Source organism: Anabrus simplex, chromosome 7, assembly GCF_040414725.1.
Source record: "Anabrus simplex isolate iqAnaSimp1 chromosome 7, ASM4041472v1, whole genome shotgun sequence".
In the NCBI taxonomy this organism is placed as follows: Eukaryota; Metazoa; Arthropoda; class Insecta; order Orthoptera; family Tettigoniidae; genus Anabrus; species Anabrus simplex.
Genome location: NC_090271.1, coordinates 162663305 through 163816737, shown reverse-complemented (window position 1 = coordinate 163816737; position 1153433 = coordinate 162663305). Strand labels below are relative to the sequence as shown.

The 1153433-nt window shown below is 38.8% G+C and overlaps 5 protein-coding genes and 1 pseudogene across 9 annotated transcripts in view; 3 read left to right on the top strand and 3 right to left on the bottom strand.

The window, feature by feature from the left end:
• The window catches only part of Vps51 (vacuolar protein sorting 51), a 186761-nt gene extending 50850 nt beyond the window's left edge, over positions 1 to 135911 (bottom strand). The window contains exons 1-13 of the mRNA XM_068228634.1: positions 135815 to 135911; positions 135431 to 135565; positions 135106 to 135207; positions 108231 to 108350; positions 92983 to 93123; positions 85725 to 85868; positions 75792 to 75910; positions 75516 to 75716; positions 49389 to 49614; positions 46892 to 47113; positions 40760 to 40909; positions 24943 to 25121; positions 1002 to 1179 (exon numbers count right to left, since the gene is read on the bottom strand). Of these exons, the coding sequence (XP_068084735.1) occupies positions 1002 to 1179; positions 24943 to 25121; positions 40760 to 40909; positions 46892 to 47113; positions 49389 to 49614; positions 75516 to 75716; positions 75792 to 75910; positions 85725 to 85868; positions 92983 to 93123; positions 108231 to 108350; positions 135106 to 135207; positions 135431 to 135565; positions 135815 to 135895 (1998 nt within the window). The 5' untranslated portion in view covers positions 135896 to 135911. The remainder of the gene's footprint in view (positions 1 to 1001; positions 1180 to 24942; positions 25122 to 40759; positions 40910 to 46891; positions 47114 to 49388; positions 49615 to 75515; positions 75717 to 75791; positions 75911 to 85724; positions 85869 to 92982; positions 93124 to 108230; positions 108351 to 135105; positions 135208 to 135430; positions 135566 to 135814) is intronic.
• A 62607-nt stretch (positions 135912 to 198518) lies between these two features.
• Positions 198519 to 530748, bottom strand: LOC136877408 (DNA-directed RNA polymerase II subunit RPB2). The gene is made up of 21 exons (XM_067151423.2): positions 530133 to 530748; positions 389760 to 389983; positions 374812 to 375016; positions 370474 to 370601; positions 363924 to 364082; positions 356063 to 356227; positions 345339 to 345535; positions 329940 to 330059; positions 312529 to 312715; positions 303809 to 303965; positions 271341 to 271498; positions 255244 to 255479; positions 245359 to 245581; positions 240581 to 240825; positions 237054 to 237147; positions 218753 to 218875; positions 218411 to 218629; positions 202643 to 202750; positions 202290 to 202564; positions 199985 to 200180; positions 198519 to 199882 (listed from the first exon to the last, which is right to left on the bottom strand). Exons 1-21 carry the CDS (start codon positions 530149 to 530151, stop codon positions 199793 to 199795), a joined length of 3528 nt encoding a protein of 1175 aa, XP_067007524.1. The 5' UTR covers positions 530152 to 530748; the 3' UTR covers positions 198519 to 199792.
• LOC136877178 (glycylpeptide N-tetradecanoyltransferase 2-like) lies at positions 472801 to 474348 on the bottom strand. Its single transcript, XM_067150993.2, has one exon. The coding sequence runs from the start codon at positions 474346 to 474348 to the stop codon at positions 472801 to 472803; it is 1548 nt and encodes a 515-aa protein (XP_067007094.1).
• Positions 530749 to 531506: 758 nt separating the features above from the next.
• Positions 531507 to 918171, top strand: LOC136877753 (histone-lysine N-methyltransferase NSD2). Its single transcript, XM_067151960.2, has 26 exons — positions 531507 to 532196; positions 551169 to 551329; positions 551605 to 551664; positions 586374 to 586391; positions 587490 to 587624; positions 606225 to 606552; positions 609322 to 609496; positions 612487 to 612641; positions 616434 to 616585; positions 616670 to 616779; positions 665930 to 666113; positions 692244 to 692473; positions 727697 to 728364; positions 756107 to 756355; positions 756450 to 756578; positions 776946 to 777105; positions 793352 to 793502; positions 797719 to 797757; positions 816277 to 816375; positions 816455 to 816600; positions 847148 to 847299; positions 870306 to 870462; positions 870552 to 870762; positions 886877 to 887090; positions 901402 to 901556; positions 917194 to 918171. The coding sequence occupies exons 1-26, from the start codon at positions 531623 to 531625 to the stop codon at positions 918169 to 918171; spliced, it is 5790 nt and encodes a 1929-aa protein (XP_067008061.2). The 5' UTR covers positions 531507 to 531622.
• LOC136877329 (piggyBac transposable element-derived protein 4-like) lies at positions 862276 to 863911 on the top strand (annotated as a pseudogene).
• A 53888-nt stretch (positions 918172 to 972059) lies between the features above and the next one.
• On the top strand, positions 972060 to 1134402 carry LOC136877406 (NADPH-dependent diflavin oxidoreductase 1). 5 transcript variants are annotated; one of them, XM_067151415.2, is made up of 10 exons: positions 972060 to 972471; positions 1004328 to 1004419; positions 1004498 to 1004680; positions 1042456 to 1042707; positions 1074434 to 1074596; positions 1095360 to 1095611; positions 1114436 to 1114690; positions 1123363 to 1123527; positions 1131471 to 1131697; positions 1134092 to 1134402. In XM_067151415.2, exons 1-10 carry the CDS (start codon positions 972397 to 972399, stop codon positions 1134321 to 1134323), a joined length of 1896 nt encoding a protein of 631 aa, XP_067007516.2. In that variant the 5' UTR covers positions 972060 to 972396; the 3' UTR covers positions 1134324 to 1134402. The 5 variants fall into 5 exon arrangements, with proteins under 5 accessions (XP_067007516.2, XP_067007515.2, XP_067007518.2 ...); XM_067151414.2 differs by having other exon boundaries at positions 1004325 to 1004419; XM_067151417.2 differs by lacking the exon at positions 1042456 to 1042707 and having other exon boundaries at positions 1004325 to 1004419.
• Positions 1134403 to 1153433: the final 19031 nt, after the last annotated feature.

Genomic DNA, 1153433 nt, shown 5'->3' with positions numbered 1-1153433 from the left:
GTATGTATGGTTCAGGTGAAGATGACCTCGACCTCATATACGAGGTCATCTTCAGCTGAACCATACATACATACATACATAAGATGACCTCATATATGAGGTCGAAACCGGTCCTGTAGTTTAATATATGCAATAAATAAGTATTGATTGGTGGAAATCCTCTCCTATTTTTAATTGTGCAATTCGTCAATATGGAAATGAAGATTATAGATTACGACGAAAAATGTGATCGAACTAATAATGAAAACCCGTGACGCAATAAGTGAGGTATTTTTATGTAGATTTAATACGATGAGAATTGGGACTTTGAATTTATGACATGCTAAAAGGGAAAACGTGTTAATGAGGAACGCACTAACGAGGTTTCACTGTATATGAACAGACACTACTTACACAGATTTAAAAAGCATTGGAAATTGGTCTTCCATTTGAACACCGACCTGCTACAAACTGATAATGTAAGAACTTGGAGTTATATTATTATGTCTTTGCTTAAATATAAAACAGTAATCTAACAATTTCAAAGTCTAGTACCAGCATTCAACAAGGGACGGAGACTTCAAAGTACAATGAGTCGTTTATTACTACATATCATAAATAGGGGTCTTGCTGGAAACAAGGAGTAACAATGAATGAATAAAGTAATAAAATAAACTCTCAAAACATCTGGATCTCTTGTCTAAGAAGGGAATGTACTATATTAGAATTTAGCATTCATACAAAATGTATCAGTGTTGAAGTTTCATTCTATTTTAAAACGATTTGCTTTATTAAAAATTAAATTAAATTTATAAATTTGGGTACAGGCTGCATACGAAGTTAACGATTGTGTTGGACACCACCACCGCTACCACCATTACTACAAATGTTTTCTAACAAATTTCTCAAGAAAACGACCCTGTCCCCTATTTACTCCAATATTTCATTGAAAGTTCTGAAGTGTTGAATGCAAAGCCTTCATTCATTTCTTACATAAACTAACAACATTTTTTTAAACATACCTTAAGACTAATTTTAATGATTCCAGTTAACACTGAAACTTTGGAGAACTCAACTGAAGAGAATATTTCAATCCGCTCTGAGAAGAGTTTCTGTATGTTAGTGACAAGGCTGGAGTCCAACTGGCTGGGAGCATATGATGACCAGTTTGATCGGTAGGCATGTCTTGAGACAGTAACACTGAAACAAAAATTTGAAAATATAAATTTTAACATATACTCAGAGAACATAACATGAAATAATTACAGTATTTATGAACTTCATTTTCACAACTGCATTAAATATTCATTGAACTGGCTCATAATGGGCACCTTGCGTACTCTCTAGAGTTGGGTAGTAGTGCCAGAACTGCAATTTACTATGTGCTTTACGTCGCACCAACGCAGATAGGTCTTATAATGATGATTGGATAGGAAAAGGCTAAGAGTGAGTAGCAAGCACCGTGGACTTAATTAAGGTACAGACCCAGCATTTGCCAGCTATGAAAATGGGAAACCAGGCGATTCCCTTTTTACGGATGCCAACAGTGAGGTTCAAACCCACTACTTCCTGAATGTATGCTCACAGCTGCATGCCCCTAACCACATGACCAAATCGTTTGGTACCTGTAACTTAAATCATTTCCGACAGAACAAAATATGTCCCAGGCCACCATAACTATTAAACAAAGAATGACATGTTTTTTTCTTAAAAGAATATCATCAGATTCTACCAAGTCACATTCAATATTTGGAAATATTTATGTTTATTTCTCTCCAAACACCTATGAATTTGAAATTTGGAATGTATCTTAATGAAGTCCTGCCTTGTTTCAACTCCAGCATACACTGTGTATAGTGTGTTTTTTAATTCCTTGTTTAATAATGTGTTTTTTTTTTACAAGTATGCTATAGTGTAATATGTTTAACTTGTGTGTTCGATAGACTGAAAAGCTTTCAAGTTACATCTTCTTGCTATGTCCAATATTTTGGCTGTACAATTCAGTGCACAGGAAAAAGACAACCATTACTGATTTCATCACTTAGCTTGCACCACAGCTTGTTGAAGATGCTGTTCCTAACACAATGTCATCAACGAAAACTGTACGTGTGAGCAGTGCAGTGTTGCATTGTGTATCACATGAAGAAACAATATCACTCCGTGTAATAATGTACATAAAACTACTAATAATGGTGTAAAAACCTGCTATAAATTCAATCAACAGTGATAAGTGAAATGAAACAATATCATGAACAGTGATCCTTTGTTCGACTTTTTTGCGTGAAAATTACGTGGTTGAAAAATCCTCTGTAAGATTTGGGATTTATTGGATATAGTGTTTTTTTATTTATGTGTTATTTGCAGAAGAATAGACCTCCAAAATGACATTTCATTCAAGTTTGTAGAATAACTACAACACAAAAATATTGTATGGTAATGAGTGTTAAACACATTGGATTATATCTATATATATAAAATAAGAGTTTTGTCTGTACATTGCTCAGAATTTAAAAAGAATGGTATTTCTAGATCAGTAGTGTCCATAGCAGCAAGGAAAGCACTTTTTAATTTTCCGTAATTTCTGTCTGTCTATCTGTATGTATGTACACGCATCACGAGAAAACAGATGAAGAGAATTTAATGCAAATCGGTATATAAATTACATAAAATAAACTTCATTCAATCGGTATATAAAGTTGCGAAATAAGTCGCTACAATCTAGGCCATAAATAATCTTATTCACGCTCAGAGAAATGGTAGTTTAGAGGAAGGCCTAAAATTTAATTCTCCAATATTTATGTAATTAGTGGTTCTATCTTAATGAAAATCGGTATGCAAAGTTGGGAAATAAGCCGCTACAATCTAGGTCATAAATAATAAGAAATGGTAGTTTAGGGGAAGGCCTAAACTTGAATTCTCAAATTTTTGTGTTATTAGTGGTCCTATCCTAATGAAAATCGGTATGCAAATTTGGAAAACAAGTCGCTACAACCTAGGCCATAAATAATTTTATTCACGCTGAGTGGAATGGTAGTTTAAGGGAAGACCTAAAATGTAATTCTCAAATACAGTATTTGTTTTATTAGTGGTCCTATCGACGAATACTACATTACTAAAGTCATATAGTATTAAATTTCCGATCATTTATGCCTTATACATTTTTACCGTACCAGCTATGATAACAGAGATATTCATGAATTTGGATTTTTGTTGCTAAGTCCGTATCAGCGCCAAGTCAGGAGAAATGGGTAGACAGAATTTAATGAAGATCGTTATATCAAGTCGGAGAATAAGGAACTACAGTCTACGCTATAAATTATTTCGTAAGACGCCCTAATACCACAGAGTCAAAAGAAAACTAAATGTGAAGGCCTACAATACAGAAAGCTCATAACATTGAACAACAATAACATTACATTGACCATTGTTTGTTGTGATGTGCTTTGTGTCTTCTGTTACCAGTCATGTCCGATAGATGGGATTACTGGTGTATACCGAGTATTTTTTTATTTGCTTTACATCACACTGACACAGATAGGTATTATGGTGATGAGGGGATAGGAAAGGGCTAGGGGAGGAAAGAAAGCCACCCTGGCGTTAATTACAGTACAGCCCCAGCATTTGGCTGCCATAAAAACGGGAGACCACGGAAAACCATCTTCAGGGCTATCGACAGTGGTTTTTGAATCTACTACCACCCAAATGCAAACTCTCAGCTTCGCGCCCCTAACTGCACGGCCAATTCGCCCGGTCGTACCGAGTATAACAGCCTGCCTGAATATTGGTGGGAAGTAGCTGGGGATTTAGATAACTTTCTCCTTAAGCATGCCATTCCTCTGGTTCATACATTTTCTGATACTACTGGTACATAACAAACTGGTCCATCATAGCATTTGAGCTATTCAATCCCTACCCTGAGGCACTGATTGGAATGAGCAGTGTGTATATTTAATGGAACAATAGCAGAGGAGTGTTCATGGCTGTCTGCGGCCCGGTCAAACCAACACTGGAACTTTAGACGTTAGATCGGCATCGTAGTACTGTTTGTTAAAAGTGAGAAAAAGTGCGGTTTTTCATTTAAGCGAGTATTTTATATGATAACATTGCTTTTAATTCCTACATTCCTACTGACATTTTTGCAATGGCCTAAGTTAACTAACTGCATTTTGGAAAACCATAAAGACAATCTTTCTTAGAATCCCGTAGCGATGCACGGGTATATCAGCTAGTTATATTATGAACAATGCACATTCTTTAACTTCAAACAACATGAAAATGCACACCTCCCTTTATGTTAATCGATCTAAAGAGTGCTTATAATACAATTGAGGATTCACACACTCATCAGTGTTAAACACGACATTCTCTTTTGAGAAACCATAAGAAGGGTCAATTATTTTATGTACGTATATTAATTTTAACATCAAGGGACATTAATTTTAAGTCATCCACATGAAGGTTCATATGTTTTTAACCCACTGATATACTAATTTTAATGTACAGAGCATGCGCATGTATACCATTTTTTCATATATAAGATACAGTTTTACACTATTAAGATTTATACATGTAATCTACAACATACTGAATTTTAATCATACCCTTGTTTGATGTGATGAAGTGCAGCACCCAGAAGAACAATTTGTGTAAATTTTAATGGTGTGAAACACCCTAAAACGCTCCAGGAAATGTAAATCCACCAAATACTTTCACAGTCGTATCTCATTACACTTTTCTTGCTTGTCTTGCTTTCAACAGAGTCACGACATGGTTTAGGGTTATAAACCTTGTGAAAAGTTCCCAGTGAACTCATACAGTGTGATTTGGGATTTTTTTCTGTGAATAACAGGTAGGGACCCTTTTAGAGGCAGCACTGCCCAGCAGGTTGCGCCCCTGCCTATGTGAGTCCCAGAGCACACTGACCCGGTGTGTAATATCTGGTAAAGGGTCCCAGCTCAGGGTAACGAGTGAAGACCTCAATGGCAGCAAAAGCAGAGAATATGATTCAGTACGCTGGAGCTGGCGGAGGAGACAACCCAGTCCTCTGGGGGTAGTACAGATTGAAACGACTGCCTTATGGGTTGAGGAGGGATCCTCAAAGGCTAAGGGAGTAAACTCCAAAAGAAAATCCTCAATTATGTTAGGCCTAGCAAGCCAGTAAAAGAGCTTGTTTGTAGTTGCTTTCAAAACAACATAAGAGCCTCAGAACACATTTATCAACTAAATGAATACATCAGCATGAACAGACTCACATCACGGATGATGGTTTATGGCTTGATGACAGACAGGATCTTGCAGAAATGCAAAAATCCTGGAGGAGACTAACATGGATTGGCACCATCAACTTATTCAGTCTCACAGGAAAATGTGAAGAACTAGTGGACCTCATGGAAAGGAGGAAATTAATGATACTTTTTTTCTTTTTTTTTTTCTTGCACTTGCAGCAGACACAAACCCACCAACTATAGAGAATTAACCCTGCTGTCACATGGGCTAAAAATTCTAGAGAAGATCATAGAAAGTAGATTGAGAACCATTGAGAATCATTGAACCGCAGTTAGAGGAGGAGCAATATGGGTTCAGAAGTAACAGATCAACCATGGATCTAATTTTTAACACCCTCATGCTGATGGAAAAGTATTGGGACAAAGGCAAGAACCTGGTCATTGTATTCCTGGATATAGAAAAGGCCTATGATAGTGTTATAAGAGATAAGATCTGGACATGCCTGAGGAAAAGAAATGTGTCTGAAGGACTGATAAGGAAGATTCAGATGTTGTACAAAGACTGTACTAGCTGTGTACAAATTGGGGAAGGTCGATCATCATAGTTTGAGACCAAGAGTGGAGCTCAACAAGGAAGTGCACTGTCCCCACTACTGTTCATCACTGTTATGGACAATATTATGAAGAACGTCAAGGAAAAATTACTGATGATATCATGATCTGGGGTGAAACAGAAGAAGAAGTACAGACCAGACTCAACGTATGGAAATCCTAGTGCCAGGAATATAACCTCAACATCAGTGAGACCAAGACAGTGGTGATGGCAGTCAAAACAGAAGGGCGTCTAGCAAGTGTAAAACTAGGAGACCACCAGCTAGAGTGTGTGGATAGTTTTCCTTACCTTGGAAGTGAAATCTCCAGTGATAATTTGGTCAGAAATGAAATTACAAACAGAGTGCAAAAGGGATCAGAATTCTATCAACAAGTAAGAACACTTTTATGGGATGACATGATTCCAAAACCGGCCAAAGTGATGATGTTCAACCGCTATTTCATACCAATATTGACCTATGGGATTGCAGCATGCACCCTCACAAAAAAAGATTCATCAAGACTGCAAGCATAAGAGATGAAATTTCTTAGATCCACCATCCAGAAGGCCAAAATGGAGAAGTTAAGAAATGAGGAGGTGAGGAAAGAAGCCAGAATAAAGACGTCTCTATTAGACCGAATTGGCACATCCAGACGGTGGTATGGGCATGTGATGAGGATGGAGCCTACAAGAACAGCTAGAATAAATTTGAAAAGACAGGTGGAGGGGAAAAGACCTGCAGGAAGACTTAAAACCTGATGGATAGACATGATCAAGATTGATCTAGTTACCAGAGGATGGACAGTGGATGATGTGCTCCATGACAAGTTGTATATGGATAGGAAGAAGTGGAAGAGGCTCATTAACAGTACCCGGGAAACTGGAACTGTACAGTGATGATGATGATGGTGAACAGATCGGCAATACTGTTTCTTTCAGTAGCTATCTCATCCCATAGAGTTGTGAATCACATGCTGAGAAATCTGCAGGGAGAAGGGATCTGGGAGGGAGGGTCCCGTTTATGATGGGTTTTATTCCAGAATTTCATATAAAATCATATATGGATGGTTTATCACTAGAGTTCGTGGTTTATAGCATTTAAAAATAAGAGATTTAGCGTTTTCATTTTCAAATTTAGCGTTTTGTAGCATCTAAACTTCTCAAATTTAGCGTTTTGTAGCAAATTGGTTAAAATTAGGCATAATTTGCTAAACTGCACACACAACAGTTGGGAGTAAAATCATACTGTTTAATCACACATTGCTCGGCATGCAGTTTTGAATTCACTATGGAAAATAAGAAAAACATCAACATAAGACTGCAAGAAGTATTGACGCACACACAGGAATATGCTTATTTTCAAATTTACAACAATTTCAAAGTGAAAAATACTATTCTGAACGTATTTATTTATCACAGTACAACACGCCTACAAGGAAGAGGAATTCCAATGATGATTAAAGTACAACATGCCAATTGCTTAAAAGGTGTCCTCCTTCATTTGAGGCCGCTTATCAGTTACAATTATGTTGCTAAAAACAACTCTACATCGACAATGTTCGTAGCGGCCCAAATGGACAGAAGTGCTGCCAAGGCAAAGGAAGGATTGCAAAACATTTTTTTTTTTAATTCTTCAAGTCTTTGATTGCAGAGTCGGCACATCAATATAGGCCATCTGTATCACTTACATAAAGATGTCCCGATTTGTGACTTTCGGCATGCTGTTTGATCGTCACTTCGCTTCTACCCATGGCTACCAGACAATAAAATAAATCGCTACCGTACTTTTAAACAGAACTACTACTCAACACCAATGTCAAGAATAACCGACTATGATCAAGGGTCAACACACAAAGAGAATGAACGGGGTGCTTGAAAGTGTATTTGCTGTTTGATAGATTGTTCCTTGCAGTGCTCTTTAGCCTGTGAAAGGAATTCCATACATTGAATGATTTAACCCTTTGGCCTACTTGTGAAAGGAAATATTCCCTTACATACCATTTATTTTTTCGTCACTTTAACATAAATTTGATTAATCACATATGCTACATAAGAATACACAAAGCAAAGTGAGCTTTTAGCTCGTCTCAGGAAACCAATGTTTTTGCCCCTAAGTATTACTGGTCTCAAGGGAAGCAGATAAATGAGCAAGAAATGTAGAGACATAGGCATTGGTTTCCTTAGTAACGTGATCCCAGAACTGTGGGGTTAGAAATTCATTCCCTACGTCCATTTTTTCGCATTATTACCCAACCCCTTCCCCACTATAGAGTGAATTTCAAAAACTGGTTTACATGTTACAGAAAGAGGCTTATTGTCAACAAGATCATAATTCCAAGTATCATTTTACTATACTTCTCACCGGGCGAGTTCCAGTTCTTGAATCAGGTAATCCTGGTGAGGGTCCCATACACTGGAACCATACTCTAGTTGGGGTCTTACTAGAGACTTATATGCACTCTCCTTTACATCCTTACTACAACCCCTAAACACCCTCATAACCATGTGTAGAGATCGGTACCCTTTATTTACAATCCCATTTATGTGATTACCCCAGTGAAGATCTTTCCTTATATTAACACCTAGATACTTATAATGATCCCCAAATGGAACTTTCACCCCATCAACGCAGTAATTAAAACTGAGAGGACTTTTCCTATTTGTGAAACTCACAATCTGACTTTTAGCCCCGTTTATCAACATACCATTGCCTGCTGTCCATCTCAGAACATTTTCGAGGTCACGTTGCAGTTGCTCACAATCTTGTAACTTATTTATCACTCTACAGAGAATAACATCATCCGCAAAAAGCCTTACCTCCGATTCCACTCCTTTACTCATATCATTTATATATATAAGAAAACATAAAGGTCCGATAACACTGCCCTGAGGAACTCCCCTCTTAACTATTACAGGGTCAGACAAAGCTTCACCTACTCTAACTCTCTGAGATCTATTTTCTAGAAATATAGCAACCCATTCAGTCACTCTTTTGTCTAGTCCAATTGCACTCATTTTTGCCAGTAGTCTCCCATGATCCACCCTATGAAATGCTTTAGACATGTCAATCGCGATACAGTCCATTTGACCTCCTGAATCCAGGATATCTGCTATATCTTGCTGGAATCCAACAAGTTGAGCTTCAGTGGAATAACCTTTCCTAAAACCGAATTGCCTTCTATCGAACCAGTTATTAATTTCACAAACATGTCTAATATAATCAGAAAGAATGCCAAGAATGCCTTCCAAAAGCTTACATACAATGCATGTCAAACTTACTGGCCTGTAATTTTCAGCTTTATGTCTATCACCCTTTCCTTTATACACAGGGGCTACTATAGCAACTCTCCATTCATCTGGTATAGCTCCTTCGACCAAACAATAATCAAGTAAGTACTTCAGATATGGTACTACATTCCAACCCATTGTCTTTAGTATATCCCCAGAAATCTGATCAATTCCAGCCGCTTTTCTAGTTTTCAACTTTTGTATCTTATTGTATATGTCATTGTTATCATATGTAAATTTTATTACTTCTTTGGCCTTAGTCTCTTCCTCTATCTCGACATTATCCTTGTAACCAACAATCTTTACATACTGCTGACTGAATACTTCTGCCTTTTGAAGATCCTCACATACACACTCCCCTTGTTCATTAATTATTCCTGGAATGTCCTTCTTGGAACCTGTTTCTGCCTTAAAATACCTATACACACCCTTCCATTTTTCACTAAAATTTGTATCACTGCCAATTATGCTTGCCATCATGTTATCCTTAGCTGCCTTCTTTGCTAGATTCAATTTTCTAGTAAGTTTCTTCAATTTCTCCTTACTTCCACAGCCATTTCTAACTCTATTTCTTTCCAACCTGCACCTCCTGATTAGTCTCTTTACTTCTCTGTTATAATATAGTGGATCTTTACCATTCCTTACCACCTGTAAAGGTACAAACCTATTTTCACATTCCTCAACAATTGCTTTAAACTCATCCCACAGTCTGTTTACATTTTTATTTACCGTTTTCCACCGATCATTGTTTCTTTTTAAAAACTTCCTAATGCCTGTTTTATCAGCCATATGGTACTGCCTAATAGTCCTAATTTAAATATCTTCCTTTCTTTCACATTTATTTTTAACTACCACAAAAACAGCTTCGTGATCACTAATACCATCTATTTCTTCAGTTTCTCTATAGAGCTCATCTGGTTTTACCAGCACCACATCCAGAATATTCTTCTTTCTAGTTAGTTCCATCACTTTCTGAATCAGATGCCCTTCCCATATTAACTTTTTTGCCATTTGTTGGTCATGCTTCCGTGTTGGCCGTGCGGTTAGGAGCGCGCAGCTGTGAGCTCGCATCCGGGAGATAGTGGGTTCGAATCCCACTGTCGGTAGTCCTGAAGATAGTTTTCCGCGGTTTCCCATTTTCACACTAAGGCCACGGCCACTTCCTTTCTATTCCTAGGCATTTTCTATCCCATCGTCGTCGTAAGACCTATCTGTGTCGGTGTGACGTAAAGCAAAAAAAAAACCTAGACTTCTTACTCGTTCTTGTTGCATTCTGGTTTTGTCACGAAGTTTCAATTGGCACTATCATCTCAGAACTGAAATCGGAATCACTTTCATCACTGTCAGTTGAAGAAGATGAAGTATTTTCACTCTCCAGAGAATCATTTCCACTTTCAACATCACTATTTTCAAACCAGTTACGAATAAACTCATCCATGCCGCGCTTGGATGCCACCATGATTGTTTACAACAAGCGGCAAAATGAGGTGCATTTTATTTTCCGTATTTCAGCTCAGAGTTACTATTTACACAGAGAAAATAGCTTCAGGTATCGCCTGACATCAATCGGGTAGGCTGCAAAACAGAGAGAATAAATCTCTCCGACCAGCTAATTGCGATAATGAACTTATAAATATTCCGTGCAGCAGGATGGAAGTGTCCGTCAAAGCATGTTACCGCTTTACGATTGCAATGGGCGCCGTAATAATTATTTCTCCTGAAATAAATAACAACATATATCTTATTTTGAAGAAAAATGCATAGTTTTAAAAAAGATATATTTTTATTTCGTATAAAAATGCGAGTTTCGCATCTATTTCACATAAATTGTATAATTTCGCATTTTGAATCAATTTCGCACTTTATCGCTAATTTGAAATCGCTAGAAACCACTCGTACAGGTCATATAAGATGAAGGCACATACACTGACAAAGTTTCGACATTTTTCGCATTTATCGCAAATGCTAAAAATCATAAACTCTATTTATCACCTGTTTTATTCCATTCCCAGCCATCTTCCTTTGTCTTTTGTAGGCAGAATGGACTTCATTATCGTCACTTTCAAACGTGTCATCACGCTCATGTGAAATATTTTGATATGCTCCTATCATTTTCACTGCTAGTGAATAAAATTGTTTAATTTTCTAAAACTACATTACAGCCCAATTCATACACGTTCATATACTGCCCATAATATACATTCCGTTTTATTCGTTGTAATACAATGTTTACTAGGGCCTGCCATTTCTGCTGATTATCAAGCGGGTAATCACCCTACTTGAAAAGCGATTGCCTCCTGCGTGATGCAATCTATGATGTTCATTTCAACTTCAAGAGATAGAGGCAGATTCTTAACTTACAGACAGTATACTGCATGTCATGCCATCTATGGACAGAAGGCTTGAACTAGTTGCAGAAAGGTTACCTCTCAGTAGAACACCTGTCAGGCGACTGTGTATGAATGGTCACTGCACACGCGGCCACCTGGCAGGCGGCAAAGTATGCCAATGAGATAATGTATATTTTGTTGTTTATTGCCTTTCTTATATGGTGGGGCTCAGGCTATGAAGCCTGCTATTATGCCAAACCATACTATACAACACCATTATACAATTTATAGAATAATGAGTATAGTTTACATTTAATCATTAGTTAAACATCATGTTTCTAAATATCATGAAAATGAATTTACTTAACCTCTATAATTTTGTATCCTTATTGATAATTAAGAAGTATTTTAGTTCATAAGAGAATGATTACTCTTTAGCATTGTTTGTCAGCTGATGATGGCTTGAAACAAGTTGAAATATGCAATGATCAATTGTAAGTTATCACAAGTATTGATTAGGTTGACCATAGTTAACATTTTACAACTGTCAATATGGATCACAATTACATTTGTAAAGATTAATAGTGCTGTAGCCTGAAGGTGAACAAGAAGAAAGAGTTCTTTTAATGTCCACTGACTGACTGAGCGGACTATATGCTGAGGGCTGCAAGTGCACTTAAATTATTCTATTCTCACCCCATCTATTTCATGTATTTGGCCTATGCTATTCACTGAGTTGTACAAGAGATACAAAGTCACTTCCTTTTATTTCTTTTTTCCTTTTTATTAATTGTTAAACTCTTCAGTCTGCCAAAACTAACTTTCAGTAAATAAATTTATAAACTACCTAAAACAGAAAACAGTCTTTTTCTGGTGTAATACAGTTACCATATATTTTCTCTTTCAGGCTGTTTATAAATTTATTTACTCAAAGTTAGTTTCAGCAGAAGGAGGAACCTAACAGTTATAAATTAACTGTCAAAACTGAAAAGAGATTGCTTCAGATATTGCAAAAAGCCACTTCCCTTAAGTCAACAAAACTGTTGTTGACTCTTTCCCTGCTGAATAGGCCATATCAGAGAGAGATACCAAAAAATCTTGTAAAATCCTAAAACTGCATATGATGTTGCGAACATCAAATCTCATTTTGGCTGGATGTCTGAAAACATGGAAAAGTTGGAAACTTTGGATTATCGCTCATGGAAGTGATGGACATCATCTGTGACAAGAAAAATACATTGAATACTGTCTGTATGCCAGTAGGTGAAAAACTCAGGAAAAATTTCAGTCAGTTCTTGGGAGTAATCTGCTTTAAATCAGTTTGTTCGCCAGATGCTCAAGGAAGGGTTGAGAGAACCTTCAAAAGACATCGCTCCCAGACATGTCCATTTATGTAAGTATGCGAAAGTGAACTCCTGTAATGTTGAGCTATCAATTTCAGTGTACAAGAATATACTTTCTGACTGCCGACAGAAACACCTTGTAATAATATTGTGGTTCTCACCTTGATAGACTTTTACATCACAACTTCATGTGACATCATAAAAGCATTTTTGAAATAAATTTTTAATTTTGAAATTACATATTTTAAACATATTTTGAAGTTTTCTGTTACATATTTATGTGCATATTTCATGGATTAATAGTACAAAAATGTCCAGACACTACTAATAAAGATATTTACAGAACGATTCAAAAGCCGAAAGCCAAATAAGCAGCTGGAAGAGACTTCTGAGCATACTCTAAAAGCAATGGGTTGGGTTATTGTACCATATCTGAAGTACTTATTTGATCACAGGCAAGTGTCAAATCGTATTTATATTTGACGCATATTCCTTCTTTTTTCCTGCACTTATCCAACTTCCTTCTTAACCTACACTTACTGCAACAAGACTGAAGATCTGTTAAGATGGCCCCTCAATGAGTGTTGATGCCAGCCCTGCTGATGAAGCTGTGAAGCAGAAACGACCTCGTTGGATGCTGAGAAGAGATTGAATAGAAGAACTGGGAGTGACGAGGAGAAACCCTATCTATTTAAAGATGGCAGTGTATGAAGATGTGGAGATTGTCATTGTTCTTTTGTGTTTTCATATTTGTTCTTGTCTCCTCTTTCTGTTGCTCCCTCTTCCCATGCTGAACTGCCATTATGTACGCATGAAAGAGCTATACCAAATGAATGGAGAGTTGTTGCAGTAGACCCATTGCATAAAGAAAAGGGTGATAAGTAAATAATTACAGGCCAGTCAGCTCAATATATTTTGCATGTACAGTCTGGGAAAGCATTCTTCCTGATTATACTAAACATGACCGCAGTATTACTTGCTGGTTTCCTAGAAGGATGTTCAGATTCAGGAAAGGTTATTCCAGTGAGGCTCAACTTGCAGGATTCCTTCGAGGTATAGCGGATATTTTAGATTAAAGAGGTCAAACAGACTGTATCGCTATTTATGTATCCAAGGATTTGATAGGGTAGATCATGAGAGACCAAAGACGAAAATGAGGGCTACTAGACGAGGAAAAAAAAAGTGATTGAATGGGTGGCTACATTTTTAGAAAACAGAATTCAGAGAATTACAGCAGGTGAAGCATTAACTGATCCGGTAATGATTAAGAGAGGGAAGTGGGGAGGTGTCCAAAAGGCAATATTATAGAACTTTATGTTTTATTATATATTAAATTATATGAGTCCACAAACCTACTATGCAGTCGTAGCAGGCAGAGAGATGATATGCCGACTTGGCGCGTACCAGGTGGCAGATAGGGAGGTCCTCACCAGCTTGCTGGTGGACTTGAGTAAAATAACTCTCACGGATCAAACACACAACCACCTCCACGGTTAACAACCGTAGTTGTAACATAGAGCTTCCTCCATACAAGGCTGACTACCTTTGAAAGTTGAACATGAAAGGAAATCTTTTAGGAAAAAATCCACAGCCTGGCAATAGCCAAGGAAGACTGCACTCAGATACGGTGGGTAGTCACTTGAAAGATAACTTAGATGAGTCGGAGCATCTGATAATACCCAAGTCTGACAGAAGATCAAAATGTAGACTCAAGACAGGGCAGATAAACAACGCAGCAATTCAATCATACAACCAGGGAAACTCAATATTTTGATAGACAAAATGGATTGCAAAGGGATTCTAATAACCAGAGTTCAAGAAATGAGAAACACTGATCAGGAACCAATGGAATCACAAGGATATAGAATTTCCAAGGGAATACCAGGAAAAAGAGCAATAAAGCAATGTCCACAATTCGTAACGGGATTCGTGGTCAATCTCAAAATAATTGAGCCCATAACGGAATTCAAAGCACAATCTCCCAGGCTATCAACACTAACTATAAAAAAAGCTGCAATCAGAATATACATAATAATAAATACCCATGCCCGAAGTAATAATAAAAATAACAAGACAGAACACAGAGAAGAGGTGAATGGATTTTGGGAGCTTCTAGATCAGACTATGACAAACATAAATAAAAATCATACCAAAATTTTAAGTGGAGACTTCAATGCCCATGCCTCCGTGGTTCAGGCAGCAGTCTCTCACCGCTGGGTTCCATGGTTCAAATCCTGGTCACTCCATGTGAGATTTGTGCTGGACAAAGTAGAGGCGGTACAGGTTTTTCTCCGGGCACTCCGGTTTTGCCTGTCATCTTTCACTCCAGCAACACTCTCCATTATCATTTCATTTCATCTGTCAGTCATTAAGCATTGCCCCAGAGCAGAGGAGTGTAACAGGCCTCGGCAGCCGGCACAATTCCTATCCTCACCGCAAGATGGGGGCTTAATTCATTCCATCCCTGACCCGGTCAATGACTGGAAAACAGGTTGTAGTTTTTCATTTTCACTTTAATGCCCAGTTAGGAAGGGAAAAAGGGATATAGAGACATAATAAGAAAGTGGCCAGCTCAAAGCAGAACAAACAGGAATGGCGTAAGACTAATGGAATTCTGCAGAAACTATGACATGATATCAAAGTCAACATACTTCAAGAGAAGACTAAATAAGCTCACCAGGCGAGTTGGCCGTGCGCGTAGAGGCGCGCGGCTGTGAGCTTGCATCTGGGAGATAGTAGGTTCGAATTCCACTATCGGCAGCCCTGAAGATGGTTTTCCGTGGTTTCCCATTTTCACACCAAGCAAATGATGGGGCTGTACCTTAATTAAGGCCACGGCCACTTCCTTCCAACTCCTAGGCCTTTCCTATCCCATCGTCGCCATAAGACCTATCTGTGTCGGTGCGACGTAAAGCCCCTAGCAAAAAAAAAAAAACCACCTCAAAACTTGGAAAAATCCAGACTGGAAAAAAGGAGAATGGCAACTGAATCATGTTTGTACGGATAAAAATTACCACAGAGAAATCTACAATGTGAAAGTCCTGAGAGGGACAGATACCGTATCAGATCATTACTTGATAAAAATAAAAATTACATTAACCCATTGACAAAGAAAAATCCCACCCAGAAACAAAGAGAACCTAAGACCCCTCATAAAATGATAAATAACAAGGAATACAAAGAACAAACTAGAAATATAAAAATAACAGAACATCTGGAGGAAATAACTTCACAATTGAAACAAATAGCTAAACAAGTAGCCACAATAAATCCAAGAAAAAAAACCACCAATGGTGGAACGTCGAGTGTGATGAAACAGTGCAAGATAGACACCAAACCTGCTTAAGGTATCAGAGTCAAAAAATGGAAGAATCACATTTGGAACTATTTTTCAATCACTACTGATCTGCATTTACAGCAGTTGTCCAGGTGGCAGATTCCCTACATGTTGTTTTCCTAGCCTTTTCTTAAATGATTGCAAAGAAATTGGAAAATTATTGAACATCTCCCTTGGTAAGTTATTCCAATCCCTAACTCCCCTTCCTATAAATGAATATTTGCCCCAATTTGTCCTCTTGAATTCCAACTTTATCTTCATATTGCGATCTACTGTGCATTATTTATATGACATTTCTGTAATGATAGCCGTTGTTTTCATTCTAGCACATCCATATTGTTTAGTGATTTCCGAATCAGGAAACATTTTGTGAAACAAAGACCCTGCGTGGTCGGCATAATTTACAGGCAGGTTTTGTTCTATGATAAATGACGTAAATAAAGCCTCAGCATTCGCCACAGGACTTACATCTTAGTTTTTACATGAAAAGTTCCGTTTCTAGTTTCTTTATACACACTGGACACTCTCCTTATGTTTTTTCATTTGCACATGTTTGAGTATATCGCACTTCCTGCCATGCGCAACTCAAAAATCACACCTACATATAGTACAGAATGTGAATGTTAGTCCCTTCCTGGATTCACTGAAACACAGAAACTCTTCCCTATACAGTGAAACCTCGATTCTCCATTTGGGGGGGGGGAAACCATGGAAAAAAAGACATACAATACAGGAAAAAGGAAAATCCGGGAACGAACTAAAACCGTTAACAATTTGGCTAAACATGACAATAATTAAATATGCATAATTATAATCTTACAAACAATCCTAATACAAAACAAACTACAGCCCTAATGAGCCTTGACCTGCCAAGTGACCGCTGCTCAGCCCAATGATCTGCAGATTACGAGGAGACTCAAGGGCAGTGTAATGAATCCTCTCGACTGTTATTCCTGGCTCTCTAGACCAGGGACACTATCTCACCGTTAGGTAGCTTCTCAATAAATGATAATCCCGTAGGCTGAGTGGACGTAGAACCAGCCCTCACATTTAGGTAAAAATGCCTGACGTGGCCGGGAATCAAACCCGGGGCCTCTGGGCGAGAGGCAGGCAAGCTAGACCGCACATCCGGCTTCAAAATTAATTACAGGAATTAAAAATCTCGAGGCATTACATTCAGTTTTACCAGGGAAACTTCGTCAGTTTATTATTTCCCACTGGCTTGTGCAGCAAGCGTGCTTTCCAGCCGAGTTCTAGGTTACGAGTAAACATAAATTTCCGGAGTTTTGATGTTTCTTCTCTTTCCAATTGAACAACAATTGATCACATGTACTTTTTAATTCTCTAATCTAATAAAATAAAGCACATCAGATTCGAAAGCGTGGAATCCTTTCTTTTTTTAATCTTTCATTGTAATTTGGCCACCAGAATACTGTTTGTAGTAAGTTTCTGGAAATCTTGTACTGCACAAATTAGGCCTACATCGACTTTGAAGGTTATGATGGTTTCAAATGTACGTATCAATTCTCAGAAGTTCTCCAATGCATTATATATTCAATTCTGCCTGTCACTAAGCACAAGCAGATTGGAAAGAGGGAAAAAAAATCATCAAAACTCCAGAAATTTTGGATAATTTGTGACCTAGAGCTCAGCTGGAAAGCACGCTTGCTGCACAAGCCAGTAGGAAATAATAATAAAAGTTTAAATGTCATGCTGCGCAAATAAAATGACTGCTGTTTTTATAAGGACATTTTAACATAAAAATGTAAATGTAAAAATCCCCATATTATACATTAGGACCAAAAGAGTAATGGCTTCATGTGTATAAGGTAAAACATCTTTTCTTTGCGGGAGAACATGATCATATTCGATCATATAAAAACACTAGATTCGTGTTAGGAAGGAGTATTTCGATTCCTGTCTGAAAGCCCAGTGACTAGGCCTAAATACTGTGTCCTGTAAGAAGTGCTGAAAACCTCTTCACCAATACCACAAAAAAATATTGAGAATAAACATGTAACCCTGGACATAATGTAGATGTTTTACAAGTATGAACATCTGACAAAATTCATTCCGTCATCAAGTACAGCTGTCGAAATGCATTCTATCTCCTTCTAATTGTTGTGGCCACTCTCTGTTTATGATTTCCGAAGACTAATAATATCCGAAGAATGCGATGCTAAGATGATCCCTTATGCAAGTTCACCGCCGATCGCTTTCCCAGAACAGTACAGTACTTGCTTTAATTTATCGTAATGACGGGAAGTTAACATCAAGATCCATACGTATATCATAGTCGTCCTTTTGTGAGATACCTCTTCTTGAAAAACGCTTGATCGAGGATTTAGCATTGATGGGTCTGACATTTCTGGACGGTTGATGCTGGAAATAATTTCTTCGAGGAACGGATAACGCAGGATTTTAACAACATGGTTTAATTACGATGTTTGCGGAACCATATCATTTGAATGAGTAATCCGGGAAAACGTAGTTTCCGGGAATGGATAATCGAGGTTCTACTGTAAGTGCTTTTAAACACTGCATTTTATTTCTTTTTTGATATTTTGGCCAAAACAAACATTAAGACATACAACCAAGAAGCACTACTACGTGACGTAACGTGAGCACTTATGCAGGTCCCTCCCCGTGTAGACGTACTTCTGAGGTTAGGCTACTCGCTTGCGACTTCCACTTTCTATTATTAACTTATTTGAGTATTTGACAAAGAGGAACACATGGTTGGCCACCGTGCCCCGTACTGCCATCCGGTTGTGATTATTAGAACTACAATCGACCAGCTATACTCAGCCATATATCAACAGAACGAGAAAACGAACGAGAAAACAAGCGGGAGTTTAAAATAATACAAAAATTTCTGAAACTGCTCTGAAAATCGGGGGATTGGTCCCGGTGATCGGGAAGAACGATGAAAAATTGCTTAAATTCAGAGAGTTGACACGTGCAAAGGTTATGTAAATGTAAATTAAAACAGTTAAATAAATCCTAAACACCAAGACAAAGACTGACTACCAACTTAATTAATAATGAAATACAGTGAAACCTCATTAGTGCATTTTCCCGCTTAGCACATCGGAAATTCGAAGTCCTGATTCTCATCATATTAAATCTATATAAAAATACCCCACTTATCATGTCACGAATTTTCGCTGTTATCACTTACTGTGTATGTGTATGTATGTGTATGTTTAGTCCTCAGCCCGAAGGCTGGTTGGATCCTCAACAGCTCCGCCATCAGCTGTCATAGATGGCCTAGGCATCACTGAAGAGGCGTACTAGAGAAATGAGGAGTGAGGTAGTTTCCCGTTGCTTTCCTCACCGAGCCAGAAGTTGCTATTACATATCAGTCTGCCAAGCCCACTGAAATGCATGCACCAACTGACGCTATGAGCAACATTTTCACACCATTCATAACAGGGACTGGCAGCATAAGAAATGGCATTACTAGCATCACTCATACCTCAGTCACTTTCATCTTGTCAAAGCCAAGGATAAAGCTGTGACAGATCAATGAAAGTAACAACATTGCTCTAGCCCATACCAGAAGACATAGTGCACTGTAAACACTATGTCCTGCCAGCAAAGGCATATCACTTACTATGATCCCATTTTTCCTAGACCTGAAAATGTTACTGTATTTGTCATCCCTTCTGAAAGAAACGTGATTTCCAACTTGGGTAAGAGCCATCACCATAGTTGAGTGATAATGAGGAAAGGCCTTCCTGAACTTCAAAGGATAAGTTGCACTTTTGAGGACCGAGCCGTTACCTCAGGAACGTTCAGTTTTGCTTGCCGGTTAGCAGTGAGATTGCTGAATAGCAGAGTGAGCCTGTTTGTGCTTGTATTTCGCATTCCATTCAGAAGGTAGAAATGGGTTTTGTGTTGAGTGGTATGGTGAAGTGTAGCTAATATTTGTCGCATGATACGGTACCCTATATCTGGATTAGGAACATAATCGTGTGAAATTGCATATTTGTCTTGTGATAGCCTAGTTATGGATACGGAAAAAGATGTGAATTCCTTACTAATGATGACAAATTTAAAATTTGTCAGAAAGTGGACTGGCATCCGCATCTTAAAGCACGCAGAGATCGCGAATGTTGAACTCGCACCTTTGACTCGATCACTCAAGTTGGTCGAAGCTTTCTTCGATCCAAAATGGCGGCCAAAGTCATTCCTAGCTGTTGAGTGTAACCTCCAATTCATCGTCTAAGAGTGTGACCAGAAAATAATGTTTAATAACCCACTGCTCCAAAATAAAAGGCTTCTACTAACATTTGTTTTAGAAAGAGTGTGATCTGCAATAATACTTGGATATTTTTGTTGGCCCCTGTGCACATGTTCTCAGTGTACCGGTACTTGTTATTTTATAATTCCCAGCAGAAAAGGTTTTCATATTTGTTCTCTCGTATTTTTCACACCTTTTAATACTTTTCTCTCATCTTTAGAAATGGTAGACTGGCCTATAGTTTTCACTGTACCCGCGGATACATGGCGTAAAATGCCCTCATGTTGGAAAAAATCGTAACTAATGTTTCCACATCCCTGTTGGATAGTTTTTATTTGTATATTCATTAGTAAGTATTCTTGCTTAACATGTTCTTTTTTCCTTGTCCCCTGCAGAAACGTCTTAACGAGGTTGCACTGTACTACTAAATATTAGCACGAAAGAAACTCGTAATAATATGCAAAGTCATTAGTGCACCAGTAACACCCGGAACACAGCAGTAAACAGAAAGCACATAGGTTTTATGTTAGCTAAATGAACCGCTACCTAATACTGCAAAGGCTGTTCCGCTGTCAACACATTGCCGCTCTCAAAAGGCACTTTAATGCAAGAGTATCAATTATAAATTGAAAGTAAACAGCTTTTTAAAAGTGAAGATAAACGGATTTAAATGATGTACATAACTTTTACGCGGAAATAACACATGTAAAGTATTTTGAATGCCTTACCAAAAGATAGGCAGTACCACCACATTTACCACTTGTTTTTGGTGCTTACTTTTTCTCCCCAGGTTATTTAAGATAAGGGCAAAGCTAAATTGTACTGCAGTGGTAAACAAGCTCTTACATTTCGGCGGAGGAAAGTCACAGATTCAAACGGAGACTATGTCAAATAAAAGGTACTTGTAACAATGAATTAGAGAATAATATGATATATTCCCTGTTGCTATAAACAAATCTCCAATGATAAAAAACATATGTGCATCAGTTACTGAACCGTGTAGTATGTGTTCCTTTTCCTGTTCCTACCTCTGAACGACTTGATTTGACACTTGTTTGTTCCTTGCCAATAATATTATCCCAATGGGATCCTTTTCTCCTCTTGTGTTTGTCCTGTGCTCCTAATTTATTATCACCTCTATTAATCTTTATCTTATGTTTCTTCCCACTTCCTGTATTTATCCAACTTTTTTTTTATCCTACACGTCCCACATCAAGACTGAAGATCTATCAAGATGGCCCTTCGGTGAATGTTCATAACCACCCTCCTGATGAAGCTGGGAAGCAGAAATAAGCTTGTCGGAGTCTGAGAAGAAATGGATGCAGAAGAATAGGGATTCATGAGGGTGGAGCCTACCTATTCGGAGGTGGCAGTGTATGAAGATATGGACATTACTAAGGTTGTAAACAAAGTTTACAGATCTCTTCATATGGTTATGATCATATTAGGGGTTATAGTAAGAATGTAGAGAAGAGTGGATATAAGTCACTGGTAAGACCCCAATTAGAGTAAGTTTCCAGTGTATGATACCTTTGCAAAAATTACTTGATTAAAAAACTGGAAAAGATCCAAAGTTCTGGCTGATTTCTGCCAAAACAGAAACTATACGAAAATGCTGGAAACTTCGGGTTAGGGAACTGCTCGACTAAGCAGTATGTTCTAGGCTGTCGGTGAAGAGATGGCACGAAATGACATTAGCAGACAAATAAGCTTTGAAGGGAGTTTTTAAACATTCATAATATGAAGATAAAGTTGGAATTCAGGAGGACAAATTGGAGCAAACGATCATTTAAAGGAAGAGAATAATGAATAATTTACCAAACAAGATGTTTGATAAATTTCCTTCAACACATTTAAGAGAAGACTAGGTAAACAATTGAAAGGGCATCTGCCACCTGAGTAACAGCCCTAACTGTAGATCAGTGGTGATCGACTGACTGATATTGGATTTGTTCTCGTAAAGTTTTCAACTAATTCTGTTTATTTTACAATGTGAAAATCACTAGAGAAATGTTTAACCTGAAATAGGTGCTTCCAAACTGCAGAGCAAAAATTACATGATAGCAAAAATGATGCAGGTAAATATAGGAAACAAAGGGTTAAAGCAGCAGAACTTTATATACAGTATTGTTTATCATTTTAGAAAGAAAAAATCCTTGGCACAAATAGAGGCCTGCCTTGCCAAGATGACTGCTGTCCATCCAGATGACCACAGCTACTGGAGTGTCAAGTGGTTAACATGACAACATCCTTAATGGCACGACTTGCCTTCCATGACCAGGGTAAGTCATCTACTCATCATCATCATCATCATCATCCTAAACCATCTCCAGTTTCCCGGATGTGGTATATGAGCCTCCTCCATCTCATCCTGTCGTTGTACATTCTTCCACCACCAACTTGTCCCTATCATGACCTCTCAGCAGTACTTCGTTCTTAACTAAATCTATCCATTTCCTTCGTGGCCCTCCCATGGGTCGTCTTCCTTCTACTTTTCTATCAAATTCCTTCCTTGCAGTTCTGTTTACAGGCATCCTCTTCATTTGACCAAACCACTTCAGTCTTGATATCTGAATCTTATTGAGGAGAGAATCATCTATTCCTACTTCTTCTCTAATTTTCTCATTCCTAATCTTGTCTTTCCTAGTTTTCTGCATCATAGTGCATAGGAATTTCATTTCAGATGCCTGAAGTTTGGAATTATCTCTATTGGTCAGTGTTGTGGTTTCGAGACTGTATGTAAGAATTGGTGTATAATAGGACTTCTACAATGTCACTTTTGTTTTCATGGGTATTTGCTCATCCCACAGCAGGTGTCTTACCTTGTGGTATAATTGTGTTGCCTTATTGATTCGATTGTTCACCTCATGTTTTGCTAGGTTGTCATTTGGTAGAATGCTACCCAAGTATTTGAAAACTGGAACGCTGTCCAGTTGGGCTTCATTTAACATGACTATTGGTTCTGCTCCTTCCCCATATACTTTCATCACCACCATCTTGGTCTTGCTGATGTTTAAACCATATTTCTTAAACTCCTCATTCCAGCTTTGCATTCTCTGTCCCAATTCCTCTTCTGAGTCACTCCAGATTCCAACATCATCTGCAAATGTGAAGGCTTTGATATCTCAATGTTCTTTCCTTTTAATAGATTTCATTACTACATCCATTACAATAATAAGTAGAAGTGGTGACAATGAGCTGTCCTTCTGCACTCCACTCTTTGTTTCAAACCACATCCCACTTGAATACAACTTCTATTTCCACTATACAACATTTTCACTTTGTCTAGGTGGCTGTCTCGCACTAGAAGTTCTTTCATGCATTGGCAAATTTTTTCCCTTGATACACTATCATATGCTTTCTCAATGTCCAAAAATATTAGAAATAAAGGCTTGTTCTTCTCCCAGTGTTTTTCCATTTGCATCCTAATTGCAAATATAAGGTCTGTAGTTGACCTTCCTGGTCTGAAACCATACTGCTCTTCTTCCAAAATTGGTTCAACAATATCTCTGATTCTTGTCTCTATTATTTTTTCCAATATTTTCAGGACATGAGACAGTAGTGTGATACCAAGTGAAACAAAACATGCCAGACATACTAGAAATATCATGGCTGAAATGAATTTAAACGATAGCTACATGTAAAAGGCCAAGATGTCTAGATGAAAGAAGTCGATGAAGATGATGGGTAATATTTATGGTATTTCTATGCAAATAACCTCACTCCTTGTGGGTGGGGTTAATTTCCAATAAGTAACCAGGGGAACCTGACCCCTACAGAGCGCGTCTCCAGGTGGCGGACAGGGGTCCCCTACAGTATGTAGGGCTGGTTGAAATAACCAATACAACCCGCGGACCAACAGGTAGCCCAATTCCTGGGGGTTCTAAATATTGGGACACCCTCTCTCCAGTGGTCATAAATATGGAGGGCCCTTGCCCTGGGTTAAAGGTGAAGACCTCAACGGCATCTACGGCGGAGAAGATGGAGTTTGGTACGGTTGAGATGGCGGAAGAGGCAACCCATCCTTCTGGGGTGTACAGATGGAACCTCCTGCCTTGTAGGACAAGGAAGGCATCCTCAAACGCTAAGGGAGTAAACCCTGAAATAAAATCCTCTTATGCATTAGGCCTAGCAAGTCAGCAGGAGAGTACTGAGTACAGTCACTTTCAATAAGAAAGAGAGCCTGAGTCATCTACTATGGGACAAAATCTTCTCTCAAACTCTAAGTATTGGAAAGGAACAATTAAGTGTCATGTTCCTAACTCTTGATATGATTTGAGTATAAAATATAAATGTTTCCTACCATGACCTCTGAGCTAGATGCTGCAAGCTTGACTGGAAGGAACACAAGCTGGAAGCAGGCAACAGAAATTAAATTTTGTAGCTTAAGCAATTGCCTACCTTCAACAAGTGAAACAAAACATGCCAGACATACTAGAAATATCATGGCTGAAATGAATTTATAAGAAGGGTCTAATTTAAATGATAGCTACATGTAAAAGGCCAAGATGTCTAGATGAAAGAAAGTCAATGAAGGTGATGGGTAATATTTATGGTATTTCTATGACTAAAACATTAGTCAAAGGGTGAACTATACACAACCTGTGTGTCCGGCGGCTGGAGTCTGAACTCTGCTCTGTCCGCTGACCTTCCTCATAGAGGGCCCCAACCTGTCCATCCACAGCAGCTATGTCCTCCACTACCCTTTTCATTACAGCACGAACAGTGCGAGGTTCTATTGTATGGAGCCAATCTCGTGTCTCCACAGATTTGCGCAGCATCTGGAACAGGGATCTCCTACAAATCGACTGTCCATACAGTTGGTTACAAGAGACACAAACAACAGACTAACTACATTCAGTAATACTGTATTTTGTGCCCTGAGACAGATCTACAAAGTGGAAAGAGTATCAGTTAACAAACACAAGGTATTTCTGATGAAGGAAAAACAAAAATGCAATAAACTTTGATATCTAACAATGAATTGCTTCTGTCATTGTTGCTACAGTAAAAGCACTTTTACACTTAAAATTGATATTTCTGTAACCAACTTTGCACATTCAATATTTAGTAGAAATTCATGCTGTAATAAAAAAAAAATAAAAAAAAAGACTTTTAACTATATATCAGTCACACACCACAGGTAATGTATTCTGTTGTTCACAGAAATAAGTTCCAAAAGTTGTTCAAATAATATAAATAAATAGAAATTCTGTGTGATTATGTATGTACACTTTTTAACACTAAATTTGACTGGCAGAGAGACGTCTTAACTTCTTGGAAGGTCACAACCAAAAGTAATGATGATTGTTATTACTATTTCATATGGCAAAATAAGGATACATTGGAAATGCAAATATTACAATAAGCTTCACGTCCGTAGGTATAACCTTAAAGTGCCCAACACGTGTCTCCTGGGTGGTGATAAGTAAGCAATAACATTGGCCGCTGGACCCTAAGCTCTGCTGCAGGGATATCCCAGCTCATAGAGGATACACTACAATTATACTTAGTAATGACAAGCGATTACGAATTTCTAGTCTTGAGCAAGGATCTTGTAGGCTGGAGTACTGTGGGCAGGTTATTCACGCGCAACCTCACTACGAGCCTCCTGACGCCAATGCTTCTCCTCGACCCACTAACTGGCCCCTAGAAGTATTCTTATTTACAAGAATTAAAATGAAGGCACTGTAAAACTCAAATTTTCCACCATTTTCTGTGTTGCTATTGGCTGCTTAGGACTGCCAGCTTCATTGAAAATGAGAAAATCGCACAGTTTAAAATAGTCACGGCGTGCGCCGGGCAGGTTTTAATTAGTGACAGGGTTATTAATCGCGTCGTACCTTGTGATGTGTGTGGGATGCTAGAGGCCTACTGACCACTTTGTTGCCTCCTGCCCAGTTGCCTTCTTACAAGCCGGACCTTACCAAGCCAGACCAATAATCTTTTCTCTAGCCTGGTCTTGAAACTAATTCCTAAGTTGGCAACATCGCTTAGCCCGTTGTGACATTGTCTGAGGTGCGCCATGTTGAATTTCTAACCTCTGTGACATCGTCTGACCTGCGCCATGTGGTATCTCTAACCTATCGTTCGCGAAGGGTCTACAGAATCTTTACCAAAATATAGGTTATCGCCGTAATATCCACGTATTTCGTTAATTTGCAATATGAGAACTGACCTTGAAGGTTTTCCAATTACTATGAGATGTAAGGAAAAGTGAAACGAAATGGCGTAAAACTTGCACTTTTTATTTTCATCGTGTATATCATGATTGCAATAGTTTGATACGGTTATGTATAGTATGAGCATATCCGGCTCCATGGCTAAATGGTTAGCACGTATTGACCTTCAGTTCAAGAGGTCACGATTGGGTCAGGGATTTTAACTTTCATTGGTTAATTCTGACAGTTCGGGGGCTGTGTGTGTGTGTGCGCCGACTTACGCATTAGGATTCATCTTAGGTAGAGCTGCATTTTTGTAAGTGTGTAGATCGCCTATCATGTGACAACTCGAAAGATCTGCACCCGGCTTCGGAGACCACATGCCATCATCATTATTACTATATTTACATGACAAAAAAATGTCCAAATACAGTACCAATATTTTATTATTTTGCTTTCCCCCTATTTTATATGTAACCCGCATTTATAGTTTTCCCGCATCCATCGTCATTTTCTACACACACACCCCCCCCTTGAAAAACGATGTATCGAGGTTTTACTGTACAGCCAATAGCTGTCTAGCAGTTCATGGCGCATTGTTAAATGATACCTTTTAAATTCCACATATCCAAAAGTCATAGTTGGCAGTTATATACTAATACCTTTAAATTAAACCACCACAGGCTTAAAGATCTACTGATGGCCTTCTTGGACTTTGAGAAAACATACAATCATGTGTGCAGAAAAAAGGTATGGGAAGCCTTACAGATAAAAGGTGTCAAGAAGCAGACAACAGAAAGAGTGAGGGAGATGTGCCATGGGAGTGTCAGCTGTGTGACAGTGGAGGAGAGGGAACAGTGCTTTGTCACCTTTGCTCTTCAGTGTAGTAATGGACGAGCTAATGACAAAAGTGGCAAGGAAATATGGGCAAGGAAAAATTAAAGTGATAATGTTTGCAGATGACTTGTTAGTCTGGGGAGAAAAGGAAGAGGATATCCAGGAACAGTTGGATGCATGGGAAGAGAAGGTGAAACAAGATGGAATGAAATTTAATGCCGGAAAGAGCGAGATAGTGATCACAACTAGAAGGAAGGAGAGACCTACTAGAGGGATAATTCTTGGAAGGGAACAGCTTAGGAAGGTAGAGAGTTTCAAGTACCTGGGAAGTATCATAGAGGGAAGTGGAAAAATTATAACGAAATAATCAAGTGTGGAAGACAAGCAGGAGCATTCCTGAACAGTGTTAGAAGCCTGGTTTGGAGCAAGGATGTCCCTCAGAGAAGCAAAAGGGTGATGTACAGGACGTACTACGTACCTATTCTGACGTATGCAGCAGAAACTTGGGTAATGAGGCAGAGAGCTGTAACTAGGATACAGACAAGTGAAATGAAATTTCTGAGAAGCAGGATAGGAGTGACAATAATGGATAAGATGAGAAAGAGAAGGTTAGAAATATAGTAAAAGATGATCCACTACAGAACAGGATAGAGGCATCTAGACTTAGATGGTATGGGTGCATGAAGGGAATGAGAGAGGAAAGGATAGAGAGGAGGATGCATGAAATGGAGATAACATGAAAATGACCAAGCGGAAGACCAAGAGATAGGTGGACAAAAGGAGTGGAAGAGTGTGTACAGAGAAGAGGAGAGGACGACAAGAGTGAAGAGGGAGAAGTGGTGGGAAGACAAGAGGAGAGAGGCTTATGTTCCAATTAGACCTGGCCAACAGCTGGAAACTGCATAATATGATGATGACTGCGTGTACATGCAATCGCCAACTGCATTTACATGCAAAAGTGTTTAATTATTTAACTGAATGTTTATTTTACATTGCTAATCTTTCTCTTTATTAATTTCAAGTTGAGCCCTTCTGACACCTATCATGTAGAGTCCTAGTAAGTTACGGAAATTGTGGATGTTAAACAACTCAGTAGTATAGGTACACTTTTTTGTAATGGAAAATTAACCTAACTATTTTTCTTGTATGTAATTGTATTTTAATTTGTAAAATTAATTCTATGATGTAAAGTCACATTAACTTTCTTCCTCCAGTGGCTGTTTTCCTTGGCCTCATGTGTGTTTTAATTTAAATTTAATAAGTATGTCATAGTGGAAGTGTAACTACTCTCTCTCTTACCGAGCTCGATAGCTGCAGTCGCTTAAGTGCGGCCAGTATCCAGTAATCGGAAGATAGTGGGTTCGAGCCCCATTGTTGATAGTCCTGAAGATGGTTTTCCGTGGTTTCCCACTTTCACACCAGGCAAATGCTGGGACTGTACCTTAATTAAGGCCACGGCTGCTTCCTTTCACTTCCTAGGCCTTTCCTATCCCATTGTCGCCATAAGACCTATCTGTGTCGGTGCGACGTAAAGCCAAAAAAAAAAAAAAAACCTCTCTTGATTTAACCCGGCAAACACCTCCCACACTGTCACCCAGTAAACTTTCTCATTCTTTATTCTTATTTTTGGTTTTAATTGTAAGTACCTTACTCATGTTTCTAATTTATTATTAATTGACCCCTAATAGCTCTCAAATATTATTAAGAAATGTAAAAACAACTGGTGGGATTTCAGCAGGACATACCAGATCAGTTGGATTCAGGAGGCCAGTTAGATTGCATAGCCATAGATCTTTCCAAAGCCTTTGATAGAGTGGAACATGGAATATTATTAAAGAAATTGGAGGGAATGGGATTGGACATAAGGGTTATACATTGGATAAGAACATTTGGAGGGCTCCATCAAGATCCCGTCTTACAGAAACCCTAGACGAACCGATTGGATATCTTTTAGGGAGGACGTGAGGAGGGGACTGGAGGGAGGACCCTCAAATATAATTAAAAACAAAGAGGAGCTGGAGCTCAGTGTGAGTTTTCTCACACGGACACTGGTTACCTCTTATGAATTAAACTGCCCTATTGTTAAGGCAAAAAGAGTAACAGGAAGCTTCAAGTGGAATAGTTATCTTGAACACCTGAGGAGAAATACACGAAGGCTCTGGAATAAATACAGGGAACTTCAGGATCAAGAGAGCCTAGATTCTTACAAAGAATCACAAAGAAGGTACAAGTCAGAAGTCAAGAAGGCTTCTAGGAAATCTTGGAGACAATTTTGTGACTCCATTGAAAGCCAACATGAAGCGGCAAGGCTTCATAAAATTTTAACCTTGGATAGAAGGGCAAGGCTGGGCTCATTGGAGACTCCTTCTGGTGGATACACATCCACAGAGGGGGAGACCCTGAGCTTACTGCTTGATGCCCACTTTCCAGGTTCGGTAATCACGAATAGTGAGGTAGAATCGAGCGGATCCTTCAGACCCGATAAAAGCGGCTGGAGGGAAGCCGCAGAGATTGTTACCCCAAGAAGGGTTAAGTGGGCATTAGAATCCTTTGCCCCTTACAAAAGCCCAGGTGTGGATGGGATCTTCCCGGCGCTTCTTCAGGAGGCGGGGGGGGGGGTCCTTATACCATACCTGGTCAGAATCTTTAGAGCCTGTCTCACTATGGGGTACGTGTACTCCTTGTGGCGTCAGGCGAAGGTGGTATTTATACCTAAACCCGGAAGGTCTTCATATACTAGACCTAAGGATTATAGACCCATTAGTCTAACGTCTTTTCTACTTAAGACCTTGGAAAGACTGGTGGATAGACATATCAGGGAGAAAGTATTAAGAGACTTTCCCCTGCATTCTCATCAACATGCATATCAACCAGGGAAGTCGGTTGAGACGGCACTACACCAGCTGGTTTCTAGGCTGGAGAGTGCCTTGGATCAGCAACAACTTGCTATGGTTGTATTCCTAGATATAGAAGGGGCCTTTAATTATACATCTTTGGGCTCCATAGAACGTAGTCTAGAGAGAAGAGGAGTGAGCAGTATGCTCATAAAATGGATTATGGCCTCACTGCAGGGCCGTCAAGTTCTGTTTACTCTCAACGCTGTAATGTTGAGAGCTAATATAGACAGGGGGTGTCCACAGGGAGGAGTATTATCACCAACATTATGGTGTCTGGTAGTGGACGAACTACTTACCAGGTTAAATGTTGGAGGAATATACGCCCAAGGCTATGCAGACGACATAAGCCTGATGGCGGTAGGAAATTTCCCCAGTACGGTTTCCGAACTCGTACAGAACTCTCTACGTAGGGTGGAAAGATGGTGTCACGAGACAGACTTGTCGGTTAATCCCGATAAGACGGAGCTCGTAGTATTTACCAGGAGGAGGAGGCTAGACGGACTGTCAGAGCCTTTCCTATTCGGAAAAAAATTAGTTAAGACAACCTCGGTTAAGTACCTAGGGGTAATCCTTGAGGCAAGACTGAGTTGGAAGAAACATATAGATCATAAGGTGGATAAGGCTCGCAAGATTATGTGGGCCTGTCGCAGGGCCGTCGGGAAGACTTGGGGCCTAAGACCTAGGGTGGTCCAGTGGCTCTATATCTCCATTGTACGGCCCACGATCACCTATGCATCTATAGTCTGGTGGCCAGGCTCAGAGAGTAAAACTGTGAGCACCAAGTTAAACAGTGTCCAAAGACTTGCGTGTCTAGGAATAACAGGGGCACTGGATACTACACCATTATGTGCAATGGAGGCCATCCTAGGTTTTCCCCCCTTACATTTATATGTTAAGGTAATAGCGGGAATGAGTGCCTATCGCCTTTGGTCACTCGGAGGATGGTCCTTCAAAAACCCGAATAGAGGTCATGCCTCTATTCTTACAAGGCTTCACCAGACTTGCCCTATGACAATGATGATCGGGGATCTGATGAAGCCTAGCTTTAATTTGAATTATAAATTCACAGTGGTGATACCCACAAGGGAGGAGTGGGCCGCGGACGCTGGGGCCCGTCTTAAGTCTGGGGGCTGTACATGGTACACAGATGGCTCGCGGACGGAGGCGGGCACAGGCGCCGGGGTCTGGGGGCCTAAGACAAGGCTCTCCCTTCCTATGGGTAAATATGCTACTGTTTTCCAGGCTGAAGTATACGCAATACTAGCCTGTGCTTTAAATATATGGAAAATGCCTGGACACAGAAGACACATCACTATATGTAGTGATAGCCAGGCAGCGTTAAAAGCACTATGTGCAGTTAAAACAACATCAAAACTGGTATGGGAATGCCAAAGGATGTTAGATCAGCTGTGTGAGTTTAGCTCAGTTACCTTATTATGGGTTCCTGGGCACACAGGAATCAGTGGAAATGAAGAAGCTGACAAACTAGCGAAACAGGGCTCAATGGGTTCCTTCACAGGACCAGAGCCCTTCCTGGGAGTGTCACTCCGAAGTGTGAGACTGGCAATATCCCAATGGATAAACCAGTCTCACCTAGATATTTGGAAGAGGTTAACCATAGCAAGACAGGCACGTGAACTTATCAAAGGGCCTAGTCAAAGCTATAAAAAGGTCCTAATGAATTTGAATAGGACCAGAATGAGAATGGTAGTTGGACTGTTAACAGGCCACAATACCTTACAGAGACACCTACACATCATGAAAATCACCCAGGATCCGATGTGTAGAAGATGCAGCAAGGAGGAGGAGACCTCCGCGCATGTGTTATGTCAGTGCGAGGCTTTTGCAAGCACTAGACATCGATACCTGGGCTCACATTTTGTGAGTCTGGAGGACATCAGGAACGCCAAAATCCGGACACTAGTATCCTTTATAGGAGCACTAGGTCTGGACTAGGCAAACCCCTTCAAGGGGCACAAAGGGTCTTCATAGACCTACGTGTGGAGCTCTGCAAAAACAGGGCTCACCCATTTCTTATCTATCTATCTATCGATAAGAACATTTCTAAATTCAAGGGTTCAGAAAGTCAAAATACGAAATAATATATCACAGGAAGAGAAAGTTTGGAAGGGAATTGCACAGGGTAGTATAATCGGTCCGTTACTTTTCTTAATATATGCGAATGATTTAGGGAACAATATAAGATCAAAAATAAGATTGTATGCAGATGACATAATTGTTTATAGGGAAATAAATAACACTGAGGATTGTTCAGAATTACAAAGGGACCTTGAGAGTATCCAACAATGGGTTGAAGAAAATAATATGAAGGTTAATGGAGGCAAATCAACTGTTACAACATTTACAAACAGGAGCTTTAAAACTGAATTTGAATATACTTTGGATGAGGTAGTTATCCCAAAAGATGGCAAGTGTAAATATTTAGGTGTGAGATTTGAAAGTAATTTGCACTGGAAGGGTCATGTTGATGACATTGTTGGGAAAGCATACAGATCGTTACATGTCATAATGAGGCTACTTAAAGGATGCAACAAAGAATTAAAAGAGAAAAGTTACTTAAGTATGGTTCATCCATTATTGGAATATGCAAACAGTGTTTGGGATTCTCACCAAGAATACCTAATAAAAGAAATAGAGATAGTGTGCAGAGGAAAGCAGCAAGATTTGTAACAGGGGATTTCAGGAGAAAGAGTATCAGAAATGTTAAAGGAACTTGGGTGGGAAACTGCAAGTACGAGAAGGGAGAAAACTAGACATAGGATTATATTGAGCCTATACAGGAGAAGAAGCATGGGGAGATATCCATGAGAGGCTTCAGTTGGAAAATAATTATATCGGCAGGACTGACCACAAATATAAAATTAGAAGGAATTTTAGCAGAAGCGATTGGGGTAAATTTTCATTCACTGGGAAGGGTTGTGAAGGAGTGGAACAGTTTACCAGGGGTAGTGTTTGATCCTTTTCCAAAATCTGTACAGATATTCAAGAAGAGAATAAACAGCAATAGAGAAAATAAATGAAATGTTAGAGGGCATTCGACCAGTGCAGGTTAATGTAAATAAAAAATGTGTGTGAATAAATTAATTCCATCCCCTGGTCTAAGGAGTTTGGACAGCCAAAGTAGGGGACTGCCTGTAGGGGTGAAGTACAGTGGGGACTTCGAGGGCCCTGGGACCGCTACGGTAGCTGTGAAGGCTGTTCAGGAACTCTGAAAAGTGGTGGCAAAGGGGGCTCTGGTTAAGACGCAGCAGGTCGTTATGCTACTTAGGTTCCAGAATGAGTAAAAAAAAAAAAAAAAGTAAATAAATGCAATGTAAATTTTAATTTTATAGTTGTATAGCATCATTTGAAGTAATTCCACATACTGTATATCAGTTGACTATATTTGTAAGTAGTGCAGGAGTAGAATTTTGTGAACAATATAAATTTATTAAGGATGAGCTGTGTGTTTAATAGAAAAAATTGTTAGCGTTAATTGTATAATATTGTATTATAGGAAAATTTTCTTCTCTTGTTAATTCATACCTGCCAACTTTTAGAACCCCAAAATAGGAAGATTTTTTAATTCTTGGATTTCATCACATATATTCCACCATGGTCTAGGTGAAAAAAGGTCAGGATAAAAGGCATACATATCTACAGTTACAATGCGAATTGACCATTAAATTTAAAATCTTAAGCTAAGAAAACAAAAATGGTTACAAGAAAATGTACCAAATCATTCTCATTTATGACACATACATTTCTCTTCATAAAATTAATCATTAATATATTTGTCACACCGATACACGCAACAAAATGCACAATACCGTATTTTCTTGCGTAATTAACGCACTGTTTGAGGAAAATACAGGCGAAAACTTTGGATGCGTAAATTACTGAAGGAATTCAGATATTAATAAATTATTTACAATTCATTTACATGTAAAAGATACATCAAATGTAATATAAACAAAATTGGTTCAACTCATTTGCGGTTATCGTCATTTGGCATAAAATTCCAGCATGAGATTTTTTCTATAAAGTCAAATAGGGTACATCAGGTAAGTTAGACACGTGGGTTTGAAGTACCGACACTGGAAAATATTCTTCCCATCACGAGCTGACAATACGACCTGAACTGAAATAAACATCAACTAATAAAAGTACAATTCATGTAATGTCATAACAATGACATACCGGCATAAAAAGAAAACTATCCAACACAAGAAGAGCCGGGCATCGAAGGAGGGACCCTGCTACAGTACCCTAAACCGTTCGTATCCAATCTTGCACAAGTGACGCGTCCATCCACCCTTTTTCTTGAATACGAACGTGGATCACTCGCGAAAATTTTGCTTTTGGGATTGTTTTTCGTTCTGGAGCAATGTAAGGTGCAAGCTTTCTGCCATCAGCTGTTACAGCAAGAATTGCAATACATCGTTGTGTTTTGCTTCCGGTAGCGCGTACGATAACACTATGTTCCTTTCTTATCGATTGTTCGACTTTGTGGCATATCGAAACTGATTGGCGTCTGACCTGTGGTTCCTATAAGGGAGATCAAATATTCATTCACTTTACGCTTCTCAATCACAAAACGATGAAAATGGTTGAAATCATTCGTCATTTTTTGGCATAATGTTGTTTTTCATCGAAGAGAAAGTCCATTTCTCTCCATAAAATTAATCAAGCCTTGGCTAACCTTCAAATCCGAGACACTGATTCCATGTGCAGCGGCTCATTCTTTAAAATAAAGCATTTCGCGAGAAACGGCTTATCCAGCGTTGCGTAACAAAATCATATATTTAAGCAGATCTTCCTCTACTTGCGGAAACTAGCCGCTTTTTGGTCCGCGAAATGCTTTGCGAGCGAGACTTGTTGGCCGCTTGAAGTGCCTGTTAACAGCGGTAGCGCACGTTTCATTTGGACACTGAATACTTGCTGCCCGTTGTCCTATTCCCCTATGTTTCTGCGTAACAGATCACCGCGAGTCTGTATGATGCAGTATTACTCGAATACTGTGGACTGAAACATTTTTTGAGATCACACAATGTCCCGTACCCGAAACACTTGTAAAACTAGTGCAGTGGGATTTCCTGCCGACTATTAACAGCATGTTGCCCTGTATTTGGAATGCCCGCTTTCGCAATAGGAAGCCTGCTACTTGAGTAGTTTATATCTTTATTTCGAAACCCACCCGGAGCTGCGTGATGGGGATGTTCGAAGTTGTGGGTGCATCAAATAGGCCTACGTCAACATTTCTTTTTCTCCACTTTGGTCTCAAAAATATTGGGATGCGTAAATTATGCAAGGGTATTAATTACGCGAGAAAATACGGTAGTTTCCTTTATCAGACGGTAAAATTAACGGAAATTTATAGGTATTTCTGAACACTTGGGAGATAACGTTTGTTATATTTTTTTTACCGTAACGAGAAAAGAAAATACCAGAAACCGTCACCGACACAACCCCCTTAAAAACATTCAACTCATTAACATTATGCATTTACAACTCATTAACATTATGCATTTAAATACACGAAACTACCACATACAAAACATATGTCCCATGCATTATTAACATACGACTTTGACAGAAAGGGGGGGGGGGGGCATAGAAATGCAAGAAAAAACACGTGGCCTACAACTCCGACGAGACTACGCACAGAAACGATGTTAACAGCGCGCGAACAATACAATAACAAATTATTTCGTCCCGATTAACTGAGTCGCTACCGCGCGCTAGCCTGTCTTGCTTGCAGGACGATTGGCCCGATACACGAAGGCGAAGGACGAAACACTCACGAAATAAGGCATCAAATAAATACGCTTGAAAATGAGGTTTCGTAAATTACAAAAGCACATAAGAATTTAGCCTTGACCCTAGGGGAAGAGTATTGGCCGTACTAGAGGTTATATTGGTCAAAAATAGGAAGAAGTAACAATAAATCGGAAAATCGGAAGACGAGTTAAAAACCGGAAAGTTTCCGGGTAAATCGGAAGGGTTGGCAGGTATGTTAATTTAATATTTAGTGCTTGACAATAATGTATTTTAATAATAATGTTATTTGTTTTACATCCCACTAACTACTTTTTAAGGTCTTCGGAGACGCATAATGTATTTTAGTGTACCATTTGCCACCAAGGTAGACACCTCATTTGCAAATAAAGAGATTTTGATTTGATTTGATGTGATTTGATTTGATTTGATCTGATCTGATTTGATTTGAAACATGTATGTCGTAGGATGGTTTCTTAGTGCATTTTGTTTCTGAAAAATACTCGCTGGGCATTGAATCGCAAGGCTAGAGCGAGCGAGGCCTAAATCCTGTGAGTGGAACACACAAAGGAAAGTAGGAAGGATGCGGTGTATGAGAAAGAAAGCAAAAGTGGCAAGCTGCTATATGTCGCACCAACATAGATAGGTCTTATGGCGACGGTGGGATAGGAAAGGGCTAGGAGTGGGAAGGAAGTGTCCATTGCCATAATTAAGGTACAGCCCCAGCATTTGCCTGGTGTAAAAATGAGAAACCATGGAAAAGCATCTTCAGGGCTGCAGACAGTGGGGTTCGAACCCACTATCTCCCGAATACTGGATACTGGCCGCACTTAAGCGACTGCAGCTATTGAGCTCGGTGAAAGCACCAGTCGGAGAACAAGACAGAGAGAGTGGATTTTGTTTTGGGAAGTACCAGCTACCAATCAAGGCCGAGGAAATATAAGTGCAGTGCTGGAATCATCTGCAAAAGAGTTCTGATTTCCATTTCTGGACCAATTATCACGAATCCAAAACAGTACATAGGACCCATAATCTGTAATAGTTGTGCAGGTATGAAAGTAATGACGCCTTTTTAAATGTCCACTGGAGAAAAGTAGGTCGCCTCACAAAGGGATTTTAATGTTTGTAGGGGAGTTTCCTAGGCCCAGTGGAAAGGGAAAGCCTTTAAATAAAAGTGTGTTAAAGCATCACAGTCTGAGTCTTAAAAGTTACGAGCTATCGTGTGCACGTCACTCATCACCGTGAACAGAGTATAATTGACAAAGGAGTAGCTAGACAATGTATCAGTGTACGTTAAACAGTGAAGTGAAGTGAAATCAGCAGTAATCGAAGTTAGCTGTGAAATTCTAGGGAAAGGAATATTCCAGAGTGAATTAAAATAATTATTGTTGGATACGCTAGCGAGTGGTCGGCTGTTCCAAGAGCTGTATGGGCAGAAGTGTTATCCCCCTGAAAGTAGACATACTGCTTTTCTTCCTCAGCCAACATGTAAAACAATGGCTGCAGTACATCCTGCATGTAATATTCTGAGTTAACTGTATCATGAAAGAAAACAGAGCCAATTACTCTACGTGCAGTCATGCCATATCAAAAATCGACTTTCAGATCGTGAAGAGGAATTTCATGTCCTACAGAAGGGTTGCCTGTGTTCCCATACCTCAAACTCAGGAATTCATATACCCATCTTAAATAGAAATAAGCTTCATCCACCACAATCAAAAGAGAAGGATCAACAGTACCATCATGAACAGATTTATTTATTTATTTATTTATTTATTTATTTATTTATTTATTTATTTATTTATTTATTTATTTATTTATTTATTTATTTATTTATTTATTCATTTGTTTATTTAAGGTATTGTAAATATACATATATAAAGGTCTCTAGAGTTAGTTTGAACTTTGTTATTATTTTAGGATATTAGTGTTATTTATTTAACATGTATTTGTTGTATGTTTAATTGAATCATCTTTAATTGGACAAATAACCTGTTGATGATAAATAAACCTATCTATATATCCAGCATCCACCGACAGAAATTATTCGGACAGCTGGATCCCGTGATGTTAACTGATCAACCACAGGCATCCAATACGTCGTCGTAAAGAGAAGAACCAATGAACCCAGCAACAGGAGTCTGACCTTAGTAAGATATACATGGGTGATGCAATAGCGCACCCATCTTAAAATAACAAAAATCACCATGTAGCACAGCTAAGAAATGGTGTACTCTCCAATTTGGCATGGTAGTACACTGCGTGAAGAGTTGCGTTTTGATGATGATGCTTATTGTTTAAAGGGACCTAACATCTAGGTCATCGGCCCAAGTGTTGTTTGATACATCTAGGTTAGTTCTGCTATGTATCCAATGAAGAAAGCCAAACAGTGAATATTTAAGTTCTGCGGCAAAAGAAGAGCAAAAAATTTAACTGCATTCGCAAAATGTCATGGCACATGGACAATAAATGGATTCAAAGTTATCAAAAGCACATTTGAGAGGATAGACCAACTTGTTGGAATTTCAAAAAGGCCAAGATCACCAATGCCAAGCGGGAAAATGTTACCATGAACGTCTTAAAATTACAGCATAGTGAGGAGAGTTGCACGCTACTGGAGCTACACCAGAGCACATTTACTGCCTCTGTGATAGAAAAATTTCAAATCCATACTGATCAGATACTTTATGTCAATAATAATTATCACGATATGTATTCTACGTCAAAACTTGTGGCCATGACTTCGAATTTAAAAAAAATTAAATTGAAAGGGGAAGTTTCAGATTTGGTTTTGATCTTTACATACGACACAGTTGGAAACTTTATTGTGAAGTCAGCTGATGTACCGTAAACTTTGCATGCACAATAGTGATCCTTAATTTCGTCTGGGCTACAAAGAAAATGACGGTTGGGGGGGGGGGGGGGGGGAGGGGGGGGGGGAGAGGCCCGCACTGTTGTAATTTGTAATATTTTGACTGTTGAACAATCACAGGTTGTTGTTAAATTTATACATGAAGTTCATTTGGTTTTGAAGTTTTACTGGGAAGCCATTAAGGAAGAAAGTGTTGAAACTTGTGTAATGTTATCCTATGAACAAAACTCCAAACATTTGTGGCTATAAATCACACTGTTTTGCAATGTCATAATATTTGTTAGTTTCTATTAGCTTCTTTGGGAATTCTGAAACAACTGCAAGTCTGATCATTGTAACTGATTAGGTTTTTGTAGGTATGTCCATTTATATAGGCCTAATATTTCTTTTTCATTTAATCCTCTCAAACAGGCTTAAGAAAATAGCAAAACAAGTTACAGCTAATAAATGCTATTTCTTCAAATAATTAATGCTATAATTATGGCACTTGTTTACAGATACCTCGTATGTTAAAAAAGAAAACCTTAAAAGAATCATATTAATATTTTGTACACATCAATATGATTGTTATCAAATTTAATAGATAATTTGTACTGACACAATTCTGTTTTCTATTTTCAACTATAAGGCCGTTTTATCGCTCTCCTGTAAAATCAGGATTTTCAATGTCAATCAGTACTGATCTGCATTTAGGGCAGTCGCCCAGGTGGCAGATTCCCTATTTGTTGTTTTCCTAGCCTTTTCCTAAATGATTTCAAAGAAATTGGAAATTTATTGAACATCCCTCTTGGTAAGTTATTCCAATCCCTAACTCCCCTTCCTATAAATGAATATTTGCCCCAGTTTGTCCTCTTGAATTCCAACTTTATCTTCATATTGTGATCTTTCCTACTTTTATAAACGCCATTCAAACTTATTCGTCTACTAATGTCATTCCACGCCATCTCTCCGCTGACAGCCCAGAACATACCACTTAGTCGAGCAGCTCTTCTTCTTTCTCTCAATTCTTCCCAACCCAAACATTGCAACATTTTTGTAACGGTACTCTTTTGTCGGAAATCGCCCAGAACAAATCGAGCTGCTTTTCTTTGGATTTTTTCCAGTTCTTGAATCAGGTAATCCTGGTGAGGGTCCCATACACTGGAACCATACTCTAGTTGGGGTCTTACCAGAGACTTATATGCCCTCTCCTTTACATCCTTACTACAACCCCTAAACACCCTCATAACCATGTGCAGAGATCTGTACCCTTTATTTACAATCCCATTTATGTGATTACCCCAATGAAGATCTTTCCTTATATTAACACCTAGATACTTACAATGATCCCCAAAAGGAACTTTCACCCCATCAACGCAGTAATTAAAACTGAGAGGACTTTTCCTACTTGTAAAACTCACAACCTGACTTTTAACCCCGTTTATCAACATACCATTGCCTGCTGTCCATCTCACAACATTTTCGAGGTCACGTTGCAGTTGCTCACAATCTTGTAACTTATTTATCACTCTATAGAGAATAACATCATCCGCAAAAAGCCTTACCTCCGATTCCACTCCTTTACTCATATCATTTATATATATAAGAAAACATAAAGGTCCGATAATACTGCCTTGAGGAATACCCCTCTTAATTATTACAGGGTCAGATAAAGCTTCACCTACTCTAATTCTCTGAGATCTATTTCCTAGAAATATAGCAACCCATTCTTAAGTGGCATCATGTTTGGAGATACAATACATGAAGATAATACATGTTCTGGAAAGAATTCGTGCATATGTACACAATGGTTGAGAATTTGTTATGGTTTAATTTGGAAACTGAGCCAAACTAAAATACATGAATAAAACACACAAGCTAACACCGCTTTGTACCTGTGACACACTGAGTCCTTGCATGCGCACATAGTGGTTGAGGAGTTGCTGAGCTGCTGCTTGCATGTTTGCCCTTAGCTCAGACTCTAGAGTGAGGAGGCCAGAGCTGTGACGATCTTCTATACTGAACCATTCGTCCGTCACGCTCAGCTGGAAAAGTCAACATTTAACTTGTAACATGGCTTGCAACATTAACATAAAACTTCTCTGTCATCAAATTTAAAGCAAAAAAAAAAAAAAAAAAAGAAACAAATCTGTTACAAATGATTCATCATCATATAACATCAGGTATGTCCCTGATAGACATGGTCTTTCAAATATTTCCACATTCAGAAGTCACATGGATTTAGGTTAGGGGTTATAAAGGCCACGCACGTGGAAATTGCTTACAGATAATGCGGTCGTAACTGAAGGTTTCTCGTAGCAAATCTTTCACCTGGTAAGAGACCTGTGGTGTTGTCCCATCTTGCATGAAAATAATGGTGTGGTCACAGTTGCATTCTCACAAACCTGAGATCACATGTTGCACAACTAACGTGCAAGTGTTGCTGTAGATTTTTTTTTTCTTCTATTTGCTTTACGTCGCATCGACACAGATATGTCTTATGGCGACGAAGGGATAGGAAAGGCCTGGAATGGGAAGGAAACGGCCGTGGCCTTAATTAAGGTACAGCCCCAGCATTTGCCTGGTGTGAAAATGGGAAACCACGGAAAACCATCTTCTCTGCTGCCGACAGTGGGGTTCGAACCCACCATCTCCCGATTACTGGATATTGGCCGCACTTAAGCGACTGCAGCTATCGAGCTCGGTGCTGTAGATCTAACAGGCCCGCAAGGTGTCTCAAAGAAAAAACAAATCAAGAATGAAGGAGCTTGCGAAATCACAACAAACAGTCACATAAGCTGAGGGCAATTGTTCTTCCTGCACAAGATGTGGATGGCTGTGCCCCATATGCGACAGTTCTGTGTATTCACATCATCATCATCATCATCATCATCATCATCATCATCATTTTTACAGTTCCAGTTTCACAGGTACTGTTGGCGAGCCTCTTCCACTCTGTCTTACTGAGATACGTTCTGTTATTAATGACATCCTCCAGTGTTCTTCCCCGATCTGCAATGTGCATCTTTACGATGTCCATACAGTGGGTTCTTGGTTTTCCCACCATCCATTTTCCTCATCAGTCCACAGAATATTCCCTGACCACGTTATCTAGTACCATGTGTGCCATAAACTGACGGGCAAACTCACAGCGGATTTCAATTGGTGCATAGTATGAATCTTGTAGGGATATCAGCGTAAAATGTGGGCTACTGACCAGGGGAGGCAATTAATGTGACACAGCTTCAGCTACAGTAACTTTGTCAACAATTTCCATGAGGATGGGCTGTCATCCTCATCTGGTGCAACACCCAATTCACCTCTTACCTCGAATTTCATCATCATGTTCTTTAGCCCATTAATATTGTCATGGGCCCTCTTCTCAGCTGTTTCTGTTGGCAATATTCCCACAATGCAGGTTGCTATTGCTCAGTAGCAAAACTACTTGGAGTCATTTGTGGCAATACCTGCCCTAAGAAATACGATTGAATTATATAAATATCATAACAAATTTATCTGATGTTGTTATTGTGCTAAAACTATGATAATGTCCATTTAATATGTCCTAGATGATGACAGCGGAATATGTGCTTTGCTGATCGCCCACTAGATGGTGACAGCAGACTACTTGTTATGACAGGGAGGCAGGGTATAACTCGACTCACCCAGGACTTTTTGTTTTGTTTGCGTTCTGCCAGCTTGGGGATTGAGAGCGGGGCAGAGGAGGAAAGTTAGGTTATTGCCCTAGCCTCTCTCTCTGCAACTACTAGGGCCCAATGTGGCATGCTTCATCTGCCATTTTTGAGTGTGTAGAAACTCCCAGCACAAAAGCGACAATGAAGTATGGTAGTATTGTTTATTGTGTAAGTGTGCACACTATTCTTTTGAATTAGTAAGCAATCGGTGAATTATTATCATTAAGGACATTTCAGAAATGGAAACAGCCAATTAAAATTCTGAGTTCCTGTTAATTCTGCAAAACAAGACTGACATCATCTGGTTGAAACTTGCGTTCAAATAATGAGTGAAGTAGGCCCCTTTGGGAACTTTACAAGTCTTCTGAACTCTTTAAAATGTAAACTGTTCTCTTCTTGGACTTATGAAGAAAAGTGTGAAGCCAAAAACAAAATATGTATGCCTAATGTAGATATCTGACAGTGAAGTAGCTAGAAAATTTCAACAATGTTCTTGGTATGCACGCTATACGTGGTTAACAACCTGTTCTGAAAGCAGGAACCTATTTTGTTATACATGTGTTTTGTTTGGTGGTGAAAAGGAATGGACTTTAAATGGAGTAACTGTTGCAAAAATATATATATATATATATCTTAGAAAAGTGGAGAAGCATCAAAATTCAAATAAACATATTCAGAATGAAGAGAGATTCCGTTTACAGGGATGTGGGAAGATAGAACATTCTTTGTCTGAAGGTGCAAGAAACCAAGCTGTTAAACATAACAAATCACTATCAAAGGGTCAAGAAGGGTCCACCTATTCAATACCATTAGCTTGTATATTGTCTTATAAAACTGGGACTAGTTTCAATCCAATATATATTGGATCATCTTCAGCCATGCTCCAATTCGAAGACATATACACACATATAACCAATAACAAATTAAACAATCTGGTATGTCACAATATACAATTTTAATTTAAAATATTGATGAAGTCTGAATTAGTTGTATGTGTGCATATGTCTTCCAATTGGAGCGTGGCTGAAGATGACCCAATATATATTGGATCAAAACTAGTCCCAGTTTTATAAGATAATATACAAGCTAATGGTATTGAATAGGTGTACCCTTCTCTACCCTTTGATAGTGATCAACTGTCAATATGGACCATGATGAAATTCATAACTTATGAAACATAACAAAGTCGTGAAACAAAATCAACTTCTTGTTGAGAGACTTGTTGATATTGTGTGTTTTCTTGGGAAATAGGAGCTTGGATTTCAAGATCATTTTGAAGGGGAAGGGGAAGACTCTATCAACAGTGGCAATTACCTAGAGTTGTTAGATCTTCCTTCAAAACAGGAACAGTACATCTGAGATCATCTCCAGTCCATGTCAGGCTTTAAAGGCACATCAAACAAATTAGAGAATGAATTGAGTCTGTAACTACCATAATTCAGCAGACGATCAAAGCAGAGTTTGATTCTTGTGATTTCATTGGTATTCAGGCGGATGAGACCTTAGACGTATCAAATAGAAGTCCGTGTAATATTCCAGTTCTGCTCAAAACAGGGTCCCACAGAAAAATTTGTAGACTTTTATGATGTTTCGATTGACACGACTGCATCAGGCTTATCAGAATAAATTGTCAATATTCTGCGAACATGGGGTGTAATTGATCAAGTTGTATGTCAAACATATGACAGGTGCTCCACAATGGCAGGAAACCATGGGGATGTTCAGCATTATGTTACACAAGTTTGCTCTAGGGCAATATTTCTCCACTGTTATGCCCACAAAAGTTAAACCTTGTTCTTCAGCATTGCTCCAAAATAATAAAATCAGTCAGGCTCTTCATTCATAATATGACAGCGTTTCATTCATTTTTTAGTAGATTCTCAAAGAGAACTCATCTTCTAGACTTCCACGAGCATGCACTTACCTGTTGGAGTTTTCATTCCTGAGCAGTCCACACAATATTTTCACACTATGATGATCTAAGACAGGTTTTTGAAGATATTACAGAGAATGATAAGGGTTGGGATAGTGAGTCAGACAATTCTGCTGTTGGGTTGCTTAACACAATCAAGAAGACCAAATTCATTTACTGTATTTGCTCTGTCTCTACAGAGAAATTTTTATTTATACAGACCATATCCTTGCTCTACTGCACCGAGCTCGATAGCTGCAGTCGTTTAAGTGCGGCCAGTATCCAGTAATCGGGAGATAGTGGGTTCAAGCCCCACTGTCGGCAGCCCTGAAGATGGTTTTCCATGGTTTCCCATTTTCACACCAGGCAAATGCCGGGTCTGTACCTTAATTAGGGCCACGGCCGCTTCCTTCCAATTCCTAGGCCTTTCCTATCCCATCGTCGCCATAAGACATATCTGTGTCGGTGCGACGTAAAGCAAATAGCGAAAAAAAGCTCTACTGCAACATAAACCACATCTGATATAATTTTGTGCAATACTGAAATTGGGAAAACCACTGGTATCCTCAAGTACATGTGATCAGAAAACATGGAATCCTCTTACGTTAAAAAATGTGGTAAAATAAATAGTGAGATAAATGTAGATGACAAGACATTTCAAACGCTCAAAATTTTAACATATGAAGTTCTCAACATCTTGATTATGCAAATGGAAATATGGTTTGACGATTTTGAAAGCATCCGGTGTGTTGAGTTGTTGGATCCAACTCACTTCATAGTTTACAAAGAGAAATTCCCTGCTATTAAAATTAACTATCTTATGAACATATACTCCTTTTTTAATAGAGAAAGATTGGAAAATGAACTGATAAACATTTATTCCAATAGAGAAAAACATTTGTCCCCTGAAACACGTTTACATTATATTGTCCTCAATGACCTTGAACCAGTATGTGTGGAAGTGTCAAAATTGATTTGCTTAATATTAACACTTCCTGTGACCACAGCTTCCTCTGAAAGAAGTATGAGTACTCTCAGGAGAATAAAAACATACTTGTGTAAAGGAAAGATTCAGCAGTTTTAGTATAATTTCTATCGAGAAAAAGCTTGTGAAGGAATTGATGAGTGATTAACTATTGAAAACCGTGTGTGTGATCATTTTGCAACCAAGAAAACTCGACATTTGGAAATACTTCACTAGTAGTGCACAGTCTCACTTCTCAATAGCTATTGCTTTTCACACGGAAAAATTATTCAACCTTCTTAATTAACAGCTTCACAAAGTAAACTATTAACACGTCACCAAGCAACAAGCAGAGAACTAACACAACGGTTACTCAATAACACGGAAGAACATACTGACATCAGAGTTATGGAAAATAGCATGTTCTGACTGCTTAGAGCACTGTATTTACACCTGGTGGTAAAAATTGGAACTAATTATTTGTTTTACATAATTCGCAAGTGCACTGCTTAATTAGCATATCTACAAACTTTCACCATATTCCACAGTGTACTACTCTGAACACCGTCAATTTAATTATAACCACTTGGTACTTCTTCCAACTATACATAGATTTTTCAATACTTTTCTAAATCAAGCTATTTGGAATTCAAGTACTCATGCATTTTCCAAGTAAGTGAGAGAGAAATGGTAAATGGTTGTATCGTGTGAAATTAAATTAGGAACACCGACAAATACCTCCCTGTGCAGCATTTGTGCAATGTTTTCCCTTAGGAAGCAGTTCATCATTAACTTCCCTGTCCGGACAGCATTTCCAAAAAACTGCAGCTGTGACTGCCAAGTACTCTTTGTTTGGGACTCGTAGTACTCTTCGTGTAACAAGTGGACATTCATGATATTCAAAGCTGTATAGAGTAGTGACCATGTTTTTAATAGTTCTTGTGAAATTAATCTTCTTTCGCACTTCTGCAGTATTAAAGAATAGTAACACTCTTTCTTCGTGTTGTAATGGACTGTGTACATGTGATATTCTTTGACATAATTCTAACAAGTGAAATAAATTAGAATAATTTCAGCTACTGATTTTGAACATATGGATGCTCATTTCCTTCAAAAGAGCTACAATACTTTCGAATTCCTAAAAATGAAATAAAGTCAACTTAAATGGTGGTATAACACTGAGAAATCTAATACTGATTTGTTTTGATGTTTTATTATAAATTAAATTACCAATCAAACAAACCAACAAAATGAAGAACCTTAGCATTGTCTTTCAGAGGTTAGCTTCTCTTAAAAATAAAGTTATTAAAAGTGAAATCAATAAAAAGGCAACTACATCAGATATATCCCTCACTTCCTTGCTCCTCTATAGGAGCAGTAAAGTTTGCTACTTGCTCTTTCTAACCATCATGATGATCATGAAAATGAGAGAATTAGAAAATCATGGGGCTCTTACCAAGTAGTGGACACTTGATGTTTCAAACTCCAGGCACATCTTGGAGAGCAACAACAGAAGGGAAGGAGGAGCCTTTGAGTCAGCTGAGTCACAGAAACCACGAGCTGTCGCTGTCAAGTGGTGCAGGAACCCAACAACTAGTTCTTCGCGAACGTTGTCTACACAGAAAGCTTCACGGAAGTGAGGTTTTAAACCAAATGTTAGGTCAGGTTGAGCAAATACCTAAAAAGGAGAAATACAGAAATGTATAAAATAAACATTACAAATCAGTATAATAAAAATATACACACTAGATATGCAGGATAGGAGTTCCCGAAATCAGATAATTTGTATATACACCCAATTATAATACGAATAAATATATCCATATAGTTTCATTCTAGACTGTTATGCCTTTCAGTGATCAGCCTGCAAGCCTCTGTGAATTTACTAAACGCTACCATAATCTTCTATTTGCAGCTAGCTCTGTGGCCTCGTTTAGCTCCATACCTCTTGTCTTTAAATAATTTGAAACTGCATCTAACCATCATCATCTTGGTCTCCCTATACTTTTCTTCACCTCTGTTTGCCTTACGTGACCCTACCATCAAAGCCTGTTTATTCATTCAGCTTCATCAATCGAGTTCATTCCTAACAGCCTTTATATCCTCATTCCAGTACCCTCTGCCATTGTTCCCACCTGTTTCTACTGGTGATCATTCTAACTACTTTCATGTCTGTTACTTCTAACTTATGAATAAGATATTTTGAGTCCACCCAGCTTTCACTCCCGTAAAACAAAGTTGGTCTGAAAACAGGCCAGTGTAAAGATAGTTTCGTCTGGGAGCTGACTTCTTTCTTAGAGAATACAAATGAGAAATCAGTGCAGTTTGATTCAATATCACTTATAAAACCACCATCCTGGGAGAATACACATTCTAAATATTTGAAGTTATCTACCTGCTCCAGCTTTGTATTCCCAACCTGACATTCAATTCTCTTAAGTTTCTTTCCTATTGCCATCACTTAGTCTTGGAAAGGCTAATTTTCATATCATACTCATTGCACCTATTCTCAGGTTCCAAGATATTAGGCTGCAGGCTTTCAGCACAATCTGCCATTAACACCAAGTCATCAGCGTAGGCCAAACTGCTTACTGCATTTCCACCAAACTGAATCCCAACCTGCCACTTTACACCTTTCAGTAGATGATCCATGTACACTGTGAAAAAATGAAAGATTACAGCCTTGTTTAACCCCCTGTAAGTACCTTGAACCAAGAACTCATTTTACCATCAATTCTCAATGCAACCCAACTGTCAACATAAATGCCTTTGATTGCTTTTAACAATCTACCCTTAACCTCATAGTCCCCCAGCACTGCGAACATATTTTCCCTCAGTACTCTGTTATATGCAAAACGATAGGGGCAAAAAAACCCATTATAGGATGAACATAATGATGTGTCAATATGGGAAGAGAGATTAACAGAAAGAGGAGATAAGAACAAACATGAAAACACAAAAGGACAAGGACACTCTTCACATCTTTGTAACATGAAGCCATCTTGGACTTGGAAGCTGATATATAATAAATTATATGAATGAAGGTTTCCTCTGCACATTAGTGATACAATTGAAAAATGCCAATTTTGTTCATTTTCAGAAGTCCAGGTCCCTTTAAAGGATAATTAAGTTATTCAAATAGTTTAATAAAAGCATGCGGAAACCAAGGAGACAATTTTGAAGTATGCAGAAAAAAGAAGACCAAGCAAGTGGCTGCATTGTTTGGATCACGCAGCTATGAGCTTACAGTGGGAAGATAGTGGGTTCAAACCTTAATATTAGCAGCCCTGAAGAGGGTTTTCCATGGTTTCCCATTTTCACACTAGGCAAATACTGGGACTGTATCTTAATTAACGCAACGGTCTCTGCCTTCCCACTCTTAGCCTCTTCACATCCCATCGTCGCCATAAGACATATCTGTGTCAGTGCAACATAAAGCAAATTGGAAAAATAAAAAATAAAATGAGAGAGGAGGGGCCACAATGCTAGCAACAGTAAATGCCACATTCTGGTTCCTCCAACTACATGCTATCCAGCAAACAGAGCTTTCCAAACATACAGTACATGTCTATGTAATCAATATGGTATTAAATTTGTACTCGACCGGTTCCATAGCTGAGTGGTCAGTATCTAGGTCTTTAGGTCTCAGGAACCTGGGTTTGATTCCCAGCCTAGTTGAGATTTCAATCATAAATAGTTACTTCCCTTGGCTTGAGAACTGGCTCTTTGTGCAATCCCCAACAGTCCTGCAACTCACATAGCAAACAAATGCATAGTTTTCTACACATGCCAGATGCCCATCCACCCTCATAGGAGGTTCTACTTTACAAGAGCCATACCAGGCTAACAATAGCCACATGGAATTATAAATCAGATTATTCTTTCTTGAAATCTGAGGGTGAATAAGGCCTGTAATGATTAAGTTAGAGAATGTTTGCATTTAAAAAACTTACTAAGAGATCCTGAAGCACTCCTTTGACTTTCTCGACAGTTGCCAGTACAAGTGAGGTGAGAAGTTCTGATAGGCTGTTAGAGTTGTCTCCATCTTGGCTGATCAGTTTTGGTGCAGCAAGACTCTGTCTCACTCTTGTTAGAGTGTCAGCGAAGTGAGCTTTGAGGGTCTGCAAATGGAAACGGCACTGTCTCCGCCCTGCTCGGAGAACAATATCTGTGCCTGTACTGAAATTAGCAAATGGTAAAGTCAGCCACTTCTTTCGATACTATGATGATTTTGAAGTGAGATACAGTGCAATGCAGTTCAAAAGGCAATTTAGACTTAAATGTATACGTAGTTAAGGCAAATAATTTTCCAATGGAAAATGGTAAACCCATTTGCATACAATTCACAATTCCTTAACTTAAATATAATTCCACCCAGAAAAAACAAAAAACAAAACAGCAATATCATTTTTTTCTTACACAGAGAGAAAGGAACACATCATCACTATTTTCATCTCCCGTTTCCAGCTTCCTGGGTCAGGTTGTGAATCAAGGACCTCCATCGCTGCCTGTCTCTCCACCACTCTTCTCCTTTTTCAAGTACATCTTCTGGTTTCCCTCCCCTCTTCTCTATGCACTCCCACACTGAATCTGTCCACCTCTTTTGGAGTCTTTCTCGTGGTCTCTTTCCTGTTAACTTCTCTGAAAAAGCTTTTTTTGGCACTCTCTCTTCTCCCATTTTCATCATATGCCCATACCACTTTAGCTTTGTTGTTTCTATACTGTCTTGAAGTTTCAAGATTCCTGTCCTTTTCCTTATCTCTTCATTTCTAATTCTATCCTTTCTGGTCTTGCCCTCGATACTTGTGTTAGGAATTTCATCTCCACTGCCTGTATTCTACTCTCTTGTGCTGTTGTAGTCCACAATCCAGCTGCAGAGGTTAGTATGGATTCATAATAGGCTGAATATAATACTTTCTTACATTTCTTCAGGATGTCTTGGTTCCACAAAATACTCCTTACACTCAGGTAGAAGCTGTTTGCTTGTTGTATTCTTGTCCCAATTTCCTTGGTTATCTTTCTATCTTCTGTGATCACACTTCCCAAGTACTTGAAACTTTTAACCACTTCCAGAATTTTACTATTCAGTGTTATCTTTCCTCTGCCTTCCTTCCTTCCTTCCCCTTGTCATCACTATTGTTTTACTTTTCCTGTGCTTACTTTCATGCCAAATTTTTCTATCTCTTGATTCCATACATCTACTTGTGTTTGCACACTTCCGTATCACCCTCACCCCATATCACTACATCATCTGCAAACAACATGGCTTTTGTTGCCTGTCTTCCCAATTCTGTTTAATGTTCTTATGAATTTCATCCAGGACTATGATGAATAGTATGGGGGTTAGTACACTTCCCTGTCGGAGACCAGTTTCAACTTTAAACCATTTTGTTTTTCCTATACTAGTCTTCACACTATTAACAAAATTTTTGTACACAGATTTTATGATTTGCACTTCCATTCTGTTAACTTGTTTTTTCCTTAATGTGCCCCATACCGACTGTCTAGGCACACTGTCATAAGCTTTCTCAATGTCAATAAATGTCATCACTATGTCTTTTTCCAAACTCCCATCTTTTCTCCATCATATGTCTTAATGTAAAGATCAGGTCAAACGTTGATCTGTCTTTCCCAAAACCATACTGTTCTTCTTCCATTTCTCCTTCTAGCTTCCTCCTCAGTCTTCCTTCCAATACTCTCTCAAATATCTTAGCAACATGAGGACTACGGGTGATCTCTCTGTAGTTATTACATTCCTTTTTATCACCTAAATATTGGGATAATTAAACCCTGTCCCCACTCTTCTGGGATCTCTTTCTTCCTCCAGATTATTCTAAATAATCTATACAGCCACTGTAGCCCTATTGGTCCTGCTGCTTTTATCATTTCCATAGTTACCTCATCCACTACTGCTGCTTTATCGCTCTTCATCTTTTGTATGGCTTCCTCTATTCCTAACATCATTCTTGCTCCTTCTCATCTACCAGTTCACTGTATTTATTATTTAGCAATTCTGAGAGTTATTCTTCCCATCTTTTTAGTATGTCATCTCTTTGTGTTAATATCTGCCCTGTTTCAGTTTTTACAAATTTTGTATCTTCCCTACTTTGTAAACTATTCTTCACCAAACCACACAGAATCTTTTTACTTCCCTTTATATCCTCCTGTAAAGTTCCTGTGAAAATTTCCCAGCTCTTCTGTTTCTCTTCCTGTACTATTTTCTTTTATACCTTTTTGGCTTCTTTATATTTCTGCCAATTCTCTGTACTACTGCTGCCTATTCACACATAATAGGAACACATGATATAATAGGAACTGGTATGTGTGAAAAGAGAAGGCAACAGAAACAGGAGACAAGGACAATCTGCCATCTTCAAATAGACAGGCTGGCTCCACACCAATCCCTTCTTTTATGTCCAGTTCTTCTTAGCCCCACAAGTTCATTTCTACTTCCCGGCTTCATCAGGAGGTCATCTTGAGAAATCTTCAGTCTTGATGCAGGAAGTGTAAGATATGAAGATACATATTGGAAAAGGTAAGAGAGAGAAAACAATACGTGGTAAAAGACTAGGACAAGAAAAAAGAGAAAAGGATATCAACTCAAGCTGACAGAATGGAAGGCTCAGGGGCTGAGAAGAAATGGATGTGCAAGAACTAAGATTGATGAAGAGAGTGCCGATCTATCTGCCAATGGCAGTGTATGAAGATTGTCGAGAATGCCTTAGTCCTTGTATGTTTTCATGTTTGTCCTTGTCTCCTGTTTCTATTGGCCTCTCTTACCACACTGCCTTCTCATTGTATTTATTATCCTAATATGTGTTCCTTTCATATCTCTCTATATGTGACTTTATTTGAGACTTGTTTGCTCCTTTTCCTTACTTATTTCTGTTTACAAGTATGAATATTCTCCATCACTGAATTATTGTATTTTCTTGTAGCTTTTTTAAAGGTTTAGGAAAAATGTGATCAATGATGTCCTATGCGCTTTTGTATCCGATTGCCAATATCGAAGTTTATATTTTAGGTTAACAAATTACAATAATTACCTTTTATTTGAACCCTCAGTTCATACCTCCCAATTCTGGAAATTAACAGTAGTTTTGAGTAGGTAGGATTTGACTGGTTAAAGGAACATTGGAAGGTAAACACTGCATTCCTATTGGTCACATTTTATGCTTGCCAATTTCCTATTTTACCACACAATCGCACACTCCTTGGTGGGAGCGTGGGGAAATGTGCTGTCTTTTCTTGTGAACCATCCTAGTGGTTGAACATGTGGGCAGTGAGCTCCACTCACATGGGGAGTTCCAATTCTCCTTGAGGGTAAGCACTTTAGAACTTGCTAATTTTTGGTTGTAACATCTTTTTAATTTAATATAACTTGTTTTCTAATATGCAAGAGTTTACTCTCTGAGTTTCCATTAACCTAATTTGGTAAAGATAATAATTATGGGGTAATTTCTCAAATACTGCCATCTTCACTTTTGTTTGGAGGCAAGTCGTTTCTAGCTTTTTGTTAACATTCAATATAACTATCCATCTAACTTGACCTCATGTATATCTGCTTAATGTAATGTGTACTTTCACATTAAAGATTTTCATTCGCGAAGCATTACCGTTCACATTTCAATTCTGTTTCGTTCAAGTCTACAATTTTAACATATTTCTGTGATTTTATTTCATACTTCGGTAGTAGTTGGAATAGGAATAGCCCACTATTTAACGGAAGAAAAATCTTCCATGAGCACTTTCAGGTTAAGTGAACTGAGCACATGTTTTTATGTAGATCCACTCTGGGTAGTGGAACCGATAAAGAATTTGATTTTTTAAACTGTTTAATCTTTTGATCTTTAATAATTCTAGGTTATGTTATTTTCCAGTTGATTTTCCCATTTCCAGGTTTGTGTAACATTAATTGTCTTTTACTGAACCCTTAGAGTGCCGAGGAGAGTGATTGTGCTCTTCCTGACTCTCACCAAAATTGCCAGGAGCGCAGTCACGCTTTTCTTTAATCAACCTTGCAATGTGGTCGTAAAGTGGGTGGCATTCTTACCATACTCATTGTAAATAGGCGTGGCACTAAGAGGATTAAAGTTGGAGTTTATATTTTAGGTTAATAAATGTGTAATATGTGGTGGCTCGGAGAACTGGAACTGGATGTTGTGTGTTGCAAGAAGTAAGAGTTTGGAAATGTAAAAGTTTTATTTTTGTTTGTAATATTTTGAGAATTGAAGAAATAAGAACTCTGGACTCTGTAAATTTATGTGGTTGATAATTTAAATTAATGTCAGCAAGGGTGTAACTTGTCCAAAGGTTGATTTGATGTTTGTAATGTGATTTAAAAATGTAAAAGGTTATTTAAATTGAGACACCCTGTACGACACGTGTGGTTTCCAATGATGAAATTTTTGGTGTTGTAATTGTAATGTTCCAGAACTTGTATAATTGCTAACTATCTTAACATGACCATATATGGTCATGCAATTCCATTTGCTAAAATAACCATTTCCTATTGGCGAAAACGACCGGGAATCTAGGGTAAGTTTGACCTTATTGGTTGGTTGTGATCAGGCCATTTCCGGTCTTCTGCTGGCTTCAGAATTTTCATGTGTGTGCTTGGCGTCATTTACATCCGACCGCTCTAGCAAGCGCAAGCTCGAGGGCTTCCCTTGGGAGTTCCTGCCTTTCCACGGTAAGTGTTATTTCAATGTTATTTCAATGTTTTCTGGTTTTGTTTAATGTAATTTATTAATTTGGTTTTTCGGTATTTCCTTGCTTAATGTCATTTTTAAAGTTTTAAATTTAACGTGTCCGTGATTGCCCTAGATTCCCGCTGTTTATAATTCCAAGTCTTTCAACTTTTTTTAAAATTCAACAATCCATTTATTTGTGTTTTTGGATTCATAATGGTATCAGTTTATCAAAAGCGTTAAGTATCAGCTGCTTCGTGATTTAACTTTGTTTTTGTAATTTTTGGTTTGTTATTTTTAATATAGTTGAGCTAGAGGGTGTTTCTTGTAAGTCTTTTCTCCCCCATAACGACATACGTTCCCATAGACCTCGTAGGGTCCCAAGCACCTTCCCCTCTCCTGTCTTAGTTGTCATTTTTAGGCCTGTAAGTGTTCCCTAGTATTTGATGTATGTTTGCATATCATCACGTTTCCATGTTTTGATGTGAATTCACCGCCACTGTGTCATTTTTCTATCTCCTTATTCATATTATTAAGTATTATATTATTTACTACTGGTATTACTTTATTATTATTATTACTATTATTATTATTACTATTATTATTATTACTATTATTATTATTATTATTATTATTATTATTATTATTATTATTATTATTATTATTATTATTATGTGTAAGCGTAATTGTCCGGAATACGGTTACAAAATAATTACCTTTTACTTGCACCCTCAGTCTATAAATGATTATGACCTACTCCTCGTAGGGCCCTTCCACATCCACTTTCTTGTTGTTTGATTTTGTTTTAATCTGTCAATTTTAACTTGTCTAAATTGAGTTAATTTTCCTTGTTTAAATTTATTTGAACTGTTGTTAAGATAATTCAAGGTTACAAGGAGAATATAGAAGAATTTCTAGAAAAAGTACAATATGAAACCGAAGATGCAGAAGTACACAAGAACTTGGTGTTATGAACCCGAAGGGTCCAGAAAAAAAATCAAACGTAAAAATCGAAGAAAACAATATTACACCGTACTTTCTTACCTAAACCTCAAATTCTAAATGATCTCTACTCTCTCAGTGGTTTTCAGAGTTGCATTAATAGTAGAATACAGCAAAACAATAACAGATCATAAAACTGTATATGGAATTTTATCATTAAAAACAACAAACAAAAATGGAGAAAGATTAAAACAATTTTGCCAAATCTTCAAACCAAAATTTGTGTCAACAAACATTCTGGCACTCCCCCACAAAGAAAGAATCTGCGAAACCTCAAATCAATACAAAGGAAAATTTCGAATTGATCTTCAAGCACTCACTAGACAGAACCACAAATAAATCATGAAAGTTAACCTCTTAACATACCAATTATTTACAAAATTGTGATCATTTTTTACCTAATTTTTTAATTGTTAAAATGAGCTATTTATTGAAAACTAATGACAGTGGTAACAATGAAAATACATTTTTCAAACTTAACAATGAAATATAAGCCACCGAAAAGTTCCTGTTTTAAAATCCCGAGTATACTCGTGATACTTTTTACGGGTTCTAAAATAAATAACACAGCACTAAACAGGTGGCAAGTAATACAACATGGCACTCAATACTGTTCAAATGTTTGTGGCTGTGTGAAATGCCCTAAAACAAGGATCAATACACAATGCTACATCGCACTCCTTACACATGTACCTGGATTCCCTCCGTGCCTTCTTCCCTCTAGCATCGCGCACACTGCTACACATCCTGCACATCCTTGTTGGGTTTTGCTTCTTATCCGTCGGAGGAATCACCGAAGGAAAATGGCGGCCAATAAGTTGCATTGGGGTTGCTTTTGTTGAAGGACGACCTGCTGCTTTCGGAGAAAATTCCTCTCTATGATGATGTGCAATCATTTTCTCAACGACAGCCACACGAAAGTCAAGAGCATTCGTCCTTCCTCCATGCTTTTGAAGAGGACAAAAGCATTCCATACTGCTAGTTCCAAGAGGTGAAAAAATATCTTCTTATAAAGCTTTTTTCCTCTCTTCCGTGGGAGGGGGTTAGTAGCAGTGTGTTGATCTACTTTAACAACACCCCCCATTGTTTCGCTATACGCGAACACAGACTTAGGTTTCACAACTTCCTTTTTCTGTCCTCCGCGTCTTTCCATTTCTGCATTATGGATGGTAGATAGGAGGCAGACATCTCTCTTGTTTTTCCATTTTATTGCAGTCAGTTTACCTCGCTGGAATGCTGCAATCTCGCCCTTCTTGAGTTTCGTGCTCCGGAAATTTGGAGGCATATCTGCTCTATTGGGGCGCACAGTGCCTAACATATCTGTACGATTGGTTATGAGAATGATACCAATATAATGGTCCGTTATTGGACATTATATGGTAATGAGAATGTCGGCCAGTTGGGGAGAACTGTAATAGTTATCCACAGTTAGACAGTACCCCTTATTCAGCAGGGGTTTCATCAGTGTCATAACAAATTGTGATGACATAGGAAGATGTTTGTAGTCATCATCAAATTTAGAGCCCTTGCCCGTGTATATGATCAGGGACCAAACATAACCTGTAGCTGACTCACACAGCATGAATGTTTTGATACCGAATCTGGCTCTCTTGAGAGGCAGATATTGGACCCAGCCCAATTGTCCTTTATACAGCAGCAAGCTTTTGTCAATTGTCACATCCCTTTCCGGGGTACACACAGTTCCAAATTTAATAGACATGTGATTCAGGATAGGCCATATTTTGTTTAGTTTAGGTTGTGGATGATTTTCTGCAACACATGTACTATTGTCCGAAAAATGTAGGTACCTCTTCAAGTTAAGAAATCTTCGAAAAGGAAGAAGTTGACGAAATATGGGTGTAGCTAATATAGGTGCCTTGGATCAATACATTTGATATGTAGGTTTCTTTACAATGCTTTGCAGTATTGTCAGCGCGATAAAAATATACATTTCATCAATTGTTGTGTCCTTCCATTCCGGAACATTAGTCTGTCTTGCATATCTGTTAGTCTCGGTCACCAAAATATCCATAAAATCATCGTCAATGAACTGACTAATATAGTGCATAACATCCTCACAACACGGCTGGAAATGTATTTCAGGATTAGCCTTGGTGGTGGTGGGGCAGGTGGTATTGTTCCGGAAGTATCAATTTCACACCACTGTCTGGCACTTGCAATATCACAATCAGATGAACTAGAACTACCACTTTCTTCTTCTGAACTGTCCTCAAAAACTTCTTCAGAACTATCAGACTCACTAAACTCAAAGTCAAACTCTTCTTCACTCTCCATTTTCACCTAAAAGACGAAGTACACTTAGATAGCAACAAATACGGGAAAGCCACGAAAACGAACTGCCTGAGTCACCGACATCCACTACGGTTGAGTCAGAGATATCTGTTGGCAAAAATAGGATTCTAAAGTAATAATTTCATAAACATCTGGCGGAAATATTGAGAAACAACAAGAAACGAGTATATTCGGTCTTTTAAATTCGGTACCAATCAATGAGCGACATTCCCGAGTATACTCGGGATTTTGTTTTATATAAATATATAAAACCCCGAGTATACTCGGGCTTTCATGTTAAGAGGTTAAAGTTAAAACAGGAATTATAGATTTGGATAACCATTTATCGTTAGTTAACGTAAAGTTTCAACGAAACAGATCCAAAGTGAGAATGCCAAGAGTTGATCCAGAAGTCCTCAAACTAAATTCAGATACTTTACTTGCAAACTTACTCTCACAAATCCCCTCAGACTCAAGTATACAATAGGTCAGGCATCGCCAAACATTGGCACGCCACCCAGGAAAATGCTGTGACGAAGCGATAGACTGAAGACTTGAAACATGGTAACAATGGAACTATCATAAATCAAATGACAGAAATTCCTCAAAATTAAAAAAGCTAACGTCAAAATTCATCAGAGAAGAAAAACGCAAATAGAGTCGAACCTCGATATCTCGAACCTCCATTACTCAAATTTTCAGCATCTCGAAGTAACTTCAATTTCCCGCACGTTTGTCCTATTCTTCACCGTGTAATTATTTCTTTATTACTCTAAATTTGGTTACACGAATTTTCCAACTTCTCGAAGCAAACGTTTCCACCCTTGAAGCAAAAAATACTCTGTAACTCGAATTTTGTACAATATCGAAAGGGGGGTACCAGCTTTTCGGTAGTTGCAAGGGCAGCAGTCTAGATGATTGACTGATACGGCCTTGTAATAATACTCAACATGGCTTAGCTGTGTTGATACTGCTACACGGCTGAAAGCAACGGGAAACTACAACCGTAACTAACTCCCGACGATGTGCAGCTCTCTCTGTATGAATGATGTACTGATGATGGCTTCCTCCCGGGTAAAATATTCTGGAGTTAAACTAGTCCCCCATTCAGATCTCCGGGTGGGGACTACACGAGAGGGGGCGATCATCAGGAAGATGGATACTGACATTCTGCGAGTCGGAGCGTGGAATGTTAGAAGTTTGAATCATTGTGGTAGGTTAGAGAATCTGAAAAGGGAGATGGATAGGCTAAAGTTAGATGCAGTTGGTATAAGTGAAGTACGTTGGCAGGAAGAACAAGATTTTTGGTCAGGCGACTACCGAATTATCAACACAAAATCAAACAGGGGAAATGCAGGAGTTGGTTTAATAATAAATAAGAAAATAGGGCAGCGGGTAAGCTACTATGACCAGCATAGTGAAAGAATTATTGTCGTCAAGATAGACACCAAACCAATGCCCACCACAATAGTGCAGGTCTATATGCCTACTAGTTCAGCGGATGATGAAGAAATCGAAAGAATATACGAGGAGATAGAAGATTTAATACAATATGAAAAAGGTGACGAGAATCTAATTGTGATGCGAGACTGGAATGCAGTGGTAGGCCAAGGAAGAGAAGGTAGTACAGTAGGAGAATTTGGATTGGGACAAAGGAACGAAAGAGGAAGTCGGCTGGTTGAATTCTGCACTGATCATAATTTAGTCCTTCCCAATACTTGGTTCAAACACCACAAACGACGGCTGTATACGTGGACGAGACCTGGAGACACTGGAAGGTATCAAATAGACTTCATTATGATTAGGCAGAGATTCAGAAACCAGGTATTGGATTGCAAAACTTTTCCAGGAGCAGACGTGAACTCTGACCACAACTTGTTGGTCATGAAATGCCATCTGAAGTTGAAGAAATTGAAGAAAGGAAAGAATGCAAAAAGATGGGATCTAGACAAGTTGAAAGAAAAGAGTGTGAGGGATTGTTTCAAGGAACATGTTGCACAAGGGCTAAATGAAAAGGCTGAAGGAAACACTATAGAGGAAGAGTGGAGAGTCATGAAAAATGAAGTCAGTAGGGCTGCTGAAGAAATGTTAGGAAGGAAGAAAAGATCAACTAAGAATCAGTGGATAACTCAGGAGATACTTGACCTGATTGATGAATGACGAAAATACAAGAATACTAGAAATGAAGAGGGCAGAAAAGAATACAGGCGATGAAAGAATTAAGTGGATAGAAAGTGCAAGGTAGCTAAGGAAGAATGGCTGAAGGAGAAGTGCAAGGATGTCGAAGACTGTATGGTTCTGGGAAAGGTAGATGCTGCATACAGGAAAATCAAGGAAACCTTTAGAGAAAGGAAATCTAGGTGTATGAATATTAAGAGCTCAGATGGAAAGCCACTTCTAGGGAATGAAGACAAAGCAGAAAGATGGCAGGAGCATATCCAACAGTTGTATCAAGGTAAAGATGTAGATAATTTGGTTCTGGAACATGAAGAGGCTGTTGATTCTGTTGAAATGGGAGACCCAATTTTGAGGTCAGAGTTTGACAGAGCTGTGAGTGACCTCAATAGGAACAAGGCACCTGGAATTGATGACATTCCCTCTGAATTACTGACTGGCTTAGGAGAAACCAGCATGGCAAGGTTATTTCATTTAGTGTGCAAGATGTATGAGACAGGAAAAGTCCCATCCGATTTTCGGAAGAATGTTGTTATACCTATTCCCAAGAAAGCTGGTGCTGACAGGTGTGAAAACTACCGTACCATTAGTTTAGTATCTCATGCCTGCAAAATTTTAACACGTATTATTTACAGAAGAATGGAAAAACAAGTTGAAGCTGAGTTGGGAGAAGATCAATTTGGCTTCCGAAGAAATGTAGGAACACGTGAAGCAATCCTGACTTTACGTCTGATCTTAGAGGATCGAATCAAGAAGGACACGCCCACGTACATGGCATTCGTAGATCTAGAAAAGGCATTTGATAATGTTGATTGGACCAAGCTATTTATGAATCTGAAGATGATAGGTATCAGATACCGAGAACGAAGAATTATCTACAATCTATATAAAAATTAGTCTGCAGTGATAAGAATCGAGGGCTTTGAAAAAAGAAGCAGCAATCCAGAAAGGAGTGAGGCAAGATTGCAGTTTGTCCCCTCTCCTTTTCAATGTTTACATAGAACAGACAGTAAAGGAAATCAAAGAGAAATTTGGAAAGGGAATCACAGTCCAAGGAGAGGAAATCAAAACCTTGAGATTTGCCGATGATATTGTTATTTTTTCTGAGACTGCAGAAGATCTTGAGAAGTTGCTGAATGGTATGGATGAAGTCTTGGGTAAGGAGTACAAGATGAAAATAAATAAGTCCAAAACAAAAGTAATGGAGTGCAGTCGAACGAAGGCAGGTGATGTAGGAAATATTAGATTAGGAAATGAAGTCTTAAAGGAAGTAGATGAATATTGTTACTTGGGTAATAAAATAACTAACGATGGCAGAAGTAAGGAGGACATAAAATGCAGACTAGCACAAGCAAGGAAGAGCTTTCTTAAGAAAAGAAATTTGCTCACTTCAAACATTGATATCGAAATTAGAAAGATGTTTTTGAAGACTTTTGTGTGGAGCATGGCATTGTATGAAAGTGAAACATGGACGATAACTAGCTCAGAAAGAAAGAGAATAGAAGCTTTTGAAATGTGGTGTTACAGAATAATGCTGAAGGTGAGATGGATAGATCGAATCACGAATGAAGAGATATGGAATCGAATTGGTGAGAGGAGATCGATTTGGCTAAATTTGACGAGAAGAAGAGAGAGAATGATAGGACACATCTTAAGACACCCAGGACTTGTTCAGTTGGTTTTTGAAGGAAGTGTAGGTGGTAAGAACAGTAGGGGTAGACCAAGGTATGAATATGACAAGCAGATTAGAGCAGATGTAGTATGCAATAGTTATGTAAAAATGAAAAGGTTAGCACAGGATAGGGTGGAATTGAGGGCTGCATCAAACCACTCTATGGACTGATGACGCAAACAACAACAACAACAACAACAACAACATCAACATCAACAACAACAACAACAACAACAACTGACTATGCCATAGAGAATTTGTAGTTTGTGAGGAAAGGGTTACAGTGATGCTGGGAGATAATATGATGGGAACCGAGAAACAAACTTCTAGTGATCGGATAATCGGCCAAGCCTCATTGCTTTTTGGGTGTAAATCATTTGATAAAGATGTTGATTCCCACAGTGAATCATCTGATGGCCAGGCAGGCATCATTTTTTGAAAATGAGACAAAGTCTCTCATAGTGCATTGGCACTGCAGGTGGCTGTATGTAGCCAACGCAGTGGCCTCCACAGTATGCACTAGCCATGCGTCTTGGTAGGTGTGCTATTTACCAACTGATGAGCCCAACTTAGTACACTGGGGCAAAACGCTGGCAACCAGGAATGAGTTAGCTGGAAATGTTATAATGTCCAATCATGGACCAACTATATTGGTATTGTAAATTCATTACTGGTCATGTACAAAAGCAGAATCTTGGCTACATGGTTTCAAACATACAGAGTCAGTTAAATGCAAATAACAGTGTTTCTCACAGCCCTAAATATTGTTGAAAAGTATGTGGAGGAAAGAAGGTTAACAGTAAAGAGACCAGAGATTTTTTTACAAAAGTGATAACGGAGGTATGTTTCTTGTTTCACTGCTGTATGTACTGTATTCTATCTTCTAAAAAGTGACTAATAAGGGTCATAATTAAAGTGATGCCGTAAAATACGAGTTTGTTAGTATAATTTTAAATACTGTATTCAATATAAGCCTGTAGATACATAAGATTCAATTATGCACTATTGTGCTCAAAAACGGTATTCTCTATATCTCGAAATTTGGTAACTCAAAATATAATTTAGTTCCCGAGGTGATTCGAGATATCGAGGTTCCACTGTATGGCTAACCAGACTGACAGAAATTGAATAAGACTTCAAGAAAAACAACACCAGAAACTACTACAAGAAATGAAAAGAAGAATTTCAAAATTATCGAACCCCTAGCTAGTGCTTCATGTAAAAAAAAAAAAAAAAAAGGTAAGCTCGTGTCCTCATCCCGAGATGGTGCAGCTCTTTTTAGGAACACCCCCAATGGACGTGAGCTGCATGGACCATTTCAACCACATACCAGCCCTCCTGCCATTCTCAAATTTCTGGAAGTACCGGGAATCGAACCCGGGCCCCCAAGGACGGCAGTTAATAACACTAACCGTTATGCTACGGAGGCAGACTGTGCTTCGGGTGGGACACTAGAAACATATAAAGCAGCAAACTCACTGCAGACTATTTTCAAAGCCTACTTAACTGCGGAAGTACCAAAGACCAATTAACTTTTGAAAAACCCACACCAAATCCACGTTCAGCAATTTCCTAATATGTTCCTTCAATCTCTCCTTACTCATACCACCATTCCTAACTCTATTTCTTTCTAACCTGTACCTCCTCCTTAATCTCTTTATGTCTCTGTTATAATATAGTGAATCTTTACCATTCACCACCTTCAAAGGTACATACCTGTTTTTATACTCCTCAACAGTTGCTTTAAACTCATCGAAAATTTCATCAATATATGGAAGGAATTAAATCAGGATTCAATTACCAACCTCTTATTGACAAATTCGGAGAAATTTCCCTTGTAGATAAATTCAAGTATCTAGGCAAAATTATTCAACAAGCAGGTATAATCAGCAAGCAAAGAAAGAAAGAAAGAATTGGAACACTTCCAAAAGCATACAAAATCACCTCAAACAGATACAACAAAAGAATCTGAAACCACAAAATGGAAAATTACAACACTACAACACAGTCATCAAACCAGAAGCAATTTATGCATCTGAAACTCCAATAACTGGAGATAGATCACATATACAAAATATAAAAAAAATATAAACAAATCAAGATAGTAAAACCCTAGGACCAAAAGGTAAAATGTAATTTGGACGAAAAATAAAACACAGCTAATCTACAATGACTCCCATCCCCCACCCGTGTACAATTCCCTGGCTGGCATTTTCTCTTTTAAAACCATTAAGACCGTTTGGGCTCGCATTAAAATAAAGTAATGCAGTTTCATCGGCAATGACAAAATTGTTCGGTGCCTACGAATTTATCACATGAGCCACGTTTTTCGTCAACTGTTGGCATCGCCAATGTTTGCGGATTCTGTTTTTCCGCCGCACTGTAGACCCACCGAAGTGAGTGTAAGTGCGGAAAGCTACCCCTTCACGTTCCGGAACACGTGTTCTATTATCACGCAGATAAATTTCGAGTTGAAATTACTCTGTAACATACTATTGTTTTAAAATGTAAAGGCAGTTTCGAATTAAAAGTCTAAATTTTGGTAATGGGGATGACATTGTACTTCAAATTACGAATTAAACAATTTAAATAACATGCAAAACTGTATTTCATGTTTCTGGGAATGAGAGCTTCTTCGAATTAGACGGGATTTTGAATTAACCGATTTCGAATTATCAAGGTTTTGCTGTAATATGCTTGGATGAAATGCCACGTTCAACCTTAAGACTGTCGATAAAAGTAATAGCTTTGAAATTGTCCAGGACAATCATTTTAGATGCTAATAGTGAACTGTAGATTCATATGCCCTTGATCTATCAAACTGTGATATTACATGCTCTTTTAAAGCAGACATGATAATAAGCCTGCAATTTGATTTATTTCTAATGAACTTAGAGCACCTCATTACTTTGCTACAGGAATTGAAGCCAAAATTGTAACAATCTGACGCAAGTGTAATAGACTGATATAACTTGAAAACAATATTCTTTAACCCATGGGTAAATAAAGTCAATATCGAGCTTGTATTATTATTATTATTATTATTATTATTATTATTATTATTATTATTATTATTATTATTGAAGAATACACGGGAAGTGATCACCAGTACATTACTTTTTGTATTCTTCCTGAAACTTCACAGATTAATATAACTTCGTATAAACCAACGCGGTGGAATATAGAAAGTATGGACAAAGAAAAATTTCTTGCTATCTTAAGAAATGAAATAGATAGTATTACAGAACAAATAAGTTGTTATAAAGGGAAAGAAACGGCTAAGAAATGTGCTGAGCTCACCATGGAGCTTATTTGGAGAGCATGTGATCTTTCCATGACTCGTAATACATCACGAAACAAGAAGCGTTCAGCGTACTGGTGAACCAAAGATATTGCTGATCAGAGTAGACGTTGTCTGCAACTTAGACGGAAGGCACAGAGAGCACGAGTCAGCCAAGAAGACACCTCACTCACAGCTGAGTATAAGTCGGCGAAGAAAGAATTGAGAAATGCTATCAAAAAGAGTAAAGTCGACAAATGGTGGAAAATGGCTAAAGAAGTGGATGATGATCCATGGGGTTTAGGATACAAGATCGTTATGAAGAAACTTGGAAGTTTCTCGAACCCGATCATGGACTCAAATGCAATGAAGGATATTGTGGATACATTATTCCCAGATCATCCTGAGAGGTCTGCTGCTGCTGATGATGATGATGACTTCATAGATGATGTGCCACTTTTTACACGAGAAGAATTGACGAGAGCGATTAGGTCCCTTAGAAATAAAAAGGCCCCAGGACCAGATAGTATTCCAGCAGAGATATTAAAGCTGATAGCAGATTTCTGTCCACAACTACTGCTGAAAATGTACAATAGCTGCCTGCTATTGGGGGTGTTCAGTGTTCGCTGGAAAACAGCTCGACTAGTTTTAATAAGTAAAGGAAAATCTGGGGGCTATAGGCCTTTATGTATGCTGGATACTGCTGGTAAAGGATTAGAGAAACTTTTGCAGCCAAGAATACTTTCAGCAGTTCAACTAGCTGGGGTCTCTCTGATCGTCAACATGGTTTTCGACGAGGGCATTCAACAATCGATGCAGTATGGGAAGTGTTGAATACAGCTAAAAGGGCACAAATGGGTAATCATCACTCTTGAAAAGTGACACTCCTTGTGACCCTGGATGTTAAGAACGCTTTCAACTCAATAAGTTGGAATGACATATTGGAAGCGCTTCAAAATACTTTCAAACTACCGGAGTAACTCATGCGCATAATGAGAAATTATTTGAAAGGTCGTACTCTAGTATATCACACAGAAGATGGGCAGAGAGTGAAACGGCTCACAGCTGGTGCAGCACAAGGGTCCATCCTTGGCCCAAATCTGCTGAACATAGTGTATGATGGATTGTTGAGGTTAGAGATGCCGGAAGACACAATGCTAGTGGGCTATGCTGATGATATAGCTGTTTTGATAGTTGCTTGAAATTTGGAGTAGCTCAGTTTAAGCGTATTACTTGATTTAGCTTTACGGATCACGGATATTTCCGGACATTTCTACATAGAGTAGGTAGAGCGAGCGACTCGGTGTGTATTTATTGCAATGATATAGACGATGTCTTTCGCACATTTTTCATATGCTATCATTGGTCAACTCAGAGAAGATGTTTATATACTGAGCAAGGAGAGTTGACGCCAGAAACTATTGTGCAGGTGATGCTACGAAACCAAGAATCTTGGGGTCAGATAGCAGTATATGTAGAAGGCATCCTGCGTCAGAAAAAGACAGATATGAATGCTCATGAACGCAGTAAGGAGAAATAAAGGAAGAAGAATCCTGAGAAATTAGCACGACACCGCCCTGAAGTAATGCGAGAGCGGTTCTGGGGCGGAGATATACGTCGTGGGAAAAGGGTGTGTGGGTTTTAGTGAGTAGGAATCTCACACGCTTGTGGAGTACGGACCCTCACAAGTGTCTAATGAAAGATTTCCCACACTTCCCTCGTAAAAAAAAAATTTTAAAAATTATTATTACTATTATTATTATTATTATTATTATTATTATTATTTGTAAGGTTATGCCATGAAACATGTGCTGTACATATATTAATATGAGTTTAGTTAATGTAAGAACACATAATTAATAGTATATAATTTATTATTACCTGTATATTTATGATGTATAATCCACTACAATATTGTCCAACACACTGTAATATCCAGAATGGCGTATCTTTGACACTAGATGGTTGTAGAATGTTCTTTACATTATAACTAGACTATTAGACACTCTAAAATTTACGAGAAGATGTGTTGTGACATATCCTTCTAGAAGCCTAGCCAGGAAACATATATAAGGAGGCGGTCTTGATGGTGGAGTTGAGTTATTTTTTAACAGTGGTTGTTTTGATGTGACTTGTGTAGAAGTCGTCCTAGCGAGTGTTTGAAGTATATGAGTTGGTAGTTGACATGCCTCTGGTACAGTCTTATTATTATTCTTCGTGATAGGCAGTTCTTCAAAATGGTGGTTTACTTGAAGTGTAGCATGTAAATAATTGTAAATAAAAACAGTGTATGCAAGTGACAACATTTAGTGTGCATCTTTGTGAATACATCAAGTCTTCATAAATGTTCTCCAATATGCTGCCATCAATATATTCTAATATGCTGGCCCTCGACTTCTCCAGTGTTCGTACAACTTTGACTTGATGGTTCCTGTTAATCTGGAGATTGTCTTTTACTGCCTGAACAGCCACCATCAGGTGCAGGCTCTTCCTCTCCTTCAAAATCCATTACATCTATCTGGCGAAACATGCATTTCTGCTTCATCCCCATTATTTTTCTGACATCCATATCCTCGACTCCAATTGCATTTCCATATTCAGCACGTCATAAGTTTGTCTCTAATATTTTGATAACATTCATGGATACTTTGTAGGCCACAACCAAACACTCCAGGAGAAGAACATTTGTACTGCAGCTATACTTGACAGGGCAGATACAACATGCCACTGTTTAATGGTGCTACCAAGCAACTGCTGAGTTTTGCATGGACAAGTCAGATATCACCATTTTTGTGATGAACAATCTATATTTTAAACAGGTTTTCATGCAATTCAGAGCAGTCTAGGTCTAGAGCCTCTGGCTCTGGGGATCTGTATATTCCACATATCTCCGGGGAGATAGATAGTTTGCGAAGTACTGATACCGGTGCTCCTTTGTCGATCTGTAATGAGTTATGAAATTTAAGTGTAAGAATTATGAAGGAGAATTAAGTTCCGTTGAGTGTGTATGAGCCGCGTTGTGTTGTGAGAGGCCTATGCACTGCCATCTGAGCCACGGAGGCTCCCCCCAGGGATTGAAGATGGATTCAATTACATACAAACTGGGATAACCCTATTAAAATTTTTGTAAGTTATTGGGAAAATATTAAGAAAAGTTTGTATTCAGGCTTGTTTCCAGGATTTGTTAGCGGCCGTCATCTTCCAGCTTATTTGAATTTATAGGCTTGTATTTGGTAATAGTACCGACCTGTAATTTTTTTTCTCTCCTATCTCAAATGATCATTTTAACTCATTCTGACATGCTAAATTGAATGGCTAAGTCCATTTTTCTCTATCACATAAGATTTTCTCACAAATCACAAAAATAATGTTGAAGTATGGATTTTTATTAGTGCAATAAAAAGCATTAAAAATTGAACACTTAATTCAGAACTTTGTCTACTAAATAAAACTGACTCCATATCTTATGAAAGATCAGTTGCTGAATGGAAGAATTTTTTCTTTGCCTGAAAGGAAGTCTGCATTGATTTATGTTTGTGTTCTTGTTGTGTATCTTCTCTTTCCAAGGACCAACAATAGTATGCCATCACTGCTAAGTTCCATCACCCCAGCACCCTATCTCAGATAACCTGCAAGACAACATAAACAAGAAAAACGTGGAAAATGAGTTAGAACTGCCTAGCTTTTGTTAAAGCATTACAAATACTTTAGACGAGTAAAGTAATGTTATTTCCATATAAATGGTATATGTACGTCATCTCATTCTATTTAGCTACACTTTTAACTTCAAAAAGCTCTAAAGTTACAATTCCTAATTGGAACTTGCATGTTAAAGTACCTTTTGCAAGGGTCAAGTGCCAAACTCAAAATAGCTATTTTGACTTTCAGTGTAGGTTCACTTCGATCGCATGCAACCCTCTGGGAGAAGAGCTCTTGGTGTACTGCTTTGTGATTGTGATTTTGCCGTGCTAGTGAAATCGCTTATTATCGCAAGTTTCTTTCTTGTTAATATTTGATAATACACTCTCTCACTCACTCCGTAGGTTTCTGAGGGATGTGAATTTCCCATGCCGATCTCACAATCCTCTTCCATCCTTTTCGATCTTGAGCCCACTCTTCCCAATTATCAATTTGGAGGGTCCAGCATACCACGTTGGTCTCCTTCTTCCAGGTTCTTCGGGGTCTTCTTGAAGGTCTTTTCCCATTAAGAGATCCCTTGTATAGATCTACTGGTGATCTGGGTATCCTGCATCCTCAGTACATGTCCAGCCCAGCGCAGTCTGTTGGATTCTATCACACCCATTCTAGTGTGTTGTTGAGAGAGGGTGTAAATCTCATAATTAGATCTTTTTGCCAGCTTTGAGAGATAGGATCGAACCATGGGCCAAATATTTTTCTATAAACTTTATTCTCAAAGCCTTGCAACTCCTGCTGCTCTTTCTCGATTATACTCCATATCTCGGAACCATACAGAAGTACTGGTTGAATGATTGTTAACCATTTTTGCATTTGTTGTTAAGAACTTGGAGCCTAATACAGGGCTCATAGAGAAAAATGCCTTATTTGCACTCTTAATTCTAGCTTGATGTTCCTGTTGTCTTCGGTTTCACTCATCGATTATTACACCAAGGAATTTAAACTCCTCTACTCTTTTAAATATATATTTCCCAATCTTCAAAGGCGATCTGTCAACTTGTTCATGATTCGGTCTCTGTACAGCCATGTAACGTGTCTTTTTATCATTTACCCGTAAGCCAATTTTTGCTGCCATTTCCTCTAGTTCCACAAATAACTGCCTAACTTCTAATTCAATGCACAATATAATCCGCATATGCAAGGACTTTATGTAGTCTCCCCAATATAATGCCAGCAGGCATAAGAGCTAATTTCCTGATAATCTTCTCCAGTGTAATGTTGAAAAGAAGAGCAGACAGTGCATCCCCTTGTCTCAGACCAGTTATATTCTGGAAGGAACTTGATTTTCTGCCCTTGAGCAAAACACAGCTAACATTACCACCCATACACAGTTTGCACATGTTAATTAATTTTATGGGAAAGCCAAATTCCATCATGATGTTCCACAGTCCTTCTCTATGGATTGAATCACATGCCTTGAAGAAATCTATAAAGAGATAATGAACCAACTCCTTGTGTTACCAAACCTTATCATTAATATTCTTAATTGCAAACATGTCTGTAGTGGATCTGTTACTATGTCCCCAATAATATTTTCAGCAAGTAGTTTCAATCACTGTAAAAGAATAAAACAAGAGATAAATCATGATAATTTTGAAGTTCTTCCTTACACCCTGCTTTATGAATTGGGACAGTAAGTGATTTCTGCCATTCTTTTGGAATAACTTCATCGTGCTATATCCTTACAATGATCTTATATATGTATTTATGTAATCTTTCTCCATGATCTTTAATAAGCTCAGCAGGAATGTTGTCACTACCTGAAGCTTTATTGTATTTTAAACTTATAATACTTTGTAATACCTCTTGATATGATGGCTATGGTATTTGTTCTTCTGATGGGGAACTAGATGGTTTACCAATACAGGTTTCTGGATCAGTATAATTCAGTAAGGAATCGAAGTATTGCTTACAGTAATTTAATGATTTGTCCTGATCAGCAATAAATTTCGAGACTTATCTCTCATAATACTTGATCTTGGTTGAAATCCTTTTTTAATAGCGTTGACAGTTCCATACATCTTGCGGATGTTCCTGTTTCTGTAGTCATCTTGGATTGATTCTATTTGTTGTCTCAGGAAGACTTTTTTCTTTCTACGAATTAATTTACTACATTCTTTCTGTTTTTCTCTGTATAGTTCCTCAACATCTACATTCTTATTAGACTGCAGCCACTTATTATGCCATATTGCCACTTCATTAACTGCATCTTGACATGCCTCATCAAACCATTTCTTTTTCTTACTAACACCTTTTGGTATCACTTTCATTGCTACTCTTGTCATGATTTGATAATATAGCATTATTAATTAAGCTGGGGGTTACGATTTAAGTGCAATGCGTCATAGGCTTTCAAAAATGTTAGATTTCAGTTTTATATAGCATAGTTGTCAATCACTGCAAACCTGACATTTACCATACTCGCCGCTTGGAGGTTTTAACTACACAATCTCAAATTTCGTTCACAGTTCACTCAATCTTATTATCACACAAAACATTTCCTCACGACATGTAAATAATTAAGCCTACAACTACTGTCATCACTTTATATCCTGTGCTGTGATCACTAACTCACTTTTCATTCACTATTCGTCCAATCTTTTTACCGCACATATTTTTACCAGATTTGGACAATGGCATGCTAATTAAACCTAGAACTAGTGTCGTCATTCCCAACTTAACCCCTACTTGCACTTGACATTACCTCAATTTGCACCCAAGTTTGTTCAATCTTATTATCACACAAAATATTTAAGAATATTAAAGAATCCTTTGGGGAAGGGGAGTTCCTAAGTTTCGAAAATAACTCCTCGAAAGATATATCATGAGGAAACAAATAGGATCATATTCGAAGAATGTTTTCCCGGTAATATTCTTTCTTGTCTTCAACCTAATACATCTTACCATTCGGTTAGAATTGAGAAACTGCCGAACCAGTCATAGAGAAAGGGGAATATAATCAAGCATTTGGACAGGAAGGGAATCCCTTACAAGCCATCCTACAGCGAGCGGGTTTTTTCTTTATAATTGGCTTTATGATGTACTGACAATGATAGGTCCAATAGCAACGATAGGATAGGAAAGGGCTAGGAGTGGGAAGGAAGTGGCAGTGGCCTTAATTAATGTACAGCCCCAGCATTTGCCTGGTGGGAAAATGGGAAACCATGGAAAAACATCTTCAGGGCTGCCATCAGTGGGGTTTGAAACCTCTATCTTCCGAATGCAAGCTCAGAACTGCACGCCCCTAACCGCACAGCCAACTCGCTCAGTACAGTGCGTGAAGGATTCGTAAAGTGCTTATCGGGTGGATATCATTGCACTAAAATCGGAAAGGCAAGTTTTAACCCTAGAACTGCGGACCGTCTTTCTGACAGACGGTGTCTTTCTTCTGCCATAGATTTATAACTGGAAGCCAGGTGGCACTAACATAGATACCAGTTAAATACTGATACTTTTGTCTTCACTTTTGAAAGTCTTTGAAAAACAAGCAACACTATGGAGAAGTTTATTTAGCTGTAGAAGTGAAAGTACTTTCACATGTTCTTAGAATTAAGATGGCAGCCCGCTTTGTTGACTATTCTGAAATCGAACGCTTGATTTTCGAAGATCTTAGTCACAGTACTGATGGTGACAGCGAAATACAAGATGCCTTGGAAGTAATGGAAAATTCCGATAACCGGAATGATGTTCAAATCGGTGCAGGTTATATTATTGTACCGGGTGGTACACCTCCACGCCGCTTATTTAAAATTTGCGCCAATTGAAACTCCTCTGCTGGAGGAAGTCTGAACTTTATTTAAGGTGTTAATTTTCAAGTTTTTCAAAAGATGTCACCACGTGGAAATTTTGTAGTTTCTGAACTGTGTTGTTTTCGACGTATTTTTGTTTTGCTTGTAGTAAGAAGTGTGAACATTCTCTTCTAGAGGACACTACTGAAGAACTACAACGGTGCACCCTAGTGCGAAGTGAAAGAACTGTTTTTTTTGGAGAAAATTTAATTTCAAAAGTTTGTTCTTTGCTAAATTTCTTTCAGTCATTGTTTAAGTTGGCAATATTAACCCTTTCTTTCCCCTTGTTTTGAATTCAGCCAATCCTGAATTTCTTGAATTAATTTTCCACCAATAATATGTTTCTTCTTCGTATTGTGTAGGGGTTTTCTTTATCCACCAATAAATGATTGTGGGTGGGTGTTTTCCTTCCTGAAACGCCTCGAACTTTCTGCGAGAGTATATAAACTGCTGATTTTAGGGTCTCTGTGCCACTTCTCTACCATCTTTCAGTGTGTATAGTACATAGCAGGGGGCGGGAAGCGCCCCTCTCTTCGGGCAGCAGTTCAACATCCAGGTAATGGCCAGTTAATAACTTCTTTTCTTGCTAGGTCAGCAGTTTAACTCTCGGGGCGGGTCCGAAGTGTTTCCACCATGTAACTTCCCTAAAATGTAAAGACTCCTTGTATCTATTCTCTTTTAAGCTACATATTGGGATAGAGAGTGCTTAACCCTCTCGAGCTCCTACTCATATTGCTTTGAGGTGAACTTATTTCTCACAACCGATTCTTCCTTAATAAATTGTTTCCTTCCTAAGTCACCTCTTTAGTATGGGATTAGCCCTTGCATTAGCGGCCTAGAGCCAGGTTAGGTTTTTAACAAAAGGTATTAGGAGGGCAGATCGCCTCCTCTCAAATTGTTATTTTAGAGGTCATGTAATTAATCCTTTTCTCACTTAATAGACCTCAGTAGGTTGGGTATTTTACCCCTGTGTCTATGTCCTGAGAGGACAACTCAAAGGTGGGGTTTGGTGTGGCCTTTGAGAGGCTTAAAGTTTGAGAGCGTGTGGCTCTTTCTTGAAAATTGAGTGTTGTATGCCTCGAGGAGGCTTTTCTGTGTAATTTGGAGCAAGTGCTCCTGAGCATGAATGGGGTTTTCTGCCCCTCTGTTAAAACTTATTTTGGAGTAAAGTTGGGCTGATTGCCCAAGAATTGTGAAGTCGGGGCGCGAAGCCCTAATCCGGTAAATATTGTAACTATACTTTTGTTGCCTTGCTACTCTGTACCTGCCATGCTTGTTATTTCTTAATTTTGAAAAGAAAATATAACCTTGTTAGTTTTACGTTAACTTTAATTTCGTAGCTTGAGACCTGTTCACACCCGCACCTTCCTTCACCTCTAACTACCACGGAATACTCCGTAACAATTATTATTGGCAGTACGTCAATATTTGAAGAAACCAGTGAAGGGATAAGTGTTAACTGTTGATAATTGTGTATATTGTTATAAATACTTTGATTGCAAAAAAAAAACACACACACAAAATTAAAAAAAAAAAAAAAGAAACTGCCCTAAGAAAACTAAGATAAGCTGTAGCTTCGGAATTCGTGAAAAGAACTCAAAATCAGTTTTGAGAAAAAAAATGTGTTTTACTTAGCTTTTGAAATGATTTTTTTTTTTTTTTTTTTGCTAGGGGCTTTACGTCGCACCGACACAGATAGGTCTTATGGCGACGATGGGATAGGAAAGGCCTAGGAGTTGGAAGGAAGCGGCGGTGGCCTTAATTATGGTACAGCCCCAGCATTTGCCTGGTGTGAAAATGGACGGAAAACCATTTTCAAGGCTGCCGATAGCGGGATTCGAACCTACTATCTCCCGGATGCAAGCTCACAGCCGCGCGCCTCTACGCGCACGGCCAACTCGCCCGGTCTTTTGAAATGAAAAGTGAAGAATTGTGTGGGGGGAAAATGTAAGAACATACCTGTGTATTTCAGAATATCATGTTCAGGAATAAATTATCTATCAGAAATTATTTTCTTAGAGCAAAATATTTCAACAATTCCCTATGTACAAAAAAAAATTATAATGTATATTTTGATAGTTAGAAATAGTGACAATTTTTAAAATTATTTCTGACATCTTCATGTAGAAGTAGATCAATCTTTCAGCTTTCTATTGGTGTATAATATGGATTTATTGGATTAATATTTGTTTACAGGCATGATTTCATTTTTGTAGTGTATATTGAGGAAAATAACTGCAGCATTTGACAGATAAACCTGCAGCAGTTCTAGGGTTAAGAATATCCCCCTACGATTTTTCTTTGAATTCATTGAAAGTCTGTGAAGCCAAGTAAAGGGTTAAGTGGCACATAACAACAAAACTTTTCACCCTTTCAGAAGTAAAAAAACTGTTGCTGGAAGCGATTGAACTAGGAACTCAACGTTGAGTAATGTGTGTAAAATACGTAATCAAGACAGAAGGAAAAACAAAACAAAACTGGGGGGCATAGATTGGCTAGAAGAGATGCCATTGAATAGATCATAACAAATGCAAACAACAGTGATTACGAGGCTCTGGAGGGTTTGAGTAACCTATCTTTCTTCCAGGAGCTAAATTAGTGAGCATATTAATCTTCAGAATTATATCTTCTTGACTATTTCTGGATATTGACTAAATGTTGTATTCTTTTTATTCCTTTTAAAACATGTTAGTTATCGATCTTGCAGTTTCTTGACTGCTGTTTTTATGTGAGCAGTACTGCAATGTCCACATGGCCAGAGTAGTTATTGTTGACTCCCAGGTTATCTGTATAGGGTATAATGCTTTCCCCTCCATCTCTTTTATTTTCTGGTGAAATCTTTCACCCTATTCGTCACGCAGAGTTCCCAAATTACCACTGAAGCAGTCAAGTTTATTCTTCCTCCTGGGGTTAAACTTTTCCTCTTAGGCCATTCCATCGTCGTCCAATGTTTATCCCTTCTTCTTCTATCCATTTGCATAAAAAAACAAGGGCATTTCAGATACCTTGGCATAGCAAAATAATGAAAACCTTTAGATCTCCACAATAGCCACTTACATTCTTGATACTTAATTTTCTCTAAGACCAATAAAAAATTTCCATATGTTTCTTTCAGAAAAACATAATGCGCAACTGGCAATGGTAATGCCCTTCTATTGTGCAATAAAACTGCTCTGAGATTTATGTGTTGCTGTTACTGTATCACTGTTACCACAATACTACATATACAATAAAATTAATGTAACATCAAATTACGTAAAAAATGTATGTGCTAGAACAGAACTGTTGACATTTTCAAAATCAGCACGTTGTTTTCCATGCAAATTATTAATTTTTACCAATACAGCAGAATCAGCGCACGCCAGTGTAATTTACTAATTTGTTAAATCCAATGATTCCCAGTTACAATGAACGTAATGATTTGTCCATATATCACAGCAGTGTCATGAACAAGAATCTCTCCCTTTGCATTAGAAAATACTTACCTGGCAAAGTCAGTATCAGAAAAAAGTTTCTTCATGGCCTGCAAACGGCGATGGAAGCGATCCAAGGCTCTAACAAGAACCACAGTGTCTCCACCATCTTGCTCTTTCTCAATGCGAGCATTTACAATGTCAAAGTACCTCTGCATGTTGCGTAACACAAAGTTACTCAACTGGGCCAAGGCAACAGAGTCCAAGTCATCACTAAAACAAAACATACTATAGTGAACTAGTCCATAAGAAGAGCACAGAAATAACGCGTAAAGAAAATAATATTACCAAAGTTGGGCATCTTGAGGTCGTGGTCTATTGACAAACATGTCATTATATGAAGCAACCACAAGACACAAGTCGCTAAGGAAGCCTGAACTGCCAGCATCCACAAATTCTATGATATCCTGCAACAGAATGTGAAAATCAGAGGGACAATAACATTCATAAATTAATTTATTAGCTGATCCTACATCTAGAATATATACAGTTAATCAAAACACATTTAGTCCAAAAGTTTGCTGTATCAAGAGCATTCTGTATGCCTTGAAAGAGTTTGTCTTCTCTACAGGAGGAGGGGCACAGCAGACATTGAAGCATTTGCTTTGGTCTTTTCCGCATTTACACTTGATCTCGTCAGAACTGATGTAACCCTATCTTAGTAAGGTCACCACATACAAAATAGTATTACTGACCACGAGACCACTTCTAATGCACAATCCTGAATCGAGGAGGGTTGTTGGCTAAAGGCATCCAAAATCCATGTCAACGGCCTCTCATAATAGTACTTATCGCTAGTAAAGTAGAACCATCGTATTTGTCATGTTGGGGTACTAATCAAAAGTAGCGTAGACTCGCGGTATTCCACACATGATAGTACAACTCACAAGTATTGTAAGTTGCACAGGTAACGCAGACCTATGGTGTTTCTCACATAATGGTGCCACTCACAGGCAATGCAAACCGATGGTGTTCCTCACCTACGTGTACTAATCACGGACGCCAGTATTCCCGTGGTGTTCCTCATATAGTGGGCACTAATCATAGGCAACGCAGACCCACGGTGATGCTCACACAGTAGTACTAATCGCAGGCAATGCTCAGACCCGTGGTGTTTTTCACAATGATACTAATCACGGGTATTGGAAACCCACAATGAGCCACTCTCTGCTACTACTAACCACAAACCTCTAGTGTACCTAATATAGTGGTACTACCCGCAAGTAAAGGCGACCCTTGGTGTTCCCTGTGCGATGGTACTAATCAAAAGTAGTTTCATGGTTCTAATACAATCATCCCTTGGTTGCCCCTTTTAGTCGCCTCTCACGACAGGCAGGGGATACCGTGGGTGTATTTTTCGTTTGCATCCCCCACCCACAGGGGGTAGACAGAGAGAAAAAGAAGAAAAGGAAGGGATCCGTCACTTCGAAAAATGAAGTAACGGAAGAAGAAAGGCAAGGGCCACGAAGGGCGTAAAAATGAAAGACTCCCTAGGCCTCGAATGCTCTAATACCGTTGGGGTCAGAGAAGAAGAAGAGTTGACCAAGGGCAATTGGACACGATAGGTGAAAGTGAGGAACCTGGCACAAGTTGAAGCAATGCCAGGACTCAGCTAAGGGCCCCGTGGTTGCCAACCCACACTTCAAAGTTGAGAGCCCCTTGGGCCCCTTTTAGTCGCCTATTATGACATGCAGGGATACCGTGGGTGTATTCTTCATGTGCGGCCCCCACCCACAGGGGGTAGAAACATCTTTCTAATTCCTATATCAATGTTAGAAGTGAGCAAATTTCTTCAGACAAAACAATGTTATACCAGTCCTGCAAATCAAGTAATTTCAAAGATTTCTTCCTCCTGATCACATTTTACATCATTTTAATTCTTTTTTAGGTTTGTTTCCATCATCAGCTGATATTCCTGGGAGGTATATCCCATGAATTATAATTATGGTAATTTTTGGTTTGTTTATGGACGGTGATGTTTTCACTGATCATGTATGAATTACTTATGTCGTGGTGCCGTATGTTTGTTCGGCCATTTAATCTTTTCCTTCCTGACTTCCTAATCATTTTCCATATTCTATTTTTCTAGGAACTTCCAGCTCAGTGAGGAATGTAATGGGAAACTACTTCACTCCTCATTTCCCTAGAACACTTCTTCAGTGATGCTTATGCCATTTATGACAGCTAATGGTGGAGCTATTGAGGATCCAACCAGCCTATGGGCTAAGGACTGAACATACACACAATGATGCTGTGTTTACATTTTATCCCTGTTCAGTATATTATCCTGTAAAGTGATCTTTGCGGTTACTTGATGTTGTTGCGGGTGAATTCAACGACCTGCATGGATGTACTTTTAGACTTCTTCCCTTGTAAATTAATTATGATCCTTGCCCTCTATAACTTATCAATTACTATTTCACCTACTTCATCACCATTTATCAAGTATTGCTTTCTTAACCTACAAAATTACATATGGTACTGTTGTCCTGCTAGCGTTCAAACTTAAAATACCACTTTATTGAGCAATACTTGTTAATATAAATGTCTCTCTCCACTTGTTTGTATTTCAGATTATTCCTTGTTCTCTAATTAAAATATTAATTGTGAATTTAAATCTGAGTAATTGTGACGTTAATATATACGAGTATACCTGACTATATACAAGAATCCGTATATGTGAATTACATGACTGTACTGCACAACTAATCTTGTATGATAAATGGTTCGCTTAATATTTCGATGTTGGCAATACATGTATATATCGGACTGGAAAGTGTACCCCAACGCTCTCTATCTGCGGACAGTAGAACTAGTTGTGTGTACAGAATCTGCTCTCCAGAGCGTGCAATGATCGTCCAACTTTACTGCTGCGCGCGGCCTAGCTTGGAAAGGGCTGTCTGCCGTTAGAACTTACTGGGGACAAAAGCTGTCAGCCATGCCTCCGCTTACATCATTTAAAATGAACAATGATCCTACTGGGATAGGATAATATGGTTGTGTAAATCCCTTTTTGGGATAAAACTTGGTCTTGATTTATTTATTTATTTATTTATTTATTTATTTATTTATTTATTTATTTATTTATTTATTTATTTATTTATTTATGAAAACGTAAAATGTAAGATTGTGTACAGTATAAGTTTTGTTTGGTGAACTGTTACAGGCGCATAGGTCATTATTGGCAAAATGCTATAGTTTTCCTCTTCACTTCTGTAGTACCTTATTTTATTATTTGTTTGTGTGCTCATATTTATCTTTATTTGTCTGTTTTGTGAATTTTACTGTGCACATTATTGTGAGATTGGATTTATGTTCTACGCATGTTTGTAATTTGGACTTCATGTTGGAGCCGTTTAAATGATATGCTATTGCTTGTCCGGATACCTTAAGGTTGCTGTAGTCCTTTCTCATTTTATTTTACCCTTTGATATATTTTATTCTGCTCATTTTGTGTGTGTTTCACGGTACATTTTCCTTCACACTGGTGTAATTGCCACTTATTTTATTGCTGATTGTTACTTGTAAATTTTACCTGTGTTCAGGTTATATTTTTATTTGGTCATTTTGTCCTGATTTTTTTCTTTTTCATTCCATAAGTTTAGTCTTCATTTTGGCTGGTATATTGAACTCTGCACCTCGTAATTACTAGTGACACAGTTTTTTACTTAATATTATTATTATTATTATTATTATTATTATTATTATTATTATTATTATTATTATTAATATTAATATTAATTTTAACCTAGTTAGTTTATATTTAAAGCCTATACAGTTAATATGAACTCATTTCAAGTGGTAATATTATAAGGTAATTATTTCAAGAAATTATTCATTTAACACATTATGTTTGGTACAATTTTAGGCAATTCTTCGCGGAGAATTTTATAACGTTGGGTTTGTTATCTTTGCATACATTGTCGTGGTATCTTGTCTTGTCTTATGCTATTCTGTAACTGTACCATTGTTGCTTATCTTATCTCTTCCTGGACTTTACGTAACTGATTTATTATTATTGCCTTATCTGGTGTATGGAGTCTGCTCCTGTGTGCCATCGCTAAATGAGTACGGTAGATTGTTCACTCCTTACGGGAGAATGTGTGTTAGACACTGAGTGTATATTGACACATTGAATTTCCTGTACTGAACCGTTCCGGATTATACTGACTATGAATTTTGATTTTCTTGTTTCCTTTATGGTGGATTTTAAGTTTGGGTTGAGTTTAATTCTGTAATGTCAATATTGTTCTTTTTGGGGCCTGCTGATGTGTTAAATACTTTTTTTCCTCAAGGTATTCTTTAATTAATTTTAATTTGGTATGATGTGTTACAGAACTTATTTTCTATCTGCGTTTCGGAGTAAAATTCCTCCACTAGGAATTGTCCTAAGAAAAGTCTTTTTAAAAATTTAAATAGGTGGTAAGGTAATACAAATTTTAAGTTAGTTTAAGGAGCTCCTTAGATAGTTGTTCAGTAAAATTAATATATTTATTTGAAAGACATTATATTTATTTTAAACTCCTTACATAATGGTTCAGTAAAGTTAATAACAATATTTATTTGAAAAATTCTGAATTCCCATCAAGAACCTTCCAACTTCCAGAATCAGAACATGCAGATAGTTATTGGAGATTTTAACGGCCATAGTACAGTTTGGGGCTACGAGTCTGAAGACGAGAACCTCAGTAAACTGCAAGAATAGATTGAGGTAAATCAACTGACTATTATACACGATGTTAAACCATCAGCATACTTTAGCAGTGGTAAATGGAGAAGAAGCTATAATCCCAATTTATATTCAGCAGTGACGTCAACCAGCAGTGTGTAAAGTCAGTCTGTAGTCCGGAACCAAACATACAGCACAGAGGAAGCTGGAAATGAACTGAGATGCCAAACGTGTTGTTGTTTGAGTCATCAGTCCATAGACTGGTTTGATGCAGCCCTCAATGCCACCCTATCCTGTGCTAACCTTTTCATTTCTGCATAACTACTACATCCTTCATCTGCTCTAATCTGCTTGTCATATTCATACCTTGGTCTACCCCTACCGTTCTTACCACCTACACTTCCTTCAAAAACCAACTGAACAAGTCCTGGGTGTCTTAAGATGTGTCCTATCATTCTATCTCTTCTTCTCGTCAAATTTAGCCAAATCGATCTCCTCTCGCCAATTTGATTCAGTATCTCTTCATTTGTGATTCGATCTATCCATCTCACCTTCAGCAGTCTTCTGTAACACAACATTTCAAAAGCTTCTATTCTCTTTCTTTCTGAGGTAGTTATCATGCATGTTTCACTTCCACACAATGCCACGCTCCATACGAAAGTCTTGAAAAACATCTTTCTAATTCCTATATCAATGTTTGAAGTGAGCAAATTTCTTTTCTTAAGAAAGCTCTTCCTTGCTTGTGCTAATCTGCATTTTATGTCCTCCTTACTTCTGCCATCGTTGGTTATTTTACTACCCAAGTAACAATATTCATCTACTTCCTTTAAGACTTCATTCCTAATATTTCCTACATCACCTGCCTTTGTTCGACTGCACTCCATTACTTTTGTTTTGGACTTATTTATTTTCATCTTGTACTCCTTACCCAAGACTTCATCCATACCATTTAGCAGCTTCTCGAGATCTTCTGCAGTCTCAGATAAAATAACAATATCATCGGCAAATCTCAAGGTTTTGATTTCCTCTCCTTGGACTGTGATTCCCTTTCCAAATTTCTCTTTGATTTCCTTTACTGCCTGTTCTATGCAAACGTTGAAAAGGAGGGGGGACAAACTGCAGCCTTGCCTCACTCCTTTCTGGATTGCTGCTTCTTTTTCAAAGTGATCAATTCTTATCACTGCAGACTGACTTTCATACAGATTGTAGATAATTCTTCGTTCTTGGTATCTGATCCCAATCACCTTCAGAATCTTAAATAGCTTGGTCCAATCGACATTATCAAATGCTTTTTCTAGATCTATGAATGCCATGTACGTGGGCTTGTCCTTCTTGATTCGATCCTCTAATATCAGACGTAAAGCCAGGATTGCTTCACGTGTTCCTACATTTCTTCTGAAGCCAAACTGATCTTCTCCCAACTCAGCTTCAACTTGTTTTTCCATTCTTCTGTAAATAATACGTGTTAAAATTTTGCAGGCATGAGATACTAAACTAATGGTGCGGTAGTTTTCACACCTGTCAGCACCGGCTTCTTGGGAATAGGTATAACAACATTCTGCCGAAAATCGGATGGAACTTCTCCTGTCTCATACATCTTACATACTAAATGGAATAACTTTGTCAAGCTGGTTTCTCCTAAGGCAGTCAGTAATTCAGAGGGAATGTCATCAATTCCAGGTGCCTTGTTCCTATTTAGGTCACTCACAGCTCTGTCAAACTCTGACCTCAAAATTGGGTCTCCCATTTCATCAGCATCAACAGCCTCTTCATGTTCCAGAACCAAATTATCTACATCTTCACCTTGATACAACTGTTGGATATGTTCCTGCCATCTTTGTGCTTTGTCTTCTTTCCCTGGAAGTGGCTTTCCATCTGAGCTCTTAATATTCATACATCTAGATTTCCTTTCTCCAAAGGTTTCCTTGATTTTCCTGTATGCAGCATCTCTACTTTTCCCAGGACCATACAACCTTCGACATCCTTGCACTTCTCCTTCAGCCATTCTTCCTTAGCTACCTTGCACTTTCTGTCCACTTAATTCTTTAATCGCTTGTATTCTTTTCTGCCCTATTCATTTCTAGCATTCTTGTATTTTCGTCGTTCATCAATCAGGTCTAGTATCTCCTGAGTTATCCACTGATTCTTAGTTGATCTTTTCTTCCTTCCTAACACTTCTTCAGCAGCCCTACTGACTTCATTTTTCATGACTATCCACTCTTCCTCTATTGTGTTTCCTTCAGCCTTTTCCTTTAGTCCTTTTGCAACATGTCCCTTGAAACAATCCCTCACACTCGTTTCTTTCAACTTGTCTAGATCCCATCTTTTTGCATTCTTTCCTTTCTTCAATTTCTTCAGCTTCAGATGGCATTTCATGACCAACAAGTTGTGGTCAGAGTTCACGTCTGCTCCTGGAAAAGTTTTGCAATCCAATACCTGGTTTCTGAATCTCTGCCTAACCATAATGAAGTCTAGTTGATACCTTCCAGTGTCTCCAGGTCTCGTCCACGTATAAAGCCGTCGTTTGTGGTGTTTGGGCCAAGTATTGGCAAGGACTAAATTACGATCAGTGCAGAATTCAACCAGCCGACTTCCTCTTTCGTTCTTTTGTCCCAATCCAAATTCTCCTACTGTACTACCTTCTCTTCCTTGGCCTACCACTGCATTCCAGTCTCGCATCACAATTAGATTCTCGTCACCTTTTATATATTGTATTAAATCTTCTATCTCTTCATATGTTCTTTCGATTTCCTCATCATCTGCTGAGCTAGTAGGCATATAGACCTGCACTATTGTGGTGGGCATTGGTTTGGTGTCTATCTTAACCTCTTAACTGGGCATGACATATATATTCGTACGCTGTATGTTACAGGGTAATGGGCATGACGAATATATACATACTCGTATTTTACCACGAATATCTCCTGGGTATGAAGAGCTACTTTGCCGCGTCGTATATTGTCTTATGAATTGAAGTTTTTCCCGCTCGATGACAGCAAATACCACATGTCAGGCTTCTTGAAGCTTATTTCATTTTATTTTACAACTGTGCTGTGCTACTTGTCCGCAGTAAACCAAATATGGAAGCATCTAGTTCAAAGCGTAAGTTTGAAACGCTCGAAGAAGACGAGATTATTCAACACTTAGAGAATGATTCTGACAATTTACCTTCTCAGAAATCTGAAGATCAGTGGTTTGATACAAATGAAGGCGAGTCCAATAGTGAAAGTGGTTCAGAAAGTGAGAATGAAGAACAAGGGAAACAACATGACGAATCGGATGAGGGCGAAGTGCTGGACATGTTTCAACCTTTCCCGCCGCGTAGTGTTTCACGTCAGAAATTCGTATTTTCTGGTGCTTTTGGTGTAAATGTGGACTTCGACGATGAATCCAATGTGCTGGAATATTTTGAACGGTTCATAGGTGATGATATGTTTCAACTTATTGCCGAACAGACAAATGTGTATGCTGAACAGATTTTAGAAGCCCATCCAAACTTGAAACCATGGTCACTAGCGAGAGATTGGGTGGATACAAATCCAACTGACATAAAAGCTCTAATTGGACTTCTAATGCTGCAGGGGATTGTTCATAAGCCAGAAAACAGTATGTACTTCTCAAAACGGGGAAGTATCGCAACCCCTTACTTTCCAAGAATTATCTCTGAGACAAATCACTGCAGTTCTAGTGAGGTAAATAACGTAACGGACCGTGAAGTTAAAATAAAACCATTCACATTGTCACTAGCATGGTGTGCAATTCGTAAATATTAGTTTCTTTTACTGGTTTTAATTTTAGGTGGTAACATATGAACAAAACACTCAAATTTGTGTAAACCAGGTAAATGACCTTGCAGTTAATGAAAAACGGTACAGAATGTCATATGCATGATATGATATATATAAATACCCCTTGCTTTTATTTGTTTCAACTTTCAGCTATAAAATATGGGCCAAACTCGGAAATTCCAAACAGGTAAATTACCTTGCAGTTAATGTAAAAATGGTTCAACATTTCTCTAACATTAAAATTAAAACGCCTTTATTTTACTTTTTGTATCACAGATGAATGATATTAGTGATATAACTAACTTTTCTGAATATCCTACTGTGTAACAACCATCTGCTGAAAAAATACACAGGGCTGGTTACACCAAGCACATCTATAATACCCAGTTAAGAGGTTAACGACAATAATTCTTTCACTATGCTGGTCTTAGTAGCTTACCCACTGTCCTATTTTCTTATTCATTATTAAACCAACTCCTGCATTTCCTCTGTTTGATTTTGTGTTGATAATTCGGTAGTTGCCTGACCAGAAATCCTGTTCCTCCTGCCAACGTATTTCACTTACACCAACTACATCTAACTTTAGTCTATCCATCTCCCTTTTCAGATTTTCTAATCTACTACAATGATTCAAACTTCTAACATTCCACGCTCCGATTCGCAGAATGTCAGTATCCATCTTCCTGATGATCGCCCCCTCTCGTGTAGTCCCCACCCAGAGATCCGAATGGGGGACTAGTTTACCTCCGGAATATTTTACCCGGGAGGAAGCCATCATCAGTACATCATTCATACAGAGAGAGCTGCACGTCCTCGGGAGTTAGTTACGGTTGTAGTTTCCCGTTGCTTTCAGCCGTGTAGCAGTTTCAACACAGCTAAGCCACGTTGAATATTATTACAAGGCCATATCAGTCAATCATCCAGACTGCCGCCCTTGCAACTTCCGAAAGGCTGCTACCCCCCCTTTCGATGAACCATTCCTTAGTCTGGTCTCTCAACAGATACCCATCCGATATGGTTGCACCTGCGGCTCGGCTATCTGCTTCATTGGGACACGCAAACCTCCCCACCGCGGCAAGGTCACATGGTTCGCAGGGGAGGAGATGCCAAATAAGAATAAATATATACAGGATGAGTACTAAGGCCATATTCAACAGGACAGATGTTCATGTTATTATATGCAGCTTTAAAATCATGCATCACAGTGAGAAGCGCTGTGGACTGTATGTTTGTCAAGGCATGTCCACCATTAGTTTGTGTAACTGTAATTATTTGAAGCTGAGATAGTGAAATACACTCCACAATGTGAAAAATGTCAGCATACCAGCACATAAATAAAACAGGAAAAAAAAAAAAAAAAAAAAAAAAACTGGGAGAATTACTACCAATAATGGCAATTATCAAAGTCAGAAAATTAAGTTTCTAACATCGAAACAAGAGGTTGATGATCTTATCTTCTGACGTATGGTAAAATCTAAGAACTATTTTTTCCACACAAACAGTATGAAAGAGAATCACTTAGATGGTTTTTTCCCAGTCTTTCTAACTTTCTTTGGAGTTCCTCCAGCAAATTCCATCAACAAAACATAAGTCATTCAATGTACTTATGAGAGAGTGTTACTTCAGTATCTTCATCTCTCATTTTTCTTGCCCCCACCTGATCCATAATTCATACTTGATTACAATAAAGTTCCGATATGAAAGAATCACACACAATAAATTTCCAAGTCAATACAGTTACAAAGCAGAAAATTGGGTTCTTACCTGTTCTTGCATATCTTCAAGGAAGGTCAACTGTTCTGCCAACCTTGTTTCAGCATGTGATAAAAAGTCAGCACACAAAGATTTAGCAGGTTCCTTCAGCTGCAGCAGGAGGTCAACAGACTCAGCCAACTCTTTTGCAGATGCCTATGTAAATAACCACCTCATGAGCTGACTGCATGGAAATTCACAGGTATGCTGCATTAACATTTTGACATCTATGATTTAAGGATCACGCATGTCAAATGTTGATGTATCTTTTGGGAGAGGGGAGGAAAAAGCTGTCTTTTTGATGATGATGATGATGATGATGATGATGATGATGATGATGATGATGATGATGATGATGACGATGCTTGTTGTTTAAAGGGGCCTAACATATAGGTCATCAGCCCCTAATGGTACGAGATGAGACAACATGACGTAATTTTACATTTAAAATTTCTCAGTGGCTAGAATTTTTAAAATGATGAAGAATGATTATAAATTTAAAATAATCATTGGATCTAATTTGCAATGTCTCATCTTATAAAATGACTTAAAATTGTATTAAAATGTAATGAAATTAAATAAGGCATTGCCTTTAAAGTGACATATTATATTTCTTTCAAATTAAAAGTTTAAAGAACATAATTAAAAATATACAAAGATAGATAAAAACAGAGTTAAAAGAATAAAAACATGGTTAATAAAATTAAAAATTGAAAACAAACAGAAATTTCATGTTTAATCACGATAAAACAGGCCACTGTCCCTCATAAAATAAATGACGAGGTCTATCGGCTGCTCATCATCTCGTAGAATGAGGAAGATGGTACTCAAAGTACCTTGGCGCGGATCGCCCAGGCCCGTACTGCATAAGGATGCGTATTATGGTCAGATGACTGCCGCAAGTACACACCAGGGGGGTTATGGGGATTCTCTCTTCAGTACGGAGGAGTGCACTGCTATACGGTGACAGATCCGTAGAAAACATAATACCACTGCTTCTCTCTGAAAAACCTGAAGGGAAGTCTTTCATACCTTCATTAGTTTAATCATTCTTTTTTTTTTTTTGCTTTACGTCGCACCGACACAGATAGGTCTTATGGCGACGATGGGACAGGGAAGGGCTAGGAGTGGGAAGGAAGCGGCCGTGGCCTTAATTAAGGTACAGCCCCAGCATTTGCCTGGTGTGAAAATGGGAAACCACGGAAAACCATTTTCAGGACTGCCGACAGTGGGGTTCGATAATCATTCTCAGCTTATTTGAAATAAGGGTGGTCTGCCACTCCATCTCCCAATAGGACATAACCATGTCTCAGCGAAGAAGGAATATCACTGGCTGGAACCTTGTAAGGCAATGGGAAAAAATGTAAAAATGTGATTCTGGTGTTAGCAAAAAACATCCATCAATATATTGTAGTGAACTCAAGGAGTCAGTACACAGTGGAAAGTGCCGAAATTCAGTGGACAGCACATACCACAAAGCTTCTAGGATAGCGTAGCACTCTGCTATGTACACACTACAGGTTTCCAGTAGAGGAAAAAGGAACCTCTTATTATCAACAACAACAGCAACAACAACAACAACAATAATAATAATAATAATAATAATAATAATAATAATAATAATAATAATAATAATAATAATAATAATGTTATTCGCTTTACGTCCCACTAACTACTTTAACGATTTTTTTGATACACCGAGGTGCGGGAATTTAGTGCCGTAGGAGTTCTTTTACGTGCCGGTAAATCTACCGACACATGGCTGCCATATTTGAGTACATTCAAATACCACAGGACTGAGCCAGGATCGAACCTGCCAAGGTGGAGTCAGAAGACCAGCGCCTCAACCAGCTGAGCCACTCAGCCCAGCAAACCCGCCTTCTTGGTGGCAGAGAATGTTCGTTTTTCCGCTACACCACAAAAATGTGATTCTGGTGTTAGCACTCCAGCATCCGACCAGCAGATCCTGCATCCGCTGCACCAGAGAGTGTCGCAGAAAACATCCATCAATATATTGTAGTGAACTCAAGGAGTCAGTACACAGTGGAAAGTGCCGAAATTCAGTGGACAGCACATACCACAAAGCTTCTAGGATAGCGTAGCACTCTGCTATGTACACACTACAGGTTTCCAGTAGAGGAAAAAGGAACCTCTTATTATCAACAATGAATGCACAGCCAACCTTCGCTTCAGCCATTGAGACATCCATGTAAATAACTAATGAACCTGGGTACAGGCTAACAACGGACAGAAGGAGCCTGCGATGAATGGAGGGGTCCGTGTTCACTTTTGGCTCAGTGTGCAGATTTAGGATGATTTCATGGCATTGTGTTACCCACAGAGGAACCTTACTAGGTCGCATTTGCCTGGTGTGAAAATGGGAAACCACGGAAAACCATCTTCAGGGCTGCCGACAGTGGGATTCGAACCCACTATCTTCCGGATGCAAGCCCACAGCCGTGCGCCGCTAACCGCACGGCCAACTCGCCCGGTACACAATCTCTGACTGTTCTCCAAGTGTATAACAACCGGTTGCACTGCTCGTGAATAAGCAGCATATAACCAATAATTCTCATCGTGGAATATGCAGGGATAGCTTGGGTGAAGTGGCATCTGTCGCAAGTTCGCAGCATAGGACAACAGTGTTTGCTGGCGCCTCACATGTAAAGGAGGTACACCAGATTCAGCAACCAAGCTAGCAATGGGACTTGCAGAGAATGCTCCCGTTGCCAACCTAATTCCACTGCGGTAGATTCTATTCAGTTTTATGAGCACACTTTGCCTTGCTGATCCATATGTTGCACTGCCGTAGACTACTCTAGATAAAATGTAGGAGCACCATGTGGTCTTCCCTGCCCCCATGTAGTACCACTAACAAACTTCAAAATATTCAGTTTCTTAGTGCATTTGACTTTTAACTGACTCATGTGTGGCTCCCACAAAATTTATATTGAAAAGGAACCCAAGAAATCAGTACGTGTTGACTACAGGAAGAGCAACTCCCGCTAAATAAAGCTCAGGATGGGGATGAAGATTGCGCTTCTGGCAGAAGTGAACAACAGAGGTCTTTGCAGTTGAAAACCAAAAGCCAAAAGCTCTCTTCTTAAACCAGTGAAAACTTCCTCTTAAGTCACAAAGGAATGTCAGAAGAGATAGTCTGTTAAGAATGAAGGCATTCTTTTCAATGTAGATTTAGTTAATATAACTTACATGCTGAAGTGATAGTGCACTGCATTCACTGCCCAAGTCTTGAGAATGAACTGCAATCTCAGAGTGTATGAGAGGAGGAAGATATAGAGGCATAAATTCTACAAGGGTTGTTTCATCATGACAATCGTGTTATATATTCCGATAAAACAGCAGCAATGTAAACGTACGTACGTTATGAATCTGAAGACCACTGGAATGTGTTTCTCAACACTAACACAATATTGGGAACTGGTACAAGAGCTAATGGAGGGGGCAATCGAAAGATAAATAGAAATCATTGTTCTATTATGCACACAAATCTTTTTGCATCTGCAAGTCCTGTTGTAAAATTCAGAACACTGTCAACACAGAAATACCCATGTGCAAGGATAATTCCTACACATCTTACGCTTTAGTTCGATACAGCAAAACACTATCACTCAACATTTCTCTTAGCTCTGCATGACACTGTTCCACCACAGAGAACTGCAGTATCCATGGATGAGTGCAGTTCAACTTTACTTACCGTATTTTTTGCACCCTGATTTTAGGAAGGAAAGTTAAGGGGAAATAATTTTTTAAAAACACATTTCTCAATCGGAAATCAAAAAATCCATTGTATAATTGACTAGTGTGGTCCAAAATAGGCCATAAAAAAAAAAATAACGAACAGATCATAAGAATTTTCAAGTGTTGTGTTACATCCTCAAGACAGTGACTTTATTTTAGTGTATACTGAATATTAGATCAGAACAATTTTCAAGTATTATGCTACCTATTTTTGTTATACATATGGCCAATTAGTGTTTTAAGATCTTATAACTGATGATGGCCTAATATCAATAGGCCAAAAACAGTATAATATATAAATAAATTTAAGTACTAATTTCATACTGTATTGATTAGGTGGATTATCTCATTTATCTACAATAATTATATTGTCATCAATACGGAACATGAAAATTATAAACTTTAACATTAGAATTTGTGTCAGAATTACGTATAGGGGACATCAAAGCCTCAAATTGTCGGCCAGAGAGATTCAGAAAGCGACATGGTATCAAATTTAGAGCGGTTTGCAGTAATCATCCAGTGTTAGTATGGAGACTTCTGAAAAGTGGCAAGAAAAATTACCTTCAATCATAGATGGGTATGAAACTGGAGTATTTTTCTGTGCTGTGTCTGGGAAAACTGTGTGTAATAGTGGAAAAGTTGCAAAGGAACATCTTAAAATCTTGTTATGTGCCAGTATGAATTTTAAAAAACCAGGAGAAGACCCTCGTGAGAGGGAAAGCTGCAAAACCAAGGTGATTTAAGAACATGGACGTTACACAGTTTGGCATTGAATGGAAAGCAAATAAGAAAGAACGAATGACCAGAAAAATAATGACCAAGTAGTTGGGACAACTGGACAGAAAAATTATTCCGGTACACCAGGAGAGAAAAGTGTTATTATTCCTCAATAATGGATCATCTCACCCAGATACAATTGAGCTGCAAAATGTGAAGATGGTCTTTTTCCCACCAAATGTAGCCTCAACCACTTGACTAATGAGTAATCTAGAACTTCAAGGTTATATACAGACAGTTAGTGATGAAATACACTGTATCAGAAGTTAACGGCAATAAAGGAACCCTTCCAACACTGATAAACGGACTGAATGTTCTCCAAGCAATTTAGTGTATAACCAATGCATGGAAAAGTGTTACAGTCTGAACAGTTTGTAACTTCTTCTTCTTTTTAAAAAACATATCTGAAGCCATCTATTTTCAGTTTGGACTCAGTTAATTTTTAACTGTTAGGTTCTTCAGTCTGCCAAAATTGAAGAATTCAGATGGATTCAGATATTCCAACAGAGTGTGAGTGTGGAGACTGGAAAATGGTTCTTCAGTCAATCCAAAGGAAGGAGGACAAAAAGAATTCTGATCAAAGTGAAAGTGAAGGTGATGCTAATGCCATATTGAAGAAAACGTGGAAATATACGTGCAACCTTACAAAGTGAGACTCTACACTTTGTTAAGTGACTGAAAGAAGTCTATTGTACACACAACAATGAAAAAGGTGGAAATGTGACACAAGACTTAATTGTACATAATGAAAATATCATTGTTAAACCGAAGTGTACAAAGCAATCGAACAGTAAGGATTTTTTCAACATAACCATGTTTTTACGTAGGCCTTGTCTGAGACAGTAAATTTGATGAAAAACATAAAAGAAATCATGATATATATGATGATGAACAGCTTTTGAACTGGCTTACAGGGAGAGATCAAGTAATGCAGAGACTGCTGATTTAATTACACAGGGTAAAAGCAGAAGACAGAATAAATAAATAAATACATACATACATACATCCATTATTCTCCTACGTAACCTAAACTCCTCCACTGCCTCACATGGCCCCATCACCGAAGCTGGTTTATGCGTACCACTTCATCCATCGAGTTCATTTCAAACTTATCCTTTATCTCATCATTGTTCCCACCTATTTGTACCAGTGATCATACATACATACATACATACATACATACATACATACATACATACATACATACATACATTACATACATACATACATACATATGGTCTTCAATATAGATTTCTAAGCCTTTCAGCACTGAGGCCACAAGCCTCTATGAGTTTACTAAACGCCTCCACATTCCTCTATTTGCACCTAGCTCTGTGGCCTCGTTTAGCTCCATTCCTCTCATCTTTAAATCATTACAAATAAAGTCTAACCAGCGTTATCTTGGTTTCCCTCTACTTCTCTTAACCTCCATGACCGAGTCCATTATTCTCCTACGTAACCTAACCTCCTCCACTGCCTCACATGGCCCCATCACCGAAGCTGGTTTATGCGTACCACTTCATCCATCGAGTTCATTTCAAACTTATCCTTTATCTCATCATTGTTCCCACCTATTTGTACCAGTGATCATTCTCACTACTTTCATATCTGTTACTTGTAACTTATGATTAAGACATCCTGAGTCCATCCAGCTTTCACTGCCGTACTGCAAAGTTGGGCTGAAAACAGACCACTGTAAAGATAGTTTCATCAAGAAGCTGGCTTTCCTTCTTACAGAATACCATTGATCACAACTACGAGCTCACTGCTTTAGCTTTGCTGCACCTTGATTCAATCTCACTTACTATGCTACCACATACTAAATCAGTGAAACCTCGTTAGTGTGTTCCTCAATAACACGTTTTCCCGCTTAGCATGTCGTAAATTTGAAGCCCCAATTCTCACCGTATTAAATCTATATAAAAAAGCCTCGCTTATTGCATCACAAATTTTTGCTATAATGGCTTAGTACGATCACATTTCTCCTAGCCCTGAAAATGTTATTTGTCATCCCTTGTGAAAGGAACATGATTTCCAACTCAGGTAAGAGCCCTCGCCACAGGTGTGTGATAACAGGAGAAGGCCTTGAATTCCTGAACTTCACAGGATAAGGTGCACCTTCAGTAATGTTCAGTTTTGCTTGCTGAATAACACAGTGAGCCTGTTTGTACTTGTATTTTGCATTCCCTTCAGAAGTTAGAAATGTATTCTGTGTTGAGTGGTACAATGAAGAGTAGCGAACATTTGTCGTGTGTTAGCCTACATCTGGATTAGGAACATAATCGTGTGAAGTTGACTAGTGTGGTACATATCTGTCTAGTGACAGACTAGTTATGGATATGGGAAAGGTCGTGAAATTCCTTAATTATGAAGACAAAATTAAAATATGTAGAAAGTGGACTGGCACCTGCATATTTAACTGCGATGTGGCATGAATGTTGAAACTCGCAACTTCGAGTTTCGAGTCGATAATTCGAGTTGTTCGAAGTTTATTCCTCTCGTAGCATTTTTCGGTCATCTGGCGAATACTGTAAGTCCGATTGTCTGTGGTCCGAAAACACACTAGTTTTCATCCAACTTACTCTCAACCATTAATCGCACCCTCCCTTCCAAAACGCCATTTGATAAAAAATATAAAAGAAACTATGATAATAAAATCTTAAATTAATGAAAAAACACAGATATTTTTGGAACTATGTCCTATGTGAATATGAGATTGAATGCAACAAACCTCCTTGCTCTTGAAATGATCTCGCAGTTTCTGTTTAAGCTCCTCCACAATCATTTCACAGTCTCCTTGTATGCCCTGGAATGATGCCATGTTGCCATATTGATGAAGGACTCGTTGGGCATGGATGTAGTCTTGCACAGCCTGGGACATTACAATTAATACAGATTTAATGTATATTTGATCAAAATAGTCTTATCATTTAACAAAATATGGTCATTTTCAAAACTCCACTATCATGCAGAAAAGAACTAAGTTTCTAGATTACATATTCATGACATGTTACTTCCAGAAGATAAATAATCCTATTTCTCGACATCTATAAAATATGAAACAAAGAAGAAAAAAGTATGGTTGTTCATTTTTTTTAATACTTCAGGACCACAAAGTTGAACTTGTTGGCAGTCACAAGGACCATTACATGCAAAACTCTTAACATCAAAACTGGTGATTTGAACAAAAAAAAAAAAAAAAAGTCATAATACCAAAAAAACTGCTACAGACATGTAGCATTGGTAGAAATTGTTCTATGGGGCAAAAGCAGGATTATTAGCAGGAAGAACATGTTAAATATCTTTATTACCACTGAAGATGCTTTCATAAAATAAGTAATGTGTAAATTTTTAAATGACTGACGAGTATGACTCAGATATTTACGTTGTTTCACCAAATACATGTTTTATTTTGTATATAAGTACGGTATATATTTTGCTCACTTTTCATTTTTGCTCCTAGGAGTCCAAATCAAACTTCCACTGAAAATAAAAATATATTTATCAAGAGATGCGTTTCTAGTAGGGAAAATAATGTCATTCTTTTTCTTCTTCAGTTCCCATTTCCAGTTCTTTCCTGAACCAGGTTATGAATTAAGGACTTTCATTGCTGCCTGTCTCTCCACCAATCTTTTCCTGCTTCCAATATTCCTTCTATCTTTTTTGTTCTCTATACTCTCCTCCACAGTATCCATCCACCTCTTTCAAGGGCTTCCTTGTGGTCTCTTTCCTGCTGGTTTCTCTGGAAATACTTTCTTTGGAACACGGTCTTCTCCCGTCCACAACATGTGTCCATACCATTTCAGCCTGTTTGTTTCCATCTTGTCCTGTAGTTTTGAAACACCAATTCTCTTTCTAATCTCCATAGTGTAAGAGTTAGCATTATTAGCTGCTGTCCTCAGAAGTCTGAGTTCGGTTCCTGGTACTCCCAAAAATATAAAAATGGAGGAGGGCTGGTGTAGTGTATGTAGTTACTTAGTTACGGTTGCCAAGTGATATTTTGTTTATGTTTGTGTCCTATTGTTTTTACTCTGTCTCATTAAAGGTTATACAAAGAAGGTTGTTACTGATATATTACATGTGGCAACGAGAATAAAATAAATTTTATTCATGAATTTGATATGCACTGAAACCATACTGCACAAATGACTTCACCAGTTGGAAATGCGTAAATTGAAATTGTGGACGATAGTGGACACACGTCAAGTGTCATACTTGTTTCATGTAACTCTATTGGTTCCTTATCTGAATATCACTGTGGAGATGATTGGAATACCTACCAAGAAATAATGGAACAGTATTTCAAAGCAAATTATGTTAATGATGATCAAAGAGCAGCAGTGTTGATAACACTAGTTGGGGAGGAGGCGTATAAAGTACGGAAGGATTTGTGTGAACTGACACTCTCTAAAGATAAAACTTATGATAAATTACGTGCTTTATTAAAACAACAGTATTCCAAAAGGATAACTATTTTCACAGAGAGAAAGGAATTTTATAATCTACGTTAATCACCTCAAGAAACAGTTTGGCAGTGGTATGTAAAAATTAAGAGGAAGGCGAGTGACTGCAAGTTTGGAAATATATTAGAGGAGAAGCCAAAGGACAAATTTGTTTGTGGTTTATCGGAAGGACTCGTGGTACATAAAGTCTGCAAAGAAAACCACACAACATCATTACAAGACTTAGTTGAAGTTGCGCTGAAGAAGAAGCCCGTTTTTATGACAGCTTCGTCGGCATACTAAGAGGTCGACCACGTTATTAGTGTGAAGAAACCTACTGCGCCGATCAGTAACAGGCAGCTCAACATGAAAGAAAGGCTAATCAAGCGTAAATGTTGTGGAGGAAGTAATCATAATTTCCATGTAAATTTAACAGTTACAGATGCCATAATTGTGATCAGATTGGGTACTTATATCAGATATGTGAACTGCTCGGAAATAATTGCGTAAGTGTGCATGATGAAATTTTGCAATAATAATGTAATCAGACCTTGGACTATCACAGTAACTGCTAATAACAAACGTTTATGTATGCAGCTGGATTCTGGAGCAGGAATTTCTGTCATTCCCAAGAGTATTTATAAGGAATAATTTGGTAAGTGTAAAATACGCCTTACTAATGTTCATTTAAAGGGTATACGATAACCATGTGCTTATTCCGCTCAGACAAATTGAAGTCAATACATGCTATAATAATATTAACCAACTCTGTAGGTTGATAGGTTGTTGAAGAAGGAAACATAGGCGTTATATCACTAGTTGATAATTAGGAATGGGGGACACCTATAGTGCTGGTGATATGAGCCGATGGTTGATTGTGACTGTGCTTTGATTATACACTTACTATAAACAAATACTTAGAGGATACCAAACATCCACTGCCTCGAACTGACAAGCTTTTTGCTGTACTTCAAGGGCGCAAATTTTTCTCCAAGCTTGATTTTTAACAGGCTTATAATCAACTAGAATTAACAGATGAAACTAAAAAGATGCTGGCTTGGAGTACTTTTATTTTTTTTATTTTTTTTGCTAGGGGCTTTACGTCGCACCGACACAGATAGGTCTTATGGCGACGATGGGATAGGAAAGGCCTGCTTGTGCATTGTTCCAGAAGGTCGTCGAGAAGGTTTTGCTAGGAGCTAAAGAAGTAATCGATTTTTTAAATGATACAGTTATAACAGGTAAAACAGAGAAGAACATTCGAGAAATTTAAGTCAGGTTTTCGATGGGCTTGATAAATTTAAAATAATGCAATTTATTTCAAAAAGAATTAAGTATTTAGGTCATATTTTAGATAAAGCAGGTCTACATTAAGATCCTGAAAAAGTCTAAATCATGGTGGAATCTCCAAGATCCAGAAATGTATACCTTTATTGGTATGGTGAATTATTATGCTAGATTTGTATCAGGATTGTCTAAAGGGTTGAATCCCCAGTATAAACTGTTAAAAGCAAAAGCAGAATTTGAGTGGAATACCAAGTGTGAAGATTCTTTCCAAAAAGTCAAGTCCTTGTTAGCATCTCAACAGAGCCTAGCTCAGTTTGATCCCAGTCTTCCTCTTAAACTGTTTTGCAATGCGTCAAACGTCGAATTAGGGGCAGTACATTTTGCACAAATATCCTGATAAGAGTGAAAGGACTATATGTTTTGTCTCTCATACATTAAACTCTACAAAGAGAAGATATTCGGTCATCTCTGCTTCCCTTGAATGTTTCAAGTAGTGAAACTGAGAAACTGGATTATTTCAAATTTTTTGTTGAGGATAAATTACCTATAAACTCACAGGATATATGCAAAGAATTGAAAAAGAAGAAGATATTGAGTTTAGTTGCTTTGTATTGCAGAAGTGGATGGCCTGCAGAGGTAAATGATGATTAAGCCATTTTTAAGATCAGATAAAAATCATTCTGATAGAGATCTTCTAATGTGGGGATATAGACTGATAGTGCCTGAGAAATTCCATGAACAACTCTTAGAAGAGATTCATGGTGCTCACAATGGAGATGCTGGCTCGTCAGTATTTTTGGTGGCCAGGAATAGATGGAGACATTGAGCGCTATGTTAAAAGTTGTCATCTCTGTATGAGAAATTTGAAAAACCCAGAAAAGGAAAAATTGGTAAAATTGAAGAAGCTAAACATGCTTTTGATTGTATTCATGTAGACTTTCTCGGACCATTTAATGGGAAAATGTATTTGTTTTTTATTGATGTGTTTTCTAAGTGACCAGAGATATATCAAATGCCAAAGAATTATTCTTTTATCAACTACTGAGGTAATGAGAGATTGATTTGCATGTTTTGGACTTCTTAATGTCGTTATCACAGACAATGGTAGCCAGATCACTTCAATAGGATTGAAACATTTCTGTGAGACAAATGGAATTATCCACACAACATCTGCACCTTATCACCCCTCAACTAATGGAAGTGCTGAAAACAGTGTAAAACATTTCAAAGAGAGTTTAAAGAAGCTGTCATGCAATCCCAAGCAAAAAAGCCAAAGTATGTCTTATTCAATAAGTAAATATTTATTCTCCTACTGTACCACACCTTGTTGTGCTACAGGTGAAGTCCTATCTAAATGCATGTTAGGTCATGAAGTAAAAACTTGCTTAGATTTTCTGTCACAATCCTTTGTAGAACAATATCGAGAAAGGCAAATTCAGTTTCACCATGGCACTAGAGATGTAGCTTTTCACGAAGGGGAGCTGGTGTACAGGGTGGGCAAAAAGTCCCCGTACCCCTGTGAATTTTTAGTACCAAATTTTATTTATGCCATGTTATTCATGCAGGTTGGTAGCTATATTACGTATGATATTTATGCAGGTTGCAAGCTATATTACTTTTTATTAATTGCTGGAATCAAGTGTTGGAATACATACTGTCACAGTCGAGTGTTAGTGTGAGGCCATGGCAGATGTGAGCGGTAAGAGTTACACTACTGGTGATTGGTATGGAAGGAAGAAGATGCGAGAAGAAACATGCTGGAGTCTGTGTTTCGAATGAACAATCTCCTATGAAGTCGACGCATAAACGTGTTTAAGAACTTGGTATACCGAGGAGAACAATGCAAGATTACATTTTAACTCTTATACGATCAGCGAGCTGATCTATCGGCTTGAGTGGTATTGCTTACAACACTCAGCATGCCGATCTATCAGCTCTGTGTTCGAATGGCCGTATTAGTACCTAATGGACTCCCAGATGTCAGGAAAAGACAGCAATAGTAGCTTTTGGATTTAGTTTACACTTTTCTCAAGAGAATAGAGACACTACGCTAATCTGTTTGGAACAAATTAAGTTATCAAACCGCGTATGTGTACCGCATGGTGAGTTGAAGTGTGCTGCTTGCAAGTACAGTCTCCTTTAAGCTTCAAAATACATGTTTTGCTTCGTTTTATTGTTTCAGTTTTAATAGTAGTTTATTATATTTTGTTTATATTCAACATTTATTGATATTCTCAAGTGAAGTTTAGTTTAACATTTCATGACATTAGATTTTCGTGCCACGAGTAGGCCTAATTTTTTTAAATGACTGGGCCAAATTCTAGGCTAAATAATTCCGATGTTTTGGATTATTTAGATGCTTTAGACGATGACAGTGACTTTATAGCCAATAGTGATTCAGATTTTAGTCCGACTCATTGGCTGAATGGTCTGTGTTGAGGCTTTCGGTTCAGAGGGCCCGGGTTTGATTCACAGCCAGTTCGGGGATTTTAATCGCCTTTGGTTAATTCTTCTGACCCTGTGACTGGGTGTTTGTGTTTGTCTCAACACTTTCCTCTTCATATTCAGCCAACACACTACACTACAAACCACCACAGAAACACGCAATAGTAATTCATTCCCTCCATATAGGGTTGGCATCAGCAAGGGCATCCGGCCATAAAACAGAGCAAAGTCCACATGTGCGACACAGTTCGCACCCGCGAACCCACAGGTGTGGGAAAAGCTGTACATAAAGAAGAAGAAGAGTGATTCAGATTTTACATGTAGTGATGATAGGAGAATATTTTGCAAAACACAAATGCTGACTCCGGAAGGTACAGGTGCAGTTCTTTACATCAGGTGCTGTAACTCACAATTAAATAAGAATACAAAAAATAAAATTTTATCATGTTGTACAGAATTAAATTCTTTCATTTTCAGAATGACTGAATAACAAAATCACTAAAGAACAGATTACATTTTTAGTATTTGAAAACTGATTTTTATTTTTTGTAATATATTTTCTAATTTTTTTGTAGTAAAATATGCCATGAACAATTTTGGGATATTTTTTTCCTAAAACTATATTGAATAGTGTACTATTGTGATTTTTTTCAATTTTGTATCTGGGAATTTCTTTATACGGCAATTTTTTACATTTTAACATGCATAATCATGAAAAATGGTCTGTGTGTTTTGAACTTGACTGGTGAAAATAGCCTGAGAGCAAAAGGGCTAAAAACCCTTAAGTTCAGACCTTTTTGACCGACGTTTGTAAATGAGTTATAGGATAGAGACCGGAATGAGCACGTTTTAGCATGCCGTACTTCGTCAACTAAATTCCCAAATGCAGTGACCGGTGCCAAGGTTATGTTTTCAGATGAACGTGCTATATATCACAGCGCACGTGCTAGATATGTTGAGGTGTGGTCAAAAGAGAATCGTCATTACAGACTTGAGTTGGAGAGGAACCTGCCTCACGTAATGATATGGGCAGCGATGACATCACAACATCAGCTTGGACCGTACTATTTTGAGGGGACTTTGAATGGCACAAATTATTTACAAATCTTAAAAACAGGGTTAAACCCCAACTTGAGGAAAGGGCCTCTCAGAACGCATATGGCTGCAGCAAGACGGAGCACCAACTCACTATGCTCTTCCAGTGCACGAGTTCCTAAACGAACATTTGTCAGGACGGTGGATAGGTCGTGGTTCACTAGCTCCCTTGAAATGGCCACCAAGAATTCCTGACCTCACAACAACTGACAACTCGTTATGGGGAGTCATTAGGTGCATGTATCTGCATGTCATTATGCTACAAAAGAAGAACTGTGCAATGCTGTCGAGGATGCATTTCGCACTATAACACCGGACATGCTCAGAAATATGTCAAAAAGAACATGGAGGCGTATAGAATTGTGCTTACAGCATGATGGGGAATATACAGATATATTGGATACATAACCTAAATAACATTTTATACTAAACAATTGCAGGGGTACAGGGACTTCTCGTCCATCCTGTACATTAGGGATCATCGAAATTTAAATAAGGTATCATGTATTAGAGCAATTAACACTGAGGTTTTAAGAAGAAGAACCCATTACTTGCAAAACTTTTAGTGATACTTCTTTGTACACGGGAGTGAGGAGCAAGGAGGGAGCTAACCCATTCCAGTAATACTGCCAACTGAATGGAAATGAAATCTGCATTGAATCGATAGTATGATTGAAGTTAAAAGTTGAAGATGAAAAACGATCACAATGGCGATAAAAGTCTCAAATTATGCATAAAATGCATTAAAATAAGGCACTTAACTGCCGTTGAAGGATGATTCAAGTTGATCAATCTGGACGCTGAAGATTCTCAAAACCTGCGTATCACTCGTTATAAAGATCTGACAGCTATAAATTACCATATGGCAGCAGTAGTATTTAGAAATTAAGTTAAGCATATGCATTGAATAATGCAGAAACAATTCACATTGATGCCGTTCAAAGAGCTACTAATTCGATGTCGCAAAAACTGAAGGCAGGTGGCGAAGATTCACAGCTCAATGCGGAAAAAAGCAGAACGATAAATAATAATAGAAATAAGAAAATATAATATGTGACTTATCTTGCACTGCGGTGTGCTGGACGTATTGCACAACTGATATGAAGGGAAGCATGAGTAGGGAAGATAAAGAAGGGAGGGGGAAAAGCAAGGTAAAGCAGATCGGAGAGAACGGGGAAGGGAGAGGGAAGTGAGGAGGAGCTATTTATGGCAGGGATGAGGGGTGAGGGAATAGGGGTAATTGCTGTGAAAAGGTACCATGAATTGAATGAAAAATCAATTTTAGATTTGTTAAAATAAAATTTTTTAAAAAAATAATGAGAAGGTCAAATGGAATATTGGATTTCTCCAAAATGTCATTAAGGTTATAGTTTGAATTGAAATACTGATCTAAATGTATAAAACAATTTTCCGTTATATCAAGTAGGGGGCCTTTGTTTAATATCTTAAGAATTTCCATATCTTGCTCTATGTTGGTCAAATTATGATTGTAATCTTGCATGTGTTGACCTACTGCTGAGAATTTGTTATATCTTAGGGCATTAATATGTTCTGAATAATTTGTGTTGAAACTCCTCCCAGTCTGTCCAACATATGAAAAACTGCAATTATTACACTTGATTCTGTAAACTCCTGATTTTGAGAAACTATTAATCTTGTTAACTGCTGTGAAATTGTATAGGATATCTGCATTTACTAAACCCAGAAGGAGGCACTGGGGAGGAAAGTAGAAACAGGAAGGAAGTAAGAAATATGGAAAAAGAAGAAGACTTAACATGGGCAGAAGTGGAGGTAGCACTGGACAAGATGAAAGGAGGGAAAGCCCCAGGTATAGACGAAGTGAGTATTGAGATGGGGAAGGCAGCAGGAGAGGTAGGGAAACAGTGGCTTTATCGTGTGTTGAAAGTAGTATGGAAGGAAAGGAAGACCCCTGAAGATTCGAAGAAGGGGGTAATCATATCCATTTTGAAGAAAGAGAATAGAAGAGATTTTAAGAACTATAGGGGAGTCACATTGATATGCCACTGTGCAAAGGTGTTTGAGAAGATTCTGGAGAATAGAATCAGAAAGAGGGTGGAAGAAAAGTTAAGACAAGAGCAGTATGGCTTCAGATCAAGAAGGTCCACAGTAGACCTTATATTTGCAGTAAGACGGCTACAAGAGCGTCATTATGAATGGGGTAAGGATCTTGTGATGGCCTTTGTGGACTTTGGGAAAGCTTAAGACCATGTGTGTAGAAACAAGGTATGGGAAGCCTTACAGAAAAAAGGTGTCGAGGAACAGACCATAGAAAGAGATGTACAATGGGAGTGTCAGTTGTGTGAAAACAGGAGGAGAGTTTGAGCAAAAAGGTGGATTAAAACAAGGAAGTGCTCCGTCACCTTTGCTTTTCGTAGTGACAATAGACGAGATAATGACAAAAGTGGCAAGGAAAATTGGAGAAGGAAAAATGAAAGTGATGTTTGCAGATGACCTGTTAGTCTGGGAAGAAAAGGAAGAGGATATCCAGGAACCGTTAGATGCTTGGGTAGAGGAGGTGGAACAATATGGAATGAAATTTAATGCTGAAAAGAGCGAGATAGTGATCACAACTAGAAAGAAGGACAGACCTACGAGAGGGATAATGCTTGGAGGGGAACAGCTTAAGAAGGTAGAGTGTTTCAAGTACTTGGGAAGTATCATAGAGGAAAGTGGAAGAAATGAGAAGGAATTAATCGAGCTGGAAGACAAGCAGGAGCATTCCTGAAAAGTGTCAGAAGCCTGGTTTGGAGCAAGGATGTCCCTCAGAGAAGCAAAATGGTGATATACAGGATGTACTATATACCTATTCTGATGTATGCAGCTGAGACTTGGGTAATGAGGCAGAGAGCCGTGAATAGCATACAGACAAGTGAAAAAAAAAAATTCTAAGGATCAGGACAGGAGTTACAAGATTGGATAAGATGAGAAATGAGAAGGTTCGAGATATAGCAAAAGAAGAGCCACTACAGAATACGATAGACGCATCTAAACTTAGAAGGTATGGACACATGTAGACAATGACAGAGGAGAGGATACCGAGGAGGATGCATGAAATGGAGATAACAGGTAAATGACTGAGGTAGACCAAGAGACAGGTGGATAAAAGGAGTGGAAGAGTGTGTACAGAGAAGAGGGGAGGACTGGGCAAGAGTGACTAGGGAGAAGTGCTGCCTTCCCCATCTCAATACTCACTTCATCTATACCTGGGGCTTTCCCTCCTTTCATCTTGTCCAGTGCTACCTCCACTCCTGCCCATGTTAAGTCTTTCTTTTTCCATATTTCTTACTTCCTTCCTGTTTCTACTTTCTACAGAAGTGATCTGTATTTTTATTGTTAGATTTAAAGGATATTTTTACACTGTGTTTCTTAAAAATGTTAGTGGTTTTATAGATCTCTTTATTAAATGTGAAGGTGAAAATTAAGGGGGACATTGGTTTTTTTCTTTAATGTGGTCGAAGGACGATGTTCGTATTTGTTTATTATTCTTTCAATGAAAAAATGATTGTAATCATTGGATTTTGCGATATCTCGAATGGTGTTCAGTTCGTTTTTTAGACCTTTTCTAGACAAGGGTACATTAAGGGCTCGGTGAACTAAGCTATTGTAAGTTGCTCATTTATGAGTCTGTGGATGTATTGAGTCTTGGTGGATTGTAGAAGCAGTTTGAGTGGGTTTTCTGAAGATCTTATAATTTAAAAAGGTTGGGTGTCTGGTGATGGTTAAATCTAAATAGTTTATTTTTTTGATCATTTTTGGATTCCAGTGTGAATTTAATGTGTGAATCAACATTATTAAGACTGAGAAGAGTGATAGCAGCATCGACTGTTTTTTCATCCATAATTACTAAGATAATTAATTTGGTGCTTCAGGTATTGGTAGTCATTCTATATGTGCAACTGGGCACATGGCAGATGGAATGTTGGGATACACAACTGTTCATTTCTTTTTTGTAGAAATTCCCTGGTGGACAGGAGGTATCATGCAAAAGTAGCAGTTTGTTTGATGGTCGGTAGGCTCCCTCCAGATCATCGGCACACTGAAGGGCATTGAACATATTTTCCCATTAATACAATTCCTTAGAATGCTTGCACAAGTGTTGCAAACATTATGAGATGCCCAGGTTTTATCTTGATCTCTAATCTTGCACCCAAACTAACAGTGGTACGCTTTTCATATTAATGATGTTATTGGCTTCCTTTGAGAAGACAACGTGATTTGCCCACAAACATAGCAAAATGTATCTGCACTGTTCACACAATCTCTTGGCATGTTTCGCCAGATGTAACAATCACTAAAACTCTATCACTCATCACCACAAATCTACCACTAGTCTATATCTTCACAATCACAATAATTTATCTAAAAAAAAAAAAAAAAAAAAAGACAATGCATTTCACTGAAAATATTGTGCAGGAAGTATTTCCTGCTGAAATAGAAACACAAAAGTAAGAGCATGAAATGAAAATAGCTGATTGTTAATAAATAAAACAGTAAGGCCAATCTGATGCAGCAATATTTCTTAATGAAGCGTGTCTTTCCCCAAATATTAGATAATGGTTACCAAGCTCTGTAAAATGAAAACTAGAGCTAAGTTTCAATTTTCTCTTTCATATTCATAATCAGCACCACAATATGTATCACAATTGGCTAGTTTTGTTCAATTTATATTTTAATTGTTGAACAGTATAATTCTGCATCAGCGTCAGTCCCACCCTTCAGAGAGCCTTACACCTAGAATTGAATGTTTCTCATCCTTAACTTGTTTATAACTTACAAATTCTTCCATCATCAAAATGAATACTCCCCCTCCTACCGTTCTTATCCTGTCTCTATGACAAACAAGCTAGTTCAGTGAGAAAAATTTCACATTCACAATATCACTTCTCAGCCATGATTCTACTCCCATTACAATACTTCTGCAGTTTAACACTTAAGAACTTCATGTCATCCTTACTTGCCTTCCAGATTCCTGCACTAGTATCACCGCCTCCTAGTCCACTACATTTCTCTGAATGTACCTTCCTATAACCCATACAAAATAAACTCCTAATTTGTACATACCACTGTTGTTCAAGTGAAGGCCATCTGAGTGCAGATCCCTTATCTCCTACTCATCTATTAGGATCAACAAATCTTACTCCCAGTTTCCTACATGCCCACTCCACCGTCTTATTTAAATCCCCAATCACCCTCCGATCAGTATCTCTCCCACACAGTATTCCACTGATAACAATATCCACTTCCTTAAAATTCTCCCGTGTTGCAAATAACCAGATATCACACATCCCCACCTATGTAGGTACTTATACATGCTTGCCTTAAATTGTTGATACCAACGTGAAAAACTACCACCTTCTCCTTACCATCCTCCTCCTCTTCTACTTTCCTCAACATCTGCCTTAACCTAATTCCTGGATGACACTCTATCCGGGTTCCCTTTTTTTCACACACATTCCCCACAGGTCCAACAATTGAGTCCTCCATGACCAGAGCCTCAACACTACACACCTCATTTGATTTTGTCCTCTCCTGGTCTCCGCTATCTTTTCTGATTGCAGAACTGACTTCCTCCTCCTTTTTCTCCCTTCCATGACCCTGATCCACACTACATTTTCCTTTCCTACCTTTCCTTTTCTTCCTACTTTTACACCTCTCAGCAACAGTTCCCTATTCCTCATCTTCCTTCTGTTGTTCTAGCTGCAGTGACTCATACCAATTTCTCACCAATACCTGTCCTGAATTCTGCTCCTGAATATAGCCTTGTGCTGTCAATTTCCTTCCCCTTAAAACGTTAGAGTACATGCCTTGTACATCTTCCCCCTTTCCTTCCCATCCCTCTTGTTCACCTACCGTATCCTGTACATTATTTGAGGGAGACCTACCCTCATTTCTGTCCTCTGTAAAAATCCTGATTATCTCCCTCAAACTCTCCAGCTCCTCCTCATACTCCTTAATACCTGCTCACACATACAATCACTATAGTTATTATCATAGGGCAAATTATGCACAGTCCTTGTTATAGTTTACTTCACCAATCAAGACACAATTTCATGCTTGCTTGCATTATTATGATCATCTTAAAGGGCTGAAGATTAAGATGGGACACAACATGTTCAGTTGGTGGGCTCAATGGACACGATGAGTTCCACAGCAGTCCAAATTCTTAATCACCTTTTAACATAGAGATTAAATAGAGTTTACACATCTATTAAATCACTAGAATGTGGATATAAAACTAATTTCTTTAAATGTATAAAATGGCAGTCTTCATATGTTTTGAGAAAAAAATGGCCATAACAAATTTAGCAACAGGATGACTCATTTAGGAATATGATATACAGATATGTGTACAAATTGTAAACTTACTGCAGCATTGGGAAGAACAGTTGCAAGTTAAATGATACCACATGCTCCATAATAATGTTATGAATAAAATGCTATCTGTTTTATTGAACTAATTTAATGCTGGTGATCCAATCAGTACACACCCATATACACATAAACAACCATACCTGAAAATGAATGACAACAGTTCACTAATTAGGAGGCAGCAGTTTACCTGGAACGGACTCTCATTCCGTAATCTTCATTGACAGCTATCACCTTACACTTGGCACGCACCACCATTGCTTTACATAGCAGCTAGATGTTCAAATACACGTCATTGACTATCACACAGCACAAATGTACTCTTCGCTCAACTCCAGACAAGTTTGAAAACTTGCACGATAATGCAACTGCTCCGCACAATGAGCTACTCAACACATATCACTCAACGATAACACATCATGACCAACACTAACAACGACGACAACACTTCAACATTTCTCCCTGCCACACTACTCCAACACACTCAACAGTGACAACCATCTAACAATACTCCAACTGTCCACCACAACGACATTCTCTCAACACTCTGATGATGAAACTGATTCCCCTCTATTTGCGGTGATCCTCTTTTAATATCCCCGGTAACGAAGTACTGGAATCTTCGGATTGCAGCCAGAGAAGGAACATTTTTATAATTTGCTTTACGCCACACCAACCCAACTAGGTCTTAGGGTAACGATGGGACAAGAAAGAGCTTGGAATGGGAAGGAAGCGACCAGGGTCTTCATTAAGGTAAAGCCCCAGCATTTGACTGGTGTGAAAATGGGAAAACCATGGAAAACCATCTTCAGGGCTGCTAACAGTGGGGTTTGAACCCACTACCTTCCAAATGCAAGCTGACAGCTACATGACCCAAACCACGCAGCCTCTCACTCAGTCGAAGGAATATTCTTATTTTTTCACCTTCCAGAAGGTCATGGAAACACCAGACAAAGAGCATAACACAAGCAGATACCGTCACCAGCCTGAATCACTCGCTCTTTCAAGGAAATACTGAAGGGGGCTAAGGTCATGTAACAATAACATTTATTTATTTTATTTATTGTATGGCATACATGAAAATTATTTATAATTCTACATCAAGATTACAAATGTATTGAAGTGCCTATGGTGTCCCTAAGAAGAAGTCTCTTAATTCACCACTGTAAGATGTTTGTGGGCATTCTCCAACTAAGTGCCTAACAGTATGTCTTACAGCACCACACTCGCAACATGGTGAAGGTCTTTCCCTCCACTTGTACAGGAGATCCCCACATACACCGTGATTGGTCCGAATTCTATTTAATTTCGACCATATCTTTCTAAGTTGAATGAACCCTGACACCTTCTCCGTTATGCAGGGCATTTCTGAACTCTCTGGAGGGGCAAACAATTTCCAATCATTAACAATTTAACATTTTTCATATAATACAGGGTGTGTAAGGTATCTGAGGACACATTATTGGCACATGAAAACCAAGCATCTAAAGAATAACGGCATGAATTGACATAAAACTATGTATACAGATGTAACAATGGCTGGAATGTAGGTTTACTCAATGCAACTGCCTTTAGTCATAATAACGGCTTCCATGTGGGATGAAAGAGCTGATATGCACGTGGTCCTTGTTGATGGTGAATATTATTTGAGTAATGGCAACTTTTACGGAATCAGTCGTATTGTCTCCAGTTCTACAATACCTCACATGTAATGATCTATGGGATTTAAGTCCGGCAAGTGATGTGTGATGTTGGCTGCAATCAAATATTATTCCTATCCACACAAAATGTTCTTGTGATATTCCTCTTGTCATTTTCTCTTGGATCCTTCATGTAAGTTATACGAGTTCAGGACAAGTACAATCAAAACAATTAGTAAGTTGTTGTGCAAATAAGCATGCAAAGCTACCTAGTTCAGGTCAGAACATCATAGAGAAGGAAAGAGAGGACAAGGAAGTTGAGAGCATCATCAATATCCAATTATTTACCGAGCAAGTTGGCTACACAGTTTGGGTCATGTAGCTATGAGCTTCAAACCCCAACGTCGGCAGACCTGAGATGAATTTCCATGGTTCCCCATTCTTACACTAGGCAAATTCTGGGACTGTACCTTAATTAAGGCCATGGTCGCTTCCTTCCCAATCCTAGCCTTTTCCTTCCCCATCATCGTTGTAAGAGCAGTGTCGGTGCCACATTAAAATCAAGTAGCAATAAATATCCAATTACTCTATTGATGCATCCTAATATACACTCATAATTTATTTCCTAAAAGGGTAGATGTACAATTCAAGTAATTCATCAAACCAAATAATGCCTTTACCTGTGAGTACTGCTCCTCCTGTATTCTGGTCTTCAGTTGAGCAGGTAACTTGAAGAGGAACTGTAATCTTTTGAGAAGCGAATGTACCCCAGACAGTTCAGTGATCTGCTGCCTCGTGTCCTGTGCATTATAAAACAGAATTTGTTATTAGACATGAGAAATATATTCTAGAGTTGATGCAACTAGAAAGTAAACCTGTAAGCAATGATCATTTCAATTCTGAGTTGCAGTGTGGAATGGCTAACTAATCCACAATTTGTAAAACAGTTTACATACCAAGGGAAGACTGGGAAGTTAAAGAGGAGTGTCTTTCAGCAGCCACCCTGGTAAGTCTCTCCTCAAGATTTCCCCATACTCACTCCAGGAAAATACGAAGACAGTAATAAATTAAATCTAGCTGCATATTGTAATTGGTTAGGTACTGGTATTCATCTCCTATACTCAAGAATGTGAATCAAATCCACGTACAATGGGCCGATATTTTAGTGTGCCTAAGCCCCGAACCCCTTTAAAAGACAATTTTGGCATTCTGTAGAGTTTCTTAGAACTAAAGGCAGTCAAGGAGCAATCAAGATGTCCAATTTCTTAGCTATATGGTCAGCTCAGCGGCCTTTGGTTCAGAGGGTCCCGAGTTAGATTTCTAGTTGGGCTAGGAATTTTAGCCACTTCTGATTAATTCAACTCACTTAAGAACTGAGAGTTTATATTCATCTAAATAGATATTACTTCACATACACGTAACACATCACACTAACAACCAACTTGCAATATGTATACAAATATGTATACAAACCTCCACTTAGGACTGGCTCCAGGAAGAGCATCTGGCCATAAAAAACTGGGCCAAATTCACATACTGTATACTGCCGATTCTAAACAATTGGAAGAGTAGAGCAGTCACGGTACAAGATGCGTATTTCTATGCCGGACTACATACTACACTGCTGTGCAAAACTTAAGGATGAGATAGATAAAGCAACATGACATATCAACTACTCAGTGGAAATGAATGAAAGTGCAATAACATGTTGCCAGAGATCTCCCACACGTCCATAGAAACCTGGCGAGGTCAGCACGACTATAGCGCCAAATGGGTCTGGTCCTACAAAACGAGACGGTAGAAGGAACGGGACAAGACAGTGTGAGTCGATCAGCAAGCTGTTATGGTACACTGTAGTGGAGTTATTCATTATAACATGGCCCGGAGACAACATTTAGGTGACTTCACAGGGGAAGAATTAGTGGGAAACTGGAAGAAGAACGAAGCGTGATGAGTGTAGCCCAGGAATTTGGTATTGCTCATAACACTGTTTCACGTACATGGAGATCCTTCTGAATCACAGGCACTGCTGCCTGAAGGAGAGGAGGGGTATTATAATCTATTAGCTTCATTATCCGTATTGATGATTCTAATAATCGCAAATATAAAGATAGGAACTTTCCACATAATCAATACATTTATTCCTTATAAGGTACCGTATTTAAAACATTCTAATATAACAGTACCGGTTTCGACCTTATTTGTGGGTCATCTTCACCTATCACCTTAATAATAACAACATATAATACTAAAACATTACCTATCTTAATTATGAATGATTAATGCTGCAGTACAATGATGTGTCGTGGTAATAAAATATGCTTGAAAGAGTAGTTTTGAAAGTCTAAAATGTTCACCAGTTCGTTATGACACTGATCTTGATGTTCACTCATATACTCATTTATTCAAACTAGTGTTGCAATATTGACATACTTATTTTAATTTTAAAATGTCTTAATGTTGAGTTAATAAAACATTACTTATATTAATTGCGAATGACTAATGCTAAAATACAATGATGTGTTGTGATAATAAAATGTGCTTGAAAGAGTAGCTTTGAAAGTCTAGTATGTTCACCAGTTCATTAAGACACTGTTCTTGACGTTCACACATATACTCATTCATTCAATCCATTGTTATAATGTTAATATACTTATTTTAAATTTAAAATATCTTAGTGTTGAGTTATGTATTACTGTTATAAAATCCGCATCAGTAGGAGATTTGGTAATGAATAATGATGTACGCTGATAAGCTTGTGCGATAAGATAGGCGCGAGTAAGCTTAGCTCAGGGTCAAGTTGTTGGGTTCGATGCTCCATTAACTAAGGTGCGAATGCTCCCCTCTTCATACTCGTGTTCGTTGGACTATGTCAGATAATTTGCTGTCTTAGCCTGTCATTTGTGTGCTAATCAGGAGCACGCCGTTCACTGCCGCAGTGTTAAAAATACGCGACTCGCGCCTATCTCATCGTACAATCTTATCAACATACATCATTATTCATTACCAAATCTCCTACTGACGTGGATTTTATAAAATATAGTACCACATAACTCAACACCAAGATAATTTTAATTTGAAATAAGTATTTTAACATTATAACAATGGATTCAATGAATGAGTATTATCGGCACACTTTATCTGGATGCATTTACACCCTAGTGCTGAATCGGTTGACCTTGACAATATTCGAGATTCGTACTGGCAACCTTTGAAACACAAACTATGAATTGCTTAAGCATCATTGTGCGACATCTAACGTACACTTTACATACTAGTACTGTTGTTGTTTACACAGCAAAGCCAAACTATAGAATTCATGCTAGGAACAATATTCGCATCGAGAAATGTTATATAATGTGTATGTGACACAGTTGTTGGCTTAAGATAATAACGGTTTAGAAACTCATATCGATCATATTCTCAATTCAATTCAGATTCCATTTTCATTCAGTTGACAGCATTACCGGAACCGAGACAGCTCCCTCCTTACTCCTCACCCCCGTACACAAATGCATCCAGATAAAGTGTGCCGATAATATATGAGTGAACGTCAAGAGCAGTGTCTTAATGAATTGGTGAACGTACTAGACTTTCAAAGCTACTCTTCCAAGCACATTTTATTATCACAATACAACATTGTATTTTAACATTTGTCATTCACAATAGGGAAAATGCATGATCCGGGGTTTTAATTTAAAAATGCAAATCTGATTCAAAATTTCATGCAGAATTCAAAAATGTGATCAGAATGTACAAATAATAACTCCAAACATGATAAAAATCTAAATTAAAGTACAAAAATGTCACGTGACGCAAGTACGCGATCTCATTGGTCTGACGTCATCGTACAGGTTGACTGAATTAGCAGACGAAATAACACATGGTGCGCTGTGAGAAGCAGGATACACTTTGCGTATTTCTACTTTATGTTAGTGTCTGGTATAGTTAAATTCGAGGTCTATACATTGGATAATAATTTGAGTGGTATATTTTGGACTTAAAATGAATCCTGCGCAGACAGTGGGGCAGAAAACTTATAAATGGTGTATAGTTCCGATGTGCAAAGGCACATCGCGTACCATCCCAAACAAATTGTTTATAAATGTTCCAAAGACACTAAAACTAGGGAGAATAACAATGCACGACTGCATCGAACAGCGCAGTTGGCGGAGCTCTTGGAACGAGGATATTCAGAGAATGGACTGGCCTGCCCATTCCCCCGAATTAAATCCCATTGAGCACATGTGGGACATGTTGGGCAGACGTATTACAGCACATCCAAATCCACCAAAGACCATCCAGCAGTTGTCAACCGCGCTGGTGGAGGAATGGAACACCCTACCACAAGAACTCCTTACCAATCTTGTGGCCAGCATGGGAACACATTCCAGAGCATGCATCACTGTTCATAGTGATCGCATATCCTTTTAAGAACCATGTCCCTACTTTTGTGATGTCCAGGGGACCACCATGAGTCGCAGTGAATTACATGTCATTTTTTGTCTCTGTATAACAGTGTCATTTTTGTTTGTCTCATAGTTACTTTCGATCTGAGTTTTGTACAGCAGTGTAGTAGTTGTCATAAAAACTCCCACTTGCAGACCTGTTAACTGAATACAAGTGAGTACCATTAGGCTGAAAACAACTGATATGTAGCTTTGTACTGACAGTATTGAGTCAATGCTTTTTGTTTCTATTTGGCAAATACATGTGTTAATTACAGGCTTATAGTAATGCCTGAAAATAACATATAACTACGGCCAAGATCTTTATGCACTAAAAATGATTCAAATAGACATGCAATTATGTTCTACAAATGTGGAAAACGAGCACAAAAATTTAAGAAATATGCACCTAAAATCATGTCATTTTGTTCTCTCACCTATTTACAAGTATCATTAACTACAGAAAGTCCCATCACAATAGGCAGCAAGTAGTATATTAATGTTTTCTGGAGACAAACTATCTCTATTGCAAGTCAAAATGGACTTACAGGTAAAGAATCATCTATTTACACCAAATGACTTAACTGGACAGTATTTATATTTTAGTCTTCTTTTTACATTTCAGTTCCACTGACATTTGACAGTACACGATGACACCATCTGCTGAACAGCCACTATCAGTCACCAACCACTGATTTAAAAGTAACTGGTATATTTATGCCTGACGGAATGTTTAACTTCTTATCTCATTTCTGATCATCAATTCGCTGTCATTTTCTATCTTGGTCCCCATTATAGCCCCATGCTTCACCTCCCTGTAGCACTGTCTCATTTCAACTCCTTGCTACTCTCAACTTCCTGCTGCTCACTGACGTCATTCTGAGACATGTGGCTCGCATCAGGTGTTCACCCATCTCTAATGTTCACGAACGTCTTCTCTCTCAATATAAAAGGGAGTTTCTCCCGAAATCAGACAGTTCCAGTTCTGACGGGTACTTGACTGCAACCTATACATTAGAATAAATGGTTTGTCTTTTCACCATGCCCTGTTATCTTCATCAATGAGGTGAGAAGTTGAGAGAGAAGTTATATTAATTTGATTTTTCTGTAACTTTATCTTCCTGATTCTATCTCTCCGTAGCCCTTACTATCCACCAGTTTTCTTAGCCCTCACTTTATTATTTCTTATTATGGGATCAGACAAGTGTTTGAGTGAGTATGTGTTACAGTGACAATCTACACCGAACTTAAAGCATCTTTTAGAACTTTCACCAGTGGGGCTCATGCAAATCATTATATTAAGACATTATGGTGATGTACAAATAGTTGCGTATTCAACCTAGTGACCTGTTTCGAAGCTAGCACTAAAATTCTGTCATAAGACAGTTATGTTCTTCTCCAGACTAATAAGTAATTTCTGCTGTCTTTTACTTCTAAATTCTGGTCTTCTTATCTGAAATGGCTTGTGTACATTAGAGTTGAAGCCTTTATGATATTATCTCCCCCATTCCCCTTCTGCATGTTACTTCCCTACCTCATTCTTTCTCCCTCCCTATGCCAGGCTGAGTGGCTCAGACGGTTGAGGCGCTGGCCTTCTGACCCCAACTTGGCAGGTTCAATCCTGGCTCAGTCCGGTGGTATTTGAAGGTGCTCAAATACGACAGCCTCGTGTCGGTAGATTAACTGGCACATAAAAGAACTCCTGTGGGACTAAACTCCGGCACCTCGGCGTCTCCGAAAACCGTAAAAAAAAAAGTAGTTAGTGGGATGTAAAGCAAATAACATTATTATTATTTATTCTTCTTCCTTACTCTAGAAAGGTAATCTTCCTATAAGCTGAGGGAACGCATAATGTTTACCCCATTTTGGATAGGATTAATCGTAAACTAGATCGATTATTTTTTAGCTTTATTCTATGTCGACATAATTCTACAAAATATCTTCCATATTTTTTATTCTTTTAGTGTTTTACACTGCTGAAATTTAACCTACCTTAACCACGCTCTTGCACTTGATAAATCATTATTTTCATTTACCCTTCCCGGGTTCGAATCCCAGAAGTGTCATCGGTACTGTTTTGCAATTGGCAATACAATATATTAGAGCTTTTTTTTTTTTAGCTTTGGTCGCAGCACCGCTCAAAGCACAGCATGACTGGCGCAATGACACTTGGTCGCTAAACAGTATAATGCGCGCCTTTTTCTCCCCACCTTGTAAACAGATTTGCAGACACTCAGTGAATCTCAGCCGGTGTGATGTTCGCAATTACTTGTGCAATGTTCTCTTGTGTGAGGGTTGTTCTCATACATTTTTCCCTTCAGCATCCCCCACAGGTAATAATCACAGGGATTTAAATTGGGAGATCTAGCAGGATCATTAACTACACTATCTTTGGAACTTCCTGTATTATCTCCATAGACCGATTAGCAGTGTGAGCTGTCCCATTATCCTGCATGAAGTAACAATTACTCCTTTCTTCTACTGTTAGCTCTTGAAAGAATCGCCTGAGAATGAGGTCTATATATCAGTCAGCATTTACTGTTTCATGCAAAAATAAAGGCCCTATAATTCTGCAAGCTCTTACTGCACACAAAACTCCTACTCTTACATCATGAAGTGGATGGACATGCAACTGGTGGGGAATTTCTGCACTCTAGTAGTGATTGTTCTGACTATTTATACAGCCACTAAAGTGCAAGCATGCCTCATCACTAAAATAAAAATATTTTGGGTCAACATATTGTTGTGAATGGACTGAAGCAACCAGTTACAAAACCCAACCCTAGCGAAATTTTTGACTCTTAAATATACGAAAGAAAGTGTCATATAGGCATATTATTAAAGCTGTTCAGTATTAAGATTCTTAAAAACTGAATTCTATTCTTTTTTGCATTTTTAATTGTTCTTCCTAATTAATACGGTATATTACTAATTTCGCTTCCGATATGCACTCCTACGAGAAATAATATTTGAAGTATGTAGTTTAACCAGCGTATTTTTCAATCATCGTAAGGATTTAGCTTCATCTACTATCCACTCGCGCTGGGCCCACTCGCGTGACGTCACGAATCGTATTGCCAGGCCTTGTTCTCTAGGAGGTGGTGGGTAAAACTGTATAAGACATAAATGATTGGAACTTGTATTATCTATAACTTTTGTTACGGTATGTAATACTGTACTTCAACCAGTGTGATTAAAATTATTTACAACCTAGACTGCAGTACCTTATTTCCAGACTTTACATACTGATTTCTCTTAAATTCTGTTATGTCATTTTCTTGTGGTTTCGGCATTGATATGGACTTGGCAACAAAAATCGAATTTTACAAATATACATCTCTGTTATCATAGCCAGTACAGTAAAAATGTATAAGACATTAATGATCGGAAATTTAATTCTATATTGTACCAGGAACTGTTCCAGCCCTGTACATTATTTTAAAATTGCTGGAATATATGGAAAAGGGACGGCAGAAATATATGTTCGCATGCCCGACATCTTGTGCGAGCGCAATACGAACTTCCTCGTGGCGAGCTGGACACGTCACGAGCAATGCACCTGCGGGTGACGTCACTGCTACATGTTGCACACCTATCTCTAGAATGTACTGGAAGGGAAATTTCTAACTTTTTAGCCGATAAAGTTGCGGAAATGAGACATACATTATCGTGTAGCTCATGTTCTGAACGTAAACATATGTCAATTTTAATAAAATCCATCATGGCATTCAAGAGATATAGGTGAGAAAGGAATCACACTTCCCCAGTGACGTGGCAAGCAGCCTTGGGTCGTACGGAATATAAGCAGCAGACCACACCGTAGCAATTCAGTTCGCATTCTACACAGCTGGCTAGCATGTCATGCTGCATGGGACGAGTCGAACTCAGTATTCATACTGCCGGACATCATAATACTTAGATCAATTTGACGGCAAGTTGACAGTTTCTGTGAATGCCAGTGAGTAACTTATAAATTGTTGGACTTGCAATTCGTCAGACATTCAAACTTTGGAAATTAACGTGTGTACAACATCGGAATCATAAGACATATAAAATTTCACCAATATTTGAACTTGATAAATATCTTTTTTTCCTGTGAAAAACCCTAACAAACTTGAAGTTAGCACGGCTACTTTACATTGTAACAGTCTTGGACTGTTTCAACTTTGAATATCATGAGTGTAGGTTGCAACACGTTACTATATTGAGTATTATTAAAGCCTAGAACACTTTAATTTGTGCCGAAAGACTGTTCGCATATCATCATAACAGACTGTACCATTTGAAACAACCCGTGTGGATAGACTGTACAATGAACTTCGTAATTCAGTGATATTGTGAAGTATAGGATTCATACATGAATATTTGTAGAACTGTGATAGTGAGAAGGAACATTACGAGATATTACGAGAGAGAGCTATTTATTTATTTCTTTGCTGTGAAAGTGAGCCTTGATAAACTGTGCTTCGAATGAAAGTTATTTTTGACAATACGAACAGTGTGCAGTAGGTGTCAACATGAACTGTGGAGGGAAGTGTATTTTCTCATTATCATAATTTACGATGATAGACAGTACTCCAACGTATTTCTCATCCAGTGAATGGTGATTATTTATGAGACAGTGATAATCAGTTTTAACAGTGCAAAATCAAATGGTGCACATTTTCAACCTAGTCAGTTGGATTTTCTCGTGTTAAAGCCACTCTTTTATTAACATGAGAAATCCTGACTCGAGACGACAGAGAATGACGGAGATCGATGGAGATTTGATGCAGATCAACGTGGACTTGGTACTACGAGGGATAGTTCCAGGGACGTGGTACTATGGAACATCGTAGCGTTTGCTGTTAGCTGGGTTCCAGATTACTGCTTGCAGAGCAGTATTCAACTGTTTAAGCTCAACAAGAAGGCGTATGTCAGGTGATATCAGTGCTTTTTTTCCATTCAAAAACATAATTCTTACTTTGAACAGAACTTTTATAAACAGTGTCATTACTGACAAAGAACATCAAAAGCTCACTTACTTAATATTTCATAAACTTGGAAAATTAACGCTTTACGACACTCAAAAGTAAAGACAGACTTTCAAATAACAGTGTGCTCTCGTAATGTTGTATTTTCTCACCTACTGGAACTTAAGGATTTCAATTGAGTGTTTCATTCATAGTGAAAGTGTATCATAAACTCTTAATTTATGATATTTATGTCAAGTGCATAATAAATTACAAAAAAATAGGACAATACTCAGAACTTTATACCAGAAGATCAGATTTAATTTTAAGTGTTTCATATTTGAGTTTTACGTGTTTACAAGAAGGAATTACAGATTTTACTTTATTTAATTCGTGTAGAAAGCGTAATCTGAAATCGCAGGTGCTAATAGAAAAGACTTTAGGATTTCTTATTTACTTACAACATGCTTTATTATTAATTTATGTCATGAAAACTACGATGGACATGTCTGATTGAGTTGAATTTTACTTGATCAACTTGATTTTTTGATATTCTGTTGTTGAAATCGGGATTTATTTTCTAGTTAATATCTATGATCCGGCGATATAATTGAATAAAGGAAAGAAAGATATAATATCTATTATTTTGCCTTGCGATCCTCCCTCTCTGTACCATCTCCTAAGGACTAGGCACCCCTCAGAAAGACCTCATGCTCTTTGAAATCAACTTTTCCTGGTACAATATATAGTTATGTAGTATTTATCGATAGGACCATTAATAACATGAATATCTCAGAAATAAATTTTAGGCCTTCCCCTAAACTACCATTTTACTCAGCGTGAATAAAATTATTTATAGCCTAGTTTGCAGTGCATCATTCTTCGACTTAACATACCGATTTCCATTAAATTTTCTTCAACCATTTTCTCGTGAGGCCCGTACATATATACGCACATACAGATAGACAGAAATGACGGAAAATTAAAAAGTGCATTTCACCGGGCGAGTTGGCCATGCAGTTAGGGTCGCGCAGCTAAGAGCCAGAAAGAAATATTTTACTGCTAACTTGATGAAGTCTAAACAAAATATACCCTGCTCTGGAAAAATGATCTCATTAGGAGACTTCAATGCCCTGGTTGGTAGAGGACTTTGGACAGGAACCACTGGCAAAGATGACATAGGCAATTGTAACTCTAGCAGAATACTCTTGATTACAAAATGTCTAGAGCACAATCTCATTACATATTCACCCCTTCACCAAAAGGACAAGTTCAAAACGTAAATTTTTTAAATTTCACCCCGATAAGGGTGGGCGGCATCTGCCATGTGTAGGTAACTGCGTGTTATTGTGGTGTAGGATAGTGTTATGTGTGGTGTGTGAGTTGCAGGGATGTTGGGGACAGCACAAACACCCAGCCTGCGAGCCACTGGAATTAACCAATGAAGGTTAAAATCCCCGACCCGGCCGGGAATCGAACCCGGGACCCCTCTGAACTGAAGGCCAGTACGCTGATCATTCAGCCATCTAGTCGGACAAAACGTAATGTCAACACCCTAAATCAAACACAGGCCTCTAACTGATGTATTATGTAATAGAGCGCATCAGAGAACAGAGTGATCTACAAATTACAAGAGCCAGTGCTGATAAGCGGTGGACTGATTATAATTTGATATATACTGTTTTGCATGTTTCTTGAAAACAATGGAAGAGAAGGAAACAGATAAGGGGCAACTGAACAATGAACTGCTTGAGACTGAAAGAGATTCTTCCGTATCTTGATTTCCATGGTCTTAGCATCTCTTTACCACATAGACACCTAGATGCTGGAAGTTTGTCCCAGATTAAGTGCTGGTAAATCTACCGACATGTGGCTGAGTATAAGAGCAGCTTCAAATACCACCAGACTGAGCCAGTATCAAACCCTCAATTCGGGCTCAGAAGGCCAGCGCTTCAACTGGTTTACCAGTGGTGCTGTGGTGGTCAGAACAGTACCTTTGTCAATTCATGTTATGAGGTGCTGATCACTTCGCTTTTTCCCTAGAACAAAAATTATAACCATGATAAACCAATTCATTCTTCATGCATTTGATGGCTGTAGGAAAGGCAAACAACTCAGAAAGGAAAATAAAATAACTTTTGGAGAAAGGAAAATTAAGTACATGAATATTAAGAACTCGGGGGGGAAAAATCACTTCTAGAGTAAGAAGACAAGATGGCAGAAACTTGTTCAGCAATTGTATCAAGAGAAAAAAGAAATAGTTGCTGATGCTGATGAAATGGGAGACCAAATATTCAGGTCAGAGCTTAACGATGCACTGAGAGACTTAAGCAGCAACAATGCACCTGGAATTGATTATATACTTACAGAACTATTCACTGCATTTACAGAATCTATGGTTAAACTATGCCATTTAGTATTTAAGATGTATGATACAGGAGAAGTAAAATCTGATTTAAAAAGGAATCTTGTTATTCCTATACTTAAGAAAGTAGGCACTGAAAGTGTGAAAACTATAGCACCATTAGTTCAGTATACAATGGTTGTCATATTTTAACACATAGGAATCACAGAAGAATGTATATACAAAAGCTGAAGCCAAGCTGGGAGAAGATCAATTTGGTTTCTGAAGGAATGTAGGAATACATGAAGCAATACTGACTCAATCTTATAAGACTGAACGAAGTAGAACAAGTCCATGTATGAGGTCTGTTTCTTTATTAGAGGCCACACTGTTCTGCGTATACTAGGAATTGGAACCAGTGTTTCTTGAGTACACACACTGAGGTCGTACCTAACCTACCTCACAGTACATGGACTCTCCATCCAATGTTCTTCGCATGTGCTGTGCTGCAAAGAATAGCATCGTCTGCGAGAAATCAGTCAAACAGTTAGTATCCAAGATGTTCCCAAAACAGGAAGAGCAGCCAGGTTGATTAAGAATGAACATGCCAGCAGCTGTGCAGCATGACAGAGTCAAGAATGCCTTTCTGAGACATGCAGAAATTCGGCATTACCTTTCAGAAATGTAGCATGGGAGGTCAAAGCCTTCACTGACAAATGACAGCGCATGGCCAACATACTTTGGATGACAGTGGTGGTGATGCTTGTTGTTTAAAGGGGCCTAACATCTACGTCATCGGCCCCTAATGGTACGAAATAAGATGAAATGTAATGATAATTTAAAAGTCCAAAACTAATCAACTGACCAGCATTCAAAACATGATGAAGAAGAAGGAATGGATTAATATAAATTTAAAATAATCAGCGGATCTAACTCGTAATACTGAAAGTTAAAAATAATTCAAAAATGAATCCACCGACTAGAATTCAAAAAAAGAGATGAACAATGATTATGAACATGATACTGTATAGGCTTTTGGGCTTATGCCGTGTCAAGAAAATAAGGTGAAACTCTTTACGTTACTGTCGTCAATCCTTCCAAGAAATCCTTGGATGAGAACCAAATGGCAGTTCTAGCTAGGGGTCTTAATTTCGCTGTCGCTCCCTCTAAAATTCCACTGAGGAGTTAATTACTTCCGTTGAGGCAACTATCCACATACTACCTACGGATGAGGCTGAGGAGTTAAGACAGAAATGTGTGAGACTCATAAGGTCCGCTGTTGTACCCGCGCCCAATATAACAAGAGGCGAAAGGAGAGCTCTGAAGGAACTTAGAGATGATTCTGAACTGACCATTCTCTCAGCTGATAAGGGTAATGCGACAGTGGTTATGGACACTGACGAGTATAAGAATAAGATCTCGGCTATATTGTCAGAGCCTGTTTACAGACTGAGCTCACGTGACTCCACCACTCATGTGTCCAACGCCACTGTGAAGCTCTTAAGACAATCTCCAGTTCCAAAAGAGGAGGCCAAACATCTGTCCCCAGGGGATGCAGTGCCACCTAAATTATGTGGACTGCCTAAGATCCATTAAAAAGATGTTCTCCTCAGACCTATTAAATACCTAACCAAATTGCTTCAGCCATACACACAGCATGTACTGAATCATATGTCAGAGACTCTCGGTATTTCGTCAACAAGCTGTTAACTATAACCCTTCAACCTAATGCACTTTTGGTGAATTTCGATGTGGAGTCCTTGTTCACTAAAGTGCCGACTGACTCAGTCATGTCTCTCATTGAACACCTGATGATGCATTTGTGGTCTGGACAGAAGGTCCTGAGAAACTTCATCTATTTCTAAACCACCTAAATCAGCAACATCTTTCAATTAAATTCACTATGGAAATGAAATGACGTATGGCCAGATGCAGGTTTTTCGATTTGACGCCGTAGGCGACCTGCGCGTTGTGATGAGGATGAAATGATGATGAAGACGACACATACACCCAGCCACCGCACCAGCGAAATTAACCAATTAAAGTTAAAATTCCCAACCCTGCCGGGAATCGAACCCGGGACCCCTGTGACCAAAGGCCAGCACGCTAACCATTTAGCCATGGAGCCGGACTTCACTATGGAGATGGAGTCGGACGGATGCCTTCCTTTCTTGGACGTTCTAGTATGAAAGAAACCGGACAGCTCCTTAGGACATACCATATATCGTAAGCCTACCCACACAAATCGCTATCTTCATGCAGATTTTCACCAGCATCCAGCACAAAAACAAAGCATTCTCACGAAACTCGCCAAGAGGGCGAGACGAATTTGTGAGCCATCAAATATCCAGGTGGAGATGGACACGCTCAAAGTCACGTTTGAGGGTAATGGTTACAGCGATTTGCAGATTCACAGAGCCCTGCATCCCAGTGAAACGACCAAGCAAAGCTCACAGACGGATATGTGAAGGAAATTGCCTACTTGCCTTATATTCACAACACCACAGATCGAATTGCCAAGTTCCTCCGCAAACACAATATAAAAACCTTGTTTGGCACCGCCACTAAAATTGCTCGCAGTCTGAGCAAAACGAAGGACAAATTGTCCCCACTTTTACATCCTGCGGTATACGAAATTCCCTGTACTTGTGGTAAGGTATACATCGGCCAAACATGCCGGTCCACTGATACCCGTATCAAGGAACATGAACATAATATTTGTCTCAACCAGCCAGACAAATCGGCAATAGCTGAGCACGCTCTATCGTCGGGTCATGATGTCATGTTCCAAGTTGCTCGAGCTCTTACCCACACTAGACACTACAGGTCCAGGATTATATGGGAAGCTGTGGAAATACGTAGAAATCCTAACAATTTCAACAGAGACACTGGCTATCAATTAAGTAATACCTGGTTGCCAGTCATTAAGGATTTATGTAGGTAGTTCCTTTCCCTGTCCCTCCACTATTGTTATTTTGTCGGTGTTGTCCAAATTCGTATGTTCCTCATCGCCAGATGTTTCATTCCAGGTTTGTGTCAATGTCATACGTTACGTAGACATGTTATGTGACCCCTTAGACTGATTCTGATGGTTCGGTCAGCTTCCGCTTCAAACCCTAACTCTGTGCCACAGCCGAGGAGCCATCTGGTGATGAATGAACGTACCATTTCCACTTCTGTTATAATGTCTGGTTTCAAAAAGTCATTGTTCAAGAAGCCTTTCTCGTGGACAGTCGAGATTTTCTTCTGACGATGCAGAGCACAATTCTCTGCGAAACGTAAAGAATTTCACCTTATTTTCTTGACACAGCATAAGCCCAAAAGCCTATACAGTACCATGTCTATAAGTACGGGCCGTGAAAGCATCAATAGCAACGATGATTATGAACTTAAAACAATCAGTGGATTCGACCTGCAATGATCCACATTCCAAGAAACTATCTTAGTAGTAGTAGATTTATTTTCTCCAAATTTACAGTTTTTCAACCAAATTAATCTTTACGGAGAAAATAAAAGAGAGAACAAACCCAAAAGAAAACATAAAATGCAAACCACAATACAATCAAGACAAGATGTAAATAATGGAAAACCCTTCGGCAACAGGCAAACAAGGCAAAAACAAACAAAAAATAGGTAACTATAGCAGTCCACTACAATGGGCGTATGCCCGAGCGTGTGTACCCTTGGTCAGCTGTCCCAGTCTTCCATCAGAGTCGGGCAGCTGAGCCCTGACCTAGGACGCCACTCATGCATACCCGTTCTCTCTCCCCACTCTGCTAACCAGCAGTGTGAGGATCTTATTTCTCTGCTGCTAATCTCATCACTCCCTGCTGACCTGTCTCCTCAGCAACACAATCGCTACGACAGGAAGAACAAAATATACCTCTACCTCACTACAATCTTCTAACTTCAGTTTCCTTTAAACTCCTTATGCAACTTTTTCAATAGCCTCTAAAAACTTGTTTAGGTTCCGAGGTTCTTTCCACCCTCTCACTATCCAGTTAATAGTCTTCCAGTCATTGTCCGACAATTTCATGGCTTCCAAGTGTCCCTCACTCATGAATTTCTCTCTCTCCGCACGAGTTCCCTTACATGCTATCAACAAGTGTAACTCCTCTCTTGTCTCCCCACACAATAAACAAATTGAGTTGTCGTTCATTCTTGTCCACCCTCTATTTCTGTGAGTAGCCAACATCCACCAAATTATTGCTCTTCTCTTTAATCTATTCACATTATCTATTCTTACATTTACTATTTGTTTGATTCTAATAAACATGTTTAGAGACGCCCTTCTCATGCACTCAGTCTCCAGCTCCTGTGAGTGAATAACTTTAATCCTTTTTAACATGTTCCTCCAACAAACTGCATTCCTTATTTCCCAATCCCTCCCCCAGTAAATTCTTAAACCCAATCTCGCAATGATATTTTTCACCTTGTCAATCCAATAGTCTCCAAAAGAACTCTTCATTTGGTGCCGGTAGACCGTTTGCAGGAGTAGGCCGCCCCCTCCCATTACCAATCTTCTCCAGTACCCCAACACTCTCTTCATATCAACCTCTAAGGAAACATTACACATGAATCTGACCGCTGCGTTAGTCGTACAATTTGGGAGGTCCATTACAATTTTGCCAAATCTACTAACAACCTATTTTAATAGAACTTACTAGAATCCTTTTCAACCCCCCATATTTCTGCTCCATATAATACCCTACTCAGAACCACTGTTTTAAATACCATTTTCTGTACTTTGTAATCGACCCCTTACCTCCCCATTTATCACCCAGTGCTTCTTTGTCTTCCAATTCCTGCTTTTCCTACATGGAGATGGTAGGATGGTATTCATACTATTTACTCTCATTGACCACTTCCTGGCGTACTCCGATACTTCATTTACACTTCTCTGTAATCCTCCCCCTGTCAGCATCATCAATAATACATCGTCTGCAAATATCAGACCAGGGATCTCTATATCACCTAATACAGGACTAGCCCACTCCTTTCCATGCCCTTCTAGTATATCATTGATAAAAATCAAAAAAAGAATAGGAGATAATTTGCAACCCTGTTTTAGACCTATATTTGATTCGATTAGGCCATTTACAACCCCTTGCTCTAATCTTATACTACAGTACACTTCCTCATATATAGCCTCAATAGCACGTCTCATCTTTTTGGAAATACCCACCCTACCCAGTCTCTCAAGCAGTGCCTTCCTACTCACTGTGTCGAAGGCCTTTTTGAAATCAACCGCTGCTATATACACCTTGCTTGCTTCCTTCCTTTCTCACATACTTATCAATTATTGTCTTCACTATCATCACATTATCCATTGTTCTACGTCCCTTCCTGAACCCAATCTGGTAGATCGATAAAATAGAAAACTCTTCTGCTCATTTACTCAATCTATTCGCTAATACACCTGTGTACACCTTACTCAATGCATCTAATAGAGTTATGCCCCTATAGTTACTGGGGTTGCTCCTCACTCCTTTCTTTTTATAGATAGTGCATATGATCCCTTTTTGCCACTCTTTCGGGAAACTGGTACCTTCGAACACCTTATTAAATAACTTCACTATACACTCCCTCATCCTATTATTCTTTATCGCTTCTTTCCAAAATGCATTTGTTATTCCGTTCCCACCCCCAGCTGTCCTATTTTTGGCTTTGCCTAGCACTTCCAATACCTCTTCCCCTGATATTTCTTTATTCTCTACTGCCAGCTCCCTCCCAATCGCCTCTATCCCTCTCTCCCCCTTCCATCTATCCTTCCCTCCTAACAGTTTACGGAAATATTCCATCCATATTTCGTAATCAATTTTAGGTTTACTATCCCTCCTCTGTCCCCTATTAATTTTGTTAATTCTCTCTCATACCTTTTCACCTTCCTTACTTTTGAATTCCCCATTGGTCGCCTCCACTTGTTCCTTTTTCCATAACATTTTCCTTTCTATTATCTTGGCCTTGTATTCCCTCCTCAGTCTACAAAATCTTTCCCTTTCTTCTCCCCCTCCGTGCTTCCTAAAGTCTTTCAGCGCCCTTAGAACTACTCTCCTCAGTCCCTTACACTCACTATCGAACCAACACTCTGTCTCTTCTACCCTCTTCCCCCTATGACGTATCATCTCTGCTACCCTCTTAATGGGGTATTCTACTAGCTCTAAGGCCCTATCCACATTATTACATCTTAATGCTACTTCGCACCCTACATTAATAATTTGGAATTCATTTTGTAAATACTCATCAAGTCTTGTTTGAGTCTCCTCTGTCCATTTGTATTTAATGAGACTCATGCCCTTTTCTCTATCACTCGTTCTTTTTCCCAACCTATGCCCATGTTCCCCTCTCCTCAGGTTTATAGATATCAGGGCATGGTGAGATTCAGCCCAGTTAATCACTTCCATTTTATGCTCGCCAACATTTCCTCCGAGCTGATTACTAAGTCAATAACACTCCCTCCTTTCTTTGTTTTTTTTTGTTTTTGTTTTTTGCAAGCTGCTTTATGTCGCATCGACACAGATAGGTCTTATGGCGACGATCAGATAGGAAAGGGCTGGGAGTGAGAAGGAAGTGTCCGTGGCCTTAATTAATGTACAGCCCCAGCATTTGCCTGGCGTGAAAATGGGAAACCACGGAAAACCATCTTCAGGGCTGCCGACAGTGGGGTTCAAACCCACTATCTCCCGAATACTGGATACTGGCCACACTTAAGCGATCCTTGCTTTGTAATATATGTCAACTCCCCCTCATTAATCCCAGTCCACCATCCATTCAGAATGTATAAATTACTTGCCGAACATAATTCAAGCAGTTTCTGCCCAAATCCATTTATTCCATTATCTTTACTCCTTCTTTCGCTCCTCCTGATTCCTTTCCACTCTTTATTATATAAAGGGCTTAAGTTCGCTAATCTCACATTCCAGTCGCCCATCAATATCATCCCCACTTCTTCGTACTTCTCCTTTATACCACTAATTTCCACTATCAGCTCTTCAAAGAAACTATCATTTCAATATACAGAACCACTGGGGTTTGTATAAAAAAGCCAGTCATACCTCTTTCGGCTCACCCCCACCTAGTTTAACCCTCACCCAAATCACCCCTTCCATCTTTCCTTTCACCTTCACCCACCACTTGTTCGCTAACCTGCTGATGCCGGTCATCTATTTCCTGGAGCTTGTTCACTCCCCACACACGTGACCACTGGCTGTTTCCAGCTACCAACTGTCGATCTCTAATATGTGCTCTCAAACCTTGTTTTCTCGCTACCCAAAGATGTTTCCTCAGAATTCTCAGCTCTTTAATTGCTTCCCTGCCAATATCACTCTTCAACCATACTTCCTCCCCTTTTAAATTTCCTGTGTTCCTGAGCACAATATCCGCCATCAGGGTGGATGATAGCGACACTTTAATGGACCTATTGCCCTTCCTTCTCCCCACTCTCTAAACATCATCAATGTCAACCTTGCTGAAGTTGATCTTCATTCTGTTTTACACCACATCCACCACCTTATACAATAAGTCCACTTTAGTTTCTCTGGCCCCTTCTTGAATTCCATAAATAAAAATGTTTTTCCTTCTTCTTTCCTGATTGTATTAAATCTTTCCATCTTCACTTTTACCAGCTCCTCCACCAAGTTTTTGACCTTCTTCCGCAGTCTTTCTACCTCTTCTATGTTGTCCTCCACCTTCCCCTTTAGATCTTTCATCTCCTCCTTGGTACATTGCTTGATATCCTCAGCCTGGTTCGTTATCAGATCCTGTACATGGTCTGCCTGACAAGCCTCCTTCACCAGCTCCTTTATTGCCTCCATTTCTTCCCATCCAAGAGTGCCCACATAGCCTGGACCTAGTCCTGGGTTTGTCTCCACTCCCCCTATCATTAGCAACACTGCCACCACCACTGCTACAAGCAGCGCTGCCATTAGCCCCTCTTTCGTATCCTTCGCCGTCTTATCCTTTAAATCATTACTCTTCCATCTGCTCTGCCAACTTCCTATCGCAGTTCTACATTGTTGCATGGTGTTCCCCATTCCGCAGCACTCACTCAGCACATCCGTTCCGTTCACTTGCTTATTCAAGACTGGAAACTATCTTAAAACAATAGAATGTTCTGACCAAGGGGCTGCTTTCAAAGCACAATCCTGAATCAATGATGCTTGTTGTCTAAACAGGTCCAACATCCAAGTCAACGGCCTCTCATAATAGTACTTATCGTTAGGAAAATAAGAACCAGGTATTTCTCATGCAGCAGTACTAATCATGAGTAATGTAGACTTAGGGTGTTCCACACATTGTGGTACTACTCACAGGTAAAGTAATACACACAGGTAACAAAGACCTATCGTGTTTCTCACATTACGGAGCCACTCGTAGGCACCGAAAATTCATGGTGCTCCTCACATAGGTGTACTAATCACAGGGACTCGTGCTATATCGTGGTGTTCCTCACATAGTAGGTACTAATCACAGGCAATGCAAACCCACGGTGTTGCTCATATAGTGGTAGGCTACTAATCACTAATCACCCGTGGTGTTTCTCACAATGGTACTGATCACAGGCAATGTAAGCCTGTGGTGTTCCGCATATAGTAGTACTAATCATGGGTACTGTCAAAACCCATACTGATTCACCCTCTGTTGCTACTAATCACAAACCTATTGTGTACCTAACATAGTGGTACTACTTGCAAGTAAAGGTGACCCATGGTGTTCCTCGCGTGATGGTACAAATTACAAGTAGTCTCATGGTTCTAATTCAATCATCCATTGGTCGCCCCCTTTAGTCGCCTCTTATGGCAGACAGGGGATATCGTGGGCGTATTCTTCATCTGAAAGAGCCAACGGCTTTTGGTGGAGGCGCTCCTTTGGGAGGGTGGTGGTCCCTCAGTTGGACAAAATGCCACTGAAAACCACCGTGCCTTGTCTGTACTCCATGTCAGGAGCGGCCTCAAGAAACCCTGGCAGTAGGTATAAAATGCCCCTGACGACAGGCAGAGCGACACATAGGTTGAGGTACTTTTTGTCATATCAACATGCAGCTGACTCCTCTTCATTCACATATAAATGCTAGAGCGTCCCCTCTAAGTGACACACACAGTTTTCGCCCAAACGATGTGGAAAATGGATGAGGGCTACCAACGTGTCGTCGACGTCGGCTAAAGAAGCTAGACAAAATGACATCAAACCATATCAGACTAGCCACTGTCAACATTGGGACAATGCCAGGCCAAAACCGAGAACTGGCTGCCTTTTTGAAGCAGCAGAATGTGGACATAGCTTGTGTTCAAAAAACCTGATGGGCAGGTGCAAAATCAAGAGATATCGGAGAAGGCTACAAGATAATCTACAATGGTAAGAAAAGTGCAAATGGTGTAGTTGTGATTGTAAACCAGTGGATTTGCGACAGCGTCTCTGCACGCATCAGCGACTGCCTGATGTCAATAAAGATCAACTTGGGGACCAGTTTCATTCGAATTGTGACATGCTATGCCCCACAGACTGGCTGCCTTGAAGAAGAGAAAGACAAATTTTGGAACGATCTCAAATCACACATTCAAGCTGTTGATGATAGCAAAATTGTTTTCATTGGTGAAGATCTAAATGGACATGTTGGTCATGAAAGGGATGGATTTGAACGAAACCATGGAGGCCATGAATATGGTGGCCCTCACAATGGTGGCATTCGAATCCTAGAATTTGCTGAAGTGTGGGATCTGTCTGTAACAAACACCTTTTTTAGAAAGCAGAATTCACACCTTATCACCTACCATAAAGGAAGCCATATGTCCCAAACTAACTATTGGATGACACGATGAAGACACCTTGCAATGGTCAAGGATACGAAAGTGATCCCATATGACAGCGTTGCTGCTCAATGCCGACTACCTGTACTAAATGCGACAGTCCATACAGATTATGTATCTGTGAAGCCCAGCACTAAGATTGAAAGCATTAAATGGTGGAGACTATTAGAACATTAAGCTACCATCAAAGAAGCATTGATATCATTGATTTCAAATTCTACAATGTCATCCGGAAGATGGCTGGAACACACTGTCTGCATCCATCAAGACATGTGCAACATACACCCTACGTGTCACAAAACCATATCGACGCCTTATTGACAAGCAGACTTGGTGGTGGAATGATGATGTGCAGCAGGTAACTAGGGAAAAAGAAAGCTGCTTACAAGACATGGCACCAGACGTGCAGCTCAGAGTATTTAGAAAAGTACCGGGCTCTTAAGTCCAGTGCAAAACGAGCTGTAGTTACTTCAAAAGCAGCACATTACAAAGCCATTTATGACGAGTCGGATAAGCCTGGTAGCACAAATACCTGTAGAATCTACAAACTTGCCCGCGCTCGTGAGCGCGCCACACAAGATCTAGGTCATGTTATCAATATCAAAGACAGAAATGGGCTCCTCCTACAAAAGAGATATGACATACTACCTCGCTGGAAAGAATAGAATAGAATAGAATGGAGTACACCCATCCCCTAGTTCCAGATTCCGGAATTATGGGAGAGAGCACTCTTTTATTGCAATTTGTTCAATTTGATACATGCTTAAAATTTTACATTTTCCTCTTACATTTGTTTAACTATACTAAATAAAATTTGTTATGTCCTAGACGTTAGCATTGCTATATTGTCTAGGACAACATGTATCTTACCTTAGTTTATTTATACACTTAAATCAATGAAAAAATGTTCTTTATCAAACACTGTAACTGCTCACCTTGCGGCAGACTAACAAAAGCACACACTTCTACTTCACAACAGAAATAAATTAAATAAGTGTGAATACCCACTTTCCAGCAGATACTACATATTATGTGAAACCTTTTCAGGCAAGTCAGAAAAGCGCCTTCACAGGCATTTAAATAACCTTTACAGGTATATCAATCTATTCCAATGCTTGCTTAAATGCCACTGTGTATCTTCCATTACTATATTTGACGCGAGTGCTTATTTAACAGTAACAATACTTGCAGTTAGTGCTAATATCTTTTCGTTTCCTTCTGCCATATACTTCTTTAAATCTTATTAACTCATACATATCTGCTATTTCCGAGATCTCTTGTTGTACAATCATCATATTATCTCTCTGCTGCGCTTGTAACTTTCATTGTCATCACACCTTACTCTAATCTACACATGCAGAAGTACTGAGTCAACACTGGGCTTGCGATAGGTTAGGCCTATCTCTTCCTCTCCCTACTCTACTGTACTACAGCAGCCAAAACAAACTAATTAACAGTCCCACAGCAAATAAAACAGGCTAACACACAGCAAACGACCTCATTGTAAGGAACTCATTACTGTTAATATATTGATGAACTAGATCTGCTACTTAGAAATATACAATATCTAATATATGAAGGAACACTGAACAACTATAAAAGAAACATAATGCTAAACTTATAACTATAGTCGCCCTTAGTTCTTAGCGACTTGAACTCTATAATGAATACATATCTGATATTTCCGAGATCTCTTGTTGTACAGTCATCCTCATGCTCATGTAGCCTATATTACATTTACTATCATTTACCAGTACTGTTATTACTTTCTGTTATTACTAATCTCATTTTAATTTCTTTCTTCCACATGTTTCTTAGAATACAGAAAAATTTAGCTAGTTTACCTGGGGTGATCCATTCTTTATTTAACAATTTGGTTATTGTATAAAATTATTTCTCTCTTTCTACTTTTAATTTATATTCATCTCCAAGGTATTTAGTTCTCAGTGCCTCCGTTCCCTTACATGTTCTCAGTAAGTGGGCTTCTCCCATTATGTCGTCACAAAGTAAACACTGATTTACGTTATGGTTCTCTCTTATTCCCTTATTTTTGTATAAACCCAAAAGCCACCACAACACACCTCTTAGTTCCCTATTTGTGATTCTATTTTTTCTTATTGACATGTTTTGGATAATTCCACAAAATTCTACTAGTGTTCTTTTAGTTTCACATTCTGCCCTAATCGTCTGTCTCTCTATGTCCTTTACTCTAATCGTTAATATTTTAATGAAGCTGTTTTCTTTGCCGTTCATCTCCTTATCCCAATATAGCCCCATTCCTATTTTGTCTAGCATACTTTTTACTTTCGATAACCAATAATTCTCATCCAGGTGTCTCATCTGGTGCTGGTAGGCTAGATTTAATATTTCCCTCCCCTCTCCTCTTTTTAATCTTAACCAATATTTTACTATTTTCTTACTTATGTCTGCTTGGATGCTGATATCTCCACATATAGTTGTCACTCCACTATTTGCTGAAAATTCTGGTAGGCCCATTATTATTTTACAGAATTTGTTGCTTATGACATCTAGTTCTTTTTTATCAACTTCTATACCCCATATTTCAACCCCATACAGTGCTTTTGATACCACAAGGGCATTAAAAACATTTTTATGTAGTTTGTATTGCAAATTAGGCATCTTCTTTTCTAAGGCCTTTATACTTGATAGGGCGGCCACACCTTTTATTTTTCCATGGCGTATCTGTTCCTTCCACAACCCATTCTTTGTTAATATCATTCCTAAATATTCTAATTTATTTACAACTTCTAATTCAACACCATCTAACCACCATCGCCTTTCATTTCTTTTTAATTTATTTCCTCTTTTACAAACCATTACTTTTGTTTTTTTGGTATTTATTTTCAAATTCCATGTATTACAGTATTCCACCATTTTGTTGAGGTTACTTTGCATACCTACTGTTGTTAGTGAGAGCAGCAGGATGTCGTCTGCGAAGACTAGGCCGGGGATCTCTTTATTGTATAAGCAAGGGCTAGTCCTATCCTCTTTCGCTAGGCATTCTATTACATCATTAATAAAAAGCAAAAACAGTATTGGTGATAGTTTGCATCCCTGCTTAAGTCCTATGTTCGAGTGGATCTTTCCTATCATTAAATCTTCTTTGACTTTAATTGAACATATCACTTCGGCATATAATTCTTCTATGGCTTTAATCATTTTCACTGACATTCCTATTCCGGGCTGGAAGGAGTATTTTGAGGATACATGCAACAAGGGTTCCTTCATCCACCTCTACCTATAGCTGATCCCATTCTCGACCCAGTGCCCACTATCACTACGGAAGAAGTGTCAAATGCCATTAATAAAAATGAAGTCTGGGAAACTGCCTAGTGCAGATGATATCCAGCCAAAGTATGGAATCTTCTGGAAGAACAAGGTGTAGTATGGCTTACTGTCTTTTTCAACAAGATTATTATGGAGGAGACAGTACTAGAGGCTTGGAAGACCAGTATCACAATTTCAATTTGGAAAAGAAAAGGAGATATATAGGATTGGACAAATTATAGGCCAATCCACCTCTTATGCCACACTATGAAATTTTTTAAACGTGTTCCTGGTGCGAGATTACAAAATATCATCACTGTTTCATCTAACCAGTGTGGTTTTGTTACAGACAGCAAAACAACAGACACCATCCACACACTTTGTCTATTGATGGAAAGATACCACGAGAAAAGGAAGACAATTAACTTGGCCTTCTTGATTTGGAAAAGACATTTGACTACACAATCTCATTTGGCTGGCTAAGTCTATGTCAACTGGGTGAATCTCCTGTACCGAAAGACCACAAGTTCAGTACGGTGTGCAGCAGGAATGTCCGATACCTTCCAAATCAATGTTGGTGTCCATCAAGGATCAGCCTTGTCCCAATTGCTCTTTAAACTCTGCATGAACCCCATCACAAATTATATCCAGACCAGGCATCTGTGGACATTATTATATGCAGACGACATCATGTTAGCTTACGAGACACGTGAGGGCCTCAAACAGCAAGTACAAGAGTGGAAGATGCGTCTTGAAGCATTTGGGATGAAATTAAATCTGAAGAAGACAGAGTACCTGGTATGCAGTGACCAAATTGATGGCACGATCACTGTGGGTGGGGTTCAGCTTAATAAAGTGATCCAGTTCAAATGCATTGGGTCATGCATCACCTCAGACTGCAATACGATTCCTGATGTCGAGACAAGAGTCAGTGCCGCATGGATGAAATGGCACCAAGTTAATGGAGTCTCTTGTGATAAGAAAATTCCATTGCATCTAAAGTCTACAGTAAAGTCTACCACACAGTGACTAGACTGGTGGCTATTTATGGATCTGAATGCTCGCCTACAACATCAAAGCACGAACAGGCACTTCATGCAATGGAAATGAAGATGCTGCGGTGGTCCAATGGCTTGACTCGACTAGACCATATCAGGAATGATGCTGTGTGGAAGAAATTCAAGATTGCTCCAATCACAGAGAAAATGCGGGAATCACATCTGCGATGGTATGGGCATGTACTCCGTAGGAGTGAAACCTCAGTTGCAAAGACTGCCCTTCAACTGAACGTGGAGGGTTGACGACCTCAAGGGCGACCTCAAACACGCTGGCTGGATAGGGTGAGAGATGATATGTGGCTCACCAAACTCAGCCCCCGGGACGCTATGGATCCCCACAAGAGGTATGTGTTTGGTCCGCGAGAGCTATTTTATTTTGCTCAATAGGGTTGGGAAGGTGGTCTTAATTAAGGTACAGCACCAGTGTTTGCCTGGTCCGAAAATGGGAAACCATGGAAAACCATCTTCGGGACTGCCGACAGTGGGGTTCAAATCAACCATCTCCCAAATGCAAGCTCACAGTTATGCAACACAAACTGCATGGCAAACTGGCTCAGTTGATCCTTCCTTTATGCTTACCAGGGACCCATGAACCAACCCTAAGTAGTATTATTACTTATACAACAATTAAAACCGGGACTGTGTAAATCTGCAAAATGCGACTATTTTCTGTGTTTATTGGCTGGCTGTTACGAAGACACTTTTCATATTGCTCCTGATACACCTCACATTATTACTGACCAGTGCAGGATGTGACTGTTTTATCCTTGACTGACACTTTTCATATTGTTCCTGATACACCTCACACTATTAATGACCAGTGCAGGATGTGACAGGAGGAGAGGGCATACTCCTAGCGGTCTGTACACCTCTTTGCGGCAGCTAATCTCCCGGCCCCCTTTGTTTGCCACGCAAATGTGATAACACATATGACCAATGCTCTGTCACTCCCCAAACCAAAGCAGACCAACGGTCTTGCCTCCAAGGCAAGTAATTAATTAAATCAAGATTTGTCCACTCTCAAACATAGAATGAGCTGCTGTGCTGTGTTGCGTACTGTGCTGACAATGGCAAACCTTTTGACGTTGACCAAGCCGTGCAATGTTGGATCTCTAACCTATCTTTGACATGAAAGGTACAGAAGCTCTATAAGATTTGAAATGTGATAGCATAGAAGAATATTACAGATGAGATCACAGGTCAGGTCAAAAGTGAACAGATACTGAATTGTGCAGGTGAGAGGAAAATGATTAAGTGAAATTTGACCAGAAGAAGATATTGGTAGGAAACTCTGAGACACCTAGTACTTCCCTAGTCGGTTCTTGAGGGAAGTGTTGGGAGAATGAATAGCAGGAGTAAGCCAAGACATGATCATGACAGATCTGAGTCCATGTAGGAAGCAATAGTTATGTAGAAATTAAAATTTTAGCATAGTGGTGGCATGAAGAATTGCGTTACACTGGACTGTGGACCAATAATACTAAAAAACAACGATAATACAACAATACAGCAAATATGAGTTACAAATCAATTAACAATATTATGCTTTTAGAGACCAACAAAACAAAGTCATTAGTCCTTATTCATCACATGTAAATACCATCTAATTATCTTCACAAATCTCTTTGAAGAAATTACGGTATGGCTTAAGGTTCTTACCTGTAATGTATGAGAAATCTGCTCTGAAAATGAAGTAATTGATTCCATATTAGTTGCAAGTAAATCCATTTCATCTTCCATTTTCTTGAAGTCACTTTTCATCTATGAAAGGAAATTGAAGTATGTAATTATTAAATAGCCACACAACTAGACAAACTAATAATAAATTTCTATGACTTGAATAATTTAAAAAATGGTCAATAGATTTCTATGTGCCCATATAACTAGTATGTAAACAAACTTCTAATAAGCCTCAACAACCAGAAGATCAATTTTTCAAATCAAGTCGTATAATAAACTACACAACACTTATAGAAATACTGGCCTTTCTTATGGTGTCAGTTGCAGAGATAAACTTATTGTAATTTTCATAAACAAGTGTCTGCATTTCAGAATGAAGAGCTTGGGTGTCTTGCACTATTTCACTTTCCTGGTCCATAATTTGTTGTAAAGGACATTCCTAAAATAAACATATTTTGTTATTAGATTATTCATAGGGAATGTCTTTTAGGTATTTAAATGTATTTGTGCCAATTTATTTTAACGTTGTTGTCACCCGGAATGCCGGACAAATGTATTATTTTTAGAATACATATATAAATTGCACAAAATTATTAGAAGTGAGGTTATGGAAAAATAAAAATATAGGCTTGAAAGAAATTTCAAACGTGGACTGCATACGAATTTGCAAAATGTTCAAAATCAACACCTTTAAAAGTCTTTGCAGATACATATCTGGATTAAAATGTGGACCATTTATATCATACGGGTTACCCGTCACCTCCGCCATCCTGTTTATTTACTTTTCTTCTTCTTCTTCTTCTTGTATGTTGTTGGGCTTAGTTTTAACTCTGTACCCAATAACCACACCGTTTGTTAATGCACTTATTTGTGTTGAAAGAATATCAGTAAGTTCGAGGTTGGTAATCCTGGGTAATGCAAGGTTTGGAAGTTGTTTTGCGTGGTTGAGGAAGAATCAGAGGAGTAGGCTTGTGCTGGTAAAGAATGATTAAATTATTAATTGGACCCTATGTTAGATTGTAAGGAAAAGATAATATTCGCCGATATGTGATATCCATGATAGATATGGAATTTCTTCTATTATCGGTGAGCTGATTTGTACTGTTGTTAACATGTGTAGTTTAAAGGAATAGTCAGGTTATGTAATGTAAGTGTGAGAACGTTAGTGACAAGTGTAGGCTACTAAGGGTGACTTATAAGGCGATTTTACATTCATCAAGGAAATTAGTGAGCATATTTACTAATGGTTCCGTAGGAGCATGAATAAGACAAGCGACACTAGTTGGTAGAGGAACGTTATGATTTATTAGTGCTTGAAAAAACTTTTTTCTTTGGTTAGAATAGTTACAACATTGGAATATTATGTGATGAATCGTACCACTTGCTTGCTGACAGGTGCAAATATCTGTGTCACTGATATGAAATTTATACTTATATTCGGGTGTAAGCGCATGATTGAATCGTAAACGGATTAATGTAGTTATATGTCTTCTAGAGTAAGTGCCCATAGTGAACCAGGGGGTTCTTTGCAGTTCCGGTTGTATTTGATAATAAGCTTTACCCTTCGTTTTTGCGGAATTTTTCCATAGAGAAGACCATTTTTGAAGTACGTTCTGTTTGATAGTAGGGGAATAATCCGTGTGTGGAATGGCGAGGTAATAGGGAAGTCCTTGTCCTTCAGCTGCAGCTTTAGCTAAACGATCAACCTGAACATTACCTGGTATGCTGCAATGACTTGGTATCCAAATTAATATTATATCATGCTGAGTTACGGAAAGGTTGTATAACAATTTACGGATGTTCCATATATACCAACTAGAAGATTCCTGCGGGGTTTTGATACTTTGAAGTACACTTAATGAATCGGTACAGATGATGGCATTGGGAATATTATATTGCCGTAAACATAAAAGAGTTTGGCGAATAGCAAATGTTTCAGCAGTGTATATGGAAGCGTTGGTTGGTAACGTAAATTGTTGCTGAAAGTTAAGCTGGGGGATGTAATAGGCAGCTCCAGTTCCCTCTGAAGTCTTAGATCCGTCTGTAAAGCAATTTGTGTATTGTTTATGCGGATTGAGAAATGCTTGGAAAGTTTTATTAACTAAAGTGGGATTATTCTTCAGATTACCCGGAAGGTGTTCGAAAGTAGTAGTTATGATGGAAGGGTGGTATGTAGATAAGTTGTATTCGTTAGAGTATGCCGGTAATGATCTTGTCTGTACAACATTATTTCTTAAAGGAAAAATGACTTCATATGCCAATAGAAGTGCCGGTATGTTGTTGACTTTCAATTTTCGACATATTTGGTACTCATTTAAAAGCTGCAATTTAGGTAATATGGGATGACGATTCAGAGCTATCTTTTTAAGTAAATATTTAGACGCTAGATATTCTCTTCGTATAGCCAAGGGTAGTTCTGCTGCTTCAACCAGTAAGGCATTGGTGGGTGTTGTCCGTAATGCACCTAATATGATTCGTAAAGCGTTGAATTGTAACGTGTCCAGTTTTTTTAGGTTGGTCTTTGACGCCGTATCGAAGAAATGGCAGCCATAATCTATCCTTGCCCGGATTGAATTTTTATATAAAAGTAGTAGTGTGGCCGGATCCGATCCCCAGTTTCTACGAGTTAAGGACTTAAGAATTTGGATTGTATTTTCAATGTTGGACTTCAGTCGGTCAAAATGTGTCTTCCAATTTAACTTATTGTCTATGAAAATTCCTAAATATTTGGTATAGGGTTGAATAGCAATATGGTGGCTAGCATATGGTAGTGCAGATTTGTCATATGTTCGTTTTTGGGTAAATATAACAGCTGCACTTTTGGAGTGTGTGATTTCTAAACCGTGGTGTTCCATCCACTCATGTATATGAGAGAGGGTTTGGGAGATGGAGTGACGACATTGGTCTACGGTATTTTGTGTGGTATAGATCAGTATGTCGTCTGCAAATTGCAATATACGTGCATGAGGAGTTACTACTCGTTCCAAATCACCTGTATAGAGAGTAAAAAGTATTCCACTTAATATATCCCCTTGCGGAATCCCGACATTGGCCTGTCGTGCACAAGTATTAAGTTTATAATTTTTCAAATTTAATGTTCGATTTAACAAAAGGTTTTTAAATATATGAATAAGGGGTAGTGGGAAGTGTAACTTATGTAATTTTTGAAACAAAATGTGAAGATCAACATTATCGTAAGCTCCTTTGACATCGAGAAAAACCGCTATAGTAGCTTGTTTTCGGCACCGTGCTAATAAGAGGTCCGTTAAAAAAATATTTAAGGCATCTGTGGTACTTCGTCCTTTTATGAAAGCGAATTGACATTTTGGTAAATCATTATGATACTCTAATTGCCATATTAATCTGCGGAGAAGGATACGTTGAAAGGTTTTACGTAGACAGGACCCTAATATTATACCTCTATAATTTTGAGGTTGTAAGGGATCAGTACCTGGTTTGTGTATTGGAATAATATCAAAATTATTCCAGTCTGAAGGTATTACAGTATCTGTGAAAATTTTATTAAACCGGTTAAGAATAATGGATTTAGCCTTAGTTGGTAGAGAGCTGAGCATCTTGTAAGTTATAAAATCAGGCCCTGGGGATGTAGTTTTTTTATGTAGAGCGATTTCTAATTCCTGATATGTAATAGGATTCATCAAAGATTGATATTTATTAGAAGAGTATGAACAACTTAAGAGATAAGCAGGCTGAACAAAATCGGGTGTTAAATTACAGTAGAATTGATATAATTGGGGCGGAGATAAAGCTGTAGGTTGGGGTGTGTGCCGAGAGTTACTAAGAGAGCGAAGTTTTGCCCAGATGATCTTGCTGGATGTAGTACTGTTAATACTCTCTACGAAGGTTTTCCATGCGATTCGACGTTTATTGTTAAATAAACATCTAATTTTTGCACAGATTCGTTTATATTGCATGTAATTAGTAAAAGTAAAATGTTTTCGTAAATTTTGCAGCAGGTTTCGCCGTCGTCTAATCCAGACCTCACATTCTTGATCCCACCAACGGATTTTGAGCGTTGGATTATGATTGGTTGAGGTTTTGTAAATGATTGGATGATAGATGTCGAGATACGATTTTATACAGTGTAAAAGCGAATCATATTCCGCGGATGGCACTTTATAGGTATGACTGAACTGATCCTGAATAAATTGCGAAAAGAGATCGTAATCCATATTATTCAGATTGCGTATAGGTATCCGAGGAAGCGTGTAAGTTGAAAAAGACCTGTGGTTAGACCATGTAACGAGAATGGGGAAGTGATCACTACCATGAAGGTCCTTAATAGTTTGCCAAGATAATTTATGCGCTATGTCCGTGGTACATATAGTAAGATCTACCGCGCTCGGAGCATTTGTAGGGGCTGATAGCCGGGTAGGTGATCCATCATTAATTATGGTGAGATTGACTTGAAGAGAAGAGGTTAAGATATGAGTTCCTTTGGAGCTATTGCTCTTGCTTCCCCAAGTTACGTGATGAGCATTGAAGTCACCAAATATAATATTTTGCTTCGCACCGGTAAATTGGTTAAAAAAATTGGACCAATTATGGTAGGAACCATGTATATCGGGAGGGCAGTAAAAGTTAGAAAAGATAAAATCTTTTATTTGAATGCGCTGAAAGTAAGTGCCTGCAATAGCTTGTTCCGATGGGAGAAGATGATAGGGTATGCAATTCTTAATTACAATTGCAATTCCACCATATCCTGCACCATCTAATCGTTCAATAGTATATCCATTAATGCGAAAGTTAATGTAATTTGAAAACCATGTTTCTTGTAAGAAGATAATATCTGGTTGGAATTCGTTAATGAGTAGGATTAACTCATGTCGCTTGTTTACCACACTCCTACAATTCCATTGCAGTATCTGCATATTTAGTATCTAAAATGGGGAGGATTTTATCAAGTATCAACTTTAATAAATGTCGCCATTGGACATTTGGTCCCATTAGTTCCATCAGATTAACAAAATCGTCCTGGATCTCTTTGCGTATATCTTTAACAGGGGCTACTTTTGATGTGGAAGGGGTCATTCCCTGCTCGTTGTCGCTAGCAGGATTAGTAGAAACCGCCGGTGTACTAGTATGGGTGGTCGGAGGTTGGTGAGCTAGTGATTTTTCCGTTGGTGGGGTTCGTATTAGATTGAGATAGGTCTCTCGATCATAACCCGGGCGTGGTGGTGGACGAGGTTCCCGGTGTACATAGGTAGTGATTTTACGTTTACGCGGGTTGAAATTATCAGGTCTGCTTCCCAGAGTTTCAGCCAAGGATGGAAAATGATGTGGTAGTAAGGTAGGATTATAGTTAACGGGTTGCAGCCTATTTTTGGCTTCTTCAAAGGAAACGTTTTCTGTACACATATGCTTCTTAATGGCTGTCTGTTGTTGGTGCACAGCACATCGCGAGGATCCGACTTGATGATTCTGATCACAATGGAGGCATTTGACAAGCGTTTGTTGACAGTCCTTCGTGACATGGTTATTGCTGCATCGGCCACAACGAGGAGTTTTCGCCCGACAATTGAGGGCTGTATGTCCGTAACGTTGGCAATGTTTGCAAATAATAGGATTAAAGATGAAGACCTGAACGTCCAAAATGACGCTAAAAATAGAAATCTGCCGAGGGAGAACTTGAGTTTCAAAAGTGACCTTCACAGTTCCTGTCGGAACATACTCGAATGAATCAGCGTTAGATTTCCTTCTTTTAAGGCGTTGGACACCTATAACCGGCACAGGTGAATCAATAAATTTCTTAAGTTCATCTTCAGTTAAAGTCAAATCTACTCCCCTTACTAAACCGACCCTGTAGACATTGGAGGAAGGTATATAAGCTTTCAGGTTTTTCTCACTGAGAATAGGGTGTTGCATAAAATGATTAGCATCGTCAGCTGTGAAACAAGTTAATTGGATCCGATTTTTTCCTTTTCTATGAATAGCTTTGATACCCGGAATTTTACGCTCATAAAAGAGCCTACCCAATGCCATTGGGTGTAAGTTGCCCACATTTTTGTTATCATTTGCTTCAACAAACACAAGATAGGGGCCCATATGATTGGCAGGGTATCGGGTCGCTGGTGGAATTTTACGTGTGGGTATTGGATGTGAATTAGTTTTCTGTTCATCCCCAATTGGAGGGTTATCAGATTGTTGAATGGCGGTACTAGCTTGTGTTGGGTTAGGCGTTCTATCCTCAAGAGAATCCATGGAGGCATCGTCCCCATTGTCTGAATTGAGAATAATTGAGTCAGTCATATCAACTGGACCATCTACCAATAAATTATCACCCTCTAGAAGGTTCGGACTACGATTAGTTCCTCCTCCCCCACTGGCAAATGCCATGGTGAGTAAATTACATGAAAAAACACAATAGCACTCAGAATATAGCACACGATATTTAATACTAAGTCACTCTGCTACGAAGGCAGCAACTTGCACACGCTAAGAGGAATAACACTCGTATTCGCTGGGAACAACCGCACTCAATGAGAGCTCGAACACGACTGAATGCAAATATCGTATTTCCTAATCGTTTATTTACTTTAAGTATTCTTCTTCTGCCTCAAGAAAATATTAAGATAGTGATCTGTCTTCTTCTTCTTCTTTTTTGTTTGTTCTTGGACTCTGCGCAGCGCAGTAGTGGGAGTAGTGATGAGCGATACCGTGATTTGTGAGTCACAGCGTGATTTGATATCGTGATTTTCTGATATCAGTGATTTTTAGTCGTGATGTGATCACAATCACCGCAACGTCCGTGCTGCTTGGTGCTTGTTATTTGTAGCTTGTGATCAAGCAAGAGAATGCCTTGTTATTGTGACTAGGCTATCATAGTTCCCTCTTAGCAGTGCTCGTGTGCAGTTGAGTTGACAGTTGCTGTGAGGAGGTAGCGTGGACGGTATAGAGTAGTGCTTTTGCGAGTGTAATACGTAAGTCATGGGGGAGCAAAGTGGTGGTGAGGAGTCTCCTGATCCTTCAACCCTCAAAGTTGCTCGGGAAGAGACAGTTCAAATGGAACAGGATGAGGATGATAGTCTAAGTGAGAATAGTAGTACAGTGAGTACACCTAATACACCCAATGAGGTAGTGAATAAAGAGACTGTTACTTCGAATTCGAAGACTGAGTCGCAGGAACTTTATCCTAGTACTCATTATGGACCTTTCATTATTTTTGTGGAGTCCACAGCATCAGGCAATGTCGGTAACATGCATCCTATGACCCTAGGTAGGACTTTCTATGAGAACAATATTCCAGGCATAAAATCAGTGGCCCGCAAGGGACGCAATAGGGTACAAATAGAATTTGTCTATGCTGTACAGGCAAATTCATTTTTGAAACACCCTATATTAGTTGAGCTGCAGTTACGGGCATACATACCTAGCTCTAATGTATTGCGGGTAGGAGTCATCAGGGGAGTAGAGAAGACCTTGACTGAGGATGCCATATTAAAGCACTTGAAGTCTCCTGCTACAATAAAATCTGTAAAACGTTTGAACCGTCGAGTTGTTAACGAAGAAGGCACACAGTATGTACCTACTGGATCTATCAAAGTGGTTTTTCGTGCACAGAAACTTCCACAGTACGTGTCTTTATATCAAGTGCATTTAGAGGTGGAGCCATATGTTTTTGCTCCCATCATCTGCAAAAAATGCCAGCGGTACGGGCACGTTGATAAGCATTGCAGAGCAACAAGTCCCAGGTGTGGGAAATGTGCATTGCACCATACTACGGCGAACTGTACTGAAACTTTCTTTCAATGTGTGCATTGTCGCGGTTCCCATTCAACTGGCAATGTGGATTGTCCAACGCACCAACAGCAGGTCCACATTAAAAAGATAATGAGCCACCAGAATTTATCTTTCAAGGACGCTGTTCAAAAAGTCCAACCTAGGGAATATAATCTAGTGGACACTTCTCAAAATGTTCCCCCTTTAAATGGGGAGGGGCAGACTCCTACACAGTCGAATCCCCGTAAGAGGAAATTCACTCAAGTAATTTTAAAATCCCCGAGACCAGCACCAGCCCCAGGATATGATAAGGAAGGTTACCAAAATTTGGTTCGCGAGCTTCCCCGCATGGAGATGGCGGCTTCAAGACTTACACCTGTTTACGGCGGCGCAAAACGTCGGATGGAAGCACCTTTTGACGAACCTGTTGCCACGAGTAGCGCATCCATGGCGCAGCCACTTTCGTCATTTCATAGGCAAAGAGAACATCTTCAAAGTGGTCTTTATCAATCTATTCAGCAATTAGTACAATTATTGGGTGATCACCCCGCGTTAGCGCATAATGTATTCCAGTTAAGGGACAGGATTTGTAATTTTATTCAATTCTATGATCAGAATCACTCAATGGAATGCTAGAAGTCTCATGAACAAGCGTCATGAGCTATATAAATTAATACAGGAAACAGTACCTCACTTCGTAGCTATACAAGAAACTTGGTTTCATCTAGAGACTCGCATCAAGTATCCAAATTACACAGTTTTACGTAATGATGGACCCGGTTACGGGGGGGTTGCCTTTTTGGTCCACTCATCCGTGACATATAGCATTCATTTGAACATTCAGGCCATACCCCATACATATGTTATAGGATTATATTATATGCATTTTTTACTTGTGAATATCTACTGTCCTCCTGAATTTTCCATTACTGAGAGACAATGGAACCAATTCTTTCAACAATTTACTACCGAACCATATGTTTTTATCTTTGGGGACTTTAATCTTCATCACACCCTGTGGGGAGGACATTTGGATACCCTTCAAGGTACACAGTTCCTTAATGAAGTAAATAACCATGCTTTCGCTATTTTGAATGATGGCTCTCCTACGCGTTTGACTGCGCCTTCTGCCCCTCCTAGCGCAGTAGATTTAACATTGTGTAAGCGAAATATGGTGTCTATCGCTACATGGCATACTTTGAGTGATACTTATTCCAGTGATAATTTCCCTATTGTTATTACTTATGGAGTAGGCAGACCTTTTTCTCCACCCCCCACACTGTTTCACATAACATGATTCGATCTTTAAGGAGTTTTAAACCACAAATATATACCGCCTACATTGAGGACGCGTTACAAAAAATACCGGTAAATACTTTTTCATATCAAACTTTAATGCAGATTTTAACAGCTTATATTAACCTTCATCACCCCATCAGCGCTTCACCTCCTTTATCTTCTAGAAAACCTGTGCATGTTAAGTGGTGGGATGAAGAATGCCATTTGATGATTCAAACTCGTAAAGTACTGTTTCGACAATATAGGCAGCACGCAACACCTGAGCATTACTTCCGGCTCAAACGACACATGGCACAAACCCGCCGACTTTTCCATCAAAAACGGCGTGACGCTTGGAGGGAGTTTATATCGTCCTTCACGCGCCAGGTTCCGATTGCAGACTTGTGGAATGCCATCAGGGCAATCACAAGAGTGACGCAGCACTCCCCTGCCAAGACCATCCCAGGTCAAGTATTATCAGATTTTCTTGTTAGAGAAGCGCCAGATTTTGTAGTGCCACAGTATGTTCCTTACCAAGACCCACTAGACACACGTTTTTCCGTATTGCTACAACCCTGCGACTATCAGGAATTAGAAGCAGTACTCCGCTCATGCTCAAATTCTTCCCCAGGTCCAGATAATGTTTCCTATCAAATGCTCCAATTACTACCTATTCGCGCAAAGAAGGTATTACTAAATAGGTATAATGATATTTTTCGCAATCACAGTACACCTGTTAGTTGGAATGAATTTTTCCTAATCCCCATTCTTAAAAACAAGCAGTTACCCACAGAGGTCAGTAATTATCGCGGTATAGTCCTCGGTTCGTGCATCCGTAAAGTGTTTCTAAAGATCTTACTTCGAAGAATCCTATGGGTATTAGAATACTATAACTTGACGCCTCGATATCAATATGCCTTTTTTAAGGGACGCAGTACATCTGATGCATTTAATAGTTTTGTTATCGATTTACTTTTAGCTCGTCATAGAAAACATAGTACCATAGCGGTTTTTCTTGATATTCAACGGGCTTATGATTCCGTACCTTTGCACATCTTATGGGAAAAACTTGCAACTCTTAAGATTCCTGAGGGATTTATTAGCATTCTCCGACAACTTCTGACTTATCGAACACTACGATTTAAATCGACGCCTTGTACACTCCAGCCCCGGCAGGTAAGTAATGGGTTGCCTCAGGGCGATATTCTGAGTGGTATTCTTTTCGCTCTTTTTATGAAAGATTTTGAAACGATCATTTTACGTCATGCTCGCATACAGGCGTATGCTGATGATTTTTTGATTTATTGTACACACGAAGATTTACAGCTCTGTAGACAACATATTAGTCTCGCGCTTTATGAAGCTAGAACATGGTTAGAGGCCCATGGGTTAAATCTTTCCATAGCGAAATGTCGAGCAATGATATTTACACATCGCAGAACCTATGACCGATCGCCACTTGCCTTTGATCAGTATGAAATACCAGTGGTTAGCCACCATAAATATCTTGGGTTTTTTATCGATCAAAAACTTACATGGAAACATCATTTTTTATATTTGCGTTCGAAGAGTGAACGGTATATTCAGGTTATACAGGCCGTAACCCGTAGGCAATGGGGGGCAGATCCCGTTGTGGTGCTATCTCTGTACAAAACCACTATTCGGACGATATTGGATTACGGATCACATATTTTCGACGTAGCATCTTCTACTAACTTACATATTCTTAACACTTGTCAATATCAAGCAATACGATCCTGTATTGGAGCTTTAAAATCCACACCTACCAATGCCCTCCTCGTTGAAGCCTGCGAAGCTCCCTTACAAGTACGTAGAAAAATACTTGCAACGAAATATTTACTTAAAAAGTTTTCATTTACAAGTCATCCTCTAATTCCGAAGTTACAGTTACTCTCGGAGTATATTTCAGTTAGGCGCCAGGGTTTAAGCAGATTGCCTGCATTGTTTCATGCATTTAATACATTAAAGTCGAAGCAGTGTACCTTAATACACAGTGCTACTTTACTACCCTATACTTTACCCTATCCGGTTTCTCATTTTAAGCCTCAAATCATTTGGCCTATGCGTAATGGCTCTACTACATTTCCTTGTCTGCAGGGGATCGAGATATGTCCAGTTAAACGAGTGAAATTTTCTCATATTCCACGAAGCATAAACATTTTTACAGATGGGGCAAAGAACATTAATGGAGTCGGTTCCGCTTATTATATACCTTCTCTAAATTTTAGTGAACAATATGGTTTGCCTAGTGACTTTTCGATTTTTACGGCGGAGCTATTTGCCATACAGCAAGCCTTACTTTTTGTTCAGCGAAAGGGATATACGCGAGCTACAATCTATACGGATTCGATGAGTGCATTACAATCTTTGGTTTCTGATGAGTTATCCTATAATTGGTATATTTACAATGTCAAGAGTATCCTTTATATGCTTGACAATGTCGGTATTTCCATAACTTTAGTATGGGTACCAGGTCACGTGGGTATCGCCGGTAATGAAAAAGCAGACTGTTTTGCAAAACAAGCTTCTCGTCTTCCTGTTCCGAATACTAACAATATGGTTCCAGCTTCTGATTATGTAGTTATTTTTCGACAGGAGGGACGTTCAGACTGGCAGAATTTCTTCCGACAAACTGCACAAGTCAAAGGTAAATTTTATTATCATTTACAACCAAGCCTTTTAGTTAAACCTTGGTTTATAAGAGGATCTTATACTAGAAGACATATTATTAACATCATTCGGTTACGGTTTAATCATGCCCTCACACCACAATATCGATCACGGTTCCATTTAACGCAAGATATCAACTGTTTGTGTGGTACAGATATCCGTAATGGCGATTCTAATCACATCCTCTTTGAATGTTCTTTGTATGCTAACCAACGTAAAAAACTTATGGCTAACCTCCAGCGACTTAAGCAGGTTTTTCCTACTAGTGTTTCTTGTTTGCTCTGTAATCCTACAGAAGAGATTATTAGAGTGCTAAATTTGTTTCTAGATGAAGCCAAGATCGTGTTATAATTTTGTCTATAATATCCAGTGAGAATTACTCATGCTTTCTCAGGTTCCATTTGAGTGATTCCTCATATCATTAGTGTATTACTTGTGAGTGCTATTTTGGATTCGTCGTGTGGGTGACGCTTTAAACGCAGTGTGATTGCAAGATTGGAAGTTTCCCGTATGACAACAGTCTATACTAGCAAAATGGGGTAGTTATGTGATATAGTGAAGTTTCGTGTTTTGTGTTTTTCTACTTGCAAGTTCAGGCATCAATTATTGAATTGAAGTGTTTTCATTTAGACTAGTGTGTTTACATGCGTAAGCGAGTATTGACTGGGTGAAATGTCGTAGACACAGCCCAATAAGCATCAGCAAGCAAGCAAGAAGTGACTAGGCTATCTCTGTGTAAACATTTATAAGAAAATCAGCCACCTAACGGTTTGCATTTAATAAACAGCCTACATTTTGGTTGCATTACAGACACGGTCGTTGCCAAATTACTTCTAGGCGTACGAACATAATCATTTTATTATTTACATTCGTTTTTTGTAGACATGCCGAAGTTCAACCAATATGTCAAGGAAAAAATAGGATCAACATTGGTAACAGTCGTGTTTTATACTGTAACCGATTATTTGGTATGTGCTAGGAAATGAAATTCTACACATTTATCTGGCACAAGTGAAAAATATAATGATGAATGACTATTCCCAGCCACCTAATGTAAGGTTAACGATACCAGTGCACCTTTCCCTAGATACCAGTACCGGCAGTAATTTAGAAAAATATATGGTATGGAAAGGCGTTGACCCAGCTGCGTGAGGGCAATTGGGAAGCTACAATGAGGAGCGGTCTAAGAGGCACGGCAATACACTTGAGGGATGTGACGTGCTGACCACACGGCTACCTAATATCTGCAAGCCTAGAGCTGCGCAGCAGCTGTAAATGAAAGCCAAGACCTTTCGAGGCCTGGAGTGTTCTTGTTCTTAATTAACTTTAGAGTAGTAGTGGTTTAAATGAAATAATTCAAAATTACAAATTTTATTCATTAGCTATTCCTTATCTTAGTCTAATATTCATCACATTATTGTGTTCTAGATTTCACAAGAGCATGCTGATAGTGCTAGTCACAAAGCAAAATCAACCATGAAAAGTAACACTGGACAGACTCTGCTCACACAAAGTATACCTCCCACAATCCACAGTAGTTTCTATGCTCATATGTTTAGAGCCCTAGTTGCTGAAAATATCCCCTGGAATTCTGTGCATAGTCATGTTTTCAGAGATTTGTTTACAGAAATACACCAACAACACATACTTTCAACATCTACATTAAAGAAAAACTACTTAGATATAGGAGGTAATTTTGCCAGTCACAGAGGATACTTGGGCGTCCTTACATAGGGTTGTATGTGGACAAAACCAGCAACTCTGTGGGCAGGTACATTACTAAACTTATAGTAGGAAAACTGGAACACAATTGGCATTTACTGCTCTCCTTTGTTCTAAGCAGCTCCAGAAAATAGAGCAAAGCATTGTGTACATCATCAACAAGGGGTTCCAGTTGTTGTATCCTGGGAGTGTTGATGATTATAACGACCTTCTCCTTGTCTCCAATGCTGCTTCCTACATGATTGCTACTCTACCTCTCGTTAAAACTTTCTACCCTTCTTTAATGTCCATGTTACTTGCATGGCCCATGCCTTGCACAGACTCACAGAAATAGTTAGGGCCAAGTTGCCTGCAGTAAATAATCTGATTTCAACAACGAAGAGAGTGTTCTGTAAGCTTCCATCAAGAATAGCCATCTTCTGAGAGAAATTCCTCTCTATTCTTTTCCACCACAACCAATCATCAGCCGTTGGGGTTCCTCAATGGAAGCTGCCCTGTATTATATCCAACATCTGTGATAGACAATATGCCTTTAACAGACAACTCTACATGTGTGTCGTATGGGCAAAGATCTGCTAAAGGATTATTCCAGTGTTCAGAGAGACATTGCATATATTCAGGCAAATTTTTCATTTCTTCCAGTCAATCATTACAAAAATAGGAAAAAAAGTAGAATCTCAAACAGATATATTTTGTAATTGAGGAAGCTGAGAATATTATACAAAGTACTAGGGGTAAAGTAAGGGATAAAATAAAAGACGGGTGGGCTAGTGTATTGCAGAAGAATCTAGGTAATTCAGTGCAGGAAAGGATATATCAGGTAATGGATGGGGAAAAGTAGACCTACCTATTGAAATTGAACTGAAAAATGTAGGTAAATTTTGCTATGCCCCTCCAACATCTGTGAGTGTAGAGCACATTTTTTCTGCTTTAAAAATTGTTTTAACAGACAAAAGACGCAGCCTGACTGGAAAATTTGGAGAAGATTATTGCTATGTGCTGTAAAGCAAACTACGACTGAAAAGTGCAGTAGGAATGTTCCTCACAAATAAATACGCATACCAGTACTAAGCATTTAATTTAATTTTAGTACAGTACTGATGAAAATTTTTTTTGTTTCCTAATCCATAGCTGTTTGTAATAAATGCCTGTTTAATTATGCCTTCATTTTGCAACTATTCCTATTTAGAAAGGGTAGCCTATACCACATTACTGTACTTAACGTAAAAAAAAATATCACATTACAGTGTAGGTCTATATTGTCATATTTTAAAGTCGATTTTCTGCCTATTTTTAAAGCATATTTGAAGTGCCTATATTCTCTTTTAAAAACCTATTTACTTGTTTAAAAGGCCATTTTAGGTGCCTAAAACATTTTTTAAATCTAAAATCCCAGGTCTGTATCATCAGATACATGCCGATTGTTGACTACTGCTTTCTGGCAAAGCAAGTGAGAGGTGCTTGCATTCCAAATGTTTATTCAGATTTGAAGTACTTCTTTTTAAGACAATTTCTGTTTGCTCATATTACATATTGTGAAATTTTCATCCACTTCTTTAAAGGACTGCTACAGGTCACTGTTCGTCCTTTTTCTAGAAAACGCCATTTCAGTTAACTTGCCTCGTAATACTGAGCTTCAGTGACAATATGCCCCCGAGCATTCCAAAATACAGGAGAACTACATGTTTGTTACTATTCTACGGGAGTCCCGTGTACCACGATTTTTTTGAACGCGCGCTTAAAAATAATACCACACTGCGAGTCAACTGACAATTTCCTGAAACTGATATTGCAAGCGATGCCGAAGATTATAAGTGTTTCAGTTGTTAATATATTCGGGAGGAATGTGCTCAATTCCTACAAATACATTATATACTGAACGATATGTTGACGTCCTTAAAAAATTAAATCAACAAATGTCCATACTGTTGGTAATCATGGCGATGCTGCTTCCTTGAACGCATCGCTTCGCATGGATACCGTTGCGGCAGCACATGTCGTCATATCACGACTGATCACAACATCGATCACAGTCACAGTTTAGGTAGCAACATTCTAGTTCTGTATATGGAGTTAAGAGGGCGCACGATGATCACTTGAAGTGAAATCACGACTGATCACAGTGATAGCGTAGAAAGTAACAGTCGTTACTCGTGATTTCTTGATATCAGTGAAAAAATCACAGTTCGTGAAATATCGCCCATCACTAATTGGGAGAGGTTGTGTAGGAAAGAGACATGATGAATATTCGGGGCGTCTAATACTACAGATATGTACAACAGAACAAGTTGACATGTGTTAGGTTGCAGGGATTTAGCACGGGGACACAGGGTTCTACATCTTCACGCCAGTGTGATCTATCACGGCGATTTACTACTATAGACAAGCATGACCAGATCACAAATAAAGGAGGCAGGATCGTCCAGATTAAATCAGGATATTACATGCGTGAAAAAAGTTAGTCAGTAACTCAGCTAAGCGAACTGTCGGATGGTATACTAAACAAGAAATAGTGAGAGGAAGTTGAAATCCGAGTGATAGTAAAGTGGAAATGAGATGTTGTTGCTGTCGGGGATATTTCTCACATTGAAACAAAATATGATTTATAGTGCCGACATAGTCACCACAATTACACAAGTTGTTGTCCTTAATCTTTAAACGATACAGATGTTCCGGTGTACAGGCATGATTCAAGCGAAGTCTGACTAGAGTAGTGATATGACGTCGAGTGTACTTTCCTTTTGCGAACCATGGTTTAATAGCAATGTTATTTTGAATATTGTAGAAATGTTTACCTTTAAATTGTGCAGATTGACGCCAATGTTCGTTCCACTTTTCTCGGAGAAATTTCTGACAAATTGTCCATACATCATTGTGTGGGAGTGCAATATGGTAGCGTAGGCCTTGTCCATCAGCTGCCTCATTGGCCAGTTTATCGGCCATGACATTGCCTGTTATGCCAGAATGTCCGGGCACCCATGTAAATAATACGGAACGATTTAGTATAGTTAGATCATACAATAGTTGTCTTAGATTTTCTATATACCAATTGTCCGCCTTTGTAGGATTTTCTAATGCTTGAAGAACACTGAGAGAATCTGTACAGATGAGGGCCTTTTGGATCGTAGAATGTTTAATATATATTAACACTTGACGAACTGCAAATATTTCAGCTGTGTAGATGGATGCGTATTGGGGTAAGATGAATTGTTTGGATAATTGCAGCAGAGGGGAATAAAAAGCAGCTCCTACGTCGGACGTGTCTTGATGTTTTGATCCATCAGTATAAAATGGAATGTATTGATTATATTGATCTATAATAATTTTTGAATGACTTAGTTGCTATCAGTCTGTTTAAATTCTCGGAGATACTGGAATCATCGAATTTTGTACGTATGATATTAGGTAACTGTATAGTCGCAGGAAACATGATAGAGTACTTAGGGTGAGTTCTTGTTTGAACAACGTGAGGTCGTAAATATATAAACTGAACATAAGCCCACAGGAGTGCCGGATATTTGTGTTGTACTACAGGTCCATTTCCAAAATATTCAGATAATAACATAGTGATCTGTCGTTGCCTACGAGATAAGTACAGGCCCCTGCATTCGCGGTATTTTCAAGTACTAAATTGACAGAGTAGTCGCAGTTCAAATACCGCCGCTAGATGTCAGGCGAGCCCTCCATTCTTTAACACAATCCCAATAGGGATGTACTGAAACACTACCGATAGATGTCTCACGTGTAGTACCCGGTATGCGCTTGTCGATCCACATTTGTTTGTATGTGTTTTTAATGGAAGTTACTTAGTTAAATGCTGAGGTCAAAGATTTAATATATCGTTACGACAACGAAGATGACAAGAAAACTGTGATGCCTGACTATTGCGTGTCCCAATGTCCCAAAATCAAGGTGACCGTATTCATACCATCAATTTCCTAAGCAAGATGCTTTCCGTAAAAAAGTGGTTACATGCTATTCGTAGGCTGGACCTACGAAAAAAAATATGACTCATAATATCAAAGTATGCTCGAAACATTTTACAGTTGAAGATTATGTCATTACAGAAACTGGTAAGTAAGCTAATTAGTACTAATTAAGAAATAATTTTATAATAAGGTAGTACATTCTTAAAAGTTAATATGACCTATTTCAATCATTTTAAGCGAAAGACGAAGACTTAAGGAGAACACTGTACCTTCGATATTTTCATGGTGTGGCACCGGTACCTTGGAAATAACTCCGAGAGCAAGAAGATACAGAAGTAGGAAAACAGCCATAACACCGTGTGCGGTACGGCACCCTGAATCACACAGTGACCTATAATTTGACACTGGAGCACCATCAATTTCAGACTTCCTGAATAGGAAATAACTCATTTCTTTCAAATTTGAAATTTTTATACCGGTATTTGTCTTATGGTCCGGAACAAGATCCTAAAACTCGTGCGCTACACGGAAATGAAGTTCAGTCGTACTGGATGTAGCCCCAGGCACTGCTGTTACACCAATGTCGTGCCTTGTGTACGTCTATAACCGGCAAAGAAAAGAAAAATACCGTATTAGGAATGTTTTCAAAATGCTGTTTGTACTTTAAGAATTAGATCTTAACAAAAACGCTAAAAGAAGGAGTTGCTGCATTTATTCCTTATTGGTAGCTTTCAATCAACTCTTGAATTTTTCCGGATACCTTATCGCCCTTTTTCTTTAATTCTGCTTCCAAATCCGCAATCATCATCGCAAATAAACCATTTCCCGCCTTGTTGAAAACATTAGCAGAATATGGTAACTCCATTTGAATGCATTTAAAGCAAAAGTTTCGTCTCGATGATCGCAAATGTAGGAATACTCCATATAACTCTCATGTAAAATAATCGAGCAGCGGAAAGCGCATACCAGGTATTACAAGTACGCTTCCTAGCGGACAAGTTTTGCGTGATACATCCCTATTGGCATTGCGAGAATAACTTGCACATAAAAGCACATTACGAAGATAAATCATTGCGTTTTGAGTAGAAAAGCTCTATTTCTATGACGTTTAATAAATAAAAAATGTATCACACAGTAATGCAAGAAGAGCTCATACGAGTCACGTCGTATAATTGCGATCGGAAAGTTCACGCCCAAGTAGAAGTGAAAATACTCCACAGTATATTTTAAACGACTTCTGTATTCACGTAGCAGGATTTAATGTTATGAAAACTTCACTTACCGATATGTTTCTTGTGGTAATTGGGCCACGTCAGTGTACATCTACAACTTCAAAACTTTCCTGTTGAGTGGCTTAAAACTGGATTGCTTTGCACGACCGAGTTTGTCCGTTGTCTTTCTGCCAACGTTGTCCAACAGAGGATTCAAGAACTTGATGAGCAAAAGAGAGCAAAGTTTATCATTGTCACATTCACTGCATTTCAGTTCATTAAAAACCTGGTTTTACAGTACTTAAAGAGTTTTGCTCTAACATTTCTTCTCGGCAAAAGTGGAATAGCATTAGAGCAAAAATCCACAAGAAGTAGCACCAGAAACACAAACGATGGTTTAGGGTATCTAACAGTGGCGAAGCTAGGGGGGAATCTAAGAGTCTCAGATTCCCCAGACGAAATACAAATATAAAATTATTGATATAAGGCACGAAAATTATGTCTAATAAACTTAATAGACTTCACGGCTCTCCGATCTGCCGCGCTACTCGCAGAGCACTGAGCCTAACCGTTGAGTCTGGCTTCAGCTAGACTCTTACCTTTCTGCTAGCGGGCGGGGTTTGTGCAGGTTGCTATGACAACGTATGATGTCATGCAGCGGTAAGTGCTCGCTTTGAAACCTAGCTGGGAGTCTAGTCTCCAAGTCTCGAGTTACAAGTTAATGTTTACGTTCTGATATGTTGATCTGTGAAGTTTACAACTTATTATTAGTGGTCTGTGTTTTGTGAAGAGTTGCCAGTATTTTTTAAATCCGTGTATAATGAATGAAAGTAACGATCTTATTACATACTTGCTTCGAACTCCATTTTCTTCTTTGTCTTTCGAAGAAAAATGTGCCCTGAAAGACAAGCAGTGACAGCCATTATTGAAAATTGTGCAAAAGGATGGGAACCAAATAAGAACTTTCCAGTCCCAGTGGTATAAGGATTATACATGGCTTACAGCAAGTGTGACAGATTGTAAGTTTTATTGTTACATTTGCATATTATTTAGAAGTGATAGTGAAAGGAATGAGGGTGGCATCTGTGCCCTAAAAATGTTCATAGAAAAGCACGTAGACGCCAAATTTCAAAAAGACATATTCAGAACAGTGAACGTTTTCTTCTTCTCGGCAAGAGTAGAATAGATCATTCGATATCAGAAGCGGCTTGTCTTGCAGCTCTAAAGCATAATGAGTTAATAAATCATAATAGACGGGTTCTTGGCAGGTTAGTTCAAGTGGTGTGTTTTCTCGGAAGACAAGAACTTCCATTCCGTGGGCATGACGAGAGTAGTGACTCCGTAAATAAAGATAACTACCTCGAGACCTTGGAATTGCTAGCACAAGAACAATTCATGAGAGAGCATCTGGGAGCAACTTCAGGATTTAAAGGAACTTCGAGTGACATTCAGAATGAACTTATTGACTATGTAACTCAAGTGATGAATGAAGAGATTCAGAAAGAACTTTCTATTTGTGAATTTGTATCCGTTCAGGCGGATGAAACATTAGATATATCTTGTCAGAATCAGATGAACATTATATTTCGGTATTGTGTTGGTTATAACGTTCACGAGAGGTTTGTGGGGTTCTACGACGTCTCAAAAGATAAAAGTGCCACTGGACTGTCAGCCGTAATATTGGATGTCTTACGAAAATGGGGCGTAGAAAAGAAGTTAATATGTCAGACTTACGACGGGGCTTCCATAATGGCGGGTTCTAAAGGGGGTGTTCAAACTATCATAAAGCAAGTTTGCCCACATGCAGTGTTTATACATTGCTATGCACATAAGCTTAATTTGGTACTCTTGTATGCAGCAAAAGCTATAAAGAAAGTGCGTCTCGTTACTTATGATTTGACTGCCTTCCATACATATTTCAGCAAGTCATCAAAGAGAACTCAAGTCCTAAGAGATAAAGGCTTTAAACTTCCGCCGGCATGTACGACACGTTGGAACTTCCACTCTAGAGCAACACTAACAATAGCATCCCATTTCAAGGACTTGAAAGAAGCTCTTACACACATTGTTGATAAAGATGAAGAATGGGATGGCGAACCTGTTAATGGTGCTATGGGACTGATTAGGAGATTAGATGACCCTAATTTCCTCTTCCTGTTGTGCTTCTTCAACAAGATATTTTGCTACACGGATCATTTATTCAAGATGCTGCAAGCAAAATGCACATCTAATGTAAATATCTGCAACCATAAGATAAAGCAAACCATAAATAACTTAAACAATCTGAGAAATGAAGAAACAGTGAATGAATGCATAGACACCAGCAAAGCTCTCAATACCGCAATGGCAACACAATTATTTGCAGTAACAACCCTCACAGCATTAGCATATGAAATAATTGATACCACCGTGGTACAGATGGAAATACGGTTCTGTGACTTCGAAAACTTCCATTTTGCAGAATTATTGGATGAGAATCAATTTAAGGCTTACAACACAAGTTTTCCCTCAATGAAAATGAAACAACTCCTGAAGATGTACCCTTTTTTCGAAAGTGAACAACTGACAAATGAACTTGTGAATGTGTACTCTGATGAAGCTAAACATCTACCTCCACAAATACTGCTAAAATATATGTTGGATAATGGTCTGGACAAGGTTTACGAACAAACGACACGTTTGGTTCGTTTTTAGTTCTCACATTTCCAGTGACAACATGTTCGAGTGAAAGAAGTATGAGTGCGCTAAAACGCATAAAAACCTTCCTGAGGAATTCAATGACAAACAGCAGACTACGTAATTTAAGTACACTTGCGACAGAGAAATCTCTATTGCACGAACTGTCAAATAATCAGAGCTTCAGGGACCGTGTCATTGATACATTTGCAGAGAGAAAGGAGCGCCGCATACACTTGCTTTATAAAAGAATTTAAGGTAAGCTTGAACAATATTCTTAGTCTCCCCAAGTAATATAGCTAGCTTCGCCTCTGGTATCTAAGTCCTCCCCTATCTTGTCTCTGAATCAGTGGTGCGTTTGTGGTGGTTGTTCTGAACATGTCCAGGCAGTGTTCTCTTCAGCCACTCTTACGAGGTAACCACGTACAAACGTTACGGATGCTGCTTTCAACGTTGTTGGACAAGCTAAAAAAAATAAGAAAGTAAATTGTTGTTTCAAAAAAACATGTTAACATTGAAATAAATATAACGGAATTATTCGTACTTAGTACTTAAAGGGCGAATTAATATTTCCATCACAGCATTTGGTAGCTGAATTTCTGCCATCTTCATCTGAGTCTCTTTATGCTGAGTTCCGAGCCAATTTTGTGAAAAATTATCAGGATTCATCTCGACATTTGCATGCATAGATGCACGTATGATTTCAATTTTCAGCGCTGTCTCAATTCCATGCATACAAGCACGAGCATCCATCATATCATTAAATCCTCCCAATTGCCTGAGGTGACTAAAAACAGTTCAACATCCTCATTGGAGAAATTTCGCGTTAACACATAGTGGAAGCCCTTAGTTAACAAGTACTTGATACACGCAACCGTCGACTGTGTGGTAATGACAAGAGCACGGTAGGTCTCTGTATTTAATGCCTCAGTTTTGTTTCTTCCTGCACCCTGAAGTTTCTCAATATAAGGCAAAAAAGGTATCAGCCATTCAAGTCTTTCATCACTAATGGAAAAGAAATGCAACTTATCACATTTTCGTGATAATAGAGCATGAGTTCGATTGCAAACATCGTGGATATCGAACCACTTTCTCATTACATTCATGAAGTGTACCGTAGCGTTAAGACTCTCCTTATCGGGGAAATGTTCACTTGCAACAGAACTACAGGTTTCTAGAGCAGCTGTAATTGACACTGAAAATAAAAGTTTCGCACGCTTTACATTCATTTTCTCAAAATTGGAGGGGTATACAATCTTTCAGGTCAAGTAGCGAACTGGAGAAAAAAATAAGCTCCTCTGTAGTCTGTACGGAGTTTTCACGTGCTTTCCTGAGATTTCTTTTCCGTCATTTTGAAACGACCTTTCTAGAAACTGTGACCGATCATTCTTGATTATGTGACTTTGACCGTAGCTCAGAAATAGTTTGCGTCTTTCATCTAAAGGATGGGCCGTTTCTGGTTTAACATTCCCACCACATAACTTTTCATACATATAGACATTCACTTTAGCATTATCGGTCACGAAAGTCAACACAGTAAATCATATTTCTTCTACAGCTGCTATTACTTGCAGCGTTCTTCTTTGGAGCTCGGTTCAGTCCAAATTACAGCAAAAGAAAACCTCCACGGGGATACGAAATCTTGCTGCCAGACCTCTGAACATAATGCAAAACAATCTGTTAGCTAATTCTCCTTCCGTGGCAAGTTCATTACCCCCATGAAACTGGCCTAATTGTCAACCATACATAAGTTTCGGCTGTATTGCCATTTCGTCGTAGAAAGTGTCTGTAATTCAGCTTCCAACCTATGTTTTATCTCCTGTCTAACTCCTGTTTCTCCAGATGATCTGCCAATATATTTCATCAGTGTACTTTTGTGTGGCAAATGCAATATTTCCATCTGCCTAGGAAATTCGTAGCCTTTTGGCGATTTACTCTTCCACAGAACACAAATTTTTATATCTTCTGGATACTGAATCTTTTTCGTGGCAAATGCCTTCAGTTGCTCGAGTAAAAACGTAGCTTTCAAGTCCTTCGCTTCACTAGAAAGCTGCAGTGTAGCATTGAGTTTTTCTTCACTTCGCCAAGCAACTTCCTATTCTTGCACCTCAGTTGCATTAAGATAAGGTTTTTTCCTTTTGGGAGTACGCGATGCGAGATGTCTCGCATTTACATTGGTTGTGGAAGTTGACTGTACTTTATACTGGACTGAACGTGAGATGGCTCTACTTGTACGTCACCTGAAACATTTGTACTTGCCTGCGTGAATGCATTTTCGTAGCTTCGTTTCTTGCGTACCTTACGCGTTTTATTAAGCCTACTCTTGTCATGCAAATACTATGGATACCCTGAAAAAACGTTGGAATTTAATTTGGAATAGGGCGTTTGATTTTGGTAGAAATGCTGAAGAATGTGCTTTCAAAATGTTCACTACATGCTAGAGATTTCGAGGAAAGTTGCTACATGGTATTTTGCTCGTCACCCCGACGAGATATAACTTTGACCCAATTTTCTCGTAAGTCTGCATTTGCTGGGAAATCCTGTAAAGAAATCTCACTACCTTTCTGAAGTTTACTTTTGCAGAATGGAACACAGCAATTAACCGTTGTTTATCAAGTGCAATAAACATCCTGTGAATAGAATGTTTACAATAAATATTCTCTCGGCGCCAAATACAGAACCTTGTAAATTCATGAATATACATAAAAATGATCTTATGTTATGTTTAAATAGAAACGATGTACTCAGCATAAGCTGAATACACAAATCAACGCCTTATATAATTAATTTTAAGGCCTATGTCACCTAAAAACTCACAACTTAACTTTCTGCTCCACTGTATCCGTATAAGTCTCTGTTAAACAGTGGAGGGCTAACACGAAGTCTAGCGGCGAGTCTGGAACTAGAACGTATTTCACGCTGCATAAGCTGCCACGCGGAGGCCTTAATACTAATCACGTAAGCAACGATTAGGTTATAGAAGTAAATATACTTCTTCGGGCGGGATGATGGGTTCCTAGGCTTCGAAATGAACTCAGCTCTCTTCTGAGATGCGCTCCAAGTAAGATTTCATTATTTCCCATTGAATATAACATTACAAATAACACGATAGCTGGACTACATTTTTACCTCTGGTTTTGTCCACTCTGCACAAATGTCCGTAAAATGATAACCTCCTCTTTTTCATGGCCTCGGTAATTTTCTCCACATTTTTTGTGGCCTTCACTGTTGTTGCAAAGTTTCCAGACGGTTTCAGTCTAGATTGAGCCCAAGATTTTCGTATTATTCTAATTTCTGGGATTTCCAGCTTCGCCAATAGGGATGTACTGAAACACTACCGATAGATGTATCACGTGTATACCCGGTATGGGCTTGTCGATCGTCATTTGTTTGTATGTGTTTTTAATGGAAGTTAGTATCTAGTTAAATGATGAAGTTAAAGATTGAATATATCGTTACGACAAGGAAGACAACAAGAAAGTTCTTATGCCTGACTATTGTATGTATTGCACCATCCTGAGGGGGGTTTCTGTCTTGCACCATATTGGGCAAATTTTTTTTATAAGTGCGCCAGATTGGGCGACCTGACAATTCCTCCGGCTATTTTCCCCTCAATCATCCATCACTCCTATAGATCATTAAATGGATGAATGCATAATAAAATTGATGCTAAGTGTCGGTAGCTATGTCCGCTTCAAATACTCATCGTATAAACAGTCATCGCATCATAGTATTTTAGCAATGTCGTAACCTTCAGTTTTCCTATCACAATATTTGATATGGTAATCCTTTAATTGCCACGCGACACCTCTCAGGGATAATTAAATTGCATCTACGAACCATACTATTTTTACGTGAGATCAACTGAGACACCACTTTTCCCTTTCAGTAAATTACTATTGATACCATTCATCATCCAGAATCAATTCCAAGCTTTCAAATCCAAATCATTCAAAGAAAAGAAAGAAAATAAATAAAATATTTTTTTAAAAAATGAATTAATTCAAAATTATTTATGTCATAATGATATTAGCCTATCTCCTAAAATAATAACATCTAAATTGGATAAACTAGAATTTATTTCATGATTCCTGAATCATAAAAGAAAATCTACTAATAATTATCATCATCAATTATCTTCCTCTTCTCTAACATAGAAAAATTAAGTTTAATTTAACTTCAATCTGATTCAACTATTCTTCTCCATTAGTTAGGCGCATCACAAAAATAAGGATAATTTCTCTTGATTATAAAGTTGAAAGTACATTTTCTTTCTATTGAAAAACGTAGTATCATATTTTAGGTTGAAAATAAATCTAAGTCCCTAAGCTTAAGTAATCTCCTTTCTAAGTATACATATCTGTGTCCATCAGTTTTTGTTTCTTTCTTTCTTTTAAAAAAATGCTTATTTTCATCATTATCAAATTGATATTCTGTCATGAACACATGTTATAACGTTAGCAATCGCAAATAAGTTCCAAATATATATCAGCCCAAAATGGCTATTTCAAATATATATAGTTCTTTAAATGACAAATATTGGTCACCTCGACCATGTCATTTGGTTAAAATATTCAAATAACACCTTAAAATTAAATGTAGGTATCGTGTAAAATATAATTATAATCGTAGTTCAAATGGAAATTATACCTAACATGTTTAATGATTTACCAATATTTAATCAGGTATTAAGAATTCCGTAGGAATGCATTTGGTAACCTATTTTATCTAATTGTGGTAGAGATTTTAAATTATGGGATTGGAGCCGATTGTCCATCTCCGATTTAGCCTCTCATGCTGTAGCAGTCAGTCATATATGAAAGAATCATTTCCAAAGCGGGAGTTAATTTCACATCCATACTCTTGGGAATGAGTATCAAGTTTGTATCTAAGATTCAGGTTTTTAGGACAGTAATTCAAGGTTAATTCTTTGCGGCAGTTTAACAGGAAAAATCTATCTAGTTAGCTCTCTAAAAATGTCTTTTGTTCGGCTAATCAACCTATACTGCGTTATATTCAACTTGATTCCTCGTACGGTCTTGAGTCTATACTCCGACTACTGTTCGGGTATTTTCTAACTCGCTCTTCACGATATTCATTCGAATATATCTGATATCCAAATATCCCTTCGCTTTGCAGGTTCTCCAGCCGGTAATTACTGCAATATCTCCCTTCTTCTTTATACGAAGATTGACTTTTCTTCTCGAGGATAAATTTACGTCGAATATATCTGATATCCAAATATCCCTTCGTTTGCAGGTTCTCCAGCCGGTAATTACTGCAATATCTCCCTTCTTCTTTATACGAAGATTGACTTTTCTTCTCGAGGATAAATTTACGTCGTTTTGCGTAACAGATTTTTTTATTGTTCAGCTACTTCTTCTTTTTTAACAATTTTGAAAACCTTCTATTATTTTATCACGGCCGCATGGATCCTTTATAATTTTCCGTCTCAGTCCGTGATCTAGGCATCTTTAATTCATCAAATAAATATCTTTGCCGTCACGTGCATGGCCTTCTTGAATATATATGTTCGTATAATGTATACATTCCGAAATCACGGACTATTTTACTAAATATATGCATTCTTTTCTGACGTATGGCCCAATTACGTAATCTTCGCGATCTCATTACCGTGCATTATGACAACCTTTATTCCGATATCAGGACGATGAAAACGGTACAGTATGTATGTATGTATGTATGTATGTATGCATGTATGTATGTATGTATGTATGTATTGTGCCCGACATAGTCAGTCTACGAACACGAGACACCCCAGGGGTGCTCAGTTCGGTGGCTGTAGGCTTATAAAATAAATGAATGTGGCAGGATTGACATAGAGTTCATCGAATAACCACGTTCCATGTATAGAACAAATATGATACTTTTATTTAATGAAATGAAATATTGGCCATCCTGAAATCTTTGATTATGACTATGATCGCTACGTTATGGAATTTAATATGGCTCTTGATGTAACAAACCTAGGTGCAAACAAATGGGATGGTACACGGCAATTGTTTTCCCTAACATTCTAACAGAGTATTTTTACATGGTGAAAAATTTTTTTATCGTCTTTAAAGTTATTAAATCATTTATTTAAAGTTGAATCAAAAATTTTCATTCGGAAAAATGAGGTCTGGGCCAAGCCTTCATCGACAATCTGGAAAAAATGCAGTAATGGTAAGAAGGAGTATAATAAAGAAATATCCAAGATTCAAAAAGTTAACAATTATAGCAAAAATAAAATTTACAGTCGTTATCTTAACAATTTTGTAATTATAAAATGAAAAGTTGAATTTGCCTTGGTTTTCTCTAAGTTAATCCGAGACGTCGGATATACCTGTTCACGTCATCTCACATCTCGTTTCGTGAGAATTAATACTGAACTTTAAGCATCTAATCAATAATTAAACAAAATGAAACGCCTTCTGGGCTTGCAAACGTAAGTAAATGGGGAGAATATCATCCATGTGGAAATCCCGTCCACTATCAATCGATAATGTCAAAGTGTCACATATTTTCAGAACAGAACACATAGAAAATAATTTTCTAACTACTAACAAATTACTACTTCTACAGCTAACTACGGAAATTGTCAAGAAGACTGTGATTACCAAGAAGGAAATATCTACACTATGTACATGTCGACGAGTGCCGATCAATCATATTACTCTCCTGTTAACAGATTTATTGAGTTACATCACGATTGAGTTACCTCATGAGAGCGAAAAATTGCACCAACGAATGAGCTTGCATAGTCACGAATCAAATATTATTTAGATATTTCGTCGAGGACCTGTTCTTCAGACCTAAGGCCTTCTCGAACGTTCACCTGTACCTTCAACTTGAAATTATTGAATTACTTGAGAAAAGTTGGGATATTCCCACGAATTAAGAAGTACATCGATTGACATGGACTTTCATTTTCTTCATCTGAAGACACTAATATTAGACTACACTGCATTCATCGCGAATAATCCATTAACGTGTGAAAAGCTCAGTTTCACGAAGATTCATGTCATGCACAATTATTCCATATACTCCACACGTACAGTGTACTACCATGACGACTCTAATTTGTCGCATCCTAATCTCAAATATGTATAGCCATGAAATATCAGGACCTATCATCGTCCTACAAATACCTAATATCCACTTAAATGTGTCTCGATGATTAATTACTCTAACTAATTATCACATGCTCCCAATGCACATATTCACATTCAATTCATATATAGAATTCAGACTCAATAACCCGATGACACGTTATCTCAAACACGAGGTACAAGTAGAAGTTCCATTACAAGAAAATATTGAAAATATGGACGAAATATCCTACCATTAAATCCATCGGACATAAATTAATTCATATTCGTGACGAAATTCACTCAATAAGCAAAGATGGTGTCGATAACACATGGATAACTCTATCAGAACCCTCACTGTCAAATTCATGGCCACATGGTCATCAAGCAATCGCATGTGTCAATTTTTACGACATATTCGAGCAAATATACAACCATAAAATGTGTCAAAATAGCTTGCTAAGAAGAAAGAATAGAACAAAACTACATAGAACAGATATAAATGAGACGTAATCGACTTAACTTAAGGAGAAATCTTCACGTCTGGAAGTCTGGGTTCTCAATCAGCCATGGAAAGAATCTGCATCCCGACGCTGCCGACGGTGGTCGATAGTTTAGAACTTCATGGTGAAGCACTGGTAATCCATAATGCGAAGTTCCGTCCTCTTCTGGAAATGATCACGTCCACGTCTTCCGCGTCCACTCGTGAGAAAGCTGAAACTTACATAAAGTGCTTTAGAATAAACTCCAAACACACACGTAACTGTATTTTGGGAATGACACGTACTTAAGGAATTAATATCTGCACATTCGACGTCTGATCACAGCACTGTTCTAAATTGTATACAATTATCGGAAGTGTAGAGCACAGGAGTGAAGCCACTATTCTTGACGAGAGTATTCACGACGTTCCACGCTGAGCGACTGCAGATGATAGTCCAGGAACACGTCAGTGAGTGTGAGAGTGAGTACTTGTATCACATGACTTAAATATCGTGTCTGGTGCACACGCACGGAAGTAAAGTCAATTTAGATACTAAATTCTTCTACTGTACGAATCTACAACTTCATTACCATTTTAGCCACAAGGTCGTGTAAATTATTTCAAAATTTCAGTTTTTAATTTATATCCTCTAAATGTGCTATTTTTTATCTAGTTTATTTTAATTTAATCCTTGAGCCTTCCGTAAATATGCATGTCACGTCACCAAAGATATTATAAATATTTCATTCATATCGTTCCTCGCAATTACAGGTGACACGCGCTGGTATCTCTCTTTCTCTCGCCAACCTTCATTTTTTTTATTTTTGTTAGCCGGGCGGTCGCCCTCTTCACGTAAAAAAAACTCGTTCTCGTCCTCGCCCAAGGTCGCGCACACCCCATCTCGCCGACAAGCGAACACAAGCCATACCAACACCTGTCTATTCAGCTGTGGCCTCACGGTCACATCCACCTCTTACTGGGACAAAAATGTTTAAACAAGGTTAAAAATTTTTAAATCGTGTTCATTCCTTAAAATGTGGTCCGTATGTTGTCTACATCACTGTTTAATTTTCCACGGTGTTAATAATTTCCAAGCATCTGTCAGTTGTCTGAACGGTAATCATTCTGCACGACACAAACTGGTATTTCTTTGACGGCCGACCTGGGTCTCTTCTTTTTTCTTTCTTCAGTCTTCTGCTTTACGGTAGAGTCTTAGGTTCGAGGCATTGAATATAAATTCCTGTCGTCCATCGAGATTTTGGACTCGGTAGGCGTTGTTGTTATACGACCTTATAACCTTAAATGGTCCAGTATACAAGTCAGCAAACTTGCCGTAAAACCGTTCTGTAGGGCTGGAGACCATCGGTTTTCTTACTAAGACCAGTTCGTTCACTTGTAAAGGTCTGTGGAATCTTTTCTTCGCAACTCTGCGTAACCTGCGGTCAGCCTGTTTACGCAGGTGCTCTGCTGTTATTTCAATGCGCCTTGCTGGAGTCAGTTGTACGTCAGGCGGACATTGTACGATGTTTTCCCAAGGTCGAGAGGGAAACTGCCCGTGTTGAATAAGAACGGGTATCTGGCCTGTAGATTCATGAATGGTATTGTTATGACAATCCATAAGAATAGGCAGTACTTTTATCCAGTTCCAGTGACATTGTCCAGAGTAAATTCTGCAAAACTTAGCGATTTCGGGCATGACCCGCTCGGCTGGGTTACCGGCTGGATATCTGATTGAATTTAAGACGTGTTTGATATCAAGCTGTCTCATGGCTTGTTGGAATTCCTGAGATGTAAACTGAGAACCATGGTCCGATAATAAGAACTCTGGTTTGCCCATCGTAGGTATCACGTTACGTGTAATGCGTCTCAAAATTGACTTGGTATTACTCTTCTGTATGGCGAAAAGTGACAAGAATTTAGAAAAGACATCTATGGTCACTACTACATGTTTGTTTCCATGGGTAGACCTGGGAAGTGGGCCGAATAGGTCGATTGCGAATACCTTCCTGGGCTGTTCAGGCAATAACGGAATGGGATATTGTTTTAGCAGGCGATTGTTCGGTTTTACACGTTGGCACGTGTCGCAGGTTCCGATTGTTACTCGTACCATCTCTCTCATCTTTGCCCATGTGAATGTTTCTTGTACAGCAGCCACCACCTTATCTGTCCCAGCATGACCTGTAGTTCGGTGTGTTAACCAAATAATTCCCTTCTGCAATTTTGCAGGAACCACAATCCTTAATTTTGTGTGGTCCGCGTCCACATATTTATGTAGCAGTTTATTGAGCATCAGGTAGTGAGATGCTAACTTGTGGATAGCTTCGTAGTCTAGATCACCAGCTACCAGCTTCCCTTCAAAGTAATCAATCAGTTTACGAGTAAAGGTGTCTCGTCTCTGCGCCTGTCGAAGATATCCGAGTCTTCTTAGTATTTCTTGATCTTCGTTTATTAGGTCTACATATTGTACAGAAGCGTTATTTTCTTCCGGATTCCGGCTCAGGGCGTCAGCTATGACATTATTTCGTCCATGGCAGTGTTCAAATTCAATGTCGAATTGTTGGACAAAGAGAGACCACCGTGAAACACGTTCGTTCGCTATTGTGGTTTTTAACATGAACGTTAAAGCCTTGTGGTCGGTTCTTAATATCACAGGGTATCCGAAAACAATTTTCTGCCAGTGTCGCAGAGCACAAACTATGGAAAGCATCTCTAGCTCAGTAGTGTTATAATGCAGTTCATGGCTCCGTAGTTTTCTACTATAAAAAGCTAAGTACACTTTATTCGTAGGATTGGTAACATCTTCTTGAAAAAGAACAGCTCCTATTCCAATGGTGGATGCATCCGTCTGGATTATGAATTTAGAATCAAAATCTGGGTAACCCAACTTTATGCTTTCATTGAGTAAAGATTTTATTTTTCTAAAGGCCTCTTCACATTCGTGGTTCCAGCACCACCTGTTGTTTTTATATAGCAGTTTTTGTAGTGGCGCTACTGTATCAGTATAGTTAGGACAATGTTCCGAAAAAAATCCACATAAGCCCAGGAATTGCCTTACATGTTTGACCCGTCGCGGCCGCGGAAAATTACTAATGGCCTGAATCTTCGCAGGATTAGGTTTTATCCCTGTACCGTCCTAACGTGACCTAAAAATAAGATCTCAGTTTGGCAAAAGTTAGACTTTTCCAAGTTGATTTTAAAACCAGCGTCTTGCAAGTTGACCAACAGTTTCTCCAACTGTTCCAGATGTTCTTCAATACTTTTACTTGGAAGAATGATATCATCCATGTATCTCACGGTCTGTTCTTTCACCTCATCTGTGAGATTTCTATCTAAGGCCCTCAGCAAAACACATCCAGATGTCTTGTTTCCGAATGGAAGTCTGACGAAGACGTAGGTTTGCTGGTCAAAGAGGAAACCTGTTAATAGTTGTGATTTATCATCCAACACTATGTGATGGTATGAAGAAACTATATCAACTCCGGTCAAGTACGAACTACCCTTAAATCGTCGGATCAGGTCTTTCAGGGGCGTAACTTGATTGTATTCCGGTATGATGCGGCCATTTAATAGACGCGCGTCGAGGCACAATCTCAAAGACCCGTTCGGTTTACGAACCACGGCCAGTGGATTAACGAATGGAGTGGTAGCCTTTCGAATAATTCCATTAGCTTCCATTTCTTGAATAATTTTCTTCACTTCCGTGAAGTACTTCTCAGCGATAGGATAAGGTTTACGTTTGTACGGTGTCCAGTCATTGACTAGGAGTGAGTACTTGAAATTAGGGATCTTTCCCGGCTTGTCACCGAAAACATTCTCATATTTTGTCAATAATTCGAGTAATTTTCCCTGATTTTCCTTGGAACATTTGGCTTCGCTGACCTTTCTCCTTACTAGGCTAACAAAATCCTCCTTCGTTTCATCCTCTGCCATTTTCTCCGGTAAGGTAAAAATCCCTTGTTCTATTTCAGTGTTTTCCTCCTGAATTACCTCAGCAACTGAGCTAGCTGGGCTATCTTCGTCTTGATCCGCCTCTATCTGCCTGGCTTCCAGTACATAATGATGATCAGACAGAAGTGACGTTCGTTCCACTGTATTTGCGTTATATAGATAAATTTCATTTTTTTGCATGTTGATAACGGCATTGTACTCTTTCATAAAGCCAGCTCCCAATATAAGATTAAAATTGATCTTGTTCATGACAACAAATATGTGTGGAAATACAGTGTTACCTAACTGGAGATCAATGTACACCTGTTCTTTGCATGTAGTGGTTTTGTCCGGAATTATTCCCTTCACTTTAACATTTGAGATCGGTATAGTGGGTATGGCATGTTTGTTTTTCAGTTCCTCACACAAAGCTTTAGAAATGATACTAATGGACGCGCCTGTGTCTACGAGAGAGTACACCCTAAGACCGTATAATCGGGTGACTATAATTGGCAGCCCCTTAGACTTATCAAGTTGACATGGTTGTTTTTCCTCGATTAGGTCTTCCGGTTTCACGAGCCATGAATCTATTTGAGCAACTGTCCATTCCTTCATATAAGATAAATCGTTAAAGGAGAGTGAAAAAGCCGGTCTTAAATTGGCGTTTTTTTTTTCCTTGACACTCCGGCGCGTATTGTGGCGCGGAAGGATTTAGTTCCCTAGCTCCCAGCTGTTGGTTCCTGTGTCGTTGAAACTCTAGGCTCTCAGCTCCCGTCACATCTGGATCGGTGTCTTGATTACGAATGGTGTCCTTCCATTTTGAGCCTTTTTCAGTTTCCTTCCTTAATTCTTCAATGTACCGCATACTTTCTCGATGACGGTTCTCCATGTCATCTCTGAAATTCTGGTAGTTACGATCTGAATAATATCTAGGTCTATCATAGGGCCTATTTCGCCTGTAGTCCTGTGGTCGGTCCCGTGTCCTGTAATTTCCCCTTCTTCGGACGTTCTTCGGATCTTCCATCCTGTCCTCTCTGGGTCTCGTTCTTCTCTCTTCCCATCGACGGTCGTACGCTCTGGGATAGTTTTTGTACTCTTTAGGTCCGCTCTGACTTCCGTTTTCAGGCATTTGAGTCGAATTCCGGTTTTTCGGAGTGTCTATTACGTTGACCTGGTAAGTATTGCTCCTTTGAGTTTTCGGTACTGTTGAGACATTCATGGTATGGTCGAGTTGTCTGAGGATAGCCTCAGCCTGCACTGCGGTCTGAACATTGGCAGCAATGAGTAAACGCTGTACTTCCACAGGAAACTGCTTTGTTATCGCTTGGACCAACTCATTTTCAGATGGTGGAGTGTCGAGGTCTTTCATTCGTCGTACTTGATTACAGAAGTAATTAGCATACTGCGTCTGCCCGTCTATGGAATATTTTCGTGAATACAAATCCAACCGTAGTGCTTGTTGCAAATCCGCTCCCCAGTATCTCTGTAGGAACAAGCGCTTGAAACCTTCATAGTCTTCAAACGTATAACGGAAAGCGTGGTACCAGTTGAGCACGTCTCCCTCTAAAAATTTCTCCGCCGTTCGAAGATGTTTTTCGGTAGGGATCTTCTGTTCGCGGATATATTCATCAAGGTCCCTAATGAAATTTTTAGGTGTGACCCCATTTAAGTTGTTGAATTTTCTAGGCCTGTCCTCGCTCATTCGGATAAAATTAATGATCTGAGGTACACTTTGTGCCGGCGTAGTACTTAGATTTACTGTGGGTTGTTCGATATGGGTAATATTCTGAGACGATTCAGCTACTGGCGATATTCCTTCTGTTACAGTAGATTTAGCCTGTACGACCTCTTCGACATTACTCTGTCGGTCCATTAATGATGTCACTAAGACCCTAGTGCTCCTATCCTGCAACTTCAAGAATCCTACTTCTTTTTCTAATTTTTGGAGGGCGTCCATATTTTCCTCCATCTTCTGTTTCCCGGACTTGACATCTCCGGCAAGATTAATAATTTGTTCAAGTATTTCCGACTTGTCCTTGTCAATCATGCTCTTGATATCATCGAACTGAAGTGAAATATCTTGTATCTCCATTTGGTTGACTGAGATACTGTCCTTTACGGATCGGAGATCATCGTCGACCTTCTCCTTTATTTTCTTTAAGTCTTCTGTGACCTCTCCTCGAAGATTTTTCACTTGTTCTGACATCTCTTCTTGTGCCGTAGAAATCTCTACTTTTATAACATCTATCTCCTCCCTCACGGATTCAATGTTATTTCTTACTAGGACTACGTCACTCTGAAGAGCGGTGACCTTCCCGGTGATAACCTTATTATCCTCTTTAATCTGGCTCGTCAAAGTAACAACTTGTTCCAGGGTTTTTTTCTGATTTTCCCTGCACTCTAACACGATATTGTCAATCCGACAACTAGTTTCCTCCAGTTTTGCATATAGTTCGTCACGACCCTTTTTCGCCTCTTCCTGTATCGCGGCACCCATAATGTTCATTTTTTGACTTATTCGCTCATTACTATCTTCCTGTATTTTCCTAAATTCCTCTTTATTCTCGTCCTGTATTTTCCTAAATTCCTCTTTATTCTCTTCCTGTGCTCTCCTACACTCTTCCTGTGCTCTCCTACTCTCTTCCTGTGCTCTCCTGTTCTCCTCTGTCATAGTTTCTAATAACTTCCTAATCTCCTCGAGATCCATTCTATTATTCATAAAGTGACCTGTGTCAGCAAACGCCGAAATGCAGAGACTTTCCCCCCCCCAGACATGTTGATTATGATAAGGCAAATTCAAGTTTCATGAAGAAAATTCCTAACCCTCATTTTTCCATGTGAAACACATCATCATAAGTAAAATATTCTGAAAAGTCCGCGTACTCTGTTAGAATTCAACCTAGCTGGGATGGCATTAAATCTGAGATGAACCTGCCGAACTGTGAATAATTAATAATTTAATCAAGTCAATTTAAACCACGTGGAGAAGCAATTAATCAAGTTCCACGATGGATTTAGCCACTTTTTAAGCCACAAATCGAGCACCACGGAAGGGACTAGCCACTAAGATGTGCCCGACATAGTCAGTCTACGAACACGAGACACCCCAGGGGTGCTCATTTCGGTGGCTGTAGGCTTATAAAATAAATGAATGTGGCAGGATTGACATAGGGTTCATCGAATAAGCACGTTCCAGGTATAGAACAAATATGACACTTTTATTTAATGAAATGAAATATTGGCCATCCTGAAATCTGTGATTATGACTATGATCGCTACGTTATGGAATTTAATATGGCTCTTGATGTAACAAACCTAGGTGCAAACAAATGGGATGGTACACGGCAGTTGTTTTCCCTAACATTCTAACAGAGTATTTTTACATGGTGAAAAATTTTTTTATCGTCTTTAAAGTTATTAAATCATTTATTTAAAGTTGAATCAAAAATTTTCATTCGGAAAAATGAGGTCTGGGCCAAGCCTTCATCGACAATCTGGAAAAAATGCAGTAATGGTAAGAAGGAGTATAATAAAGAAATATCCAAGATTCAAAAAGTTAACAATTATAGCAAAAATAAAATTTACAGTCGTTATCTTAACAATTTTGTAATTATAAAATGAAAAGTTGAATTTGCCTTGGTTTTCTCTAAGTTAATCCGAGACGTCGGATATACCTGTTCACGTCATCTCACATCTCGTTTCGTGAGAATTAATACTGAACTTTAAGCATCTAATCAATAATTAAACAAAATAAAACGCCTTCTGGGCTTGCAAACGTAAGTAAATGGGGAGAATATCATCCATGTGGAAATCCCGTCCACTATCAATCGATAATGTCAAAGTGTCACATATTTTCAGAACAGAACACATAGAAAATAATTTTCTAACTACTAACAAATTACTACTTCTACAGCTAACTACGGAAATTGTCAAGAAGACTGTGATTACCAAGAAGGAAATATCTACACTGTGTACATGTCGACGAGTGTCGATCAATCATATTACTCTCCTGTTAACAGATTTATTGAGTTACATCACGATTGAGTTACCTCATGAGAGCGAAAAATTGCACCAACGAATGAGCTTGCATAGTCACGAATCAAATATTATTTAGATATTTCGTCGAGGACCTGTTCTTCAGACCTAAGGCCTTCTCGAACGTTCACCTGTACCTTCAACTTGAAATTATTGAATTACTTGAGAAAAGTTCGGATATTCCCACGAATTAAGAAGTACATCGATTAACATGGACTTTCATTTTCTTCATCTGAAGACACTAATATTAGACTACACTGCATTCATCGCGAATAATCCATTAACGTGTGAGAAGCTCAGTTTCACGAAGATTCATGTCATGCACAATTATTCCATATACTCCACACGTACAGTGTACTACCATAACGACTCTAATTTGTCGCATCCTAATCTCAAATATGTGTAGCCATGAAATATCAGGACCTATCATCGTCCTACAAATACCTAATATCCACTTAAATGTGTCTCGATGATTAATTACTCTAACTAATTATCACATGCCCCCAATGCACATATTCACATTAAATTCATATATAGAATTCAGACTCAATATCCCGATGACACGTTATCTCAAACACGAGGTACAAGTAGAAGTTCCATTACAAGAAAATATTGAAAATATGGACGAAATATCCTACCATTAAATCCATCGGACATAAATTAATTCATATTCGTGACGAAATTCACTCAATAAGCAAAGATGGTGTCGATTACACATGGATAACTCTATCAGAACCCTCACTGTCAAATTCATGGCCACATGGTCATCAAGCAATCGCATGTGTCAATTTTTACGACATATTCGAGCAAATATACAACCATAAAATGTGTCAAAATAGCTTGCTAAGAAGAAAGAAAGAATAGAACAAAACTACATAGAACAGATATAAATGAGACGTAATCGACTTAACTTAAGGAGAAATCTTCACGTCTGGAAGTCTGGGTTCTCAATCAGCCATGGAAAGAATCTGCATCCCGACGCTGCCGACGGTGGTCGATAGTTTAGAACTTCATGGTGAAGCACTGGTAATCCATAATGCGAAGTTCCGTCCTCTTCTGGAAATGATCACGTCCACGTCTTCCGCGTCCACTCGCGAGAAAGCTGAATATTACACAAAGTGCTTTAGAATAAACTCCAAACACACACGTAACTGTATTTTGGAAATGACACGTACTTAAGGGATTAATATCTGCACATTCGACGTCTGATCACAGCACTGTTCTAAATTGTATACAATTATCGGAAGTGTAGAGCACAGGAGTGAAGCCACTATTCTTGACGAGAGTATTCACGACGTTCCACGCTGAGCGACTGCAGATGATAGTCCAGGAACACGTCAGTGAGTGTGAGAGTGAGTACTTGTATCACATGACTTAAATATCGTGTCTGGTGCACACGCACGGAAGTAAAGTCAATTTAGATACTAAATTCTTCTACTGTACGAATCTACAACTTCATTACCATTTTAGCCACAAGGTCGTGTAAATTATTTCAAAATTTCAGTTTTTAATTTATATCCTCTAAATGTGCTATTTTTTATCCAGTTTATTTTAATTTAATCCTTGAGCCTTCCGTAAATATGCATGTCACGCCACCAAAGATATTATAAATATTTCATTCATATCGTTCCTCGCAATTACAGGTGACACGCGCTGGTATCTCTCTTTCTCTCGCCAACCTTCATTTTTTTTTTATTTTTGTTAGCCGGGCGGTCGCCCTCTTCACGTAAAAAAAACTCGTTCTCGTCCTCGCCCAAGGTCGCGCACACCCCATCTCGCCGACAAGCGAACACAAGCCATACCAACACCTGTCTATTCAGCTGTGGCCTCACGGTCACAGTATGTATGTATGTATGTATGTATGTATGTATGTATGTATGTATGTATGTATGTATGTATGTATGTATGTATGTATGTATGTTCAGTCCGTCAGCGATTCCGCTGGTGGGATCCTCAACAGCTCTGCCATCAGCTGTCATAGATGGCCTTGGCATCACAGAAGAGGCGTACTAGGGAAACGAGGAGTGAGATAGTTTCCCGTTGCTTTCCTCACCGAGCCATAGTTGCTATTACATATCAGTCTGCCAAGCTCACTGAAATGCATGCACTAACTGACCCTATGAGCAACATTTTCACACCATTCGTTGCAGGAACTGGCTGCATAATGATTGGCATTACTAGCATCGCTCATACCTCGGTCACTTTCATATTGTCAAAGCCAAGGATAAGACAGAAACAGATCTATGAAAGTAACAAAATTGCTCTAGCCTATACCAGAAGACATAATGCACTGTAAACACTAGGTCCTGCCAGCAAATGCATGCCTGAATATTGCTGTGTCCCAATGTCCCAAAATCAAGGTCAACCGTATTCATACCATCAATTTCCTAAGCAAGATCCTTTCCGTAAAAAGTGGTTGCATGTGACTGGTAGGCAGGACCTACGAAATAAAGATATGACTCCTAATATCAAAGTCTGCTCGAAACATTTTACAGTTGAAGATTACGTCATTATTAAAACTGGTAAGTAAGATAATTAGTACTAATTAATAAATATTTTTATAATAAGGTAGTGACATTCCGAAAAGTTAATATGACCTACTTCAATAATTTTAGGCGAAAGACGAAGATTTAAGGAGAACGCAGTACCTTTGTTATTTTCATGGTGTGGCACCTGTACCTTGGAAATAACTCAGAGAGCAAGAAGATATAGAAGTAGGAAAACAGCCATAACACCGGTGTGAGCTACGATACACTGAATAACACAGTGATTTATAATTTGACTTTGGAGCACCATCAATTTCAGACTTCCTGAACAGGGAATAATCCATTACTTCCAAATTTGAAAACTTTATACTTGTCTTATGGTCCGAAACAAGATGCTGAAACTCGTGCGCTACACGGAAATGAAGTTCAGTCGCACTGGATGTAGCCCGAGGCACTGCTGTCACAACAATGCCGTGCCTTTTGTACGCCTATAACCTGCAAAGAAAAAATACCGTATTAGGAATGTTTTCAAAATGCTATTTGTACTTTAAGAATTCAATCTTAACAAAAACGCTATAAGGACGAGTTGCTGTAGGTGCAACCATAACGGATGCGTATCTGTCGAGAGACGAGACTAACCAGTGGCTCATCGAAAGGAGGGTAGCAGCCTTTCGGAAGTTGCAAGGGCGGTAGTCAAGATGATTGACTGATATGGTCTTGTAATATTACTTAACATGGATTAGCGCTGCTGATACTGCTACGCGGCTGAAAGTAACGGGAAATTACATCCGTAACAAACTCCCGAAGACGTGCAGCTCTCTGTATGAATTATATACTGGTGACGACTTCCTCGCGGGTAAAATAGTCCCCCATTAGAATCTCCGGGTGGGGACTACACGAGAGGGGGCAATCATCAGGAAGTTGGATACTGACATTCAGCGAATCGGAGCGTGAAAAGTTAGAAGTTTGAATCGTTGCGGTAGGTTAGAGAATCTAAAAAGCGAGATGGATAGACTAAAGTTAGATGCAGTTGGTATAAGTGAAGTACGTCAGCAGGAAGAGCAGGATTTTTGGTCAGGCGACTAGAGAATCATCAACACAAAATCAAACAGGGAAAATGCAGGAATTGGTTTAGTAATGAATAAGAAAATAGGACTGCGGGTAAGCTATAACGACCAACATAGTGAAAGAATTATTGTTATCAGGATAGACACCAAGACAATGCTCACCACAATAGTGCAGGTTTATATGCGTACTAGTTCAGCGGATGATGAAGAAATCGAAAGAACATACGAAGAGATAGAAGATTTAATACAATATATATAGGTATCAAATAGACTTCATTATGAATAGGTAGAGATTCAGAAACCAGGTGCTGGATTGCAAGACCTTCCCGGGAGCAAATGGGGACTCTGACCACAACCTGTAGGTCATGAAATGCCAACTGAAGTTGAAGAAATTGAAGAAAGCGAGGAATGAAAGGAGATGAGATCTACGCAAGTTGAAAGAAAAGAGTGTGAGGTATTGTTTCATGGAACATGTAACACAAGGACTACAGGAAAAGGCTGAAGGAGACAAAGTAGAGGAAGAACGGCGAGTCATGAAGAATGATATGAATAAGGCTGCTGAAGAAAAGATAGGAACAAAGGAAAGATAAACTAAGAAACAATGTATAACTCAAGAGATACCGTACTAGACCTGATTGACGAACGACGAAAGAACAAGAATGCAAAAAATGAGGAGGGCAGAAAAGAATACAGGCGAATAAAGAATGAGGTAGTGATAAAGTGCAGGACAGCTAAGGAAGAATGGCTGAAAGAGAAGTGCAAGGATGTTGAAGGTTGCATGGTCCTAGGAAAGATGTATGCTGCATACAGGAAAATCAAGGAAACCTTCGGAGAAAGGAAGACTAGGTATAACAATAGTAAAACCTCAGATGGACAACCACTTGTAGGGAAAGAAGACAAGTCAGAAGGATGGCAGGTACATATCCAGCAGTTGTATCAAGTTAAAGAAGTAGATGCTAGGGTCCTGGAACAAGAAGAGGCTGTTGATGCAGATGACATGGGAAACCCAATTTTGAGGTCAGAATTCGACACAGCTTTGAGAGACCTAAGTAGGAACAAGGCGCCGGGAATTGATGACATACCCTCAGAATTACTGACTGCCTTAGGAGAAAACATCATGGATAGGTTATTCCGTTTAGTGTGTAAGATGTATGATACAGGAGAAGTTCCGCCGGATTTTCGGCAAAATGTTGTTGTATCTATTCCCAAGAAAGCCAGTGCTGACAAGTGTTAAATGACCACACCATTAGTTTGGTATCTCACGCCTGCAAAATGTTAATACGTATTATTTACAGAAGAATTGAAAGACAAGTTGAAACTGAGTTGGGAGAAGATCAATTTGGCTTCAGAAGAAATGTAGGAACACGTAGAATAATCCAGACTTTACGTCTGATCGTAGATGATGGCTTGCGTAGATCTAGAAGAGGCATTTGATAATGTACACTGGACCAAGCTATTTGAAATTCTGAATGTGATCGGGATCAGATACCGAGAAAGGAGAATTACCTACAATGTACGCAAAAATCAGTCTCCAGTGATAAGAATCGAGGGCTTTGAAAAAGAGGCAGCAACCCAGAAAGGAGTTAGCCAGGGCTGCAATTTGTCCCTTCTCCATTTCAATGTTTGTATATAAAAGGCGGCAAATGAAATGAAAGGGGAATTTGGAAAGGGAATCAAAGTCCAAGGAGAGGAAATCAAAACCCTGAGATTTGCCGATGATACGGCTATGTTATCTGACTTCTAAAGGCATCACTCAAACATATTCGTCTACTGATTCCACGCCATTTCTCCACTGATAGCTCGGAACATACCACTTAGTCAAGCAGCTCTTCTCCTTTCTCCCAAATTTTCCCAGCCCAAACTTTACAGTATTTTGGTAACGCTACTCTTTTGTCGGAAATCGTCTAATAAAAATCAAGCTGCTATTCATTGGATTTTCTCCAGTTCTTGAATCAAGAATCCCTGGTGGGGTCCCACACTCTGGAACCATACTCTAGTTGGGGTCTTACCAGAGACTTATATGCCCTCTCCCTAAACACCTCATAACCATGTACAGAGATCTGTACTCTTTATTTACAATCACATTTATGTGATTACCCCAAATGAAGATCTTTCCTTATATTAACACCTAGATACTTACAATGATCCCCAAAAGGAACTTTCACCCCATCAACGCAGTAATTAAAACTGAGAGGACTTTTAACCCCGTTTATCAACATACCATTGCCTGCTGTCCATCTCACAACATTTTCGAGGTCACGTTGCAGTTGCTCACAATCTTGTAACTTATTTATTACTCTATTGAGAATAACATCATCCGCAAAAAGCATTACCTCTGGTTCCACTCCTTTACTCATATCACTTATATATATAAATCATAAAGGTCCGATAATACTGCCTTGTACCTTTGCTGGCGGACCTAGTGTTTACATAGCACTATGTCTTCTGGTATGGGCTACAGCAATTTTGTTACTTTCATTGATCTGTCTCAGCTTTATCCTTGGCTTTGACAAAATGAAAGTGACTGAGGTATGAGTGATGCTAGTAATGCCATTCCTTCTGCAGCCAGTTCCTGCTATGTATGGCATGAAAATATTGCTCATAGGGTTGGTTGGTGCATGCATTTCAGTGGGCTTGGCAGACTGATATGTAATAGTAACATCTGGCTCGGTGAGGAAAGCAACGGGAAACTACCTCACTCCTCATTTCCCTAGTACGCCTCTTCAGTAATGCCTAGGCCATCTATGGCAGCTGATGGTGGAGCTGTCGAGGATCCACCCAGCCTTCGGGCTGAGGACTAAACATACATACATACAATACTGCCTTGAGGAATTACCCTCTTAATTATTACAGGGTCAGATAAAGCTTCACCTACTCTAATTCTCTGAGATCTATTTTCTAGATATATAGCAATCCATTCAGTCACTGTTTTGTCTAGTCCAATTGCGCTCATTTTTGCCAGTAGTCTCCCATGATCCACCCTATCAAATGCTTGCGACAGGTCAATCGTGATACAGTCCATTTGACCTCCTGAATCCAAGATATCTCCTCTATCTTGCTGCAATCCTACAAGTTGAGCTTCAGTGGAATAACCTTTCCTAAAACCGAACTGCCTTCTATCGAACCAGTTATTCATTTCACAAACATGTCTAATATAATCAGAAAGAGTTTGTTTGTCCAACCCTTGTCCCGTTTCCCTACGGGGTCGGGTATGAGGTGAGATGAATTTGTCTTGGCGGTTTTTTATGACCGGATGCCCTTCCTGACGTCAACCTCATCAGAGGAGTTAATGAGAGATGAAATGAATGACGTGATATATGATAGTAGGGAGAGGGTGAAACCCGGTGCCGGCACATAGCCTACTCCTGTCGAATAGCACCAAGGGGTCTGCTCAAGGCTTAACGTCCCCATCCGACGGACGAATCACCATCAACAGCGTCATATGCCCTCACTCCATATGAGCACTGCGGAGAGGTTTGGAATTTAATCCAGGCTTTTGGCACGCAATCTAGTGATTAGAAATTGTATACCACCACCTCCCCTACCCTGCCGGCCAACATTCTGATGGTGAAAATTTTTTCGACCAACGGGACTCGAACCGGCTAACCTCGGTGTTAGACCGTTTTTAGACTTCAGCGCCTTAACGATCATGGCCACCAGGCGGGCTAATATAATCAGAAAGAGTGCCTTCCCAAATCTTACATACAATGCATGTCAAACTTACTGGTCTGTAATTTTCAGCTTTAAGTCTATCACCCTTTCCTTTATACACAGGGGCTACTATAGCAACTCTCCATTCATCTGGTATAGCTCCTCCGACCAAACAATAATCAAATAAGTACTTCAGATATGGTACTGTATCCCAACCCATTGTCTTTAGTATAACCCAAGAAATCTGATCAATTCTAGCCGCTTTTCTAGTTTTCAAATTTAGTATTTTTTTGTAAATGTCATTGTTATCATATGTAAATTTAATACTTCTTTAGCCTTAGTCTCCTCCTCTATCTGGACATACCCTTGTAACCAACAATCTTTACATACTGCTGACTGAATACTTCTGCCTTTTGAAGATCCTCACATACACACTCCCCTTGTTCATTAATGATTCCTGGAATGTCCTTCTTGGAACCTGTTGCTGCCTTAAAATACCTATACATACCCCTACGTTTTTCACTAAAATTTGTATGACTGCCAATTATGCTTGCCATCATGTTATCCTTAGCTGCTTTCTTTGCTAGATTCAATTTTCTAGTAAGTTCCTTCAATTTCTCCTTACTTCCACACCCATTTCTAACTCTAATTCTTTCCAGTCTGCACTTTCTTCTTAGTCTCTTTATTTCTCTATTGTAAAAAGGTGGGTATTTACCATTCCTTACCTTCCATGAAGGTACAAACCTGTTTTCGCATTCCTCAACAATTTCTTTAAACCCATCCCAGAGTCTGTTTACATTTTTATTTACCGTTTTCCACCGAACATAATTACTTTTTAGAAACTGCCTCATGCCTGCTTTATCAGCCATATGGTACTGCCTGATAGTTCTACTTTTAAGACCTTCCTTTCTATCACATTTTTTTAACTACGACGAAAACAGCTTCATGATCACAAATACCATCCATGACTTCAGTTTCTCTATAGAGCTCATCTGGTTTTATCAGCACCACATCCAGGATATTTTTCCCTCTGTTTGGTTCCATCACTTTCAGAACCAGCTGTCCTTCCCATATTAACATATTTGTCATTTGTTGGTCATGCTTCCTGTCATTCGCATTTCCTTCCCAATTTACATCTTGTAAATTCAGATCTCCCGCTACAATCACAGTTCTTTCCATGTCGTTTCCTACATAGCTGATTATCTTATCAAATAATTCCGAATCCGCGTCAGTGCTACCCTTTCCCGGTCTGTACCCTCCAAATATATCAAGTTGCCTATTATCTCTAGAAAAGAGCCTTACACCTAGAATTTCATGTCTCATCTTTAACTTTTTCGTAGCTTACAAATTCTTCTTTCACCAGAATGAATACTCCCCCTCCCACCATTCCTATCCTATCTCTACGATACACGCTCCAGTTCCGTGAGAAAATTTCTGCATCCATTATATCATTTCTCAGCCATGATTCAATATCTGCTAAATATATATTAAATTACTCAATTCTATTCCTTTCTTTACACATCTACAGTTCAATACTAACAATATTATGTCATCCCCACTTGATTTCCAGTTCCCTGTTCCCTTATCACAGCTCCCTAGGCCACCCCGTTTCCCTGAATGTACCTCCCTATAACCCTTCCAAACAATTTTCCTAACTTATACGTACCACTGCGGTTTAAGTGAAGGTTATCTGAGCGCATATCCCTATCTCCTACCCACCGATTCGGATTTAGAAATTTCACTCCCAGTTTCCCACATACCCACTCGATGGTCTCATTTAAATCTCCAATCAACCTCCAGTCAGTATCCCTCCTGCACAGTATTCCACTAATAACAATCTCTGCTTTCTTAAACTTCACCCGTGCGGCATTTACCAGATCCCACACATCTCCAACTATGTTGGTACTTATATCAGCTTGCCTTACGTTGTTGGTACCAACGTGAAACACTACCACCTTCTCTTTCCTCTCCTCCCTCTCTTCTACTTTCTTCAACGTCTGCCTCAACCTAATTCCTGGATAACATTCTACCGTGATACCCTTTCCTCCACACTCTTTCCCCATATGTCTAACAATGGAATCTTCCATGACCAGAGCCTCAACCCTACCCACCTCATTTGATCCCCTACCCACCTGGTCAGCCCTATCTTTCCTGCTAACTGCAGAAGCTACTTCCTCCTCCCTTTTCTCCTTCCCATGACTCTGTTCCACCTGTCTTTTCCTATCCTCTACTATACATTTCCCTTTCCTACATTTTCCCTTCCTCCTACTTCCACACATCTCACCAACAGTTCCCTGTCTCTCATCTTCCCTCTGTTGTTATACCTGGAGTGACTCGTACCGATTTCGCACAGACACTTGTCCTGAATTCTGATCCTGAATAGAGCCCTTAGCTTGCAATCTACTTCCCCTTAGAACATTAGTCCACTTGTCTTCTACAACTCCCCCCTTTCCTTCCCCTCCAACTTGTACACCTACTGTGACCTGTACATTGTTTGAGGGAGTCCTATCTTCCTTCCTGTCTTCTGTGAGAATCCTAATTATCTCCCTCAAACTCCCCAACTCCTCCCTCACACCCCTCAATGCCTCGCCACACCCACATTTCGTACACTCGCGTTCCTTAGCCATTCTTTACGGAAAAAATGAAAATAACAACAAAATAACTAATTTGCAAAATATAAATGAACGGAGGGATATATTGCCTGGAATAGTACTCAAAGATCACACAATAATAAGGTAAATAATGTACGACTACACTACAATACTACTTAGTCGTACCCTATTTTTATCCTACAACCCCTAACAGGATAAAAACTGCTGTTAATTACTGAATATCGAAAGGAATAGACAAGAACTACACAATTCCAAACTGCAATTAAGCCTATCCTAATTACAACAACATAATTTTATTAAGAGTGTCTACGGATACCACTTTTACACCAGTACAACACAAATATTTTACAATAATAAAATAAACACACTAAATTCTGATAGTAGGCTACTCGTATACTACTGTACAATACACTACAGTAATTTTTAAACTACTTTCAGACGTATCCTAATTGCAATATCGGTACCGTATGTCACTACTAAGCACAAACAGAAATGAAATTTGCAAGAACGACTGTACTCAAGGACTACCAACAAAGCTAAAACCTTAGACAAATTATTATTAGTACTACGCTCCATGAGTGACTGCAAACCGAGTAAGACTATTTTACCAAATGGGTATTCAGCAACTGAAAACGATGAGGAGGAATTTGATTGTACCATTTATCGCAGTGCAGTAGGAAGTTTACTATATTTGTCAAATAATTCTAGACCTGACATTGCATTTGCAGGAAGTCAACATTGTCAAAAATCTAAGATTAAAGATTGGAAAGAAGTTAAGCATATCATGAAACATCTATGTGGTACTAGAGATTTAAGTTGTGTTTCAAAAATTGTGAGGACTCAGTGCAAGTGTTCTGTGATGCAGATTGGGGAAGAGATATTGAGTCTAGAAGATCAGTGAGTGGGTATGTAACCACAGTGGCAGGGGGAGCAGCATAAATGGTATAGTAAGAAACAGAGTTGTATTGCTAGATCTACCATGGATGCTGAATACATGGCAATGGCAGAGGTATCTCGAGAAGTAACTTGGATGAAAGATTTGCTATCAGAGCTAGGGCTGGAAAGGTTTGTGGATATACCTTGTAAAATTTTTGCTGACAATGCAGCAGCAATTAAATTGAGTAAAAACGATATTGTGATGAAAGGTCAAAACATATTGGCATCATGTACCATGTAGTAAAAAAGGGATTCATTGATTTTGTATATGTAGCTTCAGAGAGAAATGCTGCAGACTTTTTCACAAAAAATTTATCAAGCAACAAGCTTAAGAGTTTGTATAAGCTTATATGTTTGCAATGAGAGGTCAATTGATTGAAGTGTAGTATATTTTTTGAAAAAACGGGAAGTGTTGGAACATTGTGGTTATCTCATAAAAATAAAATGTCATGATCATATCTTGTATATATCTTAAGGAAAGCAATATTGAGGTTATGTGTTGGCAAATATAAATTTAGTCGAGTGGTTTATCTTCATTTGTTTTGTTCTTTGAAAGTTTGAACTGCTTGATGAGTGTGATGCTTAGTTGTAGTCAACAGCTCATAATAAATGGATGTGTGTGAAAAAAGCTTGTGTTTCCATGGTATAATTTGTGTACCTAAACCGGTGTAAGGAGCAGAAATGAAGATATATCAACACCTAGCCTTTTCTTCAATGATTGCAAATAAATTGGAAATTTATTGAACATCTCGCTTGGTAAGTTATTCCAATCTCTAACTCCCCTTCCTATAAACGAATATTTGCCCCAATTTGTCCTCTTGAATTACAACTTTATCTTCATATTGTGATCTTTCCTACTTTTAAAGATACCACTCAAACTTATTCGTCTACTGATGTCTTTCCACGCCATCTCTCCGCTGACAGCTTGGAACATACCACTTTATACTAATATAGTTGGTCCGTTATTGGACCTTATAATGTAAATTTATAATACCAATATAGTTGGTCCGTTTAATCCTGGTGAGGGTCCCATACTCTAGTTGGGGTCTTACCAGAGACTTTGCCGCCGCTGCCGATATCCAGTTGACGTCACCGGGACCCCTCAAGTACCCTCAGATACACCTCTCCCGCTACTATGAGAGGGGTAGTCGTCATGTAGGACGCCGCAGATCAGAAGTGTATTAACAGTCCCCAGATGAGTTGGCGGTTGGTGCGCCGCACTTCGGCCCTTGCCGGGAAGTGGACTCCGGCACGCCGTAAACAGGTAGACATCACGGGAGTGGAGTGGGCCCGTACCCCACCTCAGTGGATGTACAGCGACGAACAGCTGCGGGGCACTGAAACAGTAATATCTCGGCGATAGCAAAGTTTGTTGGAAACTTGAAAATAGAGGGTACGATCTTTATTGGTGATGCTGAGGACTGGGCGACGTGGGAGGCTTTACATGCCACGGTGTGGATTTGCAGGAGGCGGGGCTTGGTAATGGTCACACAGGAACTGACAGCAGGAAAACCAGAGGGAAAGATCGTACATCAAATACCTATTTCTATAATAATTAAAAAAAATTGGGGCAGAAGGCCTCTTAAAAAAATATAACCTTCACCCTGTGGCAAAACGGAGATGGCTACGTTAACAATAGCATTACACAGGTTTCACCTGAGACAGGTGAACCCTGAGGATCCTCTCGGCGGCTGGATTGCTCGCTAATAATGAAACAGGAGTCAGGAAATCTTAAATGATGCACGGCCCATGAAATCTGGGGGAAAGCTTGTCCGCCGGAACAAAGTTTTTAACCATGACTTGATCTCCTACTTTTAGATTGGAGGGCCTCCGTCCACGATCATATCTTTCCCTAACCTTTTCATGAGAAACTTTAAGATTGGCCTTAGCCTTCTTCCAAAGACCTCTAATATTATCTGGATATATTGTCTCCGGTAGAATATCACTAAAAGACCACAGGTTAGAGAGCGGCGTGCTAGGGACAAATTTAAACATCAAGGAAGCTGGAGTGAACTTATGAGATTCATGAACCGCCGAATTCAAAGCGAAGGCCACCCAATGCTGGAATGAATCCCACCTGGAATGACCATCATGATGATAGGCAATAAGAGCCGATCTCAGATAACGATTGACCCGCTCAGCCAGCGATGGTTGAGGATAATACACTGATGTTGTTACATGTGAGATGGATAGATCAAAACAGAATTTACGGAAGAGATTGGAGGTAAAGGCTTTAGCATTATCAGAAACTATATATTGACACGGACCAAAAGAGGCAAATTTGGTATTTAAACAAAATAGTGGACTGAGCGGTAGCCAGCTTAGTCGGAAATAACCAGGAAAATCTTGTGAAACCATCTACAGACACAAGAATGAATTTGTTGGCATTCCCCTTTGATTGGGGGAAGGGTCCTACGTAGTCGATATAGAGGCGTTCCATGGGGCGCGACGATTGATGAGAAGATAATAGCCCTAGCTTAGTGGACAAGGTGGGCTTACTAAGCAAACAAGCTTTACAATCGTTTACCAATTCACGAATTTCACCGTCCATACCTTTCCAAATGAACATTTCTCGGATCTTTTCTCGGATTTTGAAGATGCCTGAATGCCCCCCAAATGGGGTCTCATGGTAGTACTTGAAGATCATTGGTACAAGAACAGCTGGAACCACAACTTTCATCTTCTTATCATGCCCCGACGGGCAACATAAAACACCATTCCTCAATACATAAGGGACGACATGTTCCACAGAAGAAAGGGTTTCCATGATAGGAGCCAGCAATGGATCTTCGCGTTGCTATTTTTCAATATCCCTAAACAGCATGGGGGCATCGGTTAGAATGGCATTTACACCAGGAGGAATGGGCTCGGAAAGAGAAGAACTATCTTCCAACTCGGAGGTCTCCACATCGAGAGCAAACATGCGGCTTAGTCCGTCCGCGACAACATTCTCAGATCTCCTTATATGCCTAACATCAAACTGGAAGGCAGAATTCTGATGGCCCAGCGGGCTATACGACCCGTACGGCGCGGCCTAGCCAAAACCCAACTTAAGGCTTGGCTATCTGTTTCCAAGTCGAACTTGACGTGTTCCAGATAGAGGCGGAACTTCTCTAGTGCAAATAAGACTGCCAAACCTTCAAGTTCATAGATGGAATACTTGGATTCTTGAGCCGATAATGTCCTCGATGCATAGGCGATGGGTCGCCTTCCGAGTTGCTCTTGAAGAAGGAATGCAGCCACCGCCGACGACGACGCGTCGGTTTTGACGATGAATTTCTTCGAGAAATCAGACATAGCAAGAACAGGGGTATTGCAAAGAGCTAGTTTCAGGTCTTCGAAAGCGGCTTGTTGAGAAGGCCCCCACTCAAATTTGACGCCTTTCCTACGGAGTAAGTTCAAGGGAACCGCTCTGTTAGCGAAGTTAGGAATAAATTTCTTGAAGAAATTCACCATGGCGATGAACCCGGCAATACCTTTGATGTCCTTAGGAGGTTTGAAATCACGGATGGCCTGCGTTCTGGAATGATCGATCGAAACCCCAGCGGGCGACACAATATGCCCTAGAAATGACATGGAAGGCTTAGCGAAAGCAACCTTTGATAACTTCACAGTTAACCCTGCCTTACGAAGGCGATTGAGGAACTCTTTCAGATGATCTAGATATTCTTCAAAGGTCTCAGAAAATACGACATCAACAATATAATGGTATAAGTATTCAAACTTGATGTCGGAGAAGACCCTATCTAGTAGTCTGGTAAGCACAGCTGCTCCTGTGGGGAGCCCGAAAGACACGCGGTTGTACTCATACTAGTTCCAATCCGTGGCAAAAGCTGTGAGATGTTTGGATTCCTCAGCTAGAGGGATCTGGTTATACGCCTGATTAAGGTCTAAGATCGTGAAGAACTTAGCTTTCCGAAACCATGAGGAACAAGAGTGAAGGTCGGGAAGAGGCACAGATTGTAACACCACCTTCCGATTTAATGCCCTATAGTCAATCACGGGTCTGAAGCGACCTTGGGGTTTCGAAACGAAGGAAATAGGCGATGAATACGCCGACTTAGAGGGTCGAATTATACCATCTTTCAGCATCTGATTTATGATCTCCTTCAGAGCCTTCATTTTAGGTGGAGATAACCTATAAGGTGGAAACCTAACTGGGATCGAATCCGTAACCTCAATCTTGTATTTGATAAGGTCAGTAACACCGAGAGTGTCGGAGAACACATCAGGAAACGACTGACACAATTTACGAATACTATCGGCCTGCTCCTCAGGTAGATGTCTAAGGTCTAACAACATCTCAACCTGGGTAGGCGAAACAGATGAACATGACACAGAATTACATTTTAGTAAGGGGATTTTACTATTACTAGCAAATTTGAAAGTGCACGACTTGCTCTGAATGTCGAGCACTAGACCAGTAAAAGACATGAAATCCGCTCCCAATATAATGGGGCAAGACAAATGCTTAGCCACAAACAGTTTAACTTTCCAAGTAAATTTAGCAATCCTAATTTTGGCAAAGCTGAAACCTAAAATTTCTACCGGCGAAGAGTTCGCCGAAACGCATTGAACCAAAGACGAACAATAATCAGAAAATTTACAGACAGACCTTAATTTGGAATACCATTCAGCCGAAATAATGGAACACACACTCCCAGAGTCTAATAGAGCAGTAAGCGGTTCGTTATTCAACTCAATTTTGAGAAATGGTACAAGTGTGGGGGTATCCGCCGCAATCCTAAGACATTCTTTAGGACATTCCACTGCCGGTTTAGAAGAACTTCTATCCTGTTCCAAGCTTTCGAAGGCTTTAACCGGGGCTGAGCCTTGGAAAGATGAATTTGCCGACTCAGCCGATGCCACTAGTCACTTTTGATTATTGGCGTTAGTGGAAGTTGCACCAGAAGTTGAGCAGGAGGGGGTGCTATTAGTATTAGGGCAATTCTTGACAATGTGATTAAATTAGTCACACTTGAAACATCTTTGTGATGACCCTGCTCCGTTCTTTGTCCCGCTAGGTTTAACCAAAGGACTCTTGTTCCGGAGATGATCTGCCGACCCACAAGCATAACATTTGCGGGTTGTGAAGGTTCAGCGAGGTGGAGGCCGAAAATTACTCGAGGACGGAGGGGGCTCCTTTGCGACATGTTAGGTGTTGGCATACCTAACTCCTTCGGCTGAGACAGCCATAGCTTCTAACTCGGCAAAAAGTTTGGGGACGCGACGCAAAACACAAATATGATCTATAGGGTGGTGAAATCCCTTCCACAATGGCCTGAAGAATTTGATCTTCTGGGAAATGAAGAGTAAATGCCCTTGTATAAAACTCAATATCTTGGATGAATTCTGCCAAGTTTTCATCCAGTCGCTGTACTCTGTAATAGTACTTCTGTATTAAAGAAGACCTTGCTCGAGCTGGAATAAAATTTGCCAGAAGGTGTGCATGGAAGTCTTCAATAGATGATTGTTCAGATATAGCTCTTACTATTTTCTCTGAGAGGACACCAATAGAATAAGGATAAATAATCTGAAGAATTTGGGAAGGGGAAAGAGAAAACACTAGAGCATGATCTTGAAATTCAACTAAAAAACTTAAAAATGCAATGACCTCATAGTGGAGTTAACGGAGAACTTAGAAATACCCCTAAGCAACATCGCTTAAGGATGAGGCAAACTACTGAACGCAGGTGTCATAGTAGGTAAGGGCATAGGGGGCGGAGAAGCTGTTTCAGAGGCTGCATTATTCAAAACGAATGGTGGGATTGAAGTGCGATCAAACTCATTTCCTAATTGGGGAGACGTCTGTTGAGTAGCCGCCGATGTCCTACCTTCTTCCTCTTTGGAAGAATCCTCCTCGCTTACTATGTTTACAACTGTGCCTTGATCGGTCTTGGGAGGAACTGTCCTAGTTAACAACTGACTAACTTTACTGGACATTTTGGAAAGGTGTTACACAAGAGTACTAGCCTCCTTACCCTGAAGTTCATTTAACTTAAGGGACAATAGATCGCTCACCCTATTGCAAAAATGGTACAATCTAGCCTGCACTCTTTTAAGTTGATTTGGAGATGGCTCACTTACTTCAAAAAAAAAAACTAACTACAGATGCTAGCTCAGTAGTGTTGTCTGTGATCGTGGAGAGAGCCTCATCAATGTCTTTCTCTCCCAAGGTTGGGATACTAATCGACAAATCAACGGAATCCATAAGCTTGGTAGTATCGGCCGCAACCGTGCCTCCAGATTGAACATTTCTAATAGCTAATTCATAAATTAATTCCTCCTTGCGAAAATAGCCGGGATGGAGGACTTCGCGAGGGTCGGAAATGATGGCAAAAGATTGACAAATTTAGAAATTTGAAAAAGAAAATTCCAGCGAATGAGAAAATTGTTAGAGTAAAAATCGAAGGTTATGTTTAGCCGTCATAAGGGGCTAAATTGAGACCCATTCAACCACGCTCTGCTACCACTTGTTATCGTGGTTGGTGGATCAGCAGAGGTGAAAGAAGGTGCTGGGGTGAATGGGTCTAACTACTTTGTCAAGAAAGAATTTAAACAGAAATGGAAAGTTATATGCTTTGAACAGCAACAAGTTAACGAATCCTCACTTCGTGAGATAACAATTACATACCGTAGCAAATTAAAAATAAGATTCAGAAAAAGAATCAGATTTAAAATCTTTAACACCTTTCGGCTTCAAGCCCTTCGTTTTACAATTTTTGAGTGGTAGCTCAAAACCCAAATTTTGTTTCAAGAGCAGAAATACCCTAATACGCGGAGCCCTTGCTCCTCATTACAATATCAGGTCTCCCAGAGGCACGTTTGCAATACATAAAAGAGCTGACCCGCTCTCAATTTTTCGAGCCTATTACAGGTCATACCAGGCTTTACCATTAATTGCCCTCAAGGCACAACTTACAAAATGAAATGGGGGTATCTTGTACCCAACCTACTGGGCCTTAGCAGAAAAATAACAGGTTAAATAAATGGCCCGACATGCAAAAGGAATGGAGGCGTGAATTTGCACTCCTACATAAAACTTCTTAAATCCTAAAAGGCACTAGGCCAATGAAACAGGGGATATTCCCAAACTATGGAGGTGACCCGTATAAGATGGAAATCTGAACATTACGGAAGAAAAGAAATTCAGTTACCAAAACGTAGTCACCTCAAGCCAAAATGAAGGGGAGCTCGAGAGGGTAAATCACTCTCTATCCCCGAATTAGAGTCACAAATTTACTTATGCTTTTGCATAAGCTGGTAGAAATTTACACATTTATAGAGATGGGTTACATGGTGAAGGTTTCGGACCTTTCCCGCGGGTTAAATTGCTGAGCTAGCAAGAAATAAAGATGTTAAATGGCCATTACCTTATTAAAGACCTGCTCCCAGATGAAAGAGGCGCTTCCCGCCCCCTGCGTCACGTCCACACTCTTAGTTAGATGTTGATGAAGTGGCCGAGAGACAAGAAAATCAGCAGTACATAAACCCTCGGGAAATGTTCGAGACCTTTCATGAATAATCAAGCCACATCCTCTTACTTTATTGGTCAGTCTTGAATGTACAATCAAAATCGAAGAAGAAAGACACGATTGGTCAAAAATTAATCACAGAAATTCTGGATTGGCTAAGTTCAAAACCGGCGGAAAGAAAAGATTAATATTGCAACCCACAAATGAAAGAACGAAACTTAGTAAAAAAACTTATGAGTACAAAATTTCTTCAAGAAAGTTCCTTCACTTCGCACCAGGGTGCATGATCATAATTTTTAGGCAGTGATATCTGTGAGAGAATGTCCAAACTTCTTGATAAATAGTAAACGAAAACACGCCGAAATTCACACAGTGACATCTTCAGAGGAAAGGTTTAAGTAGGTCCAGTTTTAAGTTCGCTGTTTCTCCTGTAGAGGAGTACTTTAAGGAGGAAAATTCAAATGTGCGGCGTAGAGGTGTACCACCCAGTACAGTGATAATCAAAAATATGTGCTCAATGCTCATGGAATCTATGTAATGGAACTTACAAGCAAGACAGGAGGACATATTAGTCAATAAGACGCATTAGAAGTAAAGTAGGTAACAGATGAATAAGTGAAGGGAAAAGAAGAAAAAAGGTAAATTTCTAAAATGTTTATGTTGTGTCAGGTTCTGTTTAATTTGCATGGCACTGTATGAATTGGAGCAAAGGTATAAATAAATAAATAAATTCAAAAAGTATTTATAATGTTTATATCATAAATACAATTACAACTTATACAAGTTTATGACCAGAAAACTGATTATCACAATTAATTTATTGACTTATAAATATGATGAAGTTATTGGCTAAGACTGGCAGAAGGAAGACAACAACTTGTGGCCATTAGTAACACATAGAGAGATAAGTATATCACACATTCTGTATTACTTCCATCCTATTCAGTAGGGCCTCTCAAACGCCCAAAATCTTAGGCATGCAAACCGAGGCGCAGGGGTTCTCTGTACTGTACATCAGCCTGACTCGTCTCGATTCGGACAGTTATTTTTTTCTCGGGGCGACTCGGCTAAGGCCAGATCAACTCTGCTTGAATGATGGAGCATTACAGAGCAAGTGAAGAGTGGGGGGAGACAGGCGGAGCAAGCGACACAGTCGTAGAGAAAGAGAGAGTCAGCGCTATTGCTCAAGACTGAGGAATGGGGGTGTGCACTCTGGTCAACCTAGCAAAGTCGTCTTTTGCACCTTGCGCCGCACAATGCACCGGTGCATGCACCCTGAGAAGCCCTTTTATATAGTGTGATAGCTCACCTTTTCAATGCCGTGAAGCCACTCTTTGCATGTAAGTCATATGTTGGGAACAATACGATAGATTCTTGTGGACTCTTTCATGCAGCTTCAAACCTCTCCACCGGCCAAGGAACAAAAATCAAGAAACCTATTAGTACAAAATTGTTTGGTGTTTTAAATCAAGACAGATAGCATGAAATATTCAATGAATGTCATAATGAAGTTCTGTCTGTGGAACGACAGGAAAAAAAAAAGTCCATGGACACTTAATGTCATACAATGTCGGCATATTAAAGATCTCTGATGCAGTGTTGCCAACTTAGCGGAATTTCCGCTAAATTTGACGGAATTAGAAGACTGTCGGCGGAGAAGTATACCATTTAGCGGACAGCGGATTTTTTGGCGGAATTCTAGATTTATTATTTTAGCGGAATTATGAGATCGTGGTATCATAAATTTGTAATGCGTGGGGAAAGGGTACCGGTACTTATCTCTTAGTTGACGAATGACGACAGATAATGAAACTGTGGGAGAGTACCGGTAGCATTTATATTTATGCTATGAAGGAAGACTGTTTAATGAACTGGCCTGTTCTGTGTGTGGCCCGTGAGGTAGGGGATTCACCTAGTTTGTACCCGGCACTAAAACGTCTACAAGTTTTAGCTCGCCGACTCTCAGGCAGGGGGTTAATCCCAGTGAAACTCACAAATTAGGTGAGTGCAGATATTTACTTTTATTATTATTATTATTATTATTATTATTATTATTATTATTATTATTATTATTATTATTATTATTATTATTCTTTTATCGATTTTGACCAGCTGTGGACCATGTAAATAACTCCTCTTGATTTAAATTTTCTTTGGCGCCAGTACTCCTTCATCCTCCTGCTTGCTGCTTCTTTCCTTTCAGCCCTCCATTGTTGTTCTTCTTGGTCGCTGTTTCTGGCTCTAGAAAACCCTTATATGTGTGTAACTTTTTTCTGAAGGTGGTTCTATTGTGGATGTCTTGTTTGATGTTCATTTCTTGCAAATCTTTCTGCGTTGATGGGGTGAAAGTTCCTTTTGGGGATCATTGTAAGTATCTGGGTGTTAATATACGGAAAGATCTTCATTGGGGTAATCACATAAATGGGATTGTAAATAAAAGGTACAGATCTCTGCACATGGTTATGAGGGTGTTTAGGAGTTGTAGTAAGGATGTAAAGGAAAATGCATATAAGTCTCTGGTAAGACCCCAACTAGAGTATGGTTCCAGTGTATGGGACCCTCACCAGGATTACCGGTACCTGATTCAAGAACTGGGAAAAATCCAAAGAAAGGCAGCTCGATTAGTTCTGGGGGATTTCCGACAAAAGAGCAGCGTTACAAAAATGTTGCAATGTTTGGGTTGGGAAGAATTGAGAGAAAGAAGAAGAGCTGCTCGACTAAGTGGTATGTTCCAAGCTGTCAGCGGAGAAATGGCGTGGAATGACATTAGTAGATGAATAAGTTTGAATGGCGTTTATAAAAGTAGGAAAGATCACAATATGAAGATAAAGTTGGAATTCAAGAGGACAAACAGGGGCAAATATTCATTTATAGGAAGGGGAGTTAGGGATTGGAATAACTTACCAAGGGAGATGTTCAATAAATTTCCAATTGCTTTGAAATCATTTAGGAAAAGGCTAGGAAAGCAACAGATAGGGAATCTGCCACCTGGTTGATTGATTGATTTGTGTTAACAAAAAAATTTTCATAAGAGTTGCCTTTCCTAATGGGCTTATTGAAGTGGTCAAAGATTTTCTTAGCAAGTCTGTCATCAGGCATTCTTGAAATATGTCAAAAAAAATTTAACTCTTCGCTTTTGAATGACATCTGAAATTATTATTATTATTATTATTGCTCATTATTTGAGATCGGATTTCTTTGCGGAATTTTAGCGGATTTTTAGTAGTAGTTAGCGGATCTTGAAAATGTAAATTGGCAACACTGCTCTGATGACACATTTGGTGTTTAATCGAATTCCTATTTCTCCTTGTAGAGCAAAGAGCATCCAGGAAAGCTCTCCATTCAGGCAGTTCTACAGCCAGATCTTTTACTTCATCCCTTGTTTTCCCAGTTCCAATCAGTTCCTCTCTAACTGTTTGCCACCAAATGTTCCTAGGTCTTCCATGCTTCCTCTTTACTTTTGAGTTCCATTCCAAGACTGACTTTTCAACTCCTCTGTCCTGTTTTCCTAATGTATGTCCTATCCATCCCCACTTTCATTTCCTTACTTCTACATCAATGGGTTACTAGTTAGTTTCCTTCCACAGATTTTCATTTATGATCACTTCAGGCCATTATTTCTGATGATATCCCACATACAGCAATTCATGAACACTTGGAGTTGTTACCGGTATGTGATTTGTTTAGTGACCTTCCATGATTCACAGCCATAAAGTAGATGGGACTTCATGTTGGTACTGAAAAGTTGGATCTTGATTTTTCATCAGAGGTTACTGTTCTTCCAAATAGGGGAATCAGCCATTAGCTTTCCAAATTCGAGCCCTGACATCTTCCTCTGCATCTTTGTCATTGTGCTCCCTAGGAAGACAATAGAACTAACTTCCTCTATTTGCTTGCCAGATGTGGTGAGCTGGTTGTTTGCAGTACCATTGATTCTCATCTCCTTTGTCTTTGCAGCATTTATTTTAAGCCTGACAGCTGCTGCTTCTTGTTCTAACTCCAACAGCTTTCTCTTCATATCTTCAATATTCTTGGACAGTAGGCAGATGTCATCAGCAAAGTCCACGTTTTCAAGGAAGCTGTCTTCCTCTCACTGAATACCTGTCCCTTTTCCTCCACTGCCTTCTTCATAACTCGATCTAACATGAGTGATAACAATGTTGGAGAGATGACACAACCTTGGTGAACACCTTATCTGATTGTGATAGGCTTGGTTTTCTTTTCTTCATGGATAACTTGAAATTCATATACCGGTACATCATACATCTCACATATTAAGTTGGAGAGATTTTATCTGGAATGCCATATTCATTAAGCATATTGTAGATTGTGCTCGAGTTCAGCAAATCAAATGCTTTTTCAAAATCTACAAAGGTGAGACATAGTGGGCTCTGCCATTCAATGCTTTGTTCTAGAATGATGCAAAGAGGGTTTATAACATAGCTACAACTGCTATTTTTGCAGAAGACAGCTTGTTCTGCATCCTTCATTCAATGTGAAGATGATTCTTGATATGATTTGCAGGGGATGGACAACAGTGTGATACCTCTCCAGTTGTTACAATCCACATTATCACCTTTCTTATGGATCCTTACAATCAGTCCTCTTTTCCAGTCCCTTGGCAATTACTCTTTCTTTTCAAAAGTAGACCGACTGAGATTTCAGTACTGACTTTCAGAATATTCAAGGAAATGTTATTGACTCCTGGTGCCTCACCATTCCTCATTTGGTTTAGTTCTGCTGTAGTTGGAAATTACTGCAGGATGTCTGGATCCGCATTTACAGTTTCAGTTACCTCTTGTCGTGTTGTGTCCTGTGTTTTTATTAAGGACTTCTGTGAAGTGTTTCCTCCATTTCTCAAGCTGATCTTCTTGGGTTGTTAGAAGGTTTCTAGCTTTGTTTTTTACCAGCTTAAGTTTTCTGAACTTTCTCTAGGACAAGGTTCTTGTGATGCTACTTAGGTTCCAGAATGGGTAAAGGAAAAAAGAAAAAAGTAAATAAATGCAATGTAAATTTTAATCTTATACCAGTTGTACAGTATCATTTGAAGTAATTCCACATAAAGTATATCAGTTGACTATATTTGTAAGTAGTTCAGGAGATATTATTAGTAGAATTTTGTAAACAATATAAATTTACTAAGGATGAGCTGTGTGTTTAATAGAAAAAATTGTTAGCATAAATTGTATAATATTGTATTATAGGAAAATTTTGTTCTCTTGTTAATTTAATATTTAGTGCTTGAATAATGTATTTTAGTGTACCATTTGCCACCGAGGTAGGCACCTCATTTGCAAATAAAGAGATTTTGATTTGATTTGATGCTGTACAGTTCCTTACTATCACCTTCATATGCATCTTCCTATGCTTTCACTTAGAGTTCATTTACAAGTAGCCGGCTGCCCCTCCGCACAATTTTCTTCACCTCTCTGTCAACATCATTGTATTCCACTCGCAGTTGCTTTTTCTGTTGTTGGCTAGAGCAGTTGTTGACCTCAAATTTCTTAGACCTTCTAAGTTTAATAATGTACTAGATACTTACAGACAGTCAGTCCTTGTTGTTCTCGATAGCCTAGCACTACTTTGCATGTATCAAGAAAAAACATCCTTTTTCTTATCCAACAATGTTTCGATGCCTGACCCTGGTGCATGAGGTTGTGCTTTAAAGTACCATAGGTCCTGGGTTCTAGTAGGAATTCTTCCCTTTTTGTATCATCTTTGAGTTTATTCACCTGAAAATCACTGTTATACATCTAATACTATACAATATTATTAAAAATGTAATTATTTATATATTTCATAACTAAATGCCTTACATGTTTTAATATGTAATATAGAGGCTGTGTCTGATAATAATAGCTTGACTGTTGTTAAATATGAGGTGATAGGTTAAGTCCAAGAAATGATTCATAGTTTTTGGGCTGCAGAAGAAGAGAATGTGTAAAGTTCTCAAAACATGTACCGGTACGGCATTTAATTAATTAATTAATTAATTAATAAATAAATAAATAAATAAATAAATAAATTATTAATTAAATAAATAAATAAATAAATAAATAAATAAATAAATAAATAAATAAATAAATAAATAAATAAATAAATAAATAAATAAATAAATACATTTGTTTTTAATAATATTGACAGGGCTGATATAACATCTGATTTTCGGTGGTGAATAGACTGAAGTCAATACAGATCAAAACAAATTAAACTACAATGGTTAAGTTTATTGATGTTGAATTTTCTGTTGGGTTTTCCAAATTATTGGTGAGCTACCATTATTTTCAGCTGGAACTCTGCAAGCATAAGGTAGTGATCACTATAGAAACCACTCCTCTCTTGTTCCTAACATCAGTTAATGGTGTTCATTCAACAAAATTAATTAACATCTCAGGCATAGATTGCCCAACATCTAAACTGATGCACAGATGCACTTGTGTCAAATTAAAGTGTCTCATTATTCTTCCCTTCCCATTATGGCCTGGTAAGTACCACGTGTTAATTTCAGTTCCTCAGCCTTCAATGTTTCCTCTTCATCTCTTTCCAATTCTCCATCTTTTTACTGTGTTTCTTCTTTCTCTCTTCAGACCACTTTGTACCAGTTTTCTTTATCATTTTGGTTTGGAAACCTTCCAAATTTAATAATTAATTTTTTATAGGTATCTCTTTGATTTCTTCTTTTATATTATTTTGCTCCAAAGCTTTCTTGACTTATTCAATACAGGTTTTTGTTGACTTTTTCTCCCAAAGGTATTTGAATACTTTTTTGTTAATCTGTTATCACCCATCCTAGAGATATGCCCAAACATTAGCACACTCTTTCTTTATTGTTTCTGTTGTGTTTTGATTGATCTCATTGTTTCTTAATTTCCACAGTTCTGTACTTTTCACTGGACCAAGAATTTTTAATGATTCTTCTTTCTAATATTTCATGCTGATCTAATCTCAAATTTGATACGTAGGTACTAGGCATTCACTCACATATAGATATTCCAGTTTCACTACTGTATTATAGTGCTTTATTTTAGGACCTTTCAATAAGCACTTTTTATTGTAAAACTTCTAGTAATACCATATGCCCTTCCCATTTTGAATGTCATTTCTCCCATAGCAGACTTTTCTAAGCCATTTTTTTGAATTATCTCCTCCAGATATTTGAATTTCTTTGTTTCCTCAATTCAACCAATATCTGTCATTAAAAATTTTGTAATAATTATGAAACATTATGGAATAGTAAGACCAAAGTTAAATGGATTATGGAAATTAAGGATGCTATTAAAGAACTGCAAATAACAGTAAATGATATTAAAAACAAAACAGATAAAAAGTACAATATCGCCCCAGAATCATCAGGGAGGTGGTTGAAATACGTAAACACCCAGATAATTTCAACTGTGATACAGGCTACAACCTGGCTACCTATGGCTACCTATTATCGGAACCATCAGAAAAGGGTGCTTTACTGTTGCCATTTGTTCTCCCGAGCATGGAGCTCAAATGGCATCCCTATTACATTTTAGGGCACAATTTTACGTTCTTTGTTGCTTTCTCTTAGCAACCTTTGATGCATCATGTTTCCTTTTTCTGTTTTCTCCTGATGAAGAAAGGCAAGGTTCCTTTTGAAGCGCGTTGAGAGTGTTTACAGTAGAATAATTCAAAATCGGTTAAGTCAAAATCGCGCCTAATCTGAAGAAGCTCTCCTTCTCGGAATCATGAGGTATGGTTTTGCATGTTATTTAAACTGTTTAATTTGAAATATGGATAATTCGTAATTCGAAGAACAATGCCGGTCCCATTACCGAAATTCAGACTTTTAATTCAAAACTGCCTTTACATTTTAATAAAATAGTCTTTTACAGAGTAATTTAAATTCAGAATTTCTCCACTTCATGAAAGAACACGTCTTCTGGAACGTGCAGGGGTAGCTTTTTGCACTTTCACTTACTTCAGTGTGGCTACAGTGTGCTTTATATTTGCTAAGTTGGAGTGAAATCGTAATTCTTTTGTATTCAGTATTTTATCCAAGTGCATTATTTGAATAATGTAAATGGCACTTTATTGGATACATTTTAGAAATAGAGTTTTCCATGGCATTTCAAAGGTTTAAGCTGTGAATCAAGGTGATTGCATGCATTAATGGGTCTTAGAATACTTTGTGACGTGGCAAGGGTTAGCACTTCTGAATTACGAGAGAAGTGCCAAGACGGGAAATCGTACAAGGATAGTCACTGTACTGTGTTGTAATGCAGATGGAAGTGAGAGACTGTATCACCTAGGAAAGTTCGATAAGCCACGAAGTTTTAAGGGCATCGGGTACTTTCCATGCAAGTACAAGGCATCTAAAATGCATATAGTACAGTAATACAATGAATAAAGCACTTGCACAGGGGAACCAGCATAGATTTCACCTCATCATTGAATCATATTTTCCTTTTCTTTTTTTTATTTCATTGCATGAGATTATGTTTGCCAGTGAGTTATCCAAGTGCATTATTTGAATACTGTAAATGCACCTTGTTGGATACATTTTGGAAATAGTTGTTTTCATTGTATTTGAAAGGTTTGAACTGTGAATCAAGGTGACTGCATGCATTAATGGATCTTAGAATACTTTGTGACGCAGCAAGTGTTGGAATTTCTGAATTACGACTTGGCGGTTAATTCAAAATCACGTAATTCAAAGTCCAATTTTTGCATTCCAGCAACTTTGAATGAATGAGGTTTTACTGTATATAGTTCACTACATGGCGTAAACTCAAAATATACATCATGAAAAATTAAGATACTTCAAGATGAGACACACACACCAGGCTATAGGCCAATGTCTAATGGGAGGAGGGTGTTTTCAATTGAAGAAAGAAGAAAGGAAGGCAGTGTCTTTCAGAATGAAGAAATATTGAGCTGATAGGAAATAAAAAATTCCTTTGCATAATTGACTAGAGGCCAGACATTGTAAAATAAAAATAAAATATTATTAAGTTCCTGTACCTTCCTTACTGGATAATAAATGTGCTGGAGACATTAATGAAAACACAGATTAATTTCAAAATACAGAATTAATTTGCCAATAATTCATATTACATTACTTAAGTAGTTTAACTATACATCCTGTAGTTTACGAGAGAAATACAGGACTTGATTTTCAGTCCATAGTTCTAAGAGCAGACTGATAAATAGTTGGCGGCACTCAGTGATAGATGGAAAGTATGTCAAATCCAATTAGTCATTATTCAGTGAACAGTTTCTTTTTTGTTTAGATGCTACCTCATAAACCACATAGCTTATTAGACATTTTTGAAAGGCTAGACCAACCTCAGATCAAATCCTCATATCAGTCAGCTATGCTGATGATTAAAGTAAGATTGCGACCTTATTTAAGAGAAATAGAAGCAAATATAATCTCTAAAAAAAGGAATATGAGAACAGGGTTCGCATTAAAATAGAATATTCATATTTTTAAAAATAGAAATATTCAAATTTTGGTTAAATATTTGTATTGTAAAAAGGGAGTATTATGTGAGCTGAAACATTTTTTATTAATACTGAGTCCCTTTGTGGTGATAAGTCATTTTACAAAAAGAACATCTTTAGAAAGTTACAGCTTTCCTTCTGGCAAGTCTCTTAAATTACTCAACTAATTTAATGATTCTTCCATTTACAGAACCATCAATCTTGGAGCAATGTTCATTGCCATCAGTTCTTGGAACAGTAGTTTGGCTGCATATGGAAGTCTGACTTGAGAAATCTGCAAGGAAAATTTTAAAACAGAATAAAAATAAGGAAATATCAGCTCATAAAGTAAAGTCTTATTGAAGTCAATGGTTATGGAACTGTCAGCAACTATTACCTGTGTTTTGTTTTTACAGCCTTTGCATTCAAAGGTACTGTTACGCAGATTGGCAATAGCTATCAGCCCACAGAAGTTGCACACATGGATCCTATAGGGATCAGAGACTTCAAACAATCTCTCTCGCAGGAACTGGGCAGCTCCGTGGGCAATCTGGCAATCTCGCTCCATCTCTCCAAAACGCAGACCACCATCCCTAAGAGCAAGCAAATACTACATTTAAAAAACAGATGGGCTGCGCTGGATGCATGGCTGCAAGGTTTATGGCATAGAATACGTCTTTCTGACAGAAATTAAGTAGATTTAATTAGATGATAGAACAATATTGCTAAATCCTGCCAAATTCGGCTGCTTGATGCGCCTCTTCCACTTGGGTCTGGTCATCCTCCATGAGCTACTGATGGTCAGAGACAGTTTGCAAGAAGTTCCCAGCAACTGCGTATCATCTACAGTGGACTCTCGGTCCACAGAAACAGTATAAGTGCTGGGCTATACATCCAGTTGCATGGAAGCCTCCAATGTCTTGCAGTGATGGTATTCTCTGGCAAGTTGGACTTGTATGATATAGATGTTGATTCCCATAGGGAACCTGAAATATTTGTCCCGAATGAGTAAATTTATAATACCAATATAAATGGTCTGTTATTGGACATTATAAGTTTTCCAGCTAACTCATTCCTGGTTGCCAGCATTTTGCCCCAGTGTGCTAAGTTGGGCTCATCAGTTGGTAAATAGCACACCCACCAAGATGCATGGCTAGTGCGTACCGTAGAGGCCACTGCGTAGGCTACTTGAAGCCACTGGCAGTGCCAATGCACTACGAGAGACTTTGCCTCATTACCAAAAATTGATGCCTGCCTGGCCATCAGATGATATTATGCCTGGCCATCTGATGATATAGATATCAAAGATAAAGATAGGCCATGATGTCATTGATTATTGAAACTAATCTCAAAGAAAATTTTCATCCTTCATCTTTTTAACCATGTATTAACCATTTAGATATCACATATATTTGTCTGGCTTGCTGGAGTGAAGAAATTATGATGATGATTTCACATATAGTTCCAAAGTTATGAAGTCCAGCAAAGAAGTTGTCTTTCACCACTCCTCTTCATAATCATAATGGATGAAGTTTTAAAACCAGTTAAAAGAAAGGATCCATCAACTAATGCCCTGGTTTATGCTAATGATGTACTGGTATGGGGTGGGACAGAATCAAAAGTACAAGCTAGACTAGATCTTTGGCATGAAGTTTTTACAACCCTAGGTCTTAAAATCAGCAAAACCAAGACAGTTGGCTTTGTGATTAGTAAAAACTCTTCAACTGTTCATCTAAGAATTGGAGATGAGGAGATGGATATTGTAGACAACTTTCAGTACTTAGGTAGTGTTATGTCTTCAGACAATACCATACATGAGGAGATTAATAACAGAATACAGAACGCTTCCACACATTATCACGCTGTAGATGAAATACTTTGGGATGAAATATTTCCGTTCGTTTCAAAGATCAGCTTGAACAAAATATATCTATTGTACTACCTATATTGGCATATGGTCTGGAAGCAACAACCCTTACTAGATCAACAAAGAGTTATTTTCAGGCAACAGAAATGAAGTTTCTCCGCCCTACAAAAAGAAAAATGGTTAAAATACGGAATGTGGATATCCGACAGCAGTTTGGATTGGATAAAAGCTTGCTGGAGACCCTAGAAGTGAAGAGATTGCCATGGTATGGTCACATAAAAAGGATAGATCCCACAGGACTCCTCGAGCATACGTTGACGGCAGGGTTCCTGGGTAGAGACCAAGAGGAAGACCTCGTGGTGTTTGGGAGAAGCAGATTTTCAAGGACCTTAAAATTAGAGATGTAAACTGGCATCACATATATTAATAACATCTGTGGTTGGACAGGACAAACTGGAGGAGGCTCATACACAACTGTACCCGGCTTGCTGGAGTGAAGAAATTATGATGATGATATCACATATAGTTCCAAAGTTATGAAGCCAAACCTAGTATACATTTCCAGTAGCTTTAATTTTAAATGAAGACACTTCCACCTAATCAACACTTTTAAAATTTGATTAGATGGAAGTGTCCTAATTTAAAATTAAAGCTAGTGAAATTGGGAAATCAACACAGGAATGATGAAAATCATAAATTAGTATACATTCTCGTGTGACACTTGTAAATCTATGCTGTGTACAATACACGAACTAAATGAAAGATGTATTCTACACCAGCAAGTTACATTCTTAAATTAGGTAATAACAGAGACATGCTTGAAGGCAACAATCACCTAGCTCTTCCTTCCATGGGTTGGCGTACAAGGATCTGCACAGGTCCTCGGGCTCGGCTATGGATCTTATCATCCACCATATGCTTCAGTCTTTGATAGTATGTGGGGCCCAGAAAGACCTGGGCATTAATCTTACGCCCAGTGTGACCATTGTACATTACTTCATTACCTCTCAACTGGTACCCATATTCCTGTAGAAGTGTTGAGATCTTCTGCACATTCACAGCATCATTAAATGGGGTAGCATCACCAATTTCACCCTTATTGGAGGAGACCTGTTAGAGAATACTATTAGTTTTCAGTATTTTAAATGATGTCTATTTATAACTTCCACATTATTTACAGACTCTTACCTTACCCTGAAGGCACTCAATCAAGTGACCAATCGTCATACGAGATGGAATGGCATGAGGATTGATTATGATGTCAGGTGTAATGCCTTCACATGTAAAAGGCATATCCTGCAAGAAGGTAAGAAATATTAGTTAATATAGTTCACTCCTTTAGTTTTTTCCTACAAATCACTTGGTTACATCAAACACCAGTCCAAAGGTTTTAAATAATATTGTGAAGACAAAATGCACCTATAATAACAACTAGTAAATTACCTAAGATTAAGGTATGGAAGCTATAACAGATTGGAAAGAGGACTAACTATCAGGACTGTATAAGAGGACCACTGCCTACAGAAGAAGTGGAGAGTGGTGACGTAGAGTGGACAAGATTTAAAAACACTTTGATGAAAGAAGCAATAGAGGTTTGCAGTAGGAAAAAATGCAAGAGTAAGGGAAAAACAGACACCCTGGTGGAATGAAAGTGTAAGATCCTCAATACAGAAAAGGAACATAGCACAAAAAGAACAATATAGAGAGAAATCAAGCCAGAACAGGTAAGGGACGAGGGGAAGATCAGAGACCTCAAGCAAGTTTACTGGGAGAAGAAACTGAGAAATAAAAGAGTAGTAGAAGAGGAGAAGATAAAATGCTGGGAGAAATTTACTCAAAAACTGGAGGAAGATAGCAGAGGCAATATGAAACTATTGTTCAGAATAATCAAAGACAAAAGGAATTCAGCTGAAACTATCAATGCAATTGAGGATCCCAATGGAAACCTGTCCAGGAAAGAAGAGGACATCAGAGAGATTCTGAGGAAGCATTTTGATCACCTATTGAACTGGACAGAAACAGATGAGAGAACAAAAGAACCAGCTGTTGAAACCTGCATATAGAAACCTCCCATTACATTAGCAGAAACAGAAGCAGCAGGAGTCCAGGGTTTACAATGCCTACACAGGGTGCTCAATGCAGTTTGGAAGGATGACAAGATACCTGCTAATTGGAGCAAGGGTGTCATTATCCCACTTTTTAAGAAAGGAAATCACTGAAAATGCTCCAACTACTGGAGAATAACACTCCCTTCTTATGGGATTAAGATTCTTGAGAAAATCTTAGAGAGCAGATTGCAAGTCATCTTAGAGACACAGTTAGAAGAGGAACAGTATGGCTTCAGTCCTAATAGGTCCACAACAGACATAATCTTCAGTGTATGTATGTTAGTGGAGAAATATTGCAAAAAAGGCAAATATCTGTTTATGGTTTTCCTTGATATTGAGAAGGCATATGACAGCATTGCAAGAGAGAAGATATGGGAATGCCTGAGAAAAAGGAATGTGCCAGAGGGACTGGTGAGGAAAGTTCAAATGTTGTATGAGCACTGTAACAGCTGTGTGCAATTGGGTAATGGACATTCATCCTGGTTCCAGACCAAAAGTGGAGTCCAGCAAGGCAGTGCATTATCCCCATTATTGTTTACCGCCATCGTGGATGACATAATGAAGAACTTTAAGAAAACCTCTGGTGAACCAAATGCAATGGCTTTTGCTGATGACGTTATGATCTAGGGAGAAACTGAGGAGCAAGTACAGTTGAGACTCAATGAATGGAAGGTTAACTCTTTATAGGGTACAATAATGTACCACCTTTTTATATCAACAGTATCATTTATGTGTCGTGGTACAAGTGTGTACCAAATGCATGGAATGATGTACCAGCACTTATGGATTGTCCTGCCAGCTAGTTTGAGATCTAGGAACCTGCTGTTCACTCTCCAGTGACATGTGATTGCAAAATGGTACACATTTGTACTGTGCCCATTTGTAGGTCTACCTGTGAGTGTGTGCTTTTGTTCGACTTCGCTTTACAACTGAATTTCGAAGAAAGTAAAGGATTTCTTATAGTTCCAAGGTATGTATCTGTTTGATAAGATAGATAAATATACATATGTATACAGTGTGAATCAACAGCCCCTTCCAATATCATTTGCTGCAGCCCAACTAACGTGCACATGGATTCCCCTGCAGGCGTGCTGTATGGTACTAATGTTCAGTGAGCACATTTTGCACACGATTCTGAACCCTAGTGAAATGTTATATCATCCGTTCACAAAACATGACGCTTTGAAATCATGTAGCAATGTCCTTTTACCATGTAACTATGTTAATGTGTCGTGCCTCGTTATCGGGCGTAACGAAAAGGGGAATCAATGCACAAAACTAGGTAACAGTGCAGTACTTAATGTCTTAAACACCGAACCAGATGGCGTATGTACTCTGCTCTTGTCGTACTACCAGCATGTTTCCAGCAGTGTAGGATAGCGGATGTGGTTAGGCGTTCGTCTAGCAATTGACGGAATGTGCCAGCGGTGGTTCAAATCCTGCATCGTTCTAATATTTTTGCATCAGTATGATGTTTGAATATGTAAACACAGGCCCACGTTTGCCACATTCAAACAATAGAATGACGCTGTTATTCATCTTGTGTCCTGCGCAAACTCTGCTGGTTAGGGCCTGAATGTACTCTAATCTCTGCTGTCATTCGGCATGTTTTCCACAGAGAAATATGCTGACACGCTTTTCATTTATGGGGAAGCAAGACAAAATGTGTGCAAGGCACTACGTCTGTGCCAGGAACGATATCCTGACAAGCGACACCCAGCTGCTAAGACATTCCGCTAGATGCCCAAGGACAACAGGCGTGATTTCCAACCAGCCACCGGTCCGCGATAGGCCCTTTACAATGGGTGAAACAGAAGAGGCCATTCTGGAGGCAGCTCATAATAATCCATACATCAGTACAAGGGCGACTGCACGACAGGTGAACACCAGCCAGCCGTCCGTCTGGCGAATAGTGCGTGAACATAAATTTCAGCCATACCATCTTGAGCTACACCAAGAGCTCCATGGGGGGGGATGGGGGATTTCAAAGCTCGAATGGAGTTCTGTTGGTGGCTATTAGGCAGGCTGGATAATGATGTAGCATTCGTATTGCATATTTTGTTCTTGGACCAAACGCACTTCCACAATACTGGGAACATCAATCGCCACAACATGCACTATTGGAGTCCGGACAATCCTCACTGGGGGTGCAACAGGTGGCACGTCAAGTACGGCAGGGAGTGAATGTTTGGTGTGGAATCTTGGGGGATCGCCTGACTGGACCTTATTTCTTTGAGGGTCAATGGACAGGACCACACTACCTGCACTTTCTGCGTCAGGAACTCCCACTGCTGCTGGAGGATGTGCCCTTGCATGATCCTTTGACGATGTGGTTGCAACAGAATGAAGCTTCACCACATTCAACTTTGCTTGTTCGTAATCATCTGAATGAGGAACTGCCAGGTAAATGGATAGGACGAGGAGGCCCTGTTTCTTGGCCCGCCACACAGCTGTGAGCTTATATCTGGGAGATAGTGGGTTCGAACCCCACTGTCGGCAGTCCTGAAGATGGTTTCCCATTTTCACACCAGGCAAATGCTGGGGCTGTACCTTAATTAAGGCCACGGCCAATTCCTGGATTTAATGCCATTAGACTTCTTCTTGTGGGGACATTTGAAGAATGTCGTTTACACTCAAGCACTGGAAAACCCCAACCAACTCCGGCAACTCATCACGGACGCCTGCCAAGCAATTACACCTGGAATGCTACAGCAAGCAAGACGATCTATTGGACACCGGGCCTGGATGTGCGTAAACCAAAACAGTCATCACATTGAACATTTGCTGCGATATTTCCGGTCTGTATGTGTCCGGCCTGCTAACTAATCAGCCCTTCTTAGGGCCATAAACACATTCATTCACACACAATTTGCATGAGTTGGCCATGCAGTTAGGGGCACACAGCTGTGAGCTTGCATCTGGGAGATAGTGGGTTCGAACCCCACTGTCGGCAGTCCTGAAGATGGTTTCCCATTTTCACACCAGGCAAATGCTGGGGCTATACCTTAATTAAGGTCACGGCCAATTCCTTCCCACTCCTAGGCCTTTCCTATCCCATCGTCGCCATAAGACCTATCTGTGTCAGTGTGACGTAAAGCAAATTGTAAAAAAAAAAAAAAGATTTGCATGAAAGCGGGTATTGAACTTGCATTGCGTGCAGTACGTATTAAGCAAATATTTCAAAAATTTGGAATCTTCGCCTTGGACTCGAACCTCCCACCTGACATGCAAGCCTGCTCCACCACGTCTTTACCAACTACACTACGTTTCCGTTCAGCACACTGGGCAGCTTATAGCAAGTATGAAGTTAACTGCGGTCACATTATCAATGTAGTGTTTCGCTGGCATGTCGGGTTCATATGAACTAGAAGGCACACGCATGTCTTCCAGTCTTTAATACGAGTATAACATTACGGTGCCCTGTCATGGTGAGGCGGTAAATACCAAGATATCCGGTTGTGTTGTCTGAGCATACTGACAGGGCAGATGTTTTCAAGATGGAATGAATATTTTGGGTTGCATAAAATTACATTGGAAGGGGCGGCTGAGTCACGCTGTATAAAATAGTAATATATTACTTACGAATACTTAACACATTGAAGACTGAGCAGGTAAAGTTAAATCTTACACTGTGCACTGAGCATTTTTGTGAGTTTTCACATTTTTATACAAAAACAATTGATAATCTTACAGTCACACACCTAGTTTGGATTCAGCAATGTTTGAGCTACACATGCATACCTTGTTTTTCAAAATTGGAGCAAGACCAATAACTTTTATAAATAAGAAACCTATTTTTCTACTTTCAATTTTTTAAAATTTTCAGAATGTATATTAAAAACATGACAAAGTTACATAGTCACAAACACCATGATGCATTATGAAACACAACATACATACTAATCATTGAGAAATGAAAAAATTATATTAACTGTGGAAATTGGCTCTAGTCGTTGGCGGCCGTGCGAAACCATGCAGTTATGAAGCTGCCTCAGTAGTACCAACTTAGTATCATAATAGTGTCCGGTTCCATAGCTAAATGGTTAGCGTGCTGGTATTTGGTCACAAGGGTCCCGGGTTCGATTCCCGGCAGGGTCAGAAATTTTAACCACCGTTGGTTAATTTCGCTGGCACGGGGGCTGGGTGTATGTCTCGTCTTCATCATCATTTCGTCCTCATCACGATGGGCAGGTTGCCTAGGGGTGTCAAATTGAAAGACCTGCACCTGGCGAGCCGAACATGTCCTCAGACACTCCCGGCAGTAAAAGCCATACGACATTTCATTTATATAATAGAATTAGGTTCCAATGATGTGCTGCTACCTGGTATATTTTTAATGAACTACAAGCACTGCAGAATGTGTTACAGAACATTAAAGCAGATATATAAGCACTAGAACTCAACGTCCTACGGCATACATTGTTCGTCCTCCACGGAACATTACAAATCACGTACGGCGCATATCGTTCGTCTTCAAAGTGTCCAGTCCACTGCTGCGATTATTAACGAGGAACAACAGACATAGCGATGTTACTAAACGTATCAAGCTGGATCTAGTGTATAGTATGACAGAGGACATCGAAGACATGACTACAGGGTTTGATTTGAGAGGCTGAGGAACTTAAGATGTCAAGATCAATGGGCATAAGAGATTCCTCTTCCTTTAAATAAGAAAAATGTGTGAGATATTAAAACACTATATGAACTAGAAGGCATACACATGTCTTCCATGTTTAATACGAGTATAACATTATGGCGTCCTATCATGGTGAGGCGGTAAATACCAAGATAGCCAGTTGTGTTGTTTGAGCATACCGGCAGGAGTGTTAAGTATTGCAATATAAATATGGAGAAGTACTTAACCTCAAATTTTTATTTTTATTATTTTTTGTTTTTGCTAGGGGCTTTACGTCGCACCGACACAGATAGGTCTTATGGCAACGATAGGATAGGAAAGGCCTAGGAGTTGGAAGGAAGCGGCGTGGCCTTAATTAAGGTACAGCCCCAGCATTTGCCTGGTGTGAAAATGGGAAACCACGGAAAACCATCTTCAGGGCTGCCGATAGTGGGATTTGAACCTACTATCTCCCGGATGCAAGCTCACAGCCGCGCGCCTCTACGCGCACGGCAACTCACCCGATATCTCAAATTTTAACTCCATGATATTACGTATTCTCAGAATAAAATTGGGGCCGGGCTGAGCAGCTCAGACAGGTGAGGCGCTGGCCTTTTGGCCCTAACATGGCAGGTTCGATCCTGGCTCAGTCCGGTGGTATTTGAAGGTGCTCACATACGTCAGCCTCATGTCAGTAGATTTACTAACATGTAAAAGAACTCCTGCGGGATAAAATTCTGGCACCTCGGTGTCTCCGAATACCGTAAAAGAGTAGTTAATGGGAGATAAACCCAGTATGTTGTTGTTGTTGTTATTATTATTATTATTATTATTATTATTATTATTATTATTATTAAAATGGGAACGATAGGAACATAATTTATAGTATAATAGCGAAATCAGACCTTTACCGATAGACCTAGGCATAATTGCCTTTTGCAATTGATAGCTAAAAGATATTACAATGAATTCAGTCAACTTATGTCATGATATTTTTGCTTCAGTATGTCATGAAGAATGTAGGATGCTGAATGGCTTATTTTGTCATCTATTCAATACATATAAATTTTACATTTAGGAATTTATTATTAATTCCGCTTGAGACATGTTTCGCCCTTCATTGAGGGCATCATCAGTCAAATTACCTCCTCAAGGCAAAAATCAGGTACCTGAGTAGTATTTAACATGCACAAATTAATACAAATTACAATGGGAAAATTAAGTACGAGAAACACTTGTACAATGGTGATGGTTAAACAACATCAAAGAAAGGACAATAAGTTCCACCTTTTCAATACTATATATTGTGTGAAAGTTTTACATTACAGTTAAAACATCACAACTTTTTTACATTCTGTACCGGTTTCGACAGATTCTCTGTCATCATCAGCCAAGGATAATTGTACAAAGACAAGTATAAATCATGACTCTTATGGTGTGATTACAATGGTGAATTAAAAACATACATTGTATGATTAAAATAGTATATACATATATAGATTGAAGGTCAGTAAAACGAGAATAGTCATATTTCCATAAGGTGTACACCTCAATATTTCTAATTAAAAGGATAGCTTGTTGAGAGAAATTCTGTTTTTGTAATATATAGTTATAGTGAAATTTGATTGTAGGCTTAAATCTGTAATATTTTAACTTTTTGACCAGTCGATTCGTTGAAGTCATGTAACCATGTATGACACATTAAAAAGGTAAACAAACATTTAGTCAAATGGTGTTCCACATAAAATATGTACAATAAAATTTGATTTGAGCTTCAACTTGGACTAAAGAAAGGAAGAATTATGTTAAAATGTTCAATGCAAGCAGAAATAGATGAGTTAATTTTTTTTTAATTCCATTCCAACTTAAAACTTAAAACAAGGTGAAATCCGGGCGCTAAAAGATCTAAGAGACAATTCTGATGTAATCGTTCTCCCCGCTGACAAGGGTAACGTGACGGTGGTGATGGATAAAGATGAATATGACAACAAGATCTTGTCCTTGTTAGCTGATCCTATATACAGGATTAACAGTCGTGATCCCACAACTCGCTACTCAAATATGACCGTCAAATTGGTCAAGCAATCTTCTATTCCAGAAGATACAGCAAAGAGTCTCCTTCCAGGGGATGCTATTCCTCCGAGACTGTATGGCCTTCCCAAAATACATAAGGAGGGTGTTCCTCTTAGGCCTATTGTCAGTATGATTGGTTCCCCGACATATGCCCTTTCGAAATATTTAGGTAGTCTTCTTCAACCACACCTGGGTAACACCCCTTCATATATTAAGGATTCCACACACTTCATTGAGAAGTTAAAAACTATATCACTTCAGCCAGGCAATATCTTGGTGAGTCTCAACGTGGTGTCTCTGTTTACGAGAGTATCTGTTGATGGTGTTATGTCTCTCATTAATGATATTTTTACTGAAGAGATCGCAAGGCTTTTCTATCACTGCATGACCTCCTCCTACTTTCTATGGAATGGGACATATTATGAACAGACAGATGGTGTGGCCATGGGAAGTCCTCTCTCTCCTGTTGTGGCCAATTTCTTCATGGAAAACTTCGAAGAGAAAGCTTTGTTGTCGGCACCTTGCAAACCAAAGATCTGGTGGCGATTTGTGGATGATACGTTCGTCGTATGGACAGAAGGTGAAGACAATCTTGGTCACTTTCTGGATCACCTTAATCGCCAGCACCCTTCCATTTGTTTCACCTTGGAAATGGAATCTGACGGCAAGATACCATTTTTAGATGTTCTTGTTACCAAGAAAGAGGATGGATCTTCAGGACACAGCGTGTATCGTAAGCCTACACACACCAATAGATATCTCCACGCAGATTCTCACCATCACCCTGCCCAGAAACATGGTATCCTTACAACTCTGACTACCAGGGCCAGGAGGATTTGTGAAGCATCACAGCTACAAGAGGAAATTAACACCTTGAGAACCACCTTTGAGAGCAACGGTTACAGCAGAGCTTTGATCTCAAGGGTTCTGAAATTGGCACAAAATCGGACGTCTGTTAAGAAAAAAGATGTAAAAGGAACTGCTTACCTACCTTACATACATAACACGACGGATCGTATAGCTAAAATCTTACGTAGGTACCATGTACGAACTGTTTTTGGAACATCAATTAAGATTAGGCAACTCCTGCGACCAACTAAGGATAGTTTGAATAAATTACAACAACCTGGTATCTACAGAGTTCCCTGTACTTGTGGCAAGGTTTATATTGGGCAGACTTCGAGAACGGTGTGTACTCGTATCAAAGAACATACCAGATGTATCAGACTCAACCAACCTGATAAATCAGCTGTTGCTGATCATGCCTTAACACCTGGTCATGATGTCTTGTTCCAAGAAGTGCATGTTCTTGCCCGTATAAAGCAATATCGCACAAGAATTATCAGGGAGGCGGTTGAAATACGTAAACACCCAGATAATTTCAACCGCGATACAGGTTACAACCTCAGTGAACCATGGCTACCTATAATTAGAACCATTAGAGAGTAATGCTTTGCTGTTACTATTCATTGTCTCTAGCACTGGGCTAAAATGGCGTCCCCTTTACATCTTTGGGCACCATTTGAATCTTCCTTGTTGCTTTCTCCTAGCAACCATCATTACGTTGTTTCTTTCCTCTTTTGTCTCCTGATGAAGAAAGGCAAGGTTCCTTTTGAAACGTTGAGTGTGTTTATAACTATTTACACAGCATAAGCCCAAAAATATAACTCATGAATAGTTACATGGGCCGTGAAAGTCTAAATGATAATATTAATCTTAAAATTATGTTTCAACCAACAAATGCCATAGGGTATATGCTCAAGAAGATGAGAATGGAGAGATCGTCATTGCATGGGCTGAAACTCAGGAGCTTTCCCTTATTCATGACAGTAAGCTTCCCTCCTCCTTCAACAGTGGAAGATGGCACCGAGGGTATAACCCAGATCTTCTCTTTGTGAGCAACTGCTTTGTGCAGCAATGTTCTAAAGAAATGGGTTCACCAATCCCAAGAACACAACACTGGCCACTAATATGTCACCTCTCTTCACCCATAAGACTACACGAAGTTCGGTTCAGACGGAGATATAACTTTCGAAAGGCTGACTGGAAAAGGTTTTCCAGTATGTTGGATGAGAGGATAAAAACTGTCTCTCCTATACCCCAAGATTATGACAAATTCATAGATATCGTGAAGTTCTGTTCACGGGCATCAATTCCCAGAGTCTGCAGGACACGCTACCTTCAAGGTATAACTCGTGAAACAACTGCTCTGCTGCATGATTACTACAGGCTTCACGAAGAAGACCCATTTAGTGAGCAAACGATTCAAGCAGCACAAAGTGTTCTTTCCTCTATCTCCCAGGCAAAGAAGGAGACATGGATGAAGTTGATGTCTGAAGTCGATATGGGTAGGAGCAGTCAAGAAGCTTGGAGACTTTTAAAACACTTGAGCAATGATCGTACGCAAGGTAACACACATGTCAATGTGAGTGCAGATCAAATAGCACACCAACTTTTGCTTAATGGAAAACCAAAGCTTTCCATGAAAGTAGGGAAGAATCCTATAGTCAGACAATCAGACGAGAGCAATGAGTTATCTAAGCATTTCACACTAACTGAACTGGAATTAGCTCTCAGTAAGTGTAAGATTGGGAAGTCAGCAGGACTTGATGACCTTCGAATGGAACAAATTAAGAACTTTGGTCCTACTGCGAAGTGCTGGTTGCTAGAACTCATGAATAACTGCATTCAGTCTTCCATGATACCTAAAATATGGAGGAAGGCTAGGGTCATAGCCATTTTAAAACCAGGCAAAGATAAAAATGACCCTAGGAGCTACAGGCCAATCTCCTTATTATGCCATCTTTTTAAGATTCTGGAGAGACTAATCCTCAATAGGTTGACTGATAAAATCGAGCCACTTCTGATTCCACAGCAAGCTGGATTCAGGAGAGGGAAAAGCTGCACATCGCAGGTGTTGAAATTAAGTCAACACATAGAAGATGGCTTTGAAAGCTGGAAAATCACAGGAGCTGCATTTATAGATCTCTCGGCAGCATATGATACTGTTAACCACCAAATTCTCCTTGGAAAGGTATACAGCATGACAAAGGACTTCCATCTGACCAGTGCCATTAGAAACCTACTTCAAAATCGAAGTTTCTTCATTGAGTTCCAGGGAAAAAGAAGCAGGTGGAGGATACAGAAGAACGGACTACCTCAGGGAAGCGTGTTGGCACCAATGCTTTTCAATATTTACACAAATGATCAGCCTCTTCCTGCCGGGACGAATAGTTTCATCTATGCTGATGATTGTGTCATCACATCTCAGGGGGATAACTTCGAGGCGATTGAACAAACATTGTCCACAGCTCTAGACACTCTTGCTGGCTATTACATGAAGAATCAACTAACACCAAACCCAACTAAGACGCAAACCTGTGTTTTCCATCTAAACAACAGAGAAGCTTCCCGAACTCTGAAGGTCACTTGGCAAGGCATAGCATTACAACACAATCCTACCCCGAAGTACCTCGGAGTCACTCTGGATCGTGCCTTAACCTACAGAAAACATTGTTTGAACATCAAGCATAAAGTGGCTGCTAGAAACAATATTGTGCAGAAGCTAACTGGAACATCTTGGGGAGCACAACCAGACATAGTGAGGACATCTGCCCTTTCGCTCTGCTATTCCGCAGCTGAATACGCATGCCCGGTGTGGTACAAATCTTGCCATACCAAAGCAGTTGATGTAGCACTCAACGAAACCTGCCGCATTATTACTGGATGTTTGAGACCTACACCTTTGGAAAAAGTGTATTGCCTTGCAGGGATAGCACCTCCCGATATTCGCCGTGAAGTGGCAGCCAAGAAAGAAAAGAGAAAGGTGTTGACATCGGAAGCCCACCCTTTGTTTGGATATGAGCCACCACGCCAGCGGCTTAAGTCTAGGAAAAGCTTCTTGAGAGTAACCGAAACACTTGCAGGAACAGCGCAGCAAGCAAGAATTCAAGAATGGCACGTCAGGAGTCAACATACGAGGATCAGTCAATGGATGACACCAAAAGAGGAACTCCCTCCTGGCCATGTCACAGATTGGGTGAATTGGAGAGCACTGAACAGACTGCGCTCTGGTGTTACGTGGTGCAGGGTAAACCAGAAGAAATGGGGTTTCGAAGTGGACAGTACCTTGTGTGTATGTGGAGAAGAGCAGACCACAGCCCATTTGCTGCAATGCAGTTGATGCCCATTCAGCTGCACAACAGAAGACCTGGTTAAAGCGAAGCCAAATGCACTTGATGTTGCAAGGTTTTGGGCTCACATAGTTTAATGTGGCTCTTCGCCATTGGAGTATTTATATTATGTTTTATGTTTTTCCTTATCTTTAATTTTAAACTTATGTATGCTTCTGACACGATATAAATATAAATAAAATTTTGACTGACAGAAACTAAAATTACCTAATTCTGTCATTGACATTCCAACTATATAGATTTACTGTTTAAATATCAGGAAAACAAAGGTACGCTGTTCCAGTGCTTGTATAGTTAGGATATTGGATAGTTTGGATATATCAAATTTTTACGCGTTGATATTGCATTTATTTTAAGTGCGGTGGTTAGGAAGCTATAGTGTAGCTATTCATTGGAACGAACTTCACATACTGTACATCTGTATGTGCTGCTTTCTGACATTATTATAAGAAAGGACCTAACAATGCATTGTAATGAAGTACTACTGGGCAACCATCCTCTCTGTTTTATATTACTGAAAGGGAGCCAGATAAAAACCAAATTTTAAAAGCAAATTATGCATGTGAAATATGAGAATCTGTTGAAGTATTTCACTGTTCAGTGACACATTTAGGTTAGTGGAAAAGAGGAACATAATGGTGTATCCAAATATTCAATCTATTTGTACTTTTCCAATCATAACATTACCAAAGTTTTGTCCCATGGTGATTTCAAGCTGATCACTAACTTCCATTGTCTTGAGGTGTAACAACTGGTGAGCCTGACACCACACTGGGGCAAAATGCTGGTAATTTCATGAATGAAAAAGCCTAAGGAACTGGAATTCATCATCATCATTTCCCTTATCAAGCTTCTGCTGGATCTGGGTATTTATGACACTTCTCCATCTTTCTCTTTCCTTCCACCATTCCTCTTCCACGATCTTGTCCCAGTCTAAATTTAATCTTCTTATGCCACTCTTCACTGATCCAATCCACCTTGTTTTAGGTCTTCCTCTTGCTCTCTTGCCCTCGCACTTTGCCTCCAGCATCTGTCTTGGAGTACTATTCTCCTCCATCCTCTTTACATGTCCAAACCACCTTAGTTTATTCTTTTCAATTCTCTCATTTAGCTTTCCTATCCCAACTTTCTTCCTAACATCTTCATTTCTCACTCTATCATACTTCTTAGGAATTTCATCTCACTGACTTGAATTCTACTCTCTTGCCTGCTAGTCAAAGTCAAAGTCTCAGCTGCATAAGTCAGTATGGATACATAGTACATTTTGTACATTCTCTCTTTACTTTTCCTTGATACTTCTTTGCTCCAACAAGTTTACTTACACTTTGGTAGAATGCATTACTCTGCTGTACCCTCCTGCTAATCTCCATGTCCACCCTAGCATTTTGCATTAATTCACTTCCTAGGTATTTAAAGCTGTCCACAATTTTCAGACTCTGACTTCCAATTTTCACAGTGCCCATTCCTTGCCTTTCTCCTCTTGACATCACCATAGTCTTGCTTTTATCTGTACTGATTTTCATGCCATACTTCTCAATTTTTTCGTTCAGTACATCTACGGTAGTTGTTGCACTTCTTTGGTGTTCTCTCCTCAGATCACATCATCATCTGCAAATAGCAGTATCTTCATCTCTTTTATCTCCATAGGTTTCTTTTATTTCCTTTACAATTTCATCCATGACCATAATAAACAAAAGAGGTAACAGCACACTCCCCTGTCTTAGTCCAGTCTTATTCCTAAACCATTCTGTCTTTCCAAATGGGATCAGTACCCTGCTAACACAGTTATTGTACAATGCTTGCAGTGCTAATAATAATTTTGTGTGGCTATTTCTAGCTGGATGCAGCCCTTGTAAGGCAGACGCTCCGATGAGAGTGGGCGGCATCTGCCATGTGTAGGTAACTGTGTGTTATTGTGGTGGAGGATAGTGTTATGTGTGGTGTCTGAGTTGCAGGGATGTTGGGGACAGAACAGACACCCAGTCCCCGAGGCAAGGGAATTAAAAAATCTCCGACCCGGACGGGAATTGAACCCGGGACCCCTGTGACCAAAAGCTAGCATGCTAACCATTTAGCCATGGAGCCGGACACTTGCAGTGCTGGAATTATTGTATACTATTTGCAATTGGTGAAATGATTAAGGTTCCTTTCTGGAAACTTATTTTTTTATATAATAGTGTTTGTTTTTAAGTGTTCATTACCAAATTTAAATATTTCATATACACACTACTGCCATAAGTTCTGTCAGTAAAATCTAAACGTGCTATAGTATGGTAACTGTGAATGAAGAAGCATGATAGTGCTGTATGTTGTCGTGCACAAGGTCACCTTCACGACTCTGCCAGTAACTGGCTTGCAGTGAGCCAACAGCAGGCAGCAGTGAAAGATGGAGCGGGGAGTGTATGAGAATCATATCACTGTATTGGCGTTATTCATTGCGGAAAGCTAGCTAAGGAAATTTTTTCTATGCTGAAACGTCTCGGCATCAATGAACGATTTGGGTTTCGGATAATAACACGGTTTAAACAAACGGGTGAAACTGTTGATCGCGTCAGATCGGGCCTAGGTGTGTACGCAGAAAAGAAGTTGTGAATGCTGTTTGTGCGAGGATTCAATGCAATCCTTTGCGTAAACAAACAATTTTGTCTTGTGAAATGAATATATCTCCATGAACTATGTCATGCATTCTGAAGGATGATTTACATGTTGGTGCATATAAAAGATACACACGGCATTTACTAACTGAAAAATTAAAGGAGATACGGCAGTTTCAATCTCAGGCTTCGTTAATAACGTATGGGGAGAGCCAGTATCGTGACATCTTATTCACAGATGAAAAATATATTCACTGTGGAAGAGTCATTTAACAAGCAAAATAATCGTTTGTATGCACGGTCCTCCAAGGAAGCAAGAGAGAAAGTTTCATGTGTGCAGTGCGGACATCACCCTGCTTTTGCCATGGTATGGTGGACTGTTCCCTGGTGGGGAGGATCGGAGGTGCATTTTTGCGAAGGTGGAGTAAAGACTTCTGCACCTGTCCACTAGACAATGTTGGAAAAGATGATAACACGTATCAATTTGAAACTATTTGAAGGGAAATCATGGACTTTTCAGCAGGATAGCACTCCTGCACACAAGGCAAAAATGACGCTCAGTGTTTGGCAACAAATGTCCCATGATTTATCACTGCTGCTGACTGGTCTAGTAGAAGTTCGGACCTCAATCGATTGGATTATTCTCTGTGGCAGAAGCTTGAGGCAATAGGATGTAAAAAACGGCACTGCAATATTACTCATTCAGAACAAATATTTCAGGTTCCCTATGGGAATCAATATCTTTATCATATTGAGATTTAAAAAAAAATCAATCATGTCAGCTGTAAAAAAATTCCTCTGGACATGATTTGTGCAGCTATTGATGAGTAGCCGCTGTGTTGCTGCACACTGTAATCATTTTGAATAAGAGTATGTTCATTCTGTGTAGCATTTTTTGTGTTTTTTCAAAATATATGTATATAATGGGTTTGCAGAGATTTATTTAGTAGTTATATGCATTGAAAGTACTGAGAGAACTTACGGCAGTATTGTGTATAATTAAAACACAGTGTTCCAACACTGTAGTGAGATGTGTTTCTTTTTTTTTTTTGCTAGGGGCTTTACGTCGCACCGACACAGATAGGTCTTATGGTGACGATTGGATAGGAAAGGCCTAGGAGTTGGAAGGAAGTGGCCGTGGCCTTAATTAAGGTACAGCCCCAGCATTTGCCTGGTGTGAAAATGGGAAACCACGGAAAACCATCTTCAGGGTGTTTCTTTTTTTGTTGTTGTTCCATGCAACTAATAAATTCCTAAAATGAAAGTTTCAAACCTATAAAATACTAATTTATTTACTTAAAAGAACCTAAATCTAAAATTTAGAACCTAAAAATTCAAAGCTTACTAATGAAGGATATAAGAAGTAAACTTACCTCCTGTCGATATTGAATTCCACACGTTCCTTTCTGCCCGTGCCTCGATGCAAACTTGTCTCCAATCTGCGGAATTCTTACTGAGCGCACGCGTATTTTACAAAATTTATAACCTTCTGAATTCAAGGTCAGCATCACTTGGTCAACAATACCAGTCTCACTGTTACGGAGGAACGTGCTGGCATCTCGCTTACTGAAGCGTTTTGTTGTGCCTTCCAACTGAAATTTGAAAAAAAATTGTTTTTATATTCAATTCCAGGAAAAGTTTCACAGCATCTGAATGAAAGATATTGATCATGACTGATAGATATCAACAGTACAGTTGATGTCAATGGGACTTACTTCATCTTCTGTTTCAGGTAGCATGATTGTTTTTCCTATTACCACATCATCACCAGACACTCGAATTCCGGGAGAGATAATACCATCCTCGTCCAATTTATCGTAAAGCGCATTCCGCATGCCCTGAAAACAAATATATACATAAATATTTGTTGTTTTAACTAGTAAATATAATAGTTGAATAATAGAGAGAATGGAGAAAAAGAAATCAGTCAGTTGAACACAACTTATAATATGAAAGGTAAGACATAATAGCTACAACAAAAACATACTTAAACATTATCCAAATGCAAACTTCATTCTATAAGAAGCTAGTTTTGATTATTCCATTGCATCCAAACATATGTTTATACTGTAGTAACAGTTTCCATATCTCCACCCATGTTGAAGTCAGATTTAATTAGATTTGTGCACTGTGGTAATAAAAGTGAGCAATAATAACTTATCCCTGATTGCCCTCTCTGTCAAATTTCATCTCTCCGGCCAATCTCTTGCATGTCCAAGGCTGCAACCAAGAAACACGACTTGTTTCAGAACCAGTACTTCTAACAGATTAGGTAGTGTATTCTCCTTTAAGGGTTTTAAGGGTTCCAGAGAGAGAGAATGATCTTTCCACAAATGTGACAGCTATGCCATAACACTTTTGGCTATAGAAATACCAACAGGTACCTGTACTGACTATGACTGATCCAAGATATAATATTTTGGAGTCCATTTGAATAACTTTAAATGTGGATGTACCGAGCGAGTGACTGCATGGTTTGGGTCACAATGAATGAATTAATTAATGAAGCCCCCATCTAGTGGCGAGGACAGGAATTCTGCCAGCTGCTGAAGCCTGTTGCACTCATCTGGCGCAATGATTACGACTGACAGATGAAATGAAATTGGACAATGTTGCTGGAATGAAAGATGACAGGAAAAACGAGAGTACCTGGAAAAAGAACATGTCCCGCCTCCACTTTGTTCAGCACAAATCTCCCATGGAGTCACCAATATTTGAATCACGGAAGCCAGTGGTGAAAGGCCGGCATGCTATTGCCTGTGCAATGGAAGCTTCATGTAAGCCCAATGATAATTATAAATTTACTCAAGGACCACAAAATTTGAAATTTCAAAAAAGGTGGATTTCTGAGTTCCCATGGCTAGTATATTCCGAAGTCAAGGACCCCTGTTGCAAATTTTGCTTTGTATTTGCTAGAGATTCCAAAATAGATAAAGGTAGACATGAAAAATAGGTGCCTTTTTTATTTCTCCATTTATTCATTGAAAAGACACAATATGAAAGTAGTAAATATCACAAGAATCGCTGCATATCTGCCAAACAATTTCTATCTGTGTTTGAAAATAATACTCATGCCTAGAGTTGTGTAATATCAAAGTGCGAGATATATACATAAAAATGCAGTAAATATCAGTGAAATACGTAATATTAATAAAGTATGCAATAGTATTAATGCACTAAATTTAGAAAAATGTTTGGATATTCCTTTTATTATGACTTATGGTTATGATATAAGACAATAAAATTGTTTTAAATACCTCCATATTTTAAGAAAAAGTCATCATTGTTGCTTTAGATAACTTATATAGTCTAGTGTTTTTTAATTTTTTTACAGTATTAAAAGATATACTATAATCAAATTAAAGGCATAATCAAAATACTTCAAATATTTTAAAAGAATGTTATGTACTGTAAGTTGCAGAGTGTCCGACTCGCTGGCTGAACAGTCAGCGTACTGGCCTTCAGTTCAGAGGGTCCCGGGTTCGATTCCCGGCTGGGTCGGCGATTTTAACCTTAATTGGTTAATTCCAAAGGCACGAGGGCTGGGTGTATGTGTTGTCTTCATCATCATTTCATCCTCATCATGACGTGCAGGTCGCCTACAGGCGTCAAATAGAAAGACCTGCACCTGGCGAGCCGAACCCGTTCTGGGATATCCTGGCACTAAAAGCCATACGACATTTCATTTCATTAGTTGCAGAGTATACACAATGTATTGCTCTAGCTAATTTCCTGTTGCCCTCATGCACTGAAAATGAAACAAAAAAATGGCTATAAACATGAATAAAGTCAGTCTTTAAACCCCTATTAAGTGACACAGTTAGTATGGTAACTTTTTATCATGATGTGCAATGTGTCACCAAGTACTCTGCTATGTTTTCCATTGTGATGTTCTGTCACTGATCTGATAAAATTCTCTTGTTGGCTGAGAAGAACTGTTCAACATCACAGGAAGTCACATATTTTAAATTATAAAACTAGCTGAGTAAATTATCTTCTGAGTTCGTGTCTATTTCTCCAAGTCATGATACTGCTAAGCTTCAATTTACCATTCTCCACAACTGTCATGGATTCTTGAAGTGGAAGACCAATGGTCTCCAGTTTTGAACTGTTCTCTGCAATCCAAGTAAAATTACTCTGAAAGTATGAAAATCACTGACTACACTCTGTTTACTGAATGCACTCTGAGAATTGCTTACTGATGCTACTGACCTGGGAAGAAAGGATCTACAATTGACTTAAGAGCTTCAAAATGTTCATCGTAGAAACTAACAGCTTAATCCAAGTGCCCCATCCCATCCTGTTAAGATAGGCTCAGGTAGCAGGGCCATGGGTGGTAGATGTCCTTTATAATATTGAACTCTTATTGGGGTTTTCACAAATACTTTTATTGTTGACGCTATTATGTACGTCCGTAAAATTAATTCTCACTTCTTCAGTGACATGTTGTACGAGTAATGCATGTGTTAAACATGTGAAATGAACAGTGTTAGGATTATAAGCTTGCAGTGATTTAGAGGTTTTCAACATACAGGCCATAGGATCTGAATATAAAACAAGTATTTCATCTGATTACATGCGTGCATTCAGGCCACAAAACTTTCAACCCATCATTAACAAATCGTCCAATTTTTACACGGTTCGTTTGTTCTAGGATTTTTGAACAGATTATTTGTGACTTAAAGGGGACTTCTGGATACAGTATCCAAACAATAAGGTTGGCAATGTAACATCCCAAGGCGTCTATCATTTCATATTCTGCAATCCAGATATAGGAGTTCTGAATATCAGTCCGAATATATGCCAGTATATCCTTGTAACACTTGTCCTGCTAATTCTTTCAAAACGTAGAGTCATCCGGAATTGAACAACTAGAAATTGGGAATGAACAATATTCTGGTACTTGAAGTTTGTTCCTCGGAATGTTTGCAGGTACCATTGCCCAGCACGTATCTTTAAAAACCTCACTTTTTGAACCTAACTGTCCATTTGAGTTAAGAGTAATTGCTTACAAGATACATGATGTTTATTGCTTGGGTGCAACGCACTACATAAATGTTGATCGAGTTGTGAATTCATGGAACACCCTATAGTTTTGTTAAACCCTTGGCACATTACAACATTCCCGTCCGTTATAAAACATTCCTCAGTTCTCAACCACGACCTTCATTTTTGACACAAGACTAAATGTAATTTTAGCCATTAAATGGTCAGTTGAGGTATGAGGATGCATTCGGCGGTTGCAGAACAAAATAGGCTTCAGCCTATAAGTGGCCACAGCTGGTCAATGGTCCGACAATCTGCCCTCCGACTGACCAACCGCACAGAGGACAGGTCGCCATGGCACTACACCTCTGCATTCGGGAGATGGAGAGGGGCTTGTTCCTGCTCTCGGCTGTCCTTGGTTTTCCATTCTCCTGCAATAAGGCAAATGCCGGGACAGTTCCTAGTATAGGCCATGGCTGCCAACCCCTCACCTTCACCATACATCTCCACTGCCATCATAAATCTCCTGGTTTGAGTGATGGCATCACCATCTAAGAGGCCCATCTCCCTCTTCAAGGGAAGAATGAAAACAATTTAGTTGTAGTTAGGATGCAGCTTAGGAAGTCCATGTGCTATTTCCATCTCATTGTCTTGTCTCTGCCTCATTCTTTGCTTTGTCTTATGCCATGAGATTTCCTAGAAAAATACTTTTGTACCCCAGCCCCTCACTAATAGCCTGAGTTCAATTTGTAACATGCTTAAATGATCAATGCAATGCACCTGGCCATCCTAGATTCTGAGAAAAGATTGGTGTATGGAGTTAAGGCAGACAGACATATTGTATTTCCTGGACAAAGGATTAAAAATCCCAATTTTCAAAGAACTATTCTCTTAAGCCAAGTTTAACAACTGAAATATATTCTATATGAGAAGAAATTTGTTAATTATTTTACTATAGTCTGGAATCTTCACCAGGAATAACTAATAAAAGAAATAGATGGTGTGCAGAGGAAAACAACAAGATTTGTAACAGGAGATTTCAGGAGAAAGAGTAGTGTATCAGAAATGTTAAGAGAAACTTGGGTAGGAAGCTTTAAGTAACAGAAGGGAGAAAACTAGACTTACAGGATTATATAGGTACATAGTAGGAATGACAGTTTCCTGAGTCACAAGAATATCTTACAAATATTTTTTTACTACCCAGAAAATGTGTCAAGCTCACTGATGTGGGAATACTGACATGCAATCAAGTCTTCTTTGAACAACAGCCTGGTGAAGTAGCAACTTCTGTGAAGCTTGAAGGAAAACTTTGAATGTGGAGAAGATTGTGGATAAATACATCAGTAAACTTGCCAAGTGACTTTATTTCTGCATTGAATGAGTGTAAAGATATTTTTCTAGAATTGTACAACATAATAAAAGTGGTAGCAACATTTCCTGTAATATCACAACAGCTAGGAGGTCTTTTTCCACTCCCTGTCATGTAAAGAACTATCTCAGAAACACTCCTTGTAGAACACGCTTCAAGGTTTGGTGTTGTTCTCAGTACACAGAGAAGTACAGTACATATGAGTTCTCAAGAAGTGTTCAACGTATTTGCGAGGAAAAACAGGAAACTTAATTTTCTTTTGTGATCACTTAACATACAGCAAGATGTTTTATATATCTAATTTTCTTATACCATTAAAAACAACCTATAACCTGTTTTCCTGTCAATGACCGGGTCAGCGATGGAATGGATGAAGCCCCCATCTTGCGGTGAGGTTAGGAATTGTACCGGCTGCCAAAGCCTGTCGCACTCCTCTGGGACAATGATTAATAACTGACAGATGAAATGAAATGATAGTGGAGAGTGTTGCTGGAATGAAAGATGACAGGGAAATCTGGAGTACCCAGAGAAAAACTTGTCCCGCCTACACTTTGTCCAGCACAAATCTCACATGGAGTGACCAGGATTTGAACCACGGAACCCAGTGGTGAGAGGCCGATGTGCTGCTGTCTGAGCCACGGAGGCTACACTCTCTTATACCATTCTGTAACTTAATTCTTGTCACTACTCAGAAAATGTGTCAAGCTCACTGATGTGGGAATATTGATATGCAGTCAAGTCCTCTTTGAACAATGGCCTGGTGAAGTAGAAACTCCTGTGAAGCTTAAAGGGAGGTTAACAGTTAATTTTTTGGAGGTGGACGTTAACAATCCATCAATGTGCATATGTTATTAGCAATAATATATATTACTTCAGGTACTGGGGTGAAACCGACCAATTTTTAAGTTGAAATAGCTCTAGAGGTATGGTAGGCTATGTTTTCATTCATTTTTAAAATACTAGAGGGTGTTCCTCAGGGACCTAACATATATGTAAATTAACAAATAGAATATTTTATGCTCAGAACATTGTATTTTCATTTAAAAAACAGCCACTATACAAACAATTATCTTACATCACGAAGAATTTTCACTCAATTTTTGAAATGTCAATATCTGGGAAAATGTAGCGTCCACGACCGATGCCCTTAGGCTTCACTTTTGTTACAATTTACGTGAGGGGAGTCTTGTCTACATCAGGAACATCTGGAAATACAAAATGAACCTGCTTGGATCCTCTTTTCCTTAAATAGCTGACTTCAGCGTCACTTTCAGCCATCTGAATTATTTGACCTATAAAATGTCTGTTCCTGCTACCAGTCGGAAATGATACCAATACAAATTCACCACTCTTGTAAGAACTACAGTTTTCACCTTCTTCAGTAGTTCCACCATAATCTATGACACTAGACCTTACCGGTTTCATCCTCGACAAATAGCTCTGAATCAGAATGCAACTGGTTCTCGTTTGATGATCTTGAATGCGTATCATCACCCGACTCTACGAGATCACGAACTACTATTCCCTTGCCAGCTGCAACATTGAGACGTTTTTGCCTTGGGCGTTTCTCGGTACTTCCAGTGGTTTCCTTCCTTAATTCCTTTAAGTGGTCCACCAATGTGTCACTCCACCGTCTTTCCAATCCTTCATTTTCCCTCGGAGATTTTGGAAGTTTTTTAAGGACAGCTTCTCGATTTAGAGGAACAATGCCACATGCTGCGAATCCTGCCACAACGTTGGATGTTAGGTGAACACCCACTTCCTCGAAGGTCTTCTTCAGCATCTTAGGAAACTCACACTTAGGCAAGACTCCTCTATTTTTCATTTTCCATTCTTCTAAGCACTTTCTCCAAGCTCCTTTTAGTGGGTGGAAGAAGGCTACATCAAGTGGTTGGCAAATGTGGGTGGTATTTGGTGGAAGTAAAATGAAGTCAATTTCGTTCTCTTCACACAACTGAATAACATGGAGAGAAAGATGACTTGAGAGGTTGTCTCCAATCAGTACTTTTCTACCGTTCAGCTTATGAGCAAACGGGAGCAGAATTTTCTCAAACCAGTCTTCAAATATCTCAAGGTCAAACCAACCGCTTGTGTTCCTGTTATACCCACTGCCAGGAATGCCATTTTCAATCCATGTTGGGTAGAGATACTTTGCTTTATATACCACATATGGTGGCAAAACAACACCTTCAGCTGTAGCTGCAATCATGACACTAACACTTGTCTTGGACGAATCCATGATTTTCTCTGCATGCTTTACTCCTCTTTTAACCAGTGCTTTACTTTGGCCTGGGTCATCTGTAAAGTTGGTCTCATCAAAGTTTATTATGTTACTAGGAGGCATATCTGCAACGTATACCTCCAGATTATCAAAATAATCATGAATAACTTCCTCACTAATTCCAGCACGACTCCTCTTGATATTTTGCACTAATCTTTCAGTAAGCTCCTGGTTTCTTTTTATAAAGCCTAAGAACCAGTTTCTTCCTGGTTTATTGTTCTTAAAACGTTTCTCAACTCGCCCAGAACGATTCAAATACCCCTGTACAACATTTCTCACATCATGTCGTTTCAAAGGAAAACCCCACTCTCCACACTTGATCAATCCATGTACTAAACATTCTTCGTCTTTTGAATTTAGAACAGGCTGCCCACCATAACTGTTTTTACGTTTGCCCTTCACCCACTCATTTAGCGTTGTATAAGGCACACCGTAACACTCGGATGCTTTACGAATGTTCAACTTTCCTTTCTTCACTTCCCGAACGGCATTTTCCAGATATACTGCACTGTAGTTCCTTTTCCCCTCCCTGCCCATCTTCTTTACGTACGTTCGCGGCATGATCGACTTCACCCTGCAAAATACAATAATTCAATTAATAGATCAGTACTCGTCCTCACGACAAACTTTAGCCTTTGCAAATACATAAATCGGATGACAATGCATTCACTTACCAACTAACAGTCCGAAAACGGCTGAATTATATGCCTATAACGTGGTATTGTGACACTTTTTGTCTGACTTCATTCACAGCACAGGTCACCAAAATGCATGTGTTTATTTCCCACAGTGCCACTGAACGGTTATCCACAGAGAACATTCCACAGATAGAAAATACTCTGCAACTCATTGGCTTTCAAAGAGAATATATATCATAAAGTTTCCTGATTTGCCACCAGGTAGCAGTAGCAAAAATCATAACGATATATTGGCGATCAACTTCACCCCACCTGATCGACTTCACCCCTTCTGACGGTACAGGCAGGCTAAAGACAAGATGGATATCTCAAATAAAAGATAATCTGAAAGGAAGAAACTTTAAATGGTGTAAAGATGAAGAGGAAGAAATGTATCTGTGCAGAAGGAAATAGAGCGCTTTTACGCCACACCTTGGCATTGTTGGATGCGCTTGAGAATGGTTGGCTATTGAGAGAGCTCTTGCATTATTGTAGTGATAAAGTAGTGAAAACCTATTGAAATAGCTAAATTTTTGTGTATATCTGATTCATTTAGTGCTGTTTGTATAGTGGTGTTTAGTGCTTCTTGGTAGAAATTGGGAGTAGTGATATTTATTTAAATTTTGTAACAAGTAATTCAGTTGGTCTTCAGTAAATTACGTTTTCTAGGTTAAGTAGGCTAGCTAGGTGTACCTTGTTTCGAATTTAGGTTTAGGAAATACTTTAGGTAATAATATTAACTTTAAAAATATTTGTAAATATCTGTAGGTTCGTTGGTTATACTTACAAAGGCAGATTATCATAAGGAATAGTACCGTAACTTCTGCAGCAACTTCTCCGGTATTTCGTATAGATATCCGTTCAAACTATCGCGAAGGTAATAATTTACTACATTAAAAAACACGATACGCCTGTAAACTTTCATTTAAAAAGAAGTTAAAGAGATGACACGGTATAGTTAACAGTCGTTGTATTGTTATTGATTATTGTCGCTCCTCATATTGAAATATTGCATTGTTGGCTACAGTCGTGAACAAAGGGTGTAGTGTAGTCAAGTAAATATAAATAAAAATCAGCTGACCTTGTATTCCATTCATTTGTACTTCTGAGTAGGTAGTTAAAGTATCCGTAATTTATATTTCGCTCCCTCGATCTTTCAGTATTTATGAGCGGTTAGCTAATAATAATAAAGTTCATATATCCCAGTAATTGCAGTTCAAGTCCCTGGAGTAGTAGTAGTTTTGATAAAAATATTTGAGAAATTACTGTAGACAACCTCGTATTTTTCAGCAGGCCTAATTAAGGACACTTTTATTCTCTGTCCCGTGGAGTAGGGAAAATAATAGTAATCCACCAGCTGTAATAATCACATAACCATATTTCAGTAGAATTGTAGTGAAGATAAGGTATAATATATTAGATAGTATCTTGCCAGTTATATTCGTGTTTTTCTTCGTGTACGGAAATCCTTTCGATACTTAAGCATTTAACCAAATGCAGTGTAGTGTAGTGTAGATACATTGTAGTATAGATACAGTACATTTAGATGGTGCCGTATCCTGCCTGCTATATTCGTGTGTTATTTTTCGTGTGTATCTATTAGACCGTAATACTAATAATAATTTGTCTAAGCATTTAGCTTCGTTGGTAATCTTTGAGTACAGTAGTTCTTGCAAATTTAATTTCTGTTGTGCTTAGTTTAGTGACATACAGTTCGGTACCAGTATCGTAATTAGGATACGTCTGAAAGTAGTTTAAAATTACTGTAGTGTACTGTACAGTAGTATACGATATTAGAATTTAGTGTGATTATTTTATTATTGTAAAATATTTGTGTAGTACTGGTGTAGTAGAGGTATCCGTAGAAACTCTTACTAAAATACTGTTGTTGTAATTAGCATAGGCTTAATTGCAGTTTGGAATTGTGTAGTTCTTGTGTAGGCTATTACTTTCAATATTCAGTAATTAACAGCAGTTTTATATTGTCAGGGGTTGTAGGATTTTAAAAAAATATAGAGCACGACTAAGTAATATTGTAGTGTAGTCGTATATTAATTACCTTATTGCTGTGTACTATCCCAAACAATATATCCCTCCGTTCATTTATTTTTTGCAAATAAGTTATTTTATTTTTAATTTCATTTTTCCCCCGTAAAGAATGGCTAAAGAGAGCAAGTGTACTTACTGTGGGTGTAGCGAGGCATTGAGGGGTATTAGGGAGGAGTTGGAAAGTTTGAGGGAGATAATTAGGATTCTCACAGAAGACAGGAAGGAAGATAGGACTCCCTCAAACAATGTACAGGTTACAGTAGGTGTACAAGAGGGAGGGGAAGGAAAGGGAGGAGTTGTAGAAGACAGGTGGTCTAATGTTCTAAGGGGAAGGAGATTGCAGACTAAGGGCTCTATTTAGGATCAGAATTCAGGACAGGTGTCTGTGCGAAATCGGTACGAGTCACTCCAGGTAGAACAACAGAGGGAAGATGAGGGACAGGGAACTGTTGGTGAGATGTGTGGAAGTAGGAGGAAGGGAAAAGGTAGGAAAGGAAAACGTAGAGTAGAGGATAGGAAAAGACAGGTGGAACAGGGTCATGGGAAGGAGAAAAGGGAGGAGGAAGTAGCTTCTGCAGCTATCAGGAAAGATAGGGCTGACCAGGTGGGTAGGGGATCAAATGAGGTGGGTAGGGTTGAGGCTCTGGTCATGGGGGATTCCATCGTTAGACATGTGGGGAAAGTGTGTGGAGGAAAGGGTACCAGGGTAGAGTGTTATCCAGGAATTAGGTTGAGGCAGATGTTGAGGAAAGTAGAAGAGAGGGAGGGGGGGGAGGGGAAGGAGAAGGTGGTAGTGTTTCACGTTGGTACCAACAACGTAAGGCAAGCTGATATAAGTACCAACATAGTTGGAGATGTGTGGGATCTGGTAAATGCAGCACGGGTGAAGTTTAAGAAAGCGGAGATTGTTATTAGTGGAATACTGTGTAGAAGGGATACTGACTGGAGGGTGATTGGGGATTTAAATGAGAATATGGAGTGGGTATGTGGGAAACTGGGAGTGAAATTTCTAGATCCTAATGGGTGGGTAGGAGATAGGGATCTGCGCTCAGATGGCCTTCATTTAAACCGCAGTGGTACGTATAAGTTAGGAAATTTGTTTGGAAGGGTAATAGGGAGGTACATTCAGGGAAACAGGATGGCCTAGGGAGCGGTGATAAGGGAACAGGGAACTGGAAATCAAGTAGGGATGACATAAAATTGTTAGTGTTGAACTGTAGAAGTATTGTAAATAAAGGAATAGAATTAAGTAATTTAATAGATATATATTTACCAGATATTGTAATAGGAGTTGAATCATGGCTGAGAAATGATATAATGGATGCAGAAATTTTCTCACGGCACTGGAGTGTGTATCGCAGAGATAGGATAGGAATGGTGGGAGGGGGAGTGTTCATTCTGGTGAAAGAAGAATTTGTAAGCTACGAAAAAGTTAAAGATGAGACACATGAAATTCTAGGTGTAAGGCTCATTTCTAAAGATAATAGGCAACTTGATATATTTGGAGTGTACTGATCGGGAAAGGGTAGCACTGACGCGGATTCGGAATTATTTGATAGGATAGTCAGCTATGTGGGGAACGACATGGAAAGAAATGTGATTGTAGCGGGAGATCTGAATTTGCCAGATGTCAATTGGGAAGGAAATGCGAACGACAGGAAGCATGACCAAAAAATGGCAAATAAGTTAATATGGGAAGGACAGCTGATTCAGAAAGTGATGGAACCAACCAGAGGGAAAAATATCCTGGATGTGGTGCTGATAAAACCAGATGAGCTCTATAGGGAAACTGAAGTAATAGATGGTATTAGTGATCATGAAGCTGTTTTTGTGGTAGTTAAAAATAAATGTGATAGAAAGGAAGGTCTTAAAAGTAGGACTGTTAGGCAGTACCATATGGCTGATAAAGCAGGCATGAGGCAGTTTCTAAAAAGTAATTATGATCGGTGGAAAACGGTAAATAAAAATGTAAACAGACTCTGGGATGGGTTTAAAGAAATTGTTGACGAATGCGAAAACAGGTTTGTACCATTAAGGGTGGTAAGGAATGGTAAAGATCCACCTTATTATAATAGAGAAATAAAGAGACTAAGAAGGAGGTGCAGACTGGAAAGAAATAGAGTTAGAAATGGCTGTGGAAGTAAGGAGAAATTGAAGGAACTTACTAGAAAATTGAATCTAGCAAAGAAGGCAGCTAAGGATAACATGATGGCAAGCATAATTGGCAGTCATACGAATTTTAGTGAAAAATGGAAGGGTATGTATAGGTATTTTAAGGCAGAAACAGGTTCCAAGAAGGACATTCCAGGAATAATTATGAACAAGGGGAGTGTGTATGTGAGGATCTTCAAAAGGCAGAAGTATTCAGTCAGCAGTATGTAAAGATTGTTGATTACAAGGAAAATGTCGAGATAGAGGAGGAGACTAAGGCCAAAGAAGTAATAAAATTTACATATGATAACAATGACATTTACAATAAGATACAAAAGTTGAAAACTAGAAAAGCGGCTGGAATTGATCAGATTTCTGGGGATATACTAAAGACAATGCGTTGGGATATAGTACCATATCTGAAGTACTTATTTGATTATTGTTTGGTCGGAGGAGTTATACCAGATGAATGGAGAGTTGCTATAGTAGCCCCTGTGTATAAAGGAAAGGGTGATAGACATAAAGCTGAAAATTACAGGCCAGTAAGTTTGACATGCATTGTATGTAAGCTTTGGGAAGGCATTCTTTCTGATTATATTAGACATGTTTGCGAAATTAATAACTAGTTCGATAGAAGGCAATTCGGTTTTAGGAAAGGTTATTCCACTGAAGCTCAACTTGTAGGATTCCAGCAAGATATAGCAGATATCTTGGATTCTGGAGGTCAAATGGACTGTATCGCGATTGACCTGTCTAAAGCATTTCATAGGGTGGATCATGGGAGACTACTGGCAAAAATGAGTGCAATTGGACTAGACAAAAGAGTGACTGAATGGGTTGCTATATTTCTAGAAAATAGATCTCAGAGAATTAGGGTAGGTGAAGCTTTATCTGACCCTGTAATAATTAAGAGGGGAATTCCTCAAGGCAGTATTATCGGACCTTTATGTTTTCTTATATACACTGACTGACAGAGCAAATGCAACACAAAGAAGGAGTGGTTCAAAAGGGATGAAAGTTGGGGAAAAAACAGAGATGGCACGGACGAATAATTGATGTTTATTTCAAACCGATATGCAGGTTACACAATGCGCATGGCATCGACTCAGTAGGATGTAGGACCACCGCGAGCGGCGATGCACGCAGAAACATGTCGAGGTACAGAGTCAATAAGAGTGCGGATGGTGTCCTGAGGGATGGTTCTCCATTCTCTGTCAACCATTTTTTGCCACAGTTGGTCGTCCGTACGAGGCTGCTGGCAGAGTTTGCAAACGGCGTCCAATGAGATCCCACACGTGTTCGATTGGTGAGAGATTAGGAGAGTACGCTGGCCACGGAAGCATCTGTACATCTCGTAGAGCCTGTTGGGAGATGCGAGCAGTGTGTGGGCGGGCATTATCCTGCTGAAACAGAGCATTGGGCAGCCCCTGAAGGTACGGGAGTGCCACCGGCCGCAGCACATGCTGCACGTAGCGGTGGGCATTTAACGTGCCTTGAATATGCACTAGAGGTGACGTGGAATCATACGCAATAGCGCCCCAAACCATGATGCCGCGTTGTCTAGCGGTAGGGCGCTCCACAGTTACTGCCGTATTTGACCTTTCTCCACGCCGACGCCACACTCGTCTGCGGTGACTATCACTGACAGAACAGAAGCGTGACTCATCGGAGAACACGACGTTCCGCCATTCCCTCATCCAAGTCGCTCTAGCCCGGCACCATGCCAGGCGTGCACGTCTATGCTGTGGAGTCAATGGTAGTCTTCTGAGCGGACGCCGGGAGTGCAGGCCTCCTTCAACCAATCGACGGGAAATTGTTCTGGTCAATATTGGAACAGCCAGGGTGTCTTGCACATGCTGAAGAATGGCGGTTGACGTGGTGTGCGGGGCTGCCACCGCTTGGCGGCGGATGCGCCGATCCTCGCGTGCTGACGTCACTCGGGCTGCGCCTGGACCCCTCGCACGTGCCACATGTCCCTGCGCCAACCATCTTCGCCACAGGCGCTGCACCGTGGACACATCCCTATGGGTATCGGCTGCGATTTGACGAAGCGACCAACCTGCCCTTCTCAGCCCGATCACCATACCCCTCGTAAAGTCGTCTGTCTGCTGGAAATGCCTTCGTTGACGGCGGCCTGGCATTCTTAGCTATACACGTGTCCTGTGGCACACGACAACACATTCTACAATAACTGTCGGCTGAGAAATCATGGTACGAAGTGGGCCATTCGCCAACGCCGTGTCCCATTTATCGTTCGCTACGTGCGCAGCACAGCGGCGCATTTCACATCATGAGCATACCTCAGTGACGTCAGTCTACCCTGCAATTGGCATAAAGTTCTGACCACTCCTTCTTGGTGTTGCATTTGCTCTGTCAGTCAGTGTATATAAATGATATGAGTAAAGGAGTGGAATCGGAGGTAAGGCTTTTTGCGGATGATGTTATTCTCTATAGAGTGATAAATAAGTTACAAGATTGTGAGCAACTGCAGCGTGACCTCGAAAATGTTGTGAGATGGACAGCAGGCAATGGTTTGATGATAAACGGGGTTAAAAGTCAGGTTATGAGTTTCACAAATAGGAAAAGTCCTCTCAGTTTTAATTACTGCATTGGTGAGGTGAAAGTTCCTTTTCGGGATCATTGTAAGTATCTAGGTGTTAATATAAGGAAAGATCTTCATTGGGGTATTCACATAAATGGGATTGTAAATAAAGGGTACAGATCTCTGCACATGGTTATGAGGGTGTTTAGGGGTTGTAGTAAGGATGTAAAGGAGAGGGCATATAAGTCTCTGGTAAGACCCCAACTAGAGTATGGTTCCAGTGTATGGGACCCTCACCAGGATTACCTGATTCAAGAACTGGAAAAAATCCAAAGAAAAGCAGCTCGATTTGTTCTGGGTGATTTCCGACAAAAGAGTAGCGTTACAAAAATGTTGCAAAGTTTGGGTTGGGAAGAATTGAGAGAAAGAAGAAGAGCTGCTCGACTAAGTGGTATGTTCCGAGCTGTCAGCGGAGAGTTGGCGTGGAATGACATTAGTAGATGAATAAGTTTGAATGGCGTTTATAAAAGTAGGAAAGATCACTATATGAAGATAAAGTTGGAATTCAAGAGGACAAACTGGGGCAAATATTCATTTATAGGAAGGGGAGTTAGGAATTGGAATAACTTACCAAGGGAGATGTTCAATAAATTTCCAATTTCTTTGAAATCATTTAGGAAAAGGCTAGGAAAGCAACAGATAGGGAATCTGCCACCTGGGCGACTGCCCTAAATGCAGATCAGTATTGATTGATTGATTGATTGATGATGATGTCTTTAATGAAAAGTACAATGAAAAATGTGCTTTGTGAAAAGTTCATACAACCCTTGTTCATTTTTTTCTTTTTTGGTGGCATTTTTCATTTTCATTTGTACTATTATTCAGTGATATACAGTATTTTGCCTGAATATCCAACCAGCCTTCGGGCTAAGTACTCAACTTACATATACAACTATAGGAAAATAGACTGAAGTGTTAAGAACATAATCTTGAAATTGTACGATTATAGAAGGTTTAGAAATTCCCCATACTTAAAAAAACTTTGACTGCTTTTTTCTTGAAACTCATAAAAAATAAATAAGTTGGATAGACCTTTCTTCCACTAAGCCCCTTAATTTCCACATAACCAGGGCTGGGATTAAAAAGGAAGAAGATTTTGAGGCTGCATAATGGGTACAATTCTGGCATGCATCTGGAGTTGACAAGAGAAACCAAGGAAAATCATCTCTGTGGTGGCTGAGAGATTTTAATCCCCTTCTTTTCTCAGTTTACTTTTGAGGTCAAGTGTATGCTCATACCAGAGTGGGTTTTCTAATTGTTCGGTCTGTCAGTCTTTTAATATTTACTGACGTTTCCTTAGTGAATGCAGTTAACATCTTCAGAAATAGTGGTTTAATAAGTAAGAAAGATCTAGCTAGTCATGAAAGTCTACATTAGTACATCTCATATCACATTCATTGGACAATAAAGTTAAAGTATCACCTATGAAATTCTTAGCCTTGTACCAGGGGGATGTCTAGAGCAATGTCTGTAGAGTATATATCATTTCTTTCATAATCATTTATATATCTTGACAAAATCTCCAACCATTGTTCTATGTACAAAAATATAGCAGGATATGGTAGGCCTCAATACAATTAACTTTTGAATTAGAGGATATACACCAAAAGCTAGTAGTTATTAACATTCTACCAATTTGAAATTTCTATTTATTAAAAGTACGCTTTAACATTTCTTCAGCTTATTGCAGTTACTGTATTTATAGAGATGCTGGAGCCACACAGGCTCATTTAGGTTTTGGCCAAGGGTTTAAGGCTGGATGCCCTTGCCTAACACCACATGATTCTTTTGAGATGAAAATCTCAACCCAGGATTGACCGGAATACAAACCTCAGCCTTCAGGTGGAAAGGCAGGTGATGCCAACCTGGTGGCCATGATCGTTAAGCCTATATGGTCTGACAACATGGTTAGTGGTTCCAAGTCCCACTGGCGGAAAAGAATCTCACCATCAGAATGTTGGCTGGCAGGATGGGAGAGGTGGTGGTATACAATTTCTAATCACTAGATTGGAACCAAAAGCCTGGATTCAATTCCAAACCTCTCCGCAGTATGCTTGGCTTTGTGTGAACAAATACGGTAGAACCTCGATTATACGTTCCCGGAAACTATGTTTTCCCGTATTATTTGTTCAAATTACGTGGTTCCACGAGCATACTAATTAAATCACGTTGTAAAAATCCCCCATTATCCATTCCTCGAAGAAACAATTTCCCGTATCAACCGTCGAGATATTTCAGTCCCATCAACGCTAAATCCTCGATCACGCGTTTTTCAACAAACTGTATATCACGAAAGGACGGCTGGGGCATACTTACAGATCTTGGTGTTAACGTCCCGTCATTGTGGTAATTTGAGGAAGTACTATACCGGAAAAGCAATCGGCAGTGAACTTGCATAAGGGACCATCTTAGCATTGCATTCAGGTGGTATTGTTTAGAGAATCACAATCATAAAGCAGAGAGTATCCACAACAATAGGAAGGAGACAGAGCGCATTTCGTCAGCTCTACTTGAAGATGGAACGAGTTTCGTCAAATGTTCGTACTTGCAAAACGTCTACATTATGTCCAGGGTTAGATATTTATTTTTTACTTTTTTCGAGTGTATCACCGAACAGGTTTTCGGCACTTCCCTCAGGGCACTGTACAGTCACTAAACTTTCAGGCAGGAATCGAAACTGCTCCTTCTTAAGTAACAGAAATTAGTATTTTAATATTATCGTATGCGATTATGTTATCGAGAGCAGAACAGACGTTGCACTTTATATACATAAAGCCATGGGAGGTTTTGGGATTGCCTATTACTATTTTGGTCCTAATATAAGACTGAGAATTTCACGTTTTTGTGTTAAAATGTTATAAAAACTGCTGTCATTTTATCAGCGCACGTTAGATTTAAAAACTTTGTATAATTTCGCACTCGTACCAACTTGTACAGCGAGCGTGCTTTCCAGCTGAACTCAAGGTCATGAATAACCGTAATTTTGGAAGTTTTGATGATATTTTTCTTCTTTCCAATTTGATTGTGATTAGTGATGGGCAGAATTGAATATAATGCATTTGAGAACTTGAGAATCGATACTTATATTCAAAACCATATTCTCGAGTTCAACATCACCTTTAAAAGTTGATGTAGGCTTAATTTACGCGGTACAAGATTTCCATAAACTGACTACGAACAGTATACAGGTGAGCAAATTACAATGGAAGATTTTTAAAAAAAAGGGGGGGGGGGATTTTGCCATGATGTTGGGTGCTTTTGTATCCAATGTGCTTTATTTTATTAGATTAGAGAATTAAAAACTACTTGTGCTCAATTGGTTTGGCTTGGTGTTATTAGGTTTTTCAAACAGTTTGACTGATCAAGGTTGCTGAACTTAAAGAAGTTTTCAGAGGAAAGTGACGAAGTTTCCCCGGTAAAACTGAATGTAAAGTTTTGAAATTTTTAAGTCGCGTAACGGTAATTAATGTTTGAAGCCGGTCTCGCAGTCTAAATTGCCTGCCTCTCACCCGGAGGGCCCGTGTTCAATTCCCGGCCAGGTTAGGAATTTTTACCTGGATATGAGAGAGCCGGGAATAATGGCCGAGAGGATTCGTCATACTGACCATGTGTCACCTCGTAATCTGCAGGCCTCCGGACCGAGCAGTGGTTGCTTGGTAGACAGAAGGCCCATTGGGGCTGTAGTTTGGTTTGGTTTAGGGGTGTTTGTATGATTATAAGTATACATATTTCTTTTTGGTTATGTTTAGCCAAATTGTTGATGGTTCATTCGTTCCAGGATTTTCCGTTTTTCCGTGTTGTATGCTTTCTTCTCCGTGGTCCCTCCAAAAACGGAGAATTGAGGTTCCACTGAATCTTGAAGAGCACCCCAATAAATTTTGTTCACCTGAATATAACTTACCTGACATGTTTGTCTTGTAGGTTTCTCAAACTGTTCCTCCTGATCACCAATTCGTTTAGATTCTGCATCCTTGTAAGATCGAAAGAAAACAGATCTGGAACAAAATATTAGTGATGACTGGACTTTGTACTTTAGAGATGATGGTTGATTAAACTACTATTAAGATCTTTTTCTGGGTTGGGCGTTTGTTTTATGTTCCATATGTACATGTTGCTGACATTTTGAATAAATTGCAGTGTTCTTTATCAAGGCAATTGATATATTCATACTCAATGCAAGATACTCAGTCTCCCCAGGCAGCTAAAATCAACTACAAAGGTGGTTGCTATGCCTAGTTTTATGTCATGTCTTCACTTCCAGACTTTGAAAGTCCCAAGGATTCTTTAGAACATCTGAAATGTAATTCTTGCCGGTAATCAGGCGGGCAATTTCCTGTTACTGTTCTGTGCAAGGTCCTGTGTTTTCATGGTCTGTCCTGCATACTGGTAATTTGTGTACGCTAGACATCCAAGAACTGCTGATTTTGAATTTCTCCTCTAAATTAATGTTGACCGGGCGAGTTGGCCGTGCGCGTAGAGGCGCGCGGCTGTGAGCTTGCATCTGGGAGATAGTAGGTTCGAATCCCACTATCGGCAGCCCTGAAAATGGTTTTCCGTGGTTTCCCATTTTCACACCAGGCAAATGCTGGGGCTGTACCTTAATTAAGGCCACGGCCACTTCCTTCCAACTCCTAGGCCTTTCCTATCCCATCGTCGCCATAAGACCTATCTGTGTCGGTGCGACGTAAAGCCCCTAGCAAAAAAAAAAATAATGTTGCTTATTTATTTTTATAGCGTCTTAAATTTTTCTTTTGAGATTCCAGGGCACAGCTGCTAAAATCCTAGTTTTATCAAACAAAATTTTGTAATTTGTTCCAAAGGAATGCTTCGCTACAGCTGAAATGTTCATGTCTCATAGTGACAGATATGTTACCTAGATTACGATACTGCAATGTATTCAATATGTTGGCAAAATGAACATAAGGTACATAAAACAACAATGTTCAACTCAGAAAAATAAGAATTTTTGCATACATGCACACATCTGTACATCAGGCTGATAACCTTTATGTTAGGCCCCTAAAAATCAAGCAACATCATCATAATCATCATCATATACTGTACATACTGTTAGTGCTACTGCTGTCTCTATAATAAACACTCCAGTTCTATGAGAAAAACTTTGCACCCATAATATCACTTCTTAAGCATGATTCAACTCTTATTACAATATCTGGTACAAATATATCTATTAAATTACTGTACTTAATTCTATTCCTTTCTTTACAATACTCCCAAAGCTTAACACAAACGTTTTTATGTCCTTAATTGACTTCCTGCTTCTTATACCGTCATCACAGCTTCCTAGTCCACCCTATTTTCCTGAATGTACCTCCCTATAACTATTCTAAACAAATCCCCTAACTTATATGTACGGTACCATTGCAGTTCAAGTAACGTCATCTGAACATGGATCACTGTCTCCTACTCACTGATTAGCAACCTCAAATCTCACTCACAATTTCCCAAATACTCACTCCATAGTCTCATCCCCAATCACCCTTCAGTCAGTATCCCTCCTACACCAGATCCCACACATCCGCAACTATGTTGGTACCTATTCATGCTTGCTTTACATGGTTGGTACCAACGTGGGGTAAAAAACCCACTTTCTTCTTACACCCCTTCCTTTTTAATTTTCCTAAACACCTACCCCAACATAATTCCTGGATAACACACTTAATTCTCTTTCCTTAACACACTTTCATCATCAACTGAGTCGCCCATGACCAGAGCCTTATCCCCACCCACATGATTAGATTCTCTCATCTCCTCTCCTGGTCTCCCTTAACTTTCCGTGTATACACAGCTGTATTTAGGCAGGGCCCAAAGTGGCCTGGGATCAGAGTGGCAAAAAATTAACCATGTCCATAAAGTTTTAAAAGAAGTTTTGAATTCATCTTACAGTATGAATTAGGGATGTTTCATGTTGCAGTGAGCTATGGTCACTATTGGCCACATTGTTAATTGTTTTGATTTCAGGTAAAATGATCGGAATAATTTGGCATCAATCATATCCCATGCCGTTTACATAACAGTTTTTAACAGTTAAATGTTGCTGTTTCTTTAATGGGCTTTGTGTTTGTGTCATCACATGTTTCAGTTTATTTAGTGTAAAGGTAATATTTTATTTACAGTAATACGAATACACAATCTTCTGTCCATGAATAGCACCAATTTCAATGGAGTGACTTTATTTTATTGTTTCATTTTAGACTAGAGTTTGGCTCTATGGCTAATCAGTTAGCATGCTGGCCATCGGCCCAAGGAGTCCTGGGTTTAATTCCCGGCCGCGTTGGAAATTTTAACCCTCACTGATTATTTCCTCTGGCTCAGGGACTGGGTGACTGTCTTCAACATAACGTTCAATCCTGGGTAGGACTCCATTCTCACAGGCATGCAGGTCGGCCATGAGCGTCAATCTGAAAACCTGGATCAGGCTTCACTGGAAGTCACATGCTATTATTATCATTATCATCATCATCATCTAACAAAAATGATTAAGTGGTGCATAATACCACAGGTTATTGCAAGAGAAGGCGATAAGCTATCTTAAACATCAAGGCTACATTCGATTTTGCCTAGAAGTATTCCAATCTGAGGCAAGTTCATTTTAATTCTTGTTTTTCTTCTGCTGCTGCTGCTGCTTCTACTTCGTAGCATTTTCCCAATTTCTTGGGGTTGGCACTGTGCATGTATGTATACATATGTGTATATTTGGTCAGTTTTACAGCTGGTTGCCCTTCTTGATGCCAACCCTAGGTGGAGGGATGTAATCACTATTTTGTGTTTCTGTGGTGTGGTGTATAATGTGAAGATGAAGATGTGTATTAGACAAACACAAGAGGAATGAACTGTACACTTAAAATCCCATGTCCAGCCAAGAATCAAACTCAGGGCTCTCTGAACCAAAGGCCACTACAATGACCATTCAGCCAAGGAACCAGACCAAGATAAACTTCATCCTAAAAAAACGAAAAAGATTATACAGAGAAACTTGATGTGTGTACTTCTTCTTCTAGCAGTGATTCCGACAGGTTCACTGTTATTAGTTATGGTCGTGTAGACTCCGACGTATTGATGCTGGAAAAGAATGATGAACCACAAGCTGCTGATTACTCTCGTTTCAGGTGCGTACATACCAAAGTTTTGAAAAATGGGAAAGGGGTGTAAATTGTCTTGGGCCTATGGACACTGCAGTAGTTAAATTTGGCCTCAGGTGTATGCCATGTGCCAAGGCACACATGACTGTATACTGGCACAAGATCAACCTACTGCACAACAGTGTTTGTGGATTGGTGCATTATTTTGATGTCCCAAAGGGACACCATAGCAACATCAGCACATATACACACACTATCTCTCATGCCAATATTAATATTGATAACCCAGAAACAAAAGCAAAAATCATTGTTTTCAGAGCTTTACCTGAAGAAACCTCTTTCAACAGCAGAAGCATTCAAGATGACGCTGTCCTCTTGGTTGTATCCAGTGTAACACAGAATGGCTACAATAGAATTAATACCAGCTGGCAACTCTCTGAAGCGCAGGTACTCCATAGATCGGGTAGTCACCAAGGGTTTGTGAGGGTAATACAGTACATGAGCAAGTGTGTCCATACGAACATGGAAGTTAGTGATGTACACACCCATGGCTTGTTTGCCCATAGCACTCTGAAAACAAACAGTTTTATCAATTAAAACATGTACAACATGGAAGAACTGCTCATTGTACTAAACAGAACTATTTACCCAGTAATTCACCTTTCTTTCAGATATTTGTAACTATGTACTACCAGTTGTTTAAAACCCATGAATGGTATATTGATGAACATTGCCTTGTCTGATGTGTCATACTGATAAGTTTATACAATAAGCCATGCAGAGCACATGAGGACTATCTGATTCCTTTTTGTTTCCCCATGCCTTTGTATTCAGAATGACGGAGTCTCATGCAGTGAGAAGGGAAGGAGGCGTACAGTTTGGATCAGTATCGTGAAAGGCACATAATATCGGGTGATCACCAAACTGTAATGGTGTAAACTAAGTACCTTACATCTTGTCATACCAGTACAAGTAAACTTGAAACACAGATGAAATAACTCCAGCATCCAGCAGAACAGGAACTTTAAACCCTTGATTTGAAGTTGTTGTACCTCTAGCATGGAAATGGTACATTTTTGGACATGGGTTCTTATTCAAATCATTATTTACTCAGTCCTCTCAGGAGTCTGTAATGGGAACTTTAGAACACCATGTATTCACCATATGAAAATGAGCAAGTTTTTATGAGGTCCTAAGTGATGTAGTTGGAGAGTTATCAACAAAGATAATGTAGTAGTAATGGATATCTTTAGTGAAAGGTTCAGAAATAGACATATGGTTGTGGAAAGTGGGCAAATGTCAAGAAGATATGGAGGCTAATAAAAATGGGAAATGCTGACTGGATTTCTTAGTAAGCACAGAATGATCTGCTGCAAATTCATTCTTCAAGCAGAGATGGGCCGCCATGAGGTCAGTGTGATAGCATCCTAGGCCATACCGTATCACTTTTCATTATCATCATCATCATCATCATCAGGCAATCTATCAAAATATTGTGGCCTCTTAAAGCCTTAAGTCCGATTAGTTATTTCCAGGTGGAACAGTTTTGGGTGGTTCTCTACCACTGAACTCCAGCGGTCTTCCAAAAATCGTTATCCACTGGTCTTCCTCTTGGTCTCAGTTGGTCTCTAGGGCTCCAATCCTATATGAATTTTGTGATTTGATAGAATATAATGATGTTCTTTGAGGACTGAAATATGTCATTCTGTTATTAATTAAATGTATTTTTCAGGTATTTTCCAGTATTTATTAATCTTGCATTATTTTCAATACACTAGAAAACTTAAAGGTTATATGGCTTCCACTTTAGCAGAATATCTCTTGTTTTTCATACAAGCAACATACTCTGTCTGTCTGTTCATCAGTCTGTCTGTCTGTCTCTCTCTCTCTCTCCCACCTGTCTCTGTCTCTGTCTTTCTTTTCTGTTGCTCCTGCCCACACTAGCCAGCCATTGGTATGACTCACTTTGTTAATGACAGTGAGTTCTGTGACGATGATGACGATGATATGTTAGAAGCAACAGAAAAAAATTGCAGTAGATGAATCTAATGACATAATAAAAGTTGATTGCAGCCAATGGCTATAAAATCAAATTACTGAAATTACACACTGAGCACGTTGGCTACACAGTTTGGGTCATGTAGCTGTCAGCTTGTATTTGGGAGATAGCGGATTTGACCCCCCATTGTTGGCATCCTGAAGATAGTTATCCATGGTTTGCACATAGTAAATTTCATATTTGCATTCCTTATTGACTTTTTTTTTTTTTTTTTTTTTTTTTTTTTTTTTTTTTTTTTTTTTTTTTTACATACCCCGAATGGAGATGAGCTGCATATACCATTACAACCACATATCAGCCCTCCTGCCATTCTTAAATTTCAGGCAGTACTAATACTAATACATGTTTTGGTCCAATTGGACCTTCTTCAGCTATATAGCATGATCAAATTTAAAACATTAGATAAGTGAATGATGAAAACATTGTTCAATTTTTGAAACTGTCATAAAATTAACCTTTTTAAGAATCTTGAATATGGGTAAAAACCCACACTGTCCTAAAACAAACCAGAATGTTCATTTTCTGTAAAAATGGTTGTAAATGAGGTGAATTACAGTTGGAGATACATATTTTGCAAAACTTTCAACATACTTCAGTACAAAATAGAGATTTTTTAAAAGCTTCAATTAATGTTTTTTAAAATATTGTAGCTGACAGATTAACACAAGGAGGTCTTGCTCGCTTTTATACATTTTAATCATCCAGACTGTCCATTTTTCAGTAATTTGGATTTGAAAATTTAATACTAGTTTTGAAATCAGGTAATTTTTTATTTCACTATATTTGAGTTCATACTTTCTACTTCATAACTGTAAAAACTGAAATACAATTGATTGATCCCTTACCATGGAAATAGTCGATTGAAATTAGTAGGTGTTTCTTTTTTTTTAACATATACCCTAAACTAATAAAATATGGCTGATACTGAGTTTATTTAGTTTTTAGGCTGTTTGCACACGAGATACATCTATGAAATAATTAGTACATAAAATCACTGTCATTCAGTGTATGTTCGCACATGGCTGGCATTATGTATACACTGCTGACAAGTTGACACACCTCTGATATGATTTGAAAGGAAGAAAATATGATGTGTAGAGCTATAGTTTGCTGCGATCTACATTTTTTTCAAGAACTATATGAACCAAATCTTATACTGCAGTGCCAATCAACCCACATAGTATGTTTGTTTCATAATAATAACGATGAAAACCAGAGAACATTCGCAGTACACCATCACATCCCCTAACTCCTCCTACTGCATCTGTCCCATTTCTCCTCCCGACACGCTCTGTCAGTCTTATGTGTTCTGCTTTAGTTCAGTTTGTGCTGTGTGGTAGTACACATATATTTTATTATCTGATACCACCAGCCTGCAAGGTGAGTAGACATTCGATACACATCCCCATACTACCATGATGTACAATGAATCATTTGTTTTATTATTATTTCACAGGAGGTCTAATAGACATTTTTTTTTAATTTACAAAACTGCCTTCCAATGGAGGTAGCCCCAAAGGAAATAATAACATTAAAATTATAACTATGATATTACAAATATAAGAATATGATATCAATTTTTGAACAACACCCAGATGTGTGGATTAAGATGGTGATACATTTGACAATTCTTCTTTAGGACTATGGTGACTATCTCATCTCCTACGGAAGTTGGAGTGTAATATTTTTTTGAAATTCTTCAAACCAATTAGGTATAGCACCTCGTGCACCTATCCGTAGACCTATGACATCAATGCATTTCAGCTTTTGTCTGTCTTTGAAATAATTAACAGTAGAATTCTAAGATATGCCCAAATGATTTGTTCTCGTTGCAGTGTCTGCATCAAGTACCGTCTAAGGATATGCCTGGAATGGTCTGGACAGCTGCCACGCTTGCGTTCATTTTAAGGCAGGATGACGGTTTCATCAGGTTTAATTCCTCTTATTGAAGATTCAGAATCTAGTATTAGGTCCTTTTCTGTGAGTCTATTAATGTTGATCACTGATGACTTTGACAATATTTAAATTTAGGCCAACCTTATGAAACAGGGATCTGGCATCCTCACCAATTCTTGAGCATCTCCGAGTGATTTAGAAATGACTACTATGTCATCAGCATAAACTGCAACTGTTATATTGTCCATTTCAGGTGATAATGGAAACCATATTTATTCAAGATTTCACTCCCTGACAACTCATTTGGAATAAAATCTACTGTATTTACAAACTGAACAGGAGGAGGGATAAAGGTGATCCCTGAAAAACTCCTTTACTACGCTTAATAGATGTAAATACTTGACTGTTTATGTGGATCCTAGTAAAATTACTTCTTGTTAGGTTCTTAGTAAGTTATCGAAGGCATATAGGTATAGACTGAGCCTCAAGACACTTATCTAAATGGTTATGACTCACATTGTCGAATACTTATGATACAGCTAACATTACTACTGTAAGTTTCTACCTCCCAATTTTGCTTTCTTCAAACATCCATCAATTAATGACACATTTAAATACATTCTAGGTTTACTTATAAATCCTCTTTGATTTTCATTAAGTAACATATATTGCCTTAATTTTGAATCAATCACCCTTTGTACAAGGCAACGAATAACCAAACATATTCTTATAAGATATAAGATAAGTTACACTCATTTTTATATGTATTTAGTGCAGATGGGTTAACTGAGCTGAAACATGTACACTTTTAAATACATATTACCGGTAGATTATAATGTGTAGTATTGAATAGGTGGAAATTTTATACTTTAATTTAGATACTAGAGTCAATACAGAACTTGAAATATGAATTTAATTTCTTGCAAGAATATATTTCTCGATAAATTTGAACTTGCTGAGCTGTGCATGACTGAAGCTGGTTTCCCATGAATTTCCATTTTCACACCAGGCAAATGCTGTGGCTGTACCTTAACTAAGGCCATGTTCACTTCCTTCCCAGTTATATCCCACAGCCACCATAAAACCTGTCTGTGTCAGTGTGAGGTAAATCAAATACCAAAAAAAAAAGTTACATCAAGATAACAAACCTGGTAAGTGTTCCTCGGACTCTGATTGTGATCTGGAAATGGAATGATAGATGCACACACTCCCAGTATCATAGCTGGATGAATCTCACAGTGAGTATAGGTGGTACAGTACGCATATTCTTTGTCCTGCCGTAAGTCATCTGGTGACATGGCTATCATAACAGTCTCCTCTTCTAGGGTGTCTATGTACTCCACCACACCACTGGCTACAAGAACCTGCCAACTAATACAGTACAACTCATAAGCCATTACTCTCAAAGAAACACACAGTGCTTTATGTAAACCCTGAAGTCAAGTTTTGTTAATACTGTATTTTAACACTTGCAGTATCTTTTAAAGATCTAAGTACAAAATGGACCTATATGAATTCCAGTATGGATTCAGGAAAGCTCTTGGGACAACAAAAGAGTTATTTTGCTTCAGTGAACTTGTAGAGAGACTACCTGAAGGATATTTTTGCCTGTTTTGCAGACCACAAAAAGACATTTGACAGAGAGCAACACTCCAAACTAACAGAAAGTCTTCATAACATAAATCTAGATTGAAAGGATATCAGAATAATATGAGAGTGATTTGGTAAATTATGGTAAGAATCCCCTACTGAATATTATATTTGCTCTAGTGTTTGAATGTCCTGCCAGGCCAAAGCAGGGAATGACAATTGTGGCACATGGCCATTTGCTGGTGCAGCAGGTCAGGCATCCTCCATTCTAGTGTTTGAATGTCCCACCAAGCCAAAGCAGGGGTACAACAGCTGTGACACACAGCCGTTTGCTGGTGCAACATGTTGGGCATCCTCTACTCTAGTGCCTGAATGTCCCGCTCTGCCAAAGCAGGGAGATGACAACTGTGGCACATGACCGTTCGCTGGTGCAGTATGTCAGGTATTCTCTGTTCTAGTGTTTGAACGTTTCGCCAGGCTGAAGGAGGGGGACAACAGATGTGACACAGAGCCACTTGCTGGTGCAGCATGTCAGGTATCCTCCATTCTAGTGTTTGAATGTCCCACCAGGCCAAAGCAGCAGGGCGATAGCTGTGGCACATGACCATTCACTGGTGCAGCATGTCAGGTATCCTCCATTCTAGTGTTTGAATGTCCCACCAGGCCAAAGCAGCAGGGCGATAGCTGTGGCACATGACCATTCACTGGTGCAGCATGTCTGGCATCCTCCATTCTAGTGTTTGAATGTCCCACCAGGCCAAAGCAGCAGGGCGATAGCTGTGGCACATGACCATTCACTGGTGCAGCATGTCAGGTATCCTCCATTCTAGTGTTTGAATGTCCCACCAGGCCAAAGCAGCAGGGCGATAGCTGTGGCACATGACCATTCACTGGTGCAGCATGTCAGGCATCCTCCATTCTAGTGTTTGAATGTCCCACCAGGCCAAAGCAGCAGGGCGATAGCTGTGGCACATGACCATTCACTGGTGCAGCATGTCAGGCATCCTCCATTCTAGTGTTTGAATGTCCCACCAGGCCAAAGCAGCAGGGCGATAGCTGTGGCACATGACCATTCACTGGTGCAGCATGTCAGGCATCCTCCATTCTAGTGTTTGAATGTCCCACCAGGCCAAAGCAGCAGGGCGATAGCTGTGGCACATGACCATTCACTGGTGCAGCATGTCTGGCATCCTCCGTTCTAGTGTTTGAATGTCCCATCAGGCCAAAGCAGCAGGGCGATAGCTGTGGCACATGACCATTCACTGGTGCAGCATGTCTGGCATCCTCCGTTCTAGTGTTTGAATGTCCCATCAGGCCAAAGCAGCAGGGCGATAGCTGTGGCACATGACCATTCACTGGTGCAGCATGTCTGGCATCCTCCGTTCTAGTGTTTGAATGTCCCATCAGGCCAAAGCAGCAGGGCGATAGCTGTGGCACATGACCATTCACTGGTGCAGCATGTCTGGCATCCTCCGTTCTAGTGTTTGAATGTCCCATCAGGCCAAAGCAGCAGGGCGATAGCTGTGGCACATGACCATTCACTGGTGCAGCATGTCTGGCATCCTCCGTTCTAGTGTTTGAATGTCCCATCAGGCCAAAGCAGCAGGGCGATAGCTGTGGCACATGACCATTCACTGGTGCAGCATGTCAGGCATCCTCCATTCTAGTGTTTGAATGTCCCACCAGGCCAAAGCAGCAGGGCGATAGCTGTGGCACATGACCATTCACTGGTGCAGCATGTCTGGCATCCTCCGTTCTAGTGTTTGAATGTCCCATCAGGCCAAAGCAGCAGGGCGATAGCTGTGGCACATGACCATTCACTGGTGCAGCATGTCAGGCATCCTCCATTCTAGTGTTTGAATGTCCCACCAGGCCAAAGCAGCAGGGCGATAGCTGTGGCACATGACCATTCACTGGTGCAGCATGTCTGGCATCCTCCGTTCTAGTGTTTGAATGTCCCATCAGGCCAAAGCAGCAGGGCGATAGCTGTGGCACATGACCATTCACTGGTGCAGCATGTCAGGCATCCTCCATTCTAGTGTTTGAATGTCCCACCAGGCCAAAGCAGCAGGGCGATAGCTGTGGCACATGACCATTCACTGGTGCAGCATGTCTGGCATCCTCCGTTCTAGTGTTTGAATGTCCCATCAGGCCAAAGCAGCAGGGCGATAGCTGTGGCACATGACCATTCACTGGTGCAGCATGTCTGGCATCCTCCGTTCTAGTGTTTGAATGTCCCATCAGGCCAAAGCAGCAGGGCGATAGCTGTGGCACATGACCATTCACTGGTGCAGCATGTCTGGCATCCTCCGTTCTAGTGTTTGAATGTCCCATCAGGCCAAAGCAGCAGGGCGATAGCTGTGGCACATGACCATTCACTGGTGCAGCATGTCTGGCATCCTCTGTTCTAGTGTTTGAATGTCCCATCAGGCCAAAGCAGCAGGGCGATAGCTGTGGCAAATGGCCATTCACTGGTGCACTATGTAAGGCATCCCTGGCACATCAGTTGCATGAATGGAAACAGGGTCAAACGTGGAAGTGTGTGGTGTGATGCATCATGTGACACTGGAGATGAAACAAGCATCCAGGGCATGGAAACACACCTCATCGCCACTGTCCAAGAAAATCAAAACAACAGCATCAGCAAAAGAAGTTATAGTGATAGTATTTAGGGTCCACAGAGGCATGCTACTGGTTGACTTCTTACCCAGGGGCAGATGGTGAATACTACCTGTTATTATGCCACACTACAACTACTGCGGGATACAAACTGTCGTAAACTATTGGGACTACTAAGTACAAGGGTCGTGTTGCTGCACAATAATGCCAGACCCCACGCAACCACCAGCACGCACGATCTGTTACGACACTACCAGTGGGAGGAGCTGGATCATCCTCCCTATACTGCCGATATGTTACCCAGTAATTTTCATCTGTTCAGACCATTGAAGGGAAACCTGTGTGTCGAGCGATTCACAATCAACTAGGAGGTGCAGCAAGCCATTCTGGTGAGGCTTTGGGGACTTGACATGGTGTTCTTCTATGCTGGCTTCAAAGTGTTGGTGTATTAGTGGAATAAGTATTTAGACATGCGTAGTACTATGTGGAAAAGTAATCTGTACCATAGCCATACTGTGGCTGATATGTATATGAGCAATTTAAATACAGTGTTGCAATGAGAGGGACTGTTACTTTAATTTACTGAACCACCCTTGTATAAAAGCTGCACTGGAATTTTACAGCTGAAATACACATAGGAAAAGAAAAAAGCTCCAGGTGCCAAAATTCAATGGATGTCTAATCTCACCACTCCCAATGTACATTTTGACAGAATAATAAAACAAGCCTTAGAAAATAATGGACTGGGAGTTAGATTCAATGGTAGCCTACTATAATAAACAGCATATGATATCTACACAATAAAGTTATGATTAGTTATAACTTTTATGTTCTATACTTATACATATTACTGACCAAAGTTAATTTTTTGGGATGAGAAGAAATTAACAAGCTGTAAAATGAAAATTCTGGGAACACAAAATTGATAAAAGCAAAGTTGATGATTATTAGCTTTCAACTATGCCCTGAGGCTTCACTGCAACTAAATGGTCACCCAATTGAAGGAAAGAACAATCATAAATATCTAGAGTGCATGGTCAATGGAAATTTAGACACTGAAAGACACTGAAGCTACTAAAGGAGTGTTTAATAGAATAAAATCACTAATTTGCAATGGTAACTTCAACCACAAGTTAAGGCAAGAAATTTTCAGAAGATGTAAATAGCTTGGATTAATGTATGATGTGGAGACACAGAAGGCCAGCAAAAGGAAGCATTGTTAAAGTTTGAAGAAGAAGATTCACAAAGAATGCTTTGCATTTCATGGACACTTAAGCTGACAGATAGTGAAGTACTGAAAAGCTAAAGTAGACTGTGAATTAGTAATGAAACTGAGTACTTCAGTCAGGACACATAAGGCACTAAATGCCATCTGCCATATATCATATCATTAGAGAAGATTGAGGGACAGAGAGGGATAATAATGTTATTGGCTTTACATCTCACTAACTTCTTTTATGGTTTTTAAAGGCAATGAGGTGCCAGAATTTAGTCCCACAGGAGTTCTTTTATGTGCCAATAAATCTACCGACACAAGGATGATGTATTTGAGCACCTTCGAATACCACCAAACTGAGCCAGGATCGAACCTGACGAGTTGGGGTCGGAAGGTCAGTGCCTAAACGATCTGAGCCACTCAGCCTGGTGCTGACAGGGATCTGAAGGAGATCATTCTTCAACATCAAGGGTGGTGGCATGGCTGGGATTATCAAAGTTTCCATTCTTGATGAGCCTCTGTTTCCTGTCTTTGCCCTTCTTGTTCAGACAATCACAATGGCAACTGAAGTTATTGTACATGAGCATACAACAACATACCAAGCATACCAAGTGTTCTCATTGTAGGCAGAGTTTTTCATGGTAATTTTGAGTTGATCTTCACAGCGCTTCAAAGTTTACCATACAGAATTTGCCAAGGGAATCTGTTATTACAAAATGCAGACTAGCCAGCAAGGAAGGTAGGTCTTGAAATAAATATGCTCACCCAGACATAGATATAGTACTAGAAAGGAATTTGTAGGAATATTTGTGTATGAGAGTTAAAAATGAACAATAACTGCTGCAGAAAAATATAATAGATCTCTTTGATATGTGGTATTACCAAAGAAAGTTGATGGTGAGATTGGACTACAAATAAAGAGATACTGATTCAAGTTGATATTGGGAGAAATGTTTGGTGAAATTTGACCAGAAGTAAGAATAGACTTATTCAGTTGCCTCTCATAGGTCCAACCTCTCACTGAATATTGAAATGTGCTGTATAGGCAGATCTTCAACATCACATAGACCAACTCATCGAATGAATTGTCAACCTTGATGATTTTTCAAGAGGAAGCTAGAACATCTTGGTACATTATAAGAAACAAGCATAAACATTGGCTTCTTAAAATTGTAATGACAGGAGAACTAGAAGGTAGAAGAAGAATTTCCTGATTGGTGAACGTGAGAGAATGGTATAATTTGAACATTGCTCACCTCTACAAAATGGCAGTACGGTTAGGGTCGTGTAGCAGTAAGCTTGCATTTGGGAGATAGTGGGTTTTAATCCCACCGTCGGTAGGTCCTGAAGATGGTTTTCCATGGTTTTCCATTTTCTTACTAGGCAATAGAAATAAGGCCACAGCCGCTTCCTTCCCAATCCTAGCCCTTTCCCATCTTTACATCACCGAAAACTTTCAATGTGTTTGTGCAATGTTTAACAACTGGCAAAAAAAAAAAAAACCTAAATAATTGCACTCAACAAACCAAAGATAATCATGACTACAACCAACATCCAGAACAGATAAGGCAAGCAAAGAAGTTGGATTCAACAGTCAATTTTTTTTTTTTTTTTGCTAGTTGTTTTTATGTCGCACTGACACAGATAGGTCTTATGGCGACGATGGAGTAGGAAAGGGCTAGGAGTGGGAAGGAAGCGGCCGTGGCCTTAATTAAGGTACAGCCCCAGCATTTGCCTGGTGTGAAAATGGGAAACCACGGAAAACCATCTTCAGGGCTGCCGACAGTGGGGTTCAAACCTACTATCTCCCGAATACTGGATACTGGCCGCACTTAAGCGACTGCAGCTATTGAGCTTGGTAGGATTCAACAGTCAAACAGAGATGACAAAGTTAGTTCAGGATAGGATGGATATTCACACGAACAAAAGCACAAGGAAAGAAAAATAATTTTAAAAAAAGATGTGCTGTTTGGATTATCCCTCCATGGACTGTTTTGCTGCAGCTTTCCATCTTAGCATAATCATTTCATTTCTATGTAACTACCACACCTACACTAATCTGCTTGTCATATTCATCCCTTGGCCTGTCCCTTCCATTCCTACCACCTATTCTTCCCTAAAAAATTAATTGAACAAGTCCTGGGTGTCTCAAGATGTGGGTAATAGAGAAGTATTTTCAGAAGGGTATACAGTCTATCCTAGAGACTGAGGAGATAAAATGAGAGGGGGGTGTTTATTCTGGTGAAGGAAACTTATTGTTCACATGAATGGTTTACCGATGAAAGGGATGAAATATTAGGGATAAAATTAGTTTGTGATAATATGAAGGAGGTGGGAATTATAGAAACATATAGGCCTGGAAGAGAGGAAAGAGACATGGACATATTTGAGAAAATAATAGATTATACTCATAAAAACAATAATAATGATATGGTAATAATTGGGGGAGATCTAAACTTGCCTAAAGTTGAATAGAATGGAGCTTCAAGTGAAGCCCATGAACAGAAACTGGCAAATAAGTTAATTTGGGAGGGAGGATTTACACAAGTAGTACAAGAACCGACTCGTCTCAATAACTTGCTAGATGTATTCTTGGTTAAACCATGGGAAATTGTTGATAAAACTGAGGTAATTGAAGGAATAGGTGACCATAAGGCTATAATAATGGATGTAGGACTCGTACCAAAAATGCTTAATAAGAGGGTCACATAAGACAAAAAAATTATAGAGAAAAACTGAAGTTGATGAATTTGGGACTTGCCTTAAATTACAATTCAGTTGTTCAATAAGTGAAGGGAGTAATGTAGATACACTTTGGGCTAAATTTAAAGGAATCATTTGGGAAGGAGAGAAGAGATTTGTACCTGTTAAGAAGGGTAAAATGACCTCAGACCCTGTTTATTAAACAAGGGAAATAAGAAAATTAGAAGGAAAATGTAGAATAGTAAGCAGGAAAATCAAAGAGGGTAGGGAGAGTAGAGAAACTAGAAAAAAGCTAATGAGGGAACTGAATAGAGTGAAAAAGGAAGCAAAAGAGAATTATATGAATGGCATACTTCAAAAGGGTAACGACCACAAAGGGAAATGGAAAAAGCTGTGTTCATATATCAGGAATCAAAAAGGAAAAGGAATCCAAATTCATACAATCGTTGCAGAAGGGGGTGAACACTATTTAACAGATACTGAGAAAGCAAACCTATTTAGTAGGGAATTTAGAGATTCAGTAGATGATTGTCAAGAGTTGGAAACCGAAACAGAAGTTAGAGAGGGAAAGAGACAGAGGGAAACAAGAAGCTTCTCATTCACAAATGAAGATATTTTCAGAGAAATCCAACTGCTTCAGCAAGGAAAAGCAGCAGGAAGTGATCAAATTACTGGGGAGGTATTAAAGACAATGGGGTGCTACATAGTGCCTTATTTAAAATTTCTCTTTGACTATGTCATAAATAATAGTGTAATACCAAAGGAATGGAAGGAATCTATAATAATACCAATTTATAAAGGAAAGGGTGATAAAAGGAAACCAGAGAACTACAGACCAATCAGCCTGACCAGTATACAGTAGTTTGTAAAATACTGGAGAGTTTATTAGCAAAGTACATCAGAGGAATATGTGAAGATAAAAATTGGTTCATGAGGAGCCAGTATGGATTTAGAAAGAAATTATCCTGTGAGGCACAACTGGTGGGATTTCAGCAGGACATATAAGATCAGTTGGATTCAGGAGGCCAATTAGATTGCATAGCCATAGATCTTTCCAAAGCCTTTGATAAAGTGGAACATGGAATATTATTAAACAAATTGGAGGGAATATGATTGGACATAAGGGTTATACGTTGGATAAGAACATTTCTAAATTCAAGGGTTCAGAAAGTCAAAGTAGGAAATAATGTATCACAGGAAGAGAAAGTTTGGAAGGGAATTGCACAGGGTAGTATAACTGTTACAACATTTACAAAGAGAAGCTTCAAAACTGAATTTGAATATGCTTTGGAGGAGGTAGTTATCCCAAAAGATGGCAAGTGCAAATACTTAGGTGTGAGATTTGAAAGTAATTTGCACTGGAAGAGTCATGTTGATGACATTGTTGGGAAAGCATACAGATTGTTACATGTCATAATGAGGCTACTTAAAGGATGCAACAAAGAATTAAAAGAGAAAAGTTACTTTTATTGGAATATGCAAACAGTGTTTGGGATCCTCACCAAGTATACCTAATAAAAGAAATAGATAGTGCGCAGAAGAAAGCAGCAAGATTTGTAACGGGATTTCAGGAGAAAGAGTAGTGTATCAGAAATGTTAGAGGAACTTTGGTGGGAAACTTCAAGTAAGAGAAGGGAGAAATCTAGACTTACAGGATTATATAGAGCCTATACAGGAGAAGAAACATGGGGAGAAATCCGTGAGAGGCTTCAGTTGGGAAATAATTATATCGGCAGGACTGACCACAAGTATAAAATTAGAAGGAATTTTAGCTGAAGCGATTGGGGTAAATTTTCATTTATTGGGAAGGGCGTGAAGGAGTGGAACAGTTTACCAGGGGTAGTGTTTGATCCTTTTCCAAAATCTGTATAGATATTCAAGAAGAGAATAAACAGCAACAGAGAAAATAAATGAACGTTAGACCGCATTCGACCAGTGCAGGTTATTGTAGATAAAAAATGTGTGTAAATAAATTAATTCCATCCCCTGGTCTATGGAGTTTGGACAGCCAAAGTAGGGGACTGTCTGTAGGGGTGTGGGACAGTGGGGACTTCGAGAACCCTGGGACTGCTACGGTAGCTGTAAAGGCCCCTTCAGGAACTCTGAAAAGTGGTGGCAAAAGGGGCTCTGGTTAAGATGCAGCAGGCTGTTATGCTACTTAGGTTCCAAAATGGGTCAAAAATAAATAAGTAAATAAATGCCATGTAAATTTTAATCTTATACCAGTTGTATAATATTATTTGAAGTAATTCCACATACTGTAAGTTATATTTGATTATGTTTGTAAGTACAGGAGATATTATAAGTAGAATTTTGAAAACAATATCAATTTATTAAGGATGGGCTGTGTGTTTAATAGAAAAAAATTGTTAGCGTAAATTGTATAATATTGTATTCTAGGAAAATTTTCTTCTTGTCTTGTTAATTTAAAATTTAGTGCTTGACAATAACATATTTTAGTGTACCATTTGCCACCGAGGTAGACACCTCATTTGCAAATAAAGAGATTTTGATTTGATTTGATTTGATCTATCATTCTCTCTCTTCTTCTGGTCAAATTTCACCAAATAATTCTCCTTTGATTCAGTTTCTCTTCATTCATAATTCAATCTACCCATCTTAACTTCAACACTTCTGTAACACTACATTTCAACAGTTTCTAATTATCTTCCTTTCTGAGCTATTTATTGTCCAAGTTTCACTTCAATATGATGCCAATCCTTCTAATGCACATACCAAGTGAGCAAATTTCTTTCCTCAAGAAAGGCCTTCCTTGCTTGTGCTAGTTTGTATTTTATGTCCTACTAAATTCTGCCATCATTAGCTACTCTACTACCTAAATAATATTTGTCTACTTCCTATAAGGCTTCATCTCCAACAGATATAAGTGGCATAAAATCATTACCCATAATTATTATATTCTCTTTCCTTCAGCATGTCAATGTGTTTCTTCTTGAGCAACAAACTACCACCCTCTACAATCAGCAGTGGGCGGCAGATACGGCCTGCATCCGTGTAGATGCGAATCTCTCTGTCCCGGATATCTCGAATCATGGATACTTCACTGACTATGATGTCCATCTGACGACGCAGCTTACGAAGAGTAGCCATGAGCTGTTCTGGATCACGGTGGATACCAACCTGCAAAGTTAATAAAAATATCAAGATCTGAATGGGGAAGTTACGGCAAGTCATCCTGGAAAACTGACCCACAACTACTCGCCTCAACAATATCAACCCGATTCAAAGTCGTCATACATACATTTCAGTCCCAAGGAAAAGTCAGTACATGCCAGGCAACTGAAAAATGCGATGAGAGAAATAGACAGTTATGTTCATATTTCGAAGATCTAGAGACGGCATATGACAGAGTACCAAGGGAAAAGACGTTAACTGTACTGAGGGAATATGGGAGTAAGGGTGGGTTATTCAAAGCAATCAAATGCATTTATGTTGACAACTGGGTAACAGTGAGAATTGATGGTAGAAGAGTTCTTGGTTCAAGGTACACCTTTGTTGTTCATAGTTTACATGGATCATCTGCTAAAATGTATAAGGTGGCAGGGAGGGATTCAGCTACATGGAAATTTAGAAAGCGGTTTTGCCTATGCTTGGTCTTAATGGCAGACTATGCTGAAAGCCTGCAATCTATTACTGCATCTTGAAACTTGAAAACAGGTGCAGTGAGTACCCTACAAAAATTAGCATTTCCAGGACTAAAGTGATGTCAGTGAGGATAAAAACTAGGAGACCTGAAAGTGAGGTTGGGAATACAAAACTGGAACAGATAGACCATTTCGTGTATTTAGGATGCGTATTCTCCCAGGATGGTAGCACAGAAAGTGATACTGAATCAACGTGCAGCAAAGCTAATGTAGTGAGCTTGCAGTTGCAATCAATAGTATTCAGTAAGGAAGAAGTCAGCTCCTGGATGAAACTATCTTCACACTGGTCTGTTTTCAGATTAACTTTCCTGTATGAGAGTGAAAGCTGGGTAGACTCAGGATATCTTATTCATAAGTTAGAGGTAACAGACATGAAAGTAGCAAGAACGATTGCCGGTACAAACAGGTGGGATCAATGACAGCAGGGTACATGGAATGGGGATATAAAGGCTGAGTTGGGAGCTAACTTGATGAAGTAATATATACTTCGGTGGAGGGGTCGTGTAGGCAAATGGAGGATAGGTTACCTAAGAGAATAACTGAGTCGGTCACGGAACACAAGAGACGTAGAGGGAAACCTCGATGACAATAGTTAGACTCAGTTTCTAATGGTCTAACCTTTAAAACAGATTGTAGTAGCAGCTCCGATGTCAACATTGTGTTTACACTGGTGTTCTATGCCATCTGATGGATTTCTTATGAACAATATGTTGTTTGAATGTTTGCTACACTATTCTCCTTGGACAGCAATGGCCTGCTTTCCTTTTAAATCACTCTGTTTCTCTTGTCAACGGAACTCTCCATACACACCGACTGTCATGGTACTTTCAGTGCATGTTTTACATTATATGTGATGCTCTTCAGGAAACCATACCTTAAGTCGGAAAATCGCATTTTGAGTTTATTTTATATATTGATAGAAGATAAATTTATGATCATTTTTGAGAAAACCAGAAGTATCTAGTTTAAAAACTGATCTCTTTACGTAACTTTGAAGTTCTAAAAGAGAATTGATTTAATTTCAAGAAAATCATTTGGAAAATGGGGCATAGTACTCCAATAATATATTAAGGATTTAAGAAAATCTGATTGTTTCATTGGATAAAGGAATATCAGCTTTGCGTATTAAAATAACTTCCATAAATATTTACGAGTTTTATTCTCTGGAAATTAAATATGTATACATGTTCAAAATTTGAAAAAAGTGGTAAGGAAGTTTTAGTCTTGCAGCACTTGTACACACAGAAGTTTTGTCTTAAAATGTACAAGTAAGATAAGGATACAATAATTATAATAATAGTAATATTGATAATAATAACATTTATAATATTGGAAGATTTCGAAAACACTTTCATTTATAAAAACAATGCTACTGTTATGGATCTTAAGAAGAAAGTCTACAGTTTTAATCAAGGAAAAATTACAGAAATATGTGGTGATTGAAAGGATTTTGACATAGATGAAGATGAAACTCAGAAAATGCTAGGATGACTTCAGCAGGCGAAGCGCAGTTCTCCAGATGCTGGGGGAGCTGGGAGAAATGAACGACCAGCATCACATTGAATCCGAATAGGGACAGTTAATATTCTAGCCCTGACAGACAAAACTGTGGAACTAGTGGAGTTTATGAAAGAGAAGGACATAGCTGTCCTAAGTCTCAGTGAAACGAAATGGAAAGGAAAGGGGGAAAGAAAACTAAAAAAAGGATACAGACTGTTTTACAGTGGAGGACAGGAGGCAAGAAACGGAGTAGGGATGATTATAAGAAACGATGTCTTAGAGTATGTGGAGGAGGTGAAGAAGATAAATGACAGGATGATCATAGGAAAAATAAAAATTAGACGGAGACAAAAGATCTGTTTCAAGTATATGCTCTGCAAACGGAGAATAAAGAAGAATACTTAGAAAAATTCCTTGAGGACGTGGAAAATTATATAGAAGACTAGCAAGATACCCGTGCTTCGCTACGGTATTATACTGATATTTATAATTAAATGCTTAATGTTTTATATATAATCCTCTGAAATTCGCGATCTGACTCTTTTTCTGAGAGATTACGGCAAAGTTCCTCACATTTTTCAATCTTTTTTTCCAGCAATCGATTTCGTACTTCCCAGGCTAGGTCCAGGTATTCCACCCTGTCAGTTGGGTCCCTAAATCTTTGCCATCTTTTCTTATAAGCATTTTTAATATGGAACAAATCCTTCAGGAGATCTGGCGTGGTGTCGTCTTGGGTGCCTTGGCGGTACTGAACCCGCGGCCAGACTGCATTCTTAGTCATTACCTGTCCAGGACCCGTTTCCACCGCGGTCCGCACATTTGACGACGGTCCAGAACATTATTATTATTATTATTATTATTATTATTATTATTATTATTATTATTATTATTATTATTATTATTATAGATGTTCTGGACCCCACAGCAAGATGCAAGACCGCTACTTGGCGGTAAATTACATCTGCTGCCATTGTTATTGTTGAGAATGTGACCTGCTCCAATGTCGCGCGTAGGCAAGTGTGCGGGATTTCTGGCGATACGAATGGCATACTGCCGTGCATTATCGACCGTATTATAGAGGTGAACAATTGGACGGTCAATCTCATTCCTATCGTTTATTTCAAATGTGTTTAAATTTTTATTCATATGCCAGGAGAATCTACTGTAATATAAGAACGTTCTCCGAAGGAAAAGTTGGCTGTTGAAAACGAACCCAGGAAAGATTAAAAAGATCGGTTTATGATCAGAATAAGTACACTGAAAATATACAGCCTGTTTCCAGTCATTCGACAGGGTCAGGAATGGAATGAATAAAGCCCCATCTAGCGGCGACAGTAGGAATTGTGCCGGCTGCCGAAGCACTCCTCTGGGGCAATGATCGATGAATGACAAATGAAATGAAATATTGGACAGTGTTGCTGGAATGAATGATGACAGGGAAAAGCGAAGTATCCGGAGGAAAACCTGTCCCGCCTCCATTTTGTCCAGCACGAATGTCACATTAGTGACCGGGATTTGAACCACGGAACCCAGCTGTGAGAGGCCGGCGCACTGCCGCCTGAGCAACGGAGGCTCCTTGTAAGTACATTATGAACAGCAAAATCAATTGGTCTCACCTCCTTTTACACCCCACCGCCGTTAAGTTTATTTAACCCCCCCCAAAAAAAAATTAAAAGAAGGAGTGTTTCTTTATGTTTAAAGGAGATTCCAAACCCCAATGTTCACGTCTATTACCTTGAGTTCTGAGATATAAGTATCCCCATAAAAATAATTCGCTTTTTTTACTTCCTTTCACACTTCTCCCCCCCCCCCCCCTAAGTGAATTTTCCGGCAAAAAATACTTGTTTCTTTAATAGTAAAGGATCTTCTAAATAGCAATTATCACGACTCTAACTTCTTCAGTTTTTGATTTATGTGTCCTCATGAAAGGAATTCAACTCCTTTCCACTCCCGCCCCCAAGGTTTCCCCCACAAAACGCGTATTTCTTTGTTTTTAAAGGAGATCAAAATACCAATTTTCACGTCCGTAACAACTTTAGTTTTTATTAGATGTATGTATTCTCATACAATTAAGTCAATTAATTTTAGAATTCTTTCCCCCCCCCCCCCTTCATTGGATTTTCCGAGAATACACGTTTCTTTATTTTTAAAGGAGATCCCATATACATATTTTTAGTTCTGTAATATATTCAGTTTCTGAGATATATGTATCCTCATTAAGGGCATTCAACCCACTATTCACCCTTTTACACCCCTCCTATTGGGATTTACAGAAAACGAAAAAATACGTATTCCTTTACTTTTAAAGGAGATTCTAAATACCAATTTTTACATCTGTAAACTTTTAAAGTTTTAAGATATAGACACATTCATTTTAAAAATTCACCCCCCTTTTCACCCCCCATTATCCGGATTTTTCAAAAACGAAAATATACGTGTTTCCTTATTTTTAAAGTGGATCCCCAATACCAATTTTCAGGTCTGTAATATCTTCAGGTTCTGAAATATAAGTAGCCTCGTTAAAGGCATTCAACCTCTTTTTCACCCTTTTCCACCCTTCCTATCGGGATTTTCCGAAGAAAAAAAAGTGTTTCTTTATTTTTAAAGGAGATTCTAAATACCATATTTTACATCTATAAACTTTAAAAGTTTTGAGATATAGATACACTCATTTTAAAAATTCACCCCCCTTTTCACCCCCATTATTTGGATTTTCCAAAAACAAAAAAATACGTGTTTCTTTATTTTTAAAAGAGATCAAAGGTACCAATTTTCAGGTCTGTAATATCTTCAGTTTCTGAGATATAGGTATCCTCATTAAAGGCATTCAATCCATTTTCTCCCCTTTTCACCCCTTTGGGATTTTCCGAAAACAAAAAATATGTGTTTCTTTATTTTTAATGAAGATTCTAAATACCGATTTTTACATCTGTAAACTTTAAAAGTTTTGAGATATAGATGCACTGTTTTTAAAAATTCACCCCCCTTTTCACCCTCCCATTAATTGGATTTTTCAAAAACAAAAAAATACGTGTTTCTTTATTTTTGAAAGAGATCAAAAGTACCAATTTTCAGGTCTGTAATATCTTTAGTTTCTGAGATATAAGTACCGGTATTCTGATTAAAGGCATTCAACCCCCTTTTTTATCGTTTTTCACCCCTGCTATTGGGATTTTCTGAAAACAAAAAAATACGTATTTCCTTATTTTTAAAGGAGATTCTAAATACCAATTTTTACATCTGTAAACTTTTAAAGTTTTGAGATATAGATACACTCATTAAAATTTCAACCCCCTTTTTCACCCCCTTAGCAATGGAATATCTAAAAATGCTCTCTTAGCGAGCACCTACATCTTAATATGAATATATCCCCAAAATTTCATTTCTTTATGTCCAGTTGTTTTGGCTCGGCGATGATGAATCAGTCAGTCAGTCAGTCAGGACAAGTTATTTTATATATATAGATAAAGAAATAATAATAATGGGAGACCTAAATGCTCAATTGGGAAGAGACAGATAAGGAAGAGAGATCTTGGGATCATACAGTTATGGAAGTAAGAACCCAGAAGGAGATGTTTTAATGGACTTCTGTCAGTGGAACCAATTAATTATAGGGAATACATGGTTCAAGAAGAAAAATAACCAGAAGGTAATGAGGTATGGATGGGGAGGTAGAAGAACGAAAATTCTGATAGAGTATATACTAGTGGAAAAAGGACATCGGAAAGAGCTAATGGATGTACAGCCATGCCAGAAGAATCCTTTGGGGGTGATCATAGGGCAGTGGTAGCAAAATTGAGAAAGGTCATTAAACTGCCAGAGAAAAGAGAAAGAAAGATTAAGGTCTGGAGATTAAAAGAAAAGGAGGTTGGAGAAGAGTTTAAGAAAGATTTGAGAGTACGGATACCAAGGATAGATATCAGCGATGTGGAACAAGAATGGGAAAATTTTAAGAGGGCATTTGTAAGTAGTGCAGAGAAAACATGTGAAAGAACGTCAGGAAAAGTAAGGGAAAAGGCAACAAAATGGCGGAATGATAGAGTGAAGGAAAAGGTAAAAGAGATGAAGAAAACTTGGAAGGAATGGAAAACTAAAAAGACTGAAGAAAGTAAAACAAAGTATATAGAAGCAAAAAGAGATTGCAAGAAAGTAATTCCAGAGGAAAAGAAGAAAAGCTGGGAAGAATTCACCCAGGAAATCAGGGAGGATTTAAATTGTGAGGAAAAAATATTATTTGGAGTTGTAAAAAAATAGAAGAAATGAGAAGGTGAACACTGGATTCGTAAAAAACAAAGGAGAAATATTGACTAAACCAGAAGATATAACGGACAAATGGAAAGAATATTTCAGCAAGCTACTAAAGGTGAGACATCAGATAAGAGGAGAAATTACAAAAGCAAATAAAATTGAGGAGGAAAAAATAAAAGAAGAATTAGACATTACTATGGCTGAAGTGGAATGGGCAGTTAGTAAAATGAGGATGGGAAAAGCTATGGGAATAGATGAAGTGTCAATAGAAATGATCAAAGCAGCAGGACCAGTGGGATTGCAATGGACATACAGACTTCTCAGATGTGTGTGGAGAGAGAAGAAAGTTGCTGAAGACTGGAAAAAGGGAATAATATTACCAATATTCAAGAACGGAGATAGGAAGACATGGGGTAACTACCGAGGAATCGCAATCATCTCACATATTGCCAAAGTAATGGAAAGAATACTAGGAAAAAAGAATTCCAAATAGAAGAAGAACAATTTGGATTTAGAGGAGGCAGGTCAACAGTGGTACCCATTTTCATCCTGAGACAAAATATGGAAAAAAGTTGGGAATATGGGAAGGATATGATAATGACCTTTCTTTACTTGGAAAAGGCTTATGATAGCATCCCTAGAGCAAAAGTTTGGGAATGCCTAATAAACAGAGGGATTGACAAGGAATTGAAAAACATGATAAACGCAATGGGCAAAGATAGTTCCAGTAGTGTGAAGACTACAGTTGGGGCATCAGAATGGTTTAGAATTGAGAATGGACTAAAACAAGGAAGTGTGTTGTCATCCTTACTGTTTTTAATGGTGATGGATGACATCATGAAGGCAACAATGAAAGATTACAGTAGGAAGAAGATGAAGGTGATGTTGTTTGTAGATGATGTGGTGATTTGGGGTGAGAATGAAGTGGAGGTACAAGAACAGTTATCAAAGTGGAGATCAGAAATTGGAAGTAGTAAAACACTTCAAATATTTGGAAAGTGTACTGTCTGAAGATGGAAGAATAGATTTGGAAATTAATAGAATAATACAACTGGGGAGTGCTTTCTATCAACAGGTGAGAGGACTAGTATGGAACAAGGGTATACCAATGAAGGCTAAAGAAGTTATGTATAAAGCTTATTATGTTCCTATAATGACATATGCAGCAGAAACTTGGACAATGAACTCAGAGGGATGAGAACAGAGTACAAGCAGCTGAAATGAAATTCCTGAGAAGTATGGTACAGGAAACAAGGAGAGACAGAGTAAGAAACGAAGATATACGGAAAGAATTGGGAGTACAGAACTTAAAGGACAAACTGGAGCAAAGCAGATTGAAATGGTTTGGACATGTCAAACAGATGAATGAAGTAAGACTACCAAGACGAGCAGAGGGACAGATGACAGGGAAGATAGGACAAGGAAGACCAAGAATGCGGTGGATGGACTTGATGAAGAGTAGCATTAGAAAACGAAACATGGATCGGAACAATGTGTCGGAAGAAGGATGGTGGAATGACAGAACAAAGTGGAGAGGAATCATATTTGCTCCCTCCTGGTGTCAGCTGGAAATGGGAAAATGATGATGACGATGATGATGATGATGATGATGATGAATGTTGGATATTTTAAACTACACACAATTGGTATCCAATTAATGATTAATGATTTACATTACTAATCTATCTTGTTTACTGTAATAACAAAACTGAATTGTTACTCATTTTTCTGGAATGTTCTTAATTACGTATGGGTTTTCCTTTAGTGAGCACAATCCATCTCACTATTTGGTGCATGTTCAGTGGCCTTAATGTTGTCTGGTCATTGGCACAACAAATCCCCTGTTTCTGCTGTGCAGTACTCTCTAATGTTGTCAAACAGATATTTCGTCTTTTCTGCAGTCATGCCTTTTACTTCCAACTTCTTAGGTGGGTTCTAAGGAAGATTATCTGCCTTGCAAATCTTCACAATTACAGTTGAACAGTCCAATTTTTGCTGACATGGTATATTCTTTTTCACAGTAAAATTACAAAGATGTGATTTAAGGAACTCTTTTCTAACCATGCTGGCAGTCATAAATATTTATTAACAGCTTGCCAGTTTCTTTTCCAATAATGACAGCTTTGTTTTGTTTGGCTCAGTGGTGTTATCTTTTTTTTTCTTTTGCTTTACGTCGCACCGACTTAGATATGTCTTACAACGACGATGGGATAGGAAAGGCCTAGGAATTGGAAGGAAGCGGCCATGGCCTTAATTAAGGTACAGCCCCGGCATTTGCCTGGTGTGAAAATGGGAAACCACGGAAAACCATCTTCAGGCCTGCCGACAGTGGGGCTCGAGCCCACTATCGAGCTCGGTGGTGGTCCTATCTTAAATTATTAAGACATTATTTGTCACGTGTCCTTTTCATGAGACCAAAAGTCCAATCACAAAAAATTTGTATCCCCACTGGGAGAGAGAGAGAAAAAAAAATTATAATTTCTTCATGTAAACCTGACTTAACTCTCCACATGATAATGTTATTTGTATTTCGTGTGATGCACTTGTCAGCATGAAGAAACAAATCACAGCTCTATGACCAGGCTCCTGTGCAGGAGTTATAAAATATATAAATATGCAGCCAAGTAAATGTTTACAATTGTAGCTATACATTATCTTGATGCACAAGTTGGTTATTTCAATTTTGGTTGCCAACATTAAATTCCCATTGTGACTTAAGGTATGGTTTTGTTAGACTGCACAGATTGTTTCCAAGGTTATTTTGAAGACTTTTCTGTACGGTCACGTCACTGTCACTCTGGCGCTCAAATCTAAAAGTCAATATTTCTTGCCCTTCCCACCTTTTTCTTTTGTAGCGAAAATTTTTTTCAGCTACTTAAGGCAAGGTTTTCTGGAGAACATCAAGTATATTCCTGTAGTTACACTTTAACCTCCATAAGTATGATAAGTATGGCTACAGAACTAAAGGAACAAGAAATAAGCCAAGTTTTTGGATGAACGGAATTCATCTGATAACTATCAATTTCTCTCAAAGGTGAATTGTGCAATTTATGCAGCAACACTGAAGATGGAATGTTGGATAACGAGCAACAATTTACATGCGATCCCAAAAAGAAGAAAAGATTAATGTTTGTACCAGGTCCATCTACATTACACGGCAATAATTCTGACACAGGCAGTTTCATTGTGTGCCCCTTATAAATGTGAACAGAACAGAAATTGGGTGACCATTAACAACTTTAACCTCTTTTAAACTTCCATGTGAAAACAAGAGTGACAGTGAAGATAAAGGCTCCAATATTGACAAAGAGGACAGTAATAGAAAAATGACCGAGCTCGATAGCTGCAGTCCCTTAAGTGCAGCCAGTATCCAGTATTCGGGTGATAGTAGGTTCGAACCCCACTCTCGGCAGCCCTGAAAATGGTTTTTCGTGGTTTCCCATTTTCACACCAGGCAAATGCTGGGGCTGTACCTTATTTTAAGGCCACGGCCGCTTCCTTCCCACTTCTAGCCCTTTCCTGTCCCATCGTCGGCGTAAGACCTATCTGTGTCGGTGCGACATAAAACAACTAGCAAAAAAAAAAAATGCTATTAAAATCCCCTAAATGACCAGGAATCGAACCTGGGACCTTCTGAACTGACGGCCTCAATGCTGACAATTCAGCCAAGGATCCAGACCATACCCTAATAAATGACTTGAAGATATTCAAACACTGTTTTATTAACTAAATTACAATTGTATTACAAATTCAGTAATTTCTGATGAAAGCACAGAAATAAATCACAGTGGACTATCAGCAATATTGAAAAGAAATTGGAGTGCAAAGTGTTAAAGATAAAAAGATATGGAACTAAGTGAGCCATAGAGCTAGTTACAAATAGAAGATTGTTGAGGCACTCAGTAAAATCATTCCCCTGTGGATGGGGGCAGTAGAATAACACCCTAGGCATCCCCTGCCTGTCGTAAGAGGCAACTATAAGGGGCCCCAGGGGCTCTTAGCAAAGGGCCTCAAGGTCACCTACTCATGCTGCTAAGTTGAGCCCTAACATTGTTTTCACTTACTTGTGCCAGACTCCTCACTTTCATCTATCCTATCCAACCTCCCTTGGTCAACACTTGTTCTTTTCTGACCCAATGGTATTAGGTTCCTGAGGCCTAGGGAGTCTTGTTTTCATGCCCTTCATGGCCTTTGTCTTTTTTCTTTTTGGCCGATATCTTCATTTTTCGAAATGTCAGATCCCTTCCACCTTTTCCCCTCTGATTAATTTTAATACAGGATGGTTGCCGAGTTGCACTTCCTCTTAAAACAATAATCATGGCCACCAATAACACCATCAGTAAAATTACCAAGGCTTGCAGACTAAACATTGAGTCATAATGGTCTATAATGGAAATGTATGTATGATGTATAGAAAAGCTGGTGTATGTACAATGTAGTCCCAATGAACATTTTATCCCAAACAATAATTAACTTGAATGAATTTATCTGCCTTCAGTACATATTTGTATGAACATTTAATAATCAGAACATATTTCCTGCCACAGCATGTTCCTTTTTCAATGTTCCTTGTATTAGTCATAACGACCAACAAGTGTGTGCACTCGACTGTCTGTGTCTTGGTCCTTTCACTTTTCTTTCTAGGAGAATGACCACTTTCTAGATTTTGGATTTTCTTATTTACTTCTGCAACTTCATTCTGTACTTTTTAAAGGAATGCTGATATGAATGAAGTGATTCTCCAATGAGCTAATTCAATCTAAAATGTGCCCCTTTAACTAAGTTTGTGATTTGAGCGAGTCCAGCCACCACTTGATCATAGCACTTCCAGACATTTGGTGGGAATAAAAGTGCCCTATATCCTCATTCTTCGTCTGCCTCTTATATCATTTTCACTAACAAGCTCAAATACAGGGGCAAGTAGTGCACTTGAGGATTCTCTAAGCTGTTCAAAAACTTGAATCACCTCTGCTCCATTGTTTCTGTTAGCTATAAAAGCAAGGATAACTAGAGAATGGAACTGTGTATAAATTTCATTTTCTTCAGCCATGCATGCATCAGCAAAATCTACTGCGAGCATTTTCTGCTGTAAGATTTGGCTGAAATGGACAATGCAGCCATAGGTTGTGCAGTTTGGGAATGTTATTCTGGTAACATTCATAGCCACAATTTTTTAATTTGTAGAAACAAACCCAGGAGATAAATTTCTCCAAATAGTCTTCCGACCTCGTCACATAGGATTTCAAAGACCTCCATGCACACTTCTTCTGTTTTTCTTACCATCAAAACCATCACTAGTGGGAACCATTGTCCCCGAACAATCCCGTGGACTGTATAAAGCTGGTACATTAATTTGAGAACAGATTTGAAAGTTCCACCACATATCCAATATAGGCACCTGCTTAAATAACATAAATGAGTGCATGTTGGATATATCACCAATTTACTTTTGCGACTAAACCATCCTTGTCAGTTTTGCACCTTTTTCTTTTTATATACCTATTAGGTTCTTCAGTCTGCTGAAATTAATTTTTGAGTAATAAATTTATAAAATTACCTGCAAGAAAACATATGGTAACAGGTAAAATATCTGAGTCAAAACTGAAAAGAAATGGCTTTAGAAATTAAAAAAAAAATTGTACCTGTCAGAGATTTTGGAATTATGAATTGTTCATTTCATGGATTCCATCTTAGGTAGCGTCCTGTAAGTTTCAGTAGGTGCTGAATTTGTATGTCTATTAAATAATGAGGTCACTGCTTCATTTGATGTTTCTGCCTCTTCCTTCAATGCAGCAACTACTTCCATTGCCTTACATCTGCCCCAATCTGGCTTGTACGTGTGTGTTAGTTTTTTCTGAGTATTTCATGTGTTTCTGGCAATGCGTATGACAGCTGAACATTTCCCCCTCATATTGCACCTTCATTTTGTTTGATTGTTATTCTGCCTGTGCTTCAAATACATACATCCTTTGAATATCAGTTTGGGATTACCTCTTTGAATGGTAGTTAATCTAGGACAGTCCATAATTAACTTGGCAGTGGTAACGTAGTAAGTTAATGGCTCACTTCTCAAAATGAAGTGCTGCCATTGCTCACTTCTTGTGCACAGCTCCCCTCCCCTCCAGGTATTCCTCAACCAATCCCTTCTCTTCTACACAGGATGTTCAGTTTGAGTCAGCTGTCCACTAGAGAAGAGCTATTTTTTTTTTCTTAGTATGCAGTACGCTCGGTGAGGGATTTGCTCAGCACACGATCACTAGTGTTACTATTGTATTAAAACACAATGATGTATTTCCAGTGTATAGTTTTGACTGTTAGGGTGTACTTTCACTAGTGATTTATTGAATCTTTAAAATTTTGTGAACGTTTTGTTGTTACTCAATGGCTAATCCGTAAGAACAGCAAATCCTTCAATGGATGGATGAAGTGGAACAGGAACTAAAGCATGTAAGAAATACAGCTGATGAAAATGATTTGGCACAATTTGGTGTTGCTTATGACAGTGCAAGTGAGGGTGAGAAGAACCATGCAGAAAACAGTGATCATGATACTGATTCAGAGATCGGGAGAAGAGCTTGAAGAGGAGCAGTGAGAACCAGTGCCTCGTAATACTGGAAAGGACAACTGCACAGTGTAGGACATCCATTGTGCACTCAGCACATCAAAGACAAGACACACCAACCTCATTTGTAAGTTACCAGGCATCAAAGGAAATGCAAAGCTTGTCAGATCACTTCTTGAGTCCTGGAATTTATTCTTTCCCTTTGAAGCTTTACAGGAGATAGTTTTGATGAAAAACATTGACATGGCACAGATAAAGAGTGAATATAAATGAGATAGAGATGCCAAGGACACGGATAAGGATCGGGATGGAGGCATCCCTGGATTGTACATGTACATTTTAAGGAAAATAAATAATAATAGTAACTTTTGGCTCTGTTTGGTCCTCTTTACTTGACTGCAATTTTGAAAGGTTCGTATACAAATGCAGAGGATTTTTGGGCAACAGACAGCACTGCACCTAAACTTTTCCACCAAACTATATCCCTGAAGCATTTTCATCCTCTTGTTTGTGCTCTTCATTTCGATAATGTACATACAAGAAAGCAAAGCAAAGCAAAGTCACCTCCGTTCAGGCCATGAAGGGCCTTGGAGGAGTGGAAGGTAAATGCTTCCACCATTGTTAACCTCGGCATGTGATGGGGTAGAGTGGTTATCTCTACGCCCAGCCGCCTTTGCCCCCAGGAATTCACCTGGTACTCATGTTTTGTGTAGGCTGAGTGAACCTCAGGGCCATATGCACCTCCGCAAGTGGAAGTCTCGTTTCTTAAATTTTACGACTTCCTGACGGGGATTCGAACCCACGTCCTTCCGGGCGAACTGAGCATGCCTTTACCGCCTCGGCCAGGCAGCCCCTACATACAAGGAAAGAGTGAAACAGGACAAATTAGCCTCGATCCGTAAAATGTTTGTTGAATTTGTAGCTCAGCGTTGGGAAGATTACACAACTCATGAAGACTTTTTCTTTTTTTACAATTTGCTTTACGTTGCACCAACACAGATAGGTCTTATGGTGATGATAGGATAGGAAAGAGCTAGGATTGGGAAGGAAGGGGCAGTGGCCTTAATTAAGGTACAGTCCCGGTATTTGCCTGGTGTGAAAATGGGAAACCACAGAAAACCTTTCTCAGGGCTGCCAGCAGTGGGATTCGAACCTACTGCCTCCCAAATGCAAGCTCACAGCTGTGTGACCCTAACCGCATGGCCAACTTGCTCGGTTCATGAATACCTAATGGTTAACGAGATGCTAGTATCATTCTGGGGAAAGATGTGGGTTTCGACAATTCATGCCAAGGAAACCACCCAATATGGCCTGAAAGTGTTCTCTTTAGCCAATGCTTGGATATTCTACATTTACAACATGGAAGTGTATGTTGGACAACAACCACTTGACCCTTAACAAATGGAGAACTCTGCCACTGCAATCGTTAAACATATGGTTCAACCGACTGAACATACTGGAAGAAACATCACAATTGACAATTACAAAATATCAGTGCCTCTCGCTGTAGACTTGAACAGAAAGGGTTAACTCTAGTGGGAACTCTCAGAAAAAATAAGGCAGAGATGCTTACTGTCTTTATTGACAACAAAAGGCCTTTATATAACACAATGTTTGGCCATGGATGGGACATGCTACTGGTATCTTATGTTTCTAAGAAATGCCCATCTAGAAATGTTCTTATGCTTTCGACAATGCACTGTGGTGAGTTAAATGACGAGACTACAGACAAAAAGCTTAAGCCTGAGGTCGTAACCTTCTACAACTTAACAAAAGGAGGTGTTGATGTCGTAGATGGTTTAAGAAGCCTATAGATAACTGAAAGAAAAACAAGCAGGTCACTTAGGCTGTTTTTCATCCTACTGGATACTGGAGCCTTGAACAGCTATTTGATACTGAGGTTTAACTCAGGTGATGTAGGCCTATGAAGAACTTACCTGAAGACTCTCAGTACTGAGCTCTGTAAACCCCATATGGTCAGAAGAGCAACATTGGACTACTTTCCAGTTTCACTATGGCATCAAATAAAGAGGAGAATAGGTAAGCTGCTACAGTAAGTAGATCAGCACGGAGCAGAAGGCCCTATTGGAGGGCAAAAATGTTACTCATGCCCAAAAAAAGAAAATTCAATATGAAGTCATGAAGTGTATGACATGTAACCATCCAACTTATAAGGAACACACCCTACAAGTTTGTAGCAAGTGTGGCATCCTACAAGCCAGTGATGACGATGATGAATGAACTATTCTGGTCGGAAAGAGAACAACTATAATGAACTGTTCCGGTCGGAAAGATAATGATTATAGGAATGAAATAGTAACTAAAATCTGTATTTTTTAAAATTGTAAGTAATATATTGCTTTATATTCTATTATTTATATTTGTGAAATAAATACATTACAAGTCCATTTCAAGACAAACAAGTACAAAACAAAAGAAAGGAAAAAATAGCAAAACAAACAACAAGCAGAACCAATTTTTCATTGGTTTTAAAGACAATGAAATTCTCAACATGGAACTACTAACATAACTGAAAAAGTGAGCAAAACACTCATGACATGACCACTTTTGTACCAGAATGACATGTAATAATTCTTAGACTTGAATATTATGCAGGAAAATGCTGTAATAATTGGTGAACTATTTGCATTCATATTACAAGATAAGGCACATGTCTGTGAACACTTCCATATCATTAACAGATGCATTTAAGTAAACTCTTATTAAATAAATATAAAATGTACTGGGTGAGGGAAACCCTCAGACATGACCATTTATGTGCAAACAACAACACAACCACTGCTGGGTTAAAGATATCGTTCACCATAAGTTTTGCTTGCCTGAAGTAACCACAGATACGATACTGAACAGTCATCAAGCCATTTGGCTAATTTGTGACAATTTTTGAAGGCGACTTTGTAATGTGGGACAAGTTGTCATGGGACCAGATGTCAGGAATGAAATGTTGCAACACTCTGAATGGGTCTCCACATTTAAGGAAAGTGAGTTGAATGATAACTTACGTACCCAACATCCATTCACAAATATTTTGGTGGCATCAGCTATGGCAGAAGGAGCGATCTCTTCCAGGTTCTCCATACTCCACTCCTCCAAGAACTCCAGGATGGGTGAGGGTTGTGAGCCCACAGAGATGTAAGCCATCAGAGCAAGGTTTTTCACCAAACCTGAACATAACAGTTAACCGATTCATTCCGAATTTTGATGCATGCTCTCCATGTATTTTTAAAGTATTAGTTGCCACATACTCTATCAGGAGAAAATACTTTAATATGCTATAACTAATCACATATTGATGGTTCAGGGCAATACTACCATACCTAGCATTTTTTGGATTTTATGTTAAAATAAGTTAAAACTTCTTTTGTATATATCAGAAATCACCACAGAGACTTACGGCTGTCAGTATTGTCTAGAACGCTGATAACTGTAAGCCTCCAAGGTGATTTCTAGCATAAACTGCAGTCCTCTTGCTACAACAACCCTATTCCAGCCTTAAGGTTTTGGGTTGACCTCTTCCCCACTGTCCTCCAGGGTTCCCAAACAGAAGTTTCTGTAGTACTTCAAATTCCTCTGTCCTCATCATATACCCAGTCACTCTCAGCCTACCTGTTCTGATGAATCTTGTTACTCGAGTACCAGAATAAAAAGGATACAGTTCCCCATTATATCACTTTTTCCATCAGCCATGTTCACGTACTGGACCAATTTATCCTTCTCAGGACTTTCCTCTAAAATATTTTCAGCATCTGCATGTCTATTTTTGTTTAAGGCCATGTTTCTGAAGCATATGTGAGGATAGGTCTTATGAGGATTTTGTAGATTGTCAATTTAGTTCTTGCTGAGGGTCCTAGACCAAAATAAACTTCCCAAAGCAAAATACATTTTGTTAGCCAAGATCAATTTGATCTTGATTTCAGTGGAGACATCATTAAAGGAGTTTATAGCAGAACCAAAGTATCTAAAGCTCTCCATTCTTTCAAATCACAGCCATTTACATTGAAAGTCGTTGGCATGTTCATTTTTTATATACTGATTGCCACATGATTGGTTGGAGATAACCAGTGTAGTTGATTTGCAATCTCTGAAATGATTCCCCACCAAATATGTGTGAGAATGGTATGATATATATCATAGTTTGATATCATGATATCATAGTTTGACAAAGCTGGAGTTTTTGGTTTGCATGAGAGTGAGTTATCCCTAAAGAGTGTAGATGAAGGTACTGTATAGGCCAATATGCATCTTCTGTGTATGAAGAGCCATATTTTAGCAAGAGCCAAAGAGGCCTGGGATCACGGTGGCAAAAAATGCTTTGTCACATGGCATGGTTTTCTCTTGATTTATCACTAGACCCATCCTCGCGCTGACTTCACTGAAGGCTGGAAAAGCTACCAGGAAAGATTGACCACAGAAATTTGATATCCTCAGATGAAGTTATTTAGAGAGTTCTTACAGGACTAGACTCACCACAAATTATGATTGGCATTTCACTTTCAGTCACATCAGACATCAAGTTCATTTAACATGTTCATCTATTTTTGTTGTTATTAATAATAGTTCATATGGCTCACCAAGAACCTTGGCCTGCCAAGATGACTCCTGCCCAACTAGAGGGCCTGCAGATATTATAACATCATTTGGTCAGAGTGCCGATATCTTCATCTGCATTCTTTGACTTAGTTGACCAGATCTGCTACCACTCATATGAGGCAGCTCCTCACAAGGCTAACTTGAACAACATTCTAACCCTCAGTCAGGAATTAAAATCCTTGGATGAAATGGAAATCAAATATAGGGCCTCTGGTACACCAGGGAATAATCCTAGAAAATGCTGCAACTGTTAATTTTACCAGATTACAAGAAGCTTCTCTGTGAGACCATAGTAGTTCAACATTGTATTCCCTATAAATTATTCTTCACTTTTTTTTTTTTTACTCTCCTGAAGTTTCTTTCATTTTCTTCTAATCTTCATAATCTAAAAAAATATGACTAGATACCAATTAATACTACTGATACAATATTTATGCTATTCAGAAAGTAATCTGAATCTAAAATTTAAATGAATTGGATGATAGTTCAAGTCAGCTGCTTAAGAATAAATTAGCTTTATTGACATTTTAAAATCATAATATCTTGTGTATCAATAAAATACTAAATCTAGGAAGTGTAAATTATTATTCTTATTTCTCAGTTAATTTTTCCTCTGAGGAAACTAAACAATGAAGAGTAAGTTGCTTGTATAAATCAAATGATCACTTGGAATAAATGGAAAGGAACAAACAGGTGCTAATCAAATCATATTAGAAAGATAAGAATATCAAAAGGAACATATAACAACAAAAAACACCATGAAGGGCCAGTGTGGGACTTTCGATGTACCTATCATTCTAAATCCCTAAAAGTGGGATAAAACCAGTAAATTTTCAATGTTTTTGTTAAAAATATATTAATATGAATTTGAGTTTTTGAAAATTTGTTTTTAAATATTCAATCTTTTGACTATTCAACTGTGTATGTTGGAAATACTTAGCACCTTAAAAGCACTTGAAGTTTGAATTTTTACTGGGTATAACCAATCGCCCATATCAGTTTTGCTGTTTTTATTTTTAAATATGATAATGAGTTAAGTTAATCCTAATATTCCTCTTTGGCACCCATTAATAAAATTTGGAGATTTTCATTTTTATACATCTTTTCTAAGAGAAAAATATCTTCTCTCTTCTCTTTTCATTCAACATGACATTCTTTACAAATTTGATACAGTTTCAAACATCTAAATGGCATTATTAAATTACTATTTTCATCTTCAGCATGCTGAAGATCACTTATTATTACACTTTTTCCTGGAGGCACTTCCAGACATTTTTCTCTTCCCTTTCAAGCAAAGAGTTCCTACTGATCCACCAAAACACATCTCTTTAAGATGATCACTCCACACTGCCTTTGTTGGTTAATTTTGACTCTCATTTTCTGGAATGTGACTGAGAACTTTATTGGGACTCAGTGGCATGATCCCAGCTTTCCTAAAACCACTAAGGACATTTACCGATGAAGAGATGCCAACCGTTTCAGAGACTAACTTCAGGAAGCATGGAAACTTGGACTTGGGTAGAAAACCACAAATAGACTGTTTCCACTCATCTAGCACATCCCTCATCATGAGTGAAATTCGTTTCATCATAATTCATTATGTTACACAGTAGAACTTGTTCAACAGAAACTGCCAAGTTGTTGAAATACTGCCTGGTAGTGTCATATGCCACTGCAGCTCTGCTAATCTTGATACTCTGTCCCATTCTGACCGACAGTTGTTTGTAATGATTGAGAAAACTTCATAGCCACTCAGGACCAAGACGATTATCTTTGGGTTTAGTGTTTCCCAAGCAGTTCAAATATTCCTGAATTAAGTCCTAAACATCTCTATTCCTTAAAGAGAAACCCCAAGGAGTATATTTCAACAGACACTCCATAAGCTACATCTCTTCTTCCGATGTTAAAACCAGTTGCCATCTGATGGTGAACTTATACCGCCCCTTAAAGTTGTCATTCAGTGATGTGTATGGCATATATCTCATTTTCTGTCCGACTGCTTAACCTTCCAGCCTTTACCTCATGGATGGTATTTTCCAGGTATACTGGATTGTAACTCTTCTTTCCTCCGGCACCCACCTGTTTCTTATAATGTTGCAGAGAGATCGGTTTTACCCCACAAAATGAAATGTGTACATTTTCACACATATACCGGTACCTCTCATTACTTTAAAATATTATTCTGTTACTATATAATGTTAGTCATAGTTATGTGGTTTAATCAAAATCACTTGTTAATAGCGTGCACTATGTTTCTTTCCTGACCTCAGTAATCCAAGTGGAATTGTTATCCCAATAATAATGCTGCTGATAGCTTGTTAATGGCACAATGGAATCGCTTGTTGTTCCAACATTGCTGTTCTGAGACCGCAAGTCACAATTTTATTAATGAAAGTTTTCTTTTACTGTGAATTTGTGTAGCACAGCAGTGAGGAAAATTTTAAAATGTGCAATGATGATTGGTTTTACCCCATTCAACAATTTGACTTGATCTCCTAGAACTCTTTTTTAAAAATCAGTTCGTCTTCATAGCCAGTCTCCATTGTCTTTAACTTCAAAATTTCAGTCCAAATGTTGTTTTCAGGTAAAAGTAGTCTTCTGACTAACACTTCATGGTATCAGAGGAACATAGTAGAATCACATACAGTAATAAGGTTTAAAAAAATGATAGGTCAGTGTAGAAAGATGGAGCAACAAAAAGATGAGACAAGGAGATGAGAAGGATCATTTCCAAATTGTCACATCTTCACGTTTCATTTTCATGTCTTCAAACAGATGGACTCGCTCATCATCCATTTGTGTTATTCTACATCCATTTCTTCTCAGCATACAGTGAGCTTGTTTCTGCTTCCCAGTTTCACCAGGAGGGAGGGCATTAACGCTCAGTGAGCAGTCAGTCTTGATGTGGGAAGTGCAGTATAAGAAGAAATCTGGACAGGTACAGGAAAGGGAAAGAGACAAAAAAGTAAAAATGAATAGAGATGGTAAAATATTAGGAACACAGAAAAAATACTGAAGGAGAAAAGATCTCCCAACACGTCAGTACAATAGACTGGAAGACACAAGTGACAGATCAAATGAAAGGAACATGAAAAGGAGCACATCATAATGACAGGTCATGATTAAAAATAGAAGATAAAGATAAGTATGAAAACACAAAAAGGGCTACGACAATCTCTACATCTTTATACACTGTGGTCTTCAAATAGATGTGCTCTCTCTTCATCACTTCCAGTTTTTATATATCCATTTCTTCTCAGCCTCTAAGCTGATTCCTGAATGTGGTACCCCTAGACTGAATTGAACAACTGTACTTGGATAGAATTAGAAGATATTTCCATAAATAGAGGCTCCAACCAAGTGTAACAAAAACTGAGGTACCCTGTTTCCATTTAAACAATAGAATAGCTGACAGTATGATACATATACCATTTAAATGATCAGATCTTAGGTATAACAAATTCCTGAAGTATTTAGGAGTAACCCTAGACTGAATGCTGCCTTTCAAAAAACATCTCAAAAACATAGCTGCCAAAATTAGAAGCCACAATAATATTTTGGAGATGCTTTGTGGTATATATATGGCGTGTGGCCTTTGGAGAGGCCTGGTGCATGTCTTTTGAACTGATGCCCGTAAGCTACCTGCGCATCGTGATGAGGATGAAATAATGATGAAGATGGCACATACACCCAGTCTTCTGCCAGGGGAATTAAGCAATTATGGTTAAATTTCCTGACCCTGCCAGGAATTGAACCTGGACCCCTGTGACCAAAGGCCAGCACGCTAACCATATAGCCATGGAGCTGGACAAAAAATGCAAACTCGTGTCCTCATACTGACGTGGTGCAGTTCTTTTCAGGTACACCCCCCAATGGTGAGCTGCATGTACCATTTCAACCACATACCAGCCTCCTGCCATTCTTAAATTTCTGGCAGTATCAGGAATCAAACGCAGGCCCCTGAGGACGGCAGCTAATAACACTAATCGTTATGCTACGGAGGCGGACGCTTCGTGGTACAACATGAGGGTGCTTCTGCTGCAATTCTAAAGTGTTTCTGCTTTAGGTATGATTTTCTCCACAGCTGAATATAAGTATAAGGATCAAATCAAATCGAATCAAATCAAATCAAATCAAATCAAATCAAATCAAATCAAATCTATATTGTATATAGAGAGAGAGATAGGAACAATAAAAGAGCACAAAGTAGGATGCTGAAGATGGTTTTCCATGGTTTCCCATTTTCACACTAGGGGCTGTACCTTAATTAAGGCCAGGGCCGCTTCCTACCAACTCCTAGGCCTTTTCCTATCCCATCGTCGCCATAAGACCTATCAGTGTCGGTGCGACATAAAAGCCCATAGCAAAGTAGGATGAACACAATGGCAGGTCATGTGGAAAGAGGGAGCAACATGGAAGAGGACAAGGACAAGCATGAAAACACGAAAGGACTTCATTTGACATTTCTTTGTTCCTTTCCAATACTTATATTATCTCACTAGGATCCTTTTCTCCTTTTGTTTGTCCTGTGTTCCTAATTTTTCAACGCCTGTACTGTATTTATCTTAAGTCTTTTTCCCATTTTCCTGTACTTATCCGGCCTTCTTCTTATCTTACACTTCTCACATGAAGACTGAAGATCTGTCAAGGAAGCCCCTCAATGAGTTTTGGTGCTTGCCCTCCTGATGAAGCTGGAAACCAGAAATGAGCTTGTCAGGGGCTGAGAAGAGATGGATCTTGAAGAACTGGGATTGATGAGGAGAGAGTTTACTTATTTGAAGACGGCGGTGTACGAAGTTGTGGAGATGTCCTTGTCCTTTTGTGTTTTTATGTATGTCCTTATAGCCTGCCTGGTGGCCATGATCGTTAAGGCATCAACTCTATATGGTGTGACACTATGGTTAGCCGGCTCATTTAACCACCAGAATGTTGGCCAGCAGGGTAGGAGAGGTGGTGGTATAGAATTTCTAATCACTAGATTGCAAACCAAAAATCTGGATTTAATTTCAAAGCTCTCTGTAGGATTCATATAGAATGAGGACATATAACGCTATTGATGGTGATTCGTCTGTCGGATAGGGACGTAAAGCTTTGAGCAGACCCCTTGGTGTTATTCGATAGGGGTAGGCTACGTGGCAACACCAAGTTTCACCCTCTCCCTACCTCATTATCATCCTTATCCCACATCCAGACGTGCAGGTCGCCCATGGGCGCCAAAGAGAAAGACCTGCACCAGGCAAGCCAAACATGTCTTCAGACCTTCCCGGTACTAAAAGGTACATTAAGGGATATAAACTTCATGTTAATTGGTCTGTATTGAAGTGTGATTACACTAATCTTATATATATATCTTATGTATATAAAGCCACAAGTCTAACTGACTCACTCACTGACTGACATTAATGTTTGCGCACTTCCAAGTGAGCTAGGATCTTTCTTATATATATAAAGCCACAAGTCTAACTGACTCACTCACTGACTGACATTAATGTTTGCGCACTTCCAAGTGAGCTAGGAACTTGAAATTCGGCAGTCTGATAGCTATTATGCTGCAACCCAAGGAAAAATTCAAAAAAGTTGAAATTTTTCATATTTATCCCCCCTTCCGTCCAATCAAAATATCAGTCTGAAATTTTGTGTTCGACCCTTCCAGATGAGCTAGGAACTTGAAATTTGGCAATCTGATAGCTATTAGGCTGTAACCCAAGGCAAAATTCCAAAAAGTTCAAATTTTTTATATTTAGCCCCCCCACCGAATCAAAATGTCGGACTCAAATTTCGGGTTAGACCCATCTGTTCCAGATGAGCTAGAAACTTGTAATTCGGCAGTCTGATAGCTATTATTCTATAATCCAAGGAAAAATTCCAAAAAGTTCAAATTTTTAATATTTAGCCCCCAACCGAATCAAAATATCGGGCCCAAATTTCGTGTTACACCCTTCAGCCCAATCAAATAATTGGACTCAAAATTCATCTTAGACTCTTCCAGCCGGCAAGCCGATACCTATTAGGCTGTAACCCAAGAGAAATTTCCGGTATATTCAAATTTTTCATATTTAGCCCCCCTCCACCGCTCAATCAAATTATCGGACCCAAATTTCGTGTTAGACGCTTCCAGCCGGCAATCTAATACCTATTAGGCTGTAACCCAAGGAATAATTCCAAAAAAGTCAAATATTTCATATTAAGCCCCCCCTCACCGAATCAAAATATCGGACTCAAATTTCGGGTTACACCCTTCCAGATGAGCTAGGAATTTGAAATTCGGAAATCTGATAGCTATTAGGCTGCAACCAAGGAAAATTTTCAAAACGTTGAAATTTTTCATATTTAGCCCCCCTTCCGACCAATCAAATATCGGACTGAAATTTCGTGTTAGACCCTTCCAGATGAGCCAGGAACTTGAAATACTACAATTTGATAGCTATTAGGCTGTAACCCAAGAGAAAATTCCTTAAAGTTCAAATTATTCATATTGAGCCCCCCACCGAATCAAAATATCGGACGCAAATTTCGGGTTAGACCCTTCCAGATGAGCTAGGAACTTGAAATTCGGAAATCTGTTAGCTATTAGGCTGCAACCCAAGAAAAAATTCCAAAAAGTTGAAATTTTTCATATTAATCCCCCCTTCCAACCCATCAAATATCGGACTGAAATTTCGTGTTAGACCCTTCCAGATGAGGTAGAAACTTGGAATTTGGCAATCTAATAGCTATTAGACTGTAACCCAAGGGAAAATTCTTTACGGATCAAATTATTTATATTTAGCCCCCCATCGAATCAAAATATCGGACTCAAATTTCCGTTTAGACCCTTCCAGATGAGCTAGGAACTTGAAATTCGGAAATCTGATAGATATTAGGCTGCAACCCAAGGTAAATTTCCTAAAAGTTGACATTTTTCACATTTAGCCCCCCTTCCGACCCATCAAATATCGGACTAAAATTTCTTGTTTGACCCTTCCAGATGAGGTAGGAACTTGAAATTCGGCAATATGATAGCTATTATTCTATATCTCAAGGAAAAATTCCAAGAAGTTAAAATTTTTCATATTTAGCCCCCACCGAATCAAAATATCATATAATAATAATGTTTTTTTTTACGTCCCACTAATTACTCTTTTACGGTTTTCGGAGACGCCGAGGTGCCGGAATTTAGTCCCGCAGAAGTTCTTTTACGTGCCAGTAACTCTACCGACACAAGGCTGACGTATTTGAGCACCTTCAAATACCACCGGCTTAGCCAAGTTCGAACCTGCCAAGTTGGGGCCAGAAGGCCAGCGCCTTAACCGTCTGAGCCACTCAGCGCGGCAATCAGAATATCGGACTCAAATTCCATGTTACACCCATCCGCCAAATCAAATTATCGGACTCAAATTTCGTGTTAGACCCTTCCAGCCGGCAATCTGATACCTGTTAGCTTGTAGCCCATGGAAAAAATCCGAAAAGTACAAATTTTTCATATTTACCTCCCCCCCCCCGCTGAATCAAATTATCGGACTCAAATTTCGTGCTAGACCATTCCAGCCGGCAATCTGATACCTATGAAGCTGTAATCCTAGGAATAATTCCAAAAAGGTCAAATTTCTCATATTTAGACCCCTCCCCGCCCAATCAAAATATCTGACTCAAATTTCATGTTAGGCCCTTTCAGATGATCTAGGAACTTGAGATTCGGCACTCTGATAAGTGTTAGGCTGCTTCCCAAGGAACAATTCCCAACAGTTCAAATTTTTCATATTTAGCCCCCACCCCGCCCAATCAAATTCCTCTGCCCCCTTCCCCCAAGCAATACGGCGGACGCCATGATGCATTGCCCTACAAAATTAATATTTGGCAATGCTCTAGATCCAAGCCTGTAACCGATGAAGAAATTTCAACAAGTTCAAATTTTGAATATTTCACCCACTGTAAAATTGAAATATGAAGCCAAATTTAATGACGTTGCAGACTTTCGTTTCGAGCAATCTTGTGTGTGAAGGGCTATTGCTATCAATAAAGGGATTGAACTTTCTTGCTTAAAATGATGAGTTCTTCAACTTTGGTCCTATGACATTTTATCGTATCTCAATCCCTTCTACCTTAGATCGAGCTTCATTTCCCGGTTTTGGTCAATTTTGTTAAATTTCCACATATTATTTTACTGATTAACACACTCATAAGACAGATAGATGCACTAAGTTCTGCACGATCCCTGGCACAACCATTGGCCATATGTAGAACGACTTTCATTATTCTACTGCCTTGAATGCATGGGAAACTGAAGGAATATGTAGAAACACTAACCTAATTTCAGCATAATGTATGTTACTTAATCAATTTATGGTGAAGACGGTGGAGATACGGCAAAACCTCAAATAACCAAAATTTTAGGTCGTTGCATTGTCGTCCAACGTGCCAAGTTTCAAAGCTATAGCTGTCTGCTAAGTTGGCAAAATCATTTTTCAACTTGTTTAAAGCGGACAAAATTTGACATGTATCGAAACGTTCACCTCTTTTTTTGGTATACGTAGGCAAGATACCAGAAAATGCCTAAGAGAGTAATGTAGACGACTAAAGGGGTCGTCTGATGGCGCAATCCGTACTTTGATAGGACGTACCGTTTTGCCGCAATAAATTTCCAAATGAAAGTCTGCACTATTTAGCGTGCACATTGCCTGGCTCTATATTATATATATATAAAACCGTTTAGCTCACTGGCTGACATAAATGTTTACCCACTTCGGCATGAGCTAGAAACTTGAAATTTTGGCAATATGATAGCTATTAGGCTGTATTGTGGAAAAGCTCCAAATGTTGATTTTTTGTTATTTATACTTCCCTTCCCTTAAAATAAATTGTAGACGATATGTTGCAGTGCGTCAGAAAATTAAAATTTGTCGCAGTTACAACTTTGGCCTGCAACCAACGGAGAAACTCGAAAGAGCTGCATTGTTTAACGTTTTTGTCTCCAGAAAATATCGAAATCTGGAAGTAATTTTCATTATGGTGCTAACTAACATTTCCATGATTTTGGTGGCTAAACTGTAAGTCCTACCACCAAATGGACAAGACGTTTGGATTCGATCATGAAGAGATCTACAACTTCTGACCCGGGAATTTTAGTCGTATCTTGCTCCCTTATGCCTTAGATAGAGCTGCATTTTTCAGATTTAACGTAAATTTTTTTACATTTTCCGTAATTAATTTTACTGTGTTACACACTTATAAGACCGATAGATTCATGAAATTTAGCAGGCTCACTGGAACGTTCGTGGGTCACAGATGAGCAAAATGCATGATTCTAGCACCCTGTAAAAATGGAAAAACGAAAGTAAAACGGAAACACTGTACTCCTAATCCAAGGTTCTAAACCAATCTACGGTGAAAACGATGCAGATACGACAAAACATCAAATAACGGAAATATAGAGCGTTTCAACCACGATAAACCTACCAAGTTTCAAGACTAAATCCCCCCGTTACATTAGGAAAATAATTTCTTATCTTGTGAGAATCGTACGTAATTTTCACCACGTCGAAACGTTTAACGCTATCTTTTCTATAAAACGTGAATGTACGGTACGAGAAAATATTAGAGGACCAAACATGTACGCGAATATATGGGCAGTCTGGTGGCGAAATCCATTTTTCGTAACGAAGTACCGGTTCGTCACAGTAATTTTCCATGTGACCACTTGTAATGTAGAGGAATGGGGGGTTTGGGGGCGCAGCCCCCAACGAGCGAAAGCGAGTCTATATATATAAAATAACATGTCCTAACTGACCGACTGACTGATTCATCATCGCTGACCCAAAACTCGTGGACGTAAAGAAATGAAATTTTGGGGATACATTTATATTAGGGTGTAGGTGGTCACTAAGGGAGGATTTTTGGATATTCTTTTGCTAAGGGGGTGAATTTTTTAAATGAGGATAACTATATCTCAAAAACTTAAAAGTTTACCGACGTAATAATTGGTATTTGGAATTTCCTCAAAAATAAGGAAACATGTTTTTTTGTTTTCAGAAAATCCCATTAAGAGGGTGAAAAAATGGGGAAAAAAGGTTGAACATCTTTTATGAGGAGACTTATATCTCTAAAACTGAAGATGTTACAGACAGGAAAATTGGTATTTGGAATCTCCTTTGAAAATAATGAAACATGTACTTTTGTGTTTTTGGATAATCCGATGAATAGGGGGTGCAAAGAAGTGACAAACGGGGTGAATATTTAAAAAGACTGTATCTGAAAATTATCTCACACATGTAACATATTACAGATTTGAAAACTGGTATTTGGAATTTCCTGTAAAAGTAAAGAAACATAGGTTTTTTTTGTTTTTTTGTTTTTGAAAATTCACTTAAGGGGAGCTGAAAAAGGGGGTGAATTTTTAAAATTAGCATATCTACAGTATATCTCAAAAACTTCACATGTTGCAGACATGAAATTTGGTATTTGGAATCTCCTTAAAAAATAAGGAAACACTACTGTTTTGTTTTCAGAAAAAAATCCTTATGGGGTGAAAGAATTGCAAAATTAGTTGAATTATTTGTATGAGGATATATATGCATACCAAAAAAATCTAAAGATGTTACAAACGTGAAAACTGGTATCTGGAATCTGCTTTAAAAATAAAGAAACACGCATTTGGGGCGATGAGAATCAACTTGGTAGGGAGGATGAAAACGGAGATGAATTTCTTTTACGAGGATACATATACAACCTCAAAAACTGAAGATGTTACAGTCGTGATAATTGGTATTTGGAAGCCCTTTTAAAGAAACAGGTACTGTTTGTTTTTGGAAAATTCACTTGAGTGGGGAGTGTGAAAGGAAGTGAAAAAATTGAATTCTTTTTCAGGAGAAACTTATATCTCAAAACTGAAGGTTAACAGACGTGGAAATTGGTATTTGGAATCTCCTCTAAAAATAAGGAAACACGTATTTTTTTGTTTTTGGAAAATCCTATTAAGGGGATGAAAAAATGGTGAAAAGGGGTTGAACACCTTTTATGAGGAGACTTATATCTCAAAAACTGAAGATGTTACAGACATGAAAATTTGTATTTGGAATGTTCTTTCAAAGTAAAGAAACACGCAATCTTTTGTCTTTGGAAAATCCACTTAGGAGGGGAGAATTAATTGAAAAATGAGTTGAATTCTTTTTATGAGGATACATATATCTCAAAACTGAAGATGATACAGTCATGATAATTGGCATTTGAAAGCTCCTTTATAAATAAAGAAACAAGTATTTTTGGTTTTCGTAAAATTCACTTAAGTGGGATGGTGAAAGGTGGTGAAAAAATTTAATTCTTTTTATGAAAAAACTTCTATCTCAAAAACTTAAGGTTAGGCACGTGAAAATTAATATTTGGAATCTCCTTTAAAAATAAAGAAACATGCATTTTTTTTAGGGAATAGGGGGGGGGGGGGATCAGGTTAACGGACTGGGGTGAAAAAGGAGTTGAATTCTTTTTATGAGGATACTTATATCTCAAAACTGAAGATGTTAGAGGCATGAACATTTGTATTTCGAATCTTCTTTCAAAGTAAAGAAACGCGTGTTCTTTTGTCTTTGGAAAATCCACTTATGGGGGTGAATGAATTGAAAAATTAGTTGAAATATTTGTATGAGGATGATTATATCTCAAAAACTAAAGATGTTAAAGACTTGAAACTTGGTATTTGGAATCTCCTTTAAAAATAAAGAAACACGCACTTTTGGGGAGGGGGAATCAACTTAACGGGTAAGAAGGTGGGAGGGTGAAAAAGGAATTGAATTATTTTTATGACGATACTTACATCTCAAAAACTGAAGATGTAACAGACGTGAAAATTAGTATTTGGAATCTCCTTTAAAAATAAAGAAACACGCATATTTTTTTTTTCCTCGGAAAATCGACATAAAGGGGTGGGGTTAAAAATAAGTAAATAAGGAGTTGAATATGTTTATCTTAAAAACTGAAGCTGTTACAGACGTGAAAGTTGGTATTTTGAATTTACTTTCAAAATAAAGAAACATGTACGATTTTGTTTTTTGTAAAGTCCACCGGGAGAGGGGTGGAAAGAAGTGAAGAAGAAGTAGAAGAAGAAGAAATTGAATTATTTTTATGAGTATACATTTATCTCAAAAACTGAAGCTGTTACAGACATACATACATTAAAACTGGTATTTGGAATCTCCTTTTAAAATAATTGAACACGTATTTTTTGTTTTCGGAAAATCCATATAAAGGACTGATAAGAATTTGAAAAGCACGTGAATTTTTAAAATGAGTACCAGTATATCTACATTATATGTCAAAAACTTAACATGTTAGAGACAAGAAACTTGGTATTTGGAAATTCTTTTAAAAATACAGTAACATGTACCTTTTTGTTTTCGGAGAAGGCACTTACTCAAAGGCGGTGAAAAGAAGTGAAAAATAGTTGAATTATTTTTTATGGGGATACTTATACCTTAAAAACTGAAGATGTTACAGACGTGAATATTGGTATTTGGAATCTCCTTTAAAAATAAAGAAACATTCGGAAAATACAGTAGATGGGGGTGGGCGTAGAGGAAGGACTGATCAAGGGGTCGGATGCTTTTTATGTGTATCTCAAAAACTGAAGATGTTACAGATGTAGGAATAGGTATTTGGAATCTCCTTTAAAAATAAAGAAACATGTATTTATTTTTTCGACTTGAGAGAAGATTGTTTCTCACATGTACACTTCTATGTCACATGGTCATCTTAGGTAATACCACAAACAAGGTTTACAAAGAATTTCTGGGGTAAATGAAACTCAGTTTTTGGGTGAGTTCTTATACTTTAGGTATTTTTAGATAATGTCTTAGTACAATGCCGAGGAACGATTACTTTGATCAAATTACGAAATCCACGCGAGTGAAGCCGCAGGTAATTGCTAGTAGTTAAATAAATTTTATCAGTTCCACCTTTTCAATACAAAGTTTTGCAATGTGTTTACATTACAAGTTAATTTTAATTTGGTACTAGTTTTGACCTAAGGTCAAGGTCACTATCAGCCATAACACAAATTACACAATATATCAAATAGTCCACAAACAATGTACATTGACATTGAAATGTATATGTGAGAGTTAAAATTAGACAGATTTTGAATATTGTAATGTACTGTTAGAACGTTAAAACGGAAGATAAAGAGTGGTCACAATGATATTAAAAAATTAAGTTGTGCACACAATACATTAAAATAACTAGAAACACTCCTTAGCGGCATTCAATTGCCTTACTTTAATGTATTGTGTGCACAATTTAATTTTTTAATATCATTCTGACCACCCTTTATCTTCAGTTTTAACTTTGTAATGGTTGAGACAATATTAAATAATGTGAGCCTCCCCATTATAACCATTTTGAACTGGCCCTGCGGCCTAGAATAATTTGTGTCAAACGGCTTACGCCAGTATACCTTTTTTTAAAGTTGCTGTAGTCAGCGGGCCATTGTCTGGTCTTGTGATTGGTTGCGCATTACTGCGCATGCGCCCGCCGGTCGACTACCAGGCAAAACTGGCCCGCTTCCAGCTGGCCGACGCGACACTCAGTTCGCTTGAGGCAGCCATGTTGTGCTGGTGTGTATTTGTGTCCGGCGTCATGGAGTGTTGGAGTACCAAGAAACCACCGTAAATTGTATGTTAACGGGGATTCTCCCCAGGTAAACTAGTTGAAGACCTCCTGCCTTTTCTTCTGAGTGTTTTTTGGATTTATTTTTCGTCTGGATACTTCACGACGAGGTCTGGATCCCGGTGGCTTGACTGTATTTCTTCGTCAACAATGTCAGGTTAAAAATTCTTCTCATTTCTTCATCACCTAAGGTACGTACCAGTGTTTGACACACTTTAAACGTCGTCCTGAAGAGGATTTTGATATTTTCGAAGATTTCTGGAAAAATAATAATAATAATAATAATAATAATAAATATTTGGACTTCGCCGTTAAATTTATTCCTATTTGCGTGTGTGGTATCGAAAATCTGGAGAACTGTTTCGGCAACTAATCACAGTAATGTGGAAGGTTCACCATGAACTAAATTGGAATTATTAATTTAAAATTTTACTGATCTACTTTGGCATTTTAAATTGTAACTTTCTTTGTAAACCAAGGTACAGTCTCCAAGGTACCGAACCTTACCTCTTTCGGCTTTCTGTTTGCTTTCCTGTGTTTTGTTTTCTAATTCGTTTGGTATGTTTTCTTCCCCCCCCCCCCTTCTGGGGTTTGGGTGAATTTAATTATTTTCTCTGGCCTGTTTTTCCTCCGTGTATTAGGAGGCCTTGCTTGTTTTTTGGTGGTTACCTTGGCGACGGTTCGTGTGTGGATGGTTGTCGGGTGAATTGTTGTCTGGCGTGTTGTGCCTGTGTGGATCTTGGATTTTTTTATTCTTCGGGGCCGAGTGTATCGGTTACTGTTTAAACTAATTTGTTTATTTTCTCCTACTTTTAATGTTGGGTTACCATTTCCTTGCCCCGCGTGAGGAGGTTTTTTAACGTAAAATTCTGTTTGTCTTGGAAACTGTCCTTGGTGGTAACTGAACGATTTCAAATTTGGAAATTATGAAAAGCGACCGCGTTGAAGATCCATTTTTGAATAATTGTTAACTTAATATTTTTAAATTTATTTAACTATCCGTGATCGATCACATTTTATTTCAAGTTGTACTTATGTAAGAGAGTCTATTGGTTTTCCGTTGTTTTCTGATTACATTTTATTTGGTACGGAGGTCACCCCTTTCCTTCCTTGTTGTTTTCATTAAGCTCCCCATTTATTATCTGTTAAAGAGTATTTATTTTTCATTAATTGTTATTTAGTAATGAATTAATTTTCTTTAAAACCCCACCTGGGTATATTCTAATTTATTTTACTTATTGTTAATTTCCTTTTCCATTTTTCAACCTTATGTTGATTTTATTTACATTTTGCCATTATGTTTTAAAAATAAACTTAGGCTTTATCATCTTAATAACTTGGTTTGTTACTTACTATTTGCCCTTCCATTAAATTTTTTTTACTTCATGTAAATGCTGGTTTTCATTCGCCACGTTCGGTGGAGCACTGCCATTGTTTTTCTTGTGCATTAATTTCCACGGCCTTTAGTTGTCTTCCTCGCTGCTCCCGGTAAGTTTTTCCATGGTTTCTTGTTTTTTTAATATTGTGACTGTACTTTGTTGTCGCTCTTCTTGTGCCCATCTTCTCCCTCGTGTTCGCTATTTCTCCCTTTTTGGGGCGGACACGCTAACAACCTTCTCACCAGGGTCTCTCTCTTTTTCTCTCTCTCTCTCTCTCTCTCTCTCTCTCTCTCTCTCTCTCCGTCTTTTTTTTCTCTCTCCCTGGTGGATAAGGTTTTTCACCTCATCACCCCTAGGTGGTACCGGGGTCCTAGAGGGTGGTGAGCGGTGAGAGTGGTATCAGAGCGGTGGTTGTTTGTTGTTCCACTGTTGTTGCTCTGCTGCCTAATCTCTGTTGTTTCTGCCTTGTGCAGCCTAACTTTCCTCCCCTCCTACCCTTGCTTGGTGCAGTGCTGTGGCGAATGTTGGTGGATGGAAACCAAAAATTGAAAAACTAAAAGTGTTATTGTCAATAACTATTGTAAAAGGGAGTGCAAGGATCTTGTGTAATTTTTTGATTAATTTGTTCCATGTTTGCTACCATGGCGCGTGCCGTTACGAACCCCTCCTTCCTGCGTCGTGCCGAATTGGAGTACGAGTTATCCATTCGTGGCCTTGAACCTGCCCGTACTGTTGCTGAGTGCGCTGCCTTGCTATCAGCCAACTCCCAGGTCCCCATTAATGTATTTTCTATTGACAGGAGTCGAGTGGGTGAGTACCTTAACCTGATCTGTGACAATCTTAACGAAATTAATATTATTCGCGAAGAGTTTATTGAATTGCCTCCGTCTAAAGCCCAAGTAAACCGGCTGAGGGCCAGAGCTGACCACTACTCGGGCCGAATTCTGGATTTATTATCTATTAAGCCTGATTCTGTTTTTGTGTCAGAATGTGCTAGATTGTTAACGGTTGTTTCTGGCATCACCTCTGATTTAGACTTGCTGTTGATTAACAGAGATATGGAGAATTGTTCTATTTCTACTGCACTTAACCCTTCTGTACCTACCCAGAGTGTCTCTTCCCACCAAATTGCGTCCTCGACCCATGCCCAAGGTCAGTGCTGTGTGACTGCTCCTTTACTGGAAACCTTAGTCTCTAAGCTAAATTCGGCGTCATCGCCTAACTGTTTAAAGGAAGTCTTTCGGGGAGTGAAGTCCTTTTCTGTAAATTCTATCGATGAGTGTATTCGATTCCTTCGGTTTCTGGTGGAGTTAACCGAGACTGGTAATGTGTACTCAGTTGACGATTTGGGGATTTTCCGCGCCCTCTTCCCTCATTGTGAAGGGATTCTAAAGAGAGAAATTTCTGAAGCTATCTCTAAAAATTTATCGATTAGTACCTTTCATGAACTTGTCCTTTCCAAATTTATTCCCTCTCTTGCTCTCCAAAGTCTTGTGCCCCAACACTGTTTCCGGACTCAGTTCCTGCATGAGAACTTGCTAACTTATGTGCTGGATCTGCGATTCTTTTGCAAGGTTTTTAGAATTTCTGTGCCAGAATGTGAAATGGTCTCTAGAATTTTAAAAGGAATATCTCCTGCGTACCGCTCCTATCTTTCCTTAACCCGTTGCCCTACTACCTTTCAAGAATTGGAAGAGGCCTGTTCCTTTGCTGAAGATGTCAAACATGGGGATGCCTCCAGACCTGTGAATTTCCCTCCCCCTACTACTACCAATTGTCCCGTTCTTCCGTCAACACCTAAAGTTGTGAATGCCCGTAAATGTTACAACTGTGGGTCCCGAAATCATCTAAGAAATTCCTGCCCTGACGTTAGACGTGGTCCAGGCGCTTGCTATTCCTGTGGCTCTAGACAGCATGTTAAAAGAAATTGCCCCTTGGTAGACAGAAATGGTACTCAATGACTAGAAAGGGAAAGGGCAAAGTCTGCCAATTCTAAGTTTGTAAACCCTGAATCTCGTAAGAAACCGGTGTGTCCCCCTAGGTGCAATAGTATTTCTGCTCATGCCCCCTCCTCTGGCACGTGCACATTTGTCGAAGTCAACAATGAACCCGTAGATGCTCTTCTTGATACTGGAAGCGCAGTATGCTTGATGAATTATGCCTGGTATTGTCAAAAGAAATCCTCGTGTAAACTTCCGGAAATAAAACCCACTAACTTAAGATGCGTTTCGGCTAATTGTCAGTTCTTAAATATTTTGGGGACTGTGAAGGTCAAGTTGAGGATTGGGAATTTCACCTGGAAGATCAAGTGCTTGGTGACATCCAATTTATCATGTAACATTATTCTGGGTACCAATTTTCTATCTTGGGCTGGTGTCGTTTTGGATCCTCAGTGTCGAAATTTCTTTTTTAAATTTTCTCCTGACCTGAAATTTGAATTGATTAACGTTCCCTTGAAAATGCCTAAAGTTTTGTGTGTGGGTTACCCTGAGTCAGATGAGTCTAGTGATATCGATCGGCTTGACCTGAATCATTTAGGAGATGCCGAAGCACAGCGAGTTCGTGATCTTTGCAGGGAATTTCCCGATGTGTTCACTAGCAAGTTAGGCTTGACCAACGTACTCGAGTATGACATTGAGTTGTCGGACCTGCAGCCTGTTCGATCCCCTCCTTATCGCCTTTCCCCACCCCGTATGTTGGAATTAAAGAAAATCATTGAGCAAATGGAAAGAGACGGAGTGATCAGACCTTCGACTTCCCCGTATGCGTCCCCTGTGTTCTTGGTACCCAAACCTTCTGGTGGTTATCGTGCTGTGATTGACTATAGGTCTCTAAATAGTAAGATTGTACTCCAATCTATTCCCCTACCCGACCTTCATACTTGTTTTGGATGGTTCTCAGGTGCAAAATTTTTCACTGTCCTGGATTTGAACCAGGCTTATTACCAAGTGCCCTTATCGAAGAGATCAATTCCCCTCACTGCCTTCATCACCGACTGGAACTTGTATGAGTTCCTCAGACTCCCGTTCGGGCTAAGCTGTGGAGCAGCTGTGTTGTCAAGGTTGTTAAATTCCATTCTCTCTGACATTAAGTTCAGCTATGTCTTTAATTACCTGGACGATTTATTAATTTATTCGAAGACCTTCGAGGAACATATGGTGCACGTTAGGGAAGTATTGCTACGGTTAAGGAAAGCCGGCCTTACAGTGAAGTTATCAAAGGTAGCTTTCGCCAGACCCAACATGTCTTTCTTGGGACATGTAGTTTCTTCTGAAGGCGTTTCCATAGATCATTCCAGAACTCAAGCCATTAGGGATTTTCCACCTCCCAAAGATGTCAAGGGCGTTGCTCGATTCATTGGTATGGTCAATTTCTTTAGAAAATTCATCCCTAACTTTGCTGAAGTGGCTGCCCCGTTGAACGACCTTAGGAAAAAGAATGTAAAATTTACTTGGGGTAAAGCCCAGGAGGAAGCTTTTAATTCATTGAAGGTCGCACTGATTAATGCACCTTTGTTAGCTATTCCCGATTTCGAGAAACGTTTCATTGTCCAAACTGATGCCTCCGGGCGTGCTATTGCTGGCGTTCTGTTACAAGAACATGAAGATGGGCGTAGGCCCGTGGCCTACGTATCCAGGGTCCTCAATGATCTGGAGTCTAAGTACTCCATTTATGAACTAGAGTGTCTAGCTGTGCTGTTTGCTCTGGAAAAATTTCGATCATTCATTGAACACGTCAACTTTGATCTGGAAACCGACAATCAGGCTCTTTCTTGGGTGTTGAACCGACCCAAAAGGACCGGTAGGATAACTAGATGGGCATTACGGATCTCATCCTTTAATTTCAATGTTCGCCACATTCGTGGGTCTGAGAACGTCATCGCCGATGGCTTGAGCAGGATGTTTGAAGGTCATCCTTGTGCGGAAGCCAACCCATGTGTCGATGAGCTTGCTGTCAATACCGTTGGAGTTAGTGCCATCCTCACCGATTCCCCATTGCTGTATCAAGAAATTGGAGATCATCAAAAAACTGATCCGGATCTGAAAAGGATCATTGATACAATCAGTAGCGGGATCGAAGTGAAACCTTACTCCTTATCTAAGGGTGTTCTCTGTTGTAAGGGTCGCAAGGACCATAATTCCAAAATTGTCGTTCCTAAGGTTCTGGTACCGGTCATTTTCAAGTATTACCACTGTTCACCCCTTGGCGGTCATCTAGGAAATTTCAAAACTCGTTTGAAAATCAGGCAATTCTTTGTTTGGAAGAAAATGGATAGTGATATCAGGAACATGGTCAAATCTTGTAAATCTTGCGCCATCAGCAAACCCAATTTGAATAACCGAGTGGGATTATTGTCTTCATCACAAGCTTCGCGCCCCATGGAACGACTGTTCATAGATTTCGTAGGACCCCTCCCCCGATCTTCCTTGGGAAACACCCACATTTTTGTCTGTATAGATGCCTTCTCCCGGTTCTGTTGGATCTTTCCCACCAGGTCCACTAATTCACGTACCTCTATCTCCTGTCTAAATTCCATCTTTGCATCCTTTGGTCCACCTAAGTTCTTAGTATCTGACAACGCTAGTTCTTTCACCAGTAACTCCTTCAAGAGGTATCTGTTTGAGTTGGGCATTTCACATGTCACCACTATTCCATACTATCCAAATCCTTCTTATGCAGAGAGGTTGAATCGGAACTTAAAATCTGCGTTGATAGCGTATCATCATGACAACCAGTCCAAATGGGACTCCTGTCTGCATTGGTTGGCCCATGCTTTCAATTCCGCTACTCATGAGTCCCATGGTAAGACGCCTATGTCTTTAATGTTTGGCTATACTCCGTACTCCCCTATGTCTAACCTGCTATGTATTGAGGATCTTCTCCCAGACCTATCTAGGCCTAATGATGTTCAAAAGATCTGGAACGAAGCAAAAAGGAATCTAGCTGTGTCATACGAAAAGGTCAAAAAGCAGTACGATAAAGGTAGGAAACCGTCAAAATTCAATGTTGGTGATCTCGTGTATGTTAAGTGCTACCCAATGAGTAAGGCCGTGAATAAGTTTTCGGCAAAACTTGCCCCTAGGTACCAAGGCCCGTGCACTGTGTTGGAGTTCTTGTCTCCCGTTTCTATTTTAGTAAGCGACCCTGTAGCAAAGCGTATTAGGCGCGTTCATGTTTCTCAAATTAAACCTGGTTGATCTGGTAAATTGTACCGCATCTTCCGCTGGATGGATGCACCTTTGGTAACTGACCTGTATCGTTAGTGAATTTAGCACGCATACTGTGGGATGGCGAGCGAGTCAATCTGGTCCTTTCTGTGCCTCGTGTTGGTGACTCTAATTTAGTACTTCTCGTATATTACTGTTTCTTGGTGTGGATCCTTGTAGTTAGAAATTGTCTTTCATTAATTGTCTTGTGATGGTGGTATTAATTAATACCTTGGAATTGATATCCTCGTTATCTAACCTTATGCTTATGTGGTGCGCTACCGAGGTTCCATTGGGGAAATCTGATGACATCTAACTTAAATTGTGCTTTGTTGTCCCTCTGTTTTCTCTAGGCTTATGTAATTTCAAAGACTTGTTTCTTCTGTGGCTCCGCATAGGATTCCTTCCGCTGAACCCTTCGATCATCTTGTGACTTAATCATTGCTGAGCTATGGTGTGCTTGGGATGGAATGTAAGGGAGTGTGTCTGGTGCCTGAGCGTTTACCATTTTGTCATCCTTTCATTGTGTGCGGGTGTTTGAAGATGTGTGGTGCTTAGTCATGATTGGGTTACTATTTGTGCCATTTTAGTATTGTACGATTTCTGATTGTGGTGTGTTTCGATCTATTGGTGTCGGAAAGGTTCCCTGCTTGCCTTCTGCATGGACCGCGTGTCTTAAAGGTGTTTCTGTTCCGGATACTGATGTTTGTATTCATCCATGATTGAGAGATCTGACACTCCTACTTTTGGGCACCCTTCGCGGCTGTTCTAAAGGTGGTTTTCTATGCGTGAACCCTCTATATTATTTTTCCTGTAATGGGTTTTTGGGCTGAATTTATCTTCCTAACCTTTTGGTTTTGGGGTTATGTAGAAAATCTGTCTCCGATTTTTCCTGTGGGCGTTCGGTTGGTGCGCTCCTGCCAGCATTATGGTTGTATCTCCTGTGTTGTAACTTGGTAATGTTGTTGTGAGTTGTTTGGATCCTTTTGAAATGTGGACCGTTAGTAACGTTGTGTAATTTTCCTTATCTACCGGTTGGCGTGTGGAGTTTTCGGTGGTACTGTCGGACTTCCTTCCTGAGGATATTTCTCCTTTTGTGCTTCTGTGGGATGGACCTAGTCCTTAATCTGTACCTGGTTTGCTGTTGTAATTTCTGCTTTGTATTGTGCTGTTGGGTTGTAGTCTGTGAGCACGCGTTGAGGATAGCTATCCTTTACCTCTCTATTAATAACCCGTGCTGCTAGCTTGTCATTATTTAGGTAATTGTGTTTTGGATTACGTTGTTTGGCTGTCAAGACACCTTGGTTGGGATGTGATTTGTCCTTTAATTTACCTCTGTGTCACGGTAGATTTGGCTGTTGGTTTGGTATCCACTACTCCGAAGAAGCACACCTTCGGGTGGGCAATTCTTAGTTATCTCTTGGCTCTGGGATTTTCGACTTGTTCTTCCTCACGCTGAATTAGGTTTGTGGTTACTATTCTGTGCCACGTTGCCTCGTGCATTTAGTTTCGGTGGTTGTACCTTGATGTGGCCGTTGTGGATGACTGACTGATCGCGATTTTTCCATCTGGTAACCTATAGGAGTCTCCTGATTGCCCATCGAGGCTACTGTTGCCTGTCTTACCTATCTGTAACTCGTGTAGGTTCTGCGTCCCTTCTCCTTGATGGTTTTCCGTTGGTTTGTTCAAAATTAGGTTTCTATGCTTGAGTCCTTACCTGTGTTTGTGGGTGAACTAGGATAAGTTGCCGATCCCAGTGTGGTTGGTATTCTGGCTCTACCCCTCGTTCTTGACCCTTGGACCGATTGACGAGTTCGCCACTCTGTGGTTGTGTGTGTGTCACTCCAATATCTAAAAGTGTAATTTGATAGGTCATTCATGTGTCCTCTTAGTTTAACGTCTGGTATTCTAAACCATATGTTCCAAGGACGTCTATTCTTTGGAGTGGTCCTGTACCTTTACTTATATATTTTTCTTGTGGGTGATTTGTGCTTGAGTAATATTACTGATTTCCCTTCCGTTATGTTCTTGATCCTTAGGGATATCTGTCTTTGTCCTAGTTGGTATTATGTGTTGGATTGTACCCTATGTTTCTATGTGTTCTTGTTCATTGTTTCTCTACGTGTCATGGCTAAGTGTCCTTCGTGGCAGTGTAACATGGTATATTTTATGTAGTTTCCCTTTGATTTCTTAATTGTTGTTGAATGGGCCCTCCTCTTCCTTCGGTACTATATTGGACCAAGTGGAAAGCTTTGGACTTCAGCTAGTTTGTTGGTAACTAGCCTATGTAAAGTTAATTGGCGGATCTGTGGATCCTGTAACTGAAAACTCACCTACTTTAATTTCCTGATTTGTTTTTTGTTCCTCCCTCTTCTTGTGGTTTTGCCCCCATTCGGGTTTTCCGGTGCGTTTCATTTCCCCTGTAGTCCCCTTTTGCAACACAAGATCATGCGTTTCCTTAATATCAAAGGAGACTTGTCAAGGTATTCGTGCATTAAAATTAATTTACCACCGTGCTTGAGAAAATAACCTGCATGCGTGGACTTATAATCATGTGGTTTTGTTTAATTTTTGGTCAGTATATCTGTGGTTAGTGTGAGAGTTGCCAAACCTCTAGGTGAACTGCGTCATGTGTCATAAACTGTATCATTGTGCGATGCATAGAAAACATGTGTATTAGGTGAAACTGAATATTTGGTGAACTCTGGTCATTGTGCTCTCTATTTGATGACAAACATTACTCTGGTGATTTACCGAGTGATCGGTTAACGTTTGTGGACACTGATGTTGATTGCACCCCGCCAATTATTTCTAAAAACTATGTGATGCGGAACTGTGTCTTGGACTATTAACCTGGTCATGTGAACTCCTAACTAAAATTAGTTAATCTTGGTGGTCGTTTTCTGTTGGACAACTTCGCCCAAATTTAGTATATGTGTGACCACCACATCATTGATGGCATATGCATGTGATTTTGTCGTCGATTCGGGGCGGGAGGGCTGAGACAATATTAAATAATGTGAGCCTCCCCATTATAACCATTTTGAACTGGCCCTGCGGCCTAGAATAATTTGTGTCAAACGGCTTACGCCAGTATACCTTTTTTTAAAGTTGCTGTAGTCAGCGGGCCATTGTCTGGTCTTGTGATTGGTTGCGCATTACTGCGCATGCGCCCGCCGGTCGACTACCAGGCAAAACTGGCCCGCTTCCAGCTGGCCGACGCGACACTCAGTTCGCTTGAGGCAGCCATGTTGTGCTGGTGTGTATTTGTGTCCGGCGTCATGGAGTGTTGGAGTACCAAGAAACCACCGTAAATTGTATGTTAACGGGGATTCTCCCCAGGTAAACTAGTTGAAGACCTCCTGCCTTTTCTTCTGAGTGTTTTTTGGATTTATTTTTCGTCTGGATACTTCACGACGAGGTCTGGATCCCGGTGGCTTGACTGTATTTCTTCGTCAACAATGTCAGGTTAAAAATTCTTCTCATTTCTTCATCACCTAAGGTACGTACCAGTGTTTGACACACTTTAAACGTCGTCCTGAAGAGGATTTTGATATTTTCGAAGATTTCTGGAAAAATAATAATAATAATAATAATAATAATAAATATTTGGACTTCGCCGTTAAATTTATTCCTATTTGCGTGTGTGGTATCGAAAATCTGGAGAACTGTTTCGGCAACTAATCACAGTAATGTGGAAGGTTCACCATGAACTAAATTGGAATTATTAATTTAAAATTTTACTGATCTACTTTGGCATTTTAAATTGTAACTTTCTTTGTAAACCAAGGTACAGTCTCCAAGGTACCGAACCTTACCTCTTTCGGCTTTCTGTTTGCTTTCCTGTGTTTTGTTTTCTAATTCGTTTGGTATGTTTTCTTCCCCCCCCCCCTTCTGGGGTTTGGGTGAATTTAATTATTTTCTCTGGCCTGTTTTTCCTCCGTGTATTAGGAGGCCTTGCTTGTTTTTTGGTGGTTACCTTGGCGACGGTTCGTGTGTGGATGGTTGTCGGGTGAATTGTTGTCTGGCGTGTTGTGCCTGTGTGGATCTTGGATTTTTTTATTCTTCGGGGCCGAGTGTATCGGTTACTGTTTAAACTAATTTGTTTATTTTCTCCTACTTTTAATGTTGGGTTACCATTTCCTTGCCCCGCGTGAGGAGGTTTTTTAACGTAAAATTCTGTTTGTCTTGGAAACTGTCCTTGGTGGTAACTGAACGATTTCAAATTTGGAAATTATGAAAAGCGACCGCGTTGAAGATCCATTTTTGAATAATTGTTAACTTAATATTTTTAAATTTATTTAACTATCCGTGATCGATCACATTTTATTTCAAGTTGTACTTATGTAAGAGAGTCTATTGGTTTTCCGTTGTTTTCTGATTACATTTTATTTGGTACGGAGGTCACCCCTTTCCTTCCTTGTTGTTTTCATTAAGCTCCCCATTTATTATCTGTTAAAGAGTATTTATTTTTCATTAATTGTTATTTAGTAATGAATTAATTTTCTTTAAAACCCCACCTGGGTATATTCTAATTTATTTTACTTATTGTTAATTTCCTTTTCCATTTTTCAACCTTATGTTGATTTTATTTACATTTTGCCATTATGTTTTAAAAATAAACTTAGGCTTTATCATCTTAATAACTTGGTTTGTTACTTACTATTTGCCCTTCCATTAAATTTTTTTTACTTCATGTAAATGCTGGTTTTCATTCGCCACGTTCGGTGGAGCACTGCCATTGTTTTTCTTGTGCATTAATTTCCACGGCCTTTAGTTGTCTTCCTCGCTGCTCCCGGTAAGTTTTTCCATGGTTTCTTGTTTTTTTAATATTGTGACTGTACTTTGTTGTCGCTCTTCTTGTGCCCATCTTCTCCCTCGTGTTCGCTATTTCTCCCTTTTTGGGGCGGACACGCTAACAACCTTCTCACCAGGGTCTCTCTCTTTTTCTCTCTCTCTCTCTCTCTCTCTCTCTCTCTCTCTCTCTCTCTCTCTCTCTCTCTCCGTCTTTTTTTTCTCTCTCCCTGGTGGATAAGGTTTTTCACCTCATCACCCCTAGGTGGTACCGGGGTCCTAGAGGGTGGTGAGCGGTGAGATGGTACACTACAATATTCAAAATCTGTCTAATTTTAACTCTCACATGTTCATTTTAATGTCATTGTACATTGTTTTTGGACTATTTGATATATTGTATAATTTGTGTTATGGCTGATGATGACCTTGACCTTAGGTCAAAACTAGTACAAAATTAAATTAACTTGTAATGTAAACACATTGCAAAACTTTGTATTGAAAAGGTGGAACTGATAAAAATTAATTTTAATATTAACTAAAAGGCATGCGATAAATAAATAAACGAATCAATAAATGTTTGTCCTTGTCCTCTCTGTGCTGCTTCCTCTTCCACACTGACCTGCCACTGTGTTCATCCTACTGTGTGTTCCTTTTATTGTTCCTATCTCTCTATATTTCACAGCTGAATAATGTACCCTAGTTTGGTTTAACAGCCTTCAGCTTAATAATTCCATGACACTAATCACTGGCCTAATCAGACTGACTCCTATCTATTGGGTTCCAGTTCTCGGATATATCATGCCTCCTCGTCTGTGCAGAAAAGTTGTTCTGATTCAAGAATAAATAAAGACCTTAGAAAACCTCAATGTGCCTCTTCATGAAGACTCCCTGACCGCAATAGGAACTGGCCTAGGTCATATAGCAATTGAAGCTTTCACAGCTCGGGCTCCTTAATGCTTCAATCATTGATCGAAGAACAGCCATCAATGATCGCCCCTCCAACATGGTAGACCAATAGGCGAGCAGGGCACTGTAGCCTGCACTATAATGAGGTGGAATTCCAACACCACTCCGTTCCACTGAGCGTTTTGCTGTGCCAAACACAGCCTTCGGTGAAAAGTGGGGACCATGGCCTACATGCCCGGAAAACATTGATATATATCCATATGTTGTCCCAGAGATTAACACAGAGTCATTCTGAAGCAAAAATGCCCAGTGGGGAGAAGAATGGAGGTTACACCAGCCCACAGCTTTGTTCCTATTAAAATAGAAACAGCCCTGCACCTGGTTTTGATCTACAAATGAAATCCTGGACTGCTCTTACCATGATCCAGACCAATCGGGGATCTGTGCTGAACACCTTTACAAGTAGCAGCAAAATTCCATTTCCTCAGCGCAACTTTGATGCTTCCATACAGACTATTCAGCACATTGTGTCCATATGCAAGACAAACAGAGGAGTAAATAAGTACAGGATTGTGAGTGACTACAGAAAGACCTAGACAATCTTGTGAGATGGACAGCAAACAATGGGATGAAAAGTTAGATTGTAAGTTTCACCAAGAGTAAAAGTCCTCTCAGTTTTATCTTGACGATGGGGTGATAGTGCCTCATGGAGATTTCTGTAAGTACTGTAATATGTGATGAGACGGAAAACTACTACTATGGGAAATATAATTTTAAAGTTTTTTATTTAACGTGTCTGAAGGATTTCATTTTTGTTTGTAACTTCAAGATGTATTGAACTGGAAATGAACATTGCAAGATACGAGAATTGTTTTGAAGTGATTTTTTTTTGTATGTAAATTTTATGTAATTGATAATTTAATGTCAGCAAGCATGAGGAAAAGACACTTGGGACGTTTTAACTTGAAGAATTTCTTGAAGAGTTATTTGAAAATTAATTTTTGTAATTCTGTATGTCAAAATTGTAATCTGATGAAAATGTAAAGGTGCTTTAGTTGTGAAACATCCTATACCACATGTGAGGTTATTGCTGTCGAAATAGGTGTTGCAATAGGAAATCTCGAGAAGTTGCTAACTATCTTAATATGACCATATATGGTCATGCAATTTCATTCGCTAGAATAACGAGATTTCCTATTGGCGAAAAGATAGGGAACCTAGTGGAAATTGTTTCTTATTGGTTAATTGTGATCGGCCTATTTCCAGTCTTCTGCCAGCTTTGGAAAAATGATGCGTGCTCGGCGTCATTTACATCCAATCGCCCTAGCGAGCGCGTGCGCTCGAGGCCTCCCATCAGGAACTCCAGTTTTTATTGGTGTTATTTCAATGTTATTCTCAATGTTTTCTGGTTTCGTTTGATTTAATTTAATTACTTTGGTATTTCGGTATTTCCTTGCTTAATGTCATTTTCAAAGTTTTAAATTTAACATGTCCAAGTTTGCTCTAGGTTCCCATTGCCGTAATTTCAGTTCTATCACTTACTTACGTTTTAAACTATACTTTGTAATGTAGCATCACCCTTCTATTGTTAAATCAAATTTTCTCTAAGTTACTTAAGTACGTCTTGATTCCGTATCGTGGAACTGTATTTTGTTAAAGTCTTTTAAACACCCTTCATTTGTGCATAAGTATCAGTTGCTATGCCATGATCTTGTTTCTTGTAATATTGGTTTTGATTATGTTAATATGATGAGTTTCGAGGTGATAATTGTAAGTCTTTTCTCCCCCATAACGCCATACCTTCCCACGGACCTCATAGGGCCCTCGCACCTTCCACTCTCCTCTCTTAGTTGTTATTTTTAGGCCTGTAAGTGTTCCCTTGTATTTAATTTAATATTGTGTATCGAAAGATACTCGTCATGTTTCCATGTTCTGATGTGAATTCACCGCCACTGTGTCATTAATTTTTTATTTCCTTATTCATATTATTAAGTGTCTATATTATTTACAACTATTTCTTTATTTATTTTTATTATTGTCAATATTCATTTTTATTATTATTATTATGATGTTTACGCTGAGTCTTGAACCAATGTTACAAGTACCTAGGTATTAAAATAAGGAATGATTTTTATTGGGATAAAACACATTAACAAGGTTGTAAATCAAGTTTGCAGATCCCTACACATGAATGCGAGAGTATTTAGGAGTTGTGGAAAGGATGTAAAGGAGAGGGCATATAAGTCTCTTGCTGCTTGCTTGTTATTTAAATGGGCCTAATATCTAGGTCAATGGCCCAGTATAAGTCTCTGGTAAGACCACAATTAAAGTATGGTTCCAGTGTAAGGGACCCACACCAGGATTACTTGATATGAAAACTGGAAAAGATCCAAAAGAAAGCAGTACAATTTGTTCTTGGTGATTTCCGACAATAGAGTAGTGTCAACAAATTAATTTAAAAAACCACCTAATCGATACTTTATTTTTTTTCTCTGGCAAAATTAAAAATACATTAGCACACACAGAACATTTTTCGACCAGTTAGTAGTCATCTTCAGCTGTATATAAATAGCTTAGATGAAAACATTTGGATAGTAAGCACATTAAACCTTAAAACTATGTCCCATGGGATCCTAAAAATTATTGCTCTAGGTGCTCTAAATGAAAGGAGGGGGGGTAAGGTAGTATGTGTGAATGATACTTAAATTACGATTCGCATCTACAATTGTGTAGACACACGTGGGACAATCAGGAAGGAGCTTTATAATTAGATATCAGGAACACATCAATGCAGAAAAGTACTGAAGTACAGAAGATTCTCTGCTATGGGAGCTCATATGAAAGAGGCAAGCCACAAATTCACTAACATCAGACAGAATCTCCAAATCATTAGTAGGATCAATAAAGGAAGTCTTATGAACAGCCTAGAAAACATCCACATTATCTTTGATAAATTAGAGAACAGGAAGCAGAATCTAAACAAAATGAACGAGCAAAAAAACCTCTTATACGAGCATATCAGTAAATACATGGAATGGGTAAACAGAAAACAAACAAGACGAACAAGTGAAATAATCAAACATTACGTCACGGAAGCACAGTTAGTACTCCCTCCTCCCTCACGAGACGTATTAGATGACGACACAACTCTACTTCCCCTTTCTCCGGAAGATTGCACAAACAATCAGACTGTGTCACATCGCTACTATACTAGGTCGTGTACAAAGACAGATCCCCAAGGCAGCACGGAATAAACATGTTTCCAGATAAGGTGAGTCAAAACAACACAGTTTTCCAATACATCCCTCTTCCCGCGATCTATTTAAATTCGGAGCATTTCTATTTTATGTCACATTTTAATATGTTACGATCTCCTGTTGGTTGCAGATCGTGAGGCAAGCTGCCCTAATCAGAAGACCGCCATTTTATATAACAGAGAAGCTACCATAGGACTACTGCAAGTCAAACAGTCAACACATCCTTTTACCACAATCTAAAGAGCAATATTTGCAAGTCAAACAGTCTACACGTTCTTTTACCATAACCTAAAGAGTAACATTTAAGGAAGATACTCAATACAAAATACAAACAACAAATACCCAAAGACTGGCATATACTGTATATAGACTTTTTATTCAAGCCCAAGTGTTTTTTAAAAAGTGCCTCACCAAAGACACTTTAAGATATTTTTTGAATATGTTTATTAGTAAATAAGATTTTTAACATCATTGTAGACACAAATTTTAATTTAAGTATCCTTCTTACAAATGCCTGAAGACTGTTACACACACTGACTTTTTTATTCATGCCACCTAGTGTTATTACAAAAAGTGTATTACCATAGACGCTTTTAAATATTTTTAAATATGTATATTAGTAAATATGTTTCTAAACACAATTGTAGATGCAAATCAAAATTTAAGTATCATTCACACATATTACCTTATTCCCCCCCTCCTTTCATTTAGAGCACCTAGAGCAATAATTTTTAGGATCCCATGGGACATATTTTTAAGGTTTATTGTGCTTCCTATCCAAATGTTTTCATCTAAGCTATTTATATACAGCTGAAGATGACCACTAACTAAGTGGTCGAAACATGTTCTGTGTGTGCTAATGTATTTTTAATTTTGCCAAAGGCAAAAAATAAAGTATCTATTAGGTGGTTTTTAAAATTAATTTGTTGATTGTACTCAACAATACGGTCATGAAGTGGACAACTTGCAGTAGAGTAGTGTTACAGAAATATTGCAAACCTTGGGCTGGGAAGACTTGGGAGGAAGTAGACGAGATGCTTGACTGTGCGGTATGTTCCGAGCTGTCAGCAGAGAGGTAGCGTGGAATAACTTTAGTAGACGAATAAGCCTGAGTGGAGCTTTTAAAAGTAGGAAAGATCATAATATGAACATAAAGTTGGAATTCAAGAGAACAAATTGGGGCAAATATTAATTTGTAGGATGAGGAGTAAGGGATTGGAATAATTTATCAGGGGAAATGTTCGATAAATTTCCAAGTTCCAGATGAAAGCAGCACAATTTGTTCTTGGTGATTTCCAACAAAAGAGTAGTGTTACAAAAATTCAGATGAATTCAGGAGAAGCATACAGACAAAAATATAAAGATGAGTGAACCATTAGGATCCTTTTCCCATTCTGAATTTTTCCCAGTCTTTTAAGCCCTGTTTTAATTTTGCAGTTTGTCTCTTTCACATGGTTTGAACTCAAAAGATATCATATCTATTAAAGATTCTAAGTTTTGTATCTTCTGAAAACAATTGTATTAATAAGGTCACAAGTTTAGAATGGCATATCAGAGAAATAAATATGATGTACTACCTACATGCCATGTCACTGAATAGTGACTTCAGCATTTAGAGGGGTTCAGTTAGTTTTAGGCTCTCTTTATCATTGGCATTTATCAGGTTACACAATACTGCAAGTGAAGTGAAGGAAACCATGTAAACTCACCTACAGCAGCTCCTTCAGGTGTCTCTGCAGGGCAAATCATACCCCATAGTGAGTTGTGCAACTGACGAGGTTTGGCTAGTTTACCATCTCTACCAATTGGAGAGTTGACACGCCGCAGATGTGACAAGGTGGAGGCAAATGTTAACCGGTTCAATACCTGAGACATCGGGCACATGAAAACTAATCAAAATTCTTTCCAAAGATGCAGTAACAATCAAAATCATCAAAAAAAGTCCCTCTGTGCTTCAGATGGTCAGATGCTGATGATTCATCCCTGTTGCAAAAGCAGATAAGTCACAAATACAATCATATTCAGGAGTAATATAAACAATATAACCCTATTATATAAACAATTTTGAAAATAAAACTTAGGAAAGATTTCAGTTGTAGATAGAAACAAATAAGTTACAAATATAAAAGATCAATAATTCATGGTTTGATAAATGAGTGAAAAATTACTTTTGATGTGTCTGCTTTTGAAACTACTGTACATGAGCAGATGTATCCTGTTTAGGAACAACCATCATCATCATCATCATCATCATCATCATCATCATCATCATCATCATCATCATCATCATCATTTTTACAGTTCCAGTTTCCTGGGACTGTTGGCTAGCCTCTTCCATTTTGTCTTATTGAGATATGTTCTGTTGTTAATGATGTCCTCCAGTGTTCTTCCCCGATCTGCAATGTCCATCTTTACAATGTCCATCCAGTGGGTTCTTGGTCTTCCTACCATCCATTTTCCTGCCACATGTCTCTCCAAGTTAAAATAAGCTGTCCTTGTTGGCTCCATTCACATTACATGCCCAAAACACCTCAATCTGGACATGCTGACCTGATCTAACAATGATGTCTCAATCCCAGCTTATTTTCTAACCAAATAATTCCTTAACTTGTCCAGTTTTGCTTTTTGAATTGTGGACCTAAGGAACTTCATCTCAAATGCCTGCAACCTTGATGAGTCCTTCTTACTGTGGGTGCAGGTTTCAATACCATAGGTTAAGAGTGGTATGAAGTACTGATTGAACATCACCAGCTTTGATTTTGTTGGTACTTTGGGATCCCAGAGGAGTCTTTGTACTTGCTGGTAAAAGTGAGAGCTCTTCTGCAATCTATTTGCCACCTCTTTTGTGGCTAGTTTATCTCAAGATATTACACTGCCAAGATAATACAAAATATATTTCTCATCACTAATGATGTTCAAACAAGGCCAAAACATAAAGATTTAGGTAACGGTGTAGGATGTAAATTGAACAAAAGTCAAAATGATATTTTAAAGAGTAGAAATACTTAATTTGTACTAGTTTTTTTCATCAATTTCTACACAACTAAATCATCCATTTCACAGGCATCTTTACACAAAATTTGCTCCTTCCTGCATAAAGAAAGCATCTTCAGCAATATCTGTTCAAAGAATCTGGACAGTATTTTTGTGGTACAATAAGAATTCCTGTGACAACCAATCAGGACCAAAATGTTTTTCAAGTAATGCTGGCACATATTGCACTTTTAGTGGAGACTTTTTAACTCTTGTTGGTATGGAAGTAGCAGAAGCTACTTGGACTTTCTGCAGACATTCTTGTAGCTTCTTATATTAAACGTGTAACAAATTTCACCCTCAGTAAGAATAAAATTTACCTTGGGTGTTTTCTTCTTTCAGAACCCCTTTTGTAGAGGTCAAACTGAAAATGCTACTGAGCAGTTGTGTAGACAGCATTAACGACTGCATTTTTCCTGCCAGAGGGATTACTGTTCCATATTGTGAAAAAATATTTGTGTATTCCTGTGGATTGATTACAACCCAGTCCTTCTGCTTTCTTTTTGAATATCATTTAGTGCAATAATATGATCAAATGGAAGGAAAGAATGCCCATCACTGGAAACACAACTTCTAATGATATTAGGCCAAAACTAGTACGATGATTAAAATAAATTGAAGTAACATACTAATTTTATATTGTATTGATTAGGTGGATTACTTCATTTGTCTACAATAATTATATTGTCATCAATATGAAACATGATAATTATGAACTCTGATGAAACAAGTACATTGAGAGATAAAGATCTGTGCACAAATTCAAGGAGACAGGTAAAGTTGTTTTGAAACCAAGAGCGGAGTCCAACAACGAAGTTCTTTACCACCACTTCTCTTTGTTACTATAATGGATGATGTTATAAAAGCAGTGAAAAGGAAGGATCAGATGACAAATGCACTTGTATTTGCTGATGATGTTATGCTATGGGGTAAGACAGAAGCAGAAATACAAGCTAAACTAGATCTTTGGCAAGAAGAATTTGAAAGAATGGGACTAGTCATCAGCCAAACTAAAACAGTTAGCAGAGTCGGGAAGTAATGGAAATACTTGTAATTATTACATTCTCAGTAATTTTTAATTGTAATTGTTACTAATTACCAAATGTAACTTTTACTTGTAATTTAATTCTTGAAATAAAAATGTTATTGTTACATTCTAGTAATTGATATACTGTATATCACACAGAAACAGAAATGTGAAAAAATAAAGTAATTATGATGAAGATATCTTTTTCAGTTCTACTACAGCAGAACCAATAGCTTCACAGGTTCTGGATGAGGTAATTTCAAAGACATTCCAACGATGTTCTTAAAATTAAACACAGGTATTCCTTGAAGTGCCCCTGTAGGGCATCTTTTCAGTATATGCATAGATGTACTTCTCCCCTTAAGACATCAAGGATTAGCAATGAGAATTTTATGAACCAATTAATTTATTTGCAAAGTAAGTGCAAAAACATTTCAAACACTAACAGTCATTAACTAAAATACAAATGATGGGAAAAGATCATTTTGAAAATTCCAAAGTATCTTGTTTAGTCTCACTAGGGATGATAGACCCTTAATGCCTCTATGCTAAAATAACAGAAATAGATTTAAAAAATAAAATAATATCAATTTTTCAAACTTTGGTATTATTGCAGCCACAAACAAAAAACAAAACAAAAAAAGTGGATTTCCTTAAGACTAACATTCTGTAAAGTAACTGTAATTTTACTGATTACTTGTTGAAAAAGTAATTTGTAATCATCATCATCATCATCATCATCATCATCATCATCAATGTCCCATTCCAGTCACCCGGGTGTGGTTTTGTAATCATAATTGAGTAAAATAAGTTATTTCTCAAGTACTGTAATTATAATCGAGTACATTTTTCTTGAACTCTTCCCATCACTGACAGTTGGTTTGGTGATGAGTTGAAATCCTGAAGCAGTCCGTCTTCATGTACAAAATGAAAAAGTAAATATTATTAAAAACTTAAAATACTTAGGGAGCTTTGTTTCTTCTGATAATACCATAAACAAGAAATAGACAATAGGATACAAGGGGCATCAAAATTCTACCACTCTGTTCATCAACATTTTTGTGATGAAACATTTCTCTATTTCCCCAATCTTCAAAGATCACAATGCATGGAACAAATCTTGTACCAATACTAACGTATGGGCTGAAAGCAGCAACTTCGACTAGATCTGCACAAGGTCACCTACAGGCCACTGAAATGACGTTTCTCTAATCTTGTCTTCAAAAGACAAGGAGAGACAAAATTAGGAGTGAGAATATCTAATGATGACTTGGATAAGACAAGAGTCTATTGGAAACCTTAGAATTAAGCAGATTTCAATGGTATGGACATACGAGAAAGATAGCTCCAAATAAGACTCCAAGAGCATAAAGGCCCTGTTGTAAGCCTTGTGATGACTGGGAAAAGCAAATTTTCAAAGACCTTGCAAAACATGATGTAAACAGGCAGCAAAAAATTAGAACATTAGCTGTGAATGGACAGGCCTAACTGGAAGAGGCTCGTAAATAACCACACCTGGCTTGCTGGAGCGAAGAACTGATGATGACGATGATAAAGATGAGACAGTGCTTCGACCAGGTGAGCTATATCTGTGATGAGGAGAAAGTGATCTATTGCAGTACACCATGTTGATGGATGTATCTAGGTTTGAAAATGGAATAGTGAATTGATGGTTTTGAAACGCCCTCTTAATCACCTTAAAAAAAAGTGATGGACCTGGAATTGAAAAATTCTGCATATATTGAATTACAGAGACCTATTAGGATGATATAAATCCAGCAACAACGTGACTGAAGACCTGACATGGAAAAGGATGTAAGTGCCAAATTTGTCAAAAATCAGATTTTGCGTGGACAACAATCTATATACCATCGCCAATGGCCTGGGAAGAGATGGAACTGCTGTGTATCTGCTTGTAGTTCGTACTGATGCCGTAAGATGGCATCGGATGGAACTCCATGGTTATTGGCATGGAGAAAGATGCAAATGCCATGTCATGTTAGTTGAAGCAACACTGTTGAACGTTCTGTGTTACATTCTCTGTTTACCTTGATCACCATTACATTTTCTATGGACTTGTGCAGAGTGTCAAATAACATGTATCTGGCAGTTACGGTATACTATAAAATGAAATAGCGTATGGCTTTCAGTGCTGGGATATCCCAGGACGGGTTCGGCATGCCAGGTGCAGGTCTTTCTATTTGACACCCGTAGGCGACCTGCGCGTTGTGATGAGGATGAAATGATGATGAAGACAACACAAACACCCAGCCCCCGTGCCATTGGAATTAACCAATTAAGGTTAAAATCCTCGACCCAGCTGGGAATCGAACCCGGGACCCTCTGAACTGAAGGCCAGTATGCTGACTGTTCAGCCAACGAGTCGGACACAGGATACTATGATTCCATCGAACTGAAATTTCTGGTCTCCGGACATTCTTATACACCTTGTGATCGCGACTTTGGTGTTATTGAGAAATGAAAATGGGTTTGCAAGGCCATGGTGCCTGAAGAAATTCAGAATGTAGTGAGAACAGTACAACTTCAGCATTCATTTCAGGTGGTGACAATGGAAACATCTGATTTCTTTGATTTCTCTGGTAAAGCTGATGTATTTTTAAACACAACATCACTGCAGATCACTAACAAATCATGGATCAAAGTAACAGTGACAGATTTACCAAAAATTAAAACAAAGAAATCTTTCAGTGAAATGGAAGAGTGGGAGAAGCATGCTATGAGAAGTGCCATTCCAATTTCAAATTTATAAATAACAACACCAGTCTCAGAATATACAGCTTTTGATGACCCATTGGAAGTAGAGGATATTCAATGCATGGATTAGCTTGTTTGTTCATTGATTTTAATACCATCACATGCAAGTAGGATGCTCCAATAACATGGTGGCAACATTATTATTATTATTACCGTATAATCCTGAATACCACTGGCACATTTTTTTACAGAAATATTGGTTCTTAAATTTGGATTCAGGGCATATTTTAGCTTTTCATGTCATGGTCTCATAATATATCATTCTGAATATGCGCCAACGTGGCTACAGCGGTTCCATGTCACGTAACTCGGCAACAGCTGAAATCTCGCTGTGTTGATCACTTCTGTGTTACCAGAACGACATGGTGTTGCAGTTGATTAATACTTTGTGTTCTTGAGTGAAGAAGCATCATTGGTAGTAAGTGATGAATTCAGTTGGCCTCTTACCTTCCAGACCTTTTCCAAACCATTCTGTTGCAACTCTTTATTTTGGTCCATTCTCTTAATATGTTCAAATTATTTCAACCTGGATATGGCAATGTTTTCACAGAGGTTGTTTCACTTGAACCTCTGACTGATCACTTCATTTTGGATAATAATGTTATTGGTATTACATTCCACTAACTACTTTTATGATTTCTGGAGATGCTGAGATGCTAAAATTTTGTCGTGCAGTTCTTTTACGTTCCAGTAAATCTACTGACATGAGGCTTGCATATTTGAGCCCCTTCAAATAGCACCATATTGATCCAGGATTGAATCTGCCATCTTGGGGTCAGAAGGCCAACACTGAACTACTCAGCCCAGCTCTCTTCTTGTTTTTTGGAGCACTGACCTATGAAACTTCATTTCTGCAGCTTGGAGTCTGCTACAGTATTATCCTTGCTGTTACTGGTATATATTAGTATATGTAGTACAGTCATTAAGTTCTGAGACTTAACACCTGGAGGACAGGCACCCACATGACTCTGTATGTTGCACACGATGCCGCATTACACGGCATACAGCTACACAGTACCACATCCACCCGTTGGCCATTTACCACTTAAACAGAACCACATCCACCCTCAAAATAATCACCATTGGCCGTTATGCACGTTTGCCAACGTTGGTATAGCTGCTGGAAGCACCGCTGAAAGCAGTTAGCAGGAAGGTCCCGTATGGCTTCTCTTGTGGCCGTCATGTCCTCTTCGGACGACTGAAATCTGCGCCCACGTAGGCGTGCTTTCAGGCGAGGAAAGAGAAAAAATATCACATGGTGCGAGATGAGGTGAGTACGGAGGGTGTGGTAAAACTGTCACCTGTTGCCTTGCAAGTTCCTCTTGGACAAGGACAGAGCGATGTGCAGGGGCATTGTCGTGTAGCAACAGCCAATTCTTTGTATGCCAAAGCCCAGGTCACTTGCAGCGAATTGCATCGTGTAAGGATCTCCTTGTAGTGGGTTTTGTTTATCGTTGCACCATCTGGGAGGAATTCCAAGTGAATGATTCCATTTGAATCAAAAAAACAGTTCCAGCATCACCTTGCCTTTTAACTGTCTTGTCGTGGTTTTTTCTTTCATGGTGATGATAGTGTTTTCCAGGTGGCGGATTTTCATTTCAGTTGCGGATCGTAAAGGAAACACCATGTTTTGTCTCCAGTTATTATCCGGTTGAGAAATGTCGGATCACCATCAGCCCTACTGATGAGGTTACCACAAATCGTCATGCGATTATCACATTGGTTTTGCGACAGGATTCGTGGCACACTGTGCTGGGTAACACGAGACCATATTGAGGTCATCTGTCAGAATTTTGTGGCAAGTACCCTATTGCTGCTGCGAGATCATCTACCGATTGGGAGCGGTTAGCATGCACCAACGTTGCAACTTCTTGGATCTTGCGTTCCATTCGAACTGTTTGTGGCCGACCAGTACGCACATCATCTTCCAAACTGTCCCATCCTTGCACAAAACGTTGGTGCCACCTACACACAACACTGTGACTCAATGTGTCCTCACCGTAAACCTGCTGCATCATTTCAAACATTTCGGCAGCAGTTTTGCTTAATTTCTGGCAGAACTTGATGTTTGCCCGTTGCTCAAACTGTGACATGTCAAGGTCCGACTGGCGCATTCAAATCACCGTCACAAGAACGACCGTAAGTCTGCTTCCAGTGCATGCACTCAACTGTCTCTTGCAGGGACGAGAGACTAACTGACATGGTACCATACCACGGCGCCACCTATGCGCTATAGTGCACCACAGCACCATCATGCGGTCAGTCTCAGAACTTAATGACTGTACTACATATATTTCAAGGCTAAAGATTATTAATGGAATGAAGTAGGTTTGATAAAGAAGTCTCTTGATTCTTAAAGGGATTTGGTTGTCCCTGACCTGCCAGGACAACTGCTGCCCGTCCATATGATCTGCGGACATTGGGATGGCATGTGGTCAGCATGATGACATCCTCAATCATAATGCTTGGCTTTCATGACCAGGTCTGTTGCCTCTCGTATGAGACAGTTTCAGGCTGAATGAACCCTATTCCAGCCCTCAGCCCAGAATTAAAATCCCTGGACTGCCAGAGAATCAAAACTGGAGCCTCATGGCACGAGGCAGGCATGTTACCAGTGTACCACAGCTTCCCTCAAAAATGTCACATGTACTCAAGGAGTACACACGAGAATAATAGCATGCTGTTGGGCACACTGTGGTGGGCACACCTTCTTCAAAAGAATATTCACAATGAAATTTTTCCCAAGTATGGCCAGAGGTGTTTGTTGCATTAACAGATGCATGGCATGCAAAAGTTGTTGATGAAGATTGGCCTAGTAGTTATGTTGAGAGCAACAATGGGAATGATTCAAACTGACAGGGAATTTTCAGGGCTTTTTCACCAAAAACAGAGGTATCAGCATTTCACCTATGCATTAAACTGTTCAGTTACCAGCCCAGAGTTCTGTTCGGGATTCATATACTCCACTAAAACAGCATTCTGAAGTATCTAGGAGTGACACTAGAAAGATTATTGACTTATCACTACCCCTTGAGAAAACATCTGCCAAATTAAAAGGCCGCAATAACTTCCTGAGAAAGCTAACTGGAATGTCATTGGGAGCTGATACGAATACATTAAGAACAACAGTTTTAGCATACTCTCCAATTCAGTGTTGCAAAAGGGTATGCCATTCCAGCATTCCAGGATTTAATCTGCTGTCCTGTAAATGAAGTAGGGGAATACTAAATGGTGAAGGAGTTTACCCTGACAGAAAAACCTTAGACTGTGTTAGGCCTAGCGAGTCAGCAAGAGAAAACATAGGGATTGCTTTCAACAATAACAGAGCAGGCCCATACCTGGGCTGCTGGAATGGAGAATCGATGATGATTTTGATATCAATAACCGGTCACCTAACATTCTGGATAAGCTTCTTATATTATATTCAAGGTTTCAAAACATGGATTTAATTAACTGCTATCTCTATTAATCATTTGACTATATATGTATTTATAAAACAAGAACTAATGTTGAAATCAGATGGCAACATACGTTTCTAAGGAACTTGCCAATGTACTGTTTTATCACCTGACAATGGGAAGTGACATACTGTACCTGAGACACTCCAGCTCGAGCCATGTGAGCCTTCTTTTGATCACCCCAGTTTCCTGTGGCCAAGGAATATCGCAACCCATCAGTAATGATCTTTGTCTTAATGGCCAGCTCCAAGTTAAAGTCCTTGCCTCGGTCAATGAACTTCTGAGCATACATGCGCACTTCCTTCATGAGGGTCTTGAACAGTCTGCCGGACATTGAAAGAAATATAATTTTAAGAAATAAATAATGGAAATAAACAAACAAATGATGAAAAAGTAATATAGAAAGACAGGAGCTTGGATCAGAATACAGAATAGAATAAATACCATGAAAGATCAATATGGAAAGAGAAAGACAAAGATAAACATCAAAACACAAAAGGACAAAGACAATCTCCATATCTTCATACACTATCATCTTCACACAGAAGGGTTCCGTCCTCATCAATCCAAAATCTCCTATATTACTTCTTCACAGCACCCAATAAGCTTGTTTCTGCTTTCTTGTTTGATTAGAGAGTAGGTATCCTGACAGATCTTCAGCCTTGATGTGGGAAGTGTACTATAAAAGAAAGATAAACACAGGAAAAGAAAGATTTTATTATTATTATTGATATATACAGTCGTATCAGCACACACGTTTTTAAAACATAACCGGTTTTCGGACACTAAGGTCCATCATCAGTGTTAATATTTAAATTTAATTTCACATAAGTGTGTCGTCAAAATGAGTTAAAAATGAGTTTAAATTTGTAGCCCTGTTGACATCAACTGTAAAATGAGAAGAAAAAAGGAACCAAGTGTTAAAATTATGAAATCAATACATGTAAACTTACAATGTTGTTGTAAAAATTATGGACATACCATGTTAAGGCTGGCTTTCCTTCGTGCTCAGGCTGTTGGTCGAGTACTAACGAGCGTTCAGCTTTAACTACGGAACCGCACTGCAAGCACATGATGTTACGTCACCTCAAGGTTACGTAGTGAGCACCTGATGTTTACGTCAACTCAAGATTGTAAACAAGATGTTGCTTGCGGCTGTTTCATTTAAAATTTTATCTGGTTCCCTAGTCTGCGCTAAAAATATCTCAATGTTTTCACGTGTATTTAATTCAAATCCATAATTACCTTTAAAAATTAACTTCATGTCCTTTTCGATCCCTAAAAAGCTATGGTTATTGTTATAAATGTGTTCCGCAAAAGCTGAATACTTGTTGTACTTTATTGCCTTAAAATGTTCTTGATATCTTTGATTTAAGGTTCGCCCGGTTCTACCTATATAAAACTTTTTACAGTCGTTACAAGTGAGCCTGTATACTCCCGAATTAGTATATATATCTTTTTTATTGACACTGTGTGCATTATATATATGTTTTGATATTTTATTTCTGGTTCGGAAAGCTGTTTTTAGTTGAAATTTCTTAAATATATTCGCGATTTTAAAAACTTGACTTCCAAAATATGTAAATGTCACAAATTTATTATGTTCATGGATTTTCTTTCTTTTCTCATGGTTTTTCTTTTTTTCTCCATTTTCTTTCTTACGTATAATATTGTCTATCATTTCTGGGTTGTAGCCATTTGCTTTAGCAATTTGTTTTATTATTCTAATTTCTTTCAGTTTGTTTTCATTACTCAAGGGAAGTTTTAGTAATCTACTAATGTAGCTGTTGTAAGCTGATTGTTTGTGGGTTCCTGGGTGGTTGGAATCTTTATTGATGGTAGTGATGGCCTGTGTGGGTTTCCTAAAAATATCGAAATCTATCCTATTGTTGGTTTTTGTTAATGTGAGGTCCAAGAAATTTAACTTTTTATCGATTTCTTTCTCCATAGTGAATTTAATGTTACTGTCAAGCAAATTCAAACAACCCAGAAATGTTTCGGGAGTAATGAGGTCTCCATTTAAAAATACTACCGTGTCGTCAACAAAACGGACCCATAATTTTATTTCTTTCTGATATGTGTTCAAAATGGTTTTCTCAAGATTATTTAAATAAATATTGGCTAAGAAACCTGATAGTGGGCTGCCCATTGGTAAACCTGTGTTTTGCTGGTAGTACTTCCCGTTGAATGTAAAGTAATTATTTTCTAATATTAGAGTTAATAAGTTTATCGTTTCATTAATTTCTATGTGACTTAGTCTATCTTGACCAACATGTATTCCAATATTCCTATTAAAGAGACCATAAACTTAATAGAAGAAAACTTAAAGAATCAAGATTAACTCTAATATTAGAAAATAATTACTTTACATTCAACGGGAAGTACTACCAGCAAAACACAGGTTTACCAATGGGCAGCCCACTATCAGGTTTCTTAGCCAATATTTATTTAAATAATCTTGAGAAAACCATTTTGAACACATATCAGAAAGAAATAAAATTATGGGTCCGTTTTGTTGACGACACGGTAGTATTTTTAAATGGAGACCTCATTACTCCCGAAACATTTCTGGGTTGTTTGAATTTGCTTGACAGCAACATTAAATTCACTATGGAGAAAGAAATCGATAAAAAGTTAAATTTCTTGGACCTCACATTAACAAAAACCAACAATAGGATAGATTTCGATATTTTTAGGAAACCCACACAGGCCATCACTACCATCAATAAAGATTCCAACCACCCAGGAACCCACAAACAATCAGCTTACAACAGCTACATTAGTAGATTACTAAAACTTCCCTTGAGTAATGAAAACAAACTGAAAGAAATTAGAATAATAAAACAAATTGCTAAAGCAAATGGCTACAACCCAGAAATGATAGACAATATTATACGTAAGAAAGAAAATGGAGAAAAAAAGAAAAACCATGAGAAAAGAAAGAAAATCCATGAACATAATAAATTTGTGACATTTACATATTTTGGAAGTCAAGTTTTTAAAATCGCGAATATATTTAAGAAATTTCAACTAAAAACAGCTTTCCGAACCAGAAATAAAATATCAGAACATATATATAATGCACACAGTGTCAATAAAAAAGATATATATACTAATTCGGGAGTATACAGGCTCACTTGTAACGACTGTAAAAAGTTTTATATAGGTAGAACCGGGCGAACCTTAAATCAAAGATATCAAGAACATTTTAAGGCAATAAAGTACAACAAGTATTCAGCTTTTGCGGAACACATTTATAACAATAACCATAGCTTTTTAGGGATCGAAAAGGACATGAAGTTAATTTTTAAAGGTAATTATGGATTTGAATTAAATACACGTGAAAACATTGAGATATTTTTAGCGCAGACTAGGGAACCAGATAAAATTTTAAATGAAACAGCCGCAAGCAACATCTTGTTTACAATCTTGAGTTGACGTAAACATCAGGTGCTCACTACGTAACCTTGAGGTGACGTAACATCATGTGCTTGCAGTGCGGTTCCGTAGTTAAAGCTGAACGCTCGTTAGTACTCGACCAACAGCCTGAGCACGAAGGAAAGCCAGCCTTAACATGGTATGTCCATAATTTTTACAACAACATTGTAAGTTTACATGTATTGATTTCATAATTTTAACACTTGGTTCCTTTTTTCTTCTCATTTTACAGTTGATGTCAACAGGGCTACAAATTTAAGCTCATTTTTAACTCATTTTGACGACACACTTATGTGAAATTAAATTTAAATATTAACACTGATGATGGACCTTAGTGTCCGAAAACCGGTTATGTTTTAAAAACGTGTGTGCTGATACGACTGTATATATCAATAATAATAATAAAATAATTATATCAGCACTGTCAAAATGGCTTTGATATTTTATAATGATTATAATTCGGAAAAGAAAGAGACAAGAAGATGAAGATGTTGACTGCTGGTAAAAGTCTGGAAACAGAGGCTAAACATAGGAGGAGGAAATGAACCCAAGACAACAATTTTTATTTTTAAAAATTATTTTACCCCCACATTGGAGCACTTTAATCAATCCATATACATTTAAGTCTTAACAGTATTAGCTACAAATTTGGCTTATGTTTCTTCTTCTGCTTGCAGAACATCTTTCATTATTTCCAACCTGGCTGCCCATTCTTCATCAGTTATGGTGTACTGTTTGCGTGTAAAAGTTTTTAGTTTAAGTCTCAAGTCTTTGTTTCTCAGAATCCTCTTCTCTTCTCAGTCTTCAATTTGCTGCATTGTCAAGCCTAACTCATCTAAATCATCTCGGACTTCTTTGAACCAATTATTCGTGGTTTTACTTTTCCAAAAGTAGTTGAAAATATGTTTCAGTACCCTGGTTTCTGGTAGTATTAATATGTGGCAGAAAAATGCAACCCTCCTTTTCCGCATTATGTGTATAATTGACTCAGTTTCCAGGTATATAACTTCGTTAGGTAATAATCACCATTGTCCATTCTACTTGGTGTTTTTGTTTATGATTGTTCTAAGGATTTTGTTTCTGTCTTCTGTAATTTATCTGTTATTGATTTGGTGTTCAAATTGAATAGTGTTGCACTTTGATTTGGTGCTCAAATTGAACAGTGTTTCACTAGCATAGGTTGCTTCAGGTTTAATAACAGAGTTGTAGTGTTTGAATTCTGCATTTATCAAGAGAGATTTCTTCTTGTAGGTTGGCCAAGTGATATGTTGTGCTTGTTAAGATTTAGTTGTTCTATTTTCTACAGATACTTTTTCGTTTAAGTTCCAAGTAATAATCTCCCCAAGATACTTGAATTTATTTACAATCTTAATGTGTTTGTTATTATTCAGTGTGATAGTTGGTGTTTCAACCTTGAAGGATGGCATCATTTCCATCTTTTCAAATGAGATTTGTAATCTGACTTTTGGTGCTATATATATATTTTTTATTTCTTCAATTTAATGTTTAGCCTCTTCCACACTATTTGCGAGCAACACAAGGTCATCTGCAAATGCCAGGAAATTGAGTTTGATATTTTTGCCAATCTTGATGTTTGGTTGGCATTTCTTAGTCCACTCTCGCATGATTTTCTCCAGTGTGCAGTTAAATAGTAATGGTGAGAGACCGTCACGTCACCCTGTCGAAGTCCAGTCCAGATTTTGAATGATTCAGACAACTCCCCTCTGAATTTAACTTTTGATTTGGTGTTCTTAATGGTAATTCCAATACGGTTGATAAGTTTCTGGTGTAATCCAAATTCCTTGAGGATTTTAAGTAATGACTCATGATGGATACTGTCATACACTTTCTTGAAGTCAAAAAAAGTGAAGACTAACTGTTTGTTTCTCAATCTTTGATGTTTCATCATCCACTTAAGACTGATGATTTGATCTGAACAACTTCTTCCAGATCGAAATTCTCCCTGATATTCTCTAAGTTCTTGGACGAGTTGTTCCTGAATTCTTGTTAGGATAATTCTAGACAGGATCTTATATGTGATATCAAGTAAAGAAATCCCCCGGTGATTATTTGGATCTAATCTATCACCCTTTTTGTGTATTGGATGAATTATATAGCTGTGTTCCATTCTTCAGGCAGTTTTTCAGAATTCCAGATGTCTATGAAATGTTTGTGGAGGTTTTGAAGTGTTTGTTTAATTGCATTCTTCCACAGCTCTGCAACCACTTGATTCTCTCCTGCTACCTTGTAGTTCTTGAGCCAATCAATCTCTTTGATTACTTTATTGAAATATGGTAGTATAACCATTTCTAGACGTGTTTTATTTTTCGGATAAGGCTCAAATTCTACATATTCTTTTTGTTCTCAGCATTTAGTAATTCTTTGAAGTGATCAGCTAGAATTTTGGCATTCTCTTGATTATTGTGTGCTAGTTTCCCTTGTTTATATTTCATCATGAGTATGGGTGGAGTATACTTTGATTGATATTGTCTAAATGTCCTATAATAGTCCCTTATCTTATGTTGTTTGAATGATTCATCTGTGATGTTTAGATTTTCTTTTTGATCGTCTCTTTTGATTCTTCTGATTTCTTTGGCCGCTTGTCTTCTAGCAATGGTTAGTTCTTCTAGAGATTTTTCGGTTTTCTTTTGCTGGTCATTTATCCATGCTTTGTGCCTTGCCATATCACATTCCTCATTCCACCAGGCATGTTTCTTTCTCCTTCGAATAGGAGCAATTTCTTCGGTAATGTTTTTCATTACATTCAATTTACAAAGTATACATTTATTGTTCACCTATTCAATACCTACAGTACCACGTTTTGTGGTTAAGTAATCATAAAAGATTGAAAAGTTGTGGACATGTTTTGCCCTTCTTATTGGGCATTATCAGCACATTAGCTAATCTTAAAACAAACAATTTTATTAAGAATGATTACACTATTGTTTATGAAAAATTGAGATGAGGTATGTTGTGATATTAAAAAAAAAAAAAAATTCTTTGAAACAGTAGTTAAGAAATTTGACATGGGAAGTACAAGCACATGTTAAAATTATTGTAGTATATTTTACAATATTGTCTAAAAAATTATTTGTAATGATAAGAAGTTTTTAAAATCAGCATGTATCTGGAACACGGTTGCTGCTAAGTAGATCAGAGGATGAATTTTGTTTTAAATTATGCGTTCCAACTGTTAAAATTAGGTTAAGAAGAAGCAGATTGTGTATATTCGTTGAGTTCTTCTTATCATTACAAATAATTTTTTAGACAATATTGTAAAATATACTACAATAATTTTAACGTGTGCTTGTACTTCCCATGTCAAATTTCTTAACTACTGTTTCAAAGAAATTTTTTTTTTCAATATCACAACATACCTCATCTCAATTTTTCATAAACAATAGTGTAATCATTCTTAATAAAATTGTTTGTTTTAAGATTAGCTAATGTGCTGATGATGCCCAATAAGAAGGGCAAAACATGTCCACAACTTTTCAATCTTTTATGATTACTTAACCACAAAACGTGGTACTGTAGGTATTGACTAGGTGAATAATAAATGTATACTTTGTAAATTGAATGTAATCACTGTTGTCAATACGGACCAAAAAATGAGATTAATGACTTGTAATGTTTTTCAGTTTATCAATAATCGTTTCCAGTTTGTCGCTTAGATTTGTTTTGGATATCTCTGAATACCATGCATTATTTATTAAGTAGCTGGGGTCATATTTCCTCCTCCTAGTGGATTTCAGTGGTTTGTATTTCTTTCTTGGGGTTAACTAGATTTTTATCTTTGAAACATATTGTTCTGAATCGATGTCCAACCCACGAAGGACTTCGACATTATAGATTTCTTTGTGGTACTTTTTATCCATTGCTACAGGGTCTATCTGAAACTCACCCATTTTAACATTAGGGCATTTCCAGGTCATTAACTTGTGCGGTTTTCTCTTAAATCTTGTGGTTTCAAGAATAAGCCCATGGTCTATGCAAAGTTCAGTTACTCTTTGACCATTCTTGTTTGTAAATTTATGGGCTGGCCATTTACCTACCATTGTGCGATACTTCCTTTCTTGTCCAATTTTCGTGTTGAAATCTCTAAACATTATTTTAACACAGTTGTCAGGGAGATTTGATATCAGTTGGTCAAGCTCTTTCCAAAATATTTCAGTTTCTTCTTTATTTTTCATGTTTTTGTAATTTGTTGGAGCATGGTCATTGATCAATGTATATATTTCGTTCTCTACTTTAATCTCTAAGGTTGCCATTCTTGGGGAGTTTGAAGAGAAGTCCTCCACTGAATCTAATATGCTGATATGGACCAGAAATCCCATTCCAAATTGGGGGACATTCTTCATTACTCTTTTTCCTGGAGGTCCTTTGTAAAGACGATACTGCTATCCTCCAGATTCAAGTGTGTTCCGAAGTTCCTGAAGGGCTGTCATTAGAATCCTGTGTTGATCTATATCTGTTAAGTGTTTCAACTTTCCAATTTTCATTATTGAGTTTATGTTTAATGTTGCAAAGAAAGAGAATTTCCCTGGTTTACTGAATTTAAGTCTGTGTCTGCAGTTTGTCTGTTGGGCTTCCAGGCGCTATGACTCGCCGCGATCTTCTAAGTGACACCCCACCATATCCAAGTGGTGTGTTTTCTTGAGCCTATGATGCTGTATGTTAAAGCTGGTGGATTCTTTCACTAGAAGACTCTCCATGTTTGTTTGATTGTCTGATCATTGATCAATGTTCTGATTGTGGTCAGGATTTACAATTCTAGATGTGATCTGGAAAGGTGATTAATGAAATATTGTATGATGATGAATGAAATTGTGACCAGGCGAGTTGGCCGTGTGGTTAGGAGCGCGCGGCTGTGAGCTTGCATCCGGGAGATAGTGGGTTCGAACCCCACTGTCGGCAGCCCTGAAGATGGTTTTCCGTTGTTTCCCATTTTCACACCAGGCAAATGCTGGGGCTGTACCTTAATTAAGACCACACTCACTTCCTTCCCAATCCTAGGCCTTCCCTATCCCTTCACTGCCATAAGACCTATCTGTGTCGGTGCAACATAAAGCCAATTGTAAAAAAAAAAAAAAAAAAAAAAAAGAAATTGTGGAGTGTGTTTGGTCCGTGAGAGCTATTTTATTTCGCTCAAGTCCGCCGGTAATACAGTGAGGACCGCCCTATCCGCCACCTGGGACACGCCATGTCAGAGTATCACCTCTCCGCCTGCTACAACAGCATAGCAGGTTCATGGCCAACACATCAATATAAATAATGGAAACAAATAAAGAGATATAAAGTCATGAACTTGCGTCTCCCACAAGTCCAGCCCCTCCCTCGTCCATGCCACGGGAGATGGGTAATGTCGTCAAGTAGGGAATAGCTTGTGTGGGTGAAGTACAGTGTGCCCTAAAACTGCTACAGTAGCTGTGAAGGCCCTACAGGAATCCTGAAAAAGATGGTGGCTAACGGGGCTCTGGTGAAGTCATGACAGGTCTGGCAAGTTGGTAATGTATATCAGCCTGCTTTCAAAAAAATAAGGAACAGTAAGCCGGGCGGATGTAACAGACGATGACCCTGGCGTTGAAAAGGATTACGAATTGGAACACTGAATATACATACACTGACTGGAAAAGTAGAAGAGGTTGTAGACATGATGGAAAGAAGACAACTGGATATATTAAGGCTGGCAGAGACTAAGTGGAGGGGGGGAGGTAGGAGAGAGCTGCAGAACATTTTTTGGTTGTAATGGATAGGAAATGATGAAGGAAAGCAAAAGTGAGTGGGATTGGTAGTAGGAAATGGACTGAAAGAGGAAGTAAAAGGGATAAGTGACAGGTTGATTAAACTGTACAAGTATATGCTCCACAAGTAGGATGCATACAACAGGATAAAGATGACTTTGAGGAAGAATTGGAGAGACAGTTCAATGGCCAAAACTACATAGTAAAAGGGGGGGGGGAGAGGCTTGAATGCCCATGTAGGCATGGAAAGGAAGGGATATGAGAACGTGCTTGGAGCGGAAGGATGGGGAAAGGCTACTGGATCTGTGCAAAAGAAATGGGATGATGGTCAGGAACTCATGGTTCAAGAACAGAGAAAGCCGTAAGATAACCTGGTACAGCAGTGACTGATCTAAGAAATCCATTATGGATTACATGATCTACGACTGGGAAATAAAGAGAAATGTTACAGATGTAAGGGTAATACCATCGGAAGCCCTAGATAGTGACCATGGACTATTGGTAATGAAACTGAGAACAATGAAGGAAAGGAAGAGGACAGAGAAACAAGAAAGACGTATCAAAATATGGAAACTGAAGGAGAAGAAAACCAAGGAAGAATACCAGGAAAAAATAAGATTGAACTTACCAATTTCGAAAGGACATTAGTAAAAACTGCAGAGAAAGTTTGTGGGAGAACTAGTACCTGGAAAAGATTCAAGGAGACCCCATGGTGGAATGACAGTCAAAGTGACAGTTGGGGAAGAAGCTAAAAAGGTTGTAACAGAGGGGAAGCAAAAATGGATGGAAAAGTGGACAAACATGGTGGAAGAAGATAGCAAAGGAAATAAAAAAAAGTACTGTATGGAATGGTCAAGAGCTCTCCTGGTGGCCATGATCGTTAAGGTGCTGAAGTCTAAACAGTCTGACACCGAGGTTAGCCGGTTTGAGTCCCGTTGGTCGAAAAAAAATTTACCATCAGAATGTTGGCAGACAGGGTAGGGGAGGTGGTGGTATACAATTTCTAATCACTAGATTGCGTGCCAAAAGCTTGGATTAAATTCCAAACCTCTCCGCAGTGCTCATATGGAGTGAGGGCGTATCACTTTACAAAGGTGAAAAATGAGAGTATCCTCCTAATTCAATGCAATAAATATTCCGTCATTAGACGGAGTAAACGAATTCAAACATGTTTCGGCTCGTTTGAGCCATCTTCAGTGAAGAATGAGGGGAGTTTGAAATAATTTACATAATATAAGTTGAAAAAATGCTAAAAAACATAATGAAGGAGCAAATGAAAAAACAAACAAAAGAGAGCCTAGATGGAAACAAAATTAGCACAAATATACAATATTTACATCAATATGCGGAGCAAAAAACAACTCACTGCGACAAAATTCAGTGAAAAGGTGTTAATTTAAAATAACAATTGAAACTAAAAACTGTGTTAACCTAAGAAAACAAAGGAATGAAAAAACAAATGATGCAGATGGAAGTGAACAATAGTGGCACATGGTGAGGTTGTGGACCTCATAGTTTACACAGTTTTACACAGATTTTAGTTTCAATTATTATTTTAAATTAACACCTTTTCACTGAATTTTGTCGCAGTGAGTTGTTTTTTGCTCCGCATAGTGATGTAAATATTGTATATTTGTGCTAATTTTGTTTCCGTCTAGGCTCTCTTTTGTTTGTTTTTTCATTTGCTCCTTCTTTATGTTTTTTAGCATTTTTTCAACTTATATTATGTAAATTATTTCAAACTCCCCTCACTTTTCACTGAAGATGGCTCAAATGAGCCGAAACACGTTTGAATTCATTTACTCCGTCTAATGACGGAATATTTATTGTATTGAATTAGGGGGATACTCTCATTTTTCACCTTTGTAAAGTGAAAACCGTCAATATGGAATGATTCTAATATCTTGTAATAAGTGAGGGCGTATGGCGCTGTTGATGGTGATTCGTCCGTCGGATGGAGACATTAAGGCTTGAGCAGACCCCTTGGTGCTATTCGACAGGAGTAGGCTATGTGCCGGCACCGGGTTTCACCATCTCTCTACTATCATATATCACGTCATTCATTTCATCTCATTAACTCCTCCGATGAGGTTGACGTCAGGAAGGGCATCCAGTCATAAAATTCCGCCACGACAGATTCATCTCACCTCATACCCGACCCCGTAGGGAAACGGGACAAGGGTTGAACAAACAAAAACTGTATGGAATGGTCAAGAGTAAGAGGAAAGGCATTAGGGAAGATGTTATAATGATAGATAAAAATGGAAATGAACTGCAGGAGAAAGAGGAACTCAAAGGAATGTGGAAGAAGTATTTTGAAGATTTACTAAACCCAGAGGGATGCATTGAGGAGGAAAGTAGAAGCAGAGAGGAAGGAAGAAACATGGGAAAAGAAAAAGACTTAACATGGGGAGAAGTGGAGGTAGCACTGGACAAGATTATTATTATTAAGCGTATGGAATTTACAGAATGGACAAGTGTATACAATATTATACAAAAGAAAAACCTGCAAAGAATACATGGTAAGTAGGGAACAATTACACATGGATATCTAAATTGTTTATCCACTGCACTAGGGATTCTGAGACATCAGCAAAGTCTTTCCGGTCTCCACCATAAGCACGCAGAGGGCATTCGTCCATTATATGATGCATGGTCTGGACTAAAGCACCACAATCACATGCTGGAGAGTCCCCGAAGCCCCACTGGTGAAGGGAGAATGCAGATCTTCCACAATTAGTGCGAAACCTGTTTAGTGATGCCCACGTTCTTCTTGGCAAACTGAAACCAGCTGGGGCGTGGTTTGGATTAAAGAGGCTTGGCCACTCCGGAGCTGTACGAATCAATTGCTCTTTCCATTCCTCTTTTAAATTGAAACCAGCATCCATTAGATTCTTAGCTGTTTTCATTGGTGGCTTACGGGATTTCAGCCTTTGTCTCCAGAGATCTGCAACATCTCTGTGGATAGGTAGAGCTGGATTGGACATGATCTTATCATATTCTTGAACAAGGGCACTTGAACGTCGCAGGCTTGGTGGAGCAATGTGGGACAGGACTGGCAGCCAGTGCGTTGCAGTAGGCTTCAGAGTACCAGAGATGATACGCATGGTGGTGTTAAGTTGTACATCGACTTTCTTCACGTGGCAACTGTTAAGCCATACTGAAGAGCAGTATTCAGCTGCAGAATACACAAGGCCAAGCCCAGTGCGTTGTAATGTGTCCGCTGAAGCACCCCATGAAGTTCCACACAATTTAAACAGAATATTATTACGTGATCTCAACTTAGATCCGAGGTTTTCAAGATGCTTTCTATAAGATAGGGTTCGGTCAAGCGTTACCCCGAGGTACTTTGGATTAGGATTGTGCTTTAGCACTGAGCCATTGAAGCATATTTGGAGTTTTGTATTAGCCAACTTGTTGTGGAGATGGAAGCAAGCAGATTCTGTCTTATTCATGCTGGGTTGTAGTCTCCAGTTTCGGAAGTAACAGCTAAGTGTATTCAGGTCAGACGTCAGGATGGCCTCGGCATGGACAAGATGAAAGGAGGGAAAGCCCCAGGTTTATATGAAGTGAGTACTGAGATGGTGAAGGCAGCAGGAGAGGTAGGGAAACAGTGGCCTTATCATATATTGAAAGTAAGGAGAGGAAGACCCCTGAAGACTGGAGGAAGTGGATAATCATACCCATCTTCAAGAAGGGGAATAGGAAAGTTTTTTAAGAACTATAGGGGAGTCACATTGATGTCACTGTGCAAAGGTGTTTGAGAAGATTCTGGAGAATAGCATCAGAAAGAGGGTGGAAGAGAAGTTAAGAGAAGAGGAGTATGGCTTCAGATCAGGAAGATCCACAGTAGACCTTCTATTCGCAGTAAGGCAGTTACAAGAGCATCATTATGAGTGGGGAAAATCTACTAATGGTCTTCTTGCACTTTGACAAAGCATATGATCATGTGTACAGAAACAAGGTATGGAAGCCTACAGATAAAAGGTGTCGAGAAGTAGACAACAGAAAGAGTGAGGGAGATGTATCACGGGAGTGTCAGTAGTGTGAAAGTAGGAGGAGAGAGAACAGACTAGTTTGCTCAAGAAAGTTGATTAAGACTAGGAAGTGCTCTGTCACCTTTGCTCTTCATTGCAGTAATGGATGATTTAATGACAAAAGTGGCAAGAAAAATTGAGGAACAAAAAATGAAAGTGATGATGTTTGCAGATGACTTGTTAGTCTGGGGAGAGAAGGAAGAGGATATCCAGGAACAGTTACATGCATGAGAAGAGGAGGTGAAACAATATGGAATGGAATTTAATGCCAATAAGAGCGAGATAGTGATCACAATTAGAAAGAAGGAAAGACCTACAAGAGGGATGTTGCTTGGACGGGAACAGCTTAAAAAGGTAGAGAGATTCAAGTACCTGGGAAGTATCATAGGGGAAAGTGGAAGAAATGATAAGGAAATAATCATGCATGGAAGACAAGCAGGAGCATTCCTGAAAAGTGCAGAAGCCTGTTTTAGAGCAGAAACAAAAGGGAGAGCTGTAACCAGGATACAGACAAGTGAAATGAAATTTCTGAGAAGCAGGACACATGAAGAGAATGACAGAGGAAAGGATACCAAGGAGGATGCATGAAATGGAGATAACAGGAAAATGACCAAGAGCCAGACCAAGAGACAGGTGGATAAAAGGAGTGAAAGAGTGTTGCATTTTGGGTAATGTACCATCACGATGGAACTGGGTGATTCAAAAGCAACAGTGAACATACGTCACCAATCCCACAGATTCAATAAGCATATCAACACTTAATAGAAGCAAAAATTTGAAGGTATTTTCTTTTGTTTCTTTTTCCAAATACCATGCCTCCGAAAAAAGCTGAGGGAAGGCTTAGAATATGGTCTCGTAACTCAGTATCCTTTTCAACACCATTCTCATAATACGAATCAACACCATAAAAGGTAACAGCTAAACACAATGGTAACAAGCTGAGTGACAGGAAGCTATACTGGGAGGGATAGGAATAGGTTCGCGGTAGGTATACAATACAGAAAAATGGGCACCATTTGATAACAAGGATTTAACAACTGTATTAGATGAAGTATAAATAACTTTCCATAATATACATATATATAAAAGATTTGATATATCACAGATAAACATAGAAGAAGTCCATTTCTTTTTCTATTTTGCCTTTTGAAAAAACAGGAGTTACAACATAAACACGAGTCGTGAAATTATGAGTAACCACCCGAAGGTAAAAATTTTCCAATGAAAATGAAATTAAATGTTGTATGGCTTTTAGTGCTGGGATATCCCAGGACGGGTTCGGCTCGCCAGGTGCAGGTCTTTCTATCTGAATCCCGTAGGCGACCTGCGCGTCGTGATGAGGATGAAATGATGATGAAGACAACACATACACCCAGCCCCGTGCCATTGGAATTAATCAATTAAGGTTAAAATCCCCGACCCGGCTGGGAATCAAACCCAGGACCCTCTGAACCGAAGGCCAGTACGCTGACCGTTCAGCCGAGTTGGACATTTTCCAATAATGGATAAACAATTAATGCACAAATCAAGGCCTCAGAAACTTGAATCTATGAAAGGCATGCCTGAAGGGCAAAATTAAAGTTCCAGAGAATTATAAGTAGTTTTTAGCTCACCCAGATCTCATGTGGACGATTTAGAGTTCCAGTTGGACGAAAAAGGTCTTGCATCGTACGGGCAAGCCACACAAGGTCAAAGTTCCCTACACACACACACATACACACACTGCACGTAAGTCGATGCCAGGCTGAAAGGCCAATGTTGGCTGTCGCTTATATATGCGAGAGGAAGCGCAGACTAGCTGCTTCCAGAAGTTTTGATGATGTAACTGGTGACATGGGTAGTACAGGGTAGATAGCAGACAACTAGTCAGTAAGCAGATGGAGAGACGGGAGATAGATGAGCACACAATGTCCAGTATAAAAAAAATTAAATAACATCAAGTAATTAATACGTTGATGAAGAATGAAGATGAACACGCAGAGGCATAGATGGCAGAAGCAGGTTAGAAAATTAACGTAGAAATTAGATGATCACGTAGAAGTGTAGATACGAAGATTATGGCAGGAGCACTTTACAAGAGTGTGAACAGAGAAGAGGAGAGGATTGGGCAAGAGTGATGAGGGAGAAGTGGTGGGAAGACAAGAGGAGATAGAGAGGCTTATGTTCCAAGCAGACCTGGCCAACAGCTGGAAACTTCATATGATGATGATCATCATCATGATGAAAGTTATGAACTTACATTGGAACACACAATAAGACAAATATAATGGCAGGTCATTGTAGGAAGAAGGAGAAACAGAGAGAATAGACAGTTGATTTAAATGAACAGTTAAGAGATCTAGTTTTCTGTTAAAGCATCACAAGTTTGAGGCTTGTATCCTCTTAACTTTTCTCATTGAGTGATTCTACAATGAGTTTCTCTCATCCATTGGCTGGCAGGTGTGCCCAGCTTCTCTGCTTCTCGTTGACTCATCACTCTCCGCTCCGTGGCATAGCATTTCACCTCACTCTATCCGTGCATGACATGAGATAATGAGTAAAATTAAGAAAATAAGAATTTAGAAAATTAGTAATTAAGAATTAAGAAAATAAGCTCATACCTTATGACAGGAGAGGTTGGAAATGTTCTCCTGCATCCACACATTTCTGGGATCGTCTTAGGAAACTCCGATTCACACGCATACGTTTGTCTTCCGTAAATGAGGCTATGTCTCTCTGGATATGTTTTTCCATTTCGTCTAATTGTAGGGGCTTCTTGCATACACTTTATTTTTTAAGCTCCCCCATAACTAAAAGTCACAAACATTTAAATCTGGGGACCGTGATGGCCATAAGTCCGTACTAAAAACACGGTATTCAAAAATGTCCTCAATTAAGTTTATTGTCATTAGCTGTATGTGCGATGGCAGAGTCTTGCTGAAAAGATCAATTTTGACAGTCAGGGTCAGTCAGTTTGTCAAAAAATGGTTTGAGTACATTATCCCTGTATATTTGTGAATTAATTTTGCCCTGAAAGATAGGTCCTATAATTCTGCATCCATTCACTGTGCACCATACTCCGATCCATTTGTCATGTAGAGGAATTTTGTATATGTGATGGAGGTTTTCTGTACTCCGATATCTGTTATTGTGCATCAAAACATACCCATGTAAATGGAACCATGCTTTGTCAGAAAAAAAAAAAAATTAGGCGTGGATCAATTTATTTCATCATGAACGTTTTGCAACATCCAATTACAAAAACGTACCCGCTTATCATGATCACATGGATGCAGTTCATGTACTACATTTACCTTGTATGGTTTCAATTTTAATATTTTCTTAGCACGCCATGCTGAGCTAATCAAAACCCCGGCTTCTTGACAAATCATCTTATGAATTTTGTAGGTGTATGATCTAATCTTTCTGCAATTTAATTTAATTTTTCCTTGTTAAGTACATGCTTTTTAACACTTCGCTTCTTATTGAGTAAAGAACCAGTTCCTCTCAATTTGTCTCTGCAAGACTCTGTTTTCACATAATTATCGTAGATGTACACATGTACACACGCGGAGGCATTACGAGAATTATACCCCGCAGTAACACTTCACAACTCAAGAACAGTTAGAGCGACAGATCAACACTTGATACATGTTCTAAGCCCGGATCTGAACTGCCAAGTGCAGACGTTCCCGTGCTGTCGCTGCGCTGTGCACCTGCCGGCCAACCGATGAGAGAAACTCACTGTACCTCTACCTACCAAATGATGCTACAGCCCCTACAGGCCTACCAAGTGACTGCTACTCAACCTGAAAGCCTAAAGAATACACGGTGATATGTAGCCAACACAATAAATCCTCTTGGTAATTATTCTTGGCCTTCTAGACTAAGGCCACTATCTGACAGTCTGATAGCACCTCAACTGTAATCATGAAGGCAGAGTGGACCTTGAATGAACCCACAGAATCAGATAAAAATCCCTGTCCTGGCCAGGAATTGAACCCAGGGCCTCTGGGTGAGAAGCAGGCATGCTATCCTTAGACCATGGGACTGGTTCATCAAGCGATCCTACTGAATACCATTCTGATAAGAAAAAATAAGAAATGTGAAAATAAGAACTTTGTGGAAACTATGGGCCATATTTGCAACATGCAGTCTAGATACTAGATAATGAGTAACGCCATTAATGTTTGTGTTCAGACCAGTTTTGAAACTGAAGCTACAGTGCATGTCTCATCTTAATGAAAAACTTTCAGAAGAGGGTGAACTTAACTACCACTCTCCAGCTTATACATTAACTGATAGGACATCGCATTTAGTTCTTACTCTTACAGGGAATAAAAACTCACCCTCTGAAGAGGAAAGCTAGCAATGGTCCTGCTAAATCCAGTCTCTTATTCCCGTAGTGATCTCGATCGTCGAGCTCCCGGCGACCCAAGGCTGCCAACAACAGACGGTGCACCATGTACCTACAAATATGAAATTATTGACCTTACTTTCATTTCTTCTCATTTACAAGGAAGTTGTCATGCACAATAAGCAGTTATCATAGGTATTTCAAAACATTACTAAAGAAGAGTGACTCACTGACGAAATGTAAAAGGTGGACATGTGGTAGTGCAGTATGATAGATATAGAAGAAACAAAAAGCTGCATTGATGAATTTTAGAATTTGTTTCTGTCATCCTACACTACAATATGCATATCTTTTGCATCTTTTCTATGGTAAGCTGCTCTTCTTATCCATTTTTCCTTTCCCAACTTGACTCTGTCACTCAAGTTCTTCATAAGTACAGTAGAAGTCCTATATAGCGAGAATTCATAACGGCGAAAATTTTACCTGCTATAACAGATTGCCGTTATATCCGAATTTTTGTAAAAGTTGGGGGAAAATACCACAAAAATTAAACTTGGTATGAAATGGCAATCAGTTCGTTCAAAACGTACACTTCCACGGATGATGTCCACAATACAGATTACTCATTAATTATTTTTCAAATTCTGATACTACATGAATGCAAATGTTCAGTTTCATTCTTAAAAATTGTGGTATCACTTCAGAGGCTTCTGTGGCAAACAGTTCAGTTTTCTTATTCAAACAGTGTCACCTAACCTAACTCAACCATATATGTATCAAGAAAACATATTTCAAACACCAGTAGAGAAATGGTAACCTTCTCACTATAAATTTACATGGGAATACTCTTTCTAAAATTAAACTACAAGTGAAAAAATATATTCTCTGAAATCAGTGAGGCACTCTGCCATATCTTGAAGTGTATCACATTCTTACTTAATTTCAGTATATGGCATTAAAATTAAGTGACGGTTTACCTCAGTCTTTATTTCTACTGAGTTAACCACAGTTATCAGCCATGTTATTTATGCATTTATTATTAAAACATGTCCTACTCTTTCATTTCAAATTTTCTTTACAGAACAGCAGTCAATGGGTATTACTAATTGATTCTGACATAGCCTTCAAACGTTGAAGAGAGCGCTCACTACTGCACACAGCGAGAACAAGATACCAAAGATGATCGATCACATTCTGTGGCAAACATTTCAGTTTTCTTATCCAAACAGCATTACCTAATCTAACTGAACCGTACATGTATCATGAAAACATATTTCAAGCACCAGTAGAAAAATGATAAACGTCTCGCTATAAATTTACATGGGAATACCCTTTCCAAAATGTAACCAGATGCGAGAAAATATGCACTAACCTCCGAAATCAGTGATGCATTCTGCCATATCTTGAGGTGTATCACATTCTTACTTAGTTTCAGTATACAGCATTAAAATTAAGTGAACATTTACTTCAGCCTTTATATCTAACAAGTTAATAATCAGTGACATTATTTACATATTTATTATGAAAATATGTTCCCCTCTTTCATTTCAACTTTTCTTTACAGAACAGCAGTCAATGGATATTACTAATCAACTCTGGCATCGCCTTTGAATGTTGATGGGAGAGTTTGCTAGTGCACATAGTAGGAAAATAATACCGAAGATGATCAATCGCATTCAGTATAATTGCTTGAGTGCACATTAATATTGATAACAGAAAAATATGGCACACGCTTAATTGCTAGTAATAACGGATGCATCAGTGAGAAGGTTCTCGCTGTAACCGAAGGATAATACACTGTTTAATAAAGGAATTTTCAAGGGACCAAGGAAAACTGTTGTTATAATGAGGTACTCGCTATAGCAGACTTCTACTGTAATAAAAAGGAACATACAAGTGACCTATCAAGTCTTATACAGAAAGATAGGAATATGGGTAAGAAAGATAGGAACATGGGTAAGAACACATAACAGAATAAACACAAAAACAGGTCATCATTAGAAGAGGGAGCAACAAAAAGAAGAAGTCTCCGTATTTTCATACACTGCAGTCTTCACATATATGGACTCTCTCCTCGCCAACTTCTACATTTCTTTTCAGTCCCCAACAAACTCATTTCTGCTTCCCAGTTTCATCAGGAGGGTGGGCATCGCAACTGACTGAGAAGCCATCTTGACAGATCTTCAGTCTTTATATGGGAAGTGTAGGATAAGAAGAAAACTGAATACAGACAGGGAAGGGAAACAGACAAAAAGGCAAAAATGAATACAGTGGTAAAAAACTTAAGGATCCCAAAGCATCAATATAAACAATGGAGTTGCTGACGCCAATAAATTGGGAAAAGACCAGGAAGAATGAAAAGTGTAGAACGAGTAAGGAAGAGAAAAAGGAGACAAGGATAAACATGAAAATACAATAGTTTAATAAATGTTCTCAATCAAATATACATAAACGTTAAATGATAAAACTAGACTCTAGGAGTTTTCTTTGTCTAACAAAAATGTGCCATGCAAGAGCAGCCACATTTGAGTCTCTTCTAACAGGCTAATATTATCAAAGAGCAGCTAATCGAAAGAAAAAATCAACACCAGTTAATATAAAAGTCATGCAAGGGACTTTGCACATTTCTCAATTCAGACAGAAGGTAAGTATGGAAAATCAGACATCAAATAAACATAATTTTTATAGTTCCAAATATAAAATTACCTATAAGCAAATGCAATAATACAAATTATCTTCATGTGTGATGCCTGGTACAGATCTTTTGCGTTGACGCCGTATATGTGACCGTGCTTCTGTGAGGATGGGGCCCTATCTAAGAGGAAATCTAATGCTGGAGACATCACAAACATCCAACCCCCAGCCACAGGAATTAACTAATGAAAGTTAAAATCCCTGACCTGACCTAGATTCAAACCTGGGATCCCTTGAACCGAAGGCCAGCATGCTAACCATTCAGCCATGAAGCCAGACTCTGTATGTGATGAAGCACTTAGGAGCCCCTTAGTATATTCAAGAATGTCACCAGGGTGTACTGGTGTAGGCTTTCACAACTGGTGCCAAATGACAAGTTTTGGTCTTCTTTCAGGATATTAGAGCGAGTTGACATTGAAAATATGTTGATGTTTTTACTACTGTGAAATGACACAAGTAGGGCCTCACCTGATATCTCAAAAGAAGACCATACCAATTTCACCAGGTATTTATGGCAATAATAGTGACCAATGTACAGTCTACCTACCTAACAACATTTCTTTTTGCTATTAGTTTTACATTGCACTGAAACAGACAGGTCTTATTACGACGATGGTTTAGGAAGGACTAGGTGTGAAAATGGGAAACCATGGAAAACCATCTTCAGGGCTGCCAACAGTGAGGTTCAAACTCACCATCTCTTGAACGCAACCACATGGCCAACATGCTCACTCTAACAAAAATTAATCTAGGCCTTTCCTCAGTAATTGAAGCAGAACACTGTAAAGAATGTTCAGTAATTTATTCTCAATGCTGCTTCCAGTTCTTCAAGTACATCAAAGAGCAGACTTCAGATATAATAAGGTCATCATCATCAACATCTGCAGATACTCCCAGAGGGCTTGATAGGATTTGTGTGAATGATATGTCTCCATCTGTTTCTGTCTTTGTATACTTCTTCTCTCATTACATCGACCAATGTCTCCCCTTTTTACCTATATCACATTTAATTTAGACCAACCACCTCCTTCTGGGATGTCCAACTGGGCTTTTTCCAGGCTCCATATGCTCTAAGTAGTGCCTGGGAATTTGTGTCTCCTGCATTCGCTTTACATGGCCAAACCATTTCAGCCTGCAGCTCTCAGTCTTTCCTCCTTCATCAAGTTCACTTGCAGGTTCCTTCTGATGTAATCATTCCTGATTCTGCCACTTTTTGTATCCTGCAATGCTGATCTTAGAAATTTCATTTCATGTGCTTGTAATATACTAATGACCTATGTATTTAACACACAACTCTTCAAGTTATATGTTATAACTGGCAGAAGATATGATTTGAGCATTTCCCATCTATGTACAGTAATTCTGTGAATCTTTTCTTGTTCTTATAATTGACTTTACGTCGTACTGGCACAGATAGGTCTTATGGCAACGATGGGATAGGAAAGGGCTAGGAGTAGGAAGGAAGTGGCTGTAGCTTTAATTAAAGAACAACCCCAAAATTTGTCTGGTGTGAAAATGGGAAACCATGGAAAACCATCTTCAGGGCTGCCGACAGTGAGATTTGAACCCACTATCTCCTGAATGCAAGCTCACAGCTGCATGCCTCTAACAGCATGGTCAACTTGCTCGGTTTTCATTGTTCTTTCCTACCTTCTTTTGGCATATTTTGCCTGTTACACAATGAGAGAATTTGAACTATGATCCAGCCATGCAGTGTTCATCCTATAGGTGAGCACAATAGTTGTTGCTGTGTGTTGGAAGGGTTCAGTGGCAATGATGTAATCATACAACAGCCCATGAACTATTAAGATCAACGTTATGAAAGGAGATGCTGGTTTTAACTTTAATAATTTAGTAGCCTTTTCAATAGAGTATTACAAAATACCTACTTCTTGTGAAAGATGCCTAAGAGAATTTTTTTGGAGAATTTCCCATATGATAGCCAATGTCATCTAATTTTTCTTCGGTGAGAACTCTACACTGACTGGTTTGTTAGGCAGAACACTTCCCACAGCCTGAAATTTATTATAAAGAGCATGGCACTGGATGAGTTTGCCATGCGGTTAGGGGTGCGCAGCTGTGAGCTTGCATCCAGGAGATAGTGGGTTTAAACCCCACTGTTGGCAGCCTTGAAGATGGTTTTCCACGGTTTCCTATTTTCACACCTGACAAATGCTGGGACTCTACCTTAATTAAGGCAATGGCCGCTTCCTTCTCACTCCTAGGCCTTTTCTTATCCCATCATAACCATAAGACCTATCTGTGTATTTGTGACATAAAACAAATTGTAAAAAGGGAAAAAGAAAAAAAGAGCTTGGATTTGTATGACTGGGAACTTTTACACCTGGGAATCTTTTGAGAATTATTGTGTATGAAATTGACAGATGCATTGAGTTAACATATATGAATCATAAAATAAACATTATGTTCAATAGTAAACATACTCTGAGCCATAATACACTTCATGATTTAATAAGTACACAGAAGAGACAGCGCACAATTCACAAACACATCTTTCAATAGGCACTTACTCACTAACAAGTTTGCCTTGCATCCAAGGCTAGGACAACTGCACATGCACTTCCCATGCATTGTTCTGGGCAGGGAACTGTCGTGTCACCAATAGGAAAAACACGGTGCGGCTAGTTCTTTGTTCAGATACTCTCGCCATATTATGGCATTTGATATTAAATGACTATAAACAAAAACATAATTCATTCAGGTTTGTAAAAGGCAACTCAAGGAAACTTGGGGATGTGACACTTTGTCCAATTTGAATGTTATGCTTGTAAAGTTTCATAAGTTCTTTCTGACTCCAGATAGGTAGTTGTTGACAAATCACTTGTCTTTATAGGACATGGTAATATATTCTAATCAAAGCAAATATTACTTCATGACATTTAACGTGAGGCCTCAATTCCCTTTTTCACATACTCTCAGTTAAAATTTAAGTATAAAACATCTTTTCTGCACCACAGGAATCCTTCTCCTTTGCATTCTGAAGAAGTCGAGTATAACATTTTTCTAAGCTCTCTACTTAACTTCAATCAATCAATCATGACTCACTATAAATTACAATGAGTCAGTCTTGAAGCACATGTAACCATTTAAAATGCATGATACAAATTCAGCTTGACATTTAAATGCATGGCACTACATTTTATTTCAGTCATAAATTTATCTCTGTAACTAATGTTAAGATCTGTCATTACAAAACTGTTGTCAGACCACAGTTTTTGTACGCCTCAGAGACCCTCCTGATGAACAAAAAAGGCACCATGGATGATCTAGAGAAATCCGAAAGATGTATCCTCAGGAAAATTCATGGACCCAGATTGCTCCCAGATGGAACCTACAGACTTAAATCGAACTCTGAGCTGTATGGACAGTTAGAATCGGCCAATACCAGCATGCGACGTAGGAGGCTTAAGTTCTACAGACACCTATAACGAATGGACAGCAACATGCTTACCAAGAAGATCTTCTCTTTGGTTAAAAGCTACAAGACTGGAAGCTTGTGGCTTAATGAAGTACAGAAGGACTTGGATTCGGCTGGGATTTCAGATATTGATATAGAAGATCATTCCAAATTTTGTTCTATGGTACAGTCTTGGACCCCACCACCTAGAGTCCCTAGAAGTTGGAAGCCCCTTTCACAGGAGAGAAAGGAGAAATTATCAGCAGGGCTCAAGAGATATTGGGAACGAAGAAGAGCATCGAGGAAGAACTAGTCATCAGCGCTCCTTAGTGGGCTTAAATCAATAATGATCTCTGTAACTTCCTTAATGATGCCACTGCCAACGATGACAACAACAAAATAATAATAACCGAGTAAGTGGCTATGCGATTTGGGTCACGTAGCTATCAGCTTGGATTCGGGATATAGGGGTTCGAACCCCACTGTCGGAAGCACTGAAGATGGTTTTCTATGGTTTCCCCAATTTCACACCAGACAAATCCTGGGGCTGTACCTTAATTAAGGCCACGGTCACTTTCCTCCCAATCCTAGTCCTTTCCCATCCCAACATTGCCATATAACGACGTAAAGAAAATTGTAAAAAAATTGTAATAATATTTCCCCTGTACGATACTGAATTCCAACTGACTACACACTTAAACAAATGGGATCTTAATGTCCCTAAAGAGTTTAACTCAATCAGCTACACTATTACTAAACAGCTAGAATGCTAACTTTGTGTTCCTCTTCTGAGATGAGTTCAGGTCTATATGGGAATGCGTCAGTTCATAGCTACTTCAAAAATGACCAAATAAAGGAGATATGTAAGTTTCAAATTAATCTGTAAGAATTGTAATTCACTTTAGCAGATCATTGTTGTGAAAAGTAACTAAGTATGAACATCAAGATGGGAAGCAGAAAGTGCCCACACTTTTTTTCAGCAACCTACTAGGTTAAAAATGGAGCATTTTATTTTATCACCATTTTCTGAAATCTCATGCTTTATGATTTGATTGATTCAACCTTCACAATAATTATAAAAGACCGAGTTGAGAATGATGGTCTTGAATGTATTGGAAACTACTAACATTAGGGAAAAATTAAAAGTTGTCAAAATGCTTACAAAATAATTCTAACAGTAATTCTAAATATAATAATAATCAAGAGAAGTTTCTGTCCATCTTTCATTATTGTCCAAATACAGTAGGTTTATTATAAAAACAACATTTATTTCCTTGGAAAGTGATATTTTAAACATCGTGAGTAGTTAATAAATCTCCTGCAATGTGGTATAACCAACTCTATGATTTGCTTTGTGTCAAATTCCACTATTATAAATACAATTCTCTAAGGAAAGTTCACTGAATATAGAAAACATTTTTCAGCATCCAAGACTTACATTAGTTATATTAATACAGATCCTCACAGGTATCAGAAATGAAGAGCAATTATGATTAGAAAATATTTATGTCTTTGTCATCCGCAATTATTCCAAATTTCTTTGGAAGGTACTGAAATACTTCACCTGTCATGTGGTGTGATACATTCTTAGAATCTTCCGCTATGATAATACCAGCTCAAAATTTCTAGACATCTATCATTTTAACATTAGCAATAGCCATGGGAGTCTTAAAATATGGAATAACAGGCAAGTTTTTTTATATGGGTTCATAACAAGTTGTTGCCATAATTCTTGTCATCAAATATTAATAAGAATTACCGTATGGCTAGAAATAACTTCTTTGTATAACTGTGATTATTACTATATGTTGTAAGATGGAAATAGAAAAGACGAATGCTTGTTTCACCTAGGGCTTGAACTGTAATCAAAATGAAATGGCGTATGGCTTTTAGTGCCGGGAGTGTCTGAGAACAAGATCGGCTCGCCAAAAGCAGGTCTTTTGATTTGACTCCCGTAGGCGACCTGCGCATCATGATGAGGATGAAATGACGATGAAGACGAAGCATACACCCAGCCCCCGTGCCAGCAAAATTAACCAATTATGGTTAAAATTCTTGACCCCGCCGGAAATCGAACACGGGACTACTGTGACCAAAGGCCAGCACACTAACCATTTAGCCATGGAGCCGGACTGAAATGAACTGTAATCATTTGCAATTTACAAATGGTTTTAATTTTGAGTTTTAATTCTACACTTCCTAATTCTGTAATTCAATTTATTTTTCAGAACCTCACCAATTCATAATCAAGGTGATATCTTTCACATATTTCTGAAAAATAATGTGGTCAAACATCTTGAAAATACTGATTGGGTGCTATAGCATTACTTTTTGTTTGGTATTAAGGAGAAATTTACTAATATTTGACTGATACTACAAGTGAGGGAGGCATTTGATCTTACCTAACTGGATAATAAAACCAAACCAAACCAAACCCCATGGCACTACAGCCCTTGAAGGGCCTTGGCCTACCAAGCGACCGCTGCTCAGCCCGAAGGCCTGTAGATTACGAGGTGTTGTGTGGTCAGCACGACGAATCCTCTCGGCCGTTATTCTTGGCTTTCTAGACCGGGGCCCCTATCTCACCGTCAGATAGCTCCTCAATTCTAATCACGTAGGCTGAGTGGACCTCGAACCAGCCCTCAGGTCCAGATAAAAATCCCTGACCTGGCCGGGAATCGAACCCGGGGCCTCCAGGTAAGAGGCAGGAACGCTACCCCTACACCACGGGGCCGGCTAACTGGATAATACAGCTGACAAAATCCAAGGCATTCAATTTCCTTCAATAGTATCCACTGCGTAAGCTAATTTCAGTCATAAAATATCTCACCTGACTAAGCTAGTCCAAGATCTTAGCAACCTGCAGCACACCACTGAAATATCAATCATGAAATCATGACCTTCAAGAACACTTTTAATTAACACACAAGATTTTGATGAAAGTTCTAACAACTGTTATTACCACAGAATTTTTAAATAATGTATTCAGCATTGTTCTATTACCCTAGTTTAGATGGAGAACAGGGGATGTCCGCTGCCTAATTATCAATGATTCGGAGATCGGTAAGCCATGATGATTCCTTCAGGAGCAGCTATTTTTCTCCTTTCCCTCCTATGTTGTTGCTAGGTGTGCAAGGGGATCTGAGTCAAGCAAACACTGATGGCTGTTATCGAGGGTTAACGGCCGCAGACCACCTACCAGTAAAATTGGAAAACCAGATCGCTGATAACAATGTATTTGAATTATGAGCGGAAGATGAGTAATAAATGTATTGTTTAATTAATATAAATGATAGGGACACTTGATACGTGTTTTAATAATGCTCTTGGATAGAATAGTCGTTTCCTATCTATTTCAAACAGAAGATGCCAACATAGTGCCAGAAGAAATGTTTGTTGCTGTTGAGACGACATGGAAAATTACTATCGGACTGGTCGGATATCACAATGTTACGTGTTTATAAAATGTCTCAATTAACTAGCAAATATTTTGAGCTTTCCCGGAAGATCACGATCTGTCTCGTCAAACACTGGTATTTATTTCCTGTCTGTGTAGAGTGATGTTCATGTAACGCTTCAGTCACAGTGCAATACACGGTCAGTCTGGGCCATAGAGGCCGCTATGCATGTGCATCCTCGACTGCTGTTATGTCTCTAACTAGTCCACAGCTGGTATGTGAGCCGATACAGGGCAAGGTGCCAAATACAATGGTACAAGCAGAGCAAAGCAGAGCAGAGCCGAGCTGAGCTGAATTGAGGGGGAAATGGCCTGGGCTGCTAGCCCACTGACTTAGCTCAGGGCAGGACTTCGGTCTATTCTAACCTTGAATGGGACAGATGAACAGTGTTGGTTCTCCATTGATCTTAAACTCAAGTGATTATTACCTTTCATTTTCAAGAGAGCAGATACTGCTCACCTTGTCATAGGAGTTGATTACATTTCTCACTTTAGCTAATTAGTGGACGTTTCTACAAGGTAAATAATTGACTACCTCACTTCTCTTTTCACATTAGGCTAACTGATGTTCAACCCACAACCATATCTTATGGCCATAAGCAACGACTATGTTCCCAGACATTTGTGGTGGTGTTGGTGATTACCGTTTTGAGAGGAAGTACAAATGGGCAAACACTAATCAGAGGGAAAATGCAAGTGCTCTGACTCTTCAAAGAATGAAGGTATCAGTAAAAGAAAAGGAAAGGCAATGAAGGGCAGGAAAATGAAAGACTCCTTAGGCCTTACAATCTCATAGCATCGGGGTCGGATAAGAAGAACAGTTGATTACAGAAGGTTGTACAGGATTCCCAGAGATTGCATCATTAATAGAGAAATTAGTTCTCCACAATTATCTTACTGATTACAAGCTATCGGACATATGCAATTTTATCATCACATGGAGATAACTGGTTGCCCCTGCCCCACGAGACCAAGACGTCTACCAGCATATACACTTAAGGTAATGAAGAATGAATACAACTTCTGCAATGCTGCAAGAAAAAAGGGGCTGATTGCAGAAGCGGTGTTCAGACGATGTGTATGGTTAAACAATGCCTAAGTATGGCTGCTGCATTGCAGAGACATTATTTATCACTTAGACACTGTCTAAAACCGATGTTCAATCGGCCATGTTTAAACACTGCCGAGAACACTGTTTAACCTCAAATGAGAGGAGTGAATCATAATCAGAGGTTATGTACCATGAAACATGTCATTTGTATTATCATGTTGAGATGATTCCGGGAAGAAAGGTTAGTCTGACGGCCTCTCTGTGAGTCGCCCGCTGCAAAATCACAGCAATTCATTTGAAATGTACGGGGAGGTAGAGCTTAAAATAAGATTTCGCTATTCAAGAGACTTGCTTCTTGAGACTGACAAAAGGACAGTCCGGTAACTGTCAACTTGAATACAATTCTTGGCAACCGATATATTTTATTATACATGGGGTAATCCCCATAGAATTATAGGTCACTTTGACTACATACATGTCAGAATTACTTGTCCCAATCATCAGAGGGCTGTCACATACATCAACTGGAAGGGATTCACTTATATTTACTGCCAAGTAAGCACACATAATAGTGAAAACTAAAAAGTAAGTTGTATATGGTTTTTATATATATAATCACTGATCTAATTCAGATAAGTTTTCAGCAACTATGAGAGTGGAAAAAGCAAGTGGTAGTGATGGTGGTGATTAGTGTTAAAAGAGGAGGACTGGGGAATAAGAGCCATGGCCATAATAACAGCCCTAGTATTTGCCTGGTGTAAAAATAGGCAAACTACAGAAAACAATCTTCAGGGCTGGTGATGATGCGTTTCGAACTACGATCTCCAGAACGCAAGCTACATCTATATGGCCCGTGCAACACATTCGGTAACACATTACTATTGCTTCATCTTCTCTTCGTTGAAGCTATTTACCGTAACAACGCTATAATCAAAGATTCTCTTCCTCGTACGGTGGCGCGTCGCTTTAGTGTCAATAATATTATGAGATTTAATTTCCACCGAAAGCTATGTTCTTATGTGTGGGCAAGTCATGCTCATGCTTAGCCATATTTGAGTACTGTGTAGGAAGACAAACAGCTGACTGGCATTCGGTACACACACCGACGACTTTCACTGGTTGCGACAAGCAAAGAGTTGCATGAAAGATACTTCTATCTCCATTTTCAAACCAATATTGAAACTTTAAACGATGTCTAGTTAAACACCGGCTGAACATTGTTTATGCAATGGAAGATCGTGCTCGATTTAGACGTTGTTTAGGGAGACATTGTCTGAGGCTTAAAACTAGTCATCGTTTCTACAACTGGCCCAAAAAGTTATATTAATGGGAGAATTTCAAGCATCTCTCAGGATCGACTAAATTTTGCATTTGTGGTTCGCATTAGTGACTCAAGTCCAACATTCATCCAATTTTGTCAATACCTGCAGTACATCATAATACCAACACAGCAAGGAAACAACATCCACTTCATTTTCAGACTTTTCATCAGAAAAGATAACCAAAGTAAGAGTCATTTTCCAAAAGCTACTAATGTCTTTCTTCCATTATAAAAAGGGAGTAGTGTAGTCATCTCAGTTATAAAATAAATAAATGGTTAACTGCATCTTTGACCACACTTGGGATTTTAATTTGTTTTGACTTTTAACACCTTGTGTATTTCAATAACCATGTTTTAAGTGCTGCAGCATCCTGAATTTTCTGTGTGTACTGTGGTGTACACATTGCTCACACATGACTGGTTTACTTCAATCTCAATTATATTTAAGAACAAGACAATCACATATGGGAATTGAGCCAGAACTATAAGTAATCACATATCTTAAGAATGCAGAGATGATTTGTGCAGTCCTTCTTAGTGGATAATTTAAAATATGTTTGTTATATACATGAAATACCCTTGTGGATACCACAGCTGTTTTTTCCTACAGTTATCAATGACTTAGATTTCCACATAAATATATCAGATACCATCAAGATATCTGCTGTCTAAACCTATGCAATTGAATACAGCCCTCTCAGGACGAAGCGGTGCCAGATTACTGGAAAAGCCGGATTGTTGGGATTTATTCTTCTTCCATGAATAGGTCCACCACAACATGATTTGCAGATAACATTTCACCTGACATCAACAGAAAAAACACAGGCCAAATAGGTTCCACAACTTGTCCAGCCATCCGTCACTAGCATGAATCACCTTTGTCTGTAATTTGTTTGTACAAGAACACAGCCATCTCTTTAAGAACTTTAAGAATATCCCCATTAATAGATATGTTCCTGAAGAAACCATACATTTCTTATCTGTTCCACAAGTAACAGATTTTTTTATTATTTTTTTTTTACAAAAGTTTTTGATATTTTATTTATCATAGATTGTTGTACATCTGTCACTATACTAACTCTCTAAGTCATTCTGTTTTTCACTTCAATCCATATCTTAAGGATAAGGCAGAAAAAGATTCCAAGAAGGACATTCCAGGGACCATTAATGAACAAGGGGAATGCATATGCAGGAACTAGAAGGCAGAGTATTCAGTCAGCTATATATAAAGGTAGTTAGACACAAAGATAATGTCCTGATAGAGGAGGTGACTAATACTGGCAAAATACTGAAATTTACATATGATAATAAAAACATTTATAGGAAGATACAAAAGTTGAAAGCTAGAAAGGCAGCTGGGGTTGATAAGATTTCTGGGAATATATTGAAGGCTACGGATTAGGATATAGTGCCATATCTGAAAAATGATTTGATTACTGTTTGCATGAAGGAGCGATATCAAATGAATGGAGAGTTGCAATAGTAGCCCCAGTGTACAAGGAAAAGGGTGACAAACATTAAGCGGATAATTACAGGCCAGTCAGCTTGACATGTGTTGTTTGCTAGCTCTGGGAAAGCATTCTTTCTGATTATATTAGACACTTTTGCAAAATTACTAACTGGTTTGATAGAAGGCAGTTCAAGTTTAGGAAGATTATTCCAGTGAAGCTCAACTCATAGGATTCCAGCAAGATGTATCAGATATTTTAGATTCAGGAAGTTAAATGGATTGTATTACTGTCGACCTATCCAAGACTTTTGATAGCGTAGACCATGGGAGATCACTGACAAAATGAGAGCTATTAGACTACACAAAACAGTGGATGAATGGGTGGTTACAGTTCTAGAAAACAGAACTCAGAGAATTAGAAAAGGTGAAGTGTTTTCTGATCCTGTAATGATTAAGACGGGGGAGGGAAGGGGGTGTCCCGCAGGACAGTATTATTGGACCTTTATGTTTTCTTATATGTATAAATGATATAAATAAAGAACTGGAATCACATATAAGAGTATTTGCAGATGACGTTATACTGTATAGAACAGCAAATGAATTGCAGGATAGTGAACGACTGCAGGGGGACTTAAACAATGTTGTGAGATGGATAGCAGACAATGGTATGAATGTAAATGGGATAAAATATCAAGCTGTAAGTTTCATCAAGAGGAAAAGTCCTCTCAGTTTTAATTATTGTGTAGATGGGGTCATAGTATCCCATGAGGAACACTGTAAGTACCAAGGTGTTAATATAAGGAATGATCTTTATTGGGGGTATTCATATTAATGAGGTTGTTAAGAAAGGTTACAGATATGTTCACAGGGTTATGAGAGTTATGAGAGTGTTTAGGGGTTGCAGTAAGGCTGTAAAGGAGAGAGCATGTAAGTCTTTGGTAAGACCGCAGTTAGAGTATGGCTCCAGTGTATGGGACCCTCATCAGGACTTCTTGATATGAGAACTGGAAAAAATCCAAAGGAAAGCAGCATGATTTATTCTGGGTGATTTCCGACAAAGGAGTAGTATTACAAAAATGTTGCAAACTTTGGGCTGGGAAGACTTAGGAGTAAGGAGAAGAGATGCTCGACTATGTGGTAAGTTTCAAACTGTCAGTAGAGAGTTGGCGTGAAATGACATAAGTAGACGAATAAGCTTGAGTGGAGCTTTCAAAAATAGGAGAGATCATAATATGAAGAACGTTGGAATTCAAGAGGACAAACTGGGGCAAATATTCATTTATAGGATGAGAACCCAGCCCTAAATGCAGATCATTGATTGACTGACTGATTGATTGATTCATTCATTCATTGACTGATTGATATCACACTTTTCATTAACAGTAATGTTTTGTGCCTGTATTTCTCCAAGTTCAGCACTGTTCAAAAAACAGCTGATACTCACACACACAAAAATACGCAGGGACACATGTAACACAGAACTGTAGCATACAGTATGTGTCATAAACAATTATGAATGGAAAGAAAGAAGACAGTGGATAGTATTAACAGCCGCACTACAGTCAGTCGCAATTCAAATCCAGATGTTTCAACATAATGTGCCAGATAGGGAAAAAAAAAAAAAAGCTGGGTTAATGGATGTGCTAGACTACTAAATGGCTGGATTATGGAGATTGTACTGTACTTAAAATTTCTTTTCAATTATTCCTAAACCATGACTTGCACCATGCAGTCTGCTGCTTTAATAAACTAATAGCATACAAGAAGCTTACACACAGTCTATTTCAAATAAAAATAACCTCATGCTTCCGAGGTACAGAGAAATGAATAAATAAAAGGTAAGTCAGGCATATCTTTAGACCACACAAGTCATAGAATGATTTTCTTTTCTGTTAAGGACAAGCAGGGGACATAAACATGAGGAGGATTAACAAAAATAAAAGACATTTATGGTTGCAACAAGCAGCTAAAACTGCACATCAGGGGCCAGCTGGACATACCCCAGAAAATAGGCTTTTTTGGTCTCACAAAAGTCTGACACACCAACGTGAGGCAACATTTCCTTCTGTAAAATTTCCCGAGCGTACTTGATACGCTTCTCTTTGGTCACACCAGGCCGAGCACCTCTTGATCCAATAAAGTTGAGAGCAACATTTTGCTCCTGGATCACAAAAGCTTCATCCAAAGATGGTTTCACCTAAGTGAATTGAGAAACATAATAAGCACCATATATCATGAAAATATATAGGGTGCCATATAACGAGAAAACATGGTATTGTTTCCACACAACTGCAATGACTGTGATCTCCATACTCACAGAAATACTGAAAACAGAAATACAACAAATAATAATTTATAAAATTTAACACAAACTAACCCAAACCAGTTTTCTTATTGTTGGTAACTTTTTCATTAGCATTACACCTCTTAAAAATTTCAGTTGTCTATACTACAAATGCTGGTATGTACCCTAAGAAGTAAAAAATGCTACAATTTCATTTTCATTTCAAGATTACATACAATACTCATAACAATTACTTAATACAATAGAACGAAAAGCAAACAACAAAAAAGATGGGAATGATGATATCCCTGTTTGAATTACCAAACATCCAGATCTTCACAATGTATGGGAAGGTTATGAATGAATCCATCTCCTCCTCTTCCCACACCTACCTGGCATTGTATTTATCCTTTTATGTTCCTGTCTTTCTATATATGACTTGATTTGGAATTACCTAACAAGATAACCAATGGAAAGGAACAAACAAATGAACAGTTCATGGAATCATACCAAGTTTCACTTCTTTTATCACAGTACCGGTAAATGACTAACATTGTAGCTTCCAATCACGTGTTATGTAGATGTCCTCATCAATACTTCATCTGTTATCCCCATTACTAATATTGTTGTTCAAGAGATAGTTCAGAATTTTCTGCTAGGACAGGTATACAATGATTTTATGCTCAATCCCTTCAAACAGACCTGAATGATGGACTGACTAAAGTGATCCTATGCGGTCATTAAAAAAAAAAAAAAAAAAAAAAGGTCTAATTGGAGGGTATTTTCAACAGAACAAAGGAAGGCAGCATCTCTCAGAATGAAAAAATACTGGGCTGATAAGAAATCAATAAATCCTTTATATAATTGACTAGTGATCCAATGTAGGCCATAAAATTTAAAATAAAAATAAAATTAAGAAGAAGAAGAAGACCACCTACTCAGATACAAGGTGCAGACATTTTGATTTGACTGCCTGCTCGCATGTCAATTTCAACGTACTGGTTTACTCTACTAGATAGCAGAGAAACAGATCTCTAGTGCAGGGGTTCCCAACCTGGGGGGCGTGGGGCTTTATCAGGGGGGGGGCGTGAAGTGATTTTAACTCGAATATTACAATTTTGTGTAATAAACATTTTTCGAATCTCTCCAAGTGATTGTCGCGCCAAGTCAATCGTTCAAAAGCACTGGTAATTGCCATCTGTCGGCACAAACCTCTGCAGAGCCACGAGGTTGGAGGTGAAATAAGGAATTTGCTGTGTTGTGAGAAGCAAAATGTAGCCTGAGAGCAGGTGCGGGAACAAGACCACTCAACGCACGTTTAATTGCACACTTTGTGGACCTACTTGCGTGAATGTAAACTATGATCATACGCGACATGTTTCAACTCATCAACGATGTAGTAGTTGCTTTCATTTTCCAGTATTATTGTTACATACTGTACAAGGTTTTTCTCATAAACAAAATATATTACATGAAGGAGATAATCGTATAAATGTCGGTATTATATCAAATAGATCTAGTAGCGAGAACAACAGGAGATAAGGCAATAATAGTAGGCTTAATTATAATACATTTATTTAATATGACATGTCTGGCTTTCACGGCTAGCGTGAAATTCTATGTAGGCCTACGGGTATTTTGGGCTACAACTAATTAATGTTTAACCACAGCAATTAATGAAACAGTGACATTTTCTCACCAAAGATCTTAAGTGGCAATGAGTTACTACAGTCAGGAGTCGATATTAACTCTGAAGAACAAAGAAAATCGGAGTTTCAGAAGCAACAAATGTAGTGGAAGTTCCTCCTTCCCTCTCACCTTGCGGCATATAGACTCGTTTTGTGGGTAGCTCGTCCTTGAATGCTCTGTTCCCACCCCTACACATTCTTCCCTTGCAGTCAAATTGGCGAGAGCTACATAGTACAACTGTCCCATCAGAGATGGCGCAGTAATGGCCATGACAACACATCGCCGATAGACCATCAGTGGCCAGGCCCTTCGACTGCTGATTCTGTGCCTCGCATACTTTCGCAGTGAACGTGTCTGTCAAGTTGTTTATTGTGAGTGTTGCGTACCCTTCGCTGTAAAAGTGCGACTGTGTGAATTGTGTTATTTACTACTGTAACTTTTTAAAATTGATAACGATGTCCAAGAAGAGACTGTACAATGATGACTACATTAAATATGGCTTCACAGTCGTTGAACGGAACGGAATACAACAGTCTCAATGCGTAATCTGCCACTGTGTTCTGAGTAACGATGCGATGAGGCCCGTGTGTTTGGAGAGACATTTAAACAAGAATCTTATAGGCTTAAAAGACAAACCCACAGAATTTTTTGCAACTAAACTCAACTCACTAAAACGTATGAAATTAGATTCATCGGGTACTTTTAACCAAGAAAATGAGAAAGCAGTGGAAGCATCATATGAACTAGCTCTTCTGATTGCCAAAGACAAAAAAGCACACACAATTGGGGAAACATTAGTAAAGCCATGTATGTTATTAGCTGCAAATATAGTTTTGGGTGAAGGGAGGCAGCAGAAATTGTCTAAAATTTCTCTTTCTGATAACACAGTGAAGTGCAGACTTCAAGAACTGTCAGAAGACATTAAAATGCAAATTTTGGAGAAGGTGAAAGCATCTCCAGTGTTTTCAATTCAGTGTGATGAAACAACCAATGTGGCCCGTTGTTGTCAACTGATTGTATATTGTCGATTTGTCGACAGTGGAATTTTAAGAGAAGAAATGTTATTCTCCCAATGTTTGAAAACAACTTCGAAAGCTTGTGATGTGTTTTCTGCCATCGATAGTTTTTTTTTCCAAGAACATGGACTTTCCTGGGAAAATGTAGAGGGTATATGTACGGATGGTGCACCTGTTATGATCGGGTCACGTTCTGGGTTTCTCAAATTGGCCAAAGATAAAAATCCAAACATCATTGGAACCCACTGTATGATTCACAGACAGGCTTTGGCGGCCAAAACCTTGCCCCAAGATTTTATTAACACTCTAAAAGTTGCTATAAGAATTGTGAACTCTGTGAAGACAAGTTCTTTACAGACAAGATTGTTTGAAGCCCTTTGTGTTGACCTTCAAGCCGATCACAAAACTCTCCTTTTCCACACAGAGGTTCGCTGGCTATCAAAAGGGAACATGTTGGCTCGGCTGTTCGAATTAAAGTCTGAAGTTGAAATTTTTCTTCTTGGTGAAGGTAAGAACGATCTGTATGAAGTGTTTACTGATGCCAATTTTATCGTCTCATTGGCATATCTTTGCGATTTTTTTGAAGCTTTGAACAGTTTGAACTTAAAGCTCCAAGGCAAAAAATCCAAATTATGCTTGGTTATGATGCCATCAGAGCTTTCCTGGAAAAAATACAGTTATGGAAACGCCGGCTTCAGTTGAACAACTTCTCATCCTTTCACCGCCTTAATGAAATTTTGCCGGAAAATGAATGTGATCGTAATAAACTTAAGATGCAAATTCAGTCACATTTGGATTCCCTGGCACAAGAATTCAATTCCTACTTTCCTGATATCTCGTCAGATGAATGGTCCTGGGTGTTAACAAAAAATCCATTTGCCATTGACGTTGAAGCACTGCCAGCACAACTTCAAGAAGAAGCCATAGATTTGAAGTGTGATTCAAAGCTAAAAGATGATTACAAAATATTAGGACTGGGCGACTTTTGGGTAAACTGTCTTGCAGTGTATGCTGAAATAGCTAAAGTAGCATTGCGTGTCATTGTCCCATTTTCAACGACATATTTATGCGAGTCAGGATTTTCAACGCTGAGTGTCATAAAAACAAAGCAGCGCTGTCGGCTTGATGTTGCAAGTGATCTCCGCTGTGCCCTGTCAAATATCAAACCAAACATACCGAATCTTACCAAGAGAAAACAGTGTCAACCCTCTCACTGACATTTGTTGACTAATTGAAGGATTTATTGTAAAAGAAGTGTGTTCTTTGTATTGTGCTAGAATGAAGTTAGTATGTCATAGATATAAAGCGCGTACTTCATATTATTTTTCATAAAGAATTGAATAATGGAATTATTCATTTTCTAGTGTCATTAGGTTAGGTCACTATCCTACACGTCAGTATATCGGAGAGGTTATAGATGCGACCGGGGGGGGGGATGACCACCCGTATCTGAAAAGGGGGGCGTCAGCTGGCAAAGGTTGGGAACCACTGCTCTAGTGGATGATCCATGGCAGAGTTTTGAATTAACTTCATCAGGTAAACATCACGTGTGTCTCCAGAGACCTTAATATATCAACAACAAGGAGTGCTGAATGAATTTTGCCCTTAAAAAATCTGACTACCTCTGCCAGGTTTGAACTTCTGATCCTGGTGTCCAGGGATTAACAGTCTACCACTGATCCTCAAAGGAAGCTCTCCATCTGGTGTTAAACTTCCATTCCTAGATATGCTTGTGAGTAGGGAATCCCACAAACTAGCCTTCAAAATGTATCAGAAACTAATACACATCAAATGTTATCTTAGTAAAGACCTGAGCCAACACCCTAAATAGAAATAGTAAAAATGAGTATACTGCTAGACTGAAATGAGTATACTGCTAGACTGAGCTAAAAGGTTATGCCAACCAGATAAGTACTAGAAAGAAGAACGTTTGTTCTTGGCTTTAAAAGCTAATGGATAAAGTAAAACTGAGATCATAGAGACTGACGTGTTTTTCCTGAAAAAAAAAAAGAGAGAAAAGATAGGTGAGTTTTAAGTTTTGGGGGGAGGGGAATCAACCAGGCAAATGTGGTGTTAGGGCACGTGGTACTGGATGTTGGTAATAAGGGCCAGGAGAAAACCCCATAGGCAGAAATAGAAAGATGCCTACAGGTAAAATCTGGCACTACGTTTTAAACACCATAGTTCAGAAATTGCTTCAACTGTGTATCTGTAAGTCCATGCATCGTGTAACCGCACCATGATCCGAAGTGAAACTTCGACACATCCGAATAACACATTTGAAACTGGTTTATATATAACCTAGTTGTACAGCTGTCAAAAATCAAAGCGTCCGCTTTCGTGAACACTGAATACTTCTAGGCTGCCAGGAAAAATGAGCATACATCTGAAAATTTTCAAAATAATATAAGTTCATGGTGTAAGTCCTGGAAGGGATTTTGATCTTTGGTCTAAGTAGTATAAGTCAGAATTAAACTATATGTACAGTATTTCATTAGGTCCTAACAGTACAAGTAAACATGTTAATATCTATCTACGGGAGAAGAGTACAAGTCATTTTCTGACTTATACCCATTTTCCCTGGCACCCTAGATATTCTAAGTTTCACTTCGGATCATGGTGCGGTTACACGATGCATGGACTTACAGATACACAGTTGAAGTAATTTCTGAACTATGGTGTTTAAAAAGTAGTGCCAGATTTTACCTGTAGGCATCTTGCTATTTCTGCCTATGGGGTTTTCTCCTGGCCCTTATTACCAACATCCAGTACCACGTGCCCTAACACCACATTTGCCTGGTTGATTCCCCTCCCCCCAAAACTTAAAAAAGAGGTAGACTGAGAAGTGCAGCTTGAGAAACTGCTGAGCTCTGCGTTTGACAGGTGAGTGGGCTGGTCCCAACATTGGCCATCCTGAGAATGGTTTTCTGTTCTCACTTCCTGGCAAATGCAGGGAAAGCTCGCTTTAGAGACCATAACCAAGCTCCTCTCACCCTTCACCGCACTTCAAGTCACCATCACACATCTCCCGGCGAGAGAGAAAGCATCACCCTCAAAGTGGTCCACCATACACCTTCAGGATATGGAATGAAAACTTTAAAAAATGAACATACAGATAGAATTCAATAAAGTAACATGGTAAGATATACTGTAAAAACTCAAAATTTTGACAGTGAATTATGGTCAAACACAAACAACTGTATGCACCTTGCCTGTAATTATAATTAAGATGATTGAACAACAATAATACTATTATACTATTATATTATTCATTTTTAAAAGTCAGGTCATAATCATCCTGCTACTGTATGTGACAGTAGACCACCATAAGTGCAGTGCCTGTACCAGAAATGCCTGTGCACATGGGCGCAAGTCTTCTTCCCCTCAGTCGGTTTGTACTTCCCCATGTTGCTGACTAAGCTGTACATGCTTACTGATGATGGGCTCCAGTTACCTGGTTTGGTCTACAAGTAATGGTTGAAACATACAGCTACACAGGATGTGGTATTAGGATTGACACAGTGATTTGTTAGTGTGCATTTGTATTTGCGTACTTCTGCATCAACATGGTTGATTGAACAGATGCTACTTTTATAAGAACATGATGTTTTCTACAGAAGCGATACAGTAGCAACATATTATTCTGCTTCATAATTGTTCATAAGAGAGTTGAGCATGTTAAGTCCCTGAAAAATGAAATACCTTTTATTATGTACCTCACTTCCTATGGCAACCTTTAAAGTAATTATTTATTGTCCTGGCACACAGCGATTTCAAAAAGCATGTTGTTTAGCACATTTTATGCAAACTCTGTGTTGAACACATTATAATATGTATGTCCTTATATGAAATAATATATACTGTATTGTATGAAGTACCATGGTTACGAACCTATGTAATGTACACCCCTCCAAGCTTGAGTTATCTGATAACGTTCTGGGCTAGCACTCGTAACAGCTGTTTCTCATGTACACATAACTGTCAGTGAATTTGTGACCTTGACACTCCTGCAGTAAATGGTAATAACTGCGACTGTCTGGCCATTACCAAACTTGATACCCAAATGGCTACAGCCTCTGTGTAGGAAATGACACATAAATTCACCAGAAAGGAGAATGTGGTCAACGGTTTAGATGGCGGAAGAGGACCCCAATCCCAAAGACAGATAAAATGGAAGAACTTTCTCCTGTCAGCAACATCTGTAATTCAGGGAAATGATTGCAAAAGTTGTCTGTACTCGTGAGGAGCTACCTGAGAGTAGGCATAAAACACCTCTGGGAGTGCTGACCCCACCGTAATAATAGCCTAAATACGAGTAAGATACTTCAAACTTGCCTCGGAAAAGCTTAGGGTGTACCCTACAAATGATGTGCAGTTCCTTGGGTGCTGGGGAGGGGCTGTGAAAACTGGGTGAATGGTAATAACTGCGACTGTCTGGCCATTACCAAACTTGACACCCAAATGGCTACAGCCTCTGTGTAGGAAATGACACATAAATTCACCAGAAAGAAGAATGTGGTCAACGGTTTAGATGGCGGAAGAGGACCCACATCATTAAGGTGGGCATAATCAATCTTATGATCCTGACCAAAAAGGCAGAAGAAGTGGTGGATTTTATGGAGAAAGAGGGTATAGAAATGATGTGGTTGAGTGAAGTTAAATGGAAGGGGAAAGGAAAGAAGAGAATGAAGAAAGGATATATAATATAGTGGAGTAATGGCTGAGAGGTGAAAAATGGAGTGGGCCAGATAATTTCAAAATAGCTGGAGGAGTATGCGGATATGCTAGAGTACATTAGGGACAGGGTAATGAAAATTAGACTGAGAAAGAAGAACGAAGTGAAAGACTTCATACAAGTGTATGCTCCACAGGCAGGGAACAAAGAGGAGTATATCAAAGAATTCCTGGAAGAACTAGAAAAGGAGATAACTGATGTGGAAGTGATAACAATGGGAAATTTAAATGCACATGTGGGAAATAACAGACAAGGAAAGGAAGGGGTATACGAATGTGGAAAAATGAATGAAGAAGGAGAGAAACTAGTTGTGGGCAATACATGGTTTCTGAAGAAAAACGGCAGGAAAATTACAAGATTTGGCTGGGGTGATAGAATATGGAAAGAAAAAATCACAGACAGTTGATGGATATAACAGCTTTACCAGGAGAAGCATTTGATGGTGATCATAGAGTTGTGATAGCAAAAATGAGAGTGGGGAAATTGGAAATATTACAGGAGATAAGAGAAATTAAAAAAAAGTGTGGAAACTAAAATATACAAAAAATGTACATGAAGAATTTCTAGAGAGACTCAAACAACAAATTCCAGTTACTGAAGTAGAAAATGTGGAAGATGAAAGGTCCAACTTTAAGACGGCATTTGTAAGTTGGGCAGAGTGTGCCTTTGGTTGAACATCAATGTGACTGAAAAAAAAAAAAGAGGCACCGTTGTGGAATAAGAAAGTGAGAGAAGCAGTGAAAGAAGAGAAGAAAGTTTGGCAAGAATAGAACAGAGATTAAAAAGAAAGTAAAAGGAAGAATCTTGATAATAAAAGGAAATGTCAGATATTGGTAAGTGAAGAAAAGCTGGGAAGAATTTACACAAGAGATGGAAATGGATGGAGCTGGCAGTAAAAGAATGCTGTATGGAATTGTATGAAGTAATAGGAAAGAAAGAGTTTATACAAAACTAATGAAAGAGGAAGGTGGAGTGTTGTTAACACATCCAGAAGAAATAAAAAGAAGATGGAAGGAGTATTTTAATAATCTGCTGAATATGAGAAATTGTGCAGAGGAGACGGTAGTAATATGGTGTGATGAATAAACAATAGAAGATGATATAATAGTGTTAGAGGTAGAATTAGTATTCAGTAAAATGAAAATGGGGACGGCATCAAGGGATGGATGAAATTAGTGTGGAAATGAATAAAAGCCTGCTGGACTTGTTAGACTACAATGGGTGTACAGATTGTTTAAGTGTATATGGAAACAAAAATGTCTGGGGAAAGAATATGAGTTTTTGAGTTTTTAAGGAGTGGGGAGAAAAAAGTGTGTGATAACTATACAGGAATCACACTCTTTTTACAAGTGGCTAAAATACTGGCAAGGATATGAGAATGAGAAGACAGCAGGAAAGTTGTAAGAGGAACAGTATGGCTTTAGAAGTGGAAGATCGACAGTGGACCCAATTTTCAGCATAAGGCAATTAATGGAAAAGAATTGGTGATGTGGAGGGAGCCCTTGGGGCCTCTTTTAGTCGCCTCTTACCACAGGCAGGGGATACCATGGGTATTGTTCTACCACCCCCACCCACTGGGGAAGGAAAGATCTTTAAACTTTTTAAAAGATTTTACATTTTAGAAGATTTAAAAAATTGCAAGCTTTATTACAGTTTTGAATTATAAGAACTGTACAGCAGTTCAAACTGTTTCCCTTGAATTACACATAAACCAGTTTCAGCAACATTACTGACAAGATTAGCAAGGTTTTAAATCATCACATCAAACAGACCATCCTTAGAACCACAAGATAAATGTTCCAGCTGTTATGTTTGGCTCTGTGTGCCTGTGTTTGTGTTCTGGATTTCCTGTTTAGGACAAGTCCACCAAACTCAGCATTAACACTATTATATTTGGGCAATTGATAGAATTTGTAGGTAGCTTTAGATATTATTCACCTTACAATAATTAAACAAATATATTTTTTGATTTGATATGTTGTTTGCACCACACCATGGGTACAGCAAATGGCACTGATTTATGGGTATCAGTTAACCATCATGACTTACAATACAAATGTGTGGCTTCATCAATTTAAGATCTGGAATACAATTTGTATGATTCTTTCACAACAGGGGTTATCTTGGTAGTATTCGATTTCACAGTTACTTTTCCACAAATATATCTGAATTGTTCAAATGCTTCCAGTACACATTATAATCACTACATTACAACATCAATGTCCCACTCCAGTCGCTCGGATGTGGTTAACAAACCTCCTCCACTCCTTTCTGTCCTTCCCCTTTTCCTGCTCCATTACTTCCGCCACATCCAATCCAGCTTTTTTAATGTCCTTCCAAATCTTGTATGGTATGTTACCTTGTATATCAGAAAATAATAATCTGTTATAACTTCTGAATTTGTAACGCTGATGTGATCACTAGCCAGTTTGTTTCAACAACGCAATTTTATTGTAGCAATGAACCTTCTGAAAACCTTTGCATAAACTTTCAAAACTGTTGTAAAGAAAAAAAAAGCAACTGTTTCATATTGAAAGATGTATTGTGTGGGTTGCATATTTTGCCAAGTAGGCAAGTTTCCCAACCAAAATCAAAATGTTGCATTTTTTCAATTTGTTGAGGAAGAATCTTCAGCATGTTATTTCAATTTTGGAAATGTAGTATCAGAAAGGAACAAACAAGTGTCAAATCTAGTTGTGTGCATATATACGACTTAATTTAGGAAATGGGTTTCGTGGATACCAGAATACAATTAAAGTCAATTTTCTCCTAAAATTACAGTCTGATACACAAAAAAATTGCACTTACACTTTCAAAGGAGTACCTATCTTCAGGAACACCTATCACTTTCCAGGAAAGAAAAATTTCAACTTGTACTTGGCAACAATTGTTATTGTCTATGGAAAGAGAATTGTTTAGCTCCCTAATAAAAAAGAAAAAAGTTTAATGTACCTTACAGACAAGGTTTTATCACTTAATAACACAATGAAGGACACATACCATTTCCATCATCTCTGGGTCATCAAAATCATAGATGATATGTTCCAAGATGTCCCGATCAGCTACAAATCCCAATGCTCGGAAAACAATCATGATGGGGATTTCTTGCTTGATGTAGGGCAGAATGGCTATTATACGCTGACCTATGGCAGATTTCTTGATACTCTGAAACACAGAAAGAATTGATGTGAAAACAGCTTCTCATTGATTTTCAATGCTGTAAATGAGTGGTGAACTAGTGGCCCGTGGACCAGATGAGGCCCATGAGGTGATATATTATGGTCCTGGAGAGTCTGAAGTTTATTTTTCAAAATCTTAACTTAGTCACTGTGTTGATGCATTTAGTTTTCACTAGAATACTTTACAAATATATAGTGTTTTGATGCTTTAATTCCAAAACTTACTGTGTTAGATATTTTAAAGCTTCAACCTGTCTTATGTGGTAGCAGTGTTATTGGGGGTTAGCTCAGCTAATGGTTTGTGGTGTAACATAAGATTCAAACAGGCAGAATTCAGATATATAATTAGTACTATATTTTAGAATAGTGAAAATTAAGCAAGAAGAAGAAAAACCACTAAGCATAGTTCGAGAAGCATGTAAAAACCCAAAGAATTCAAAATTAGGATGTGAAAAGAATCAATATCAAGATCAATAACAATTGTATTTTGAATAAATAAATTACAAACAACAAGTAAGAAGACCGATATACTAGTGTGGCAATAAGAACCTCAATTAAGATTTGAGAAAAGTATAAAATATCAATAACTTGAACTGGCCACGAAACATTGATTGCAATAAAGACATTTCAGATAAAAATGAGATACCCAAGTACAATTATACAATATAAAGCACCTAGAAAGAAGAATAATGCTATACTGGGGAAGGAAAGGAAGATCATAGGCAGAGATGGGAAATGGGACCTCTTGTCTCAAATATTATTACAATATTATAAATCCACCTGTTCAGTACAATACAATATGATCCACTATTTCATATGGTCAAAATTTCATACATAATACATAAAAGTCAATGGTACATGTTTCACCCTCCCTACGGGCATCATCAGCCTATATCAATCTTAAAAATAATACATATGGAGTCATTCTAATCTTATAAATTATAGGTTAAAATGTTGAAAAATGATTTCGTAAAACATTATACAATAACATCTAAAACAACGATAATGCAGCAAAGTATGTTAAAAAAGAGAGTAAATTAACTGTTTTTGAAGATTAAAACGTGGTTAAACATGAATTTTGAGAGTTTAAAACTAAAATGGATCCTTTTTTTATAATATCATTAAGACTGTGATGGCCTTGAATGTAAACACAATCATCAAAGGGGGGATGTTTCTTCAATTCCCATAGTTTGAATCCAAGATGGTAAAATCACTGTCAGTTATTTAAAACGGAAGTGTGAACGTAATAAACATGTTAAAATGTATACGGTTGGTATATCTGAAAGTAGAAAAGAAAATGGAACTTCTTGTAGAGGCGTTGCTAATGATGAAACGTATGTCAAAGCTAGCGGATGTCAGTAATTATGTGGTAGTTGATTGGATTTAAAAGACAGTCAAGTTGATGTTATAATTCCGTTGAAACATTAGTTGGAAGAATGATCAAGTTTTTCTGAAACAAAATGTAGAAGAAAGTTGGTTAAATAATACCGTACTGTACAAGAGACTTCCCGTACGTCAAAAATGCCTGAGGCGGTACTCACTCGTACGGTGCGTATTAAGTACGTCGGGTTGTTTCAGCAACGCTAGCTTGACTGAGCTTTCTACTTCTAGTATTATAACGGTGTGGCTGAGGCAGTGAAGGACATGGAGGGGGGGGGGGGGTAATAGTGAGTGGATCCTTGCGCGCATGTGTTGTTATTGGAGGGCTGTTAGGAGCAAGATGGGCGGGCCTAACATTTGACGAGGTGGTGGAAGCTTTAGAACAAGAAGTTCTAAAAGTTTGCGGGATTGTATTATGTTTTGAATTCACCATGCCTAATAACTTTGGAGTTAGCTCATATAAAGGATTTTTTGCTTCCGTGGCATCGTTAAGATTATGGTCTTTGTTATAGGCTTGGTCTAAAAAGATGTAAAGATTTTCTAATTCATTCATAAGTTTTCCTTTGCCTATACATTTTAGAATAGTGAGATCTTTATCAATTGATGTAAACTGATGTCCTGTTTCACTCATGTGTGAGCTCATCGCTGAATATTTGTTGTGCTTTAAGGCATTGTAATGCTCCATATATCTCGTATAAAAGCTGCGCCCAGTCTGTCCAACATAACTAAATCCACACTGAGCACAAGTTAGTCTGTAAATACCAGATCTCGAAAAACGGCTGTTTTTATAATTGACTTTATTATGATTAAAAAATATACTTTGATTTGTATTTACTGTTCTGAAAGCAATATTAGTGTCGTATTTCTTCAGTGTGTTGGCGATCTGGTGGATGGCTGGGTTATTGTATGTAAACGTAGCGAAAGTAGTTTTTTTAGGTTTATCAGGAATGAGATTCGTGGATAGTTTATATTTAATTTTATTGATTAACTGGTTAATCATTTCAACTTTGAACCCATTAAGCTTAGCCAAGTTCCTTATATAGTTTAATTCTATTTTTAAGTTATTAGGGGAAAGTGGGATTTTTAAGGCTCTGTGTATTATATTATAGAATGACGCTTGTTTTTGAGATTTAGGATGTAAAGAGGAACTATTTATGGTTATAGGAGATTGTGTGGGTTTTCTGTAGATTTGAAAATCGAAAGTATTATTGGCGCGCATGATCGTTATATCTAAAACATTTAAGGACTGTTTAACTTCATCTTCTTTAGTGAATTTTACATTAGGGTCAATTTTATTTAAATTCTCTAAAACTTCGTCACTGTTAGTAACATTTTTGTCAATAACTACAAAAGTGTGCTTTTCTAGTTTTCAACTTTTGTATCTTATTGTAAATATCATTGTTATCATATGTAAATTTTAATACCTCTTTGGCCTTAGTCTCCTTCTCTATCTGGACATTATCCTTGTAACCAACAATCTTTACATACTACTGACTGAATACTTCTGCCTTTGAAGATCCTCACATACACACTCCCCTTGTTCATTAATTATTCCTGGAATGTCCTTCTTGGAACCTGTTTCTGCCGTAAGATACCTATACATACCCTTCCATTTTTCACTAAAGTTTGTATGACTGCTAATTATGCTTGCCATCATGTTATCCTCAGCTGCCTTCTTTGCTAGATTCAATTTTCTAGTAAGTTCCTTCAATTTCTCCTTACTTCCACAGCCATTCCTAACTCTATTTCTTTTCAGTCTGCACCTCCTTCTTAGTCTCTTTATTTCTCTATTATAATAAGGTATGTCTTTACCTTTCCTTACCACCCTTAAAGGTAGAAACCTGTTTTTGCATTCCTCAACAATTTCTTTAAACCCATCCCAGAGTCTGTTTACATTTTTATTTAACGTTTTCCACCGATCATAGTTACGTTTTAGAAACTGCCTCATGCCTGCATTATCAGCCATATGGTACTGCCTAATAGTCCTACTTTTAAGACCTTCCTTTCTATCACATTTATTTTTAACTACGACAAAAACAGCTTCATGATCACTAATACCATCTATTACTTCAGTTTCCCTATAGAGCTCATCTGGTTTTATCAGCACCACATCCAGGATATTTTTGCCCCTGGGTTGTTCCATCACTTTCTGAATCAGCTGTCCTTCCCATATTAACTTATTTGCCATTTGTTGGTCATGCTTCCTGTCATTCGTATTTCCTTCCCAATTGACATCTGGCAAATTCAGATCTCCAGCTACAATCACATTTCTTTCTATGTCGTTTCCCACATAGCCGACTATCCTGTCAAATAATTCCGAATCCGTGTCAGTGCTACCCTTTCCCGGTCTGTACACTCCAAATATATCAAGTTGCCTATTATCTTTAGAAATGAGCCTTAAACCTAGAATTTCATGTGTCTCATCTTTAACTTTTTCGTAGCTTACAAATTCTTCTTTCACCAGAATGAATACTCCCCCTCCCACCATTCTTATCCTATCTCTACGATACACACTCCAGTACCGTGAGAAAATTTCTGCATCCATTATATCATTTCTCAGCCATGATTCAACTCCTATTACAATATCTGGTAAATATATATCTATTAAATTACTTAATTCTATTCCTTTATTTACAATACTTCTACAGTTCAACACTAACAATTTTATGTTATCCCTACTTGATTTCCAGTTCCCTGTTCCCTTATCACCGCTAACTAGGCCACCCTGTTTCCCTGAATGTACCTCCCTATTATCCTTCCAAACAAATTTCCTAACTTATACGTACCACTGCGGTTTAAGTGAAGGCCATCTGAGCGCAGATCCCTATCTCCTACCCACCCATTAGGATCTAGAAATTTTACTCCGAGTTTCCCACATACCCACTCCATATTCTCATTTAAATCCCCAATCATCCTCCAGTCAGTATCCCTCCTACACAGTATTCCACTAATAACAATCTCCGCTTTCTTAAACTTCACCCGAGCTGCATTTACCAGATCCCACACATCTCCAACTATGTTGGTACTTATATCAGCTTGCCTTACGTTGTTGGTACCAACGTGAAACACTACCACCTTCTCCTTCCCCTCCTTCCTCTCTTCTACTTTCCTCAATATCTGCCTCAACCTAATTCCTGGATAACATTCTACCCTGGTTCCCTTTCCTCCACACACTTTCCCCACGTGTCTAACAATGGAATCCCCCATGTCCAGAGCCTCAACCCTACCCACCTCATTTGATCCCCTCCCCTCCTAGTCAGCCCTATCTTTCCTGATAGCTGCAGAAACTACTTCCTCCTCCCTTTTCTCCTTCCCATGACCCTGTTCCACCTGTCTTTTCCTATCCTCTACTCTACATTTCCCTTTCCTACCTTTTCCCTTCCTCCTACTTCCACACATCTCACCAACAGTTCCCTGTCCCTTCATCCTCCCTCTGTTGTTCTACCTGGAGTGACTCGTACCGATTTCGCACAGACACCTGTCCTGAATTCTGATCCTGAATAGAGCCCTTAGTCTGCAATCTCCTTCCCCTTAGAACATTAGACCACCTGTCTTCTACAACTCCCCCCTTTTCTTCCCCTCCCTCTTGTACACCTACTGTAACCTGTACATTTTTTGAACGAGTCCTATCTTCCTTCCTGTCTTCTGTGAGAATCTTAATTATCTCCCTCAAACTCTCCAACTCCTCCCTCATACCCCTCAATGCCTCGCCACACCCACAGTTCGTACACTCGCGCTCCTTAGCCATTCTTACGGAAAAAATGAAAATAAAAATAACTTATTTGCAAAAACAAAAGAACAGAGGGATATATTGTCTGGGATAGTACTCAAAGATCACACAACAATACGGTAATTAATATACGACTACACTACAATACTACTTAGTCGTACTCTATTTTTTATCCTACAACCCTAACAGGATAAAAACTGATGTTAATTACTGAATATCGAAAGTAATACACAAGAACTACACAATTCCAAACTGCAATTAAGCCTATCCTAATTACAACAACAGAATTTTAGTAAGAGTTTCTACGGATACCTCTACTACACCAGTACTACACAAATATTTTACAATAATAAAATAAGCACACTAAATTCTAAATTACTCGTATACTACTGTATAGTACACTACAGTAATTTTTAAACTACTTTCAGACATATCCTAATTACGATACCGGTACCGTATGTCACTACTAAGCACAAACAGAAATGAAATTTGCAAGAACTACTGTACTCAAAGATTACCAACAAAGCTAAATGCTTAGACAAATTATATTAATACTATGCTCTAATAGATACACACGAATATTAGCAGGCAAGATACGGCACTATCTAAATGTAGGCTATTGTATCTATACTACAGTGTATCTACACTACAATTTTCAGTTGAAGTGTGGTTATATGAACTTTTACCGCTGGTGGATTAGTATTATTTTCCCTACTACGCGGGGCGGAGAATAAAAGTGTCCTTAAATGCTGAGAATAAGAGGTTGCCTACTATAATTTCTGTCAAAACCACGCCGGGGGCTTGAAATGCAATATTATTGGGATATAGGAATTTGATTATTAACTTTTATTCAATGAATAAACGAAGGTGGAAAGTACAAAGGATGCAGGGAACTAAGACTACAAATTATCGGAATAATGAATCAGCTGACTTTGTATTTATTTACACTACTATCATGATTTTGGTACATTCCTTTTCAGTAGGCATTCCCACACATGTTTTCTCTTAACTGTATCATAAGCTTTATCCAAATCCAAAAATATGAAGATGATTTCCTTGTTCCTTTCCAGATGTTTTTCCATTATAATTCACACTGTCAATATCAAGTCTACTGTTGATCTATTCGGTCTAAAGCCATATTGTTCTTCCTGTAACTGTGTTTCTGTTATATCCCTCAGTCTTTTGTCTATGAGTTTCTGCATTATTTTTAGCCCATGTGATAATAGGGTTATACTTCTATCATTTTCACATTTCTTCCTTTTTTGAACAGTGGTACAATGCTTCCTTGTTGCCAATCTTCAGGTATCTTTTGATCCTTCCATATGGCATTGAGGGCTCTGTATAGCCACTGTAGTCCAATGCTTCCTGCTGCCTTAATCATATCAGCATTGAATTTTCCACTTGCTTTACCTTTGGTCATTGCTTTCACTGCTCTTTCAAGTTCCAACCATGTTATTGGATTATCTTCTTTTACTCCATCTATTATTTCCATTTTCTTATCTCCTTCCTCCTCCGAGCAGTCATCCTCATCCATAGTACGGTATATGACGAAAGGGCAAAGTATTTTGAAAAAAAGAATATCTAAATTGGTACTAATTTTATATGCATGTAGATTAACCTTGCAAATGCCTGATAAAATTGGTGTTCATCGCATTTGCAGACATTAATGTTACTGCACAGCTATCAAGAAGGTTGTTTTAGCATGTGAATAATTATTGTTTAATGTGGTAACAGGTAAGTCAAGTAAAAACAAAAACAAAACAAAAACACACACACGCACATGAGTTATTAGTTAGTTATTAGTTATTAATTAATTAATTTATTTATTTATTTATTTAAACATATGATGATTACAACTACAACTCCTAAACAAATTCTCAAGTCCAAGTTTTGCAGCCACTTGACAACACCTTCTGTAAGTTGAAACAGGTCGTTGGGGCTTCCAGAGTAGGAATGTAGAGGGCAGAGCTGGATGACATGGTCTACGGTCTGCTCCTCTTCTTTGCATTCACACATTGGAGAATCTATTCACCCATACTTATGACGCAAGTATTTGCAGCGATCATGCCCAGTTCACAATATGTTGAGGCGACACCATAATTTTCTTGGTAAGTCAAAACCGTTCATTTCTTTTGATGGGTTTAATTCATGAGCACTAGTTCCAGATATTGCATTTGACCACTGATCCTATCAACAGTGATTTAGATTGAAATGATCTGTCATGAGTTTACTGGCCAATACAATTGCCGATCTCCTGGATCAAAGTCGTTGCTACGGTGGGTAACAAAATTCCTGGTGAAGTGGTAATGAGGAAGATACCCATATCTTCTTTGCTTCTCTCAGCAGAGCTTCCTTTCACCTCAGGTAGGATGGTGGGATATGACTGAGTGCAGGTAACCAATGAAAAGGGGTGTATGTGTGCGTGTGCATGTGTGCGCGCGTGTGTGTGACTGACTTACTTCATGATATCAGTTATGCAGCACATGCTATCATTCATCTTGGTCCCTACTTTATGTAAGTTACATATGCACTTTGCATTTAAAAATGTAAATCAGCTTTACTCATTTCTTACCTGTCCTCCTCTGGCCATCATGTTTACCCACAGCGTGGAAGTAGGTCTGGAAGAGTGCTCTAGACAGGAGCGTATTTCAGCCTTGTATGCATACTTGCCATCCTTCATACTGAATACGTACACAGTGTTGGTGGCCATCTTCTCTTGAGCGATTAGGACCTGCAATAAATGATCAATACAGTATCAAATCTCTAATAAGAAGACTCACATAGCAAATGCTAACATTTTTAGTACGACAATTCAAAAGATATGTCTGCCCATACAACAGTTAAAAACTTTTCTTTCCAGTAAGAGAACATGCATTACTTCAAAGCGTAAACAATAGCAGTCGACTAAGTTTGGCCAGTTACATGACTCTATTCATATTTATTGTTATTTATTATAACGGCCAAAAAGTTTTTAAAATGAAATACTTAATAGAAATGCTGAAAATGCAGAATTTGTAGGTAAGTTTCTCATATTTAGTTTTATTCTCTACATAGCATATGCCTTATGAAGACCTAGTTTCACTGAAAGAGTTTTAGAGAAGAACTGACTTATCTCTTTCTTTGGTTCTGTTCATTGTTCTGATTGTTCTTACTGATTCAGCTCTGCCCCTTATAATTTTTGGAATGTGCAGCTAGGAGACATGTGGCTTTACGTTCAGTGGCTCCTCAGTTTGACAGAAAATAATCTATTCTCATGAATAGAGATGGGAATTTGCCTATTTGCCTATTTTATTCCTGTGTTCAGAAACGTACGCTTCTGAGATATAAATCCATTTTCGGGTCTTTTTAGCTATATTTCGTTGGTTTTATTGGGCCTGTAAATGCCTATTTCAGGGGTTTGTGCCTATTTGGAGAATAATTGCCTATTTGATGCTTTTTGACAGTGTTTTAAAAAAGCCGATTTTCTTCCAGTGCATTATATTGTACCTAGTGTGCTCGACAGAATTATCTTCTCTTTTCTCAATATCTGTTTACCCCACGAACAAAAATGTGAATTCTCAGAAGTCACCAGAAATAGTTCTAGGGAAATTTCCATCAGGAGAAACAAGGAACAATTTCACCTCGAAGCCTTCAACCCCTCCAACCTCCTAAGACATATGCGAGAACCAGTCAACGTCGAACTATGTTGCACAACCCATATGCCCTGTACCTCCCTCTCGATATGAACTGTTGTACGCGTACGCTTTATCTTCAGAACGTGTTCTGATTTATTATGAAGTGGAAGAAGAAGTGTGTTTGCGGCAATACCCAAAGAAAAATCGTTGAAGTTCTACTGGCTGAAGCAGTGGATCACAGGGGATCCCAATTTCACTACGGATGGAAGGGTAGTCTGTCAAGCTTGCTATAAGGAGGTTAGGTCGCTTGTTCCTTTGATCATTTTTGTGATTGAGACTTATGATCGCATTTTATTGTAGCATATATAGGCCTAATAATTTATGTATTGTGGCAAGTTGTTTTGTTGCAATGCTGTATTAGTCGTGAACTGTCAATAATTTATATTGCTAAAATAATATATTGCTAAATAATCATTAAATTACTGAACAAGGAGTTAAAACGCCAGTGGTCTCTTGTCACAGAATGGATGGGAATTAAATCGGTATTTTGAACTGTGATTCATTTCCTATGAAAATAGAGATTTACAACTGAAATGCAATTTTGAAAACTACTCCCTTTAAAAAGTCGTGAAATCTATTACACTTCCGTCAAGCTTTCACGAAACACATGTTGCAGATCCAATGTAGCCCGGCTAGGACGATGCCACAGCGTATTTTACAAGGCTGCAAAGACTATCTCTATAAGACCAGGCCAGAAAAGGCTGTTGGTCTGGATTGGTGAGGTCCGGTTAGTAAACGTTATACTTGTGGGTCGAGGGGAAGCAAAGAGAGTCTGAGGGGTGTAAGCTCCCAGGTTAACACTTTTTTTTGCTATTTTCTTTACGTCGCACCAACACAGATAGGTCTCATGGCGACGATGGGACAGAAAAAACCTAGGAATGGGAAGGAAGCGACCATGGCCTTAATTAAGGTACAGCCCAGCATTTGCCTGGTGTGACAATGGAGAACCACGGAAATCCATCCTCAGGGCTGCCGATAGTGGGGTTCAAACCCACTATCTCTCGGATGGGAGCTCACAGCCGCATGCTCCTAACTGCACAGCCAACTCGCCCGGTCCCAGGTTAACAAGTCCCTTAGCAACCCATCTAGAGTCTTGCTAAATTGTGACAAAAATAAGGTTATGCGCGCATGTCAGGACAATTTCAAATTACGCGGTTTTTAATTTTCAACGAGGGTGGTGGCCTTGCAGGCACACGTGATGCAGGATCTATTGCAGGCAACATAAAATAGTATTCATGACAGCTGACCCGGTTGACCAAAGCCGGCGAATAGAAACAAATAAAATATTCACAAATCTGAGATTTATAGTGCCTCCGTTTTCATTCTTCTATATAAGTAAGAATACCGTTAGGGCCAGCTTGGTGGGTCGTTGGCAAGCATAAAGGATAAATCTCTCCTCTACGTTACTCCTGTATCATTTCAAGCCTTTTTAATTATATTTTTTACCCGGTGAACTCGACATGATACTGCCAAATTATAACTGAAAATTCTTGAGGACAGATTTCCATGTAAATTACTAATTCCCTTGTTCCTACTTTAAAGTTTTGTACTTCTGGAAACATCATCTCTAACAGTCTTTTGTTTATGAAACAAATGCATGATATATGCTAAACATTATTGCCACTTAGCCCAACTGTAGAAATTTAAGATATAGGGACAATGTAATTTATGTCAATTTTATTATTTTTCAGATCAAATGTGAGAAAAATACCACAAAAGATCAGCTTAGGAATACTGCAATATATCTGATACGAGTACAGAAATCTGTATCAACGCAGCCTTTCTACCAATCCACTTTGGGCAGCAACCAACAACCACTTTCTTCAGACCTATGCACTGCAATGTTGGGAGCTAACATGTCCCTGCATAAACCGGAGCATCTTCACATTTCAACAAGCTGCCGGGAGCAATCATCAAGTTCGAGAAGAGTGGCATGCCCCTGATGGAGTCATTTAGGATTGTGGGAAAAGTCATGGGAAGTTTTTAACGAACCTTTGGGAAGGCAGCCGTTTTCAGTGAAATAAAACCTGATGAAGTGACTTCATTGAAGTTTTGTCCAATCACTTCATGTGATGTTGGGATATCTTTTTCTCAGTAAAAAAAAAACACTATGCACAAGAGGAGAACAAGATTGTGACCGGAACACATCGAAACGTTGCTTGTAAATTGCTTTTATAGTAATTGAGTGTGTCATTAAATTATAAGTACTTTTTCATGCCTATTTTGATGCCTATTTTGCACGTTAGTGCCTATTTAAATGCCTATTTTGGCTAATTTAAGAGCCTATATGCCTGCCTATTTCAACTGTTTTTAGTGCCTGTAATTCTCGTCTCTACTCATGACCATGAACCAATAGTTAATAGATACAATAATGCCCAAGAGTTATAAAAAACTTAAATCCTGCTGTTAACATACACTATTCTAAGAATAAATAAAATTATCCTGGAAGAGTTCTGACATATGTGCACAAAAGCATATCATGATATCAGACTGCATTCGACATATGAGAACGAAGGGTAAACCTTCAACACAGTAGAGGCAGGTTTTGGAACTGAAGGTTCACTCTTTTGGTTAATGGACCAATATTTAAAAAGGTATTACAATCTAACCTGTCATAGTGGCAAAACTATACAGTACATTAAACCTTAAAACATTTTCAAAGTTATCTTTATCAGCATCAGGATAAATCCATCCTCTCAGGTTTTATCATGGAAGACTGTTTTAGTTTCCCTCCAACATGACTTCATCCACAATTTAAAATTTAATTAAAAACTGAAACCAAGAGGAGACAACAGAACAGATCAAAATGCTTCAATGAAATTACTTGTTCATTATGCCACCAGACAAACAGCATCCCATCAGAAGAATGAAAGATTTCCATTATTCTATTACTGCCATCAAGTTGCAACACTGCAAGCTTACATTCAGCAAATATTGGGTTGAAACCTCACTGTCGGCAGCCGTGAAGATAGTTTTCATGGTTTCCCATTTTCACACCAGGCTGTACCTTAAGGCCACAGTTGCTTCCTTCCTGCTCCTAGCACTTTTCTATCAAATCATCACCATAAGACCTGTCTGTGTTGGTGCAACATAAAGGAAAATTGTAAAGAAATAATCATTTAAAAAATGATCTTATCCAGCATGGCAGTGCGTTATGGAGAATCAGAAAAGAACAATGGTATATCTTGTAAATTGGAAAAAATAACCGGACTTGCTTGTTTTGCGATGGTGCTTGGACCATTATTAAATTCATCTAGTGGACATATCAATGCACAAAATGAGTCATTGGATACTTCTCCTTAATTGTTGTTTGCACACCCCTATTCCTGCCACTCATAACATTTGACCCATCATAACCCTGAGGGATAATTTGACTGAAGGAATGACTGGAACAATTTCATTTAAAATTGTTTGAGAGAGTGTTTTGGCATCAGAATCAGATGGTAAAAGAGGAAGCAGCTCAACCAGACAACCATTAATGACATACCAGTAAACTTAAACCATCTGACATTGTTGAGTGCAGTCACTACACATAGCTTCATTATTCATTTAGCAATGAAAGATGCCTGTTCTAATTCATGAAAAGTTACATCATGACAAACTGTTAACATACTGACCAATAAATTTGTGATTGTTTTAGAAATGCCTTTAAACTGCCCAGAAAAAAAATGCTTTTGAAGGTTAATCCAATATGCAGAATCGATTTGCTGTTGAATGTTTACAGTTCCCAATAATGGAAGTTCTGTCTATTTAAATGAGTTTTTGAATTTTCATGCTTTTTCATTCTTTTTTGCTTAGATGTACATCTTTTACCCCACTTTTTGACCATAAGGGCTCACCACCAAATAAACTGCTTGGAAATCAGAACAGAACATAGGCACTGTTACAACCACAAATCCATTTATTTCTCTGACATATATCTTTATTAAAATGCCTTGTGTATGCTTTACCTCGACTGGAACCTAACATTTCTAGTGTTAAATCCAGAAGGGGTCGCCCTTGTTCTCTAATTATTCGTTTTTCCTTATAAGTTAATGCAGAAAACGGCTTCGACAACAAGTTCTTCACTACATCCATATTTAAAACATTAAGTGCTAATTAAGCTCCATCTGTAGATCTACAGAATGCTAAATAAATAACCTACCTTACCAGTAAACTTTCTGCAAAGTACTTGCACAAAATTGACGTCAAACCAACAATTTCTTAAATACAAGTAAATCAGCACTCACATGTCCTCTTAATTAAATTGCACTGCAAAGCGTGCAGATCATCCAGAACCTTATCAGCGACTCTTAACTAGAGCTTTCTCGGATAGGTGGCTAAGTGTGCTCCCATGCTTTCCTTTTAATGTGCTGTCATTCACAGATCCAAGCAAGGTTGAATGATCACCAGTAACTGAATGGGTGTCAATCTGTGGCTCAATAACAACACAGAATATGAAGGATGAGATCACTCATCACTGTATATTATATCTTTCATTCTGGTAGATCACAAATCTGACATAGGATATTATATCGTTCCTCAGCGTCCTTCACGCACATGTGCGTCATCGATGATTTTTCATGTGCATGTGTAAAAACTTAGCTTAAAATGTTAAAACTACCATCCTGGGGCAATTTATAGTTTTAATTAAGGCAGCAGTGAATATGCTAAGGGGGACAAAACAGGAGATACTACATTTCTCTGTTATTGTTAGCTGTATCAAAAAACTATACAGAATAAAATTAGTGCAAAATACACAATTTCCAATCTTTTATGTTTCATGCATTTTTACCAAACGAGGTAAAATAATGGAGATAATTGTGATTATTACATTTTGCACAAACTTCTAAATACCTCCAGAAATGTTAGTTCCATCTAAAAATTGCATAATACTAAAGTTATAGAAATGACCATTTCCAGTCATCTATGTACTATACTATTTTTACTATACAGGGTATTATAGCAGAGATATTCATGAATTTAAATACTTATCACTAAGTCCATCAATGTTGAACAAGCTGATATGGAATACTGTTGAATCATCATCGTAATGAGTTAACTGGTGGTGGCAGTGGTGGTCGTAATCATTTTTATAAAGTTCAAAACTGTGTGGTTATCCTGATCAGGAAGATAATGAAGATGATTATCAAAATGGGAAGAAAAACTTGAATGAACAATCAAATACTAGGCCTTAAACAAAATGTGATATCCAAAACCTAAAAACTTATCGAAAATAACATTACACTGACTAACTATTGTTGCTAGTTGAGGTGTTCTTTGCCTCTTTGGCTATCACTCATCACCATTAGATGGAAAAATTAACCATTCAATGATGGGTACCCAACTGCCATATGAGTAAATCAGAAATTTGTCACTCTATAATACTTTCATTACAATGGCCAAGGGACCATAGAAAGAGCTTAGTAAAATAGTATTATTTTTGTTCCAGAATAAAGGTGAATTTACCTTTTCTGATCCATTAATAATAAAGTAACCTCCAGGGTCCAAGGGACATTCATTCAACTCAGTGAGATCACGATCTGTGAGACCACTGAGCAGACAGTAGGTAGACCGCAACATGATCGGAATCTTGCCTGAAATAAATATCACATCATATTAACTACATAATAATGGTTATTTGCTACATCCTATTTATTTGATTTGTACATGCATGAACAAGATTCATTCTGAAGAAAAGAGAATTCTAGTTAATCCACAACAGACCTAATGGAGAAATATTGGGAAAAAGTCAAAGATCTGTTTATGGTTTTCCTTGATACTGAGAACGCATATGACAGCATTGCAAGAGAGGAGATATGGGAATACCTGAGAAAAAGGAATGTGCCGGAGGGACTGGTGAGGAAAGTTCAAATGCTGTATGAGCACTGTACCAGCTGTGTGTGATTGGATGACGGACATTCATCCTTGTTCCAGACCAAAAGTGGAGTTCAGCAAGGCAGTGCATTATCCCCATTATTATTTATCACCATCATGGATGACATAATGATAAACATCAAGAAAATCTCTGGTGAACTACATGCAATTTGCTGATGGCGTTATGTCCTGGGGAGGAACTGAGGAACAAGTACAGTTGAGATTAATGAATGGAAGGTTAACTTCCAGGAATTTAATCTCAAGATAAGTGAACCCAAAACAGTAGTGATGGTAATAAACAGAGAGGGACAACCAGTGAACATCATGCAAGGAAACCATCCACTGGAAAGTGTGGAAAACTTTACATACCTCAGCATTGTAATATTTCCGGATACACTAGCACAAAGGAAGTGGCAAATATAGTGCAAAAAGCTCTCACTTTTACTAGCAAGTATGAACACTCCTCTGGGATACCAAAGTACCAACAAAATCAAAGCTGGTGATGTTCAATCAGTACTTCATACCACTCTTAACCTATGGTATCGAAACTTGCATCCTCACTAAGAAGGACTCATCAAGGTTGAGGCATCTGAGATGAAGTTCCTGAGGCTCACAACTAAAAAAATAAAACTGGACAAGTTAAGGAATGACATGGTTAGAAAGGAAGCTGGAATTGAGACATCATTGCTTGATCGGATCAGCATGTCCAGATTGAGGTGGTTTTGGGCATGTAATGAGGATGGAGCCAACAAGGACAGTTTATGTTAACTTGGAGAGACATGTGGCAGAAAAAGAGATGGTGGGAAGACCATGAATCCACTGGACGGACATTGTAAAGATGGACATTGCAGATCAGGGAAGGTCACTGGAGGACATCATTAACAACAGAATGTATCTTAATAAGACCATGTTAGAGGCTCGCCAACAGTATCTGGGAAACTGGAACTGTAAAAAGATGATGATGATGATGATGATGATGATGATGATGATGATGATGATGATGATGGAATAACTAGAATTCTCTTTTCTTCAGGATGAATCTTGTACATGCCTGTACAGTCCAAATAGATACAATGTGGCAAATAACCATTATGAAACCATAACTGAAAGTTAATTACAAAAACAAGATGTTTCTTGGAATCATCTCATTTGTTGAGAGCGGAAGTATTGCATCTTTTTTTGCCCTTTTGTCAAAACTACTTGTTTATAAAACTTTATAGTATGTGTGTGTTCGATATTAACCTTCAGTTTTAGGATATTTCCAACATTGGATCTAATTTCTGAAATGTATAAAGAAGAGTAATAGCACATGGTGAATTCAGAATGTATTAAGGGTGGTACATTGGATGGAAATCCTAGAAAATATTTTAAAAAATTTAAATCAATTTTTTACTGTCACTGGATAAAAAAGAAGCAAAATTGATCCCTAATTGTTAGATAATGATTGTAGCAAACCACACACACAGCATTAAGAATTTGATTTTGGAATAACGCACAAAGTACCTAGAAACTTTTCCTTATGGATACTCCTCAATTATGGACAGATTTGTTTTTGCTCCAACTAAAATAATACAGTAATATCTGGGGGAGTGGATAGACAATAACCTGTCAGAAAGAGAGGCACTGTTATTGAGAATCAACAAGATGAACTTGGCATATAAACTAACTATGAACACTTACAACAAGAAGAATACATCAATCAATGCAAAACTCAGACACTATCAGACAGTGATCCGCCCGGAAGCTTTATATGCAGCTGAAAGTTTGTACCTGATAAAAACAGGATTGGGCAAGAAGTTGGAGCTAGTGGAGAGAAAGATTCTAAGGAAGATACTGGGACCCCAAAAACCAGAGGATGGATCATACAGAATGAAAGGAAACCAAGAATTATATCTCAAGATGGAAAAGATTTCGGATACCATCCAGATGACAAGAGCCATGTTCTTTAGACATATCTACAGAATTAACCCGGGAAAACTGACCAATGAGATAATAAGATTTTTTGAGATCAGGAAAACTACAGTGCGCTGGTACCAAAAGTTGAAGAGGAACCTGGAAGAAATGGGAATACAAGGAATTGAAGTCAGCAACAGGGATGCTTACAAGTCGAGGATCAAGGCCAAGAAAAGGTTTCAAGAAAAAGTTAGATCCCGTATCCAAGCGCCATGGACAGAAGGAAGGAAGAGATTGCAGAGTGAAAGGATGAAGGAATACTGGACGAGGATTAAAGCCCAGAAACAGATGAAGCTGAATTCAAATTAAAGTGGTCCATAGTCGACCAAAACGTAAGAAGAAAAAGAATAGAGTAGTAATTATGAAATCAGCCCAAATGTACAAACACTCTCAGATATGGACATGGACATGGACAGCTGCCCTGAGAGTCCTAAAGCTTGCTTTATCTTTTGACAATGGACAAAACGAGGATTTCAAGACATAATGCACTGTACTGTATGATACAAGAATTGAAATAGTTTCGATGACTGCACAGAAATGTACTATACTGATAAGAAGGCACTAAGGGCCCTGTAGTAATAATGTACCATTAGCTAGAAGTGGGTGAATAAGGAAAGTCATAAAATGTTGCCTGACTGATGGGTCTGAAGTCCAGTTACTGTGATGTATATGATACATACTGAAACTTTATTTTTCTTTTCACTCACTTGTCAGTTGTTTTGTCTTGAAAGTCATGGCATGTAAAGGTTTGAAATATTTAAAAAAGTTAAAGTTATCGAATGTGCTAAAAAATCTACATGCAGGGTTCATTTATCTGCAGAAACATTCAGAGTAGGAAATATGCAGGGGTAAGCACATATTGAGTGACAGCAGTGTAGATGATGAGGGAAATTCATTAGAAATAAATGAAACTATAAAGGGTGTACAAGAAACAATCTCACAATGAGTATACTGGTAGTGAGAGTGAGGGTGAAGATGAAAAAGATGACTGATCTATGAAAATTCAATTCAATTTTTTAAAAGTAAACTGAGAAAATGAAGAAATCTGGAATTAATTACAGTAATAACTGGGGCAAAATTTTAAGCTACTTTCAAACAGTAAATAGTTAGTGCAAAGCGTAGCCAACAAACAAGCTTGATCAACATTTTTAAGAGACCTTCATCTAGCTGTACTGAACATTATTTGTGAGTCAACATTGTGAACTTTAAATACTGTCTAACTTACTTTATGTCTGTTGTAAAATTGCAGGATATTTTTCTTCCTTTTTGATCTTCCTAATTCAGAGTTTAAAAGCATATACGGTACAGTAAACTGTATTTAGAATTAAAGTAATACATTTCATTTGAAGAATAAAGGTATACAGCATACATGTTATAAATTTACAGTTAGATTGAGCAACCTTCCTCCCAATAAAGGACACCTTCAAGATGCAGACAAATTGTTACATCTCTTTGATATTTGTAAATGAGAGGTTTCACTGTAGATCAATTGTTACTTCTTAAGTGCTGAAGCAGGTAGTGAGACTACAAAACAAGAAAAGAATTACCTCAGTCTTATCTCACTTCCCAATAGCCAACAGATACTACTGCCAGCACAACTATAGAGCGCGAAAGTCACCCACGGTGCAATATTTAGTAACTGTAGAGAGCTGGCAGTAGTGCCAAATCTTTAGGGATGATCCTAGTCAACAGAGCAGAAATGCCAAGACTACCATAGCTCAACTGGAAGAGCATCAACCACGAAAGCTGAAGGTCATGGATTTTGGTCCCACCAGTGACAGTTGGTCTCTTTTCCTCTGTAATTCACATCTCTGGAATATGATTTAATAGCTGAAAGCCTACTTAAAGTATAATTTGGTTGTGAAAACTAATTAGTCAAATTAATGGGTATTTTTATGGATAAATGACTAACTAATGACTACAATTATAGTAAGAACTTCTGATAAATAAATATTATAGTTAAGAAAATTGTACAACCTATGAAGGTCTTCTGATGTTGTGTCTCGATGGACTCCTCTCCTTCTTTTTCAATGGTTTTTGTTATGTCAACATAAAGAGGTGCTGAATATGTTAGATTTCTAAGCCGAGCTTCATTTGGCATCATTGGTGATGGAGCGCCATCCTTCTCCCAGTGAGTTGGTTTTGACAAGTAGATCTGCTCGAATTTGAGCAGATAGTGAGGCTGGATAAATACAAGTGGTCACCATTAAAACATTATTAATCCATACATAATGCTTTTTAACCAATATGTATATGAAATCACTATGTAATATAATTTCTCTTAGAATAGAAAATGGAGGACTAGATATATAACAGGGGTTTCCAATCGGTAAGGGCTCAAGGGCCACATTGGAAACCTTAGGTATGATCGCGGACCGCACTTTAGTAATAGGCCAATTTTTATAAAATTCTACAAATAGAACAGAGGTACCACTATGAAATAATGTTCACAGTTCAATTGAAATAAAGGTTTGATAATTTAAATTGCTTAAAACACTATTGTACATCAGCATAAAAGAGTGAAATTAAAAATTTACGCTATTATACTCAGGACAATTGAATTCTGAAGAAGAGCACCCAACAATGACAGTTCATTTTAATTAATGACGAATGACAAAAAAAGAAGAAAAAATGCCTTAAGAATAACTGAAATTAATAATGTAGTCTACACAAAACTTAAAGAAGGGCAATTTAGTGGGAGTAGTGTTGTCGAACAGCTGTATCTACCAATGAACGAATGTCTGCCTCCAGCTCTGTTGTTGCTAATCTCAAAAGATGCAGCAAGGAAGAATCTGAAAGTCAACTTCTGTATTGATTTCTAATGAATTTCATAGATGAGAAAACACTTTCACATATGTATGTGCTCCCAAATATTGAAGTCATTTTTAGTCCAAATTGTCTTAACTTTGGGTATTTTTCGCTGGGGAGCAGTTAAAAAAAAAAAAGATACATTTTCTTGTCTTGTCTGTAGGAACGTATCGGCTTGTAGATCACACAGCTCAAAGTATAGTTGTGGCTCTTGTTCCTCTATTGCAGCACCAAGAGGATCCACCAAAAGTTTGTATACTGCTTTTCAGAATTTCAGTTTCCTTGAATCATGTGTTGAATTCTTCAATGATCTCTTGAATGTGTGAACTGAAATCTGAAAAATGTATGCTTTCTTGGTCCTTCTCTACTGATGATTGTAGACAGCAGGGGAAATGAATCAATTCATTGTTTTCTAAAGAACGTATGAAAATTTTCAATTTGTTTCAAAATCCATTAATGGTTTCCACCATATCTGACACCTCATGGTTTCTTCCTTGAACATTCAGGTTGAAGATGTTAAGGTGATTTGTCATGCCTGTTAGGAAAGCTAACTGCTTTAAAAACTCTGGGCTTTGAATTTTCTTTTCTAGTTCTGAGGTATCTGACGAGACAAACTTATTAAGAAATTCGGGGATTTTCTCGCAAATTTCAAAAAACCGTTATCTTCCCTGCACTCAGCCACCTTCCATGGTTATACAGCAGCAAGTCTCCATATTCTGTGTCAATTTCCAGCAGAAACTGTTTGAATTTTCTATGCAAAAAGGCACGATTTCCACCTCTTAATATACCATATTAATAATTGTTACCACAAGTTCAAAAACTTCGGTTTTCTTAATTGATTTCCCACACAATGCCCCCAGGTGAATGAGACAGTGGATTATTGGACATGTTACGCCATTATCTTTTAGCAATCCCATTAGTCCTGTCTTCACCCCTGTCATTGCTGATGCTCCGTCTGTCACAATGGCTGAACATTTACAGAAGCTTCCAACTCTGTTGACAGTTCTTTTAACAGCATCATAAATGTCCCCCCTTTTGTTGTTCCTTGAAGAGAGCAGACATCAAATAGCTCCTCTTTACTACTGAAGACTTCAAAGATGGTGCATACAAATATTAGAAGCTGACTGACATCTGACTGATCAGTGCTTTCATCAAGGCATAACAAGAAATATGTGCTTTCCTTAACCAATTTAATGAGCGCTTTTTCTACTTGTTCTCCCATATCAGCAACCCTTCTCTGTACTGTCCGGTTGGAAAGTGGCACTGATTCAAATTTCTCAACCATTTTAGCATCTCCAAAAGCTTTTGCCAATTCCATAGTGCACTTTTTAACAAGACTGCCTTCAGTGAAGGTTTTTTTTGCCTTTGCAAGTTCAAGCGACACTGCATTAGGAGGCGTACAGAGAAGGTGACTGATTTTGTAAGACTTTACCAAACATAACTGTTTGCTGTTTTAATTTCTTTTGAAGTCTGCAACCAGTGCATGTTGAGCTTCTTCCCTATATGGTGTATACTTTTTATCCTGCGTTGTTGAGTAATGTCATTTAACAATGTAGTAACATTGTACTCCTTCAGCACAGACACTATTTGCATGCAAACCAAACAATGAAGCTTCCCACTGTTGTTAGTAATTAGTCTCTCTCCCAGCTATCCTTGGAAATTCTGTTTTCATTTTTAATTTTGCGTTTCACTGAGCTTCCGCTCATTTTCTATTCATGTAAAAGACGCAAGCACTTTACACACAACACTAAACAAAGCCTCCAAAATGGACAGTACGGTAACTTGTGAAACTTAAGTCAAGCAAGCGCGACTCACTCAGGAATAGCCAGCAAGCCTTGCCGGGCGAGTCTATTGCTGCGTGAGTGAAGGGGATGGAGATCAGTGGAAGAGCCCACGTCTGCTCTTGCCGCATTCTGCACTGTGAGATACTGTGCGTTGCTCGTAGAACAGAACACCTGACTTAATTCTTTATCAACTGCGTTTGCTCATTTTTTCTGTATCCTTTTCAGACCAGCCACTTGCTGTTATGAGTGTCTTTTATACATTTCATGAACATTAGCGATTTGAGTTCAGTTTCTGTGGAATTGGGACCGGTTTCACATGAATGTGAAGATTCTTTGTATCAAGTAGGCAGTGCATTTCTACAAAAACATTTTTAGACAGGTTGGAAATTATGAAACAGTTGAATGTTGCTCATCGTATATGTCTGCATGACAATTCAAACGTTTTTATGTCATCACTAAGATATGTATGGCAATATTCAAATGTAAGTTATTGAAAAATATTCTCAAATGTTTAAATGTTGATTTTATAATAATTGTGGCAAGATATACATGCAAATGAAAATGATATCCATATGAAAATATATGCTCTCGCAAAAACGAGGGTTTTACATTTTTAAAAAAATTATCTATTCAGATCAAGTGAATACTTAAAAACAGGAAATAATATTAAATATTGAATTAGTTCTGACTTGAGATAATTTTCTGAATGAGCTATGAAATATTTTTTGGTACATTTTCTTCAAATTTCTTAAAAAATATCTATAATTTTTCTAAAGCCACAATATGGCTTCGTGGGCCACCTTTTGGAAACCCCTGTAAAGGTAAGAAATGTATGTGTTTTCTTTCCTATATGGCAAATACAGAATGACGTTGAGAACAACAGGAAACTGTATAACTCTTTCTGGATTCAATATAAGTAAGAGAAAGTAACAAACGAGTGTAAAATCAAGTATCATTATAGAGAGATAGGAACATGAAAAGGGGCCATAATAGGAAAAACAAAATGATAAGTCACTGTGGGAAGAGGGAACGGCAGAAAGAGGAGAGTAAGATAAATGTGAAAACTTAAAAGCATACGGACAATCTCCACAACTTCATATACTCTCTCCCCTTAGAGTTTATCCCGACACACAGAGAACGCTATCATGCTACGCCTTCACCAATTGGCCCAGTCTTGAACATCTCATGGGTTGAGACCTCTAACATGCATGTCTCTGATAAGACGCCAAGTAGAGTATGGTTCCAGTGTATGCGACCCTCACCAGGATTACTTGATTCAATAAATGGAAAAAATCCAAAGAAAAGCAGCTCGATTTGTTCTGGTTGATTTCCGACAAAACAGTAGCATTACAAAAATGTTGCAAAGTTTGGGCTGGGAAGACTTGGGAGAAAGGGGACGAACTGATTGACTAGGTGGAATGTTGATGATAAAGATGTTGATTGCCATAGGGAACCTGAAATATTTGTTCCAACTGAGTAAATTTATAATACCAATATCGTTGGTCCGTTATTGGGGTGAAACGCTGGCAACCAGGAATGAGTTAGCTGGAAAATTTATAATGTCCAATAACGGACCAACTGTATTGGTATTAGGTGGTATGTTCCGAGCTGTCAATAGAGAGATGGCGTGGAATAACATTAGTAGACAAATAAGTTTGAGAGGCGACCGACCGACCAACTAACTCTAATCTGCATTTAGGGCTGTCATCCAGGTGGCAGATTCCCTTTCAATTGTTTACCAAGTCTTAAATGATTTAAAAGAAGCTGGAAATTTATATTTACCACAATTTGTCCTTTGAAATTCCAACTTTATCTTCATATTATGACCTTTCAGATTTTTAAGCCCTCCATTCAAGCTTATTTGTCTACTAATGTTATTCCATGCCATCTCCCCACCAACAGCTAAGAACATACCACTTGGTGAGCACCTTCCGAGTCTCCCGAGCCCAAAGTTTGCAACAATTTTGTAACACTACTCTTTTGTCAGAAATCATCTAGAACAAATCATGCTGCTTTCCTTAGGATCTTTTCCAGTTCTCGGGTCAAGCAATCCTGGTAAGGTCCTCATTTCCAGATGCTTTTATCAGCGTTCAATTTTTGCATCTTTTTGTAACATCATGCATACATACATTTTCAATATATTCATAGACTGTTATGCCTTTCAGCATTCAGACTGAAAGTCTCTGTGAATTTACTAACTGCCATCACAATCCTCTATTTGTAACTAGTTCTATGGCCTCGTTTCATTCTATACCTCTTATCTTTAAATCATTAGAAACTTAAATCATCACTGTCTTGGTCTCCCTTTCCTTCTCTTACCCTCCATAACAGAGTCCATTATTCTTCTAAGTATCCTCTTCCATTTGCCTCACATGACCCCACCACCAAAGATGGTTTATGCATCCAGGTTCATCCATCGAGTCCATTCCTTACTTAGCCTTTATCTCCTCATTCCAAGAAGCCTCTTGCCACTGCTCCCACCTCTATGTACCAGCAGTCATTCTCACTATTTTCATGTCTGTTACTTTTAGCTTATTCATAAGATATCCTGAGTCCACCCAGCTTCCACTCCCTTAATGCAAAGATGGTCTGAAAACAGACCGATATAAAGATAGTTTCATTCGAGTGCTGATTTCCTTCTTACAGAATACTGTTGACAGCAACAAGTTTTAAGAGTGTTGGAGTAAACTACACCTTTACAATACTTAAAAAGTTTCTAACTCCACCTTTACAATACTTAACACTCTTAAAACCTGCTGAAGGTTGACAATACAGACTGATTATGAAATTCATTTCTTGTAGTTGATTGCTATACTCACCCATTAAATTCTCCTATTACACCTGCAGAAATTTCCCAATACCTCACACACCGTAAAAATACCTCCCCTGGATCTGATCACATCTCATACCACCATATACAAGAAGCTCAACCCATCCTTTTCCACCTCCTAAGTCTGGTATATACCTTCATCCTATACACTGGTTTTTACCCCGATCATTGGGGTAATGCCAATATCCTCCTTTTCCTCAAACCTAATAAACCTCGTTGCCATTGATGCTTTCATGGCCCATACTTAGAGACATGATACTGTATAGGCTTTTGAGCTTATACCGTGTCAAGGAAAGATGGTGAAATTCTTGACACGGCATAAGCCCAAAAGCCTATACAGTATCATGTCTAATAACCCACTATGGAGTGGGTATGTGGGAAACTGGGAGTGAAATTTCTAGATCCTACTGGGTGGGTAGGAGATAGGGATCTGCGCTCAGATGGCCTTCACGTAAACCACAGTGGTACGTATAAGTTAGGAAATTTGTTTAAAAGAGCAATAGGGAGGTACCGACCTATTAGTCTCCTCTGTATTTTATCCAAATTCCTCGAGGGAATTTTGAGTAGGAGAATGTCCACCTACCTCAATTCCCTCGGACTTCTACCAACTTACCAAATTGGTTTTCGCTCACGTCACTCCACACAAGATCACCAATTCCATATTACCGGCTCCCTAGATAACTACCTCCGTCCACGTAAAACTGCTGCGTTAGTATGTCTGGATGTGGACCGAGCCTTTGACTCGGTCTGGCATTTAGGCCTTAAAAAGATCTGCCACCTCCCGATTCCAATCACCATCATCTGTTTTATTCATAACTTTCTCCAACAACGAACTGCCCAAATAATAATACAGGGTACAGCTTCCTACGCCTTCCTCTTAACCGCCGGTCTCACACAAGGTTCTCCTATTTCTCCTCTCCTATACATCCTCTACACCTACGACATTCCCCATCTGGACTCACCATTACATCTTTACCAATATGCTGACAATTTAGCCATCCTAGCCCTTACTCCCACTGTCGTCACCCTTATGAAGAAACTCCAAACCTACTTTAACACCCTAGAAACCTGTCTAAACTCCTGGCACATTTCTGTTAATCCCTCTAAAACACAATTCATAGTATTAGGAAATGATCCCACCTCTGCTGTCCCCGCTATCTCATCCCACTAACAATGTATAACTCCCCACTCACTGAAACTAACTTACTAACTTACCTAGGCATTAAATTCCAAAACAACCTCAAGTGGAATCATCACCTCACCACCATATATAAAAAAGCCCTTCAACGGTTTAGAGTCCGCCAAATACTCACTGGAAAAACGTGGGGACTCAAACCCTCCAAAATGCTCAATGTTTACAAGACCTTTATAAAACCAGTTATTACATATGCTTCCTTGACATGGTTAACTTCAGACGGTACAGACTATGCTCAACTTCACAAACTAGACAGACATGCCATACATATTGCCTACCACCTCCCCTACGAAACCCCCTCTGCTAATTTCACCCCTCTCTACTGTGTCCCCACCGTCCTTACCCATATTCACAATCTCCATCTGAATTATCTAAAGAAAGGAATTGCACATAATGACCCCAGTATTACAGAAGCCCTCTCCCTATCCTCACTTGTGTCTAATATCCTCAATGACATTTGTACTCCTGCCACAGCGTATCTTTTCCCTCCTCCAATCACGTAATTTCCCCTCATCATCCCACCACTGCATCCATTCCCCACCTTCTCTTTATCTTGCTTTATACTTGTATATCACTTTTATAATTTGGAATGCTCCTGGCTACAGTGGTGAACTCAGTCAACATGTCATGCACTGTGTTTACAGCACTGCAAGTGCTACCATAAGGTATTTCATTTCACAATCAGTTGTCATTCTCTCATACTCCCATGTACATAATTATTCACCATAGTCATTCATCAACAACTTTCGTTCTGTTGTTTCTCTCGTTCATCATTGCTTTCATCTCAATTTTGTATATTGTACTTTGTATATCATGTTGTTACTATTATTATCCACTCCTCATTATAACCATTTTTATTCTTGTACTCTCACTATTATTATTATTATTATTATTATTATACCTATTTCTCTGATTATTATTGTACCTATCACTATTATCAGCCGGCCCAGTGGTGTAGGGGTAGCATGCCTGCCTCTTACCCGGAGGCCCTGGATTCGATTCCCGGCCAGATCAGGGAATTTTACCTGGACCTGAGGGCTGGTTCGAGGTCCACTCAGCCTCTGTGATTAGAATTGAGTAGCTATCAGACGGTGAGATAGCGGCGCCAGTCTAGAAAGCCAAGAATAACAGCCAAGAGGATTCGTCGTGCTGACCACACGACACCTCGTAATCTGCAGGCCTTCGGACTGAGCAGCGGTCGCTTGGTAGGCCAAGGCCCTTCAAGGAGTGCCATGGGGTTTGGTTTGGTGTGATCACTATTATCACTATTCTTATTACAGTTATCCCTTTATATTTACCACCTTTAGTCTCTCATTATTATTATTATTAATTATATCACTATTCTTTTTTCTTCTTCTTACTTTTTCTTTTCTTTGTGCTCTTATTATTTTATAGACAGATATTGAGCACTTGTTTATTGTTCACTGCAAGAAATCGTGAATCTTACAGCACTGGGTGCAGTGCATTGTTGGTTGCGCTTGTGAACGGTTGGCTGTTGAGAGAGCTCTTGCATTATTGTAGTGATATAGTAGTTAAAACCTATTGAAATTGTTTAAATTTTATGTGTGTGTGTTCCATTTAGTGCTATTTATATACTGGTGCTTAGTGCTTGTTGGTAGAAATTGGGAGTAATGATATTTATTTGAATTTTATAACAAGTAATTCATTTGGTGTTCAGTAGAGTACGTTTTCTAGGTTAAGTAGGCTAGCTAGGTGTACCTTGTTCGAAATTTAGGTTCAGGAAATACTTTAGGTAATAGCCTAATATTAACTTTTAAAACAATATTTTAAAATATCTGTAGGCTCGTTAGTATAATACTTCCAAAGGCAGATTATCATAAGGAGTTGTAACTCATTGTAACTTCCGCAACTTTTCCGATATTTTGTATAGATATCCGTTCAAACTATCACGAAAGTAATAATTTATTAAATTAAATAACACGATTCGCCTGTAAACTTCGATTTAAAAAGAAGGTAAAGAGAATACACAGTAATTTCACTGGATAATTACGGTACTTGACAGTTTTTGGATTGTTGATGAGGGATGACGCTCTGGTCATAGGGGATTCCATCGTTAGACATGTGGGGAAAGTGTCTGGAGGAAAGGAAACCAGGGTAGAGTGTTATCCAGGAATTAGGTTGAGGCAGATGTTGAGGAAAGTAGAAGAGAGGGAGGAGGGGAAGGAGAAGGTGGTAGTGTTTTACGTTGGTACCAACAACATAAGGCAAGCTGATATAAGTACTAACATAGTTGGGGATGTGTGGGATCTGGTAAATGCAGCATGCATTAAGTTTAAGGAAGCAGAAATTGTTATCAGTGGTATTCTGTGTAGGAGGGATGCTGACTCGAGGTTGATTGGGGATTTAACTGACACTATGGAGTGGGTATATGGGAAACTGGGAGTGAAATTTCTAGATCCTAATGGGTGGGTAGGAGATAGGGATCTGCGCTCAGATGGCCTTCACGTAAACCACAGTGGGACGTATAAGTTAGGAAATTTGTTTAAAAGGGCAATAGGGAGGTACATTCAGGGAAACGGGGTTGTCTAGGGAGCGGTGTTGAGGGTACAGAGATCTAGAAGTAAAGTAGGGATGACATAAAAATGTTAGTGTTGAACTGTAGAAGTATAGTAAAGAAAGGAATAGAATTATTTAATAGATATATATTTACCAGATATTGTAACAGGAGTTGAATCATGGCTGAGAAATGACATAATGGATGCAGAAATTTTCTCAAGGAACTGGAGAGTGTATCGTAGAGTTAGGATAGGAATGGTGGGGGGAGTATTCATTCTGGTGAAAGAAGAATTTGTAAGCTATGAAAAGGTTAAAGATGAGAAACATGAAATTCTAGGGGTAAGGCTCATTTCTAAAGATAATAGGCAACTTGATGTCTTTGGAGTGTACAGACCAGAAAAGGTTAGCACTGACACGGATTCAGAATTATTTGATAAGATAATGAGCTATGTGGGAAACGACATGGAAAGGAATGTGATAGTAGCGGAGGATCTGAATTTACCAAATGTCAGTTGGGAAGGAAATGCGAAAGACAGGAAGCATGACTTACAAATGGCAAATAAGCTAATATGGGAAGGACAGCTAATACAGAATATGATGGAACCAACTAGAGGGAAAAATATCCTGGATGTGGTGCTGGTCAAACCAGATGAGCTCTATAGAGAAACCAAAGTAATAGAAGGCATTAGTGATCATGAAGCTGTTTTTGACTTAGTTAAAAATAAATGTGTTAGAAAGGAAGGTATTAAAAGTAGGACTATTAGGCAGTACCATATGGCTGATAAAGCAGGCATGAGGCAGTTTCTAAAAAGTAATTATGATCGGTGGAAAACGGTAAATAAAAATGTAAACAGACTCTGGGATGGGTTTAAAGAAATTGTTGAGGAATGCGAAAACAGGTTTGTACCTTCAAGGGAGGTATGGAATGGTAAATACCCACCTCATTATAATAGAGAAATAAAGAGACTAAGAAGGTGGTGTAGATTGGAAAGAAATAGAGTTAGAAATGGCTGTGGAAGTAAGGAGAAATTGTAGGAACTTACTAGGAAATTGAATCTAGCAAAGAAGCAGCTAAGGATAACATGATGGCAAGCATAATTGGCAGTCATACACATTTTAGTGATAAATGGAAGGGTATGTATAGGTATTTTATGCCAGAAACAGGTTCCAAGAAGGACATTCCAGAAATAATTAATGAACAAAGGGGGTGTGTATGTGATGATCTTCAAAAAAGCAGAAGTATTCAGTCAGCAGTATGTAAAGATTGTTGGTTACAAGGATAATGTCGAGATAGAGGAGGAGACTAAGGCCAAAGAAGTAATAAAATTTACATATGATAACAATGACATTTACAATAAGTTACAAAAATTGAAAACTAGAAAAGCGGCTGGAATTGATCAGATTTCTGGGGATATACTAAAGACAATGGGTTGGGATATAGTACCATATCTGAAATACTTATTTGATTATTGTTTGGTCGGAGGAGCTATACCAGATGAATGGAGAGTTGCTATAGTAGCCCCTGTGTATAAAGGAAAGGGTGATAGACATAAAGCTGAAAATTACAGGCCAGTAAGTTTGACATGCATTATATGTAAGCTTTGGGAAGGCATTCTTTCTGATTATATTAGACATGTTTGTGAAATTAATAACTGGTTCGATAGAAGGCAGTTTGGTTTTAGGAAAGGTTATTCCACTGAAGCTCAACTTGTAATATTCCAGCAAGATATAGCAGATATTTTGGATTCTGAAGGTCAAATGGACTGTATCGCGATTGACTTGTCTAAAGCATTTGATAGGGTGGATCATGGGAGACTACCAGCAAAAATGAGTGCAATTGGACTATACAAAAGAGTGACTGAATGGGTTGCTATATTTCTAGAAATCACATCTCAGAGAATTAGAGTAGGCAAAGCTTTATCTGACCCTGTAATAATTGAGAGGGGAATTCCTTAGGGCAGTATTATTGGACCTTTATGTTTTCTTATATATATAAATGATATGAGTAAACAAGTGGAATCAGAGGTAAGGCTTTTTGCAGATGATCTTATTCTGTATAGAGTAATAAATAAGTTACAAGATTGTGAGCAACTGCAACGTGACATCGATAATGTTTTGAGATGGACAGCAGGCAATGGTATGTTGATAAACGGGGTTAAAAGTCAGGTTGTGAGTTTCACAAATAGGAAAGGTCCTCTCAGTTTTAATTAATGCATTGATGGGGTGAAAGTTCCTTTTAGGGATCATTGTAAGTATCTAGGTGTTAATATAAGGAAAGATCTTCATTGGGGTAATCACATAAATGGGATTGTAAATAAAGGGTACAGATCTCTGCACATGGTTATGAGGGTGTTTAGGGGTTGTAGTAAGGATGTAAAGGAGAGGACATGTAAGTCTCTGGTAAGACCCCAACTAGAGTATGGTTCCAGTGTATGGGACCCTCACCAGGATTACCTGATTCAAGAACTGAAAAAAATCCAAAGAAAAGCAGCTCAATTGGTTCTGGGTGATTTCCAACAAAAGAGTAGAGTTACAAAAATTTTGCAAAGTTTGGGCTGGGAAGATTTGGGAGAAAGAAGACGAGCTGCTCGACTAAGTGGTATGTTCCTACCTGTCAGTGGAGAGATGGCGTGGAATGACATTAGTAGACGAATAAGTTTGAGTGGCGTCTTTAATAGTAGGAAAGATCACAATATGAAGATAAAGTTGGAATTCAAGAGGACAAATTGGGGCAAAAATTCATTGATAGGTAGGGAAGTAAGGGATTGGAATAACTTACCAAGGGAGATGTTCAATAAATTTCCAATTTCTTTGAAATCATTTAAGAAAAGGCTAGGAAAACGACAGATAGGGAATCTGCCACCTGGGCAACTGCCCTATATTCAGATCAGTATCAACTGATTGATTGATTGATTGATTGATTGATTGATTGATTGATTGATTGATTGATTGATTGATTGATTGATTGATTGATTATTGATAGTACAGTTAAAGATTATAGTATAGTTTTGTTTGTTTTATGTAGTTTGGTGTCACACAATGGGTGCCAGTGTTGTAAATTTTGCCTTGACGATTATATGTTTTATATTTTTTGTGTGAAGGTGTCCAATACAATTTGAAATTTCTATGTTTAGTGATTTGTAATGTTTTTATGTCCAGAGCACCAAACACTTTGTCATTAATTGCCTACGCATCAAGCACAGGTGACTAGTGAACGTAATTTAAGACAATACCAGGACAATTAACTTAACCAACATATTTATTGAAAATATCTATACCTGTGCCAATTCTTGCATATTATGTATCACCTGTTGTACTTGTCTCTGAAAATGAATTTGTATACTGAAGATCAATAAACGGGGCACTAGCAGGGGCCAACTATGGCGGGTGTGATGCGGGTCTGCTCTGGGGTGCCCCTTGCGGGCTGTGGTGACTTCTGCACCACTCCCTCCAATCCTCTTACATATGTACAATACATACTCCCACTTACATGCCTCATTCAATTAAAATTCAATTCAATTCACCGGTCCAAGAGTTACTTGTTTAGCTGGTTACCCGCCTACCTCTATGGTATCAGAGGTGGGAATGAAATAACACCTTGTTTGTTTGTTTAGTTGATCGCAACTGCGAGCTCACTGCATTAGCTTTACTGCACATTGATTCAATCTCACTTACTACCAGTATACTACCATCCTGGGAAAATACACATCCTAAATACTTGAAATTATCTACCTGTTCCAGCTTTGTATCCCCAATCTGACATTCAATTATCTTACCTACTGACATCACTTCGGTCTTGGAAAGCCTAATTTTCATACCATACTCATTGCACATACTTTGTAAGTGCCACAATATTAGGCTGCAGGCTTTTGGCACAATCTGCCATCAAGACCAACTCATCAGCATAGGCCAGACTACTTACTACATTCTCACCTAACTGAATCCCTCCCTGCCACTTAATACCTTTCAGCAGATGATCCGTGTAAACTATGAACAACACAGGTGAAAGACTACAGCCTTGTCTATCCCCTGTAAGTACCTTGAGCCAAGAACTCATTCCACCATCAATTCTCACTGCAGCCCAATTACCAACATAAATGCCTTTTATTGATTTTAATAATCTACCCTTAATCCCATGGTTCCCCAATACGGCAAACATCTGTTTCCTCAGTACTCTGTCATAAGCCTTCTCTAGACCTACAAAACATAAACATAACTCTCTATTCCTCTCGTAGCATTTTTCAGTTACCTGGGGCAAACTGAAAACCTGACCCTGACAGCCCCTCTGTGATCTGAAACCACACTGCTTTTCATCCAACTTTCTCTCAACCACTGATCACACTCTCTCTTTCAAGATGCCAGTGAACACCTTGCCTGGTATACTAATCAATGAGACACCTCCGTAGTTTTTGCAATCCTTCTTGTTCCCTTGCTTATAGATAGGTGCATTACTGCTTTTGTCCAATCAGAAGGTACCTTACTAATACCCCAAGCTAATCTTCTTACTCTACGAAGCCATTTCATCCCTGCCTTCCCACTATATTTCACCATTTCAGGTTGAATTTTATCTATTCCGCTTGCTTTATGACAATGGAGTTTATTTACCATCCTTTCCACTTCATCAAGCATAATTTCACCAACATCATTGTCCTCCTCCTCCTCCTCCTCCTCCTCCTCCTCCTCGTGAGCTCAGTTGTTTGTGATGTCACCAGGAAGATTTCCTTTTACATGGAGAAGATTGTCAAAATATTCCTTTCACCTGTCCAGTGATTCCCTGGGATCTATTATGAGTTCACCTGATTTACCTACACCACCATTCACTTCCTTTTTCCTTCCATTCCTAAGATTATTATGTCCAGAAAGGTTTCCCTGCTGCTTGACCTAGACTTTCAAGGTTATTACCAGAATCTTCCCATGACTTCTTCTTGGGTTCAACAACTATTTGTTTTGCTCTGTTTCTTTCTTCTATACACAATTCCCTGTCTGCACCAGTCCTAGTTTGGAGCCATTTCTGATATGCCTTCTTATTCATTTATAAGCTGCTCTCACTTCATCATTCTACCAAGATGTTCACTTTTTCCTATCTTTACACACAGCTGTTCCTATGCATTTCCTTCATCTTTCTACTACAGCATCCCTGTATGCCCCCTATTCTCTTTCTATATCCTGAACCTGCTTACTGTTCACTGCTTCGAACTTTTCGTTAATCATATCCATGTACTTCTGTATAATTCCCTTGTCCTGGAGATTTTCTACCTTTATTCATCTGCAGACAGATTTCACTTTCTCTCTCCTGGGCCTAGAGATACTTAGCTCACTACAGATCAGGTAGTGGTCTGTATCATCGAAAAAGCCCTGGAAAACCCACACATTCCTAACAGATTTCCTGAATTAATAGTTGGTTAAGATATAGTCTACTATGGATATGGTGCATCTACCCTTCATGTGTAGTGGTGAATAGTCTTATGCTTGAAAAAATGTATTCGTAACTGCTAATCCCATCGTACTAGCACAGAAGTCCAGAAAATGCATCCCATTCCTATTAGCTTCCATATCTTCCCCACATTTATCAATTACTCTTTCGTATCTTTCAGTTCTATACTTTTGTAAATATACCCAAAACCATAACATGAAACAATAAAGAAAGACAGCAGTAATACAGTATAATTGATTAGATATGAACAGACAGAATTTCTATGTCCTGTGTATTTTTGTTATTAGAATACTTTGAGTATGTAGTTTTGAATAAAATTTTTATTATAGTAAAAATCCATAAACAAAAACCACTTACTGGATTCTCAATCTCTCCAGATATGTGTTGTGCCTCAGCTTGCAGGTCTATCTGAGGAGAATCTTCAACTATACGCTGAACTGACATCTGAATGAATTCATCAAAGGAGTCCAGCTGCTGTCGCACTAGACCCTTCTCATCAAAGTAAGCGTTAATAACGATCCAGCACGCTTCCTGCCACAGTTCTGAAGAGATTTCTTCAGCATCATCTTCTTCATACTGATCTGTGAGGAGAAAAGAAAAGCAAGCTTACTGCCTGAAGAAAGTTGGGAAGCCAAAAATTTCATAAATAAATCCAGACACCATGAAGTCTTTTGAGAAAATTTTGCATGAATTGTTCTAAACATAATGATCTTGATTTTATTTGTTTATTAATCAACAACTGAAGGCCCTTCAGGAATCCTGAAAAGTGAAGGCTAATGGGGTTCTAGTGAAGTCCTCAATGGTAGATGCGGCGGAGAAGAAAACCTTTGGAACAGTAAATCTCTTCCCGTGGGGTTAAAGAAATAGGGGGAAACCACTGCCTTGTGGTGAAGAGGGATCTTCAAAGGCTAAGGGAGATAACTCCTACAGAAAACATCAGGCTTAGAGGCTCAAATGGAAGCCCCACCACCAAGCTTGGGTGCTGTGGGCTAATAACTGGTGCACAACTTAAATCCGATTATTAAAGAAACTGAAGTGAAACGAAACCGGATGGATACCTTGATGACGAACTTTGGCCCTAAAGAAAATGAGAATTGGTCGTTGGAATGTTAGAACTTTGGCAGAGGAAGGAAAACCTAAGCAGGTTGAGAGAGAGATGCAAAATTATGGCTTGGAAATTCTTGGTTTAAGTGAAGTGAGGTGGTGTGACTTTGGAGAGATTATAACACAAAATGGGAACACATTTATTTATTCTGGACAGTCTGGGGAGGATGCTAAATGGAGAAATGGAGTGGGTGTGTTACTAAGTAGGACATCCAAGAACAGTTTAATTGGATAGAGTCCCATCTCAGACAGAATGATGACAGCTAGATTTCAAGGTAAAATTTTAAATGTAACAATAGTAGTTTGTTGTGCCCCAACAGAAGTATCTGATGCCGACATAAAGGATCAATTTTACCATCAGATGAATGAAACTATGAAGAATATAAATAAAAGGGATATTGCTATTATTATGGGTGATATGAATGCAAAGATTGGATCAAATAATGAGGGATTAGAGCATGTGATTGGGAAACATGGTTAAGGTGAAATGGATGATAATAGAGAGAGATATGTAAATTTGTGTGCCAGCCAGGAAATGGTGACTGGAGGGACATTCTTTCCTCACAAAAGCTGTCATAAGGTTACATGGATATCACCAGATCACAAAATAGAAACTCAGATCGACCGTGTAGTTATTACTAAGAAATTTAGAAAAATCATTGACAGATGTGAGGAAAAGAAGAGGAGCTGATGTTAATAGTGATCACCATCTGGTAGTAGCTGAGTTTAAATTGAAAATAAAGGCTGCATCAAAAACGTTTGCAACTAGAAAAAAAAGAGGTTCATCATACAAAGGTTGAACAATGAAAAGAAGAGCAAAGAATTTAGTTTAGGGTTGAAAAATCAGTTTGAAGTCCTTTCAAATCTCAAAGAAGAGGAAGAGTTGAGTGTGGAAAGAACTTGGGAAAATGTTAAGAATACTTATATACAAATGTGTGAAAAAGGAGCTATCAACAGAAAGACTGGATGTCTGAGGGACCATGGGACTTAATTGAAAAATGAAAAGGGGCAAAAGCTATAGTAAATCAAAGCAGAACAGGACATCAGGAGTCAGAAGTCCGAAGGAAATATTCAGAAACTGACAAAATGGTTAAAAGGCATGTGAGAAGTGATAAAAGAAGATGGATTGACCAGCAGGCACAAATTGCAGAGGAAGCTGAGAAGAAAGGTGATATGAAACAACTCTATAATATTACAAGGAAGTTGTCAAGAGGAGGTTATAGGAAGAGTAAACCACTGAGAGATAAGCAAGGAAATATATTATCACAAGAAGAACAATTGAGAAGATGGCAAGAGTATTTTTCAGAAATTTTAAACAAAGATAATGGAAATGAGCAGGAAATGCAAGACGAAGTAAATGAAGGCTTAAATAGTGAAGACTCAAGAATAAAGCTAGTCCCCCAACAAGGCATGAAGTTATGTTAGAAATGAAACAATTAAAGAATATTGTAAAACAACAGGTATAGATAATATAGATCCAGAAATATTAAAAGTGGATGAAGAGGCCACCATTAATTTGTTCCTACTATTATTGGGGAAAATATGGACAGAAGAGAGAATTCCATCTGATTGGAAAGAGGGCCTGATTGTGAAACTTCCCAAAAAAGGTGACACCACAGAGTGCAAGAATTGGGGAGGAATAACACTACTGAGCATACCAAGTAAAAATATCTTTAGAATAATTCTAAACAGAGTAAAGGACTCAACTGAGCAGCGTCTTCGAAAAGAACAAGCTGATTTTCGTAGACAGCACAGCTGTGTAGATCTAATAAATACACTAAGAATAATTCTAGAGCAAAGTAATGAATGGCAGGCCACATTGTACTTGACGTTCATAGACTTCGAAGGAGCATTTGCTTCAGTAAATAGGACTGTAATGTGAAAAACCTTGGTGAAATATGGAGTCCCGCATATCTCATGTAGGAAATGTATGAAGGATACAGATGCATAGTAATACATGAGGGAAAGCTTACAGATTATGTAAATGTCACAAGTGGAGTTCGCCAGGAATGCATTATTTCACCAACAATCTTTTTTCTCATGCTCGATAATGTCATAAGAAAAATGTTGGGTAGAAGGAAAAGAGGAATACAATGGGGAATGGGGGAGAGACTGGAAGATTTAGAATTTGCAGATGATATTTGTCTTTTGCCTTCAAGACTTAATGATATGAAACACAAGTTACAAAGATTATGGAAGGAAGGAAGGAAGGAAGGAAGGAAGGAAGGAAGGAAGGAAGGAAGGAAGGAAGGAAGGAAGGAAGGAAATAATAATAATAATAATAATAATAATAATAATAATAATAATAATAATAATAATAATAATAATAATAATAATAATAATAAGTGCCCAGAGGATAAGATCATGTTTAATGCTGCTGCATCATTTGTCGGCTTATACAGAAGAACTGTACTTCTTTTATGGCTTCTGAGGAATAATAGTGGTTCTACTTGTGGTGTTATAAGTGAGTTAGTGTTATCTTGTGATTTTGTTATTGTATAACAGGGTTTTTGATTAATATTTAATATGAATTTCATGCCGTAAATGTCCACCATCTTGGAAAATACGACAATTATTTCATAGATAACACGATCTAGAGTTGACATAACTGCGCTTATTTTGTTTTGTCATCAGTTCCATAGAAACCACGAATAAGATATGCTATATTCCTTTTACTATCAGCGTTGCCAAGGTCACACTGCCGGCCACTGTTGTCAGCCATTTTTAAGACTGGCAATGTGACGCATATATATTGGACAGCATAATACATTATTATCTGGTCAGCTCACGTGGGGATTTAGATCCGAACTGAGTACAAACTAAGCATAACCCTGCGTGAGACATTGGGATGGGGCCTCAACCCCGACACGGCGTGTCCCAATGGCTAATAGGGGAAGTCTCCTGTAGATATACAGGACAAGCGTGAATAAAACGTAGTCAAATAAGCACTCATGGATCAACTGAGGAAACTAGAACTGTGGTCAACGGCTTTGATGGTAGAAGAGGACATATGTCTTAATGGCTGAGAGGGCGGAAGAACCAAAAATAAAATCCACCTCGCGTCTGACTCAGTTTGAGCGGCGAAGTGGTCAGCGTCTGTTTACCTAGTAGGTACGGCTGTATAGTTACGTTCCAGGAACTAGCAATCCCTGGTCCTAAATTCCCAGTGGAAACACTGGACCAATCTTTGATACAAGCTATGATGATTCGTGAGAGTAAAATCAGCATTACCCCAGGTGCTAATCAATCCACCTGTCATGAGACGGCTACTGGGTATTCGGATTCTTGCTTGATGATGCTTGTTGTTTAACAGGGCCTAACACCTAGGTCATCAGCCCATATACGGATTCTGGGGAACCCAAGCAATCACAAACACAGAGAAAGTCGGAGTTCTCTGGCAAACTAACGTCCAAAACCTTCACTTACATTAACATGTTCAATGTAAATACCTTAGTCCAACCTGGTAAATTGCACAATCTTGTAACAGAACTAGATCACAGAAAATCCAGATACTTGCCCTGCAGGAAATGAGATTCACTGATGAGGACACAAATGATTATGGGAACTACCAGATCTTCAAGAGTAAAATGGACAGGAGAGTTGGTAAGGGAACTCTCTTACTAGGAATGGCCTTCATGGTACATTAAAAGTATAGTAGGCTCAATAAAAGAAGTCAATCCCATAAGTAACCAGCTCATGACAATGCAAATCCAATGTGCTAACAAGATATATACAATAGTGAACGTACATGCACCCACTAATGCGGACAATAAAAAATAACCGCAAAAAACTGATGCATTCTGGGCTAAACCTGAGAAAATCATGGCGAAGATTCCAAAAGAGGATACAAAAATTTTGCTGGGCGACTTTAATGCACAAATTGGTAAAGAAAAAGAACACCAGAAAACTGTTGGCAAATTCCCTGCTCACAAATTCACTAACAAAAACGGGTTGAGACTCACTGAACTGTGTCAACAAAACAATCTTAAAATCATGTCAACTTCTCTGAGAAAATCTCCACGGAAACAGAAGACCTGGAGGTCTCCTGTTCCAGGGATCGGTGAATTTCAAATCGATCACATTGCCATCTCTCATCCCATGCGGAGAGAGGTACACGATGTACAGGTACGCCGAGGAGCAAACGTCAATACCGATCACTACCTAGAGAGAATAAAGGTAAAATTTACCCCGAAGAAAATTCATCATAAGAGGTCACACATACCGAAGTTTGATATGACACAGATTGGAAACACTAATCTGCAAGAAGTGTGGGAAAGGGAACATGCAGTCTCCTGGGAGAAATACTGCAACAAAATCATCCAGAAAGCTCGAGAGCAAATTCCCCTGAAAAAGAATACTAAACACCCTTGGTGGAATTCTGAATGTGAACGTGCCTTGAAGGAACGAAAAGAAGCATTCCAGAAATACAACAGCAAGAAATCACCAGAAAACCAAACATATTTCAATAAAACTAGAAAATGAGTAGTCATAATCATCAGGCAGGTCAAGAGACAACTCTTGAAGCAACAATTGGACTCGATTGAAGATAACTTTCGTAACTACAACGTACGAGATTTCTACAGGGAATTCGGAGGACAAGTCCGTGGATATGCTCCTCAAAACCTGGCTTTCAAAAGGTCAGATGGAAAACTTGCACTCAGTAATCAGGAAAATTGTCAGGGACTAGCACTTTACTTTGCTGATCTTCTCAACTGTCCAGAGCCCCTCACAAGATTCCCTCAAGAACCCCCAAGGCACACTTTCTCACAATCTCCACCACCGACAGAGGAAGAAATCCGTGGTCACATCCTCAAACTTAAAAACAAATAGGACCTCCGGAGAAGATGGCATCATTGCGGAACTTCTGAAAAATCTTGGACCTAACTCCCTCAAGGAACTCACTCAAATCATTACAGATATCTGGCAATCAGAAGAATTACCTCAGGATTGGAAGTGTGCCCTCATCCACCCATTATACAAAAAGGGAGATAAGACTGATGTGAACAATTACAGGGGCATTTCTCTTCTCCAAGTCACATACAAAATTCTTTCAGCTTGCCTTTTTAAGAGAACGCAAGAACAACTTGAACAAAGTATTGGCAAATATCAAGCAGGCTTCCGCCCTGGTCACTCGTGTGCAGAACAAATATTCGATTTGAAGGCAACACTTAAATACAAAACATTGAGGAACAAAGCAGTCATCTGCATATTTGTTGACTTCAGGAAAGCGTACGACTCAGTTGATCGACAGTCTGTCTTCGTTATTCTTGAGGAATTGGGGCTTGATTCCTAGACCCTCAACCTCATCAAGGCAACACTCACTGACACTATCTCCAAAGTTGATTCATGGGGGAGATCTCTGAACCATTCCTGATTAAAACTGGCATCCGACAAGGTAACGGCTTATCTCCACTTCTTTTCAACCTCGTCCTAGACAAAGTCATCCACGAGTGGGAGAAGGCATTGAAAGACATGGAATACTGGCGCCCCATACGACTAGGATGACCCAAAATAATCATAATAATAATAATAATAATAATAATAATTAGAAAATCAATGATGATGCTGATGATAATTATGATAGTCAATTTTGGCAAAGAAGCATGAGTCTCTCAAATTTTCTGACAGGATCCTTAATAAGGTAAGCATTATGTTCTTTCAACATTCTCTCTGTTTAGTGTTTGCATTGAAAAATTGCACTGTAGATCAGTCCACGTCAGTTTACGTGATGTTAATCGTATCTCTGGAGGACTCTGTAAAACTCTGTGCAACTCAGTCTTCTTTAAAAAAAAGAGCTTTGCATGCTTTCCTTGTAATGTATGAAGAAATATTTGATAAGACAGGTAGCCACTGGCTAGGGTTTGACATGACAGTGCCACTGATGATCCTCACTACCTCATTCTGCATATTAATCTTAGCTGTATGAACACTGTTTTCCCAAACAGAAGCACAATATTTGTCTGTAGAGAAGGAGAATGATTATGCAGATGAGTTCTTAACCCCCATGCTGCCATGTGCAACTTTAGTCAAACAGCAGTCACACTCTGTCCGCTGCCACAGCTTCAGAATGATGCCACGTTCGACTTGTGTAAAAAAAGGAGAGAAGATAGCGTTTTCTCTGCTATTTTTGTTCAAATTGCCCAGACAATCCACCCTTGTGTATTGTGCCATGCTTTGAGAAGTATCACAGTTTGAAGTGTTACAAAGAGTAGTGCATGTGCCACTAAATTAATAATTTTCAGTGCTGATGGGTGTATCTTTGATGAAATAAATCACTACCATTCATTTATCACAAAAATAACTTAAAATCAAAAATCACTCAAGTTTTGTTTTTGCAGTGTATTTCTGCAGCTTATTTATCTTAACCAATAGAGCCAATTTTAAGGTTAGGTTGACTAATTCAGGAGATCGAAGAAAGTGGAACTTACAGGTTTTAAAAGTATTTTCTAAACTGTAAAATTGTGATATAATTTGTACTGCTTTTTTTGCCATGTATATACATTTTTTTTGTAGTGTCACTATCTTCCAACATCAATTCTTAGTTTTGTAGGGTATTTCTGTGAATAGGAACATAATTTACCATCTATTTACCAAAAAATAAAATTTTCCCCATTTTTACAGTGCAATCCTGCATTGTTAATATTATTTTCAAAATATTACTTTTCAATGATTTTTATAATTATTTTAGAAGAAAATCCCCTTACTTGTTAAAAAAATTCATTTTTTATCCTTTTGTAACATATTTTCAGAGTAAATGGTAAATTTTTGTTTAATTGGTATCGACTTTTTGAAGTATATATATACAGTTAAGTATATAAATTTCATTATTCGTCCGTATTGAACCAAGTTTACAATTTATTAAAATTCGTATCCACCTTATTCAATACCAAAAATGTTGTTAAGATGAAATTACAACATGTATATTTATTTTATCAGGACTAGTTTCAATGCTTTATATTGCGTCATCATCAGCTGATATACACTGGAAACATTGGCAAACATATATAAGTTTATCTACGTCACACACATCATAGTTTTCATAATTTGATAATTTTTCACTTTTTTATGAAACATTTTCACAGTAAAGCTCAAAATTACATTTGACAGCATTGAGATTAAAGATGTTACTGCACTGCTGTTTCAGTGACTAGTCAAGAGAGACTTCCAGGTATTTTGAGAAGTAGTTATGATAGATTTCAACAGCACTGAAAGCAGCTTAAAGCTTTTTATATGATTCATTGTTCAAATTCACATAGTGTAGAGACGACATCCAATGATCAGCAAGATGATCGTGTTGAATTTATTTATAAATGTTCATTTTGTTAGTGGTTTTAAATCAAACTAATGCACTGAAGGTTTCAGGGTGACGCAATGATGGGAATGTAGCAGCTGTAGCTTTAATTAATCAATCATTTGCCACGTGTGAAAATCAGAAACAATGGAGAATTATCTTCCATTCTGCCAATGGTGAAAATCAAACCCACCATCTCCTGATTACAGTTACGTGATGCAGACCGTGAGACCAATTTGCTCGGTATATCACTAAATGTGCCCAAAAACAGCAATCCATATTATAGTGTCAACAGACTCACTGGAGAAGAGTCCTATGCCAGTTACATACATTTTTGTGCTTTTGGACTCCTCAAACAAAGTATAAAGTGTAAATGGTCTCTAGAAAGGAGTGGGGTAAAATTCCCATGCCTCATTTCCTTCCTTGTTGACTATTGTCTATAAATATCCAATAGATGTGTCATGACGATTCTTGAAGTGAGTACTGTTTCAAATTTGTTTACGTATATCCCAATGTGCCTTTTATAACAATAACAGTTAAAATAAGTTAAAATTGCTTCATTAAACAATTACTGTTTTTTCCTAATTATATTAGTTAATTGACCACTACAGATTGTGATCAGTGTGGTACTAAAAGTATTGTTACTTACGACTGTGTTTTTTATATACAAATGTACAAGTCCTCTAAATTTAATGTTATTCTGATAAATGCATACAAAGTGGAATCTCTAATTAACAAACTGGATAGTTCTATGGAAAAAATTAAGTAGAGGAAGAGGAGGAGCATTCCTATCTTCTTCATTTTCTTCATCGTCTTCATTTTGGATATTCCCTTCTTTGACTAAGTCGAGAATTTCATCCTGTTGGATAATTAGCAACATTTTCATCCATTTTTAAAATTCGTCCAGTGGTATGTCCTTGTTAATTACACCTGCTGCTTGCAGTTAGTTCCAATACTCATCTATTGAAGACACTGCTCTGCATTCTTCCTCTAATGCTTTTGTAGAAACTCTTGCTTTTATGAGTTGCTGTTTCCCAAACGCCATTTTGCCATACCTCTGATAGTTCCAAAATAGATATTCTCAGAAAGTACACTATTTTTCAAATGTGAATGAGAATTTTTTTGAGAATCTGTTTTCAGTAACACATATTCAGATTCTTTGTTTCTCCTTGGCCCAACAGTTGTAATTTTGATGTTGTGTTTGGAGGGAAGAAGACAAGCTTCACATTTACTAATCTGTTTGCTGAAGAAGGTGGGTCCATAAAGAGAACAACCTTTTACTTCTTTGTAACCATTTCAAAAATCATAACACACAAGCCATTTCTCAACATTCTCACCTGTCATCCATGCTTTCTTACTGAAATCGCTATCAACCTCTAAAAGATTTGACCCCTTTAAAATATCTCGGCTGCTACTTTTCCCTATCACAAGAAGTTTCATTCTTTTCTTCCTGGACATATTGGCAAAAATAACAACACAATCCACGCAGTCTTTGCTGTATTTCCCTCCAAAGCATTTGTCAGTCTTAACCTGTCAGGATGCACGCTCTGTTTTTTCCTCTTGTTTTTGCTATTTGCTTTACGTCGCACCGACACAGATAGGTCTTATGGTGACGATGGGACACAAAAGACCTAGGAGTGGGAAGGAAGTGGCTGTGGCCAAGGTACAGCCCCAGCATTTGCCTGGTGTGAAAATGGGAAACCACGGAAAACCATCTTCAGGATTGCCGACAATGGGGTCCGAACCCACTATCTTCCGGATGCAAGCTCACAGCTTCATGACCCTAACAGCATGGCCAACTTGCCTGGGCACATGCTGGGTAAATTTTACCTGAGCAGTTTATCATTATGAAACACCATATGCAAGTCACTCTCTTCTCTTTTTAAAAAGCAAAATACCATCTTTCTGCTTAAGAAATATATATGAAACATTATATTCAGTTATATGACTATAGTACATTACTTGCATTAGATCTAATGAAAAAGATATTATTGATGCGACAATGGCAAAGGCGAACCATTTCAGATATATTACAAAAATCTCACATAAACATAGAATTACAGTATCAAGTCTATTTCTTACAATCGAAAGTTTACATGAGCCTTAGACCAGTGATTGGTAACAGCACTGACAAAAGGGATACATATGATGTTTACAAATCAATTTGTTGCATTTTACACACAATTCTAGCATTTTGCGATCTTTCTTCTTTTTTTAAAACTGTTCAGTTCCTCAGCCTGCTGAAAGTAATTTTGAGTACTAAATTTATAAATTACCTGGAAAAGAAAAACATTATCACCACCACCACCACCATCATCATCATCATCATCTTAGCATTTGTCCCGCAATGGAGCAGAGTCTGCTGTTTTGCAAGCCAATCTCCACATGGTTCTATTAAGCGCATCGTTTGGAACAAGATGAACATAGTGCATGTCTTCTTGAAGGTGATCAAGAGAGCGTTTCTTGGGCTGACCACGTGGCCTATTTCCAGATGGTGTGATGAGAAGTGCCGTTTATACAATAGACGAACCTTCTCTATGCATTACGTGGCCATACCACCAAAGGTGGGTTTCACGCAACTTGTCTACAATCAGGGTTACTCCCATGATTTTCTGGAATTCTGTGTTGGTGTCATGATCTAGTCAGGTCAGGCTAAGTGACCAGCAAAGCATATGCAGCCATGACATGAAGTGCTTGTTTGTGCTTGACTGTTGCCAAACAGAGTGAACAGGCAAATAGCATTCCTGTTAACCTGGACTTCAGATGGATTGGTATCTAAAGAACCAAGATACTTAAACTGTTCTACTATATTGAGATCTTGGCCATTTATTGTCTGTGGACTGCACTCCATGTACTCAGTTTTCTTGGTATTCAGTCAAAGTCCATGTGCTGTTAGTCTTTCATTCCACTTCTGAACCTGCTCTTGAATCTCTTTGAATTAACTTGTTTCTTCTTCATTTTGAGGTATAATACTGTTACCACATGTCTTTCTCTTTTTCAGTTAGTTTATAAATTTATTACTCAAAATTAGTTTTGGCAGACTGAAGAACATAACAGTTAAAAATTGGCTGAGTCAAAACTGAAAAGAGATGGTTTCACTACAACTCTTAAACACTCTCATAACCACATGCAGAGATCTGTACCCTTTATTTATAATCCCATTTATGTGATTACGCCAATGAAGATCTTTCCTTGTATTAACAATGTTCCGAGGCTGAGTGAACCCCGTTCCAGCCCTCGTACCACTTTTCAAATTTCGTGGCAGGGCCGGGAATCGAACCTGGACCTCCGAGGGTGACAGCTAATCACACTAACCACTACACCACAGAGGCGAACACAAATTTAATTTTACGGGAAGAAAAAAGAGAAATACGGTGAAACGACACTAAATATTTGCGTCCTCTGGCATAGGAAAGCACTTACCAGTTACAGATTTCTGTGATCCTTGCACTGCCTAACTCTACCGTATCAGAAGACGCTAAAAAATTACAAAGGATTTTCTAATGACAAAACGGGCATAACATTGCTCACTAAACAGCGGCTTCAATATGAATGTCAAAACATCAGATGTGCGGAGGAAAAGATTGGATCGCTGATAATTGGTGAAAGGGCGATTAAACCCAAAGTTATTTATGACCGCAATCTCAATCTGCTTATCGGATACTCTGAGGCACAATTAAAGGAATCGGTAAGAAGTGACAAACTCGCTATCAGATTTCTCTGCTTCTTTCGTGAATTACTTATTTCGCTTAAGCATATTGTAAGAAATATGTTGTAGAAAATAAGTCAAACAATTGCTCTTGGTCTATCTTTGATCTCATATCTGTTTGCTGCCTTCTAAAATTACTAGTTTTAATGATTTTTTATAGTTTTTCATATTCAAACGTGTTGCAATGAGCGGGCGAGACAGATCAATAAAGAGAACTCTAGCAGCACTTGTTGAAAGTATCTCGAGGACGAGTCTAGTGTGCTGTATTTCCCGGCCTTGTGTATCTCGTAGGCAATGGTTTAGGCAAACATGCTAGTCATCAGTCAATTGTTTTAAGGTTGTGATCTCTGTGTGGCATGTGCTTAGTGATAGGCATTTGTCAAAGATGGCAGTTTGTTGATGTGTGTATTTTGTTTGTGACAACAGTTGATTAGGTTATGTGTATGTTTTTGTAAAGTTAAGGTGAAATAAATAAGGGTACCAACTGACAGCATTTTGTGTGCATCTTTGTGGATACATCAAAAGCAAGATCTGAAAGCATGAAAAAGTACTGGGAGGACAGGAAAACATACTCACTAACCATTGATTGATCTATTGTACCCCAAAGTGGGTGAAACGGACATGAAAAAGAAAGGAACCTGTCAAAATGTAAATCATATTTTACAACAAAATCAGTTATAAATGTTTAGATATTGCAGCGCATTTTCAGACAGTGAAGTGGGGGAATGCCAGTCAGTCAGAGACAGTCTAGAGTGAGAGTTTTAATCACAGGTCATTCAGGAACTGGGGGTGTGTCAGCGAGGAGTGAAATGGTCTTGATTTAGTGAAGTGCAGCATGTGACAGGAGTTATAGAATGAACTGCTCTGGGGACAACACTGTGCTTTGAGAGGTCATGTTGGAGAGCGGGACATCGATACGCCAGAGAGTTGTGTGATCTGCCATATTAGGGAGTACAAACTGTGTGAAGTGGAAACTCGAAATTGGGTGCACTTGTAACTGTAAATAGTAGCTTAATCAATTTAGTCGATAGTAAAACAATTACTGCTCCAAGTAATCATTTTAGTTTTTAAGACCCTGGCAATTCATACAATATATCTGAGTATATCATTAATGGATGTGAATTTCCTCCTAAGAACAAAGGAGGAAGAGAAGATGTTATAGTAGGTGGAAGACAAAGGTAATGACGACATGTGCAGAAACAGGCAAGGGACAGCGAGTACTGCAGTAACATACAGATCATTTTCTTTCGTGTTTTTGATGGGAGTAATGGATATTACCATAACTGATTATGATTTATTATTATTATTATTATTATTATTATTATTATTATTATTATTATTATTATTATTATTATTATTATTATTATTATTATTATTATTGGTGAAATGCATTAATACTTGTAACCCACCTTACCTTTTATAAGTATGTTATGTAATTTTGAATACAACCATGCTCCATTTACCTATTCCAGAAGGGCCGACAACCTAAATTTTAGGCCCCTTTAAACAACAAGCATCATCATCATAATCATCATCGTTTATTCCAGAAATTAATCCAAAATTATGACTGTTTTATTAGTATAAGAGTTTGGTTCATCTAGCAACATGCCAAGCAAGGATGAAGAAGGTTTTGACAGAATCAAAGAGGAACTTCCTGTCGATGATGATGTTGTTCTTGACTGGTATCAGTAACTTGTCTGTCTTGACACTGATAATTTTGGTGACAGTAAGTTCAATAGTGAGATGGTTGAATTGCAGCCAAGCACATCCATCTAAGAGTCAACAGATTAATGTTCATATCCAAGAAGCAGCAGCAGTTCTTCCTATAAACCATCTCCACCAAAAATTGGATGACCAGTAGCAAGTGAACCGGGCGAGTTGGCCGTGCGCATAGAGGCGCGCGGCTGTGAGCTTGCATCCGGGAGATAGTAGGTTCGAATCCCACTATCGGCAGCCCTGAAGATGGTTTTCCGTGGTTTCCCATTTTCACACCAGGCAAATGCTGGGGCTGTACCTTAATTAAGGCCACGGCCGATTCCTTCCAACTCCTAGGCCTTTCCTATCCCATCGTTGCCATAAGACCTATCTGTGTCGATGCGACGTAAAGCCCCTAGCAAAAAAAAAAAAAGTAGCAAGTAAAATAAATACCAATTCAGTCAAGGAGGTGGAGAGGAAGGAGAAAGTATATTGCTGTACTCTTATGGTAATCCATAAGGCAAAACGCAAAGGACTTCAAAAAGTGTTATGCACAACCATTGCTGCATTAACCACAAGATTTAAAAGCAAGTACTTCCCTTCATTAGTTGTGACTATGGTTGATATTGATAATACAGATGCTTTCTGCCACTTTAAGGAACAAGAAAGAATGTGTTGTTAAGAAACATGATAAAACATGAGTATGGGTTCTTTGTTTAAAGTAGTAATGAGTCTAGATGATAGGACCAAGTTCAAAGCTTTGATATACTGGGTACATAATGGTCCTTAATGGTAGGAGAGGGAATGAAATGTAAATAAAATGAAAATTTAAAAAATGTGTCCACAGACTTGTATTTTTTTTTTTTTGAAAGCAATTGCAATTACTCTCCAACCGACTTGCTAGGCCTAACGTTAGAGAAGATTTTCAGTCAGGGTTATCTCCCTTAGCCTTTAGCAGTCCCCTGTCACATCTGTAAGGCAGCAGCTTCCTGTTGAATTCATGTGTCATTTCCTACACAAAGGCTTCAACAAGCCCCCTAAGGGTGAAATTCTCTGCCCATAGCCATTGGTTCTCCCTTAGTTTGTCAGGTTTGGTAACGGCCGCTCAAGCCTTGGCCAGATAGTCGCAGACCTTGCCAAACGTGATGTAAATTGGCAGCAAAAGGTAGAACATCAGCTGTGGATGGACAGGACGAACTGGAAGAGGCTTGTAAACACCCGCACCCGGCTTCCTGGAGTGGAAAATAGATGATGATGATGTCCACAGACTAGCATTTAAGACAATGATGAAAAATGTGAATTAAAAATAATCAGTGGATCTAATTTGCAATGCATTATTTTCTTATAGAATGATAGAAAAAAATATATTAAGGCAAAAAAAGGCATTGCCTTGAAGTGCAATTATATACATCATTCAAATTTTTTAAAAACTATCAAATACACAAAAACAAAATAAAACAGAGTCAACAGAATACCGGTACAATGTTGTTAACAAAAAAATTAACATTAAAAGCAGATAGAAAACTCACTTTCATACACCATAAAACAGGCCACTACCCCTCACAAAATGGATGACGAGGTCTGCTGACTGCTCGTCATCTCATAGGATGAGGGAGATGGTACTCGAATGTCTTAGACTACGGCACAGATCGGCCAGGTCCATGCACTCCGTAAGGATGTGTAGCACGGTAATATGACCGCCACAAGTACACACTGAGGGGACTTCTCTCGTCAGTAAGTAGGGTGTGTTGCTACACCGTAATCGATCTGAAGACTGCTCCTCTCTGAGAAACTCGAAGGGAAGTCTTCCATACCTTTGCAGTTCCTTTTACTGTTTTCAGCTCATTTGTGAGAGGGGTGGCCTGCTACTTTGTCTCCCAATGGGACATAACCATATGTCTCAGCTGAGAAGGAATATCACTGGCTGGAACCTTGTAAGGCAACAGGGGCAATGTCACTGCTTCCTTGGCAGCCCTATCAGCTAACTCATTTCCCGTTACACCCATGTAGCTTGGGAGCCACAAGAACGTGATTCTGGCGCTAACACTCCATCACCCAGCCAGCAAGTCCTGGATCCACTGCACCAGACGGTGCTGAGGGAAACATGCATCAATAGATTGTAACAAGCTCAAGGAGTCGGTATACAGCAGAAAGTGCTGACGTTCATTGGACAGCACATACTGCAGAGCTTCAAGGATAGCACAGAGCTTTGCTGTGTACAGACTATAGGTTTCTGGTACAGGAAAAAGAAATCTGTTATTATTGACAGATCCAGGATTATTTTAGTTCATCGTAGTAATCACAGAGGTACCTTACTTGGTTGTCTGATGAGACAGGGAATCAAAGGTTCAGCAAACAATCTGTGACTGCTATCCAAGCGTATAACAACTAGCTGCATTGCTCGTGGATAAGCAGCATACAGCCAACAGTCTCCATTGTGGAACACGCAGAGATAACTTGGGTGAAGTGGCATGTGTCACAAATTTGCAGTATAGGACAAAAGTATTTGTTAGCTCCTCAGATGAAAAGGAGGCACACAAGATTCAGCAAGCAGTCTAGTGATGGGGCTTGTACCAAATGCTCCTGTTGCCAACCAAACTCCGCCGTGGTGGATGCTATTCAGTTTTGCAAGAACGCTTTACCTTGCTGATCCATATCCTAAACCACTGTAAGCTAACCTGGATAAAATATATGCCGTATAAAATCAATCAGGGGTCTCTGTAGCTGAACCAAGCAGCCAAAGCAATACATACCTGGTCATAGCAGGTATTGCCTGGGGTTCGATGTTGGATGATGCCTAATACGGGTTGACTGTGGCAATGAGCACTATGACTTCCTTCCTCAAACCATCTGCAATAGCATGTACCCCACAGAGTATACAGAGTAGTAAGTATGGATAAACAATTAAAAAATAATTAATAATAGTATGTCCTTCTGGGGTTAGGTTGTACAGGGACCTGCATTGTAAGGCGGATACTACTGCTAAGTACATGGAGCTCCCATCCGACTGGATTCTTGGGATTACCGTCGGGCTTTCAAGCGTAATCGCACATGCAAGAGGCGAATCCCAAAGCCGTATGCACATCAAGATTTTGAGTCGGTCTACAACTAACCCTCGAGAAAAAATAAAAAGGGGACCGATGGCCATATGACCCTTTCAGATGCCTCTTACAACATTCAGGGTATACCATGGGTGTATTCTTCATCTGTGTCACCCATCTGCAGGCGGTGGCAAACTTTTCCAAAGCTAAAATTGAAGCAATGCTTGACAATCTCATCCCCCCCTCTAGTAAACTAATGAAAATACAAATTGTCAATAAATCAAGAGAACTTAAAATGAATACAAGATTTATTGCTCCACCTTCTCAATACTTAAAATCATACAACGTTTAACAAATCATCGCAATATGATAGTGTCAGGTACTAGTTTCGGTCCATATCCTGGACCATCATCAGCCAAGCCGAAATTGCAAGTAAAAGACATAAACTAAATTAATATGGATGAACATGAGGATGGATGGTAGTGGAATGACATACAAGTAAAAACCTTATACATAAGTTACAATAAATATGATCAGAATGTTAAAATTAACAAATGAATAAAATAATTGTGATGTTTAAAATTTCTTGATGCCAAAGTCTAGGTTGACGGTTGGACTCAAGTTGCACATTTGAATTCAAGTGACGTCTTAGTTTTCTGGAAAGTTCTGAGGGCAAGTTCCACGATGGCGTAGAGGGAATTGTCCAATATGACCCATATAGACTTGACAAATTGAGAAAGCTGGACTTGTTCTATGTAGCTTACGCAAATGCTGTGTTTAAAGGAAGTCTCAATTCAGTCGGAACCCAAAGAACCTGAAGAACAAAATTAGAATTAACTCGGAAAATCTGATAGAGAAATTACTAAGGGAGGTTGTGTGTGTGTGTGAAATAACGAGTACTCAACTTGAACTTGTTTTGAATGAGCTATTGGAAGGAGTGCAACAGACAGAGTGAGCGTCACGCAGCGTAGATCAGCAAGAGAGGAGAAGGGATGCGGAGGGGAAGGATGACGTAAGTGTGGAAGGAGACAGGGAGTGAAGGAAGGGGGAAATGGTTCAGGGCGGGTTAGGAGAGAGGGAAGTTATTGGAATTTGAGATGGAAGGGGACCATTAATTGATTTAAAGAAAGGTTTATTAACAGTTGATTTGTTTTTCCTATAATAGGAAATGAAAAGATCGAATAAAATGTTGGGTTTCTTGGTGATTTCGTTAAGACTGTAGTTGGCATTGAAATATTGATCCAAATGTATGTAAAAGCTCTCAATTATGTTGAGTAGAGGTCCCTTTTTAGCTATTTCGAGTATGTCCATGTCTGTTTCAATGTTCGTGAAACTATGGTTATAATCGACCATATGTTGGCCGATGGCTGAAAACTTGTTGTATTTAGCTGCGTTAAAATGCTCAGAGTATCTGATATTGAAACTCCTACCGGTCTGCCCTATGTAAGAAATATTTGAACATGTGCTACATCTGATTCTGTAGACCCCTGATTTTGAGTATCTGTTTATTTTATTAATATGTGAAGTGTTATGTAATATTTGCATATTGTTGTTGCTGGTTTTGAAGGCTATTTTCATGCCCTTTTTCTTTAAAACGTTAGTAATTATGTGAATTCCATTGACATAGGTAAAAGTGGAGATAGAGCCGTGTTTAGAAGGTTCTTTTTTAAGTGTGGTCTTAGGTCGGAATTTGTGTTTACTAATGATATTTTCTATGAACTGATTATTGTAGCCGTTGAGTCTAGCGATGTGACGGATAGTATTCAGTTCCGTGTGAGGATCTTTTTTGTTCATGGGTACATTAAATGCTCTATGTATGAGACTGTTATAAGTTGCTTTTTTGTGGGGGGAAGGGATGAAATAAATCTTGTCGAATTGTGACGGCCGATTGAGTGGGTTTTCTAAATATCTTGTAGGTTAAGGATTCCTGTTGTCTAGTAATGGTGAGATCCAAAAAATTAATTTTTTGATCTATTTCTGACTCCAAAGTGAACTTAATGTAAGGATCAATGTTATTTGATGTTTGAAGTGTAGTATTAGCGCCTTGTAGATTCTCGTTAATAACTACAAGGACATCGTCGACGTATCTAGCCCATAAGAGGATGTTATCAAATTTATTGTTGATTTTTGTATTCTCGAGAAAATTTAGATAGATTTCCGCAAGAATCCCGGAAGCCGGTGAACCCATTGCTAGACGGTTTTGTTAGTAAATAGTACCATTAAACGTAAAAAAGTTGTTGTTAACTACCAATTTAAGCAGTGTGATAAAGTCTTGGATTTCCAGTTTACTTAGGAGACCGTTTTTTTTGTAGATTATTTTTGATAATGGGAATTAATTTAGAAATTGGTATACTGGGGTACATATTAATAATATCGAAAGAATGGAGTGAATAGTCAGGTCGCATATTGAAGTTAAGTTTGTCTATTAATTCGAAGGAGTTTCTAACAGACTTCTTAGATGAAAAAAGGTCATTTTTATTTAGAAACTTTTGGATAAATTGCGTAGTTTTATAAAGGGGACTCGATCTGAAGTTGATAATTGGGCGAATGGGTATACCGGCTTTATGAATTTTAGGGAGGGCTCTAGCCGTGGGAAGTCCGGGGTTCATGTTAATGAGTTGGTTTTTTTCATGTTCAGTGAACAGAAAGGAAGAATTTTTTAAGGTTTGTTTTAGGAGTCTGGATTTTTTGTGTGGAATCTTTTTTAACTATACAGAAGGAACTATCTTTAAATAAATCAGATGTTTTACTGATATATTCATTCTTATCTATGATGACCGTCGTGTTACCTTTGTCAGCCTTGGTTAAGATTAAGTCGTTATCTTTGATTTTCTTTTTCAGGGCATGTAGGAGTTTTAGGTCAGTTTGTATGTTCTTATTGTTAGAATTGGATGAATTAGGTGAGTTCTTACGAGAGAGGAAGTTGTTAAGCTTCTTTTTGATTTCGTATCTTAGTTTGTCCTGTGTGTCTGATGGTGTTTTAGAAATGGCCAGTTCTGATTCTGTTATCATTGTGATGATTGAGTTGGTTGTGTTCGAATCGGGCCAATTATGTTTTGGGCCCTTGGCTAAAATTATTTCTTCATTTGCATTTAAGGGAGTATGGGATAGATTGAATATGGGTGAATGGAATTGGTTACAGTAATTTGCTGGTCTATTATTGCATTTAATTCGATGGTCCTGCGATTTGGATTTCTTTACTTTTGCCAATTTATTATCTAAAGTATGTCGTTTTCTAGATAGGTCTAAAAATAATTTATCTTCAACTGATTGGAAAAAGATTGTCCAATGTGCCGTAGATAGCGTTTTAGTTGCCGCGAGGTGAGACTCATATAATTTATGGTTGAGAAATGATTTTTTCTTATACGAAAACTTGATTTCATCTTTCAACCAGATTTTGTTGGTATTGGTTTGAGTTTTAGAAGTTTGTAATGAAATACGATGTTTCTTTTTGTTATGTCTTAAAAAAATAAAAAAATAAAATCAAGAGAACTGAAACAAGTTGTGGTTTTCATGTAAAATCTATTTTCATGGATAATTTTATGTGTTAGACATATAGAACAAGCAACAGATGTGAGACATTACTAGAGAATAGATCTTAAATAGTAAAATCCACCAATAGGTGGAAACCTTTTAGCTCTTCTTTTACATTATATTGCTCTTCAGTATGGAAATGTGAAATTTATTACCTGTGATAGTAAAATCTAGAGCTTAACATCAAACTGCAGATTTGCGGGTTTGTCATTTTTGCTAGTTTACCAGTGGTGGGGATGATATCACCGTGCCTCCTCAACAATTCAGTCCTGATCTAATATAATTTAACAAGGAGATGCAAATGCATTATATGTTGAGATTTAAGGAGTTGTTGGCTCAATCTGTGTAAAATCTTGTTCTTAAATGATCATGCCTGCAATCTTGTATGCTGCAGTGGCAGAAACCAAATGCACGTTTCTCAAGAGGACAAAAGAGTTCTTAAATAAAGCTAACATTCATTCAGCCAGTCATTAGCATTTATTATCTTCAGCTTTGGAATTTAAGGTTAAGTAAAGATGTGTAATTTTAAACCAGGATACTGAAAGGGCGTGAAAGCATGTAATAGTCCTTAAGTATGCCATTTTAATTTTAAATTTGTTTTAAAGACTTTTTAATTTTAAAAACTTCTCATTATACAGTGTTATACTACTCTAGTCATTTAATTTATGGACTGCACTTCCCATGTTCATATGGAGCATTTTTATCTTTGTTACCTCCCAAAAGCAGTACTACCATGTTATGATGAGTCAGTGTGCTGAAAACCAGCTTGTTCTTTTTGGGGAGCAGGCTATGGGATGTTCACAAGTAACTGAGCCATTTTCCGACTATAAGGGAGGCAGAACATTGATTAATAATGTGAAGTCTGGTCGCCTAATGCCTACTTCAACACCTGAAATGATTGTGAAAGTGTGTCAGATTATCCACGAACCATTTACGAAGTCAGTACACTAGTGGAACAAAGACAGTCATCAAACAATTCATGTTGTCAGTACACTAGCGGGAACCAGTCGTGGAACTTGCCACAAAATTCTAGCAGAAGATTTACAATATGTTGTCTTACAGTTCTTGCCCAGACTCTTGAGTGATGACCAAAACAACAAAGATTTGATGTTTGCACAGACCTCAAAGAACAATCTACCAACCCCACCTTTCTTTCCAATGTCATTATGGATGATGAAACCTGGATATACCCATAAGACCCAGAAACCAAATGAAAATCCAGTCAATGGAAAAGTCTGGGATCAGCTTGACTGAAGAAAATGAAGCAAATCAAAAGCAACATCAAGTGCATGCTGATTTTTTCTTCTTTGATCAGAAAGGAATTTTTAACAATGAGTTTGTTCCTATAATGCTCTTCTGATTCGACAGCTTTTGGCCGAGAATAACATGACCTTGGTGCCACATCCTCTCTATTTGCCCAACCTTGTACCTGCACGTTTTTCTATTCCCAAACTTGAAAATGCAGCTGAAGGGGCAAAGATTTCAGACAGTGAAGGAAACTGAATTGCAGTCCATTTTGAACATGCTGAGATAAAATTACTTCCCAGAATGCTTTCAATTGGACTGTGTTATACATCACTTGACCAAGAGCCAATTCTCAATTTTCGAGATATCTACACCACCTGGTAGTCGAGGCTTTAAACTACATGGAAAAAAATATTCGTACTCTCGAACATCATTTATATCGAAAATAAATCGATAGGACCATGCGCCAATCTAAATATCGCCTGAAGATATTTCTGCATCAACTGACCAAAGAAACTCTCATGCAGTTGAATTTTGCATCACCTGACTAAACGACATTTAGCGGTCGCTTGGGCATGTTATGCGTATTGCTCTTTCCCGCCTTTTTATTCCTGTGACAACAGTGAAGTTTTTCCGTGATTGTCTACCGTCTTCATATCAACAAAAAATGTTTAGTGAGTGCTTATTAACACTATTCACTTCTGTTTTAGCATGGATCACTTTAGGTCTTCCTCAAGAGCCCATCGAATCGTCGAGTTAGCAAGGAAGGAAATCTACTTGCAAACATTATTACAGGTTAGTTGTTCAGTCTATATCACAGTACCACTAGCATACATGACAAATGCATGTTACTTATGGATTGTTTTTCAAACAGTTTCACCATTCTATATTCTCTTCTCATTACGCAGGAAGATGAGCCGGATTTACATCCACAGACACCAGCTATTGCGACACCCGTTTACGAATCCCCAAAAGATGTAATTTTTTCCAGCAGTCTGACAGAGCTGAGTCCAATGAAATGCTGTCATGCTACCCAAAGTACTGTTCTGAGGTGTAATACAGCCACGACTAACAATCTTCAGGATGATTATTCAGATTTAAAACTGAGATGCCCTAGTGATTCAAACTTTGTTGAGGGAAGAATGGACGCAACAACATTGTTGAAGGTAAGTACGATTTAGTTAATGGAAAAGACACACCATCATATCCTATAGCATTGCAAGGCAGATACTGTAGATCAGAGTCGGGTAAAGTTTTTCTAGGAAGAAATACATTCTTACTCCACAATATAGTGTTTCTGTTTTACAGGAAAATACACGGTCTGAAGATCAGCAGCATTCCGTTCCTGTATTACTGGACGAACATTACTTCTCTCATTCCCATACAGACGTTAGTTTCGATGATAGTAATGCTACTAATAAACATGTTGTTTTAGACTCCAGCATCTCTAATTATGCGGCTAGCCAGACCCATTATTCAACTCCTCAGCCGATGAATGAAGCATCTCAGATATTGGAAGCTCAAAATAATGATTCTCTGGGAGAAGGGAGACCAAGAAAAGGTCGGAAAAGAAAATATCCATTTCAGAATCGAAGAATTAGGAAGATGAAATGTGTTCAAAATGAAACCTATATCACACAGCGGGGATATCTTAAAGAACCCAAAGAATTTAGAGAATACATTTGTTCATGTAAATGTCTGAACAAGATAGGAATTGATGCAGTGAAAGAAGAGTTTAAAAACTTCTATAGTACTACATCACACGATGCACGAACAGCTCTTATTTGTGCCATGGTAGATAGATAGATAGATAAAGAATGGGTGAACCCTGCCTTCGCAGGGCTCCACACATAGGTCTGTGAAGACCCTTTGTGTCCCTTAAACGGGCTTGCCTAGTCCAGTCCTAGTGCTCCTATAAAGGATACCAGTGTCCGGATGTTGGCATTCCTGATGTCTTCCAGGCTCACGAAATGTGAGCCAAGGTATCGATGTCTAGAGCTTGCAAGAGCCTTGCACTGACATAACACATGCGCAGAGGTCTCCTCCTCCCTACCACATCTTCTACACATCGGATCCTGACTGATTTTCATGATATGTAGGTGTCTCTGTAAGGTATTGTGGCCTGTCAACAGTCCAACTACCATTCACATTCTGGTCCTATTCAAATTTATCAGGACTTTTTTATAACTTTGGCTAGGCCCTTTGATAAGGTCACGTGCCTGCCTCGCTATAGTTAACCTCTTCCAAATGTCTAAGTGAGACTGGTTTGTCCACTGGGATATTACCAGTTTCACGCTTTGGAGTGACACTCCCAGGAAGGGCTCTGGTCCTATGAAAGGACCTTTTGAACCTTGTTTTGCTAGTTTATCAGCTTCTTTATTTCCACTGATGCCTGTGTGCCCAGGGACCCATAATGGGGTAACTGAGTTAAGTTCACACAGCTGGTCTAACATCCTTTGGCATTCCCATACCATTTTTGATGTTGTTTTAGCTGCACATAGTGCTTTTAACGCTGCCTGGCTATCGCTGCAAATAGTGATGCCTCTTCTGTGTCCAGGCATGTTCCATATATATACAGCACAGGCCAGTATTGCGTATACTTCGGCCTGGAAAACAGTAGCGTATTTACCCATAGGTAGGGAGAGCCTTGTCTTAGGCCCCCAGACCCCGGCGCCTGTGCCCGTCTCTGTCCGCGAGCCATCTGTGTACCATGTACAGCCCCCAGACCTAAGATGGGCCCCAGCATCCACGGCCCACTCCCCCCTTGTGGGTATCACCACTGTGAATTTATACTAGGCTTCATCAGGTCCCCGATCATCATTGTCGTAGGGCAGGTCTGGTGAAGCCTTGTGAGAATAGAGGCATGACCTCTATTCGGATTCTTGAAGGACCATCCTTCGAGTGACTAGAGGCGGTAGGCACTCATTTCTGCTATTTCCTTAACATATAAATGTAAGGGGGGAAGACCTAGGATGGCCTCCATTGCACATAATGATGTAGTATCCAGTGCCCCTGTTATTCCTAGACATGCAAGTCTTTGGACACTGTTTAACTTGGTGGTCACAGTTTTACTCTGACCGAGCTCGATAGCTGCAATCGCTGAAGTGCGGTCAGTGTCCAGTATTCGGGAGATAGTAGGTTCGAACCCCACTGAAGATGGTTTTCCATGGTTTCCCATTTTCACACCAGGCAAATGCTGGGGCTGTACCTTAATTAAGGCCACAGCCGCTTCCTTCCCACTCCTAGCCCTTCCCTGTCCCATCGTCGCCATAAGACCTATCTGTGTCGGTGCGACGTAAAGCAACTAGAAAAAAAGAAGAAAAAAAACAGTTTTACTCTCCGAACCTGGCCACCAAACTAGAGATGCGTAGGTGATTGTGGGCCATACAATAGAAATATAGAGCCACTGGACCACCTTAGGTCCTAGGCCCCAAGTCTTTCCGACGGCCCTGCGACAGGCCCACATAATCTTGCGAGCCTTATCCACCTTATAGTCTATGTGTTTCTTCCAACTCAGTCTTGCCTCAAGGATTACCCCTAGGTACTTAACTGAGGTTGTCTTAACTAATCTTTTCCCAAATAGGAAAGGCTCCTCCTGCTGGTAAATACCACGAGCTACGTCTTGTTGGGATTAACCAACAAGTCCGTGTCATGGCACCATCTTTCCACCCTACGTAGGGAGCTCTGTACGAGCTCTGAAACCGTACTGGGGAAATTTCCCACCGCCATCAGGCTAATGTCATCTGCATAGCCTTGAGCGTAAATTCCTCCAACATTTAACCTGGTAAGTAGTTCTGTGCCATGGTAACAACAAAAGATGTCAAACGGAAGAGAGTGAAGGACTCCAACAAAAGAACAGCCACAAGAACTTACACCATGCGCGGTGTCAAAGTATGCAAAAGTTTCTTCTTGCAAACATTTAGGATCTCCAGTGGAAAGGTTCATCTGGCAATTAAGAAGATACAATCACCAAGGGGCGTTGTGGATCGTCGTGGATTGGCTGGTGGAAGAAATAAACTCTCTGAAAATAAACTGAGAGAAGTCATAGACCACATAAAGAAGTTTCCACGTTACAAGTCTCACTATAGGAGAAGCGATACACAAGCAGAATTTTTTGCCCCTGAAATAACGGTCAATGTCATGTATGATATGTACAAGGACGAGGTTTCAAATCCTGTATCAAAAGCAAGTTATAAGAAGATATTCCTCACGAAGTTCAACATCAAAAGGAAACCACTGAAAAAGGACACATGCAATGTTTGTGACACCTTGGAAGTTCAGATCCAAAACACAACTGGATGCGAAGCCGAGAATTTTAAATCAAAAAAAGAAAATCATCTTGAACAAGCCAAAATTGCGCAGGATATGAGATCATCGGACATGTCGAAGGCAAAACAAGATGGCGCCCTGGAAGTTTTTTGTTTTGACCTAGAGAAAACCTTGCCATTGCCTAGAATTCCTATAAAATACAGTCTTTTATAAAAGGCAGTTATGGCTTTATAACTTAGGAATACGCAGCGGTAAGGATGAAAGAGGACACTGCTATGTCTGGTTAGAGGGTGAGGCAGGCCGAGGATCGCAAGAGGTATCTTCATGCCTGATGAAATATTTAATGGAAGAGCTACCAGCTGTTGAAGAAGTAATCTTGTGGTCAGATTCCTGTGGAAGACAGAACCGAAACATAAAAATGGTTTTGTTAAAAGCTATCTTAGAACAGCATCCCACAGTGAAAAAAATCACTCAACGTTTCCTTGTTCCAGGACACAGCTTTCTCCCCAATGACAGTGATTTCGGGGACATAGAATGTGCACTGAAACTTCAGCAAAGGTTGTATACAGCAGAGGACTACATCAATGTGATGAAATTTGGTAGGAAGAGGAATCCCTTAGTTGTTCACAGAATGAAGTCTGAGGATTTTAAAAGTACAGATTTACTTGAGAAACAAATTGTGAATCGGAAGACAAATAATTTGAGAGAGAACTGGCTGAAAGTAAAAGAGATAGAGTTACATAAAGACAAACCATTTAGCATCTTCTTCAAGCAGGAATATAAAGGACAGCCAGTTGAAATAAACATTCAGAAGAAGAAAGCTGTTGGTCGTTCTTTACAAAATGGCGTGACCCACTATTTTAGCTATGTGTTAACACCTCTGTGGCCGAATGGAAAACCCATTTCAGAAGCGAAGCTCAGCGACATACGCTCTTTGATGTCACTTATTCCAAAAGATACCACAGATTTTTATCATAAACTCTGCAGTCATCCAGGTATTGAGGACGATATTGATGGATTTGATTGCCAGGAACTTGATTTCATTGTTGAAGAGGAAACATAGATGAAGCTGATGATACTTCCCTTTCCTGTGTCAGACTGAACATTCTGAAGTTTATTTCAATTTCTGTTGTTAGTGATATCAAGTAGATACACCGGCATAAGTGAAACCCGTCTGTAAAATATCAGTATGTAGTAGTGTGGATAATATATTTCTTTGTATGTATGCTAACGGTATTGTAGAATAATAAACAGAAGTTTTGTTCAACATTACTCATATTACCCTTTCGTAGTAACAATCCCCAATGTAAAACATAAGTAAAAGCATAACATTAATATGCATCACATGACCAAGCGACAAAATTGTCACTTGGTCAGTTGATGCGAAACAGAAAGAATGAATTAGTTCAGAAATTTAAAATTGACTAAGCGACATTTTATGGAAAATCAGACACTTAATGACTTGCTATGCAGTTGGTGATTGGTCTGTAAATAGAACTGCCCTTAGTCCTTTTTATGGTGAAAGAAATCTGCCAATTCATTCACGACTCGAATTTATATGCTAACAAACGCGTTCACGTCAATATCTCGAAATGACAATTTGGCGCTTGGTCAAGTCATGCATAACACAGTCCAATTGTGACAGCACTGCTGGAATGTATGTTTAGCCTCAAAGGTGATGGGGATCAATAATATCTAAGGTACACAGTGAACTATTACGAGATCAGTCAGAGAATTCATAGAATACATCATGACTGAGCTATATTTGTTGTATTATCATTGAATAATATTTGTAATGTTGACCTAAAGAAAGTAAGTAATGCACTGAAGAAACCTTAAAAATATGTCAAAATTGTATGCTGTGTAATTATTATGTAATAGTCCGACTCGTTGGCTGAATGGTCAGGGTACTGGCCTTCAGTTCAGAGGGTCCTGGGTTTGATTCCTGGCTGGGTCAGGGATTTTAACCTTAATTGGTTAATTCCAATGGCTTGGGGGCTGGGTGTGTGTGGCATATTATGATATTTAGCATTAGATATCATCCTAGGTAGAGTCCTATCTTCATAGACATGCAGGTCACCTAATAGGCCGTCTAAGAAAAAGAGACCTGCACCAGGCCTCTGCGGAGACCATACACCATTATTATTATTATTATTATTATTATTATTATTATTATTATTATTATGTAATAAATAGTATTGACTAGTCGAGTGAATGTTAGCTTACCGAGCTTGATAGCTACAGTCGCTTAAGTGTGGCCAGTATCCAGTACCAATATAATACCAATATAAATGGTCCGTTATTGGACATTATAAATTTTCCAGCTAACTCATTCTTGTTGCCAGCGTTTCGCCTCCATGTGCCAGGCTGGGCTCATCAGTTGGTACCTAGCACACCTACCAACCAAGACGCTGGACAGTGCATACCATGGAGGCCACTGCATAGGCTAATTGTAGCTACCGGCAGTGCCAATGCACTATGAGAGACTTTGTCTCATTATCCAGTATCCAGTATTCGGGAGATAGTGGGTTTCAACCCCACTGTCGGCAGCCCTGAAAATGGTTTTCCATGTTTTCCCATTTTCACACCAGGCAAATGCTGGAGTTGTAGCTTAATTAAGGCCATGGCCGCTTCCTTCCCACTTCTAGACTTTTCAAACATAAATGCATTTGCAAGTACAACTGTGAAGATATCCAAGAGTGATTTGACGAGTTTTATGTGCTGAAGTTCTCAGATTAAGTCTGACAGAGAAGAAGTTGATCAATGTTGAACAGCTCACTGATTCTTAGTCAGTGAATAATGACAAAAACTTGTTGCTCCAAAATGTAGCATACTATCAATAGTGAAATTTGGGGTTGAGATTACTCTCCTGGTGCGCCAGGCTTCGGCAGCCGGCACATTTCATATCCTTGCCGCTAGATGGGGGCTTCATTCATTCTATTCCTGACCTGGTTGAATGACTGGAAACAGGCTGTGGATTTTCATTTTCACTACTCTCCTGGTTATACTGACAAGATCCATCCTCTCGATCTGCATGTTTTTAAGGCCTTATAAAAAGTTTGCGGAGCATGCGACAGAATTTGTATGATCAGGCACTGAATTTAGCAGGACTGTTTAGACAATTAATCACATTTGCTTTCTACAGCAGTGATTTGTGGCTGAAAGACCGGAAAATGTGCAGACACCTTTGGAATACAGTCATGAGAGATCTGTGTTGATTGATTGATTCTGATCATCTGTTTCAGTGTTTTTAGAGAAGAAGCAAACCCAGCTAAAAGAAATATATATCCAGAGGAAGAACGGGAGATCTGTGTTTGAAGAGCAATGTCTTAAAGTATTCTAATATGGTTATTGTATGTGTATCAAAAGTTTGGATCACCTGTGAGCTTGCATTCAGGAGATAGTGAGTTTGAACCCCACTGTCGGCAGCCCCGAAAATGGTTTTCCATGGTTTCCCATTTTCACACCAGGCAATCTGGGACTGTACCTTAATTAAGGCCATGGCTGCTTCCTTCCCACTCCTAGGCCTTTCCTATCCCATCATCGCCATAAGACCTATCTGTATTGGTGCGACGTAAAACAGAAGTTTGGACCATTGTCTCATCAAAGTCCTGCACACAACTAGTTGAGATGCATAATGAAACAGTGAATGGCTTCAAGTACCTCTGACATTTATTTAATGTGACAAAGGTTTTTCAATCAATCAATCAATCAATCAATCAATCAATCAATCAATCAATCAATCAATCAATCAATCAATCAATCAATCAATCAATCCTGATCTGCATTTAGGGCAATCGCCCAGGTGGCAGATTCCCTATCTGTTGTTTCCTAAACTTTTCTTAAATGATTTCAAAGAAGTTGAATAGGGAAGATGGTGCACTCATTTGGTTGGCAGAATTTGATATACCGGTAAGTAATATAGTCATGCCCAATGTATAGTCTGAATAAAGTTACAGTTTCCTTCTTTGGTCTCTTCATGTTTCTTTCTCACAGCTCTTGAATATTTTCCCTTTTGCCGGATCTATTGCTTCTATCTTACAGACCTCTTGAATTTCAGTGAACTGGACATTATGCTTTTCTTGATTAGTATGTCTGCAAATTCAGTAGCCTAGACTTCTATGTGGGCTGGGATCCACTGAAGCACTAGTTTTTTGGATATATTTTACGTACTTGTTTGATACTTCTAACTTCTGATGATTGTGGTTGTTTGCTGGAAGCTACCACCTGGATGGCTATCAGCAGTACAGCTTTTTGAAAAACTCTGGGTCAATAAAATAGTAGTAGAGCAGGTTAACAGCTTTGATATCCCCATTAAATTTTTTCTCTCCTTAATGGTGCATACTCTTGCTTCTACACCAATTTCATTGTTTTTGGATCATCTGTTTACTCTCTAAGCCATTCTTCCTCTGGATATATTTCTTTTAGCATACTAAGGACAGAACATTTGAGTTCTGATGGATGTGTCTTTACTTTCTCTGGGTGATTCAGGCAACTTGAGAACATAATATAATCCACTCTCCAAAGTTCAATTTTATAGATGTCAGAATTTTTCTAAATGTAGAGACAGGTATATTTTGAGTCTTGAGGAAAGCAATGGGAAACTACCTCACTCCTCATTCCCCTAGTATGCCTCTTCAATGACACCTAAGCTATCTATGACAGCTGTTGGTGGAGCTGTGGAGGATCAAACCAGCCTTCGGGCTGAATACCCAACATATGAGGGATGTGAATTGATTTGCTTGATGAATCCAGACAAATTCTGTGGGAATTTTGTCACTGCTTGCTTTTGTAAGGAAATGATGGAGAGCAGTGACAGGAGTTGTCTTCACAGCTGGACATCTTGCTTCATACTGTTCACTCTGACCACAGCTCCACTTCTTGCTATCTTTCTAGATATAACATAGGTATTGCAGGTTATATCGGTTCGAATCCCCGTCAGGAAGTCGTAAAATTTAAGAAACGAGATTTCCACGTCCGGAGGTGCATATGGCCCTGAGGTTCACTCAGCCTACACCAAAAATGAGTACCAGGTTAATTCCTGGGGGCAAAGGCGGCCGGGCGTAGAGCTAACCAATCTACCCATCACGTGCCGTGGTTAACAATGGTGGAAGCCTTTACCTTCCACTCCTCCAAGGCCCTTCATGGCCTGCACGGAGGTGTCTTTGTCTTTTTATTGCAGGTTATATTGGTTGCTCTTCATTTGGCTCCTGCTGATTTCTTCATTTGTCCAATCTGTTTATTTGTCTTATCAGCAGTTCCATGCAGATGCTTCCCAGTTTAGTTTGCTGTCTAGTACCACTTCCAAATATTTTATTTTCAGGCTCTATTCAAATAACTAATTTGAATTTGATGTCTGCAATAGGTCACAAGTTTCCTTGCAGTATAACATTTCAGATTCCTTTTGTTAGATTCTTTTGAAAAAGATTGAGAAGCAGAAATGAGTTGTAGGCTTAGAAAAAAATAGATCTTGGAGAATTGGCATGAATAAAACAAGAGCCCATCTATAGAGCCCTGTTTGGATATACAAAATATTATCCACATCGGCACTTCCTTCATCTGCGGATATTGTAAATATTGAACTAATCACACCAAAGTTACTGAAACGGATAGATCTGTTAACATAATACAGCAGGCCTGATACCTGGCACCAGATCCTCTACAGTGACAGTTTATGAGGGATTTCCTTTTGCGACAACTACAGACATATTGAGCGGTTCTCTTTTCGAACCTGTGCTCCCTCCTTTCACTAACTGGGAGCAGGAGTCAGTAAGGCTTAGGTTAGATTTACAGCTTTATGAACTCAAGGCTCTTTATATATCACCATCCTCCCATATCAATATCGAGGGTCACCTAACCACAAGCAAAAATAGGACGATGCTTGAGTAAAAATGAATAAACTTAAACATTATTTATAAATTATCACCAAATTATCCGCACTGTCTTACAGTTTGTAAAACTGTGAATAAATCTGCATCTGCAAAGAGCTCTACCCATCTATGAAGGTATGGAGTTTGTCTTTCTCATGTCTATCTTGTAGTATTTTGATCAGCACTTTTAGCTGCCATCCTCAGAGGTCCAGGTTTGATTCCTGGTACTACCAGTGTTTTAAGATTAGCAGGAGGCCATATTATATGTATTTAAAGAAGTTCACTCAACCACATAAAAATTGGCCAGTGAGGAATAATTAATTTTCTACATTCACAAAATGCGAGGACATTCATAAGCTGTGGATAGTGGCCTACGAGATGACATTTGGAATCTTACCACCCAGTAGCAGCGACTGTGAATTAGAAGTGGAAAGGCACAAAAATGTATAGACAACAAAATATATGGGGATCTGGGGATTATAGGGGTGGGGGGATAGACAACAACATTGAAAAAAACAGTAGCTACAAAATGGTAGGGTTTTCTTTATGCTCTATGAGCAAATTTCAAGAGTTTATCAAAACTATGGTAATAATAGTTTTTGTTTTGTTTTGAGAATCTGACTCAATACTATACAATAAAACTTTCACCAAAGGCACAATTACACATGTGCACAACTAAGGTTTTGTGCCATCAGATACCAATTGCGCTTCTACACAATGCTACGGTAGTCTACATTGTTTACTGTGGCGGCTAAGTATTTTTTTAATTTTTAAAGAAATTGAAGTAAATAATTAGGTAACAGACAACAGGATTTGTATAAATTGCCTTTTTTATAATTCCTAATTTTAGGTGGATACAATGGAACACTTTTTATTTTTTCTCCATAAAGTAGGAGCAACTGCCCCCCATGCTCCCCATTCGCTGCCACTGCTACCTACCACCTGCACAATATATTCATCCACTTTCAAACAAGAGGATTTCAAAAGAAAGTCACATTCTGTGACAGCCAATTTTTGTGTTGTTGAGTGTACATTCACACACCTCCACTGCAGGTGTGCCTGGAAAGAGCTGCTTCACCTCGAGAATACAAGTTTACTTTATATCTATCTTAGTCTCTCCTTTATGATTCCTCCTCTATCCATGGAAGTCTATGAGTGTGTGTTACTGTCTCTTTTCTGGTTTTCTCAAACAAATACCTCAATAGGTACACTAAGTGATCAAAAGTATCTGGACACCCCCCAAAACATTTTTTTAAAATCTTAGGTGCATTGTGCTGCCACCTACTGCCAGATACTCAATAGTCATTTGACATTGTGAGAGAGCAGAATGGGGTGCTCCGCGGAACTCACGGACTTCGAACGTGGTCAGGTGATTGGGTGTCACTTGAGTCAGAAGTCTGTACACAAGATTTCCACACTCTTAAACATCCCTAGGTCCACTGTTTCTGATGTGATAGTGAAGTGGAAACATTAAGGGACACGTACAGCATGAAAGCGTTCAGGCCGATCTCGTCTGTTGACTGACAGAGACCGCCGACAGTTGAAGAGGGTCATCAAGTGTAATAGGCAGGCATCTATCCAGACCATCACACAGGAATTCCAAATTGCATCAGGATCTACTCCAAGTACTATGACAGTTCGGCGGGAGGTGAGAAAACTTGGATTTCATGGTCGAGCGGCAGCCCATAAGCCACACATCATGCAGGTCAATGCCAAATGACGCCTCGCTTGGTGTAAGGAGCGTAAACATTGGACGATTGAACAGTGGAAAAACGTTGTGTGGAGTGACGAATCACGGTACACAATGTGGCGATCCGATGGCAGGGTGTGAGTATGTCGAATACTCGGTGAACGTCATCTGCCAGCGTGTGTAGAGCCAACAGTAAAATTCGGAGGCGGTGGTGTTATGGTGTGGTCGTGCTTTTCAAGGAGGGAGCTTGCACCCCTTATTGTTTTGCATGGCACTACCACAGCACAGGCCTACACTGATGTTTTAAGCACCTTCTTGCTTTTCACTGTTGAAGAGCACTTCGGGGATGGCGGTTGCATCTTTCAACACGATCGAGCACCTGTTCATAATGCATGGCCTATGGCGGAGTGGTTACACGACAATAACATCCCTGTAATGGACTGGTCTGCATACAGTCCCGACCTGGATACTATAGAACACCTTTGGGATGTTTTGGAACGCCGACTTCGTGCCAGGCTTCACCGACCGACATCGCTACCTCATTACAAGTAATGAAAATAATTTTCTCCATATTGAAAGAATCTTAATATAATATAAGAAAAATTATTTTAACTTCAACATATTCAATACAGTACAAGATGTTAACGTATTAGTTAAACATCGTTAAAATAGTTGAGGCATGTTTCGCCCCTTCTGTGGGGCATCATCAGTCATTCTACCAGACGTCTGGTTTAAATTATAGAAATATGTTGCATGAGTGAATAAATTTAAAAACATTTACAAGATCTTATCATTAACAAACTATCAAATAGATTTAAAAATGTTACACTAGTGAACATGTTTGTGAATTTTCACTTAAAACAAGGCCGTCATATGTACAGTATTGACAATAATGGTAGTTTAAAGTCTTATTTGATGGCTTGAATGAGGGCGGTTGAAATGTCGTTAAATCTTCCCAACTGACTAGTGTTTTTAAGTTTTTCCGTGTGTTTCTGTTGTTGGAAAATGGGATGTCAGTTTATTGGTGACAGTCGAAATGTTGTGCGATGTAATTAATGTTGAGCTATCTTACGTATGTGAAAATCTTAAGTGTTGTTGGGCTGTTACCTTATTGCTAAGAGGTTTGTGAAGCTCTTTAGTGCTGTTAACTTATTTCAACATAGGTTCATTTTGAACTAAATATCAACTGTTGTTTACATGCACTAGGCGCTCCGTCTTCATAGAGAGTGTCCAACGGAGGTGATTAGCCCATGGATATTTCGGCGAACTAATTTGTTTGAGTCTAAAATATGATTAGTCAACATAGACATCCAAGTTGAATTACGACGTAATGCAACATTTTTACATGAACTGGTCATAATATCACATACAAAATTTCACATCTTGACGGTAATTGTGATTCCCTTTCCAAATTCCTCTTTGATTTCCTTTACTGCCTGTTCTATGTAAACATTGAAAAAGGAGGGGGGACAAACTGCAGCCTTGCAGCCCTCGATTCTTATCACTGCAGACTGATTTTTATACAGATTGTAGATAATTCTTCATTCTCGGTATCTGATCCCAATCACCTTCAGAATCATAAATAGCTTGGTCCAATCAACATTATTGAATGCCTTTTCTATATCTACGAATGCCATGTATGTGGGTTTGTCCTTCTTGAACTGATCCTCTAAGATCAGACGTAAAGTCAGAATTGCTTCTTGTGTTCCTACATTCCTTCTGAAGCCAAATTGATCTTCTCCCAACTCAGCTTCAACTTGTTTTTCCATTCTTCTGAAAATAATATGTGTTAAAATTTTGCAGGTATGAGATACTAAACTAATGGTGAGGTAGTTTTCACACCTGTCAGCACAGGCTTTCTTGGGAATAGGAATAACAACATTCTGCCGAAAATCAGATGGGACTTCTCCTGTCTCATACAACTTACACACTAAGGGCCGGTTCTACCACCTACTGGTAAAGTAGCGCGTAATTTGCCCTCCGCGTAAAAGGCTGTTTCCGTTCGACCACTCCCAGGTAGCGCTATCGGCAGCATAAATCGTCATTACCCGGCGCGTAATTTATTGGCCACTTCGAGGACCTGATAAGACTTTACCTGCCGGGCAAGTTTTCAGAGCTGAACATTATTAGCTGTATTTCTGGTGACATACAACTGAAATTAGCTTAGTATACTGAAAAAAGCATTATACTGTAACAGTGATCGATATTGTATTGCAGGATTTTGAACATTAATGCTTCCTTAGAGTTGCAACGGTCACACTAGCCTCTCGCATTGATAGCGTAGGGAACACATTTTACACGTCCAGCTTTCGCAAATTAACTCTAAAAGGATATAAAATCGAAACCTATTTGGAAATAATTTCAAATGAAATTTAGCATTATACTTTTTTCAGTTTTCAAACTCCAGGTATAACTTGTTGCTATGTAGCCATATCATCTCAAGGTACCTCGTAGCGTAATGGCTAACGCGCACAGTTCATAATACGAGGTTTTCAGGTTCGAGTCTTCATTATGACGAATCCTTTTTATCCTCATTATTAGTGTTGTATTAATCTGTATGCCTCTTTTCATACGTTCTTTTGTTAATAACATATTTCATTGAAATGTTTAATCACAATATTATGTCTACTAGGAAAATGCTTTATATGTGTGCTACTTATAGACAGTGATGATACGATTAATATAGCATACCGTATAGGACTGTCACCCAGGTAGCAGGCTCCCTATCAGTTGTTTACATAGTCTTCTTGTAAATTATTTCGAAGAAATGGGAAACTATTCCATGCCCGAATTCCTCTTCCTATGATGGATATTTACCCCGATTAGTTCTTTAACAGTACGGTACCTTCCAACTTTATCTTCATAAACATTAGAATGAAATGCATTATAAATAAATGGAAGCATGTGGAACTAAACGAGGTCACAGAGCTAGTTGCAAATAGAGCATCGTGGAGATACTTAATCAATTCACAGAAGCCTGCAGATAGAATGCTCGAAGGCATTAAGTCCGTAAGGAAGATGTTAGGTGTATGTACGTATATGGAAGCGCGTGAAAAAGAGTTAAGAACAACGGCAGGGAATGAAAGTATTTTTTAATGGAAATTAGAAATACGATGAAAACCTGCGCACCTTCTATTACGCAGCGAGCGACTTGACCAATCTACTACGAGAATACTTTCCAAAAACGCTGCCTGACATGACAGGTTATAACTGGCATAAGAAAATGTAATCTCGAGATTTTAATCCCAATTAGGTATAGATTTTGAAGCTCATAGATTAAAATCACGAAAGCTTGACATAAATCGTTGTCCATAACTCTTCAGACTCCCCTTATTAGGCTTTTTAAAGATAATCAACAGATGCAAGCACAGGGAAATAAGACAATCGAAATGAGCTTCATACATCTGACGACAGATAGCAGCACACTCGAAAGCGAGAAGTCACTGAAAATCAGTCTAGCCAACTTAGTATATCGGTGTCTAGCTCCTGGTAGCTACCCAGCGCGTTGCACGCAACGCAAAGTACCAGCTGCTTTACACCCCCAGGTAGTTTACCTCCCGGGCAACTGCCAGCCACTTTACCAGCAGATGGTAGAACCGGCCCTAAATGGAATAACCTTGCCATGCTGCTTTCTCCTAAGGCAGTCAGTAATTCAGAGGGAATGTCATCAATTCCAGGTGCCTTGTTCCTATTTAGGTCTCTCACAGCTCTGACCTCAAAATTGGGTCTCCCATTTCATCAGCATCAACAGCCTCTTCTTGTTTCAGAACCAAATTATCTACATCTTTACCTTGATACAACTGTTGGATATGTTCTTGCCATCTTTCTGCTCTGTCTTCTTTCCTTAGAAGTTGCTTTCCTTCTGAGCTCTTAATATTCATACACCTAGACTTCCTTTCTCCAAAGGTTTCCTTGATTTTCCTGTATGCAGCATCTACCTTTCCCAGGACCATACAACCTTCGACATCCTTGCACTTCTCCTTCAGCCATTCTTCCTTAGCTACCTTGCACTTTCTATCCACTTCATTCTTTAATCGCCTGTATTCTTTTCTGCCCTCTTCAGTTCTAGCATTCTTGTATTTTCGTTGTTCATCAATCAGGTCTAGTATCTCCTGAGTTATCCACTGATTCTTAGTTGATCTTTTCTTCCTTCCTACTGACCTCATTTTTCATGACTATCCACTCTTCCTCTATTGTGTTTCCTTCAGCCTTTTCAATTAGCCCTTGTGCAACATGTTCCTTGAAACAATCCCTCACACTCTTTTCTTTCAAATTGTCTAGATACCATCTTTTTGCATTCTTTCCTTTCTTCAATTTCTTCAACTTTAGATTTCATGACCCAACAAGTTGTGGTCAGAGTCCACAACTGCTCCTGGGAAAGTTATGCAATCCAACACCTGGTTTCTGAATCTCTGCCTAATCATAATGAAGTCTATTTGATACCTTCCAGTGTCTCCAGGTCTCGTCCACGTATACAGCCGTCGTTTGTGGTGTTTGAACCAAGTATTGGCAAGGACTAAATTGTGATCATTGCAGAATTCAACCAGCTGAGTTCCTCTTTCGTTCCTTTGTCCCAATCCAAATTCTCTTACTGTATTACCTTCTCCTCCTTGGCCTACCACTGTATTCCAGTCTCCCATCACAATTAGATTCTCGTCACCTTTTACATATTATATTAAATCTTCTATCTCTTCATATATTCTTTCGATTTCCTCATCATCCGCTGAACTAGTAGGCATATAGACCTGTACTATTGTGGTGAGCATTGGTTCGGTGTCTATCTTGACGACAATAATTCTTTCACTATGCTGTTCGTAGTAGCTTACTTGCTGCCCTATTTTCTTATTAATTATTAAATCAACTCCTTCATTTCCCCTGTTTGATTTCGTGTTGATAATTCGGTAGTCGCCTGACCAAAAATCCTGTTCTTCCTGCCAATGTACTTCACTTATACGAACTACATCTTAACTTTAGTCTATTCATCTCCTTTTTCAGATTCTCTAATGTACCACAACGATTCAAACTTCTAACATTCCATGCTCCGACTCGCAGAATGTCAGTATCCATCTTCGTGATGATCGCCCCCTCTCGTGTAGTCCCCACCCGGAGATCCGAATGGGGGCTAGTTTACCTCTGGAATATTTTACCTGGGAGGAAGCCATCATCAGTACATCATTCATACAGAGAGAGCTGCATGTCCTCGGGAGTTAGTTACAGCTGTAGTTTCCCGTTGCTTTCAGCCGTGTAGCAGTATCAACACAGCTAAGCCGTGTTGAGTATTATTACAAGGCCATATCAGTCAATCATCTAGACTCCTGCCCTTGCAACTTCCGAATGGCTGCTACCCCCCTTTCGATGAACCATTCGTTAATCTGGTCTCTCAACAGATACCCATCCGATATGGTTGCACCTGCGGCTTGGCTATCTGTGTCATTGGGACATGCAAGCCTGACCACCGCGGCAAGGTCACATGGTTCATAGAGGAAGTCAGTGCATTTATAAATAAAATTTCCAAAGATTTTCAAACCGATTCAAAACTTTAAATAGTGTGCAAGTAAAAATTAAATGTCTGCAAATGGCATAATTAATGTGAGTTTAGGAGGTAATAAGTAATAATGATAATAATTAAATGATTGATTAATTAATTAATTAATTTGACAAATATGTGTCATGATTACAGTGAGAATTATTTAGTTAAATACACCAATTTGTGAACACGATTGTGTGACAAGCAAAGTAAATGTTACCCAGATAATATTCGAAATTAATTTGAATTGAATTTGAATTGATTTTTTATATATTGGTACCTGTGACACGAATACATAATAATACTGGAAATTAATAATAATAATAATAATAATAATAATAATAATAATAATAATAATAATAATAATAATAATAATAATAATAATAATAATAATAATAATAAATCAATTACGATCTTGGCGTTGACTCAGATTTTCCAACAGAATTTCTACTGATGTCATTTAACGATGTTACATATCTTAATTAACAAAATTGATCAGTATCTAACGGATTGTTGGTTACAAGGATAATGTCGAGATAGAGGAGGAGACTGAGGCCAAAGAAGTAATAAAATTTACATATGATAACAATGACATTTACAATAAGATACAAAAATTGAAAACTAGAAAAGCGGCTGGAATTGATCAGATTTCTGGGGATATACTAAAGACAATGGGTTGGGATATAGTACCATATCTGAAGTACTTATTTGATTATTGTTTGGCCGGAGGAGCTCTACCAGATGAATGGAGAGTTGCTATTGTAGCCCCTGTGTGTAAAGGAAAGGGTGATAGACATAAAGCTGAAAATTACAGGCCAGTAAGTTTGACATGCATTGTATGTAAGCTTTGGGAAGGCATTCTTTCTGATTATATTAGACATGTTTGTGAAATTAATAACTGGTTCGATAGAAGGCAGTTCAGTTTTAGGAAAGGTTATTCCACTGAAGCTCAACTTGTAGGATTCCAGCAAGATATAGCAGATATCTTGGATTCTGGAGGTCAAATGGACTGTATCGCGATTGACCTGTCTAAAGCATTTGATAGGGTGGATCATGGGAGACTACTGGCAAAAATGAGTGCAACTGGACTAGACAAAAGAATGACTGAATGGGTTGCTATATTTCTAGAAAATAGATCTCAGAGAATTAGAGTAGGTGAAGCTTTATCTGACCCTGTAATAATTAAGAGGGGAATTCCTCAAGGCAGTATTATCGGACCTTTATGTTTTCTTATATATATAAATGATATGAGTAAAGGAGTGTAATCACAGGTAAGGCTTTTTGCGGATGATGTTATTCTCTATAGAGTGATAAATAAGTTACAAGATTGTGAGCAACTGCAACGTGACCTCGAAAATGTTGTGAGATGGACAGCAGGCAATGGTATGTTGATAAACGGGGTCAAAAGTCAGGTTGTGAGTTTCACAAATAGGAAAAGTCCTCTCAGTTTTAATTAATGCATTGATGGGGTGAAAGTTCCTTTTAGGGACCATTGTAAGTATCTAGGTGTTAATATAAGGAAAGATCTTCATTGGGGTAATCACATAAATGGGATTGTAACTAAAGGGTACAGATCTCTGCACATGGTTATGAGGGTGTTTAGGGGTTGTAGTAAGGATGTAAAGGAGAGTGCATATAAGTCTCTGGTAAGACCCCAACTAGAGTATGGTTCCAGTGTATGGGACCCTCATCAGGATTACCTGATTCAAGAACTGGAAAAAATCCAAAGAAAAGCAGCTCGATTTGTTCTGGGTGATTTCCGGCAAAAGAGTAGCATTACAAAAATGTTGCAATGTTTGGGTTGGGAAGAACTGAGAGAAAGAAGAAGAACTACTCGACTAAGTGGTATGTTCCGAGCTGTCAGCGGAGATATGGCGTGGAATGACATTAGTAGATGAATAAGTTTGAATGGCGTTTATAAAAGTAGGAAAGATCACAATATGAAGATAAAGTTGGAATTCAAGAGGACAAAGTGGGGCAAATATTCATTTATAGGAAGGGGAGTTAGGGATTGGAATAACTTACCATGGGAGATGTTCAATAAATTTCCAGTTTCTTTGAAATCATTTAGGAAAAGACTAGGAAAGCAACAGATAAGGAATCTGCCACCTGGGCGACTGCCCTAAATGCAGATCTGTATTGATTGATTGATTGATTGATGATTGTGACCATGTGTTGAAATTGTAATAAATTCATGGAAAATTCAGTTTAATTTTGTTATGGAAATAATAGGCGAGATAGCTGCCTGCTAAATTCTTTTGTAAATGCAACTATTAATTATAGGAGGCTCGGGATATATTTTCATTTACAATATTTTTCTTTTTTAAAAGGCAGTAAAGGCCTAATCTTTTATTTTTTTTTGGATATTTTGATTCCAGAGCTTAAGATGGAAGATGAAGATTATATTTGGTCGATTGTAAATTAATACTGGAAGATAAGACATCATGAAAGAGTATTGTATTTAATCTCAGCAAGGATATTTGGTTGTTCAATGATGCTTGTGTCAATAAATGTCAGAATGTTGTTCTTAATTTTTTTTCGCTTGGTCATCACCCCTTATTGCCTTAAATGCCTCTAGAAACAGAAAGCCATGAACAAACGGTCCACCTTGGGATCTCTCGCTCACTGGCTGGGCTTAGCTTGGCAATAAAGGGGGCAATATGAAGATAAAGTTGTAATTCAAGAGGTCAAATTGGGGCAAATATTCGTTTATAGCAGGGGTTCCCAACATGGGGTGCGCGGGGCTTTATCAGGGAGGGGGGGGGGGGGGGGCGTGAAGCGATTTCCAAATTAATTTTTAACTTGAATATTACAACTTTATGTACTAAACATTTTTCGAATCTCTCCAAGTGATTGTCGCACCAAGACAATCGTTCAAAAGCAATGGTAATTGCCAACTGTCAGCACAAACCTCTGCAGAGCCGCGAGGCTGGAAGTGAAATAAGGAATTTCCTGTGTTGTCAGGAGCAAAATGAAGCCTGAGAGCAGGTGTGGGAATAAGACCACTCAATGCACGTTTAATTGCACACTTTGTGGACCTACTTGCGTGAAAGTAAACTATGACCATACGCGACATGTTTCAACTCATCAACGATGTAGTAGTTGCTTTCATTTTCCAATATTATTGTTATATACTGTACAAAGTTTTTCTCATAAAGAATATATTACATGAAGTAGGTACTCGTATAAATGTCGGTATTATATCTAATTGACATAGTAGCGAGAACAGCAGGGGATAAGGCAATAATAGTAGGCTAAATTATAATAAATTTATTTAATATAACATGTTAGGCTTTCATGGCTAGCGTGAAATTCTAGGTAAGATGTACAATATTATAGGGAAGGATCCACCTTTCAATACTCTGTAGTAAAAAGTAGTTACAACCTGTCTAATGGGACCGGTTTCAACACATTTAGAGTGTCATCATCAGCCAAATAGCGAAGATCTTAACAATAACTAACATATTAACACGTTGAGTGCCGAGCCGATTGTAGCACACTATTCCACTGGTGCCAGACATGTTTTTGAATTGCATTCCGCTGGTGCCAAAGCAATTGTACGCGTTGTAGACTGTTTATATAATCTTGGGATGTATTTATATGATGTACTAAGTAAATTTTATCTCACCATACCATGGTCATGCGTGACGCCATATGGTGTCACATCAATTTTCAGGAAAGATAAAATATAGCGTGACGCCATATGGTGTCACAGAATTTTTTGACATGGAATGTTCAATACGAATTTCCAATACGGGATATTTATTTCCTAATTCAAATTAACGCAATATTTATGAAAACCTAGTAAAATGCAAAACAAGTACTTATATTGCATTACATATTGTTGTGAACAGTTTTCTGATAACTCTAAACAATGAAAATATGCGTCTCGGCATGCCCGAGTTCTTGTTACTCGTTGTAATTTTTCAAACCTTATTGGCATCGTTGTTCAAACATCGTCCTTTGTACACTTGTTTCATGTGCTGTTTTCATATTTACGTTTTGCACATCTGATCGGGAAGTTAAGGGAAACGCGCTAACTGTACGCTACCTGGCTGCTGGCGCAGCTCGACGCAGCCCGGTTGGTTCACGTCCGATGCTTCGCTCCTCCCTACCTCTCCGCCACACCCCGATACTCCCGTGGTACTTCTAATTTTATGACTATGTATTTGCTCAATTTTGGCGTTTAAACTTGCGCTGGGTACATGCAGTTTTCACCTTGGCATTCTACTGCCTCCCACGAATATTCCTACCAAATTTCAACCGAATCCAAGTGTAAGACATGTATGTGTTCCCTCGTAAGATTATTACCAATATCTTCCATTTTTTATATTTTTGCACAACTATATAAACTGAGTGATAATACGTACGTAAACGAGGAATAAACAAAGCCTGGCGCGCTTTCACCTGTGACAAAGACCACTGGCCAGTCAGTGGCGTCGGAAGAATACTGTGGCGCCACATGGTGGCATACAGTAAAAATACATAGCTGGAATAGACCCTGAAGTTCGCCCATCACGTAGTACCAATTTTACTCGCATAGATGTCACAGCTGATTATCTACGGCGCATCGCCTGTAACTCAACTGTGCCGCCATATGGCGTCACGCCAACTCTGATTTCAAGAACGGTGTGCCGCCATATGGCGTCACGCCATCTCAAATTTGTAGACCACCGTGACGCCATATGGCGGCACGTGGCACCCAACGTGTTAAACATAGGCAAAATATTAACATTGTATCACATCGTGGCAATTCAGTTAATGTTCAAAACACAATAATCACAGTCAAGAGAGTAAACAGAACATCACTATCTTGCGCCGAAAACAAATATATTTGAAGTTCATAAGCAGATCAAGTATGCACTTATGTAAAGTCGTTGCTAGGCAGGTCTTGTAGGCATTTGTTTTCCGGCCGAAGGGTAAAAGGTGACGTGAATGAAGTCTTAGGGAAACAGTGTAGGATTTAATTTCGTCAAAATCAAAGTGGATATATAGGTTTTAAAATAATTTAAAACGTTAAAAAAGAATAAAGCCAAATAAAAATATATTAAAAATGGGAAGAAATAATGAAAGAAATACGAGGTTCAACTCGAAACAACTTGCCGTAGTAATTGATAAAGAAATGATAAATAGAGAAAGGGGCTGGGGGACGTTTATTAGAGGGTGGTGATGGTGGTTATTGTTATTAGAGGAAATACAATTGGGCAACAATACTTTATATAACACTAATTCGAGGAAAAAAAGAGGAAGAGAACCGACACTTCGAAAAATGAAGATATCGGTTAAAGGAAGACAAGGGCCACGAAGGGCGTGAAAATGAAAGACTCCCTAGTCCTCGCAAACCACTTACTTGTGCCAGGCTCCTCATCATCTATCCTGTCCGACCTCCCTTGGTCAACTCTTGTTCCTTTCCGACCCCGACGCTATTAGGTTTCCGAGTGCTAGGGAGTCTTTCATTTTCATGCCCTTCGTGGCCCTTGTCTTCCTTTAGCTGATATCTTCATTTTTCGAAGTATCGGATCCCTTCCATTTTTCTTTCCTTCCCACCCTCCATCCCCCAGGGGCTCTGAACTTCGGAGCGTGGGTTGGCGACCACGGGGCCCTTAGCTGAGTCCTGGCATTGCTTCCACTTACTTGTGCCAGGCTCCTCACTTTCATCTATCCTGTCCGACCTCCCTTGGTCAACTCTTGTTCTTTTCCGACCCCGATGCTATTAGGTTTGCGAGGGCTAGGGAGTCTTTCATTTTCACGCCCTTCGTGGCCCTTGTCTTCCTTTAACCAATATCTTCATTTTTCGAAGTGTCGGTTCTCTTCCTCTTTTTTTCCTCGAATTAGTGTTATATAAAGGATTGTTGCCCAATTGTATTTCCTCTAATAACAATAACCACCATCACCACCCTCTAATAAACGTCCCCCAGCCCCTTTCTCTATTTATCATTTCTTTATCAATTACTACGGCAAGTTGTTTCGAGTTGAACCTCGTATTTCTTTCATTATTTCTTCCCATTTTTAATATATTTTTATTTGGCTTTATTCTTTTTTAACGTTTTAAATTATTTTAAAACCTATATATCCACTTTGATTTTGACGAAATTAAATCCTACACTGTTTCCCTAAGACTTCATTCACGTCACCTTTTACCCTTCGGCCGGAAAACAAATGCCTACAAGACCTGCCTAGCAACGACTTTACATAAGTGCATACTTGATCTGCTTATGAACTTCAAATATATTTGTTTTCGGCGCAAGATAGTGATGTTCTGTTTACTCTCTTGACTGTGATTATTGTGTTTTGAACATTAACTGAATTGCCACGATGTGATACAATGTTAATATTTTGCCTATGTTTAATATGTTAGTTATTGTTAAGATCTTCGCTATTTGGCTGATGATGACACTCTAAATGTGTTGAAACCGGTCCTATTAGACAGGTTGTAACTACTTTTTACTACAGAGTATTGAAAGGTGGATCCTTCCCTATAATATTGTACATCTTATTTTCTCTATTCAATACGGAACAATAATGAAGTTTTTAACTTTAAATTCTAGGTAGGCTACCGGTATTTTGGACTACAACTAATTAATATTTAAAAACAGCAATTAATGAAACAGTGACTTTTTCTCACCAAAGATCTTAACTGGCAATAAGTTACTACAGTCAGGCGTCGACATTAACTCTGAAGAACAAAGAATATTGGAGTTTCGGAAGCAACAATTGAAGTGGAAGTTCCTCCTTCAATCTCACTCTGCGGCATATAGACTCGTTTTGTGGCTAGCTCATTCTGGAATGCTCTGTTCCCACCCCTACACATTTTCTTCCCTTGCAGTCAAATTGGTGAGAGCTACATAGTACAGCTGTTCCATCAGAGATGGAGCAGTAATGGCCATGACAACATACCGCCGATAGACCATCAGTGGCCAGGCCTTTCGACTATTGATTCTGCACTTCGTATAATTTCGCAGTGGTCATATCTGTCAAATTGTTTATTGTGAGTGTTGTGTATGCTTCGCTGTAGCAGTGCGACTGTGTGATTTGTGTTATTTAATATTGTGACTTTTCTTAATTGATAACGATGTCCAAGAAGAGACTGTACAATGATGACTACATTAAATATGGCTTCACAGTTGTTGAACGGAACGGAATACAACAGCCTCAAAGCATAATCTGCCACTGTGTTCTAAGTAACATGCGATGAGGCCTGTGCGCTTGGAGAGACATTTAAACACGAATCATTCAGGCTTAAAAGACAAACCCACAAAATTTTTTGTAACTAAACTCAACTCACTAAAACATATGAAATTAGATTCATGGGGTACTTTTAACCAAGAAAATGAGAAAGCAGTGGAAGCATCATATGAACTAGATCTTCTGATTGCCAAAGATGAGAAAGCACATACAATTGGGGAAACATTAGTAAAGTCATGCATGTTATTAGCCGAAAATATAGTTTTGGGTGAAGGGAGTTGGCAGAAATTGCTTAAAATTCCTCTTTCTGATAACACAGAGAAGTGCAGACCTCAAGAACTGTCAGAAGACATTAAAATTCAAATTTTGGAGAAGCTGAAAGCATCTCCAATGTTTTAAATTCAGTATGATGAAACAACTGATGTGGCCCATTGTTGTCAATTGATTGTATATTGTTGATTTGTCGACAGTGGAATTTTAAGAGAGGAAATGTTATTCTCCCAGTGTTTGAAAACAACTTTGAAAGCTTGTGATGTGTTTTCTGCCATCGATAGTTTTTTGCAAGAACACGGACTTTCCTGGGAAAATGTAATAGGTGTATGTACGGATGGTGCACCTGCTATGATTGGGTCACGTTCTGGGTTTCTCAAATTGGCCAAAGATAAAAATCCTAACATCATTGCCCGAAGATTCTAACAACACTCTAAAAGTCGCTATAAGACTTGTGAACTCTGTGAAGACAAGTTCTTTACAGACAAGGTTGTTTGAAGCCCTTTGTGTTGACATTCAAGCCGATCACAAAACTCTCCTTTTCCATACAGAGGTTCGCTGGCTATCAAAAGGGAACATGTTGGCTCAACTGTTTGAATTAAAGTCTGAATTTGAAATTTTTCTTCTTGGTGAAGGGAAGAATGATCTGTATGAAGTGTTTACTAATGCCAATTTTATCGTCTAATTGGCATATCTTTGCAATTTTTTGAAGCTTTGAACAGTTTGAACTTAAGGCTCCAAGGCAAAAACTACATTAGTATGCTTGCATATGATGCCATCAGAGCTTCCTGGAAAAATACAGTTATGGAAACGCTGGCTTCTGTTGAACAACTTCTCATCCTTTCACCGCCTTAATGAAATTTTGCTGGAAAATGAACGTGATTGTAATAAACTTAAGGTGAAAATTCAGTCATATTTGGATTCCCTGGCACATGAATTACATTTATCTTTTCCCTGATATCACGTTAACAAGAAATCCGTTTGCCATTGACGTTGAAGCACTGCCAGCACAACTTCAAGAAGCCATAGATTTGAAGTTTGATTTGAAGCTTAAAGATGATTACAAAATATTAGGACTGGGCAACTTTTGGGTAAACTGTCTTGCAGTGTATCCTGAAATAGCCAAAGTAGCATTGCGTGTCATTGTCCCATTTTCAACAACATATTTATGTGAGTCAGGATATTCAACGCTGAGTGTCATAAAAAAAGCAGCGCTGTCGGCTTGATGTTGCAAGTGATCTCCGCTGTGCTCTGTCAAACATCAAACCAAACATACCGCATCTTACCAAGAGAAAACAGTGTCAACCTTCTCACTGACATTTGTTGACTAATTTAAGGATTTATTGCAAAAGTGTGTTCTTTGTATTGTGCTAAAATGTAGTTAGTATGTCATAGATATAAAGCGTGTACTTCATATTATGTTTTTCGTAAATAATTGAACAATGGAATAATTCATTATGTAGTGCCATTAGGTTAGGTCTATATCCTCCACGTCAGTTTATCGGAGAGGTTATAGAAGCGATTGGGGGGGGGGGGGGAGGGGCGGGCGTGATGACCACCCGTATCTGGAAAGGGGGGCGTCAGCTGGCAAAGGTCAGGAACCAGTGGTTTATAGGAAGGGGAGTTAGGCCGGGCGCACATTGAGAAGCAGACGGCCGCAGAGCAGGGCAGATCAGGTCAGAACAGCGTAGCTCTGACGAAACTGCGAAGTGTATGTGCGTGCACATTGCCACGCAGTCTCGTGTCAGTTCTCAGAAGGAAGGAGCAATGGCTAGCAACAATGATCTAAGTTCTGAATGAACAAAATTTGAAAATCTTTTTTCCAGCATTTGTGAATAATTTTGTAGAACCGTACCATCATTAACATTCACGTACTTGGCAATTTCACTCCAAATATCTAGTTTTAATTTATTATTTACATAGTCCACATGATTCACATCATATAGAACAGGGTACGACTGCACAGCTTCGACAATTTTTTCCTCCATGTCTCAACTATTCAACTAACTACGCGACACGTGCGCACGAAACTGTGTTTCGAAGACTGCGCGTGGTAGGCGGAAGTAGGTGCAGAACCGATCCGATCTGCTCTGCTCTGACCTGCCCTGTCTGTCAACTTGCGGTGGTGCAATGATTTGTGTGAATTACAAAAATCTGCTCTGCGCTGCGCTGCTTTAGCTGCTTCGCCTCCATCCCAATGTGCCTTAGGGATTGGAACAACTTACTAAGAGAGATGTTCAATAAATATCCAATTTCTTTGAAATCCTTTAAGGAAGGGCTAGGAAAGCAACAGATGGGGAATCTGCCACCTGGGCGACTGTCCTAAATGCAGATCAGTATTGATTGATGATTGTCACTTAAGACTTAGCCCACAGGAAATTGCTACTTATATCATTATAATACAAATATAAATTATTGTAATACGGTAGTATGAATAAAGTCTCATTCTCTTTAGATTTTACTTGGAGGAGATATTAGATCTCCAATACAGGTGGTGCCATATTATCTGTGGCAAAAAACTACAGGGTTATCAGATATGCTTTACACTGCCATGCAGTGGTACTATGGGTGAGAGCATGTTCATTGACAACGTGCAGGTCAATGTCAGTAGCAGGAAAGTAAACCATTCAACAGTAACACAAACAATTTTAATACCGGGGGAGTTGGCCGTGCGGTTAGGAGCGCGCGGCTGTGAGCTTGCATCCGGGAGATAGTGGGTTTGAATCCCACTGTCAGTAGCCCTGAAGATGGTTTTTCCTGGTTTCCCATTTTCACACTAAGCAAATGCTGGGGTTGTACCTTAATTAAGGCCACAGCCGCTTCCTTCAAACTCCTAGGCCTTTCCTATCCTATCGTCGCCATAAGACCTATCTGTGTTAGTGCGATGTAAAGCCACTAGCAAAAACAATTTAATAAGTTCATTACTTATCATATTATGAAAAGAGGTGTTGAAACTACCTTCTTCACTCTCTACACATTTTTGGCACCTCGTTAGGAAATTATTCACCACTAACTGTAGTTCACATTGAGGCATCCTGGCAATTTTCTGACAAATATTATGTTTCAGCTTTTTGTATGGTGTGTGGATCTGTCTTGTATTCTTAATTTTACACCATAGATAATAACTGCAGCAGATAACCAAGGGGGCCATAAATCCCTACTAATAACTCTGTTCTGTGGAAAACACTTTGTGAATTTCTAGGGTCACTCACTGTAGTTCAAGTTGAGGAATTCTGGCAGTTTTCTGACAAATATTATGTTTTCAATTCTTGTATGGTGTGGGTTTGTCTTGTAAATGGCATTTTTTTAATCTACACCAGAGATAATAACTGCAAGTAGATAAATTGGGGGGGCACAGGAGACCAAAAATTCTTACTAATAACTCTGTTCTATGTAAACACTTTATGAATTTCTCTCAGGGAATTATTTGCAGTGTGAGAAGTGGTGAGACCTGTTGAAAAAAAAAAAAAAAAAAAAAATCATGCTCCCTGTTGGTTAATTCTCTGAAAAAGTTCTAGAATATTTTCACCACTGATGGCACACCATACACCAATTTTTGTGCCATGGAGGGGCACTTCATGAACACAGTCAGGTTTATCAACACTCTAGTAATGACTGTTTTGTGTATACAGTACACATAACCATGGAGGTGGGACCAGGCCTTGTCTGAAAAGAATATTAAATGTGGGTCTATTTGTCCATTGTATGCATATTCCAGACCACTCATAAATGTGTGCATATGTACATGGTCACATGGTGCCACACTTATTTTACATGGCTTTAAGTATAATAATTTAGTAGCCTTTTGCACAGACACATACAAAATTCTTACTTGTTGTGCACGGCAACAAAGTGACTTTTTAGGAGAATTTTCCAAACAATGATCAATGTAATATAATTTTTCTTTGGCGAGAACCCTACATTGCTTTTTGTTTCTTAGGATGGATACCTCCTGATATCCATGATAAAGATTATGCACTCTTTTACGACTTGGAACATTTCCATCTGGGAATCTTTCATGAAACCGTCTTTGAATTTCATAAATTGTACATAAAGACATGCTGTGCCATTGAAAATGCTCAAGCCATAATACCTTTTAAGACTGCAGAAAAAATAAATAAATTAAACACTGTATCTCTTGGAAACAGCTGAAATAAGACTGTGACATTGGACACATGAATAAGGTCAGCTGGCATTGATGTGTGCGCACACAAAACAAAGGCTGGAGTCAGGGAACAAAAACATGTGATGGCATACCACACCATCCCTTTCCCACGCATGGCGAATGAGCTCACAGGAATAAATAGTACTTGAGCCAGAGTAAACATATCTGATCACACTATATTAGCCCAGAAATGCTAGATCCTCTTGTGCACATAAATGGGCACAGGAGCATTGATTGGTCGCAAGGAGAGGGATATGTTGTCTCGTATGGGGCAAGCCGAGTTCAGTCATGCTGCATAGGCAAAAAGCATAGAATATTCAGTAGTCTTATGAATACAGTAGACTTTTTATGAAGAATTTGTTTCAAATGTTCAGTATAGTAACCAAGATAAACTTAATGTTTAACAATTAGAATTAGAGTACAATATAATACAGACAACACAAATGTGACATTTCATTCCTTATTGGTACAACAGAAAAGCATGGCTTACAGCAACTGAGAATAAGACTGTTTTGTTTTAATTATTTGTTGTTTGGTAGTGCCACTTCCTCATCTAATAATGGGGTAAGTGGCCTGAAATACCTTTCAGAGAGAATTAATGTGCTTTTCCCAATTTGGAAACTCTCTTGAATATAATTTGTATGGCAAGGTGAATGTACGTTCAATGACAGAAGAGGGATATAGGACTAAATGTGCTCATCACAACAAACTCATTAAAAAGAAATTGAATTCTTTGAGGTTTTGATGAATTAGAAGATTTAAACAGAGGTGTGTTCCTAGATTTAGTATATAAGATAGCAGAGATAGATTGTCTGGCTAAATGGTTGAATGGTCAGCGTAGTGAACCTCTTTGGTTCAGAGGGTTCTCAATTCAATTCCTAGCCAGGTTGGGGATTTTAATAGTGTCTAGTTAATTCCTTTGATTTGGGGACTGGGTGTATGTGTATGACACAATACTCTTATCTTCATACTTACACAACACTACTAACCATGACAGAAAAACACAATAAAGAATTCATCCCCCCAGATAAGGTTGGTGTCAGGAAGGTCAACTATATGTAAAACAGGGGCAAAAAAATGAATTGAAATGGCGTATGGCTTTTAGTGCCGGGAGTGTCCGAGAATATGTTCGGCTTGCCAGGTGCAGGTCTTTTGATATGACGCCTGTAGGCGACCTGCACAGCATTATGAGGATGAAATGATGATGAAGACAACACATACACCCAGCCCCCATGCCAGCGAAATTAACCAAGTCCACACATGACACAGATCACACCTGCGACTCCACCAGGGTGTGGGAAAATAATAATAATAGTTAGCCTTATATGGCTGTTGATATCTTGATCATAGCTATGGGATCTCCAGTTTTACTGGGAATACAAACCACTGGAACATGAATTTTCAATTCGAAAGTCCCATATGCATTAATTGGGATTCGAGCCACAACTGCCTTGATGAAAAGCCAGTGACAACACTAATCATCTGTTACACTCTCCAATAAAAATACATATTGGCCATAATTCACAATAAATTAATTTGATGTATATATAGTGTGTATACAGTGACCTTTAATAATGCTACGGTTAGCCTACTGACTGAGGAATCCACTGATATTTCTAACTCTGTAGAAGAGCACCTATTTGATAGGTCTGCTGTAGGAATTTCATGCTGTGTTCTACAAGTATTAGGAACACACAACCTGAAGGACAAGTTGACTATATTAAACCACCAGGATGTATATTACTTTCCCATTTTCGTACAGTGTTGTTTGAGACCAACCCTTATTGTTTCTAGTAGTGCATTCATGTATGCTACTTCTTCCATTTCCGTATTCTGGACATCTGAAAGTATCATGTTATTAGTATGCGCATTTACAGTAATTAACCTGATCTTTAGAAAATAATACCTCCCTACAGTTTCTCCGACTTATCTGTCATCTGTGGAATAATTCACTGTCATATTCAACAACTATCATATACTTTAAAAATTCTTACACTTCTCCCCTCCATTATAAACCAAATTTGACTCAAAATATTTGTTTCAGTGATGAAACAATTTTTTTTTCTTCAACGGTTTTATCAACAGACATAATAATTGTAGGTATTGGGACTATAATACTCAGTTCCCTAAAAATGTTACTAATGTGTGTGTTGGAGTTTTGGGAGATGACATCGCTGACTGAATTTTATTGAAGGAAACCTGGCTGGGGAATTGTATCTGAACATATTACAAGATTTAATTGATCCACTTATCACAATACCTGTTGAAAATCAAGTCAATGAAGTAGGAAATGTAGGGGTGGATGAATAAACCTTGCATTTTCAATAAGATGGTGCTCCTCGACGCTATGCGGTATGAAAAAGAATCTCTTCTGCAGATCAACTTCATTTCTTGTATCTTAGGCCTACCAATACTTAGTTCACCTTACGTTAGATGAGGTATCACTGAGATATCCTCAAGTAAGCTAACATCTCTTGAAGATTTGTAGAATTTAATAATATTATGCAATGAGCCCCCAGAGGAGTGCAACAGGCTTCGGCATCCGGCACAATTCCTATCTTGCCGCTAGATGGGGGCTTCATTCATTCCATTCCTGATCCGGTCGAATGACTGGAAACAGGCTGTGGATTTTCATTTCATTATGCAATGAGCCTATAATGGCACCTATTAAAATGGGAGTATGTTTATTAAATGAGCAAAGCGAGTTTCATAACTTTCATACATGCATTTTCATAAACATTATAGACAAGATGATACTGGTACAACTGTTTTTGTTCAACCATAAGTTATGAGTTTTTACAATATATCTGTATGTCTGTATCTTCTTCTTCTAATCTTTATTTCATACTCCAAGTGCAACACTGTGTGTATACCATCAACGAGAACTCTGATAAACTAAAAATAATCAAACCTTTATAAGAAATACCTCTTAACACGATGTATATCACTGAAATTAAAATACTGATACTCATGGAACATCTTTCATGGTTTTGTCAGAAATTACTAAACAGTTCTTTGGAAATATACAGATCCACACTAATCAGTTCTTGACTTTGTGTCAGACAGCAGGCGTAATGTGACCATGAGTGTTCCCGAGTAGTTCAACATATGGAGTGCTTTAACCTCAAAGTCAAGGCAAATTAAAACACAGGAAATGAACTCAATTCAGGCCTATTATAATATTAAAATTAACATGAACAGAAGTGATTTTATTTTAAATTCAGGTTGCTGATTGTGCAGTTTGTTAAATTTATCTGGGGAATGGAGTGTTTGAAGTTGGTTAATATTTATCTGAGTGTCTTGTTTATCAATTCAGGATTGTTTTTTGTACGATATTGATACTGGATATGGTTAGTTGGAAATCACTGCTATAATAACAGTACTGCGGGGACTCTTCTATACAGGGTCTTCATTTCAAAACTTCCCAGCCTAATTTAACACGCTGAGTACCAAAATAATCTAACCTTTATAAGAAATACCTCTTAACAAGATGTACATCAGTGAAATTAAAATACTGATATTCATGAAATACCTTTCATGGTTTTGTCAGAAATTACTAAACAGTTTTTGGAAATATACAGATCCACACTCATAAGTTCTTGACTTTGCGTCAGATAGCAGGCGAAGTGACCATTAGTGTTCCAAAGCAGTTCAACATATGGTGTGCTTTAACCTCAGACAATGAGAACACTTAAATTCTTGAACTTCCCCATATGGGGTCATACGTTTATTCGAAATTGAGAACTGTGCGAACCCATTTGGGTGCAGTGTAAGTGTGTGTGTTCTGAAACTGTATAAAGCCTCTTCCTGCCATCTGTTGGCCGTTTAAGTAAGTGCATGGTCCTTCTTTCATTCGTCAGTTCCTGTTCTGGCACAACCCTAAATGGGTACGTTGGGAGTGCTTTGTAAGCTGGTTATTTGTGTAAGTGTGTACTGCTGTTAGTTTTCTTTTGTATGGGTTAGTTTGTCCATTACTATCTTTAAATCATTATGAACAAATCGAGCAGCAAAAATATTAGTGCTGACAGTTTGGACGATTTATTGAGTACGTCAGACAATGAGATTGTAGAAAGTAGTGACAATTCAGAAAGTGAAAATGAGTCTCAAAGTGAAAACCAGGATGGGGTTTTGATACAAGGAACAGCCAGGAATAATAATAATAATAATGACAACACCAACTGCGGAACTTGCATCGGCACACAGCCTGACATTCTTTTTCAAAGGTTGAAGGCACTTAACGTAGGATGGCTAATGATTCTAAACTTATGTCATTTATTGTTTATTTGTAATTTGTTATGGATGAAGTAATAAATTTATGGGGAGAAGGGTCATACAGTAGACCGTGCTAAAAAATCTCGTTTTTAAAAATAAATCTCATACAAAATGTTGTAGCTCTCTAAGTGTAGATACAAAGTTTTATGTAAAAATTCCTTGTAGTTTTACAGATATTTACATTTTAGTGACAGCTTGCACATTGTAATGGGCAATGTGGCAATGGATGCAAATGTACAGCAGCAGACAGATGTATGATTTCCCTTTTCGTCAATTTATTATAACATTGGCTGCATGGGTGGTATATAAATAGGCCATGACTGTGTCCATGGTTTAGTGAGTTATCTTTGACAGTATAGAGCTTTGAGCTTTCTCTCCAAGGTTTCTGTTGTCTACTCCTTGGCAGTAGTAGGAGTTTGTTTTGAAATTTTCCAAACACTGTGTTGTGATTTATGATCATAATGCCTAAGTAAAGGAAAGTAGTAAGCTGGAGGAAGAGGAGATTTGATAGAAATCGCTTTTCCAATCAAGAGAGAGGTGATAATGACAATGTTAATACTACGGTAACCAGCAGGCCTAGTGCAACAGCAAGGAAAAACAGGCCACAAATTAGGTCACCTTTTGTCCCAAGTGCTCAGAATCTTTGTGTGGCTATCAACGAGCTGAATCAGAGGGGACAGCCAGTACTTACAAGCAGCCACATCCCATTCCCAAACCTGTAAAGAACACCATACAGCTTGTTTTCAAAGACCTTAGCGAAACAGATTTACAGAGAAGATGTCTAAAAGGAAGAAACCAAAATGCAAATGAGTCATTCAACAGTAAATTTTTGTCCATATATCAATCAATCAATCAATCAATCAATCAATCAATCAATCAATCAATCAATCAATCAATCAATCAATACTGTTCTGCATTTAGGACAGACGTCCAGGTGGCATATTCCCTGTTCTTTTCTGAAATGATTTCAAAGAAATTGGAAATTTATTGAACATTTCTCTTGGTAAGTTATTTCAAACCCTAACTTCCCTTCCTATAAACGAATATTTGCCATAATTCGTCCTCTTGAATTCCAACTTATCTTCACACTTTTAAAGACACCACTCAAACTTATTCGTTTACTAATGTCATTCCATGCCATCTCTCCGCTGACAGCTCGGAACATACACATAATACCAATATAAATGGTCCGTTATTGGACATTATAAATTTTCCAGCTGGAACCAAATACAGACAATGAGATTGTAGAAAGTAATGTCAATGGAGCCTTCTCAGGTGTACTGTGGGTCAAATGTGTGCTACAACTTTACATGCGTTTTCCTGAAAACTTATATTTTTCAAACAAGAATTATATCATAAGAACCATTTGTTTGATCTAAATCAGGGGTTTCCAAATGGCGGCCTGCAAAGCCATTTTTTGCGGCCCGCAAGAGCACTGTGAGAAATAATAATAAGAAAAGTCACAAACATACATATTAGCTCGTTCAAAAACGTATGAAGTTTTATACACCTTATAGACCCAAGTCAGAACTAATTATTCTTTAATACTAGTTCCTCTTTTCAAGTATTCACTTGTTCTTAACAGATTATATTTGATTTTAAAACATTTAAAAATTATTATTTTTGCATCCCACTGACTACTTTTGATGGTTTCCGCAGACGCTGAGGTGTTCTTTTATGTGCCAGTAAATCTACTGACACGAGGCTGACATATTTGAGTTCCTTCAAATACCACCGAATTGAGCCAGGATCAAACCTGCCAAGTTGGAATCAGAAGGCCAGCGTCTCAACCGTCTTTTTGAGCCACTCAGCCCGGCAGGGCCTCGTAAAGCTTGCCTACCTTATACATGTGGCACACTTAGGTAATTAAACTCCAATTCAATCATTCAAATCAACCTATCCAACAGAAACTACAGTATGTTGAGGGTTCAGCTTTTCTTGATGAACAGTCCTACTCTACCCCATTTGACAACTATTTAAAGCAACTTTGAATTTTCTGCTTCTCTCACTCCTCATATCTCATTGACATTAAATCTCAAATAAATGAAATTTGTTCCTTCTAGCAGACTCACCCAATTTAACTTTTTTTCTGCTAAGATACACTGACACCTACGGTAAATCACTGAATGGCAGTTACTATGGCAAGTTGTTTCTAAGGAGTCTTCAGTTATTCAAGTACAAGAGGATTTTCATCATTCATAAAGTCCGAGGCTTGCTGAGAATATGGTTTGCTGATGACGTCTGAGAATGTTCTAGTAATAATAATAATAGCATATGGCCTCCGGAGAGGCCTACTGCAGGTCTTTCAAGTTGACGCCCATGGGCGACCTGCATGTCTATGAGGATGGGGCCCAACCTACGATGAAACCTAATTTGAAGACAGCACACATACCCAGTCCCCGAGACTGAGGAATTAACTAAAGAAGGTTAAAATCCCCAACTTGGTTGGGAATATAATACAGAACTCTTGGCCCAAAGGCCGGCATACTAACCATTTAGCCGCGGAACCAGACAACGTACTAGTGTTCCTTACACAGTTGCAAGAAAGTAACTTAATTCTCCATCAAAAATTACATGCACAATCAGATAAAAATGACCAGCCAAAAATGATGACCGTTTTTGCAAAATTCAACAACTACAAAATTTCCAAAAATGAGTTATATATGAGGTCGTGTAGTTTAATAAGAGAGGAATCAATTGCACTCATTACAATTTAGCTAAACTGAACATCTACCACTGTAAGAGAGCTTCAAATGTTAGAAGTTTTTGCAAAACTCCACATCTACGAGAATAAAAATTTATCAAAACTCAACATCTGCATACTATTCCGGATTTTATTTATATTTACATTTTTTATTATTTTTTTATTTTTTTTATTTTTTAGCAGCTATGTAAGCTTTGGTAATATTGAGAAACAAATGAGAAAAGTGGAAACTATATCAGCCTGTCTCAATATCACAAAATACTGTATCAGTACAGGCAAAGTCTTGTTCTTGGGAAGAGCTGGGAAGTGTATGAAATCAGCAAGTAGATAGATTTTGAAACACAAGTGCGGGTTTTAACGTATGTGAAATAAAAAAGTCGAGTTCAGTGCAAAGTTCAAACAAATTATTTTGGTGATCCTATTGTTGCTGAGGTATTAGAAAGTGGTACAGCCAACTTCAGAAGTATGGACAAGACAGTGCCTATCAAATCACATCAAGGTTAAGAAACTTGTGAAATATTTTGATTCATCTTCTGAGGAGGTAAAACTGTTCTATTCTGCAGTATTGCAAGGCTGCTCAGAGCGAAGTGAGGACAATAATGATACTGAGTAACCAAATGAGCCAATCTATTAATTGTCAATATCTAGTTCTACATAACATGTGAAATATGACCTTTGAAAATAATTTTGTAAACTTTTGTTCCCGTAGATGTTGAGTTTTGCAGAAAACCCACAATTTTCCACCCTATTTTTCTACTGTTGTTAATTATTTTCAAAAGTACATTATAGTAATAACTTTTGTCTTAATGCTCTGTTATAAGTGGATTTTCAGACTAATATAGGCCTATAATGTTTCTTTTGAAAGGTAATCAATAAAATGTGTTTCCTGAAAATTTTACTTTTTGTAGTTGTTGAGTTTTGCAAAAAACTGTCCTCAATTGGTGTAACTTTTACACCTGTGTCTTACACACACACGTGAAAATAATTATAAAGGAACCTAATTTTCTTCCCCTTGTATCAGTCTACAGTACTATACAGTATACCACTTTCTTATTCATACACAACCCATTTCGTTATAAAGCATCCCATGTGCATGTATAGTTATGGAAATGATTGATTTATAGCTGTGTGTCGTAAATGTAATGTAAACAGTTTTTGCGAGAGCAAATAATTTGTGTTTACACAAATAAAAACTGCACACACTCCAAAAGTTCAAGTCACTTTGTTATTCATACACTAGTATAGATGGTGTCATCCGACAACACTGAACAGGGCATATGTAAGTCGGTGTGGTGTGAGGAGAGGTGTTGCTGGTTGTGTTCGTCTTAGACCTGTGAGTGCTGGTAGAAATGGACAAGGCTAAATAAAGAGCTTAGCTATGAGCTGAAACAGACAATTGTCAATCTAGCACTTAGAGGGTACTTCCTGCGAACAATAGGACTCATGGTGAAGAAAAGTCAGGCCAATGTTCAATATATCGTGAAAAAGTTTGAGTACGAAGGGTCAGTGAAGAATGTGCCAAGAAAACCCAAACAAAAGAAACTAAGTCCACAAGCAGAAAGACTTACTGTGAGGCGAGTGAAATCCAACCCTCCCATAAGTGCTCCATAGCTGCAGGCATGGCTGGAAGCTTCTACTGGGAAGAAAATAAGTACTCAGACTATCTGGCTAGTTTTACATTGACACGGTTACCATAGCTGTGTACCAAGGAAGAGGCCCCTATGTTAGTAAGAAGAAACGTGCTGCAAGACTGCTCTTTGCGAAAGAACACGTAAACAAGGGCCAGGAGTTCTGGAACAATATCATCTGGTACAACGAAACTAAAATCGACCTGTTTGGTTCTGATGGTGCCCGCAGTGTGTGGAGAAAGACCAATACGGACAACGAAGTGGCCAATACACTTCCCACAGTGAAAAAAATGGAGGTGGATTGGTTATGATGTGGGGGTGTATGTCGGCACAAGGTGTAGGGAATATTCAATTTATTGAAGACACGATGGACAAAGTAGTGTGCATTAATATTTTGAAGAACAATGTTAAACAAAGTGTTGAAAAATTGGGAATGCTACCGACCTACACGTTTCAATAGGATAACAACCCCAAACATATCACTGCTCTGAACAAAGAGTGGTTAATTTGCAACATTCCAAAACAATTAAAAATACTTCCCCATTCTGCTGACTTGAACCCTATTGAATATTAATGGGCCTTTTTGAAGTCTAGGGTTCACAGTAGAAAGGATTCATCCAAAGATGAGTTAAAACAAGTGGTGACCCAAGAATGGTCCAGTATCAGCTATGAAACGTGTGCGAAGCTAGTAAAAGCTGTCATTAAAGCCAAGGGTTACTCCACAAAGTACTAGGATTGGTGCTATGGTTCATTTCAATCATATGTTTAGTGACCTGGCATCTGTATGAATAATGTGCTGTAGGAAAAGGTCATGTTTTGTTATTTCTCAAGTATTTTGTAGTATATATTGTTATAAATATTATTTTTGTATGGCATTACAAAGAAATCTACCAGAAATAAAGTTCTTAAAAGACAATTACATCCATTTAAATGTCCAAAATATATTGCTCTTTTCACAATATGAAACTGTATGAATAAGAAAGTGACATACTGTATATCTCAGCTTCATGCACACACAAGACTTCAGAACATTTCATTTTGCATAATTACAGTATACTCTGCTTGCAGATGAAAACCAGTGTGTCCAGGACATAACCATTAACAATAACCCCACAATGATTAATCTGCTACCTGCCTAAATGCAGATCAGCGATGAAATGAATGATCATATATATTATTTCCATTCCCACACATACTTTTAAAAGGATTTCTGTAGGGATAAAATATACTTTGTGTTGCCTATATCTATTTGAAACTAAAATTGTATTTCAAAATTAGAATAATACACTTATGTAGTAGATTCCTGTTCTTCAAGAAAATGAGAGTTAATTAAGTGACTCAAACATCACATTTACTTATTTCAGATCAAAATACATCGACTATTTTTGAGTGAAAGATTTTGGGAGTTGAAGACTGATATTGGTGGTTACACGCAATACACTTCATGATTGGTTCCATATTGACTTACAAATGACTGGTGACAAATAATGTTTTCCATTATTGTAATGTTTTTTAACACTATTATATTGACAGGTGTACACAGTATAATAATTTTCTAATAAGAGTAAATATTTTGAAATGAGTCCGGCTCCATGGCTAAATGGTTAGTGCACTGACCTTTGATTATAGGGGTTCCGAGTTCGATTCCCGGCAGGGTTGGTAATTTTAGCCACCACTGGTTAATTTCGCTGGCATGGGCTGGGTGTACGCCTCGTTTTCATCATCATGACACGCAGGTTGCCTACGGGCGTCAAACAAAAAGACCCACGCCTGGCAAGCTGAACATGTCCTCGGACACTCCCAGCACTAAAAGCCATAAGTCATTTTCATTTTGAGTGAAACTGGTGGGCCATAAAAATCTGTTCCACAAGGCATTATTATCTGCATGATGGGCTGTTAAAAGCAAAATTAAAAAGACATATACACTGTATCCTTGAAAAACGTCCCAATATTTACAGAGGAGGCAGCACGCAACAAACAAAAGGAAAAAAAAAGGTCCTATAAACATTAGTCATAAGCCCAATATCTTTGGAGTTATCGTCCGCTACCACTACTATCACTGATCACGATGTTCCAATAATTTATGAAGGATCGTCTGCAACAAAAGACTGAAATACATTCCTACTTAAACATTGGTCATAAATCTACCAGTGTGGTGTGTTATGGTCTTATTATGCAGGATGGTCACATCTTGCACTCCAAGCACTTTGCCACGAAACAAATGCAAAACCATCATACGTAGACAATTAATGCAGTGCATGTGCATTTGTACTGTATCATGTAAGAACAAAACACACTAGTCAAAATACAGTATTCCACTGCATGCTACAGACTGTATTGCTCTCAGTCAGGTAGGTTAGTTTTGTTGGGTGTACAGTAGTGCTCAAACGGCACGTGTTTTGTTGTGACACTGCAGTACTGTAATTTGTTTACTTGTCTTTCTTCTCTGGCCTTACAGCAGGTAATGGAGGCGATATGATCTTCTGTAATGGACAAGCAAATGGAAGCAACCTGTGGGCATGTAATCCGTATGCTGACAAGTATTCATTATGTCATACACCATCTGTAAAGTTATTTAGTACTCTGTTCCAGCGCCTTTTGGAAATGGGGTACTTTGCATCACGAACAAGTGATCGTGACAGACCTCGAACAATTCGCACACTTCATATGGAGCAATGGGTATTAGATAATGTGCCAGACAATCCTGGAACGAGTGTCCGAAAAATAGCCGCAGCTGAAGGTATTGCTAAAAGTGTTTTCTGGACAGTCCTCCATGAACAGTTGCCTCTATTCGTACCATGTGCAGCGCCACACAATCGGCCCGCCAGATTGCACTTCTGCCCAGGGGTTCTCCAAATATGCCCATGATCTGTACTTCACGACGGTTTTTTTACAGACAAGGTGGGTTTCACGAGATGGTATCGTAAATTTTCATAATACCCACGTATGGGATGATATAAATTTTGTATTAACGTACAGGGAGGCATTCTCGGGGACAGATTGATAGGTTTCTACTTTCTACACAACACACTAAATGGTCCTACATATCGTACCTTCTTTTGGGACTAATTCCCTGTGTTGCTGGAGAATGTGCCACTACAGGAATGACTGCAAATGTAGTATGTGCATGATGGGACACTGGTCCATTTCCATCTGCCTGTCTACCTTGGCCTACCTGTTTGCCTGACCTTGCTGGTGACCGTTTAGATTTTTGGTTTTGGGGACATGTAAAGACCAGGGTGTATGCGGTCCCCATAATGATGTGGATACACTACGAGTGTGTGTGTTCATTGCCTGTGATAAAATGAAATGGTGTGTGGCCTCTAGAGAGGCTTGGTGCTGCAATCCAGCAATAGTCAGGGGTGTTCCAACGAATGCGCAGTTTCATGCAACATAGGGTCGAAGGCTGCATTGCAATGAATAGTGGTCACATCGAACACATGGTGTTAAAAGTAGATTAAAGATATGGTGATCACTGATGGTAATGGTAGTGGACCATAACTCTGAAGATACTGGGTTGGCGACCATTGTTTATAGGAAGTTTTTTCCTTTGTTTGTTGTGTGTTGCCTCCTCTGCAAATACTGGAACCTTTTTCCAAGGGCATTCTGTATATATATTTAATTACATCACAATCTTTCCATGACCTGGTCAAATTTCTTTCTGTAAACATAATGGGCTTTTAGATTTGTATAGCACATTATATCCAAAATAATTCATGTAAAGATCACAAGCATTTATTATATCCACTACCATGCTGTCAGATGGCAAAACCACCTTGCAGAGTATTGACCACAATATGGCCCCTTGCTCTTCCAGGTGAATTGAGGTATAGCATTCTATGCTGTACCATCCTGAGTACTAAAAATGGGAAGAATTGGCTGTGATATTATTGCTTTCACCAATGAATAATATTTCATGTTAACTCAGGAGGCTATAGTCCCACTATGGTGAATTTTGTCTTTAAAATTACAATTCTTATCTTCCTCAGTTCAGTACTCCTTTTCAGCACTGAACCAGCTGTTCATGACGTTTCCTTTGTTACGCTGTAATCTGGAAATAAAAGCATAAACTACTACTTTGTCTCCCATAATCCCAGATGTTGGTAGGCAGCATGAAAGTAAGTCTATGTTTTTTTTTGACAGCCAGTTGTTTAATAGTCTGGTACAGTCTTCCTTCCTTTATGTTATCCAGGAATGTTGTTCTAGGTCTTCCTCTAGGCATTCTTCCATCCACATGGCTATTAGGATGGTATACTCAGAGTTAGTTTCTTCTCATCTCAGTTGACTCCACAATGTGGTTAATTTCCTTGAATAATGCACAGCATCTGTTTATTTATTCACCCTTTCAGTCAATTTTTTTTTTAAATTTGCTATTATGTCGCACCAACACAGGTAGGTCTTATGGTAACGAGCCCTTTCAGTCCAGGATATCTTCATCCTCCTCCTCTAGCACCACCACATTTCAAATGTAGGACATCAATTTAAGGAGACAAAATCTCCCTCAAAAAGTGCTAACACCTGCATTTACATTCCTATCAATCTTTTCTTTATTATCATCATCATTATTTCCCAACTCCAGTTTCCCGGGTGTGGTGTACAAGCGCCCGCCATCTCCTTCTGTCTTCATACATCTTCTGATCCAGTACATCCTCCCATTTGTATCCTCTCTCCTCCACATCTGATCTTAGTCTCTATCCAACGTTTTCTTGGTCTTCCCTGGGGTCTTCTTCCTACGAGATTAAGGTAGAAATATTTTCTGGCAGGTCTTTCCCTGTTCATTCTCATTACGTGCCCATACCACTGAAGTCTGCGTTTCTTTATGACACTGATAATAGGAACCTCAATACCAGCTACTTTCCTATTCACTTCATTTCTGATCTTGTCCTTTCTGGTTGTTTGGTTCATGGTTCTAAATGAATCTCATTTCAGTTGCTTGGATTCTACTGAAGTCTTTGTTTAGTAGGATACATCTCTCTAAACCGTACGCGAGGATTGGTACAAAGTAAGTGTGGTACATGATTGTTTTCGCTTTCTGTGGTATTTTGCAGTCCCAGAGGAGATTCCTGACTTGACTGTAGAAGTTTGATGCTTTCTGTGTCCTGCTGAGTATTTCCTGCCTAACAGTGTTGTCTTTCGATATTGTGCTTCTGAGGTACTTGAAGTGGGAAACTGATTTGATTTTTGCTCCTTCCAGAAATATATTTGAGCTTGTTCCTTTCCTGTTGAATGTCATTTCCACTGTCTTTGTTTTGCCCATCGTCAGTCCAAAATTTTTGAATATGTTGTTCCATTCATTAAGTTTCTTCTGAACTTCAGCTTCTGTCTCTTCCCATAAAAGCACATCATCTGCAAATACCAGGGCGTTTACTTCACTGTCCATTTTCTTGATAGATTTGTTGACCTTGTCCCATTACTATTACGAACAGGAGTGGTGACAGAGCACTTCCTTGTTGGACACCTCTCTTTGTATCAAACCATTTTGATCGTCCGTTGCCTATCTGGACACAGCTGTAGCACTTCTGGTATAGCATCTTGACTTTGTCAATTAAGTACTTTGGCACCTTTAGGTCTTCCAGACATTCCCATATCTTGTTTTGAGGAACACCATCATATATATGCTTTTTCAATGTCCACAAACGCAATCACAAGATTTGTTCCATATTCCCAGTACTTTTCTGTCAGCATCTTCACTGCAAAAATAAGATCCACAGTACTTCGACCTTTCCTGAACCCGTGTTGTTCTTCCTCAAGCAAAGGTTCCACTATCTTCCTAAGTCTTGTTTCTATGATCTTTTCAAGCAGCTTCAGTGAGTGTGACAACAGCATGATGGCTCTGTAATTTCCACATTTCCGTCGGTGGCCCTTTTTGAATAGCGGGATGATGACTCCTTTACTCCAATCTTCTGGAATTTTGTTACTTTCCCAAATCACTGACAACACACTATATAGCCAATTCAAGCCTGGTATTCCAGCTGCCTTTATCATGTCTGAGCTGAGATCATCAAAGCCTGGGGACTTCCCATTTCACATGCTCTTTAGTGCTGTTTCTACCTCAAGCCATGTTAATGGGTATTTGTTGCTTTTGGCTTCATCTACACTACAATCATTGGTGGTGGAGTTGCCCCCATCTCCATTTAACAGCATGTTGAAGTACTTCTTCATTTCATCCCTGATCCCTTCCTCTGTTTGTATTAAGCTACCATCATCTGTTTCCAGTGCAAGGATGTTTATATTTTCATTTCTTTTACTGTTTACTATTTTGTATAGTAGTTTTCTACTTCCTTGACATTCTTCCTCTATCCTTGTAGTAAAGTCATCCCAGCACTTTTCCTTTTCTTCCTGGATCAGTCTTTTTACAGCCAGTTTCTTTTTCCGGTATTCCTGTGCTAGATGTTCAATTTCTAATTCATTTCGTCTATCATCTGTTTTCTGTTTTTCGAGGTCTAATTTTCTTTTCAGTATTTCTCTATCTTTTACTGCTGTCTTCACTCGGTCATTCCACCAAGGTGTTTCCTTCTCTTTTGGTGTGGCACTTGTTTTACCACAAATTTCCGTGGCTTCTTTTACAAGGGTTTCTTTGAATAAGGACCATTCTTCTTCTACTCCCCCTTTCTCAGTTTTGGGTAATTTAGCTGTTATCCTTGCTTCATAGTTTCCTTTCTTCTCCATATCTTTCAACAGCCATGTCTTAATCTTTGGCATTTTCTTTTGTTTAATTTTGGGCACATGAACATCTTTTAGGTAAGCGATTAATAGCCGATGGTCGCTATCTAGGCACTTGCTGGGTATGACTTGAATATCTGTAACATACTGACCCACTTTTATTGCTTTGAGTACCTGAGGATATGCTTGGCTTGCATGGTGCAGGTGTTTCTACTTGACGCCCATGGGAGACCTGCATGTCTAGATGTGGGATGATTACGATAAAGAGGTACAGAGAGGGTGAAACCCAGTGTTGGCACACAGTCTACCCTTATTGAATAACACCAAGGGGCCTACTCAAGGCTTAACGTATCCATCCAATGGAGAAATCACCATCAAGTTACATATGCCCTTTCATATGAACACCGTAGAGAGGTTAGGAACTGAGTCCACTCTTTTGGCATGCAATCTAGCGATCAGAAATTGTATACCACCACTTCTCCCACCCTGCTGATCAACATTTTGATAGTGAATTTTTTTTTCCATCAACAGGACTCGAAACGCTAACTACGGTGTCAGACATCATAGACTTGACACCTTCGAATGAGCCCTCAGATATTTCAAGACCTGGCCAGGATGTAATCCTGGTCCTTTCTAGGCCACTGGATTGGCTTGTTGCTTATGAAAATAAAATTTAAAAAATATTTAAAATATGTAAAAATAGTAACTAAGAACAGGGTTCAGAGCGTCCATAAGACATTGGTTGCTCAGATGGAGGTTAATTCTAGAATGGCACTATTTAATTAATCTAATAGAGTTTAAGGAGAATAATATTTCCCTTTTATAATTTCTATCACATCACAATAACCAATACCAACTAAGTATTCAGATTGAGAACAATCTACTAGTCCATAATAAAATATTCCAAGTGTCTGGGGATTGCACTTGACAGAATATTGTCCTTCAAAGAACAATGATCAAGGAGAACAGCTAAAATGAAATCAAGGAATAGTACGAGGGCTATGCCGAAAGTTTTTAGCAGACAAAAAATTTATTTGCAAAACAAAAATTACAACTTTTTAAAATGCTCTCCATTAGCACATGTACATTTTTCCATTCTCTGAAACCTCTTAGAAAATGTTTCAGTCAAGCTTCTTTCGGGATGTCAAATAGTGCACTCTTGTATGCTGCAATGGCCTCTTCATCTGACATAAACCGCTGCCCATGAATATTTTCCTTGGTCTTAGGGAACAGAAAGAAGTCACAATGGGCCAGGTCAGGTGAATATGGGGGGGGAGAAGGTAACACTCGCACTCTTTCCTTTTCCAAAAATTACATTGTGCTGGTAGCACTGTGCGCAGATGCATTGTCGTGATGAAGCAAAAGGTGTCCACTCTTGGACTTCGGGTGTTGTGACCTACATGCGGCGAGGACTTTGGGAAGACAATTATTCACTTACCATTCAGCATTGACTGTATGATGCGTGTCTAAGGTCACAGAGGTGAGATGCCCCATTTTCGTGAAAAAAGTTGTTACCATCTTCTTTCCAGAGTTCTGACTTTGAACTTTTTTGTGTGGTTCCTCCCCTGGAAAGCACCACATGGAAGACTGTCTCTTCATTTCAGGGTCATAATGGTAGACGCATGTTTCATCACCTGTGACTATATTGTAGGTGTCTTGGGACTGCCCTCCATTGAATTTTTCTAGCATGAAACGGTACCACTCCACTCTCGCCTCCTTTTGACTGTCAGGGAATGTGGCACCCAACGGGCAGATCTCTTGGTAAGGTCTAAATAATTGTGAACGATGGTCTGTGCTGCTGTTGACCCTATATTTAGGGTCCCTTTAATGTCACAATGCCTTTGCTGGCGAGATGTAGTATTTACAGTGCACTATGTCTTCTGGTATGGGCTATATCAAATTTGTTTCTTTCATTGACATGTCTCAGTCTCATCCTTGGCTTTGACAATATGAAAGTGACTGAGGTATGAGTGATGCTAGTAATACCATTCCTAATACAGCCAGTCCCTTTTGTAAATGGTGTAAAAATATCGCTCATTCATGGTGCATGCATTTCAGTGGGTTTGGCAGACTGATATGTAATAGCAACGGCTGGCTTGGTGGGGAAAGCAACGGGAAACTACCTCACTCCTCATTTCTCTAATACGCCTCTTCAGTGACGCCTAGGCTGTTTATGACAGTTGATGGCGGAGCTGCAGAGGATCAAACCAGCCTTCGGGCTGAATACCCAACATACATAATGTCACAAATTGTAAGATGTGGATCTTTGACCATTTTCCTCACAGCATCAATGCTTTCCTGAGTCACAGCTGTTGCTGAGCAACCAAGGCGAGGTTCATTTTCAATAGACTGCCAACCTCTTGGAAACTCGTTAAACCAATTTCCAACTGTGGCCCTAGAAGGGGAAGCCTCACCAAAAAATGTGCAGCAAAGAAGAATGGCATTCTTCGGCACTTAAATTCTTTTTTCAAATGAAAAGAATCCCATTGTCCTCAGAATTATGGTTTATGGGCTGCAAAAAACTTTTGGCATAGCCTTCGTATTTATCCAAAATCTGTATTGTTTCCATCTTGAGATCACTAGCCCTTGGCCTTGTCTAATCTCCATCACAGTACTGTTCACCTACTTGAATAAGTGGTTGTCACACAAACTGATTAATGACCAACTGAATCAATCAGTGTGCATTATTATAGGCATAGTGAAATCCACCCCGACTTTCAGGCTACCAGCCGTAAGTCATATTCCTTCACCTTGCCTGGGAAGGAAACATGTTCTAGTCAGGGTGTATACGAACAGAACAGCCAACCCCGACAGTTTATCCATGAGAATATTGCAGCCACCGAAATAAACATGCTCCATTCTAAATATCGTCCAATCAGGACAGCAACCTAGCGGATACTAACTTACACATCAATCTGATCTGAAAGCAAACATGGATTAACAGTTCTCAATCTCAGCTGCATAGTTTTCTCAGAGGCACTGTTAAACATCACATTCTGAATACGCCTCGTACAATGCGGTTGATGCTGAACAGCTCAGAACAAATCATGGTATAATAGATGTGCTGATTTGTTGTACAACTGGGCAAAAATTCTCAGTACAGTGCACAAATACAGATATACCTGACAGTCAAACACACTGTCAAGAAATATGTCACATCTTCCTACTCTGGAAATTTACTGGATTTTTTGGAAGCTACTCCTGAGGCTCTGACTTCAATTCAGAAAGATAGTGCAGAAGTAAAGGTTTAAAAAACTAAGCATATAATTTTATTCATCCTGGATGGAACATTTTCTGGATGGTAACGTCCACAGCTGCGTTTCCCTTTAAACAATTGATACATTTTCTGTAGCATTGTTTAAAGGGCAACACAGCTGTTTGGGAGACCAACTTATAGTGAATGTCATAGGAAGAAAGAACAAGATTTCAAACTTTCAAACAAATTTATTTACATTGCATTCAACCACAGCCAAGGTAACATGATATAAAAAATAATAATCTATATGCTTTTCAAAACATTTAAATGATATTCAGGTTAATTGAAGTAATTAAACAATTATATTCACTCATTCTAATATACACACTCTTTTACATTACAATTAATTCAATGTACAAAACAACAAAGTAGAGATAGCTTTAAAACATTCACAGCTGAAAAATATGCTTTTAAATAGATCACACACTGTCATTACTGTCAGTGATACGGAAAATACTTCTCTAAAGTAAGATAGATATCACAATGTGGTCTAAAGTGACCTTTGTGTGTTATCTACACATAAATACAGTGAAACCTACTGGAACTCAATTAGGATGAGTCCATTTGAAAATGTACAAATTAAAATGAATTCACCAATATGAACCCCAATGATATGCATGAATGGTTATGGAAAAAGATGCATTATTTTGCCAAGAGAAAATAAATTAATGTTAATTTTAAAGTCAAAATCTTTGTAATTTTTTATCACTGCTTTCAAATATTTCTATTCTATCAATTTTTTTTTTTTCAAAATGAGCATAATATATCAATCTCAATTTACCTTAGTATTTTAGACTTATTTTCCTTTGAAAAATGCGTCTGATTGCAAGAGTTAAAGGACCACCCATACTGTCAAAATTGACTTTCCAATTTTATTTTCACTGAGACGAGGTGACCAATTTTGTGTGTTTTTTCAAAGAGAAGTAAAAAAAAAAAAGTTGAAAGGCTCAGAAAAAATGGTATATAAAGTTCTAATTTATCTTAGACTGGATGTATAATGAAATGCAAAGTTCTTTGGTGTACCCTATGCTTGTCAGGATTAATTTCCTAAATGCCAAAAATGTTATTTACAAAACCAGGTTCAAGTAGAAATATGCAGGTTTCACTGTATTTCAATTTTTCACCTTCTTTTAGCAGTATTCTGACTGGAAAATGCTCACAAACATCTCCTGGTACTAGAGTTTTGTTAGATCTCACCAGTTCAATTGCAGGTGAATCACAAACAAAAAGGTGCAATTAATTTCCTAACTGTTATCATCTACTTACAGAAGACCTACTGGTACTGCACACTTAAATTATAAATTCTTGAAAACTGATTTTGTTCACATCATGGTTTTGTATTATAGAGCTTGACTTCAATTCAGAAAGATAGTGCTGAAGTAAAGGTTTAAGACTAAACACATAACTTTATTCATCCCGGATGGAACATTTTCTGGATGGGAATGCCCACAAAAATTAATCCAAATCTTGTGAAAAGTTGGTACGACATTATAAGGATCTCTTATCTTCAGGTAATAACCTACGGTACAGCTATAACAGTCCACTATCTCCTTGTTTACAGTCATTCAAAGCTACCAACATAAAAACAGTCCTGAAGTTTTTCTAGTTTGGAGTGCAGTTTGACGTGATTATTGATACTGTGATCGAAACCACAGAACATACAGCTTTGCACTGAATCTGAACCACAGGATAGTGACAGTTCTTTTCAAAGTCACCTGGCTATTATGAACTGTAGTTTGGACTGATGTCATTGTGGTTCTCATTAGACAAGATGATACTTCGTAATGTAAGCTTCATTTAACAGTTGTTATTTCTACATTATTCCCCAGTGATGCATTTGAATTTCAGAAACAATTAATGTGGAAAATTTGAGGTTGACTCAGCCTACGTGATTACAATTGAGGAGCTATCTGACAGTGAGATGGCGGCTCCGGTCTAGAAAGCGAAGAATGACTGCCAAGAGGATCCGCCGTGCTGACCACACAACACCACGTAATCTGCAGGCCTTCGGGCTGAGCAGCGGTCGCTTGGTAGGCCATGACCCTTAGGGGGCTGTTGCGTCATGGGGTTTGGTTTTAACGTGGAAAAACGTCTACTGGCTAGGCAACTTTATATAATTTTTGAAGTGTTTGTCATCACAGGTCACATAACTAGTGTTATACAGAACAGGACAGATAAACTGATACACTCTTGATTATCCGCAGCGATTTAAAAAAATAATCCAAACTCTTATCAGTTCATTTTAAAAAGCAAATGCCCACAGTGCACAGTGCTATTCGCTGGTTTCTGTCAGACCTGAGAAATAAAAAAAAATTGTAGGTGCAACTCTTTTCAGGCACACCCCCAATGGAGGTGAGCTGCATGTACCATTTCAACCACATACCACCCCTCCTGCCATTCCTAAATTTCCGGCAGTACCAGGAGTCGAACTCGGGCCCCCGAAGACGGCAGCTAATAACATTAACCATTAAGCTACAGAGGAGGACATGTAGTGTTAATGATACAGCAAAAGCAAAAAATAGTATACAGACTTGAAGAGAGCAGTTCTGTACAGCACCTTTCTTTGAAATGCAGCAAGCATGAAACAGTTATCTGGGATATTTGGAAATATAGACAAAATCATTTTTGTGATCACCTCCGACTCATTCAGGGGTTTGTCAAAAGGGAAAACAATTCAAAATTCCTATAAAGAACTGGATAAAACCAGGTTGGAATGGTTTCAATGAGACAAGCAGAAGGCTCACAAGTATCTGGCATAATAACGTCCCAAACAAATCTAATTCTTTTTCAAAGTCTTTGGGATTGAAGGCAAATTTAATGCATTGTTTGGCTGGCTAACGAGATTTAAGCAACCGTTAGATACTGTGTATTAAAGTTATTTAGCTCCACAGTATTTTAATATAGCAAATTGCTCTGTCAATATCAATTTCACCTCATATTCAGATTATATGAGGTTCTTTTACCTGCAATTACCATGGATAATCAAGTGTCTACTGTAAGCTAAAACCACTGCCATCCAATTTCTCACTGGTTAAATAGGGTTGATTCTCTTCCCTGAATACAGCCTCTGGTAACAATCACCTTAAAGAGGCACAATCAAATTCACCTTAACAACTCTAACAACACAGAAACCATAAATGAACAAAACTGTTTCACTGAGATTTACAAACTGACACACACACTCACCATAACACACTGTAGAATTTTTATTCGATCAATATACTAAAGTGACTATCATGAAATACATGATTTATGAGTGTTGCAGCTGCCATCTTCCTACAAACCTGGTGACTGAAATTTGGAGCAGCAGCTGCTGTAATGAGGAATTCCAACCAGATATACTGGCCAATTTTCAGAGGTTAGAGATATAAACCAAATACACTGGACCATTTTCATGCAGTTTAATCAAACAGACTAGTATGATTCAATCTGATGTCTCATTTCATTTACTGTGACAGGTTACATGTTCTAGAGCTAAGAGTAAACTAAAAACATACTCCATGCCAACATTTAATGTTTGACATTCTTTGGTCTCCTTACAGCACACCTAGCATCCTTAATAAGATATTCCATGGCCTTGTTCTTTATACAGATGTAAAAAGAGAGATCTATGGTAGCACTTGTTTGACCTAAACCCAATATTTAAATATTAGATGTCATTAGAGATAGAATACTGGACCTACAAGGAGAAGATCATGAAACACTCAACATTTCATATTGTAAAATTTAAACTCTTTTTTCCCATAGTGTTATTTATGGTACTTCTATCAGTATGCAATTAGAATTATTTAAGTTTAATACCTGAATGTTGCATAAAGAACAATTTAAACAACATGCAAACCCTGAGATGGAGAAAAATTTTTTATATCTTAAGTTGTAATAAACACTGTGTACAATTATTTCTTCCAACCAAAACAAAATGTAGAAAGAAAAAGGGTGCACAACAAATTTGGTTATATTTAGATTAACTTAAGGTTTAAATATGCCAGCTATACCATAAAATACCAATGATGAACATGGCAAGCAATCTGCAGCAGGTATTCTAATCTTGGAATTATTTCACGAGAGAAGTTTAAGTGGCCAATAGTGGCATTCAGAAGAATCTTCTAATTACACCTTCAGTGATCTTTCAGAATACAGTCTCAACATGTTAGAAAGGGAGTTCAAGTAGATCTGTATCATGTGATGAACTAAGAATGTTACATTAATTTCTCATTTAATGCAAGGCACACAGCTGTATTTTTGCAAAACACTTGCACTAAACATTACAGTATGCAGCTCATCGCGCAGAGCTGTATATCTACATGCTGAAAACAGTATATGGCGGTATCAGTGATGTGAGCACATACATCTTTATTTGATTAATAGGCAACACAGGACAAAAAAAATACAGTAACTGGAATAATGCATAATCCTCAGGATGGATTATCTTTAACAAAGCTACAAGACCCAAACAGGTGGGACAGTAAGTAACATGTCAAGTAATGTCATCACAAAAATGACAATTTACAGAAAATATCTGTCTGTCCTCCCAGTACTGGATTAATGTGTGTAAGAATTACTGATTCAGTTTTCTATAAAACTACAATGGACAGTTGAACAATGGTACTGTAGTGTGAAGATGCGACAAAACAATACACCCATCTCCCGAGATGGTAAATGTACGTATACAGTGAAACAAGGAATGGCTCTTGTATGGGACATTGATGAAAATAACTTGAGAATAAAAGTTTATATACAGTTGAACCTCTCTTTGCGGACACCATCAGTTCTGCAGAAAAATGTCTCTTACAAGAGTTGACCGATGAAGAACGTTGTAAAAATTAATCCAACATTTTAATGGCAAAGAAAATCTGCCTCAAATATAAGCACAAAATTTTATTTTGATTATTCCAAATCATTTCTGACTAAATATCTGCATGGGAGACAGTATTAGAAATGATTTTACAGCCTTTACAAACATTACAGTTTTGGGAAGTAATCATTCAACTTTGTGTACATTTTGCATATTTATTCTTTATTATCCTAAAGGGAATGAAGTCAAATCGTTACATTGTTTTATCTTCTCCTTTGTTATCCAGAATGACACAAATTCTTAATGTTTAAAAATCTCAACTTTCAGATTATTTGTGATTACTTGTGTTTTCTCCTTTAACCCACACATTCAGTTTCTCTGGCTTCAGCACACTTGAACCAAACTTATACCGCAACGTTCACTTGTGTAAAAATTGACTCACGCTTTTTTTCACTCCTAACTGTTATTATCCTCCCACTCACTTAAAATTTAATTTTTATTCTTCACAATATATTGTGTTTTGAGTTTTCCCACACCTAAATTTTTCAATGAGTTTTCTCAATGAAAGGCCTTTTGCATTTTCTGCAATTACATTTCTCCTTGTCTTGAGATATAAACACGCTCATCCCTGGTTACTCGTGTTTACTGGCAATAGAGATGCAACAGTATTCCTGTCTCAACAATTAAATAAAGGATGACATAAAAAAAAGTCCTGGAACAGTATCCACATAAGAAACACGGGCAAGAGTAATTGCAATATCCGCTGAGTCTTATGTACAATAAAATATGTTTTGTGGAAAAAGGCCTGTATAGGGAAGTGCCCGCCAAATATAAAGGTGCTCGTTAGGGTAGGTTCGATTGTATAACATTTTAAAAAATATTAAAATGCTACGATGAGCTTGAAGAATAATACATACAAATTAAAAAAAATCCTTCAAACTTCAAAAACATTAAAAATCACTACAAGAATATTTCAAAAATCCAAGGAGATCTCTTAAGCATGGGAAAGAAACAAAAGAGATTATTATTTGTTACCATTTTATAAATTAAATAATCAGGATATATTTATATAAAACAGAATATAACAAGAAATTTCATTACATGAATAGATGATAAAATAATGAAGACTTTACATCCCAATAACTATTTTTATGATTTTTGGAGATGCCGAGGTGCCAGAATTTTATCCTGCAGTTCTTTCACGTGCTAGAAAATCTACTATCATGAGGTTGGTGTATACGAGCACCATGAAATACGACCAGACTGAGCCGGGATTGAACCTGCCAATTTGGGCTCAGAAGGCCAGTTCTACTAAGCATGGCCACATCATTAATAGACGTGATTACTTAAATGGAAAAGTTTAAGGAACATTTATGAATAACTGATGGCATTTTGGATTTCATGAGACTTCATGAATAAATGGAGTTAAAAGAACCAACACACAAACAAGAAATGTATAGTTTAATACAAATATGATAGAGAAAAAGAGAGCACAAGAAAATTTCATGAATGTCGTACCAAGTGTGTGGAAACAATAAGCAATAGAAGAAATATCTGGTCCCAAGTAAGTAGAATGCAAAAGGAAGGAAGAACCGAGATAACCAAAATCACACATCTTTTTAAAGACTGTGAGCACTGTTAAGTAAGCAAAGAGATTCCAAAGAGAAGCCCAATCAAATTCGGAAGAAAATATTAAATGAGAAAGTAGGAAACATATCTATGGGTTTTCTAGGTATATGAAAATGGCTACATATTTTCAAGATGGTTTAAGGAGTGCAAGCCCTGGCTAATGCATAGAATGAATAATGATCTAAAACTCACATTATAATTCTACCAGTTGAGCTACTCAGCCTGGCCATGGCATTAATAGACGTGATCACTTTATAACGAAAGAGTTTAAGAACATTTACAAATAACCGATATACATTACAAATTAGTAAACAGCTATGAAATATATATATATTGCTAGTTGCTTCATGTTGCACCAAGTTCTGAAACAGACGACAAATCAAAGGTTGCAGCATTCTATAATCGAACATAACTTCAAAAGTAATGAGAGTGATTTACTGATTATGAAAAAGGGATACAAGTGTGGCATACGAGAGACAACGTGAAGAAAATTAATATGGCAAAGATTTGTAGCTACTAACCTGCTGGTATTGAAAGTCTCAGAATAAATAAGAACGGTAAAGATAAGAAAAAAAAAGTGTATTCTCTCTCCTACTTATTATAGCCAAAGAAGTTCAACTGGGAGAATAACCACCCAGAGCAGCTGAAGATGGGAATCCAGTAACCGCACTTAGTGTGCTATTGACACTAATACTGGGACTGATAGATTAAAAACTGGAATTTGGGGCATCTTTTGATGATGCTTAAAGATTAATAACATAGTAGTTTACTAATAGACACTGATTCAATGGATATTAAATCAATTTTTGCACTCTTTACTCAAATTATTGCAGTAGTTCAAAATGAGAGAACAATGTGCCATGATGGCTTGTTTCTATATACATTATACTGGCGACCTGTCCGGCTCCATGATTAAATGGTTAGCGTGCTGGCCTTTGGTCACAGGGGTCCCGGGTTCGATTCCCAGCAGAGTCAGTAATTTTAACCATAACTGGTTAATTTCGCTGGCACGGGGGCTGGGTGTATGTATCGTCTTCATTATCATTTCATCCTCATCAGGACGCGCAGGTCGCCTACGGGAGTCAAATCAAAAGACCTGCATATGGCGAATTTTCACTGGCAACCTTAAAAGTATCTTCCCATATCTTATAAAATACCCATGCTTAAATGAGAGTTGAGATGATCACATGTTACTGTGGAGTCTTGGATTATATGCATAACTGTAAATAAAGAAACTTGTATTTAACTGTCAGCTTAAGAGTTTGAATCCTGGATCAACTTCTCAGTTCAACAACTATGGTTAGGACATAAGCACTTTGTTTCGAAGGTTTGAACATACACATGAAAGATTCTAATGGAAGTTAGAAATATTATTTAAGATTTATGTAAAATTTGTATTGTCAACTACCATGCAGCATCAGAGAATGCAGACAAAGAGGTAAAAAATTACTTCTATGCTAAGATGGAGGGTATTGTAGGTAAGACTACCACGACAACTGGTCTGCCTAGTGTTGGGTGATTTTAATATACAAAATTGGACAAGACGACAAATGCAGTCTGATCATCCGTCCAGATAGCTTACGTAAAATAAGCAATGAGAATGGTATCAGAATGGTAAATTTTGTTGCTGTTATAAAGATGATAATTGGCAGCATGTATTTCCCACGTACAGTGTTACACAAAATCACATGGTCATCACCTTAGGAGACTAGAGAATCAGATTGACCCTGTTTTAGTGAACGAGAGGTACCAGGGCTGCGTTCAGCATGTATAAAACTTTTAAGGGGCTGATATGAATTCCAAACATTTTCTGGTAATTTTGACATCCACTGAAAGGCAAAGAACTGAAGGGGTGGCTTGGTATGACACAGACAGGTTCATAAATGAACATGTAAAACAGTAGGCCTATTATCAAGACGTCACTGATTACCTTTTATTACCTTTTGTCAGGGATCACGAATGGTCTTGAAGGAAAATAATCATCACTGCAAGAGGCCATCGTTCAGAGTGCAAGTGAGAAGAGATGGCGTGGCAGCCAAAACTGTGGAAAAGCCTTCGTTTATTGACAAATATCAAGAAGCAGTGAAGAACAGAGTAGCAAACAGATTAGAATGGCTGAAGCATTCCTCTAGAAGATACAAAGGCAGCATACTTGGCAGATAGAAAAGTGACGGACAGAATTGTCAGAAGGAAGAATGATAATACGGCAAACAACTAATGATGAAAGTGAAGAAATCAAAGAAATCATCAATCATCTCATTCCTTCTTCCAGCTGACAAGTTTTGAGAGAGGTATTTACAGACAGCAGGCTTTAATCCTCCAGTAGAACAGGCAGATGTGTTTAGAAGATGTTTTGAAGAAGTACTCAGTGGTGAAGCCACAGTAGAAACAGCAGAACACAAGAAAGTTCAAGTGATTGAAGAAGAGATATCGGAATGAATAGCTAATGAGGTAAGAATACCTGTAAAGGACCTCAAATGCAACAGAGCTCCAGGTGGTAGTGGTAAAAATGCAAACATGTTTTGATATGGAGGGGAAGAAGTGGTAGAAGCACTGAGAACACCTTGTTGCAGAAATCTGGTTAAATGAAGAGATTTCAGCAAAATGGAGGTAAGCAGTCATGTGCCCGGTTTAAGAAAAAGGTGATGTCTAACTACTGAGGCTTGAGATATGCTAGTCTTCAACTCCCTGATACTTGGTTGTCTGAAACCACTGATTGGAGAGATTGTAGGCTCATATCAGAGTGGCTTTACTCCTGGACATTCAAGAACTGATAATATCTTCACAATGAGACAAATTGTTTTTCACAGTCTGCTTTATGTCGCACAGACATAGATGGATCTTATGGTGACAATGTGAAAGGAAAGAGTTAGGAGTGGGAAGAAAGTGACCATGGCCTTGATTACAGTATAGCCTGGTGTGAAAATGGGAAACCACAAAAAACCTTCAGGACTGCTGACAGTGGGGTTTGAACCCACTATCTTCTGAATGCAAGCTGACAGCTACGTAAACAAAACCATGCAGCCACTGGCTTGGTCTGAGACAACTGATAGAGAAGTTTTATGAGTTTGATAAGAATTTACACATCATATTAATCGACTTCTGGCAAGCATATAACAGTATTAACTGGCCTATGTTGTGAAAGGTAATGCAAGAGTTTGGCATCCCCATAAAGTATATTAGATTGATTGAAGCCTGCTACTCTGAATCAATCAGTCAAGTATGGTTTGCAAATCAATTGTCAGCGTCCTTCACTATTTAGAAACAGGTTGCAACAGGGCAATATTCAATCACCAATCCTGTTTAACATCATTCTAGAGGAAATTATACATGCAACCGACTGCAACACAGACATGGAGCTGGTTGGAACTGAAACAATCCTAGAATTTGCAGATGAAGCAGTGATTATGGGTGAGACCCTGAATGAGGTGATGGCAGACACATCTCGATTTAGTCTGAAGCAAGTAAAGTAGGGTTGTTGGTCAGCGATGACAAAACAAAGTATCTTGTCATCAAATTGATGTGGATGCCATCATATCAACGATCATAATTTTGAAAGAGTCGAAATGTTCAAGCACCTGAGCTCAGTATAGTTAGAAGTAAGTTTAAAAAAGAATAATGAATGCAAATCATGTTTATTACAGTCTGAACTACCTATATATGTCAGGCATGGTTTCCCAAGAAAAAACAAAATGACACTAGTTTGACCAGTACTGCCGGCCTTCAATTCCATTACAAGTAAAAGACTGCAGCAGTGGTGGTGACTGTTGTTTAAAGGAGCCTAACATCTATATCACCAGCCTCTGAAGACTGCAGTGGCTAGGGCATATTTTTAGATCAGAAGGTAATCTCCGTAACCTAGTATTTATTCACCAGCCCATTGACCAGTACTGCTATATGGTTGTGAGACACGGGCAACTCCACAGATGCTTGAAAAGCGAGCAGCACATACTAGAATGTTGATTAAACTGCTTCAAGGGCTGTGAAATGTGGTGGGGAAGAATAAAACTTCAAGTTATTTGAAGCAATTATCTGGTGTGACCAAACTTCATAAATTTATCTTCATTACATTATGTGAGGATCTCAATTTTCTTTTTTAAACACTTGATCTGTAGGGTACAAATGATTCAAAAGATTGCTTATAAAGACTAATTATTTGTGGTTTTCATTGGTTGACAAAACTATAGCAGTTTAACAGCAAATTAATATATTTATGCTGATGAATCATTCCATTTACTTTCTGCTATGTAAGATCTTTTAGTAACTGATGACTAGAATAATTTATATGTTATATATTTACTATAGCAGAAATGTAATTCCATGTATAATGTTAATTACTTTTAGAATTCATTTCTATAAACATTTGTAGCCAACAATTGAATGAAAGTGATGAATATTTACTTACAATTCCCAGTATTCGATATCTTTTTCTAATGACTCAATCTATATTTACATACATAAACTAGTTAACAATATAATGTTTAAGGTCCTGACCAGTGTTCCATGAACAAAATATTTGTTTACACAAAGCATAACCCACAATGAAAGCATGTTCGCAACATGCCAGAATGCCATTATATGTATTTGAGCCTGAACACTGCAGTTGGACTCAGATTAAAATCTTTCATGAAGTCGTCTGTCCCTTCTATGACATATGTATAGCCTCCAGGAAGAACATGAAATCAAAGATTCCTCACTTCAAATAATTTTGGAACTAGCTTATCAGCCTATTAACTGACAAGGATGAATCAACATTAGGAAAGAAACAACAAGGCAGTCTATGAGCAACTCCTATGCAACATGCAGAAAAGATAATATTATTGTACTTATAATAGACTTCCAGCTTAATATATTGTGTCAAGTATTTAATGCCAGAGAGAAGAGTGCGCAACAAAAGTGGCTAACCGAACATATAACTTTCCACCATAGTTCAATCAGTAGAACATATGATGCTAAATGGGAAAGTCTTGGGTCCCACCAGTGTCCATTTGGCAATTTCTGCTGTGTACCTAACATCTCTTTGCAGCATATACGATACGTACTTGACAGGCCCTAATAAGCTGAAAGTTTATTTCAAGCACAATGCAGTTGTGAAAGGTAAATATTCACTTTGCAATTACAGTGATTAAACTTATCTAATTAACTGTGATACTAGAACGTTAAACACGATTAAACTGCCCCAATGAATATGAAATATGGTGAAAATGAAATGCAAGTCATTTGAATCAAGTATTTGCTGTGGCTAAACTTCATAAATCTATGTATCTTGCAGCAAGGATTTCAATTTGCCTTTTAGCACCGTATCTGTAGGGTACAAATGATTTTAAAGATTGCTGATAAAGACTCATTCACATGAGAAATCTCTTTTAAATACATAAGCCACTTCCTGTCTCATTAACAATTTTCCAATGCAAGATCAGAGGATTCTCAAGAACCTTCTACACATAAGATCATTATCTGTCGTTTAGATTTGTAGTCTTTCATAAGACAACATAATTTACCCCAAATAATAATGAGAGCACAGCCAAGTTAAGAGTCAATTAATGTGCTATAATATGTGATTGGATTTTTAGTTTTTATTAAGGGTACTTTACTGAGATTTACTTCATTATTTGCTAGGCCAAAACTCCTTCCGATGTAATATTCAAAATTGTGATGAAATTATTTATTAACCCTGTAATTCATGTTTAGACATTTCCAAAGGATATACATAGCTCAACTTTGTATTGATACTGTTTTATTTATTTTAATTTATACAAGATAAACTTTTCTTGAAACCACCTACGTTTGCTTTAGTGTTGTTTGAAACTGAATAATGAAAATATTTAAAGATTGCATGTAGTAGCCATTCAGACATTATCTACTGAGAATCTGTCTGAGTATGCCAGTTAAAAAACAGAGAAAGAATAGTAGCATAAAGGTATCTATTTGCCTTCTAAATGATACATCGTACTACCAAGAGTAGTGTCACACTCTTCATGCCAAAAGTCACCTTAGAAATGTTGGTGACATAACCAATGTACTATGAGAAGACCACATGCAAAAAATTAGCTGTCTATTTCTACTGCAAGGCCCAGAAACAAACCACTAAATTAGGCAGAAATAAACCACTAAATTAGGCATATAAGCAATATGAAAGCAATGCCAGTCGTTACAGCTTAAATTGTACAGCACTCACTATGGATCAAGGTCCACGCAGCTTGTCAGTGAAGCATGGATGTTCAATGATGTTGCCGCCTGGCCAAACAGAATTCCAACTCTAATTCTGGGACCTTGCAGTATAAACAGTCAATTTTTGTATATGGTCTTCTTGTAGCACATCGGTTATGTCACCAAAGTTTCAAGGTAGGTTTTGGTATAAAGGGTGTAACAGTTCCCTTGTACGCTTAAATGTGGGAATTGTTCACTATTTCATGCCTTATTCCGAAGGAAAAAAAAAAAATCCATGACACTCATATGAAATGTTAAATTCACAATACCTAATACCTGAACAGCACTTTTATCATACATTTAATATTTCTAAAATGCAAAGTTTCAAGAATAAAAATTACATTCTCTCATATAAACAGCAAGCTATTTACAATACGGCATTCTGCTCCGCCACATTCATAAGTGCAGTCATCTTCACAGTCCCAAAACTATAACTATACAGAGTAAGACAGTTCAAACTAAGTGGGATAATACCGCAAATGTGTGCTGAAATGCAGTTCTGATGAAAGAAGCGAGGGCTTCAACCAGATGCTCACATTCTTTCAAATTTATAAAATAGTTTATTTTTAACTGAACATTTTGGCTGGAAGTTTACTCCATCTCAATTTAATAAAAAATAGCAATGGCTAAGGATGTTCTGAGCACAATGTGAAATAGACTTCTTGTTGTTACATTATTCTCAGTAACTTTGAGAGTCTAATGATGATTTCTATTAACTTCTTGATAATCAAAATTTAAAGGATGATGACTGAAGCTAGAATGCAAGAAGTTACACTTAAAAAGATTATGAGCACCTACAAAAAGAACAAACTGGCCTTAACATGTGATAAACAAATACGGATGATTCAGAATTGGCAATCCTATTGAACATTTCTAAATTAATTAGATTTTATGCTAAATATAACCAAAATATACCTCATCAGAAGTGAGAATATATAGGGGAGAGATTCTGAAAGAGTATTCAAACTCTTTCACTCTTGATTATTGCTTTTAATACTCAGTGAGCACAATATATTCCTCATCATTATGTAAATCGCAATACAAATGTAAATGGAACTGAATAGGTTTCTTTGTGAAAATCTGATAAAGATTTATATCAATAGCTTGGTTTTAAAGATAACAAGCTTTCATAAAGCGAGTCTAGTGGTGAATCACCATTTCCTTCTACATGAGGAGGACTTAAAGACACTGCTCACAGTGTAATACGACATGATTTTTCAAGAGCTAATTTCAGCTTTCATAAACATTTCATCAGCATGCTTTGTGCATGCATCTCTTTTATGAAATGAACCTTTTTCTCATCATGTAATGTTTCTTTACTTAATTCTCACAACAGCTATATAATATGAAAAAAAAAAAAAATTAAGAATGTACTACATATAAATTGCGTGTTCCACATAAAAATGAATGTACACTTTTAATGTTTGGTATTACTTAAGATAATGCTGTAGTGTCATGTTTCCTTAATTGTTAATGATGTAGAAGACAGCTGTTACTACAGACCCACTCAACTAAAGATGACTCACCTTCTGGTTACCTCAGGGGCTCTGAATATAACTTAATCCTAAACTTCTTGTGCTATATGTAGTGCTGGCATAATCTACTGTAATCACAACCACATTCCTTTGATAAACAAACAAACATACCTATTGAAGAACTAAGCCAATCTTGTCTGGAGCCATAGGAGGACAGCGCCAGTTGTAGAGATAATACTGTAAATTTCCATCACCAATTCCAAACTTAAGAGCCTCAAGAAACTCCTTATTTTCCATTAAGTCAAGTGCATTGAAAACATCAAAACCATTATTTTTGGCTGAAACTAATGCATCACCCATTAAATCTACCCAGCTAGTTTTAGTTGATACATTGTAGAAAGAATATGCAGCTTTTAATGACTTATGTATGGGATGATGCATTACAGTTGAGGGTAAGGTATAATAGCTCACAAAATCAGTTAGTTCACTTCCATTGTCAACCACAAAACTGTCCACAATGCCAGCCTGAGGTAAAAACCAATGATGAAATTCTTCTTCAGAAAAGTGTGGAGTCAGATGAAATTGTTTCAAGTAATTGTCCAAAAGTCTATGAGCTAGTGGTAAATCCGCAGTGGTCATCTTCCTAAAGCCTGGAGTTTTTGTTGCCTCAGGAAGTCTATAGAGTTTCAGTGTACGCTGCATTGTCATATTACGGCTTAAATGTGAGAATTTAACTTCAATCAATTTCTTTGGATTGAGCGAGCGATGCCAATACCTACATGTTGCAACAGGCTTAGGTAGCACCACTCCAGCAGTGTATACTGCCTGGAAGATTCCAGTGAGATTCACACGCCGTGTGATTTCTCGAATCAGCACAGGAGCAACTCTCTTTGAACGGAGTTTCTTGTGGACACACAGGAAGTTTATTTCGACCATTTGCTTTGAGATACCATATATTCTAAGTGTTGCTGGAATAGCACTGATGAAACCTACAAGTCTACCACTTTTGACTACACGGACACCACAGTGCCAGTCTTGTCTCCAACCAGGAGGCTGCAGAGCCCATTTCAAGAATTCAGGAGGATAATCAAAACGAAACATGGCATCATCATCCTCTACATAGTTTTCATTCAAGAGCATGTACAATTCCTTCAGGACAAGAGGTTCATCTAAGTTGAGTGTATCCCACTGAAAGCCATCAGGAAGAGAATATGGCTCTCTTCGGATATCAGCCACTCTCTTGTCAGGCTCAATAGCTTCATTACGACTTATTTTTTCATCCATTTTTGGGACAGGTTGTGTATTCCAAAATTGGTATTGCTTATGTAAAGCTTCCTCAGTAGTCTTTGCAGGTTTCTGCTGGAATGACAGGACCTCCATTGCTTTGCGAATATCCTGAAGTGATAAATTGTACCCTGCCTGAATTTCTTCTTCGAGTACACTATCCAACACTTTATCACCAGCACTTCCAGGACCATCTACAACTCCAGGAGCTGCAGGAACTGTAACGGTATGTGCAGATTTCTTCCGTCGATTTCTTTTCTTAGCACTTTTGCGTCCAATTTGTGAAGAAGAATCGGACAAACTACCAGATGGCAAAACAGGATCTGATCCATTCTGCTGCAGTGTAGGTGGTTCACTATGATTTCTTGCTCTTTCTGAATCAGGCCGAGCTGCACAAATAAAATCATTCCCCCTCTTCAAAAAGGACTTGACCATTCCATTAAGTTGAAGTTGTTTCTCTTCAGGGATTCTGGAGTCACTTCCTTCTCCCTTATCATCTTTTCCTTCAGGACACTGATCTGGATTTATGAAAAGTGAAACAAAATAATTAGGAAATTTATTTCCAATTTAATTAAGACAACTTAAATTTTATAAGAAGACCTATTGAACAACATATTCATAATTTCCAACTCTATATACACAAAAGTTTACAAATATAAAACTACATGAATACTACTTTTCCATCTCTATAATGTGGGAGATTCAAAGGTAGCCTAATATATATATACTTGAAAGAAGGCCATTAGCTGATCCACAGTACAGGTTCAAGAAATAATAAATATACCAATTATGACCTAATGGCATTTACTGAATGCATAAAACATGAATTTAATTCATTTATTCAGTTCATTTGCATAATTAGTTACAGATCAAAGTAGAACAGTGCAAACAGAGCATACCAAAAGCAACAGGAATAACAACTTCAAAAGGAACAAAACAAGCAAAAATATCAGGATCACTTTTACCAGTAACATTTTTCACGTTCTGCAGAAAATAAATAAACTTAGTTGCTTCCACAGGCTTAGAATTTTCTTGTCAACAGCCTCATGTACTGAGCGTGTGAAATTTGTCTGTTGTAGGTATGTATGAGAAACCAAGTAACTAACTAGGGCAAGGATCAGGAAGAAAGTAATGTAATCTGTGTGTTTAGTACCACTGCTAGCATTTGTCTAACCACAGAGAGAAGAGTAAATCCAAAACCACTACTCGAATGCCTGAGGTATCCTAGGCTGAGTGCATTCCTTTCAATTTCTTCCAAACAATCTCAAATCCAACGGAGAGCTGAGAACTGAAATTGGTATGAAGCCGTTCAGCAGATAATCACAATATACAGTAAGAGCTGTTTTATCCAGCACGTTTGAGAACGAGAGATTGGGGATTATCACAATTTTCTTAGAATATTCTGTGGCTGAAGTTTTTCATCTTAGTACTAGTTTCCATCAGTATAATGATCTTCAGCTAAGAAATCAATTAAGATAAAAAAACAACCAAGAAATGAGTACATAGATATCTAAAAACATGAATGTGAATTGTCCATATAAACAAGTCAAAAGGGACTGTTAATGTCTTATAAGAAAAGAATACAATGAGCAAGAGAATATGTACAATCAATGGAGGTTAATGATTCTTAAAGTTACGTATATAGTCCATTATATTATTAGCAATATATATTGGCTTGAAATCCTGATGTCTAATTAAAATAAAGTGCCAACCATACTTAAAATAGCATGCCAAGCATCTAGACTGTTATTTATAATAAACGTATGAAATGTGCCTAGGCACATAAGATTTGTGTATCTGACTGACACTAGTTGATGATACAAAATTTCTGTGTATAGCTGTAGCCTTCTATTTTTATACAAGGTTGTAATGACAGCCACCGACTTAACTTCCCTCGCTCGGCATTAATCAGTGGGTTAATCACCTCCAAGGATTATCTTGTAGCGAATGGTGCGATGCCTCGAAAATGATAGGCAACGAAGCAGCTGTATGAGCTACCCAGGCAGGACAATGGACACCAACCGTTGTTGGCGCTGCCACGAGGTAGAAACTCTTGCTTACGTCTTTGGTTACTGCTCGCATGGAGAGAAGCTCTTTGAAATACTAGGCACCATAAAATACGATCTGTCATTGCTCAAGCGTTAAGGGACTCAGGGTTTACAGTCTTTGAGGAGGTTTGCAGTCTCTCTATTACAGGCAGCACCCATCGAATTGACATGATAGCCATCAAAGACCAACGAATTAAAAACAAGCTCTGAACATCAGGATACGTAATTATAACATGTAAGGCAACACGTATCTAACTGCGACAGTAGAGCACGTGTTCAAAATGTGCACCCTCACATCTCATGCATTGTTCATAATGGTCCTGTAGATTGCTTGCCGACATGTTTTGGTAAAATTCCTAGGTGGGTACCTCACTTGAAAATGGCTTCCTTCAGCATGTCACACATACAATGAGAGGCCGAAAGTCATGGGAAGACACTGAATGTTATGTTAATAATAAGTTGCTCTTCCGCGAGCCCTCAAAACGGCAGCAATGCGGCGAGGCATCGAATCTACAAGGTGTTGGAATCGTTCTGGAGGAATCTGGTCCCAAACATCTTGCACTGCTATCCACAATATTGGTCTTGTGTAGTTGGTATGGGGTTCATGGAGCGTACACCAGCATCGACAGCATCCCAGGAATGCTCGATTGGATTAAGATCGGAAGATCTGAAGGGCAAATACATGGTCGTAATTTCACTGGAGTGCTCATCCAACCACCTGCGTGCCACCACAGAGTGGCGACATAGTGCAGTGTCCTGTTGAAACATGGCATCTTCATCACGGTATCTAGGGTCAGAAAGGGATGCAGATGGTCTGAAAGAATGTTCACATAACATGCACCTGTCAGCACTCCCTGCAGCCAGAAAAAGGGGCCTAACTGTGATCATTAAAACCCCACCCAGACCAGAACTGAGCCACCTCCCACCTGGACACAACCTTGTTGACACGCAGGGTCCATAACTGCATGGGGAATACACCATACACCTACGCGCCCATCAGCTTAATACAACTGGAACCGGGATTAATCAGACTATACCACATGCCGCCACTGTTGCATGGTACATTGCGGATGTTCGCGGGCCCATGCATGTCGTTGAGCTCTGTGTCGAGGTGTCAAAAAGGGACACGAGTTGGTTGTCAGCTGGTGAAGCCTATGCGGTGCAGTTGCCTCCTTACAGTCCTGGTAGAAATGGGTTCCTGGCTCCCAACTTTCAAATGGGCAGTGATCTGACTCACAGTAGCCCATTAACCCTTTACTGCATACTGTTGCCCTCAGGCAACACACAACTTTTCACCTGTATAAAAGGAAACAGATTGTGGACAGAGGTAGTTTACCGGCACACCTTTATCTGTACAGTCATTTAAAGACATATACCAGAGATGCCTTGTTTTTTTTACATAATATAAGACAAAACAGCCCTACAACCAAAGGTACTCCTTCCACCCTGTCAGCATCCACGCGTACCAACCACCGTTTATTTTACGTGGGCCCTCCCCATCACATTACCACAGGCTTCAGGAGTACCTCTGGCTCAACCTCAAAGACATTACCGACCTACGGTCGTGCACATACGAGTGTTAAGCTATTAGCCCCAGTTAAGAATTGCTGGTAAATCTAAAACACTGAACGTAAGTTGAACATTGAAGCTTGAAATTTTCTTCACCAAATGAAAACGAAAAATAATTCATGCAGTAAAGGGTTAAGTGCCCAGTATGGTTCTGCGGAGGTGACGTGATGTCCATTCATGAAAACATCTTTGGTCTTCCCGTGAGGCGGTTTACGCGGGCGATAACATTCTCTCTGTGATATTGATGAACCACCCGTGACACTGTTGACCTCGGAAACCCAAATTTGTGTGTAATCTCTGCAATGCCATGACCCATGCACTGATCATCATCCCAAGTTCAAAGTCGGTTAACTTGCGATGTGTTGCCATCTTAACAACAATGGTGTCTGTGACAGACTGACCAGCTATGCCGCAGCTAACCTCAACGCTCAGGGATCAAACACGGCACATTTGCTAATGGGACACCCCTTCCGATGAGTTTTGGCCACTCAGTGTATAGAGGCATACGGGGGCAATGGGAAGGATACGGAAATTTTGTTCCACTGGAAATTAAGCTATCTCCAAATTGGTGTTGCAGAAGGGCATGTGATCCCTTGTGGTGAGGGTTGTAGTCCCATCTTTATGCATTTTTTGTCATTGCAGTGGCAGGCGCCATGCAATATCATATTTCATGGCAGGTGCCATGCAATATCATATTTCAAAGTGACAGCTAGTCAAGTAATTACAAGTTGTTACAGGTTTCACGGCATTGAAAGAATTATAGGAATCCTCACCAGATGATGTCAACATGCATATCAGTGAAAAGATGGTGATTTATACTATCAATCTACATAAGGAAGTGCTATATAATAATACAGTAAAATCTCGTTAATTCGAAGTCGTTGGGACAAAAAAAATCGGACTTCGAATAACGTGATTTCGAATTAACCGCCAATTCGCAATTCACAAGTACCAACCCTTGCTGCGTTATAAGATATTCTAAGGCCCGTTACTGCATGCAGTTAACCTTGATCCACAGTTTATACCTTTCAAATGCCATGAAAAAAGAACCATTTCCAAAATGTATCCAAAAAGGTGCATTACAGTATTCAAATAATGCACTTGGATATCTCACTGGCAAGCATAACCTCACGCAACGAAAGAAAAAAAAAAAAAAGCACGATTCAAAGACGAGAAGAAATCTATGCTGGCTCCCATGTACAAGTGCTTTATTCATTGGATTACTATACTGTATGCATTTTAGAAGCCTTGTATTTACACAGAAAGTACACGATGCCCTTAAAATCAAAGTTTCCTATGACTATCCTTGTATGGATTTCCCATTATGGCACTTCTCTCGTACTTCAGAAATGTAAACACTTGCTGCGTCACAAAGTATTCTAAGACTCATTAATACATGCAATCACCTCGATTCACGGTTTAAAACTTTCAAATGCCATGGGAAAAAAAACTATTTCCGACATGTATCCAACAAGGTGCATTTACAATGTTCAAATAATGCACTTGGATAAATCACTGACAAACATAACCTCACGCAACAAAAGAAAAAAAATCACACAATTCAAAGACGAGGATAAATTATGCTGGTTCCCCTGCGCAAATGCATTATTTTTTGGATTTCATTACTGTTTGCATTTTTAGATGCTTTGTACTCGCATGCAAAGTGCCCGACACCCTTAAAACATCGTGGCTTATCGAACTTTCCTATGACGAGGGGATAAAGTTTCTCGCTTCCATATGCATTGCAACGCATTAAATTAGCCCCATCCCCCACTCTTGTACGATTCTCCGGCTGGCACTTTCTTCTTTAAAACCATAAGACCGTTTGGGTTCGCATTAAAATAAAGCAATGCAGTTTCATCGGCAATGACAATATTGTTTGGTGCCTCTGAATTTATTATATGAGCCATGTTTTTTCGTCAACTGTCAGCATCGCCAGTGTTCGCGGATCCTGTTTTTCCGCACACTGCCTGTTGGGTGATATTACGGCGTTCCTTAAAAGGTTGAATACAAAAGAATTCTGAATTCATTCAACTTAGTAATCATGAAGTGCACTGTAGACCCAACGAAGTGAGTGTAAATGTGAAAAGCTACAGTACCCCTCCACGTTCCGGAACACGCGTTCTATTATGACGCGGATAAATTTTGAATTGAAATTACTCTATAACATACCGGTACTATTGTTTTAAAATGTAAAGGCAGTTTCGAACTAAAAGTCTGAATTTCGGTAATGGGGCCGACATTGTACTTCGAATTACGAATTATCTGCATTTCGAATTAAACAATTTAAATAACACGCAAAACAGTATCTTACATTTCCGGGAATGAGACCTCCTTCGAATTAGGCGGCATTTTGAATTAACTGATTTTGAATTATCGAGGTTCTACTGTACATACATCCACTAGAATGCAAAAGAAGTCAGACTATTTCATTCTCTTTAGAAAGAAAAAAGAAACACTGATTTGGGTTGATTCATACTGTACCAGGAATGCATAAGCACTGGCACATTATTCTTATAAATCTTTAATCATTAAAGAACGGCTGAGTTGTAACATCGGAAACAGCTACGCAAAGGAATGTTCTAGTCTCTACTGCTCCATGCAAGTGTGAGGGAGACAGAGAGAGAGAGAGAGAGAGAGAGAGAGAGAGAGAGAGAGCGAGGGGGGGGGGGGGAGAGAGAGAGAGAGACAAGGTCAAGTGACGTCAGCGCCAGGTTTTTCACCTCCCCTATGGAAAAGTCCAGAAAATATTTTGTAACTTGTAAACGGCTTAACACATAAAAATGAGACATACACCAACGTGAAGCCCACATTTCAAATGCATAATAACAAAAATTTGAGATCAATCCATCCATTCGTTTAGAAGATATGACAAGTAGAAGTTTATCCTATGCAACCACTCATCTGTCGTTTGACATGGTGAACGCACCTCCAGCGGGGTATATATAGGTCAACGACTTCAGAGGGATAGTCAGTTGAAATGTGCAACTCAATCATGACTGAAGGTCATGCTGCTTCGTTGCGTTGCGCGAGATACGAGTAAGTTGAATTGCAAGACTTTCAATCTCTCTGGGCGAGATCGTAGCAAGTGGAAAACTTCAACCGCGTCGTGAACGAGTGGAATATTAGAAAGTGTTATAAAATTGAGTTTCGTCATATAAGACTTACGAATTTCTTGCATAAATAGTGATCTCGTGATATTAACTGTGTATTTAAGTAGAACTTACAATACAAGTGTTAAATTTGCCAAGTTGACAGCCTTATGGACTTTGTTAGTTCGACGTATATTTGAACTCTGATGCGATCACGAACGGTAATAAGCATATTGGAAAAATGTGCGTGATAAATTTAACTTTCAACTAGTGACAATTTCATCAGTTTTGAGACATGTTTCTCGTCTATAATTACGATTATGAACTATTTTAAGTCTTATTCCAATAGAATATTCAGTGATTGATAGGACTGAGTGTAGTCAATTTTCACGTATTTTCTTGAACATTCGACCAGCGTCGAGAGAAAAGGACTGAATATTAAGGACATTTTATGGTGATATTAGGTAATACGAACCCTTATTATGAAAACTCACAAATAAAATCCACTTAAGCAGTGAATGCCAGAATTCTAGAGATTGTTGTAGACGTTGTGTTAATTGCATTTACTAGTGAATTTAATGGACTGTGCTAATGTCTAATTTCATGTCATACCAACTGTGTAGTGAAAGACTGTGCTTTCGACTTCAGAAGTGATCTAATTTTATCACCACAGAAACTTGGCATGTAGTTCGAACTGTGACATAAACTGTGCTATTTCAAGTCGCATATTCACTGCCATATTATAAAAGTGCAAGTACAAACTGTGCATTTAAACTTATCTCTGTGTGGAATGCAACTCATTATTAAGAATTGACAGTGCTACGTTGTGCAGTATAGTGCCAACTGGACTTCCCCTTGTTTCTACATTTCGTTTTAAAACACCGCAAATCTTGGCGAAGTATCGTAATCTCACACTACTTTGAACGTCGTATCCAGGGTAGGACAAGCGACTTCGAGGGATTATTCATGGTATCTTCGAGGGAATAAGACGTGGTAACTTCGTGGGATAGAACATGGTTCACTGCTGGTGCTAAGTTCGACTCCAGGCTGTCAGCTGCAGAAGTTCCAGTCATCAAGCTGCAGAGCTGTACTTCAACTACTCTTATAAGCAGAACTCAGGTGATATAAATGTATTTTACATTTTCTTGAGTGAGTAATTACACTTAAACATTAACGGAATTAATTAGGCACTCAATCATTCTCAATATTCAACATGCTATGCATATTAAGTGAAAAGTGCCTGGTCTAACAAACTAATTTTTGATCGTGTGAATTCAAATCCTACTACTTGTAGAAATTGTAGGAGGTCATTTAACAAGACTTTAGGTCATATTTAAATGAACCTTAGGTTTCTCTCCAAAACAAGTATAACTGGAGATCAATTTTAAAATGAACTTTAGAATGTTCTTTTTGAAGTCAATGTAATCTGAAGTCATCTCATAAAAACCTAATCGAACTGTAGGGCTTGTTCTATGACAAGTGCACAATTTAAAAATTATGTTTAATTTATTTATCTGGACTGTAGGATGTCTGAAACAAGTGATTGAAAATTATTAATTGGACTGTAGGATTCAGAAAGCAAGTGCAATTTGATATTTTTAATGATTTTAAACAGACTTTAGGCTTGCACCAAAAGTGATTGATTTAATTTTCTTTGAATTCTAAAAATCTTGGTCAAATGACAAAGTGATTGATTGAAGGTTTATGATCCAAGTTTTTATTTTTGAATTTGAATCTATGTGTGAAATCTTAGGTGAACTGTAGGGTGTGCTGAAATTATTGAAAGCTGGTATTCATTTTGAACATCATATAAACATCAAGTGGATGTGTAGGACAAAGACTCCATTTTGTTCAATCGTAACAGCGTATACAATTCAGTCATTTAATTTCATTTTGAAGAGATCAATGGAAGATTTAATTTTTGATGAACGAGAAGCAGGGTTATTTTCTTGAAATTATTAATAAAATCTTGTCAAAATTTTATTACCATCCATTATTCGCCCTGCAAAATCATCCTTCTCTGTTCCTGCTCCAATAGCAACCGTTCACAATCTGAGATCCTTCCCATGCTCTTGCCCAACAACTATTTCCCGGTACAATATATATAAGAAAGCCAGAGATCAAAGATATACCATCTCTATCTCGACAACTTTGGTTAAGATACGAAGCAATAAAATCGCACCGAGGAAGTGGCGACATGGTTTGGGTCACGTAGCTGGAAGCTTGTATTCGGGAGATAGTGGGTACGGACCTCACTCTCGGCAGCCCTGAAGATGGTTTTCCGTTTTCACACCAGGCAAATACTGGTACTGTACCTTAATTAAGGCTACGGCCATGGGAAACCACAGAAGTGGTCTGTGTGAAGTGGGGTGAATTGTCGCAGCAAGTTTTTACGGCCAAGTGCCCTTTCTCACATCAACCCCATCAGAGGAATTAATGAAATTAAATGAATGATGTGATATATGATAGTAGGAAGGGAGAGGGTGAAATCCAATGCGGAAACATAGCCACACCTGTCAAATAGCATAAGGGGCTTTCTCAAAACTGAACTCTTAACACCGAAATGACTTTTTATTCTGTTTCTTTTGTTGAAATTCATCTATATTACTTCCGGTCCATGACATAACTGCAAAATATGAAGCTCGTACTTTTCATGGTTTCATTGGCAGGTGCCGTGTTCATATGATCACAACTAGGCAGATGTTTTAGCATTTTAGTCTGTATACCATTTAGTTAGCATTTATAGATTATGTGTACAGTAGAGTCTCGATAATCCGAGGTAACCGTGTGGGGAGGTAGCTCGGAATTGGGATAACTACACGAAGCAACACAGGGAAAATTGTGGGGGAAAAAAAATAAAAAATCTGCAACGATTGAAGCTAAGGTCCTGTATTATTATGTTTAGAGTGTTATGGCATGGATTAAGGTCATCTGTTGAAAAAGTCCTTAACTGACTTCTGTTTCTGAATGTTGCATCATTTCTGTGCAGCAATATCATGCCATCGCTTGAAGAGCAGGGTGTTGGTGAAAGTTGCCTCTGGACGTTTAACGTAGTGCAGTGCTGCCTTCAACGCAGCGAGACACTCGCTATGAGACATATTTTGCGCCATCTCTACTAAAACGTCTTCCTCGCAATCTTAGTTTTAGTTTTAGGCATGACAACAAACACATGTGCGATCTCAGTAGAGAGGAGTTGCAGTACGATGATATGGTGGGAAATAAGCAGGGAATGAAATGTTGTGCAAAAATCATTTTAAATTTGGGAAAAGAAAAATTAAATTAACGCTCGGATTTAGGAGCCTCAACACTGCGAGACTCTACTGTATTGGTATTGATAAATTATGAACAAAATACACTAAAATAAACTAAGGTGATAATTTATCAAGAATATACACTAATTACATGAATGACAATACATAAATACATATGTAAATAAATCACTGAAAGTCCGAAGATGATCATAATCTACCAAATTCATGGAAATTACTCAACAGAAACAACTATTTAAAAACTGTGTGCCTCACACTGTACGAAACAGGACAAAGCACGGAACATCGAGACCAACATTGCAGTTTATGCAACCGGTGCAAACAGTGCTGGAGAATTCCTTTCCAGCACTTTGCTGTCAATTGCAGGGTGCTACGAGTTGCCCATTCCCGTCAAGTTAGATTTCATCAGTGACACTACTCTGCTGGATACAATAGTATATCTTGAGATAATGGGGTGGGCTCTTCCTACTGGCATACTTGCCAACTTTACAAAACCAAAAATCAGGAGATTTTGATATGAAAATCAGGAAAAACCAGGAGATAAAACTGGTCAAAGATGCTTATGCTACATGTCTTGCACAATACAGTACTAGGATATATTTAAAACACTTACTGTCTCAAAGCCCAACTGTTGCTATATGAGGCTAAAAGGCTAAAAATTACACATCTCTATTCCCTCACAGGAAGTATGCGAGTGAGATGATCAGTCTCTGATAAGCCTACCGAAAATAGTATGAACTCATGCTCCACATGTGTGAATCAGTCATGCACTTAGAAGCCATTACTTAGCAAATGCACAGAGTAATATAGTACTGCATCAAACGCCCGTGTGATTATGCGAAGCACAATGCTATTTGGAGCAAATAACTAGCTGATGTACGTGATGTCGGGTCTTTATCAACTGTACTAAACGAATTGTTGTTAAAAAAAGTTTCTGTTTTTTCAATATAAACATTTCTATCTAGGGCTACAACTGTTCCTCCTTTACCTGCTTTTGTGATTATTAAGTTATTATGCTTGATTTTTTGCTTTAAGTTATTAACCGCCTTATTGGCACCGCAAAGTGATTGTAAACCTTTTACTAAAATAGGAATTTTCTTCTTAGCTTCATACCTTGTCATTCTGTAAATCTACAGGTAGATTCTGTACTGCTGTTTCCGTTTCTGCTAATGTGGTGATTAAATCATAAGTTTTGTTTGAACTTGACATCACGTATTCAGAGGGATCTTAAAAAAACTATTAAAAAGCATGTCGTTCTTGTTTAATGAACATGATGTGCAAACATTAATAAATATGAACCCTAGACTCCCGACTGTGAGAGCACTGCCAAAATTACATAAACAGGGAGAACCAATTAGACCTATCATAAATTTAAAAAATAGCCCCATTTATAAAACTTCTAGATTTATACATAATTTCTTATCAAGTAAATACTATTTCATTGTAAAACACCTATCAAAAACTCAGTGGATTATTGCAATCTAGCTAAAGATTTTAAACTTAACATTCCAATAGAAGCCACTATCACAATCATTAAAGAAGAATTTAATGAAGAGCAAATTAGTAAGCATACCAGAAATTGAAGATTTTATTAATATTTTAAAATTTGTGTTAAATCAAAATTATTTTACATTTAATAATAAAATTTACCGTCAAAAAGGACTCTCAATGGGAGCCCCAGCATCAGGAATATTGGCTAATATATACTTAGACTATCTGGAACACACGAAGATTATTAATAAATAGAGGGTTTGGATTTTTGGACACGATATGTGGACGATGTTTACGCTATAACAGATAACAGACTCACCGATAGCAATATATATATATATATATATATATGAGAAGTAGAAAGATCACGTAATTTTCTGGACGTAGTCACGAGGGAAGAAAAAGGACTTTCTTTCAAATACACAGAAAATCCACTTTCACACTGACCACTATCAACAACAACTCATTACACCCTGAGGCACAGAAAAGATCAGCATATTATAGTTACGTTAACAGAGCGTTTAGTATTCCTTTATCCAAATCTGAAAGGAATAAAGAACTGTTGTTTATCCGACAACAAGCCCTCTTGAATGGTTTCAACAATAACATGATTGATAAAATCTATATAGGCCTATATAAAATAAGAGTTTTGTCTGTACATTGCTCAGAATTTGAAAAGAATGGCATTTCTGTATCGATCATGTCCACAGTAACAAGAAAATGCAGTTTTTACTTTTCCGTAATTTCTGTCTGTACGTATGTATGTATGTATGTATGTACACGCATCACGAGAAAACGGCTGAAGAGAATTTAATAAAAATCGGTATGTAGAGTCGGGGCATGAGCCGCTACAATCTAGGCTATAAATTATTTTATTCACGCTGAGTGAAATGGTAGTTTAGGGGAAGGCCTAAAATTCAATTCTCAAATATTTATAATATTAGTGGTCATATCAATAAATACTACATAACTTCATATTATGTAGAATTAAATTTCTGATCATTTACTTCTTAAATGCATTTTTACCGTACCGGCTATAATAACAGAGATATTCATGAATTTGGATTTTTGTTGCAAAGTCCATATCAACGCCGAGCCCCAACAAAATGGATAAACAGAATTTAATAAAAATCGGTATATAGAGCCGGGGAATAAGAAACTACAGTTTAAGCTATAAACGATGTTATTCACCCTGGGTGAAATGGTAGTTTAGGGGAAGGCACCTAAAATTTAATTTTTAAATACCTTGGTTCTTGGTCCTATGGAAAAGTACTACATAACAAAAGTTATAGAGAATATAATTTCCGATCATTTATGTTTTATTCAGTTTTACCGTATCGACTATGATAAGAGTGGTATTTCAGAACCAGAAGACAATTAATAATATGACGGCCTACAATATCGAAAGCGTGTAACATAGATCAACAATAACATTACACTGACCGTTATTTGTTGTAATGTTCTTTGTCTCTTATGCTGACATTCAACTCCGATAGATGGGATTACTGCTGCGTACCGAGTATAACAGCCTAACTGAATATTGGCGGGAAATAGCTGAGGAGTTAGATAACTTTATTCTTTAGCATGCCAATCCTCTGGTTCATATATTTTCTGATATTGCTGGTACGTAACACACTGGTGCATTGTAGTATGCCAGCTATTTGATACCCACTCTGACGAGCTGTTTTGAATGAGCAGTGTGCGCACTTAAGTCAAGCTCAGTTAGTAGTAGTAGTAGGAGTAGTTAAATTGAAATAATAAATATGGTAGTTCAACCTATTCAATACAAGTAAATATGTAGAGATTACATTCTTATTTAATTAAAAGTCGAAATGGTACCGGTTTCGACCCCAGTCTGGGTCATCATCAGCCGATTATAAATCGAAAAACAATGCATAAGTAAGAAAGAAGTTAACGGTCAAGTCCACACAATATCAGTTGAAGAGGCGATATAAAAATGACGGGGGTAGGCACTGTAAAATTCAGACGAAGTGGAATGTAAGTCACTTAAAAGAAGTAATGCGTAATCTTCCGAGCATCAGCAGGGCACACGCAATGTTTGGCACTGTCTCACAATGTTCACGAAAAGCAGAGAACAGTTAAATGAGCCAGACTGTATACACCGTCAAGCACAAAGTCACAACACAATCCAAATATGAAGATCTAAAGTCATGAAGAAGCCGAAGACGAGCAGCTCAACCGAAGTAACTTGCAAGCTCCAGAAGATCGGCACGGTGTTTACAACGTCAAGTGCTGTAGTTTCATACGCTGACTGAGATTGAAGGATAGATTAATGATCAAGTATTTGCTTGAATACGTAATTATGATCTTGAAGATTTTTAGAACAGTTGACGTGAAAAAACAATAGTGAATAGAAAAAAATGGTAAAAAGCGCAATACCGGAAACAAATGAAAACGTGTATGCACAGTGCGCTATTTCTTGAATATAAATAATTCAGGTCGAGATTGAAGTAGTCAAAGTTGACAGACGCAAGGCATGAGTTTAAATTTGAAAGTGAGGGCCCAAAATGAAGGTCAAGGTGAATAAAACAATTTTCAGTAGTGTTTAAGAGGGGGCCCTTTGTTAATGATTTTAAGTATTTTCATGTCTTTTTCAATACTGGTGAAATTGTGCTTGGAGTCATGTACGTGTTGTCCTAAGGCGGAGAATCTGTTGTACCTCCAGTAACCCACCCTAAACTACCCCTCCTTCACCCCTATCTTATCCTTTCTCACCACCTTTCAACTTTAAACCCTTTTAATCTTTTCTTATCCACTAATCATCTTTCTTTATTAATTTATCCTATTTTTCTTTTCACCCCCCCCCCCCCCGAAAAAAAAAAAAAACTACATAGGTACATTTTCGTGAAATAAGCAAATACTTGATCATTAATCTATCCTTCAATCTCAGTCAGTGTATGAAACTACAGCACTTGACGTTGTAAACACCGTGCCGATCTTCTGGAGCTTGCAAGTTACTTCAGTTGAGCTGCTCGTCTTCGGCTTCTTCATGACTTTAGATCTTCATATTTGGATTGTGTTGTGACTTTGTGCCGGATGGTGTATGCAGTCTGGCTCATTTAACTGTTCTCTGCTTTTCGTGAACATTGTGAGACAGTGCCAAACATTGCGTGTGCCGTGCTGATGCTCGGAAGATTATGCGTTACTTCTTTTAAGCAACTTACATTCCACTTCGCCTGAATTTTACAGTGCCTACCCCCGTCATTTTTATATCGCCTCTTCAACTGATATTGTGTGGACTTGACCGTTAACTTCTTTCTTACTTATGCATTGTTTTTCGATTTATAATCGGCTGATGATGACCCAGACTGGGGTCGAAACCGGTACCATTTCGACTCTTAATTAAATAAGAATGTAATCTCTACATCTCTTATTTACTTGTATTGAATAGGTTGAACTACCATATTTATTATTTCAATTTAACTGTGATACTTTTCAATAAGGAACAATGAAATTTTTATCTTTTAAAGTAGGAGTAGTAATATGAACTGGTCTGGAATTACAATTTAGCCTTATTCCAAATTATAGTACCAGAATTCACTAAATAACTCAAAATTCAACCTTGAAAAGAGCCGTTTCTTAGGAAAAGCTTCTTCACTTTCATTAAATCTACATTAATTTTATTCCAAATTAGCAGCAAATATGTGGTTTCTTCTCTGGCTTGGAGGAAAAATTGCCTCCACGTCAGATAGTTCTTTACCCCGCCAGTGTAGTGAATTGAGATTTTCCGACTCGCTATTTGAACCCTTCTCCCCCTCGCCGAAAAAAAGGACGACGACTGTTCACGGATGTCTGCATCTTGGTCATTCCAGCTCTGTAGCTTTGGACTGTTAGTTCGGCAGCATAGTACTGTTCGTTAAAAGTGAAAAAAATGTGTGGTTTTTCATTTGATCGAGTATTTCATATGACGGCATTGCTTTTAATCGCGCCATTCCTACCGACGTCATTGTAATGACCTATGTTCATTTCAGCTGGAAAAACCACTAAGAGAGTCTTTCTGAGAATCTATAAAGGCAGGCGGAGAGTGAGTGTCTGCCATTATAATGAAAACTCCCCAACCTGATTGTGACTGACGGTAGGCAAGCTGGCCTACCATTACAATGAAAATTCCCTAACCCAGTCTTGATATGAGAAAAGACGTTGGTGACTTACCCGTCGTGCTTCTAGGGCAACGTTAAGAACTATGCAACTCAATACAATCTTGCTCACAAGGTTTATACTACCTAACCTAGAATTCTGTATAAAATTTAGAATTCCGTAGCGAAGCACAGGTACATCAGCTAGTAATGAATAAATTTTCGGAGAAGCCACAATCTAAATTAGCAATCGAACCTAGTAAAACTGAGAAATACATCAAGTTCACAAATAATAATCCAAACATACACATAATAACAAATTTATTTAAGAGAAAAAATTTCGAAATTGCATTTTCCACCAATAACAACATGAAACAGAGTATTTTCAACCATGATAGAATAAATCTCTCGGAAAACGATAAATTTTTTGATTCGGAAATATATAAACTTACATGCTTTGAGTGCAAGAATACATACATAGGACAATCTGGCCACAATTTTCAAGTAAGATATTTAGAACATGTGAATGCTGAAAACATAGAAGATTTCAGCTATGGGATCACACATGACTGCCACAGGTCATAAATTCACCAACATAGGACAAGACCTGACCATCATAAAAAAAAAAAAAATTAAAAAAGGGCAGCTTAAAGAACGCATATGAAGATCTATACATTTATCTAGACCAACTTGTAAAGAAAAATGGTAAGCTTAATGAGGCTGTAGAATATAAGAACCCTTTATATGATCAAATTCTAGTATATTTGAAAATGCTCGAGAAAGATCAAGAAAAAAGAATTGGAATTTCTCCACCTACAGATAGTCCTACAACTTATTCCTCCTCAGTTGAAGCTATAGATGGAAATTCTAAGTTCCCATGGAGGGAATTAGATATTTTTCCACCAATAGAGCATGTCAAAAATCAGATGTAAGCTTTTTCAGGCGTTTGCTCTATTAACCAGCGTTTCGTCTTAGGTCTGAAAAATGCCTGATAAACCTTACATCTGATTTTTGACATGCTCTATTGGTGGAAAAATATCTAATTCCCTCCATGGGAAGTTAGAATTTCCATTCGGAAATAGGATAAAACATGTATGCTGCATAATGTGTGTATGCAGTAAATAGAAATGACTGATTAATAAACTGACTGATCGACTGTTAGCTTTATTTAAGTCTTTAAACTCTGCAACTATCATGTCTCATTAAAGCACAGTTTCCTATACACAGCAAATACCACCCATTCCTTTCAGAGGGTCTGCCTTACAAGGGTTGTACTAAGTTAACAACAGCTACACAAAATTATTATAGGGGTTATTATTGTTATGTGCTCGAGCAATCATCAACCTTATCGCAGCTCCTTTGGTACTTTCTGAACGGGATGACTAAGCCAGCTCAGGGACATGCCGTGGCCCTTCCCCTATGGCTCCCTTCATCTTGTTTCTCCACGCGATTTCTGGAAGGTACAATGGGAATGTTCCATCTCTAGCCAAACCCATCATTGAGGTATAAATACACGGCCGCTGTGAGTGAGGTGGTTGTGTCGGAGTGTCCAGTGAGTAGCTGGGCAGAAGACGACGCACGGAACGGAAGACTGTGTACTCCCTTAGAGTAGAACTGTGTTTGTGGTGTATACTTCTGGAGACTAACTGCCCCTGTGGATCAGTGGTGGAGTGTCGGCCTCCGGATCCCAATATAGCGGGTTCAAACCCGGCAGAGGTAGTCGGATTTTTGAAGGGCGGAAAAAAGTCCATTCGACACTCCATGTCGTACGATGTCGGCATGTAAAAGATCTCTGGTGACACAATTGGTGTTTACCCGACAAAATTCATTAAATCTCAGCCATAGACGCCCAAGAGAGTTTCGGTTTACTCAGTCTGCTATCTAGTGGACATAGAGTAAAACAGAACGTCGAAATTGACGAGCAGACAGCCAGATGGCGTCAAATTGAAATGTCTGCACACGGTAGCTGAGGCCATACGATTATTATTATTATTATCTGGAGACTGAGGACTGCAACTGGAACAGATATCTTGTTCACTGTATGAGACTGTGTAAATTGCTGGAGTCGAACCAATTAACAGTCGTCATGTGTTGTGTAGCCAGTAACACTGTGTTCAAATCCAGCGGTCTACCACGCAGCTGCTGTATGAAGTGACTGGACTCGGAGAAGTGAAAGCAAGGATTATAGCCATTTCCACCTAATACCAACGATCTGGACCGTCTGCTGTGTCGAAAGAAGAGAGACTTGTAAACAGACAGTAATTAGTAAGTGTGGCCATTCACGGTCGATTAGAATTGTGTGAGTATGCGCATTTATTGGGTCATCCGGAAATAAATTACAGTAATAAAACAGACAATGTTTTATTCATAATAATCTGGTTCAGAAGTGGGATAAACCCCACGTGTGATATATAATTGTAATCAGCATGAATCAGAGGACCAGATACTGCAGGTTTCAACTGCATCAAGAGCATTCCAGAACAATGGAGTATAGTGAATGCACACACATATAAATTTTTACGTTTTCATCGTATTCATTGCTGCATGTCCTCGATGAAGATTGAGAATGTGGAAGAAAATCAAAAGGAAATGTAAGAAGACCAGAAAACGATGATGGAGAAGGTAGAAAACTTACAGAGACAGGTAGAGCACTGTCACGAGATAAAGGATATTCTGCAGGCGGAAATAGCAGAAGTAAAAGATGAACTTGAAGAGAAAATGAACACCGCACAACAAATGGTTGATGAGAAAACATAGTTGACAAAAAGTTTAACGCTATTTGCCAGTACCTGCAGCAAGAAGTCATCCAGCTACACGATAACGCACGAGACAGGACCTATGTGGAGGAGCCATCATCTGCAGTACCGAGTTACACCAAGGTGATGCCACCAACATTCAATGGGAAGATACCATGGAGTACGTACCTGTTGCAGCTCGAGGCGGCCTGTTCTAACCATTTTAGCGAAGGGGACAAAGCTACAGCCCTCGTCGCAGGTCTGAGAGGGGAAGCCCTCAATGTACTACAGGTGTTACCCAAAGGCGCTCAGAGTAACTGCACCATGCTATGAAGGCGGATCAAATATGAACGGGAATTTGAATGTACAGCTGCTGTTAGTAATAATTCTGAGGCGGAGCTTTGTCAGGATGTTGGTGGGGGTGTCTGGAGAAGGGGTGTTCACACATGAACGAAAGTGGAGGGCTGGGCTGCTTCAGTACGCCATGAGTGAGCAAGAGGTGGCACGCATTTGTTGCACAACGCATCATTATCAAAGTTCTCGCAAAGGAGGGCACCAAACCTTCCAAAATTTTGAGACGACTCTGTGCACAATTTGGGGAAGAAATACTTTTGCAGACTCGAGTGTATGAGTGGACTAAAAATTTGTGGCAGGAAGAGAAGATGTGCAAAATGAAACTCATGAAAGGAGACCGCGGACAAGCATCACTGCAGACACTGTTGCCATTCGTGACATTATTGGTGAAGATCGGTGAATAAAAATTTTGCAAATTGTTTTAACCATAGGAATAAGCTACGGAAGTGTTCAAACCATCATCCGAAATGAACTCCCAGAAAATTGTCTGCCAGGTAGGTTTCTTGTCTCCTCAAACAGGAACAAAAAACATTACGCCAGGAAGTTTGTCAGAGACTCCTATGTCGCTATGAGGAGGGAGAGGATTTCTTGCATCATATTGTGACTTGTGATGAAACTTGGGTGCATCATTACATACCGGAGTCAAAGCAAGCAATCATGAAGTGGCAGCAAAGAGATGAAGCAGGTCCGGTCAAGACCAAAACACACCTATCTGTTGGAAAGATGCTTGCAACCGTTTTCGGGGACTCTGTGAGCATTTTGCTGGTGGGTTTTCTTCATGAACAAAGGACAATTAATGCAGCCTATTACTGTCGCCTTGTGGATGAAGCAAAAACTGTGCATCGCAATAAGCGACACTGGCAACAAATCCGAAACATACATCATTCTTCTCCATGACAATGCAAGGCACTGCCGCTTTAACGCGGAAAAACTGGAGAAAATTCACTGGACACCTCTGGAATACCCTCTGTACAGTCCAGATTTATTGCCCTGCAACTACCATTTGTTTGGACCACTTAATTATCATCTAGGACAGCGGTTCAATGATACAAGTGTACAAGAGTTTGTGCGCAACTGGCTCTGCACATGTCCCTCTTCTTCCTATCAGGTCGGCATCAAAAACTGACCAATCCGATGGAGAAAATGTGTATCGAAGGCAGTAAACTGCGTAGAAAAGTGATTTCTACATGTGTACTTTTTTGGTGATGCAATACATTAAAAAAAAATATTCCTGCTTATATTTGAACCGCTCTTGTACTAGCCCACATGGATGCCCGTCATGGAGATCACCACTTCTAAAAGCTTCGAACCAGAACTCAGAAGAGTATGGAGACACTCAAAGAATTTGAGACACAGGTCACCTGTCTAGTCTGCCTGTCTTACCCATAAGCACTAGAAAAGTTCCTCAAACAGCTGGGTAGGCAGACCTTTACAGATGGATTATGCAACCCAGATATTTGACAGGTCCTTTGCCTTCCTGGACACTAGGAGACGCTTTTGGAGTTTGAGACTGCGAAGCAGGTATCAAGACTACAAACTAGGGTGTGTTGCCTGAATATGGAAGAAACTCTGCAGCCACAAGAGGATAAGTCTCTGACTGATTTCCTCAAAGCTATAGGAAGGTTCTATGAAACCAAGCGGAACCGAGCGAAAGAGGCAACGGAACAACCTCGAAGACCTGTCACCTGTTGGAATTGTGGAACTAAGGACCACATAAGCCGGAATTAAGATGGAAATCTCTCTAGGGTGGAGGACAGTGAAGCACCAGGTTCTCGTGGCAGATATTGTGGACGAGATAATTATCAGACTCGACTTCCTGAATGATCATAAAATCATCCTGGATATGAGCTGCAACAAGCTTCGGTATAGGGATGAAGAAATTGCTATGCAATCAGTGTGGGAATGCACTGCTTTACGCTACGTTAAGCTGCTAGAGGACCTGACCTTCCCAGCACAGACCGAGCTGGACGCGCCTGTGGATGGAACTGCTGGGGGTTTGATAGCCATTGTGAGCTTGAATATCAGAACGTTCAAACAAAGGATTTACTGATCTTCAAAACCTTGATCAACACCTCTCATCAGCCTTACGTTCAACTGTCTAACTTAAATGATTACGACATCGCCATCCACCAAGGCACAAGACTTGGAGTCTGAGAACCTCTTGTATGGATTGCCCGCTTCAAAGCCAATGAGTCGGTTCGACCACTGCAAGCAGGCATAGGAGTGAGAGCAGGGTGGAACATGCCAGAAGGCCCTGTGTTATGTATATGAAAAATCTAACAATAAACTAGAATGAGGTCAACAAGAGAAGATGGAAGACCTGCTGCTGGAGTATCAAGACATCTTCTCCCTGAACAGCAACGATTTTGGCCAGACGAAACTTGTACATCGGATTGATGTGGGTGGCAGCGCAATGATCAAGGCTCCGTTTCGACATATTCCGCTCATAAGGCAACACGAAGTAGACCGGATGATCGAAGAAATGAAATATTATTTGTATTTACAATTGACTTTACACCACACTGACACAGATAGATCTTACAGTGATGTCAGGATAGAGAAGGGCTAGGAGTGGGAAGGAAGTGGCTGTGGCCTCATTCTAGTTTATTGTTAGATTTTTCATATACATAACGCAGGGCCTCTGGCAAGTTCCGCCCTGCTCTCACTCCTATGCCTGGTGTGAAAATGGGAAACCACAGAAAACCATCTACAGAGCTGCTGACAGTGTGGTTTGAACCCATGCTCTGCCGAATACAAGTACACAGCTGCGCACCCCAAACCGCATGGCCAACTCGCTCAGTAGAAGTGAAAGAACAGAAAGTGTTTGAACCCTCGGAAAGCCCCTGGAGTTCCCCTGTAGTACTGGCGAAGATGAAGGACAACTCTACTCGATTGTGTCGACTACAGAAGAGTGAACGACGTCACAAAGAAAGACAGCTAACCAGTACCCTGGACTGGCTACTGGCAAGAGGAGATTCATCCTGAAGACCAAGAGAAGACTGCATTTTTGGATGGACAGGGTCAAGGTAATGCCATTCAGGTTGTGTAACGCCCTGCCAAATTTTGAGAGGCTGATGGAAACTGTGCTGAGAGGACTGCATTGGAAGACATGCCAGATTTACTCGGATGACTTCATTGTTCTGGGAAGTACCTTCGATGAGCACTGAAGAACTTGAGGGAGATTTTTGAACAACTGACATCAGCCCAGCTGAAGTAGAGCCTGAAGAAATGCTAGCTCTTCAGGAATGAAATACAGCACCTCAGCCATATCGTCTCAGAGAAAGGAGTCCGAACGGATCCAGAGAAAACCATGATGGTGAGAGAGTGGCTAGTATCTAAGGACAAGTCCCAGCTTTGAAGCCTTCAGGGCCTTTGTACTTACTGCCATCAATTGGTCAGGGGATTTGCCCACATTACCAAGCTGTTGCACTGCCTTACAGATGAGTAACGGTTCATCTGGACAGAGGAATGCCAAAAACTTTTGACCATCTGAAACACGCATTGTGTATAGCACTGGTATATTCCAGAGCTGGGACGAAATTTGTGCTCAACACGGATGCCAGCGAATTTGGTATTGGGGGTGTCCTGTCTCAGGTCGTGGACAACGAAGAGAGGGTAGTGGCATACTTCAGTAAGGCCCTCTCTACACCAGAGAGAGCTGCTGACCATTGTGAAGACTGTTGAACATTTCCTAAGTACCTGGATGGCTAAGAATTCCTCATCAGGACTGACCATACATTACTCAGGTGGCTTCTAAATTTAAAAAAAAAACCTGGAAGGACAGCTCGCGTGATGGCTGGAGAGACTGCAGCAGTAAAACTATGTGATCAAACACTGCAAGGATCACCTACATTCCAACGCTGACACTCTGTCCCAAAGGCCTTGTTCAGAAGACTTCAAGTTCTGCTCCAAGAGGGAGGGTGAACACAAAGTTCCCTGCCGAAGGACTACCGTGGAGTAAGAGGGAAGCTGAAGTTGTGATGTCTAAATTAATACATAGTGGGATGACGAGGACATCGGACTGCTGGCTGAGTGGAAGACTGCCCGTGTTAGGCCTGGATGGATGAACATCAGCAGCCTCAGCCCCAAGACTAAGTCGTATTGCTCGCAATGGGACTCGCTGGTGACCAGGGATGGATTGCTAAAGTGTGTCTGGGAAAGCAGCAATGGGAAGACTCTTTGGGATCAGGTGGCTGTCCCACGCAGTATGGCGGCGGAAGTCTTGATGGAAGTCTATGGTGGAGCTTTGGGAGGGCACCCTGGGGAAGAGGTTCTACTGGGTAGAGTGCTGATCGGACGTGGAAGACTTCTGCACTGAATGCAAGGAGTGTGCACCCACCACATTGACTGAAGACTTACAACATGGGCTTGCCCCTCGAGTGAGTGGCAACTGATGTGGCTGGACCATTCGCTACCAGTGTTTTCTCGCCGTCACTGACAATTTCAAGAGAGGCTGGAGGCATGTGCGCTTCCGAACGAGGAGACAACTAAGGTGGCAGAAAGCCTCGTGAACAAGTTCGTCAGCAGATATGGCGTACCATTAGAGCTGCATTCCAATCAACGACGGAACTTTGAGTCAGCGGTCTTCAAACATCTGTGCTGTCTGTTGTGTATCCAGAAGACCGGGACCACGCCTCTACATCCCCAATCAGATGGAATAGTGGAACAATTCAGTAGGACCATCGAGAATCACCCGCTAATAGTTCTCAGCGAACATCAGAGGAACTGGGATCTGCCCCTGTTCATCTTGGTGTACCGGTCTGCATTATACGAGACCACTGGATCCACAACAGCAAGGATGTTGTTTGGGAGAGAACTGCACCTCCTAGTGGATCTAGCGTTTGGCCGACCTGTGGCCTCACCTGCCCCTACTGACCAGTACTGCCTTGTTCTACTAAAGGAACTAGAAGATGTACATACCGCTGTCCAGAAGAAATTCAGAATAGAGAGTGACCAAATGAAGGCATGATACAACCAAAGAGTGGATGCTACTGGATATCATGAAGAAAACCTGGTATGGCTGTATAACCCCATAAGGAAGAGATGCTTGTCCCCCAAACTCCAGTCGGCTTGGGAAGGCCCTTACCATGTTATTAAGAGAATAAATGACATCATCTATCACATACAATGGAGCCCAAGAAGCAAGATGAAGACCAGGACCAATTGGCGCCTTACTGGTGAGCAGCTGAAGAAGGGGGGCAATGTTACGTACTCAAGCGACCGTCAGCCTTGTTGCAGCCCCTTCAGTATTTCCTGAAAGGGATGACTAAGCCAGCTCGGTGAACTGCCCAGCCCACCCGAGGACATGTCGCGTCCCTTCCTATATTGTTCCCTTCGCCAAGTTTCTCCACACAATTTCTGGAAGCTACAACGGGAATTTTCTATCTCTAGCTGAACCCTGAATATTCTAGTAACCCATCATTGAGGTATAAGTACAAGGCCGCTGTGAGCGAGGTGGTGGTCGTGTTGGAGTCCAGTGAGCAGCTGGACTGAAGACAGTATACGGAACGGAAGATTGTGTACTACCTTAGAGTACTGTGTATGCATACTTCTGTATTTATAGAAATAAAAGTTTTAATCCCTCCTAATCAATGCAATAATTTGAGGAAATTAGCATTAACTCATTCAAAGGTTTTTGGACTAGTGTCGATCAATGTAATGATAATCTTCAGCAAATCAAACAAGAAACATAATGGTGAAATGTCCATTTAAAAGTCAAAAGGGGCTGAGAAGTCCTGTAAGAGAAGAATACAATGAGCAAGAGAATATGTACAAACAATGGGCTAATGATTCTAAAAGTTACATACATAGGCCATAATCTATGTTGGCTTAAAATCTTTATGTCTAATTAAAATAAATTGACAAGCAAACTTCGAAAATTATTGCATATACGTATGCGACTGTGTAAATTACTAGAGTTGAACCATAGAACAGTCGTCGTATGTTGTGTAGCCAGTAGCACTGTGTTCAAATCCAACGGTCTACATGAGCTGCAGTATGAGCTGACTGGACTTGGAGAAGTGAAAGCAAGTTTTATAGTCATCCCCAACTAATACCGATGGGCTGGACTGTCTGCTGAGCTAAAAGAGGAGAGACTTGAAAATGAAAGACTCCCTAGGCCTCGGAAACCTAATACCGTCAAGGTCGGAAAAGAACAAAAGTGTGGCCACACATGGTTCGTTAATATTGTATGTGTATATATAAACTGCTGTGCAAAGTAACTTTTGCATGTTGTGTCACTGCCAAGCAACATAGCTCGATGAAACTTGAACCATACATAGGAAGAACTGCTACATTATGGTATGGTAGGCAACTGAAAGGAATATGCAATGAGATGAACAGAAATGACACTTTTATACAGAGACGATAAATTACACGTAAGTCACAGTGACTCATGATGATCCCCTGGACACTAAAGGAGGCAAATGGTTTTTAAAAGGGTGTGTGATCACCATGGACAGCGATGTATGCTCTGCAACTTATCCCCATGCTGGCCACAAGACTGGTAAGGAGTTCTGGAGGTAGGACGTTCCATTCTACCACCAGCACGGTTGACGATTGCTGGATGGTCATTGGTATACATGGATGTGCTGCAATACGTCTGTCCAACATGTCCCACATGTGATCGATTGGATTCAAGTCAGGGGAATGGGCAGGCCAGTCCATTTGCGAATATAATCTCGTTCCAAGAGCTCCTCCACCTGCATTGTTCAATGTGGTCATGCACTGTAATCTATAAAAATGATGTCAGGGCCGATGTGGTGGTGGTGGTGATTATTGTTTTAAGAGGAAGTACAACTATGCAACCATCCTCTATATGATAATCACTGCGCTCTAAATTGAAGATATCGGCCAAACAAAGACAAGGGCCACGAATGGCGTGAAAATGAAAGACACCCTAGGCCTCGGAAACCTAATACTGTCGGGGTCGGAAAAGAACAAGAGATGACCAAGGGAGGACTGATAGGATAGATGGAAGTGAGGAGCGTGGCACAAGTAAGTGGAAGTAATGCCAGGATTCAGCTCAGGGCCCTGTGGTCGCCACCCCACGCTCCCAAGTTGAGAGCTCCTGGGGCCCCCTATTAGTCGCCTCTTACGACAGGTGGGGATACCGTCGGTATTATTCTACCGCTCCCACTCACAGGGCTGAATGCAACCCTGAAAAGGCACACATGAGGAAGAGATACACTGTCACAATTAACATAGACCGATGAGTGTACCCCATTCAAAGATTTGGAGGTTGGTATGCCCATGTAACATGCCTCCCCACACCACAACACTTGGACAACCAAATACCAAACTCCTCGGCTACACTCGTCACACTTCATCCTTCTTCCAGTTTACCGATGATTCTTCCCCGTATGAAGTCATCCAAATTTTGCCCCCAGTCATGTTGTAATGAATAACACTACCACAGTGCCCCGCAACAGCTCGTTGATTGACTCACACTGTCTTGTCCCATTCCTTCAACAGCCTCGTTTTGTGGGGCCACACCCATTTCATGCTATAGTCGCACTGACCTCACGCCAGGTTTCTATGCATATGTGGGATACCTCTGGCAGCATGTTACTGCATTTTCATTCATTTCCACTTAGTAGTTGATATGTTATGTTGCTTTATCTCGCCCTTAGGTTTTGCACAGCAGTGTATATGTGTGTGTGCATTTATTGGGTCATTCTGAAATAAATCACAGTAATAAAACAAAAGCTGTTTATTCACAACATAACATAAGGGTTTTAGTTCCAGGAGTGTCTGAGGACATGTTCAACTTGCCTGGTGAAGGTCTTTCCATTTGATGCCCATGTGTAGGTGACCTGTATGTGAGTTGATGACGAGGTAGAGAGAGGGTGAAACCCACTGTTGGCACACAGCCTACTCCTACTGAATAAACTCTAAGGAGTCTGTTCAAGGCTTAACATCTCTGTCCAATGGAGAAATCACTGCCAACAGCATGGTTAAAGTAATCAATTCTGGTGGTCCCCTTTCCGGCCTTCACGGAGAGAGACCATAGTATTGTGTAGGCTGAGGATAGGTCACTACATATGAATACTGCAGAGAGGTTTGGAATTGAATCCCGGCTTTTGGCATGCATTAGAAATACTGTATACCACCACCTCTCCCATCCTACTGACCTACAACCTGATAGTGAATTTTTTCCTACCAACAGGACTTGAACTGGCTAACTGCAGTGCCAGATCATAGAGACTTGATGCCTTAACTATCATGACTACCATTTGTTGATTGTACTCATCGATACGGTCATGAAGTAAAATGACTGAATATATGTATGTAAACATCACACATATTCCAGCTTCGTATGGTTAGCTGTTGATGAAGGTGCCCCGAATTAGTTCTCGTAATTTCCACCCGCAGCAGCACAATGCAATACGCATGGAGCCTATAGTGGGTACTAACCATAGGCAAGCCAGAATCATGGTGTCGCTCCTAAAGTGGTACTAATCACAGGTACTGCAGAAACCGGCCAACGCACTCTGTTACTACTAATCACGAACCTATTTGGTACCTAACATAGTGGTACTATGTGCAAGTGAAAGCGACCCATGGTGTTCCCCGCAATGTGGTACTAATCACGAGTAGTTTCATGGTTCTAATACAAACATCTCTTGGTCGCCCCTTTTAGTCACCTCTTACGACAGGCAGGGGAAACCGTGGGTGTATTCTTCGCCTGTGTCCCCCACCCAAAGTGGGTTGTATGTTTGGTCCGCAAGAGGCATTTTATTTCCCTCAAGTCCACTAGCAAGCTGGTTAGGACCCCCTATCCGCCGCATGCGCCACGTGGGAATATGACCTCTGCCCTTGCTATGCCAGAGTAGTAGGTTCGTGGTCATTTATTATTTGTGTGTTGTATGATTTGTCTTCTGTAACGAAACATGTGACGTTATGTCACGATACGCCTGGTGTATGTATATTAATACGACTTTATTTAATGTAATTAATAGTATATAATTTATTACTACCTTTAAATATGATGTATAAATCCGATGTAATGTTTTGCACACAGGGTAAGAGTCCAGAACAATGCACCTTTGTCACTATTGTTTATAGAATGTTCTATCCATTTGTACATAGGTTATTGGAGACTTGAGAAGATACGAGAAAACATGTTGTGTTATACTTTTCTAGAAGTCTGGCCAGGCAAGGTATATAAGGAGACAGTCGTGGCTAGCGGAGTTGTTAGCAAAAGTCACTAGTAGAATTCAGTGTGTGTACTCCTGTTGTGTTGATAGACATGCTAATGTAGCAGTCAAGTGTTTTGTTCAAAATGGTGGTTTATTAATGTGTGTGTGTAATGTGTAAATAAAACAGGGTACACAATTGACAGCACCTCCTGTGTCTATCTTTGTGATACGGCATGCTCTTACTCCGTACCATTACGTCTGTCTATGTCATTTTCTCCTGCCTATAAATTCATGGCCATCACTTCAAACTTGGTCAGTGTGCTATGCATCAGAGACTGGAACTTATTTCGACTTCGTCTCTATGACGACTATTTCACTTCATTCCAGCTGAAGTGTCTTCAATGACTCAGGTAGGGGGAAGAGAACTTTCAATTTTCTGGGTAAGCTGGTTCTTCCCAGTTCTGCTTTGTATAAAATTTTACTTCGAGATTGAGCCCTATTCCTGAAGTAGTAGATGATCCTGGGGACTTAATCCATGATGGACTACTAAATCTTCGTGCTCCTTTCATGTCATTATACCCCTCCTTAAACCTTTTCTGTTTTTCTTAAATCTCGGATTCGTGCTTAGGACCGAAGAGTATAGAACAGAATTTTGGACTTTGCCCGTTGTGCCGATGCGGTGAACATAGTGAGCTCCCTTCTTTTTTTTTAATTTTATGGAACACTTGTGTCAGTTGTGCTTATGTTGGTTGGACTGAAATGTATCATGGCTACTCATGTAAACAGTGTATATCTTTCTCCATTTGAACACTTCTCTTTTCTATGTTCAGATCTTAGAATCTCTTCTAATTGTGTATTATACCAGGTGGTCCACAAGCCCCTTGCGATCCAGTTTTATGCATCCCTTCACATTTACTTCAATTCTGAAAGACATTGGTCCCTTTCCCTTAACAGGGGTAACATAACGAGATGTGTGTTTACGGGCTAGAAGACGGCAGGAATCGTGAGTGCCACTATTAATTGATTATGGGTACCTCGAATGAACCTGTAAAAAGAGTACAGATATACAGAATACGTACTTTAAAACAGGAGGTGGACGCACAGACAGAGAGTTGGGTACTGTATAGGCTGGGAAGTGGATGCTGTAGGTCAAGTGCCACAGTAGCTCACATGGCAAGCAGGCAGGGTGATAAGTGATAGCGGACAGTGCTCGAGGTAGGAGGTTAGAATCCCACATAATTTTTTTAACAGCCAGTTGCCTGGGATGTGGTAAGGTTGCATACTTGATAGCTTCCAAGGACCGATTTGTTTATTTGACCCTGTGAAAGACTGTATGTATTGCACTGGATATGGGGCTGGGTTGGACGAGGATGAGGAGATGATGGTCTGTGGCCAGTATAGGCTATGAAGTGGGTGCCGTAAGTCGAGTGACACAGTAGCTCAAATGACTAGCGCGCAGTAAGATGTGTGATAGTTGACAGTCCTCGAGGGTTAGAAGGTTCAAATCCCAACAAACCGTACAGCTCACAAAACTGCTCTCCTGTGGAAAATAAATACACTTCATAGTTTTTAATTAATGTTGAGGCTACCTCGATTAACAATTTTATACCGCTACGGTATGCAACCTAATGTACTTTTAAATTGATCCCGGACTCCCACTGCATCTGAAGTAGCATTTCTTTCTGTAAAATTGACTTGTTTTATTATATTCTACTATCTAAAATAGTTGTTGAAATGTCAATACGAGGACGGTTTGAAAAGTTCTCGGAATCACTGCTAGATGTCAGTGCTAGAGCAACGAGGTTCCCGCACAATAATCACACATCCTTTGTGAGTGAATACGTGGCGCATCAGTGCTCTAGCTGCAGGAGTGTGATAGTGACGACTCTTTGTTGTTGTTCCCGCGTAGTGATTTGTTACAATGGAAAAAACTGAGATTCGAGCAGTGATTAAATACTTTGTAAAGAAAGGTTTGAAAGCAAAGGAAATTCATGCCGACTTTCAGAACACACTGGGGGACTCTGCTCCTTCATTTTCAACTGTTGCCAAGTGGACTAGCGAGTTTAAATTTGGTCGGGAGAGCTTGGATGATGCTCCGCGTAGTGGACGGCCAAAAAGTGTAACGACCCCAGAATTTATAGCAAAAGTGCATAAAATGGTCATGGAGGATCGTCGACTGAAAGTGAGGGAGATTGCCGAAGCCGTAGGGATGTTTTCTGAACGGGTATATTACATCTTAACCGAAGAATTGGGTATGAAAAAATTATCCGCAAGATGGGTGCCGCGGCTCTTGACAGTGGACAATAAACGCACCAGATTGGAAACGTCCGAACAAAGTCTGGCCCGTTTTCAGTGCAACCAACAAGATTTTTTGCGCTGGTTTGTGACTACAGATGAAACTTGGGTCCACTACTATACCCCAGAGACAAAACAGCAGTCAAAACAGTGGAAACATGCTGATTCACCACCATCAAAGAAAGCAAAGGCAGTGCGTTCGGCCGGAAAGGTCATGACCTCAGTTTTCTGGGATGCAAAAGGCATTCTGCTGATAGATTATCTTCCTACTGGCCAAACAATTATGGGGCAATACTATGCAAACCTCCTAGACCAACTACAGGAAAAGATACGCGAAACAAGGCCTGGTTTGGCAAGGAAAAAGGTCATCATTCATCAGGACAACGCTCCGCCGCACACAAGTGTTGTTGGCATTGCAAGACTTCATGAACTGAAGTACGAATTGTTGCCACATCCACCTTATTCACCTGATTTAGCACCATCAGACTTTCGTCTCTTCCCCAAGCTGAAAATTTTCCTCGGTGGACGGAGATTTTCTACAAAGGAAGAACTGACGGCCGAATTGGAGAGGTATTTTGCAGGCCTGGAGGAATCTCATTTTCGAGATGGGATCAAGGCATTGGAACATCGCTGGACCAAATGCATTAGACTACAGGGAGACTATGTTGAAAAATAAAAGCAGCTCCACCGAGGTAAGATACTTATTTCTAGTACATTCCGAGACCTTTTCAAACCACCTACGTATCACCGAGAGTTAACTTCATCCTGCAATAAACATTCAGATAAATTTGAATACTCTACTTTCGGCTCCTTTGAGAAGTTAATTTCATGCACCCAGAAAATTCACCAATCTCTTTTCCTTTCACTCCCTTAATTTGCTGTTTCCTCACAAAAATGCTAGTGTATTTTAAGTTTCCCCCTGAATTCCGTTCGATTCTGTTCCGCTAGATGTGAGCGGTCAAGTGGAAATTTTGATTGTTTGGTTCGATTCCACTAAGTGGGAGTGAGCCTTTATTCAGATACAATACCTGACCTACTGCAGACTTTTAAACACTAGTCTTCAACCTCTTTTCTCAATTTCATTATAGTCAACACAAAGCAGAATTCTGGACAAAGGGGATACCTGTAAACTGAAATATTTTTTTTTTCTAAGAGAATATACTATTGAAGTGACCTATGTCTAATAATTTCAATATCCACGTTCTTTGTGTGCCTATATCTCGTTTAACACTTTACGGTGATTTGTTGCCGTTTTAAGATTGCAACTTTTTCACGAGCTGCTACTTCACACAAATGTGGACCTGCCCCTAGTACAGTATATGCTGTTATGTCCTTTTTCTTCTCTTAAACCCCTTGCCGTTGGAATTATTTCCAAAAAGCTGCAAATAGGAACAGCATCTGGAAAGTCTTTGATTTTCCCTAAAGTTAAAAATATACCAGCTGAATCAGTTGCCCCTACCAATACCATTTTACACAAGCCACAGTTTTATATATGTCCTGAAAACGCCTATCCTTCTGATACCCACAGTAAAGCAGATACAGAAAGCTGTTATGCCATAATATTGTTAAATAATAGAAACTGTAAGTGCGTTCTCTAAATAATCTGACATGTAAGTGAAAAGTTTGTGAAACACGAAGCTGACATTGCAACCGTGTTAAAACTATCAAAATCATCTTGTTATAAATAGAGGACCTTTGCCTTCAAGCATAATAATTTATTGTATTTTATCTAATTATCGATCTTTTAAGTGTGAAGGGTTATGTATTGTATATTTGCCTTCTTCTAAGATCGGCTGATGACGATGTCTTACCAACGTCAAAACTGGTACTGAGTAACCAAATTAAAATGTTGTAATTCAAATGAACAACATAATTATTTTGTATTGAAAAGGTGGACCTTTTACAACTAATATTGCTCTTTGTTATCAAATGAAATGATCTGTAATCTACATATAGTGTAGAGTGTTGTGGTACAGTAGTGTAGATCAGTGGTATTCAAAGTGTGGTACGCGGGGTCGTATCAAGGGGTACGCAAATTTATTGTAGCTTCTGTTTTCAGTGAGCAATTCAGAAAAGAGTTGAGCCTGCCCATTTTTTGAAAAATCTCTTTCTGAATTTTTGTTTTTTGTCAACCACTACACAGATTTCCCTTTCCGAAGTATTCATTCTAAAATGTGTGTCAGTTTGTACCTCCCATTGACTACGTATGTAAAAATACTTATGCTGCTTTGGTCTTTTTTAAATTTCATGTTTTGAAATCCACTCATTCATGAGAAAACTACATTTCACCATTTCTTGTGAAGGCTTGCCACGGTGCCTGAGATGGGAACAGAATACTCCAGTGTTTGAATAACTGGGCTATCATTAAGCAATTAGAATGCCAAGGATAGTTCTCCAGCCATAGCTGACCACTCAGTTTTGGGCTTCTTCCGTAAACTTTACTTGGAAGGAATTAAGAGGTTTTCTTTGCTCAAGCAATGATACATACCTGTATCCGTGATGATGTTACAAACTTTCAGGGATTATGGAGGACGGCAAATGGAACTGTAGTCCGGAATCGTTCCGAGTCAAAAGTTATTAACAATCCAAGTTGTTTAACATCCGTTCATTCTTAACAGACGACAGGGTGTCGGAATTTTGTCCCGCAGTAGTTCTTTAACGCGCCGGAAGCCAAAGACATGGGGTTGTCACCTTTAAACACCCTTAAAAGCCACCAACCTCAGTCAGGTTTGAACCCGTTAACTTCGGGTTAGTAGATCAAAGCTGTATCCACTACACCAGTGCAGCCGGCAGTCAAAAGTTAAAGCAAAAATTGGTCTGATACCTCAGACTGTACTGTATACTATATGTGCTAAGAGTACAATAGGGGAGACAACCCCAATGGGCAGAAGAGCCTAGGATAATAACCCGAAGACTTAAATGCAGATGGCATACCGGGTACTGGCGTGATCGGCGTGCGATGTCTGTACTGTAGGCTTCAGTCTATGTTTATGCATTGAAGTAGTATGTTGATCATCCCTATCCAAGTGGAGTTGTGCCCGGTTACAAAACTTGCAGATATAATGTTTGTGTATGGGCAAACAAATGGAAGCTGCAGAGAAGCCGAACCAAATATCCATGCAGGAGACAACCAGCTCACACCATGTTTCCACGACTTTTCCAACGATTAAGTGAAACAGAGCAATTGGTGCCACAGTAAAATGACTGAGGAGGATGAATTACACAGACTCCCGACTTAGAAGATTTAGTGCCTGCTAGCGAGGATTAGGCGACTGCAATCAGCACTTGCACGTGAAATAAATGTTTTGCATATGACTGTGTGGCGAGTATGATGTGAAATGCAGCCATTCCTCTATCATCCACAAAAAAATGCAGGCTTTTGAGTCCTGCTGACTTCGCATCTCGAGTCGTGTTCAGCCAATGGGTCCTGCAGCGCCTTGCAGTTGATCCTCACACTCCTGCAGATGTAGCCTGTTTCACCAGATGGAATGCTAAATAGTCACAATAGTCATGTCTGGGCCGATGAGAAACCCCACGCTACAGTTGTGAAGAGCCATCAGCACTAACTTTCAGACCACATGTGGGCAGGCATAGTTAATGATTATGTAGTAGGCCTGTTTCTTCTTCCTCCCCACCTAAATGCAGCAGTGTACACAGTGCGCTCAGAAATGTACTACCCACATTCCTGGAACACATTCCACTTGCCCTTTGTTAACGGATATGGTTCAAACATGATAGTATTCCACCTAAATTTGGACTGAGGGTTCGTGTAACACCTGGATGAGACATTCCCTGCAAAGTGAATCATCCCACTTGATTTCTTCTTGCGAGGCCATGCGTAAAGCCTTGAGTAAGGGACACCTGTTGAGACTGAAGAGTATTTCTTGGCAAGAATTCTCGCTGCTTACGATGTTGTTCAAACGACACTGGGGATATTTGAACGGGTACGACAGAACTTTGAGCGACGATGCCATGCCTGCATTGACGCAGGGGGACGCAATTTCAAAAAATTGTAAATGGAGCTCCTTGTGAAACTTGTGCAAGTAAACAGACTTAAATGAGTAGAATTTTGCTTAACTTTTGACTTGATCGTTCCCGGAATATGGTTCCTGATCTCAAACTGATCCATTTGCCATCCTCCAACATCCCTGAAAGTTTGTATCATCATCATGGATACACCCTGTATACACTGAATTACTGTCATTATTGGGGAATTGCGTGGTGTAGCGGTTTAGATGCTTGCCCGTGATCCTGGCGCCCGTAGTTTGATTCCTGGTGTTGCTGGGGTGGGATTTTCACTTTAAAATCTCGTACTGTCAGGAAGGACAAACGACCTTAAATCCCCGGCCACAACTCTTTCATGCCTCAGGTTGTGCAGGAACTCTGAGCAAGCGGGCTAAGCTATGGATGATAAGGATTATAGTTAATATTACTTGGCATCCAGTATCAATCATGTGTTATTTCTGGTATGATCGCAATATACTCGTATTTACAGGGTAGGAAAGTCGAACAACTGCATTTTTGGGGTACGCTGACTAAAAATTTTGAATACTACTGGTGAAGATAGTAAAAGCAAGTCAATGCTACGGTGCTCCAGTATTACATGTGATAGTCTGTCTCATCCTTGGCTGTGACAACATTGAAGTAACCGAGGTATAAGTGATGCTAGTCATGCCATTCAATATGTAGCCATTTCGTTATGGTGTGAAAATGTCACTCATAGGATCATTTGGTGCAGAAATTTCAGTGGGCTTGGCAGACTGAGATGTAATAGCACCTACTCGTGCAGTGAGGAAAGAAACAGGGAACTATCTCACTCCTCATTTCCCTATATCACTCTTCAGTGACGCCTGGACCATCCATGACAGATGATGGCGGAATGGTTGAGGTCCAAACCAGAGTCCGGCTGAGCACTCAACATACCTACAGGTTATAGTCAGAGACACGCACAATGTTAGGTTTGAATTATTTAGTTTTTACCATCTCTTAATGTACGTGAGATATCCTTTTTTTATGCACATTTTCAGTGAATGAATGTGTATGTGGCACTAAGAAGGGCCAATATGTTATCAGGGTCAAAAACAGGACAGGTAGTTGGGGGACACCAAACTGCATTAACAATGATCTATAATAATAAAAGTACTTGTTTGCGTGTGTGCGATGCCCAGTAGTGTTGGCTACTGAATGCATGATTCGAAGCAGTGTATCGATTCATTCAAGTGTCCGAGTGAATCGATTCACAGGAACGGCGAGCTCACGGCACACGATTCAGCTTACTCCCAGTGGACAGTGCTGAGTGGCGCACTCACTGGACGTTGACGGGGAGCCGAGCTTCCGCTGCAGCGAGACAGTGAATCATGGCACATCGAAAGAATCGCGAATGAGCGCGGCTCAGCGAGACAGATGATACACACGGCTCCTTATCGGCTCACTGGACACCGGAGAGCCGAGCTTCCGCTGCAGCGAGACATAAGTGAGCCATCGCACACTGAAAGAATCGTGAACGAGCCAGCTCAGTGAGACACAAGATACACACGGCTCTTTATCGGCTCACTGCAGCGAGACATACAGTGAGCCATGCTACACTGAAAGAATCGTATGCTATAATGAACTCTCGAGCTCAGCTCATTTGAAAATAATACCCATTTGCATTCACTGTCCTCTTCTTACAGGGAGGTTTAAATAATAGATGGATTTATTTACAGTGTTAAAAAGTTAGTCCCAACATAATTCTGAAGTAGCTAGTAAGTAGGTAGGCTATTAGGTTACGGTATACTATTTATTAGTTTAATGAATCTAAGTATTATAACTTAGTTGACATTTGACAATTAAACTCGACTCTAGCCTGCCCTGTGACTATGAGTCATGCTCATGACCACTCAAAAGTACCTGTTTTATATTGGGAAGAACGGCTCAGTATTCTCTCAGTTCATATGTCACATCGTTGCACAAGACTTCAATCATATGTGGACAGACGCAGTAACAGTATGTTGAATCAGAAAACCAGCGGGCTACTGTACATCTCGGGTAGCCTATACAAAATATAACGATTAAAAAAATCCTCAGCTGATAGAAAAATACATATTTTAAAAAATGACTGAGCGAGTTGTCGTGCGGTTAATATCGCGTGGCTATGCGCTTGCATTCGGGGGAGGGTGGGTTCAAATCCCACCGTCGACAGCCATTAAGATGGTTTTCCGTAGTTTCCCTATATTCACACCAAGAAATGCTGGGAATGTACCTTAATACAGGCCATGGCTGCTACCTTCCTAATCCTAACCTTTCCCACACTGCGTCGCTGGAAACCTTCGATGTATTAGAGTAACTAGCATTTTTTCTAAGAAAGGAGTTCATAGTATGAAGACCAGATGGCAGCTGCGAGCAGTGAATGCTGTTGCTGCTGTCTTACCAGCACATACTACACAGATGCAGTAGGAGCGGTGACCAATGAGCCGTGAATCAGATCACTGTATCAATTCAGTAACGTGAACGGAATCAAATGAATCGATTCACTAAAATGAATTGAATGTCCCATCACTAATGCCCAGCCAAATCTACAGCATTCTGAGATCTGAAATTTTTAACACAGGTGGATGGAAGAGGGTACAAATACACCTTGAAGCTGGATTTTTTTTGGGGGGGGGACTTAAAGAGGATGCATCTGGATGTGCTAGGAGTAAGTGATATTCGGGTAAGGGGAGATAATGAGGAAGAGATAGGGGATTATAAAGTGTACTTGAAGGGCTCTTTATCAGGAATACCATTGCACGCACCATAGTTTCGGTTAGGCACGTAAATGAGTGAATGATGTGGGTAGATTTGTCAGTTGGAAGAATAGGACAAGAATTGTGTCTGTGTATTCACCATGTGAGGGTGCAGATGAGGGCGAAGTTGACAAGTTTTATGAAGCATTGAGTGACATTGTGGTCAGCGTCAACAGCAAGGATAGAATAGTGCTAATGGGCGATTTCAATGTGAGAGTTGGAAATAGAACTGAAGGATACGAAAGGGTGATTGGTAAATGTGGGGAAGATATGGAAGGTAATAGGAATGGGAGGCGTTTGCTGGACTTCTATGCAAGTATGGGTTTAGCTGTTATGAATACATTCTTCAAGCATAAGGCTATTCACCGCTACACATGGAAGGCTACGGGTACTAGATCCATAATATACTGTATCTTAACAGACTTTGAATTCAGGAAATCTGTTAGGAATGTACAAGTTTTTTGCGGATTTTTCGATGATACAGACCACTATCAGATCTGTAGTGAACTAAGTATCTCTAAGCCTAGGGTAGATAAAGTGAAGTCTGTCTGCAAACGAATAACGGTAGAAAATCTGCAGGACAAGGAAATTAGACAGAACTACATGGATATGATTAGTGAGAAGTTTCGAACAGTAGACAGTAAGCAGGTTCAGGATATAGAAAGTGATTGGGTGGCATACAGGGATGCTGTAGTAGAAACAGCAAGGGAATGCCTAGGAACAACTGTGTGTAAAGATGGGAAAAGGCGAACATCTTGGTGGAATGATGAAGTGAGAGCAGCCTGTAAACGTATAAAGAAGGCTTATCAGAAATGGCTCCAAACAAGGGCCGAGGCAGACAGGGATTTGTACGTAGATGAAAGAAACACAGGGAAACAAATAGTAGTTGAATCCAAAAAGAAGTCGTGGGAAGATTTTGGTAATAACCTGGAAAGGCTAGGTCAAGCAGCAGGGAAACCTTTCTGGACAGTAATAAAGAATCTTAGGAAGGGAGGGAAAAAGGAAAGAACAGTGTTTTGAGTAATTCAAGTGAACTCATAATAGATCCCAGGGAATCACTGGAGAGGTGCAGGGAATATTTTGAACACCTTCTCAATGTAAAAGGAAATCATCCTGGTGGTGTTGCAAACAGACAAGCTCATGGGGAGGAGGAAAATGATGTTGGTGAAATTATGCTTGAGGAAGTGGAAAGGATGGTAAATAAACTCCATTGTCATATGGCAGCAGGAATAGATGAAATTAGACCTGAAATGGTGAAGTATAGTGGGAAGGCAGGGATGAAATTGCTTCATAGAGTAGTAAAATTAGCGTGGAGTGTTGGTAAGGTACCTTCAGATTGGACAAAAGCAGTAATTGCACCTATCGATAAGCAAGGGAACAGGAAGGATTCCAACAACTATCGAGGTATCCCATTCATTAGTATACCAGGCAAAGTATTCACTGGCATCTTGGAAGGGAGGGTGCGATCAGTCGTTGAGAGGAAGTTGGATGAAAACCAGCGTGGTTTCAGACCACAGAGAGGTTGTCAGGATCAGATTTTCAGTATGCACCAGGTAATTGAAAAATGCTACGAGAAGAATAGGCAGTTGTGTTTATGTTTCGTAGATCTAGAGAAAGCATATGACAAGGTACCGAGGAAAAAGATATTCACTATACTGGGGGACTATGGAATTAAAGGTAGATTATTAAAATCAATCAAAGGCATTTATGTTGATAATAGGGCTTCAGTGAGAATTGATGGCAGAAAGAGTTCTTGGTTCAGGGTACTTACAGGGGTTAGACAAGGCTGTAATCTTTCACCTTTGCTGTTCGTAGTTTACATGGATCATCTGGTGAAAGGTATAAAATGGCAGGGAGGGAATTCAGTTAGGTGGAAATGTAGTAAGAAGTTTGGCCTATGCTGACGACTTGGTCTTAATGGCAGACTGTGCCGAAAGCCTGCAGTCTAATATCTTGGAACTTGAAAATAGGTGCAATGAGTATGGTACCGGTATGAAAATTAGCCTCTCGAAGACTAAATTGATGTCAGTAGGTAAGAAATTCAACAGAATTGAATGTCAGATTGGTGATACAAAGCTAGAACAGGTTGATAATTTCAAATATTTAGGTTGTATGTTCTCCCAGGATGGTAATATAGTGAGATTGAATCAAGGTTTAGTAAAGCTAACACAGTGAGCTCGCAGTTGCGATCAGCAGTATTCTGTAAGAAGGAAGTCAGCTCCTAGACGAAACTATCATTACATCAGTCTGTTTTCAGACCAACTTTGCTTTACGGGAGTGAAAGCTGGGTGGACTCAGGATATCTTATTCATAAGTTAGAAGTAACAGACATGAAAGTAGCAAGAATGATTGCTGGTACAAACAGGTGGAAACAATGGCAGGAGGGTACTCGGAATGAGGAGATAAAGGCTAATTTAGGAATGAACTCGATGGTTGAAGCTGTATGCATAAACCGGCTTCGGTGGTGGGGCCATGTGAGGCGAATGGAGGAGGACAGGTTACCTAGGAGAATAATGGACTCGGCTATGGAGGGTAGGAGAAGTAGAGGGAGACCAAGACGATGATGCACCTGGCGAACCGAACATGTCCTTGGACACTCCCAGCACTAAAAGCCATACGCCATTTCATTTCACTAATGAAGAAATCGATTTGGTAAAATTGACCAGAAGAGATAGAATGATAAGACACATCTCAAGACACCCAGGACTTGTGCAGTTGGTTTTTGAGGGAAGTGTAATGCAGTAAGAACAGTAGGGGTAGACTAAGGTATGAATATGATAAGCAGATTAGTGCAGAAGTAGGATGCAGCAGTTACATAATAATGAAAAGTTTACCACAGGATAGGGTGGCGTGAAGACTTGCATCAAACCAGTCATGGACTGATGACTCACACAACAATAATAATTTATTTCACATTGACCTGATATAAATTTCATTCATTTATTTTTATCTTTTAGTTGCAACATGATTGCAAATGAACACTTTGAACTGCACGTAAAGGTGTGACTCATTTACCTGATAATAATTTCATTCACTTAAAATTTTAGGGAATACGATGATTTTGCTATACCAGCAATAAAACATGAACTGTATTTTCTTTCAAATAATTCGGTCTTATATTTTATTATATTATTTAGAGAAAATAGACAGTATATAACATAGATAATAATAAACAAGGAATAGTAATACATGTATCAGGCAAGGTGCCTTTTTTAAGCCCATGGCATAGGAAGCCATTTTTGGCCCCCGATATATTAAGCTATATTAAATGTGTGATATTTGGAAGGGTTTGTGTGTGTGTGATGTGCAGCCAAATCTACAGCATGCAGAGACCTCAAATTGTTAATATACGTGGCACAGCATTTCACCGATCATGCATGGCTGTGTTAAAGGACAATTCTTGCTCCAAGAATTGAAACTGTGAATGTCATTAACAAGGAGCTTTTCCAAGAATTACCCGGTGTTCTACAACTTGTCAAGTCTACCGACACAACTGATAAGTCTATCAACTACACGACATTGCTTTCGAATAAGATCTTGGAACAGATGATTGTGGCACCGATTATCCTTCTGAGGAGTCCGAGAGAAGAACATAACATTTGGTGAGAATGAGGAGGCTGTTCTGGACACAGTTCGTAACACACGAGTGCACAGGGCCATACTACGAATACTGCATGCGCATAAATATCACCCGTACCACCTACAGCTAAAGCAGGAGCTCTGAAGGTGGCATTTTGAAGTTCAGATGAATTTCTCTGGAAAATAATGCAGCATTCCTGTCAGAAATCGTGATCTTGGACAAACTGCGATTCCAGGAAAATGGTTCCATCATCTACCACAGCATGGACTATCAGAGTGCTGGCAATCCCCACTGGGTGCGACAAGGCAGCTTGTCAAGTACAAAAGAGAGAGAGCGTGCAAGTGAATGTGTGTGTTAATAAAATATTGGGTAATCGCCTTACTGGACCATACTTCTTTGTGGCCAGATAAACCTGATTAGATTTATTTAGGTGCACTTTCCATGCAATGAACTCCCACTTCTACCACTTGGAGAACAATTAACAATGTGGTTTCAACGGGATGGAGCTCCACCACAATGGATTTTTAATTTAACGCCATTAGACTTCGCCCTAGAGGGGCATTTGATATGACGAGTATTTAAAATTATATTGTTACTTTCAATGCTTAGGAAAAAGGGTTTGTGGATGGTACAAATTATTTTATTGATGCTGTTAAGTTCTATGAGTCCTTGGAAAAAAGTCTGTGAAAAACTGCCTGTTAACAACACAGAACAAAGAAATACTCTAAAGGACTAGACATGCAGGTCAGCAGATGAGTAAATTTTGTAATTGCTTTCAACTATGATATGAGCTTCGGATGGAAGTTTAAAAATGGAAATGGAATTGACAAGTCTCTGACTACAGTTGCACAGTGTGATGGTAATGCTGATGTTCGTGCAAGGGTTTAGTTCAGAGAACAAAACCAGATTTGGAACGATAAATATTTTAACGATGAATGGAAAGGAAAATGAATTGAATGACCTAATGGAGAGATGAAAACTCTACATCCTGGGATTAAGTGAAGTAAAATGGAAAGGGAAAGCAATGAAGAAACTAAGAGAGGTACACCTTATACTGGATGGGTAACAGTAAAGAGAAAAGAAATGGAGTGGGATTTATAGTGAATCAGAATGTTGAACCAATAGCTGAAATTGAGTATGTAAATGAAAGAATTATAATAATGCACATACATCTAAACAAGGAACTACTGAAGATAGTACAGGTGTATACTCTACAGACAGGATGTAGCGTGGAAGAAAAAGATGATTTCCTCAATGAACTGGAAACACATATTGTTGGAGATGGGATCATGATAATGAGATATCTAAATGCCCATGTAGGAACTGATAGAATAGGATATGAGAATGTTCTGGGCCCACATGGGTATGGGGATAGAACTGAAGAATGGAGAGAAACTGTTGGACTTTTGTATCAGAAATAACCTGATAATTAAGAACACATGGTTTATGAAGAGGAATAGCCATAAGATCAGCCGATATAGTTGGGATGGACAGTATGCAACACTCATCAATTTTGTAATAACAGACTGAGAATGAGGAAGATACGTCATGAAAACGAAGATAATCCCCAGTGAAAATATGGAACGTGACCATACATTATTAATTGTTGAATTAAAACAAGTAAAAATCCCTAAAATTGTACTGAAGAAAAACCAAAGATCAGGATTTGGGAATTGGAGGAGGAGGATAAAAGAATGGCATTCCAAGATTCGATAAAAAAGAAGTTGCCTAACATGGAAATACGAAGTAGAGAAGAAGAGTGGGACAATTTAAGACAGACATTTGTGGAAGCAGCAATTGGGTATGCAGGAAAACAAAAGCAAAGATTAAGGGAAAGCAGATACGCTGGTGGACAGATAAAATAAAAAAATAAAAGAAAGGAACAAGGTGAAGAAATAAACGTATTAGAGAGATGAGAATAAGATAGAAAGGTCGCATGTGGAATACAAAGGATTGAAACTACAAGTAAAGAGGAGTATTAAGGAAGAAAAGGAGAAATGTTGACGAGAGTTTACAAACAAAATTAAGCAAGATAGTCGAGGAATCCAGAAACTATAATACATAGTAATAAAATAAAAAAGAATAAATCAAGAAAAAAATCAAGGCATTACAGAGAGAAATGGATCCATAATACACGACGAAAAGGGTCTTCAGGAGGTGATGGCAAAATATTTTGAAAAACTTTATAATGAGGATGACTGCTCGGAGGAAGAACGAGATAAGAAAACGGAAATAGATGGAGAAAAAAAGAAGTGAACCCGATAATATGGTTGGAACTTGAAAGGGCAGTGAAATCAATGACCAAAGGTAAAGCAAGTGGAAAAGCCGAATTCAATGCTGATATGATTAAGGCAGCCAGAAGCACTGGACTACAGTGGCTATATCGAGCCCTCAATGCCATATCGATGGATGAAAGGATACCTGAAGATTGGCAACAAGGAAATAGGAACATACAGTACATACATATCCCACATCGTTCCATCTATACGATGGGTTGGCGAATGAAGCCCCTCCACCAACTTCTGTCTTTGTACTTTTCTCCTTCTTCAATGTTGTCCCTGTCCCCTCCTCGTTGCCCATTTGTTTTACGTTGCACCGACACAGATAGGTCTCATGGCGACGATGGGACAGGAAAGGCCTAGGAATGGGAAGGAAACAACCGTGGCCTTAGTGAAGGTACAGCCCCAGCATTTGCCTGGTGTGAAAAAGGGAAACCATCTTCAGGGCTGCCAACAGTGGGGTTCGAACCCACTATCTCCTGGATGCGAGCTCACAGCTGAGCGCTCCTAACCACACGGCCATCCTCCTCGTTGGTGAATGTCGTTTTTCACCATGTCTGTATATCGCATTCTTGGCCACTCTCTTGGTATTGAATATTTTAACTGCAGATCATACATTTTTCTGGGCATACGATCAGGATCCATCCTTCACGTGACCATACCATTTGAGCCTATGCAGTTATGTTATCGTGCATTCTGCCAACCTCAGCCATGTCCCTGATCTCATTACGAATTTTATCTCGTCATGTTTTGCCAACCATCGCTTGGATGAATCTCATTTCAGCTGCCTGAATCCTTGCTTCATCCTTTTTCCTCATGGTCCAGATCTCACTCCTATACGTCAAAATTGTCAGATAAATTGCTCGCTTGCATTTCAATGGTACTTTTGGATTCCATGTTAGGTCTCGGACAACTCTATAGAATGTTCCTCCAGCTTGAATCCTGCTGGTAAGTTCCTCTTCAATGGAGCCTGCTGCTGATATCATGCTTCCTAGATATTGGAATTTGTTGGACATCTTGAGTTGTTTACCTTCTATTTCAATGTAACCTTCAGGTTGACCATTTCTCTGCATAACCAACACTTCACTTTTCTCCCGATTGAATCTTAGGCCGTACCCTTTAGCTGTTACTGTCCATGCATCGATCTGATCCTGAAGTTCCTCCTTGGAATCTCCCCATATACAGATGTCATCAGCAAATAGCATGACTATAATTTTGTTGTCACCAACGTTTTGGCATACTTGTTGAATCTCGTTCATCACAGTGATGAAGAGAAGAGGTGAGAGAACTCCACCTTGTCTTACGCCCGTAGTTATTCTAAAGTGTTCATTCATTCCGATGGTGTTTTGACGCGACTACTGATGTCTTAATATAAATTCTCAATTCGTTTTATTATGTCAATATTGATTCCACTGTTTCTCAGCCCTTCCCAGACTTTGTCCCTGCTTACAACATCAAAGGCCTTTTTGATATCCAGGAAGGCCAGCCAAAAGGCCTTATTATGTTCATAATACTTCTCCGTTAGCTGACACAGTCCAAATATTAGATCAACTGTTGATATGCCTTTCCAGAATCTGTATTGTTCCTCTGATAACTTTAATTCTATCAATGGTTTTATTTTCCTTTCTAAAATCCTTTCATACAGTTTTCCCACTTGGGAAGTTAATGTAATTCCTCTGTAATTGGAACATTTCTTCCTGTCACCTTTCTTAAAGAGTGGAATGATGATACCTTTTTTCCAATCTACTGCTGTCTGCCCATCCTTCAATATCTTCTGAAAAAGTGCATACATCCACTGCTTTCCTGCATCACCCATAGACCTGATCATTTCACCACACACTTCATCAATACCTGGAGATTTTCCTTTTTTGATGTATTTCCATGCCTATTCTTGTCGTAGGTACATCATAACTGGTGTAAAACCTTCAATTAGTGGTTGGTATATTTTGGTCATATTTTATTAAATGCTAAATTATCTTTTATTAAATGTTAAATATAACTAATACATGGTTTCCCTGTAAATATGTATTATAAAATTTGTATAACCTCAAATACATATTGTGTATAAGTTTAAACTCAAAATCTATACAGTCGAAAGCGGTAGAAAACTATAATGTTTGTATATTACATATATTCTACTATAATTTAGTATATATGAAGGGTTCTGGCAACTTACTCTAAGATTTATTATCCAGACACATGTAGAGACATTAGGAATGTTGGAGAGATTTCCATGTGTATTGGTAAACAGTAATGAAAGTTCTAAGTGGTGGTGGTGATTATTGTTTTAAGAGGAAGTACAACTAGGCAACCATCCTCTATATAACACTAATCAGAGAGAAAAATGGAAGGGAACCGACACTTCGAAAAATGAAGATATCGGACAAAGAAAGGCAAGGGCCACGAAGGGCGTGAAAATGAAAGACTCCCTAGCCCTCGCAAACCTAATAGCGTCGGGGTCGGAAAAGAACAAGAGTTAACCAAGAGAGGTCGGATAGGACAGATGAAAGTGAGGAGCCTGGCACAAGTAAGTGGAAGCAATGCCAGGACTCGGCTGAGGGCCCCGTGGTCGCCAACCCACGCTCCAAAGTTCAGAGCACCTGGGGCCCCTTTTAGTCGCCTCTTACGACAGGCAGGGGATACCGTGGGTGTTATTCTACTGCCCCCACCCACAGGGGGATGAAAGTTCTAACTGCATCCATTACTGGAGTACTCCATTCAACTAGCTGGTCGATCGATGTTTCGAGTGTGTCCCATTAGTGTTGTGAGAACCCTTCCAGAAATCGATAATTCTAGACAGTTGATTGAACAATATATATATATATAGAGCCGTCAGTCAGCGAGTTCAAGACAGCGTATGTTGTAGTGCGCGAGTCAGTGTTGTTGACATATGTACCTATCAGAATCGACTACAGGGTACTCCGCTATTAAGTGTTGTGTCACTTGCTAGTGTGTAAAATTGTGTGTTGTGACTTACAGTGACAAAGTAATCTACACAAGGAAGTGAACATGTTCTCGTGTGATATTTATTTCCATCAAATAAAATCACATTTGAGAACGATAAATTGGCGACCGCGACAGGATAAGACACTTCGAGACTCGGCAATGAAGATCAACCAAACGATCGTGGCGATTTTATAGAAAGCGCTGGCATTCTGCGGTTTACCGACGGCTGGAAGCAAAGCGGATTTACAAGAGAGGCCGTGCCAGGATTTGATGGACAACGAGGACCCAGGCAGTTTCGACTTCAAAGTCACCTCGGAGAAAGAAACCAACGACCGGGTAAGCATTATGTTCGCACAACTAACTGCTTTGATTCAGGCCCAGTCTCAAGAAATAAAGGGCAGAATCAATTCTTTGGCTAAAGATCTGAAAGAAGATATTTCAAAAATTAATGACAAAATCAGCAGCTTAGAATTAGACATACAGTAGATAAAGTAGTAAGTGATATGCACACCTTCGAAAACAAAGTCGATGAGAAGATTCGAGAAATTGAGTGGGAATTCAACAATCTTAAAACCGCAGTAGGCCAGAAATTTATGAAGTTTGAATCAGAGGTTAATAGAAAAATTTTATCCCTGGAAAAAAACATTTCTATAGGCAGTAGTCAACCTGGCAGAGGTATGGACCACCCCCTTGGGATACCGGTTGATCCCAGAGTTATTAAAGACAGCCTATCGGAATTTCATGGGAGGCTTGAGGAGTGTCCTAAAACATTTCTAAAGACACCACAATCTCTACTGGGTAGGACAAATATACCTACGGAAATATACTTGCAACTTGTCAGCCAACAACTAAAAGCATCAGCAGGGGCTTGGTGGCAGAACATTAAAGGGCTCAGCCTCGGCTGGGAGGAATTCAAGAAAGAATTCGTCCAGAGATTTGACTCGGAGGCTGTCCAAACTTCAGTACAAAGAAAAGTTCCTAACTGAAGCACAACCCAGTGGAATGAGAGCAGGAGCTTTCATAATTAAAAAACTCCAGCTCTTTAAGAGAGTCCGCGAAGGGGAAAATACTGACACAAGCGTCCCTTATATAACTGAACTGCCACACGATAAGGTTTGATCACTTGTTAAGGTGGCACAACCAAAAATATTTGAAGAGCTCCATCACACTCTAGCAAAATTAGACAGAGAAACAAGTTACCATGCCTCAAAAACGAAAACCTCAACAGTGGAGGAACCCCGAAAATGCTACCGACGTGGGCAGACCGGGCATCTAAAAGACTGCTGCCCGGAAAACTAGATTGGGACCTTTGAGTCGGGGCAAGGATGGTTCTGGAAGAATGAAGAAGCCCCAAAGACATTACACCTGGCTAGAAGGTGAACATATTGGTCAAATCTATAGTGATGATGAACCTAATCCACCCCAGCTGGCTATTAACTTGACGATTAATGACAAGCCTTCCATCGCTATCCATGACACTCAAGCTTCACACTCGTTTGTGAACATGAATGTGGCAAAATTATTAAATCCTGTTCGTCCTGCTAAGGTGGCAACAGTCAAGGGGGGGAACCCATGACATGCATTACAACATTGAGGGTTGTACCTTTCTTCAAGCCAAGTGCTCTACTTAAGTCATAGATATAGCAGTAAAGGTTGTCAAAGATTTGATACCTGACATATTAGGACACGACTTCTTAACTAAATATGGGGTAGTGGCCGATGAAATATTCTTTGGTAATAAAAACATATTTAGGTTGGCATGGGTAGAAAATAAAGCCTTCGAGTAGGAAACGTTAGAAACCAATGTATTGGCCGAACTGAAAACAGGGCTGTTGAGGGTGGAGGAGTAGGAAGACCTTGAGAAGTTGCTGAATAAGTTCCCCGAGGTTACTAATAGAATTGGATTTACCACAACGGTAAAACATAAAATAATTTGTAAGGATAATACCAAACCAAACCAAACCCCATGGCACTACAGCCCTTGAAGGGCCTTGGCCTACCAAGCGACCGCTGCTCAGCCCGAAGGCCTGCAGATTACGAGGTGTCGTGTGGTCAGTACAACGATTCCTCTCGGCTGTTATTCTTGGCTTTCTGGACCGGGGCCGCTATCTCACCGTCAGATAGCTCCTCAATTCTAATCACGTAGGCTGAGTGGACCTCGAACCAGCCCTCAGGTCCAGGTAAAAATCCCTGACCTGGCCGGGAATCGAACCCGGGGCCTGCGGGTAAGAGGCAGGCACGCTACCCCTACACCACGGGGCCGGCAATTTGTAAGGATAATGCCCCAGTTAAACAAAGGCTTTACCCACTTAACCCAGATAAATGAAAAATTGTAACAGAAAAAGTCAAGGAAATGGAAAACCAAGAATTGACTGAACCGTCAGTATCAGGATGGGTTTCTCCAATGGTACTACCTAAGAAGAAAAATGGCAATTACTGACTTTGTGTGGACCTACATCAGGTAAATAACAAGACTATATCAGATGCCTACTCCATGCCGGATCTCCAACATCTGATAAAGCAAGTGAGTGGGGCAAAATTCTTCAGTACCCTCGATTTGAACTCTGGCTACTGGCAAGTGGAAGTCGAAGAGTCTCAACCGATGACTGCTTTTTCCACCTCAAGTGGACTATATCAATTCAGAGCCATGCCCTTTGGTTTTAAGAATGCTCCAGCCACCTTTATGCGTCTGATGGACGAAGTCTTGTCCGGATATACAGGCGAATTTTGCCAGGCCTATCTGGACGACATCCTCGTGTACAGCAAGACGTTTCCGGACCATTTGGAACACGTAGCTAGAGACTTAGAGATGTTGACAATTCAGGACTTACCTGCCAAGTCAAGAAATGTCAGTTCGCATCAAACTCAGTTGAGTACCTAGGTCGTGTATTGACGGACAAAGGCTTTGAGAGAAAAACTGAGAAGAATACGGCCATTCAGGAACAGGAAAGGCCTCGCACGATATGCCAGGTACGTCAACTTTTAGGCCTCTGTGGGTGGTACAGTAGCTTTGTACCACACTTTGAAATGAAAGCTGCTCCGCTAACCGACTTCCTCATAAAAACATACCATTTAAATGGACCCAAAGGGAAGAAACAGCCTTCTTCCAGGAAATAAAAAGATGTATTTGTAACACTCCAAGTCTAGCTTATCTGGATGCAAGCCAGGAGGTCTGCTTGCAGACAGATGCGAGTGACATTGGTCCTGGGGCTGTACTGTTCCACGAGAGAGAAGGAGGCAAGGATATAATTGAGTATGCCAGTAGGAAACTCTCTGCTCCAGAGAGAAACCATTGTACATCCGAGAAGGAAGCATTAGCGGCTGTATGGGTGGTCGGGAAGTTCAGAGGATATCTAGAAGGAAGTTCAGACTCTTTACAGACAACTCTTCACTTCAGTGATTGAATCAAGTTTCTGGAACCAAGTCCAAACTGATGCATTGGGCCTTGATCCTTGCCGATTTTGACTTTAAAATTTGTCATGTTCCAGGCGTAGCCAATCAAGCTGCTGACAGTCTATCAAGAAATCCTGAAGACGGACAGAAATCAACCACAAACTTACCAGAGAGAGAGATTCCTGGGCCAACTAAGAAATCTCAAACCGACCCTGTACTTCTTGCTATCCAGCGAGGAGTGGAAATAATGAGAACAATGCAGATTTAATAAGGAAGTGGCAGACTGAGGACATGTCCTATAACAGAATGGCATCCTGAATCAGCAAATGCAGTACTGATTGTCGATCTGTCCCAGCTCAGTTTAAGATGTGCTACACGAACTTTCGACTCGATGACGGTACAAGTATACTACCCACCTGCCAGGATCTTCTCCGGTCATAGTCATTCCGAGGTCACAGACTGCGAGGATTTTGGGAAAATACCACGATAATGCAGAAGCCGGTCATCCTGGTCTAGAGGAAAGCTACTCTTCGATTCGGCAACGTTTCTCCTGGGTACACATGCGTCAGGACATCAAGAACTACGTCCAACCCTGCGCAATCTGTGCTCGCACTAAGGCGAACAACCAGAAGGTGAGTAGCAGCATGAGAGGATGCAGACTGCATCAGCCATGGGAGGTTCTCGCCCTTGACCTTAACTTTTTTTTTTGCTAGTAACTTTACGTTCCACTGACACAGATAGGTCTTATGGCGACGATGGGACAGCAAAGGGCTAGGAGTGGGAAGGAAGCGGCTGTGCCTTAATTAATGTACAGCCCCAGTATTTGCCTGGTGTGAAAATGGGACACCACGGAAAACCATTTTCAGGGCTGCCGAGAGTGGGGTTCAAACCTACTATGTCCCGAGTACTGGATACTGGCCGCACTTAAGCGACTGCAGCTATCGAGCTCGGTCGTACAACTCTTAAGAACGGAAGTCTTCAGTCAGTTATGGGTATCCTCGGTGTCTATTCACAGACAATGACAGTCAGTTCACTTCGAGACAGTGGTTGCAAGCTCTGTCGGAGTGGGGAATTGAACACTGGACTACACTGATCTATCACCCGCAGGCAAATCCCACCGAACGGAGAAACCAGGAACTAAAGAAGATGCTTCAGATTCACTTGGTCGACAGAGAACATACCCCAAATTGGACCAACACCTACATGAGTCCCTTCTGGCCATCAGACAGCAGGTTAACCGCATCACAGGTTTCTCGCTTGCAGAACTTTTCCTTGGATGTCCAATGAAGAGCACTGGCGAGTGGAATTTTGTCCATGGACAAAGAGAGGAACTGGAGGATCCTGATACCTGGCATACGCCGAGCCAGCAGCAGATTCAACAGGTGCACCGCCAGGCCGAAAAGCGTTCAAGGAGAGAAGCCGAAAACAATGATGCGCCAGAGGAAAGGGAGTTCAGACCTGGAACACTAGCTCTTCGTCGAAACCATCCCCTCAGCAACAGGCTTCAGAAGTTCCACGCTGGAATGGCTCCAAAGTGGCTCGGACCTTTTGAGGTGGATAAGAAGTTGGGAAATGGAGTGTATCTCCTGAAGACTACACCACCGACGAAGGTGCATGCATCGGAATTGAAGGCGTTATCGTGACTCCTACAAGAAGTCAGACAGACCGAGGAGTCAACGCACTCTACGGGGCCCCAGATGAATGCGGACTTCATGGAGGATAAGAGAGACGAAGACATAGATATAAGGACATCAAGATATAATTTAAGACCTATAATAAGGAATGCACAGGACAGATATTGAAGGTTTTAGGGGGGATAACTGTCGTAGGTACGATATCGTAACTGGTGTAAAACCTTCAATTATTGTGGTTGGTATGAGTTGGTCATATTTTATTAAATGCTAAATTATCTTTTATTAAATGTTAAATATGACTAATACACGGTTTTCCTGTAAATATGTATTATAAAAATTTGTATAACCTCAAATACGTATTGTGTATACGTTTAACCTCAAAATCTATATAGTCGAAAACGGTATAAAACTCGTATGTTTGTATATTAGATTTATTCTACTATAATTTGGTATATATGAAGGGTTCTGGAAACTTACTGCACGGTTTATTATCCCGATACATGTAGAGACATTAGGAATGTTGGAGATTTCCATGTGTACAGTAGAATTCCACTGTAACAAACACCAGTATAACGAAATTTTCAGAATAACGAATTTTTTGGTCCCTTCCTTTTTCCTTTTTCATTTTAACTAATTCCGTAGTTTCAGTTTAACAAATTAAAATTGAGCTCTTTTCTTTCCTAATTTGACCATATTTTCTCAAATCAAAACTAAAATTCACCCTGTTTTATGACCATTTTTCTTGTTACATTATTTCGTTATTTAGACGACATGATCGCCATTTTCCATATATGAACCTATGCGATCGAGAAGGCAATCGCTTTTGTGTAACCAATACGCTTCGCCCGTCATCCAATGTAAGACGTCACTATTAGCCGAGTAGAAGCGCCAAGTTTGCAATCCACCAATGAATGCTATGCTTTGTGTAACCAATAGACTTCGCCCATCAACCAATGTAAGACGTCACACTATTAGCTGAGTAGGATCGTAACGTTTGTAATCCATCAATGAACAGGACGGTTTCGTCGCATCATGCATTGCATGCTTCCTCTTCATATTTAATTCGCCAAGCAACACGTTTCTGTTATGGTTATATCATTAAACTTGCAAAGTTTGTGTGCATTTCGTTAAATAAATAAGTTCATATCATCGCAAATGGATAAGCAGAAGTGATAGCAGTTTTCGTTGAGTGAAAAACGTAAAATACTTATGGAGGTAGAGAAAGGTGGAAAGAAAATAGAAGTAGCGAAGAAGTATGGCATTAGCCTGCCAATACTTTCTAACTCTTTAAAACAGAAAAGTAAGATAGAGGAAAACAGTGATGCTGATGCCCTAGGTCCACAGCGTAAGATCAGGACAGCCGACTACAAGGTGGACCAAGCCGTCTATATGTGGTTTGTGGAAATGCGGAGTAAAAACATTCCAATAAATGACCCACTGTTATGTGAGCGTGCGCGATCTTTCGCACATTCGCTTGGGTCACCTGAGTTTTTGGGTAGTGCTGGTTGGCTTCATAGGTTCCAGGAGAGATATGGCATATCCCACAAAATTATAAATTGTGAAGCTAACGATGCCCCAAAGGAAGTTGCGTCTTCATGGCGGCAGGAGACTCCTTGAAGGAATATTCGCCGGCAGACATTTGTAATGCAGACGAAACTGCATTATTTTATAAACCAATGCCAAACAAAACCCTTGATTTCAACGGAAATAAGTGTTTTGGAGGCAAACATTCAAAAAAACGTATCGCAGCTCTTTTGTGCACAAATTCCACAGGGACGGATAAAGTGAAGCCTCTCATAATTGGGAAGTTTGGGAAACTAAGTTTCTTCAAGGGGGTACAACATCTGCCTTGTGAATACAGGCACAACTCTAAGGCATGGGTGAAATCTGTGCTATTTAAAGAGTGGTTGTTGGACTTGGAACGTCGGTTGAAGGCCGAAAAGAGTAGAGAATTCTTCTATTCTTGGACAATTGCTCTTCTCATAATTGTGTGTTTCGCCATTTGGAGCATGTAAAAGTTTTATTTTTGCCTCCAAATACAACTTCAATTTTATTATATTGGTGGATGAAATCATAAAACGTGTAAAACAGAGTATCAGTAGTGATGAAGTGAATGCTTTGGTATTTGTAGATGATGTGGTGATTTGGGGAAAGGGAGAAACAGACGTACAAAGGAGACTGGACATTTGGAATTAAAATCTGGAGGAGTTTGGAATGGTAATTAGTAAAAAGAAAACTGCTGTCATGCACTGCGGAAAAGGAAAAAAGAGAAGCCAAGCGAACATAGATGGAGAACGGTTAGAGAATGAAGAACAGTTTACATATCTGGGTAGCATTATTAATGGAAGTAATGAAATCAACACTGAGGTTATGTGAACGAATTGGATCCACGAAATGTCACTGTAATATTTGTCCCAAATGGAAGTTAATAATTGCTTTTACACAAATAAAGTGTAAAATCTGCAGTAAATTAAGAAATACTACAAATTAGTTTACTCTTAGAGAATTATATGGATACATACTTTACTACTTTTTCTGCTATGTCGCAGCGCTTCCATATGTATTTTGTTTGTCTAACAATTTAGTGGTGATGTCTTTGTGCTCAGTGAAGTTCTTTGAATTAATTAGGCATCATTTTCTTGATGTTGCTCATTAGTTTTGTGCCCTAACTTATTCATTAAGTGATATATTTATTGGTCGAGGGATCATGCTATTTTGCTCTTTGAACTGCCCGCCCTAGTCATTTGGACAAAGATAATGAGAATTCACAGACATAACACTCCCATTCGTCGGTGTTAGACCTGGACCTCAAGAAAGAAACAAAAGATGGCACGAGCAGCGGAACGCAACATAAGGAGTCCTGTCCACAGCCCGTGAGTATGTATAGATATTTCTCTAGTAACAATGGTATTTCTTAATTTACCGCAGATTTTACACTTACTTTGAGTGAAAGCAATTATCTTCCATTTGCGGCGAATATTACACTGACATTTCATGGATGCAATTCGTTCACATAACCAAACCCTGAAATTAATAACAGACTAAGTAAAGGTACAACATTTTATCAAGTCAGAGAACTTTTATGGGATGACAAAGTATTCAAGAAAACAAAAGTAACATTATATAAACAGTGTTTCATACAAATTGTAACATATGGACTAGAAATGCTGGTAACTAATAAGAGACAAGATAGTAAGAGCCAAGCAATAGAAATGAAATTTTTAAGAACATCAGTTAAAAAGACAAGAGATAGAATCCAAAATATTAAAATCAGAGAAGAGCTAAACATAGAACCATTAGCACAGAACATACAGAAAGCAAGACAGGTGGTTCGGACATGTAAAACAAATGGGAAAGGAACAGGTAGCAAGAAGGGAATTGGAAAGAGATGTTACGGGAAAGAGACCGGTTGGAAGACCGAGAAGGTGGATGAATTAGATTTGGAAGGACATTAGAGAAGCTGGATAGGATGTGGCGGATGTAATGGAGCAGGAAAGTGGAAGGACAGAAAGGAGTGGAGGCAGCTTGTTAACCACACCCGGGCGACTGGGGCTGCATCGTTTTAAGCTTTTTAAGAGACACATCCTACAAGGTTTTCGAGAGTACCTAACCCACAGTACCTTACCAAGAATTTTGTTACCCATCGCCACAATGACTTTGATCTAGGAGACCAGCAAGTGTACTGGCCCGCTGACTCTTGAGGGATAATTTTAATCTAAACCAGAGCTGGCGGGATGAGTGGTCAGATTCAACATCTGGAACTAATGCTTATGAGCTAAATCCAACTCGGAAAATGAAGGGATTCGACCTCCCAAGAAAACTATGGTGTCGCCTCAACAGACTGAGAACTGGGCATGGACGCTGCAATTTCTTGAGCCATAAGTGGGGTTGGACAGATTCTCCAATGTCTGAATGCAGTGACGAGGAGCAGACCATGTCATCTTGCGCTGCCCTCTTCATGCCTACTCTGGAAGCCCCAGCGACCAGTTTCATCTTTCAGAAAGTGCTGTAGAGTGGCTGAAAAACTTGGGACCTGGACTTATGAATTTGTTATAATCACAATACAATTAATATATAAGTACCTTATAGAGAAGTTGCGCACTATCCCTCTACGCCTTCTCACCACTACTAGCAAAATCTCAATTTCGATGAGCGAAGAGCTACGCTTACCGCTACCATTACCATCCACACCAGCGTATGAAAGGATCATTTGATATAGATGTTGATTCCCATAGGGAATCTGAGATATTTGTCCTGAATGAGCAAATTTATAATGTCCAATAATGGACCATTTATATTGGTATTATGAAAGGATCATTGTCGAACATCAAAAGAAAAAAGCAGAAATATGGGAAGATTTTTCCATTACAGACCCTATGACAAGGAAGAACTGGAAAGGAACCAATTACACTTTGAAACATCTAGTGACCAGATTCGCAGTTCACGGCTTCCACTTCAAGATATGCGTAAACTCCTGTTTTCATGATCCAAATGAAGAATGTGTTTACTGTGTGGAAAACTATGTGGGAGAAATCACGCGTTGGAATGTAAGAAACGCTCGGTGTCACTGTTTAAATTTTGCACCAGTAAAGACTAATAATTATCTGTGTAATTATTACCATGGCCATTGGCTGCAATAAAGTTATTATTCTAAGATGATTTTCATAGGAAGCAATCCTTCCAATAGCAGTCTTGATCCGAGTATTAAAATTTATCCAAACCGACCTTATGAAGTATTTTTTGCTGACTCTCTAAAATGCAAACCATGGCATCATTAACTTTATATCCTGATACACGAGACCTACATGTACACAACACCCGTTCATGGTCCATTTTATGCATATAAACTACAGTATTCCACATCCTAATAATCCCAGAATTCTATTATCTAATGTAGACTCATTCTTATTCCATGGGAAAGTTGAAAATATTAAGTTAATTGATGTGAACAGGACAAACAATTTAGGTACTTAGCAGAGCAATTAACTGTAACCACTAACCTAAAATTGCCACATGAAACGATGGTGATCAATAAAATTTCCTATCAACACTCACTAGGCCTACCGTACTCAGTGATTAATTGTACAACCTAGCAGAACAAAATCTGTCCTTTTATTTACAAGCAAAATATTCAGGAACTGTGCTAATGCTACATGAAAATCAGAACATTAGCCTTCCTTTCTATGGTTTATAAAATACTCTTGTTTGAAGAGAAGCTTAAGGTTAAAGACTATACAAAAATATAGGCTGCATATCAGTCAAAAGAAGTATTCCATACCAAGTTAGCAGATGGATTACATTTTTTATGGTAGTGAAGTAACTACAGTAAAAGGGTCGAATTAATCATAGCAGTGTAAATAAATAACCGATTAAAATATCATTTTTTTTAAAGTGGTTGCGGCTTGAACATATCGCAGGAATCCATGCAGTTAATGCTCTGAAGGATTATGTAACTTATAACACGGAAAAAGTTTTTATATACTCCTTTCTACACTATAAGGGGCACATATATCCACATGCTTTGCAACCGTACCTTCGTCGATTTCGTACATTCTGCCTTGAGTGGTGTATCAATGGCACGGCAAAATCCAATCCAATTCCTTCAACCTCTGGTCATGAGATGTTCGTAAACCCACTGCAACTCGCCGATAAAGGGAATATTATGTTTCAGACGTAAGGATTTATATGTATGTTTCGAATTAATTAACCGACTAAAACATAATACACATACTAGGCAAGACGAAATGATTGGGGCATAACACGCACCAAAAAATACCAAAAAAAGCACGAAATTTAGAATCTGATAATAGACAGTCGAACTATCGGGATAAGGAGAAATTAACAAAAGATGATTTTACACCTAAATATTAGACTGCGATGTATGATTTAAGAAAAATTCGTAGGCTTCGTTGGAAAACAACACAGAACGAACTACAATTCTTTCACATATTGTTACACCACGTTTCCACAAGATGTCTCAGAAGCCAGTTATATATGGGAAAGAATGCTGGGAAGCATAATGCAAGCCGTTTCCATATCAACTGGATTTGTGCATTTTCGGGTTCTGCTTATAGGTCGTCTTTAATTATATTACACGAACAGCAGTTGCACGTCTAGCCTTTTAACATTTTAATGCTACTTCCCCGTCATCCTAAACGAATGCATACATGAAAAGCTTGCTTTCCGCTCTCTTCTCCGTGGCTTACACTGAAATATTTGAACTCGCCAATAAAATCGCATCAAAATTACGCGGGAAAGTAATGGAGCATCGGCCTATGGTTTACCAATGGGCGCCACTTGTGTAGGCAAGATAATTTTTAGGTGAGGATGTGTGTATTTTGCTTATATATTTATTAAGAAGAGGGCAATTTCAGTATGAGTAATGAACAGACAACCTGTTCTTTAAAATCTGGGCGGTTTCAAGGCCAATTTATCACCTAATCATCCTTAAAATAGGGAGATATGTAATGAAACTGCATCCCAATTGTATTAATGATTTTTTAAAAAAATATGATACTTATTAAATGTTTTATGCAGCATTAGCGTCCGATGTATTAGGTTCGCTTTATATTTCAAATTATTTAATTCACTACCCTTTGTCTTGCTTGCAGTCAGTAGAGAATGGTGCCGGAATATAGCATAAGGTTTACGGTGATAGCTATTTTAATGTTGTTGAAGTATGAAGCCCTTAGTTTTTCTTGTTTAATGAATTATTATAAGTCGTTAAATTGCCCATCTAATGTATGCATTTTCTTTTTAATTTTAGGGTGTGATTTAGTTTTATAAATATTTACACAGTGATGAAAATAAATCTATACAACTTTCTTGCTCCTGAGAGTCTACAAAATCATGAGTAAATTAAAAACTTACAGCAATTTATCTGGGAGTGTCAAGCTGCCGAATGGTTTGGATGATAATGCGGCTATAAGCCTTACCTCCAGTGGTACACTACCTGTGGACATAGCAGCTTCTCAATTACTTCCGGATTGTGTTGATGTTAAAGATGAACATAAGTGTGATAAAATGTCTAATGATTTACTCAGTACAATGGACAGTGTAAGGACAGATAGTGGAAATTCTGTTAATTCAAGAGAGGTTCCTGATAGCCCTGCCAGTGGAACAGGTTCAGGAAAGAGTCGCTATGGAAGGGCTCATAAGCCTAAAATTAGTGAAGATTTTCTTCCTACAGATAAAAAAGTGGGTGCAATCCTTGGTTTGAGTCCAAAGCAAAGTAATGGTACTGTTAACTCACCTAACATTAAGGAGGTTCGCAAGAAAGCTAGAAAATTATTTGATAACCTGCATGAGAAAGATGATGCAGACAGTAAAGGTATGACTAAAAGGAAAAAAGGACGACCAAGTCTTTTGCCAGATGCACCACAACACCACAGTACTCCTGTAGCCACAGATGAAACTGAGAAAACTACTACTACCACCACCTCGACACCACTTAGTACTACCATTACTCCTGCAGAAGTTTCAGTTCCTTGTGACTGGGTTGTTGGAGACTTGGCTTGGGCCCGCGTTGGCAGACATCCTTTCTGGCCTTGTATGGTTGCGATTGATCCAGAATTGAATGTGTTCACCAAAATAAAACGTAAGTGTACATTTATTTTTATAATGCTGTGTTTTGTCGATAGTTTTAGCTTCTTAGTAGCAAATTTCTCTCTTTTGCTGGCTGATGTTCTAAAGCATTGATTAATTAATACAGTCCGCAGTGCTATATTACATCATATCGCAAGAATTTGTGTTGTCTCATAATTAACACACTTTCCTCCTCCATTCTTTGTTTCACTTTGACTTTCCAGGGTCTTAATTCTTGATTCCACTTCATATACAGATAATTAAATATGCAAGCTCTCTGAATGGTAACATGGAATTTTTGTATGAGAATTCAAGTAATTCAGTGATTTAGGCAGTAGTTTGTTGTTGAAAGATAAATAGCTTATTAATCTTGTGCTAATTTTTGTATAGGCTTATATTACCTAGGAATGAAAAGGAAGGTTCTGGAGATGTCCTATACCAAAATAACTTAAACAGTTTTTGTCTCCCCATTTTGAATAACATTTCTATTCTGTTTTCAAGATGTTGTCTGATAACTGATCTAAGGACTACTTCATATTAAAGTCTATTGTTTTGGTGACATCGTATTTTGAAGACTGTAATTTCCTTTTCATTTAATTATTTGATTCGTTTATTCATCATCAACAGAGTTATTACTTCTCCAATTACAGATAATATAATAAATTCAGATAATAACAGTATTAACAGCACTTACTATTGCTACTACTACTAAACAGTATATACATGTTTACAAAACACATACAGGAGAAAAGACCATGTAAACAGAAAAGTGTTTATACATTTGAAATGATTTTAGATATAAGAAGGAAATATAACTTTCAGTTACCAAGTACACAGGACAGGATACAGTGAACTCTCTGTCTATGAGGCGTCCATAAGATGTTTACGAATTTCACTAGCTGATGAATGGAATACATAGACGATCGCGCTAATTTCATTCAGGCCTGCATAAACCAAGAACTCCTGTGTGATTCAGTTCTGCACCTGTCGGGTGTTGGGAGAAGAAACATGAATTGGTAGCAACTGGAGTAAATTCGGACATTCAAGGAAATTGTCGATACATTTGTGTAGAACAAAGTTTTTACAAGGTACATTTGTGTAGGAAACGTGCATTAACACACCTGCGCCTAGTTCTAAGAGACTCAGTATGTATCTTTATACAAAACAGATCATAATCTATTGATGACAGCTTGATACTCACACATTTTACTATTATCCGCGCACTTTTTAGTGATAGATTTTTGTACTCGTTGGAGAAGTAAGAAGGGTTCCGTCAATACTGCCAACTGAATGGAAATGAAATCTGAATTGAATCGATAATATGATCGATCGATATGAATTTTATAAACCTTTATTATTTTAAGCAAACAACTGTGTTACACACACAATATTTAATACTATATAACATTTCCCGTTGCGAAACTTGTTCCTAGCATGAATTCTATGGTTTGTCTTTGCTGTGTAAACAACAACAGTACGAGTACTTAAAGTGTACGCCAGATGGCGCACAGCGATGATAAGCGATTCTTAGTTTGTGTTTCAAAGGTTGCCAATACGAATCTCGAAGATAACCAAAGTCGACCGCTTCAGCACTAGGGTGTAAATCTATCACTAAAAAGTGCGCGGATAATAATCCATTTTGAGAATCTGATCTGTACTTGCTCTAAGGTATTAACTAAGTATTGCTGTGAAGGGTATCCACACTTCACAGCAGTACTCTAGACTAGACCGTATAAGCGAGAAATACAGGGTTTTCAATGAGGCAACAGATTTAAAACTCTTGCATTTCCTTTTGAGGAAGCCTAATGTTTTAAATGCCTTGTTAATGATATTTAACATATGCTCATTGAAAGATACCATTTTGATTACTAAATAGAATACCTGTCGCGTAGAGGCGCGCGGCTGTGAGCTTGCATCCGGGAGATAGTAGGTTCGAATCCCACTATCGGCAGCCCTGAAGATGGTTTTCCATGGTTTCCCATTTTCACACCAGGCAAATGCTGGGGCTGTACCTTAATTAAGGCCACGGCAGCTTCCTTCCAACTCCTAGGCCTTTCCTATCCCATCGTCACCATAAGACCTATCTGTGTCGGTGCGACGTAAAGCCCCTAGCAAAAAAAAATAAAAATAGAATACCAAGATCCTTAATTTTAGTGACCCGCTTCACTTCTTGACCCTTTATATGATACTTGAATACATTAACTTGCAATTTTCTTGTGAAGGTTATTGCCTTGCACTTTGAAATATTTAGGTTTAAATGCCACTTTCTGCACCAATCACTAATATTATTTATATTAGACTGGGACAATTCAGTCATTCATCTTTTCAATTACCTTGTAGACTTTAAGGTCATCAGCATCAGTTGCTCGAATGGATTTGTGATGGCAGATTGTTAACAGATGGAAATAAATGCAAAGGTCCCAGTAGTGAACCTTATGGAATGCCAGACAGACATAGGCTAATAAGGACGAGAAATGAGACCCTCATATTTTATTGAATACTCCCTGTCGTAAAGATAGCACTTAAACCATTCAAGCAAGCTTCCATGACTGCCGTATGCTGACAACTCAGTCAGAGCATTATGCTGCACAGAGTCAAAAGCTTTGGAAAAGTCCGTGTTCACGGCATCAGTCTGCTTGCAATTGTCCAGTGCTCTGGATATAAGTGGGAGTACACAGCATGATTGGTGGTTGTTGAGCGCTTCTGGACAAAACCATGCTGATTAATATTAACCCATTAACTGGGGAGTGTGTGATATGATAACTCCGTTCTGGTGGGGACGAATTTTCGTAACTTGGAAAATAATCAAATAAATTCAAGAAACGTTCCAAATGTTGAAATACTTGATAATAAAATGCTATATATATCCTAATTCTGATATAGAAAGTGATTTTTCGCCTATTTGTTAATATTTGTGGGTGTTTTAGTTTTGTAGCAAAAATGACCTAAGTCTCTTACTAACTTCTGTATATTGCAAATTTAAAATTCTTTTCGGAATATCTTTATTTTCATATTAATTTCAGGAAAATTAAAAACATTCACTGCAAGTACACATTAACTAATCTACAATTTCTGAAATAAATACCGCAGTTTAGAAAAATACATTTCATGCAGGTTTGCAATCGCAGTAATAAGATGAGAATAAGTACTGGTTTTAATCTTCTTCTTGCAATAATTCTCACAATAATTCTTTATCGCAATGAATGTACACATCAGGACTTATTTCACTAATTATATTACAGTTGAACCTGACTTATATGTATATCAGGGGGAAGAGGAAAAAACTACTTGTAACTCAGAATTACTTAGAAATCAGACTCACACAATACATTACATATTTACTGAAAAACCAATGGAATAGACCTACACGTGTAAATCCTTGCAAATAATAAATACATGAAGACAGAAAATATTATTTTGAACTTGGTCCAGCCTTAAAGAAATCAGATAGTTTGGCTTGTTTCACTTTTCTTGCATTAAGAGTATAAATCTCCTCTTGCAAACTTAGTAATGAATTCAAAGCATTTTCACTACAACTTTTCGCACAGATGTAATGCCTACACGCATCGATTGCACTTAACACTTCACTCAGTTGAGGTGTTTCAAGATTCAAGTAGTTATCACCGTCGCTATTGCTTGTAGCTGGTCCATCACCACCGCGTTGTTGGCATACATCAGCAATAATCTCTTCATACGGTAGTTCTCCACATACAGCCAGATTATCATCAAAATGCACAAAAGTATCTAATTCTACACCCTCCGGTAGCGTTAGCTTATTGCCAGATAAAACTTCGCCCCCATAATCATCATTAAGAGGCAGCCTCTTCTAGTAAGACACCAGCTTTGTGGAAACAGTTGCTGATTGTGGAGGATGACACCTGCTTCCAGGCAGCCGAGATAAAGTCCATGGAAATTCATGGAGAGGGGTTCATTTTCTGCATCACTCAGTGTTATTTAATGTTGAACCAGCATTTTTCTATAATGCACATTGAAATTTGCAATGATGCCCCAATCAAGCGGTTGTAGAACACTTGTACAGTTAGGAGGGAAAAAATCCACTCGGACATTCTCCAGAACGATTTGAGGTGGATGTGTTGCACATCGATCTATAAGAAGAAGGATCTTCTTCTGTTTCTTTTTCATTTTAATGTTCAGTTTTTTTAACCACTGATCCATTAGAAGCAAGTCATCCAATAATTTCTGTTGGATTCAAATTCCGTAGGTTTTGTTTTCCCACCCTTAAAACACCTTCGATTCTTCGATTTTCCTATCACAAGTGGAGGAAGTTTGTCAGATCCATCTGCATTGGTGGCGAGAAGTACTGTTAAACGAATTTTACTTTTCTTCCCTCCATGGCATGAGTCACCTTTTTCAGCTAATGTTTTATTGGAAGGAGATTGTAGAATATGCCGGTCTCATTACAATTGTAGATGTTTGGAGGCTGATCATTGCTTACAATACCAGGCAGAACCTCTTCTTGCCAGTGTTGCACCGCGACGTTGTCAACAGCTTTTGAGTCACCTCAAATTGTTCTCCCTGTGATTCCATGACGATCTTTAAATCATTGTAACCATCCTGATGAAGCCTTGAAATCAGCAGTGCTACTCATCATTTTAGCTAAATTTATCGCCTTTACCTTCAACATGTCGCCACTAATTGGTAGAGCTGGAGCCCGCTTTTGCTGACAGCTGCGCTTTGCTGATTTTGAACCCAATTTTAAGAACTCATCCAAAATAGCGTTTCTTTTCCTGATGACTGTTCATAGCGTGGTATAAGCAATCCCTTCAATTTCAGTTTTTGTTTTGTGTGGATTGCCGTCCACTTCTCGTATAAATTTTACTTTTTCATCTAGGGTACAACTTTTATTTTTTCTGTTCTCCATGGCTAATCAAAAGCAACTGAATGACAGAACTACTGTTCAGCAGTAAACACCAGATTCCGGCACCGTGGACATTTTACTTCTCCGTTCTTCCCATTAAAGAAATTCTCATATTCAAACAAATTTACTGTATTTTCTTTTGTTTCCTCAGCAAAATCACCCACTTTACTTGTAATGTATCTTAATCTTCGGTGGCATTGTGAAGGTCAGAAACAACAAAGGTAGAGGAGGAGCGAGATAGAGGACAGAAACCCGACCGCTCTACTTCCGCCTACGCCGACAAAGAGGAAACTTTGTAAATACAGTAGTTTCTTTTTAAAAAGCACGTGCTCATTACAATTATGTAAAACTCAGTTATATTTCACTGACACTTAATACGTATAACACCGAATTACGTATAAACAGATTATGTTTAATTAACACGCTTTTAAATTACTTTTTGCCGGGAACTAAAGTAAATACATACAAATACGAATTACGCACAACAGAGTTACGTGTAAAGCAGGTTCAACTGTTTTTATGCTATTCACACATTTTGCATCTCACGCACTGTTTTTACACATCTTGCATGTGATAAGCTCGGAAACACGGGGCTGCATAGAGAGCGACATTGCAGTTGCTGCACCTGTAGATTGTTTCACGGTTCTCTCTTTTCACCAGACACACCATGCTGCCTTTTTCCTGATGGTGGATTCGCATCAGAAAAATGCCTACCACTGAATCTTTCTGTGGGAGCAGCGGGAAGTGGTCTAACGGAAAGGACAGGCATTGCTTCAGTGGGGATTGAACCCATGTACTTTTAAAGGATTTTATCTATGTGGTGAATTCTGAACTGAAGGGGATTGAATTTTCCTCCATGTTGTCAGAAAATGATGAATGAATTGAATACCACGAGGTCCAGAAGATGCCAGAAAATTCTCTGGTAATATTTCTTCATCTGCTTCCTTGCTGTGGAGCACGTAATGACGTACTGATCGGTAAGATCAACTCCCCCATAGAATCATTGTAGTCAGTGCAAACCGCACATTTTCTCACTTTTAACGAACAGTACTACGGTGCCGATCTAACGGTCCAAAGTTCCAGTGCTGCAATGACCAGACCGCAGACAGCCGTGAACACTTCTCTGCCATTATTCCTTTAAATATGCACACTGCTCATTCCAATCAGTGCCTCAGAGTTGGAGTTGAATAGCTCGAATGCTATGATGAACCAGTTTATTACGTATCAGTAGTATCAGAAATTTATCTAACTCACCAGCTACTTCCCACCAATTTTCAGGCAGGCTGTTATACTCGGTACGACCGGGTGAGTTGGCTGTGCGGTTAGGGGCGCATAGCTATGAGCTTGGATCTGGGAGGTAGTGGATTCGAACTCCACCGTTGACAGCCTTGAAGATGGTTTTCCGTGATCTCCAATTTTCACACCAGGATAATGCTGGGGCTGTAACATAATTAACGTAGGGGCTGCTTCCTTCCCACCCTAGCCCTTTCGTATCCCATCGTCGCCATGAGTCCTATCGGTATCGGCGGGACGTAGAGCAAATTTAAAAAACTTGGTATACAGCAGTAATCCCATCTATCGGAGATGAATGGCAGCAGAAATACAAAGCAAATCTCAAACAATGGTCAATGTAATGTTATTGTTGATCAATGTTATGAGCTTTCTGTATTGTAGGCCTTCACATTCGGTTTACTTTCGACTCTGTAATAAGGCCGTCTTATAAAAATAATTATAGCGTAGACTATAGTCCCTTATTCCCCGACCCATTTTCATTAAATTCTGTTTACCCATTTTCTCGTGACGGCGCTGATATGATCTTAGCAACAAAAATTCATATACATGTATATCTCCGTTATCATTGCTGGTACTGTCAAAATGTTTAAGACCTAAATGATCGGGAATTTAATACTATGTAACTTTATTTTTATAGAAATTGTCAATAACACAAATATTGGAGAATTAAATTTTGGGCCTTCCCCTAAACTACCATTTCGCTCAGCGTGAATAAAGTTGTTTATGACATAGATTGTAGCGACTTATTCCCCGACTTTACATACCGATTTTCATTAAATTCTCTTCAGCCGTTTTCTCGTGATGCGTGTACATACAGACAGACAGAAATTACGGAAAATTAAAAAATGCATTTTCTTGTTACTATGGACATGACTGATACAGAAATACCATCCTTTTAAAATTTTGGGCAATGTACAGATAAAACTCTTATTATATATATATATATATATATATATAGATTACATGTCCGGACTTCCCCTAAACTACCATGTCAATCAGAGTGAATAAAATTATTGATGGCCTAGATTATAGCGACTTATTCCCCGACTTTGCATACCAATTTTCTTGAAGATACGACCACTAATATAATAAATATTTGAGAATTAAATTTTAGGCCTTCCCCTAAACTACCAGTTTTCTCAGCGTGAATACAATTATTTATGGCCTAGATTATATCGACTTATTACCCCGACCTTGCATATTGATTTTCATTAAGACACGGCCACTGATAACATAAATATTTGAGAATTAAATTTCAGGCCTTTCCCTAAACTACCATTTCACTCGGGGTGAATAAAATAATTTATAGCCTAGATTGTAGCGGTTCGTCACCCGACTTTACATTCCGATTTTCATTAAATTCTCTTCAGCCGTTTTCTCGTGATGCGTGTACATACATACATACAGACAGACAGAAATTACGGAAAAGAAAAAATAGAGTTTTTAGTTGGCATGCAGGAGGTCGATGGTTCGATCCTGGGTTGAGGCGCATTTTTTATTTGCTAATTTCCATCTGACATTACCTACTGTGATACAGTAAGACACCGTTTCTGAGGTCACATGTATCCTACATTTACAACATAATAATAATAATAATGAAAATGAAATGTCGTATGGCTTTTAGTGCCGGGATATCCCAGGACGGGTTCGGCTCGCCAGGTGCAGGTCTTTCTATTTGACACCCGTAGGCGACCTGCGCGTCGTGATGAGGATGAAATGATGATGAAGACAACACATACACCCAGACCCCGTGCCATTGAAATTAACCAATTAAGGTTAAAATCCCCGACCCGGCCGGGAATCGAACCCGGGACCCTCTGAACCGAAGGCCAGTACGCTGGCCATTCAGTCAACGAGTCGGACAAAATAATAATAATACATTGAGATACGTACTAAACAGCATGCGGTTACCAGACGCAACACGCAATGTGGAAATGCATGATTATTGGGACCATGGTGATAACACGTACAAATTGTAACCGAGTTTGGACATTATTCGCAGAGCACGTTGCTAGGCCTACTGGTAACGTAAGGCCCTAACGAAATGTAATGGACCTGAACGAGGCAAGAATAATAGTTGGTACTAATCTATGGGACCATTGGAGGAGAGTACAAAGAAAGCAGTTTTCACATCTAGTAGATGAAGTGGTGCGAATAAATTCACGCCCAAGACGTGGAAAGGGCGCCTTTCAAAGCTGACCAATGAAAACGATTGTTCGTCCATTTCTAGGATCGTAGTATGTAAGTGCAAATGGTTTCTAGAGGACCCACTGCAATCGCTGTTGTTGGTTAAGATGCCAGATACCATACCACCTGGACAAATGCATTTCCTTGTTACTGTGGACATGACCGATACAGAAATACCATTTTTTTTCAAATTCTGAGCAATGTACAGACAAAACTCTTATTTTATATATATAGATATATATAAGAAAACATAAAGGTCCGATAATACTGCCTTGAGGAATTCCCCTCTTAATTATTACAGGGTCAGATAAAGCTTCACCTACCCTAATTCTCTGAGATCTATTTTCTAGAAATATAGCAACCCATTCAGTCACTCTTTTGTCTAGTCCAATTGCACTCATTTTTGCCAGTAGTCTCCCATGATCCACCCTATCAAATGCTTTAGACAGGTCAATCGCGATACAGTCCATTTGACCTCCAGAATCCAAGATATCTGCTATATCTTGCTGGAATCCTACAAGTTGAGTTTCAGTGGAATAACCTTTCCTAAAACCGAATTGCCTTCTATTGAACCAGTTATTAATTTCACAAACATGTCTAATATAATCAGAAAGAATGCCTTCCCAAAGCTTACATACAATGCATGTCAAACTTACTGGCCTGTAATTTTCAGCTTTATGTCTTATCACCCTTTCCTTTATTCACAGGGGCTACTATAGCAACTCTCCATTCATCTGGTATAGCTCCTCCGACCAAACAATAATCAAATAAGTACTTCAGATATGGTACTATATCCCAACCCATTGTCTTTAGTATATCCCCAGAAATCTGATCAATTCCAGCCACTTTTCTAGTTTTCAACTTTTGTATCTTATTGTAAATGTCATTGTTATCATATGTAAATTTTATTACTTCTTTGGCCTTAGTCTCCTCCTCTATCTCGACATTATCCTTGTAACCAACAATCTTTACATACTGCTGACTGAATACTTCTGCCTTTTGAAGATCCTCACGTACACACTCCCCTTGTTCATTGATTATTCCTGGAATGTCCTTCTTGGAACCTGTTTCTGCCTTAAAATACCTATACATACCCTTCCATTTTTCACTAAAATTCGTATGGCTGCCAATTATGCTTGCCATCATGTTATCCTTAGCTGCCTTCTTTGCTAGATTCAATTTTCTAGTAAGTTCCTTTAATTTCTCCTTACTTCCACAGCCATTTCTAACTCTATTTCTTTCCAGTCTGCACCTCCTTCTTAGTCCCTTTATTTCTCTATTATAATAAGGTGGGTCTTTACCATTCCTTACCACCCTTAAAGGTACAAACCTGTTTTCGCATTCCTCAACAATTTCTTTAAACCCATCCCAGAGTCTGTTTACATTTTTATTTACCGTTTTCCACCGATCATAGTTACTTTTTAGAAACTTCCTCATGCCTGCTTTATCAGCCATATGGTACTGCCTAACAGTCCTACTTTTAAGACCTTCCTTTCTATCACATTTATTTTTAACTACGACAAAAACAGCTTCATGATCACTAATACCATCTATTACTTCAGTTTCCCTATAGAGCTCATCTGGTTTTATCAGCACAACATCCAGGATATTTTTCCCTCTGGTTGGTTCCATCACTTTCTGAATCAGCTGTCCTTCCCATATTAACTTATTTGCCATTTGTTGGTCATGCTTCCTGTCGTTCGCATTTCCTTCCCAATTGACATCTGGCAAATTCAGATCTCCCGCTACAATCGCATTTCTTTCCATGTCGTTTCCCACATAGCTGACTACCCTTTCCCGATCTGTACACTCCAAATATATCAAGTTGCCTATTATCTTTAGAAATGAGCCTTACACCTAGAATTTCATGTGTCTCATTTTTAACTTTTTCGTAGCTTACAAATTCTTCTTTCACCAGAATGAACACTCCCCCTCCCACCCTTCCTATCCTATCTCTACGATACAGACTCCAATTCCGTGAGAAAATTTCTGCATCCATTATATCATTTCTCAGTCATGATTCAACTCCTATTACACTATCTGGTAAATATATATCTATTAAATTACTTAATTCTATTCCTTTCCTTACAATACTTCTACAGTTCAACACTAACAATTTTATGACATCCCTACTTGATTTCCAGTTCCCTGTTCCCAAAAATTGGGTCAATATTCATGTATGTACAACACCTTCCAATGTGATGTTTTAATAACTATATTGGTATATGACAGCTGAGGATGACCCTAGAGGGGTCATGTCTGAAAAAAGATTCCACCTGCTTTTGAAATTTGTTCACTTTGTAGATAATTCCAAGTTTGATCCTCAGATCGACAATAGGAAACTGCACAAAATACAGCCAATCCTCAACCATCTCCTAAACAAATTTTCCTTCATCTCTACTCCTGAACAAAAGGTTTGTGTTGATGAATCCCTTCTCCTTTGGAGAGGACGACTAAGCTGGGTACAGCATAAGAATGATACTGAAGCCTCCACCTTATCAATACATTTATTTATATACTATTAATCACAGTACCGGTTTCGACCCCTCTAGGGTCATCCTCAGCTGTCATATACCAATATAGTTATTAAAACATCACATTGGAAGGTGTTGTACATACATGAATATTGACCCAATTTGACAGGCCGTTTAAAATAAGTTGTATGTTAAAATGGTAAAATAATTCCTCTCTTCTTCAATTATAAAAAGATTACGTAATGTGAGGGGCATGTCACTACGATGTTCCTGTTGATTTGGTAAGCGTAAACTGAGATTTGTACTATTGTGTATACACTGATGTTCATAGAATAATCACTCTTTTACGTTAAAACTTATAATTAATTATTAAAAACATTTCGACATTTTATTCTTCTGGTGATTATGTTGCTTATTGCACGATGTCCTTCTGTTGGTAGTATGTGTATCTTGAAGTGATCTGGACACTGTCTATGAAGAAATAGGTCGTAGTTTAATGTTCGGTTCGATGCATTGTCTATGGACTATATTCATAGTATATACTAAATGCTGAGTTAATAGTAATGCGTATTGTAAGTATAAAAATTTTGTTTAGTTTGCGACGTGCACCTTAATATGACGTTATATGCTATGTCAAGTGTCAAATGGTTTACATTTTTAATATCTTAAATGATAGCGTGTAGGCTTCTTCCTATATGTTGTAGGCTGTGATATCTGTAAATAGATTATGATAAGCTGGGTACAGTTCATACCCTCGAAACACAGCAGATTTGGCATGAAACTCTACAAATTGTGTGAGTGTAGTTCTGGATATGTTTGGAAATTTGCTGTGTATACTGGTAAGGATATTCCATATGGTCAGAACCATCCAGGAGAGAGTAAAACTGCAAGAATAGTTCTTGAACCCAGTGATGAATTACTAGACAATGGATATTGTATGTACCTTGATAACTGGTATACTAGCCCGACATTGGTAGATAAGCTTTGTGAAAAGAAAACTGATGATGTAGGGACCATGAGGACTAATAGAAAGGAGTTTGCAGACTTCGTGAAGGAGGCAAAATTACAGAAGGGCGAAAGAGTTTCAGGTTACCGAAAGAAAGAGATGATAATGAAGTGAAAAGATAAGTGTGATGTCACTCTTGTAAGCACTTTCCTTGATGGTTCCATGGAGAACATGAATTCGAGAAAGGGAGTTATTGAGAAAACCATGGTAGCCCTGGACTATAATAAAAATATGGGAGGGGTAGATGAGAATGACAGTCAACTTCACAGCTATAAAAGTGCTCGGGAACGTCTCAAGAAGTATTACCAAAAGGTGTTCCGATACTTGATTGATATGGTTTGCCTAAATGCCTACATCTTCTACAAGAAACAAGGTGGGAAACTTCGGAGACTCGATTTTCAATTGACACTTGGTGAGATATTGTCATCGTCTGGAGGGGTGGTGCAGCAACAATGGGTTGACCTTCTAAATCACCAAGGCCAGCTTGTCTCCGCAGCCGCTGCTTCCCAGATGATATTTCCAGCACAGCGTCAAGGAAAAACCCTCTCCAAAGGTGTGTTGTGTGTTGGTCGCACGGGAAGAGGAAAGAAACATCATACTGGTGTCCTGACTGTGAAAAGGCTTTTTGTTTGTGCCTATATCACACAGATAACAATTTACAAAACCTATAATCATCTGGATTCAGAACAATGTAAATAATGTTTGTAATCCATTTGGATTCATAACAATGTAAATAATGTACATAATGTTAGTGCCCCATTATTGAAGAATAATAATTACTATTGTATTAGATTAAACTAATTGTGTACACATTTACGAAGGAAATATTTAAATATCACAAAGTGGGGGAAAAGTACTCAGGGCAGGTTACGCATGTGGAGAATTTAGTACACAGTTAAGAGGTTAAATGCCTACATTCTGGCTACTGGCGCCGAGTCACATTCCACCAGCAGAACTCAAGACGTAAACATGCCTTAGTTCGGGAGAAATGCCAGCAGCCAGTTACCAGTACACCAGGAGACCCTTGCTGCTGAGCCATAGATTATGTTCGTGGAACCCACCTATCAGGACAGCGAGACATCTGGTGGGTAATAATTTCAACCTTCTGCAAATCTGGAAGAAAGAATTGGTGGAAATTGTTCCAGGACTTTGCCAAGGCATTATAAATAACACAACAAAAGCAAATGGTTTCATCTGCCCAGGAAAACTTGGCCAAACAGGATTAGGACAAACCATGGCAGATGTTCTGATCTTTTCCACAAGTGGGGACAAGTTCTCTCATCAGAGTGCAGTTGTATTGCTCTCAGGCATATCGTGCATGAGTGTCCAGCACATTCATGTTAAGGCAATTTCAGTGACAGTGACAGGTCCAACTGTGATAGACTTTATTAACAACTTAAAAGCCAAATTGTAAATAATGTAATATACTTTATCTAACTTTATAATTATTTGTGATAAGTACTGCCAAATTCTAAATAAATACGGTAAATAAATAAATTAGAAATATCCCATTCACTGTCACTGGGTACATCTGATAACCGGTGTGCACAAAATTAATCACGAATATCAGCATCTGTTAGCAACTGTGTGCATCGCGCCATGTTGACAGCCACATGCCGTACTGAAGCTGTACATATCTGATATTACAGTAGTTTGTGAACTACAGGAAAGATTAAGGAAAGAAAAATGCAGCAATAGCTAGGGAACCAGGGTCAAATGGACTGTATCGCGATTGACATGTCTAAAGCATTTGATAGGGTGGATCATGGGAGACTACTGGCAAAAATGAGTGCAATTGGACTAGACAAAAGAGTGACTGAATGGGTTGCTATATTTCTAGAAAATAGATCTCAGAGAGTTAGAGTAGGTGAAGCTTTGTCTGACCCTGTAATAGTTGAGAGGGGAGTTCCTCAGGGCAGTGTTATCGGACCTTTATGTTTTCTTATATATATAAATGATATGAGTAAAGGAGTGGAATCGGATGTAAGGCTTTTTGCGGATGATGTTATTCTCTATAGAGTGATAAATAAGTTACAAGATTGTGAGCAACTGCAACGTGACCTCGAAAATATTGTGAGATGGACAGCAGACAATGGTATGTTGATAAACGGGGCTAAAAGTCAGGTTGTGAGTTTCACAAATAGGAAAAGTCCTCTCAGTTTTAATTACTACGTTGATGGGGTGAAAGTTCCTTTCGGGGATCATTGTAAGTATCTAGGTGTTAATATAAGGTAAGATCTTCACTGGGGTAATCACATAAATGGGATTGTAAATAAAGGGTACCGATCTCTGCACATGGTTATGAGGGTGTTTAGGGGTTGTAGTAAGGATGTAAAGGAGAGTGCATATAAGTCTCTGGTAAGACCCCAACTAGAGTATGGTTCCAGTGTATGGGACCCTCACCAGGATTACCTGATTCAAGAACTGGAAAAAATCCAAAGAAAAGCAGCTCGATTTGTTCTGGGTGATTTCCGACAAAAGAGTAGCGTTACAAAAATGTTGCAATGTTTGGGTTGGGAAGAATTGAGAGAAAGAAGACGAGCTGCTCGACTAAGTGGTATGTTCCGAGCTGTCAGCGGAGAGATGGCGTGGAATGACATTAGTAGACGAATAGGTTTGAATGGCGTCTATAAAAGTAGGAAAGATCACAATATGAAGATAAAGTTGGAATTCAAGAGGACAAACTGGGGCAAATATTCATTTATAGGAAGGGGAGTTAGGGATTGGAATAACTTACCAAGGGAGATGTTCAATAAATTTCCAATTTCTTTGAAATCATTTCGGAAAAGGCTAGGAAAGCAACAGATAGGGAATCTGCCACCTGGGCGACTGTCCTAAATGCAGATCAGTATTGATTGTATTGATTGATTGTAGGGGTAATTAGAACATTATCATGCTAAAATATGAATATTTATAAATTCTGAACACCCTTAAGATGTAATTCCCTATCAATTTTGTATTTTATTTTCCTGTATGTGATAATGTTCTAATTAGGCTACTCCTTTTTCCCTTACCTTATACTCTGTATTCCATGACTTGTAGCTTATAAACTTGCCACCAGATTGTAGCATTGATCAAGGAAACACAAGGTGCATAAAAACGAGAAATCTCGTAGCCTGTCGCCTACTTTTGGCTGAGGAACTACGAGAATTCTCTGGTCCCGTCACCCATGTATTACCGATCCTGCCTTATTTTTCCACACTGTGAAGTGAGTTATACAGCTCACATTCCTGTTCACAGTATTTACATTTTGGCACAGTTTCTAGTGGTATCCATGGATTTGCCAGTCCTATGATGGCATATCTCTGAGTTTGGTTCTGCCTGCTCCAATCTCTGTTTTTCATGGCATCCACACTACTTAATTTTGCTTCTGCATCCTTCGCACCATTACTTGTATCGCTCATTAGATGACAGTGCTTAGGTCTTCCAAGAAGAAAGTTTCTCTTGCCAGCAGGTCACTTTTAAAAGTGATAGAAGTCTTCAAATATTTGAATAGCGCAGTGAGGGATTGTAGAATGTAATCTGTCACTTAGGAGAAATAGTTATGTGACTGTTGATGTATAATTTGTTCCTCCCTTACTTGAGGATTATGTAAGGAGATAAGGACTAGATGTTGGTAAAAAACAGGGGGGGGGAAGCTGTATGCTTGCTTTCAGGAGATAGTTGGTTTGAACTCCACACTGTCAGCAGCCCAGAAGAGGGTGTTTCGTGGTTTTCCCATTTTCACACCAGGTAAATGCTGAGGCTATACCTTAAGGCCATGGCCATGACCGCTTCCTTCACACTCCTGGTCCTTTCCTATCCTATTGTTGCCATAAGACCTATCTGTGTTGGTGCAATGTAAAGCCAATTGTGTACTGTAAAAGAGGTGGGGGATGATGGCATAGATATTCTCCATTTCATTTGCAACAGAGTCTGGGAAACCTGCGAATGGCCTTAAGACTAGGCCACTTCAGCATTTGTTCCACTTCATAAGAAAGGATTAGTGAGGGACTGCAAAGATTATTGGACTATCGTGTTAATTTCACATGCCAGTAAAGTTCTTCATATCATCAGTGTACCTGCCAACTTTTACGGTTGGACTGGATTTTAAACAGATATTGATAATATATTGACAGGGCGGACCAAACAATCACCCGTTGTATATTCTTGCACTCTGGCGACAGCAGTCATTATGGGGGGGATCCTGGCAGGCTATACAAAATTAGGCCCAGTTTCCAGTTCTGCACCCTCCGGATTGGAAAATCGCCCTTGATGAAGGAATGTTAGCTTGGAGGGGCCGCTTGCGTTTCCGAGTTTACAATCCAGGAAAAATGACCAAGTTTGGGATTTTAGTAAGGATGGTGTGTGAATACCCTGCAGGATACATATGTAAGTTGAAAATCTATGATGCAAGTGGCATGAACATCTGGGACACTATATTTGTCTTTTTACATCCCTACCTTAGCCAGGAGTATACAGTGTACATAGACAATTTTTACAATGGTGTAGGCTTAGCTAAGGAACTGCGTGAAAGAGAAACTGCTGTACGTGGGACAATAGGACAGAATAGGGGACTTTCTAAGGAATTCAGTGAAAGACGGAAGAAGTTGAAAACAGGAGAAATGATTTTTAATAGGCACAATGAAGTACTGCTATGTTCATGGAAGGACAAGAAAGTAATTACCACCGTGGTTTCAACTGTACATTCTGCAGAAATCGCTGAAGTACCAAACAGGTTTGGTAAAATAAAAATGAAACCTGTAAGCATTATTGATTATAATCAGTTTATGCACAGAGTGGATACAGCCGACCAGTATTTGGCAATGTATCCATAGGTAGAATGAAGTACTGCTATGTTCATGGAAGGACAAAGAAAGTAATTACACCGAGCTCGATAGCTGCAGTCGCTTAAGTGTGGCCAGTATCCAGTAATCGGGAGATAGTGGGTTCGAGCCCCACTGTCGGCAGCCCTGAAGATGGTTTTCCGTGGTTTCCCGTTTTCGCACCAGGCAAATTCTGGGGTTGTACCTTAATTAAGGCCATGGCTGCTTCCTTCCACTTCCTAGGCCTTTCCTATCCCATCGTCGCCATAAGACCTATCTGTGTCGGTGCGACGTAAAGCAAATAGCAAAAAAAAAAAAAAAAAAAAAAAAAAAAAAAAAAAAGTAAATACCATGGTTTCAACTGTACATTCTGCAGAAAACACTGAAGTACCCCAAACAGGTTTGGGAAAATAAAAATGAAACCTGTAAGCATTATTGATTATAATCAGTTTATGCACGGAGTGGATACAGCCGACCAGTATTTGGCAATGTATCCATTCATGCGGAAAAAAGTGAAATGGCCAAAAAAAAAAGTTTTTCTACATTTTGCAGTGTACATTTTTTAATGCATTCAGGCTTTTCCAAAAATCCACTAACTCAAAGATAACTTTCCTAACATTCATGCAGACAATATGTAGAAACTTCTTACAAGACATTGAACATGAAGAACCATCAGAAACCGCAGATATTTCTGTGTCGCTGGTCCCACCTCAGTCTTCAGTAGGCTCATCAGCATCTGTGTGTAGTCCACTGGTGCAGCCCCCTAAGCGGACTCCGGCTAATGATCCATCATTTCGACTTGATGGGAAAATAAGAGCATTTGCTTCATAAATTCCCAGGTATGAAATCGGACAATTTTCCAACTAGACGGTTCAGAGTGTGCGCGAAAAGCAACATCCAGCGTGAAACCAGGTGGTTCTGTGGAAATTGTGGTGTGCCTCTCCATCCCGGAAAATGCCAAACCTGGTAGCATAGCCTCAAGCACTACTAGTAATCATCCTCAAGGTATATTGAAATTTTCAATATTGTATGTACAATTGTTTTCGTACAGTGACATTTAATGTAAAATAGTGCACTATAGAGATGAGGGGACTTAAAAAGGCTGTACTGGAGGTTTGAATCACCTGCTGAGGAGCTGTTGGTCAACGTGTTAAGTATAACCGAATTTCTAGAGTAATGCTCTCTATTCTCACCATACCCCATAGCAATGCATAATGTGAACATGTTTTCGGTCGTGTGAAGAAAAATAGAACAGAGTTCAGATCATCCACGTCGAATGAATCTCTGGAGTCTATTTTTATTTTGAAGACTGGGAGTTCTGGTCCCTGTTATAACAAAATATTTTCCGAAGACTTTTTGCAGGAAGGTAAAAAGGTCAAAACTAGGACTTTCAAGTTGAACTAGCATGTGATTTACAGTGTGTATTATATTATTTCTTGGCTGTGTTATGTTAAACAAGTTTTATTGTGTAAAGCATTTTTCAATTATCTCATATCTGCTTAATTTATTAAGGAAGTCCTCTTATGTAGCCTATGCTCCAAACCAATATTCACCATGCCTGGTGCTGTTTAACAATTTCTTCTTGATTGTTATGTTCATCTACAAATCATTGGCCTATGATATAAGTAGATGTGAATTCATTGAAGTATCCTGTTTAAAGCATGAATTATTGTATTTTGTAGCCCAGAAGTAGTATTATTTTCGTCAAGCTGTGGTATTACAAGTGACTATTTTCATTTTGACCGTATTGAAATTCAGTATATTAAAAATGTTTAACAATTAATTTATTGAAAACCACCTATTCAGTACTTTTAAAGTCTTTAAGACTATAAAACAATCATTAAAGTTTGAGCATATGATACATGTTTCACCTGTCATTGCAGGCATCATCAGCCATAAATTCTAAACTCCAAGTCAGAGCTCTGAGGGGATGCTATACTAAAACTATTCTCAAAATTTTTTTTTAATATATAACAATTTGTACTGTTTCATATTTGGAGTGAACTGGCCAATCATGTCTTAAATTTCTAATGGTACGTCCAACTCATGTTCTCATCCAAAGGAGATAATACAAAGATATCAAATCTCATAATGCCGATAATGAGACAGCAAATGAATTCAAGTGGAAATCAAAACATCTGCACAATCAGCTATATAGGACATTAATATGCACTAAAACTATTCTTAAAAACTATTTTTTAAAAACAATTTACACTAATGTATAAGAACATATGGTACATTTGGAAATGAGATGTTAAAATAATTCTTGAAGAAAATGAAAATGGTCAGGATGTAGGGACTGAGTTACAAGAAGTCAACAGGCCTATTTACGTTTCTGTAGAACCTGAAGGCAGCACATCGTTCCAAGTCACCACACCTGACCATCACAACATATCACAGCAAGTCAGCACAATATCAAACAAGGACGAAACACCATGTAGTAAAATATTGAATAAATCTCTTCAGGTTTCCTCGGCTTCATACGAGAAATCCACGCCACGTGTAAGTCAATTGATTTTCATATATTTATTTTTTAACTATTTTGCTCATTATTCAACTGGTTGTACTTTATATACATGTGTGTTAAAAACTAATATAAGTTGTAGTTAAAACAAATATAAATCAGTGAAGTCGTTTATTAATTAAGTGCACTACTATGTTATATTAGTTCACTGCACACTAGTACGGGTCTTGGAGATAAAATCCGAAAGTCGTCATTATTATATGTATATTTGCCTTGAGTAGTATTTTTAACAAAGTTTTTTTATTACTTCCAGGTTGAAGATTCAACAGAGCTGACGAAAAGGGGAGGGAGAAAGGCATCACATTTCAACGAGGTTAGTGTTTACAGCTGATTCATGTTGCAGGTCGAACATCGAGTAGTGCAGGATTACCAACATTCCTAACTATAATTTTTGTTTCCAGGCGAGCATCTGCCGTGAAAACATCGCTGCACTTGCTGAGGAACGAACAACTCTCTGCAAAACAGAAATGAAAATGATCGAAGATTAGTATACCTTCGAAAAAGAACTTCTAAAAATGAAAATAGAAACGGAAAAGCTACATCAGCAAGCAGCGAGAGAGAAAATTGAAGCAGGAAAGGTTAATCAGGAAGCTGCGAGTGAAAAAATACAGTACTACAGGGAAAAGAGAGGAAGCCTAAATGATAGTCAATAGTTAGAATGTAGTCAGTTATATAGACTTACGGGTTTCTTACACACCTAATAATTAGATTATTATTGTTATTTATGTTGTTTTTGACGAGTTGTAACTTGCTGATATTGCTGTTAGTTTTCTGATAGTGAATTTTAGTTTCTCTCTCCCAAGAGTAGTTTTTTGAAAGTTGGCACACCTTCACATTAGTGTTAACTCACACGAAAGTAAATACACAGTTTAGTTTCAAAGTGCATTTCTGTATAACCACTACCCGTAATACACAGTATAATGTTCATAAGTGTTTTGCTATTGAAGTGTTCTTGTGCATCTACAGTACATTCCTAAATGCCACTGCAGTGCTGTCGTTATCGATGTGAAGAATGCGGCCATTCTCAATTCCAACATTCCTGTTCCTTCTCCTTCTTGTGAGATACGGATGCAGAGTCAAGTACTGTGGGGGGCGTTCATCTCAGGTCTCCACAGCAATATTGTGTAATACCGGTGTTGCTACTATTGCGGTCAACGTAGTTTCTAGTTTAGTTCGCAAGCCCTAGTTTGTTTCGGTCAGCTGTGTATTCTAACCTCTCGCGAATTTCATTGACGACTTTACTGACGACGGTTTTTGACAGTCTTATATCTTTTCAGAAATTTGTTCCTCAGGTAGATTTTCGAAGTCCTTCCTTCTTATTATAGACCTATTTCTGTTACGAACACCATTTAACAAATCTAAATAAAGCAACTCTGCATCAAACACATGATTTACGGTGGCCATTTTGCTTTTAACCTCAAATAAACAGTTTAACCCAGGTGAAAGGAGGGTTTAACTTAACTCCGGTCTTAACTTAGAGTTATAAATACCCCCCCTTGATGAAACGAATGAATATTCAAACTCAGAGTTAAAACTGTGTAACTCGGGGTTAAGGTTTAACCCACGTTGATGAAACCAGCCAAAAAAAACCAGTTTTGCTGCTTTTACCTTCACCAGTCCGGCTCTATATCAAATCACCGACCCAATCACGAAACACGATGTCAATATTTCTTTCAAAACCCGTAATACAAACAGAAATGTATCCTTTAACTCCCATACAGTAAATTCAACACACATCCGATACTCAAATTCTGGGATTTATAGACTGAAATGTGCCCAATGTGAGTTTTCTTACGTAGGACAAACTGGATGCAGCTTTCAAATGAGATACTTAGAGCATTACAACGCATCTAAGCACAACAAACACTCAGCTATGAGTATTCATATGAAAGAAACAGGACATAGCTTCACTACTATAGACCAGGACCTTCAGATCTTAAAGATTATTAATTGGTAGTTTAATGACTGAATTCGAAAACACCTACGTCTTTTTTACCAACACTTCAATAATAATCAAAATCTAAATGACATCGTAAAAAGAAAGAGCCCGGTCACGGAACAAATTCCTAACTTATTGTCATCCATTAACATAAACAGTAATAATTTTTTTTTTAAATCTTCAACTATAAATCCAGCATTAATACCCCTATATCAACAGCAGCCAATGCCCCTTCGCCTGGCCACACCCCTTTCCCCACTCGTACCAATGGCGATCTTAACGCCCCGGCCACCCCACTTCTCCCATCACACTCCCCGCCAACGACACACCCCTACAATCCGAGAAGCAGAGGTAAAGCGACTGTCAGACCACCTCACACAGGGAACACAGCCGGATTTCTCTCCTAAAGTCTAAAGGGTAAGTGTCAAGAAGATTAATTCCTCTAATGAACTATCCCAATATAGCACTCACATTTTTTCCCGTTTATTTCACAGGCTTAAACACACTTCACAAGCCGTTACACTTACACCCAGAATCCAGTTGAACTCCTCTTCAGACTTACAGGGGAATAACTTCAAAAACTTCACAAGCTAGACAACATATAACATGTTTAAATGAAGATAGAATTATCTGTTATTTAAATGGGACTCGATCAAGCATTCTCTATTAGCAATCTTGCCATCTAACCGGCACTTCACTTCAAAAATTCAAAAATAGAGATTCTCATTTCTTTAAGGAAGTGATGTTGATCTATAAAAGATCGTGGCTACCCCAAAAGCCATATGAGCTGAACGTGTTTGATCTCCTATATATGCTAAAAGAAATGTGTAAATATGTGATTCCAATAGACTTCAATTGCCGTCCCAGTATCGGCATTATGAGTGTTGATATTTTTATATTATCTCCATTAAATGTGGACATCAGTGGAACGTCCCTTTAGAACTTTAAGACAAGATCGGCCAGTTCATTTCCAAATGTACCATATGTTCTACATTAGTGTAAATTGTTGTAAATAAATAGTTTTTAAGAATAGTTTTTGTACATGTTAATCTCCTATATAGCTGAAAGAATGTGCAGATGTTCTGATTTCCATTCGACTTCATTTGCCGTCTCATTATCGGCATTATGAGATTTGATATCTTTGTATTGTCTCCATTGGATGTGAACATGAGTTGGACGTACCATTAGAACTTTAAAACATGATCGGCCAGTTCACTGCAAATGTGACCATGATGTTCTTGTACATTAGTACAAATTGTTATATTAAATAAAGTTAATTTTTGAGAATAGTTTCAGCACAGCATCCACTCAGAGCTCTGACTTGCAGTTTAGAATTTATGGCTGATGATGCCTGCAATGACAGGTGAAACATGTACCGTATGTTTAAACATTAATATAATGATTGTATTATAGTCTTAAAGACTTTAAAAGTATTGAATAGGTGGTTTTCAATAAATTAATTGTTAAACATTTTTAATATAAGCTGTGGTATGTAAAAAATCATTAGATATTTTTATTGCGCGTGAGTTTTACTGATAGCCCTTTTCGAAAGTTGGCAGGTATGCATCAGTGAGTGCCAAAAGCCATTCATACAGCAACAGATCCCACCAGAACAAGCTGGATTTGTGCAAGCTGCAAAAGGAAGAATATCCTGAAGAGGTATCACTTCCTTTTTGGATTTAGTGATAAACTACTCCTGCCATGATGCAGAGGAGGCTACAGATTCCAACACTATCAAATGATCTGAACCTCGCTATACAGTTAGTCCTTGGAAATGAAACCCCGTGCGAGGATAATACTGGAAGATCATCTGCTTCGAGGAGAACTATCTGCAACATATGCCCATCCAAAAAGGAGGAGAATTACAGCGTTTTGTACTGTGAGGCATTTTGTAAAGACACCCATCACTAGTATGCACAGAGCACTCGAAATAAATGTTTTCATTGTTGACAGATGAAGCAAGTCGAATAGACGATCGTCGATGGTCCTCTTTATCTTACGCCGGCTTAACCGTTAAAGCATAAATCTATAATATATGAGTAAGAATTGTTCAGCACAATAAGTTCTACAAAAAGATCCATGGCAATATGTCTGCCATTAACACATAACCCACTATAACTGTTTCTATGTTACAGTTTGCAGTAAAAAAAGTCAAATTTAGAAACAACTTTTAAAATTAGTAAGTTAATCATGAAGAAAGTAAATTGTTTATTCCCTTCAAGTTACTAATGTAAAGTAAAATGTCATTTACTCTATTTTCATGTATACATTCGAAAATATTGTCGTCTTAATTGTTTTGTGCAATTTCTATACTGATATATGGAAATGTAAAAGACCAGCTTCAGAACGAGTGAGTAGATTGCGAGCCAGCAGGAGAGCCTCTCACCCAAGTTGTCAATGACTTTGTTGAGTAGCTAACACAGTAACTGTCAAGTTACTTAAAAATGAAAGACTTCAGAGAAGTGTGGATATGCTGGGAATTTCACTATTAATTCAATTCACCCAGCTTTTCTGTATTCTCGCTGTGAACGTTTCTTTCCACAGTCTGTTTGGAGTTTCCGTGGTAATTTGATGCACCTTGGCTTTTCTTCATGCAGTCTGTGAACAGTTTGTTTTGCAGCCTACGCAGTCGAATTGAGATTGGTGGCAGAGGGGGTGTATTTACTGTTTTGCTGTTGCATCTCGGCTTTGAATTTACGAACATTTCGTTGCACGTTACGATAGAATAATATAGTCTTCCAGTAGTTTTCCATTATCTGTGTAAGATCTGTGATAGTCCATCATGACGAGATGAGGTCGTACCGGTAGTACATTGCATTCGGAAATAGGGTATTTATCATGTAACATTGAAACTGGCCAACAAAGAGATTTTTGATTGTCACAGGACAGAGAAAGAGTTACTTCACTAGGACAAAAGGGATTGTAATAACAGTCTGTCTTTAGATCAAGATAGACGTAATTCAAAGAGAAATGCAGATGATAGAAACACATTCACAGAAAGGAGTGTTGTGTGAACAATCACGAATATTCTAACAGAACCAGACAAATTCAGCTGGGAGAGGGAAGAAATTTTCATGGTTTGTGATCCGATAAGTAGTATTCCACTGTGGATTACGATTTGTCCATAAATTATAAAAATGCTGCAGTTTCTTAAGTACAATGTCTGTTGTCTACCAGTTTTGTAGTTCTAAAATGCAAAGCATACCTGCCAACCCTTCCGATTTACCCGGAAACTTACCGTTTTTTAAATCTTCTTCTGATTTTCCGATTTATTTTTACTTCTTCCTATTTTTGACCAGCATAACCTCCAATGCCAGCCCCGCGGTGTAAAGGTAGCGTGCTGGCCTCTTACCGGAGTTCAATTCCCGGCCAGGTCAGGGATTTTTACCTGCATCTGAGGGCTGGTTCGAGGTCCACTCAGCCTATGCGATTACAATTGAGGAGCTATCTGACGGTGATATCGCGGCTCCGGTCTAGGAAGCCAAGAACAATGCCCGAGAGGATTCGTTGTGCTGACCACACGATACGTCGTAATCTGCAGGCCTTCGGGCTGAGTAGCGGTCGCTTGTTAGGCCATGGCCCTTCGGGGTGGTTGCGCCATGGGGTTTGGTTTTATAACCTCAGTACATTCAATACTCTTTCCCTAGGATAAAGGATAAATTCTTATGTGCTTGTGTGAATTATGCAACCTCATTTTCAAGCGTATTTATTTGATGCTTTATTTCGCGAGTGTTTCGTCGTGTTTCCCGTTCACCACAACAGCATGTGTGCTTTACAGCTGGGGATTCGGGACGGCAATCGTCCTGCAAGCAAGAGAATCTAGCGTGCACTAGTGACTCAGTTAATCAGGGCGAAAGAATGAGTTTGTTAGTGTGTGGTTTCCATTCTGTTCACATCGTTTCTGTGCGTAGTTTTGTTGGTGTTGTAGGCCATGTTTTTTCTTGCGTTTCTGTGCTCCCCCAGCACCTGTCAAAGTCGTATGTTAATAATGTATGGGACATATTGAATTGTTTTGTATGTGGTGGTTTCGCATATTTCAGTTCATAATTTTAATGAGTTGAATATATTTCAGGGAGCTGTGTCGGTGACAGTTTCTGGTATATTCTCTTCTCGTTATGACCAAAAATATAAAAAATGTTATTTGTAAGTGCTCAGAGATACCTATACATTTCCTTTTATTTTACCGTCTAATAAAGGAAACTATTATACATTTTGTTGCGTGTGTCGGTGTGACATAAATATTGTTATTTGCGTGTGTCATAAATGAGAATGGTTAGGTACATTTTCTTGTTACCATTTTATGTTTTCTTAGTTAACATTTTAAATTTAATGGTCAATTCGCATTGTAACTGTAGCTGTAACTGTATCCTGACCTTTTTTCACTTAGACCATGGTGAAATATATGTGATAAAATCTAAGAATTAAAAATCTTCTTATTTTTGATTTCTAAAAGTTGGCAAGTATGGCAAAGAATCTAAAAGTATATGCTGTTTTGAGGGAAAAGGAAAAACTAGGGGAAATCTTTCCCCTTTGTGAACCTTTGCATTGCTCCTTACATGTGACCACTAAAACAGTAAAGGATTTATGAAGCACATAAATAATTTATTTCAAATGGCCCCCTTTGTGAATACACAAGTAATTGAACATGGCCTCATGCTGACATTTAAGTTCCAAGGACAAGTATACCATTTGGGTGGTTGTATGTATCCTTTTGAACTTGATGATCACAAGTTCCTGCAGATTTATTTCATTGCAGGTCCTGAAGTTCAAGCTTCTACTCGATGTAACAGCACTAAACAACCTCTTAGCCTTAGTCAGGTCTTTGCAAGAAATTATATAATGCTATAATGATTACGTTCAGTCTTTCAAAGCTGTAAATACATACTATGTAATACGTGACGACCATGACCCTATCCTTTACAATTGAAGAGCATCGTTTCAAAATGTATTAAATGCAGTCGAGGTCAGAATATGTGAGAATTGTGGTGTGCATAAACTGTCCGAAGTGTTTAAGATTGGAAAGACACAGGCAGCTGAAATTGTGAAAAAGCAAGAGGAACTAGTAAAGGAATGGCATTTAAATGGCAACGAACAGCGCATTAAACTGTTTCAAAGTGGTAGTGGACAAGGTTAATAGAGAACAGTAAGGTTAGTCATTCCGTGTTACGGGCTGCCATTGGCTGTCGCTGTGACGTCACCATGGAACATCGCTGGTAGCCGCTGACGGCAGACTGTATTAGCGCACGGGTAATGTTTCACATTTTAATAATATACCGAAGTGATATTTTAGAATTTTTGAACGTCATACAATGTATTCTATAGAAACATACATTCTGTACAAGATAAAGTACGTATAACATCGTAGCGCTACAAAATAAGAGGTACTTAGAAGTGCGCGATATGTTAGGTTTAAATCAACATATTCGGGACAAATAAGACTATTTTTATTTACTGTTATTCACTCTTACCTCAGTGAAGATGATGTTGACGAAATGCATGGAATCTTCACCTCACTCTGACTGACAGATGGGTTTTGTTTTATATCACAAACACTGTTCATGTGTTCAACACTTCACGGTGAAAACTTACAGGATACATTGCGATATGTAATAATTTCAAGTCTTGGAACACTAGCACCAAATAAACGGTATGTCTTTCTTTCCGTTAACATAAGTCTAGAAGAGTATCACAGTCTAGTATATTCACTATCTATCCGATTTTCATCAAAAGGGCTACAGTTCGAATCGTAGTCAATGAAAGCGAGACAGGGTATGAAATAAGTTCTTTTCCGAGTTCTGCACATAAGGCAAAGGTCCCGTGGCTTTGCACACGAAGTTTAAAACAACAAATACAACGGTAACGAACATTTCTTGACATTTACTTTGTTGATAAATGCCACATTCTCGTTTTTCGCTTACGGGCAGCCTCTTTGCCGGCTGAGTGGCTCAGACGGTTGAGGCGCTGGCCTTCTGACCCCAACTTGGCAGGTTCGATCCTGGCTCAGTTCGGTGGTATTTGAAGGTGTTCAAATACGTCAGGCTCGTGTCGGCAGATTTACTGGCACGTAAAGGAACTCCTGCGGGACAAAATTCCGACACATCGGCATCTCCGAAAACCATAAAAGTAGTTAGTGGGACGTAAAGCAAATAACATTAATTAATTTAATTATTATTACGGGAAGCCTCTATTTTTTTATTTATGTTTTGCAGCCAACCAACGCAAACGAAGTAAGGTTCGGATCTTAGCACATGATTTCAAGACTTGTGGATGGACGTCAGGAAAACGGCTTTTCAACTTCACAAACATATTGTTCACAACTTCTGGTTCCCTGTTCAAATCTGTTCGTCCGTGAATTTCAGCAAATATCAGTTCGAATTTAGTGATAATTTCCATAAAACTATCGGAGGGGACGAGCAAACCTTCCCGAAACAGCACGTGTACCCACCCCAGACTCGGTTCATCAGGTGGTATCAACAACTCTCCTGTAGGCGTGCCCAGGGACCTGTCAAATTTTCGGCAGCGATATGGGATGAACCCTGCAACGTATTTTAATCCCTCCACACTACAGTCAGTATTTTCCTGTACGGATAGATCATCACTATCAACAGCTGGCAATTCAACGTCATTCATGTCCTTGTCACCCTCAGTCATCGCCAGAGCTTGTCATATCCGGGAGGATGTTGCCAAACATAGCCGATGTAACAAATTCTCCTCCTTCGGCAGGAGCTACAGGTGACTCATTGGAATGAGGAATATCGCTGGAATTGGCTCCTAACAACAACAGTCTGATGCTATTTTTCACATCAGGTGGAGATGGATGATCGTAAAAATGCCCAAGACCTCTTAGGCGCGAAAATAAATTTTCCAGGCAATCTTGATTCAAACTTGCTGTGAGAATGTATTTAATAATAATTAATGTTATTTGTTTTACGTCCCACTAACTACTCTTTTACGGTTTTCGGAGACGTCGAGGTGCCGGAATTTTGTCCCGCAGGAGTTCTTTTACGTGCCAGTAAATCTACCGACACGTGGCTGACGTATTTGAGCACCTTCAAATATCACCGGACTGAGCCAGGATCGAACCTGCCAAGTTGGGGGAGAATGTACTTAACGCCGAAAGATTCCATGTATTTGAACAGCACAAACGAAAAAAGAAACTAGGTCCTCTGGCACTCTTTTAAACACTCACGCACTTTAAAGGTAAACAAATACATCCGATACATGTGATAACTGAAGAATTTGCTTCGATCTACCCTGGTCCCGCATGGCTAGCTGTTCCACCGTGACGTCATGCGCTAAGCGAGGAAAATGCAACACCTTCTGCGCATGGCTGAGTGCACCCCCCTGGTAGTGGAGCTCTCATTGACAAGGCAACGCTAGAGTGGCTTGCTAAAATAAGAAATCAGAATGTCCCTGTGTCAGGACCAATGATACAAGCAAAAGCGTTAGAATTCGCGACAGAATTAGGAATTGGAGATTTCAAAGCCTCGAATGGCTGGCTAGAAAGATTCAGAAAGCGACATGGTATCAACTTCAGAGTGATTTGCGGAGAATCATCCAGTGTTAATATGGAGATTTGTTGACACCTGGCAAGAAAAAATACCTTCAAACATAGATGGGTATGCTCTGGAAAATATTTTGAATGCCGATGAAAATGGATTATTTTTCCGTGCTTTACCCGAAGGAAATCGTTGTACTGGTGGATAAGTTGCGAAAGAACGTCTTACGATCTTGTTATGTGCAAGTATGAGTGGAGAATGGGAGCAGCCCCTTGTGATAGGAAAAGGTGCAAAACAAAGGTGTTTTAAAAATATGGACGTTACGAAATTTGGCATTGAATGGAAAGCATGGATGACCACAGAAATAATGACAGGGTGGCTAGGACAATTGGACAGAAAAATGATACGCCAGGAGCGAAAAGTGTTATTATTCCTTGATAATGCAGCATCGCATCCGGATACAATTAAGTTGCAAAATGTGAAGATCGTCTTTCTCCACCATATGTAACACCAGTTTCTCAGCCGCTTGACCAAGGAGTGATCCAGAACTGCAAGGTTATGTACAGACAGTTAGTGATGAAGCACACAGTATCAGAACTTAATGGGAATGAAGTAACCCTTCAAACACTGACAAAGGGGCTGAATGTTCTCCAAGCAATTTCATGGATAACCAATGCATGGAAAAACGTCACGGCCTCAACAATTCATAACTGCTTTCTGAAAGCTGGGTTTCCCGCTAGTGGTGGACATCCCGAAATAGAATCGGATACCCTTCCTGACAGCATAGAAACAACACAAGAGTTGATTCATGCAGCAGGTTACAGTGTACAAGTGAACACCTATATCGAAATTGATTCAGATATTCCAACAGAGTGTGAGAGTGGAGACACAAAAACGATTCTTCAGTCAGTCCAAGGGAAGAAGTACAAAAATAATTCTGGCAAAAGTAGGAGTGAAGGTGATGCTAATGATGACTGAAGAAAATACGGAAATGAATGTGCTGCCAATAACCTCGTACAGTGAGGCTCTCGGTTTTGTTAAGCGACTGAAAGAATTTTATTATAAACAAAACGATGAAAAAGGTGTAAATTTGACCCAGGATTTAATTGCACATAGTGAAAACATCATTGCTAAACCAAAATGGACAAAACAAACGAACATTAAGGATTTTTTTCAAGTACTAATGTTTTACTGTACTGTGCTAGATATTGCTACATCTACATACTGATTTGAAGTTTCAAAAACTCGTACGTTCTTCTTAATTTTAACATGGTGAACGGTAATAGTGTACAGTGTGCTCAATAGAGGTTTCCATAGAAGTGTTTTTGTCTGTTTAATACAGTGCATCGCAGCTGCAGCAGCCATCTACAACTTTTTCATGTGAGTACAGTGCAGTATATTGTACAATACTGTATACAGTATACAATTTAAGGCACATTTGCGAGAATTGTTAACACATACAATACATGGGTTATTGTGTTCCAACTTATGTTTAATGGTTCCGGTTTCATAACCTCTCGCAGGCGGACACCCCTTCATAACAGACATTTTTTTGGTCCTGAAGGTGTCCTTTATAGGAGGTTTTACCGTACAGGGAAAAAATACTTGCACACAGATCGCATTAATTTCTGACGTCATAAAGACATATGGTACATACACGAAATAAAGTTGGGGTATTCTGTGGACGTGCCGACATTAAATATTGGGACTGTGCCAATTGCTGTTACCGTACTTTGTACGTGATAGTACAAGAAGAAGCTGCATTTCTTTCTACCAGCAGAATGGTTGAGGCTAGCTGTTGTAACAAAAATACAGTAGAAGTCTGCTATAGCGAGTGCGACATATAGCGAGAACTCTGTTATAACGCCAGCTTTTTCTGTCCCTTGAAAATTTTTATATTAAATTGTGTATTACAGTGGAAGACCTAAGAAACAAAACTGACAAAATCAGTAAACTCGCAGACAAGCAAACCAGAATCAACAGACAATAGGAAGGGTGATTTCCGATGAAGAAAGAAGGATAAGATCAGAGAGAATGGAGAAGTACTGGGCTGACAGGAAAATGAAAAATTGAAGTTGGCTAGAGTGGTCCATTGAAGGCCATAAAATGTAAATAATAAAGTGTGTATCCTTTGGTTACAGCGAGAACCCTGTTACTGATGCATCAGTTAATATGAGCAATTATGCGTGCATAATTTTTTCTATTAACACTATTTATGCACTCCAGCGATTATATTGAATGTTATAGATCATCTTCATATAGATTTTTCGCTATGTGCGCTAGCGAACACACTCGTCGACATTCAAACTCGAAGGCGATATCAGAGTGAATTAGTAATACTCGTTGACGGGTATTCTATAAGCACAATTCGAAATGAATGAAAACATGTTTCCGTAATAAATGCGTAAGTAACGTGGCCGAAAACAATAGTTAACTTGTTAGAAATAAAGGCTGAAATAAACGATCGCTTAACTGTGTACTGAAATTAAGAGAGAATGTGGTACACCTCAAAATACGGCGCAGAGTGGATGACTGATTTCGGAGGTTAGTATATTCAGTAACACCTCGTTAGGCATTTCTGCAGGGGACAAGGAAAGATAATGTGTTCAGCAAGAAAATATACTATTCAATACACCAATAAGAACTATACAACATGAATATGTAAACATTTGATATGGTTTTTTTTTCCCGACATACGTGCATGTTACGCCGGGTATGCACAGGTACAGTGAAAGATGTAGGCTATCTACCATTTCTAAAGATGCGATGAGAGTATTAAAAGGTGTGAAAAAGACTAGAGAACAAATGTGAAAACATTTTCCACTGAGGCTTATTAAATAATAATGGTGTATTAAAAGGTGTGTAAAACACCTGGCAACAAACATAAAAATGTTTGCAGTGGGGCTCCATAAAAGTATCAGCGTGTTATTGCAGATCACACACACTTTCTAAAACAAATGTCAGCTGAAGCCTTATATTTTGGAGCACAAGGTTGAACATTGTTTTTTGGTCACACTCTTCGACCGTGAATTTGGAGGTTAAACTCAGCCATGTGCGAGAGAAAGGATTTTGACCATCATCTTGAATGCGCAACAGTTTGATCGACTTAAGTCGAAGCTTGAAGGTGCGAGTTTCAACATACGCGCCACAGTTGAAAGATGCAGATGCCTGTCTACTTCCTGGATTTCGTCTTCATTAGTAAGCGATTTCACGACTTTTTCAGTTTCTATAACAGGGATACCACATGACAAATATGCTCCACGCTAGTTATCTGCACACAATTATGTTTCTGATCCTTATGTTGTCTATCACACAACAATTATTCCCTACCCTTCACTGTTTGACTCAACGCATAATAAATTCCTAACTTCAGAATAGAATGTGAAATACAAACACAAAACAGGCTTACTGGATTATTCCGCAATATCAACTTTCCTGAGACTAATGGCTTGCTTCCCAAAGCTAAAATCTACTCTCTAAATTTCCGGAATTAAAGGCCGTTTCCAGTTTTCGCGTAACTTTCTCTGACCTGGCTCCTGTGGTGAGGGCTCTTATCTGTGTTGGAAATCACATTCCTTTCACAAGGGACGGCAAAGAACAATTTCAGGGCTTGGAAAAATGTGATCGCACTGAACGGTAATAATGAAAATTTTTGACTGGTGAGATATATTTAAGCCTAAATAGATTTAATACTATGTGAATCGGGACTTCAAATTTACGTTCTAAGAGAGAAATCGTCTTATCGAGGAACGCACTTGAAGTTTCACTGTATTTTCTCGCGTCTGGTTAAATCTCGGATAGGCTATTCCCAAATAATTTATAGTGAAACGGTTATCATTACTCTATTGGTGCTTGAAATATGTTTTCATGATACATATGAAGTTAAGTTAGGTGACTGAGTAAGGAAACTGAAACGTTTGCCACAGAAGCCACTGGAGTGATACTACTCAAATTTTTCTGAACGAAATTAAACATTCACGTTAACGTTGTCTTGGAATTAAAAATATGAGTAAGCCATTGTATGGAAATCTGCAAAAATGCAAGTTTTGAATAAACGAATTGCCATTCCATACCTATTTTGATGTATGTGGGTTTTTCCCCTACTTTTACAAAAAATATGATATAACGTCTCGGAATTAGAATAATAACTTAGTAAGCCACAGTATGGAAATCTGCGAAAACGCAAGTTTTGAACAAACTGATTGCCATTCCCTTCCTTTTTAATGTCTGTGGGTTTTCCCCCCGAATTTTGCAAAAGTCTGATATAACGACAATCCACTATAGCAAGTAAATTTTTCACCATTATGAATTCGCGCTATAATGGACTTTACTGTACCTAACTCGCAAACCCTCGCCCCAAGGTCGCATTCCTGGCCAGTCAGTCATACTCAGCCATCCCTCTCACTCTTCCGTCTGTCAGTATGCTTATCGCTACCTGTCCAGCAGAGCTGATAATGTGAATTGGGAGTGTTTTCCTGTCCAGGCAGACAAGTGATCACGGTATTAGGTATCGTCCATCTGTTGTATTGTCGACAAGTACCAGCATTCTGTCTTCAATTTTCATTCTTGTTTCTCTGTTTAGTTTTATTGTGTAGGTCAATCTTTAAGCTATGGAGAAATGTGTGAGTTATATGGCTGGGTTTAAACTCAGTGATAAAATATGCTGCAGAACATCATAACAGAGCTGCCGGTCGAGAATTCAGTGTGACCGAGTTTAATATTCACTACTGGCGTAAACAGAAAGCTGCGCTAGAAACCATCAACTGAACACATGAATTATTTGGAGGGCCTAAAACTGGCAAGTTTCCTGAGCTGGAAGATGAGTTGCTTCATTATGTTACAGAGTTGCAAAATGATGATTGTAGTATCTCACACAAGATGCTACATTTCAAAGCGCTCGAACTAGCGATTAAAGGAGGAATCAGCTGTTTGGATCTAAAAGTGAGCCAGGGTTGGATCTGCAGATTCAGGGATTGTGTCTGCGAATACAAACATCTCTCTGCCAGAGAACGCCAAGTGATTTCTGCCTCAAAATCATAGAATTTCATCGCCATGTGATAGTAATCTGGAGGAAAAGCATTTACCTCTTTATCTCAAATTGGCAATGCGGATCAAAACCCGATAAACTTCGTCATGCCATGCAACACCACTATGAATAAGAAGGGAGAATCTAGCGTGCTTGTACCTACAACTGGGTGTGAAAAACAGCATTGCACTGTTATGCTAGCCATAACCGCAGACAGAAGAAAATTGCCACCGCACGCTAAAGCGAAGTTTCCCAAAGGAATTCATGTATGGGTTCAAGAGAAAGGATGGATGGATCCAGCTCTTGTCCAGGACTGGGTCTGTATGATGTGGGGAGCACGGCCAGGGGCAATGCTTTGACCCCCAGCAATGCTAATGTGGGACAGTTTCCATGGACACTTGGTGGAAGAAGTGTCTTCAGGAAATGAAAACTGATCTTGTAATTCCTGGTGGACTTGCACATTGTCTACAGTCCTTAGATGTTTCCATCAACTAGCCCTTCAAGGACAACATATGTAAATTGTACGCCGAATGGATGGCAGAAGGGAAGCATGAGCTGACGCCAGCAGGCAAAATAAAGAGGCCGTCAGTTGAACTTGTGCGTGATTAGGTTACGTGGGAGTGGGTTATGGTGCCGACAGACGTTATTGTGAAGAGTTTCTTGAAGACGGTCATCGCAAATGTGTTGGTTGGAAGTCAGGATGATGCAGTATTGTATGGTGACCAGAATGAGTCAGTTGTCTTGTTTCAGTAGCCTAATGCAAATTTTATGGTTTTTTATGTGAATACGATCTTTTGCACACAAATCCCCGCATATATCACACCGAAAATGTTCACACTTATCTTTTGTCAAAAAAGTGTGAGTAATATGCGAGCAAATGTGTTATTCTAAAATAATTTTAACTGAACTGTAGATTTGTTTCTAGATATAAATAGACTTAGACAACACTATGTATAAACTTTTAATCATGATAGCCTTGAGCTATGAAAATGTATTTTTAATATTTAAGATTTATCTGTAAAATTTAATGTACTATGTCTTAATGCTTTTGTAAAGCATATCATTGATTGTAACATTTCTACTTTCAAAAGTCACTGTCACTGAAGATAGCCCATACCAAAGGTCAGTAATGAAAATTTGACACCTTCATAGAAGTGGTAGCATTCGATTGAATAGAAGGACTGAATTAAAACCTACATACTTGTATAATTGATACTGTCAGTACAGATATGAAGCTGATATCATGCAATAGTGAACAGAGTATTTCATTTGATAATTAAGGGTTTTCTTCTTATTTCATTAGGGCCATCCATGGACCACGGTGCTTGTGTTTTAGCTGTTTCTTGATGTCATCGTCGTTGTTTGCCACAATTGGTGTTCTTAGCGGTTGGTTTGGCAGCTGTTTTCTTGTTGGTACCTCGAGCTTTTCTGATGGCCCAGTAGTCCTTAATTTTCTGGCTAAATTCAATCTTACACGTTCCTCAGACCATTTCCTGGTCTCGTCTTTTGGTCTGTGGGTAACTTCTGTGAGGGAAGTTACAAAGGATTTCGTTTTAAGAGTTGTATGATAGTTACTCCGATCAGCTATGTCATTTTGATTTAAATGGAGTTCCGAAAGGTCCTTCTCCACTTGCTTCATCCACACGAATCCAGTAGCTTTGCCCTTGTAAGCAGCCAAGGTACTTTACACTTTTGACTCTCTTGATGTAGGTATTATCCCTGACTCTCATCATTCCGGGGGCATCTTTAATGTTAGTAACAAACTCGGTTGATCGAAACACCCGTTTTAGCCGCTATTGAGTGCAGTGTTTGGAGCTGAGTAGTAGCCTCCTGTATGTCATTTGCCAAGAAAGTCAGATCGTCTGCAAAGGCTAGGCATTGTATCCTTAGGTTGTCGGCTTTAATCCCCATCCGTAATCCAGTGTTCTCTGGAAGGAATCTCATCCACTCTGTAATGACCTTTTCCAGAACGCAATCACATAATATGCATGAGATGCCATCTCCTTGTCTCACCCCTGTTTTAATGGCGAAACTCTCCGAGAGTTGTCCTCTAAACTTTACTCTAGCTGTGGTATTGTGCAAGGTTTATTAATATTAAAAAGAAAAATGTTTTGGCCAACCTCGTTGCCACATGTACTCACGTTTTGTCCCTGCCATGTGAGCGCATACACTAAGGGTACAACCGTACTCTTTATCCCCTGTTAATACTGAAGATAGTAATTTTCTAACTGTTGAGTTCAATTCTTTGTCTCTAACCTTGGAGTTTAGGAACCCTACCTGCTGATATGATGCTTTACATTTACTGTTAATCTTGCAGGTTGGGCACTATGTAGTCATGATTTTTTTTGGTGACTGGGAAGATTATACGTACTGCCACTGCTGTATTGCGAAAATTACTAGTGTTACATTTGTGGGTATAAGTAAAGCTTATTTTCTTTTCCTTTAGGATTGTAAATCTTTTCGGGTAATATGAGATAAGTAGAATTGTGGCATGTTTGAATAATGCATTTAATAATGTAGCTGATGTTAAATGACGAACACAGCATTTTATTAATATGGTCTTATTTTGTCGAATTCTTAAGTATAGAATTCAATTAGGGTGTACAGTATAAGAAGCAACAAAAACCTGCAAGAACTCCTCCAAAAAGGAAAGCAATGTTACCTCCTTTGTAAAGATCAGTTCAGTTGAACTAAAAGTAAATTCCATTACCAGTATCAACGGAACCTAAACTTGTCACGTCACGACTTTGGTGCGGTTTGCATACTTAGCCGTTGTGTATTCTTATTGACTTACAGCATATGTACAGGTAATATATGTACTTGTGTGTATTATTACAGCGTGGTTTCACTTCATTCCAACAAATAATTTCAAATTTCAGGAAGGGAGCTGAATTATTTACACCAGAAGAATACGGTTTTAGTAATACATATATCAAAATAAAGGGAGAAATATAAAACATAAAATTGAGTGAGGGTGTGAGAGAGTGTTTATTTCCTTAATTTCTCATTGAGCTTGAAAATCTATTTGATTATGAATTCGTTGCTCATTACAGTAAGTGACTCACTTTGTGGTCTACTTCTAAAATGGGCGATGCATCTATTATCTCTCATTTCAGTCGCATAACTCATGTGTGAGTATTGTAATCTCATGCTTGCTTTTACTATTTGATGGTGAAATAAAAATGTAGTACATATCAATGAAATATGTAGTTAAATATATAATATTAATAAAATATGCAATATTATTCATCCATTAATTTAAACAGATGATTGTATATTCCTTTTATTATGACTTGTGGTCATGATATGAGTCAGTAAAATTGTTTTAAATACTTCCATATTTTATGACCAAATCATCGTTGTTGCATAAGATAGTTGTAATTTACTGTTTCCTAATTTTGACAGTATTAAATAATCAAATTAAATGCATAATCGAAATACTTCTAATTTTGAAAAGAAATGTTATATACTGTAAATCGTGGAGTATATTACACAATGTGTGTAGCTAATTTCCTGTTGCCCTCATGCCCTGAAAATGACACAAATAAATGTTATTAAATAAAGTTAATACAGAATTTGTCTTTTAACCCCTCTTACGTAACACAAATAGTAGAATAATTTTTTTTATTGTGATGTGTAGTTTGTCATCAAGAACTCCTTGTTTTCCATTGTGATCCCCTCTTACGTAACACAAATAGTAGAATTTTTTTTATTGTGATGTGCAGTTTGTCATCAAGAACTCCTTGTTTTCCATTGTGATGTTTTGGTGCTGATCCGATAAAATTCTCTTGTAGGCTGAGAAGAACCGCTCAGCATTGCAAGCAAGTCACCGGTGCATATTTCAAAAGATAAAACTAGCTGAGTGAAATATCTTCCTGGGGCGATTCTTGTTACAAATAATGAATGATCTTCCATGTAAGCTTTGCGAAAGCATTCTTTCTGATTATATTAGACATATTTGCGAAATTAATAACTAATTCGATAGAAGGCAGTTCAGGTTTAGGAATGGTTATTCCACCGAAGCTCAACTTGTAGGATTCCAGCAAGATATAGCAGATATCTTGGATTCACAAGGTCAAATGGACTGTGCGCTATTGACCTATCTAAGGCAGGTGATAGGGTAGATCATGGGAGACTACTGGCAAAAACGAGTGCAATTGGGAACATGCATCATTTTCAAAAATATTTTTTTTTGAAAAGTACACCAATGAAATAGTACGTAAACGTATTACATTGTGGTAAGTTGCCTTGTTTTCTACCATTAAAAAAATATTTAAAAGTGCCTTTACGCAAGGCGAGTGAAACGGCCTCTGACGTAAGCGGCGCGCTGTGACGTCACGATCCAGTACCGCATGCAGCTCTACCAGCCGTTGCTAAAAGCCGATTGTTTATTATTCATGATCGTGAATAACTTCGAAATGACAGAAGAAAGTTTCAAAACAGCACAGTCAGACAATCAACCATGTGTAGATGTCATCATTCTTGAAAAATGTGACTTGTGTGGCCGCAGAAATTCGCGGATAACAAGCAAGTTTGTAAGTGGCGTCTTTTATATACGTGCAATGTACTGTAACCCATAATATTAGGATAACAACGAACCTGGATAGATATCACATCACTTTCAACATTTCCTTCTAGACTGATTCCTTTATTAAAGAATAACATTACATTTTCGGGCTTTCAGCATTAGTAAAGTAAGAAATCGGATTTCAGCACTAACATAAACTTAGAGGTAGCATTATAGTACTAGTCCGCTTCTGTGGTGTAGTGGTTAATGTGTGCCACTCCCGGAGGCCCGGTTTCGATTCCCGACTCTGCCATGAAAGTTGTAAACAAATAGTATAAGGGCTGGAACGGGGTCTACTCGGCCTCGGGAGGTCAACTGAGTAGAAGGGTTTCGAATCCCACCTCAGCCATCCTCGAAGTGGTTTTTCGTATTTTCCCACTTCTCCAGGCACCTAAGGCCACGGCCGTTTCCTTCCCTCTTCCTTGTCTATCCCTTCCGATCCTCCCATCCTCCAACAAGGCCCCTGTTGAGCATAGCAGGTGAGGCCGCTTGGGTGAGGTAATGGCCCTCCTCACCAGTTGTATCACCATACCCAAAGTCTCACGTTCCAGGACACTGCCCTTGAAGTGGTACAGGTGAAATCCCTCGCTGAGTCCGAGAGAAAACCAATCCTGAAGGATAAACTGATTAAGAAAGAAAGAAAGATCATAGTACTATAGGGCTATAATCTATCATTCCCAAAAAAAATATATATATTTATGGTTGGGACAACTGGCCTACCCACTTCCATGAAAGAGAAACATTAAATATCTTTGTTTAGGGAAAAAGTTAAATATGATTTCATCTAGTTTTCACAAGTCGGGCTGAGTGGCAGGTTCGATCCTGGTTCAGTCCGGTGGTAGTTGAAGGTGCTCAGATACGTCTGCCTCGTGTCGGTAGATTTACTGGCACGTAAAAGAACTCCTGCAGGACTAAATTCCTGCACATCGGCGTCTCCGAAAATCGTAGAAGTAGTTAGCAGGGCGTAAAGCCAATAACATTAATTACATTTGGCTTTTAACAAGCTGAGCATATCGGGCAAGAAAAGTGTCCTGGTGACATTTTAGTCGTTCAATACAGGAATGTCTTTGGGTGCTGTGACTTTTTTTTTTTTTGCTTTGCGTCACTCCGTCACATATAGGTCTTATGGCGACGATGGGACAGGAAAGGCCTAGGAATGGGAACGAAGCGCCGTGGCCTTAGGTACAGCCTCAGCATTTGCCTGGTGTGAAAATGGGAAACCACGGAAAACCATCTTTAGGGCTGCTGGCAGTGGGGTTCAAAACCCACTATCTCCCGGATGCGAGCTCACAGCTGCGCGCTCCTAACTGCACGGCCAACTCGCGCGGTATTTTTACCCTTCGGTTTATTGACTTGGCTTGTATAACCTAAAACTTAGGCTAAGTTGGATAATATTTTAAACACCTACATCACTATTTTCACCTGTGTGCAATTATGTTATTTATTTCATTAATATTATGATAATTATTATAATTGAGCATTGTTAACTTTGATAAACCCCCAACAGACAAGCATTGGTTTTGTGTAGAGTTATACATTTGTTAAATTCACGTTGTTTCCTTTGATGATGTACATGCCTATTCTTTGTTACATTATAGAGTATTTAGATATAGCCTACATTTCTTTACCAATTAAGCTCTTCAATAAAGACATACATAACTGTCGCATGCCAAGATAAATTGGTAGAATTAGAGCTGTCAAAATGGTTCATAACCCCTTTGATTTATTATCTTGACATGGATCACCCAAAACATAGCTTAGGTTTGGAGAATACTTTAATAATCAGCATTAATTAATGCACTGTTTATTACTTTCATATTCCGAGATGTAATTGAAGCATTTAAATAAAGCATCATACATTAAAATTTAAAGTTTTACCACTAGAACAGCTGACATGGAAAAGTGATTGAAAATTCAAACAAATTCATCGTACGTTAAAATCTTTAAAAAAAATAAACTGTAGACTTTTCCGATATATCACAGCATTTCTCCGGCTTGCCAAAATCCATTTCTCCGGCTTGCCAAAATCCATTTCTCCCTAGTGTTAGCGTCTTTGGAACATTTATAAACAATTTGTTTGGTATGGTATGCGATGTGCTATTGCACATCGGAACTGTACACTGTTTATAAGTTTTCTGCCTCACTGTCTGCGCAGGATTCATTTTAAGTCTAAAATATACCACTCAGATTATTATCCAATGTATAGACCTCGAATTTAACCATAACAGACACTAACGTAAAGTAGAAATACGCGAAGTGTATCCTGCTTCTCACAGCACACTGTGTTATTTCGTCTGCTAATTCAGTCAACCTGTACAATGACGTCAGACCAATGAGATCGCGTACTTGCGTCACGTGACAGTTTCATACATTGATTTAGAGTTTTATCATGTTTGGAGTTATTTTTTGTACATTCTGATCACATTTTTGAATTCTGCCTGAAATTTTGAATCATATTAGCATATTTTTAATTAAAACCCCGGATCATGCATGTTCCCTATTGGACTAGACAAAAGAGTGACTGAATGGGTGGCTATATTTCTCGAAAATAGAACTCAGAATTAGAGTAGGCAAAGCTTTATCTGACCCTGTATTGATTAAAGGGGGAATTCCCCAAGCAGTATTACGATGGCTTACTTTTAAAACCTCGTATGTCCCAGTGCTCTTCCTACCCATTATATTCCTTAAGGCTTGTCACACACCCGACACAACGAAAATTGTTCTAATGGTCTGCATATCATTATGTGGCTGTAAGGCGTAAAGAAAAAAATATCGGAATTCTTGTTTAAGAAAATAACACCAATCCTTCTGTTATCAGAAGATGGCAGAATATTTAGACTTCTGCCATTTTTAACCCGATGAGTGCTACGCTCGCCTATAGACAGGCTGACGTGGCCGGTCCACCACTGCTACGCCCGTCTGTAGACGGTGCAGAAGAATTTTAATTTTTTTTAGCTTCCTGGTTCCTGCGAATTTGATCTCTGACATGTTCTGCCATCTGTTGGGCGTTAGATAGAACTAATTCATCAGAGATTATAGCTTCGGGAAGTAACTTATGGAGCTCTTTGTAGACGTCTATTTAGTTCAGCTGTGTTGTAAACAAACATGGCAGAACAACAGTCTAGTTTCTCTTGCAGCGATGTTATTTCGGATCACAGAATCTTTCAGTTATTATCCACAGCGGAAAGTGATGATGGAGATGATCATTCTAATGAATTGTTAAGCGATTATGAAAGTGAGAGTGATAGAGTGCCAAAAATATTGTATGTGAGAAAGAAACAGAGCCTCCTTCTAAACGAAAGAAGAAAATCACGGTGAGTACAAAAGCTGTTTTATCACTATTTTCGTGGCGGACGGATTACCTTTCTTCACCAGAGTTTCAAATAATTGTGACAGCCTCTGAGGGCCAAGTAGTGTTTGATGTCAATCTGAAAATCATTGATTTTTTAGAAACTTTTGTGCCAGTGGTGTTGGTGCAGATAGGTGAACAAATCGGCACCACCAAAAACCGGTAGAAAACATTTAACTATCACCACATTCCAGTATTGGAAAGTTTTCTAAAATATCAACTTATATACTTGTAAGAAGTTATACGTGTTAGTTGCCTACAGATTTCGGGAAATAATATTATTTTGGGCTCTTTACTTTGTATAAAGATAATGCACGCATAGGCACGTAAGCGTAATGTTGGTTTCTCTCAAAATAATATTGAACCTAAGTGTAGGATTTTCCTTTTGCATTAGATTTATAAACAACCAACATTTGTAAACATTTTAAGCTAATCACCCCACTGATAAGTTAAAAATTGAGGTTTCTACAAAAAAAATTACATACGAATGAAAAAAAACTCAGCACCGAGGTACCAAACAGCCAACTTTTAACTCAGCACTTAAAAGGTTAAAGGCTGTACAGACATTTTAATGGACTGCCGTGTGGGTGTCTTTGTCACGCCCTGCTCACACTGATGGCACTTTATCGCAAATTTTGGCAGTATTTTGCTGTTTCCGTTAGAATTTGGCTCCAAAGTTTGACAAATGACAGTGGTTTGGTGTCGGCACTTTCTGACGTTCCACTGTTTACCTCATAATCTTTTAAAAATATAACACATGCATTCAAAAATTCAGATGCCTTTTTCCAACCTTTCATTTCTTCATTGCTTTGCTTCCTGTGAAAAGTTCCATGTGCTGCAGTTCTTGTCCTATTAATATGAAACTTTCTGGAGTTATCGTAATACCTTCAACAAACAAAATATATTTACAAATAATTTTAGTTGTTGATTGGATGCAACGTTACGTGCATTTGATTATGACAGTATATTATTTTTCTATAAAAATCAGCAAACCAGAAATTCAAAAATTTCTATTTGGATACATATTTGAGGAGAAATACATTTTTTAAGTTTTTTTATACCGGGTAATTCAGCCGCACCTGACGTTTCATGCTGTTAGGCATTCTACCGAATGTCACTGGTATTGTTATGATCTATTCTCCTTTGCCGTGTACCAAGCACCAATTGCCTTTAATCACTGACTGCACCATTACGGTTGCAAAAACATGTACCGTATGCGACAGGCATTTACACAATGCGTCAAACTTTCGTATGGTATGTAAAAAGCGTACACTACATCCTTCAAATAGCCCCATAGGATGAAGTCCAGTGGTGTCAAATCGGGCGATCTAGCAGGCCAGTTGACAGGTCCTCCCCTTCCTATACATCGACCGGGATGTGTAACGTTCGCGAACATCGGCTGACATGTGAGGGGGAGCTCTGTCGTGTTCATACTACATGGTTACACGCTCACCCAGGGGCACATCCTCTAGGAGCAATGGTAGTTGGTCTTGAAGAAACTGTAGGTACCAGCGTCCTGTCAAATAATTCTCAAAGAAATATGGTCCAATTAGGTGATCACCCAGTATACCACACCAGACTCTCCATCATGCCTGAAATGCAGCCTGCCTTACCCAGTGAGGATTTTTAACACTCCTGTAGTGCATATTATGACGATTCACAGGGCCATTATTATGAAATCGTGCTTCGCCCGAAAATAAAATTTGAGATACAAACGCTGGATCATTTGCCACTTGCGTCAGTATCCACGCACAGAAATCAACACAAGTTTCAAAATCGTCTGTGGAGTTCTTGATGTAGTTGCAGGTGATACGGATGAAAAAAACTGGAATGCAATATCCTTACAGCAGATGACTGGCTGATGTTGTCCTGTTGTGCTGCTGCCCGGGTACTCGTGTGAGGATTCTCCTGGAAAGTGTCCAAAACCATATCAGCAGTTTCACCGGACGTAACTGGTGCCTCTCTCACAGGACCTGTTCAGGAATGTGACGGAAGTTATACGCAAACATCGCTTCCTCCCAAACATATTTGTGTTTGGTTGTCTGTGGGAATCTTTCATGGTACAGGCGCTGTGCTTCTTGTGCATTGTGTCTTGCTTCATCGTAGGTGCTATTTGTTTTTATGTCACACCAACACAGATAGGTCTTATGGCAACGATGGGATAGGAAAGGCCTAGGAATGGAAAGGAAGAGGCCATGGCCTTAATTAAGGTACAGCCCCAGCATTTGCCTGGTGTGAAAATGGGAAACCACGGAAAACCATCTTTTGGGTTGTCGACAGTGGGGTTCAAATCCACTATCTCCCAGATGCAAGCTCACATCCGCATGGCCAACTCACCCGGTCTTCATTGTAGGTGAGGAGTATGTTAACATACAGTACTCATCTGTTGAATACATAGGGAAGAAATGACCAGGACTGCTAGGCTACACCAAGTGTCAGGTCACTACACATTCAACATGTATGCCATTGGTCAAATGTGGCATGAATGGCCTCTTATTTGATGCTCAAAGTTTAAAATGTATATAAAAATATTTATCGCTCATGGGATTTGAACGCACCTACCAATGTAACATGCGTCAACATATGTGTGTTTAGTCCACTACACAACGGTGCCTGTTGCCTCAAATTTATCAGAAAGCTTACTTGGTGTTAAACTACGTCCTGCTTCACAAACACACATGTTTTCTATCAGTATGCCATCGCTTTTAGCGATAATTTCATAACCAATCGAAAGCTTATAATTGGCATATACATTTTGCATAACCGTATGAGAGTTTGATGTATTGTGTAAATACTTGTCGCTTGCATGTTTTTGCAAAGGTCATGCAATGATGACACAGTGATTGCTTTACAGGCAACTGTAGCTCGGTAACAGCAAAGGAAAATCGACCATCACCCCACCGAAGTTCGTTGGTGTGCCTAAAAGCAGAAATGTCACACGGCTGACTCACCCGGTATATGTATGTATTTAACGTCAAAAATTTCATTATTGGTCTGTATTGAAACGAGATTTACCGTCAAAGATAAGGATAGGATTTTCCACCTGTTCAATACTATAAAAAATGTGAAATAATTAAAACGTCACATTAATATTGTCATTTTTAGGTACGGGTTTCGGCAATTTTATTTACCATCATCAGCCTAAAATGAAGTAACAAGGACATTCAGCTAGTTACATTAGAATATTTATAATATATGTATGTACAAACACAAACCTTCTAAAATAAGCGTGTTATTTACAATTGTGTTATATCATAAATGTATGATAAATATGATAAATATATTATATAACGCAATTGTAAATAACAAGCTTATTTTAGAAGGTTTGTGTTTGTACATACATATATTATAAATATTCTAATGTAACTAGCTGAATGTCCTTGTTACTTCAGCCTAGGCTGATGATGGCAAATAAAATTGCCAAAACTGGTACCTAAAAACGACGATAAAAATGTGACGTTTCAATTATTTCACATTTTTTATAGTATTGAACATTTGGAAAATCTTTGACTGTGAATATGTATGTAAACACCATAGAAACCAAAATTGGGTCTCAGGGAACTTTTTCAATAACTCATAACTAAATATGAAAAAAATTATAATTGAAGAGGATTGAATCAACTCACTGCTTTGAAACTTGGTATAATAGGTAATATTTACTTCATGAATGTGCTCACAAAATTTCATGCTGGTATCTGCAAAATAGTAGAAGTTGAAAATTTCAGTCATCAGTCCCCATAAGGGACATAATGGGTAGGAAGGGCATTGGAAGATACGAGGTTTTAGAAGTAAGCCGTTGATTATTGGATCTTTATGTTTTCGTATATATAAATTATACGAGTAAAGAATTGGAATCAGAGATACAGCTTTTTGCGGATGATGTTATTTTGTATAGAGTAATAAATAAGTTATGAGACTGTGAGCAACTGGAAAATGACCGATAATGTGGGGTGGACAGTAGGCAATGGTGTGATGATAAGGGGGATTAAAAGTCAGGTTGTGAGTTACACAAATAGGAAAAGTTCTCTCAGTTTTAATTACTGCGTTCATGGAGTGAAAGTTTCTTTTGGGTATCATTGTAAGTACCTAGGTGTTTAATATAAGGAAAGATCGCTGTTGGGGTAATCACATAAATGGGGTTTTAAATAAAGGTTTACAGATCTGTACACATGGTTATGAGGGTATTTAGGGGTTTTAGTAAGGATGTACTGGAGAGGGCATATAAGTCTCTGGTAAAACTCCAACTAGAGTATGGTTCCAGTGTATAGGACCCTCACCAGGATTACTTGATTCAAGAACAGGAAACAATCCAAAGAAAAGCAGCTCAATTTGTTCTGGGTGATTTCCGACAGAAGAGTAGCATCATAAAATTTGAGCTGGGAAGACTTGGGATAAAGGAGATGAGCTGCTCGACTAAGTGGTATGTATTACACATGATAAAAATCATTTTTGGATCCGTATTGAAAGTATTTATATTAAATAACACTAGTATGTTTTTGTGTTTTGTTTACCCACATATTCAATACAATACAATCTTAAAAATTAGGACTTTGTCCTTATCAAAATTGTCAACATAAAATTAATACATGTTTTGCCTATCAATAGTAGGCATCATCAGCTCACTAAAATAATCCTGCATTTCTGCCTTACTGTTCATCCCCATGTTGATAATTACACCAATAAATGCATTCAGCTCTTCTAAAGTCACAGCTTTCCAAGACAATCAGATAGATCTCCTCTGAAGTGGAGTATTTTGCTGTATTTTCATTTTGGCAAATTTGTTTGTCTGATTGAAAATGGAGGTTAGCAACTGATCAGTAAAAAGTAGCTGCCAGTTACTCTAGTTCTATTTTAGGTCTGTTGCAACAATTTATGAGTCCACTGAATAACCTGTAAGGGAATTTGGGTAATCCTGCATCACCCATTTTCCACGATCTCCATGGTATGTTTGAAGTTAACACTGTATGACTGGGACTGGGACGAGTCATAATATCGCCTCCTCCATGATTTCTTGTGACGTTGATATCAATATCGTCACTTGAATCACTAATGGATATATCACTTTCATCACCAGATTCAAAATTTTTATCACTTTCATGGTCACTATCATCAAAATCAGCCGAAATAGACGCAAGGATCTCAGCTTCGGTCAGACTGTGCGCCGCCATGTTTCACCGCGACTGCTTTCCATTTTCAAGGAAACGGAGGAATTTCGCTGAGCAAAGAGAAACTAAAACATTCCTGTTTGGTTTCTTTCGGTTTCTGGACGGGGCCAGCACTTACCAAACGAAGTGCAAAAGCCCTGGCATGCCAGGTAGCCTAGCAACGAACGTCGAAACATTGTGTCGATCCTCACACGACCTACAATGCGAGGTTACGGCTGTCTACCTCAGAACAATACACGAGTGGAAGGGGTTAATAATCTGCCATTAATCACATAGTCCACCCAGTACGGCAACCATCTCTGCCCTCAGTACTCTGTTTTATATGCCTTCTCTAGATCTACAAAACATAAACACAACTGTCCATTCCTCTTGTAACATTTTTCATGCTGAAAATCTGATCCTGACAGCGTCTCTGTGGTCTGAAACCACACTGGTTTTCATCCAAGTTACTCTCAACCACTGATCGCACCTTCCCTTCCAAGATGCTAGTGAACACTGGTATACTGATCAGCGAGATACCTCGATAGTTGTTGAAATCCTTTCTGTTCCATTGCTTATAGATAGACGCAATTACTGCTTTTGTCCAGTCAAAAGTTATCTTACTAACACTCCATGCTAATCTTATTACATTAATAGCTGACCCGACAGACGTCGTTCTGTCAAAAGTAAGTGACAATGGAACGAACTTAAATTCAGTCCGTACTGCACGCAAAAATCAGTATAATGCAAATGACGAATCATCAACATCAAATGAGTTAATTTTCTACTGCTACTAAAAGTTAGTAACAAACTACTGGAAAAACGTGTTTTCATTACCTGCAATATTAATATCTTGATTGTGATTAAGGAAATGCTCAAATAGTTCACAGCATATCACTACCCAGAAATAACTCTGATTGACTGTAACGTAGATGGGAATTCTTCAGCAGGTCTTCAAATACCTCACAGAGCCATAATTATCCCCCGTTGCAAATCAAGTAATTTGATAAGTTGATGGCGTGAAGATAACGTGGCAAAACTTGTGGCAAAACTTACTCCTCTCTCTTCGTAGGAAATAACTATCATAGAAAACACTGATTCCAATCAACACTATGAAGATATTTTTCATTGTAAAGCTTTAAGGTACACGATATTTTTTGTTTGATTCCCTGGCGCGTAAACAAACAAAGTTGGTTTTCCAACACGGGAACAGGCAACATACAATTGGCCATGCGAGAAACATGGGTTTTCAAGATTAATGCCGCAAACACTCAATGACTGCCCCTGGGATTTATTTATGGTCATAGCAAAAGCGACCCGCTTTGGAAACTGCAGTCGTTTAAATTCAAATGGTATGTCAGTCGTAATCAAAGGGATGTGTGGTTTCAAAACATCTTCTCCTTTATTCTTCCCAGTTAGAATGGTTGCTTCGATCACGTTGATCAGTAATGTTTTCACCGCTAGCTGTGTGCCATTACGAAGACGCGGTCGGTTGATATTTCGCAACATTATGACCACTGATCCGACATTTAATTGAAGAATGTGAGGTTGCAATCCTGGCAAATCCAGCGAGTTCAAAAATTCGGGTGGATAGTTGATGACATCATCTTGGTTAGTAGCGGAATCAACTGATTTGGATGTCCTCAATTCACCGGCAACTTCATTTTGAATTTTGAAATTTAATTCATTTACATCCATGTTTTTGGCAGTCAATATAGCTCGTTCGCTCAACCAAATTTGATCTGTGTGATTTTGAGCAATGTTTTGGGGACACCTCTTGAATGAGTTTGGTTTTGGATTCAGTAAACCGACAAAAATTGTCAGGAAAAGTAATGCAGCCAGTCAGAAAGTCTTAAGGGAATTTGCCATTACCAATGTTAATGAAATAAAAAAATAATTGAAATGGCGTATGGCTTTTAGTGCCGAGAGTGTCCGAGGACATGTTCGGCTCGCCAGGTGCAGGTCTTTAGATTTGACACCCATAGGTGACCTGCGCGTCGTGATGAGGATGAAATGATGATGAAGACGACACATACACCCGTGCCAGGGAAATTAACTAATGATGGTTAAAATTCCCAACCCTGCCGGGAATTGAACCCGGAACCCCTGTGACCAAAGGCCAGCACGCTAACTACTTAGCCATGGAGCCGGACACCAGTGTCAATTACTTGTTTTGAAATTATCTCTCCAGATGGATCATTTTGCAACTCGACACTCATATTTTGGCTTAAATTTAGTATCTTGACGTGTTTCTACAAAACTGATGACTTTAAACATGCATTAAGTTGATCAGCTGGCGTTGACCATGGAATCACTGGCAATGTTTGACGAAAATGTCCTGCTAACAAAATCATCGCTCCACCAAATCGGTTTTGATTGTTACACAGATCTTGCATGGTTCGGTCTAATGCCTCCAGAGACTTTTTATGTACCATGGTGCATTCATCCCACACTGTCAATTTACATTGTTGCAAAACCTTTGCCATTGCAGAATTCTCGATATGTTGCAGGTCGGAGTTTCGTTGCTTTGCATATTCAACGGAAATTTTAGCGCTGAATGGGCTGTTCGACCACCTTCCAACAATGTAGCTGCAATGCCTGATGAAGCAAGTGCGAGTGCAATTTCATTGTGTGAGCGAATTGTTACTAAAATCAAAGTTTTTCCTGTAACCCCGGGAGCGTCCAAGAAGTAAATACCTCCAGTTCCATCATTTTCAACTTTCATTAGAGTATCATATACATACTTTTATTGTTGGTTCAACAGCGGAAGATTTATTCGAACTGATTCTCTTAAAGCACAGAGATTGTACAGTTTTTCGCGTTGTAACTCTTGATTAAAAGCGTTGTGCATCAGGCGATTGGGCGTGGCCATGCCTAATTGAGATAATACTTTGTTTGATATCATCAAGCACATGTTCTAAAGTGATATCAATGCCTCGTATTTTCTTCACTGATTTGTAAATTTGTGCAGTCCGATTAGACTGAAAATTGGTTTGGCTTGCAGCATTTCGAGTTCTTTGACCGAAGTTGCTCCGCCCGCGTCTTATAGGCGGCATGAGTCTTGAAATTAGTATACTGTATATGGAGACACACACAAAATAAATAAACCAGTCAACCAAAGAAATCGATGAACTCATTTGTTGAGAAGCGAAGATTTAAAAACAATCAAGGTAGACAAAGGTATCTAACTACGACACTGCGTGTGACTGTCTGGAGAGCGTACACGCGAAGCCAAAACCCAAGGAGACATTCTTCCTGTCACAAACTGAGAACTAAGCGAGATAAGAACTTGGGGTTTGTTTTAAAAATAACTTCTATATCTGAAGACCATTTGTCTCGCTTTGACCCCCCCTGCAAATTCAATAGCAAAGAAGTTGGCCAGGGACTGACTTTTTCGTGCCTGCACATAAAAATCTTTGAACATTACTGAAAAGAAACACAAATAGTGCATGTTCTTATCATTTAAATTTAAAAAGAAACTTATCTACGTCGAGCTGAAATGTTCCTTTACCAGCAGTGAAAAATTACAAATATAGTGAATATAAAATAGGAGTTATGACATGGTAAGTTCTATGCAATGTAGATTTTGCATTTGAGGTAACATTCCCATTATATTATCATTTTCACACTCAATTATTTTGTAAACCTTTTTTCTGTTAACGGCATCAAATGCGGCTTGAAATTTTGTACATAATCCGATATTCACCCATTTTAACCGATAACATTGAGATTTATGGACATTTGGCAAACCCGCTGGATTAGAGGAGGACAGCGCTAAGCGCAAACGTGGGAGAAGGAAAGAGAGACGAACAGTTTGAATGGAAAAAGAGAAATGGGGCTTTTACTGTTTTTCCTGGCATTTTTTCCAATTTTTCTCTTCATAAAAACCTTACTCAGACTTCGACGAATATTTGAAAAAAAGAATTAGCCCAATTGGTCCACCGTTCCCGAGTTTTGCGTGTAGCAACACATTTAGCGATTCATTTTTATTTATTACATTATGAAGCAATTTCATCCCTTCCTTCCTACCCCACTATACTTCACCATTTCAGGTGTAATTTCATCTATTCCTGCTGCTTTATGACAATGGAGTTTATTTATCATCCTTTCCACTTCATCAAGTGTAATTTCTCCAACATCATTGTCCTCCTCCCCATGAGTTTGGTTGTTTGCAGCATCACGAGGAAGATACCATTTTACGTTGAACAGATTTTCAGTGTTCAGTGTGCAGTGATTCCCTGGGATCTATTATGAGTTCACGTGATTTACCTAAAACAATATTTCTTTCTTTTTCCCCCATTTTCTAAAATTCTTTATTACTGTCCAGAAAGGTTTCCCCGCTGCTTGACCTATCCTTTCCAAGTTATTACCAAAATCTTCCCACAACTTCTTCTTGGATTCAACAACTATTTGTTTTGCTCTGTCTGTTTCGTCTACATACAATTCTCTGTCTGCATTAATCCTTATTTGGAGCCCTTTCTGATACACCTTCTTTTTACGTTGAAAGCTGCTCTCACTTCATCATTCCACCAATATGTTAGCTTTTTCTCATCTTTACACATATTTGATCATAGGCATTGCCTTGCTGCTTCTAGTACAGCATTCCTGTATGTCACCCATTTTCTTTCTATATCCTGAACGTGCTTACTCTCCGTTGTTTGGAACTTTTCATTAATCATATTTATTCCTTCTATGTCTTTTGCTGCCCGTGCAGTGTTTGACAACTATCAGACTGGGTGTTCATGAATAAAGACCTGACTGTGAAGGCGAAACTCATGGTGTACTACTCTATTTGTCATCACAACGTTGCTGAATGGTTGTGACACTTGGACCTTTACGAGGTGTCTTTTAAAAGCGTGAGCGTTTCCATCTGCTAAAACTTCGGTCCGTACTTAGGATCAAAACGGAAGACCATATTGCCAACATTGCTGTTCTTGAGAATCCACATGCCAAGAGCATAGAATCGTCCTACATGGGTCATCAGCGTGGATGGATTGTCCATGTCTGTCGGATGAGTGATACCAGATTTCCACTCCAAATCCTGTATGGTGCACTTTCTTGCGGCACCAGACCTCGTGGAACCCCCATGAAGTGCTGCAGGGACCAGCTTATGCGCACTATGAAGACCACAGGTCTCAATCCACAAACCTGGGAAATGCTTGCTCAACACCGTACAATTTGGTGCCTGACCATGCCTGCTGCTGTCAGTATATTTGATGAAGAACAACGCAGATATGATGAGACCAGGAGGGAAGCACGAAAACTCTGCAGAACAACCACACCCTCCTCCAACAATTCTGTGCAATCTGTATGGACACTTATTCCATTCTAGAAGTGGTCTATTCAACCATTAAAAAGTACATCCACAGACAGAAATGAATTTATTGGAAGAAGTTAATTACAAGATTTTAAAATCATTCCGTATTGACGGTTTTACAAAGGAAAGGATTTATTGCCTCGTACCCTATACTTACATATCCATCTTTAGATGGAGTAATTCTAGTCAAACATGTTTCAGCTCATTTTTGAGCCATCTTCAGTGAAAGTGTTAAAAACTATATGATTAATGTTAAAAAGTGAGAACTTAAAAAAGTGTAACATGATGTTAATACAGTATGAGGTTGTAGCAAGGTTGAGAACCTCTTGGTCTGAAAGTACAGCGTGTCACAATAAAAATGAGGACAGAATCACAAAAATAAAACTTGAGAAACAGTCTGTCATCATTGAGTCACATGCTCGAAAAGTCTAGAGGGCAGCAGAAGTTAAGAACATCCTTTGAGAGGAAACAAATGCCAAGTGTTGCATGTTTGACTCGGTAGTGGAAACTGTTAATAAAATCCAAATCGGTAATGGAAAAATATGAATGAGTGCATGTGAGAAGCTCGGGCTAATAGAATGAAAGATAAACGAAAAGAAAACTTTAGACTTGCTTATTAAATAATTGTCCTCTCGAAAGGTGCAAAAGCTTTATATGATACCAAATAGCAGGGGATAGGATTAAAATAGCATCTTACAGCCTGTGTTCTGAATGTGATGTTTTGAAACTATCATTTCTGATGACAATGGTAATTTAATGAATTTCTCACTTGTTTACAACCTCACGTGGTGAATTGTAGACCAGAACTGCAAGGTTTCTTAGCTCTCATTTAGCTAGCCTGTAATGTTCTGTTTTGTTTTTATGCTGTTTAGTGGATTAATTGCTGTTGCAGTTTCACGGGAAGTCTTAGGTTTCAGAAGAAAGACTGAGTGATCGATAATGCCACATTTTGTATCGGACCCCACATTACGATAATGTAGCTGCTATGTTTACTCGATATTAACCCAATCAAACATTAATAGCATGTGGTGGAGAGATAATTTACATCCAGGATTCTGCATCTGCAAATATCACGGAGTCATACAGCATGACTTAACATCTTTTTGGATGTCTTCTGTCCTCTTTTAGAATATCTGTGTCTGATGGAGTTGCTGCACTTCTCTTGGCTAGAAGGGTCGTTACATATTAATAACAGTTATCACTTGATTTAAGGCATGTCATTTTAATTGGTTTATTGCTATAAATGGGAATATGCACATATTCACTATTGTGAGAACACTGCCAAGAAGCTGATGTATTTGTGTAGCTGTTTACTTTAGGCACTACAGGAACTTCTGTTTTTGTTTTAGCCATATTTGGAAATTTTGTAGTTAAACATTTCAATTGAAATGATGCACAGAATGCCTGTAGAGATTTCAGACGAATTAAGAACACTGTGATCAGAACGAATGAAGAAGTACACAATCCACCTGGGCATAAATGGGTTAATAAAGTAGGCTACAGTTCACTGTAAATGATTGCATTTGACTGCCCTTTTCATAGACTGATTTTAGTATTTCCATCAGAATTTTGAACAGTTTCCTCCTGGAACAATTGGAACAATTTTGGATATCCTTTGTTGCATATGCCGCCTTTCATGCTTGGTGTACCAGTATTACATGCACCATATGGTCAGGAACCATGAAAATCGTTCTCTTGTTGGTAAATCTGCATACCGTACACAAAATTATCAATATTTGCTAATCTTCCAGTATCAATAATATGTGACACTGTGGTAGTCCTTTTGTTTGAAACTCTGTGGCATACAAGTATGCAACGACTTTGCCGAGGGCATGTTTCGTCACTATATCATTCTTTCAGTTTTAGTTAGAAAACACGTGAGCTAATATCAGGTCTATTGACAGGTGTTTCACCATGCTGCAAAGCAGATGTAATATCAGGCAACTGAACGTGAGGAAAACATCAGGTTTTCCATACTTTCGAACTATTGGCATTGTATCCTGGTAACACTGCTGCATATTTCTCATACTTTCCTGAAAGGTTGATGCCAAAATTACTATTGTTCCAGTCATAAGGTTATTTTCTTGAGCTTGATTAACTACAAAACTTTGTAGGCCTTGTAACTGTTCCATCCTTAAGGATTTCTGGTTATTTCTTAAGTATTCTAATCTTTGTTCTCAGCATGAGTATATTGATCAAGTAAGTATTGATGGAATAGTTTCATGGCCTAATGTAAATGGGAGAAATCTCCTCTGAGTGAAAGCCTGAAGCAGATGAACGAAGGCATGGCTATTTTTGACCTATTTGCTTTACTCCTACTGCCATTGTGCGTCAAGTTCCTTGTCCCGGACAGGTTGCCTTGATGGAAATATTAGTGGATACATTATAGGGTTACATTTAGGCTGTAAGTAGAAAGTAGCTTTGGGCCTCCTTGTCTACCATGTGCTACGACGTACTGATAACCTGGTGGTTCACCTTTCTTCCGAAAAGAACACCCCAGCTATCTTGTTTGCAGTCGGTCTGTTATATCCACGCTGATCTACTGATACACTATCTACAAACCTTAAATGTATAGAACGTGTCTTATGACTTATTTCTTGTCTCGTTGCTTTGTCAGCATTATGATATGATGTAGCGTAAGGGATATTTAGCAAAATATTGGAGAGTCTTTCAGTTGTCTCTGGATTAAGAGTGGAGTTTATAGAATATTCACAACAAATTCTGTTCGCAAGACTTGAGTCTATCACATAAAGCTGGTCGTATAATGCTTGGCATTGTTCAGTAGGCAGTGAATCTGGAATGTACCTATGAATCATCCCCTGAATCTTAAAACTGTAAGGACCTAATCCAGGAATGTGGCTACGGTTAGAAGAGACGGATGCAAAGGACATTGTACTAATATATTGCCTTATGGTTCATAAAATCATTATCATGTAGCATCATACTTTTAACCCTAGAACATAAAACCATGTAAATTTGATGACGGTGATTTGGGAACAATGAGTTATTTGTACTGTCTTCACGCACCACATTGCTGACCATTGTAGTACCTTTCTAACTAGTCATAAAAGTTGCCGTGATGAGTTCTATTCCGTGATGTGCTTGTTGACAAGTAAAAAACTGAGTATTGAGTCGTAAATTTTAGGAGCTTTTGTGTTTACGTGGTGCAGTTCCGCGAAGGTAAGTATTAAAGTTTAGAATTATCTGCAATTTATGTTTGTGATTTATGTAAACAAGGCACGTATATAACCTCAGCCAGTGAAAATACTAGTCTTTTCATCATTTTAATTGTTGTAGGTGAGTATTTTAATTGGAAACAACCCAGAGTTTGATGCAAAAATTGCATTATTGCTTCAAGGTACTGAGGGGGAAAGTGATGGTAATGAGTCAGGTGCTAACGAAGAAGAAGGCAATGTAGAAATAGACAATATTGTATGAACTGATACTGACCACGCATGTGTAGAGCAGTCAAATGAACAAAACAATACATAATCCTCCGAAGATTCAGAAGTCAGTGAAGATGGGTGTATAGAATCCTTTCCGAGAAATGCACGTATTATACCACCTAAAAAGTTTCTTAGAGGAAGAAATAATTACCTTTCGTCTATACCAGTGGTCCACAAAGTGTGTGTGTGTGTGTGGGGGGGGTATTTCATATTCTGTAATAAATATTGCTATCCTCATATTCTCACATCACCCTTTCTGAGAAATGCAAATATTATTATACCACTTAAAAAGTTTATCGTCCTCATATTCTCACATCCGTGAATCTAGGCAGGAGGCTCTTCCGCCATTCAAGGCTTGTACTTTTGCTGTCTTTTTTCACAAGAACTGACAAGTAGATCCTGCCAGCACGTATTCTGAGAAGAGGTATGAGTAACATTTCCCACACAGCGCCCTTTCACCTGCCACCCACAGCGGTATCACCTTATCAAACACTTAACAATCACTAATGACAATTAGCAGCTTGACAATGTGATCACCACTTCCTTACAAGAATATAGATTCTTCGATTTCAGCCATTGTCGACTCTATTGCAGCCAGGCCTTTGCAGTCTGTTCAAAGATAGTGAGTGAACAGGTGAATTCTATTGCATGTTTATTGGAAGTAGTTAGCGCGATTTACAATTAACAGATACAAGTACCGCCATACCCGTGGATAAGTGGTTTATTAGTAGTAGTAAAAGAGACCCCATGGAAGTGATTTATCGAGTGCTTGCCCTCCTTCCAAAATATTCAGTCCTAATAAAGAACAAGATTTGAATTTAATAAAAAGTGCATTGTTCTTCCACTTCTACTTTTTTTTCCACCAGCAACATTAATTCTATGCCCGGAAGCAGCGCATAAAAATTACACCCGTCGGTTGGGTGGTTAAATTTAGGTTCTCGGGGTGAATATGACAATTTCGTTCATGAATACGGTTTAAAGTATCTCTAGGTTCCGTTGAAGAGTGAGCATAATTGCTTGTAAGCCAATCTAACTCCCAAATGATAGCAGATAATCCAATATCTCTCATATCATCTCATAAATTATTACTATAATCATATATCCTATCTTAATACTACACATCATTACCTACTTTCAGAAAGAAAACCCAGGAATTGCCGTAATACTAGTTTATTAGCATGCTAATGCGGTATTAAACAAAATTATCTTGACTTGGAAATCGTAGAGAAAAGAAAAACACATTATATTACATATTTCGTTTCAAATACAGTATTTTCTCAATTAACATAATTGAAGTTGGGATTTCTTTCATCTTTCATCCATAACTTTCCGTTAATAACTTGTTAACTCATTACAATCCATCATTATTACACAAAAGAAGTTCAAGGGGGGTAAATGAGGTTTGATTCTTCATTATAGGAGGATAGGGTATTCTTCATATTTATTTTCGCTGGATTTTTGTGTTAGCATTTTGGAATACGAGATAGTTAATAAATTCCCTTTTATGTGGCATCAACTGACCTTCCACATTAAATTACTATATTCATAGTAATACCAAGTAAATATAGTCATATTTATACATTTACGCCAGTGAAAATCAAATATCTTATCATTAAGTGCCATTCATAGAATTATCAATCGGTATAAATTATGCAATTCATGCTGTACATTCACATATTCATGTGCTACTATCATTGAAGAACACTCATATTATTTACCGCTGTGCCATTACTATATTGTAATTCAATACCAATCTACCTTCTCATTGGAAAACTATCATTCAGTACGGCGATGTCTCTTACTATCCCTACATCTACTCCGTTAAATATGTAAGACTCATTTAAGCTTTCGTAAACTTTCATAACATACTACCATTCGACATTAATTCATTAGGACTGTATCTACATACTCATATAAACATAACTTAACCTTGCAGCTAGCACCTTATTTACCATACAACATCCATAATTGACATATGAATCTGTAACAACTACTTCCTGCCATTACTCACACAATAAAATATAATATCTTCCCATACCTTCATTATTTCACATTTCTCTTATTACTCTTCTTATAACTTCATTCGCATTCATAATTCTCAACTCATTCCTTCTAAAATAACATCTCTGTTACAGTATTCAAATCCATCGACGTCATATTCTTCTTATTTAATTGCGAATTCCCAATATACAATCCATTTCTTCTTACAGTACAGCCATAATTACCTTGTCTGCCGATCTGGTCTCTTCATTATGTAGGTTTTACTCTGCAATGCAATTATTCCAATGCTAATCTCACCTAGTTCAACGCTAATGACCTTTCCGAGTAGATTGATACATAACCATCAATATACACATTCTGTTCAAGCTTACAATAACCTAAATTCACATTAGGGATATAACTATCATTCAAATTGGCACGCGTTTGCAGTTAACTTCTCAAAATCTAGCATTGTGAATCACATAATGGCACATACATTTTATCTGTAGGCAATTTCACACTCCTACTATTTTTTTTTTTTTTTTCATCAACAACGAATAATTTTAGAATGAAAATCTGGGAATCTTATTACTTATCTCGATCCGATTGTGTCATCTGCTTGCTTCTGCTGGTTTCACGCCATCTCTGCACAATCAGGTCCCGTCTCCGTCTACTTCACAGCTTGGCAACGGTCTGGGCATCTCGGCTTGAGCTACGGCATCCCGGGCGGCCTTCCTCCACTATTTTAAGCGTACATCATCATATCGCCGGTTTCCATGCAATAAGAAGATAATATTAGTTGGGCGAAATGAACAGTTAGATCTTCCATTATAAGTCTTGTAACATATATGAATGGTCATTGGTATTCCTTAATGCTTCAGAAATGTTCTCTAAATGTATATCCAATAAGGCTTTTTCTCATAAAATATATCGTCAGCTGAGTGTTGACTAATGCTCCTAACTAATATTTCTGTTGTTCTTGATGGTATTATGCCGCTTATTTTCTCAGCTTTATACTGGATCTTATCTTTTCCTGTCTCATATATCTTAAAATGCGATGTATGCGTATTTCCTTATTCTCGGTTTATCTTGCACGCGTAAATGACTAAATCAGCGCTAAGATGAATATTATCTCTCGGTTTTCCTTCCGTACGTTGACTCAGCTCTTCTTGATTTGCAGTACAATTTTACTATCTTTTCCAAACTCGATCTTCACTTACAAAGTACTTAAGAATAGCATGAATTCAACTATTTTCTTTTGGACCATAGTTGTTTCATCAAAGACCCTCTTTTCTCGCCGGTCTTCATAAGTCTACGCCGTCTAATTACGGTCAATTTGCATCTTGGATTCATCTCATAGATGTTCGCACTGTTTGAAGCTACTCCGCGCCATTTTATCCGCTACATCTGCATGTCAACGATCATCTCGACTGTAACGTAATGGTACAATATCAAGATGATTATCTGGCATTAGACTTTACCAGCATTCTTTTGAAGAATTAGGAATGACCTCAATGTGTTCTTCAATTGGAGGCTTTAGCTAACGGCAGTTTGAAGCCTGTGAAACGTAGACACAGTTGCAGACAAAACATCCAGGCCTATAGAATTTTTTAAGGGTCATGAGCAACAACTAAAAGGTAATGTTAGATTCCTTAAAAAGCATGTAACAGTTTCTAATAATAATAATAAAAAATATATATAAGAAAAGTGCTAAGAGCATTCTTCGAGGTATCCTATTTAATTGCAAAATCCAAATCACCCCATATCATTGGCGAGAAATTACTTCTTCCTGCAGCCATGAATATGTGCACTATCATGCATGGAGAAAAGTTCAATAATATAATGTTATTTGTTTTACGTCCCATTAACTACTTTTTAAGGTCTTCGGAGATGCCGAGGCGCTGGAATTTAGTCCCACAGGAGTTTTTTTACGTGGCAGTAAATCTACCGATACGGGGCTGTCGTATTTGAGCACCTTCAAATACCACCAGACTGAGCCAGGATCGAACCTGCCAAGTTGGGGTTAGAAAGGCAGCGCGGAGAAAAGTTTGGCAGTATTGATATCGTAAATAGTGCCCAGCTTTTTGTTTTTGTGCACTACTGTCATGAAAATTAAATTCACAAGGATTTTCTATTTCGTAAAGCTCTGGAAGGGAGGACTACAGGTGATATTTTCTCTCTTGTGAATTCCTTTTTCGTTGACAAAAATCTGTCGTGGACAAATTGTGCTGGTAATGTACCGATGGGGCGGCCGCATTTACTGGAACTAAAAAGGGGGTTCAGAGCAAGACAGTGCTGTTACTAATTCTGTAAAATTCATACATTGCATGATACACAGGGAGTCATTGGCTTCAAAAGTATTACAACCAGAAGTCAATAAAGTATTGAAGATGCAGTCAATGTTGTACATTTTGTGAAAGCAAGAGAGATAAACAGTTGGCTATTTTCCATTTTTTGCGAGGAGGTGGGATCTATGATTCACTTCTACTGCACACGGAGGTACGTTGGTTGTGGTTGAGTCCTTCATCACATTGTGGAGCTGAAGAATGAACTTCGTCTTTTGCTATTGGGTACCACTTGCAGCTCTGTTTCTGGATCGATCGGTCAATCATTAGTGATCTGCCTTTAGAGCAGTCGCCAAGGTGGCAGATTCCCTATCAATTGTTTACCTTATATGAAAAATGGCTTGTGACACTTTGCTATCTGGCTGACGTATTTGAGAAACTGAATGATCTTAACCTGTCACTTTAAGGACAAAATATAAACATTGTCTTTATAAGTGAGAAAATGCTTGCATTTAAGAGAAAACTTGAACTTTCAAGCCCTGAAGATGGTTTTCCATGGCTTCCCATTTTCACACCAAGCAAATGCTGGGGTGTATCTTAATTAAGGCCATCGACGCTTCCTTCTTACTCCTAGCCCTTTCCTGGACCATCGTCACCATAAGACCTATCTGTGTCGGTGCCACATAAAGCAACTTGCAAAAAAATAAGAACAGACTTCAATAACAACATAACACATTCATTAAATAAAAAATTGCACAGATACCAGTTAAACTGCATCAGGAGACAACGGGAATATCACAACAAAAAGGCCTCCAGCTCAAAAAACTGTTTTAACGACCACCACTTCACATTTAAAATTTTCATCATGTTTTTAAGAAAAAGCTTTTTAACAAGCACTTCATGTTGTGTGTCTAATGTTTTTTGTTATGTTAGCGGAGAGCAAGAGACACCCCAGGGGTGCTCAGTAAGGACTGGCATGAAATAACTATAGTAGGTGCAAGTGGTAGGGAAAATAACAATAGGTTCGGCAATGAAAATGGCGATTTAAATGGAAAATTTACATATCATTTATTTAAAATAAAAGGATTTGCCATCCTGGCCAACTATGGTAATGAAGATGATCACTACGTTAATTTGAAGTTTACTTAGGCTCTTCAGGTAGGTAGCAATGAATTAAATTTATTTTGGATCCACCTTTCGATACTATAATAGTTTTTTGATGTGAATTATATCACATATCACATACCGTTCACAAAAGAATGGTACTAGTTTTGACACTAATTCTATGTCAGCATCAGCCAATGATGCGAAGTTGCAAATTACAAATACCCAAAATCAATATAAAAACACATGAAAAGAAATATACAATTGCCAATGATAGGTCAAAAATAAACTTAAAAGTATGGTACAAAAACTTGTAATAAAATATGGTGCATTAGACCATGGCATAAAATTCTATAAAATCTTTGGTGAAGAACAAGGTTGTTAAACCTATGTACACGTGATTGGTAATCCTGCTTAAAGGATAAAAGTCTTTAAAATGTTTATATCTTGTGCCTTGTTAAGAGGGAAGCGTAAAACTTACATCATCTATGTGAAGAATATATTATGTTTTGTAAAAGCTGTTATATTCAACAGTGTCATTAGAGTCTTAAATCAGCTGGTTCCAAGGAAACAAGGTGATCTTGTGAAGATCTTACAAGAACCATGGTGGAGTCGCAGTTCAATATGGGACAAGAAAGACCTACGGTAATGTACCGGTAAAAGAGCCCGACTCTCAGATTATATTTTAAAGTAAGCAAGTATATAGTTCTGAGGGCAAAAACTGGGTGACTAGTAGCTAGGGCTCGGTACAGGAGGTAGGTCCTATTTACAAGAAAACTTTGACTTTGATTGAACATGAGTTTATTCATATAAGACATGAAATTGCACATCACCTCCAGGTAGATATAAGTTGTCTTCCACATAGTCCTATAATATGGCTCGGATTCTCCAGTTCACCAAGCCGGGCAGGTTGAATCACGCTCCAGAAGATTCCAGGGACTCAGTACAGAAGCGGCTGGACTGTCTGGGTTGGTAGAAGGTAGAGATGCCTCGCACTTTCGAAGCCCAGGTTGAACTCCGATGATCCTGGTGATGTTGCAGATAATCATTTACTACCTCAGTCCAATGTGACTGGGAGGGTTGATGTCTCCGTCACTCGCAGTACTGATAAATCTGAGTTCATAAAAACCTTGGGTGATTAACCTGTTAGCGAAGTCACTGGTTATTATTCATCAAGACTTTCAAAATTTAACACTTGTAAAAATTATATGTCTCTGTATACAAGGAAAATAATTTCAGAGTTCACCACTAGCAAAAGTCTTCGTCTCTGAATAAATACTGGCAAAAAAACACAAGTCCCTTCTCATGAAACTATGACCAAATTTTAAGTTCACCACTGGCAAAGGTACAAGTCTTTGAATGAACACGGACAAAAAACATAAGTCCATCCACATGAAAATCTGAATAGATTTAAAGTTCATCACTGGCGAAATTTGTAAGTCTTTGAATCAACACTGGCGAATGTACAAGTCTTTGCGTGTACATGTACGAAAAACACAAGTCCATTCACATGAATAAATTCGCAGTCTATCACTGGCGAAATTTATAAGTCTTTGAATCAACACTGGCGAATGTACAAGTCTTTGAATGAACATGGACGAAAAACACAAGTCCATCCACATGAATAAATTTATAGTCTATCACTGGCAAGGTATCCAAGTCTTTGAATAAACACAGGTGAGATCCTAAATTTATGTTTTAAAGACGTTGAATGAAGTTAGAGTTCATCACCGGCAAAGTTTATAAGTCTTTGAACCAGTACCGACAAAATCACAAATTTATGCTTACGGGAACTTTGAGCACATTCAGTGATCATCGCTATCAAAGTTTGTAAATCACTGTTTATTAGAGGAATGAGTCTCTTAACACTCGCAAGTATTGCAGGTTCAATTTATGAAGAATTCGTTCTTTAACATACGTAAATAATACAAGTCCAATTATGAGTTTAACACACGTAAATAATAAAGTCTATTTCATGAATAATTGGAAAAGTTCCAGTCTCGAACACCCGTAAATATTGTAAGTTCAATTATGAAGACGTAGAAAATGTTCCTTAACACTCGAAATATTGCAAGTCCACTTGAGAATACTTGGAAGAATTCGTTCTCCCACACTCGAAGAAAATACAAGTTCACTTTATGAATACTTAGAAAATTAGAGAGTTCCTTGTCGGGACTGTCACTACACGACGATAGTAGCAGCGAGAGTGTCCACGCTGACTACTCAGCTGTAACTGAGTGAACAGGCTACAGTGGGCCCTCCTTTTATTTGATCCGGGACGTCTACGTCACAATATGGCTTGATTGAATATCTCCTGAATCCCTCGATGGATTTACTTGAAACTTGAGCATTGCGACATTCAGGTGATCCCAAACAAGATGACATATCGCTCACGCCGGTAGCATAATTATTACGGGAGTTACAAAATTTTCCCCGTCGAACAATCTGGAAGATGTGACGTGGAATCTAGAATATACGAGTCCAGGCTGGGAACACGTGTTGTGACTGGCGGCCGGTCTAGCTAACCCCTGTGGCTACGTCGCAGCTTACAGCTGTCCTTCACTCGCTTGCTTGTGCCCCGCTGACGGTAAACAAACCAGGCGTGCTCAGAACATCACGCGTGATAATTAAATGTCATTTATACTCAAAAAATACTCATGTACAGGTCGTAACCGGTACAGTAATAAGAAAAATGAAAGCCAAATTAGGTTTGATAGACCAAATGCAAGGAAAGAAAAGAAAGGTATCAAACTCACCTTGTGTAGTGTGTTGGAGTAGTTGATGAGTAGAGTGGAACTGGACTTCTGAAGAGTGTGAGAGTGGAAGGTGAAATAGTGGAAAGGAGGGGGAGTAGGGAGGGGTTGGAGGGGAAGCGACAGCAGGGGAGTTGGATTACGGCAGAACAGAGGGGTGGGGTGGTAACGAGGATGCGTATTTGCGCATAATGTGAAAAATCAAGCTCATGTTTGGAGATCTAACACTTGTAAAGAGGTTGATGAGAAAATTGAAAAGACTATTAGGCTTCTCACTTAGTTTACAAAAGGAGTACATTTATTGTTCAACCTATTCAATAGGTACAATAAATGTACTCCTTTTGTAAACTAAGTGAGATTGCTGTTTTCAATATGGACCAAAAATGAGAGTGATGACTATTAGGCTTCTCCGAAATTTCATTTAGATTAAAATTGGGGTTAAAGTATTAGTCGAGATGAATAAGCGATTTTCTATTATGTTAACCTGGATCCGCCCAAGATTGAATTTTTTGAGAATAAAATTGTAACTTTTAGCGTTGGATACAGTGCGCGCGGTTACAATAATAAGAGTCCAAGAAGACTGTGTAGTTTGCCGTGCCATATATGGCACGCTGGGCGGATTCAGGTTAAGGAGAGGCCCTTATTATCAATTTTAAGGATTTCTAAGTCATGTTCTATGTCAGTAAAGTTATGATTAGTCATTTATGTGTTGACCTAGCATTGAAAACCTATTATATTTTGAAGCGTTAACATGGTCCAAATATCTGATCGTAAAACGTCGCCCAGTCTATCCCACATACGAAGAACTGCAGTCGCTGCACTTGAATCTGTAGGCACCAGATTTTGAAAAAATATTGGAATTCTTTACTGAGAGGGAATTGTGTAGAACCTCTGAATTCCTGTTGCTGGTTCTGAAAGATATTTTTACATTAAGCTTCCTGAAAATGTTAGTAATTTTGTAAACATCTTTATTAAAAGTAAAAGTGGAAAGAGTAGCTGCTTTGAATTTTTCTTAAGTGTGGTCTTCGAGCAGTGCCTAAATTTATTGATTATCTATTCTGTGAAGGCTTTATTATAACCGTTGAATTTAGCGATTGCACATATAGTATTAAGTTCATTACTCCAGTCTTTCTTTGACTGTAAAGGCGCGATGAACTTGTGCTTGTAGATGTGTAGGTTTCGTAAAAATTGTAAAGTAACATCTTCACATGTTCACCTTGTTTGCTCGGCAACTGCCTGATTTAAGACTTCAGTGACACTGTTGATTACCACAGCTTTTACAAAACATGATATATTCTTCACACGGATGATATATGTTTTACGTTTCCCTCTTAACAAGGCACAAGATATAAACATTTTAAAGACTTTTTTCCTTTAAGCAGGATTACCAATCATGTGTACATTGGTTTAACAACCTTGTTCTTCACCCAATATTTTATAGAACTTTACGCCATCGTCTAATGCACCATATTTACATTAACATTCGATGTCTGTTGGTTTAGCAACTTTATATTTGAATCCTGTAAGCGAGCAGTCGCTTAAGTGCGGCCAGTATCCGATATTTGGGAGTTAGTGGGTTCAGACTACTTCCGATGATACTGTTCCACTACCCTTTTTATTTATCAGGTGAGAGTCAGCTGTTAGGGCTGCATGGTTTTATTATTTTCTTTTGTACCGTTTGGCTCGGTCTCCTCTCAAGCGATACAAATAGCTGCACCAATAAAACAAATGAAACCTCGCTTGTCATGGTCAAGGCACAAGTGTCGCTCCGACAAAGGCAGAGACCAGGTGATGACAGCACACTCGAAACAGTCAATACATTGTCTCCTCGTAAGAAGCATACTGTCACAGTATATTGTACTGAGCATTGTCTATTTAAAATATAATCTTAATTGGATGTAATATTGGGAATTGACTAGGAGGATAATTAACACAATTTGTAAACAATTTGTAAGAAGTTCAACCGTCAGTGTGGATTTAACATGAGATTTATAGTCTAATAAATTTCCAGAATCTTCGGTTGAGTATGACTGCATTCGCTGTCCGTTTGATACGAATGTAACAGCCCACTTGTCAGTAGTAGAACAGGAGGAGCTAATAGAACTCAAGTGACAAAACACTTCAAAATCAATTTAATTCAAAGTCGCTTGAAAATTTGTGAATGCAGATTCAGAATGAATATCCCAATTTATCAAGAAAAGCAATGGACATGTTATTACCCTTTGCTTCACCTTACTTGTGAGAGTCAACATTTTCTACAATGTCATCAATCAAGCTGCAGCTGGAAGAGGATCTGCGAGTTGCTGAACCAGGACTGGATCTACTTTAATCGCAAATTCAAGCTTACCCATCACACTTTTTTATTTTTACAATTGGCTTTAACTTGTACTAACACAGTTAGGTCTTATAGGATAGTCCCAGGAGTGGGAAGGAAGCGACTGTGGTCTTCATTAAGGTACAACTCCAGCATTTGCCTGGTGTGAAAATGGGAAACCACGGAAAACCATCTTATGGGCTGCCGATAGTGGTCTTGAACCCACTATCTCCTGGATGCAAGCTCACAGGTGCGCACCCTTAACCGCATGGCCAACTCGCCCGGTATCCATCACACTAACTCAGTAAGTATCAGAGAATTAACAAATTCTGAACCATGTAACTTAAACTTTATATTCTTTTGTTTTACTCTCTTTTGGGTGAAGAGTTTAAACATACACTATGTGATCAAAAGTATCCGGACACCCCCAAAAACATACGTTTTTCACCTTAGGTGTATTGTGCTGCCACCTACTGCCAGGTACTCCATAGCAGCAACCTCAGTAGTCATTCGACATTGTGAGAGAGCAGAATGGGGTGCTCCGCGGAACTCACGAGCTTCGAATGTGGTCAGGTGATTGGGTGTCACTTGTGTCGGAAGTTTGTACGTGAGATTTCCACACTCCTAAACATCCCTAGGTCCACAGTTTCTGATGTGATAGTGAAGTGGAAACATGAAGGGGCTCGTACAGCACGAAAGTATACAGGCCAACCTCGTCTGTTGACTGACAGAGACCGCCGACAGTTGAAGAGGGTCGTCAAGTGTAATAGGCCGACATCTATTCAGGCCATCACACAGGAATTCCAAACTGCATCAGGATCCACTCCAAGTACTATGACAGTTCAGCTGCAGGTGAGAAAACTGTGATTTCATGGTTGAGCGGCTGCCCATAAGCCACACATCACACAGGTCAATGCCAAACGATGCCTCGCTTGGTGTAAGGAGCGTAAACATTGGACAATTGAACATCGGAAAAACGTTGTGTGGAATGACGAATCACAGTACACAATGTGGCGATCTGATGGCAGGGTGTGGGTATGACGAATGCCCGGTGAACGTCATTTGCCAACGTGTGTAGTGCCAACAGTAAAATTCGGAGGCGGTGGTGTTATGGTGTGGTTGTGCTTTTCATGGAGGCGGCTTGCACGCCTTGGTATTTTGTGAGGCACTATCACAGCTCAAGCCTACGTAGGTGGTTTGAGAAGTTCTCGGAAGGTACTAGAATTAAGTATCTTACCTCGGTGAAACTACTTTTATTTTTCAATATAGTCTCCCTGTAGACTAATGCATTTGGTCCAGTGTTGTTCCAATGCCTTGATCCCATCTCGAAAATGAGATTCCTCCAGGCCTGCAAAATACCTCTCCAATTCGGCTGTCAGTTCTTCCCTTGTGGAAAATCTCCGTCCACCGAGGAAAATTTTCAGCTTGGGGAATAGATGAGAGTCTGATGGTGCCAAATCAGGTGAATAAGGTGGATGTGGCAACAATTCGTACCTCAGTTAATGAAGTTTTGCCATGGCAATAACACTTGTGTGCAGCGGAGTGTTGTCCTGATGAAAGATGACCTTTTTCCTTGCCAAACTAGGCCTTGTTTCGCGTATCTTTTCCTGTAGTTGGTCTGGGAGGTTTACATAGTATTGCCCCGTAATTGTTTGGCCAGTAGGAAGATAATCTATCAGCAGAATGGCTTTTGCATCCCAGAAAACTGAGGCCATGACCTTTTCGACCGAACGCACTGCCTTTGCTTTCTTTGGTGGTAGTGAATCAGCATGTTTCCACTGCTTTGACTGCTGTTTTGTCTCTGGGGTATAGTAGTGGAATCAAGTTTCATCTGTAGTCACAAACTGGCTCAAAAATCTTGTTGGTTGCCCTGAAAACGGGCCAGACTTTGTTTGGACATTTCCAATCTGGTGCGTTTATTGTCCACTGTCAAGAGCCACGGCACCCATCTTGCGGATAATTTTTTCATACCCAATTATTCGATTAAAATATAATATACCTGTTCAGAAGACATCCCTACAGCTTCAGCAATCTCCCGCACTTTCAGTCGACGATCGTCCATGACCATTTTAAGCACTTTTGTGATAAATTCTGGGGTCGTAACACTTTTTGGCCATCCACTACGTGGATCATCATCCAAGCTCTCCCGACCAAATTTAAACTCGCTGGTCCACTTGGCAACAGTTGAAAATGAAAGAGCAGAATCCCCCAGTGTGTTCTGAAAGTCGGCATGAATTTATTTTGCTTTCATGCCTTTCTTTACAAAGTATTTAATCACTGCTCGAATCTCAGTTTTTTCCATTGTGACAAATCACTACGCGGGAACAACAACAAAGAGTCGTCACTACCACACTCCTGCAGCTAGAGCACTGACGCGCCACAGGTTCACTCACAAAGGATGTGTGATTATTGCGCGGGAACCTCGTTGCACTAGCACTGACATCTAGCGGTGATTCCGAGAACTTTTCAAACCGCCCTCGTACATGTATGCAGACCATCACACAGGAATTCCGAACTGCATCAGGATGTAACTTCAACTTTATATTCTTTTGTTTTCCTCTCTTTTGGGTGAAGAGTTTAAACATACACTACGTGATCAAAAGTATCTGGACATCCCCAAAACCGTACGTTTTTCATCTTACGTGTATTGTGCTGCCACCTACTGCCAGATACTCCATATCAGCGACTTCAGTAGCCATTCAACATCATGAGAGAGCAGAATGACAGTTCGGCAGGAGGTGAGAAAACTTCTTGTTTCCCACTGTTGATGAGCACTTCGGGGACGATCGAGCCCCTGTTCATAATGCACGGCCCGTGGCTGAGTGGGTACACGTCAATAACACCCCTGTAATGGACTGGCCTGCACAAAGTCCCGACCTGATTCCTATAGAACACCTTTGGGATGTTTTGGAACACTGACTTCGTGCCAGGCCTCGCCGACCGACATCACTACCTCTCCTCAGTGCAGCGCTCCGTGAAGAATGGGCTGCCATTCCCCAAGCAACCTTCCAGCACCTCATTGAACGTATGCTTGCGAGAGTGAAAGCTGTCGTCAAGGCTAAGGGTGGGCCAACATCATATTGAATTCCAGCATTACCGATGGAGGGCGCCACGAACTTGTAGGTCATGTTCAGCCAGGTGTCCAGATACTTTTGATCCATAGTGCAGCATTTTTCGAAGTTCCTTAAAATGTTGAAAATTGTAGTTATTATTTCTACTGTAATTTAAAAGTCATAAGCTTTCAAATATTAAAAGCATTCTAAATGAACTAAAAGCAACACAGGCGCCACAGCTAAGGAGCCAATTAGTGAATTAAAATTTTTACAATTCCGATAATTGTACATGCAGCCGTTGCTTTTTTATAAGCAAGTATTAATAGTTAACTTTAAACACCTGGGACTAAAACAAATATGAAAGTTTTTTTCCAAAAAAAATTGTTGAACTCTGATGTGCTCGTAGAATAGTAAAGTGTGTATTGTTATTTTATTATAATAATAATAATAATAATAATAATAATAATAATAATAATAATAATAATAATAATAATAACTGGTAGTTGCAGTAATTAGACAGAAGCAAATGCTGTAAATCTCGTGATCTGTTTTTGTGCGAAATAGCCTATGAGAAGTTTTAAGGGAAGTAGGGGGAGAGGCACTATATGTTTCATGTTTCAGAAATGGGGGGGCGGCAGAAAGAATTTGAGAACATCTAGTTTACACAACCTGTGAGGAAAGTATTATACCGTAGCCTACTCCTAGCAGAAACATAATCCATTTTGTACAGCCAATATCCTTCTCTTTATGTTTTGTGGACAATATGATAAAAACAATTGTATGCCATTCTATTGAGGAAATTTAAAGGAAGAGAAATAAGTACAAATAACTTTTTTTTTTTGCTAGTTCTAAACTCAACAATATAGACAATAAATGTTCGTGCTTGGAACAAAAAGTTCACACCCTTATTAAAAACACTAAAATCAAGATAACTTATATTTATTACCATTGTTTTAGTAGTTTAATAAAAACACTGGTCTTTTCTGTGAGAAAAGTATTATACCGTAGCCTACTCCTAGCAGAAACATAATCCATTTTGTACAGCCAATATCCTTCTCTTTATGTTTTATGGACAGTATGATAAAAACAATTGTATGCCATACTATTGAGGAAATTTAAAGGAAGAGAAATAAGTACAAATAACTTTTTTTTGCTAGTTGCTTCACGTTGCACCGACACAGATAGGTCTTATGGCGACAATGGGATAGGGAAGGGCTAGGAGTGGCAAGGAAGCGGCCGTGGCCTTAATTAAGGGCACATGTACGTGAATTATTTTCAAAAATTTGATTTTCGTGTATTACTATTCTTTGGAGTTCTCTCTTTCAGAATATATATAGTTTACATATGTTAGCAAGCATATTTTGTCCTAAATGTTGTTTTTGTCTGCACTAACTAGCCAAGCCCCTTTAAATGTCAAATATTTGAAAGTGTCATAACTTTTCCACCAGTAAAGTTATCGGAAAGTGGTAAGTAGTATTTTATCGATTGGCTGCTGTGCGTAAGAACTGATTGCTCTTAGACCTGCCAGCTGCAACGTGTTAGGTTTTAAACAGAAGTCGGTAGCATGCAAGACATTCTGTATTTGTAAAGATCCAGCATTTGCCTGGTATGAAAATGGTAAACCACAGAAAACCACCTCCAGGGCTTATTACAACTGTACTATGGCTTAGCTATAAGGAGAAACCAGGGTAATTTGGAAACTATGAGAAAATCTGTGTGGGCTAGTTTATTTCACAAAGCATCAGCTGATGACCACCCACAACACGTGTTATGTCCTCCAGGTACAGACTCCTGGCATGGGTACCAGAGAGCAAAGGCTGAGGGTAAAGATTATTCTCATAAACATTCATTAACTTATGCTGTTATTGAAGCCATAAAACCTATTTATATAGATCTTAGTGCTAAAAATCTCTTCGAAAAATGTTTATATGGACGAACACAGAACCGTAATGAGGGTTTCCATCATTGTATTTGGGAACGTGTGCCAAAATGCAGATTTGTAGGTCTTCCTACTCTAAAAATGGGTGTATTGGATGCAGTAATCTGCTTCAATTCAGGTGCTTCATCCAGATGTAAGGTACTGGAGTCATTAGGAATATCTCCAGGGGAAAATATGGCCTCAGCATTAGCTGCAATTGATCGCCATAGAGTAATTGATGCTGAGAGGGACGTATTTGAAAGCTCGAAAGAAGCCAGAACAAAGAGAAGGAATATGAAAAATCAGCAGGATGATGAGTGTGTCCTCAATCATGAGGAATATGGAGCTGAAATGCATTGAAACTAGACGGGTTGGTCACAAACTTGTATTTTTTAGAATATTTATTTTACTATCTCAGTGACTGTTAATGATAGACCACTGAAATTTGGCACACAGTTTCAGTGTGCAATTATCTGAAAAGTAGACTACAATCATGAACTTAGCTCTTTATTTATGAAGCATGGGCCATAAAATATTCAACAAAATTTATGAAAATATTAATAACAATTTTAGAAATTTTCCCACAAAAGAACTTTTTTACCAAATATCATGATTCTAGTCTACTTTTTTGCTACATGCTGTGGGTAGCACATGTAAAAATATCATTCATATCACACAAGTAGTTTCATAGTTTACCCATCCGACAGCTTGGAGTGATTTTGCAGACTTAAAAAACAATGCAAGAAATAAACTCATAAAAAATTAACAATTAAAATTAACTAATAATATAAAAACAATCTACAATGTTCATTCACTGCACATAATTTTTGTCCACCTAGAACAAGTGTATCTGGCCAAATTATGATGGCAAATATAGTGATTTGCCGGGCTGAGTGGCTCAGACGGTTAAGGCGCTGGCCTTCTAACCCCAACTTGGCAGGTTCGATCCTGGCTCAGTCCGGTGGTATTTGAAGGTGCTCAAATACGACAGCCTCGTGTCGGTAGATTTACTGGCACGTAAAAGAACTCCTGCGGGACTAAATTCCGGCACCTCGGCGTCTCCGAAGACCGTAAAAGTAGTTAGTGGGACGTAAAGCAAATAACATTATTATTATTATTATATAGTGATTTTCCACTATTTTCCAATTATTATTATTCTCGTGTCAGATACATCAAAAAAAAAACAGTTACAATAATTTCAAGTAACATTTAAATAATCTTGAACCAATACAACGCTACTTCGAGTCCTCTCTTCGTAGCTCGATGCAGGTCATCTTGCGTGCACAAAGATGGACACAGCGGACACTGAAGCATATGCTGGATGGTTTGATCTTCTCTGCAGTCACACTTGTTGTCGCCATTGATGAAGCCCCATCTTGCCAAATTAACTTTGGACCTTCCCACTCCTGATCTCAACCTATTGAGAGATTTCCAGATTGTCCAGCTCTCATTGCAACCGGGTGGCAAACGTTCCTCAACCGCCATCTGCTCAGAGCCTTAGGGGATCTTCGTCTTCCATAGCTGTATCCTTGCCTTCTCATCTGGTACTATAAGTTCCTGAGATGTTCGTAGGAAGCTCTTCCTAGATTTCAGTCTCTGTACTGGAAGCTCATGTCCATGCAGTAGATGAGTACTTTCGTGCTTAACCTTTGTCCTTTCCTTATTTGCAGCTACTTCTCTTCGCACACCGGGTGGTGCTATCCCTGCAAGATGATAGAGTTTTTCAGTTGGAGTAGACTTTAGACAACCTGTAACAAGTCTGCAGGTCTCATTAAGTGCTATGTCTACCTGTCTGGCATGAGATGAATTGTACCAAACAGGGCAGGCATATTCCGCTGCAGAATAACATAGTGCCATGGCGGAAGCACGAATAGTTTTTGGTTGACTGCCCCATTCTTATCCAGGTAATTTACGTAGAAGATGATTCCTTGTGGAAACTTTAAGTTTAGTGTTCATGCAGTGTTTCTTGAATGTAAGAGCTCTATCAAGCGTCACTCCTAGGTATTTTGGAGTTTTACAGTATTGTAACTCAACACCTGACCACACTATATGCAGCTTATGATGAGCTTCCCTATTTTTCAGATGAAAGGCACAAACTTGTGTTTTCATAGGGTTAGGCCTTAACTGGTTTGCCTTGTAATAGGATCACAAACTTTCGAGGTCGATGGTTAGATTCCTTTCCACTGTCTCAAAGTCTGTACATTGTGTTGCCAGAGCAAGATCATCAGCATACAAGAAACTTCTGCTATTTGGAGCCACCGGCTGGTCATTCGTGTATATATTAAAGAGGATTGGTGCCAGCACACTTCCTTGAGGTAAACCGTTTGTTTGTGTCCTTCACTGACTGCACTGTCCTTGGAAGTCCACAAAAAGCCTACGGTTCTGAAGAAGGGTTGCGATAAATCTGGTTATCTTAATATCCTTGGTCAGATTGTAGACTTTAACTAACAGAAGTTGATGGTTGACGGTGTCATACGCTGCAGTCAAATCTACAAAGACTACACCTGTCACCTTCAAAGCCATCCTCAACGAATTGTGTAAGATTCAGTAGTTGTTCAGTGCAGCTCTTACCTGGACGAAATCCAGCTTGTTGTGGTATGAGGAGAGGGTCAATCATGGGTTGAATGCGATTTAGGATCCTTTCCAGTAATTTATATAGATGACACAAAAGGGTAACAGGTCTGAAGTCTTTGGGATGATTTCCTTCCTTGCCAGGTTTGAGCAAAGCAATTACTCTACTTTTTTGCCATGTCTTTGGTGTTTGACTTCTGCTCACACATCTATTGAAGAGTTGCAGAACCCATTCTTTGGTTTTAGGCCCAAATTTCTTTATCTGTTCTACTCGAATGTCATCTAGCCTCGCTGATTTTCCATTTTTACAGTCTTTGACTTGGGGATAGTGAGGTCACTTCTTTCTTCTTGAATCTTCCTCTGTATTTTTGGCCTTCGGATTTTATTGGTTGCTTTCCCATTTAAGAGCAGTTGTGCTATCTGATTTGCAGTGACATTGAAATGTTGGGTAGTCTTCGTTGGATCATTGTTAAGGTGTTTCAATAATCTCCAGACTTTATGGCTGTCGTAAGATCTATACTTTCAATAGTTTTCATCCACTGATTCCGTTTTGATGTTGTCAATGATGACATGAGATTGTTCCCAATTTCCTCTGCCTTTTCTCCTAGGGGATTTTCCTCAAACAAAGTTGGATATTCCGTAAGCTGGGCAACAAGGTCCGAGGTAAGGCCAGGGACATACCACGTCCGACAGCCTCTAGGTATGGACTTTCTGGAGCATTTCTTTATGGCATCAACAAAAGTATCGTAACACTCTGGTGTTGGCAGAAAATGAAATCTGGAAAGGCCACTGGACCTGACGACATTCCAGCTGAAGCATGGGAAGTGCTTGGACAACAAGGTGCTGAGCTGATTGCAACCTTGTTCAACCAGTTTATCATAGAAGAAGTGCGACCATCGTCCTGGTCAACAAGCATCACTGTGCTTATTTGGAAGGGTAAGGGCGACGTCAATGATCACGTAAACCATCAGCTTATTCGCCTACTGTGTCATGCCATGAAGCTCTTCGAATGCATCATAGATTAGAGCCTACAGAGTATTGTTGTCACTCCGAACCTGTGTGGATTTGTGAAAGGGTGGGGAATGATTGATTCCATTCATGCAGTTTGGTTGCTCTTGGAAAGACACCAGGAAAAGAAGAGGCCACTCCACATTGCCTTCCTGGATCTGGAAAAGGCCTTTTACCGCATTCCTCTTGAACTGATTTGACATGCACTTAGGTCACACGGCGTCCATGAGGAGTATGCCTGTCGAATAAATTTCCTTTATCAAAGCTCTACCAGCGTCGTCCGGTGCCCTGCTGGAATTTCACCGCCATTCCTCATTCGGGTTGGTGTTCACCAGGAATCGCCTCTTGTCACCGCTACTCTTCATTTTGTGTATGGACAAAGTCACTTCCGATATCCAGTTATCACCTCCATGGTCACTCCTGTATGCTGACGATGTCCTACTGGCTGCTGAGGAGTGTCGACAGATTCAAGAGCAGGTTAAGAAGTGGAACGAAAAACTAAGGGCTCATGGACTTCAACTCAATACCAAGAAAACTTGAGTACATAGAGTGCGGTCCGCAGACAAATGGAACCATTCAGATAGATGGTCAAAATCTCAATAACGAGAACGGTTTAAGTAACTTCGTTCTTTGGTCAACGCTGAGTGTCACACTATTTCAAACGTCCGTGCACGAGTAAATTTGTCCTGGATGAAGTGGTGGCAAACTACTGGTGTTCTCTGCAATCATCTGATACCAATCCACCTGCAGTCCAAGGTTTACAGGACTGTTGTTCGCCCAGTCACTCTGTATGGTTCCGAATGCTGGCCAGCAACAGTCAAGCGCGAGCAACCACTTCATGTCTGGAGGTGCACATGCTTCGCTGGTCACTTGGACTGACCCGGCTACATCATGTCACCAACCTAGAAATCCGAAAAATGATGGGAGTTGCCTGGATTGTAGACAAGATACATGAGACCTGACTTTGGTGGTATGGCCACATAATGCATAGAGAAGGTACATATGTTGTACGGATGGCACTTCGCTTTGCGCTACGTTCAACTTGTTTCAAATAATGCCCTTAATAGAACCAAGTGGAGATTGGCTTGCAAAACAGTGGACCCTGCTCCATTGTAGGACAAACACGAAGAAGAAGATGATGTATGCTACAAAATAATAAATGGAAATTGTAGTCGTAGATATTACGAGGTCTCATGTTTATGTGCTATTAAAGTAGGTTTTGTGTTCTAGGGTTAAGTACATCATTTACTTAACCTTTTGGAAAATAAACCAAACCATTGTTGCATCACGAATTGAAATGTCCCCATACCATTTCCACAGTGAAATGTCATGCTAGACAGTGTGTACAGATTTAATTTAATAACCCTACACTGAATAATTTAAAGAAAGTTTCATCATAAATAGTTTTCTGAGCCAACTGACTTCTTTCCCTATTTCGGAAATTATTAACTTTTTCCCTATTTCAAGCTCTGACGTCTGCAGTGCTTCATAAAACCACACGCATTCTTGGGCATCATCTCTCCGGAACAGAACACATTTCACAATAGAAAATTTAAAACTGTATGTGTGCACGCACACTCTTCAGCGCTAAAAATGACGAAACAGAATAACAATTGCCTTTCCGCTAGGTAGCAGGATATTCAGTCAAGACATAAGTAACCACCAAAAGAAAACGGAGATCATATAGGACAGGAACACAGAATACCCAGTTATCGTTAATACGTCCTTCCATTACTGCATTCCAAATTTAACACAATGACGCTTTTACAATGAAGAAATAATCAGTTTTGCTGTAATGGCACTGTGGAATAAAACGTGTCACCAATGGTACTGTGAAATAAAACAGCTAATACTCAATGTGCTTTGCAGTCTCTTCTACTCAGCAGCAGCAGTTCATTTGATATGAAGAAGAAAATATGCAACCATATAAGTGTGCTCTTGACCATTAAAAATTGTTTTGGGAAAAACATGTTTGAATAACTTATTTTCAATGATAAAAGTGTATTGATAAGATGGACAAAGCATGTACTATTTTAATTTTTTTTTAAAGTGCTGTAGACAAGTCAGTACAGGAACAAATACCAATTATGGTTAAATTTATCAACAGTGTGTTAACTGGTGCAAGTTTACATTACTAGCTATTTTTAACGGTTCTACTTGCCGGAACATAGACGATGAAGTGAAATTATTATTGCTGCTGCCAAGAAGTCCACTCTATATTTCTGTGGGATTCCTTGTCATAAACTGGTTCCTTGGTGGAACATAGATATTGCAAAAGACCATCATCACACTCGTAAGTGCTGCCAAAGCTGTGCTAAGGCAAGAATACTTATTTAGCAGAGTAAGAAAGCTTCATGGAAATGGTGTCTTCTATAACGGTGCATGCCTCTCTAAACTGCACTGAGTTGGCCATGGGGTTAGTGTTGTGCAGCTGTTTGGGGTTCGAACCCCACTGTCGGCAGCTCTGAAAATGGTTTTCCATTGTTTCCCAATTTCATACCAGGCAAAATCTGGGGTTACCTTAATTATTGCCAAGGCCGCTTCCTTCCCACTTCCACATCCCATCGTTGCCATAAGACCCATCCGTGTTGATGTGACGTAAAGCAAATTGGGAAAAGAGTCTAAAGTGTGGGCAAAATTGTGATCTGTTTCTGGCACTCAGACTATCAAATATGGAATTGGAATTTTCCATTGCAGGTGACATCATCATGGATCCACCCTCAATTGCTAACAGCCTAGCAGCCCATTTTGCGGATGATTATGGTTCCAGGAACTTTGATCCAGTATTTATTGCCCAGAGACGCAAGGCAGAACAAAATAATCTATGTTTTGCCTCTCGCGTATCAGAGGATTACAACATGCCATTTACAGAGTCAGAACTCCATAACACCTTAGTGCTTTGTATGCATACTATATTATGACCATCATATAATATCCATAACCAGATGCTGAAACACCTTACTTAAGACCAGATCTGCTTTGAGGGTGGATTTCCACCACAGTGGTGAGAGAGAACAATAGTTCCAAGGAGTATGCGTGATGAAGACCCTAAGTATGCTAAGAGTTATCAACCAATTTACCTTGCAAGCTGCTAATACAAGCTTTTAGTGAGAATGGTGAACGACTGTTGGTATTGTGTCTGGGGAAAAGAGGTCTTCTGTCTAAGTACCAGTCAGTGGCGGCTCGTGAAAAAATCGTCCTACGTGCTACAAAAAACAAGCAAAATACGCTGTTTTAAATCTGCATATTGCCATGATGAATAACGCATACTTCAAACTTGGTAATACTACTACTACTAATAATAATAATAATAATAATAATAATAATAATACAACTTTTCTCACAATTTATAACTCAGAACAAACAAAAACAACATTAATTTGGAAGCAGATGAATTCTTCGACAACTGTCTTCTACGAGACAAATAATTCATTGGAGAAATATTGTTTTTACTAACCTAATGACGCAACTTACATCAGTGCAAATAGAATCGTGGGAATATAGATCCCCACTAAGAACACTAATTTAATTTCACTATATATACACTGCAGTGGATAAATTATTTGATAAATCTTCGTATAAACTTTAGCACTAACACAATGACAGAAAAAACACACACCAGTAATATAACCGCGAGATTAAAAACCGCACAAAGCAACTGAAAGAGCTGCCAACTGATTAATTGAGACCTCCCCTATTACCAGAGTAAATGTCCGGCTCCATGGCTAAATGGTCAGCGCGCTGGCCTTTGGTCAGAGGGATCCCGGGTTCGATTCCCGGCAGGGTCTGGAATTTTAACCATCATTGGGTGTACGTGTTGTCGTCATCATCATTTCATCCTCATCACGACTCGCAGGTCGCCTACGTGCGTCAAATCAAAAGATCTGCATCTGGCGAGTCGAACATGTCCTCGGATACTTCCGGCGCTAAAAGCCATACGCTATTTCATTTCACCAGAGTAAATTACATTGTAATGCGGGATAACATTTAGGGTCAGTCAAAGATTCTTTGACTCACCTACGAATTCCTTATTTTTGACACAAAAGGAAGATAGATATTTTAATAAGCATGTGTGAGATAGATTGCCTCCACTTACGCTTTACTTTCGAACTCAGACGATGCTACTCTCTAGTGGCAGATTCGCTTACCACGTTCAACATAAGCACGGTCAACTGGATCCCTCGCTGCGCTCCGGGTAGCAGGAGATATCGAGTAATTCTACCCCCTTGCGAGAGAGGAAGTAACTATAAACGGGATCAGTGAAAGTTGATCCCGGTTTACGGTATACTCTGCCGGCTAGGGGGAGTGTTGCAAGCTTGGCTGCGCCTGCGTATTGCTTCCTTCAGGCTACAGGCAAGGGCTCACTTCACATGAGCACGAGCCTTGTTCCCCGGGAGAACGGCGCTAGGTGTTCGACAGATCTCGTCCTGATTTTCACAAAACACAAATTCATATCGTACTCAAAACAATGAAAAGGCACTAGGATAATTGTACTGTACATAAATAACATTCCTTACAGTTCCAAGCTACATGCTGGAGCCCGGTAGCACGTACTGACCGGCCGCCACTGGTACCAGTGTGGTTTCCAGTTCGCGTGGTTAACAAGCAATCATCTGGTGTACCTGGAAAGTGCAATCCAGGATGCTTTTCTCTCAAAGCAGCATCTGGTGTTTTTCAACAACCTTGAGAAAGCTTACGATATCACATGGCATCATAGCATCCTCTCATCCCTGCAACTATGTAAATTATAAGGCAATCTATGAGTATTTATTGCAAGTTTTATGTGGGGAAATTTTTGCAATATCACATACAAGAGAATGGAGTTTCTCAGGGATTGGTTCCTGCGGTCAGATTCAAAAGTTTGAAGACTAGAGTTTAAAATTCCATAACAAAATGCCAATCTCAAGCCTAATCACACCAAATTATAGCTCCATTCTTTCTGTGTTTAACAGTGGTAAACAACTTTTTTTGCCGTGTTTGTTTCTTTTTATAATTGTTCATACTAGTTTCTGCAGCTGTTGTTGTCGGAACAAAAAAAGAAAGGTGTGTTTTTGGCATTCTACAGACAAACCTGATTTTTAAAAGCTACATAACATCAAAATGCGTCATCTGAACCTGATAAAATTTAAATGTTTCATAGCCCTAAGTGTCCCAGATAAAATGTCGAAGTTACAAGAGTTTATTACATTTCCTTTAAAAGTTATCAGTTTAATTTGTAATGGGCTTCTCAGTTCGCAGACATTCTTAGTTATATTTGTTGTTCCCATTCAGTGTCAAAATGCCTTTCAGATGTGTTTTCAACAGGAGAGATCGCAATAATTTTAAGTGTGATTAGTGATGATTTTTTTTTTTTTAACTTGTTGTGAGGGTATATATTTTGATAGTAATAAAGGAAGTAGCAACTCTCACAACATAGTGATCTATACCTGTTTCAGGCAGTGGTTCAGGAAAATTCTAAGGGAGGACCTACACCTTTGAACATAGATAAATGGGGTGTATTTAAACATTTGTTTCTGCAGTGGTGGAAACTTAGTATTACAAACACATTATTCCTTAATAATGTGTCTACATATTTAGAAATCATATAAAGCTATGCCATTATATGTAATTAATTTGTTCAAAGTAAACGTGCCGGCCCACCTCGACACTCGAGGAAGAGCATTGCGGTAGGATTTCATCGGGGTCCGCCTACGGCGTGGAAGAAACACACGCGAATAACCACGGCGGCTGCGCGCTTTTGACTCGCCACCACCGGCAGGACGTCCCACGAACCATGTCAGTTAGACACCGACGAGCGATGAACCGACAGCGTGGGACACAAATCCAACTACAAGCTTTTTAACTGCAACAACTTTAATATAGGCTGTTGGAGCTGGAATTACTGCGGCTGCTGGCACCAGACTTGCCCTCCAATGGATACTCGTCAAAGGATTTAAAGTGTACTCATTCCGATTATGGGGCCTCGGATGAGTCCCGTATCTTTATTTATCGTCACTACCTCCCCGTGCCGGGAGTGGGTAATTTGCGCGCCTGCTGCCTTCCTTGGATGTGGTAGCCGTTTCTCAGGATCCCTCTCCGGAATCGAACCCTGATTCCCCATTACCCGTTACAACCAGTGGACAGCTTGCAATACAACCATGGTAGGCGCAGAACCTACCATCGTCAGTTGATAAGGCAGATATTTGAAAGATGTGTCGCCAGTACGAAGACCGTGCGATCATCCCAAAGTTATTGAGTCACCAATGCAAACGGACCGGGCGAGCCGACCAATTGATTTTGAGCTAAAAATGCGTCCCTTCCACTTGTGGCCGCGACTCTGTTTGCATGTATTAGCTCTAGAATTACCACAGTTATCCAAGCCATTATATGTAATTATTCAAAATGGTGGTGTATCATGGCCACTATTTTGCTGTTTCCTTGATAATTTCCGAACAAATGAATATTTTTTTATGATTCTTTAATGGATTATTGTGTTTTCTCATTTCAACTTGTTGGCACTATTATTTTAACACACATTCTGGACACACGTCACATAATTTGCATTTTATTTTCGTTTTTCAGTAAGATTGGTGTTTACCTTGGTGCCGTTTTATAGAAAGACATTTACTACTCTTCTTCAGACAAAGATTCAATAATAGTTTCAGACACAAAGTTTTAAATTGTTAAATTGTTAAATGAATTGTTCATGTTATATCTTTAAGAAGAGCTTTAATGTTGTTTTTTAGATGTAATGTAATTTGGTAATTAGACTACTGTAATTTTAATATTGACTATTGACTGTTTAATATGTTTATGGCTGTTCAAGAACATCATTTTAAGATGTTTTTTGCTAGTTGCTTTACGTCGCACCGACACAGATAGGTCTTATGGCGACGATGGAACAGGGAAGGGCTAGGAGTGGCCTTAATTAAGGTACCGCCCCAGCATTTGCCTGGTGTGAAAATGGGAAACCACGGAAAACCATTTTCAGGGCTGCCGACAGTGGGGTTCGAACCTACTATCTCCTGAATACAGATAAAGATTTAGGCTGAAGATGCTCTTTATAAGAGCGAAGCATGTCCCTTAGAGAAATTAATTTGTGAACGCCAAAAAGGTGATTTGTATTCAATGGGTGGACAAGAAATACTTATTATTATAATTGCTGTGTATAACTTCTGAATTGTCAAAAAATGTATTCAGCACCATTATTGAGATGACAATGAATTTTCTGACATCACTCAGAAGTAACTTATTTTAATTAATGTAACTTAAAAGCTTTTCAGTGTGTTGAACGTATTAGTTCAAAACATAATATATAAAGCTATAACGTACCTTTAAAAAGAGGTGTACACTTTTAAACAAAAAAAATCCTCAGATTCTATCAGATCACTTTAAAACATGCGCATATTTTGTCTCCCAGAAGTTCTTTAACATGCCAGTAAATCTACCGACATGTGGCCGATGTATTTGAGCACCTTCAAATACCACCGGAGTGAGCCAGGATCGAACTGGCCAAGTTGCCTAAGAAGTGATGTATAGGTGGACATGCCTCAAACATCAGGAGGTTTGAGCTCCTCTGTAGATCTAGTACCTGCTGGTTTCAATGATCGGCAGCATTTCCCCAAAGGTATACTTGTTAGATTCAAATAATGAAAACTACAGGTATTGTGTTAATTCTATTGTTGGTTATTGGTTATCATGAGACAGATATGAACAAAATTCTTAAGAGCTGTCAGGTAAACCTAATACCAGTCTCTTTTCCTTCCCCCTTTGCTACCCAGAGAAATTCATGGTCTTAAAATGCAATGGAATGCAATGGAAGAGAAACAAATAAAACATATTTTATGAACTGGAAAATAGAAGATAACATTAAAATTACAGTAATGAAGATGAGAACGTGCATGAAGAAATACAGTGATAGGTCAGAGTGAAAAAGAAAGTAGCAGAATGAAGAGTCAAGGACAAAAATAAAATCTCATAGATTGCCCCTCTTCAAATCAGTTCTTCCAGATCCTCTTTTTTTTTTTTTCCTCACTTGTTATGAACTTGTTTTTGCTCCCTAGCTTCAGAACTTCTGTCTTGATGTGAGAAGTATGGTAAGAATTAAACACGATAACCACAGTGAAGGGGGGATGAGAGCTAATTATCATGATCAAGAATATCCCTTCATTGTGGTTGTGTACCTCATGATGAACATGGAATTAGTTCATTGAGGTTGAGAAAAATGAATCCAAGAAACTGGGATTTGTCAAGAAAGAGCCTATCATGATGGAAATTGTACTGTATGAAAATATGGCCTTTGTCTGTGTTCCATAGCATTTTCTTGTTAGTCTCTTCATTCTGTTGCTCCCTCTTTAAACGCTGCCCTTGCTTATCCCTTGCATATGTCCTCATCCTTGCTCTCAACTTTTTAATTGTATTTGCACAGAAAAATACTGTTAACATGAATGTTCTCAACCAATTTGCTAATTTGATTTAATTTTCAAGTTCTAGGGTGAATAACACTTTGTGCATGTTTTTTTCCTTCATTTTTATGACTAGGGGCGGATGTTGTTGAAATGTCCTTTTGCATTAGTACGTCTCTCAGTTATGCAATATAACAAACACGTTTTTATTTTGCATTATTTTACAGTTTTTGTCTTTGGTATGATCCATCATTATTTCAACTTTCTAGTAGTTTTTAGGTCAATATATAGCATTTTGAGGAATGTTTAGATCATTTTAAAATTTTTTTTTTAATGTATGGATTTATATGACAAAACAAAAAATTATACATTTTTCTTACTTATAGTTAAATTTTGCTATATGTCTTTCCTGAACAAGCAAACTGACAGCAGATGTTGGTGACTAAGAAGGACTAAGGAAAGTGTTTATACCTGTGAGTCTTGTGTTTCCAAGATATGTGCAGGAACACAATACAGAACTCCGATAATTAGGAGAAAGTCTAGTGTTTTCTAACGTGTCTTAAGCCCAAGGAATGCACTAGCCATCATTCCCACGTCTACAGCTAGTCATTCATCCCCACATACCCCAAGGGGAAGAACAAATGGAAACGAGAAGGAATTGGAAACAACAGTTATATAACTTTTTGCTTCATTACAGAATTACCCTCCCAAGTAGCTCTGTGCAAGAAAAATGCTAAAAGTGAAAGCATCACTTTTTTTTTTTTTTTTTTTTTTACAATTAGCTTTATCTCATAACAATACAGGTGTTATGGTGATAAGAAAGGGCTAGGAGTGGGAAGGAAGTGACTGTTGCCTTAATTAAGAAACAGCCCTGGCGTTTGCCTGATGTGAAAATCACAGAAAACCCACTATCTTCCAAATGCAAGCTGACAGCTACCATGACCCAAACTGCGCAGCCACTTGCTCGGTATCACAAAGTGTATTTTTAATTCCGTTAGTGAATGAATTTGGAAAAGACATGTGTACAGCAGATGGGCGTGTTTTATTTTGTAAATTGTGCAGTGTTAAGTGTGGAAAGGAAGTTTGTGTTTAACAGCACATTAAGCAAAAGAACATCTGAAAGCTGCAAAAGAGTGTGTTTCCAGGTTCTTCGGGTGGGGTTCAAAATGCTACATCGTTATGTTCGTATTTATATACATTTCCAAGTAAATTACAAATTTCTGTAAAAATAGGAGCTGAGCAGCAAATAGAATAGAGATGTATTTCTTGTAAAACTTGTGTTTCAGTCACCAGAATTCAGTTTGGTCAAATTTTTTAGTCATTTTTTACTTATTTTCTAGCATTTTTCCATGTATGTAAGGGCATTTTCAGTGATTTTTTTTTGTAATAAAACCCCTCCTACTAATGATACATGTATTTTTGCAGAAATAGGACGTGGGGATGGTGGTCTGAAACGAACTCTTCATGTCCAGTTTTTTGGTGACAAAGGACGTCGGAGTTGGGTTTTTGCTAACAGTGTCATGAGGTTCAAAGGGAGAGTTTCTTTTAATCACGAGGTAGAAAGAATTCTTTCTCAGGTAAGACCTTTTAACTAGTCTTTGTTCACTTCTGTATGTAAATATATCCCTTAAGAGTGTACTGTTAGTGTGTTTTTGTTACAGATAAAAAAGAAGTACAGAAAGCTTACCTTGGCTTATAGTGCTCGCGAGTCATCCAGAGATAAATGGGAATTTGCTGTAAAGCAGGCTGAGGGATTTATGAAAAGGACCAGGTAAAAAACAGTTTCATGTTTTTTTTCTGAATTGTGGTGTACGTAAAAATTAAGGAAGAAAGTCAATTTTTTTAATAGTTCTGGTTTACTAAAGAAATTTACAGCCAACATCATTTTAACCTTTGTCACATGCCATGTTAATTTTATTATTCCTGCCTTGTCACTGTATGTTACAATTTCAGGTCTAATTTCATCTCTTCCTGCTGCTTAATTACAATATAGTTTATTTACTATCTTTTCATCTCCATGAGCATAATTTCACTGCCATCATTGTTCTCTCTATGAACTCCATTGTTCTCATATTTCACCATTTCATGTCTAATTTCATAATATTTCATAATATTTTTCAAAATATGCCTTCTGTTTGTCTGGTGATTGCTGGTGGATGTATGTTTCATGCCAAGTTTGGGTTACTAAGTCATATGAGACATATTCCTAAAGCATGTGAGTGTAAAAATGTAAACTGCTGAATAATATGTTTACTCAGATAAGAGTTGCAGCCGAGGATGACAATAATGAATTCACCTGATTTACCCAAAACACCATTCATTTCCCTTTTCTCCCCTGTTCATAAGATTCTGTATTGCATATGAGGAAGACCTGATGCTTGACCAAGCCTTTCAGGTTATTACCGGAATCATCTCGTGATTTCTTCTCGGATTGTACAATAATCTGTTTGCTTTCTATCAACCAGATCAGTTTTTACTTAGAGCTCTTTTCGATACACATTCCGTTTACATTTACAAGCTGCCTTCATATCATTATTGCACCAAAGTGTTAACGTTTTCCCATCTGTACACAAGTCATTTTTGGACATTCACTTGCCACTTCTATTACAGCATCCCTGTTTGCCACCCATTTTCTTTCGATGTCTGGAACCTACTTATTCTCCATTCTTTGAAAGTTTTCACTAATTATATCCACATGCTTCTTTCCAAAAAAAAATTCTGGAAATTTTCTTCCCTTATTTGTCTGCTGACAAACTTCACATTCTCTATCCTACGTCTAATGAAACTTCTGAGGGTTGTTTTTTGAGTAAGTACCTTTTCCATATATTTCCGTTGCAGCACTTTGGGTGTGATGTTAAGCATGTACAACAGCTTCCTTCATCTATTGATTCGTCACATGCAACGCTAGGGGCAATCACTAGCGATCATCTTGTTTTAAGAATTTAAAATGTTCAAGACAATCGATCCACCCGCTGATTGTGAGATACAGTCTGTGATTCATTTCGTGAGTTACAACTTACTGACTTGATTACGGGTTCAATATTGACTTATAACATATCAATTTTTATTCCTTGACAGAAATATATTTCGTTCAACCTGCTCAATACTGTACTTATTTACACTATTCTAATTAAATAGTCAATAATTAGGACATGTTTCGGCCTAAGACTATTCTCCGCTAAAAATTACAAAATTAAAACACTATCTAAGAACACAAGTTTTGCCAGTGATTGTAGCAAGTTATAAAACGTTGAGAGATGATACATTAAAACACAATGCAAGTACCTCGTAACTTCTTTAAAATAATCTTCATTGGCATCGTTGTGTGGTTGAAGTGGGATCCTGCACTTCAGGTATATTGGCTGAAATTTTCATCGACAACCTAGAAAACACAAAAATACTTAACAAAATTAATGCCATCCACTATTTGACTATGTATGGAAACAGCATTTTCACCATTATAGATCAATGATTAATCAGTAGTGAAATACTCTTAAATCATCTCTACTCCATAAGTGCACAAATCAAATTCACACTTGAATTGGCAATAAATATCTCAGAAAGCCGTAGATTAGAAAAATAATAATTTGAAACCCTTCCGCCGGTCTAATGAAAGAATCACAAAAGAAAGCAGATTAAGTCACTTTTACCTATAACAATAATATCTACCAATATGGGTATATATATATTGAAAAACACGGACTGTGAAGCTATATATGATTGACGATAAAAATCAATTTTTCATTATCAATCAAGATATGGCAATTCTTCGAACACCTAATGAAGAAACTTATCTTAACATTCTAGAAAATCTACATATAACAATTGATGAAAGATATCTCTCTGCTTATAATCTTAATAAAATTACAGAAAAGAGACTTAGCATATTATTTGACAAATCATTGAATATCAACATATGTTAACAAACATTCATATCTTTTGCAGTATGCTTGAATCAAGTTACAAACTCTTCTCCAGTGAACAAAACATCCTCTCCAACCTTACCTACCCTCACTCACAACAGGACGGGACAAGTTTCACTCTATACACACATGGATGGCAATCATACTTGAACATATGAAGGTGGATCAAATATAAACTAAATTATTTTTTTAAATTGATTGAATTAACAAAAAATGCACATGTGTGCATGCATAAAAAGAGGACCACTTCTCGGTCAACAGTTCATGAAATAATTAAAAAAAAACACTCAATGGAGTAAAATGTCGAATTTTCGTTTTTGATACCTATGTATTGCTTAGACCGTTATCTACTCACTGCGTGAATTTAAAAGCCCTCTGATAATAATCACTGCTAAAACATGAGATTTATTTAATACTAAGAAAAGGGACCACTTATTGTATTGTAAGTGAGGCTCCGCTCACTTACTCGCTCGCGCTCAGAGATGTATCAAGTTTAAACATGGTTCAAAGTTAAACCTTCTGTATTGCAGGTTTAAACTGCTGTTTATGTTAAACCTTTGTGACGTGATAGAAATAATATATGTGAAAATATTAGTAAACGGGTTAGTTTTGACTACGAATATTACAATAGGAAAATTAGGAAAATTCTTAGGATCAATATTAAGCAAGAAATTTTTCTTTTAATATTTGGGGCAATTGTGGGACATTGTTTGGGGCCATTCATAGGGTGAAGTCAGGTTGTGTTTGGTGAAATTTGAAGTAGCAAGAAAGCAGAAAAGTCTATGTAATGAACAAAAGTACTGCAATATTATGCCCAAAAAAGTTGTTTAAAAAATCAGTTACATAATATGAATAAGCTCTGTCCCACTTTTGTCTCAGTATCTGTCAAACAAGCTTTCTCAATGAGTTAACACCGTGGCCCTCTTTTGCCTCATGCCTGTCCCAACAATGTTCCAAACCAAGGGATAATTGTGGGACACAGTTTTTGTGGAATTGCTAAACAGTTATAAGATTTTAATACAATTTCTTCCTGGAAATGAACTGTGGATACCAAATTATAAGTTAACATCATGCCAATTTTCCACATTGATATTTAGTGCCCTAGAATTTGAAAGTTTTCATTTCTGTCCCATAATTACCCCAGTTGACCCTATTAGGGCTATCATAAAATTGCTGTGATGTATTGTACCTTGACATGTGTCTGTTATTTGCTAGTAAAAAGGACAGTTTTGACTACCAGTACTACACTATTTACTTAAATACTAAATGTACCGAACCTGTAGTATTAACAATATAAAATTGAGGACAATAATGTGAAGGCTACTTATAAGACAATACAGGCTTCAACAAAAATACAGTAGGCCAAATTAGGCCAATTTCAGTATCCTGAGATTTAAGTCATCTGTTTGGATTTCATTTCAATGTCAAATTCTTTAATTCTTATATTAAGTTCTAGAAGTTTCATTTTTGCTGTATGTTCCTCCTTCATCTGCTTCATTTTAAGTTCATGCTCCACCCTTTGAAAGTGAATTTGGTCCTCTATTGCTTTATTTTGCAGCTGCAAAAGTTCTTGTTTTTCCTCCGATAGTACTATTAATTTCTTTCCAGCCAAGCTACTGTCCAGTGATGGTTTTTTTCTCTTCACTCGGAGTGGGGTTGAAGTAGGTTTTCTTAAATCACTGCCACTGAATTGGCTGTTATACGGAACAGCTTCAATTTCTTCTAATTGTCTACTGTCTTGTGTAACTATGGGGATTTTTTCTATTTCTTCATTGATGGAACAAGGATCATCATTGGTGACAAGTGCTTGGGATTGAGAAAAATTTAGAGATGAAAAGGATGTGTTGTCAATTAGGAGTGGGTGAACTGGTGCATTTGTAATGAGGATAGAAGGTTCCTCCGTAGATGAGAACAGTGATGGCTGGACGATTGAAGCCGAGTCACATACTGATGGCAACCCGTCGATTGGCACAGTGCCAATAATTTCTTTTATTTTAATGTCTGTGGTGGTTATTAAATTGGGCTCATATGGGCCTCCACCTGTACCTGAAGTTTACCTTTTCTCTTCAGCAAATTTTTTTTTGCAGGTCTTTTTTAGGTTTTCATATTTCCCCTTTAACACCTTCCAGTCCCTTAATACACTTCCGCTAATTTCGTTGAAAGTATCTGCTAACTCCTTCCATGACTTTTCTTTTTCTTTTAAAGAAACAGCATCAGTTTTCTTGCATTCCATCGTATCTTTCTTTGCACTCACTAAAGAAAGCAGTAAGTCGATTTCTGTGTGATTGAAATTCTTACTCCTTTTTACTGAATTCTCCATTATCAGCTGATGACAAAGTGGAATCTGCAATAAATAATGTAATAAAAAAAGTAGTCCTATAGAAAATTTTATTTTCTGAGGAAAGGAATATTACTTACGAGACCAGAATGTTTATGTTTAAATGGTTCCGCGTGTTTCGTAAGATAATACAGACATCACAAAATACGTATTAGGCCACGGTACTTCTTTAAATAATTATATAAAATACTTACCAAGAAATTGTAGAAAACAATGGGTTAAATGATACCGCTCAACACTTCGCACAGATGTAAATTAAACGATTTATTTAAGAGAACAGCCAGTATCAACAAGGCCTCCAAAACTGTGAAATGACGTCAGGGATACGAGGCCCCATTTCTCAACTTCATGGGTGGGGTCGCTTTACCGTTCGAGAGTGTTCGATACCGTATCGCGCCGGCTCGAACCCGTTCGAACTTTGGGATAATTTACCTAGCACTACTTGAATGCCACCTGTCATTTCTTTCTAGTTTGTTACCATGAATTATGCGGTTCGACGGTTCAACAGAAATATAAGACATTGTTTTATTATTTACTTCAATTAATTATAAATAACGTTACTTCGTCGTATTTCAAAAGAAGTAAAATATTTCCTGCCAATCGCAACCCACAGAAAAAATCTATATCAGAATTTTGGAAGACATTTTCAGTATGACTATCTTTCTCTATGGGGTCGGATAGAAATAATAATAATAATAATAATAATAATAATAATAATAATAAATTAATTCAGTTTACTGACAATACTGCACTTTTCTCCCATAATTTGATAACAGAGGAATGTGGAAAATCAATTGAAATACAAACATCTTGAAATATAATATTTATTAATACAAATTCAAGAAAAATATATACATTTTGCATGCTTTTAATCCTTTCATAAGTACAGTAGGTACACTCCTTACCCTTATATCAATCACTCCCTTCACATACCAATAATTATTCAACAGAATATGTATACACTGTGGCCAGCTGTGCAATGCAAGTATACACATTTTACATACTTCTGAGCTTTTTATAAGTAGTTACAGCCCTACTATTTCAACTTCATTAACTCTCTTCACATCATTATACATGCATCTTCATTACAGACCGTTTTGCCATTCAGCATTCAGTGTGAAAGCCTCTGAATTTACTACCAGCCTCCAAAATCCTCCATTTGTAACTAGTTCTGTGACCTTGTTTACCTCTATAACTCTTCAGAAACTAAGTCAAACCATCATCGTATTGGTCTCCCTCTACTTCTCTTACCCTCCATAACAGAGTCCATTATTCTCCTAGGTAACCTATCCTCGTCCAATTGCCTCACGACCCCACCACCGAAGCTGATTTATGCATACAGCTTCATCTATCGAGTTAATTTCTGACTTATACTTTATCTCCTCATTCTAAGTACCCTCCTGTCACTGTTCACACATTTTTGTACCAGCAATCATTCTTGCTACTTTCATGTCAATTACTTCTAACTTATGAATAAGATATCCTGAGTCCACCAAGCTTTCACTCCCATAAAGCTAAGTTGGTTTGAAAACAGACCGGTGTAAATAAATATAGTTTTGTCCAAGACCTGACTTCCTTCTTACAGAATATTGTTGATTGCAACTGTGAACTCACTGCATTAGTTTAGTTGCATAGTGGAAGATTAAATAAGTTAATTATACTCTAAACAAAACCATACCAAAAGCAGCAAATTTTGTTTTCCATGAAAAAGCTATTTCTGTCAAAAGAAAGTTCCCCACTATGGTGAACATATTCTTCCTCTGATACCTACTCTCTCCTATGCTTTCTGTAGATCTACGAAACATAACTGTCTATTCCTCTTGTAGCATTTTTTCAGTTACCTGGTGCATACTGAAAACCTGATTCTGACAGTCTATGTGGTCTGAAACCACACTGATGTTCATCCAACTTACAATGATCACATCCTCCCTTCTAAAATGCCAGTGAACACCTTGCCTGGTATACTGAAGAATGAAATATCTTGATATCTACAGTAATGTAAACAGTACAACTCTGTACAAACTTTACACTGTGGCCAGCAGTGCAGTCCAACCCTAGAAATAAACCACCTACTGTTATACATCGAATATTACATACTTCTGAGCCTTTTGCCTTCCTGCTCATGAAGTAACTTCTGTGCGACAGCAAATGTGTAAGCTACGCAAGTAATAACATCTTTGAGTGCAATAAAGATGTAGGCTACTACTGCAAACCTGATGTGCAAGTTTTACATTCTGCCTTTCAATACTAGATGGAGAAAGAGACTTCAATATTTAACTATTGGCATACTTTAATGAATTGTATTTTTCCTTTCCATGAAGTATTTTTAAACTCTGCATGGATGCTATTCATTCTCCTATCTGACTACTGGAAGTTGGAAATTCAGTGACTTGTTTTTTTCTGACTCAACCAGTTATTATGGATGCATTTCAGAATGTGTACACTATTGAACACAAAATACAATGGCCTGCAGTAGGATGGGGTCATCATACTTGTTTTCAGTTCTGGAGGATTACTAAAATATGAAACTGCTTTCTTATACATGGCATTGTTATCTGATACAGTGGCAGCAACTTTAAACCCTATTGCTGCCAGTTTCAAAGTTATGTGTTTGAGAAATTCAAATAGAGAACATGCATGGACACTTAAGGTCTACAACTGGCATGATGTGAGCTACATGAATTTGTGTTTCTAGACTCCAAAACCATAAATACAAGTTCACTAGATGCAAACTGAGTACCTTCTTGTGACTCACCTACAATGTTTTCACCCTTAAAATGCTATGGTTTAATGTTGAATTTCATCCATTATGACAAAAGCTCTTACCTTGTTTACTAATAAGTAACTCAACTTTTGAGTTAGGTATCACAGAAAATGAACAAAGTCCTGTTCTACTACAGGAGTAGTGGAAAGGTTGGTACAGATTATAGATAAGGTAACAGAACAAGGCATAGTCATAACAACACTACTTCTTAAAACCTGTACCACAGTGTGGAGAGATGGAATGAACAAGAGACCAGAAAACAATGTTTCACAAGAATATTGTGCGCCTGTCTTGTTATTACAGTCCAACAGTGGAACCTATTCTTTTAGGAATGCAATATTGCAGTGGTCTCTTTTTTTGCATGGTACACTGGCAGATAAAACATCTAAAATAACATCTATAACATGTCATCAATAAACCATTGTTCTTCACAGCTGCTAAATTTCAAAAGGATATTACTAAGTATTAAACCTAATTAGTTTTACTTACTGTTACTGGAAATTTAATTTCCCTTACTTTATTCACTTGCAGATAACTTATATCAACTGATAATCTTAAAATTTCATCAATAATGATAACACTGCACATGACCTTACTATATGGCACTACTTGTACTGAAATGAAGCACACACTTTTGTTTTCTTCATTACAACTCACTCACTATGTACTTCACAATCACAAATCCTTTTATTTAATTCTTCAAGAGAACACAAAGGGATTCTCTTAAGTATGAACTTGCACTTGTAAACTATCCATTATAGCTGCATTAAGATATTCATTCTCCAAACATTGTCTGCTATCTTTAGGATGTTCTCTCGAGGTTGAGGGTGCAGATAAATATGCAGGACAACCAGATAATTCATAAGGTACTGCATCTGAAAAATTAAATAGGCCTAATATTTGACGAAGTTCGATTTAGGGTTAGGTAAGATTATGCTCAGTTGGCACAAATTACATTAATATAAGATACTACAAGATTTCAATTTGAATTTGGTTAGGTCACATTCTGGTTTGGTTTAACTTTAGGCTCTACATCATATTTGTTTTCCGTTATCCACAATATTCATGTTTTAAAAACAAAACGCATAAAAGTAAAACTAGTGACGAACCTTTCTTCAAACGTGGACGATCCAGAGGTGCAGTAATCAATGTGCCTACATTTTCATCATACGTTCATGCCATTATTTCAAAATCACCTTGAAAATGCAGCTTGGAAACCTGTAAACAAAATGACAGACTTGTCATAATAGTTACAAATACTAAATACCATATAAAAGTAAGCCTACTATATTCAACAGTTATTAAGCGTCGATATAGGTTATGTTCATTGAAAATGTTATCACATGGTTACGAAAGCAACACAATATAATAAAAATAAATATACATACTGTTTATAATAGGAACTTACCACTTGAGTGATCAGAAGGTACAAAATTTTCTCAGTGAATTGCCCTAATCCATTTCTGTTTGAAGTTTTCACCTGGAGGAAAATATTGACTTTCGGACTAAGTATTTCCTTTTACAGGCTGGCACACAGCATTTCCGTGGCATATTTAAGTGTCGATATATAAGTACATATGAAGAGAGATATCTCCATTCACATTCATAAAAAATGAAATAAACTTCCCAGACTAGAATGCCATTGACAGGATACAACCACAATAGTTTTTCGTACTTCACTCGGCCACCAGATTACTCGGACTCCTGTTGATGCCATTATCTATCTAATTCTCAGTGCAAAGGCCTTCTAGTTTCCCCGTTGAATTTCTTCTTTATTCACTACGTACGAACGCATTTAATCTCTACAAACAGCTGATATTAAAACAACGATGACAGTCATTGGATTACTTGGCTCTGATTGGCTAATTCCAATCGATCATGCTTTCGAGTATTCTTTCAATGCAGCCAACATTAGCGCAGACTTGAGCTTCGAGAGGTGGCATTAGTTTCAACCGGCGAGCTGTCGTTTAAACTAAACGAGTGTCAGAAATTGATGGAGAAAATGGACGTGGGTTTAAACTAGATACTGAAGTTAAACAGGTTTAATTTGTACCAGGTTTAACTCGATTTGGGGAAAATGGCCCTAAGTAATTTTAGAATAGTGGTATCATGTTTATTTAATGGCATTCTTGTTTAATTTTAATTTTAGTAGTGTTTATTCTGTACAGTCGCTATTAAGTAAGTTCTCTAGCAGCTGAAGATGACCTATTTACAGGTCGAAACCGGTACTGTTTTTATGTAAATAATTGACACTATGTAAAATAAAAGTATTGATTAGGTGGATAACTCATCCTTCATACTTGTACTTGAACTATCAATACGGACCAGAAACTAATAGATTATAGCCCCTTGAGTTTGAAAGTGAAAATTGTGGTGAGGATAGTGATTTTGAGGAAAGTGAACTGTTTGAAATTCCCTCAACAGACAAGTTGCAGGAGAACTCTGTTGATGCGGATGCACGTGTTCTACATGATGTTCCTGAAGATCAAACAGCCTCTGAATATACAGAGGAGGTTAAAGAATTCGTGAACAAGGTTGTGGCTGTACAAGAAATTGCACTGGATTTTTTCCTGAAAGTCTCATTCATTCTTTGAAAATAGAATTTATCAATTCTGAAGGCAGGAGGTGTGTCAGTCATTCTTCCAATTTGTATTTGCTTGTGGCTCTAAAAGGCTAAAATATTTAAAGGAACAAGTCAAGAAAGAAGGGGTGCAGCCTAAAATTCACCGTAACGTATTAAAAACTTCTCAGTTAAAATCTATTTCTTATGATGATCGTAAACATGCGGTCAACTTTATGAACAATTTCAGTGAACAAAATGCACCTGTCATTCCAGGCCAGATCCCTACAAAAAGAAGAAGTGATCTCGTGCTTCTCCCAACTAGCATGTCTAAGAAGTACGTTCATACATTATACTGACAGTTGTAAATCATTAGAGAGATTTCCTGTATCACTCTCCTTCTGGTATTCCATCTGGCATACATTTTGCAATAACATAGTAGTTCAGATACCCTAGACTGATCTTTGTATGACTTGTAGAAGGAATCACACTGTAATAGGGAACTTTGAATTATGGATGAGGAGGAAAAATGAAATCTGATGGAGAAGGCTATACAATATCTTAATCACATCCAAGCAGAGCAGACTACTTATAAAAACATCATAGGCAGTTGGAGACAAGGGATTAGACAACTGGAAACTCCTTTGTCTCTTGGGCCACATAACTGTAACACATGCAAGGGCACAATGCATTATAGTTTCGATTTTGCTCAACAGGTGCACTTATCGTACGATCCACAAGAAGTTGGACCCATTTTCTTTCTTACAGGCTACAGACTGGTTCTCTTTGGTGTAGTGTGTGAACCACTTAACAAATTTGTTTTGTACATTATTCCAGAAGCTTGTATTGCAGGTAAAGGAGTAAATACTGTCTCATCCCTTGTACATCACTTCTTTGAAAATTTTTCATTAAGTGAGGAGCATTTAGAATTCCTTGCTGATAACTGTGTTGGGCAAATTAAAAACATCAGCTTAATGAGATACCTCTTGTGGAGAGTTATGGCAGGAAAGAACGGCAGTTGCAAAATTTCACTTTTGCCAGTGGGACTCATGAAATTTCAACCTGATTTGTATTTTGGTTGTTTCAAGTGAGCATTCTGGAAAAATGAAAGTGTAGTTATTGAATATGTAATTAATGTTGCCCGTAAAAGTTGTCAGTTTTCTAGCTCTATTATTCCTGTCGCTGTTGGCACAGAATCCGGAAATGTAACAATTCCTACTTATGACTGGCAAAACAAGTTCCGTGCTGGAATGAAAAAAATTCCACAAATAAACCAGATACATCACTTTCTGTATATGAAAGGGCACTCTTGTGTAGTGTTGACAAAGAAATCCATAGTTTCTGACGAAGTACCCTACACCATCCTTCCAGAAAATCCACCGCCTGACTTCAGTGACTTTCCGCAATTCATCAAACCTCGAGGACTTAGTATCAATAGGCAGATGTATCTCCATGAAAAGATAAGACCCTTCGTATCAGAAGATAAGAAAGATATACTGTGTCACGCTGTAACATCTTTCCCTGCTCCAATAGTGCCGCTACCATCCACCTCATGTGAAAATCTTACGGAGCCAGCTTCTGCCAATAATTACATCATCATCATCATCTTCAAAAAGTGTAACGCCTAAAAAGACAAGTAAGGCTCAGAAGAGAAAACCACCAACTCCGAGAAAATTCTCCCCAAAGAAGAGATCTCGATCCACCTGCAGCTACTGTAGAAAGGTAGGACATTGGGACCAGACGGTGAAAGGGCATATAATATGCCCAAAACGCAGGCTTCAGCATGAATAACTGATATTCCTGTCTTATGCTGGCTGTGATTATCGATCATTAAGGTATGTGATAATATTTGTAAAGTGCAGTAGTGTTGCAATTAGTTGTCTTCAATGACATTCTGCAAGTCATAAAACCTCATAGTCTTAGCATCGATAGATAGGTCTCCATGAAAAAATTAGACCGTAACATTACATGCTAATTTAAGGCCTTAATTTCTTTCGGAAGTATTCAGTTCAATTACATGATATTAGTTATGTATTATGGAACATGGCAGTAGCTTTATCTGAATACCCAACATGTGGTCCCTTTTCATACGCACGCGCACATATAGAGATAACTTTTCTACATAGTGTCTTACCTTCGTTACATATTCTCTCCATCGGATTGGTAAGTTTTTGATGCCGTCCTTATAGAAAGAAAAGGGACGTGTGCGGAGCCAGTTTCACACGAACTCTTCTACACTTGCATCGTCATCGAACCGTTGTCCTCCTAGGTCTTGTTTGAGTGGTTCAAACAAATGTTAGTTGCAAGGCAATAAATCTGGGCTGTATGGAGGGTGTTCCAAAGGTGTCCAGTGAATTTCCTCCAATTTTTCCCGCGTTAAAGCGGCAGTATGTGGCCTTGCATTGTCGTGGAGAAGAATGACGATTTGGATCTGTTACCAGCGTCGCTTGTTGCGATACACAGCTTTAGCTTCATCCACAAGTAATAGGCTGCATTAATTGTCCTTTGTTCGTGAAGAAAGTCGACCCCGCGGAGACTCAGAAAAAAGTTGCATGCACCTTTCCAGCAGATGGGCATGTTTTGGCCTTGAGCGGACCTGCTTCATCTCTTTGCCGCCAATCCTTGCTTCCTTTGACTCTGTGGTGTAATAATGCTCCCAAGTTTCATTACAAGTCACAATATGAGGCAAGAAATTCTCTCCTTCCTCCTTCTAGCGACGCAGGAGTCTCTGACATACTTTCTGGTGTAAAGTTTTTTGTTCATGGTTGAGGAGACGAGGAGCCCACCTGGCAGACAATTTTCTGAAATGGAGTTCATCTGGATAATGGTTTGAACACTTCCATAACTTACTGCTATGTCTAAAACAATTTGTGATATTTTTATTCACTGATATTCACCACTAATGTCATGAATGGCAACAATGTTGTCTCCAATGATGCTTTACACTTAATTTTACCTCTGTAAAGTGCAGTGATGCTTGTGCGTGGTCTCCTTTCGTGAGGTTCATTTTCCACAGCTTCTCTTCCTGCCACAAATTTTTTAGCCCTCTCATACACTCGAGTCTGCGATAGTGTTTCTTCCCCAAACTGCGCGGAGCTATCTCAAAATTTCAGAAGGATTGGTATCCTCTTATCTGAGAAATTTGATAATGATGCCTTGCGCAACAGATGTTTGCACCTCTTGTTCACTCACGCCGTACTGAAGCAGCCCAGCTCTCCATTGTTCCCGCACGCGCAAACCCCTTCTCCAGACACCCCCACCAATATCCTGGCAAAGCCCGGCCTCAGAATTATCACTAACAACAGCAATACCGAACTCGATAGCTGTAGTCGCTTAAGTGCGCCCAGTATCCAGTATTCGGGAGATAGTAGGTTCGAACCCCACTGTCGGCAGACCTGAAAATGGTTTTCCGTGGTTTCCCATTTTCACACCAGGCAAATGCTGGGGCTGTACCTTAATTAAGGCCACGGCCGCTTCCTTCCCTGTCCCATCGTCGCCATAAGACCTATCTGTGTCGGAGCGACGTAAAGCAACTAGCAAAAAAAAAAAAAAAAAAGAAAAGAAAGCAGTATGTTCAAATTCCTATTTATATTTGATCCGCCTTCGTAATAATAAAGGCTAGAAGGCAGAGCGTATGTACTGTTGTCATTGACCTTTTTCTTTTCTTTCGTGACCGATTGTGAAACAACGTGTTTGTGTTCGTCTTCGTGTTAAAGTTAAAAATTAAATAACTGGAGGTTCAACCTATTCAATACATTTCTATTTAAATGGGACCGGTTTCGACCTTAGTCTAGGTCATCATCAGCCATAAAAAACATGTAAAATGTTTAAGAATGTTGGAGGTCAGTTTTTCACTGTTAGGCACAAAGACACGACATCACATTCTGTTCTGCACAAAGTCACAACATTAACAATCAACTTGCGAAGATCAAAAAGGCTTGAATTCGCAGACGAACAGATCTGTAGAAGAAAGCCGCCAGCTCCCGGTGACTACGTAGCACACTCAAGGTCACGCGCTGCGGCCAAACACCAAAGTAGAGTGGAGAAAGTTTCGAAGGTCCAGAACCTGTCACGGCTGCGGGAAGCCAAGTGCGTATATAAAAGTATACGATGCCAAGTAGTATAACCGAATGAGCACCCGTACTCCAGCTAAGATCTTAGAACACAGAATCTTCATGTATGATTCCTATGTGAGAATAGAGTCCTGTAGACAAGTAAAACGGCTATTAATAGACAAATTCCCCAGTGTCCGTGCACCGCACAGAGAAACGGTTCGTCAAGTTGTGAACAAATTTAGAAAAACGAATAGTGTTCTTGACGCAAAACGGAAAGTAAAGCGCCGTATTCTTACACAGGAAAAATTCGATGAAATAGGACAAAATTTTCAATGAAATCCTAGAAAATTTCTGAGTAAGCTATCGTAGGAATAGAGTATTTCACAATTCTCGGCTTTGAAAGCCACTCAACATCATTATTAGCCAATTCTGTCATTACACGATCTGGCCTCTTTAAGTCATGAGATCAGGTAAGTCTTTAGCAGAACTCTCCAGGTGGAACGGTCTTGGGCAGTTCTCTGCCAGATAGCATCATCTATTCATTGTCCCATCTGTCTGGCGGTCTTCCTCTGGGCCTCTGATGATCTCTTGGACTATCTGTGTCTGTGCGACATAAAGCAACTTGCAAAAAATAATTTAAAAAAAAGGATAAACGATAAATTCTTATGTGCTTGTGTAATTTACGAAACCTCATTTTCAAGCGTATTTATTTGATTCTTTATTTGTGTGTGTTTCGTCTGTCACCTTCGTCTGTCGTGTTTCCCGCTCACCAGGCGGCAATCGTCCTGCAAGCAAGAGAGGGTAGCATGCGCTAGCGACTCTGTTAATCGGGACGAAAGAATGAGTTTGTTATTGTGTTGTTCGAGCGCTGTTAACATCGTTTCTTTGCGTAGTTTCGTCGGAGTTGTAGGCCATGTGTTTTTTCTTGCATTTCTATGCTTTGAATGTTAATTATGTATGGGACATATTAAATTCCACTGTCGGCAGCCCTGAAAATGGTTTTCCGTGGTTTCCCATTTTCACACCAGGCAAATGCTGGGGCTGTACCTTAATTAAGGCCACGGCCGCTTCCTTCCAACTCCTAGGCCTTTCCTATCCCATCGTCGCCATAAGACCTATCTGTGTCGGTGCGACGTAAAGCCCCTAGCAAAAAAAAAAAAAAAAAAATATCAAATTATTTTGTATGTGGTAGTTTCGTGTATTTAAGTGCATAATTTTAATGAGTTGAATGTTTTAAGGGGGTTGTGTCGGTGAAAGTTTCTGGTATTTTCTTTTCTCGTTATGGCCAAAAAATATAACAAACGTTATCTCCAAGTGTTCAGAGATACCTATAAATTTCCATTCATTTTACTGTCTGATGAAGGAAACTACCGTATTTTCTCATGTAATTAACTCCCTTGCATAATTTACGCATCCCAATATTTTTGGGTCCAAAGTGGAGAAAAAGAAATGTTCACGTATTTGATCCACCCACAACTTCGAACATCCATCATGCAGCTCCGGATGGGTTCCGAAATAAAGATGTCAAGTACTCAAATATAAGTATATCAGGGTTTCTATTGCAAAAGCAATCATTCTAAATACAGGGCAATGTGCTGTTATTAGCCGGCAGGAAATCTCACTGCACTAGTTTTGCGAGTAAACGAGACATTCTGTGATCTCAAAATTGTCATTCCACAGTACTTGAGTAATACTGTGTCATACAAACTCACGGTGATCAGTTACGCCGAAACATACGGGAATATGGCAGCAGACAGGAAGTATTCAGTATCCAAAAAATGCATGCACTACCGCAGTAACAAAGTTCACTTCAAGTGGCCAACTAGTCTTGCAAAGCATTTCGCGGACCAAAAAGCGACGAGTTTCCGCAAGTAGAGGAGGATCTGCTTGAATATATGATTTTATTACGCAACGTTGGATAAGCCGTTTCTCATGAAAGAAGAATGAGATATAGCCGCTGCACATGGAATCAGTGTCTAGGATTTGAAGGTTATTCAAGGCTTGATTAATTTTATGAAGAGAAATGAACTTTTCTCTTCGACAAAGAACAACATTATGCCAAAAATGACGAATGATTGCAACCATTTTCATCGCTTTGTGATTGAGAAGCGTAAGGTGAAGGAATATTTGATTTCCCTTATAGGAACCACCGGTCAGACGCCAATCATTTTCCATATGCCACAAAGGCAAACAGTCGATAAGAAAGGAACATGCATTGTTATCGTACACACTACCGGAAGCAAAAAACAACAATGTACTCCAATGCTTGCTGTAACAGCTGATGGCAGAAAGCTTGCACCTTACATTGTTCTAAAACTAAAAACAATGCCTAAAGCAAAATTTCCGCGAGTGATCCACTTTCGTATTCAGGAAAAAGGGTGGATGGACATGTCACACGTACAAGATAGTATACGAACGGTTTGGGGTAATGTAGTAGGGTCCCTCCTTCGATGCCCAGCCCGTCTCATGTTGGACAGTTTTTTTTTTTGTTTTTTTTTTTTTTTTGTGGTATGTCATTGTTATGACTTTACATGAATTGTGCAACTTTTATTAGGTCACGTTTGTTTCACTTCAGGTCGTATTGTCAGTTCGTAACGGGAATAATGTTTTCCAGTGTCGGTACTTCAGACCCAGGTGTCTAACTTACCTGATGTACCCTATTTGACTTTTCAGAAAAAATATCATGCCGGAATTTTATGCCAAATGATGATAACCTTAAATGAGTTGACAATGGTGTTTATATTATATTTGATGTATATATTAAATGTAAATGAATTGCACATAATTTGTAAATATCTGAATTCCTTGAATAATTTGCGCATCGGAAATTTTCGCCTGTATTTTTCGTCAAAAAGTGCGTTAATTACGCAAGAAGATATGGTATTATGCATTTTGTTACATGTGTCGATGTGACAGAAATATTATTCGTATGTGTCATAAGTGAGAATGATTAGGTACATTTTCTTGTAACCATTTTTATGCTTTCTTAGTTTAGGATTTTAAATTTAATGGTCAATTCGCATTGTAACCGTAGATATGTATGCCTTTTATCCTGACCTTTTTTTACTTAGACCGTAGTGGAATATATGTGATGAAATCCAAGAATTAAAAAAATCTTCCTATTTCTTGTTTCTAAAAGTTGGCGGTATGAGGAAGGTGTGCAGATTCAAGGATAATTCTCCTTGACCCTTCCTGTGATGATGTCTGGATTGCCACTGTCATGAGGTCTCCGGAACAGAAATCCATCACCGCCTGTAACTTAATTCCTTTTTTGGCAGGTATACAGGTTCTGGAAGTCTGATTGGTCCGACAATATATCAGTTCGCCTCCAACCCCTCCCAATCCGTGTATTTTGCCGTTTGCAACTCAAGGTTCTTGAATTAGAGCCAGGTCACAGTCTCTCATCGCCACACACAGTGCTGCTGTGGCAGCCTTACTGTGTTGAAGATCTACCTGGACCACTCTCATTCACACTCTTGGGTTTGGGTTTACCTTGTAGTGGTTTAAAAGTTACTTGATTTAGGCCGCAGATGACCTTAAATTGTTTTGCTTCTAGCTTCTTATAAGAGTCGGGGTCCACCGAGACTGCCAGAGTTTGGCCTTTCTTGGTCACCTTCCTGCTCATAAGTTGCTAGTCACTTACCTGAAGTCCTTGGTTCTGTGCTTTCAGTATTTTTTCGATGGTTTCCACATCATCGAAACAGACTTTCAACCTATTAGGTCGTATTACGTACATTTAGTGCGTGTAGAACAGATGTTAAGTACAGAACAAAAATGGCCAACCGGACACCAGTGGGATCCGAACCCACAACCTCCCGATTTCGCGTTGGTTGCTTTACCAATTGAGCTATGGTGGCCTAGGTCATCCTTGTTCTGTTGGAAAGGATCTAAGTTACAGGTCTGGCACTACTGCCATCACACCGTAGAGTGCGTTCAAGTCACCCATTGAGGGCCAAGTCAATGAATATTGAATTTTCATGACCGCATTGTCATCGAAACAGACTTTCTACCTATTAGGTCGTGTTACGTACATTTAGTGCATGTAGAAGAGATGTTAAGTACAGAACAAAAATGGCCAACCGGACACCAGTGGGATCCGAACCCACAACCTTCCGATTTTGCGTCGGTTGCTCTACCAATTGAGCTACGGTGGCCTAGGTCATCCTTGTTCTGTTGGAAAGAATCTAAGCTACAGGTCTGGCACTACTGCCATCACACTGTAGAGTGCGTTTAAGTCGCCCGCTGTGGGCCAAGTCAATGAATATTGAATTTTCACGACCGCATTGTCATCGAAACCGACTTTCAACATATTAGGTTGTGTTACGTACATTTAGTACGTGTAGAAGAGATGTTAAGTACAGAACAAAAATGGTCAACCGGCCACCAGTGGGACCCAAACCCACGTACTAAATATATGTAACACGTCTAATAGGTTGAAAGTCTGTTTCGATGATAATGCGGTCTTGAAAATTCAGTGTTCATCATTTCCACATCGTTTGTAACTGGGGCCCAGCTTAGGACCCTTGGCCTCCTTGGGAGATCTTTGTAGTCTAGAACTTGCAACTCCATTCCCTCCCAAGGGCTGCCAAGTCACTCTATAGATCTGGATAGCCAGTGTTTAGTTTTTTCATTCTTACAGATCATCCAGAGGATACCCTGTGAGAATTTATTATCCAGAAATTGTGGTGACACCTATTCAGGGTTATCATCCAGCAATTCTAGAATTTTCCCTTTCAACAGGTCTGCTTGTTCCTGGTTAAGTTTTTGGTTTTTAGCCATTGCGGTTACTTTGATGCCTTTTACAGTGTCCCTGTAGCTCGAAGGTTGCATTGATTCGCTTCTTCGATGCTTTGGTACTCGCTGTTTATGAGTGCTTGATTCTGAGTGAGGTCTTTTGGAAGTTGAGGTCTTTTCGCTCCTGGGCGGTTTGTTTTCCGTCCAGGTCCCTTCCCTCATCTTCCTCTCCCTCGTTAGTTTCTTCCTTTGTGCTCCAGAGAGTTTAAAAAAAAATTTTTTTTTTTCAAAGGTTTAATCCCTGTTTCTGATGTTCCTGGTTATGTAACCACTCCTGGAGTTATTTCAGTCACCTCCATTTTAGAGTCTTCTGATGATAAGTCTGTGGATAAATCCACTCCCGGGTGAGTTGGCCATGCGATTAGAGGCACTCTGTGCTCTGTAGGGTATCTTTTAATACTAAATAGTGTTATTGGTTTTTCTCCTGTCATGTGGTTAGAGGTGCACAGCTGTGAGCTTGCATCCGGGAGATAGTGGGTTTGAATCCCACTGTCGGCAGCCCTGAAGATGGTTTTCCGTGGTTTCCCATTTTCACACCAGGCAAATGCTGGGGCTGTACCTTAATTAAGGCCACGGCGGCTTCCTTCCACCTCCTAGGCCTTTCCTATCCCATCGTCGCCATAAGACCTATCTGTGTCGGAGCGATGTTAACCCACTAGCAAAAAAAAAATCCACTCCTTGTATTGTTGAGTTTGAGCTTTCACTTAAGGTTTGTTCTAGGGTCTCCGTTTCGGTCCCACGATTACCGAAGAAGTAGATGGTCAGCTCAGACAGAGCTCCGTTTATCCGAGTAAGGTTACTTACTCAGGAAGGTCACCTAGTTTCCCTGAGGCTCCGTTAGTGACACATCACCCATGTGCCATGCACCCCTTCGGTATGGATTAATTCAAGCCACACTTAACACCTTGGGGTTGGGGAGGTGGTCCGTGTTCTCCTATTCAGTATATTCAGGAAAACACCTGTTCGGTTCGTCATTGGTCAACTGACGCTACCGGCCAGGTGGTCCGTTATCTCCTATTCAGTATATTCAGGAAAACGCCTGTCCGGCTCGTCATTGGTCAACTGACGCTACCAGCCAGGTGCCGGCTATCTGTCACCCGCCAACGCGTCACGATACCCACTCAAGGTCCAGTGTTAGGGTTTGCGGGATGTTACTCCTTGCCAGGGACCCCCCCCCGCTGTGGAATATATGATGTTTGCGCTCACCTTTAATGTTGTTGGGCTGTTGACGTTTTGAGTGGGAAGTTTCAGGAACATTGGTGATCACTAACGTTTTGCTCCTCGTGTTGTACGTGTCATTTTGGTGGAGGGGAGTGGACGATAGAAGGCGGGGTTATGGGCTTATAATTGGTGCATGGGAGGGAGTTGTGTACATTGGGAGAGGAAGAGGGGTGTGATGTGTTCGTCAGCTTGTGGTTGGCGTATGGGAGGGAGTCGTGTGCGTTGGGAGGGGAAGGTTGGCGTGATGTGTTCGTCAACGTTGTAGGGGTGCTTTTTGATGTTTAAAAAATTTTAAAATTTTTGTCTTGGAGATTTATCTTATTGAACGAAATTACTATTTGGTCATATAAAGGGCTTCTGTTATCTATTGGGTCATTTAGGTTTTTATTTACGTTGTTTTTTTGGTCCAGGAAAATGTATAAATTCTCGAACTCGGTCATGAATGTGCCTTTTTTTACTCTTTCTAAAATTTGGAGATCCTGTTCGATGGTGATGAAGCTGTGCCCTTATCTTTCATGTGATTTCTCATTGCTGAGTGTTTGTTGTGTTTCTGGGCATCGAAATGTTAAGCATATCTGGTTATGAAACTTCTTCCGGTTTGTCCTATATATGAATTGTTGCACTCGGCGGTAATATGATGTCGGTAGAGGAGATTTACTTAGTGTTATGGTCATGTTGCTGCTTTTTTGTGGATTGGGGATGAGTTTCCAAGTACGGCACCAGTTCAAGAGGGTGTTAAGTGAAGAATGTAGCAGAGCTACATCTGCTAGATTCCTGATCTCCCTAAATATCTTGCAGTCATCAGCAAAAAGTAGGGTATTTGCTGTTTAGTTGAGTTCAGATGGCAGATCGTCCATAAACAAGCAAAACAGCAAGGGGCCAAGAGCACTGCTTTGTGGGACATCGGAGGTGACTGGTAGCCATGAGGATGAAGTACCTGATATTACCAGTCTCTGCCAACGGTTATGTAGGAAGCCAGCAACAAGGGTCAGAAGACTGTAATGTATATTAAATCGTTCTGAGAGTTTATGGAGCGGCAGAGTATGGTCTACAGAATCGAAAGCTTTCAAATTGTCTACGTAGCAGATATCTAGCTGTGATTTAGCTGCAATGGCATGTAATGCAAAGCTGTGTGGAGTGGCCAGGTTTGTTAGACAATAGCCATCTGGTAGAAAACTATGCTGATTGGTTGAGATATAGGGCAAGGGGAATGCGAGGAGATGCTGGTGTATAATTTTTTCAAAGATAAAGGATAGTATAGGGAGAATAGAAATTGGTCAGTAAGATGAAGCATTAAATCTGTTGTCTGATTTGAGAAATGCAACAATATTTGCCTGTTTCGAGGTAATAGGAAGATAGCCCGTGGCAAAACATATGTTAAATAATTTAGAGAGAGGTTTGCAAAGTGTGCTGGCTGTATGTTTTAGTAAAAGAGGACCGATAGTTTTGTGACCGGTAGCTTTCTTGGTGCAAAGAGTTTAAAGGTTATGAACTTCACTTAGAGTGGTAGTTATGCTTGATAGGGTTCTGCTTAAAACTGTACCTACGGGAGGGAGCGGTTGCTTTTGTAAGGCAGGGGAGAAGTTGGAGAAGAAATACCTGTTGAACAGTTCATTGTGATCGGCGCCGTCTGCTGTTGCATCATTGTGGTTCACGCTGACAGGAATCCACTCCGTCCTTCTCTGTATGTTGATGAGACTCCAGTACCACTTGGGATTGCTGGGGACATTTTCAATGACTTTGTCTACGTGTGTTTTGTAGTCTCTTCTAATCATAAACCTCACGTGGTGGCGGATTTTAATGAAGGTATTGTGAGTGTGTGGGTTAGGGAAGTCTTTCCACAGGTGCCAAGCTCTCTTTTTATTACATAGTATCAGTCTGGTCACTTGTGATAGCCAGTGTTGATATTTGCTGGTAGTTGCCCGTTGTGCAGGTATGAAGTCTTTAATTGCAGCTTGCAGCCAATCGTACAGCAGGTCAAGAGCCGATTCGATATCAGCTATTTTGAGAAGGCTCCAGGGAAGGCATTCCAGGGCTCAGCACATTGCAGGCCAGTCAGCACGATGCCAGATTACGATATGATCTAGGTAGAGCGGGAGCATGTCCTGCTGTGAGGCTTTGAGGAGGGGTGGGGTAGGAGGAATTTAGCATTGAGGGACTGGTGGTCGCAGAGGAAAATGTTCCTGCCTGGGGTTATTGTTTTAAGTTCTAGTGAGGAGATCATGAGGTCCAGGGTGCTGGGTCCACGGGTTGGGTACATTGAACTAGTATAGCTTCAAAACATAAATAAATAAATAAATAAAAAATAATAATTTTCTGTGGCTATTTCTAGCGGGATGCAGCCCTTGTAAGGCAGACCCTCCCATGAGGGTGGGCAACATCTGGCATGTGTAGGTAACTGCGTATTATTGGGGTAGAGGATAGTGTTGTGTGTGGTGTGTGAGTTGCAGGGATGATGGGGACAGCATAAACACCGAGCCCCCAAGCCATTGGAATTAACCAATGAAGGTTAAAATCCCCAACCCGGCTGGGAATTGAATCCGGGACCCTCTGAACCAAAAGCCAGTATGCTGATCATTCAAGCAACGAGTCGGACGGATACATCAAAATGAATAATATTTACTACACACAGGTGTTGGTTCAAGTGCCATTCTAAACCTCTTTCTCTTCTGTGCCACCTAATTGCCAAAAGTTGATGGCTCTATGGGTGAGGAAGGACTTACAAATATTATCTAAGGACACTAAGCTATTTGGCATTATGAACGTCAGTATCTACTTCAGTGAATAAATATATGACAACTGATATTTGTTACTTTAGAATGTTGTAAAATGAAATAGGCTATACTAGATTCCAAACAATGCGCCGATCTTGGTATTCAGCAACAATGTGACATCTCATGACAGAAGTATTGTACGCATCATTCAGTTTAAACATATGAAATGATATTATGGAAAAAAAAAGTTAGACAACAATCGGAGCACAGGGTGATTAGAGTCAATATGAATGGAGCATGCAAAAAAACAATCAGGTCATGGGTGGGCCAATCGGAACTAATGGTATACCTCGATCCTTTATTTCATTATGATTAAAATGGGTACCATTAGTTCTGAGAAATGTGTACCTATGATATAGCTATTTATTCTGCAAATTTGAGAAGTTTGTAAAGTCAGCCCAGTTGGATAAGAGTAACTTGCATAACTGCAAGGAAGTTTTTTTACAACTGTTAAGAATACCTTATGTATCCTATTTCTTCCTTATTATCCTTCCTTACCCGACCACATTAACTCCCAGCACATCCATATGTATCCTCGTAGCTGACACAGCCAGTTCTACTTTCTTGTTTCCATCATCATTCACCACCTATACAAGCACTCACTACTACTTCCTATCTTCATACATTTTTTGTTCTTGAACATCTTCCCATGTGAATTCCTTTCCTATCACTTCTGATTTCACTGCTTTTATTGGTTTCCTTGGTCTTTTTTGGGCTTTTTGCCTTCATTTTGAGGTATTTCCTTTCAGTTCTTTCATTGTCCATTCTCATTATATGTACATTTCACAGAAATCTATCTTAATATCCACTACGCTAGCATAGCGGTTATAGCACTATTTTAGTTGCTGTCCTCAGAGGCCCGGATTCAATTCCTGGTACTGCCAAAGATTGAAGAATGGTAGGAAGGATGATATGTGGTTAGAATGGTACATGCAGCTCACCTCCATTGGGGTGCCTGTAAGGAGCTTCACCACCTTAAGATGAGGACACCTGTGCTTCTTAATAGCACTGGCATCAGGATCCTTGATGCTGGCTTCCTTCTTATTCACTTCATTTCTGATTTTGTACCTTCTGATTGTTTTGATTCCTAGATATAACCATTATTAGAAATACATCTGGCCTGTCTTACAAAATATACAGGAAACCTACACAAACTGCTAACACTATACACAAAGATTCCATACATCCCATAATGCACAAACGTGCAGCATACAATAGCATGGTATATCGAGCCTTCGCCATACCCATGGCAAAGAAAGATCTTAATAATGAACTTAATACCATAAGGGCAATTGCTAAGTTCAATGGGTACAACAGGCAGTTTATGGAACAAATAATAAACAAATATAGGTACCGGCCTAAAACCAAACTCATAAAAGAAAAAGAAAAAACTCATATTTCAACCACCTTCACTTATAATAATGACGTCCACAAAATCACCAACCATTTCCGAAAACACAACGTAAGAATTTTATTCAAAACTAACAATAGAACCTCCGAAATTTTACACAACTCTGCATCAATCAATACCCCCAGTATCTACTCCAAATCTGGAATATATAGACTAAAATGCAATGAATGCAGCAGCTCCTACATAGGTCAAACAGGGCACAACTTTATGATTAGATATTCGGAACACGTCAACGCGATGAGACACAATAAGTTCTCTGCCATGGGTGTACATATGCACGACACTAATCACAAATTTACCGACATTGAACAAGATATGGAAGTTCTTCAAACAGTAAACAAGGGACCCACAATGAATATCATTGAAAATTGTTACATCAACTGCGACCAATATTTTAACCCCAATTATAATTTAAATGAGATTTACGAGAAACCCAATATCCTTTTTGATCTTTTAATCGATTGGCTTAAAAATACCAAACTATCGAAAAACAGTTTGATTTTCCAAGTAATCCGGAATACACACTCCCGTCAATTACCCCCACTACCCCATCCTTCCGCCCCGCCTTAGTTCCATTGCCCCGCAAGTGCTCCGCCTCCTTCCTTCCCCTCGCCTTCCCCTAGCCTCCTTTACCGTTGCTCACACACTTCGTCCTGCTCCGTCTGTGTAACAACACGTTCACATGCTGCTCAAGGTGAGTCAATCATCATTTAACGATTCTAATGTTTCTAGTAACTTCCATACATTGCTTCCAACATCTAACTTAGCTATTTTCTCCTTCAGGTTCAAATTGAAGTGGGAATTCATCTCTAAATACATCATGATCTTACATGATCAAAGTAAACTTCCCTGGAACCACCTAATATCTAAAGGAACAAATGTCATTCACATAGACAGCATACAACTGTAAAAATTCACTTATCCCGGATGCACACAGACTGAATTATGTAACGAACAGCCGGAATTTTAAGAATTTTATATCACACCAATTGTATCATAATTTTATCGTATTTCATGTATCACCACATTAATTGTATGTTATTTTATAATGTGTTAAAATGTGTTTTAGATGTTTTAGGAATATATATCTTGTTTTAATTTGTACTCAAGGCTGATGATGGCACATAGATGCCGAAACTAGTACCATTTGACTATTTGACATGTGATTAAATCACAATAAAACGTCATTGTATTGAATAGGTGGACCTTGAAAGAATTTAATTTTGTTGTAATGGAATAAAAGTCTTTGGAATATACAAGTATTGACATCTGTTGGTCAGAACTATGAACTATGTACTCAGGAGGCATGTCACACCAAAGGGGTAAATTTGAATAAGAAAATCTGACAAGATGTTTACATGTAAGCAGGACACTGCAGCCACGCCCCTTATCAAATGCGCACGTGGCTATTTAAATCTTATTTTCAGATACTTACAGTTGGAATATATGTAGAATTATATTTCATTTTGAAGTAGAGACTTCAAGCTTTCATTTGCAGTGAAAAAATTAAAATGGCATTTTTGGTCAAAAAAGGCGATTTCGAACGTTAATACATACCTTAAGTGCGCTTCTGATCATGTTGTCGGCTATAACAGACTTGATTTGGGAATTTTCTCAATCGAAACAGTCTGGAAAGGGTATATCAGTGTAGGGCCAATAAACTGATTTATTACAGTCAGTTTTTGATGCGGTTGGAGTAAGTGAGTCCTGGTAATCTGATCTAAGTTAGCTTTCAATTTTTCAAGTACCTGATTTTCATTGAAGACTAAAGTCTGTCTGAAAGTCGCCCCTAAATATTTTATTTCTTCACTATCATTTATACTTGTAATGTTTCCAGAGACCGTCACGATATCATCAGAATGAAGTTTACCATTTTTTATAATAATGGCATTTGATTTGTCTGCATTTATATGCAAACCTATTTCTTGAAGCAGATATATGACAGAAGTGACTAGGATTGAAGCTGCTGCTTGGTCTTTAGCTATGATCACCAGATCGTCAGCAAAGCATAGTGTTACGGTTCAGTTTTCAGATATTTTCGTCTTACGATAAATGTATGCGAATGCATAGTTAATGAAAAGGGCCGATCATAAATCAGTACGTGCTCAGATATCAGAAGCGCTGAGGTCAAGGTCATGCCTTATAGAGAACACCAGCCATATAGCATATATAATGTAGGGGAGCTCGAGCACCAAGCGACGAAGGAAATAGAATGAAGCGTTATAAATAAAAGTAAACAACTAGACTTCAGCAAAGTTCACATTGTGATTGTCTGGACCTGTATCCAGGAGGTATATCGTGGTAGGTACACGAGAATAGGGAAAGTAGGGAAGTAAAGAACACCTCAAAACCACAAGGTTCAAACCACAAGATGTATTAATAACATGACCAAAGGGAAAAAGTAATATAACCAAGTCAATTCACACAATAGTAAAAATCAAGTTACAAAAATAGTTTCGTTTGACTAGAATTTTCAAAGTGTCATAGTCACACAAAGAATTTAAAAGGGCGATCTTTTAGACCGAGACTAGACCTGGGTAATAACCTGATAACTGGGAAAACAACGTATTTTTACACATGGGGAATATACTCCTGGAATAATAAGCAGTTTCAACTCAGAATAGAATAATATTATCGCAGTTAAAGAAGGAAACTAACAGTAACTCCGAACATTTAAAGAGAAAAAAGGTACGAGAATCACACACCAAATACCAATTGGTTTGAAATAACCATAGGCCACTTTTACAAATCGAAGCACATGAATTTAAAGAAATGAACTGGGAATGAGAAAAGAATTGACGTGAATGGCAAGGATGGAAGGAGGGAAATGTCAGGCTGCTGTCTCTGTTTTCTTTGAAATCACACGCACACAGGAAGTACAGAAAGTTAGTAACGGAGAAAAATGTTCGTCCAAGCACAAGTCCTTGCAGAAATATTACAAATACTGAAGGGTAGAAAAAGTATATCCCAAACTGCATGAAGTGCCCAGCATGGGCCAGAGTTCGAAAAGACAAAGTAAGTTAAGGCATAATAAGCCAAAATTTTTAAGAAATCAGAATAACAGCAATTCGTAAGTCTGCTCACCCTGCACAGTGGAGAAGTGAAGTCTCGTAGAATTAAATTATAATTTAAAAATCGCCACGGGCCAGCCGTGCGAAAAGGTGTCTGCTCCCGCCGCTTTCATTAACAGAGAATGCCTGACTCGCAATTCGATGGATACGGCAAGTTTATATACTGTAGCGAAGCGAGGCCAACAACATGCTGGAATCAGGTGACGTAATCAAGTGCAGAGCAGGCAGCAGGAACAGCAGGCAGTCGCAGACGAAGTGGGTGAGGAGACGGAGGACAATGATGCCAGTAGAAATGTTCATAGCCAGAAGGCGACGAAGTATGCAGAAGGTAAGACGAAAGATGAACATAATAGCGTAATTTTGGGAGCCCGTAACAATAGGGATGTTAAAGGTACAGTGTAAGGACTCGATTGAAAACCATACATTTCTGATACTTTGATGTCTGTGAGTTTGTGCTTAGTGACATTGGGACCGTAAATTAGATTTGCATCCTCATTTACGCTGGATAATCCCTTCACAACATGCTGTAGAAATTAACTTTAAAAATTGTATGGTAGCCTCAGAATTAACAATACCCTTATTATGCAACATCTTGAATATCACAATAATTTTATAAAAAGTACTCATTGCTGTTGCGTTATTAGGTTTCCCTCTTCCAGGTAATGAATGAATCGATTTAAAAACCAGTGTTTCTATGTATTTGCTGTCATTACCTCGTGGTAGTCTGAGGAAAACTTTGATTTTGACCTGAACACACATTTTGCCTGTGGACAAAGCTTATTCTTGTTGAATCTTCATGGCAACCAATACAACACATACACTTAAATCACCATTATTTTCGGAATCCTGCCAGATAGAACTGACAGCAAGATTTTGATTGACCCACGTCTCGTCTGTGTTATTTATATGTCTTATGTGCTTGTAATTTCATGCATTTGTGTTAATAGTTGCAACTATTTCACTTCTTCCATTTAATATTTCTGTCGCTAGTCTTCCTGTACTGAAATCCCGTTGTGCCTGGAGATTGTTATTCCATGCATTTGTCATAAGTAGGGTTCGGATGTTTAGGGAAAGTCATATTTTTTTCTTTGTCTCTATTTTCTTCTCTGATTGAATTTCGGTGCAAATCTGGTGAATATCGTCACAATTAAGTGATTTTAATTTGTCGTATAAATGGATATTTTGGCTATTTTTTGTCATAAGGTCATATTTTGAGCTATTGTAGTAGAAACGTCCTTTTTCGGCGATTTGATGACAGCTGTAGGTGTGCGAAATCTTCTACTTACCGAATGCGAACTAGTGTTTACAAAACTGCTTCTCGGTAAGTTTATCACGCTGTTGATACAAGTCGAATAGTGGAATAACCAACCCGCTGTACTCGGCAACCCGGTCTCCCAGGTGGAGACAGAAATAATGCAGAAAATCCCGTCCCAGCAGTGAGCTAATTACTTCTGGTAATCGCTCACTTGTCTTAGTTCAGATATTAGAACCTCAACCTCCTTTCACTTACACAAGCGTTAGTTTACAGTAAATCGAATCCCAGCACACATTCCAGTACGCCTAAGGAAAAGTCTTCTACTAGTGTTAAGTTACGAAGCTTTGTTAAGGAATTTGGAGAAGAATATTTCTGTACAGACTGTTTAGTTCTATTTTGCAAGTTGTGTGAAGTGAAAGTCGTGGCTGAAAAACGTTTTAATATGCAACAACATTGTAACACGGCGAAACACAGCAAGCAATTGATATTCAATAAGGCTTTTACATCTTCAGCGATGGACAGATGTTCGGATTTTTCAAAGGAACTTTGTGAGATGATGATGTCTGCAAACATTCCTCTAAACAAGGTAAACAATACCCATTTCAAGAATTTTCTGGACCGGGCTCGATAGCTGCAGTCGCTTAAGTGTGGCCAGTATCCAGTATTCGGGAGATAGTAGGTTCGAACCGTACTGTCGGCAGCCCTGAAAAGGGTTTTCCGTGGTTTCCCATTTTCACACCAGGCAAATGCTGGGGCTGTGCCTTAATTAAAGCCATGGCCACTTCTCTCCCACTCCTAGCCCTTTCCTGTCCCATCGTCGCCATAAGACTTATCTGTGTCAGTGCGACGTAAAGCAACTAGCAAAAGAAAGAATTTTCTGGAAAAATACACTAAAAAATCTGTTCCTACAGAATCAACACTGCGAAAAAACTATCGCGTTGCTATGAAGATACTCTAAATCGAATACGACACAGTGTAGCAGAAAACGAAATTTGGATATCTATTGATGAGACAACGGACACTGCAGGCATGTAGATAGGGAATGTAATTATTGGAACACTTCATGCTGATCGCCCTGGGGATATTTTTCTACTAACCTCAAAGTTTTAGAGAGAGAAAATCATTCAACAATTGCAATTCTTTTTGGTAATGCACTAAAAATTTTGTGAAAGGATGAAATTAAGCGGGAAAACGTTCCTCTTTGTTAGCGATACTGCTCCGTACATGGTGAAAGCTGCTGAAGGCCTCAAGCTGTTTTATCCAAGAATGATTCACGTCACTTGCCTTGCGCATGCTCTGCATAGGGTGGCAGAAGAAATTCGTGGACATTTTCCTGCAGTCGATAAATTAATATCTAACGTCAAAAAATTTTTTTTGAAAGCACCACTGCAGGTTGCGACTTTCAAGTTAGCTCCTTCGACGTCACTCCCTCCACAGCCAGTTCTTACTAGGTGGGGGACGTGGCTCAATGCTCCCGTGTATTATCATTAAAAATTAAATAATTGAAGTTCAACCAATTCAATACATAAAAGAAAGAAATGTAGTAATTACATTCTTATTTAAATGGGACCGGTTTCGACCCTAGTCCAGGTCATCGTCAGCCGTAAAAACAAGTAGGCGAAATCACAGAGTGTTTATGAATATTGGAGAAATGGGTCAGTTTCACACTCTGTCAGGCACAAAGTCACAACACTATCAAATAATATATGAAGATTATAAATAAACTTGAAGTCGCAGACGAATAGATTTGTAGAAGCAAACCGCCAGTTCCCGGTGATCAGCGCGACTTCAAGTTTATTTATAATCTTCATATATTATTTGATAGTGTTGTGACTTTGTGCCTGACAGAGTGTGAAACTGACCCATTCCTCCAATATTCATAAACATTGTGTGATTTCGCCTACTTGTTTTTACGGCTGACGATGACCTGGACTAGGGTCGAAACCGGTCCCATTTAAATAAGAATGTAATTACTACATTTCTTTCTTTTATGTATTGAATTGGTTGAACTTCAATTATTTAATTTTTAATGTTAATAATTTCAATACGGAACAATGAAATTTTTATCTTTAAATCCCGTGTATTATTGCGTAAACTAATCCACTATCGAAAACATTGTTAACGGCTTCAACAAAGATGATGCCTCTTCTATCAAGATTGCCCAGGAATTGTTTTCCAACAGTTTGTCAGATAGTTTGAAAACAGGACGACTCAGTTGCCAAAACAGCGCTCCACATCAACCCAGAGGGAACAAGACCATGAGGAAGACCGGCAAAGAGATGGACTGACAACATCAGGGCAGACATGCACAGTGTTGGCTTAACACCAGAAGATGTCAACGACAGACAGAAATGGAGGAGATGTAGCAAAGCAGCAGACCCTGCAAGTCGGGATTAATGCTAAGAAAGAGAGAGAGAGTTTGTCAGATAGTTTGGCATATATTAAGTCGAAGTTTGTAATTATATCGAGTGCAATTACTCGTTTAGAATCTGCTGGCTTAGGAATTCATGCAAGTATTGACTTTGTGAGAAGTGTTGAACTTTCAGTACAACAATCACATGAAATAGTTGGTGACAGTGTAAAATGGAAACTTCAAAATGTGCTTAATCGAAATGATGGTTTTCACCGTGTGTGCAAGATAAATGATGTTCTTAGAGGAGAAGGTACCAGTACACTTCAAGACGAGTGCATACTCGACAGCAGTGATTTAACATTATTTAAATATGCACCAATAACGTCTTGTGATGTAGAAAGGAGCTTCTCCTCTTACAAGAATGCGTTAAGTGTTAATCGGAGGTCTTTCGCGCCTGATGCTTTGAAGATGAATCTTGTCATACACTCCAATTCCACCCGCAGAGAAGAATGTAAAAGGTATGTGAGTTTGCATTATAGGCTCTGACGCCCTACCATAATGTACTGAAAGACATCTATTTAATTTGTTTCTTGGTGCTCAGTTTAAACTTTATCGCATTTGGATAATGTTAATGAAGTCCAAAATATATTTTCTTAAATAGATTGATTTGTTTTCTCATATTTCAAACCACCAATGCAGGGTGCAAACATGGACTTTTTTACAATGTTGTGTGATCTGATAATCTTAGCGCACTTCGTTCACAAAAGTTTGATAAGTGAATCAAGGGTAATAGACTGTGTATAATTGTTGCACATTTATATTCAGAAAACGAATATTAAAGTAAGAATAAAGAATTTAGTTAACAAATATGTATCAGAGAAATTACCGTTCAAATTTATAATTTATTTTAAAATGCCCATATTTTGATTAATCATTTTCGGGTCACATTTTGTCATTTTTACGTCATATTTCGTCACTTTTGAGGTCATATTTGCTTGCTTATTTGGGCTATTTTTAGGTCTTAAACATCCGAGCCCTAGTCATAAGAATTATATTCTAGCTGCAATTAAGTCACCTCTTCCATTAAAATTTTCTGTCGCTAGTCTTCCTGTACTGAAATCCCATACCTTTCGGTGTTCTGAATAGGGGGTGGTGTTGGAACCATGGTAAGATGCTTTTGTCTTCAGAGCTGCAGATATTTTATGAAATTTTCTCCATCATAAAATTTAAAGATAGTCTTATGAAGCAATATTGAAATCATCTATGTGTGTGATTCTTTGTGGAAAATTAACCCAATGTATTCAGATTTAAATACCCCTTCATGTCACACTGACTCAGATTTAAATCCCAGTGGAGAAGCTGTTTGTGCAGAACAAGGGAAAATAGATTGTGAAAAGATATTAACCTGAAATTTTGTCAGTAGGTGAATGTACTCACTTAAATTGATGTTTTTATATGATAAGATTTCAAAGCAATCAGGGAGATGATGTGGAGTTTTGCATTTCTTAGACTGCTACGTCTCGACTTCTTTTCTTCTGTTTTGAGCACACAAATCATCCCTTAGTGGGATTGTTCTTTTTTTCAGTACTAGGGATGTGCATGGGAAAATGAGCCGAGATTTTAGCTTGTAGTCAAAGAGGGGTGCTAGGTGATGGTTGTCCCCTGACCTTGTAATCAGACAGCTGCATGGTCGCATGTAACTGTGTTACTACAGCCACACGGAAGTCTGTGTAGTAGGGTTTCCTGCATTTCGATTGTGAGAAAGTACAGTGCTCTACAAAGGAGTTGAAAAGAAAAATGTCTAAAAGATAAGAAAATATTTTTCTGTACCCTTTGACTGTTCGCTTCATGATGGGAAAAAGGGCAGTAACCTGGTCTAGTAAATCTACTCCCTTCATCCCATCTTGGTACTCAAGGGCTAGTTTTTGGTTTTTGTGGCATTTGTGCCCCCTGTCTCCTGAGTTTTCATTTTGGTGTAATTTTTGCTGGTGCGTGTTGTGAAGAAAGAAAATGAACATCTTTGTTATCCTTCCATTTGGGCAACAAAATGTTGTTGGATGACCATGTTTGATATTCACCTCTTTGCAGTACTTTCGATGAAATATCAGGTGGCATGGTTTTTCTGTTGGGCCTGACAGTTCCTACAATAATTGTTTGCTTTTCGTTAAATCTTATACAAAGGTCTGAACACATGTACCACTTGTCAAGGTACAGGGTGTGACTCTTGTTGAACGAAGGTTCACACATGCTCATAACCAGGGGTGCCATCAATTACAGATTGTCTGTATTTATTTTGGATTTCACCTCACGATTACAGTATTACGGTCAAAGGGAAAATGATTATGGAAAAGCAACATTATCACAAAAAAATAAATTTCTGCAAAAAAGAAGGAACGAAGATGAATGTTCAGTTCCTTCGACCTATACTGCTCAACCCTCCTCCTTTCAATGCTTGTGAGTCGGCAACTAAACTTATTCGATCATCTGTTACTTTTGCTATCCTTCAGCGTTGTGAAGTTGATTGCGAGTGAAGGAGCTCTAATCTACTTCTCTCCATTATAGAACCTTAGGTAATGTATTTGCAGTACTGTATTAAGTGTACCTCACAGTAACTTCCCCACAGGAGGAGTTTTCAGTGTTGATAGGAAAAATCAGACAAAATTCAGGCCTACATTAAGCACGTATACACTGGACTCGCTCATGATCCAGAAGACGAAAATATCATTGCAATGGGGAAGGATGCTTCAAGAAAAAATACACTGAAAAGCAGCTGCTGAGTGTGAAATAAGTTACAAAGTATTTTTTTTTTTTTATCACAGTACTAACAGGTGATGTGTAAATCGTATATTATGATATACTTTTGAACACGTTGCTGTCGAGAAGGGCAAAGGACGTGTCGTCATTGATATGCGAAGAGCCTGCTTTGATTTTGACTCAAACCTCTTTGTTGGGGGGGGGGGGGCACTTCAAAGGTAGGACCTCTGCTCATAATAGTAGTGCTCGCAGGCAAGGAAGGTTCAATCTTGTCATTTTCTGTATATATACAAAAGTTGTTGCAGTAGCTTGTATTTGCATCACAAGTTTTATATATCTTTATGCCAAATCTGGCCCTCTTACTTCGATTACATGGCACGTACGACGGCCTACCATGCAATTTCATGAGGGATTTGTCTAAGGCATTGTTTTCTGACAGTTCAAACAATGAAGAAAATGTGTTGAAATGCTAAATTGTAGGCCTGATTTTTCTCAGTTTGTCACTAGCATCACCTGAAACATCATCAGTGAACTGGAGGAAATGAGAAGAAATATTTCCCTATTCATTGTTTTTGGAAAGGTAGGAATTTCAATACGCATATCTTTACTCCAGTTCAACTGGATATGCAGTTTCCGAACCTCGGACATCAGGATACGCAAAGCAAAGTACGCCTCTATTTCTTCTGTTGTGTTAAACCATTTCTCATCATCTTTTAACTTTTTCCTATTCTCATGTGTAGGTTGCTTATGAACATAATTATATGTCTCTGTAGCAATTACAGAAGATAAAAGTGTCCATATAGTCCAAAAAGACAGAGTTCTGATGGAGCAGTGGCTGCATATATCTGAAATAAAAGCTCAGAAATACCACTGTGTACATTGGAAGGGTTGGATGACAGGATTATTATCTCCACTTATCCATATCCAGACATCCTGTTTTACATATTTTGGTTGTGGAGGCCTGGTGCAAAAGTTACGCTCATCACTCACTGAGTGACTTGCTAATGATATATGCATATCCTGGCTCATTTACTCTATTTACACTTAACACTTCCTCATACAAATTATTGTCTTCTAATTCCTGAAGATCTTAACGTACACTATAGTCCAAATCACTATCTAAAACACTATAAATTAACTTCACTAGCGCCTCGTGCCCTGCACGCTGCTTGTTTCCATATAGGCTATTGGCTTGAAAGGGATTCGAAATATTTCTGTCTCACCCTGTGCTTGTGATGTGAAGATCAAACAATAGGAAACTTCGACAAACCCTCGCCTCAACCTTCTAGTATACGGAAATGTTAACGCAAGAGCCATGTGTTACAAACTGAGTGGACTATAGGTAGAGCTCTCACGGATTCGGATATCACAAAGTTAGTGTCTTCGTGGATACAAACTGTGTGGCAGTGCGGATAATTTTGCTGATAACATAAAAATAATGATCTTTATTGATTTTCACCCAGGTGTAGCCTACTATGGTTTTTGTTTGGTGTTAGGTGACCCTTGACATTGGTATGGGAGAATAGTGTCTTGAGACCATAAAGCAGTAAAATTGACCTGAGCCTAACTGGCTCCTGCCTGCAATTGATGAAAGGAAGGAACTAAGTCCAATACGTTGGTAGTTGTCGCAAGAGAAAATTCCTAATAAACCTGTGACTGTAGAGGTTCTGGTGCCAGGTGTCAGGCCTCTGCCATTTTGCGAATGCGGATAACCATTCGCGGATGCGGGTGTGGATGAAGGAAGAGAGGAGCGGATGCAGATATTATTTTGTATATCGACGCAGGGCTCTATCTACAGTATATTTAGGTATCTGAGCATTGAGAATGCGTGGGCGCACCTTGCCATCCAAGTTTTTAGGCCATGTGTTCACAAGCGGGCATGCCTCGTCATTTTCGTTCATTGGATTAATGTGTTTCCTGTGTGTCAAAAACCGTGGAGTATCTGTCAAATTCAACTTCTTGGCCTCGTGATGTGTGATGCAGTGAATTTATTTTGGTGCATGCTTCAGCAGTCGGAATTTGAATTTTGGAGAAATTAGTCAAGTATGTTCTTCAGTGGAGCATCCCTTAAAGTTGTTCCGAAACAACTTCGAGTGGAAAATGGTCCACTTCCTGAGATTCATCTCTAAAAAAAAAAAGAGAAACGTGGCAGTTACCACCAGTTAACAGAATGTAACACAGATATCACCCTCGTATGCTACAATGATGATAATGTCGTTACGGGAACCTCAAATATGCCTGGTATAGTGCTTGTAGGGCATGCCTAAGGATAGAGTAATGCTGAAAAGAAATATGTAACAGTAACTTAGACAGCATTTACATGTTGAGTTTTGGAACTAACCAACTGAATTAGTCTCTAAGTTATGTATTCATGGTTAAGTGGCTGAGGATGTGACCCCATGCTGGGCAGAAACTAGTACCATGTTGTAATATTATGTACCAAATGTAAATTGTACTGATTAGGAGGAGCATCTAACAAACTTACTTTATTTACACCATCACTGCGGAACATGAAACTTATAAGATATGAAACAAATGAGTTTTATACGGATGTTTGCCACAATATCAGTGAGATGGACTGTGCTCTAATTGGTGTAGTCAAGGTCACCTCTCCTTTGCTGCAGTGGACAGCGCATGTGTTTCATTTTATTGCTTTGTCTGGGTGTTGAAGATGACAGGAATTTAGGAGTGGATAATTAATGTGATATGCAGCGAACCCACAATATGGGATAAAAGAAACAAAAATAAGTACTGCGTACATTTTCTAGTAAAAAATAGCGTATGAGCTGGGAAATGCAGGCTAAGGTGTACCTTTATTACTGTGAATGGATACAAGATAAGATGCAAATAACATACATTTTCAAGGGCTTAAAATTACAGCGGAATAGACTTCAGCAACCTGTAGCGTGAACCCAAATAAAACGTGACTGCAAATCGGTGTTCGGTTTCCTGACGATGTTCTGTTAATGTTCTAGGGAAAACGGTCCAAAGCGTTCTTTAATGCATTTTGCTCTTCTTGAACAGTGATTGTTTGATCTGGTCATAGACATATTATGATTTGCTGGAACTGGAGGGAGGTCCTTACCATCAAAGGCATAGTCCTCCTTAACACTGATGGAGATTATAATACAACATTTAAAACAAAGCATTTTGTGACTGAGGCTGTAAGCTAGTTGTTTCACTGCATGTTGCAGCTGGCAGTAATAGAGATATACTTAGCGACCTACTCGGCATGTTTGTGACATCTACAGCGATAGCAACGTACACATCAGTAGCTATAGCTTGAGTGACCCATTCAGGATGTTTTTTTTTTTTTTTTTTTTTGCTAGGGGCTTTACGTCGCACCGACACAGATAGGTCTTATGGCGACGATGGGATAGGAAAGGCGTAGGAGTTGGAAGGAAGCGGCCGTGGCCTTAATTAAGGTACAGCCCCAGCATTTGCCTGGTGTGAAAATGGGAAACCACGGAAAACCATTTTCAGGGCTGCCGATAGTGGGATTCGAACCTACTATCTCCCGGATGCAAGCTCACAGCCGCGCGCCTCTACACGCACGGCCAACTCGCCCGGTCAGGATGTTTTCACCCTTAGGCTGGTAACCGGTGCTTTCTGTACTAGCCCGATTCTCAGCCTACTCACAGAATTGGGAGTTCCACTTTAATGAAAATTACAGCAGCAGATACTCATCATGTGCTGTGTCAAAATTTATGACTTCTGTTACATCCAAGCAATAAATGTCTCTACTTGATTCTACCAGAGGTACTAAAACAGTCAAATGCTACTTAGCCAATTGGGATTTGAATTCATAGCTTCGGTCATGAGTTGGATGTAGCTATGAGTGGTTGTCTTAGGCGGACCCCTAGCAGTTTTCCTCTGTGGCTAATTCTGTGACCGTATTCACCAGTAGGCATACAGCATGTGGATGTGTAGAATGTCTTGACGGAAGGTTAAGACAGAATGCTTGATGCTCGTTCGTCTCTGATGATGTCTGCAACAATAACTGACTTCCTAGTGTCTGTAGCGTATGTATTGCCGAGTTCTTCTCCATGTTAGAAGTTTTACAGTTTGCACTGAGTCACGAACGAGGTTACCTTCGCATATGTACCCACTCTTTTAAATTCTCTGCCGCCTGTTGATACACGTTTCCCTCAAAACCCATCGATGCTGAAGATTCGTCACGTGGGGATTGCAGGCACCGAACTGGCAGATTAAGCTGGAATTTTCATTTTTATTTCTACTTAATTTGCTCAGTAGTTGTACTTCCTCTTAAACCAGAAATCACCACCACCACCTGATGAAAGCTTTCACAATATTCCCCACTATAAATGTGAAGATTGTGTGGAAAATAGTGTGTGTGTGTGCGCGCGCACGTGCGCACGCATGTAAAAAATGCAGCATGGCCCAGGAGTTTTCAAGTCTTTCGACAATTCAAAAACAATGTGTGTTTATAATCTGGTCTTCTGTAGTTACCCAGAAAAATTTCCACAACAGCTGTCAGAGCTGTTTCATGCTTTTCAAGCTCTTTTCTCAACTTGGGTCATAGTATCCTCAAAATGTGAATCATTCATTAAATTTTGTATCTGGGGTCCAGTAAATACAACAGCTGTAATATTTTGTTTAGCCATTGGGTTAAATGCCCTGGGGATGTATTAGAAACTTTCAGAATTATTATTCTGAGTATGCATGCATAATACATAATTTAATATGCAGTGAAGGGAGTGATATTTTTGAACGTTCCACATATGGTTCATGTTTGACATTAATAGTCAGCAGGTGGTGATCCTTGGAGTGGCCATTCTTTCTGTTACTACTCTTTGCATGTTTGTTCCATTTGCACAACAAGCAAAGGTGTTTGGTGTTTTCCTTTTGCAAACCAAGTAAGAGGCTTGTTATCTTAAATTCACCACACAGAAACCACTGAAGGTGTTGGTAGTTAATACACTCCAGCAAACCCTTAATGTTTCTATAACTTCCCTTCAATAGAATGGATTGAGCAACAGGAATAGTCCCAAAGGTATTTCCATTGTGAATTACCACATGTTTTAACCTTCCAGTAGGTGCATAACCGTTTGCCATTTTAGCATTTCTTTGTTGATGAATGTGTGGTTTTTGGTAGCTGTGGTGAATATTCCATTGTATCTGCTCACTGTTGTATCTGGTCTACAAATAAACCATAGCATGGGTTATTAGTCACTTAATGAGCCTGATTTACGACTGTAGTTCATGTTCCCACTTACTTAACTCCTTACTAAAAGTATGTTCGTTTTTCATTTCCAAATATTTTGTGTATATTTATTAATATAGTGGCTTTTTTGAATGGTAAAATGTTTGTGAGCATAGGTAAGGATGGTGATATGAGATGGATGAAAAATATCCGTAACATCAGCGTTCAAAGCAAGTTGCGCGTTCAACTGAATGTATAGACGTACAGAAAGAGGTTAAATGATCATAATATTGTCGTTTGATATTTTGAGTTTTTTGAGTTATGTTTGCTGTTTTATCTCATTTAATTTTCAGATTTTTAAATTTCATTTTCAGCTCTTGTAGTTCTGGTGCTAATTTGAGATATTTGATAAAAAGGAACCATATTGCTTCTTGAAGCAGGACTAAGCTGCAATATGCTAATTGTGTATGTCGATGTGCGAGACATAAGCATTTCAAGCGTGTGTTAATATTATTTGATCAAAGAGAGAAGAATAACTCATTCAGTTTTGTCGTCACCTGTATGGCTATACTGCAGTGTATTTTATGAATTCAAATAATTGACTTGCTGCATTTTTATAACATATTTTTTGTATATGGTAATTCCATTATAACACATCACTGTGCCGAAAAGTTAAATTTACTATAGAATTTACTCAATTTTACAGCTATAATAGCAATAAGGTAAAAATGTTCATTTTTGTTACTACTTTTTTTTCCTTGTAAATCCACTATAGTTAGATATTTATTTCAATAATTAATTCGAACGAGCCAAACGCTCATACAGAGGAATTGTACAATGAATAATATATTCAATGGCGGATCTACAAACTCTGAATACTTACAATGATATAACACAGGTGACTTAAACAGTAAAAGTAGAGACATCAATACAGAAAGTGTAAAATATAAAAATAAAATACCATTCTATAATTCCTTAATTATACTGTAACAGGAACGCCCGTACTTCAGTTTATCGGAGAGCATGAGGAACGACAAGGCGTGTACGGCCCATGCTAAGAGAGTGAGAGAGAAGGGTAGTGAAAAAAAATTTCATGATTAAGTGGATCCTTCAGTTTATTCAATAGATATGCAAAGAATTATGTCACCTTTTACAGCTGAATCGTGGGGTTGTCCCTGACGGCGTGGAGAGGACGTCGTCCTGCGGCGGCTGCGTCGTCTTGCGGTCGGCGTCGGCGTTGTCTTCCGTCGTTGGTGTTTTCTCTGTATTAGTGTTGATGACTCAAACCTGAGGCAGGAACGGGGAAATGTGGAGCTTCCACATTGGACGTCATGGGGCACTGGTGTGACACTTCTCTAAGGCGAAGCACGCCGAAATAGTTCCCACAGTCAATGATGTTGAACGCACTTTAGCAGTAAGGATTAGAGTCACAGTTCCACGAGGATAAGATGGAAGGAATTATCGTATTTGGAATAATAAACGAAAACAATCTAGGACCTTCCGAGGTGCAGTGATTAAGCACTTTATAAAGAAAATTAAATTTACCGGGTACAGTCTCTGCACTGTACTCCATCAGCACAATACACTTGTTGAAATAAATGACAGTCCAAGTTCCATTATGTCGTAACACAGTTCAACGGATAGACACAGTCTTTAAATGAAATGAAGGTCGACACAGTCTATGCTAGGAACAATGTCGCTGTTTTCACACAGTCTTTAAATGAGATCAAGGCTGGCACAGTTTGTGCGAGAACACAGTCTTTAAATGAAATCAAGGCTGGCTAGAAACACTACCGCTGTTTTCACACAGTCTTTAAATGAAATCAAGGCTAGCTAGAAACACTACCGCTGTTTTCACACAGTCTTTAAATGAAATCAAGGCTGGCACAGTGTATGCGAGAACACAGTTTTTAAATGAACTCAAAGCTGGCACAGTTTATACGAGAACACAGTCTTTAAATGAAATCAAGGCTGGCTAGAAACACTACTGCTGTTTTCACACAGTCTTTAAATGAACTCAAAGCTGGCACAGTTTATACGAGAACACAGTCTTTAAATGAACTCAAAGCTGGCACAGTTTATGCGAGAACACAGTCTTTAAATGAAATCAAGGCTGGCTAGAAACACTACTGCTGTTTTCACACAGTCTTTAAATGAACTCAAAGCTGGCACAGTTTATACGAGAACACAGTCTTTAAATGAACTCAAAGCTGGCACAGTTTATGCGAGAACACAGTCTTTAAATGAAATCAAGGCTGGCTAGAAACACTACTGCTGTTTTCACACAGTCTTTAAATGAACTCAAAGCTGGCACAGTTTATACGAGAACACAGTCTTTAAATGAACTCAAAGCTGGCACAGTTTATGCGAGAACACAGTCTTTAAATGAAATCAAGGCTGGCTAGAAACACTACTGCTGTTTTCACACAGTCTTTAAATGAACTCAAAGCTGGCACAGTTTATACGAGAACACAGTCTTTAAATGAACTCAAAGCTGGCACAGTTTATGCGAGAACACAGTCTTTAAATGAAATCAAGGCTGGCTAGAAACACGAACATTCTGAACTCAAATATACAGCCGGACCGAGAGACGAATTATGTCGTGACGTGCTTATTTGCACACACTCACTGAACTTATGGCTTACTGCCGACTCACTCCACTCTCTGCCTTCAGCACACTGCCGCTGCATACCGCACACTCTCTCTGCTTTACCCCAGGCTGGCGACTTGCTTATATTGCCGAAGGCCGGTGGGCGTGGCTACACATGTGGGCCCCAAGAATTTTTTTATCTTGGCCATCTTCACACCGATTGACACGAAATTTCGGCTAGCAGCGTTCATTATTCCTGCCTGCAAGGTGACGCCATTGAAATATTGATATTATATTTCGTTCATGCAGCAATACTATGGAACACGAAGGAACCTTCTGCGTGACGTCGCTTGTCCTTGGCCGGTGTTCTAGAACGTCGCGAACTTGCTCGCAGTTCCCACTATGCCTGTGCGCTCGGCGCAAGTTTTAAATGCTTACGGCCGGGTATTAGCGAGCTCCACTTAATAAAAGAATGAAACGTGAATGCTCGTAGGGCGTTACCGTTTCATCTCCCCCCCTGCTCGGGAAAAAGAAAATTGCTGGGCGATTTTCTTTTCGCTCATCTCCTAGTAAAGTATTTCAAAAACTTGAACAGTCTTCTCACTATAGCCAGAGGATTAATGTAAAGTGTGACGCATTTTGATATGATTCCATCATTCTCCATCTGTTTAATGATGACCCGTGCTTCTTCCAAGTACTTCATGGGTATCGGATAAGGCCGTTTCTTATAAGGTGATGTGTCAGTAACATCTAAGTGGTGCTTGAAACCCTTAATGACTCCAGGTTTCTCGGAAAATACATCTGGAAACTTCTTGAAAAGCTCTTGGATTGCCTTTATTACTTCATCATCATCGTAATCTGGGCTTTCAGCTACATTGGCGTAAAGCGTGAAGTTGTAGTGGTCCTCGTTAAACTCATCATCGATAATGGACGCCATCTGGTCCTCTACGGGTCCCACTTCCTCGGGTCGCCCCTCTTCGTGGACGCTTTCTTCGACAGGCGGAGCCTCGCTCATCTTGCCTTCTACTATGTCCACCGGGGTCTCACATTCCGGATTCTTCACGTCATTATAAGTAACCAACTGTAGCCCTACAGATTCGACGTGAAAAAATTTAATTACATTAGCGGGATAATCAATGATTCCCCCATGTTGAATGAGAAAGTCTGATCCAAGAATTAAGTCAAATTTCATTTGCGTCAAAATCAAAAACAGATGTTGGAACTTAACACCACCAATTTCTAACTCAAGAAACGCTTGGAATTTGCATTTAATAGCTTTGTCAGGAACTATGCCTTTAACCTTAACTTGAGCAACCGGCAAGATGGAGATGTAGGTCGTCTCCTGCGCCACATCTATTAATTTCTGCGAAATTAGTGAGGCTTGCTATCCTGAGTCTACTAAATAGTGGACAATCATATTGCCTAACTTAATGATCGGTAAGCCGCGTTGTATCTGAGGCTGTCGTGGTGTTGAATCCTCATATAGTAAATCTGCATCCTCTAAATACCAATGGTTAATGAGTGCACTACATACTACCTCTCCTCCCTCCGGGTTTTCAGGCAATCTCTTTATTGCTTCGACAAAGTTTTTTTTTGGTACCCGTAGCTCTTGGATCCATTTCTGTTCTCTCATTTCTTCTCTGCATCTCTGCCTGGTATTCCAAAGAAGCTGCTCCAGGTAAGCCCTCTTCCCTGTTCTTATTCCTTACATATTCCGTAGTCTCCCTCCAACGTTTCTCTAATTCTTCCCGCTGGGAGTTCCTATTATCATTGGGTTGGTTAGCTGCCTGCCTCCATGAAGGTCCAGGTTGAAACTTAGCCCTCCCTTCGTAGGGACGATTCCTAGATCTTCTGTACCGAAACGGAATATCTCGGCGAGTTTCTCTTTCTTCTCGCGGTTCTGGATTTACTTGAACCGGAGTCTTCATTTCCATAAAGTTGGTTGTAGTTTCTTTGGTTCGACCTGCTTTTGCTGCGCTCTGAGTGTGCGCAGTATCGAGTCTCCTCAGGACGTCATCGAGCTGCTCCAAGTCCTGGACGTTTGCCGCCACCAATATTTCCAGAACATTTGGTGGAAATTGCAGCGTTATGACCTGAATAAGTTCTTGCTCCGGTAAAGGAGGGTCGAAAAACTGCATCTTTTTAAGCTGAGATATGAGATAATCTGAATATCGCGAGGAATTGACAGACGTGTTATACTTTCTAGAGTATAATTGAAGTTTTATCAGGTGCTGAGCCTCAGCACTCCAAAATCGTCTAAGTAAGGCTTCCTTAAACTCTTCGTAAGTGTTAATACTGAATTTAAAAGCGGTAAACCACATTAACGCCTTGCCTTCTAACAATCGAGACGCTATTCGTAAACGACGGTCGGTCTTAACGTGATTTTCTTGAAAGAACTCTTCGAGGTTGAGGAGAAACTCCTTAGCAGTATACTCCTCCTTCCCCGAAAATTTGGCTGGTTTTTCCTCAGTTATTTTAAAAACTGTGGAAACATTCATGGATTCTCCACTAGTGTTGTGAAGGCTAGATGATGAAACATCCTGTTCGATTTGCGATACTTTGCTGTTGAGAGCTTCTATACCTCCTTGGAGTTCAAGTTTTAGGGTTTTAATTTTCCCCTGTACAGAATTCTCAATTTCCTTGACCTCCTTTTCTATGTCGGTCTTGACTTCTGCTACGTCGCGACAGATACGAGTAATCTGCGTGTGAGCATTATCTAACTGAGTCTTAACACGTTTATCGGCCTCCTCTTGCTGACTTTTCAGAAGAGTAATTTCGTTTCCCAACTTCATGAAATTATGTTTAACAGATTCATGAAGTTTGTCTTGAATAGACGCGATTTTAGTTTGCGCAAGAGATAATTGAGCATGGGACTCTTGAAATTCTTCCTTTAAGCTTTCTACTTCTTTAAGGACTTCCTGAGAAGAAGACGGGAAAGCAAGTTTTAAGTCCTCCGCCACTTGTGATTTTATATCTTGCTTAATGGTTTCTAAGTCACGTGTTAATCTTTCATTTATTTCCGTAAACTTAGAATCCATTCTTTTGTTAGATTCTTTAAATCGTTTTTCAATTTCGGCACCTGCACTATTGAGCCTACGTTCCAAATTATTATTAACCTCTGCAAACTTTTGATCAACAGATTCTGTCAATTTTACAATGTTGGCATCATTAGCCTCCCTTAGTTGAGTAATATTACGATTAGTTACTTCATTAGCCTCCCTAAGTTGACCTATACTAGCCTTAGTGTCTTCCATACGACTTTCCAAGGCCGCGTTAGATTCAGCAATCCTACGCCCGAGATTAGTGTTACTTTCCGTAATCCTGTCATTTAGACTGATTTTTAAAGCCTCAATGGCAGCTAGTATATTTTCCATATTAATGTAGTTATTTTCACAAAATGCAGAAAATACAATCATTCACTTCATACGTAAAATCGCCATTATTGTCCAATGGTAAAGTTCAAAATCTCACCAACACAAAATATCAAACACTTGTGCATAAAATTAAATATCACCATTATTGTCCAATGGTAAAGTTCAAAATCTCACCAACACAAAATATCAAACACTTGTGCATAAAATTAAATATCACCATTATTGTCCAATGGTAAAGTTCAATGTTTCACTGACATAAATATCAAAAATTTATATGAGACTGTGCATAAATATTATGCCTGAAATGTTTTACATAACAAGAGAAAGAGAAAAAAAAAATAATCACTTGTGCCATAAACTTAATCAGAGTTCTGTGCCAAAAGTTTAAAATTTCGTCAAAGTCATTGAATTGAACTTCGTAAAATGTTAACACATTCACTGAACTGGAATTAACGTACGTACTATGCACTTTTATTTGAATTGGTAAGTTAAGATATCACTGATTTCAAAGTTAATTGTTATCACTTTACTCTCTTTAATCTGGCCCCACGTTGGGCGCCACTATTCACTACCTTCTCTCTGTAACAGGAACGCCCGTACTTCAGTTTATCGGAGAGCATGAGGAACGACAAGGCGTGTACGGCCCATGCTAAGAGAGTGAGAGAGAAGGGTAGTGAAAAAAAATTTCATGATTAAGTGGATCCTTCAGTTTATTCAATAGATATGCAAAGAATTATGTCACCTTTTACAGCTGAATCGTGGGGTTGTCCCTGACGGCGTGGAGAGGACGTCGTCCTGCGGCGGCTGCGTCGTCTTGCGGTCGGCGTCGGCGTTGTCTTCCGTCGTTGGTGTTTTCTCTGTATTAGTGTTGATGACTCAAACCTGAGGCAGGAACGGGGAAATGTGGAGCTTCCACATTGGACGTCATGGGGCACTGGTGTGACACTTCTCTAAGGCGAAGCACGCCGAAATAGTTCCCACAGTCAATGATGTTGAACGCACTTTAGCAGTAAGGATTAGAGTCACAGTTCCACGAGGATAAGATGGAAGGAATTATCGTATTTGGAATAATAAACGAAAACAATCTAGGACCTTCCGAGGTGCAGTGATTAAGCACTTTATAAAGAAAATTAAATTTACCGGGTACAGTCTCTGCACTGTACTCCATCAGCACAATACACTTGTTGAAATAAATGACAGTCCAAGTTCCATTATGTCGTAACACAGTTTAACGGATAGACACAGTCTTTAAATGAAATGAAGGTCGACACAGTCTATGCTAGGAACAATGTCGCTGTTTTCACACAGTCTTTAAATGAGATCAAGGCTGGCACAGTTTGTGCGAGAACACAGTCTTTAAATGAAATCAAGGCTGGCTAGAAACACTACCGCTGTTTTCACACAGTCTTTAAATGAAATCAAGGCTAGCTAGAAACACTACCGCTGTTTTCACACAGTCTTTAAATGAAATCAAGGCTGGCACAGTGTATGCGAGAACACAGTTTTTAAATGAACTCAAAGCTGGCACAGTTTATACGAGAACACAGTCTTTAAATGAAATCAAGGCTGGCTAGAAACACTACTGCTGTTTTCACACAGTCTTTAAATGAACTCAAAGCTGGCACAGTTTATACGAGAACACAGTCTTTAAATGAACTCAAAGCTGGCACAGTTTATGCGAGAACACAGTCTATAAATGAAATCAAGGCTGGCTAGAAACACTACTGCTGTTTTCACACAGTCTTTAAATGAACTCAAAGCTGGCACAGTTTATACGAGAACACAGTCTTTAAATGAACTCAAAGCTGGCACAGTTTATGCGAGAACACAGTCTTTAAATGAAATCAAGGCTGGCTAGAAACACTACTGCTGTTTTCACACAGTCTTTAAATGAACTCAAAGCTGGCACAGTTTATACGAGAACACAGTCTTTAAATGAACTCAAAGCTGGCACAGTTTATGCGAGAACACAGTCTTTAAATGAAATCAAGGCTGGCTAGAAACACGAACATTCTGAACTCAAATATACAGCCGGACCGAGAGACGAATTATGTCGTGACGTGCTTATTTGCACACACTCACTGAACTTACGGCTTACTGCCGACTCACTCCACTCTCTGCCTTCAGCACACTGCCGCTGCATACCGCACACTCTCTCTGCTTTACCCCAGGCTGGCGACTTGCTTATATTGCCGAAGGCCGGTGGGCGTGGCTACACATGTGGGCCCCAAGAATTTTTTTATCTTGGCCATCTTCACACCGATTGACACGAAATTTCGGCTAGCAGCGTTCATTATTCCTGCCTGCAAGGTGACGCCATTGAAATATTGATATTATATTTCGTTCATGCAGCAATACTATGGAACACGAAGGAACCTTCTGCGTGACGTCGCTTGTCCTTGGCCGGTGTTCTAGAACGTCGCGAACTTGCTCGCAGTTCCCACTATGCCTGTGCGCTCGGCGCAAGTTTTAAATGCTTACGGCCGGGTATTAGCGAGCTCCACTTAATAAAAGAATGAAACGTGAATGCTCGTAGGGCGTTACCGTTTCAATACTAAGATACTGAAAATACTTAGTACTACAAGTGAGTAACATTACAACAGGATTGACAAAGCGGGGCGAGTGTTTGTTTTAAACATTAAATATTTATATTTCACCTATGAAGTATCTATTCCATAAATTTTCCTTTGCCTTTCGTTTGAAAGTTATTAAAGTAGGGGCAATTTTTACATCAGCAGGAAGTTTGTTGTATGCTTGAATTGCTGAGAATTTACAACTGTTCTTCTCATACTTAGAAGAGTGGATGTGATACAAGGCCAAGTTATCTGCATGTCTAGTTTGATACCTGTGGTAATAAAATAAATAAAATATTACCCAAATTTGAAGTTCATAATAACATTTCAAGTTTTTTTTTTTTTTTTTAATCCAAAGGCAGTATACTGTATTTGATATAAGGAATTGCAAAGATATTTTTGTCACAGCAGTGGAAATATCGCTATCTTAAGTGAGTACATTCGTACCCTGCACACCTACTGATGTGACAACAGTGGGTGCACCAGAGAGTTATACCTGATTGTGAAGAATCATTTAAAAAATCTTTTTCTGGGGTCCTATATTTCATGCAGAGCTACTCTTGTAAGTCCTGTTTTGTCAGTGCAGTAAATTGATGTACAGGCAGCCTAGATGGTACCGAACAAATATTGCCTATTTCCTGCTTACAGTAGCCAAAACCACACAGTTCTTCTTTCAGTAAATCATAGATAAAGAAATTATGATGTCCTGATCTTTGTACCATATAAAGGAAGTCCCGGGTAGAAGCAAATGTTTGGCTTTGAGTCTTGAACCTTGAAGTTCTGCACTTCCTTTGGATAAATTGATTTCACGGACCAAGTCATTAAGTTCTGACTGAGTGAATAACTGTGGTGATTTTTTACTAATGCTGGGCTGGATGTCATCACTGTCATGTCCAAATGTGACACATGATGCTCTTGATCAGTTATGTTAAGGCTGTGTATTTCTTGATAGAGCTGACAGGGAGGGTATGGGTAAAATTTGGCCTTGAAGGACTAGTGTCATAGAATACACTCTCTCTCTTGCTCCTTGAGTTGTTACCATGGAACCATCAGTCATTGTTAAACATAGTATCCAAGCAGAGAAGTATAACTGAATTGCAAGTCAGGCTGATTCTAGAGCTTCAGGTGTCAACTAACTAGTTTTGTTAGACAAGACTGAAAGTATTTTTCCATGACGTAAAAAAGTGCTACATGTAAGCTATATTTCCCTGCCTTTCAGTTAACTGTAGTGCACCAGCTTTGTTGTTTCTGGCATAGCCAGAATATCTGTCATCTTCTTTATATCAGACTATTTCCAAACCAAAGTTTACTACAACTGGGGTGATACCACCTGATCAATATTTGTTTGGTACCATCTAGGCTGCCTGTACATCAGTCATCTTAATGTCTACCAGATTGACATAATGACCGGAGGGATTGTGGTTAGGAATGCTATAGCAGCTTGAAGTAACAACCCAGCAGTGGGTCTGAAACAACAATAAAAACCATACTGTCAATTTTGAAAACACAGTACAAATGTTGGCTGCACACTGCATTTTTGCAGAATGTGGGATAATGGTCTTGAATATGGTGCTGTCTGTGAAATATCATCATCAGTTTCCCTTTGTTGCTGCTTAACTGTCAATAATTCAGTTTATGAAGTAGATTTTGAAGGAAATGTGAGGAATATATGTGCTTTGTTCATTCTTTGCACCATCCATAATCAGTGCTCAGTAAAATTATATTACATGGATACGGTATAGCAATGATGACTGAGCAGTGTACAAGAGGCCAAGGATTTAGCGTTTGGTATCTCTGGTATCACCATACAGTGAATTAATGTTTTCCCCACACACAAATTCTGGAAATTAGACCTACAGGTCAAATTATTCATTTTTTAATGGCAAAATCTCTTTTTTTAGCAGGGTCTACATTTTGTAAATGAAATTATTTGTTTTTGTTTTGTAGGGAAGAGAGGATCAGATTTTTTGCAAAACACTTTCCAACAAAAGCAGCCACTACTAAAAGTGATGAGGCGAGTCAGTGTATTAAGCAAAAGGAGAAGAGAACCGAGAACTCCTCCACCTCATCTACAAGAAAACGAAAACGTACAAAGAGTCTTGAGGATTCTGATGTCAAACCCCAGAAGCTGGTAAGTGATGGTCACATTCTAGATTTTGTTAGCTTTCTTACTTTAAAGGCTGTGGGTACCCCCAAAATGACTGGTAAATACTAGAAATTATCGACCTGTTCTAGCTTTGTATCACCAATGTGACATTCAATTCTGTTGAATTTCTTACCTACTGACATCAATTTAGTCTTCGAGAGGCTAATTTTCATACCATACTCATTGCACCTATTTTCAAGTTCCACAATATTAGACTGTAGGCTTTTGGCACAATCTGCCATTAAGACCAAGTCGTCAGCATAGGCCAGACTGCTTACTACATTTCCACCTCTTAGTTTGTGGAAATTGGAATGACTTTGTAACCTCTGTTATTCACAGATGTATATGAAAGTTTACTGATGAAATAGATTGAATGTAAACATGGCTTATTATTCATTTTCGCTCGTGGAACTGGATATTTTAGAACAGTTAGTGGACATTGATAGTGATATTAATGAAGCAACAACTGACTTGGATGATTTAATAGTGAATAATATAACTGAAAGTAAGCAGAGAGACAGTGACAATGAAACTGGAGGTGGTAATGCTCCTCCAAGTCTATGGCGCAGGTGGAGAGCTGGTGGTCCTGATTTACCTGCGTTCTTATTCAGCTAAAAAATGTGTTTATATAAAGCATCACGTAGGAACTATCCTTCAGCACTGTAACTGTGAATATGGTATATTTCGTATAACACAATTATATTTGTGTTCAAATGTTTTACAGTGTTCACTTCACAACTGATCATAGTGCAGAAATTAATTAGGAGGAAGCATACGCTAAGGGTAATGGAGTTCAAAAGATTAAAATAAGGACCAGATTAGCCTAGTAGTTTAAGAAATCAATCTTGATTGTAATAAGTCTTATTACCTACTGATTGAAGGTAGCAAAAAAAAAAAAAACTTAAAATGTAGAATTACATAGTTTACTTCAAGAATGTGGAGCGAGCCATCTCATCTTGTAACAGATAGTATTGGTCTAGGAAGATTAATAAGTAAAATTCTTTCAAGAATAAAATTTACTGTGTCCACCTAATTGTGTAGTGATTAAATCCTACATGAATTACATATACTAATTCAGAACATTTTTCGCCCTAGTTTTGGGCATCTTCAGCCTAATAATAATCTTAAGGTAAAGTTTTTAAACCAATTAAACATTAGAACTTAAAACTAAATACAATGGTCTTATGCTTAAAATTTTTTTTTTCAAAAATTGTGCTTAGGTGATATTTACATAGATTTACAATGTGTACATTAATTAAAACCCAGAATTTGTGACAAGGAGGCAATTAAAATTATCATACAATGACTAGAAAATGTCCAAAGCATAAATTGGAACTTCTCCAACTGTATGGATGAATCATTAGGTTGATAGTTTATATAACTGTGTTCATTCAAAGGTGGTTGTGGTCACCTGTGTCGTAAGTACATAGCTACAAAACCAGCACTGTGATATAATTTCGATCTTGTTGGGCTTGGATATCCCATTAGAAAGAAGCATGGTTGGATGGTAATATTTTAGAGGTTAAAAACGTGTATGTTGGAACATATTGTCAATACCATTCATTATTCAGGTGCTGATCTGATAAAATGTTTCTTGGAATTATGAGTATTGTCTGTTCCAAATTAGTATATATAATTAATGTAGGATTTAATCACTACAGAATATAATTGTATTGAATAGGTGGAAACAGTCAATTTTGACGTTGAACAATTTTACTGCTGTTTTTAGTGATAATTTCCTCAGATGTTTTATGCTATTTGCGCTTCTAAATGCTGCGCTGACTCTGTCCTTATTGTGGTAAGAAAATTTGTCTCCACCTGTTTGCACGATCTCTCCCAAATATTTCACATGTGATACTGCTGCTAAAGGAACTGTTCTATGGAAGAAAGTAGCCTGTTTCCCACCTCTTCTAAATGTCATAGTCACCATCTTTTCTTTATTAATACATAGCTCGTTATTCTCCGCCCAGTCTGCCAACTGATCGAAAGAGGTTTGCAAATCCTCTTTCGATGTTGAGGCCATCACAGTGTCATCTGCATAGATATATATTTTAACTTTCTCTGAGAGTATTGCCTCTATTACATCTGCTGTGGCCACTGTATATAAAAGGGGAATAAGTGGGTCACCTTGTAACACTTCGGTTCTTGATCAGGAGATTCCATCGTCTATCACTATATTGTTTTCGCTTGGTATGTTTCTTATAATGCAGCATATGGGATTATCTTAGCTAAGTAAATTTTCGATGTCTCTACTGATGGTGTCGAAGACTTTTGAGAAGTCAACGAAAATCGCTTGTAGTTTCCCTTTCAGTTTTGATAACGCATCTTTAATGTCCCTTTGAAGACACTGAACTGCTTGCGTAGTGCTTCTTCCTCTCCGGAAACCAAATTGCTCTTCAGGTAGGTAAGTATCTACTAGGTCCGTGAGTCTTCTAGTGAGTAGACGTGTGAATATCTTAAATAGTGAACATTCAAGTGCTATTCCTCTGTAATTGTTGGGATCGTTGAATCGCCCTTTCCTTTATACAGCATTTTTATAGTCGATTTTCTCCAGTTGTTTGGGATTGCTCCCTGGCGAAGCCATCTATTAAATAAGGTTGTGATTTTATCCCAGAAGTCATATCCCAATTCTTTGACATGTTCATTGTAAATTTCATCCGGGCCACACGCTTTCCTATCCTTGGAGCTCATAATTGCAGCCGTTACCTCTTCTACCGAAAATAAATAGCTATCTTCGAGAACTGTATGTGTTTTCTCAGAATCGACTGTGGGACATGTGTTTCTTGATTCTAATATTGATATTAGGTGTTCCTCTCAGATAGTCATGGGCATATGCCTTGGGAAGGATGGGTTTATCTGGTTAATGACTCCGTAAAGGTTTCGTTTAGCGTTTTCAATTTCCTCTCTTCTTCATCTTGGAAATTTCTTTTGGCTTTATTAACCAGCTCTTTATATGTTCTTGCTTCTGCGATGTAGATCTGTCGGTTTTTATCCATAGGGACTTTTTCATGTTATGAAGAGCAGTTAAGGCTACTTTCCGAGCAACGTAACAGTCTTTATTGAACCACGGTTTGGATTTTCTCCCATCTTTGGAAGAAACAGATGCGTGGATAATATTCCCTTCCACCTCATTTTAGTAATTTCAGATGGAACTGCATCCACATTATCCTTGAACCACTTCCTGATTCTCAACATCAACCTCATACGATACAATGTCAGGAAAGGAATGATCTTAAATGCTGTGTTCAATATCGTTGCCATATTCAAAATCAGAGACATTGCCATTTTCAATCAAATCTAGAATTTCATATGCAAATAATGCATTCCTCAGTGACATTCTCTCTGTAAACAAATTAAATTTGTAAAAATAAAGATTAAATAACCCAGTCTAATCACTAAGAGAAACAATTGAATGAAATAAGTAAATACTTTAAGGGCCAGTTGTATAAACATAGCTGATCTGAGATCAATTTTGATTCGAGGTCAGAAAATGCACGTTTCCGTGGTGCTCATCGTATTGTATAAGGTTGATCTCGGATCTCATGATCCAGATCAACTTTGATCCGTTGTCATAGAATTTTGCTTAGCAACGCCGTAAACCCCCCCCCCCCCCCCCCCCCCATGGCACTACAGCCATTGAAGGGCCTTGGCCTACCAAGCGACCGCTGCTGAGCCTGAAGGCTTGCAGATTACAAGGTGTCGTGTGGTCAGCACGAAGAATCCTCTCGGCCATTATTCTTGGCTTTCGAGACCGGGGCCGCTATCGCACCGTCAGATAGCTCCTCAATTCTAATCACGTAGGCTGAGTAGACCTCGAACCAGCCCTCAGGTCCAGGTAAAAATCCCTGACCTGGCCGGGAATCGAACCCGGGGCCTCCGGGTAAGAGGCAGGCACGCTACCCATACACCACGGGGTCGGCAACGCCGTAAACAGCGTGGGAAATTCGTACTAATCAAGAGTATGTTGGTAGTAAAGTCACGTTATTTCCCTAGCAGAAGTTTTCTATAATGAGAACTGGTTGGCAAACATGTACACAATCATTTCAATCAGTCTGATTCAGCATGTAATAATCTCTCATAATATGAATATATTTGATCTAATAATGCAAAAATTAGTTATATTTCTCCTCCTTGCTTATTCACAGTGCGTAGACATATTCTTAAATTTCACCTTGATCCTTGTCGTCAGTAAAATTATACAAATACACCACAATTACCAAACAGATCACTTTTCACTGATCCAGAACTCAAGTGTAAACAACAACAACAACAATAATAATAATAATAATAATAATAATAATAATAATAATAATAATAATAATAATAATAATGTGTGTACAATCTTGAGCCCTAAGGCTGGTTGGATCCTCAACAGCTCTGCCATCAGCTCTCATAGATGGCCTAGGCATCACTGAAGAGGCATACTGGGGAATGAGGAGTGAGGTAGTTTCCCGTTGCTTTCCTCACCGAGCCAGAAGTTGCTATTACATACCAGTTTGCCAAGCCCACTGAAATGCATGCACCAACTGACCCTATGAGCAACATTTTCACACCATTCATAGCAGGGACTGGCTGCAGAAGGAATGGCATTACTAGCATCACTCATATCTCAGTCGCTTTCATGTAGTCAAAGCCAAGGATAAGACAGAGACAGATCAATGAAAGTAACAAAATTGCCCATACCAGAAGACATAGTGCACTGTAAACACTAGGTCCTGCCAGCAAAGGCACACATTAATAATAATAATATAAATGAAAATTCTGCATGGCACAACACGAAAGCATTACAAACTGCAATCTCCATAGCCAAAAGAAAATACCCATACCACTACATTTTTATTAGTAGTTCCCTAATGTACTCCTCGAACTGAGGATTTGTATTTCTTAATAACTGCAATGGAAAAAATGAAAAGAAAAGGAAAAATAAAATAACTTATTTGCAAAAAAACAACGGAAGGGAATATTCTCTAGGATAGTACTGAAAGATCACACGACAATAAGGTAATTAATATATGCCTACACTGCAATACTACTTAGTCGTACTGAAGGAACATAGTAGGAAATTGAATGTAGCAAAGAAGTCAGCCAAGGATAACATCACGGCAAGTATAATTGGCAATCTTACAAATTTTAGTGAAAAATGGAAGGATATGTACAGAGGTGCCAACTATTACAGATTGTCCGTAATTATTACAGATTTCACCTCATGATTACAGAGATACGGTCAAAAGGGAAATTATTACGGAAAAACTGACATTGAAATAAATTGTCTTTATTACAATGCTTGTGAGTTGGCAACAATACTTATTTGACTTTGTATTGATTAGGTGGTCTAATAAATAACTTACTGTTATTATTTCAATCAAATATCATCAGTACAGACCAAAAATGATATTTATTACATGTAAAACTAACATTATCACGAAAAAATAATTTTCGACGGAAACAAAAGAAAAGGAAACACTGTTCAGTCAGTCCTTTCGGGCCTTTCTCCTAAATTGTCTTTATTACAATGCTTGTGAGTTGGCAACAATACGTATTTGATCGTGACTTCCTTTTGCTACCCATAAGCGTTGTAAAATTAATTGTGAATAAAGGAGGTCAGGCGCTGCTGTTCTCCACTACAAATCCTTCAGTAATGTTGTATTTGCTGTGTTAAGTGTACCTGACAGTTGACAGAAAGATTGAGAAAGAAGTGAGGCCTACATTAAGCACATCTGCACTGGTATCGCTTGTGGCTCAGAAAACAAAAATGTCATCACAGTCAGAAGGATGCCTCATGAAAAACTACACTGAAAAGCAGCTGTTGCGTGAGAAACAAGCTACAAGGAAGGTTTTATCACAGAACCAACAGGTTGCGTGCAAATGTTGTTGAGTAATATGATATACTTTTGGATAGATTGCTAGAGGTAAGGGCAAAAGGGGTGTCATTATCAAGAAGGAAGGAGCCTGCTTTGGACTTGACTTGAAATTTTTCTCGGCGGACTGCGATTACTGATAATCCACTTCAAAGTTGGCACCTCTGAATAGTTATTTTAAGGCAGAAGTATTCAGTCAGCAGTACGTAAAGCATGTTGGTTACTAGGATGATGTCCTGATACAGGTGGTGATGAATACTAACGAAGCATTAAAATGTCCCTATGATAACGACATTCATAATAAGAAGATACAAAAGTTGAAAACTAGAAAAGACGCTGGAATTGATAAGATTTCTGAGGATATACTAAAGATAATGTGTTGGGGGATGTAGTACCATATCAGAAGTACTTATTTGATTATTGTTTGCATGAAGGAGCTATACCAAATGAATGGAAAGTTGCTATAGTAGCATCTGTGTACAAAGGAAAGAGTGATAGACATAAAGCTGAAAATTACAGGCCAGTCTGTTTGACATGCATTGTATGTAAGCTTTGGGAAAGTATTCTTTCTGATTATATTAGACATGTTTGCAAAATTAATAACTGGTTCAATAGAAGCTGTAACACGGTCAAAGAGGTGAATAAAGGTAAGATCTCTACCTAGTAGGGAGGAATTAAGATCATTAAGTTGAGGAGGAATAAGTTGAAGCTATAGGTGACAGCAAGGAGGTTCTTGACACACCTATATCCCTCGCTCCTCCACCTCCTCGAGTGCAAGAGCAAGGAAGAACGCATCATCAATATTACACCAGACACAAAACTGTGAAAGAATGACAGGAGTTACTGTTCCAAAGGAAAGCAGGCTTAATAAGAATTGACAACTAGGAATTAGTCATATTTTCATCTGCATTAATATTAAGAGCCACACTGTGATATCTGGATTTCTTCATTTCGACAATTACTTGTATAATTTTTAATTTTTTAATTTATAAATCGACCTTTTTTCATGAATTATTAAGAAAAGAATATTCATTAGGACATATTCTCTATGGAATATTGTACAAGTGTTTCCTTGACGACTGCTTTCAATTGTAGAAATAATTTATATATTTTCTCTTGAGTTATTTGTTTGTTTTAATGTAGTCAATCGTATGTTAATTTTAAGGACACTTCCTCTAAAGCATTACTTAGTCAATTTATATATTTTTCATCTAAACAGTGTTATATGGCTGAAGATGTTGATAATATACAAAACATGTACCACTTTTAACCATTAAATTGCCTTAAGCAATCATTGAATCGACTAGCTGGAAAATAAATAAATACGTAATTGTGAATCTATTGAAGAGCGATATGGACCATGAAGCTGATGATTCCCTGGGATCTATTATGAGTTCACCTGAATTACTCAAAACACTGTTCCTTTCCTTTTTCCCTCCCTTCTTAAGATTCTTTATTACAATCCAGAAGGATTTCCCTGCTGCTTGACCTAGCCTTTCCAGGTTATTACCAAAATCTTCCCATGACTTCTTTTTGGATTCAACAACTATTTGTTTTGCTCTGTTTCTTTCATCTAAGTACAAATCCCTGTGTGCCTCGGCCTTTGGCCTTATTTTTACGTTTACAAGCTGCTCTCACTTCATCATTCCACCAAGATATTCGCCTTTTCCCATCTTTACACACAGTTGTTCCTAGGCATTCCCGTGCTGTTTCTACTACAGCATCCCTGTATACCACCCATTCACTTTCTATACCCTGAACCTGCTTACTGTCTACTGTTCGAAACTTCTCACTAATCATATCCGTGTACTTCTGTCTAATTTCCTCGTCCTGGAGATTTTCTACCCTTATTCGTTTGCAGACAGATTTCACTTTCTCTACCCTAGGCCTTGAGATACTTAGTTCACTACAGATCAGATAGTGGTCTGTATCACCGAAAAATCCCTGGAAAACTCGTACATTCCTAACAGATTTCCTGAACTCGAATTCGTTAAGATCTAGTCTATTATGGATCTGGTATCCCTAGTCTCCCACGTGTAGCCATGAATAGCCTTATGCTTGAAGAATGTATTCGTAACTGCTAAACCCATACTTGCACAGAAGTCCAGCAAACGCTTCCCATTCCCATTTGCTTCCATATCTTCCCCACATTTACCAATCACCCTTTCGTATCCTTCAGTTCTATTCCCAACTCTTGCATTGAAATCGCCCATTAGCACTATTCTATCCTTACTGTTAACCCTGACCACGATGTCACTCAATGCTTCATAAAACTTGTCACCTTTATCCTCATCTGCACCCTCACATGGTGTATACACTGAGACAATTCTAGTTCTGATTCCTCCAACTGACAAATCTTCTCACATCATTCACTGATTTACGTGCCTAACAGGAACTATGTTGCTTGCAATGGTATTCCTGATAAAGAGCCCTACCCCAGACTCTGCCCTTCCCTTTCTAACACCAGTCAAGTACAGTTTATAATCTACTATCTCTTCCTCGTTATCTCCTCTTACCCGAATAGCACTTACTCCTAGCACATCCAGATGCATCCTCTTTGCTGACTCAGCCAGTTCTACTTTCTTTCTTCCATAAGCCCCATTAATATTGATAGCTCCCCATCAAGTTCCATTTCGTTCGCCAAGTTGTTTCCGAGGAGTCCCTCGCCTGTCAAATGGGAGTGGGACTCCATTACTCCCATAATTCAAAGGCTTGCTTAAAATGTTCTGATCTTGGTAAATTCATGAAGCATCTTTATTTTTAAAGGAGATTCCAAATACCAGTTTTCATGTCTGTAACATCTTCAGTTTTTGAGATGTAAGTATCCTCATACAAAGAATTCAACTTATTTTTCATTCATTCACCCCCCCCCCCCCCCTGCTCCAAGTGGGTTTTACAAAAACAAAAGAATACATGATTCTTTACTTTGAAAGAAAATTCTGAATACAAATATTTGTATATAAGTATCTTCATAAAAAGAATTCAACTCCTTTTTTTACCCCCACCCCCGTAAATTTGAGCCTCCCCCCCAAATGCGTGTTTATTTATAAAGGAGCTTCCGAATACCAATTATCATGACTGTAACATATTCATTTTTTGAGATATATGTATATCGTAAAAAGAATTAAACTCCCTTTTTTCACCCCTACTTCCCCCAAGTTAACTTTCCCCTCCAAATGCATGTTTCTTTTGTATGTAAAGGAGGTTCCTAATACCTGTTTTCACATCAGTAACATTTTTAGGTTTTTAGACATACGTATCCTCATCAAATAACCAATTCATTTTTCAATTTCACCCCCTTAAGTGGATTTTCCGAAATCAAAGAATAGATATGTCTTTATATTTAAGGGAGACTCCAAATATCAATTTTCACCTCTGTAACATCTTCAGTTTTTGAGATATGAGTATCCTCATAAGAAGAATTGAACTCCCCCCTCCCCCTCCCCAAATTAAGTGAACCTTTCAGAAAGAAAAAAAAGTGTTTCTTCATTTATAAAGGAGATTTCAAATACGAGTTTTCACGACTGTAAGATTTTCAGTTTTTGAGATATAAGTATCCTCAAAAAAAGAAATGAACCCCTTTCTGGGGTTTTTTCCAAAAAGAAAGAAAACGTGATTCTTAATTTTTAAAGGTGATCCATAATACCAATTTTCACATCTGTAATATATTAAGTTTTTTGAGGTATACATAGATATGCTGATTTTTAAAATTCACCTCTTTTCTCTTCCCCTTAAGTGTATTTCCCAAAAACAAATTATGCGTGTTCCTTTACTTTTACAGGAGATTCTAAATACCAATTTTCTTGTCTGAAACGTGTTACGTTTTTTAGGTATACTGTAGATATACTTTTTTAATAATTCACCCCCTTTTCTCACACCCATTCACCCCCACCCCCCCTTAGGTGAATTTTCTAAAAACGAAGCATACATGTTTCTTTATTTTTAAAGGAGATTCCAAATACCAATTTTTACGTCTGTAAACTGTTTAATTTTCGAGATATAGATATACTCATTTTTATAATTCTCCCCATTTTTGCGCACCTGTTCAACCCCTTTTTGCGTACCCGTTCACGCACACACCCGCCCGTAAGTGGATTTTCGAAAAATGAAAAAGTACGTGTTTCTTTATTTTTAAAGGAGATTCCAAATACCTATTTTCAGGTCTGTAACCTCTTCATTTTTTTAAATATAAGTATCGTCATACTTATCTTTTTCACCCAATCCCCCCCATAAGGGGATTTTCCAAAAACAAAAAATACATGTTCATTTTTAAAGGAGATTCCAAATACCAATTTTCATGTCTTTAAACTGTTCAGTTTTTGAGATATAGATACACTCATTTTAAGGCAATGTATCGGTGAAATTTGGTGAAAATTGTGAAAAAAAATCCATTTTTAGTTTTTTACATTCTTATAATGTTTATACCTTGTACTTTCTTTTTGAGCTTTGTTTTATTTAAATATCAGCCATTTAAAGCCCTTAGCAGCCATTTAAATGACCCGGCGCAAGTGGGCGTTGCTGCCCATCGACACTATTCTCATGAATATCTTTAGTTTTGTTTTTCTAAGATTTTGAATTGAGCGCGAGTGTTGAATGAAAGAAATTTTGTTCCTGTGGGTCTTTGTGTTAGCTATTCTGACAAACTATTGATATATCGAGTGGAATTGGCACTTATTTCAGTGATGGAGCTTGTCCATGTGTTCAATGTAAACAAAGAGTTGTGATCTCACGTTTTGAGTTTATCATTCGTGTTTTAGCCCTGTAACGTCGTGCGTCAATTCGATCGTTAACATTCTTTACCCGATACCTCCATTTCTAACTCGTTGGGCTGCCTAATCAGATGAGATGGGGTCGCTCAGCGGATACCTCGGAGATTTCAAATGCCGAGTAAGACATGTAATCTTACTTCAAGATACGCTTAACGTGAGTACGAAGAGATTAACAACTCACGGGTGACGCCTATAGAGACACATGACAATATAACGACCATCAACAATTTTTTTTTTTAAATCAGAGTTTCAACTACGTGAGAACTGGTCATGGCTAAATGGAGTACTTACTTAATCAAGAAATTCTCTTAGCTAAGCAACTAACTTACGAACTAGGCTACAATGAAAGAACTCATGAAACGTAATATTGTAGAAAATAAACAAGATATTTATTGATTAAATATTTGGACTATCAGACTGGAATGCAAGGTATTACTTGACGTTTCATATTACAAATGTGGAAAAAGAAATAATATGTAATCTTAAACTATCTTGATCAGTTCCTTCGTGAAATAAAATTTGTGTATGTACATATTTACAATCGATCACTGGACATCTAGGTCCATACTGAAGTTAGTCATTGATATAACACCAACATAATCAAGTTGTTATAAGAACTCATTTTCTTTAAGATTAATTACACAAGTCTGAATTAAACACACGGTTACGCTGAAATGTCTATAAAGTCCACTAATAAACTCAAACTTGTAATTGAACCAAATCATATCTTTAAATTGCTGGACTGAACTGTATATCACAAATATTTAATTGCCAATCATATTAGAGTTGAGCGTTGGGAATATTCCAGTAAATTATAGCTGATACTCAGTAAATGACGATTCACTAGTAAGGAACTCCATATAAGTAAACATATAAGTAAGTGAATAAATCCGTATGAATAAATCTGTATCAATAAATTCGTATTAATAAATTTGTATTAATAAATCCGAACTCATGCTTTATTGCCACGTTCTCGTTGTGCATGGATAGTATTTACGAACTAAGGCATTTGTTCCTATTGCCTGTCAAATTAGGCTCCTACTCTGACATTTCCCTAGCTGTAGTTTGTTGAGAAAATGCAAGTTCAAACAGAGAATATGTTAATCTATTCAGCTATCTAACTAACTTCAACATAATCTTTGGCTGTCATACACGTCTTTTAGGCTCAACGTCCCTTTCCTCCGTTATATTCCATAACATTCTACTTCAATGCAAGCTATTTTACTCATACGCAGTTACAAAGCAAGTGCTATGACGCAGTATTCAGAAGCATAATATCATATTTATCGGTGTCGTGAACTCCTTCGGTCAAATACAGCTATAAAACGTGTCGTCGTATTCCGATATTCATTACAACACATCTAAAGTTGACATACGATCCCGTCACAAGCATAATTCTACAATAGTAAATTCTGTTCATACCTTGGCTTAGGTTACTCCAGCGGTGTGGGCAATCTCACGTATACGAATCTAAAGAATGTAGTGTGGCATATCTTAAACTGCAGGCACTCAATGGCCCTTACGTATTGCGTATAAAACTTCTCATATCACTATATAACTCATACTTTTCCTCAAGCCAGTACAATTGCAACCTTACTTCAACATCCATATAATATCTTAACATCGTGGCCTCAATATAAACTCGTCGCGTTCCCAAATACTTAACCATGTCAAACTACCACACTATGTTTCTTAAACAACATTTTAAAGCTGCCATATCTCATAACCTATGATTGAGATCAATGCCCTTATTGCGAATAAAAATAATGCGTGATTCTATACGTTTATTTTACACCGCGCGCAACCAATCGTGACGTCGACTTGTAGCATTACCAATACGAAATCTCTGTAATCTGCCAGTATGTCATTACTATTAGCTGTTTTCACAAATCCTTTTTCAAACCTCACGCAACATACGTGTATTTTGACCGATATACGATGACGTATATATCCAACACATTAGATCGTCGCCATAAGACCTCTCTGTGTCGGTGCGACGTAAAGCCCCTAGCAAAAAAAAAAAAAAAAAACACATTAGAATCTTATGCTATTTTGCTAGATCACGTAACTACGGACTTAAATATCTCACATTTCATTGGTAACATTTACTTGCATTTCTTATATATCGGTTTATATTTAGCCCATCGGCACATGCCTAAGGCACATGTGAAGGCAAACCAAAAATTATGCGATTAAATATCGTAAATGACTTAGCTCGCTCATGGTTGGTCCTGGTCCAGCTGTTCTGCTCCCAAATAGATGTAGTTGGGTCTGCTGTTACCTCATGGGTTGGACATCTGGAACATCATGTGCTTCCTCATCACGGGATAGGTGTCGGTTTCCCGTCGCCTTCCTCATCATGGCTCGGTCGTATGGTTTCCCGTCGCCTTCCTCATGATGCCTCGGTCGTATGGCTTCCCGTCGTCTTCCTCTTCATGGCTCGGTCGTATCGCAAGATGTACTGGTCCCCAGCTTGGTCCATCATGTATATTTAGCACATCATCCTCATAGTCTTCTTATCAGCCGCTAAATTAAGGATTATAGTGCGGTGAACAGCCATTATATAATTCTTTTTTGACGTCCGTAATCCTTAAATTTATGATTTTCTTTGTGGCTTTCCGACGTATATCTTCGATCTCGTTGGTGTTGATTCCAGTGAATGTATCTCGGTCGGCCGCTTCTTGTAGATCTTGGGAAACTAATTTCTATTCTGATTCAATAATTCGAGATGTATCTCTTCTTGTATGAGATCCTTTTTTTTTTTTTTTTTTAATGCTGGTTTGGTTTCCCTTTGCAGAGTCTCGATCAACTGCGCTCCGTATCCACCCACGCGTATTTCGTGGTACTTAGCTGATTCCTTTTAATATCTCTAATCAACTCTGCTTTTTTTTTTTTTTTTTTGATAACTTGACTTATTTTCCTCTCGTTTCCGACGCTTTTTCCTATATTATAGCTTCTGATCCTTTCTTCTCCTTAAAAATTATATCGCGGTCGGTAGTTCCGTCTTCACTCTTCATTGAGAAAATTTAAGATGGCATTTCTTAACAATCAAGTTTTCTACTTTTTTTTTGTAAAACAATACAGTAGACAGTCCACTGTCCGTTTCACCCTCAATACTCGACCGTTCCATGATGTGTATGGCCTCCTACGTCACCGCAACTGGTGTCTATTCTTTGCTTCCTGTAGATTAAATGGGCCATACCTTCTCTCGGCGCCATTTTGAAAGCTGTCGCGGAGGTGTGAACGGGCACAGCTCTATACTCTGCTTTTCTGTAATTTCTTAAATGTTATATTTGTAATAAGTGTGTTATAAATGATCCATAAACAATAACAGGATCTACTTAGTGCAAGCAGCTTAGTTTTTGAGGTTGTGTAATTATCAGTGTACATAATGGGAAGAAGAATTGGGACTTGTCGTCACCGGAAGAAACGTCCTAGTAAAGTGTTGGATAAAGTGAAAAAATACCATTTCTAACAGGAATAAGAATGTAAGTACTAGTTTACAAGATCAAGTAGGGGAAGTTAAAATCTCCACACCAAATATTGTGCCCGGGGAATGCATAGTGTAATTTGGGCTAAGTGTCTGAAGAAAGTGTTTATGTCAAATAAAGAACTGGAGATTACTGGAACATCAGCAATTGCTGAATTCAACATGGGTTGTGAAGCAAATGAGAAACTAAACGCTAGTGTTAGTGGCGTTAAAGTTAGCAGCTCAGGACGGAAAATTAATGTAATGAGGGACAAGCGTAGAATTGACCACAGTGGAGTGTCTGGGCGACAAGGGTTCAAAACAACCTGAAGGAAACTAAAACTCTCACAACTGCTAGTGAGGCCAGGAAGAAGGCAGCAGAGGGTCCAACATATGGTGCGTGGGGAGTTTTAAGTCAACCAGTTTCAGGTATTGGACTGTTGTTCATCTCTAAAATTTCAATCTCTTTTTCCTCAGAATTTATTTTCCAGCACTTTTCAAGATTCAAAATGCTCCTCATGCCACAGTTTTCAATCAATCTACTTGAAACTTTTAGGATAGTTTCAGATACAACACAATAACAAACTGGTGTGCAAATTTTAAAATACGTGCAATAGTTCAGAGGTACTCTAGTTTTTTCTCATCATGATCATCATAAAATATATTTAAAAAGTGAAATAATTTGTTCCTTTCAGTGTAATTAAAATTTGTGAAAACCCACACATCACTTCTTTTATATTGGTCTTTTAAAACCAAGATTAAATTTTAAGCCAGATCTGTTGAGCGGTTTGGCATGAGGAGCATTTTATAAATTCATCGAAAATTGTTAAAAATATTGATAAATTTATGAATGTCTCAAAAACTGTTACTGATAGAAACTTGAAACTTTGTATTTTGTATCATACTGATACTGACATTAAATGATCAAAATTCTAAGGCGATAGGATGAAAACTGTAGATTTTAGGATTTTGACAGATGCATTACCTTAAAAAATCACCCCTGTTTTCACCCCTTAGCGACCCATTATCCAAAAATCCTCCCTTAGTGAGTACCTGCATTGTATTATGAATGTATCCCCAAAATTTCATTCCTTTATGACCAATAGTTTTGGCTGGTCGATGATGAATCAGTCAGGACATGTTATTTTATCTATACTATATATATCAAAACCAGTGTATGAACTGATGACTCAAACAACAACATATATGTATATATAATATTTAAAGAGGTAAAGTTTGTTTGTTTGTTTGTATGTAATGGCTAATCTCAGGAACTACTTTACCGATCCTAAAAATTCTTTCACTGATAGAAAGATACATTATCTCTGAGTGCTACAGGCTATATTTTACTTTCAAAACAATTTCAGTGCGGTGGATTGGGGGGGGGGGGGCGACGTGGGGACATATAAAAATACTAGGCTAATATCGAATTTTTGCCTTTGCTGGCAAGATCTAGTGTTTACAGTGCACTATTTCTTCTGTTATGGGCTAGAATAAATTTATTACTTTCATTGACCTGTCTCAGTCTTATCCTTGGCTTTGACAATTTGGCAGTGGCTGAAGTATGAGTGTTGTTACTAATGCCATTCCTTATGCAGCCAGTCTCTACTATGAATGGTGTGAAAATTTCGCTCATAGTGTCGGTTGGTGCGTGCATTTCAGTGGGCTTGGCAGATTGATATGCAATGGCAACTTCTGGCTCAGTGAGGAAAGCAATGGGAAACTACCTCATTCTTCATTTCACTAGTACGCCTCTTCAGTGACACCTAGGCCATCTATGACAGCTAATGGTGGACCTCTTGAGGATCCAACCAGCCTTCGGGCTGAATACCCAACAACAACAACAACAATAATAATATCGAATTTGTCGTACAAGGACAAGGCAAAGCTCATTTTAAGCCCCTTGACGCAATGAACAAAACTCGGTAAGCCCTACGGGCCAAAAAACTGTGTTTTAAGGCCCTAAAACGAACCGTTATTGAGATATTGGCACCAGACTACCCCCGCTCTAGGAATCGGATAAAGAAATGAACTGCTGTAACCATGGTAAGGTCAGCTTCAGTATGCTTACAGCTGTGAGATTATCTACTATATATCACATAAACCTAACATGGGCAGGCATAAAATTTGGTATTTGGAATCTCGATTAAAATAAAAGAATACAAATATTTTTTTCCTGAAAATCCACTTGAGGGGTGAGGGTTGAAAAGAAGTGAGGAAGAAGTTGAATTCTTTATATGAGGATTCATATATCTCTGAAACGGAAGATGTTACAGGCGTTGAAATTGGTAGGCCTTATTTGGAATCTCTTTTAAAAATAAATGAACGCACTTTTTCTGTAAAATCCACTTAAGCGGGTGAATTTTTTTAGAAAAGCGGGTGATATTTTAAAATGGGTATCTTCTTCCCTTGTACTGGTTTTCCCACCCCTGTGGTGTCGCGGGTGAGAACTGTGTCGCACATTTGGATTGTAAAGATTGATGTAAAGATTGTTGGTTACAAGGATAATGTCGAGATAGAGGAAGAGACTAAGGCCAAAGAAGTAATAAAATTTACATATGATAACAATGACATTTACAATAAGATACAAAAGTTGAAAACTAGAAAAGCGGCTGGAATTGATCAGATTTCTGGGGATATACTAAAGACAACGGGTTGGGATATAGTACCATATCTGAAGTACTTATTTGATTATTGTTTGGTCGAAGGAGCTATACCAGATGAATGGAGAGTTGCTATAGTAGCCCCTGTGTATAAAGGAAAGGGTGATAGACATAAAGCTGAAAATTACAGGCCAGTAAGTTTGACATGCATTGTATGTAAGCTTTGGGAAGGCATTCTTTCTGATTATATTAGACATGTTTGTGAAATTAATAACTGGTTCGATAGAAGGCAATTCGGTTTTAGGAAAGGTTATTCCACTGAAGCTCAACTTGTAGGATTCCAGCAAGATATAGCAGATATCTTGGATTCTGGAGGTCAAATGGACTGTATTGCGATTGACCTGTCTAAAGCATTTGATAGGGTGGATCATGGGAGACTACTGGCAAAAATGAGTGCAATTGGACTAGACAAAAGAGTGACTGAATGGGTTGCTATATTTCTAGAAAATAGATCTCAGAGAGTTAGAGTAGGTGAAGCTTTGTCTGACCCCGTAATAGTTGAGAGGGGAGTTCCTCAGGGCAGTGTTATCGGACCTTTATGTTTTCTTATATATATATAAATGATATGAGTAAAGGAGTGGAATCGGAGGTAAGGCTTTTTGCAGATGATGTTATTCTCTATAGAGTGATAAATAAGTTACAAGATTGTGAGCAACTGCAACGTGACCTCGAAAATGTTGTGAGATGGACAGCAGGCAATGGTATGTTGATAAACGGGGCTAAAAGTCAGGTTGTGAGTTTCACAAATAGGAAAAGTCCTCTCAGTTTTAATTACTGCGTTGATGGGGTGAAAGTTCCTTTTGGGGATCGTTGTAAGTATCTAGGTGTTAATATAAGGAAAGATCTTCATTGGGGGTAATCACAAAATGGGATTGTAAATAAAGGGTACAGATCTCTGCACATGGTTATGAGGGTGTTTAGGGGTTGTAGTAAGGATGTAAAGGAGAGTGCATATAAGTCTCTGGTAAGACCCCAACTAGAGTATGGTTCCAGTGTATGGGACCCTCACCAGGATTACCTGATTCAAGAACTGGAAAAAATCCAAAGAAAAGCAGCTCGATTTGTTCTGGGTGATTTCCGACAAAAGAGTAGCGTTACAAAAATGTTGCAATGTTTGGGTTGGGAAGAATTGAGAGAAAGAAGAAGAGCTGCTCTACTGAGTGGTATGTTCCGAGCTGTCATCGGAGAGATGGCGTGGAATGACATTACTAGACGAATAAGTTTGAATGGCGTGTATAAAAGTAGGAAAGATCACAATATGAAGATAAAGTTGGAATTCAAGAGGACAAAGTGGGGCAAATATTCATTTATAGGAAGGGGAGTTAGGGATTGGAATAACTTACCAAGGGAGATGTTCAATAAATTTCCAATTTCTTTGAAATCATTTCGGAAAAGGCTAGGAAAGCAACAGATAGGGAATCTGCCACCTGGGCGACTGCCCTAAATGCAGATCAGTATTCATTGATCTAGCATGAAATACCGGTATACTCCACCATGTTTGAGGGGTCAATGTTAGTGAGGCATTGACTGAAGAAGACTGGAAGAAGCCAATCCTCAATCCAGAAGACCATTAAACACTCAGAACTCACCAAACCTTTTTTTTTTTTTACTGTTTCTCACATGTAGAGTTCATGTTTCAGATTTAGCTCTGCCAGTAGTTTGGTCATGCCAAACGTGGTTTACAAAGAGGTTCTGGCGTAAATGAAATGCAATTTTTTGGTGAGTGTTTATACTGTAGGGATTTTCAGATAATGTCTTAATGCAGTACCGAGGAACAATTAATTTTTATCAACTTACGAAATCCTCGCGAGCGAATCCGTGGGTAACAACTGTTATATGTGTATATATAGATTAAACATTCTGATCCATATAATTCCTCTGGTTTAATTACAGCTTTGTAGTGCTGTAAATGGAGTTTTTGAGTTACGATTTGGCTTGCGATCACCTGGTACTAGAGAGGTCTGGAGAAGGCCTGTGAAAACATATTGTCCTTTCACATTCTCACCCAGGATGCCTTTTCAGGATGATTCACTGATGATGTGGGCAGGAATTAATACAAGTGTAAAGATGGATTTGGTCTTACTGGAGCATGAGAGCCTTACATTAATCGGTGATGGTTTTGCGCTAATGCACAAAAATACACATCCACAAGTTGTGAGATGTCCAGAAGTTCTTAGATGTAATATTTCTTCTACCTTACAAATTCAGATAAAATCAAATGACCACGGGAATGATATACAAAAAATTTCTGGATCCATAATATTTGAATCTCATGTTTGATTTGTTCTGTATGCACCATATAATACTGTACAAGAAAAATTATATCATTGGTCCACCTTAGTCAGTACGTGTGTGTCTTAAAAGAAAAATTAAGGAAATTCACACAGATCCCATTGGATCTTCTTCAGCCTTAAAAGTAGAATATAAAGTTAATTAAACACTTGAAAAAAACACAACATTAAAACGCCCTATGAAAAATCGTATTTGAAGTATCATACCTTATAGTATCATTAGGAACATAACCAACTTCACACCAGGCAAATGATGGGGCTCTAGCTTAATCAAAATAACAGCTGCCTCCTTTCCATTTCTAGCTCTTTCCTCTCCCAGTGTTGCCATAAATAACTAAACAAAAGAATCCATATTCCCTTTGGGCAACCCGAAATAAATATGAGAGAAATATGATCATAGAATTTTTTTATGTATAATTCTTGAAATATATACTTAAATTGGTGTATTTACTGTATCAGTGCGACATAAAAGAAATTTTAAAAAAACTTCACAAAGCTACCTTAATGACTTCTCCATGTACATTACAATAAATGAATTTCATGTTTTGTTCTGTATTGACTTTCAAAGATTAAATGCAAATGATCCCATAAGGATTGAAACATGTAATATCAGAGTAAAACTATTTACTCTACCTGAATAGTTGACAAGAGTATTCAATAGGTTTTAAGGAGGTAAGATTTTAGAAATGTTTTTGATCTTAAAATTCTCCATGTACAACAATTTTTAGAAGAGTTTGATGTATCTGATTTTTATATTCCCACTAGATGGATGAAGTACCTTGCATCTCCAGTGTTCTCCCTAGGACCTGTGGCACTGCCCTGCCACTTTTACGGACCACCTGGCTAACGTAACCTAGATACGAGGGTTGGAACAATAGTGGCAACACTGGTGTGGAGACGCTATGCAATGGAATCTAATATTGTCACTGATAGCACACATTGGTTACATACCTACCGTACCTCAGAGCAAATGGACTCGCCCTTCCCACATCACCTGCGTGCGCATAAGCGAGAGAAACACAGTCACTTGTAAGCTAGCGGTTTAACGTTACATTGTCACTATGTTTTCCAAACAGGAGCAACGCAGTTGGATCAAGATTGATTGTGCCAGAGGTCGTACAGCATGACAGTGTCATCAAGGTCTTCAAGAGGCTTGTGGGAAATCTGCATTGCCATACAGAACAGTGGCATGTTGGGTAAAAGCCTTCAACGATGGTAGGCAATCTGTGGCGGTCATTCATCGGGCAGGTCGTCCTACGAGCGTCAGTGAAGAAGACGTGCATGCTCTTGCTGCATTATTGGACAGTGATCAAAACCAGACTATTCGTGAGCTCAGAACTGTTGCAGAGATTCAACAGGCAGTAAACCGCTCCATTCGCACCATCAACAGAACAGGCTCTGCTAAAGGTATACTACGACTTTCACATCCCTTGCAACGGGTTATACACAACGCTGGTGCCTACATTGAAAGACAGTAAAGGTTGCTAACACGTAACTCTTTTGTATCTGTTGTAAATAAATAGTTGCCACTATTTAAGTTCCAACCTTTGTATATGCTACATACATACATACATCACCATTGTAGACTATTATGCCTGCGTTTTGCAGCTGAACGTGTGTTTTTAAGTGGCATTTTAAGTGATTTGACTTGGAACTTCATGTTTTAAATAAATGATTTAAAACATTGTATTCATTATTGTGGTGTTTCAGGATTGTACACCCTATTTGCTGACGTGACTGTGTTTACAATATGTGTTTGATGCAAAAATAATATAGAAGTTCTTTGTTTCAAAAGTAAGGAATTACAAAATGCATCAGAGATATTTTACAGTTGGTAATGACATAACTTCAGAAATTGGTTTGTTTGTAACTTTTTTCATTATCTCAAAATTTCCATGTAGTTGAATGATCTTTAGTATGGTAATTCACCACAAAATTGACTGCATGTCCAACTCGGTTGCAATGATTAGTTATAATCTAAAACAGTGTTTAAGTGTAATGTACCATTGTTTATATTATACTAGCGGCCGTGACAGCTCCGGGTTCGGTACATCAGAATGTGGGCCAAGCGTTTTCAGCTGCAGTCGTTAGATGTCAGGCTTATGACCTGTTCCGCGACTAGTTTACATTGCTTTGTATGCAAACAGTGTACTGTATATTAAGAGTTCTATCAGAAAATAAAAAGCATGTTAACCATTCGTGGAGTGCTAATATTTCCAGCAGAGATTAATAGCCATTTCCGAGATTATACAGTGAAGTTGTGCGAGTAAAATGTAGCAAGTGAAATCTTTTGCAGACTTGAGCAGTACTGGTGAGTATTTTAGGCATTTCTTCATATTTATTAACTCGTTTACATAGTTTTAAAATGGTGTATTTTTGTGTTCCATATTGCACATCGGATGATTGTACATCTTCTCATTCCAGAAAAGAAGGCAGTGTAACGTTTCACATATTTACCAGGGACCCCAAACTGAGAGACAAAATGGACTACAGCTATTTCTAGGCAGACAGCAAAGCCAAGCACTCTGTGGAATGATAGGGAATTTTCTAAAATATGCAGCGCCTATTGTAAACAAGGTGTCTTTATTATTAGTACAACTAAAACCTGTCTGATGCCTAACACAATTCCCTCAGTTTTTCATGGTTCTTTCTCATAAGATTAAGTGTACTTCTGATAGAAAGAAACCAGCGCCAAGATCAGATTCTTTGCCGCCAAAAAGATGGGGCTAGTGTTAGAACGAAGTGATGATGATGATGAGATACTGTACGATAATGCACAGCCAACTAGTTCCATAGCAAATACACTCAAGATAGATACTCAGGCTTCATTTTCCTCCTTAGGCAAAGGAAGTATTAAACAGTTATGATAAATAAATCAAAGATTAAGATCAATGACAAGTAAATTAAAGGGGAAAATTAAAGAATTGAACATCAGAAGACTCGGTAAGCATTAGAATTAGACGAGAAAGTAAAGAAGCATCAATAAAATGCTAGCAATGGAGAAATTAAAGTGTTCTTCATTTTAGAACAAATTGATTCCTGTGACAAGAAAAATATGACATATAAAGAAACAAATCTGAAGGTATGTGTACCTTGCTACAGGATATCTTCATCCAGATATAATTACTTTAGATCGATGGATGCTTTGAAACTTCCCCATAGAAGAACATTGAAATGGTATATTGGATACACAAATAGTGAAACGCGAGTAATCTATCTCTTTAAGCAGTGCCTTCACTATGTGCAATTGCATTTTCTGCCGCGTTGTAAAATGACATCAAAATAGATGTATGGACCATGCGAGATGAAATTTATGCAAAGCGAACTGTGATTCAGAAGTTCACAGGGGGCCGAACTCGGAAAAATAGAGCATGATCACAAAGAGTGTGGAAGAAAATAACGTTGAAATGCTAGGTAGATTGTTTAAAAAAACAAGATAAGATATTATCATACAACTATCTACCGAAAGATTAAATGGAGGATGAAGACATCGTTTGTGTATAATCACAAGGAAAATAACAAAATATATAGAATATTCTGCAAGTAATTGAAGAAAGAAGAAAATATAGTAGAAAGTCACATATTTCATATAAAAGAACAGTGTTCCAGTTTAAAATACGAAGGGTGAAACTTAGCAGGCAAGGCAAGTGGTCAGACAAGGACCAGAATATTGATTACTAATGGAGTAAAAGATTGCCACGTAAATACAAGATGAGAATTTCAAGAAGGAAGAAAATTAAGGGAAATAGAACGTTAGAAATACGAAATATTATCTGAATTCACTTTCAATTTAAAACAGAATTGATACTGGAGCAGTAGTGAACCCAATATAACATACTTGAAAGCAGTCAAATTTATTATCAAAATATATAAGAAGAACACGTATAGACTGTCGAACTACTGAAGACTTTGATATGAACTCATACATATCATATTTATATTCTGTTACACTTAACACAAGAAAGAAGACCATTAATATGTGCAACTAGATCTGCAGTGGACCGTCTTGGGGATGAGTGTGTAATGGATGATCCAACCAACCTGATGTAGAACGGGAGACCAGCTAAACAATGGATTCGAGCCGGTCGAGCGTAGCAGCTGTAGCTTGGATGGCTACAGATTCGTCTTAAAACCGAGAATGACAAACCAAGTTTTCTAAGTTATAGTTCTTAATTAAATTTATGTAGGATAACAACATTATAAAATGTGTATCTATGATATTAATGGGATCAGTGAAGTCTAATGTCAAAATCTAGCTCTCATGGTTAAGATATGTTAGGATCGATATACCTCGATTGGGAGAAGTGACAGTGTGTATTGAATGTAATGTATTAGTTATGGAGAATTTATTATTGATTGCAGGATTGAGTAGCGTTTACTACAGTATGTGGTGAAACTACGTCATCCATCCACCACAGGAACCTAGAGGCAGGAGCTGGACACACTAGGCTTACATTAGGCAATGCCGGTGAAAGCGTGTAGACTGCCCGCCTTCTTTATGATTTCCATGGCAGCATAATTGAAACAAGATATAGTAAACAAATACATCGAGTGCCTTTCTACATATTGTTATCTATGGACGGCATTGTAGGAAACGACAATGTAAAGTTCCGTACAGAATAAAAGTGCAGTTCTATTCAAATGTGCTTACTGTAGCTGGCAAGTAAGTAAGTGTAATGTTCCCCACAAGTATAATGACCGCATATGTTGAGAAATGGGTGAAGTACCTAATGTGTTGTTGTTCATCATGATAATATGGTATAGAAGAGAGATACAGCCAATATGAGTTATTCTTTGTCAATGCAGAAACAGAAAAGAGTATTATAATGTACTAGGAGGTCAGATGTCATTGTGGGAAATGAGTTGTGATCCAGTGGCATGAAGATGTTTTCAGTGGAATAGAATATGTCGTGGGAAATGTGTTTACGAGCAAAGGTTATGAGATTTAAGAGGAATGTGGGTATTTTATGAAAGTGTTAAGAATGAAATGATATGCAGGTTATAATGAGATAAGAAATCACGGAGAAGAATTTATATGAAAAAGGCACAGAAGTGATAGAATGAATATGAAGGATATGTATATTTAAGTCTGGATCGTATACAAGAAACATTGGCATGAAAAAAACATCTCATCATGGGAGTAGGGAAATATAATGAAGGCAAATCAACCGAGACAGGTAACTGTTAAGTCAAATAAGTCTCACTATATCCATATGTTGAAAATAAAGATATAATGTTAGGAAATAACCTCAATAATTATCTCATGTTGGTATTGCAGAAGGTAATATGTGGTGTATAATGCTATAATGATCAATGTTAACATCTATAGTTATAATTGAGCTATACAATCGATTGAAAGGAGCGAATCAATTTAAGAGGCGAATGTCATTTTCATTCAATGTAGAATCTTGAATGAGAGTTGTGATTAATTAAGAACTAAAATAATTTTAATTCAGTCAGAGATAATGATTTCATGATGTTATATGATGCTATTTAAATGATTAAATGCTGTATGGTTAGGCAAGTAGGTGCCAGGATTATGCTTGGCAGTAGAAAATAGCAAGCTTAGCGAGTCATTCAGTGGTAATTAAAATAAAAAATATGTGTTTCTTTAGAAATGATTTTAATAATTTTCAATATAAATATCTCTGGACATGTTATGATGAAAGAAAAGAGTTCAATCATCAGTTCAATGAATGGAAATGCAGTTAGCTCATGTCAAGACTGCAGGTGATCATTATTAGAGAATTGATATGTATGTAAAGACACTCTTATGATATTTATTTCGAATTTTGAAGAATTAAATAAAACATTAATATGATTTTCTCTTTCCTAAGCTTATTATTATGTTAATAAAGTAGTTGGTTAAGATTAAATATGTGTAATATTTATTTATAGGTTGAAATGTTAGAATACTTTATTGATAAGTATGTGTTGCGATTCTCATCTTGCGATTCTCGTCTTTCTAAAGGAATAAATTAAGTGCGAAGAGATGGAGACGTCCATCGGAAATGTTGGATTTCGAATTATAGGCAGTTGCACCACTCTTCGGGATTCACGTTAAGCAAATTTTACAGTAATTATACCCTGAGATCATCTGAGTAGTCACAGAATTTTTTATTCGCCATTATTGGACGCAGTAAGGGCGCAACTATAAAATAAGCAACGAACTTGATATTCCCAGGAATTTCGTGAGAAAACCTGTAAGCTGCAGTCATTTGAAAATGTAATCATCTTCAGTCATATTTTAAGAGGCAAATGATAATAACAAAACTTCTGAAAAAGTAAATTATGTATCTGTAGACTTTAGGCTTATGCCATGTCACGAAAACAAAAATTATATATATCTATTCATTGTTATGTATCTATTCATAAAATATTCTTAGCGCGTAACCTACGAGACAGGTCATACGAGTGCTGCCTAGCAGATAATACTAGGACCTGCATGGTCCACGTGTGGACTTGCTCTTGTCATGACCGCTAGTATAACGTAGGCAATGATTGTACATGCCACACAATATTTGTTAACAAACTTATTAAACATGTAGAGCTGGCACTAGAGCCTAGAGAGCTAATACTATGGGAAATCCAGTAGGTATGAAATTATCATGAGTAGTTTGGTGTTGATATGAAGCTCTTTTTACTAGGATGTTTCATGATATATATATCAGGTTTAGAAAAGTATTTTGCCTATTTACTAATACCGAAAAAGATCGGGGAACATTTAAAAACCACTGCTGTTTTAAGCTGACAAAACATGCACCTTCCGTTGGTGCAACAGCAACATTGTGGGTGGCGGAGAACATTCATGCTCCTACTGTTAATATATGATGCAGCGAGAGTCGTCACAAATAAGAGGTTGCTACACATGATTGAAATGTACCTCATACTGTTGGTCTTTGAAATGTGCTGTAAAACTATTACAATCAGAAATAATATTCTATTCAATATATCAAAGGATATATAAAAGATATTTGTAAACTTGTCTGAAGTTGTTTCATTGTATTTGTCAACTTTTGTTCTGAGTGTTAGTTATCCTGGAATTTATTGTCATTGATCTTGTAGATCAAGGTAGAACCTGGTGAGCCGGAGAGTCCCAGGCAGTCAGTAAAGAAGAGTGCATCACCTGTTGCCAAGAAGAGAGCTGGGTACAAGAAGTTTGGTCGCGACTTCAAAGCGTTTGTGGTGGAGCATTTCTCTCGAGTTGCAGATGAACACCCAGAGATGAATAAGGAGGGTGTAGAGGAATACCTGCGAGAGACGTGGTCTGAAATGGCTCCAAATGAGAGAGCAAGGTAGGATTGGATTACAGCAAATTGTTTTACAAGTGATGTAGTAGAATGGCTATTATCCATGCTAAATGGTAGGGAGAAACAGCTTATTGCAGAGTTGTGAAAGAAAGATTATTCACAGAAATATAGCTTTCTCAAATATTGTTTGCATTTCTGTACCAGAAAATATTTCCGGTAGTTATAGTAGTCATCAACCTCCTCCTTTCCCCTTATCTAGCTCCTATTGGATCGAGGTATGTTTGGCACATCTTCACCTTCCTCTCTCCTTCCATAATATGTTTCATGGGGTAAGAGAGGGATAATTCTTTATTTATCAGGGAGGGAGTGGTATATCTTCCTGTTAGTATTATTTGGGCTAGCTTTGGGACATCCACTGGATTCTCATTTGAAATTTTGGTTTGGATTTTCATTATAACTTCTTCACGACATGAGATAAGTAATATGTTTCTTAATTATGGTTTCAAAAATAATATCAATGCAACTATGTACCTATCGATACTGATATGAAGCTTATTATAATTATATATTTTTCATATGTGCAAGATTAACTCAAGTATTCTTACTATTGAGTGCCACCATTAAAATAATCAATCAGTTGTAAACGCGAAAGTCGTGCCAAATGTTTTCATAAATATGTGCCAATGCATATAAAATCAACTCTCAAGTTATTCACCGCTGTGCCAAAATTAGGTTAAAAACCTACTCTACCGATGTACATTCACATATTAAGACGTATATTTAGTTATGCGATGTTCCTTCATTTGTACGTATGTTCAGATTATATTGCATGTAATACTCAAATAACCTAGTGATATGTTTGGCATCAACGCTATTTGTTGACCATATAATGCTTGGACTGTAACATATATTCACATAAACATGACCTAATTCCATCTCTTGCATTGTTAACCTCTATATTAAAAACCATAACCGACACAGAAACTCGCAATAACCTCATTTAGGCATTGCTTACGCAAAGAACAATTCACATTTCCTCAGATTAACAACATTATGCAATTCTCATATTTCAATTCTTCCCGATACCTTCATATATAAAAAATACACATTCAACTTCATTTCAATAACCTCTGTGTTACGGTCAAAACAGTCCAATAGCCTGAGTCTCCATTCATAAACTGCAACTCCCTAATATTTAATCATTTCCTTTCAGTATTATAATCGTACTGGCCATGTCTGCCAATCAAGTGCTCATAAAAACTAGGTTACGTTACGTACATCGCATATATTCCTCTTAACCACAAATAGTTCGATATTAATTGGTCTTCTCAAGTAGATTGGCATTTAAAACATGGATATGCTCATTTTGATCTTGTTTATAACAACCTACAAATATCTCACGAGCACTGCATTTGTATTACTTAAAATAGCACATGTCAGCGGTTAATTATTTAAATCCACACAATAGTATTCACTTATTGGCACTTTATATATATCTGTAGGCACTTCTGCTCTCAAATATATCCTAGCAAATAATTCAAATTTTATAATGCAAAGTTCGAAACCATATTACTTATCTCGTATCGACTTTCTCGTTGCTGGCTCCTTCCTCGACTAGGACATCTCGGAGTAGTCAATCATGCCCCAGGATCACGTCACGGCTGGATTCAGTTGGGCATCTTGGCTTGAGCTGAGTTCGTCTTGCGCAATCTCTCTCCATCCGTTTAGGCGAGCTTCATTACGTCACCAGGGATCATGCAACGAAAAGACAGCAAATATTTTGTAGAATACATATTTCTCTGATGAATTGCAGGTTTTCCAATCCGTGTATTTGAGTTTATATATTTTATAACTGATAGAAATATTTCTCTTAAATTATATATTTTTCAATTTTGGTCTGTTTTCGTCAACTATGTCGCCTAAACAGGTACTGCTTATAACTTGAGATAGTTATTTCTGCGTTTCGTAGTATAGATTAGCCACCTATTATGCTATTCCGGCCTTTTTTTAATGTCGATATCTCACTCGGCTGCAGTCACACTTTACTTCAATATCTTGGCGTTTTTCTTTGATTCCTTAAGTATCCTGCAGATATTGGAGATACGTTCCTTCAATTTATTATATATAAATTACTTTAGTATTTATAATTCATTGATTTTCTTTCGTTATCTCGTAGTAAGACGTACAGTTCTTCCTTCACACAGTTTTTTCTTCTCAAGGTATTTAAGAATCGAATCAATTCAATTATTTCACGGTCCATAGTTGTTCAATCTTGGGAACTCTTTTCTCTTTTGCCGGTCAATATCGACCTCCGCCTAATGATCAAGATCGACTTACTGTAAGATTATATTCCTTTCGCATTTACGCCGCCTGAAGCTGCTCCGCGCCATATTTGTCCGCTGTATTCCCACAGTAGTTACTGCCTCAAATGTAACGTAATGGTACACTGTGGCTGATATATATTTGCTAGATGTTGCTTACAATATGTTTCAAAGTTCAGTATAAATCACAAAATTCTTGATATCATTTAGTGTCCAAATGATCATAACGAGCTATATTGAACTATGTACTGAAAAGTTGGGGTGAACAGAGGCGCCACCTATCACAGATTGTCCGTAATGATTACAGATTTCATTTTGCTATTGCGGCATTACGGACAAAGGGGAAATTATTATGGAAAAAGCATCATTATTACGATAACTAATTTCTACGAAAAAAGGAAAGAAATAAATATGTTCAATCCCTTAGAGCATTACTGGTCAACCCTCCTTGTTTCAATGTTTGTAAGTTGGCAACTAAACATATTTGGTGGTTATTTGGTCATCAATTCTTTTTGTTTCCCGCGAGCTTTGTGAAATCACTGCCAGCTACCTAGATACTGTATACGCTGCTCTGTTAGCTAGAATGACGCTTCAAGTCGGCTGTGAAGTAGGCTCTACTCCTTGCTCTTTGTTCTCCAGTGCACACGTTCGGCTCTCTCTTTGTTGTGTGTGTAGATAGGAGTGGTATATTTTGTGCGTTTCAGTTCTAATTATCCTAGTCCTTGATTCGAAAAGAAGCGATTGGTTTTGTGAAATGAAACGGAGGAACTGTCAAATTGCATCTTCTTCTAAGAAGACAGCAGTGTTAGTGAAAACCATGTGTTCTGCAGCGTGTGTTCTTGTGATTTCTCTGTGGCTCATGATGGACGAGATGATTGCAGAAGACACATAGAATCCAAGAAACAATACGATGAATCAAAATTACAAAACCAGTCTGTTTCATCGTTCTTCGTAGAAAGTAATGAAACTGCGGTGACAAATGCCGAATTGCTGTTCACATAATTACTTTTGGAGCATAATATTCCATTATCAGTTTCAGATCATGGTGGAAATTTGTTTAGATCCATTTTTGCCGACTCTAAAATATCTCAGAAATATGGTTCTGCAAAAAAAGGAAATAAGTGAACTTTTGCAAATAACGCCTTTTTCTTTGGCTACTGATGGTAGTACGGATTTTAATGCAGTTAAACTTTATCCTATAGTTTTCTCTTTCTTTAATGTTCAGAGAGGCCAAATATGAACTCTTCTATTATCATTGTTAGAGAGTACTGACAACACGGGTGAGGGAATTTTCTGTGTTATTAATAGTGAATTGTCTTCTTTAGCCATACCATGGGAAAATTGCACTTCTTTTTCATCCGACAATGCATACAGAATGGTAGGGGTAAATCAAGGTGTTGCCAAATTTATGAAGTACAGGCATTCTTTGGTTTTTTGTCGTGGGTTGTTCTTGTCATCTCACACACATCTGTGTACAAAAAGCAGCACCCAATTACCAGTCAATGTAGAGAACTTTTGGTTCAGTTGCAACAGTCGGACAACATCCCCAAATTGTCCACACTGCAGCATCAAAGGTACTACACTTACAAGAAGTAAGGGCAGATACAAAACAAGTGGAAGCAAACGTCACCGTAAAAAAAAAAGGGCACAACACAAGGAAAACAGAGTACTTACCCTAATCTGTGCAGATGACCACAAACCATGGAAGGGGGGGAAAAAAAAAGTCACTGTATAGAATTTTAAGTAATCTACAAGAAAGACAATCTAGTTTAGTAAAATTTAAGAAACTACTAATTTAGTTTTAACACCAGTTTTAGGTATACCTTTTCCTAGAAATTTTTGTGCTAATTAATAGTTTTGTATCCTTAAGAATGTCTTTTAAACCAAAATTTAAAACCTTACAGTGTTATGCGAGGAGCTTTCATGGGAAAATTAAACACATTCCCTCGTAGAATGAAGTCAATTAAATAAATTATGCAAAAGGAATAAAAATGTAGGATAGTAGAAAAATATCCAGAAAGCAAAACTGGGGTTGGATGCTAATAACACAATTTCACACAAATTATCTATATTCAGTTAAATAGGCAAGGTCATCAACCAGCACGAAACCAATTACCACCACAACATTAATAATCAACACCATGGCAATCGTAACAAACACACCCACTTTAGGAGGAGTTGGGCCATTCCCAATCAGGGACGCAACAATGCAAAAGTATAGGGACAAATGAAAAACAAAAAAGAAAGTCCCCAAACAAAGGAAAAGATCAAATGAATTAATAAACGAAAATAAAATAAAAGAGGGAAATAAAACTTCAAAGCATAAATCTTGTGAAAACTGCCTCGGTCAAAAGCTTTCAATTACCCGTATACAGCCCTACCGAACAGGGCTAGAGAATTTACAATTACGTTAATACAGTCGAACCTCCCTTCTGTGGACACCATCCGTTCCGAGGAAAAATGTCCGTTACGAAAGGTGTCAGCTCAAACAAGTTGTAAAAATAATCGAACATTTTAACGGCAAAGGACATATATATATAAGCATACATATCTTTATATTTATTATTCTAAGTCATTTCTGTGTTAGTATTTCATAGAGAGTTATTATAAGTGATTTTACATAATTTACAGTCCGGCTCCATGGCTAAATGGTTAGCGTGCTGGCCTTTGGTCACAGAAGTCCCGGGTTCGTTTCCCGGCAGGGTCGGGAATTTTAACCTGAATTGGTTAATTTCGCTGACACGGGGGCTGGGTGTATGTATCGTCTTCATCATCATTTCATCCTCATCACGAAGCGCAGGTCGCCTACGGGAGTCAAATAAAAGGACCTGCATCTGGCGAGCCGAACTTGTCCTCGGACACTCCCGGCACTAAAGGCCATACGCTTTATCCTTTATCATTACATCATTTACAAACATTACAGCTTCGTGAAGCAATCGTGAAGCTTCGTCTGTGTAAATTTAGCACATGTTTTCTTAACTGCGATATTCTCGAAAACGGAATAAAGTCTGTTAAATGGTTCCATAGTGTTCTATTTTCCTCCCACTCCTTAAAAATTTCAGTTTTATTCTTCACAATAGCTTTTATTTGAGTTTTCCCGCAGTTTATTTTTTCGGCAAGCTTTCTCACTGAAAGTCCCTTGTTACTTTCTATAATCACATTTCTTCTTGCCTCGAGATCTAAACACGATCGTCCCTTGTTACTCATGTTTAACAGACAACTCAAATGCTACGGTATTTCTGTCTCACTAATTAGCTCCTGTACTGTCTTTTCCTTCTCAAGTTGACTACCTGAGCTCGACCTTATCAGCGACAATCCGAGTTATGAATAGAATGATGCAAGAAGGGACGAAAATCCCCAGGTAACTTGTGAGTCAACAGTCTCTGGCAGCATTTCTGGGCAATTAGAATTCCTCGGAATAGGCCTATGGACCACTAGGTAGAACTACATTCCGATGTACACTCTCTCCCCTCGAACTCGAAATAGTACAAACATTCAAAAGGGATTTCCTTACGTCTGAAGAATGGTTTTAAAAGAAAGCGTAATAAATTGTCCTGCAACGTGTAAAGTGTCCGCTTAAGTCAAGTGGACGGGACAAATGGCAATGTCCGCTGTCCGGAGTTCGAGGTGTCCGCTTAAATGAGGCCAATTTAACACTTCTCTTATGTAAAATAAAATCGGTTCCGGGGAAAATTGTCCATATAGGGAGGTGTCCGCTGAATAAGGGTGTCCATTAGGGCAGGTTCCACTGTAATATTAAAATGTTTAACATACCAATTTTGAATAATTAGTTGCCCAATATGGCAATTACACTAAAGGAACGCCGATTTTCAATAATTTTACTGAAGCCAAAATAATAATAATAATAATAATAATAATAATAGTTCCCTAACCCAAGTTCCCAGAACGTAGAATACACAGTTTTAAGAATCCGAAATTGCACACGCACGACACATTTAAGTGGTTTATAAAACTTCATTGAAATACCAATATCTGTATAATCGGGTGCTCCAGAAACTAATTTAACGTTGTCAAAACTTACACACTCGCAGAGGTAGTAGAACTTCCAAGGCACACGCCATTACTTACGAACATGAGGTTCGAAGATAATCACTCAATAAAATTTAAAAAAGGAAGACGAAGGTGTTCCTGAACTACAAAGGCCAAAAGAGCTTGAGAATGGTTGACGGTTGCCATGGCGACGACAACAAGAGTGAGCGTTACCGAAGCATAAAAGAAAAATTTACATAAAGAAAAGAAAGACAGAAAAGATCGATTTTAAGAAAGAAATAGATTCCGATCCAGGGAGATAATCTCGCGATCTCAATCCTTTTCATGGATGACTTCACATATTTAAATTATATGACTCCTAACTTCTTTAACATAAGCCTAAACAGAAATATATATATATATATATATATATATATAATTTTTTAAAGTCCCAAAATCATCATGCTGAAAAGGTTTTCTTCCACTCACAATAGATTTAAACAGTGCTGTCAGTAAGCCGAAAACTTTTCATATTATGAAATTTCCAAGTTCATTTGAAATGAAGATCTATCATAATTGGTGATCGTAGAACAGAATGATATCTGGTAATTAAATTAAGGTTTTCAGGCGAGGCAATCCAGCTCCAGGAGAAAAAGAAAATAATAAAATCTTGAAAGTAGACTTACATTTTGTCCATGAGGAGAAAACTAACGCATGGCGTCAGTTGGGATGTAGTTTACTTACAGTTTCGTAGAGATAAAATTAAGTAGAATAGGTAGCGGACATCCTCTCCAGGTAAGAAGAAGATAATTTTAAACAAGAACACTTCAGGGCCTTAGCCCAGCTCCTTTACATGTTATCCAGGCATGTTGAGATGGGAAGATGCTCCTACAAGGAGCCTCCCCACAAAGCTTCCAACCATCATGGTGCTCAACAATTAACTGACTTCACGCTACAAAGGCAATATGCAGTCAGAGATGATAGGACAGCGAGTGAGCCAAACATGAGACTCACTCTCTGTGACTGGTGATACTCATGTGCCTTGGGATTCTAACTAGTGGCCTCGATTTCACCATCAGTAGGGAATCCTGAAAAAACCCTAGCTATCGCCTCAATAGGGGTAATAATTAGTTATTCAGACATTAATTTAATCATATCTTGTTACAAATACGGAAACCAAATAGAAGTGCATCTCCTGCTAAAAGCTGGAAATTGTGTGTAGGAACCCGGCATCTTAACATTGAGATTTCTGTTCGCTTGACAATTTCTTTGCCACGTCCCCTAGCTCACCAGGCCCTCGGCCATAAATCATTGTCTGGCCGTGCCTATGGCACGAGGAGGTTCATTACTTCAAACAAAGCTTCTTTGCAAATAAATACATCCTCAATGCATCTTCTGCAACTAAATATTCAACACAATAACACTGATGCACCACTCGCAATGCTCAAATCAGCTCGTGCGTTTATTACACACTTAAAATATCTCTCAGTATCATGCTGCTATATCATTTCGATTCATCTCAAATTCACAGAAAACTGGGGTTCAGGCACAGCCCCTTACATCGGAGAGTTAACCACAGTTTCCCCTTCTCACAAGCTAAAAATTTATCATTTCCTCAAACAAAGATATGAGTATATAAAATGAAATGAAATGAGGTTACTTTAAATAAAATACGGCATCTAATCTCAAATAAATAAAAATACACATGAGCTGCGCTACGTTTTGGGAGGCTGGACTTTCAAATCCAGCACGTTGTCTTCTTCACACACAGGATATAAAGCCATTACTTAATTTAACATGCAATCTAGACTACAAATTTACATTATAAATTGAGTGCTTTTTCTATCCCCGCATTTAAGATACTGTCCACAGGCAATGGTGAAGAGCCTGCTGTCGTGCTATCCTGACTCATATTGAATAATTAACTCGGAGGAAAGCTACTACATTAAACTCACCAATATTAAAAGATTTTCCCCCTTCCTGAAGCACTCTTAACCACAAATAAAACCAACACATGCCCATGCAGTTACATAAATTGGATTAAAGTGCTTGAAATTAGCCTCTTATCGTCGCCATGAGACCTATCTGTGTCAGTGCGACGTAAAGCCCCTAGCATAAAAAAAAAATTAGCCTCACTTGTTTCCCTCCCAGATAATCTCACATAATTAAAATTAAAATCCTACTGAACACTCTAAGCTAAAATACTCTGACAATTTACTATATATCAAATTATTTTAATCCTATTGTTACATTCTCTACCTATTTACAATAAGGAATATTAGCGTTCACAAAGTTGTACAATCGTACTCAACACTGTGACGGGTCCTCCATCGTTCGAGCCTCGCACAGTTAGCCTACTCCATGTTGCTGCGGTGGTAGACCATGGGTTCCAAACGTCCCTTGATGACTCTTGAGGTATCCATGGATGATTGCATTCACCCTCAGTATGAAAGTTAAATATTTATTAATCTGATTCCGGCAAAGGTATTGCTACTTTAATCAGACCAGAATAGAACTGTAACCACTATTTCAATCAACACTGCTACAGTTTAAGTGGTTTTAATAAAATGTGATATTGGATTCTTATGTTCAAAACCCTGTCTCAAATGTCTGATTTTCTGCACATACAGACTATCACTCCGCAGTTCTCCAATACAGTTTTAAACCTTGAGTTATCTTTGTTATTTTACATGGACTTCCGTGCTTCGATACCCGCGTGTCTTATCCACACGATTTCACAATTTATCACGTGCACACCGCGGTTTCTCTCTCTATCACAAGGCATTGTCTAGAGAATAGTTTTCTTCATCCGACATTTGGTACGATACAGCGTCACGGTCTCGCGATGCGAATGTACGACACAATTTATTCAAATGTCCGGTGCGTCGCAACCAACCCGTAGTTTGTACGGCAATCTCATTTAATCACAGTTTCCACTGATAATGCACTAGAAATGTATTCATTATCCGCACTCCCATTTACTTTCTCGGTTTTCCACAAAGACAAAGCAAAATGCGACCACAGAACGGCCGTATGGCTGCCTCCAAGATTCGGTGTCAACCTCCCAGCCGCCCTCACAAGCGTAAGTTTATGGTTTCACCCAGGGTGAGAGGTAAGCAGAGAGATAGTCCCCACTCCAAATTTTAGATCTCAAGATCCAGGAGGTCTACAGTAATTAGTGATGTAACAGATTGTGTGGCCTGCCATTCACGGCTAGCGTGGGTACGCTCCAGCCGCTTACATAACTACTTGATGGCAGAATTTCATAAATTATGTTATATTAGTCTGATTCATAATTTTGCCAAGGGCCAAATATTCTCAATATTATTTTGACGTGTACTCTGTTTAATTTAGGCGATGGTTTTTCAAATATGCTTCCAAAATCACCTCATGTTGGCTCTACTGTGATTCGGCATTTGTTTTAGGGGCGGAGTTAGCTCGATGTATTTTTCTTCCTTGTCTTCCCTCATCATGCGCTCTCGCTTCGGGGGTTTCATCACCAACAAAACATGTGAGTTTGGCGTTAGCCAGTCGAGGATGTTGCGCAGTATGATGCAACTTAGCTCCGTCCGGAAAAAGAAGCTCGAAAGCATGTATACTTTCCACATATTAATTTCATAATAAATATTCATAGTGCCGATACAGTCACAATACGGATCTAACTTGAGATTCATAGTCTGTAATGACCTTAACACAGGTGGAAACATCTCCTTATATATAATGTTTAGACAGGCCATTTAATTTAAATTATTTTCATCGTATTAAACAGGTGTACAATTTATATGTAAATTCTTATTAAGAATTTTTAAATATATTCAAGTCAATAAAGAATTAAAGATTAAATTTATCACATGTAACAATTCATTTCAAGTAAGTCTACTATGTATGGAGTTATGATTAATGTGCTTGTTGACCAAAAATTAAAAAACCACACACATTTAATTGGAGATCTCAAAACCAACAGCCTTCATGATGTTATACGAATGGGAGACCCAATATTGGACACTGGATGTCATATTAATTAAGCAAATAATAGGTTTTAATCAGTCCCCACAGCTTTGAAACAGTTAGGGGATAAAACCACTTATGTGGGTACAATACAGAAGAACAAGCAAAACGTTCCTGTACAATTCAAAGTGGGCAAAGGGAAACAACTTCGCAACACCCAATTTGGATTTTCTGAGAAGTCCACATTGGCATTGTATATATCAAATTATAACAAAATTCTACTGGGCTTATCTATCTTTCAACATGACAAAGAAATCGATCCAGAAACAGGTGAGCAAAGAAAACCAGAACAAAATTCCCTGTTGATATTCTTGACAAAATGTGTGGGCTTCATAATGTGTCCAGAAACTGTCGCCGATGGCCTGTTAAAGTGGTTGTCGGTTTGTTGAACTTTGATAGAATTAATGCCATCATACTGTACCACATAAATAACTATTTAAATATTATAAAACTACTGATGTGGGTTCAACTGTATTGGAAAAGAACAAAACTGCACTGGTCTTATCTACAGTACATTTCATCATGACAATGAAATTGATCCAGAGACAGGAGAACAAAGAAAACTGCAGATGATTTAATTCGTAATTAAACTTCCTGTTGATATACTTGACAACATGTGTGGATAGTACTTTGTATCCAGAAATTGTTGCTGATGGCCTTTTAGTATTTTTTTTTAACATCAAATGACCCGAACAACTCGAAGATACTGTAGCACATCCTCCAAATGGATATGTCCAGAACATACTAATGCTATGTGCTCCCACAGTCTGATGAACAAACTAGGAGATCCTTCATTTTCCCATAGCGAGTGAGGCGTGATAATGGTAGTGAAATTATTCCATTTTGTTTAAACTTTCATTTAAAATAATGACAATATGATTCTATAACATTATAATGACAGTACATTACCAAACTAAACCAGGCAACTTGTCACCCATGCAAGTAATAAGATATCAACCAAACACGAGTGTGAGTGTTAAACGATGAAATAATGTGCTGATGTCATTGATACGTAACTTCTTTAACCCTTAGCACTCACGCGGCCGGCCATGGTCGACAACGAGAATATCCCGAATAGATCCTATGTCATTGCCCGACATGAAATTTTTCCCTATGTAACTCCTTTGTCGGGTTACGTGTGCATGAATTACAGGCACAATAAGCTACTGCCATCCTTCGACGACAGTTTGAAGCCATGTATAGCTATGATCTCTTTGAAATCAGGCTTTCTGCGCATTCTTTGAAGATCATGCGAGTTTGTAAACAGACATTACTTAGCAACATGGCGTCGTTCGAGCAGCATGAGAAAGAAATAGCCAGACTTTTAGGTGAAAGTGACGTTGATTTCAGCGATAGTGAGAGTGATTTTCAATTAAGTGGTGAGGAAGATATTGCAGAACGAGACTGTGATGGAGAGTTGAGTGATGAAAATACTGATAATGAGAAAATTTTGCTAAATGGCAGTGCTGGTACCTCTACTGATGGCTGGAGGAAATACCGTGACACTGGCTTGGACTTCAAAAGCCCATTCACAGGTACCTCAGTTTATAAACCACCGGAAGTTTGAGTGAACTTCACTTTTTCCAGTTATTCATGACTGACGAGTTATTGTCGGAAATTGTGCGCGAGACTAACCGGTATGCTAGTGTAAACATTCAAAAGGTTACGCCCCTCACACGTGAGTCTATTAGGAGGTCGTGGATAGATGTTACTCTTTTCTGAATTCAAAGCATTTTTAGGGGTAATCCTAAATATGGCAATGAACAGTAAGCTTGAATTACGACGTGAGACTGTGTTTTTCAGCAATACTTGTAGGAAAAAGCCTGGATTACATCCTGATTACATCAAGATATGCAAATACTTAAATACTCAAACAAAAGCAGTCTAATGACTGGGTATAAAAACGCTTACATTTACTTGGACCAATACTTTAATTAAAAAAATAATTTATATGTAAGGGCCTTATTTATTGGTGAAATTGTTGATTTCGGTGTTAATAATGACACTATTTCGGTAGGTATTTTGTGAAATAAAAATGCCATACTGATCGATGTTTCTTGTGAAATCTTGCCTATAGTCTGGGGTAAATCTAACTAATTTTTTTACCGGGCGAGTTTGCCGTGCGCGTAGAGGCGCGCGGCTGTGAGCTTGCATCCGGGAGATAGTAGGTTTGAATCCCACTATCGGCAGCCCTGAAGATGGTTTTCCGTGGTTTCCCATTTTCACACCAGGCAAATGCAGGGGCTGTACCTTAATTAAGGCCACGGCCGCGTCCTTCCAACTCCTAGGCCTTTCCTATCCCATCGTCGCCATAAGACCTATCTGTGTCGGTGCGACGTAAAGCCCCCTAGCAAAAAAAAAAAAAAAAACTAATATTTTGATAAGGGTTTTTAAAGTGAACCCTTTAATGTGGCCTTGTTAATAAATTTTAGAATAACCAAATATACAAAATGTTATAGAAATGAAGCTATAAATCACTGATACCTCCTAATGAAGTTAGGTGACCTGCCCTGTAATATGAATTTATGCATAGCCTACATTATTTTACATGTTGAATTGTCTTAAAAGTACAAACTAGGCATAATTTCAACATTATCTGCATGCAGAGTTGTGCGACAGTTAGAAAGTAACTTTGTGTAAGAAAAGAAGCCCCTCTCGCTGACCACATTAGACGTCTAAAACCATAATGCTGGTGCTCGCTGATAGGGGATGAGAAGCTCAGATATTTAAAGCATTAGCTTTCTGAGTCCAAGTTGGCAGGTTCAATCCTGGCTCAGTCCAGTGGTATTTGAAGGTGCTCAAATTAGTCAGCCCCGTGTCACAACTTTTACTGGCACGCAAAGGAACTCCTGCGGGATAACATCTCGGTGTCTCCGAAAACCATAAAAGTAGTAAGTGGGACGTAAAAACAACATTACTACTCAACCAGGCGATTTATTTACAATAGACTAGGCCTACTAATACCGTCATATTTTGCAATAAAAACAGTATTATTTATCTTTCCTTTTAATTCATCCACTTCCTTATGCCAGGATTAACTAATTTTCCCAGAGGAATATTGGCTTGAATGAATGATTTTGTTGTGTCTATTACAAATTGCTGTCTAGCACTTTTCAACTTCGTGATGGGTAAAGTATCGTCGGTTGTTATTTGCCGCATAGAATTATGTTCATTTGCTTTATTATTATTATTTTTGTGTGTTTCTGATTCTCTACACTATTTATCACACGTGTCTTCATTTCCATGTAAAACGAACATTACAGTAGGCCTATTTACACATTAACTTAGAATCTTTCTTGCAGTATCAAAACGTACTCTCACTGCCAAAACGACCAGTCTTGTTATGACCACAACGCTATTTGGTGTGATCAATAACAGATATAGATTTTTATCGATTGGGTTAGAGATTGCGGAACTGAATACTGTACACATACTTCCGATATACAGCGCGCATCGCTTTGTGTGCGTTCGTGTAGAGAATATACAGAGCTATCAAGCAACTGAGAAGAAAAATACAACAGAGAAACATTTAAACGTTTATTGGAGAGCTTTTCCGATACTATTTCGCGCTTATCATGCCAAGTGGGGTATATTTCATTATTATTTGCATAATTTGCGCAATAAATCGGATTTCGCGATATTTCGCGAATTCATTTTGCTAAAATACGGTACTTGAAGTACCTGGAAGGTCACATATAGGCAAGAAAGGAGATATGAAAAAAATTCGCGGGTATTGCTTTTGCCAAAAAATACGGCCCCTATTTATATGACATCTCAGACATTAATAGCCCCATCATTGAGCAAATCCCCAATCTAATTCAAATTTTAAAAAAAATCAAATCAAAATATCTTTATTTGCAAATGAGGTGTCTACCTCGGTGGCAAATGGTACACTAAAATACATTATTGTCAAGCGCTAAATATTAAATTAACAAGAGAAGAAAATTTTCCTGTAATACAATATTATACAATTTACGCTAACAATGTTTTCTATTAAACACACAGCTCATCCTTAATAAATTTTGTTACCTCTACTACAGTGGTAACACCAAACAAGGCACAAACACAGTTAAAAGAGGAAGGTAAGAGTACAATACACAATATAAGAAAACACTACACACTCGGAAAAACAGTAGCTAGCATTACACGGATCTCCAACAAAACAAGTACGTAACTATCAGTAGGGCCAACTAGTGAACGACAAAACGGGAAGATGGAAGGGCTGGGAACCTACCAAAGGCGTGGACATGGCTTAGATAGCGAATTCCGAAATGAATCACCGTGATCCTTAGTTTTTAAAAATATTATTTACAAGATAATTCTACAAATACATTCCAAGTTATGAGCTAAAGTTCAGTGATATACATAGGTTATTTGTAGCAGTGTAAATTCAAATTACAAATCAACTGTACATCTAGTTACCAATGCAGTAGTACAATGCAATTTACAGGTTATCCAAAATCTAGCGTACCTAAAGTGATACAGAACTACCAGAGGCAAACCCCAAGGGAAATACTATTAAACTACAATATACATATTTTAGTGAAACAAAACCGGAATGCCTCGGAAACGAAAAGGTAAGTCCAGCTGAAAAACTAAGGCGTCATGAGTAACTAATTTGGTGAATCTAGGCGAGGTTAGGGCAGACTCCTGTATGAAAAGCCAAATCGGAACATTACGGAAATTTTAGCAGGAACGGAATTCAAGAGTGCTTACCCGAGCAGAGTGCCATCCCCGAAGCCGGGGGACGTCAACCAGATAGGCTGCTCGCAGACAGATAAACCGAGACCGACAGAATTCAGGATACAGAATTGATTCGAACAATGCCTCGCTCACTATATATAGGAATTTCTGGCCTTGGAGGCAACCAATCAGCGTGCACGTGTTCCCTATCCCCACCTAGACTCACCAATCACAACCTTACTTTCGATCGCGAACTTTGGCCAACATTCTAGAATACGCATGATCGCGAAAGTCGTATTTTTCCAGAATAGACAGAACACACTTTCTAGAACACATACCAACAAAGTAACACACCCTGTACAAAAGTTATGTAACTTTCTGGATCTTTCCAGGAACTATAGACAGAATTCTACTATTTACAAATGCCTATGTTACAACATTATACAGTACAGGTTAGGTCATTAAATTATCTTATGCTCTACAAATAACAGTACAGGTTAGGTCATGATAAATAAAACATTATATAGTACTTCGCCAATAAAGTCTTAAAAAAATTACGTTCCACTCATGCTACATAGTTCACTTGTAACAAATTTATATTGTTTACAAAGTTCTACTTATAATATCGCCTGTACTACTTACAAATACTGTATAGTCAACTCATACACAGTATGTGGAATTACTTCAAATGATGCTATACAACTGGTATAAGATAATATTTACATTGCATTTACTTTTTTTTTTAACCCGTTCTGGAACCTAAGTAGCATAACGACCTGCTGTGTCTTAACCAGAGCCCCTTTTGCCACCACTTCTCAGAGTTCCTGAAGGGCCTTCACAGGTGCCGTAGCGGTCCCAGGGCCCTTGAAGTCCCCACTGTACTTCACCCTTACAGGCAGTCCCCTACTTTGGCTGTCCAAAGTCCTTAGACCAGGGGATGGAATTAATTTATTCATACATACATTTTTTTAATTTACAATAACCTGCACTGGTCGAATGCGCTCTAACACTTCATTTATTTTCTCTGTTGCTGTTTATTCTCTTCTTGATTATCTGTACAGATTTTGGAAAAGGATCAAACACTACCCCTGGTAAACTGTTCCACTCCTTCACACCCTTCCCAATGAATGAAAATTTACCCCAATCGCTCCTGCTAAAATTCCTTCTAATTTTATATTTGTGGTCAGTCCTGCCGATATAATTATTTTCCAACTGAAGCCTCTCACGGATATCTCCCCATGCTTCTTCTCTTGTATAGGCTCTATATAATGCTATAAGTCTAGTTTTCTCTCTTCTTTTACTTAAAGTTTTCCACCCAAGTTCCTTTAACATTTCTGATACACTACTCTTTCTCCTGAAATCCCCTGTTACAAATCTTGCTGCTTTCCTCTGCACACTATCTATTTCTTTTATTAGGTATTTTTGGTGAGGATCCCAAACACTTTTGCATATTCCAATAATGGACGAACCATACTCAAGTAACTTTTTTCTTTTAATTCTTTGTTGCATCCTTTAAGTAGCCTCATTATGACATGTAACAATCTGTATGCTTTCCCAACAATATCATCAACATGACCCTTCCAACCAAATTACTTTCAAATCTCACACCTAAGTATTTGCACTTGCCATCTTTTGGGATAACTACCTCGTCCAAACTATATTCAAATTCAGTTTTAAAGCTCCTGTTTGTAAAAGTTGTAACAGTTGATTTACCTCCATTAACCTTCATATTATTTTCTTCAACCCATTGTTGGATACTTTCAAGGTCCCTTTGTAATTGTGAACAATCCTCAATGTTGTTTATTTCCCTATAAACAATTATGTCATCTGTATACAATCTTATTTTTGATGTTATATTGTTCCCTAAATCATTTGCGTATATTAAGAAAAGTAACGGACTGATTATACTACCCTGTGCAATTCCCTTCCAAACTTTCTCTTCCTGAGATACATTATTTCCTACTTTGACTTTCTGAACCCTTGAATTTAGAAATGTTTTTATCCAACGTGTAACCCTTACGTCCAATCCTATTCCCTCCAATTTCTTTAATAATATTCCGTGTTGCACTCTATCAAAGGCTTTGGAAAGATCTATGGCTATGCAATCTATCTGACCTCCTGAATCCAATTGATCTGATATGTCCTGCTGATATCCCACCAGTTGTGCCTCACAAGATAATTTCTTTCTAAATCCATACTGGCTCCTCATGAACCAATTTTTATCATCACATATCCCTCTGATGTACTTCGATATTAAACTCCCCAGTATTTTACAAACTATACTGGTCAGGCTGATTGGTCTGTAGTTCTCTGGTTTCCTTTTATCACCCTTTCCTTTATAAATTGGTATTATTATAGATTCCTTCCATTCCTTTGGTATTACACTATTATTTATGACATAGTCAAAGAGAAATTTTAAATAAGGCACTATGTACCACCCCATTGTCTTTAATACCTCCCCAGTAATTTGATCACTTCCTGCTGCTTTTCCTTGCTGAAGCAGTTGGATTTCTCTGAAAATATCTTCGTTTTGAATGAGAAGCGTCTTGTTTCCCTCTGTGTCTCTCCCTCTCTATCTTCTGTTTCAGTTTCCAACTCTTGACAATCATCTACTGAATCTCGAAATTCCCTACTAAATAGGTTTGCTTTCTCAGTATCTGTTAAATAGTGTTCACCCCTTTCTCCCACCATTGCAGGAATTTGGATTCCTTTTCCTTTTTGATTCCTGATATATGAATACAGCTTTTTCCATTTCCCTTTGTGGTCATTACGCTCTTGAAGTATGCCATTCATATAATTCTCTTTTGCTTCCGTTTTCACTCTATTCAGTTCCCTCATTAGCTTTTTTCTAGTTTCTCTACTCTCCCTACCCTCTTTGATTTTCCTGTTTACTATTCTACATTTTCTTTTTAATTTTCTTATTTCCCTTGTATAATAAACAGGGTCTGAGGTCATTTTACCCTTCTTAACAGGTACAAATCTCTTCTCTCCTTCCCAAATGATTCCTTTAAATTTAGCCCAAAGTGTATCCACATTACTCCCTTCACTTATCCAACAACTGAATTGTGATTTAAGGTAACTCCCAAATTCATCAACTTTAGTTTTTCTGTACAATTTCTTGTCTTGTGTAACCCTCTTATTAAGCCTTTTTGGTACGAATCCTACATCCATTATTACAGCCTTACCGGGCGAGTTGGCCGTGCGTGTAGAGGCGCGCGGCTGTGAGCTTGCATCCGGGAGATAGTAGGTTCGAATCCCACTATCGGCAGCCCTGAAAATGGTTTTCCGTGGTTTCCCATTTTCACACCAGGCAAATGCCGGGGCTGTACCTTAATTAAGGCCACGGCCGCTTCCTTCCAACTCCTAGGCCTTTCCTATCCCATCGTCGCCATAAGACATATCTGTGTCGGTGCGACGTAAAGCCCCTATCAAAAAAAAAAAAATAATATTACAGCCTTATGGTCTCCTATTCCTTCAATTACCTCAGTTTTGTCAACAATTTCCCATGGTTTACCCAAGCATACATCTAGTAAGTTATTGAGACCAGTCGGTTCTTGTACTACTTGTTTAAATTCTCCCTCCCAAATTAACTTGCTAACTTTGGTATAAATGCTAAAATTTTTGTGAAAATCTTCCATTATAAACATGCTTTTAGTCCACCGGTAGCAACAGCAGCAACAGTAGCCACCTACAACGCCTCCTCACACTGCATCCCCTCCACTAGCTCACAACTCGCGTAGCATCCCGCCCTCCTTACCCCCTCCCGCTATCTTCCCCGCCTCTACGATTGCATTCGTACAACACACGTAGCAGCAAGTCAGTGACCATCAAAGCTCTGTAAACAACTAAGGGACTAATCACCCCTCAACGAACACAAAGGTAAGCGCCTTCTATTATTATTTCCCTACAGTAGTCAATCATCATCATCAGTTTTCCACTCCAGTTTTTCGGGTGTGGTTTACGAGCACTCTTCACTTCTGTCTGTCCATGTACCACTCTTCTCTCAAGACAACATCCCAGCTGATTCCTCTTGTTCCTATGTCCTCTTTCACTTGGTCCAGCCACCTCTTCCTAGGTCTTCCTACCGGTCGTTTTCCGGCCACGACTGTGTGTAGCCATTGTATTGCTGTCCTTCCATCGTCCATTCGTTTGACATGGCCAAACCATTTCAAACGGGCCCTTGTCACTTTTTCATTCAGGGATGGGTACACACCAGCTTGCTCCCTTATTCTTTCATTCCTTACCCTGTCCCTTTTTGCCTTCTGTACCATAGTTCGTAGGAACTTCATTTCTGCGGCTTGTAGTTTGCTGTCCACTTGTTGGGTTGTTGTGCAGATTTCTAGGCCATATGTTATTATGGGGGTGAAGTATGATTGGAATAGAATCTGCTTTGATCTTAAGGGAACTTGTTCGTTCCAGAGGAGGTTCCGAATTTGATGGTAAAACTGAGCTGATTTTTGAATGCGGTTGTTAATCTCGTGCTGTATTCTGTTATCACTTGAAATGATGAACCCAAGATATTTATATTGGTCTACTGTTTCCAGTTGTGTACCTTCCAGCATTATTTTTCCTTTCTTCTTCTGTGGTCTACTGTTTCCAGTTGTGTACCTTCCAGCATTATTTTTCCTTTCTTCTTCTGCCTGTTGACAGACATAGTAACAGTTTTCGATTTATTTATTGTTAATCCATGTGTTTTCAAATGTTCATTCCAGGTGTTCAGCCTCTCTTGGACTTCCTTCTCTGTATTTTCCCAAATTACTACATCATCTGCAAATGCAAATGCATTGATGTCCATATTGTTCTTCTGCTTAATTTCTTTCATGACTTCATCCATGACAGTGATTAAAAGTAATGGTGAAAGGGTACTGCCTTGTTGCACTCCTTTAGTGGTTTGGAACCAATCAGAATTACCGTTTCCTATCTGTACGCAACTGCAGCAGTCGTCGTAAAGCATTTTAACTTTCTGGATAAGCCCTTTGGGTACATTCTTCTTTCTTAAACATTCCCATATAGTCTTCCTTGGAACACTATCAAATGCTTTTTCGAGATCCAAAAACACTAGTGTTAAGTCTTTGCCCTTCTCCCAATGCTTTTCTAACAGTATTCTAAGTGCAAATATGAGATCGGTAGTTGATCGGTGTTCTCTGAATCCATATTGTTCTTCCTGTAGTTGTGGTTCTATTATTTTCCTTAGCCTTTTTTCAAGTATTTTCTCAAATATTTTCAAACCATGAGACAATAAAGTGATCCCTCTATAATTGCTACATTTCTTCCGGCTTCCTTTTTTGAAGAGAGGTATTATTATTCCCTTTTTCCAATCATCTGGGACTTTCCTATCCTTCCATATTGCATTAATTACTCTATGAAGCCACTGTATTCCTATTGCACCAGTTCCCTACAGTAGTACGGCCTTTAAATTCCAGCAACTGACACACATAATTTTCTTCTTTCTTTTCCTTTTTACAGGGCATACCTGTTTTATGTTTTTCACCTACGAGATCAGTAGTTCTCCATTTGAAGCCCAATAATAATACACTATCTATACATAAGAATAACGTATGAAATACAATGCGAGGTAGTCTCTTAAGCTTTTTTTTTTTTTTTTTTTTTTTTGCACCGATCCAGGCGACATTTTATCCGTTTGTGCATTTCATTTTTCAACCAATCCATGTGATTTCGACACACCTTATCACATTTGATCTACGAAACAAGATCATAATTCGTTACAAGAGCTCACTCCTAATGTGAAAAACTGTTTATAATTACAAGCAGTGTAATTCCATTGAGCGAAGATTATTATGATCATCGATTTATACAAACAACCACACACAGCAGATTATTGTAACAACTTCATGTCATTCATTCCACTCGCATTTTAAGCAATTTTAATGGTCACTTTTTAATCTTACTGATTATTTTAAAATAGTTAAAATTTGCATTTTATCAATGTATTATTAGACGTTTTTTCCTTAAATATACCGGGAGGGCCCTGGCCTACCTTGGATTAAGTTATTTCTAGCTGATGATGCTCACTAAGCATGAGCGAAACATGTCCTAATTATAATATATCTTAATGGTTTTATCCTAAGTATAAAGGATTGTCATGTATTGGAAAGGCGGTTTTTATTAATATAATAACCCGTTAGAGGAGAGATCCTCACTTGGACTATGTGCAAGTAGGGCAGCATCCTGCTTCATGAATTTACCGAGCTCAGAACACTTTAAGCAAGCCTCGGACCTATGGGAGTAATGGAGTTCCACTCCTATTTGATAGGCGGGGGACTCCTTGGAAACAACTTGGCGAACGAAATGGAATTCGATGGGGAGATATCAATATTAATGGGGCTTATGGAAGAAAGAAGGTAGAACTTGCTGAGTCAGCAAAGAGGATGCATCTGGATGTGCTAGGAGTAAGTGATATTCGGGTAAGGGGAGATAAGGAGGAAGAGATAGGAGATTATAAAGTGTACTTGACGGGTGTTAGAAAGGGAAGGGGAGAGTCTGGGGTAGGGCTCTTTATCAGGAATACCATTGCACGCAACATAGTTTCTGTTAGGCACGTAAGTGAGCGAATGATGTGGGTAGATTTGTCAGTGGGAGGAATTAGGACAAGAATTGTGTCCGTGTATTCACCATGTGAGGGTGCAGATGAGGATGAAGTTGACAAGTTTTATGAAGCATTGAGTGACGTCGTGATCAGGGTCAACAGCAAGGATAGAATAGTGCTAATGGGCGATTTCAATGCGAGAGTTGGGAATAGAACTGAAGGATACGAAAGGGTGATTGGTAAATGTGGGGAAGATATGGAAGCTAATGGGAATGGGAAGCGTTTGCTGGACTTCTGTGCTAGTATGGGTTTAGCTGTTACAAATACATTCTTCAAGCATAAGGCTATTCACCGCTACACATGGGAGGCTAGGGGTACCAGATCCATAATAGACTATATCTTAACAGACTTTGAATTCAGGAAATCTTTTAGGAATGTACGAGTTTTTCGCGGATTTTTCGATGATACAGACCATTATCTGATCTGTAGTGAACTAAGTATCTCTAGGCCTAGGGTAGAGAAAGTGAAATCTGTCTGCAAACGAATAAGGGTAGAAAATCTCCAGGACGAGGAAATTAGACAGAAGTACATGGATATGATTAGTGAGAAGTTTCGAACAGTAGACAGTAAGCAGGTTCAGGATATAGAAAGTGAATGGGTGGCATACAGGGATGCTGTAGTAGAAACAGCAAGGGAATGCTTAGGAACAACTGTGTGTAAAGATGGGAAAAGGCGAACATCTTGGTGGAATGATGAAGTGAGAGGAGCCTGTAAACGTAAAAAGAAGGCTTATCAGAAATGGCTCCAAACAAGGGCCGAGGCAGACAGGGATTTGTACGTAGATGAAAGAAACAGAGCGAAACAAATAGTTGTTGAATCCAAAAAGACGTCATGGGAAGATTTTGGGAATAACCTGGAAAGGCTAGGTCAAGCAGCAGGGAAACCTTTCTGGACAGTAATAAAGAATCTTAGGAAGGGAGGGAAAAAGGAAATGAACAGTGTTTTGAGTAATTCAGGTGAACTCATAACAGATCCCAGGGAATCACTGGAGAGGTGGAGGGAATATTTTGAACATCTTCTCAATGTAAAAGGAAATCAACATGGTGGTGTTGCGAACAGCCAAGCTCATGGGGAGGAGGAAAATGATGTTGGTGAAATTATGCTTGAGGAAGTGGAAAGGATAGTAAATAAACTCCATTGTCATAAGGCAGCAGGAATAGATGAAATTAGACCTGAAATGGTGAAGTATAGTGGGAAGGCAGGGATGAAATGGCTTCATAGAGTAGTAAAATTAGCGTGGAGTGTTGGTAAGGTACCTTCAGATTGGACAAAGGCAGTAATTGCACCTATCTATAAGCAAGGGAACAGGAAGGATTGCAACAACTATCGAGGTATCTCATTGATTAGTATACCAGGCAAAGTATTCACAGGCATCTTGGAAGGGAGGGTGCGATCAGTCGTTGAGAGGAAGTTGGATGAAAACCAGTGTGGTTTCAGACCACAGAGAGGCTGTCAGGATCAGATTTTCAGTATGCGCCAGGTAATTGAAAAATGCTACGAGAGGAATAGGCAGTTGTGTTTATGTTTCGTAGATCTAGAGAAAGCATATGACAGGGTACCGAGGGAAAAGATGTTCGCCATACTGGGGGACTATGGAATTAAAAGTAGATTATTAAAATCAATCAAAGGCATTTATGTTGACAATTGGGCTTCAGTGAGAATTGATGGTAGAATGAGTTCTTGGTTCAGGGTACTTACAGGAGTTAGACAAGGCTGTAATCTTTCACCTTTGCTGTATGTAGTTTACATGGATCATCTGCTGAAAGGTATAAAATGGCAGGGAGGGATTCAGTTAGGTGGAAATGTAGTAAGCAGCCTGGCCTATGCTGACGACTTGGTCTTAATGGCAGACTGTGCCGAAAGCCTGCAGTCTAACATCTTGGAACTTGAAAATGGGTGCAATGAGTATGGTATGAAAATTAGCCTCTCGAAGACTAAATTGATGTCAGTAGGTAAGAAATCCAACAGAATTGAATGTCAGATTGGTGATACAAAACTAGAACAGGTCGATAATTTCAAGTATTTAGGTTGTGTGTTTTCCCAGGATGGTAATATAGTAAGTGAGATTGAATCAAGGTGTAGTAAAGCTAATGCAGTGAGCTCGCAGTTGCGATCAGCAGTATTCTGTAAGAAGGAAGTCAGCTCCCAGACAAAACTATCTTTACATCGGTCTGTTTTCAGACCAACTTTGCTTTATGGGAGCGAAAGCTGGGTGGACTCAGGATATCTTATTCAGAAGTTAGAAGTAACAGACATGAAAGTAGCAAGAATGATTGCTGGTACAAACAGGTGGGAACAATGGCAGGAGGGAACTCGGAATGAGGAGATAAAGGCTAATTTAGGAATGAACTCGATGGATGAAGCTGTACGCATAAACCGGCTTCGGTGGTGGGGTCATGTGAGGCGAATGGAGGAGGATAGGTTACCTAGGAGAATAATGGACTCTGTTATGGAGGGTAAGAGAAGTAGAGGGAGACCAAGACGACGATGGTTAGACTCTGTTTCTAACGATTTAAAGATAAGAGGTATAGAACTAAATGAGGCCACAACACTAGTTGCAAATCGAGGATTGTGGCGACGTTTAGTAAATTCTCAGAGGCTTGCAGACTGAACGCTGAAAGGCATAACAGTCTATAATGATAATGTATGTATGTAATAACTTTCTTATTCTGAAGTCCAGTACGGGTTTATAATGAGTAGGGCCCGGATACATATGCACTAAAAACTCCAAAAATATGTATGCACATATGCACTGAAAATGTTGAAAATATACACTAAAAATAAAACAGAATATACTTACCAGACTTATTATTTAATTTTAACTCAGTGTTAAACTGACAAACATGTTTAATTCTTTGCATAATGATGCATGGCAGTAGGTTATCAAGAGTTCTTCAATGTTTTCAGGGGTCAGTGACATTGTTGTCGGACAAAATTAATTTATACGCTGAGAACGATCGTTCTACATCGACGGACTTAACTCGGCTATACTTGTACACTGGCATTGACTGCTCGGCATGACTGATTCCACTTATGTAGCTGCTTATGGATTGACTCCTTTTCAGTTCTGGGTTTGAGTCCAACACCGCACTGAGTTTCCTTATAACGTTTTCTCCAGTGTCACCATGGACCCCATTGAAAGAACTAATGCTGTTTTGAATTAACTGAAAGGATTTGTGTAGGGGTTCACCACAACTTTCTAGGCCCTTCATCGCCTTCAAAGGTGACGAATAATGCACATGGATGAAATTGATATCATTATGTAAAGTTTCAGATTCCAATCTGCACTTTGCTTTACGAACATACGGTGTATGACTATCATCAGTACCTTTCGCTACATCTTTCACTTGATTAAAGTTCTCCTGGTAGAACGATACTACGGATAACAAAGTTCCCCATCTTGTGAGAACAGGTTCTGGCGGAAGAGAAACCTGAACAGATGAGTTTTGTAGAACTGTACACGAGCTGGAGCTTTTAGGAACAGTTTTCCCACCTGAAATTACTTTGTTGACAGATGGAAAGATGTTACGTATCTCTTCTGCAATACGATGCAATCCATGGGCCAAACATGTGACATGGATGAGATTTGGAAAAAAATACTCGCGGAGACTGACCACCACTTTGTAACAATCCCTCTCTGATTCACTATGCCACACGAATCGCTTGTTTCACCTACCGATATCCAGACACAGTTCCCTCCTATGTCAGATTGTATCAAAAGACGACAGAAGCATGCCGTGAAAGTAAATAGTTCTTCTTAAGGGTAGTTTCATCTGGTATCCTTTGACTAGCACAATACTTTTCAAGAAACAAGCGTAGATGTGGTTTATTCAATTTGTGCAGTGGAATGTTGCTGCATACAAAAGCTTTCCAAATATCAGCGGAAAATGTACTAACTTCACACCGTGTTTTCATTTCGGTTAAAAGTAGCTGTTGCATATTCTTAGTTTGCGCTTTTGATCTCAGATGTGTTGTTCTTTCTGAATGATGTTCAGTTTGAAATTATTTTTATCACACTTTACACTCTTGTTGCACACTTGACAGTATATTACATTACCGTCAGTTGTGTAGTCACTATTGCCTGTTTTTAATTAAAAAGATCTAGAGCCCTCATATTTAGGCATTTTTACAATTTAATCTGGTAAAACACTGTAACAAACTATCAGCAAGTTAACAAATGAACGCACTTGTTTAAGCAAACTTTGGGAAGCTACTGTAAGGAGAAAGGATTGTCAGAAGGGAGGAAGTAGCTGTTGTGAAATGGGTCATTATCTGTCTACCTACTTGTGTTGCAACACTGAAAGCCCTTTCCTTAATCAGGGGAAAGTTTCTCGTGTTGTCAAGGGATGTACAACATATAGAGTTCATTATATTTTTCATTTCCTTCAGAAATCTTAGATAATTGATGACACCTAAGAGAAAAATATACCTGCATATGCATTTTAAATATATCTGGGCCCTAATAATGAGATTCATAACTTGCAATGACCTGTGCGTGTCGATGCGACATAAAAAAGTCCTTGACAGATCTTCATTTTTATTATTGTTATTGAAAGAGAATTTCTTTCAAAGTATTTAGTCAGCCAACCTTGACTAGCTTTGAAGTCCTTAATTTTCATATCCTTTGCAGTAGCTAATTCTTTTTACTTGCTCATTTCTGTGGAAACCACTCAACCAAATTCTTGATGTACTCATACAATGTGTCTTCCACTTACAAATATTTCACTGCTTGACTCTGGAAAGCTCGCGGCTACTGGTGGTTTCCAGTGAAAGAAGTTTCATACTTCACCTGTTGTGAATGCAGCTTTTGCCATTCACCTTTCTTATCTGCTTCACCTTCTTACACGCAGCTCTGTTACCTTGTTCTTTGGCTTCTTCAGTATTTCACTATTTCAATCACTATATATGAGCAACAATGACCCATAGTTACAATTTATTTATTTATTTATTTATTTATTTATTTATTTATTTATTTATTCATTCATTCATTCATTTCAAATCGCCCATCTTTGGGGTACGTCAGATCAATCACTTCTTAGATGCTTGTGCTCTTTTCTTCTCCCAATAGTTCTTCATTCTAACTGACCTCCTCCTTTCCTCCTCTGATATCAGAACCTGTTTTCTGGTGTTGTTCTTAACTTGGAACCTCTTAGTTTTGTCTTTGGTCACGGTTTTGGTTGTACCAGTCTTTAACATGAGTTTGGTAATCTTAAGATCTCTCAGATCCTTTTCAACTTCCTTAAACCAATTGGGTTTAGCTTTTTGTTTTTTTTTAATAAAGAAGTCAAAGATCTGTTTAGTTAATCCGTCAGGATTCATTTGGAATATGTGCCCATAGAAATCAATCCTCCTTTTCCTCGTGGTATCCGAGAGTCCGACTTTACGTAGAGGGATTCGTTTCTATAAAAAACTTGTTTGTTATTTTGGAATTTGGGACCCATGATCTTCCTCAATATTTTCCTTTCCTTGATTTCCAATTTCTCCATTTGCCGTATGTGTTTTTGGTTTTCTGGAAAGTTAGTTCTATTTTGGTCCTTCTCGCTTCCATTGCTCCATTGTTCCATTCAATCCATTCCCCTAGGTATTTGAAACTCTTCACCACCTCTATTTTTTGAACTCCTACTTTAATTCTCTTAGGAGTGTCAAGTATATTGGTCTTTTCGAAAGAAATTTTAAGTCCTATCTTCCCCTCCAGCTCTTGTAATTCGGCGATTTGTTCTTTTGCTTCCTCCCACGCTTCTGCAAGCAGCGCCAAGTCGTCAGCAAATGCCAAACACTTAATCATGATTCCTTTGTTTTTTGTTCCAAGTCTTATTCCCCCTCTCGTTCTTGCATTCCATTTCCTCACAACTTTTTCAGGTGCACAGTTGAACAACAGAGGGGAGAGACCATCCCCTTGCCAGACCCCTGTTCTGACATCAAAAGGTTCTGATAGTTCGCCCATGAATCTGTCTTTAGAGGATGTATTCATGAGAGTCTCATTGATGATGTTTAAAGTTTTCCTGTCCAAGCCAAACTCTTCCAAAATATTGAACAACGACTCTCTATCTATGGAATCGTAACCTTTTTGGAAGTCTACAAAAGTCACTGTATACGGTTTTGCCCTCTGCTTCTGGTATGCTAAAATGTTTCTGAGGTTTAAGATCTGTTCAGGGCAAGATCTTCCTTCCCTAAACCCTGCTTAATACTCCCCAAGTTGGCAATCCAACTGAGGTTCAGCTCTCTGCAGTAATGTTCTGGACAATATTTGTATGTCACATCCACCAGTGAAATCCCTCTGTAGTTGTTGGGATCCGATTTCGAACCTTTTTTGTGAAGAGGGTATATCAGGGCCATTTTCCATTCTTTTGGAATAACCTCATTCTTCCATATCTCTTCAAAAAGTTTTTGGAGTGAGTCATTGCATTTTTGCTTGCATACTTCCATAATTCAGCTGTTATCTGATTTTTCCCTGATGCCTGGTTATTTTCCATATGAGTTAGTATTGTCTGGATCTCGCTTATAAATGGGGGTTTAAAGTCAGGGTTGGGGGATGACTTCTGTCCATCATCGAACATCATCTTTTGGCATGGTTCTTTGCAATTCAGGAGTTCCTTGAAATATTATGCTAGTATCTTACAGTTGCCCCTATTACTAGACGCCGTGTTCCCTTTTTGGTCCTGAAATTGCAGAGTTGGGGGGTCGTATCTGTTTAGCTTCTCCCTGAAGATCCGATAATAGTTTCTCATGTTGTTCTTAGCAAAGTCATCATTTATTTTCGTGAGTCGTTGGTCTCCTTGTTCCTTCTTAATTTTCTTGATCCCCTTGGACACCATCTTCCTAATTTCCACAGAGTGTTGCCAGGCACTCTCGTCCTTTTTGGTTTGCCAGATGTGCCATGCCTTCTTCCTCATATCAAATAGTCTATCACACTCTTCGTTCCACCATTTGTGCTTCTTCGTCCTGGTAACAGGCGCAAGCTGCTCTTTTAAACCTAAGAATTTCATTTTTGTCCGTATTGAACTGAGAATGGATGATAGGAAAACTTAAAACGGTCCACCTTTTCAATACAAAAATGTTATAGTTTATTTATAACATGTATTTGCACTTGGAACTAGTTTCGACGCTGTTTTGCGTCATCATCAGCCAAAATGTGGGAAATAGGCCAGCATGTGGGCATTTATATTACACAAGGCGTTACATTAAACAATACACATTTTACAAGGAGATAAAAACAGGGACGAATATAGAAACAAATGAATCGTTGAGAAAGCAAAAGTTATACATATTAAAAATAACCTTAACCACACATCTTGTAGTGCGAAAATATTCGTCTTGAATGATTCCTGAATACAAAACACACACGCACACATTTCTGAAGAGCCAGCAGGCAGGACAAAGTAAAGTGAAACCTTAAGAGTTCTTCTGAGAAGAGTTCATCATTTTTTCTATGTTCCGACTAACTGATGAAATCTCCCTTGAGTTCCTGATAAACATACACAATAGGAAATTCTCCTTCACTCTCAACAATAGCTATAAAGACCAACGGCAAATTTCATTTTAAATATTGTGCAGAGACGTGAAAGCATGATCTTGAACATGATATAACTCCTTCATATAACCCAATTTTTTACACAAGGTGTTACATTAAACAATACACATCTTACGAGGAGATAAAAACAGGGACGAATGTAGAAACAAATGCATCGTTGAGAAAGCAAAAGTTATACATATTAAAAATAAGCTTAACCACACAACTTGCAGTGCGAAAATATTTGCCTTGAATGATTCTTGAATACAAAACGCACGCGCACACATTTCTAAAGAGCCAGCAGGCAGGAAAAAGTAAGGTGAAACCTTAAGAGTTCTTCAAAAACATGAATATCCCGAAAAACAGATCTGTCTTTCAGATTATGCATAATACTTTGTCACGCCACACACTTTCACCACATCACCCTCCATACTTCCCCTCCTTCCACTCCTCCTCCCCTACCGCTCCTCCCCTCTCCCCTCCTAATCCAACAATGGCCGCTCCCCAGACCTAAACTATCCAACACGCTCTGTTCCTCTTCATCTCGCGCCATAGCTTTACCGCCTCATGTCCTGCAATAAACATCATAGAAACCTGCCCCCACCCTACACGTAACGCTGCAACAATACACCACAAATACTGGCACAGTCAACCTCCAAACTCTCAACAACGTATTCCTTAATACCTATTTTATATTCTTGTCGAGCTGAATACCGGACCTGTGAAGATTACAAGATTATTTTGTGCATCTACAGAATGGTGTGTTAATGAAGCTATGTAATATAGAGAGAGACTTTCAAAGGTGGTTAAATGAAGAAGTTCTATCATGTTCAAGATCATGCAAGGTTGGCTTCCACATCTCTGCACAGTATTTAAAATACAATTTACCGTTGGTCTTTTATAGCTATTGTTGAGAATTAAGGAGAATTTCCTGTTGTGTATGTTTATCAGGAACTCAAGGGAGACTTCATTAGTTAGTCGGAACATAGAAAGAATGATGAACTCTTCTCAGAAGAACTCTTAAGGTTTCACTTTACTTTGTCCTGCCTGCTGGCTCTTTAGAAGTGTGTGCGCGTGCGTTTTGTATTCAGGAATCATTCAAGGCAAATATTTTCGCACTGCAAGTTGTGTGGTTAAGCTTATTTTTAATATGTATAACTTTTGCTTTCTCAACGATGCATGTGTTTCTACATTCGTCCCTGTTTTTATCTCCTTGTAAGATGTGTATTGTTTAATGTAACGCCTTGTGTAATATAAATGCCTACATGCTGGCCTATTTCCCACATTTTGGCTGATGATGACGCAAAACAGCGTCGAAACTAGTTCCAAGTGCAAATACATGTTATAAATAAACTATAACATTTTTGATAAGATTCTTCTCCATTTGCTTCCACTCCTGACCTCCTAGGTCACTGGTTAACTTGCCCCAGTCCTCCTTGTTCTCCTTTATTTTTTCCGGATCATATCTCCTTCATGCAAGGTTTTTTCTTTGAAAGTTACTCTTGGGGATGATCTTCAGTTTCACTTTAGATAAGTAGTGGTCCGAGTTGAGGTTGGCTCCTCTGAGAACCCTAACATTTTGGATTTCCTTATGAAATTTCTGCTTTGTAGCAACATGATCTAACTGGAATTCTCCCAGGAGAGGGTTAGGTGATACCCACGTGTTCTGTTTTCTTGGCAATTTCTTAAAGCTAGTTGACTTCAGGACCAAATTGTGTGCCTGGCATAATTCGATGAGCCTGACACCATTTTGGTTGGTCCTGTTATGTGCTGGGTAACACCCCACTATATGCCTGAACCTTTTCTCTCTCCCCACTTGGGCATTAAAATCCCCTAGAAGGATGACGTTATGTTTATCAGGTATCTTCTGGATCGTGTGATCTAGTTTATCCCAGAATAGTTCCACCTTCTCCTTATTTGTTTTGTTGTCAATGTTTATAGGGGCGTGAACATTCACAATTGTATATACTTTGTTGGTGGACTTAAACGTGAGTATGGATAGCCTTGCAGATGTAGACTCAAAGCTTGTAATGGAGTCTAATACTTTCTTGTTGATTACAAAACCTGTCCCAAGATGGGGAACGTTTTTCATAACTCTCGTCCCTGTCTCCCCCTTAAGTATCCTGAATCCTCCCAATTCAAAGCTGTCCTCATCCAAGAATCTGGTCTCTTGCACAGCCGTTATGATGATTCTATGTTCATTTAATGTTTCTATTGGAGTCTTAAGTTTCCCCACTTTCACAAGCGAATTTGCATTAAAAGTGGCTGAGTAGTTTGCTTTCCTGTATTTTATTTTGTTTGAGCTTCCAAGGCGCTCTGATTCGTCTTTGCGTGACGTTGCAGACTCCCCAGAATCTGAATGTCTGTTTGCGCACTTATCTGCACCTGGGGTAATTAGTTTCACATCACACTTTTACATGATTGATGATAATTCTTTGAATTCTGGGGGTGACTTCTAGAGTCACCTTTTGTTACAACCAAGGTTGTTAACCCCGAAGGATTATTCACAGCCGCCCCTTACATGGATACAGATGCTGACCAAAGGCCGCCCTATTTGGGAACAGTCGCTTTTGAATTTTGATTTGATTTTTAATTCGTGGTGAACTCCACTAGGCTCTTCCGCTCTCTCCGCCGTTGGGAATCGGATTCCTCTTCTGCCTTTGAGACTGTTGACCAGGTCTCACCTAGTAACCCTTACAGGGTGCTACCATCCGGAGCCAGATGGACCCTCGTTTTTCCCATCACTGGAAAGCACTTATTTATATAATAATTTAAGTTATCTCTGTGGCCTACTAGCGGCCATGATGCTGGCCGTAAAGTAATATTGTAATGTTGAAAGGTGGAACTAGTGAAGCGAAGCAAAGATAACTAGTAGCCATGTTGTTGGCCGTAAAGTCTTAACTGACAAATACATTATTGATATAGAAATATAATTATGAGCATACTACATTTTCCATAAGATGTTGCTCTGTGACATTTCTACTGATAAATTTTGTTTGATTAAAAATGTGACCACGAGTTGAAAGGTTAGTAACCAGGAAAAAATAAACATGAAGTATGTGATCTTTTAGGCGCTATCTTCTAACTTCCATGGTAACTTCATTTTTTAATTTTTTATTTATTTATTTATTTATTTATTTATTTATTTATTTATTTATCTGTTTGTTTGTTTGTTTGTTTGTTTGTTTGTTTGTTTGTTTGTTTGTTTGTTTGTTTGTGAAGTGCAAACACCAAAACTAATAGCAATGGCTTACTTATTATTGTCCAGAGATAGGTTGTTACAACCTTGTCCCTAATAATGTGCACTTTCTGATTTTAAATCCATTAGCGCCTAGCGTTGCCATATTGCAACGATTTTCGCACCTTTTTCTTTTAATGCTGTAGGCAACAAGAAATAATCTGGAAGATTGTGGAGTCATCCAACAGTTAGAGAAGAGTTTGTAGAATCTAGTAATCATGTTTATTTCGTTTAAAAATCTATTGTTGTGACACAAAGACTGGTGGACTCTTGGTTATTTTAAGATTCCTGCGCAATGGCTGCCGGTTTCACGTACGAAGGATATAAAATCTATAAGTGAAGTTCTTTCATTGGATTATGTTTACAGTAGGATTGTGCACACTTCATTATATATGTTGTAAGCATTTGAAGCAGTACGGGCGCACAATGCCGTAGTAGTGCTTGTTGAATGATTAGCGTAGGCGCTTATACTCAGTAAAATAGCTGCAGCTGTCAGATCATGATACTTTATACTGATTCATACATCTTCATTTCAGAAAGGGATTTTCCCTTTTAGAAGCACTGGATATGCTACTGACTGAAGATCTCGATGGTGATATTTTTGTGGAACCGCCCTATGTAAATGTACTTACAGATGCGGGCTCCTAGTGATGAAGATGATGGTGGGCTTGTTGATAATCTCTCTCTCGAAAGTTATGTGTCAGTGCTAAAATGAAGCTCTTAAATAATGAAAGAATCGGGATTAGTTACGATGGTGAAGGTGTGTTACCAGAGGACGGAGAGCCTTTTCTGTCTACTGATGCAAGATATGTTTCAATACCCGATGCTGCGAAAGAGCGGATAACTGACAGAGGAAATAATAAATCAAATAAAAAACGAAGATAGACCGATGGGGCCGATTTCAATATTGGGTGACTGTTGACATTTCCGGAGTCTAGTTATAGCAAGTGAAAATCCATGACTGTTGTTGACATTTTGGAATTGTTTACAGATAACCAGCTGATCGAACATTTAGTTCGAGAGTCTAAAATGTATGGGGTGTTTTTAAATTGTACGGACCCACAAATAACTTCTGATGAAATTCGTTGCTTTGTCGCCATACTTTTCATTTCTGCATATAATAGGTTGCCCTCCAAACGTTCTTATTGAGACACGCAGGATGATATGAAGACAGTGAAAGATTGTCATTCTCTATCTCTGTGGCCAACGTGCAAGTATAGACTAATAGTTTCTAACTGCATCTGAAGTTCCTTGATTCTTCTTTTTCGTATTTTTGATTTTATTCTATTGTTCCAGTGAGTGTTTTATTTTGACAAGCAATGAACTGTACATACGTGTCTATATACTGTAAAGAAATATCTTCTCCTTTGTTCAATAATTCTTTTTTTTTTTTTTTTTTTTTTTTACCGCGCTGTGAATAAAAACTGATATTCCATATTCTTACAATAAATAATGCTAAGATATTTCAACATTGTTATTGCATGAAAACAAAAAAAAAAAAAACCACTTTGCAACCTAAATTCGACTTTCAAAACTCATTGTTTAAAAATAGGTAGTGCAAGCGCCTAGCGTTACCATATGGCAACGTCAAATATCTTATGACCTAGCGATTCAAAAATTCTGAAACTAGTTTTATTAGTTTATTTTGGTCTCAAACATGCGGCAAAACACAATAAGTCAGGAAATCTCCGACAAAAAATAATTCAGGCACTAATGAGTTAATATATAAATATTTTTAAAAAAACATGTTGAAATATTTAAATAAATGTGTTATTTCTTTCTCTATCACAATTTGTATGGTTGATCCAAAATTTTCAATTTCTAGTGTTAGCTTTACTGGGGCTCTACTTTATGCTATTTTGGCCAAGGAACTGTTAAACACACTGACTTGAAGTAAAGCAAATCTTGTTATGAGAATAGCAGTCATTAAGAAACTCGTGTACAATATTGTAATGGTTAAAATAGCTAGTAATTTTTATCTTTCAAGTTAACAGTTTTCCTTTCCGTAGTCACGTATTATATTGCACTGTTAACTTTCTATTAGTGTTTCTTGGATAATGTTTCAAAACCTCTTCGTCCTTGATAATAGTGAGCCTTATTTGCTAAAATATGTCTCGCTAAACCATTCGGACCATGTTAGATTTCAGAGGAAGATTTTCCTTTTCATTTAATGGACACAGATACATTTTCCTTGTAAAAACTGGAACTTCCTGAACTTTTAATAACTGAATAATTAAATATTCATGTTCTTTGCATGGATCCTATTCATAATCCAGAAAAATTGTCATTATTCTTTAACAACCATGATTTACCTGTTATCAGTTTTGTTCCAGGCATTGTGGTGGAAGAAGGTCATTGTATGGATTTATTTATCACTTTAAACAATGAAGAATTGTCCTATACTCTAGATTATTCCAGTCATATTGAGCACTTTAACAATGCGTTACTTTTTCTCCATTTGTAGTAAGAGGAGAAGTCTATAGTTTTCGTTGTGACCTTTGTGACCATTCATTGGAATAATTGTTATGTGAATATTGATAATTCTGATTACAATCGATGTATTCTATCACTAGTTCACTGTTGTAATCAGGACTGATTGACTTACGTTTTTTCCTACACGCAATTGCTCTAAGAACACTTTGATGAAAGTGTGATATAATTGATGGATACATTGATGTCTTTTAAATTAAAAGTTGGCCAAACATTTGGGGACGAGGGTATATATTGGATATATACCCAACATGTTGTCGTGTGAGGACCTGTTTGCTACTGGCCAGTGAATGATATACTGTGGTGTAGATTCCAACCAAAATTTATATCCTTTCAGTACCCTTTGAATATTATTTATTCAGTGTTTTAGATATATAGTGCTTCTCTGATTACTAATACAAATTTGTGTTATTGTCCATAGATACCATACAACAGCAGGTTCATCAACACGAGACAGTAGTGGATTGTCATCTGGTGATGACAATGAGGATGAAGAGGAAGGCGAAGAACGGGAGCGAAGTGTCATTCGTAATACAACATCTACATTGAAGAAGGGAGGCAGTCTTTTTCGGGGTTTTGTTCGTGAGAAAGTGTGTCAGATCTGCTTGAAAACAGGTGATACTGTTAAGTGCAAGGGTCCTTGTTTAGGGGTGTTCCATCTCTCTTGCAACAACAACACTGTGGTTAAACAGGAAGTGCTTGATACCGATGAACAGAGTTCTATTAATATAAAAACTGAAATATTGACAGAACAAAATGGAACACCTAAAGGATCCAGTATACGTTCTGAGCTGCCAAGGAATGTAACAAGAGAAGACTCCAAAGACAAGCTCAGTTGTGAGACTGTGTCACCAGTTAAGTCCCTATCAAATGACACAGCAACAACCTCCTTTTCTTCGCAAGACTCTGTTACTGGTGATCAGCCTGGTCTATTATTGGGCGGAAGTGAAAGTAGTCAGGACAAGTGTGATCTAAACTCAGGATTTCGTTGCAAAACTTGCATCGAGGGAAGGCTTCCACCTTGTTTTGCATGTAATTCGGAGAAGGAACCTAAAACACAATCGGGTACAAGGCAACGTTGTGTCATAAGTTAGTATGCACATGTTTTTCCTCATGTTATTTTTCCTTTAAAATACATTCTTTTGCTACTAAAATGAGTGGTCTGTCTATAACTTATAGTGGTGGAGGTATTAACTTGAGCTCAAAATGAACATAGTACAAAGAAACTCTTGTCCATTTTGCATAGTAAATACTTGACAATTAATACTGGCGTGAATATTCTACTGAGAAATCCCTCATGGGAACTTCATACTGTTTTATTGGTTTATGCAATCCCTTGCAAGCATTGAATGATAAACCTGAGGCGGTGATTTCTTCTGGTTTGAAACCAGAAATGTAGCATTTTATAGCATTTTGAAGAAAAATTTAGAATTTCAGTTACCGTATTTACACGCGTATTAGACCCCTTTTCCCCTCACTTTTACAAAGAAAGTAAAGGGAGGGGGGTCCAATATGTGTTAACTTCAAATTTTGTGCAGTGAACACACGACTTCTAGGCAATAAAGAGCTATAAATTGTACATGTAAACATTCTACACTATTCTTTAAGAATTGTATGAATGTATATGAGTTTGTACAGCCAAGAAATGTGTTCCACCTATCAATACTTATTTATTGTAAATGGATTTACATTAGTACCGGTTTCTGCCTTTCATGGCCATCATCAGCTAGTACATAATTATATTTCAGCCATTAGACAATATCACAAAGATGTTATTATGTTAATCATCCAGATGTCTAATGGGGATGAGAATAAAATATATTAGTAGTGTTTGTCTATGTGGGGTTAAAATATCTGTGATCAAAGTGGTAATGACAGCTACAGTAAACTAAAACTTTTTGAGTATACATTGGACATGAGTACATTAAACATATTAAAATATATAAGGCACAGCATAAAACACTTTATAAGTTAAACACACTAAAATATGGTGTGTGTATATATATATATATATATATATATATATATATATATATATATATGTTAAAACACTTGTTAAAATTTGAGAGTTTGTGTTGCGTGGAGTTCCTTCCTCAATCTTCTTTATGGTTCTTGTGCTTCTGTATTTATGTTAATTTAGTTGCATGAAGTGATCTTCGAGATTATCCTATGGCTGATATGTCATATAGATTCGTCGTGAAAATTTTTGAGTACTATGTAATTCAACCGTTGATGTAATTCAGTAAGTTCTATGACAGGCTGCAAGACTTGAATTTAAATTTTGATTAGGAGCTGTTGGTGGCGACACCTCTCTCGCCTGTATTCGTGTTGTAGTTATTATCTGTAAAGGTAAGCTAATATAAGTATAGTGTGCGTATGAAGGAATGCCCGGTGTGTGTATGGAAATGAAAAGAGTACTTACTATTGTTGTTGTGGAGGTCGTGTAGCGATATGTTTGGCAGCTCTCTGTGTTCTACTACGGGTGCGTCTGGGTCTTGTGTTAGCTGTGGAGAGGGATGTAGGTGGAGGGGTAGGAGGAATGGCTATAGTGGAAGTAGGGGTAGAGTTAGGCTTGTGATTCGTCGGTTTATTAGGGCGTGTGTTTACTATTTTGAGACAGTCGCTTCTTAATGCAGGAATGGCTTTATCAAAAATGATGCTGGTTTTCTCTGTAATGTCGTTAATGTTATGTTTGGGATTACCGTATTGGTCCAGAGAAAAATAGAAGTCTTCTAAAAATAAAATTCAGGAAACTAAATTGTCAAAAATTACCAGTGTTTCGCCCAGAGTGTGGCATGGGCTCATCAGTTGGATACCGCACCTTTTCCAAGACACTGGCCGGCTAGCACGCCGGTAGCGACACCACTGCAAGCCATACATGTGATAAGCACAATCCAGTGCTGACGTGCTAGAGGAGAATTGCATCTCCACTTGCTATTTTGCCCTCCCGGGCTAGCATAAACAAAATATGGCTTCCGCTTGAGATAGCTAAAAATAAAATTGAGGAAACTCAGTCGTCAAAAATTACCAGTGTTTTGCCCAGAGTGCGGCATGGGTTCATCAGTTGGTTACCGCACCTTTTCCAAGACACTGGCCTGCGCTAGCGTTGGCAGCACTGAAAGAATAGTCAAAGGCATGGTCAATTGGAATTCGTCAATCAGAGCCAAGTAATTCAATGACCGACATTTTTGTATTAATATCAGCTGTTTGCGGCGATTAATGCTATCGTATGTAGTGAATAAAGTAGAAATTCAGCGGGATATTAACTACTGATGAATAAATAGTTTACATTTGTGCAAAGTGTTGTCATTTAATTTTACCCATTGTTGTCTACAATTTCTTGGAGAGCACTTTTATTTATTATTCTCTAACATGCTTTACCATAAACAAGTAGCGTGGGCCTAATACGTGTTTTTTAATATTTGTATTGTCTTACGGAACACACAGGAACGTTGAAATATTAAAATTCTGGTGTTTTAGCAATATTCCTTTCCTCAGAATTTCAACATTTATGTGAATTTCAAGTAAGCAAATTCCAAGCATGCTCGAGATTTATCTCCTATTAAAATCCATCGCCCTCGGCCGGGATCAATCTCGCAAACCTCAGATCCAGTAGACAGACCAGTGAGGATGTATTATTTGGAGATGTATTACTTGATTTTGTACTCGTTTATAACATAAGCTAGTTTGTGGTATGTACAGACGTGCCAAGTCTCCCGATTTTTCATCGTTCCTCCCGATCTCCCGATCGCCGGGTCCGATCTCCCGATTTTCAGAGCAATATCCGTAATTTTCGTATTATTTTAAACTCCCGCGTATTTCCTCGTTCTATCGATATATGACTGAGTATGGCTGGTCGATAGTAGTTCTAATAATGATACCAGATGGCAGTACAGGGCACGGTGGCTAGTCGTGCTGCTCTTTGATCTATAATACAGTCATTCTCTTTGCAAGCGAGTCAAGCAAGTAACATTCTCTTTGGAGTAACCTAACCTCAGAAGTAGCACACCATAGTTGTTTTACCCGTAGAAGTGCTCGTGTTGTGCCTTAATATTTGTTTTGGCCAAAATGTCAAAAAAGAAATATGATGCAGTGTTTAAAAGTGCTTATAGGGAAGAGTTTCCGTGTTTGAGTGAATCCAGAAAGGGACCAACGTTCACATTCTGTACTATATGTAGGTGTGAATTTTCAGTTGCACATGGCGGGAAATGCGATATACTCAAGCATATGCAAACGAAATAATATAAGGAGAGTGTCCAGTGTGTAGAAAGAAACCAGAAACTGAACTTTTCATGTAAAAACCAAGATGTAAATCCTGTAACGAATGCCGAGGCGTTATTTACGTCATTTATAGTAGAACATAACCTGCCTGTAAATTGTGCCGATCACGCCGGGCCTTTGTTTCGCAAAATGTTTCCTGATTCGGAAATCGCTAAACGATATGGGTGTGCTAGAACGAAAACAGCGGCTATCATTACAGAAATGTATATGGAAGAAAGGAAGAAAATTGTATCACATGTGCAGGTGAATGCATTTTCTGTTGCTACTGATGATAGCAATAAAAGCGACTTGAAGATATATCCCATTGTTGTAACATTTTTTAGGCCTGAACTCAATGAAATTCAGAGTTGTCTACTTTCTGTGCCTAATTTAGAAGGGGATGCTACTGGAGCTAACATTGCCAATCTTTTGCTCTCAACTTTTCGGGAATTCTGCATTCCATTAAAAAACTGCCTAGCTCTTGGTGCTGATAATGCTCCAGTAATGGTAGGATTAAAGAATGGTGTGGCAGGATGTTTGAAGCTGGAAAATAGTAACATAATCATCGTAGGCTGCTCTTGTCACCTAATTAATCTTGCTGCCGAGAAGGGTGCGGCGTGCTTGCCCGTAAATGTAGATGAAAGTATAATTGATATATTTTATTATCTGGAAAGGAGTGCAAAAAGGAAAGAAAAGTTCAGAGAATTTCAGACTTTACACAACAGGAAAATTCTGAAGCATGTGCCTACTCGATGGTTATCACTAAGAAAGTATTTAGATAGGATTTTGCTTCAGTGGGACCCTTTGGTTACATTATTCAGGAGCGAAATTGTGAGTAAGGATTCTCAGATGGGAACTTTGAAGACTTACAAAATTCCTGAGCGCAGTTTAAGTGCAGATGTGTCTTGTTTGTCTGAAAACATTAAGGAATGTCATAACATTTCACCTCACTCCTCAGTTAAAAGGAAAACCCAGTCATCAGTTTCACTAAAAAAAAATGAAACTACTGATCACACTAAGAGCCATGCATTGTCACGTGAAGAACGACTTTTCATGTTCCTTTCATCAAATTTACATTACTCTTTTTGCCATTTTCTCTCAAGTTTTATGGATATCTTTGAGAATCCAAACGTAGCTCTTCAGTCAAGTATGCCGCACATCCACTTATTGAGGTCAGTTTTGGAGGAACTATTGAATAATGTGATGGTAAGGTTTGTGAAACCAGACGTTATTAAAAGATCCTCCTCTCTCCTTGATGTAGATTATCATACTCCAGCAAATCAAAAGGATGATTGTGATTTGATGATAGGGAACTCTGCGTTTGTTTTAGTGAACACCTTGAAGTCTGAGGAAAGGTGCGTATTCTTTCTGTTAGAAAGTGTTTCTCTTCATCGTATGACTACATGGTTCACAAATTTCCATTCAAAGATGAAGTTTTAATTAATGCAGAAGTTGCAAATATTTCTGCTATAAGTAAGGCATCATTTTCTAGCCTTAGATTTTTCATTAACAAGCGTCCGAACATTTTGACTAGTGAAACGGAACATTTGGATAAAGAAACTGATATTCTGTACTCCCAGTTCTGTAACTTTCAGCTCGAAGAAACAGACCTGGCAAAAGGAAGAATTGATGCTCAATGGGCATTGGTAGGTCAGATGAAATCAGCTGATGGTGTACTTAAATATGACAGACTCTCTAAGGTGATGCTTGCTATTTTATCAATTCCACATAGCAATGCAGAATGTGAAAGGATTTTTAGCAGAGTCACAAAGACAAAAACACAGTTCAGATCCTTGCTGTCAGAACAAACTTTGGAGAAACTTTTAACCTTGAAATTAGTTCAGCAACGCAAGTGCTTTGAGCAAAAATTTAGTTCCGAGTTTCTGAAGAGGGCTAAGTCAGCTACTGGTGTGTTGAACAACAATTAGTCATAATGTGAGTGATCACCATGTTGAAGGATGAGAAGTCACATGTTTCTACAGTTCAGGTATGTCCAGTATTTAGTATTCACATGTAAATGATGAAAAAAAAATATATGGGCAAATAGAATTGTTAATGTATTGAATGATAATGAATTTGTACATGTTTTGCCATCAGTGATGTGTCGTAATACGTCGCGATTCGCTGCGAAATTTCTCCTGATTTTTCACATTTGAAAGTTGGCATGTCTGTATGTAGTACTGTATGCATAATACTCTTCTCCCTATAGCATTAATATTTCTATTGCTGGTATGCTGGCAATATTTAGGATGAAACATTCTTAACTATAATATATTTTATTACTAGTTTACTAGCAAGCATGAAACACTTTATTATTTTTCTGACCCCATAAATATTTATTGAAGTACATTATATATGAAAGTATGAAGGGGGCGCCGTACTGAGTGGCTCAGATGGTTAAGGCGCTGGCCTTCTGAACCCAAGTTGGTAGGTTCGATCCTGGCAGAGTCCGGTCGTATTTGAAGGTGCTCAGATACGTCAGCCTCGTGTCGATATATTTACTGGCACATAAAAGAACTCGTGCAGGACAAAATCCTGGCACCTCAGCGTTTCTGAAAAGGGTGAAAAGTAGTAGTGGGACGCGGAAACATTATTATTATTATTATTATTATTATTATTAGGAATGGGGAGGGTAAGCCCCAGTATCGACATAGCCTACTGCTATCCGAATAGCACCAAGGGCTCTACTCAGGGCTTAGCATCGTCATCCGACAGATGAATCACCATCAACAGCGTCAATGCCCCCACTCCATATAAACACGGCAGAGAGGTTCGGGATTGATTCCAGGCTTTTAGCACACAATCTAGCCATTAGAAATTGTATACTACCACCTCTCCTACCGTGCCAGTCAACATTTTGATGGTAATAATATTTTCGACCCCCTGGATTCGATGATACAGATGTTCATTCCCATAGGACATCTGAAATATTTGTTCCCCTGGATTTCGAACCGTCTAATTGCGGTTTCGGACGATGCTGACCTAACGCTTTTAACAACCATAGCCATCAGACACCGCACAGAGAGTGGACGTATTACACCACTTATGTACGAATATTTTAATGCTTCACATTACAGTATTCATGCCACCAACAGTATTTTATATAATATTATAAGGAGACTGCAACTTAAGGTCTGTGGTCCGCGTTGATCCCTTAATATGGGTGAAACATGTCCCTTAACATTTTATAATAATATTTAGTTCTTAAAAAAGATCTCTTTGTATTGAATAGGTGGATATTTAAAAAACAACACTTGTAACATACTTTGTATTTACATACCACTTAATCGAGCAGCTCGTCTCCTTTCTCCCAAGTCTTCCCAGCCCAAACTTTGCAGCATTTTTGTAACGCTACTCTTTTGTCGGAAATCACCCAGAACAAATCAAGCTGCTTTTCTTTGGATTTTTTCCAGTTCTTGAATCAAGTAATCCTGGTGAGGGGTCCTATACACTGGAACCATACTCCAGTTGGGGTCTTACCAGAGACTTACATGCCCTCTCCTTTACATCTTTACTACAACCCCTAAATACCCTCATAACCATGTGCAGAGATCTGTACCCTTTATTAACAATCATATTTATGTGATTTCCCCAATGAAGGTCTTTTCTTATATTAACACCTAGGTACTTAAAATGATCCCCAAAATGAACTTTCACCCCATCAGCGCAGTAATTAAAACTGAGAGGACTTTTCCTATTTGTGAAACTCACAACCTGACTTTTAACCCCGTTTTTCATCATACCATTGCCCACCGTCCATCTCACAACACTATCGAGGTCACCCTGCAGCCGCTCACAATCCTGTAACTTATTTATTACTCTGTGCAAAATAACATCATTTGCAAACAGCCTTATCTCTGATTTCACTTCTTTGCACATATCATTGATATACCGTATATAAGAAAACATGAAGGTCCAGTAATACTGCCTTGAGGAATTCCCCTCTTAATTATTACAGGGTCAGATAAAGCTTCGCCTACTCTAATTCTCTGAGTTATATTTTCTAGAAATATAGCCACCCATTCAGTCACTCTTTTTTCTAGTCCAATAGCACTCATTTTTGCCAGTAGTCTACCATATCAAATGCCTTAGGTAGGTCAATCGCAATACAGTCCATTTAACCTCCTGAATCCAGGATATCTGCTATATCTTGCTGAAATCCTACAAGCTGAGCTTCAGTGGAATAACCTTTCCTAAACCCAAAGTGCCTTCTGTCAAACCAGTTATTAATTTTGCAAACATGTCTAATATAATCAGAAAGAATGCTTTCTCAAAGCTTACATACAATGCATGTCAAACTGACTGGCCTGTAATTTTCAGCTTTATGTCTATCACCCTTTCCTTTATACTATAGCAACTCTCCATTCATTTGGTATAGGTCCTTCAACCAAAAAATAATCAAATAAGTATTTCAGATATGATACTATATCCCAACCCATTGCCTTTAGTATATCCCCAGAAATCTTATCAATTCCATCTGCTTTTCCAGTTTTCAACTTTTGTATCTTACCGGTACTGTAAATGTCATAGTTATCATAGGTAAATTTGAATACTTCTTTAGTATTACTCACATCTCCTTGCTGGACATTATCCTTGTAACCAACTATCTTTACATACTGCTGACTGAATACTTCTGCCTTTTGAAGATCCTCGCATACACACTCCCCTTGTTCATTAAAGATTCCTGGAATGTCCTTCTTTGAACCTGTTTCTGCCTTAAAGTACCTATACATACCCTTCCATTTTTCACTAAAATTTGTATGACCCCCAATTATGCTTGCCATCATGTTATCCTTAGCTGACTTCTTTGCTAGATTCAATTTCCTGGTAAGTTCCTTCAGTTTCTCCTTACTTCCATAACCATTTCTAACGGTATTTCGTTCCAACCTGTACCTTCTTCTGAGTCTTTACTTCTCTGTTATAATATAGTGGATCTTTACCATTCCTTACCACCTTTAAAGGTAAAAACCTATTTTCGCATTCCTCAACAATTGCTTTAAACACATCCCAGAGTCTGTTTACATTTTTATTTACCATTTTGCAGCGATCATAGTTACTTTTTAAAAACTCCCTCATGCCTGTTTCATCAGCCATATGGTACTGCCTAATAGTCCTACTTTTAATACCTTCCTTTCTTTCACATTTATTTTTAACTACAACAAAAACAACTTCGTGATCACTAATACCATCTATTACTTTGCTTTCTCTATAGAGCTCATCTGTTTTTATCAGCACCACATCCAAAATATTCTTCCTTCTAGTTGGTTCCATCACTTTCTGTATCAGGTGCCCTTGGCATATTAACTTATTTGCCACATGTTGTTCATGCTTCCTGTCGTTCGCATTACCTTCCCAATTGCATTTGGTAAATTGAGATCACCCGCTACAATCACGTCTCTTTCCTTATCGCTTCCCACATACATTGTCCGAATCTTCTTTACGTCAACCAATTTCAACGTTAATAAAGAGACTTCAATCCAAACTTCCCTTACGACTCTACACAAAAGACTACTGCCGTTCCTTCCTGCTAACATTTAACACAGCAACTTACCTTCAAGCACTCTTCTTCTCTCATGCTTCTAGAAAACTAGTTTTATCACTTCACATTTATTATAAACCCCACTTGATGTGATTATTATAGTGACATTCAATCTATTTAAGATCCAAAAGTTTCCTCTAGTGTATAAACTCACGACTACTTGTATTTTAAACTTGATTAAGGTCTCATTTCAAGAATTTCGTAACTATATTCAAGAAAGTGTATAATTTTACGAATATTTGTATTTTAGACTTTATTAAGGCCTGATATTAAGAATTTCATAACTATTGTCAACCATTTTGCACGTTTCCAACATTTCCTTCACATTCGTATGTAAGTTAATTACGATCAGGTACCTGATTAATCAGCTTTCAGTTTGAGATTAAGGCTGAAGATGCCCATAATTAAAGGGCGAAACATGTCCCTATAATTTTATTTTATTCACTATCTTTTTTTAATGTATAGAACAGGTGGAATAAATAAACTTTAATATTTATTTGACTTCACACACTCCAGTTCCGTGAGAATATTTCCGCATCCATCATATCATTTCTCAGCCATGATTCAACTCCTATTACAATATCTGGTTAGTATATATCTATTAAATTACTTAATTCAACTCCTTTGTTTACAATGCTTCTACAATTGAGCCCTGTTATACCAGAGACAAAGTTTTGAGGATTTTACTATCTTCTGCTTCTAAGAATCTGACCATAATAACAGTACATATTGTTTTTAAATCTCTCGACCTTCAGCAGTACGTTCTTAGAAGCTTCCCTAGATACTATGCTGGCAGCAGGTAGCAAATAGCCACAACAAGCTGTGCTCAGCAGGGTGATACTTTTATTTCCTAGGTGTAAAATGTTGTAAATTGTATACTTCAAAATATTTCTCCCCTGAGGGCCATGTAAACATCAGGACGGAATCTGAATCGTTTTAAAGAAATAATTGAATGCTAAATCATTCTTTACCGAGAGAAAAAAAGGACACCACGCAAAAACTGAGAAGAAGAAAATATCATATTAAATCGTCACTGTGGATTAAGAAAATTCTTTGAAAGGAAGATTGAAGAAGAATTTTATGCCAAACAGCATATGAACAGAAATATATAAGGAGAGAAAATCTGATATTTCAGAAATAAATTATAATAGAAAGAGATATCTGGACCGTGAAGTTCAACTCGTAACATACGCTAGTTACCAGCTGGTGGTTTGGCACGCTTTCTACGGCACTGCTTTATTCAGAACGAGTGGCTTCTGCTACATATACACCAACTTGGTATATCAGAGACCATCTCCAGAAACCATTTGGGAATAGATTCGCACTGTTTGGCTCTATAGTCGGGAACAAAACTATTCGGTTTACTCAGGTTTACTGTGTGGTACGCCTACTGTTCAACTGTTAGAGACAAATGACTGGTCATTAAGTTACTTTGTATCAGTATTGCATAATATAATACGAGGTCTATGGGGTCAAGTATGAAGTGAGACGAATCTTTGTAGCAAGTTTTTACGACTGTATGCCCTTTGTGACTTCAACCTCAGCAGAGGATTTAATGAGATGGAACAAATGACGTGATGTGAATAAGTAAAACTGGCTATATTTTACTTTATACATACATATACATACATTATCATTATAGACTGTTATGCCTTTCAGCGTTCAGTCTGCAAGCCTCTGAGAATTTACTAAACGTCGCCACAATCCTCGATTTGCAACTAGTATTGTGGCCTCATTTAGTTCTATACCTCTTATCTTTAAATCGTTAGAAACAGAGTCTAACCATCGTCGTCTTGGTCTCCCTCTACTTCTCTTACTCTCCATAACAGAGTCCATTATTCTCAGAGGTAACCTATCCTCCTCCATTCGCCTCACATGACCCCACCACCGAAGCCGGTTTATGCATACAGCTTCATCCATCGAGTTCATTCCTAAATTAGCCTTTATCTCCTCATTCCGAGTACCCTCCTGCCTTTGTTCCTACCGGTTTGTACCAGCAATCATTCTTGCTACTTTCATGTCTTGTTACTTCTAACTTCTGATTAAGATATCCTTAGTCCACCCAGCTTTCGCTCCCGTAAAGCAAAGTTGGTCTGAAAACAGACCGATGTAAAGATAGTTTCGTCTGGGAGCTGACTTCCTTCTTACAGAATACTGCTGATCGCAACTGCGAGCTCACTGCATTAGCTTTACTACACCTTGATTCAACCTCTCTTACTATATTACCATCCTGGGAAAACACACGACCTAAATACTTGAAATTATCGACCTGTTGTAGCTTTGTATCACCAATCTGACATTCAGTTCTGTTGAATTTCTTACCTACTGACATCAATTTAGTCTTCGAGAGGCTAATTTTCATACCATACTCATTGCACCTATTTTCAAGTTCCAAGATATTAGACTGCAGGCTTTCGGCACAGTCTGCCATTAAGACCAAGTCGTCAGCATAGGCCAAACTGCTTACTACATTTCCACCTAACTGAATCCCTCCCTGCCATTTTATACCTTTCAGCATATGATCCATGTAAACTACAAACAGCTAACGTGAAAGATTACAGCCTTGTCTAACTCCTGTAAGTACCCTGAACCAAGAACTCATTCTACCATCAATTCTCACCGAAGCCCAATTGTCAACATAAATGTCTTTGATTGATTTTAATAATCTACTTTTAATTCCATAGTCCCCCAGTATGGCGAACATCTTTTCCCTCGGTACCCTGTCATATGCTTTCTCTAGATCTACGAAACATAAACACAACTGCCTATTCCTCTCGTAGCATTTTTCAATTACGTGGCGCATACTGAAAATCTGATCCTGACAGTCTCTCTGTGGTCTGAAACCACGCTGGTTTTCATCCAACTTCCTCTCAACGACTGATCGCACCCTCCCTTCCAAGATGCCAGTGAATACTTTGCCTGGTATACTAATCAATGAGATACCTCGATAGTTATTGCAATCCTTCCTGTTCCCTTGCTTATAGATAGGTGCAATTACTGCTTTTGTCCAATCTGAAGGTACCTTACCAACACTCCACGCTAATTTTACTACAATATGAAGCCATTTCATCCCTGCCTTCCCACTATACTTCACCATTTCTGGTCTAATTTAATCTATTCCTGCTGCTTTGTGGCAATGGAGTTTATTTACCATCCTTTCCACTTCCTCAAGCATAATTTCACCAACATCATTTTCCTCCTCCCCATGAGCTTGGCTGTTCGCAACACCACCATGTTGATTTCCTTTTACATTGAGAAGATGTTCAAAATATTCCCTCCACCTCTCCAGTGATTCCCTGGGATCTATTATGAGTTCACCTGAATTACTCAAAACACTGTTCATTTCCTTTTTCCCTCCCTTCCTAAGATTCTTTATCACTGTCCAGAAAGGTCTCCCTGCTGCTTGACCTAGCCTTTCCAGGTTATTACCAAAATGTTCCCATGACTTCTTTTTGGATTCAACAACTATTTGTTTCGCTCTGTTTCTTTCATCTGTGTACCAATCCCTGTCTGCCTCGGCCCTTGTTTGGAGCCATTTCTGATAAGCCTTCTTTTTACGTTTACAGGCTGCTCTCACTTCATCATTCCACCAAGTTGTTCACCTTTTCCCATCTTTACACACAGTTGTTCGTAGGCATTCCCTTGCTCTTTCTACTACCGCATCCCTGTATGCCACCCATTCACTTTCTGTATCTTGAACCTGCTTACTGTCTACTGTTCGAAACTTCTCACTAATCATATCCATGTACTCCTGTCTAATTTCCTCGTCCTGGAGATTTTCTACCCTTATTCGTTTGCAGACAGATTTCACTTTCTCTACCCTAGGCCTAGAGATACTTAGTTCACTACAGATCAGATAGTGGTCTGTATCATCTAAAAATCCCCGAAAAACTCGTACATTCCTAAAAGATTTCCTGAATTCAAAGTCTGTTAAGATATAGTCTATTATGGATCTGGTACCCCTAGCCTCCCATGTGTAGCGGTGAATAGCCTTATGCTTAAAGAATGTATTCGTAACAGATAAACCCATACTAGCACAGAAGTCCAGCAAACGCATCCCATTCCCATTAGCTTCCATATCTTCCCCACATTTACCAATCACCCTTTCATATCCTTCAGTTCTATTCCCAACTCTCGCATTGAAATCGCCCATTAGCACTATTCTATCCTTGCTGTTGACCCTGACCACGATGTCACTCAATGCTTCATAAAACTTGTCAACTTCATCCTCATCTGCACCCTCACATGGTGAATACACGGATACAATTCTTGTCCTAATTCCTCCCACTGACAAATCTACCCACATCATTCGCTCATTTACGTGCCTAACCGAAACTATGTTGCGTGCAATGGTATTCCGGATAAGAAGCCCTACCCCATACTCTGCCCTTCCCTTTCTAACACCCATCAAGTACACTTTATAATCTCCTATCTCTTCCTCCTTATCTCCCCTTGTCCGAATATCACTTACTTCTAGCACATCCAGATGCATCCTCTTTGCCGACTCAGCCAGTTCTACCTTCTTTCTTCCATAAGCCCCATTAATATTAATAGCTCCCCATCGAATTCCATTTCGTTCACCAAGTCGTTTCCAAGGAGTCCCTCGCCTGTCAAATGGGAGTGGGACTCCATTACTCCCATAGGTCCGAGGCTTGCTTAAAGTGTTCTGAGCTCGGTAAATTCATGAAACAGGATGCTGCCCTACTTGCACATAGTCGAAGTGAGTATCTCTCCTCTAATGGGTTATGGACCACCGGTGAATTGTATAGTCCTAGCCGCCTGAGCACAAGGAGGGCCACGACTCAGAATATGTCCGAGATGCCCACTCCCATTCCATAGCAACTGGTATCCCGACTCTCAGGACCACTTACTAGGCCACTCAGCCGTTGCCCATGGTTCATGAACTAGGACGTGACTACAGTAACCCACAAACAAGTCATGTTCACCATTTATTGTCTTTTACATTTAGAAATACTGTCTTCCAAGGAAAATAGCCAGTATGACTCAAATACATTCATAAGTTTGTTAAAGAATGGCGTAGATTGTTTACGTGTACAAATTATAGACTAGAAGTTGTGTTCACTGCATATTGGACCCTCCTTCATGATTTTTTGCAATAAAAGTGAGAAAGATGGGGTTCTAATGCACGAGTAAATATGCTAATAACTTTCAGTTTAAAACCATAGCGTGGCACGGGTATCTAGTAGTATAAGGATATGTTTTGGCCTGCGTTAATGTTGTCTTTAGGTTAATATTTAAGAAATACAGACATACATATAAAACAGTATGAAAATGAATTAACAGTATACACTAAAAAAATCAATTCTGTTTAAAATATTTATCATTCTTAAGTCTTGTATGATTAAAATGATTGCTGATTTGACTAGAAATAAGGCCAGAGTTGAAGAAAAATTGTATGGTTGGCTGAGTATTGTTGAAATCAGGTGGACTGTTTTCAATGGGAATGTCAAATATTATCGGTCGTCAATGTCGGAACAGAGTTAAATTTAGGCTCCATATCTCTTCATTGAAGAACAAAAATGTTGATCAGATATCTGAAGAGAGATAAAAAATACCAAGTGTGAGAATGAGAAAAGTTAGAAGAAATAGAGTTATTAAATAAAATATCAAAGCATGTACTCACTCACTCTTTCCTCCAGCCCCGTATGTTAGTTGTTCAGGTGAAGTTGATTTTGACCTTCGACTGACTGGGAACTGCTCAGATATTATGTTCCCTAGAGGGAGCGGCAGGCGAGGAGATGGGCAGCGAGCGTCATTCTCCCAATGAAAATCTCCTTGAAGTGGAAAATGAGCCTGCTTGTGACTAGAATGGGAGTAAATGTGTGCCTGACCTGAGAGTTTACAAACAGCATTATTGATATATTTCAAATCATTGACAAATTAATGGAGTGTAGACTACTTTGTACATATAAATGCAGGTTATAAAAAGTGATTTGATGAAGTCTGGAGTATCTTCTTGTAGAACGAAACGTGTCATTCTGTTAGTAATTTTTTTTTAAACCCATATGTTTCAGTATTTTCATAAATTTTATATTTTGTGTTTTGCCACACTAGAAAGACTTAAAACGTTGTCATTCTGGCCACGAGTTGCCTTGTAATCTGCTGGCTCTCAGGTTGAGTGCTGTTTATACTACCAAATGTCAGACTGTAATCGTGTCACCTATGACCTTGCTCGTATGCAAATAATCCATGCACCCTAATTTTAGGAAAGAAAATTTAAAGAAAAAAATTGTCTTTAATTTGTATTTTATTTATCTTCACTTCCTGTTACAGAAGCATCTGGAGCTCAACAGTACTTTCAATAAAAGAAAAAATTTAATGCATTTTCTTTTTCTATCAATTTAATGTTAATCATCATCATCTGCAGTTTCCAGCTGTTGCCCGGGTCTGCTTAACTTAATGTTAAAGTGTGCAGTAAAATATTAAAAACATGAATTAATTGCTCCCTTAGCTATGTTTATCACGATACTCATTGTCATCACTTGTGGAAGGGCCGTATTTGGTGTCGCCAACTTCCCACACAATGACATCCTCAGGAATTCACGATAAAGCATTTTCTGATTAATTTTTGCACAAGTGGTAGCGGATTGGAGTTCCATGCACATTTTATCCACTCACAAATCTGAGTCACATTCGGTCGCTTTATTTTTCCTCTCCGCACGAACCTGAGTTTTTCATCAGCCAGTCATTACATATATTGCTGCTTCTGTACTGTTATGAATGGGTGTCTGAGTGACATTACCGAACTTCATCACCCAGTACACCTTTCATTGATACTTTTCAAATGATTTTTTTTTTTAAATGTAACGCAAGGTGGTAACTTTCGTCCATTGCCTGTTATACACAACATAACTGTACATCTTTGTTTTCCATTGCCACCAGTTATCATTTCACTGCATTGCCCCTTTTTGTTGACAGTGTTGTCGGGCAGCGTTTCGAAATAGACCAGCATTTGATCTTTATCACCAATTTGTGATGTTATATATGAGTGTCTTTGGTACTGATATATTATGTAGTAATGAAAATTTGCTACCTTTTCTTTGTAATCACGTGGAAGCCATTGAACGATGCTAGTTCTTCTCCAAAAGCCTAATCCATTGCTATTAAAAATTCTTGTTTGCCCTGGCTAGTTTTGAAGCCTGTAATGACTAGTTCTTTGGCTATAGCTAAGACTTTCAGTAGGCACATTTCACATGTAACAGCATATTCCTATTCTCTCTTCATGTAAATAATCACACATCCTTTTTTTTTTAGAGGTCCAGATGCTTCATCTTTTGGTGCAAAATGCCCAGCAAGTACTGTTTGTTTCTGGAAGGTGCTTTTTTTGCGAGTCGCAAATACAACTTTCTTTGACATCCTACTTTCTTCTTGTTGCAGAGTTTCCAGTGTTCACTGCATCTTTAATGCAATCAGCTTTATTTATCTTCATTAAATTCCCACAAAAATATGTGCGGAGTATTTGAGTGTTTTCATTGTATTGTCAATGCACAGCCACATAACAGAGAAGTACTTTCAGAGAGAACTGTTATGTTCCTTGCAGTGGTCATTAGTTTGTTGGTTCACCACAAAAAACTGCATTTGGAGCAGTCATCCAAGTAGCTCTCCTTACCCAGAGGGTTTTCTCTTCCTGTAGAAACTCCAAAGAACTAAGTCCAGTGCTTGGCCAACTTTCCAACCTTCCATGTTTTATACTCTTGTCTGTGACCAAGTATAATCAAATCAATCAATCAATCAGTCAATACTGATCTGCATTTAGGGCAGTCGTCCAGGTGGCAGATTCCCTATCTGTTGCCTTCCTAGCCTTTTCCTAAATGATTTCAAAGAAATTGGAAATTTATTGAACATCTCCCTTGGTAAGTTATTCCAATCCCTAACTCCCCTTCCTATAAATGAATATTTGCCCCAGTTTGTCCTCTTGAATTCCAACTTTATCTTCATGTTGTGATCTTTCCTACTTTTATAAACGCCATTCAACCTTATTCATCTACTGATGTCATTCCACGCCATCTCTCTGCTGACCGCTCGGAACATACCACTTATCAGATCAAAAATTAGATGTATGGCTTTTCAGGCGTTTGCTCTATTAACCAGCGTTTTGTCTTAGGTCTGACACTAGACTCGTCAGAGTGGGATGTGTCAGACCCTACCCACTGACGCTGGGGTGTATGCAGGTGAACTTATCAGAAGCCTATTTAAGAGGCACAGTCTGATAACTGCATACGGGAGATAAAACTCGACAGTAGAATTAATGCCCGCCTAGCAATTCCAAATGGAAATTCTAATAGAGGGAATTAGATATTTTTCCACCAATAGAGCATATCAAAAATTACATGTATGGCTTTTCAGGCGTTTCAGGGTCTGACACATCCCACTCTGACGAGTCTAGTGTCAGACCTAAGACGAAACGCTGGTTAATAGAGCAAACGCCTGAAAAGCCATACATCTAATTTTTTATCTGATTTTTTATATGCTCTATTGGTGGAAAAATATCTAATTCCCTCTATGGGAATTTAGAATTTCCATTTGGAACATACCACTTAGTCGAGCAGCTCTTCTTCTTTCTCTCAATTCTTCCCAACCCAAACATTGCAACATTTTTGTAACGCTACTCTTTTGTCGGAAATCACCCAGAACAAATCGAGCTGCTTTTCTTTGGATTTTTTCCAGTTCTTGAATCAGGTAATCCTTGTGAGGGTCCCATACACTGGAACCATACTCTAGTTGGGGTCTTACCAGAGACTTATATGCACTCTCCTTTACATCCTTACTACAACCCCTAAACACCCTCATAACCACGTGCAGAGATCGGTACCCTTTATTTACAATCCCATTTATGTGATTACCCCCAATGAAGATCTTTCCTTATATTAACACCTAGATACTTACAATGATCCCCAAAAGGAACTTTCACCCCATCAACGCAGTAATTAAAACTGAGAGGACTTTTCCTATTTGTGAAACTCACAACCTGACTTTTAACCCCGTTTATCACCATACCATTGCCTGCTGTCCATCTCACAACATTTTCGAGGTCACGTTGCAGTTGCTCACAATCTTGTAACTTATTTATCACTCTATAGAGAATAACATCATCCACAAAAAGCCTTACCTCCGGTTCCACTCCTTTACTCATATCATTTATATATATAAGAAAACATAAAGGTCCGATAATACTGCCTTGAGGAATTCCCCTCTTAATTATTACATGGTCAGATAAAGCTTCACCTACTCTAATTCTCTGAGATCTATTTTCTAGAAATATAGCAACCCATTCAGTCACTCTTTTGTCTAGTCCAATTGCACTCATTTTTGTCAGTAGTCTCCCATGATCCACCCTATCAAATGCTTTAGACATGTCAATCGCGATACAGTCCATTTGGCCTCCAGAATCCAAGATATCTGCTATATCTTGCTGGAATCCTACAAGTTGAGCTTCAGTGGAATAACCTTTCCTAAAACCGAATTGCCTTCTATCGAACCAGTTATTAATTTCACAAACATATCTAATATAATCAGAAAGAATGCCTTCCCAAAGCTTACATACAATGCATGTCAAACTTACTGGCCTGTAATTTTCAGCTTTATGTCTATCACCCTTTCCTTTATACACAGGGGCTACTATAGCAACTCTCCATTCATCTGGTATAGCTCCTCCGACCAAACAATAATCAAATAAGTAGTTCAGATATGGTACTATATCCCAACCCATTGTCTTTAGTATATCCCCAGAAATCTGATCAATTCCAGCCACTTTTCTAGTTTTCAACTTTTGTATCTTATTGTAAATGTCATTGTTATCATATGTAAATTTTATTACTTCTTTGGCCTTAGTCTCCTCCTCTATCTCGACATTATCCTTGTAACCAACAATCTTTACATACTGCTGACTGAATACTTCTGCCTTTTGAAGATCCTCACGTACACACTCCCCTTGTTCATTGATTATTCCTGGAATGTCCTTCTTGGAACCTGTTTCTGCCTTAAAATACCTATACATACCCTTCCATTTTTCACTAAAATTCGTAGCTTACAAATTCTTCTTTTTACCAGAATGAACACTCCCCCTCCCACCATTCCTATCCTATCTCTACGATACACACTCCAGTGCCGTGAGAAAATTTCTGCATCCATTATATCATTGCAGCCCTCATCATGACTACAAAGGCTAGACAGTTGCCTTCTATTCCTTTGTTCTTGTATCTCATTAATTCCTTGCATTGTTTTGTGCCACACTCTAATCACTTTGTCTTGAACACTGTTGAATAGGAGAGAAAGTCCGTCTCCATCTTACCCCTGTTTTAATTCGAAAGAATTCCGATAGTAGCCCTCTGAACTTGATGATTTTTAGTTACTGTCTGTTTTATGAATTCTCCGGTCTTTTTATCTAGACCCATTTCTTCTCTATTTACCGAATTGTAGGTCTTCTTGAAGTCGACAAATGTGAACATGAATTTCTTGTCCTCTGTTTTTTGGTATGCATTGATCAAATTCAGGTTCAGAATCTGTTATCGTTCCCTTCATTCAGAGAACTGTGATCTCCAAGGAGGCCATTGTTCAGTTGTCTCTGTCTTTTGTGAACCTCTGCCTCACGTGGTGCATGAAGAGGTTGAACCCAGTTATATTCTTGATAATGTTTGTCCATTGAGCAGTAGCTCATCCACGACCTCTCTTGCCAAGAATATGTCCAAGAATGATACGCTTTTTTTATGTTGTCATTCCCACGTTGCATAGCATGTCCAAAGAATTGTAAAACTCTTTGTTTACATATTCTGGTGTTGAGCTGGTTTATAATGGAATCTTCAGTTCACAATGCTGCCCAAGTTATGTGTAATATTCTTCCCCAGCACCACATTTCAAAAGAATTGATTTTCTTCTGGTCTGTACCATGAAGAGTCCACGTCTCGGCTCTATAGAGAAAAACTGAAAGTACCAGACTGGGTACTACCCTCATTTTCAGTGGTAACAAGATAGTGATCCTTCCAATACCTATCCTATCTAAAATCTCTTGATACTAACCAATTTGCCATTCCAATTGTTTTTCTGGTCTATAGCAGTGCCTGTGAAAATATATTATAGGTCTTTGGTTGTTGCAAAATTCCCCTACAATTGTTGATGTCTGCCTGGTCTTTCTTATGAAGTGGGTGTATCAATGCTGATGTCCATTCATCTGACAGCTTCTTTTCTTCCCAAATTTTGTCCAGTAATCTTGTCAGTTTAGTGATCATTCTGTCGTTGGCCACTCTTGTTTCAATAATCATAACCAAGCATTGTTGTTGACCCATCATTGTGTTTACTTTGTATGTGTTCCCATTCATGTTCCTATTTTTCTGTTATTTAGTAGTTCTTCCGTGTTGAACCGTGTTTTAGATTTATGTGGAGGCGAATTACCTCGGGGGGAATAGGTGCATTTCAGTTGCCTTTATCAAGAATGCAGGAAATATTTGAAACGTCTGTAAACTGTGCGTTAGGTACGTAAAATTACAACACATTCAACCTGGAAGAACTAAATAATTCAGCTAACCATGGAAGCTTCATTTCCCATTTTTCTATATATTACATGCTTTGATTTGTCACTTGTTAGTTCCTTTCTATTGCTTGTTTTGACCTGTTGAGTTTTTGCTCCCTTTTGTGTTGTCCTCTATTCCTACTAATTTTACCACCTGTATTCATTTATATCTTTTTCTCTTTTCCCTTTTTGCATATACATCAAGCTTCTTTATCTCAAAACCCTTCCGCCTGATGAAGCTGGGAAGTAGAAATGAGCTCATCAGAGACTGAGAAGAACTGGATTGATGAGAGAGCCTATATAACTTTTTTAGACTATCTACTGACTGAAATTGGTTTATGGTTGGTAACTTCTTGCCTTGAAGTACTAGTAATAAAAATATTGCTCTCAGTATTATGGTTGCCGTGCGGTTAGGGGCGCGCAGCTTTGAGCTCGCATCTGGGAGATAGTGGGTTCGAAACCCACTGTCGGCAGCCCTGAAGATAGTTTTCCATGGTTTCCTATTTTCACACCAGGCAAATGCTGGGGCTGTGCTTTAATTAAGGCCACGGCCGCTTCCTTCCCATTCCTAGGCCTTTCCTGTCCCATCGTCGCTATAAGACCTATCAGTGTCAGTGCGACATAAAGCAAACAGTAAAAAAATATATTATGGTTATGTTCCATATTTACTTCCGTTATGATTTGTGAGCAATAAGAATTTATGTCTGTGAAATAGTGCTGTGTAATTTAACTTGCAACTGTGTGTTTTGGTTACTAGGAGAAGCCAGGAAATGATAATGTGTGTGTTCCTAGTTAATTTGTAATATATATTTTCAAGTTTAACTATTATTCAAACATATTTTATGTGAGTTATGTTTCCTTCGAATTGCAAAGCAGAACAGCTACAACCATAAAATAACTTGTTTGATACCTCTTCTCGCCTAAACCTTTACAGTCATGTTATTTGTTAGGTATTCACCAACTCTGAAATGAGATAGAATTTGTGTGTCAGTCAAACTCTCAATAGACATAATTAACTGTAAGCTAGAATTTATATTTCATGTAAATGCATTCGTTTTATTTTTTTATGAATAAACTATATTTATTGGACCAGAAGAAATCCTGGAAATTGGATATGGTGGTGGCGGCTGATGGTCTAGTATAATGTACTTGTTGAGATTAGAGATGTGTGTAAGAATTCATAAAATTCCTATAACTAAAAATCATTGAAAATGGGGAATCTTGGAATAAGTCAGAACACACAAAAATTCTTACAATGATAGTCTAGTTTAGGTGGAAGGAACAGAAAGAAAAGATAAGGTCAGTCATGGAAACATAAAAGACAAGGGCAAACTCTACATCTTCACACACTGCTGTTTTCGGGTGTCCCAGTTTCCTCCTTAATATTGGAAGTAAGGATAAGGAGAAAGCTGGTTAAATGCAAGAAAATAAAAGTGCTTATTTATTTGTTGTCATAAGTGCTAAAATTGGCTGTCTAAAATGCATATTTTGCAACAAAAACTTATATACTTTACATATGAATAACAAAACGTAAATTTTAAAAAAGTGTGAGTTTGTGGATCTAAGCAGTGTAGCTGACTCCACATCGAGCACAGCACTTAGCGAAAATGCTGCGTTGGTGTGTTGACTCCTTAATACGAGGCCTGCCTTCAGAAGTGTCCCATTGCAATAGAATAAATGTAACAAGGATGACAGACATGAGGGATGAACAATCTTATGTAGTTGGTAACCAGAAATTAGCGACTTTAGGAGTCCGGTGTTGCATTCATAATATCTTCCATAGTGCGTGTTGATGGGCACAGTCTGCAATGAAGAAGCTGTGTTGATCCACATTCACATAACATTGAGTCTACTTGGAAACCCACTTCAACAAGTTAAGGTGCGGTTTCCTATGTGCAGCGGTCGCATGCGTCTGCTGCCGACCGCTACTGCATCCATCCCCTCCCTGACTCCTACAATGGATTGCTGTAGGACTGGTTTCCTTCATGCAGCTCCTAGAAATCATCGCATGCAGTAGACGCAGGCAGTGCTGAGTATACCAGTCAGGTGCAGAGGACGCGTGTGTGTATTATCTCATGATGAGCTTTCCTAAAGACGAAGAGGCGAGATTTATTGAGTTTGTTTCCAGAAGACGGGAACTATATGACTGCTCCCATCAGGACTATAAAAATATTGTGCTCCAAGACAAAATCTGGGAAGAAATAGCCTCCAATTTCAATGATAAAACAGATGAGTGGTTATTTTAAACTGCCCCACAGTTTCATTTTTCAAGTCACATAGCATTTTATGAATAGTGGGAAACAAAAATTAGTATATTATTTGCTCTTGAATGGATATTTTTCGAGAAACACTATATTTATGTTAACATCTCATTTTAATTAATGACTAATATGCTTATAATAAATATAAAAATTACAAATAATCATACCGTACTATGGAAACATTGCTTTGTGAGTACCAATTGATATGAATATTCTCTATTTTGAATTATTTTGACAGTGTTTATATAATTTCACAACTGCTTAAAATATTGAAATGGAACACGTTTATACAAGCGGAAAAGTGCGTTTTGTACAAAACATATATACAGATCAAGGCGGAATTCCAAGGAACCGATTTTGCTTTCCGATAGACTTGTTTCTGCATTGCATTCGGAAAAAACGGAAAATTATGAAAGAAAACATTAACAACATATCAATATCTATTCTTGAATGCTACTCGAATATCTTGACTGATGTATGCAAGTGATCCACGGATTTCAATAATAATAATATTTCACAACACTACACATCCACGCACTTCATTTTTCTTTCTTGTTATGAATACACCGGTGAACTGTGTACGATAATTTAAACAGTTTGGAAGAGTGAGAATCAATTAATGGTAAATTGGTTTGCGTCACTTTTGCACCGAAGTTCGTTTATATGATCATGGTTTGAACATAATGTGGCCGTCATGGCCAGTATTTGCTCGCACAGTACAACACAGAACTGAAGTGATTTCATTCCACAATAATTTTATCTGCATTATACAATAATATTATCCGTATATAAAATCTTTTCCACTCACGTGTTATGCAGATTCCACTTTAGTCGAATTTCATAACGCAATAAAGACTGTTATTATCACAGGAACTGCAAAACGTTTCCACTTCGGACAAGCTTTCGTCTTGAAGAGGTTTTACTGTGTAGTGAAAAATATAGCTGTCCATACCAAATCCCTGGTCTAATTATGTGCCTTGAATTGCTCTTTCTTGCCATTCAACTTTGCCTTCTGCTACAAAAAATGCATGAAATAATCTCGAACCTGGAATCCTTCTGCCTGGGCGAATCCTCCATTTCTACTAAGAGGTGTCATGTTCCTCACAGCTGTTTCACTGTTTTCTGTCAGAAGTGATTGACAATCTTCCCTAATTAAATTGTGGAGGCAGCATGCAGCTAATACTAACTTGTCACAGGTTTCAGGTTTAACTCCGATTGGGGAGTAAAACAATCTGAAAACTTGACACAGTAAACCAAAAGCATTCTCAGAAACACGCCTGGCTCTGCATAGACGGCAATTGAAAATTGCCTTTTCAAAATTTTCCTTTGCCTGGCACCTATTAAATGGTTTCAGAATGTTCTTGTGAAGCCCGAATGCTTCATCCCCAACAATTACATGTGGCAGAACCCTCTCAGAACCTGGCAAATTTGCTTCTGGTGGAAAGTTGAAATTGTTCGAATACAACTTTTTGCCCATATTCGACTTGGCAAATATTCCACTATCACCTTCTTTTCCATACGATCCGACGTCAACTGCAACGAACTTGTAATTCGCGTCCACGATTGCCAAAAGAACAATGGAGAAAACGTTCTTGTAATTGAAGAACAGGGACCCGCTCTTCGAAGGGCATACAATCCGGATATTTTTCCCGTCAATTGCTCCGACACAATTAGGAAATTGCCATCTTTCCCAAAATTCAGTGGCCTTTGACTTCCAAATACTTTCTGTTGGTGGTGGCATCAAGACGTTGAGCAGTCTTGTACAAATATTAAACTTATTAAACTTATGTAACTATGAGAAATTCTAAACGCGTACTTTAGGGAATGGAAGGCTTTTCCTGTTGCTAAGTACCTGCAAAAGAGGATAACAGTTATATGACAATAATTTGTGAATTAATTTTGTCTGGTGATGACTTATTTTATATATATCGTCCAGTAGATGCTTGGAAATTAAATTGGAATGATATCCTTCCTCATTTCTCCTTAAATACATATTATCTACCTTCTTCCTTCTCTTTCTGTCTATTTCCATCATGATACTGTCTTTCATTTCCTGTTGTTTTAAAATGTACAGCCAAGCTTGTGTCACAACACTCGCCATTGCACGAGTAGACTGGCCCTTCTGAGGCGCGCGCACCAACTGCACGATGGAAACTGACAAGGCCATGCGTCCAACGCATGCGCCCCCTGCATGCAGCAATCGCATGCGACCGCTGCACATAGGAAACCACACCTTTAGATTTGTCTCGTAACACCTGAGCGCAGTCTGTTGAGTGCTTTCCTTGTCAACTATTCTTGTGTATGACCAGGAGGAAATTTCTCGCATTGTGTCATCCGTTCTCTTGGTCTGTTGGGTCTCCCTCGCCATTTACAAACTCAGGCTTAGTGTGTTGTCCCTCCAAGAGTCTCTGTTGTTCTGAGGAAACTTTTTCAAGAAGCTAGGTGGGGGTATGCTGGCTGGTGGCAATGCAGAGGGTGAACTTCAGATGTGATCGCTTTTTTCTTCTCACTCTTTGCTGCTATCTCCCAACTTACTGTATGTTTGGAGGTACAATTCCAGCAGGGCAGTGTAATTTATCCAGAGACGTAGGCCATAGTCAGCCTGTGATGAAGCAATAGGTCTCATTAAGTGCAACATCCACCTGTCTTGTATGCTTAAAACTTGTGGTAAAAAAAAAATTAGGAATACATTACGAACACAGGCATGAAAAAATACACCATCATCATATTCTTCTTCTTCTTCTTTATTATTATTATTCATGCCAGAAGTATCAACCTCACTTAGAGATATTAAAAAAACAACATGATATATACATTCCTACTATACAAATATATAGGTCTGTTATACAGTCACAGATAAAGCAACAGTTCAAGAGCTAGATAATTCTTGCCCAGTATTGGGCGACGTTAATAGCGTTAGGGGAGGCCGCAATTAAGTCTTTCATAAGCAATGGTAATCATCCTTAGCTTCCTTTTTTAATTTTTTTTTTATTGATCACTTGTTTCTTCCATTTTCATTACTTGTGTAGGGTAATCATTTTATTCGGGCCCGATTGGAGCTATAATTTGGCTCTAGTCCTTTGAGTGGGCTAACGTGCACATATGCTTTCTCACATAAGTAAATCAATTGATCATTCCTGAAGATTAAGCATTTGGAACATTTCTCTGATTGTGAATTGCTAAGATTCCATCTTTTTGGACTTACTAGGATGTTAGTTGCAGTATTAATTGAGCCCATTATCTCTCTGAAATCAATGCTTCTGTATGCAGTAGATCTATTTCATATAATACAGAGGGTATATAAGTTAAATATCTCTCTGATAGATACAAATGTGTTACTGCATATCTATACCAATGACGTTTTTCATTTTGCGCATCTTTAAAGTTTGTAAGAAACCAGCCTTTACAGGGAATGTAAATCTCATTTGATGCATAGTTTTTAGTGCAATTTCAATATCTTGTTGTGTAACTCTTAAGGAGTGTCTAGTGAGGCAGACAGTGATGTCAAGCTTTCATGAGATGAATCTACATAGTTATTAAGTTGCTGTTTGGAAGTTTTTCTGGAATGAGCCTTAATTTTTGAAATGTTGACTTCTCAATTTTCAAACACCAGTTATAAGCCATCATACAACGTAGCATTCAATCACTTTTTTTTACTGATGCTATATGTCATGTAGTATTATGTATCAATACTGTTTTAAATGCAACTCTTGGTAAAATTGTGTACCACAGTTATTAATTAGCTGGTTAAATGTAAAATAAATTGTTGTTGGTTTTGTTATCACTCATTTACTTTACTTGATGAAGACATTTATTTCACTCCTCTGAAAATCTTGTGTTTGTGTAATTTGCACTTTTTTGTATTCAATTGTAAGGGAATTATTTTTGGATGTGATACTCGAAGAAAGTGATGATGTAATTAAGCACTAAAGTGAAGTAATTTTGAAAAAAGGACATACAGGTAAAATCAATTGTTGGGAGCAAAAATACTTTTAAAATTAAAATCTAATAAATTAAAAATTGGCAATGGAGACTCGAACCTGTGTGCTCTCTGCTAAGGAGCATGTGTCTTGACCAGTCTACTGTGAGAATGCTTCTCTGAATGCCGGCTTGTAAGTGGTGTTTGAAAACTGAAATGCTAATCTCAAAAATTGAAGTGCATTAGACAGAATTTTAAATCCTTTTCTTGATATCTAATCTTGAGGCAAATCTTCAGATACTTTTCAGAACAGATCCAGTGTGTATACATATTTGCCCAATCCTTGTCCCGTTTCTGTACGGGGTTGGATGTGAAGTGATATAAAAAAATTTAGCAAGTTTTTATCATGAGGGGGATTCGCTGTTGATAATGCCACTCCTACTCGATTCTTTATTTTTCATTTTGTTCTACCATTTATTGTAGCCATAATAGTTATAATTCACCTCTTATTAACCAGATGCACTTCATGTCAACCTCATCAGAGTACTTAATGACATGAAATGAATGACGTGATGTATGTATGACAATAGGAAGAGAAAGGTACAAGGGGGTCTGCTCAATGCTAATTTTATTTTTTGCTGCTCTTGATTTGTTTTTGGACTTTTATAATTTCCTCTCGAGTTCCATGTTTTTGTGCACTAATTTTCATTTCCCTTACTGTAAGGTGAGAATTTAGTTTTTTTCAACAGAAACTGCCAAGGTCTGGAACATATGTATTCAAATTCATTCTGTAGTGTTAAATGTATGATTTTATTTACATAGGCTCACATTTGTCTTGAGAACACTGCCTTTTAATTGTTTCATGCAGTGTTGAATTGGTCACTTAATTTGCAAGAACTCCTAATTACAGTAATACTTAGAAGTTATTGCAATACATTACTTTTTACTGAAAATTAAAATATTTAATGAGCAATAGATGGAGAAAAGTAAAAGTCAAGAGGGTAGGGAGCTGTGAATTAGTATTTCTTTCTCTTTACATTTTCACCTGTATATTATGTAGAAATAATTAAACAATGCAGATACAAACTTTCATTGGCCCTATTCTAGTTTAGAAAGCTTAATGCTCCTATTCATATACAGCTCGTTGTTCATTCTGACACCTAAAATGTTCACAACCAGATGTATCAAAATTGTTTTATAATGATTCTGTAAAATATTGACTCCTGTTCTAGAATCTTGAGAGTGCATATTTTGACAAGGTTGTGAATTAAATTATGTTATAACACTAATTGTGTGAATGTGCTGCTATATATTTTGTTTGTAAGGTCAGTGTGGTAAGTTCTACCACCAGGAGTGCCTCAAAGCTTGGCCACAGGCCATTCGTGGGCAGGGAGGGCCTTCCAGAAGACAATCAGCTGCTATGAACAAGGGCGCTGCTGGGTTTGATGAGGTGTTCACATGTCCACGACATGTTTGTCATACCTGTGCTTCAGATGATCCTCGCAATGCTAGCATGCGTCTTCAACACCAGAGTCTTGTATGGTGCATTCAGTGCCCAACCGCCTACCACATTGGTATGTAACTTTCTTTATACAGTTCGGTGTATGGATATTTTTAGTTGGCTTCAAAATGAGTATACGCCTGTATAAATGATGTTTATGATTATAGGGAACTTCTGCCTTCCTGCTGGCTCTGAAATCCTGACCGGCTCTCAGATTATTTGCCCTAGACACTATATACCTCCTCGACGTGGGATTTATCATGTCAACGCTTCTTGGTGTTCCCTTTGTTCCAAAGGTAAGATACTGGATACCAACCCTTAAAAACTATTTCGATACAGGCACAATAATCACCATCACCAATTTCAGATTTCCAACTCCAGCTACATCAGAACATTAACTCTTTGCTCTCCTGTATTGGGAGCTGCCCGACAAATAAATATTTCTGTTGCACTCCTTCGTGTGGTGTCATCTGCCCAAGGAATACAATATATAAATTTTACTGCTTTATTACATCATTTTTAATTATTGTGCTGCAGTCTTGTAGTGGAAAGCTCGAGCTACATCCATGGACAGTATAAATCGATTGTTTTTAATCCTTCAGTTTTTTTTTTACATTTTTTTAAATTGATGTTTTGTTACAAGCGATCGGTTGAAATGTCAGGCCAAGGTAGCAAGCGAAGTACGGATGAGATTGACGATTTACTGAATGAATTAAGTGATAGTGAAGAGTCTCATGTTAGTAACTTCTGTGAGAATGAAAGTTTACCTGCTAATTCAATTAACTTGAGAAGTGAAAGTGAGAGTGATGGTGATTGTAGATCTGACGATAATGGAAGAGCTGATGCTGTTCCCGGGCAACAAGAAGCTATTTGGAATATGTATTATGAATTTCAAGATGCTTATTTGTCATGATTCGTTTTCAGTGCACAGAGTGGTGTAAAGTTACATCAAAACTTTGAGAAGCTTCTAGAATTTTTTCAGGTATTATTTCTGATGTAATACTTGGAGAAATTGTGTCTGAGACTGACAGATATGCACGTGAGAATACTTCTAGCACTGTACTGTTTCAGTACATATGCCTTCTTACATTGATTATGAATGTAATCTATTTAGATTTATTATTTTACCTCCTCTAGTGTAATATTCTTGAGCATTGGGGGTTCGTTTATTGATATGCAATATCCAGAAGATCTCCAGGAATTTTTTTTGTGAAAATAAGAAATTGAAAAATGGCATAATTTTTATCTATTCTAGGAATCCAGACTTAACCCAGGGGATTATTTTGAAAAATATCACACCTGAAGTTATTTAAATAGATACTTCTACACCAAATACTCCTCACATTTAAGAATTTATAATTTTATTAATTATTGTGTATGCATGACCTACAGTTACTCGGTCAAAAGAAACTTCGAGCTGGTGTAGAAGTAGTGTGTTATTGCTTGGAGCCCAAAGGGTTAATGGCACCTTTCAGTCTTCCTCTACCCCTGCTTCTCAACTGGTATCCAAACCAGGTTCCTTCTCCACATGTCCACATTATCGCAGTTTATTTTTCTTCATTCTGCCTGAAAGCTTTTCTACTCTGATTTCCTTATCTTTTTTTATCCTGTCATACTCATTAAAAATTTAATCTCACTGGCTTGGATTTCTCTCTTCTGTCTTTTTGTTAGTGCCCAGGTCTCTGCTTCATATATGTCAGTATGGGGCAATGATACATCTTATATATTCTCTTAACACCTCGTTGGTACTTCCAGATCAAGTTACTCATACTATATTTTATTGATGTGAATTATATCACATGCCATTCACACATGTAAAAGAGTGGTACTAGTTTCGACACTAATTACGTGTCATCATCAGCCAGTGATACAATTAAGCAAAAGACAAACATCCAAAAACAATATAAAATACATGACGCACATACAATAGTAATTTAAAATAAACTAAAATTATGGTACAAAAATATGGAATTCTTTAAAATTTAAGGTGAAAAACTCAGTTGTTAAGTCCATTCACACATGAGAGATGATCCAGCTTGAAGCATATAAGTTATAAAATGTTATATCTTTGTCTTGTTAAAAGAAAAGTGCAAAACATATGTCATTCATGTGAAGAATAACTCTTGTTTGTATAAGGTGTGGCATTCGACGGTCTTTAACTCAGGTGGTTCCAGAGAAAATAGTATGGTCATGTGAAGATCTTATTTTGAAATCATGCTTGATTCCCAGTTCGATATGGGACCATGGAAACGTGATGAACAAAATGAAAAAAATTATGAAAGCCAAATTAGGCATGTTGGAATTACAAATGCGGAAAGAAGAGTAGCAAACGATTCAAACTCACCTTGAGCAGCATGTTGCAGCAGTTAGTGAATGGAGTGGAGCCGAGCTTCTGAAATAGTGCAGGAGCAGAGGCCATGCGACTGTGAGAAGAGGAGGAAGGGGAGGGGATAGGGGAGGAGCAACAACAGGGGAATGGGGCTAAGGTGGAGCTGAGGGGTGACGTAGTGGGGTAACTGACGAGGATGTGTGTTGTGCATCACGTGACAAATCAAACTACTCATACTATGGTAAACTGTGTTGTATCCTTTTACTGATTTCCATGTCCAATCCTGCATCAGTTTGTTTCCCAAGTACTTGAAGCCTTCTGCACTTTGAAGATCTTATCCTCCAGTTTTTACAGTATCTTCTCTTTTTCTCGCAGTCAGCACCATTGTCTGTTTCCTCTTCGTGTATTTTCATTCCATAATCTATATATATATATAAAATAAGAGTTTTGTCTGTACATTGCTCAGAATTTAGAAAGGATGGTATTTCTGTGTCAGTCGTGTCCAGAGTAAGAAGGAAATGCACTTTTTTAATTTTCCGTAATTTATTTCTGTATGTATGTATGTATGTATGTATGTATGTACACACATCACGAGAAAACGGCTGAAATGAATTTAATGAAAATTGGTACACAAAGTTGGGGAATAACATTTTAGGCCATAAATAATTTTATTCACGCTGAGTGAAATGGTATTTTAGGGAAAAGTCTAAAATTTAATACTCAAATATTTATTTTATTAGTGGCCCTATCTTAATGAAAATCCGTATGCAAAGTCGGGAATAAGTCGCTATAATCTAGGCCATAAATAATGCATTCACGCTGAGTAAAATGGTAGTTTAGAGTAAGGCCTATAATTTAATTCTCAAATATTGATGTTGTTAGTGTTTGTATTGTTAAATACCACATAACTAAAGTTATATAAGATTAAATTTTTGATCATTTATGTCTTATATATTGTTACCATACCTGCTATGACCACAGAGATATTCATGAATTCGGATTTTTGTTACTAAGTCCATATCAGCACCGAGTCGCGAGAAAATGGGTAAACAGAAATTAATGAAATTCAGTATGTAAATCCAGAGAATAAGGAAGTACAGTCCATGCTATAAATAATTTTATAAAGACGCCCTAATACCACAGAGTCGAAAGACAACTAAATTTGAAGGCCTACAATATAGAAAACTCATCAAATTGATCAACAATAACATTACGTTGACCATTGTTTTTTCTGATGTGCTTTGTGTCTTCTGTTGCCAGTCATCTCTGATAGATAGGATTACTGCTGTGTACCAAGTATTTTTATTTTTTTATTTAACTTGCGTCGCACCGACACAGATACGTCTTATGGTGATGATAGGAAAGGGCTAGGAGTGTGATGGAAGCGGCCGTGGCCTGAAGGCACAGCCCCAGCCTTTGCCTGGTGTGAAAATGGGAATTCACGGAATACCATCTTCAGGGCTGCCGACAGTGTGGTCCGAATCCACTATCTTCGGGATGCAAGCTGACAGCTGCGCACCGTTGATCACACGGCCAACTCACCCAGTCGTACCGAGTGTAACACCCTGCCTGAATATTGGCGGGAAGTAGCTGGGGAGTTAGATAACTCTCTTCTTTAGCATGCTATTCCTCTGGTTCATAAATTTTGTGATACTACTGGTACATAACACACTGGTTCATCATACCATTCAAGTTATTCAATCCCTACTTTGAGGCACTGATTGGAATGAGCAGTGTGCATATTTAACGGAATGGCAGTGGTCATTCCAGCTCTGGAACTTTGGACTGTTATATGGGCACCGTAGTACTGTTTGTTAAAAGTGAGAAAATGTGGGGTTTTCATTTGATCGAGCATTTTATATGATAACATTGCTTTTAATCGCTACTTTCCTTACTGACGTTTTTGTAATGACCTATGTTGACTTCAGTTAGGAAAACCACAAGGTCAGTCTTTCTGACAATCCTGTAGCAAAGCACAGATACATCAGCTAGGCTCTAAAATATTTGTTCAACATGTCCTGATGACCTTCCATCCTACCCCACACCACAGTGGCATCTGCAAACATAATCTTCAGTGCCATGTCCCTTCAGTATTCCTTTGTCTCCTTCACAACCTGGCCAGAGAGAAGGTGTCACCTTCTAAGTGGCCTGCCCCTCCCCAAAGGGGAGGGGAATGAAAACTTCCCTTAGGTCCTAGGTCCTTCACAGTTTCTGCTATTAACTTATCAACAGTGGCAAAGGCACACTTTTGTCTCTTAGCCGACACATTTTAAAACCATTTTCTTCTTTCTGCAGAGTTCTGGGCACTACTGCAACAATAGTTGTAAATTACTTGCACTCATTCGATCATTATTTTTTCATATCCTCTGTATGTCCTGACTTGCCATATCTTTTCTCTGGGATTTTATCGTGTGTCTTTTCTGATTGAGGAATGCGATCACCATTTCTGTATCACATTCCCATTGCTGTTTCATAATCTGTCTCATTCTACACTTCCTCACAGGAATCTTTCCACCTTTCTTCAATCAATCAATCAATACTGATCTGCATTTAGGGCAGTCGCCCAGGTGGCAGATTCCCTATCTGTTGCTTTCCTAGCCTTTTCCGAAATGATTTCAAAGAAATTGGAAATTTATTGAACATCTCCCTTGGTAAGTTATTCCAATCCCTAACTCCCCTTCCTATAAATGAATATTTGCCCCAGTTTTTCCTCTTGAATTCCAACTTTATCTTCATATTGTGATTTTTCCTACTTTTATAAACGCCATTCAAACTTATTCGTCTACTAATGTCATTCCATGCCATCTCTCCGCTGACAGCTCGGAACATACCACTTAGTCGAGCAGCTCTTCTTCTTTCTCTCAATTCTTCCCAACCCAAACATTGCAACATTTTTGTAACGCTACTCTTTTGTTGGAAATCACTCAGAACAAATCGAGCTGCTTTTCTTTGGATTTTTTCCAGTTCTTGAATCAGGTTATCCTGGTGAGGGTCCCATACACTGGAACCATACTCTAGTTGGGGTCTTACCAGAGACTTATGTGCCTTCTCCTTTACATCCTTACTACAACCCCTAAACACCCTCATAACCATGTGCAGAGATCGGTACCCTTTATTTACAATCCCATTTATGTGATTACCCCAATGAAGATCTTTCCATGTTCTGTAATAATTATTGAATCAAATTTATTTGAATGAATGAAATATTTATAGAAAAGTTGAGGCAATTGTTTGACAGGAACTTCGAGCTTTCAACAATAAGAAAAATACAACTAAAACTTTTTCCCACGCATACAGCATAGTCGCTGGCTGTGGAAAAATATGACCATCTAGAACTTGTCTTTGGCCTCTTCATAATACCTGTAATGCTAGAAATATGCAGTAACAAAATATATTTTCGTTGCCAATGATGCTTTCACAGCCTGTACTTATAGATATGATATAGGCTTTTGGGCTTATGCTGTGTCAAGAAAATAAGGTGAAATTCTTTGTTTCTCAGAAAACTTTGCTCTGCGTCATCAGAAGAAAATATTGACTGTTCACGAGAAAGGCTTCTCAAGGAATGAGGTATAAATTTTAGACGTTATAATAGAAGTGGAAGTGGTACGTTCATTTGTCACCAGTTGGCTCACCGTACGCAATGCAGTGCTAGTGTTCGAAGCGGAAGCTGATGGAACCATCAGAATCAGTCTGAGAGAGAGTTACATAACAACAGGAGTTCACACATATGAAAGTATGATGTGGATACAAGACTGGAATGAAACATCTGGCGATGAGGAACGTACGAATTCGGAAAACACAGAAATGAAATAACAGTGGTGAAGGGACAGGGCAGGAGAACTACCTGTGTAAATCATTAATGGCTGGCAACCACCTATTACTTAATTGATAGCCAGTGTCCCTGTTGAAATTGTTAGGATTTCTACGTATTTCCACAGCTTCTCGTATAATCCTGGACCTGTAGTGTCTAGTGTGGGTAAGAGGGCACGATATCATGATCAGACGATAGAGCGTGCTCGGCTGTAGCTGATTTTTCTGACTATTTGAGACGAATATTTCGTTCATGTTCCTTGATACGAGTACCAACGGACCGGCATGTTTGGCAAATGTATACCTTGCCGTAAGTGCAGCTTATATTTTCAAGATCCACTAAATACCACTAAAAATCCGCTAAAATTCCGCCAAGAAATTCGATCTCAAATAATGGGCAATAATAATAATCTGAGGAAAGTTCTCGGCCCCCGTAAAGCAGAAGATGGATATAGACCGAGGTCACGCAAAGTGACAGAAGAGCTTTCCAACATTGAGGCAGATATCCGCAAAAGACGTCTGGAATTTTATGGGCACGTCCGCAAGCTGCCGGCAAGTAGACTGACACACAAGATTCTCACCTACATAGAAGAACATCTAAATAATATTCTATGGGTACTGGAAGTAAAGAAGGATCTGGAAAAAGCCCAGATGAACTCAAATGACACTGCGGACAGGAACCTTTATTGGAAAAAAATTAATGGATGGAAAGTGCAACCATAGAGCGAAGTGAAAAAAGAAGACTGGAGCAAAGTGGACAGAAGAACGAAAAAGTATGCACGGAGAAAGGATGAGGGCTGTTTGGCAACTCAGAAAACAGAATCGTTAGAGCTTTTCTTGATCCATTGGGTCCATATGCACATAATAATAATAATAATAATAATAATAATAATAATAATAATAATAATAATCGTAAATGTCTGTACTCGCCTGATCTGTGAGTTCGACTGAGATTAACCCCCTGCCTGCGAGCCAGCGAGCTAAAACTTGAAGGCGTTTTACTGCCGGGTAAACTAAGTAAATCTCCTACCTCAAGGGCCACACACAGAATAGGCCAGTTCATTAAACGGTCTTCCTTCATAGCATAAATATAAATGCTACTTTCTCACAGTTTCATTATTTGTCGTCATTCGTCAACTAAGAGATAAATACCCTTTCCCCACACATTACAAATTTATAACACCACGAACTCATAACATCCAATCCAAATAACATGTTTTCCTCATGTGACTGCTAGCTCCTAACAAGAAATACGGAATAGCTCAGAGACAGACTGGAGTAGAATTTTTTTTAAAAGTAAAGTGGATAAAACGCTAAATTCCGCTATAGTAAATCTAGAATTCTGCCAAAAATCCGCTGTCCGCTAAATTGTGTATGTCTCCGCTGACAGTCTTGTATTTCCGCCAAATTTAGCGGAAAATCTGCTAAGTTGGCAACACTGACTGTGAGCATTTTAGTGACTGTGCCAAACACGTTTTTTATCTTGTGTTTTTGTGAAGGACCTTGGCAATTTGATGAGTAGTGTTGTGAATGTAAGGCAAGTAGGCAGTTGTCTTCACTTCTTCTTTCTGTGAGCTTTGCTTGGTCGTTTCTCTGGGATGCAGGGCTCTATGAATCTGCAAGTCGCTGGAACCATTACTTTGAATGCGAAGGTGAAGTTTAGGGGTGAAATATCAGTCATTTAAATTAAAACTGGACTACAGCAGGGAGGTGGGCTCTCACCACTATTATTTAATTGTGCTCTAGGAATGGTAATGAGGAAATTATTTAGGAAATATCCCCCAAAAATAAAAATTGGCCGGAAAATCAAAATAAATTGCTGGGGTTTTGCTGATAATTCAGCATTACTAGCAGTTGACATAAAAGAAGCAGAAACCCAGATATCAGAACTTCAAAACATTGAAAATAAAATTGGTCTCAAAGTATCATTTGAAAAAACAGAAATTTTGCCCTAGAAATGAACACAACTAAAAAACGTTACCATGTATGTATGTATGTTCAGTCTTCAGCCCTAAGGCTGGTTGGATCCTCAACAGCTCTGCCATCAGCTGTCATAGATGGCCTAGGCATCACTGAAGAGGCGTACTAGGGAAATGAGGAATGAGGTAGTTTCCCGTTGCTTTCCTCGGAGTTACCATAAATGGTAATAAAATCGAAATAGTAACTCAATTAAATATCTTGGGAGAAGTAATATCTCATAACTTAAATGAAAAAATCTCAATCCAAACAAGCACAAAAATTAACATGGGACATCTGAAAAAAAGAAATGCCTATCAGTACATGCAAAAATAAAACACTACAACTCAGTTATAAAACCAAAAGCTACATATGTAGCAGAAACATTTTTTCACCTGTATGAATAATCAAAGACTTCAGAAAATTGAAAGGAGGATTGGAAGAACCTGCATCAACAAAAAATACCAGAAAGATAGACAGTAGCGAATAGTACTTAATAAAGTCGTGTACAAGGAGTTAGAACCCATGACAGATATTGTGTGTAAGAGGAAATTGGGATTCTTTGGACATATCAAGAGGATGCAGGATTCAAGACTTCTGAAACAGCTAGTACAAGTCAATCTCGTCTCAAAAAATACCACAACAGGATGTAAATGGATCAGAGAAGTAAGAGAGGATCTGATGGAAATAGGCCTTACAACAGAAGACACCACAAATAAGATAAAATTGAATATAAAACTCAAGAATACAAACGTCCGCTTTACCCTTACACGAAACAAACCCACAACACGCATATTTTAACCGAGGAAAGGGCACGAAGATCGGAACGTCTGAGGAAGTACTGGGAGGACCACAAAGCCCGAACAATCCCTTCAAAGAGACCTAAACGAGGGACTGACTAAAGTGATAATATGCGGTTATAAAACAAGAAGAAGAAGAACTTCCCAAGTTAGCAAGTGATTACGGAAAGAAGACAGGAGGACATTGAATCAACGACATTCAGCAAGATCTGAAGCAATTGAACTCAGATAGCAGATGCAGAGAACGAAAATGAAATTAACACCCATTTTAAGACTTGCAAATTTTCTAAGGAAATGACACATAGGACTATAGAGATTTCAGACAGATTGAGAAGATTAGAATCCAAGAGAAAGTGAATGCGGAACAACTCAAGTGGTCCAATATGGCCAATAATGTGAAGAATAGTAATAATAATAATAACAACCAAGTAGAACCATACTCGATTATAAGGTTAGCCCATAATGAAGGTGTTGAATTCATACACATTTCCAGAAATGACAACTCAGTCCGACTTAAAAACAAGCATCTTCATAACCACCTTGCATCTCCCAGTAATATTTGGTCTCACATACCTGCCAACTTTTATGGTTTGTGCATAAAATTTATGGAAAGACAGTGTGTTTTACTGATGAACTATAATATTTTACAATTTTATGTACCAAGATGTTTTTAAAATTCACACCAGAACAAGCTTCTGCAAGCCGCCGGTACATGCTGTATGACCAGTGACTATTCGATAGATCACTTTGATTTATATTCATCCGATTGTTACAGTCTTCGACTGGGTATGCGAGATGCGCCCTGTATCCCAGTTGATCGATATTGATTTGTTTGTTTTGAAAGAGACTGATTCTTGGATAACCGCTTGTTTGTTCTTTGCATTGATTCATTTGATAATAACCTTTACCGTCCTGTATAAAAAGTACTTCTTTTATTCTTCACCACGAATTGCAGCTAAGCAGAGGTCATGTTGTAGTTATAAAAAACATGTGAATTATGTTCGTCGCATAACTTGCTTCATATTTATTACCTTATTTATTTATGGCCTTAGTGGGACTCATTGGAAAGGACATGGACATTTTGTAACTCCTGGGAGGAATACTGTATACTTTTCAGGAAGCAATGATACGAGTCGAAATGGTGTTGCAATTGTTGTTCCTGAAAAACTGAACAACACTGTCCTAGGCTATGCACCCATCAGTGATAGAATCATTAGTATCAAACTGAATGCTTCCCCTTGCAGGATTAATATTATTCAGGTCTATGCTCCCACAGCTGCAACATCAGATACTGAAATAGAAGAGTTCTGTGAACTATTAGAACATACCATTAATCTGTTTGCAAATAGGGAAATAAGTAATGATCCAAGGTGAATTCAATACTAAGATTGGAGACACTGACATCAGATCTGTGATTGGTCATTATGGCCTAGGCGAAAGGAATGAACGAGGAAAGCAGCTACTGGAGTTTTGTGTTGGCAATGACATGGTAGTTTGCAACACCCTCTTCCAGCATCACCCAAGGCATCGGTACACTTGGATGTTGCCTGGTTATAGAGTCAGGAATCAGATTGATTTCATCTTGGTGAGACAGCATTGAAAGATATCTGTTCTAGATTGTAGGACCTTTCCTAGAGCGGAATGTGGTGGCAGTAACCAGAATCTGTTGTCAATGAAAATACGGCCAAAACTAAAAGTCAGCAAGAAGGTAAGAGCAAGACAGTTTAGACTCACTAACCAGGATCTCTTGCACACTTCGGGCAATTTGTACAGCCAAAGCTCCCAGATTTCCTACTAAGGAGGAAGAATCACCTTGTCAGACGTGGAACAGAATGAAAGAGGACACCGAGTGCAAAACATCCCCGGATATCAAAGAAGACTTCAGAACTGATTGAAGAAAGTAGTAGTTTGAAGAAACATCCAATCCATTCAGGATGAAAATAGGTACAGGATGATCCTGTGTAGAGAGATACAGCATAATTGTAGAAATGATAAATCACAGTTCATCCACAGCATTTGTGAGGAAATACAACAAAACCAGAACCAAAATCAAACAAAGGATCTCTTTAATAAAATCAGTAGCATTACTTGTCAATTTAAACCACCCACATGGGTTATAAAAGATGAGAATGGACGCCTAATTGGAGATAGAAAAGAAACGCTAGAGAGGTGGAAGCAATACTGTGAAAAGCTTTGTTCTGGAAGAAATGATGATGTACCAGTCCAGCAATCAGGAGGACCTTCTGCATTGGAACCTTCCATTCTGCAAAGCGAAATCAAGAATGGCATTAACTATTTGAAAATAAACAAATCGCCGCCTGGACTGGATGGTATTTCTGGAGAGATGCTTAAAGAAATGAGCAAAGAAGGCTTGTACTTGATGCACTCATTGTGTAATAGGATATGGATGGTGAGAGAATGGCCAAAAGATTGGACAAGCTCTATCTTCATCCCCTTGCACAAGAAACGGTCAGTCAGGAAGTGTTCCAACTATTGTACAATTGCTCTGATATCTCATGCAAGTAAGATTTGATTGTACATCATATACCAGCACCTTAAGTTTTACATAATGCCTCACATATCCATTGAGCAAGCAGGATTTGTTGCAGGAAAAGGAACACGGGGACAGATTTTTAATATAAGACAAATAATTGAAAAATCTTGTAAGTTCTGTGTTCCTGTGCTAATATACTTCCTTGACTACAAGAAAGCTTTTGATTGTGTTGTCTGGAATAAACTATGGCAGGTTCTTGGTGAATTTGGCATTCCACAGCATCTAATATCATTATATTATCATTTAGACTTTCACGGCCGATGTAACTATTCATTAAGGTCTATTTTGGGCCTTTGCCGTGTAATTTTTGTAAACACACTCAACGCGTTTCGAAAGGAACCTTGCCTTTTTTCATCAGGAGACAACAGAGAAATAGAGGAAACGACGAATTAATGGTTGCTATAGTATTTTTCTACTCTGATGGCGGGCGGCCTACATGCTGTCAGGGGAAGTGGGGTGCGGGCAGTATGTCACTGCCCAATCAGACAAAAGATCACCTAGCGGTGGCGCTGAGAACTATTCAGTCGCCCGGAGACTTTGCCGCGCTCACTTCGCTCCACGAACTGCTGTGTTGCCGAGTAGTCTTACAGTGTGCGTTGGGTATTACAAAGAGCTTGTTTTATGAGTAATTCTTGCCGCATCCTTTACTGCATTCTTCGATTAACGTTTTCATGGCATGTGATGTGACGTTAGTTTTTCCTATTCTATTTGTGTTGCTCTGTATTGTTTTTTAATATAATAATTGCACTATACGTATATCGTACAATGGCGAAGAGGAAGGAGATAAGAAGCCAGGGTAGAAAACTGATCAGCAATGTTCATGAATATTTTCAAAAGGAAGCAGAAAATAATGGCCCTTTAGTGAGTGTGTATAAAGTGCAGCAGAGAGTGTCGGAAGCTTGTCAAGTTAGTACGCGAACCGTTCAGCGTATAGTAAAGGAAGGTAAAGACAGTACCCAGTCATCTGGTTCCATCTCATTTCAGTCACTGCGCAAACGAATCAAAAGGAACTGTATAACAAAGGCAATCGACGGATTCCATAAAGATGTAATTAGAAGAACTCTCCTCAGTTATTACGTAAAGGGTGAATACCCGACACTGAACAAATTACGTGGTGATTTAGAAAGAGATATAAAATTTAAATGGGGAGTTACTTCATTGTAGAGGATACTAAAGTCTATGGGGTTGAAGTATAAAAAATGCAACGACAGGAGAAGATTTATAATGGAGAGAGCTGATATAGTAACAGTCAGAGTAACGTTTTTGAGAAAAATGCATCTCCTGAGGAATAAGGACCCATCGCCCCATATATTTTATTTAGATGAGACTTACATTCATCAGAATTATACTCCCAACGAAAATCTGGCAAGATAAAGAGGGTACAGGAGGTTTAAAAGTTCCTGTAGGGAAAGGTGGACGAATTATAGTTTGTCACGTAGGTTCCAGTCCCACTGGTTTTCTACAGAAATGTAAATTGGTTTTCAGGCCACAGGTGAAATCGACCAGTGATGACTACCACACTGATATGAAAGCTATGGTTTTTAAAGAGTGGTTTTTGAAGTTTTTAGACGCTCTTGACGAAAGGAACATCAAAGACGCAGTGATTGTAATGGACAATGCCAGCTACCATTCAGTACAGCTAGAACGAATTCCTACAACGAACACACAAAAAGCTGACATTCTATCGTGGTTATCTGCTAGGAATATTCCTCATGACAGCAATCACACCAGACTCGAACTGTTGTCTCTTGTGAAACAATTCAAGCCAAAGGCAAAAATGTACGAAATTGATACACTTGCTGACAGAAAGGGTCATACTGTTGTTCGCCTGCTACCATATCATACTGTTGTTCGCCTGCTACCATATCACTGTCAATATAACCCCATAGAGCTGGTTTGGGGAAACGTTAAAACTGCTGTAGGGAAGAGGAACAAAACGTTCAAACTAACTGACGTCCAATCTTTAATGGAAGAGGAGCTGGATAAAGTAACCGAACAGGAATGGAAGGCTTGTGTGTCACATGCTGAAAAATTTCAAGAGGACGATTACAAAAGGGACGTGGTATTGGACACAGTCATGGACGATATCATCATAAGTCTGCGAGACGACAGCCACAGTGAGGAGTCGAGTGACGAGGATATTTCCGGTGACAGCTCTGGTGACGATGGCAAGTGTCGGGGTGCTGTAACACGGATCCTTCAGCTGGAATAAGGTAAGATAAAGTCAGAAAATGTGTTGTGTAACTTTGTACTTTGGAACGAATTGTTTTTCGGTCTGTTGTCAATGCACTTGTTATATGGATTACTAACTCTGTACTTTTGAACGAATTGTTTTTCGGTCTGTTGTCAATGCACTTGTTATATGCATTACTAACTAACTCGTATCATACTACATCGAAGATATAAGAAAATCATAGAAATAAATACACAAATAAATAAATAAAAATAATAAAACTCATCCACGGGCCATAATCGAACTGTAACATACGAAGCTCTGTATTTCATTGTTATGTGGATTTCAACACAACTTAAACGCGCGTGGGCGCTCCTGGCAATGTTGTTGTAGTGGCCTTTGTCTCTCTCCCATAACGGCCTCTCGCGTCGCGCTGGATTGGTCGGCCCCATGCTCCCCGCTTCCCCTGACAGCATGTAGGCCGCCCGCCATCAGAGTAGAAAAATACTATAGGAGAAAGCAACAAGGAACTTGAAATGGTGCCCTAAGATGTAAAAGGGACGCCATTTTAGCCCCCATTTCAGGGGTGATCATAACATGTATTTGAATTGTATTAGTATTGTTTGTAATCTCCCCCTTGCCGTCCTTTTTCGCTGTCTCAATACTTTGCGATGCATGCGTGTGGTGTTAAAAGAATTTCCACTGTAGGATCTTCTTGATTTCTGTTTTTGAAAGTTGACAGGTATGAAATGGGCTCATCAGGATATTTTTGGTATCGGTTGCAGCTGCCAACTAGTTAACTTAGCCGCTGAAAAAGCTGCTGCAACTTTACCAGATAGAATTGATGAGAGATTCTTGTTGATATTTTTCTTTACTTGGAGAAGTGTGCCAAAGGAACACGTCTTCGGAAATTTCAAAGTATGCATGGAAAAGAAACAAAGAAGTCATTGAAGCTTGTGTGCACAAGATGGTTATTCCTACCCAGGTGTTTAGACAGATTATTAGATCGGTGGGATCCTTACCTACTTAATTCCTTTCACTCCGGTGTGGAATGTTAGAGCTCTCCATCTGACCCTGTTTGTTGCCATCTTCTTGATAATAGTCCAGGAGTACCCAATGGCTGCCACCTCTGCTCCAATGGTCCTGTGCCTGGTCGTCCTTGGCCTACCTCTCCGCCTTGCTCCTGGGGGGTTCCATTCCAGCGCCTGCTTTGGAATGTGTTGTGGACCTCTTCTCAACGTGCGTCCAATCCATCTCCATTTCCTTTCTTTTATGACTACCTCAGCTTTCTGTTGTTGGGTGCGCTGCCAAAGTTCTTCGTTGGAGATAACTTTTGGCCAGCGTAATCCCTCTATAGTCCTCAAGCATTTATGGATCAAGGCTTGGACTGTTTTTGTAATCTCTACTATCACCTTCCACGTCTCACACCCATACAATAGAACTGATTTCACGTTTGAGTCAAAGATCATAAGCTTTGTCTTCAATGATATTTCACAATATCTCCACACTGGTCGCAGCTGCACGAAGGCACCATTTGCCTTTTTGTTCCTATTTACAACAGCCTCTGTCGCCCCTCCATTCTTGGAAACAGTACTTCCTAGGTAGCAAAAGCTTTGCACGTGCTCAGTCTCTTCTTCTTTCACAGCCACATCCTTGTTTTTGCTGTTCACTTTAAGCTCTTTAGTCTTGGCTGTGTTAATTTTTAATTCTACTCTCTGAGCTTCTGTTTCCAATTCCTTTAAGCTTCTTATTCATAGCCTTAAAAGTGTGGGTCAGAAGGCAGATGTCATCCGCAAAATCCAAATCCTCCAGGCGGTCAGAGTCCATTGTATACCTCTCCTTTTGTGTTGAGTCACCTTCCTCATGACCCCATCTACTGTAACATCAGTAAAAACAGCAGGGGTGAGAGCAGACATCCCTGCCTTGACCAGATTCTATATTAAATGGTTCTGAGAGGTTGCCATCATGTTTCACATGGCAAGTATATTATCTGTACATCATCTTCACAATACTGATGATCTTTTGAAGGTACTCTGTAGCTCTGCATTGTTTTCCAGATGGCTTCTCGCTGCACTCTGTCAAAGGCTCTTTCAAAGTCAACAAAAGCCAGATAGAGTGGAGACCCGTATTCCATGGATTGCTCAATAATAATCCTCAAGGTGTTGATTTGATCCGTGCATGTTCTGCTTTCTCTGAAGCCAGCCTGTTCCCTCCTTATCTTACTATCTGTTGGCCCTCTACGACAGTTGAGGAAAACTCTTGAGAATACTTTACTTGGTACTGACAGAAGTGTGATGCCTTGCCAATTACTGCATTTCGCCAGGTCTCCTTTCTTGGACAACTTGATAAGGATTCCCTTCCTCCAATCTTCCGAGATGATTTCCGTGTTCCAAATTTTTTGGAACAATGGTAGTAACATCTCTGCTGTTACTTCATAGTCTGCCTTGAGCATTTCTGCCACCACATTACCCACACCAGGTGCTTAGTTAGTCTTACAGCTTTGAAGAGCCTTAATAATAATAATTTCACTCTTGCGGGAGGATGAGTATTGATTTGCAATGCAGACATTTCCTGTAGGTCAAATTCCTTCTGCTCTAGTTCCTTTTGTTGGACCAAGGTCCTGTTGAATACTGAAATTTTCTCTCCATTGCTTCAATTGTTCCTCGCTGTTGGTCAACTGCTTACCCTCTTTCGACTTTGTTGGCTTACGTTCATTAAAACGTTTCCGGGACAGCTGTTTGGTGATACCATACAGCTCATTCGAGTCACCCCTTTCCGCTGCCTTTTGAGCCCTTTCTGCGTGCTGTTCCGCCTGATTTATTCTATCAGCTCTTGCGCATCTCTTCACTTGCCGATGAACTATGTTCTACCTTTCCCTGAGGCGTCGTTTCTCTTCTTCATCTCTGCATTGGTTAATCAAGACCTTTACCCCTCTTCTCTCTTCAGTCTTCTGCCATATATCGTCAGATATCCATGGCTTCCTTCTGATGTCTTTAAATCCTAATACTTTCTCACTGGCATTTAAGAATGTTTTCCTGATTTTCTTCCACTCTTTCTCAACGTGTGCATTACCCTCTTCTCCTCTTTGATCTATCTCCGGCTGAAAGTACTGGTTTTGCAACTCCAGCACAAACTCTTTTCTGATGCCCTTGTTTTGCAGTTTTCTTATATTGAATCTTCTCTGACTGTATTTTGCATCCTAATGGCTTGTGGCAGCAATCTTCACCCGTACTTCACCTATTACAAGGTGGTGATCACTTCCAGTTGGCACCTCTTCTGTTCCGGACATCAGGCAGGGAACGCCTCCACATCTAATTCCAAAAATGGTCAACTTGATTTTGTGTCTTGCCAGCTGGTGAGACCCATGTAATTTTATGGTAGAGGTTGTGTGGGAACACTGATCCTCCAATAACCAACCTGGTTTTTTTTTTTCAGCAGATATCCATAAAACGCTCACCATTGTCATTTTGGACTCAACCCCATGTTTTCCCATTACTCGCTCTAACCCTTAATTTTGACTACCAGTCTTGGCATCAAGGTCTCCCATCACAATTTTTATGTCTTTTTAATACTAGCTAGTACCTCCCAATTCGTCCATAGAAGTTGTCCTTGTCTAGGGCATCTGCTTGTTCCATAGGTGCATAACACTGAACAAAATATATATTTCTTACTCGGGTCTTGAATCGTGCTATAATGATAGGATCTAAGATCGGCTTCCAATCTAATAGGCTTCTCCTTGCTTCTCTTGTCGATAGTATACTCACTCCATTTTCATGGTCTTCTGCTTCTTCCTTCCCCGAGTACAAACGAGTCTTGCCATCTCTCAACCTGTATTCTCCTAAATCAATCCACTGTGTTTCGCTCAATCCAACTATCGTCAACTTATATTGTTGCATCTCCCTGGAGACTTGTTCCAATTTCCCTGACTCGAATATCATTCTTACATTCCAAAAGCCCACTCTTGTCCTTGTTTTCAAGCCAAAGGTTGTTAATGAGAGATCCGTCCTGTTTAGTCTATTATGTGTTTCAGTAACTGTGCAAATTTTTTCGAGGGTGGGGTTGTTAGCCCTACGCCCAACCCCCAACCTGGAGGATCAAGTCATTTGATTTTGGGGTTTTTGTCCCCTAGGTCAGTTGTTTCCACCACAGCTAAAGAACCTGACCTACCCCCCCCCCCCCCCCCCCCCCCCGATTTGGTATCAAGGTTGTCTCCTCTAGAAGAGCTGACTTCACCACGTCTATGAGCTTCTTCTGGCCACTACCAATATGACAGCCTCCCTATTTGGGAACCACCGCTGGATCTTGGGTTGCCTCTTCTGCTATTTCCGTCGTACTAATGGACTCCATCTCCGCCTTTGACGCCGTTGAGGTCTTCACCGCAACCCAGGCAAGGGTCCCTCACAAGGTACTATCACTTGGGACAGGTGAACCAAGGTTTGTAAAGGAGGTCTTACTCCTCCCCGTCCTCCTTACTCATACGGGTTTGGGACCTTCAGTGGCGTAGTTGGTGGGATCCAATTCTTTCCTTTTTTTTTTAAGGATGAGGTGGTAGTGGGTGTTCCAAATATTCCTGCCAATTTGTCTTTTTTTACTATTCCCAAAGCACACAGTTAATCTGATGACAAACAGATGAAGAGATTTTGTGATCCTTTCTCCTCATTATTTTCTACCAAAAAATGGCATGTTCTTCTTAACATGACACCTTTGTTCTCAGAAACATGAATCCCACTACATCTCGTGAAGAAAAGCTGTTTATGTTTCTTCACTCCGACCTAAACAAGCCATTTTGTACTTTTTTTAAATATGTGACTAATCCCATCATTTGATAAGATCAATACAGTCCTTCAGAATGCTTCCCCACATATCCATGTACTGTTTAAATTAATTATGGATCTATTGAAACAGATGTTCACCAAGTTTGTGAAGCCAAGTGTAGTTAAATGGTCTGCATTGCTTGATGTCCAGTATCACCCAAACCAGAATCAGAAGTATGATGAAAAATTGGTAATTGGCATTCAAACTTCAAACTTGGTTAAGGCACTGCAAGATGAAGACGAATCTCTGTTTTTCTCGTCAGTCAGAAACTATTTCTGTGGAGCCTGTGACTACATGGTTAACAAGTTCCCTTTTAAGAATGATGTGCTAAAGCATGCAGAGGTTGCTAAACTTGATGCCATTGAATTCTATTAATTTCTTTTTTGGAAAAGTTCCGGTTATTTTGTGTAAAAGAGAAAATGAAACAAGAGATGACGTTGTGAATAAACTCCAAAGCCAGTTTGCAGCTCTTCAGATAGACAACTTATCTAGTGTTGTATTTAACCAAGCTATAAATGGTTCAAAAGGGGTACAATTGTTGAATATCCGTGGAGCTGACGGACATAAATATGACAGGATCTCTCGATTCATGCTGTCTGTTCTTACAATATCACATAATGCAGAGTGTGAAGGAATTTTTAGCTTGATTAAGAAGAACAGGACACAGTTCAGGTCATCGATATCCAATGCAACTCTGGAAGCCATTTCCATTTTTATGACCAGAAGTTCTGAAGCATGTTATGCAAACACATACTGTATTTATTTTCTGAAGAAAGCAAAGCAAGCCACAACTTCGGCTGTTAAATCAGAATGAAGATGTGTGATAGTGTAGTGTAAATAATGTAAATAACTTGCGTGCATATAATTATGTGCAGGAACATACTCCCTACTTCAGTGTTTTAATTAGTTGTGTGCATAAACAAATGATATTGTGTAAGTAGATTTCTAATCATTATAAAATATCAAAGCCATCTTAGTAAACAGTGCTGATGGTAGTATTTATTATTAATCATAAACAGTCGTATCAGCACACTATTTTAATCCATAAAATTAGTTTGTTGATACGACTGTGATTAATAATAATAAATAATATTATTATTATTATTATTATTATTATTATTATTATTATTATTATTATTATTATTATTATTATTATTATTATTATTATTATTATTATACTTTCTTCAGGCTAGCAACCCGTCAAAAGGACATTTGATTGATTTTAAGTCTTGCAAAAAGAATGCAAGACCGTAATGGGACACATGGCCCAATACTTGGAAGGAAGATGATGATGATTATTATAAGTAGATTTCATTGATGCATTTTAAAGATATTTGTGTTAGTTTAACTGAGGTGAAATATTTTGTCCCTTATAATATCTGGTTGCATGTCGTGTTTTATATTACTGCTGTTGAACTCATAATTATATGAAGTGAAGAAAATGCATCAATTTTGTCATGTTTTAACACCTTTTGGTGCATTGGATTCCCGCGTATTTTGACATACGGGGATTTTACTGTTAGGTCATTTGGAAAGTTGGCAGGTATGGTCTTAGGAAGCCATTTTGGTTTCAAATGACTCGTTTTGTCATATCCTTATAGATGTTCCCTTGCACTAATCTTAATTAACTATTTAGTGACCTTAAAAATCAATAATATAATATTTGTGAACATAACGCTCACTATTCTTAGATCACTCAACTAGGCTATAGGTGCATCAAAGTACTGGAAACTTAAAATAATTTCAAAGTGTCTTAAAAATTATAATTATTTAGCACATATTTTTCAGGTCACTAGCCTCTCAAATCGCCCCAGAACTGTGGTTGGGAAGTAAATCAAAGTACCAGGTGACATAAGATTCATCTTGCACTACTCCCCAACCCCAATACAATCTTGGCATGGGGGAATGCTACCAGTCGCGTCCATGTGCACAGTTAAAAAACAAACTTGTGTGCTCAAAAAAATAGTTCACTGCGTATCAGAGAAATATTAAACATTCATTATTGAAGAGCAATAATTTTTAAAACTGGTATCACTCTTAAATGCATAATAAAAATGCAAGGTTTGAAAATTTTCAGCAGAAATAGGTACTGAGACCTGAAAGACACTTTTTTCAAGTCCATGTTAAGAATGTAGTAAGTTACCTTTATAATGGCTCATTCAGGTAAAACTATTTGGCTTCAGATAAGTTTATAACTGACATATTTATTTAATTTTTCTCTTGTAGGTGGATCTCTAATTTGCTGCGATCTATGCCCCAATTCATTCCATCTGGACTGCTTAGGACCAATTCCTCCTCCTGAGGATGGTTATATCTGTGAAGACTGTGACACTGGTCGGTTTCCTCTGTATGGTGAAGTGGTGTGGGTGAAGCTGGGTGCTTACAGGTACGGCTTTACATTAAGCTTTGCTGAACTTTGTAACTTTCAGCTATTTTGTATAGTAATATGCAGTTAAAATGACCACAAAGGAAAAAATTGTGATGAGTATAACAGCTTGTCTCAGAGTATTCTTTGTGCTAGATTGAAAGAAGGCATTTTGCTATTAATTTCTTTAGGTTCTCTTGGGTTTTTTAATATTCCAGATTTAAGTTTTAATTCTCTGACCCCAGCTTGGCAGGTTTGATCCTGGCTCAGTCTGCTGGTATTTGAAGGTACTGAAATACGTCAGCCTTGTGTCTGTAGACTTACTGGCACGTAAAAGAACTGCAGGACTAAATTCTGGCACCTCGATGTCTCCGAAAACCGTAGTAGTAGTAGTAGTAGTAGTTAGTGGGATGTGGGATGTAAAAACCAATAATATTGTTCGTTTTAATTCTCAATGTGCAACTGGCATGTTGTCAAGAATATTCTTCTTGACTTTCAGCAGCTCTGCAGACACTTAAATTCTTTCAGTTATTATTGGAAATTGTGGTTCTTCAGTCTAGAGAGTCAAGCTGGACAAGATAAACGGTTGTTTACATCAATAATCTAATTTATCCACCAGTTTCCATTTATTAAGCTACTATAATCTGTAATTATAAGATTAACCCTACGCAGGTGGAAGCATGTGATGTCTTTACGTGGACCAAAATTATGGCAAATAAAAACTCATCCAGAATTATCAAATACTTGCTATGGATGTACTCTGTCGCAGAGTTGCATAGAATATTATCAATTTTTTTTTCGCACCTGCGTGTTGGCACATAAGAGGCATAAGAGTCGTTCCACAAATAAGTTATTATTCATGAAGTTAACACCGGTGAACACGTTCACAATTATTGTACTCCTATGACAACTTCCTTCACTTCTTACTATTGCTGGATATTTACATTTGAGATAGAATTTAGTTACATAAGGGTACTAATATTAATTGGTAGAAAGTTCTGCAGTTTAGGACATGGGAAGATCATGCTATGAGTGTTTAGATCTTGAAATATTGTTAGGAGGGAGATATGCTTTTCCTGAGCACGTTTTACTAAAGTAGATGGTGTACTTCCTTTCCGCTTTTGTCCTAAATATGACACAATGAAATGGACCAGTTTTCTGGTCCCTCCTATCCATAAAATACTGTATCCCATTCAATCTGTCGCTTGTTGGAACCCCGGATGTCTGACCCTGGCTGTATCTTTCTGGATATTTACATGTGACCCTTCAATCTGTCACGAGGAATTCAACTAGACACTTCATTCTGTACCATAGTGTATAGCAATTATGAATTTACTATGGATATCTCCAAAACCCGAAAGAACATCTTTCGGTACCATTTCCACGATCTCCTCAAGAACGGATAAGAGCCGAAATAGTGGTCGGTTCTGTTTATCCTGCCCATGTATTTGGTGTAATCTAGAACTAGATTTGGCTAGGAAGTTGAAGGTTGATAAGGAAGTTTAGAAGAGACATCCATGACATCAATTTTGTCTCCTTTGTGACGTGCTGAGCATATATACTGCCCTCTTGTCCTTCCAATCTAAGGCTAATTTTTCATGCTTTCTGTAACTTTTGTGGGCTTGTGTGTTTTCTGGCGTATCATTCCTACTTGGCATGACTGTACCAGTTGTTGCCATTCTCATGTTGAGCAATTTCCTGCCAATCGAGGTGAAGTGTAGTATCTGTCAGTGTACATGTGGAAACCTGAGGGTGAGTCGTTTTGATTTTTTATGAGAGAAGAACACAAGATATTAATCACCTGCGTGGTCTTCAGTAGATTGGGGTCTTCATTTTGAGTCTTCCCCATATAAGGCTCAGAGTTAAACAGATAGCCTTTAGTGAGTTTGCAAAGATTTTCAATCCAAACTTTGTTGGTTTATCCACTGTCACATACTCATCTTTTACTCTCACTAAAGAGAACTCAGAATAAAATGTCTGGACAGTAAACTTATGACTCTGTCCAAGTAAGAAATGCATGAAAATAAATAATAATTGTACGGCCTCAGCTATGAATGCAAGCATTTAGAAGTGACACCATTAAAGAGGTCGGAGTCTATTTTGACATTTCGAGATGGCGAGAAACCAGAAGTCCAATGGGCAACCCATTGTGAGAATTAATTTTGTCAGGTAAACACAGTGTGTCACCAGGGATCATTTACATGTAAAAATCATATAACGGCGACTGCTGAATGGATATTTTTCCACCCTTCAAAACTCAAACTACCTCTTCCAGATTTGAACCTACAAGTTTGAGATCTGCAGGCCAACATTCAACCACTTATCCATACATATCAATACATCAGGAGGAAAACAACTATTACTATGCAAGGCCTATCACTATAGATTCTAAAGTGCTCCCGTGCAAAGCTGAAGCAAGTTGCTACATTCTTTTATAAATCAAAGACCAACTTTGTATTTTTAGTTTATGAAATAATTATATATTTGTTGCTTAGTTTAGGATTATGGCATGGCTAGCAGAGGATGTCAGTGTATTGTCAATGTCAAATTCATTGTAATTCAGTCCTTTCCCCTAAAAGTATTTCTCTAGCCACCTCTTTCAATATGGAGCTAATAGGCTTTACTTTTATGTTATCTTTCCAATGGAATCTGTTTACACACCTATCCAGAAAGTGGAAATTCGGATAAGAGTCCCACGTTTGGTGTTATTATGATGGGGCCATGTCTCTGCATGTAGTGGCTTTTTTCTCGTCCTTATAATATAGAGACGTGAATCTGAATCCACCCCAAAAATTCTTAGCCAAATAATGAGATGAAAAATAGTGAAATAAAGAATAAATATTCTTTACTATAACTCTTTGTATTCGTGTGAATGAGGAGGTGAGAATGATCTAAATTGTGCATAGATGTGTGCCAGTGAATCCCCATTTAAATTTTTTTTCAGCCGACAGTCTCCTTCAACATCTCTTTCGCTTAAGATAATGATTACTCATAAGACTCGCTGTTTCTGAGGTTCTAAAAACGTACTCTGTCTTTCCTGACTAGCAGAATTTACTGACTGTGCAATGTCAAGTGCACTTTTAGTAATTTATTGCTTTCTTAGAAAATACATCCGTGGGGGGGTTAATAGACTAAATTAATTTCCTTATGCGTTGACTGTTGAAACCAGAGAGAGAAATTCTTCTTCTGCTTCTGCTTCTTGATACGGTTCTGCTTAGGCAGGTCGTTCACAGAGCCTCATCCAATCTTCTCTTTTTTCCCACATTCTATTGTTCATCACAGTCTGCCACTGTAGTCCTCATCGATTTACGTCATCCTCCACCTGATCCCTCCATCTTGATCGTGGTCTCCAAATTGGTCTTCTTCCAGATTCTGTCCATTCCAGAGATCTTCTTGGTAATCTTTCTTGTCCCATTTTTTTTAACGTGGCCGAACCATTTCAGCCTACTTCACTCCATAGTTTCTTTTAGTGGGTTGATCTGTAGCATGTTTCGTATGGTTTCATTTCTTATCTTGTCCCTCCTTGTTTTACTCAAGATCCCTTGCAGAAAGTGCATCTCTGTCACTTGTAATCCACTCATATCTTTCTTTTTTTGTCCAAGTCCAACATTCTGATCCATAGGTCAATATTGGCAAATATGATTTATGGTTCATGGTGTGGGTTACTGTAGACACGTCCTAGATCGTGAACCATGGGCAACGGCTGAGTGGCCTAGTAAGTGGTCCTGAAAGTCGGGATACCAGTTGCCATGGAATGGGAGTGGGCATCTCGGACATATTCTGAGTCATGGCCCTCCTTGTGCTCAGGCGGCTAGGACTATATAATTCACCGGTGGTCCATAACCCATACCTGCCAACTTTTAGAAACCAAAAATAGGAAGATTTTTTAATTCTTGGATTTCATCACATATATTCCACCAACGTCTACGTGAAAAAAGGTCAGGATAAAAGGCATACTTGTCTACAGTTACGATGCGAATTGACCATTAAATTTAAAATCTTAAACTAAGAAAACATAAAAATGGTTACATGAAAATGTACCTAATCACTCTCATTTATGACATTAACATACTAATAATATTTGTCACACCGACACGCGCAACAAAATGCATAATACCGTATATTCTCGCGTAATTAACGCACCTTTTTGACGAAAAATACAGGCGAAAACTTCGGATGCGATTCAAGGAAATCGGATATTTACAAATTATTTACAATTCATTTACATTTAAAAGATACTGGTACATCAAATATAATCCAAACACAATTGGTTCAACCCATTTGCAGTTATCGTCATTTGGCGTAAAATTCCGGCGTGAGATTTTTTCTGAAAAGTCAAATAGGGTACATCAGATAAGTTAGACACGTGGGTTTGAAGTACCGACACTGGAAAACATTCTTCCCATTACGAGCTGACAATACGACCTGAATGACATACCGGCAAAAAAAAAACCTGTCCAACACGAGAGGGGCCGGGCATCGATGGAGGGACCCTGCTACATTACCCCAAACCGTTCGTATCCAATCTTGTACGAATGACGTGTCCATCCACCTTTTTTCTTGAATACGAACGTGGATCACTCGCGGAAATTTTGCTTTAGGCATTGTTTTTCGTTTTAGAACAATGTAAGCTGCAAGCTTTCTGCCATCAGCTGTTACAGCAAGCATTGCAGTACATCGTTGTTTTTTTGCTTCCGGTAGCGCGTGCGATAACACTGTACGTTCCTTTCTTATCAATTGTTCGACTTAATGGTATATGGAAACTGATTGGCGTCTGACCTGCGGTTCCTATAAGGGAGATAAAATATTCCTTCACTTTACGCTTCCCAATCACAAAGCGCTGAAAATGGTTGAAATCATTCGTCACTTTTTGGCATAATGTTGTTCTTCGTCCATTTGATATTTGTGCCCAACTGGAATCACTTGCAGCATCTTGATTTGCAGCCGAAGTGTCATCTACCTGAAGAGCTGAGAACTGCCTCTGAAGCTCATGCACCACCTCATCTGTAGTTTCATTCTCTTTCTTGCATAACATGATAGGAAACTTTTCCAAGAAAAAACGAATGGAAGAAAACTGTTCATCTTCAATTTTATCTAACATAGCAACTAGAGCATGCTTTAACACATCATTCTTTTGTGGAAACTTGTTGATGATGCAGTCACAGGCAGTACAAAAGTAGCTTCTCACTGAAGAAAAGAAAAGGGATTTATCTGTATCCTGGAGATCAATCACTATGTTCGAAGTCTGAATGCCAATAACTAACTCACCATCACTTAAATAGTTTCTTCCACCATGTGCATTATTAATATCACACCCACATAAAGTGCAAAATGCAAATTTTTCTCCTTTGCTTGATTTTATTATGCACGGAAAATCAACAGGATATGATTCCTTAAATATCTAGAAGTACCGTACTGTTTCTTGTTGGATTTATTCATTTATTTATTTATTTATTTATTTATTTATTTATTTATTTCTCTTCATAAAATTAATTCAGCCTCGGCTAACCTTCAAATACGAGACAATGATTCCACGTGCCGCGGCCATTTCTCATTCTTTAGAATGCAGCATTTTGTGAGAAACTGCATATCCAACATTGCGTAACAAAATCATATAGTTAAGCAGATAATCCTCTACTTGCGGAAACCCTTTCTTAGATGAAGGTCTTGTGCTGCCCAGTGGAACAGAATTACGTAGTGGTATGATACAAGAATTGTTAGCACAACAAAGTGGGAACTTAACACCAACATATCAGCGATATTAACCTGAGTGTAACTGGACGATCTTGTCAAAATGTATGATTAGCCGCACAGCAGGTTACTCGATGTACTGCTAAGGCTGTTGAATACTTCCTGCATAAAGACCATGAAAGTGACTTTTTCAAGTTGGTTAGTAACGTATTCGATGTATTAAATTCTAGAATCCCCAAGGACCACAAAATACCACTCAGAAGTGGCTACAAACTTAATCTTTACAGCAAAGAAAGTACCCTGAAAAGATTTCTGGACATTATCTCCCAAATGAGAGTTGGCAAAAGAAACAGTCTACTACCTTTTAGAAGGGATTTGTAATTTCAATCAAGTCCTTACTCGGACTTTTTGAGAACCTGAAATAGGAAAGTATTTCTTACACATACCTGCCAAATTTTGAAAAAGGCTATTAGTAAAACTCAGGCGGGACAAAAAATCTAACGTTCGACATACCCCGGCTCGACGAAAATAATAATACTTCTGGGCAACAAAATACAATAATTCATAATTTATTCATGATAATCTACAAAGGAACATAGCGTATGAAAATGTCCGAGAAAACAAATGTCTCGATATCTACTGAAACATCGAAAGGAACCTGGATCACTGAACATAACATAAAAGTATAACAAACACTCCAAAGCAGCCAAACACTTCACTAAAACATGTCAAAGCACACAAAGTCTTAAATCATTAAATGAACACGACACCAACCTTGTGAACAAAGAATATGCACATAGTCAAAACATACACACACGTGGAAAGAATGTACTTCTTCTTCTCCTTTATCATTTAATGGGATTCGCTAATAGCGGTATACCCAATCACAGGAACGAATGCAGTAAACTGCGAAGCACAAAGTTATAACAGAAAAACTCAAACACTTCATTAAAATATGTCATATGTCAGCGTCACCAACGTAGCAGCATGCTTCCTTTTTAATGCTTCGACTTGTCTTTGAAGTTTTTCTATTTCCTTGTCATTATCTTCAATTGTGTCCGTAATAACTGACTGGTCGAGTTTCTTCTTCTTAGAGGATAATGTAGTCGGAGTACACATCGTCTGAATCCTGATATTTCGTCCGTCATGCCGTATATCTCGTTCAGTGGAGACCTTTGGAATGCCAATGCTTTAGAACAGTGTTTTGGACACCATGAGGCCAAAGTTTTCAAAGCAGCTTATACCATTAGATTAGAGGACAAATATGGAAGTAAAGAAAACATACCTGTGACATAGTTTCAATTGTACTAGGCCCTCCATGCCAGTTGGGAATAAATTGAGATGGTACTGCATCCGGGCATAGTATTTTCTTGGTGGGCAAACCTAAAAGCTCATTTTTTATATCTCGCTCATAATCTGTTGGAAGAAAATGAACAGAACATACACAAGAATTGTCCGGATTTAACTTATCAGTTCGCTTACAACGAGAAATCCACAAACACTTTAACTCGTCTTTTTTGGAAACCTGTGATACATAACACCGGTACATTTAAATCCATAATTACGACACTGTGCCATACCGCAATGAATACGACTTACAACATTTCCACTCATCATTACACTTCATAGGTTCACACCAGACCAAAGCACAAAGCAGAACTAACTGAAAAGATCAGCAGTAGAAACAAGTGATTTGTCTGCAGGACGGGTGAGTACTGTCTTCATATCACATTACGTCACGCAAAAGGCGGCCAGGGAGAGAAACAAGTGAGCGCGATGCAGGAAGACACCCCCCTGGTTTAGACATTTGTTATACATGTTTCTAATTCTGAATTGCATTTCTCTTGACAATTACATTCTAATCAGCCCCCACGCCCACCCCCGTCCCCTAGGGACACCATGACCTTGTCGTCGGTGTGGGGGCTCGTGTGCTTGTTGATCTCAAGGGCTGTGTCAGCTCAGGGTTACCCATACTGGATTGGCCTCGTGTAGAGCCAGACAAACAAGGTGTCCCCCGAGTTGCCTGAGAGGTGTCTGTGCTTTTTATTCTTCATTACTATTTCTACCTTTATATTCTCGCCTTCTTAAATTTCATTCCTCTTCCTGTCTAGCCAACCTCTGTGCCTCGGGTAGTAAAGTTCCATGGAGGTTTAACCCTCCCCCAATCACAAGTTTCGGGTCGTGGCAAAGTGATGCATGGCTACTAGGAGAGTAGTTCTTAGCAACCCTCCCCAGTTACAAGTTTTGGGTTGTGGCAAAGTGATGCATGGCTACTAGGAGAGTAATGCTTAGTGGCCCCTCTCCAGATACCGGGCGCCCTCTAGAGTATGTAGCCTTGCCTTCAGTACAACAGGGCTTTGCCAAAGGTCGACCTTTCTATGCCCCAGGTACTTGTGGGACTATGCATGGTTTTTGAGTTTGGTTTTGATTCTCTGAAGGCTGCAAGCCTTAAAACAGCGTCCTTTAATTGTTCAGTTAGGAAACTTAAACATTTCCATCGTGTTTACCTGTCTAGTAAAAAAGTTTCTGAAGAGTGTCTGCCACGATTTCTGGTTGCAACCAGAATCGATGGACAGAGCTTTCTTCAAGAGAACCTGTTCCTGATAACCAATGCTGTGGAAGGTCTTGTTGGTGAAGTAGATGAAATGAGGAAATTGTGGGAAGGTAGCGTACTCACTAAGACTAGTACGCTTGTGGAGAGTAAAAAGTTATTGGAAGCCACAATCTTCGGGCCTTTGCCAGTTAAGATTGAGAGCCACACTCCTGCAAAGGAATTATCTTTCATAGGGACTTGATTAAGGCCTCCGATGATGACTTTATCCGGAGTCTTGCTCGTAGAGGTGTGTCCGGCATTAAACATCTTAAGAGGCGTGTTAATGACAACCTCTATGACATGAGGGCTTTCATCGTAACTTTCGATCTTGAGAAACTGCCCAAGCGTATTAAGATATCTGTTACACACTTACTGTTCGGCCATATTTTCCTTCTCCTATGAGGTGCTACAACTGCCAGTGGTTTGGCCATACCTCACCACGCTGCCAGGAATCAGCGATATGCGGGGCATGTGGAAAAGCGGTGCATGCTGGTGCAGAGTGCACACCACCATCAGTGTGCATTAACTGCACTGGAGAGCACGCCCCTCAGTCCAAGGAATGCCCTACATTTAAGCAGGAGAAAAAAAGTCCAGGAGATTAAGACTCTGGATAAACTCTCTTATCCAGAGGCATGGAAGAAGTACAAATCATCATTCCACCATAATTCTCAGTCTCCTTTGCAGAGAAGTCCGCTAGTGTACACATACCTCCCGTAAGTTTTGTACCCTCTGTCCCACCATCAATTTTGCAAACATAAAGTACCCAGCAAGTAATCGTCAAACCATAGGTTCAACAGTCAGTAAGTACATCACTGCCAAAGACGTCCGGAAAGAACTCTTCCCACACACATTCTGCTGGAAAGTCCTCCCTCACATGGGCGGGGGAAAAGACTTCCTCAGCAAGGGTTGGAAAATCACCTTCCAGCCATCCTTCAACTGGCCCGAAAAAGGAGGAGACAGGGAAGCCTAAATGCTCCCCTTATACGTTTGGAGAAGAAACCTTCTCCAACAAAATCGGGGGTCCCAGGATCCCCAAACAAACCTTGGCAAGTCATCTGCGAGCACTCCTCCAAAATGTTCAAAAACAGTAGGCAAGAGTGAGGAAATACAATGTCCCCCTACTCGATCACTTTCTGGGGAACAAAGTTCTCCCAGGAAGAAGGTCCATCGCTCGCGATCAATGAGATCACCATCTGTGGAGTGCCCAGCCACCACGTCTCCCTCTTCTGAGGAGACGATGGAGACTGAACCACTCATTGTCGTGGACAATGATGACAATACCGACGAGAAATGTGGAAAATGGCAGGTAGTGAACCTAACGAATGGCAAGCAATTATCCTAATTTGATGCACTACCTGTCCACACATTGGCACTATTGCAGCGAAACTGCAATAGTTATCACTGTCGCCTAGCTGAGTTACGTCAATTGATATCCGTCTATGTGGCCTCCATAGTCTGTCTACAGGAATCTAGTTTGGGACCTGGACACGACACAACTATGAGAGGATATCGTCTTTTTTCTAAAGACCGAGTATATGTAGATGGTGTTGCGACTGGGAGCGTTTGTACCGTAGTTCCCTCTGACATCTTCAGTGACGAATTACCGCTCTATACTCGGCTAGATGCAGTTGCAGTTCGCGCTCCTTTGCCAGTAATGACAATGCTGTACAACATGTACATTCCACCGGACTGCTATCTTGAAATGCATGCACTACAAGATCTGTTCACTCAGTTACTTCCTCCTTTTCTCATGCTGGGAGACGTAAACTCCCGTAACACACTCTGGGGATCTCCGTTTTCCTGTGCTAGGGGTAGGATGCTCGAGCGATTGATCAGCTAGTTCGATGTCACTTTGTGTAGCCGTGCACTGGTTCCTTTGCTTCGGTGGCAAGTACACTATGACCTCTGTGATAGTGACCCCTTCCTAATTATTCTCTCCTGAATCAAAGACAGTCCGAATTACCCAAGTGCTGGTTACTTCGGCGGGCAAATTGGCCAGAATTTTTAAACGCGCAGTGATGTCCGACGATACGCTGGAGTCTGTTGATGACCACATTTCTTCCATTACTACTGGAATTTTGGCTGCTGCAGAGGAAACAATTCCTTCCTCGTCTGGTATTCCTCATTGAAATAATAACATTAAGTTATTATTTCAATCAAATATCATCAATACGGACCAAAAATGATATTTATTACATGTAATGGTATTCCTCACTCGAAACAGGTCCCATGGTGGACGGACAGACGAAATTGCAGCGGCCGTATGTGATTGCCAACGGCCTTTTAAGTGTTCATATAACATTTAAGCGTCTGCGCGTGAAGTCCCCTTTTTTTTTTTTCTTCAAGAAAGTAATAAAAACTATGTGGGAAAAGTATGTCTCTTCCATGACGGCACATACTCCGTCATCATAAGTGTGGACAAAACTCTGCTGTAATCAGAGTACAGAATGTGCCCTCAGTCCCCGGAAACTCCATTAATGGAGACATAGTTATGATTCCTTCAGTCATTGCAGACTGCATCACATCACATTTCGCAGATATGTCCAGCTCCGGGAGATACGACTCTGCATTTCTTCCAATTAAGCGCAAAAGGGCACACCATCTCTCTCTTGCCTCTATTGCTTCGCACGTCTACAACGTGCCTTTCACGGAGTGGGAGTTACGGAGTGCACTCGTGCCACGCAGAGAGACGGCTCTTGGACCGTACGAAATCCACAATCAAATTCTGAATCATTTGAGTGACATGTCTCAAAGATATCCTCACCCTATTCAACAGAATATGGAGTGAGGGTGTGTTTCCATCTCAGTGGCGTGAGGAAATTGTGATACCAATTCCCAAGCCAGGTAAAGATCCAAAACTTCTGGATAGTTATGGGCCAGTATGCCTTACAAATGGCCTTTGTAAGCTATTTGAAAGGATGGTTAACTGGCGTCTTGTGTGGGCCATGGAAAGGAAAGGTCTCTTGTCTAACTACCGGTGTGGTTTTCGCTCTCATCGGTCTGCCACTGATCATCTGGTCAGACTGGAGAGCGCCATTTAGGAGACCTTTCGCTGTGTTTTTTGAACTGGAGAAAGCTTACGATACTACCTGGCGATATGGGATTCTCTCCACACTACACCAGTGGGGACTTCGGGGAAATTTGCCAACTTTTATTGAGAAATTCATGTCCCTTTGGCTCTTCCGAGTCCGAATATTTTCTCAATATTACATTCAAGGAAATGGAGTATCACTGGGATCTGTACTGAATGCAACACTGTTCCCAGTTGCTATCAACAGCATAGTTGCTACTGCAGGGTCCACAGTCGTTCCATCGCTGTAGGTCTACATTACAGCTTCGGAAGGGAGGCATTTGCTGAGAGACAGCTACAGCAAGCTATTAACCAGTCGACAGATGGGCCCTGCAACATGGTTTTCGATTTTCAGCGGCGAATGCCTCAGTTGTACACTTCTGTCAATGTCGGCTTGTGCACCATTAACCAGAGCTTTTCTTGCAAAACAGTATCTTACCAGTGGTAGACACTTGCAAGTTCCTGGGACTCCATTTTCATAAGAGACTGTGACGTTACCAGTGGTAGACACTTGCAAATTCCTGGGACTCCATTTTGATAAGAGACTGACGTGGCAGTTGAAGGTTGCCTGCATGAAGAGACTTAACATGCTTCAGTTTCTCAGCAGCACTTCCTGGGGAGCTGATCGTGCAGTGCTGCTACGTTTTTACACGGCAATGGTCCTCTCCTGAATTCACTATAGAAGTGCGGCTTATGGCTCGGGATCAAAATCTGCGCTGAGCCTTTTAGACAATATTCACCATAGTGAAGTTAGGCTGGCAACGGGAGCTTTCTGTACTAGCCCCATTCCTAGCCTACTCGCTGAAGCAGGAGTTCCATCTTTACGGATAAGGAGGCAGCAGTTACTCCTCACGTACACTGCCAAAATTTGTGAAATGCCGCTACATCGAAGCTATCAATGCATCTTTAGTACCCAATACCACCAGAGGTACCAAATGGCACACGGCCGGTCGGGTTTCGATTTGATAGCTTGTGTTGTGATTTAAATATGGATATCGGTGGTTTTCTTGAACAAATTCTTAGCGAAGTACTGCCGTGGTTAGTTCCTTGGCTGGAAATACGTCTAGATCTACTCCGTGGACCCAAGGTGAACGCGGATTCCTCTGTTTATCGGAGGTATTTCCGACATCGTTCACCAGTATCTGGCCGCGAGACATATCTTCACGGATGGTTCTAAAACCGGAGATAATGTTGGTTGCTCTTTGATCTCCAATGATATGAGGCCTAAGATCTCGCTTCCTAGTGTTTGTAGCGTGTATACTGCGGAGCTTTACGCCATCTTAGAAGCTCTGCAGTTTGCACTGGGTGATGAAAGAAGTCACATTCTTATGTGTACCAATTCGTTGAGCTCTCTGTAGTCTATTGAAACCTGTTTCTCACAAGACCAACTGGTGTAGCAGATTCATGACCTTTTAGCCAGGTTAAATGATGCTGAGAACAAATATCTTTAGCAGGCACATTGATAGGTCTTAGAATGGGCATTATAATCATTAGTATAAAGAGACAAAGAACTGAGGGGTATATCGTTAGCTTCTAATATTTTATCAGACAATTTTAATTACTATCAAAATATAATTCACCTCCCTTGTAGTAAATAATTTACTTCAACTATGAGGTGATGTAATTTCACATTTTTCCACCAGGCATCAGCGATGACTCATACAGACATTATTTCAATGTAAGCAATAGAAGAAATGTTTGATGATATCATTTTCAAGTACAGCATTTGGCTTGTTGCTCACTGATGTAACCCCCAATAACTTATTTCTGGGACGCATTGACCCTCAAATGGTTCTACAACGATGTATCGCCCTTTTTGTACATATCGTTGTGGTCAACACGGTATACCCTGCCTGACGTAAGAGGCGACTAAAAGGGGGCTCGGGTGCTCTGAACTTTGAAGCGTGGGTTGCACGTGACGGTGTAGTTCTGTTGTACAAGTTGTTTTTGTCAGTTATTTTCATAAAGTCCCATTCGGAAGATGTTGGATGAAACAATGAGTGACGTGAGTGAAATGAGCTTACCTGCCAACTTTTGAAAATGGCTATCAATAAAACTCGCACGTGCCAAAAATATCTAATGATTTTCGACATACCCCGGCTTGATATATATGTTGATTCCCATAGGCGATCCTGAAATATTTGTCCCGAATGAGTAAATTTATAATACCATTATAAATTTATGGACCATTTATATTGGTATTAAACGGTATTGGTATTATAACCCTGGCTTGATGAAAATAATAATACTTCTGGGCTACAAAATACAATAATTCATGCTTTAAACAGGATAAACTACTTCAGTGAAATCATATCTACATCAAAGGCCAATGATTTATAGATGAACATAACAATCAAGAAGAAATTACGTTAAACAGCAGCAGATGTGGTAAATATTGGTTTGGAGCATACATAACAGGACTTCTTGATAAATTAAGCAGATATGCGATAATTTAAAAAGGCTTTACACAATGAAACTTGTTTAACTTAACGCAGGCAAGAAATAATATAATGCACACATCAAATCACCTGCTAGTTCGACTTTAAAGTCATAGTTGTGGCCTTTTTAACTTTGTGAGAAAATATTCAACGAAATGATGTTATATGATCTCAGATTTGCAATAGTCTTCAGCAAATGTTGTTTGAAGGATAACGTTCTATCCAAAGTAACACCCATGTACCTGGGATATTGATGGTGTGGTAAAGGCCATTATTGAAATATACTCAGAGATCCATATTAGCTATGTGGTTATTCAGAGGGAAGGAACAAACTTCAGTCTCTGTAATCCTTGTGCGGAAATAGTCGCCCCTAGAGGAAGGACTGGACAGGTTAGGAAAGGAGGCAGGAGAAGTGGTACTATGAGTAAATAATGCCAAAACTGAGTACAGTAGAGTCTCGTTAATCCGAACTAATTGCGACCGGAGTCTCTTCGGATTATGAAATGTTTGGATTAACCAGAAACTATTTTTTAATAATAAGATTATTATTTTTACATCCCGCTAACTGCTTTTATGGTTTCCGGAGACGCCTCCCGCACGAGTTCTTTCACGTGCCAGCAAATCTACTTACACGAGGCTGACGTATTTGAACACCTTCAAATACCACCGGTCTGAGCTAGAATCGAATGATATTTGCGAGTGGATGAAAGCTGACTGTCATCAATTACAAACAGACCAAGAAATTGTAGCTATGGTGGAGAAAGAATCTATAGTTGATTGGGAACAAAGTGACGACGAAGAAGACCACAATGAACAAGTGTCTCATTCAGATGCCGCGGCCGCCTTAGAACTTGCCGTACGCTTCGTCGTGCAACACTCCGCTGCTACGCCCACTGATGTGATGTTTATGAGACTCCTATTTAACACTGCATCTTCGAGTAGGTTCCAGTCATTAGGCAAAAGAAACTAACAGACTTTGTCTAGATAAACGACCAGTAATTGATGGTTTATGATGTGTAATTATGTTTACATTAAGTTATTCTAGTGAAATATGAGTAATAAAATGCAAGTAATTCTTCATTCTATAATATGTCCTTTCATTTTAATAAGGAGAATTTTAAAAAAATGAATATTTCAGTTCGGATTAACGGGACTCTAGTGTATTTGTTTCTCACCTGGGAGTACCATAATTTTGGAAGATAAGCTCCTAAAGTTAAATGGGACGAGAGGTGCGAAAAGTTCAAGTATTTAGAAATGCTGGTGACACAAGGCAATGACATGAAAGAGGATATAAAAGGGAGGATTTCTGCAGGCAATAGGGCTTACTTAGCTTTGTTAAAAGTGCTCAGATCACAGTCTTGCTGAAGTTGACAGTTTATCAAACAGTACTACGACGTGTGGTAACTTATGTTTCTGAAACATTGACAATAACCAGAACAGATGACAGGTGGGAGAGAGTAGTACTGAGAAAGATTTTAGGTCAAGTGAACAGCAAAGAAAAACAGAGAACTGGAAGAACTGTATGAGCATGCAAATATTGGGACAAGTGGAGATGCCAGATGATAGGTCTCTCAAGAAAATTTGCAAAGGAGATCCAGGTGGCAGAAGACACAAAGGAAGACCTCGAAGAAGATGACTGGATGAATTGAAGGAGGATTTAAGAAAGATAGGTTTGAGAAGATGGAGGAAGCTTGCTGAAGAATGTGAAGTTAGGGCTACTATTGTCATCAGGGCCAAGGTCCTGCATGAGCTATAGCACTCAGGAGTAGGTATTTTTCATTAGAATTGTTGGAAACCTTTAACTGTTACTCAGATGTTGCAAATAATTTTTGTCTGGAAATTTTAATTAATATTAAAAACCAGCATGGTTAAATGCAGTTTTGACAGGCACCAGAAGAATTTTCTACAGTCACTATGGTGCCCATAGGCACTGGATTGGACAGGGCTATTTAAAGAATATTTTTATTTATTTTGATATGGGCTTTGATTACACGATTAATCTCATAATATGGTTTCCAACTTTAAGGTTGACTTTTTTACTGCAAATCATGACAAAAAGTCTTATTGGGTACCTTTTCCTGTTCCAGACTTTTGTTTGAAGAACTCTTATGGTCAAAAATTCTTCCACACATAATTGAGTTTGGCCTCGGATGGCTTTCCACACACACACACACACACACACACACACACACACACACACACACACACACACACACGTTGACTTGGTTTGCTAAAATTGCCACTCCCTTTTGTCATAGTTCCATAGTCTTAAACTATCCTCAATATATGCTCTATACTACAGTGAAAATCACATCATAATTTGCTCATTGGTCATGAAGATTAACCTGCACAAATATAGACAGACTTCTACCAGGGACTTTATTTTATAATATATAGGGGTTGTTCTTTTTCTATGTCTTTTCTGCTCACTCTTATGTTTTGTTTTTACTTATTGCTTTACCATATACTTTATAGGTGGTGGCCAGCTTTAATACTCTTTCCCAATCAGATACCAGAGAATATCATGAACCTGCCACATAGACGTGGGGAATTTGCCATCAGATTCTTTGGTTCCCATGATCACTACTGGGTGAACAGAGGACGTGTCTTCTTTTACCAGGAAGGGGTAAGATAGAAGTTGTCATGTGAATGAAACTGTAGTGTATTTGTATGCAGTTGTATACTTTTAAAATCCATATGTTATAATTTAGAGTCAGAATTTTTATATAGTGTTGACCTATGAAATATGTACAAAAACATGTAACAAAACCCTCAAAATATCAATCAAATTTGTAATATAACAATTACAAAAATGTTTCAAAAACACTTGTTGAGCATGGGGTTTGGGGGTAATGGTAAACAAACTAGAATATAAATAATTATGTCATGTTAGATTGTGGTGCAAACATCAGTCAAGGTGCAAAGCACAGGGTATTTCCTCCATATTCTAAGAAGTCAGGTTCCATTGGCAATCGGAATGTAATTTTTTGTGCACTGAAAATGATCGCTTGACATCACGGGAAGTAACTGGTGGATACTTCAGTAAATGGATGTGTGTGGGATTGATGTCTTTTGAAGTTTCTTGCTACTCCCTGATGTGGATATGGCTAAGAGTAAACAAACTGGTGTAACCCAGATTTCTCTCAAGAACTCACTGAAATTTTTTCATGACTTTTTCATCTTCAGACCTGCGAACAACATTCAGTTTTATTTTTCACACTACAGATGATGTCCATCAATTCTGTGAGCAATAGTCCACAAGTTTCCAGGTTCCCGATTTTTCAAGGAATCAAGCCAAAGGTCGATTTACTTACTTACTCACTCCTCGGCGCTACAGCCCTTGTAGAGCCTTGGCCTCTCTGACGATTGTAGCCCAATCTTCACGATCTTCTGCACGCCTCCTCCATCCCCATCTTTCTTAAATCCTCCTCCACATCATCCAGCCATCTTTTCCAGGGTCTTCCTTTCCATCTTCTACCACCTGGATTTCCCTTATAGATCTTCTTGACAGCCCTATTATCTGGCATTCTCTCCACGTGTCCCAACCACCTTAATCTGTTGCTTTTTATTTCGGTTACGGTACTTGGATGTCCATAGAGTTCTTCCAGTTCCTTGTTTTTCCTTATTCTCCACAATTCCCCTTCCTTCTCTCCCATCTGTTCAACAGTTCTTCATCTACTTTGGTCATTGTCCATGTTTCAGAGCCATAAGTTACCACTGGTCGTAATACTGTTCGATAGACTGTCAACTTTAATCTTCTACCAAGGCTGCGTGATCTAAACACTTTCAATAAAGCTAAGTAAGCCCTATTGCCCGCAGCAATCCTAGCTTTTATTTCCTCTTTCATGTCATTATCTTTTGTCACCAGCACTCCTAAATACTTAAACTTTTCACATCTCTCGTAGTTAATTCCATTTAATTTTATGCACTTGTCTTCCTTCCTATGGTCCTCCCAGATGCAAACAGGTAATGAGTTTTGGCAATTCACACCAGGCAAATGCTGGGGCTGTACCTTAATTAAGGCCATGGCCGCTTCCTTCCAACTCCTAGGCCTTACCTATCCCATCGTCGCCATAAGACCTATCTGTGTCGGTGCGACGTAAAGCCCCTAGCAAAAAAAAAAAATTTTTGGCATTATTCACTCTTAGGCCCATTTCACCTCCTTCCTTTTGTAATCTATCCAGTCCTTCCTCTAGGTCTTTCAATCTTCTAGACAGCATATCAACATCATCAGCATAAGCCAGATTCTGTGTTACACGGTTGAACAGCGTACCGCCTGGATTACTGACCTCCACCTTTCTCATCACACGCTCCAAAACCACATTGAAGAGCAGAGTAGATAACACATCCCCTTGCCGCAAACCTTGGTTTACTTCAAACTCTTTAGTAAGATTTCCTTCTATTTTAACCATGCATTTAGTACCTGTTAGGGTCATTTGTACCAGTCTTATCAATTTAGTTTGGAACTCCATGTACATCAGTTTGATTGTTTGTTCTCTTCACACTATCATAAGCCTGCCAAAAATCCACAAACAGCTGATTCACATCCACATTATATTCATAGCATTTCTCCATTATTTGCCTGACAGTGAAGATGTGATCTGTTGTTGATCTACCCTGTCGAAAGCCACTTTGGTAGTCTCCTAGTATCTGCTCAACCAGTGGAGTGAGTCTCATAGACAAAACCTTTGCTAAGACCTTATAAACCACACTAAGCAAAGATATACCTCTATAATTTTCACAATTTGCTTTATCTTTCTTCTTATGAATTGGGCAAATAATTGCTAAGCTCCAATGCTCTGGCATTTGTTCTGTTTCCCAAACTTTCCACAATTAGTTGGTGAACAAGTTGCGTCGATTTAATTTATGCAATATCACACACAGTTTTAAGATTCTGCAAGATTTTTTATACATCCCTTACTAATACGCCTCTGACTCAGGAGGGTAGAGTCAACAATGACCATTAACATTTTGAAGGTGTTCACAGTAGACTTTAACTGCCTTTATTACAGTGCGCTATTGTGTTAATACGGGCTGTGGAGGAAGTGTTGCTTGTGGTAGTTTCTTTCGGTAAGCCTGCACACATAAGTTAGCTTCCATAAATGCCTTCTTGACTGAAGAAACAAGTTCATGACTTCAGAGAACTGACTTTGTAGCTCTTTTCCAAATCGGTGATTAGCGTAGGCCAAACATGTGAAATGGATGAGATGGAATTAGAAGTGGTTGCAGCCTTCGATATACAGAATCTTGAGTCCTGTACATTGAAAGAACTTTTTCTTCTTGTAAACCTCAAAGCCACAAGACTAGTCCATCTTTAACAATCCGGCAATTGTATGATCTGTGCATTCTAGAACTCTTAATGGCAATGATATACAGTTTCAAGCTATTAAAAACTATTTAAAATAGTGTTTGGCTCACCTTTTCAGTACGCTTTTCGTAATTGAAAATTATTTGTTCATACATGTTTCAGGAACATAGTACATTCCCTTCATCAGTGAAGTTCAATCAAAGAATAAACACAATATAATACTATCTTTTGTTAAGCCCAAAATTTAACCCTTACACTGCTATGCCCGAAATATCTTGGGCACGATAATATGTCGTGTCCTTGCTGCGCCCGAGATATCTCATCGGTAACTTTAGCTAAATTTCTGAAAAGGAAATATATACCTTTGGAGTTTCCTTTTTTTCAAACTTGAGTGGCAACAAGCTACATCTTTTAGCAGCATAATGGACCATCAGTCAAAACGGAGCCTGCATTTTTAACGCTATCTGCGGTCAAATATCTGAAATAATGCACTCGGCTCAGTGCGCAACCTAGGTTGGCAGTCCCGCAAAGCACCTGTGTCCAGGGTTGATAAAAATGGCTTCAAGTAGCAGATTGCGCGTTCTTTTCGAGTTCGAACTTATAGAATCTGTGAATACCCTTGAATCGGAAGATGAGTACTCTGATATCTGTGATATGTGTAGTGATTACAGTCCTCGTGGCAGTGATAGAGCTGAGCCTCAAGTACCAACTTCACAAACCAGGAAAAGAATTTGTTCCTAACCTGATTTATTTCAGTGGTGTATGGGTAATAATATTTAGTCGTGTAATACAAGTTTTGATGACAGTTCATCGGGTATATTATTCGGTGTGATTCATGATGAACCAGCGTCATTAGATGTATTTCAGTGCTGCCTTTCACAAGAAATTATGGAGCATATAGCAGTTGAAACAAACACATACTTTGTATTTGTTACGCAAACAATACCACCGTCTCCAAGTTCAAGGCTACAGACATGGAGGGAAACCACACCTGAAGAACTGTATGTCTTTTTCGCATTGACAGTGCTTACGGAAAGAATGAAGAAACTTAGAATTCTTGAATACTGGTCAACTGATCCTCTAATAATGACCCCGCAGTTCTCGAATTTCATGTCTAGAGACAGGTATCTCTTATTATTGCGCTTGTTACATTTCAATCATTTCATTGACAACAGTCAATTGAAGGTGACCGGCTGTATAAAATAAAGCCTGTAATTGACCATTTCAGAGACAAGTTCAGAGAAACGTTCGCCCCGTTTGAAAACATTTGCATTGATGAAAGTTTGATGCTTTTCAAAGGCAGGTTTTCATTCATACAGTTTATCCCATCAAAGAGACACAGATTTGGAATGAAGACATTTATTATCTGCGATTGTGAGACCGGATGTGTGCTGGATTTTATTGTTTACACAGGTTCAACTACAGAAATAATTCCTGAACGTGAATTTGGGGTGTCAGGTGCAGTTGTCTTGACGCTAATTGAAAGGTACTTGCAAAAAGGACATACATTGTGGATAGATAGCTGGTATTCAAGTCCACAACTGTACGATCACCTATACGAAAACAAAACCAACACGTGGTACCATCAGGAAAAACCGGAGGGGTATGCCGAAATTTACTACAAAATTTAAGAAAGGACAAACTGAATCAAAAGCGACAGATAACATGATTGCCATCAGGTGGTTCGATCGTAGGGAAGTTTGTATGCTGACCACGTGACATACTGACAACATGAGACCTACAGGGAAGACGGACAGACAAAAAAGACTGCCTGTAGAGAAACCCCATTGCGTTATTGACTATAACAAGTACATCGGTCCTGTTGACCGGTCAGACATGATCATCATTTCTATCGAGTGTGTGCGGAAGTCAATGAAATGGTACCGAAAGTTCTTTTTCCACCAGCTGGACATCACTGTTGTAAATTCTCATGCCCTCTTCAATGTCAAAACTGGACAGAACATATCTCTAGCAGATTTCCAGCTACAGCTTATAAGGGAACTCATCCAGAAGTACCACGTATCTAGACAAACCAACAAAAGAGGACGTCCTATATCTGGTGACCAACCACTCAGACTGACGGAGAGACATTTCCCGTCCCCTGTACAACCTACTCCAAAGAAGAAATTTCCTACAAGATGCTGCCATGTCTGCTCCAACACAACTTGCGAAAAGAAGAGGCGAGAAACCCGGTACATGTGCGTCAAATGTGACGTGAATATCTGTGTTCACCCCTGCTTCGAAATATACCACACATTAGTGAAGTTCTGAAGACGGACACATTGGAGTGTCTGCTATAAATTAGGAAACAATTTGGTCTAAATTAGGTGAGTTGATATTTTAGAACTTTGTGTTTTCCCTACATTTCTTATTTTGGCCAATCCTGACTTAAATTTAATTTTTGTTTCATTCTTCTTCTTCTTCTTCTTCTTTTATGACCACATAGGATCACTTTAGTCAGTCCGTCGTTCAGGTCTCTTTGAAGGGATTGTTCGGGCTTTGCGGTCCTCCCAGTACTTCTTCAGACGCTCCGATCTTCGTGCCCTTTCCTCAGTTGAAAATGTGCGTGTTGTTGGTTTGTTTTGTGTAAGGGTAAAGCGGAGGTTTGTATTCTTGAGTTTTGTATTCAATTTTATCTTATTTTTGGTGTCTTCTGTTGTAAAAAATGTTCTTTGATTGCTTTTTATTAGGAAATCATATGACATTAACCAATCTATTTTAGGAGATGACCTGTGAGTAGTTTGACTATTATGGTCAACTTTGATTTGTAAAATGGCTAAAATGTCTCACATTCGTAATTATTGAGAGAGCGTTGTGCAATTTGGTGAGAATTTAGCACTTGTGAAAAGGGAATATATAACTTTTATAGAAAAGTGTATTTTTTGCTCCCGTGGACAACCCTAATTTTCTGTGTTGTTAATTTTTGTGGAAAAACTAAAACTGAAATCTGTTCTGGAATTATTTTTCCAGTTCATATGAAATATCTTGCATACATTTCATGTATTTTGAGGCATTATATTTTTTAGAAAATTATTCAGCATGGAGGGTTCAGGCAGTCGCTCACAATATTAGCAGTGAAAAGGTTAACACGTTCGCGGCCACTCGGATATCGGCAACCGTTACCGTGGTACCGTAATACTTTTTTTGCTTAAAGGACTTCATTTCTGTGTCCTTATGCATTTTAGATTATTATTTTAATTATTTCAATATTATTTATGTGTATACGAGCCATGACGCACATGCTGCGTCAGCGGCACTCATCATCATCATCATCAGTTTTCCACTCCAGTTGCCCGGGTGTGGTTTACGAGCACTCTCCACTTCTGTCTGTCCATGTACCACTCTTCTCTCAAGACGACATCCCAGCTGATTCCTCTTGTTCCTATGTCCTCTTTCACTTGGTCCAGCCTCCTCTTCCTAGGTCTTCCTACCGGTCGTTTTCCGGCCACGACTGTGTGTAGCCATTGTTTTGCTATCCTTCCATCGTCCATTCGTTTGACATGGCCAAACCATTTCAAACGGGCCCTTGTCACTTTTTCATTCAGGGATGGGTACACACCAGCTTGCTCCCTTATTCTTTCATTCCTTACCCTGTCCCTTTTTGTCTTCTGTACCATAGTTCGTAGGAACTTCATTTCTGCGGCTTGTAGTTTGCTGTCCACTTGTTGGGTTGTTGTGCGGGTTTCTAGGCTATATGTTATTATGGGGGTGAAGTATGATTGGAATAGAATCTGCTTTGATCTTAAGGGAACTTGTTCGTTCCAGAGGAGGCTCCGAACTTGATGGTAAAACTGAGCTGATTTTTGAATGCGGTTGTTAATCTCATGCTGTATTCTGTTATCACTTGAAATGATGCACCCAAGATATTTATATTGGTCTACTGTTTCCAGTTGTGTACCTTCCAGCATTATTTTTCCTTTCTTCTTCTGCCTGTTGACAGACTGTTGACAGGCACTACTGATGAGTTTTTCGCCTTCAGTGCCGTTCGACGCAGCATGTGCGTCATGGCTGGTAATGAAGTGAAACGAGGAAAATAATGTTTTGTTCAAATGTAGAACTTCTTTACAACAGAAAAATGAGTTTTTGAACATTTCACACAAAGATACTGTGCAGTAGAATCTTATTGTTGCTGTGTGAACAATGTATAGGCCTACTTACATTAGGCCTATTCCATAAGCTGTACAATGTAACTAGTCAAAACAGTGTGCTACATTTCAGTGACATTTCCTCGCAAAAATAACTCTTCTGCAAATGTGTTACATTCAGTTACAATGTTATTCAGCAAGTTGTAATCTGCAAGCAAGCGAAAATAATCGATGGGTTTCGCGTCACTTGGTAGTGGAACCTTCATTCCCGGCTGACCAATAAAGTTTATTTGTTTCATTGAGGACGAATCTGAACGCCAAGCAATGACCCCTGAAATATTGCCCATGTTATTTGGCGGGAGATTTGGAGATGAGATATTGCTTACGTCTTCCTCACCTTCTGTAATGTGAGAATTGGGAGTAGACACTCGACACACACATCCGTGATAAAGATTCTCACTCAGGTGGCTACAGTCATTTTTCACACTGTCATCAGTTTCGTCACTATCAATGCTGTCACTGTCACTGGCGTTCAAGAGAGCTTCCAGACTATCATCATGGCCTGTTTATCCCGGAGAGAAGGTCCTGAAACTTCACTGTTTTCCCTTGACATCGCAGAAACGTATGCCGACTTGTATTGGCTACAGGGATTGTAACTAACAATTGATCCGATGCCCGGATGGCGCATATGTTTATTAACACCATAACAATGCACGGATAAGAGGTCTGTTTGTTTACATACATATTGGCAAAAATACGAGCTTTAATATTTCGCGTGGAGTGTGACGCACGTGTGTCGTCATCTTCACTATGTGAAAGTAGAGTCATGACGCATATGTGTCATCGGCCGCGAACGTGTTAAAGAAGTATTACATCATAATTCACCATCATCATTTCCCTTTATCCACCTGTAGCCGGGTAGGGGCAAATATGGTTCCTCTCCACTTTCTTCGGTCTTTCCACCACTCCTCCTCCAACACTGTGTCCCAGTCCAGGTTTCTTTCTATAATGCTGCGTTGGATGGTATCCTTCCATCTCAATCGTGGTCGTCCACGGCCTCTCCTTCCTTGGATTTGCATTTCCATCACCTTTTTTGGCATTCTTTCGTCACTCATTCGCTTTATGTGCCCAAACCATCTTAGTCGGCACTTCTCTATTCTATCATTCATTGTTTCCACTCCAATTTCTTCCCGGATTTTCTCATTCCTTATTTTGTCTCTTCTACTCTTCTGTATCATACTCCCCAAGAATTATTTCGGCTGCCTGTATTCGACTCTCATCCTTCTTTGTCATTGTCCAAGTTTCTGCTCCGTAAGTTGTTATGGGTACGTAATACATCTTGTACATAGTATCCTTTGCTTCCATTGGCACATCTTTGTCCCATAACATATTTCTTACACTATGATAGAAACAACTTCCAGCTTGAATCCTTTTACTAATCTCAGCATCCAGTCGAGCATTCTCCATTCTCCATTAATTCACCATATCAGTGAATAAAGAAACATTAGTGAAATTTATGAAAACTGTAATTACATAAAAAAAAATTATATTTTGATGATGTTGAATGAGAATACCTAAATCAATTTTAAGATCTTCAAAGTTTATCTTTTCGTCTTTGTTTCTTTTTACCTTAAATGATTTTCCTGATAAATCATGGCGTCAACTGTAACACGCATAGGAGTGCTCTGTCTGTATCTCGCAGAAGCCGCATAACTGGTAGCATATTTGTCCTGCAAGTGTGTGCTAAATGAACTTGTACAACTGTGGTTCAAGTCTGGGCATGAATATCAAGAGATATGTCCGTCCAGAAGGTGAGTAAGCAGATTAATGCTTTTGAATCAATGGTGAAGGACTTCGAGGTGCTCCTTGAATTGTTAAACGTCTCTGCCAACCCCAGGGAAGAGTCCCTAGACTCGCTGAGTCAGGATTTTCGAGACTTCGGAGGCACTATCTCCTCCGAACTTGCTGTGCTGAAAGAACAGCTGTGCAAGTTAGCAGGGGAGCTCGACCATCAAGAACAACTTATTGATAAAGGAGAGCAGTACAGCCGTAGGAACTGCCTCCTAATCCATGGAGTCTCCAAGGAACTGCGGAAGGATATTTACGAGAAAGTAAGGGAAACTTTCTGAACGAAGTTGAACGTGGACTTCATGATGGAGAGCTTCGACGAGTGCCCAGGATTGGGCAGCCTCAGAGCTCAGCAGCTCAAGTGGTAACTACCTGCAGGCTCTCTATAATAGCTAAATTTACCCGCTACCACGTAAGTGACCGCGTCTGCAAGGCGAAGTGTCTCCTGAAGTGCATGAATTTACTCATAACCGAGTCCTTCACCAAAACCTGTAAAAGTATATTAAACCTTGCTAGGGATCACTTCTGACCATCCCACATCTGGACCCAAGACAGACGCATCGTAATCCACCTTCCTATAGGGACAAAAAGATCCATCAACAGTCATGGAACTGGACAGCATGAAAAATCTGCGGGATAAGAGTGACAATTGAAATGAAACAACACAGCTCGCCAGTGTATTTGTTTGTTATTCATAAGTGTTTCTGTAATTGTATTATGTGTGTGGGGAAGGGGGTAGTCAGTGTAAGCATTTATTAGGATGTTGAGTTAAGTTGCATGCTATTTCTGCTATACTAGTTTGTTAACATTCCGTTACTCAGCTGATCCAGAGCTCTGTACCTGACACTGACCTTGTCAACATCTCCCCTCTCACTACAGGCATTCTCCTCAAACAGGCATTATCTCCCTCTGCCAACTGTTTACAGTGCTGCCATGCCAACGCACTCTCCTTGGTAGCACATTTTGATGAATTTCGTGACCATCCTCCGTTTAGAGCCTACTAATCACACTTACACACACAAAACTACAAAACACAGATGCTCATTGACCACATTGTGACAAATAACCCAAACAAAGTTATAACTTATAACTCATGGCCAGATTCCAGTCCCAGCAATCTCCACTCATGACCTTATCTACCTTTCCTATTCTCTCCGAATGCCAAAATATAAACCCATGTTATTTCCAGAAACACAAAAGGCTTTGATATGGACGAGTTAAGACGTAACGCTTGCAATCTACCCTGGAATGACACAATCCTATTGGACAATATAGATGCAAAAGTAGACTGATTTAACTCCCGTCTAATCACTCTGTATGATAAACACGCTCCTAAGTGACAGACAATAGTTACTCGCCCATCTTATCCTTGGCTAAATAATCATCAACTCCATTTTCCCGGGTGTGGTGTACAAGCGCTTGCCATCTCCTCCTGTCTTCACACATCTTCTTTTCCAGTACATAATCCCATTTGTGTCCTCTCCCACATCTGATCTTACAGTCTCTATCTAGTGTTTTCTTGGTCTTCCCTCGGGCCTTCTTCCGGTGAGATTAAGGTTAAAATATTTTGTGGCAGGTTTTTCCCTGTTCATTCTCATTATGTGCCCATACCACTGAAGTCCGCATTTCTTTATGACACTGGTAATAGGAACCTCGATACCAGCTACTTTCCTATTCACTTCATTTCTGATCTTGTCCTTTCTGGTAGTTTGGTTCATGGTTCTAATTAATCTCATCCACCAAGATTGATGCTTTAAACAAACTCTTGACCAAGGTGACTTAGAAAATATTCGGGTCCTTAGAAATTGAATGGCTGCAAATATGAATTCTAGCTGTGCTTGGAACATTCTTCGTTCCTTAGGCATCAGGAAACCTCAGCAACAACCTCATGTGCCAGACATACCTCTCGATAAGTAAAATTAATTTTTTACTGAAGAAAGAACACCACCTAATGTACTAAATTCCCCAAACTCAGTACCCAACTCCGTAATGAACTACCCCCTGTGGATAGGGGATGCAGAGGAAGAATACACCCACAGTATACCCTGCCTGTTGTAAGAGGCGACTAAAAGGGGACCCAGGGGCTCTCAACTTCGGAGCATGGTGTTGGCGACCACAGGGCTGTTGGCTGAGTCCTGGCATTGCTTTCACTTACTTGTACCGGTCTCCTCACTGTAATCTATCCTGCCTGACCTCCCTTGGTCAACTCTTGTTCTTTTCCAACCCTGATTGTATTAGAGCATTCAAGGCCTAGGGAGTCTTTCATTTTCATGCCCTTCGTGACCCTTGTCTTTCTTCGTACATGACTTCATTTTTTGAACTGACGAATCATGATATCCCATGCCTTTTGTAAGAGGCTACTAAAATGAGCGACGAAGGTATGATTGTATTAGAACCGCGAAACTAATTGTGATTAGTACCATCACACGAGGAACATCATAGCTTGCCTTTACTTGCGAGTAGTACCACTATGTTAGGTAGACACCAGGTTTGTGATTACACCAGAGAGTGGCTTCACTGTGGATGTATGCAGTACCTGTGATTAGTACCACTAAATGACCGACACCGTGGGTCTGCGTTGTCTGTGCGATGTACGATACTTGTGAGTAGTACCATAATGTGTGGAACACCATGAGTCTTCGCTACTTTCGATTAGTACCGCAACATGACAAATACCATGGTTCTACTTTATTAGCGATAAGTAGCATTATGAGGGGCCACTGACCTGGATTTTGGACCCCTTTAGACCCCAAGCTTCATCGTTTCAAGAAAATGCTTTAGAAGCCGTCCTTTGGTCAGTAATACTATTGCTTTCAAATAGTTTCTTGCAAAGTGGGGCATTGTGGGTTGGATCCACTGATTGTCTTATTCATATTCATCCCTGCATTCTTCATCATCACGTTTTGAATTCTGTTCAGTGGATGGTTTTGGACTTTTAAATTGTCATTACATTTGTAATGGTGTTTGAATGTATTTTTGTGCTCAGAAGTAAATATCGTCAAAATTTACATATGATAACAATGACATTTACAATAAGATACAAAAGTTGAAAACTAGAAAAGCGGCTGGAATTGATCAGATTTCTGGGGATATACTAAAGGCAATGGGTTGGAATATAGTACCATATCTGAAGTACTTATTTGATTATTGTTTGGTTGAAGGAGCTATACCAGATGAATGGAGAGTTGCTATAGTAGCCCCTGTGAATAAAGGAAAGGGTGATAAGACATAAAGCTGAAAATTACAGGCCAGTAAGTTTGACATGCATTGTATGTAAGCTTTGGGAAGGCATTCTTTCTGATTATATTAGACATGTTTGTGAAATTAATAACTGGTTCGATAGAAGGCAATTCGGTTTTAGGAAAGGTTATTCCACTGAAGCTCAACTTGTAGGATTCCAGCAAGATATAGCAGATATCTTGGATTCTAGAGGTCAAATGGACTGTATCGCTATTGACATGTCTAAAGCATTTGATAGGGTGGATCATGGGAGACTACTGGCAAAAATGAGTGCAATTGGACTAGACAAAAGAGTGACTGAGTGGGTTGCTATATTTCTAGAAAATAGATCTCAGAGAGTTAGAGTAGGTGAAGCTTTGTCTGACCCTGTAATAGTTGAGAGGGGAGTTCCTCAGGGCAGTGTTATCGGACCTTTATGTTTTCGTATATACATAAATGATATGAGTAAAGGAGTGGAATCGGAGGTAAGGCTTTTTGCGGATGATGTTATTCTCTATAGAGTGATAAATAAGTTACAAGATTGTGAGCAACTGCAACGTGACCTCGAAAATGTTGTGAGATGGACAGCAGGCAATGGTATGTTGATAAACGGGGCTAAAAGTCAGGTTGTGAGTTTCACAAATAGGAAAAGTCCTCTCAGTTTTAATTACTACGTTGATGGGGTGAAAGTTCCTTTTGGGGATCATTGTAAGTATCTAGGTGTTAATATAAGGAAAGATCTTCACTGGGGTAATCACATAAATGGGATTGTAAATAAAGGGTACCGATCTCTGCACATGGTTATGAGGGTGTTTAGGGGTTGTAGTAAGGATGTAAAGGAGAGTGCATATAAGTCTCTGGTAAGACCCCAACTAGAGTATGGTTCCAGTGTATGGGACCCTCACCAGGATTACCTGATTCAAGAACTGGAAAAAATCCAAAGAAAAGCAGCTCGATTTGTTCTGGGTGATTTCCGACAAAAGAGTAGCGTTACAAAAATGTTGCAATGTTTGGGTTGGGAAGAATTGAGAGAAAGAAGAAGAGCTGCTCGACTAAGTGGTATGTTCCGAGCTGTCAGCGGAGAGATGGCCTGCAATGACAGTAGTAGACGAATAAGTTTGGATGGCGTTTATAAAAGTAGGAAAGATCACAATATGAAGATAAAGTTGGAATTCAAGAGGACAAACTGGGGCAAATATTCATTTATAGGAAGGGGAGTTAGGGATTGGAATAACTTACCAAGGGAGATGTTCAATAAATTTCCAATTTCTTTGAAATCATTTCGGAAAAGGCTAGGAAAGCAACGGATAGGGAATCTGCCACCTGGGCGACTGCCCTAAATGCAGATCAGTATTGATTGATTGATTGATTGATTGATTGATTGATTGATTGATTGATTGATTGATTGATTGATTGATTGATTGTCAAAACATTGCTTCTTATTTTCTGTAAAAACCTGATGTGATAGGCAAAAATGAGTTATTTCCAGAATCAGCATAAAAAATTCATTCAAGAACACCTACTATTAACAAATCATCTGACAAAAAGTTTTAAAGTGCAGACTAGTGTTTTTCAGTGTTTTCAATATTTGTCACAAATGAACATTTTCCTTCAGTTTCTCTTTCACATTTGACAATTTAAGATCCCTCTTGGCCCAGAGGATGTTGCAAGAGCAATGGCGTTGGTGAATGATAGCACAGCCTTCGTTACGCGACTAATGCCATCGTTGCATCACATGGAAGCGTCCAGCTTGTTCTAGGACGATTTTGTGAACTCAGTATCTACCACAGACGATCTAGATAAGGCCATAGGAGGTTTACGTCTGCTAGGGTTGATAGATTTCTGGCCATCTGAGCGAACTACAAACTACCGCCGTCAAAGCCAGAAATCGACTCGGCGGTAAGAAATGTCACTGTGACTGCAAGGACTGTTAAACGAAGACCCCAAGAAGCCAAGCACAGAGCAACTCGATTACAGTTTGCACGTCAACATCGGAATTGGACTTGGGAGCAGTACTCGATGGTACTGTTCACAGGTGAGTCACGGTTATGGTTCCAGTCACCTAATGGTAGAGAGAGAGGGTGTGGAGAAGGCGCATACCTGTCAGCTTTTACGGTTTATCCGAAAAATTAACGGAAATTGCAGCAGTTGACGATTTTAAGGAGGGACGGTGTAATTTTACGACTTTGCGGACAAAAATTTGAAACGTTAACATTCGATAATCCCTCCACTTCCGTACTATCTAATGTTTGCGTGAGGCGAATTCAACTCCACGATAGTCGATAACTCATTCTTTGATATGATTGGTATTTTTTACCGTATGATGTTTGTGCCGTTACTGGAATTGAATTTAAAGCCGGGAAAACAGTTCTTCCGTGTGAATATTAGGTGTCAACAGGCTCTGCTCTGCAAATTCTTTGTTCCGCTCCGTTCGCTTGTTGCGATTTAACCTGTATTCCCTGGCCACCTTATTTTTTTTCTTCCTCCACGAAGTTGATTGATTGTTTTGGCGTTTTAAGGTTCTGACATATTTTAATGAAGTGTTCGAGATTTTGTGTTATAACTTCACAGTTTCCTGTATTCGCTGGACTAATTACAGCGACTGGGTGAGCCGCTATTAGCGAAGCCCATTAAATTATAATGTAGAAGAAGAATTACATTCGTGTGTGTATGTTCTTTATTTATTTATTTATTTATTTATTTATTTATTTATTTATCATAAGTCTGTACAGAGTTCTCCTCCATTTTCACAGACACTATACGTAGGTGTACATAAATGCATGAATGAGGTGGTTTTTTTTTTAATGATTCCATGGCCGAATGAAATTGTCATGCGTGCATGAATAAATGAATGAACACTTCTCTCCTAGTCACGGATAGCCACCAACTGAGGAGAGGGCATTCGGTTGGCAGGATAAATGCATGGATGGGATTATGCATGACTACTGCCTGGTCGTGTTATCCACCCCTGGTGAGAAAAAGGAGCCACCTTCCCAAGGATAGCACATCCGGCCCTTTCCCTTGAGGCCCAAACGGAAGACCCCACCTGATCTAATAGCTGTCAAACACTAATTTCTCACCATTCCCTAATTTCTGCGAGGCACGTGTAAGCGGAAATCCCGTTCCCCATGTGCCCCCCTCCCTATTCTTCTCTGTTGCATTTAGATCACTCTACATATTCGATTGGGATAGGCCCGTCCTATCCCGTCCTACTTCGGTTATAGCCTTACATAAGTGTATGAATTAATTAATTAATTAATTAATTAATTAATTAATTAATTGGCTATGATTCCCTATTTAAAATAGTGCCCTTTGCACAGTTGGATTGCCATTCCACATGCAAGGGCCACGCCTACGATTATCTACATGAGTGTATGAATAAATTAATTAATTAATTACCAATTCCCTAACTGTATTGAGAAAACACGTATGGATGGATTTATGAATGGGTATATGGATATTCATGCATGCATGTTAGGAAAAAATACTCATCCCTCCCAGTACGGATAACCAGTAACTGGGGAGAGAGAGCCGTTATTATGAATTAAATAAATGATTGAATGAATAATATATGTGGAATGAGTAGTGAATGTTATCAACCTACAGCCACGGATCGCCAGCAGCTGAGGATTAAACATTATATCCATTGGGCCCTGTCTCATTACAAACAGTTTGACAGTTAATTACGTTACGGCTTACTAACATATCGACTTTACAGTGCTATATATACTAATATTCCTTTTACTACATATCCCTATTGGCAATTTCTTAACTAATCAGTTCGCAACACAATCATCCATCCGTAATATGACCTACCCTCATCGTAGGCTCTTTCAACACTCTTCTACATGAATTTCTAATTACAATTAACAGTTTACTTAAATTACCAGGTTTATACCATTCTTTGCTTATCATCTTAATAATCCTATAGCCATTCTCATCCTCATTTATCATATATTGTTCCTTGTTATTCAAAAATTTTTCCTTCTCACTGCTATGGTTTCTTTACATGATTTCAACATGTGAAATTCTTCTCTGTTTTCACCACAGAGAAGGCACCTTGTTGCATCTTTCACTTTAATCCATCCCCTGTTCTTGTAAATTCCTATTAACCACCATAGCAAACCCCTGATTTCTCTTCTATTTACACTCACAATATTTATGTTCATATCCTGCCTTATCCTAATAAACTCTGAGAGGGTCGCCTTGCCTCTACACTCGGATACCAACCACTGTCTTTGAATATCTCTGAGCCGTCTAATGATTAGTTTATTCGTTGATCTTTCCAACCTCTCCCAATAACTTCCATATCCCAAACTATCTAATATACTTCTGATTTTCGTTAACCAATACTCTCCCTGGATATTATCTCTCTGATGTTGATATGCGATCTGCAGAAGCTCGCCACCCTCTCTTCCTTTCAATCTCAACAGATATTTCAGAACTCTCTTAAGAACATCTACTTGGATATTTTCTTCACATATTAATCTTACTCCACAATTTGCTGTACAGTTTGGTAACCCCATTACAATTTTACAGAACTTACTTATCTGTTTCAGCATCTCACAGTCTTTCTCTACACCCCATAGCTCGGCTCCATAAAGCATTCGATTTTTAACTACGGCTTGCAGGACATTTCTCTGAATCTTATAATCTATATTTGGGAATTTATTTTCAAGAATTCTAATTACTGATAATGCTGCAAGACCTTTCCATTTGGCTTGTTTTATTTGATGGATCCACTTCCCGTTGTTTACTATATATATTCCCAGGTACTCTAATTTATTTGTGACCTTCACTTGACAACCATCAATCGTCCATTGTTCATTCTTTGCTCGTTTACAGCCTTTCTTACAGATCAGAACTTTCGTCTTGGAAATGTTAATTTTTAATGACCACGTTTTAGCAAACTCTGTCACAGCATTAATGCTCTTTTGCATGCCTCCGGCCGTTAACGTCATCAGCAGGACATCGTCTGCGAAAATTAGGCCTGGTATTTCTTGATTTACTAAAACTGGGCTCATCCAGTTATCACCTCCATGTCCATTTAATATATCGTTTATAAATAACAGAAATAAAATAGGAGATAGCTTACATCCTTGTTTCAAACCCAATAAAGAATCTATTTGACCACATGCTACCCCATCACCTACCCTTATACTCCATTGCACCCTTCGGTAAACTGCCTCCTATACTTGTACCATCTTACTAGATACCCCTAATAGGCGTAATTTTGCGAACAATGCGCCCCTGCTGACTGTGTCAAAAGCCTTTTCAAAATCTATAGCCGATATATATAATTTTCCTGCTTTCGGTTTTATATACTTATCTATTATTGTTTTTACAATCATGATGTTATCTATTGTTCTTCTGCGTTTTCTGAAATCACTTTGATATTTCGAGAGGATGGAGAATTCTTCCGCCCATTTCATCAGTCTATTTGCCAGAATTCCTGTATATAATTTACTTAGGGATTCCAATAGTGTTATACCTCTGTAGTTGTTTGGATTACTTCTCTCCCCACGCTTCTTGTAAATTGGACATATTATACCTGTCTGCCATGCCTTAGGAAACTCCAAAGAATCAAATATCCTATTGAACAATTTTACTAATATTTCCAGCATTTGTTGACTTTTTACTGCTTCTTTCCAAAATTCATTAGTTATACCACTGAAGCCTCCCGCTTTCCTACATTTGACCTTTCTAATCATTTCTAAAACCTCACATTCTGTTATTTCTTCATCTAAGCAGGGGATACATATCTCTAAGCCCCTCGAGATATCCATACATGTTCTATTATTTATCCAAGTATCCTGTCCTCCTAGCAATTTATTAAAATAATCAATCCAGACTCCATTCTCAATTTTAACATTGGCATATCCTCTCTCACCTCTACTTATTTTGTTAATTCTATTCCATACCTTATCACTTTGATTATTCTTACATTCTATGTTTATTAATTTTGCCTCCTGTTGCCATATCCTCTTTTGCTCTACTAACAACACTTTATATTCTTTTCTTAGTTTACAATAGTGTGCCCGAACCTTAGGCTCCCCCTCTTTTCTATATGCCTTTAGGGCTCGAATCACCTCCATTTTCTTTGTTTTACACACATCATTGTACCATCCTTTCCTTTTATCTTTATTATTATTCTGTTTCCTTTTCACATGAGCTATAGTTTTAAAGGGTTTCTCTACCAGTTCTACCGCTAAGTCCAACTTACTACTCAGTAACGCAACCTCTATTCCACTCTTAATTATCTAGAATTCTTCTCCCTTTAAATATGACTCTACTCTTTTTGGGGTATTCTCGCACGACTTGTATTTATTAATTATCCTAATATTATCTTTTTCTGTTACAGTGTTACGTTCCTCCTGTTCTTTCTCATACACTTCTAGGTTAACAGATACCGGGGAATGATGTGATTCGGCCCATTCTAATATCTCTATTTCCTTTACCATCTCTAAAATATCTCCCGTACACACAACCAAATCAATTACACTACCTCCCTGCGCTGTAATATATGTTAGCTTTCCCGTTTCATCTCCCCACCACCATCCATTTAGAATATATAAATTCTCTGCGGTACATAGTTCTAATAGTTTATCCCCATTAACATTACGTTCTTTATCCCGGCTGTTTCTGCTACCTCTCATTGGCTCTATTCCTTCTTTACTATATGCGGGAATTGACTCTCTAATTCGTGCGTTCCAATCCCCCAACATAATGATTCCTGCTTCTTCATATTTACCTCTCATTAGGTTAATCTCCTCTATTAAATCCTCAAAAAAGTTCACATTGGTATATGGTGACCCCATAGGATGGTTATATATAAAGGCTAAGCATATGTCTCTCTGTTTACTCTCTTCCAGTTTAAGTTTGATCCAAATTACATCTTGCATATCGTTAGGCAATTCTTCTATCTGACTACTAAACTCTTCCTTTATCAGAAGTGTTATTCCTCCCGGAATTCTCCCTCGAGTCCCTCGTTTTCTTTTTATTATACTTCTCGTAACATAGCCCTTCCATGTTAAAATCTTTCCTTCCTGCATCCATGTTTCTAAAAAAGCAAATATCTCACAATTTTCCACAAGCTCAGACACTCCATCATTCCCCAGTTTACTTAATATGCCTTCTATATTTACAAAACCAATATTCAATGCTTGTTATTTCACTTTCCTATTATCTGAGACACTACCTGTTTTACTACGTGTGTTTATTGTTTTATCAATTTGTACTATACTTCCATGAGGGGAACTATAAATTTCCCCTAACTTCTTTCCTTCCCGTTTATTACCTTTTCCATCTGAAAACACTCCCTTCTTAGCCCATAAGTCCTTCAAGCTCTGTCCCTGCTTCTTTTTCTTATCGTCCTCTGTCCTGCAGCTGTTTTTTTTTTTTTTTCAGTTACCGGAGTAGTACACGAGCTATTACCCAGTTCCTCATCAGGTGTTAAACATTTACTTACAGGTCGTCTCTCCGTAGTAGTGGCAACGCCCTTACTGTCAGTAGGTGTCAGCAACCTTGGCGACACGAGCTCTGCTCCCGTTTCCTGCACGTCATCATTCTTTCTTCCGTGTTGCGCCGGTACCGCACTTTCTCCTCGCGCCAGGGCTTTCAGCTGGGATGGCGTGTAGTTCTTTCTCCAACCATCGCCTGTGATGAATAGTCTCTTGCCTCTAATAAACGCTGTAAGGCCCTCCCTTCTTGCTCTCCCCAAGTGAAATCGTAGTATTTTCATCTCTTTCCTTTCTTCAATTCCCAGGTCTCTCTGGATCCAAACTTCCGTCCCTTTTAAATTCCTGGCATTCCGGAGAATTTGGTGGGTTTTCATTCCAGATACCAATTGTACTTTAATCGGCCTGTTCCACTTGGATCCTTCCTATTCTCTGCACGTCATCCACATCGGATTCCGTGCAGTTTACTTTCACTCCTTGTGTGAACACTTCCAACACAGCATCTAGTAACACCAGTTTGTCCTCACTTCTGTTGTCCTTAATCCCATGTATGACCAGACATCTGCTACGTTGGGCAAGCACTGATCTCCGGACCTGCATCTCCAGCTCCCGTGTGCGCTGCTCCAACACCAGTCGGTGTTCCTTAGCAATTTTCATTTCTTCCTGGTATTTATCCAGAGATTCTTTTATACCTGCCATATCACCCCGAAGGCTGTCTTTCATATCCTGAATATCTTTATTCTGTGCCATAATGAGCTCCCTCGTTGTGTCTGTTTGGCTGCCCTCTTTTATCACCTCCTTGATCTTAGCTATATCTTCCCAATTCAGTGGCCCAGGGTTGCTTTCCACTCCTCCAATTACTAATAATGCAGCAATCACTAACGCTGCCAGCACGATTTCAGAGTATTTTATATCACATTTTAAACCATATACCTGATATTTTATTCGATTGTTCCATCGGCCGATGACCGCTCGGTAGAGTTCTATGCTTATTCCCATTATGCTTACGCCACAACACTCAGCACTCCGCACACACGTCTCCTTCGTTTGCAGGGCTCCAATCGACTGTGTATGTTCTTTACCATGTGCATATTCTTTGTTCACAAGGTTGGCGTCGTGTTCATTTACTGGTTTAAGACTTTGTACGCTTTGACATGTTTTAATGAAGTGTTCGACTGCCTTGAATGTTTTTTATAATTTTGTGTGACGTTCAGTGATCCAGGTTCCTTGCGATGTTTCACTAAATATCAAGACATTTGTTCTGGGACATTTTTGTATACTATATTCGTATTGTAGATTATCATGAATAAATCCAGCCAGAAACAGTACTTGATTCAAAATCAAAGAAGTGATCATGAGTTAGTTATTGGCATTCACACTTCTAACATAGTGAATGATCTCCAGGATAATGATAAATCCCTTTGCTTTTCATCTGTGAGAAGGTAGTTTTGTACTGCTTGTGACTACATGATGAACAAGTTTTCACTCAAGTATGATGTTTTAAAGCATGTTCTATTTGCTAGGTTAGATAAAATTGAAGCTGCACAGTTTTCTTCCATTCATTTTTCCTTGGAAAATTTTCCATCATGGTATACAAGAAAGAGAATGAAACTACAGACGAGGTTGTGAATGAGCTTCAGAGGCAGTTCACAGCTCTTCAGGTAGATGACAGTTTGGTTGCATATCATGATGTTGCAAGTGATTCCAGTTGTGCACAAATACCAAGAATTCGTGGAGCCGATGGGCTTCTTAAGTACAACCAAATTTCTAGAGTAATGCTCTGTATTCTCACCATACCCCATAGCAATGCAGAACGTGAACGTGTTTTCAGCCTTGTGAAGAAAAATAGAACAGAGTTCAGATCATCCATGTGCAATGAATCTCTGGAGTCTACTTCTATTTTTAAGACCAGGAGTTCTGGTCCCTGTTATGAGAAAATATTTTCTCAAGATTGTTTTGCAGGGAGCTAAAAGTCGAACTAGCGTGTGGCTTGCAGTGTGTATTATATTCATTCTTGGCTGTGTTACGTTAAACAAGTTTTCTTATGTAAAGCCTTTTCAATTATTGCATATCTGCTTTATTTATCAAGTAAGTCCTTTTATGTATGCTCCAAACTAATATTCACCACGCCTGCTACCGTTTAACACGGATTTCTTGTTGATTGTTATGTTCATCTTCAAATCATTGGCCTATGATATAAGTAGATATGATTTCACTGTTTATTGTATTCTCTAGTCCTTTAGTGTTCTTATTTTCGTCAAGCTGGGGTATGTCGAGAATCGTTAGATTTATTTTTTGACGCGCGTGAGTTTTACGGATAGCCCTTTTCAAAAGTTGGCAGGTGTGAAGGCGCGGGGAACGATATTCACCTTGCAACATCTCCAGCAGGTCACCATTTGCAGAATGGCTCTATCATGGTATGGGCTGATGTGAGGTTTGAGGCCAGGATGGAAATTCTTTTAGGCGGTGGAGGTTCTCTGAGTGCACACCGTTACATTGTAGAGGTGTTAGCAGAGCATGTAATCCCCTATGCTACCTTAGTTGGTGAAAATGTTATCCTCATGCATGATAATGCATGTCCCAATGCTGCTCACTGCCTGACAGAATATTATGCGTCAGGATAGGAACCCACGACTGGCCAGTTCACAGTCCAGACCTCAATCCCACAGAACACCTGTAGATATGCTTGGCCAAAATGTCCAGCGTCACAGTCTTTGACACCCTCAACGAAGTACGGGCAATACTGCTAGAAGAGTGAGCGCTCATCCCCAGGAAATGATGTAGGACCTTCCAGCTTACATGCTACAAGGAATGGAGGCTGTAATCATCGCGAGATGTAGTAACACCCAATACTAAGGCAAGATAAGTGTAGAGTGTCATCAAGGAAACTTTCAGTGGTATGTTCATAAATTTGCTCAGTGTAATGCAATGTTAATTTAAGAATGGCATTTTCATAAATTACAGCATCTAACAACTTTTTGCATAAACTTCAAAGAAAGAACTTAAATAATCAGTATGAAGAATGCAGAATACTGGTGAACTTCATTTTTAATAATATGTTGTAGGAATGAAGAAAAAACAAAGCTTAAGATAAATAAATACAGTTTTTGTTCTTAAATTAAAGTGATCCACTCTATTTTGTCCGCAGTAACAAATGTAAATTATTGTCCTAGTCCCAAAATGCAGCTCTTTACAGGTACACCCGCATTGGAGGTGAGGTGGGTGTTCACAGCAGCAAGTAATAGAACATAAGGCAAAGTTTAGAACAGGGAAGATATAAAATTTCTTATATGCTAAACTTGAAAACTTTGTGTTGCTGAAGTTTCAATATATATCATTTGAGGATTATGTTGTATTATGCTGACAGATGGGCTCATTCCATAACCTCACTTAACTAGTTGATTGAATTTGAGACATCCCTTGTAATTTGTTCTTCTGTGTTCCTAGGATTCTGGCCTTACTTATACACGTAAAAGTGCTGTTGATGAAACATTCCATCGTGCTTTGGCAGAAGCATTAGAAGCCCACAAGAAAATGAAAGGGGAGAAAGCAAGACGTGAGACGGAGGTTCGACAAGGCATGGTAAATAATTCTAATTGCATATGACGTGTTGATTAGTAATGAATGAGAAACTTAAAGATATCCTATTTATTTTATGCAGAAACCACCTCCGTATGTCCGAATAAAGAGCAATAAACCTGTGGGCAATGTTCGGTTAACGGAAGCAAATCCTGCGAGTATGACGCCATGTGACTGTCGGCCAAATTCGGAGAATCCTTGTGGTCCAGACTCAGATTGTATAAATCGGTAAGTTGCAACCCTTATAAATGAAATATTTTGCTTCTGTCTAGTGCACTTTTTTCAGTCTGCATAGAACAAAATACTCTTTAGGAACAAAAAATATATTATTAACAATAACTACTTCATAAGAATTACTTTAATAATTGATTTTAAATATAAATTTTTGTCGCATGTTACACTAATAAAAGTTGTGTGCATAAAAGTATTCCAAACCTAATGATTGTTCTCTGAAATTTGGATAGGTATATTGCTTGGAGTAAAAATGACTAATTGTTCATCATTATCATGTATTTCATGCTTTGACTGATTTATACTTATTGTGATTCTCTTCCAAGTGGGTCTCTTGAACAGTTGATTTAGCCTTTTCATAATTCTTCATGTCCGGCTGCTTGGCTAAATGGTTAGCATGCTGGCCTTTGGTCCAGAGGGTTCCAGGTTCGATTTCCAGCCGGGTCGTGGATTTTAACCTTCATTGGTTAATTCCAATGTCTCAGGGTCTCGGTGTGTGTGCCGTTTCAGCATTAGAACTTATCATAGGTAGGACCCCATCCTCACAGACGTTCAGGTAGCATATATGGTATCAACTTGAAAGACCTGCACCAGGCCTCTTCAGAGGCCACACATCATTATAGCTCTTCACTTTTGTGATGTTGTGTGAGAGCATTTACCAAGTGTTTTGCCCTCACTTACATTAGTTATCAGACTACCATGCTGCAACATGTACCCTATTTGTATTCTTGTCTCGGAACAGTAGTTTGCAATTGTCCATCTCTACATCTTCACTACTTTTCTCAAATTGAGAGACAGGATTAGCTGGCTATTGGTTTTCTTGAATTGTCTTTTTAGCCATGGTTATCCAGTTCCTGGTGATTTTTAGTATACAGTGAAGGTATTCAAATCTGATCATTCAATACTGGAAGTATTCTACTTAGGTGTTTATCTTATAGTCAACCTACAGTAACAAACAGAAATTTTGAGGTTTTACTTTCGTTAAAATTGTGACCATTAATACATGTAAACAATACTAAAGAAGAAAAAATAAGCTATTGTCGCGGCCACCAAATTAGGCGGGTGAGGAAAACTGCGCTGTCGTCAGATATGGGAACGGTGAAGCGATAGATGGTCGAGAGTCGCTTACCTCCGGGCACGGACTGGCAATGCTGATCGTGCAGCGCTGTCTAGTTGAAGCCCATACGCTCCAGACCACGCTTAACCCGAGTCTTTCCCTGTCATGCAGCTGTTGAGCTCGCATCGTAACTGCAGTTAAATATACTGTAGATAGTGAATGTGAATTGATTTGGGCTCAAGTCAAGAGAGAAGTGGCAGGCCAGACATTCAAAATAAAGGACGTAGAAAAACTCGCGTCAGAAACCATCGACCGTGTGACTGCTGCAGATTGGGAAACGTGCCTCAATCGCGCGGAAAACCTTCAAACAGACGATTGCGCCAAGGAAATAGTAAGGGACGAAAGAATTGAGCCATTCATCATCAGTGTAAATGACAACTCGACAGATAGTGGGATGAGTGATGATAGTGACTAAGAAGTCTTAGACTGCCTTGAAGCTAGAAACCGATTCTTAATTAATTGTAAATTAATGTAAACCTATCCTTTGCCGTGCGGTTAGGACCGCGCGGCTGTGAGCTTGCATCCGGGAGATAGTGGGTTCGAATCCCACTGTCGGCAGCCCTAAAGATGGTTTTCCGTGGTTTCCCATTTTCACACCAGGCAAATGCTGGGGCTGTACCTTAATTAAGGCCACGGCCGCTTCCTTCCAACTCCTAGGGTTCTCCTATCCCCTCGTCGCCATAAGACCTATCTGTGTCGGTGCGACGTAAAGCCACTAGCAAAAAAAAACCTATTCTTTAATGTAGTTCTTTTTCTATATTACTCAGTACAATATACAGTATTCAAATATTTAAAGTTATGATGTAATAAAACTGATACAGATTATGTAATCCGAAAATATTTACGACGCCGTGCAGCCTGTGCTGGCGCGTGCGCCCCAAACTGCCTCAGATAGCGACATTTACATGATCGCTTTCTGGGCCATTTTCCAGGAAAATTACAACACTCACGGAAATATGTTTTAGATAAAAAATATAAGTCAGGCGATTTTTTTACATTTTTCCCGCAGACAAAATTTTATTGGCTGAAGAAATAAAAACTTGGCCGCTTACTGAAATTTTCAATACATGATTCTGCGGATTTAAATTTACTTGTTCAAGATTTTATTTTTAATAATTTTTTAAAGTGGTTTATATGGAAAATAGTTTCACCATTGAAATCAGCAGTCTTTTCTGAAGCTTGTAGTATAATAAGTTTTTAAGTGTTGTATGAAGTAACATCACGAGCTTGAGAGAGAACAACTTGCCTCACGCTCCGAAATGATGTGTTCAGTTAGATATTTATTTTCCAGTTGCTACATAACCTTGGCAACAGCGTAATTTCTCTGACCCGCCTAATTTGGTGGCCGCGACAATAGTTAATTCTTAGCCTTCCCATTTTTGTGAACAGGCTTGTCTCTCCAGAACCAGTTAAATATCTGATTGTGGTGGGGGTAAGAAATCTTGCACAGATATGCACTGCAAGTTTATTTACTAGGTGCAATACAAACTTATAATACATTACAATAAAGTACAGTTCAATAAACAAGAAAATGCTTCGAGGACTTCTCCAATGGTGAGACCACCATACGCACACAGTACCTCACACCATTGCCAATACTATCACCTTAAATTTTGTAGAACTCAGCCAGTTAGAAGGCCGAAAATGTCAGGATGCCATTAACGCCGACATAAGAGGGTACCTACAGCATACCGTTTTTTATATGGAAAATGCCTTTTCGTGACCCACCAAGCAGACCCTACACCAGTGGGATAAATACTTAAAGGAAAGGTGAAACTAATGTTCTGCATTATTTACTCTCAAATTAGCTGTTATAGTTTCTTTTCACTGGTGATTATGCTGTACACGGAACATTTCAAATCTCTTGCCAGGATGCAACCCAGACTTTCTTCTGCTCACATTACAGAAAAACTCTTTCTTGTCATCCCGATATCTAATTCTGCAATATTTTTAAGAGCACTTGATTCCAAATTGCTTCCTCAATCAACATAACCTTCATCTAAATAACTTCGTACTTCTTTTTCATGAGCTTGCTACAAAACCTTGTTATTAGACAACAGTTGTTTTCAAACGTGCATGGCATTCAGATAATTATCAAGAGAGTATAGCTCAGCAGGAGTCGTGAGTGATATAAGTAGACGGCATGAGCATAGTGCCAATGCTATTCGTACAAGTGTTATATTTGGAACAAATTGTCACATGAGGCCAGAAATACGATGCACGCAAGATTCTTATGCTATTGGGACTTCTCTGTCACGTGAGTATTAAGGGTTAAGAATACGAAAGGATTCTCGTATTGACAAAACCAAAAAAGAGTAAACCGAGCAAGTTGGCCGTGCGGTTAGGTGCGCACAGCTGTGAGCTTGCATTCGGGAGATAGTGGGTTCGATCCTCGCTGTCAGCTGCCCTGAATATGGCTTCTGTGGTTTCCCATTTTCACACTAGGCAAATGCCGGGGCTGTACCTTAATTAAAGCCACAGTCGCTTTCTTCCTACTCTAGACTTTCCCTATCCCACGTCGTCGTAAGACCAACCTGTGTCAGTGCAACATAACAAATTACAAACAAACAAAAAAGTAAGAAATAACAGTAGTAGTTGATAGGTTCCTGTATTTTGGGTAGGTGTATTGCTGTTACAATATTTGTGGTAAAATTGGGAATTTCTCATCATCATCAATGAAGAATGTGACTAGCGGACAGAAATCTAATACAGGGGAACCTTGATTCTCCGTTTAAGGAGGGACCCCGAAAAAAGAAAACACCTTACAACAAACCAACTTCGCGTCCTGGGAATCGGATTGGCTAGATATCCGAACTCCCAACAAGCTGAGAGCAATTAAGAAGACAACTACCGTGTGACGGTCCTCTTTCCGACCTTCACGGAGAGAGGCCACAGTACTATGCAGGTTGAGGATAGGTCATTTACGATCCACGCACTCTTATCTCCTAAAGAGGGAAGACCCCCCAGTGTGTTCTTGTGATGCCGACTTCACCGTGGCCCACATCCTCACAGAGTGCGCCGATCTCTCTGGCCTAAGACGGAGCCTCGGCCTGCAGGAAACACTCGAACGCATACTAGCCGATGACGCGACTACTGCTGATCTCGTCATCCGCTTTATGATACCAATATAAATGGTCTGTTATTGGACATTATAAATTTTCCAGCTAGCTCATTCTTGGTTGCCAGCGTTTCGCCCTCGTGTGCTAGGGTGGGCTCATCAGTTGGTACCTAGCACACCTACCAATACGCTGGCTAGTGCATACCGTGGAGGCCACTGCGTAGGCTAACTGGAGCCACCGGCAGTGCCAATGCACTAAGAGACTTTGTCTCATCACTAAAAATTGATGCCTGCTTGGCCATCAGATGATATAGATGTTGATTCCCATAGGGAATCTGAAATATTTGTCCTGAATGAGCAAATTTATAATACCAATAATAATGGTCCGTTATTGGACATTATAAATTTTCCAGCTAGCTCATTCTTGGTTGCCAGCGTTTCGCCCTCGTGTGCTAGGGTGGGCTCATCAGTTGGTACCTAGCACACCTACCAATACGCTGGCTAGTGCATACCGTGGAGGCCACTGCGTAGGCTAACTGGAGCCACCGGCAGTGCCAATGCACTAAGAGACTTTGTCTCATCACTAAAAATTGATTCCTGCTTGGCCATCAGATGATATAGATGTTGATTCCCATAGGGAATCTGAAATATTTGTCCTGAATGAGCAAATTTATAATACCAATATAAATGGTCCGTTATTGGACATTATAAATTTTCCAGCTAGCTCATTCTTGGTTGCCAGCGTTTCGCCCTCGTGTGCTAGGGTGGGCTCACCAGTTGGTACCTAGCACACCTACCAATACACTGGCTAGTGCATACCGTGGAGGCCACTGCGTAGGCTAACTGGAGCCACCGGCAGTGCCAATGCACTAAGAGACGTTGTCTCATCACTAAAAATTGATGCCTGCTTGGCCATCAGATGATATAGATGTTGATTCCCATAGGGAATCTGAAATATTTGTCCTGAATGAGCAAATTTATAATACCAATATAAATGGTCCGTTATTGGACATTATAAATTTTCCAGCTAGCTCATTCTTGGTTGCCAGCGTTTCGCCCTCGTGTGCTAGGGTGGGCTCATCAGTTGGTACCTAGCACACCTACCAATACGCTGGCTAGTGCATACCGTGGAGGCCACTGCGTAGGCTAACTGGAGCCACCGGCAGTGCCAATGCACTAAGAGACTTTGTCTCATCACTAAAAATTGATGCCTGCTTGGCCATCAGATGATATAGATGTTGATTCCCATAGGGAATCTGAAATATTTGTCCTGAATGAGCAAATTTATAATACCAATATAAATGGTCCGTTATTGGACATTATAAATTTTCCAGCTAGCTCATTCTTGGTTGCCAGCGTTTCGCCCTCGTGTGCTAGGGTGGGCTCATCAGTTGGTACCTAGCACACCTACCAATACGCTGGCTAGTGCATACCGTGGAGGCCACTGCGTAGGCTAACTGGAGCCACCGGCAGTGCCAATGCACTAAGAGACTTTGTCTCATCACTAAAAATTGATGCCTGCTTGGCCATCAGACGATATAGATGTTGATTCCCATAGGGAATCTGAAATATTTGTCCTGAATGAGCAAATTTATAATACCAATATAAATGGTCCGTTATTGGACATTATAAATTTTCCAGCTAGCTCATTCTTGGTTGCCAGCGTTTCGCCCTCGTGTGCTAGGGTGGGCTCATCAGTTGGTACCTAGCACACCTACCAATACGCTGGCTAGTGCATACCGTGGAGGCCACTGCGTAGGCTAACTGGAGCCACCGGCAGTGCCAATGCACTAAGAGACTTTGTCTCATCACTAAAAATTGATGCCTGCTTGGCCATCAGATGATATAGATGTTGATTCCCATAGGGAATCTGAAATATTTGTCCTGAATGAGCAAATTTATAATACCAATATAAATGGTCCGTTATTGGACATTATAAATTTTCCAGCTAGCTCATTCTTGGTTGCCAGCGTTTCGCCCTCGTGTGCTAGGGTGGGCTCATCAGTTGGTACCTAGCACACCTACCAATACGCTGGCTAGTGCATACCGTGGAGGCCACTGCGTAGGCTAACTGGAGCCACCGGCAGTGCCAATGCACTAAGAGACTTTGTCTCATCACTAAAAATTGATGCCTGCTTGGCCATCAGATGATATAGATGTTGATTCCCATAGGGAATCTGAAATATTTGTCCTGAATGAGCAAATTTATAATACCAATATAAATGGTCCGTTATTGGACATTATAAATTTTCCAGCTAGCTCATTCTTGGTTGCCAGCGTTTCGCCCTCGTGTGCTAGGGTGGGCTCATCAGTTGGTACCTAGCACACCTACCAATACGCTGGCTAGTGCATACCGTGGAGGCCACTGCGTAGGCTAACTGGAGCCACCGGCAGTGCCAATGCACTAAGAGACTTTGTCTCATCACTAAAAATTGATGCCTGCTTGGCCATCAGATGATATAGATGTTGATTCCCATAGGGAATCTGAAATATTTGTCCTGAATGAGCAAATTTATAATACCAATATAAATGGTCCGTTATTGGACATTATAAATTTTCCAGCTAGCTCATTCTTGGTTGCCAGCGTTTCGCCCTCGTGTGCTAGGGTGGACTCATCAGTTGGTACCTAGCACACCTACCAATACGCTGGCTAGTGCATACCGTGGAGGCCACTGCGTAGGCTAACTGGAGCCACCGGCAGTGCCAATGCACTAAGAGACTTTGTCTCATCACTAAAAATTGATGCCTGCTTGGCCATCAGATGATATAGATGTTGATTCCCATAGGGAATCTGAAATATTTGTCCTGAATGAGCAAATTTATAATACCAATATAAATGGTCCGTTATTGGACATTATAAATTATACCATTATACCATTTATATTGGTATTATAAATTTGCTCATTCAGGACAAATATTTCAGATTCCCTATGGGAATCAACATCTATATCATCTGATGGCCAAGCAGGCATCAATTTTTAGTGATGAGACAAAGTCTCTTAGTGCATTGGCACTGCCCGTGGCTCCAGTTAGCCTACGCAGTGGCCTCCACGGTATGCACTAGCCAGCGTATTGGTAGGTGTGCTAGGTACCAACTGATGAGCCCACCCTAGCACACGAGGGCGAAACGCTGGCAACCAAGAATGAGCTAGCTGGAAAATTTATAATGTCCAATAACGGACCATTTATATTGGTATTATAAATTTGCTCATTCAGGACAAATATTTCAGATTCCCTATGGGAATCAAGATCTATATCATCTGATGGCCAAGCAGGCATCAATTTTTAGTGATGAGACAGTGTCTCTTAGTGCATTGGCACTGCCGGTGGCTCCAGTTAGCCTACGCAGTGGCCTCCACGGTATGCACTAGCCAGCGTATTGGTAGGTGTGCTAGGTACCAACTGATGAGCCCACCCTAGCACACGAGGGCGAAACGCTGGCAACCAAGAATGAGCTAGCTGGAAAATTTATAATGTCCAATAACGGACCATTTATATTGGTATTATAAATTTGCTCATTCAGGACAAATATTTCAGACTCCCTATGGGAATCAACATCTATATCATCTGATGGCCAAGCAGGCATCAATTTTTAGTGATGAGACAAAGTCTCTTAGTGCATTGGCACTGCCGGTGGCTCCAGTTAGCCTACGCAGTGGCCTCCACGGTATGCACTAGCCAGCGTATTGGTAGGTGTGCTAGGTACCAACTGATGAGCCCACCCTAGCACACGAGGGCGAAACGCTGGCAACCAAGAATGAGCTAGCTGGAAAATTTATAATGTCCAATAACGGACCATTTATATTGGTATTATAAATTTGCTCATTCAGGACAAATATTTCAGATTCCCTATGGGAATCAACATCTATATCATCTGATGGCCAAGCAGGCATCAATTTTTAGTGATGAGACAGTGTCTCTTAGTGCATTGGCACTGCCGGTGGCTCCAGTTAGCCTACGCAGTGGCCTCCACGGTATGCACTAGCCAGCGTATTGGTAGGTGTGCTAGGTACCAACTGATGAGCCCACCCTAGCACACGAGGGCGAAACGCTGGCAACCAAGAATGAGCTAGCTGGAAAATTTATAATGTCCAATAACGGACCATTTATATTGGTATTATAAATTTGCTCATTCAGGACAAATATTTCAGATTCCCTATGGGAATCAACATCTATATCATCCGCTTTATGTGCGACAGTGGACTTGTTGTTGTTGTTTGAGTCATCAGTCCATAGACTGGTTTGATGCAGCTCTCCATGCCACCCTATCCTGTGCTAACCTTTTCATTTCTACGTAACTATTGCATCCTACATCTGCTCTAATCTGCTTGTCATATTCATATCTTGGTCTACCCCTACCGTTCTTACCCCCTACTCCAGTTGCCCAGGTGTGGTTAACAAGCCTCTTCCACTCCTTTGTCCTTCCACTTTTCCTGCTCCATTATTTCTGCCACATCCAATCCAGCTTGTCTAATGTCCTTCCAAATCTGATCCATCCAGCTTCTTCTCGGTCTTCCAACTGGTCTCTTTCCCTTAACTTCTCTTTCCAATTCCCTTCTTGCTACCCGTTCTTTTCCCATTCTTTTTACATGTCTGAACCATCTCAGTCTTTGCTTTCTTTATGTTCTGTACTAACGGTTCTGTATTTATCTCTTCTCCGATTTTAATATTTTGAATTCTCTCTCTTCTTGTCTTTTTAACCGATGTTCTTAAAAATTTCATTTCTACTGCTTGGATCTTACTACCTTGTCTCTTATTAGTTATCAGCGTTTCTAGTCTGTATGTTACAATTGGTATGAAATACTGTTTATATAATGTCAATTTCGTTCTCTTGGGTACTTTGTCATCCCATAAAAGCTCTCTGACTTGATGATAAAATGCTATACCTTTACTTAGCCTGTTATTAATTTCAGGGTTGATTTCATTACTTCCATTAATAATGCTACCCAGATATGAAACTGTTCTCCGTCCATGTTCACTTGGCTTCTCTTTTTCTCTTTTCTACAGTGCACGACTACAGTTTCTTTTTAGAAATTACCGTTCCAAACACCTTCAGAGTTTCATTCCGAAAGTCCAGTCTCCTTTGTACTTCCTTTTCTCCCTTTTGCCAAATTACCGCATCATCTGCAAATACCAAAGCATTCACTTCATCACTACTGATAGTGTTTTACACGTTTTATGATTTCATCCATCAATATAATAAACAATAATGGTGACAGTGCACTTCCTTGCTTGAGACCTTTTTCTGTATAAAATGTTTCAGAGTCACCACTCGCCACTTGTACACTGCTTTAACTCTCATGATACAACATTTGCATCTTGTTAATGATTTTGGTACATTCCCTTTCAGTAGGCATTCCCATACATGTTTTCTCTTAACTGTATCATAAGCTTTTTCCAAATCCAAAAATATGAAAATGTTTTCCATTATCGTTCGCACTGTAAATTTCAAGTCTATTGTTGATTTATTTGGTATAAAGCCATATTGTTCATCCTCTAACTGTGTTTCTATTATATTCCTAAGTCTTTTATCTATGACTTTCTCCATCTTTATTATTGGTTCTATGTAAATATATGTTTCCAATTAGATCATGGATGAAGATGACCCAATGTATGTAGGGTCGAAACTAGTACAAATGATTTAGGACTATATTAAACTAATGATATTGAAAAGATGGACCTTTCTATACCCTTTGCAGTGATCACAGTTCTCAATATAGACCATAATAAAACTCATAACTTATAATTGCTTGCTGTAATTGTCGCTCAGCGATGGCCATATTTTGCGAGCTACAATGCAGAGCAAAATCATCTACATATAGCAACGGTATTACTGCTGAACCAGCATCAGCTACAATACTGTTAATGTCAATGGCAATTGCGAACAGAGTGACACTGAGAACTCATCCCTGTGGGACTCCATTTTCCTGAACGTGGTATTGCGAATATGCCCTTTCTACACAGACACGGAATAGATGGAGGGACAAAAATTCGCAATAAATACTGGCAAGTTACCTTGGAAATTCCATTCATGCAGGACTGAAAGGATCCCTTATTGCCCTGTGGTGTCATAGGCCTTTTTTAAGTCAAAGATAACAGCCACCAAATGATGTTTTCGGAGAGAAGGGTCGTGGATAGAACTCTCCGGGTGTACCAAATTGGTCAGTGGTCAAGCGAGCGGCTCGAAAACCACATTGGTACTTGGACAAAAGTTCTCTTTCCTCCAGGCACCACACAAGTCGGCGATTGACCATCGTCTCAAATAGCTTACACAAAAAGTTTGTAAGACAGAAAGGTCTATAACTTCCTGCATACTTAGGATTTTTGTCAGGCTTGAGGACAGGATTTACTATGACCTCTTGCTAATGTGACAGAAACTCACTATCTACCCAGATTCAGTTGAACACACGAAGGAGGTACAAAAAACTATTCTCACTAAGGTGTTTCAACATCAGATTAGGAACATTATCTGGTCCGGGAGCCGTGTCCCTGCAAAGCGCCAATGTGCTGCAGTGTTTCCACTCCGTAAAGGTTGCGTGAAAGTCCTCTGAAGCTTGAGAGGCAAAACTGAGTTGACCTTCTGCCTCCTGCTTCAGAGCTAAGAAATCACGATGGTAATTCCTGGAATCAGACACATCTGCGAAATGAATGCCTAGATGATTAGCAACAGAAGGTGAATATGTGATGATAAAGATTGCAATGGAAATTCCCCGTACTAAATACTCAAAATAAATTTAAGTTTAGTCCACACTTGAGATGACAATGTATGTGACATCATGGGCGACACATATCTCTTACACAAAGCTTTTTTACTCTGTTGAATAAGAACTTGCGCGTTAGCGCAGATTTTTGAAAATGTTACCAAGCTGGCCAGAGTCAGCTGCCTACGATAGCGTTTATGAGCGTGACGGCATTCTATTATAGATGCTGCAATTTCTTCGTTCCATCAAAGAATGAATTTTTGGTGAGCAGTCCTTGAAAAGGATAGAATGGACTCCTCGGCAGCAGCAAGAATACTTGTGTTATGTAAGTTATACCGCCATCTACTGTACACTCTGGCTGGTTACGTCGGTAAAGACAGCTAGTGCTGTGAACTTTGGTGAATCAGCATGTTTAAGAATATTTTTTTCCTGCTATTTGCTTTACGTTGCACCGACACAGACAGGGACAGGAAAGGCCTAGGAATGGGAAGGAAATGGCCATGGCCTTAATTAATACATTGGAGACGCCACCTGTAGTTTCTACGGGCATGTGATTTCATTGCTACTGATGGCGCTTGGAGAATCTACGAGCGTATGTTTCCACTGTGGCTAGGAAGAGAAGCCGCTGTTCCAGCGAGCTCTTACTTCACCAGGACGCTGTCTGATGCTTCTAGTGAACACACAGTTTACTGGTCATAAGCTGAAGTCAAGAGCTCTTCTTTCAAAGCATTGATAACACAGCTGTGTTCTGACATAGCGGGAAAGTATGTGCGTACTGCATACGGACAGCAAGCGAGTGTGTTTCAGGAGCTTGGCTTGTTTGTGTCATTCTTGTGGCTATTATGTCTAATTCAAGCGCACAAAATTTAGACGATGAATCCATATTGGATGTACTTATGGAAGACTTGGGTTCTGAAATTGAGGACAATGGTGACGATTTCATACAAAGTGACTATGATGATTCTTACGCTTCATTCAAGTACATTTATTTACCTAATTTCAAATAGGTACAAAGTGGGTTCTATAATATAGTTTCATTTCGGGTCCCTAATAATTTGGGTTGTTTCCTGTGTACAGATGTCAACCTGCAGCAACCCGATGCAAGCCCGTCGTCAAATTACGTACTGCGGGAAAAGCATCAGAACAAAGGGGGGAAGCGAGCAGTTCAGAGACCCACTATTGATGACGGATGGTCATCTACCGATAATCTTCCTCAATCACCGGTATTTCAAGAAAAAAGTGGAGTCAGAATTCCAGTGGGTAATAACAGTGATGCATGGGAATGTTTTAGTAATTATCTGAACGTAGATATTTTTAGGGACATAAAATCAGAAACAAATCGCTATGCAAGCAACGCAATAAAAAAGAAAAGAAATCGCAGTGAACAGATAAAGCAAAGATCTCTCTTTGGCTCCTGGAGTAGTTACATTGGGAGAGATTTATCATTTCTTTGCAATAATAATTCATATGTGTTTGGTTGTGAAGCTGACAGATTATTGGGCAAAATCGCCGATTCTTCAAGCTGCTTTCCCGAGGTCACACCTATCTAGGGACAGATTTGCCAATCAAACTTATGTTCCGAAATGTCAACCCAACCACAATCCCCTGCATAAAATTAGACCGATTTGTGACCATTTCATTAGAAAATGTAAAGAAAATTTCTATCCCACTGAAAATTTGACAGTTGATGAGGGTGTATGTCCCTTCCAAGGCCGGGTAGGTTTCCATGTTTACATAAAGAATAGGCCAAACAAATATGGAAGCAAATTTTACATTGTCAGTGATGTAGAAACTGGTTACGTTTGCAACTGCAAAATTTATACAGGATCGGCTGGGGGAATAACTAATACGGTTCGAGAACTAATAAATCGGTTATGAGGCCCTTAATTCAACAAGAGTAACACTATTTATATAGATGGATTATTTACCAGTGTCCCATTGTTTCATCATTTGTGGAGCAGAAAAACAATGGCAGTTGGCACTGTTAAAAAAAAAAAAAAATTGGAAAATCTTGCCGACAATTTTAAAAACAATTAAATTGAGAAAAGGTGAAGTGTTATTCAGATGTAAACAACATTTACTTGCACTCAAGTGGGAAGACACAGGGGATGTTTGTTGTCTTTCATCAAGACACAGGACAAAAATGACAAGTGTTCAGGTAAAATGTAAGGGAGGAAACATAAACAAAGAAAGGCCTGATCTAGTATTAGATTACAATAAAAATAAAACTGGAGTGGATCATGGGGATCAGTTCCTTAGTTATTATCCATTCCAACGTAAGCAACTGAAATGGTGGAAGAAAATTGCATGGCTATTCCTTCATAATTTACAAGAAAACCTGGTCAAATCCAAAGAAAGCACATTTAGAGGGCTTTATGATTGAATTAGCAAATAAGTTCACGGAAATGACATTCCAGTACCCAGTGTGAGTAATATCACAAATTCTGCTGCGCGACTGACTGGGAGGCATTTTGCTGAAAGAATTCCGCCCACCACAGGGAAGCAGTATGCATCTCGGTACTGTAAAGTATGTTCAGACAAAGGTTGCATGACATATAAAAGAGAAAAAGAATAATGGAAAGAGAATTAGGAGGGAAACACAGTGGTTCTGCAGCATTTGTGGTATTGATTTGTGTATGTCAGATTGTCTCAAGGCCTACCACACTAAAGCTAATTACTGCTTGTAAACAATGATACCCATGCCAATTGACCTCGTAGGCTAGACTATCATTATATCAGTAGTATGTTTTAGTTGATTTGTTCTCAGTATTTGCAAAATTTTAAAATATTAACCTGACTGGTATCCATAGCAACATCAGGGAGGGGGGGAAAAAAAATTGCTTGTAAAACATACCATGTTCATAAATATTTACAAAATAAACCGATGTAATATTATATTAATTAAAACATATTTCTGTGAAAAGGAAAGTCAGGTCTTTCTAATTATTCCAACAACAACAGTTTTTACAACCATCCTTTACCTAACCGTGAAAAAAACTTTTTAAAATGTTAAAAATCCTACGATTTCTGGAGGATAGCACGTTCAAATATGACCGTCTCCAACATGTTAAGGTACAGCCCCAGCTTTGCCTGGTGTGAAAATGGGAAACCACAGAAAACCATCTTCAGGGCTGCCGACAGTGGCGTTCGAACCCACTATCTCCCGGATGCAAGCTCACAGCTGCGCGCCCTCAACCGCACTGCCAACTCACCCGGTCGTTTAAGAATCCATCGAGGAGGAGCCTTGACTGATTTTTATTTCAACAAAGTAAGAATAATAGGAAAATGATCATTGTCACAGATATCAGCATGTACATTCCACTGAAGAAGGGGAACCAGCGCTCAGCTGCAAACACTGAGGTCTAGGTGAGAGTATATGCCATAGGCTCCGTGCGCTGCTGGGAAAAATGCACCACTGCGCTGCGAGTGGCGAACATTGTAAGTTAATGCGATCACCGTGCACATATCTCTGTTGTTTCACAGCATGTTGCCATGGCCGACTAAATAATAACAGTGGGATTTCAGAGTGTTTTATGCAACAACAATCGGCCAAATTATTCCAAACTTCCAGAAAGGGGTCATGTATTAAATTTACAAGAAAAACTGTTCGCAGGAAATACCAACAAAGCGAATAACTGCAAATATTATAAGAGAAAAACGTTGGTTCATTAGAGACACTACCAATTCACGAGAGGCAACATAGTAATTTATGTATTATTTGTGGTGATAACGATATTAATTTTCATGTACACATTCAACAATGCTGTCTTCAGAGAAAATATATTTGGCCAATCTCTAATACTGTATCATGTTAGCGTAGTTTAATGTTGCGAGGGAAGCCTTAGTAAAAGAATAAAAATATTTCCACGAAATGTAATCATATTTCTGCTGTTATTTATACAGTTTACTCAGAACATGTCACCTCGCGTACTGATCAACTCTGTGAATGGTCCGGACGTCGCATCTCAAAAGCGGTGAAAGAGAAATACAACAAGGAGAAGAGCTTAGAGGAACTTTTTCCGATAAAAAGGCACAGGTTTGATGTTGGACCAATTGAAAATATCAGAATAACTTAACGTTTCCAATAAATTATTGTCTCTGTATTTATAATATGATCGCGGACACCTCTGTAATATAACGGTTAGTGCTACTAGTTTCCTTCGTCGGGGGCCCAGGCTTGATTCCCGATACAGACAGATTTAAGATTGACATGAGGGTACATGCAGCTCATATTCACGATGTCGTGAATAAAACAGAGATTTCTCGTGGGCCGTCACCCATGTGTTAAGAGGCTGGCCTGGTGGAAAGCAAACATTACATACTGTTTCTAGGACAGACAGGGGTATCCACATCGCAACTGCTTCCAACAGGGTTCTTAGAGGAACATCTACACTACAGGTATCAGAGCGAACAAAAATACCAATGTCACCGGACGCCCGGTTAGCATAATGTCGTCCTGTGGAGTAGAGTCTAAAATTTCTCAAGACTGTACGATGACCTGGTCTGAGATCTTTTCCTGAATACAGACTATACCCGCTGCAAACTCACTAATTAGCTGGCAGGGTTAGCAAGATGCCTATCATAACCGTTACAATTCCACTGCAGCAGTGCCATAGTGTGGACTAAAAGAGTGTTAGGTTGCAGTATGTAATATATTTTTTGCTATTTGCTTTACGTCGCACCGACACAGATATGTCTTACGGCGACGATGGGATAGGAAAGGCCTAGGAATTGGAAGGAAGCGGCCGTGGCCTTAATTAAGGTACAACCCCAGCATTTGCCTGGTATGAAAATGGGAAACCACAGAAAACCATCTTCAGAGCTGCCGACAGTGGGGCTCGAACCCACTATCTCCCGATTACTGAATACTGGCCGCACTTAAACAACTGCAGCTATCGAGCTCGGTTGCAGTATAAGCGACAAGATGTTCTTAAACCTAAGCACCATTAACACCTACATTCGTAGATGTAGATGACAACTCGACATCCACCTCGTCATCAAAAGACAAGGGGATTGACGTCCAGAACTCCGAAGTTCCTTGGGGGCGGGATTTCTTCCTAGTAGGGGAGCACTAAGGTGTAGGAGCAGGCGCATCTGCTGGCGCTGCTTCATACCCTCCAGACGGAGGGCATGATTTAAGTTTTGCAGGAGAAGTGCGGGAGTGCCCGGTAAGGGCATTCCACTTCTCAGGCCCCCCACCCCCACCTTTTTTACACGGGCTGGGAGATTAATCTCCCAGCCCTGGTCGAAGATGCCGCCTCAGCCGGCTTGGGCAAGGCTTTCGCCAACCTCTCGGTGGGAGGAGACTTGGCCTTCCTTCCCGACTGCCGCGCTGGCTTATAACTCCCAGCCGGCATAGACTTCTTAGTGGTCGAAGATTGGGTGGTCACAACAACACCCCCCCCGAGCGTTTACTCTTTGCGACTTTGCTCTCAGGAGCAACAGCGATCTTCACAGGTATAGATGTCATGAATGACAAACCTGGGAGACTCTGACCTATTCTGCTGTAGTCTAGTGTATTTGCAGGTACATTCGTGGAATTAAACTTACGGCGCACTTCCTGATAGGAAAGACCCTCCAGGGTCTTGATCTCCTGGACCTTCTTCTTACTCAGATATGTCGGACAGTTCAGATCTTTAGGAGAATGAAGACCAGAGCAGTTAGTGCACCTGTATGGAACAGTGCACTCTTCCGTGCCGTGAGCTTCTCTTCCACATATATCACATACAGACTGATTCGAATGACATACCATATGTCAAATCTCTGGTACTGATGGCATCGCATAGGAGGCAGGATGTACGGCCTCACATCACAACGATAAATTATTACCTTGATTTTTTCTGTAACACTGACAACCTGAAAAAGACAACAAAGCCACCAGAAGCAACATCTTCACCGTTGACATTGTGAGTAAGGCACCGGACGTGTGTCAGGCCATGGTTCTTCATGTCTTCTATCAGCTCATCATCAGTGTTCAAAATAAGGTTGCGGTGGAAGATGACTCCGTGAACCAGATTCAAGGATTTGTGCTCCTCCACTTTGACGGGGATTTCACCAAAGTGGTCGCACTGAAGCACCTGATCGGTGTGGACTGATGTGCGAGTCTTCAAAAGCAAACTAACCTTGCGCATTTTCTTCAGATCCTCAAGTTCACCGTAGACCTCTTCAATGTGCCTACTAAAAAGGATTGATTTAACCAGCTTGGGATTGCCTCAGTTTAGGTCCTAACATAAGACTGGGAATTTTAAGTTTTTTATTTGCACATGTGGCATTTAAAATTTTGTATCATCCTCCACTCGTACTGACTTGTGCAGCCAGTGCTCTTTCCAACTGATCTCAAGGCCATGAATAACCGTACTTTCTGAAGTTTTGATGATATATTTTCTCTTTCCATTTTGATTGTGATTAGTGACTGGCAGAATTGAATATAATGCATTCGAGAACTTTTGAGAATCGATACTTCCATTCAAAACCATATTCTGGAGTTCAACAAAACCTTTAAAAGTCGATGTAGGCCTAATTACGTGGTACAAGATTTTCAGTAATTAACTACGAACAGTATACCGGTGACCAAATTAACATGGAAGATTAAGAAAAAAAGGGATTTTGCCATTTTGTATCTAATGTGTTTTATTTTATTCGATTAGAGAATTAAAAACTACTTGTGGTCGATTACACTAGCCTGCAAAAAACAACTTTTTTTGTGCGGTAAAAAGGAAAATAGGTGGGTTTTATGAATTTCTTAATGCAGAATTCGGGGAAAAAATTAGTTTTGGCGTATCATGTCTGGTTTAATGCCAATTTTACAGAATGTTATTCTGTTCTTACGTAAAATTGTTGATACTTAGTATTGATTAAATTTGATATATTAATGTAAATTTCAAATTGGAAAACGTAATCATATTTAACATGCATTAAATACACATAAATTCTGCCTTGTAAGCAAGTAGATGGTTTGTATTATATTTTTAATGTATACTGAAATTCGTGAAACTAAAGCATAAAACGCCTATTTAGTTTTGGCTGTACAGTTCCTTTTAAATTAATATAACCGTACCTTGAATAAAAATGACATAGTTAAACATAGATAGTTTTGTTACTTACATTATGTGCAGGTTAGATTCACACCTACGTCTTTTTCCGTTTTCCGTGGAATTTCCGGGTTTTTTAAGTTCTTGAATGATCTCTAGAGAGGTCGTCGCATGCAATCGACCAACAGTAATCGGCCATCATATTCACAAACCAATGTCCCTGACAGCGTCATTCTGCATCTTAGAGATCCTGGTGAAACCTTTCACCTCGTTCTTCACTGACAGCTCCTAAATTTGGAGGGAAATAATCCAGATGCGAAGCTAAGAAATGAAGTTTAAGGCTCATATTACAACCGAGTTCCTTAAATTTTACCAACATTTTTCTTACAATTTCTTTGTATTGAGGGTCCTTAATGTTGCCAAGGAATTTAGCCACTACATCCTTGAATGCATTCCATGCCTCTTTCTCAATTTTGGTCATCGTGTCTGTGAAATTTTTATCCTTCATCGGTTTACGAATGTGTGGTCCATCAAATACGCCTTCTTTGATTTTTGCATCTGATAATGAGGGAAATTTAGTGGATAAATATTGGAAGCATAGGCTACTTTTATCTAATACCTTGACATACTGTTTCATCAATCCTAATTTGATGTGCAAGGGTGGAAGTAGAATTTTTTCACGGTCAATAAGACCTACTTTCAAAACATGTTTGGATCCTGGTTGTAGTAGTTTCCTTTCTGGCCAATTCACTGTATTTCAATGTTTATCCCATGCCCCGCTATCCCATTCGCATAGGAAACAGGGAAATTTTGTATAGTCTTTTACGAAGTTGATTAATTATTAATTATCCAGCCTGTATCCGCAGATTGGGATAACTATGACAACGCAGAATACTTCATAGTTACAGCTTTCAACGGTCAAATGTCAGACTTCAACTCTTGTGGGCCCAACCCTAGACCAGGTCATACTACTACTTCTTCTACTACTACTACTACTACTACTACTACTACTACTGCTACTACTACTACTACTACTACTGCTACTACTACTACTACCACCAACTGAGCTTCTGTCGTAAGTGTGCACACTGCTCATTCAAAACAGCACTTCAGGATATAAGGGATCGAATAGCTGAAATACTATGATGAACCCGTGTGTTACATACCAGCAGTATCAGAAAATGTATGAACCAGAAGAATGAAATGCAAAAAAAGATAGTTTTCTAACTTCCTAGCCATTTCCTGCCAATATTTGGTTAGGTTATTATACTCGGTACGGAGCAGCAATCCCATCTATCGGAGTTGAGTGGCAACGTAAGAGACAAAGAGCATCACAACAAACAATGGTCAGTGTAGTGTTATTGTTGCTCAATGTTATGCTCTTTCGATATTGTAGGCCTTCACATTTAGTTTTCTTCCGACTATGAAATACCACTCTTATTGTAGCCAGTACGGTAAAACTGAATAAAACATAAATGATCGGAAATTGTATTCTCTATAACTTTTATTATGTAGTACTTTTCGATAGGACTAATAACATAGGCATCATTTAGTTCAATTTTCCGGGTTGAACCATCTAGTTTTCTGTACATTACATACAGTGCGCCGATACACACCATGGAAGCTTCACCTCTGTGACATAGGTATTTAAAAATTAAATTTTAGGCACCTTCCCCTAAACTACAATTTCATCTAGGGTGAATAAAATTGTTTATATCTTAGACTGTAGTTTCTTATTCCCCGACTCTACATACCGATTTTCATTAAATTCTGTCAGCCCATTTTCCCGTGGCTCGGCATTGATATGGACTTAGCAACAAAAATATAAATTCATGAATATCTGTGTTATCATTGCCAGTACGGTAAAAATGTATAAGACATAAATGATCGGAAATTAAATTCTGTATACCTATAGTTATGTAGTATTTATCGATAGGACCACTAATAATATAAATATTTGATAATTAAATTTTAGGCCTTTCCCTAAACTCCATTTCACTCAGCGTGAATAAAATGATTTATATCCTAGATTGTAGAGGCTCATCCCCTGACTTTACGTACAGATTTTCATTAAATTCTGTCAACCCATTTTCTCGTGGCTCGGCATTGATATGGACTTAGCAACAAAAATATAAATTCATGAATATCTGTGTTATCATTGCCATCATCATCATCATTTCCCTTTATCCAGCTGTAGCCGGGTAGGGGCAAATATGGTTCCTCTCCACTTTCTTCGGTCTTTCCACCACTCCTCCTCCAATACTGTGTCCCAGTCCAGGTTTCTTTCTATAATGCTGTGTTGGATGGTATCCTTCCATCTCAATCGTGGTCGTCCACGGCCTCTCCTTCCTTGGATTTGCATTTCCATCACCTTTTTTGGCATTCTTTCGTCGCTCATTCGCTTTATGTGCCCATACCATCTTAGTCGGCTCTTCTCTATTCTATCATTCATTTTTTCCACTCCAATTTCTTCCCGGATTTTCTCATTCCTTATTTTGTCTCTTCTACTCTTCTGTATCATACTCCCCAAGAATTTCATTTCGGCTGCCTGTATTCGACTCTCATCCTTCTTTGTCATTGTCAAAGTTTCTGCTCCGTAAGTTGTTATGGGTACGTAATACATCTTGTACATAGTATCCTTTGCTTCCATTGGCACATCTTTGTCCCATAACATATTTCTTACACTATGATAGAAACAACTTCCAGCTTGAATCCTTTTACTAATCTCAGCATCCAGTCGAGCATTCTCCATTAATTCACTCCCCAGGTATTTAAACGTTTCCACTACTTCCAGAGGCTTGTCTGCAAGTCTAATCTGACCTTTCCCTTCTTTCTCCCCTCTAGTCATAACAAGAGTTTTACTCTTTTCTACACTTATTTTCAATCCACATTCTTCAATCTTCCCATTCACCACATTTAACTGTTCTTGAACCTTCCTGTCGTCTTCTCCCCAAATCACAATATCATCTGCAAATAACATCATGTTCATTTCTCTTCCTCCATATGCTGCTTTTGCTGTTCTCATGATGTCATCCATTACTATTGTAAACAAGATTGGTGATAGAACACTTCCCTGTCTCAGCCCACTAGTTATTTTGAACCAACTTGTCCTGCCAACTTGTGTTTACACGCAACTACAACATTCCTTATACAATGCCATGATCGTTTTTATTAATCCCTGTCCAATCCTTTTTTGCACCAGACTGTCCCGGTACGGTAAAAATGTATAAGACATAAATGATCGGAAATTTAATTCTGTATAACTATAGTTATGTATTATTTATCGATAGGACCACTAATAATATAAATATTTGATAATTAAATTTTAGGCCTTTCCCTAAACTACCATTTCACTCAGCGTGAATAAAATGATTTATAGCCTAGATTGTAGAGGCTCATCCCCTGACTTTACGTACCGATTTTCATTAAATTCTTTTCAGTCGTTTTCTCATGATGCGTGTACATACATACAGACAGACAGACAGACATTACGGAAAAGTAAAAAGTGCATTTCTTTGTTACTGTGGACATGACCGATACAGAAATACCATTCTTTTCAAATTCTGAGCAATGTACACACAAAACTCTGTTTTTTATAGATACAGTGAAACCTAGGAATGCGAGTTACTTAGTCTACGAGTTTTTTGCAAGATGAGCAAACATTTTAAATAAATCATAACTTGATAAGCGAGTGAGGTTCCTCAATACGAGCCTCACGTGTGCTTACGTTTTCGCCTCCCCTGTTCGTTTGTTGAATGGATGAACGAGGTCTTTCAGAACATAATCTCCGCTCAAATTCTTGCTGGTTATGGACAATGCTTCTGCTCATCCTCCAGGCCTTGAGGACGACTTACTGGAAGAATTCAAGTTCGTTAAGGTTAAGTTCCTTCCTCCTAACACTACTCCACTACTCCAGCCTATGGATCAGCAAATCATTTCGAACTTCAAGAAGCTATACACCAAAGCACTATTTCAGGTATGCTTCGAAGTGACCGAATGAACAAACCATACCCTGCGAGAGTTTGGTAGTAATCATTTCCCCATCGTGAACTGCCTGAAGATCATCGATAAAGACTGGGATGGAGTCACCAAGAGAACTCTAACTTCCGCTTGGGGAAAGCTGTGGCCTGATTGTGTTCTTGGACATGAATTTGAGGGGATTTTTGGTGGCAATGAGCCGCCGATTGTCGATGAAATTGTGTCCTTAGGGAAGACTGTGGGTTGGAGGTGAATGCCGTGGACATTCAAGAGCTGGTGGAAGAACATAGCCAGGAACTGACCACCAACGAACTGATGGAACTGCATCGCGAACATCAGGAGGAGGTTATGGAGATCTTGTCCAGGGCAGAGGAGATTCGGGAGAAGTGCAAAATGTGGGAAACGATGCAAAATTTTGTGGGAAAACGCCACCCAAATAAGGCTGTAGCAATGTAAACGATGAATCAGTTCAATGACAATGCAATGTCACATTTTCGTGAAATCCTCAAAAAGAGGCAAAAGCAACAGTCATTGGACAGGTTCCTCATTAAAGTTGCACGAAAAGAAAACAATTCCAGTGATCCAACAAATAGCAGTGATTCCGTTAGTGAAATTCGTGCTACACAGTAACTCTTCTCATGTCATCTCTCATCTCCCTCACACCAACAATAATTCTATTGTAAGGAAAAGTGCACTTTAATTTGTTTTACGTTATATTTTGTTTTAGAAATGGCATGCGAATAAATATTTTTGTGTTGTGGACGAATCATCTGCGTTTCAATTGTTTCTTATGGGAAAACTTGCTTTGATATACAAGCGCTTTGGATTACAAGCATGCTGCCGGAACGAATTATGCTCCTAATCCAAGGTTCCACTGTATATATATATATTATGTCTATGGTTTCTGTTATAGGGATACTTGGTTACATGTTTTTAATATCGAAAGAGTTGATTATATGGTTAGGTTGGACTTAAAAATTTTTAAGATTGTCAACTTATTCTAATGTGTTTTTAATGGACTTGTTGGCTAGAAACAATTTTACTTTAAAAACTGTTGTATGTACTGTGGGGTTTTATATAAAGGGCTCGGTCTATAATATTGATAGGTCTCGTGGGGACGTCAGCCTTATGGATCTTAGGCTGTGCTCTAGCTTTAATTTTAATTGCTGAGCTTTGCTTTCTTTCTTCATTATATTCTCCAAATTTGTTATTTAGTTTAGTTATCCTTCATTTTATATTAGAACTAGCTGTATTACCCGTTGCTGCCCGGGTATTCTATTGATTGTTTAGTTTTAGGTATTTTATTACTTGTTAATTTTTTGTGAGGCGAATTTTCATAGATTTTGTTAATTCAGAACTGTTGTGTAGTTCAAGAGTTATTGTTATACGTTTAATCTCAAGTCTTATAGATTATTCTGTGTCTCGTTAATGAAACTAATCTTAGTGAATTTGGAAATGTTCTTCATCACTACTTTTTACCATGCCTACGCAGCTGAACTGGTACTTACACAGCATCCTGAGTACCACAATATATCTCAGTGACCACGGAAACTACTGATGCGGCACTAATATCGGCTGTTGTTATTGTACGTGTCACCCCCTCCCCCAGGGGTGTTTTACCCCTACAGTATCTTTTCGAGATAATAACTCATATCTGTACCAAATTTGTTTGAGAGGAATTGTGGAACATACGTACATACATACATATATAATCTGAGACATTTTGGACATTTTCTTTATCGCCCCCTTGCCGTTGGGGTATGACCTTCAATTTAGAGGCATCTGGAGCGTCACTATTCGTCTAAGTGATCCCAAAAACTATGAATTCGACAGTAATATCGTTTTCAATTATTTTTCATATTACACCCTCCGCTAGGGGTCTTTCCCCATGTATTTTTTTTTTTTTCAGTTAGTATAGTTAGGCCAGGTAGTATAGTGAGTCATGTGTGCACCAATTTTAGTTGACAGCTGTGCTGGAATGTAACACATACATCCATAATCTCGGCCATTTTGGACCTTCTTTTTCACCCCTTATCAACCTCCATTCTGATGGGGCCTGAACTATGACTTACACAGCATCCAAAGTGTCACGGTGTTAGGGGAGTCCTTTCCCTACAGAAGTTTTTCCATATAGTAAGCCATGTGTTTGCAATGATTGTTTGAAAGCTATGTTTGACCATACATTTATCCATAATCTCGGTTGTTTTGGATATATTCTTTTTCACCCCTTCTCACCCCCGTGCCGATGTGGGTGAACTTGGACTTGAATGACATCTGGATTGTCAATATTCATCTCAGCGTCCCCTGAAACTATGGATTCTACTGTAATATTGGTAATTTTCTATTACTTTTATACTTCATCCCCTTTACACTCCTGCTTGCAGGGGTGCACACTCATAAATCCATAAACTGGGTCATTTTGGACTTTTTTCAACCCTTATCTCCACCATGCCGAGGGGGGCTGAACTTGGAATTAACCCATTAGTGCATAAAGTTAATTTTTTATGTTTTATTTCAATTTATCTACACATTGCCACTCTTAATAATTGCAGAAACATGTTCCAAGAAAGCTCATACAAGTGATAATTTTATTTACACAGGCTGTCCGATATATCGGACGCTATGCACTCAGGTCAGTACAAAACACACGTTACTCAGCATTATATGGTACAATAATGTTGCAAGCTAGGTAGTGTTAGAGTGTTGGATTATCTTATCCAATTTACACTGTAAAGTAGAGCTACAATTTCCATTAAAGACTTGTCACAATACTGTATATGCTATTTACGGTACTGATTATGATATCCACAAAAGCATTTCATGTGAAGTCCAAACTGGTCAAGCTGATCCACTCCTTGGCTGTCACTGTAGGACTTGGAACAGCTTTCATTGCAGTACAGATGTTATGCAATTTTTTATTTTATTTTTTTTAAACTTTTTTTTCACGCTAGTCCACCTTGATGCAATGCTGATCTCTGTCTGTCTGTCTGTCTGTCTGTCTGTCTGTCTGTCTGTCTGTCTGTCTGTCTGTCTGTCTGTCTGTCTGTCTGTCTGTCTGTCTGTCTGTCTGTCTGTCTGTCTGTCTGTCTGTCTGTAGTTTGTACCAGCAGTGACGACACTGTTGTCAATCCAATGCACCAGCAATGCACCACCAAAACTCGCAGTCGTATGATCCCCTTCTTTTCCCTGTCTGCCTTTCTTTGAAGGGGGCATTCCTCTGTCTGGTTTTCCTGAAATGTTCCTGTTGCACTTATTCCCCTTGAAGCCAAATATCTTACCAATTTCAGGAATGTAAAGTAATTGTCAAAGAATATTGTATGCCCCATGTTTGATTCAGTTACACATGCATCAATGAGAGGTAGGACTACACTTCCTCCAAGTCCAAATTATTTCAGCCTTTCATTTACATTGTTGTGTACACTTGGAAAGGTGGAAATGTATCCTATAGCCACTGGCAGAAAAAAGGAGTCTAGCGGAATTTCACAATTTTGCCCATCATCTGATAGGGGCGGGGGGACAGAAAAATGGTCACCAATTGAGATGTAGATTGTGATCTTGTCCACTTTGGAGTTGCTTTTTTTGTATTACAATTTGACCTATTAATGCTTTTGAATTTTCTATTAGGGATATCAGAAACAGTGGTACTGGCCCAATCTTATGTATCACTCTCTTTATTTCATTATGACAGCTTCCTTTTGTGTGGTTTTCTGGGTTTTTCATTTCCATCGGCAAACTTCAGTAATATTTTGACTACCACTGGACATAGCCTTCCGTTTTTCATATTTTGTTGAAGCAATTTGCCGTGCATATTTACTTATAAGTAGGTTTCTACCAACGTAATTTAGATTACCCTTCTACTCATCTGTCATCATCAACCGTTTCACATCCGCCATCAGGAGGTTTGATATGCTGCTCCTCTCGAAATGTCGGTTCTTCCTCCAGAACTTCCAATATTTCACTCACCATCAGACTAGTAAGGGAATACAAATGTCTGAGACAATAGCATACCGTCCGATTTTCAGGTCAGCTATATTTACAAGCCTCTGTCACGTCAATAATAAGACATAATTGACATATTTGTCTGTCAATAGATTCATAGGAGTGTCAAGAAGATGGTCCGTACCAAAGTTTACAATTATTGGAAATATTTATTAATTCATAAATAAAAATCTCGACAGTTGCACGAAACTCTGTACCATCTTGCTGCCATGCTCGCAATATGTGTGATTCAACAATGAATGGTAAGGATAAAGAATTATGTATTCTTGGTTCTTGTTAGCTACAGCCTTTCTGAAGCACAAGAAAGTATTGCGGGCTTAAAACCATGCATTAATATCACACAATTTTATTTTTTATGACGTCCGGTTTTTCAGACGCTATGCACTAATGTTTTAAATGACATGCTGAGTGTCACTGTTCATCTCAGCGACCCCGAAACCTATGGATTCGACACTATTATCGATTATTTTTTTTATGCCACCTCCTCCCGAACACAACCGCTTCTTTCAAGATAGTCGTTTGTAACAGAATCTCTCCTTGGCCTAACCTACACTTGGCCCATAGGGCCTTTCAGAGTTTTTTCTTCGCTTCGTGAGGCTTAAAATGAACATTGTCTCGTATTTGTACGACAAATCAGATATTTTGCCTATATTAACCTACCAAATAGTAATGTGCCCGAGGGCTTAAATTTAGCGAATGGAGAAGGATGTTAAAATTTCTTGCAGATGGGATTACCCGTAGGGTCCTAAAAGGTAAGTATAACAAAATTTTGTTCATATTGGTGGAACGGTGCAAATTTTTATAAGGAACAGGCGGACATACAGACACATAGACGTTCTGCTTTATATATATACACAGCTCATAAAAATTAGGGGAACATGTTTTTGAATGTATGCCATGCTCCACAAAACAACTAAACCTTTATTCCTTACCATTGAAGTATACAAAAGAACAACGATGGATTCATGTTCATTTTCAGAATACAAACAGAAATGTCCAAATAGAGGTGAAAACAAAGTGATAATGGCCCTCCAGGGTGGATTTTTATCACAGCTGGAGAGCTTCCGTATGGTGTATGTCCTGTACGAGCATTTATCACAGCTTGGCACCTACGTGGCATGTTCCATATAAGTCGACGGAGGTCATGTTGTGGTATCAGGTCCCATTCTTCGACGAGAACCTGTTCAAGGTCTTGGAGAGTCTATGGTGGAACAGGACGCCCACCAACACTTCTGTCAAGCCTATCCCACACATGCTCAATGGGATTAAGGTTGGGACTCACTGCTGGCCATTCCATCTCTTGAATGTCTAGTTCTCGCTAGACAGCTCTGGTGATGCACGCTACATGAGCCCTGGCATTGTCGTGCACGAGTACGAATTCAGGGCCAACACGGTATGCAGCAACCAACACATGCTGTAGCAGTATCTGCTCGATGTACCCCGCAGTGGTAAGATTACTACGGATTACGACAAGATCCGTACGGCCAACAATACTGATGCCACCCCACACTATCACAGAACCTTGTCTGAATCGGTCGCCTTCCGGGATAACATTTGGCATGTACTGCTCACCACGGCATCTCCATACACGTTGACATCCAACACGCTGTGTCAGGGGAAATCTGACTCGTCTGTGAACAACACAGGTCTCCATTGGCGAAGTTGCCAGTTGACGTGGGTATGGGCAAACAGAAGGCGAGCTGCGTGATCTTGCTGCGTTAAACAGGGCACTTGAACAGGATGTCTGGGTCGTAAGGACACTTCTCTTAACCTGTTCCTTACTGTCTGGTCAGACACCGTGACCCCAGTGACCCTCCTGAGGTCTTGTTCCAGTTCTCTGGCAGCTGCTGAATGACGCCACAATGCACAGATGGTCAGATATCAGTCATCCTGTGGGGTTGTCATGCGTCCACAACCTTGTCCAACCCTCCTTGTGAACTGGCCTGTCTCGTAGCGATTCCACAAGCGGTGAATAACTGACGGAGAGACATTGGGATCCACAGCAACACAACCAAACGTCCATCCTTCCTGGATCAAGGTGACAGCCCTTGCGACTTGAACCTCGTTAAGATGTTTCGTGGGATGTGCTGGTTGACGTACAACATGCTCAAATGACCGCAGTGGTCTGCACACCTCACTACGACACACGGACGCACCGCTGTTCAGTTTGTTTTGAGGGGTCACCTGACGGTTCAATGCATGGCTACACGTACAGATGGGCTATAACTTCGATTTGACATGCCCTTCGTAGCTAAGGTCTCAAGCTATGCTGTACAGCCATTAGAACCCCATCTACCAAATTAACGTTCACATACCAGACGTTACAAAACATGTTCCCCTAATTTTTATGAACTGTATACAGGTAGATAGATAGTACATTTCTTTTATATATGTATGATCTTCTAATTTACGTGATTAAGTGTAAGAGAGGACCATGAGCCCTAATTTTGTCACTGCTAAAGTCAAATGAGTAAATAAATCAATAAATAAAAAATACATAACTAACATTTGTGATCAAATTGAGACACACGATAATTGTAACAAAACCCATTACTTTTACTGCAAAGTTAGGCTGTTATCAAATAAATTTAAACCCAGAATGTGGTCAGTAGAAGATGCCAGTGGTAGTAAAATCCTTGACTTTGAGAAACAGTACAACAAAGCATTATCCTCGGCTACAAGTATGAGATAATACCAGACATCCTACTTCAAGAGACTAAACAGGTAATTCCATCATTAAAACTGCGTAAGGCTTTTGGCCCAGATGGTGTAACTGCTGAGCTCCCAAAAGAGATAGGCGACTTAAGTATGCAGGTTATCATAGATATTTGCAACAAGATTTGGAGGCATGGCATTTGGCCAGTTGACAGGGTTGTATCCAGTTTTGTCCATCTGCACAACAAGGGTTCCATAACCAAATGTGACAATTATAGAACCTTAGCCCTCCTTTCACATGCAAGTAAGATGCTGCTGTATATGCTTAAAGGGAGGCTTCAAGCTTTCCTTGGTTCAGAGATTCCCCATGAACAAGCTGAGATAAAGGCACAAGGGAATATAGTTGATTGAAGAAAAAGCAGAGAATTTCAACTTCCTCTCATCATCTGCTTTTTAGACTACTGGAAGGCTTTGGCTGTGTTCAGTGGAAGAAAATGTGGTAAATTTTGTTGGAAATGGGGCTTCCTGTGCATTTGGTTTGGGTGATAAGGAATTTGTATGAAGCCAACTCAGCTATGGTTAAAATAAATACCAAACTGTGCGGGAATTTCTAGATCAATAAAGATGTCCGTCAGGTCTGTATACTGTCACCCATGCTCTTCAATTACCTATAGTGAGTACATAATGAGAACTACGCTTGAGGAATGGGATGGCAGATTTCCTGTTGGTGGTAAGAAAATATTCTACCTACGTTATGCAGACAATACTGCACTCAATGCTACTGATGAGAAGAAAACGGCAGAGCTCATTTCTCATATCAAAAATATCAGTGCTCAAATGCGACTACAAATTACCATGAACAAGACCAAAATAATGATTGTTGATGGAGCCAAGAAATTAGCCAGCACAGACATCTTCAAGGAATTGGAGAACGTCTCAGAAGTGCTATACCTTGGTTTAGTCATTTCCAGATCAGGCAGCTGTGCTCCTGAGGTTAAGATAAAATCAGCTATGGCAAACAATGTAATGACAAATTTGTCCCATTTATGGAGGGATTGCTTTGTCTCATTACCACTGAAAATGAGAGTAGTATTCAGTCTGGTGTTATTCAGTTTTCCTCTGTGAAGCCAAGACGTGGACTCTTCATGCTAGAGAGCTGAGAAAAATTGGTTCTTTTGAAATGTGCAGGTGATACACATAACTTGGGCAGCATTTTTCACCAATGATTCCATTATAAACCAGCTCAACCCCAGAATCAGATTATCATCAGTATGTAAACGAGTTTTACAATTCTTTGGGCACACTATGTGATGTGGCAATGACAGCATAGAAAAACTTATCATTTTTGGAAGTGTTCCTTGCAAGACTGATAGTGGACGAATTTCCACTCGATTGTCAACTATGATCAAAAATATAGCTGGGTTCAACCTCTTTGGTCCAGCACGTCTGGTCGAGGACCGCTAGAGATGGAGACAACTGACCAATACCTTTGGAAATCATCATCCATTGAGAGGATGATGAGAGAGAGAGAGATTTCTTGCTACTGCAACTTTTAATTCCACATTTATATCACCAAAAGACAGTACATTATTATTACAATTAAATCAAATTCTGTGTTATTCTTTAAAACACTACAAAATGCTGAAATTTACCACGTGGAAGTCATCAGTGCTTCATTTTTACTGTTATTTTTAATAACTGTATTTCTTTATGGGTCACGGATTTGTTCTTTCTCGTGTATGTTTATTCCTTTCTCGTGTTCATCTCCCTGCTGTTGAGAAATCTTTCCCATTATATCATTTCCCAAGTATCCTGATTTACTCCCTTTTTTTTTTTTTTTTTAAATTTTTTAGCTCTCCTTACTGTTTAGAACTATGCCCGCTGCTTTTATTCTTTGTATATGATAATGAACTATTACAAAATGTCTGTTGCATTCAGATTTAGTATTTATTTTGGTAACCTAATCTCATGTGATGTAAATACTTAAGTATGTTTCTCATGGTAGCATCTTGTTGGTGGAGTGTTCTCCTGCGGTGTGTGGTGCTGGGGACAAATGCCGAAACCAGTGTTTTGAGAAGAGGCAGTATCCTCCACTGATGCCATATAAGACTGATGGCAGGGGATGGGGCCTCAAAACTCTGGCAGACATCAAGAAAGGTGAGTTAGTCTACATGATTTATTATCCAGCATCCTTATTTCTTTGTTCATTCATTCATTCATTCATTCATTCATTCATTCATATCCAGCGTCATTGCTTCCATTCAATCAATCAGCATATGAAGCCCCTTCACCAACTTTTATCCTGGTCAGCACTTTTGATGATTGTTCCAGACTCCACCTCTCATTGTTATGTTGCACCTTACCATATTTCTATACGTCAATATGGGACCTTCCTCTTTGTCTCTTGTCCTCATGTTGTAAATTAAATATTTTCCATGGTAATCTGTTTGCGTCCATGTTTTGCATGTGACTTTACCACCTGCGCCTAAACGACACCATGGTGTCCTGTAATTTACTTACTAGAACCATGTTTCTAATATCTCTATTCCTTTTTTTCTGTTGTCTGATTTTTACGATCATACTGTACTCCTAACAAATATCATCTCAACTTCTTGGATCCTCTGTCTTCATCTTCCAGTTTTACTCCCAAATATCTGAATCAATATGTTTAAAGTTTAGTAGATGCCTTTTTTGCACTTCAGTGGTATTTCTTGGTTACATATTGTGTCTCAAATCGCTTGATAGAAGTTTTCCTCCAGCTTGAATTTGATTGGTTACTCCTTCATTTGTTTGTTGAACCTGTATTTGATATGCTGCCAGAGTATCAGAATTCAGTTGTCATCTTCAGGTGTTTTCCTTCCAAAGTACCGGTAATGTATCCTGTCAGCTGGTCATATCTTTTCTTAACCATCACCTCGCTGTTTTCTTGGCTAAAAATGAGGCCATACTCCTTCATTACTGCTGTTCAGGCATTAACCTGTTCCTCATCTTGATGTTTTGAATTGCCTCATGTACATATATTCATTTGCAAACAGCATAACTCTCATTTTATGTGCACATCTGGTGACACCATCGCTTTGTTGGATCCCATTCATTACTGCGATCATAAGAAATGGTGACATGACTCCACCTTGTCTTAATCTTATTTCCTTGGGTTCTCAAGAAAATAGTTTATTTCGAGTTATGTTGTAATTATTATTAACAAATACATCCTGGTTGCAATGATAGTATGATAAAGTAAAGTCAAAACATAGTTACCCTACAACAACAGGAGTACAACAAGCAATTCCATGGAAAGAAAATATTACAAGAAATACTACTAGTTTAACATTCAAAATCCAGGATCATCAATGTGATATATACTGAGTGGTCAAAACTCCCAGGAAGGGGTGTCCCATTCGAAAATGTGCTGTGCATGACCCCTGGGTGTTGCGGCATAGCTGAGCAGCCTGGCACAGACACTAGCATCATGAAGATGGCAACACATCTCGAGTTAAGCAACTTTGAACATGGGATGATGATTGGCGCATGAATCTTAGCATTGCGAAAATAACACGCGAATTCGGGTTTCCGGTGTCAACAGCTTCGAGGGTGGATCTTCAATATCACAGAGAGAATGTTACCAGCTGCGTAAACCACCGCATGGGAAAACCACAAGTGTTTAAATGAACGGACATCACGTTGCTTCCACAGAACCATACTGGGCCTTGGGCGGTCTACTGTGAGTCACATCACCGCCCAGTTGAATGTTGGGCGTCAGGAACTCATTTCTACCAGGACTGTAAGGTGGCAACTGCACCTCATAAGCTTCATCAGCAAACGACCACCTCGTGTCCCTTTGCTGACACCTCAACACCGAGCTCAATGGCATGCACAGGCCTGCAAACATCAGCAATGGACTGTGGAGCAATGTTGGTGTGTGTTATGGTCCGATAAATCCAGGTTCCAGTGATATCGAGCTGATGGGCGCGTGTGAGTGTGGCGTATGCCCCATGAAGCTATGGGTACATGGATCCTGCATGTCAACAAGGTTGTGTCCAGTCGGGAGGTGGCTCAGTTCTGGTCTGGGTGACGTTCTCATGGTCGCAATTAGCCCCATTGCCCGGCAGTAGGGAGCGCTGTCAGGTGCACGTTATGTGAACATTCTTTCAGACCATCTGCATTCCTTTCTGGCCCTAGAGTACCCTGATGGAGATGCCATGTTTCAGCAGGACAATGCGCCATGTCACCACTCTGTAGTGGCGCGCAGGTGGTTGGAGGAGCGCTCCAGTGAAGTTGCGACCATGGATTGGCCCTCCTGATCTGCTGATCTCTATCCCATCGAGCATTTCTGTGGTGCTGTCGATGCTGGTGTACGCTCCATGAACCATGCACCAAATATACAGTACAAGGCCAATTGTGGGTAGCAGTGCAAGATGCATGGTCCAGATCCCTCCAGAGCAATTCGAACCCCTTGTACAGTCGATGTCTCGCCGTACTGCTGCCGTTTTCAGGGCTCGCGGAGCAGCAACTCGTTATTAACATGTCGTTCAGTGTCTTCACATGACTTTTGGCCACTCAATGTATGTTGGACTTCCTTTCTGTGGACAGAAATGAAGTTGGAAGTATACGCAAGCAACACCGAAAGTCCTTTCCCGTACCCTTCCCCCTTTTGAATCTTCATTGTAATGTTCCTGTTAATTACCAGACTCATCCTTTTTATTTTGAAAGACTGTTATTGCAGCCAAATTCGTTCTCAAGTCCAAACATTTGATAGCCACGAGGACTACCTCATTCTGGAATTTTTTCATCTTCAACATCCACCTCTCCTTCACTAAACACTTGCTGTTCCCCATTTTCACTCTACTTAGGAATCTTCTTCCTCTTTAACTGACAAAGGCATAACATCAAAATATTTCCTGTTTTTTAAGTTGAATCTTGTAAAACAAGGGGCTTGAAGCCCAGAATCTGTAAAATTCTCGAATCTTGGATTTCCCTAGTCTTGTTTCAAGATTGCTTTTGTACCTTTCGGTGGTTGCAAGGGCGGCAGTCTAGATGATTGACTGGTACAGCCTTGTAATAATACTCAACATGGCTTGGCTGTGTTGATACTGCTACACGGTTGAAAGCAGCGGGAAACTACAGCCGTAACTAACTCCTGAGGAGATGCAGCTCTCCCTCTATGAATGATGTTCTGATGATGGCTACTGACATTCTGCGAGTCGGAGCGTGGAATGTTAGAAGTTTGAATCATTGTGGTAGGTTAGAGAATCTGAAAAGGGAGATGGATAGACTAAAGTTAGATGTAGTTGGTATAAGTGAAGTACGTTGTCAGGAAAAGCAGGATTTTTGGTCAGGTGACTACCGAATTATCAACACAAAATCAAACCGGGGAAATGCAGGAGTTGGTTTAATAACAAATAAGAAAATAGGGCAGCGGGTAAGCTACTACGACCAGCATAGTGAAAGAATTATTGTCGTCAAGATAGACACCAAACCAATGCCCACCACAATACTGCAGGTCTATATGCCTACTAGTTCAGCGGATGATGAGAAAATCGAAAGAATATAATGAAGAGATAGAAGATTTAATACAGTATGTAAAAGGTGGCGAGAATCTAATTGTGATGGGAGACTGAAATGCAGTGGTGGGCCAAGGAAGAGAAGGTAATACAGTAGGAGAATTTGGATTGGGACAAAGGAATGATAGAGGAAGTCGGTTGGTTGAATTCTGCACTGATCATAATTTAGTCCTTTCCAATACTTGGTTCAAACACCACAAACGACGGCTTTATACGTGGACGAGACCTGGAGACACTGGAAGGTATCAAATAGACTTCATTATTATTAGGCAGAGATTCAGAAACCAGGTGTTGCATTGCAAAATTTTCCCAGGAGCAGACGTGGACTCTGACCACAAATTGTTGGTCATGAAATGCCATCTGAAGTTGAAATAATTGAAGAAAGGAAAGTATGCAAAAAGAGGGGATCAAGGCAAGTTGAAAGAAAAGAGTGTGAGGGATTCTTTCAAGGAACATGTTGCACAAGGGCTAAATGAAAAGGCTGAAGGAACACAATAGAGGAAGAGTGGATAATCATGAAAAATGAAGTCAGAGCTGCTGAAGAAATGTTAGGAAGGAAGAAAAGCTCAGCAAAGAATCAGTGGATAACTCAGGAGATACTGGACCTGATTGATAAATGATGAAGATACAAGAATGCTAGGAATGAAGAGTGCAGAAAAGAATACAGGCGATTAAACAATCAAGTGGATAGAAAGTGCAAGGTAGCTAAGGAAGAATGGCTGAAGGAGAGGTGCAAGGATGTTGAAGGTTGTATGGTTCTGGGAAAGTTAGATGCTGCATACAGGAAAATCAAGGAAACCTTTGGAGAAAGGAAATTTAGGTCTATGAATATTAAGAGCTCAGATGGAAAGCCTTTTCTAGGGAAAGAAGACAAAGCAGAAAGATGGCAGGAGCATATCCAACAGTTGTATCAAGGTAAAGGTGTAGATAATTTGGTTCTGGAACAAGAAGAGGCTGTTGATGTGGATGAAATGGGTGACCCAATTTTGAGGTCAGAGTTTGACAGTGCTGTGAGTGACCTAAATAGGAACAAGGCACCTGGAATTGATGACATTCTCTCTGAATTAATGACTGCCTTAGGAGAAACCAGCATGCCAACGTTTATTCCATTTAGTGTGTAAGATATATGAGACAGGAGAAGTCCCATCCAATTTTCGGCAGAATATTGTTATACCTATTCCCAAGAAGCCGGTGCTGACAAGTGTGAAAAACTACCGCACCATTAGTTTAGTATCTCATGCCTGCAAAATTTTAACACGTATTATTTACAGAAGAATGGAAGAACAAGTTGAAGCTGAGTTGGGAGAATATCAATTTGGCTTCAGAAGAAATGTAGGAACATGTAAAGCAATCCTGACTTTACGTCTGACCTTAGAGGATCGAATCAAGAAGGTCAGGCCCACACACATGGCATCCGTAGATCTAGAAAAAGCATTCGATAATGTTGATTGGACCTAGCTATTTAAGATTCTGAAGATGATTGGGATCAGATACCGAGAATGAAGAATTATCTACAATCTGTATAAAAATCAGTCTGCAGTGAAAAGAATTGAGGGCTTTGAAAAAGAAGCAGCAATCCAGAAAGGAGTGAGGCAAGGCTGCAGTTTGGCCCCCCCTCCTTTTCAATGTTTACATAGAACAGGCAGTAAAGGAAATCAAAGAGGAATTTGGAAAGGGAATCAAAATCCAAGGAGAGGAAATCAAAACCTTGAGATTTGCCAATGATATTGTTATTTTATCTGAGACTGCAGAAGATCTTGAGAAGCTGCTGAATGGTATGGACAAAGTCTTGGGTAAGGAGTACAAGATGAAAATAAATAAGTCCAAAACAAAAGTAATGGAGTGCAGTTGAACGAAGGCAGGTGATGCAGGAAATATTAGATTAGGAAATGAAGTCTTAAAGGAAGTAGATGAATATTGTTACTTGAGTAGTAAAATAACTAACGATGGCAGAAGTAAGGAGGACATAAAATGCAGACTAGCACAAGCAAGGAAGAGCTTTCTTAAGAAAAGAAATTTGCTTACTTCAAACATTGATATAGGAATTAGAAAGATGTTTTTGAAGACTCGTGTGGAGCGTGGCATTGTATGGAAGTGAAACATGGACGATAACTAGCTCAGAAAAAAAGAGAATAGAAGCTTTTGATATATGGTGTTACAGAAGAATGTTGGAGATGAGATGGATAAACCGAATCACGAATGAAGAGATAATGAATCGAATTGGGGAGAGGAGATCGATTTGGCTGAATAATTTGATGGGGCAAAAACGACCCACCTGGGCATAAATGGGTTAAACTTCACCCGTGCTGCATTTACCAGATCCCACACATCTCCAACTATGTTGGTACTTATATCAGCTTGCCTTACGTTGTTGGTACCAATGTGAAACACTACCACCTTCTCTTTTCCCTCCTCCCTCTCTTCTACATTCCTCAACATCTGCCTCAACCTAATTCCTGGATAGCACTCTACCCTGGTTCCCTTTCCTCCACACACTTTCCCCACGTGTCTAACGATGGAATCCCCCATGACCGGAGCCTCAACCCTACCCACCTCATTTGATCCCCTCCCCTCCTGGTCAGCTCTATCTTTCCTGATAGCTGCAGAAGCTACTTCCTTCTCCCTTTTCTCCTTCCCATGACCCGGTTCCACCTGTCTTTTCTTATCCTCTACTCTAAATTTCCCTTTTCTACCTTTTCTCTTCCTCCTACTTCAACACATCTCAGCAACCGTTCCCTGTCCCTCATCTTCCCTCTGTTGTTCTGCCTATAGTGACTTTTACTGATTTCGCACAGACACCTGTCCTGAATTCTGATCCTGAATAGAGCTCTTAGCCTGCAATCTTCTTCCTCTTAGAACATTAGACCACCTGTCTTCTACAACTCCCCCTTTCCTTCCCCTCCCTCTTGCACACCTACTGTAACGTGTACATTGAGGAGTCGTATCTTTCTTCCTGTCTTCTGTGAGAATCCTAATTATCTCCCTCAAACTCTCCAACTCCTCCCTCATACCCCTCAATGCCTCGCCACACCCACAGTTCGTACACTCGCGCTCCTTTACCATTCTTTACGGGGAAAAAATTAAAATAAAATAACTTATTTGCAAAAAAAAAAAATGAACAGAGGGATATATTGTCTGGGGTAGTACTCAAGGATCATAGGACAATAAGGTAATTAATACACGACTACACTACAATACAACTTAGTCATACTCTATTTTTTATCCTACAACCCCTAACAGGATAGAAACTGCTGTGAATTACTGAATATCGAAGGGAATACACAAGAACTACACAATTCCAAACTGCAGTTAAGCCTATCCTAATTACAAAAACCGAATTTTAGTAAGAGTTTCTACGGATACATACCTCTACTACACCAGTACTAAACAAATATTTTATAATAATAAAATAAGCACAGTAAATTCTAATAGAATATTACTCATATACTACTGTACAGTACACTACAGTAATTTTTAAACTACTTTCAGACGTATCCTAATTACAGTACCGGTACCGTATGTCACTACTAAGTACAAACAGGAATGAAATTTGCAAGAACTACTGTACTCAAAGATTACCAACTAAGCTAAATGCTTAGACAGATTATTATTAGTACTACGCTCTAATAGATACACATGAAAGATAACAAGTAACTTTACACGAATATAGCAGGCAAGATACGGCACTATCTAAATATACTCTATCTACACTGCAATGTATATCCACTACACTACAATTTTCTGCTGAAGTATGATTATATGAACTTTTACCGCTGGTGGATTAGTATTATTTTCCCTACTACGCAGGACGGAGAATAAGAGTGTCCTTAAATGCTGAGAATAAAGAGGTTTTCCACTATAATTTCTGTCAAGACCACACCGGGGGCGTGAAGTGCAATATTATTGGGATATAGGAATTTGATTATTGACTTTTACTTGATGAATAAACGAAGGTGAAAATTACAAAATATGCAGGGAACTAAGACTACAAATTATCGGAATAATTAATCGGCTGACTTTGTATTTATTTACACAACTATCATGTGCATGTAGCAACAATCGTCAACAATCCAAAAAATTGTTAAGTACTGTAATTATCCAGTGAAATTACCATCAGTTCTCTTTAACTTCTCTTTAAATCTATGTTTACAGGCTTATCATGTTATTTAATGTAATAAATTATTACCTTTGTGATAGTTTGAACGGATATCTGTACGAAATATTGGAAAAGTAGCAGCGGAAATTACAGCGAGTTACAACTCCTTATGATAATCTGCCTTTGTAAGTAATATACCAACGAACCTACAGATATTTAGAAATATTGTTTTAAAAAGTTAATATTATTACCTAAGGTATTTCCTAAACCTAAATTCAAAACAAAGTACACCTAGCTATCCTACTTAACCTAGAAAACGTAATCTACTGAACACCAAATGAATTACCTGTTATAAAATTCAAATAAATAACACTACTCCCAATTTCTACCAACAAGCACTAAACACCAGTATATAAGTAGCACTAAGTGGAACACGCACACACAAAATTTAAATAATTTCAATAGGTTTTAACTACTTTTTCACTACAATAATGCAAGAGCTCTCTCAACAGCCAACCGTTCACAAGCGCATCCAACAATCGGATCATACAATATCTGTGAGTTGACGAGTTTTTGCCGTGTTGCACACTTTAAATAATTTCAAATTCGCTTTCTTGTTCAGTTTAAAGAAGAAACTAGTTAAAACCCTGGTTCTTCCAATATTTGACTATTATGACATAGTTTACAAAGATGCGAAAACACAACTTTGAGATATACTACAACATGCACAGAATGCTTATGTAAGATTTACATGTACTTTGAAATATTCAGATCACGTTACCCAGTCTTTTGTTAACCTTGGATGGCTACGCCTTGAAGACGCACGCTGCACACCCTGATTCTATTGCACTGCATCCTTACCTTACAATACCCAACTTACCTACATACGTACATACCGTATTTATGCGAATATTCCCCGCACCCTGATTTTAGGAAGGTTCATTTTGAAAAAATGAAATGAACTAAAATTCCTTCCATCAAAAAAGTAACGCTGGATAAAGCAATATTTCATATCACTCCGCAAGGTCCACATGGTCATTACCCAAATATGAACATTTACGGATATAGCTGCTTTGCCTGAGATGATAAATGTGCATTATCACTGCTATAAAATGCCATGAAAATTAGCAAGTAGGCCTACTTACGTGACAGGTATTTCATTAATCTGAATTTGCAGTAGGCTCGGTTCCCTTTAGATCAGAAGGTTCGTTGTCTCTTGCATTACTAGAATTCTCTCCTAAATTGCTTACAAATTCGTCACACTCCACGTCTAAAACACTTCTCACGCTGTCTGTTTTTACTGGGATAGTAACACAACTGGTGGTGGATAATTCTTTTCATGCAATGTAAACACTTGAAACAGACACACCAGCGAACTCAGATGTTACGTTTTGCGATATAGTAAAACCACATTATTACGTGATTTCAAATTAACCGCCAACTTGTAATTCAAATATGCCAACACTTGCCAAGTCACAAAATATTCTAATACCCACTACTGCATGTAATTAACATTGATTCACAGTAAAAAAAAAAAAAAAAAAAAAAAAAAAACCACCTTTCATATGCCATGGAAAGAACTATTTCCAAAATGTAACCAACAAGGTTCATTTACATTATTCAAATAATGCACTTGGATAAATCACTGGCAAACATAACCTCATGCAGCAAAAGAAAAAGAACATGATTCAAACACAAGGACAAATTATGCTGGCTCCCGTGTGCAGTTTGTTTTTGTTTCCTGTACTGTTTGCATTTATACATGCCTTGTACTTGCTCAGTGCCCGACGCCTTTAAAACATTGTGGCTTATTGAACTTTCCTATGAAGAAGGGAGCAAGTTTCGCTAACATCTCCATTATAAACAGTACAGTGATCCCATCTCCTTTAAAACCGTAAATCCGTCTGGACTTGGCAATTAGGAAAAAAATGCAGTTTCATATGCATTGACAATATTGTTTGAGTACGAATTGATTATAATTAGCCATGCTTTATCGCCAACTGTCGGCATCGCCAGTGTTCGCAGATTCTGCTTCTCCGCACACTGCCTGCAACGTGATATTGTGGCATTCCTGAAAACGCTGAGTAGGAAAGAATTATGACTTCATTCGAACTTAGCAACTATAAAACACACTATAGACACACCGAAGTGAGTGAAAGTGTGGAAAGCTACCCCTACACTTTCCAGAAGACACGTTCTATCGTAACGCGGAGAAATTTTAAATTTAAATTACTCTGTAAGATACAATTTTTTCTAAATGTAAAAGCAAAGCAAAAAAAGTCATCTCCGTACAGGCCACGGAGGTCCTTTGAGCGGAGGAAGGTAAAGGCTTCCATCATCCATAACCTAGGCACTTGATAGGGTAGAGTGTTTAGCTCTACGCCCAACCGCCTTTGCCCAGGAATTAACCTGGTACTCATTTTTGGGGTAGGATTCGAACCCAACCCACGTCCTTCTGGGCGAACCGAGCACGCCTTTACTACCTCGGCCAGGCAGCCCCTAAATGTAAAGGCAGTTTATAATTAAAAATCTGCTTATTTTTCCACTTAGATATGACATATGGGGACAGTTTTATTTCATCAGCCGTTATACAAGGCATAACTGTACACCTAACATCTAAAACTAGGTGAGCCAGGAACATGTTCCAACCTTGACGCAAATAAAACGCACACCCCAAATTTGTGCCACTATTTTAAAAAAAAATATATGCAGGGATTATTGGCGTAAATACACTACATCTTCATTGTAGACTCTTATGCCTTTCAGAGCATTTAGTCTGCAAGCCTGTGTGAATTTACGAATCGCCACTACAAACCTCTATTTGTAACTAGTTCTGTGGCCTCGTTTAGTTCTAAATCTCTTTATCTTTAAATTGTTAGAAACGAAGTCTAACCATCATCATCTTGGTCTCCATCTACCCCTCTTACCTCCATAACAGAGTTCATTATTTTCCTAGGTAACCTTTCCTCCCCCATTCGCCTCAAATGACCCCACCACCAATGTCAGTTTATGCGTATGATTGATCCATCTACTTCATTACTAACTTACAAATCTCAGTCCAATACGGATAAAAATGAAGTTTATTATTTCCTTACAGAGCCTTCATTTCCTCATTCCGAGTACCCTCATGCGATTGTTCCCATCTGTCTGTACCAGCAATCATTCTCACTACTTTCATGTCTGTTACTTCTAGCTTATGAATAAGATATCCTGAGTCCATCAGCCTTCACTCCCATAAAGCAAACTTGGTCTGAAAACAGACCGATGTAACGATAGTTTCATCCGGGAGCTGACTTCCTTCTTACAGAATGATGTTGATCACAACAGTGATCTCATTGCATTATTTTACTGCACCTTGAATCAATCTCACTATACTACCATCCTGGGAGAACACACATCCTAAATACTTGAAATTATCTACCTGTTCCAGCTTTGTATTCCTAATCTGGCATTCAATCCGCTTGGATTTCTTACCTACTGATGTCAGTTTAGTCTTTGAAAGGCTAATTTTCATACCGTACTCATTGCACCCAGTTTCAAGTTCCAAGATATTAGACTGCAGGCTTTTGCAGGCTTTTTGAACAATAAAGGTGAATCCCTGTAAGTACCTTCAACCAAGAACTTATTCTACTGTCATTTCTCACTGTAGCCCAATTGTCAACATAATTGCTTTGATTGATTTTAATAAACCACCCTTAATCTATCTCATAGTGTCCCAATAGGGTGAACAACTTTCCCTTCGGTACTCTCATATGCCTTCTCTGTATCTATGAACCTTAAACATAACTGTCTATTCCTCTCGTAGAATTTTTCACTTAACCTGCTGCATACTGAAAATGTGATCCTCACAGCCCCTCTGTGGTCTGAAACCACACTAGTTTTCATACAACTTCCTCTCAACCTCTGATCGCACCCTCCCTTCCAAGATGCCATTGAACACTTTGCCTGGTATACTAATTAATGAGATACCTCGATTGTTGTTGCAATCCTTCCTGTTCCCTTGCTTATAGATATGTGCAAATAGTGCCTTTGTCCATTCTGAAGGTACTTTACTAACACTCCATACTAATCTTATTACTTTATGATGCCATTTTATCCCTCCCTTCCCACTGTACTTCACCATTTCAGATCTAATTTCATCTATTCCTGCTGCTTTATGATAATTGAGTTTATTTACCATCCTTTCCACTTCATCAAGTGTAATTTCACCATCATCATTGTTCTCCACCCCATGAGCTTGGTCGTTTGCAACATCACAAGGAAGATACCCTTTTACATTGAGAAGATTTTCAAAATATTCCTTCCACCTCTCCAGCGATTCCCTGGGATCTGTTGTGAGTTCACCTGATTTACCCAAAACACTATTCATTTTGTTTTTTCCATCCCTTCCTGAGATTCTTTATTACTGTCCAGAAAGGTTTCCCTGCTGCTTGACCTAGCCTTTCCAAGTTATTACCAAAGTCTTCCCACGAATTCTTCTTGGATTCAACAACTATTTGTTTCGCTCTGTTTCTTTCCTTACATACAATTCCCTGTCTGCATTAGCCTTTGTTTGTAGCCATTTCTGATACTCCTTCTTTTTACGTTTACAAGCTGCTGTTACTTCATCATTCCACCGTGATGTTTGCTTTTCCCATCCTTACACACGGTTCCTAGACATTCTCTTGCTGTTTCTATTATAGCATCCCTGCATGCCACCCATTCTCTTTCTATATCCTGAACCCGCTTACTGTCCACTGTTTGGAAATTTTCACAGATCACATCCATGTACTTCCTTCCATTTTCCTCATTCTGGGGATTTTCTTCCCTGATCCGTCTACAGACAGATTTCTCTTTCTCTATCCTAGGCCTAGAGATACTTAGTTCACTACATATCAGATAGTGGTCTATATCATCAAAAAATCCTTGAATACCTTCACGTTCCTGACATATTTCCTGACTTCAAAGTCTGTTGTTATATAGTCTACTAGCCGATGTACCCGTGCTTCCCTACGGTATTCTCAGAATGACTGTTTTCGTGGTTGATCCAACTAAAGTTAACGTAGGTTGTTACAGTGGCATCAGAAGGGATTACATGTTACGAATCTCATGGCTGGTCCGTATTGAAATGTACATTAATTCAACAATGATATAAAAGTTTATTGAGATCCACTTATTCTATACACATTGGGTTCTTAAAGTTAAATTTACATCTTGTCATTCTAATTTAACGGGGCATGAAAGTTCCAGAGGGGGGACGACCAGGGTGCAAACAGCCGTGAACACTCTTCTGCCATTATTCCGTTAAGTCTGCTCATTCCAATCAGTGCCTCAGATTAGGGATCCTATAGCTGGAATGCTGTGATGAACCAGGGTGTTTACGTACCAGTAGTATCAGAAAATTCATGAATCAGAAGAATGGCATGCTAAAGAAGAGAGAGATCTAACTCTCCAGCTACTTCCCGCCAATATTCAGGCAGGCTGTTATACTTGGTATGCATCAGTAATCCCATCTATCAGAGATAATTGGCAGGGGAAGATGAAAAGCACATCACAACAAACAGTAATCAATGTAATGTTATTGATCAATTGTATAAGCTTACTCTGTATTGCACGCCTTAATATTTATTTTTCTCCCGAATCTGTGATATCAGGGCATCGAATGTAAAGTGAATCCTTTGTTCTTTCATGACTCCCTCTTGTCTTATTATTAAAGTGATCGTTCCTTTATGATATTTTCTCATTTTTATAATCATCTTCACAATTTCCCGTGTCCATGAGTCCTGGCATTATTTCCACTTACTTGTGCCAGGCTTGTCACTTTCATATATCCTATCCGACCTCCCTTGGTCAACTCTTCTCCTTTTCTGACCTCGACAGTATTACGTATGGAGGCCTAGGGAGTCCTTCATTTTCATACCTTCGTTCTTCAAATTGTCGGAACCTTTCCATGTTTCCTCTCTGATTAGTGTTATATATAGAGGATGATCGGAAATTGTATTCTCTATAACTTTTGTTATGTGGTACTTTTCGATAGAACCAATAACATAGGTAGGCCTAATGAAAAATTAAATTTTAGGTGCTGTCCCCCTAAACTACCACTTCCATCATTGTGAATAAAGTTATTTATATCCTAGATTGTAGTGCTTTATCCCCAACTTGACATTCCGATTTTCATAAAGTTCTGTTCACCCATTTTCTCGTGGCTCAGCATTGATATGGATTTGGCTGAAAAATCTAAATTCATGAACATCTCTGTTATCATATCCGGTACGGTAAAAGTGTATAAGACATACATGATCGGAAATTTAATTCTTTATAACTTTAATTCTGTAGTATTTATCAATAGGACAATTAATGTCAAATAATAATACTAGATTATAAATTCCACCTGTTTAATACATGAGTTTCTTTTAATTTAAATTTAAGAAATAGTTCTTAAAATATTAGATATAGGGACTTGTTTCCCCAATAATGAGGGCATCATCAGCCTAAAATCTCATACCTGAAAGAAAGGTAGATCAGGATCCTGATTGTTTTTATACGTCTAAAATATAAATAAGAGGATACTGTTTTAGGTACAAATGTGTATAAAATGACTAGCAAGTAGAATATAGCTATAAATACTCTTAGACAAAGTCTTATAATCAATGCTTATTGTAGATCTTTACGAATGTCTTGTTTTTTAAATGTGGTAACAAGTAGTTAGTTTAAAGTTCAAAAAGAATACGTAAATTGCTGCATTGAAATGAAATCTGATAAATATGGTGCCTTATTCTGGAGATGGCATAAGGAGCTTATAATAGCTTTATATTTAGGATAAAAGTCACTTTTAGTGGTAGTAAAATTTAAATCCAAAGTTGAAGTTGTTAATTTTATATGAAAAGATACAAGTATGAAATGTTTGTAGATTGCAGTACAAGTTAAATACAGTATCTTTGGGTTTTAGTTCATAGTTAACTCGCCAGATTGACTCACTAGACGTAAGAAATAATTTGCTTAAGACAAATGAAAAACGCACATCATGTATGCTTACATCTTGGCGCTGAGAAGTTTTAATTCAATAAGTGTCGTCGTGTTTTACTTCGTAATATGAATTTGAGCGATTTTCCTTTATTTAGTTTTCTGTGGTATTCTATTATTATTTCTAAGTTTTATTCGCCGTTTTCCAGTGAAGTGTAGTTAATTATTCCCTCATTCAAAGTGATTGTTGTTGTTTATTTTTGTGCACATTTTCAATGGGTGTACCAAATTCATCACTAAATGTTACTGAAGTATTAGATTATTTAGATGAACTAGATAGCAATATTGATATTAGTGCCGAAAGTGACTCTGACCACACGGAAGACGACAGTGATTCAGAAATTAGGCCTACAGCTGCTCATGCTATATCTGACTGCGAAGATGATGAGATGAATGATCTATAGGGAAGTTCTGTCACCTGAGCAACCTCTCCCATATCCATTCCAATATCAAGAACTACCTTGTCCCAAGCAGATGCCAACTCCTGATTCCCTTCCAAAAGCATATTTCGACCTGTTTTTCACATATTTCCTTCTTTCCCTCATGGTCACAGAAACTAACAGGTGTGCACAGCAAATTATTTCTAGAAAGGCAAGTGTACCTACTCATCTAAAGAACTGGACTAGAACTTCTATTGCAGAAATTAAAAGCTTTCTTGCATGCATCCTCAACATAACCATATTGGAGTACACTACCTTCTCTGGCCACCCCATGGTTTGGAAAAATGTTCACTCAGCATAGGTTCTCCCTCTTGTAGCGAATCTTTCACCTAGTGAACAATGAGGGATTGCCAGTTCCTGGAGAAGTAGGTTATGACCCCTCTGCTAAATATAAACCTTTAGAAATGAAATGGCTTATGGCTTTTAGTGCCAGGAGTGCCCGAGGACAAGTTCGGCTCTCCAAATGCAGGTCTTTTGATTTAACACCCGTAGGCAACCTTCGCGTAGTGATGAGGATGCAATGATGATGAAGACGACACATACACCCAGCCCCAGTACCACCGAAAGTAACCAATTAAGGTTAAAATTCCCGTCCCTGCCGGGAATCGAACCCGGGACCCCTGTGACCAAAGGCCAGCATGCTAACCATTTAGCCATGGAGCCAGACAAACCTTTAGAGGATCATGCCAACAGGATTTTCAGGCACCATTACACTCCGTGCCAGCAAATTAATGTAGATAAGAATTTAGTAGGTACTAAAAATAGAACTAGCCTCAGGCAGTACCTACCCAACAAACACCACCACAGATGGGGGATATAATTTTGAATGATTTGTGACTCAGTATCCAACTATTGTCTGGGATTTCACACTTACAGAGGTGCAAAATCGCAAGAAGATGAAGACAACATTGCAAAAAATTGTCTGGGGTACACTGTTGTGAAGAAGCTTCTGGTCATGGGGGTTTACCTTAACAAAGGCTACCCTATATTTATTGACAATTATTTTATGTCAGTCCCACTTGTTTGCCATCTCTATCAGCTGTGTACATTTATAACTGGAACTGTTAGGAGGAACAGAAAACTTTTGCCACAACAATTTAAAAATAAATTTTCTGTGGGACAGAAAGTGTACTATAAATCTGGTCCACTTCTAGTATGTGCTTTCCGTGAAAATAACTTTTTTTAAAAGCAGTCATTCTTCTGTCCAATCATGCTACAGCTAAGGATCAAGAAGTTCCAATATCCCACAATCATTTCAATAGGAAGACCAAACCAGAAATAATTGCAAATTAAAATGAATTCATGGGAGGAGTTGACACATCTGACATGATGCTATATAGTTATCTGGATGAAAGGAAAAGTGTAAGGTATTGGAAGAAGGTAGCTTTTAATATGATAGCTAGGATGGTGTTGAACAGCTACATCCTTTATAAGGGGCCTGGGAAAATTAAATCTAGGTTCAGATACACAGTAGCCATTATTGAACACTTGGGCGAGGAGTGGATGGCTACAAATTCATCGGTGATCTACGAGAATCACAGCTTCCAGGGAGAAAGGAATCTCAGTGTGTAGTTTGTAGCACTAAGGAGACAAGGAGGAGATCAAGAACAGTGTGCCAAAGGTGCAATAATGACCTGCATGGAGAGTGCTACCCCAGGCATAAATGCTGAATTCCAAGTGTGGCGTGTGCAGTGTATCACTAACATTTTTTTAGTATTGTATCAATTTACAGTACTTTGAACTTCATTATGTCAAATTAAAGAGAAATTCCTGTTCTTCCTTCTAGGGTAGGTTTAGCAAGACAATCAATAATTCAAGATTTAAACTGTTGGTTTTTTTTTTTTTTTTTTTTTCCGTCATGTTATATTGAATAATGTGAGATCTTTTTTTCATAATGTACAGACATAAGTGTAGCAGTACATTATTTTTCATTTGAATATAATTTAAATTGCTGGTATAGTAAATTTTTAAACATTTAGATGAAAAATCATGAAAATAACTGTGAGAGTTTTGGGTTGCACTAGTGAAAAGGGGCTGAGTGCGAAAGGATTAAAAGAGGATGCTCAAAATATCTCCAAGAGACGAGCTCTTGTGCGACAGTTTTTCTTCTCCTCCTCCTCCTGGTCTTTATTATTATTTTTAGATGCGAAAAAGACCAAAATAATGATCGTGCAAAGCTCACTTAGAAGTTGTGCATTTCCTTCCTTGCCAGGCAACCTTCAGTTCTTCTCTCATTGTCGTTCTTTGTTCTTTTGTCCACTTGGCTCCTGTTTTCTTCTTGTGGTTTCTCTGTGATTCTACTTCCCACTTGCTGATTTTCGTTCTGTATCACATTCGGTCTGCAATGTTGGCCACTTTGATTCCTGATTTTTCCATGTCTCGGCGGATTTCTGAGGTCCACCTATTTATTTTGATGTTTTCTGTTGCCTCTAGTAAGACTCTTGTCAGTCTTTTATCTGGAAGGCTTTTGGTGTGTCCGTAAAATCTCAGGCGTCTTTTTCTGATGTCGGCCGCAAGGTTTGAGATAATCCTCTGTTTTTGTACGAGATGTCAGTCGATTTTGGGCCGATAATTTTTCCAATTATTTTACGTTCCTCTTTCAGGATGTCTTCGAGTACTGTTTTTCTGTGGAGATTCAGTGTTTCACTCGCGTGTAGTATTTCAGGTTTGATCACGGTGTCGTTATGTTGAATTTTGGTGAAGGTTGAAAGGCATTTTTTGTTGTACATGTTTTACGTTCGGCATAGGGTTCTCTTCATTTTCTGGATGCGGGCCTCGAGGGCCTATTGTTCTTTTCCTGTAGGTACTACAATTTCTCCAAGATATTGGAACTCTGTTAGTTATTCGACTGTGCCAGATTTCGTGTGTTCAAATTCTGGAGGTTGCAGTGATTGCATATGACCTTGATTATTGTTATATCATTCATCGATACTGTTAGAGCAGGAGCAGTGCTCAGCTTTCGTTCCCTGTATAGACATCATTATCCCGATCCCCATTTTGCCACACTCATAACATGAAATTGGATGCATTTGTCAGTGTGAGAAATTCCTGGAATTAGACATTAAATTGTAAATAATAATAGGGTTATCTATATTATTATTGTAATTCATCGTATTTTAAATTCTTCGTAGGTACAGTATTGTATTATTGTACTTAAGAATCAAAATGTTCATTCATATTGTGTATTTTAATAGATATTTTCTGTACAGTAAGATAGCATAGTAAAACCTAACCATATGGAACTACAGCCCTGAAGGGCCTTGGCCTTCCAAGCGACCGCTGCTCCTCCCAAAGGCATGCAGATTACGAGGTGTCATGTGGTCAGCACGATGAATCCTTTCGGCCTGTATTCTTGGCTTTCTAGACCGGGACCGCTATTTCACTGTCAGGTAGCTCCTCAATTCTAATCACGTAGGCTGAGTGGACCTCGAACCAGCCCTCAAATCCAGGTGAAAATCCCTGACTTGGCCAGGAATCGAACTTGGGGCCTCCAGGTAATAGGCAGACACGCTCCCCTCCACCACGGGGCCGGTAAGATAGCATAGTTTTTTTTTTTAATGTTATTTATTCGAGGCTTCGACCTAAGAAGATCTTTTACCCCTACTTTGCACCATATGATGTGAAACTGCGTGTATTTGGAAATGGCAGGAGTGTAAAGTGTTGAATGTTAGGAAAGGAACATTAAGGATGACACAAACACCCTGTCCCCAGGCCAGGGATATTAATCATTTACAATTTAAAAACCCTGACCCAGCAGGGAACCCAGGGCTGCCGGGTGACAGGCGGACACGTTCCTCCTACACCGCGGGGCCGGACTAGTATAATAATTATTTCGGTCTGGTTTTTTAAAAATTTAATATTTTTATTTTATATTATTTATGTATTCACTGGTTAAGTGTAAGACAGGCACACGTGTCCCTAACTTTGCCAGTTAAAAATAAACCATATCTACTGTATGTATAGCTAAGATTCTACTCGTCTTTATCCTGAATTTAAATACCAAGTTTCCTGTGATGCTGTTACAAACAGAAAATAGTTAAATTGAACCTAACGTAGGTTATTTATTATTTTGTCCTGTCAGGTATAAAATCCAAGGGTTAATATTCAAAATGTACAGGCAGAAAGATGAATTTATGATTTTATGTTTTTTGGTGATATTGTCAAATTGATGGATCCAGCATTAATATCACTACCCTGCAATTTTGTATTGTCATTACATAAAATGTTCAATACTTAGTGTTGATTGAATTACGCATGCAGATGAAACAAACAAACTAAACAAGTTAGCAAGCAAGAAAAGGATACATAAATTGAAAGCTTCCTCATATTTACATGGTCATATTTTTCTGTTTCCCATAGATTTTGCATATTTTTTGAAGTTCGTGAGTGCTCTCTCGAAGGGTCATCACGTGCAATCAACCAACATTAATCGGCCATTATATTTACATCCCAACCAACGTCTCTGGTGGTAGCGCCTTTCTGCATTTTTGCGATCCTGATGGAATCTTTCACCTTGTTCTTCACTTACGGCTCCTAAATTTGGAGGGAAGTAGTCCAGATGTGATGCTAAGAAATGAAATTTCAGGCTCGTATTACAACCAAGTTGATTAAAATTGTCCAACATGTTTCTTACAATTTCTTTGTATAGAGGGTCTTTGATGTTGCCAATGAATTTTGTCACTACTTTGAATGTGTTCCATTCATCTTCCTCAATTTTGGTCATAGTATCTGTGAAATGTTTGTCCATCTGTTTACAAATCTGTGATCCATCAAATACTCCTCCTTTGATTTTGCATCTGATAATGTAGAAAATTTTGTGCATATACATTTGAAGCATGGACTATTTTTTCTAATGCCTTTGCATACAGTTTCTTCATTCCCAATTTTGATGTTTAAGGGTGATAGTAAATTTTTTCATTGTCAGCAAGACTTACATTGAAGGCATTTTCCAATTCTAGTTGAAGTTACTCCCTTTCAGGCCAATGTACACTACCCCAGTGTTTATTCTATGCCATGATATCCCAGTTGCATATGAAATAGGGAAATTTGTGTAGCCTTTTTGTTGTCCCAGCAGCAATCCAAAGACCTTCAAAATCACCACAAATTTGCCACTAATGCTCGTGATATTTAATTCTTTCAAGCACCAACTTTTATGTCTCGTATGTTTTGGACAGCATTGTGGAGAGTGCAAGCAGAATGGAAACCAGAACATTGTTGTTACGAAGCGAAACAGCCTTAAGACTTCTTTTGTAGGAGTCGATATAAAGGCCCTTGTTGCTAGGATCATATTCCTTCTCTCCCATTTGTTGTAGAAGATTTTGAATATCTTTACAAAAACCAAGTTGATCTTCTTGTGTTTTTTTTTTTTTTTTTTAATTCTCACGATTTCTCTACCAGGAAAATGTATTCCCAGATGCCAATATATTCCTTTTGTGTATCCTTGAGCCAAGTAATTCTCTCTTTTCTTTGGTTAACTCTAAATCCCTTGTCAAATCATTCATTTCAGGTTGTGTAAATTTGTTTGTTGGTGTGACATATTGATGTGGCTCAAAATCCATTTATTCAGCATACAGTTGCGAGGAACTGCTTTCATTTTCATCACTCAAAGTTATCAGGTTGAGTAGACACTGGTAAGTCAAATCCTTGAGGAACAGGCCAAGTAGCTGACAAGAGGTTTGGATATTTAATTTTGTTTTTGTTTTTCTTATTGTAACTGACAACATTGGTCGTACTAAAATAATTCACCATGATGATTGTTTTGTTCTCGCCATTGCATGGGTATGGCAAAGGGCATTGTGTTTTGTTTGCCCTTATACGAGTAATGAAGTTTCTCAACACAGGTATTGCACGCAATATGTGTGAAAGACTTGTCTTGATCTCAAATTTTCTATTGGAAGTAAGAAAAATATCAGTCTATTTGACACACCTTGGAATCAAATACATAAATTCCACAAATGTAACTGTTTACACTGCCTTCTGTGCACCCCGGATATACTAGTCATTATGGCCTTAAAATACTAATATAAAAGTTTCCTAAATGACGATTGATTGAAACACGGTTTTTATATTCGCATTAATGCACACATGCCAAGATACAAATGAATGTAAAAGAGAGACTAAATTCATACTTGGTGGGGTGCATCTCAAGCACAACTGACAATATCAATCTAGTTTATCTTGAAAAGAAATGACAGGCCATCATAAACATCTATAAGGTCTGGGGTTTAAAGTACTTCTGATGGGGCAAGTTGGCTGTGCGGTTAGTGTTGCGCGGCTATGAGCTTGCATCCGGGAGATAATGGGTTTGAATCTCACTGCCGGTGAAGATGGTTTTCCGTGGTTTCCCATTTTTCACACCAGGCAAATGCTGGGGCTGTACCTTAATAAAGGCCACGGCCACTTCCTTCGAACTCTTAGGCCTTTACTATCCCATTGTCGCCGTAAGACCTATCTGTATCAGTGTGACGTAAAGCCACTAGCGAAAAAAAAAAGTACTTCTGTTTATACAAGTGGTCTGAGATAGCAACTCTACTCTGTGTTTTCTGCAATCCAACATCCCTTGCGCTCATAATATTACATATGTAAATTTCCAGAAAATAGAACTGAGAACTTTGACTCTCACTTACATCTCGATCTGCCATCTTCACATGCGGGAATAATCATGTGTTTCCCTCCCTTGATGCATGAAATGAAATGGCGTATTTCTTTTAGTGCTGGGAATATCCGAGGACAAGTTCGGCTCGTCAGATGCAGGTTTTTTTTTTTTTGACCCCCGTAGGTGACCTGCACGTTGTACCTTGAAGGATAATGTACTGTTAATCCAAAATGAATTGCGTGAGAACATCTCTCATTGTTACATCTTATGAATGCAGATACTACAAAAGAGATTTACATTAGATATGATAACAAAAAAAAAGACATTTTCGGACTAGGGCACCTAGTGCATCATCGTATGTAAATCTTATGGCAAAACATGCCAGAAGAGAGACTTACTTTCATTGTAACTAACATGGCAGATTACTGTAATATTACATTAAAAACAAACTCCAGTCCTTCCTACATCAGATATCCAAATCCTCTTGTACTTGCACTGTTATGTAAGTATCCTATACTCTCAAAAAGCAAAGTGCAACTTACAAAAATTGTTTGTTCTGTAACTGAATGTTTATATTTCTTTATTATGTTGTAATCTTTGTGGTTAAATGTACTGCAGGAAAGAGGCACAAGCCTTAACTTTGCCACACCATAAGACATAAATACTGAGCAAATTGGCCTTGCAGTTAGGGTGGTGTAACTATTACCTTGCACTCGGGAGGTGGTGAGTTTGAATCTCATCATCGGCAGTCCTGAAAATGGTTTCCCATTTTCACACCAGGTAAATGCTAGGGCTGTACTTTAATTAAGGCTGTGGCTGTTACCTTCCCAATCATAGCCATTTCCCACCCTTGCATCACCAAAAACCTTCGATTTGTTTGTGTGACATGAAGCTACCAGCAAAAATAAATAAAATCAATCCATTGTTGTCAACCAAATGCACATTGCATAATTGGTACTGACTCAGTTGGAGGACTGATTGCACAGAAATTCCTTTTCTGTCCAGTCACCAATTTCTTTCGCACTGCATGCTAGAAAAGCTGCAGCATTTGTATGGAATTTTATGAGTTTCTCTTCTCACAGATGCAACTCAAACTTGTGTATAGTGTTGAAAACCCAAGTAGGGAACGAGGCCGATGACCGTAGATGTTAGGTCCCTTTAAACAACAAGCATCATCATCATCATCATCATCATCATCACCAAGTAGGGAACACCTTTTTTTTTCTTGAAAGATTCTTTATTAAATTTGTATTAATTTAAAAACTACGTAGCTGGTTATCATCAGAAACAAGCTTTATGTAAAAGCAGGTAAGCTTACTACAGAGATATTCTTATTCTACTGAAGTTAGGGACTCTGATCAGATTGCCAACATCCAGGGTCTGTACATAGCACTAAGGAGTTCAGTCAGTCAGCAAAACATTATACCATTATATATCGGTAATACACCTTTTTTTCTGTACTTTTTCAGGTGATTTTGTGATTGAATATGTGGGTGAACTGATTGACGAAGCTGAATACCGAAGGCGCTTGGAGCGCAAACATCAAGAGAAAGATGAAAATTACTACTTCTTAACCATTGATAAAGATAGGATGCTGGATGCAGGTCCTAAAGGAAATATTGCTCGGTTTGTTACCATTTCATTTTGAGATTGTCATTGCTTATATTTCATAGTATTTATATCATTGAATGTTTTATTTTACTATATCTTTATAGGTTTATGAATCATTCTTGTCAGCCAAATTGTGAAACCCAGAAATGGACAGTGAATGGAGATACAAGAGTTGGGTTATTTGCACTTTCTGACATTCCAGAAGGCACAGAGCTGACCTTCAACTACAACCTGGAGTGTGTTGGCCCTGACAAGAAACCTTGTATGTGTGGAGCTCCAAATTGCAGTGGATTTATTGGTGTCAAAGCTATCAAGGTATTATTTTGCATTCTTGGTTTTTATTAATTTTCTCATAACTCTATGTAATTTCATATTGACACTCTTTTGTTGCAGCTCTGAAGTCTCAGTAAGTTGATACCTTACATGCACGTCATTTGCTGTTATTTCTCACCAGTTTGTGAATTCTCTATTTCTAGAATTCTAGTGTTGGTTCATTGTGCATATACTACCTTCATTGTTACTGGTCTTTTATTGTGTCGTGTCGTGTTGTTGTCTTTTCCAACTTTCAACATGTAAAGAAGAAGAATTAGTCATTGACACTCTAGTAATGTTGTTGCTTGAGTCATCGGTCCATAGACTGGTTTGATACAGCTCTCCATGCCACACTATCCTGTGCTAACCTTTTCATTTCCACACAACTACTACATCCTACATCTGCTCTAATCTATTTGTCATATTCGTATCTTGGTCTACCCCTACCGTTCATACCACCTACACTTCCCTAAAAAGCCAATTGTACAAGTCTTGGGTATCTTAAGATGTATCCTATCATTCTATCTCTTCTTCTGGTCAAATTTAGCCAAATCGATCTCCTCTCACCACTTCGATTCAGTATCTCCTCATTCGTGATTCTGTCTACCCATCTCACCTTCAGCATTCTTCTGTAACACCACGTTTCACTTCCATACAATGCCACGCTTCAGGCGAAAGTCTTCAAAAACATCCTTCTAATTCCTATATCAGTGTTCGAGATGAACAAATTTCTTTTCTTAAGAAAGGCCTTCCTTGCTTGTGCTAGTTGTCATTTTATGTCCTCCTTACTTCTACCATCATTAGCAGAGAGGCCAACTATTACGATTCAATCGTAATAATTATGAATCGCCCATCTTAATTACGCCTTTACAAATCACACACCACAAATTATGATTTTTTTTGTTGATTTTTAAATTTAAGCACATGAAGTGTTCAAAAGGATACACAAGGAATACCATTACAGCTTGAATTCTCAGAATATTGTTTTCGGATTTCTCAATAATCATTTAAACCCCTTTCGTGTTCCTCGTTTAAGAATATTTCGAGTTTTCATGCGCTGAACGCAGTGTGTGCTTCCAGTACCAAAAAAATAAGCACCTGTAAAGTGGTATATCTTGAGGAGTTGTTGTCTTTGTTCGTCACATGGCAAGTACAAGATTTTTTTTTTTTTTTTTTTTTGGCAAAGAGGTGCCGAACTCCGTTTCATTGTGAATACTATGTGCGTGACTGTTGAAGTATTTATTGCGATTTTGCTTGCCAAATTTACATATATTGCTCTTCTAGGATATATGTTAATCGTGTGTTACGAAATGCAAAAGGTTTGAAATAATGAAGCGATTTCTTGTGCAGGAAAATACGTGTAATGACATTGCTGTGACTAGTGACACTAATAATAAACAAAAAATAGTTCAAAAATTTAGGGAGGAATACTCAAACGAATGCCCCTATTTGCTGCATTCCTCAAAATCTCATTCACACGTGTTTTGTAGTGTGTAGCCGCGATTTTTCAGATGCCCGTGATGAGGATGTGCAAGACCGAATTCCGTGCTAATATGAACTCCAAACTGTTAAGTGCTCTGTTAGTGCAGAGGATGCACATGATTTATCAAAATAAAAAGCATGTCACCACTGTACATTTACCAAACACTAATCACCAGTGATTGGGGAGCGATTGCACTGATAAGGATCTCAAGTACTCAACAAAAGAAATGATCCTTCAACCTCCACTCAAATATGTACTGCAGATCACCTGTTACTTTAGCAGGTAAAAATCGTACACTTTTTATATGTCAGGCTTTAAATTGTTACATCTGGTGGAATTGTATGTTGTTCATTGATTTTTCAATGATATGTAAGATAGTAAGATCTCGGAGAAAAAATTATATGCCTGCTCCCCTTCCCGCCCTAACGGGTGCATTACGAATTGCCTTTCTTGAAAGTTGGCATCTCTGCATTAGTTATTTTACTACCCAAGTAACAATATTCATGTACTTCCTTTAAGACTTCATTTCCTAATCTAATATTACCTGCATCACCTGACTTTGTTTGACTGCACTCAAATTTCTTCAAAAGTTACGTTATTAATGACATGTCGTAACATGTCAGAGTATGCTGCAAAGAAATCTCCTGATTTTTTACATTTGAATGTTGGCACGTCTGGTATTTCTAGGTCCTCCTCTTTGGTGCTTTCTTTCAGTGAAGCCTTCTGCCACACTTACCATTAAATTGAAGTGGCACATTGTGTGACCCCACCCTGCAACACAACTGTTACGGACTGTGTGAAGGATTGGTTTCAGTTGTTTCACCGTGTCTATAACTGACATTAGACATCTTATTTCTCCATATCACATTAATCATCTTACAATAGCTCCCTATTTCAAAGGCTTCAGGATTGATCTTTTCATTTTTATTTAGCGTCCATGTTTGACAGGCATAAAATGCAACTGTCCAAACAAATGCATGTAGCATTGTCATTCAGAGAGAAAGACCAAATTGACTAGTACATAGTAATCTCTGTTTCATAAATGATCTTTTCACCTGAGCAATATGGCATTTAACTTCAGTAGTGCACCTTCTGTTCTCTGTAATATTCTGACCTAGGTAATTGAAAGACTTGACTTGTTCAATATCTGAGTCATCAATCTTTAAGCGAAAAGGTTTTCAGAATTTTGAGACTATCATTGATTTTGTCTATTTATTTTCATTCTGTTTTTCTGCACTATTGTTGCAACTCTTGGCAGCATTGCCTGGAAGGTAGATGGGGGATAGCTAGAATGGCTTGATTATCATATTCATAAACTTGTGTCTTCTAGAGCTTCCACCGTCATCAACTCATCGTAAGCATTAAGCAAAATTAGGAAGAGAGTATATCCTTGTCTTATTCCTTCACTTTTAGGGACTGGATTAGTAAGACCTCTCAACCATGCAACTGCATTTTGACTTTTCTAGAGGTCCCATATGGGTGAGAGTTGTTCTTCCCCTCCTTCATTCCTTTTCATAGTCAATGAAGCATATGTATAGATTCCAGCTACAGGTCATCATACGTTCTCTGAGAATTCTCAGTAATGTCATTGACATCTTGGATACCGATTCCTCACAGGAAATCCAAACTGTGTTGCTTTCTCCAGTAAAAGGACCATGATGGAGTACCGAAATTCATTTAGCCAAATACCCTTTTCGTTGATTGTTCGAGTTAGGTTATACAGTTTTTCAGTGATATCATTAGGGATATCAGTAGGGAAGTTATTGATGCTTGGAGTTTTCTCATTAGGTAGTGACCCTAATGCCAACTCAGATTTAGTTTTTGTCACAGGTAAAGGTGTGACTAAATTTTTGTCACTCTGTTGTGTGTATGCACTCAAATTCTTCATTGTACTATACCCTCCTATTGCCTTTACTGCATCTGCCTAGCTCCCTCAGGGGTGGACCGTCCAGATGGACCCTTGAAATATACTCTAAAAGTGACAATGGGCAGGATAGGAGAATGGATAATTTATGAATGAGAACTATAATTTATCATGCAAAAGTGGTATTTATTATGCTAAAGGCAAAGTGAAAAGGAATCATAATAAACAACTAAATGCAAATGATAACATACAAGAAAGAATTTATTGCTGGAGTCTCACGCCCCTTCAAATGAACATTACAGTTGCTCGAAACAGTGGGTTCATTATTTTGTAGAGTGGAGTGATCAAATAAGTCCTGTCATTTATTTGGAACATGAACTGTTTACTTATGACAATTATGTAGGAGAAAGATAAGTGCAACATACATTTGCGCCTGACCTGTACTATACGAGTTCCAAAAACTACATGTAACACAAATAAAACACAGTAATGAGACCTGAAATATACCCCCGGGGAAAAATAAAACCCACACAGCATGAGCATAGTCATGGTAGTAAAGATGGAGTGAATCCATAACCATATATGTGAAGGGGAACTCAGAAAAAACAAAATACAAATGAGAAGAAAGCACACATCAGATAACATAGATTGGAATAAAAGAACAATAAATACAATGGTGCTCCTCCACAGGAAGCCCGTGGGATTCAAACTCCCATCCTGGTAGATCATTCCTCATGACTTCCGAACCTCTAATGTTTACTAATGATCTCTGTGGCTATATGGCTGAGATGATCTGATCACTTTTTTATTTCAGCTGTATTATTCTACAAAACCAAGTGTATTCTAGTGATGCAATTCCTTTCAACACTCATCCAGGCAGTAGTGGCCTACCTCTTAATGCAGTCCAGGGACCTTGGGAAACATCTGTGTGATTCCCAGACAATAGCTTCTGTCACTGTGGCTGTCTGTTCTATTATCTCTCGCTGTGCAACTTTTCTGTGGTATCCAGTCAGATACTTCACAGGCATTTCACAAGTGTATTAAGACTTTTTTTTGCTAGGGGCTTTACGTCGCACCACCACAGATAGGTCTTATGGCGACGAGGGGATAGGATAGGCCTAGGAGTTGGAAGGAAGCGGCCGTGGCCTTAATTAAGGTACAGCCCCAGCATTTGCCTGGTGTGAAAATGGGAAACCACGGAAAACCATTTTCAGGGCTGCCGACAGTGGGATTCGAACCTACTATCTCCCGGATGCAAGCTCACAGCCGCGCGCCTCTACGAGCACGGCCAACTCGCCCGGTGTATTGAGACTAGCACAGCTCACATCATTTAACGCATATCTGCCCAAATTATTTTTCTGTGGAATATTGCGATATATTTCGTAAGTACAGTTGTTTGTAACCTAAATGAAAGGGTTATGATGATTTTAGGTTTCATTAACATATTTTTGTGGAGATTTATCGTGTCGACATATGTCGACAGTGAGTATGGACGGGTAGACGGATAGTAAATTTTAGTCACACGAGTGTTGAATAAGCACAAAATATTACAAAATATGTTATTCACAACATAAATGAGGAACAGTTTTGTCTTAATTTAGAATGCACACTGTTTCAAAACAAAAGTACAATATTTGTATGTTTGTAGTACTTGTAATACACACAATACCAACATTTAAGCAAGTATGATCACTCTGAAAATAACAGAAAAGGGAAACTATGAGTAGAACTTCAAAACAGTTTAGTCTGTGTTTTGAGGTTACACTCTGCTTTTCGTCATCCAGTCTGGTTTAGCGTGAGTGAAATGCCTCGAAGCAAGGAACGTGGCAGCCAACGTTACATTTTTTACACTGTTTCCTTGCAGCTTTACCACATTGATCACACCGCACTTGCTTCTCTCTTTTTTCGAGGTAGTGTGATACCCCATTGAAACGCACTTCTGGCAACATGCGTGAAGATACTTTCGTACTCGGTCTTCCTGCGTTAGGATGCATTGCGACACAAGATCGGATATATGTCCTAATGATGTAACGTGTGAAGCCGAGAAGATCTAAATTTTTCTCTTTGCCCTTTGTGGTCAAACAGAAAAGTTGCCATTCATTGTTCATGGAGACGTTCAGAAGGAACGCAATTAGAAGCCAGTACCATTTCTTGTTTTAGATGCTGATGCGGTAACAAGATTCATTTTGATCCAACCGATCGACGCCCCCTCCATGTGCATATTATACAAAATTATACATGTTGGCTGAATTACTGTTATGCATTTATTTTCAGCATTACTACATCTTCTGGCATGCGCTACACCAGACACAGTTGAGGCTACTGTAACAACATTATTATCATTGTAGCACATGAGGGTGATACCTGAGTTACGTTCTGTTAGCTGGTGGTAACTGCCGCGTTTCTCTTTTTTTACAGAGATGAATCTCAGGTAGTGGAGTAATTTCCACTCGATTCTGGCGTACGGTACCTGTACCTTCGTGGCCTTTCTCCTTCAGCCTTTCCAACAATCGAAAGGATGTAAAATAATTATCAAAGAACAAGCTGAGTTGAGTACTTTCTGGTAGTTCTGAAATTAGGTCCATAACAACTGAGCCACCTACTTCTAATTCTGGTATTGTGTTTCCAGTAGCCGCTCCTTCGTAAGGTTCTCCTTGAACTACATACCCGAGACGAGTCAATAGAGCCCAGACTTTATACCCAAAACATATTGGTTTGCCATGAATGTGTTACTTGGCACCATGTCTTCCAAAATAGGGGACCGTTGACTCATCCACAGAAAGATGCGTATCACTAGGATCATGCCGTAGCCAGCGTTCGTTTAGCATAGTCCAAATGGGACAGATTTTTCTGAAACGGTCATTGCAGTCTAGTTTAGCGTTGTCTCAAAAATGTAAATATCTAAGAATTTCTTCAAAGCGATTGCGTGACATTGCTGTGCTTACCCCAACATGATGTACATCTTCAGCGGCTTCCCAGTATATTCTTGTCCTAGCCATAACATTGTAACCAGAAAGAAACAATATTGCAAAGAACAGCCGAAGTTCAGGTGTTTTTTTTTTTTTCCCTCCCAGTGAAAATGATGCATTACCTTTTTCAACATTCGAGTACTGAACTGTGCTCTGAATGATATAATCAAGTATTTCATTATCGAAGAACAGCTCAAACAATTGCGTTGGAGAATATTCATTGTTTACAAAGTTTGGTCGAGTAAACTCTGTGCTTGGCTTGTTCATAATGTCATGCTTTTCCCACACATCCTGGTTTGGTTTTCACATGATTAGATGTGCTCGGCCCTGCTTGCTTATTAGTTTTTTGCTTCTTACATTTGGGTTGACTGTCATCTCCATTGTTTCATAATCATCATCGCTATCCCCGTCACTATGGAAAGCATTTTCAGGTGGTTCTATGTATATATTAGCATCTAGGATGTCTTGTGATTCCTCCAGGATGTTTACGATCTGCTCGACAGTCAATCTGAAAAGAATGAATGAAAATTCTATAACAGTACTGAGGCAATCCCATTCGTGCCCACTGTCGACATATGTCGATGTGGAACTTTTGTGCTTTGCTAGACAAAAGCAACAATAAATCAGCCATAAATGAATTCAAAATCTGTTAAAGGCATGTTTCATTATTACGTTTAACACAACAGTCCAATCTTACTTTCAACTGTCACAATATTATAAGAAAATATTACTCACCGCGACAGAAGCGTCATCCTCTTGAGTGTATATGGAATGATATTTCATACGCAGCCACGCGATAAGGCACGAAGCCAAGTGTTTCTTGTTTTTGTGCTGCACAGTAAGTATCTAACAATGAACTGTAAATAATGCACCTCAAAAATATTCTTCCGGTTTACCAATATAAGATCGACAATATTCAGATATTAACGTCGACAAATGTCGACAGTGGGCACATATGGCTTACCCTCATTTCATTAATATTTCTTTTTTTGCCAGCATCCCTACGCCCTTATATTTCTCATGAATAGATTCCGCGAGTCATAATCTCCAGCCTCTACATCTTCCCACACATTCATGGATGATATCACTAAAATCGACATGGTCCTTTGCCCTTAATAGAAAGAGTATCCATATTAGAAATAATGGGTTCGACACAAGATGACGGTGCCCTTTGCATCCATCAGTACCTGGAAATTTCATGCTTAAAAAAAAAAAAAAAAAAAAAAGTGTGCATATGCTAAAATTATCAGATGCCTCCTATCTCCCAGACTTCTGGTTCCCTAGATGAAGCATGTTTCGTGCGGTTCCACTAACAAAGATGACCACATAAACTAGCCAATAATTACACATTAAAGAGAGATATCTAAACACACATAGTCACTGATATTTATGCAAGAGTGACTAGTTTATGATTATTACTTATTCTCCTAGGAAGGTAGTCCTATTTTGCCTATAAGTATGTTAGGGCTGCAGTTTATAACAGTGGTATTCAAAGTGTGGTACGTATATCACTGGGGGTATGCAGGGTCATGTTGAGGGGTACGCAAATTTATCGTAGCTGCTGTTTCAATAAAATCTTGTTTTGATCTAGTGGAGTTTTTTTCCTACCACTACACCAAGTCCCCTTTCTGAACTATTTGTTCTAAAATATGCCAGTTTGTACCTCCCATTGATTAGGTATGTGAATGCTTACTAATCTTGTATAGCTCTTTTTAATCTATTGTTTTGAAATCCATTCATTTGATTCATTTTTTTCAGTAGCAGTGTATATACAGTAGAACCTCGATAATTCGAAATCGGTTAATTCAAAATCCCACATACTTCGAAGAAGCTCTTATTCCCGGAAACATGAGATACAGTTTTGCATGTTATTTAAATTGTTTAATTCGAAATACGGATAATTCGTAATTCGAAGTACATTGTCGGCCCCATTACCGAAATTCAGTCTTTTAATTCGAAACTGCCTTTACATTTTAAAACAATAGTATGTTACAGAGTAATTTCAACTCGAAATTTATCCGCGTCATAATAGAACGCGTGTTCCGGAACGTAGAGGGGTAGCTTTCCGCACTTACACTCACTTCGGTGGGTCTACAGTGCGCTTCATGATTGGCAAGTTGAATGAAATCGGAATTCTTTTGTATTCAACCTTTTAAGGAACGCCGTAATATCACGCAACAGGCAGTGTGCGGGAAAATAGAATGCGCAAACACTGGCGATGCCGACAGTTGACGAAAAAGCGTAGCTCATATATTAAATTCGTAGGCACCGAACAATACTGTCATTGCCGATGAAACTGCATTGCTTTATTTTAATGCGAGCCCAAACGGTCTTATGGTTTTAAAGGAGAAAGTGCCAGCCGGAAAATCGTACAAGGGTCGGGGATGGGGTCATTGTAGTGCGTTGACATGGAAGCGAGAAACTTTATCCCCTCGTCATAGAAAAGTTCGATAAGCTACAATGTTTTAAGGGTGTCGGGCACTTTCCATCCCAGTACAAAGCATCTAAAAATGTAAACAGTACAGATATCCAAAAAATAATGCATTTGCACAGGGGAACCAGCATAATTTATCCTCGTCTTTGAATTGTGTGATTTTTTTTTTCTTTCGTTGCGTGAGGTTATGTTCGTCAGTGATTTATCCAAGTGCATTATTTGAACATTGTAAATGCACCTTGTTGGATACATTTCGGAAATAGCTTTTCCATGGCATTGGAAAGGTTTAAACTGTGAATCGAGGTGATTGCATGTATTAATGGGTCTTAGAATACTTTGTGACGCGGCAAGTGTTTACATTTCTTAAGTACGAGAGAAGTGCCATGGCGGGAAATCGTACAAGGTTAGAGTCATAGGAAAGTTTGATTTTAAGGGCATCGGGTCCTTTCTGTGTAAATACAAGGCATCTAAAATGCATACAGTATAGTACTCCAATGAATAAAGCACTTGCACATGGGAGCCAGCATAGATTTCTCCTCGTCTTTGAATCGTGCTCTCTTTTTTTTTCCGTTCTTCCGTTGCGTGAGGTTATATTTGCCAATGAGATATGCAAGTGCATTATTTGAATACTGTAAATGCACATTTTTGGATAAATTTAGGAAATATTTCTTTTTTCATGGCATTTGAAAGGTTTAAACTGTGAATCAAGGTTAACTGCATGCAGTAACGGGCCTTAGAATATTTCGTTACGCGGCAAGGGTTGGTACTTCTGAATTGCGAATTGGCGGTTAATTCGAAATCACGTAATTCGAAGTCCGATTTTTGAGTCCCAACGACTTCGAATTAACGAGGTTTTACTGTAGTACTATAGTAATTGTTATGTTGATAATTATACTCTTACCGAGCTCGATAGCTGCAGTCGCTTAAGTGTGGCCAGTATCCAATATTCGGGAGATAGTAGGTTCGAACCCCACTGTCGGCACCCCTGAAAATGGTTTTCCGTGGTTTCCCATTTTCACACCAGGCAAATGCTGTGTGGCTGTACTTTAATTAAGGCCATGGCTGCTTCCTTCCCACTCCTAGCCCTTTCCTGACCCATCGTCGCTATAAGACCTATCTGTGTCGATGCGACGTAAAGCAACTAGCAAAAAAAATATACGCATATCTTGCTAGGCAGTTCCACTTATGAGAAAACCATGTTTCTCCATCTGTCTTGTGAAGGCTTGCCACGTTACCTGAGAAGGGAACAGAATACTCCAATGGTCGAATAATTGAGCTATCGTTAAGCAGTGAAAATGCCTGGCGATTGCTGACCACTCAGTTTTGGGCTTCTTCTGTAAACTTTACTCAGAAGGAGTTATGAGGTTTCTTTCGCTCAGCGTCATTGTTATTATTGGGGAACAGGGTGGTGTAGCGGCTTAGTTGCTTGCCTGTCATCTCGGCGACCGTGGCTTGATTCCTGTTATAAGGAAGGGCATGCGACCTTTAATCTCCAGCCACAACTTTTATGCCCCAGTGCATGCAGGGACACTAAGCTACGGAAGATGATGTTGGTTATTATTGTTAATATTACTTGGCAGCCAGCAAAAATCATTTGTTATTTCTGGTATAATCGCAGTTTACCCATGCTTCAGGCGTACGAAGTAAAACAATTAAAAAGTTTGAATACTACTGGTTTATAACAATACAATATTAAATGTTATTAAAGCATTACCTCATAGAACAAAGTACTGCAAAGAATATTACAATGAGTTAAAAACATTATATAAGAAACAGATAAAATTGAAGTGCAACACCTTTTCACAAATATATCAGAAACTGGCAGGGAAAGTTTTCATTGCAGTAATTCAGGTGTCCAACAAATTGTTCCTTTAGTAGCATGTAGTGGACAATGGAAAATTAAATGGTCTACTTTTTGTTCTGATTGGTGCTTACAAAGGTATCCCTCTGGTGATTGTATTTTAAACCGTTGAAAATAACTTCTAAATTTACACTGGCACACTTGGGGGCGAAACACTGGTATATTGGTATTGTCGCATGTATATGCTGGAAAGAAAGCATCACCTAGCACTTCAGCAGTTTGATATCATCGTCGTCGGCAGTTACTCGTTTCAGAGTTTACAGATTTCCTGGCTAATAGCTCACTTCAATTCACAGCAGTTTGTTTTCGAACTTCTGGTGACTGTACAGGCCAATTCTTGCAGAGAACATACGTCCACACATCACGCAGCTGGGGGACGGGAGAGATCTTGGCTGGGTTTGGTGAAGTTTGTGTTCCTGTCGCTAATATCATCATGTCTGCGGCGTTCTTGTTCGAAGTTTTGAACTGAGGCACAGACACTTGGCCACCAGAGTAAACGGTCCTTGACAAGTGATTCCCTGGTTAGTGGGTTTATTTCTTTCATCTTTGAGGTTTGTTTTAGTTGGTCTTTGAAACGTCTCTGGGGGCACCCCGTGGTCTTGAAGCAGACCAAAGTTCACCATAGAGGATCTGGCGCGGTAGTCTGGTGTCATTGATATGGTGCAAATTTCCTGCCCATCTGAGGTGATGGCCAACAACCAATGCTTCTACACTTTTAGCACATGCTTTCTCGAGAACTTCAGCAGTAGAGACTTAGTTTTCCCACTTGATCTTCATGATGGAGCATAGTTTTTGCTGGTAATGTGCTCCATCTTTTTTATGTCACGGCGGTATAAGGTTCACGTTTCACAGCCATAGATAAGTGTAGAGATTACTACAGCCTGGTACACCATTAGTTTTGTGCAAATTGTAAGGTTTTTATTCGTATCACACAGAGTCTTCAGGAGCAGTTTGATACGGATCTTTAGTAAATCCCCTACCAGAGTCATCAGGGTTTGATATAGTCTCTCTGGCTTCCTGCACATTTTATACACTTATGTTCTATGGATTCTGACCCCTCTGTGAGGAGCAAAACCGTTTCCAACAATTGATCTTAGCTTGATTAATCTCAGATCAAAAATTAGATGTACGGCTTTTCAGGCGTTTGCTCTATTAACCAGCATTTCGTCTTAGGTCTGACACTAGACTCGTCAGAGTGGGATGTGTCAGACCCTACCCACTGATGCTGGGGTGTATGCAGGTGAACTTATCAGAAGCCTCTTATGTGGCACAGTCTGATAACTGCATACGGGAGATAAAACTCCACAATGGAATTAATGCCCGCCTAGCAATTCCAAATAGTAATTCTAACTTCCCATGGAGGGAATTAGATATTTTTCCACCAATAGAGCATATCAAATCTAATTTTTGATCTGATTTTTGATATGCTCTATTGGTGGAAAAATATCTAATTCCCTCCATGGGAATTTAGAATTACTATTTGATTAATCTCTGTTCTATATTCTTCTTTCACTCATAATATTTGGCTTTATACACTTGTCACTCCTGATTCACCTCTCATAATTCTTAGTTCCTTTGTCTACCAGTAGTTGTGTGTTCTAGGGAATTGCTGCAAGTGAGGGTCACACAAAACCTGTATATGTTCCAAAATCCCGTGCACATTGCTATTAATACCTTCTTTAATGGCAAGACGATATTTGCCTCAGAAAATGCTCCAATAATTGTTTAGCAGCTGATTCGAAATTATTCCATTTCACATTTTTTAACTTCACTTCCTCGTTATGTATGTATCAGTCGGCAATCATTAATATAAGGTAAACTATTTTAAATTTAATAAGTGCATGGTCTGAAAAGGTCTGTTCAATGACTTGCCAATCTGAAACATGTGCTAACGACGACTCGCTGCATACGTTAATATCGAAGAAGCTACTGGTGTTACCATGGACATAAGTTGGAATCTTGCAGTCATACAGAATAAAGTCTCGGTGAGAGCAAGAGAATTCATACATTTTTTTGCCTTTTAACATCACCGAATGAGCTGCCCCATGCGTGATGTTTCGCATTGAAATCTGCCAATATAATGATATGATGGCCACCTAGATTTTCACAAACCATTTCAAGAGTTTCTAGAATGGCATCGAAATTACTAGGGAGATCAGCATACGTTACATATATACATATTGAGTTTGTCAAAGGATACAGACATCACAACATAATCTGGAGAACACATCTAACGAGCATGGCGTTATTCGAGATTGAAATAACACCGGTTCTTGGTTGATGATCTTCTGTATCCCAAATTGCCTGGGATTTAGAATAAGAAGTCCAGCCTCGTGCGCATTGTAATGCTAGTCGCTTAAAAATATCAGTCACGAAACTGTGAAATCGATAACTAGTTCAAATAATCTGTAACTAACATGTTATAAGAAGAATGCAACATTTATACAATCACCAGAATGAATCAAGATGATATTCAATACAATTCTGAAGGTTAATGTACTCACCAATGTCGCCTGCGGAAGAAAGATAGGTTACTCAAACCCCTCCCATCACTGTCAGTCGGTTACGTTTATCACTATCCGTTCAATGGCATCGTCTACTAACTGGTCTAGCCCACATTTGTTTTTGTTCCGTCTCGATGATGGAATTTCTCAAAGTTGAGGGTCGCTAGTTCAATCCCTTCCAGCAGCAGTTTTCTTACTTCCTGAAGGGTGGAGGTTTTGTTGTTCCAAGCCACATGGCTCTTAACTTGGTTCCACACAATTTCAGTTGGATTTAAAGATAATGGTACAGAGGTAACCTTGAATTTGCCTTCCCAATTGCAGTGTGACATCATCTACTCGATACATGCCACATGAGTCCTTAATATGCTGTGGGATGACATTAAGAAGTTCCAACTTGACACTGTTCGGTTCGTAAGGGATTCCGTTCCCATCCAGAAATGTAATTATATCTCCCTTTCTCCACGATTGATTGGCAAGGTTCTCAATTCTAACCAAATGGTAAGACAAATTGTGCATAACAATTACCGCATTGGCTTCAAGACGAGAAAGAACATTCACAAATCATTCTTCGAATACGTCTCCATTCATTTACTCATGATAGTCATTTATGGAGTTAGATTCAAAACCCAGTAACCCTCCTTCCGTGAAATCTTTCTCATTGCCGATATGCGTAATTATCAAGCTTTTCCCCTTCCCCAAAGGATACTTTAAGCCATTTGATAATCCCTTCAAGAATGCGTGCTTACTGGATTCGATAGTTTTATCAGTCCATACTTTCGCACAGGTAGGCCTGTGTCCTGAATTTACACACGTCTCTTCCAAGTAGTAAATTAGTCTTCCTTCCTTCCGAAACATTCTTATCTTAACATCGTAAGTTATTAATTTCATTATGGTCCATATTGACAATTGATCACCATCAAAGGGTAGAGCTAATGGTATTGAATAGGTGGACCCTACTTTCTTACCTGACGCAAATAACGTCTTCACCACAAAACTATTTCCTTCCTTTCAATAAGCAGTGGTTGGTGACTACGTGACATAAAATTGAAATTTGAAGTTCATAAACCTATGAAGCGTTGCATGTGAAAACGAAGGTAGAGTTTCATCACTCTTGTCAATTGTTGGTATTTCACTTCTAAAGAAAAACTCATGAACTTTTTGCCAAATTGCGTCCTTAATGAAACTATCATACTTGTCCACTAACTTTGTTTTATTCAGACGTTTTTCGATGAAACGACTGTTCCTACACTTTTAAGTTCCTTTCTAGCTTGATAAATACTAGTTCTGGAAGTGTCAGTAATAGTGGCTACAAACCTCGTCACATTTTCGAGAGTACTACCAGGATTTGCGTCACTAAACTTCTTAAAAACTTTGAGAACACACTGTTTATCTCCTCTGCTTAATGCTTTTCCCTTCTTATGCTTTACATGAGAAATGCTGGGCTCATCTATCTTCATTCCACATGGAACTTTAACAAAGTTTACGTAACATAAATTAAAACAGAGAACTTGGTCCTGTACACCAAGACAAAGACTGACTACCAACTTTATTAATAAAGATGTATTACTAAATATTAGCACAAAAGAAACTCATAATATGCAAAGTCACTGGGACCCCAATAAAACGCGGAACACAGCAGTAAACAGAAAGCACGTGGGTTGTATGTTAATTGAACTAGCCGCTACTGAATATTGCAATGCCTGTTCTGCTGTTGACACATCGCCCCTCTCGAAAGGTACTTTAATGCACGAATATCAATTATAAATTGAAACTAAACAGCTTTTTAAAAGTGAAGATTAACGGATTTAGGTGATGTACGTAACTGTTACGTGGAAACAACATTACTTAACACATGTAAAGTATTTTTAACGCCTTACCGAAAGATAGTACCATCACATTTACAATGTGTTTTTGGTGTTTACTTTATCTCCCAGGTCATTTGAGATAGGGTTAGTACACCCTAAGACCCATCCCAAAGCCCACAATGTTCTGCTATGTATTAGGCTCCTACACGTATAGTATTTTGATTTCTGAAGGAACAGAATAGACCAGTCCATGACGTCCTGCATTCTGAAGTAACTAATTAGTAGGGACAATCGATTTATGTGAATTTTGTATGTAGATATGCAGCTCAAACATAATTTATTTTTGATTTTATTATATCAATAATATTCTTATATGCAGGGCATTCCAGGGAAGTTACAGGGTTGTTTACATCAATCTTCTTGAATTGTGGCCTATTCACTGTCCTGTTATTGTAACGCATACAGTTTGCACAGGCTGCCTGAGTATTAGAGCATACGTTTTTATTAGGACATTCTCTACATTGTGAACAATTCTTAGGAAGTTGACAATCTACACGAGTGTGATCAAAACTATTACAATTATAACATCATATTACAGACACGTATTCTTGTACAGGGCATCTACCATAACCGACGTACAGTTTTTCATTATTCAATATCATGTGAGGTGTAACTTGGATCACAGCGTACTGGGTGACCGAATCATGACATCAAAATCTGAACTTCCATGCTCTATGTAGGATCTTCTAAACAGTGTTTCACCACTGGATTCAGTTCCACAATAGATTCCTGTACAACATTAAAGGTTAACATAACCTATATACCATGCAAAATAACACAAGGATTATGCTTCTTTGAGAGATGTTCACTCTTACTTTCGATGGTCTAATTAACATTTCCTTTAAGGCAATCTGTAGACCACAAAATCACGCAATTAACCCCAGAAATGAATGAGCCGACCTCAAACATTGTTGTCATGGCAACAAAATGAAATTCATTCATTGCTACTCCACACATCACCCTGGTCACAAATATGTCTTAGTCATAGCGTCATAGCTTTTGTAAGATTTTGTGACCAAAATTCTACCCGTGTTACACAAAATCATGTCTAGTAATTGAATCTTGTAGCACTTTGCTTGATCACTTGTTGTTTTGTTAAAAATAAACATAATCTTTGTTTCTTTTGTATTTTCACAGCAAACTGCAATCGATGAAGATAAGAAATCTCGGTTAGATATTCAGCGTGCGTTCAAATTCAAGAAGAAGGGGAAAGGAAAAAGGCTGAAGATGGCAGATGGAGAAAATGTTTGTTTCAAGTGTGGGAAGGATGGTCAGTTAATTATGTGCGATAACAAGACTTGTCCAAAGATGTATCACTTGGAATGTGTTGACTTAAAGCGTCAACCAAAATGTAAGTTAAATTTTCACAGCTCCAATTAAGACCGTCGTAGTCATGTAGGTTATGTCCAAGGTATGTGTAATATTCCTTAAACCTGTGGAATAATTTTGTCTCATTCAATAAGACTCGCAACAGTGTCTCTGGTTAATTGCATAATTACCGGGGGAGTTGGCCGTGCGTGTAGAGGCGCGCGGCTATGAGCTTGCATCCGGGAGATAATGGGGTCGAATCCCACTGTCGGCAGCCCTGAAGACGGTTTTCCGTGATTTCCCATTTTCACACAAGGCAAATGCTGGGGCTGTACCTTAATTAAGGCTACGGCCGCTTCCTTCCAACTCCTAGGCCTTACCTATCCCATCGTCGCCATAAGACCTATCTGTGTCGGTGCGACGTAAAGCCCCTAGCAAAAAAAAAAAAATTACATAATTGTATACCTATCAATAGAAAGGGGCAAAATACTGAATTTGTAAATGGTAACTTACTGATGATAAGATGTTCTTCCTTGATTAAATAGGAAACTATGGTCTTCAAATCTATTTTTCAACTGACAAAATGTAGAGTCTAACTTCTAGTGTAGTTTGTTATGACCGTAAAAAAGGTTTCTTGAAATATAAGTTTCAACATGTTGATTAAATATGGCATTGTATTATAAGCTGCTGATGGACTGATTCCTGCTTATCACGTAGCAAGATTTTGGAGATGTACATGGTGAATCTAATAAATTTTAAGGTTAACACATTGCTGACCAGATGCTCTTCACGCTGCATATACCCTGTGCCTGACCATTTTCTGAGCAACTTAATGTTAAAGAACATGTATTGAATCAATTGAGCCTAGCTTCACTAACCTTGTACTGATTGTGATGAAATTTACCGGAGACCTTCTGAAAGAGTCCTAATGATGTTTCTGGTCAGGTAAGTTGTGTAGCAATGACCTCTGGGAAGGAGCACGCAGCAACTTGTGCAGGTGTACCTCATTTCACTCAGTTTGCCTTTGCTGGAACACACTCTACTTAATCTTGCAGGATTATTTTTCACACCTGTAGCTGGAATTTCCTGGAGGACATGATTCTTTATCTGACCTCAGTCTTCCAAATGGGTCCTTACTTGGAGCCCTCATGGACAAGTTTGAAGAAGCCTTGATTATCATCAGTTAACCAGGCCATGGCCACTCCCATGAGAAACTGCTTGCATCTTAACTTGTTTTGGGTGTTTAAGCTAAAATACAGCCTGAATGCAATTAATAATGCACAGTTTTCAAGATAGAAACATACTTTATAGCTCCACTTGATTGTCTTATGCAGAAGAGTAAAGCAAGATAAGTACTGGTCTGCTTGATAAGTCCATGTATTTATTATATTCAATTATACAGTTAGGGTTCATAATAACCTGCCCAGTCTTTCTATCTTGTTTGCCTGTACGTTGCACAGTGGCACCATGGATGGTAGATACCATTCTACAATCTTTTCATCCTTCCAAACTACAAGCACGACCTCCCCTCTCCACACAAACATCATCTCTCCTCTATGTACTGTCATTCCTTAGAACAAGATTTTACATCACTTGGCAACTCACTGTTCTCCCTAATAGTAGCACAAACTTGAGTTTTGTGTTTCAGGAGGTTTTTTTTTGCTAGGGGCTTTACGTCGCACCGACACAGATAGGTCTTATGGCGACGATGGGATAGGAAAGGCCTAGGAGTTGGAAGGAAGCGGCCGTGGCCTTAAGTAAGGTACAGCCCCAGCATTTGCCTGGTGTGAAAATGGGAAACCACGGAAAACCATCTTCAGGGCTGCCGATAGTGGGATTCGAACCTACTATCTCCCGGATGCAAGCTCACAGCCGCGCGCCTCTACGCGCACGGCCAACTCGCCCGGTGAGGAGGGTTTTAGCAGTGGGCACACTATTATAATAATTATCTTTGTATATGTGATGCCAGATGCCAAGAAAGGGCTCAAGACTGATAATATTGTTTGCTCTAGTTTCTATCCCTCCACCTGTATATATCTCCATGCTTCATATTTAAAGTAACTAGTGTTTGCCTCCCAGACCATTCTTGCCAAAATACCATATCTGTTAACTTTCCTGGGTTGTATGTTCTGAATTTGAGATGTCATCTTAATGGGATTATTCCTTCATCCACTGATAGCTGTTGTTTGGATTTGTATAAGGGCTGAGATATTGGTAGAAAATAATCTAGAAGGGGCTGAACTTTGTGAAACCTATTTACTCTTTTTAAAATTCAAGTGGTGGATGTTCCACCTAATCAATACAATATTCTTTTAAAATGAAATTATATTTTATAATTGAACACAGGACTAGCTTCAGCCCTAAAATGGGCCATCCTCAGCTGAATACATACGTAGTCTTAGATACTAAAATGGCACTCTTCAATAATAATAATAATAATAATAATAATAATAATAATAATAATAATAATAATATTGTATCTTTGTCTTCAAAATGTTCACTTAATGGTGAAAAGGGGATTTTAAAATTTGCTGTGCACCAAATATTTCTTCACAAATTGTGAGCATGCTCATGTTAAATAAGTAATATTCTTGTACTGTGGAACTGGCTTGACAGATGTTACTGCATTATAAAAGTTGATCGCAAGGGAACATCCTTAGTTGCTATGCATGATAGTTATCGATGAAGTTGATGAGCAGTTGATTAAGGAATTGTCATTACTGTGTCTGTTTCAAGTCTGCGGTTGAGAATAAATGTGTGGATGTTCCGTGTAGGCCTGCACCACCAACAAAGCCACAGTACAGCAACGTACTATACAGAGTGTATCAAAACTATATAATTATTAAATTAATGTAGTGATGGTCGACCTTTCAATACTATAATATGCAATATTCTAAATTACATTAATTAGGGACTAGTTTCGGCCGGGGCTGGCCATCTTCAGCCTTAATGAAGAACATCTAATAACTAAACAAATGTACATGCACACAATTGACAAAACAAATGAAACAAATATATACAAATTGACATTAAAAACTGGGTTGAAATTATGAGTAAATTTGAAAATAACTAGGTTCCAACATCTTGAGCATACTCATCATCAAGACTCTTCCATGTATTCATTTATATACACAGAACTGTTAGTTCTAATACTGCTAATCGGTAATAAGACAATTGTAAACGGGAACCGGTAAATGTTGATCCTGTAATTCATCACCAAATCTATTTGAGTGGTGTTAGCCATATGCAAATCATTGGACACCGCTGTAAATAACCACTAGCTGACGGAGAACTGTTAGATGTTGTTTCGTCGTTCAACTCGCACAGGAGTGTCCTTGTCTCTTAGAGGAAATATCCACAGTTCGTTTATTAAACAGCCATAATTGCACACACAGTAGAACAACACACTGTAATTAAGACACTTGTCAGTCAAGCAATGCACCAGATCATTTCTCCTTGTCTGTTGGTTGCAGTAACGTTCTTTATTATTTGACATGCTCGAAGACGCAACACTGCCACCCCACTCTTGTGTATTCCTTCACTCACAACATTGTGAACGGAATGAAATACTGAGCAAAGAAACACATCCAATGGTTTGATTACAGTAGATGTCCAACATGGCCCCCTCCTACTTCGATGCACAGTTTACAACGGTATAGTAGAGGTAGACCTTTGGACTCTGTTCAGGATGTGTGGTGTGTCACAAACAAACTAGAAAGCTGCTTGTATTCTTGGAACAAGTTCATCTTCTCTTTCTGTGAGGTTTTAATGTATTTGGGTAGATATTGAATAATTACATACTCTATGACATGAACACAGGTGGAAAGATATTGTCAAGGTTTGATTTTACAGCAGACATAGTTGAGACAATACGGAAAGAGTGGATTATTTTTAAGAAAAGCACTGTATGGTTGATCCGATTGAGGGGGGGATTAGGGGGCTTAAAAAATTGGAAGGTAACAAGGAAAAAGAATGCTGTGTATAAAGCAAGACCAGCAAAAAAAAAAGGGGGGTGTTGCAAAAAGAAAGTGATTCCGCACCATTTGTTCAAAATATGGAAAGGGTCTGCATGGTCCATGTTTTCTGAAGTACATCTATTTGAAATATACAGGATTCTGGAGTGATATGACATACATTGAAATATTGACAGTTACAGAGTTTTATTTCCATTAATGTTAACATTTTCAGTATTTGTTAAAATGCATAATGTTTTGTAAAAATTAATTTCCATATCTGTGAATCAAACTATATAATTTTTTGTTATTCAACTCAACTTCAACAAGATTGAAAAAAAAAACATTGGATGATCCAGCACAAGAGCTGTTCCAAGCAATTTCCAAACTCTTTTACCTTCCAAATATACTGATTTGCTCATTAACCCATTGATGCCCACTGGGTCAAAAACGACCCAGTGAATTTAAAATTATATTAGTAACCGTCTATCCATTGTTGACGTTTGTTACCCGGTCTGCTTCACTCTCTATAATGCACTTCGCACATTGTCACTCTTGGTACACTGTAGGCAATTTTCATTCTTGAGCTAGATGTGCAAGTGTGTTGGTGAGTCGAAAATTCTTCTCCAGCTAGCATGTCCAGCTTCAGAAAAACGTAAGTACAGCTGAACTTGTTTAAGTCTTATATCATTGAATAATATATTTTGCATTTGTATACTACTGAGATTATTTAGCATATATACAATCTATTGCACATCTTATGGTTTAATGGCTATAACTGGCCAAATTATGGATGGGTCGAAAACGACCCAGTGGGCAGGATGTAAAAGTAACATTTTTGTTGAAGTTGGGTAGTTATGAATATCATGCACTCTTATCATGCCATATCATTATTACACAATTGCATCATTTAGGTAAGATTAGAGCAAATACTTTAGAAATATGAATTCTATGATCACTGCTGTATTTAGGAATTCACAGTAAAAAAATCAGTCATTCTGAATACCTAATCTGTTACATGCCGTATTTACTGACCTAATTCCAATCCATTTCTTTTCCTGTTTATAATGGCCTATCAACTCATGAAGTAATAGCACTGCTAGAAGAGGAATATATTCCAGGTGATATTGATATCTACATCTCGCCTCTAGATGATCAGGGAGTCGACACAGATGGTGACTCCGGAGAAGATGAATGCAACGACCCAGATCGTTTGAGTCGTGGGCAATTGGAAGCCTCTGCAGAAATTATCAGTGGTGCGAATGAAACTGTTGAAAATATTCCTCCATGCTTCGCAGCTCCTTCGGCAGACAAAGAGACTGTCTTTACAGGTACACAAGGATCCAAAGGGGGACCAATGCACCAGCATCCAAAAAAGGCAGGAACAAATCGGATATGGAAACTAGGGGATTCCATAACTGCTCCCCATAAAAACGTTTTACCATGCTGTGTACCACCGCTTACTGTGAGTGAAAAAAAGTCATCCAGTTGATTTTTTAAAAACTATACTTACATGACGAACTTATCCTTGATATAGTGAAGCACATGGTTATGTATGCAGTTTCTAAGAATAATCCAACTTTTGCAGTGTCTCTTTCGGATATGCATACATTCATTGGTATATTGTTATTAATTGGTTACACGGTACTGCCCAGACGACTAATGTATTGGTAGACACAAAATGATGTACATAATGACTTAGTATCAAATGCAATGAGACGTAACAGTTTTTGAAGAAATTTTCCGATATCTTCATGTAGCAGACAACAATAATCTTCCTGCGGGAGACAAGATGGGTAAAGTCCGACCTATGCTAAATTATTTGAATGAGTCCTTTTAAAAAACTTTCCCAGCCTGAGTCCCGGACCTCATCAACATTTACAGTGTAGAAGGAGAGTTGAAGATCCTATCCGGACCAATGCAGCTCAACATATTATTCTCACTGATCAGCCGCGTAGCAGATGTGCCCAGTACTCCAACAAAACGGTGAAAGCCTGTAAGAAGTGCTCTGTTACACTGCATGACAAGTGTTTTGCAGCTTTCCATCATATGTAATTCCTGTGTATTGTGAAACCTCAAAAACTTTAAACAGTGAATGTGAAACAATTTCTAAAACTAATTCAGAACAAGTGAATTCTGAGTAACATGTGTTATTTGTAACTTTATTAGATAAGAATATACTTATTTTGTTCAAGATTATTCCTGCATTTAAAATAATTAATCATAAAATCTTGATCACAACTACATAAGAGCAGTGACGGCTCGTGAAAAAATCGTCCTACGTGCTACAAAAAACAAGCTAAATACGCTGTTTTAAATCTGCATATTGCCATGATGAACAACGCATACTTCAAACTTGATAACAACAACAACAACAATCATAATACTAATGATAAAACTTTTCTCACAATTTATAACTCAGAACAAACAAAAATAACATTAATTTGGAAGCAGATGAATACTTCGCAACTGTCAACGAGATAAATATTGTTTTTACTAACCTAATGGCGCAATATGAAGTCCATGTGGCGATCTTTTTTTGCTGCAAAACTTGTCAATCACATTTTGGTTGAAGTTCATTATTTCCGAGATAAGCTTTTTCTCGATTGATAGAATCGCTAATAATACATTCAACCATTCCTGACACATACTATTTCGAAGGAACTTTTTAATCCTTTTAAGACTCGAAAAGCATCTTTCCGGTTCTGAAGTGGTAATTGGAATAGTAATCAAAATCCTAAGTAATTCTGTTATTTGGGCGAAGGTATCTTGCAGGATCAGTTGAAGCAAAGGAACTGCACCGTCATTTGCTCTGAAATCAGTTCTTTCATACAGAACGCTAAGCTCAGTCATTAGTCTATTCTTGTCTGGTAGTCTGTATACGTCACACACGGCATTAACTCTTTTTACAGGGAACTGTTTTGAATATTCGCCAAAATTAATCGAATCGAATAAATTTGCAACCTCTATATAAGAAACAGACTCAAATCTACGACTTACTCTTCAGTGATTCGATCACAAACATCCTTAGCATCAGCCGTCCTGTAGGATTCCGTTCTGTGTTTTTGCTTTGTGGCATTTTTTAACCCTTTCCACTCGAATTATTTGTAAGTCCTGATTTCTCCCTACTCGTATTTATTTCTGTCAGCATTCTTCATTTTTTTAAACCTTGTATTAAGTACTGGTTTTAACAATATATACAGGAAGGAACTACAAAATTAATTAATTTATGGTATTTACAATGCACAAAATAATGTTTTTCACTTTCTTAACGGTATGCCTTGAGTGTGTGGAAGCGTTCAAAGCAAATGCCTGGATGGAGCCCTGGTTGCTTCTCACAGGTTTTACAGAAGTGGACTGTCTCTCTCCTCCCTCCAACAACTTTCCTGTCACTGCAAACCTTGCAATCTTTAGTTTTTCCTTCAGGATGGGGGTACAGCAGGTGTAGCTTGCCATTCAGCCTCACTTCTTCATCCGTTGAGGAAGGTCTTCCCCTTTTCCTGCTCTGTGTATTCCGCACATTTCCTACAAGTTGTCTTACCAAGTTTTTCCTGAACTTCAGATGGGTGATTCCATTGTTACCTTCTTTGAAGAGTAGGAAGGCATTCACTATTGTGATCTCCAGAAGCCAGAAGAACATTTTTCTCCACCACTTCACTGATTTACGTGTGAATGGGTATGAGCTAGCATAGTGGTCAGAAAGATCAACGCCCCCCATGTATTGATTATAAGCACATACGACTGTAGGTTTCTCTAGAATTTCCTCGGCACCTTGACGTCTTATTCTTTGCACAGGCTGAGTGGAATCGTCATAGAAAGTAGACAGCATAGCAATAATTCGCTTGTCCTTCCAAACCAAGCAAGAAGTGTTATCTGTTCGGAGTGCAACAATGTCATGTTGTTTCATTCTCTTTGTTGCGGCTTTTCTCACTTGTAATGGCAGACCTCTCCTATTTACCATTACAGTGCCTGTAATATGGACCTTTAGTTTCAGTAGCTCAGTTGCAAGGTCGTAACTGGTATAGAACCGGTCCGTAAAGACATGAAACCCAGTTTCGTTGGTGGCTTGCAAAACTTTTGTAACCAAATGAATAACTATCCTGCAAGTGAAGGGTAAATCTTGCCTAACAAGTGATTGTGTGGTTATTGAACCATAATATGGTTCAATAGCACATACATATCCGGTACTCGAGTCTGACAGTACATAAATACGGAGTCCCCACTTTGTTGGTTTCTGCTTATTGTAACACTTGAACACGACACGACCCTTGAAGCCTACAGTGCTTTCATCAACACTCAGATTCTTTCCTGGAACGAAGTGTTCCCTGAATTTGGTGTCCAGGTACGACACTATATTTCTGACCTTCGAACCTCTAGATTGTGGGCCTGCCCTATCAGCATCAGGGGAAGAAAGATGGAGATTCCAGAATATCTGTAGAAATCTGTCTCGAGAGAACACATCTTTGTAGAACACCTGCTTATCCAACCAGTCTTCACTAAAATAATCCTGCATTTCTGCCTTACTGTTCATCCCCATGTTGATAATTACACCAATAAATGCCTTCAGCTCTTCTAAAGTCACAGCTTTCCAAGAAAACCAGATAGATCTCTTCTGAAGTGGTGTATTTTGCTGTATTTTCATTTCGGCAAATTTGTTCGTCTCATGGACAATAGAGGTTAGCAACTGATCAGTAAAAAATAGCTGCCAGTACTCTAGTTCTATTTTAGGTCTATTGCCACACGTTATGAATCCACTCACTAACCTGAAAGGAAATTTGGGTAATCCTGCATCACCAGTTCTCCACAATCTCCAAGGTATATTTGAAGTCAGCACTGTATGACTGGGACCGGGACGAGTCATAATACTACCGCCTCCTCTATGATTTCTTGCGACACTGATATCGATATCATCACTTGAATCACTAATGGATATATCACTTTCATCGCCCGATTCAAAATTTTCGTCACTTTCATGGTCACTATCAACAAAATCAGCCGAAATAGACGCAAGAATCTCAGCTTCGGTCAGACTGTGCGCCGCCATGTTGCTTCACGCGACTGCTTTCCATTGTCAAGGAAACGGAGCAATTTTGCCGACCAAAGAGAAACTAAAACACTCGTATTTTGTTTCTTTCGGTTTCCGGAAGGGACCAGCACTTACGAAACGAAGTACAAAAGTCCTGGCTTGCCAGGTAACCTAGGAATGAGCGGCGAAACATTGTGTCGACTCAGGGTCGACACACGAGCTATAACGCTAAGTGACGGCTGTCGACCTCAGGTCGACACACGAGCGGAAAGGGTTAAGAAACTTCATTTGCTATTTGATCGACATAATCCCTGACTGAAGCTACAGCCTTCGTAACAATGCCAACAGCATTTCCTATTTTGATTGCATCTGTCGATCTTGCTTGTAGCTGGGAGTACAAAACATCCACATGAGGAATCATTCTGTGAAAGAAAGACAGCCAAAATAAGAACTCTTTGTCCTCCAAATTGTGTCTGAATCCACGTACTTCTTGAACTGTCCTTACAGATTTCGACTTTTCCAGGTCCACAAAGCATTGCAACAAAGCTTCATACACGACATTGACAGTTCTAGTCTTGAAGTTCCATCTTGTTGATGAACATTCTGGAATTCGTTGTACTACCACTTTTACCAAAGCTGCCAGACGTTGAGATCTGGAAATGAATGCAGGAAATGCAGATAGGCTGCAGAAAAATACGCGCGCAGCTTGATTTTGAGAGGCTGCGTGTTCAAATACGAGGTTAAGATGGTGGGCGTAGCAGTAAATGTAACTGCCTAACTTTGATTTCCCTCCGAACTCCATCTCTTTCACCACTCATCATAGATGCTCCACCGTAAGTCTGGGCGATAATTTTCTCTGGATTAACATGAAAATTACTATTATTGGTGGGTTTTTTTTTTTTACGTCACATCGGCACAGATAGGTCTTATGGCGACGAAGGGATAAGAAAGGCCTAGCAGTGGGAAGGAAGCTGCCGTGGCCTTAATGAAGGTACAGCCCCACCATTTGCCTTGTGTGAAAATGGGGAAAACACTGAAAACTATTTCCAGGGCTGCCGACAGTGGGGTTCGAACCCACTACCTCCGGGATGCAAGCTCACAGCCGCGCGCCCCTAACCACACGACCAACTCGCCCGGTCCGAAAATTACTATTGACTTGCTGCAGCACGCACTCAGATATTGCATCTGCGGTTTGTCCGTCTGGATTAAAAAATCCCCAAAATCTTTCAAGTGGTTGGCCATTTAATACGTATCTGAACACAATGTCAACTGTGGCTCTTCAGAGACGTCAGTAGTTTCAGCTGCCATGATATTAGTGTATTTAGTGTTATGTACTTCTTCCAGTATCTTTTCATGGCAGACTTGCAACATACAGTCTAGCAATTCATTCTGGGTGGTTTTTGATGTGCCCTTAAATACCTTATTGGCTTCCATGTGTTCCTTAACGGCACTATATAAACTGCTCACAAAATCAACTAATCCCAAGAACACGCCTGGATTTTTAGATCTTTCACACCTTTCGTACTCCAGGTATCATTATCTTCCAAATAAGATGCAAGGAAAACAAAACGAAGTATTTTTTAAATCACAACCATATATCTGTTATCGTTGTAAACTTTACAGTTGAAATGCCTGACATAACTGAAATTTTTCACGCGCGAAGCCTTCTGAGTTAAATTTCAGACTGGAATGGGACGAACTATAATTTTTATGTTCAAATTTTCTTCTAACGTTCTCCTAGAAAATACCGGTAGTCCTTTCACCAAACTGCCCACACTATTCATGTTGTATACTCATTTCCCAACTTACATCAGTGCAAATAGAATCGTGGGAATATTGATCCTCACTAAGAACACCAATTTAATTTCACTTTATATACACTGCAGTGGATAAGTAATTTGATAAATCTCCGTATAAACTTTAGCACTAACACAATGACAGAAAAAACATGCACCAGTAATATAACCGCGAGATTAAGAACCTTACAAAGCAACTGACAGAGCTGCCAACTGATTCATTGAGACCTCCCCTATTACCAGAGTAAATGTCCGGCTCCATGGCTTAATGGTTAGCGCGCTGGCCTTTGGTCACAGGGATCCCGGGTTCGATTCCCGGCAGGGTCGGGAATTTTAACCGTCACTGGGTGTATGTGTTGTCTTCATCATCATTTCATCCTCATCACGACTCGCAGGTCGCCTACGGGCGTCAAATCAAAAGACCTGCATCTGGCGAGTCGAACATGTCCTCGGACACTTCCGGCAATAAAAGCCATACGATATTTCATTTCACCAGAGTAAATTGCATTGTAATGCGGGAAAACATTTAGGGTCAGTTAAAGATTCTTTGACTCGCGTACGAATTCCTTATTTTTGACACAAAAGGAAGATGGATATTTTAATAAGCATGTGTGAGATAGATTGCCTCCACTTACGCTTTACTTTCGAGCCCAGACGATGCTACTCTCTAGTGGCAGACTCGCTTACCACGTTCAACATCAAGGTAGCAGGAGACATCGAGTACTTCTACCCCCTTGCGGGAGAGGAAGTAACTATAGACGGGATCAGTGAAAGTTGATCCCGGTTTATGGTATACTCCGCCGGTTAGGCGGAGTGTTGCAAGCTTGGCTGCGCCTGCGTATTGCTTCCTTCGGGCTACAGACAAGGGCTCACTTCACATGAGCACGAGCCTTGTTCCCCGGGAGAACGGCGCTAGATGTTCGACAGATCTCGTCCGGATTTTCACAAAACACAAATTCATATTGTACTCAAAACAACGAAAAGGCACAGGATAATTGTACTGTACATAAATAATATTCCTTACAGTTCCAAGCTACGTGCTGGAGCCCGGTAGCACGTACTGACCGGCCGCCACTGATAAGAGGTCATGCCCACTGGGTCGTTTTCGACCCGTGCTATTTTCACCAAACAGAATACGCAATAACGTAAAATTTGTACTAATTGTTACGTTTGAGTCTCATATACAAAATATAAGCATAAATGATCAAAATTAGCGGGGAAAAAAGTTACGGGCATAAATGGGTTAAAGGAAGGCGTTGTGTGTAATGTGCAACAAATTCTTTTGTTAACAAATTGGTGACCAGGTCCAAACAGAGGCTACTACCCCCTGTTGACCCGATAGTTCAAGCCTGCAAGAACAAATTTACACTGCTGCACTCAAATTCATGTAACGCAAAAACTATTCTAGATATCGACTTCATAATTTTAAATTATGAACTGGATTTTCTTTCAAGAAGCTGCTGACTATCTATACCTACTTCATACTACAAGTCTGTCTATACTCGACTTGTGTGCACCTGTGTCTCTGCTGTGTTCCACCACACGAGATTGTTGCCCACGATTTGACATAGGACGACTGAAAGCAGTGTCAAAATCACTCACATAATTAAAAATATCTAATTCACTGTCTCTAGTTACATCCAATAACCATAAGCATATCTGATAACCGTTCTGCACATGATTCATTACAAATATCCATATCTGTTAGCAACTGCATGTGCCGCGCCATGTTGACAGCTGTACCGAAGCTCCAAGGAATAGCTTGACATTTCCGATATTATTTTGTTATGAGGGTTTAAAGAAAAAAAACTGATGGAGCAGTAGTTGCCTTATACTGTTTTTTCTATGACTACACCATTTAAAACTTATAATTTTGCCACTAGATTGTAGCAGCTATCAAGGAAACACGAGGTCCATAAAAATAAGAATTCTTGTGGCCCGTTACATACGGTCGGCCAAGAACTACGAGAATTCTCAGGGCTCGTCACCAATGTGTTAAAAGGAATCTTAAAGCAGGATTTCCATTTAGGTTATTCAACATTTCAAATGCAAGTGAAGGAAATGCATAACAAGGTGATGTAATAAGTGAACTTTTGAAGGGTGTGTTGGAATAATTTGGTAATAATTCAGATTGGTCGCAGGCAGGCAGTGTGATTCCTGCAACAAATGTTGATGGTGAAATGTGGTTCCCAGCAAATTCAAATATTATGACAGTGCACCGAACATATCTTCATCCTGAAAATGTTGACACGTTCATGTATATGTACTTCGGACATAAAGCATGAAGTCTTTGAAGTGTAGTGACTGTTACATGTGTTTTCCATGTAAATTAATAAATGTGAAATAGTTACCTCCAAGGCCTGTTATAATACTGCTATTAGCCACTTGGTTTTACCATAAAATAGGGTTCGTAGTCCCACAGTATTTGATTGTTTTTCTGTGTTTAGGATATCAAGTGAAGAAGTATCTGCCTGTGTAATTAGATTTACATAGACTGCATTAGAGTTTATATTTTCCTGTTGATTTACATTTATTGTTAACTGAGACGTTACTGTTAATTTTGTACTGGTTATTATTTCTTGTTTTGAATGTAATTTTGAGGGGTATTATTTAACATTAGGTTTGCTGTACATCATTGTTATTGGTTTTGATTTTACTTCATTCCTTGATGGTGTTAAAGCCTACATCATATTTATGAAACTACCACTGGTAACTTCATTACAATAGTTTCTGACTATATTGCATTAAACACTCCCTCCCTTTCAGTTTTGATGTAGATAAAGGGTCATCATTTTATTCAGGCCTGCTTGTAGATGTACCATGGCCTCTGGCACTCACCACTATCTTGCAGACACTCTCGTCTCTTTAGTGGGCTGGCATGCACATTCTCATGCATCAACATAAAGCAGATGAACGGACAGGACTACATTATTTAGTACATTAGCATCTTGACAAATGTTTATGAACTTGTTGCAACTCTTCTTTTGAGATATTGGTTATTTCCTCCCCTACACACGCACAACTGAACAGCTCTGCAGGTCCAGTGTTGAGCGACACAGTCCCATGGGCACAGTCAGCTCGCTCACCCACTAACAAATAGCAATAAACTCAGAATGCAAGGTCAGCTGAGTATCAGGAAGTGAAGTGGCCCACCAAAGGGACTGGAGTGTCAGCAGGAGAGCCGTGCGTGCCTAGGACTACATTTCAGCTGCAATAGTGTCCAAGTAAATTTTATGACCTTGGAGATTTGCTATATCCCTGAAGATTGTACTTCTTATGATAAACATCTTATTTGTGCTTTCATGATCATTGATTATTCTTTCCAACTGGTTAACCTCTAAATTGCTAGGAAAATGAATCTGAGCTCTAGTATACTTTCACCTCTTGTGGTTGTAAATGATTAATATAAATGGAATTTGCCTACCCGTTCTTTTGAGTCTTCCCTGTTTTCCATTACTTGATCATTGAAGTCTTTTAAATGCTGAAGGACAAGGCAGTTTAGTTTTTGTGCTTTAAATGTTTAATGTGTATACAGTATAATGAAACAGTACCACTAAAAGAATATTATTATGTCTGTAGCCAAATGGTTATGTCCGTGGCATTGCTGCAACATCTGTCACAAGCGCACAATTCGCCGCTGCAACTTTTGTACGGACTCCTTCTGCTTCGAGCATTCTGATGGAAACATTTCATTCAAGAATGCCTTGGGCCTTGTATGCAAAAATCATGAGAAGGTGAGTAAATATCTTACCATAGGGAAACAGTGTTTATGTGACTGAACTCGTTGAATGCATGTATAACTCAAGTGACTTGTTCTTAAATTGATGTGCACCTTCTTTTATTCTTCTTCTTCTGTCATTTTTTCCCACTCTTGTGGGGTTGCCGGTACGAACTGCCTCACATACGTGGATTTGGCCCTCTTTTATGCCCGGATGCCAACCTGATGCCAACCCTATATATGTAAGGATGTAATCTCTGTTGCTTGTTTCTTTGGTGGTTGGTAATGTAGTATGTTGTTTTAATATGAAGAGGAAAGTGTTGGGACAAACACAAACACCCTGTCCCCAAGCCAGAAAATTAATCAGACACGATTAAAATCCATGAACCGGCTGGAAATCAACCCTCGGAGCCAAAGGCCGCAACGCTGACCATTCAGCCAAGGAGTCGGGCTTTTCTAACTTTTGAATTCTATGTTTATGTGTGTTTTGCATTTATGGGAACAGTACATATAACTTGTTACAGAAGTGAACTTAATTCATCACAGTTACAAAAAAAAAAAATTTCGATCTTCTGGGATTTCTATTCAGTGTGCCATATGAGCTTATTTGTTCGCATGTTGTAGTGCTCTTCAACCTATATCATTTACTTTAGAATATTTTTTGCATATCATCATGATGTCCCTTTTCTTGTGTATCCTCCATATTTCTTAAGTAATTCAATGTTTCTGTGGCATTAAATTGGCAAATATTTGTGTTAAATAGTCAAATGTACTTGGTTTCTGTAGAGTCGTGAACTGTAAACAAGATTCAGAACCTCGTGTTGTCGTAACTACGTATTTCTTTATGTCAAAACCTGCCAAGAGCCATTTAACTTTGATATCTTACTGGTGGCCATGTATTTCATCCGTCAGATGGGGCAGACCTCTCGCTGCTATCGATAGTAGTAGGCTATGAGCCGGCGCCAGGTTTCACCTTCTCCCAACTGTCATATATCACATCATTAATTTCATTCCAATAACTCTGATGAGGACGTCGGGAGGGTACGCAGTCGTAAAAAACACTGAGAGAAACGGGACGGGCGGGGGGGGGGGGGGGTGTCTGGGATATCTCTCTCTCTCTCTCTCTCTCTCTCTCTCTCTCTCTCATTATATAGTTTGATGATAACCATGAGTTTTCTAGGTGATGGAGATTTAAATATAGATTTCAGCTGCTCACATCCACAACACCATAACAAATTGACTACTAGGTATCATGATACAGAACACAAACAAGCGCCCAGCTAATTCCACTCAATCTGGCCAGCTGACGACAATTTTTACTACAGTTAACAGAATGGAAACATACATTCGTTACTATAGCTAGCAGCGATGGCACCAAAATTAACACAGCTGTAGAAGAGTTCTTTACTTTGCTCAGTAACGGTACGAACCTCTTACGTGGGCCTAAGCATCCATCTACCGAGGACTATGAAGCCAGAAGGAAACGTCGCCTTCAGATATAAGGAGCATTTTATTGCTAAAATATGTAATGAATTCTCAGCCATGACTTTGCATGTAATGGATTTCAATCATTCCTTTTCATCTTTAGAACAGGACCTTAATATTTTATGTATCAGAAGTAAAGGCATACTGCTCAATATTTTCGAGAACATTTTTATCCATTTAGATCACAGATTCAAACCTACAGAGAATCTTAACAAAATTTGTGGGGGAAAAAAACGGAACATTTTATTGACAAGTTATTCAAAGTCATGGAAAAAACAAGAAACAAACCGCTCCCCACTTTGTCTTGTCTTGCATTAGTACCGCCCATTTTCTCCATGGCTAAATGGTTAGCGTGCTGGCCTTTGGGCACGGGTCCTAGGTTCGATTCCCGGCAGGGTCGGAAATTTTAACCATAATTGGTTATTTTTGCTGGCATGGGGGCTGGGGGTATGTGTCGTCTTCATCATTATTTCATCCTCATCACGACACGCAGGTCGCCTCCGGGCGTCAAATCAAAATTTGCCGAATTTGTCCTCGAGACACTTCCAGCCCTAAAAGCCATATGCCATTTCGTTTCATACCGCCCACTTTAGTCCCTCTTTCTCTACCCCCGCCACCAGCGGCTGACAAGGTCGCCTTCCAGTTGAAATGCTCGGTTAATACTCAGAGAACTAGTCGCATTCTAACAAGGCTGCAGACCAGCCTGAGAATTTCCAACAGGACCAGCGGAGAATAAGTTGCCACCTAACTTCCAAATTCCTGTTTAGGTTCTTTCTCTTTAGTCCTTAATTTAATTTGGATATTTTCTTTGTTTTTAGACCTCGCACATTTTACATGTTTGCATGCAGTTGTCAATAGCAAGAAAGGTTTAATGGTTTTCTGTTGAAGTTCATCACAACATGAAAATAAGACTAATCCATGCCACCGGAGGATGTATATCCTAATTTTAAACGTTTTTATGCACTTCGTTATATGTGACACATAATTTGGATCTCGCCACATCATGACCTTGTGTATCAAAACATCAAGACCCCCTGCAGGTGGGGGACGCAGATTTAGAATGCACCCGCGGTATCCCCTGCCTGTCGTAAGAGGTGACTAAAAGGGGCGACCTAGGCGCGGACATGGATTGCAGTTTGGTATATTGTGTTGGACCCCCTGTGGATGGGAGGGGCTGAATACTTTCACAGGTAATCCCTGCCTGTCGTAGAAGGCAACTAAAAGGGTCATGTGGCCATTGGTCCCCTCTTTATTTGTTATTGTTTTTTGAGGGTTAGTTGTAGACGAATTCAAAATTCTTGATGTGCGTGCTGCTCAGAGATGGGCCTCTTACGTGTGTGATTACGCCCTAAAGCCCACTTGTGACAACACAGGTCCCCGCACAGCCGAATGCCAGAAGGACATATTATTATTGTTTTTTATTTATTTTTTCTCTATATTTAGTACTATTTACACCCTAAGGGTACATGCTCTTGTGGGTATTTAGAGGGAGTCGTGGTGCGCATTTCCTCAGTCATTCCATATTAGGCATCGTCTAACATCGGACCCCGGGCAATATTGGCTGCGACCAGGTGGGTACTGCCTTGGCTGCTTGGTTTGGCTACAGAGGCCCCTGATCGGAGTGGGTGATATTTGGGGAGGATGATTTTGGGCATGGTTTTGAAATGATCCATCTTCCCTAGGTTTCTGTTTGCTACCAGAACTGATGGAAGTGACTTCAAGCTTGTAAAGTGTATTTTGTTTAGTAAGCCCATAGAAACTGTCTACGGCGAACTCGAAGATCTGAAGAAGATGCGCAACTGTAGTTTGTTGTTAATGATACGCACTGCCGTGTAAGCTGATCGGTTGCTCAAGTGCGACCACTTTGGTGATGTTCCTGTCAAAGTGGAAGAGCACAAGACCTTGAAACTGGTTCATGGAGTTATCTCCCACCGCGATCTCATCTTGAACACTGTCAATGAGTTGATAGAAGACATGAAGCACCGTGGCGTGACAGACATCCGGCGCATTACGTACGTCAATGGCGAAGACGTTGCCACGGGTGCATTCATTGTGTCCTTCAAATTGTCAGTGTTACCAGAAGAAATGAAGGTAACAACCTATAGCGATGTGAGTCCGTACATCCTGCCTCCCATGTGCTGCTATCAATGCAGAGGTTCAGGCACATGGTATCTCGTTGCTCGAATCAGTCTGTATATGGTGCATGTGGCAGACAAGTTCACGGTGTGAAAGAATGCACAACTCCTTCCAGGTGCACTAACTGCGCTGGTCTTCATTCGCCCCAAGATTGGAATTGTCCGGTATATCTTGGTGAGAAGAAGATCCAGGAGATTAATACCCTGGATGGTCTTTCCTACCAGGAAGTGCACCGTAAGTTAAATTCTATCAATGCACCCACCAAGACATTAGACTACATATAGATAGCACAGAGACTTCCAGGTTCATCGTTGATATCTCCTAAACCCGTTGCCATCGCTGCTCCCAAGGCAGCTGTTGGTCCTGCAAGGTATGTCGACCTGGGCTGGGAAAACATGTCCCAGTCCGTCTAAACAAGAAACTAAGGCACTCCCGCCCTTCTCCTGTGAAGGGCAAAATATTCCCTCCATCTGGAGGGTATGAATCAGCGCCAGCAGGTTAACCTGCTCCAAAACCTGCGCGCTCCCCTCATAGGACAAAATCCCGCCCCCACAATACGCCAAAGTTCTGGGTATCAGTCCCATCATCTGTTGATGGTATGAACGTTGAGCTGTTATCTACATCTAGGGATGTAGATGTTGATATTGATAGTGTTTAGTTTTAAGAGCATTTTGTCACTCATTACCTAACACTCTCTCTTTTAGTTCACACTATGTCACTGTTACAGTGGAATTGTAACGGTTATGATAAGCATCTTGCTGAGCTGCGCCAGCTACTTAGTAAGTATTCGATGAGTATAGTCTGCATTCAGGAAACTAATCTCTGACCTGGTCATCATACAATCGTGAGAAATTTCAGGCTATACTCTGCAGAACGACATTATGCTAACCGATCTTCCGGTGGCGTTGGCATTTTTGTCCGTTCTGATACCTATAGCGAAGAGGTTCCACTAAGAACCCCGCTGGATGCTGTAGTGGTTCGCGTTCCGCTGCCTGTCTTAGCAACAGTGTGTAATGTTTATTTTCCACCAAGTCAGCCTCTTAATATAAATGATATAACTGATCTTATAGATCATCTTCCACCTCCCTTTCTCCTGTTGGGTGATTTTAATGCCCATCACCCTATATGGAGCTCTGAAACGCCTTGCCCCAGGGGAAGGGAATTGGAAACATTAGTAAGAGAGCTGGATTTATTTATTTTGAATACAGGTGAACCAACTCATTTCAGTGTACGTTACGGCACATACTCTCGCATAGATGTCACTGTGCAGGCAAACCTTGGTTCCCCTGTTTCGGTGGAATACGCACGATGATCTTTGTGACAGTGACCATTTTCCCATTCTTCTTACTTTGTTGAAACAGAAATCCGTAGAGGATCCTCCTCGATGGATTCTTAAACATGCTGATTGGCCAAAGTTCACATCACCGGGCGAGTTGGCCGTGCGGTTAGGAGCGCGCAGCTGTGAGCTCGCATCCGGGAGATAGTGGGTTCGAACCCCATTGTCGACAGCCCTGAAGATGGTTTTCCGTGGTTTCCCATTTTCACAACAGGTAAATGCTGGGGCTGTACATTAATTAAGGCCGCGGCTGTTTCCTTCCCATTGCTAGGCCTTTCCTGTCCCATCGTCGCCATAAGACTTATCTGTGTCAGTGCAACGTGAAAGAAATAGCGAAAGAAAAAAAGTTCACATCACTAGCTGTCTTTAACGACGTGACCAGGCGGAGCGTAGACGGAGATATCAATTACACAACACAAGTTATTCTTGCTACTGCTGCTGAGTCCATTCCACAGTTTTCAGCGACTCCTCACCGAAAACTCGTTCCTTGGTGGAACGAAGAAATTGCAGCAGCTATCAAAGAACTGTGGCCAATTTGGTAACATTTAAGAATCTCTGTGCTAAGGCGCAAGTAGGAGAGATACATGACGTCACATACCCCGTCATCTCAAGTTTGGACTAAACTTTGACATATTTTATATATCCAAGGATCATCATCTGTACCGGGAATTTCCATTGCAGGCAGTATCGTCACTGAACCACTCTCGATTGCTAACCATCTAGCCAGTCATTTTGCAGATTTGTCTAGCTCCAGGAATGACCATTGTGATTTCGTTGCTCTGAAGTTGGAGGCAGAACGTCATCACCTTAGTTTTGCCACTCAAGCTTCAGAGGACTATAACATGCCCTTTATGGAGTGGGAACTCCGCAGCGCCTTGGCGCTTTGCAGGGTCACGTCTCCGGGATCAGACAATGTCCTTAACCAGATGTTGAAACACCTTAGTGAGGATAGTCTATTAAATCTCCTTCTTGTGTTCAACCAAATCTGGATAGAGAGCGGGTTTCCATCTCAGTAGCGAGAGGGCATAGTCATTCCTGTCCTCAAGCCTGACAAAGTATACAGGGAGTTACAGACCTACTTGTCATACTAACCGTTTGTGTAAGCTATTTGAGAGGATGGTAAATCGCTGACGTTTGTGTTATCTGGAGAAACAAGGACGTTTGTCCAAGTACCAGTGTGGTTTTCGACCTGCTCGCTCGACCACTGACCACTTGGTATGTCTGGAGAGCTCTATCCAGGATGCATTTCTCTGCAAACAACATTTGGTGACTGTTTTCTTTGACTTAGAAAAGGGCTATGACACCACATGGCGATATGGTATCCTGTCAGTCCTGTATTAGTGGAGATTCCGAGGTAATTTGCCGGTGTTTATTGCGAATATTTTGTCCCTCTGTCTATTCTGTGTCCGAGTAAGGAGGGCATATTCGCAATACCACGTTCAAGAAAATGGGGTCCCACTGGGATCGGTTCTTAGTGTCACTTTATTCGCGATTGCCTTGAACGATAATGTCGCTGCTGCTGGTTCAGCAGTAAAATCGTCACTATATGTGGACGATTCAGCTCTGCATTAGAGCTCGCTTAGTATGGCAGTCACAGAGCGACTGCAAGCTATTATGAAAAAACCAAGGGTTAAAACTTGGAATTTGCAAGAAGTCCAAATAAAGGAAGAATACAAACTAAGGATTCAATAGAGTTTGCCAAAGGGTGAAGTAACCAGCGTTAATGAAGAGTGGAAGGCCTTCAAAGACACCTTTGTGGGAGAAGCCAAAAACCTATGTGGTGTTACAAATTATATCAAAAGAAAAAAGGAGACACCATGGTGGAACGATAGAATGAAAACAGCTGTGAAAGAAAGAAAGAAAGAAAGAAAGAAAGAAATACAAAGACTTCAAGGACTATACAGGAACTATATAGGCTGATGATGCCCGTAAGGAGGGTGAAACATGTACCTTTGACTTTTATGTATTATGTATAAAAAATTTTTGACCATATGAAATAGTGGATCATATTGTATTGTATTGAACAGGTGGACTTATAATATTGTAATAATATTTGAGACATACAACAAGAAACTTGCCGTAAAGAACATTGTAAGGGAAGAAAAAGAGAAGAAATGGAATTAGTTTGCAGACAAACTGGAAGAGGACAGTAGAGGAAATATGATTTGCTATACAGAGTAGTGAAAAACAAGCGAAGGGGTCAAGAGACCATAAAAGCAATAGAACGTGATGATGAAACTCTGGCACAAGAAGAGGGATAAATTAAACAAGAACTCAAGATCTATTTCGATAAGCTGCTGAATGGAGATACAGAAAACATAACGGATAGGGGAGAGCCAAGTCGAAGAACCACATCTGAACCACCAATTACATGACTTGAGGTTGAAAATGCACTCAAGAGCATGAAGAAAGGAAAGGCAGTGGGCATAGATGAACTAAGTGCAGATATGCTGAAAGCAGCAGGAATTCCAGGAATCCAGTGGCTCTAGAGACTGCTCAACAAGATATGAGAGGAAAATACTATTCCTGAGGACTGGAAGATGGGCATCATTGTACCTCTGTTCAAGAAAGGAAGCCGACGAAAATGTACTAATTACCGTGGTATCACACTACTGTCTCATGTCCTGAAAATATTGGAAAAAATAATGGAGACCAGAATCAGAGATATTGTTGAACCAATTTTGGAAGAAGAGCATTATGGTTTCAGACCAGGAAGGTCAACTACAAACCTTATATTTGCAATTAGGATGCTAATGGAAAAATACTGAGAGAAGAACAAGCCTTTATTTCTAATATTTTTGGACATTGAGAAAGCATACGACATTGTACCAAGGGAAAGAATTTGGCAATGCATGAAAGAACTTCAAGTGCGAGCCAGCCTCATAGACAAAGTGAAAATGTTGTATTGTGGGAATAGAAGCTGTATTCAAGTAGGATGTGGTTTGTCGGACTGGTTTGAAACAAAGAGAGGAGTGCAGCAGGGCAGCTCATTGTCACCCCTTCTATTTATTATGGTAATGGATATAGTAATGAAATCTATTACAAGGAAAGAACATGGAGATATCATAACCTTCACATTTGCAGATGATGTTGCGATCTGGAGTGACTCAGAAGATGAATTGGGAGAGAGAATGCAAAGCTGGAATGAGGAGTTTAAGAAATATGGTTTAAACATCAGCAAGACAAAAACGGTGGTGATGAAAGTGTATGGGGAAGGAGCAGAACCAATAGTCATGTTAAATGAAGCCCAGCTGGACAGTGTTCCAGTTTTCAAATACTTGGGTAGCGTTATATCAAATGACAACCTAGCAAAACATGAGGTGAACAGTCGAATCAATAAGGCAACACAATTTTACCACCAGGAAAGACACCTGCTGTGGGATGAGCAAATACCCATGAAAACAAAAATGACATTGTACAAGTCCTATTATACACCAATTCTTACATACAGTCTCGAAACCACAACACTGACCAATAGAGATAATTTCAAACTTCAGGCAGCTGAAATGAAATTCCTACGCACTACGATCCAGAAAACAAGAAAAGACAAGATTAGGAATGAGAAAATTAGAGAAGAAGGAATAGATGGTTCTCTCCTCAATAAGATTCAGATATCAAGACTGAAGTGGTTTGGTCACATGAAGAGGATGCCAGTAAACAGAACTGCAAGGAAGGAATTTGACAGAAAAGCAGAAGGAAGACGACTCGTGGGAAGACCACGAAGGAAATGGATAGGTTTAGTTAAGAACGATGGACTGCTGAGAGGTCATGATTGGGACAAGTTGGTGGAGGAAGAATGGTATAAGGACAGGGTGAGATGGAGGAGACTCATATACCACGCCCGGGAAACTGCAGATGGTTTAGGATGATGATGATATTAGGAGATGGAACAGTGGACTTCAGAACATGGCTTTCGGTTTTCAACCACAAAGACCTCTGTTATGCACTTTTGCCGAAGGCACACACTTCACTCCCATCCTGAGCTTTATTTAGGAAATGTCGCTCTTCCAGTAGGTGACACCAATTTCTTGGGCTCATTTTCTGTAGCAAATTATCTTGGGAGCTGCATGTGCGGCAGTTAAAAGTGCAAGGCACTAAACAGTTAAATACAAAGTGCACTAGGAAAGTTTTGCAATGTGAGTGAATGCTTTAAACTTTTTCAAAATAATTTCCACCACACTCAATACACTTCTCCACACGTTGAAACCAGTCACTGAACCAACTCTGTCACTTTTCTTCGGTTACATTTTCACACTCTTGATCCCATGCTGCCAGAAGCTTCTCGTCAGATGCAAAATGCCGCCCTTTCAGCTTCATCTTCACTTCTGGGAAGAGTGCAAAGTCGCATGGGGCAAGATCAGGACTGTATGGAGGGTGATCAAGCACAGTCAACCCTGATCTGGCAAGAAAATCCATTGTTACATTAGCATGATGTGCTGGAGCATTGCCGTGATGCAAGAGCCAAGTGTTGAGCCGTGACATTGGACGGAGCTGTTTGAGAGCCTGGATGACCTGAGGCAGAGAGATCTCACTGTACCACTTCGCAGTAACTGTCCTTTTTGTTTCTAGCACAACTCAAGTCAGGATGCCCCGTTTAGTGAAGAATACTGCAATCATCCTTTTCTTCACTGACCTTGACTTTCACACAGTCACAGGAGTACCATCATCTTCAAAGAGCCACACCTTGTTCTGGGATTTTGTTGGGACATTGTAATAATAAAGCCAAGTTTCGTCACCTGTAACGATGCCACTGACGTTACGCGAAGTCCCATTTTCAAACTGTTTTAGCATTTCTCGGCACCATTTCACTCGATGTGCCCTTTGCTCCTCTAAAAGTGAATGGGGCACCCAAAGGGAACAAACCTTTCTAACACCGGAGATGGTCATGTAGAATTGCATGAATAGCGGGTGCAGGGATGTGGAGGGTCTCTTCTACCTGCCGATATGTCAACCACCTCTCTTGCTGCCAGTGTTGCCAACTTGGCGGATTTTCCGCTAAATTTGGCGGAATTAAAAGACTGTCGGCAGAGAAATATATCATTTAGCGGACAGCGGATTTTTTGGCGGAATTCTAGATTTATTATAGCGGAATTTAGTGTTTCATCCATTTTACGTTTTTAAAAATTTGTACTCCAGTCTGCCTCCGAGCTAATCCATATTTCTTGTCAGGAGCTAGCAGTCATATGAGGATTTGATGTTATGAGATCATGGTATCGTAAATTTGTAATGCGTGGGGAATGGGTACTTATCTCTTAGTTGACAAATGACGACAGATAATGAAACTGCGAGAGAGTAGCATTTATATTTATGCTATGAAGGAAGACCGTTTAATGAACTGGCCTGTTCTGTGTGTGGTCCTTGAGGTAGGGGATTCACCTAGTTGGCACCGGGCAGTAAAACGCCTACAAGTTTTAGGTCGCTGGCTCACGGGCAGGGGGTTAATCCCAGTGAAACTCACAGGTTAGGTGAGTGCAGACATTTACTTTTATTATTATTATTATTATTATTATTATTATTATTATTATTATTATTATTATTATTATTATTATTATTATTTGAGATCGGATTTCCTGGCGGAATTTTAGCGTATTTTTAGTAGTATTTAGCGGATCATGTAAATATAAGTTGGCAACACTGCTTGCTGCAATATTTTCCTCGCAGCTTCAATGTTTTCCTGAGTCACTGATTCAGACGGACGCCCAGAACGAGGATCGTCTTCAACCCAAAACTTTCCCCTCTGGAACTCTTTGTACCGGCGGAAAATTGTTGTGCGATGCGGACAGTCTTTCCCCAGCACAGGAGTCATTTCCTCTAGGCACCAGTGGCGTATACTGAGTGCTACCAAGGCTATCGGTGAAGCCCAAACCTCAGTTGAGAATGATGGTAGTCTAAAGCACATTATAATGTAAGCATATGACACACTGTTCCGATTTCAAAACTTGAAAGCAGTGAGAGAAAACTTTGCACGTATTTCTGCGAGCAAGGCATCGGAGACTGATATCGCAGCCCAGGCTCTTGTCCTTCTGCACTCTACTCACAGCATGCAGGTTGTTGCTGTATATCGGGCAGGAGCGGGGACCGGGGGGGAGATAGGTGTACTAGGCTTCGGTCCGTCAGATCGCCACTGCTAACTATCAGCCGTGCGTTACTCATCGTATATACTTCTCACCTCATAGATAACAGAGCACTGGTGTTTCACTTCCGTTTACTTCTACATCCATGTAGGATGACACTGCAGGGCTGCTGTTATAGGAACAGTGTAGTTTTCTTTATAGAGGTAGATCTGGTAAAATGGAATGCAATATTTCAGGTTCTCTTCTCTTGATTGGAATCGAACCCGTGATCATGGTTCGGACACCACCACTGATCTCCCGAGGAAGCTAATTAACCAGTGATCGATGGGAAAACCATTGTAAAATTCAACATTTGTATTTAATAATAATAATAATAATAGTGCATGGCATCTGCATAGGCTTGGTGGTGACCTAATGACGATAAAATGAATGGCGAAGATGTCATAAACACCTAGTCCCCAAGCCAGGGGAATTAACAGTATGAGGGGATTGATTCTGAAAATTGATCCGGGGCCGTCGGACCAAAGGCAAACATTCTATACATTAGCCACAAAGCTGGGCTTTAATTTGCTAAACTTTAGGTTACCATATCCACTGATCAGGGGTTGAGCATTGGCAGTAGCAGAGGCCAGGGCAGTAGCTTGTGAAGCAGCTGGCTTCTCCATTGGCTTTTGGCTGCAGCTCTAAACGCTGAAGGCTTGACGTTCAGTAAACCAACCATCGAAAAGGGGTAACCTAAGTCTAGTGGTAGCCCACGTCTTGATCCCAGCATACGCCACTGCCAGGCACTGGTCAACAGTTAATCCACAAGCAAAATTGTAGCAGATAATTGTGCGATATTCACCTTTAGACCACACTGGCATCATAACTTGCTTTCAATCCCAACTGGTGTGAAGGTCAAGCCTTGCTGTCTTCTAGACCAGTTTTCACAACTCTTTTCATCCCTCACTATAACAGGGGTGTCCAGCCAACCGTTTTTGCGTATTGCAAAACTTTCCTAGTGCCCTTTGTATTTTGAAGTTCCTTAGCAGTACCAATTGGGGGACTGACCGCACAGTGCTCCTATGATTTTATAGGGCACATATCTTATCCAAGTTGGACTACGGCAGTGCAGCATATGGATCAGCAAGGTAAAGCGTCCTTGCGAAACTGAATAGCATCCATCACAGCGGGTATGCTGCCTTTACACCTGAGGCGCCAGCAAATGCTTCTGTCCAATGCTGCAAATTTACGACAGATGCCACTTCATCCAAACTATCCTTGCGTATTCCACAAAGGAAACCGTCTGCTGTACACTGCTTATCCTCGAGTAATGCGGCCGGTTGGAATACACTTGGATAGCCGTCACAGATTGTTTGACGTACCTTCTGTTCCCTGCCTTGTAGACTACCAAGTGGGGTACCTCCGTGGGTAATACGACAACCTGAAATAATCCTGGATCTGCACACTGGCCCGAAGGAGAACATGGACCCTTCAGTTTATCGGAGGCTCTTCCTGTCGTTTGGCCTGTATCCAGATGCAGCTGTTGTTTACACGGATGGTTCAAGGACAGAAACGAAAGTGGGCTGTGCGTTCGTTGTCAATAACGATAGGTTTCTTTTTGCTCTCTCGGAAACCTGTAGTGTGTATACAGTAGAGCTCTATGCTATCTGTGAAGCTCTGCGGTTCGCACTGTCCGATAAGCACTGACACTTTCTGCTGTGTACTGACTCCTTGAGCTCACTACAGTCTATTGATACCTGTTTTCCTCAGCACCCTCTGGTGCAGCGGATCCAGGACCTGGTGGCCGGGCGTTCAGATGCCGGCACCAGAATCAGGTTTATGTGGCTCCCAATACCTTTCCTTGTGATACATTCAAGTGTTACTCGTACTTCTCAGAGGATATAACTAGCTGTAACAACTGTGGTGATGATTTTAAAAACTTACGAAAGTCTAAACAATTCTGCAAAAAGTTAAACTTGATCATTAACAAAGCCTTAATAGTAGAAAGTTTCGGGTGAGATTTTTCAGATGTCCACAGTTTGTTCATTTGAGAGAAAACTCTTTTAACTGAAGCATTAGTTCCGGGAAGAGAAAAAATATACTGTGCCACTATTGAGAGTTGACTGTGTCTTATATTGTTTTCCTTGAAGTTAAGAAAAACCTCCATCCACCTTTTGTTTACTGAAACTTCTGCATCATTCCAATTGGATATTTTCTCTGCAGAGGCATATTTGGTTAAGCAGGAAAATTGATCAAATTGTTCTGAGTCATTCCCACTGTTAAAAAATCCTTTACTTGCCACAAAATCGCAACATTTTTCCACATCAGACCATTCAGGAACAGTTTTTAGTGATGCCCATTGGTCTAAATACTCTATAGAGGTCTCATAAAAAGTTCCTGCCACTTCTTCAACATTCAATACAATTTGTAATTTAATATGTTAGTACATGTTTCGTCCCCTAAGGGACATCATCAGCTATTATAAATTAACATGAATATATCAGAATACCAAATAGATATTATTAAAATATTAAAATTGGCAAGACACATTAAAAATATTGATGTATAGTACGACATTTAAAATACAATCTTAGCAAATTTTGTTAAAATTATAAGTCATATGATCTATAAAAACAGTTGACTTGTCCATTGAACTCTTGATAATGTCCGTGTGAATAACAGTTGTGCTTTATAAATTCTCTGCTAACCCTTCAGCATGCTCCTTACTCGACCTATATAACACTTTTTAATCAAGTTGAGCTGATTCTCTGCGAAGTTTATATAATTTTCTTTTCCGATTAACCACCACCATAAACACTGCCATGCTGTTGAATTTGGCACTATCATTTGAAGTCACCTACGGAATTAGCTCAAGGAAACTTAAGCAAGCACCTCCTGGAATGAGTGGCTGCTTTATCTTTATTCACCAGAAATCTGGAGCACCCACCCTGCTACTCGAGCGACTGGAGTGTGTGCTCAAGGTCACGGGTCGGCTGTGAGTGCCTGCTACCAACCGGCGGTTTTTATTCACCTTATCGCGAGTGCCTGCTCTAAATTTGCGAGTAAAGAGTGCATGCTCATTTTTATCCACACCCCCAGTGTTGTAACAAAGATCCTCGTATACAGTTCAGTTGTAGTTCCCAGGTTACTACATGGATCTGAATCCTGGTCATGCTACAGGCGGTGTATTGAAAAATTGGAACGATATCACCAGCGACTTTTAAGGAGAATTTTGCATATAACCTGGGAAGCTAAACGCACAAATGTCATCGTACTTGAAGAGCCACAGCCCACCAGTAGAGAAGCAATGGTTTTAAGACGTCAGCTGCGATGAACAAGGCATGTAATACGCATGCCTGCCAATCGCATTCCCAAGCAAGTTTTACTTTGAGTTAACAGTGGGTAAACTTTAGCCTGCCTGGTGGCCGTGATCGTTGGGGCACTGAAGTCTAAACGGTCTGACATCAAGGTTAGCCGGTTCAAGTCCCGTTGGCCGAAAAAAATTTCACCATCAGAATGTTGGCTGGCAGTGTAGGGGAGGTGGTGGTATATAATTTCTAATCACTAGATTGCGTGCCAAAAGCCTGGATTAAATTCCAAACCTCTCCGCAATTCTCTTATGGAGTGAGGTCATATGACGCTGTTGATGGTGATTCGTGCATCGAATGGGGACATTAAGCCTTGAGCAGACCCCTTGGTGTTATTCAACAGGAGTAGGCTATGTGCCGGCACCGGGTTTCACCCTCTCCCTGCTATCATATATCACGTCATTCATTTCATCTTATTAACTCCTCTGATGAGGTTGACGTCAGGTCAGCAACCCTGAAGATGGTTTTCCTTGGTTTCCCATTTTCACACCAGGCTAATGCTGGGGCTGTACCATAAATAAGGCCACGGCCGCTTCCTTCCCACTCCTAAGCCTTTCCTATACCTTCGTCACCATGAGACCTATCTGTGTCGGTGCGACGTAGAGCCAATTGTAATTGTAATTGTAATGCTATCAAATCTCCAATCACTCGGCAGAGTGGATAGAGCCCAACATTTGACTAAACATGTATATGTGTTAACAGAAGCGTTCACTTTTATTATAGGTTTCCCGTTCGTATTGTTCAGGAAATGTCATTGATTTCTACTTTTCAATCTTATGAAAGCTTAGTCAGTATCAGGATAATCTTGATGGTGCGCAGGGCATCTTTAGCAAAGTTTTGAGATCACATTTAATGTGGGTTTAAAAATGAGCATTAATGCTATTAAGTTGTGGATAATAGTGAACTTAACAGTTAGAATGACTGTCGGTTATAATGGGTTTGTAGTCTTCTCCATTTTGTTGTTCTGTCTGCCTGTACTAAACTGTTGTTATCTTTATGCCTTCTGTGTATTGATGTATATTCCTGCAGTTGCATTCTTTCTACTTTGCATTTAAAAAGCAGTGTAGAGTTTTATAGAACATTATAAAGAAAATAAGTACTACTTCTAAGGAAACAGTTGGTTCAGAAAATGTTATGAAATGCTTTGTTGTGTACAATAATCTTCAACAAAATATTCTGATGGCACTTGAATTGCACAGTCACTTTTTTCTTTTCTGTTTCTCATATGCCCTTGGTTCTGTTATAGATAAAGTATTCTGCTCTCTTTTACAGATGGAAGTCCCAAAAGGAAAAGGCAAAGCTTACAAGAAATTGAAGGTATCTGCTCAGTCACCATCTCCCAATCCCTGTGAGTCACCTTTGGTTAAGAAGGAGTCTAAGATCAAGAAAGAGAAGCCAAGTGAGCCTGCCACAGAAAAATGTGAACCAAAGCCTGAAGAATCAGATGTAAGAAACATAGAGTCTAGTAATGTGGATAATATTGTGCCCGAGTTACCATCACCACTGCCATTGCCAAATGGAGTCGTAAATCCTGCTGATATTTTCCTGGTTAAGAGGAAACGTGGTCGACCTAGAAAGTCGAGTGTAGAACAAATAGCACGTGAAGTAGTTGGCTTATCACCAAAGAAACTTGTTTCCAGACCTAATGGAAAGATAAAAACTCCCTTTCAAATAGAAATTGATACTTTGGCTTCAAGTTTTGCAGAGAAGAATAGGAGTAAAAACAGAACACCCAACAAAGTGCTGAAAATTTCATTTAATGGACATGAATCGAACAGAATGTCACATAGAAAGCGACAACCCCCAAAGAAAATGAAAGATTACTTCGAACCCAACCTGGAGAGAAGTGTGAAAGAAGAACCGTTGATTGTAGAAAGAAAGGAGGAGAGCGAGGTTGTGGTACAGGGATATAAGCAGGATGAACGTTCCCCAAGGATGAGGAAGACTATCCTGCAACGAGTAGACCACAAGGTTAAGTCTGATGCAGGCTATATAAATATAGAAGAAGCTATGGGTGGAATTTTGGCTTTGAATTCTAAAATGCCTGTAACAGTTGGAATGATGAGCTCACCGGTAAACAAAATAGGGCAAGTTAGCGATCTCAGCCTGTCTACCATAAACCATACAAGTACCGGTACTGAAGTACTTGATGAAAGCTCCAGGTCCCCAATTGATGACACACCACAGCAGCATAGCACTTTGAAAAAATTTGATAGTTCTAGTGCATTCTTACTTTCAGTTGGGAGTTGATAGGGAATGAAATACTGTGATCCAGGCGTTAGATAGTATTGTTTTTAAAGTTACTTTTAATTAAATGTTGAGATCATTTGTAAGTTGAACTCATTTTACTCTCTTAGACGAGGAAGGGAATAATGTTATTTAATTAAGTACCGAAGTCCTGCTGATATATCATTATCAATGAGAAGTCATATATTTGTACAAATTATATTAGACAATGTTCTACCCATCTAAAATATTGTGTGACCTGTTTTTTGTGAGCATGAAGCCAGTACTAGTTGTTGCAGTAGATCATACAGATAATACTAAGGTTCATAATTTAGCTCATGCAGAATTTTAAAATTAATATTGATAGGCTTCACTGTAAATTGACTGACTTTAAGCCGTAGTAAAACTTTGAACTCCTAGTTTCTATATGCATGATAAAATATGAATTTATTGAAGAAAAGACTCATAGAACGTGCTTTTTGTGTTAGTCAAATGTGTCACACTCTTGGGTTTCTGAAGTCTGATCTGTATATTTTAGTTTGATTTTTTGTTTATTCTAGAGGTGGGATGAAGCAACATGCTTTCTCTCCAGAACCAGCAATATGACAACATGCACTTTTCTAGTTTGTTTTCATAATACTTATCACATGCAGTGGTCTTCATACATATTTATAGACTGCAAAGAAGGTTAAGAGTTCTAAGATATTTTGTTAATTTTCATAGAGGTGTCTGTATTTTCTAGCTTATGGTAATTGGTCAATGTTATTTCACCCTCTTTCACACAATACCTTACTCGTTAATGATTATTAGCGATTATGATGTCTGTCTCATTCTTCATTGGTTTTGTGCTTTATATTAATCTACTAATAAATATTTAAAAGTTCAAGCTCTATCGGTTGCTTCCGCCAACTCTTTGGAACCCTTATAAACCCATGTATCAAAGTGTTCTTGTTTTCCGTTTATATATTGATTGTAATCCAAGCCATGAGTCCATGAAAAAGCATGAGGAAAAAATAGTTCAATTAACTAAGAGCTACATTTTTCAATACGTTTGTAATTTCTTAAATACTTCAGTCTGAGGTATGTTAGTATAGCATCTTGTTAACATTTAATTTAATCAAAATGATTTAAGTTGTAATTTAAGCTGCAATTGCAATCCAACTTGTTCTTACTTTCAACTTTAGTTTCTTGAGATCATGTCATCTGTCTTTGGAACTTAACATCTTTCCACTGAAAGTGTCTACTATTTTTAATAATATGTTTAGACTGTCATCATTAGAGCTGTATGACTATCCAGTGCATCATTGAACATTTCCCGTGAGTATGCATTACACAGTAAGGATGATAAAAATGTGTCTATGATAAACATTCTTATGTTCTGCTCATCCATGCCAGTAACTCCAGACTGATCAGCTACCTCAGTGAATCAGGGGGTATTATGAGCTATTTATAATTCCAAGTTCACAGGTTTGATCCCAATTTGTAGTCTGTTTTTGATCAACAAGCAAAAATCTTGGCATTACTAAGTTGAAGACATATGGTGGTGGTCAGTGCATCCACCTGCCAATATTACGTGGCCCTATAAAACTTCCAGTAGAGTCCTGCTGGGTGGTAGAACAATCAGCCTTAAAATTGTATTGTTAATATTACTCCAGACTACTGGTCCATTATTGCCTTCAGATTCTCGTTTTTAGAACAACAGAAACAAGTAGTACTGGTAATGGTGGTCTGTTAGATAAAGTCACCATAACAGTCCTTCTGAAAAGACGTGATTTTTAATCTGGCTTGACTTATTTCCTTTAATACCTAGGTGGAACATAAGGCCTCTACAAAATTTCTTCGGCGTGTTCTATCTAATTTCAATGCTTTCACCTCTCTCCATGTCTTGTTGACTCCAGCTATCTCCCTGTCTATGGTTCTCTTCGGTCTGCCTTGCCTGCTTCTTCCTTGCGGATTCCAGTTCAGAGTCTGCCTTAAGGTACTTTCTGATGATCTGCTCAGGGTGTAGCTAGTCCGCCTTCCACTTTTCTTCTTCTTCTTCTTCTTCTTCTTCTTCTGTTGCTGTATGGGACTTTGACTTGTGGCCTCCCAAAGGTCTTTTAGATGATCTTTGGCCCCAATATTCTCTTGAGCAGTGATTTATCAGTCTGTATTTTTATAGTAATGTCTTCAGTCACTTTTCAGGTCTCACTTCCATACAGTAATACATATTTAATTTTTGAGCTGAATATTCTTAGCTTCGTTTATAAGCAAGTTGTGGGGGGATCTCCATATTACCTAGCAAGTGGTTTGGGTTATGTAGCTGTCAGCTTGCATTTGGGAACCTCACTGTCAGCAGTCCTGAATATGTTTTTCTATGGTTTCCCATTTTCACACCAGGCGAATGCTGGAGCTGTACCTTCATTATGGCCACAGTCGCTTCCTTCCTACTCCTGGCCCTTCCTATCCATCATCATAAGACCTAGCTGTGTTGCTGTGACATAAAGCAAATTGTACAAAGGGGGGAGGGGAAAATCTTCATATTGGACATCACTGTGCAGAAGCTCCTTTGGCTTTATACAAGTCACCACATATCTAAAAGCACTTCATCCTGGCAGGCTGTGCTTCCTAAGTAACAAAATTCCTCTACCTTTTTATATCCATTCCATGTACAGTATAGTCAGGCTTATTATTACAATGGTTTATGCACATTTCCTTCGTCTTCTGTTTTAAGCCTTCTTCTTTAGCTACTATTTCCAAGTCATTCAGTTTGATTTCCATGTCCCAAAAACGTTCTGCAAGAAGACAGGTCATCCGCAAAATCCCGTTCTTCCTATCAGTTATTTAATCCCCACTGAATGCCCCACTTTCTATTTGTTGCCTCTCTCAGCATACAATCCAGTGTCGTGATAAACAGGATCGGTGACAGGAGATGCCCTTATCTTACTCCACATTTTGTAGCTAAAGGTTGAGACAACTTCCCTCTTTTCTTCTACTTGACAAGTATAGCCATTGTACATTGCCTGTGTAAGTTAAACTATCTTTTGTGAGATTCCAGACTTTTCCATAGTCCTCTACATTTTCGTCCTGTTAACAGAATCAAAGGCCTTTTCAAAATCAAAGAGAAATACTGTTGAGTCCTGCTTATCCGACATAAATGGGCCAGTGAGATGTCGGATTAGCAGAAATGCTGGTTAATCAGGAAAGAGAAAAGGCAAGATTATGAACTGATTACAGTTGTCTTATTATTGGTACAGTTGTCTTTTGCGTTCACTGTAGAAAACAGTTAAAATTTTCACCATAGAAAGATGTTGATTCAGATTTAAATCTGTTTTAAAAGGTTTTGCCTACCTGCCGAATGTCCATTTGTCACCAAGTCACACGTTCTCTGTAGAAGTAACACATAAGTGCCTGAGGTTTCTTCTTGTTGCTCCACATATTTCACTGCTGCTTCAAGAGCTTGGAATCTTTCAGTGTGTATTAGTTTGGCCCCACATTTATTAACTACGCTTTCTTCCTTTTTTTCACCATTGGTAATACTGATAATGACCTCATTAGTCATTTCAAACTAGTCATCAAGGGCAAACCACTCATCGAGATCTTCAGTGGCATCTGCACGACCAGGGATTTGTTTCAGAAAAGCCAAAATATTGTCCATCTTATTTGTGCTAATTTCTCCATTCTTCATAATCATTTTCATTTCCCCTTGTCCAGCTCCTGTCAGTTCGGGGTGTTGATGGCACTTCTCCACCATTCAGTAATTGTAATTGATAGCATCCATCCATCTTGCTCTGGCCCTCCTTCTTGCCTCTTGCCCTCCTTCCTTCTACCTTAGCCTCCAACATTTGTTTTGGTATCCTTCCCTCCTCCATCCTCATAACATGTCCAAACCATCTCAGTTTATTTTTTCTATCCTATCACTCAGTTTTTCTACCCCTATCTCTTTTCTGCCTGTTGCCATTTCTTGATGGATGCAGTACTTTTGTATCCATCTCTTGGCACAGGCCAGAGTAAAGTGTAGCTTCCAGTGAAGTCCCAGTCTCATCCATGGCTGTGATAATATGGAAGTTGCTGGGGTATGGGTGGCGCTGAGTAATGACATTCGGAGCACAAATAGTGTCTGAGTGTTATGAAAGGTGTTGCTCATAGGATCAGTCGTGCTGCAGTGGCACATTCTGGCCCAGTGAGGAAATCAGGGGCAAACTACCTCACTCCTCATCTTGCCTAGTATGCCTCATCTGGGCTCTGCCATTGGTTTTTTGCAGTTTCCCTATAACTGCATAAAAGGCGGTGCTATCTGAGGATTCACCAGCCTCTGGGCTGATGACCCAACATATCTTTTCTGACCTCAACATTTCATACTCTGTCTCTCCTTGTCTCCCCTACCATACTTCTCAGGAACTTCATCTCACTGGCCTGAATTTTACTCTCATTTCTTGCTGTCAAAGACAGTCTCCGATGTATACTTTAATATTGGAGTATAGTACATCTTGTTCATTATCTCTTCACATTTCATAGGAACTTCTTTGTTCCACACCAGATTCCTTACATTCTGGTAGAAAGTATTTCCCCCACTTGTACTCCTCTGCTGATCTCGTTATCCAACCTTGCATCTTGCATTATTTCACTTCCCAAATATTTAAAGTATTCAACAACCTCAAGGTTTTGTCCCCTGATACTAACTATTCCTTTTCCTTCTCTTTCTTCTCCTTTCATCACCATTGTTTTGCTCTTCCCCACACTGATTTCCATACCATATTACTCAATGTTGTCCTTTAAATCCTCTAGTTGGATTTGCACTTCTGTATTATTGACTCCCCAGATCACTGTGTCATCTGCAAACAATAATATCATCATATCCCCTCCATATCTTGCTAGTTTCCTTTAAAATTTCAACCATAACTATTTCTTCATTATCAGAATTTTTCTCTGGCTTTTCACTTAACAAACATTTTTCCATGATTTTGCAATTGTACCTGCACTAATATTTCCCAAACATTCTCCCACTAAGTAAACCACATTGTGGGGAAACAGGTGTAGGTTGACGTGCTAGCATACAGTGTAAGCTATAATTCATGCCAATTTTTTTGCATAATTTTTACTGAATTTATTTTTACAAACATGTCTGATACAATAATGTCAGAAAAGTTTAGGTCAATTAAGTGGAACTGTACTGTATATACAAAGATGTCTGATACTCAGCAAATTGTTCAGTGATTATTACTAGTGTGTTAATCTGATCTACAGTTGACCAACCTTCTCTGAAACCAGCCTGTTAACTCGCTATTTTTTTCCCATACAGTATTTACAATATTTCCTGAGCTTTCATTAAAATGATGGTAGCTCCTAAACGGTTCGTGGGAATTATGGATAAACAATTTATTTTGAAAACTGTTACATAATCACTTAATATGTTTCTAATTTTGAGATTAATATTTTACTGTGAACTTTAACATAAAAACATTTATTTAGGACTATCTTTTACAGATAGCTATTTACCGATGCAAGCTTTTTGAGCTTTTCCTTCTCAACCATTCTTTCACTGTACTTACGTTCTGTGTTGAAGGTTTAGGCAGTGTAAACCAAGAAAGTGTTCGGATGACCATCTATATGACTTCCTTCACTACTAGGCCACTGCCAGGCTCCAATTTGTTGGAGATTAATACTCCATATACCTAAAACTTCTTCAATAAATGTTCCATACAATGGTTAAAACCACATCAGAATCTGTAGATTAGCTGGCACAAACACAGACACCTACCAGGAATTTTATTTCATAATATGTATAGAAATCATGTGTGATATTTTCTAGTGATGTTTAATGAGTTATGGTTGCAGTCATATTGCTGATGTCTGGAGAATCTTAATGAATGAATCACTACAATTATGTGTAATGTAATGGCCATGATAATGACTAAGAAAATGTTGTTGTGAGTGAGTTTTGTATGATGCATCTATTGTGCAGATCTAATTGTGTTCAGTTGGTGTCTTTGTTTACTATATGCTTACTGATATCCATAAACATAATAGAGAGTTAAGGAGCCATAGAGGGGAGAGCATGATATTAAGACTGTGAATGAGATGGTACAATGTTGAGTAATTAGATCTCTCTCATAAAAAGCCCTAGCAGGAAATGGGAGAAGAATGCCACACTATATAACTATTTTTGTGATATTAAGAATGATGAAAGTCAAGGTACAATAAAGATACATGAAGGTTCCTTTCAACATTCTCTCTCTTGACAGTTTTCTGTCTTGTAAAGGATTTACTTAATGCAACTAGGAAGAATGTAAAGACTACACAAGTATGAACTAGTATTCTTATATATGTACAGAATTGTACTTACATTTCTTAATTTTCATTTTCACATTGCTGCAGCAAGGTAGATTGATGAGTTTTGCTCATGACACGGCCAAGTACGTGGAAGATTACGTAGTAATGACTTGGAACCAATAACTTACTCTTGTTATGAATGCAGTCCTAATTCTGAACTTAAATATTTTTGATTACCTGTAAGATGTACCCTTGATCCCATCATCTCTCACAACATAACCCCAAAAATCATCTCTCTTGGTACTCTTGTCAGATGCTTTCTCTAGGTCTATAAAATATGAACAGAATTGTTTCTTCGTCAACTTGCATTTTATAATTGCTGGGAGCATAATGAAAATCTCATTCTGACAGTCTTTCCGTGGTCTGAAACTATACTAATTTTTACCCATCCAAAGAGCTTGGTAAATGTCAGATCTCTGAGAGTAACAACCCCACCTTCATTTGACTGGCCAGGCATCAAACTCTCTCAAAATATTAATCAGTTCGTGATATTGATAAAGGATGTCTTTTTGCTTTTGATTCATATGATAGCTGCGGGAGGTCGAAAGGCTTCGTCGGGTTCAAAATTCTAGCACTGTTTAGATTAGAGAAGAACCAAAAGTTGACTAGGGTTGGTTGAACAGGAAATTGTAAGGTAAGAGCCTAGCACAAGAAATAAAAATGACAACAAGTCAGCTGTGGTCTGCTGGAGAGATACCCAAAAACCGAGCACCTTGACATATTGACATTATTGATGTAAAGGCAACAATAGCTGGTAGCTTAACTGAATTATTATAAAATAAAATTAAGTAATCTTATTAGTAATTGAGGGGAAATTTGGTGGCCATGGTCGTTAAGACATTAAGTCTACATGCTCTGACACCGTGGTTAACCGTTTTGAGTCATATTGGTGGAAAAGTTGTGGTGGTGCTTATTGTTTTAAGAGGAAGTATAGAATTTTCACATCAGAATATTGGCCAGCAGGGTAGGAGAAGTAGTGGTATAAAATTTCTAATCATTAGATTACATGCCAAAAGCTTGGAATCAATTCCAGACCTCTCCGCAGTGTTCACATAGAGTGAGGGCATATAATGCTATCAATGGCAATTCGTCTATCGGATGGGAACATTAAGCCTTGAGCACTCTTTGTTCGACAGGAAGAGGATGTGCGTCAGTGCCAGGTTTCATCCTGCCCATACTTCATTATCATCATCATCATCATCATCCCCTGCATACATGCTGATCACCCATGGGTCTCAGATAGAAATACCTGCACCACGCAAGCCAAACATCTCTTCGGACCCTCCTGGCACTAAACGCAATATGCTAAATTTAAAAAGAAAGCTAAATAAAAATATTATCAGTAATGAACACCAGGATGCAGATCATGTTTTTTACAGTACAATGGAACCTCAATTCTCAATTTTTGAAGGGACTGCAGAAAAAGAAGATAGAGCTTACAACGTGGGAAAACTGAAAATCCGGGAACGAATGAAAATAATCAACAATTTGGCTAAACATCACAAAAATGAAATATGTATAATTAATGTATAATTATAATGTTAAAAACACTCCTAAACCAAAACCAAACCAAACTACAGCCCCAATGCGCCTTCGCCTACCTAGCGATCGCTGCTCAGCCCGAAGGCCTGCAGATTTCCAGGTGACGCATGGTCAGTGTAACGAATCCTCTTGGCCGTTATTCCTGGCACTCTAGACCGGGGTTGCCATTTCACAATTAGATAGCTCCTGAAAGGTAATCACGTGGGCTGAGTGGACCTGGAACCAGCCCTCATATCCGGGTAAAAATGCCTGACCTGGCCGGGTACCGAACCTGGGCCCTCCGGGTGAGGGGCAGAAAATTTAGACCGCAGGGCTGGCTTCAAACATTATTTACCGGTACGCGAGTTAAAAATCTCAATATTTTACATTCAGTTTTACCGGGAAAACTTAGTCAGTTTTCCATGAAAACTTATTTTAGTTCAGCAACTTCAATCAGCCAAACTATTCAAAAAAAACAAATAACATCAAACCAAGCAACAATCGACCACAAGTATTTTAATTCTGTAATCTAATTTTTTTTAAAAAGCTCATTAGATACAAAAGCACTCCACATGATGGTAAAAATCCCCTTTTTTTTTTTTTTTTTAATCTTCCATTGTAATTTGTCAGCGGTATACTGTTCTTACTCAGCTTCTGGGAATTTTGTTCCTCATAAATTAGACCTACATCGACTTTTAAAGGTTAGTTTGAACTCGAGAATATGTTTTCTGTTGTAAGTATCGATGCTGAAAATTTCTCAAATGCATTATATTCAGTTCTGCCTGTCACTAATCACTGTAAAATTGGAAAGGAAATAAATATCAGAACTTCAGAAATTACGGTTATTCGTGACCTTGAGCTCCGCTGGAAAGTACGAGTGGGAAATGATGTCAACTTTTTTAATGTAATGTGCGCAAATAAAACAACTGCGCTTTTTATGACATTTTAACACAAAAACGTAAAGTTCCCCAGTCTTATAATAGGACCAAAACAGTAATAGGCAATCCCAAGACCTCCCATGTCTTTATGTATGTTAAGGTTCTGTTCTGGTCTCGATAACATAATCATATGTATAGACAAGAAAAGTGTTCCACCAATCAATACTTATTTATTGTAAATGGATTTTACACTAGTACCGGTTTTGGCCTTTCATGGCCATCATCAGCTAGTACATATTTATATTACAGCCATTACACAAAATCACAAAGATGTTCTGTTAGATCATCCGGATGTCTAATGGGGAATGGAAATAAAATATATTGCAGTAGTGAGGTCAAAATATCTGTGATCAAAGGTGGTGGTGAAAGTTACGATAGACTAAAACCTATTGAGTGTACATTGGACATGAGTACATAGAACACATTAAAACATACATACCACAGTATAAAACACTTAAAAAATATTCAAACACATTAAAATATGGTATATATGTATGTATGTTAAAACGCTTATTAAAATTTGAATTCGTATTGTGTGGATTTCATTCTTCAATCTTCTTTGTAGTTCTTGTGCTTGTGTAGCATGTTGATTTAGTTGTATAAGGTGATCTTCAAGATTGTTTTATGGTTGATATATGTCATATTGGTACATATTTTTTTAGAGTTTTTTTTTAATGACAAAGGCTCTTATCACGTACCAATATGACGTATATCAGCCATAGAACAATTTTGAAGATCACCTTATACAACTAAATCAACATGCTACACAAGCATAAGAACTACAAAGAAGATTGAAGAATGAAATCCATGCAATACGAACTCAAATTTTAATAAGCGTTTTAACATATATATACCATATTTTAATGTGTTTGAATTTCTTTAAGTGTTTTATACTGTGGTCTGTGTGTTTTAATGTGTTTTATGTACTCATGTCCAATGTACACTCAATAGGTTTTAGTCTATCGTAACTTTCACCACCACCTTTGATCACAGATATTTTGACCTCGCACTACTGCGATATATTTTATTTACATTCCCCATTAGACATCCGGATGATCTAACAGAACATCTTTGTGATTTTGTCTAATGGCTGTAACATAAATATGTACTAGCTGATGATGGCCATGAAAGGACGAAACCGGTACTAGTGTAAAATCCATTTACAATAAATAAGTATTGATCGGTGGAACACTTTTCTTGTCTATACATTGAATCCAATCAATACGGAAAATGAAATTTATAAATAATAACATAATCGTATATGATAATATCAGAATGCTAGATTTGTGTTAAGAACCAGCAGTTTTGATTCCTGCCTGAAAGCCCAGTGACTAAACAGTGCCGTGAGGGAAGTGCCAAAAATCTGTTTGGTGATACAATAAAAAAAGTAAAAACACAAACATCTCACCCCAGACATAATGTAGATGTTTTACAAGTACGAACATTTGACGAAACTCGTTCAGTTTTCAAGTAGAGCTGTCAAAATGCACTCTGTCTCCTTCCAGTTGTGGCCACTCTCTGCTTTATGATTTCCGAAGATTCTCTAAACAATACCACCCGAATGCACTGCTAAGATGGCCCCGTATGCAAGATCACCGCTGATCGCTTTTCCAATACAGTACGTGCTGTAATTATCGCAATGCTGAGACGTTAACGTCAAGATCCATAAGTATCCCGTAGCCATCCTTTCATGAGATACAGTTCCTTGGGGAAAAAAAGCGCTTAATAGAGGATTTAGCGTTGATGGGACTGAAATTTCTGGATGGTTGGTCCGGTAAATCGTTTCTTCGAGGAACAGGTAATGTGGGATTTTTACAACATGATTTAATTAGGATACTCGCAGGACCCGTAATTTGAACGAGTAATTCGGGAAAACGTAGTTTCCGGGAGCGGATAATTGAGGTTCCACTGTACTCTGTTTTTTTAATTGTAAAGTGTAATAAAAGGCATTATATATCATTAACCTAAATTTCCCTCTTACTAAAAAAATAAAAAACAATTTATGGTTCTTTAAAACCATTGCAAAGTTTTCTGGCTTATACAAGGTATTTTTAGAGCTTAAATCCCTCTGTTCTAATAAAACAAATCTGTATATGTTGTTGCAGAAGACACAGTAGTAACAACACTTCATTATTGAATTCCTTTTCATTATGTCTTATGAATTTTGCCATTTCACTTTATTTTACTTATTCTGCTTTCCTACCCTCTGTTCCAGTTATCTGGGGTTGGTTCTTATGTTCATTAAGACCAATCTAGTGGCTGGATGCCATTCCTAACACTAATCCTATGGTGGGGGAGGGGGGGGAGGTATTCATTATTGTGTGTTTCTGTGGTGGTTTGTAGTATGATATGTTGTACGAAGATGAAAGTAGAAGAAAATCACAACTCCCCCATTAACCATACGCAATTAAAATCCATGGCAGAGAAATTGGATCCGAGGCCTGGGGCCATCTGAACCAAAGGTCACTATTTCAGAAATTCTGAGCCAACTGTTCTTGATCTGTTGTAGACCACTAGTAGATCTAGGAAGTAAAGGAGAATAGTAATTTGTAGCATATAAAGTAATAGAATAGTGAAGGCTATTTAAAAGTATAGTTTTGAAAAAAGAAATAAGATACATGCCTGGGCTTATCCTGAAATGGTGATTTTTTTAATGACAAAGCTATGCAGAGATTTTCTGGCTTCTTGGCTGAATGGTCAACGTCCTAGCCTGTAGTTCAGAGATCTCCAGGTTCAATTCCCTGCTCGGCCGATGATTTTAACTGTGTATGGTTAATCCCACTGGCTTGGGGATTGGGTGATTATGTTCATGTTAATACACCTCTCTTAGCTTTCTACCTCACCATTTAGGAGTAATAATGGGTATTTTTGTGTCTACCCAATAGACACTGTTTAAATTAAGTTCTCTGTTCATAATTTGCTTCACAATTTCACTCCTCCCCACCCCACCCTCACCCTGGTCTCGTTTTTTTTAGTAACATCATAGGACATGTTCACAACTCCGATGGCTTCTAAACTATCACTCATTTTTGGATAGTTACTTCAGACTACCACTTCCTCAACCTCCTGGTCACTGTGGTACTTATTCTGATCTTCACTTACAGTATCTTCGCCCATTTGCGCCTCCATTGAAATTAGGCTATTGCCTATTGTTCTGTATGTTCTATAGTCACATTGATACAAAATATCACAGTCTAATTTTCACAGCAATTCTGATAACGGTAAATTATCACCTCTCTCATTGACAACGTCTTCAGCTTCAGTATAGTATGTTCAAGTGATAATAGAGATTGTTTAATGGTTCTCAGTAGGTAGGACCCTCGAAACAACAATCATCAATTTTGCATGATAGAAGTTATTAGTTCTATTCTTTGAAGGTATTCATCATCCAGAACAGTAAGTAAGAGAAGGAGATTCTCCAGGTGAATTTAACAGTGTTCCTGTTGAAGAGAGGGCTGAAGTGGGTAAGATAAGGACGATGTGTCCTGTGGAAGTCAACCAGACACGACTATTCCTAAATCAGGTTATGAATCTAGTGTTCTCTTACCATACCTTTACATTGTCACTTTACCTGATAAATCTGCCCTCCATCTCTGTGTGTATATATCCTTACTCAGATAATTTTGTGTAAGCTTCTCTGCCTGAGTATGTATCTATAATTCAACATTAGTATAGATTAATTTGTTAAAAATTGCACAAAGTTTAGCAGCAATAATAATCATATGTAGATATTTTGTACCTTAGAATTGCCAGTTATTCAATTCTTCATTTATGGCATGAATTTCAAGAAATGTGTTTGATAAAATGTTGTTGAACCAGTAAAATGATTATGATAAAATGTTGTTGAACCAGTAAAATGATTAATTAATTTGTTTTTGTTTTATTGTTTTGAGATTCTCTTTTCAGACTTCAGAGCATGGAAATGATCAATACACTTAATTTAACCCCCTGCCTCTGTCAGCTGGAGTCAGGAGAGTGAAGAGATGATTTAAAGTATTTAGCGATGTAGATCAGAGAGAAAGACAGCGGAATGAGAGTTGCAAGATTGTTTGTCCATTCAGATATTAGGTCAGACCCCAAATTAAGCACCTCAGCAATTTCTTATCTGTCTCATTTCTTTAAATTATGAATAAGTTCCAGGTGGTGGTGGTGATTTTTTGGATACTGGCTTTAACCTTCACACAAAAGATACTACTTGCTTATCAGCCTATTATGTATCTTGTTTTGACATTACTATCCAATTATATCATGAATTTTATTGGACATGTTATCTTGAAATACTGAATTACATGAGTTTCTTACAAAATTCTTCCAGACATTCCATAGGATTGTGGAGCTGATCATTTGCACTGTTATACAGTTGAACCTCTGAGGACACTGTCGGTTCCATGGAAAATGTCCATTACGAGAGGTGTCTGCTAAAACAAGGTTGTAAAAAATGAATCGAACCTTTTAATGGCAAAATCATCCACCTTAAATATAAGCATACATATTTATTTTGATTATTCTAAATAATTTCTAACTAAATATTTGCCTGGGAGATGTTCCAAGTGATTTTACAGTCTTTACATTCCCTGCAGCTTCGGGAAGTGATCATTCAGCTGGATGTACAAATTTAGCACATTTTTCTTTGCCGCGATATTCTCAAAAAGAGGATAACGACTCAGTGTAGCACACACGTTCTTTATTCAGTTAACCTCAACTTTCAGATTATTTGAGATTTCTCGTACTTTTTCTTGTAACATTGGCCCACTTGCTCACAGTTTCTTTGCTCAAACACATTTGAACCACTCATATACCGCAGTGTTCTTCCTATTCATGTTTACTGGGAGATTGAAATGTTACGGTATTTCTGTCTAGCATTCAGCACATGGAAGTCTCTTCCTTGTCAAGTTTAACTGAACTAGCTAACTGTGACCTTATCAGCAACAATCTGAATTTTGAATAAAATTATGCAGGCTGGATTCGAAAATCCCTTGGTAACTTGTGCGTAAACAGACGCTCGTAGATTTCCGTGCAACTGGAATTCTCAGAATGTACACTAATTAGAAGACAAGGCGACCCTAACGAACGGTCTGGAAAACCCTGTACAGAACTATTAATTTCACGGCTACTACAGCATTCCTATGTACGTTTCTTTGTTTTCCTTGGACACGAAAGAGTACAAACATTCAAAAGGTATTCCCGTATGTTTGCAAAATGATACTAAGAGAAAGGATGACAGTGTCCTATGTAAAAGCAGTGTCCTGGAATGCGTAAAGTGTCCGCTTAAGACAATTGGACGAGACTAATGGCGATGTCCGCTGTCTGGAATTTGAGGTGTCCACTTAAATGAGGCTTGTTTTTACACGTGTCTTATATAAAATAAAATCAGTTCCGTGGAAAAATGTCCGTATAAGGAAGTATCCGTTGAATAAAGGTGGCTATTAGAGCAGGTGGGACTGTGTAAGTAATTTCCGTAACTCAGCATTAGAAAGCTTATTTCTTTCAGATTTGTTATGGGCTATTATATAATTATGTTTCCTTATCAGGTGAGCAAGTTGGATAAATTGTGTGTCTCGGACCCTTGAAGGTAAATACAGTGCCTGAATTGTTAATCCTATTAGAAATGGAGCTCAGCCAGTATACTTAGAATTCAGTTTCCTACAAAAATGTTCATGTGCATTTTCTTCCCGAGTCCTACTTCATTCCAGGGAAAAAATTCTCTGACTTTTGGCGCAGGCTTTATCCGATAAAATCTAAAATAATTGATTAACTGTTAGTCTTATCAAAAGATTTACATTTCCTATAAAAATATACATTTTCTTAATAACTAACAATTAGCCAGAAAATTGCACTTTTGTGTATTAAGCGAGCATGCAGCCCAGGGCACTCCAATATTGAGCATGGTACTGATGGGTGATTAAAGGTGGAAATGGTTATATCCCTTTCAGACCTGAAAGAAAACTGGCAGTGTGAATTTTTGTTTGTACGTCAAAAACTGACTAAAATGCTCTTAAATACATATATTTTTAGTTTATTCTACAAAATAAAAATTAACATCTGAAAAAAAGCACCCGCACAATTGTGCGTGTCAGGACTTAATTCACTACTTACAAAAAAGAAAAATTACCTCAATGCATCTGAATATACATATGTACATGATCAAATGTTCTATTTTACAGTGGGGAATAATTTAAAACAATTAAATCTTTGTTCAAACACAAGTAAACGTTACATTTTCTACACTGAGAAAGAGTTTTGCTTTTACTGCCCTTTTGACAGCAGCAACTTGTCGTCAGACCTGAAAGAAATCTGGAGGTGTCGAAACGTCAAAAACTTACTGAAATGCTTTCAAATACATGTTTTTACAGTTTATTTTACAAAATAAGAACTATCAGCTGAAAAACAGAACCCACACAATTGTGCGTGTCAGGACTTCATTCACTACTTGCAAAAAAAAAAAATTAAACTCAGTACATGTGAATATGCACATGTACATGATCAAATGTTCTATTTTACAGTGTGGAACGATTTTAAACAATTAAAATCTTATACATTACATTTCTCATATAGAGTATGAGTTTTGCTTTCACAGTCCTTTTTGTGACAGCACCCAGCACTCCTGCATGCATTGCCTGTAAGGAAACCTAGCCCGCACATATGTGCATATCAACATTCTAAAACCTCCTGGTATTACATACGATGTAAGTTCACAATTTACGTTTGCTACACAATTTACACACCTCATTGATTATATTCTGATATTCAGTAAAGCTTCTAGATTAATACAAATGCAGTAAATAAATGCTTACTTTAGGCATTACTGCTTCCTGCCATCTTGCTAATGAACTGTATTTTTAAACTCTTCTTCCTGCCCCCTGGTTGTCAAGTACTAACTAAAAACAGCTGAAGTACATGCTACGTGTCCCGTACAAGCACTGCAGTTCGATCTAGCGCCAAGAAAACATCAAATAAGCTCGACATAAACAAAATACAAACCCGCACAATTGGCGTACACGGTGTGAAAGGGATATATGTCCATTAGTGGTCCAAGTCTAGCAATCATATTTTTTTCTGTGAGAGAAAGTTGAAGGCAGGGGCGGTGTAAGAAAATGTGGATGAAACCAAAGGAAATGTACAACTGGGATCCTTAAAAGAGAATACACTGCATCCCTTAGAAGTACAGGTTCTGAAAAAAGTCTATTATTCTTGGTTACGGTCTTAGACAAGGTAATTGAGTAGAGGCTGAGAGAGAGATGAAGATGATGATGATGATGATGATAATAATAATAATAATAATAATAATAATAATAATGGTGTGTAGCCACCAGACAGGCCTGATTCAATTTTTGAGTAGACACCCATGGGCGACCTGAGTGCAAGGATAGAGCCCTGCATAGCACGAATTCTAATGTTGAGTGATTGAAGAGCAGTAGTTTTTTCCTTTGGCAGAGTTTTTCTTTGTAGCCTTACATACAGGGACTATTTGAGTTTATTTGCAGTTATTCATAATTCTTTGTTGTTTTTCAAATATGTTTAACACCACTCATTTTTTAAAATCATTTTCTTCAATCATATCTAAGGGCATAAGAGAGGCATTTTTTAGTCTTGCCAAGTTTTATCATCAGGTGACTGATATTGTAATAGAATCATACTCTTATGGTTTTGTATTTGTAGTACTACAAATATTGACTGGTGTGTGTAGAAGCCTCTTCATATAATCACCTAGATGGTTGTATCAGATACTTACATTAGTCTGTGACTTGAAGTAAATACAGCAAACTATGCTAAGATATGGTATATTGAATTACATATGCCAAGATCAATATGTGTAAGGTTTTTGAAATTAGTCTTATCCTTGTAGTTTGTATTCCATGTAACACTGGAAGTCTTTTGGCTATGCTAGCTTGTTTGCCTTAAGGCTGGTCTCCACTGATGAACATTTAACAACATGTTAAATGTTAAAAGTTGCAAATGTTAACTGGTGACATCATCAACATGTTGAATGTTAAATGTTGAATACTGTTTCATTCAACATTGTGTCCACACTTAATAAACATGTTAAACTTGACCTTCTTTGTTTATATATAGGTAGTTCATCATATCAATTTGTGGTAATACATTTAGGTGGTGTCTGATATTTTCACACAAGGACAATGGACTCAGATGAAGAGGATTTGGCTTATGTTATTGCCATTGTTGCTTCTTGTTATGATTTAGAAATGCAGTTCTATTAGACACATTTCCTTCCGTCATCCTGCTCATTGCTTCAAAAGCAAACCATTTTAAAGTATAAATTTTATCTGCTCCCGCTCCAACTTTTCTGATCTTTTTTGCAATACTCGACTGTACTGGGAGCAGAGGGACGCTAGGTTTTTTTTTTTCTATGCACTCGTAGGAACAATTATAGATAATTTAGAATTCCTGGAAAATGTCGGCTTTCTTCGCTTTATCACTGCATTCCTTTGATGAGACATCCCACAAACAAGGCCTTTCTGTTATATCATTAATTAAGTCCAAAGTAATCTTGCTCCACTCCATTTCTGACTATAAATTTTAGTACAGTGCAGAGAGAACGACACACATGTTGGTTTTAAATGTTAATCAGTGGAGACCGGCCTTTAGTCTAACTCCATAGGAAACAAATGTGCCAGAGTTTGGCCCACATAAATCACTATGGTTGATCAACAGAGAACTGGTGCCATCCTGACTAGTGTATTTCCACATTTACAGTAAACACAAATTTCACTTCCACATGATCAAATACTTTCTAATGTGAATTTGCCTAGTCAAAGCAGAGAAAGTGAACAGCAAAGGTAACCTGTATAATTTAGTTGGTGGAAGAGGAAAGTTGATTTGATAAATTACATTTGGTTAATCAATTCAGGACAGTAGTACCTCTTCATTTTAGAGGGACTTACAATGAATGAACACATGTTCCTCGGCTTCACCATGTTGAAATTGAGTGGGTCAGCACAACAGTGGTCTAACCCAAGTCAGGTATTAAGCGAGATGAATCTTCGTAGCGAGCTGTACCTCCAGATGCCTTTCCTGACATCAACCTCATCAGAGAAGTTAATGTGATGAAGTGTATGATGCGATTTATGATAGTAGGAAGGGAATAGGTGGTTTTTCTGGAAATAGATAAAACACATTTTTTTTGTTTATGATGTATTCTGTGGTGCATGGCAAACTTAATTACGGTGTTATATATCCCATTGTGGAGAAGTTATAGAGATGATATAATTTTTATGAGGTTCCCACAACTACTTTTCTTGTTCAGACCACTGTTGCATTGAAACTTACACATTAAAAGCTTAATTCAGCTTATTTCAGGTATTGGTGAGGGTTTAAGGCTGGTTTCTCTTCCCATGAGTTTTTCAAGTGAAGATTCCAATTGAGAATCGAACCTCGGCCATCTAGCTGGAATGCCTGTAGCTAAGCCACCATGTTAATCATGGCTGCCCCTCTAAAGTTATGTACACATAAGAAAGGAGAAAAGTTATTGGGATAATATGTTTTATCACAAACTGCTTTGAATAAATTTTAATAATTACCTGCATCCCACCTGGTGGCCATGGTCGTTAGGCATGAAGTCTTTATGGTGTGACACCGTGGTTAGTCGGTTCGAATCCCAATGGTCAAAAAAAATTAACCATCAGAATGTTGACCGGCAGGGTAGGTGGTGGTATACAATTTCTTATCACTAGAATGCGTGCCAAAACAAACCTCTCTGTAATGCTCATATGGAGTGAGGGCATATGAAGCTGTTGACGGTGATTCGTCCATCGGATGGGGACGTACAATCTTGAGCAGACTTCTTGGTGCTATTGGACAGGAGCGGGCTAGATGCCAGCACCAGGTTTTACCCTCTCCCTTCCTATTTCATATATTATATCATACATTTCATCCCACTTCGTATTGACCCTGTAGAGAAACGGAGTAAGGGTTGGACATACACACACACCTGTATCCAGTTTACTAAATCTTTACATAATCATCTTCCAGATTTTCTACCTGCACTTTGTCAGCTTTGTGAGAAACACACTATCACTATCCCTGAATGAAATTTCAAATGGTCATGAATATCTTTAACTTTATTAGGATATATTGGCCTTGACGAAGAATACTTTGGTGTGAAGACAGCATTTTTTAGAACGAGAGGATGGTGATGTTTTCAGCGACACAAGGGTGGGAGAGAGCTAGGAATGGGAAAGTAATGGCTGTGGTTTTAATTGAGGTACAGCACCAACATTTGCCTTGTGGGAAAATGGGAAACCATCGAAAACCTTCTTCAGGGCTGCCTCGAGATATAGGTTACATAACATCACCTCAGAGAGGTGTTTGTAATGCAACCGAAAGAGTGGTTGGGGGGGCTAAGTGATGTTCTCAGTGAAAGGTTTTGCATTTACAAAATTACTCCTAATCCTTTTAGTGCCATCTTTCTTTCACTCGTGACATTAATGCTGATCATTCATTGGTTGTTTGGGGTTAGGCCATTGTTGCGCTCTAAATGAGGGAAATTTGTCTTGGGTAAATAAGATGTATGGATCTAACCCATTTAGTAGGAAGATAGTTCATATCAAAAGGAATAGATGGCATCAGTATGTTGGGGAAGGTTAGAACACTTGTTGCACTGTCTCCCTCAATTATAGACAACTGAAATAGTTCTCATTATAAGACATGATAATTTTATCATTGTAAAAGAGCTTCAAAATTAAGTGAATATGTATATAAATAGAACATAGTCCAACCTCCATCTCGTGTGTTCCCCAATTTAAAGCACAAAATTATTCCTTGCCTTTTCTCTTCTTTTGCCAGAATTCTTTTTAAGACTTTCATGTTGAGGTCTTTCAAACAGACAAATTAATATTGATTGGTTTTATCTCCATGATATTAAAACCTATGAAAGATTTCAAATTATTTGGATCAGCAGTTCCTGCATATGGTGCTTGTCTAACAGCCAGACAAATATCATCTGTCAAGGAATCATTTGTTCCTTATTATGAGACTGTAAAATATGTTATTGTGTGAAAATGTTTGTTGCAAAGATTAACGTTGCATTTTCGTGCTTGTCATATTCTGAATGAATAGTAACTAACCAATAAGAACAGATATGTTGTCCATTTTTCTTATAAAATTTACAAATCTCCAACCTTTTTGTGCGAATGGGTACTGGATGGATTAGGATGGATGAAAGAAGCTATGAACGTTGTCATCTTTAATGCCAAATAATTGGAACAATAGTGGGAGGAAATTCATTATTAATGAAGTTGTGCTGTAATAAAGTAGTTGAAGTGAAGTGTGTTAGTAGACTTTGCTGGTAGGGGAAACTTAACTGAATGGACAAGAGTTTTCCTTGGAAACTTGTTAATTTTTCAGCAGAATATTGATATATGAATTTGTCCCACAGTCTCAAGAAATTAATATATGCTATTTCCTCTGATTGAAAGTACTAGAGAAATTGCTGGGGGTTTTTTTCTTTTTTTTAATAACATTATTTACTGTATGACTCTGCCTGCTGTCATTTCTTGATGGATACAGTACTTTTGCATCCATCTCTTGGCACAGGCCAGAGTAAAGTGTAGCTTCCACTGAAGACCCAGTCAACATCCATGGCTGTGACAATATGGAAGCGAAGCTGCTGGGGTATGGGTAGTGCTGAGTAATGACATTCACAGCACGACCAGTGCATCTGAGTGTTATGAAAGGTGCTGCTCACAGGGTCAGTCGTGCTGCAATAGTACTTTCTGACCCAGTGAGGAAAGCAATGTGGCAAACTACCTCACTCCTCATCTTGCCTAGTACGCCTCATTTTGACGCTGCCATTGGTTTTTGGGGTTTCCTTATAACCGCATAACCTTTGGTGGTGCTATTTGAGGATCCAACCAGCCTCTGGGCTGTTGACCTAACAAACAGACAGACACTGTATGACTGTCTACTTTCTTACTCGAATGTATGTTCACTGCATAATTTTCACTCATGCACTTATGAAGAGAGAATCTTTATTTACCAAATTAATGTTCACTGTAACATGTGTTGCACTTCTTGTACAGTGTAATGAAGCTTGTGCTGCTAAACTTTGAAACATCAAATTTATTAGTAAATGCTGAGAACAAAATAAATGTGAATTTCTCCCTGTATTAAACACAAGAATATTGGTGGCTTGTCTTAGAATTTGCTAATTTGTGTAGGCTCTAACCTGACCAAAAGTGCAATATTAAGTTTATGTGATTTGGAAATTACCAGTATTGTATTTAAACAATCCCACTGTGAAATTTGGATGATAAAAAGTGGCAAAATTGATAACATTTGTTCATGCATAAATTTTGACTTTGGATCATGAGGATGATTTAGATAGGCTTATCTAGTAATAAGATTGTTGACATAACTGGAAATGTGGATTATATTTTTTGTGAACGGATTACAATTGAATTGTGGTTAATAGGATCTTATTAGGTTTTAAGACTAATCTGTTGGATTCTGAAAGAATAAAGGGAGAAAATTTGGATAATGTTAGACATTATGTGAAGTGTGTAGTGAGATAATCATTGTACACATACCTAAAACTGTCAACTTTCAGTCAACTTTTCAGAATGCCTGTTATTGTTCCTTTCTTATGATTTTATAATGAAATTTGAATGAAGTTACTGTTTTATGATAATTTATCAAATATTGTAAATAATTTCAGTAACTTCCTATTATTAGGAGGTTAAAAATAGAAATTTGTGTTTATCAAAACACTGTACACAATTAAGTTATCCATCTATTACTGCCATGTAAATGCGTAAATTTGTGTTTTCAGTCATATTTTGTTATTTTATTAAATGGAAAAAATTGGTGTCATGTTTGGCTCATTTACATATGGAAGACACTGACGAATTTGTGTATATATTAGAATCATATTTATTTCTTATTTTCTCTCTTGAGGTTTAAAATAAATATTGACTCTATGTATGGTATTTATCAATTGATTCCATATATGGTATTTATTGAGTTTTCAGTCTGGAAGAAAAGAGATAGAAATGGCTTAATGCTACTTGAATTAAGTTACATTGTTTATGCCTGTAGAAAATAAAGAGTAAATGTTTGACATACAAAATGATTGAATAATGCTTCTTTAACCCATTGTTCTGATGTGTGATCATTTGTCATTTACTGGACATATGATCAACGGTGTGTTACACGAGAGCAAGGTTTCAAGGTAAGAAAAGGACCCATGACATATTTGCTCGTGGAAAGGTTTGTAGATCTGAAATTTTTCTATGGAAAATAAATACATTTTATTAAATTTAATATTAAATAAAGAAAGTCCCTCAATATATTTGTTAAATCAGAAAGAATACCAGTGGCGTCAGCATTTCCATTTTTTATTCCTTTTCTTCACTCCTCTATATTTAGGGCTTCCTTCTTCATCCAACCTCTTTGAGATCCTCAGCTATTTCTTCTGCCCACCTTAATTTGGGTCTGCCAGTCCTTCCTGGCACTTCCAGCCCCTACGCTCTCTCTTTTTGCTCAGGAATTTTCGAGTGTCCATTCCTCATGACATACAGCATAATATAAACAATTAGTATTTTTCCTTAGTCTAGTATGTACTAATTTTTTTGTTTTTACAACTTGCTCTACGTTGCACCGACACAGATAGGTCTTATGGCAACGATGGGACAGGAAAGGGCTAGGAGTTGGAATCGGCCGTGGCCCTAATTAAGGTACAACCCCAGCATTTGCCTGGTGTGAAAATGGGAAACCATGGAAAACCATCTTCAGGGCTGCCAACAGTGGGGTTCAAACCCACTATTTCCTGGATGCAAGTTCACAGCTGCGTGGCCCTAACAGCATGAAAGAATTTATTCAGTTACCAAATATGTTTCATAAATTAGACATTGTCAAGAAAAATAAAACCATAAACTTACATATACTTACTCAGAAGATACAGTACATAACAAACTCATTAATTTTGAAGTATTCCTGCACTGATTAAAACTGATTTTCAAGCTTACATTTGAATATGATGAATGGTAGGTGTGTTTATTAGTCTGATGACAATTTATTAAATATTTTTTCTGAACAATGAAATGGCTGTAACCTACATTTTATAGTCCATAATGAGGTTCATCAACTAGGTTAAGTGACCTGGTATTATATTTACGAATGTCACTTGTGAGTTAGATTTTATCAATTTCACTGTATACCATAAGAAGTGCATTATAAAACCATCATGACAAAAAAAGTTAGTTTGACTCCAAACTGCAGTGATTTTTAATTCTTCTCAAGTTTCTGTTTTTACCTCTCACACTATATTAATCCTGGCACCTTATTTCAGATCCCAGGCCATTTGTCCCTGTCTTAGTTATCCATGTGAGTGAAGCACGCCACTGAACGACGATATATGGCACTTCCAGCAATATTTAAAAGAAAAACCTTTTTGTTACATTTATTGTTAACTGTAAAATTTAAAATGTGTAAATGTAATCTTTGGTGAATAATAAATCATGTTCAACAAGCACTCTCGTAATATCACTCCTAAGATAGCAAAAAAAAAGTTGTTTGAAATCGTATTGTAGTGAAACTACGCTTTACATGAGGGTACCATACAGTGTTGCTCCACGCAGAAGGAACATAAATCAAATTGAAATTAATATATTTCATTATACATTTATTATATCAACATAAAACACATCACACTATATCTGTCAGTGTATATTAATTATTTCTGCTATGAATAACCCTGTGAAAATATATAAATATTTGACCTACATAAGTTTTTAGTTGACAGCTTAAAATTAGATTTGTGTTGTTTTTTAAATTGACCCTCCTATTGCCAAACTTTTCAAAACCTTTATCTTACCAAGCGGGGTATTTTGTGATTTACTGTAATACAGTATGCGCCAGAATATACAGTACTGGAAATTATGTTACTCTTATTGTCATTACCTTACTTATCGAGATGATGGTGTAAATGTTCAAAATGTGCTCCATTGCACTGTAGGCAGCATTCATAATGATCACTCAGATTTTCCAACATACCGTTATTCTGGAACATGGATTGCTGCAGAGTACCAAAGAACGAGACGATCTTCTGACGTAATGCACGCACAGTTTTGGGTGGATCTGGACAATTGAAAATTTGCTCCTTTAACATTCCCCACACGTAAGCATCAGGTGGTGTGAGATCGGGGGAATGTGATGGGTAGGGGAACTCAGCCTCGCGGGAAATTACTCGTACTGGAAAGGTTTCTTGCAGCATAGCCATAGTCTGTCGAGCGGTGTGGCAGGTCGCCCCGTCTATTTGGAACCACTGTCTATTCATCTGCATGTTCCTGGCACAACAAAACCTTCTTAGATCCTGAATAAATGGGCTGATCCCCATGTTCCTATAGCATTCCTGGTTAACAGTAAGAGGTGCACCATCATCATTCTCTATGAAATACGGACCTAGCACACCGTTTCCTGACACTGCACACCAAATTGTCACACGCACACTATGTAGCGGTTTCTGACTATAGTGTCTGGCCTCTCAAAACCAAAGCGAGTTGTTTGGCGATTGATAAAACCGTCCAAGTGAATGTGAATGTGACTTTCGACGGAGAACCACATGTTGAACAAAAAATCTGGATCCACGTACACCATGGCCAAAAGTCGTGCACAATATTCCACCCTGACGTGCGTATCGTATTCCGTCAGTTGTTGCCCAACCTGTATTCTGTACGGAAATCCACCTATGTCTTTAAACAATCGTCAAAGTGACGTAGGGCTGATGTTTAATTTCAGGACTGTTCGCCGAAGACTTCACTTTGGAGACTGCAACACCTGATTGAGGACACGTCCATGATTTTCATTTGTGGACACAGCTACTGGCCTATCAGACCTTCCCTTGCATTGACACAATACACTACCTGTACGACGAAATTTTTTAACAATAGATAGCATAACTGTGTTGCTATGTGCTGGCTTATTGAAGTGTTCACGATATTGTTCTGCCATTAACTTTAAACTCGTTCCACCTTGATAACCGTTTTACCGAGCTTGATAGCTGCAGTCGCTTAAGTGCGGCCAGTATCCAGTATTCGGGAGATAGTAGGTTCGAACCCCACTGTCGACAGCCCTGAAGATGGTTTTCCGTGATTTCCCATTTTCATACCAGGCAAATGCTGGGGCTGTACCTTAATTAAGGCCACGGCCGCTTCCTTCCCAGTCCTAGCTCTTTCCTGTCCCATCGTCGCCAATAGCAAAAAAAAATAAAATTAAAAAAAATAACCGTTGCCGTACGAGCAAAAATAATACTCCACTATAAACACTTTTTCCTCTGTCGCGAGACCCACTGTCACTTCCAATCACAGAGCACATCGTTCTTTACACAACTAACAATTCATCATGATGATGTAACAACGCGCAGGCACTGTGCGAAAATTAGTACTGTATATTTTGGCGCATAACGTATTTGTTTTTAGATTCTATTATTTCATTATATTTTCTATTATTTTCAATGAATCAAAGAAACTAACCCCATAGCACTACAGCCCTGAAGGGCCTTGGCCTACCAAGCGACCGCTGCTCAGCTCAAAGGCTGCAGATTGCGAAGTGTCGTGTGGTCAGCACAACGATACCTCTCGGCCGTTGTTCTTGGCTTTCTAGACCGGGGCCGCTCTCTCTCTGTCAGATAGCTCCTCAATTCTAATCTCGTAGGCTGAGTGGAACTCGAACCAGCCCTCAGATCCAGGTAAAAATCCCTGACCTGGCCGGGAATTGAACCCGAGTCCTCCAGGTAAGAGGCAGGCACACTACCCCTACAATGAATCCCCACTGCAGATAATCCTCTCAGCATCCTTACTTGCAGTTGAAATCTATTATGCCTATTATCATGTAATTTCAGCACAAAGGCGAACGTCTAATTCAACACGACCATAGTAACTGAAACAATAGATCACAATATTTTTTTGAGCTAAATAATGGGTGTGGAGTAAAATTCAACAATGTAAAAATGAAATAACGATGATGCAAGGAGAGTAATATTTTGTAAAACCCTCATTTTTTACAAATAGTAAAATAAGATCTTTCTTACCAAGCAGGGTAGTCTCACAGCCCAACCAATATATCCCGTCATTTAATAACTAAAAAACAAAAAAATTGGGTCAGTTACGAGTGTAAATTAAACTACTGTCATTTTAGGAAAATTTTGTGAAACCACAGGTATATAACTCTTCAGATAAAATTACTACAGGGAAAAATTCAGCCTGAGGTAGTCAGAATACCCCGCTTAGTAATGTGAGTCACCAAAGATTATCAAGGAAACCAGACAGATTTGTGGGAAGAAAAGGCAACCATGTCACAGGATACTATAGCCAACACAAAGATTTGTCAAGTCAGGCCAGCAGTGTTAATCTTCAGATGAGAAATTCCTGTAATCTGAGGTTAGATACTGGCACATCCCTTTTTCTTGTATTTCGTGATGGGACTTGCATAAAATGCAGGAAGATTCTGTGCCAGAGCACCTGAAGAAGCACAGTCCATTGTCCTGTTTGTTTATTATGCATCTTTCCCAGGGATGAAGAATGTTATGGCTTCCACAGCACTCTTCGTTAGACCATTTTAGCCCCAATTTCCAGACTACTATCTCTGTTTAAGAATGATTCTACCTCACTGAAGATTTCAAAATCAGACTGTTTAATTTATTGACAGAGAATGGTTTGATATACATATTCCCATAGGGAATGAATTTCCTGAATGAGTAAATTCGTAATCCAGCTAACTTGTTCTTTGTTGCCTGTATTTCACCCCATCTTGCTAATTTGGGCTCAGTTGGTAACCAGCACACCTACCAAGGCACATGGTTAGTGCATGTAATGAAGGCTAACTACTAAATTTATCATTCCGTACACTGAAGGTTGAGGGGGTTTGCAGCCGTGGCCTATATTAGGAACTGTCCTGGCATTCACCTTGATGCAGGAGAATGGAAAACCATTCTCAGGACAGCCAACGGTGGAGAGCAATCCCTTTCCGTCTTCAGAGTACAGAGGCGTGGAGCCGTTGCCACCGCACCTCTGGCCAGGTGGTATGCAAAGCTGTCAAACCACAGAACCAGCCGTGGCCATTTGTAGGGTGAAACCTACTCTGGATCCTCCGACTTAGTGGAGTGGTGGTGGTGATTATTGGTTAAGAGGAAGTACAACTGGGCAACCATCCTCTATTAACATTTATCGGGCAGAAAAAAGTGAAGGGATCAGACACTTTGAAAAACGAAGGTATCGACCGAAGAAAGACGGGCTACAGGGGGGCGTAAAAATAAAAGATTCCCTAGGCCTCAGGAACCTAATACTGTTGGGTTGGAAAAGAACAAGTGTTGACCAAGGGAGGTCAGATAGGATACATGAGAGTGAGCAGCCTGGCACAAGTACGTGGAAGCAATGCCAGGACTTGGCTAAGGGGCCCGTGGTTGTCAATCCTCACTCCCAAGTTACAAGCCCCTGGGGCCCTTTTCAGTTGCCTTTTATGACAGGCAGAGGATACCGTGGGTGTTATTCTACCGCCAATGCCCTGTTAAGTCCTTGGTCTCTCTTACGAAAATTGTTGCTTGCTAGGCCATCAGATGATACAGATTTTGGTATAAAGCAAGGAAAGACACGCCGAAGGCACTGAGATGCGCGAGAATAACACCAACAGAAACATCGCTACGAAAATATAACGACGCAAGAAAGAATTATAAAACAATAATCAGAAGAGCAAAAGAAATGTTTCAAGACAAAGAAGAGCAGAAACAAATAGAAGAGGCAGAACAACAATGGTACAAAGCAGTACTGCCCAAACAACCACATTTTCCGAGCAACATCCCGATTAAAATATGGAAAGAACATTTCAGCAAAGTCTTGCAAGCAAAAGAAACTCGACCAGAAGAGCTAAATGAAGACGAGTATCCAGAGAGTAATTTCACTCCGTTTACGGTAGAAGAGGTAGAACATGTAATAAACACCCGAAAGACAAAAAAGCTTGTGGTCCAGACGGAATTTACTACGAAAATCTTAAAAATACAGCAACCCATCTCAAGAAAATATGGACAGACCTATAAGTTACAATGAATGCATAAAGCAAGGAAAAATACCTCATAACTGGAGACTTTCTGCTCTTAGAATTTTATACAAAGGGAAAGGAAATATTAGGGATCCAAACGCATATCGTGGAATAGCTCTCGAATGTACTGCCCTAAAAATACTGACAAGTCTCATAACAAAACGTCTATACAGCTTGATTGAAGGATCAATACCGGAAGAGCAATTTGGATTCATGAAGGGAAAATCAACACTCCAATCGGTAAAATGTTTACAAGGGGAGATAGAAGATGCATTAAGATTCCACAGAGGTAAACTATACGCTGTCTTTATAGACTACACAAGACCAACTACAATATCTCAGACCTTAACCGACCTATCGAAACTGTCCATAATGGCGGCAGCTGGAGTGTTAGCATGCATTTGTTTTGATTTGTGAAAGTCGTGTTGTTACCAAATATTTACGGAAATTTTAATATTATTAATCATACATTATATTTATTTATGCTCTTAAGAAGGTTATAGATCCTCTTTCAGTGCCGTAAGAAGCTGTTTGTTATCAAAGAACTTATTTATTCCAACAATATCGGCGGTGATTAGGTTAACGTTCATCCTCGTGTTGTTCTCTGAAAGTATTTTCTTCATTTTTAGTTACCTATGCAATATGTTTGTAGTTTAATGTGCTGTGTGCCTGGATGTAAGTAAGAGTTTCAGTGTTCCCGTTTCCAAAAGGCAAAATTGGGTTAAGAGCATTCGTAAGGAAAACTTCGAACCGAATCATAGGCCTAATAATGCTGTGTACATTAATCATTTTATCATTTTTGAAATCAAATGTATTGTTAGGGAAAACATTATATACCCGTAGAAGGTGGTGATCTAATTCGAGTGCCGCGCAAACTTCCGAAGTTAAAACTAATGATGCCTATCCTAGCATTTGCCCTATCAGCCAACGTACCTTACTACAAAGAAAATTAAATCAGTCCCAAAAACATCCGGAAAATCATGACCAAGATTTATGATTTAGAGACGAAATTAAACGGTGGTGCAAGAATGATGTAATTAATTTTCAACGTTTTACAATGAACGTGCGTAAACTAAACCTAACCCCTTTCCCATGAGTGAACATGAGGATTATGTTATTTTTTATGTAATATACAATTTTGCCGTCAATTCTGGTGAGTTATAAGGTAACGAGTTCTTTAGATGGCCAAGTGTATCATACAAATATCGCTTGTACCTACTCAACAACACAGGTGGATTTTGGAGGGTTGAAATATTGTTGGAGAAATTTGTTTGCGTGTTTTACATAATGGGCGGTGGTTAATAGTGGTGTCATAGTATTTCATGTAAGGTTAATAATGTTCTTTGTTGACATCTATATATCGTATTTAATTATTCATATTTCGAGTTTATGAGTTGCATTTCATGACGTTCGACTTGTGATCTTTTCTTTAGGTGACTCGGAATAAACACGCATAACCTTGCCCTCAACCTCTCATATCGCCCACCGATGTCCGCCATGTTTTTCCTGGATTACGGTCCAATGTAATTGTAGTTGGTCTTGGACTACACTAAGGCTTTCGACCTCGTGAATAGAAATATAGCAATCGATAAACTGGAAAAGCTCACTGGGAAAAATTACATCACGAGGATTTTAAGGAACATTCTGAACAAAAATTTCATACAAATAGATGACAATGTTGATATATCAGATCGGATAGAACAAACAAACGGAGTTTTGAAAGGTGATCCATTTAGTCCGCTCCTATTTAACATAGTAACTACGGACATAACTCAGACCATTAGAACAGAAAAGGTCAAATTGTACGCATACGCGGATGACATGGTGCTTGTATCCACTGAGTTAGCAAATCTCCAGGAGGCTTTCAACAAATTTACAGTATGGGCAACCGAGAACGAACTTCAGTTAAATGAAAATAAAACTGTGTCAATGACTTTCAGGAAAGGAGGCAAACCGGCAACTAGCGATGTCATAATTTATAAAAGAGACGCACTATCGATCGTAACACATTACAAATATTTGGGAACCACATTACAGACTCACGGAAATGTATACAGTATCCATGTTCGGGAGAGAGTTATCGCCGCTTTATCAACTATGAACAGTATACCGAATTTACGGAAGTTATCATCATATACCGCGTTAAAAATTTTCAAGTTAAAAATCACTCCAATAGTGACATATGTTTTGACTTTAATTTGGGACCAATTAAGAAAGCAGAATCTGAAGGAAATCGAAAAATTAAAAGCAAGATTCCTGAAGAAGGCCTTGTGTATTTCAAAGTATACACCCTCACGTCTGGCATATGTTCTCGCCAAAGAATCCTTCTACATTGAGGATTTAAGATACGACCTATGCCTGCTATCAACAGAAGCATACCAGAGTCTACTCCGTGAACTGCAAGGAAAAAGAGAAGAAATATTTCCTGAATTTTACGCTACAGATGCCATGGTCAACAGAGAATGGATAAAAGCCAATTACGCATTGAGACACTTCATGACGCGTTTTGCTGTTCATGGTTTTCGGTTTTCACCACGGTATCTGCACGAGAGACATCTACCACCAACCAGATGAACTATGCGTGTGCAAACTTTGTGATAACCCATGTGACAGATATCACGTAATGACATGTAAGCGCAGAGAAATATCTCTAACAAAATTCTGTGAAAATGCTTAAGAGTATGTCCTCTAATTATGCACATTGAGCAAAATTAGATTAAATTAATTAAATTAATTAATTAATAGGAAACTTGAAATATTTGTCCTGGATGTACTTACAGAACATGTATAATTTCCAATAATGAACCAATAATGAGAATGGTTTGTTCAAAAATACCTCTCCTATAATACATTTCCATTGCATAGTAACCATCAGTTGAGAAACTCCCTCTTCTTGACACAGTATTAGAGCATTTGAGGCCTAGGGAGTCACAATTAAATTAGAATCTAGCAGGTTCCACCTTTTCAATACTAAATACAATGTTGTTGGATGGTATTTACAACATTATTTATTACAGAACATGTTTCGGTGTTCAATTTTTGACACCATCATCAGCTGTTCAGAAAGTGCAAAAAACTTGGCAATCTAAACATTAAACAACATATTGTCATACGTAACTCCTTAATATACATATATACAAACAATAGAATATTGCACTAGTTAAATCCTAAAACATCTACAGTAAATTATGCTATATTAAAACTCTAATATGTAACAAGAGAATTCTTGTAAGTCATAAATATAAAATTTCTCGTCTGTTTGATGAGTAGTCTTCACATTCATTAATGTCTGTGATTTTGTACTATCGTACTATCGAATTCAAATGCGAACTTAAGCTTGAGGATTTAAAATTGTATGCAGTCCATTTGATGTTAAAATTTTCATTTCATGTATATAATAACCACTTCGATGGATTAAAAGCTCGTTATATACAATATGATTGTTAAAACTGGGCCGTCTTCTTAAATTTATTAAGTACAAAAACACTTCGTATTTTTAATGCTGTATGCGTGGTTGGAACTGTAATTTCATTTGTCCTACAGTTGTTAGGCGTACATGTCTTCTCAGTTCAATAGAACCCTGCAATAATGAAACCCAATGTTAAGAGAAAAGCGAGAATATTGATAAAGAAAACTAATTGAATCTAACTGTTGATACGGCTGACTCACCTCTAAAGCTGTGTAATTCGCGTGACGGCTGCGGCGCGATGAGTGTGTCTGCTAGTATCTTGTGTTCTGTGATGAAGCGCAGGGAAGGAGAAGTAGGGACGTCAAAGGGGAAGTTTCTAGAACGTCGAACTTTTTGGGAGAGAGTCCGGGGGGCGTTGTGGACGAAGACAGTAGTAAGCAAAGTTGTTATGTAGAGTTCGGAATACGCTCGAATTTTTTTGGAATTTTTAACTTGTTAAGTAATAGAATCAAACAATCAAATAAAATCTTTGGTTTTTCCGAGATTTCATTCAAATTCAGGTTAGCGTTATAGTATTGGTCTAGATGTATTAGACATGCCTCCGTAATGTCAAGCTTCTGTCCCTTACAGTGTTTCCATGATCTCGAGGTCTTTATCTATGTCTGTAAATTTATGTTTGTACTCATGGATATGCTGGCCTACCGCTGAGAATCTGTGATATTTTACAGCGTTAAGGTGTTCCTGATACCTGACATTAAAGCTACGCCCAGTTTGCCCTATGTATCCGCTTCCACAGTCCCTATATTCGAACCTGTATACCCCTGATATAGAATATGGATTGACTTTGTTGACAACCGAAACATTATGTAAAACTGTTGTACTTCTATTATCTGTCTTGAATGCGATCCTAATGTTACGTTTCCTGAAAATATTTGTAATTCTGTATACATCTCTATTAAACGTGAAGGTTGCAATTTCCGTTGCTTCTATTTTATTTTTCATCAGACTCGTGTGAGGGCGATATTTGAATTTGCTTATTATTCGTTCTATAAAATTCTCTTTAAAACCATTAACTTTAGCCATAGCTCGAATGATGTTCAGTTCCTTGTGCAAGTTTTGTTTGGACATTGGTATACTAAAAGCGCGATTCACCAAGCCGTTATAGGTCGCGCATTTATGAGCTAAGGGGTGTATCGAATCATTACGTATTGTAACTGCAGTTTGTGTGGGTTTTCTGTAAATACTAAAAGAAAATGACGAAGCGTGACTATTGATCTTTAGGTCTAGATAATTAATGGATTTATCTATTTCGGATTCTAAAGTAAATTTTATATCCGTATCTATTGTGTTAAGATTATTAAGAGTCGTAGAGGCGTTAGTTATGCGTTCATCCAAGATAACAAACGCATCGTCTACATACCTAGACCAAAATAGAACATTCTTGAATTTTTCATTATTATTTGTGTGTCCTCTAGAAAATCTAAATAAATTTCTGCCAAAATTCCTGAGGCCGGAGACTTCATTGCAAGGCCGTTTTGTTTATAAATGATCTGGTCGAAAGCGAAATAGTTGTCAGCAATTTTAAAACCGTCATGAATTCATCAATTTCAAGCTTGCTTAAGTGACTGTATTTATTCAAATTTTTGGCAATAATGGGGAGCAATTTATTAGTTTTGATACTAGGAAACATATTTACTATATCAAAAGAATGTATTGTGTGGTGATCCTGTAATCGAAATTTAATTAATTCTTTAGTGAATTCTACGACATTCTTTACGGATTTATTTGCAGTGAATCTGTAATGTTGTTTTAAGATAATTGATAATTATCAATTACAGACCTAGCCCCCTTTATAAATTAGCGCAGTATATTCAAAAATTATCCTCTTGTTTTTCTAGAAAGCTTGCTTTTTGGTCATCACTAAAACCCTGCTGGGGAGAATAAATCGAGATCCCAGTTTGAGTTTCTCCATTTAGGCACATTTTAGCTTTGATTAACCTCTCATCGATGAATGAGATATCTGTTACACTATCGATGTCTTTATGGAGTATAAAACCAACTCCATTCCTCGCCAATGCAGGATTGCCACTCCAGTATAATATATATCCATCCACCTTTCCATTTGGTTTCACTTAGCCCTGGGATGTGAATATGTCTACGGTTCATTAAATCTGTAATTTCGTTGCATTAGAGTCATAACATTTAAGGTTCTAATCCAAAGCTTGTTTCCATGATCGGTTCTTCTCGAGCATCTTGAATGAACATTGGACATGACGTTGTCATTAGTTCCAAGAGTACGTGAAGTATTGTCAATATTCAGTATATGTTTCTTTCCGAGGTTCGTTTTTGTTTTGAAAGCAACTGCATTGTACTCCTATACTGACTTGTGCTAGGCATCACCTACTAGAGGATTTTCTTTCAGGGTGGTCTCCCTTAGCCTTTGGCAGTCCCATGCCTCACTGCAAGGCAGCAGCTGATGATTTTATGTGTTATTTCCCACACGAAGGTCTAATCTTATCCAACCTTCTAAGGGTAAACTCCTTTGCTTGCAGCTATTGGTCTTCCTTTAGTTTGCCTGGTTTGGTATCTCTCAAGGTTATAAATTTCATAGTTGGTTCCGTATTGAGTTAAGATTACACAAAAATACTTTTTTTTAAATCCACCTTCTCAATACTTGACAATCATGCGATGTTTACAAAACATTACAATGTGTCGCATGATTGTCAAGTATTGAGAAGGTGGATTAAAAAATTTTGTATTTATTTTATGTGGTTTGGTATCTGCCACCAGACCCTCGGCTAGACTGTCGCAGGTCTACTGTTGCATATGGTAGCAAAACATATTCTGACCTGACATTTAAATAGCACATTAGTATAAGTCAGGGATTCGAGCGCCGCCACCGCTGCAGGCTCTTCTGCAGAGTCCTCTGCCGCCACCACCACCGCAGGTCCCTCCTCTGAGCCTTCCGCCTCCGCCGCATTGATTGCACTGGCTAAAAGCACGAGCCTAACCTCACATCCGCCATCTTGGAGGGGCTTAACCTAACTTTTTACGCGAAAGAGAGCTAGCCTAACCTCAGTTTTACGGCCGGGTGCCCTTCCTGACGCCTAAGAGAGCGAGCTTAACCTTACATCCGCTATCTTGGTGGGGATTAACCTAACTTTTTACGCACAAGACAGCAAGCCTAACCTCAGTTTTACGGCCGGATGCCCTTCCCGACGCCAATTGCGCAAGATGGCGGTTATACACAGCTCCTTATGAGACGGCTTAAGGGTGCTTGCGCAAGATAGCTGCTGTACATAGACACTTATAAGACACTCTAGGGACGCTTGCGCAAGATGGCGGCTATACGCAGTTCCTTACGAGACGGCTTAAGGGCGTTTGCGCAAGATGGCTGCTCCTCTTATGAAGAGAGCTAGCTTAGAGGCTAACGTTCCGTGCCAGAAACAACGGTTCGATTTATTAAATGTAGGGCTTAAATGCAAAATGTTAAATATCTCGAAAACGGTGCGTCGTAGAGTAAAACGGACAAAATTTGTCTGCCTACGACGCAGGTATGCTGTATCAGGAACATGATAGCATAAGAAAAATGTAGTCTAATAATGAGGTTAACGGTTCGGTTTCTACTTAAGTCCTTTGGCATTTGGTCTCTTTTAGCCTGTTATGTTGTGTTTTGGAGCAATTTTTCATAACTTGGTCAGGTCTTGCTATAGTAGAGAGTATAACGTGCCGTGCTAGAAACAACGGTTCGATTCATTAAATTTGGGGCTTAACTGCAAAATGTTTAATATCTCGTAAACGCTGCATCGTAGAGCAAAACGGACAAAATTAATCTGTCCAATACCTGGCTACGCTCTGTCGGGAACATGATAGCATAAAAAAGTAGTCTAATGATGAGATCAACGGTTTGGTTTCTACTTAGGCCCTTTGGCATTTGGTCTGTTTTAGCCTGTTATGTTGTGTTCTTGAGCAATTTTTTGTAACTTGATCAGGTCTTGCTATGGTAGAGAGTACCGTATAACGTGCCGTGCTAGAAACAACGGTTCGATTCATTAAATTTGGGGCTTAAATGCAAAATATGTCGAAAACGGTGCGTCATAGAGCAAAACGGACAAAAAAATTCTGCATTAAACCCACGTACACTGTGTCGGAAACATGTTAGCATAAGAAAAAAGTAGCCTAATGATGAGCCTGTTATGTTGTGTCTGGAGCAACGTTTTATAACTTGATCTGTTCTTGCAAATGCATAGGGAGGAATAAGGCAAGGGCTACTATGCAAGATAACTGCTATACTCTAGCCGTCTTACTAATAAAAAGTCCTTATACAGTTGTTTAACTCTTGTTTAGTTAAACAGTGAAAAAAACCCTGTATAAGCGTTTTACATTTTTCTTATTAATAAACGAGGTATACGCATTGTATTACTATACAGCACGTATACACTCGTTCCAAGGCGTAGGGATCTCTTCCTGTAGTTCACTGACGTATTTCCCACGTTCACCGCCTTTATGATCGCTTCTGCTGGTTATCTACGAGCAAAACGTTCCGGAAAGTCGCACAGTAGCACGGCATATCGAAAAGGCAGTGGCAACACTGAGACAGCTGGAAATTGGCTTATACAGATATCAACACTTCTTCAACTTGCTTGTGTCATGAACGCCAGAAAAAGAAATGGAAAGGCTTAAGAAAAGATCAATAGCTCCTAACTGGAATAGTACGAAAAACACAAGCAATTGTAATTGAATCGGCGGGTTGAAAAGGGTAAACATTCCAAAATCCTTACTTTTCAGGAGAAAGGAAAACCTGTTTTGTAGCTAAACGAAAGGTTTGATCAAAAAAGTTTCTATTAGGCATTTATACATCATATTTCTGCGTATTCAAATACAAAGTATGGAAATCATATTACGTATGGTTTTCAAGTTATGCCATTTTTTATCACGAGGAATGTGTCCCATTTTATAGATACTCAAATTTGAGAATGATCTTTGTAGGGGCAGATAATGTATAATAAACTCACAACTTCAACAGTCTATTAAGCAGTAATACATTATAACACAAACATACGCCCAACCATAATTTCTTTTATAACTTAGTTATTCATTGTCATTCCATGAGACAGCTGGAAATTGACTTATATTGATATCAACATTTCTTCAGCTTGCTTGTGTCATGAACACCAAAAAAGAAATGGAAAAGCTAAGATCAAAAGCTCCTAACTGGGGTAGTACGGAAAACGTAAGCAATTGTAATGAATCGGCGAGTTGAAAAGGTTACACATTCCAAAATCCTTACTTTTTAGGAGAAAGGAAAAACAGTTTTGTAGCTTAAAAGAAAGGTTTGATCAAAAAAGTTTCTATTAGGCATTTATACATCATATTTATGGGTATTCAACTACAAAGTATGGAAATCATATTACGTATGGTTTTCATGTTATGCCATTTTGTATCTCGAGGAATATATCCCATTTTATAGGCACTCAAATTTGAGAAACATCTTTGTAGGGGCAGATAATGTATAATAAACTCGCAATATCAAAAGTCTATTAAGCAGTAACACATTATTACACAAAAATACGCCCAACCATAATTTATTTTATAGTTATTCATTGCCATTCCGTCTCTTTAAAGTGTTTTACTTTATGAAGATGTGTAGCGTCCATAACAACACCACCTATAGAGAAGGCCTAGCAATACAAATACGATCCTCGTGTGACGTCATGCTGCTACGTCCTATCCGAACTGTAAACAGCTGGCAGCGTGTTTTGAATGTTATTTTGTTGGATGTGTGAACAAGTGTAGTTTTTGACTAGTGTTTGAATTTATGTTCTTTACTCGGTGGTAGGCCTACCTATCATAGTAAAAGGCATAATGCCTCATAAGTGCAGTGTGCCAAATTGTAAAGGCAACTATTTAAACGGACCAAAAGTGAGTGTGTTCTCTTTCCCTGCTAATGAAGAATTGAGGTTAAAATGGATAAGAGCTATTCATCGGGAGGATTTTATTCCTACGAAACACTCTAGGGTATGTATAGTTTTTGTTTACTAAATCCTTTTGACACGGAAATCACATTAAGAAATTACGAACAGCATAGTTTACGAACATGTGCATTCACGTTTCAATGTCATTGTATTTTCGGTATGCGAACTTCATTTTAAAGATGATGAGATTGAAAGATCCACGAGCATGTTCGATGAAAAGAACGGGAGGTTACTAACTGCTCCTTTGTCAAACCCCAGATTGGTGAAACGTAAGTTCATCATTCCTAGATAGAACACTATGATGCTTTAGGCATATTCTTTGTTTCATAATAGAATGCCAGTTTCAGTACAACTGTGTAACAACTAATTTTAAACATTTTAGATGCAGTTCCATCACAGTTTCCAAACTGCCCTCAATATCTCTCTGGAACCACTACTGCCTCCCGTGAAGATCCAGAAAACAGGCGGCGCAGAGTGGAAAACCAGTGTTTAGAAAATGCTATTACTGACAGTTTACGTACATATAGTGAACATGCTGAGGCAATAACATTTAAAGACTTTGAGGAATTAAAGCTGAAAGTGAATGGCATTATATTTAATACTGAATGGGACTTGCTCAAGAAGGAATCAGGTTTATATTTCATTTTAATGAAAGAGGAACCCAACCCTCATATTTCTTGTTGTGTTAAAATAACACAAGATTTATATGCTTCATTATTTGTCAATGATGTAGAAGTTAAACGTTGTAAAGGGGTGTCATTGCCCACGCATGTTAAGAATCTTACTGAAATTGAAACATTAATACAGAATGCCCATTCTCTGTATGTATCTTCTACTATGTCTAGTAGCCAGGATATAGAAGAAACTTTGACTGTTCTTGATGGTTTATTGCAACACTTAGAAAATAAGTTTCCTGAGAAGAAAAATATGTTGATTTTCTTAAAAGAACAGCTATTCTTGTTACCTAAGAAGAGGGTGAAGAATTATTCCTGGGAGTTAATGGTATTTTCTTCATTAGCTAATTCAATTTTTCCCCATTGTTACAAATTTATTCGAGGATCTGGTAACTTAACACTTCCTGCTCCACGTACGTTGCAAATAATATGCTCAAAGCTTGTAACAAACCCTCTTCAGGAAAAGAATGACAATTATGTGCTCTATATGAAGAGTAAATTTCCATTACTCTCTCCAGAAGACAAATTAGTAGGTACTATTGTCGATGGATGAAGTTCATATCAAACCCCAGTTAGATTTCAAACAGGGCAGGGTAGTAGGTACTGCGATGAACAGTGATGAATGTGCCACAAGTGCATATGTTTTCATGGTCCATAGTGTACTTTCACATTATAAAGATGTTGCTCATATTGTACCTGTCACTAATATTCATGGTGAGGAATTATTCAACACTATAAAAACAATAATCCTTGGTTTGGAAGAAATAGGCTTTGAAGTAGTTGCAGTTATTGCAGATAACAGTGCTCTGAACAGGAAAGCAGTGTCTTTTCTTAGTGATCCGCCTGAATTGAAGCATGTTTACAACCATCCCAAGACAAGAAGAGAAAGCTCTTCTTTATTATAGACACCGTCCACATTTTAAAATGTGTTCGAAATAACTGGTTAAATGTAAAGGACCAGCGACTCTATTTCCCAGACATAACTGACTATGAGAAGATGCATATTGCATGTTTTAGTGTGTTGAAACATCTGCATTCATTAGAAAAGAAGAATCTTCTAAAATATGGGTTCTCCCTGACACTGAAAGCTTTGTATCCAACAAATTTGGAACGTCAAAATGTTTCTTTGGCATTAAAAATTTTTAATCATCCACTAGCTATTGCCCTGAAGGAAATAGGACCTAAGAAGAACTTGGAATGCTGGGAAAGTACAGCAAATTTTATAGAAATAATCTCTACGTGGTGGGACATAGTAAATGTCAAAACCTTATGGAAAGGTAAACGTCTCAGGAATCCTTTTCAGGAGCCTATAACCACAGTCTCGTGTCATATTGAGTATTTGGAGAAATTAGTGCAATGGTTAGATAATTGGAAGTCGAGTACTTCTTATGGAAGACTCAGTAAAGAGACACACATTGCATTGACTCTCTCTACAAAGGGTTTATTAGAAATGGCAAATTACTTTCTTATTGATAAAGGCCACAGCTTTTTCTTGCCTGGAAAAGTGCAGACGGATAACTTGGAAGCTCGGTTTGGTAAATATCGACAGCTTGCAGGTAGTCAGTACAATATATCTCTCAGACAAATATATGAAGTTGAAAATAAATTGCGACTTCAGTCTGTTATGGAATTGGATGCTGCTATTGCTGACTGTGTAGAAGACAATGAGTGTGACGTTGGTGTATTTGTGGAATGTACAGCAGATGAAAATGATGTGGATGGGATTGAAGAAGAATATTGGCCTCTGTTACATTACATCAGTGGATACTGTTCCTATGGTATAATGAAAAGATACAACTGCGATTACTGTGAAGTTTTTATCTGCAGTGAAACAGGTGATAGTGCTGCTGCCCATTCAAGCTTAATAAATGCAAATGACAGGGGAGGATTGTGTCATCCGCACAGTGATGTGGTACTGTGCACATCATACTGTTTCATAATTATGAATAAACTATTAGAGAAGGATTTCAAAACACAGTATTTACATCATTCCAGTCACTTGAATGTGTTGTTACAAGTAACTATGAAATGTTTCCCCTCTGACATTTTTATGGGCCACAAGTGCCCCAGTCATACAACAGATCTCATTCAACGGAACATTCTTCATACAGCTAGCAATATATTGATTAATAATTTTGTAAAGGACTTCAATGATGATGCTAAATCTAAAACTCTCGCCCAGCATAAAAGAAGAAAACTAATGCAGTGAATTATAGTGTTTAGTGCTGATTATGACAACTATTTTGTAAATAGAGTACAGACTGTTTTTAGTGTAAAAACTATGACTAAACTTAAAAGCAGACAACTAGTTTGTAAATTAAATTATCTGATATGTTTCTGTAAATGCTGTACCCAACTGTCAGTAATTGGTATTTTAAACTTCTACATTGATGTTTAAGCCATGTAGGCCCCTACTGGACTTCATTCATTGATAAGGTAATTATAGTATGATTGAGTGTGCATGCCAGTTTTTAGTTGGTGTGTTTTAAGTTGTTCATGTTTTAGTGCTAAGCTTGTGTGACATGTACTGTATTTTGTTATTAAGGCAAATATGTGGAGTCATTTATTGTGCATGCCATTCTTATAGTTGGTGTGTTTTAAGATGCTGCTGTTCTTGTTTAGAAATTCTTTTGTAAAATATCTTAGCCTATGAATTCATCAGTAACTACTGTAAAATCTGTGGGTTACTAATTATTTCCCTTTTGTCTTGAACAGAGTATGAATATTTTGGAAACTACCAAACGAAGTATAGGGATAGCCGGGTACCTATTTGCGTAAAATTTCGTTATTTAAATATTGGTTGTTTTTGCCGAATAATCTTTACGTTAGAAATGATCAGTAATACATCTTACATGGTTTGGTACGGTAACTGCTCGGTAAAAATAAAGATTGAACTGTAGATTCGAACTGAAATAATCCGGTCGAAGTGTTTAAGTTGCGAATGGCATGACGTACGCCCATGGCCCGTTCTTGGCCTTAGCGCTGTGACGTCACGAATCGTATTGCGAGGCCTTCTCTATAGGTGGTGTTGGTCCATAACCTCTGAACGGTTTATGTCTTCTATGTTAAAAATATCGTGAAGATCATCAACGTTATCGTCCATTCTTTCAATGTTAAATGGGTAAGTCGAATATTTCACCACGATTATATTACTGTAGACAATAAATACCACGAAAATAAACTGCTCACTCGTTTTTTTTCCGCTACTCGCTGCTATACAACGCTTATACAAGGGGCCTGGTCTGTATAAGCAATCCAATGAATAACTATAACAGATGTATACACAGGAGGCTTATGCACGGTTTATTAGTAACGAATTTCACATAAACGGCGTATAAACCTTGTATAAAAGTTAGTAAGACGGATTTGTACAGACCTTAAATAGAGGTCTGCCTCAGGGGCTCACAACTTGTAACTTATAACCTATAAGTTTGATCAGCCTGAAATTCGAGAAATGAGGCAAGGGTTATTATGCGGGATAACTGCTATACTCTATTCGTATAGACCAGATGGCGGCTGCTCTTATGGAGAAAGCTGACCGAGGAGGCCTACTACACTAGATGGCGGCTGAACACTGGCTCTTATTAAGAAAGCTAGCTTACAGGCTACCCTGCACAAGATGGCGGCTATACATAGGCTGTTATGATTTCCTCCTCTGTCAAGGCATGGCTTTCTTTATCTCTCTATCAAACAAGTTTAAACATGCATTCTACTGCGCAAGATGGCGGTTATACACAGGCTCCAACGAGCTATAGTAGGGCCCACGAGAGTTGAATTCTGACAGGTGAGCGGCGAAAGCTGTAACTACGAAGTACGCTGCGTTGTCATAGTTACCTCCATTTGCAGCCTACCACCCTTTCATACAGGGTGAGTGTTTAATAAAACATGTAGGCCTAGGCCTAATACAATTCGTTTACCTTAACCGGTTCCTAAGCTCGTGTTAATAATTCCAGCATTTAAGACAGAACACGACATTATCGATATATATAAAAGATTTCATAATCACTAACAAAATCATCAGTTTCTGACAATAACCTTAACAAATGCACATGTTAATCACAGAATATAACAACACTACCCACATTGATAGTTTTTTATTATTTAACTTCGATTGTTAACGGTACCTGTACAATTAAAAAAATAATCTACGGTATAATAAACACAATACCGGGCGAGTTGGCCGTGCGTGTAGAGGCGCGCGGCTGTGAGCTTGCATCCGGGAGGTAGTAGGTTCGAATCCCACTATCGGCAGCCCTGAAAATGGTTTTCCGTGGTTTCCCATTTTCACACCAGGTAAATGCTGGGGCTGTACCTTAATCAAGGCCACGGCCGCTTCCTTCCAACTCCTAGGCCTTTCCTAACCCATCGTCGCCATAAGACCTATCTGTGTCGGTGCGACGTAAAGCCCCTAGCAAAAAAAAGAAACACAATAGGAAGACGATACTTCATCGAGAAAAGAAATCGGTCAGAATATGAATGACAAAAGTGACTGAGAGCAAGCCAACCCACGTGGTGATAGCGTCCTAAAATGTTGCAATTCTGTTATCGTTGCCATAGCAACAGGCCATTTTCGAGCAGCGTTAGTCAACTTTTTCTCGCCGGTGGCGCTAAACGTCAGACTTCAACTCTCGTGGGCCCTACTTTAGAATAACATAGAGGGGCTGTATACCTGACATCAGCGCTCCCTGCTTGAGGCAAGTTGATAAGGGGCAGCCATGTTAACGGTTGTCAAAACAAAGCGAATTGGCGCGAGAGCATATGTTGAGGTGACAGGGAGATCGTGCATTCCAATTCCCTATGTTTTAAGAAGTGAAAAGATAGATTCTCGCTTTCAAGAATGCCAGCCGTAAGCTCAGCGTATGGTTGTACTAATCGGAGTAATAAAACCAAGGATATATCGTACTTTAAGTAAGTATTACTGAATTATAGCCGAGATTCTTTTTTGTAATTTCTGTTTGTAATTAAATCCATTTTATTGTTTACTTAGCGAAAGTACGGATAGCCACGGTAATTATTTGTCGAATTTTGTTTCAGATTTCGTTTAAAGAACAAGGAATTAACTGAACAATACGTTGTGAGGACGAAAAGAGATAAATGGTATTCCACTCAATTCAGTTGCTTATGCTCTGTACATATCCAGCCCTATTTAATTTTCATTCACATTTACAAATAAAGGAAATGGAACGCCCACCACCAAGAAAACGTAACCACAAAAAATCACTTATTTCGTTCAAACGTACACCAAGTATGATAAATACAGCATTTTACTGCTATTTTTGAAATGTATACAGCCTTATTGTAGACGTCTGTTGCCTTGGTTTTTAAAACTACGCCACACTTCATAATGGACAACTTTCAAGCTAGTAATCCCAGTATGATATGGTAATGGGAGAAACATGATATCCCCACTATATTATAATAAATAATTACACTAAACGATTATTGTAGTAAAGTATTCATGGGCCGCCTCTGTGGTGCACTGGTTAGCGTGAGCAGCTGCCACCCCTGGAAGCCCGGGTTCGATTCCCAGCTCCGCCACGAAATTTGAAAAGGGGCACGAGGGCTGTAACGGGATTCTATCAGCATGGGGACGTCAACTGAACAGAAGTGTGTTCGACTCCCACCTCAGCCATCCTCGAAGTGATTTTCCGTGGTTTCCCACTTCTCCTCCAGGCAAATGCCGGGATGGTACCTAACTTAAGGCCACGGCCGCTTCCTTCTCCCCCCCACAAGGCCCCTGTTCAGCATAGCAGGTGCAGCCCTCCCTCACAGTTGTATCCCCCACCCAATGTCTCACGCTCCAGAACACTGTCCTTGAGGTGGTAGAGGTGGGATCCGTCGCTGAGTCCGTGGGAAAAACCAACCCGGGAGGGTAAACAGATTAAGAAAGGAACACAGTACTCATGAGGATGCAATAATTTTAAAAATATTAACAGAATGAGGTTGTAACCTATTAAAGGTCCCTATGATTTTAAAGTTTCTTGTCATAAATATTTATGTCCATCGTTTTTATTCTAATTTACGCTTAACCACAACAGCCAAGCAGGGTAACGCTTATTTGTCGAATTTTGTTTCAGATTTCGTTTAAAGAACAAGGAATTAACTGAACAATACGTTGTGAGGACGAAAAGAGATAAATGGTATTCCACTCAATTCAGTTGCTTATGCTCTGTACATTTCCAGCCCTATTTAATTTTCATTCACATTTACATTCGTATGTCACTGTGCGATGATTTCGAACTACCCTACAATCAACTGATCGTGATGTTGGCCTCGTGCCGCAATATGATGAAGTGGCGGTATTCGCTTTCATGCTTCAAGCTTTCGGCAACGGACTTCAATTCTCCCCCAGCGATTCTAAAATGCGCATTTTCTACACTTTTCGTCATTTAAAGGCCATGCCCCCTTGCTTGTGTGACAACAGGAAACATGGCGGACGTTCGTTCTATTAGGTTCACCCAGGCAGCGCTTCCGTCTCTCTATGTTATTCTAGCTCGTTGACAGGCTCTCATGGAGAAACCTAGCTTAGAGGCTACAGCACAAGATGGCAGCTATACATAGGCTGTTATGACCTCCTACTACTCTGTCAAGGCATAGCTCTATCGAACATGCATCGCGAAGGCAAGAGTGAGCACGTGCTGCAGCGATGACGTTATTGTACGTGTTTAGACTTAATCCTTTTCTCAAGAATGAGTAGGTGTAAGGAATGCAATATGTACAGCATATTTCAATGCAATAAAATATTTATTTTACAATGTACTACAGCAGTTTTCGTTTTGCTGCTGACAAGGTTGCTATGCTTCTTAGCAGCTTTCTGCGGCATGCTTCCGAAATTGTAATGCCTCCTGCAACATTGAAATTAAACAAAACATTTAGAAATGTATTATACTAAGTATGTTATACTTTACACAGAAGATAATGCACTTCTTACCTTGTTGTTATTTCTTTTCTGAATCATCATGTACTAGGAAAAGTTTATCCATATATTCTGTACAATCTTCGGATTTTCCCACCTCAGTGGCGGCTCGTGGCTGTAAAGTATGGTGAAGAGCTATTACCCGTTCGGTTTCGAGCGACAGATTTAGGAACTGCTTACCCTCCAGGGTTGGTTTTTCCCAAGGACAATGTCCTGGAGCTTCAGACTCTGGGTCGGGAGATACAACTGGGGAGGATGCCCAGTACCTCGCCCGCTATGCTAAACAGGGGCCTTGGTGGGGGATGGGAAGCGGCCGTGGCCTGGAAGAGAAGTGGGAAACCACGGAAAACCACTTCCAGGATGGCTGAGGTGAGAATCTCCGTTCCAGCTCTCATACCACTTTTCAAATTTCGTAGCAGAGCCGGGAATCGAACCCGGGCCTCCGGGGTGGCAGCTAAGCACACTAACCACTACACCACAGAGGAGGACAAGATTTAGGAACTACGTGATGTTTTTGGTTGTTTTGTACTCGTACCTGTGACTGGCGGAGTGTCCAGCACGTGACCACGATTTATTGAATTTAATGTTTCGTCATGACCACGAAAAGCTAGTAGTTCTTGCTTACTTAAATAGAGCACTGCATCAATTACCAACTGAAGGAAAAGCCTATTTAAATGTACATTTTCACTGAACTGTGCAATTACAATATACAGTCTGGCATTTTCCTTCAGGACATCAGAGATCGTATTTTGGTTTGTTTCCAATGTCTTGAAATCTAGCTGCCGTATTTTATGTTCTGCAGAGTCTGAGTACTTATGTAAAGAACGTGTTATGTTCAAAAGGGCTGAAAATCCTTCTTTATTCCCAACATTATTTTTTTGACAAAAGACAAGCAGGCTCAACAAAACAACTTCTGTAGAGCTAGAGAGGAGCACAACCATGGAAATTCCTTAAACCACGATCGTTTGAAACTAAGATTGTAAGATTTATCGGAATGTTTCACTTCTTTTGCAGTGATTCAGTAGGGCGATCAAAACGTAGGACTTCATTCTGATCTTCGTTTCTCCAGCGTGAAAATGGAGTTTATAATAAAATGCACACTATGTCATAAATAGGATACATTTAAATAAAACAGCACAACACTACGAATGAACCACGATGCGTAAGTATAGATGGGAGCTCAAGAGAAGAGTTTCGCTAGGAATGTGGTCGGGAATGCGTTAGACCTCTCTTCTCCTCTGGCCCCTGGCTTCTCGTCGCCAAGCTAGTGTATGTACTTGCGTTTCTGAAAACGTTCGCCCTCGCAGTCGCAATGTCCTCAGGTGGTCTCTTCCTGCAAGGCACTCGATGTATTTTTGTATATCGGAGGTGGGTAATATTATTCATCTATTAATAGGCTACATCTGACCAGCGAAATATTAAGACAAGGAAGTTTCCAACTAATAGTAATCTAGGCTATTTTCCACTGACACTGGGAATGTATGCCATCTTCAACATTAGATTTTATCACGGGTAGAGTCCAACCTCATGGTGTAAATCGAAAGAGCTTCTGTTATTATTTTAATTTTAATATATATACTGTAGGCCTTTGCTGGCAAGATGTAGTGTGTAGAGTGTACTATGTCTTCTGGTGTGGGCTAGAATAAAATTGTTACTTTCATTGAACAGTCTCAATCTTATACTTGGCTTTGACAATATGGAAGTGGCTGAGGTATGAGTGACGCTAGTAATGCCACTCCTTGTACAGCCAGTCCCTGCTATGAATGGTGTGAAGATGTCGCTCATAGGGTCAGTTGGTGCACGCATTTCAGTAGGCTTGGCAGGCTGATGTGCAATAGCAACTTCTGGTTCAGTGAGGAAAGCAACGGGAAACTACCTCACTCCTCATTTTCCTAGTACGCCTCTTCAGTGACACCTAGGCATCTATGACAGCTAATGGTGAACCTGTTGAGGATCCAACCAGCCTTCGGGCTAAATACCCAACGTACGTACGTATATATATTATAATATTTCTTTTACATATTTTTACAAAATGATCGCCAACGTCCGATGAAGGTTACAGTACTAGAAGAAGGCGATATTTATTTCCTATATTTCAAATGTAGTAAGTTAGAGATCGGGCCAGGTAGGAAGACATCTGGGAGCGCATGCGCACTTTGGACTGTCTCGCGTAGCGTATCCCCTCCTAACAGAGCTCCTGCTACAAGGACAGTGCAGTGCATAAGTTTACACGCAGCTGCCGTGCTCTGCTTTCTAATTTTCCATTGAGTAGTAACTGTGGTTAGTGGTGGTGTACGTTCCAGTATCGGGCGGAGGATAGTTGTACATGCTGGCGGTGAAATGGGTTTCATCGAGAACTGTCTGCTAATCTGGAAGTCAGGCAGCAAGAGTGGCGACTACCACGATGACATGATTAGTGACTTTTTTTTAGAGTATGAAAGATAACTTCCACCTCGCAGTGTTCTCGTAATTGACTACGCGTCATATCACAACAAGAAAGTAGATCGTGCTCCAACCTCCAGCTCACGGAAAGTGACCATGATCTCCTGGCTAGTGAATAGGAACCTTCCACGCCGTGAGACGATGTACAAACACGAGCTTTATGAGCTTATCAAATTGCACAAGCCGGCACACAAAACCTACGTCCTAGATGAACTCATGGAACAGTACGGACACTCGGTAATTCGACTGCCCCCATATCACCCTGAATTAAACAGTATTGAAATAATGTGGGCAAAAGTGCAGAACTGGGTAGCTTCTCACAACGTCACCTTCACTATTGACGACGTAGAGAAACTCACTTGACAGAAATTCGTGTCAATATCCGCCGAAGACTGGAACATAAGCGATGGGGAACATTTTGAAGACATTATGGAGTCCTTTGCGATCCAGCTGGGAGCCGTCGACACGTCATCCGGTGAGGACGACAGAAGTGATGACGGAGGACGCAGTGGAATTGAAGAGATGTAGTGGACATAATAAAACAAGAATGTGCTCATTTTGTGAATAATTATAGTGTCATTATTTTATTACTTATTACTTCTAGTGCCATTTAAGTTATCTTCGTATACATACGTTGTTACTCAGCATATGTAGACCCTTTATGGTGTTTCCTTTTATGAATTATATTTTGTTTCTGTACTTGAGAACAATTATATAATTATATATGTCATATCGTTAAGTCACATTTCTTATTTTACAACAAAACATTGGCATTAAGGAGCTAGGGACAATCGATCATATAGTCTAACACTGCTTTCTCGCCTTAAAGCAAAAGTACTTATTATTATTATTATTACTATTATTATTATTATTATTATTTCTTTCTTAATCTGCTTACCCTCCAGGGTTTTCCCTAGGACTCAGCGAGGGATCCCACCTCTACCGCTTCAAGGGTAGTGTCCTGTAGCGTGAGACATTGGGTCGGGGGATTCCAACTGGGGAGAATGACCAGTACCTCGCCCAGGCGGCTTCACCTGCTATGCTGAACAGGGGCCTTGGTGGGGGATGGGAAGATTGGAAGGAAGCAGCCCTGGCCTTAAGTTAGGTACCATCCCGGCATTTGTCTGGAGGAGAAGTGGGAAACCACGAAAAACCACTTCCAGGACGGGTGGGGTGGGTATCGAACCCACCTCTACTCAGTTGACCTCCAGGCTGAGTGGACCCCGTTCCAGCCCTCGTACAACTTTTCAAATTTCGTGGCAGAGCCGGGAATCGAACCCGGGCCTCCGGGGGTGGCACCTAATCACGCTAACCACTACACCACAGAGGCGGACATTATTATTATTATTATTATTTCGTTTCACACTCTTTGGGGTATGTTGAATCAATTCTTTCTCTGTGTGTTGTTCTTTACTTAGTGCCCAGTATTTCTTCATTCTTTCTGATCTTCGTTTCTTCTCGTCTTCCGAGATAATAGATGTGCCTTTTAATGTAGATTTGTTTTGGAACGTTATGTTTTCTTTAGTTATTACTTTAGCTGTTCGACGGAATAGTGATTTTTCTGTAATTTTTAATTCTAACAAGTCTTTTTCAGTTTCTTTAAACCAGTTCGGTTTTGTTTTGAGTTACGGAAGAAGTCAAGATTTGTTCGGTTAATCATAAAGTTCATTCCGAGGAGAAGATGACCGTAAAAATGTATCCTCTTTCTTCGCATAGTATCTGAAAGTTTTCAATTTTCTTGTGGCTTATTATTATTATTATTATTATTATCGAGTTATTTTACATGACGTGGCTTAGGTTATGAAGCCTGAGCAAACCATATTCTACACTGTACATTTACAGCTTCGTAAAGTTAATTTTAAATCAAATTATAGTTTAAAAATAAGGACTGCACAAATTGATACACGGAAAGGATTTTGACAGCTAATGTAATAAGAGGTTAAATTATGTTCTAACTCCTTCAATCTATCTGTCATCTGTAACACTTCTAAATGCATTCATTTCGGCTAGGTATGTCTGTTATTTTCAACCGGAAGGGAATTCCACTAACTGAAAATCTGTGGAGTGTTACATGTCAGTTAATACAAATATTTCGGGTCAACTGTACGTCGCCACAACACTGAGCGAGAAGGGGAAGTCAGCGTTCTCGCTCCCACGGCTCTGCGTTCTCACTCGCACACTTCCCCTCACCGGATGTCTTCCTAGCTGGCCCGATCTCTACATGAAGCGAGCTACATGCAGGTCAGTTTCGTCCGTCAGTGTGCCGAGTTACGAATGCATTCTCTCTCACACACATGTCCCGGCGTGTTCGTTAGGTGAAGAAAATAATAATAATAATAATAATTACCAGATTGAATATGTGCGCGTATAACAATTTTATGATTACGATCCAATCAGGCAACTCATCCAGACATTCAGTTAATTTATAATGTCTATTGTAAGCTAAGGAGAAATCTGTTCGGACTCTTAAAAAACTTACACTAATTAATAATAGCAGTACCGATAAGATACATGTTGTCCTAGAAAATATAACACTGTTAATGTCTAGGACAAAGAGAAATACAAAGAAATAAAACTTAAAAACTGCAATATCGCGATTAGGAGTAATTATAATTTTTAATGTAGTAATAGATATAAGAAAAGCATTCATATAAAAAATAGCAATAAATTATTACTCTGTCTCCAGTTCCAGGCGATCCGGAACTCGGGGATGGGAGTATTCTATTCTTATTCTGTATAACAATGTTCTCGCTCGTGCGAAACATATTCTGTGCCGCAAGGGGTATTTTAAGTGTCGATAAAGCTGTTGACACGACGCTGACGTAGTTCAGCGTCTTCAAATACTATTGCACTTAGGCGAGATCGAACCCACCGACTTATTGTAAGCTCAGAAAGCCAGTGCTGTACCGTCTGAAATGGGTGCGAGAGGAGGGAATTTATTCATTATTCGACGAGTTAGTTTACTGAAGAACTCAATTTTATAGAATTTTATTTAATCACAAATATTTAAAAATACTGTAGGCCTAATTAGCTTTTAACTTTTCTTGATAGCCAAAACTATGAAATAAAATAACATTTAAAACAATAGACTCTAGGCCTAATTAACTTCATCAATCATTGTGTCCCTATGTCACTTTCCTTGATGATACACAAAACTATGAAATAAAATAACTTTTAAAACAATAGACTCTAGGCCTAATTAACTTCCTCAATCATTGTGTCCCTATGTCACTTTCCCTGATGATACACAAAGCTATGAAATAAAATAACATTTAAAACAATAGAGTGTAGGCCTAATTAGCTCCATCAATACCTGTGCCTCTCTGTCTCTTTCCTTGATGATACACAAAACTATCAAATAAAATAACATTTAAATAGAGTGTAGACCTAAATTAGCTTCATCAATCATGTGTCCCTATGCCACTTTCCTTGATGATACACAAAAATATGAAATAAAATAACATTTGAAACAATAGACTGTAGACCTAAATTAGCTTCATCAATCATTGTGTCCCTATGTCATTTTTCTTGATGATACACAAAACTATGAAAAAAATAACATTTAAAATAATAGAGTGCATGCCCATATTAGTTTCATCAATCCTTGCGCCTCTCTGGCAATTTTCTCTTTAGGCAAAACTAAAATAAAATAACATTTAAAACAATAGACTGTAGACCTAAATCAGCATCATCAGTCCTTGTGTCCCTATGTCACTTTCCTTGATGATACACAAAGCTATGAAATAAAATAACATTTAAAACAATAGATTCTAGGGCTAATTAGCTGCATCAATACTTGTGCCTCTCTGTCACTTTCCTTGATGATACACAAAACTATGAAATCAAATAACATTTAAAACAATAGAGTGTAGGCCTAATTAGCTCCATCAGTACCTGTGCCTCTCTGTCTCTTTCCTTGATGATACACAAAACTATCAAATAAAATAACATTTAAATAGAGTGTAGACCTAAATTAGCTTCATCAATCATTGTGTCCCTATGCCACTTTCCCTGATGGTATACAAAAATATGAAATAAAATAACATTTAAAACAATAGACTGTAGGCCTAATTAGCTCCATCAATACTTGTGCCTCTCTGTCACTTTCATTGATGATACACAAAACTATGAAATAAAATAACATTTAAAACAATAGAGTGTAGACCTAAATTAGCTTCATCAATCATTGTGTCCCTATGTCACTTTTCTTGATGATACACAAAACTATGAAAAAAATAACATTTAAAATAATAGAGTGCATGCCTAAATTAGCTTTATCAATCCTTGTGCCTCTTTGTCACTTTTCTTGATAGACAATACTAAGAAATAAAATAACATTTAAAACAATAGAGTGTAGACCTAAATTAGCTTCATCAATCCTTGTGTCTCTATGTTACTTTCCTTGATGATACACAAAACTATGAAATAAAATAATTAGCTCCATCAATACTTGTGCCTCTCTGTCACTTTTCTTGATGATACACAAAACTATGAAATACAATAACATTTAAAACAATAGACTGTAGGAATAATTAGCTCCATCAATACTTGTGCCTCTTTGTCACTTTTCTTGATAGACAAAACTATGAAATAAAATAACATTTAAAACAATAGACTGTAGGCCTAATTAGCTTCATCAATCCTGGTGTCCCTGTGTCACTTTTTGATACACAAAACTATGAAATAAAATAACATTTAAATAATAGAGTGTAGACCTAAATCAGCATCATCAGTCCTTGTGTCCTTTTGTCACTTTCCTTGATGATACACAAAACTATGAAATAAAATAACATTTAAAATAATAGACTGTAGGCCTAAATTAGCTTCATCAATCCTTGTGTCCCTGTGTCACTTTCCTTGATGATACACAAAACTATGATATAAAATGACGTTTAAAACAATAGACTGTAGGCCTAATTAGCTCCATCAATACTTGTGCCTCTTTGTCACTTTTCTTGATAGACAAAACTATGAAATAAGATAACATTTAAAACAATATACTGTAGGCCTAATTAGCGTCATCAATCCTGGTGTCCCTGTGTCACTTTTTGATACACAAAACTATAGAATAAAATAACATTAAAACAATAGACTGTAGGCATAAATAAGTTTCATCAATTCTTGTGTCCCTATGTCACTTTCCTTGATGATACACAAAACTATGAATAAAACAACATTTAAAACAATAGAGTGTAGACCTAATTAGCTCCATCAATACTTGTGCCTCTCTGTCACTTTTCTTGATAGACAAAACTATGAAATAAGATAACATTTAAAACAATAGACTGTAGGCCTAATTAGCTTCATCCATCCTGGTGTCCCTGTGTCACTTTTTGATACACAAAACTATGAAATAAAATAACATTTAAACAATAGACTGTAGACCTAAATCAGCATCATCAGTCCTTGTGTCCCTATGTCACTTTTCTTGATGATACACTAAACTATGAAATAAAATAATATTTAAAGCAATAGACAGTAGGCCTAATTAACTTCATCAATCCTTGTGTCACTTTTCTTGGTGATACACAAAATAATGAATAAAAATAACATTAAAAACAATATTTCTTAAGGAGGAGACGGACTTAAAGTTACCTTTCTACACGAACAAATTACCAGAAGCTCTAAGAAGAAGTGTTTGAAGAGCTTCTTCGATGGGTCACTCACTGTCTGTCAGGGGATGCGCAAGTTCGGATTCGGACGAGGAAAACTGGTCATCACTTGATTCATTAGAGTTACTATCCAGAGATATGATGAATTCTTCGAGCGCGTCTTCCATCAGTCCATCGTTCTGCCAGTACTCTTCCTCACTGTTACGAACGTGGGAACAATATCCATCCCAGTCTTCTTTGCTAATAGAAAAAATTGCATTACTCATTACGGCTTCGAGCTTTGTCATGGAAATGTACCCGCTAACATTGCTTTCCCGTACAATCCTCTTTGCCTTCGCCCAAGCCAGTTCAATGCCATTAAACTCGCACATGTAACGTAAATGTTTTATAACACAGTTATGTAAGCCTCAATATATAAATCGCTGTTCAACACTACCGAACTGTTCGACTGCCAGTCTATTTCTCTTAAGTGATCCTTGGTCGAGGTCGACCAATTCAGCACTAGGGTGTAAATCTATCGAGAAAAGGTGCGCAGATAATATGTGGAAACCCCGAAGGCGATAGTAATAGTCTATTTTTCCAATGTCCTCAGTATTCTTCCTCACAACGTATCTTATTCAAACAATTAGTACAATTACACATACCTTTGCCAACCAGTGTTTATTGTTTATTATTCGAACCTTCTTCCGATATACTTAAACTTATAAACCAGTTTCTTGATAACGCTAAATTAATTTTGTAAACAAACGATCTTCTTTTGTTTTTCCCAAAGGTCTTATTACACTCCTGCGTTCTTTTGTCATTATTTTGACAACTGTCTTACGATTAGGTGCATAACTTGCTGTCATAAGTGTGTGTGAACATTAGTGGTGTAGGTCAATAAGCGAATCGTTTATTATTGTGTGGGTTTTGTGTGGAAACTTTTCAAACAAACAAACAAACAAACAAACAAACAAACAAGCTAATTAATCCCGACTTGTAACTGGGTAACATTCAAGAAACCCAAACGTCCCACAACAGCAAGAAGAAGAAGAAGAAGACCCCGGCATCAGCTGAGCAGGTACAAGCTTGGGTACAAGTCAAGCAGTATGCTGGAAGTCTAAACGAGTGTGATTTTTTTTTTCTTTCCAGTTTTTAAATTCAAATAGAAACACAAATCAGATGGTATGCACGAACGTGATTGAGCTTTTTTTCCCCGTTATTAAGACGTGTTAAACCATGACATGGCATAGTTAGAAAATATATGTAATATATTTTTTAATATTGCCGTATTCTCGGGGGTGGGAAATTAATGAATAGTAGCAAATACTGTATTTGATAGTAGCATTCGAGTTTCGTGTCTTGATTTGGAACAGATGTGATCTTACCAAGAAGTGATTTTGTTTTCCTACTACAGTATAAATATGCCACAACCAACCAATGAGTTTTACGGAGGCGGTGAGGTGAAAACTGTGCCGGAAGACAATTCTGGTTTGAAGGTAATATTGTTTCCATTAATTTTGTATTGACTTTCGACCTTTGTTAAGTATATTAAAAGTAAGAAATGCTTCATCGTGCAGGATATCTATTGTTTAGGAACGATTTCCTAAACGTATATTTTTATTTAGTAGGCCTAACACTGTCTTAATTTAGAGGCTGCCTAAAAGACAAGGTATGGTAAAAGATCACAATGGAAAAATAAAGAAAAGCAATCTATTTGGATTTTAAAGAAAATAACCTAAGATACTTTCTTAAAATACTTATTACAAACTGTTCTGCATCTCAATATTTAGACTCAAACTTCTGTAAATGGACTTAGTAGCTTCATAACTATCCTGTTTTCTACTGGTTCAGCATTGATAGTTGCTTCTATGCCTCTAAATATGGAATTATTAAAAGCTTAAACCAGCCATCATTTCATACGTCCCTCTCTGCCGAGCTGTGACTTAATCTATTAGCCTATTCATGTAGAAAACTTATAGGCCTACTCCTCAGTTTACCTTTGCATGACCCCACCACCAAACACCAGTTCACACGGAACCTTCATCTAATGTTTACATTCCTATTTTAGCCTTTACCTCTTGATTGCAAATGCATTGGTTTCACAGTTCCAGCATTTGCTAGTGTATTTATTTTTTCTTCTCTGTTACTTTCAGCTTATAGTTAGGAAATCCCAGCTCCACTCAGTTTTCACCCTTATATAGCAAAGTCGGCCTGTAAGCATAATACTAGCCTCGCCTGTATGGATAATTTTGTCTGTGTATTACGTCTGTTTCTGGTTTGCATGCTGGTCATAAAAAAAAAGTTTTACGATACCTGAAGTAGCAGAGAGGAGAGATCCTTCCTTGATTCTTGTGACAAAGACCGACCTGCCTGCCCCGAAAATTATTCTTGCTTATTTATTTAACCTATTTATTTATTTATTTATTTATTTATTTATTTATTTATTTATTTATTTGGGGAATTAGAACTAAGACATACTCATACTACAGACTGCCTCCATTTTTGTTCCTATTGGCCAGCTGTGATCAGCTCTGATGATGCCAGTGTTCGTATTGTCTGTGATAAAGCTCGCATGATATGTGGACACAGGGTTACCATATTTGTTGAAAATAAGGAAAGAGTGGCATTTCAACTAGACGTGGAGTTTATCATAAAAGCGTGCGCTAGATAACCATTCTTTTTGTGACAGTAATTTTTGAAACATTTTAGCTGGACGCCAGAGGATGCTAGAGGCCTGATGACTGCCTCATGGGCCTAATCTGCGGGCTTATCCCCTACAGAGCGGTCTTGTGACTAGCCAGACGTAACCTATCCAGACCAATATTTTCTCCCGGTAGCTGTAACCTATGTGTAATGCCGATATTGGCAAGCCTGTGAGCTCGTTGGAGCTGCTGTCATATTGGATCTATAACATATACTTCACAAACTGGGTATCAGAGGTTTACCTTTCTCTACAAACTCATTTCCTTCTTACAAAATGATCCCAGTTGTAGATTCAAGGTGTAGGGGGCCCGTTTTCCTGAATTGTCTTAAGACAAAACCACATATATTTCCTATGGTTTTTAAATGGACTATAATTAATTTGTTATTTCACTATATCTAATATTGAACACATTATTTTATTCACTTACAAACCCAGCATCATGTTTACAAGAACTTCCTTGTAGGTTAAACTGTAGCAAAAGTGTCTGACTCGTGCATGGCTTCATTATATGAGCTGCAGAACAACTACAGTAGAATGAAAGACATAATATACAGTGATGAGCGATCCCATCCGTTATAATCTGTATTGTTATCAAGCCAAAGATCGATACGTATTCATTTACTGGTGATCTTGCAGCCTTGCTTGGGTCTGTGAACGACCGAACATTAGGATGAACTCTTGGGAGTACCCATCAGAGAAAGCTGTGGTTAATAGTTACCCATAAGGTTCTGTGTATGATCTGCACACACTTTGCAGGACGGCTGGCCTATTCGTGTGTAATGTTGAAGCTGTATCGCTGAGACGTTCTAATTCTTGGAATCGTAGACACTTCCTCCCCAAACGCGGCTGAAAATCACACCCTCTCCTCTCTTGGACTATCACCCTCGTTGGGACGACCTTGTCTTGTAGGATGTGAAAGGAAAGGAAGGCTATTTATTATACCTGGTTTGACGATTTGTATTGAAATGTCATTGCTCTGGATTTGCATCTGCTATTGGATCATGCTGTGGCAAAAAATTAAAAGTTATTTCAAGGGTTTAAACTGTCATTCTTTTGACTAAGGTTTTAATAGAAAGTATTTCACTCTTCATAATACAGCTGACAAGATGATATAACCAAGCTATAAAAATAATTATGCCACTACCCAAATGAACATTCTACAATTATGAAGATGTTTCTCCATTAAAGTACAGATGAAAGTGAATTTTTCGAAGTTCGGTACAGTAAAAATTAAAATATGTATGTTAGTAATAATCAAGTTTTGATATCCCCCCTCCATTAACTAAGCCGGTTCTGAAAGTTATCAATCTCGGAACTTCTGTAAACATTAATGTGTTGATACTAGAACAAAATTATTTTCGATAGGGGGAAGAAATGGTTTATTTTTTGTAAATTTTAATATTTCTTTACAAGTCAGTTGTGTATATCGTCGAGTTTAGATATACAGTATATGAGTTCAGAATTGTCTATTACACTTATTGCAATGGACTATGCATCACAGTGCAAAAGCACCAATATTAGGTCTATTCCGCATGAGCCGTCACTGCTGTGACTTCACAATTGGCATGGTCAATACATTACGCACTGTGTGCAATATTGAAAAACAGTTCAGCCAGATTGAGTGCCTCAGACAGTTAAGGCTGGTCTTTTGATCCCAAAGTGCTCTTGAGAAAAAGTTGATCGTATATAGTTCTTAACTCTTCTAGAGCACTAAATTATCTCTTGCCACATGCATTATTATTATTATTATTATTATTAAGGATAAGTACGCACGATGTGCATTACATAAAACTATTTACATAATTGTGTTATCGACAACCTCTTAGAATGTGTATAAAACGGAGTCATCATCATTTTTAAAAGGATTTTATATTGGAGTGCAACATCATCTTGTACCATAATTTTATTTAACATTCAAATATGTGGGTGTTATAATGTGTTTTAAGTTGTTTTAAGATTATTTAGGTTTGCCTGATTTGACTCTTCGACTGATGCTGGCACGTTATAAGTGCCGAAACTAGTACCTTATGTAACAACATGTGATTAATGCACACTAATAAATGTCATTGTATTGAATAGTGGACTCCTAATAATTTCAATTATTGTAACCTCTTAGAACACACGAGAGCGTGTATTTATCATGTTTTTTTTACATAATTTACAAATACACTTTGGTGTGGGTAAATGGAACACCTCTGTTTCACAAAATCTATGATGAAAACCGTGCACTGTGAAACGGGTCACTGTGTGTCTTATTTCATAGAGAGGGCCCTTCCATTCTATTGACGTCATGGCCGTTGTAGAGTAGAAATCAATTGGGATTTCCTTCTTTTTTGCTAGTAGTTCTTGTAGTACCTCGTTGTACTGTCTTGTGGACGGTAGTTAGTGATCCAGTCGAAGTTCTTCGATAAAGAAAAGTTCTCCTGCTAGTTCATGTGTCAACCTCGAAGGGGTATATTTCGATCGGCAAAGCAGTTTCTTTAAAAATACAGCTTTCACTATCTCTAAGTCTTTCAGATTACTTTTACTTAAATTATCCCATGTTATATCCAAACCATATGCTGTGATAAGTATAATGTTTGCTTTAAGAACTCTCAGTGTTGATTGCGGAGACATGTCCCTGAGATGACTAATGTCATTCATTGATCTGACAGCACATATCACCTTATCTTTCATGTGATGTGTGAATATTTTCACCTTTGTCAGAAGACTAATTCCTAGGTATTTGAAGTGTCAAGTTTGAATCAGTGGCTCATCTCTGAAATAAAGAATGTCATCATTGGCTGTTCTTCTTCCCTTTTTAAAGATCATTGTCATTGTCTTCTTAAGGTTTATTTCAAGATTGTTGTTTTGGGCCCATATTGCTAATTGATTGATTGATTGATTGATATTGCTCTCTTGATTTGAGGTCAAAACCATATCATCAGCAAATATGACGACTTTTACTTTCTGAGGATGTAAGACATATACTACATCTGCTGTAGCGACGTTAAATAGAAGAGGGCTTAGAGGGTCACCTTGGAGTACTCCATTTGTTTGATCGATAGGGTCAGATCTGGTAAAGCTGTTATGTATTTCTACCTGGTTGTTATGTAGAATATCCTTAATAAATCTTATGATGTAGTGGTGTTCCAGACCAATAATTTCTGTGAGCTTCCATACCAGTATGCTTCTATTAATTCAGTCGAAAGCTTTAGTAAAGTCTACGAAATCTGCATATACCTTCTGTTAAGGAAATCTTAAAGTGTCCTGGATTATGTTTAGCAAGTATTTGACAGCTTGCAAAGTCGATCTGTGCTTGCAGAAGCCGAATTGTTCTTCCAGAGTTTTCTCGTCTACCATTTGCGTCAGTCTTGTAGTAAGTATCTTAATCATACGTTTGAAGAGAGTATCTTCCAAAGAAATGCCTCTATATGCATCAGGATCACTGGAGTCGCGTATCATTTTATACAACATTTTAATTCTTGATCTTCTCCTAGAGTCTGGGATTTTTCCCTGTCGCAAGCATTCATTCATCAGAGCGGTCCACGTTTTTACGAGTATCGGTGCTGCATCTTTCAGATAGGCTATTCATTATATATCGAGTCAGGTCCACACGCCTTCCTGTCTTTACTGTTTCTTATTGCAAGTGAGAGTTCCTCTACTGTAATGGGATTGAATGCACTTGAGTGATGGTCTATACCTGGTCTGGTGTCTTTCTCTTGCAAAACTAGACTAAGGTGATATTCCCATGTTTCAGTTGGTATATCCTTTGGAAATTTTGGTTGTATAGGTTTTAGTGCTCTGAAGGGATCATGTTCTATTTCTTCTATAGGCCCTAAGTGTGTTCTCCTTCTTTTCTTGATAGTCTTTCTTAGCTTATTTGATGGTGAACTTGCATTCCTTCCGGAGATCTGCATATGTTTTCAGTGTAATTTCCGTTTCCTGTGTTCATACTGCATGGAGAGCATGTATTGTTTGTTTCCTTAGTTGAAAGCACTTTACATTAAACCATGGTTTGGCTTTCCTGGGTCTTTCTTCAGCTGGTTGTGCATTTATGGTGTATGTCAGAGACCTTGATTGTTTGTAATTTGGTGAGATCTGGTTTTCTTGATACTTTGCTCTTGCTTACTTTAGTAGGAGTCGCATCTCTTTCTGGGTATAGAAATTGTTAGCACAAAAACATTTTTGAGAATGTTTTCCACATTTGGAAATGTTTCTTCTAACTATCACTTTCCACAAGCAGTTCCCGCCGAACTTGTTCCATGAAACTCGTTAAATGACATGTATTTTCTAAGTAAGGGTTTGGGATCGACAACTTCTTGCAGAAAGGGAAGAAAAACATGAGCGCTTGATTATTTAACTCTTAGCCCTAGTTTGCTATATAAAACTAATGAACCAAAGAATAGAAGGGTGCGTAATGGGAGAGTTGCTGCAAGGACGGGTGATATGCCGCACACTTGGGAGGGATGACTCATTGAGATAGAAATGATAGATTATTCATAGAAATGCATACTTTTATAACATCTACTGTAGAATATGTACAAAACCTTTGCTAAATATGTTACGTACTATTAGGGAATGATTAGATATACATTCAGTAAACAATTTAAATTCTAATTAAATTTATTGTACTTAACAACATTACCCAGTGGATGGAGGTGATTCAGATGTGAGCACTGAGAAAATTTAGGGATCTCTTTCAGAATTCACTGTTACAATAGTTTAGCTCAGATTATTTTCAAATGTTTACAGTAGAGACTCAAAATAATGTATTTTACATTCATTGACTTTATATTTACCTTGTAGCCTACTAATAGAGAAAAGACCTTCCACATTGTATATGGAATGAAAGTGACATTCTTGTATTTGCATGGGTTGTTTCACAATACCACGAAAACTAGGATAATCGTTGCCTCTGAAACTTTGAGCAGAAGAACCGGGAACAGTTATTCAAAGATTCATTTAGGACAACTCCCAGGTTAATGGAACGATTAGTTCACAAGAAAGAGGGCATGAACTTTGGTGTGTTTTGTCGTCTGTTACTTGGTCGCACAAACCATTCCTAATGTTATGCGTCCACTGTTACTTTGCTCAGTTCAGTCTGGTTTATTATAGCTTAATTACTTCTCTTTAATTCAAACTGCACGGTGCCATGTTTCTGTGCACGCAGTATCGTATTTCAAAGTGTCAGCGAGTGAAATAATTATGAGTTGTAAGAGGTTTCAACACTTTGAGAGAATTTAGGAATTTTTACCAGATGTCAACATGCATATCAGTGAAAAGATGATGATTTATACTAACAATCTACATCAGGAAATGTCTTATAATGATATATCCGCTAATTTCAGTCTGCTTGTAGTTCTTTCTGGCACACCATAACAACGCTCGGCTTCCCCTTTCTTAATTTTGTTTACTGCCTCTAGCAGATCGGTGGTACTCTATTGGCCACGTTACTATGCTGCTCCTCTTCTTTTATATTCAGTTGGCATAACTGAAATGTAAAGGAAAAGCTATTCCGTAGGTGTACACTATAAACCTCAATACAGTGTCCGGCGTGTTGCCCTTGAGAGCACTGTGTCACTTGCCCCAAATCTACGGGGCAGATGCCGTACCTTACTTTCAAGGCTATACGGATGTGGTAATGGCGAATTCCTCATCAGAAACTTCACAACATCCATTACTATCGATTAAAACTACTGAATGCAAAATAATTGACAAAAACACAGATAACAAAACAATAAATTAAGGAGTCTCTAAAACTTTTGCAAGGAAAATGTTCCACTTACATGTTTAAAATCAGCAATACATTGAAAATATCTGTGAAAGCATGCACACAAGTGACAGAAACCTTTGCTACTGACCTAATTCAACTACTTTCAGCACATATAGTAACATCTAGTGTAATTGGGGGGGGGGGGGGGGGGGAGTGCCGTAGTAGTAGTAATAATAATAATATAATGGTCTAGATCAGGGTTTTCCAATTAGTAAGAACTCAATGGCCTCATTGGAAACCATAGGAATGTTCGCGGGCCGCACTTAAATAATAGGCCAATTTTCGTAAAATTCCCCAAATAGTGCAGAGGTAGCAGTATATAAAATAATGTGCATAGTTCGATTGAAATGGAGGTTTAATCATTTTAATTGCTTAAAACACTATCTTACAATTTCATAAAAGAGTGAAATTAAGAATAACTGCTACTATACCCAGGACGATTGAATTTTGAAGAAGAGCACCCAACAATATATATTAATTTGAATTAATATTTGACAAATTAAAAATGTAAAACGGAAGACAAACTAAAATTAATAATGTAGTTACAACAAAAAGAACACTTTAGTGGGAGTAGTGTGAAGGGCACAATGCTATACATTTGTAAGAGCCAAAAATTCCAACAATGTACTTCCAGGAGTAATTCCCGGAAAATTTTCACTGTGTATCAGCTAGTACTGCCAATGAGAGAAGAACAAAGAAATGAAACCGCTTCTTACGCCAATGGCTTTTAAAGTACTTCTTGGTATTCATTACATGCTACGTTGAATGAAAAGGCCACAGTGAGGTTGGCATGGAGTTCAAGAATTGGTATTGATCCCATAGCCATTTTTATAATGGTTAAGACCTAGAAATGGTATTTGTGGGGCTCATTTTCCGGTGAAGTTTAGATTTTAATTTTATTAAATCTAAGAATTTATTCATCACAAGTGAATACTAAAAAAACAGGAGATAATATTAAAGAATGAATTAGTTCTGACTTTGATCTATACAGGATATAAAAATGAATACATTTTTGACCGAGCTATGAAATAATTTTCGTAAATTTTCTTCACATTTCTTAAAATACATTTTTGAAAGCCCTCGCGGGCCGCAAGAAATAGCTTCGAGGGCCGCATGTGGCCCGCGGGCTGCCATTTGGAAACCCCTGGTCTAGATAGACTCCAGTCACAACCCTGATAGAAATTTCTGCTAGCAGTAAAGATCCCTTAGAATAAAACATTAAAGTTGGCACAGCAAAATTATTGTAGTTTAACACGTAAGTGTAATAGGGGATGCACCCACGTAAATATATTTTTTTCTTCCAAATATGTAACTGCAAGAGAGGAAATTGAGAGCAAAGCGGTGGAAGCAATAGCTAGGAATACCAAGACAACGTTTGAGGTCAACGTAGGATGAAATTGGGAGCACAGTAAGTAAAGGTTGCATTTAGGGGTTCACGTTAAGTTCGGGTATAGGATTGCCAAGGCAAGATAGGAGAGCACCGATACCTTTGACACAAAAATCTATTTAAAAAAACACAATGACAAATTTCAAGATTTACAAGATCTAGTGATATTTACAGTAGTGCCATAGAAAAGAAAGGGATTCATACAAAGGTTGTTCTTTCCCAACCATCGTCTCTAGTACATATATCGTAAAGAAAAAGACAAATAAGAAAAGAAGGGGATGGGGGAATAAAGGAGATACCTACATGCCGAAAGGCAAAATAGCAAGCTAACCAGAAATACATTTAAAAAAAACAGGCGAGTTGGCCATGCGGTTAGGGGCGCGCAGCTATGAGCTTGCATTCGGGAGATAGTGGGTTCGAACCCCACTGTCGGCAGCCCTGAAAATGGTTTTCTATGGTTTCCCATTTTCACACCAGGCCATGGCTGTTTCCTTCCCAGTCCTAGTCCTTTCCTATCCCATCGTCGCCATAAGACATATCTGTGTCGGTGCGACATAAAGCAAGTAGCAAAAAAACGAAATACCTAAGACACTCTACGCAAATTTAAATACCAAACAGAATAAAAGGTTTCATGCGGAAATTGTCCTTTGAACACCTTAGAGTCCTACATTGGTTGCACATGTTTGTAAAAAAAAAAAAAAAAAATGATTACACACCTCTGGTTACGAGTTTTCTGATGCCAAGGAATGCCTTTCTAATGATTTGACTGCAATTTTAACCATCCCGACATCCGAAGGAGGTCAACCCGGTATCACATAACCTTGAATTGTTCAAAACAAAGTAATGGGAGAACAAGTATATAGATCAAGACCAGGGTTGATGAATAAAATAGTTCATGTTCAGAATTGAAGAAGGCGTCAAAGACAATAGATGCCACACACACACGCCTCAGAAAGCTGAAAGATTACTCACCAGGCGTAGACTGGTGAAGATATAAGGTCTTGCCAGAAAATGGCATGCTGCTCATTAACCGCTAGGTGAATACAAGTGCTGAATTGCAGCTTTTAACACGCCCACACAAAATATAGTACGTCACCCCTCATGGGGTGACACGGCAGTGTGTCCAGGCCTCTCAACTTTAGGCTGTCGCGCGAAACTAGCGCTACCATTTGCTGTTGTATTGCATTGCTTGTTCACGTAAGGTATTCATAGAGTGCAGCACGGTGCCCATTCCTTTCTCAGCATGCTGTACATTGCGCAACAGTCAGTGGAATTTCTCTGACATTCCCGGGGTGACATATGCAACTATCAGAATTCAGTTATTAATGGCAAAGAAAATAATGTGGATTGGAGTCTATTATTGCTTTATTCTTACATACTGGTTGATATTTAGTATTCAGAGGAAATTGTAAACTGGGCCTACGTGTGAATAAAAAATGTTTCTGCAAACCTGAGAATGTTCCCCAGTAATTGTCACTGGCTGGTGATATGGTTGAATCATCGCCCGATACAGCACCAGAATTTTTGCTAGTGTCCTCACTACACAAACTACTGTCCAATTCCGACTCGGAAAAGGTGGCATCACATTGCAAATCCGAAATGTCAACATCACTTGATTCAGCACTCGAACCCTTTTCAAGTCTTTCTTCTATCTCTCTATCGGTAATCATGGCTTACTCGACACAGAAACACACATAACATGAATTAAATTCTTGTCACAAAACTTCAAATTACAAGGAACTTGTTGAAAGACGCGTAAACCAACAGCTCACAACACAGAACACAGTGTTCCACAACAACAAAGGGAAAAAGGCCGTCACCCCTAGGGGTGACGCACACTTTCTCTGTTGCATAGTCAACATAATAACCATATGTCACCCCAATAGGGGGACACAAAAATAGTAACTTTGAACATAAATTATGTCTTCGATGAGTCCATTACATCATCCGTTGGACACCAGAAAAAAATCAGAGATATTTTTTTTCTTCTTAGAGATTGTCCACAATCGATGAAAATGTCGGTAGAAGACAAGATTTGTAGAGACAGCACAACGTCCCAGATGTCAGCAGCGGAGGGCCCTTCTGAAAGCTGATGAGTGGGTCGAGTTGATGCCATGGAGACGAATGCCAGGAAACATTGACATACTGAAAACACAAGTAAAATGGCACCAAAAACATATTAAAAAAATAATATAAATATTGGAAGAAGAAGAATGGTAAGGTACAGGGGAAAGGGGGAGAAGGAGTAAGTGGAGGGGGCTAACATGCTAGCAAAAGGACGGGGCATTTGGTCTTACTAGCAATAAGTTGTTCAAGGTAAGTACAGAGACCCTGTTGCAATGGCACCTAATTTAACTTTAAATCTACACTGATGTGGAACACATACGAGAAACTCTCTTAAATAATCATACCTTTTTAGTTACACAGTCAGTAATGTTCCTAGCTTCGTCAATGAGGCCAAGACAAATAATTGATGATGCAACATTACTGCACATGCTGCAAGACAGTGACTTTGATTAGTGATGAGGACTATGACTGTTTACCATCTTACCCCCTGTGGGTGGAGGACACAGACGAAGAATACACCCACAGTATCCCCTGTTCATCGTAAGAGGTGACTAAAAGGGGCCCCAGGGGCTCTACACTTGGGATTGTGGGTTGGCAACCACGGGGCTCTTAGCTGAGTCCTGGCTTTGCTTCAATTTATGCCAGGCTCCTCACTTAAATCTATCTTGTCTGACCTCCCTTGGTCAACTCTTGTTCTTTTCCGACTCCAACGGTATTAGGGCATTCGAATCATGGTGAGTCTTTCATTTTCATGCCCTTCCTGGCCCTTGCCTTTCTTTGTCTGGTACTTCATTTTTCGAAGTGTCGGATCCTTTCCTTTTTTTCTCTTTCTGACCCCCTATCGGTTAGGGATGCTGATAAAAAATACACTCACGGAATAGCCTGCCTATTGTAAGAGGCAACTAAAAGGGGCAATCAAGGGATGATTGAATTAGAACCATGAGACTGTGATTAGTACCATCACGCAAGGAACACCATGGCTCGACTTTACTTGTGTGTAGTACACTATCTGAGATACACAATAGGTTTGTGATTATTAACAATGTGGGTGGATCATTATGAGTTTACAGTACCAGAGATTACTATCACTATATGTGGAACACCATGGGCTTACCTTGCCTGTGATTAGTACCATTATGTGAGAAACACCGCGGGTCTTTGCGTTGCCTGTGATTAGTACCACTATATGAGCGACACCATGGATCTGTGTTGGCTGTGATTAGTACCCACTCTGTGAGGAACACCATGGGTTTGCGTTGCTTATGAGTGGCGCCATCATGTGAGATAACACAATAGGTCTGCGTTACCTGTGTATTATCTGTGAGTAGTACCACATTGTGTGGAACACTGGATTTTAGACCCCGTTAGACAACAAGCATCATCGATTCAGGATTGTGCTTTGGAGGCAGCCCCGTGGTCAGTATACACCATTGTTTTAAGTTAGTTTCTGGGAAGGTGGGGCATTGCGGGTCGGATCCACTGATTGTTTTCAGTTTATAATCATTGTTTATCGTCGTCTTTTTGAATTCTAGCAAGTGGATTGATTTTGGAATTATTTTTACTTTCAGTATTGTGGATTGGATCTGCTGATAATTTTAAATTCATATTCATCCATTCATCATCAGGTTTTGAATTCTGGTCAATGGGATGAATTTTGGAATTTTAAATTGTCATTACATTTCGTCTCATTTCGTATCATTAGGGGCCGATGGACCTAGATGTTAGGCCCTTTTAAACAACAAGCATCATCACTACCACCACCACTTTCCATCTTCTGAAGGTGAAAGTGAACCAGAGGAACGTCAACATGATGATCCGCCAGAATACCCAGAGGAAGTGTAACCACTTCAGCTAGCAAATGTAGTGCAGGGCGACATCAGTCAAGAGCCCTGTCCCTCCCAACCGCAGCATCTACAGGTCATGGTATGTGTAGAGGAGGAGCAACTTTAAGGGAAACATCTCGATGCCACATTAATTGCAACAAAACTTCTCTGCCTACAAATTTTCTAGAATTCACAGAGGAAGATAGTGTGATTAACAGTGGAAACCTGGGTGAGGTTGACACATTGAACCGCTTAACTGTCCATTACAATTTCTTGAACATTTCATGGACACGACTTGTGTAAACAGTTGGATTGAATGCAAAGAAGACTGTTTGATCCTAACAGATTGAAAAAAAAAAACTGACATTTTCGATCTGCATTACTCTTTAAGATGCAACTTGCCCACCAACTTATTTACGGGACGCAAACTCGTAACCATTCTGAATTGGAGTCCACCGATGAAGAAAATGAACAGGAGCCACCTACAAAAAAAAAACAGTTGGATGACCAGGAAATGTTTTACTCCCAGTTGATGAAAAAAAAAGAGAGATTCTGCCGGTTTTCTTCTTTACTCAAGTCTTGGATGTGAAAGGTGCATAAAGATCCCGAAATTCTGGCTGCAGGGGAAAAAGTCATATTTGTGTAAAATGCAGAATTTAGTTATGTATTCTTAAGGATAGGAATTGTTTTATGAACAATAGAACCCCGCTTAACCGAACTTTGCTTAACCAAAACCCGGCTCTGCAAAATTATGTTTTAATATTTTGTTTTTACCCTCTTGTTCTTAGCCCTCGATATTTGTAATTCTCTTGCTATAAAACAGTTTCTTACCCTCTAGTTCGTTCCATAATACATTTTTCTTGAACAAGCAGGAATTATTATTATTATTATTACTGTAATATTCGTCATGAGGATTATACAGACGTCTCCGACCTTGACAATGGCAGTTCTGAGAATTGAGTTACAGCAGATGATGGATGTAATGCATTGGAGGTAAAATTTATTTCGAATTTTTATTAAAATACAGTACCACACACTTAAATTACAGTACTTTAAAAACATTACTGTATACAGTATTCAGTTCAGAAGAGTCCGGCTCCGTGGCTAAATGGTTAGCGTGCTGACCTTTGGTCACAGGGGTCCTGGGTTCGATTCCTGGCAGGGTCGGGAATTTTAACCTTAATTGGTTAATTTCGCTGGCATGGGGGCTGGGTGTTTGTGTCGTCTGCATTATCATTTAATCCTCATCACAACGCACAGGTCGCCTATGGGAGTCAAATCAAAAGACCTGCATCTGGCGAGCTGAACTTGTCCTCGGACACTCCTGGCACTGAAAGCCATACACCATTTCAGTTGAGTAGTAACAAAAAAATTTGTTTCAGTATTTCAGATTGTTTTGCGCTTTGTTGAACAAAGCAATTAATCTACACCAGCTGATGTATTGTTGATTAAACGGTGGCGCAACATAGCTGCATGACAGCGTTACACTAAGAAAATTCAGAAGAAAATCACTGATTTTATACAAAGAGTGGCAATATGTAAACATTTTAATGTTAATGTATAGTATGCACCTTTGTTTAACAGAGTTTATGCATTTTTATTTCGACATTTAACTTCCGAAAATATTTACCATGTGTCGTCCGGAAAACGCGTCAAGCGGAGTGGCTCCGCCCCATTTATTTAGGATAAACAGGGTTCTACTGTATTTCCACAAGTAAAAGAAAACATAAAACATATGTCATCATGTAGTTGCTCTAGGGAGCCGATTTTGCTTGCTCCGCTCGGGACGGTTGTTTGTCACGTGACGAGAACAGCGGACAAGTGGGTTGCATACATAGCAGTCCTGTGCTTGCTGCTCGGAGCATGGTTCGTGTGAGACGAACAGGACGCAGATTACAGACTATAACAGGACAAGAAAATTATTCATTGACAAAGGAAATATACAGCAGTGTGCAATATGTCTTGAATAAATACATTTTTACGATTAACTGAAGCTTTGGGACACGTACATTTACCGGATTTTTTTTTTAATGTGACTCAATATTTTATTACATATTAAACATTTTGCTGTGTTATTTTCTTGAACTATTAAATACTCTTCTTACAAGGTTTGAAACTTGTTGGCATAGATGGCGTACATTGTGCTGAACTCTCTCCCATAGTAAATGCAACCGACTAGATTTGAACGTCGTGTGGTGTGAGGATAAAGTCAGAAACACTACTGTCACCTCGCATGAGTTCACGCGTATCGTGTCGCAGTCTAACCTGTCCAGAAAGAAGCGCTGTACCTTTGCGCCACTGGCCTGCAGTACGTACTACGTCATACACTTCCCCTACTTGCTCGCTAAGCTGCTCTCGTTCCTCGAGAACGGGCTGCAAACTGGCTCCGAAGGCATTTCGCTCTAGATTGACGATGCCTGATATAAACTAACAGTATATTATACAAATGACAATTTGTGTTTATTTTTATGCTTGCCTGTCTCTTGTGACATTTATTCTTCTGTTCATGTCAGCTGATTCTTATTAATACAATAAATTTACAATTTAATGAAGTTGACCCCACCCATTATAATCCTTGAAATAATAGCAGATTTCAACATTTATCCACAAATTTGAACATGAGGCATAGGCATAATATACATCTAATGTCCACATTTGTGGACAAATTGTATTATTAGAATAGTTTTATTTATTCGTATCAGAAGCAATACATCATGTATAAATTATTAGTTAAGAATGAGAACAGTGATTAGATAACTGGTAAAAGCACACTTGAGATACATTCAAAGTAACAATTATGTCATATCATATTGGACCAGAATTTGGCGAGATCTCGACAATTTGGTGTGGCCTTCGCTAAATCTTGCCTAGTGCAAACGAGAGGGCAGGAGTTGCAATGAAGGAGGTGTGCCATGGTTTGTTCTTCTACACGGGCACAGAGGGTTGACTCATCAGATAGACCCCACTTCTTCAAATTGATCTCAGATCGACGACCAACCTCAGACCCGCAGCCTGTTCCTACTCTTCATAACCGCCTGGAAGAATTACAGATGGATCCATCCATCCATCCATTGAGATGAAAGTTTCTGGATCTCCAGGAAGTTAGTCTTGATGATTGAGGTGAATCCGAAAGGCACTCAGTAGAATGTAGAAAACTTCTCCTGGATTTCAATCATAGTTGAGCAGGTTGATAATCATGTAATGGATGTGTGTGGAAGTCGTCTACTTTAGATTTTTCATGTTTGGCAGCTACTTCACGTCTAATATCTGGGGGAGCAATGCCAGCCAAGCAATATACCTTGTCACAAGGTGTAGATCTTAGGCAATCAATTATAAGCCAGCACGTTTTTTCTTCTTCTTGCTTCCGAATTTGGCCAACCGTGGACCGCGTGAAACTTAATGCTTTCTGGCCAGTCTTCTTCTTTTCTCTTCCCAGAACTTCTTCATTCGTTCACTCCTTATTTTTCTCTGCTCCTCAGATATTACACATTCAGGCCTGTTCTTCTGTTGCTCTTCATGAAATTTGTGGTCATCAACTCGAGTTCTGAATTTCTTTCTGTTGAGGATCAATTCTGGTGTTATTTTAATTTCTTCTGCGTCCATTTAAAGCAGTATCTACCTGTTTGGCATGACATGATCTATACCAAACAGGGCATGCATATTCTGCTGCAGAGTAGCTCAGTGCTAAAGCAGTAGTTCTCATTGTTTGAGCTTGCATTCGCCTGTTGGTGCTGTATAACTTGCAAAGAATGGGATTTCGCGTAGATATTTTGTGTTTCATGTTAACTCAATGTTCATACGTGAGTGCACGATCCAGAAGTTAACCACAGATATTTAGGTGTTAAGCAATGATCCATGAGAGTACCCTCCCAGAAAATTTTCAGTTTTCTTCTTGCCTGCATACCTATTCTTTAAGTGAAAAGCACAAACTTGAACTTTGAGGTGTTAGAAAACCGTCCGTGATGCACGTTTAAAACAGCAAATTTTAGAGAGACACGTACAAGCTTCACATCGGTGAGTTTGAAAATATCCCAAAAGTAGGAATAGTTTAACACAATTAAGAAAAGTAACACATGTTCGCAAGTAACGCCTACATGTTGAGACATAATAATAATAATAATAATAATTTAAAAAAGTAACACATGTTCACAAATGATGCCTACATTTTAAGACATGATAATAATGGAAAAGTAACACCAGACGATAGAAGTGAAAGGTAAAAATAACAAACATCTTAACACAGAGCCCGTTCAGGAAGCAGCCTTTCCTAAAACACTTCAGGACAAGGAGCTTGTCCCGAATATATTAAGAGGAAACTGGATTACGAGGCACATCCTGGTGAAAATAAAAATTTGTACAATTACAACCAAAGGAAAGAGAAATGAAATTTTACATACAAAACATTTTACAAAACCAAAGAAAAGGGAAGTGCCTCTAACACAAAATGAATATGACTAACCATGCAGGCTAAGTCAAATGAAATTAAATTTGGCAAACGGGAGAAATTTCGGGCAAACTCCGGAGGTAAGGAAAATTAAATTAAAGCTACATTTGAAACTTGAAAATCCAAAATACGGTAAGTAGGAGATTGTGCTTACCTTGGGAGGGCCGAGGACCCATCAGGTGGGGTAGACAACTTCACCCGTTGCCAGTCAGAACTACAAGACGGAGAGAACAATTTTGGCTCTGACCGAGTGGCCAGGGGCGGAAGTGGTCATATCGCGAAACAACCAATGAGCGCACCTGCATGTCTAGTATTCGCCAATCGCAAATGGTTTTATTATGGCCACTGAGGGCCCAGAAAAAACTGCTGACAAAATACCGCGCATAGCTTCGAGAAATTTCCATACTAATGCAACCAGAAATTCCTCGAAGCATCCTACAAACCTTACACGTGCAAGTACAACGTGTCTAAAAAGTTTTTAAAAAATCCCTTGATTTATACATAAAATCGCCGAAAACCAAATAACTAAAATTTTTTCTTTAAAATATACATACATCACACATGATAAAAAACAAAGAACCTCTTTTTAAAACATTACATTTTGAAGTACAACAAATGAACATACAGAGATAACATGGTACTTCTTTTCTTTTCACTGTCCAATTTTCTCAACGCTCGATAGATGTTTCTTATAATCCTACCGAAGTACATGTTGTAATGAAAGCTAAATGTTTTATTTGAATGGCCCACAGCAGATGATTAGTGCACTCTACATTTTTGGTGTCCATACTACCAGACCTGTAGCTGAGATCCCAGTTAACAGGATTTTTTTTTTTTTTTTAATGACAAGGCCACTATAGTCCTCTGATCTTACAAAGGTTGTGGATTTGGTTCCCACCAGTGTGTGGTTGACCATTTTGTTCTGTACTTGACAACTGTTTGACATATATTATAACAGACCTAATAACCTTGAAAGTCTATTTTAGGTACAGAGTGGTGAAAAGTCTCAGTATACCTATTTCCTAACTCCATACTGGTATATGTTTAATTAATGAAAATTTACCTGTTACGCATCTAGGCTGACGTCCGTATGTGTTCCTCCATAATCTCTGCAGAGACGTATGTGGTGCCATATTCTCATTTGCACTTTGTGTAGCATCATTGGCGTCGCTTCTCGGAAAACGGGCGAATAGCAGCTTTTACGTCATTGAAACATATCAGCATTGCCATACTTTCTCTTTAATAAAGCCGCACAATGCATTATCGAGAGTGGTGATGTTTGGATTGCTTGAGGGCCAAGGCAACATTGCAAGTGATTGCTCACTTCCCACATTTAATCCAATGATTTGGAAACATTTTGTCGAGCCAATCGTGGACGGTAACTGTGAAGTATGCTTGCGCACCATCATGTTACAGCCAGACAGTGTTCATAAAGCCTACTGCTTGTAAGCATGGACATAACCAGTTGTTCATTATGTTGAGGTAGGATATGTGATTTACTGGTCCATCGAAGAAAATAAGGACCAAATAGATGGTCTGAATTCGACCCTACTCACATTATCACCCGTGAAGAGTTATGTTCAACCTTTTTATATAGTGTAGTTTCTCTTTAGCCCAGAAGATCATGTTCTGGTTCCTTGAACTGTGGTAAATGGTGTATTGGTTGATATAGAGGACATCATCCTGCCTTGCTGGTGTTGGAAATATTTATATCAACAAGACACATGCTTTCTGGTGCCTATCTCAACCCCTCTCTGATAATTAGTTTACAGTCACAAGTTGTAAGGTTTTAGTTTTGAAGTCCTGTGGTTGCGCATAGTTAATCGTGGAACTCCCTACTCGGCGGCATGTTTTCTTGTTGATTTCATTAGCAGTCTAGCCACTGACTGAGTGATGTTCATTTGAAAGTCTCCTAATAATTCATTGCACCTCTTTAACACTTCCTGCCCTGAAAACTTTTTTCCACTTCAAAAAGTTACCTCTCATCTGTTGTGCCTTGCCAAAATGAATCCTAAAATCATCCGTGTCATTCATATATTTTCTTGTATGTGGCCACTTGTGAACGCATACTGCTGCAACATGTCTTTCCTCAACACTTCTTCTTCTTCTTCTTCTTCTTCTTCTTCTTTTCTTCATGGGGCCTCTCTATATTAGTTCCTAATTAGCGCCGACCTCTAAGATATTTTGCTACCTTTTTTCCCCCCTTCATTCCCACCTAGATATACCTGCTCCCTTCACAAAGCTGCAGGTTGTTTTTATTGGGTCTTTCCTCAACACTAAAAATGCCTGTTTTCTCTATTCTGAATTATTATTGACCAAGGTTTGTTATTTGCATTGTCAAATATTACCAGAACAATTTTCTTGCACAAATTTCTTTGAAAAGAAAAAAAACTGATGTACTGGGACTTTTCACCCAGTTTGTGCAGTGTCATCGTGGTGGACAGATATTCAAAAGAAACCTTTTATACGAGAAAATTTGTTGCATTATTTATTGAATGCTCCTTGTATTTGACGGATCATTCCTCCTCAGGAACTTTGGAACCATAATTTAGGCCACGGTCACTTCCTTCCCATTCTTATCGCATCTTCACTGAAAGACCTCTCTGTTGATAAACTTAACCATATGGTATTAGATTTGATCCTGTACCGGTACTGACTATTTGAAATAGTTTCTTTAGTAGGTTGAGACCTCTCTGTATCGATGTGATGTAAAACAAATAGTATAACTTTTACATTTTTTAGTCTATCAAAGCATGAAATATCACAATTAATATTTCATTGTTCAACAGATGAAAGAAATTGAAAGTTAACTAAGTTGAATTGAAAAAAAAAGAATGGCTTCCTTCTTAACAAAGTAAGAAAAAAAAAAAAAAAGAGAGATGCTTTGTTATAACATCACTTAAACCAAGACTCAGTCTTCTTTTGCTCGTTTTCTTCCATTTTTTTAATAGGTATTGCACCCGCCCACCTCCTGAGTCCCAGACTAGCATTTATCTCAGGGGTGATCAGTTCGAAAACGAATAAAAAAAAATTTTATATCAAAAAAATATATATATCGGCGCATCAAATGAACACAGGGATGAACGGGGCATGAAAATTTAAGGTTACGGGGGACGACTCATTCATGGATACAAAATTCTGACTCCACAATAGGAATGGGAAGTGACAACTTAAATTCCATGGGCATACTAGACTAACTACAATGAAAAGATATGGAAGCTGTTTCCTATTGAAATTGCAATGAGGAGCAATTTATTCACTTATTTTGCATACTACACATGATGACAAATTTACATTGTGACACTTTAATCCTGAAAAATAAATGACATAATACTTGGATTTTACCTCACTACTCTGGTAGTGTAAAACATCTGGTGAATTCGTCCCAATTGGTTACTGGGGATCGAATTCACATCCGTATGATTGGACGTTTCACCGCTGGAAATCTTCTTTCGGAAACGAAGGCACGACAGTAACTTTTTACTGTCGTCTCCTCGTTCCGTTTGGACATGAGACACTTCCGGTATGTACATTCTGGTAAGCCGGACACCCACCGTAGAAAATGTTATCGCCTCGAAAAAACGGGAATTTATAGTACGGACAAACTCTAGCCTATTATTTCCAGATTCACAAACACACCAGGTAGAGTTCATTAACTCAAAAGCTACTTTAATATTTACACTTGTCAATACGACAAGACGTACGGAAAGGTTCATTACTCTGCTCTGACCCTGCAAACATGTGCCGTCCGTGGGTTATTTACGTATCTACCGCTATCTCCCCGTGAAAACCCAACATGTGGTTCGGAGCAGTTCGACACAGGATGACTGTCCCTAGCCTACCCTCCTATGATTATCAAATAATATCATTACCATTCTCTGTCTGATCATTAGCATATACTTTGACTACCATCAATTAATTTATTTTTATCATTAATTTCAATTATAATCCGGTATTTGATTATTATCATTTGTCATCCGGGATGATTATATGCCAACCCTTGCCGACGTTTCAAACGAAGGTTAGTTCTTCCTCCTAAATTATCCGCACAATATAATGATCAGCTTCCTCATAAATATTTTTATTATTATTATTATTATTATTATTATTATTAATAGTGGAAATCGTGATTATCGTAACCCGTAATCAACCTCGCTATAATACTTCAACTTCTCGCTCTTATTAATTTCATCAAAAAAAATAAAATTAAAAAAAAAGTACCTTCATTGGTTATTCTTCTTCTCCTTCTTCAAATATTTTATTTATTACTATTATTAGTTAAAAATCTCAAATCTTTCATTTCATCTCCCAACATCATTATTATGTCCAAAATATAAAAAAATTATTCTTCAAAAAAAAGTACTTTTCTTAATATTTATTATTATTATTATTATTAAAAATGGAAAGATGATATTTTAATTTCCACTCTTTAGAATTTAGTCACATATGTTAAATCCCGTTATGAACCACTAAGATCTGCTTTATATCGGTCGGGACAATACGGTATTCGGGACCGTACCTTCAACTTCGTACTGCCGTTAATTTTATATGGGGACACCTGTCCTCCCAAGACACATCTCACAACCTATGGCACATCGCGGCTGGGCAAATACCTCCAATGCCGGCGATTGCTAAACTATTCCTTCAAATTTGAAGTCCATTTCCTTTCATCGGAACTCTTCAAACATTTAATTCATAAAATAATCCTCGGTGCGTGGATTCTACCACTAAGAACACCGGCATATGCATTTATATCATCTTAGGCCTTGAGATTCATCTATTTCATCATTACAAACAATACGGCTCAATTTATTTCACACCGGATATTCGTCCCTCATGACTTCCAACTCTAAATATGGGCTCAAATCATTCTGGGCTTTTAACATATCGTGACCATTCTAATTCACGTGCCTATATCGCTCTTAAACAAAATTTTAATGGTTAAATTAAAGTCCAAAAATGTAAAATCAAAAATTTACGTAAAATCAAACTGATTACGCGAATGAAAGTCTTTAACGCTACATGTCATCTCCACATTGATTATTATATTTGCACTGGCTAACTCACGAAGCACCGTCATTATTATTATTATACTTTAACTTGCACACGCCCAAATATTATTATTATTATTATTATTATTATTATTATTTTACTTTCCTTTGTCGACTCACAAACATGATTATTATTAGTATTTTAATGACCTTCCGTACGCAACACAAATCTTCCATACTCTGGCTCTTTCATAATCTGGCTGTCTAATAGAAATTATTCCTAATTAAAATACAAATGATCACCGCAGTGAATGAAATTCAAATAAATGGGTCAGCACAAAAAAAGACTTTAACACTTGAACTGAACTTAATTCAAAGTATTATAAACAGCATGCATTAATTGAAAGAAATATATCCCATATTTACATTATATACAACAAACAAAGACTCAAATTAATTAATCTAACCCATTATTACGTTAATATAAATTAGTTCGTCCGTCTAACAAAAAATAAAAATCATGGACTCGGGAAGCGGACCATGTTAAGTAACCATAATTAATTTACACTGAACCCCGTTTAGTCGCGATAACATCCCCTAAATATCAAAATTGTGTACTCATTCCTATGTAGAATTCCATTGTCTCGTAGCGGAGGAGATATAGGCTTTACGGCCCCATGGTGATTTACACGTCCATCATGTCGCACAATACAAATTTTACACAATAAAACACTTCTGGGTGACTACCCATGATTAATACCTTATTACACTATTTTACACAACAATACTAATAACAAAAAAAAAACACTTATAGGTGCTCCTAGACCCCTGACACTCGCACAATATACTCTTCATATACGCCCGAAACACACGTCGTGACACATTACGACGAAATGTCGTTCATTTGAACCGGCGCGTATCGCGTCTTCAACCGGCACTTCCTGGTTTATTTTCAAGCCGTCTTGATCATCGCCTAGCTCCATATAATTCCCTGCTCGGATAGTTATTCACCGTCTATCTTGAGGTGTTTACTTCAGGCTCCGCACACTGCCTTCCAAAGGTACTATCGGCGTTCCGTTAGTTAGTTATTATTTAAACACATGACATTCATTAATTTCAACATACAATTGTACTGATTATACACACTCGGTACTATGGATAATTTCACTGTTCGTATTCATTCTCCTAATAATTCAAGTACTTTCAGCTCTAACTGACTTCGAATACGTCCCGAGGTACTGACTTACAGAGTCAACGTGTCAGAGTCTCAACTACTTCATTACGACTGACACGACTGGTGACCGATAACGACTGGTGACTGGTAAGAACTGAGTGATGTGAGGTCCGCTCGGTCACAACTGGTGACTTCAAACGACTGAGTACTGGTAGGAACTGCTGTGTTGTGAGGTCCGCTACTGGACTTTTATGGACGATCTGATTTCCCGCCGGGGTCATCCGCGGTCACTTCCTGGAGAGGGGGGTTGGTTTCCTAAATCGGCATATGCAGGTAGATTTGGATCTCTTGCTTTATCCTACTTAATACACTGGCGATACACATTCATGTGTCGTATTCTGAACTCCTATCGTTCGGTGATCATGGAAATATCACTTAATTTCTGTCCTCCACCTTTCGCGCGCTAACTCGGCGTCCCTGATGGCGTGTTCATCTCGACCAATGGCGAGATAGCGTGGGTCATTTCCACGAATTCATTACTTTAATTTATTATGATTACAATTAATCAACATGGGAATGATATCACAAAAATCCCCTCTATTCAATCATGTGGTTGGAATAATTTAATTATTGTTATCGGAGAAGCTAACTGGAGTTCACTCTGAGTTTTTCTTATGTTGGTTTATCTGCGGGCCTACGATACATTTTCTCATTGGTCAGGACCGCTTTGGTTAGTTTGAAATCTCTCCCTGTGAAACGTGGCCACACCAAATGCCTCGGGCGTGGACGAAACCCGTACGTCATATTCTCGGTATTGGCGATGCATCTTGCTCGGCCTTGGTCCGAAATATATACTCTTTCACTTCCTTGTAGTCATTATTCTGTTGTTGTGAGCTCTAGATTTTAATCCTCTCATCTTCTGACCAGGAAACCTTCTTCCCCTTAATGACAAGCTTACGGTGGCGCCGGACTGTCGCGATCATGTGGAAATTCTCCCGTCCACACAAAACTGACACTGTATTCATTTAATATTCCAATATATCTGTATTTCTCATATCAAAATCAAATCATGAAACTAGGGCCTATCTCATCCGGGTACATTTTCCTGTTGCTCGGTAAAAAAAAAATCTTGTGATAATCATGAGATTTTTTTATATATCCGCATCATACTTTCATCATGATTTGATTACTGCTTTCGTTCCTTTTCGATGGTGACTGATCTCGTCCCGCAGATTCTGGTTATTGAGTCTCAATTCTTCATTCTCTCGTTGAATCAGGTGGATCCTGTTAACGAAATCTTGGACATCACTGTCGATCTCTCCACATTCTGGGCATGGTCTTGCTTCTATTTGCCTATGGATCAGCTGGACTTATTCTTCTCTTCCGTCTTCTTCTTCATCATCCTCTCCTTCGTCCTCATCTTCTTCTTGGTCATCCTCTGTTTTATTGAAACTCTCTCGTTTTTCTCCTAGCTCCGAGTTGTCGTTCGTCCTCGAATCTAGGGGCGTTTGGATTTAGCTGGCTACTATATTGCGAATGTGACAACGGTGCGTTCCTTTCCCCGTTGCGACCACCATTTGTCTTCTAAATATTGCTTGGTCTCCTGATGTAGCTCCTCCATAGTTTGTATCGTCGCCTCTATGTATGGTTTCCCATCGTCTCGGTCCCAAACACTACATGGCTTGTCATCCTTTCGGTCATGATTTTGGATTGCCTCCTTCCATTTCCTCTTCTTCAGCTCATCGAGGTACTGCTGGGTTTCTGGGTGTCGATCGTCCCCATTTCTACGGTATTCCTCCGTGTAAGGCCTTCGGTTATTCTGATTTCTTCGGTGGTACGGCTGAGTTTCGCTCCTTCCATTCCGATGTCCACGGTATCCCCTTTCGTCATGGAATTTAACATGATTCATTTGCCGGTTGCTTTCCGCAAATCCTCCTCCGTGATTCCATTGTCGGGGTCTCCATCCTGGATCATACATCCTCTTGGGTTCTGGATCGGTACTCGTTCCTTGACTTCTAGTACAGATGGTTCTAGTTTCCGTCTGCCTCTCGACGTTATTTATCTGTTGCTCTCTAGGCCTGGGTTGCCTCTGGTTAGAGTGATACGTGGTCTGATCTAATTGACGTAAAAGAGCTTCCGCTTGTACTGCAGTCTGAATATTCGACGCAATCATCATCCGCTGGACCTCAAATGGTAACTGCTTCCCGATAGCGCTAATGAGTTCTGTCTCACTGACCGGATTGTCTAATTCCCGCATCTTATGAAATTGGGATACGAAATACTCTGAATATTTAGTTGGGGACGATGTTGAATAACGTCTAGAATACAACTCCAACCTAAGATCTTGCTGTTCTTGGATACTCCAGAATTTTTGTAAAAACGCCTGTCGGAATCCTATGAAATCCTCGAATGTGTATAAGAAGGCCCTGAACCACATTGCAGGTGCTCCGTCCAAAAACTTCTCTACAGTTCGCAATTGCCGCTCCGCCGGAATTTTATTTTCACTAATATAGTTAGTGATCTCGCGGATGAAGCCTTTAGGGGTTATATGTCCTCGGGCGTCGTATCTAGGTGGTTTGTCGTCTGACATTTTGATGACGTGGACCACAGATGTCGGAAGGGCATTTGATGATGATGACGATCCGTCTCCTACTTCAAACTTAAGTCCGGTCGTATCGGCTTGTGACATGCCTTCCTTTTTATGAAAGCCCTGATTGTCTGGGGTCTCGAACTCTCGGTACTGGAGATGGAAGTCCTGAAGTGGTCCTGGCTGTTCTAACCTGGCCTTGACCTGTTCCAGATCCTTTCTAATTTCTTCCAGCCTTTCGGTATTACTGTCTGACATTTGCTTGGCCACTGAATTCTGCCCCGTGTGGACCTTAAATTGTTCCACTATTCTGACCTCTGTGTCAGCGATCGTCTGGCTTTGTTCCGCTAACCCATCAGTCTTTCTGAACAATGCTATATTTGCCTCCTCACACTGTGCGAGTCTACGGCTACGATCTTCCGAATTCGTCTTTATATCCTGAATTTCATTTCTGAGACCGGCTACTAGTACTAGGGTACGAACAGTTTCACCTCGTAACTCATCGATTCCCTTTTCGTGCCTGTCCAAAGTATTTGCAGTATATGCACCTTTACTTTCCACGTGGCTTCGGATGATATCGTTTTCCTTGCGACATTCACCCCTCACCTCTTCGATGTGCGCCTTTAAATCTTCGCGGTCGACCAACCTCTGAGCTGAAATCTCCTGAATACTGGCCTTTAATTTCTCCTTAATTTCGTTACGTTCTAGTAACGCCTCATCCCTGAATCGGTCAACCTTTTCATTGACACTAATAATACAAGAGTCGATATGCCCTTTCAATTCGTCCTTAGCGAAATGACACGCCTCCTGGACTTGGGTCATTCGGTCCCGTAATTCCTGTCCTAGTGATATACTGGCGGCATGAACCTCAGCTATTAGTTCTGTGAGTTTTATTTTATTAAATTCACACGCGGCCTGTACCATATCGACTTTATTTTCCAAAGAAACACTAGCGGCCTGCACCTTGTCCACTTTCATTTCTAACGAACTATTAGCGGCATGTATTTGTTCCGTCAGTTCCTGTCTAGTAGAAACACTAGCGGCCTGAACTATAGATGTCAGTTCCTGTTTAATAGAAACATTAGCGGCCTGAATTTGTTCCGTAGTTATAGCCAAAACTCGCATCAAATCTTCCAAAGTGAGAGCTTTCACCTCTCCCTGTCCTTCTAACTGTTCACCTTGGGGATGCTCCCCACCTTCGTCTGACATTATATCAAATGAGAAAAGAGGGCCGATCAGCCTTTCATCCTATCGCACACGATTACGACAATTTTGGGTCTAGGCCCTATCATACGGTTATATCCTCGTTAATAATTTCTAAAATTTTTAAATTTCCAAATTCAAAACCAAAACAATATTTTTCGCTTTTACATAGCGAATAATTTATATAACGTAATTCAAATTTGCATATTAATTGCCATCACATGCTCATTATGAGTGAAATTCATATCATTAGTCACTCCCGACTATGACAACAACAACAACAATCGATAATACCATGACGAAAACCTTGAAGTCACCTGTCTTGAAATAATTTAAATTTAACTTACACAGTTCCATTATCTTTTTATTAATACTTGAATCTGGTTCTCAGTCACATTTTTACCAAATACAGTATTCCTAATAAATTTTGCCTATACAAAATTCCTGCCCATGGATAGTTACATTTATGTGGAGTCTCACTAAATCACAATAACTTTTAATTTCATAGAATAGGGAATTATTAATTTAATGAGTCTTTATAGCAATAAACTACTCTTGTATAATTATCAAGTCTAGCCCCGTTCGAAACTAACCTTACTTTAACATGAAATACTACTTGACATACCTAAAACCACTATTCAACCGTGATGCGGTCAAAATTTAATTAAATATCCCGATTGGGTTTACATTGAAGTTAAACAACTGGGCCTATCTATAATGCAATCGGGCACTGAGCTGCTCGCTAATGATATCGTCGCTAATACAACAAAAAGTTCAGATGTGGTTTTTTTTTGTAAAAAAATTTATAAAGTCACCCGTTGCTCAAACATGATGCAATAGGCCCTTTTACGTTGGGCGCCATTATGCACCCGCCCACCTCCTGAGTCCCAGACTAGCATTTATCTCAGGGGTGATCAGTTCGAAAACGAATAAAAAAAAATTTTATATCAAAAAAATATATATATCGGCGCATCAAATGAACACAGGGATGAACGGGGCATGAAAATTTAAGGTTACGGGGGACGACTCATTCATGGATACAAAATTCTGACTCCACAATAGGAATGGGAAGTGACAACTTAAATTCCATGGGCATACTAGACTAACTACAATGAAAAGATATGGAAGCTGTTTCCTATTGAAATTGCAATGAGGAGCAATTTATTCACTTATTTTGCATACTACACATGATGACAAATTTACATTGTGACACTTTAATCCTGAAAAATAAATGACATAATACTTGGATTTTACCTCACTACTCTGGTAGTGTAAAACATCTGGTGAATTCGTCCCAATTGGTTACTGGGGATCGAATTCACATCCGTATGATTGGACGTTTCACCGCTGGAAATCTTCTTTCGGAAACGAAGGCACGACAGTAACTTTTTACTGTCGTCTCCTCGTTCCGTTTGGACATGAGACACTTCCGGTATGTACATTCTGGTAAGCCGGACACCCACCGTAGAAAATGTTATCGCCTCGAAAAAACGGGAATTTATAGTACGGACAAACTCTAGCCTATTATTTCCAGATTCACAAACACACCAGGTAGAGTTCATTAACTCAAAAGCTACTTTAATATTTACACTTGTCAATACGACAAGACGTACGGAAAGGTTCATTACTCTGCTCTGACCCTGCAAACATGTGCCGTCCGTGGGTTATTTACGTATCTACCGCTATCTCCCCGTGAAAACCCAACATGTGGTTCGGAGCAGTTCGACACAGGATGACTGTCCCTAGCCTACCCTCCTATGATTATCAAATAATATCATTACCATTCTCTGTCTGATCATTAGCATATACTTTGACTACCATCAATTAATTTATTTTTATCATTAATTTCAATTATAATCCGGTATTTGATTATTATCATTTGTCATCCGGGATGATTATATGCCAACCCTTGCCGACGTTTCAAACGAAGGTTAGTTCTTCCTCCTAAATTATCCGCACAATATAATGATCAGCTTCCTCATAAATATTTTTATTATTATTATTATTATTATTATTATTATTAATAGTGGAAATCGTGATTATCGTAACCCGTAATCAACCTCGCTATAATACTTCAACTTCTCGCTCTTATTAATTTCATCAAAAAAAATAAAATTAAAAAAAAAGTACCTTCATTGGTTATTCTTCTTCTCCTTCTTCAAATATTTTATTTATTACTATTATTAGTTAAAAATCTCAAATCTTTCATTTCATCTCCCAACATCATTATTATGTCCAAAATATAAAAAAATTATTCTTCAAAAAAAAGTACTTTTCTTAATATTTATTATTATTATTATTATTAAAAATGGAAAGATGATATTTTAATTTCCACTCTTTAGAATTTAGTCACATATGTTAAATCCCGTTATGAACCACTAAGATCTGCTTTATATCGGTCGGGACAATACGGTATTCGGGACCGTACCTTCAACTTCGTACTGCCGTTAATTTTATATGGGGACACCTGTCCTCCCAAGACACATCTCACAACCTATGGCACATCGCGGCTGGGCAAATACCTCCAATGCCGGCGATTGCTAAACTATTCCTTCAAATTTGAAGTCCATTTCCTTTCATCGGAACTCTTCAAACATTTAATTCATAAAATAATCCTCGGTGCGTGGATTCTACCACTAAGAACACCGGCATATGCATTTATATCATCTTAGGCCTTGAGATTCATCTATTTCATCATTACAAACAATACGGCTCAATTTATTTCACACCGGATATTCGTCCCTCATGACTTCCAACTCTAAATATGGGCTCAAATCATTCTGGGCTTTTAACATATCGTGACCATTCTAATTCACGTGCCTATATCGCTCTTAAACAAAATTTTAATGGTTAAATTAAAGTCCAAAAATGTAAAATCAAAAATTTACGTAAAATCAAACTGATTACGCGAATGAAAGTCTTTAACGCTACATGTCATCTCCACATTGATTATTATATTTGCACTGGCTAACTCACGAAGCACCGTCATTATTATTATTATACTTTAACTTGCACACGCCCAAATATTATTATTATTATTATTATTATTATTATTATTTTACTTTCCTTTGTCGACTCACAAACATGATTATTATTAGTATTTTAATGACCTTCCGTACGCAACACAAATCTTCCATACTCTGGCTCTTTCATAATCTGGCTGTCTAATAGAAATTATTCCTAATTAAAATACAAATGATCACCGCAGTGAATGAAATTCAAATAAATGGGTCAGCACAAAAAAAGACTTTAACACTTGAACTGAACTTAATTCAAAGTATTATAAACAGCATGCATTAATTGAAAGAAATATATCCCATATTTACATTATATACAACAAACAAAGACTCAAATTAATTAATCTAACCCATTATTACGTTAATATAAATTAGTTCGTCCGTCTAACAAAAAATAAAAATCATGGACTCGGGAAGCGGACCATGTTAAGTAACCATAATTAATTTACACTGAACCCCGTTTAGTCGCGATAACATCCCCTAAATATCAAAATTGTGTACTCATTCCTATGTAGAATTCCATTGTCTCGTAGCGGAGGAGATATAGGCTTTACGGCCCCATGGTGATTTACACGTCCATCATGTCGCACAATACAAATTTTACACAATAAAACACTTCTGGGTGACTACCCATGATTAATACCTTATTACACTATTTTACACAACAATACTAATAACAAAAAAAACACTTATAGGTGCTCCTAGACCCCTGACACTCGCACAATATACTCTTCATATACGCCCGAAACACACGTCGTGACACATTACGACGAAATGTCGTTCATTTGAACCGGCGCGTATCGCGTCTTCAACCGGCACTTCCTGGTTTATTTTCAAGCCGTCTTGATCATCGCCTAGCTCCATATAATTCCCTGTTCGGATAGTTATTCACCGTCTATCTTGAGGTGTTTACTTCAGGCTCCGCACACTGCCTTCCAAAGGTACTATCGGCGTTCCGTTAGTTAGTTATTATTTAAACACATGACATTCATTAATTTCAACATACAATTGTACTGATTATACACACTCGGTACTATGGATAATTTCACTGTTCGTATTCATTCTCCTAATAATTCAAGTACTTTCAGCTCTAACTGACTTCGAATACGTCCCGAGGTACTGACTTACAGAGTCAACGTGTCAGAGTCTCAACTACTTCATTACGACTGACACGACTGGTGACCGATAACGACTGGTGACTGGTAAGAACTGAGTGATGTGAGGTCCGCTCGGTCACAACTGGTGACTTCAAACGACTGAGTACTGGTAGGAACTGCTGTGTTGTGAGGTCCGCTACTGGACTTTTATGGACGATCTGATTTCCCGCCGGGGTCATCCGCGGTCACTTCCTGGAGAGGGGGGTTGGTTTCCTAAATCGGCATATGCAGGTAGATTTGGATCTCTTGCTTTATCCTACTTAATACACTGGCGATACACATTCATGTGTCGTATTCTGAACTCCTATCGTTCGGTGATCATGGAAATATCACTTAATTTCTGTCCTCCACCTTTCGCGCGCTAACTCGGCGTCCCTGATGGCGTGCTCATCTCGACCAATGGCGAGATAGCGTGGGTCATTTCCACGAATTCATTACTTTAATTTATTATGATTACAATTAATCAACATGGGAATGATATCACAAAAATCCCCTCTATTCAATCATGTGGTTGGAATAATTTAATTATTGTTATCGGAGAAGCTAACTGGAGTTCACTCTGAGTTTTTCTTATGTTGGTTTATCTGCGGGCCTACGATACATTTTCTCATTGGTCAGGACCGCTTTGGTTAGTTTGAAATCTCTCCCTGTGAAACGTGGCCACACCAAATGCCTCGGGCGTGGACGAAACCCGTACGTCATATTCTCGGTATTGGCGATGCATCTTGCTCGGCCTTGGTCCGAAATATATACTCTTTCACTTCCTTGTAGTCATTATTCTGTTGTTGTGAGCTCTAGATTTTAATCCTCTCATCTTCTGACCAGGAAACCTTCTTCCCCTTAATGACAAGCTTACGGTGGCGCCGGACTGTCGCGATCATGTGGAAATTCTCCCGTCCACACAAAACTGACACTGTATTCATTTAATATTCCAATATATCTGTATTTCTCATATCAAAATCAAATCATGAAACTAGGGCCTATCTCATCCGGGTACAGTATAGCATCTTCATTGATTTTCCCTTGTTTGTTTAATGCAGCAGGACGTAGGTGTGAGAAAATTCACCATCCTGTATGGGAGTCAGACTGGAACTGCTCAAGAGATAGCAGAGAGGATATGGAGGGAGAGCAAACGGTGAGTCAGAAACACAAGTTTTGTGGGTATATAATCATTGAAGAAAGCAAATCATTAATTTTACTGTTTAATTTTTAGGTATTACTTCACATGCCCAATTCATGCAATGGATGAGTATCCAATAGATAAACTGATATATGAACATTTTGTTGTCTTTGTTTGTTCAACTACTGGCAATGGAGTGGAACCAGATAACATGAAAAGGTTTTGGAAGTTTCTATTACGAAAGAGCTTGCCCTTGGATTCACTTGCAGGATTAAGGTAGGTGTATTTCATTTTTATTCACATTACTGGCTGTTCTGTATATGTCACTGACGTGTTAGCTTTGTGATTGCTGCATTAATGCCATATAGCAGAGGCAAATGGCTGCAGGGACAGACCAATGGCCAGGGGCTTAGGACACTAGGCCATGACATTTAGTTTTCTTCCAGCTCAGTGATACTAGGGTATCCAAGATCGTAAGAGTTTTTCATTTTGCCTCCTCTCATGTCTCCCTTTCTTCTCCTTAATACTATTAATGTTGTACTTTTTATTTCTTCATTATCTTTTGGACCAATATGGGCTTATCACCTCACGATTTTGCATCTTATAAAAGTCATAATAACAACCATCACCACTTAGCTCATTACCATGAGGATTGAACATTTCCATATCAGTGATATTTGGCTGATGAACTTAGCCTTAGAAATCTAAATGTGTAAATATATCTGTTATAGCCCGTACTGTAAAAGGGTATCAGTCAATTAATACTGATCTGCATTTAGGGCAGTCGCCCAGGTGGCAGATACCCTATCTGTTGTTTTCCTAGCCTTTTCTTAAATGATTTCAAAGAAATTGGAAATATATGGAACATCTCCCTTGGTAAGTTATTCCAATCCCTAACTCCCCTTCCTATAAATGAATATTTGCAACAGTTTGTCCTCTTGAATTCCAACTTTATTTTCATATTGTGATCTTTCCTACTTTTAAAGACGCCACTCAATCTTATTCGTCTGCTAATGTCATTCCACGCCATCTCTCTGCTGACAGCTCGGAACATACCACTTATAATACCAATATAAATGGTCCGTTATTGGACATTATAGATTTCCCAGCTAACTCATTCCTGGTTGCCAGCGTTTCGCCCCCGTGTGCTAGGCTGGGCTTATCAGTTGGTACTTAGCACACCTACCAAGACGCATGACTAGTGCATACCGTGGAAGCCACTGCGTAGGCTAATTGTAGCCACCGGCAGTGCTAATGCTCTGTGAGAGACTTTGTCTCACTACCAAAAATTGATGCCTGCTTGGCCATCAGATGATATAGATGTTGATTCCCATGGGGAATCAGAAATATTTATTCCGAATGAGTAAATTCATAATGTCCAATAACGGACCATTTATATTGGTATTATAAATTTAATCATTCAGAACAAATATTTCTGATTCCCCATGGGAATCAACATCTATATCATAACATACCACTTAGTCAAGCAGCTCGTCTTCTTTCTCCCAGTTCTTCTCAGCCCAAAAAACTTTGCAACATTTTTGTAACGCTACTCTTTTGTCGGAAATCACCCAGAACAAATCAAGCTGCTTTTCTTTGGATTTTTTCCAGTTCTTGAATCAGGTAATCCTGGTGAGGGTCTCATATACTGGAATCATACTCTAGTTGTTGTCTTACCAGAGACTTATATGCCCTCTCCTTTACATCCTTACTACAACACCTAAACACCCTCATAACCATGTGCAGAGATCTGTACCCTTTATTTACAATCCCATTTATGTGATTACCCTGATGAAGATCTTTCCTTATATTAACTCCTAGATACTTACAATGATCCCCAAAAGGAACTTTCACCCCATCAACGCAGTAATTAAAACTGAGAGGACTTTTCCTATTTGTGAAACTCACAACCTGGCTTTTAACCCTGTTTATCAACATACCATTGCCTGCTGTCCATTTCACAACACTGAGGTCACGTTGCAGTTGCTCACAATCTTGTAACTTACAGTATTTATTACTCTATACAGAATAAGATCATCTGCAAAAAGCCTTACCTCTCATTCCACTTTTTTACTCATATCTTTTATAAGAAAACATAAGGGTTCAATAATACTGCCCTGAGGAATTGCCCTCTTAATTATTACAGGGTCAGATAAAGCTTCGCCTACTCTAATTCTCTGAGATCTATTTTCTAGAAATACTAGATCAAATACTGGCCGGGTTGAATGGCTGTTGAGGCTCTGGCCTTCTGACACCAACTTGACAGGCTCGATTCTGAGTCAGTCTGGTAGTATTTGTAGATTCTTAAATACGCGAGCCTTGTGTCAGTAGATTTACTGGCACATAAAGGAACTCCTGCGGGACAAAATTCTGGCACATCAGTGTTTCCAAAAACTGTCAAAAGTAGTTAGTGGGATGTAAAAGCATTATTATTATTATTATTATTATTATTACACAAATGCTGGGAAATTGTACTTTCCTGTAACGTTTGTTATTTCCAGCTTATAGATTGAACTAATATTTCTGGAGATATTTTAAAGTTGTGAATGTGTTAATCTCACATAAGCCTATCTGTGTTATTATACCTTGTGTGATAACAGCACATAAACATGAACAGTCAGATACTGTATTGTACGACTTGTATTGAGTACAGTTTTTTTAATTTGGTTAATACTAACAGAGAAGTTGGTCATTTCCAGTTTTGATCTCCTTAATATTGATACACCACTGCATGAATACTAATGAAATAATATATAGCCTAATGTACACCTTGAGTATTCCTGAACTCATATACTGGATTTCAAGAAATTCTGTTTAGATATTAACACAGACAGGTATAACTTGAACTGAATTTGCTTTTGACCTTTATATACGTAATCCGAGATGAAAACTAAGTACCTGCGGCAAAAATTTGAAGTGTAAAGACAAAATTATAATTTTATTTATCTCTAGATGATGATTGATAACTCTAAAACAGAATGATAAAGGAAAGGAGCTAGGTTAAGGAAGATAAGGTACACAGAGAAAAAAGTCCTAAGTTCCTGTAAGAAGATAAAGAATAAGATAATTATTCCGTTAATTGGAATGTTTTATGTTTCCACGATGCAATCCTGAGTAAGATATAAAAAAATATATTAGAACATGTTTCAGTCTGTGAGACGACCTTCAGCTAATGAAATAACATGTTTATTTGTAAATATCTCTGTTATAGACAGGCGTAGGGATGTGGCGACCCCATCGCCCAGTGGGAAACCACTGCAGTCAGCCACCCGAGTATTGGCGGGAAAACCATAGCTATTCGGGGGGTATGGAGGAAATGCCTACTCCCAGCCCTGACCAACTAGGGTGAACATTATCCTGGCAGAAGGTATAAAATGCCCTCTGGGGCTCATTACCTCAGTTGTAACAACGCTACCGATATTGCGGTAGCCCAGCTTAATACTTCGGCTTGTGAAGTAACCATGGAGCACATGATAATCACTACTTTACCCCAGGGGGTTAATCCCCCGTCGACCTCAGTCGACGCAAGCAGGTTGTCGGATTCTGGGGAACCTGTATCGTGTGCGGAGGGAGAGTCGGAGCTCCCCAATACCTCAACATCCTCAATACGCCGGTCACAAAAGATCAGACCCAAGAGAACTTTTAAATTGGGAACCATCAACATACAGACCATGATCAGAGTGGGGAAACTGAAACAAGTCCTAGATGCAATGAGAGAACATGGAATCGGCATACTAGCTCTACAGGAAACGAGATTCAGAGATGAAGATACGGTGGAATCAGAAGGATATGTAATTTTGAAGGGAAAACCGGGTATCAAGATGAAGCAACAGCCGTTTATGTTTGGTACGGCGTTTATAGTAGACCAAAGCTTCTTGAGTAGTGTCATTGACTGGAAGGGTGTGAATGAGAGACTGTCATACTTGATGATGAAAATTGGCAATAAAACTTATACACTTGTCAATGCACATGCCCCCACAAATGATAAGAACAAAACAGACAAGGCAGGGACAGAGAACTTCTGGAACACACTGGATAAGGTAGTAACGGAAGCAAGCAAGAGAGGTCTCACGATCTTGCTGGGGGATTTCAATGCACAGCTAGGCACTGAAAGGAGATTCAAAGGCCCTGTAGGGGATTACCCTGCACACAAGAGAACAAGAGAAAGGCTTGCAAACTTGTGCAAAAGACACAAGATGAGAATCATGACCACACACTACAAAGCCAAGGCGAGTAAAAAGACAACCTGGGTAAGTCCGGGCAGTAGAATTGGTGAAAGGCAGATAGACCACGTAGCGATCCGAGACAAAAACCATGTAGAGATCATGAACACCAAAGTCAGGAAAAACAGCAGGATGGAGTCTGACCACTATCTTACTGAAATCAAATGTAGATGGATACCAAACAGAACTAGGAGAAACATGAACACAAACTCACACCAGATCGACAGAGAACTGCTGAACAAAAACCAAGATCAGTACATGAAGAACCTGACAGTGGAGAGCAAATGGGAAAACTTAAAGGATAAGGTTAGAGAAGAATCCAAACGATTGGCCACTAATAACAAGAGAAGGAAGCATGAGTGGTGGACAGAAGAATGTGAAGAGGCGGTAGAGTACAGGAGGAAGATGTGGGTAAGGTGGCAGACTACCAAGAAGGAAGAGGACCTGTCAACTTTCGAGACAGCGAGAAAGATGGCTGCCAAGACGATCAGGAATGCCAGAAGGAAAAGGTGGAATGAGAGGCTGGAAGAAGCTGATCATGCGTTTAAGAAAAACAAATCACGATCCTTCTTTAAGGAGATGAAGAGCAGGATAAAGGGTTATGAGGCGAGAGAACCTTTTGTGAAAGGACAAGATGGCGAGTTGAAAATAGGAGAAAAAGATGTATGCGAGGAAATGGCAAGATATTTCAAAGATCTACTGAACACAGAAGCACCCACAGGGAGCATTACTCTACAGTATAGCAGAGACATCAACCAAGGACGAGCACCCACCAAAACAGAAGTTGTGAAGGCAATCAAGGATCTCAAGAACAACAAAGCGGCAGGTAATGATGGTATATGCGCCGAGGAGATCAAATGGGGTGGTCCTGCAATGGAAGAAAGCATGTACAGAATAATAATGGACATCTGGATAAATAAGAAGATACCTAGCGACTGGAAAGAAGCCATAATTATACCAGTATATAAGAAAGGAGACAAAAGAATACTGGATAACTACAGAGGTATCTCACTGCTAAATATTGGGTACAAGATACTCTCGAGATTATTGCTGAACAGAGTGGAAGCACAGCTTGAATCGACCATAGGAGAATACCAGGGTGGTTTCTGGAAAGGGAGAAACTGCGTAGAACAGATCTTTGGACTAAAGAGAATCATAGAACACAGATACAGGAAAGGAAAAGACACAATAGTTACATTTGTAGACTTCGCAAAAGCCTACGATTCAATAGACAGGAACACACTACTGAACATCCTACGCGACAGAGGATTGGATTCTACGACACATGGATTGGTGGGGGAAACATTGAAGGATACAACTGCTAGAGTAAGATACCGGAGTATGTTGTCAGACAGCTTTGAAATTAAGACAGGAGTCCGACAAGGGGATGGGCTGTCGCCAATATTATTTAACCTAGTTTTGGATGAAGTGGTGAAGCAGTGGAGACAGTTGAATAGAACCATGGGAATTGAAGGTGTACATATTGGATATAAGATCAAAAACAATGTCATAGTGGATTGCCTTGCCTTCGCAGATGATATGGTGTTGTTACATGAGAAGGAAGAAGAAGCAAAGTTGGCACTAGCAAATCTAGCAGAAACTGCAGCAAAGGTTGGTCTGAAAATAGCCTGCAACAAGACGAAGGTACTGAATACGAAGACCGATTGGAAAGTAAAAGGCCAAGTGGTAGAGAGAGTCGACAGCTTCCGGTACCTAGGTGAGAACATCACGGGTAAAGTACAAAGCAACAAAAGTACCACAGACAGAGCTCAACTGCTGCTGAAACTACGATATGCAGCCATGACTACATATGGAAAGAAGAACCTCTCGAGGAACGCCAAACTGCGACACTACATGATAACCATCAGGAATGCTGCATTATATGCAACTGAAACGCTGACATTAGGCAAGAGAGCTTGCATACAATTGGAGAAGGAGGAAAGAAGAATCTTGAGACATTTATGCGGCACCAAAAAGCAAGGTGAAATTTGGGTACACAGATCAAGGCAGGAACTATATGCGAGTATAGAACCAATCTCGAGTGTGATAAGAAAGAGAAGGTTAGGATTTGTTGGACATCTCATGAAGATGGATGACAGTAGGCTGACGAAGAAGATATGGAATGCAACCTGCTTAACTGGAAATAAGTGGATGAAAGAAGTCAGAGAAGATTCGGAGACTATTGGCATAAAGGAAAAATATCCACTGATGACAGTACAGGATAGGTCCAAATACAAAAGGCTCGTGGAAGGTCACAGATGGACAGACACCAGGATCCAGATTCAGATCACGGAAGCCGAGAGAAAGAGGAGGAGTGAGAGAATGAAGAGGTATTGGGAAGAAAGAAGACGTACCGAACAAGTCACTCGTGATCCTCAGGGGTCGTAACGAACCTAATAATAAATAATAATCTCTGTTATAGCCCATACTGGATATTGGGCACAATGCTGGGAAATTGTACTTCCTATATATTTGTTATTTCTATAACTTTTGTATTTTCCCACAGACTGAAACATGTTCTAATATTAATATTAATTAATATTAATACTGTATATATAACATGTATTTGTATCTAACTGTTGAATGATGGAAACTTAAAACATTCAAATTAAAGGAATTATTATTTTATTAGTAGAAGTCAATACAGGACAGACATGATATTCATCAATTTAGAGTTAAAATGAGTTGGAATAAATAAAGTTCTCTGAACAAGAAACAAGGGGGAATACGGAATATGAAGGGTTGGATTTATCCCAGTTTTGCGAGGTGGGACATGTAGAGAAAAGGGTACAGATTCAGTAGAACAAAATAAACTGTTAACTGCATTATATAGGAATTTAAAGTTGGCTATTTTCTTGCGAGTGGATATTGGACTAAGGTTTAACTTTCCAGTATCTGATTGCTGCTCAAGTTTCGACAATCAGATACACTGGCTCTAACAATGGCGCAGAAGAATGACTACATGGTCAGTGTGACTAAGATTAGTGGGTGAAGACGTAGACCAAACAGGAGATGTAATTTCAATAATCAGTAGGATGCAAGATACATAGTAGGCTCTGAGGACATGGATATCTGTGATGTCAGGAAATCTATACAGTTTACTGAGGAGTGATCTTTTGTATATGGGGGACAAATTATAATTTACTGTCAAACGATACACGATACCCTAAGTAATTTTGTTCTGTGAGAATTGGGAATGGCTTACTGAGGAGGGAGTATTTACTAGGAATGAGGGATATACCATGTGTGATCAAGATAGAGGTGTACTTGACAGGATGAAGCTTAAGACACCATCTAGAGCACCATTCAGAGAGAAAATTAAGCCCATTCTGTAAGAGGTTACATCTATTAAAGAATCTATTTGTATGAATATTTTACAGTCATCAGCAAATAGTAGAATTACACAAGAATAGGAGGATATGTGGCAGCATAGCATATAGAAGAGTAAGTGTGCACTCTTCGGGAGTTACCATTGACCGCCACACACATATGGCACTGGCAAAATACTTGTTTCACGCCGTGCAAGTAACAGAGGCATGTACAGTACTATCCACCTTCTATCTACCTAATAAACTGATGCATGCAATTCATATTTAAAGATGATTTCAGCAGCTAGACAGACACTTTGGAGTATTTTCGAGATGATTTAGCTGTCTTAGAAGTAGCCAGCTCTCTTTGTATCTACTTTGTGCGGGAGAAGAATCAACACTTAAAAAGTTAAATTCAAGTTTAGGTAGCATACAAATGATCTTCACAGCATCTCAACTGCGACAGTTTCATTTTAATAACATCTAAACTATCCAAACACTCAAAAGATGTATCCAGCAACAAAGCATTAGCACATGATAGTTATTCCACAACAATCTTTTACACTCGCAACAGCACATTATAAGCCCTTTCCGATGCATACATAAGATATGTGCCCCTTTGTGTAGACCCAGAATCTTTAATTAGTATTAGTGAAGCAGGCCGGTACAGTATCAGTCGGTTTGCCGTGGAACAAAGGTAGGCATAATTTACACTGCATCCGTATTGAAATATTTTGCACTATGTATTCGGCTATATGATATACTAAGCATTCTTTGCCAAAACTTTACTGACTTACGTAGGGTAAACTGTTTTCCCAGTCTGGTACGATTAACAAGAATTCCAATATAATGGGTCCGTTATTGGACATTACAAACTTTCAGGCTAACTCATTCCTGTTGCCAGCGTTTCATCCCAGTGTGCTAATTTGGGCTCGTCAATTGGTAGATAGCACACCTACCAAGACGCATGGCTAGTGCGTACCGTGGAGACCATTGCATAGGCTATTTGAAGCTACGGGCAGTGCCAATGCACTATGAGAGACTGTCTTTTTAGCAGAAGTTGAAGCTTGCCATTCATTAAGGGGGATTCAGCTTGGTACTCACAGTTTCTGCCGGAGGCTAAAGCAAGTTTAATTGGTACGTAAATGGACTGTAACATATGTAGGCAATAGTGGATGAATGAACGTCATAACTTAGTGATCACAGGATACTGAAGTGGCGTTGTAGGGGATCTCGATTAAATTTTCCTGTCAAAATGTAGCTGTAATTGTTTTCTCACAAATATTGAGTCACTTCTAAAATGCTTTTTAAGGTAACTCAAGGACTCCTCTGTTCTTTGCAAGGCGAATTATTTTGGGTATGTGTGAAGATATTCTGCCACGTCACACAAGTGTCATGTGCCTGTGATCCTTTATAGAGTGCAGGATGAATGAATTTAATGTGTCTATCAGGCAGTTGAATCACATGTGAAATTTTCCCTTGCTTCACTGCTTTCTAAGCCCTCTGAATTAATGCTCCAATAGAATTCTGTATCATTAGCAATAGATCTGCTGAAAACATGAAATACCAGCCTTACATTCATATGTTGAAATGAATTATGATCCAAATGGGCAGAGGAGTTTATAGCAGACTTTTAATCTGGAAAATTCGGGAGATGTGTCACATTACATGTAATAAATATCATTTTTGGTCCGTATTGATGATATTAGATTGAAATAATAACATTAAGTTATTTATTAGACCACCTAATCAATACAAAATCGTCTTGGATGATTTACATAAATTTGTTAGCTAATAGTGGGACATGTTTCGCCTTCTCTGAAGGCATCATCAGCCATAGTCTTAACCTTAAATTAAAAATAAGCGTCTAAATAACATGTAGTGATGAAATGAATTTTAAAATCTTGAAGAGATTTGAAGTAAAATAACATTAAAAATAACAATGATGGTTTGAAAATACAATGTGATGAGATACAATAGTGGAAGTATTAACAAAATTAACCTTAGAAGGCTGCTAAAATAAGTACAATGGAATAAAACAGATTGTTAAAAAACAAGTAGTAAGATTGCATAAAAGTAAAGTTGATAGTAATGGCGGTTATAATTTGACGATGGCGAAAAATCTTATATAATCAAAGTAAAGAGGAGAGAGTAAAAGTCAAAGTTAGTCGGGAGATCCGAAGTTCATCATGATCTTGAAGAAAAAAGATGAAAGTCAGATGCATATGGTGAAGTTGTAGAACACGTTGAGGATATGAAGTTGGTGAATAGAAGTTGAAGAACAGTTTCAAATAGGATCACTATGGACCATCTCAAAATTTGAAGTGATGTTCAAATGTTGTAAATTGTGAGTTTGTAGATATTCTAGTTGAAAAAGCATATACAAGTGGAATCTGTAAATGGAAGCAAGAAACGTAGAGTTAATTGTGTGAAAAGACATTTGAAAAATATTGAAGTAGAATCTTATGCACTTACCATTTGACGGTGACAAAGATAGCTTGTAATATTATGAGTTAGAAGTATTTGCAACAGTAGACTCCTCCCTTCCCCCCGCCGCTAGTACCTCTAATTCAAATACAACCAATAAACCCATAGCCACACCCACCGGAACATCGCTCCCTCCAATAGCCTTACACCGTTACAACACGCGCAGTAATACACTCTCTTCCTTCCCTCCCACCAATAGCAGCCCCCCTCTAATAGTTACGTCAACGCAAACAGATCCCCCTCCAGCACAAAACTTCAGTTATAACACACGTAGCAAGAAGTCTACTGTTGCAAATACTTCTAACTCATAATATTACAAGCTATCTTTGTCACCGTCAAATGGTAAGTGCATAAGATTCTACTTCAATATTTTTCAAATGTCTTTTCACACAATTAACTCTACGTTTCTTGCTTCCATTTACAGATTCCACTTGTATATGCTTTTTCAACTAGAATATCTACAAACTCACAATTTACAACATTTGAACATCACTTCAAATTTTGAGATGGTCCATAGTGATCCTATTTGAAACTGTTCTTCAACTTCTATTCACCAACTTCATATCCTCAACGTGTTCTACAACTTCACCATATGCATCTGACTTTCATCTTTTTTCTTCAAGATCATGATGAACTTCGGATCTCCCGACTAACTTTGACTTTTACTCTCTCCTCTTTACTTTGATTATATAAGATTTTTCGCCATCGTCAAATTATAACCGCCATTACTATCAACTTTACTTTTATGCAATCTTACTACTTGTTTTTTAACAATCTGTTTTATTCCATTGTACTTATTTTAGCAGCCTTCTAAGGTTAATTTTGTTAATACTTCCACTATTGTATCTCATCACATTGTATTTTCAAACCATCATTGTTATTTTTAATGTTATTTTACTTCAAATCTCTTCAAGATTTTAAAATTCATTTCATCACTACATGTTATTTAGACGCTTATTTTTAATTTAAGGTTAAGACTATGGCTGATGATGCCTTCAGAGAAGGCGAAACATGTCCCACTATTAGCTAACAAATTTATGTAAATCATCCAAGACGATTTTGTATTGATTAGGTGGTCTAATAAATAACTTAATGTTATTATTTCAAAGATGTGTCACATTCATAAACTTTCCTGTAAAATGAATAATCAACAATATCACCATTATATTTAATCTGTACTTTGTTGTGGGAATTATTTCTTACACACGTATGAGACACGTCTGAAAATGGCCAGAGTTCTCTGCTAGAGTCACCTGGATTGGAAACTGAACACTTTAGACTCTGTATGTTGATGGATATTCCTAAGCATTTCTATAACTTTTTGTTCAACTAGTTACCACCTGATATGAAACCAATGATTCCTACGCCTGCTTGCACTAATTGTGTAATCTGAATGAGAATTTTTGCATTTATATCACCAGGGGTGGCATTCCTCTGGGTTGGATCCAGTTGTACAGAAAGGGAACTAACATGAAAACTAGAGCATGATTTTCCAGCTGATTCTTGCTTTCCTATGAAGTGAATGTTCCCAAATTAACAGAACTGTTCACCTGTAACGAATCCAAGTTAAAGCGAATTTCTTCTCTCAGCTTTACCTCATCAAGTATAAGCATCTCTAGACTTCCATGATCCTCTTTTCCACCAAAAGATTATGCTATGGCAGCAGTAGCATAATCATTTATGTCTTCTAAACATTTAAAGCGTTTACACCAATTTTCTTAAATTATCTTCAGAAGTCAAAGGTAGCAAGTCTTGATTTAAGCAGTGCCAATAGATAACCTTTGGGAAACTTTCTTTTTAAAAGAAGGGAGTCTGAGAGAAATTTATTGCTATCATTCCTTTTTTACATTTCATTTGACATTTCTTTAACATATCGAATATAACTTTCAGCTTTTTGCTGAGAGAGGTGAATTGTTTCGATTGTGTCAAACTGCTCTTTGATTTTTATGTAATTCTTTTTTTCATGCAAATGTATTTTAGCTTTGGCGACATTTAGTTTATTGTGTGTTCTAATTAAATTACGTTTCTGATTCTTCAGTATCCTCTTTATTAAAGCAATTGTTTTCCTAGCATTTGCGGCAACACAGCTATCTTTAACTACTAAACATATAGGCTGATCACGGACATTTATGTTCAGATTTGTGCCTTCCATAGAGATATCTCTTTGTGTGGATTGCCTCTTCACAGGAAAGTTATGTTTCTTAACTGTCATAGAGAGATATTTGGGCAGATTAGGAAATATCTGGGAGAAAGCTTCTGGTTTTAATTTCTACTGCTGCCTTGGTATCTCTACTCCTTCACCATTCACCATAAATGAGTCTGCTTTTATTGAGAAGTTATTGCAAAAACAAATATGTCAGTTTTCTGTTTTTTTTTTTTCATTTCAGGAAAACACTACTGTCTTTACGGGCTGCAAAGAAATGCCTACCTGAAGACTATTGGTCATATCTAGATCTACATCCGGGTACGAAACACATGGGGATGAAGTCAAATATTAAAGTTTATTTATTCCACCTGTTCAATACATAAAAAAAGAAAGTGTATAATTTTACGAATATTTGTATTTTAGACTTTATTAAAGCCTGATATTAAGAATTTCATAACTATTTTGCACATTTCCTTCACATTCATATGCAAGTTAATTACAATCAGGTACCTGATTAACTTTCAGTTTGAGATTAAGGCTGAAGATGCCCATAATTAAAGGGCGAAACATGTCCCTATAATTCTATTTAATTATCTTTTTTTATGTATTGAACAGGTGGAATAAATAAACTTTAATATTTGACTTCATTGTACATTTCGATACGGACCTAAACATGAAAATTATAACATGTAACACATGGGGATGTTGCGGCAGTACCTCCCACACTGTCTTCAAGCATATTTGTGATGTAGTCTACTGTTTATAAGACATAACACAACTCACAATATTCACTAATGAATACATCAACAATATAAACTGTCTAAACCACTTAACAGTGAAAATGTAGAGCAATATAAATTCTGATAACTTGATGCAAATGTAAAGCACAGTAATGACAAGTCCCGTCTGCTGATGACTCGGGACGAATGTGTTGCCACTGGTGGAACAACCACCACTCTCTTCAGTTGGCTTGCGGGTGAAAGGAGAAGAGCGTGGACTTTGTCTATACGCTATCACGGTAGTGTCAACGGGAACGTCATTAAATAGAACAAACAGAAGGGGAACAAGGACACTGCCTAGAGGGACACCAAAATGTACCACAACAGGAGTTGAACTGGACCCATCAAGAACTACACGCTGAGTTCTGGTCCTGAGGAAGCTCTGTAGGAGAGTTAGGAAGCGACCTTGGATGTTAAAATGTCTGAAAGTTTATAGGAAAGATATGTGTGGTCTATGATATTGAAAGCCTTGGCACTATCAGTGTAACACGTGTTCAGCTGAGAACTCTCATTAAGATCAGATGTTGCACGATGGAGAAGAACAGCCATATTAGGTAAGCAATGGCTGGCAGTAAGAAAACCATGTTGTGCCGGGCTGAGTGGCTCAGATGGTTAAGGCGCTGGCCTTCTAACCCCAACTTGGCAGGTTCAATCCTGGCTCAGTCCGGTGGTATTTGAAGGTGCTCAAATACGACAGCCCCGTGTCAGTAGATTTACTGGCACGTAAAAGAACTCCCGCGGGACTAAAGCCCGGCACCTCGGCGTCTCCAAAGACCTTAAAAAGTAGTTAGTGGGACGTAAAACAAATAGCATTATTATTATTATTAAAACCATGTTGTTGGAACATTATATAAGGAATGATGAAAGAAAGAAGATGCTGGTGGATAATCTTTTTACAGATGAGTGACAGGGTGGTAGTTTCTGACATTGGATCTCTTCCCACTTTTAAGCATGAGAGTGATGTTATCCATTTGTCAGGGGTTGGGAAAGTAGCCATCTAAAAAGCAACAGTTAAAGATAACAGTAATAGAATGGGCAAGACTTGTAGCAGTATTCTTATGGAAGACAGGACTGAGGACATCTGAAACAGTAGGTTTCTTTTCTGGCAGGGAGTTCTGACTCAGAGTTTGAAAGATTACGTAGACTATGAGAGGAAATAGATTCAATATTCAGAGGATTTGGGAAATAAAGAGGTGCAAAAGAATTAGACACAAATTATTCATTGAAATTTTCCAGTTTGTTTTTACCACTGGCTAAATTATCACCCTAAGTCACTGTATCGGGCACATGCATGGTATTTTTCCTGTTGTTTATCGGAGATCACAATATCTTGCTGTTACTGCTCACTTCTAGGCAGGCACAGTTTATGAAGTCCTGGGTATTGTGCCTTGGAAGTTGTTTATGGTGTTTGCAAAAGGTCAGGAAAAGTTTCTTTGGTGTGTATGTGTATGGGTGGGGGGCATCTGGCAGATGCTTTGCAAGTGGGGACGAGGTCACGGATCACAGCACGAGTCCAGTCATGAGACAGGTCTGCTGCATCTTGGACTTCACCCACTTGCAGCAAGTATCAAGGTACAAGGGAGTGTGATTGACAGTCTGCCAATCAACCTTGTGCGACATACCCGGAAGCCGGCGAGGAGGGGAGAGAAAAATTTGCCTCAACAGACCTTAAGTTTGATTTCAAGATATTTCTCTCTACAGAAATAGCTGAAGACTGAACGGAACACAGCATGTAGTTGAGAAGTGTTCTCAAGGACCTACTGTGGGAGGCCTAGGCCCAAAGTATAATGGTCGAGATACCACCTGGCGAGACTGTTAGAAGGGACACCTTACGTAGAAGAATTCCAAGATGTACAGTGGTTGAAGTCATCTGGTGTAATGACATTAGGATTCAGATTAATGGCTTTCATTAAAGAAGCAAGAAATATTTGATTGATCGAGGTGGTCTGTATAAACAAGCAGATATTTGGTATGGTGAGATTTCTCTTCATCCCAAATGGCTTTACAGTCACTACTTAAATCAGTATGTAGGGATGTGTGCCATTTGGATTTAACAGCTAAGATCCACAGTCCATTCTGAAAATGGTGAACTCTTCGGAAAGGGGGGATTTTCAGTCTGAACCAAAGTAATTTAACTAACTTACAGAGAAGATGACAATATTGAAAGATGACAGTTCTTATAGGCAGAGCTCGCAGTCTGTAAAATCGTTTTTAACAGAGCAGGCATTGTGATGATAAACTTGGAACTCTGTAACCTGTGTGGATCTAGGGTTTATCTCTACATCACCAGTTAACAGTAAGAATGTCAATAGTAAACCTAAATAGACCGAGTATAAAACAGAGATAATTTACGGGAGGCTGGAATCGAAGTTGGTGCCACAAAAATGCAAGGAAAGTTTGCAGTCGATAGTGAAGGAAAATTAAACTTACAAAAAGAAGTCATCCAGTTTCCAATAATAATAGTAATAATAATCATCATCATCATCATATCCTCACCTACTACTGGAAGTGGTGTCCTTTGAGCAGTACCAGTTTCGAGGTTCCGATTCAATGCCATTTAACAGCCAAGTACAACTGTAGTAGAGAGTTTCTAAGACTTTCTCAGTTTTGTTCAGTGCAGTGGTTTCCAGTCTTGGAGGTGTGAGAGATTTACAAATACAATACAAGCAACTTACCCTAAAGCAAAAAGAAACATTTGACCAAATAAATAATATATATATATGCAGTCAAACATCAATCAATATCTCAAATCACCTCGGGAGCTGAATTTTATTGTGAGAATTCCCGCCTTTAAGGATTGCATGTAATCAAATCACATGCAACTGTGGCTCGATACTGTCATAAGTGTTATGTAACCATATAAAACAAATCATAATTTTTAAATTAATGTTGTATGGTCCACCTTATTCCCATACTACATTATGCAATATTATTGAATTACATTACTATACTAGGGACTAGTTTCGGCCTTGGCTGACCATCTTCAGAATGTAATACATCTAATAACTAAACAAATGTGGTGCTTGGTGAATTGTTGTGTGCGTCATACTAACAGTTGTGAGATTCAAAGGAAAAGGAAGGGGCAAGGAGAGGGGAGGGAAAGGGAAAGGGGGAATTGCCACCACATGCTGCAATGAGATGTAAGTCTCATACAACCTGTGCCATTTGACTAACACACTGTCTCCTTCCTTCTGTTCATTAATTTTATCTATCATTTATTCAGGTTAATTTAATTGCGAATTTATACCAGCCACAAATTAAGAATGGGTCAGTTTTAACCATATCTTCATGTGCCATCGTGAAAATGTCCAACAGCATTTCAGCATGTTTTTAACAAGCACTACGGAAACATTTCATTTTATTTCGATGTAGAAACACCATCTAGCAGTTCTGCATCAGCTGGTGGTTATTTACAGTGGCATCCAGTGGCTTGCATACTGCTAACACCACTCAAGTATATTTGGTGATTGACGATCTGACTACAGAATCAACATTTACCAGTTCCTGTTTTGCAATTTAGATTGTAATGATTAGCAATGATGGAACTAACAATTCTATGAATATCAATACAAGAAAGAGTCTGGATGATGAACATACTCCAGATGCCAAGAATTTAGAGCCTAATTTATTTTTCATATTTTATATAGATTTAATGTTAATTGTTTTCATGTCAATTGTGTTTTTTTACATTCGTTTAGTTATTAGATGTATTACATTAAAGCTGAAGATGGCCATCCAAGGCTGAAACTAGTCCCTAGTTTAGTAATGCAATTCAATAATATTGCATAATATAGTATTGAAAAAGGTGGACCATATGGCATTAATTTAATAATTATTATTGTGATCACAATTCAGTATGGATCAAAACCATGAAGTTTGTATTTTATGATATAAAACAAACTCAAAGTATTTTGTCATTTTATCTGCAATGTCGTTGAAGACACAATACATACAGTAGAGGAAGATGTTTTTCACTCTCAAGCTACGTTTCTTCCACATAGTTTTCAACAACAGTTATTGCTGTAAAAAACATTTTCATTTATGTTTGACTGACTCTGTATGTAGGATTGAAGAATGGTCAGTGCACTTAACGACTGGTCTAGGGACAATCCAGAAGAGGGTTCATACAGCTGTTCAGTGCACCAGGGGTTGACAAATAAGGTATACTCCAGTACGTTAAGGAGCAATAACACACAAACTTTAAGTTCTGTGTTGCATAGTTAATGTTATACAAGGGGCCGATGACCTTCTATGTTAGGCCCCTTTAAACAAGCATCAACATCAATGTAGAACAAAATTTGAGTTACAGAATTTTTTCAGCGTCTATGGGGAAAATGTTTGCTTCGAGAAATAAAGAAATTTGTGTAATCGAATTTTGAGTAATGGAGAAATAAATACAGGTGAACAATAGAAGAGATGGCAGGGAAATTGAAATTATTTCAAGGTACTGGCAATTTGAGTACTGGAGGTTCAAGATAAGTTTTGATTGTATATGGCATTAAAGCTTGTGATCTTCTCATTGATATTCTGTGGTCTTTTGAGATTAAAAACAAAAACAAAATGTCTGCTGAGAGTAAGAAAAGAGTTGTTCCAGTGTATTTGAATTCGTCATCTGTCAGCCAAGAATGGCCCGTTACAGCCTGAGACCATTTTTACATCGGATGTTCAATAGATCTTTTCCCAGTAAGCACTTATTGTAGGGTTTGTTTCAGAATCTTTCCCCCTGTCTATTCTCCCAACTTGTCTTTCCAAGTCTTCTCTCTGAGTGTCTGTATGCTGAAGCTTTTCTTAAAGGCATACATATACATACATACATACATCATCATTATAGACCGTTACGCCTTTCAGCGTTCAGTCAGCAAGCCTCTGTGGTTTTACTAAACGTCACCACAATCCTCTATTTGCAACCAGTGCTGTGGCCTCTTTTAGTTCTACACCTCTTATCTTTAAATTGTTAGAAACTGAGTCTAACCATCGTCTTCTTGGTCTCCCTCTACTTTTCTTACCCTCCATAACAAAGTTCATTATTCTCCTAGGTAACCTATCCTCCTCCATTCGCCTCACGTGACCCCACAACCAAAGCTGGTTTATGCGTACAGCTTCATCCATAGAGTTCATCCTAACTTAGCATTTATCTCCTCATTCTGAGTACCATCCTGCCATTGTTCCCACCTGTTTGTACCAGCCATCATTCTCGCTACATTCATGTCTGTTACTTCTAACTTATGAATAAGATATCCTGAGTCCACCCAGCTTTCGCTCCCGTAAAGCGAAGTTGGTCTGAAAAGCCCGATGTAAAGGTAGTTTCGGGAATTGACTTCCTTCTTATAGAATACTGTTGATCGCAACTGCGAGCTCACTGCATTAGCTTTGCTGCACCTTGATTCAATCCCATCCTGGGAGAACACGCTTCCTAAATACTTGAAATTATCTACCTCCTTCCAGCTTTGTATCACCAATCTGACATTCAGTTCTCTTGGATTTCTTATCTACTGACATCAATTTAGTCTTTGAGAGGCTAATTTTCATACCATTTTCTTTTTAATCATGTTTTTCTTGTTCCAGGGTATTAGACTGCAGGATTTCGACACAATCTTCCATCAAGACCAAGTCGTCATCCAGACTGCTTACTACATTTCTATCTAACTGAATCACTCCCTGCCACTTTATACCTATCAGCAAATAATCCATGTAAACTGCAAACAACAAAGGTGAAAGATTACAGATTTGTCTAACCCCCTGTAAGTACCCTGAACCAAGAATTCATTCTACCATCAATTCTCACTTCAACCCAATCGTCAACATAAATGCCTTTGATTGATTTTAACAATCTACCCTTAATCCCACAGTTCCCCAGTATGGTGAACATCCCCCTGGTACCCTGTCATATGCTTTCTCTAAATGTACAAAACATAACTGTCTATTCCTGTTGTAGCATTTTTCAATTACAGGGCACATGCTGAAAATCTGATCTTGGCAGCCTCTCTGTAGTCTGAAACCACACTGATTTTCATCCAACTTCCTCTCAACCACTGATCACAGCCCTCTCTTCCAAGATGCCAGTGAATAGTTTGCCTGGTATACTAATCAATGAGATACTTTGATAGTTGTTGCAATCCTTCCTGTTCCCTTGCTTATAGCTAGATAGGTGCACTGCTTTTGTCCAATCTTTTCATCGGGTGTTCACGATTCCATATCAAATTGGGAATCATAACATTGGTTCAAATTAATCAATCATTCAATCAATCACTACTGATCTGCATTTAGGGCAGTCGCCCAGGTGGCAGATTCCCTATCTGTTGTTTTCCTAGCCTTTTCTTAAATGATTGCCAAGAAATTGGAAGTTTATTGAACATCTCCCTTGGTAAGTTATTCCAATCCCTAACTCCCCTTCCTATAAACGAATATTTGCCCCAATTTGTCCTCGTGAATTCCAACTTTATCTTCATATTGTGATCTTTCCTACTTTTAAAGACACCATCCAAACTTATTAGTCTACTGATATCCTCCCACGCCATCTCCCCTGACAGCTCGGAACATACCACTTATGATGTAGATGTTGATTCCCATAGGGAATCAGAAATAATTGTTCCGAATGAGTAAATTTATAATACCAATATAAATGGTCCGTTATTGGACATTATAAATTTTCCAGCTAACTCATTCCTGGTTGCCAGCGTTTCGCCCCCGTGTGCTAGGCTGGGCTCATCAGTTGGTACCTAGCACATCCACAAAGACGCTGGATAGTGCATACCGTGGAGGCCACTGCGTAGGCTAACTGTAGCCACCGGCAGTGCCAATGCACTATGAGAGACATTGCCTCATTATCAAAAATTGATACCTGCTTGGCCATCAGATGATGTAGATGTTGATTCCCATAGGGAATCAGAAATAATTGTTCCGAATGAGTAAATTTATAATACCAATATAAATGGTTTCCAACGGTTTACCAATTACTTTAATACAGTGTTTGGTATTATGCATTTGCTGCGGCAGCCATTTTCACGGAAAATTTCGATCTACAATCGAATATGAAACACAAGAATCTATAGAGTATGTATTAGTGTTCAGTGTCACCAACTTAGTTGTTTTCGAAGCAAATCTGCTTGTTCGGTGTTCTTTTAGTTTCTTTAACATTTGCTACTGCTACATTGGACTTCAGTTGATTTATAGTTCCGATTTAATTACATTTTAACTATTGTTAATGTGTTTTCCACTTGTGCTTTACTTTATAATTCATCACGAATATTGGTGTTATTTTCAATTTCTGGCAGGAATGATCTAAATTGAACTGCCTGTTTCATTTCTTCGTGTTCTTGATGCCAAATTTTATGTTCTAAAAATGAGCAGGAAATCTGTTCCAACATCTAAGTTTCTTTAAGAAATAACCTAGTAGAAGTAATAATTCAACACCAGATGGAATTTCCAAAATAGACATTGCTGAGTCCGTCTCATCTGGTGAAGTGGAAAGTATTCAAACCACAAGTGAAACACTCTTCTGAACACAACTTGTCGGCCATCAGCAATGACTGGTTTAAGGAATTTACGAGGTTAGTTGTGAAAGAAAATAGTATATGTTCCACATGTGTAAAACATTCATTGAAGAAACCGACAAAGAAGGAGGTGACTTGGGTGACTATACCGTGTGCAAGACTTCGAAGGGAGTTTAGTTGACCATGAACAAAGCAAGCTGCATACCGATTCTTGTTCAAACTTAAGTGAAGGACATGCATTGGAAGAAACTGGATTTGAGCAAATAGAAAAATCAGTTTTAATTTTAAACAATTTACAGAGAGATGCTTTTCCAGGAGCCGTAAGATCAGTGTATTGGTTGGCCAAAAAGAGACTACCACACACTACATTATACGGAAAATTGCCTAAACACTGCGAAGCTATTGGTTGTACATACAACGTTTTAATATTGGTGATAATGCTAATTATACTTCAGAAAGAATAATGGAGGAGTTACTTGATGTTATAGCTTTGAAAAATTAGGTGTGAAACATTAAAGAACATACATTCAGCAGATTATTTCAGTGTTCTTAGTGATGAAACTACAGATATTTTCATATTGAAGCAACGTTTTGTGTACATAAAATATGTCAACCAACTTGAAATGTCAGTTTTGTGTCAACCTGCAACATCACTGATGGTAAAGCTGAGACAATAACAAATAAACTAATTGAAACCCTTGAAAATTTAGGATTAAAAACTTGTAATTAGGTAGGTCTAGGATCTGGCGGGGCAGCTGTCATGATTGGTAAGCAAAAGGGAGTTGCAACACTGCTAAAAGAAAGAACAAGTGGACTCATGGTAAACTGTCACTGCATAAATCACAGATTGGCACTTGCTAGTGTCCAGGCAGCAGCTGAAGTGCCTTATTTCGTAGAGTTTAGTGATATTTTAAGACAACTCTTTTTCTTTTTTTCAAAATTCCTCAGTCAGGATGGCTGGTTTAACTAAAATCCAGAATATAATGGACAGCCCTCAAATTAAACTAAAAATGGACAATGATGCTAGATGGTTGTCTCATGACTCTGGTCTACAGTCTCTAAGATGATCTATGGTGAGTGTTGTTGCTGCACTTGAGAGAGAGGCCACTGAAAGGAAGGACAATACAGCTGAAGGCTTAAGCAAGTGCATCAAGACATATTATTTCTTAGCTGAAATTATGATGCTTTCAGATATCTTACCTCTTCAGTGCACATTGTCTAGAGCTTGGCAAACTCAGGATATTGACTTGACAGTAATGGAGCCAATATTAGAAGCCACAATACTCAGCGCCTTACAATTGAAAGACACTCCAGGCAGTCATTTTCAAAGTCTCAATCACCATCTTGCAGGTGAATGGTCAGACTTAAACATCACTTATTTAGATGTCGATGTTGTGACCTTCAAGACAACAATTTATGACAAGTACATAGATACTGTTATCCAACATCTAAAACACAGATTTCCAGATATGCCCTTCATTTCCTGCTTTTCAAGAGGGTTTAATGCAAAAAGTCAAGATCATAATGAAGATTCTAATTTGCTTCTTGATTTCTACCCTAAAATAGGAAGCCCTCCATATAAATTACAATAGCGCTAAACTGGAATGGTCTGTTGCATCAAAATGTTCCAAGGAGAGTCCTTCATCAGGTTAAGACCTAATGAAATAATGAAGAGTTTGCAACAACATGCGAGCTTAAGGAATCTTTCCAAATTTAGCGAGACTAGCTGCTATAGGACCTGTGAGCACAGCTGAATGTGAAAGGGAATTTTCAGCTGTGAAGAGAGTTAAAACCTTTTTGAGGAATCGTATGAAGCAGACCGCACTCAACAATTTGATGCTGATTTCACTAGAGGGACCAGACTCAACAGAATTCAATTACGTAAGAGATGCAGACAACTGCGCCTCAAAGAAGAAAAGAAGAATCAACATATAAAGCGTCATGCTAAAAATAAATTTGAATTTTGTAATGGTAGAAAAAGAAATATCTTATTTTGTCTTGTTCGTAATAACAGTGAAGTAGTTATATTTTCCAGTTAATGTTTACCTCTCTTATATTATTGTTAATGCCTAAGGGGAATAGATTGAAATTTTATTATTCATTTTTGAAGTATTATTTTCCCACCCGGCTATTTATTCCTGCCACCCGGCTGACAAAAATTTCTGGGGAGAACACGGACTGAACTTAAAATTAAAATCAGTAATAATGACCTAATAATCACTAAAGCTGATAAAGGTAATACCACAGTTATAATGAATAAAACTATGTCACAAAAATTCAGAAATTTTTTAACACCACCACCTTTGCAGTAATTATGAAAGACCCAACCCAAAAAATTCAGCAATAATTAAAACAATCCCTGAAGAATACCTCCTTTCTTTTTCGGAACATGAAAAATCAAACTTTTAAATATGAACCCAGGTCTACCTACAGCTAAAGCCCTCCCAAAGATCCATAAGGCCAACATTCCCATCCGCCCTTTTTTTAACTATAGGCCTAGTCCTTTGTATAAAGCTTCTCAATTTGTCCGAAGTTTCCTGAAAAACTAAAGATCATTGACTTCCAACCTAACCACTCTCTTCACTCTTTTGACATAGTCAACATGTATCCAAGCATACAAACAGCAAAACTTTTCCCCATTATTGAAAGTAACTTAAAGAAATATAGTCTTCTTAGCAAACTTGAAATGCAAGATTTCATCTCCATTCTGAAAGTAGTCATCAACAACAACCTTTTCACTTTGCCAAAACTATTTATCAACAAGATGGATTAGCAATGGGATCAACTGCCTCTGAAATCTTAGCGGCGATATATTTAGATTATTTGGAACACTCAGAAATCAACAACAACTTTCCTAACATTCTCTATGGGCCAGATACGTTGATGACATATTCGTAATTATGAATGAAGAAATTAATATCACGACTTCCACCCTTCAGGATCTTAACAGCATCGATCCCCGTATTAATTGAGTCTGAAACAAATAAAGCAGTCAATTTTTTAGATCTGACTATTCATAGATACCCCTTCACTTTGTTTTACAAAATTTTCAGGAAAGCTACACAAACTGCAGCTACCATTCATCAATACTCCACACATCCCCAAGCACATAAAGGTGCTACCCCACTGTGCCTTCACAATACCTGTGTCAAAGAAAGACTTGAAAAATGAACTTAATACTATTCGAGCAATTGCCAGATTTAATGGTTAAAATAGGTCCTTTATAGAACAGATAATAAATTCAGACATCGACCTAAGACCACTCTTACTAAAGAAAAGTCTAAAGCTGCCACATCTGCCAAATTTACTTTCAACTACGATGTCTACAAAATTACTAATCTCTTCAGAAAGCATAACGTAACAATTTCTTCCAGAACAAATAATAGGAATTCCGAAATTCTGCACAATTTCCCATCAGTTAATGCATCCACCACATTTTCAAAGTCTGGAATCTACAGATTCAAGTGCAATGAATGCAGTTCCTCATATGTGGGACAGACAGGGCGCAGTTTTACGGTCAGGTGTTCGGAGCGTGTCAACGCTATAAAATATAATAGGTTTTCAGCAATAGGTCAACACATTTCTGACTCCAATCACAAGTTTACCGACATTGAACACAATTTAGAGATCCTTCAAATGGCTAATAAAGGGCCTCTCTTGAATATAATTGAAAATTACTTTATCCATTTTGATCAATACTTTAAACCTAACTTCAACTTAAATGAAATTTCTGAGAAGTCTAACATTCTTTTCGATTTCCTAATTAACTGGTTTAAAAATATCAGGATTGCAAACACGAGCACGATCTTTCAAGCTATGCACAATATGCATCCTCATAAATTACCCCCATTACCTCATCCTCCCGCTCCACCTTAGCCCTATTCCCCTGCTTTGGCTGTCTTCCCTGTCCCTTCCCCTCACTCTCCCTTCCCCCCTGCTACTCGGCCTCTATTGTTGCACTCTTCAGTAGCCCAGCTCCACTCCTTTCAATAACTGTCTCAACACGCTGCTCAAGGTGAGTTCGCTGTTTCACTTCACTTTCATTTCGTCTCCAGGTGGGGACTACATGAGAGGGGGTGATCATCAGAAAGATGGATACTGACATTCTGCGAGTCGGAGCGTGGAATGTTAGAAGTTTGAATTGTGGTAGATTAGAGAATCTGAAAGGGGAGATGGATAGACTAAAGTTAGATGTAGTTCGTATAAGTGAAGTACGTTGGCAGGAAGAACAGGATTTTTGGTCAGGTGACTACCGAATTATTAACACAAAATCAAACAGAGGAAATGCAGGAGTTAGTTTAATAATGGATAAGAAAATTGGGGAGCGGGTAAGCTACTACAACCAGCATAGTGAAAGAATTATTGTCGTCAAGATAGACACCAAACCAATGCCCACCACAATATTGCATGTCTATATGCATACTAGCTCAGCAGATGATGAAATCGAAAGAACATATGAAGAGAGAGAAGATTTACTACAATATGTAAAAGGTGACGAGAATCTAATTGTGATGAGAGACTGGAATGCAGTGGTAGGCTGAGGAAGAGAGGGTAATACAGTAGGAGAATTCGGATTGGGACAAAGGAACGAAAGAGGAAGACGGCTGGTTGAATTCTGCACTGATCATAATTTAGTCCTTGCCAATACTTGGTTCAAACACCACAAACGATGGCTTTATACGTGGACGAGACCTTGAGACACAGGAAGGTTTCAAATAGACTTCATTATGATTAGGCAGAGATTCAGAAACCAGGTGTTGGATTGCAAAACTTTCCCAGGAGCAGACGTGGACTCTGACCACAACTTGTTGGTCATGAAATGCCACCTGAAGCTGAAGAAATTGAAGAAATGAAAGAAACCATAAAGATGGGATCTAGACAAGTTGAAAGAAAAGAGCGTGAGGGATTGTTTCAAGGAACATGTTGCAAAAGGACTAAATGAAAAGGCTGAAGGAAACACAACAGAGGAAGAGTGGATAGTCATGAAAAATGAAGTCAGCAGGGTTGCTGAAGAAATGTTAGGAAGGAAGAAAAAATCAACTAATAATCAGTGGATAACTCAGGAGATACTAGACCTGATTGATGAACGACGAAAACACAAGAATGCTAGAAATGAAGAGGGCAGAAAATAATACAGGTGATTAAAGAATGAAGTGGATAGAAAGTGCAAGGTAGCTAAGGAAGACTGGCTGAAGGAGAAGTGCAAGGATGTCTAAGGTTGTATGGTCCTAGGAAAGGTAGTTGCTGTATACAGGAAAATCAAGGAAACCTTCTGAGAAAGGAAATCTAGGTGTATGAATATTAAGAGCTCAGATGGAAAGCCACTTCTAGGAAAAGAACACAAAGCAGGAAGATGGCAGGAACCTATCCAACAGTTGTATCAAGGTGAAGATGTAGATAATTTGGTTCTGGAACAAGAAGAGGCTGTTGATGCTGATGAAATGGGAGACCCAATTTTGAGGTCAGAGTTTGACAGAGCTGTGAGCGACCTAAGTAGGAACAAGGCACCTAGAATTGATGACATTCCCTCTGAATTACTGACTGCCTTAGGAGAAACCAGCATGGCAAGGCTATTCCATTTAGTGTGTAAATGTATTAGACAGGAGAAGTGCCATCCAATTTTCGGCAGAATGTTGTTATACCTATTCCCAAGAAAGCCGGTGCTGACAGGTGTGAAAACTACTGCACCATTAGTTTAGTATCTCATGCCTGCAAAATTTTAACACGTATTATATACAGAAGAATGGAAAAACTGGGAGAAGATCAATTTGGCTTCAGAAGAAATGTAGGAACACGTGAAGCAATCCTGACTACGTCTGATCTTAGAGGATCGAATCAAGGAGGACAAGCCCACATACATGGCATTTGTAGATCTAGAAAAGGCATTCGATAATGTTGATTGGACCAAGCTATTTAAGATTCTGAAGGTGATTGGGATCAGATACCGAGAATAAAGAATTATCTACAATCTATATAAAAATCAGTCTGCAGATAAGAATCGAGGGCTTTGAAAAAGAAGCAGCAATCCAGAAAGGAGCGAGGCAAGGCTGCAGTTTGTCACCCCCTCCTTTTCAGTGTTTACATAGAACAGGCAGTAAAGGAAATCAAAGAGGAATTTGGAAAGGGAATCACAATCCAAGGAGAGGAAATCAAAACCTTGAGATTTGCCGATGATATTATTTTATCTGAGACTGCAGAAGATCTCGAGAAGCTGCTGAATGGTATTGTGATGTTTGGGACATCACTGCATGTTTTTAATTATTGAACTATGTAATTAATTGATAAGATGTGTATATTTAATCACCGATGGGTCATGTTTAAATTAATATGTGCATCCGGGAGATAGTAGGTTCGAATCCCACTATTGGCAGCCCTGAAGATGGTTTTCCGTGGTTTCCCATTTTTACACCAGGCAAATGCTGGGGCTGTACCTTAATTAAGGCCACGGCCACTTCCTTCCAAATCCTAGGCCTTTCCTATCCCATCGTCGCCATAAGACCTATCTCTGTCGGTGCGACGTAAAGCCCCTAGCAAAAAAAAAAAATTAATATGTATATATATATATATAGGGTTTTTATCATCCATTTCAATCATAATTTCATTTCTTTGTATCGCGGCTATAACGTATTCTGAACGAACAAATTATTGGGTAAAGTATTTCAACATCATGCATATTTATAACTTGCAGTAAATTTTCCAATAGCCGTTGTGAGGTGACCAGAGTCAGCAGGCTAATTTCAGCCCAATTCCAGGAAAAGTACGTCATCTAGGTTACGAGAGACCTTACTCTCTTCCTCATGAAGAGACAGTTGAAACATTAATAACACCCACTTTTTAAACTCCACTTCGGGACGCTTTATTTCAGTGGGAAAGTTCAGCCTATGTGAATGAACGTAATGAAGCAACGTGATGGATTCACAGCAATACATCGGAGAAGGGATGAGACCTCGAATCTTACTGGACCATGTGATATGGCTGATGGAAGGAGACTTTTGAACCAATATATATACCTCCGACAAGAGCTGGAGAGGACATTGGCATTCTTATTCACATTCAGATTCACATTCACATTCTTATTGGACATTCTGATTCTCACTCTTGGAAGAGACTCTTACTACGATTCTACGTCTGCTCGTCGGAGATGATTTTAACTTAGTTCACTTCGCATCTGAGTATATTCTACTCAAAAGTTACTCTCATTGTGACTTGTTATCTCAATGACGAGAGGTAGTCAACGGGAGACCGGTTTTGACTAGTTAGGGGAGGAGAGCTTTTATTATGAATTTAGCTACGCTACTGTTCCATAATACGGAAGAATACGAGTGTATTCTCTCCATGAACATAACCCATGGTGGTTTTGCATTTAAAATTAGGACTCATTACGACTTTATGTAAGGAGTACAGTAGGATGTGTTAAAGACAGGAAGTAGGACTGGAATCCAACAACAGATGAAGCAGCCGGCACGAGAGATCCTCATATCATCAGCTTCAAGACAACAGAGTCTACAATTGGTAAGCTAAAGGCATAAGTTACTGCAAGTCTTCGCGCAACAGTTCATTTTAAAAATTAATTTCATTCAATTTTTCTTTTGCTTCCGTAAGTTCAGATTTCGTTAAAACGCCGTTACGTCACATTTTTCATCTTAATAAATAGCTGTTTTAATTTTTATGATCTGAAATTATTATTAATGATCCTTAAATTCCAAGTTAGTGTACTCAATGAATTTGTGTCCCGTCACCCCACCCCTGGGAGTTTTTTGAGTCTCATTACGTATTATTATTATTATTATTATTAATTATCTACTTTTGTTTTCAAGCCATAAGCTTGAAGACTGGCGCCCTTGGGATACTGTTTATGGAGAAACAATGACATATCATTTATTTATTTTAATATTAAAGTGACCCGCCACGTTATAATTTTGTCAAACATCTGTGGGCCAAGTGGGTACGTCACATATTGGCGCCACAACTGAGGGGCTCGTAAATCATTAAGTACTGGTATAGAAGGATAAAATCAGTAGTTTGGGGGTAACTGTTGTGTATCCACAGTATATTTTTCTTGTGTGTTAGATTTTGGTGGTAACATGGCTGAGTAAGAGGAGAAAGACATGACGCTGCGTAGTGGACACGTGCTGAAGGGTAGTACTTTAAGTAATTCTAAGGAAGAGTTAGATAAATGTGTAGAGGAGAAAACTGATATTAGGAGCGAAGATAGAGAAGGGAATAAGAGTAGGAATGACGAAGTTATGTTAGATTCAGACGATAGTACGATGGGGGGCGAGGCGGAGGTTAGCCCTAACAGTGAGGGTAATAATAATCAGTTACTTGGAATGATGCAGTTAATGTTAAGTAAGATAGAGGATAGTAAATCTGAAATAAAATATGAAATGGAACAAAATAAATCTGAAATAAAAAATGAAATGGAACAAAATAAATCTGAAATAAAAAAGGAATTGGAACAAACTAAATCAGAAATTAAAAATGAAGTAGAACAAACTAAACGAGAAGTAAGTAAGGCATTGAATGAACACAAGGTCGAAGCTAATGAAAGGATGGACGAACATAGCAAACAGTTACAAGAATTATTTAAACAAAATGAAAGATTTAACAAGGAGATAGAGGAACAGAAAGAGACAACTAAGCAAAACAAACAAGAGGTAGAAAAGAAATTTGTAGAACAAAGGAGTGAATTGTTGGGATTAATGGAAAAAGAAAGCAACAACACCAGAAAGGAGTTAGAGACACAGGTGACAAGTATTAATAATAAAGTTGATACCCAAACGGAAGAAATAAAAGAATTTAAAGATCAGGTACAAAGCAATATCGATACGGTTAAGTGTATAATAGAAGACAACACTAGGGAACAAAGAGAAAAGTTTGCGATGGTAGAAGGCAATACAGTGGAAATTAAGACATTGAAAGAAAAACAGAACACTGTAGTGAATGAAATTGAAAGAAGAGATAAAGATGTAGAGAACCGCATAGCGATGGCAGAAGCATGCATACGACGAGAAGTAAGAGAAAGGCAAGGTAACACTGAGAGGCAAAGTCATGGAGGGATTTACAGTAAGGAAATCGAATTACCGAAGTTCAATGGGAATCGGGAACCCACTAGAATTTCTGAAAATAGTAGAACAACGGTTTGGGAAACGGATTGAGGAAGGGTTTATGAACTGGGAAGAGGCAATCAACATTATTGATCATGCTTTTGTGGGAGAGACGCGTTCCTGGTTTTCAGTCTATAAAAGTAACATGAAAAGTCTGAAGGAATTTAAGACGAAGTTCACAGACAAATACTGGAACGAAAACTTTCAAAGCCTTGAAAGAGAAAGGGTAGTATTTGGGAAATTCAAACTTAATGAAGGGGTCTCTATGACTGAGTATTTTTTATCACATGTTATGATTTGCCAGAATTTAGATGGAATCACGGCTGATTCAGATGTAGTCAGATTACTGTTACGAGATTTTCCAGACAGGGTACACGAAGCAGTGTGTATGCAAAGTATTAAAACTATTCAGGAGATGGAGCAATTATTAGGGAGTTTTGATGTACTAGGAAACATTTGGCATAGAACAGGAAACTCACATAATTTTGTTCCTCATAGTGAACCAAGGGACAATAGGAGACAGCCAAACTACAAGAATCGTAATCTGTTTCAGCCAAGGCATAACGGTAGGGGTGGAGCACCTGAAAATAGAACGGGAAATGCCCAACAAGTCAGAGGACAAATTACTAACGAGCCAAGTATAGGTACACGATCGCAACCTTTAAACTAAATGCAGGCTGTAATGATAGGTCAGAATTCCAGCCTTACCAGTAAGTAGTTAGGAATTGTGTTATGAAACTATTGCCATATGACATAGATGTTAAGGAAGATCTTGTGTGTGAACCAGATAATAATTATTTAGATTCGGGTGATGAAGTGGTGAATCCTGTGGTTCAATTAGAAGGTTGGGGGGGCGTATGTTAACGCGTTAATTGATACTGGAAGTCAGAAATCATGTATTAGTTCAGAATGGTATGACTCTTTAGTTAAACAGGGTATTATGATGGAAGAGATGCCTGTTAAGTCTACATTCATTATTACAGCTGTTGGTAAAAAGTCGAAACAAATATGCAAGCAGGTTGCGGTGCCGATTTGTATAGAGGGTTTTATTTCAGTACAGGTATGTTTGGTTATTCCTCACCTTGTATTTGATCTCATCTTGGGATGTGAATGGCTGACTTTAAAATCGGCTCAGCTAGATTACGATGATGCAATGGTAAATCTGAAGTGGGATAATAAGTATGTCAAACTCGAACTGAGAAATGAAATTCAGAGGAAAACGAATGTTTGTGCTATGTGGAGTGTTATTGAAGTTTCTACATATAAGGAGAAACCCAGTGAGGGGTTTAATTTATGCCAGTTGTGGTTGAAAGAGGATCAGAAGGATGCCTTATTTGAAGCTGCGAGTAACAGTAAATTAGAGGAAGTCCAGAGGGACGAATTGTTGGCAGTGTTATGTGAACACGCTGAGATTTTTTCTAAGAAACCCGGTAAAACACATGTTATGAACATTCTTTTTCAGTGCTGGATGACAGTCCTTTCAGCGGGCCACGGTATGCTATCCCACCCAAATATGCCAAGGCAGTTGACGATCAGATACAAGCTATGTTAGCTGATGGGATAATTGAAGTGTCTAATAGCCAGTATGTAAATTCTTTAATCGTTGTGCCTAAGAGTGATGGGAGCGTCAGACTTTGTATTGATGGGAAAGATATGAATAGACGTATTTGTGCTAACCAGTTAAAATCACAGACTATTGAAGAGTTAATTCAGGGCTTTGAGGGTAAAAAATGGTTTTCATCTGTTGATTTAAGAAGTAGTTTTTGGCTGATTCCTTTGAGAGTGGAGGACAGGCCTCTGACAGCATTTAGTCATAAGTACAGCTTGTATCAGTTTCAGCACGTTCCCTACAGGACGAAGACAAGTTCTGCAGCTTTAATTAGAGCATTAAATATTGCATTAGGTGATTTCGCCACGGTTTATATTGATGATCTGGTGATTGCGTCTAGGACCTTTGAAGAGCACTTGTGTCACTTAGAGAAGGTGTTTACTAAGTTAGAGCGTGCTGGTTTTACTTTGAAGTTAGATAAGTGTGTTTTTGGTAGACAGGAGGTTACATTTTTGGGACACCGTGTATCTGCGATAGGGGTTACGCCTGAGAGTACAAGGATTGAGAAAATATTGTATACCAGTACACCTAGAAATATCAAGGAATTAAGGTAGTATATTGGAGTATGCAATTTCTTTAGACGCTTTGTACTAAGATTTGCAAACTTACTTGAACCGTTTGGAGACTTGTTAAAAGCCGGCAGTAAGTGGAAATGGACAGAAGGTCACCACAAAGCTTTTAATGATTTAAAGGAAGGTTTCAGGCAAGCGGTTGTTCTTAAGTACCCCGTAGCAAATAATAAGTATGTGTTACTCACTGACGCATCTCACTATGGTCTGGCTGGTGTATTATGTCAAGAGGATGACAACGGAGACTTAGGAATTGTGTCATTAGCGTCTAGAGGTTTAAGTGGACCGGAGAAACGGTATTCTATTACCGAGCTTGAATTCTTAGCTATTGTGTATTCCTTAAGTAAATTTAGAATGTATGTTTTAGGTGTAAAATTTGAGATTAGGACTGATCACCATGCTCTTTCATTTATACCTATATGTAAGCTATCATCTAATAGGGTTAGTAGGTGGATACTGGCCTTACAGGAGCACGATTTTTCTGTTGTGCATATAAAAGGAAAAGACAATGTCCTTGCGATCTGTTGTCCAGAGATCAGAAATTGTGTGATGAAGGAAGTTTCCTGAAAATTTGTGCATGCCTTAGTAAGGACAATAAGTCTGCTCTAAACAGATTACGCAACCTGTTGGTGGAACAGTCTGTGGACGAAGAATGTAGGGAACCTTTGTCTGTACTTCAGGGAGGCGAGCAGGTTACTGTGACTTGCAGTAGACACGTTTTTAAATTGTTAGACGGATTTCTAGCTAGAAAATGTAGCGAACATAAATGGGCTATATGTGTACCCAAATCGCTACGTGTGGAGTTAATTTGGTTCATCCACAGGGATTTAGGGCATAATGGTGCTAATAAGGTTCTGTTTGAAATCCAACAGAATTTTATCTGGGACAAGATGGGAAGAGAAATCAGAAAGATTCTTGCCACTTGTGATCTATGTCAGAGAAGTAAGATACCGAACCGTTATTTAGAGGGACCTCGTCAGGCAGTAATTGCAGAAAAATCTGGTGACTTGGTGTGTATCGACCTTTTCGGTCCTATTGTAAAAGGACAATGCGGCTTTCAATTTATTTTTGTTTTGATAGACGCTTTTTCTAAATTGGTCAGATTATACCCTATGAGGAAAGCAACAGGAAAATCCTGTAGTCGTATAATCCAAGAGAAGTATGTCCCTGAATTAGGTACTCCTCAGAGAATATTGTCAGACAGTGGACCACAGTTTACATCGAAAAAGTGGAAAGCCGTAATTGGTGAATTAGGTATTACTCAGGTCCTTTCATCCATCAGAAATCCTCAGGGGAACATGTGTGAACGGGTGATGAAGGAACTGGCGCGCATGTTTAGGTCACTAGTACACGAGAGGCATTCCGCTTGGGTAGCGCAGTTATCCCGTATTGAGACATGGATCAATGCTGTACAGCACGAAAGCACTAGATTGACACCTTTGCAAGTTCATTTCGGTACTAAGCCACAAAATGAATTGGTGAGAGTATTGGGTATTACTGAGGTGCCACAGCATAATGCTGAATTTTATGTTAGATTGGCCAGAGAAAACCTAGTAAAAGCTGGCAACCTTCGAAAGAAGCAGCAAAAACGTAAGGTATTGGATGAATTTGAGGTAGGTGACCTTGTTCTTTTGAGAGTTCCCATGTTATCTAACAGCGAAGATAAAGTCACAAAAAAGTTTTTCCTTTTATATCAAGGACCTTACCTTATACATAAGAAACTAGGACCTTGTGCTTATAAATTATCTGACGGCGATTGCATTTTAATGGGTACGTACAACATTAGGAGTTTGCGTAAATATATTACGAGTCCGGTGGACTTCCCGTAGAGCTGGAATATAGGTCAGTGAGCCAGGCCACGCTTATCTCTTATATAATATACACCTGTTGCAGCGGGGAGTGACTGCTCTCTGGTAGGTGGAGTTTCCCAAGTTTTGTTTTGCTTGCTACATGATGTGTGTGTATTTGATTGACACGAGTTCATTACCAAGGTTACGTCTGTTCTCTTTATGTAATGCCATGTATGGGTTATCTGGTAATTGGATCTAATATAACGAGGATCATTAATATTGCAGTTTAAGATTTGTAAATTCCCCGTAGACTATATGAAGTAATCATAAAGACTTGCAATAATTTTACCCTAGGCTAAAACCACGTGAATGTGTTGGCGTGTGCGAAGTGATAGTCATACAGCAAGAACGTATTAAACAATTGATAGAGTAATACGATATATTTTGATTGTGTACATTTTGTACAGATATAAATTGAAATGTCAAGTGTTGCATACACTGGATTCATGAAATCAGCAAGAGATGACAAACATTTGAGAAAGTGAGACATCAGAAACTCGCTAAGTTGTAATATTGTGTTTTAATGGAAATTTTGAAGGGTTATATATTATTTGTTATTAAGTTGTAGGTGGAATCATCAAGTTGTAATTTTGTAAAATAGTGTTATGTTGTATACAGTAATGAATGAATGAATGAATGTACAGTTGTTTTGAAAACAAGTGAAACGTAAGTGGCAAAGTGTAAGTGTGAGCCCTCAACGGAAGTACTACTTGTTTCAGGCTCAGAGGGGCGAATGTGATGTTTGGGACATCACTGCATGTTTTTAATTATTGAACTATGTAATTAATTGATAAGATGTGTATATTTAATCACTGAAAGGTCATGTTTAAATTAATATGCATATATATATATATAGGGTTTTTATCATCCATTTCAATCATAATTTCATTTCTTTGTATCGCGGCTATAACGTATTCTGAACGAACAAATTATTGGGTAAAGTATTTCAACATCATGCATATTTATAACTTGCAGTAAATTTTCCAATAGCCGTTGTGAGGTGACCAGAGTCAGCAGGCTAATTTCAGCCCAATTCCAGGAAACGTACGTCATCTAGGTTACGAGAGACCTTACCCTCTCTACCTCATGAAGAGACAGTTGAAACATTATTAACACCCACTTTTTAAACTCCGCTTCGGGATGCTTTATTTCAGTGGGAAAGTTCAGCCTATGTGAATGAACGTAATGAAGCAACGTGATGGATTCACAGCAATACATCGGAGAAGGGATGAGACCTCGAATCTTACTGGACCATGTGATATGGCTGATGGAAGGAGACTTTTGAACCAATATATATACCTCCGACAAGAGCTGGAGAGGACATTGGCATTCTTATTCACATTCAGATTCACATTCACATTCTTATTGGACATTCTGATTCTCACTCTTGGAAGAGACTCTTACTACGATTCTACGTCTGCTCGTCGGAGATGATTTTAACTTAGTTCACTTCGCATCTGAGTATATTCTACTCAAAAGTTACTCTCATTGTGACTTGTTATCTCAATGACGAGAGGTAGTCAACGGGAGGCCGGTTTTGACTAGTTAGGGGAGGAGAGCTTTTATTATAAATTTAGCTACGCTACTGTTCCGTAATACGGAAGAATACGAGTGTATTCTCTCCATGAACATAACCCATGGTGGTTTTGCATTTAAATTAGGACTCATTACGACTTTATGTAAGGAGTACAGTAGGATGTGTTAAAGACAGGAAGTAGGACTGGAATCCAACAACAGATGAAGCAGCCAGAACGAGTGATCCTCATATCATCAGCTTCAAGACAACAGAGTCTACAATTGGTAAGCTAAAGGCATAAGTTACTGCAAGTCTTCACGCAACAGTTCATTTTAAAAATTAATTTCATTTAATTTTTCTTTTGCTTCCGTAAGTTCAGATTTCGTTAAAACGCCGTTACGTCTTTTTTTCATCTTAATAAATAGCTGTTTTAATTTTTATGTTCTGAAATTATTATTAATGATCCTTAAATTCCAAGTTAGTGTACTTAATGAATTTGTGTCCCGTCACCCCACCCCTGGGAGTTTTTTGAGTCTCATTAGTATTATTATTATTATTATTATTATTATTATTATTATTAATTATCTCCTTTTGTTTTCAAGCCATAAGCTTGAAGACTGGCGCCCTTGGGATACTGTTTATGGAGAAACAATGACATATCATTTATTTATTTTAATATTAAAGTGACCCGCCACGTTATAATTTTGTCATACATCTGTGGGCCAAGTGGGTACGTCACAGTATGGACAAAGTCTTGGGTAAGGAGTACAAGATGAAAATAAGTCAGTCCAAAACAAGAGTAATGGAGTGCAGGCGAACGAAGGCAGGTGATGTAGGAAATTAAGTCTTAAAGGAAGTAGATGAATATTGTTACTTCGGTAGTAAAATAACTAATGATGGCAGAAGTAAGGAGGACATAAAATGCAGATTAGCACAAGCAAGGAAGAGCTTTTTTAAGAAAAGAAATTTGCTCACTTCAAACATGGAAATAGGAATTATAAAGATGTTTTTGAAGACTTTCGTGTGGAGCGTGGCATTGTATTGAAGTGAAACATCTACGATAACTAGCTCAGAAAGAAAAATAATAGAAGCTTTTGAAATGTGGTGTTTACAGAAGAATGTTGAATGTGAGATGGATAGATCGAATCGCAAATGAAGAGATACTGAATTGAATTGGCGAGAGGAGATTGATTTGGCTGAATTTGAGAAGAAGAGATAGAATGATAGGACACATCTTAAGACACCCAGGACTTGCTCAGTTGGTTTTTGAAGGCAGTGTAGGTGGTAAGAACAGTAGGGGTAGACCACGGTATGAATATGATGAGCAGATGTAGGATGCAGTAGTTACGTAGAAATGAAAAGGTTAGCACAGGATAGGGTGGCATGGAAGGCTGCATCAAACCAGTCTATGCACGGATGACTCAAACAACAACTACATATAAATTTTATCATGCCTAATTTGGCTTTCAATCTTTTCATCAGGTCTCATCGATTCCATATCAAACTGGGAATCATAACATTGGTTCAAATTAATGATCTTCACACGGCCACATTTTTTGCTTCGGAACCACCTGAGTTAAGCCTGTTGAATACCACATATTAAGAGAACAAGATATATCCTTCTCACGGACAACACGTGTTTTGCACTTTCTTTCTAACAAAACTAAAGATACACCTTATGATCTATACGCCTGAAGCTGTGTTTTCTTGTGCATCAAGACTTAACAACTGAGTTACCTTCTCAGACTTTATAGAATTTTACTTTATGGTCAGAAGCACTGAACTCTCATCTTTTTTTTTTTTTTTGCTATGGGCTTTACGTCGCACCGACACAGATAGGTCTTATGACGACGACTCTCATCATTTTGTACCACAATTTTAACTTGTTACTATTTAACATTTGTCTTTGTAGGTGCTTGTCATATGTTTTATATTGGTTTTTGATTAGTTGTGATTTGCTCAATTGATTCATTGGCTTATGACGTGCAACAAGCGTTGAAACTAGTACCAATCTTGTTTAAACTACATCAGTAAATAGTCATTGTATTGAATAGGTGGACCCTTAACATTTTCAGTCTACTGTACACCATAACAGCTTCCTTCTTGAGACTGGCTGGGAAAAAGTAATGGGAATATGTGCGGTTAGGCTCTGCCCTCTGCCAAGTGATGTTTTGATTGAGCATACTGAACAGATTCCATTTAACAGACTTTAGTAGCGATGATACCTGCTGCCACACGGTACCTAGCAAAAAATCTTAGTATTACTTGAAGAAAATGAGAAAATAATGTTAGAAAATCTGCAATTCTATAAAAAGGTGTTTTTTTTTTTTTCAGGACCTAGATTGTATGCTATAAAATGAGGGAGCACTCATTGACATTTGTTCTGCTGTTTTCTCATAATTTCCATTACTGGAAAGCAGCTATCAAATTTGAGATATCATTTCGTTTGCCATGTTCAGTGCAAAAATGTAATTTGTAATGTATATTGGAAGATACTGCAAAATAAGACTCTTTCATAGTAATATCTCCAGTTGATGAACAAAGATACAATTTCCATACAGCCTAGAGCTTAAATAATACTCATTTGTGTTTAGAAACAAGTTACACAAGTATTTGCTTACAGATGTATTGATAATTGGATGAGATATAATTTTAACTGACACAGTCTTACCAGTAATAAGTAAGCAAATCAGCATTGTGTTTTATAGCTGGAGATAGTTTTCGTGAGTGATTTTTTTTCATAAGTTAACTGGCAACATTGTGGGTGTAAGGCTGCATGGTTGTTGGCAGGATGACTTGTTACTGAGATCATAGTGAAAGAGATAGCTGTCAAAAATCTACTTTTATTTATCCTTGCAGTATATTATTGTTCCTGTATTGGGACTCTCTCTTTCTCCCCTTTTCACTGATCTGTAGCTTGTTAACTACTGTTTTGTTGTTGTTACTGTTGGCTTTATTCTATAGGTTTGCTGTTCTGGGACTTGGAGACTCTTCTTATCAGAAGTTCAACTTTGCAGCAAAAAAACTCAATCGCCGATTATTACAACTTGGTGCGCATGCACTTGTAGATGCAGGCTATGCTGATGATCAGCATGATCTGGGATCTGATGCTGTTGTAGATCCTTGGATAGAGAAACTGTGGATGAAGTTACTTGAAGAATATCCACTACCTGTTGGAGTTGACCCTCTTGGAAAAGACAGTCTTTGTCCACCAAGGTAAGTATATTCGTCTTGGTGCATAAAACTTGGAGTTTATCTATTGATTCTGTTAATATCTATCAAAATCTAGACATAGTATTATGTTAGTTGGATGAGATATGCAGATGCAGACTCTGGAAGTTATTGACAATACCATCACTGATATTTCAGTGCATTCAGAAGTAGGAAAAAAGCATTAAATTACTAATTCTCCATAATTATAAGTTAGAGGCGCGCGGCTGTGAGCTTGCATCCGGGAGATAGTGGGTTCGAATCCCACTGTTGGCAGCCCTGAAAATGGTTTTTCGTGGTTTCCCATTTTCACAACAGGCTGTACCTTAATTAAGGTCACGGCCGCTTCCTTCCATTATGCAAGATTATAACCATAATTTCACCAATATTGAACAAGACATGGACATCCTCGTATTAGCAAACAAGGGCCCTTTACTGAACATAATGGAAAATTACTACATACACCTAGACCAATACTTTAATGCCAGTCACAATCTCAATGAAATCTCAGAGAAACCCAACATACTCTTCGATCTATTTATCACTTTCCTCAGAAACAATAATGCAGCCAACCTAAACTCAATCCTAAATTTAATCAAAGGTACTTTTCCAAGACAATTACACTTTCTCCCGCACCCTTCAGCCCCACCTTAAGCCCTCTTCCTAAGCCATATTTCATTTCAATACAAGAACTTACTGATTTCCATGATTATAATTTTTACAACACCCCATTTATACTTTATTCTTTGTTAAAAACCTCTTAGTATGTATATTCCTTGTATTATTAACTATTACCATAACATCTCATTTCACTTGTTATTCTTTAAAATAATATTGTCTTAGGATTTCGCCACAAATGATCTTTGCTCCAATACGGCTGATGATGACCCCTAGATGGGTCGAAACTAGTACCGTATAATTTTGTAATTTTGTTGAATATATTGTATTGAAAAGGTGGAAACATTTACGTTATTATTATTATTACTTATATATTAAATTTAGCCAAATCGATCTCCTCTCACCAATTTGATTCAGTATCTCTTCATTCGTGATTCGATCTATCCATCTCACCTTCAGCATTCTTCTGTAACACCACATTTCAAAAGCTTCTATTCTCTTTCTTTCTGAGCTAGTTATCGTCCATGTTTCACTTCCATACAATGCCACGCTCCACACGAAAGTCTTCAAAAACATCTTTCTAATTCCGATATCAATGTTTGATGTCCTCCTTACTTCTGCCATCGTTAGTTACTTTACTACCCAAGTAACAATATTCATCTACTTCCTTTAAGACTTCGTTTCCTAATCTAATATTTCCTACATCACCTGCCTTCGTTTGACTGCACTCCATTACTTTTGTTTTGGACTTATTTTTTTTCATCTTGTACTCCTTACCCAAGACTTCATCCATACCATTCAGCAACTTCTCGAGATCTTCTGCAGTCTCAGATAAAATAACAATATCATCGGCAAATCTCAAGGTTTTGATTTCCTCTCCTTGGACTGTGATTCCCTTTCCAGATTTCTCTTTGATTTCCTTTACTGCCTGTTCTATGTAAACATTGAAAAGGAGAGGGGACAAACTGCAGCCTTGCCTCACTCCTTTCTGGATTGCTGCTTCTTTTTCAAACCCTCGATTCTTATCACTGCAGACTGATTTTTATACAGGTTGTAGATAATTCTTCGTTCTCAGAATCTGATCCCTATCATCTTCAGAATCATAAATAGCTTGTTCCAATCAACATTATCGAATGCCTTTTCTAGATCTACGAATGCCATGTACGTGGGCTTGTCCTTCTTGATTCGATCCTCTAAGATCAGGCGTAAAGTCAGGATTGCTTCACGTGTTCCTACATTTCTTCTGAAGACAGATTGATCTCCCAACTCAGCTTCAACTTGTTTTTCCATTCTTCTGTTAATAATACGTGTTAACATTTTGCAGGCATGAGATACTAAACTAATGGTGCGGTAGTTTTCACACCTATCAGTACCGGCTTTCTTGGGAATAGGTATAACAACATTCTGCCGAAAATCGGATGGGACTTCTCCTGTCTCATACATCTTACACACTAAATGAAATAACCTTACCATGCTGGTTTCTCCTAAGGCAGTCAGTAGTTCAGAGGGAATATCATCAATTCCAGGTGCCGTGTTCCTATTTAGGTCACTCATAGCTCTGTCAAACTCTGACCTCAAAATTGGGTCTCCCATTTCATCAGCATCAACAGCCTCTTCATGTTCCAGAACCAAATTATCTACATCGTTACCTTGATACAACTGTTGGGTATGCTCCTGCCATCTTTCTGCTTTGTCTTCTTTCCCTAGAAGTGGCTTTCCATCTGTGCTCTTAATATTCATGCATCTAGATTTCCTTTCTCAAAGGTTTCCTTGATTTTCCTGTACGCAGCATCTACCTTTCCATAATAACAAAAAATAAAAATTGAACAGCGAGGGAGAATTCTTGGGTAGGTAATTAAAAATCTTGAGTAGGAAATGAAAATTCTTGGATAGAAAAGACAAATTCTTCGATAATGTGGATCATCATCATCATCATCATCATCATCATTTCCCTTTATCCAGCTGTAGCCGGGTAGGGGCAAATATGGTTCCTCTCCACTTTCTTCAGTCTTTCCACTACTCCTCAAACACTGTGTCCCAGTCCAGGTTTCTTTCTAATATACTGCGTTGGATTGTGTCCTTCCATCTCAGTCGTGGTCGTACACGGCCTCTCCTTCCTTGCGTTTGCATGTCCATCAGTTTTGTTTGGCATTCTTTGACGCAAGTGCGAAAACAGGTATAACTTAGAAACAATATTCTCTAACCCATGGTGGTATTTTACAATCGTGATTATTATTATTATTATTATTATTATTATTATTATTATTATTATTATTATTATTATTATTATTATTATTATTATTTCTTGTATGTATAACTGTGAAGTGTTACATCCATTTAGTATTAGTATTACTATTACTTACATAGTCGAATGATCATATTATGTGTGAGGTTATGTCTTGGAACATATGTTGTACATAGACATTGATATCAGTTCTGTTAATGTAAATTCCTGTAAATGAATATTATGTAATTTATTCTTACCTGTATGTATAAATTGTAATCTGTAATTGTGAAACACACTGTAACTTCCAGAATGGTATGACATTAGAACAATTGAGAATGTTCTGTGCACTATTTCTATGTATTGGACGCTCTGGAATATTCAAGAAGGTAGTTTCTTTTGTAACGCATCTTTCTGGAAATCTGGCCGGATATGTATAAAGATACGATCTTGTTGGTGTAGTCAGTTACTGTCGAGATGCTGTTTGGAAGTTATTGGAAGAGAGTGGTTGACATGCCGATTTAGGCAGTCTCCTTGTTGAATTGGTCAGTATTTATCTGTTTTCAACGGTGTTTCAAAGTGTAATCTCTGTGATTTTCGGTGTCAGTTGTCAACTGTTTAAAGATGGCGGCTTTGTTGGTATCCTACAAGTGAAGCATTTTTGTTTTGTGATACGGTGATTAAGGTTACAGGTGTATTAATTTGTGAATAACTGTAAATAAAAGTATTGTACCAACTGACAACATCTCGTGTGCGTTTGTGTGGATACGTTAATTTTACAACCATATCTTTTAAACTCGAAGAACAGCAGCTGAGTGTACAAATGTAAATGGGACTTAAATACGAGAGTTGATGAATTGACCAACAAGCAAGATACGAATGTTCATGTGCACGAAATGTTTTTTATATATTGTGTTTTATCCTGTACCTATGTATATAAGTTAGTTTAAGTGAAGATATGTTTTATACACTAATTTTAAGACCTCAACATAATATTTTAGACATACAGTTGCAATATTGTACATACTGACATATATGCCAATTCACGATAAGACATGCCCCATTTGTATGTGACTAAATGCACATCATATAACATTCCTTTGACAATGCAATTTAATCAAAGCTTCATCATATAAATATGTGTTCATGGTTCAGCTGAAGGTGACCTTGTATATGGGGTCGAAACCGGTCCTTTGGCTTAATATAAGCAATAAAAAGCAAGTATTGATTGGTGGAAATTCTTTCCTATTTTTAATTGTGTAATTCGTCAATACGGAAATGAAGATTATAGATTACGATACGTTAATTGGCGACTGTGACAGGATTATTGAATCTATTGGACTTGAAAATGAACGACCGGAGGACGGTTGTGATATTTAAACAGTGAATTTCCTGGGCTAAAAACATCGAGGCCCAGGTAGGAAAACTCGAGAAAAACATCAAAGCCCAGTTTGGGAAACTCTAGGAGTAAATTGGGGCCCAGTTCAGGACTGGATTGACGTAAGACTAGGGAGCCGAAAACAGATTGCTGGACTTCGTGAGCAGGATCTGGAAGCGTGACGCTGTCCGCAGCCATGTTCTACCTGCGAGGAAGTTGTGGGAGAATTCGGCGGGCGCAGCAGTGTCCACCAGCCGGGAGCCAACTGCCGAGTCTGGCTGCGGGAGGGGGCGCAGCACGCCGCTGCAGGTGTTCGACGCCGAGACCGAACAACCAGACGATGCGATGGTGAATGGACCGTTCCGGTATGAAACCAAGAGCGAGGCGCTCGACAGCCGCAGTAAGCCCCCACGGCACCGTGAACTGTCTAGGGAGGATGTTCACCGTGTAGCAGAACTATGGGGAAGCCCGGACGATGTCCCAGGAGATGAAGGCAGCGATGGCAATGACACGACCAGGGGGATCCCTTCTACGAGTCAGAGAACGAATGGGGTCTGAACCGACAACCAACAAATAAGGGTGCCACCTGACTGAACACCAAGGTACGAACGAGGGGAAAGCCATCGGAGCTTCAAATGCCACGCAAGGACCCAGCAGACCTAGCAGACCTAGCAGACCCACCATGGGAAGGTGGTGGTCCCCGATGGAACCGCCGGGCTGCGAACCATGGACTTCGACAGCAGCAACAGGAGGGCTGTATGAGTGGGGTAGCCTGTGTGTAGTTAAATAGTGAGGACAAATTCGAAGTGTGTGACAGTGTGTGGAAATTGTTTCAAGTTATAGGGGGGATATTGACGCAAGTGCGATAACAGGTATAACTTGAAAACAATATTCTCTCAGCCATGGGTAGCTAATGTAGATATCAAGCTCAAATATTATTATTATTATTATTATTATTATTATTATTATTATTATTATTATTATTATTATTATTATTGTTATTGTTGTTGTTGTTGTTGTTGTTATTTCTTGTGCGTATAGCTGTGAAGTGTTAAATCCATTTAGTATTAGTATTACTATTATTTACGTAGTTGAATGATCGTATTATGTGTGAGGTTATGTCATGGAATCTGTGTTGTACATAGACATTGATATCAGTTCCATTAAATGCAAATACCTGTACATTAATCGTATGTAGTTCTTACCTGTATATATAAATTGTAATTTGTAATTGTGAAACACACTGTAACATCCAGAATGGTGTGCCATTGGAACAATTGAGAATATTCTGTACACTATTTCTATGTATTGGACGCTCTGGAATATTCAAGTTTTTTCTTTTTGGTAACGTATCTTTCTGGAAATCTGGCCAAATATGTGTATATAAAGAGAGGATCTGGACAATGAAGTCAGTTACTGTTGAGTTGTGGTTTGGAAGTTATTGGAAGGGAGTGGATAACATGCCGATTTAGGCAGTCTCCATGTCGAATTGGTCAGTAGTCATCTGTTTTCAATGGTGTTTCAAAGTGTAACCTCGGTTTTTGGTGTCAGTTGTCAACTGTTTAAACATGGCGGCCTTGTTGATATCCTACAAGTGAAGTGTTTTTCTTTTTTTTTGATACGGTGATGGATATGTTAAGTGGGGCTGCGGGAGGGGGCGTGCCAATAGAGCGCCCCGGGTGTTCGACGCTGAGACCGAACAACCAGACAACGGGACGGTGAATGGGCCGTACCGGCATGAAACCAAGAGTAAGGCACTCGACAGCCGCAGTAAGCCCCCTCGGCACCTTGAACTGTCCAGGGAGGATGTTCAGCGTGGAGCAGAACTATGGGGAGGCCCAGATGATGTCCTAGGAGATGAAGGCAGCGATGGCTATAACATGGCCAGTGGGACCTCCTTTACGAGACAGAGAACCAATGGGGTCCGAACCAACAACCAACAAACAAGGTCGCCACCTGACAGAACACCAAAAGTACGAACGAGGGGAAAGTCAGCAGAGCTTCAATGCCACGCAAGGACCTGTGGATCGCCATCACCAGAAATGAAGACACCGTCGACCGGATCCAGCGGACCCACCCTGGGGAGGTGGTGGTCCCCAATGGAACCGCTGGGCTGTGGTTTTCCTAGTTTCGCACAAGACTAATGCTGGGGCTGTACCTTAATTAAGGCCATGGCTGCTTTCTTCCCACTCCTAGGCTTTTCCTATCCCATTATCGCCATAAGACCTGTGTCTGTGTGACTTATAGCAAAATTGTATGAATAAAAACAGAAAATGACAAGTGTTTTAGCACTGAGTGAGCAATAGAGTGTTTTTTTTTTTAGACGTCATCGGACACGAACGTATCAAGCGAGCTCTCCGTCGATCCAAAATTCCTCCAAACTTATGTAGACTTACTGAAGCATTTCTTACAAAGAACACAGTTCAAATGGAAGCTGATCAAAAGAAATCAAAACCCATTGAATTAAGTGTGGTTTATTTCAAGGGTCCCCTATCTCACAATTGCTGTTTAATTTAGCAATCAATGTGGTAACACAAATTATCTCTGACCTTGACATGTGCCAGCATTATGGCAACACTTTATCTGATGATCTACCACTTTTATCTGCAGTTGCTTTCGCCGATGACCAAGTAATAATCAGTAAAACTGAAAGTGATGCTGCTAGCTGCTACGTTGTTAAATTTAGCTGAAAGTAGCTTTGCAGAAATTGGTTTAAATGTTCATCCTCTTAAAAGTAAATCTATAATCCTGAAGAAAGGAAAATGAACTGAAGGAAACATCACTACACTTCAAGGATCAATAATCCCCTCAATAAAAACAACGGACGAATCAAGTATTTAGGAATAGAGTTCAACAATGAAATTTCATTTGACAGACATAAAGTTATAAGCGCTGTAACTTCTGACTTATATAATCTGGTGATAAAAACAAAACTCCTAAAACCAAATCAGAAGATAAAGATTATTAATGAATTTGTTTGGCCAAATTTAATATATCCACTACAGTGTGCTCCTCCGATGTAGCTATCAGACTTCTTTCTTAAAGATCTGGACGAAATTGTAGGAAGTTTGGTAAAATAAATAATGATTCTGCTAGATAATACTCTAAATTCCATGCTGTATAGTGTCAGGAAGGTCAGAGGGATGGGCATAATTTGCGCACAGTGGGAAACTAGTATACAGAATTATAATATTTGTAATCGCTCACCCCATAATCAGGATGTTCATCTATATTATGTAAGGAAGTTACCTGAAAGTACAGAAAAAAGCTGGAGGGGTTAATGTGCAAGATGGCGGCTATATACGGGCTGTTATGGGACTAACTCTGGGGAGGTGGCGCAGCGGCAAATGGGCAAGATGGCCACCATGCGCAAACCACCTCTAGCCAGACGCTACGACCTCTGACATCCTGAGACAATAGGATGTCGTCGTCTTATGGAATACTGTCGAAAGAGGTTACTAAAAGTGGCACCTGACTTGAGGGAGCATGGGTTAGCGAACTCAGGGTCTTTAGCTGAGTCTGGGCATGATGTGTTCTAAGCTGTTGTCTATCTAACCTCCCTTGGCCAACTCTTGTAGGACACTTCATTTCGACGTGTTAGGGTCGAGCAGAGTAAAGCTCCTCTAGGGACACCCCCTACCCCAGGTAGAGGCATAGCAGAGTAAAGCTCCTCCAGGGACACCCCTTCCCCTGGGTAGAGGTCTAGCAGAGTAAAGCTCCTGTAGAGGCACCCTTGCCCTAGGCAGGAGCCTAGCAACCTGTGCTGGTGTTGTGTCTACATTGGTGAACTCGAGGTCTTCAGCTGAGTCTAGGCATGATGTGGGCTAAGCTGTCGTCCATCTAACCTCCTTGGCCAACTCTTGTGGAGGGCACTTCCGCCCGAGGTGTGGTTGAGCAGAGTAAATACCACTCCCAAGGATTCAGATGTGGAGCTGACATAAACTCAGAACTAAAGAACTGAAGTGCAATTCAAATATCCTCACCTTGATTGAAATGTGTGTACGATGAATGTGTACTGACCAGTGGCGGCGTGTTCTCTATGTTCAGTGGTTCAGTGAACCCCTTAGAAATATATAACTCTTAGTAAAATGGTAACTGCATATTTCTTTAATTACATTCATAAATTTGCACTTGGAGCGATAATTTTGTCATCAACACTCGGTTGCTCTCTGGAACCAGTGAAGAGGTTCAATTTCTGGACTGCTGGCGCGCGGCAGTGGGACATAAGGAGGGTGAACAGGGTGCCGGGACGTGTGAGGCAAGGGGGATAAGCCGAGAACAAAGCAGAACTATTGCTGGTGACAGGACCAGCTCTTGGCAGTGCTCAACACGATCTACATCGAACAAGCCCGAATTTAGCCGAGGTATTGTCTCAAAACGCGCAGTTAAAATTTGCTGTATATGGTACGTTTCGAAAGGATTTTACTTTCACGATTTTGCGTATTTAGCCTATGTGTATGTAATTATCATAAACTTTTAATTGGTAAGAAGTGCTCATAAAAGCAAAATACGTCAAGATAAGAACTGAAATAACAACAGGCTGCCTATCGCGTTCTTGAAGTAGTGTTTATTTCTGACGCATCAGTTCAACCACCTCCGGAACGGCACCATAGCAAATATCTACTCAAGACTGTGTTTAGTGAAGTGTTCTATTGCATCTGACATTCGTTACCACGGTGTTTCATCATAAAAGGAAAGAAAAATTCCACCTATAAAGACCAACATTCGACATATATAAAAAAAAGGCAAATTATGGAAATATAATGCAAGAATCAAGGCCAACACGTTTCATTGTCACTAATACATTGACTATATTACTAGACATTCAAGTGTTTTTAAAAAACTTCTGTAGTAAATGATAAGCATTCTATTTAATAGACATTTATGTTTTATACAATACATAATCAACATAATATGAAACTTGTAATTTTATGCAAGAAGGAACTGACATTTAATCATTAGACTTAAAAGCCAACCATCACGGCATATTTAAATATTATCAATACCTGATGTTATATAAAGACAAATTGTTACAATATTTTACCACATAACAATGCAAGAACCAAAGCAGTAAGTATTCTAGACTTTAAAGTACAATGATTAGACTTTAAAATATATTAGTGTGTTTATGTAAAAATATTTTATAGAGGTCAACACGCATTTATATTCTACCTAAAATAATATCACTCCAGCAATATGGTGTAAAGATGTAACATGATATTTTATTGTAATTATCACGCAAGTTTTATTTATCAAATTTTACTGATAGTCTATTCACGATTGTACATAAGTATAAAAAGGGAATCGATTCAACAGAATAAGCAACAGTACCTAAGATAGATGCTTAATCAACCCAAGGACGCATTCTGTCAGCCAAAGTGTATGTATATAATAGACAAAGTTTTGTAATTTTAATTTTTACACAACGCTTGTAAATTTGTAAGTTTTTAAGATAAGTTTTCACTGAAAATTATGAAACAATATATCATGAAGGTCTTTCAGAGGTATAAGATAGAAATGCAAATGTGATTCTGATATAGCTGAGGATGACCTATGAAGGGTCGAAACCGGTCCTAGATTGTAATACTTTACAAGAAAATAAATGTATTGATTAGGTGGAATTTTTCTTTCCTTTTATGATGATTGGTAAATGTCAATACGGAAAATGAAATTCATAAATCAAGAACCACAGTGTTTAGCGGTGTCTTGATGCATGTGTCGTGTATTCATCAGTGTGGAAATGAATACCGTTTGGTTTCTTCTAGAGAATACCTTTCCAACACTTGGTATAGAAGAAAAGTGCAGAATAAAGCAGCTTGGCGGGCCTCTTCCCTCCCTGAACATTATTCAGAGGCAAACTAGTAGAATTATTGTAGAACATGTAAGCCACAGATTTACGAGAGGAATACTTGGCTATGTGGTTGGCGATACCATTAATAGGCTTTTCTGTTTCCCGTGCTAAGGATAAGGACACGAATTGGACAAAAACAGGGGTATCAGATCTCAGCCATTTAACACAAAAGATCAAAAAGCACGAAGCCTCTATTATACATAAGAGTGCATATTTGGATCTTTCAGTTCTGGGGAAAACAGATATTAGGCAGCAGCTAAGTGGCACTTTCAGAAGGATTATTTAGAGACATAATTATAGTGTGAGAAAAAATAGGTACATGCTCTCAAAGATCATTGACTACGTGAAGTTCTGTGGTGAATTTGAACTTGCTTTGAGTGGTCATGACGAAACACTTGATTCAAATCATCTAGGCGTATTCAGAGGACTCATTAATTTTACTTCGGCATTGGATACTGTTGTTAGGGGTCATTTCAACAGTACTACAGTCTTCAAGGGTACGTCCAAGGACGTTCAAAATTACATTCTGGAATGCATGTTGCAAGTGTGTCGCGAGAATATTTTAGCTGAAGTAGCTACTGCAGACTTCATTTCCGTGATAGCAAATGAAACATCTGATGTATCTTCAAAGTGTCAATTAGTCATTGTAATTCGATATGTATTAGCTAATGGGGAGCCTGTTGAAAGGTTCTGGACTCTCTTAAACCCAGCAGTAAACAACGCCTGCTCATTATCCGATTGTATAAAATGGGTCCTCACTGAAGTAGTTGAAGAGCACAAAGAAAAAGTAGTCTCCCAAAGTTACGATGGTGCCAATGTTATGAGCGGCCGACACTCCGGAGTACAAACAATTGTAAGGCAAGACTACCCATTTGCTTACTTTGTGCATTGTTATGCTTATCAATTGAATTTAAATTTGGCCCAGGCTGCTAGCCACAGCAAAGAAGTGCAATTGTTCTTTGCCACCATTGGGGAGATTCCAGCATTTTTTTCTCATTCGCCTCAGTCAGTGGCTATTCTTGATGATGATGTGGACAGAAGAGTTCTGCAAGGCTCAGCTACGAGATGGAACTTTTAATCAAGATGTGTTCTTACATTGCATGAGCATAAGGAAGTGATACTGGAATGCTTGGAGAAAATTGAAGACACGAGCAAACAGCTACTATGATCCAAGCACATGGACTGCGTCTGAAAATGCAACAGCCAACGTTTACTTTTAGGTTAGAGTTCATTATACAGGGTTATGCCTCACGTGGACATTCTTTACAAACAAGTACAACCCTGTATCAATGTGAATTGCAGTAAGCTCCTTTGAAACAGCAATTTCGAAAGTAAGGGACAATGTTGACAACGTTGTGGAGGAAAAAGTACAAGTAAACAACAAAGGGAAATTATGATGTGAAAATAGTTACTACTCGAGGAACGTTGAAGTAAAGGAGGTGTATGATGTTATTAAAGTCACAGCAGAGAGAGGTTCAAATTCTTCAACCACTTAGTGGCCTCCAGCTTCTTTGATCACCAATTCTTCCCATCCTTCCAAAATAATTTTCCAGAGGAGAATCTTACGTATATTATAGAATCCTATCCTTTTCTTGACAAACATAATATGAAAACTGAACTGCAAGTGATTTACTCAAGAAGTGATTTTTAAAAAATGAGCCATGCAACTAACTTTTTCAATCTCAAGGAACCTTTCGGAGAAGTGATTAAACTTTTGAAATTAATTATTACTGTCCCCATGACTACTTCTGAAGCAGAAATTTGTTTTTTCACTTTAAAGTGGATTAAGACATTCCTGAGGAGTACAATGGATGAAGAAAAACTATCTGCTCTCGCTATGTTGTCCATCGAGAAGGAGGATGACCCATAAATTAGTCAATTTTAATGAGAAGGTAATGGACTTATTCGCTGCCAGGAAGGAAAGGAGGATGGATTTCCTGTACACACAGACGACAGCTGTTATACCAACACCGGCAACGTCTTCAAGATTAGACAAAAGTGGATCAACTGAAGGTAATTACACTTTATATTCTGTGTCTTTCATTTCTCTTAGTTCTGGTAACTTCTTCGAGCTGCAGCCATGTACATTCAAAGGAAATTCTCTTTTCTAGTCAAACAATGTCACTTTTACATCTCTGTAAATATCAAGTAACATTAAATTTGGACACGTTATTTTTCAAAGTAGTGAACCCCCAGATATTTTATCAACGCCCCGCCACTGGTACTGACTAAAGTAAATGTGGAGACGTACATCTCAGCAGAGAAAGAAAAAGACTTTGCGAGCTAAGCTGTATTTTCCAATCTGGTGTAGTAAATGAATGCCAACAATGTGTTATGATGCAAGACACTTGACTTGAGATACCTCTGGGTCTTTAGCTACGGGTCAAAGCTTGTTAGCGGTGACGTTACTACAGTTCTCGCTACTATGATGGCATTACTCTGCTCAGATCCTCATTTCATGCAGTAGGGTGGAGGGGTAGAATTGCACCAACTGTATACTGTTAGTCGTAAGAGCGACTAAAAGGGAGAGGTTAACTCGGGGGAGAGCTGTGTTAGAACACGGGGAGCAAATAAGCATACACAGGTTTTTATGGGACTAACTCGGGGAGAGCTGTGGTAGGGCTCCCGAGGCAAGATAGACGGCTATGCGCTGTGACCTCTGACACCCTGAGGCAATAGGATGTCATCTTATGGAATACTGTCGAAAGAGGCTATTAAAAGGGGCACCTGACTTGAGAGAGCATGGGTTAGCGAACTCGGGGTCTTTAGCTGAGTGCAGGAGTTCTCGCGTATACATGGGCTCTTATGGCACTAAACTGGTGAGGGTTGTGCTCGGGTGTTTCATGTATTGGGCTAATTCGAGTTACCATCCTCCTAACAGGATGCCCTTCCTAACTTTCGACTCACAGTGGAATGATGTTATAACTATAGCATTTTCTTTTTTGTAGGTCGGAGAGTGAAGGAATACTGCTGTAAGAAACAACTAAAAGGGGTACCAGGGGCTCTTAACTTCCGAGCTGATTTAGCAACTAGAGGACCTCGAGCTGAGTCTGGTATTAATTATAGTTGTTTCCCTTTCTTTGAATAGGGAATCGAGGGCTTAGCTGGGTGGTAGATTTTAACTCTTCTGACTCGAGAACAATCTTCTACCACAACGACAAGCGGTTTCCTATACACTGTTTGCTGCTGTCTACCCTTATGGAGACAACGTACTCGAGGACTGGGCGTTTCTCATTCACGTACAGTGTGGCATGGTGATGGGGGTGCTAGCCCGCCTGAATTTTATTGGAATGTAATTAGGAGATGAGATTATGTGAAGAGGATATGTGCATGCTTTCTAAGAATGTTATATGTAATAATGACAGCCATGAGTTTTCAGGAATCTGCTGGCGGTTGTTATCAACGTCCTTGAACACAGCTGCCTGTATAACAGTCTAATGAGGGGGGGAAAAAATGGTGTGGGTTACTGTAGTCACATCCTAGTTCATGAACCATGGGCAATGGCTGAGTGGCCTAGTAAGTGGTCCTGAGAGTAGGGATACCAGTTGCTACGGAATGGGAAACGGGCATCTCGGACATATTCTGAGTCATGGCCCTCCTTGTGCCCAGGCGGCTAACCCGTTAAAGGAGAGATCCTCACTTGGACTATGTGCAAGTAGAGTAGCATCCTGCTTCATGAATTTACCAAGCTCAGAACATTTTAAGCAAGCTTCGGACATATGGGAGTAACGGAGACCCACTCCCATTTGACAGGTGAGACACTCCTTGGAAACAACTTGGCGAACGAAATGGAATTCGATGGGGAGCTATCAATATTAATGGGACTTATGGAAGAAAGAAAGTAGAACTGGCTGAGTCAACAAAGAGGATGCATCTGGATGTGCTAGGAGTAAGTGATATTCGGGTAAGGGGAGATAACGAGGAAGAGATAGGAGATTATAAAGTGTACTTAACGGGTGTTAGAAAGGGAAGGGCAGAGTATGGGGCAGGACTGTTTATAAGGAACATCATTGCACGCAACATAGTTTCTGTTAGGCATGTAAATGAGCAAATTATGTGGGTAGATTTGACAGTTGGATGAATTAGGACGAGAATTGTCTCAGTGTGTTCACCATGTGAGCGTGCAGATGAGGATGAAGTTGACAAGTTTTATGAAGCATTGAGTGACATCATAATCAGGGTCAACAGCAAGGATAGGATAGTATTAATGGGTGATTTCAATGCGAGAGTTGGAAATCGAACTGAAGGATACGAATTGGTGATTGGTAAATGTGGGGAAGATATGGAAGCTAATGCGAATGGGAAGCGTTTGCTGGACTTCTGTGCTAGTATGGGTTTAGCAGTTACGAATACATTCTTCAAGCATAAGGCTCTTCACCGCTACACATGGGAGACTAAGGGTACCAGACTATATCTTAACCGGCTTCAAATTCAGGAAATCTGTTTGGAATGTACAAGTTTTCTGGTGATTTTTCGATGATACAGACCATTATCTGATCTGTAGTGAACTAAGTATCTCTAGGCCTGGGATAGAGAAAGTGAAATCTGTCTGCAAACGAGTAAGGGTAGAAAATCTCTGGGACGAGGAAATTAGACAGAAGTACATGAATATCATTAGTGAGAAGTTTCGAAGAGTAGACAGCAAGCAGGTTCAGGATATAGAAATAGCATGGGTGGCATACAGGGAAATTGCAGTAGAAAGAGCAAGGGAATGCCTAGGAACAGCTGTTTGTAAATATGGGAAAAGGCGAACATCTTGGTAGAATGATGAAGTGAGAGCAGCTTGTAAACATAAAAAGAAGGCTTATCAGAAATGGCTCCAAACAAGGGCCGAGGCAGACAGGGAATAGGGAACATGCATGATCCGGGGTTTTAATTTAAAATATGCTAATCTGATTCAAAATTTCATGCATAATTCAAAAATGTGATCAGAATGTACAAATAATAACTGCAAACATGATAAAAATCTAAATTAAAGTACAAAAATGTCACGTGACGCAAATACGCCATCTCATTGGTCTGACGTCATCGTACAGGTTGACTGAATTAGCAGACGAAATAACACATAGTGTGCTGTGAGAAGCAGGATACACTTTGCGTATTTTTACTTTATGTTAGGCTGGGCTGAGTGGCTCAGACGGTTGAGGCACTGGCCTTCCGACCCCAACTTGGCAGGTTCGATCCTGGCTCAGTTTGGTGGTATTTGAAGGTGCTCAAATATGTCAGCCTCGTGTTGGTAGATTTACTGGCACGTAAAGGAACTCCTGCGGGACAAAATTCCAGCACCTCTGTGTCTCCGAAAACCGTAAAAGAGTAGTTAGTGGGACGTAAAGCAAATAACATTATTATTATTATTATTATTATTATTATTATTATTATTATTATTATTATTATTACTTTATGTTAGTGTCTGGTATGGTTAAATTCGAGGTCTATACATTGGATAATAATCTGAGTGGTATATTTTAGACTTAAAATGAATCCTGCGCAGACAGTGAGGCAGAAAACTTATAAATGGTGTATAGTTCCGATGTGCAATCGCACATCGCATACCACCCCAAACAAATTGTTTATAAATGTTCCAAAGACGCTAAAACTAGCCGGAGAAATGCTGGTGATATGTCGGAAAAGTCTACAGTTTTTTTTTTTTTTGAAGATAATTTTAACGTAAGTTGAATTTGTTTGAATTTTCAATCACTTTTCCATGTCAGCTGTTCTAGTGGTAAAACTTTAAATTTTAATGTATGATGCTTTAATTAAATGCTTCGGTTAGGTTTGGAGAAACCTAACCTATGTTTTGGTTGATCAGTGTCAAGGTAATAAATCAAAGGGGTTATGAACCATATTGACAGCTCTAATTATACCTATTTATCTTGGCATGCGACAGTTATTTATGTCTTTTTTGAAGAGCTTACATTTGTAAAGAAATTTAGGCTATAGCTAAATACTAATAACTATTGTTATGGGAGACTTCAGTGCCAAAATTGGTTCAACACAACATGATGAGCATGTCAGAACATCGATAGGAAGATACGGAATTGGAGAAAGAAATGAACGGGGGACCAGGCTTCTTGAGTTTGCAATTCAAATCAGGTTCACTATAACTAATACAGTCTTCAAACATCACATATGGCACATGTACACATGGACTTCGCCTGATGGTCAATATAAAAATCAGATTGACTACATCTTGATCAGTTCAAGATGGAGGTATTCTGTAATGGACACCAAAACCTGTCCAGGTGCAGTATGTGGCAGTGATCATCAGCTTCTTAGAACAGAAATAAGAATAAAACTTCAAACACCAGTTAAAAGATCACACAGGATACCACAAGTAGTTAATATGTCGTCATTCAAGGAATCATTGGCGCGAAGAGCCCCTATATTACAGGATCCAGTAACAACTGCAGAAGGGCTGTGGAATGTGACTAAAAACTGGATAGAGTCCTCTTTGAATGAATCTTGAGTACCAAATACTAGAAGGCAACAGTGGATCTCTGACTTGACCCTTCAGCTTGTAAAATAAAGAAGGTACCTTAAAAAATCTGGCCTTAACACTAAAGAAAAGAGAGCAAATGTCTGATCTTGATAGAAAGATTCAATCTTCTTGTAGAAGAGATAAAAATAATTTCCTTAGTAACATTTGTTTTGAGATTGAAGACCATGCAAATCAAAATCACAGCAAGGATCTTTTTAACAAAATTAGAATAATCACTCAAGAATTCAAACCATATTCCTGGAATATACAGAACTCACAGGGTGATGATGTTGTGGATATAGAGAATGTTCTAGAAACATGGAGATTGTACTGCCAGGATCTGTACAGTGAACAATGTAATGCACAAGACCAAGTGAAGATAGACAAACACTCAGATCCTGAACCTAACATCCTCTGAGATAAAGTAGAAATATCATTGAAAATGCTGAGAACTGGAAAAGCGTGTGGACCTGATGGAATAATTGCAGAAGTCTTGAGAGCTACAGACAATGCTGGAATTGAAATGCTGTTGAAAATCTGTCAAGCAATATGGAATTATAGAAGATGGCCCGAGGAATGGGTACAGTCAATCTTTGTCCCAATCCACAAGAAAGGATTGAGAGAAAAAAAAATGTGAAAATTATCGCTTAATTGCGTTGATTTCACATGCCAGTAAAGTTATGCTTCATATCCTGCACAAGAGACTCTGGGCATTCCTAGAGTATCAAATTCCTGAAGTCCAGACTGGATTCATGAAAGGAAAAGGCACTCGAGAACAGATCTTAAGCCTAAGACAAATCATAGATAAGGCTAGAGAATTCAATGTTCCGGTATACCTGTGCTTTATTGATTACCAAATGACCTTCGATACTATCAAATGGAACCGTCTTTGGAAAATTTTTGATGACATGGGTTTGCCCCTCCATTTGATTGATCTCCTCAAGTCCTTGTATAAGGAAAATACAGCCACTGTGAAGATTCAAAACAAACAGTCTCAGCAGTTTCGTACAAGGGCTGGAGTTCACCAGGGATGTATCCTGTCACCATTACTTTTCAATCTCTATGATGAATATGCAATGAGAATTGCATAAGATGGCTGGGACAAAGGGTTTTCCATTGGGTGATGCAAGATCAACAACTTGAGATTTGCTGATGACACCACCTTGATAGCATCATCTGAAGAGGAGTTGACAGAGCTGATCAAGAGAGTAGAGGAAGCAAGCCTAGAAATTGGATTACGCCTAAATCGACAGAAAACCAGAGTCATGATTGTTGATTGTAAGAACAACAACAGTCCACATATCAAACAGATTGGAGGGTATGAAGTTCTACATCAGTATGTATATCTGGGCTCCTTACTATCCAATTCTGGTGGTTCCAAAGATGAAATAAAGCGAAGAATTGAAATAGCAAAGGTAGTGATGATCCGTCTGCGGAAGATCTGGAAAGATAATAACATCACCATCAACACAAAAAAGAAGCTCATTGAATCTCCAGTCTTCTCAGTCTTCTTGTATGGCGCAGAGGCGTGGACCATCCTCAAACGTGATCGTGAACGGATAGAAAGCTTTGAAATGTGGTGCTGGAGGAAAATGTTAAGGATTCCTTGGGCAGCTCATCGCACGAACACATGAATCCTGAACCAACTTCAGATAAAAGTTTGTCTATCGTGTAAGGTCTCTCAGCGGATTGTACGCTACTTTGGACATATAATGCGCCGAGATGGTAGTCTTCAAAAGCTGATTGTTGAGGGCAAAGTCCAGGGAACCAGACAACGAGGATGAGTACCAACACGATGGATTGACATGGTGAACGGCCCCCTACAGAGTTCTCTCAGAGCAACCACATTGAAAGCTTTAGATAGGGAAGAATGGCGGAGTATGGTTCATCGGCTAGAGGGCTGAATATTATGATAGTCACGACGCCTCAGTCATGAGGCAAAGCGAAGAAGAAGAAGAAGAAGAAGATATACTCTATAATATAACAAAAAATAGGCATATACATCATGAAAGAAAACAACGTGAATTTAACAAATGTATATCTCTACACAAAACCAATGCTTATCTTTTGGGGTCTTATAAGTTAACAATGCTCAATAATAATAATTATCATAATATTTTGTCTGTTGGGGTCTTATAAGTTAATAATGCTCAATAATAATAATTATCATAATATTAAAGAAATAAATAACATAATTGCGCACAGGTGAAAATAGTGATTCTAGTGTTTAAAATATTATCCAACTCAGCCTAAGTTTTAGGTTATACAAGCCATGTCAATAAACCGAAGGGTAAAATACCGGGCGAGTTGGCCGTGCGGTTAGGAGCGCTCAGCTGTGAGCTCGCATCTGGGAGATAGTGGGTTCGAACCCCACTGTCGGCAGTCCTGAAGATGGTTTTCCGTGGTTTTCCATTTTCACATCAGGCAAATGCTGGGGCTGTACCTTAATTAAGGCCACAGCCGCTTTCTTCCCATTCCTAGGCCTTTCCTGTCCCATCGTCGCCATAAGACCTATCTGTGACGGTGCGACATGAAGCAAATTGAAGAAAAAAAAGGGTAAGTCACAGCACCGTAAGACATTCCTGTATTGAATAACTAAAATGTCGCCAAGACACTTTTCTTGCGTGATATGTTCAGCTTGTTAAAAGCCAAATGTAATTCATGTTATTGGCTTTACGCCCCGCTAACTACTTCTACGGTTTTCGGAGACGCGGATGTGCAGGAATTTAGTCCTGCAGGAATTCTTTTACGTGTCAGTAAATCTACCGACACGAGGATGACATATTTGAGCACCTTCAACTACCACCGGACTGAACCAGGATCGAACCTGGCAAGTTGGGGTCAGAAGGCCAGCATCTCAACCGTCTGAACCACTCAGCCCAACTTGTGAAAACTAGATGAAGTCATATTTATCTTTATCTTGTTAAACTTTTTCCCTCCACCAAGATATTTAATGTTTCTCTTTTATGGGCCCCGGAAGTGGGTAGGCCAGTTACCCCAACCATAAATATATATTTTTTTGGGAATGATAGATTATAGACCTGTAGTACTATGATCTTTCTTTCCTTCCTTCTTTCTTAATCAGTTTATCCTTCAGGGTCGGTTTTTCCCTCGGACTCAGCGAGGTATTTCGCCTCTACCGCTTCAAGGGTAGTGTCCTGGAGCGTGAGACTTTGGGTATGGTGATATAACTGGTGAGGAGGGCCATTACCTCGCTCAGGTGGCCTCACCTGCTATGTTCAACAGGTGGCTTGTTGGAGAATGGGAAGATCGGAAAGGTTAGACAAGGAAGAGGGAAGGAAATGGCCGTGGCCTTAGGTGCCTGGAGGAGAAGTGGGAAACTACGGAAAACCACTTCTTGGATGACTGAGGTGGGATTCGAAACCCCTCTACTCAGTTGACCTCCCGAGGCTGAGTAGACCCCATTCCAGCCTTCGTACTATTTGTTTATAACTTTCATGGCAGAGCCGGGAATCGAAACCGGGTCTCTGGGGATGGCAGCTTATCACATTAACAACTACACCACAGAGACGAACTAGTACTATAATGCTACCTGTATGTTTATGTTAGTGCTGAAATCCGATTTCTTACTTTACTAATGCTGAAAGTCCGAAAGTGTAATGTTATTCTTTAATATGGGAATCAGTCTAGACGGAAATGATGAAAGTGGTGTGATTTCTATCCAGGTTCGATGTTATCCTAATACTATGAGTTACAGTACATTGCATGTATATAAAAGATGCCACTTACAAACTTGCTTTTATCCGCGAATTTCTGCGCCCACAAAAGTCACTATTTTTCAAGAATGATGACATCTACACATGGTAGATTGACTGTGCTCTTTTGAACCTTTCTTCTGTCATTTTGAAGTTATTCGCGATCGCGAATAGTAAACAATCGGCTTTTAGTAACAGCTGATGCACAATGGCTGGTAGAGCTGCACGCGGTACTGGATCGTGACGTCACAGCGCGTCTCTTACGTCAGAGGCCGTTTCACTCGCCTTGCGGGAAGGCACTTATAAATACTTTTTAATGGTAGAAAACAAGGCAACTTACCACATAGTAATACGTTAACGTACTATTTCATTGGTATACTTTTCAAAAAAAAATATTTTTGAAAATTGTGTTCCCTGTTGTACGTAGATGAAAGAAACAGAACAAAATATATAGTTGTTGAATCCAAAAAGAAGTCGTGGGAAGATTTCGGTAATAACCTGGAAAGGCTAGGTCAAGCAGCAGGGAAACCTTTCTGGACAGTAATAAAGAATCTTAGGAAGGGAGGGAAAAAGGAAATGAACAGTCTTTTGAGTAATTCAGGTGAACTCATAATAGAACCCAGGGAATCACTGGAGAGGTGGAGGGAATATTTTGAACATTTTCTCAACATAAAAGGAAATCTTCCTGGTGGTGTTGCCAACAGCCAAGCTCATGGGGAGGAGGAAAATGATGGTGAAATTACGCTTAAGGAAGTGGAAAGGATGGTAAATAAACTCCATTGTCATAAAGCAGCAGGAATAGGTGAAATTAGACCTGAAATGGTGAAGTATAGTGGGAAAGGCGGGATGAAATGGCTTCATAGAGTAGTAAGATTAGCATGGAGTGTTGGTAAGGTACCTTCAGATTGGACAAAAACAATAATTGCACCTATCTATAAGCAAGGGAACAGGAAGGATTGCAACAACTATCGAGGTATCTCATTGATTAGTATACCAGGCAAAGTGTTTACTGGCATCTTGGAAGGGAGGGTACGATCAGTAGTTGAGAAGTAGTTGGATGAAAACCAGTGTGGTTTCAGACCACAGAGGGGCGGTCAGGATCAGATTTTCAGTATGCGCCAGGTAATTGAAAAATGCCGTAGTTGTATTTATGTTTCATAGATCTAGAAAAGCATATGACAGGGTACCGAGGGAAAGGATGGTCGCCATACTGGGGGACTATGGAATTAAAGGTAGGTTATTAAAATCAATCAAAGGCATTTATGTGTACAATTGGGCAGTGAGAATTGATGGTAGAATGAGTTCTTGGTTCAGGGTACTTGCAGGAGTTTCACCTTTGCTGTTCGTAGTTTACATGGATCATCTGCTGAAAGGCATAAAATGTCAGGAAGGGATTCAGTTAGGTGGAAATGTAGTAAGCAGTCTGGCCTATGCTGAATACTTGGTTATAATGGCAGATTGTACCGAAAGCCTGCAGTCTAATAACTTGGAACTTGAAAATACGTGCAGTGAGTATGGTATGAAAATTAGCCTCTCAAAGACTAAATCGATGTCAGTAGGTAAGAAATTCAACAGAATTAAATGTCAGATTGGTGATACAAAGCTAGAAGACGTCGATAATTTCAAGTATTTAGGTAGTGTGTTCTCCCAGGATGGTAATATAGTGAGATTGAATCAAGGTGTAGTAAAGCTAATGCAGTGAGCTGGCAGTTGCGATCAGCAGTATTCTGTAAGAAGGAAGTCAGCTCCCAGACAAAACTATCTTTACATCGGTCTGTTTTCAGGCCAACTTTGCTTTACGGGAGCAAAAGCTGGGTGTACTCAGGATATGTTATAAGTTAGAAGTAACAGATATGAAAGTATCGAGTATGATTGCTGGTACTAACAGGTGGGAATAATGACAAGAGGGTACTCAGAATTAGGAGATAAAGGCTAATTTAGGAATGACCTCAATGGACGAAGCTGTACGCATAAACCAGCTTTGGTGGTGGGGTCATGTGAGGCGAATGGAGGATGATAGGTTCCCTAGGAGAATAATGGACTCTGTTATGGAGGGTAAGAGAAGTAGAGGGAGACCAAGACGATGATGGTTAGACTCAGTTTCTAACGATTTAAAGATAAGGGGTATCGAACTAAATGAGACAACAGCACTAGTTGCAAATAGAGGATTGTGGTGACGTTTAGTAAATTTACAGAGGCTTGCCGACTGAACGCTGAAGGGGATAACAGTCTATAATGATAATGTATGTATGTATGTATGTATGTATGTATGTATGTATGCATGTATGTATGCATGTGGTTACAATTGACTCGAACAGGCTTCGAATCATAGGCTTGGAACACAACTCTGCTTTGTAATACTACAGAATCTGTTGCCACAAAGGAGTCTATAGTTGTGTCTGGCATAAGCCTAACTCTGCAGAGCTACTACAGGGGCTCACAAGTAATACTACACAATCGTTTGACACAAAGTGCCTCATACCTCAAGGCTGACATCTTGTAACTTATGACCTATTAGTTTTTATCAGTCTTTCGGATCTGCGCCAAGAGTTCGCACAGTGAAAATTTATTTTATAGCAGACAAATTGAGGTTCTATAACCGCTAACCTTCGCTCAGAAGTTTACAGCCTACTGGAATGCACCCATTAACAGAAATATTCTTAAAGAATTCTACAGCAAGTTATGGGCAAAAAATAACTTTTATGCTAGTGACAGATGACTGGGCAACTTGAAAAAACTCTTGTTCAGCACATTTTTCCCCCTGTATAAAACCAGAAGTTATAGTCTGTATATCCCAATAAACCAGCTTTTCCAGTAATCCAGCACCCTGCTAGTCATGAGATGGCCAGATAACTGGGATTGTACTGTTTGCAAATACATAGTCAAGGAAAAATGGCAGGGGTGATATTTCTTGCCTTCCCAATTAAAAAATCCAGATTTCCAATCTAATGTACAGCTTCCACTTGTTTACCTTGAAATTCCCAGATATAAAATTCCCTGACATTGTGAAAAATGGTATGATGTGAAGCTCCACAGTCATCCCCAGATGTTGACAGCTCGTTGCACTTATCTGCATAATCCTGGCCTGTTTTAAATTCTATTCTGGGCTATTGAGATCTGTCATAGTACTGGGATCCATGTATGAAGTCAGCACTTGAGATGTTGAGTAGGAAAATTTATGTTGCTCTTTTCCAAGAGTTTTTCAACTCTCTCAAGATGTTAAAAAAAAATTTGCAACACATTTCACAGGTATTGCAATAGTAGCAACACCTTAGCTTGTTCAGATTAAAAATAGGCAGATCTCTGTGTACAGGTAGTTCAGAATTCTTGTAGGTTTGAAATTATTTGACAAAGATAGTAGATCTACATACAGGTGGCAATATTCTTTTCAGCAGTAGGAGTCTATGATCTAATGTTACCAGATAATATGTGCAAGGTGGTATTCGGTTGGAGTCACCAAGCCTTGGGTGACGATTATTTTTCATTAAGGGTGCTGGGGTGTGATAGCCAGCAACAATTACTAAGGCGGCAGTAGATCAAATCCTGACCAAAGTATGTGAAATGAATAGTCACGTCCTTATGGTTCATGTAATATGTTACCTACTTTCCTATCCAAGTAATTTATTTTGAAAAGGTAAACTAATATTCAAAATGTCTGTGTATGTACCTGCACATGCACTACAATCTCTTTGGACAGACATTTAAGTACAGTGAAGTGAGTGATTGATAGTAGTAGTAATGACATTTTTGTATGGATTTAAAGTTATGATTTGATTCAATATATTCAATTAATTTTGTCTGTACTGTGATTGTGTTTCATATTTTGTGCAAAAGGTCATGTTTTTCTGTTTACCCTAAGACAAGGAATTTGCCATAAATGGTGCTTGCTCAGAGAGTGTCATATATGCTCCTGGTAGTAGTTCATAGTCTCCCCAGAAGATGCACTAAAACTTTTTACCTACATGTTATTCTCTGTTGGAAGTTGATCATTTTTGTTTTCCTGTTTTATTTTACACTAATGCTTCTGGCATATTGACATGAATTTTTAATAATGAATTGTCATATTTCAAATCACCTCATCGCTATCCACAAGTTTCACCCGTGAGTCTTGGTACACACAGTCAGTATATTTTTTTTTCATAGCAAACAGTTTCAAGTTGGGACAAACAGGGAGGAGTAGGGCCTCTTGCCTTGGTGAAGTCCTCGGCTGTGGGTTCGGAGGAGGAGTCCTTCAGAACAGCGAACTCGGCAGAAGAGGTGATTCACGTCTCTGTGGTGTTAGTACAGAAATCTAGTCAGGCCTTACTGTACTGCTTGTAACCATGAAAATCCACAGCCTGTTTCCAGTCATTCGACCGGGTCAGGAATGGAGTAAATGAAGCTCCCGTCTAGCGGCGAGGATAGAAATTGTGCCGGCTGCCAAAGCCTGGAGTGTGTTGCTGAAATGAATTATGACAGGGAAAACCAGAGTACCCGGAGAAAAACCTGTCCCACCTCTGCTTTGTCCAGCACAAATCTCACATGGAGTGACCAGGATTTGAACCATGGAACCCAGCTGTGAGAGGCCGGCGCACTGCTGCCTGAACTGCTTGTAACCATAAAAAACACAAACAAAATGAACCAGTAATTTAAAGAGTGCACTCCAGGGAAGCTCATATATACCTATAATGTTGTTAAGGTGCAACCAACTTATGTCTTGCAAGCTGAAACAGTCTCGGAGTCTTCAGTCATTAAAGAATCAATGCCACGGGATTGGACTTCGAATCTGTTACAGACCGTGCAAGTGTTGCAGTGCATCAGCATCGCCATGTTAAAAGGTCTCGTGCATTGGCATCTTCTGAGGGACCGTAACAAGTCCTGACATATGGTGATTGAAGAGTCTGGGAGCTCTTAGTGACAGCCCGGCACTTTATACAGTGAGTGTGTGATTGCCATTTTGCTCGAGGACAGGCTGTAGAGCAAATTATGTGCTGCACTCATGAGTGAGCAGTCTTATTTTGGATCAAATCTACTTGCTGTGAATGGGAAGGGGGCTCGAAAAAGTGCCTTAAACATTGTCAGTCTGAACACTACCTGACTGGTGTAGGCTACCATATCCAGAGGGTTCACCACCTGGCCGTATGCATAAAAAGCAGCATAGCCTTTTACTTGCAAAATATGAAGCAAATCATTCCCACAGTAAGAATAAAAATTGAAACAAAACATTTCGCTTTAAATTGTGAAGCAAATGCTTCAAGAGTGGAGGATTTGCTCGAGCCGCAAGAATTTTTTATGAATAAAAGTGACCTTTTCTTTCAAATAGAAGGTATCGCGTACCTTCAGGCTATCTGGGATGTGGTAAGGTTGCATACTTGATAACTTCCAAGGACTGATTTGTTTATTTGATCATGTAAAAGAACGTATGTATCGTTGCATTGGATATGGTGCTGGGTGGGACAAGGATGAGATGATGGTCTGTGGCCAGTATAGGCTGGAAAGTGGGCGCTGTAGCTCAAGTGTTGCAGTAGCTCACATGGCTAGTGCGCAGTAGGATGTGTGATAGTTGAGTGCTCGAGAGTTAGAAGGTTCAAGTCCCATGCAAGTATTTTTTTTTTAAGCCAGTTGCCTGGGATGTGGCAACGTTGTATACTTAATACCGGTATTTTTCACAGACTGAAACTGATTTATTTGGCCCTGACGAGGGCCGTTTGTATGGAGCTAGAGGCTAGGAAACATGTGACAGGATTTCAGTTATACATGTCGTTTAACACAGCACTTGCTCTAACTGACTACCTCCGTGGTCAATACAGAACTGCATGCAATGTTGTAAGGACCGTCTGGCCCGTTACAACATCTCAGGTGAAACAGATTTGCATGCCTCGGTGATGAGCTGTCTAAGGTGACAAGGACTGGCTGGTTCCTTTGCATGCACCAGTTGTTTTACATGGTCCCACAGAAAAAATCCAGGGGCATGAGATTGGGCAATCTGGCGGGCCAGGGGACAGGTCCTCCCCTTCCTATCCATTTATCAGGATATGTCGCATGGAGATGCTTCCGGACGACCACCGCTGCGTGCTGTGGAGCTCCGTCGTGTTGAAGCCACATCCTGCAGCGGTTAAGGAGTGGCGCAAGTTCCAAAAACGGTGGTAGTCGTCTTGGAGATACTGCAGATAGCGTTGGCTGGTCAGATGGCCCTCAAAGAAATGGGGACCGATGAGGTGATTACCCATGATTCCACACCATACATTCACGTTCCACTGTACCTGAATAGCTGTCTGTCGTACTCAGTGGGGATTATCCACACTCCAGTAATGCATATTAGTGCGATTAACGGTTCCATTGTTGTGGAATCGTGCTACGTCCGTAAATAAGAGAGTGAAGTGTATTAGTGATTGTGAAGACGCGTGTCCGTCAAATTCAAAATATACGCGCGGAAGTGAAAGTGCGACATTCAGTTCAGATGATTCTGTTGACGGCGATAATAATATGAGTGAAGATGCCAGTGATAGTAGTGACAGTGAGGTTGATGGATGGACAAATAACGATGAAACAGAGTCCTAGAACCATTTACAGGTCATTTTTGTGTCATTTAAAAGTTACATGTATTTATATTTCATCCTACTTCTCATGATAGGTGTGCTTCTGTTGCCGGTCCACAGGAAAGAATGGAGTAGTGCGCGCCTGGACAACAATTACAAGAGACTATCCTCATTTTTCCGTATTGAAAGCCTGTTAAAGGAGAACAATAAAACTTTGATTTCTACCTATTCAATACATTAAAAGCAATTATAAAATTAGGATCTCATCCTTATTTTATTGCTAAATTATTAAAAACATAGGACATGTTTTGTTCAAATTTTGAACATCTTCAGCTATAAACATTCTTAACAAGGTTAAAACCGGTAACATTATTCTATAACTTACACTTATTGTTTACTGTTAACAAACTTAATCATAATAACTATTAAAATTCTCTTGAATGTAAAGCTTTATATATTATAATTATATATATATATATAATATATTTTATTTCCATAAGGTACAACATGTGGAAAAGCTCACACCAGTAGTAACAAAATGATTTTAATGTGTATTCCAACAAATAATTTTAAGATATTCAACAACATTGACAGATTGTAAATGTATTTATACATGACTAACTAGTGACATTGTATTTCAAATATCAGAACAAGGTTTTAAAGTTTCAAACACAGCAAATAGTTATATTGTTTTAATAAGACGATGTAATATATAAAGCTTTATATTCGAGAGAATTTTAATAGTTATTATGGTTTTGTTAACAGTAAACAATAAGTGTAAGTTATAGAATGATGTTACTGGTTTTATCCTTGTTAAGAATGTTTATAGCTGAACATGTTCAAAATTTGAACGAAATATGTCCTACGTTTTTAATAATTTAGCAATAAAATAAGGATGAGATCCTAATTTTATAACTGGTTTTAATATACTGAATAGGTGGAAATCAAAATTTTATTGTTCTCTTGGACAACAATGCATTAAATTTCGTGTTTTGCATATCTGTACTCGTTTTACGGGTTCATTCGAGGTACCCATAATGAGTTAGTAGTGGCGCTCACTATTCCTGCTGTTTTCTAGCCTGTAAACGCACTTCTCGTTACATTACCCCGGTTTAGGGAGAGGGGCCGATGTCTTTCAGAATTGTAGTAAATGTGAAGGGATGCATAAAACTGGACGCAAGGGGCTGGTGGACCACCTGGTATATTCAGATACAACACTTGGTCGGATCCATAATTCATGATAATAAGCTAAGTATCTTTCACAGTTAAGTGCTTCTCTTCCGATACAAATACAAATTAATTAGATTAGTTGGAAATGGCCTCAGAATGACTGGCTTTAATACTTGAAAGACATGACAGTGGGAAAACAAGATGGATAAATACTTAAGCCATCAAAGTAAAAAAAAAAATTCAAGAATTACATCAAGTAGAACTAATCAAGAAATTATGATGAAGCACATGAATAAAATTCAAAATGTGAGAGTTAAACTGACAATCAAATGTAATAAGGTATGCTCGAAGTATAAATGTAATTCAAGATGGAGCAATTTAACAAAAAATGCCAATAGCACTCTCACATCCTGAAGTCCACAAACACAATTCTTTCAGAATCAGACCAGACTAACAAAGAAGCGTATCGTCTTATGTCATATATCACATATCAGAACAATGGACCCCCACCCCAATGCAAATCATCGCAGCCATGGCAACCCGATCACGTGACACGGAAGAAAAGAAACATGGCAGACCATATCAGAACTGAAACTAGGCACAAGGACTATTTTCACTTATTCATTTTTTGAAGTAATTTTTCGTGGTATTCAAGAAATAAAATATAAGTTAAGAAGGAAATCAAGTAACCTAAACCACCATCAAATCAATATAATAAGAAAATCAAATTGCCAAGGTAATTCAAACAAGAAACAACGTTCACATGGACTACCCATTACAATAGAATATCTTAAAACAACCTCAAATAACCTGAATCGGGCAGGAAGTAAGACAAACTTTGGCTGAGATTATGCACAGTGGTGTTCAGAGAATATACATGATTTTCGTCCTCCTCCATTGCTTTAAGAATTTCTTCTCCCAATCCAACAACTTGATAATTTTGTTTCCAGTTCTGTTCATATCAGTCTTCTTCTTCTTCAAACTGGTCTTCCCATTCTTGATTTTTTTAATTAACTTCGACGCATCTATCCATTTAACCATCATTCCTTCGTATTTATTTATTATACTTCTTTCTTTCCTTTTGTGCTTAGGACCTGAGACTTCGACAAATTTTCGGAATACAAGACAATCTCATCAGCAATAAAGTGCATTTCACTACTACAACTAGAAAGTTGCTTATCACTGTCATTTGTTTCATCGTTACTAGATCCCATTGTGTGGACTTTAAACAAACACAATGCAACTGAATGAATGTGAGCCAATGGCCAAACTCAGGTAAACGAACATGCTCTAACACGCACACAACTGAGGTGCCAGTAACGAAGTACTGGTCAGAAGATGTGGTAAGGGCCAAACAATATGAGATGCGCAGTAACTCAAGGCTTAGTTGGAAAGGGGAGGTGAAAGAGGATGAAGTGTGTTGATGGACTTCGTGTGAAAACCATGTGCAGAATGTATAGCAGTAATGGTAGCTGAGTGTAGCAGTCACGTTAATCATTTAGTGCTCCCTATACAGTAAAAGAACACTAAGAAAGAGGACATAAACTCACTTGGATGCTTTTGTAAGTACTTACGATCCTTAGCTTTATACTGTTCCAGTTTCATCTTTACGCCAAGGATGGTCTTCAAACATTGAAGTGAGTTATCTGTGCGAATGGCGGTACTTTGACTGTGCGGACAGGTGATGGACTTGTATAACAATATATTTTTTTGGGTTTTTTTAATACGCATGTCTTGGGGACCTTGATCCACTCGATTTTGATAGACTATCAACTTCAAGATATTCCATGTGTATTGACAACACTTAAATTATGTTCCATCTATAGACTGAACACCAAAAGAGAGATTTCTTGTTTCATCGATTGAGCTAGGGCAAGTGTTGTCTAGTAACTTGGCTTCCAAGTATTGTTCACGGGCATAATACAAAAAGAAGACCGGCTAACAATCTATATGTACAGGCCCTGGTTCGATTCCCAGTACTGTTACAGATGATGCAACAATTCTATCTGTTTATTATAGTTATTTTGTTGACTATGTAGTAAAGTCAATAAGTATCTGTAATTTTGCTCTAATTGTATTTAGCTTGGCTCTATGGTGTTGTGTGTTCACCAGTTGCTAGATGGCACCATTGTCTATGTCTGTGGTAGGTTTCAGTATTATCAGATCAGTACAGCCTGTGCTTTTGTGACGTATAGATGGCCGCGTCACTCTGTTTGCACCAAGGAAGAGCAGTGTTCCGTAATCCATTTTTTTGTGGTCTGAGGGTGTACCAGGAGCAGAAGTTCATAGAAGACTTTCAACACAGTACGGGGACAATGTTTTGCCACAGCGAAGTGTTTACTAGTGGATTGAACAGTTCAAAAGGAGTTGCACGAGCATAAAGAATGAGGAAAGATCCGGGCATCCTTCTGCAGCCATAACTGATGCCAATATTGAATAAGTGCATGATATGATCCTGAATAACAGACAAGTGACTGTGGCAAACCATATGCACATTAGCCATGGTTCTGCATATGAAATCATTTATAACAGCTTAACTTTCATAAAGTCTGTTTGAGATGGGTTCAGAAACAAACCAATGAAGAGCAGAAGCGCAATCGTGTGAGGATCTGTCAGCACCTACTGGACAGTCATGCTAATGAAGGTGTAACGTTTCTGAAACAGATCATCACTGGAGATGAAATATGTGTTCACCACTTCGAACCAGAGAGCAACCGTCAGAGCATGGAATGGAAGCATCCCGGATCACCAGTCAAAAAGAAATTCAGTAGTCAACCTTCTGTGGGAAAAGTGACGTTCAGTGTTTTGAGACTCTCAAGGGCCAATCCTGGAACATTACCACGAAAAGGGGGAAACGGTGAATGTTACAGTGATGCTGGTAAACAAGCTGAAACCTGCAATTCGCAAGAAATGCAGAGGTTGATTGTCTGAAGGAGTTCTTTTGGTGCATGACAATGCCTCCACACACCGCCGCCCATACCGCTCAAACTCTCCACATGGTGCGTTTCGAGTTGTTGGAGCATATTGCATACAGTTCCGGTCTCTCCCTGTCAGATTACCATCTGTTTGGTCCACTTAAACATGCTCAATTCAGTTCCGATCAACAGGTGAAGGAAGCGGTGCATATGTGGCTTGCTGTGCAACCAAAAACCTTCTTTGCAGAGGGTATCAGAAAGCTTGTGAAACTGTGAACTATGTGCATTGAAAAGCAGGGTGACTATGTTGAAAAAGGATATCAATAAAAAGTATGTATTCTTTTTGTAATAAAGTGTATAAATTGATTGCAGATACTTATTGACTTGCCCTTGTAGTTTGAACCTCTGCACCCAGGAACCATTTACTTCTTTCCATGAAGGATTTGCTTGCAAGTAAAAGGTAGTCATTTTTCATATCAAGGCAAGGAAATGCTTATACCCCTACCTTTTGTTTGAAGCTCTTGCTTTTACTTCTACCTTTTGCTCATGAGCATTTCCTTCACTTTTATGCATACAGCACAACTCTACGTGGTCAAAATTAAGCTAGAAAAATACATTTTTCTACATGGAGCATTCGAACTTTAATGGATGCTGATACCAACTGTTGGCTACAACATCAAACAGCAATAGTGCCTGTTAGTTGTAAAGATCTGACATTGACATTGTTGCTCTGAATGCTCCTTGAGCAGAATTGTAGAAACCATCAAAAGTTATGACAATATTTATGGTTAAGACGAGTTAGTTTAGTATAATATCACTTAAGAACTTGCGTAGTTGGTTGCAATTTTGTAAATCCTGTGGCAGGTGGGACGTGTCTCTGAGCACCGTTAGTCATGAACCACGCGACGACTACCTGGGAGCAACTGAGATGGAGATAGATAAGATAAAGAAGCAATTTACTCAGGATAACCCTTGCCTTGTAGAGCTGGAGAGTAACACTAGAACAACAAGCACAGATCACTTTCAGGTAATATATTGGCCTTTTTAATTCTATTTTAAGAAATATTAATAAATTGTGAAGTGAAGGCAGCATATTTACAATAAGAAATGGCTAGATGAGGATGTAATTGAATGTTGATAAGTACACAGAAGACATAGGCGTAGCAAAGTGGAAGGTTACAAGATAACATTACCTTAAGAGAGGAACAGTGATTAGATGGTCGTCATCTTGAAGTGATGTGCAACAGTTTTCTTCATCAGATCCTTTCGAGCTGATCTTTGTATTCGGAACTGTAACCACTTCATTTTGTAATTTTATGCCATATTTATCATCAGTTTATAGTTGCAGTTTCCTGAGTACTGTGTCGTGCCATAATGGCAACCAGGTATTAGTCAGTAGTCTTAACACATACTTGACCTGCTGTGTAGCATTGGTTCAATGCTTGCCCTCTATGCTCATGTTTTGTTGGCTCAAATCCTATGTTGAACATGTATTGAAAGCGGGAGTGAACATAGTGTCAGTAATTTCAATATACATCCATCTATCTATATGTCATTACACAATTCATAGCAAAAAACATTGCTCTGCCATCTTCTGTTTCAGCTTCAAGATATACACTGCTCATTGTTAGGGTTCAAAGTCTCTAACATCCAACAGCTATACAGTTAAAGTTCATCCAACATTTTTGGATATATTCTGCTCCTGTAGGGATTGTTGTATGTTTCTTGCTCTCGATGAAGCAAGTTGGAGTCAAGGTTGTAGTACCTTTATCTGGAGGAGAAGGTGGGAATTTATGGCAGCTTCAGTGTTCACTGTAACGGTGTATCATGTTTCCTCATTCACTTGCCAATGGACTAAAACTTTGTACAAGCAGCATTTTGTAGTACGTACTATTTGTTCCCACCATCCTACCCACCAAGCTGCTCATGAAGCAATTAATTCCTAGTGAATAGCATTTGTGGAAAAGTAATAATAATAATAATAATAATAATAATAATAATAATAATTGTTCCGAGGTTTCTGTGGAACAGCAGAGGTGAAAGAAGGTGCCGGGGTGAATGGGTCTAACTACAAAGCCGAGATATGAATTAAAATTTCATTAGATGTTATATTTTTGAAAATAGCAAAACTTAACAATTTTCACATAGAATTTCAAAATTTAACAAATAACAAGAAGTCAACAAATAACCGACACTCAGATACAAGACCAGGAAAAGCCAAGATTTAGAGACAATTTAACAATCTGGGCTTGAAGCCCCAAGTTTTACAATATCTGAGCTCTCAGCTCACAAACACATATTTACCAAAGGGCAGAAGTCCCCTAATAACATGGAGCACTTGCTTCCGCCTAGCAATGTCAAGCCTCCTAGAGGCACATTTCCAATACTTAAAAGAGCTGACCCGCTCTCAGTTTTCCAAGCCTATTAAAGGCAATACCAGGCTTTACCCTAAATTTCGTCAAGGCACAACTTACACAAAATGAAACAGGGGTATCTTGTACCCAGCCTACTGGGCCTTAGTAGAAAAGTAATAGGTTAAGTAAATGGCCCAAAATGCAAAAATGAATGGAGGCGTGAATTTGCACTCCTACATGAAACTTCTTAAAACCTAACAGGCACTAGGCTGATGAAATAGGGGCTATTCCCAAACTATGGAGGTGACTCATATAATGAATAAATTTAACACATTAAGGAAGAGTAGAAAATCAATTACCAAAACATAGTTGCCTCAAGACAAAATGAAGGGGAGCTCGAGAGGGTAAAGCACTCTCTATCCCCGATTTACATGTTTATAGAGATGGATTACATGGTAAAGGTTTCGGACCTTCCCCGCGGGTTAAAATGCTGAGCTAGCAAGAAATAAAGATGTTAAGCGGCCATTACCTTACTGAAGAACTGGTGCCTGAAGAAAGAGGCGCTTCCCGCCTCCTGCTACACGTCCATACACTAAGTTAGATGTTGATGAAGTGGCCGAGAGACAAGAAAATCAGCAGTTTTTATACCCTCGGGGAAGATTTGAGACCTTTCACGAATAATTAAGACACATCCACAGGCTTTTATTGGGTACAGTACACAGTTACACACAAAATCGAAGAAGACATATGGGATTGGCTGAAAATTAATTACAGAAATAATTGATTGCCTAACTTCAAAACTGGCGGAAAGAAAAGATTAATATTGTCAACCCACAAATGAAAGAACAAAATTTAGTAATAAGAAAACTTATGAGTACAAAATATCTTCCAGAAAGTTTCCTCACTTCGCACCAGGGTGCATGATCATAGTTTTTTAGTAGACATCTATGAGAGAATGTCCAAACTTCTTGATAAATAGTAAACAAAACATGTTGAAATTCACACATTGACATCTTCCGAGGAAAGTTTAAGTAGATCCAGTTTTAAGTTCACAGTTTCTCCTGTCGAGGACATACTTTAAGGCGGAAAATTCAAATGTGCGGCGTAGAGGTGTATCAGCTGGTACAGACCTTCCCCCCTCCCAAGTGTCCTTCCAAGGGGTGACACAGAAGAAAAAATTATTGAAGAAAATTTGTAATTTCTTTCAGATAGATTTGTGGAAGAGTATGGATGAGACATTAAGAATTTCCAAAGTCTTTTAACCTGGATTTGTAGAAGTATTTTGAAGAACGTTAAAAAAAAATGTTTAAGTCTCTTTTTTTTTTGAAGTAGATGGGTAGAAATTATTTAAACACCAGCTTGAGAAAGTCTTTGTTGTTGTATACTTGAAATACATGCTGCCAATTTTGACGGCAAGACCTGCCGCCGCTGCCGATATCCAGTTGAGGTCGCCCGGACCCCTCAAGTACCCTGAGATACACCTCTCCCGCTACTATGAGAGGGGTAGTCATGGTGAAGGACGCCGCAGATCAAAGGTACATGTATAGACCCCAGATGAGCTGGCGGTCGGTGCGCCGCACTTCTGCCCTTCCCGGGTGATGGACTCCGGCGCGTCGTACACAGGAAGACATCACGGGAGTGGAGTGGGCCCTTACCCCACTTCGGTGGCTGTACTGTGACGAACGGATGCAGGGCACTAAAACAGTCAGATCTCCGCGGCAAAATTTGTTGGTGACTTTTTATTTAAGGGTACGATCTTTGTAAGTGAGGCTGAGGGGCCAGCGGCGTGGAAATTTTTTTGCCACAGTTGTTGTTTTGCAGGAGGCGGGGCTTGGTAATGGGCACAAGGGAAAGGACAGCAGAATAACCAGAGGGGAAGATCGTACAAACGTATACAGAGCAGAAAAGAGAACAAAGAGCAGAAGGCCTAAAACTTAGAAAAATATAACCTTCTGAGTTCCAGCAAAGTTTAGTGGCTAAGTTAACAAAGGTATTACACAGGCTTAATCAGTGAAATATGGACCCTAAAGATCCTCTCGGTGGCTGGATTGCTCACCAACAATGTAACCGGAGTTAGGAAATCTAAAATGATGCACAGCCCGTGAAATTTGGGGGCAAGCTTGCCCGCGTGAACAAAGTTCTGAACCATGACTTGATCTCCTACCTTTAGATTGGTGGGCCTCCGTCCATGATCATATCTTTCCCTAACCTTTTCATGAGAAACTTTAAGATTGGCCTTAGCCTTCTTCCATAGATCTCTAATATTATCGGGATCTATTGTCTCAGGTAGAATATCACTAAGAGACCAAATGTTAGAGAGCGGCGTGTTGCGTACAAACTTAAACATCAACGAAGCTGGAGTGAACTTATGAGATTCATGAACCGCCAAATTCAAAGAGAAGGCTAACCAATGCAGGGACGTTTCCCACCTAGAATGATCATCATGTTGATAGGCAATTAGAGCTGACCTGAGATTACGATTGACCTGTTCTGCCAGAGATGGTTGAGGATAGTATGCAGAAGTAGTTACATGAGAGATGGACAGATCAAAACAGAATTTACGGAAGAGATTGGAGGTGAAAGCTTTAGCATTGTCAGAAACAATATATTGACACGGACCAAAAGAAGCAAAGATGGATTTTAAACAAGAAATGGTGGACCGAGCGGTAGCCAGCTTAGTCAGAAATAACCAGGAAAATCTTGTGAAACCATCTACACACACAAGGATGAACTTGTTGGCATTCCCCTTTGATTGGAGGAAGGGTCCTACGTAGTCGATGTAGAGGCGTTCCATGGGGTGCGATGCTTGGTGAGAAGATAGTAGCCCTAGCTTAGTAGACAAGGTGGGCTTACTAAGCAGACAAGATTTACAAGCTTTTACCAATTCACGGATTTCACTGTCCATATCTTTCCAAATGAACATTTCTCGGGTTTTGAAGATGCCTAATTGCGCCCCTAGTGGGGTCTCATGGTAGTACTTGAATATCATAGGTACAAGAACAGCTGGAACCACAATCATCTTCTGGTCATGCCTTGACGGGCAATATAAAACCCCATTCCTCAACACATAAGGGACGACATGTTCCCCAGAAGAAAGGGTTTCCATGATAGGGGCCAGCGTCCGATCTTCACGTTGATATTTTTCAATATCCCTAAACAATATGGGAGCATCAGTTAGAATGACATTTACACCAGGAGGTATGGATTCGGGAAGTGAAGAACTGTCTTCCTGTTCAGAGGTCTCTACGTCATTAGAAAACATGTGGTTTAGTCCGTTCGCTACAATATTTTCAGACCCGCTTATAAGCGTAACATCAAACTGGAAGGCAGAAATTCTGATGGCCCAGCGAGCTATATGACCAGTACGACACGGCCTAGCTAAGATCCAACTTAAGGCTTGGTTATCTGTTTCCAAGTCGAACTTGATGTGTTCCAGATAGAGGCGGAACTTCTCTAGCGCAAATAAGACTGCCAAACCTTCAAGTTCATAGATGGAATACTTGGCTTCTTGAGCCGATAGAGTCCTAAATGCACAGGCGATGGGTCGCCTCCCTAGTTCAGTCTCTTGAAGAAGGACTGCAGCCGCCGCCACCGCCGCGTCGGTTTGGATGATGAATTTCTTCGAGAAATCAGGCATAGCAAGTACAGGAGCGTTACAAAGAGCTAATTTGAGGTCTTTGAAAGCGGCTTGTTGAGAAGGCCCCCACTCGAATTTCACGCCTTTCCTACGAAGCAAGTTCAAGGGCACCGCTCTGTTAGCATAGTTAGGAATAAAATTCCTGAAGAAATTCACCATGCCAATGAATCTGGCAATACCTTTGATGTCCTTGGGAGGTTTAAAATCACGGATGGCCTGTGTTCTAGAATGATCCACTGCGACACCATCGGGCGACACAATATGCCCTAAAAATAACATGGAAGGCTTAGCGAAAGCAACCTTAGATAAATTCACAGTTAACCCTGCCTTACGAAGGCGATTAAGGACCTCTTTCAGATGATTTAGATGCTCTTCAAAGGTCTCAGAAAATACGACATCATTGAGATAATGGTATAAGTATTCAAACTTGATGTCGGACAAGACCCTATCTAGCAGTCTGGTAAGCACAGCTGCTCCCGTGGGGAGCCCGAAGAACTAAGCTTTCCGAAACTATGAGAAACAAGAGTGAAGATCGGGAAGGGGCACAGACTGTAACACCACCTTCCGATTTAATGCCCTGTAGTCAATCACAGGCCTGAAGCCACCTCGGGGCTTCGGAACCAAGAAAATAGGTGATGAATACGCCGACTTAGAGGGTCGAATACCATCCTTCAGCATTTGATCAATGATCTCTTTAAGAGCCTTCATTTTAGGATGAGAAAGCCTGTATGGAGGAAACCTAACTGGAATCGAATCAGTAACCTCAATCTTGTATTCAGTAAGGTTAGTAACACCAAGGGTATCGGAGAAAACCTCTGGAAACGACTGACACAACTTACAAGTACTCTCAGCCTGCTCCTCAGGTAGATGTCTAAGGTCTAACAACATCTCATCCTGGGTAGGCGAAACAGATGAACACGACACAGAATTACATTTTAGTAAGGAGATTTTGAAATTACTAGCAAATTTGAAAGTGCACGACTTGCTCTGAATGTCGAGTACAAGACCGGTGTGAGACAAGAAGTCCGCTCCTAATATAATGGGGCAAGACAAATGCCTAGCCACAAACATTGATGGTTATGAATTTCATGTTTTTGGTCCGTATTGAACTGAGAATAATATATAAGTAATAATAATAACGTAAATGTTTCCACCTTTTCAATACAATATATTCACAAAATTACAAAATTATACGGTACTAGTTTCGACCCATCTAGGGGTCATCATCAGCCGTATTGGAGCAAAGATCATTTGTGGCGAAATCCTAAGACAATATTATTTTAAAGAATAACAAGTGAAATGAGATGTTATGGTAATAGTATGTATATTCCTTGTATTATTAACTATTACCATAACATCTCATTTCACTTGTTATTCTTTAAAATAATATTGTCTTAGGATTTCGCCACAAATGATCTTTGCTCCAATACGGCTGATGATGACCCCTAGATGGGTCGAAACTAGTACCGTATAATTTTGTAATTTTGTGAATATATTGTATTGAAAAGGTGGAAACATTTACGTTATTATTATTATTACTTATATATTAGCCACAAACAGTTTAACTTTCCAAGTAAATTTAGCCATCCTAATTTTGGCAAAGATGAAACCTACAATTTCTGATGGAGAAGTGTCAGCCGAAACGCATTGAACCGAAGACGGACAATAATTGGAAAACTTACAGGCAGACTTTAATTTAGAGTACCATTCAGCTGAAATAATGGAACACACACTCCCAGAATCTAATAGAGCTGTAACAGGTTCATTATTCAATTCAATTTTGAGAAATGGTACCAGTGCGGGGGTCTCCGCCGCAATCTTAAGACATTCTTTAGGGCATTCAAATGTGGGGTTGGAAGACTTTCTACCTTGTTTTGAGCCTGAGATTTCGGATGGTTTACTTGGGGCTGAGCCTTGAAAAGATGAATTTGCCGAATCAGCTGAAGCCACTAGTCACTTTTGATTATTTGCTTTGGTGGAAGTTGCACCAGAAGTTGAGCAGGAGGGGGTGCTATTAGTATTAGGGCAATTCTAGGCTATATGGGAAAACGAGCCGCATTTAAAAAGCAGTCTTGGGTTGACCCTGCTCTATTCTTTGTCCCGCTAGATTTAACCAAAGGACACTTGTTCCGGAGATGATCTGCCGACCCACAAGTATAACATTTGCGGGTCATGGAAGTTCGGCGAGGTGGAGGCCGAAAATGACTAGAGGACGGAGGGGGCTCCTTCGCAAAACGTAAGGTGTCGGCATATCTAACTCCTTCAGCTGAGACAGCCATAGCCTTCAACTCGGCAAAAGTTTGCGGACGCGACGCAAAACACAAGTATGACCTGTATGGTGGGGAAATGCCTTCCACAATGGCCTGCACAATTTGATTTTCAGGAAAATGAAGAGCAAATACCCTCGTGTAGAATTTAATGTCTTAGATGAAGTCGGCAAGATTTTCATCCAGTCGCTGTACTCTATAATAATACTTTTGTATTAATGAAGACCTTGCCCTAGCCGGAATAAAATTTGCCTGAAGGTGTGCATGAAAATCTTCAATAGTTGATTGTTCAGCAATTTCCCTAACGATCTTGTCCGAGAGGACATCTATGGAGGAACGGTAAATAATTTAAAGAATTTGACACGGAGAAAGAGAAAAGACAAGAGCGTGATCCTGGAACTCGACTAAAAATCTTAGAAATGAAATTACATCACTAGTAAAGTTAACGGAGAACTTAGAAATACCCCTAAGCAACATCGCTAAAGGGTGAGGCAAACTACTGAACCCGGGTGACATAGTAGGTAAAGGCCTAAGGGGCAGAGAAGCTGTTTCAGAGACTGCCTTATTCAACACAAATGGTGGGATTGAGGTACGGCGCTCAGATTCGTTTTCTAATGGGGCAGAAGTTTGTTGAGTTGCTACCGATTTTCTACCTTCTTCATCCTTGGAAGAATCCTCCTCGCTAGCTATGTTTACCACAGGGGGCTGGTCGGTTTTGGGAGTAGCAGATCCAGATAACAACTGACTAACCTTACTGGACATTTTGGAAAGATGTTCAACAAGAGCACTAGCCTCCTTACCCTGAACGTCGTTTAACTTAAGATTCAATAGATCACTAACTCTATGGTAAAAATGGAACAGTCTAGCTTCTACTCTTTTAAGTTGATTTGGGGATGGATCACCTACTTCAAAAAAACTAACTACGGATGATAGCTCAGTAGTGTTGTCAGTGATCGTGGAGAGAGCCTCATCGATATCTGTCTCTCCCAAGTTTGGGATACTAATTGGCAATTAAGGGATTCTTTAAGCTTGGTGGTATCGGCCGCAACCGTGCCTCCAGATTGAACATTTCTAATAGCTAATTCATAAATTAATTCCTCCTTGCGCAAATAGCCGGGATGGAGGACTTCGCAAGGGCTGGACATGATGACAGAAACTTTACAAAATTTACAATTTTAAAAGATCGGAACAGAAAATTCCAGCGACTGAGAAAATTGTTAGAGTTCAAATCAAAAGCAATGTTTAGCCGTCAAAAGGGGCTTAACTGAGACCCATTCATCCACGCTCTGTTACCACTTGTTCCGAGGTTTCTGTGGAACAGCAGAGGTGAAAGAAGGTGCCGGTGTGAATGGATCTAACTACAAAGCCGAGATATGAATTAAAATTTCATTAAATGTTATATTTTTGAAAGTAGCAAAACTTAACAATTTTCACATAGAATTTCAAAATTTAACAAATAACAAGAAGTCAACAAATAACCGACACTCGGATACAAGACCAGGAAAAGCCAAGATTTAAGAGACAATTTAACAATCTGGGCTTGAAGCCCCAAGTTTTACAATATCTGAGCTCTCAGCTCACAAACACATATTTACCAAAGGGCAGAAGTCCCCTAATAACATGGAGCACTTGCTTCCGCCTAGCAATGTCAAGCCTCCTAGAGGCACATTTCCGATACTTAAAAGAGCTGACCCGCTCTCAGTTTTCCAAGCCTATTAACGGCAATACCAGGCTTTACCCTAAATTTCATCAAGGCACAACTTACACAAAATGAAACGGGGGTATCTTGTACCCAGCCTACTGGGCCTTAGTAGAAAAGTAATAGGTTAAGTAAATGGCCCAAAATGCAAAAATGAATGGAGGCGTGAATTTGCACTCCTACATGAAACTTCTTAAAACCTAACAGGCACTAGGCTGATGAAACAGGGGCTATTCCCAAACTATGGAGGTGACTCATGTAATGAATAAATTTAACACATTAAGGAAGAGTAGAAAATCAGTTACCAAAACGTAGTTGCCTCAAGACAAAATGAAGGGGAGCTCGAGAGGGTAAAGCACACTCTATCCCCGATTTACATGTTTATAGAGATGGGTTACATGGTAAAGGTTTCGGACCTTCCCCGCGGGTTAAACTGCTGAGCTAGCAGCGGCCATTATCTTACTGAAGAACTGGTGCCTGAAGAAAGAGGCGCTTCCCGCCTCCTGCTACACGTCCATACACTAAGTTAGATGTTGATGAAGTGGCCGAGAGACAAGAAAATCAGCAGTTTTTATACCCTCGGGGAAGATTCGAGACCTTTCATGAATAATTAAGACACACCCACAGGCTTTTATTGGCTACAGTACACAGTTACACACAAAATCAAAGAAGACATATGGGATTGACTGAAAATTAATTACAGAAATAATTGATTGCCTAACTTCAAAACTGGCGGAAAGAAAAGATTAATATTGCCAACCCACAAATGAAAGAACGAAATTTAGTAATAAGAAAACTTATGAGTACAAAATATCTTCAAGAAAGTTTCCTCACTTCGCACCAGGGTGCATGATCATAGTTTTTTTAGTAGAGACATCTATGAGAGAATGTCCAAACTTCTTGATAAATAGTAAACAAAACATGTTGAAATTCACACAGTGACATCTTCCGAGGAAAGTTTAAGTAGATCCAGTTTTGAGTTCACAGTTTCTCCTGTAGAGGACATACAAGACATATTTTAAGGCGGAAAATTCAAATGTGCGGCGTAGAGGTGTACCAGCCGGTACGATAATAATAACAATGTTATTATTCATGATGTATATTTTGGGTTATTCTGTGTAATGAACTATACAAACACTCAGCACTTTTCAAAATGAACCTTGCCTTTCTTCATTCGGAGAAAACAGAAAAACGAAACATGACCTATCAAAGGTTGCTAAGAGAAAGGAATAAAGAACTTAAAGGTGCCCTAAGATGTAATAGGGACTCCATTTTAGCCACATGGTAGCGACAACAAATGGCAACAGTAAAGCATCATTTTCTGATGGTTCTAATAATAGGTAGCTTACTGTTGCCATTTGTTGTCCCTAGCATGGGGCTAAAATGGCATGCCTATTACATCTCAGGGCACCATTTTTAAAGTTCTTTGTTGCTTTCTCTTAGCAACCTTTGATGCGTCGTGTTTCCATTTTGCTGTTTACTCCTGATAAATTCAAGGTTCCGTTTGAAACTCGTTGAGAGAGTTTGTATAGTTCATTACACGGCATAAATCCAAAATGTACATCATGAATAGTTACACGGGCCGTGAAAGTCCTAAATGATATTAATGTTATTGTTTTTACATCCCAATTACTACTGTCAATGGTTTTTGAAGATGCCGAGGTGCCAGAATTTTGTCCCGCATGAGTTTTTACATGCCAGTAAATCTACCAACACGAACTAATGTATTCAAGCAGCTTCAGATACCACCGGACTGAGCCAGAATCAAACCTGCCAAGGTGGGGTCAGAAGGCCAGCGCCTCATCCATCTGAACCACTCAGCCCAGCATTTGAGAAAACATACTGCATTCAGTGCCTTTCATAATAACATACCTGTGTGAATGTATCCGTTTTTTGCTCTCTCACAAATGAAAATGAACAGAAACAGAGCTAATGTACAGGCTGAACTTCGGTTCGAGTGACCATGCTTGTAAAATGGTGGTTAGTCTTTCGAAAACAGTACCATTGGTCTCATTGATCCAACAATTGCACTAAGTGGATTTTCTTAAGTAAGTTTCCAGGTCCAGACTGTTATAATTATTAACCAAGTGTCACCTTGTTTTATAATTTCCTACCGAGCGAGTTTGCCATTTGGTTAGGGGCGTGCAGCTATGAGCTTGCATTCGGGAGATACTGGGTTCGAACCCTACTGTTAGCAGCCCTGAAAATGGTTTTTCATGGTTTACCATCTTCAAACCAGGCAAATGCTGAGGCTGTACCTAAATTTAAGGTTACGACCACACGTAGCCCTTTCCTGTCCCATCATAGCCATAAGACTTTGTCCATTGTTCTATAATTTCTATGAATATAAAATTATCTTTATGCAAACAATGTTAAATGATCTTTAAAGAAAATATTAGTCTTAAATCTACATATATAAAATAAGAGTTTTGTCTGTACATTTCTCAGAATTTGAAATGTGGTATTTCTGTATCGGTCATATCCCCAGTAACAAGGAAATGCACTTTTTACTTTTCCGTAATTTCTGTCTGTCTGTCTGTCTGTCTGTCTGTCTGTCTGTCTGTCTGTACACGCATCACGAAAAATGGCTGAAGAGAATTTAATGGAAATCAGTATGTTAAATCAGGGGATGAGCCACTACAATCCAGCCTATAAATCATTTTATTCTCACTGAGTGAAATGGTAGTTTAGGGGAAGGCCTAAAATTGAATTCTCAAATATTATATTAGTATCTGAGAAAGTTCTGTACCGGAGAGAAGACTGCTATTCTATGGACGCATTATGTGAAGGGATGAAAGCTATGTACGAGGAGAGTGATGGATTTGACTGTGGATGGGACTAGAAATAGGGGGAGACCAAGAAACAGATGGGCAGATAATCTACGAGAAGGTCTGAAGGAAAAGAAATTAAGGAAAGGTGATGTGTGGGATAGGATAAAATGGAAAAGACTTTCCAGAAACATCGACCCTGCTTGAAGCGGGAGGAGGAGGAGGAGAAGAAGAAAAAGTCCTATCGATAAATACTAAATACTAAAGTTATATAGAATGAAATTTCTGATCATTTATGTCTTATACATTTTTACCGTATTGGCTGTAATAACACAAATATTCATGAATTTGTATTTTTGTTGTTAAGTCCATATCAGCATCGAGCCATGAGAAAATGGGTAACAGAATTTAATGAAAATCGGTATATAAAGCCGGGGAATAAAAAACTACAGTCTAAGCTATAAATAATTTTATTCACCCTAGATGAAATTATAGTTTAGGGGAAGGTGCCTAAAATTTAATTTTTAAATACCTATGTCATTGGTCCTATGAAAAAGTACTACATAATAAAAGTTGTAGAGAATACAATTTCCGATCATTTATGTTTTATTCACTTTACCGTACCAACTATGATAAGAGTAGTATTTCAGAGTTGGAAGAAAACTAAATGTGAAGGCCTACAATATCAAAAGCGCATAAACCGAGCTCGATAGCTGCAGTCGCTTAAGTGCGGCCAGTATCCAGTATTCGGGAGATAGTAGGTTCGAACCCCACTGTCGGCAGCCCTGAAAATAGTTTTCCATGGTTTCCCATTTTCACACCAGGCAAATGCTGGGGCTGTACCTTAATTAAGGCCACGGCCGCTTCCTTCCCACTCCTAGCCCTTTCCTGTCCCATCGTTGCCGTAAGACCTATCTGTGCCGGTGCGACGTAAAACAACTAGCAATTACAAAAAAAACGCGTAACATTGATCAACAATAATATTACATTGACCATTGTTTGCTGAGATGGTTCTTTGTCTCTTAGGCTGCCACTCAACTCCGATAGATGGGATTACTGCTGCATACCAAGTGTAACAGCCTGACTGAAAATTGGCGGAAAATAGCTGGGGAGTTAGAAAACATTCTTCTTTAGCTTGCTGTTCCTCTGGTTCATAATCGTTTCTGATACTGCTGGTACATAACACACTGGTTCATCATAGTATTCCAGCTATTTGATCCCTACTCTGACGCGCTGTTTTGAATGAGCATTGTGCACACTTAAAGCAGAGGCTTACTTAGTAGTAGTAGTAGTAGTAGTAGTAGTAGTAGTAGTATGACCTGGTCTAGAATTACAATTTAGGCCTATTCCTAATTATAGTTAGAGCCCTGCACGGATGTGGATATCCGTGAAGTTAGTGTCTTCGCAGATACAAACTGTATGGCAGTGATGATGATTTGCTGATAATTTCTAAATATTGACATTTATTGATTTTCAGTCAGGTACACTCTTGTTTTTCCTTGTGATTAGATGACCCTTGACATTGATATAGAATAGTGATATATAAAGAGCCTTGAAACCATAAAGCCGTAAATCTGACCTAAGCCTAACTGGCTCCTGCCAGCAATTAATGGAAGGAAGGAACAAAGGTCAGTACGTCGCTAGTTGTCACAAGACAAAAACAAGGCAGGCACGCTACCCCTACATCACTGGACCGGCTCTATTCTTACCTAAAGCAGATTTAAAAACCAAACTTACGACTGTTGGGCCTACTCAAGCTTGAAAAATGTCTCCGAAGGCTTAGACCACGACTGGGTGCTGAGCGAGTACCATCTTAAATTTAAGAAACTTCGTAGGAGGACAAAAAAAAAAAAGATTTGGGCAAACTAAAAGACATTGGGAACTGAGATGGAGAGTGTGGAAGTGGACTGGGACACGTTTAAGAAGGCATTTGTAAGTTGTGCAGAATAGCTGAAAGAGCGAAAGGTAAAGAGACCCCATCTTGGAAAGAGGGGGTTAACGAAGCAGTGAAAAATATGAAGAAAGCATGGCTGTTATGGAATAGGGAGAAAACAAAAGAAAGGGTCAGCAAATGAAAAGAAAATGCAAGGAATTAATGAGTGAAGAAATGCTGGGAAGGATTTACACGAGAGTTGGAAGAGGATGTGTATAGTAGTAAAAGGATGCTGTATGGACTTGGAAGAGTCTACATAAAGCAGGTGAAAGGAAAAGAAGAGATAATAACACAATCGGATGAGACAAGGAAATGATGGAAGGTTTATTTTGAGGAACTACTGAATGCGAGAAGATGGAATCAGAGATTGAAAACTAAGTGGAAGAGGAAGAAATTTCTGTCAAATGAATGAAAGCGAGAAAAGCAGCAGGATTGGGGGAATTGTGTCTGTCTGTCTGTCTGTCTGTCTGTCTGTCTGTCTGTCTGTCTGTCTGTCTGTCTGTTAGGTCAACAGCCCAGAGGCTGGTGGGATCCTCAAATAGTACCACCAAAGATTGTGGGGTTATAAGGAAACCCCAAAAACCAATGGCAGCACCAAAATGAGGCGTACTAGGCAAGATGAGGAGTGAGGTAGTTTGCCATTGCTTTCCTCAGGGAATTGTGTATGGAAATTATAATTGCAGCTGGATCTGTTGGTATACAATGGCTGTATAGGCTATTTAGATGTATTTGGATAGTAAAATCAGTACTGGAGTAAAGGAGTAACAATACATAAATATACCGTACTCGCAAGATATCTGTGCTTCGCTATGGTATTATACTGAAATTTATAATTGAATGCTTAACATTTTATATATAATCCACCAAAATTCGTGATCTGACGGCAAAGTTCCTCCTATTTTTCAGTCTGTCTTTCTAGCAATTGATTTTGTACTTCCCAGGTTAGGTCTAGTATTCCGCCCGGTCAGTTGGGTCCCTAAATCTTTGCCATCTTTTCCTATAAGCATTTTTAATATGGATCAAATCCTTGAGGAGATCCGGCGTGGTGTCATCTTGGGTGCCTTGGCTGTACTGAACTCGCTGCCGGACTGCATTCGTAGTCATTTCCCGGCCAGGACCAGTTTCCAGCACGGTCCGCACATTTTGACGACAGTCCAGAACATTATTATTACTATTAGGGTGGGTGATATTAGTTGAATTTAGATTATTATTATTATTATTATTATTATTATTATTATTATTATTATTATTATTATTAATGTTCTGGACCCCGCAGCAAGATGCAAGACCACTACTTGGCGGTAAATTACATCTGCTGCCATTGCCATTGCTGTCAATGTGACCCGCACCATTGTCGCGCATAGGTAAGTGCATGGGATTTCTGGCATTACGAATGATATACTTCAGTGCATTATTGACCCTATTATAGAGGTGAACAATTGCACGGTCAATATCATTCCTATCGTTTATTCAAATGTGTTTAAATTTTTATTTATATGCCAGGAGAATCTGCTGTAATCTAACTTTAAGTTCTCCAAAGGAAAGGGTGGCTCTTGAAAACGAACCCAGGAAAGATTTAAAATGATTGGTTTATGATCAGAATCAAGTACATTATGAACAATAAAATCAGTTGGTCTCAACTCCTTTTTCACCCCACTGCTGTTAAGTTGATTCCCCCCAAAGGTAGGTGTGTTTCTTTATGTTTAAAGGAGATTCCAAATACCAAATTTCACGTCTGTAACATCTTCAGTTTTTTAGATATCATTATCCAATAAAAAGAATTTAACCCCATTTTCAGTCATTTATACCCCCCATCCTAGTGGTTTTTCCAAAAACAAAAGATACATGTTTCTTTATTTTAATAGTGTAAAAAAATACAATTTTTCACTTCTGTAACATGTTAAGTTTTTGAGATAAACTGTACACGTGCTCATTTAAAAATTTCACCCCCTTTTTAGTTCCCCTTAAGTGGAGTTTCCAAAAACAAATCACTTATGTTTCTTTACTTACTTTACTTTCTTTACTGATGTCTGTAACATTTTACATTTCTAAGATATACTGTAGTCTTTCTAAAAATTCACCCCATTTGTCACTCCTGTTTAACCCCCATTAATTAGATTTTCCAAAAAATATTTCAGGTCTGTAATATCTTGAGTTTCTGAGATATAAGTATCCTCATTAAAGGCATTTAACCTCTTTTTCACCCCTCCTAGTGGGATTTTCCCAGAACAAAAGAATACGTGTTTCTTTATTTTAAAGGAGATTCTAAATACCAATTTTTACATGTGTAAAGTTTTAAAGTTTTGAGATATAGATACACTCATTTTAAAAATTCACCCCCTTAGCGATGGAACATCCAAAAATCCTCCCTTAGCGAGCACCTACGTTGTAATATAAATGTATCCTCAAAATTTAATTTCTTTATGTTTTGGCTCGGCGGTGATGAATGGGTCAGTCAGTCAGGATATGTTCTTTTATATGTGTATATATATAGATTTATGCGAGTAATCCCCCACCCCACCCCGCCGAATAATACCTGCACCCTATTTTTACGAAGGCTCATTTTAAAAAAATTTAACGAACTAAAATTCCTTCCATCGAAAGAGTAACTGAGGCATAAACAAACATTAATATCACTCCACGAGGTCCACAGGGTGTTTACGCAAATATTAACATGTAAATTTACGGATATAGCTCTTTGCCTGAGATGATGAAAATACATCACTGCTATGAAATATATTTGTCATGAAAATTAGCAAGTAGGTCTACTTAATCTGAAACTGTAATAGGCTCAATGCACTGTAGATAGGAAAATTCATTGTCTCTTGTGTTACTAGAATCCTCTCCTAAACTACTTACAAATTCGTCACACTCCACGTTTAAAACACTTCTTACACGCGGTCTCTTTTTACTCGGATAGTAACATGACTGGTTGTGGATAATTCCTTTCGTGCAATGTAAATACTTGAAACAGACACACTGATGCATTCGGATGTTAGCTTTGCGATACAGTAAAACATCGTTAATTCGAAGTCTTTGGAACACAGAAAACGGATTTCGAATTACGTCATTTTGAATTAACCACCAACTTGTAATTAAGAAATGCCAAACCTCGCCGCGTCACAAAATATTCTCATACCCATTACTGCAAGCAAATCAACATTGATTCACAGTTTAAAACTTTCAAATGTCATGAAAAATCTATTGCCAAAATGTATCCAAGGTGCATTTACAGTATTCAGATAATGCACTTTGATAATTCACTGGCAAACATAACCTCATGCAACGAAAGAAGACATTTTTTTTTCCTATTTGCTTTATGGAAAATTCTAAATTCCCATGGAGGGAATTAGAAATTTTTCACCAATAGAGCATGTCAAAAATGTCAAAAACATATCAGATGTAAGGCTTTTCAGGCGTTTGCTCTATTAACCAGCGTTTCGTCTTAGGTCTGACACTAGACTCATCAGAGTGGGATGTGTCAGACCCTACCCACTGACGCTGGGGTGTATGCGGGTGAATTTATCAGAAGCCCTCAGATGCATCTCCTGCATGCAGTTATCAGACTGTGCTTCTTGTAAGGGCTTCTGATAAATTCACCCGCATACACCCCAGCGTCAGTGGGTAGGGTCTGACACATCCCACTCTGATGAGTCTAGTGTCAGACCTAAGACGAAACGCTGGTTAATAGAGCAAACGCCTGAAAAGCCTTACATCTGATATGTTTTTGACATATTTGCTTTATGTCGCACTGACACAGATAGGTCTTATGGCGACGATGGGACAGGAAAGGCCTAGGAATGGGAAGGAAGCAGCCGTGGCCTTAACGAATTATTCAAAGGCAAGGAAAAATCTTTGCTGGCTCCGCTGTGCATGTACTTTATTCATTGGATTACTGTACTGTATGCATTTTAGATGCCTTGTACTTGCACGGAAAGTATCCGATGCCCTTAAAACGTGGTTTATTGAACTTTCCTATGATGGTGGGGGAGGAAGTAGGAAGTCTCTCACATCTTCTTCTTTGTATTTGATGGACTTCGCTCGCGTGTTACGTTCAGCCACCAGTCTAATATATAACAAAAAGGAAGTTTTGTGAATAAATGTGGTTGGGACAAGTTAATAAGTGGATTAAGCCTGTAGGATATCTCTCTCTTGCTTCCGTTTGCATTGCACTACAGTACAGTGACTTTCCTTGCATGATTTCCCGCTGTGCCACTTCTGAAGTTCTCTCGTAATGCCAACCCTTTGCCACGTAACAAAGTATTCTAAGACCCATTAATGCATGCAATCACATTGATTCACAGTTTAAACCTTTCAAATGCCATGAAAAAAATACTATTTCCAAAATGTATCCGACAAGGTGCATTTACATTATTCAAATAATGCACTTGGATTTAAGGACGAGGACAAATTATGCCGGCTCCTCTTCTCCTCGCAAATTCTTTATATTTTTTTGGTTTACTATACTGTTTGCTGTTTTTGATGCCTTGTACTTGCATGGAAAGTGTCTGACGCCCTTAAAGCATCATGGCTTATTGAACTTTTCTATGATGAGGGGAGGAAGTCTTTGGCTTCCATCTGCATTGACGGCCATTTGGGCTCAGCATTAAAAAAGTTCAGTTCCTTCGGCATTGACAATATTGTTTGTTGCGTACAAATTGATTCTAATTATGAGCCACGCGTTTTCGCCAACTGTCGGCATCGCCAGTTTTTGCAGATTCTGCTTCTCCGCACACAATGCCTTCTATGTGATATTGTGGCATTCCTTAAAACGCTGAATACAAAAGAATTACTATTTCACTCGAACTTCAACTATAAAACACACTATAAACGCACCGAAGTGAGTGAAATTGCTGAAAGCTACCGCTGCACATTCCGGAAGACGTGTTCTATTGTGATGCGGAGAAATTTTGAATTTAAATTACTCTGTAAAATACTATTTTTTTAAATGTAAAGGCATTTTAGAATTAAAAGTCCGAGTTGTTTTCTGTTTAAATATGACATATGGGGACAGTTTTCTTTCGTCTGCAGGTACACAAAGCATAACTGTACACTAAACTTCAAAAACTAGGTGAGCTGGGAGTGTGTTGCCAAACTTGACGCAAATAAAATCTGCACCCCAATTTCGTATCTCAATTTTTTTTTTTAAAAATATGCGGGGATTATTCGCGTGAATACATTTAAGAAGGGGGATGAGAAGACATGAACTGGGCGAGCTGGGCGTGCAACTGTGAGCTTGCATCTGGGAGATAGTGGGTTCAAACCCCACTGTCGGCAGCCCTGAAGATGGTTTTCAGTGGTTTCCCATTTTCACACCAGGCAAATGCTGGGGATGTACCTTAATTAAGGCCATGGGCCGCTTCCTTCCCACTCCTAGGCCTTTCCTGTCCCATTGTCACCGTAAGACCTATCTGTGTTGGTGAGACGTAAAGCAGATTGTAAGAAGACATGAAAATTATTGAGGATTCACTTTTATACCTCAGGTAGCAAAAATATTTGAAAGGGTACTAGAAAAGAGAAAGAGAAGAAAGGTGAAAGGGCAATTACAAGAAGGGCCATATGGCTTTGGAAAAGGAAAATCACCAGTACACCCCATTTTCAGTATGAAGCAGTTAATGGAAAAACATTGGGAGAACGGAAAAGATTGCCAATAACATTCCTTGATTTTGAAATGGCTTACGATACTATACCCAGGGCAAAGGTATGAAAAGTTAAGCAACCGAAATGCTTTGGAAAACAAATGATAGAATATGTGCAACCAATGTACAAAAATTGTTGCAGCACTGTCCAGACACATGTGGGGAGAACAGAGGGGTTTTGGAATGAAACTGGACTACGACACGGAAGCGTGCTGTAACCACTGTTATTCATAATGGTTATGGATGAAACTGAGAAGGAGATGAAGGTAAAATATGGGGACAGGGCGATGATGATAATGCTGTTTGTAGATGATATTGTGGTGTGGGAAATAGACAGAGAGTAAGTACAAGGGCAGCTCAACATGTTGAGTGTGATTATTGAAATTTACGGAATGAAAATCAGAATGAAAAAGAGTAAGACAGTGACTAGAGGAGAAAAAGAAGGGAAAGGAATTATAAGAATAAAGGGACAAAACCTTGAAATAGTGGAAAGCTTCAAGTACTTTGGAAGCAAAATTACACATAATGCACAGCTGCACGTGGAGATCAGCAAAAGGATTCAACAGAGAAATTCAAACTACCAGAATGTGAGAAGCCTGTTATGTAGGTTTAAAGTACCAATGAATTGTAAAGAGGTGATGAATGAGATGTACGACTGCCCCAAATGCAATGGAGATCTGGATACTGACAAAAAGATAGAAGAATTAAATCCAGGCCAGTGAAACAAAATTTTTAAGAAGTATGAAAGGAAAGATAAGAAAGGACATTTAGAAATGAGGACATCAGGAAAGAAATCCAAGTGGAAAAGCTTTTTGACATAACAGAGTGGGATAAACATATATCCTTTGGACATGATGAGAGGATGCCAAAGCGGACGATGGAAACCCAGATGGGGGGGGCAACAGGGAGAACCCAGACTAAGGTGCTTGAAAATGATCAAGAATTGTATAATTATAAGAAACCTGAATTGGAACTTAGCCAATGGGGGTTCAGATAGAGGAGGATGGAAAGGGGCCATAAACATCTCAACCCAGCAGGGACTGGATGAGGAAAATGGATGACTGTGATTTTCTTGTTATTCTGTTTTGTCTCGTCCTTCAGTATCATGTTATACTTGCAGCTGATATCGTCTCATATTATCATCTCTCTTCCTTTTATCACATTTAGTCTGTTTTTAGTAAATTTTGTATAGAACGCTATTTAAATTGCATGTGTTGGGTGTTAAATTTAATGCTTAGCCATTTTTGTGAAATGATCTAGGAACTTGGACATTGTTGGATTTGAGGCTTGAGAGCATTCAACATTTTCAGCACACTTTTGGGTAGAATATTTGTGTAATGAGCAGCCATCCTCCAAAGTCAATGTTATTGTTTCTGTTGCTGGAGATTTGCTCGACTTGTTAGGGTCATAATTTGTGTATTTTTCTGCTAATCCTAAGACAGTTGTTTACCCACTCACTTGTTTTACGAAATCAAGATTTCTTTCTTTTTTAGGATGTTCGGTTGCTTCAGTTCTCTGCCCCGGAAATAGAATATGAACCTGGTGATGTGCTTATGGTACAGCCTTGTAATTCACAGGTGGTTGTTGACCAGTTCTTTGCCACTGTTTCTAATAGTAAAAATCATAAACTTGATCCTAATGCTATTGTAAGAGTTAAGGCCTGTGATATGTATTCACCTGTACCAAAGGTATTGCAGAAGCCTCTAACTTTAAGAGAATGTGTAGAAACATATTGGGATCTCAATGTAAGTATATACTCATTCATTTAGATATAAGTAGGGTAGGTGATTTTCCAATATGAATATTATGCAAAATGCTTTTAAAGGATTGTTCTATTGTATTTTAATTTTTCACAAGTTGTAAACTGCTTTTTAGTGAGTTTTGAAAGTACAGTATAAATAAGAAATCAACAAATTTTTAAAATATATTTAAAAAAATCCTGGAAAATTAAACCAACTGGACTGCATGCCAATGATGGCTTTTTAGCTCAGATACCCATTGTCTACCCAAGCAATTCTGTATGACGTATTTGGGGTCTTGCCAAGATTGTGTATACTGACAGATATTTCAGTAAATACCTTTTAATTGTAAGCAATAGGAGAAAATGAATGACAGAACAGAATGTTCTGGTATATTGTGTTATTTTATTATTCTGATTTTGTGTCAATATAAAAGAGATTCTGTTTTGTATTAAGCTACCTAAACTAAAAATAAATGTACAGTTTTATATACTGTAAACTGTGGTGAATCCAATCAAAATTTGGGAATTTAAAGAAATCCATTCACTGCAGTTAGTTTGCAATGCACATTTGAAATTATTACTACTTGACTTTGACAATGGTAGTTTTATGAATTAAGTTATATTTCATTAATAATTTCATTATCATCAATTCCCCTCTCCCAGTTTCATGCTTGCTTCATAACTTTTATCCATATTCATGTCTTGCCCCAACTTTGATTTTGACTGATGATGGTCTGTGGTAAGACTGAAACTAGTTTCAACAAATATATATAACTTTTTTAAGGTTACAACAAATAGTATTGAATAGGTGGAAACCTTTAGCTTTTGTTTTACAGTACACTCCCTTGTTTTAGCCCATTGTCAATTCCAAACCATTCTGGTCTTCACACAGCTGTAACAGTTGTGATATGTTGCTTTTATCATTGTTTTTTGTTCCTTGCCAATGCCCCTGTGTGTCAGGCTTTCCCAAACTTTCGATCTGGGGATGCTGTTGTATGCCTTTTCTATTTTTCCATTATCTCTCTCAGAATAAAAATAGTTTTTACTCTTAACCTTCCACTTCTGAATCCAAATTGTTCCTTTTGTAACTGACTTCCACATTTCCTCTAATTCTTCTTCTCAGTATCTTGGTAATATGGGAGGTGATGGTAACTCCTCAGTAGTTATCTCCTTTCTTGATTATTGGTATTACAACACACTTTTTCCCTGTGTGGAGGTATAAATTTACTATTGCGCGTTTCTGTGGTGGTCTGTAACGTGATGTATCAGAATGATCATCATCGATTTTCTGCTCCAGCAAGCCGGGTGCGGGTGTTTACGAGCCTCTTTCAGTTCGTCCTGTCCATCCACAGCTGGTGTTCTACCTTTTGCTGCCAGTTTAGATCATGTTTGGCAAGGTCTTTGAAAATTTGCTTTTCCAAACTATCACAAGGCCTCCCTCTGGCCCTCCTACCAACATTATTTCTTGGGGTCCTAATTGGAGTCATCCTTCTCATATCTCCATACCATCATAATCTGCTTAATTCTAAGGTTTCCAACAGGCTCCTGTCCAATCCAAGTTGTTGCCGAATACTTTCATTCCTTATTTTCTCTCTGGCCCTCCTACCAACATTATTCCTTTCATAGTATGTTCTTGGGGTCCTAATTGGAGTCATCCTTCTTATATCTCCATGCCACCGTAATCTGCTTAATTCTAAGGTTTCCAACAGGCTCCTGTCCAATCCAAGTTGTTGCCGAATACTTTCATTCCTTATTTTCTCTCTCCATGTCTTTTGGAGACATGACCGAAGGAACTTCATTTCAGTGGCCTATAGGCGAATTTGTGCAGATCTAGTCAACGTTATTGCTTCCAGTCTGTATGTTAGAATTGGTACAAGATATGTTTTGTACATTGTGAGTTTGCAAGCTTGGGGAAATGAGTCATCTCAAAGCAATTGACGAATGGAGTGGTAGAATTTTGATGCAGCTGGTATTCCATAGCCTATTTCTTCGTTTATGGTGTTATCAGAAGAAACTAAGCTCCCTAAGTATTTGAGATTATTGATAATGTCTGCTCGCAGGCAGACACTTCAGTACTTCGACTCATCACTAAACTGACGGTTTTAGTTCGGCTGATGATCATTCCCATCCTTTCAAATTCTTCTTGTCAAAGATCTACTTTAGCTTGAACTTCTGCTTCTGTCTCACACCATAGTATAACATCATCAGCAAATACAAGTGCATTTGTTGTCTGATCCTTCATTTTCACTGCTTTTATAACCTCACCCATTATAGTAACGAAGAGAAGTGGTGATAGACAAATTCCTTGTTGGACTCCGCTCTTGGTTTGCAAACAGTTTGACCTGCCTGCTTGAATTTTCACACAGCTCTTTGTCTCTCGATATAGTTGTTTTACTTGAGCTATAATCTCATCTGGCACTTATTTATGTCTCAGTCATTCCCCTATGTGCTTATATGATTCATGTTCATATGCCTTCTCAATATCCAAGAATACCACTTAAAATCATTCTATTCTTAACCCAGTATTTTTCAAACAGCATTCTTGTCGAAAAAATGAGGTCTGGCGTTGATCTCTTCGCTCTAAATCTTTGTTGTTTTTCCTCAAGTTTAGGTTCAAGAAATTTTCTGATTTTTCTCTCCAGGATGGTCTCATATTTTTAATCCATGAGATAGAAGGGTTACACCTCTATAGTGCCTCTGTGGATCCGTGGTAGAGTGTCGGCCTCCGAATCCCAAGATAGCGGGTTCAAACCCGGCAGAGGTAGTCGGATTTTTGAAGGGTGGAAAAAAGTCCATTCGACACTCCATGTCGTACGATGTCGGCATGTAAAAGATCTCTGGTGATACATTTGGTATTTACCCAACAAAATTAATTAAATCTCAGCCATAGACGCCCAAGAGAGATCCGGTTTACTCTGTCTGCCATCTAGCGGACCTAGAGTAAAACGGAACGTCGAAATTGACGAGCAGACAGCCGGATGGCGTCAAATCGAAATGTCTGCACACGGTATCTGAGGCCATACGATTATTATTATTATTATTATTATTATTATTATTATTATTATTATTATTACTACCTCTATAGTTGTTACACTTCTTTCGGTCACCTTTCCTAAATAGTCTCCAGTCACTAGGGATTTCGTTTTCTTCCCAAATTTTATTTAGTACTCTGTACAATCATTGTATTCCAGGTTCTCCAAGTGCTTTGATCATGTCCACACTGAACTCATCCAATCCTGCAGACTTCGTTGTTTTTCATTTTACATATTGCTGTCTCAACTTCCAGCCAGGTCAAACTTTCTACATTATAATTTATACAGTTTAGAGGGTCATCTTTTGTGTCATCAGTTGTATCACAGTCAGCAAGTGATTGAAATACGAGGATTGGGGAAAAAGTCATGGCAACTATTTTTTTTTCTTGTAGATATGTGAATGGATCACAAACGTATATGTGTCGTGTGGAAGTTCTGCAGGCATAGTGTGTATGTAGAACAACAGATGGCTCTGTGATAGCTGGTAGTAGCGCAGCGAGGGCTGTGAAATCAGTCAGTTAGTGAGTGTCGTGCGAGATGGAAGTAACCCATGTTGAGCAGCGCGCTTACATCAAAATAGCCGTTCTCCGAGGGAGAAATGTGATGGAATGTCACAGTGAATTAGTGGAAGCCCTTGGAAATAATGCCCTACGATACCATACAGTAGAACGGTGGGTAGGGAAGTTTCAGCAAGGACGTGTGTCAACCAGTGATGGGCAATGTTCGGGACGACCTGTTAGTTTGTGGACCGACGTGGCAAGTGCCGTCATCGAGCAGCTCCTGGATGAAGACAGACGATGGACGATGGAGAGGGTAAGTGGCATCGAGAAACGCACCGTCCACAGCATATTGTGTAATGAGCTGCAACTGCTCAGTATCGCATCGTGGTGGGTACCGCATGCACTGACGGAAGTTCAAAGGTGGATGCGCTATGCAATATGCTCCAACCACCTTGCACGGTGGCAACAGGACAGCGATCAATTCTTGTCACAAATAATCGCCATCTATGAGTTTTGGGCCAGGGCATACGCACCAGAACTGAAACGTCAGTCCGCGGAGTGGCGACATGCTGGATCACCAAGGAGGCAGAGGGTCCATCAGAATCCTTCCCCAGTCAAATTGATGGTGATTGTCGCGTATGACGTCATGGGTGTCATTGTTTACCACTTTTTTCCACATGGCAGAACATTGACCGCACAGCACTACAGGGACTTCCTGATGCGAGAGGTACGACGTGGCGTTCGGGAGAAACATCCGGATCTTGTAGACAGTGCAGTAATCCTGCACGACAATGCAAAACCACATAAAGCAAAGTGTGTAGGGCAGCTACTGCAACATTGGGGATGGGAAGAATTGGAGCACCCACCATACTCTCTCGACATTTCGCCCTGTGACTTTGATCTCATTCGAAAGATTAAGGAACCACTACGTAATAGGAGGTTTGCAACACGAGAGGACATTGCTAATGCTGTGCGCCAGCAGGTGACCCGATTCACACATGGTGCGGCAAATGCTGAGGCAGATTGTATTCAGCGCCTCCCACATCGTTGGCAGCATTTGGTGTCAATAGCAGGGGACTACTTTGAGGGTCTTTAGGCCCAGGTTTCTCATGTCAATTTTATGTGTACTATGTTGTCATTCTTTTGCACTGGGAAGGGCATATTGCCGTGTATACTACTGTAATAAATTAGTGTGTTACGATATTTCAGTGCTATTCATTGTCCACACATGTAGTTAACACCTTGTCTTTTTGTCTATATATGTCACATTTTCCAACCGGACTGGTATCTTCAAGGAAAAAAAAAAAAGTTGCCATGACTTTTGCCCCAACCCTCGTATCTACTGAACTCCTGTAATATTTCATTTTCATTTCTAGTTTAACTCTCCATTTGGAAGCTCTACTGTGTTGATATACCGGGCGAGTTGGTAGTGTGGTTAGAGGCGCACGGCTGTGAGCTTGCATCCGGGAGATAGTGGGTTCAAACCCCACTGTTGGCAGCCCTGAAAATGGTTTTCTGTGGTTTCCCATTTTCACACCAGACAAATGCTGGGGCTGTACCTTAATTAAGGCCACGGCCGCTTCCTTCCCATTCCTAGGCCATTCCTATCCCTTTGTCACCATAAGACCTATCTGGGTCGGTGCGACATAAAACAAATAGCAAAAAAAAGAAAAAAAAAGCTGTGTTGATAGTACTATTATCATTTCTTTTGTTTTTAAGAGTGCTATGCAGGAGCCCTATTCTATTGGCAAGATCTTCTTTGCATTTCTGTTTCTCAATGTCGTATTCTTTTGACCTATACTGACCAGGAAAACTAGTAGAAAGAGCCAGCTGTACTTCAAGCTGGCTCAGTCAACTAGAAAAAGAAACTCAGGATAGTAAGGAATTTCAAGTTACCCAATTGCAACAGTCAAGTTTTAGGGAGGAAGGGGGTTTGAGATTGCTCTTGGTAAACTGTCAAAGTGTAGTAAATAAACAATTAAAATTAGGTACATTGATGGAATCTTATGAGACTGATGAGGTGATAGGAGTGCAATCGTGGTTGAAAGAAGGGGTGGGTAATAGAGAAGTATTTCCAGAAGGGTACACAGTCTATCGTAGAGACCGAGGAGATAAAAAGGGAGGGGGGGGGGTATTCTGGTGAAGGAAACATATTATTCACATGAATGGTTTACTGATGAAAGGGATGAAATATTAGGGATAAAATTAGTTTGTGATAATATGAAGGAGGTGGGAATTATAGGAACATACAGGCCTGGAAGAGAGGAAAGAGACATGGAAATCTTTGAGAAAATAATAGATTATACTCGTAAAAACAATAATAATGATATGGTAATAATTGGGGGAGATCTAAATTTGCCTGAAGTTGAATGGAATGGAGCTGCAAGTAAAGCCCATGAACAGAAACTGGCAAATAAGTTAATTTGGGAGGGAGGATTTACACAAGTAGTACAAGAACCAACTCGTCTCAATAACTTGCTAGATGTATTCTTGGTTAAACCATGGGAAATAGTTGATAAAACTGAGGTAATTGAAGGAATAGGTGACCATAAGGCTGTAATAATGGATGTAGGACTCGTACCAAAAAGGCTTAATAAGAGGGTTACACAAGACAAGAAATTGTACAGAAAAACTAAAGTTGATGAATTTGGGACTTACCTTAAATCACAGTCCAGTTGTTGGATAAGTGAAGGGAGTAACGTGGATACACTTTGGGCTAAATTTAAAGGAATCATTTGGGAAGGAGAGAAGAGATTTGTACCTGTTAAGAAGGGTAAAACAACCTCAGACCCTGTTTATTATACAAGGGAAATAAGAAAATTAAAAAGAAAATGTAGAATAGTAAACAGGAAAATCAAAGAGGGTAGGGAGAGTAGAGAAACTAGAAAACAGCTAATGAGGGAACTGAATAGAGTGAAAACGGAAGCAAAAGAGAATTATATGAATGGCATACTTCAAGAGGGTAATGACCACAAAGGGAAATGGAAAAAGCTGTATTCATATATCAGGAATCAAAAAGGAAAAGGAATCCAAATTCCTGCAATGGTGGGAGAAAGGGGTGAACACTATTTAACAGATACTGAGAAAGCAAACCTATTTAGTAGGGAATTTAGAGATTCAGTAGATGATTGTCAAGAGTTGGAAACTGAAACAGAAGATAGAGAGGGAGAGACACAGAGGGAAACAAGAAGCTTCTCATTCAAAACGAAGATATTTTCAGAGAAATCCAACTGCTTCAGCAAGGAAAAGCAGCAGGAAGTGATCAAATTACTGGGGAGGTATTAAAGACAATGGGGTGGTACATAGTGCCTTATTTAAAATTTCTCTTTGACTATGTCATAAATAATAGTGTAATACCAAAGGAATGGAAGGAATCTATAATAATACCAATTTATAAAGGAAAGGGTGATAAAGGGAAACCAGAGAACTACAGACCAATCAGCCTGACCAGTATAGTTTGTAAAATACTGGAGAGTTTAATATCGAAGTACATCAGATGGATATGTGATGATAAAAATTGGTTCATGAGGAGCCAGTATGGATTTAGAAAGAAATTTTCTTGTGAGGCACAACTGGTGGGATTTCAGCAGGACATATCAGATCAGTTGGATTCAGGAGGTCAGTTAGATTGCATAGCCATAGATCTTTCCAAAGCCTTTGATAGAGTGGAACATGGAATATTATTAAAGAAATTGGAGGGAATAGGATTGGACGCAAGGGTTACATGTTGGATAAATACATTTCTAAATTCAAGGGTTCAGAAAGTCAAAGTAGGAAATAATGTATCTCAGGAAGAGAAAGTTTGGAAGGGAATTGCACAGGGTAGTATAATCGGTCCGTTACTTTTCTTAATATACGCAAATGATTTAGGGAACAATATAACATCAAAAATAAGATTGTATGCAGATGACATAATTGTTTATAGGGAAATAAACAACATTGAGGATTGTTCAGAATTACAAAGGGACCTTGAAAGTATCCAACAATGGGTTGAAGAAAATAATATGAAGGTTAATGGAGGCAAATCAACTGTTACAACTTTTACAAACAGGAGCTTTAAAACTGAATTTGAATATACTTTGGATGAGGTAGTTATCCCAAAAGATGGCAAGTGCAAATACTTAGGTGTGAGATTTGAAAGTAATTTGCACTGGAAGGGTCATATTGATGACATTGTTGGGAAAGCATACAGATCGTTACATGTCATAATGAGGCTACTGTAAAGGATGCAACAAAGAATTAAAAGAAAAAAGTTACTTGAGTATGGTTCGTCCATTATTGGAATATGCTAACAGTGTTTGGGATCCTCACCAAGAATACCTAATAAAAGAAATAGATAGTGTGCAGGGGAAAGCAGCAAGATTTGTAACAGGGGATTTCAGGAGAAAGAGTAGTGTATCAGAAATGTTAAAGGAACTTGAGTGGGAAACTTCAAGTAAGAGAAGGGAGAAAACTAGACTTATAGGATTATATAGAGCCTATACAGGAGAAGAAGCATGGGGAGATATCCGTGAGAGGCTTCAGTTGGAAAATAATTATATCGGCAGGACTGACCACAAATATAAAATTAGAAGGAATTTTAGCAGAAGCGATTGGGGTAAATTTTCATTCATTGGGAAGGGTCTGAAGGAGTGGAACAGTTTACCAGGGGTAGTGTTTGATCCTTTTCCAAAATCTGTACAGATATTCAAGAAGAGAATAAACAGCAACAGAGAAAATAAATGAAGTGTTAGAGGGCATTCGACCATTGCAGGTTATTGTAAATAAAATAAAAAATGTGTGTGAATAAATTAATTCCATCCCCTGGTCTAAGGAGTTTGGACAGCCAAAGTAGGGGACTGCCTGTAGGGGTGAAGTACAGTGGGGACTTCGAGGGCCCTGGGACTGCTACGGTAGCTGTGAAGGCCCTTCAGGAACTCTGAAAAGTGGTGGCTCTGGTTAAGATGCAGCAGGTCGTTATGCTACTTAGGATCCAGAACGGGTAAAAAAAAAAAAAATAGTAAATAAATAAATGCAATGTAAATATTAATCTTATACCAGTTGTATAGTATCATTTGAAGTAATTCCACATACTGTATATCAGTTGACTATATTTGTCAGTAGTACAGGAGATATTATAAGTAGAATTTTGTAAACAATATAAATTTATTAAGGATGAGCTGTGTGTTTAATAGAAAATATTGTTAGCATAAATTGTATAATATTGTATTATAGGAAAATTTTCTTCTCTTGTTAATTTAATATTTAGTGCTTGACAATTATGTATATTAGTGTACCATTTGCCACCGAGGTAGACACCTCATTTGCAAATAAAGAGATTTTGATTTGATTTTTTGTATGTAAATGAAGATGTGTATTAAGACGAAACACATACACAGCCCCCCGATCGACACATATTAACAAACGCTATTACCGATTAAAATCCCTGGCTTAGTCAGGAATCGTAGCCAGGGTTCTCTAAACAGAAGGTCAGTACGCTGACCATTCAGCCTTTTTCTCTCTCTATACATTTAAGTCCACTGGGGTCCCACTGGTCCTGCAGCCTTGATAATTTCTATGGCTTCTTCATCTATTCCCACAGCTTTTCCCATAATCATCATTTTAACCGTCCATGTCCGATTCCTTCTCTATTACTTCTTCTATTCCTGCTGCCTGGATACCTTTTCCACATGCCTGGTTTCTCATGTTCAGCAGTTCACTGAAATATTCTTTCCATCTGGTCATTATCTCTTCTGGTTTTCTCGGTATTACTCCTTTATTGTTTACAAATCCTGTGTTCACTGTTTCATTCCTACAGGTTATTATAATTCCAAATCATAATTTTTTTCCTACAGTTCAAATCTTCCTTTACTTCCTGGGTAAATGTTTCCAACTTTTCTTCGGCTACTACTTTTTTTTAAACTCTTTTTCGCTTCCATGTATGGCTCTTCTCTCTTCTGTTTTTTGTTTTTTCTATTCCTTCCATGTTTTCTTCTTTTCCTTTATCCTTCTATCATTCCACCATGTTGTCTTTTAATCTCTTGGCTTATGGGATGTTTTGCCACATGTTTTCTCTGCACATTTTTCAAATGCACTCTTAAAATTATTCCATTCCTGTTCAGCATGACTAGTATCTATCCTTGGGATAAGTTTTTTGTCATTTTGTCCTGAACTCTTCCTGAATTTCCTTTTCCTTCAATCTCCAAACTGTAATCTTTCTTTCTCTTTTTTTCTTGTAGTTTTGTGACCTTGCCAGCTTTCAGCTGTGCTATTACTGATCTATGGTCACCCCCAAAGGCTTCATCAGGCATAGTTTAAACATCCATACGGTCTTTCCCATGTCTTTTTTCCACTAATACATAATCAGTCAACGTTTTCTTTCTTTTGTCTCCTCATCCATACCTGGTAATCTTCCGGCTATTTTTCTTCCTGAACCATGTGTTTCCTATTAGTTGGTTCCTCTGGCTAAAGTCCATTAACACCGAGCTCGATAGCTGCAGTCGCTTAAGTGCGGCCAGTATCCAGTATTCGGGAGATAGTAGGTTCGAATCCCACTGTCGGCAGCCCTGAAAATGGTTTTCCGTGGTTTCCCATTTTCACACCAGGCAAATGCTGGGGCTGTACCTTAATTAAGGCCACGGCTGCTTCCTTCCCACTCCTAGCCCTTTCCTGTCCCATCGTCGCCATAAGACCTATCTGTGTCGGTGCGACGTAAAGCAAAAAAAAAAAAGTCCATTAACATATCCCCTTCTTGATTCTTGTTGCCATATCCATATGGCCCCAGAATCTCTTCTCTTCCCACTTGTGCATTCAGATCTCTCATTATAATTACTTCCTTGTCTTCAGTGCCATGCAGTGTGGGGCGCATAGCTGTGTGCTTGCATTTGGGGAATAGTGGGTTTCAACCCCACTGCCGGCAGCCCTTGAAAATGATTTCCTGTGGTTTCCCCCGTTCACACCATGCAAATGCTGGGGCTGTACCTTAATTAAGACCACATTCACTTCCTTCCCACTTCTAGTTTTTCCCTATCCCACCGTCATCAGAAGACCTATCTGTGTTGGTGCGATATAAAGCAGGTTTAAAAAAAATATCTTCAATGTATTTCTCCATTTCTTCAAGGAATTGTTCTGTATTCTTTTCTTTATTTCCAGTTTGTAGAGCATATACTTGGAACAGATTTTGTGTTCCTGTTTCAAACTGTATCCTTGCAATGATCATTCTGTCATTGATATTCTTCACCTCCTCCTCATACACTATTCTAGGACATCCTTTCTAATGATCATGCCTACCTCATTTACTGCATCCTGTCGTGCGCTGTAAAACAGCCTACACCCTTCCTTCAGTTTTTTTCCCCCTCTTCCTTTCCATTTTGTCTCACTAAGACAAAGGATATCCTCTTTTGTGAACTCTGTGAGCTCTTCTGTCTTATGTGTCAGAGTTAGGATGTTGACTGCCCTGATTTGGATATGTTGGGATACTCATTACACATTACTCACAGCTCCTCGTGTACCTGAAGAAGTGCGCGTCGCCTGCAGGGGCCGCTCTAACATTTTCCGTGGTTGTGCCATATTTGTACTCATTGTTAGGCTGTTACTACAATGGGTTCGCCATTCTTAAAGGCATTTTAGTGCTGCTGCCAGCAGGTAATGAGGCCGCTTCAACTTGGGAGTTCAGGTGCCTTCTGCAGCCACTCCTAACCTAGGGACAGATGCTGCTTGATGAGTTCTAGTGGTATATCCTACACCCAAGGGACCATCACTCCACTTAAGAGAACTTATCTGCCGAATCCATTGGTCCTCTTAGGGGGTAGAGTTATTCCACACTGCTCGACACAGTGCAGAGTTAGGCATAGATATCAATGATAATGAGAGTTGTTACTTGTAACAGTGCAGAGTCTCTGGCTGTATGGTGTACTCTATTACTGTATTCAATTTTATTTTTATTATTCTAATTTTGCATCAGTATAAAAGCTGTTCAGTTATGCTTTAAGCTCCATAAATTTAATATATATAGAGATGCACGGTTCTAAAATCCGCCTTATCCATTTTTTATGAAAACTGAGTTCTTAGCTTATCTTTATACCTCATATGATTTAGCATCTGTTTTCAACAAGAAAACTGTTCCTAAACCCGCCTTATCCTAAGATATTGTTTCCAAAATCTGCCTAATCCAAACATGGGGCCCCTTAACTGGAACGTATCTCAAATAATACTCTATGAAGTAAGCATTAGTACGAGTTTATGACGTTCCAGGTTCACGGTGTGTTCTTTGAAACTTTTGGCAATACTATTCCCGATAATTTCTCGCCAGTTTACTAATAATCCATTCACTGCAGTTAGGTTGCAATGCAAATTTGAAAATAGCACTACTTGATTTTGACGATGGTAGTTTCATGAATCACTGACATTCATTTTTATGATTTCAAAGAGCATAAATAATAAAAGAATGTCAATTATAATGTCAATTAAAGACAAAATTATCATTAGAAAGTTTTGTCTACGTGTGCAAATCCTGCCCTTATCACAATGACCGTTCCAAAACCCTCTTTATCCAATGTTGAGTTTCAAAAACACGCCTTATCCAATCTTAATTTGTAAATATCTTCATTATAAGTCACGAATTGTATGTAGCTCTTCAATTATATCAATACATGTAAGTACGTTGATATAATAAACGTGAATAAATACTTTTATTGTACTGAAGATGAGCAAGAAACATTTTATACGTCTCCTGAAAAATTTGCTAAAATGGATAAGGCAGATTTTATAACTGTGCGCCTCGTATGGTTTTGTTATGCTGTAAACTGGGGTGAATCTGATCAAACTTTTGGAATTAAAAATCCATTCACTGCAGTTAGGTTGCAATGCAAGTTTGAAAATAGCACTACTTGATTTTGACGATGGTAGTTTCATGAATTACTTTAATTGTTGATGGTTTCACCTCAGTAGGTAGGTTGAATCTCATTGCTAATTTATTTTGCAAATAAAAACAGAATCAAGCTTCCAATGTGTAAAGTTGATCACTATTTTGATTATTTTTTTAAATGTTAGAATATTTACAACAATGTGTCAAATTTTATTACAGTCCTAATGTAAAAAAGTGAACAGTACATTTAATTCTAAAAGTAATGCTATACAACACATTTGAATTAAGAATAGTTTCCAAACAAAACTAAATTACGTCAGGTCTAGAGGATACAAAATATACGTCAACATAATGGATGATATATTCAGTATTTTAATTTGTTATAAATATATATTTACCACACATTCTATCTTCACATTATCTAACCATGATGTAAAGGAAAATGATGCTAATGAAGTAACAGACAATGAGAAGGAAAAAGGAGTGCAGATTTAAAAATAAAGATTTTAGAATTTCCTAAAAAAAAAAAAAAAAAAAAAACACTTACTTGGCAGAATTGGCAGCCTGAAAGATGGTACATATGAAATGACATATTTGAGAAAGAAAGTTATTGATAATAATTAGAGTTTGTGGTTTATAGCATATAAAATCAGATATTTAGCGTTTTGTAGCATCTATAATTCTCAAATTTAGCGTTTTGTAGCAAATTGGTTAAAAATAGGCATAATTTGCGAAATTGCAGATACAACAGTTGGGAGTAAAATCATACTGTTTAATCACATTGCGCCCTTCCCGCATCCAGGTACGACACAGCCAAAATATTCCCAATGGCCAGATATAATCTCAGGGTATTTCTTGTCATAAGAAAAATATCTAATTTTTCTTCTTGGCTAGGATTAACGTGAATTCAGAGAAAAAGGTAGGGACCGCACGCATGCAAGAAAATTAAACAATTCAAATCAATCACTCTAACACAATCACATTGTAGCTTAAAATGAAATATTTCCTTACAATTGATAAAATTTAAGTTTTTGCTATCTGAATTTGTTGTTAAAGTTGTTCTCTGGCGAAGAAATGTTTTATGATGACTGACGGGCTAAGGTTTGCATCCCTATTGCTTTCTAAATCTCCGTTCCTAATTTACTAACCTATCATTTAAAATTACAACGTAAATTATAAATCAGCACTCCAATTATAAAATAATCTACCTCAGTATTCTATCTAAATAATTCTTAATTTGCTGCTATACAGCTCAGTATGCATCCACTCATTAGGTTCATATTTAAGGTATCACACATGTGCAAGTAATTCCATAAGTATTTACCTTATGATATCTCGGTACTATGTATCTACGTCGTTCATAATATCTATAATGGCTTAACACATCTTTCACTTCACATATGTTATGAGAATACGTCATAAGACACAAATATTTTAATTTTAACAGCTGTATTTGACGTTACGGTAACTCTCTAATCTCAACCATACATATATATCCACCATTCATACCTTACTTTGTGTCATTCCCACGGTGTATCTCTTTCCTTGTGCTTGCATCATCTAATTGATCCAACATATGAATATCTTAGGATCTACCATCCATATATACGTCGTATAATCACCGAAACCTACATTATCATACACAAATTATTTCATATAACTTCTTTCTTCACTATAAAACCTTCAATCAATTCCATTTCATCTTTCTCAACACCATTTTTCATCATTCATAACCTCTTCCATAATAAATGCAATTACTAAGACGTACTATTCTTCTTCATATAAACATTCCCTTAAATAGATCAATTCTCTTCCAATATTACGATGGTTAACCTTAAATATTTCATTCGTGCATTTAACAACATTGCTTTACAAGGAATAACTCGTCTATATATTTCACTTCCTCTCATACGATCCACCTGTGACGTAACCATTGACTGAATGGTTTCACGAGATCTGTAGATAATAATTAACATACGCTAATCCTTATATTCAGCTGTTCGATCGTTTTCCTTCCTTCTCATAATCTGAATTACTCTAGTAATTCATTTATCTTATGCATAGCCATACTCCACGAGATATCAACCTAATTATATACTATCTCACACTTAGAATACTTTATACAATATGCATATGCCTAGCTAAATTAAGAATTATAATACTTACGGTAAACACTTAGCTCGTCTTTCGTCATATCACCTGTCAGTAGCTCTCCTCCTCGTCACATCGCTGGTCCATTGGCCATGGTCTGAGGTTCGGCTGGATTCCTCATCTCATTTTAGGTAGGGTCTGCTGGCTGGATTCCTCATCTCACTTTAAGTAGGGTCTGCTGGCTGGATCATATCTCCCTCCAGGTTGGTCCATCTCGAGTTTAGCAAGACATCTTCTTCATGGGTATAGCTGTCAGTATGATCAAATGAAGTCGAGAAGTAAATATTCATTTTAATACTTTCTTAGAATACTATTTTCCTTTTTAAATATTCTGTTTGTTTTCTTTCTTGCGCTATGCTTAACGAATTCTCTAAAGTTGCGTAAGATCTTCGCTGTTGACTTAGAAAAATCTTCTGTTTTAAAATTATTTGTTTTCTGAAAATTCAATTTCTTCCTCGATTCTTTTTCTGTAGGAATGATTCTTTTCTATCCTTCTCTTCTTTTACAACTTCTAATTAATGAGTTCCAATGTATCGCTAGTCTTGCGTATCGGGTCTATCAGCGTACGTATTTGAATAAATTCTCGTATATTATGCTGTCCCTATATTTTTTTACAGTGTTTTATCAAGTATCTTGCCGTCTTTTCTTAATTTAGAACAGTTATTCTCCAAAAATTCCGCCATAATCTTGATTATTTTTCTTCTTCGATGTAGCAGTAGCAATTTGCTTCCTCTTGTCTCGAGTTCAGTTTTTCAAGTATATTTTTTAATAATATAGAATATTTTACTTGTTTTCTTCAAACAATTCCCCTGACATTGCTCTGTTCTTCATCGCCTTTTAAAGGTAGTCGACCCAAGTTAATCGTGGCCTCCTAATGTATTCATATGTCAAGACTCTCTTGTATACAATCTTGGCTTGAGTGGTCTATACCTTTTCTGGACACCATTTTGCAACACGTCCGAAAATGCAATGGGCACAACACATTGTTCGTCATTCAGTTTTGAATACACTATAGAAAATAAGACTAACATCAACATAAGACTGCAAGAAGTATTAACACACACACAGATATGCATATTTAAAAATTTACAAACACAATTTCAAAGTGAAAAATACTATTCTGAACGTATTCATTTATCACAGTACAACAGACCTACAAGGAAGAGGAATTTCAATGATGATTGAAATACAACATGCCAGTTGTTTGAATGGTGCCGTCCTTCATTCGAGACCGCCTATTATTTACAATCATGTTGTACTTGCTAAAAGACCTCTCTATATCGACACCGTTCGTAGCGGCCCAAATGCACTGCAGTCCTGCTGAAGCAAAGGAAGGAAACTGTAACCATCAACATTTGGAGTGTCAGTGTTCTTTTTTTCCATTGTAATGCTGGAGCATCTGTTGGTGATATGCCTCGCAACCCTCGACAAACTGATCAACAGTGACACTTCTAAAATATTGCAATTTACGCTTCAAAGACATAAGTGATTTGGGTTCCAGAGCACTGTTTTGTCCTGCAGCTGCAGGATTAAATGCATTGCACATTTCGTTGGAAAACATGTTAGTATCCCTGACGCTCATATGCTTCGAGAGTTTAGTTATGCATTTAAGCATACACTGCTTAAATTGCACCTTAATTTCCTCTTTCTTCATTTTGTTTGCCAAATAAACTTGTTGTTCTGCATTTGGAGTGATCGTCCTGAATAGCACATCTGCCTCGGTTGTCCGATGCCTCGTCTGCGATTACTGCAATGGGCTTCCCGTCCAGTGCAGCATTCACATCTACTCTTGCTGAATCTCCGCAACGTGGAACATAATCTCTACTAAGGGTACTTCCTTAAGGCAGATCTCCTGATCCTGGGACGTACCTATGGGGCCAATAAAATTTCGTTAAACATGCTATTAATAATGATAATAATAATAAAGGTTAGAGGTAAGGACAAATACTTTAACATTTCATGTAGTGCTGGCCTAGCGAATCACTGAGTGAGTTTTGAGGCTTTTCCGTATAAACTTCCATTTATGTACATGAAAACAAGCTATTACTTTACATCCCAGGTGATCTAATAAAATGAAACATTTTAAAACAACGTCCATACACGTTTTCTTGGTTGAAAATTTGAATAACCTAAAATTAAATTCCACGTGGAGTCATCATATTAGGAAACATGTACCCACATAGTTTTTGGTCGAAAATTTAAGAGACCTAACCTAACAATCTACAAGGCCATATAGCAATCGTAATACTTCAAAGCAACCATCCACGTGGTTCTTTTTGGGGGGATGATGGGGGATATAAGGTAGTTTATGAATATTTCACAGTAAGGTAGGCTTTACCATTCAAGATGGTGTAAATGTATTTTAAACACAAATATAAATAACGTAAAAAAATATATTTGAAATCGGCACGTAGTCTTCAAGGTAGTCTAGGAAAGCAGGATGGTCCAGCTTGTGGATGAGGATATTAGTCTGCAGGCATATCTTCACAGTATCCTCAATGAACGTTTGTTTCTCGCTTTTTGCTCTTTCTGTCATTTCTGCTATTGTGGCTTGACGCTACACTGTTCACATGCTGGTTGGGAGAAAAATTGCTCCTTTAGTTTCTGCTTTTGCTGTGTTTATACAAAACAATTTTCTTCTTCCATTCAAGTCTTTGATTGTCAAGTCAGCACATTAATATATTCGTATCGCTTACATAAAAATGTTCCGATTTGTATCTCTCAATACGTCACTTCGCTTCTATCCATGGCTACCAGACAATAAATCGCTACCGTACGTTAAAACAGAACTCAACATCTATGTCAAGAATAACAGACTATGACCAAGCGTCAATACGAAGTGAATGAACGCATGTGCTTGAAAGTGTATTAAGCTGTTTGACTGGTTGTTCTTTGCACTGCTCTTTGGCCGTTGAAAGATATTCCTCACATTGAAAGATTGAAGACACCGTACTAATTCTTTCCCCTGAAATTAACAACAAATATCTTATTTTTAAGAAAAATGCACCGTTATTAAAAAGATGTATGTTTATATCTCATAAAACCAAGAATTTTGCATAAATAGTATAATTTTGCATTTTGAACCAATTTTGCATTTTATCGCTAATTCAAAATCTCTAAAAACTACTCGTAGGGGTCATATCGTCCCTGCTCTGGCAAACTAACGAATCTGAAAATTGTCAAAAGTTTAGGAGAGCTGAAAGAAGTTGTGATTACTCATGTCAAATCAATTTTTATATTTAATTATTGGTTTTATGTGTTAGGCATACAGAATGAGCTGCAGATGTGAGACTTTGTCAGAGGGTAGACAATATATAAATAACAAAATCTAGACCAGAACTTCAGAACTACAGATTCCTTAGTTTGTCAGTTTCGCTAGTTTGCCAGAGTGGGGACGATGTAAGATGAAGGCACATTCGCTGACAAAGTTTCAACTTATTGCACATTTATTGCAAATGCTAAAAACCACAAACTCTGATAATAATATATTGTCTTTCCAGAAATCAAAGATGCAATTAAAGCAGGAAAAGCACAAATTGTTCAAAAGGTTATGCCAGGACATTGATTTCTGAGTTGGGCATACAACCTTTGTACGTACTAACATGATCAGATTCACCCTACTGATTTCTGAGTTAGACCTGCAACCTTTGTACTTACTAACATTTGAATTGTTGTCACATTTCACACAAATGAATTGAAATTCACCCTACAAAATTGCAATTTTATCATTATTTATGGAGTGTGTCAAAATGGCATTATCTATGGACATGAAAATGAAGAGTAGTATTTAAGATGTATGAGAGTTAATATTATTACTTCACAATTCTGTAACTCAGGTATTTGGCAGTAACAGGAGTTATCTGGCCAACATCCTTACTTCACAAGTGCGCCATGAGCGAGAAATGTCTACTGATAATGACAGTTGTTGGTTCTGTGCACTACAACTTATCATTGTTACAGACCAGTTAGTCCAGAACTCAAAACAATAACCAGTTAAGAAAATTTTGGTATAGTGCCATGCACATATTTCCTATTGTTAAAAAAATAGACAAATGGTCAGATTTGCGTTTATGCATTTTTATTTCACTGTTGGCCTTCACTGAAATGTTATCAGTAGACTTTACTTGTTTATCAGAATTAACTCAAATTTTGTGTTTTCTTCAAAATGCTCCAAAACACTTACAAATGTATAAATGCTACTAAATGCACAAATCAAAATGCCAAAAATCACCACCCTTAAGTACAAGGAATATTGATGTAAAGAATCAGAGAGAGCTGACTTTGTGTTCGGTTGTTTCAGATGGTCCCTCACCGCTATTTCTTTGAATTGTTGTCACATTTCACAACAAATGATTTGGAGCGTGAAAGACTGAAGGAGTTTGTCTCACCTGAAGGTCAGCAGGATTTGTATAATTACAGCAATCGTCCCCGGAGAACCATTCTAGAAGTGTTGAGTGATTTTCCACATGCAGCTGCTAACATTCCTCTACCATACTTGTTTGAAATCTTTCGTCCAATTCAGCCTAGAGCCTTTTCTATTGCATCATCTCCAAGGGTCAGTTGATGGGCTTTAATTGATTGACTCATTCAAAAGCTTAGCTTCATTTATTTTTAAGATGCAAACTAGCTTCATAAAATGTACTCATAGAAGAGCCAATTTCTGTGATGAAAATGAAAACAATAGGAATTAAAATATTAATAGGAAACAAATCCATTGTATAATAATAATAATAATAATAATAATAATAATAATAATAATAATAATAATAATAATAATAATAATAATAATAGTATTAGTAATTTTGTGTGGCTGTTAATAGCCTGGTACAGTCTTGTAAGGCTGACCCTCCAGTGAGGGTGGGCAGCATCTGCCGTATATGGAATCTGTGTCTATTGTATTGGAGGATAGTGTTGTGTGCGGTATTTGAGTCGCAGGGATATTAGAGAAAGTACAAACACCTAGTCCCCGAGCCAAGGAAATGAACCATTTAAGGTTAAAACCTGCCCAGGAATCGAACCTGGAACCTTCTGAACCGAAGACAACTATGGTAACCGTTCAGCCAAGGAGTTGGACTAAAAGTATGCTGATGATATTACAATAATTGAGAGTAGGGCAAAGGGAATGGATAGAATGTTAACAGTACTGACTGAAGTCCTATTCTAATGGCACATTAAAATTAACATAAAAAAGACCAAGACCATGGTTGTAAATAAGGTCATTAAAAATCTCAGGCTAAAGAAAGCCTTTCTGTGCAAAACAATCTGCTAATTAAGAAATACATTATTATTGAAACAAGGTAGGTAGTGCCTAATTAAACTGGTGGAGGAATTGTGTAAGAAGCAGGTTGCGGAATTTTAGCTAACTTCAGAGATATAGGAGCATTCTAAATCCTTCATAATAACATTCTCCATGTACATGAATCAAACATCCATTCATTGATCTTGAGTAACTTGAACTATTCTGAAATATGAATGAAGGTTCCCAAACCATAATGTAATCTGTAAAAACATACCACATTAAAATCTGAAGGAAAATAAAACATATTTCTACAGTTTTATGTGTTACATAAAAGCATTTTCTGGATTATGTACCTTTCAAATGTTATTTTATAACAATATATCCATTATATATTAAATTTTATAACAATACTCGTAGTGAATATTGAAAATTTTAAATTTTCACCAGAATGTATATTTTATCATGCAGGTCATAACGCTGTAAGTCCAACTCAGGTCTTGCGTACTGCGAGGTTGGGTCTCTGTTATACATTAGAACAGTACACATTTAAACCACAAACTTAATTTTAGAAGAGAAACTTCCATGGTGTGTAGAATTATTTAGTTCTTCTTTCTGGTTGAACTGTGTTGTTGTTTTTGGTTCATTCTGTTTAGTTTGCCAGTGTTTCGAATACATAGTAGTATTCTTTGTCAAGGCGATTGAAATACCCCTACTCAATCCATGGTAATCGATCTCCCAGGCAGCAGTCAAACTACCTTATATATCTTTCTCTCTCCGGCTGACGTAAGACCCCTGGCATTTCGTGACAATCCTGGAACGTTATGTGTCGCAGACAGGTGGTGGGAACACCAGTGCTGTTATGTAACTTGAGGTTCGTCCTGCATGTTTATGTTGTGGTCTGCCTCACTTAATCTATGTATGATAGGCATCCAAGAATTGCTGATTTTATATCCTCCTCCTAAATTCATATTTTTCAGGTGTTTCTTAATTTTGATAGCCTCACGGATTTTCCTTTCAAAGTTCCAAGGTATAGCTGCTAGGATGTTGGTCCTGTCAAATGATATTTTGTGTCTTGTTTCGTAGGAATGCTTGGCTACAGCTGAAATATCTGTATCTTGGTTCTTGATGTGCCGAATATGTTCCTTAGGGCGGGTAGAGATCAGACATTTCATTTCTACAACGTAACACATTCCACAGCTACATTCAGTGTGGTAGATTCCAGGAGCCTGTAATTATATTATGTCTTTTACTGGTGGTGGATGACTGGTTAACTTCCGGTGTGGTTTATAGATGGTTTGTATGTCATATTTCTTCAGTATTCTGCCGATCCTCTCTGTAGTGTTTCTAATGAGAGGAAGTATTGCTGTTTTTGGATGGGTTAGTTCTTCGTCCCCTTTGCAATCTCTACTGAAGATATTTTGCAAACAGATAACCGCCTACAATACCTACCCCTCTCTGCTGCCAAAGTTGGTGGGTAACAGACCACGGTTGTTATGTTGTTACGTCACCCACAACAAAATAAAAGTATTCATGAGAGTATAAAATTTGAATGTTACGTACCTTTGCTCCTTTTGAAAATTCTACTGCTTGCATGTTTTTGCTGCTCCCATGTAGTGGCAGCTAGATATGTGCTTTTTTTTATGCCATCAGAAGTTACACATGGTATTCTTTTATTGCAAAAGCTACAGAGCATTACTTTTCTAGACCTCTTCATTCCATCCTGCGAGAACTGTTTTATTCATTCATCCAAGCTCACTTTCGGTGGCATGGTGAACTATCCTGATACGCGTGCGTGCGTTCTTTTCCTTCTTGCTACTCGAACGGAATTGAACTGAATGAGAACGTGAAGATGGTTGATGAGCACTTGAAAACAAGCCAGCCCGTGACGCAATGCTTCAAGTGATAATCACAGAATTAACAAACCAACGATGATGTGTTGCGTGCCCACGCCTTGGTCGTTAGGATACGTACTTCATATACGAATCACAGAATAAACACAAACACCTACACATTTGGGATTTCCTTATATATCTGCATCTTCACTGATGATGTTATGTGCTCATGCCTGGAAAAGGTTTTAATAAAAGTCAGATTACGGTTTCATGCATTATTATTTCTCTAGTTGCAGTAAATTTTGTGAATAAACCTAAATTTTGTATATGGAGCCTAAATGCCAATATTTTGCAAATATATAGTGTGTGAAATTACATTTAAATTCGTAACACATGCTCTATATGCCTCTCTCCCATCATATTTAACATTTCTGCAAATTTTGTGAGTCGCGAAATTTGAGTGTCTGTAGACATGACTCATGTACAATACTTCCGTACGTCTTAGCCCAGTTCACATTGAACACTTCCATGGGTGCTCATTTCCACGTCTTCTATTTTACCAAATTCAGACATCTCACATTCTGATCTGGTGCTGCTGCCAGGCTTATGGCTTTCTAATAGTTGTGAAAAAGATTACTTCGATGAAAGAAGAACCTCTTTTGGTGGGGGGGGGGTTAGCTGAGGACCTAGAAAATTTGATGGAATAGTATCATCATTCACTCGTGAATGTTTAAACTTACAATCTGGTAAAAACCTTTTTCATCATACCTGACAGTAAAATCTTCATTTCGTAAAATAATACCAGTGTGGGAAAGACATTTTTAAATTTTGCACACAAAACACATTTCCTGTATACATTTGGGAATTTGTTGTTGTTTGGAAAATAATAACCAATATTTTTCATTTTCTGGCTAGTATTTGTACAGCCGTAAACACTGCAAGAAGGCACTGTTGCCGCAAATAAATGCCAGTCGCTCACAAGTAATAATTAGACTCCTGCCTATGTCTGTCACAGTCAAAACAATAACACTGAACTGTTTGTTGGTGGCTCTCTTATAACAGAGTAATTTCATCGCAGAGAACGACTGCAGCTTTATTGCATTGTAGGTTGAGAACGGTATAATATTTTGAGTGGCGGTCTTGAGTACTGATATAAACTGCACATCCTCTACATTATAATGAAAAAAATATTTCCTTTGTACATTGATCCTATAATAAAGTACAGATATAGGTTAAGAAAACAACTTACTTCTTTTGGTTCAGATTCTGATTTTTATTTTACTTTTTATTTAAATATGGCAATTCAGAATTTCTCAAAATGTAACTTTAAAAATGTCTGTTGAATACACAAGTTCAGTATAAATATTACACTGTAATATACCTGTAGAAAAGACACTATTAAATAAGGAATAAAATTGCATACTATTAAACAAAGAATGACATGTTTTGTTCTTAAAAGAAGATCATCGGATTCTATCAAGTCACACTCATTATTTGGAGATATTTATGTTTCTGTCCAAACGCCTAGGAATTTGACTTTACTTATCTTAATGAAGTCCTGCTTTGTCTCCACTCCACTTCACTTCTTAGTAAATTTTACATTCTCACTTCTTATGTTAAATATTTTGTGCCTTTTCCTGCTGGTTTTAAGTGCTGCTCATGATCTGTTATGATAAGCACATTAATTTCCTTGCCACTGGTAGCCATATTCAGTTCTTGGAACACTGGCACATACAACCTGGTTTCACTATTTACTCAATTCTAATAAAGTTGGCACTTACAACATTATGGTTTGTCACCCTTCAAATGTACTATAAATCCCCATTTAATGTACCTTGAGTTCATGTTTCTGTGCTGAAATGTATTTTAGTATGTCTGTTTTCTAAATCCAGTTACATGTTGCTTACCCTTATACTAAGGCTCATAAATTTGAAACCTTAGATTGCTAGGGCCCAAGGTCTGTCTAGGGAGGTCAAGTCACGAATGCTACTTATGGAGCCGCCATATTGGGTCTTTATGCGAGCGTAACCAAAGGCCAATGTATTCGAATTTAGAGGATTTCGGTACCGTACATTGAAATAAAAACAAAATACCAACCCATTTTGATAAAGAATTTAATTGGGCATCTCCTGGCCATGTATATATAATTGCATAACACTTAAATGATACGAATACGTTCACAGCTGTTTGAATAGGAAGATAATTAACAGAGCCTGAAATTCTATTTTTTTTCTTTTATGAGAAACAAGAATCAACAGAAAAACTCATGTTCTTCTCTTTTATTTCCTTACAACTTGGTCTTACTGTGTTTCTTATTAATATGATCTGTCAAATACGTAATCTTATTGACAGAAACATAGAAATCTGTGCAGCAACTGTGTCATATTATGATTACCGGTACATGAAATACTGAACTTGAAGTACTGTATTTAAAGTACTAAACGACGGTTGTAATAAATTACCTTCAGCGTTTTCTTTATTAAGAGAGTAATTTCCGATACTGCGTTTCTAAAAGGTTACCCCAGTATGTTGACAAACTATGAATGCCTCTTGAGTTGAGTGCATTAAATTATGTATGGTAACTGTTGTTATCCATTCGTGTGGTATTTCTGTCGGTTCTAAGGCAAAAATATTCTGCACGTAAACAGCAAGAGTGATGTTCTTAGCTACTCTTAACTAGTTTATTGATAACCCATGCAGCTATATAGTACAAAATGGTGGTGGTGATTATTGTTTTAAGAGGAAGTACAACTGGACAACCATCCTCTATAAACACTAATCAGAACGAAACAAATGGAAGGGGACCACAACTTCGAAAAATGAAGGTATCGGCAAAAGAAAGATGAAGGTCACGAAGTGCGTGGAAATGAAAAACTTCCTAGGCCTCGAATGCGCTAATGCCGTCGAGGTCGGAAAAGAACAACTGTTGACCAGGGGAGGTCGGATGAGCTAGAATAGTGAAAGCAATGTCAAGACTCAGCTAAGGGCCTCGTAGTCACAACCCAAAATAGATTTCCCCCGTGGGTGGGGCAATAGAACAACGACCACGGTATCCCCTGCCTGTCATAAGAGGCGACTGAAAGGGGCGTCAGGCTCTCCTAACCAGTGAGCGTGAGTTGGCGACCATATAATAATAATAATAATGGTTAAGAAAATTAAAGCCATTGGTAGACACGATTTCATAAGAAATAGAAATTCAGTCACTATTAAGTTGAGTTAACCTAGGTTAGACTATTTTAAGGATTACATTAGGATATTATGTTAGGCTACGGTACATTAAATTACATTAGTTGCTTAGTGCGAGTGAAGCGAGTGTTGTGATCTTTAAGTATTTGTCGAACCATATAATGTACTCTATAGAGCATTTAAGATGAATGAAATTTAGCTGTAAATAATAACTACACTACAGTATAACACTGCTGTTATCAATACAATTGTTGTAATGATCGCCAGCTGGACATAAATTGTTGATTTGAAGTGATAGGCCTATTGTTTGTTGTAATTATAATTGGTAACTGAACAGGAACAAGCATTTCAAATATCCGTGAAACATTTCTACGTTGCATGTAGGGTTAGAATGATAGTCTGTAGTTTACATGAAAAGGAATGGAATGAAATGGCGTTTGGCTTTTAGTGCCAGGAGCGTCTGAGGACAAGTTCGGCTCGCCAGGTGCAGGTCTTTTGATCTGACTCCCGTAGGCGACCCGCGCGTCGTGATGAGGATGAAATGAGGATGAAGACGACAAATACACCCAGCTCCCGTGCCAGCGAAATTGACCAATTATGGTTAAAATTTCTGAACCTGCCGAGAATCGAACCTGGGACCCCTGTGACCAAAGGCCAGCATACTAACCATTTAGCCATGAAGCCGGACACATGAAAAGGAAATTTTCATAAACATCAATACTAGTATTACACATTTCCTGTTACTTGTCTTGCTTGTTTTGAAAGACAATTCTCTTTCTTTGGGAGGTTTCCTATTATTTGTCAAAGACTTAGGTGGATTAGGGACTTTGACAATTGTTGGGATGGAATTCCACTCGAGTAGTTTCCGTCCATCTGCCCTCTTTAATTCAAATTGCGATTCTTCAAAATGATGCTAGAAGAAAATACACCGGACGAGTTGGCCGTGCGGTTAGAGGTGCGCGGCTGTGAGCTTGCATCCGGGAGATAGTGGGTTCGAACCCCACTGTCGGCAGCCCTGAAGATGGTTTTCCGCGGTTTCCCATTTTCACACCAGGCAAAATGGTGTACTTTAATTAAGGCCACGGCCGCTTCCTTCCAACTCCTAGGCCTTTCCTCTCCCATCGTCGCCTATCTGTGTCGGTGCGACGTAAAGCCACTAGCAAAAAAACAAAAACATAATAAGACCTATAAATATAAAACATCTTCATATAAACATACTGTTATTCAGGAATAATACGAATGTATTTCACTAACCTCGCACAAGAAGCAATTATCTGTAGGTTGCCATTTGTCACGCCTACAGTTTTGTACCCACTGAGCTCTCCTTTGCTTATCTCTCGGGAAGCGAAACACACTAATTCCGTCAGTTATCTTATTTTGACAATTTGGTGCGGCGTAGTATCCCGTTTTCCTTCAAAATACAAGTAATAACTCACATCATTACATCGGGCGCGCCAACGTAACAACGATATTTGAGACCCAATATGGCCGCCACCGCAAAGGATTGTGGTAGCGTGACCAGACCTCCCTAGACAGACCTTGCTAGGGCCAATTGCAGAAACAATGACTAGTTTTAAGCATTAGACGTGTATCTAAATAATGTCCAAATCGAGCACACTCTTCCATTGCATAAACAATGTTCGGCCGGTGTTTAACTAGACATTGTTTAAAGTTTCAATATTGGTTTGAAAATGGAGATAGATAGTATCTTTCATGCAACTCTTTGCGTGTCACAATCAATGAAATTCATTGGTGCATGCGCCGTATGTCAGTCAGCTGTTTGTCTTCCTACACATTACTCAAATATGGCTAAGCATGAGCATGACTTACCCACAAATAAGAATATTGCTTTCGGTGGAAATTAAATTTCATAATATTATCGACACTAAAGAGACACGCTAACGTACGGGGAAGTGTAGCTTTGATTATTGCGTTGATGTGGTGAGTTTAATCTAGTCGTAAATAGCTTCGACGAAGGGAAGCTGAAACAATAGTAATGTGGAACCGAATGTGTTGTACGGGCCATATAGATGTAGCTTGTATTCTGGAGATCGTAGGTTCGAAACACATCATCGGCAGCCCTGAAGATTGTTTTCCGTAGTTTCCCTATTTTTACACCAGGCAAATACTAGGGCGCTGTTATTTTGGCCGGCTCTTCTTCCCCAGTCCTCTTTAAACCGTAATCACCACCACCACCACTTGCCTTTTCTCATCTTATAGTTGCTGAAAACTTATCTGAATTAGAGCGATAATTATATACTGTATATAAAAACCACATACAACCTTTTTTACTTTTCACTATTATGTGTGCTTACTTGGCAGTAAATATAAGTGAATCACTCCTGGTTGATGTATGTGACAGCCCTCTGACCATTGGGACAAGTAATTCTGACATGTATGTAGTCGAAGTGTCCTATAATTCCATGGAAGTTACCCCATATATAATAAAATATATCGGTTACCAAGAATTGTATTCCAGTTGGCAGTTACCGGACTGTCCCTTTGTGTCAGTCTCAAGAAACAAGTCTCTTGAAGCGAAATCTTATTTGAAGCTCTACCTCCCTGTACATTTCAAATGAATTGCTGCAATTTCGGGACTAACCTTCGGACTAACCTTTCTTCCCGGAATCATCTCAACATGATATAACAAATTACATGTTTCATGGTACATAACCTCTGACTGTGATTCACTCCTCTCATGTGAGGTTAAACAGTGTTCTCAGTAGTGTTTGAACATGGCTGGTTGAGGACAGTTTAAGACAGTGTCAAAGTGATAAATAACGTCTTTGCAATGTGGCAGCCATACTTAGGCATTGTTTAACCATAGACATCGTCTAAAATGCGTTTCTGCAATCGACCCTTATTATCTTTCTGTAGTGCTTCTGTTTTTTTAAAATTACATTTTTGATTAGTAATTTTCTGAGGTGTTTCTTGATTATGTTTGTGACTGAGAGTTGTGTTTCTTTTCAGGCTCATGTGGGGAAATTACATATCCTGGTGGCTGTGGTGCAATATAAAACCAGGCTTGTAACTCCTCGCCTTGGTTTGTGTTCTAATTGGTTGAAATCTCTTATTCCTGGCCAGAAGATACCTGTATGGGTGCGAAAGGGAACCTTCATGTTTCCCAAGAATACGGTATTGATGGTCACTACTTGTAAATTATAGGTTAGGTTATAACTTATATAATTTTTTTGATCCCATATTGGCATTAACTCAACCAAGATTGAAAGAAGAATCCCACCTTCTAATACTTAATATTATTATAGCTAGTTCATGAAAATACAAACATAATCCAGCTTAAAGTGTAACTACTTAATGAAAAAGCTAGTACATGTTTCATAAGTATGCAACATCTTTAGGAAAAAAATCAAATGCGAAAATTAGCACTTATATATTATAATTAAAAACACTGATGGTAAGAATGAGGTTGGAAATGTTTATATACTGGCAGAAAAGAATATAAAAACACCAAGAAGGGGTTGTGCTAGATTAACGAACATTGGTAGGCATGTTTATACATCTGAAAGATGATGGTGATGAAAATTTCCTACAAATCGCATTAGCGTGGCGCTAGTAGTGGCCCTATGACACTGCACATCAGGTTTGCTTTAAACACGGGCTGTACTGTGTGAGAGCATTAGTAACCTGTGAGATTGCATGGAGTGACTGTGAGTGGGTCAAGAAAGCCTGTACGACAACGACGAAGAGGCCAGTATCAACAGCTCACTGCGGTTGAATGAGGCCGTGTAATAGGGTTACGTGAAAGTGGATTTTCCTTCTGCACTATTGCAGAACGACTTGGCAGAAATGTCTCCATTGTGCATGCATGCTGACAGCAATGGTCACAAGAAGGTACGCTCGCATGAAGACAAGACTCCAGATGTCCCTGTGGCACCACTGAGAGGGAGGACCGCTGTATTCGACAGATGGCTGCCGTGCAGCGGACTACGTCTCCAGCAGCTCAGTGACTTAACGAGCTGTTCAACATTGGTTACTTGAAGGACAGCTCCAAGCTAGAAGCCCTGCGGCGTGCATTCCACTTACTCCAAACCACCGCCATTTGCAACTTCACTGGTGTCACAATTAAATTGAAATAACAAATAACGTAGTTCAACCTATTTAATACAAATAAATAAGAAATGTAGTGTTACATTTCTATTTAATTATAAGTGGAAGTGGTAGCGGTTTCAACCCCAATCTGGGTTATCATCAGCCGAATAAAATGCAAAAGCAAAGCATAGGTAAATAAGAAATTAAAGAATGGGTCTTTCACAAAAACAGTTGAAGAGGCAAAATAAGATAATGGGGATTGGGACTGTGCGATTTTAAATCGTAAAATCGAGAAGAAGTAGAAGGTCAGTCACTTACATGAAGTAAGGCGCAATCTTCTGAATAGTAGCACAACACACGCAAAGTTCAGCACTGTCTCAAAATGTTTACGAGAAGAGGTGAACAGTTAAGTGAGCCAGCATGCATATATTATCAGGCGCGAAGTCACAACACAATTTAATAAATATGAAGCCACAAAATTGTGTAGAAGTCGAAGACGAGTCGCTTGATTGAAGCAAATTGCTAGCTCCTGAAGATAAGCGCAACATACTCAATGATATAGATGTTGATTCCCATAGGGAATCAGAAATATTTGTCCCGAATGAGTAAATTTATAATACCAATATAAATGGTCCGTTATTGGACATTATAAATTTTCCAGCTAACTCATTCCTGGTTACCAGCATTTCGCCCCCGTGTGCTAGGTTGGGCTCATCAGTTGGTACCTAGCACACCTACCAAGACGCTGGCTAGTGCATACCGTGTAGGCCACTGCATAGGCTAATTGTAGCCACCGGCAGTGCCAATGCACTATGAGAGACTTTGTCTCATTATCAAAAATTGATGTTTGCTTGGCCTTCAGATGATATAGATGTTGATTCCCATAGTGAATCAGAAATTTATATTGGTATTATAAATTTACTCATTCGGGACAAAAGGCTCCAGCGACCCCAGAAATAACTGGGACAAGCTGAAGACTTGCAAAAATCTGCGGAGTGTTACATGTCAGTTATAACAGTATATGATTTGTTTCACTAGCTATCATCCCCCACAATTCTTCAGGAAAAAAAGAGATCAAAATAAGACATAGCATTTGAATTTCTGGGGATGTTAGCTTGGAAGCCAGTTTTTCTTGGCATAAAATCGATACCATTTTTTACAGGCTCTGGTCCGCTAACTTTCTGCCGTGAGACATCTGAATGACTGATTGTATCACTGATGGGATCAACTGGATTACAATTAGTAATACGATTGAGGCGTACCTGCAGTGATATATCATCATCATCTTCATCATCAGGGTGTTCAAATGTTTGGACATCTCTAAATCCACTTCCTTGGGCATTCCTAGAATCATGTATGCTGTTATCATCGTCTTCAGGATCACTGCTATTAATTTCAGTCTTGCACATCACTAAAATCACTCTCATCTTCCAATAAACTACTTATTCTCTCAAGATCTACTGCAATGTTTTCAATTTGGTCAGCCATATCTGTTTACAATGGCCCCATGCATCTTCAACGAGTAAATACAACAGAAATACACATCTTATTAGATTACCAATTTAACTAAATGCAATCACGAAACTTCCTCGTCACAGTTTGCTTCCAAGAATTGCGAAAAATGTCGCTGTATGTTTGAAAACATGCATGTAGTCAGAGTTGATTTTTTCGGCCCTGGCACTACAAAGCAAACGGAAGAGTGAAAAAAGTCAACTCTTGGCACTTGTAGGGTTAAATAACAGACAGGCTGTGAGACATATTACCTCAAAGAAAGTCTGTAGTCTTCAGGAAGCGCGCGGCTGTGAGCTTGCATCCGGGAGATAGTAGGTTCGAATCCCACTATCGGCAGCCCTGAAGATGGTTTTCCGTGGTTTCCCATTTTCACACCAGGCAAATGCTGGGGCTGTACCTTAATTAAGGCCACGGCCACTTCCTTCCAACTCCTAGGCCTTTCCTATCCCATCGTCGCCGTAAGACCTATCTGTGTCGGTGCGACGAAAAGCCCCTAGCAAAAAAAAAAAAGTCTTCAGGAAAATTCTTTGAAGAAGAAAGGTACCCCCTGGTCAGTTTACGCTGGGAGAATTTGAGACGATAAAAGGCAAAAATCAAAGCCTAACAGTTGAATAACTGTGATCCCAAGCAGACCTCTTTGCAAGATCGACCCCGCGGTGTAGGGGGCAACGCGTCCGCCTATCACCCGCTGGTCCCAGGTTCGATTCCCGACTTGGTCAGGGTTTTTTAATAGCAAATGATTAATATCCCTGGCCCGGGGACTGGGTGTTTGTGCCAGCTTGTGCAATTTGATAAGCTCATAAAGCTCGTGTTTGTACATCGTCTCACGGTGTGGAATGTTCCTATTCACTAGCCAGTAGATCATCATCACTTTACGTGAACTGGAGGTTGGAGCACGATCTACTTCCTTGTTGTGATATGACGCGTAGTCAATCACGAGAACACTGTGAGGTGGAAGATATCTTTCATTCTCTTAAAAAAAAAAAAAAAGTCACTATTCATGTCATCGTGGTAGTCGCCACTCTTGCTGCCAAACTCTTTGATTAGCAGACAGTTCTCGATGAAACCCATTTCACCGCCAGCAACTTTGTGGTGTTCTTCCTGCAGTAGTGAGCTGGAAGTTTTGGGAAATCCTTCAGGAAACTAACCGCATACACCTTATTGGATTTCTTCTACTTGGTGATGTGTTTCATAATATGAATTCAATCTTAGAAGTAATTGACCAATTATGAACACACTATTCTTTCAGAGAGAATGTTTGTAGAAATATTTCCTTGTACCCACGATGTCTTTCTCCAATTTTAGTGAAGTATTTCAAAGTACCTGGTCTTCTATTACCAGCATAAGAGGTGGATCCAGGACTCCCTAAAGGAAGGGGCTAAATCAAAAAATACCCTAAAATACCCTAGCATAGAGCTAACACTAGTACTTGGGACATTTTACTTCCATAGTGATAAAATTTCCCAAGTTTATTTTAAGGAAATTATAATAGTATAGTAAACACTAGTTAAGTTACATTTATTGAAATTTATTTTGCCATCAAATTGAGTTTAAATAATGTTTAAAATGCCGTATTTTCTCGTGTAATTAACACACTTTGTTGATAAAAAATACACGTGAAAACTTTGGATGTGTAAATTATTCAAGGAATTCAGATATTTAAAAATGATTTACAATTTATGTATATTTAAAAGATACATCATATATAATATAAACACAATTGGTTCAACTCATTTGCGGTTATCGTCATTTAGCGTAAAATTCCTGCATGAGATTTTTTCTGAAAAGTCAAGTAAGGTACATCAGGTAAGTTGGACACGTGTGTTTGAAGTACCAACAGTGGAAAATATTCTTCCCATTACTAGCTGACAATATGACTTGAAGTTAAATAAACTTGAACTAATAAAAGTAGAATTCATGCAAGTACATAATAATGACATACCAGCAAAAAACAAAACAAAAATTCACCAAACAAAAACAGAAAACTGTCCAACACAAGAAAGGCTGGGCATCGAAGGAGGGACCCTGCTAGATTTCCCCAAACTGTTCGTATCCAATCTTGTATGAATGACGTGTCTATCCACCCTTTTTCTTGGATACGAACGCGGAAATTTTACTTTAGGCATTGTTTTTATTTGTAGAACAATGTAAGGTTGAAGCTTTCTGCCATCGGCTGTTACAGCAGGCATTGCAGTACATCATTCTTTTTCGCTTCCGGTAGCACGTGCGATAACATTCTATGTCTCTTTCTTATCGATTGTCCGACTTTATGGCATACAGAAACTGATCTGCGTCTGACCTGTGGGTCCTATCTTGGAGATCAATTATTCCTTTACTTTATGTTTCTCAATCACAAAGCGCTGAAAATCAATTACGTTTTGGTTGAAATCATTCGGCATTATTTTGGCATAATATTGTTCTTCGTCGAAGAGAAAGTCCATCTCTTCTCATAAAATTAATCCTCCAGCCGCGGCTAATCTTCAGATCCAATACACTGATTCCATGTGCAGCAGCTATTTCTCTTCCTTTAAAATACAGCATTTCGTGAGAAAGGGCATAACCAACGTTGCATAACGAAATAATACATTTAAGCAGATCCTCCTCTACTTGTAGAAACTTGCCGCTTTTTGGTCTGTGAAATGCTTTGCGAGACTTGTTGATCGCTTGAAATGCACTTCTCTGTTACCGCCCTAGCGCAAATTGCGTTCGGACACTGAATACTTGCGGTCTGCTGCCCTATACCCGTATGTTTCGGTGTAACTGATCACCGCAAGTTTATATGATGCAGTATTACACTCGAATACTTGCACACTGTGGACTAACAAACAATTTTGAGATCACAGAACATTCATGTCCAGTACCTGAAACACTCGTATAATATGTTTGTACCAGACTGGAATAGAGCGTCAATATTCACTTTGCGCTGATTCTCTCGGTGAATTGGTGCAGTGGTATTTCGTATCGACTGATAACAGTATGTTGCCCAGTATCCGGAATGCCCGATTTCGCAATAGGAAGGCTGCTACTTGAATAGTTGACATCTTTAGTTCGAAACGCATTCGGAGCTGCGGGATGGATGTTCGAAGAAGTGGGTGTGTCAAATATGTGAGCATTTCTTTTTCTCTACTTTGGACCCTAAAATTCTGGGATGCGTAAATTATGCAAGGGTGTTAATTATGCGAGAAAATACGGTACATCAACTTTACTATGTACAGTTATGTGTTAGCAGTTTACATCAATCAACATTTGACCAGTTAGAAATATCCAGCCTTCGTGGCTTCAACATATATTACCCTTTCTTTATGGTTGTTTGCTAATGCAAGGCTATTAAGACGGTTCTCTCCCATTGTACTTCTAGCTTTTAGGTTATGTAGAGTCGATAAATTCTCTCTGTAGAGACTGTTATGACTGGCAGGGTGACAAATATTTGTAGCAATAGTTTAATATTGGTGTCTTCATAGAACTAATAATGCACATTTTTGGTCTTTTATTTCCTTCTGGATGAGATGTTGTCCGGTTATCTCTCCATAGTGATATTCCTGCTCTTAATTCAGCACTTGTTTCTGTGCAGTCTGCTTCATACGTCTCTGCTGCTTTAATGATTTTGTCTACTGAAAGAAAAAATATAGGGAATAACCCTTTCTAAAGGGGTCACTTTATTAACATGATCACAAGGTCTTATTAAGGGTCAACAAAAGGCAAAAATAGCCTGCAGCCCTCCTGAAGTATTCCTGAGGATCCTCAGCTGACACATTTGTTCTTTTAGTTTGCCTGCAACAAATACAGTATGTGGGAGATGGATTTCTTCACCCATTGAAGCAGCAATGTCACTTGCTGCAATAAAAAAATTCCTTTACACTTTTCGTCTGTATTTTTTCTCATTTTATTCTACCTTCCGTTTACGGTGCCAATGTAAAACAATGCAATTGAGGATCTTGCAAGAACTTGCTTAGTTTAGCAGTGTGGGCCAAAGAGTAAACAGCGTTTCCAAACCACTGCTAAATTCACTTCTTCTCAAAGCCGCACCTAAGAAAACTGCTTCACCTAACGTCTCACTACCTGGATCTTCATCTGTTTGCACATGATGCTTTACAACATGTAATATTTGTTCCTGAAATACAATTAAGCAATCATGTCTTTGTACTGTCTTGTTTGACTCATTGACATCAAGTTCACTAATAACACTCTTTGAAGAGCAGACATTCTTTCTGCAGAAGTAGAGACAAACGTTATCACTAGTGAGATAATCAGTAACATATTCTTAATTGGCCTAATATCACAGTGTTTTTTAATGCACAAGTTCAGTTGATGGCTGAAGCTGTGTGTATAAATGCCAGAGGTTGCTCATTTAAAATCAGTTCTTGGGTTCCAATAAATTTACCCGACATATTTGAATCAACATCAAACCCCTGAGCCCGAAAATCTTGAAAGTTTAATCAAACTTTTAACTTTAGTTTAGCAGTGTGGGCTCTCTGGATCTGCCTCTGACCAACATCATCCCCCTTTTGTGTTGTTGGCACGTTCTGCACTAATGACTTGATCTTTTCACTGAGGCTCAATTCTTTCCATGGATTAGAATCCATCTCTGTCGTGGCATCCTCAGGAATAACGTTATAATATCTCTGTATTGACTTTTTGCTGTATAAATTGGTGCATCTTGGTCTAATTTTTCTGGCAGGTCTTTGCACATCTTGAATTGATTGGTAGCCCGTACTAGAGTTTCACTAGTAGGCAAAGTACTCTTTAACTCTTATACAAAGCCTTTTTACTAATTTCCCTCTTATTACCTGCAACATCAGCTTTCTTCCTTCATTTCCTTACTTAGTTGCTAAATTTTTAATAAGAGATAACTTTTGTTCATTCTGAATGTCATTGTTGATAGAAACTGTGTTATTCTCTTCGGTAGCAACGAGTGTATTTTCAATATCTGAGTGGTCTAACTTGCTCGATAGTATTATTGTCCTGATGGATGTCGATGTCGTCAATTTCACTCTTGTTACATTCTCGAGTAGTAATAAACTCTGTACACAGGAACACATTTCAATCAAATTCTTCAGTGGCTTGCTGAAAAAATTCATTGATGGTTGTTAGACACCATTTGTACTCCCTGACCTTAAATACTATGTACTGGATATTCTTTTCCCAAAAAAAATCCACCTGATGGTTGACAATTTTAATCTTGAGTTTTAACTCAAACCCTACTTACATCCAAACAATAGATAAAAGAAATGATGTTCATATGAACTGATTAGGAGGCTAATTATTTTGATTCCCTAATAGGAGCTGCTATCAGGTGGATTATCTCTTCACTATTGATGTTAGACCTTGCTGAGATTGTGCGATAAGTTACATTCAGAAATATAATCGAAATAGGAGGAAATCTAGTGCCTTAATACTGCTTATACTGCAGACATTTCTTACTACAATTTGTTGGTAATCAGTACCATACAGCATACCTGACTTTCAGTGCTAGTAACTGTACATATTGTTATACGATTCTTTTTCTTTTTTCCCAGGTAACACCAGTGATAATGATAGGGCCAGGAACTGGTGTAGCCCCATTCCGAAGTTACATATTCGACAGGGTAGCTCAGGACCAGGCTGGAGCTAGTGCTTTGTACCTGTTCTTTGGCTGCCGTAGTCAGAATGCAGATTTTCATTGTAAAAAAGAATGGCTGGGTTTGCAAAAGGAGAATCTGATGACACTGTTTTGTGCTTTTTCCAGGGACCAAGAAGAAAAAGTGTAAGTAGGTAGAGGAATTATATGTCTTGTTTGTAATCAAGGCTCGTAGTGAGACACACAGACTCAGGAAATTGTACATCATACCAGAGTTGATAGGAAAAGTGCACGAGCATTTCCATTACAGAATAGAGTACTTCATGTCTTCATAGGCTTGTCATTGCTATGCTCACTGTTTGTTTCCTGTCACAGTAACATCCTGTTTATTATAAGCATTTAGGGCTAGTAAACAGAGATTGGAGACATTACGATGTCCATTATCAAGGTTTTAACTTTTATTCATTTTTATTGTATGTGCTCCTGATTTTGAATGCATATACAGTGGAACCTTGATTCTCCGTTTTTGGAGGGACCCCGGGAAAAAATGTACAACACAGGAAAGCGGAAAATCCTGGAATGAATGAACCATTAACAGTTTGGCTAAACATCACAAAAAAAAAAGAAATATGTATACTTATAATCTTACAACACCCCTAAACCAAACCAAACTACAGCCCCAATGGACCTTCCGCCTTCCAAGCAACCGCTGCTCGGTTCGAAGGCCTGCAGATGACAAGGTGACGCATGGTCAGTGTGACGAATCCTCTCGGTCGTTATTCATGGCTCTCTAGACCGGGGTCGCCATCTCACTATTAAAAAGCGCCTCAATTAAAGGTAATCGTAGAATGAGTGAACCTGGAACCAGCCCTCGTAGCCAGGTAAAAATGCCTGACCTGGCCAGGAATCAAAACTGGGCCCTCCGGGTGAGAGGAAGCAAGTTCGACTGCGGGGCCGGCTTCAAACATTAATTACCGGCACGTGACATAAAAATCTCAAAACTTTACATACATTTTTAATGGGGAAACTTCGTCAGTTTCCTCTGAAAACTTCTTTTAGTTCAGCAACTTTGATCAGTCAAACTGTTCGAAAAACCTATACCCAGCCAAACAACAATCGACCACAAGTAGTTTTTTATTCTCTAATCTAATAAAATAAAGCACATTGGATACAAAAGCACCCAGCATGGTGACTAAATCCCTTTTTTTAATCTTCCATTGTAATTTGGTCACTGTTATACTGTTCATAGTCAGTTCATGGAAATCTTGTACCACGTAAATTAGGCCTACATCGACTTTTAAAGGTTATGTTGAACTTGAGAATATGGTTTTGAATGTAAGTATCGATTCTCAAGTTCTGGAATGCGTTATATTCAATTCTGCCCGTCACTAATCACAATTAAATTGGAAAGAAAAAATATCAAAACGTCCTAAATTACTGTTATTTGCGACCCTGAGCTCAGCTGGAAAGCGCGCTCGCTGTACTACTCGGTATGAGTGCGAAACGATACAAAGTTTTTATAATAAATGTAATGTGCGCAAATAAAAAGTGTGGTTTTTATAATATTTTAGCACAAAAACATGAAATTTCCAGTCTTATATTAGGACCAAAACAGTACCGTAATAGGCAATCTCAAAACCTCCCATGGCTTTATGTATGTAAGGTGCAACATATGTTCTGGTCTCAATAACATAATCGTGTACGATAATATTAAAATACTAAATTTCTGTTATGTACTTAAGTAGGAGCAGTTTTGATTCCTGCCTGAAAGCTCAGTGACTATAGTGTCCTGAGGGAAGTGCCGATAACCTGTTCGGTGATACAGTTGAAAAAAGGAAAAAAAATAAAAAACAAACATTAACCCTGGACATAATGTAGACGTTTTGCAAGTACGAACATTTGACAAAACTCGTTCCGTCTTCAAGTAGAGCTGTCGAAATGCACTCTGTCTCTTTCTAATTGTTGTGGACACACTCTGCTTTATGATTTTGATTCTCTAAACAATACCACCCGAATGCAATGCTAGGATGGTCCCATATGCAAGGTCACCGCTGATCGCTTTTCCGGGATAGTACTTCCTCAAATTACCGCAATGTCGGGACGTTAACACCAAGATCTGGAAGTATGCCGTAGCAGTCCTTTCGTGAGATACAGTTTCTTGAAAAACGCATGATCAAGGTTTTAGCGTTGATGGGACTGAAATTTCTGGACGGTTGATACGGGAAATTTTGAGGAACGGATAATGCAGGATTTTTACAACGTGATTTAATTAGGATGTTCGTGGGACCACGTAATTTGAACGAATAATACGGGAAAATGTAGCTTCCAGGAATGTATAATCGAGGTTCTACTGTAGTGTAATAGTGTTCTAACTGTGTAATAAATATTGTGTTGATTTTGTTAGAGTTGTCATTGTGGAGTGAATAGAATTCCCACAACTTTTTCTTTTTGAATTCTGAAAAACTCAATTGCACTATGGCTGTTATGTAACTTATATGAAGATGAAGACAAGGTGAAAAAAAATGTTAATGTTTGGTGTAGTGCTGGTAAGATGCATCATCTGAACCCATTTTCTTTTAGGTATGTCCAGCATGTGCTTAAACAGCAAGCATCCTTGGTGTGGGATCTAGTGCATGAGAAGAACGCAAGTATTTTTATAGCTGGACGAGCAGAGAAAATGCCAGATGATGTTCGTGAGGTATTATTGAATGATGTTGGCTGCCTGGAGGGTTGCCTGTCTGAAGAGGAAGCTGCTAATCATATTCAACTCCTTGAAACTTCTGGCAGGTTACAGATGGAAACATGGTCATGAGTAGTGCTTCAAGTTATGATTGATTCTCACTATTGCTGTATATAAGTAAAGGATTATGAAATAAATTGTTTTGTTTTTCCATCATCTTATTATTTAATTCCAAGGAGTCCAGCTGATCACAGTTCATGCACACTGTATGCTTGTGACTCACAAATCGCTACCACAGCACTGAAACAAGACATAAATACTGTAACTTGGCAACATAAGTTATAATAATAAATGCTGGAATTGTTCTACCATCACACAAATTACTTTTAATTTTCACTATTAATAGATCATGGGCTGTCAAATCAGGAATTTTGATGACAACAGTTGCCAAATATACCGTATTTTATTGCATAAGCTCCCCCCTCGCATATTTCCCTCCTGCGATTTTTCATCATTAAAAATGATTTTATTAATATCGCGCATAATTCCCTCTCCTGGTTTGTTCTTGCTGGAGCTGCCTTCAAATGACTTGATAATGGACAACAATGAACACAACGGTACTTGACATAAAAATGTTTCCATTGTCGCAACATACCATAAATGAAGTTGCAGACATGTTTCTACGTCAGTTTGTTACAAGTCGTCATAATGTTGAAATATTCAAACTACGCAGCAAAATTTAAATTAAATGTGTTATCTTACGCCGATACAAACGGAGTGAAAGCTGCAGGAAGACATTTCTCCGTTGATCCTAACTCAATACAGTATTGGCGGAGACAAAAAGATAAACTCATGACCGCAAAAGGCAAGCTCCATTTCTTTCCGTGGGCTTAAAACAGGGAAATATCCCAAAATTGATAATGGTGTAATTGCTTATGTCAATAAACTTCGGAATGATGGCTGTGTGTCTCTTACGAAATGATGCTCGCGAGATAGCTGCCACGCTAGCGATGGGCATTCCGAATGAAAACTATCGAATTATTCGATAGTCTCAAACTACCGTTTCATTCGATTGTTTTCAACAACATTCGATGTTTCATTCGGTCAATATGATACTGAATTATCCTGCAGTAGTTGCTCCCACTTCGCTCAAAACGATAGTACGTAAGTCAAATGTGACGGACACGATAGGAACCAATGCAATAGTATTACGGTCTAGGAGAGCAACTATCGCGCGCGTATTTTAAACATTATGCAATGATGGTCCGTAAATATTATTCCCTCCATTACATGGACCAAAAAAAAAAAAAAAGCTGTCCAGCAGAATTCTGGAAGAAACACAAATCTGCCATGGAACTCTTATACACATTGTCACAGAAATATCTCACAGTTCCTACAACATCTGTTCCAGCAGAAAGAATATTTTTGAAAGCTGGCCAGATGAGTGAAAGAAGAAACAGGCTGAAAGCAAAACATTTGGATGTTTTCATATTCCTGAACAAAAATCTTTGATTACAGGAAGACAGTGGTAGCCTAAGTGTCTGATTAATTATACTCCAAGTTTGATATGTTGTTTTAGTTATCCTAACCTGTTCTATGTGCACAGAATGAAAACATTTGATCTAGCTAATTTATGTACTTTTTACCACGACATATTATTAGTGACTGCACATATAAATGCTCATTGCTCTATTACATGTGTGTTTCATTTAGTTTGCGGTTTGGTTGTATTTTTTCATGTTAAAATGCAATTTTTAAAATATAATGTAAGTATCTGAAAATCTACGACAGCTTTGAAGAGAGCTATGTTTAACGGCTGTTTGACATGATACCGGTTAAATAAATACAAATGTATTTTACTGTACTTCCTCCTACGAAGAGAGATTGCCTAACCTAAAACTGACCAAGTGCACTATTAAATATTTCATATTAAAATAAGTAGGCCTACGTGGTCCCAGTGTCCATAATGTTAATGAGTATTCTATAAATTGTTCCTAATGATTAGCACAGATCTTGTGGGAGCCGAAATTGCAAGGATCAGAGTAAATATAAGACCGTGCACTGTAACAAGCGTGCATATTGCAGTAATTAGTAACTACCGTAACGAATGTCAGCAATTCGGAAACCGAATGAAAACTATTGAATAAAAACATTCGGTTGTGCTCCTGGACTATCGTTTAACAATCGATAGCAGGAAACATTCGATATGCCCATCACTATGCCACGCTCAACATTGACAGAAAGGATTTTAAAGCAACCATTGGTTGGCTGATTCGTTTTATGAGACAGCAAAACCTCAGTTTACGGAGGAGAACATCTCTGTGCCAGCGTTTACCTCGAGACTACACAGATAAGGTAATCGAGTTCCATCGTTACGCAATACATGTACGACAGCAAGATGACTATTTACTCTCTCAGGTTGGTAACGCTAACCAGACGCCAGTGTTTTTTGATATGCCGCATAACACCACCGTTGCTCCACCTTGTCAAAAAGTGTCCTTGTGAAGACGACTGGAGCAGAGAGTCTAAGATGCACAGTGATGATGTGCATTGCAGCAGACGGCAGTAAACTTCCACCATATGCCATCTTTAAAAGGAAGACATTACCAAAGGAGACTACCCCACATGGAATTCACTTACGAGTTCAAGAAAAGGGCTGGATAACAGCAGATTTGATGGTGGATTAGTTGGAGAAAGTCTGGGGAAGACGACCAGGGGCATTATTACAAAAGAAGTCCCTTCTTGTCCTAGACAGTTTCTGGGGTCACCGTGTGGAAGCTGTAAAAGAGAAGATGAAACTGATGAAGTCCCATTCTGTCATCATCCCTGGAGGTTTAACGTCTATTCTTCAATCTTTAGATGTCAGCGTATTGTCAACAAATCCTTCAAAGAGCATTTTCGACACCTGTATTCAGAATGGATGGTGACGGGATTTCATCAGCTGACTCCAGGAGGCAAGATAAGGAAGCCATCAATACCGACGATGTGCGAGTGGATAATCCGGGTGTGGGAGAAAATTAGTGTTGATATTGTTAAGAAGAGTTTTTTTAAAAAACTGGAATTTGTTGTGCCATTGACGGTTCCGAGGACGACATGTTGCGGATTAGTGAAAATGAAGATAATGATTTGTTATCTGAGCCTGAAAATAGTGATGATAGTGACGAAAGTGAGACCGCAGAATAGTGAGAGAAAAGAAACAATGAAACAATGGATTGCTGCTCTTCATTGTAGTCTAATGAAACCGTAGTATTATTTTGTGTTAATTGAAAATAAATACTGGTACGTACCACATTTTTCACATACTAGTATTACTGTAAATATAACTTTTACCTAATACATCGTTTCCCTTCCTTTCTGAATGCCTGGAAGCACCACTCGCATAATTCCCTCCCTAGTGTTTTCAAGAAAATTTTTCAAGGAAAAAAAGGGGCGGAATTATGTGATATGTGATTATGGTATTACACACAGCATTCAAGTATTTTTGTGTGGTGTGTATCCTTGCTCATCCCACAGAAACTTTAATTTAGTGGAAAATTACATTGGTGTACTTTCTCTCAGAATGACTTATTTCCTCAGGGGGATTTTTACATTATTTACCAGGCACCACACCATAAATTTATGTATATCATTATGCTTAACAGCTATTTTATTGAGAAGTCTCACAACCATGCCAATAAAGTAAATTACATTCACCGTTGGCCTTTTAAATCTCCTGCTGGCACTAGCACGTTGCCCCGCCTGGCCCCTCGGTGTAGGCGGCAACGCGTCCGCCTTTCACCCGGCAGCCCCGGGTTCGATTCCTGGCCGGGTCAGGGGTTTTTAATTGTAATGATTAATATCCCTGGCCTGGGTGTTTGTGACGTCCTTAATATTCCTTTCCTCACACACAACATTCCACACTACCGCAATTCCAATTTACACGCAGGTTCATACAATGTGGTGCCAGTAGGGGCAAAAGATCCACATGGGTCGACATCCCGAACAAAAAGCATAAAAAAAAAAAAAAAAAAAAAAAAAAAGCACGTTACCCAGTAGGCTATGTGATTTCACTTTGTGCATTTGATTGGAAAATCATTCATATCTTTGATCACTTTTATGATATTTTTATGAAACTAAAATGATTGTGAATCTTTCCTCTGTGTATTTAGAAAGTTACAGACTTACTACATCAATATTTGAGGTTTTATATTAGTTCTTTTTATTTTATTTTTTAGATTAGTTGCAAGAAAATGGCAACAGTAGTTAAAAATGTGTCTTCACACTGTACAATCTATGCAGCCAAACATTTCCGCTTAAGTTACGAAAGAAACCCATGTAGAGTTAAATATCAGCATTATTATTTCCTCATTCTTAATTAGATGTGCTGGCTAGCATCTTGCTATGAATTACAAAATCAGGCAGATGCAGTCTGACACATTATCTTGTAATAAAGATACAGACCTATAAATAGCACATTAGATTATACAAATAATATGCCTTGAATATTTAGGTCGGAACACTATCGCTTGTAACTTTGGCTTGAACAAGTAGAGGCATGTCGAGCGATTCGAAACACTTATTGGTGCAAAAATTACGACAAATTTTGTTGAAGATGTACTAGAAAACTATATTCAAGAAGTTGTTAGTTCAAATGGCAAAAGCAAAGTAGATGTGTAGATATGTGGAGCACAGACAATAATAGCCCAAACATAAAACCTCATTATTACACATGGAATAGCAGGTGTTCAAACACACACAGGACCAACTGATGAGAGTATGTCGATTGGCAGTTTTAAACATTTTTTTGATAATTACAGCAACAAATTTATCTCAGGGAAAAGTGAGGGGAAAACCTAATTTCAAAGAGCCTGTATTTTCAAACCTCATAAATATAGAGACAATTATCTGCCTATTAATAAAGTCACAGTAGACAAGAGTCTAATGTTTTGGAAGGGGTGATTGGGATGGAAGCAGTTCATTAGGATGAAAAAGGCCAGGTTTGGAATAAAAAGTTTTGATTTATTCAAAAGTAGCAGTATTCGGGAAAGGTACAGACAACACCAGAGACGACGACTTAGGGTTTTTAGGTTCAATTGTAATGCATCTAATCGACCCACTACTAAACCGGGGCAGAATACAGTAGTATATCTGGAAAATTGATACAGTTCTCCAAAACTGTTTATAGCTCTCCATATTAAAGGAACTAATGCATTTGGAACTGTTCGAGCTAACAAAAATAATTGGCAATGCTAAAAAATACAGAGGCCAGAAATGGAATTCAGACAACAAACCCCTCTCAGGTATGTGTAATGGAGTGATAGAAGACTAGTGTCCATTTTTTCTAATTGTCACTCGAGTGGGAATGGTGAATACAGAGAAGAGAGATCATATCACTAAGTTAGGAATTTTCAAATCAGATTTCGTGGATGATTATAATCAGAATATGAAGGGCACAGATCTAATAGGTCAAGTGATGCATGCATATCCATCTATGAGGAAAACAGTGAAGTGGCACAATAAATTGTTCCTTCACATACAGGACATAGCTATTTACAAAAGCCTGATCATTTCGAGAGCTCTAAATGTGGGGAGGAGATTGACACTTCTCAGTTTCCGTCTGACGGAACAATACCATGTGCAACTCCTCATTTACTATACATAGGGGGTAAAAAATCAACGCTGTCGCCCCTTAGGCTAAAAGAAACATTTCATCTCCAAGGTTCCATCCATAGACAAAAAATATGCCTGCCGATGATGTGTGTTGTGTCAGAGAAAAAAAAAAAGTGTTACGAAACCCGTAAGAACAACGTACGCTGCCAATGGAAATGTACTCCTGTTTCGAGGCATACCATACTAAACTCAACATGTAAAGGTAAGATGCAAATACATTTTATTACTATTTAAAGAAAAGTACTTTTTTTTTCCAAAACATTCAGTAAAATACAAGGTGTGTTTGATCAAAATAATTCATAATAAATCAACATCCGTAACATGATGCGGGCATTTTCTGCTCACTGATGATTTGTCGTCCATAACGGGGAACAGGTTAACAGACTGCAAAACACAGTTAACAAGTTGCAGTCCTGAATTTAACTGATTAGAAAGAAAAATTATTTCTGACTGGATTTTGATTTTAGGTCATACTGGGAATGTACTTACAAAATTTGGTTGATGAGAGATCTCCCGTTACAAAAATATATCATGTACAGTGTTGCTGAATCCTAAACTTTTACCTTGGGATGGTAACCTTCGTAGGACAGGATTTGGAGGTATACAATGTTTCTACTGTACTAAATGTCCGACTCGTTGGCCGAATGGTCAGCGTACTGGCCTTCGGTTCAGAGGGTCCCGGGTTCGATTCCCGGCCGGGTCGGGGATTTTAACCTTAATTGGTTAATTCCAATGGTCCGGGGGCTGGGCGTTTGTGCCGTCCCCAACATCTCTGCAACTCACACACCACACATAACACTATCCTCCACCACAATAACACGCAGTTACCTACATATGGCAGATGCCGCCCACCCTCATCGGAGGGTCTGCCTTACAAGGGCTGCACTCGGCTAGAAATAGCCACACGAAATTAAAAAAAAACTGTACTAAATAGTAAGCCATACATTACTATAGAACTGTAATTATCTATTTTTGAGATATTTTCATTGTTTACAGATAATTACTTACAAATATTCATATTTTGTTCACATGTTACCGACAAAGAAATACTTCATAACAATTCACATTCATTTCATTGCTTATGAAAGGCTGCAAAGCAGTTCCTGTTCCTATTTATACAAAGATATACTCCACATTTTCTGCAGATAATGTGTGATCGTTGGGTGCAGTTCATTTTCTTGCATCAAGTTGGTTCTTTATTGCCATCATATTCTGGTAAGTGATCAACACTATCCATCTGCACTTCCCTCAATGGTCTCCTCTCAGTTGTTTGTTTTTTATTAGTTGAAGGTTATGTTACAGGGCTTGTAGATGGCCTTCCTCTTTTGATACCCTTGAATAGGTAACCAATCTTCACAAAAGCTTCAGCTACCCTAAGCCTGAAATATAACAAATCCATTATCTCCTTATGTGCCAACCCAGCATTTCTAGCATCTTGTCTGTACTCCAGCACTCAGAGAAAACAAATATTTATGCACTTCAGAAAGGCGTGACATTCATGCCAACCACACCTGAGGAAATTAATTAAAGTGTTGTTTGGTTTGCACATTGTTATGGGAGCAGAATATCAGACCTCTGTGTCAGGAAAATATCTTCAACTGAAAGTTCATAATCTCCAGAAGCACCAATAGTATATCCTTTGCCACTTCCCTCGGTTGGGCTGCTTACAGATATCATCTCAACATCAGCTCCTGAAAGATATCTTAAAATAAATCTATATTTTAATAATTATTAGCTAAAATTTTCGGCAACTCAGTTTGCCATAAGAGTACTGGAGTTTCATAATGTGTAACAATATTGAATGTGATAATGTATCAATGCGCTGTATTTGTGGCTGATGTAGAGTTTGTGGTGCCATATAAGAACTTTTTTTTTTTTTTCTGAAGCGTCTCATTGGAACTTAGTTATTTTCGCTAAGTGTCGCGATAAGACTTTATTATTTTCTTAAGGTGACATACTGGAACATTGTCATCGGAACTTTATTTTCTTCGAGTGTCGTGTTGGGACTTTAATATTTTGGCACATTGGAACTTTGTTATTTCTACACATTGGAACCTTTTTTTTTTTTTTTTTGAAGTGCCACATAGGGACTTACTTATTCGACGATGATTGAAAGGACTTTGAATTTTCACGAGTGTTGTGTACCGCATTGAACTTTCATTTCGAACTTATTCAAACTTTTATTTTTTGAATCAATTTCTGGAACATTGAAACTTTCCGAGCGTGTAGGATGAACTTGTGCCCTACCAACATAAACTTTCGTGTGGACGATGTGACTTGTTTTCTCAAATGCCTCATTGAATTTACGCCTTGTAAAGACTATGAAACTTAGGGGACATTCAACATTTCGTTTAATTGTGAAATATGCAATACTTTCCAAGTGCTGCACAGGGACTTATGTTTTGATTCTTAAAGACTGTGACAATTCAGAATACGCATATCGCATTCCCAGAAAGCCTAGAACTTTCCAGTATTTTGAGTGATCCATAATTTATGAAGTCAGATATTTTCTTTCAAATATTATTTTCTTTAATGGCTATTCACTTCGCCTATTGACGGAACAGGACAGTTTCCGAGTGCTACTTATTCAGTGCATTGCCAACATGTTTTAAATCTTCAGAATTATGCGTTTAGGACTGCAGTGACAGTAATCCTCTAGAACATTCTGACTTACAGCGAGCTTGCATTATGAACTTGCATTTTTACCAGTACTTGTTCTTCGAATGATTATTCCAGAACGTTTGATTTAATATCTAGAGTGCAGTAACCATAATTAAAAGGTCATATCTGTTCAGACAGTGCCCTGAATGTGTGGAGTGCCGTGCAGGAAATTCAAGTGTGAATTACGTCTCGAATCGAACCCAGGAACGTGTGCCAATCTTCGAGACATTTCCAGAACCTGCAGACATCCCAGAACTCCTCATCCGAGCAGGTGTGGTCCCTGCCCAGTCGATGTCCAGCACCATGCCAGGACTTGGAGGTACCAACCAGCCACGACACTTCCACGCTGCTGTACGAAGGTGATATGAACTTGCTTTTGATGATCAATAAACTCAATTTATCAAAAGAATCTCTCAAATTGATAACTATACCTCTCTCTGTACCAGCTCCAATGATAAAGCCACTCCCTAGGTTAAGAATCATGCTCGTTAATTTAATATCAAGCGCCTTAAAGATATGAACACATTTTTACAGGTACAGCATATCATAAAAAAGAAATGTGATGATGGGTCTGTGAGACCCAACCCGTTTATTCATGTAACTTTTTGTGACCCGTGCACTGGCGGGTTAATTTAGAATTGACTCTTGAATCAACATCCGAGATTGTATCGTTGAGTGCCTGCAATCATGCTTATTAAGTTGGAACACATTTTAGTTATATTTACCTCTTCTTCCAATGATGTGTCTTGTGTTTCGTCCCCCTGGATAAGAAAAGTTTCAGGATCTTCTCTTTTTCGATGAGATCTTCTCATAATTGCGTCCTCAATAATTTCTTCTTGCCGTTTGTCAGAAGATTTCTCTTTGCGAGTTCGTCTTTAAGTTGCTGTGCAGACATATTTTCTAGTATCACTTGCATTTTGTTCTAATTCCCACTTACTAGTATTCACTCAAAAATTATTCTTTAGTCCTGTCACCAATGAAGTTACCACAAAGACGCACACACGAAATGCTGTCAATTTTGTACAATGTTTTATTTACAAATTATATACATATTATTACACACACATATTAATGAACCGCCATCTTGACACACATCTGACTGCTACAGTAATATGTCAACATAATCACAACACAAGTTCAATGACTTCTGCACAAGCCTCATTAAAACAATGCAACTCTACCCTCAATACACCCTCTTTATATACGTTGCCTGGCCAGGCTTCTAAAAGAATATGACACAACATGTTTTCTTGTAATTTCAAGAGTCTCCAATAACCTATTTACAATGAAAAGAATTTTCTGTACAATTCTAGTGACACCCTAATTTGAGAACTTAAATTTAAACCGAAGAGGAGTTTAGTGAATTCAAACCACCCATTAGGAGTTAAAGGCGGTACAACTGCGACTAGCAAGATCAAGGGGAATTTGATGAAAAGCAGAATTTAGGTCAAAAATGGAGAAATATTTAGATTTAGAGATATATTGAAAGGCTGTATAGAAGTTTGGGATAGGGTAAGCATCATATACTATCTTACTGTCGAATTTTCTGTAAACTACAACTAAGCGTGAAGAACCATCAGGTTTATCCACTAAAAGTGCAGGGGAGGCATAATTAGAAGAAGATGGAGCCTTCAGCTAACATTTTGTCGAGTATCTGGTCAAGTCATGTCATACGCGGGGGACTCAATTGATAGGATACCGAACAAACTGGAATATCATCAGAAAGGTCGATATGGGCAGGGGACAGTGGAATAATAGGAGGTATTACTGTGAGAATTTAGTGCATCAGCTTGGAAAATGTACAAGTATGCAATAGAAATAGATGGAGCAAAGGCGTTAATTAATTTGCGGAAGGAAGGAGAGCCATAAAATTGTACAATAGACATTATTTCGGACTAGGGGACCCGTGCGAGAAATCTCTCACGTTCATAAAATATGTGGTGGAGTATTCCCCTGGTGAACTACTGGTGAACTAAGGAATATACAAATCAGCACAATATTAGACAGTCTTACTTACCAATTAATGTAATCTTCGATTTTTTAACACTTATGGTATCCACTTGAACGGAAGCAAATGCACGTGCATTATTATACTGACGAATGTTCCGGAAGTAATTTTTGGTTTTACTCTCATTCTTTTCTTAACTGATAATTACAGCATATTATAGCAACATAAAACCGGTGCAGCCAAAATGTGAATTATCAATATTTATGAAACAAGAGTCCAATTCATCACTGCTAATGTCTATTCTCTTTCTTTTGAATGCTCAATTGTTATGATTGGTTACTTGTGAGTGCCACAAAAGGGATTTATACTACTGAAATAATATATATGATGGATGATTAGCAATTGCCAACATATCCATAAAAGCAATTATAGTATCAAGATAATCGTAAGTAGATTCATGAGGACGCTAATGCCTATGAATAATATTCCAGACTCAAACTGTGTCATATTTCATAGGGAAGGAAGTGTCTGTGAAGGGAATCTCGCAAGTCTTCCCAGAATTGAAAACGGTGCAAATTCTCTAACCAGAATTTGCCTAAATATGCAGAAATCTTAGAGTGCGGTAAGGTAAGAAGTTGGGGAAATGGAGCTAAGTGAGTTTGCAAAAATTTACGGGCAGAAAATAACCATAAGGTTAAAATTCTAGGATGTGTGGCAGTTAACTGTGGGACTTGAATAAGAGCTTGTTTTATAATGTGAAAATTAAGACAATGGTCTAAAGCTGCATTTGGAAGACCTAAAGAAATGTCATGTTGATGTACAGAAGTAGGAGGAAAATGTGTTTTCTGAGACTGGTGTCCAGGGTCAGGTTGCATAGTGTGTATTGTAGGAAATGCTTCCGTTACATTAGATACAGAACTTGAATGTTTAACGGGAAGTTCTAACTGTAATACCAATATAAATGGTCTGTTATTGGACATTATAAATTTTCCAGCTAACTCATTCTTGGTTGCCAGCGTTTCGCCCTCGTGTGCTAGGGTGGGCTCATCAGTTGGTACCTAGCACACCTGCCAATACGCTGGCTAGTGCATACCGTGGAGGCCACTGCGTAGGCTAACTAGAGCCACCGGCAGTGCCAATGCACTAAGAGACTTGGTCTCATTATCAAAAATTGATGCCTGCTTGGCCATCAGATGATATAGATGTTGATTCCCATAGGGAATCTGAAATATTTATCCTGCATGAGTAAATTTATAATACCAATATAAATGGTCCGTTATTGTACATTATAAATTTTCCAGCTAACTCATTCTTGGTTGCCAGCGTTTCGCCCTCGTGTGCTAGGGTGGGCTCATCAGTTGGTACCTAGCACACCTACCAATACGCTGGCTAGTGCATACCGTGGAGGCCACTGCATAGGCTAACTAGAGCCACCGGCGGTGCCAATGCACTAAGAGTGTCTCATTATCAAAAATTGATGCCTGTTTGGCCATCAGATGATATAGATGTTGATTCCCATAGGGAATCTGAAATATTTGTCCTGAATGAGTAAATTTATAATACGAATATAAATGGTCCGTTATTGGACATTATAAATTTTCCAGCTAACTCATTCTTGGTATGCACTAGCCAGCGTATTGGTAGGTGTGCTAGGTACCAACTGATGAGCCCACCCTAGCACACGAGGGCGAAACGCTGGCAAATAAGAATGAATTAGCTGGAAAATTTGTAATGTCCAATAACGGACCATTTATATTGGTATTATAAATTTACTCATTCAGGACAAATATTTCAGATTCCCTATGGGAATCAACATCTATATCATCTGATGGCCAAGCAGGCATCAATTTTTGATAATGAGACAAAGTCTCTTAGTGCATTGGCACTGCCGGTGGCTCTAGTTAGCCTACGCAGTAGTGATGGGACATTCGATTCATTTTACTGAATCGATTCATTTGATTCCGTTCATGTTACTGAATCGATACAGTGATCCGATTCACGGCTCATTGGTCACCGCTCCTGCTGCATCTGTGTAGTATGTGCTGGTAAGACAGCAGCAACAGCATTCAGTGCTCGCAGCTGCCATCTGGTCTTCATACTATGAACTCCTTTCTTAGAAAAAATGCTAGTTACTCTAATACATCGAAGGTTTCCGGCGACGCAGGGTGGGAAAGGTTAGGATTAGGAAGGTAGCAGCCATGACCTGAATTAAGGTACAGTCCCAGCATTTCCTGGTGTGAAAATGGGGAAACTACGGAAAAACCATCTTAACGGCTGCCGACGGTGGGATTCGAACCCACCATCCCCCGAATGCAAGCGCATAGCCACGCGATATTAAGCGCAACAACTCGCTCAGTCATTTAAAAAAAAGTATTTTTCTATCAGCTGAGGATTTTTTTTAATAGTCATATTTTGTATAGGCTACCCGAGATTTACAGTAGCCCGCTGGTTTTCTGATTCAACATACTGTTATTGCCTCTGTCCACATATGATTGAAGTCTTGTGGAACGATGTGACATATGAACTGAGAGAATACTGAGCCATTCTTCCCAATATAAAACAGGTACTTTTGAGTGGTCATGAGCATGACTCATAGTCATAGGGCAGGCTAGATAGATAGATAGATAGATAGATAAGAAATGGGTGAGCCCTGTTTTCGCAGAGCTCCACACGTAGGTCTATGAAGACCCTTTGTGCCCCTTGAACAGGTTTGCCTAGTCCAGCCCTAGTGCTCCTATAAAGGATACCAGTGTCCGGATTTTGGCATTCCTGATGTCCTCCAGGCTCACGAAGTGTGAGCCCAGGTATCGATGTCTAGTGCTTGCAAAAGCCTCGCACTGACTTAACACATGCGCGGAGGTCTCCTCCTCCTTACCGCATCTTCTACACATCGGATCCTGGGTGATTTTCATGATGTGTAGGTGTCTCTGTAAGGTATTGTGGCCTGTTAACAGTCCAACTACCATTCTCATTCTGGTCCTATTCAAATTCGTTAGGACCTTTTTATAGCTTTGACTAGGCCCTTTGATAAGTTCACGTGCCTGTCTTGCTATGGTTAACCTCTTCCAAATATCTAGGTGAGACTGGTTTATCTATTGGGATATTGCCAGTCTCACACTTCGGAGTGACACTCCCAGGAAGGGCTCTGGTCCTGTAAAGGAACCCATTGAGCCCTGTTTCGCTAGTTTGTCAGCTTCTTCATTTCCACTGATTCCTGTGTGCCCAGGAACCCATAATAAGGTAACTGAGCTAAGCTCACATAGCTGATCTAACATCCTTTGGCATTCCCATACCAGTTTTGATGTTGTTTTAACTGCACATAGTGCTTTTAACGCTGCCTGGCTATCGCTACATATAGTGATGTGTCTTCTGTGTCCAGGCATTTTCCATATATTTAAAGCACAGGCTAGTATTGCGTATACTTCAGCCTGGAAAACAGTAGCATATTTACCCATAGGAAGGGAGAGCCTTGTCTTAGGCCCCCAGACCCCGGCGCCTGTGCCCGCCTCCGTCCGCGAGCCATCTGTGTACCATGTACAGCCCCCAGACTTAAGACAGGCCCCAGCGTCCGCGGCCCACTCCTCCCTTGTGGGTATCACCACTGTGAATTTATAATTCAAATTAAAGCTAGGCTTCATCAGATCCCCGATCATCATTGTCATAGGGCAAGTCTGGTGAAGCCTTGTAAGAATAGAGGCATGACCTCTATTTGGGTTTTTGAAGGACCATCCTCCGAGTGACCAAAGGCGATAGGCACTCATTCCCGCTATTACCTTAACATATAAATGTAAAGGGGGAAAACCTAGGATGGCCTCCATTGCACATAATGGTGTAGTATCCAGTGCCCCTGTTATTCCTAGACACGCAAGTCTTTGGACACTGTTTAACTTGGTGCTCACAGTTTTACTCTCCGAGCCTGGCCACCAGACTATAGATGCATAGGTGATCGTGGGCCGTACAATGGAGATATAGAGCCACTGGACCACCCTAGGTCTTAGGCCCCAGGTCTTCCCGACGGCCCTGCGACAGGCCCACATAATCTTGCGAGCCTTATCCACCTTATGATCTATATGTTTCTTCCAACTCAGTCTTGCCTCAAGGATTACCCCTAGGTACTTAACCGAGGTTGTCTTAACTAATTTTTTTCCGAATAGGAAAGGCTCTGACAGTCCGTCTAGCCTCCTCCTCCTGGTAAATACCACGAGCTCCGTCTTATCGGGATTAACCGACAAGTCTGTCTCGTGACACCATCTTTCCACCCTACGTAGAGAGCTGTGTACGAGTTCGGAAACCGTACTGGGGAAATTTCCTACCGCCATCAGGCTTATGTCGTCTGCATAGCCTTGGGCGTATATTCCTCCAACATTTAACCTGGTAAGTAGTTCGTCCACTACCAGACACCATAATGTTGGTGATAATACTCCTCCCTGTGGACACCCCCTGTCTATATTAGCTCTCAACATTACAGCGTTGAGAGTAAACAGAACTTGACGGCCCTGCAGTGAGGCCATAATCCATTTTATGAGCATACTGCTCACTCCTCTTCTCTCTAGACTACGTTCTATGGAGCCCAAAGATGTATAGTTAAAGGCCCCTTCTATATCTAGGAATACAACCATAGCAAGTTGTTGCTGATCCAAGGCACTCTCCAGCCTAGAAACCAGCTGGTGTAGTGCCGTCTCAACCGACTTCCCTGGTTGATATGCATGTTGATGAGAATGCAGGGGAAAGTCTCTTAATACTTTCTCCCTGATATATGTATCCACCAGTCTTTCCAAGGTCTTAAGTAGAAAAGACGTTAGACTAATGGGTCTATAATCCTTAGGTCTAGTATATGAAGACCTTCCGAGTTTAGGTATAAATACCACCTTCGCCTGACGCCACAAGGAGTACACGTACCCCATAGTGAGACAGGCTCTAAAGATTCTGACCAGGTATGGTATAAGGACCCCGCCTCCTGAAGAAGCGCCGGGAAGATCCCATCCACACCTGGGCTTTTGTAAGGGGCAAAGGATTCTAATGCCCACTTAACCCTTCTTGGGGTAACAATCTCTGCGGCTTCCCTCCAGCCACTTTTATCGGGTCTGAAGGATCCGCTCAATTCTACCTCACTATTCGTGATTACCGAACCTGGAAAGTGGGCATCAAGCAGTAAGCTCAGGGTCTCCCCCTCTGTGGATGTGTATCCACCAGAAGGAGTCTCCAGTGAGCCCAGCCTTGCCCTTCTATCCAAGGTTAAAATTTTATGAAGCCTTGCCGCTTCATGCTGGCTTTCAATGGAGTCACAAAATTGTCTCCAAGATTTCCTAGAAGCCTTCTTGACTTCTGACTTGTACCTTCTTTGTGATTCTTTGTAAGAATCTAGGCTTTCTTGATCCTGAAGTTCCCTGTATTTATTCCAGAGCCTTCGTGTATTTCTCCTCAGGTGTTCAAGATAACTATTCCACTTGAAGCTTCCTGTTACTCTTTTTGCCTTAACAATAGGGCAGTTTAATTCATAAGAGGTAACCAGTGTCCGTGTGAGAAAACTCACACTGAGCTCCAGCTCCTCTTTGTTTTTAATTATATTTGAGGGTCCTCCCTCCAGTCCCCTCCTCACGTCCTCCCTAAAAGATATCCAATCGGTTCGTCTAGGATTTCTGTAAGACGGGATCTCGATGGAGCCCTCTATATAAAACACAATGTGTCTATGATCTGACAAGGAAGGCTCCAAAGAGACCTTCCAGTCTTTAAATTCCTGCATGATTCCCATGGAACCCAGGGTAAGATCTATGATCCCTTCGCTCCTATTATTAATGAAGGTAGGGGTATCACCAATATTCATGATCTCAAGATCAGTTGTACATAGAAATTCTATGAGGTGCTCTCCCCTTTGGTTTGTATTTTTACTTCCCCAAATGCTATGATGAGCATTGGCATCACATCCTACTACGAGGTTTAATCCTTGTTTCCTACAGTATATCACCAGTCTCTTGAACTCCTCCGGCGGGGGTGGAGATTCATAGTCTCCTGGGAAATATGCAGAACAGACAACCAAGTCTCTTGGCTGTCCGCCCTCTTCATATCTCATTAGGACTGCTACTAGGTCTCTAGTAATGAAACCCGGTATAGCCCAAGCGTTATGATCCTTAACTAGTATACATGCTCTAGGCTTCTCCTCTGCTATTCCACTGAATAGAGTGAAACCTGCACAATTTAGTCCCATGATATGTCCCTGTCTAAGCCAGGGTTCTTGTATCAGGGCGACCGAAAACCCGCCTTTCTGGATACTTCTATTAAGTACCCTAAAGACCGCTATACAATGTTGTATATTTGCTTGTATGAAAGTAATCATTCTTTACTTTCATAGAATACTTTACCTTATGTGGTCTCCGGAACTTGCAGCTCCGTCTCCCGCGATGGACCCTGGGGCTTGGCTGGCCCCGGTTCCTGTCCGGGCTCCAGCTCTTCGCCCCTGCTGGTCTCGGTTTTATCTGTGGTGGGGTTGGTCCTCTGCTTGTCACGCTTGCCCTCCACTAATGTGAAGGTAGCCACATGCACCCCGCAGAAGATCTTCTTCCCCACCACTTTCTCCACATCCCTGGAGTCCATGCTGACCACAAGGCGGACACCTCTCTTCTCCTCCTTGCGGTCGTAGACCCTCCAGCTGGCGGGATTTAAGCCATGGTTCTGGCGTGCCATTCTTCCCAAAAGGACGTTATTGTCCTTTGGTTGTCCTGGTATCCAGACCATGACTCTCTTGTAGGAAAGGAGTTTGTCCATGCCCACAATTGTGAGCCTGGCTCCTTCCCACGGTTGTATACCTGTAACAAGGCTAGAAAGCCATGCTACAGTTTCACTGTTCTCCGCTATGATGACGGCCGCACCCCTTGACAGATAGCAGTCCAGGAACTGAGGCTTAATGGGCCCCTGCTCCGGAAGCTCGTCTATCAGATTGGTGATAGCCTCTTCCATAGCTTCCACCTGTTTCTCGGATAGCTGCTGGTCAGGATATCCCACAGGTACTATGGCCATCCTGATCCTAGCTTTAGCTATCCTGGCGTACTCCACTTTGGGTCTCTTGCGGGTCTGCCGATCTTCTTCTGGGGTTGCCCCCGACAGAAGTCGTTTCCCCGCTGGCATCTTAGTGGGTGGGGTCCTCTGTGCCCTAGAAGCAGAGCCCTTTTCAGGGTCCCGCCTCTTGTGCCCATTGGATCCCTCCACTGTTGTCGCTGTTGTGGTAGTAGAAGTCCCCTCAGCCCCAGGAGTTAGGCCTTCTTTGGCCTGCTCCCGGGCCTTTAAGGCCTTCTTGTATCTCCTCTTTTCAGCGCCAGAGCGCTGTTTCCTCTTCTTCTTCACCTGCAGATTGCCCACCTCTTGAGTGAGCCCTCTAACTGTTGAAGTCGAACTGTCCGAGGGTATCTCCGAAGAGTCCCCTTCGGTTGTTGTTGTGCTGGTATTTCTCTCGGAGGCCCCAGAAGAGCTCTCCGGTTTATGGGTGGCTACGGAACTCATGTAGGTCCCACGAGTAGCTAGGGAAATATATGTCCGCCCAGGCAGAGCCCCGCATACCTGGGTAAGGCTACTTACTTCGAGAGGGCGCCAAGTATCTCGAAGGCTCCGTTCAAGACACATCTCCCATGTGCCATGCACCCCATCGGCACGGGTCGCGTTACACCTTAGGGTTGGGCAGTGCTTTAGCTTCCTCCTCCTTGTATGCCGAATGGTTACCCAATAGGGCTCCATTCGGCATCGCAAGAAAGGAGCTACTAGTCCCCCTCACTGCGAAGAGGATCTTCAATTGAAGAGGGTAACCAAGGTTAGCCCCCTACAATTGTAGAAGCACACACGAGGGGGGGCAGGCTAGAGTCGAGTTTAATTGTCAAATGTCAACTAAGTTATAACACTAAGATTCATTAAACTAATAAATAGTATAACCTAATAGCCTACCTACTTACTAGCTACTTCAGAATTATGTTGTGACTACCTTTTTAACACTGCAAATAAATCCATCTATTATTTAAACCTCCCTGTAAGAAGGGGCCAGTGAATGCAAACGGGTATTATTTTCAAATGAGCTGAGCTCGAGAGTCCATTATAGTATACGATTCTTTCAGTGTAGCATGGCTCACTGTATGTCTCGCTGCAGTGAGCCGATAAGGAGCCGTGTGTATCTTGTGTCTCACTGAGCCGCGCTCGTTCACGATTCTTTTGATATGCCATGGCTCACTGTATGTCTCGCTGCAGCGGAAGCTCGGCTCTCCGCGTGTCCAGTGAGCTGATAAGGAGCCGTGTGTATCATGTGCCTCACTGAGCCGCGCTCGTTCACGATTCTTTCGATGTGCCATGATTCAATGTCTCGCTGCAGCGGAAGCTCGGCTCCCCGTCAACGTCCAGTGAGTGTGCCACTCAGCACTGTCCGCTGGGAGTAAGCTGAATCATGTGCCGTGAGCTTGCCGTTTCTGTGAATAGATTCACTCGGACACTTGAATGAATCGATACACTGCTTCGAATCATACATTCAGTAGCCAACACTACTACGCAGTGGCCTCCACGGTATGCACTAGCCAGCATATTGGTAGGTTTGCTAGGTACCAACTGATGAGCCCACCGTAGCACACGAGGGCGAAACGCTGGCAACCAAGAATGAGTTAGCTGGAAAATGTATAATGTCCAATAACGGACCATTTATATTGGTATTATAAATTTACTCATTCAGGACAAATATTTCAGATTCCCTATGGGAATCAACATCTATATCAAGTTCTAACTGTTCGTAGACAGGTAGTGTATCGGTCAGTTCTAGCTTTGAAGAAGTATCCCCAAAATTAGGGGCATTAAAATTTGGTAGAGCCTGAGTCTTTGGCTGACCAATATTGGAGGTAGACAAATCTAAAAGATGTACAAAATCGACAGAAAAATGTGCCATGATAAGTGAAGTTAGATAAAATATTGAGAATAAATATGCAAAATAGGAAGAAAAAGAACAGATATGATAATCATAC

Coding starts and splice junctions, on each gene's coding strand:
- LOC136877178 (XM_067150993.2), bottom strand. CDS start 474,348: ATGGTCAAGTCCTTTTTGAAGAGGGGGAATGATTTTATTTGTGCAGCT.
- LOC136877408 (XM_067151423.2), bottom strand. Junction 240,826..245,358: donor GTCCGAGGAACACTTACCAG/GTTTGTTATCTT, acceptor GTTTGTTTTCAG/AGTGCTATGGGCAAACAAGC. Junction 200,181..202,289: donor CCCATGGAAGGAAGAGCTAG/GTGATTGTTGCC, acceptor GCTTGCTCTTAG/GGATGGTGGTCTGCGTTTTG.
- LOC136877753 (XM_067151960.2), top strand. CDS start 531,623: ATGTCTAATGATTTACTCAGTACAATGGACAGTGTAAGGACAGATAGT. Junction 666,114..692,243: donor ATGTCAAACCCCAGAAGCTG/GTAAGTGATGGT, acceptor TTGATCTTGTAG/ATCAAGGTAGAACCTGGTGA. Junction 887,091..901,401: donor CTTAAAGCGTCAACCAAAAT/GTAAGTTAAATT, acceptor TTATGTCTGTAG/CCAAATGGTTATGTCCGTGG.
- LOC136877406 (XM_067151414.2), top strand. CDS start 972,397: ATGCCACAACCAACCAATGAGTTTTACGGAGGCGGTGAGGTGAAAACT. Junction 1,074,597..1,095,359: donor CAAGCACAGATCACTTTCAG/GTAATATATTGG, acceptor TTTCTTTTTTAG/GATGTTCGGTTGCTTCAGTT. Junction 1,123,528..1,131,470: donor TCATGTTTCCCAAGAATACG/GTATTGATGGTC, acceptor CTTTTTTCCCAG/GTAACACCAGTGATAATGAT.